A 1153433-nucleotide genomic window follows, 5' to 3' on the forward strand; every position below is an offset into this window, starting at 1 on the left:
TGTTTTTTCCTGTTAAGTTGTATGCGTTCTTTATATATTTTGGATATTAACCCATATCAGGTATATGATTTGAAAATATTTCTCTTATTATAAGTGAAGGAAGAGAAGTTATGTCTATTCTTTCACTTATAATTTTTTAATTTGAGTTATTGCTCTTTTTCCTTGGTTTGTCTAGCTAAAGTGTTGTCAATTTTGTTTATCTTTTCAAAAAATACAACTCTATGTTTCATTTTTTTTTGTCTTTTCTAGTCTATATTTCATTTAATCTTCCCTGATCTTTATTATTTCTTTCTTTCTACTATCTTTGGACTTAGTTTGTTCTTCTTTTTCTAGTTCCTTGAGTTATAAAGTTAGGATGTTTATTTGAGAACTTTTTTCTTATCGTAGGCATTTATCACTATAAACTTTCCTCTTAAAACTGCTTTTGCAGTATTCCATAAGCTTTAGTATGTTGTATTTCTATTTTCATTTGTCTCAATATACTTTCTGATTTACTTTTTGATTTCTTCTTTGACCTATTGATTAATCATTCAGGAGTGTATTGTTTAATTTCCACGTATTTGTGAATTTTCCTCCTGTTCTTGATTTCTAATTTCATACCATAGTGTTCATCATGTTATGCAGTCAGTCTTCTTAAATTTGTTGACTTTCTTTGTGGCCCAACATATGATCTATCCCGGAGAATGTTCCATATGTGCTTGAGAAGAATGTGTATTCTGGTTCTGTTGAATACAGAATATGTCCATTAAGTCTATTTGGTCTGTAGAGTTATTCAAGTCCATTGCTTCTTTATTGATTTTCTGTCCAGATGATCTTTCCAATGTTAAAAGTGGGGTAATGGTTCCCCTACTATTATTGTGTTGCTGTTTATTTCTCCCTTTAGTTTTATTAATGATTGCTTTAAATGAAGCCGTGTTGGGTCTGCAGTGGGATCAGTGGTTAGCAGGCTTGTTACAAGGGGTTTGGGATCACCTGGATCCTCTATGATCCCTAGATGAATGGGACTATCTCTAGGACCTTGTTCAGTAGGGTGGCACTGGGACAAGGATTCACTTCTGGGTCTGAAGTTGGATCCTTAGACTGCAGGCCTTTTACCAGGTGCATAGACAGGTGGTATCCTGATGGGTAGCTGGGAGGGTTCCTTGTCAGGTCACTGGATATGTTCCTGAGTAGGCAAGACTGGATCCAGATTATGGTTGAGAGCGCCCGGAACTGAGACCCAGGGCTACTTTGGGTTCACAGCCAGGGTTGAGGTCTACACACCTTACTATGGAGGCACAGATGGGCTCACCTCCTGCCAGGTCCTTGGACAGGCAGCAGTGCTCCCTGACCATGACTGGGAGGGACTGCAGCCAAGTTAGAGGACTGTTGTAGAATCTGCAGTCGGACTGAGGTTGGCAGGCTTACTTTCAGAGGCACAGGCCAGCACGTCTCCTGGTGGGTCTGTGAAAGCCTGACTAAAGGTGGACTACTTGTGGACCACAGCGGGGAGAGGTTGCAGCTGAGTCATAGGTCCATTTTAGGAGTTGCTATTGGACGGAATTTGGCTGCCCTGCCTCAGAGGTCACTAACAGGCATGTTTCCCAGGATACTTTGGACTGTTTATGAATGGGGGCTGGAAAGGCTGGAGCACAATAGAGGTTAATTTCAGGATCTCTAAGGGGCCCACCAGGTTTCCCAGCAGGTCCCTGTGCCAGTGGGACTGCTCATGAACTGAGGCATATAACTTTCAATCATATTCTCTGCTTCCACAAAATAATACTTTGCTAAACTAAATATAGGATTACTGAAATAGTAATACTTGAGAGCCAGTGCCAAATTGAAATAATGAGTTTTCTCTCTCTTTTCCCTATACATTTACCATGATACAAGCAGGCCTGTATAATCCAGTTTAGTTTGAAAAGGGAGTCTAAATCTTTATTTTCTAGTTAAATGTATGGTGTTTCTAGTTAAGTGGATGAATAAATGAGTGCATAAATACATGAATGAAATGAAGCCTACACAATAATGATGGAAATATTGCTGGCTGCTCTTTTATGACAGTCCATAAAAGGACTAGAGTGCTGATCATTGGAGCTCTGTAATTGCTCTTCTGGTAAAGCAAAAATTTAACCCTGGTGCTGAAAGCCTAACAGAAGGTGTTTCTCTTGGACTTTGCCTTTGATATCAAGCCTGTTTGGTCTACATGATGAGCTTAAATTGATTGCATCTCAAATGGTAAATGTTAAATCATGAAAACACTGGCCTTCAGAGAATATTATGAATTATTTTTAGGATAGAAATCAGGTTATTTGAGAAGGAGAGAAGGAGAGAAAAAGAAAACAAGAGAATAAGGGAGGGAGAAAGCACTTCAGTTGAGCAAAGTCCTTTGGAAAAGTACATTAAGAAAAAGATATACATATATAAGAAAAATATATATAAAACTAGGTCCATCATAGCTCTATAGCCATAATGGTGGTTATATCTGTGTTTCAGATAGTTTTATTTTCTTCCTTTTCATTTTTGTATTTAATTAGTTTTCTGTTTTGGTTTTGCAATCCATGGTAAACAAAACTGAATCAAAAATATTTTGAATGAAAAATATCTGATGTTTGGTAAATCGTTAAGAGTAAAGGCTTGATGGGTTCACAAGTTCTGTTCTGTATTTAGTACACCTTCTCTTTTAATTTTAACTACAGAAATGACAATAGGCATTGGAAGGAAAAAAATCATTTGAGGCACTTCACCTGAAGAATGATTGCGCACCCTTACTCTTTATATAAACGAAATATAAATGGTCGATGTAAAGTATTTCCCACTTAGTTGTGACTTTAGGAAATGAAGGTTATGGGAAATATTTCCTAAATTGTGTTCAATGGGACATTAATATCCTGAAAGTTGCTAATAGACGTTCCTTAGAACAAGGGTTTTATAATCAAATGAATTTGCGAAAATTGAAGTTAAACAAAATTAAACAGGCCAGTAGTTTCTCAGAGCCATTTCATGTAATAATATGCCTTGTGATTCTCCAGGAAGAGAAACAATGTGTAATGTTTCCTAAACTTTCACCAAGAATGCCCATTAATGCTTGTTATAGTACAGTTTAGGGAAAAATATGATGGAAGATTTCTGCAAATACATTCAAACAGGAGGTAATATTTTGCAGTGGTTGGTTATCTCTAATTTTACTTTTAAATTGTTTTGGTTCACCTTTTAAAATTCATTTATATCCTCAAACATAAAATTATCTTCCATTGCTTTCTTTCTATTGAAAATTATTTTTTATTTTTAATTTTTTTACAGAGCAAGTGAAAATTATTTTATTCATGTCTTTCGAAGTATTGCCACATATCTGTAAAAGTGTATTTAAAAGAAAAACTTTTTAGTGAAATAAAAAAATTTGCTAAAATGAAAAATCTTCCTGATGAATAACATACTTTATGAAATTAATTAAAAAACCTGATTAGAACTGTTAACATGTGATAATTGGTGATAGGAAATTACAACTCAAAATTTAACTTTAGAAACACATCATTACAAAAGCACAGTGTAGGGTTATAGAAAAAATAGTGAGATAGGTGAGAGGTAGTTGTAAAGGAGTTGAGGGCTGGTTGAAATCTTACTGTCTCTTGTTTATTCTTTTCTTATTTTTAAATTGAAGTATAGTTGATTTACAATATTGCATTAGTTTTAGGTGTACATTAAAGTGAATCGGTTGTGTATATTTTCTTTTTCAGGTTATTTTCCATTAAAGTTTATTATAAGATATTGAATATAGTTCCCTGTGCTATACAGTAAATCCTTGTTGCTCATCTATTTTATGTATAGTAGTTTGTATCTGTTAATCCCATACTTCTAATTTATCCCTCCACCATACTTTTCCCCTGTGATAACCATAAATTCATTTTCTATATCTGTGAGTATGTTTCTGTTTTGTATACAGATTCATTTGTATTATTTTTTAGATTCCACATATAATTGGTATCATATAATATTTGTCTTTGTTTGACTTACTTCATTTAGTATGATATTCTCTAGGTCCATCCATGTTGCTGCAAATGGCAATATTTTATTCCTTTTATGGCTGAGTAACATTCCATTGGGTGTGTGGCACATATTTTTGTGTCGTTTGTAGTTCCATATAAATTTTAGAATTATTTGTTTTAGTTTAGTGAAAAACGTCATGGGTATTTTGATAGGGATCACATTAAATCTGTAGATTGCTTTGGATAGTATTGCCATTTTAATAATATTAATTCTTCCAATCCAAGAGCGTAAGATATATTTCCATTTCTTTGAATAATTTTCAATTTCATTTACCAGTAGTTTTTAGCATATAGGTTTTTCACCTCCTTGGTTAAATTTATTCCTAGGTATTTTATTTTATTTTTTGATGTGGTTTTAAATGGGATTGTTACTTTTTACTTTCTGATATTTTATTGTTAGTGTAAAGAAATGCAACAGATTTCTGTATATTAATCTTGTATATTGCTACCTTGCTGAATTAATTTATTAGTTCTAATAGTTTTTGTGTGGAGTCTTTAGGGTTCTCTATATAAAGTATCATGTCATCTGCAAATAATGACAGTTTTACCTCTTCCCTTCCAATTTGAGTACCTTTTATTTCTTTTTCTTGTCTGATTTATTTGGCTAGGACTTCCAATACTATGTTGAATAGAAGTGGTGAGAGTGGGCTTCTTTGTCTTGTTCCAGTATTTAGCAGGAAGACTTTCAACTTTTCAATGTTGAGTATTATGTTGGCTGTGGGTTTGTCATAAATGGCTTTTATTATCTTGATATATTACCTCTGTACCCACTTCGGTAAGAGTTTTTATCATGAGTGAATGTTGAATTTTGTCACATGCTTTTTCTGCGTCTTTTGAGATAATCATGTGGTTTTTGTCATTCCTTTTTTTAATGTGGTGTAACACATTGATTGATTTGCATACTTTGAACCATCTTTGTGACTCTGGAATTAATCCAGCTTGATTATGGTATATGATCCTTTTCATGTATGCTTGGATTCAGTTTGCTAATATTTTATTGAGGCTTTTTGCATCTATATTCATCAAAGATATTGGCCTGTTACTTTCTTTTTTTGTAACGTCTATCTGGCTTTTGTATCTTGGTGATGTTGGCTTCACAGAATGAATTTGGGAGGGTTCCCTTCTCTTCAGTCTTCTGGAAGAATTTGAGAAGGATAGGTATAAGTTCTTCTTTGTATGTTTGGTAGAATTCCCCAGTGAAGCCATCTGGTCCTGGACTTTTGTTTGAAGAGAGTTTTTTAAATTACAGATTCTAGTTCCCTTCTAGGATCAGTCTCTTCAGATTATCTGTTTATTCTTTACTCAGTTTTGTCAGGCTTTATATTTCTAGAAACCTGTCCATTTCTTCTAGGTTGTCCAATTTGTTGGCATATAACTGTTCACAGTATTCTCTTATGACTTTTTGTATTTCTCCAGTATCAGTTGTTATTTCTCCTCTTTCATTTCTTATTTTGTTTATTTGAGTCCTCTCTCTCTTCTTGGTGAGCCTGGCTATGGGTTTGTCGATTTTGTTTATCCTTTCAAAAAACCAACAGTTGGTTTTATTGATCTTTACTTTTTGTAATCTCTTATTTAATATTTCTTCTCTGATCTTTATTATTTCCTTCCTATGGCTGACTTTGAGTTTTGTTTGGGAGGGAACAAATTTTTCTAATTCTTTTAGGTTATAGGTTAGGTTGTTTGAGATTTTTCTTGTTTCTTGAGGAAGGCCTGTATTGCTATGAACTCCTCTCTTTGAATTGCTTTTGCTGCATCCCATAGATTTTGTATGGTTGTGTTTTCATTGTTGTTTGTCTTGGGGTATTTTAAAAATTTCCTCTTTGATTTCATCATTGACTCACTGGGGTTTTAGTAACATGTTGTTTAGTCTCCATGTGTTCATTTTTCCCCCATTTTTCTCTGTGGTTGATTCCTAGTTTCATGCCATTCTGATCAGAAAAGATGCTTGAAATAATTTCTATACTCTTAAATTTGTTGAGGTTTGCTTCATGACCTAGTATGTGGTCTATCCTAGAGAGTGTTCCATGTGTGCTTGAAAGCATGTGTATTCTTATTTTTTTTGGATGTGGTGTCCTGTAGATAGATGGTCTACTGTGTCATGTAGGAGCTCTGTTGCCTTATTGATTTTCTGTCTGGAAGATCTGTCCATTGATGTCAGTGGGATGACAGTGGGGGTCTCCTACTGTTACTGTATTCCTATCAGTTTCTCCCTTTATGTCTGTTAGTGTTTGTTTTATGTATTTATGTGCTCCTATATTGGGTGTATATATTTTAACAAATGTAATATCCTCCTCTTGTACTGATCCCTTTATCATTGTATAATGCCCTTCTTTGTTTTTCTTTATGGACTTTGTTTTAAAGTCTATTTTGTCTGATATGAGTATTGCTACTCTCACTTTTTTGTCATTTCCATTTGTTTGAAATATCTTTCCCCCCCTCACTTTCAATCTGTGTGTGTCTTTCAACCTGAAGTGAGTCTCTTGTAGGCAGCATATTGTAGGTTTTTGTTCTTTTAATCCAATCTGCCACTCTTTGTCTTTTGATTCGAGCACTTAGTCCATTGACATTTAAAGTAAGTATTGATATTTATATACTTATTGCCATTTTAAATCTTGTTTTCCAGTTGATTTTTTAATTCTTTTTTGTTCCTTTCTTTTTCTTGTTTTTCCTTTTGTGGTTTGATGTTTTCCTTTTGTATTATGCTTGAGTTCCTTTCTTTTCGGTTTTTGTAAATCTATACATTATATATATTTGGGTTTTGATTTGTGGTTACCCTGATTTTCAAGTATGTTGACCCACAGCTATATCTACTTACTTTAGACTGATAGTCATATAAATTCAAGCACATTCTAAAAAATTTACACTTTTTACTCTACTCTGCCACATTTTGTTTTTATGATGTCTTATTTTACATCTTCATGGTTATTCTTTTGTTCTTCATTGTAGTTATAACTGGTTTATTTTTTATTGTTTTTTAATCTATATACTAGCTTAATTAAGTGATCTTCAATCCTTTTATATATTTGCCTTTCCTATTGTGATTTTCCCTTTCCTGTAGATTCTTCCTTCTTTTCTGATTAGAGATGGCCTTTCAGTATTTCTCTTCAGCCCTTTTGGGGGCTAAGTCTTCTCCCCAGTTATTGGAGTAGAGCACTGAGGGTCAGGTTTGATAAGCCTCCATTGCCCTTGAGTACATGCTCTATCCCAAAGGAGGTGAGCACTGAAGCAAGTGAGGCCCCTGTGGTCACAGAGAACCTATGCGCTGCCTGTGCAGGCACACGTGGTTCTGCCCAGAAGCAGCCCAAGGTTGCATCCCTTTCTTTAGCGTATTTGTGCCAGACCTAGTGCTAGGCTGTGTTGTCAGGTGGGCTGATGCTGGAGTCTGGGGTTCTGTGGCTGCAGGAATTGAGGTGGTTTTGCTGCCAACAGGCACCTTGGCTGCCTCTGTGTCAGGCCTTTCCCAGGACCTGCCTGCCCCAGAGCTGGCTCCAAGCTGTGGTGTGAGGTGGGTGGAACTGGAGTACTCCTGCCAGGAATGAACAACTGCGTACTCCTTCCCAGGAGTTGTCTGCCTGAGACATGTGTTTCTGTGGTGCCATCCAGTATGTACGCCAACCAAGTGTGCTGCTGTTGGACCTGTCCCTGCTCTGTGAGTGCTGACAGTGGGCTCTGAGATTTGACCCAGACTACAGCCCAGGCCTTTTGGGTTGTCTCCATGCAGCTAGATCAAGTCCTCTTCCAGGGCCCATCTGCTGGAGATTCAGTCCTTAGTCAGTGCATGTACTAGTAGCCTGATCTGGTCTGTGTTTTGGGCTGGGTAGTGCAGCAAGGTGGCAGACATCAGCACCAGTCTAGCTCCCTGATTGCTAGCAAGCCAGCATGTGTGCACTCTCATGAGCAGAGTCCAGGCTGCTCCAGTCCCTCTATCTGTCCCAGCAGACTCTCAGCAGACAAGGGGATTCCCCAGGGTGAGGGCCTGCCCCTGTGGACCTTGCCTCCTTCACAGATTCCTCCCAGGGGTGCCAGTCCCATCCAGATGCCTATTTTTTCTGTCCTATGCAGTTACATGGAGATCTTTTTCGCAGCTCTGGTTGCGAAAGAGATCTTCTGCCAGTTTCCAGCTGGATTTTGGTGAGAATTTTTCCTCATGTAGATGTATTTTTGATTTGTTTGTGGGGGGATGTGAGTTCCATGTCCTCCTACTCCGCCATCTTGATCCTCCTCCACATTCTTGTTATTTTTGAGAAATTGAACTACTATATCCTTTTTACAAGAAAGATAACTTGTTACAAACTGTATTTTCTCACAGTAAGAAATATACAGAACAGTTATTTATTTTTTAGCTTATTTTTGATTATAAAATTCCCAGGCATATGAAATGACATAAAAATAATATAATGAATACCTGTGAAAGTGCTAGTTTTAAGAAATAAAATATTACAATAAAGCTGAGTTTCCCTAGTCCCCCCTACTCCTCATAATATCTGCAAGAGGTGACATCTCTTAAATTCCAAAACTTCACGTACAGGTTTTTATATTTTTACTATATGATTGTTTTAGTGAATGGTATGATTTTGCATGTGTTCATTTGAACTCCCATTTTCCCCCTCAGTAGTTTGCTTGTGAGTTCTTTGTTAATGTTTTCAAGGCCACCATGGTAAAAAATACTTGGGGTGAGTGGCAAACTCATAACTTGCTAATGTGGGAGTCTTTATATTGGTTAAGGCTTAGTTTGTAGCTTAATATGTGATAAATTATCATAAATGTCCCCCTTGTTCCTGAAACATCTGTATTCTCCAATTTTGAATGCTGCTCTATGTATATGATACATGGGCATATGTTTTTTTCCTATTGGTTCAATCTTCTATAAACTCACACATTTATTTTGTCTATTGATCTATTAACTCCTAAGAAAGATATTTAAAATTTTTCTGCATCCAAGTATGTACAATTTCCTCATTTTAACTTAGCTTTGTTAATTTCTTAGTAATTCTTTCACTTTGTGCTTTATGTCCTTTTTAGTTTGTATTATTAAGTACAAAGTGAGTTAGAATTCTTATGTATTCCTGATTAATTAAACTATTTGTTATATTGCATCATCCTATTTTATCTTTAGCAGTGTCTTTCTTTTTTCTTTTTTTTTCTTTTTTTTGCGGTACGTGGGCCTCTCACTGTTGTGGCCTCTCCCGTCGCGGAGCACAGGCTCCGGACGCGCAGGCTCAGCGGCCATGGCTCACGGGCCCAGCCGCTCCGCGGCATGTGGGATCTTCCCGGACCGGGGCACGAACCCGTGTCCCCTGCATCGGCAGGCGGACTCTCAACCACTGCGCCACCAGGGAAGCCCAGTGTCTTTATTTTTTTTTAAGTTTAAGTCTATTTTGCTTGATCGTAATATAGCTACACCAAATTTTCACAGACTTGATTGTTAGTATTTATGGGCGCTTTTGTTTTATATTTCTCTTTAAACAATATAGCTAGGAAAATTTAGCACAACCTGAAAATACATATTTTTAACTAATAAATTGGATTATTTTATATTTATTGTGTTTATGAATATATTTGCACTTATTTTTAATAGATACATTTAGTTTTCAGTTTATCTTGCTTTTTCTTTTTTTTTCATATTAGAGAGACTTCTTTTGAAATGTTTGAGGTATTTTTAAAGTGTATGTTTTCCTATACTGATTTGGAAGTTGTACCTTGATTCTGTTCTTTAATAGTCACTCTTAAACACTTAATGTGCATATTTAACAAAAACTAAAGTTAATCAACATCCCTGTGTTCCTTCTGAATAATATAGTATTTACGGGCCATTATAGAATGCTTTGACTTCCATTACTTTCTTTCAATTTCCATAGAACTGTTTTCCAGTGTTCTAATTCCACAAGAGCAATTTTGATTTTTATCTTTCAAATTATCATTAATTGTATTGCATTATGTGGTTATCATTTGCTTAGATTTACTTACACATCTGTGATCTTCTTTGATCACTATTACTTCTTGCATCTCACTTTTTCCTTTTTGGTTCAGTTTCCTTCCAAAAGTTCCTTTATTGAAGGTCTATCAATGGTTAATGCCCAGGTTTTGTTTTTCTGAGATGTCTTGATTTTACCTCCTTTCAGGATTAACAGTTATTTTCATTCAGAACCATGTAGCACTATTCCGTTCTCTTCTAGCTTCTCTTCTTACTCTTGAAAAGTTTGCTTCAGTCTACTTGCTGTTTCTATGATGTATCTAGAGAGTGACAGAGAAAAGTAACCATTGGGTCCCTGAGTCATCTTGCACTCAAGAAGCTGTGACTCATGCCCAGTTCTCTATTATACAGAAGTCACTGCTACCTCATTCCCCTGAAACCCCGTTGAATTAAAAGTGATTTAACCCCAAGAGTACTGGGACATTTTATTAGTAGTCCTTCTCAGTTTCAGCTTTACCTCTTGCTTCCCACACCACCCCCTTCACTGACAGTGAGAGAGTTAAATATCTTTCGATCAAAAAGCTCAGAACAGTTCAGATGTAGTCTCTCCATTGACCATTAGATTGGGAGCAAGCATCCCTCTGAAAATTTGACAATTAGGCCACAAAGGTGCCTTGGTTTTTTGGCTACTAGAGGAGCCTGGAAAATAACCCATCTTTTTTGCTTACAGTGCGATTCGCTAACTGTTTTAAGAGAAGACTGAGCTAGACTAAAATGACTCTTGAGCCAGTTGAAAGAGCTGGATATGCAATAGTGAAGTTTGAGAACCATATAAAGGAATTGATTGGGCTTCTCTATGTGCAATATATTGATGAATTAGGCATTTACTTATTAGGCATTTACCTAATTATTAGGGCATGTTAGATTCGGTGCAGGTTAGAGAACACAGTAATGCTGCAGTTTCTCATGACTACCAAAGTGGGCAAAGAGTACATACTTAAATTAATAACAAGACTATTTCGAACCTAGACCCTTCAAAATTTCTCCTATTGTTTTTAAAACAATGTGTGTAAAGGGGGGACATGCATGCAGATGACTTGAGGCATCTCACAACTTCTCATTTCTGTCCTTTATCTTCTCTGGCTCTTAAGTGGTTAAATTGACACTTGGATTCTTTTCTCAGTAACTCACATGCTATTCATGTAATCCATATGGTTTCCAAGGAAATCATATACTACTTGAAATAGTAGGTGCTGTTATTACCACTGCAACTACACTTAGATCCAGGGTAACACTACCTCAGAGGGAAGGCTCTCCTTCTTGAAAGGGGAGCTAGTAACCAGGAGGGAGTCTCCACAGACCAGTTAGCTTTATGTAGGTTAGTTACAGTCTGCTTCCTACTGCTGCCATTAACCTCATTCTCTCATGGAAGTGGTAGTTCTGGTCATCAGTCACACTGTCCAAGCAAGACCTTACTTCAGCATCACTCAGCCCTGGCCAACCACAATCTCTTACATATCTTTTCTCCTCCCCTCACTGGCACAAAAGACACCAGCTTTACATTTCTAGGTAAGGCCTTTATCTGTTTCTTGGGTTCCCTGTGTGTTGCTTTTCTTTAACCTGGCCCTTTGTCTAAACTGAGCAACCATTTTTTTCCCCATTACCTGGACCAGATTTTATCATGTATTGACCAATCGCTTTTTCTTCCCCAGACTCCTGTCATTTTCACCTGTCTAGTCAGAATTCTCCAATCTCCATCACCTCATAGTTTTTTCGTTGCTTGCCTTTGTTTGTTTGTTTATTGAATTGTTTGGGGAGGGGGAAGAAGGGAGTGACTCAGTAGTTTCTATAATCAAAATCATTTTTGTTTGTTTTCCATGATGTTTGCCATTTGTGTTATTGTTACCTGAAACATTTGAGTCTTTAAGTTTTCATCAGTGGTTTAAATAAACAGAATCATTCTCTGAGACAGACTTCTTTAACACTAAGCTGCATGAAATGACATTGAAAAATGACCTTCCAGCTCTCTGAATAGTGCGAATGCATGAGAGTTTTATCATGAACATCAAGAAGGAGGAATGGAATTTAGGCTTGTTGTCAAATCAGTGTCAAGGTCAATTAAAGCAGTTGATTAAATGGAGGCATTTTATAGAACCTATATCAATAAATATAGTAGATATTGATGTAGACTTAGGAGACTTGAAATGGAATTGTTGAGGATTTAAAAATACCTCTTGAAGCATTTCTTTTTTTTCCCCCTTAGAGCACCCAATTGAAATTTTGTGGCACATTTGCAAAGTAAAAATGGAATTGCATGAATTATGCACAGTGTTCTTAACTGCACATAGTCTCTGTCACTGGAACCATCATCACCTACCCCCACATCTTGTCTCTCCATCCAAAAAAGAGACTATTCACACTATTAGACATGCCATATTGAATTACAGGGAAGAAATATGCAGAATATCCAGCTCCCTACATCCCAAACTGAAGCACTAAAATCGCACATTGAAGGTGTTGTTCAGACAAAACCCACTAACTTCCCTTTGATTTTTATGGTAGTTTATGCTGTCTGGAAATTATGGGCTGGCATTTCAAAGTAACATTTTAGAAGAGGAAAATGGATATTTTAGAAGAATATTTCTTTTGACATACACTGTGTCAGAATGAATTTTTTTTCCCCAATGGTGAAATCCCTGTATTCTGGGTTTTATCTTTGAAAGCAGAAGAGATGGAAAATAGTATGTGACTTAAATACATCTTTCTGTATCTTAACTTCCAACTGTTTCTTCATAGAATGGACTGTGAAAGATTAATTTTACAGCTACTTAAAACTGTCTGAAGATGAGAAGTGGTTTCAGTAAGAAAAGCAGAGAGTAAATAAAGCTAACATACCAAACGTGAATGCCATGAAAACTGAACAGAACACGACATGGATTAACTGATTTGTTCCACTCCACTAAGTTACATTGAAGTTGGAGAAGTTTGTAGGACTTTGATGTACATGGAGGTAAAAGTGGTATGTGTTTTTATCAAACTGAATACTGATTGTTCAGAGCTCTGAAGGTGAATAATGGTAGTACAGCAGAGTAGTTAGAAGGGTTTGAGCTTCTCATCCCAACTCTGTTATTTACTAGTTAAGTGCAGGCAAGTGACTTAATCTAAGCCTTGTTTCCCAGTCTATCTGTCACAGGGTAACTGTTAATTATATGAAGAATGAGAAGTAAATAAATCATTATCAGAACTAAACAAAATGAAAGAACTCAGCACAATGCCTGGCATCCATATATTAAGTTCTCAGTAAATGCTACTTCTTATTATTTTCATTTATTATTATTATATGACAAAAAGATGATCATACAAGCAATAGCCAAATTCTTATTTTAAACTTTTCCCAATTTTATAGTAAATTAATTCTCATCATAACTTCATAGATGAAAGTTACCATAAACTTGAAGAAACGGTGGAAAAATTATTTTTTAACATTTTTATATTTTCTCAACTCTTCTGTATCCAGTTCCCTGATTATTCATAAGCTGTGTGCATTTCTTCCGAAAGAAAGTGCTTGTCAGTCCTCCTAATGGCCTCCAAGGAGAGAGATGTCAAGTAATTTATCTGAAGCCTATTTTGGTGTTTAAACCTGCTGAGCCCATGTCTCTACAATTTGACATTCAGTGGAAGCAATAAATGATGATCATATCATTAGGAATTCAGATCCACTTCTCAAAACATTCCACCGGCCCATTCCTTTCATATTCCTGTATGAGGAAATTTATATACTCAAAATGGGTGTGTGTGTGTGTGTGTGTATGCATGTACATTCAGGATGCCAAGTCCGAATCTTTCAGTGGTCTGAAGCGGAATCTTCTCATAGAGTAGCCATGTGTTTGTAGAAATTTAGCCAAATAACATAATGCATTTTATCTATGTCTTACCACATCCAGCACGTCCAGTACTTTGCCTTATTTGATTATATATGAATATGGAGAGACATCTGAAAGGCCTATGTTTTTTTTGAGAGCTTTTGACTTATAAGAATATGTTATTATACAACTTAATTTGTTGAACATGCTGCTTAACTTTTTATTTATCTCCATCTGTACCCACTAAGATATGTATATATTTATCAAATATAATAATCACTTGCTAAATACCAGGTACCCTTCTAAGTGCTTTATGTATGCTAACTCATTTCATTAATTCCTATCACAACCTTATGATTTAAGTACCAATTGCTGTTTTACAGAAGGGGAAATTTTAGCACAGAGAGATTTAAGCAATTTACTCAAAGACACATGACTAGATGTAAAAAAATAGATATACAAGAAGGATATACTGTATAGCACAGGGAAATATAGCCACCATCTTATAATAACCCACAATGGAGTATAATCTGCAAAAGTACTGAATCACTGTGCTGTACAGCAGAAAACAACACAACATTGCAAAACAGGTATACTTCAATTAAAAAAAAAGTATACATAGCTAGTAAGTGGTTGAGTCAGGAATCAAACACAGGCTACATGTCAGAAAGGCATATCTTTAATTGGATAAAAAGTTCTACTATTCTAGATTTTCAACTCTCCCTAGATTCAGGACTTCTGATGACATGTGTGAGAGACCAACTTCAACAAGATTAAGAATAGAAGAAATTTATGATAAGAAAGTACAGGACAGAGATTCCTCATGAACCCGAAGGTAGGGTTCAAGTCTCAAAAAGAAGGATTACAGTTAGGAATTGGCTGACCTTTAGAAATCTTGTCGTCTGTCTCTGTATACCTGTTGTATTATTTTACACTCAAGGGTGAACTACTTCGACTTCTTGGCCTCTGTGGTTTGTGGAAAATGGCTGGCTTACATTTGCATAACCACATTTAAAGGATTGAAAAAAATCTGCTAACTTTGAACTTATTTTACAAGTCTATAGTCTCAGGGGAGAGAAATTCAGAGAGAGAAGGTTGAGTCAAATATATAATAAGAGTTTAATAAAGTTTGGACATAGAGGTAAGGTTATGTACTGTAAACATGATTCCCTAGTTGCTTCCCTTTCATGTTTTTTTTTTTTCCCTTTCATGTTTTTGAGGAGTTAAATTAAAGGGTCATAGTGAGTTAGGCTGATACCATGGTGGAAGTTTCCTACTCTCCCTTCACATGCCAATGTCTCAAGGAAAGCTCTGTGTCTCAGACATTACAGGAGGTGCAGTACTTATTTCATATCCACTCTGACCTCCTCTGTCCCAAGTTTTCCTCACTGTATTTATGCCTTAATATTTGTCATAGTTATTTTCTGAAATTTTTTGTGACCTCTTCCGGAATCAACTGTGATTACTTTGCATCATATTTCTGCATTCTGTTGATATTACATTTATACCTGAATATGCTGCTATTTATAATTTTAGTAAGGTACTATATATTCTAATATTTACAAGATTCATGAATACTATCCTTGGCTCAGCTTTTAGAATATTACTCAGTATATTGTCCTGAATAGATATACTGAAGCTGTAACTCACCAGGTGGTTCCTTTTAAACTTATCAAACAAAAGCCGAGACATAATGAAAATCAGTGTGTGTTTATGTGTGTGTCTTTGTCTTTAGTGGGAGATTAAAGGGGCGTAGTGATTTGTGGGAGCTATCAAGCGTGGAAGAAATGTCTCCTTCTTCAAGTATATGTACTGCTGACAGAAATGGGGGAAAATAGAACCTGTACTCACATCTCTTAGGATCTTGAGGATTCTGCATAGGTTTTAAAACTTATAAGAATCAACTGAAATGAACGCAGTCGTCTATTGCAATGTCTATTTGAGCACAGTTTTAGAAGTTTGAGGTTTTCATGCCTAGAGTTCTATTAATTTGCTTGACACACTATTTTCCCAGACTGTGAAAAGGTTCCTACTGTCTACTTCTGTCAGCTCCCTATTTAATAGGGGCTGGCAGTCAATGTGCAGCTTGAGCTAGTGAGACTCCTCAGAGGACTCTTAAGGACATCTGTTGCTAATCTCCATTCCCTCAATTTCCTGAAGATTCAGTCCCCTTCCCCACCTCTCTCACTCTTAGCAAATGATTTTAGTTACAGCTTTCCCGAGGAGATGAAACTTATCTGACATGGATTGCATCATCTTTAGTTTGTGTTCTCACTCTCACTATTTCCCACATCTACTGAGACATCACTCTATCAAATATTCTAAGCTTAAATCTTTTTTTCCTTTTGCCAATTAACATGAATAGACTCTCTCTATTCTAAAAGATGTTCCCTAATATCTTTGTATGGTGACATATCTTAACTAGACTTATTGTGGTGATCAGTTTGAAATGTATAGAAGTATCAAATCACTATGTTGTTTAACAGGAACTAATGTAGTGTTGTAGGTCGATTATACTTCAAAAACAAACAAACTCCTAGAAAAAGAGATCAGATTTGTGTTACCAGAAACAGGGGTGGGGTGGAGGGGCCATGAGGGGAGGGGGAATTGGGTGATTGGATGAAGACAGTGAAAAGGTACAAACTTCCAGCTGTAAAAAAAATAAGTACTAGGGATATAATGTACAACATGATAAATATAATTAGAACTGCTGTATGTTACATATGAAAGTTAAGAGAGTAAATCCTGAGTTCTCATCACAAGAAAAAAAAATTATTACTTACTTTTCTATTTCTTTAATTTTGTATGTACCTATATGAGATGATGGATATTCACCAACTTATTGTGACAATCGCTATATGACGTATGTAAATCAGTTGGTTACGTTGTATCCCTGAAGCTTCTACAGTGCTATATGTCATTTATATCTCAATAAAACTGGAAGTAAGTAAATAAATAAATAAGACATTCCCATTTGATCCCTTAAGTTACTACTCTGCCTCTTCCTGTCCCTTCTTCATCAGGTATCCTAACATAAATATCTACACTTGCTGCCCCCACTTCCTCACTACCAGCGTTTTAATTGGGCCCTTACAATCCAGCTTTTACATGCTCTACTTTTCTTAACTTGTTTTTACCAGGTAATGAACTACTCTCATAATTTGCCAGTGCTTAGGGAATATATAAGATGCATCTCAATTTTACAAGTAGTTTTAGAAAAAAATAACTACTTTTCTTCAAAGTAATTTAAAAATGTGTTGAGAATAAAATTATTAACTTAATTACAATATATTGTAAAATAAAATCCAGTAAGAAATAAAAATTCCTGCCTAACTTGTAAGTCTATTATCACAAGAAACAATTATAAATACAAATAACTGAAAACAAATATAATGAAAGGAAATAATATTGGTACATAGCAGGGCTGTAATACGTAAATTGAAAAAGACCTGGGAGGATTAAAAATTTTCCACTCTGTCCCTTGCATGCCTTTGTCACCTGCAGCTGTTCCTCCCAACCCCCTATTGAACTTGACCTCATTAATTGTTTCTTTCACCTTCTTGATAAATCAAATTGCCAAAACCATGGCTGTTATTAAATAAGCTGAAATTTAGATAAATCCCTTGCTAAAAAGCTATAAAAAATTCTGCCTTTTTTCCCAAAGATAATCACTGGCCTTCTGAATAAAGTCTTATAATTAATGGTGATCTGTATGGTTTTTTCCCCCCACAAACTGTGATTTGTTTTATGACATCTTCTGTGGAGTCATAGCTGAGAGAGGTGAGAAGAAAGTCTGTGTTTTTGGTGTCATATCCAAGAAATCATTGCCCAGACCAATGTCAAGAAGCTTTTCTTTTATATTTTCTTCTAGGAGTCTTACAGTTTCAGATCTTACATTTAACTCTTTAATCAATTTTGAGTTGATTTTTGTGTAAAATAAGCATTTAATTTAATTTTTTTGGATGTGGATATCCAGTTTTTCCAACACCATTTATTGAAGAGACCATCCTTTCCCCATTGTGTATTCTCAGTACCCTTGTCCAAATTCGACTGATCATATATGCATGTGTTTGTTTCTGGTCTCTCTATTCTGTTCCATCGGTCTATATGTCTTTTTTTTTTAATGCCAATACCATACTATTTTGATTACTTTAGCTTGGTAGTATATTTTGAAATAAGGAAATATGATGCCTCCAACTTTTTTCTTCTTACTCAAAAGTACTTTGGCTATTCATGATATTTGTGGTTCCATAAGAATTTTAGGATTCTTTTATCTGTTTCTGTAAAAATATGCCATTGGGATTCTGATAGTGATTGTATTGAATCTGTAGATTCCTTTGGGTAGTATCAACATTTTAACAATTTTATTTCCTCCAATCCATGAACACTGAATGTTTACTTATTTGTATCTGCTTTATTTTCTTTCATCAGTGTTTTATAGTTTTCAGTGTACAAATCTTTCACCTCCTTATTTAAACTTATTCCTAAGTACTCTATCTTTTGATTGTTTACATAATTTTCTTTTTGGAGAGTTCATTGTTAGTATATAGAAATGCAGCTGATTTTTGTATGCTGATTTTGTATCCTGCAACTTTTCTGAATCTATTTATTAGTTCTAGTGGTTTTTTGGTTGGAGTATTCGGCTTTTTCTACACATAAAATTATTTCGTCTTAAAACAGACAGATATAAGTTTTTTCCTTTCTGATTTGGGTGCCTCTTATTTCTTCTTCTTGCCTAATTGCTCTAGATAGGACTTCCAATATTATGTTGAAAGAAGTGGCAAGAGTGGACATCTTGCCTTGTTACAGATCTAAGAGGAAAACCTTTGTTTTTGACTACTGGGTATGATGCTAACTGTGGGCTTTTAATATATAGACTTTATTGTGTTGAAGTAAGTTCCTTCTATACCTAATTTGAGAGTTTTTTTTATCATGAATGGGTGTTGAATTTTTTCAGCTGATTTTTCTGCATCTATTGATATGGAAAAAGATTTTTATTCTTCATTCTGTTCATGTGGTGTATCACACATCAATTAATTGGTGTATGTTGAACTATCCTTACATCATAGGGACAAATCCCATTTGATCATTATGCATGATCTTTTTAATGTGATGTTGAATTAAGTTTGCTAATATTTTGTTGATGATAGTTACAGCTATGTTTATCAGGGATATTGGCCTATAGTTTTCTTTTCTTGTGTTGACTTTGTATGGTTTTGGTATCAGTGTGATAATGGCCTCATAAAATAAGTTTCAATGTTTTCCCTCATATTTTTTGGAGGAGTTTAAGAAGGGTTGGTATTAATTCTTCTTTAAATGTTTGATAGAATTCACTTGTGATGCCATCTAGTCCTGGTCATTTCTTTTCTGAGCGTTTTTTGATTACTGATTCAGTCTCTTTATTGGTCATATAGGTTAATGGTCTGTTTAAATGTTCTGTATCTTCTTGATTTAGACTTGATAGTTTGTATGTTTCTAGAAATTTATCCATTTCTCCTAAGTCACTTGGAATATAATTGTCCATAACAGTCCCTTTTATTTTTTACTTCTGTGGAATCAGTTGTAATATATCCTCTTCCATTTCCGATATTATTTATTTATCTCTTTTTTCTTAGTTAATTCAGCTAAAGGTCTGTTGATTTTAGTTTTTCCAAGAACCAGCTTGTAGTTTTGTCAATTTTTCTTGTTTTTCTATTCTCACTTGATTTATTTCAGCTCTAATCTGTATTATTTACTTCCTTCTGCTAACTTCAGATTTAATTTGTCCTTCTTTTTCTAGTTTTTTTAGGTGTAAATATATGTTGTTTGAGATCTTTCTTATTTTGTTAAATGCAGGTATTTATCATTATAGACTTCCTTCTTAGTACTGTTTTTACTGCATCATCTAAGTTTTATTATGTTGTGTTTGCATTGTTGTTTGTTTTGTGTTATTTTCTAATTGCCCTTTGGACTTTTCTCTTTGACCTAATGGTTGTTCAAGAATGTGCTATTTAATTTCCATGTATTTGTGAATTTTTCCTTTTTTTATAATTTTTAGATTCATCCCATTGTGGTCAAAATTGTTACTTGGAATAATTTCACTCTTCTTAAATTTGTAAAGACTTGTTCTGTGACCTAGCATGAGCACCCTCTGGAGAAAGTTCTGTGTGCATTTGAAAATAATGTGTATTCTACTACTTTTGTATGTTCTGTATATGTCTGTTAGATCCACTATACAATGATGTATAGTGTTTCTTGGGTTTCATTTCCCTTATTGATTTTCTATCTGGATCATCTATTTATTTTGGAAAGTGGAATATTAGAGTCTTCTACTGTTATTCTATTGCTCTCCAGTTCTCCCTTTACATCTGTCAGTGTTTGTTTTATATATTTCGGTGCTCTGATATTGGGTACATATATATTGTAATTGTCTTTGTTTTATATATTTCGGTGTTCTGATATTGGGTACATATATATTGTAATTGTTCTATCTTCCTGTTGAACTGACTCTTTTATCAGTTTGTGATTACAAACTTTGTCTCTTGTGACAGTTTTTGACTTAAAAATCTATTTTGCCCAATACTCTCTTTCAGTTGTTATTTGCATGCAATATTTTTTCCATCATTTCCCTTTTAGCCTATGTGTGTCCTTAAATCTAAAGTGAGTCCAGGACTTCCCTGGTGGCACAGTGGTTAAGAATCTGCCTGCAGGGAGATTGATTCAAGATGGCAGAGTAGGAGGAAGTGCTCTCACTCCCTCTTGTGAGAGCACCAGAATCACAATTAACTGCTGAACAATCATCGACAAGAAGACAATGGAACTCACCAAAAAAGATACCCCACATCCAAAGACAGAGGAGAAGTTACAATGAGATGGTAGGTGGAGCGCGATAACAATAAAATCAAATCCCATAACTGCTGAGTGGGTGACTCACAAACTGGAGAACACTTGTACCACGGAAGTCCACCCACTGGAGTGAAGGTTATAAGCCGCACGTCAGGCTTCCCAACCTGGGGGTCCGGCAATGGGAGGAGGAATTCCTAGAGAATCAGATGTTGAAGCCTAGCGGGATTTGATTGCAGGACTTCAACAGGACTGGGGGAAATGGAGACTCCACTCTTGGAGGGCACACACAAAGTAGTGTGTGCATCGGGACCCAGGGGAAGGAGTGGTGACCCCATAGGAGACTGAACCAGACCTACCTGCTGGTGTAGGGGGATCTCCTGCAGAGGCAGGGGGTGACAGTGGCTCACAGTGAGGACAAGGACCCTGGCAGCAGAAGTTCTGGGAAGTACTCCTTGGCATGAGCCCTCCCAGAGTGTGCCATTATTCCCAACAAAGAGCCCAGGTAGGCTCCAGTGTTGGGTTGCCTCAGGCCAAGCAACCAACAGGGAGTGAACCCACCCCCACCCATCAGCAGACAAGCAGATTAAAGTTTTACTGAGCTCTGCCACCAGAGCAACACCCATTTCTACACACCACCATCCCTCCCATCAGGAAACGTGCACAAGTCTCTTAGCCTCATCCACCAGAGGGCAAACAGCAGAAGCAAGAAGAACTACAATCCTGCAGCCTGAGGAACAAAAACCACATTCACGGAAAGGGAGACAAGATGAAAAGTCAGAGGGCTATGTACCACATGAAGGAACAAGATAAAACCCCAGAAAAACAACTAAATGAAGTGGAGATAGGCAACCTTCCAGAAAAGAATTCATAATAATGATAGTGAAGATGATCCAGGACCTCGGAAAAAGAATGGAGGCAAAGATGGAGAAGATGCAAGAAATGTTTAACAAAGACCTAGAAGAATGAAAGAACAAAGACCTAGAAGAATGAAAGAACAAACACCTAGAAGAACGAAAGAACAAACAAACAGAGATGAAAAATACAATAACTGAAATGAAAACTACACTAGAAGGAATCAATAGCAGAATAAATGAGTCAGAAGAAGGGGTAAGTGACCTGGAAGACAGAATGGTGGAATTTACTGCTGTGGAACAGAATAAAGAAAAAAGAATGAAAAGATATGAACACAGCCCAAGAGACCTCTTGGACACCATTAAATGCATCAACATTTGCATTATAGGTGTCCCAGAAGGAGAAGAGAGAGAGAAAGGACCCAAGAAAATGTTTGAAGAGATTATAGTCAAAAACTTCCCTACATGGGAAAGGAAAGAGCCACCCAAGTCCAAGAGAGTCCCAGGCAGGATAAACCCAAGGAGAAACATGCAGAGACACATAGTAATCAGTCAGAAATTAGAGACAAAGAAAAATTATTGTAAGCAACAAGGGAAAAATGACAAATAACATACAAGGGAATTCCCATAAGGTTAACAGCTGATTTCTCAGCAGAAACTCTACAAGCCAGAAGGGAGTGGCATGATATATTTAAAGTGATGAAAGGGAAGAACTTACAACCAAGATTACTCTAGCTGGCAAGGATCTCATTCAAATTTGACAGAAATCAAAAGCTTTACAGACAAGCAAAAGCTAAGAGAATTCAGCACCACCAAACCAGCTTTACAACAAATGCTAAAGGAACTTCTCTAAGTGGGAAACACAAGAGAAGAAAAGGACCTACAAAAACAAACCCATTACAATTAAGAAAATGGTTATAGGAACATATATCGATAATTACCTTAAACATGAATAGATTAAATGCTCCAAAGAAGCACTTGCTGAATGGATACAAAAACAAGACCCATATATATGCTGTCTACAAGAGACCTACTTCAGACCTATGGAAACATTCAGACTGAAAGTGAGGGGATGGAAAAGATATTCCATGCAAATGGAAATCAAAAGAAATCTGGAGTAGCAATACTCATATCAGATAAAATAGACTTTAAAGAATGTTACAAGAGACAAGGATGGATACTACATAAAGATCAAGGGATCAATCCAAGAAGAAGATATAACAATTATAAATATACATGCACCCAACATAAGAGCACCTCAATACGTAAGGCAACTGCTAACATCTCTAAAAGAGGAAATCGACAGTAGCACAATAATAGTGGCGGACTTTAACACCTCACTTACACCAATGGATCATCCAAACAGACAATAAGGAAACACAAGCTTTAAATGACACAATAGACCAGATAGATTTAATTGATACTTAGAGGACATTCCATCCTAAAAGAGCAGATTCTAAAAGATCATCCTAAAAGATCTCAAGTGTGCATGGAACATTCTCCAGGATAGATCACATCTTGGGTCACAAATCAAGCCTCAGTAAATTTAAGAAAATTGAAATCATATCAAGCATCTTTTCTTACCACAACGCTATGAGATTAGAAATGAATTACAGGGAAGAAACCATAAAAAACACAAACACATGGAGGTTAAACAATACGTAACTAAATAACCAAGTGATCACTGAAGAAATCAAAGAGGAAATCAAAAAGTACCTAGAGACAAATGACAATGAAAACACGACAATCGCAAACCTATGAGATGCAGCAAAAGCAGTTCTAAGAGGGAAGTTTATAGCTATACAAGCCTACCTCAGGAAACAAGAAAAATCTCAAATAAACAATCTAACCTTACGCGTAAAGGAACTAGAAAAAGAAGCACAAACAAAACCCAAAGTTAGCAGAAGGGAAAAAATCATAAAGATCAGAGCAAAAATAAATGAAATAGAAACAAAGAAAAAAATTAGCAAAGATCTATAATACTAAAAGCTGGTTCTTTGAGAAGATAAACAAAATTGATAAACCATTAGCCAGACTCATCAAGAAAAAGAGGGAGAGGACTCAAATCAATAAAATTAGAAACGAAAAAGAAGTTACAACAGACACCGCAGAAATACAAAGCATCCTAAGAGACTACTACAAGCAACTCTATGGCAATAAAATGGACAACCTGGAAGAAATGGACAAATTCTTAGAAAAGTATAACCTTCCAAGACTGAACCAGGAAGGAATAGAAAATAAGAACATACCAATCACAAGTAATGAAATTGAAACTGTGATTAAAAATCTTCCAACAAACAAAAGTCCAGGACCAGACGGCTTCACAGGTGAATTCTATCAAATATTTAGAGAAAAGCTAACACCCATCCTTCTCAAACTCTTCCAAAAATTGCAGAGGAAGGAAAACTCCCAAACAGATTCTATGAGGCCACCATCACCCTGATACCAAAACCAGACAAAAACACTACAAAAAAAAGAAAATTACAGACCAATATTACTGATGAATATAGATGCAAAAATCCTCAACAAAATACTAGCAAACAGAATCCAACAACACATTAAAAGGATCATACACCATGATCAAGTGGGATTAATCCCAGGGATGCAAGGATTCTTCAGTATATGCAAATCAATCAATGTGATACACCAGATTAACAGACTGAAGGATAAATACCATATGATCAACTCAGTAGATGCAGAAAAATCTTTTGACAAAATTCAACACTGATATATGATAAAAACTCTCCAGAAAGTGGACATAGAGGGAACCTACCTCAACATAATAAAAGCCATATAAGACAAACCCACAGCAAACATCATTCTCTATGGTGAAAAACAGAAAGCATTTCCTCTAAGATCAGGAACAAGCCAAGGATGTCCACTCTCACCACTATTATTCAACATAGTTTTGGAAGTCCTAGCCACAGCAATCAGAGAAGAAAAAGAAACAAAAGGAATACAAATTGGAAAAGAAGAAGTAAAACTGTCACTGTTTGCAGATGCCATGATACTATATATAGAGAATCCTAAAGATGCCACCAGAAAACTATTAGAGCTAATCAATGAATTTGGTAAAGTTGCAGGATACAAAATTAATGTACAGAAATCTCTTGCATCCATATACACTAATGATGAAAAATCTGAAAGAAAAATTAAGGATACACTTCCATTTATCACTGCAACAAAAAGAATAAAATACCTAGGAATAAACCTACCTAGAGAGACAAAAGACCTGTATGCAGAAAACTATAAGACACTGATGAAAGAAATGAAAGATGATACGGATGGAGAGATATACCATGTTCTTGGATTGGAAGAATCAATATTGTGAAAATGACTATACTACCCAAAGCAATCTACAGATTCAATGCAATCCCTGGCAAATTACCAATGGCATTTTTTACAGAACTAGAAGAAAAAATCTTAAAATTTGTATGGAGACACAAAAGACCCTGAATAGCCAAAGCAATCTTGAGGGAAAAAAATGGAGCTGGAGAAATCAGACTCCCTGACTGCAGAATATACTGCAAAGCTACAGTAATCAAGACACTGGCACAAAAACAGAAATATAGATCAATGGATCAGGATAGAAAGCACAGAGATAAACCCACGCACCTATGGTCAACTAATCTATGACAAAGGAGGCAAGGATATACAATGGAGAAAAGACAGTCTCTTCAATAAGTGGTGCTGGGAAAACTGGACAGCTACTTGTAAAAGAATGAAATCAGAATACTTCCTAACACCATACACAAAAATAAACTCAAAATGGATTAGAGACCTAAATGTAAGACTGGACACTATAAGGCTCTTAGAGGAAAACATAGGAAGAACACTCTTTGACATAAATCAAAGCAAGATCTTTTTTGATCCACCTCCTAGAGTAATGGGAATAAAAACAGAAATAAACAAATTGGATCTAAGGAAACTTAAAAGCTTTTGCAAAGCAAAGGAAGCTACAAACAAGATGAAAAGACAACCCTCAGAATGGGAGAAAATATTTGCAAACAAATCAACAGACAAAGGATTAATCTCCAAAATATATAAACAGCTAATGCAGCTAAATATTAAAAAAACAAACAACCCAATCCAAAAATGAGCAGAAGACTTAAATAGATATTTTTCCGAAGACATACAGATGGCTACAAAGCACGTGAAAAGCTGCGCAACATCACTAATTATTAGAGAAATGCAAATCAAAACTACAATGAGGTGTCACCTCATACCAGTTAGAATGGGCATCATCAGAAAATCTACAAACAACAAATGCTGGAGAGGGTGTGGAGAAAAGGGAACTGTCTTGCACTGCTGTGGGGAATGTAAATTGATACAGCCACTATAGAGAACAGTATGGATGTTCCTTAAAAAGCTAAAAATAGAATTACCATATGACCCAGCAATCCTACTACTGGGCATATACCCAGAGAAAATCATAATTCAAAAAGACACATGCACCCCAATGTTCATTGCAGCACTATTTACAATAGCCAGGTTATGGAAGCAACCTAAATGCCCGTCGGCAGACAAATAGATTAGGAAGCTTTTGTACATATATAGAATGGAATATTACTCAGCTGTAAAAAGGAAGGAAATTGGGTCAATAATAGAGATGTGGATGGATCTAGAGACTGTCATACAGAGTGAAGTAAGTCAGAAAGAGAAAAGCAAATATTGTATATCAATGCATATATGTGGGACCTAGAAAAATGGTACAGATTAACTGTTCTGCAGGGCAGAAATTGAGACACAGATGTAGAGAACAAATGTATGGACACCAAGTGGGGAATGTGGTGGTGGTGGTGGTGGGGTGTGATGAATTGGGAGACTGGAATTGACATATATACACTAATATGTATAAAATGGATAACTAATAAGAACCTGCTGTATAAAAAAATAAATAAAATTCAAACTAAAAGAATCTGCCTGCCAACGCATGGGACACGGGTTCAGTCCCTGGTCCAGGAAGATCCCACATGCAACGGAGCAACTAAGCCCATGTGCCACAACTACTGAGCCTGAGCTCTAGAGCCGGCGAGCCACATCTACTGAGCCCATGTGCCACAACTATTGAAGCCAATGTGCCTAGAGCCAGTGCTTCGCAGCAAGAAAAGCCCATGCGCTGCAACGAAGAGTAGGCCTCGCTCCCCACAACTAGAGAATGGTCATGTGCAGCAACGAAGACCCAATGCAGCCAAAAATAAATAAATAAACAAATAAATAAATTTATTAAGAAAAAAATAAAGTGAGTCTTGTAGAGAGTGTATAGTTCAATCTTGTATTTTTAATATGCATTCATCTACTCCAAATCTTTTGATTGGTGAGTTTAATCTATTTACATATAGAGTAATTATTAATAGGTAAGAGCTTACTATTGCCATTTTGTTGTTTTCCCTTTTGAATTTCTTTTGTTCCTCTCTTTTTCTGTTGCTGTCTTCTTTTGTGACTTACTGTGGTTTTTCCCATAGTGATATACTTCTTTTCTATTTACCATTTTTGTATCTACTATAGTTTGTATGTGTGTGTGTGTTTTTGTGGTTACCATAAGACTTGCATAAAACTTAATATATTTATAAGCCTATTTTAGGCTGATAACAAGTTCAGTTGCATACAAAAATTTTATACTTTTACTCTCCCCTACACTTTATGTTATTAGTGCCAGAATTTACTTACTTTTATGCTGTATATCAGAAAATAATTCTTTGTGGTTATAGTTATTCTTAGTATCTGTCTTTTAACTTTTATACTAGGGTTAAAAGTGACTTATACAATACCAGTGCAATATTTTTTCTCTATATGTCTATATGTTTATCTTTATTAATGAATTCATACTTTCATGCACATCTGTGTTGCTGTTTAGTGTTCTTTCATTTCAACTTGAAGAGCTACCTGTAGAATGTCTTGTAGAGCAAGTCTAGTGGTAAAGAACTCCCTCAGTTTTTGTTTTTCTGGGAAAGATTTCTCTCTTCTTTATTTTTAAAAGATAGTTTTGCTGGATCTAGTAGTCTTCACTGGCACTTTTCTTCCTTCAGCACATTGAGCGTATTATCCCAATCTTTCCTGGCTTGCAGGATTTCTGCTGAAAGTTCTACTTATGAGGTCCTCTTGTATGTGACGAATCACTTTTTTTCTCACTACATTCCAAACTCTCTCTTTGTCTTTGATTTTGACAATTTAATTATATTTTGTTTTGATGTAGAACTCTTTAGATTTAACATTTTTGGAGTTCAGTGGGTTTCATGAATCTGGATGTCCATTCTCCTCCCCAGATTTGGGAAGTTTTCAGTCATTATTTTTTTAAATAAGCTTTTCACCCCTTTTTGTTTCTTTTCTGCTTCTGAGACTCTCATGATGTGGTTCTCTTTGATGGTATCTCATAAGTTCTGTGGGCTTTCTTTATTATTTTTCTTTATGTCTCTCTGACTAGATAATTTCAAATGACTTGTCTTTGAGTTTGCTGTTTCTTTCTTTTGGTTGATAGAGTCTGCTGCTACTGATCTCTAGTGAATATTTCAGTTGTAGTCATTGTATTCTTTAGATCTAGAGCCCTGAATACTAATAGGAAGTTTTTCCATTTCAAACTAACTATTTTGCTTTGATTTGTTTTAGATAGTATGTGCACATTATAGATATTAAGTAAATAAGTGTTAATTTGAACTTTATTATATTCTCTACTTTTAAATTTTTTTGAGAAGAAAATTGGGATTGACATATATACACTAATATGTATAAAATGGATCACTAATAAGAACCTGCTGTATAAAAAATAACTAAAATTCTAAAAAAAATAAAAAAGAAAGAAAGAAATTTTCTTCTTTTGCTTCCTGAAGGAACTTATCTTCCTGTAATCCTTGGGACAACTTCTTGAAGCTCACCACTTTTGTTTCCTTACCGTTTGTCTCCAGTTGAGGCAAAACCTTACATTTCATCACTGCTTGCTTCCTGGTTAAATTTGGGCCAATCTAAGTATTCATGGTTTCTTCATTTCAAAGGAGAAGCTTTCTTTTCAGTGCACAGGTATCATCCTTTAAAAAATCAGTCAGGTAAATGTGGGTGAAATATAAACATTAAACTCCATGGGTCATGCATTCCAAGTTTAAAAGCTATGTGCTTCAGTTGGATCTGCTGGGGATAACTATTTCATATGCATCTTCTGTATACAATTAGCCCTTGAACAACAGGGGTTTGAACTTTGCAGGTCCACTTAGGTGCAGGTTTTTTTTTTTCCCCCCCAATGTATAGGTATTACAGTACTACCCGATCTCTGGCTGGTTGAATCTGTGGTTGTAGAACCGAGGGTCAAAGCATAAAGTTAGTTTTGCATGGGGGTTGGAGCCACTAACCCTTGTGTTGCTCAAGGGTCGATTATACTTCACACTAGACATGGAACAGATTGTTTTTCTTGGTATAGAACTTCACAAAGTTTTTTCTTCCTCCAACAGGAAAGAAAGAGGTCATTAAAATTTTCATAACAAGTTGGTTCAATTTAATTGATTAATATTGTTTACAACTTCTGTCCTTGTTGTATTAATCATAAAGTTCTTATTAAACTCCACAAGGGAACAATATAAATTTTTATATGAAACATGAACTTAATAAACAAGATTTTGGCTTTCCTGCATTCAAGTAATCATTTTCTTAATGTAAATAAATGACAAGCACTTCTATAGATCTTAAAGAGTAAAAGTCAGTACAGATCATCCTTGATGATCTTAGTACAAAACTTTCTAAGTTGCTTCCCTAAAATATTTCCCACAGAGTATCGTTCTTTCACATCCTAGTCTTAGGTCAAACAACATACTCCTTTTGGAATAAAGACTAGGATTTCTTGGACATCTGGGGAATTATTTTTAAGATAAATATACTATTTATGTAGAGGAAACTATAAGCGACTTTATATAATTATATAAAAAAAGAATGTTGCATTGGACCTTAACATTATGCACAAACTGGTTTCACTTTTTAAAAAATATATAAAGAATGGGAGGTAGTTGAATGAAAATGGTCAAATTGTGTGGAGGCAGCTGTAATCCAAGGGGAAATTAAATAGGGCACAGTACAAAGGTTTACATTTTTGTAAGAAGAGAGGATTCCTCCCTTTTCAACATGTAAATATGTTTGGCCCAAGGCAAGGCAAGAGAATTACACGCTTGGACTTTTTCCTCATAAACAAAGGTGTTGCTGTTTCAGCTCTGTAGCAATTTTCTAGGCTATGTTTTTTACTATTTTTGATATGGAAAAGAAAGACTTCTGATGTAGCTCTGAAAGCTCGACAATCATTTTTTGCCACAAGCATACTATATTATCAATTTGGTGCAAGGCTTGGAGAAACTGAGGTGGTCACTTCTTAGTGCAGAGGGGAGAAAGTTTTCCTAAGTCTGCACCTATAAACACTGTTTTCAGCATCTGTAGGGATCATCAATAATTCATAAATCTTTAGGAAATATTTGAATCAAGAATGGATGTTTCGTCTTTTTTATTATGTTAATTTAGTTGGATATTTTTGGAATGGTTCATTTATTAACTCTCTATTCATCAAATTCTTGTCCTTAAGAAACTTTCCTCTAATAGAAATGTCACTTTGTTTTTCTATTCCATGAGATGAATAGTCTTCGCAGCTAATCAGAAAGCAAGTATTGTGTCTGTTCTACACCACATGAACTCTAGGTATGAATCTCAAACAATACCATTTTAATATACACGGGAGACAGTACAAAAGATCCTGAAGAAATTGGCAAAAATGTAAGATAGTCTATGTAAATTGTGCAAGTTCTATTTTTAAGTGCTATATTATGTGATATAAATATATGACCATATGTTACAAAATCAAAATCAGGACCCATGTTCCAATAAATTATTTTTGCTTTATTATTCGGTCATAGAAGCTGTCTGAGAGAGGTAGTGTTAAGTGCTTAGTAATGGAATTTTCAGGATATTTTAATAGCTTATGGGGATAGCAGATACTTGCAATTAGATTTGTCCCTAAAAACCTGATATGTAAACATACTTTGGATATTCACATATAACAAAGAAAAATGAAAATCAGAACCTTACTATTCAGGTCTTTATATTCATGGGCCATCATAAAAGATGCTTTTCTCATTTGTCCTGTGTTAGTGAAAAATTTATCGTGGATCAGTGTTTGAGAAGCTGGTGTTGGAAGTGATCCAATAAGACATTATAGACACAGTGAGCTGGATTTCTCAAGCAAAATGGATTTTGGTAAACAGAGGAAGGATCAGAAGACATTTCAGGACAGAGGGATGAAATGTTTGAAGAGACAGAGTCCAGGAAGAATCTAGCTCTTTTGTAGAACTATGATAAAGGTGGGACCAGTTAAGTAAAAAGTACATGTTGTTGGTTAGTAAACATGAGGAATCATCAATGAAGTAAATCAGGATTATGGAAGGCTTAGAAAACCAAAGTCTAGGTATGGTGGATTACCTGGGTTATTTATACATTCCTGTTACAGTAAGGCATAGAGTCAAATACAAGATGATTATGATGACTTTATCTTCCTTTAAAAGTTATGTTAATGATAGATTGGTATATTTCATGATGACTATACTTTGATGCTGTTCTAAAATTTGAGTTCCTTTTTTTTTCTGATCATTTAAAACACATAGAAACAACTTCTCCTCTTCCTTCTCCTCTTTCTCCTGCTCCTGTTCATCCTCCTCTCCTATCCCTGTCTCTCTGTTTATCTCTCTCTACACACACATGCATACATACACACATATACAGTAATCAGATAAACTTGACTGACTGTAAGAAGACCAGTTGCTTACTTTCACAGTGTTTCTTTTGATTTTCCTATGATACTGTAATTTTTGCCCTTGCTCTTATGTCCAAAGAATGTTTTTGATTAATAGAACAAAAACAAATCCCGCCCTAATTATTGGAAGGTGGTGGAAGGAAACTAATATGTGTGAAGCGAAAGCTACTTGATAATCACTAATCTGGTTACCTTACCTGCACACATCCATTTAATCTTCAAACCAACCACAGTAAGGAAAAATTATCTCCATATTACAGATAAGAATATTAAAAATCAAAGAGATTAGTCAGTTTGCTCAAGAGTACTCAGTAGGTGTATGTCAGAGGCCGGACTTGAACCCAAATCTGTCTGGCTCCAAAACCCTTGTTCACTTCTCTGTACAACTCTTTGCTCAAACAAAATACTACCACCATATAGGGTCAGTGATCTATAAGATTAAAGTTTCATTAATCTGTTTGAAGTAATTCAGTTAAGTGTGTTTTTGTTTTACCTCTTAATTATGGGCCATGAAACAGTCACTTGTCAGTTGTTTTAATGAAAAAAATCCACAGTAACAGGTTAGAGTCTTTATTCGTCCATAAGAAGCCGTAAGATAAGTCAGGAACCATGGCACACATGACTTCTGTTTGTAGTTAATAGAGAAAATAAACTACAGGCAGTTTTCCTGATAATAAAAAGTGAAAGCAAGGGCCTAGCAGAAAAAAACAGCAAAATAGAATTGTCCCTCTTCTCTTTATGACCCTCTTCTATCCATATTCTTACTTCTAATTCTGTTGTTATCTGAATAGAGGAAGGTACGAACAGAAAAATCACAGTCTAATCACATGCTGAACTTTTAACTATGGTACTGTGATCAGTGAATTTCCTGTATAATCAATGCCTCCCTCATCTACTTTATCTCTATGTATCAGGCCCTCCTAACTACCTGATAGTTTATTAAGGAAAAGAAAAAAACTAAACTTTTCACAGTTCTTTTGTTCTATGCAGTAATTATCATTCTTGCCTCATTTACCAACCCCAATTACTTCCATTGCTTTTGTTACAGAAATAATGTCTGCTAGCATTTGTTCAGCCCTTAGCTACATGTGAGGCCCCACTTGAAGTACATTACAGGTGATGGATGGCTTACTTATTCCTCATACTTAACCCTACAAGGCTCATGTTCTTTTGTCATCCCAGTTTTATAGATCTAGAACCTGAGGCATAAGCTGGTTATGGAGTAGGGATTTGAACCTGGGCACTCTGACTACAGAGGCCAAACAAACCCTACATTGTACTTTTCAGTCTTAGTAAAAAAACTTAACTTGTCTCACTTCCATTATTGGTGATTTGTGTACAGTATTTCCTAACTTGCAGAATTGTCAAGATTAAACTAGATAACTTATTACGATTATTATCATGGTGCCTGACACAAAGCATTTATTATATATTTAATTTATTTAAGCTATTATAATTATATATTAGGCTTAATTATATATTAAATATAAGTAAAATATGACTAGTATATTTATTATCTTCATTATCATTGTGAAATGCCTGTTCCCTTCTGTTACAGGTACAGGATAGAATTTGTTGCTTATTTTTGTGCTCAAGGTACATAGTCCAGTATCTAAAATATACCAGCTAGTTAACACATGTTTGTTGAACCAACTAGAAATGTACAAATTACTTAATTAGTGTCATGTGTTTTTTTCTTTAAAAGTTTATTTCTTTTTTTTCATCTTTATTGGAGTATAATTGCTTTAAAATGTTGTGTTAGTTTCTGCTGTATAACAGTGAATCAGCTATATGTATACATACATCCCCATATCCCCTCCTTCTTGCTTCTCCCTCCCACCCTCCCTATCCCACCCCTCTAGGTGGTCACAAAGCACTGAGCTGATCTCCCCCTGCAATGTGTGTCATGTGTTTTTAAAGCTAGTTTCAAAATTACTTTATAATTTCCACATTATAAACGCTTGTGGAATGAAAGATTTTGATGCCCCTTAAAGTTCTTAAGATGGGATATACAATATGTTCTTCAATGAAGGGTACAGAATGGTAAATTTGGGTTGTTAAATTAATTGGTAAATACTAAACATTGGAGAGTATATAAAAATGTTCCTGGTGATGTTTTCTATGATAGGTCTCCTAACAGTGCAACCTTCAGAAGCTCTCACAGATATAAAGCCTAGATATTTATTTCACAGTGGTTGCAAAGTGAGATGTTTTTGTCCACTTGAAGTAAATAGCAGTAATGTACTTCCTGAGAGTATTTTAATTTAAGGGAAGGTAGTGTCAGATGATGGAATATATTTTTAAATCTGATATGTTTGTAACTTAACATTTAGCATCTATAAGTACAAATGTCAAATAATTGCAGTTTCGTAACTATCTTATAGTATCATATATTACTGATAATTTTTTAAAGAAGTGACAGTCTTATCAGCCGGTAGATCTAAAGCAAAATCAGTGAAAAAGGTCTGGGGCCTATGAAAAGAGGTCAGTGTGGTGGCCCAGTATTGAAAGTAGTAAGTGAATTCAGAAGCACCTGACTTTTTTCCTTTTTCCTCATTCACAGTCTCATTCAAGTGTGGAATTTCCCTTTAATTATTATCCTCTTTCCTCCCATAACTCATGTTTTCATAATTCTATTGCTCTCTCCAGTGTTCTTGTGTGTAAATGGCATTTATACATTTGAACAGTTACTTAACAAATGTTTATTTAGCGCCCATGAAATGGATGGATTTGGGGGTAAGGCATTCATAGGTTCAAATCCTGACTGGACGACAGAGCAGCTGAGTGATTTTTCTTTTCAAGGGGAAGGATAAATTAGGATTTTGAGATTAATGTATACATACTACTATGTATGAAATCAACCAAGAACTACTGTATAGCACAAGGAACTATACTCAATAATTAGTAATAACCTATAAGGGAAAAGAATCTGAAAAAGAAATTTTATATATATATGTGTGTGTGTGTATATATATATGTGTGTATATATATATATATATATAAAACTGAATCACTTTGCTGTACACCTGAAACTAACACAACATTGTAAATCAACTGTACTTCAATTAAAAATATGTTGCCAAATGTGAAGAAGGCCACTTGAAGTCAACCTTGGAAACAGGCATAAAACACACAAATAAAACAAATAGAAGTGGAAGAATGAATTTTATAAACTGTACAGAACAATTCAAATCTTTGAAGAAAGAGAAGTAGAGGTATCTACCCATTTTCCAGGGATATGTGGCATTTCCTACTTCAAATCACCGTTGACAGTCTAGGTCAGAGATTATATAAGTAGTGAGAATGCTAAGAAATAAAATTAAGGAGCAAATTTGCTAGTGAAAATTAAATTATTTACAGTAATCAGAGTATGCCAGTCAGGATTTAGGGAAAGAAACATCATGGAATAGGGTAAAAATAGGTTCCTTATACAAGGGGAATTAGAGTGAACACAGCATTATAGTCAGTATGGAATGTGTTCCTACATTTCCAGTGCTAAATCTCATGATTCCTCTTGATTTAGTTCAATTAATCCATTTCATATTTGTGTGCAAGGTGGACTCTAGCAGGGTTACAACGGGATTGTAAGGAGAGGGAGGCTTTAATTGTAAAGTGCACAAGAACACCTAGGATTGAAAGAATTCCTCAAATTTAAAAATGATTACTGATGTTGATTATTATTTACCTTATATTGTTAAATAATATTCAGTGTCCATTTTATAATGGACCTCACAGACACCTTTTATGAAAAATAATTATCACAAACATGCCTGACTCTTTCTTCCTTCTCTCAGCTCTCTGCCCTCTCTATCAAATATTTTGTCTTGAACACTGGCATGTACAACAAGCAATAATTCTATAGAGGATATCTGAACAATTTGTACTTTGAACAAAACAGTATGATGTATACTCTTCATTCTTAGAAGTAAACTTTCAAGAATGTACAAAACCCCAGGAAACATACATAGAGACTCAATTTCACAGCTATTGAACATGTATTTATAGTTAATCACATCTTTTAATGTGAATCCCTGTATTTGTCTGAAGGCACAGGAGTCTGTCAACAGAGCATACTAATAAATCCTTGATGCCCTGAAAAAATTTTATATTTTTTCTCTTAAACTGTGTTTAGACTGATCAGGAATATATGATTCATGCATCCTTAGCATGCCCTTTTTACCAACAGGGACAGCATCTTCAGATATGTAGGAAAAATATGCTTATTAAGAACACATGGTGGAGTGGACACCACAAAAATAGAGTCAGGGGAACAGGGGAAGAGATTATAACTGCAACATGACTTTGGTTCTTACAGCTTCTAGTACAAGGACTGGTTTTTCTATCCCATTAGGCTTTTCAAACAATATATGTATGAGAATTCTAGAAACCTGTAGAGAAAACACCACAGATCAGATGGCTTAATCTGAACATGAAAGATACTCCCTTCACAGTAATAAGAAAAACAGATCTTTTCTAGAATGATCTGGAAATATCAAGAAAAGAATGGAGGAGGATGTAGGAACAAATTGCCATGATACTACCAGGTCTGCATAAAATGTGAAAGAAGAGAGATTGGAGTCACAGAATCAGTGGAAGGACATGGCAGGAATCCTGGCCATAGCATTGCCTGTAAGTCTTCCTGTCTTCTCTTGAGTCAAGAAATCTTCCCCACTCTACCTTATGCCACCTACTGTTCAGTGCTTGCCTACACATCCTTGTAGTCAGGGTAAGCACAAATAAAATGGTCCACAGTACAAACCTGAGGGACAGCTAGAAAAGTTCCTCTGACTTAAAATCCTTCTGCTGTAGTACTGTCTCAGAGATCCAATACTTTGGGTTATTAAGCAAACTCCTTTAACATGCAATACTGTTGGGAAGAATATGTAATAATAATAAGGTAGATTCATATTTGTGTAGCTTTCCAGTTTATAAAAAGCACTTTCTCATTTTTAAATTATTTAATGCAACAGTTCTGGTTTATTATTTTCACTTTGTAGATGAAGCAAGAGACCAGAATGATTAAATAACTTCTCCAAAGTCACACCAGGAACACATAGTAGAACCAAGACAAAATTACAGGATATATATTGTTAAAGGGATTTGTCCTTTTATCAATTCATTCAAAAAATGCTTGTTTAATATCAACCACTAGGCCTTGTGCTAGACACTGGGATACCATAGAGAACAGGATATTCATAGTGTACTAAAAAGTCATACAGCCATATAGTAGGGAAAAATATGTGTTAAAGTAAAAGCTATTTTTCTCATTAGAGGAAGAAAGAAAAAGAAAGAAAGGAGGGGAGGCAGGGAGGATGGAAAGTAAAGAAAAGTTGACTTTCATCAATTAACAGGAAGGAACGGAAATTAAGAGAAGGTAAAACTAGATCTTCAACATAAAGGTTTTTGAAAAATATTCAGCATCCTGCCTCTTCTTGTTGAAACCCTAGGTCAAAGTGATAGAAATCCCAGAGAAGATTAGGGAGTTCACAGAATAAAACAGACTCTACCTGGTTTGTCAGGGAGTAGCCCAAAAGACAACAAACCTTGTAGAGAAACACTAGACCTACTTGGGGCCTGAAAATAGAGGTATCCCTGCTGATGGAAGAGTGACATACTCCCAATTTCACTATCGTGTGGAGTCTTTAAAAATAGACACCAAATAGCTCTGGATCATGACAAAGAGGATCATGACAAAGAGGATCTTGGACCATATTGAAACAGTATAGTAGCAATAGGTGGTGTCTCGTAATAATATTGACCAGAAGAGATGATTTGTGCTTTAATGGAAACCAGGAAATACAGATGCCAGCATGTGGGTCAGATTTCTCCCCTAACCATGGTTCAACAAGATGATGAGTTGCCTTTATTTAGCACAATTAACTCTTCCATAGTGTTTTGTACTATGGAATTCAAGAGTTATATTTAAAAGGGATAAAAAATTATGTTTTATTTTTGCTCAACTAATTAAACCACTATATTAAAATTGATGATGAATATCAAACATCACTATACTTAATGTTGAAACACTAAACATTTTTCAACACATTCAGCAAAAAGACAAGGATATCTGCTATCACTAAAATTATTCAATACTGTTCTGGAAGTTTATAAAATGCCATAAAAATGCAATAGAAATGATACCCCCCTTTATCACTGCAGATAAAACAACTTTATCATAGAAAACCAAAAATAATTAACTGAAAAGCTTTTAGAAATTGTAAAACAGTCCCCAAACTGGCTGGTTACAAAGTATACATAGAAAGATCAATATATGTCACAGTATTCAAAAGAATATGATTAAAGACTTAAATATAAATAGCAAAGCTAAAAAAATTAGGTGACAACATTGGAGAAAAAAAATATGAGTTTTAGTAGATAAATCCTAAAATGAAACTATTTATATTTTTCTTTGGACATTTATTATGTTTTTATTTAATCATATATTTTAATCATATATCAATCTAATTATATGTTGATTTTAGACTGATATATGACTAAATTAAAATGGACACACATATAATTATGTATATTGATGTATATGATTAAATAAAAACAAATAATGTTCAAACACAAATATACTGGGAGAAAACATTTGTGGTACACATAACAAAGTATTGGTATTCAGAACATATAAAGAACTTTGCATATAGTAGAGCAGATGAGTGTGCAAACCCTGGAGCCACCCAGTTCGACTACTTACCAGCTGTGTGACTTTAGAAAAGTCCTTCAGCCCTTCTAGGCTCAGTCTCCTCATTTTGTAAAATGGGAATAAAAATAGTACCTACCTCGTCGACTTGGTATAAAGGTTTATTAAGTTCATATTTACAGAGTCCTTAGAACAGTATCTGGCACATAGTAATTACCGTGTGTGTTTGTTAAATAAATTAAATGGCTAATAAAATGATGAACTCACTAAAAAATGACAAATCACTTCTCAGAAAAGGTCATATGAATAGCTAATAAAAATATAAAAAGATACTTGACTTCAACCAGTAATAAGAAAAATGCAAGGCAAAAATCCATCAGACTGACAAAAGATTTAAAATGTGTGATTATTAAATGTCTCAAATGAAGAAAAATAATAATTTGGAAGCAATTTTTGAAGTTTCCATTTAAATTTAAAATAATATAAAATCTTTCTATCTAAAGGAAATACTGATGCAGTAAAAAAAAATGTACAAAGATACCCATAGCACTACAAATTATAAGAGCAAAAAAAGTGACTTAAATGTTCAATGGCAAAATGTAAAATGGTATAGCCATGATATGACATACTATGCAAGGTTCACAAAAGAATAAAGGAAAAAATATTATATATATGTAATTATATATAATATACTCTAGGAAAAGCAGGTCATAAAAATGCTTAAATTATCTAAAAGAAAAAACTCAACAAACAATACTATGAGCTTTCTATGACAACTTTAATATTTTAATATGCAGAAAAAATAGGTAAATGATAATAATACTTATTTCTGGGGAGATGCTATTCATAATATCAGTAACATTAGGAATTGAATTTATGAGAAAAAAATCAAGTAAAAAACCCTGTAAAACTTCACAGATTAAAGCAAAAGAAGACTTGGATACATTAAGAGACATACTGTGATTTTGGATTGAAGACTCAATAGTGAAAATAGACTTTCCCCCTAAATTAATTAATGCTATCTTAGAATAGCAATGTTAATTTTGACTTTGCAAAATATTTATAAAGTTCATATGTAAGAATTAGGAAGAAAAATCACCAAGAAAAACATTTCAGAGGAAAATATGGCTAGAGAGCTTATATTGCCAGATATTAAGGTATATAATAAATATATAATAATTGAAACATGTGCACCACAAATGTAAAAGGGAGCATTGCATTGTCTATAAATGTCTGTATTAGTTTTCTATTGCTGCTGTAACAAATTACCACATACTTAGTGGCTTAAAAAAACACAAATTTATTATCCAACTGGTTTAGAAGTCTAGTTTTGCTGGACCAAAATCAAGATATTGGCCTACTGGGTTCCTTCTGGAGAATCTGGGGGAGAATTTATTTCCTTGTCTTTTCCAGCTCCTGATGTCTATCTGCATTCCTTGGCTCCTGGCCCCTTCCTTCATGTTCAAAGCAAGCCACTTCAAAGCTAACATCTTCAAATCCATGTGGTATCACTATGGCACTCTGCTTTCATCCTTATAGCTTCTCTGACTTTAAGGAATTTTATAATTACATTGGACCCACCTGGAAAATCCAGGATAATAGTCCATCTCAATGCCTATTGCTTTACCTAATCACATATGCAAAGTCCTTTTTGCCTTGTCTGAGATTCCAAGGATGAGGTTACAGTCTTTTGGGGGCCGTTATTCTGCCTACCAAAAGCACATGGCAATTTATGTAAAAATAAACAGAAACATGATTATAAAATATATGTTTAATGTGAAACATATGGAATATGTATTTGCCACCACCTCTGTTAAGATAAGGAACATTTATCTCACCCCCAAAAGTCTGTTATATACCATTTTAGTCACTCCTCTTTCCCTCTACAGTCAATCACTGATATTCTGTCTGTCACTATAGATTTGATCTGCCTTTTCTAGAATTTCGTATAACTGGAATCGTAGAGCATGTACCCTGTTTTTATATCTGGTCTCTTCCATTGTGCATAATGTTTTTTATAGTTTAATCATTGTTGTATGCATCAGTAGTCTGTTCTTTTTTATTGCTGAGTAGTATTTCATGATAGGGATTTATCATTTGGTTTACTTAAATACACAGGCATAATTCTAAGAATGTCTCCCAATGACCCTGTCTCTTGTGTAATCAACCCCCATCTGAGTGTGGATGGAACCTGTGTATATGATGAGATATCACTCCTACAATTATATTACATTATATGACAGGAGGGGATTATTCCTGGTAAGCTGAAATGAAGCATGGGAGCCCTTTAAAAGGAGAGGATTTTCTCTGGCTGGCTGCAGAACAGAATTTAGAGATTCAAAACATGAGAAGGTTTTACTTGCCATTTCTGGCTTTAAAGATGGAATGGGCACATACCATGGAATGTGGGTAGCCTTTAGAAATTGAGAGGGACCCTGCATCAACAGCTCGCTGGTGAAAACTTCAGTCTTAGAACTACAAGCAACTGAGTTTTGTTAACAAACTGAATGATCTTGCAAGGAAATTCTTACCCAGGGCCTTCAGATAAGAACTCAATCTGGCCATCACCTTGATTTTGACCTTCTGCAAATAATTTACTGGCATCTGCCTGGACTTCTGACCTACAGAGCTATAAGCCAACACAGAGGTGTTGTTTTAAACCACTGAATTTGTTGTAATTTGTTACGATAGAAAATTAATATCCATTCGCCTGTTAATGAACGTTTGAGTTGCCCTTAGTTTGGGTTATTATGAACAAAGCTACAATGAATAATCGTGTAAAAATCTTTGTGTAGATATGTGTTTCCATTTGTCTTGCAAACGTGTGGAAATGGGATTGCTAGGTCAGTTGGTGGTGTATGTTTTTCTTTTAATAAAAAGCTGCCAGCTGTTTTCAAAAGTGGTGGTACTATTTTATATCCCTATCTGGAAAGTAGGAGAGTTCCAGTTGTTCCACATCTTTGACAACACTGTGTATTGTCAATGTTGTTAACTTTAGACTTTTTTGTGGGTGTGTAGTAGGATCATCATGAAATCATTACTATAAATCATTATTCTGAGTACCTTTTCATATTCTTATTAGACATTTATTCTTATATTATTAAGTCATGAGCTCTTTATATAGTCTGAATATAAGACCTTTGTCAGACATATAATTTGAATATAATTTTCCAACCGGTAGCTTGCCTTTTCATTTTTCTAAATATATCTCTCAAAAGCAGAATTTTAGAATGTTATTAAAGTTTAATTTTTTAAATTTAAAGTTGGTTAGTGTTTTAGGGTGTCCTGCCTTAGAAACCTTTACCTACCCTGATATTGGGAAGATTTTCTCTAATGTTTTCTTCAAGAAGTTTGTAGTTTTAGATTTTATATCTAAAATCTGATACATTTTGGGCAGAATTTTATATTTTCTGTCTGGTATGGCAGGCTGGATTCTAAGATGTCCCCCAAGTTTTCACATCCTTCTGGAATACACCCTGCATAATCCTTGGATCTGTGAATTTGATCTCCTTTACTCTTATTATTATGTCTCTTTAAAATCACTTTTTATTGGAGTATAGTTGATTTACAATGTTGTGTTAGTTTCTATGTGCAGCAAAGTGAATCAGTTATACATATACATCTGTCCACTCTTTTTTAGATTCCATTCCCATGTAGGTCATTACAGAGTACTGAGTAGAGTTCCTCTGTGCTATACAGTAGGTTCCTATTAGTTATCTATTTTATGTATAGTAGTGTGTATATGTCAATCCCAATCTCCCAATTTATGCCTCCCCCCTTCCCCCTTTGTAACCATAAGTTTGCTTTTTACATCGGTGACTCTATTTCTGTTTTATAAATAAGTTCATTTGTACCATTTTTAAGATTTCACATATAAGCAATATCAATGATATTTGTCTTTCTCTGTCTGACTGAATTTACTCAGTATGACAATCTCTAGGTCCATCCATGTTGCTGCAGATGGCATTATTTCATTCTTTTTTATGGCTGAGTAATATTCCATTATATATATACATGCCACATCTTCTTTATCCATTCCTCTGTTGATGGACATTTAGGTTGCTTCCACGTCCTAGCTATTGTAAATAGTGCTGCAGTGAACACTGGGGTGCATGTATCTTTTCACATTATGGTTTTCTCTGGATATATGTATTAAGTTATGTATATGGCACAGTTGACTTGAACATAGAGAAATTATCCATTGACCCTAGCCTAATCACATGAGTTCTTTAAAAGCAGAGCGTTTTCTCTCATGGTAGATGAGGAAGGCAGGGATATTCATAGTGTGAGAGGGATTTGATCTGAGGCAGGTTCTCCTTTACTGAGTTGGAAGGGCCTGTAAGGCAAGAACTGGAGGCTGGCCTTTAGGAGCTGAGGCGATTAGCTTCCTTCTACTTTTCAAACAAAGAAACTGAAACTCCAAAGATTCGGCTGGCACAGAGCCATTAAAAATACTGATTCAGAACTCAAAATCCTTTATTTCTGACTCTAAATATTGATAGAATGCCTTTCCATTTTGCCACACTGACTTCCAAATGTTTAATCTCTCAACTCTGATGTATAAAATGCAATAATCAAAGTGTAAACTTTCCTAAATTATAAGATCAGACTGTCACACAGCGCAACAATATACGAAATTAGTACTGGTATACTTAAGAAAGAGGAATAAGAAGAGTCTGGAAGCTCTTTGTTTCCCAAATTTAAACCCCCCACATTACCGCCACCATCTGATGCTACGCACTTCTCCACTGGTTCTGAGTTTCCTGTCAGAAAGGGATAACCAGAGCATTTGAGGCTAGTTACATAGTAATTGATACTCTTTGTTCTTTTATGTCTATATGGATAACCTGGAGGTTTTTTTAAATTATAGATTTGGGTTCAGTAATTTGGGAATGGGCCCAGGAGTCTGCATTTCTAACAAGCTCTTTGGTACTACTACTATTCCACAGAACACACTGAATGTCGAGGAGTTAAGAGTGTTTTTTAAAAATCACAGTAGGGAACTTGAATTTGACAGAGTGTAGGAGTATCCCAGCAGAATTAGAGCCATTTCATGTTCCCAGTGATGCTAATATATTCATATATGAATAGCTCCCAAATGTTCAAATAATTTATTCGAATAAATCTTTGAAACTCACCTATTTATTATGTGTAAGAATCAGTAACACTAGAATGAAGTGGATGGTGGCAAAAGACATATTTATAGTTCACTGAGATGGTTAGGACTTAGGTTCATATGAAACATTATAAAATTGACCTTCAGAAAAAGTGACATCTTGTCTCTTACGAATTTCATTTTATTTCTTCTTTTATGTTAAAAAAACCCCAAAATAGTTGTTCATCTGTTTTATGGCTGATTTTTAATGACAGAGAAAATATATTGCTAATTTGTGATATAATTAATATATTTATTTTTGTGTGTGTGTGTGATTAGTCAAAAATTAATTTAGAGGGAGTTTATTAGGCTTTGGTAATAAGCTCAATCTCTGGCTTATGCTTTGGTTTTGAAATATCGGTGACACATTGTGATCTATCATTCAGTCAATTGGAAAAAAAATCAGCGACACTTGAATACTCTGAGTACCTTTTTTGTTTGTTTTTTAGACAAAAGGGTATTTGAACTGATGCACAAAACATTCTTAAAAGTCATAGATTTGTATGATGGAATATATTTCTCCTTTTGTTGATATATTTCTTGGAATATATAGGTTTTATGGAAAATGTCCTATGATGTAAGAGTATTTTTTAAATAGCATCTTCAGTAACAACTTCTTAAAGATTCAGTGGAAATGAACCATAATATTAATTACACTTGCAAACACAAATTTATAAATTTTTCTCATGAAAGTCAGATTTTGAATGTCACAAATTGATGCAGTTTGATTAGTCTCTTTGGGACCAAAAGAGTATATATATATTATGGGCTTAGGTCATGCTGGGACAGGAAGTCTCTCTGGGGAGAAAATTAGTTTGACTTAATGTGGGAAATTTCATAAAGGTGAACTTGTTATTCAAATGAAGATTTTGTCTATAAGCAGTACTTCATAAAACCAAAAGAGAGTTATTTACCAAGGAATGAAATTTTAGGAACTAGTTTATAATGTTTATGAAGTAAACAAAGTTATGTACTTTCATTCTTTCACTTTTCTTTTTTGTTGTGTTACCTGATTTTCTATTTATATTAATAGAAGAATCAAGTCCAACAATGCAATTAGATTGCCAGGGACAAAAATATGTTTTTAAATTAAATTTAAACTTTTGGTCCATTTTATTCTCTTAGGATTTGAATAATCAGCATTCCTTTTTATTTGACATCTTTATTGGAGTATAATTGCTTTACAATGGTGTGTTAATTTCTGCTTTATAACAAAGTGAATCAGCTATACATATACATATGTTCCCATATCTCTTCCCTCTTGCATCTCCCTCCCTCCCACCCTCCCTATCCCACCCCTCTAGGTGGTCACAAACCACCGAGCTGATCTCCCTGTGCTATGCGGCTGCTTCCCGCTAGCTATCTATTTTACATTTGGTAGTGCATATATGTCCATGCCACTCTCTCACTTTGTCACAGCTTACCCTTCCCCCCCCCCATATCCTCAAGTCCATTCTCTAGTAGGTCTTGTGCCATGACAGCTGCCATGTCTAAAACATGCAGTAGTTTTCTCCAAGTCCTTTGGAAGTTTTCAAGTCTATGTAAGAGATTATTTCTCTTATCATCAATGAGAGGCAAGAGAGGCCCTAATGGCAGTTTTTCATTAGCCTCATCTTTGGCTTGTCAGTGCAGTGCAATTCAAACAACAACAGCTTGAAAGTCAGATTTTTCTGTGTCCCATTTACTAGCTGCATGGACTCAGATGATTCTCAACTACTCAGTTTTCTCAATCAGTAATAATAATAATAATGCCTTTCTCTTGGAGCTATGAGGGTGATGAAAAAGAACATATATAGAGTTCCTAGCACAATTTCTGACCCATAATGATATCAATAAACATATTTATATTCTTCCGTTTTTTATATTTCCTTTCCCTCTCCAACTTATGAGGTCCTTAACAAAATAAATTGTATTAATTGTCAGTATTCTGTACTTGGCAGAAAACTTGGTAGATGTCTTCTCCGATTCCTTGGAAAGTACTTTCCATTCTATACTGGAAGAGAAAAGAAACCTGATTGAATTGTGAATCGTGTTGAAAGAAAATTGTTTCATGTTCATATGAGTGAGGCTAAGTTCATAAACTTCCTCAAAAAGCATATGTTTTACTTCTGAACATAATTTTAAAATATTTAATAGCTTTCCACTTTCAGTCAATTTTATTGAGTAAATGCTTCCTAGTTGTTTTGATGTCAACTCACTTCAAATTTTTTCCTGCCACTTATTTTGATCTAATAGTGGACTTGTCTGAATAATGAGTTTATTTGGAATACTAAGCATTTGATAATGCTATCTTAATGATAATAAGACATTTTTATATAGACCATTGGTAGGTAGGCATGAGGACATTCAGGAGAGCATCTGTATAATAATAGCAAAGTATTTTAGCAGAGGAAAAGCAGGATAGTGATACGGATTTTCCTCCGATTAGATTAGGGCAAATTAGTGGAAGGGAGGGGAATCGCCTACATTTACATTTAAGATTCACTTGATCTAAGTTCCTGGGCTCACTTAAAGGCCAAGGAATCTGGAGAAAAAATGAGGAAACTATTCTACCATACTTTTATTTAAAAATGCCGGTAGGACCAATCTCTTCATAGAACCTCTAGAAGCACAAAGACAGATTAACTTATTCTGTTAATTCATTCACTCAAAAATATTTACTGAGCCCCAACCATGTGCCTGACCCTTTTGTGATACATCAATATGCCAAATAGAGTACAATCCCTGGCCCTATGGAACTTACATTTTAGAGGAAGATTTGGTTGGACAAGCAGAAAGTATTAAATACAATAAACTTTGCTTAAAGGTGATTAGTGCTTTGAAAAAGAAAGAAGAGCAGGTAAGAGGGCATTCAAATATTATGAAAGAGGGTGACCCACGGATGATGATTTTAAGATTGTACTAAACAGTGGACTCGGAAGTTTCAAACACGATGAGAAAATGGTTGCTTAGTGTGTCAGTCAAAGTTCTCCGGGGAAAACAAGGTAGAAATTTATTAAAGTTTGTTAGGTCAGCCAAAGCGTCTTCCAGAGAGACAAAGACTAGCCAGGAAAAATCCCCAACTATGCCACATGAACTGTGGTAGAAATCACTGTCGTCCCCAGCCTGCACAAATAGCATAGTTCTGAGTCCACATGGTCAGTACCTACGGTGTTAATACTGTCAAGACCACAGACTTCCACTGCTGCTGCTCTTGAAAGGTCTTACTCCCTGACCCCATGACTCACTGGAGGATGGACTCTGCACATGTCTACTTCTTGTTTTTCCCTGCTTGTCTTATAAACAGTCCTCTTGTTTCTGCTGGCTGCCTCACACAGGTGTGTCTAACCGACAGAATCTAGGTCACCTGCCTGTGTCCTAGCAGTGAGTCCCGGGATAGTCCTTGAGAAGGATAGAACTCACAGTGTGAGAAATCGCCGCCTCCCCAGAAGTCATTCAAGTGATTTGGGGCTAAGCAAACATGACAAATACACACGACCGCTAGGAATCATTGATTAATTTCTAAGCCATATCATCTTACTTTTATGTTTTACCTTATTCTTAATTATTGATTTTTTTTTTTTTTTTCTCTCAAACAGATTCATGAGAGTGTAGCTCTGTGTCTTTCAATTAGCCGGGTTTTGGAACATTTTAGTGTTTCAAGCAACATGGATTTTTCTTTCACGTAGGATAAAGACAGAAAATTGGTTGATATTGATGATGATAATGGTTTTCATGGTGATTATATCTGAATATCTAGTAAACGGTGAGAGAAGTTTTCTTAAAGATTACAAGCCAGTTGTAGTTTTAAACATAAAACTCTAGACTTTGATATGCTATGGGAAGTAGGTACTCTAATTTAGCAACCTCTCTTTTAATATATTTATTTCTCCCTAGAAACATTAAAAAATATATTCCCCTCTCCTTCACACCTGGTAAGATTAGAGGATAATAGAGTTCAGTTATGTGTAAAGAAATAAATTAATTAAAAAGAAAAAGTATATGCAACTATTGAAAATAACAGTTGTAGAATTATATACTGTGAACATCAATGTAGGCATTTTAGTTATGATTTATGAACTATATCTTTTCATTTATGGATGATAATATTTTTCTGCTTAGCTTTTTTCATCCCTTCATTAACAAATCTAATCTTAGTAGTTCTCCTCTATAAAGTATTTACAAAGAGTTCTTAAATACATACACTATTCATTTAAATACTTTACATATATTTATAAAGAAATCAAGTGCACGTAAATAATGAGTTGTTTCATAATTTCTTTTTTACCTCATTTAAGTAAAATGGAACTGAGCCAAAAACTGTTGTGAAATCTTTCCTGAAGAAAGATATTCAGAAGAGAGTTTTCATTATTTAGGTCATCATTAATGAAAGGCAGGGAGTGAGACTAAAATCATGAGTCAGAATTAGAAGCGTGGTTCGTGTGAATATGATGAAGAACTACAGGTAAATTGCATTGGAGAGAGGAAGATCATTAAAGAAGAAACTGGTATAAAGTGAATACACTGAAGGATTGAGTGCACATTTATTGGAGACAAATTCTTCCTTTGATAACATTTCCAGACCCAAGCCATTTCGGGGCTGCCAGTGTTCCCTACAGAGTCACCCCTTTACTCTCGGGGTGATTTAGTCCATATACCTGACTGTGACGGAAGGAAGCATTCTAATTGTGGCCTTTGTGAGACTGTAAAGCAAATGGTCCTTACTTCCATGGGCTTATTACTGGGTGTTTCTCTGCACCGCTGGCAGAAAATTGGGCGACGCATGAGTTCCTCTTGAATTAGTCAACCAGACTACGACTTAACCACAATTGAAAAGACTTTGTAACAGTTGCCAAGGATGTTTGGACAAGCCAGACTTCCACAGCTTCCCACAGGGGAATCCTGACGCACTTGTCACTTCCCAAATCAATCATTGGCCTTGTTGTTTTGCTAAGTTTCCCAATGGCTGGACTACTCTCCCCAGAGATTCTGAGAGCCTGGCCAAGGTGGGCTGGGCAGTCTGCAGAAATATGTACCACAGCCAGGATTGTCAAGCTGCATGAGTTCTCCCTTGAGCTAAGAAACTTCAAACACTATCACAATGCAATGCCCTGGACTATAAGCAAAGGCATTTTCAGCATAAAACATCTCTGTATGCTTGGCAGTGTAATAGATGCCACATGCAGAGAGATTAATCTGATCGTTATCCAAAGAAGGAAACAGAAGGGAGAGCCTGGCCTGGCACGCCTTTAACTCCGTCAAACACAACAACAAAGTAAAACAACAACATTCTCTTTGGAACATACTTTATCCTTTTCAGTACTTTCTCACATGTGTTAGCTCATTTGACTGTAATGACCTCACTCGACTTGAGACAATGTGGTATGTGGCTGAGCCCAGGATTGGGAATCCTAAAGCGTGGAGCCAAGCCACCATTAAACCTGTGTGTCGTTAGCATCTGAGTGGCATTGTGCCCAAGGTAATGTGAGGATAAATGAGATGATGAATGAGCCAGTGCTTTGTGAACGGTCTCCAGATATAAGGCAATGATATTATCATTGAAGTGGACCATACGCTCGTAAGAAAGGCTGTATATTATTATTTATCTGACCTAGGGCATCTGTGAAGATTCCCAGAAATGTATGAAGAAGGAAACCCAGTCAAAACCCAGAGAACCCTCTAGTTAAGCAGGGTGAGGATTTGGACCCTCCTTACTTGGGCTTTAAAAGAAAAGATGACCCTTGAAACCTAGAGAAATCTAGGACATCTGGGTTACGTGAGCAACTCTGAAATGCAGCAATTATCTTTGGTCAGGTAACACGGCAGGAAAGTTTTGTAATTCTGTTGTATGTGAAATAAACAGTACCTGTTCAGGTACTGGAAGTTGAATGACGGTGCTTATCTGTAGAAGCAGCAGCTTTGAGGTAGCAGTTTTGACATGACTATGAAGCTATGGACATAAGGAGAGAGAGAGAGAGATTATTATCCAACAGACAGTAATTTTATTTTCAGACTCCAGAGCAGATTAGTTTCCATTTCCCATGATGTATTAAATGTGTGTGCATGCATATGCACACACATCACAAATGCATAAAAAAAGTGCTTACTATAGAGCAAGGCTCAGGAATTTGGATGAAATTGTGAACAGCACTATTGAAGCTGCTCTAATGTTAAATTCCCTCTTGCAGCTGCACCATCCTGCCCTATTCTCTATGAATACAACACATTGATTTAAATAAAAATAGTTATCAGCATCATGCTTCCCTGTACCAGCTGCAGAGCTCTAATAAACCTTTGATTTACTCTCTATTAGTGGTATAGAAATAAAGCCATTTAAGATGAAAATAGTAATGCCTCCTATTCCAGTTCCCAGGTCCTGTCAAGTTTAACCTAATGTCAATTAATGTGACTGGTTTTATATATTCAGCATCTTGTAATAATTTATAATTAAAAAGAATATATATGTGAATATGTATATATGTATGTGTGTATATATATATATATATGAATCACTTTGTTGTACACCAGAAATGAACACATTGTAAACCAACTATACTTCAAAAAAAATTTTAAAAATGTAACTCGTTTTATATTTAACAAAGGAATAAATCTGGTTCTTTCTGTGAGGTAGAGAGGAGCCTTTTTGAACTCTTCTCCCACGTTCGCAGGTTTTGTCCTAGAGTTGATTGTAGAGTTGATGTCCTTTAAAGCAGTTCCTGAACACCTCCACATGTTTTTTCTTTCTCCTTGTCCTAGTAAAGCTTCTCTTTCTCCTATTCACCACTGGAAATACCTGTCTTGACAATACTTTTTATCTCCCCCCTACCCCCTGCCATAGATAGTGCACAGAGATAGAAATCTCCTTAGGTGCCCCTCCTCTCTGTTTCCAAGCACTATAAACCCCTCTCTAGAGTAACACACAGCCTCGTTGAAGCTCCATACGAGCAGAGGCCATATCTGCATTTCCCCCATTGTGTATCCCTAGCCCACATAACTCGGTAGACCCTTAATAAAAAACAGTTGAACAGATGGAAGACAGGAATGAGTGTATTGCCTGTGTTCTTGTCTAATACCCTGCCTAGTACAAAGCAAGTGCTTAATAAGATATATATGTTGAAGAAGCAAATCCAGTGTGTTAGAGTGGTTTTTCTTATCTGTGTTGACCATAAATGGAAGAGAACTGTGAGGGCAGGAGAGAAGATATTCCCTTCATTGTTCTCACTGGCGCTAGAATAAACTTAATAGTACCTATGGTAGTTAACAGCCATCTTGGTTCAAACCTTGCTCACCTACCCACTTCACCTCTTGCCCCTCACCAGACTTCCACTCTTGGCCCCCCCGCACTGCCCACTGCACAGCTGCAGACCTAATGTATCCCACTCTCCCTTTGCCAGGTCATTGCATGTTTTCCTTCTATGAGAAATGTCCTTCGTAATCTCTCCACCTTGCTTCCTCAGCCATCAGGTCTTAGGATCAAAGTCACTTTCTCAGAAGATCATTTCCTGATACACCAGGTTGACATTAGGTGAGTTTTTCTGTGTTCCTTTTGCATATTGAGCTCACCTTGCTTTCATAGCCATATTTTGTTGTAAATTGTGAGATTTCTGGTCCTTTAGACGCTTTTCTACTGGATGACTTAGAGCGTCATTTCATTTAAGATAAAGCCCAAGATTCGTAAGTGTGGAATGCAAGGTTCTAGGGGATCAAACCACTCTTTGCCATTCCAGCCTCATTTCAGCCTTAGGGTCTTTGGCCATAATGTTCCTTCAGGTTGAAAAATTCTTCTCCCTTCCCTGAAAATTCCTTCTCATCTTTTAGTCTTCTCTCAAAGCCTCTTCTATTAACCCAGTAACTAGTTAATTCCTAGTTCAAAATAGTCATTGCAAAAATGACTTATCACTGTGCAGCTGACTATAGTGATCAACACAAATAAGATGTAAGCATATCATATTTTAGTTTCTATAATGCTTTTACAAAATATTCAGTAACTCTGTGCTTTAATAAAAAGGTCTAATACTCTGCGGATGCACCACAGATTTATGTGGACAGATTTTACTTCTCTCTTCCTTCTCATTAGGCTGTATAACAGTTCAGACCCAGAGGTTTGTTGTGTTGTTCTTGTCTCCTTATATTAATGAAATTCTTCAACAAGGATATCAAGGTATTTAAAAGGGAAAATGTTGTTAGCCCTCTGCAGTTGAGAGTACCCGAGTTTAACGCCCACATCAATAAATAATCACTGCAAGTTTATATTATTCATCTGGACAAATTGTATAAACTAGATACGCATTGTTTTAATTAAGCTCCAGAGCTATTCCAATTAAGACAGCTGTATAAAAATGTGAAGGGAGAGAAAAATGGAAGTAGGGCATTTGAATTTCTGAGCAAGGAAAAAATGATGGGGGAACTGAACAATCAATTTTATTTTATCTAACGAAGTCAATTTGAGAAGTCAAATTGCAGAAACTGGTTTTCTCGATTTTCTATGCAGCATCTAGCATACTCTTTGCCTTAATGATCTGAGTCCTCCTTGTGCCCAGAAACCTAATATAGGAAGGAATGAGAGCTGCTTAGTAAGCCTGCTGTGCAGATACATGAAATGTTAGAGATAGGAATTAAAATGTTGCACAGAAGGCACTGGTGAGTCAGTAAAGGGATTTAAAAGAGTTGAATAATGTGTGATTATTTTATTTGAGGTTTAAGCTGATTGAAGTCAGGGGTAATTAATAATACCTCAGAAAAATATTTAGAAGTATCATGGACTTTGTCTCCTACAGATGTAAGAAATGATAACTAACTATTCAGATCAACTACATATTAAGCTCCTGCTATATGTCAGTTGTTCAACTATAACCTTTCTATATTTTATCTCTAAGCTTCCCGTAACTCTATGAGATTCACGTCGGTATTATTATTACCATTTCAAGTGTTAGGAAATTAGTGACTGCCCTCATGTCATATACACATCAGACATCAGAGCTAGAATTTGAACCCAGGACAATTGCACACCCGAAACCGGGCAATTTCGTAGCCACTTAGCACATATTATTTAATTTATTTATTCTTGGCAACAATCCTGTTGAGACAGCGTCATTATCCTAATTTTGTAGATGATAAAGTTGAAACGCAGAAGAGTTCAATAACTAACATAAGGCCATATCCTCAGTCAAGGGTGGAGCTTGGATTTGAACCCAACACAGTTTTTTTCAATCCTGTGCACAGTCTTTTTTTCTACTAGATTAGCTTTGATGTGCTAATCCTATGCCATACGCTAGTGACTCTGTGGGTAAGGAAACTAAGAATCATTTTACTTTTATGTAAGAGAGTGATTTTCAAATGGGTAGGTAAACAGGTCCTTGGAAATTGTGGCTACATATAATAGGTATTTCTTAAAATCAGGCTCACTCACATAGGCTTACATTTCAATATGATTTGCTGTTTCCAAATTATTTCAATTTAATGTCTATGCAGAGGAGATAAGTTGATGCCAAGGACTGTTGGATCAAGTTGCTGAAATTCGGAACTGATTTATTAATTAATTTACTGTAGCAAAATCTAGCCTATCCTGACTAAAAAAATATCTGCTTTCTTCATAATTCTGTCACTTTCTTGCCAGGTAACAATGGGAAAGTTCTTTAATTTTTCCATATTTCAGTACCCTTGTCTGCAAAAAGGAGGTAATGATAATGCCAATCTTATAGGAGAATTGTGGAATTAAACTAGTTGATATACTTAGAGTTCTTAGACTAGTGTTGGTACAAAGGAAAAATTCTTCTTTGGCTTCAATCCCCCATTATCTCAGATGCTTATAGATAAAAAAGATGAAACACTTTGTATGGTCTAAGAAGTTAACCAGGATCTTCAAAGTAGTCATTTCAAAGCCTCTGCTGAATTTTTGGACATGTAAAGGGAAGACCTGACCAGAGTTGACAGCAGGGACAATGGAGAGCTCAGTTGCTCTGCATTAGGAAATGTAGCTTAGTGTCATTATTGTGTTTATGTCTGTATGTTTTTGCTTTTGTCATGAAAGAGATGAGAAAGGAGGAATGGGTTACATGGAATCACTAAATCTCATAGTGGCCCAAGAACAAGAAATAATAAGCAATTTAAAGTTGTTTTTGTCCCTCTGATGTAAAACCATATTCATCTCCAAACTTTCAGTCACATAGACACCTTAGTAAATATTGTTTTCTTTGTTTCATTGTTTTAGTGTTTGCCTTTGATTTTTATTTTATGGTTGCAATCGTTTTTTGAAGTCAAAGAATGGAGTTGACGATAGTGCCATAGCAGAGGTAAAGGAGAGTAAACGGTAGTCACAGATAGGAGCCAGAGAAAAATGCTGTAGAATATCATCTGTAGCCTAACTCTGATATATTCATAGTTGATTGCAGTGTTATCCACTAATATCCCATGATATCATTATTGGAAACTATAAAAATGTTTGTTTATTGGGTAAGAGATCAAAAAAGGAAATGATACCAATGGCATCATACACCCAGACTCTCCATTCCTCCATCCTTCACTCCTGAGTCTGGTATGCTTCCCCTAGGGATGGATAAAGCTTCTAGACCAAGGCTCAGTCTTGGAGGTTTCCATATTTCTACTCAAGAGGTAGCAGACCTTCAATGGGTCATGAGAATGGAATGAATATATGGTCAATCCAAGAAACTCCTGTCTGTGATTGTTCAGAATTTTTATTGACCCCCTTCCCACCTTCAACTCAAACACCACCTGTCTCTCCTTCCATCAGATGCTAATGAAGAAATTAGATCACTTCACCATAGGTAAAGTGGAAAGAATTTAAAGTCAGACAACTCAAAAGTGAACACAGATTATTCCTGACCTACCAGTGTTTTCCAAGGCTCATTCTCTGAGATTTTGAGGTATTACTTCATTTCTCAGGGAACTCTCCCCTCAAAAGTTGGAGTACTAATTATCTTCCCTTTTTTTTCATAAATCTTGTTACTACTAAGATCCTAAATGAGCTAATATTGACGTCAAATCTTGCTTCATGACTATACTTTTGCTGCTTGAAGTGATATGAAGTTCCACTTTAAATAGGAAGCAGGGGAAGAAAAGTCATTTTGCCCTCACATAAAATTCATATTTAATATGGAAATACCAAGAATCCACTATTGTAAGGATGAATCAAATGTCCTCTCTTAAAGGAGTTTTCATTATTGTAGGTGAGATAGGTGCACAAAATAATGATAAAATTGCTTTTGGTATATTGATAAAATAATGGTAAAACTGAAGAGTATAATTTAGAAATTTAAAAAGTGTTATTGGAATACAGAGGAGAGATTGCTGACTTCTAAAGGCATGGAATGTGATGGAAAGTAAGAAAAACTGTTCTGAGGACATAGTATTTCAGCACGTTTCATGGGTTTTGGATTAATGATGGATCTGCAGGAAGGGCATTACTAGCACAAGACATGAGCAGATCACAGAAGCAATAAATCAAAGGATCAGAAGCAATATTTTGCTGTAACTGGGAAATGAGGTGTATAAAGGGAAGTAATGGGAATAAAATTGGAAAAAAATAATTTGGGAAATGTTGAATACCAGGCACAGACATTTGGGTCTGTTTAGTATTCAAAGGAGAGCTATTAGAAATTTTGAACAAAAGACTTATAAGGTCAGAATGGAGATTCAATAATATTAATCTGACAATAAGATCTAACGTGGATTGGAATGGGGGAGATTTTGAATGAGACAAGTTGGGAAACCAAGACAACATTTTGGGGGAATGGTAAAGATAATCTAAATAAGTGCATAATATGAGAAGGAAATGAGCCTCATAATCAGATCCAGTAGGACTTGGTCACTAATTAGAATTTGAAGGTAAAGAGAGGAAGGAGTTGAAGATGACTTAATCCTAGAATCAGTAGTAGAATTAAGGAAGCCAGAAAAATAAACAGGATTGGGGAAAGGGAATTGAGCTGAATCGGAAGCTTAAGTAGAATATCCAAGTGAAAAAAATCTAAGAGAAATGGGAAATACAGTTTGGACTATGAATTTCTTTGGGGAAGAAAACAGAATATTCTCTTTTTAGAGTTTTTTAAAATTTATTTTTAGATAAGCTTGCAGTTGCAGTTCAACATAAGCTAGGAATAGGAATGTTGCGGATGGGGAAGGAACAGTATTGTATTAAAATTATTGTATTAGATAGCAGATAAATCTGATTGGAAAACACTTTAGAGGTGCTTACAGTGCATGTTTTCTATTCCTAATTCAGAGACATCTACTCTCTTAAATATCTCTTGGAAGACAATTTCAATTTATGTTTAAAATTGGAATGGTCAAGAAATGACCATTGTAACTCTTATCTAAATCTCATTTGTTGTAATTTAAGACCATTTACACTCATTTTTAGACATTTTCTATTGTTAAATTTCATCTTTTACTCAAATATTATTCATTACTTACTATGATTTTAGATCCATTTTTGCATTAATCACCTTCATGTTTATATTGGCATTAATCACCTTCAAATTTACTGAGATGTATTGCCAGGACTTTCCTATTATTCCTTGACATGTTTAAAAGATTTAAATTCTTCTCTGTTTCATTGTATTTATAGTGTACTTTAGCATAGTATTATCTTAATGTCTGGTTGAAATAAGTTAATGTTTCAGAAATTTAATGAAGATATTAATGACAGAACACAGAGAATTTCTTTTAACTTTTTGTAGTCTCAAAGATTTGAAGGCAGAAATTAAGGATTACTTCGGAACAACTGCATTTTGGGAATGTTTTCTTTTTAAGTCTGACTTTAGGCATATATAAGTGCTCTCTATCCTTTTCCTTTTTAATAGACTTTTTTTTCACTTAACTTCATTGAATACTAATGGTTTTTTTTTTTTACTATCACTCTGAACTTCCTGATGAACATCTGGTTGACCTTCTCTTTTCACTGTACATACCACTCAAAGAAAGTTTATCAATTCCCATGGCTTCATCTACTCTTTGCTAGTGAGTCCCTGATTTTCTGCCTGGTGTAGAAATTACCTAGCCATCTTTGACTCTTTTTTATGGACATATCCTGTCCATTCTGTACCATAAATACTCTCTGTGCACTCCCCACTGACCCCATTGCTGCTACTATTATAGACTGTGATGTTATCATCATTCTGTGGATTGTTGAAATCAACTTCTAATTGACCCTCTTACCCTGTCTCTCATTATCTACCTTGCCATGCTGAAGAATCTAAGACATACCTTTAGCATGCACCCCATTTCCTCCAGAGCTCTATTAACATGCCAGTCAAGGCTCTGAACGTGCTTGCCACAAACTTTTTTCAGAGCCAAGTCAAATCCTCTCCCCACATATAAATATTACTCTTGATTGAAGAGAGTGTACCTTGGGCCTCTTGCCTCTATTCCTTTTCTTATGATCTTCCGTATTCCCAAGATATACTCGTACTCCCTTCTCTGCTTTACAGGTTCTTACCCATTTTTAAAGTCTTAGCACAAATATCACCTCCTGTAGTTTTCTTGATTCTTCTGTCAGAATAACTTTTTATCTTCATCTGAGTTTCCATAGACCTGTGCATGAACCTCTATTATAGAACTCAGCACGTTGTATGGAGGGAATAGTTTTCATACCTGGCTGATTATAGTAGACTGAGAGCTTTTTGCAGGTAGATGTGCCTTATTTCCCTAGTCCCCAATGCCAAGTATAGTTTCAGAAATTAGCAGGTACTCAATAATTGCTTGAATCACTATTTCATCATATGGAGAGGCATAGAAGAAATAACTGTCTCAAAGGAAGAGTGGGGAAACAGACCCAAGAGAATTAAAAGCAACTGAACTTGAATTTTTCTCACAAAAATATTACTATAATCAAGACAGATGTCATTAACGGGATACAGTGAAGCGGCAGCCCTTTGGAGTGCAAGCTGAACTTGGGGAGGTGGTTCTGTTGCTACACGGTGGGGGAAGTGGGTTTGGTGAACATCTACCTAGACTGGACAAGTGAAGGTAGGAGTGAGAGCAGCACATGAATATTAGCAACAGAAGATGGTCTCTAAATTAAGAGTCTAATTATAAAACAGCTTTACCGAGATTCAGACATACAGACTGCCCCTAGCCCTCCACTGGACAAGGTCAAGCCTTCTTATACTCACATCTCTCTTCCCTGTAATATCCGTACTCTTATTCTTTGTTCTTCCTTTCTTGTTCACATTCTTCCTCCAGATTAAAAAAAAAAAAATTTGTATGTGGTAGGGAGGGAGTAAGACTAGGGAAAACAACCGATAAGAAAGAGTTTCTTGAGATTTATAAACGCTGTTCTCGATGCATGCTTATTCTTTATTAGAGAAGGTAGTGTTAGCGATACTACCAAGGAAATTCCAAAATGTCAGTGGTTGGGCACAATGGAGGTCTACTTCTTGCCCATGTAAATTCCAGTTGGCAGTTTGAGAGTCGGAGGTGAGGGTAGGATGCGTGGGTAGTGGGTGTGTGGGAAGGTCAATGTGTGAAGTATGCGCAGTAGAGGGGGTTTCTGCTCCAGGAGTCATTCAGGAGCCCAAGCTGACACAGACTCTACTTTCTTCAATCAAATGGACATTTGACTCTACCATGCAGTCTGTGAAATGAATTCTAGCCACCTGCCCAGGAGAAAAGGGACTCGGGTTATTGAGCAAGCAGTCAGTCTCTGCCCATTAAGTACAAGTGATGCTACCAAGAGATAGCAAGAAGAAAGTTTTAGCTGTTATATTTATATTCATATGCAAGATGTATATATGCACATATAAAGCAACAAAAGACATTCTGATAGAATATTCTTTAAAAGCATAACAATAACTAAACACATACTTTTCAGATGTCTCCATATGACATCAATAGGCTGTGCTTCAGTAAATTTATTTTATAGTCTGGAGGCAGCGACTGTAAGATTACATATATATTGTTTTGGCTCATTTTTCTAAAAAATGAGCCGTGAGAACTTTAAATCACACTTGCCTGAGGATTCAAAAGTAAAGAGGTTTGTGGGTAGAAGTGATTTACGTGTCATATAAATACTGTTATTTCTGTTTGGAGGCAACTGGAAACAGTATAAAAAATCAATGCAGACATTCTTTTGAGTGAATATAGGAAACTTACTGTGGGTACATACATTGCTGGAGAACTGCGGAGTAAATAACATAGATTTGCCTGATGTTTACACAGTTTGGGCTGTAATTTCTAAAATAATGAGACTTATTTTACAGAAAAATTAAGTTAAATTTCAAAATAAAAGTGACAGTTGTGTCTAAGTCTAATGAATAATGTAATGTCAGATTCACTAACCCATTTTTGTCTACAAAACATCTACATATATACCATCTTCATACCATCCTCATAATTGCTGAATCTTAACCCTGGGCAATTAACAAATGTGGTGGGAAGAACCAGCATCCAAGTTTGCAGTTGATGAAACACAGGCCCCAAATTATTTTTCTTAGGATTAAATAGTGACAAATAAGACTTTAGATTAAAAAAAATTTTTTTTACTGTAGTCTGAGGATTAATTCCTTTGTAAGCTACTTCTCCACACATCATACATACTTAAACATAGTATTATAGGATTTCATGTTTCTTTGTTTCATCTTTGCAACAGATCAGCAGTATGATTCAGAATTCATGTCAGTGGACCAGTGTCCTGTGTGCTCCAGAAATGAAAGATGCTGCCCCTCTAAGTGGACTTCTTCATCCCTTTAGTGTTTGTGATTCTCTCTGCATTCAATATGTCAACTTCAAGTTAAATTGTGCCCCAAGTAGCACAGTAATTGCATTGGATGCCTGGAGGGGTGAACATCAATCAGTTACAAGTGTTCAAAAGGCTTCCGACCGGCAGATTACATTATTCTTGTATGAGGATTTCATATTGCTTTGAAGGCATTTTCAGTAACCTCAACAGGTCGCAAAACTTTTAAAGGATTTTGCCACTTACATCGGCCACCATTCCCTTAGAGCCCTCGATTGATCTACAGTGTCTAACAAGGCCTGATAGTGGCCTTTGTGGATTCAAAGTTTTCCTTCTTTTCCCTCTGTTTCAGGTTTTGCCGAAATTGATAGTATAACCATGTGGAGGAAAGAGTTTTAATCATTTACAAGGAAGGGCTCAAAAAGTCAAAGTGATTTACAGCAGCTTCTCAAATTTTCATGTACCTACAGATCACCTGGGGTTTTTGTGAAAATGCACATTATGATTCAGTCAGTCTGGGGATCACCTTAGATTCTACATTTCTGAAAAAGTCCCAGGTAATGCTGATGTTGCAGATCTATGGATCAAAATTGGGAGTGACAAGAAATAGTATTTCAGTGGTCTGCAAAGCCAAAGGTTAGTCACAGGCTAGGACAGATCCACAAATTTAGGTGTCTCATTTTCTGATTAGTAGAATGAAGTCTAGTATATTATTTAAAAATATAAATGTTGTTAGGTTTCCCTGGGTCCACTAGTAGCTACTCATAATTGCTCAACCTTAACCCTTGGCAATGAACAAATTCTAGTGGGAAGAGCCAGCAGTCCTGGGATCTGGCCTGAGGAGTCTTGCTCCTAAGTTCTGGAGAACAAATGGAGCAAATACGAAATTTGACGTAATAATTTGCTTCATAGTTGTCTTATTGCAGAGCCTCAAAGAAATGTGGACCTTTGGGAACGTCCCTGGTATATAGCAGAGTGTCTGGCATTTGTTTATTTCTCAATAAATGTTGAATGAATAAAAGAGTGAAATAATCTCTAATTGTTAAGAGATGTTGATAACCTGTGACCTACATAGGTTTGAATAGGTTAATCTTCCTGCTAGACATATTTTCTTCTATATAGGTGTATTAAATAGAAGATGTGCTCTCTCCCCAGATAATATGAATGGGCTTGTTGAAAGACTCTCACTATACAAACATATTAGAAATGATGTGGATTCAGGAAGTAATCCAAAAAAAGAAATCACCAAATGGAAGATAGGATAACTCAACTAGTAATAATAAGTAACCAAATGGACAAAGGTAACACAGAGAGTGAAGCAATAAGAAGAAATTCCATCTAATTAAAAAATAGGTAAAAAGCACTGTATCTAACACCAGCTATGCATGGAATGTGTTAAAGAGTGAATGGATAAAGAAACAGTTATTATTCTTTCCCACACCCCCAAACTGAATGCATGTTTTTAGGGAAGAAATGCATATTTCTACAATAGAGAAAGCAAAAAATTGTAACGCTAAAAATAATACATGTAGTGTCATGTCTGTTATCTCAGTGCTGAAAATTAGAAATTATGCAGCCACAAGTAGTGTAAAAGGGAAACTTTCACTTACAGTAGCATTCGACTAGGGCTGTCACCTGATGGTCAGAGGAGGTGGGGTGTTTGGTAAGTGATTAGGTCATAAAGGCAGAGTTGTCGTGAACGGGATTAGTGCCCTTATAAAGGAGACCACTGGTGAGCTCCCTCACTCCTTCCACCATGTGAGAGGTCAGCAGTTTGCAACCAGAAGTGAGCTCTCACTAGGACCCTGACCATCCTGGCACTCTGCTCTTGGACTTCCTAGCCTCTAAAACTGTAAGGAACAAATTTCTATTGTATGTAAGCCACATAGTCTATGGTATTCTGTTATAGTAGCCCGAACAGACTAAGACACTAGCTACTTTTAAAGCTCTGATGGTCTTTGTTTTATTCTTTACCAGTCACTGAATGGGTCTATTTCCAGGAGGCTGTATATTTGCTAAGGAGGAAAGCATGTTTCAAGTATCAGTTAAGTTGACAGTAGTCAGATAGTCCCCTTCTATCCCCAACACAAGATGAATGATGCGATTAGGACAAATCTAGGAGATATTTTAAGGGTTGTAAAGCTGTAAACTCAACTTGAATGGCAAGAATGCACAGCAATGTTTCCCCATTTTCTCCCAGTTAAACTATGAACTCTGGTAGAAAGAGGACATGGGAAATAAACAGCAAACAATGTGCATGGTGCCAGATGACATACCTACATATTCTGGATATGATGGACTTTATCTTGACTATGCCATATATATGAAAATGTTTCCAGATAAAATTGAAACATCATACATTGTGGGAGATGTTAGATTAGATATATCTATCCATTCATGTATCCATTCATTGATTCAAGAAACATTTATTGAGTGCCTATTGTGTATCAAGCAGTATTCTATTATTCTTAGGAAATAGCAGTAAACAAAATTGAAAATCCTTGCACTCTGTGTATAAATAGAAATTTATTAAAAATAAGTAAATTGTAGTGTCATATAGTATGATATAGTGAATATAGTCTATGGAGAAAATGTCATCAGAAAAGGGGAGTGAGAAGTGCTGGGAATGTGGGTTGGGAGAGTTGCATTTATAAATGGGGTAGTCGTTGCATTTATAAATGGGGAAGTCATAGAAGGTTTGGTTGAGAAGGGGTCACTGAAGAACGTTGAGGGAGTGAGCCATATGCAAATCCGAGATCAGAGGTCCAGGTAGATGAAACTGCAAAGAGTTATAAGGTATGAACGTGCCTCGGGTATTGAGGAAAGGGCAGTGTGGCTGTAGCAGAGTGAGCTAAAGGAAAACTAATAGATGTGGTCAGAGAGGTAAGGTTGGAGAAAAACGAATCAGAGATGGGGCATGGGGAGTGCTTTATGTGTGTGCATATGTATGGTGGTGCAATTATAAATCAGGTGGTGATTATATGTAATTTTTAAAATATTGGCTTTAAATTTGAGTGAAGTGGGAAGTTTTAGAAGGGTTTTGAGCAGAGGAAAGACATGACCTAATGCTACCGCAGAATCAGTTTGGTCATTGTGTTAGGAATAAATTGAAATGGAGTGATTGTAGAAATAGAGACCAGACTATGAAAAAAATCCAGGTGAGAGAAAACTGGGACTTAAACTAAGGGGTTAACAGTGGAGATGGTGAGAGACAGTTGGATTCTGGATATATTTTGAAGGCAGAAATGGAGATATTTGCTGATGGATCTAATGAGGTATATGAAAAAGATGAAAGAAGTTAATTAAAACTTCAATATTTGGAGGCTTAGGAAATGGAAGGTCCAGGATGGATATATAAATTTGGAAGTCATCAGCTTATAGAGACAGTGTTTAAAGGCAGGAAACTAGATAAAAATAATCTTGGTATGAAAGAGAAGAGACTAAAATTCTGAGTTCTGCAATGCTTCTGTATCAATAAATAGTTGGAGAAATGAGCAGGAACCAGCAAAGGAACCTAGGAGGGAGGGGCTAGTAAGGTAGAAGAATGAATTATTATAGTAATATTCTCAGTGATAAATTACTCCCAGTCCTATACAGAAGAAACCTCCAGTAATTCAAAAGTGACAATAATGTTTTCAGAACTCTATGTATCAATATACAAATGGAAAAGAAAGACGGAAAGAAATGTTTTCAGAGCTCTATGTATCAATATACAGAATATAGAGAGGAATAGTTAGAAATATGGTGAGATACCATCATCATCATTGTTATTAACAATGAAAATGACAAAACAAGTACCATTTAAGTTACAAACTTTGTTTAATCTTCATAAAATTGTGGTTTAATTATTCACACTTTTTATGGAAAATGAAGATGAGAAAGGCAAGTAACATTATCAAGGTCATTCAGGTACAAAGGACTCAAGAGGAGATGGGAGTTACAACTGGAATTCAGGCACCAAGTGGAGTAGAAGGCTATAACTTTGAACTTAGGACACGCATTTTAATTAATTTACAGTTGTTCGAGTAGCATACGTTCAGCAGAGTGTTAAATATAAGTACAGTTTAAAGAATGATTATAAGGCAAATATTAGTATAACCACCACGAAAGGCATAAAATTGAATATTGTCAGAATTCTGGAAACTTTGCCCCTTCCAGGTCAGTACCTTCCTACTCATCCCAGAGGTAACCACCACCCTGGTTTCTTTATTGTTCTAACTAATTCTTTGTTGTTCTAAGTAATTCTGCAACCTATGAATGAACACTTAAACTATATAATTATTTTGCTTACTTTTGAACATTATATAAACAGTGTCACACTCTTTTTAGTATTTTGGGTTGAGAACTGCAACAAACTGCATCGGACATAGCTATTGGGACTAAGAAGTAAGTGTTGTCAGCATGACTTTGTTGTTTGTTCCAGGAAATCTTTGCTCAAAAAAAAAAATAAAACTATGAACCAATGAATAGCACCACTGCTTGCTTAAGAAAATTTGTGCCAAAAAATATGAGACAACTGCTTTAAGACAATTCAGGACCATCACTTTGCTGTGTCTACTAGTCTGGAATTTGATGTCACACACTTTGCAAAATCCAGTCAGTTTCCTGACTGGAAAACCTCACTTTAAATTTCTTGTGCCAAGACCTCAAGATCCTAGAAATAGCCCTCTTCTGACTCTCACCTTCTCAGTCACTGCTAAGATGTTGCTGAGATAATGTTTTCCCTTACTGCAGTGGCTCTGGTAAATTTAGCTATTCTTTATTAACAGGTTGTCTGATGATGCTTTAGGGAGTTCAGCAAACTTGGGGAACTTTTGGGGGAGTCCCGTTGAGATCAATTCAAGACTTCCTCCTTGCCATGTTCCAAGAGGCTTGATTCAGAAATAGTGTGCTTCTCAGAGGTCCTTTGAGCCTCCCACTCAGAGATCTGTGGAATTAGTCTCACAGTGGATCTTAGCCCTGATCTCTTTTCTTTGAGCTCCAAATGTGAGGTTTATTTTGTATCCCAGAAAGTAAGATGTTTTAGGGGAGGCTTTTGTTTTCTTGATCAGATTTGAAATCTCTTTCTTTTGGTGGAAACGTATCTTGTGACTGTGTTTTGTCTGTCCTTTTCAATTTAGATTGTAAATCTGTAAGAAACATACTATAGGGAGAATATGGGCATAAGCTGAATAAGTCTGTCCTCAAAACAAATTCTGAAAGGCTCTTCAGGAGTCCCTTGGGCACACTTTGCCTTGGGTCAGGTTTTCAGAAGCTTCTAAGCACCTTCCTCAGTTGTTTTTGTAACTGACCTGTTTAGTTCTCTCTATTTGGATCTGAGAAATTTATTGGGCTCTTGGTGGGTGATAGACAATCTGTTGACTAATTTCTTTGCACCACTCTTAATGACTGTTGCAGTTCTCATGGGCTATTCACATTTAGGTCTTTAATCCACAAGGAACTGGTTTTTCTGTAAAGTATGAAGTAAATATTTAATTTCATTCTCCTTCCATATGTATGCATAATTTCCCAGGACATTTATAGACAAGTCTGTCTTTTCCCACTGATCTGCAATGACATTTCTGTCATATAGTGTGTCTCTATGTGTAGGTCAGTTTCTTGGCTTCCTATCATGTTCCTTTTGTCTAGCACAGGATTATCAACCCACTGTTCCAAATATTATATTTTTATAATAAGTCTTGATATATGTTAGTGCAATTCATCCCAATTGGTTGTTCTCCTTTGTGAATGCCTTGGCTGTTTAGATCTCTTTCACTATTTAATGCAGTAAAGAAAAACCCTGTCAACTTTGAACCAAAAAAAAAATAATAATAATAAGGAATTTGTTTGGGATAGCATTGAATCCATAAAATAATATGGGGAGAAGTGACATTTTTTCAATATTGGGTATTCCTGCCATGAACATGGTATATCTCTATTTATTTAGGTCTTTTAAAATATCTCTCAATTAAATTTTATAATTTTATTTACTAAAATAATACATATATTTGTAGATATACTCACAGGTATTTTGCACTTCTGATTACAAGTGGTATATTTAAAAATTTTGTGTTTTAAATACTTGTTGATGATTTATAGAAAAGCCATAAGTATTTATATTTTTACTTTCTTCCTATCAACCTAAATTCTTTTATTAGTTCTAATAATTTACTTGTAAATTCTTTTGATAATACAAATCACAACCACAAAATACAGATACCATCACTAAACAATGAGAGTTTTGTTTTTTCCTTTTCTATCTTTAGTCTATTTGTTTATCCTTTTTGCCCTGCTGTGTAGTGAGGACCTCTCAGGTAAATGCTGAATGAAAATGTTGCTGATAGAATTAATTTCTAGTCATCATATAAAAGGAAAGCTCTCAGTATTTCACTGTTAAGTATGATATTTGCTCTAATTTCAGTGGAGGTACTATTTAGCAGATTAAGGGATGTTCTTTTTATTCAAGTTTGCTAAGAGCATTATTTGAAAAGTCGTGAATATAAACTTTTATTGATGAATTTTCTCTTCATAATTACACACACACACCCCTTGGTATCATCCTCCCTGCTTTTCTTCGGATTCTACAATCAGTCTATCTATTGGTCTCTACCTTCAAAATGTCCAGAATTTGACTACATCTCACCATCCTCAGCGCCACTACCCTTGTTCAAGCTGTTATCATCTCTCACTTGGTTATTTTAAAAGTCTCTAACCTAATTGAACTCTGTCTCCACCCTTGTGCAGTCAGGGCAAAATTTTGAATGTATAAATTAATCAGACCACATGACTTTGTGACTCAAAAGCATCCAATCGCTATCCCACTCACTCAGGATAAGAGCTAGAGTCCTGACCAGGACCGTCAAGTCTCTTCCCACCTCTGCCCCGTGTGTAACCTCTCTTACTTTATTCTCTGTCCTCTTCCCTGGTTCTCTAGACTCCAGCACAATAGTGTTGTTTCTGTTCCATGGATATGCCAGGCCTGTTCTTACGTCAGCACTTTGCACTCATTGGTATACTACTCAGAACACTCTTTAATCTATCTGCATGCCTGATGTCTTCATTTCCGTGAAGTCTTAACTCACACGTCATGTTTTTATTGATGACATTTCTTTATTGATGACCTATCTAATAAACACTATAACTTAAAACTACGCATGTGGCCCATTCATACCTTTCCCCTTATTTTTTCCTTAGCACTTATCAACATGCATCATACCATAAATTTGCATATTTTTTACCTCCCTCTCTGCAAACTAGAATGTAGTCTGCACAAGGGCAAGGCTTTTCATCTGTTTTACGCATTACTGTATTTTCCAAGCATAGAACAATGCCTGGGATGTACCATGGTGGAATGAATTAGTTAATATTGTAATTTTTAAAATTTCTGAAAATCTACTTTAAGAAATAGGAAATGTCACTCTGTACAGTTTCCTATTCCCCGCACATACTTTCACATTTTATTTCTTTAAATCTAGTAAGCGTACTGTACTTTAATCTGTGTCTGATAATTCCAACATCTAAATTCTTTTTGAGACTTTTAGCTCTTTTATTTCTGTTGGTTCTCAAAGAAAGTGTCATTTCCTTGTGTCCTTAGTTTTGACAGGGAGTTACCCCAGAGAGTATTTGCATTTCCTTCTGACAAGCACCGACAACACAATTTCTCCGGACTTCATTAAACTCAATGTGTAACATTAGGGTTTTTGTTGTTGTTGTTCTCGTTTGAGTACATACGTGATCTCATTTTGTCACAGAGATCCACAGAGCACCATTTGAGGATTTTATTTTCCCTTTCAGCTTTGCTTGAAGCCAAGGTGATTTTTCATGCAGTGTCTTGTGGTGGAGGTAGGGGAACGTTTATTTATGACTTACTCTTTCACTAAAGTATAGACATTTGGAATTCCAGCGTTCTCTTCTGTTGGACTTCCAAGCTTGGCCAGTGATTGTGTTTGATTTTGGCCCCCATTCTCCAGCAGGCTATCAGAAGGAAAACTCAATTTTGCTAGTTTGGTGAATGCTTTCAAGGTAAATGTGGTTTCATTGATATGCTTACGTCTCTTAGTTTCTACCTTCTCTTTGATTTACTATCTTGCCACTTATTTAAAACTTTAAAAAGCATTTTTAAAACAATGTTAAAAGCACCTCAGTTGTTTTCAGCAGAAGGGATAGTCGAAATAGCTTAGCTCATCATATTACTGGAAACAGGATTTAAATATTTCTTTCCAATTGTTTTATAAAAATAGCATAAAAATACTATGAAAGATTTAGAAATTTAAGGAAACAAATCATCTAACAATGTACCATACAAATACTAACTGAATTGGCATTTTAATTCATATAATTTTTAATTCATAGTTTAAAATATGGTTTTTGAACTTTATGCATGATTTTGCATTGTTTTAATAATTTAATGTCATATCAAGAAGTAGTAAATCTTGTTGCAGCATTAATAAGTAGTTTTTATGTTATAGTGTTAAGAATTCAAAACTTGGAGTCAGATTGCTTATTTCTACTTTTTCACTTTTACTGTGATCTAGAGTAGGCCATTTAAACTCTGTTTCTCAGTTTTCTCATCTCAAATTTGGTTATCTTCCTAGAGTTCCTGTGAGGAAATTAAATGAAATGAGTGATACATTTAAATATCTAGGAACAATATTTGTTACACAGTAGGGCCTTAGTAAATGTTTATTTTTATAATCAATTCTCATATTTTAATAACTTTAATCTATGCGTCAAAATAAAAACCAACTCATATATTTTTTTATTTTATTGAAATATAGTTGATTTATAATGTGTTAATTTCTGCTGTACAGCAAAATGATTCAGTTATACATATATATATTCTTTACCATATTCTTTTCCATTATGGTTTATCACAGGATATTGACTATAGTTCCCTGTGCTATACAGTAGGACCTTGTTGTTTATCCATTCTGTATATAATAGTTTGCACTTGTTAATCCCAAACTCCCAATTCATCCCTTCCCACCCCTGCCCCTGCCACCGTGGCAACCAAAGTCTGTTCTCTGTCTGTGAGTCTGTTTCTATTTCGAAGATGAGTTCATTTATGTAATATTTTAGATTCCACATATAAGTGATATCCTGTAGTATTTGTCTTTCTTTTTTTGACTTACTTCACTTAGTATGATAATCACTAGGTCCATCCATGTTGCTGCAAATGGCATTATTTCATTCTTTTTTATGGCTGAGTAGTATTCCATTGTATGTATATGTGTGTGTGTGTGTGTGTGTGTGTGTGTGTGTGTGTGTATATATATATATATATATATATATATATATATATATACCGTTTCTTCTTATTCATTCATCTGTTGATGGACATTTAGGTTGTTTCCATGTCTTGGCTATTGTAAATAGTGCTGCTATGAACATTGTGGTACATGTATCTTTTTGAATTATAATTTTGTCCGGATATATGCCCAGGAGTGGGATTGCTGGATTACATGGAAACTCTATTTTTAGTTTTTTGAGGAACCTCCATACTGTTTTCCATAGTGGCTGCACCAATAGACATTTCTATCAACAGTGTAGGAGGGTTCTCTTTTCTCCACACCCTCTCCAGCATTTGTTGTTTGTAGACTTTTTAATGATGGCCATTCTGACAAGTGTGAGGTGGTACCTCATTGTAATGTTGGTTTGCGTTTCTCTAATAATTAGCAATGTTGAGCATCTTTTCTTGTGCCTATTGGCCACCTGTATGTCTTCTTTGGAGAAATGTCTATTTAGGTCTTCTGCCCATTTTTTGGCTGTTTTTTTAAAATTTTTGTTATTGAGTTGTATGACCTGTTTGTACAGTTTGGAAATTAAGCCCTTGTTTGTCGCATCATTTGCAAATATTTTCTCCCAGTCCGTAAGTTGTCTTTTCATTTTGTTTATGGTTTCCTTTGCTGTACAAAAGCTTGTAAGTTTGATTAGGTCCCATTTGTTTATTTTTGTTCTTATTTCTGTTGCCTTGGGAGACATGACCTAAGAAAACATTGGTATGATTTATATCAGAGAATGTTTTGCCTATGTTCTCTTCTAGGAGTTTTATGGTGTCATGTCTTACAGTTAAGTCTTTAAGCCTTTTGAGTTTATTTTTGTGTATGGTGTGAGGGTGTGTTCTAACTTTATTGATTTACATGCAGCTGTCCAACTTTCCCAACACCACTTGCTGAAGAGACTGTCTTTTCTCCATTGTATATTTTTGCCTCTTTTGTTGAAGATTAATTGACTGTAGGTGTGCAGGTTTTTTCCTGGGCTCTCTATTTTGATCCATATGTCTGTTTTTATGCCAATACCATGCTGTTTTGATTACTGTAGCTTTGTAGTATTGCCTGAAGTCTGGGAGGGTTATGCCCCCAGCCTTGTTCTTTTTCCTCTGGATTGCTTTGACAATTCTGGGTCTTTTATGGTTCCATATAAATTTTAGGATTATTTTTTCTGGTTTGGTGAAAAACGTCATGGGTAATTTGGTAGGGATCACATTAAATCTGTAGACTGCTGTGGATAGTATGGCCGTTTTAACAATATTAATTCTTCCAGTTCATGAGCATGGTATATATCTTTCCATTTCTTTGAATCACCTTCAGTTTCCTTTATTAATGTTTTGTAGTTCTCAGCATATAAGTCTTTCACCTCCTTGGTCAGGTTTATTCCTAAGTATTTTAATTTTTTGGTGTAGTTTTAAAAAGGATATTTCATTGTCAGCATAAGAAAATGCAGCCAATTTCTATATGTTAATCTCGTGTCCTGCTACTGTGCTAAATTTATTTATCGGTTCTAGTTGTTTTTATGTGGAGTCTTTAGGGTTTTCTATATATAGTATCATATCATATAATTATTTTTTATGCTGGTTTATTTTGGATTTTTTAAATTGGTTTAACTAATATAAGTAATACTATGATGGGCACCACTGAATATCACTTTTCCCCATATTTAAATTATTTCCTTAGGAAAATCTCAAAAAAGAGTTATTTTGCCACTACATGCCTATATTTATTGTTTTAGTACATGGTGCCAAATACAAATTCAAAAGGATTACACTAATGTACAATAAAAGCTTTGCCAAGCTTAAGTTTTCTAATGTTTAATTATTACTAATAGGAAGAAATTTTTTTTGTTATTTTGATTTGTGTTGATTACTGGTATGAATGAACATTTTCTCAAATGTTTGTTTAGTATTTGTATTTCTGCTTTTGGAAAGTATCTGTTTATTTATTTGCCTGTTTGTCTTTTAAGTTTTTTCCTATTTATTTTATGAGCTTTTTAGATAATAAAGAGATTAACCTTTGGTCTGTCATATTTCCTGCCACTATTTTACTATGTTGTTTGGCTTTTAATTCTAGTTTCTGTTTTTGCATGCTTTTATCATACAAGTACACTTTTAATATATTTGAATCTGTAGACACTTTCCTTTGGACCTTCTCCTCTTGCTTCTAGATTAAGAAGTTTCTTACCCTGAAGATATTTAATAGACAGTATTTTTTCTGGTCTGGCTGAAGTTTAGAGTTTACATTAGGCTGTTTGGTTAAAAGTCAGATTTTTTGGTGTATGATGCTGTGTAGAGAACCAAACTAAATCTGTTTTAGATTGCTAACTATGTATTCCAAATCCATTCATTAAATAACTGACACTCCATTGATCTGGGATGCTTCTTTTATATTAATTTAGTAGCTGTGTTAAAATTTTAAATGTGATTTTCATTTTTTTCTTCAGTGTAAACCAATGTTTATGGCCCCTGGACTATCTTTATAATAGGTACATTATATTTTGAGATAGGGAAGGATTCTCTATTAAATTACAAATTCACAGTAAACAGATTTTGAGGTTATCAGTTATGATCCTTTGTGCTGAAGGGTAGGTATCCTCATTCATTAATAGCTGCTGAGTGGAAACGAGATCAAATCACTTAATTTATCTTTAAAATTACAGTAAGTTGGATTGGCACATAAAGAAAAACTCTCTCAGTATTAGAGCTTTTCAAATGGAATTGACCACTTCAGGAAGCAATGAGTTCCCCATCACCGACTGTAGTTAAAGAAGATGGTTAAATAAGAGCTCATTACCAGTTGGAGGATTTTCATAAAGACTCCTTGTTGTTTAATACTGGAGGACTCCAAGGTCCATTTCAGCTTTAAGATTCCATGTTTCTTTAATCTACCTATGAATAAATATTTTTCACAGTGTAGGACTTAGAGGACAGGAGTATTTTTGATTAACTTTTGAGTAGCTCCTAAACCACAGAACAAATCAATTGTTTCATTTAATTCTATTTGAATTGCCAAATTTGCATAAATTCTCATCAAGTTTAATGCCTATACTTCCTCTCTTTTTTCTCAATAAACAATAAAGTTCCAGGGAATAGGTACATACCTAAGAGAAACACAAGCCTGTTTTAGAAGTTCCCTAGGTAGTTTTAGAAGTTGAATAAAATAATTAACTGGATTTACCCAACAGGAAAGCCCAGTAGGGGCTTCATGTCATTACTGAAAGGGGAGATACATGTTACCAGACTTTAAGGAGGATAATGATGATGAATCCGTAAAACCATACATAAGTTTCATTAAAAGCAAAGTTATATCTCATCTATTTAGATAATTGAGGAAAAATACAATACTGAATTATAGGATATTTTAAATAAAAATTTATAAAGCAATAAATCAAAAATTTAATAAAATATGACTTTATAGAAAAAAATACATTTGTTCTATAAAATAAATTGTTTCAACAAACAGATGAGAGTAAATTATAATTAATATAGGTACTACATTTAACATAGGTGTTGCATTTAGAATTAAAAAGTTTAATTTCCCTCATAGTTCAAAAAATATTGATGGAATTGTAACATATTAATATGCCTGTTAATCTTTTTCTGTGATAACCTAAACATTAGCCTGAACCCTAATTAATCAAAAAAGTTAAGTAGGTGGTTCTCATTGATGAAATTGTAATGCATTGATACATGTACTGTAAAGCAAAGAGAATGCCTTAGAAATAAACATCACAGTAGAGGCAAGAGTCTGTGGCTTTTACCATGACTCTCAGGAGAAGCTCAGCCATGAAATTTCTGCATCCCTGACTCCAAGAAACTTTGTAAGCAGGTCACAACAAATTGCACATTTTGGTACCTTCTATTCTGCTGTATGTCTACAGACACAACCTGAACTGCTTACATGGTACAGATGGCTCACAGTTCCTAGAACAAACACAGAGGAATTTGTAATATATGATCATCATTTCAAAAATTTTGCATTTATTTTCTTCTTTGGAGGAATCATTTTGTATAATGTGACTACTAAAGATAATTTTCATTGTAAAACGTAACACACATTCACAAATGCAAAGTGGTTTTATATTTTGAAAAAGAGCATCCTTATTTTCAAATAAATTGGCATAGGAATGTAGGTTAAAAATGATAGAAGTAGGGCTTCCCTGGTGGCACAGTGGTTGAGAGTCCGCCTGCCGATGCAGGGGACACGGGTTCGTGCCCCGGTCCACGGGGATCCCACATGCCGCGGAGCGGCTGCGCCCGTGAGCCATGGCCGCTGAGCCTGCATGTCCGGAGCCTGTGCTCCGCGGCGGGAGAGGCCACGGCAGTGAGAGGCCCGCGTACCGCAAAAAAAAAAAAAAAAAAAAAAATGAGAGAAGTAAATAGTGTTTTAATATTATTTTGTAAGGAACAAGATGGAAATTTTTTGTGTCTCAGTTTACTCAACTATTCAATGAGAATGATGGTAATACCCAGTTCATTGGGTATTGAAAAGATTAATAAGTATAAAGCACAAGTGCTATGTTAAATGCAAAGCATATATTTATTATTGTTCCTTAAAGTTTAATTAAATGAGATACATTTTTGTTCAGTTTGATGTATGTTTATAAACTTGTGCTAGGCACAGTAGAGAGGACAGGGTGGAAGAGACAGATATGAGGTTAGCCAGTTATAATGTAAGATGGACCATGATGCTAGAATAAATTGACAAAGGAGACATGTTCCAGCCTAGAGGTGGGGGGATGGTTGAGGAAGATGACCTAGGGGGAAAGGTTTAAGCAGTTATCCATGTTGTAGGCTTCCCTAGACCAAAAATATTCCATATAGACATAATCCAAACTTCCCCTTTGTACTCTCTTAAGTAGCCCAATACTCTACCACTAAAGACATCCTTGGTTAGGTTCAGAATCATTTAAAACATATTAATTTTCCAACTCTCTTCTAAATATGTTGTGCCCTTTCATGTCCCTAGGCCTTTAAATAGGCAATCGTCCCTTCCTGGAATGCATATTTTCGCTCCCTTCCTGTCCACTACAGACTTTGTCTGAAAAATTTGCACTCCCCCTCCAAAACCTAGCTGAAAATCACTTCCTTTGCATAAAATTCCTATACAAGAACATAGGCAGAACACTCCTTGACATAAATTGTAGCAATATTTTTCTGGACCTGTCTCCTAAGACAAAAGAAACAAAAGCAAAAATAAACAAATGGGACCTAATTAAACTTAAAAGCTTTTGCACAGCAAAGGAAACCATTAACAGAATGAAAAGACAACCTACTGAATAGAAGAAAGTATTTGCAAAACATATGATCGATAAAGAGTGAATATCCAACATATATAAACAGCTCATACAACTCAATATCAGGAAAACAATCTGATTCAAAAATGGGTAGAAGACCTGAATAAACATTTTTCCAAAGAAGATATACAGACAGATGGCCAACAGGCACATAAAAGATGGTCAACATTTTTAATCACCAGAGAAATGCAAATCAAAACCACAATGAGATATTACCTCATACCTGTCAAAATGGCTATGATCAAAAAGTCTACAGATAACAAGTGTTGGCGAGGATGTGGAGAAAAGGGAACCCTCCTAAGCTATTGGTAAGAATATAAATTGGTGCAGCCACTGTGGAAAACAGTATGGAGGTTTCTCAAAAAACAAACTAGAACTACCATATGACCCAGCAATTCCAGTCCTGAATATATATCCCCCCAAAATGAAAACACTAATTCAAAAAGAAACATGCACCCCTATGTTCATAGCAGCATTGATTACAATAACCAAGATATGGAAGCAACATTAAGTGTCCATCAGCAGATGAATGGATAAAGAAGAGGTAGTATATACCTACAGTGGAATAGTACTCCTCCCTAAAAGGAATGAAAGTCTGCCACTGGCAACAACATAGATGGACCTAGAGGGTATCACTGCTTAGTGAAATAAGTCAGATAGAGAAAGACAAATGCTGTATGTTATCACTTATATGTGGAATCTGAAAAATAGAATGAATGGACATAACAAGACAGAAACAGACTCATAGATGTAGAGAACAAACTAGTGGTTACCAGTGGGGAGACGGAAGTGGGGAGGGACAAGATAGAGGCAGGGAATTAAGAGATACCAACTACTATGTGTAAAATAAATAAGCAATGAGGATATATTGTACAGCAGAGGGAAGTATAGCCATTGTTTTGTAACAACTTTAAATGGAGTATAATCTATAAAAATATTGAATCACTATGTTGTATACCTTAAGGTAATGTAATATTGCAAATCAACTGTACTTCAATTTAAAAAAATCACTTCCTCTTTGGAGCCTTCTTCAAATCCTGCAGTATGGTGAACTGCCCTTTCCTTGTAGTTCTCACAGTGCTTTGCTCTGTGTCCTGTGATGTATTTATCAGACCATATATCATAATTTGTGTGTACTATCTAAAATAGTGTGGAGATTTACCCCCAAACAAGGACAGTATCTTACCTATACTGTATTTCCTAAAATCTAGTATGTACTGTGTTTCTAACAGATGTTTTTGCTTGAGTTGATGGATATAATAGCTGAGGGAGTAAGAGGGGGCAGTCAGAGATAATGAGAAATCTTTAGGAATGACAGTTCTAGGAAGACACCTGGAAGCAAGACTCCAATAACCTTTAGACGAGAGGAAGGGTTTCCAGGTGTTGGAAATGGCTGCAGAATGTTAGATAAAATTACAAAACAAAATGCATACTTCTCAACTCTGCCCAGGGCAAGCTCTGAGAAGAAGGTCCTGAAATTTAAATTGCTGTTCCTTGAATTGTACCTCCTCCAAAAAAAGCCATCGAAGACACATTGTAGTAGACCTTATTGAATTTTATTATTTCTGTCTCTTTTATTCTGTTTACTCTCCAGGAGTTTAATTAATGTGCTAAGTTCAATTTTTAAGTGTTCATGCTTCTTACAGTGCTTTTTCCCTTTCTGATGAAATTTTGCAAATAAAAGTCTATACAAATTTTAAAGTAAAAAGCTTACATTTCTCATTATTAGTTCAAAAACATGTATTTTTTTTCAATCAAACCTGAACTTTGTACCAGATCAGTACTAAGCTAAGTCTGACTGTGAAGGGGAAAGAATCATACAAAGATGTCAAAACATGGTGTCTGCTCCCAAGGAGCTCATAAGGTCATAGGATAGTAATGTTTTTTAGCATTTTATAGATAAAAATACTTTCATTTGCTAAGTCTCATTTCACTTTTTTATACAACTTATTTCTTAACAGGTAAGGAGGCTAAAAGTAAGAGATTGAATGACGACTGAGGTCACAGCTATTAAGGGGAAGAACATGGACTTGAAAATGGGTTTTCTGACTACAGATCACATAGCTTTTGGACAGCATCCTACTTTGTTCTTTTGCAAGACTCATAATCAAATTGATTAAGTCGGACCTCAGAAAACTTAGTTTAACATTGGAGACAAGCACATTTCCAGTGTTACTATAGAACTCATGATAGATATATAAAAGACCCCAAAGGGATGAGGAGCTATAATATTTGGAATTGAGATGAGAAGGAAATTTCCTGAAGGAGTTGATTCTTAAGCTGAGTTTTGAAGAACAAGTAAGTTCTAACTTGAAAAGGATTGGGGAGATTGCCTCCATGCAGTGAGGACTGAGTGTATATGTGTACAGAGGTATGTAGAGACAGAATACATGTGGGGAAATAGCAGTACTGCAGAGAGACTGAAATAGAGAAAGAAGAGAAAGGAGGAGTAGAAGGCGCTGAGCTAGGAGGCAGACAGATGTTAGCTTTTAAAGAGGCTGACAGACTGAAAAGAAATCTGTTTTTTTGTTTATGGAGTGCAGACCCCACAGAAGTGTGACACGACCAAATTTGTATTTTGAGAAGTTCATTCATTCAGCACAGTAGATGATTGTTTGGAGGCCCAGACGGAAGGAAGCCATCACAGTCACTCAGGGGAGGAGGAAAGAAAGTTTAACACGCAAGAATGGCAGTACAAATGGAAAGGAAAGGACGTGGAAGATTAGGCAGGCAAATATGTATAGAACTGATAAGTGATTTTATGGTTGAGATGGGAAAGAAAGCAGGATCTATGGTAAGTCTCAGGTTTACCACTTAGAAACCAAATGGATTGTGTTGCTGTGTCCTGAAAGAGAAATTTGGAGCAGGTCTGAAGAAAAGATGCAGTGAGTTTAGGCTGGCATATGTTGGATGTGATGTAGCTTTGAGGCACTCAAGGCAAGATGTCTAGCTATCGTTTGTTGTAGAGAAAGCAGTAGAACCCAGGACTTAGGGTTGCAGTCCGTGAAGCTAAGGTGACTTACATTTCAAGCCCTGCTTACCACCTGCCAGCTGCATGACCTTAGGCAACTTATCTAATATCTTAAAATCTTATGTTCATAACTAGCAAAAAAAAAAAAAAAAGGGTTTAAAATAGTTACCTTAAAATGTATTTTGAAGATTAAATATGATCACATGTGTAATTATTTACGGTCTGTCTTCCCAACTGAATTGTCTGCTTTTTGAGAATAGAGACTATGTCTCTTTTGTTTAATTCTTTATCTCAGTACCTGGAACCATACTTGGAATGTAGTAGGTACTGAATACATACTGAGTGAGCTAAATGACCAAATGCCCAGAGACTCTTCTGTAAAGAGCAGGTATAAGTATCATATAGGAGGTTGAAGCTTAGCAAAGAGGGTTGGGAAAGAGAATGTATGTAAGTAATTGAGTGTAGGTATGGATTCATAGTAGTCACTCTGTGGAGTTTGTACACAAAATGTATCCCTGAGGAAAAGAATTTTTAAGGAACAACTGAAGGAAAAGGAATCTCTGCTGCTATGACTCTTGACTATGTCCAGCTGTTCTTTTTCTAAGCTTATCAAATCTAACACTCTTAATATCAGAGCTGGTTCCTGGAGACACCCCTTCACCTGTTAACACCAGACTCCACATGGTGAATTCTTCCATGATGGTGCACTGGGCAGTCAAGGGTAGGTCCCACTTACAAACTGGTGATCCTCCTTCAGGTGGCCTACTGCCCATCTGTCTTCTGAGTTTCCGGGTTCCACCAGTAACATTCAAGAGTGCCCTTGGCTTTAATGGGAGCATTTAGAGCACAGACAAGAACAGCTGCTCCTTCCGTGCATTCCTGTATATAGCAAGCTGTAGGTGTTCCCTCTATCTGGATCCATCTCACAACGAACTTCTGTGCTGCTGTTACTAAGATATGGGACAACTGTGACATCTTTAGATGGGAAAGTCTAATTTGTTTCATACTATTCTAGATTTAAGTTTCTAAGTAAACTCAGAGAGGTGACAACATTGTGGGTGTGTGAAGTTGTCTTCCTGCCAGCTAAGTGTTTCTCTTTTTTGCTTGTGTGGCAGAGAAGGTTGTGCTGTGCTTTGTTAACATGCACGACAGTTGGCTTTTTGTCAACAGCTGGCCGTTTGGGGTACACTCAACTGTTCTTCAGTCAGATGACAGAAATGTCTTAGGGTGGTTCTTCAATCACAACCAAAATAGTTTTTTTTTTCTGTATGTCTAACTAATAACAACAATAACAATCATTTTCTAAGCTTCTATTACACTGCAGAACATGAAGAAGACAAGGAGGGTAATAATGCACACCTGTTAAGGAGCTGCTTGTTGTGATCTAAGTACAAAGTGCTAGTGACCTGAACTAAGATGGGGACAGTGGGATTAGAGGGAAATTAAGGGATAAAAATGTAGAAAGAGCTGTGAATTTTATGACTTGGTGCTAGATTGGGGGATAATAAGCAAGAGGGAGAATCAGTGATGACTCACTCCCACCCTCAGTAATTTTAAGTACCCCGTTTACGTGCTCTATGCACTCTTCCTCTTATATTTCTTGTTAAATTTTATTCTTCACTGTTGGGTTGAACCTGAAGGAAGGCAGGGGCCACCTCTGTCTTGTATACTGCAGCAGCTCTTTAGCAGCTGGTAGAGTGAATACAAGCCATTCACCAAGGTGTGGACCACAGAGGAAGGGGTGGGTTGGAATTGTGTGAAGAAAATGATAGTTATGGACATGTGTGAAACATTCAGATGGAGCTGTGTTGTAGCAAAACTGGGACAGCCGTCTGGACTCAGGAGAGAGTTCTGTGCTGGACATTTAGATTAAGGAGCCATCAACATTTAGACAGTAATGGAAATTATAGAGGCTTTGCAATCTATGCAGAATATTTAGGGTGAGAGAAAACAGGCCAGAACTCTGGGAACACTGGGACTTAAGGATAGAGAGAGAAAATCCCACTTTCTTTAAAGAAGTTAGATTTCTCTCTCTCTTTTCCCCCCCCTTAAAACAAGAAAAATCATTTATTATCTCATAGTTTCTGGAGGTCAGAAATTTGGGAGGGGCTCAGTTGGACAGTTCTGGCTTTGGGTCTCTCATGAGGTTGCATTGCCTGTAGGCTTCACTGAGGTGGAGGATCCCATTTCAAGGTGGCTCCCTCACATGGTCGGCAAATTGATAGTGGCTGTTGGCTGGAGGTCTTAGTTCCTCTCTACATGGACCTCTCCACAGAGCTGCCTGAGTGTCCTTGTGGCATGGTAGCTGGCTTCCCCCAGAGTGAGCATTTCAGAGAGAGTGCCAGGTGGAAGCTGTATCCTTTTTATGATAGTCTTGGAAGCCACATAGTATTCCTTCTGCCACATTCTATTTGTTAGAAGTAAGTCACCAGTGACCCACATTCAAGGGAAGTTAGACTTCTCCTTAAAGAAATTTAAGCCAGCTGAGGCATTGAAAGCAACCTTTGCATTTAGTACCAGAGATCTCATTGATTACCTTGCTAAGGGCAGATTCTATAGGGTTTTGGCAATGAAAATGCATTTGTAACAGGTAATCTGGCTTCTGCCACTGTCTATTTTGTAATGGCTATTTGCTTTTATGTCAATTTAGAATCCTTGTCTTTCTCTCTCCACCACTGCTCAGGGTCTACGCTTTCAGTACAGAGCTTTCTTCAATTCTATTCCTAAGGAGGTATACTTTACTCCAGGAGAGATCTTTTAAAACACTGCCTCTATATTTTACCTGTGACTGTTTTTTTCCTCCTGCTATGTACATTCCCTCTCTGGCTGTTCTTTCGGACTTGAACGAGGCACTCTAATGGTTTTCTATGAGTTTTTATGAGTTTCTAATAAGTTTGGTAGAACTGTCCAAGCTGACCCCCAAAAGACTTGTATAGCTCTTATGAAACTTCGGTGTGAAATATCACAGGTAGCCTTGACTTGAGAAGGTCAGTGTTTTTCTATCTAAATTTTAATTCTTTCGTAGGTGAAGACCATTCAAATCCATCTCAGATTGTTTAGGCTAGAGGTAGAGGAATGGGCAAAAGTAGTAATCTGCCAACATACCAGTCACATCCGAACTAAAGTGAAAGATATCTTCAGTAATTCTGACCTTTAAAACAGTCATAGTCTACACAGCCATGTTCAAAATAAACTCATCACCAAATGTTCTGTGTATGCAGCTGGAGAAACTGATGCAGGGAATAATGAAATCCATATCAGAGAGCTAACAAAGCATGGCAGGAGAGTTCAGGCAAAGATTTGCTGACAAAGATCTTTGAAGAATGATCATCTTTGCCTTGATACCCAGCAGGTGTGCCCATTGGACGAGAATTAAGTCATCTTTTCATGTCAGCAAAGGGCCTTGTTTCTACACTGCTATCAGGGAGCATCTACTCCCCTTAGTTGCCTGGAATCTTACTAAATTGAATCCTGGCTGCCATTGTGGCAGCCTGAATTATTTGTAGGACTTCAGTTATCATGGGCATACCATGGGGCTTGAGGAAGAAATTATTTGCCCCCTAATGTTGTAAATTTAATTTTCTTTCCGAACACCTGCTAAAGGACTAACTAAATCATTTGCCAGTGTGAAATATATCACACTGAAAGTTGATAGTGTCTGTATTTATTCTCATTATTCTCATTATTCTTATTATTCTCATTATTCTTCATTTCCCAAGAAGCCTGCCACAGTCTATAGAACAAGGGATGAATTTCTTAAAGAAGGTTTTACAACAGTTGGATCTTTCCAGGCTAAAGAGAATTGTTAAGTTTTTACAGGTTACACATAGTAGTCAGAATGGTGATTAAAATGTAGAAAGACTTCAGTTTCTTTTTTAATGGTACATTTGTCTCACATTTTAAGTCTCTCAGCTGTAAAAACATCATGTGCAATCATTACACTTTTACTCAAAGAAGTCCTGATTGCATTCTCACCAACGATCTCCACAAACAAGTCTAATAATTAATAGGTAGGAAGACCAAACTGTCCTCCTACTGTAAAAGGTAGGACAGAATTGGGGCAGACATAGTTTTGGGAGGAAACTTAGAAACTTTACCTTCCTTTTTGAAGGAAAAATAAAGTTTCTACTTTGCATCTCCTTGATACTCTCCTAAAATAAAAAATGAGCTACTGAGGCTAAAGTTAGAGAAATAAATTATTAATATGTACACTAATTAATATTTGCATTAATTTTGTAAATCTCTGAGCTGTAGAAAAGAGAAAAAAGCTAATTTCATACCTCTGGTATCCTCAACAGTATACATGAATTTGGGAAAAATGTTTTAAGTATACCTTGGAACACCCTATGACCTGTAAAAATTTTTTTTAAATGAAGATAATGGATATAAATCTGATAGTACTGTCACTATACTTATTTACTTTGGGTAAAAAAGTAAATATACTTATTTACTTTGGGATATATATGCCAATAAAGTCATGTTTTGGGAAGAAACAGAAATACATTTCTACATTGAAAATGATCTTTAAAGTAATCATTTTGGGAATTATAGACATTTGGTGAATTCCTCTTTGGGAATGCCTTCAGAATCAGAGTCACACATGAAATTCAGGTTTTATTTTATAGCAATATATTTGGGACCCTAATATATATTACCAAGATGTCACATATGTTATTCGTAGAATTTTCAAAATACTTTTTATTGATTTAAACCAATCTATTATACTCCCAAAGTACAATATCCAGTATGACCTAAATGTATAATACAGAAAATCATCCCTGCCCAATCCCTTGCCATTTCTTAAAAAAAGATCTAAACTCTGAAGTACGAAGGCCAGGTAAGTCAAACCTAACTCAAGGCAGATCTGGGTCATTGTCAATTTTTAGTCTAACATATGTCAGTGGGACACAGGAGCAGGACTTCTGTATGGCAGACTGTCTCAAATTCCATCTGTAGAACTGTAACAGCTCTGGAGGTCTACCTACCGTGATACCAGAGGAGCTGGAAGCAGTGGAAGTATTGGCAAGAACATAAATCCAATCCTTACAGGGAAATGTAATGAAGCTCTTGATATGCTGCAAGTTTGGGTTCTCAATATTCACAAACTAAGAAGAGATACCATTATTGTTGCCTGTAGGTAGACAAGGCTGATGCAGATAGGGACACACAGAGTGGATGAAAATGGGCCTTGAAATATTTTAAAATAACGTGCTTTAGAACCTAAAGATAACTTTGAAAGAGGTGTATGGTGATACAATGTGAATGGAATTATTTGAATTGGAATCAGTCTTCAGACTTACAAGTTTGCTACTTCGAAGTGCCTCATCATCCATTTGGGTGTATAACTTCCAGTATGTTGTTAAAATAATACTAAATAGGGCTTCCCTGGTGGCGCAGTGGTTGAGAGTCCGCCTGCCAATGCAGGGGACACGGGTTCGTGCCCCGGTCCGGGAAGATTCCACATGCCGCGGAGTGGCTGGGCCCGTGAGCCATGGCCGCTGAGCCTGCGCATCCGGAGCCTGTGCTCCGCAACGGGAGAGACCACAGCAGTGAGAGGCCCGCGTACCGCAAAAATAATAATAATAATAAATAATAAATAATACTACCCTCTTTTTAAGGTCATAATGCTTATGTTCTTCTGCTTCTGCTGTTTGGATTCTAAATTCTCTGCATATTCAAGTTTGAAATTTGCTCTAAAGAATAATAGGCATACTATGACCCCCAGATCCAAATTGGATTTTTATTTTTTTTTTATGCTATTGGAATAACCTATAAGAGTATCACCTGCCTCTGCTCTTGCACAGTAAAATTTCTAATGTTTGAGATACCAAGGTTTTATGTATTATATTAAAAATATACTCTCCACCAATAATACTCCAAAAGGCCAGCTGAGATTAGTTCAGCATTCCATAATTTCTCCCTTATGACCTTTATTTACTCCTATTAATTGTGTGCATATCTGTCTTCACAATTGATTTTAAGCTCCTTTAGGGGTATGGACCATATTTCACTGAAATTTATATCCTCCACATAATCTAGGGGAGAGTTTTCTATTTTATCATTCTTATTAAAATCTTTAGGGCATATAAGAATTCATGTGGATCTAAGGACGAAGTGCAAAAAAAGAGAAATGTGGGAAGGGTGGGTCCCACCTTATAGTTCCACACGGCTGCTTTCCTAGGCAAACTGCATCAGCAACCGTCGTTTTCCTGAAAGAGCTATGCTATGTATAGCTGCTCCTGTGAGTTTACCACGGCGAGGGAGCTCTTAGGAGTTGCTCCAAAATTATTGCAGTGAAGTAGTAGAACGCTACCTTATAAGGTCTTGTTTGCTATAACTGAGGATAAGACTGGTAGTAAACTGGGCAACAACCAAACTGAATTATTGTTAAACTGAGGACCAATAACCAATAGGCGGTGATGAGCTGAGAATGTATATGTCAGAGGAACAGGACAGAGGAGCTGCTGATGTACACACAACTGGACAAAATTAGGAACTACTGCAAGGCTAGTACCACCCCTCCACCTTCATCGGGTTAGAATTTTTCACACCCTGAAGGTTGTGGCAAGATGGAGGTGGGAGCACAAATTCCACTCACATTAAAAAATTTTCACTACATATTAAAAAAAATTTTTTTTTGGCTACGCTGGGTCTTCATTGCTGCGTGCGGGTTTTCTCTAGTTGCGGCGAGCAGGGGCTACTCTTTGTTGCGGTACGTGGGCTTCTCATTGCAGTGGCTTCTCTTGTCGCGGACTCTAGTAGTTGTGGCATGCGGGCCCTAGAGTGCACGGACTTCAGTAGTTGTGGTGCGTGGGCTCAGTAGTTGCGGCGCGTGGGCTCAGTAGTTGCGGCACATGGGCTCAATAGTTGTGGCACATGGGCTCAGTAGTTGTGGCGCACGGGCTTAGTTGCTCCACGGCATGTGGGATCTTCCTGGACCAGGGCTCGAACCCGTGTCCCCTGCATTGGCAGGCAGATTCTTAACCACTGTGCCACCAGGGAATTCCCTTCACTATATCTTAAATGAAGATTGAGCTAAGATGGAGGTAGGAACGTGAAGTATTTATGTTTTATGCATCTTCAAGCAGAAAGCTGAGATTATTTAAAATGTTCATGCAGAGCAAGAAATCGAAATACCAGAAAGGATCAAGTGGCACTGACTTTGGAATATGACCAGGTCTTCAGTTTCTGGGGAGAAAGAAGAGGAGGGAGCTGCTTGAGGAAAATACTTGGAGTAAAGAAAGAAACAGAAACACTGTTCTCTTTTAGAAATATTTGGTAGTTAAGTGCTTCAAGTTTTGTCTTTATAGTTAGCCATCTAACTCCTTAATGGAATTAGAGTACTTCGTTGGTTTCACTGTTTGTTTTACATTTTAATTTTATTTATTTTTAATTTTTCTTAATTTTAATCTCTTTTATTTTCAAAACCACTAAGCTTTATTTCTTTTTAAAAAACAGAAAATAGTTGGCCTTGTATTAGTTTTCTTAGCTCTGTTAAAAGAAGATTGAAAATGGATTATGAAGTTGCTCATTCATGAACAATCAAATATCGCATTCTTTGCTGAAATGACAGCTTTTGGTTAATTAATTATGTTGTAGGCATTTACACTTCTTCTGTGGGCAGTGCACCATAGCAGAAGTTGCTCACATGAGCAGCTTTAAGAATATTCTACACTTAATACTCACGTATTATAAGAACTTCAGCTAGTAAAAAAGTGTGTTTCTTTTTATTAATTATCATCCCTTCCTTTTGCTTACTTCTCTGGAATCTTTGCTCACGTAAACCTAAATGTCCACTTGTTCTCACCAAAGACATTGAATAAATCGTTCTCTCTGAAAATTGCGCTGTTTCCTAAGCTTTCAATTTCCAATGTATCCCTGAATTCTTCACTCTCTACCCTTGAAACATTCTCTCACTTTTAGTTTGTGTCAACAGCTCACCCTGCCTTATCAATCTCTCTTGTCTCTTCTGTTGCAGAAACTGCCCATGTTAGGAGTGGTGGATATAAGATTTGAGCTTTAATTTCCAATTCCGTATGCTCTTTAACCATGTCCTAAGGAAGCTGTGAGATTTCAGTATCCCAGTTTTTAAGCAAGAATTTGTTGTAAATAAGTCTGGCAGATGGCCACAACATCTGGGACAATTAAGCCCCAGGAATGGATGAGTAGTTTTCTAAGGTGAGTAGAATTTTCCATCTGTTCAAATGGCACGTTAGGGGTTTAGACAAGCCAGTGCTGGCCGCTTGGGGTGTTTGCCTTACACAAGCCTACTTTTTGTCCCCCCAGATACTTTCTGGTTGTGCCGCTAAAAAGTGGAGAAAGTAGGAAAATAAATATTTGCTCTTTTTACAGCTGTCTGGCTGTTGTGAATGGATAACTTAGGCTTCTTTGGGTTTAAGCAGTGAGATCAAACAGTTTTCATGAAATTCCACTCACATTTCAATGCATGACTTATTTTGGTTTATTCTGTTGTAGAATATTCCAAAGCCAGAAGTAAATGCTAAAGAATAAATTATCCCATTTAAAAGATATGGATGTACCACATAACAGATTGTGGCCACAAACATTCTGAGTCAGACCTTCCCCTCCAAATGCCCCGTCATCCCCTACACCCAGGCAACTCTCTAATTAATGTGTGATGGAATCATACCAAATCAGTATTAGGAACATATTATTTAGAGCCTAGGTTATTATTTTGAAGGTCTGTTGCTTAGGGTAAGCCACAGAAAATCAGTGAATTAGGCAGGATTTTTGTTTGTTTTCTGTTTGAGGAGGTACAATAAGTTGGCTAGTACAAGGAAGCTCTTACATCCTTGCAAACTTCAGTCACATTGCCATGTAAAGTCATTGCCAAGTTTTCAAAAATGAATCTGGACTGCTATTCTAATTCATGACTGTTCCGCCTCCGTGACAGTTGGTGCTCGCTTTTGCAGGGGACACAGCTGAAACTGCGTGGTGGAAGTGTCATTCCACTGCTAAGGTTTTGGATTTTGTTGCTCTGAAGAACTCGTATGTCAAAGAGTAGCAGCTTCTCGGTCTTCTTCTCTCCCCATCAGCAGCTGATATCTACTTTTCTCCCTATTTCCTCCAGACCGTCCACTCCCCAGCATCATTTCTGGAATATAACTCTGCCTTTCTTTCTGCATTTTATTTTCTTTTTGGTAAGCATATAGACTTATATGGTTTGCTAATAATTCCTGAATATGCATTTGCAGCCTTGAATCTCAGTGCCTTTCTGGCTTAAGTATCTGAGCAATCTTATGGCAGTACTTGGAGAACACTGTAAATGCTGAGACCTGACCTTTCAAACAGTTGAAGTATTGACCACACCAGATTTACACTTGGCTGTGCCATTTGCTATCACTGTAGCTTTAGAGCATATATTTGACCTATGCTAACTATTTATTTATTTATTTATTTATTTCACATCTTTATTGGAGTATAAATGCTTTACAATGTTGTGTTAGTTTTTGCTGTACAACAAAGTGAATCACCTATATATATACATATATCCCCATATCTCCTCCCTCTTGCGTCTCCCTCCCACCCTCCCTATCCCATCCCTCTAGGTCATCACAAAACACCGAGCTGATCTCCCTGTGCTATGCACCTCCCACTAGCTATCTATTTTACATTTGGTAGTGTATATACATCAGTGCTACTCCCTCACTTCATCCCAGCTTCCCCGTCCCCCTCTGTGCTCCCAAGTCTGTTCTCTACGTCTGCGTCTTTATTCCTGCCCTGCCACTAGGTTCATCAGTACCACTTTTTAAATTCCATATATATGTGTTAGCATACGGTATTTGTTTTTCTCTTTCTGACTTACTTCACTCTGTATGACAGATTCTAGGTCCATCCACCTCACTACAAGTAACTCAATTTTGTTTCTTTTTATGGCTGAGTAATATTCCATTGTATATATGTGCCACATCTTCTTTATCCATTCTTCTGTTGATGGACACTTAGGTTGCTTCCATGTCCTGGATATTGTAAATAGTGCTGCAATGAACACTGTGGTACATGACTCTTTTTGAATTATGGTTTTCTCAGGGTATATGCCCAGTAGTGGGATTGCTGCGTCATATGGTAGTTCTATTTTTAGTTTTTTAGGAACGTCCATACAGTTCTCCATAGTGGCTATATCAATTTACATTCCCACCAGCAGTGCAGGGGGTTCCCTTTTCTCCACACCCTCTCCAGCATTTATTATTTGTAGATTTTTTGATGATGGCCATTCTGACTGGTGTGAGGTGTTACCTCATTGTGGTTTTGATTTGCATTTCTCTACTGATTAGTGATGTTGAGCATTCATTCATGCGTTTGTTGGCCATCTGTATGTCTTCTTTGGAGAAATGTCTATTTAGCTCTTCCACCCATTTTTGGACTGGGTTGTTCGTTTTTGTGATATTGAGCTGCATGAGCTGCTTGTATATTTTAGAGATTAATCCTTTGTCAGTTGCTTCATTTGCAAATATTTTCTCCCATTCTGAGGGTTGTCTTTTCGTCTTTTTTATGGTTTCCTTTGCTGTACAAAAGCTTTGAAGTTTCATTAGGTCCCATTTGTTTATTTTTGTTTTTATTTCCATTTCTCTAGGAGATGGGTCAAAAAGGATCTTGCAGTGATTTATGTCATAGTGTGTTCTGCCTATGTTTTCCTCTAAGAGTTTTATAGTGTCCGGCCTTACATTTAGGTCTTTAATCCATTTTGAGTTTATTTTTGTGTGTGGTATTATGGTGTGTTCTAATTTCATTCTTTTAAATGTAGCTGTCCATTTTTCCCAGCACCACTTACTGAAGAGGCTGTCTATTCTCCATTGTATACTCTTGCTTCCTTTATCAAATATAAGGTGACTACATGTGCGTGGGTTTATCTCTGGGCTTTCTGTCTTGTTCCATTGATGTATATTTCTGTTTTTGTGCCAGTACCATACTGTCTTGATTACTGCAGCTTTGTAGTATAGTCTGAAGTCAGGGAGTCTGATTCCTCCAGCTCTATTTTTCTTTCTCAAAATTGCTTTAGCTATTCAGGGTCTTTTGTGTTTTCATACAAATTGTAAAACTTCTTGTTCTAATTCTGTGAAAAATGCCTTTGGTAGTTTGATAGGAATTGCACTGAACCTGTAGATTTCTTTGGGTAGTATAGTCATTTTCACAATATTGATTCTTCCATTCCAGGAGCTTGTTATATCTCTCCATCTGTTTATGTTATCTTTGATTTCTTTCATCAGTGTTTTATAGTTTTCTGAGTACAGGTCTTTTGCCTCCCTAGGTAGGTTTATTCCTAGGTATTTTATTCTTTTTGTTGTGATGGTAAATGGGATTGTTTCCTTAATTTCCCTTTCTGAACTTTCGTTGTTAGTGTATAGGAATGCAAGAGATTTCTGTGCATTAATTTTGTATCCTGCAACCTTACTAAGTTCATTGATTAGTTCTAGTAGTTTTCTGGTGGCATCTTATGATTTTCTATGTATAGTATCATGTCCTTTGCAAACAGTGACAATTTTACTTCTTTTTCAATTTGTATTCCTTTTATTTCTTTTTCTTCTCTGATTGCTGTCACTAGGACTTCCAATACTATGTTGAATAATAGTGGTTAGAGTGGACAACCTTGTGTTGTTCCTGATCTTAGAAGAAATGCTTTCAGTTTTTCACCATTGAGAATGATGTTTGCTGTGGGTTTGTCATATATGGCTTTTATTATGTTGAGGTAGTTTCCCTCTATGCCCACTTACTGGAGAGTTTTTATATAAATGGGTGTTGAATTTTGTCAAAAGTATTTTCTGCGTCTGTTGAGATGATCATATGGTTTTTATTTTTTAATTTGTTAATATGTTGTATCACATTGATTGAAGAATATATTGAAGAATCCTTGCATCCCTGGGATAAATCCCACTTGATCATAGTGTATGATCCTTTTAACGTGTTGTTGGATTCTGTTTGCTAGTATTTTGTTGATGATTTTTGCGTCTATGTTTATCAGTGATATTGGTCTATAATTTTCTTTTTTTGTGATATCTTTGTCTGGTTTTGGTGTGAGGGTGATGGTTGCCTTGTAGAATGAGTTTGGGAGTATTCCTCCTTCTGCTATATTTGGAAGAGTTTGAGAAGGTTAGGTGTTAACTCTTCTCTAAATGTTTGATAGAATTCACCTGTGAAGCCATCTGGTCCTGGACTTTTGTTTGTTGGAAGATTTTTAATTACAGTTTCAATTTCCTTACATGTGATTGGTCTGTTAGTATTTTCTAATTCTTCCTGGTTCAGTCTTGGAAAGTTGTACCTTTCCAAGAATTTGTCCATTCCTTTCAGGTTGTCCATTTTATTGGCATATAGTTGCTTGTAGTAGTCTCTTATGATCTTTTGTATTTCTGTGGTGCCTGTTGTAATCTCTCCTTTTTCATTTCTAATTTTATTGATCTGACTCCTCTCCCTTTTTTCTTAATGAGTCTGGATAATGGTTTATCAATTTTGTTTATCTTCTCAAAGAACAAGCTTTTAGTTTTATTGATCTTTGCTGTTGTTTCCTTTGTTTCTGTTTCATTTATTTCTGCTCTGATCTTTATGATTTCTTTCCTTCTACTAATTTTGGCTCTTTGTTCTTCTTTTTCCAGTTACTTTCGGTGTTTATTTGATATTTTTCTTGTTTCTTGAGGTGAGCTTGAATTGCTATGAACTTCCCTCTTATAACGGCTTTTGCTGTGTCCCATAGGTTTTGGATCATTGTGTTTTTGTTGTCATTTTTTTCTAGATTTTTTTAAAATTTTCTCTTTGATTTCTTCAGTGATCTCTTGGTTATTTAGCAACGCACTATATAACCTCCATGTATTTGTGTTTTTTACTGTTTTTTTTTCCTGCAATTGATTTCCAATCTCATAGCATTGTAGTCGGAAAAGAAACTTGATTTCAATTTTCTTAAATTTTCCAAGTCTTGATTTGTGACCCAAAATGTGATCTATTCTTTAGAACATTCCATGTGCACTTGAGAAGAAAGTGTATTCTTCTGCTTTCAGTGGAATGTCCTAAAATATCCATTAAGTGTATCTGGTCTGTTTTGTCATTTAAAGCTTACGTTTCCTTATTTATTTTCTGTCTGGATGATCTGTCTACTGGTGTAAGTGGGGTGTTAAAGTCCCCCACTATCATTGTGTTACTGTTGATTTCTCCTTTTATGGCTGTTAGCATTTGCCTTATGTATTGAGGTGATCCTACGTTGGATGCATAAATTTTTACAATTGTTATATCCTCTTCTTGGATCGATCCCTTGATCATTATGTAGTGTCCCTCTTTGTCTCTTGTAATAGTCTTTATCTTAAAGTCTATTTTATCTGATATGAGTATTGCTACTCCAGCTTTCTTGTGATTTCCATTTGCATGGAATATCTTTTTCCATCCCCTCACTTTGTCTGTATGTGTCCCTCGGTCTGAAGTGGGTTTCTTGTAGTCAGCATATATAACGCTCTTGTTTTTGTATCCATTCAGCCACTCTGTGTCTTTGTTTGGAGCATTTAATCTGTTTACATTCAACATCGATATGTATGTTCCTATTACCATTTTCTTAATTGATTTGGGTTTGTTTTTGTGGGTCTTTATGTTCTCTTGTGTTTCCTGCTTAGAGAAGTTCCTTTAGCATTTATTGTAAAGCTGGTTTGATAGTGCTGAATTCTCGTAGCTTTTGCTTGTCTGTAAAGCTTTTGATTTCTCCATCAAATCTGAATTAGATCCTTGCTGGGTAGAGTAATCTTGGTTGTAGGATTTTCCCTTTCATCACCTTAAATATGTCCTGCCGTTCCCTTCTGGCTTGCAGAGTTTCTGCTGAAAGATCAGCTATTAACCTTATGGGGATTCCCTTGTATGTTATTTGTTGCTTTTCCCTTGCTGCTTTTAATATTTTTTCTTTGTATTTGATAGTTTGATTAATATGTGTCTAGGTGCGTTTCTCTTTGGGTTTATCCTGTGTGGGACTTTCTGCACTTCCTAGACTTGACTGACTGTTTCCTTTTGCATGTTAGGGAAGTTTTCGACTATAATGTCTTCAAATATTTTCTCAGATCCTTTCTTTTTCTCTTCTTCTTCTGGGACCCCTGTAATTCCAGTGTTGGTGTATTTAATGTTGTCCCAGTGGTCTCTGAGACTGTCCTCAATTCTTTTCATTCTTTTTTCTTTATTCTGCTCCCTGGCAGTTATTTCCACCATTTTATCTTCCAGCTCACTTATCCATTCTTCTGCCTCAGTTTTTCTGCTATTGCTTCTTTCTAGAGTATTTTTAAATTTCAGTTATTGTGTTGTTCATCACTGTTTGTTTGCTCTTTAGTTCTTCTAGATCCTTGTTAAATGTTTCTTGTATTTTTTCCATTCTGTTTCCAAGATTTTAGATCATCTTTATTATCATTACTCTGAATTCTTTTTCAGGTAGGTTGCCTTTTTCATCTTCATTTATTTGGTCTTGTAGGTTTTTACCTTGCTCCTTTTTCTGTAACATATTTTTTTGGCTTTTTTTTTTTTTGATGAGTGGGGCTGTATTCCTGTCTTACTAGTTGTTTGGCCTGAAGCGTCCAGCACTGGAGTTTGCAAGCAGTTGGATAGAGCTGGGTCTTAGTGCGGAGATGAGGACTTCTGGGAGGCCTCACTTCGATCAATATTCCCTGGGGTCTGAGGTTCTCTGTTAGTCCAGCGGTTTGGACTCAGAGCTCCCACCACAGGAGCTCAGGCCCACCCTCCGGCCTGGGAACCAAGATCCCACAAGATGTGTGGTGCGGAGAAACGAAAAGAAAAAGTAAAAAAGGAGCAATACAGTAACAAAGAATAAAAACAAAATAAAATCAGAAAGATAAAAACTATATTAGGCAAAATAAAAATTTATTTGAAACAACTGCAACAAGGTAAAATAAAACCACAACAGAAGAAAAAAGAAGCAAAAACAAAAGCCTTGGCTATGGGGGGTGGAGTTTAGGTGGGGGTGGAACTTAGGGGCGGGGTTTAGGGTGGGGCAGGACCTAGGCAGGTGCGGGGTGACTTTTGGGCGTGGGTTGCGACCTAGTCTCAGGACCCAAGCCAATGGAAAAGGCAGTGGGGGCAGGGCCTAGGTGGGATAATGTTCACGAGTGGCGTGGGGCCTCTGCTTAGGACCTGCACAGAAGGGGAGAGGCAGCACCTCCAAAGGAGGGCCTCTGGAGTGTGGAGTTCTACAGTTTGGAAGTTAAGTCCCTGGGTGAGGGTGTGTGGGTGGGGTTTAGGCCCAGTGCAGTTAGAGGGGTCTAAGAGGGGGTCTCCGAGTGTAGAGGTAGAGCCCTGGGTGAGGGTGTAGGGGTGGGACTTGGGCTCTGCACAGCAAGAGGGAGGCTCCTAGGGCAGAAGATTGGGCCTGGGAACCAAACAGCCTCCCCAGTGCCTAAGTGGACAGAGAGAACGCTGTTTGCATTCTGTTCTTCTGTGCCCCCCTCCCCCACAGTCTCCCACAGGGTCTCCCCTGTCCTGCTGGACCCCTAACCATGGGTGGGTCCTGCTGGGTGTAGGAACTCCTCCCCTCCCCCAGGCCCCCCTCAGGGGAGGCTGGTCCCAGAGGTCCAGCCTTTACTTTCGCTCCCCCTTCCCTCCCTCCCACTCCCTCAGGACCCACGTGGCTGGAGGGGGCCTTGGTAGGCAGAGGATCAGTCCCAGGATCTCAGCAGGCTCCCAGGGGTCCAAGTGGGCAGGGGAAACCTGGCCACACTCCCTTTTGGTCCTCTGCCTTCCCAATGGTACCCCAATATCCCCCTTCGGGTGTGGGATCCCTTCCCCTCCCCCAACCACCCCTCAGGGGAGCCAGTCCTGTCCCACCTCCACTTCTCCTCCCCCTTCACTCCCCCCCATGCCCCATGTCCTACCTGGTTTCTGGGGTTTCCTCCCGTCCCCTTAGGTGTCTGTGGTCCCTTGCCAGTACCTGGTAGGTGCCCTAGTTGTGCGGAGACATGAATTCCGTTTCTTCCTAGTCCGCCATCTTGTCTCCACCTTGCCCCTATGATATTTATAAAATGGAAATAATCATTCTTTAGAAACCTCACAGGGTTATGAGGCTTAAATGAAGTTGAATCTTTATGTTTGATATAGTAAATGATAAACAATTGTGTTCTTCTCACTGCCAATCTCCTAATTGTTGTAAACTTCCAACTTTGGAATTATCCTTAATTGTTCACACTTTTATCTTCTAAATCAAATCCATCACCATGTTCTATTAATTAGGGTCCCCCTCTTTCTCTGTGTCCATGGCTACATTTTTTATTGGTTCAGACCATCACTGTAAACCAGGAGTACTGCTGTATTTTATATCCAAATTTCTTTACTTTTTTTTAGCCCATTTAATATAATTAAATTTTCTTTCAATTTAGCAAACATCATTTTGAACCTACTATGTGCCATAAAGATTGCTAGGCCATATTGTAAGTGGCCTTGGAAGACACTATTAGTTAGAGCTTGGGCTCTGGAGCTGGATTGCTTGGCTTCACATGCCAGCTCAACTATTTATTAGCTATGTAACTTTGGACAAGTTAGTTAATATTTCTTCATTTCAGCTTCCTTGTCTCTAACAAGGATATAGATAATAATAGTATCTCATGTCATAATGATTATCATAAGAAATAAAGAAAATGGTGCATATAAACATGCCTAACATGCAGAAAGCACTCAATTATTAATTTTTCTTATTATCTTTGAATTTTTTTTCAGCATTGGCCTCCCATTTTGATACCTACAATGACCACCTCTTCAATATAAATTAAATTGGAGCCTCTGTATTTGAGTTTTCCATTAACTTCCTTTTAATCAGTTCTCACTAAATTCTTTGACACCTGCATAAACATAGACATTTAGCCTGATGGCATTTAGTCCATCATCCCTAGACTTCCAGTCACTGACAGGGTTTCTCCACAGCATAGATTCTCTGTCTTAGTTAAGCCATTGTACTTCATGTTTCTTTATTTTTATCTGATGTAGTTCTAGATTCAGTGCATTTACCCAAGTCATTCCTGTTTTTCTATTGTTTATTTTTTTGCTAATTTCAAACATTCTGCTTTGAGCTCGCTTTTCAAGATTCTTTCCCTTACTAAGTGCTCCTAAACTAAGCACTCTTATATTCCCTCTGCTTTTAGAATAATTATGTTCTGCTTGTGCTATGTTGAATCCCTTACTCCATAAGCCTAAGCCTTTCTGCTCCAGTCATATTAGTCTCCTGCTATTCCTGAAACATGCCGAGCATTCGTCTATCTTAGGACTGTTGCATCTGCTTTTCCCTTTAACTGAAAATAATGTTTTTCTCTAGACATATGCGTGGTTTATGGTCATACTTCATTCAGGTCTCTGCTCAAATATCACTACCACAGAGAGTCACCCCATCATCCTTACATGGTTTCATTTTTCTTTGTAGTATTTTCTATAGGTAGATCTGATATTTATCTATTGTCTTTTTTCCTCACCAGGGGGCAGGGCCATTGTCTTGTTTTGTTCCCTGTTCTATCCGTAGCTCCTGGCACAGTGCCCTTTATATAGGAGATTCTCAATTAATATATATTGGATGGATGAATGAATAAATTGTAACTTGACATCCCCCACCAAAAATCATTCTAAACACTTAAAATATTTATGGACGATATATTTGATTTTATAACATACCACTGTATATTGTGATCTTGATGAAATCATGCTGGTTTTAGGACAAAACTGACTCAAATTTCCAATTTCTCAATATTATCTGAGTGAATCCCAGTAAATATTTCTCTGAGCCTCAATACCTTTATGTATAAAATATAGTAATACTCACTGTGATGATTAACTTTATGTCAGCTTGCCTGGGGTATAGTGTCTAGTTATTTGCTCAAACACTAGTCCAGATGCTGTTGTGAAGACATGTTTTAGATGTGAATAACATTTACACAAGTGGACTTTGAGTAAAACAGATTACCTTCCATAATGTGAGTGGGTCTCAAACAATCAGTTGAAGGCCTTAAGAGGAATAACTGAGGTTTTCAAAAGGAGAAACACTTCTGCCTCAAGACTGCAGCATAGAAACCCTGCCTGGATTTCTAGCCTGATGGCCTGCTCTAAAGCTTTTGAACTTATCACCCCCACAGAATGCTGTTTGCCAATTCCTTGAAATCTCATATATTCTTATTCTCTCTCTCTCTCTCCCTCCCTCCCTTCCTCCCTCCCCCCCTCCCCCCTCTCTCATTCATATATATCCTCTCTCCGTATGTGTGTGTGTGCTTATATACATACATATCATATCATATTGGGTTTTTTTCTTGGGAGAACGCTGACTAATAAACCTACCTTGCCTGATTGAAGTTGGGATTGAATGAGGCATGTTTAAAACTCAGTAAATAGTACAGTAAATTCTTTTGGCAGGTTATTGTGCCTGCCACATAGTAGGTGCTCAATAAGGATATGATGAAAGAATGAATAAATATTTTCCAGAACAAATATTATTCCAGAAGACTGTAAAAGCTCTTACATTTTGGTCACCATTAATCATTTCTGAATAGTCTTTTTGGCTGAATGTACAGCACATTGCATTCCCTGTAAAGGTCTAAGGAAGCCTATTCATATGCAACATCATTCACTGAAAATAAGTCAGTATTTCTTTTATGACAGCAAAAGTACTGTTTGCAAATGAAAGGAGGTCGAGTGCCAAATCACTCCATGAATCTTCTAGCAATTTTTAGATAAATCTCATTTTCTACATCTGAAAACACTTTCTAAGAGTGTTTTGAACACTAGTTAGCTAATTGGGGCCATGGTCTTTGAAAAAATATATATGTATACATATTATACAAATGTTAAGTATTTTAATTCAGGTGGAAATGGGAAGTGGCAAGGTATCTTTTAAATGTTTGAGCATCTGGAAATTAAGTACACGTATTTGAAGAATATACAAATTCAGATGGGGTTCTAGTAAGAACGTATTCTGTTTCAAAGAACTGAGAAGATTGAAATAGTCACTGTTGAAGCTGAACAGATTTCATGGATTTTAAAGGTATTTTGCAGTATATGGACTGGGAGGCCTATCAGGTGCCATCGTATTTGGGGTTTCCCTCAAGGTATCAACTAGAAGACTAAGAGATAGACCCATGTGGCAGGGATGGCCGAACAAATACCAGGACCGTGTTAAGAGTCTTTAGTGCCAACCAAACACACTCACTAAAGGCTAGGCTCTTAGAGAGACAGTTAGGGAGAAGATGAGAGGAGGAGGGAGTGATTGAAAGATCCAAAATGAGACGCTGGAAACCAGATTGTCTGCCTTCAGTTTTGCCCAGTTTCCCAGCCAGAGTCTTCCAAAAGAAAACAGTATTTTTTAACTCCATTGACATTCTTACCGTGGTGGAAATATCCTGAAATTCAGTAGAAATTTGAATTTCTACATTGTTAAGCCTTAATGTATGACAAGTTTCTAATCCTACTGCCTCTGTCTTTCCAATGCCCCTTGATTTGGTAGTTGGTCATAAATGTCCTAATGAGAATGTTTTTGTTAATTAGGATAGGAAAATATCCTAAAAATAAGAAAATATCTTTACCACTTTTAAATATGCTTGCATTATAAACCTACTCACTGGAATAACCAGCTCCTCAAACATCATTAACTACTTACTTAAAAATTCATTTTTAACACTTTTATATTATATCAAGTTTTATTGCAACAGATGCTGAAAAAGCCTACCAGTTTCATGGGGATTTTAGTGACAAGATAGGGGAAATGTCTAGACTTCAGTTCTTTTCTCAGTACTTGAATTCAGGCCAACTGCAGGATATCAGCTTCTACATGTGTTCAAGCTCTCAGATTTTTTTGTTTTAAATGAAAGTTACATAGATTGGAACATCAATGCATTGGAGATATTTGAGGGAAAGAAAGAGGACAATAAAAGAATAAAAGTGAGTTCGTGGACTTCCCCCTAGAATCCTAGATTCCCTAAATGACATAAAATGTCATGTGGCTATGTGTGGCTAGATAGTGACATTTTGGACATAAATTGAATTCCCTGTTTGAAAGAAGAAGAGAGGTTTGTCCTAGAACAATAAAGCTTGCAAAAATGAAGTACTGTAAGCTGAACTGTATTTAAAATTCACTATATATATGTATAACTGAAAAACTTTGCTATACACTTGAAACCAATACAACATTGTAACTTAACTATACTTCAGTAAAGAAACATAAAAAATAAAAAAGATGAAAGAGAAAAAAATTCACACTACACATCTGTGCCATAAGGATTCAGGAGTTGTCCCCCACGTTGTCTTGTCAGTACTCATTTGACTTGTAGTGGGCATATGGCAGGGAGGCATCAGAGCATACCTGAGAGCACACACCACCTGGGAAGCAAGTGGAGATGACAGTAGCAGGGGAATAATTAGGGTGGCCTTGAAGGGGAAGGGCATTACAGGGGATTGAGACTGTTCTCCATAGCCAATCACTGAGATTTACTGCAGTATGAGGAAGAGGTCAGGGACCAGCAGAGTGACTTAGGAAGAACCATCCAGGGATCTATTCTAACCCAAATGATCTGTAATTTGAGGGATCCAGTCTCTGAATGCTCCCCCAAATATACCATCATTTTTCACTAAGCAACATGGAATTTGCTACAAATGACTGTTCTGTTGATACACAGAGGTCTAAAGTGCCTTCAATCTGATAACACTGTTCGATAGGCTTTGAGACACCACTCAGCATGTGCATTTTTTAAGAGAAATTAAAATAGTTGCCTCAAAAGCTTTCAACAGAGGGGAAGAACTTCCCTGCACCCCTGTCTCTTTAGTTTATATCTCTAAGTTCCATTGTTCTGTGCATAGCTGTCTCTTGGGCCTTTTCAGAAACGCTTGTCACCAAAGTTAAAAATACCTACCAAACTAGATTCTAAGAAGAACAATGCACATCTTTACTGACTTTTTTGCTTGTTTGTTTTCAGTTTTGGTAAATTGCAAGTACATCATTCTCTGCACAGCTGGACACTGTGCTCTTTCAAATATTTTTCCCTTCTCAGAAATTAAAAAAATATATATATATATTTGCCAAATTATCTTTCACCAAAACATACCCCCCCAAAATCATTTTATTAATTTTTTTTATGCTTCATGGTGACAGATCTAACTTCAGAAACGTGTCACTAAAGGGCTAGATAACCTGGTATTACTTCAGACAGGCAGCCAACATGTTGGCCACAGGTTTTATTGTCCAAATCTGCTCAGTGAAACCCCACACCAACAGTGGCCATTACGCAATAGAGCTACGGATATTGTCAGAGAATCTAGAGACCATAAAAATCTGTATGTTGTATGCATAAATTTGCATATGGAATTAAAGAGGTCTTAACTTCAAGTGGGAAATTGTGACTTTGTGAACTTAATGCTTTGATCTCAGTGGTCATATCTGGACATCTGAAATTTACAACTGGTTGTGCCAAGATACTTGGGAAGAGTCGGGTAGGAGTGAGAACATTCTTAACAATTAGCAGGGGACTAAGCTTCAGATAATATACATAAGCACAAATGGACAGAAAAGGTCTCTGCTGTTCTGTTTGTCTCCTTTTCCACGGGTACATGAGGCCAACAATTTAATTTTCTATTTTAATTAATCTGGTAGCCACAGTTCAACACTGGCTTATGGTAGAGAAAGAATTGGACAGCTCTTTCTGACTTAGGATTTTTGTACTTTTCTTCTATCATATTGTCTTAATATGATAAACCATAACTACAATAAAGGAAAGAATTTGGAGACAATCCACATTAATTTTACAAGTACTTAGATCTCTCCCTCTTGAACCTCACAGGAGCTGCCTGAGTGATTGTTCATGGATACTGAAAATAGCCAATCATTTGTTATCCATACAACTTCGCTTCTGAGAAAAATACATTAGGAAAAGGCTTGCTCTGGATTTTCCAGCATGCAAAACTCCATCAAATCAGTTCAACATGCAAAAACAATTTAATAAAGCACTTACTTCCCCTGGGCCCAAGGCCATATCTATGCAGAACTGAGGAATTGAAGGTTTTTCAACACTGTTATTGACTTTCAGTCATTTTTAACTTAGCCAGACCAAGTAATATTGACATGTACTAAATACAACTCTTAATCATTAGGATGATTAAAAAGAACATAACTTTTCTAAACAGTGCTTTACATTCCTTTTACTTTTACAATCATAACATTTTCATTTATTAACTTAACACATACTTATTGAAAATAAACTGTGCTCCAGGCATTGTGAAAAGGTTTGAGAATATAAAGATAAATAACAAAATCCCGTCCCCAAGTTGTTAAAAAAATCTTAGTGCTTAAAAGGAATTGCAGAGCGCTTTTAATCCATTCTGTCACAATATCCTTCACAGTTGCTGTCACATATCTCATGGAAAGGCTGGTGGCAAAAGCCCCGAGGGGGAGAATCAGAAGTCCTGAGTTTGAATCCTGACTTTGTCCTCTGCTTGCTGAGTAACCTTGGGTAAGTCAGTGAATACTGAAACTCTTAAATTTGTTTCCCAGTTTATAAAATAGGGACTCGGGATGTAGTAATACCTGTCACTTAGGGTTACTGTAAGAATGAAATGGATTGATACCATGTCAAATGCCTAACAGAGTGGCTTGCATGAAGTCAGCATTATAAATAGTAGCTATTTTCAAGGAGTTAACAGCCGAATTAGACAGCTCACTCTGTTTTTCAACAGTTCTCATTGTCACAAGGTTCTGAAATTTGCCTTCCTGCGAATTCCGACCACTGGAACTCATTATGCTCACTGGAGCAGATAAGTTTAATTCTTTCTGCCACATGAACAACCTTAAGACAGCGGAACACAGTTTCCACCCTTCTTGATTTCTTCCCTGTTGAGCGTCTGCAGTGAACTTTTATTGTTACTTAACTATTTTTTCTTAGGTATAATAAATATATTAAAACCTTCAAAACCATTTACACTAGGGTGAGAATCAGTATAGGATGGAACATTTCATACTGAATTTAAATCTGTTTAGTAATTGAAATCAGAAAATAACCTCTCCTCCAAGTTTTACTTAGAAGATAAACCTCCATAAACTTTCACCAAGGCAGTAGTCTCCTAGTCTATTTCCAGCCTGCTTACTGAGTCATGTTCTAAGTACAAATCTATTTCTCTATTGGTTGCCATAAATAAAACTTCCCAGCTTACTTAGTACAGTGGTTCCAAACTTTTTGATCTACTAACCCCTTTACACCCTTAAAAGTGATTGATGATCTGCAAAAGCTTTTGCTTCTGTAGGTCAAATCTATATGTACTTACTGTATTAGAAACTAAAACAATTATTAATTCATTTAAAATACAACAGATTTATTATATATTAACACAAATAACACATATTTATGAAAAATAATATCTTTTCCTAAACAAAAAAGAAATAGTGAGCAGAGTGGCCTTGCTTAATATTTTTGTAAAATGTTTAATGTTTAGCTTAATAAAAGTCAACTAACTGTCTGCTTCTGCATTCAACCTGTTGTGATATGTTGTTTTGTTTGAAAAATGTGACAAAAATCATACCTCACAGAGATATGTAGTTGGAAAATGAAGGAATATTTTAATAGTCTTTTTCAGATAATTGTGAATATCCTTCTTTGGTATTACACCAAATCTCAACAAATGGTAGTTTCTTACAGGGTAGTTGAAATGTATGATCTCAAGTGATGCCCATGACATTTAAATTAAAATCTATTTGTCTAACTTGAGCTTTAAAAGGAACTTTTACCCATGTGTGATCTTGTAATACCATGTTTTGATTATATGAAAAAATTGGTTCACTACGTTATACAGATATTCCAAAGGTTGATGCGTTTCACTATATAATATCAAGAAATCACATTCACTGATACCATCCCAAATCTCATTTTTTCTTAAAAAAAAATTGTTGTATACTGGGATGCTGTTAAGTTCATGATGGCAGATACAAGTTTTCCAAAATTCTAATTTTCTTTGAAATTTGTCATTGGCAACAAACACTATTAGTTATTTTCCTTACAATGACAAGTTCACTTTGTTCATTTTCAAGAAAATGCCTGCCAAACAAAACTCATTTCAACATTTTGGAACACCCTGAAAGAGTCTTGGGGACCCCAGAGGTCTATAGACCATCCTTTGAGAACTGCTGTCTCAGCATTTAATAAGATCCCCTACAAGTTGCAGCCTACCTTCCAGCCCTACCATACCTCTAATCCTCTCTGGCCTAATCTAATCTATCTTTCCTCTCATCTGCTCTGCTCATTTTTTGGCCAAGATTCATGAACTCTTTCCTGATATTTTTTCCATGTATTATTAAAATATTATTAAGATAATCCCTCCTTGAGTTGTTACTATATATATCGTGTACTTTCTTTTAGCGTTGACCTTGCATAGTTTCATTTGTTTATATACCTGTCTCTTCCTTTTAGACAGTTAGTTGCTCAAACACTGGAACTCAGTCTTGTTAGTATCTATATCAGAAAGTAAATACTAGATCTACCAATTATTAGCTTGAACAAGTTTTTTAACCACTCTGTGTCTGATTTCTCACTTGTAAAATGGAGTACCATTACTTACTCCAGAGAGGACTGAAAGAGAAAATGCATATATCAGCTCAAAATACTGTTAAGTATGATCATTATTACTACATGTTTTTGAGGGATTACCCCGTTGATGAGGTATTTCCTGTTTTAATATCAAAAGGATTAGTTATAGTTGAGTCTATAGCATTGTCTGAGTTTACAAGGGTTTCTTGTCTTGTATTTTTTATTTAGGGCCTAAATTCTAGACAATGATTTATTTGGGTAATTTTTGATCTATCGTGAGTTCTGTTTGGTAAGCAAACATTTTCAGGTTAGATACTTCTGTCACTGTGTTTATTCTGTGAAGTACCATATTTTAAGCACATGTATGTGGTTCAGGCCCTTACTGATGCAGTCATTCTAGACCCTGTCCTCTACCTGACCAAGAAATCTCTCACATTACTCCTCAACTCTCCTCCCTACTGCTGCCATTTCAGGGTTGATCCTTATCCCTTCTCTTCTGGACTTTGCCAAATAGTCTCCAGTCTCTCTCACCTACAATTTAACCTCCATTCAGATTCTGGAGAGTGCAAATTCTTCATAAAATGCTAATATGACTAAAAACCTATCTTAGCTACTTGTCACACACAAGATGAAGTCCAAACTCTTTGGGGTGGGTATTAAGGCTCTTTATATTCTCACCTCTTTATTTCTTGCTAAACTGACTTCTTATTCATTCTCTTAGCCCTACCCCACCTCTCATGCACCTGCTGTGTTGAGCAACTTGCAGTTCCTAGAATATGATATATCTGTATTTATTGGCTCCAATTTTTTTTCTATTTCTAGGCTATCTTTCTGAAAATTACCACTGAGTCTTCCAGACTCAGCTCTTTTCTGCTCTGGTGTCATTCTGCTGTGACTTTCTCCTCTCCTGTTTTTTTAGGCTCTGTATCCTATGTTATAGCCCACACAGTACTTTGTTACCTCTATTTGTGTTTATATCTGTCTTCCTTCATACACTAAGACATATTCACAGAACCTGCCATTCATATGATCTAACAAGAGAAGCTATTCCCCCTCAGTCCCTGCTATATAGAGAGCTATGACTTGGACCACTAATTCTGTTCTCCTGGCAAGATCTTCAGACCAACTGACAGGAAGACAGCAAATCCAAAGGATGCTCTGTGATCTATGACTTAGGACCAATGGCATACCAAGTGTGAACGTTTGAGATAGGCTGAACAGGTTCTCCTGCCAAATTGAGTTGGAAAGAACTGAGTCATAAAGTGAAGTTGAAAGAATTTCTAGGAGTACCTATATGAGTCCCCTCCATATCCACTCATCTGCTTCCGTCTGTGTACATACACCCTGCCTCCCTACCTTTATCACAGGTGTACTAACTGACCATTCTTACTTAAGGCCAACCTCTCCACTGGAGCACTCAATCCTAGCCTCACTCATTTATTGGAGAACACCAGTCTAGCAGTTCTCTCCTACCTTATCTTTTTCCCCTTCTGATAAATCATTCTCATTGGCATACAAATATGCTGTAATTTCTTCACTCTAAATATATATAAATACTTTTCTCCTGAATCTACATCTCCCTTTAGCTACTGTCCTATTTCTCATCTCTCTTCTGTGGAAAAATTTTCTGGAATAAAATAATCTCTAATAGATACAATCATAGAGTTCTCTACTTTCCTGAACCTGCTCTAATCAAGCTTTTACTCCACCACTGCAGAAGTTAAATTTTGGTCATCTTCGTCCTTGACAATTCAGAGGTATTATACTGGTAGTCAAGTCTTCTACCTTCAAATACTTTCTTCACGTGTCCTTCAGGAGATCACACTCACCTGAGTGGCCCTCTACCTCACTTACCCTCCTTTGGAGCTTCTGTTTTCTCCTTGTCTTCACACATCAAGGTAATTATTTTTTCGTCTGTACTGGCTCTGTTAGTATACTTGAGTCAGGTGATTCTATAATACACCTAGACACTGATGATTCACATATTTTAATCTCCAGTTCACACTACTGCCCTCAACTCCAGACTCCAAATGCCTCCTAGATACACCCAACTGCATGTCTCCCAGCCTCTGCATTTCTCTCTGCCAACAATAAATTTATTAACGCAGTAGCCAGAGTAATCCTTTTATAAAGTTAGTCAAAGGCTATTATCCTTCCTTTGTAGCCCTCTCAAGGGACCTCAGTGTCCCTACAGGATCTGTTCTGCCTCTTCCCTGTTATCTCGCAGACTTCATCTTCTACTATCTTTCTCCTCTGTCTCAGGACTCCCATCAAGCATGCTCCTGACTCAGGGGTTTTATGCTTGTTCTTACGTCTCCCTGGAATTCTCTTCCCTTAAATATTTCCTAGGGTTAATCATATTCCCTTCAGAACTCTGCTCAAAGTTACCCCACCCCAGCGCTTAAAAACTCTCCTGCCTTTTGTTAATGGAGTTGAACTCAGTTCTGTACTGAAGTCCTCTCCCCTATTGCAATAACTCAAATAATACTTGTCATTTTTTAATGTACCCAGTGAAATTTCTGTTTTACGTCCCTGTACTTTCTTTTTAACATTTCACGTACTGTGCCTGTACATATTATACTTCTGGAAATTTGTTGTGTGGGTAAGTGGATGCAAAGCCTCATAAAAGCTAAAAATTTGAGAGGGTAGGAAAGAGGAATAGAAGATAAAGACTTCAGTAGACAGAGGGAGAATGAAAGAGTATATGCTTAGAGAGTAGGCAGAGGGAAGGAAGGGGAGAGTGAGAGAGCAAAGCAGAGATGACCTGTGGGCTGCCTCTGTCAGTTCCTGGTTCACATATATATATATTTTATGTATATGTATATATACACACACATATACACTATTAGAAAGTATCAGAGTGGGGCTTCCCTGGTGGCGCAGTGGTTGAGAATCTGCCTGCTAATGCAGGGAACACGGGTTCGAGCCCTGGTCTGGGAGGATCCCACATGCCACGGAGCAACTAGGCCCGTGGGCCACAACTACTGAGCCTGCGCGTCTGGAGCCTGTGCTCCGCAACAAGAGAGGCCGCGATAGTGAGAGGCCTGTGCACCGCAATGAAGAGTGGCCCCCGCTTGCCACAACTAGAGAAAGCCCTTGCACAGAAACGAAAACCCAACACAGCAAAAATAAAGTATTTAATTAATAAATTCCTACCCCCAACATCTTCTTAAAAAAAAAAAAAGTATCAGAGTGTATATGTATAGTGTATATATGGAATGTATAATAAGGATATATATTATATATAATTAGCATATAACAGTAAATATATCCTTACAGTACACCTGCTTCTTCTTAAATTTAGTTGCGTGAATTTTCTAAATCACTGATCCTAGCTACTAGATGAGACCAATTAGAATTCTCCATTCCTGTGATCTCTTATACAAGAACCCATCTTTGAATCTGGAGTGCCTGGCATTGTACCTACTGCATATCAAGCATTCACTGGCCAACTTTTAAATTAAAATATAAATATATCAAGGCTTACTTTTCTACTACCCTCATAAGTAAGTCTTCTGTTTATGAGAAGATTATGGACAAAATATATCCTCCGTGGTTAAGATTGAAAAAAGAGTTATTTAATTGTCTTACCTTGCGATAGAAATATTAACTTCAAATACCAGCAGAAACAAATCAAGTTCTCTTGGAGTTGGCCGTTGTTAACTGAGGCCTCCACCAATTTCTGGTTGTTAGAAGTCAGACTTGAGGCAACTTAGTAAACCTCTAGACCTACTAATGAAAGAAAAATATATTTAGATTTCAAGTTTCAATTTCATTATTACTTCTTTACATTTTGCCAACATAGTATGCATGGTTTTGCTGGAAAATCCAATCAAAGCTCTCAGAGGAAACAGCCAATAAATATGTAGTATAGAGATGCATTTTCCCTTTGTTTGAATGACCCCTTTACCCTATGGCTTTTTCCAATTCTGGAAAATTTCTGGAAAATTCTTTTTCCAATCTTCCAACCAAACACATACAGCTCGTTAAACAGTCTTATTGAAATTTCATTGAAGTTACCATTGTCCTCATATGGCAGCAGATCTTGTTGCCTTTTCGTATGTATTTTCAATCTAGGAGGCAGAAAGTTGTTCTGCAGAGCTTCATATGCAATCTTTTGCCAGTTGATAAACTCTGTGTCAGTTCACCACAAAACAGGACTGCCCCCCCTCAGAATATGAAAGTCTTTCATATACTTCTGTTTTGACCTCCAAAGCAAAGCAGCAGGTATCTAAAGGATTCTTAAATCCCCCATGCTAATTATTGTAGCAGTTTGGTTGAACAGGGAGATAGATTTTATGCTTCTATTTTATCGATCTCTTTCCGTTGAACAACTTCTTGTGTGAAATATTTCTTTCTTTAAGCAGTCAAGTGAGATGTGAGGCAAGCATCTGTTTTTGCCTCTCATTCAGGGCTTCTTTTTTTTTTTTTTTTTTTGCGGTACCCAGGCCTCTCACTGCTGTGGCCTCTCCCGTTGCGGAGCAACAGGCTCCGGACGCGTAGGCTCAGCGGCCATGGCCCACGGGCGCAGCCGCTCCGCGGCATGTGGGATCCTCTCGGACCGGGGCACGAACCCGCGTCCCCTGCATCGGCAGGCGGACTCTCAACCACTGCGCCACCAGGGAAGCCCTCATTCAGGGCTTCTTAAGGACCAGGTCCAAAGGGATGAGTATCGAATGATTCATGATAAGACTAAAGATATGGAATTTACTTCTTTTTCTGAGGTCTGAATGTCAAAGCCAAATTGAGATTCTTAAGGCAGTCTTCAGCTATAGAGCTATAAAGAACAATGCTCTCTACCCAATTCTCAGCCAGTTAGGCCTGCCCTAGCTAAATGCTAAATACAAACCCAGCACAGACTACATGAAGAGAAGCCCGAGGGGATGTGTTCTGCAAAGGGGTCAAATACAGCAGTTCAAATCTGTCTCACAGTGTCCTGGTTGCTTAGAAAAGTGTAGTATATTGAGTGTTATGGATGGTCCAGTGGGACTACAATGTGTTTTATTCTGCCCCTATTATGTAAAAGGATTCAGGGAAGGTTGGAAACAAAATATAAATCACCCACTTGGGTGCATGCACACACATGCATTTAATTATCTAATGATCTGCTTTCATTTGACAAAAGCAGAACTATTCAATGTTAAAGATTGCATGACCCCTCAGGAGACAAGGTTTGGAACATCATTTATTAACGTTACAGTGAAATGCTTAAGTATTTCATGTTTTCATGATCTATGGGAAATGTGATCAGATGGCAGCAATAAAATTTGGGATTTTCCTGATCCTCACTCCAAGATCTTATTTTTCTTACTTGTCTTACTTTAGCTTTTAATTATATTTAACACTTATTATTACATATTCACAAGTAGGTAGGGCCTATAACCTGCTGAGACATGTTCCATCTGTCCTTCCCTAGGAGAGTTTGTTCTGACATTTCAAGTAAACTGTTTAGATGTCTTTTCCACTTTTCAATCTGGGGAAAAATTATGGGAAACTTGTAGTCTGATTCAAGATTTGGATAACTGTAAAATCTCCCAGAAAATATGGCTTGCTTAAAAGTTTAAAATATCTTATTCATTGCAATTACAGTTAGGAGGAATTTAATTGAACTGTGATAACTGCTATTTAATAAGTATTATTATAATTTGTACTACTAAGGAAAATATGGTAATCAGGCTTAGAATATGATGTGTGGTCCTGGTTAGCATTCTGGAAATTACTGAGTCTTGAGCAAGGAGTTGAGACTATAGCGACTGATATGCAGAAAAGTCTTAGGACCATATATCTGGGAAGTAAAAATATGGTCAATAATTTAAATTCCTATATCACACATCATACACAAATATATTGATGTCTCTGTTCTGTACACGAAGGAGTGCAATATTGGTGCAGAAAATGAAAAGTCTGCTAAATTCCCTACTGAAGTCAAGTTTTTCTTGACGATAGACCAATGAATGATAGAGGTAACACTTAGTATTTTTCTGGTGGTTCATTCAGTTTCTGTTAGTCATTTAAGACAGCTTAAAGGAGCTCAGGCTTACTAAGGAAAGTGTGATGGATATGTTCTGGGAGTTGTAGACCTATGTTATTAATACCAAAGTAAGTAAACAGTATAATCAGAGATATTAGAACTCTCTCAAAAATGCTCAAGGGCTTCCCGTTACTTTTAGAATAGTTGAACTCCTTAACATGGCCTTTATCTCCCAAATCACTTCCTATGCTTTTCTTTTTGGTCACTTTGCTCCAACTACATGGGTCTTTTAAGTTCTTGGTCATTTCAAGACTTTTCTTCAGGTTTCTGTCTAGGCTCCTCTCTCTGTCTGGGCTGCTCCTGCCCTGCTCTCTGCATGGCTGTCTCCTCTCATCCTTCAGGCCTGGTGTAAGTATTGTAGCCACACTGTGGTCTTCCCTAACCCCTTATCTAAGCAGGCTTTTTATGTCAGTTTCTACTCTTTTTCTTTGCATATTAGCTTCATTATCACAATTCATAATCATATATTTACCTATTTATTTATATATAAATATCTTTCTTTTCCCATTCTAAATTATAATCTTGATGAGAACCACTATATTAAAAATTCTAGTATGTAGTAGGGGCTCAATAAATATTTTAAGAATAAATGTGAAAGAAAGGAAGTGATCAAAAAAAGAGGGTTGCAGACCAATATCACTGATGAACAAAGAGGCAAAAATCCTTCACAGTATATTAGCAAACTGAATTCAGTAATACATTAAAGGGATCATATGCCATGATCAAATGGGATTTATATGAGGGACACAAGGATGGTTTACTATCTACAAATCAAACAATGTGATACACCACATTGACAAATTGAAGAATAAAAATCAAACGATCATCTCAATAGATGCAGAAAAAGCTTTTGACAAAATTAAGCATCCATCTATGATAAAAACTCTCAACAAAGTGGGTATAGAGGGAATATCCCTCAACTTAATAAAGGCCATATATGGCAAGCCCATAGCTTACATTGTATTCAGTGGTGAAAATCCTATCCTATCCTCTAGGATCAGGAAAAAGACAAGGATAACCAATCTCACCACTTTTGTTCAACATAGTATTTGAAGTCCTAGCCATAGCAATCAGACAAGAAAATGAAATGAAAGGAATCCAAAATGGTAATGAAGAATTACAGCTATCACTATTTGCCAATGACATGATATTATATTTAGAAAATCCTAAAGATGCCACCCCAAAGCTACTAGCATTCATCAAGAAATTTGGTAAAGTTGCAGGATACAAAATGAATATACACAAATCTGTTGCATTTCTATACACTAATAATGAACTATCAGAAAGAGAAATTAAGGAAACAATCCCATTTAATTGCCTCAAAAAGAATAAACTAGCAATAAATCTAACTAAGAAGGTAAAAGGCCTGAACTTGGAAAACTATATAAATCACTGATGAAAGAAATGTAAAATGACACAAACAGATGGAAAGATATATCATGATCATGGATTGGAAGAATTACTATTGTTAAAATGACTGTACTACCCAAGGAAATCTACAGATTCAGTGCAATCCCTATCAAAATATCAGTGGAATTTTTCGTAGAACTAGAACAAATAATTCTATAGTTAGTATGAAAACACAAAATTCCCAAAATAACCAAAACAACCTTGAGACAGAAGAGCAAAGCTGGAGGTATAGCACTCCCTGATTCCAAACTATACTACAAAGCTACAGTAATCAAAACAGTATGGTACTGGCTCAAAAAAAAGACACATGGATCAATGGAACAGAATAGAGAGACCAGAAATGAACCCACACTTATATGGGCAGTTAATCTATGACAAAGGAGGCAATAGTATACAACAGAGAAAAAGCAGCCTCTTCAATAAATGGTGTTGGGAAAACTGGACAGCTCCATGCAAAAGAATCAAGATAGGGCTTCTCTGGTGGCGCAGTGGTTGAGAGTCCACCTGCCGATGCAGGGGACACAGGTTCATGTCCCGGTCCAGGAAGATACCATGTGCTGTGGAGCAACTGGGCCCATGAGCTATGGCCGCTGGGCCTGCGTATCCAGAGCCTGTGCTCTGCAACGGGAGAGGCCACAGCAGTGAGAGGCCTCTGTACCACAAGAAAAAAAAAAAAGAATCAAGATAAACTACTTTCTCACATCATGAGCAAAAATAAATTCAAAATGGATTAAATACTTATATGTAAGATCTGAGGCCATTTAAAAAAATGGTCATGAAGAACTTAGGGGCAAGATGGAAAGGAAGACACAGACCTACTAGAGAATGGACTTGAGGATACGGGGAGGGCGAAGGGTAAGCTGGTTCAAAGTGACAGAGTGGCATGGACGTATATACACTACCAAATGTAAAATAGATAGCTAGTGGGAAGCAGCCACATAGCACAGGGAGATCAGCTTGGTGCTTTGTGACCATCTAGAGGGGTGGGATAGGGAGGGTGGGAGGGAGGGAGACGCAAGAGGGAAGAAATATGTGGACATATGTATAACAGATTCACTTTGTTATAAAGCAGAAACTAACACACCATTTTAAAGCAATTATACTCCAATAAAGATGTTTTAAAAAAAAAGTTCTAGAAGAAAACATGGGTAGTATGCTCTTTGACATCAATCTTAGTTATAATTTTTTTGGATATGTCTTCTCAGGCAAGGGAAACATAAGCAAAAATAAACAAGTGGCACTACATCAAACTAAAAAGCTTCTACACAGTGAAAGAAACTATCAACAAAACAAAAAGGCCACCTACTGAATGGGAGAAGATATTTCCAAATGATATTATCTGATAAGGGGTTAATATCCAAAATATACAAAGAACTCATGCTACTCAACATCAAAAAAACAACTCAATTTAAAAATGGGCAGAGGATCTGAATAGACATTTTTCCAAAGAAGACATACAGATGGACAACAGGCACATAAAAGATGCTCAGCATCACTAATCATCAGAGAAATGCAAATCAAAACCATGGTGAGATATCACCTCACACCTATCAGAATGGCTGTTATCCAAAAGACAACAAATAACAAGTGTTGGTGAGGATGTGGAGAGAAGGAAACCCTAGGCGCTATTGGTGGGTTGTAAATTGGTACAGCCACTACGGAAAACAATATGGAGATTCCTCAAAGAATTAAAAATAGAACTACCATTTAATCCAGCAATTCCACTCCTGTGTATATTTCTGAAGAAAACGAAAACACTAATTAGAGAAGATATATGTACCCCTGTGTTCATTGCAGTACTATTTACAATAACCAAGGTATGGAAGTAACATAAGTGCCCATCAACAGACAAAGGGAAAAAGAAGAGATGGTATATATATATGTGTATATATACGTGTGTGTATATATATATAAGTATATATGTGTATATATATACATTTGTGTATATATATATATATATATATATGTAGTGCAATATTGTTCAGCCATAAAAAGAGAATGAAATTTTGCCATTTGTTACATGGATGAAACCAGAGGGTATCATGCTAAGTGAAACAAGTTAGAGAAAGACAAACACTGTATGATTTTACTTATATGTGGAATCTGAAAAACAAAACAAATGAACAAGTATAACAAACCAGAAACATAGTTGTAGATACAGAGAACAGGTGATTACCATAGGAGAGGGGTGTGGGGGGAGGAAAGAGTAGCTAAGGATGATAAGAGGTAAAAAGTTCCAGTTGCAAAATAAATGAGTCATAGTTATGAAATGTACAGTGTGGGGAATATAGTCCCACCATCACATCTTAGTATGGTGACAGATTGTACCAGGACTTAATTATGGTGATCATTTTGAAATGTATAGAAAAATCAAATCACATAGTGTTGTAGGTCAATTATACTTCAAAAACAAACAAATGAACAAACAAACTCATAGAAAAACATCAGATCTGTGGTGACCAGAGGTGGAGAGTAGGGAGAGGGGGCGTTGGACAAAGGCAGTTGAAAGGTAGAAACTTCCAGCTATAAGGTGAATAAATACTAAGGATGTGATGTACAACATGATAAATATAATTTACACTGCTGTATGTTATAATGAAAGTTAATACAGTAAATTCTAAGAGTTCTCATCGCAAGGGAAAATATATTTTTCCTGTTTCTTTAAATTTTTATCAATATGAGATGATAAATGTTTACTAAACTTATTGTGTTAATCATTTCATGGTGTATGTAAGTCAAATCATTATGCTGTACATCTTAAACTTGTACAGTGCTGTATGTCAATTATATCTCAATAAAACTGGAAGAAAAAAGGAAAGGAAGTGGTCACAAAAAATTTCGCAGATATGGTAACATTTTTCTTATTTATCAGTATCAATCCCATGATTTCTGATAACTGTTTTTTTTTCCTCTGTGAAGAAAATTCTTCCAAACAAAGGGAAAGGAACTAATATCCAGGCTAGCACTAAAACACTAAAAAAGCTCTCTCAGAAAGATTAGACCGATCTATTTTACTGTCTATCTATCTACCTCCCTCCCTCTCTTTATCTCCATTTGGGGTACACTTATAAGGATATTGAACTATAATCATCTCTTTCTAATCATTGTGGAACAACAAATGTTTGTGAAACGATTCCCTGCCACAAGGCAGGAGAGAAAGGACCCTAAAAGGAGAGAAAGAAAGATGGTTAAGGTTTATCACTTTAGTCACTTTGAAATAAGTGAAAAGAAGAAGAGACCACTTCTACCTGATCGTTATTTACCTTGTAATCCTTTACTTTTTGAAAATTCCACCCATAACAACTTTAATCCATCCCAGTGTAGGAAATGTGATCCACCAAATTCTTATTTCTCTCTTTTAGAGTGAAATAAGGGAAGGAAGAAGTGGTGAGAAACCATACTCTTTCTAGAGTATGTCTAGCAACCCTTTTGCACTTGAAGAAATGGAAATGGAAAGCGAGTTGTGCTAAATCATGTATCTATTTGTGCATTCTATCTTCAAATCCACTTCTCCTTCCACCAACACAACCATGTCTGGTATTGCTGTAGAAAATCTGGGTTTGACATAAATATACACAAAAATTTCCAACATTAAAAAAAAATTTCCAGCATAAAAATAACTTAAAATAATTGAAGTGAAATTTTTATTAGGAAGAAGATAAGGTAGTTATTGCAAGGATTTTTCATTATACATTAGAATAAAAGAAGGTACAAAAATGCATTTATTACTCCTGAGTCCTTGGTAATTAATGTTTGAGGATTTGACAGGTAAGGAAGGTCATTTCTTAGTCTAAGTGTGCCAAATCACACTGATTTCTGTTGTGAACCCCTGACCTCATAGGGCAAGAAATTTCCGCAAACAGATACTCCATACTTGAAGGTAGTTAGAAACTTCAGGTTGCTTGGCATCTAGCAAAGCAAAATATCTAGAACATTGATTTGTAAAAGAATCTAGATATTTAGGGATTATGTAGTCTAAATCTCTACTTAAAGTTGTCAGAAATTGTGTTTTTCTGATGAAATAGATATTTATAAATTCACAGTACCTTTCTCCCTTTTAAAAGTTGTCTGAAATTTTAGAAAACATTAAAAATTGTGAAGTTAGCATATCCTAGTTATATAGGGTATGCTCTTGGCATTGTTTTGTGTAAGTTTAGTCTGTTACTTCACTGTCCTTTATATTTTAATATATAAACCTAAACTACAATTTCCTTGTGCTCCTGCTTTTTTTCTCTTTTATAGTAAATGGCTTCATAGTTCTTTGTAAAAATCCAATCATCTCTCTTGTCCATATAAACCATTTTCTCAGAAGAAGTTTGCTTTGAAAGCTCACATCATTCTTGAAAAATTCTGCTTGTCTCTCCCTTGTAGTTAAAGGTAAACTGTTGTATTTCTTGGAAAACAAAACTACTGAAATCCTAGCTTGTAAGTCAAATAGTAGGACACAGTGACTCTTCAATGTGAAAGGTCATTTCATCATACCTGATTAGATGAGATATGTAACATCTGGATAATTGAAGTAAAACCTAAATAACAAACCAGTTGAATTTCAGTAAAATTTTGGAGAAAATTGTGTAAGTTGTCCTATATGGAACAAATTAAATGCCATCTTTAAGTGGCCTGTTTTTATATCAACAGAGCAGAATAGGGTTATTTAGTGAACTAAAAACCAAAAATGAGTCACAGTGCTAGTTTTAAAAGCCCACATGTTATTGAAATATAAAGACGGCTGTATAATTTCCAAAAGCTACCAAGTATTTGTTTCTAGAAATCAAGGGACCCCTTGGCTACTGAACTGGCTTTCCTGGAAGCAAAATGTGGAAGTGTTTAGGAATCTCTTATATTTGTTTAAAAACTTGATGCTATTTTATAAAGAAGTTTACAGTCGTTCAAAAGAGGTTGAAAAAATAAAAAAAGAAATAGATGCTGTTAGAGAAGCATGAGTTGGATTATACTGAGATTTTCAGGCCTGAAATGGGAAGGGGAAAAAGTACACAGTGCAGATTATCTATGGAAAATGAGAAACCTGGTATCAAGGATTTTGCTATAAGTGGCTGGTTGCCATGGTAGCAAGAAGTAAATGTAGATACTAATGGGGAGCAAAATACCATGTAGTGGTATCAGACAGGATCAGAGTGGCAGGAGAGAGTTTTGTTTTCCTTCTGATTAGGAAAGGAAAAAAAAGTGAAGAGTGAGGTTGGCTGGGGGCAGATTCTAATGCAACTGAAACAAATCCAAAGTAATCAGTGTATTACTGCAGGCTTATGGGGAGAGCCAGGTCCAGTGAGAGACTCCTACTCCAAGCTACTAGTGATGGGCTACCTCATAACCATCCTCTAGATGGGGGAGAAAGACAAGGGCTGAACAGCTGGATCCTGGATTTGCTATGCCTCTGGATTTAATACAGATGGTCTCATATATGAGTTTTGTACACATATATTTGTGTCTTTATTTTTTTCAGAAGTAGTTATACTTTTAAATTTTAGGCATGAGTGGATGAATGACGCATCAGTAATAACTTTTTCTGAGAAAAAATGTAAATTTTACTTTTAATATATTATGCATACAAGTTGTTTAAGAAAAAATAAAATGTGAAAAGCTAGGATTTATTTTGTTATGACAGAAGTTCTGTACATACACATAACACCATCTAATGCAAAATATAAATTGTAATCTAGATTAGCATCAAGAAATTTCACATACTGTGTTTTTTATTTGCTCTTCAGATTCCTTCAGATTTCCTGAACTGTCATCCAAATGGGAATCTTACCACTCTGCTCTCTCTCAGAATCCTTCCCTCTCTACTCCTCCCTCATGTCCCTCACCCAGCCCTGCTCCTCGGTACAAGGAACGAGCGTAAGGGCCTAGTGCTTCTTCAAGAATCACTGGCCTCCTCCCACCTTCTGAAGTTAGAGAATGTAGCTCTTTCTGGAAGTTTCTGGAAGCAGCTCTTTCTGAAAGTTTGCACTTTCCAAAACACCTTTCCCCATGAGAAACTTTGTCCTCCTTTGGCCAAAAGCCCTGTGCTCAAATGGAAAAGAAGAGCGATCCTTTTGGTGTTAACATGTGCATATAACCAGAGAGGCAGTGACTAATGCAAGGGTTTTGCTTTGGCCCATTTTGTCTCACTGTGCCACGAGGGACACCTCCTAACCATCTGTCTGTTTCTGAGATTCTTGCCTTGTTCAAAGACACTTGGTCATATAGGCAAGCATATACACAAATCAATTCCGGTGTGCAGTTTCCTTGCTAAAGCATGAGCACTCTCTTAGGGGTTTGTCTTCCAAGAGGCAGTCCCTTTTTGAAATTTTTGCAAAAGTACCACCTAGGCTTGTTAGCAGTGACTCGGTGAGCTGCTGGTCGCAAGTGGGGTACTTCTCCCCAGATACAGTTTGAAGCAAGGATAGACAGACCTAGGTATGGATGTTATTGTATCTAGAAATCCTACAGGAATCTGGGCATTTTTCTTCAGCAGCAGTAGAAGCCATAAAATGATAACAATAGGGCTTCCCTGGTGGCGCGGTGGTTGAGAGTCCGCCTGCCGATGCAGGGGACACAGGTTCGTGCCCCGGTCCGGGAAGATCCCACATGCCGCGGAGTGGCTGGGCCCGTGAGCCATGGCCGCTGAGCCTGCGCGTCCGGAACCTGTGCTCCGCAACGGGAGAGGCCACAACAGTGAGAGGCCTGCGTACCGCAAAAAAAAAAAAAAAAAAAGATAACAATAAATAAATATCATTCATTCAGCACTTACTATATACCTTCCTCTGTGCTTTATCTGAATGATCTCAAGATCTCATTTAATTCTTAAAATAAACTTGTGAGATGTGGTTTGACTCCTCAAGTTTCAAATAAGGCTTAGGAAAATTAAGTACCTCATCCAAGGACAAACTTCTAGTAAGCGGAAGAAACAGGATTTCCTCTGAGGGCTGACTGAGGCCAACAGCAGGACTCTTAACGCTTTGCTTTCCTGATGCTTCCAAGTGATACAAAACCAAACTTCTAAGAACTCGCCCTTCAAAAGTGCCAGTGACTAAAGCGCTGTGAGAACATCATAGTCCCAGAAACAGTGTATCCGTGGATGTCTGCTTGAGAGATGACACTTGTTAAGAATGGAATAAGATCAGAATTCTCCTCAGTCATATGTATTTATGTATAAAGTTAATGGTAAACGAAGACCATATAGTCATCTAGATAAATGATGCCCCCCTAAAAAGATCAGCCAACTTCAACACTCATTCTCTCTAGCTCCTACCCACACACAAACACAGAACAGGAAAGCTAAAAGAAACATAAAATATTTTTTGAGCTAGAGGTAAAATAAAGCAATATATGTGTAGTCAGTTTCTGAACTGACTTGTGTTGCTCAGTAATACATGGTCTTGATCCTTGTGTCTTTTATTGTCTTAAATAATTTAGTATAAGTCCTCCAGTTGTGTTCTGCATTTTAAAATTGTTTTGCGATTTCTACGTCCTTTACACTTCCAGATAAAATTTAGAATCATCTTCTCAATTTCTACAAAAATAATTGAATTATTATTGGGGTTGTATTATTTATATATATAAACATAAATTTGAGGAGAAATGATATCTTAACAATGTGCCTTTCAATCTATAACCATGATATGCACTTCCATTTATTTAATTTCTCTGACCAATCTTTTGTAGATTTCAAAATATAACTGTCGTACATATTTTGTTAATTCATGCTCAGTATTTGATGTTTGTTGGAATTTTTGCTTATTGTTTGTTAAAAATGGCAGGGCTTCCCTGGTGGCGCAGTGGTTGAGACTCCGCCTGCCGATGCAGGGGATACGAGTTCGTGACCCGGTCCGGGAGGATCCCACATGCCACGGAGCGGCTGGGGGCCCGTAAGCCATGGCCACTGAGCCTGCGCATCCGGAGCCTGTGCTCCGCCACGGGAGAGACCACAACAGTGAGAGGCCCGCGTACAGCAAAAAAAAAAAAAAAAAAGGTAACTGGCATGTTTTATAATTTTTTGCTAGCAAATGAAACTACAGTTGTTTTTTGTATATCAACTGTGTATCCTGTGTTCTTTCTAATTTACTTAAGATTTCTAGCAATTTTTTATGGCTGTCCTAGGAGCGTCTTCAAATCTGATATTATTTCCAAATTAAGAAAATTTCATTTCTTCCATACAAATTTATATGCCTTTCATTTCTTCTCCTGCTTTATTGCACTAGATAGGACCCACAGAACAATGTTGAATAGAAATGGTGAGAATAAAACTCCTTTCCTTATTCTTGATTTTAGGGGAAAAGCATTCTGTAGTTCACATTTAAATATGATGTTAGCTCTAGGTTTTCATACATATCCTTTCTTAGGTTGAAGGAGTTTCTTATATTCCTGATTTACTGAGAAGTTTATCATAAGTGGGTATTGAACTTTATCAAATGATTTTTTAGTATATGATCCTATTTGGAAAGGCATAAGGCTTTTATTTTTTTAGAATGTTTATGTGATAAATTATTTTGATTGGTTTTTGAATGTTAAACAACCTTATATTCATTTAATAAACTTATTTGGACATAATGTATTACCCTTTTAATATTTTGCTGAATTCAATTTGCTAGTAATTTGTTAAGGGTTTTGCACCTATGTTTAGGAGGCATGTATCGTTCCCTTGCTTTCTTTGCTTGTAATGTCTTTGGCATCAGGATAATGCTGACCTCATACAATAAGTTGAAAGATATCTCCTCCTCTTCTGTTTTCTGGAAGTTTGCATAGATTTGGCATCATCTCTTCCTTAGGTGTTTGGTAGATGCCACTGAAGGCATCTAGTCCTGGGGTTTTTTCAATGTGGGAAGGCTTTTAACTATGAACCTAATTTATTTAAGAGATACAGGGTCATATAGGTTATCTGTTTCTTCTTGGATGGACATTGGTGGTTTGTATCTTTCAAAGATTTTGTCCTTTTCACTTAAATTGTCAAAATTATTGGCATAGAGTTGATGAAAAGATTTTGCTATTATAATTTTATAATGTCTGTAATATTTGGAAGGATAATCCCCCCTTTTACTTCTAGTATTGTAATTTGTATCTTTTCTCCTTTTTAAAAATAAGTGTGGCTAGAGGTATGTGAATTTTATTGCTCTTTCAAAGAAACAACTTTTGGATTTTTTTTGTTTTGTTTTCTGTTTTAGTGCTTCTTCTTGCTTTAAGTTTAATTTGCTTTTCTTTTTCTAAATTGTAAATATGGGAAGTTAGATTATGAATCTTAGACCTTTCATATTTTCTGATACAAGCGCTTATGGTATAAGTTTTTTTTCTAGGTGCTATCTTAGCTGAATTAAATATATTTTGATATTTGTGTTCTAATTCACTCAATCCAAAATATTTTTTGATGCCCAGGTTCAAAACTAGGAATCATCTTTGATCTCTTTCTTAACTCTTTCTAATAGCTGATCAGTTTTCAAATCCTCTCAGTTCTACCTTTGAAATATTTATTAGTCATAGTGTCTCCCTATTGCCAATGTCACCACCCTGGCCAAGGCCCAATTATGTTCACCACTGGTCTCTTACAACACCTTTAAATCATTTTTCCAGTCACCCATTTTTCCTCATTCACTTCATCTTGTCCATTGATATAAGATGTCTAATAATTAAAAATGAAAACAGTAAGCAACTGGTTTTTGCAGGGCTATACTTAGATTAACGGCAAATGAATCAAAAACCCTAACTTTTAAGAAATCTGATCATGTTCATTCCCTTTCCCCCAAATATTAAAGACATTGATTTCTCCCTAAGTAGTTCCAATTCTTTCTTATAATATTAAAGACCCCTTCATGCAGCTATGGAGCCCCTTTTTTTTTCCCCTCAAAGTATCTTTATTTTCAAATCTGATATTCGAAAGTACTAGGTACATAGAGCAAATTGAATCTGCTACAAGAAAAATAAACAGGCTTCCAGAGACACCATGGCCAGATCTCCTTACCCCTCCCACAAAACTCTCTCCCTTCCACCTCCCCTGACCAGAAGCAACTGGGTCCCAGTCTCATCTCAGCTGAGCCCAGCTCGGCCTCGCTGCCTGTCTCAACACCGCTTTCATGCTTCCGATCAAAAGTCTGGTTTGGTTTTGTCCGCTTGCCTGAGGGTGGAGAACACTTAAGACTGGGAACATACCACCACTTATGGAAGAACTTTCAGTGTCTTTTTTGTAATTGGAAGTTCTTGAGGAACAAATGATGTATGTTAAATCTCTTTGAAAATCATGAATTAATATTCCAAAATTAGGACTTATTGGTATTAGGCCTTACCAAACAGAATTTGGCTCTTTATAAGAAAGAAATTTTTGTCAGTAAATGATGTCCAAAATTGAGTAGTTGGCTGCCTTGGGCAGTCAGTGCTCTCAGTGCCTGGAAGTCTTTAAATTTGATGTCAGTGGATGGGAATGCTGTAGAAGGGATTTAGCTTCGATTGAGAAAGTAAAGCAGATAACTTTGATAACCCTGCCAGATATTTGAAGTGCAAAACTTCATAAGTAATGTATTCTGACCACTGGAGTGCAGGAGTTCATGTCGGTGACTGTTTGTATCTATTTCTGACCAGCTTTATGTTCAGTGGCGTCATGCTGACATCTTGAAATCAGCCACAGCAGATGTAAAAATCAGCAAATACTTTCCAATCAGGACATTCCCTCTGATCAGAGGGCCAGGGGGTCAACATTGAAACCAATACTTTCAACAAAATTCAAGCCAGTAGAATATTTCCATTAATATATCTACCTAGCATTTGAGAATTAGAATAAAATGTAGTTTTCTTCTATAACATAAAATAAAAGTCTTTGCCTAGGACCAGATAAGTCACTTAGAAGACCTAAACTGAAAACATTACAGTGCCCAGCAATACCAAATCATGAAAATACGTGTAAGGAAATCCAGCTAAGGTCTTTTTCATCTCCATGCACAAGAAAGAATTTTGACACTTCTTTGAAATAATCACATTTTTTAAAATGTGGTGCCTTTGCTCTTTTAGTGACTAAAATATCTGGTTGATATTTAAAATTAAAGAATTTAAATCTAAGAATTAAAATTATGTTTAGAAAGGAAGACTGACCCATTTATTTTCCAGTATATGGCGTAGATGAATGGATAGATAGATAGATGGATGGACGGATAGAGAGATAGCTTGATAGATAGATGTTGTGTCTTTTAATTTCATTATTAAAATAACACTGTAAAAAAGATGTTACTTTCCAAAATCTCATTGCCACATTCTTGATCAAGACTGGGAATGAGGATTTACAGCCAGTGCTTCAAGTATGGTAAATAAAAAGTATATATTGGTTGCTATTAATATTACTGTTACTGTCCGTGTTTGGCCATTGAGTAAAATGCTTGACTTTCACTAATTTACTTAATAACTATGTGGCTCAGTTTCTTGATCTCAAAGAAAATTAGGCTATTGACACCCTATTGTGTAACTAAAAACATATCAACAGGCACAAATCAAGATAATGTATGTAAAGTCAAGATAATGTATTGATGAACAATATACAAATATAGTCACATTATCTTTTGATTAATAATACAGAGCCATAAATCTTGGTTATCAAACATCAGGAAATTTGTTTTGCATATATCAAAGATTTCATATTACAGCAGAAGAGTTGGTCAGAGTAGTTAACAAATAATTGCCTCAAATATCACTCTTATCTGGGAGCTGTCTGTTCTCCTCAGTCTGACTCTAAAAGTATTCTCTTGGTAGCTCTAGATGATTAAGGTTGAGTTAAATTCAGTGTGTTTTCAGTGCAAAATATTCCACTCAGGGTGCACAAAAGCACTCCTTACCTACACAGCAGCCAGGGCCGCAGGAGGTCAGTGCTCAGTGATGGAGGCGGGCAGGGAGATTTATTCCCTTTAGAGCTTCTTCCTAGGTCAGATGCCATATAGGCCTCTGACATTTGAAAATGTATTTTTTTTCTTTTTTCTTTTTCTTTCTTTTTCTTTCCCCATACAGCTTTTTCTTTTCTGGCATTGAAGTGTTCGATTCATTTCCCCAAAGAAGCAACAGGGAAATGAACTGTAACAAATACTGTTTGTTTCTGGAATGAACACCCTCAAGTCCTAGAGAGTAGCCTGGGATTAGAGAAATCACTGATATTCTTAAAAGAAATCATCTTTCCACTGAATCAAAGGAGCAGAAATCACGAATGCTAAATAAATAAATCCATAGAAATAAAGGTAGTTGTAAAAAATATTAAATGAAGAACTTGAGAAAAGGCTAATTTCATGTTCCTTAGATGACAGCTTAGATCAGGTGGTTAATGTTTTTAATTGATCTTTGATGAGAACCCTGAGGCATAAATCCAGTTAACATACACATGGATGTATGTATACAATCAAATAAATTTATTCCATATTTTATTAAAATGAGAAGCCCTTCTGGAATTAAAAAATGTGGATGTACAGAAATGAATCTCTTTAGATAACCCAATTATGAATTGCTTAAACTAATTTTGTAATAATACCATTGCTTCTCACGTATAAAGAATGCTAGTCATCTGTGAATAGTTCAGTTAAAAGTATTCTACTAAAAATCCGTCAGGAAGATATATGCAAATTAGTACCCTTTTTCATTGCTTTTTTTTTCTTGACAACTGAATTCTTTTCTTTCTCTCAGGTATGAATATAGTACCAATAATTTTTTTAAGGGAAATAACTTCTTTAATAGAGAGATGAAGGAATTAAAAACATTTTTTTATACAGCACATTCTTATGAGTTATCCATTTTATACATATTATTGTATATATGTCAATCCCAATCTCCCAATACATCCCACCACCACCACCCACCACCACATTCCCCCCTTGGTGTCCATACGTTTGTTCTCTACATCTGTGTCTCAAATTCTGCCCTGCAAACTGGTTCATCTGTACCATTTTTCTAGGTTCCACATGTATGAGTCAATATACGATATTTGTTTTTCTCTTTCTGACTTACTTCACTCTGTATGACAGTCTCTAGATTCATCCACATCTCTACAAATGACCCAGTTTAGTTCCTTTATATGGCTGAGTAATATTCCATTGTATATATGTACCACATCTTCTTTATCCATTCGTCTGTCGATGGGCATTTAGGTTGCTTCCATGACCTGGCTATTGTAAATAGTGCTCCAATGAACATTAGGGTGCATGTGCCTTTTTGAATTATGGTTTACTCTGGGTATATGCCCAGTAGTGGGATTGTTGGGTCATATGGTAATTGTATTTTTAGTTTTTTAAGGAACCTGCATACTGTTCTCCATAGTGGCTGTATCAATTTACATTCCCACCAGCAGTGCAAGACGGTTCCCTTTTCTCCACACCCTCTCCAACATTTGTTGTCTGTAGATTTTCTGTTGATGCCCATTCTAACTGGTATGAGGTGATATCTCATTGTAGTTTTGATTTGCATTTCTCTAATAATTAGTGATGTCGAGCAGTTTTTCATGTGTTTCTTGGCCATCTGTATGTCTTCTTTGAAGAAATGTCTATTTAGATCTTAAGCCCATTTTTGGATTGGGTTGTTTATTTTTTTTAGCATTAAGCTGCATCAGCTGTTTATGTATCTTGGAGATTAATCCTCTGTTCGTTGATTGGTTTGCAAATATTTTCTCCCATTCTGAGGGTTAATGTTTCAGCTTGTTTGTAGTTTCCCTTGCTTTGCAAAAGCTTTTAAGTTTCATTAGGTCCCATGTGTTTATTTTTGTTTTTATTTCCATTACTCTAGAAGGTGGATCAAAAAAGATCTTGCTGTGATTTATGTCAAAGAGTGTTCTTCCTATGTTTTCCTCTAAGAGCTTTATAGTGTCCGGTCTTATATTTAGGTCTCTAATCCATTTTGAATTTATTTTTGTGTAGGGTGTTAGGGAGTGTTCTAATTTCATTCTTTTACATATAGCTGTCCAGTTTTACCAGCACCACTTACTGAAGACACTGTCTTTTCTCCATTTTATACCCTTGCCTCCTTTGTCATAGATTAGTTGACCATAGGTACGTGGGTTTATCTCTGGGCTTTCTATCCTGTTCTGTTGATCTATATTTCTGTTTTTGTGCCAGTACCATATTGTCTTGATTACTGTAGCTTTGTAGTATAGTCTGAAGTCAGGGAGTCTGATTCCTCCAGCTCTGTTTTTGTCCCTCCAGACTGCTTTGGCTATTTGAGGTCTTTTGTGTCACCATACAAATTTTAAGATTTTTTGTTCTAGTTCCATAAAAAATGCCATTGGTAATTTGATAGGGATTGCATTGAATCTGTAGATTGCTTTGGGTAGTATACTCATTTTCACAATATTGATTCTTCCAATCCAAGAGCATGGTATATCTCTCCATCAGTTTGTATCATCTTTCATTTCTTTCATCAGTGTCTTATAGTTTTCTGCATACAGGTCTTTTGTCTCCCTAGGTAGGTTTATTCCTAGGTATTTTATTCTTTTTGTTGCAGTGGTAAATGGGATTGTTTCCTTAATTTCTCTTTCAGATTTTTCATCATTAGTGTATAGGAATGCAAGAGATTTCTGTGCATTAATTTTGTATCCTGCTACTTTACCAAATTCATTGATTAGCTCTAGTAGTTTTCTGGTGGCATCTTTAGGATTCTTTATGTATAGTATCATGTCACTTGCAAACAGAGACAGTTTTACTTCTTCTTTTCCAATTTGTATTCCTTTTATTTCTTTTTCTTCTCTGGTTGCCATGGCTAGGACTTACAAAACTATGTTGAATAATAGTGGTGAGAGTGGACATCCTTGTGTTGTTCCTGATCTTAGAGGAAATGCTTTCAGTTTTTCACCATAGAGAATGATGTTTGCTGTGGGTTTGTTGTATATGGCCTTTATAATGTTGAGGTAGCTTCCCTGTATGCCCACTTTCTGGAGAATTTTTATCGTAAATGAGTGTTGAATTTTGTCAAAAGCTTTTTCTGCATCTATTGAGATGATCATATGGTTTTTCTTCTTTAATTTATTAATATAATGTATCACATTGATTGATTTGTGTATATTGAAGAATCCTTATATTTCTGTGATAAATCCCATGTGATCATGGTGTATGATCCTTTTAATGTGTTGTTGGATTCTGTTTGCTAGTACTTTTTTGAGGATTTTTGCATCTCTATTCATCAGTGATATTGGTCTGTAATTTTCTTCTTTTGTAGTATTTTTGTCTGGTTTTGGTATCAGGGTGATGGTGGCCTCATAGAATGAGTTTGGGAGTATTCCTTCCTCTGCAGTTTTTTGGAAGCGTTTGAGAAGGATGGGTGTTAGCTCTTCTCTAACTGTTTTATAGATTTCACCTGTGAATCTGTCTGGTCCTGGACTTCTGTTTGTTGGAAGATTTTTGTTTGTTTGTTTGTTTTTGTGGTACGCGGGCCTCTCACTGTTGTGGCCTCTCCCATTGTGGAGCACAGCCTCCGAACGTGCAGGCTCAGTGGCCATGACTTACGGGCCTTGCTGCTCCATGGGATGTGGGATCTTCCCGGACCGGGGCACGAACCCGTGTCCCCTGCATCAGCAGGCAGACTCTCAACCACTGCGCCACCAGGGAAGCCCTGTTGGAAGATTTTTAATCAGAATTTCAATTTCATTACTTGTGATTGGTCTGTTCATTTTTTCTGTTTCTTCCTGGTTCAGTCTTGGAAGGTTATACCTTCCTAAGAATTTGTCCATTGCTTCCAGGTTGTCTATTTTATTGGCATAGAGTTGCTTGTAGTAGTCTCTTAGAATGCTTTGTGTATCTGCTGTGTCTGTTGTAACTTCTCCGTTTTCATTTCTAATTTTATTGATTTGAGTCCTCTCCCTCTTTTTCTTGATGAGTCAGGCTACTGGTTTATCAATTTTGTTTATCTTCTCAAAGAACCAGGTTTTAGTTTTATTGATCTTTGCTATTGTTTTCTTTGTTTCTATTTCATTTATTTCTGCTCTGATCTTTATGATTGTTTCCCTTCTGCTAACTTTGGGTTTTGTTTGTTCTTCCTTCTCTAGTTCCTTTAGGTGTAAAGTTAGATTGTTTATTTGAGATTTTTCTTGTTTCTTGAGGTAGGCTTGTATTGCTATAAACTTTCCTCATAGAACTGCTTTTGCTGCATCCCATAGGTTTTGCATTGTCGTGTTTTCATTGTCATTTGTTTCTAGGTATTTTTTGATTTCCTCTTTGCTTTCTTCAGTGATCTCTTGGTTATTTAGTAACGTATTGTTTAGCCTCCATGTGTTTGTTACATTTTTTTCCCTGTAATTGATTTCTAATCTCATAGCATTGTGGTCAGAAAAGATGCTTGATATTTTTTCAGTTTTCTGAAATTTACTGAGACTTGATTTGTGACCCAGGATGTGCTCTGTCTTGGAGGATGGTCCATGTGCACTTGAGAAAAAAGTGTAATCTACTGTTTTAGGATGGAATGTCCTATAAATATCAATTAAACCTATCTGGTATATAGTGTCATTTAAAGCTTGTGTTTCCTTATTAATTTTCTGTTTGGATGATCTGTCCATTGGTGTAAGTTAAAGTCCCCCACTATTATTGTGTTACTGTTGACTTCCTCCTTTATAACTGTTAGCAGTTGCCTTATGTATTGAGGTCCTCCTATGTTGGGTGCATATATATTTATAATTGTTATATCTTCTTCTTGGATTGATCCCTTGATCATTATGTAGTGTCTTTGTCTCTTGTAACATTCTTTATTTTAAAGTCTTTTTTTCTGATATGAGTATTGCTACTCCAGCTCTCTTTTGATTTCCATTTGCATGGAATATCTTTTTCCGTCCCCTCACTTTCAGTCTGTATGTGTCTCTGGGTCTGAACTGGGTTTCTTGTAGACAGCATATATATGGTCTTGTTTTTGTATCCATTCAGCAAGCGTGTGTCTTTTGGTTGGAGCATTTAATCCATTCACGTTTAAGGTAATTATCAATATTTATGTTCCTATGAACATTTCCTTAATTTCTGGGGGTTGTTTTTGTAGGTCCTTTTCTTCTCTTGTGTTGCCCACTTAAAGAAGTTCCTTTAGCATTTGTTGTAGAGCTGGTTTGGTGGTGCTGAATTCTGTTAGCTTTTGCTTCTCTGTAAAGCTGTTGATTTCTCCGTTGAATCTGATGAGATCCTTGCCGGGTAGAGTATATCTTGGTTGTAGGTTCTTCCTTTTCATCACTTTAAATATGTTATGCCACTCCCTTCTGGCTTGTAGAGTTTCTGCTGAGTAATCAGCTGTTAACCTTATGGAAGTTCCCTTGTATGTTATTTGTCATTTTTCCCTTGCCGCTTTCAATAATTTTTCTTTAATTTTTGCCATCTTGATTACTATGTGTCTCAGCCTGTTACTCCTTGGATTTATCCTGTATCGGAATCTGCACTTGTGGACTTGGGTAGCTATTTGCTTTTCCATGTTAGGGCAGTTTTTGACTATAATCCCTTCAAATATTTTCTCAGGTCCTTTCTTTCTCTCTTCTCCTTCTGACCCCTTTAATGCGAATGTTGTTATGTTTAATGTTTTCCCAGAAATCTCTTAGGCTGTCTTCATTTCTTTTCATTCTTTTTTCTTTATTCTGTTCTGCAGCAGTAAATTCCATCATTCTGTCTTCCAGGTCACTTATCCGTTCTTCTGCCTCAGTTATTCTGGTATTGATTCCTTCTAGTGTAGTTTTCATTTCAGTTATTGTATTGTTCATCTCTGTTTGTTTGTTCTTCTATGTGTTTGTTAAACATTTCTTGCATCTTCTCGATGTTTGCCTCCATTCTTTTTCCAAGGTCCTGGATCATCTTCACTATCATTATTCTGAATTCTTTTTCTGGAATATTGCCTATCTCCACTTCATTTAGCTGTTTCTCTGGAGTTTTATCTTGTTCCTTCATCTGGTACATAGCCCTCTGCCTTTTTATCTTGTCTGTCTTTCTGTGAATGTGGGTTTTTTTCACAGGCTGCAGGATTGTAGTTCTTTTTGCTGAGATGAAGGAATTTCAGGCTTACAGTTGAAGTACCTGACCTAATTCAATCAGCTAGTAAATATCACAACCAAGGCCCGGTATCAAACCCCCAGTTTTCTGTTCTCTTATCTGCCTTATGTTACCATGCAAAGAATGAGCCTAGAAATAATTTAAGCCAAACTTCCACTCAACATAAGAATGCAGATTACCAAAGTGTGCAAAAGAGACCTTTCTTTCTCTGATGAAACAGATTGGCACACCATCACCTATTTCACCTTTAGATATTTCTGACTTGTTAAGTCGTTCTAATATTAAGCTGACAGGTGCCTTTGGACAATTTTCAGTCATTGCTTTTGCATTTAGGATCTAGTACATTAAAGAAAACATCTTCTTTCAAAATGTAAAAGTCAGCTCTTATAACACTTCCACCCCCCCCAACTCAGTATCTCATTTTTCAAGTCAAAACAGTTCCATCAATTATGCACTGAATGCAGTAGGCCCTCAAGGATAACCTGTTGAAATTAATTGAAATGAATTGAGTTATTTATGGAGTCTTCACCATGATTTCTTAAGTATAATTCTTTAATTGCACACCTCAAATTTTGCACTTGGAACAAAAACAATCAAAAAAAAAAGAAAGAAAAAGAAACACAGACACACAAAAACAAACTTAATTCTAATACACTTTGACCAATAAAGTTATAGTGAGGTTTTTAAAATGTTTCTTGGTTTTATAGTACAGTGTATAAATTCTGTTCTTGCCGGATACTTTTGTTACCTTTAATGTACATTTGCCAGATAACTTGTGTTCACAGGGATAGTCTTTTGGCATAGAGCAGAGAGGCTCCAGCTATAAAGTGACTACAGGATTATGACTTCCTTAAATAAATTAGCTATATTACATCTAATACCCCTTAATGTTTACTATATTAAGGCCTACAGTTAAAGACTACTGTTATAAGAGGCATGTCCCAAAGGGGTTTGCTTGTCTCTCTGTAAACCCCATTTATTATCTCTCACATGAACTAATAGTAGAACCTAGCCAGCTTGCTTGCCTCAAGTTTCTCCCCCAATTCATTCTCCATATTGACAACAGGATTATTTTTAGAATATACATCTTCTTATATTTTTGCTATAGGTAGAACTTGAGTTCAACGTACTTAAAAAAATAAAATTGAGGGGATTGGTCAGATTATGTAGGGCTCTGAATTTCAGGTCAAAGACTGGGAGAAATTATATAGGTAATGGAAAGTCATTAAAAGTTTTAGAATAGGATACAAAAATGATAAAAATTTTGACCTCTAGAAGATTTTTCTGGCAGTGCCTGACAGAAAAAATTATACAAAAGGTAAACTGGAAGTAAATCAAATAGAAAAATTTCCCCTTGTTCTCTGATATGTTACTGATAGACTGGGGCAAATAATTAAAAAAAAAATTAATCCTCTACTTTCTATCCCATGAAACAAGGTGATTCCACTATTTTATGAAACATAAATATATGTATTTATGTGGTATTTCAAAATAAATGTGTTATCCCTTCAAAGAAAAGATAAAGTAGCAAGAATTATGGTGAAAGTACAGTAAAGTACTCCAATTTTTAATATCATTATATAAATATACACATTTCAATATTATAACTTCTCAAATACTCTTTTAGAATTAAGAATAATGAAAATGTAAAAATGATGTCCACATTAGTACATTGATTAAGATAAGTGAGGTTTAACAGGCATAACCTATTGCTTTGTTGATGCTTATAGGCGGATGGGAAGTTATAGAGTCTGTATGTGAGCATAATAGATGGAAAATAACCAATAAAATGAAACATCAGCTGTACAGCTTTTATAATTTCCATTCAGTTATTAATCCCATCAGTTTAATTTAAAGCAATATACAACACAGTGACAAAACCAATTCATGGTTACCATGGTAAATTCAAACACATAGAGAAAGCCAGTGGTGAATCAGTATTTCAAACGTTCAATTATTAACTCAATCAGCTTCAGTTAAAGGACCAACTACTGTATTACACAGGCAATTAATAACTACTGCAGAATAGCCAAGTGTTTTTTACACTTTCTCATTTTTATGTGTAAGGAAAGACTTTGACAGTATTATCCACATAACATCACCCACCACAGGGTCACCAGAACTGCAAGTTCTCATTCTAGGGTAGTGAAATATTTTAATTTATAATATAAATAAAAGTAAAAGTTACAAGTATTAACCTATTAGGTTTTAAATATATTTTATATAAAGGATTATAGCAGTTGATAAAAAAATGACTATTGTTTTACCTCTCTTAGTCACAGTGAATACTATTTGCATAAGGAAACCTATTACTAAAGTTGAACAACAGCAGTAATTCAAATTTCATGGCTAGATTAGTAAAAAAAAAAAAAAAGAGAAAAACTCATAAACTTTTATCAGTCAATATAAATTTACTGATTTTCTTAACTTCCAGGTGTCAATATCAATATCACCCAGAGCTCTCTCCACACCCCACCCAGTATATCTGCACACATGCGTGTGTGTGTGTGTGTGTGTGTGTGTGTGTGTTTAATGTGGACTCAGGGAGCAGAAGAGATGAGGTAGATATTATGCATCATTAGAAGATAAACATCTAGAAGCCAAGAATTTCTGTCCCTTTTGATTACTGTTTTATCCCCAGTGAGACACAGTATATTAATACAGGATATCTGTTCAATGAATAATTTTGAAAGGGCAATTCCATAGATGTTTGAAGCAAAATAACCTAGTTACATATTTTGCCAGATCAATATCATTTGGCTATTTAGGCTCTCAGAAGTGCATTCTGTAAAAATTACTTCTCATTTACATTTACACATTTAGTTGGTCTTTAGAGTCCATAGTTTAAAAAGAATTTTTAAAGTCCCGTACAAAAGGGAAAAGAAGTGACCTGGCAATAAACAAACTACTCAATTGTCTAGATGTTCACATCTAATCCTTTTGGTTTCTTTGATTCCTTTGTACATAAAGTATCAAGAAAAAGAACCAATATATATTCTTAAAATCAGACTTCTGAGTTGTGGTCAAGATTTTGGTGCTCAGGAAGGGCAAATTCCCTTTCAGAATGCCTTTAGAGTGTGAATTTTTAGATTAGTGTATCAATTTTCTTTTATTAATGTATGAACACTACTCAAATTTTTCTCATTTTTGGTTGATTACTATGGGTTTTGCTGTCATTTCTAACAATCTTGGAAGTTGTCCATTCATTATTAATTTAATGAACAAGTACAGACCACCTCTTCTGTGCCATCACCCAGCTAGATGATACATATTCCTGATGCATAGAAGATCTCATGATCTAGTCAGAGTAGGTAGGCGATTAAATGGTATAGAGGGCAATTCAGGATTCCGATCAGAGAGAGTTGTGGCCTAAGAAAGAATGCTGTGAAAGGTAGATGGTGTAGGCCTGTAAGAGTTGAAGTTGTAAAGTTAGCCAGGCATAGATCATTTTAAAAACCTGTTTTATTTAGATATTTTCAACAGGCAGTGGGCTGCAGAAAATGTCACGACAGCTAGTTTGATGAATGAAAAGTTGGCAACACTGTGTGTGATAAGTGCAAGAGAAAAGACACTAGAGGCAATTTGACAAATTGGAAGCATAATTTGATAGATAAGCCCCAAAATGATGAAAGCCTGACTTAAGTAGAAGCAGTGGAAATGCAGGAAAGAAAACAACCATGAGAGATGATAAGCTGATATAATTGACAGTACTTGGTCATTCTTGGAGGTTGGTGACAAGGAAGAATATGGAAAGAATATAAAATAACTTGGGAGCCTGGATGAATAACAATAGCATTCACTAAGACGGGGATAACAGAAGAGAGATTAAGTTTTGGAGGAAAAAAAATGATATCAACTTTTGGGTACTAGATTTAAGTTGCCAAATTGCAAGTAAAAATTTCCAGGAGGCAGATAAATGTATAGTGTTGCAATTCAGAAGAAGTCTGGGGAGGGATAACATTTGAAAATGATCAGCATAATTAATAACTAAAACTGTGGGAGAAATGATGTTATACTGGCAGAGTGATGAAATAACATTCATTTGTTTGCTTGTTTTTGTGGGAATAGTCAGGAAAAAGTCATGTATCGATAGAAATGCCATTCATTTATTTATTTTTGTGGGAAAAGTCATGTAGGAAACAAAGTTATGTGCCTCACGTGTTAAGACTGCTCAAGCAAATGACTTTTAAGAAATCTGTATAAACAGTAAATAGTTACGGGATGCAGAGAAATTGTTAGGGATCTTTGTTCACAAAGAGGCATGCAATTGACTTGTCCCTTCCTTCAGATTTCCTCCTTACTGCAGTATAATTTCCAAGAGAAACTAAGGGTATCTTTCCCTTATTCTCTGGCTGCATGTTGGAAATGGATTTAAAAGATCAAATTGTTTAAAAGGATTATTGAATTCACTTTTTAATATTTTCTTAAAAATGAGATTCTCTACCCTGAGTGTATGAGTTAGAACTCTTCTGCGGCAATGAATAAAAAATCAAAATAGTTTAAACAATGAAGAAATGTATTGACTCACATTACTAAAGGAGTAGTGGTAGGGAGAGGCTTACTGATCCAGTTATGTAGTGATATCATCAAGGACAATGTGCTTTCCATCTATATGCTTTAACCTTGGCTTCATCCTGAGGTTGGTTCTCTGAATGATTCCTCATGGTGTTAGGATGGCTGCCGGTAGCACACAAGTTACATGCTTCCATGTTCACATCAGAGGTGTAGAAAGAGGGGCTTTCTGCACCTCTTTTATGAGCAAGAAAGATCAGTCTCCAGAGCTTCCAAATAACCTCTGAGGAGAGGTTAGTATCATTGGCCAGCATTGGACTGCTTGATGGGAATTACTCTTACACAAATCAGACCCACTGCTAGAGTTGAGGGGTGATGTCAGATTCACTCAGCCATATGAGTATTGTGGGAGAGGGTAGAAATGTATACAAATTCAAAATCTATTAGGACAACATAAAATGGAGTGGTTGTTTAGGTAGTCGATGTCTGCTGTGAGAAGCTTCCATTCTAAATTATAAATATTCATAATGCTAATAGTTTAGAGAAATGTATCAAAAAAGTGCTAGGACTTTATATGAAATAGCACATTTAATTGTCATAACACTATTTAGGTGACATGATTATATCCATTTTGCAGTTGAAGAAATGGAAGTTTCTAGAGATTATGTAACTTACATGTAGTCCAACAAATGCAGGTCTCGATTCCAGCTTTGTTTATCTCCCAAGCTATTTGCTATGACATTTCATTCAAGTGCAAGGAAAACTCTTTTATCTTTCTGTCTCATTTCCCTTTTGTTAATAAAGATATTGTTTCTTTCCAAACAATTGACCAAGGCCTGCTTGGTGACCTCAAATCTTCAGATGCCTGAGAAACATCACTCATATAAGAAATCTCCTCTTTCGTATTGTGACTTTACATCCTAGAGGTCCAGGAGCATAAAGTCACGTGTTCAGAAAACAGTGTAGATTCCTGGAGTCTCTTGTACACAGCACAATATATGCAGCAGTTATACTGAGAAGCAGGCACAAAAATAATTCTCTCACATCTCTTCTTTATTAGAGGTGCTCAGAAAGAGGGACAAGCCTGAAGCTTTCTGCTGGAAATATATTTGTTTCACAAATGAGAACGAGTAAGGTGGATCAGAATTTAAACTCAGGCTGCTTCATGACAGCAAGTCTTTAGTTTAGCAAAGCTGCTTAGGGAGCCCAGCCGTTTAATGGAATGAGATAGCAGAAAACTGTTCTTTTCTTCACTAGCTATCCATTAGGCAAAGTGAAGGAAAATCTCTTTATATCTGACCTAAAAAATGAGGATGGAGAGTTTCTTTTATGACACATCTCTTTATTAAAAAATTTTCATTCTAGATGAGAGAGATCTGAGAAGTGAACAGAAATGCTGACTATCAAAGCCTTCATTTGAAGATGCTTGTTATACTCTAATTTAATAAATGGCTAACTTCATTCCTTATATTGATCAAAAGTCCATATATCAAAAATTTGAATTAAAAAGGTCTTGGTTTTGATCATTTTAATGGGGTTAATTGGATAGTTTAGGAAGTGATCGGAAAATTTCAGTCACTAAGCACAATTCCTAGTTGGGAAGGAAGTAAAATGCAAGCTAAACCAATGTTAGAGAGGAAGAAGATGAATTATTTTCTCTTTCAATAAGCTATTTAAATATAATTTATTTTGTAATGGAAACTGTTCATTTACTTTAAAAACATATTTAGTACATGCAAGGAGTTATTATTCATAAAATGAGATGTGCATCCTGCCGTAAAGTGGCTGATAGTGGATTAGGGAAATGAGATTTGTATTTAAATAACTGCAATGCAATGTAAAATTGTAAGTGCCATATGAAAGGTGCCAGTGAAAGTGTGGTATTACCAAAGGAACAGTATTCAATTGAGTAATCAGGGAAGATTTGGTGGGCGGGTAGACCTTGAGCTGAATTTGAGGATTTGGACTTGCAGATAAGAAATGAATCTTCTCTGCAGGGAGTAACAACGTCAAGATGCAAACTAGGAAAGTAGGAAGTATGAATAGCTACAAGCTGGTACATCAGTCTGACTGGAGGAGGATTCTGCAGGACAGTGCCTGGGCCCTTGTTTCTTCTTGGGGGAAGAGCCTGACCTTATCTAAGATTAAAATTTTTCTCATTTGGGCTTTAAGAGGTAGTGAATTTTTCTCATTTGGGCTCAGCTGAGTTGAGAATGGGCCCAGTTGGTTCTGGTCAGGGGAGGTAGAAGTGAGAGAGTTTGGTGGAAGTGGAGAGGAGATCTGGCCATGGTGTCTCTGAAAGCCTGTTTATCTTTCTTGTAGATTCGATTTGCTCTATCTACATAGTACTTTCAAATGTTAGATTTGAAAATAAAGATGGTTTAAGGGGAAAAAAGGGCTCCATAGCTGCATGAAAGGGAGTGAATATTATAAGAAAGAATTGGGACTACTTAGGGAGAAGTCAGTAAGTCTTTAATATTTTGGGGAAAGGGAATGAACAAGGTCAGATTTCTGAAAAGGCTGGGTTTGTGATTCATTTGCCTTTAATTCCTCAGTATCTAAGTATAGTCCTGTAAAACCAGATGCTTACTAAGTGTTTTCATTTTAAATTATTGGACATCTTATATCAATGGACAGGATGAAGTGAATGAGGAAAACCAGGTGACTGGAAAAATGAGTTAAAGGGGTTGCAAGAGACTGTGTAATTGGAACTTGGCTAAGGCAGTGACATTGGCAATGGGGAAAGGCTATGACTATTAAGTATTTCAAAGGTAGAACTGACAGGATTTGAAAATTGATCGGCTATTAGTGTCAAGGAAGAAATCAAAGAGGATTCCTAGTTTTGAACCTGGGGTTTGGGAATTTGATGGTGTAAAGAACATACCTATATAAGGAAGGCAACAGGAATATTTTGAAGAAAGATGAAAAGTTTAGTTTCAAGTATGTGTTTAAGGTGACAGAGATATATTTTAGATGTTTAATAATAAATAGTTGGACAGGTAAGCCTGAATTTTGCATGAAATAAGGGCAACAGATGAATACTATGGAGGCATTTGAATCATGGTGATTGAGAAAGGAGAGACTAAATAAAATTGAGAGCCAAGGGTGTATTTTGAGGAAATCTTTATTTAGGGGGGTTTGAAGAAAACTTGAAAAAGTTTTTATAGACATGATTTCAATAAGCTACTTTGTTTTTGGCAGTATTAGAAATTAATGAGATAATAGGAAGCAGAAGTTAGGACTATACTTGAACTCTTTCCAGGAAAGAGAAATCCAAATTCAAGTTTAAGCACCAGGATGCAAATCCACAGAAGAGCCATGTTTGACTTGTTTATCACTCTCTTCATTTTCTTATACTTAGTAGTTTCTGAATAAATATATAAAGATATTTGAATTAAATGGATTAAATAGGTTAAAAGTCAATAATTTATTGTGAAATAATTTCTCTGTTCTTTTGCTTTTTGGGTTTTATTTTATTTTTTAATTTTATTGAAGTATAGTTGATTTACAATGTTGTATTTAATTTCTGCTGTACAGCAAAGTGACTAAGTTATACATATATATTCTTTTTCATATTCTTTTCCATTATGGTTTATCACAGGATATTGAGTATAGTTCCCTGTGACCTTGTTGCTTATGCATCCTATATATAATAGTTTGCATCGCTAATCCCAAACTCCCAATCCTTCCCTTCCCCACCCCTCCTCCCCTTTGGCAACCGCAAGTCTGTTCTCTATGTCTAAGAGTCTGTTTTTGTTTTGTAGATAGGTTCATTTGTGTCATATTTTAGATTCCACATATAAGTGGTATCAAATGGTATTTGTCTTTATCTTTCTGATTTACTTCGCTTAGTGTGATAATCTCTAGTTGCATACATACTGCTGCAAGTGGCATTATTTCATTCTTTTTAATGGCTGAATAATATTCCATTGTGTGTATATATCTATATCTATATCTATATAGATATAGATATAGATATACACACACACATACACATACACATACCACATCTTCTTTATCCATTTATCCATTGATGGACATTTAGGTTGCTTCCATGTCTTGGCTATTGTAAACAGCACTGCAATGAACATTGGGGTGCATGTATCTTTTTGAATTATAGTTTTGTCTGGGTATATGCATGGGAGTTTAATGAGTTTAATTATGAGTTTAATTAGGTCCCATTTATTTATTTTTGCTTTTATTTATGTTGCCTTGGGAGACTGACCTAAGAAAACAGTGGTACACTTTATGTCGGAGAATGTTTTGCCTATGTTCTCTTCTAGGGTTTTATGGTGCCATGTCTCATATTTAAGTCTTTAAGCCATTTTGCATTTATTTTTGTGTATGGTGTGAGGGTGTGTTTTAACTTCATTGATTTACATGCAGCTGTCCAACTTTCCCAACACCACTTGCTGAAGAGACTGTCTTTTTCCCACTGTATATTCTTGTTTCTTTTGTCGAAGATTAATTGTACATAGGTGTGTGGGTTTATATCTGGGCTCTCTATTCTGTTCCATTGATCTGTATGTATGTTTTTGTGCAATACCATGCTGTTTTGATTACTGTAGCTTTGTAGTATTGTCTAAAGCCTGGGAGGTTTATGATCCCTGTGTTCTTTTTCCTCAGGATTGCTTTGGCAATTCTGGGTCTTTTATGGCTCCATATAAATTTTAGGATTATTTGTTCTAGTTCTGTGAAAAATGTCATGGGTATTGGATTTTATTTTTTTAATGATAGGTTTAACATATGCTTATTGAAAAAACTTCAAGCAAAAAGTATAAAGTAAGTAGAAAAAAGTGAGTAGGACCTTACTGTGAATGTTTTGTATTATATTTTTAGACATTTTTATATGCAGCATATATATATTTATTCACTTAATTATTTATATTGGAATTTACCCTTTAACTTTCACAATATACTATGGGAGATTTATAACATTAGTACATGTACATCTATCTTACTGTTTTTAATAGCTGTGAGTAATGTCCCATAGTGTGATGTACAATGATTATTTTTACCATACTACTAATGGGCACTTAAGTAGTATGCAGTTGTATTTTTTCATATTTAGCGATGACAATACATTGCCCATTCTTATATAAATATCTTTATGTACACATGTGAATAATTTTGTGAGATAGATTCCTTTTAGTCACAGAATATACTCATTTCAAATTTTGTTATTGACAAGTTACCCTTCAAACAAGCAGTATCAATAAAAAAATCTTTGCAAATGTACAAGCAAATGTATAAAGCAACTTGACTGCACATTTTTTGCTTATTGCTATTTTGACAATAAGGATTTAAGTATCCAAGCATAACTTTTAATTTAAGTACTGAAAAAAAAATTCCTTTTTGAAATCTGGATCAATGAACAAGTATTTTCTGTAGTGAAAATATGCTAGACTATTTTTCTCCTTCAGTCCTCAACTCCTGATTCCACTAAAATATATGTGTTCCTTGAAAGGGTTGGGCTGATTGCAGGTGAGTTGGGTATCGCAGGTGTGGTAATTCTAACAGGAAAAAACCCACATATGTCCAGGGGACAATCAGTTAATAAGAATATGTGAGGTTGGCCACAGTTAATAGAATTGGGATTCTGAACAGGAAGGATCACATACCTAATATAGCAAAGGCATTAAAATTTAATTTATTTAATTTAATTTAATATTATAGTCATTTTCATATTAATATTCCAAATTCAATGTTATTTAATACATATTTTTAAATTATGCACATCAAAGCATGAAGGTCTGTGAGACAGATTCTACCAGCATGATGCTAGTTTTGACTCAGTTCTTAATAGTGATGCTTAGGGCCCAAATTGGGTCTGACTGGATGACTCCCATGCTATTCCGGTATCTCTGATATGGAAGACCCTTGACTACTAGAGAGGAGGGAGGTTTTAGAGGGCTTCTTCCATGTCTGAAAAAGGGTAATTCGATCTCCTCTGAAAGCCTAGTACTTGTCTTATATATTTTATATTTATTAAGCAGTGTAGTTAAAAAATATGTAAGTCTGTTACTCTGTAAGTTATTATCAAAATTTTATAGCTTGGAAATTAAAGATGCCCAGATAAGTAACTTGCTCCAAGTTTACATGCAAGTAAATGGCACCAACTTAAATTTAATGGAAGATCTAGTGCCCTTTGTAAGATACCACATTTATTCCTGTGAGTACCTGAACTGATTTCTAGAGTGAAATTCTCTGGAAAAATCCCATACTGTATTCCAAGCTCCTCTACACTGCATGTTTAGGCATCAGGAAATTGAAAGGCCTCAGTGGTTCAGGCCTTGTCACTGTGCGGGCACACACAACTGACAGATAACCATTCGGGGTAATTCATTACCTCAGTATGAGCACTGGAGTGTTATGCAAAGCTAACAACTAAGAAAAACAAGGCACAAATAGTAAGGACTCAATCTTTAAACCATGTATTCCTGTGGAAAATGAGAATTAACAACCAAGTTACTAGGACTACAAAAGTGATAATGTATATTTGAGAATGTTACAGTCCTTTTGAAAGGGCAGTTGTAGAATTTTATAGAAGTTACTAGAGATTAGTATGTTTCATGGGTAATAAAAATTAAATGAATTCTAACTAGCTCAATAAAATGACCAAAACTAAATTGGAGAAAATAAACATTTAAATAACTTTAAACATGTCTAACCTCTTATTTATATCATCCCAACAGCTGTGCCCCTCCTGTTTATTCCTGCTTTACAAGTCATTTTAAACTATTGATTCCCTGCAATCTATAAAATCAGCATTGTTTCTTGCCGAATGTATTCATATCACCTTTGTCCTCCTATCCATCCACATGCACTTCTTATATTTCCATAGCACTGAAATAAGAGGAAATACCTGAATAAGAAAAAACCTGAAATGGTGAAAAGTAGAACCAAAATTCATTTCATTTGTCTTAGAGACTTGCTATGTAATTCTCTTTAGGGCCAACCTCATCCATTTTAAAATATATACTCATTTAATATTTGATATACACAACAGAGGTATATTTAGTCACCATATGCTAACTGCTATAGCAAACTATTCCTAAATCTCAGTGACTTAATACAATAAGGTGGTATTTTCTTTCTTGTGTCATAGACTGTTGTAAATTAGTTGGGAGAGGAAAGGCTATGCTCCATAAGTCATTTAGGGAGTTGGGCTCTTTGTGTCTATGGCCACATCATCCTCTGTGGCTCTTGAGTCCTCCAGTAGGTACATTATATCCTCATCAACTTTGGGTGTGATCAATCTTTTTAGTTTTAGCCGTGCTACTAAGTTTGGCTTGGTAATACTCATTGTGGTGGTGGTGGTGGTTTTTTTTAACATCTTTATTGCAGTATAATTGCTTTACAATGGTGTGTTAGTTTCTGCTTTATAACAAATTGAATCAGTTATACATATACATACATCCCCATATCTCTTCCCTCTTGTGTCTCCCTCCCTCCTACCCTCCCTATCCTACCCTTCTAGCTGGTCACAAAGTATGGAGCTGATCTCCCTGTGCTATGCGACTGCTTCCCACTAGCTATCTATTTTACATTTGGTAGTGTATATATGTCCATATATACACTACCACTCTCTCACTTTGTCCCAGCTTACCCCTCCCCCTCCCCATGTCCTCAAGTCCATTCTCTAGTAGGTCTGTGTCTTTATTCCCATCTTGCCCCTAGGTTCTTCATGACCATTTTTTTTTTTTAGATTCCATATATATGTGTTAGCACACGGTATTTCTTTTTCTGATTCTGACTTACTTCACTCTGTATGACAGACTCTAGGTCCATCCACCTCACTACAGATAACTCAATTTCGTTTCTTTTTATGACTGAGTAATATTCTATTGTATATATGTGCCGCATCTTCTTTATGCATTCATCTGTCGGTGGGCATTTAGGTTGCTTCCATGTCCTGGCTATTGTAAATAGAGCTGCAATGAACATTGTGGTACATGACTCTTTTTGAATTATGGTTTTCTCAGGGTATATGCCCAGTAGTGGGATTGCTGGGTCGTATGGTGGTTCTATTTTTAGTTTTTTAAGGAACCTCCATACTGTTCTCCATAGTGGCTGTATCAATTGATGTTCCCACCAACAGTGCAAGAGTGTTCCCTTTTCTTCACACCCTCTCCAGCATTTATTGTTTGTAGATTTTTTGATGATGGTCATTGTTTTTTTGATTTGCATTTCTCTAATGACCAATAATGTTGAGCATATTCCATGTTTATATATGCCATCCAAAATGTTTTCTTAGGTAATATCTCTATTCACATATCATGCCTATTTTTCAGTTGAGTTTTGAGAGGTAGCCCTTTCCTCTGATTCCTCAGTAGTACCTCTGTCCTCTCTAATAGAGGAGGTGGCTCAGCAGCCTGGACCTGTGCCCTCTGGATTTATGTTGACAGCAGTAGCCCTGCAGACCTCTGAGCCACATTAACATTATTCTTTCATTTTCTTAAAGGAGACAGGTGTTCACAGCTGAGTGGCTCTCTTGGCCCATATCCTGCCTGTAGAGTCCCAGAATTCCAACAGCCTATTTCATTACATCTCATCTCTGCCCACTTCCATCCAAGCCAGCAGTGTTTCTGCTTTAGTGGTTGATCCATGAGTTGCATGTCTAATTTCTCCAGCAAAAGTTTGTACAGTCAGACCTTGGCCCTGTTTCAGATCATACTATCTGAACAAACTGAGCATTTTCCAAACCATCAAGTTCTGATTCATTTTTGCTTAACAGTTCCTTTTAAATTTTATCTATTTTCTCTCACATTTACTATAAGAAACAAGGAGAAACCAGGCTGCATCTTCAACACTTTGCTAGGAAATCTTAGCTAATTACCCATGTTCTTCACTTAAAGTTTCACTTTCCACCCAACGGCAGAAAATAATGCAGCCCAGATTTTTGGCACTTTACAAAAGAAGAAATATCTGTATGTGTGGCCAAGATGATAAAGCAGAAAAACCCTGAGCTTGCCTCCTCCCATGGGTTTACCAAAATTACAATTATTGAGTAACTATCTATGAGAATGACCTGAAGACTAGCAGAAAAGATTTTCCACAACTAAAAATGTTAAGAAGGAAGCACAATGATATGGGTAGGAGGGAATGAGACACGAATGAGTCAAGGTCCATATCCTCAGGTAGGTGACCCACAAATGGGAGGATAATCACAATTACAGAGGTACCTCCCTAAAAGTGAGCCGGTCCTAAACCTATATCGGGTTCCCCGTCCTGGGGCTTCTGCACTGGGAAGACAAGTACCCAGAACATTTGGCCCCAGTGGGGCTTGTTTTCATGAGAGCTGGAGGGCTGTGGGAACAGAAATTCTGCTCTTAAAGGATGAAAACAAAATTTCACATGCCCTAAGTCCCAGCACACAGGCAATAATTTGAAAGGAGCCTGGTTCAGACCCACCTGCTGATCTTGGAGAGCCTCTGGCTCTACTGCCTAGGCAGTAGGGAACTAGGACTCCTTTTGGGACATAGGTCCTGGCAGCAGCCATTTTGAGGAGCTCATTCTACCACAAAATCACTGGCGTTTCAAGTGCCATTCTGGAGCCCTTCCTCTAATCTATTAGCACTGAGGTTCAGCCTTGCCCACCAGTGGGCTGCCTGCTTGCAAGGTCTGGCAACCAACTGTGCCAGGGGCCAACCTTGAATATTAGTGCACCCACAGTAATTGGCTCCACCACAACAGAAGGGCTCATGCAACCACATAGGAGATACCCCTAGAGCATCTGTAACCAGAGAGGAGTGTGCCTCTGGGCCCCATAGGACATCTCTGATATAGGGCCACTTCTCTAAGATCAGGAAATTAACCAACCTACCTAATATATAGAAATAAACACAGAGAAGTGAACAAAATAGGAGACAAAGAAATATGTTCAAAATGAAGGAACAAGACAAAACCTCAGAAAAAGAACTAAATGAAATGGAGATAAGAAATCTACCCAATAAATAGTTCAAAGTAATGGTCATAAAGATGCTCAACAAACTTGGGAGAACACTGGATGAATAGGGGAGAAGTTTTACAAGTTAGAAAATTATAAAGAAGAACCAAACAGCTGAAAAATACAATAACTGAAATAAAAAATACACTAGATGGAAACAATAGTAGATTAGATGATATAGAGGAGCAGATCAGCAAACTGGAAGACAGAGTAGTGAAAATCAACTAAGCTGAACAGAAAAAAAAAAGATTTAAATGAAGATAGTTTAAGAAACCTCTGGGGCAACATCAAGGGTGTTAACATTTGCAGTATAGGGGTCCCAGGAGAAGAGAGAGAGAAAGAAGCAGAGAACTTATTTGAAAAATAATAGCTGAAAACTTACCTGGGAAAGAAAACAGAATTCCAGGTCCAGGAAGCACAGAGTCCCAAACAAGATGTACCCCCAAGAGGTCCATACCAAGACACATTATAATTAAAGTGGAAAAAATTAAAGATAAAGAGAGAATCTTAAAAGTTGAAAGAGAAAATAAACTAGTTATACACAAGGGAAATCCTATAAGAACATGAGCTGATTTTTCAGCAGAAACTTTGCAGGCCAGAAGGGAGTGGCATGATATATTCAAAGTGACGAAAGGAAAAAACCCAAAACCAGGAACACTCCACCCAGCAAGGATATCATTCAGATGAAGGAGAGAGAAAGATTATTACAGGCAATCAAAAGCTAAAAGAGTTCAGCAACACTAAACTGGTTCTTCAAGAAATGTTAAAGGGACCTCTCTAAGAGGAAAACAAAAGGCACAACTAGAAATATGAAAATTATGAAAGGAAAAATCTCATTGGTAAAGGCAAACATGCAGTGAAAGTAGTAGATCAACCACTTATAAAGCTAGTAGAAGTGTTACAAGACAAAAGTAGTGAAATCATCGATAGCCGCAATAAGTAGTTAAGAGGTACACAAAACAAAAATGTAAAATATGACATCAAAAACAAATGTGGGGCAGTGTGGTAAAATTCAGATATGTTAGATTGCATTAAAACTTAAGAGATCAACTTAAAATAATCTCATATATATCTAGGTTGTTATATATGAACCTCACAGTAACTAGAAACCAAAACCTATAATAGATACAAACACACAGAAAGAGAAAGGAATCCTGACATAACACTAAAGATGCTCATCAAATCACAAGGGAAGAGAGCAAAAGAAGAAAGGAACCGAAAAGAACTATGAAAAGATCCAAAAACAATTAACAAAATGGCAATAAGTACACACCTATCAACAATTACTTTGAATGTGAGTGGACTAAATGTTCCAATCAAAAGCCATAGAGTGGCTGAATGAATAAAAAAAATCAAGACCCATATATATGCTGCATCAAAAAGAACAAAAAACCCAGGGATGAATGAAATGCAATCCCTATCAAAATATCAATGGCATTTTTCATAGAACCAGAGGAAATAATTCTAAAATTTGTATGTAAACACAAAAGACCCCAAATAGCCAGAGCAATCTTGAGAAAGAACAAAGCTGGAGGTATCATACTCCCTGATTTCAAACCATGCTACAAAGCTACAGTAATTAAAACAGTATGGTACTGGCACAAAAATAGATACAGAGATCCATGGAACAGAATAGACTAGAAATAAACCTACACTTATATGGTCAATCAGTCCATGACAAAGAAGGCAATAACATACAGTGGGGAAAAAGACCACCTCTTCAATAAACGGTGCTGGGACAGCCACATGCAAAAAAACAAAGCTGGACTGTTTTCTCATACCATGTACAAAGATAAAGTCAAAATGGATGAAAGACTTAAATGTAAGACCTGAAACCATAAAACTTCTAGAAGAAAACATAGGCAGTATGCTCTTTGACATCAGTCTTAGCAGTATTTTTTTGGAACTGTCTCCTCAGGCGAGAGAAACAAAAATAAACAAGTGGGACTAAATCAAACTATAAAGCTTTTGTACAGAAAAGGAAACCATCAACAAAACAAAAAGGCTGCCTACTGCATGGGGGAAGTTATTTGCAAATGATATATCTGATAAGTGGTTAATATCCAAAATATACAAAGAATTCGTACAACTCAACACCAGAAAACAAGTAATCTGATTAAAAAGTGGGCAGAGGACTTGAATAGACATCTTTCCAGTGAAGACATACAGATGGCCACAGACACATGAAAAGATGCTCAACATCATTAATCATCAGGGGATGCAAATCAAAACCATAATGAAATATCACCTCACACCTGTCAGAATGGCTATCATCTAAAAGACAACAAATAACGGTGTTGGCTAGGAAGTGGAGGAAAGGGAATCCTTGAGTGTGGTTGGTGGGAATGTAAATTGGTGCAGCTACCATGGAAACAGTATGGAGATTCCTCAAAAAATTAAAAATAGAACTGCTGTATGATCTGGCAGTTTCACTTCTGGATATTTATCTGAAGAAAACAAAAACACTAGTTTGAAAATATTTATGCACTCCAGTGTTCCTTGCAGCATTATTTACAATAGCTAAGATGTGGAAGCAACCTACGTGCCCACTGATAAATGAATGAATAAAGAAGAGGAGGCATATATACACAATGGAATACTTCTCAGCCATAAAAAAAAACTTGACGTATGTGATAACATGGATGGATCTAGAGGATATTATGCTAAGTGGAATAAGTCAGACAGAGAGAGAGAAATACCACATGATCTCACTTATATGTGGAATCTAAAAATCAGAACAAACAAAACAAAACAAAAAAGCAGGCTCATAGATACAGAGAACAAATGGGTGGGTGCTGAAAGAGAGGGGGAAAGCGGTGGGTGAAATAGGTGAAGGGGATTAAGAGGTACACACCTCCAGGTATATAATAGTTAAGTCACAGAGATATAATATACAGCATAAGGAATATAGTCAATTATATTGTAATAACTTTATATGGGGACAGATGGTTACTAGATTTGTCATGATCATTTCATAATGTTTGAAAATTTCACATCATTATGTAGTACATCTGAAACTAACATAATATTGTACGTCAACTGTATTTTAATTTTTAAATTAATATTATATATAAATATACTTCTAAAGTTAATAAATATTTCAATTAAATATATATCTTTCTATATATTTAAATGTACATATTTGGTACATAGACATCATCATACTGTATATAAATTTCTCCTTTATTGTTGCCAATACATTTCAGACTATTTTAATACATATATTCATGCATATAATTCTTTTTAATATTCACATGTTATTTTTACAACATACTGTAAATATGTTATATTTTATAATATTTAGTTTCACATTCTTCTCCATCTTCTAATGGTGATATAATCTTAGGGCCAGTTACTTAATTTTTCTGTACCCCAGTTTCCCTATTCAGAAAAAACTGATGCTGATAAAATATCTCCCTCATAGGTTGATTATAAGAATTGAATCATAACCCATGTGTAGCCATTAGTACAATATCTGGCACATAGTAGGCAATAAATAATTGTTACCTATTATTGCTGCTTCCAAGATTCCATGCCAGTTCTTATGCCTTTTACCAGAACTCCTGGTCAGGAACCATTCCTTTTGGCATTGTTAGGAATGAGGTATTTCTTCTACATAGTGTCTGTGCTCTTGTTAAGTCCTCATTTATCCAGCACTTTAGCCCGTCACACAGGTGGTCATAAAATTTACCACTGACAATGCGGAGAAGCAATTCTGGATTATATGGCTGTCACTTTTCACTGTCCTAGCTGTTTTCCTCTTCATCTACCAAATGCCAGGCCCCACTCCACACGACACCCTCTGAAACTGACAACCTCTGACACGTTGCCCAGAAATATCTTACTGTAAAGTAGCTATGCCACTTCTCAGTGGCCCTGACAGTCAACCCTGTAATATGACACCCTAAAAGGTCTCCATCTTCAAAGTAGCAAAAAAAAAATTTAGTTCAAAATAAAATTATTTTTAATTCACTTAATTTTCTTTTCTTTCTTTCTTTCTTTTTTTTTTTTTTTTTTTGTAGAGAAGGAGTAAAAGATAGACATGAGATCAAACAGTGCTAGACTGGTAAATTCCCAGAAGGTAATAAATCATTGCTTTGGAGTGCAGGGTAGGATAAAATGTATTCTCATTTAAAATGTGTTAGTACAAAATTGATTAATCATTAAACTTACCAATTTGATTCACTAAGTTTCAACCAAATAAGCTGTCACTGAAACAGAGCTCTATACTTTGAATCATAATCTGATAACTTAGTCAGTAATGAAGGTGTGAATTTCTTAAATCACCTCTAGTTCAAATTATCTACTAAGACCCATTTGGGCAGGCATAGAAAATAATTTGATATTTCTTAATTTTTAGTCTCCATTTATAAAATAGCAATAGTGTTTAACCCTTTGACATAAATTTTGAGAAAACTGAATTTGAGGAATCTTCTCTCCCTTGTGTTTGGTATGCTTATACAATTGGCATCTGTTTTTCAAGAAATAAGGTGAGATTTTGCTCTATTTTTAAAATTGGGTATAAGTCAATTTAAGGTTAAAGATGCAGCACACTCCTTGGTTTTCGGACAATTTTTTAGAGAAGTTTGCTTTTGAGAAGGTGGCTGCATGAATATGTCTCCCTTCGCCCCACAGAAGCAGTTAAAAATCCATTCGGAGGTTTTAAGCAAAGTTCACTTGATTGTAGGTCAGTACCCAGTGGATAAATCACAAAATTACTTCAAATAACGTACGTGATTTGTTTTCTCCCTGCTAAGGAGAAGGTCTGAACTGAGAAGGCATGAAGTAAGAATTGTTTCCTCACCCCTAAGGTTAACGCCCCTGTCACAACTGAAGTCACCATCAAGGAAAAACAGAGAAGTAGCTTAAAATGCAACTGTTTTCATCAATCTGCCACAGGCAGCAGAAAACAAATGATCGTGGATCCTATCTGCCAGTGGCAGGCTATTTGTTAAAGTACAAAGATAAGAGAAAAGAAGGGACAAGAAATCCCTTGGCAAAGAACGTGAGTGAAACATGCCACCAAAAGTGCAGAGCCTTCCAAAAATAGTCTCTTGTGATCACTGAGGCCCGCTGGGTTGGCAGAGTGTAGTGTTTGGGTGAATGTGTTAGGCGTAAATGTTCCCCTTCAGAGTATTAGGCTATTGACCCCCTGCTGCAAGAATAATCTTTCTCAAGCACCATTTTCATCATGTCGTTCCTACTCAAGGACCCTTAGGGCAGAGCACCCTGGTGCCTACCATATTAAATCCAAACTCTTCAGCTTGGCATCCTCAGTGGTCCTCTCCAACTGATCTTTGCCTCTATTGCACCAGCAAACAGGCCCTCTGCAATCCATTCAAGTAGATTGGCGTGCTTTTCTCTGTATAACTTTTTTGGTAGAAATTGGCTTTAATATTCTGCTTCTCATTCTCCTCCAGCCTTGAATGTTCTCCTTGTTCCCAAAGGTACACACTCCCACATATACTTCTGTTCCACGCCTGTTGAAGTCTCTGCGATTAGCTTTGAAATTGGCTTCCCTCAGGAAGTCTTCCCCGACTAAACTTAGCCCTATTCTGTTAATTTTGATTTTGTGTCCCTCTTCAATTTGTACTGTTTTTCCATATATATTCTTCACTGTGAGTTTCACTTCTGTAAGTTTGTTGCCCCAAGCTAGAGTCAAAATATAACAATCGTAGCATGTTTTATGTTTGTTTTCCCAGTGACTTGATCATCATTCATTCTTTTATTTCTTCACTAAATGTTTATTACTTAATTACTCTATGTCAGGAACATTGCTAAATTCTGAGTCCAGGGAATTCCCTGGCCGTCCAGTGGTTAGGACTCTGCGCTTTCACTGCCAAGGGCCCAGGTTCGATCCCTGGTTGGGGAACTAAGATCCTGCAAGCTGTGTTGTGGCCAAAACAAGCAAACAAACAAAAACAATACTTTTCATTGTCAATATTAAAAAAAAATTCTGAGTTCAAAAATAGACAATAAACTGTTCCAGTTTGGGGGAATTCTTAAATTCTAGTTGATTCAAGACCAAAGTGTTGTGTGAGCACAGAAGCAGCTCAGGTAAAGTTTTCTGAAAGAAGTAGCCTCATCTTAACCTATATGTATTACATTCAAGATAAACTAGGAATTTCTGGGGAGGGATAAGCAAGATGGAGAATCTCTTTGATATAAAAGTAATAAAATATTTGTAGAAATTCAGAATATAAATGTGGTTCTTAAAAACCTCAATCTTAGCTTCATGTTAGCACAAACATTTTTCTTTCATGGGACGATTTGCTGAATGCAAGTTTATTTCAGAAATTTAATTTCTCTAAATAAATGCCATGCTAGGTATTGCATGTTATAGAATTGTTTAGAATTGACCTGCTGGTCTCAGAAATTAACATTATGATCCTTCACGGGTCATAAAATTTAGACATATAATCACCAGCTTCTTAAACCAGGTAATAATGTATAATATGATGCAGAAGTATAGCTGCTACTGTTATTATGTTTTTTTTTTTTTTTTTTTTTTTGTGGTACACGGGCCTCTCACTGTTGTGGCCTCTCCCGTTGCGGAGCACAGGCTCCGGACACACAGGCTCAGCGGCCATGGCTCACGGGCCCAGCCGCTCCGCTGCATGTGGGATCCTCCCAGACCGGGGCACGAACCTGTGTCCCCTGCATTGGCAGGTGGACTCTCAACCACTGCGCCACCAGGGAAGCCCTACTGTTATTATGTTATTGAGAAATAAATTATTTTAGGACAAGAAAAAGCTTACAATAAAAATTAGAGTTTCAGTATAGAGACTTTTAATCTGTATGGTTGAATAGACTTATTTTTATTAACATAGTCTGATTCTTTTACTTCTTCCTCCTTAATTTGTTTTGTCATTTGCCGGTCATTCAAAGGTACTTAAATCTCATGTGAGCTACAGAGCATAAATATATGAGATTCTTGTCTTAAATGTTAATTCTGATATTTAAGTGGATGATTCCATTTTGGAAGCTATATTGTTCATTATATATATGTATATATATGTATATTTATTACAGAAAGAGCAAGAGATAGAAGGAGAGAGAGAGAGAGATGAATTGATTGACTGATTTTAAGGTATTGGCTCATGAAGTTATGGAGGCTGGCAAACCCCAAATCTACAGGGTAGTCCAGCAGGCTGGAGACCCAGGGTAGAATCAATGTGAAGTTCAAGTCCAAAGGTAGTCTGCTGGCAGATCTCCTTTTGGGAGGGGAGATAAGTCTTTATTCTATTACAGTCTTCAACTGATTGGATGAGTCCCACCCACATGATGGAGGGTAATCTGCTGTACTCAAAGTCCATGAATTTAAACTATTAATCTCATCCAAAAAAGCATCCTTATGGAAATATCCAGAATAATGTTTGACCAAATATCTGGGCACTGTAGCCCAGTTAAGTTGACACATAAAATTAACCATCACAGAAGTCAGAAGTTTTCTTCTTTGTCTTATTTTAGACCTTATTAAAAGTTAGGGAGAGAACTGTGTTCAAGGCTTATCTTTTGTCTTTTTTTTTTTTAATTTAATTAATTTATTTTTATTTTTGGCTGCGTTGGGTCTTCATTGCTGCGTGCCAGCTTTCTCTAGTTGCAGTGAGCGGGGGCTACTCTTTGTTGCGATGCGTGGGCTTCTTATTGCAGTGGTTTCTCTTGTTGCAGAGCACAGGCTCTAGGCACATGGGCTTTAGTAGTTGCAGCACGTGGGCTCAGTAGTTGTGGCTCGTGGGCTCTAGAGCACAGGCTCAGTAGTTGTGTAGCACAGGCTTAGTTGCTCTGCGGCATGTGGGATCTTCCTGGACCAGGGGTCAAACCCGTGTCCCCTGCATTGGCAGGTGGATTCTTAACCACTGTGCCACCAGGGAAGCCCCAAGGCTTATCTTTTGAATTCATATGACTTGACTACAGGCTCATGAATCACAGTCCCCACCACTGCCACCTCATCACAACCACCACATATGCTTAACGTTGTCTCTGTATTATTCAATGAAGTGTTTTCAATTCTGGCTAATCAGCCAATAAAACAACCTAATTGTTCATCATGGATGAACATGGATAAGGAAAATGTGCATATATAAAATGGAATATTATTCAGCCACTAAAAAGAAGGTTATCTTGTCATTTTTGACAACATGGATGGATCTTGAGGCTATTATGCTAAGTGAAAAAAGTCAGACAGAGAAAGACAAATACCATATGATCTCAATTTTATGTGGAAACTAAAAAAAACTCCCCAAACTGAACTCACAGATACAGAGATCAGATTGGTGGTTACCAGAGGGAGGGGTAAGGGGTAGGTAAAATGAGTTGAAGGTAGTCAGAACTACAAATTTCCAGTAATAAAAATAAATAAGTCCTAGGGATGTAATTTACTGCATGAGGACTATAGTTAATAATACTGCATTGTACATTTGAATGTTGCTAAGGGAATCAATTGTTGCTAAGAAAACAATTTTTAACTATATGTGGTGATGGATATTGATTAAACTTATTGTAGTAATCATTTTGCAATATATACATGCATCAAATCATTATGTTGTACACCTAAAACTAATATAATATCATGAGAGTCATATCTCAATAAAAAGCAGCAACATATATATATTGAGTCCTTATTAGATTTTATGCATTATTCCAGGTACTGTTGATAGCAGCCTGTTCTTCTGAAGCTTACATTCTATTGAGGACCACACACAACAATAAATAAATAAGTGAACATAATAAAAGATAAAGTAGTAATAACTACTCTGGAGAAAAATAAAGCAGGGCATGAGAATAGTAGGGAGAACTATTTTAGACAGGGTGGTCAGGGAACCCTCTCTGTGAAGGTGATGCTTCTGTTTCAACAGGAACCTAAAGAAATGTTGGGAGAAACTAGGCAGATATCTGGGAGAAGTATGCTATATTCAGAGGCACTAGTAAGTGAGACATCCTGAGATGGTTCTGACTTGCTGTGTTCAAGGAATAGCAGAAGCCAACTTGGCCAGAGCAGTGAAAGATAGAGGAGAGGCAAGAAATGAGGGCAGAGGTAGCCAGGAGCCGGTTGTAATTGGGGTTGTCAGGGACACAAGCTGTATAATCAAGTACACTGCTATGGTGATTTTATTCATGAGCAGAGAGAAAAGGAATTTTGGATCTTATTGTAAAATATAATAAAGATGAAGTTTTCAAATGTAAATACCTATTCTGGGCTGGCCAGATAAGGAAATGTGTGAGGCATGTTGGTGGAAACTCTGATGATCTGAAGAGTAAAGGCCTTGTCAAAAGGGGATTTCTTATACCAACTTCTAGCAAATTATCATCATGCAGGTAAGCTTTAAATTTGAGACTTCTGATAAAATGGTTTGGCATGTTAATTATGTGCATTATGGAAAGAAACATACATTTATTATACCTCCTCTCTAAGCCAGGCATTGTAAAAGTGGATTTCATACCTGTTCTCATACAGTCTTCACAATTAAATTAGAGGCACTTTTCAAAGAATAACAGAGCTATGTCAGAAGGCAGTTCCTACTTTAAAAAATCATCAGCAACCATGGCAATAAGTTGGAGGTCAGCACTGACACATACTCTGTCGCACAGTTAGGTCAGTGAAATGGTATGTGTAAATGAGACTCATCCAGTTTGTCTGAGGCACCATGGTTTGATGGCTGTCAGTACCAGATACTTATGCATAAATTTCAAAATTGTTTTCTGAGAACTAGTTAAATACTCTGAACTACTCACATATATCAAGGTTATAAAATAATTGAGAGTGAGAGTTGTTTTTAGAAGAATTTCTTTCTTGTAAGCTATGCTATGAGCCCCACTCTCAGAAAGAAAAGGGATAAAATTATTGATCCATTACCAAAAGCCTAGGAAAAAAGAATGGCTTTCATAGGATTAACGCAGGAAACATTTGTCCTCTGAATCCTCTTTGGAAAATCTCAAAAGCCAGAAATGACTGAGTAATATTCCATTGTATGCATATACCACATCTTCTTAAACTCATCATTTGTTGGTGGGCATTTGGGTTGTTTCCATGTCTTGGCTACTGCTGCCGTGAACATTGGGGTGCATACATCTTTTCAAATTAGAGTTTTCATTTTTTCCAGACATATGCCCAGGAGTGGGATTGCTGGAAACTATTTTAGCTCTATTTTTAGTTTTTTTTTTTTTTTTTTTTTTTTAAGTTACTCTTCAGCGTGTATTGCCATGAAGTTGATTTTTTTTTTTTAAGTATAAACCAGATTATTATTTATTTATTTATTTATTTATTTTTGGCTGTGTTGGGTCTTCGTTTCTGTGCGAGGGCTTTCTCCAGTTGTGGCGAGCGGGGGCCACTCTTCATCGCGGTGCACGGGCCTCTCACTGTCACGGCCTCTCCCGTTGCGGAGCACAGGCTCAGTAGTTGTGGCTCACGGGCTTAGTTGCTCCGCGGCATGTGGGATCTTCCCAGACCAGGGCTCGAACCCGTGTCCCCTGCATTAGCAGGCAGATTCTTAACCACTGCGCCACCAGGGAAGCACTATTTTTAGTTTTTTAAGGAACCTCCATATTGTTTTACACAGTGGCTGCACGAATTTACATTCCCACCAACAGTGTAGGAGGGTTCCTTTTCTCCACACCCTCTCCAGCATATATTATTTGTAGACTTTTTTTTTTTTTTTGACTTTTTGATGGGAGCCATTCTGACAGGTGTGAGGTGATACTCCATTTTGATTTAGATTTGCATTTCTCTAATAATTAACAATGTTGAGCATCTTTTCATGTGCCTGTTGACCATCTGTATGTCTTCTTTGGAGAAATATCTATTTAGGTATTCTGCATTTTTTTTTGATTGGGTTGTTTGCTTTTTGATATTGAGTTATACAAGCTGTTTGTATATTTTGAATATTAACCCCTTGTTAATTGCGTCATTTGCAAATATTTTCTCCCATTCCATAGGTTGTCTTTTCATTTTGTTGATGGTTTCCTTTTCTGTCAAAAGCTTTTAAGTTTAATTAGGTCCCATTTGTTTATTTTTGCTTTAATTTCTTTTGCCTTGGGAGACTGATCTAAGACAACATTGCTACAATTTATGTCTGAGAATGTTTCGCCTATGTTCTCTTCTAGGAGATTTATGGTGTCATGTCTTATTCTTAGGTCTTTAAACCATTTTGAGTTTATTTTTGTATATGGTGTGAGGGAGTGTCCTAAGTTCATTAATTTACATGAGGCTGTCCAGCTTTTCCAACATGAGTTGGGGAAGAGACTGTCTTTTCTCCATTGTATATTCTTGCCTCCTTTGTTATAGTTTAATTGACTGTATGTGGGTGGGTTTATTTCTGAGATCTCTATTCTGTTACGTTGATCTATATGTCTATTTTTGTGCCAATACCACACTGTTTTCATTACTGTAGTCAGCACTGTAGTATTGACTGAAGTCTGGGAGAATTATGCCTCCAGCTTTGTTCTTTTTCCTCAGGATTGTTTTAAAAAAGAATGAAATGTTGCCATTTGCAGAAACATGGATGGACCTACAGAATATCATACTAAGTGAGTTAAGTCAGACAGAGAAAGACAAGTTTTATATGATGTCACTTAAATGTGGCATCTAAAAAATGATACAAATGAATCTATATACAAAATAGAAACAAACTCAGAGACATAGAAAACAAACCTATGGTTACCAAAGGGGAAAGGGAGGAGGGGGAGGGATAAATTAGGAGTATGAGGTTAACAGATACAAACTCCTGTACATAAAATAAATAAGCAACAAGGATTTACTGTATAACACAGGGACAATATTTAATATCTTATAATAACTTATAATAGAAAATAATCTGAAATATATATATAACTCAAGCGCTTTGCTGTACATCTGAAACTAACATAATATTGTAAATCAACTATACTTCAATTTTAAAAAAGTAAAATGGGAAAAATAATACTTAAAAAAAAGCTAGATATAGGCGATTTGATGGCAGAACTAAAATAGAATTACTACTGCATTATTACCAGGTTGTGGAAAATAATGCATAGACCACTTGTAGATGTATAAGTGAGCACAGCAGCATGGGTTAATTTGATCCTGTACAAAGAGGAAGAAATCTAACTAGTATTGCTAGATATCTACTGACTGCAGAAACACTAAAAAATGAGCTGACAGTACATCACTTGTATCAAGGGAAATGCAGATAATGGCCCCAGCAAAGGGAGATTTCTGAAGAACATACAAAAATGTTCCATGTGAGAGAATCAGTTTAAACATTGGCCAGGCTCATAGAACCTGAAGCCAGCTTATGACATTAGCAGTCAAGTAAGAACGTCATCACTTATAATTCTACTTTTTCTATTCTCCAACCTGGGAAAGTGCAAACTTCCCTCATGACGATAATGTTAATATGTAGAACACACAACTGTTTATTATCAATAATAGTTTCAGTAAATGTTAATAGTTATCATCTCTGGATCAAACCAGTACAATTTAACTCCTTATATATAACTTGTCTTTGCCTAAAGGTAAAGGTCCTCTCAAACTCTTCCACAGATGTTCCTTAAGCCAGGGGTTGGCAAAATTTTCCTGTAAAGGGCTAAATAATAACTATTTTATACTTTGTAAGCTAAATGGTCTGTCACAACTTTTCAACTTGGCCATTTTTAGTATGAATGCCTCAAAGACAATATACACATGAGTGGGAGTGGCTATGTTCCAACAAACCTTTATTTACAAAAATAGGCAGCAGGTTGGATTTGTCTCAAGGGCTATAGTTTACCCATGTTTGCCCTAAGTGGTGAAAACAGTCGTATTCCTCAATTTTATATGAGTATTCTCATTATGATATCCTTGAAATAGTGAGTAGTCCAATTGCTGAGACAACCAAATGTAGCTACTTACATTAGCAGTAACTGAAACCTTAGCTCTACTTGGCTAAACTATGCTTTTTTTGCCCCATTAGTTCCAGTGCAAGATTTCAAACTTTCTATAATTATTCTATTTATTTTGCTTTTTTCCTACAATATTTTGGTGACCTGTGCCACTTTCTATGATTTAATTTACTTGACAGTTTCTACTAACTAAACTTGATATTGTTCTCTCCTTTAATAAAAATAGATTTCCATTTGAATCAATAATATACCTCTAGATCAGTATAACTTTAGATTTCTTTTTTTTTAATCACATCGGTTTATTTATTTGTTTGTTTATTTATTTATGGCTGTGTTGGGTCTTCGTTGCTGCGTGCAGGCTTTCTCTAGTTGCAGCGAGTGGGGGCCACTCTTCATTGTGGTGCAAGGGACTTCTCTTGGCGGTGGCTTCTCTTGTTGCGGAGCACGGGCTCCAGGTGCGTGGGCTTCAGTATTTGTAGCATGTGGGCTCTGTAGTTGTGGCTCGCAGGCTCTAGAGCACAGGCTCAGTAGTGGTGACGCACGGGCTCAGTCGCTCCGTGGCATATGGGATTTTCCCGGACCAGGGCTCGAACCCGTGTCTCCTGCATTGGCAGGTGGATTCTTAACCCCTGCACCAGCAGGGAAGTCCCAACTTTAGATTTCTTATATAAACAATCTTAGTGAATCAGTTGATAGTCAAATATAATATCTACATTTATGTTTCTGATCTGGTACGTAGATTAATGCCTGGAAAATATCTCTGTGTCCAGTAAAATCTTTTCATGCTTGAAGATTGGAAGTTTCACTTCAGGTACTTTGTCACATTGGATAGACTGTCTAAAATCAAAGAAGTAAACAATAGTTATAACAATGGTCTTTAAAAAATAAGCTTAAAAAATAAATTTAGCTCTTGTCACTTGTAACGTTACCTATATTCGGCCTAAGAATCTAAGGAGGCATTTGATTAACTGATTTTCAGGTTGTGACTCAAAGTAGAACTGTGTATTACATATTTTGGTAAAAGTAAGAGTAAAATTATCTCAGAAATACATCAAGCAGATTTTGGCAATTGAGGAATCAATTACTGACAGAATATTTAAGCCAATGATCAGAGAAGAAGATTACTTCCTCAGAAAGTAAATTTATAGTATGATAATAGTAACATATCCTTGATCTCAGAGAAATAAAAATAGATAATAAAGCAAATGTAATAAATTGATGAGTTATTTGTTAATTTAAAGTGGGGGAACTGACCAAGTCGAAAGTTTTGTGGGTTTTGTTGTTATTATTATTTTGCTATTACTAACATTTGAGTTAGAGTGAAAACGACTTTATTTTATTTTTATAAATAGATGCTAGGTCTAAAGACCACATTCTTAGAACTTCAAAAGTGATTTTTTTCCTCCAGTGCTGTGTATGGCAGGCTAAAACAATTCTTTCCTCCATAAAGCATTTAGTAATACTCTGTAAAACATAACAAACACTCTTTCAGATGCACAGCTGAGTTCATATGAAAGTAAAGGAAATACTCAGGGTCCAAAATCAAAGAGGAGTCCAGAAACTAGAGTTGTCAATTGGAACTGAAGCTTGTGTCTGCCCAAGAGCCTTAACAGATTCAGAAACGTAGAACCTAGGATTGTAGAAGCTACCAGGAGGGTAAAGAACTGAGGTCCCCACATAAACCTGAAACGCTTGCAAGTCACCTACAGTGAAAAGGAAGACTGAAGAAAAATCTATTTATTGCTATAAGGACTGGAAAAAAATCTTATTTACTGCCCTATGCAGGCTACCAGAAAACAAGATTGTGTTGATCTGCAAGATGGAAAAAAGAAAATGCCTGAGAATTAAAATCCATAGTACTGCTCTTCTGCATGTTTGATGTTTGTGCTTATATTACCTGCAAAATACAGAAAATGATAAAAAATGAATAAATTGCAGGGTCACAAGTTGATAGCTCCCAGATATATGTGGCAGGAGTAAAAGCAAATTCTTCCTTGAGGGGCACAACTTCATGCCAGGTCTCAAAGAATTTATACAGTTAAAGCCTAATGAAACATGGATTCAGAAACCAAAATTACAGAGCATGGAAAGAAATAACCTACCATGAATGAAATCATCAGAAGCAACAGAAAGCATAATTAAACTTACAGGAGTATCCTATGATTTGAAATAACATAAAAAGAGTGTAAGTCATATATTAAATATATATGGAAAAAAGAAGCTATAAATATAAGCCAGGTGGATCTGAAAAGAAAAAAGAAAATTAGTAGCAATGAAAGCTATACTTTTAAAATTAAAACACAATGGATAAATTAAAATGCATGAGACCCAGCTGAAAATAGGATTAGTGAACTGGAAAAATTAATCTGAAAAAATTACATAGAATATAACAAAATAAAACCAAAAAAGAAAAGCATTCAACAGTTAAGAAAAGAGTCTTCACCACTACACATGAACCAGTGCAAAGCACTTACTTATTCTCTGAATATATGCAACAATATAGGCACCTATTAAATTTAAATTCTACAACATTGTATGTCAGACTTATGAAAAATAGCTGAAGTGGTGCTTGGAGGAAAACACACACCTAACCACTTGCATTGGATAAAATTATCAGGCAAGCATCCAGCCAAAGAACTCAGAAACAATACAACAAAATAAATCCAAATAAAGTGGAGGAACTGGAAAAATAAAGATAAAAGCAAATATTAGAGAAGATTAATAAAGCCATGAACTTTAAAATTTTAAAAGATATATAATAGGTGGATTTTTGGCAAGAATAATTGTGGAAAAAAGAAAATATATGAATAAATATTACTAAAAATGAGAAGTGAGATAGAATTACAGATAGGATAGAGAGTAAAAATATTAAAGCAAACATTAGGAAAAACTCTAGACCATTAAATTTTAAAACATATGAAATGGTACATTTCCTAAAACAAAGAAGTAACTTATGTAATAGTGACTGCAAAAGAAAGTCTGGATATGTTTTTAATCATTAAGGAAATTTAGTCAGATTAATCAGTAGCTAAAAATCTATCCATCAAATACTATGAATATTAAACTACTAGGCCTGTATTATTTTACAAATGAATTTTAACAAACGTGTACAGTACAGAGGCCTAATAGTACAGATTAGCTAAAGAGAAGTAATATTCACCAATTCTTCTTGTGAGATGAGTGTGATCTTGGTGATAAGCCAAAATGTAAGAGAAGAAAATTATAAGTAAATATAATTTGTAAAAACATACAAAAATCTGAAATAGGTATTAAGTTCATTATGACAATATGTAAAAGAGATTAATGTATCAAACACAGGTGGGTTTATCCCAACAATGCAAAAATGTTAGAATATCTGTCAGTGTAATTCTCCACATTGATATTGAAACAGATAACAATATGGCCATCTCAACAGACTGATAAAAAGCATTTGATAAAATTTAGCATTCATTAATACTAAAAATTAATGATAAAACTAGTAATAAAGTTCTATTAAACTGGGAAGAAATTTTAAATTCCTCTGCTAAAGGAAAACTACTTAAAATTAAAGAATGTCACTGACAAAATTTATAAGCATTTCCTTTAAAGTCAAGAGTAGGGCAATGAGGTCTATTGTCTCCATTTTAATTCTATCTGGGATGGAAACTCTGGTGAGTGCAAAAGTAAAGGTGGAATAGAGAAGGAGAATAAAAATTACAAACGAAGAAAAATTATAATCATCCACAGATTATATGTTATCACATAAGAGACTCAAAAGAATCTAGAAAGAATATTAGAAATATATGAATATAGCAGGGTGGCTATTTATAAGGTTGGTAAAGAAGAATCAATGGCTTGTCTACATAACTTTTAGAAAACATAATTTGTGAAGTTCACTTACACTAGAAACAAAAATATGAAATAACTAGGTATAAATGCAAATGATGCTTCAGATCTGTATGGGAAAAAATAACACTTTATTTAAAGTCATTAAAAATACCTTTTAAAAAAGTAGAGATATACCACATTAAAGGGTAGCATAACTCAGTATCTTAAAGATGACAATTATTTTTTCAGTGCAATACAAATCAAAATTCTCAGTGGGTTTTTCATGAACTTGAGAAGCTAAATTAAGATATATATATATATTTGGGAGAGCAGATGGCCAAAAAGAGACAACTCAGTCTTTTTTTAATTTAATTTTTATTTTATATTGGAGTATAGTTGATTTACAATATTGTGTTAGTTTCAGGTATACAGCAAAGTGATTCAGCCATATTTATATATATCCATTATTTTTCAGATTATTTTTCCATATAGGTTATTGCAGAATATTGGGTAGAGTTCTCTGTGCTATACATTAGGGCCTTGTTGGTTTTCTATTTTACATATAGTAGTATGTATATACTAATCCCAAACTCCTAGTTTATCCCTCCCCCCTTACCTTTCCCCTTTGTTAACCATAAGTTTGTTTGCAAAGTCTGTGAGTCTGTTTCTGTTTTATAAATAACTTCATTTGTACCATATTTTTTAAGAGTCCACATATAAGTGACATCATATGATATTTGTTATTCTCTGTCTGACTTACTTCACTTAGTATGATAATCTCTAAGTCCATCCATATTGCTGCAAATGGCATTATTTCATTCTTTTTTTGTGGCTGAGTAATATTCCATTGTATATATGTAATTAATACCACATCTTCTTTATCCATTCCTCTGTCGATGGACATTTAGGTTACTTCCATGTCTTGGCTATTGTAAATAGTGCTGCTATGAACATTGGGGTGCATGTATCTTTTTGAATGATGGTTTTCTCCAGATATATGCCCAGAAGTGGGATTGCTGGATCATACGGTAGCACTATTTTTAGTTTTTAAAGGAACCTGCATACTGTTCTCCATAATGGTTGTACCAATTTACATTGCCACCAACAGTGTAGGAGGGTTCCCTTTTCTCCACACCTTCTCCAGCATTTATTGTTTGTATACTTTTTGATGATGGCCATTCTGACTGGTGTGAGGTGATATTTCATTGTAGTTTTGATTTGCATTTCTCTAATAATTAGCGATGTTGAGCATCTTTTCATGTGCTTTTGGGCCATCTGTATGTCTTCTTTGGAAAAATTTCTATTTAAATCTGCCCATTTTTTGATTGGGTCTTTTTTTTTTATATTGAGCTGCAGGAGCTGTATGTATATTTTGGAGATTAATCCCTTGTTGTTCATTTCACTTGCAAATATTTTCTCCCATTCTGTGGGTTGTCTTTTCATTTTGTTTATGGTTTCCTTTCCTGTGCAAAAGCTTTTAAGTTATTTAGGTCCCATGTTTTAAATTTTTGTTTTTATTTTTATTACTCTAGAGGTCGATCCCAAAAGATATTAGTGTGATTTATGTCAAAGAGTGTTCTGCCTATGTTTTCCTCTAAGAGTTTTATAATATGCCATCTTACATTTAGGTCTTTAATCCATCATGAGTTTATTTTTGTGTATAGTGTTAGAGAATGTCCTAATTTCATTCTTTTACATGTAGCTGTCCAGTATCCCAGCACCACTTATTGAAGAGACTGTCTTTTCTCCATTGTATATTCTTGCCTCCTTTGTCATAGATTAATGGACCATAGGTGCATGGGTTTATTTCTGGGCTTTCTGTCCTGTTACATTGATCTATATTTCTGTTTTTGTGCCAGTACCATACTGTTTTGATGACTGTAGCTTTGTAGTATAGTCTGAAGTCAGGGAGCCCAATTCCTCCAGCTCTGTTTTTCCTTTCTGAAGATTGCTTTAGCTATTTGGGGTCTTTTGTGTTTCCATACAAATTTTTTAAAAAATTGTTCTAGTTCTGTGAAAAATGCCATTGGTAATTTGATGGGGATTGCACTGAATCTATAGATTGCCTTGGGTAGTATAGTCATTTTGACAATATTGATTCTTCCAATCCAAGAATATGGTATATCCATCCATCTGTTTGTGTTGTCTTCAATTTCTTTCATCAGTGTTTTATAGTTTTCAGAATACAGGTCTTTTGCCTCCTGAGGTAGATTTATTCCTAAGTATTTTATTCTTTTTGATGAGATGCTAAATAAGATTGTTTCCTTAATTTATCTTTCTGATCTTTCATTGTTGGTGTATAAAAATGCAAAAGAGGGCTTCCCTGGTGGCACAGTGGTTGAGAGTCCGCCTGCTGATGCAGGGGACACGGGTTTGTGCCCTGGTCTGGGAAGATCACATGCTGTGGAGCGGCTAGGCCCGTGAGCCATGACCGCTGAACCTGCGCGTCCGGAGCCTGTGCTCCGCGACGGGAGAGGCCACAACAGTGAGAGGCCCGCGTACTGCAAAAAAAAAAAAAAAAATGCAAAAGATTTCTGTGTATTAATTTTGTATCCTGCAAGTTTACCGAAATCATTGATAAGCTCTAGTAGTTTTCTGGTAGCCTTTTTAGGATTTTCTATGTACAGTATCATGTTATTTGCAAACTGTGACAGTTTAACTTCTTCTTTTCCAATTTGGATTCCTTTTATTTCTTTTTCTTCTCTGATTGTCATGTCTAGGACTTCCAAAACTAAGTTGAATAAAGGTGGTGTGGGTGGACATTCTTGTCTTTTTCCTGATCTTAGAGGAAATGCTTTTAGCTTTTCACCATTGAGTGTGATATTAGCTATAGGTTTGTCATATATGGCCTTTATTATGTGGAGGTAGGTTCCCTCTATGCCCACTTTCTGAAAATTTCTTTTTAAACATAAATAGGTGTTGAATTTTGTCAAAAATGTTTTCTGCATGTATTGAGATGATCATATGGTTTTTATTCTTCAATTTGTTAATGTGGTATAGCACACTGATTGATTGGCAGATATTGAAAAACCTTTGCATCCCTGGGATAAATCCCACTTGGTTATGATGTGTGATCCTTCTAATGTATTGTTGGATTCTGTTTGCTAATAATTTGTTGAGGATTTTTGCATCTATGTTCCTCACTGATCTCAGCCTGTAATATTCTTTTTTGTGGTATCTTTATCTGGTTTTGGTGTAGGGTGATGGTGGCCTCATAGAATGAGTTTGGGAGTGTCAATCTTGAAAATAAATAAAAGGTGATGAGAATTTTCAGTTACTAAGATTTATTATTATATACTTATTATAAGATATCAAGACTTATTTTGAGTAAATCATATTTGTGTATCTCTGAAAACTTGATTTGTGACAGCAGAAGCGCTACAGATTAAGAAGAAATAATGGACTGTTTAGTAAAAAGTGTCTGTTAGTCAACTGGTTAATCGTATGGAAAACAAAATACAGTTAGCATCCCACCTTACAATACACACATAAATTGCAGATTGATTAAAAATATAAGTATGAAAACCAAAATTTGTAAAAAAAATATTACAATGGCTTTTGTTAGGAAAGGATTTATTAAGATACAAAAAGCAATAACCATGAAAAAAAGATAGTTAAATTTTCTGCATTAATATTAAAAACTTCCTTGGGAAATGTGACAGATACAGGTAGAAGCAGGTAAAAGATGTTGCAATACATGTACCTGACAAAGGGTTAGTGCACAGACCATATGAAAAGCATTTCCAAATTAATAACAAAAAAGTACACTGGAAATGTGGGCAAAAGATACATCTTGATGGAAGAGAGAACCCCCAAACCCCAAAATATTATGAAAATATTTATCAATTGCATTAATAATAAAGGGAATCCAAATTGAAACCACAATCATATCTGATTTTACACCAAATTGGCCAAAATAAATACTCTAGTGATTTAAAAAGGTAGATAAAGGAAAACTACACTGCTGACAGGAATCTATCTGGTATAGCCTCCTTTGAGGCAAAGTTGACTATACTCTATCTGGTAAATAAAAAGTGAATTTAACCTATGAAATTCCACTTCCAGATATATACTTTAGAAAACTCTTTGCACAAGGAGACATCCATAGTAGCAATGTTATAATAGTCATAAATAAGTGTAGCATATTTACATAATATAATACTGTGTAGCAGTGCAAATAAATTTCCTAGAGTCACATATATTAACACTGATGAATTTCATAAACTATATTGAATAAAGCCATTCTTTTTTAGGAGTAGCAAGAGAATAAAATGTGCCGGAGAATTACAGATAAAAAAATTTAGTTTGGTGTTTCCTTCTGAGGAAGGAGTGAAATGAAGGAATTACACTCTGTACGTAAACTGGCTGGTGTGTTCTTGGTATTGTTTATATGTTTTCTATTGCCTGAAAATTTTAAGTAGAATGTATAAAAGAAGGAGAAAAACCTACTTAAAATGTTTAATCTTTTTCCTTTATTATCTTATGGCCTACCAGTCTATGCTACCATTTTAAAATTCTCATCCCCAGAAAAATCTCGGCGGAATTCCTTTGTGGATTAGTCACTCCATTACATGGATTTTTAGTTTGTATATCTCTATCCTTACTTCCTAGTTCTTGTATTTTTCCAGATTCACAGTACTTCTTGAGAAAATAGTGTGAAAGAGAAAGTGTAATATTTGCTCTACAATAAAAAGTAAAGAGCACCATAAAAATCTCTTAGTTATATCCATGAGTTTCATAGACTTGTATCAAGAATAGATTTGAGCTCTGGAAGCAGTTTGGTCTTTAGAGGAATACTCGAAAGCCTGAAAGCTCTTCCATGAAAACAGAATTAGTGAAGCCCTGTTCAGTCATTTGCTGTTATAAAGTGAATTAGAGCACGTGCGTATAGCACATCTTGTCCTATTTAATTGAGGGTTGTAAGCATACTCAGTGATGTAAGCAAGGAATGAAACTTGGTTTGGGCAGGGATGTGATATGATTTTTTAAAAAATATGTATGTAAAAAATACAAACAACCACAAACCATGAAATTAAGAATGAGACATACATAGGCTGAACAGAGGAATTTGGCACTCATATTCTTACTAGCAATCTAAAAAGGCACTAAGTGTTGCTATATAGGAGACTGATTAATTGCTATAAAAAACTAGAAAGTATGAAACATAAACAAGCATCTTTGACAGAGGGGAACACCAAACTAAAGATGTAATGAGGAGGAGATTATCTATAGCGTGTGACTCGTAGAAGATGCTGATAAAACTTCTTTGCCATACAACATCCAAAGAAAGAATTCTAAGACTTGTGTACAATAAAATGGCAGTACAGGGCCCAACATGGCTTTAAATAATACAGTCAGTGTGTAATCACTGTTGTAGTACTTGGTGCAACTCAGCTATGTTGCAGGTGTTCAGGGGCTAGATTGTCAAAAAATTCTCAAACAGTTATGATATGTGAGGAAGTGATACATTTTGTCGCTTGGGAAGCAGAAGCAAAAGAAGATGAAGCCTGCTGTGGCACCACGTAGCATGGTATGGCACAGTTGTAGGGCAATTAATAGGAGCAAACTAACCAGTTTGCTTCTAGCAATACAAAATGAAGGAGATCACACTGTGGGCAAAGAGGCAAAGATGCAAGTAGTGATGTCTCATAAACTGGATGCAGCTGTGTCCCAAACGGCACTCTTAATGGTAGAACTTTGAAAAGGAATATTCCTTACACATTTTGATTTGCAGACCAGAAATAATTTTGAACTTCCAATGTGTGCATATAAAAATGTGTATATTTTAAAAAAACCCAGATTAATAAACATACCAAAAGAAAATTAACTAATTAAATTATAATAGAATTTAAGAAGTAGTTGTAAATAAGCACTATTTATTGTGGTAGATTTCTTGCAGAGTATAAGAGAAATACTTTCCTTATAATTCCCAAAGATTGATTCACCTGAGATGTTTATAAATTCGCTGTAGAGGCAAAATGTTTGTAGAGTCACCATAAAACGTTTTAACAGAAAATATTTTACAAGTGTATTTAACTCAGGAATGAAGACAAAATGTATAAAAGGTCAGAGAAGATTTCACAGAGTATAAATTCTTTGAGATGGTCCATGAATGCTTTGCAGGGCTTGGATGAGTGGATTTGAATGGAAAATGTCTTCTGTGTGTTAAGAACAGTCCATGTAAAAGCACAAAGGCAAGAATGTCTCTAGAGTTTGCAGGCAACCCTCAAGAAAGAAGCCTGACTGAGAAAAGTATATTGAAGTCTTGGGAAATGATGTTGGATAGCTGAAGTGGAGTGAGATTCCTGAGAGCTTTGAATTGAATTCCTGGGTGAGGAATATCAGTTTTATCTCACACAGGAGGGGGAGACATCCAAGTATATGAACTGGCTTGATCAAAGTGGGGTTTTAGTAAGATATATCTTTCTTTAGTGTGTAAGGGCTGTTTGAAATGGGAGGTTAGAAACTCAAGAGAAATAGGAGATATTTGACCTAACCCACCTAAGTGGTTAGGACCTAGGCAACTGGTGGGGCCAGTGGTAACAGGAAATGATCAAGTCTATTCACATGCCCAGTTACTCTTAAATTTATTCATTTTCTTTCATTCAGTGCATATATATTGAGCGCTTTCTATGGGCCAAGTTCTATTCTAGGTACAAGAGATACAGCAACGATCAAGTAAAACAAGGCCCCCATTCTAAAAGAATATACGTCCAAAGACCATGGAAAAACAAAACATAAATAACTTTATAAAGTGTTTTTAAAACGGTGAAAGAATAGAATAGAAAGTAATGGGGAGAATGGCTAGTTGAGATTGGGTGTGTGGTTAGGGACAGTCATTTGAGCTGGGTCCTGAATGAAGGGAGGGATGGATGCTGAGCAGAGAACATCCCAGGTGCCAAGGAAATCATACGGAAACACTGAGCCAGAAACATTCCTGGTGTGGAGATTCATTACACACAGCAGCATACTGAAAGCTCTGACAAGTCCAGCTTTAAAGAATCTTTAGTAAATGTTGTTAGCATTTCTCCAATTTGTTTTATTCCAAACTGTCTTTTGAAATTGTTGGGGCTGTTTTTCCTTAAACAACGATTGGTGTGTTACCCTAGACATTTCATGTCAAAGTCCCAATCATTTAGCAAGTTCTATCTTTATTTTTTGTAAGATAAAACATGTGAACGAGAATAAAAATGTCACTGCTTAGTATATTCTTTGGCTCAGAATAGTACATTTGCATTAAGCAAATGGAAATGCCAGATGTTATTATGATAGTTCCTCTAGAATAGCTCAGCGATAACACTGGCATTGCCACCACACTATTTCAATAACTCTCAACTCACTTTGGAACCACTTGCCCTGTCAGTCTCATTGTCTTCTGCCACCTTCTGGGTTCATCACATTTTACAACCCCCTGCTGGAGTAACTTGGAAAGCAGTTTCATCCAGTAGCTTCTCGGATCAAGAACTGGTTCTGCGTTGGTTACAAAATAACGTTAAAACTTTATCTGATATTCAAGGCTTTTTTCCAATTGCACTCCAGTCTGCTCTAAAAATCTTATCTCCCACATTAGCCCAGCTTGAAATTTCCTACCCATTACCTGTGCTCAGAGTTCTGCAGCACCTAAAATAATATCCTCTCCCCCTAATATAAATCTAATCCATGTACTCATATTTCAAAGTCCATTTCAAAGCCTAAAGGCCTCTCTTTTTTTTTTGCGGTACACGGGCCTCTCACTGTTGTGGCCTCTCCTGTTGCGGAGCACAGGCGCCGGATGCGCAGGCTCAGCGGCTGTAGCTCACGGGCCCAGCTGCTCCGCGGCATGTGGGATCTTCCCAGACCGGAGCACGAACCCGTGTCCCCAGCATCGGCAGGCAGACTCTCAACCACTGCACCACCAGGGAAGCCCCTAAAGACCTTTCTTTAGGGCCTTTCATTTCCATCACCCAGCTCACAATTCTTTCTCAATTTCAGTGACATTTGTTGTCTGTACTATTAATGTGAGATATACATATATACACAGATACATTCATGTTTTTATTATATATATTTGTTTATATTATGATTTTCCTAGTTATGAGATTATATGCATGTATGTCAACTATAACCTGAGCTTCTGAAAGGCAAGAATGATTATTTAGTTCTTTTATTTCTATTAACACCAGAAGAGTTAGCTAATAATAAACACTCAGCATATATATCAATTGATTAAACACCTACATAGAAATTATAAACAAATACAATTCCTGAATTTGCTCATATAGTTGTTCTTATTACATCATTAGTCAGGTTCAGCTTGTTCCATAATAATTTTCCATTTTCCCCTCTTATTCCACACACAGTTGATAAAATGTATTCTGTATATATTCTTTTTCTCTTTCTCTACATATACTTATGCATTTGCACATATATATACATACCATATATGCAAATCACCTCTATATATAACATATATCAGATATGAGTTACATATGACATAGTGTTGGTTTGACAACTTGATGTCACATTTACGGATACTGCATAGATTATCATTGATTTTCATTTCTGAGAATTAAATAGACCAAAGGTTGGCAAATCTGATCCATTATCTGTTTTTGTAAATAAAAGTTTTATTGGCCACAAAAGCCACACCCATTTATTTACATACCATCTATAGTTGCTTTCCCCCTAAAAGGAAATGTTAAGTGGTTGCATCATGGAGCATATGGCACACAAAGTCTAGTATATTTGCTATGGCCCTTTACAGAAAATGTTTGCTGATACCTGATACAAAATAAGAGGAAATGTAGTGCTTTACGTTTGCATAGTTCTCAAGACCCAGGTGTCATAGGTCGATTGATGTTCTACTGTTCAACTTCCCCATTTATTCAGTTGTAATAGGAGTTTGACACCAGACACATAGACCCAGAAGGACATTATTTGCAAATTATCCTCTTGTTGCTCAAGGCATTCAGTCTGAGTTATACTGGTCTTGAAAATACGGAAAATGTTATAAGGAGATATCAGAAGGTATAGAAGTTGAGCTTAATCCAGAATTATTTTCTTCCAAAGTTATTTTGATTATGGAAGGCCTAATTAGAAAGCTTAATCATAACACGAAGAATGTGTTTGCTTTGCAAAATCAAATCAATTGCACAATTTATGTTCCTTGCAGCTGCTACTTCCCATTTTTCTTTTTTTCTTTTTTTTCGGACCTTCACTTTATGAAGATCTGTTTCAGATCTTTTTTTATAAATGTATTTATTTATTTTTAGTTTTGGCTGTGTTGGGTCTTCGTTTCTCTGCAAAGTCTTTCTCTAGTTGTGGCAAGTGGGGGCCACTCTTCATCGCGGTGCGCCGGCCCCTCACTGTCGCGGCCTCTCTTGTTGTGGAGCACAGGCTCCAGACACGCAGGCTCCAGACGCGCAGGCTCAGTAGTTGTGGCTCATGGGCCTAGCTGCTCCGCGGCATGTGGGATCTTCCCAGACCAGGGCTCGAACCCGTGTCCCCTGCATTAGCAGGCAGATTCTCAACCACTGCACCACCAGGGAAGCCCTACTTCCCATTTTTATAGAAGCAGCTGCATCCCAGCTGTGGATATGAGCAGTTATGGCTCCTGCTTATTCATAGTGGAGATGTTTCACACCCATCAATACGGATGCCAACAACCAAAGCTTGGAAGCAAATTTCTTTTAAGAAAAAAAAAAAGAGGCTAGTATTTTTGAACTAAAAAAGAAATGAAAATGTAATGTACTGTAGGTTTTTGCAAGCCTAAGGAAATATAGTAATATATAGTATTACGTATTAACATATCAATAACATATCAATTTCAAGGTTTATTCTGTTAACTTGGGATTTGAATTATTATTAATATTTTTCTGCATCCCAAACTGACACATTAAATTACTAATTTATGACAGATTCTAAAACTATAACATTGAAGAATAATATTTTTCTTCCTTTATAACATAACCTTAAGCAATGAAAGAGAGGATAGACCTCCTTTTAAAGAGACAACAAGCACCTTGTTAATAAGTTAGCAAATAAACTCATTTGACATTTTCAGTAAATTCCATTGACTTTGTCATATGCACGCATATATCTGTACAGTATCTAAGGTATGGGTTTTGTCTCAGTATTTTTGGTTTTGCTTAATAAAATATTACTTTTTTTGCTAAAAATATGATTTTCTTAATAAATCTCTGGCAATTAGTCATGTTTCTATTTTTCTGGTTTTATCAACCATTTTATTGTATTAGTATGCCATTAATTCTGGAATATAGCCCAAACAGTGATATGAAACAATCCCAGAATTGTAAGAATATGAATTCTTGCTGAGTAAAAGCAAGACATAAGAACTGCATGTAGTGAAATGTAAGTTCAGTCACACAGTAGCTTGGATAATAAGTGTAATGTATTCTTGTTCACAGAGCAAAATTCTGAAATCACTCTCATTAACTTTTCCTGTGTGTTGAGAAGTTAGCTGAGAGCTGAGATATTAGCCAAAATTAGTTTTCATGCCTTAGCATAAGCACATTCCACATTTTTTGTTATACATTTGCTAATTTGCCCCTCATATTTCTAAATTTCTACTTTTACTGTGGTAAGAGTATATACTTAAGGATATCACAAATTGATTCTGAAAAGGACAAAGGAATAAAAGGAGAACATACAATCACTATAATCACATAATATTATTTGAAAGTCTAATCAATTTGGAATTTGTACATTAGCATAAAATTTTTATTTGTGCATCCAGCAATTACTTTTGAGCTGACGTATTCATTTAAAGCTTAAAGAAAGAGTATGCATGTGGCGTGTCTTAGAATGCCATTAGCACCAGTTGAGGAAGAGTTCCTGGTCTGCTCTCCATATCTGAGTCATGAAGGAAGAGATGTATATACAGATAAGAGAAACACTTGATGAAGCTACCTAGGAGTAGGGAAAATTCAGTGGTATTGATTCATATTTCATAAAGTATATTCCTATCGTTATATCACAAAAGTTAAGAATATTACAGTTCCATGGTTGAATAATTTTTGGAAAACATTCCATATTATTTCCCCTGAAAATTCAGTGTTTATTTGGATATTAGAGGGTTTGAAAAATCCTAATTCAAGAATCCTGCATTTTTTGTTTTGTTTTGCTTTCCTTTGTTTTACCCTTCATTTGCCTTTCATTCTCCAAATTCATTTAATTATAAAGTGCTTTTTGTAAGTGACAACTCTTGATATCATCTGGAACAAATATTCCAAAAAACATGTAGGGAAACATGGAAATAGGTCTTTGAAAAAACAGGTGAAAACACACATGGAGGTATGCAAAGATGGTGGGGTACTGGCCAGTCTCTCACCAAATTTGTTTATAGCAGATGCCAGTTCTAGGTTCACTCTGGTATTCTCTGGATAAGAGGTGACCATGCAAAAGAAGACTCTCAGAAGGAGCTGGGAGCATAACAGTGACTCTCAAACTCCTTAGATGGGTACTTTACAACTGGCAGGAACCTTTCAAGGAATGCCCTATTGTCCTCTATGATACTCTAGGAATTTCTATCAGCTGAGAGCCACATGCTTCCTAAAGGCAATATCCCTTGTTGAACCTAAAGCCGGGGCCCACCATTGCACCATTGAACAGTAAAAAGTTTACAAGACACACTTCTTCCCAAACCAGGGGTCTTTGGCCCTTTGGTAATTAAATTAAACATTTATGGAGACAACTAACACATGAAGTTAGCTCCGTGTGTTTAACCGTGTGTTAAAGCTGGAGTCTGAAAAAAAATGACAAAATAAAAGTCTCAAAAGGGTAACAGATTAGTGTAAGAAATAGCCATAGGGACAAATAACCCCAGTAAAATCGGATAAATGCTATACTAGTGGAATAATTAAAGTGTCATAGGAGCACAGGGTTGAGGGAGACAATACATTCCACGTGTGGAAGACAGAGGAAGAAGGTGGCTAAAATTTCACAAAGTAGGTGAAATTTCATCTGAAGTAATGTAATAAGAAGTAAAATATTTTAATAGAAATTATTTAATAATAAATAAGATAAAAAAATTATTCACTCCATGAAACAAAAATGAGCTAAGAAAGCTGCTGCCTAGTACAGAGCCAAATCTTTAAGTTGGGTCACAAACCACCAGGAAAAATTCTTTGAGATAACGCTGCCATCTATGTCTAGCTATAGCCTTGAGAAATAATGGCTACTGGTATAGTCACTCAACAAATGTTTCTGAGAATTTACAATGTGAAGGGCATACTTATTAAGTACTAGGCATACATTTGTAAACAAGACACAAACCTCAGGCTTAAGATTCTAAAAGTATAATGCAAAAAAATGCAAATAAGCAATTAAAGTAAGCATTTTTTAAATGTATGCAAAATGCTGCCTGATTTGGTAAGTCAGCTCATCGTGTTTATGAGGAGTTTACTATGCAGAGACAGAGTGGTGAACAAAGCATCAAAACATTCTGGTCATTGCCCCTAGGAATTTATAGCATAGATAGACTTTGAAAAGGTTCTAATTCCAGTTGAAGGTGTATGTGTATATATATAAGTATACGTAAGTGTGTATGTGTATATATATATATATATAATTTATATATAAATTTATATGTTGATTTAATATATAAATTATATATATATATATAATATAACATTTCCAGTAATCTCCTTTGAAAAATAATCCAATGGTGAGTCTCAATTGCTATATAGCCAGTGGTGCAGCTTCAAAACTTCAAAATGGATCATTGTAAATATTCAGTGCATATTATGAACGAGTCCCTACACTTATCCATCGCAAGTGAAGCTCTCTGGTTAACAGCTCCGATTTGCTTACTATTGGAGAGTTTTCCTCATTGTGCCGTTTATGTTTTGGTTATTTTCTGGTATTACTAGAGGTCTTTAGGAAGAGATAGGGATGGGATAGGTAGATGGAGAAAACCTGTATATTCTGTTGTCTCTCTTTTTTTTTTTTGAATTTCCTGTTATTTATATTTTTATCCAGCAGGTTCTTATTAGTTATTCATTTTATACATATTAGTGTATATATGTCAATTCCAGTCTCCCAATTCATCACACCCCCTCCCCCCGTCGCTTTCCCCCGTTGGGTCCATACATTTGTTCTCTACATCTGTGTCTCAATTTCTGCCCAACAAACCAGTTCATCTGTACCACTTTTCTAGGTTCCACATATATGCATTAACATACGATATTTGTTTTTCTCTTTCTGACTTACTTCACTCTGTATGACAGTCCCTAGATTCATACACATCACTACAAATGACCCAAATTCGTTCCTTTTTATGGCTGAGTAACATTCCATTGTATATATGTATCACATCTTCTTTATCCATTCATCTGTCGATGGGCATTTAGGTTGCTTCCGTGACCTGGCTATTGTAAATAGTGCTGCAATGAACATTGGGGTGCATGTGTCTTTTTGAATTATGGTTTTCTCTGGGTATATGTCCAGTAGTGGTATTGCTGGGTCATATAGTAATTCTATTTTTAGTTTTTTAAGGAACCTCCATACTGTTCTCCATAGTCGCTGTATCAATTTACATTCCCACCAGCAGTGCAAAAGGGTTCCCTTTTCTCCACACCCTCTCCAGCATTTGTTGTTTGTAGATTTTCTGATGATGCCCATTCTAACTGGTATGAGGTGATACCTCATTGTAGTTTTGATTTGCATTTCTCTAATAATTAGTGATGTTGAGCAGCTTTTCATGTGCTTTTTGGCCATCTGTATGTCTTCTTTGGAGAAATGTCTATTTAGGTCTTCTGCCCATTTTTGGATTGGGTTGTTTGTTTTTTTTAATATTGAGCTGCATGAGCTGTTTACATATTTTGGAGATTAATCCTTTGTCCGTTGATTCGTTGGCAAATACTTTCTCTCATTCTGACAGTTGTTGTTTTATATTGTTTGTAGTTTCCTTTGCTTTGCAAAAGCTTTTACATTTCACTAGGTCCCATTTGTTTATTTTGCGTTTTATTTCCATTACTCTAGGAGGTGGATCCAACAGAGATCTTGCTGTGATTTGTGTCAAAGAGTGTTCTTCCTATGTTTTCCTCTAAGAGATTTAGAGTGTCTGGTCTTACATTTAGGTCTCTAATCCATTTTGAGTTAACTTTTGTGTATGGTATTAGGGAGTGTTCTAATTTCATTCTTTTACATGTAGCTGTCCATTTTTCCTAACACCACTTATTGAAGAGACTGTCTTTTCTCCATTATATATCTTTGCCTCCTTTGTCATAGATTAGTTGACCATAGGTACGTGGGTTTATCTCTGGGCTACCTATCCTGTTCCATTGATATGTATTTCTGTTTTTGTGCCAGTACCATATTGTCTTGATTACTGTAGCTTTGTAGTATAGTCTGAAGTCAGGGAGTCTGATTCCTCCAGCTCCGTTTTTTTCCCTCAAGACTGCTGTGGCTATTCGGGGTCTTTTGTGTCTCCATACAAATTGTAAGATTTTTTCTTATAGTTCTGTAAAAAATGCCATTGGTAATTTGCTAGGGATTGCACTAAATCTGCAGATGGCTTTGGGTAGTATAGTCATTTTCCCAATGTTGATTCTTCCAATCCAGTATCATGGTATATCTCTCCATCTGTTTGTATCATCGTTCATTTCTTTCATCAGTGTCTTATAGTTTTCTGCATACAGGTCTTTTGTCACCCTAGCTAGGTTTATTCCTAGGTATTTTATTCTTTTTGTTGCAGTGGTAAATGGGATTACTTCCTTAATTTCTCTTTCAGATTTTTCATCATTAGTGTATAGGAATGCAAGAGATTTCTGTGCATTAATTTTGTATCCTGCAACTTTACCAGATTCATTGATTAGCTCTAGTAGTTTTCTGGTGGCATCTTTAGGATTCTTTATGTATAGTATCATGTCATCTGCAAACAGTGACAGTTTTACTTCTTCTTTTCCAATTTGTATTCCTTTTGTTTCTTTTTCTTTGATTGCCATGGCTAGGACTTCCAAAACTATGTTGAATAATAGTGGTGAGAGTGGACATCCTTCTGTTCCTAATCTTACAGGAAGTGCTTTCAGTTTTTCACCATTGAGAATGATGTTTGCTGTGGGTTTGTTGTATATGGCCTTTATTATGTTGAGGTAGGTTCCCTGTATGCCCACTTTCTGGAGAGTTTTTATCATAAATGGGTGTTGAATTTTGTCAAAAGCTTTCTCTGCATCTATTGAGAGGATCATATGGTTTTTCTTCTTCAATTTGTTAATATGGTGTATCACATTGATTGATTTGCGTATATTGAAGAATCCTTGCATCCCTGGGATAAATCCCATGTGATCATGGTGTATGATCCTTTTAATGTGTTGTTGGATTGTGTTTGCTAGTAATTTTTTGAGGATTTTTGCATCTCTATTCATCAGTGATATTGGTCTGTAATTTTCTTTTTTGTAGTATTTTTGTCTGGTTTTGGTATCAGGGGGATAGTGGCCTCATAGAATGAGCTTGGGAGTGTTCCTTCCTCCACAATCTTTTGGAAGAGTTTGAGAAAGATAGGTGTTAGCTCTTCTCTACATGTTTGATAGAATTCACCTGTGAAGCCATCTGGTCCTTGACTTCTATTTGTTGGAAGATTTTTAATCACAGTTTCAATTTCATTATTAAATTCATTTCATTATTAAATTCATTTTATTATTGAATTCATTTCAGTTCAATCACAATTATGTGTGATTGTTCTGTTCGTATTTCCTGATTCTTCCTGGTTCAGTCTTGGAAGGTTATACCTTCCTAAGAATTTGTCCATTGCTTCCAGGTTGTCCATTTTATTGGCATAGAGTTGCTTGTAGGTCTCTTAGGATGCTTTGTATTTCTGTGGTGTCTGTTGTAACTTCTCCTTTTTCATTTCTAATTTTATTGATTTGAGTCCTCTCCCTCTTTTTGTTGATGAGTCTGGCTACTGGTTTATCAATTTTGTTTATCTTCTCAAAGAACCCGCTTTTAGTTTTATTGATCTTTGCTATTGTTTTGTCTCTATTTCATTTATTTCTGCTCTGATCTTTATGATTGCTTCCCTTCTGCTAACTTTGGGTTTTCTTTGTTTTTCTTTCTCTAGTTCCTTTAGGTGTAAGGTTAGATTGTTCATTTGAGATTTTTCTTGTTTCTTGAGGTAGGCTTGTATTGCTATAAACTTCCCTCTTAGAACTGCTTTTTCTGCATCCCATAGGTTTTGAATCATTGTGTTTTCATTGTCATTTGTCTGTGGGTATTTTTTGATTTCCTCTTTGATTTCTTCAGTGATCTCTTGGTTATTTAGTAACACATTGTTTAGCCTCCATGTGTTTGTGTTTTATGTTTTTTTCCCTGTAATTGATTTCTAATCTCATAGCGTTATGCTCAGAAAAGATGCTTGATATGATTTCAATTTTCTTAAATTTACTGAGGCTTGATTTGTGACCCAAGATGTGAACTGTCCTGGAGAATGTTCCGTGTGCACTCCAGAAGAAAGTGTAAACTGTTGTTTTTGAATGGAATGTCCTATAAATATCAATTAAACCTATCTGGTCTGTTGTGTCATTTAAAGCTTGTGTTTCCATATTAATTTTCTGTTTGGATGATCTTTCCATTGCTGTAAGTGAGGTATTAAAGTCCCCTACTATTATTGTGTTACTGTCGATTTCCTGTTTTATAGCTGTTAGCAGTTGCGTTATGTGTTGTGGTGCTCCTATGTTGGGTCCATATATATTTATAATTGTTATATCTTCTTCTTGGATTGATCCCTTGATCATTATGTAGTGTCCTTTCTTGTCTCTTGTAACATTCTTTATTTTAAAGTCTATTTTATTTGATATGAGTATTGCTACCCCAGCTTTCTTTTGATCTCCATTTGCATGGAATATCTTTTTCCATCCCCTCACTTTCTGTCTGTATGTGTCCCTAGGTCTGAAGTGGGTTTCTTGATATATCGGTCTTGTTTTTGTATCCATTCAGCAAGGGTGTGTCTTTTGGTTGGAGCATTTAATCCATTCACTTTTAAGGTAATTATGGATATGTATGTTCCTATGACCATTTTCTTAATTGTTTTGAGTTTGTTTTTGTAGCTCCTTTTCTTTTCTTGTGTTTCCCACTTAGAGAAGTTCCTTTAGCATTTGTTGTAGAGCTGGTTTGGTGGTGCTGAATTCTCTCAGCTTTTGCTTGTCTGTAAAGCTTTTGCTTTCTCCATCGAATCTGAATGAGGTCCTTGCTGGGTAGAGTTATCTTGGTTGTAGGTTCTTCCCTTTCATCACTTCAAGTATATCTTGCCACTCCCTTCTGGCTTGTAGAGTTTCTGCTGAGAAGTCAGGTGTTTACCTTATGGGAGTTCCCTTGTATGTTATTTGTCATTTTTCCCTTGCTGCTTTCAATAATTTTTCTTTGTCTTTAATTTTTGCCATCTTGATTACTATGTGTCTCGGCATGTTACTTCTTGGATTTATCCTGTATGGGACTCTCTGCACTTCTTGGACTTGGGTGGCTATTTTCTTTCCCATGTTAGGGAATTTTTCTACTATAATCTCTTCAAATATTTTCTCGGGTACTTTCTCTCTCTTCTCCTTCTGGGACCCCTAAAATGCAAATGTTGTTGCGTTTAATGTTGTTCTAGAGGTCTCTTAGGCTCTCTTCATTTCTTTTCATTCTTTTTTCTTTATTCTGTTCCGCAGCAGTGAATTCCACCATTCTGTCTTCCAGGTCACTTATCCGTTCTTCTGCCTCAGTTATTCTGCTATTGATTCCTTCTTGCACAGTTTTCATTTCTGTTATTGTATTGTTCATCTCTGTTTGTTGGTTCTTTAATTCTTCTATGTCTTTGTTAAACATTTCTTGCATCTTCGCCATCTTTGCCTCCCTTCTTTTTCCGAGGTCCTGGATCATCTTTACTATCATTATTCTGAATTCTTTTTCTGGAAGTTGCCTATCTCCATTTCATTTAGTTGTTTTTCTGGAGTTTTATCTTGTTCCTTCATCCTGTACATAGTCCTCCGCCTTTTCATCTTGTCTGTCTTTCTGTGAATGTGGTTTTTGTTCCTCAAGCTGCAGGATTTTAGTTCTTCTTGCTTCTGCTGTCTGCCCTCTGGTGGATGAGGCTATCTAAGAGGCTTGTGGAATTTTCCTGATTGGAGGGACTGGTGGTGGGTAGAGCTGGCTGTTGCTCTTGTGGGCAGAGCTCAGTAAAACTTTAATCCACTTTTCTGCTGATGGGTGAGGCTGGGTCCCCTCCCTGTTGGTTGTTTGGTCTGAGGCGACCCAACACTGGAGCCTACCTATGCAATGGGTCCCGATGCACACACTACTTTGTGTGTGCCCTCCAAGAGTGGAATCTCTGTTTCCCCCAGTCCTGTTGAAGTCCTGAAATCAAATCCCGCTAGCTTTCAAGTCTGATTCTCTAGGAATTCTCCCTCCCGTTGCCAGACCGCTAGGTTGGGAAGCCTGACGTGGGGCTCAGAGCCTTCACTCCAGTGGGTGGACTTCTGTGGTATAAGTGTTCTCCAGTTTTTTAGTCACCCACCCAGCAGTTATGGGATTTGATTTCATTGTGATTGCACCCCTCCTACTGTCTCATTGTGGCTTCTTCTTTGTCTTTGGATGTGGGGTATCTGTTTTGGTGAGTTCCATTGTGTTCCTGTCGATGATTTTTCAGCAGTTAGATGTGATTCCAGTGCTCTTGCAAGAGGGAGTGAGAACATGTCCTTCTACTCTGCCATCTTGAACCCTGTCTCTCTGTTTTCTCTTTTTTCTTTAAATTTTTGCACATAGTTCTTGAGATGTCATTTTTAGTAACATTTACATATCATTCTCTACTTCTTTCATAAGTAAATTCTGGATACATGTCATGGGGTAAATGCAGCCTAGGCTGCTATGCTGTGTATATTTAGGTAAGATAACATTTTAAATTGAATAGATATATATAAAATTCTGGAAAAAATTAAATAGACACACACATAAACACAGACCCTTTCTTCAGATGAACACTTTCTTTCCCAAGAAGCACAAACAGTTCAAAATGAATCTGTTAAGTCTGAATTCATCTTTGTACAAATTCAATTTACAAACAGTGACTCATTCTTTAATTCTTAACATAGTAAAAATTCCCTGAAAGTTTTATTCCTGCTGCATATTTAAGGCATGATATCTATGTTGTTGAGATCTTGCTCTTAAAGGTTAGAGGAACATGTTGCAATGTGGCACAATACCTACTGTCAGGTGGCAGAAGCATCCCAGGTAGATGTTAACAAGCATGGATGATCATACCTCATCCCATGCCAAGTTTTTGGCAGTAAATATGTCTGCCTTTCAGGGTAGCTCGTCTGCCCTCCTCCACACACATGCACACTCTTCTTTTCATGCAGAAATTAGAGATGATTTCTGAACTTTTCTTATCTTTCCGTATTTCTTTAAGGAAAAAAATCCTCAATTTCTTAATAATCATATACTAATTAACAAAGGAGCCAGATGTAGCAGTGACATTCAAAAACTATTAATTCCACTAAGAGTAGAGTATCTGATACATCTCTATTTTGATTTTACTTTAAATTTTCAAAAGACAGTGGAAACAATGAAGGCAACTTCTACACTGAATTCAAGTGGAAAAACAGATGAAATGATAATTTATCACCAGATGGAATGGTTGAAAATATAGAACAGAAAGTTGTTAAAAATTTGCCTTGCCCTACATACGGACAAGAATTTATAAGTCTCAATACTCTATATATTTCACATTATACACATTTTTTCAAATGTTACTGTTAATTACTGAAATGTAAATGTGGTCATATCTGAGGAGTTGAAGGCAGTTTTGCCAGCACTGGAAAGTTTATCTTTTCAAAAAATCTCCTTCCTTATCTTTGTGATTTTTTCTACATTAATTTACTTTTCTTACTTGATTTACAAAGTGGTGACCATCCTCTCCAGCACCTTTTATCACATTCTTTCAGACAGTGTTCTTATAAGATGTATGGATTCATTCTGAACACCTGAGACATAACTCCGGAGCAGCTATTGCTTGTTAAATCTCCTCTTGTTTTCTGATTATTAAATTTCCGAGTTAAAGGTAGACTGTTGCATCTCCAAGCAATAGTTTAGTAACACATTCATGAACACATACACAGCATTATAAGCTTCTGTTTCCATCAGACTTTTAACTGTTCTATTTTAGTACTCACTGTACCTAGTCTTAACCAGGGTAACTATAGAGTGGTCCGTACTTACTTACCTATATAGTATTGAGTCTTTTAGCAGGAAAGGACTACATCATTGTGAAATTCATAATCACAAAGAAAGATAGTTAGAAACATGCCTTAGACTTCAGCAATAAAATATTTTAACAAAAATTGTCATAATCCTTCTGCCTGGATAATCTTAAAAGAAATATAGTTCAAGAGTATCAGATGATCAAAAATGAAATTTTGACTCTACAATTACAAATATTTTCAATTAGTAAGACCTGAAGTGTTATACAAATTAACTAAGAAGAAATTTACAAATAAATTAAGATTTTCAAATAGATATATACAGGTATACCTCGGGGATATTGCAGGTTCAGTTCCAGACCACCATAATAAAGTGAGTCACAAGAATTTTTTTGTTTCCCAATGCATATAAAAGTTGTGTTTATACTATAGTCTATTAAGTGTGCCGTAGCATTACATATAAAAGAACAATATACATACCCTAATTAAAAAATATTTTATTGCCAAAAAATGCTAACCATCATCTGAGCCTTCTGCAAGTCACAATCCTTTTGCTGGTGGTGGGTTTTGCCTCCAAGTTAATGGCTGCTGACTGATTAGGGTGGTGGTTGCTGAAGCTGGGGTGGCAATTTCTTAAAATAAGACAACAATAAAGTTTGCCACATTGATTGGCTCTTCCTTTCATGAATGATTTCCCTGCAGCATGCAATGCTGTTTGATAGCATTTTACCCACAATAGACCTTCTTTCTGTATTGGAGTCAATCCACTCAAACTCTGCTACTGGTTTATCAACTAAATTTATGTAATATTCTAAGTCCTTTCTTGTCATTTCAGTAATCTTCACAGCATCTTCACCAGGTAGATTCCATCTCAAGAAACCACTTTCTTTGTTCAGCCATAAGGAAGCAAATCCTCATCCGTTCAATTTTTTTTGTTTTAATAAATTTATTTATTTATTGGCTGCATTGGGTCTTCGTTGCTGCACGTGGGCTTTTCTCTAGTTGTGGGGAGCGGGAGCTACTCTTTGTTGCAGTGCATGGGCTTCTCATTGCGGTGGCTTCTCTTGTGGTAGAGCACAGCTCTAGGTGTGCGAGCTTCAGTAGTTGTGGAACGCAAGCTTCAGTAGTTGTGGCGCACGGGCTTAGTTGCTCCATGGCATGTGGGATCTTCCCAGATCAGGGCTGGAACCCGTGTCACCTGCACTGGCAGGTGGATTCTTAACCACTGTGCCACCAGGAGAGCCCCCATTCAAGTTTTTTTGTGAGATTGCAGCAACTCAGTCACATCTTCAGGCTCCACTTCTAATTCTAGTTCTCTTGGTAGTTCCACCACATCTGCAGTTATTTTCTCCACTGAAATCTTGAACCCATGAAGTCATCCATGCGGGTTGGAATCAACTTCTTCTAAATTCCTGTTACTGTTGATATTTTGATGAACCATGAATATGTTTAATGGCATCTAGAATGGTGAATCCTTCCCAGAAAGGTTTAGGTGACTTTGCCCAGATCCATCAGAGGAATCACTATCTATAGAAGCCTCACAAAATGTATTTCTTAAATAATAAGACTTGAAATCCAAAATTACTCCTTGATCCATGGGCGGCAGAATAGATGTTGTGTTAGTTTCATGTGTGACATGAAAACAATATTAATCTTATTTACATCTCCATCAGAACTCTTGAGTGACCATGTGCATTGTCGATGAGCAGTAATATTTTGAAAGGAATCTTTTTTTTCTGAGCAGTGGGTCTCAACAGCGGGCTTAACATATCCAGTAAATCATGTTGTCAACAGATGTGCTGTCATTCAGGCTTTGTTGTTCCATTTGTAGAGCACAGGCAGAGTAGATTTAGCATAATTTTGATGGGCCCTAGGATTTTTGGAATGATAAACAAGCATTGGCTTCAATGTCAAGTCACCAGATGCATTAGCTCCTAACAAGAGAGTCAGACTATCCTTGGAAGCTTTGAGGTCATGCATTGACTTCTCCTCTCTAGCTGTGAAAGTCGAGATGGCCTCTTCTTCCAATATAAGGGTGTTTCATCTCCATTGAAAATCTGTTGTTTAGTGTGGCCACGCTCATTAATAATCATTACTAAATCTTCCGGATAACTTGCTGCAGCTTCTACATCAGCACTTGCTGCTTCACCTTGCACTGTGATGTTATGGAGATGGCTTCTTTCCTTAAACCTCACGAACCCACCTCTGCTAGCTTCAAACTTTTCTTCTGCAGCTTCCTCACCTCTCTCAGCCTTCAGAGAATTGAAGAGAGTTAGGGCCTTGCTCTGGATTTGGCTTTGGTTTCAGGCAATGTTGTGGCAGGTTTGATTTTCTCTCCAGATGACTGAAACTTTCTCCATGTCAGCAAGAAGGCTGTTCCTCTTTCTTATCATGTGTGTGTTCACTGGAGTAGTAGTTTCCTTTAAGAACTTTTCCTTTGCTTTCACGACTTGGCTAACTGGCACAAGAGGCCTAACTTTTGGTCTGTCCCGTCTTTCAACATGCCTTCCTCAATAAGATTCATCCTTTCTGGCTTTTGATTCAAAGTGAGAAACATGCAAGTCTTCTTTCACTTGAACACTTAGAGGCCACTGTAGGGTTATTAATTGGTTATTTAATATTGTTGTGTCTTGGAGAATAGGGAGGCCCAAGGAGAGGGAGAGAGATGGGGTCAGTGGAGCAGTCAGAACACACACAATATTTATAGATTTTCATCTTATGTGGGTGCCGTCCATGGTGCCCCAAAACAATGACAATAGTAACGTCAAAGATCACTGATCACAGATCACCATAATCATAATAATGAAAAAGTTTGAGATATTGAGAGAATTACCAAAATGTGACACACAGACATGTGAGCAAATGTTCTTGGAAAATGACACTGATAGACTTGCTTGATGAAGGGTTGCCACCAACCTTCAATTTGTAAAAAACACAATATCTATGAAGCACGATAAAACTGAGGTATGCCTATACAAACAACTTAATATATAGAATAATGGCTAAGACCTGTGATGGTTAAATCTTAGTAGTCGGAGTTTGAAATTCTCCTCTCACACCAGCTCTGTGAGTTCAAGCATGTTATGTAAGCAGTCTAAGCAACTGCTTCCTCATCTGTAAATGGGAATAATAAAATTACCCATCTCAAAGTTTTTTGATGATTAAATTAGATAATATTTATAAAACAATTATCTCAGTGCCTGGTTAATAATAGGTACTTGATATATTCAACATTTTTGGTCAAAAAGGAGAAGGGTCGCCTAAAAAGCTAAATATAAAAATTAACATGAAAAAAATTAACATGAATAAAATGGAAAGCTGGGGACTTCTCTGTCAGTCTAATGGTTAAGACTCCATGCTCCCAATGCAGGGGGCATAGGTTCGATCCCTGGTCCGGGATCTAAGATCCTACATGCCACACTGTGGCCTGAAAAGAAAAAAATCAGGAAATTGGAGTATCAAAGATGGTAAAACTTAGAAAATATTCTAAAATACGAGGCCCACAACCTCACATCTTACAGGTTATTGTTCAAGTCTCACCTTCCTAGAGAGGCCTCCCTCCCTATCGGATTTAAGATTTTGATCTCCCGCCCCCGTCCTCACACTCCCTATTCCACTTCCCTTTGTAATTTTTCCCATCAGGCAGCTAGACCAATACCTGTCCTATAGTAGGTGCTGATATTTGTTGAATGAATGAATGAATGAATAAATGAATTACAGATCAAGTAGAACAAAGATGGAGTAAACTCATTGCTTAGGGAAGGTGATATAAAGTTAAATGATGACAGAAAGACAGCACAACTGTTCATCTTTACATTCATCTTCTTGCATAATGAAAATGGAAATACGGAAGTTGTCCTCCTTTCACTCCTCTGTTTCACCTTCTAGATTTTATCAGTCACTCTGTTGTGTCCTTTGATTATATTTCCTGTTTCTTGCTCTCCATGCTTTATTTTCTTTTCTAGCATTACAAAAATCTCTAAATAGGTTTGTTCCTTCCAGTGCCGTCTCTCTCCAATTTAACCTCCACACTGTCAGGAGTGATATTTTTAAAATACATAATCTGATTAGGTTAGTCCCTTATTTCAAGTCCTTCACTTGTTCTTTACTTTTTTTTTTTTTTTTTTTGGTAAATTCTAAGATCCTTAGAAAGGGGTGCGAATTATGGCACAGTGCAGTATTATTCAAACAGTAGGCTATGATCAGTTAGTGGTTCCAAAATAAATTTACTCTTTTGTTGTGAGCAACAGTTCTAAAACAATTAAATAGACTATACTAGAATAGAAATATCTAAATAAATCACACTTATAAAGGATAACCATAATTTTTGGAATTGAGACACACACACACACACACACACACACACACACTACTTTATGACACGAGACACATTTCTTACTGTGGATTGAGGTAAAAAAATTACTTTGAAAGCCACTGGCATAGTGGTTAAGAGCATGGACTCTGGAACAAGGTGACCAGAGCTTCAAATTCAGTTCTGCAATTTACAAGTTGTGTAACTTTGGGTAAATTACTTAACATCTCTGGCTCCAGAGATATTTATGAGGTAAAATACAGTATCTACCTTTGTGATTATTTTGAAGACAAATGAGTTTATATATGTAAATTGTATAGAAAAGTACCTGACTCAAAGTATATACTCAATAAACATCAGCTATATAATTTGGAGGGTTTTTTTCCCAGTGTATGTTCATCTGGCTCCTCGTCTATCTCTATAGCCTTACCTTACTTACCCTTCCCTTCCACCTGTGCTTCACTACATCCTATTTGAATTCCTTAACATTCTTTGCGCCATCAAGTTTAGCACCTCATAACTGAAGAAGCTGGGGCAGAGGTAAGTAACTTACTTTGCCCAAGTTCACAGGGCCAGTTACTCTGGTGTGCTGAAGGCCAAAGCTCGTGCTCTTAAGCACCACACTGCGGTGCCTCTATTGCCTTTGCTATAACGATCATCACAAACATCTAAACTTCCATCATTCTTACTGATCTTTGTTGGACATCACTTACTGAAATTCCCAAGTACTTCATTATATATCTGTCTTTCATATTAGATTCTCTTTCCTGTATGTACTTGAAATGCTCTTCTCTCAGAAGTTTCCCTGGAAAAGTCCTACACATCATTCTAGATTCTGCTCCCAAGCATCCCTCTCTATGTGCAGCTCCTGGCAGACACAGTTTAGTCACATTAGTAATTTAGTAAATTAGTCAAATTGGTAATTTCCGTGTACTCCAAAAGTACTTTGTGATTTCCTCTAACAGTATTTCTCAGTTTGTGTTATCAGACACAAATAAAACAAGTCACATATGAGATGCCAAAAAAACAGGTCACTGGTCAAACTTGGGGAATGCCACACACTATGCCTTCTTTTGCCTAGGAAAGTCACAAAGTGTGCGCGCGCGTGTGTGTGTGTGTGTGTGTGTGTGTGTTTGTATGAATATATATATTTTAAAGGCTCAGAGAAGACCTGAAGGAAAGATGGCAATTTTTCTTTTGTATTCCAGATTTTAAAAATAAACATTGAACCATTATTTTGGTGTAATACTTATTAAGTATTAAGCAACAGTTTTTGCAAATGCTGTACTGTTAGCCTTTATTTTCCTAAATTGGGATTCTTTTCCATGCCTACCTCTTTCTCTTGAGTAACTCTAGCGTGTTTGTTGTTTTGGCTGTCCATTTTGGGAATACCTTCCCTGTTTTGGCATAACCCTTAAATATTTGGCCAATGACCTCACCTACTTCCATGAAAGCAGAAAGAGCTATATTACCCTTTGATGCCTGATTACCTGTTTTTATGTGGAAATTTAATACTTAAGAGGAAAATCAGGAAAGTACAAGGATATTTATTGCTATTTTTAACATCTATGGCTATCAGTAACCAGTAGTAATGGGGCCATTGTTTTCCTATGTTGCTCAGCTTATACTGCACAATACACTACTCTAGAAATCTCAGTGGCATACAGCAAAAGTATTTGCTTCTCACTCATGCGTTGCATGTTAACTGGGGCTCAGCTGATCTTGACCGCGCATGGCTGGACTTGGCTCCAGGCCATGCCTAGCATTTAGGATTTCTCCATATGGCTCACATTTTCTGGGACAGCATTATACCTGGTGCATGCACATTCCAGGCATGACGCAAGCCTTTGCTTTATCATGCCCCCTAATATCCCACTGGACACAGCAAGTCACATGGCTAAGCCCAAAGTCAAGAAGCTAGGACATAACACTTTTTCTACCAAGAGACCATGGCAAGGGTATGACTGTATAATGTTATTACAAGGGAATGGAGAATTGAGAACGTAATCTAATCTGCCACACATCCTAAGCATACATGTCCGTGGCTGAATCTTCATTGAACCTTAACTTCCTCTGTTGCTGCTAGGGAGTTTTTCTAGTCCTCCTGATGATTCAGTGAGCTACTTGCTATCCTTCAGCAAACAGTGACATTTCAAATAATATGGCATCATATGAGCATGTGGGAGAGTCTTTGGGTACAAAGATAAGATCCTCAAATAAGGTCAGGAGACCATGGCCTACCCTGTATCTTAGTAAATCCAAATTCTGACTTATAAATCTTCTCCATGATACTTACACTTTCCCATCAAATATTTTGTTATAGGAAGCACTGATCATTATATAGGATATGATTTTTTAGGAATATAAGTTAAAATTAATAAATACCTTTATTAGGATATAAGTATTCTATTCCAAATTTCTGGTTTGTAATATCTTTTAAACAAAGATTTTCACCAGAATACTCACATCCATAAGTTTGAATTGGAAGTAATGGTATGTATGATTTTTAGTTGCTTTTTTTCCTATTAGAAACCAAATTTGATGGGGGCGGGGGGGGGGTGCTGTCTCCAAATACTTACATTGGTAAGCATGAAGTAATTGAGTTGAGTTTCAAACAGTCAGCAGTAACTGTTACTTTTTCCACGAATGTAATATTCTTCTGGATTACTAAATATGTAACTGGTACTTGCTAATTAATAATATTAGTTAATATTAGTAGGCTTAATATTTAAAAGAATACTTCTTCATTTGAGGGCAGGTAGTATCTATGAGACATCGAAAGAAAGCTAGTTAACCATGAAATATGAAACCAAGACCTGGAATGAAGAATATTTCCAGTAAATGTGGGAAAATACTCGTAAACCTGATGATTAGTCCATGTGAATTATTCTCAGTGCTCTGCCTTATGGTTGGAAATTTGAGCATGCAGAGTAATGCACTGCACATCTGTGACTGCTAGAGGGAATTGAGTGAAAGCACTACTGTCTATCCAAAAAGAAAATAGCATTATAAAATACCTTGTAATGCAAGATAATGAGCTGATATGATTACAAGCTAATAGACTGCATTACAGTACACAGTGCCACTCTGGGGTCAGTCTGATATTCCTCTTCTTTCACTCCAGATGCCACTCTGCTATTATTTTGTCTCTTTTTACTGTCATTGTGTAGATTTACAGCTACTTTGTATGTTTAATTTTGTTTCAAAAAAACTGTTGGTGAATTCTGCTCTAGGTTGATAAAAATCAATGGTTTGTAAGCTCCGGGAAGGAATACCGACTAACTGGTGAGGAGCTGCATCATTGAGAGTCCTAGTCAGTGGCCTCCACTCATGTCACCATCTGCCACAAAATAGTACTGTTTCTTCTTTTTTCTTAAATTCTTTTTTCTTAAATGAGTAATTCTTTGTGGCAAATTAGATGTGCCATGGAAGCTCTGTCAGTTAAAGTTTAAGATTAGCTGAATGTAACAGAAAACCTAAATATAGCCGATTAAACAAAGTGGGGTTTCTTGTTCTGTCAAGAAGGCTAAGTTAGGGAGTAGACCCTCCTAACTTCCACTTACATCCCATTGTCTGGAATTTAGCCACCTGGCCAATGCTACCTGCAAGGTACTATCTTTTAATTGGAAATACTGTCACACTCAACTAAATAATAAGGAAGAAGAGATAAATGGATATATAGTAGGAAATTAACACATTAGTCACATATCAAATCCAACAACAGCAGTCTTGGAAACTAATGGTAAGAGAATGCCTCATTTGAAGAAAGACAAACACAGCCAGCGATTAGACTGTAATCTCATTTAATAAGAATCATAGAGTACTCCAGGTGACTTTGGAATAGAGTACTTTAAACTGTCAAAGTATAATTATACCCTACAGAGTTGAACAGACAAGGAAGATTTTATTCATGAGAAATGCAATAAAGGAGAGAGCTTGAACTAAACTCTGCTGCAACAAAAGATGGGAGATGTTTTAAACACTCGGGTGAGCTAATGGAAGAGTACTGAAAGGCATCGGGTTGAGGGGAGCTTGGTCAGTGTGCTTAGGCCATCTGTGTTTGCTAATTGGTGCTTATCAAAGTTAGGTTCCTACCATCCCACAGAGACTAAGAGAGGAGAGCTATCTTTCTTGATGATTACTTTTCAAAGGGATGACTGTCAGGTCTTGAGAAGGACATTTTTGAGTTGTAAAAATGACAAGAGGTTTGGAGAAGATTTTCATCAAAGGGGAGATGCTCTAAGAAAAGGGAGGTCAGGAGCTTATTATGGTCAGGAAGAAACCTGGCTAAGGTTTAATCAAGCCAAGGGGAACATTAAAGACCTCTTGGTCAATCTCATTGATGCTGTTTGGAAATGCTAGACCATGGTGATGATAAAAAGCAGAATAAATTCAAGTCATTAAAAAAATTCTTTTTATATTCTCTAGTCAATACACCCCTTGTTGCCAAGGATATTTGTCATTGTTATGGGTTGCCCTCTGTCCCCCTCAAATTTGTATATTAAAGTTGTACCCCCAGTACCTCAGAGCGTGACCTTGTATGGAAATAGTAGAAATAGGGCTGTTACAAATGTCATTAGTTAAGATGAAGTTATACTGAATAGGGTGGTCCTCAAATCTAATACAACCAGTGTCCTTAAAAAAAGGGAAGATTTGGGCTCAGAGACACACACAAAGGAAGACTGTCATGTGAAGGTCGGAGTTATGCTGCCACTGGCCAAGAAACTCCCAGAAGCTAGGAGAGAGGTATGAAACAGATCCATCCCTAGCATCTTCAGAGGGAGCATGGCTCTGCTGACGCCTTAATTTCAGACCTCTGGCCTCCAGAACGGTGAGATGATAAATTCTGTTCTTTAAGCAGTTGGTTTTTGTACCTTGGTAGACAGCCCTAGCAAACTAATACAGTCATTTGTTATTTCTTAAAAATTATCTACAACAAGTATTGCAAAAATTGAAAAACCGATAAAACTGAATGATAATTATATGTAGGCATGCCATGTTATTCTCTGTGCTTTTTTCCTGAACTTGAAAATGTCATGATTTAAAAAAATAGAAGTAAATTTCAATCCTCAAATACATAATTAATAAAATGGAAAAGGTATTCAACTAAGGAAGCTAGAATGTGAATATTAAAAACTCAGCTTCATGGATGGTAAGAGGAAAGTTCTAAACAGTAGTAAATCCTGAATTAGTACACTGAAACTCAGTGCAATTAAGAAAATTATTCTTTAAGCTTAAAAAGCAAAACTCTGAAAAATCAAATTAATAAAAAAGATTTATAAACAGAAAATACATGAAGAAGACATAGATTATGTAAAGATATACAGAGATAATTTCTTTTTTTTAAAAGGTGTAGTTTTTTTTTTTTTAAATCTTTATTGGAGGATAATTGCTTTACAATCGCGTGTTAGTTTCTGCTTTATAACAAAGTGAATCAGCTATACATATACATATATCCCAATATCTCTTCCCTCTTGCGTCTCCCTCCCACCCACCCTCCCTATCAAATGAATAATGATACAATTGGCAAAGTTGTATACTAGTACATTTAAATATCTTGAGAATGAGAATAATTTTCTAAAAACTATGAACCACCTGATATACATCCAGGAGAAAAGTCCTAAAATCCCATTCTTATACATTTATAATGTGGAGAGTATATATCATATAATTTAGAAAAGTGGAATACACAATTTAAAATATGATGAAGGTTTCCTCTCACACTAGACTGGGAGCTTCTTGAAGGCAAGGATTTTATCATGTTGATCTTTGTATTTCTTAGCACTTGGTCCAATGTCACGCAGTTTGCAGGTATTTAAGCAGTGTTTTTCTGAGTAAATATAAGAAATAAGCATTAATCCAGTGTATGATAAATGTCAAATATATGGCACAAAACAAAATATGGTAGGGAATCAAAAGAGAGCAAGATTGCTATGTGAAGTTTTCATTGCATCACAGTACAATGGGAAGCTTTGGGTTCACAGACTATTGGGGGCCAGTTGCTAGCTGTGTGATCAAGTTATCTAATCTTTCTAAGCCTCCACTTCTCCGAGTGTGAGGATAACCAACTTGAGTTCACAGGGTTGTCTGGAGCCCATAATGTGCCTGGCTGATACAGGTGGTCCATGAATGTTGGTTGCTGTCCCTCTTCTGCACTGTTTACACTGTTGTAATTGATTCTTGACCAGCTCTATGCTTCTTGGAGGCAGAGATGGTATCTTACTCATTGGTACTATTTCATAGCATAGAACAATGAATAGCACAAAACATGTGCTCAATAAATAGTTTTGATTAAAGAAGAAACTACGTGAGGTTGAAGGTTGGGTTGCATTTGGATATATATGAAGATGTAGCATGATGGTGAGAGAATGAAAAAGGTGAAGCATAAATAAAATGTGGGAAGTAAAATGATCTGGGCAGAGACCTTAGAAGACAAGTCAACCCAAGTAGATGATTCAAGTAAGAGATTTCGCAGAAGAGTGAGCAGAAAGTAAGGTTAAGTCTTAACTATGAAAACATGAAAATTTAAGATTCTGTCTTTTATATAATGGGTAGCAAGAGAAGCATTTTGAGCAGAAGTATGACATGTTCTTTACCTCAGGATTAAAGAGTGTTCCCCAAATTCAGGCAGGGTGAAATAGAGGTTATTTGAAAATAGAGTTTGATTTTAATCACTGAGCACACTTAAGAGAAATGTTATTATTAATCATTCATGTGGTATGGTCCTGAAATAGAGTGATATCAAAAGAAATAAACATGGAGCATTGGATGTAATTAATATTACATGATAGATTCATAGAATGTGATGGGGAAGGACATGGAGAGCATGCAAAATAAGAACAATGAAAAAGAAGCTTGAGAACAGAAAAGAATTCAGAGAGAAGATAAATTCAGCTTTAGACAGGTGATGGTGGTGATATGTCCAAATACAAAAGCTGGGTAGGCATTTAGGGAAGTGGTACTGGATGGACTCAACAATTACATAATTACCACAGAGGTGGTAAGTTACAGGATTAGAGTAGATGAAGACATTTTAACTCAAAATACAAAAAATAATAATAGAAGAGCAAAGTTTGTCCTTTAGGAGAACAAAGTACTAGATGTTAGGAACCAAAGGAAAAGGGCACAATCTTGTATGTTTTACAGAATTCTGATCTTTTTTTTTCTTTTTTAACTAAGAACAGTGCTTCAGTGAATAACTGAGTCCTCTTCAGATCTATTTAAGGCAATCATTGTATTTTATATTTTTCTTCTTTTTTAAAAATAACTTTATCAGGGAGACATTAAGGTTGCAGAGGAGTAAGGCATGGAGATCACCTTCCTCTCCACAAATACATCAAAAATACATCTATATGTAGAACAGCTCCTAAAGACCACCTACTGAACACTGGCAGAAGACCTCAGACTTCCCAATATGCAAGAAAATCCCCATGTAACTGGGTAGGGCAAAAGAAAAAAGAAAAACCAGAGACAAAAGAATAGCGATGGTACCTGCACCTCTGGGAGGGAACTGTGAAGGAGGAAAAGTTTCCACACACTAGGAAGCCCCTTCACTGGTGGGGACGGGAGTGGGGGGAGCTTCAGAGCTATGGAGGAGAGCGCAGCAACAGGGGTGCAGAGGGAAAAGCAGAGAGATTCCCCCAAAGAGGATTGGTGCCGACCAGCACTCACCAGCCCGAGAGGCCTGTCTGCTCACCCGCCAGGGTGGGTGGGGGCTGGGAACTGAGACTTGGGCTTCACAGGTTGGATCCCAGGGAGAGGACTGGGGTTGGCTGCGTGAACACAGCCTGAAGGGGGCTAGTGCGCCACAGCTAGCCGGGAGGGAGTCCGGGAAAAGGTCTGGACCTGCCGGAGATGCAAGAGACCATTGTTTCAGAATGTGTGAGGAGAGAGGCTTTTGCTCCATGTGCCCACAGACGGCGGAACACCGCCTAAGTGAGCTCCAGAGAAGGGCATGAGCCATGGCTATCATCTTGGACCCCAGAGGTGGGCAGGAACTGCTACCGCTGCCACCAAAAATCCTGTGTACAAGCCCAGGTCACTACCTACAACCCCCTGGGAGCCTGTGCAGCACACCACTGCCAGGGTCCTGTGATCCAGGGCCAATTTCCCTGGGAGAACACACGGCACACCTCAGGCTGTTGCAACATCATGCTGGTCTCTGCCACCACAGGCAAGCCCCAACCCGCATTCCAGTTATGACTGCCATACCCCTCCCTCTCCCCAGCCTGAGGGAGCAAGAGAGCCCTAATCAGCTGCTGCTTTAACCCCCTCCTGTCTGGGTGGGGAAGAGAATGCCTGAGGACGGATTACAAGCAGAGGTGGGGCCAAAACAAAAGCTGAACCCCGGGAGCCCCAGGAGCTATGCAAACAAAGAAGAAAAAGGGAAAATTTTCAGTGCAGCCTCAGGAGCAGTGGATGAAATCCCTGCAGTCGGATTGAATAAACCCTGCATCTGTGAAATACCTGAATAGACAATGAAAGTTCCCAAAATTGAGGTGGTGGACTTTGGGAGCAACTGTAGAATTGGGGTTTGCTTTCTGTATTTGATTTTTATTGGTTTTATGTTTATGTTGGTTTCGTTTTTAGTGCCTGTTTTTATTGGTGGGTTTGTTTCTTGGTTTGGTTGGTAACACAATAATAGTAGGGGACTTTAACACCCCACTTTCACCAATGGACAGGTCATCCAAAATGAAAATAAATGAGGAAACACAAGCTTTAAATGACACATTAGACCAGATATAATTAATTGATATTTATAGGACATTCCATCCAGAAACAGCAGAATACACTTTCTTCTCAAGTGCACATGGAACATTCTCCAGGATAGATCGTATCTTGGGTCACAAGTCAAGCTTTGGTGAATTTTAGAAAATTGAAAGCATATCAAGCATCTTCTCTGACAACAACTATGAGACGAGATATCAATTACAGGAAGAAAACTGTAAAGAATACAAACACATGGAGGCTAAACAATACACTACTAAATAACCAAGAGATCACTGAAGATATCAAAAACTACCTAGAAACAAATGACAATGAAAACACAAAGAGCCAAAACCTATGGGATGCAGCAAAAGCAGTTCTAAGAGGGAAGTGTATAGCAGTACAATCCTACCTCAAGAAACAAGAAACATCTCAAATAAACAACCTAACCTTGAACCTAAAGCAATTAGAGAAAGAAGAACAAAAAAACCCCATAGTTAGGAGAAGGAAAGAAATCATAAAGATCAGATCAGAAATAAATGAAAAAGAAATGAAGGAAACGATAGCAAAGATCAATAAAACTAAAAGCTGGTTCTTTGAGAAGATAAACAAAATTGATAAACCATTAGCCAGACTCATCAAGAAAAAAAGGGAGAAGACTCAAATCAACAGAAATGAAAAAGGAGAAGTAACAACTGACACTGCAGAAATACAAAGGATCATGAGAGACTACTACAAGCAACTCTATGCCAATAAAATGGACAATCTGGAAGAAATGGACAAATTCTTAGAAACGCACAACCTTCCAAGACTGAACCAAGAAGAAATAGAAAATATAAACAGACCAATCACAAGCACTGAAATTGAGACTGTGATTAAAAATCTTCCAACAAGTAAAAGCCCAGGACCAGATGGCTTCACTGGTGAATTCTGTCAAGCATTTGGAGAAGAGCTAACACGTATCCTTCTCAAACTCTTCCAAAATATAGCAGAGGGAGGAACAGTCCCAAACTCATTCTATGAGGCCACCATCACTCTGATACCAAAACCAGACAAAGATGTCACAAAGAAAGAAAACTCCAGGCCAATATCACTGATGAACATAGATGCAAAAATCCTCAACAAAATACTAGCAAACAGAATCCAACAGCACATTAAAAGGATCATACACTACGATCAAGTGTGGTTTATCCCAGGGATGCAAAGATTCTTCAGTATACGCAAATCAATCAACGTGATACACCATATTAACAAACTGAAGGAGAAAAACCATACGGTCACCTCACTAGATGCAGAGAAAGCTTTCGACAAAATTCAACACCCCTTTATGATAAAAAACTTCCAGGACTTCCCTGGTGCTGCAGTGGTTGGGAGTCCACCTGCCAATGCAGGGGACAAGGGTTTGAGCCCTGGTCTGGGAAGATCCCACATGGGATGGGCAGAAGACCTAAATAGACATTTCTCCAAAGAACATATACAGATTGCCAACAAACACATGAAAGAATGCTCAACATCACTAATCATTAGAGAAAGGTAAATCAAAACTACAATGAGGTATCACCTCACACCAGTCAGAATGGCCATCATCAAAAAATCTACAAACAGTAAATGCTGGAGAGGGTGTGGAGAAAAGGGAACTGTCTTGCAGTGTTGGTGGGAATGTAAGTTGATACAGCCACTATGGAGAACATTATGGAGTTTCCTTAAGAAACTAAAAATAGAACTAACATACGACCCAGCATTCCCACTACTGGGCATATACCCTGAGAAATCCGTAATTCAAAGAGTCATGGACCACAGTGTTCATTGCAGCAGTATTTACATTGCCAGGACATGGGAGCCCTAAGTTTCCATCAACAGAGGGATGGATAAAGAAGATGTGGCACATATATAGAATGGAATACTACTCAGCCATAAAAAGAAACGAAATTGAGTTATCTGTAGTGAGGTGGATGGACCTAGAGTCTGTCATACAGAGTGAAGTAAGTCAGAAAGAGAAAAACAAATACCGTATGCTAACACATATATATGGAATCTAAAAAAAAAAGTGGTTCTGAAGAACCTAGGGACAGGACAGGAATAAAGATGCAGACATAGAGAATGGACTTGAGGACACCGGGAGGGTAAAGGGTCAGTTAGGACGAAGTGTGAGAGTGGCATTGACATATATACACTACCAAATGTAAAATAGATAGCTAGTGGGAAGCAGCCTCATAGCACAGGGAGATCAGCTCGGTGCTTTGTGACCACCTAGAGGGGTGGTATAGGGAGGGTGGCAGGGGATATGGGGATGTATGTATATGTATAGCTGATTCACTTTGTTTTACAGCAGAAACTAACACACCATTGTAAAGCAATTATACTCCAATAAAGATGTTTTTTAAAAAAGTTACTAATAAGTAAAAAAAAAAGAAAAAAAGAAATAACCTAGATTAAGTTTTGCTTATGTTCATGAAGTAAGCTAGATTTTAGTTTTCCTTACATGGTTTAAATGGTTGTGTCTGTTCAGGGCATTCTCAAGTTTGGTCTCATTCTGTATTTAATTTTAATGCTTGGATAAAGTTGAGTTGTGATTTGTGAGTTCTCCCTACTTTAGTTCAATTTACTTAATAATTAGTGTCAATTCCTCTCATTCTGTTATTATGTTTTCTGACAGTCTTGGTTTCCAAGGTTGTGAATATTTTTTTAAAAATTTACTTCATGGATATCTTAGTGATCAGTTGAGAGAGGTTGTATTAGAATCTTCTTGTCAGAGACCATTTTGAACTAGAAACTATTTTGTTTAGTTAGAAAATTGTGTGACATGATTGGATAAAAAACTAGAGCTGGGGATGCTGGCCTTGGCTATTACATTCCTTAACAGAGAAAGCTTTTTACCACATTTCAAAAACTGACTTTGCCCAGCACCTGAGACCTATATCAGTATATACAGGTCACCACGCGTCACAGGTGTTCAATAAATGTGTGTCGGCAGCTACTTTTCTGAGAGCGTTTCTTATAGCAAAAATCCTTAAAAGAGATGTCTGTACATACTTTATCATGCTCACTCCCTGGGTAATAACATTTATTCCATGACTCCAAAATGCTGTCAATAATAAAATGGGTCCAAAACTTATAACTGTGTCTCTGACCTCTTCTTTAAGTTTGGACTCATTTAACTACCACTTTGATGCCTGGTAGGCGACTCAGAAAAGAAGTCTTAATCACATCCTACCTTTTCTTTGCAGGTTGTTTCTGTCTCAGTAAATGGCTCTACCATTTACTGTGTGTTGCTTAGGCCCAGTTTTTTAAAACTGAGGTATAGTATAGTGTTATATTAGTATAATTTCAGGTGTGCAACATAATGATTAAATGTTTGTATATTTTGTGAAGTGATCACCATAGTAAGTCGAGTTAACATCCATCACCATATATAGGGAATAAGCCTCTTTCTCATAAATTCTGGGCCCTTTTCAAACAGCTGCATCTGCCCTAGGCCCTGTGGCATGTGAGTCCCTGTGCAAGTCCTTTAAAATTTGTTTCTCAGTTCACCACAGCCCCTTTGGTCTTGTGAGCATGAGCCCCGTTAGTTTTCAAGCTAGATGTTTTGGGGGCTTGTCTCTCAGGTGCAGGTCTTAAAAGTTGAGGTGTTTGTTGTGTGGTATGAGCCCTTAGCTCCTCAGGGAGGAGCACCAGGTTCGAGTTCCCTCCTGATTGTGCCTGGCAGTGCTGGCCAATGGGGTTTATGGTGAGATTACATCTCAGCCTGTCCTAACTACTTACATGTGTTTGGGTTTTTTTATCCTTTGCCCGATAGGGAGTCGCTCTGCAAGTTTCTTAGGTTTTCTTTTTTTGTTTCGTTTTTTTCCCCCCAGAGGATATTGTTCCATATGTAGCGGTAGGTTTAATGTGACCATGGGAAGGGGTGAGTTCAGGATCTCTTTACGTCGCCATCTTGAACCAGAACCTAAGGCAATCATTATAGAAAGATAATTTGATAAATGTTTCCTATCATGTGTGTTTGCTTTTTGAGCATGGGTCTTTGCCATGATTATTCCTGATCTACTTCCCAAAACTATATAGTGAGTTTTGTGTATTCATACAGGTAAAAGTTAATAATGATATTCCTTAAATTCATCTCTTGTAAAATGGTTATAATTATGTACAAATTTTATGAAGTACTTTATAGATTGGTAAAATTTATAATACTTGGTAAAATTTATGTATAAATGAAATTAAATGGCAAGTGTTATTTTAATCTGAAATAATTCTGATTAATTAAAAATATTATTCAGCATTCTTTCATCTCTACCTGTGATCTGGATGAACCAATGAGTATCCTATCCTTTACAAATTAATTTCCAATTAAGAGCTGCTCCTGGGAATGTGGATGCTGATAATTTTAATCAGGAACACTGTGAAACAGCTGATTTCATTTAGTTCTTGAATGTGGTAGAATTTCGTAGACTCCCAAACATAAGATTTTATTTAACAGTAAAATTCAAAGTAACCCAAAACAACTGGATATATTACTTTTAAGGTAACTCAAACAGAAGTATATTTTCTGTGTACTTTTTAATGCCAGCCCTGAAAATTAAATGCCTAGATCTTTCCTGGTAGAATAGACACTAGTCTATTGTTTCTTTTGTGTTTTGTTCCAGAACATTGTATCCTTTTAAATGAAATACACTAAAAAACACTGTAATATTAGAGTGTTTAAAAAAAGAAAAAGAAGCAAAATGGCAATGGAAAATTTCAAGCCTACACACAGGGACTACACACTCAGAATCAAAGTTTCTTAAAGAAAAAAAAATGAAAAAGATAAGAGTAAGAAGTTTTCTTCAGAATGGTACAGTGTGTGCATCCCAGTCACATGGAAAATTGTCTTAGACTGGAAGCTACTTATGACAAACACGAAGACTTCTGCTTAAATGCCAAAAGATTCTGCCAATCTCCCCACAGTAGCACGGTTAGCTGACAGACAGATGTTAAACAAAGCTCTCTCACTCTGTGACTTCCTGTTGATATGCTTCATAAAACACCTTTCTTCCTAAAACAAAAGACCAAGAAAAACCTGGAAGACTTCTTTGCAATTCATATAGGAGGATGCCATCAGTCCTAATCCCAGCTCCTTGAGGCTGTTTGTCCTTCAACTTTCAAACTATACAATATACAGCTTAATAAGTGGACTTTTGCTTCTGCAAATGCAAGTCACCAGTAAATCAGTGAACTAGATAATTGCCTGTATTTTGAGAGAAATTAGAAACATTCACTAAGGATTTCTGTAGCAAGATCCCATTTCAAAAAAATGTTTGAGAAGTGTGGCAAAATAATTTTCATCAATGATTTTAATTAAACCTCTAAAATTTTTGTTTCTTTGTTGTTGTTAGGTGAATAGATAGCTGCTTGGAGGCCAAAACTGTTCTATTTGTTTGTTTCCTTTAGATTGAGGTATAATGGACATAGAACATTATATTAGTTTCAGGGGTATAATATAAGAATTCAGTATTTTTATAATTGCCAAATTATCACAAGTCTAGTTAACATCTGTCACCCTACAAAGTTACAAAATTTTTCTTGTGATAACTTTTAAGATTTATTCTTTTAACAGCTTTCAAATATGCAATATCGTATTAACTATATTCCCCACCCTGTACATTGCATTTGCATTACCGATTTATTTTCTAACTGGAAATTTGTACCTTTTGACCCCCTGTACCCACTTTGTCTAGCCCCCATCCCCACTCCTACTGCTGGCAACCACCAATCAGTGCTCTGTAGCCAGAGCTCTTTTTTTTGTTGTTAAAGTCCACATATAAGTGAGATTATACAGTATTTGCCTTTCCCTGTCTGACTTACTTCACTTAGCATAAGGCCTTCACAATTCATCCATGTTGTTGAAATGGCAAGATTTCCTTCTATGTCTGAATAATATACACCACACCTTTATCCACTGATTTATCAATGAACACTTAGGTTGTTTTCATACCTCGGCCATTGTAACTAATGCTACAGTAAACATAGGTGTGCATATATCTTTTCAAATCAGTGTTTTCATTTTCTTCAGATAAATACCCAGAAGTAGAATTGCTATTTTAAACGTTTTTGAAGAACCTCCTCTGTTCTCTGTAGTAGCTGCACCAATTTATATTCCTCCAAGCGGTGCACAGGGGTTCCATTTTCTTTACATCCTCGCTAACACTTGTTCTTTCTTGTCTTTTTGGTAATAGCCATTCTAACAGGTGTGAGGTTATCTCGTTGTGGCTTTGATTTGCATTTCCCTGATGATTAGTGTTGTTGAGCATCTTTTCATGTACCTCTTGGCCATCTGTATGTCATCTTTGGAAAAATGTCTGTTCAGATATTCTCATTTTTAATTGGATTGTTCTCTTGCTGTTGAATTGTATGTGTTCTTTATATATCAGAAACTCTTCTTGTAAGTACTGTGGCTATGAGATTTCTCAGAAAGCCCCATGAACCCTGCTTGGTGCTGGTACTTTCCGCTTCCCATCACATATGGCCCTCTCAAGAATGTCCAATTTACTCAGTGTTTTATGGGTCTCTACTTTGAATGTGATGTCACAGGAGAGCCTAGGAACTGTTTTTCTCCCATCTTACCTGGGGAAGGTAAAGTTGTGTAGCAAATTCTATTTTTAGCCAAGTGCAAAGGAAAAATAATTTTCTCATCCTCAACAAGGAAACCATCTGGATGGAGGATGGAGGGAGTGACGAGGAAAGCTGTACTCCCTTCCTCGTGGAGTTTGGAGCCCATTGCATTGAGGCCTGTAAGAGGAGCCCTGATGTGTCACTTGCTTCCCACACATCCCCAAATGGTTTTCTTAAATTTGCAAAGCAGACATCTTTCATTTTCTTTTCCAAGAAATGAAGTTTTAAAGGTCAACTATATTAGAGAGAATTTAAGGGTTCTTGAGTAGCTGCTTCTTGAAAGAAGAAAAGCAGTCTTGTATTTTTGTCTTTGAAAATACATTTCTTCTAGTTTCTTAAGTCTTCTATATCTCAAATGCTTGACTTCTGAGCAAACCTAAGGCTAACAGGGACCAGGCTAGTTAAACATTAGAATGTGTGGAAATACTCCTGCTTTCTTTATATTACCGATTTTTCTCAGCAAATGCTGTAAATTTCTCATAGAAAAGAAAAAAGCAATAGGAGAAAGATTACCTAGAAAATCTTCAATTAATTTTTATAAAATCCCCTATTTGGTAAAAGACTTACTGGCACAATTCCTATTTGAAAAATTTAGTGGGGAGCATCAGAATTGGAAAAATAAATAAAATATTTCAGTAGAGTCAGAGGCAAATAATCTGTATTCCTTAACTATGTGAAGCAGGATTAAAGCAAAAATTGGAGTTGAGGTTGAAGTAATTGATCTGTACCCTTGTGATACCACTATTGAATATTAATCATATTTTTCCAGAGGATTTCAGATTGTCTCATCACCAAGAAGACTAAAATGAAAAGCTAGCAATAATGCAAAGTCCAAGCTACTCTTTCTCTCTTTACTTACTACCCCAAATCTTACATAAATGCTTACTCTCACTGCAGTCACTCTCTGCTCAGCTTCTCGCTCACCTTACAACTTTGTAACCTGAACTCTTCCTCAGTCACTGTGGAGACCACAAGGACACTGCTTGATACACAGGACCAATGCCTTCCTAAATTGCCCATCCAGAGTCTCACCCTAGAAAACCCCAAACTTCAAGGATAAGAGCAGAATTGAGGTCCCCCCAAAAAGTAAAGGGGAAGTAGAGAATCTCAGTTTATTAAAGCAAGTTGAGAAGAGCAGTCCTTCCTATCCCATCCCTTTCACACAACCCCAAGAAAGGCAATCACTACTATGAACCAAGCTCTTGAAATTTTATTGGCCACTATGGTAATTGGTTGAACTTTGTAAACTAAGGGGTAAAAAATCCGGTGTTCATGAGGATGATCTCTCTTCTCTCTCTTTTCTAGTGCAATTGCTGAAAGGATGATGGAGAAAAAAAGGATAGAGGGAGTTGTTTTTCCTTTGAGAAGCTGAGCTATTTTGTTGTATATCTTTCTCTCCTCCTCTCTTCGTCCTCCCCGTCCCCCCTTGCTACTCTCTGACTCCCAAACTACCTCCAAAATAGAATGGCTCTTGGAGGTTTGCTCTCCACCTGGGGGAGGAATACTCTGTCTAATTTGCATTCCCTCCCTGTGTGTTTGTTGGTTGGTTGGCTTTGAGAAGGCAAACGAGTTAACTTGGGCAAATCTGTTTCACTAGGGAATAGAATATCTGTTTCACTAGATAGAGCCCCAGCCTGGAATAACAACATTCTGTGCATACTTCTCCCCATGATTATTTTTCTCTTGGGGACTTCATGTAGAAATGTTTGTTGATCTAGAACAAGCCTAAATAGTGGAACAATTTTAATTTTAGCTTTCACGTGATGATATTTATACCTGATCCTTGTTTTGAGCTATCTTTAATGTGCTATTTTTCATAAATATTATTCCAACCTACCAACATTATTTGACTCTTGCATAGGAGCAAAATACTGAATTAGGTTTGAGAGAATATGAAATAATGCTACCTCTAATGAAATGATAACCTAGTTTGGAGGATTAAACATATAGATCAATAAATAAAATAGTAATAATAACTAGACTGAGAGTAGAAAACAAAACCTGAAAACATTACAGTCATCTGAGGAAGAGATTTTTTTTTTCCATTTAGGGTTATTAAAGGAAGTTTTCATTAAAAAGGGTGGAATTTGAGCAGAGTCTTGATGAATTACTGAAATGCTAGTAGTGGAGTTTACACTAATGGTTATTCCTTATGATGAGAATGACAGAAGAAAGGCAGGAAAAATTGGAAAATTATAGATACCTCAAACTAAAGAGTCAATTTGTGTGAATACTTAATACAGTGGTAAGAATTATAACTTAATACTTAGAATGGAATCAGATGAATCTGAGATAATCTGAGCTCTTTGCAATTTATTCTGAAGGAAAAGAGGGTCTACTCATGGTTTTGGAACAGGGATTCAAGTTAATGACACAGAATGGTTCATTTGGTAATGATACGCTTGATACTTCTTCCCAGACCAAGCCCACATCTTCTCTGTCCATTAAAAGAGTCCCCTATTTACCCTTAAACATGTCAATACTATAGTGTTCTAGAGTGTTTTCAACTTAACATACAATGGACCATGCCCTGTCCAAACCCTTTAATGGCTCCTTGATGCTTATGGGATAAAGGGAACATGATTTCATATGACTTCCCAGACCCTCCATGCCTGGGACCCTGCCTCTGCCTCAGAGTAATGTTCTGCCATTCTCCACATGAAGAGTATATGATATCATTGGATGAGAAGCTGAAGAAGACATTAAAATGTGAAAACTGATGTAAGTAAATGTAATACAAGGAAGGGAAATTGCACTTGACTTTATCCAGTGACTCAGAAAATGGGGGTAATAATTTAAAAAGCAAAACCAGAAGAAAGCTGAATTGAGAAAGAGAGAATCATTTTGCATTTCTACTTGTTGGGTATGAGAAACTTGCAAAATTACCGGGTAAAAACTTCCTTCGTGGGGTTGATAGTTGGGGCCCAGAACTCAGTTGTGAGCAAAAGTAGATCTAAAAATTGAATTTTGATAATGTTAGGCATTATGGTGAAAGTGGAAGCCACACAGATTATGAAAATTGACAAGGAAATTATGGAGAAAGAAAGTGGTACCAAAGATCCTTTTGACATTTTATAATGTGCACAATTAGTAAGTGGGTGTAAGAGGCACCTAGAACAAGAGACTGTAATAAATGTCTCCTTCTCATGAGAACAGAGACTTTATTTCAATCCTGCTGTATTTCTGCTCCTGTAACAGAGCTTGGCACATGGGAGAATTTTAATAGGTCTTTGTTAAAATAGCTGAATAAAACATAAAGGCATAAACTCACACGGTACTGAGACATTTTCTTGTAGTGAGCATTTTAGTATTTGGAAATGGAGAAAAATAAGTGAGGTATTCAGGACTCTGGATGGAGGAGTTCTTAGGAGCGTTCAGACCCATTGCTGAAAAGATATGTCTAGAAACCCAACTAAGTTACGAGGCAAGTAATGCTAGAAGGGGATTTAGGCTTGGAGAAAAAGGAGAGTGAGGGACCTGAGACCACAAGGAGAGGAGACACTAGTGTTTTGTAAGCATGAAGAATTGGGAGAGGGAGCATTGTGGAGATTGTAGTAAGGGACAAGAAATTTTAAATTCAAGATCCTGTCTTAGCTCCTTTCTTCTCTCCTTCCGTGATTTATTTTCTGTCCACCCCCATGACTTCAGTTGTCATCCAAATGAAATATACTGAGTGCCTGGCTCAAAGGAAGAATTCAGTGAAATTTGGCTATCACCTTTCCTGTATTATTATTTGTTTATATACAAAGGCTTTGCACACAAGTTTTCTGACTTCCTTAAATAGCTCCAGATTTATCATTCCAATGCTGACCTCAGACATCTCAGATTTAACTTGTTCAAAATACAATTTATCAGTACTTTTCCAAGGAAAAGCTTTTGTTCTTTCCTGTGCCACAGTAAAGTGCATTGTAAATCCAGTCTTACCAGTTAAAACAGAATCATCAATTACCATTTCCTTTTGGTCATGGTCACATCCAGCCATCACGTCCTACTAATTTCCATTCAGAAATATCTCTAGAAGTCGACTTCCAGTCATCCATACTGCTACCTCACTAGTTTAGGCACCCATCATTACTCCCCTAACCTATTAGAGCAGCCTTCTGTTCCGCTCCTCAGCTGTTTATACGTCTAGACTGTTCCCCACACTGTTGTCATTGCTGTTTTTCTAAAACTAGAATCATGTCACCAGCATTGAAGATATCTGCTGGCTCCTGATTGGCCTCAGGTTAAAAACATCCATTCTTTTGCTATGCACTACTCCTTGTGCTGGAGGCCTGGGGTACCATGATGAGCAAGACAGTTGCAATCTACCTTCTTCTCCTGGCTCCCATTACTTCTTCATGATCATCTTCAAGCAACTCATCGCCATGTTCTCTTTTCCTTCCATACGGGGTTATTACCATCTAAGAGTATTCTGGGCTTTTCCACAATTTCTCCTTCTGTACGTGCTGATCCCATCATCTAGGAAATAATACCTACCAACATTCAAATGAAAAACCTCTCAAATGCCATTCTTTCTCTGAAACGTGCGTATGTCCATGGCCAAGATATTTCCTCTTACCTGTCCTAGGACTCTGCTTATGCTTCTATTATAGTACTTATCATGTTTGTCTTTCTCTTTTTCCTTTACTGTGACTTCCTGTAAACATTTGTATACCTAAAGCATAATACAGTGCTGACACATCGTTTACACTGAATGAGTGTGAAGCAGTACTGAGAGGCATTTGAGTATTCTGGGGATGCGGTGAAGTCAAAGAAAGGTACAAGCACAGATCTTGCAGGGAAACAAACCTAATTTGAATTCTTAAGTCAATAATTTTTTGTTGTAGAACAAGAGCAATCATTCAACAGCCTTTTTTAAAAGAAACTTACTATAATGGAAAATTTCAAGCAATACCCAGAATCAAAGAGCATAACATTATGAACCTCCGTCACGTACTCATCACCTGTTGTCAGTTATTACCAACATGTCTAATCTTTTCATCTATACCCGGTCTGTTTTCCCCCTCTCCTTCTGAACTATTCTGATGCAAGTCCCAAACTTCATCAACTTTAATCCATAAATAATTTATCACGTATCACTGAAAGATGTGTTCTCTATTTTATAAGAACTTATAACATCTCAAAAATTTCTTAGTGTCATCATTCAGTCCAAATTTTCCCAGTTATTTCTAAATAAGCAAGTGTTCTTTAAATAGCTAGTTTTGGGGAATCAGAATCCCAATTTCCACATTTCTTGTATTGATATGTCTTTTAAGTATCCTGTGGTAATTTTCCTCTTTACTTCCTCCCTGATATTGCTGTTAAAGAAACCAGTTTCTTGTTCCTTATAGAGCAGGGCTTCTCAAATATTAATGTGCCTATGAATCACCTTAGAATCTTGTTAAAATGCAGATTCTGAGTCAGTAGGTCTGGGTTGAGGCCTGAGAGTCTGCATTTCTAACAAGCTCCCTCCCACCTAGTGCCAGAGCTTTACAGGCCGCACTTGCAAATGTGACTGTAGAGCATCTTACATTCAGGATTTTGCTAATTTCATCTTCATGATGTCATTTGCCTTGTTCCTCTGTACTTTGTGATATCCTGTAAACTGACAGTTGTATCTAGAATTATGGTTCCCAAACTTGGCTACACAATTGCATCACCAAGGAACTTTACAAAATCTTCATGTCCAAGTCATACTCCAGACAAGATATTAAGCATAAAAGTCCTCTTTTATTGACCAGTTTGTAGAACAATGAGTTATTTCCCTATCATCTTCCAAAAGCTTTTATTTAAATATACTTTAAATATATTAATATATTTGTATCTATGCATCTATATGTACATATAAAATCAGAATTCTTAATAGAAGAAGAATTATATATTTTGTAACATGTGTTGATGAATCATTTAAACGTAAAATACGTTGTTTGTGGTGGTGGTGGTTTTTTCTTCTTTTGCCTTTGCTTTTGTTCTCTTTGTAAGAGCTGTGAAAGCATAAGCGTCTCAGTGAAAATGTGCCATCAGTAGCAGTAGGTACACCTTAACACCTGGCACTGACATCTCTGCCAGAGTCTGACCTTCCCATTCCCGGGCTTCTGCCTCTCCAGCTGCAAGTACGGTTGTCCCCTCTGAATCCTGGGGGCCCCGAGTGGTTCCAGAGCAGTTGCTCTTCACTGCAGCTCGCAGGATAAGGAGGTTATTTTCCATGTGCCCAAAGCTTTCCTCGCCCCTTTCTTCTTTTGGACTAAGTATAGACTTTTATCAGACAGGAAAATTCTTTTATCTTCTAAAACACTGCTGCTTTCAGTCCTGCATAATTCTTTGAGACAAGGAAGTAGAGGGTCTTGCTCACTGGCTAGGAATAGACGAGAGGAGGGAAAATTGTGGAGAACAAAATTAGCTAAAAAAATTTATTTTCTATCATTTATTGTCATTGATAAGAGTATTTTGTTTACATAGCTTTAAAGAGAGCATTTACATTAAAACCCAGCATTAAACTTTACTTTATGGGAATGTGGATGGTTAAACATATGTGTGAGCCACTGAAAATTTACAGTTACTGAAAACTTAGAGATAGTATTTTCTTATGTGTATTTGTCCATAGTAGGGCAAAGATTTTAATCTACAGTCTGTCTAGTAATCAGAGAGGTAGTGTTTAAGCAATGTGCTTCAAATAAAAATAATACCCTTGAATGTAATAATCAACTTCAGATGGGTTTTTTCTTTCTGTAATTTTACAGAATGGGATTTTAAACATAAAACTTATACAAGATCAGGGTACTTTGGAACATTTGTGTAAACTAATTCTGATTTTCAAACCCAGAGGCTTAAAATATAATGAAAACTAAAGATATTGCCAGAAAATGAACTATACTATATGGTTAGCTGAAGGCTAAATTTGTTTTCAACTGCTGCTGTTGAATTTATATCTGTTATTCTCTCACCATGATATCATGAAATATATTGAAGAGTGGGTACTTTAAAAGTGGTATTATAATTATTACAATTAGCATAACACTTCATAAGTTACAAAATATAGTGAATGTATATATGCTTATACACCAATTCAAAAACTCATTCAATCCTTACAATACCCCTGGGAGACAGGTGCTACTGTCCTGATACTTTTATTGAGATAGAAACTGAGGCTCAGAAGAATAAAGGCTCATAGCTGGAAATCAGTCTCTTGGAAACTAGAGCTCAGGTTTTCTGATTGCAGATCTTGGTGTGCATTTATTTTTTTTATGCATAGACTAGATCCAGATGAGATCTGATCTGAGAGGCCTAACTAGGTTTAGAACTAGTCATATCTCTGATTAAATAATCAAGTGATTTGCTAATGATGTATAACATACATAATGTACATTTAGATATCACACTTAAAAACTTAAAGTATCTTTACTGCTTTAATCTTATTTTAGTCTTCCAAGAAACCTGAGTTAATAACTTCAACACCCAACTAACAGATGAATAAACAGAGGTCTAATGAAGTTATGGAACTCATCTAAAATTATTAAAAGTTTCATTCTTTCTGATGTTCCAAGGTAACTCTTTCCACTGAAACCACTTCATTTGTAAATACTTATCAAGCCTAAAATTTACTAACAAAATCTGATTTAGTTACCTTTAATCATTTTAAGAATATAGAGCTGTTTAAACTTCTATGGGGGAAAATATGCATATGAGAAAGTAGATTTTTCTTTTATAAAGGAAAAAACCCCAAACCCTACCTATGTCCGCAATTTGTAATAATACAAAATTTGCCACACTGCTTTATGTGTACTGCTACTAACCTTTACCCTACTCATTGATTTAATCCTTTAGCCCAACATTTAGTCATAAAGCAAATTATGAAATAAACATTTGGTGCAAATGAGAACAAACATCATTTGTTTCCAAGGGTAAGTCTATTGACCTGCTTACAAACTACCCTCTGAGAAACATCATACATCAAGACTTTGACTGTTATCAACGTTATACTTCCAGAATTTTCTTTCTCAGATGGACTGGGCACAGAGAAACTGAGCATGTGCAGATGAATCCCGAGGGCCTCAGGAGCCACACAGTTGTGCAAAGCTCTTTTCTTGAAGTGAGTTGGGCTGAATTAGAAAGCTTTATTTAGGTCCTTCTATGAGATGATTCAGGAGGGAAGTAGTTTTCAGCCCAATTACCACCAGCTGAGATGGGAAATCTGTCTTGATACCTCCATCCTCTTTGGATATCTGAAGCTTAATGGAAATTGGGGAGGAGGGCTCTGATATTTAAAAACCAAACTACTCAGCTAGGTCTCACACTAAGCTTTTAGGCACTTCTGATAGAAGAAAGTAACACCATTGCTCAGAGTGACACCAGAGATTCAATGTGAATCAAATGTGTTCTGATGATTCTGAAAGTCTGCTGGAAGCTTTAGACAGCCCATCAGCAAGTTGGCCATGTGACTAACCAGAGGTGACTTCAGAACTGCCAGTTTCCCAAACAAGGAAGCCTTCCAAAGAGCCATATGCCACTAGAAGTGTCTGTCACAATTTAGCATCTGAATGTAATGCTTGCTTTCCAGCTTAAAGAAACGGTAAAATGCTTTAGCTTCCTACTGGAATTCTCTCTGCATTCAATTAAATTATGTTATTTAGTGACCAGAGAGTACAATAACTAGTTATGGATATAAAAAACAAATTATAAGTCACTAGGAAACAGGATCCTAAACTTCAGAAGTACATAACCTTGTTGAAATATAGCAGTGTTACGGTATTTAACTGCTCTAAACCTTCCTAGTCCTTCAAGGTCTTAATTCCTGAATAATGAAACCCAGGCATAAGAATGGTACTAAACTATCATGTATACAGGTACGACATAAATATGTTTGTGTTCCCAGGGCTGTTTGCATGTTAACAGAGACCAAGAAACCTTAAGTCAAAATAATGATGCTCTAGGGAATTACTTTCAGGTACCAGTGAACAGGAGGGAGAAGTATATTTCAGGGCCCTGGGCACTGTTCAGCATCCCAGAAATCATATGACACGAACAGATGCCTTACTCCAGCTATATGTAAATTTGGCCCCCGAATTGGGACTACCATGGTCTGCTTGCCTATAAAGCAATAATAATAATATGATAGGATATTTTAGAGCTGTATATTATTTGTTAATACATCATTTTATTTAATCTTCTTAACAACCTTGAGTTATGCAGAGCACTTAGTTTCCCTCCACCCCTCCATTTTTTTTAAAGGAAAAAGGCAGGCTCAGGAGGTGTAGATTAATTTCGGATAAATGACAAGCCTTATGAATTAAAATGAACTTCTGGGCTGAAAAAGCTGAGCACTCATTGGTTATGGTAGTGTATCCCAGAGGTATGCTTGTCTATCATAAAAGGAACATTTTTATTGAGTGGAAAGTGAAAATGGTAGCCATTGCTACATTGGAAAGTGCTATGAGCATGAAATGTAGGGTAAAGCAAGTATAGAGAACAGAAAAAAAAAGTGAAAGGAATTAGAAAAACTAAAGGAAATAATGAAAGGAAAAATGAAACAAAAGGAAATAATAAAAAATGTCCCCAGCTATTCTAATGCATGTTTCTATTATTAGGAAAGGGAAGAAACTTGCTTGTGATCTTCATATTTAAAGATGTTTACCGACCTACTCTCAGTGAGATGTAGACTTTACATTGTGAAAATTGTCTTCCAAAACAAGCAAAAAAACCCCCAAAAGAACCAAACCTCACATTCTTAACAAAAACACCTAGGCAGAGACAGAGACATCCACAAAGCGGTTTCTCCATGCACACATCAAGTTGTTGCTTAAGGCTCAAGCCTGTGGACTGGATCCCATTAACTCCATTTTATAATATACTCTGTTGACCACCATTGAGATGTATCCACTACGCAAATAAAATTGGGAGAAAAGAGGAACTTTCAGAATAGTTAGAAAAGTACTTGAAAGCAAGGATTAGGACTAGAATACTGAGCAGGGTGAATAAAGAGTCGGAGTACTCAGAGGTCTTTCAGTACTTTCTGGTATTTTACTTCCTACCTAGTTCTCGACCATATTCCTATGTACATATGGTAAATAATTTGCCATATTTGTAAATGTAAAATGTTACTAGATTAAGTCGTATTTTTAAGGCTTGATAACACTATAATATTGTGGAGGAGAGATTAAAACATTGAGGTTTCCATTCCATTTTTCCAATGTGCTTTTAGGAAAGCTCAAATAGGTAGCATCACTAGGAATCATGTCAATATGCTTCATGCAGGTTGAACAGAATGTATCTAAACATGAGGAAAAAGATACATTGGGAAATTGTGTCACATTAGCTAAGATGAAATCCTCCAATTTTTACCTCCATACCTATCTAAGATTTGGGGTAAACTTTAGGCCTCCATTAAAGGATAACCTAATTGGTTAACACAATTATCGATGTAGCTCATGTTCTGTTGCTCATGCCAGACTTTTAAAGGAATAATGAGATTAGTTTAAGACAGGAATAAAAGGAGTTCTGAAGGTTAATGAAACCAAGGGTAGCAAAGAAGGAAGATGTCAGTTCTGGCACACCAGCTGTGTATTTCGAGTACAGGAGCATCTGTCTCCTGTCTGTAGGCCTATTACTATTAAATTTGTCAAAGCAACAGCACCTAATGGAGCTTTATTTTTGTTTTTCTCCAATAGAAGCGTGTTTCTTTGAAAAAGGTTGACAGAGGATTCTTAAGTTCATGGAAACCTTGTACTTTAAAAACCTGGTTTCCTTTATACATCCTACCCTTAGACCTTTTGTTTATTGCCTTCACCAAGTCTGACTACAAAATCTGAGTATGGGTGTTTAGGGAAAACCCATTGAGAGTACCATCTATAAGGGACTACTCAAATAGAGAAGAAGTAGAAGCCCAGCATGAGCATAAGCAGGTTATGAGATTCTTGAGGGCCGAGAAAGACAGCATAGCCAGAGGGAGAATCTCAATTAAAGTCAATGAGGAAACCAAATATCGCCACAGAGGAAGAACTGAGGATTGGGAACCAGGTACCTGAGCTTCCTTTACCAAATAGAAACGTGCCCCCATCAACACTGGGACACAGTCCTGTTCCCTTCAACACTGGTAATGGTGTGCTAGGACAGATCAGTTCTTTGCAATTAATCCCCTCTGTTACTGACTTGCTGATTAAAAATTCCAGTATACTCTGTGTACTGCTTAAATTAAGCACCGTCTTTGTAACAGATAAATCCTGAAATATTAGAGGCTTAAGCTAATAGCTATGGTGGAATTGGCTATCTGTCCAGAAAAAATGTTGACTCTCTTTCCTTGGAGTAGAGTTTTTGCGGGGAAGCAACTGTCCAGTTGAGAGCTTGATTTTACAGCCCCATGGAATCAAGGGAAGGGGGCATCTGACTAAGTTTGGACCAATCCTGGTAGAAGTGACTTATCTCACTTCTGGGCATATCCCCTAGTTAGGGGACCAGCTCACATATGCAATATACTCTCTAACTTCCCTTCTCAACAACCTGTCGAGGTCAGGGAAAATGGAAACTATGTATAGAAGATGGCAAACTTCTTTCAGCTGAATTTCTAAGTGGAGTAGCCACCTGTAACATTTGAGGTTTATGAAATTTGCAAACTGACCAATTCTTGATCTCTCTCGTTGATCTAATGCCTGCTAAATTGTCTATTCTATTTTCATCCTCCTTCCTAAGAGCTACAGACAAGAGATTGGCTGGCTGCTTTCCAAATTATTATGTGTGACAGTTTGACTCAGTGTTTCGTCACTGCGTAACATGGGTCAACAGCTTTCCAAACACCAGTATCAGTTTCCTTGTTACCCAATACCCAACTACTAAGCCAGTGCCACTTGCTTTAGTTTTGGGGTTCTTTTAATGATACCACACCACTTCTGATACCAGTTTCTTTATCAGTATAAACACTAGAAGTGGAGTCTTAGGGTTAACACAGTAACACAGTATCTCACTCAAATAAATGCCAAGTGACAGCAGAGAAAGCGAGAGTTCTATTTGACACAGTCATTCAAGGACCCAGGCTGACAAAGGTTTTGCTATCTTCATGTGGTTTCCAGGTCACCTTGGGAATCAACATTCAAGCCCAGACATGGCGAGTGGTAAGATAGTGCATGTGGAGGGTATACGGAATGTGTCAATGGCCAGGCCTGAAAGTACATTACCAGCCCTACCTAGACGCAAGGGACATGTGTAGAAGAGAAGTCTTGGAAACAGTTCCTGGCTGGGCAGCAACTGCTCAAACGCCACTACACCATAGTCAAGACCTGGTTATCCCTGCCATATTTTTTGGCTATCCCAATAAAAACATCAATAACAACAGCAAAACCACAATAATTAGAATAATAAAAGTAACCACTTACTGAACATCTACATGCCAGCCTTTTATAAAGATCTATTTTAATCCTCACATGTATCTTTTAACATAGCTAATATTACCTATTAAAAAAAAAAAGAAAAGAAAAAAAGAAACTGAGGGGGCTTTGCAATTTGGCCAAGCTTCTACTGTGTTACTATCAAACTCACATTTTAAACTCAGCTTTTCTTAGGCCAAAATGTGTGATCTTTCTGCACTATACCTGCCTGTACCTTATCTAACAATAATTTAGAAGCTCTGGTTAATAGGATGGTCAGAACTGAAAATAGAAATAATAAGTATAACTTAAAGAAATTAAAAGGCAAGTGTGTCTTATTTTTCATGTGATATGCATATGCCTAAAATATTCAATAGAAAAATGTCATAAACAAATTCAATAGCTTTCCTATATATTAGAAAAAATTGCTATTTTAGTGATTAGAATTTAAATGAAAATATTTTGTAAGGCAGTTCTTTCACCCTGACTATATTTAGAAAGTTATTCTAAGCCAAAAAAAAAAAGTACAGAAAAGACATTAATTACATGATGTTTTCTAGCTTTATTTATACAAGTGAAAGACAGGAGGTAACATAAATAGTAATACCAAATGCATAAACATCCTCTTGATGTAATCTCACACAACTCTAAAACTTGATCATATTCATTGAAAATACTATAATATATAAAATGCATATGTTACAACAAATTTTAAAAAGTATACTAGTATCCTCTTTATATAACATTAATCAAAACAAAGCATAATGTATAGAAAACCAGGATACACACCAAGAATTAATTGTGGCTATTTTTATGTGAAGGGAAATTGATTGCTTTTTTCTTTATTTCTTTAATTGGGTATTTTTTTTCTCACAAATCTCTTGCATGGATGAATTTTATAGTGGAAAATATCTGACCTTTTATTTCAATGAGTGTGGCAGGAAATTATATTTGTAGAAGTAAGAGTGATTAATGCAATTATCATCTGCAATCAGCACTCTGGGTATAACACCTTCCATGACCTATTCAGTAAATGCACAATCATAAATGTCTATGATGTGCTAAGTAGCTCCTTAAACCCTATCAAAGTATGTAGCCCTGAATATTTCACTTTAAACTAGTTCTGTTACTTTTTCTTATATAGAAAATTAAAGTTCTGAACTCTTAAAATATTATAGTTGTACATCATGTGTACATTCATCATCCTTATCATTGTCATCATGTAGATATTTAACGTAGATACTCAGAAGATCTATATATGTTGTTCCAGACTAGCCCCCTAACTAATCCAAAGACTTCTGATATGCTTTATGTTTGATGAACTATTGTAGATAACTTTTGCTGAGCAGTCTCATCTAAATCTTCTTTGGCCAATTTATTCTAAAGGAAGGGCAGAATTACATATTTTTATAGTAAAATATGTGCCTAATTGAAGGACTGCAACACCGTTACTCATTTTAAGAATCCTTATCCCATGAACCACTATGCATTTATATCTGATTTTGATACTTTATAACTTAATTACCTCCTCCATATTGGAGAAGGCCTTGGTAAGAGAAACTAATTTCAAAGTGCTGTGAGATCCTGACCATTTGTCCCCCAAATTTTCTGTTTCCACCATCTCTTTAAATAAATTGTTATAGATCAAGTTCCTAATTCACGTCTTGTTTTAGTCAAACTCTTTTCTTCAATCCTGATATCATCACCAAAAGAACAAGTCAGATCCTCTCTAGCAAAGGAACTAAATTTTTATTTGGCATATCAAAAACTGAACTATGATTCTCCCTATTGTCAATGTACAATGGTTCAATTCACTCCTCCACTAAAAATTCATACTTATTTGTGTTTTTTCTCGAATCCAAACGTCTCATGTGCCAATCCCTTCTGGAAGTCTTCCCCGACCCTGTAGGCTGAGTCAGCTGCCCCTTCTCAGGGTTCTAGTGACGCCCGTGCTTCTGCCAGTAGTGCGGAAGCTCCGTTACTTTAAATAAATTGTAAATTAATATGTGACTAAAACGCAGGCCTCTCAACATGGTTTCTACCTAAACCATTTATTGACTCAGACATAAGTCACATAGGAAGGAAAATGGCCATTACATTAGATTCATGAAAATCCTAGCATCTAAGATCATGTCTATCTATATGATCCTCTGAAAAGTGTTACTGTGACTAAGACCACATAACCAATTTGTAGTGTCTGTACTCATCGAGAAAGCAATCAGTCCCAAGGCCTCTAAGCTTTAAATGTCTGGTACCCAATAATGTACTCCCATTATTTCCTCATCAAGCTTGTCAAACATGACTAAATCACCTCTACGTACAAAGCTCTTGAGTCCTAAACTCAGGCCATAGGAATTATACATGCGAAATAGACAAACTGTAGAGTCATGGAACATGAGACAACTGCCACATCTGTGAGAATGAGAGCGGTTAAGACTCAAAGATGATCGTTATTGGTCCTTTTGTTCTTTGCTGATTTGAAGCATCTTGAGGTCTCTAGTCTTCTCCTTTCCCTGTTCAGGGGAGGAGATGGAGAGGAATAGGGGGAAGGGACCTCAAATTAAGCTAAAGGCTGGCTTCAGGTCCATGAAAGAGGTCTTCCACAGGAGCAATGGCCAATGAGAAGAGGTTGGATAAATATCATCTGATCAGACTCTTGTGTTCTCTAAAAATGTTAACAGTGTAATGACTACAATAAAGGGTGTATTCTCAGGGCTTGTTTACCAAAATTATCGATGAACTAACCTTGGAAGTACTCCATTTTGGCACAAAAGGGGTGTGATTCCTTTAACATGAAGTATATCAGAGAAGACAAGGACCCCCTGAGTCATCCAGACACTCTGAGGAACCTTTCAGTGTGCCCTAATGCTTCTTTCTCTGGCAGCTAGCCAGAGCACTGGATTTTCTGTCAGAATCTCTAACCCACTTAGCACTCTGTTTCTGGGCCTGGCCTTTTGTTTGTTTGCCTTAAGCCTGGACTTGATTTAGTTAGACAAGCAGCCCCAGCCAGATCTTGTCATTCAGTATCACTTCCTGACCCTTTTTATTTTATTAATGTCATTAATCTCTTCCTGACACCATGGAAAGAGTTTGTCAATGCTCATCTTCTGCATACATAAACACTTAAAATTCCAAGATAAATTTAAAACAGTTCAGGTTGGATTTCACAATATTTAAATGTATTTAATGCTCACATGACAAGCTTGCAATTTAAAAGAAATGTATGGAGAGCCTTTTTCTAAGGCCAAGAAGCCTGAAAGAAGACTGGGAGTCATATGTATTTGAACAAGGATTGCCCTTGGAGCTAGGAGAGTCAGATCTGGGTCCCAGCTCTCTCAAAAGCTTATCGTGTCATCTCAGGCAAGTTAAATCATCTAACCTTTCAACTTGAATTTCTCGTCTTTCCAACTGGAGTGTTTGGACCAAGTAACCGCCATGTTCTGATCAACTTTTAAAATTTTACTAAATTATGTTATACCACCACCTGAATTATGAGCATCCAGACTTCACATAACTTAAAAACACAAATGTTTTTGTGTTTTTAAATGTGAACTACCCCTTTCACCACACACGTCACCCACACAAAAGTTGGAGACTCTTGCTCTGAACAGAGACAATTGTAACTCACATGAAATGAGGCACTGGTGAATTTTCCAGTCTTACGCTTTTACACACATTAGTTCCTTACCTTTAAACGGTTGGATAATTGTTGCTTTTTTTTTTAACAGAGTTGTTACAAAGATGCAATAAGATAATACATATTCTGGTGCTAGTATTTCTGGAGAGAGAATAGAATGAGTTTGATTTTTTGACATCTAGAAGGAAATAAAATTGCCTATAGGCCATTGACTATTATGCTTGAAGACATTGAGCTAGGTGTGAAATTGGTATTAGTTAAATAATTTGTCTGTTTATCTTCTTCATTCCCCTCCCTCCACTATTCTCCACCATCCCTAGTGTGCCTAAAAATTTGTCTGTAGCAGATCTCATACTCATAATTGAATTCTCTGTAGTATCTACAGCGTTTGCACCGTATTTAGCACATTGTAGGGCTTCATGTTTGACGGAAGTCACGGGAGTTTGACAATACCCAAGAAGAAATGGGTTATGAAGAAAAATTCTGGGGGCAGTTAGAGGGCTATTATAGTAATACAGTAGAAATGTTTATGACTTAGAAAATATTATTAGCAGTGAGGCTAGAGTGAGGTGGATGACATTGAGAGACATTTGCAAGGTAGAATCATCAGTACTAGGTGATTAAGTGGATGTGAGTAGAAGAGAGAGAAGAGTCTGCCAGGTTTTTAGCTTGAATTGGGTAGAAGATGGTGTCATTTACAGAGTGAGTAGAGGTTTTTTACATATTGAATCTGAGATGACTGTGAGCTATCCAAATGTCAAACAGATGGTTGGATATGCGAATCTTGAAATCAGAAGCAATGTGAGAGCTCTAGAAATACAGCACTCAGATTATAAGTGAAGTCCTGGAAGTGCATGGCATTCCATAGGCATTCCATACGTAGAGAATAAGAAGAGAATCTAGAAGAGGCTCCGGATATTTTCAAACATTTAATAGTAGCATTCAGAAGGAAGAATTGATAATGAGACCAAGGAATAGATGACAGAGATATTGGAACAAAATCTGGAGAGGTGATAGAGAGCAAGGGCAGAACATATTACTAAAAAAAGGAGTGATCAGCTGCATCAAATGAAACTGAGCTCTGAAATGATGAGTCCTTGGAGATATCCATTTGACTGAGTAACATGGAGCCCATTGGTGAACTCGGTAAGAGCAGTTCCAGTGGAATAGAAAGAGGGGAAGCTGAATTGAAACCTATAGAGAAGTGAACGAGGGATGAAGATGCTGAGACACTTAGCATAAACAACTTTTTGGTTATTTCTAAGTTTGACTGTTAATGAAAAAATAAACAGAGCAGTGAGGAGAAAAGACCATGGTGTGATAAGTGAGGGATAGTTTTTGTCTGTTTATTTGTTTTTAAATGTAGGTAAAATGTGATCATGTTAAAATGATAATTGGAAGGAGCTGATAGAAATGTCAGGTTTGAAAATATGAGAAGCGGTAAGTGAAGCAGCACAGATTTTTAAAATTGAAGCATAGTTGATTTACAACGTTGTGCCAGTCTCTGCTGTACAGCAAAGTGACTCAGTTATACATATATAGACATTCTTTTTTTATATTCTTTCCATTATGGTTTACCACAGGATAGTGAATATAGTTCCCTGTGCTATACATTAAGACCTTGTTGTTTATCCATTCTAAATGTAATAGTTTGTATCTACTCACCCCAAATTCCCAGTCCATCCCTCTCCCTTCCCCTCTCCCCCTTGGCAATCACAAGTCTGTTTTCTGTGTCTGTGAATCTGTTTCAGATTTGTAGATAGGTTCATTTGTGCCGAATTTTAGATTTTACATATAAATGATATCATATGGTATTTGTCTTTCTCTTTCTGACTTACTTTACTTAGTGTGATAATCTCTAGTTGCATCCATGTTGCTGCAAATAGCATTATTTTGTTCTTTTTTATGACTGAATAGTATTCCATTGTATATGTATCACATCTTCTTTATCCATTCATCTGTTGATGGACATTTAGGTTGGAAACAACAAAGTTTTTGAGAGGGGAAACAACAAAGTTTTTGAGAGGACAAACAGATGGGATTCCAAACACAGGTAGAGGAGTTATTTCTTCCATTGTAAGTAGAAAGAAAGAAAAAAATTATAAAGATAAAGGAAGGGTTAGTAAATACAAATCAAGGTGGTACCCGATCAGTGGCATCAGTTGAGGGTGAGAAGGAGAATTCAGAGATTTGAGGAGAGTAGAGAAGTACAGAGTATTCACTGGACAGAATGAGAATGTTGTAGAAGAAGAAAAACCAAAGACATTCCATGAAGAAAAAGGAAACATCAGAAAAAGTAAGAGTGGAAGCAAGGGAAAGAAATCATTAAAGAAAATAGACACGGTTGTTGGGCAGAAGCCACTGCATCTCACTCCATTTCTCCACATGCTGCATCATTAACAGATCACAGCATTCCAGTTTTTCACTGTTCCCCATCACCCCATCTCTTCTAACTTTTCCAGTTAGCTCCGGAAGATATTTTACTATTTCTTGTTGGCTTGGATAGTTTCTCCTTTCTTTGTTCAATTCATAAGCCTAACTTTTACTGTAGTTATGGTTTGTAAACTGTAGTGTCATGCTAGTAAAAATACCTTCTTCAGGGAACAGGACAATCATATTTTGAAATGAAATAGGCAAAAGAAATCATGGCTGACCACCAGTTCCAAGCAAATTGTAGACTCAATTCCCCCATCTATCTCATTAGCCTCTTTAACTTGATTCTACTTTAGTTTAAGCTCCAATGAGTCAGAATGTTAAAACATTTTCAATGTACCATTTTCTTATATATTTGGAGATGAACTCCCTTATCAGATTTATGGTTTGTAAATATTTTCTCTCATTCTGTACATATTAGCATTCTCAAGTTCATTGTAGCACCATTCACAATAGCCGAGATCTAGCAACAACCTAGATGTCCATAGATGGATGAATGCATAAGGAAAATGTGGTATATACATACAATGGAATACGATCCAGCCTTTAAAAAGAGTGAAATTTTGCAATATGCAACAACATGGATGAATCTTTTTTTTTCTGTGATACACAGGCCTCTCACTGTTGTGGTCTCTCCAGTTGCGGAGCACAGGCTCAACAGCCATGGCTCACAGGCCCAGCTGCTCCACGGCATGTGGGATCTTCCCGGACTGGGGCACAAACCCATGTCCCCTGCATCGGCAGGCGGACTCTAAACCACTGTGCCACCAGGGAAGCCCTATTTTTTAATTCTTTTTTTAAAGTTAATTTTTATTGGAATATAGTTGCTTTACAATATTGTGTTAGTTTTTACTGTACAGCAAAGTGAATCAGCTATACTTATACATATATCCCCTCTTTTTTTTTTATTTCCTTCCCATTTAGGTCACAACAGAGCATTGAGTAGATTTCCCTGAGCTATACAGTAAGTTCTCATTACTTATCTATTTTTTAATATAAATTTATTTATTTATTTATGGCTGCATTGGGTCTTCGTTGCTTCACACAGGCTTTCTCTAGTTGCGGCAAGTGAGGGCTACTCTTCCTTGCAGTGCGCAGTGGCTTCTCACTGCGGTGGCTTCTCTTGTTGCAGAGCGCAGGCTCCAGGCGTGTGGGCTTCAGTAGTTGTGGCATGTGGGCTCAGTACTTGTGTCTTGCGGGATCTAGAGTGCAGGCTCAGTAGTTGTGACTCATGGGCTTAGTTGCTCCGCGGCATGTGGAATCTTCCCAGACCAGGGCTTGAACCCGTGTCCCCTGCATTGGCAGGCGGATTCTTAACCACTGCGCCACCAGGGAAGTCCCTAGTTATATATTTTATACATGGTATCAATAGTGTATATATGTTAGTCCCAGTATCTTGAGGACATTAGGCTAAGGGAAATAAGCCAGTCACAGTAAGACAAATACTGTGTGATTCCACTTAAATGAGGTTTCTAAAATAGTCAAATTAATAGAACCAAAGACTAGAATGGTGATTGACAGGAGCTAGGGGTAGGGGGAAATGATGAGTTACCAATCACTGGGCATATAGTTTTAGTTCAGCAAGATGAATATGCTCTAGGGATCTGCTGTACAATATTGTACCTATAATCCACAATAATATGTTGTACACTTAATAATTTGTTAAGAGGTAAGATCTCATGTTAAGTATTCCTAATATGACTAAATTCTAACAATAAAATAAAACTTAAAGATATTTATACTATTTTCATATTAACAGTATTATAAATAATTTGCATAGTACAGAAAACCAAAAAGAAGAAAATAAAAATCACTCATCGCATCACTCTGAGATAATCCCAAATTACTTGATACTTAACCTACTGGTTCTTTATGGCACGCACACCCTTTATACCTTAAATAACACAATCCTAACAATATGGTTTTATTTTTTCTTAAAAATAACACGTTACTACAGCTATATTTGGCATGAAATTAATCAATGTAAGTATGTTACATCTGTTTTAGGCACTGTAGATACAAAGGTTATCAAGACACAAACACCAGTAATGTCCAAATTGATAATGTATGAATAAAATATAATAAAAGAGGTATGAATAAAATAATGGAAAAGCAGATCTTTAATTCAAAAGAAGCATCACAGGGGAGGACGTACCCTTCTGAGATCTTTATAAGAATTAACAATCCTGTGAAAGAAGCATAATTATTTCCTTAATTTCATACATAAGAAAACAGATGTAGATTTCAAACGAAGTCACACTGCTAACATGTGATGTGGCCAGCATTTAAACACTGGTGGTCTAATGGCAGAGCCCATGCTCGTTTAATCACCAGGTGATGCTTTTCTTTTCACCAACAGGACTTTATTTAGCAGAAGGTAGGTACAAAGGCAAGACAATAAAAGTCCATGATCTACTCCAGGAAGAGCCAAACGTTTTCTCCAGTAGTAGTAGAGGGTCAGTGTAAGGTGATGGAAGAGATGAGACTGGAAAAGTGGTTGCAGATAGATTATAAAAAGCATTTAATGCCATGGTAAGGAATTTGGACTTTATTCTGTAAGCAATACGGGAGGCACTGAAGGATTTTAAGCAGAGGAAGACAAGTTTCTGTGTGAACTTCCAATTTATAATATTGGTATCACCAGTCTTAAAGTTAGAAATCACTTTTTAATTGTTTTCTTCACATCATTATATTTTAACTTTGCCCCTCTAAGTTATCAACAAGAACATTAACAGTAATAACAGCTTAGATGGAGCCAGAAAATCTGAACCTAACTCCATGGGGAAGTTGGGAAATGTTAGGACGGGTACTATGCACCTTTGTCTAGATATAAATGGTTTCAGAGCTTTTGCTCTGATGGCAGGACCATCTTCTTCCTGTTTCTTGTGTTGCCCAGGTAGCCTTGGTCTTACTGTAGAAGCTGAAGAAGGCACAGGTCAATGATCCATTAGCTTTAAAGATTAGCTTTAAAGATTAAGATGATAGAGATGATTAAGTAAAGGAGTGTACATGTACTATTGGAGAGAATAGTTCTGATGAGGGGATATCTTCTGGTTACTCTGCTACAGTCAGTTTTACTGCTTTATGACTCCAACAAATGCATTCTTTAACTTCATCTTCACTCCTTGAGGAAAACACAATGATTTTACTAGAACATATAATAAAATTTCAAATCAAGGATATAAATTTAAGATGTCATTTCCCAAACCTGAAACATTTTGCTTATCCACTTGGAAATCTGTCTTTTGGTTTTTCTGTGATATTAAATATCATATAGAAGAAGCATTTTGGAGGTTTAACAGTCTTACTTATTTTAAACCAACATTTGCAGTTTCTACCTAACCCTCTTCAAAAAACCAACCAACCAAACAAACAAAAAACCCCAACTTTTCCTAGAGCTATTAATTGTTAAAAAGATTTGGTTGAAGTTTCAGATCTTGATTTTTTTTTTCTCCTTTCCTCTTTCTAAGTAGGAGTGCCAGAGAAAGCCAAAATGACAAAAAGATGTGAAAAAAAGGCATAAAGGATAGAGCTGAATCATCTTCAGAACACTGATAATAGGATTTGTTCATGCTCTATTTTAACAGATACACATTGAAGGGACAGATCATGTTTTCTTATCTGGCAAATTAGACCAGTTCCTTTCTTAGTTAACTGTAAACAACCAGCCAAACTTTATGAGCTTCCTTTGATTTTGCAACTGAAAGCTGTAGAACTATGGACACTGTTATCCTGCTTCCTAGAGACCAAAGGTAATTAGTCATGGTTTGCCAAAAATCCAGTCTCACAAGCAGAATATTAAATTAAGATGAATAAGTATGCCGCACAGTTAGGAAACTTAAGCAGCAGGACAAATAAAAAGGGAAAGAAGTTTTGCTCTATTGAGTAGATTAACAGCTAAAATTGAAGCTTGAATTCTAGGGCTGAGCTCTGCCACTTCCTTCTTATCTGTTTATGAGAAACTGTTAAGCCAGAAAAGCCCCTAGGCAAACATCTCACTTTATTTTATCTCTCCATTTTATCCCTCTCCTGCCTCTCTGTTCCACACATCACTGCCTAGCTCCATCACCAGCTGCCTCTTTTTTAATCTAAATCACACAGAGGTAAAAGTGAGTTGATATTGGTGGATAATGTCTGGAACAAGCAAAGCTTATCCCAAAGGAACAAGGCTCTAATTATGAACTTCAGGTAGTACAACATCTGGATACTATTCTGAGGCAGATGAGTTCAGGTGGTTCTCCCAGGTCTCACGAAATGCTCATTACACAGCATGACTTTGCTCTTCTGAGTACCGTCACTGGATCTAGACTGCCTGGACTGGAATCCCAAGTTCACTGCGTGCATACACTTGGCAACAGCTATGGAAATGTACTTGGGCACAGCACTTCTTCCCTTTGGTTTTAGTGTCCTCCCCTCTATGGCTGAAAGAGTAATAATGCCTATCTTGTAAGTGCTGTTGGAGGATTAAAGGAGATTCTAACATGTAAAGTGCTTAAAACTATTTTGGCCACAGCCAGTACCCAATAATTGTTAGCTGTTTATTTATTTACACATTTTCTCAGATTTTCTTAAGGAAAAAGAGATGGCTGGCATCAATTTTGGTATCCTTTCCCAAGGCTTATTATTATTATGAAGGAAGAACATATGTTAACATTTTGACTTATGGGTTCAAATATTTGCATTCCCCTTTGCCAAACTTACTACTTTTACTGAGCGCCTCCTCTTAAAAAGATGGTGGTAGAGGTAAGAGAGATGCTGTGTCATGATACAGTAGAAAATGGCTTGTACTTAGACTTATTTTAAAGCCTTGCTCTGCCACTTAAAATCTAGGTAGTTTATTAAGTTTCTCTGTTAGCCCTCTGTGAAATGGAGGTAGCAGTTGCCCAGTTTGTTGGGTCATGGTGGTATATGGAAGATAAAACTTATCCATAGAACCAAATAGAATATTAAAGAAGGAGGCTTTTGGAAGGGTATAGGGTCAGCCATGGTAAAAATTATATATTTCCATTTCTACTTTCTACTAGAAAGCAGTTCCTGCCAAGTGATCCATTAAGTGTTGATCTGGACTGAATGGGTACTCCTTTCATAATGTCCCTTGGGAAGGCTAATCACTCAATGAGCAGCATTGAGTAACTTTTTCTGCATGTTTCTCCGTTGGCTTTTATAGCAACTTTTCTGATCTTCCTCCTACTTTATTGGCTGCTCTTTCTAGGATGGTTATTGTGGGCTTATGTTTTTTTAACCATTTAAAAGTCCAAGTTATTCAGTGTTGTTTTCTTGTCCCAGTGCTGTTCATACCCTCTATCCCCCTCGGACGATCTCAGTAGCTTCAACTGCCATTAACAAGCAGGTTATTTCCAACACAAACCAATCTCCAGGTCAGCTTTCTCTCCTATACTTTGGACTAACCAGCTACTTGATGCAAACCTCGATGGGATATTCCACAATCATTTGAAACTCAATAGTCCAGCACTGAACTGAACGCCTTCCCCAGATTAAAAAAAAAAAAATGTTTTTTTACATTCTGTCTTAGAAAGTGGCACTATTATCCACTCGTCATTCAAGCTAGAAACATAGGAAACGTCTTAGAAAATTGCTTTGTAACCTCCATTATCACCTCTTACATATTCTTCTTCCTTAATATTACTCACAGCTCCAGTCCACTCCCCTGTTTTAATTTAGTACCTCATGGCTTCTTGAACTGTGTGAGTTCACAGCCTTAAAGTGGTCCCCCTATGTTCAATATCTCTTCCTCAAGTCTTCCTCACATTGTGACCATAGTGATGTCTCATAAGGCAAGACTGACCTTGTCTTTCTCCTGCTTAAAAAGTGTAATGGCCTCCCCCCCGCAACACACATAATTGTAATGGCCAACATAGCTTTTATGACGAAACTTAAAATATTTATAGGCTAGTGCATGGGTGTTTCACACTCTTGCCCTTGCCTCTTTCCAGTCTCAGGACTGGAATGTGCGTGCAGTCTCCATATTTATCAGCCTGAGGTCACAGGACAGTTTCTGATAGAGATACAAGGAATAGCCGTCAGATTCAGGCAGTGCAAAGAATTACACTTGAGATATTCCTTCTCTCATACCAAACTACCTCCAGAGACAAAGGAAGGAGGCTACCTATCATTTGGGAGTTGTTGGCTGAGAATCCAAGAGATGTTAGTGATACACTGTTTAAATAAAATTAGTTAGAATCCACAAACTGGTGTGAGCTGGGTGGGGTAGAGGGTATTTGGATTAATTAATGGTGTATTTTCAGACCTTAAACACTTAGGGTGTAGGAATCATATATTAATGGACTTTTTATACCTAATGATTAATACAAAGCCCAGCACATATTAAGCACTGATTAAATTATTTAGAGAATGAAAGAGAAAGCAATGAGAGAGGCCACTATGAACATGTATTTGACTCTGTACTCACTTTTTACATTTCCTTCTTTACAAGAGTATTCAGTGATGTAGAAGATGAAAAAAGGAAAGGGGAATATTAACCAGAATTGTTAAACATTTTATTTTGAGGGTAGTGTTTATATACAGTTAATGCACAGTTCTTAACTGTACAGTATGATGTGTTTTGACAAACGTATATATACACCAGTATATATACACCACCCCAAACGTATATATGCACCACCCCAATCAACATAAAGAAAATTTCCATCGTACTTTTCTCATGCTCCTTTCAGGCAATCCCCCACCCAAACAGCCACTTTGTTGATTTCCAACACCATGATTCGTTGGCCTGTTCTTGAGCTTCATATAAGGGGAATCATACAATGAATGTATACATTTTGTGTTTGGCTTATTTTGCTTATCATCTTTTAAACATTAATCTGTGATGGTGAACGTATCAACAGTCAGTTAGTTTTCATTGTGCATAGCATTCCATTGGATGAATATAAATATACCAAAATTTGTTTGTACATCCACCTGTTGATGGACATTTCTACCCCTACCCAACACCCACTCCCAGAGTTTTGACTCATAAATCTCCTGTGAAAATTCTTATACAAATCTTTCTGTAGGCATAATCTTTTCATTTTTCTTGGGTAGAAACTTAAGAGTGGAATTATTGGCTCACATGCTTTGTTATATGTCTGAGTTTGGAAGGAATTGCCAAACTGCTTGTCAAAGCAGTTGTAAGATTTTACACCTCTCCCAGCAGTGAACGAGAGTTCCAGTTGTTTCGCATTTTCATAACACTTGCATTGTGTTTATAATTTTAGCCATCCTAGTGAGTTTTAATTTGTGGGGTTTTTTTTGTTTTGTTTTTGTTTTTTGCGGTACGCGGGCCTCTCACTGTTGTGGCCTCTCCCGTTGCGGAGCACAGGCTCCAGATGCGCAAACTCAGCGGCCGTGGCTCACGGGCCCAGCCGCTCCACGGCATGTGGGATCTTCCCGGACCGGGGCACGAACCCGTGTCCCCTGCACCAGCAGGCGGACTCTCAACCACTGCGCCACCAGGGAAGCCCTAATTTGTGGTTTTAATTTGATTTCCCCTGATTACTAGTGATGATGAGCATCTTTCTATGTGCTTATTGTATTATACAACTTCTTCTGTGAAAAGTCTGTTCAAATCTTTTGTCTACTTTTTGAGTTATTTGTAACTTTATTGAGATGTGAGACAATTATATATAAATATATATAATGGATATGTAAGTATCTAATCCGTGGCTTATTTTAATTTTAATATTGTCTTTTAAAGAGTAGAAATTTATAATTTTGATGATGTCCAATTTATTATTTTATGTTTACTGCCATTTTAGTTCTAAGGAATCTTTGCTACCCCAAGATTCTGAGTGTATTCTCCTATTAATTTTGAAATTTTGTGAATGCATAAGATAGGAGTTAGGGTTCATTATGTTCCACGTGGATATCCAGCTGTTCCAGATAATTTTTTGAAAAATTTCCTTTCCCCACTGAATTGCTTTGCCACTTTGTGAAAAATCCATTGACCATGTGTGTTTGTCTATTTCTGGATACTCTATTCTGTTGTACTGATCTACTTATCAATCCTTACGCCACACCATACCATTTGACTGCTGTAGTTTAAGAGTAATTTTTAAAATTAAGTAGCATAAGTGTGTTCTTTCAAGACTATTTCGGTTATTTGATGTCCTTTGCACTTAATAATTTCATATATATTTTAGAATCAGCTTGTTTTATTTCTACCAGAGGTAAGGAGGGAGGCAGGGAGGGAGAGAGGGAGGCAAGGAGGGAGAGTGCTTGCTGGGAATTTGATTGGAATATTCACAAGGTTGGGCCATCCAATTAATAAACTGTAATATTTCTCAACTCATTTTTTCCTTAGTTTCTTCCAACAGTGTTTTATAGTTTTTCAGTGTAGAGATATTAAATATTCTTTATTCAGTATATCTACTTTTTTGTTATTAAGAATGGTATTGGTTTCTAAGTTTCATTATCCAACCGTTTGTAGTTTATAAAAATGTAATTAATTTTTGTATAGTGTTCTTATGAACTACTAATTTGCTTAGTAGTTATAGCATTTCTTCTTTCTAATAGATTTAAAAAATTTACTATGGACTAAGTTATGTTGTCCATGAAAAAATACTATATTAATCTTTACTATATTTTATTATTTTTTACTTGTTTTATTGCACTGAATGGGAACTCCATTACAGTATTATTAGAAGTAGTGAGAACGGACAAGCTTGCCTGTTTCCTTTAGAAAGGAAAATACTTAATTATTAACTATGATGTTGATTGTAGATTTTTTTTCTCAAGGTGACCTTTATCAGATTGAAGAATTTCCCTTAGATTCTCAGTTTTTTGAGAATTTTTATCATGAATGGGCATGGAATATGATCAAATGCTGTTTCTACACCTATTGAAATGACTATATAGTTTTTTAAATGTGGTGTAGAATTCAACAGTGAAGTCTTTTGGACCTAATGTTTTACTTGTGGGACAATTTTAAATTATGAATTCAAGTTATTTAAGGTGTAAGGCTATTCAAAATCTATTTGTTGTTGGATTAGTTTTGGTAACTTGTGTTTTTCAAGGAATTTGGTGGTTACATCTTAATTGTCAAATTTATTGACATAAGATTGTTCATAATATTTCCTTATTATTCTTCGAATGCCTGTAGAATCTATAATAATACTTCCTCTTTATTCCTGATATTGGCAATTGGTATTTTCTCTTTTGTTCTTCTTGTTCATTGTAGCTAGAGTTTTATCAATTTTGTTCTTCTTTCCTACAAATTGGTTTTTAGTGTGATTGATTTTTCTCTATTTTTTATTTTATAATTTTCTGATTTTATTTTTATTATTTACTCTCTTCTCCTTACTTTGGGTTCAGTTTGGTCTTTTTGTTGTTGTTATCTAGCTTTTTAAGGTGGAAACTTGGATCAAAGATTTTAGAACTTTCTTCTCAGTCTATACATCTTTTCTAGGAACTCTGTAGAAGCTGTCATTATACTCTGCTCAACTATGAAGGCTGATAACTCCTTGGAATTCAGTTTATCAAGGTTTCTTTGCAAATGCCTTTTCCTAATCCCACAGAGAAGTATGGTTTTTATTTTGTGTCGACTTTTCTTACTTCTATCGTGGGAGAAAAGATCTTTCAAATCCTTTACTACTTACCTCCTAGTAGAAGTTGATTCACTGGTTCTTTAGATGTCCTGAACATACTGAGGTTCTGCTAACATCTGGTTTAAAAAAATTCATATATTCTTAGCATCTTTCCCCATTTTCCTAAATTAATGCTAAGTAAAAATCCTGGCACACTCACTCTGAAAGATCTCAGAGAAAATTACCTTAAAAAACAAAATGGAAATATGAGATTTAGCCTTTCCCAGCTAGAAAACACCCAGTTAACCATTTTATTTCTTTTCTCTAAATGAGTTGCTAATTTGTTAAATTCCAAGGGAAAGTTATACAGTATCTCTCCCACATCTTTTTATTTCTGCTCTAAAAAATTTGTTTTAAGTAGTAAAATGTGCTGTAAAGTGACAAGTGTAAACTATCTTAAAATGAAAAAAGTTGAAGACTGAAGGAACATTTTATTCTATCATAAGATTCATGTATCAGATATTACATCTTTTTAGGTAACGTTTAAAAAAATCTTTTCATGAATGACAGCTATTACTTCCATTCCAGAAAGTGTATACTTTAATACTCAGAGGAATTTCCATGGACCCCCAGAGGGGGTCTATCGTTGAAGATTAATCATGTCAGATCACTCTACTGTGAGAAGCTAAAGCCAAGCACACGTGATGATTTCATTTCAATAGATTTAATTTTCTTCTTCTGACTGCCACTTTACTCTCTGGTTGCCTTAGAAAAAGGCATGGTTAAAGGAATCCCATTGTGAAGAGAAACCAGGAAAAAGCTTTGCTACAAGGCAAGAGCTAATTCTCCATTCTGTAGGGGCTGATACTCTTCTATCCTTCAGTAAAAGCTAATGGCTCAATAGGCCTCATGCACTAAGCTAATCTAGGAAGAAGTTGATGCTTATTCAATCGAGGATTATTCTTAAGTGCTATTACTGCATATAAAAATACACTTACACCTACTTGATGTAAAATATGACTAAGGTTTTTAAAAAACCAACCTACTGACTTTAGCCTTGTCAATATTACATAGACATTTGCAAATGTGATAGTATTTGAATCAGATGCTACTGCATATCAGTTTGGGTTTTTATAGCAAATGACGATACCTGCTAATTAGAAAATGAATACATAAATCTCTGGCATGAAAATTAGCCTTGTATTATTCCTAAGGTCTCCTAAAGAATTAGAAATATGTAAGTGATGCTATTTAAAAATAATTCAGTGACTGCTGTTTACTATTTAGAATTCAGGCATCCTGATAAAAGGACATAAGCTTTCCTAGCAGGTATTTTTGCCAAACATTCACAAGAGTAAGAGCAATTTCCTTTTGATATGAGTAGTGTGTTGGCTAAAGGCACTGCCACCCTATGGTTATCAATTCCTACAAGGGGAGAGAAAACCATGAGTAGAGAAAGAAAGAAAGTGAGAGAAGTAAGCAGCATAAAATTTGGAGACAAAGTTCTTGTATAGGGAAATAGCAGAAAAGTTTTTGTGAAATTCAGTTGTGTCAGTTGTGGATTGTAGGCCCTCATTAGGAGTAATGAGTGGTCAGTGCAAAAAAGACCCTCAAATAACTTCTCTTTACTTAATTACATACAGCTCAGTTTAGATGGTTCATTTTAGTTAGTTAAAACTGAAAAATCATAGAGATCATAATGTTAAATTACTTACAGTTGCATGAAGATATAGAAGTTTGAAAGTTATTTTGCTTTACCAAGTACTCCTAATATAAAAATCATATGCTACTGTTTCCGTCATTTCAACTACAACCATATCCACTTTCAGTTTTATTTGGGATGATGATCTGCATGTAAAGGCAAAAAGTTAATTCATAAAAGTGATGCACTGTTCTCATGATGTTAAATGCAACCACGTTTATGTATAGGCATATTGGGTTTTATGTAAAACACATGTGTTCAAGAGCGATTTACTCACTTGACATGCTATTTATAAGTGTTTGAGTATCCTCTAGCATTTGAGTATTGTTATATATGTTGCATTTTTAAGTCTACTCGTGCTGAAACCATTTTAGTTTGGGTCTAAGCAAATAGAAAGTGTACTGCTCTGAGTTATTTCTTCTTAATGTAATAGAATTTAAATTAAACCCTAAGAGTTGAACATCTATTATGAAAACTCTCTATTGAAACTTCAGTTTGCTCATCAGAAAAAATGAGTATGACCTATATGATCTCCTATTCCTCAGATATTCTGATTGTGTGATTGTACGTGTTGCTCATTACAAAGGGTAGAAATAGGCATAATTTTATTACCTAAGGAAGTTCTATCCAAATGTTCTCACATTTCATCTGGTTTCATCTCCAGGCATTTGTGACCTTTGAGAGATTTGGGAGCACCAGGAAGAAGCTATGGACTTTTATTTTTGAAGGTTAAAATGGCATTGCTCCTTCCTTGTAAAGAATGAATTTTGACATTGTGCACAGGTTTATTCATCAGAAAAGGGGATATAAAACTAGGGTAGCCCTTTGGCTTACAGACATATCTTTACTTATTTGTGAATTCTAGAATAAAGCCAAGCAACTTCACAACAGTAAACATGATCCAATATTTACTGAACACTAAATATGTGCCAAAAATTCTAACTGCTCTAATATCTGAAGTTTTGTAATCCTCAAAACAATTCTTTAAAGCAGATATTATTATTTTTTTATTTTATTGAAGTATAGTTGCTTTACAATGTTGTGCTAATTTCTGCTATACAGCAAAGTGACTTACTTATACATATATATATTCTTTTTTATATTCTTTTCCATTATGGTTTATTATAGGATATTGAATAGTAGGACCTTGTTGTTTATTCATCCTATAGATAATAATTTGCATCTATTAATCCCAAACTCCCCTTGCGTCCCCCCAACTCTTCCCCTTGACAGTGATGAGTCTGTTCTCTATGTCTGTGAGTCTGTTTCTGTTTCATAGATATGTTCATTTGTGTCATATTTTAGATTCCACATATAAGTAATATCCTGTAGTATTTGTCTTTCTCTTTCTGACTTACTTCGCTTAGTATGATAATCTCTAGGTCCATCCATGTTGCTGCAAATGGCATTATATTATTCTTTTCAATGGCTGAGTAATATTTCACTGTGTGTGTGTGTGTATATATATATATATATATATATATCACACCTTCTTTATCCATTCATCTGTTGTTTCCATGTCTTGGCTATTATAAATAGTGTTGCTATGAACATAGAGGTGCATGTATCTTTTCGAATTATAGTTTTGTCTGGGTATATGCCCAGGAGTGGGATTGCTAGATCCTATGACAACTCATTTTTTAGTTTTTTGAGGAACCTCCCTACTGTTTTCCATAGTGGTTGCACCAATTTACATTCCCACTAACAGTATAGGAGTGTTCCCTTTTCTCCACACCTTCTCCAGCATTTGTTATCTGCAGAATTTTTTTTAACATCTTTATTGGAGTATAATTGTTTTACAATGGTATGTTAGTTTTTGCTGTATAACAAAGTGAATCAATGATGGCCATTCTGACCAGTGTGAGGTGGTGCCTCATTGTAGGTTTTTTTTAAAAATAAATTTATGTATTTTTAAAATTTATTTTTGGCTGCGTTGGGTCTTTGTTGCTGTGTGCGGGCTTTCTCTAGTTGCGGTGAGCAGGGGCTACTCTTCATTGTGGTGCGCGGGCTTCTCATTGCAATGGCTTCTCTTGTTGCCAAGCATGGGCTCTAGGCATGCGGGCTTCAGTAGTTGTGGCACGTGGGCTCAGTAATTGTGGCATGTGGGCTCTAGAGCGCAGGCTCGGCAGTTGTGGTGCCCAGGCTTAGTTGCTCCGCAGCATGTGGGATCTTCCCAGACCAGGGCTTGAACCCGTGTCCCCTGCACTGGCAGGTGGATTCTTAACCACTGCACCACCAAGGAAGGCTTTTTTTTGTTTTTCGCAATTCTCTAATAATTAGCAATGATGAGCATCTTTTCCTGTGCCTATTGACCATCTGTATGTCTTCTTTGGAGAATTGTCTATTTAAGTCTTCTGCCCATTTTTTGATTGGGTTGTTTAGTTTTTTGTTATTGAATTGTATGAGCTGTTTGTATATTTTGGAAATTAAGCCCATGTTGGCTGCATCATTTGCCAATATTTTCTCCCAGTCCCTGGGTTGTCTTTTTGTTTATGGTTTCATTTGCTGTGAAAAGCTTCTAAGTTTGATTAGGTCCCATTTATTTATTGTTGCTTTTATTTCTATTGCCTTGGGAGACTGACCTAAGAAAACATTGGTATGACTTACGTCAGAAAATGTTTTGTGAGGCAGGTATTATTGTTCTATCCATTTTACAGATGAGTTACAAGAGATTAAGTAACTTACACAAGGTATTAGTAAGTGGTCAAGCTGAAGATCCAACCCACGCATTCCAGCTCTGCAGCCTGCATTTAAAATCAATACACTATAGTGTTTCTATGGAATACATGTTAAGTTGAACACTGTCAATAATAGTTCCAGATCATTGGTTTTATTTTTTACCAGCAATTTGGATAACATGGATCATCTTAGTGGTCTGTGGCAGCTGAGTTCTCCTGCTTGGAGAAAAGGTCCCCAGACACAAGCTCTCAGGGTCTTTCCTTTCTAGACCCTGAGCTATTTATGTACTCATTCAACTCTTAATTATCTGTCTTGGGCCAGTAGCTTAGTGAGCTTGGGCTCCCATAACAACATACCATAGACTGTGTGGCTTAAACTGTAGACACTTATTTTCTCACAGTTCTGGAAGCTAGAAGTCCGAGATCAGGATACCAGAGTGTTTGTGTCTGGTGAGAGCCCTCTTTCTGATTTGCAAATGGCTGCCTTCTTGCTGTATCTTCACATGACAGAAGGAAGAAGCTCTGGTGTCTCTCCCTTCTTATAAAGGCACTAATCCCATCATGTGGGAGGGTTCTACCCTCATGACCTCATCTAAACCTAATTGCTTCCCAAAGGTTCCACTTCCTAATACCATCACTTTCGGGGTTAGGGTTTCACCATATGAATTTGGGGGAACATAAATGTTCCATTCATAACAGCCAGACTTTGCACTAGGCACTGGGGATATAGCATAAACAAGTCAGACAAAAAGCCTTGCCCATGTGGAGCTTAAAGTTTCATGGGAAAGACAGATGATAAGCAAGATGAATAAAATAAATAGACTGTAAGTGCTAAGGGAGATAAAAGGCAGAAAAGAAGGTTAGGATATATAGGGTGTTGACATTTTGGATAGGATGGTTAAGAAAGTCTTCTGAGAAGTTGACTCTTTTTTTTTTTAACATCTTTATTGGAGTATAATTGCTTTACAATGGTGTGTTAGTTTCTGCTGTATAACAAAGTGAATCAGCTATACATACACATATATCCCCATATCTCCTCCCTCTTGCGCCTCCCTCCCACACTCCCTATCCCACCCTTCTAGGGGGTCACATAGCACCTAGCTGATCTCCCTGTGCTATGCGGCTGCTTCCCACTAGCTATCTGTTTTACGTTTGGTAGTGTATATATGTCCATGCCACTCTCTCACTTCGTCCCAGCTTACCTTCCCCTACCCCGTGTCCTCAAGTCAATTCTCTACATCTGCGTCTTTATTCCCGTCCTGCCCCTAGTTTCTTCAGAACCATTTTTATTTCTTTTTGGATTCCATATATATGTGTCAGCATACGGTATTTGTTTTTCTCTTTCTGACTTACTTCACTCTGTATGACAGACTCTAGGTCCATCCACCTCACTACAAATAACTCAATTTCGTTTCTTTTTATGGCTGAGTAATACTCCATTGTATGTATGTGCCACATCTTCTTTATCCATTCATCTCACTTAGGTTGCTTCCATGTCCTGGCTATTGTAAATAGTGCGGCAATGAACATTGTGGTACATGACTCTTTTTGAATTATGGTTTTCTCAGGGTATATGCCCAGTAGTGGGATTGCTGGGTCATATGGTGGTTCTATTTTTAGTTTTTTAAGGAACCTCCATACTGTTCTCCATAGTGGCTGTATCAATTTACATTGACTTAATCTAAAAGGGCTAAATGGTGGGAAGAGCCAAAGCAAAGGGCTTGAGGGGGAGTGTGGCTGGCTTCTACGAGACAGTGACAGAGCAGGGTTTGTCAACTCATGTGAATAAGGGAGAAACTGTAAGAGATGAAGTTAGAGACATAAAGGAAACCCAGACCATGAAGGTCCTTATAATTCGTAATAGGAACCTCAGAAACTATTGGAGGATTTTGAGTGGAGGAATGACATAATCTGACTTTCACTTTAACAGAGTAATTCTGGCTGCTCTGCTGAAAATAAACTGAAGCGAGGAACAAGAGCTGAAGCAGAGAGACCAGTTAAGAAGCTATCACCTGTCAAATTATTAAAAGAGATGAGGCAAATGAGTGCTAATCATGTCTCATCTGAATCGATCAAATGTTTTGTTTGCTGCACAGAGAAAATTTGAATGTGATTTTAATGCTAACTTGGGAAGACTTGCAAGAAAGTTGGCAAAGTGTACAAGGCATTAATCTCTTTTGAATTCTTTCAAAGAAGAAAGACAGCCTCAAATTGGATGTAAACTGCATATGTATACTGAAACTAAAGAGTGGCAACAAAGTCATACTTCAAATTCTATAAGTTACCTGCTGGATAGTGTGCAACTTATACTTAGATGAAGTACTCCAAACTTCAATACATACTACCTATAATCCTAAGTATGATAAGGAGTTTAGATTGTGGATGGGAACATTCCGAAGAATACCACTAAATTCTCTTGCTTGGAGGTCAATAGTGGGATATATTTGTGGACTCACTCTCATTCTGTACAATAGGAAGGGCAGGGATTAGCAAGAGATCTTCTGACCACACAAGATAGCCACGATATTGCATTTAAAAGGAAAAGGGGAGATTGTAATTATAGCTGGGTCAAAGGAGAAACAAGGGAACAACATTGTGGGGACATTCTGGGTCAACAAAGACATTCTGTGTTAAAGATTCAATATAAAAACTCCATGAGCCATAGAAAATCACATTAGATGGAACTTCTTCCAAGATGGTATTCACTCCTAAAAGCCCAGAAATGAAGATCTCATCCTGACCTACACTGATGTGACGGTGCATGCCAGTAGGGGATGAAATTCAATAAATCTGGAAGAAAAGCTGAAAGAAGTTGGCTGCCGAGTGCCCTGTCTCCCTTAGAATTTACCCCTCCTAAAGCTAAATAACCCTAATAGTTGGAGGAAGGAAAATATTAATAACATCAAGGCCTTCAATTTAGAATATTGAAGTGATGCCATGATAAGAGGTAGGGAAGAAAAGAGAGAACCTCTGTGCAACATTTAGGGACAATGGCGGGCCTCAGTGGGCCTGTTTTTATTAAAGGCAAAATTACAAATAAATGCAAGATTAAATTGGTGCCATAATTCTTCAACAGAATGAAAGAAGACACCTATGCTAGACGTAAATACGTGCTCGAATTTACGGAAATACACTTACCTAAACACATTTGGGAAGTTTAGGAAAGAATTGCGTCACCCTTTCAGGTTAATAAAAGACAGGAAAGGGTAAGATGCAAAATACCAAATTATCCATTGGAGAATGAGCTATCAGAATGAATATTTAAACTAAAATAGATAATTTCAAAATCATACTGAAAAAGAACAGAATTTTATTAGTCTTCACTCTATAGCTTACCAGACAGACTTGAGGAATATATGTATATACTGAGGGAAAGGGAAAATAAGTGAATAATCGGCAATGCAGAAATTGTTTTAGACAAAGTTAAATAGGTGAAGAAGACTTTATTCAAGGCTACTGCAATAGGGGAAAAAAGATGCCAATGCAGTCTAAGCTGAATTCTGCGGATAGAAGTGGCAGAAGTGTTTTTAAGGGCTGAGTATGGGGGACCAGAGACCATCTTCTCATACCTTCATCACAAGAGATAGTCTTACAGCTTGGAACAAGGCAAGTTAAGCTCCTACCCTCCTACAGAAACAGAGATAGGGATACTCTCTCCCTTGTTTATTACACTTCAAAGAGATGAATCCCAGGTCCTTTAGAGAAAACAATCTTAGGTGGTAAAATCAGCAAGACGCTTCTAAAGAGATTTAAATCACAAAGGAATAGAGAAAGACTTTATAATGACAAGTTTTCTAAAGTAAATGCTCTAAGTAAACAGAGGAGAGAGGCCTCTGTGGTTAGGCTATCTGGATTTTGTAAGGCATGTGCGAGGGAGGTCAGAGGTAGGAAGATGCCTGTCTAAAGTTTAGTCAACCTGAGAGAAAGGTTAAGGTGGTCTTGGTCAATATAGATGATAAGGTAGTTGATACAGAGGGCCACAAAATGAAGATTCAGTCCCCAGATAGGTATAGAAAATACTTTCAAAGACATAATAAAAGAATAATTCCCAAAATCAAATAACACCTAGATCAGTATATATTTAAATCATGTTCTACGAAAATTTAACACCAAGATCTATCTTGATGCAATAACTAAACTTTAAAGATTAAAAAAAAATCCCACAGTTCTAGGCGGCAAAAACATAATAAAATTGCAAAGGACAAGAAATATTTAGCCAGGCCAACTTCAAACCTCAGATCAGCAAGTATGGGCCATTGTCATTAGAGTATTTTCAGGGACTGATCAGATTGTAGAGAGAAATAAATTACAGTTTAAGAAATGTTATCTTTATTCCCTTCTCTACTTTTTAAAATAGCTTTATTGAGGTGTAATTGATATCCAATAAACTGTACATATTGAAATGTGATAAATTTCAACATATATATGAGTATGTATGTGTGTGTATGTATATATATGAAATCATTACCACAAGTAAAGTAACAAACAATTCCATGAACTCTTTGTTTCCCAGTGCTCTTCTGCAGTCCAACTCTTCCACAACCCCACCCACAAATAACCACTGATCTGCCTTCTGTAATTATATGTTAATTTGTATTTTCTAGAATAAATGAAATCATACATAGTCAAGATGGTTATTAGTCCCACCATACACTCCCATTATGCAATCATACGATTGTATTTATAATGTATGTGGGGGAAGACAATGGGGCATTTTTCACTTACCATTTTTGTTTTGAGAATCTCTCATGTTTGTTATATGAATCATTCGCTCTTTCATTACTGAGTAGTGGTATAATTACACAATGGAACACAATTTGATTCACCTGTTGGTTGTCATTTGTGTTGTTTCTAGCTTTTAATAAAGAATCCCAAATAAATCTCACATGAACATTTGTGTACCACCAAGTCTGTGTGGAAATAAGCTTTAATTTCTTTAGGGAAAATACCTAGAAGTGGAAATCGTATGTCATAAGGTAGTTTTATGTTTAATTTTGTAAGACTCTGTTACCACCAGCAGTCTGAGAGTTCCAGTCACTCTACAGTCTCACAAACACTTGTTATGGCCAGTTTTCTTAATTTTAGTGTTTCAAGTGGGTGTTCTATGGTATCATGCTGTGTTTTTAAATTTGCACTTCACTGATGACTAAGGATCTTAAACATTTTCTTCCTGTGTTTACTTGGTATTAGGAAATCTTCTCTGAGGTGGCCATTCAAAGATTTTATCTATTTAATTATTTTAATTGGGATATGTGTCTTTTTATCATTGAGTTGTGAAAGTTTTTTTTATATATTCTGGATTTAAGTTCTTTTTCAGTTATTTGTTTGTTAATATTGTCTCCTAGTCTATGGCTTGACTTTTCATTGCCTTAACAACTGGTTTTAAGAGAAGCCTGTAATTTTGATAAAACTTCATTTATCAGTTGTTATATGGTTCATATTTTAGTGGTTTTTCTCAGAAACCTTTTCGTAATATAAAATCACAATTTTTCTCTAGTGTTTCCTAGAAAAGCTTTATAATGCTAGCTCTTACATTTAGAGATATGATTCATTTCAAGTAAAGTATTATATATGGTATGAGGTAAGGGTCCAGATTCATTATTTTGTGTGTGGAGAACCAATTGCTCCAGCACTATTTCTTGAAAAGACGTTTCTTTCCCCATCAAAAATTGCCTTTGCCCCTTTGTCAAAATTAATTGGCAGTACATAGATGACTTTTTCTAGACTCTCGATTCTCTTCCATTGTTCTATATATCTATTTTTCCACCAGTACTACACTGTCTAGATTACTGTAGTTTAGTAGTAAGTCTTGCAATCTGCTAGTATAACTCCTCCAACTTTGTTTTTCTTTTGCAGAATTGTTTGTCTGTTCTGGAAAACTTCCATTTACATGTAAATTTTAGAAATCATCCTGTCAATTTCTACCCAATAAAGTCTTCTGTGATTTTGATTGGGATTGTGTTGAATTGTAGGTCAAACTGTGGAGAATCTACCTCTCAGCAATAATGGGTCTTTCAATTTATGATTATGTTATATCTCTCAATTTTTTAAAATATCCTTTTATATTTCTCTCAACAATGTGTTGTATTTTCATTATGAAAGGATTAAAGGGCTTCCCTGGTGGCGCAGTGGTTGAGAGTCCGCCTGCCGATGCAGGGGACACGGGTTCGTGCCCCGGTCCGGGAGGATCCCACATGCCCCAGAGTGGCTGGGCCCGTGAGCCATGGCTGCTGAGCCTGCGCGTCCGGAGCCTGTGCTCCGCAACGGGAGAGGCCACACAGTGAGAGGTCCGCGTACCGCAAAAAAAAAAAAAAAAAGGATTAAAAATACTTATCAAATTTTATGTTTTAATTCTATTAGTTGTATTTTAATTATATTAGTTTTAAATTTTAAATCGTCAGTTATTACTAGTATATAGAAATAGATGTTTTAATATTAACTTTATACCCTCCAACTCTGCTTTTCTGTGGATTCTTCATGCATTTCTTTTTTCCCCAGTTTTGAGATACAGTGACCATTTAAAATTTCATGAATTTAATGTGTACAACTTGATGATTTGATAACACGTATACATTGTCAAATATCCACCACACTGTCTTTATTTTACGTCAGCCTTTCCCAGATGGATGTGCAAAAATCAATGCATCCTACATCCTTTCTCATTACCAGTTTGAAGATTCATTTCATATATTAGCACATTAAAGTCTTAAATTCCACGCAAACATGTAGCTTTTTAAAACATTTTCCAAATGTATTTGACTGTAAAACTTTTTTGAAGAACAACTTTTAACGTTGCCCAAACTATCGTAACATTTTCTAAAATTGCTACCTTAGGTCATTTGATCAAAAAATTGGCATCAAAAATGGGGTGTTTGGAGGAGATGAACACAGTGGCTGTGCATAGAATGGACTGGAAGCCAGGAGATCTTACCAACTAGAAGGCCATTGAGATGGCTATTTCAATAAGCCAGACAAGAAGAGATGAGAGCCTAGAGAGTTATAAAGAAGGAACTGATGAAATGCCTTGCTTACTTCCTGTTGCCTGAAATGCCCTGTTCTCTCCTTTCCAACATGGAATTTAAAGAATTGTTCTTGTTTGAATAACTACAACAAGATTATGGTGGTAGCATCTACTACTTAACAAATTATAATTGCTACTTTCCCCATTGTTTCTGTAGTCCCCTCACCTTCTTTATCTGAATTGACATGCAACTTATTACCGAGAGATTAGTCAGTTTAAATGGATATAATAATTTGCTAATACTAAAAATCAGTGTTGGTAAGCTCTGCCTTCATATGCCATTTCTAAAAATTACTATTTGTTCTATAACCTGGGTCAAATCCTACTTCTTTATAAATATTTCCTAGACCATGCTTTCGTATATTGACTCTCTGGTCACTGAATTACTTTAGCATTTATTTACTATATTACTGTAATGTATCCTGTCTTAATTTGTTTTTATTTTATATACTCAATCTTCCTATTCATCTGTATTGTAATTGTATTCCATGGAAGATAATTGTTTACCCTTCTGCAGCACCATCTATAGACCTATTGCACTGGGTACAAGATAAGTAAAATTGATTAGATTTAAATATTCTACTTCCTTTGATTTTTCTATTATTTGATAAATAAGCTGTGAATTTTAATGAAATGCTCTCCATACATTGGAGAGAAATGGAATGGAATAGAGTATTTTCTCACGGAAAGGTAATTCCCTAAGCCTCTAAAAATGTACACTTTAAAAAGAATGTGTGTATGTATATATATACATATATACACACACACACACACACACATATATATATATAATTTGAATTAGTAGGAAATTGTAGTTTTTTGACATTGACATCTAATGAATTTAAAGAGAAGTTCACAAGGTAATTGAGAATACATAACCAAAACTATTCAGCAGTAGAGTTTTTATGGAGATGAAAGTTTCATATATTTTATTATCTTCTAGGCAAACATAAATGAATTCAAACCAAGCATTTAAGTTGCCCGCCTACCCTTTAGAAAATTGATTTCTATAGGAAAAAGTACAGGTACTAATAGCAATTTATTAGACTATAGCTTATGAAGAGTAGGAGGTTGGGATAAAAATATCGCATGTGGTATAGTGATGGAGTAGAAACTCTGGAGTCAATGGAGTCATTGAAATTTGGTGTGAATCACAGCTTTTGTTTTGCTAGTGATCTTGGGCAAATCAATCTATAACTATCCATCTATCTGCATATTTTGAAAATAACAGCACTTTCTCCCACAGGATTGCTATGAGGCCTATGAGAGAATAGTTGTAAATAGTTGTAAAGAATAAAGAAAAGAGGTTCTATTTTTATTTTTGTATAATTCATTGTAAGATATTGTGGGATATTTAAGCAAAATAATTTCTCAACAGAGAAATAAAACATCTAAATTAGTTTTAGGACAATTAGTGTGAGATACTTAACACATGAAGTATTTAACTTCACTGAATCATTTGCTCTCTGTTGAGAGGAAATATCATGGGCCCCATAATGATTTTTATTGAATTTTCAGAAAAGAGTGTTTGCATAGTCCAAAGTTACAAAGTTTTTCTCCTATGTTTTTTCTTCTATCTTTACCTTTAGGTCTGTGCTCTATTTTGTGTTAACTAATTTTTATGTGCTGCAAGGTGTGGATTGAAGTTCATTTTTTCGCATAGGGATATCCAGTTTTTTGTGGGGTTTTTTTTGCGGTATGCGGGCCTCTCACCGTTGTGGCCTCTCCCGTTGCGGAGCACAGGCTCCAGACGCGCAGGCTCAGCGGCCATGGCTCACAGGCCTAGCCGCTCTGCAGCATGTGGGGTCTTCCTGGACCGGGGCACGAACCCATGTTCCCTGCATCGGCAGGCGGACTCTCAACCACTGCGCCACCAGGGAAGCCCTATCCAGTTGTTTTAACATGTTTTATTGAAACAACTGTCTTCTCCCCACTGAATTGCTTTTACACTTCTGTTGACAACAGTGGTCCACGTAAGTGTGGGACTATTTCTGACTTTCCATTTTGTTCCGTTGATCTGTTTTTCTATCTTTACACCAATGTCACACTGTCTTGTTTGTTGTAGTTTTATAAGAAGTTAGGTAATATTAGACCTCCAGTTATTTCAAACTTATTTGGTATTCTAGTCTCTTTGCATTTCTATATAATTTTTAGAATTTATTTGCCAATCTCTACAAAATTACCTATTCAGTTTTGACTAGGATTATGTGAAATTGATAGATCAGTTTGGTGAGAACTGGCATCTTAAATTACTGAATCTTCCAGCCCACGTAGAATGTATCTGTCTCTATTTAGCCCTGTTATTTCTCTCAGCAACCTTTTAAGGTTTTCAGATCTTTCATATCTTGTGGGATTTATCCTTAGGTATTCATATTTTGAGGCTATCATAAATGGTATCACACTTTAAATTTCAACCATTTTGGAAATCAGTTTGGAAGTTTCTCAAAAGTTAAACATACTTCTGACATATGATCTAGCCATTTATCTTGTAAGTATTTTCCCAAGACAAACAAAAGCACATATACATAAAAATACTGCACAGCTTTATTCGTAATAGCACAAAGCTATAAGCAACTCAAATATCCACCAAAAGGTGAGTGAATAAACTGTGGTATATATACATACAATAAAATAAAACTTAACAATAAAAAGGAATAAACTATTGATCCAAAGCTAGAATATGAATGAATCTAAAAACAATTATATTGAGTGAAAGAAGTCAAACAGAAAAAGAACAATCTGTATGATTTCGTTTATATAAAGTTCTATAAAATACAAACAATCTATAGTGGCATAAAGCAAATCATTGGTTGACTGGGAATGGTGTGAGAGGCTGGGAAGGGATTACAAAGAAGAAAAAGTAAAGTTTGGGGGGTATATTGTTTTGCTAGGACTGCCACAATAAAATACCGTAGGCTGGGTGGCTTACACAACAGAAAATTATTGTCTCAGTAGAAGTTCAAGATGAAGCTTCTCCTGAGGTCTCTCATCTTGATTCGCAGCTGGTTGCCTTCTTGCTGTCCTTGTATGGCCTTTTCTCTATGCCTGTGAGCATCCCTGGTAACTCGCTTCTTATGAGGACACCAGTCATATTAGATTAGGGCCCCACCCTTATAACCACTTTTAACCTTAATTAGCTCCTTAAAGACCCTATCTCTAAATATAGTCATGTTGGGAATTAGGTCTTCAGCAAATGAATTTTGGGGTGAACACAATGAGTCCATAACATTCTACCCTCTCCCCCTCCCCCAAATTTATGGCTTATAGCTGTGGGTCTATTTTACTTAAATGTGTGTGTTCCCTTACTATAATAACCTAAAGCCTTGAAATACTGTGTTTTATGTCTATGGCTAACAGAATTATTTCTAGTTAGTTTGCATAACTGATGGTTTTACATAACTTTCTAATAAGGGGTAGCAGGATCAATATAGAGAGAAGCTAGCATCAAACCACAGATCAAAATGAAGTGCAAATTAGAGTTGGTGAATATCTTTGAGAATTAAGTTGTTAAATTCTGTGCTATTTTAAAAATTCACAGCTAGCTGTTTTTCCCAAGTTTTACATAGGTGCTCTGCCTGCTGTTTGCTTATCACTCAATTCAGCAATATATCTCCCAATTGTTCGTAAGCCTTTGATTTGGTCTGAAGTGGCTGCTCACCCAAATGGCAGGCCTGAATTATATAGTGTAATAATTAATGAATATACACTAATGTAGTCTCAAGGATTCAATTAGTAAATAAAATAAATTTAGGGAAAAAATAATAATTTAGAGAGCTGTCTGCATCTGACTCCAAACAATAAACAGGATTTCTTACACATGCTCTAATTTTCCTTTTCAGTAGCCTATTTCTAGTTCTGAGGTATTACTTACAAACTTGTTAGTATTTAACAAGGGGAAATAGGGGGTCATAGCATTCATTATAAACAGAATGTGTCATTCATATAGAAGAGCAAATAATTATGTGAATGAGATATAAGGTATTTTAATCATAAGTGCAGCACAAAACAGTCTCTTCTTTTGTAGACACTACCTACTTTTCTTCTTAAATGTCATCCATATTTATCAGACAGCATGGTTCTTGACATTTAGGTTTTTTTTTTTTTTTCGAACTGTAACTGAAGCTTTGACAACGGGAGCTAATCATCAAGGGACTAAAGAGAAACTTCTTTTTTTTCTTTTTTTAAGCAGCAGGTCTCAGTAAAAGTGTGAATTATCAGTCATTTGAGATACTCTGTAGCCGAGAACTTTTATCATAATGTAGTTAAATCTCTTAAAGCATTTAATAGATCTTAGAAGTTTACATGGAAAGTTTCAGAAATTAAGTTTAACTTATTAGACAACTTTTTCTGTCTTTCTGTGTTAAGTCATCTGTGTACATCATATGGAAAAATTGTTTTGAAAAATTTCCACAAAACAGAAAGTCTTACTTGAAGTATTTTATGGAGATAATTGCTTCCCCATGAAAATTACATTATAACAAATGTTCCAAATGTCTATCTTTGGTCATTCAAATTAATCTTTTAAAGGCCCCATTTCAAAGTTTATTAATGACTAGTCAACTACAATATTTTCACTAGTTATGTTTATAGATTGTTTATCAGCAGTAATATTATAACTATTTTCCTGCTCTTAAGCCAGTTCATATCATGAAACATATATCAAGAAATCTCAGGAAACACTGGTGAAAAAGTATTTACTAGGAAGCTTTTCATAAAAGTTGTAGATTTATCAAGAATTGTGAAAAATCTGAGATTTTACCCTCCTTCAAGGTAACAAGTTAGCCTACAACAGTTGTATAAATGCTGGTACAATACACAAGATTCCTGGATCAGAGACTAATGCTAGTTTATTTCTGACAGCAATCTTAGTAGACAGAGTATAATTTCTGCTTTGGTTCCCTGAGCCTCAGTTCTCACAGGGTGAGAGGAAGCGGACCAGTTGATGTTTGCATATGCAGTGTGTTGGATTACAGGAGAGGAACCCTAAGTTTAGGTAACCCAAATATCTTATAATGGGCAGTAAGAGAGCCTGGCCTTTTTTCTGGAAGGAGACACTATCTTTATCTTCCAAGGTTGTTTCCATTCTGGAAAATAGTCTGGAAAAAAGGCAGTGCCTCTGAACTGAAGATATGGAAAAACATGAAAGATGCATGGAAAATTGTCTCCCGGTAGTAATTTCTTAGGTATGTATCTTTACTCCAAATAAACTCCTCTAATGGGTATTGATCATGTGGCTGACCGAAAACAATTTTAAAGACCCAGTATATTGAGATCTACAAAATTAAACTAATTCATCAATTCACTTACTATAATTTAGACATTATATGTAAAAATTCTCACATTCCTACACCAAGGGAAAGTTTATTGTTCTGAACAGTACATAAAGTAGTTGGGATTTTTTGGTTTTTTGTTTCTATTTTTGCTTTAACAATTCTGGTTTCTATTCCAAAGTTCCTTCCTCAATAAATCCAGTTAATTTCTTTCTTATTGAAGCTGTTATTGATGCAGTTTTTGTGTTGGGAATACTTAGACTCTAAGATTAAAAGTGGTCAGCAGTACTTAAGGCAATAGATAGAAATGGAACAACGCAAAAATCCGCAACCATCTGTCCCTCTGTTAATGAATTACAGTCCTTAAGGGTCTGCTAAAAATCCTTTTAAGCTGACTAAAGTATTTTAAATGTAAATCTTCAGAAAAATATTAATTTTTAAGATAATGCTGAGCGGCAGCTATGCACTAAGAAAATGTATAACTTAAATTATACTATAACCAAGCATATTTTAATATAAATACAAATAAGGTATGAATAAACGCTAAAACAGACAATGTGATGAAAATAACAGAGCCTGAAAACAGCCAATATTTGATATTTTGGGGGCACTGACAGAGTATGACTTAACATTGTGCTAAGGATGGGGCAGTTAGCTCTTTGCTGTAGATAGCTATGGGGTCTCCTGCTTCTATACTATGCCTAGACGTGGTTCTTGTCCTAGGTTTTATGGCCTAACACTCAGTATTCTCCTGCCTTAATCTTACCCATGAAATATGGGATGAATCAGTAGGAACGATGAGGAATAGCAGCCCTGGGATGAAAAGCAATCACTAACAGGGAATGGTATCTAAGCTAAGCACACTGATGGATGTGCTGGATATTAGGGATAACAACTGCCCATGGGATGCTTGGTCATAGCCTTTGCCCAATAAGTGCAGTCTATATTGGATGGACTTAAAATGACCCAGCTGGATACTCTCTTGTGATTTTCAAATGAAATACAGAGATGTTAATAGGGGATGCTTGATTGTGAGGAGAATGAACAGGATATGTTCATTTGAGTTGTTACTTAGCCTGAATCACAGTAGAACATTTTATTTCTATTCTCCTTGATGCTCGTGCACCTTCAAGTCATGGAAACTCTGAGTGGTATCCAGTGACCATACAATTGCTGAGATGGCTTTGCATGATTGCTCACTTCTCCCTGCATTGATAGAATAAATCCTAATGAACTGAAACAAATTGAGTACATATCTTCCCTCTGAAGGAGAAGAATTTCCCTGATAGACAAACGTGGATTAATTACAACTGAAGTATATAGTTTACTGAATGGTTAATTTAATGTCAGTAACTTACAAAATTGCACATACCATATAATGTAAGTCTATTGTAACTTCCAATCTCTCCTTTGCAGGAATCAGTGAAATAGTTACTCACGTGTGGCTAAGGTAAATTGTGTCCCCATTAGTCGAGTAGCCTTTTAGTACTAGATTCTCTTCTGTATCTACGTCATTTCTCTAGAAAAACATTTAATATTATTTTGAGGGGATTCTGTCTCTAGATTTGAAGCTACTCAAAATATAATTCTAATTAAAGCAACTTTATAGAATGAATTTATATAACTCTAGGTAATTCTGTTTTTAATTGTGTTTCCTTTAGATTTTTTAAATTGAAGTATAGTTGACTTACAATGTTTTAGGTGTACAGCAAAGTGATTCAGTTATACATATATTTATTCTTTTTCAGATTCTTTTCCATTATAGGTTATTATAAGTTATCGAATATAGTTCCCTGTGCTGTACAGTAGGTCCTCCTGAAAATCTATTTTATACGTAGTACTATGTATCTATTAATCTCAAATTCCCAATTTCTCCCTCCCTGCCCTTTACCCTTTGGTAACCATAAGTCTGTTCTCTTATGTCTGTGAGTCTGTTTCTGTTTGGTAAATAAGTTCATTTGTGTCATATTTTAGATTCCACACGTAAGTGATATCAGGTGGTATTTGTCTTTGTCTTACTTCGCTTGGTATGATGATCTCTAGGTTCAACTATGTGGCAAATGGCACTATTTCATTCTTTTTATGGCTGAGTAATATTCCATTGTATTTAATTGTGTTCTTACTGGCTTTCCCCCTTTCAATATAGTTATCAAAATGCCAGTGCCAATTTGCCCCCCACCCCACAAGAAAGTTTGTTGGATATTCCACAGTACACTGTAACTTTGTTTTTCCTCTCTCTAGGAATATAGTAATTTGTTTATATTTGCAAAATCACTGTAGCAGATCTCTTTCCCTCTAAATTTAAAATCTACTTATGTTGCTGAAATCCACAGGGATGAGGAATGAGTTGGAGGGTGAGTGGTTCTTCTTTTCTCTGGATATTTTTAAGAAAGAGAATCTCATGGAGGCCCAACTGAAATTCTTAACATGTGCACGAAAGTGCGGTTTCGTGTACACCACTGTATTTTACATTTCTTCTAGTTTTAGCGGTGTCTCTTCACCTTCATAGCCCTGGTTTTATTGTTTAACTATTTTAAAATCTCTGGTGTACAGGATATAATTTTTAACTTAGTACATCAAGGTAAAATTTTAGCTGAAAAACTGCTCTGTATATAGATGTCTGGGAAAAGGGGGAAAATAAATCTACCGATGAAAGAAATTACTTTGCTATTTAAAATTAAATTATCTCTCTTAAAATTAGAAGGAAAGTAATACATTTTAATGAAAAAAATATGGGCTTACGAATTAGACAAATAGAACTCAAAACTTGGTTCTCCCATCATTAAGTGTACAAACTTGAGAAAGTCATCGTGTCCTCCACGCCTGTTTCATTATCAGTAAATTAGGACTAATAATACCTAGTTTGCAGAGGCTTTTGAGATTTATGCCATTATGTGTGAAAAAATGCTAGCTGAATTGTTTGCTCTTAATAAATATTTTTAAAAATCGACTTTGATAAAAGAATTAAATTTTTGGCAATCCCTTATATATTGTACATTTCTTTCTTTTGACCTTTTGCTAATCAGTCTCTTCATAACCCCAGTTATCTTTAATATAATTTTAATTATATTATATATTTAATATAATTCTATTAATTATATAATTATATTTAATATAATTTTAATTATATTAAATTTATATTAAAGATAACGTGGGTTATAAAGAGAGTTTTTCCCTCTGACATGTTAATATTATCTGTGCTTTCTTTAAGTTTCCATCATAATTTGTTCTTTTTGGTTGAATCTTCCTTTCTGGTGTGTGTGTGTGTGTGTGTGTGTGTGTGTGCGTGCGTGCGCGTGCATGCGCATGCTCACGCACATGAGCACACAAATATCTGGATAAAAGGCACAGCAGATGATGAGTTGCTTTCTCTGGGAAACAGTATAGCAACTAGGTGAAGGGCTGCAGTTATTTTAACTGTATACAATTCTGTGCAGTATGTGTTTTTATATGAAATACTAACATAAAACAGTCATAATTTACTATTAAAATATTTAAGCTAACACAATGCTAGTTTTGTCTTTTACTCTTTGACTTTGAAAATTTAAATTTTAAATATCTTAACAATCCCAACTACCTCTAAGTTTATGCAGTGATCTTCTCTTTTCTAAGACCTCTACACCATCTATCGGTCTCTTTAATCAAGAGACAAAATCATGTTACTTTATTATTTTAAATTATTATGCCTCTTTATGTCTTAATTGGAATATTGAGTTCTAAACCCCTCACCAGAAAGACTGTTCTTTGAGTATCATGTTTTCGTTTTTTGCTTTGTCTATATTAGTACTGAAATTTATCATAGTAGTGACAAGTATTATACAGCAATGATTTTCTTTATTTAGACTGCATGTGATCATAAACAAAGCATTGATCCCACACATGCCTACGAGTCCAGAGAGGCATTGTAAAGTAGTTAGTGTAGTAAAAAAGACTACAGATGCAGTGTGTCTCATAACATATTGCAGTTTTGTGATCTCCAAGGAACCTTTAAAAAATAGATTTTCTTTACAGCTGGCTTACCTAGGCAGTTCTTTTTTGATTACAGAGTTTCCTTCTTTCTCTTTTTCAGATCTTTCAAAAAGCAGCAACACCTGAGTTCACCAAATGATGCCATTGCTTATTCTTTATCATGCAATTTTATAAACAATAAGCTTTTTATTCTCATAGTTTGACTAAACGATACATGTACAAAGCAGGGCTGCTATTTAGCCCATATGCACAATTTTCAGTCATGCCAGATGTTCCAGATATTAGAATATATGAATATTTCTGAACTGGAAGAAAAAGAGCCACAAAGCTCAGCTGCTTCAGTATCTGCCCCTAGCACATTCTGTCCATCCTGTCAAGACTGCAGCAAGATCTAGGGCTGCTGAGGGAAACAGTAGGTCCTCCACAACTCGCCTGTTGATTGCTTTCATAATCCTTGTTAAATATTCTAAATATCAAGGGATGTTGGGTGGAAGTTAAATATGTATTACATATTTTTTATTAGAATTTTTTAGTAATTTGAATGAAGTATACAAAAACAGTTTACCTGAGAAAACCATTGCATCTAAGGCCAAGAAAGTGGGCTATGTCCTTATCACCCTGACCTTTTTGGTTTGGTCTATTTTGGAAATGTTCTCTGGCACAGTTGTGGAGGTCTTGCTGTCTATCCAGTGATTCCTTGGACACCAAGGCAGGATCTAGAGTTGAGGTTCCCTGGATTCAAGACTTGATTTTGTTACTCCACTAACTGTGACACCTTAGGTCTCTTACTTAACTTCTCTCTGCTGTAAAACAGCAATACTAATTATCCCTGCCTCATAAGACTGTTATGCAAATCATATGAGATAATTAATATAAAGCATTTATAAAAGTGCATGGCACATATTATGTTCAGTAAGTATTAGTAACCACTGCTGTGTTGGTGGTCAGTGTTGTTGCTACTGGGTCATATTGCTGTCACTCGGACCAGGTGGTTTCTCGTGATCTATAAAGTTACACTTAGCAGCTTTAAGAAAGTGTAAGTGTTATGCAACCTATTCTGGCAGAAAGACCTCCAAAGTAAACATTATTTTTGGTCTACTAAAAAAAACTTTCTGTAAAACAGTACTAATTATCAAATCACCTTTAATTTAATAAAATGTACTAACAGTATTGCATTGTAATAATTTGATTACAGTCTAGTCTCCATACTTACCCTTCTCTCCTTCTCCTTGAAAGAAAATAATATATTTGATGAATAGCAATAATCAGAAGAACTACTATGTACTTAATATTTAAATACCTTGATTCTCACAGCACTTCTGAAAGGTAGCTATCACTATTCCCATTCTACAGATGAGGAAACAGATATCACAAAGGCTAAATACTTTTTCAAAATTATGGAAGTAATAAATTGCATAATTGTACTCCCAAATCTATGCTCAGAGCATTAAGCCATTTGTAAAAGTGTTCAGTGAATAAAAAACCACTATGAGATCTGAATGGAAAGATCTGTGGCAACAGTGATGCAGTATACCTTCAAATTAAGGGCTATGGGCAATAGTAGCATTCGTTTAGCCTTGGCATAAAAATTATTTTTTTATATTTTGTTTTGCATTTACAAGACAAATCCTTGTTGCATCACTATAAGTTTTGCTTTATGGAAACAGTTTTGAAGTAGATTTTTTAATCACAGGATATTCTTTTATTAACGTGACCAAAAGCTTTGAATAGGAACAAAAGGATATTTTAGTTTCAAAGTGAAAAAAGTAACCATATCTAACATAGATAATGTTCCTTTTTAATATATTTAAAATAAGAGAATACCCACAAATTGCAATAACTGTTTTAGATTAATATTACCTAATAGGATAAATATTTATTTGATATTGAATAACTCATTTATAAAATAATGAAGGCTCACCTTATTCTTACCTGGCATGTAACTGTCTTTAACATCTATAATAATTTATCTACTTGGCTTTGCTTTATTTCCCATATTCTGTCTTTCCTTACTCATTTCCACAGTTCTCCTTTACCTTTACATTTCTGAGCACCTAATGATGCTCTATTCTAGCTAATGCACTATTCTATCTTTGGAAAGATCTTGACAACCCAGGGGTTTCTGATGATGCTGAAAATAATTCATCTCTCTGTGATAAATATAAGATTTAATTAGAAGCTAGAGAATAAGTCCAGAGAGAAAAGATTTGAATGTCAAGGTGAGAATGATATTTTTTTCCTGATTCTAAGGCTATTAGTTTTTTTTGTTATTTAAAAAAAAAATCCAGAGACCATACAATAAGAGATCCAGTGTGTTATGATTCTACCATTTAATTTGATTTTTATTTTGCTTTTCAAACAGGGTTTAAATCAAACCTAAGTAACTAAATCAAGTAATTAAATGCAAAGTTTGAGCTGATCCACTCATGCATATTCTCTACAATAACCATCATCTTGATGCCTTAATCAAGGGGGTAAAATTAGATTAGTTCTTCTCTAGCTTAATGTGAATATTTAGTACATCAGTTATGAATGATCAGTGTTCATGGAAAAAGTCCACCTTGTGAAACTGAGCAACTTCCCAAATTTCTACTATTAATTGTTGCTTCAGAACAACTCATCTCAAAAAAAAAAAATAGTTAATCAGTGTGTAACTGTATAATTTTATCAATGAAATTAGATGGTACAACTACTTAAATTTCTAGACTCTTTTGCTTTTTGAAGATAAAACATTCTCTCAATTGCCAAAGTTCAGCTTTATGCCAAGACAATAAAGTGCTAAAGTTAAATGCCATCCTCATTCTAAACCATTGAAAAGACAAGCCCGCTCTTATTGAGTAAATTAAACAAAAGACTTTGACATAAGAGGATCACTGAGAAAAATGCCCAAACAAAAGCCTGCGTGATGTGAATCAGTAAATCCTTGAAAAGCCCTGACAAAAGACAAAAACATACTGTAGTATTTTAATGTATTTTGGGAATTTTTTTTTTTTTTTACTTAGAGAAAACGGATTAAAGAGGGCTTGAAGTGTAGGTGTCTTTATTCAAAAGCTTATCTATGAAAACAATCAATGGAAGACATACATCTTTTCAAAACTTACCTTTTCACAGACCTTCAAGATTGTACAAACCTGGGCTAGTCAAACAGGCTGTAACTCACAGAAACCCATGATCTGACTTGACTCTCAGTAAGGAGGAGATACTGCTAGAGCACGGTTGCTTGTCAAACAGCTTCCTATGCCCAGACTAACAACGCTGTGTCCATGGCAATGCAATTAGCACAGCATCCTTTGAGTTTAAGGAATGAAGAAGCAGGCTATGTTACTTCAACATTCTTTGCCTTACGCACTCCCTTGTTCTGTAGTCTCATACCTGAGAATCACTGGATAGAACTAAATTATCAAATGGATAGCCTCAAAAAAATGTATAATTACACTAAAGTCATTCATCAGTCCTGATAGGAGCTTAATCACAAACTGAGTGGTACTTAACTCCAGACCAAAAGAATGGAATTTGAGAGACACAGGTAAGACATGCTATCATCTGTTCCCTAAATTCTCAGTTTCCTTTCATATTAAAGTCAGCAGGCAGTAATTTATTTTGATATAGGTAGGAAATAATAATTGTCCATTATATCAGTTCTTCATCTCTTGCATCCTTTGTAGATTATCTTTTTCATCTTTTGAGAACATTGTCCATTAATTATTCATTGTCCTTAGAGATAGCACTGAATAGCAGAAATTTCAGTGAAATTCAGAATAAGAAAATCTAGATTCTTATCCTTATCTGATGCTTACAGAGACTATAACCTTTTACAAGACACTCAATCCCTTTGGGCCTCAGTTTTCTCATTTAAAAAAGAAGCAGGTCGGACTAGGTAGTTCCTACCACCTTACCTGGATCCAAATGTTCATAAATTTCTGAAGATATTCTCTCTGATACAGGGTGGTAGTGTGTGTCTGTCATTTCCCTGTTGTCTCTCAGCTCCAAACCTATCACTATATACCTTTGCTCTGTGATGCTCACAGCTGGGACTCTGCAAACTACATTTCTCTTATGCCACCTGGTTTCCAGTTAGATTCTCTTAATAGGAAGCACCGGAGGGAGACAGCAAGGCTGTTTGTTTTTTGATCCTTGAACAATGTTGAGCTGTTGTACGTTGCTTAGCAATTGGTTCCAGTCTCCAGCTTCTTTCAAAACTCCCACTTCTTTTTCAGCCCTCTAAGTTTAGTCATTGTCCTATATTAAATTCTTCATTATAGTTTCCAGTTTTTTTGTCTGGACCTATACTAATACTTAGATTATGGGGCAATGGATAAAGCTGTATGTGTCAAGAGATAGGACCCATGTCTATCTTCTTTACCTTGTTCACTGCTGTATTTGTGGTCTAAAACATAGTAAGCTCTCAATACATACTGAGTGAGTGAGCTGGACTTTTATAGACTAGTGACCTTAATTCAAGTTCCTGGCCTTACCACTTAAATGTTCTTAAATGATCTTGGGGAATTTTCCTAACATATCTGATCCTTAGTTATATAATCTAAAAACCAGAAAAGTAGACATTGTTTTTTGTAATTCCTGGTTATTTGCAAAAAACCTGATTAACTTAGTTTTTCCTACATACTCACTATCCAGCAGATTGTCTGGCTCATGGTTGGTATTCAGTACATTTGTGTTAAATAAATGATGAGTGAAGGCTGCAGGAAATAAAAAGATTTTTTTACGATTGATTGGAGCATGGTGGGTCTTTGAAAAAATTTGACTATATCATCTTGTTATTTTTGTAAGACTCAGAATTCCCCCAAAGATAGATAGTATGTTTCTATAGCTCTCTGTTCTCGACGTGTAGCATAGCACCCATGCCTGTGGGTACTCATGGAGAGTTGAATGAAGCATGTTACTAACAATGCTCAACTACAGTAAATGTATCCTCTTGCTCCTGGTTGCAGTCATCTCCTTTTTTATTACTGTAGCTGTATTGTGTATGGACCTGGTAAATTTTTACATCTAAGAGCTTAGGGCTCAAAACGTATCTCCACATTAATTACTAGCTGTTAACTTCTCCTTTTCACAGCTTTCTCATATGTAAATGGAGATTCTAGTATACTGTTCTCATAGGGTTGTTTTGAGGATTAAATAAATGACTACATCAAAAGTTTTTGGAGCAGTGCTAAATATGTGGTAATCTCTCAATAATACCAGCGATTGTTCTAGAGGCATTCATTCAGAGCTGCTAAAATCTTATTTCTGAACTCTCTATTATTGATAATACATATATACTTATAGTTTTGAGCATCCACAAAGTGGCCTTAATTTTTCTAGTGAACATAAAAAATTGTGTCATGATCCAACAGAAATCCAAACCTGAAACTTGGCAGGATTTCTCGCTCCCATCTTGTACATCTAACTGGTCACTGAGGGTTACACAAATGAACCAAAGATGACCTCTGTGCATTGACCCCCGGGTTGTAAATTTCTTCACTGCAAGCTGAGACCTGTTAGCTCAAAAGCCTGCCAACACCAAACTCAAATTTTCGTAACTCCAATTATTTTTTAAAAATAGACCATCCACGCAGTCAGTCCCCAGATCCCTTTTTACTTTCCTTTTTTTTTTTTTTAACATCTCTAGATCCACCTTTTAGTTTTCATCCTGGCTGCAATTGCTATGGTTCAAGACTCATCACCTTTAGCCTCAACTTTTATACACACTACTATATATAAAATAGATAACTAATAAGGACCTACTGTATAGCACAGGGAACTCTACTCAATACTCTGTAATGATCTATATGGGAAAAGAATCTAAAAAAGTGTGGATATATGTATATGTATAACTGATTCACTTTGCTGTACAGCAGAAACTAACACATTTTAAATCAACTATACTCCAATAAAAATTTATAAGTAAATAACTAAATTAAGTAGGCTAGTAACTGGTCTCTTGCCCCATCCAATTTTACCTTCCATAAACTGTCAGGATGATCTTCTCAAACATAAACCCAGTCGTATTATGTGCTGCTTAATATCTTTCATTAGCTGATTATAACACTGTGACTTTGTTGAACTGAAGTGGGTAATGTGACTGTTGACTTCTAAGCTTTTAAAGTAACATCTGTATATAAATATGAAACATAACTAAAAAAAGAAAATACAATATTGTAAGTTGTAAATGATGTGAAAAAAGACAGGACTATCATAAAGAGAAAGCAAATTCATAGTTACTAGTCTATGACACATAAAAAGACCTCCAAAGAAACCTTCAAAGATACTTTTGAAACAATATATTGAATTTAAAGTTATGTGAAGTATATTACAGAGATTCTCAAATAGGTCTGTGTTATTTTCATGTTCATAAAGGGTGTCACCACTGTATAAAAGAGTTTAAAAAGCACAGGATTTACAAAGGTAGTAGAAAAGAATAAAAACAGCAATCTGTCTTCCAAATGTGCAAATTTACATGCTCATTCTAGCAAAACTTATTTGAGTCAGGTTGGATTCATTTGTCATCTCAGAATTCATAAATCAATCCTAGAAACAATATAAACAAATTCTCTTGTGAATTTATTAATCCTTTTTTACCACACCATTTTCTAATAGCTAGAATGCTTTACATCTTAGAAAGGTTGAATTCCAAAGCTATCCTACAGTGTTTGTTGATTTATTTGACATCAAATTGTTGATCTCTTTGCTTGGTTCTAATAATATAAAGATGAATAAAAATGGTCCCCAAGTTATAGCAGTTTATATTTACAGGAAAAAAAAAAAACACATATAACCAAGTAGTCTTCCAACTGAATGAAAATGACTATGCTAGTTTTGTCTATACAAGATACAGGTATGGTTTAAAGGAGTCATAATCAATTTCCTTTAGGTGAGTGGAGAGAGAAGTTTCAAAGAAGAAATCTTTGACCTAGATCTTCAAGCAAAGGGAAGCTCTTTGAACGATAGAGTGGTTGAGAGGAAGGTTACTGCAAGGTGACTAGAGATTAGCCCACTCTGGGACTCTAAATCCTGGATGACATTCATACTATAGATATCTGGTTATTTTTAAGCAACAAATTTTATGTAATATTTTTCTGGCATGAGCTTCCAAGTATAGCCAAGTCTAACCTTCAAAGTTTAGAGAAGTTTTAAAAAGGAGAAATATATGTAGTCATTTTACCTGTACTTTTGTCTTTGGGGAAGTGTTCTTAAATTATCTCAGGTAGATTTTTACCATTTTACTTCATGTAGAATGGTATATAAACTTCTCACAATTCTCAGTTTAAAGGAGAAAAATAATATGCACTCTAGAGATTAAATATGATAAAAATCACCAACCCTCAGTTTCCTCATTTGTAAAGAAGGAATGCAAAACCACATACCACATAGGGTAACAGAAAGGATTATTACCTATATAAAGTGCTTAAAAGAGTGCCTGTCCCACAGTAAACTCTAGGTAAGTGTTATTTATTACACTATTCTGAATACTCATACATATTTTTTCAATGACTCTTGAAATAAGACAAAATAGACTATTTTTCATGTTGTTACTTTGACTATATTTCTTGTTACCTTAATATAGACTTAGTTATTCACGATAGAACATTTAAAAATTTTATTTCATTCATAACATGTTACTTATGGGTTAATTTTAGGTGGTCTGAGATGCTCTGTACCCAACCTATAACTTCCTGCATGAAGGGCCAAAGATGGCATCAGGGTATAAGTGGCTCCTGTGACTTCCAGCCCCGGAAGCATGTGGAGAGTAAGGGAGGAGCATGGTTGGAAAGATACAGAGCCAGAGCCAGTCTGTGAAAAGCCCTTCCAATCTTACAGCTCACATATGAAAGAGACTTGACAAATGTTTTCCCAAATTAGATGGTGATTCTTAAAAATCTATGTGATATTGCCAGTAATAAATCTAAAGCAATCATTTCTAAACCATCAATAAAAAATTCAGTCTACTCTGGTAGAAAAACTAAGGTCTTTTTTCAATTCTCTCTATAGAAAATGATTTACAAAGTTGCCATCATGGGAAAGTGGCATCATCAAATCAGTAAGTTTGCAGCCAAAATTTTCAGGCAAAAAGTCTTATAAAAGTAGTGTTAGTTAATGAATAAAAATATTGCTTTATTTCCTCATTTTTGTGATATTTGTGGTCTCAACTTTTAATAAGTTGTACTTTGATTTCTTCCTTTATTCTCAATAAGTAACCACACTGCACCAATTTTTACTCTCAATTTTGTAGTATTATTTTTTAAACAGTGGCCCTCAAATGGTCTTAGTTCAGAGCCCCTCTTTCTGAATGATGTTATGATATCCGATTGACAGTAGAGGAAAGTGAGGTGCAGAACCAAAAGTCACATAACCAGTAAGTGAGAGAGCAGAGCTAATATACATGGTACGTGTGATGAGAAATGCGAGGATAACAACTATGTGTAAGGAACCCAGGGAAAACAGGTCAAGTGTCCAATGCTATTGAGAAAAATGATAGGAAAAATAAATTATATGCATTTGCAGCCCAGAGAGACATGTCTTTGTGTACCAAGCAGGTTGAAGGGAGGAGAGGAGACTGGCAAAAGTGTAGAGATTGAGTGAGGAGATTCTCTGAGAACAGTTTGGGAGGAGGTGGGGAAGCAAAGCCAAGAAAGGGAGAGGAGAAGAGGGAATAAGAAAGAGATGAGAATCATGAGAGAGAAGGAGTGTGAGAAAATAAAGCTTTTGGTTTGACTCAACAATCTGTTAGTGTTCTGCCTCCAAAGAATAGACGCCTACTTGAAACTTTGTATTTGAGTAATATTGTGTGAGGAACATATGTGAAGTATCTAGTGGAAATTTATTATTTGGCTCCCTTAATGTGAGCTTGCAGTTGAAAAAATTAAGAAAAATAAAGAAAATTTGATTATAAGAAGGAAGGAATAAAAACAGTGGTTACGGGCTTCCCTGGTGGCGCAGTGGTTGAGAGTCCGCCTGCCGATGCAGGGGACACGGGTTCGTGCCCCGGTCCGGGAAGATCCCACATGCTGTGGAGTGACTGGGCCCGTGAGCCATGGCCGCTGAGCCTGCGCGTCCGGAGCCTGTGCTCCGCAACGGGAGAGGCCACAACAGTGAGAGGCCCGCGTACCGCAAAAAAAAAAAAAAAAAAAAAAAAACAGTGGTTATTCCAGGTCTAAGTAAAAATTGTATACTTTGTATTATACAACAAAATAGCATCATTATAGCCTAAAGGGAGTTTTAAGCTAAAGCTCACAACTTCTGAGGAAACTTGGCTTATATTACGATGATAAGAAATAGATTTAAATAATGAAAATAATGGAAATAGATTTAAATAATGAAAAAAATAATGAAACTTTTCATTATCTCAAAATCTACCCTAATCACTTAATTATATTGCTGCAAGGAAACACCGAAACGAAAATAATCTGATGACATGAAATATTTTTTACAGATTATTTAAATGTGTTCAATTGTTTCTCCTATTTTCCCCCTAAATTAGTTGATAAAAGATATCTTAGTCAAAGGCTGAGCCATGAACCAGAAAGCTGTTTATAATATTGGCACGCATTCCTTCATTTATTCACTCAAAAAGTATTCAGTACCAATTGTGCTCCAAGCACTGTGCTTTGGACAAATGATGGTGGAGACAAAAAAATGGCTGGGGACACCAGGCACAATGGCTGCTCTGAGGGAATTTACATACTAATGGAGAGGCAGGCATTAATGAAATAACTACATAAGTGAATATATGAATACATTGTAAGATAAATACTGTAAAGGGAAGTAACCAAATGGGAAGACATTCCTGAGGATGTGTGTATCTGAAGTGGAAGTGATGGAGAGAGAATATTTTAGTACAGGGAATCAGACATGCTGAGGTTATTGTACCTTAGCCTAAGAACAAAGAAAGTAATTTAAAGGTGGAGATTGGATTAGGAAACGTGTGAATGAAGAAAAGGTAGTTATAGATGACAAGTGGCAGCTGGGGTTAGGTGGGAACATTGGAGACAGAGAAATGGGAGTATTCAAGAAGTATTTAAGATAAAATATAAAAGATTTAGTGATTGACTGAATATAGGAGGGGTGATGATAAAGGAGGGCAGTGTCAGGAATGACTCATCAGTTTGTGCTTCTAGATAAATGTTTCCATTTATTAAGATGGAAAACACCAGAAAGATGGGGTGAAAGGATGGCAGACATAAGGAAGGCTATATTATTGGGATTACATTAGACTATTCCAAAGATCCACTGCTAACACAGCATTGCACTAGGACTCCAGGCACTACACCAAGCCACAACTACCTCTAATGATAAATGGCCATACAGGCATAAATCACTTAGTAGTGAGCAGTATTTCATCATCTTCACAGATAATTCTATAATAGGACCAAGGGAAGTGTAACAACGCAGATTATGTTCCGTTCTTTAGTTAGATGGTTTCTTCTGGCTTATATAATTGTTAATTTGGTAGCAGAATGGAAACAGAATATGTAAACGTATGCAAGTGCCAAGTTAGCCTTTTAAAAATCTATGCTAAATGTATTTTTCTTTACATTATTCCTGAGTAGCCTTCCTGGAAAATGTAGCTGGTTTATTATAATCAGTGTATTGATCTCATCTCCCAATATAATTTAAACCAGAGTAAGACATTTCTTCTCAACAATAAAACAAAAATCTAGTTAGTCTTCATACGTGGCTTCAAAGTTGTTTATACGTAAAGAGAACCATGCAAGAAAATTATCCTTGCATATCCCAAACTGCATTTTTATATATTTCTCTTTTTTTGGATGATTACTAGCATATAAACTGGTGAGAATTATTTATCTCTATTCAACATTCAATAGATTTCAGCCTCTGCCAGACAATAATGTATTTGTTAATATGTTCTTCTGAATATAATCCTATTATAGCCCCATTACTTTCCAAATTTATTTTAGTCCTTTAAGTGTGGATTCTAAGAACAGATGTTGAATACACATCCGATTTTGGTTCAATCATCTCATTCCTCATAGTGTTAAAAACGCAATAGGTCATGGAATTTTAAAAATTAGAGCTAATTTCAGATGAGAAAATTAAGGCCCTGAGGAATGAAGCCAGCCTTGCACAGTCACAGGAAGTTCCTGGCCAGATCAGAGCTCAGAGCTCGGCTGTAGCAGCATGGGTCCAGGCCTGTTTCTTCTGCTGCACTACATGCTGCTTCTCCACTGCAATGGCCCCTGAGGCCATTTTATTTAACACTTACTAGATGCTGTATCAGTTTATTGATAGTATCTCTAATGTTTGCCCACCTCTTACCCCACTTTTACAGATGAGCTCCCTGAGGCATAAAGATATTAATACTCTACCCTAGTAAAGGGTGGAACTGTTATCTGACCCCTGAAGTCTGACTTGTGCATCAGTGCAGTTAACCAGTATACCACGCTGCCTTTTTAGAAAAGCTCTCAAAAAAGCTGAACCTGAAAACACTGCTCTCTTCTAATAATTTCTTTTACTAACTTTATATAAAATATACTTTAGTTCATCAATGTGAATAATATTTTTCATTGTTAAAATACAAGAAATTCTCATGAAAAATTAGTCAATAACATCTGCTAAACTTAACATACTTATCTTCTCATAGACTGGCATTCTTTATATTCTTCAGAGGAAGTCTTATTATTTTGACTATTGAGCCCAGTGTGAAGTCAGCATAGAATTTCCTAATAGCCTTTAGAAGTAGAATAAATTAATTCAATAAAGGTTCTAGTCTGCTTAGTTTCCTTCTCTTTCATAGTAAGGAAGTAGTAAAGTAGTAAAGTCCAAAATAGACTCATTATAAGCTTATCATAATATACTTATTTGAACCACATTCAATCCTGAATTTTTAAAAAAGTCTTCCATTTAAACATCATTTTTTATTGCTGCAGATGTACGTGGAAAAAATATTGCCTGAACTGCATTAAAACCAGCTGATGTTTTATGAGATTTTCTACCATGATATTCTCTAGACATTGAAGGTCTGTTAGAACAATGGAGGAATATGACAAAAGAGGAGGAAAATAATTGTTGAACTAGGTGCTAGATATTTTCATATATATGATCTCCTGTTTATCACAGCACTAAGATATTTACATACATACATTTCCTGCATTTTGAAAATAAGGCAACTAAGGTACAAAGAGGGAAAATACAGCCCACAGCCAATTAGAGACAAATTCAGGACCCAGGTATAGGAATACCTGTAAGAGAGCTGAAGCTTTCCCCACTGTTTTATGCCAGATAGTCTGCAAGTGTATAGATAGTGTCTAAAATTTTCAAGGAAAAGAGAAATAAGGGGAAAATTAGCTTAAAGAATCAGGAGCATTTTATGGGAAGGTATGTAAAAGGGAGAGGCGATGTGGAGAATAGTATGGGTGAGAGTGAGAAGCAGGGAGAGAGAGAGAGAGAGTGAGTGAGAGTGAGAATGAGAATGAGTGAGAGACAGACACCACACATGGTGGGAGACAGGGAGTGTGGGGAGGAGAGGTTGGAGTTCCAGAACTAGAGGGGAGAGAAAAATATTTTCCGGGAGTTACTGTATGGCATAGATGAGAGAGAGTATCTAATGCTGACATGTTAAAAATTGCCTTCACAACTCATGGACTTTTGTGTATCTTTAAAGCCAGAGCAAAGATTTAATTTTTTTCTGATAGAATGTTGTTACTTATTTTAATGTAATTTTGCATAAACCCTGGAACATATGAGTCCTCAATATTAGTGTTACACATTAATGATCTATACTGATAATAAATTCATTCATAGATATTCCTCCATATTACCTTCTGCCTTTTTCATTCTTTGTACTACAAGGGAAAGGTAGAGAAGATGAAAGACTACCCTAGACTTAGAAACATACCTATCGTACTTTTTTACACTATAGGAATCAGTGCAAATACAACATATTAGCATTTTGGCTAAAATGAAGAATGTTGAGTTTTACAATATTTTGAGTTGTTTAATGTAAACATTAATAGTGAAAAGTGAGATAATTAGCTACCGTACATCTGAATGGATATAGAAAATATGCTTCTCTCATTCCCCAACGTTCTTTACAGATACTCATCTCTATGCTATGATTCCCTTTTCCCAACCTTTAGATGTTTATCATTTATTCATTTGTATATCATTTGTTGGTCCAAAACTTCCCTGGTTTTGTTCATCCATCCACTTAACAAAAAGGAATAAGTGCCTACTCTGTGCTAAATTCCCCATGGAGGACTACCTCTTGCTCCTGCCCTATTCCTTTGCTGCTTTGTGAGCTGGTTATCTTGTATTAAGCAACAGAATAAATATAATTACAATAGATCTTAGACTTCCTTCCCTCTCCTAATGTGGGACTATCTACTATATCATTATAAAAAGATGGTGAAACAATTTCAGCCCAGGAAGATATGTTCTATTTTTAAGCAGAAAATACAAAATAGCTTTTAGGAACTTACCTCTTTTCAAATGAAAAAGCCTCCTTCCACTAAGGCTTAAAAGTGGCTTAGAAATTTGAAGAGAGCTTTGCAGTTTAAAAGAAAAGTGTAGAAGGTGAAAAGCCTTCTCAAATTGTGGGTTATATAGGGGATTGGAAATATTTGGGTCATGAGTCCTCTAAATGCCCTTAGTTTACTGCTGGCTACTTATTTAGTGTCCCAGGGAACAGAATACACACCCCTCCCCACCATCCTTGGAAGATACCCCAAGATACTAACGAGTCAGCTCTTAAAGAGAAAGCATGTTTTCCACATATAGCTTCAGAAAATTGTAGGCACCCTAGGAAAAAATAGAAAAGAATAATAGAGCCTTTAAATGAGATAATTGGGAAATTTAATATATTACTATAATTTAAAAAATATATCTGTAAAATATTTAACATACTACTCTATGAACAGAGAGATGTTTATAGAACATTGTTTTAAATGTTGATGCTGCAATTGTAAAACAAGATCTCATACTAAGCTGGTGATAACAGTTTAGAAAATTTCCCAAAGTTGTTATTTAACTAACCAGATTCTCTGACCATGGTAATGTAACACTAGAGTACAATTTTTAAATTTAACTAAAAAATAACTACAAAACTTTAAAAATACAATCTTGATCACAGAAAAAATTTTAAATTTCAAATTACACTAACAGACTACTCATTTAGTTTTAGAACATTGCATATGAAAATTTATGAGATGACATTAAGAGTAGCTATTTGGGCAGCAGTGGACATCAAGTTTAATAGTGAATTGTTAGTAATGCTCTCTAATCGAGCTTTCCACAATGATGGAAATGTTCTCTGTATTGTTCAGCATGGTAGACACTAGCCACATATTACTATTGAGCACTTGAAATATGACTAATATAACTAAAGAACTGAATTTTATGTGGAAAATTCATAGTGAAAAATGCTCATGTTATTTAACATGAAATAATAGAAACAAACTAAGCACTCAGCTCCAAAGTTTTTTTTTAAAAGACATTAACATTAGAATTAAAAATTGCTTAAAATTAGAAGTACATTAGAATTTATGAGTAAATCCAAATTCAGGCAGGATATTTAAAGAAAGTGAGAGGCCACCCCTAAAGTCACACATCAAGAATAAGAAAGACATTATAACCAAAATGCAAAGATGTTTTTTAAAGGATAAAAGGAGAATCTCTTCTAATTGGGAAATTTTCAGTAAATGTGGCAATTGTCTAGTAAAGTATAAATTATGAAAATTGACTTGAAAATGTGTTTGCATCACTTAACCATTTAAAAAAAATCCTAATATATGTACTAGACCAAAATATTTAAATAGGTAATTATTTAGGTATGTGACATGTCCCATATCATTGACAAAGATTAAGTCTTCCTAGAACTAATTTCGAAAGCTAAAAATGGTTTGATATGCACTCTTAACATGTTATTCAAAGAATAAACTATATTTTACTGTAAGGTATAGAAGGAAAATTCCCAGAAAAATCTTTGAGAATTTCATACAGCAGAATGAAATGCCACAAACAAATTGTACTTGTGCTAGGAAAGCAAGAATGACTAACATTAGAAAAAAATACCTTATTAAATCCATCATACAAAGAAGTTTAAGAGAATTTTTTTTAAAAAAAGCTATAATCAAGGCTTCCCTGGTGGCGCAGTGGTTGAGAGTCCGCCTGCCGATGCAGGGGACACCGGTTCGTGCCCCAGTCCGGGAAGATCCCACATGCCGCGGAGCAGCTGAGCCCGTGAGCCATGGCCGCTGAGCCTGCGCGTCCGGAGCCTGTGCTCCGCAATGGGAGAGGCCACAACAGTGAGAGGCCCTCGTACCACACACACACACACAAAAGCTATAATCATCTTAATTAATTTGATGAAATTTAACATCTGTTCCCTACTCCATTAACTAGTGTTTCTAAAAACATACTTCTCCTAACACGAGTGAAAATTATTTTAGTGGTAGAATTCAATGGCAGTGCTGTCCGGTGCTTATAGCAATGGTAGCGATGTTCTCCTCACTGTCCAATAGAGTAGGCACTAGTCAAATGTGGCTATTGATTAGTTGAAATGAGGCTAATGGTATTGTAGAACTACATTTTAAATTTTATTTAATTTTAAGCAATTTAAATGTAACTTTAAATACCATATGTAGCTAGTGACTACTATACTAGAAAGTGCAATCCCAGACACAAACCTCTTAAATTCTTGAATATATTTAGGGAGTGCCAGCTAAGTACCATGAACTATGCTATGTTCTGAGAAAACAAGGGTGGTTGGATAGACCTCACTCCTTACATAATGACACTTAACTTTCAATTTATCTCAATATAAACAGTATTATTAAGAATACTCACAGATTTTATTTTGCATGTTGATCTTCTGAAAAAAATATGCAAAAGTTGAAAGTAAAAGTCTAAATAGAAATTTACATCTTTTTTTTTTTTTTTTTTTTTTTTTTTGCGGTACGCGGGCCTCTCACTGCTGTGGCCTCTCCCATTGCGGAGCACAGGCTCCGGACGCGCAGGCTCAGCGGCCATGCCTCACTGGCCCAGCCGCTCCACGGCATGTGGGATCTTCCCGGACCAGGGCATGAACCCGTGTCCCCTGCATCGGCAGGCGGACTCTCAACCACTGCGCCACCAGGGAAGCCCTACATCTATTTTTATATAAATAAAATTCCACTAGAATGAAAGCTTCTTGAAGTCTGGGTTTTTCTTTTGTTCACTACTATATGTCCTTGCTTTAGAACAGGGTATGGAACACAGAGAACATTCATTAAGTCTTTGATGAGAGAGAAAAAAAGGAAAGAAAGAAAAAAAGAAAGGAAGGAAAAAATGGAGGTACTGAGGGCAGAAGGAAGAATAAGTATATGTTTTTTCTATCATATCTTACAGTGTTGGATTATAGCATTGGTATTAAATTATATGTTTACATTGATAAGATAAATAATTTAAGAACAGATAACCCCTGAGTTGTGTATAAGGCTATATCTGTTAGGTCCACATAAGATTGCTCCAAACATTTAATACTAAGGTGTTCTAGAGGTGTTAAAGGACCTTTTAACATTTTTACCAAAGCAAATATACTTCGGGATTCCCTATTGCTATTAATTACCAATTTTATGTTATTCTAGTCAAAGCAATTTGCAAATCAAAGAGAACTATAATGTATTTAATACTGTTGCTGTTAGAATTGAGCCTTATGTTCAAAAACTTCCCAAATACTGAATTGGGAAATAAAGAGAATGGCAGGCATAATTAACAAGTTGTTTGAGGAGGTTGGTGATCTTTGGAGACAGGAAGGTCTGGACACAATGAAGGTCAAAATGACTGCAACTCCATGATTTTTAAGGTATAGTATAAGGAAAGAGGATGTACTTTAGAGTTAGATTGATCTGAATTCTGATTCTTTCTGTGCCAAGTACTGATTCTGTGATTAGATTCACCATCTGTAAATTTCCATGATAATACTTCACCAGAATGGTATAGCTGTTAAATCAAATATTGTTTTAAAGCACTGGGATTGAGTCTGACACATTGTCAGCATTTAATAAATGCAAATTCCAACATGGATACCATCTTTCCTTGGCTATTACCTCCCTACTCTTTTAGCAAAATGGTTTATTCCATGTTCAGATAGCATTTTGCACCAGGACAGTTTCTTTTCCAAATACACCCCAAATATCACCAGTAGCTCTTTGAAACAACAGTGTTAATTACCATAGGAATATCATATTTGCTAACACATTTGACTTTTCATTGCAATATAATCTTTTGTTGTAGAAAGTTCTTCCATTTCTTGAAATTCTAGCCAATTACAGTGGGAATCTTTCTTGCCCTTCAAAAGCCAGTTGTGGGGAAATTATAAACAAGATCATACTTAGTTTGGTACAACTTTTCCATGTAACCCACATCCTCTGACCTTCCAAGAAATAAGTGAACCTTATCAATTCATAAATCTTACTTCTCAGCAAAGTTCTGTCTATACTGAATTCTTTTGAAGAATTTCCATTTTGAACTTGATGGACTCTTGCATTATTCCTTCACAGTCTTTGATTGATCACAGGGAAAAGTAGGTTGGGCTCGAAAAATGAAAGATGAAGTAAGACTAAGACAACATTTCAACCCAATTTTTATTTACACTCATGTTCCAAAAATGGAATGAAAACTGTAAAATGCCAAGGATTCATTTTTAAAATAGATTTTAATGGAATAAGGAGAATGTTGTGTGATAACTTCTCATTAAAATGTAAAGAAAGTAAACTTGAATATTAAAAGTGATACTGAGTGATCCCGTATAAGCTCTTGTATCTCCCTTTCTGAAGATGGCAGGAGGAAAAAAAAGCAGGATACATTCTATATTTGATTTTGAGATGCTCTGTTTCATTTCAGTCTAGACTCAATTTTGTTTTAAGATTGACAACGTGGCCTAGCTTCATAGTGCATTTCTTCCAAAAGCAGTGTACTGAAACAACATTGCAGTATCGATTCATTTTACATGGTTGATAATGTGATTATATAATTAGAAGAACTGTGAAGAAATCTTTCACACTTCTGCCCTGGTTGAAAAAATAGCTCCATGGGATAAATCTTTAAAACATTAAAGGATTTAAAAAATAGGTGTTGTGTTGGTGATTTATGCAGCCCATAATAATTTGGGTTACATTTATCATTTAGTTATGCAGATTGATACTTGAGTAAACAATAACTTCCTTGGAGAAAGGTAGGCTTAGCTATTTTTTTTTTTTTTTGTGCAGTACACGGCCCTCTCACTGTTGTGGCCTCTCCCGTTGCGGAGCGCAGGCTCAGCGGCCATGGCTCACGGGCCCAGCCGCTCCGTGGCATGTGGGATCCTCCCGGACCGGGGCACGAACCGGTGTCCCCTGCATCGGCAGGCGGACTCTCAACCACTGCGCCACCAGGGAAGCCTGCTATTTCTTGACTTACTATAGCTAATAACAAAAGTTAATAATGAATATTAAAAACAATAGTTCTCAAAATTTATTGTATATCTAAATCACCTGGAGAGCTAATAAAATTCATATTACAGGCCCCACAGCCTGATGTTCAGTTTTAATGGATAAAATTTGGGTCCATGAATCTGCATTCTGAATAAGCCTCTAGGCTTATTGTCTAGGCTTATTGTCTAGGCTTGTTGTCTACCAGAAATGTGAATTAAGCATAAAGACTCAAATAGCCACCTGAAGGATCAGAATTAGAGCTAATTCTGATCTAATCAGAATTAGATCAGAGATAGAGCTCTTTCAAAGTCTTATTCCAAAAGAATTGCATTATTTAACCTGTCTAATGGTTCCCTGGAAGATCCCACTTGCAAGACTATTTGTATCTGACCTAACAGAGAGCATACCCAATACCAAAAGCCCTTTCTCCTAGAGGAGTTTGTTGAAAACAATTACAGTGAGCATTCTAACTTCATAGCTGTATGAGGGGGTGGATAACAGTTGGGGCAAACAGTAGACTAACTGAAAGGCCTAAAAGGAAATTCTGGTGAATAATGTGTGCATAGGGGCTTTGAAACACTCTGACATAGTCCTAGGGATCTAGAAAGTCACATACATGCTGTGGACACGCTCAGGAAAAGATCTGAGAAGGCCATAAGCTCTCACTTCCAGCTGACTTCAAGGCTCAGTGAAAGCAGGAAGTAAGACCAAGACAGAGATGTCAACTGCTTGGCTGGGCATAGCAGGCATGCCTCAGCATGCACAGAGTGCCCTGGTGAAGACTGGGAGAGGTACTGCTTCCAGGAATTGAAGACAATATGTCTAGTATTCACAAAAATATTAAACAAATGACCAATGATCTGACAAATGATTAAACAGAAAATTCAGTGGTCAGAGACAATAAAGAATACAAACTTTACAGAAAAGTCACTAAAACAAACAGTAACAAATGTAACAAGTAGCAACAACAACAAACCTTGGGGAAAGGGGAGACAATGATTTCCAGAAAAGCCATATTATATTATTTTAGATGTCAAGTTTTCACCATAAAATTATGAGATATGCAAATCAACAGGAAAGGATGCCTCATAAACACAAAAAATAATTAATAGGATCTACACCTGAGGAAAGAACTATTCCTGAGGAAGTCCAAACACTGGAATTCCCAAAGACTTCATTTTTTTTAAGTTTTTAAAATTTTTACTTTATATTGGAGTACTGGTGATTAACAATGCCATATTAGTTTCAGGTATACAGAAAAGTGATTCAGTTATAAATATACATGTATCTATTCTTTTTTCAAATTCTTTTTCCTTTTAGCTTATTACAGAGTATTGAGCAGAGATCCCTGTGTTATACAGTAGGTCCTTGTTTGTTGTGTATTTTATTTTAATTATTTATTTTCTGTGCTTCAAGAACATAATTTTTTATTTGCTGTATGGAATAAAGACTGGGGAAGGGAGACACAAAAGGTAGAGACACCAGTTAAGAGGCTAAATTTTATTACAAGGGTATAAAATAATAGGAAAGGGCAATTACAGAGGTAATTCGTACAGAAAACCAATTCAGGAAATGGTGTTTCTTTCTAACTGATAGACTTCCAAGAATTGTTTTTTTTTTTTTTTTTTAACATCCTTATTGGAGTATAATTGGCTTACAATTTTGTGTTAGTTTCTGTTGTATAACAACCTGAATCAGCTATACGTATACATATATCCCCTTATCCCATCCCTCTTGTGTCTCCCTCCCACCCTCCCTATCCCACACCTCTAGGTGGTCACAAAGCACAGAGCTGATCTCCCTGTGCTATGCGGCTGCTTCCCACTAACTATTTTACATTTGGTAGTGTATAATATGTCAGTGCTACTCTCTCACTTCGTCCCAGCTTCCCTTCCCACTCCCGTGTCCTCAAGTCCATTCTCAACACCTGTGTCTTTATTTCTGTCCTTGCCTCTAGGTTCATCAGAACCTTTTTTCTTTTTATTTTTAGATTCCATGTATATGTGTTAACATACAGTATTTGTTTTTCTCTTTCTGACTTACTTCACTCTGTGTGACAGACTCTAGGTCCATCCACCTCACTAAAAATAACTCAACTTCATTTCTTTTTAAGGCTGAGTAATATTCCATTCTATATATGTGCCACATCTTCTTTATCCATTCATGTGTCGATGGACATTTAGGTTGCCTCCATGTCCTGGCTATTGTAAATAGTGCTGCAGTGAACACTGTGGTACATGTCTCTTTTTGAATTATGGTTTTCTCAGGGTATATGCCTAGTAGTGGGACTGCTGGGTCGTATGGTAGTTCTATTTTTAGTTTTTTAAGAAACCTCCACACTGTTCTCCATAGAGGCTGAATCAATTTACATTCCCACCAACAGTGAAAGAGGGTTCCCTTTTTTCCACACCCTCTCCAGCATTTAATGTTTGTAGATTTTTTGATAAAGGCCATTCTGACCACTGTGAGGTGATACCTCATTGCAGTTTTGATCTGCATTTCTCTAATGATTAGTGATGTTGTGAGCATCCTTTCATGTATTTGTTGGCAGTCAGTATATCTTCTTTGGAGAAATGTCTATTTAGGTCTTCTGTCCATTTTTGGATTGGGTCATTTGTCTTTTTGATATTGAGCTGCATGAGCTGCTTGTAAATTTTGGAGATTAATCCTTTGTCGGTTGCTTCATTTGCAAATATTTTCTCCCATTCTGAGGGTTGTCTTTTCATCTTCTTTATGGTTTCCCTTGCTGTGCAAAAGTTTTTAAGTTTCATTAGGTCCCATTTGTTTTTTTTTGTTTGTTTTATTTCCATTTCTCTACAAGGTGGGTCAAAAAGGATCTCGCTGTGTTTTATGTCATAGAGTGTTCTGCCTGTGTTTTCCTCTAAGAGTTTTATAGTGTCTGGCCTTACCTTTAGGTCTTTAATCCATTTTGAGTTTACTTTTGTGTATAGTGTTAGGAAATGTTCTAATTTCATTCTTTTACATGTAGCTGTCCAGTTTTCCCAACACCACTTATTGAAGAGGCTGTCTTTTCTCCATTGTATATTTTTGCCTCCTTTATCAAAGGTAAGGTGACCATATGTGTGTGGGTTTATCTCTGGGCTTTCTATCCTGTTTCATTGATCTATATTTCTGTTTTTGTGCCAGTACCATACTGTCTTGATTACTGTAGATTTGTAGTATAGTCTGAAGTCCAGGAGCCTGATTCCTCCAGCTCCATTTTTCTTTCTCAAGATTGCTTTGGCTATTCGGGGTCTTTTGTGTTTCCATACAAATTGTGAAATTTTTTTGTAGTTCTGTGAAAAATACCATTGGTAGTTCAATAGGGATTGCACTGAATCTGTAGATTGCTTTGGGTCGTATAGTCATTTTCACAATGTTGATTCTTCCAATCCAAGAACATGGTATATCTCTCTATCTGTTTGTATCATCTTTAAATTCTTTCATCAGTGTCATAGTTTTCTGCATGCAGGTCTTTTGTCTCCTTAGGTAAGTTTATTCCTAGGTAATTTATTCCTTTCATTGCAGTGGTAAATGGGAGTGTTTCCTTAATATCTTTTTCAGATTTTTCATCATTAGTTTGTAGGAATGCAAGAAATTTCTGTGCATTAATTTTTTATCCTGCTACTTTACCAAATTCATTGATTAGCTCTAGTATAGTATCATGCCATCTGCTAACAGTGACAGTTTTACTTCTTCTTTTCCGATTTGGATCCTTTTTATTTCTTTTTCTTCTCTGATTGCCATGGCTAAAACTTCCAAAACTATGTTGAATAATAGTGGTGAGATTCGGGACCCTTGTCTTGTTCCTGATCTTAGAGGAAATGGTTTCAGTCTTTCACCATTGAGAACGATGTTGGCTGTGGGTTTGTCATCTAAGGCCTTTATTATGTTGAGTTAGGTTCCCTCTATGCCTACTTTCTGGACAGTTTTTCTCATAAATGGGTATTGAATTTTGTTAAAAGCTTTTTCTGCATCTATTGAGATGATCATATGGTTTTTATCCTTCAGTTTGTTATTATGGTGTATCACATTGATTGATTTGCATATATTGAAGAATCCTTGCATTCCTGGGATAAACCCCACTTGATCATCGTGTACGATCCTTTTAATGTGCTGTTGAATTCTGTTTGCTAGTATTTTGTTGAGGACTTTTGCATCTATTTCTATTTTGCATCTATATTCATCAGTGATATTGACCTGCAGTTTTCTTTCTTTGTGACATCTTTGTCTGGTTTTGGTATCAGAGTGATGGTGGCCTCGTAGAATGAGTTTGGGAGTGTTCCTCCCTCTGCTATATTTTGGAAGAGTTTGAGAAGGAAAGTTGTTAGCTCTTCTCTAAATGTTTGATAGAATTCGCCTGTGAAGCCACCTGGTCCTGGGCTTTTGTTTGTTGGAAAATTTTTAATCACAGTTTCAATTTCAGTGCTTGTGATTGTTATGTTTATATTTTCTATTTCGGTTCAGTCTCGGAAGGTTCTACTTTCATAAGAATTTGTCCATTTCTTCCAGGTTGTCCATTTTATTGGCATATTGTTGCTTGTAATAATCTCTCATGATCCTTTATATTTCTGCAGTGTCAGTTGTTACTTCTCCTTTTTCATTTCTAATTCTGTTGACTTGTGTCATCTCCCTTTTTTTCTTGAGGAGTCTGGCTAATGGTTTATCAATTTTGTTTATCTTCTCAAAGAACCAGCTTTTAGTTTTATTGATCTTTGCTATTGTTTCCTTCATTTCTTTTTCATTTATTTCTGATCTGATCTTTATGATTTCTTTCCTCCTGCTACCTTTGAGGGCTTTTTTGTTCTTCTTTCTCTAATTGCTTTAGGTTTAAATTAGGTGGTTTATTTGAGATGTTTCTTTTTACTTGAGGTAAGATTGTATTGCTATAAACTTCCCTCTTAGAACTGCTTTTGCTGCATCCCATAGGTTTTGGGTCATTGTGTTTTCATTGTAATTGTTTCTAGGTAGTTTTTGATTTCCTCTTTGATACCTTCAGTAATCTCTTGATTATTTAGTAGCATATTATTTAGCCTCAATGTGTTTGTTTTACAGTTTTTTCCTGTAATTGATATCTAGTCTTATAGTGTTGTTGTCAGAAAAGTTACTTGATACGATTTCAATTTTCTTAAATTTACCAAGGTTTGATTTGTCACCCAAGATATGATGTATCCTGCAGAATGTTCCATGAGCACTTGAGAAAAAGTGTATTCTGTTGTTTTGGATGGAATGTCCTATAAATATCAAGTAAGTCCATCTTGTTTAATGTGTCATTTAAAGCTGTGTCTCCTTGTTTACCTACATTTTGGATGAACTGTCCATTGGTGAAAGTTTGGTGTTAAAATCCCCTACTATGATTGTGTTACTGTTGCTTTCTCCTTTTATGGCTGGTAGCATTTGCCTTGTGTATTGAGGTGCTCCTATGTTTGGTGCATAAATATTTACAATCGTTTTATCTACTTCTTGGATTGATTCCTTGATGTTTATGTAGTGTCCTTCTTTGTCTCCTGTAATAATCTTTATTTTAAAGTCTATTTTGTCTGATATTATAATTGGTACTCCAGCTTTCTTTGGATTTCCATTTGCATCGAATATCTTTTTCCATCCCTTCACTTTGAGTCTGTATGTGTCCCTAGGTATGAAGTGGGTCTCTGGTAGACAGCATATATACGGGTCTTGTTTTTGGATCCAATCAGCCAGTCTGTGTCTTTGGATTGGCGCATTTAATCCATTTACATTCAAGGTGATTATCAATATGTATGTTCCTGTTACAGTTTTCTTAATTGTGTTGTGTTTGTAGGTCTTTTCCTTCTTTTGTGTTTTCTGCCTAGAGAATTTCCTTTAGCATTTTTTGTAAAGCTGGTTTGGTGTTGCTGGATTCTCTTAACTTTTGCTTGTCTGTAAAGGTTTTAATTTCTCCATCGAATCTGAATGACATCCTTGCTGGGTAGAGTAATCTTGCTTGTAGTTTTTTCCCTTTCATCTCTTTCAGTATGTCCTGCCACACCCTTCTGGCTTGCAGAGTTTCTGCTGAAAGAAGAGACTTTCAAAGGGGGATTCCCTTGTATTTTATTTGTCGTTTTTCCTGTGCTGCTTTTAATATTTTTTCTGTGTATTTAATTTTTGATAGTGATTATCATGTGTCTTGGCATGTTTCTCCTTGGATTTATCATGTATGGGACTCTCTGAGCTTCCTGTACTTGATTGACTATTTCCTTTCCCATATTACAGAAGTTTTCAACTATAATCTCTTCAAATATTTTCTCAGACCCTTTCTTTTTTTTCTTCTGGGACCCCTATAATTCGAATGTTGGTGTGTTTAATGTTGTCCCAGAGCTCTCTGAGACTGTCCTCAATTCTTTTCATTCTTTTTTCTTTATGCTCTGCTTTATTTATTTGCATTATTTTATCCTCCAGGTCACTTATCCATTCCTCTGCCTCAGTTATTCTGCTATTGATTACTTCTAGAGAATTTTTAATTCCATTTATTGTGTTGTTCATTGTTTGTTTGCTCTTTAGTTCTTCTAGGTCCTTGTTCAACATTTCTTGTATTTTTTCCATCCTATTTCCAAGATTGTGGATCATCTTTACTATCATTACTCTGAATTCTTTTTCAGGTAGACTGCCTATTTTCCCCTTCTTTTGTTTGGTCTGGTGAGCTTTTACGTTGCTCCTTCATCTGCTACATATTTCTGTGTCTTCTCATTTTGTTTAACTTACTGTGTTTGGTGTCTCCTTTTCGCAGGCTGTCTGTTCGTAATTCCCATTGTTTTTTATGTCTGCCCCCAGTGGGTAAGGTTGGCTCTATGGCTTGTGTAGGTTTCCCAGTGGAGGGGACTGGTGCCTGTGTTCTGGTGGGTGGGGCTGGATCTTGTCTTTTTTGTGGGCAGGGCCACTTCTGGTGGTGTATTTTGGGGTGTCTGTGAACTTAGTAAGATTTTAGGCAGCCTCTCTGTTAACGGGTGGCGTTGTGTTCCTGTCTTGCTAGTTGATTGGCACGGGGCTTCCAGCCCTGGAGCTTTCTGGCCGTTGGGTGGAGCCGGGTCTTAGTGCTGAGACAGAGATCTCTGGGAGAGCTCTCGCCAATTGATATCATGTGGAGCTGGGAGGTCTCTTGTGGTCCAATGTCCTGAACTTGGCTCTCCCACCTTAGAGCCTCAGGCCTGACACCAGACCAGAGCACCAAGACCCTGTCAGTTACCAGCAGGTAGGAGATAGCTAAATAGAAAGTATCTCAATGGCTTCTTAAGTGATGGGGAAGATGTGATGCATGAAGTACACAAGCTCAAGTCTCACAGCTTAGTTCTGTGAACTTGAATGAGACAGTTAACCTCTCTGTGCCTCAGGTTTCCTTTCGTGCAGCATCTCCTCATCCCAGAGGCCCAGTCATGTGCAAGGGAAGAGCTGTCGCTCACAGGCTGTGCAGGGAGGAAGGCTGGGAGCCTGGCTCAGGACCGAACTGCGCATGAGTGTCTTGGAAATGTCTATATCTATTTTAAATAAAGCAGTGTGTACATGTCAATCCCAAACTCCCAATCTGTCTCTCCCCCAACCCTTCCCCCGGTAACCATAAGTTCATTCTCTAAGTCTGTGAGTCTACTTCTATTTTATAAATGAGTTTGTATTATATATATACTTTTAGATTCTACATATAAGCGATATCATATGATATTTGTCTGTCTTTGTCTGACCTACTTCACTTAGTATGAGAATCTCCAGGTCCATCCATGTTGCTGTAAATGGCATTATTTCATTCTTTTTAATGGCTGAATAATATTCCATTGTGCATATATATATATATATATATATATATATATATATATATATATATATACACATATATACCACATCTTCTTTATCCATTTATCCATTGATGGACATTTAGGTTGCTTCCATGTCTTGGCTATTGTAAACAGCACTGCAGTGATCTTTGGGGTGCATGTATCCTTTCAAACCATGGTTTTATCCTGATATAGGCCCAGGAGTGGGAATGCTGGATCATATGGTAGTTCTAGATTTAGTTTTTTCAGGAATCTCCATACTGTTCTCCATAGTGGCTGCACAAATTTACGTTCCCACCAGCAGTGTAGGAGAGTTCCCTTTTCTCCACACCCTCTCCAGCATTTATTGTTTGTAGAGTTTTTGATGATGGCCACTTTGACCAGTGTGAGGTGATATCTCATGGTAGTTTTGATTTCCATTTCTCTAATAATTAGCGATGTTGAGCATCTTCTCATTTGCCTCTTGGCCATCTCTATGTCTTCTTTGGAGAAATGTCTATTTAGATATTCTGTCTTTTTTTTGATTGGGTTGTTTGTTTTTTTGACATTGAGTCCCATGAGCTGTTTGTAAATTTTGGAGATTAATCCCTTGTAGATCACATCATTTGCAAATTTTTTCTCCCATTCTTTGGGTTGTCTTTTCGTCTTGTTTATGGTTTCCTTTGCTATGGAAAAGCTTTTAAGTATAATTAGGTCCATTTGTTTATTTTTGTTTCTATTTCCATTACTCTAGGAAACAGATTGAAAAAGATATTGCTGCAATTTATATCAAGGAGTGTTCTGCCTATGTTTCCCTCTAAGCGTTTTATAATATCCGGACTTACATTTAGCACTTTAATCCATTTTGAGTTTATTTTCGTGTATGGTGTTAGAGAATGATCTAATTTCATATTTTTACATGTAACTGTCCAGTTTTCCCAGCACCATTTATTGAAGACACTGTCTTTTCTCCATTTTATAGTCTTCCCTCTATTGGCATAGATTAATTGACCATAGGTGCATGGGTTTATCTCTGGGCTTTCTATCCTGTTCCATTGATTCATAGTTCTGTTTTTGTGCAAGTACCATACTGTTTTGATGACTGTAGCTTTGTAGTATAGTCTGAAGTCAGGGAGCGTGCCTCCTCCAGCTCTGTTTTCCTTTCTCAAGATTGCTTTGGCTACTTAGTGTCTTTTGTGACTCCATACAAGTCTTAAGACTTTTTGTTTTAGTTCTGTGAAAAATGCCATTGGTAATTTGATAGGGATTGCATTGAATCTGTATACTACCTTAGAAAGTACTGTTATTTTTACAGTATTGATTCTTCCAATCCAAGACCATGGTATATCTTTCCATCTGCTCGTGTCATCTTTGATTTCTTTCATCAGTGTCTCTTTTCTAATTTGGATTCCCTTTATTTCTTTTTCTTCTCTGATTGCCATGGCTAGGACTTCCAAAACTATGTTGAATAAAAGTGATGAGAGTGGATATCTTTGTTTTGTTCTTGATCTTAGAGGAAATGCTTTCAGCTTTTCACTGTTGAGTATGATGTTAGCTGCAGGTTTGTTGTATATGGACTTATTATGTTGAGGTATGTTCCCTCTATTCTCACTTTCTGGAGAGTTTTTATCCATAAAACAATGTTGAATTTTATCAAAAGGTTTTTCTGCCTCTATTGAGATGGTCATATGGTTTTTATTCTTCAATTTGTTGATGTAGTGCATCACACTGATTGATTTGTGGATATTGAAAAATACTTGCATCCCGGGATGAATCCCACTTGATCATGGTGTATGATTCCTTTAATGTATTGTTGGATTTAGTGTGCTAGTATTTTGTTGAGGATTTTTGCATCTATGTTCATCAGTGATATTAGCCTGTAATTCTCTTTTTTTGTGGTAACTTTGTCTGGTTTTGTTATCAGGGTGATGGTGGCCTCATAGAATGAGTTTTGGAGTGTTCCTTCCTGTGCAGTTTTTTGGAATAGTTTCATAGGATAGGTGTTAACTCTTTTCTAAATGTTTGATAGAATTTACCTGTGAAGCCATCTGGTCCTGGACTTTTGTTTATTGGGAGTTTTTAAATCACAGTTTCAATTTTAACACTTGTGATTGGGAGATTGTACCTTTGTAAAAATTTGTCCATTTCTTCTAGGTTGTCCATTTTATTGGCATATAGTTGCTTGTAGTAGTCTGTTATGATCCTTTGCATTTCTGTGGTGTCTGTTGTTACTTTTCCGTTTTCATTTCTAATTTTATTGTTTTGAGACCTCTCCCTCTTTTTCTTGATGAGACTGGCTAAAGATTTCTGCTCTGGTCTTTATGATTTCTTTCCTTCTACAAACTTTGGGTTTTGTTTGTTCTCCTTTCTCTAGTTGCTTTAGGCGTAAGGTTAGGTTGCTTAATTGAGCTTTTACTTGTTTCCTTAAGTAAGATTGTATTGCTATAAACTTCCCTCTTAGAACTGCTTTTGCCATGTCCCATAGGTTTTGGATCATTGTGCTTTCATTTTCTTTTTGTCTCTAGGTATTTTTTGATTTCCTCTTTTACTTCTTCATTGATCCATTGGTTGGTTATTAACATAATATTTAATCTCCATGTGTTTGTGATTTTTACAGTTTTTTCACGTAGTTGATTTCTAGTATCATAGCATTGTGCTCAGAAAAGATGCTTGATATAATTTCAATTTTCTTATATTCACTGAGGCTCACCTTGTGGCCCAGCATGTGATCAATCCTGGAGAATGTTCCATGTGCACTTGAGAAGACTGTATTCTGCTGCTTTTGGATGGAATGCTCCCTAAGTATTAATTAAGTCTGCCTGGTCTAATGTGTCATTTAAGCCCTAGGTTTCCTTATTGATTTTCCGTCTGGATGGTCTGTTCATTGATGAAAGTGGGATGTTAAAGTCCCCCACTATTATTTGTGTTTCTGTCGATTTCTCCCTTTTTTTTTTTTTTTTTTGGCAGTACGCGGGCCTCTTACTGTTGTGGCCTCTCCCGTTGCAGAGCACAGGCTCTGGATGTGCAGGCTCAGCAGCCATAGCTCACGGGCCTAGCTGCTCCATGGCATGTGGGATCTTCCCGGACCGGGGCACGAACCCGCATCCCCTGCATCGGCAGGCGGACTCTCAACCACTGCGCCACCAGGGAAGCCCGATTTCTCTTTTTAAGGCTGTTAGTGTTTGCCTCATATATTGAGGTGCTCCTCTGTTGGGTGCATTTATATTTACAATTGCTTTATCTTCTTATTGGATTGATCCCTTGACCATTATGTCGTGTCCTTTGTTACTTGTAACGGTATTTATTTTAAAGTCTTTTTTGTCTAATAGGAGTATTGCTGCACAAGCTTTCTTTTGATTTCCATCTTCATGGAATACCTTTTCCATTCCATCCCCTCACTTTCAGTCTGTATGTGCCCCTAGATCAGAAGTGGGTCTCTTGTAGACAGCATATATATAAGTCCTGTTTTTGTATACTTTCAGCCAGTCTATGTCTTTTTATTGAAGCATTTAATCTGCGCAAGACCCTATGTGTGCCCTCCAAGAATGGAGTTTCTGTTTTCCCCAGTTCTGTGGAATTCCTGCAGTTAAACCCCACTAGCCTTCAAAGCCAGATTCTCTGGGGCCTCCTCCTCCCAGTGCCAGAACCCCAGGCTGGGGAGTCTGACATGGGGCTCAGAATTCTGAGTTCAATCCTGTGGGAGAACTTCTGTGGTATAATTATTTTCCAGTTTGTTGGTCACCCACCCAGTGGGTATGGGATTTGATCTTATCGTGATTGTGCCCCTCCTACCATCTCATTCTGGCTTCTCCGTTGTCTTTGTATATAGGGTATCTTTTTTGGTAGGTTCCAGCATTTTTTTTTGTCAATGGTTGTTCAGCAGTCAGTTGTGATTTTGGTGTTTCTGTAAGAAGAGGTGAGCTCACATCCTTATACTCCGCCATCTTGTCCAGGAATTTTCCAGACAAAGACTTTAATTCAGCTATTTTAAATATGTTCAAAGAGCTAAAAGAAATTGTGTCTAAAGAACTAAGGAGAGTATGAGAATGGAGTTGTTTATGCTGCAAATTTATATACAAAAAGTACTTAAGGTACAAATCTAACAATATGTACAGAATATGTATAAAACTATAAAACACTGTTGAAAGAAATCAAAGAAGAGTAAATAGAATTTCCTTGTTCATGGATTGGAAGACTCAATATTAAGATGGCAGTTCTTCCCAACTTGATCTGTACCTTCAGTGTAATTCAAATCAGAATCCCAGCAAAGTCTTTTGTAGTTTGAAACAGTTTTTAAACTGATTCAGATATTCAAATGGAAAGGCAATAGCCTAGGCTAATCAAAACAATACTGAGGAAACTCAGAAAGATTCTACTACTTGTTTTTAAGTCTTACTATAAAGCTTGCAGTAGTAGAAAAATAATAAGCACACACACAGCTCAATGAAACACAAGAGAGAGCCCCAAAATAAACATGCTCAAATATAATAAACTAATTTTGGACAAATTTATAAAGTCAGTACAATAGAGAGAGGTTAATATGTGTAACAAATGATGTTAGAACAATTGAACATCCATGTGCCAAAAATAAAGTGAACCTAGACAAAAAGTTTACCTCTTTTACAAACAGCTCAAAATGGGTCTTAGATTGTAAAATGCCAAACTATAAAAATTCTAGAAGAAAACATAAGATACGATCTACGTGATCTTGCATTTAGTACTGAGTTTTTAGATATAACACCAATAATGCAATCAATGACAGAAAAACCACATAAATTGGAGTAAAGTAAAATTATCTGCTCTGTAAAAGATACTTGTAGTAGGCTCAGTAATCTTTTCCCAAAGACATAGGGTCCTAATCCCCCAAACATGTAAATGTTTGCAGATATGATTAATGTAGGGATCTTGAGATGGGGAGATTATCATGGATTGTTTGGTAGGCCCTAAATGAAATCACTAGTGTCTTTATGAGAAAGATGTGGAAAGAGATTTGACATAGAAGAGGACTATATAATTAACCATAGATGCAGAAACTAGGGTGGCTACAGTCTAAAGAATTCTAGCAGCCTTTAGAAACTGGAAGAGACCAGGAACAAATTCCCCTCTAGAAAGCATCCGGAGGTCGATTTAACCTACTAACACCTTGGTTTCAGCCAGTGAAACTGACTTTGGACTTTTGCCCTCCTGAACTGTGAGAGAATAAATTTCTGCTACTTTAAGCATTTGTAATAATTTGTTTCAGCAGCCATTGTAAACTGATAAGCACTGTTAAGAGAATGAAAAGATGAGCCAAAGAATGGGAGAAAATATCTGCAAAATGTATACCTGATAATGGACATGTGCGCAGAATATACCAAAAAAAAACCCCAAACCTTAGAACTCAACAATAATAAAACAAACCATCCACTTTAAAAATGGGCAAAAGATTTGAAAAAATACATCACCAAAGTAAATATAAATATGGCAAATAACTATATGAAAAGATGTGCAATATCATGTTAGTAAAATGCAAATCAAATAACAGTGATAAAACACTACTCTTTTAGCCATTCCAGTAGGTATAGAAGGTAATTTTTTAAAACGTAGACTACCAATTGCTGGTAAGGAGAATTCTCATTCATTGCCAGTGGGAGGGCAAAATAGTCCACCCACTTTGGAAGACAGTTTGGCATTTTCTTGCAAAGCAAAACATAGTGTTGTTATATGCTCCAGCCTTGTACATCTATAGATATTCACTCAACTGATGTGAAAACTTATATGTACACTAATCTGCATGAAACTGTTTATAGTAGCTCTATTCATAATCATCCAAAACTGTTGCCAACCAAGATGTCCTACACCAGGTAATGGATATACCACCTGTGGTATATCCATATGATGGAATATTATTCAGCAATAAAAAAGAATGGACCATCAAGTACAGAGAAAGACATGGATAAATCTTAAACACATATTCCTAAGTGAAAGATGCCAGTCTGTAAAGCAACATATTTTATTACTGCATTTAAAGGAAATTCTGCAAAAGCAAAACCATAGAGGCAATGAGCAGACCAGTGGTTAGAAGCTTGGGGGATGGGAGAAGAATAAATAAGCAAAGCACAGGGGATTTTTTTATGGCAGTGAAATTATTCTATATGATACAGTAATGGAAAACACATGACACTGTGTATTTGTCAGTATCCACAGAACTTTACTATACAATGGTGAACTCTCATGTAGGCAAATTTTTAAACTACTAAGGAAGTTAAGGGATCTCAGGATGAATGTGGGATGTGCCCAAAAGGAAAAAAAAAGAAACTGTAAGAGAGGTATGAAACAGCTTCAGTGATTAGAGTGGGGGAATAAGGTGCTGACCTAAGTAAGTAACTTTGCAAGCTGAGTGCTATCTGTATGACTAAAGGCAAAAGGAACTGTGCATGAACACTCTACCCTAGTTGATAAAGTTGGTTCCTATGGGGTGTGGGTTAACAATTCTGAAACCATTATAGATATTGTAATTGAACAATTAAGTAAATGGAAGGGGATGGTGGGAATGAGTTTTGTAGCTGCTAGAGTAGAGGTTACATGAAAACATGAGGAGGAGGCTAGAATGACCCACGTGGTTGTGGATTAGAGCAGAGACATCAGCATCAACGCACATCCCACTTAATGTCAGTGGAGTTACTTGCATTTAGAAATATTTATAGATATGTGTGTACATACAGATTAGTACAGGTACATGTATTTCCTTGCTCCCTCAGCTAAGGGAAAGCTGTACAACTTTGTACAAATAGTCAAAATTGTTGATTGTGATTTTTGAACTTCCTTTCAAAATTCAAGACATTTTTATTGTTTGCCATTCACTCATTCAACTAATATTTACTGTATGTCCATTGTGAGCCAAGAATGTTCCACCCTGAGGATATGAAACCAATAATGTCATTGACCTCATAGATGAATGGGAAAAACATTCAATAAACAAAGAGTTACATGTATATAATATAACTATATATCTTCAGTTTATTAAAATACTTCTAAAGTAAGTAAAGGAAAATATTATTACCTTGTACCAAAATTTCAGAGCAAGAAAAATATTCAGGTCTTTGACTTGGTATTTGACATCTACCTGCGGTAGAAAACATCTAGCCTGATGATTGCAGTGCTTCATTAATCCAATGATGCTCTCAATTCAAAATATACTTGTTGACACCTAATATGCTATATATATATATATATATATATATGTATAGTATATATATGTGCTATATATATATACCATATATATGCTCTCGCGCTCTCTCGCTCTCTCTCTCTCTGTCTATATATATATATCTCCTATTTAGGAGTTAGAAATATCCATTCATTCCCTTATTCAACATTTATTAAGGGGTAACTGTGAGACTATTTCTAGAAATTTCCAAGATGAATTAGACATATTTCCTATCCTTAAATAGGTCAGTATAACGGGAAAGAAATACAATTAAAAAAAATTAAATCCACTCTGGCAGAATGTGCACAAAGTATTATGGAACTATAGGGCATATCATCTAACCTAGCGTGAAAGCCAAGGAGGATTCTTGTTATATGCCTTTTCTGAGCTAAAAATTTGAGAAGGAAGTTAGGCTTCAGAACCAGGCAGGAAGAATATAAGAAGTGAGGACGTATACCACAGAGAGAGTATGAACAATGAGAAAAGAAACAAAATGGAATGTGCAGGAAGCTACACAGTTTAGTGTGGCCCTGGCTTTTCAGGGGGAGGACAGGAATGGTAGGAGATGATGTTGGAGAAGGAGGAAGAAACAAGTTTGTAAAGAGGCGTCAGCCATGCTGTGGAACTTTAATTTTATACTGTGGGGATAGCACACGGATTTTAAGTTGGAAAATGAAATGGCTAGATTTAGAGGTAAAAGATGTATTTCTCTCCTTGAGAATCTTATGGCCTCAGAAATCAACTTTCTCTTTATAGGAGATGTGTTGCCCTTATCCTTGAAGAAATCCAGAGTTTAGGAATAGAGTAATATATTCTTGACATCATACCAATGCTAAGGAGAGATACGAAGGACTCAAGGAAAAATAAATACAGTGAGAGTTATCTTAGTAATTTTTTTTACAAGAAAGTTGGGACTGTGAATTCTGAGTTCCAAGGCTGATCTTTAGAAATGTCTATTTTAAGGGTGGAACATTTAAAGAGCAGGATATCTCTCTAATGGGTTGGCCTGTGTAGGAGGAGTATGTTTTGTATATTCTGTATGATCTGAGCAGAATCACTCAAGTGATCACAAGCAAAGGATGATCATAATTGAAATTAACCTTTTGGTTTCTTCTTACTAAGGCTGTGCCTTTTGGCTGGCATTATAAAATGCTTAACACTTGAAAGCACCTTCTTTTGATATTGCTACAATGATCACAGAAAAATATAACTTTCCTCTCAGTGAACTAAATGAAGCAAATTATAGTGAGGGCTACAAAGAAGAAAATTACATGTTGCCATCAATTTAGGCAATAGAGTAATAATTTTAATAAAAACTTTCCCTATTAATTTTGTCACTCTCTTTCTGTGTGTTACCATTGGATGACTAACCATCCCAATGGACTAGACAGGCTCACATTAAAAGTTTTATTCTTAGGCAAAAGTTTTCCCAGAGCTATCATAGAATTTATTGTTCTCACTTATTTGCCAAAAAACATAATGTAAGTGACACAGAATAAACTCAAAGTTGTTGAGAAGAGGGTTAATTTGAAAAAATCTGACAGTGCACTGGGTTTCAGATTTCATATGCCACAGAATCACCTGTGAAGGTTGTTTAACACATAAATGCCTCAGTCTCCATCTCTGTCAGTCTCAGGAGGCACCTACACTTTTAGTGCATTTCTGGTGCACTCCAAAGTTTGAGAATCAGAGTTACAAATGACGAAAACCTTCCAGTATCAGTTTGGAAAACTGATTTTAAAATTTTAGAGCAAGGACAAGAATGCCTCTTTGCTGCATGCTTAAACATAAAAATTTATAAAATGTTAAATTCTTTTTAAATTCTGCATGTCATCTAAAAGATCGGAATTTACAAAGATGAACATAGTAGCTAATATGTTTAAACAACCTAATATAATAAAAGATAAGTTAATTAAAATAGAAAATAACTGTAGTCTCACAGGAGAATGCCAAATGCAAATCAGGGTATGCTTCTTCTGTGCTAAATGAGAATATGCCTATGCAAACTTTGAAAATGGTAAGTTTATATGGAAAAAAATAAGCATGTATATATTGAAGTAATAAATTCATCAGGTGTGTAAAAAAGAAAAGGTGCTAAAAATTATGTTATGGGGGAAAAAACCCAGAAGAGCAGTCACCTCTAAAACTGGATTCTGATTCTCTGAAATCATTGGTTGTTTTTTGTTTTTGTTAAACTTGTATAACGTGAAGAAAAAATATATATATACATACCTCAAGGAAGCATATGCTTCAAGTTTTTGGATGTTGGTCCAAAGAAAACTCAGTGTTTATGTGCAAGGCAGACATTTCACGTTTTTTAATGTAATCCAGTTTTTGTGGAAAGGGTCCGTTCCCAATATATAAACTTTTCTCAGTAATGCTGTGAGATTTCCACCTGTCTCCTCAGCAATAGTTCATAAAACTAAATAAGAGAATTTATTTTAAGAAAAGTGTGCATTAACCTGTGACATCTGGTTTGTTTAGTGACCCTGTAAATGCCGTGGGCCTATCACTTTAAACTGATGAGGTTTACATAACCTTAATTGAATTATCAGGGCATTGAAAACAGAAGGGACAAGAGGGACTACAAGGCGAGTATTCCAGTTTCTAACTTCTACTCAGCTCAAAAAGTCAGTCTCCTGTCAGATTTTTGGAGATTTGTGCCTCCCTGGGGCTATTGCAGACTTCTAGCCTCTGCTGTTTCGATTAGGTTGCGCAGCTCTCAAACAAATACAGAGGATAACTTTCTGAGTGCGTAGAAACAAAATGTGGAGTCTGAAGCTTTGCTAAAATTTGAAAACATCAAAATGATTTCCCCCAGGCCTGAAAATGCTCTCAGTGTTGCAGTGAAATTCAGCCAGCCCTATGCTTACATGGAGTGACCAGTATGAAAATACACTGGACAATGTATTTGAGACTGCTAAGACAAGAGGCACGGTGGACCAAAGCATCAATTTAATGTTAGAACTAAATTCAAATCTGAACTCTCATACTCTGTATGACCTGAGCTATGGTCTCTAACCCATTTTCCTCATCTGAAAATGGTGATGATATATATCTTGATAGATTCTTGTGATGACTAAATGTTGAAATTCATACAAAGTATCTGAAAAAAATGTCTAAAGATAGTTATCTATGAGTAAGAAAATACATAGCTAGAATCATTCATTCCAGGTAAGTTTACTGATCACCTCGTTTATGTAATAGAGATGGTAGGTTATATCAAAGTTCTTTGTGAGCATCTGTAACATTTTGAGGAGCACTTTAGATGGCCTTAGAGAATATCTAGTTTATATCTAGGTATAATTAAGCCTTGAGGAATAGGAAAGGGAGCCACCTCTGTCATATGCAGAAATTTCCAAGAAGTTGAGAGGGACTACAAATTTACAGTGACAAAAGATTAAAGCACTTTCTCTCAACTGTACTGAGAATCTCAGAGAAGATGGAGAAGATAGAATGTTAGAATGATTCAGGATTAGGGCATTCTTGTTGTTGTTTGTTTTGTTTTTCCAGGCAGTTATAAAAGATCTAACAGAAGCAGGGTCATTGATAGTGTGGCAGGGTGTAGTTGAAGCCAAAAAAAAAGGAATTAAGAAAATGGAATATTAAAGTTTACAATTTGGAGGTACAACTTTTGAGAAATACAAGCTGTGTCTAATGTTTGACTGTGGGTGTGTGTGACTTCTGCAAAAAAGATTTGCTGGCTCTTGAGTTAAGGAAATCAAGAAATTCTAAGTCTAGAGGCTAGAGATGGAGAGACACACTCTGGGTCAGCCTGACACAGCCTTCAACGGCTATCGATTTGACCAGGATGGTAAGTAACAGTATCAAGGAGAGATGACAAGGTTATATGGATATATGTCAATGGATATCACGAATCTCAAAAGAGAAGTGTTCTTAATATCAAGTTATAAGTTCACAGTGGTGAACAGGAGCTAGGTGAACACTGACAACACCACTATCATCATCACCACCGCAATTCTGATCATCATCACCACCAGTACAATTCTGATCAGAGAAACTAAGCTGAATGGAGCCAACAATATGGGAAGTAATTAACAGCCAAGGAAAGATACTGGAGTAAGCAAACTGTGAAATAGTTGAGTATGTAGGAAAGTTTGTTGACCATGAAAGGGTCATTCCAGAGGCTAGAGGGAAGAGTTAGTAGGGAAGGGAACAGTGAGAAAAATGGAGTAGGGAAAGGATGCACAGAATATATGGGGATGAGGTTACAAGAAAAGATAGGTGTTAAGAAAGGAGGCATTTAATGTGGTATCCGAGGATGAGGTATGTGGCTACTGTAGGATGACTTGATCTCCGAGATCCCAAAGGAATTCTGGTTTAAAGTTTTTCAGTGTTTCTGTAGTCTAGGTGGTTCATATGGCTTGTTTGTTGGTAAGAAGTATATTGTATTAGTTAGGTGCGTGGATTGTGGGGTCAGATCATCTAGTTACAGGTCTTCCTGCAGTGCTGACTCACTGTGCAACTTTAATAAGTTACTTAATTTCCCTGAGTCTTGGTTTCATCATCTGTAAAATTATCAGTGTAGCAGGTTCATCATAGAGCTGTAGGATTGAATGTCATAATGTGTATTATATTAAGATTTGAACTTGGCACAAAATTAGCACTTTGCTTTCACTATTACTATTTTTGTATGTATAAGAAGATGATGGCTTTTATTTAAGGTTCAAGCAGAACATTCAGTAAAAATTGTAATGTCTTACTCATAATCAGAATTGCTTTTAATTAGTTTATAGAACACGCACCTCAAAATAGAAAAATCAGGAGACTGTGCAGAGTGAGAGAATTCAGGCCTCTCATAAAGAGCCCATCTTACTGGCCACCTTTGCAAAGGAAAGCTTAGTGCGGGCCAGGGAAAGGGGTGCAAAGGAGATTTCTTAGTTTCAAGATTGTTCCCTTTATCTATTGCTGCAAAACAAACCACCTTGAATTTGATGGTATTGAAAACAACATTTAAAAAAAATATTCTCTCTCATAGTTCAGGGGTTGATTGATCCCAGTCAAGTTTCTCTCCCTTAAGGTCATTCATTTGACAAAAGTCAGACAGTGACTGGAACTGGAGTCATCTCAAAGGCTTCTTTTTTAAAATCCATTCTTTGTTTGATAGCAGTTTTATATTTACAAAATTATTACAAAGATAGTAAAAAAAAAGTTCCCATATACTCTACACACAGTTCCCATTACTATTAACATCTTACGTTAGTATGGTATTTTTGTCACAAGTAATGAATCGATACATTAGTATCAACTAAAGTACATCATGTACTTAGATGTTCTCAGTTTTACCCTAATGTCCTTTTTTCTGTTCCAGCATCTCAGCCTGGATAACACATTACATTACATACATGGTCGTGTCTCCTTAAACTCCTCTTTGGCTGGAAGAGTTTCTCAGACTTTCTTTGCTTTTGATGACCTTGTCAGTTTTAAGGATTACTGGTCAGGTATTTTTGTATACTATGCCTCAGTTGGGATTTGTTTGATGTCTTTCTCATGATTAGACTGGGGTAATGTGTTTTGGGGGTGTAACCCCAGAGACAAGGTGCCGTCCTCATCACAGAATGTCAGAGGTGTGTATTATCAATATGACCTACCATTGTTGTTGTTACCTGTATTCATTTCCTAGTACTGCTGTAGCAAATTACCACAAACTTTAGAAGATTAAAAAAAAATTATTACCTTACATTTCTATATGTTACAAATCCCATATAGGTCTCACTAGGCTAAAATCAAGATGTCAGAGGAGCTGTATTCTTCTCCATAAACTCTAGAGTAACATCTATTTTCTTGCCATTCCAGCTTCTAGAGGCTTCCCACGTTCCTTGACTCCTTTCCTCCGCCTTCAAAGTCAGCAATGTGGCATCTCTCAGTGCCTTTCTTCCATAATCACATCTCTCCCTCTGACTTTCCTCTTCTGTCTCCCTCTTCCATTTTTAAGGACCCTTGTGATTACATTAGGTTCAGCTGAATACTACAGGATAACTTCCCTATCTTGAGGTCAACTGATTAGCAACCTTAATTCCATCTGCAACTTTTAATTTGCCTTTGCTATGTAACATAACATATTCATATTTTCCAGGGCCTACAACATGTATGCCTCTGAGGCCATTATTCTTCCTACCAGATTAATCTTGATCACCTGCTTGAGGTAGTATTTTTTCCCCTCCCTTTCATAATATACCCAATGGAAGAAAGTCACTATGCTCAGTCCATTCTTTTTTTTTTTTTTTGTGGTGCGCGGGCCTCTCCCTGTTGTGGAGCACAAGCTCCGGACCCGCAGGCTCAGCGGCCATGGCTCATGGGCCCAGCTGCTCCGCGGCATATGGGATCTTCCCAGACCGGGGCACGAACCCGTGTCCCCTGCATCGGCAGGCGGACTCTCAACCACTGCGCCACCAGGGAAGCCCTCAGTCCATTCTTAAGGACTGGGAAATTATGATTTTATGCTTCCATAAGGGCAGAGTATCTATATAAGTTACTTGGAAGTTTTTATCTATTTTTTTCCCTTTCATTTATTACTCAATCACCGGTTATCTTTATGGACTCATGCATATTTATTTTATTCTTTGGATTATAACCTAATACTACTTAGTTTACTTTGTTTCTCAAGTTTTTCCAGCTTGGCTGTTGGGAACTCTTTCAGATGACTCCTGTATCCGTTAGACATACCCTCATAATTGTGGGGTTTTTTTTGTTTTTTTTTTAGCACTTTCTTACTTTCTGGAATTATAAGATGCTCTAGGCTTGTTTATATACTTCCTTCTACATTCTAAGAATCAGCTGTTTCTCTTGTTCCTTTTATTGAAGTCCAAAATCTGGGTGCTAGCTGTTCCGGTTGCTATTAGGGTGTCATTATTTCTAGGGCCTTTCAGCTGACAGAGCATGGAGATATATATATTTGTGCACTAACCTGTGCATATGCACATATTTACACATGTTTTTATATTTATACTAAGCTAAATATGAGTTGATACTGATGTCTCTAAGTCTAATCAGTTACTACACGGATCATTCTAGCTTATTCCTCCTGCTTATCTATAACCTCCCACTCCAACATTGAGAAACCTTACTCCTCCCACCCCCTTCCATTTCTTTAATTGTTCAATTTCTGTATACATATAAAATGGGTTCAGAATTGTTAAACCCATATGCCCATAGGAAATAACTTTATCAACTAGAATGCAGTTCATATGTACAGCTCTCTTTGCCTTTAGTGGAATATACGCCACTCATTTCCAGAGTTACTTAGCTCAGGGACTTCTTCTCCCATCCCATTCAGTGAGGTGGTTTCATATAGCTGTAATATAGTTACATGTTTTGGTTACACTTAGCATTTCATCCCGTGATTCCTCTGAAACCCTAAATAATTTCACAAATATTTGCATACATTGAGGTTCACTGTGCTATAAAGTTCTATGAGTTTTGACAAATGCTTAATGTCCTGTACTCACCACTAGAGTGCCAAACAGAACAGTTTAATCACCCCCAAATTTCCTCTGCTTCATCTATTGCAACCCGTATCCCTTGAACTCCTGACAACTAATGGTGTGTTTTGCCTTTCCAGAATGTTATATAATTGGTATCATACCGTATGCAGCTTTCGCAGATTGGTTTATTTTACTAGCAGTATGCATTTAAGATTCATCTATGTTTTGTATGGCTTGATAGCTCATTTCTTTTTATTCCTAAATGATATTGTATAGATGCATCATAGTCTGTTCACTTATTGTAGGACATCTTGGTTGCTTCCAGTTTGGGCAATGATGAAAAGTTTACTATAAACATCTGCAGGTTTTTGTGTAAGCATAGGTTTTCAAATCAATTGGATAAATACATAGAAGCACAACTGCAGGATTATATGGTAAGACTATATTCACCTTTGTAAGAAACAGTCAAACCATCTTTTAAGTCATTACACCATTTTGTATTACCATCAATAGTAAATGAGAGTTCTTGCTGCTCTTCATTTTTACCAATATTGGTACTGTCAGTGTTTTTAGATTTTGGCCATTCTAATAGATCATTGTATTATCTCACTGCTGTGTCAATTTGCAGTTTCCCAATGGCAGATAATGTCGAACATTTTTAAGATGCTTATGTTGCCATTTTTGTATCTCCTTTGATGGGATGTCTGTTCATAACTTTTGCCCATTTTTTAAAAATTGAGTCATCTTTTTTTAATTTATGAGTATTAATAGTTCTTGGTATATTTTGGATACACATACCTTTATCAGGTATGTGTTTTGTAAATATTTTCTTCTAGTCCGTGGCTTGTCTTTTCATTCTCTTAACAGTGTCATTTGTAGAAAAGAATTTTAAAAATGAAGTACATCTTTAATTTTTTGAAATTTCATGGATCATACTATTGGTATCGTATTTAAAAGCTCATTGTCAATCCAAGGTCATGTACAATAGATGTTGTTTTATGTTTCTATTAGAAATTTCATTACTTTGAATTTCACATTTAGGTCTATGATCCACTTTGTTTTAAATACACATAGTCATGTTTATAAAGATATACCATTTTTACAAGCTGGGATCATATTCTACATACTCATTTGTTTTCAATGTGGCAAAATTTGTGTCTGTGCAAAATAGAAGTCTTCAGAGTTTAATCCTATGCCTTTTCACTGATGTACATAGAACCATATAACAAATATCCCAATCAAGGTATAGAATATTTCCATCATCCCAATAGGCTTGCGTCTGCTACCCTTCAAGTAAATTTCTCTCCTCATATTTTGATTTTTACCACCATAGATAATACTGCCTATTTTTGAATTTCATATAAAAGATACCATACAGTATATATACTTCTGTGCCTAGTTTCTTTCACTCAGATACTGTTTTTGAGATGCACATATGTTGTTGCATGTACAAGTGGCTCAGATTTTCTTTTATTGTTGACTAGTGTTCTGTTTTATGAATAAAAATAATTTGTATCCACCATCTTGTTAAAGTATGTTTGAGTTGTTTCCAAGTTTTGGCTATTACAAATATTAGCAAAAAGTTGCTGCCAAAGTGTTTCCCAAAGTGGTTATACCATTTTACCCTTTCACCTGCAATATATAAATATCCTCTTGTTCCACAACTTTTGATATTGGCAGTCTTTTTTATTTTAACTGTGATAATATACATATAACATAAAATTTACCGCGACATTTAATATGTTAACAGTGTTGGCAAAACCGTCACCACTGTAGTTCCAGAATGTTTTCATCACTCCAAAAGGAAACCTAATCCCGCTAAGTAGTCACTTCCCATTCTTCACCTCCCCCTGAAATATTTTTTTCTGTCCAATCTCTCTCTCTTCTCTTTATTGGACTCCCAAGTAAGTAATGATAGACTGCCGAACATTGCCCTATAAGAGTCTGTATTCTTTTTCAATCTTTCTTTTCCTTAGGTCTTCTGATGTAATTATTTTATTAATTTGTCTTTAAAACACTTTATTTTTTAGTTTCCGATCTGCTAAGTCCATTAGGTACTGAAATTTTTTTAGATATCATAGTTTTCAGTACTAGAATTTTCATTTGATTCTTGTTTATATTTCTCATTCCTCTGCTGAGGTTTCCTATCTATTTACTCATTATATCCATCTTTTATTTAAGTCCTTGAGTATTTATAATACTTATATTAAAACCTTTGCCTGCTAATTTTGACATCTAGGTCATCTTAAAGATGTTTCTATTACCTGCTTTTGTCTTTATTTTGTGCCATATTTTCTTCTAATAATATTTTAAAGTTATATTAGGGTATTATGGTGATGCTGTAGACAATCTGAATGTTGTCTTCCTTAAAGAGATCAGACTTTGTTTAGTTAGGCAGATCAATTACTATCAGATAATTCATTTTATCTTGTCAGAATGTTGTGCGTGTGTGTATGTGTTGTTTTATTTTGACTCGTCTGTACGTAGGTTCTACAGCTCTCAGCCAGGCACACGTGGGGAGCCTCTATGCAGAGTTCTGAGCCCACCTCTCTGTGCAGCTTTCTCCTTTTCAGTGCCCTGCTCAATAAATTCAACAGCATCTCTGATATCTGCCCTCTCAGCGTAGCAAGACTTCTGTGCTCTACTTATACCCATCTTCCTGTAGCATAATCTAGAAAGAGACCACAGGCAGAAAGCAAGAGCAAATGTGCAGTTCACCTGGTGTGTCTCCCTTCTCTTGAGAAGGATGTATGTAAACAGTTTTCTCTAATATTCTGTCCAGTTTTATAGTTGTTTGCAGAAAAAGAGCAAGTCTGGTATTAGTTACTACATGATGGCTAAGAGAAGTCTTGATTAGGGACCTTTAAGCATTTAACATTCACACTGTATTATAAAATGATAATAATTGGTATTCACAAAAATATTTTTCTCCATTCTTGAAATATTTTTGTTCCAAGGTAATACATATGTGTCCCAATTTTTAGCTTTGCTGTATATTTTTTTCATATTTTTTCCATGAAGCATACAGTTGGTTAAAAATCAGTTTAGAAAGGTAATTTAGAAACTCCTTGAAGGGCAGTAATTATATCCTGTAGCAATAAAATAGTAAAGAGAGATATTAAATATTGGAGTTGTAAGTTAAAAGAATTAGGATGATAAAAGTGGAGTAGTGTTATGGGGGAATGACACAAAGAAATGCTACTGAACCCCTTCAGTAGATGATGGTGTGGAGGTTGCTACAAGGTCTAAATAACATAATAATGCTGGAATAGGGGAAATTAGAGGGTAAAAGATAGGAAGACCCTGCTGGTTTTATTTATTTATTTGACAAACTTCATTCAAAAACCTCTTTTTCATAAAGGTTGTAGAAATGTGAACATTGGCATAGAATAAAAATAGATTATGAAATCAAGGATAAGGAAAAATAAAATCTACGTCCAAAATTAAAATCTAAGACCATGTTAAAGGAGCCACAAATTTGGCCATGACATTCCTAGTAAATAAAGGAAGGAAGAAAAGTGAACACAGCATCCATAATGCTGAAAAAGAAACTAGATAATTAGGAGAACATGTAAGTGAGTGAGTGAGTGAGTGAGTTTTTTGGTCCCAGCAGCAAAGAAAGATTTCTCTGATGGGTTCTTACAGAGGTACCACATTTAAGCATAGCACCTTTATATTAAAGACAAGTACACAGTATGCTCAAGTAGTGTAATTACATTTTCTGATACTCAGGGGTAGTGCTCTTTAATTTACAATTTACTTATCCATTCCAACGAACTATATTGAGAAATGCTATGTTTTCCTAGATAAAGATTGGATGGTATGGTGTCTTTTATCTGCAATATTTTATCCTTAATATTACTTATAAATACTGTTCAACTTTTTTTTGCATATTCAGCCATATGCATTCTTTCTTCTATGTGTACATCATGTAGATATCATAACTGACTGACTGAATGATTGGACGGATGAGTTAGGAGGACAAAAAACATTCAGATCCTAAATAATAACTTCCTATGTAGGAAGCAAAAATCTATTCCCTGTAATGACAAACATTAACTTACCAGTATGCCAGTTGGCCAAATGGGAGATTTAGGAGCAGTAATCATCCAGAAAAATACTGGATCAAGGCTTCTAATTGACCTTTTTGATATTTATTATAGTTCAGTCTTCTTGCTTCCTAGCTTTCTTTAAACTCTGAAATGTTGAGCCTATGCTCATCTCAACAGGAACTTTATAGCTTCAGCCTGCCCAGATAGAAGAGCATATTTGCATAGCATGAACTTTATATCGACTCTTATGATTCCTCAGATAAATGTCTTTGATATATTTAAAAACGAATAAAATCCATCTCACAAAACTGTGATGGAAAATTAAAGACAAACTTTTATTTTCATCACTTCTAAACTTCAAAGGCACCATCTTGGTAGAGCAAGAAAATGTTAACACTTCTGACTCCTACACTTCTTGGTCATAATCCCTCAGTGGATAATCTTACATTGGGAAGGTAATAATGAATACAGATTTTACTTATTTGTCCACATGTCCTTTATTTTAGTGTGCATCACATGAGTATGAGTTAGTTTTGTTCACACAAAGGGAAAAATTTAAATGACCACCCAAGTTAGAAATACTGTAAAGAGATCAGGTAAAGGAGATGGAAGATTTTAGTAACTAAAGAAAGGTTTTCACCAACCTTTTCCTGTGCAACTCTATTAAAAAATGTACTTCAGATGATCTCATGCTCGTAATTCTAGAAACTAGATGAAACGTTGATCAGAGCAAACTACAAAGCAGTGTATGTCATGACAAAGTGACTAGACAAGACACATGGGAGAATGTCAGGAATTATAATCTGACATTAGAGTTGATATTGTTCATGGTTGGATTAAATAAATGTGATTACTAAACCATTTTTTCTCTGAATCATTGATAGGATGATTTATATGAATACATTTCATAAAAACATAAGCAATCTTTAAAGGTATGATAAATAATCCTACTTTGTCAAAGGATTTTTTTTTTTTTTTACTATACTGCTGGATATTTTATTTGGTATTGGATATCTCTAAAGAGATAGATAGATTTTGGTCTCTGATAGATTTGTGTATCAGTGGTAAGCAAGATTTGTAAAATTAACAGAGAAACAACCAATATTTCCTATTTCCTGGAATATTTTATTGACTTTTTATCTAAAATGATCAAAAAGGTTATTTACTAAATGGTGTGTGGACATTGCCTGCTCCAGTTGTAGTTCTTTAACAAACTTTTTATTTATTCCATTATTATTGGTATATTTTGTTGCATCTTCAATTTTGGTCTTTTATGTTTTCCTAGAAAATCACCAATTTGATAAAATCTTAAAATGTATATCAGCATAAAATAGTATTCCTAAAAATGGGCTTTTGGAGATACTGGATCCAGGAATTGATAACAGATATGCCAAGAAATAAGTATTCCTTAGTAAAATACATTTGCATATTATGACAGGGAAATTAGAAATCAGCAATATGCCTTAACCTATCAGATCTTCTGAAAATTCCTAGAGTCAAAATATCTCATTTTTTTTTTAGTTTGGAATTTCCAAAACATACTTGAACATGGATACTTCTACCATCACACAAAAACATACCTATAAATATACTGTAAAACAAGGCTTTGTGGGACAGTGGTTTAGAAATACTAGAATGCAGCAGATATAAAAAGTGATCTCCCATACTCATTCATCTGTTTACTACATATTGCTTTTATAATTGCAAGATAATGAATAGACATTGCAAAATATATACAAACATAAATGTGAATAAAGTTAGTGAAAGTTTTTATTTCTCTACTTCCATTTGTGCTTCCTTCTATGGAATGCTGAATGGACTAATTATTCACATATTTTTCCTTAATTATTCAGTAATATATTAATTTAAACATATATAATTAGTTCCTAACTGCAGATTTTACTACATATTTTGTACATTTTTATTAAAATTTTTTCAAATTCTTTGTTTTGGTTTCTCCTTTGAAACAATAATTGTTTGAGACTTTCTTTTCTTAACAGTAAATGGATGTTTCTTATTTAAACTTTTTTCATTAATACCTAGCTTGTTACACTGTAATTAGATATTATACCTGTATAAATATGACTTTTAGGAGCTGATTGAAATATTCATTAAGCGTAGCCTGGTTTATAATAAGGTTTGTAAATATTTGCAAAAATATGTATTCTTTCCTTACAAAGTAAAATATTTAATTTAAATCAAGTTATTATATTAATAAGTTTTTCATTATACAATATTCTTACAAAATTCATTCAAAAAAGTACATGAAAATGTCATGATTTTGGTTGTTCCAGGTAAATACATGAAAAAAGAGAGGGATGAAAGAATTAAAGAAATTAAAATTATTAAATTAAAATTATTAAAATTAAAAAAATCATTGATAATAATGACATTATTTTAAACATTCATCAATGTATCTGTTTTACTTAATGGGTCTGCCCATGATTTGAATGATATTTTGAACAATTCAACTACCATCACTTTTTCTTCAATTTTTATTGAGTTTATAATGTGTTTGCTTTAAATTGTTGAGTCATTCATTCATTCAACAAATATTTACTGAATATCCATCATATTCCAGGCGTTTTTCTGGGTACTGTGGATATAGTAGTTAATGAAAAAGACAAATCCAAAAGTTCCTGCTCTCACTGAGCTCATTTTGTAGTCCCATGGTACCATCTTTGATGCTCTGACATTTGACACTAAAAGATAATGAAAGGTCTGTATTAATTTTGGCTTGTCCTTTTATTTGTACACCTATTCAGTGTAAGTTCTCAAATTTTAATATTTACACTTCTCCTTCCTTAAGTTTGTACTTTCCTGGTAAAATTTTACCTATACTTTTATTTTTTACTTCTTTCTCCCGTTTCTTTGTTGATTGTCTCTTTTATACAAAATATACTATCCTTTTATATCCTACATTGTTTGTTCTATTTTAACTGTTTATTCTGTTCAGTCACTATCTGTTGGTACACAGCCTGAAGCAGCCAGCTCTCTAGTCTCTGGGGGTAGAGTGGTGTGAAATACATCCAAGGTTCTTACTTCCCTGAAATTTACCTTCATGTGGGAGAGGCAGATCATATTTTAGATATTAGTAAGCACTATGAAGACAATTAAAGCAACTGAATGGGATAAAGGGGATATGAGATATTCGGGATAAGTGAGCAGAGAAGTTTTCTCTGAGTAATTGCTAATTTCTGAATGAAGATCCAGTGACGCAAAGATTTAAGAGAATAGTGTTCTAGGAAGAGGAAAGAACAGGTGCGTAACATTTAGGAACTGAAAGAAAGCCATTGTTGCCGGATGGCATGGAGCAGGTGGGAATGAGGTTAGAGGGTATACGGGAGCCAGATAACAAAGGCCTTTGGATTTGCAGAGTAAGTATGTAAGAAAATATTAAAGACTGCTCTGTTTTGAAGTCTGGCCTCAAATCAGAGAACAATCAGTGCAAAGTAACCTGTCATTCTAGATATAGAACTGTCATGCCGGACATATATGAGAGGTGTTCAGATCTGGTTCTGCCACTGCTAATCTGTATCCCATCACACATTTAATGAGCAAAAGCTAAGCATTCCTTAGAGAGGATAGTTTCTCTGAAGAGAATGAGGAATTCTATGGAGCACTGGTGTCTTCCTCCTTCCCACAGGCATAGACCTGTCACTCCCTCCCAGCCAGGGAAGAAAGCTCCCAAGAGCACGTTCAGAAAGATTGATCCGTGTCCTGGAATTGGAAAGACACTGCGGCCGGTGTCCGTGTCAAGGCTGAGAAACGGCTGAAGGCCAGAGGCTGGCTGGAGGGGCCTGGTGTGACAGAGGGGAGGGAGACGTCCTGGAAACACTGAGGTTCACAGTATGGCTGGGGGTTTTCCCTTGGAACGTTCTGGGGAAGGTAGCTGGGTGAGAGTAAGCCTGATGGGAAACAGCCCCAGTGATTGGGTCCATGTGGTGAGGTCCTCCTGAAGGCAAGACAGTGGGAAGGCCAAAACTGATTACCAGAGGCAGCGCCACACATATCAGCCTGCTGCAGGTGAGACAGTCCAGTGACGGGGTCTCCAAAAGGCCCACAAAAGCACCTCACGGGCAGAAAAAGCAAATAAAATGAGATTTAAATTTCTGACACAAGCATGGTTCCAGGTTGCCAGACTACAGTAGCACCTGCCATGTAAGGTTGTGCACTCTTGGGATTTCTCACTCCTGCTGAGGCTGGCCTAGCTTGATGGGGAAGAGGCCAAACCTTGGAACCCACCCCCTTTCCGTGTGGTGGGTTGAGTCAGGCATCAGTGAGGGGAGAAGAAAAGAAGCTTTGAAAGGAAAAAGGAAGTCAGCTTTTGCTTTAGATCAAAGTGGACTTTATAAACTAGAGAATGAGGTTTTTAGTCAATATCTGAGAGCAACTAAAAATCTATGAACTCGAGATGGTATTCAGTAGAGGGAGTATGAAAAAGTCTATTTTAATCATTGCATTCCTACAATTTTATTTTGTTCAGTAAACAGCCTGGCAGGGTTTTAATATACTTACTTACCTATATTTTAAAATCTAGATCCATTTATTTTCATAAGTGACAGTGTTGGTCTTTCTGCATGTTTAGTCTCTATTTTTGTTGATGTTATCTGGGAAGTACATTGCATTCATATTTTTTAAATTATTTACTTTCCTACTGATTATTTAATGTTTGATTACTTTTAGCCATAGGAATTAATTTTTAAACTAAATCTTGGCTTCTGTGTCTCAACTTAAATCCTTTTAAAATCACAGTCTCTTTATTCTTCCATTCTTCATGTCATTTATCTCTCAGTCAATTGAAGTATCTCTTTGATTATTTTTTAAAAAGAAAGCATATTGGCCTCCTAATATCTGAGAATGGCTTGGCATTTTCTTTGAGAAGAATGACAATTTGGTTGGATAAATATTTTCTGAATGTACAATCATTTTTACTTTAAAACTTTTAAAAATACTCAATATTGCACAGATGCCTGCTTAAAAACTGATTTGTGTTCTAAGGGTATTTGTACAGATTTGTTTTGTTTTGCCTGCATCCTGTACATTGCCAGACTTTGTCTAGGATTTGGTCTCTTTTCCTTAGTTAAAATTGCTTTAGAAAGTAGTTCAAGGACTTTTTTCAGGTTAGCAGTGTTTTCTTCTTACATTTATTTGATCACTGCTAATAATCTATCCTGTTTCTTATTCTGAGAGCTGTATTATATGCAAGTTTAAACTTCTTATATCTCGTATGAACTGGTCTCGAGAACAAGCATCCCCTGCTTCGAATCTGCAGTGGTAATCAAGTTATGAGTGTCTTCCTTATTGCTTCTCCAGCACTTGTGCTTTCATATAAGAAGCTCATTCTGCCGGCATTACTAACTAAAATAGATTCACCAAAGCTTCAAAAGACTGGCTTTTTTCCTAACACAAAATTTTCCTCCATTTTTTTTCTTCTTTTTGGCCATTTCTGTGGAAATCTGGGAGGGAGTTATATCCATCTGTATTCTAATAACAAGCCTATCCAGACAAAAAGCACTTATTTTATGCAATGTTCTAGTTGCACCCTTGTAGAAATGTCTATATCCACGTTACTGAATGTAATGCCTAAGAAACATTTATAGAAGTAGAATTATAGGCTCAAAATTATGCACATTCAATTTTTTTTTCATTTTGATAGGCTAAAATATGCATCTCAACATTTGAATAAATTTTAATTTTCTCTCAGTGAGGTTGAGCATGATTTCATAAAATAACTTGGTGTTAATAAATTGTCTTTTCAGGTCTTTGATCTTTTTTAAAACTAGGTTCCAATATGTCACTTATAAATTTGAAAGAGTTCTTTGTACATTAAGTGTACTAACATCACATTTTATTAGTTACAGTAGCCTCAGCACTATAAAAAATAGACCCTTAAAAGAATTGTCTTCTATTTTATAGAGAGTTTTACTTTACATAGTTGAGATTATTTCATATATGATTTTAACAGTGGTCAATAAAGGAACATTTATAGATTTTATCTCGACAAGGATTCCCTTTTTGGAGACAGCGAATAATATTTTTTGTTTGTTTTACTTTCAGCACAGTAATTTTAAGTGGGTTCTTAAAAAGACAGGAAATTACATGTGAATTGTAGGATTAAGGATGTGGCTCAAAAATCACATTTTCCCTTAGGAAAATACAAATTCAGAACCAGTATTTATTCAGTCCACATGAGAAAAATTTAATGAATTGAACGACTTCCTGAAGTCAAGAACCAAACTTTATGAAAACTTAAAAAAGTTCTTTTATCTAAAAGCACCCCCCCCATTTTTTTAAGGTTATGGCTTTTCTTGTGTTTTCCTCTGTAAATCTCCATGAAGATGGGATCCACTTCTGTTTTGATCACCAGCTTATCCCAACTCTTGGCAGAGTTGGCAGAGTATCTGATGCATAGTATCATATTAAAATATTTGTTAAAATATAGCAGAGGGAGGAACACTCTCAAACTCATTTTACGAGGCCACTATCACCCTGATACCAAAATGAGACAAAGATGTCACAAAAAAAGAAAAATACAGGCCAATATCTCTGATAAACATACATGCAAAAATCCTCAACAAAATACTAGCAAACAGATTCCAACAGCACATTAAAAGGATCATACACCATGATCAAGTGGGGTTTATTCCAGGAATGCAAGGATTCTTCAATATACGCAAATCTATCAATGTGATACACCATATTAACAAATTGAAGGAGAAAAACCATATGATCATCTCAATAGATGAAGAGAAAGCATTTGACAAAATTCAACACCCATTTATGATAAAAACCCTGCAGAAAGTAGGCATAGAGGGAACTTTCCTCAACATAATAAAGGCCATATATGACAAGCCCACAGCAAACATCATCCTCAATGGTGAAAAACTGAAAGCATTTCCACTAAGATCAGGAACAAGGCAAGGTTGCCCACTATCACCACTCTTATTCAACATAGTTTTGGAAGTTTTAGCGACAGCAATCAGAGAAGAAAAAGAAATAAAAGGAATCCAAATCGGAAAGGAGAAGTAAAGCTGTCAATGTTTACAGATGACATGATACTATACATAGAGAATCCTAAAGAGGCCACCAGAAAAACCACTAGAGCTAATCAATGAATCTGGTAAAGTAGCAGCATACAAAATTAATGCACAGAAATCTCTTGCATTCCTATACACTAATGATGAAAAATCTGAAAGAGAAATTAAGGAAACACTCCCATTTACCACTGCAGCAAAAAGAATAAAATACCTAGGAATAAACCTACCTAAGGAGACAAAAGACCTGTATGCAAAAAGCTATAAGACACTGATGAAAGAAATGAAAGATGATACAAACAGATGGAGAGATATACCATGTTCTTGGATTGGAAGAATCAACATTGTGAAATGACTATACTACCCTATGCAATCTACAGATTCAGTGCAATCCCTATCAAACTACCAATGGCATTTTTCACAGAACTAGAGCAAAAAATTTCACAATTTGCATGGAAACACAAAAGACCCCGAATAGCCAAAGCAACTTAAGAAAGAAAAATGGAGCTGGAGGAATCAGGCTCTCTGACTTCAGCCTATGCTACAAAGCTACAGTAAGCAAGACAATATGGTACTGGCACAAAAACAGAAATATAGATCAATAGAACAGGATAGAAAACCCAGAGATAAACCCACGCACATATGGTCACCTTATCTTTGATAAAGGCGGCAAGAGTATACAATAGAGACAAGTCAGCCTCTTCAGCAAGTGGTGCTGCGAAAACTGGACAGCTACATGTAAAAGAATGAAATTAGAACACTCCCTAACACCACACACAGAAATAAACTCAAGATGGATTAAAGAACTAAATGTAAGTCCAGACACTATAAAACTCTTAGAAGAAAACATAGCCAGAACACTCTATGACATAAATCACAGCAAGATCATTTTTTACCCACCTTGCAGAGTAATAGAAATAAAAACAAAATTTTAAAAATGGGACCTGTTGAAACTTAAAAGCTTTTGCACAGCAAAGGAAACCATAAAGAAGATGAAAAGACAACCCTCAGAATGGGAGAAAATATTTGCAAATGAAGCAACTGACAAAGGGTTAATCTCCAAAACTTACAAGCAGCTCATGCAGCTCAATATCAAAAAAACAAACAACCAAATCCAAAAATGGGCAGAAGACCTAAACAGACATTTCTCCAAAGAAGATATACAGATTGCCAGCAAACACTTGAAAGGATGCTCAACATCACTAATCATTAGAGAAATTCAAATCAAAATTGCAATGAGGTATCACCTCACACTGTTCAGAATGGCCATCATCAAAAAATCTACAAACAATATATGCGGGAGAGGGTGTGGAGAAAATGGAACCCTCTTGCACTGTTGGTGGGAATGTAAATTGATACAGCCTCTATGGAGAACCCAGCATTCTCACTACTGGGCATATACCCTGAGCAAACCATAATTCAAAAAGAGACATGTACCACAGTGTTCACTGCAGCACTATTTACAATAGCCAGGTCATGGAAGCAACCTAAATGTCCATCAACAGATGAATGGATAAAGAAGATGTGGCACATATATACAATGGAATATTACTCAGCCGTAAAAGAAACACAATTGAGTTATTTTTAGTAAGGTGGATGGACCTAGAGTCTGTCATACAGAGTGAAGTAAGTCAGAAAGAGAAAAACAAAGTATGTTAACACATACATATATGGAATCTAAAAAAAAGAAAAAAAATGGTTTTGAAGAACCTAGGGGCATGACAAGAATAAAGACAGAAACGTAGAGAATGGACTTGAGGACATGGGGAGTGGGGAGGGTAAGCTGGGACGAAGTGAGAAAGTGGCATGGACATATATACACCACCAAAAGTAAAATAGATAACTAGTGGGAAGTACCACATAGCACAGAGAGATCAGCTCTGTGCTTTCTGACCACCTACAGGGATGGGATAGGGAGGGTGGGAGGGAGACACAAGAGAGAGGAGTTATGGGAACATATGTATATGTATAGCTGATTCACTTTGTTATAAAGCAGAAACTCACACACCATTGTAAAGCAATTATACTCCAATAAAGATGTTAAAAAATAATATTTGTTATAAATAACAAGAAAATCTTAAAGTTTTATGTGTGTGTATGTTGTGTGTTTGTTAATGGTATATTCAATAAGAGTACATAGGTGGTATGTTTTCTAAGCCCTTGTATATCTGAGAGATTCATTGTCTTCTGACATGGAAGACTTGGTTGTTTATAAAATTCTTGTGTTTTAAACATGTTTGTTCAATACCTTTAAGTGTTACTCCAGTGCCTTTTTGGCGTCTTATTGTGTTTGAGTATAAAATTTACAAGTACTTTTTTGACCAAAGTTTATAGGCTTTTGTTCTCATCTCTTTTTGAAATTTAAACCTTTAGTCAGGACATGTTTTGATTTGGATCTTATCTAATTTGGGTGGGAGCATAGTGGTTCCCTTTTAACTGTATACTTAGTTACTATTTTAATGAAAACTATTTTCCTCATTTCTGTTTTTAAATATTATTTCTGTTATTATTCTTCCTGCACATTTATAATTCTTGGTTTATTCTCCATTTTCCTTCTTTCATATGCACTACTTCTCTCCTTCTAATCATTTCCATTTGTTAACTTTTTCTTTATAATAATATGAATAAGAATAATGAGAAGGAGGGAACTTCACTGTTGGTCCAGTGGTTAAGACCCCATGCTTCCACTGTAAGGGGCGTGGGTTCGATCCTTGGTCAGGGAACTATGATATCCTATGTGCCCTAAGGTGTGGCCAAAAAAAAAAAGAAAAGAAGAAGAACGAGGAGATAAAGGAGATGTAGAAGGAGAAGCAGCAGAATCCAAGCTCTGCCACAGGGAAATAAAATAAAAACCCTTTAAAAACAGCCTCTTATGCCAAGGGGGAAATACAAAATTAAATTGTAAAACTTACCAATACTAATAATTGTTATTTATCATAATCTATGGCATGATGCTAAAGCAGTACTCAGAGCAAAATTCATAGCACGAAATGGCTATATCAATAAACATGAAAATTAAAATTTGTTCCAAGCAGTGGAACACTTATTCCCTTAATTCAGGGGTCCATGGCCTGTTAGGAACAGGGCTGCACAGCAGGAGGTGAGCAGCGAGCTAGCGAAGCTTCATCTGCTGCTCCCCATCGCTCCCCATCGCTCACATTACTGCCTGAACCATCCCCCATCCCATCCGTGGAAAAATTGTCTTCCACAAAACCGGTCCCTGGTGCCAAAATGGTTAGGGAATGCTGCCTTAATTCCTGTTCCTTTAACCTGGATCCTAGCAGGAGGAGACACGTGAAGCAGACCTGAAGTCAACCTACAGAGCTAAGCCAGACTGAGACCAGAGGAGTCAGGCAAAGCCACAATCAACCCATCAAGCTGAGAAGAAGAAAGAAGTGTTTATTGTGAAAGCCATTTAATTTTAGGGTTGTTTGTAGAAAAAGTTGACTGATATATTGAAAAATTAATATATTGAGGACATCTTAGAGGCATTTCTTCAAAGTATAAAACAAGTATGCCACTATTATCATTATTACTTAACATGGTACTGAGGTGTTAGTCACTGCATTTAGATAAAAGAATGCAGTCAGGAGAATAAAATAAAAAATGAAAGGAGTTTTACAGTTTATGTGATTATATAACTGGAAAACCAAAGAAATTTAGTGGAAAAACTATAAAACAATAAGAGAATGTGGTAAAATAACAGGAAGTATACATATAGAAATCAATACAAAGAAACCAGTTATAAGATATGCCAGAGAAAATTCTGTTTTCTGTGGTAAGAATAACAAAAAAGCAAAAAAAATACCTAAGCACAAAAAATTAAAATTGTGCAATAACTATATGAGGAAAAGTTTAAAACCCCAAAAGACACATAAGAAACAAAAAATAAAAACATAGTATTTTTGGATATGAAAATTCAACATCATGAAAATGCCATCTCTTCCTAAATTGCAAATTTGCATGATTTCTATAAAAATGTAGGCTTATTTTTCTACATTAACTATAAAATTCATATAGCAAAATGAACAAATAAGAATTACCAGGAAACGTCGCCAAAAAAGAACAATATTGGGGGATATAACCCTACCAAATATTAAAACATATTATAAAACCTCTATAATTAAAGCAGTTTATTATTGGTGCAGACCTACAGTGGAACAGGTTCCTAAATCCACAAATAGATACAAATACATGTGGCAAGGCAGTATATGAAGAATGAGGCATCTCAAATATGTGAGGAGATAAGAACTTTCTGCTAAAGATTGTTGCTACTTTGTCATTTGAAAAAATATTGGATTCATGTCACACCGTACTGCACAATAAATTCCAAGTGGATCAGAGATGAAAATGTGGAAACTTAAACCAACGTGTACTTAAAGCATGGGTAAATTGTTTTATAACTAGAGAAAAGGGAACACTTTTAATTATGTCTCAAAACATTACTAAATTTGAGTACATTAAAACTTGCATTCTAGAAAACACTAAAAAATAAAAATTATAATTACATACTGAGAAATAATATTTGAGGCATATAATATACACAAAAGGCTAATTGTTGTAATATATAAACTATTCAGAGAGGAAGATATGAAAATAGCTCTTAAACATGTGAAGAGACAGAAAACCTTATTCATGATAATGAAAATAAACATTAAAATTATATTTCTAAGCTCGTTTGCAAAAATCTACAAATTTGATAACAAGCTCTTGTATGGAAACAGGGAGGTTTAGCCATTGTTGTTGGGAATGCAAAATAGTTCAACACTTACAATGAAGAATGTGGGAAGACCTAGAAAAGTTGCTGGGCATTTACTAATTCATCTGATAGTCCCTCTTCTAGGATTCTATTCCTAAGATGTACCAGCACAAGTATAAAATTACTTAGGCAAAGAGACTTCCCTGGCTGTCCAGTGCTTAAAACTCTGCGCTTCAAATGCAGGGGGCGTGGGTTCGATGCCTGGTCAGGGAGCAAAGATCCCACATGCTGCGTGGCTGAGGGTGGGGGTGGGGGGATTACTTAGGCAAAAAGTTATTCTTTGTAGTCTTATGTGTAGTGGAAATGTATTGGAAATGACCCACATATCCATCAGTTTCGACCTGATTGAATAAATTATTCTCTGCCTACACAATCAAATACAATGCAGCTGCAAAATGGAATGAAGAATATCTTTATAAATTGATATGGAGCAACGTCCAAGACATAATGTGGAATGAAAAAAGGACGATGCCAAACAATATACATAGTATGTTATCCTTTGTGCAAGAAATATACTAATATATGTACTCATATTTTCTTACATTTACAAAAATAATCACTAGATGGGTAAATAAAAAAAATAGATACCTGTAGAACTGTGGAGATAGAATAAACGGTTTGGTGAAAAAAAGTCACAATACAGTTATTACTCCAACATTTTTGTTACAAATCTTATATTTATGGGCAAAACGTTAGAATCACTGGGGAAAATAAGGGAAAGGCATCTCTACTTTCTTTAAGGTGAAAATATTTGCATCCTTTTTAGGTCACAGTACCAATTTGTTCTTAATTAAAATTTATGGGCTTTGTGGTTACTGGAAATTCTTCACAGAATCTGTCAGTAGATTGACTTTGAGTCTTTCCTTTTCAACGTGGTAATTTTCTTTTCCTATCTTTTCATGGCATCTTAGACGAAAAAGTTGGAGAAGCTGTGCATTTTACTACTCACAAAATTTTACACAATAATTAAATTATGAATTTTTATGATATATTTGTAAGATCTGACAAGATAAGTGCTACTCAGTCTCCTTTTTAAAATGGATTGGCTAATCTTGTTTATCTATTTTATATAGTTAATATTCAAAGTGATTCCTGCAAAAAAAGAAACATTTCCCCATTTGAGATTTTGCTTAAAATTTCCTAAACTTATTAGAGAAGACTTTGGAGATTTATATCATTTGTTCTAACTACGGGGACTTTATAAAGTTTCTCTCATAGAGTTTGTTTTTTTTTCATAATTTTATACTATAGTTTCATCATATTATTAAAACATTTCTGAATATTTTATATTTTTTGTTCTAGTTGTTATATAGGGCAGTTATTTATTTTGGTATATTTATTTTGTACCTGGGCACTTTGCTTTCCCATTAGTTCTAATACATAGAAAAGCATGTTGTCTGCAAGTATTTATGACGGTGATATCAAGTTTCTAAAAGTAATAACCAATACATCTGATTTGTGGCTTATTGACTTAATAAAACATGAGACTGGTAATTCTCCTTTTCTTAAACTAAATTATTGTAAGAAAGCTTTCAGAGTTGCATTTAAATATAATGCTGACTGTTCTTCAGAGTAAGAGAGAACCCATCTATTCATAAGTATACTATTGGGGACTTTCTGTGATATCCAGTTATTTGTGCCCACTTTAAAAAGTGGGAATTCCAGCAGAACTCTTAGGAACACATTCCAGTAACTAATAATACTCATCATCAGGGAATCTCTTTGTATGTCAGTTAAATCCCTAGTGTTTCAATTCAAATCAACTACTTCTTAGACTATCCCTCATTAATTGAGGTAGCTCATTATCAACATTTTGTTATATCTCTCAAGGTTCATTTTTCTTCATATAAAAATTGTTGCTCCTTTTTCAATTATTCTCATATATGCTTCAAAAATGCTCAGTGAAGAGTAGGTTCACCTGAACAAATACATCATGAGATAAGTTTCATTTACTGTTATTACATCCCTATAAAACCATGTTTATCATGCCTGAAAATGTTTCTAGTGGCCCTTCGCCTGATGCTTTAAATCACTTAGTTATCATTTTTAACTTTATCACACAGAAAAAAAATGCTAATCAAAAGAGATTATTCTAATTTTACTCTAAATAATCCTTAAGTAAAATAAAGGAAATTAGGAAATAAGATTTCTGATGAATGTAACTATACATAGAAAACTAGTTTAGTTATGTAAAATTATCTTTTAAAGCAATCTTCATTGGAGGTTATATTTTCTAACAATAAGTTTTTATGGAGCTTAGATAACTAACTAAATAATGTTTGGTGATTTAGGCAAAGGTATATATGAGTACTGGAAAGTATATATGAATTAGTATGGACTTTGTTAAATACATAATATCAGTAGTTAAACACATAGAAAGGCAATAAAATACTGATAATGTGAACATTTTTCCAACTTACATCAAGGAATATATGGTTTGAAAATTTGACTTTATATAATAAGAAGAAAAAATTTTTATTATATTTCTAGACAAAAATTAGGTAGCCCAACATTGATATCATATGTACATACTTGGAGCATTGCTTTCAGAAACAATTCTAAAGACTTGAAACAGATACATACTTTTGCTTGTTTTAATTGATCACTAGTTTCACTGCAGTATAATAGATTCTGAGTAAAAGTGTGTTGGATTAAAAAATCAATTTATATATTTATTAAAATCAGCGAAGTAGGGCTTCCCTGGTGGCACAGTGGTTGAGGGTCCGCCTGCCGGTGCAGGGGACATTGGTTCGTGCCCCGGTCCGGGAGGATCCCACATGCCGCAGAGCGGCTGGGCCCATGAGCCATGGCCGCTGAGCCTGCGCGTCCGGGGCCTGTGCTCTGCGATGGGAGAGGCCACAACAGTGAGGGGCCCACGTATCACAAAAAATAAAATAAAATAAATAAAATAAAATAAAATCAGCGAAGTATATTTTTGTTATGAAAAGATTCTGAAGCATACTATATCAATGAAAGATTTACTTTCATATTAATCTTTCATTTATTTAAAAATTAATCAATTTGTTTCTTGAAAAACTAGAAATTACTGATGTCTGGATCACATCATCTGACTATAATTTTCAGTTCAGTGGAAATAAAAATGACTTTTTCTCTTGATAGTCCTCCATTTTGACTATCAAGGACTATTTTGCTTCAAGGACTATCTTTATCAGTGGAAGTATAAGCTGAATATAAACTCTTATTTTATGCAAATACAGCTCTCACTGGGTCTAAATCCGTGAAGGACAACTATTTCTTCTTCACAGATTGCCAGTGACCTAAGAGGGGAGGGGAGGAAAGCTTCCAGCAATCAAGTAGAAGAATTAGTATAAACACTGTGTCCACTGTGATCGCCCATTATGATTAAAATCAGAAATCTTTCAAGTGTCACTAATTTAAATATGTCTTTTGTTGTTTTATAAAATCCAATGGACCATTCAGAATGGCTGGATCAACTCTTTCCCCTTATCACTGCACCACTGCTGTAGTTCAGTCATTGTAAATCAATTCTTCCCATGTTCCTACAGCCTAAGCAAAACTGAGTTGAAATACAGGGAAAGATGGATATTGTTGGTAGAAACCAGAAAGATATTTTATTCATTAGTTTTGCTTTTCATTCTTCTGATTAACTTGGACTTTTCAATGAAAATTGGTTGTGGAGCAGTTGTTAGTGTGATATGGGGGAAATGAAGTATAACTGATGGTTGTCTCTGAAGTTTAAAATCTTCTTTACAAATATTGTGCCATTTCATTTTGGGAACAAGCTAGTGAGAGAGTAAAGACATTTATAGGTAATGAAATCTGATAGAGAAGATAAATTTAACATGGTTCTTCTGATTCCCAAATATTTAAAAATTATAGGCACTGGAGAACAGCTGAGGACTTAATGGACATAATCCCTGAGAAATAAGCAGGTGTAAGATTAAGTAAACCAACATTTTACAGCTCTTTCTTTTTCTTACGATTCTAAACATTAGGCAGAAGACTGAACACAGCACGGACCCGGAGAAAAGGCCTCTTCTAATAGGCAGAGAAAGAGCACAGCTTTAGGCTGCTTTCAGGGGATATAAAGACGAAAAACAAACCAAAAAAAAAAACATAAGGGGCCAGGATCTCAGTCAGATGGGTGGTGCAGAGAATGATTTCAATACTGTGTCAGTTTGTACTCAAGATATTTGCTAAATTTTAAAGCTGCGTAGGTCAAAATATAAGAAACCAAGTACAAACTCTGAAAAACTGAAAAAAAAAATCAGTAGTGTCTACATGTTAAGAAAACTAGCATTGGGCTTCCCTGGTGGCTCAGTGGTTGAGAGTCTGCCTGCTGATGCAGGGGACACGGGTTTGTGCCCCGGTCTGGGAAGATCCCACATGCTGCGGAGCGGCTGGGCCCGTGAGCCATGGCTGCTGAGCCTGCGCGTCCGGAGCCTGTGCTCTGCAATGGGAGAGGCCACAACAGTGAGAGGCCCGCGTACCACACACACACAAAAAAATAAAAATAATACCCTCTTTTTAAGGTCATAATGCTTATGTTCTTCTGCTTCTGCTGTTTGGATTCTAAATTCTCTGCATATTCAAGTTTGATAAAATACAAAGAAATAAAATTTTCTTGTTTCCTACAGAAATTAAGCATGATTAAATGGGATTGCCTAATCATTATGTTGAACTAAGTTTGCAAGTTTTTAGATATTTCATTAGATGTCGCTCCCCCTGCACATACAGACACATACCTGCCTAGTAACATCCTAGTATCAAGTAGATACTTATGAGAAAAACCAGATCAAATACAGATAAATAATTTACTCTTCCCCTGCATATCTGAGATATACTGTGAGTTAAATTTTGTAATTTTAGTGTATAAATATTTGGAATATAACTCATTCATGGCCTACTACCTGTGCCTTAAAAATGTTGTTAAATTGTTTTGCTTAATTAGAAGGATATTTATTTTGATAATAGCTGATAACAGTATTCAAGTATTATTTAGAATAACTCATTACTAATTTTATGACAGATTTTACATTATATTGTTACTTCAGTGAATGTAGCTTTTAAAAATTGTGTTGAGATTCCTTCAATAGTTATTTAATAATAAATATAAAGGTTTTTAAGAAGCATATATAAACTTGAAAAAAAGTATTAAAAATGGTGTTTGTATTGCTTTTAAATTAAGGACCTTATTTATAGTTGCTATGATTGAGTTATTCATATGCAACTGAAGAATCAAATTTTATTTTCCTTTACTGTGGTTATTATAGTCAAACCCACAAAGCTATTATTTTATTTTTAATTGTAGTCTTTTCAGTTTTGTGTGTTTCATTTTTTTTTTTTTTTGGAAGTTGATAAAGTTAACTGTCAGTTTTCACCCCAGGGTGAGAGTCTCATTTTCTAGGACTTCTGAAAACTCAAGAACCATACTTCTTCATGAATTTTTAAAACATTATTTTCTTTTGACTTGCCATGTAAAAATATTGGAAGTTAGTGATAATAATAAGCCCATTTCTATGAAAATGGTCTATATTATTTAATCAATCTTTCTAGATGCTAAACAATTCATGAACTTCTTTTTGAAATTCAATAAGCAGTTCATGAATACTTGAAAAGAGAGATTCTGTTTAAAAAAATCAGAAACTGGTAAGTTCTATCAGTGACGAATGCTCTCCCATCAAATTCAAACTGGTTATGAAACAACCCAGTTTTTAAACTCATCCTGAGTGCCCTCACAGCAGTAAGAATAGACAAGGTACGAAATTCATTTTCTTAAGTGATGTGTAAAAAAAAAGGCTTTCTGAACACAATTCCAGAAGAGGAGTTCCAGAAAGGTTTCAAGCCGTGGTAGCTTCATTGTAATTAACGTACAGTCTCCCAGAGAGATTTCTTAGAAGGTAAACACTCATTGTGGTACTTGTTAGTAATTGTCTTTGTTATTTTACTGTCATACCTTTTAAGTTCCGTAAGGCACTTTGCAACTAAAAGAATGTCTTTCAGAGAACCTTGGAAAGGATGGTGTAAGGGGCCTGGTACATATCTGGAGTGTAGGAAAATAAAATAAAATCGTATTCTTCATACTGTCAGTGTACATTCTTATTCTGCCATGGATGCATTTTTAATCGCTCTCCTTAAAAGCTTGATGCAGCAGCCTTAGAAATAAACAGCTCTCTATCATTATCCTATTATAAGTGAACAGCCTCTCAATCCTATCCTGATTTTCAGAAAGAAAAAAAAAAGACATTTAGAAATCGTTCTGAAATATAGTTTCTACAAACATTTCCGGTGGGTGATCTTACTAGCCTGTTAAACATTTGTAATCACACAGAGCCTAAAATATGGAACTGCAAGCATGTTAGCAAAGTGTGAAATTTCAGTGCTCAGAAGGCGTCCAACACTCACAGTGAGCTGATTTCCAGAACTGGAGCTGCACCAGCTCTCCAGAGAGCTAAAGCTGCCATTCCATTCTCCTATCTCCCTTGGAGGATAATAAGTGGTAGCAACAATCCATGTGGGTGGAAACTGAAGAAATAGAAAGATAAAGTAGAGGAGGAGGAGAAGGTGGCACACGCACGGCAGTGATGGAATAAATGACACAGCTTAAATTCAGCGGGTTTCTGTTCCTGGTTTTAGACTGATGATGTGCACAGCTTTTTTTCCCCCTCCTTTTTAAATTATCAAACATAATCCTAACTAAGCACCTGGCTGCCTTGCTCCTAGACTGCATCGGCGGTGTCTGTCTCCTTTCATCTACCATTTTAATGCAAAATCTGAATGCAGTTTCACTGCTCTAAGAGATTTGCCGGGAGCCTACTGATATTTTTCCAAGAACGCTTAAAAATACATCTTTGTATCAGAATTTCATGCACTGGAATAATAAAAGAGTGATGACAAGAATAAGCAAGTGGTTTAGGGAAAAATCATAATCTGCTTCCCCAAAGTAATGGTATTAAGAATCCTATTGCTAGCATGAGTCATGGTTAAATTAGTACATAATTAAAATGAAATAATAGATTATGATAACTGTTATGCCTTCAGTTTTTCTATCTCTTTCTCCAAAGGGGTGACAGTGGTGAAAAATACAGGAAGTAGCATGATTTGTTCGGGATGAGATGAATGGTTCAATTACACAAAGAAATTTTTGGTTGGTTTGGATAAATATTGAAAATTGTGTTATATCAATATATCAGCGTGCCCTTTTCTTCAACAACACAAATATTTAAATCCCCTTTGGCTGTTCATGTGAATTCAGCCCAGCCACCAGTTCTGTACCTGGTTGTAATTAGCTATAAACACATAATTCCCAAGGTAGGTTGTTTAAGGCTAGGTGGAAAGATTTAATACTTCTTAGACACAGTCAGATAGTTTATTGCTTGTATGAAGGCCTGTGAGCCCTACCACACAGGAATGTGTACAGCAGCACTTATTTCTGACTATGGCTACATTCTTCATAGGACAGTCCACTATTCTGTCATTATTTTAGTTGAGGCTATACACGAAGCAAGATGGGAAGATGTGAAAGCTTTAAAGACTCAGGTTCTTTGGGGTCCTGAAGACAGGCAAGTGGCCACTCAGCCAGGTTCGTGTCTAAGGCCTGTACCATGAATCAGAGCCTCCAGTTATTTGATGTGCCCACTTCCCTTTATTATACATGAAAGCTTACATACAAAAAGAGGGGCCATAGCTGTCCAGGAAAGGACAGGTAAATATAAACATAGAAAAGTAGTCATCAAGTTGAATATATACCTAGTTCTGACAGGAGACTTGGTCATGGAAAAAACAATCACAGTGTGAAATTGATGGAATTAAAAAATAATTACACGTGGGAGAAAATGTCCAACTAGCAGCAGAATGCTTTTGGGAATTCTCCATTACAAATGTGGGTGTAGACACCACCTTATTTCATTTTTGATAAGTGTTTTTACAAGTTCCACATTTCAAGTGTGTTCTGAAGTCTGCTACAGAGCTGATGTGAAAATAGCCTAATTCTAAAATTATACTCCTGTTGCTGTTACTGTATGTATCTACTTTTAAAAATAATTAGACTGCTTAATATCTTGAATTATGTTGAAAAATCTAATGAGTAAAGTATTCACCAGGATTTCCATTTGACAATGTGTGAAGTAGTGGATCCCATTACGATATTTATGTTACAAGACTGTAGTCTCACATTTGACAAAGATTTTTCCAAATACAGACTAAAGATCTTTGGTAGACCGTATTATTTTAGCTGTGTTGAACACGGTCAAATCATCACAGAGTCTGATAAAAGTTGATTCAGCTAAAGATCTGTCTCTTAATATAAAAGATTACAGTTAATCTAAACTCTTAAAAACTCTCAATGGATTGCCTCAGATTCATAGAAAATATATTTCAGTTTTAGAGAAGTTAACTCTTTCAAAGACAGTCTATCTAAATACTTTTATAGCTTTTAATCTGTACAATTTTTTGTGAAGTAGTATATACTATTGATTAAGATCATGGGACATGGATTCAGACTGACCTAGATTCACTCTGTGGTCTACCACTTACTTGCTTTTTGGGCCTGGACGAATCTCATAAAATCAGAGTCTTTCTTTTCAGATTTATTAAATGGAGATAACAAAAATTTATCTCATAGAAGTTTTTGTGGGGATTGAAATAAAATAAAAAGTTATTTAGGACAGTGCCTGGTACATGTGAGATGCTGCTATTCTTATGACAAATCAAAAATAAAAGTTAAATTACAATGGATTAAGTTGTAATCTCATTAGAGAACATCAGATTAGTTGTAAAATCACTGTAGAAATCCCTTGTACTATGCTGGGAAATTAACATATGCCTCTTAATAACCTGTGCCTAAATTTTCAGGGTGGCCAGGTACCAATAGTAAACCTTGAAGGAACAAATTTCACTGACAATTACATGACTTGAACTAGCTGATCTCTAGTATCAACAGTAGTATTGACCTAAAATCAGGAAATTTAATCAGTTCATATTCAAAAAGAAATTGAGGGAATCTAAGATGTAAAGAAAATCAAGCAAGAGAGAAAAATAATCTCATTTCCATGAACTGAAAATAAAATATCAGAGGTATTTAAGATGAGGTCTTACCCTCCACCAATAACAATAGAAAGAGATGGAGAGAAAAGGAGAGACTAGGTATTACATGAGTCAGCAATTCACATTGGAAGTTTTTCATCCTCAGGTCAGTAGATCAAATATGATCTCAGGCGTGCAGAAGACTCTAAATATACCGGTTGTTTGTGCTGTGAAAAAGACAAGGTATAATTAAGCTCTCATCCGCCCAGGTCCTTACCAGACTCGGCTTACCCAGGAATGAGTCACAGCTCTGATGGGCTGATTGCCCTGGGCAGAGCCAAAGCAGTGATTAAATAGCTCAGAGCTTAGGAGCTGGAGGGAACCTCTGCATTAATTCTCCTTCATGCTTAAATTAAGGCTGATTCTGGAGCAATCCCAGTGATTGCTAGCGATTTAAGATGGTCTTCTGCAAACCATCCCCAGGAATTGATGCCAACAGGCTCTCCACTGAGCAGATGAAATGCGGGCTGGGGAGCTCTAGGGCTAATTTGTTTTTCATATATTATGAATGTTTTCAAATATAAATTATTAACTGTACTTTAAAAGTTGACTGAATAAAATGAATTTTCAGTTAACCTACTCTCCAAATGGTCTGCAACATATAAACAACTGAAGATACAAAAACATTTCTTTACTCAACATATGACTAAGTTTATTCCTTTGAATAAAACATTATTTTTTTTTCTAGACTCTGTATCATAATGCTTAAATCTTATTTTGTCACATGGGAAGACTTTATTGTAACGATAAAAAAAAAGCCTTTCTAAACTGATCAAAATAATATATTTTTATTTAATTGGCCCGGAAGATTATAGTGGATACTGATTACTTTTCACTGGTTGGGTATGATGCTGCTGCTTGGGTCACTGGCTTAAGTTTCACATATCCAGATTATCTATATATTATCTATGCATTGTGTATCCAGGTTACCTATAAATATCCATGCATCATGAATCCAGCTGTGCATACAGAAAGATTCTATTCCACACTCAAATTTGTGCACAGTTTCACAACTGGTAAGATTTATAAAGCACCTACCATATTAAATATGTGGGAAGGATTGTACTTAACCCATCACCACTGTTCATTGCTCAAAGCGAATATAGTTGGGGGAGTTATAAGGACAAAATGTGTTTATGTTCAAAGTGACTCAGATATATAGATTTGATTCTGAACCTCCATATACTTTTAATCAAAGATAGATTGAACGACAGACTTTACATGCAGAGTTTATATTATTATCTTAGTAAATAAGTTCATTAAAAAAGCATTTGAACAAGGTGGATATCATTTTCAGATATAAGGTAACTGGAAATGCCCTTCTTCTGGTAGAAAGAGTATACAATGAAAGAAACTTCATCATGCTTAAGATCTCCCGCTCTGAGGTGGTGCTCCTCTCATATGTTCATAGTTTCTATTTCTCCAATTTGATTAAAGGGTCTTGAACAGTGAACTCAATAATAATAGCCTTGGAGTTCAATTCAGATCCTGGTTCATACTCTGGAGTTGACATTCCAGCTGTCTCATTTGGGGCAAGTGTTTAACTCCTCTGAGCCTTGGTTTTTTATTTGGTAAAATAGTTTGTAAGCTGATAAGTTTATAAGGTATTTTTTTAAAGAAATCAGATATATTCCCTGAATTCTCTCATAATTCCTAGCAAAGTGTCAGACTTATTTAACTTAGCATAATGCCCTCAAGATCCATCCATGTTGTTGCAAATGGCAGGATATCATTCTTTTTTATGGCTAATATTATATATATATATATATATATATATATATATATATATATATATATATAAATCTCACATTTTGGGACGCAGGTTTTTTTCCATATCTTGGCTATTATAAATACTGTTGCAATGAATGGACATACTTATATCTTTTTGAGTTAGTGTTGTTTTTTCTTCAGATAAATCCCCAAAGTGGAATTGCTGGATCTTGTTGTAGTTCTATTTTTAACTACTTTTAGGAATCTCCATACTTTTTTCCATAGTGGCTACACCAGTTTACATTCCCACCAACAATGCACAAGGGTTCTCTTTCCTCCACTTCCTTGCCAACGCCTGTGATAATAGCCATTCTGATAGGTGTGAGGTGATATCTCATAGTGGTTTTGATTTGCATTTCTTTGATAATTAGTGATATTGAGTATCTGCTTATGTGTCTGTAGACCATCTGTATGTCTTCTTGGGAAAATGTCTATACAGAGCCCCTGCCCATTTTTTAATAGGATTGGTTGTTTTGATATTGAGTTGTATGAGTTTTTTCCTATATTTTGGATACTAATCCCTTATCAGACATATGGATTTGCAAATATTTTCTCCCACTCAGAAGATTGCCTTTTGATATTGTTGATGGTATCTTTTGCCATCCAGAAACTTTTTAGTTTGATGTAGCCCCACTTTATTTTTGCTTTCATTGCTTTTGGTGTCAAATCCGAAAAAATATATCATCACTAAGACTGACGTCAAGGAGCTTACCACCTATGTTTTCTTCTATGAGTTTCATGGTCTCAAATCTTACATTCAATTTTTTAATCCATTATGAGTTAATTTTTGTGTATGATATATGACATTGTACCAGTTTCATTCTTTTGCATGTGTCTGTCCAGTTTTTACAACGCCACTTACTGAAGACACTATCCTTTTCCTCGTGTATTTTCTTGGCTGTTTTTCTTTTAATAAATTAATTGACTATATATGTGTTGGTTTATTTCTGGGCTCTCTATTCTGTTCCACTGATCTATATGTCTGTTTTATGCCAATACCATACTGTTTTGATTACTATAGCTTTGTAAAATAGTTTGAAATCAGGGAGCATGAAGCCTCCAGCTTTGTCCTCCTTTCCCAAGATTGCTTTGGCTACTCAGAGTCTTTTGTGGTTCCATACACATTTTGAGATGGTTTGCTCTATTTCTGTGAAAAATGACACTGAAATTTTGATGGGGATTGCATTGAATCTGTAGACTGTGTAGTATGGACTTTTTAACAGTATTAATTCTTCCAACTCCTGAACACCAAACATCGTTCCATATATTTGTATTTTCTTCAATTTCTTTTATTGTCTTACAGTTTTTAGTGTATAGATCTTTCACCTCCTTGGATAAATTTTTCCTAGGTATTTTTTTTGAAGCAATTGTAAGTAAGATTGCATTCTCAATTTCTCTTTCTAGTTTGTTACTAATGTTTAAAAATGAAACAGGTATCTGTATACTGATTTGTTATCCTGCAACTTTACTGAATTCATTGATTAGTTTTAACAGTTTTCTGGTGGAGTCCTTAGGGTTTTCTATATATAATACTATGTTTTCCGCAAATAGTGAAAATTTTACTTCTTCCTTTCTGATTTGGATACCTTCTATTACTTTTTCTTTCCAAGTTGCTCTGTCTAGGACTTCCAATACTGTGTCAATAAAAATGGCAAGAGTGAACATTTTTGTCTTCTTCCTGATCTTAGAGGAAAAACTTTCAGCTTTTTAGCATTGAGTATGAATAACTGTGAGCTTGTCATATATGGTCTATATTATGTTGAGGTATGCTTTTTCCATATCCATTTTATCAAGAGTTTTTTTTATCATAAATAGATGTTGAATTTTGTCAAATGCTTTTTCTGCATTTATTGAGATGGTCATGTCATTTTTATTTTTCCTTTTGTTGATGTGGTGTATCATGTTGATTGATCTGCAGATACTGAACTATTCTTGCATCCCTGGAATAAATCCCACTTGATCATAGTGTATGATCCTTTTAATGTATCATTGAATTCAGTTTGCTAATATTTTGTTGAGGATTTTTGAGTCTGTATTCATCAAAGATATTGGCCTATAATTTTCTTTCTTGTGCTATCCTTGTCTGGTTTTGGTATCATTGTAATGTGCATTTGGAAGTGTTCCCTCCTGTTTTTGGAAGAGTTTGAGAAGAATAGGTATTAATTCTTCTTTGAATGTTTGGTAGAATTCATGAGTGAAGCTGTCTGGTCCTGGACTTTTTTTGTTGGGAGATTTTTTAAATTGCTAATTCAATCTCCTTACTAGTAATCAGTCTGTTCAGATTTTCTATTTCTTTATGTTTCAATTGGAAGGCTATAGTTTTCTGGGAATGTATGATTTATTCTACAAAGCTCAATATTGATATATAAATGTTCTTGGTAGTCTCTTATGATCCTTTGTATTTCTGTGGTATCAATTGTAATGTGTCTTTTATTTCTGATTTTATTCATTTAGCCCTTTAACCATCTAGTTAATGGTTTGTCAATTTTGTTTGTTTTCAAAGAAACCAGCTCTTGGTTTCATTGGTCTTTTCTATTATCTTCTTAGTCTCTTTTATTTATTTCTGCTCTGATCTTTGCTTTTTCTTTCCTTTTAATTTTGGGCTTTATTTATTCTTCTTTCTCTAGTTCCTTAAGGGGTAAACATAGGTTGTTTATTTGAGATTTTTCTTGTTTCCTGAGCTAAACATGTATTGCTATGAAATTTCCTCTTAGAACTACTTTTGCTACATTCCCATAAATTTTGGTGAGTTGTATTTTCATTTTCTTTTATCTCAAGTTTTTAAAATTTTTCTTTTGATTTCCTCTTTGATCCATGGTTGTTCAGTTTGATGTTGTTTAATCTCTACATATTTGTGAAATTTTCAGTTTTCTTTTTGTAATTTATTTTTAGTTTCACACTATTAAGGTCAGGAAAAATACTTGATATAATTTCAGTCTTCTTAAAATGTTTAAGACTGGTTTTGTGGCCTAGCACATGATCTGTTCTGGAGAATGTTCCATGTGCACTTGAAAATAATATGTGTTCTGCCATTTGGGGAGAGAAACATATATGTATAACTGCTAAGTCTATCTGGTCTAACATGACACTTAAGCTGATGTTTCCTTGTTAATTATGTCTGAATGATCTATCCATTGGTGTAAGTGAAGCTATATATCCTTTTAAACTACATATTTAAATTTTAAAATTAGTTCTTATATTTGTGCTTACCTTACAATAAAATCAAAGGAGGTGTATATAATTATTTAAGGTTAAAAGTACAAGATATAGGGCTTCCTTGGTGGCGCAGTGGTTGAGAGTCCGCCTGCCGATGCAGGGGACGCGGGTTTGTGCCCTGGTCCGGGCAGATCCCACATGCCGCGGAGCGGCTGGGCCCGTGAGCCATGGCCGCTGGGCCTGCGTGTCTGGAGCCTGTGCTCCGCAAAGGGAGAGGTCACAGCAGTGAGAGGCCTGCGTACCACCAAACAACAACAACAACAACAACAAAACAAAAGTGCAAGATATAATAATATCAGTAAGAAAGATAAAGGGAAAAGTACTTCAGTGATTAATGGAAATTATGGATATATTTTCTTCATCTGCTGAATATATATATATATATATATATATATATATATATTTTAACTTTATAATTACTCTTTGACTTTCAGTGATACAATGTATTGACAACCCCAAAAACTAAAAAATAAGAACCAACATCTCATGAAATTTCCAATAAAGTGTATGAACAGATTTTATTCTCTCCTCCTTCTCTCATCAGTACCAGATTAATTTCTTTTCTGTCATATACAGCTATATTTCACATTGCTTTTAGGAGTGAATTTGCATACTTTAGATCAAGTACTGTTTCTATCTCCTTATGTTATTTAACTGAAAAGGCAATCTTAATTGGTAGGAATTTATTAAAAGAAATTATTAATTTTTTCTTAAAATTTTCATCTTTCAATGAGAGCTACAAAATGGAAAATAATATAGAGGTTTTCTCTATTAATGTCTAATTAGATAGTATAGTGTGAAAGTAATTTTAATTTCCATGTCACATCTGGAATGCAATAAAAATTATATAACCATATGGAAGATTTATTATTTGAATTAAAAACACTAATAAATTGAAATACTGAAAATATGTATATATGGCTTAACCTTAGTAAGTTATTTACTTGGGAAATTAAAAGAATATTTAAAAACTCAATTCTAACTCAATTTAGTAAAATAATGCAACATGGGTACATTAATTTCTTTAATTTGGGACTTTTAAATTTATTTCTTTGTAGCCATCGTTGATCTCCAATTCTTGTTTTCATATCATGTTTTTCTTCATTTTTTTCTGTCATATTATTTATTCAGATGTCTGACTCTCCAGCAAAAGCTGTACCTTTATCAACTGATATTCACATTTAGTTCACTACATTGTGTCTAGTGAAGGAGAATCATGTTTATTATAATAAACAAAGAAATAAATAATGCTATATATATTTCACAGGCTATTATGTGGATCTTAAAATTCTGTGGAAGAATATTTAGTAACAAGGGAAAATATTTTTTAAATCATCTAAAATGGCCAAAAGCAGGATATAAAACTTATGTAATCATAATATAATTCCAATTTTATATATAAATATATACATATAAAATTGCCAGAGATTAATACACCAAAATAATATTCTATATGCTAAGGGTGTTGGGAGCCGGAAAGTGAGATTAGACATAATATTGCTTTTCTTCCTTATATATTTCTTTATTTTCCAAAATTTCTATGGTGAATACATATTAATTTTTACAAGTTATATGCATTTAATCATGTTTTAAAATATATTTTGAATAATGGATTTATCTTTGAAACTAAAAGTATTTAGTTTAAATTATTAAAAGTCATTGCCTTACTTCATTCATATCTGATCTGATATTATGCCCTGAGACAATAATGTACCTCTTAGTACTCTACCAAGAATGGAAAATACAGCAAAATACCTTTATTACTATTACGAATTGAGGAAAAACTAATTACTCCATCTTCTCTCAATTATATCCCCACTTGAAAATTGCATATACTGAGTAGAAAAAACAATGGTGGAAAAACTGTAACCGGTCACCTTCAGAGTATTTCAATATGAAGACCATGTTCATAAAATTTTAATCTCTGAAAGAGTTACTGGTTTCCAGTTCTATAGCCAAAAAAAAAAAAAAAATTTTTTTTTAAACAAGGTTGACAGAGCACAAGATAGAATAATATTTTGATTTTACCTTTGGAACCTTAGTATGGGCTTTAAATCAGTGCACAGAACTTTTTTCAATTTATATATATATATTTCCCTTTGTGAAAGTAACAAATGTTGAAAGGTTCTGTAAAATATAAGTGCCTTTTGATACATTGATAAAACAAAGCTACAAAGAATATATCACATAACAAGACCCAACTGAGCATGAGTTTTAACTGTAATCTTAGCTGACATTTATCTAAAATTGTCTCCTACTTTGTCATTGCACTGTTATAGGTACAAGTTTGAGTGGCCCATAAATCAGAGGTCCTCTAATTCTGTCTGAAAAATTAAGGTTGATTTATTTAAATTTATCTGAAATCCCAAGGCCCTTAGAGAATGGATGATTAAATAGAGATGTATGGCTCTCTGCAAGGTAGCCGACATTGCACCAGGGTCTATAAAAGCTCTACACTTGCTCCAGTCTTTTATCAAGGCTCTCTATTTCAGAATAGAAGATTATAAAAAAGAATCTTCACTTTATTGAAAAGCTTCAACCCATCCTGATTTACTCGTACAAAATTCCACGTAAACTGACCTTGAGGAGCCTTCTAAGATAATGCCAACTACTCTCTTAATGAAATTTTCTATTCAAGAATTTTACCCGGGAGGTTTAGAGATGGTTTTATCTCTGCTATGTACATTGAGATTCTGAATGGTTAGGTAAATTCTCTAGTACATTGTATGGCTCATTGCCAGGTTCCTGTCTCCCAACTTACCATGCTAATAGTATTTTCTCATTCACCATTCATGGATATAAGAGGAAAATGACATATATGCACATATATTGAAGTACTGCCATCCTTTATTACATTTATATTTCTAAATGTTTGATTTTCAAAACAAAGGATTTAGGTCCTTTAAATAGCATCCAAAAGAAACCAAGGGTGAAAAAACTCTTAAGAAACCTTGAACAAATCTGAGTTTGAATAACTATGTGGTTATATGTCTTTATGCCTGATGCACTCCTATTTGAAACTTTGATCCAAATTTAAAATCTCCGTTTAAACAAATTTTTACATAAAGAGTAATAGCAGTTGTTTTGTGGTTCATTTAGTGCCTCAGTAAAACAAAATTTATTAACTTCAAAGTCTCCAAAAAGCATTGTTTTTTCTTACCTCTACTTGTACTTTTAAAACTTCAGTCCATTATTTACTCTAATAAAGGAAAATACAATTTTAAACTTATTTGCCAAGGTAGGTAACTTATTTACCTACTAAGGCAAGTATGTTAGTGAAATAAACATCTTTTTAACCTAAACTCATCTGAAAGATGAAAATTCCAGAATTTATAAGGATCACCTCCATTATGAATTTCTCTTATTAAAAGAAATCTTATAAATTGTTCTCATAAAAGTTTCAGAATTATGCTAGTTGCAGGAACTCTTCATAACTGTTACAGGGACTCAATGTTTTCACTTTGTAAGAGCACTATTTTAGTGTTCATACTTTGGCTGATTCCCTCCCACAAGGTCAATGTGGGGTGATAAATAGAAAATACCCATAAATGAAAAAAACAACAACACAAAGTGTCTAGGGTTCTGTTTTGAATTAGTATGTGCATCCTGTGTAAGGACTGGGGGACAAGGCAGGGAGTAGAGTTTTTGGCTTGGGGCATTGCTGTGCTGCAGAATGATAAAATAGTAAAAAGAACTGCTGGGATTATGTTGTTGCTTCTCCTTGCCAATGATTTTGGGCAAACGGTGCCTGCTTCACATTGGTAATGATTCAGGGAACTCTCAGGATTTGTCAGGAGTAAAATCGGAAGCCCTATGTATTTAAGAATCTGATAAAATAGATTAAAATAACTAATTTTAGGCAGGGCTTCCCCACCCCTCCTTTCTAAACTTACTGGACTGATAAACTCTAAAGAGGGTCTCCTCCTAATGTTGTCTTATTGGGGGAAAGGGTAAGTGTAAGCCTTTTCTGATTCTAGGTAGTAAAGAGTGAATAGTGGTTTTCTAATGACTCTGGGTCTTCATCCTAGGGGTTCATTTGCTCTCTATCCCTCAGCTGTTTGGATCTGTCATGTCCTTCCCACATGTCTGACAAATAGCTGATATACGGAGGGCAAATGAGCTCACTGGATAAAATAAAATAAAAAAAAACAACCTCTCCCAATACACCATTTATTAAATGAACTGTCCTTCACTCTGAAGGTAATCTTGAACTAATAGATAAAATCACCCAAACTCTTTTATCCTCCATCCACAGAATAATTCATTATTATTGGTCCAGAAAAATATTACCAAGCTTATCAAGAACAGTAAAAGGAACCCATTAGTCATAAAAAGCTAGTATGAGAAGAAAAGATAAAGTAAAAATCAAAATTTTTCATCTGAAGAAATACTCCAAACCACAAAGAGAAAAACTGGTACATAACATCAATATGAATTAAACCTAATTAAATAATTGTCACAGGTAAGGTACACCAGATGAATCAGAAATTCAAAAACTGAGAAGTGGAAAACAAATTATTCATTGAAGAAAAACAGAAAATAAACTCAGAAATAAATATGGAGATTAAAAAGTATCCAAGGGAGAAAAAAATATGACTCAATACACAGTGATAGATACAGAAAGTAAAAGAACAAAAATGAAATCTGAAAAAAAAAAGATTAAATTATGAAAAAAAAGCAGGCACAGAGATCCAACATACATACATACATACAACTGGAATGGGAAGAGCTAATAAAAACAAAACAGAACTTTATAACCGAGCTAAATATTAAAAATTTTTCTGACATAAAAGCAGACCTGCCCTTTCTACTGAAAAGATCTATCTTTGTACCTAGAAAAATTAACCTGGAAGGGTCAAGTCCAAAATATATCAAAGTAAATCTATGCCTCCAGAACAAAACAAACAAACAAACAAAGAAAAAGAAACTGAGTCACTTACAAAAGGAAGAAATTGGTGTGAATAAAAACTTCTTTTATGAAGTGTTTGTTCAAAACTTCTCCTGTTGTTTAAACTAGGTTGGTTCATTTTTTACTGAGTTATGAGCTATTTATATATTCAATATTAAAATATTTTATCAGATTTTGTTTTCAAATATTTTCTCCCAGTTTATATTGCATTTTTGCATGTGGTTGTTAAGCACTTGAAATGTGGCCAAGTGTGACTAGAAAGCCAATTTTTTTTTAATGTTTTATTTTTAAGTTTTTTTAAAATTGAAGTATAGTTGATTTACAGTGTTGTGTTAGTTTCAGGTGTACAGCAAAGTGATTCAGTTATACATATATATGTGTATGTATACTTTTCAGATTCTTTTTCCTTATAGGCTATTATAAAATATTGAGTTTACTTCCCTGTGCTATATGGTAGGTCCTTGTTGGTTGTCTATTTTATATATAGTAGTATGTATATGTTCATTTCAAACTCCTAATTTATCCCTCTTCCCTTTCCCTGTAACCATAAGTTTGTTTTCTATGTTTGTGGGTCTATTTCTGAGAACACTGAATTTTAAAATTTCATTTTATTTTAGTTAATTTACATATAAATAAAATAGACAAAAGTTATATGAATGTCTAGTCAGCGCATAAAAAGATGTTCAACACCATTAATCATTTGGGAAATGCAAATTAAACTATGAAATGCCACTATAAATACACTAATATGGCTAAAATGAAAGAAACTTATGATAACAAGTATCTGTGAGAATGCAGAACAACTGGAAAGCTCACATATTGCTGGTATGGTTTCCACATTAGAATATACTTTGCCAATTTCTTATAAAGGTAAACACACTTACCATATGACCTAGTAATCCTAGGGTATTTATGCAAGAGAGAGGAAAGTATATGTCCACTCAAAGACTTGTACATGAAAGTTCATTAAATTTTATTCTTAATTCCCACAAACTGTAAACAACCCAAATGTCCATCAACTGGTGAATGGATAAACAAATTGTGCTTAGTTAAAAAAAACCTGAGATAAAAAATCTTAAACTATATAGTTGTGCTTATGTAAAATTCCACAAAAGACACATTTAATAATCAATAATTGCTGGAGTTAGGGTGGATGTGTGGAGAGGATTTAATGCAAAAGGGCATGATGTAACTTTTGGGGTGATGGAAATGTTCTCTGCAGTGTTTGCAGTGGTAGTTATATGAATACATATATTTGCCTCCAAACTTACTGTGCAATTCACTTAAAATTGATGAATTTTACTGTGTGCAGAGTATACCTCAATTAGGCTGATTATAATATTCCTAGAAATGAATGATTGTAAAGACAGTACTTATAAAAACCTGTAGAATTCAGCAAAACCTATGCTTTGTGGAAATCTTATAGCCTTAAATATATGTATTAGAATGGTAGGAAGCATCAGAATGAATGAATTCAACATTCAACATTTATCAGGAAAAATAATTTTAATTATTATAGAATATACCCAAAAGAAGAGAAACAAAAGAGGTAATGAGGTGGATAGACCTAGAGTCTGTCATACAGAGTGAAGTAAGTCAGAAAGAGAAAGACAAATACCGTATGCTAACACATATATATGGAATTTAAGAAAAAAAAAATGTCATGAAGAACCGAGGGGTAAGACAGGAATAAAGACACAGACCTACTGGAGAACGGACTTGAGGATATGGGGAGGGGGAAGGGTGAGCTGTGACAGGGCGAGAGAGAGGCATGGACATATATAAACTACCAAACGTAAGGTAGATAGCTAGTGGGAAGCAGCCACATGGCACAGGGATATCGGCTCCGTGCTTTGTGATCACCTGGAGGGGTGGGATAGGGAGGGTGGGAGGGAGAGAGACGCAAGAGGGAAGAGATATGGGAACATATGTATATGTATAACTGATTCACTTTGTTATAAAGCAGAAACTAACATACCATGGTAAAGCAATTATACCCCAATAAAGATGTTAAAGAAAAAGAAAAATTATAATATGTTATAAAAACAAATATTAAAAAGGCATTAAAACAGCTAAAAACTAAAACATTGGCAAGATGACTCAGATTTTCATTGATGAGTTTGCTGGTGCTTATTACATTATTAAATTTATTAACATTATTAAAATATAATAAATACCAAACAAAAGTGTGCTAAGTACTGACAGCGACGAGTATGTTCAGTGAACCAGGGTTTATTACTCATCTCATTCTGTGCATCGTAAGTACAATGGAGAAAAATGCAGTTTTCAAAAACCTTGATGTTTTACTTATAGATTCAAATAACAATAACAATAACCTAATATTTTTTAGATGTGTATTTATTTCAAGATGATATTGTATATTTGAATTTTCTATTTCTATTTTCCAAATTTTCAAGAGAATATCTTTTAAAGAAAATAATAAAATTAATAACCATGTTAAATTTTATTATTTTTATTACTATTTCATGAATTTTTGAAATATGAAGATGAAACAACATGATACATGTTTGTGTGTGATTACGAATAAGTACTGCAAAATATTTCTGCCTAGGGAAGTTCTTGTAGCATGTATACACACACACACATATATGTGTTTTATTTTGTATGGTATATATAGCATAGTATATTCCACATAAATGTACATATGTATTTTTTACACTTTCATTGCTCATTATAATAGTGGTAAATAATTTTTTAAAGGTTGCTGATATAAGTACTTATCTCTACCATTGAAGAAAAATGTGGCATATAGAGAATGAGTACAGTTTATGAAGAAAAATAGACTAAAACAGTTATGAAGTAAAATCATTGGAGTATATCAGTGTTAGCCCATTGCTTTTTTAATGCATGTGATTACAAAACGAGAAATGTAATTTTATTGCATCCTTCATTCTTTGTGACATGGAATTAAAGCTCTTCTTCATTTCTTGGCAGACATTCATTGACAGTTTTGTAAAAGTTGACAAGGGCCAAATTTTTAAAAAGATAACTTCATAGATGTACACTGGAACTTCTTATATGAAAGTATGGCTTTAAAACTTCTTAGCTATCAAATTAGTCATAAAATAGTTAATGTCTAAATAGAGCTATCTCTATACTTAAAATTACACTTATATACTCATTTTTTATATGAAAATCAGTTTTCTTTTCTCACCTAGACTCTCCCTGCAAAAGAGAGAATGAAAGAAACCTGCATGAATTTCCATGGGAATATTCAGATTGGGTGCTTAAATATTCAGATTCCTTAATGAGGTGGGATGCAAAAACTGCAGAAACAAATCCATCAACAAAATTTGAGCAACTAAAGCTCAAGAGAAGTTTATTTCTTGCTCATTTAGCAGTTCAAGGCGGTGAATCTTGATCTTTAAGCGGTTCTTCTTTAAGTAGTAATTAGGAGACGCAGGGTTCTTTCATCTATGTTCCTACTATAGTGTGGATTCTTGTTATCATTTGCAGCCAGTCAGTGGAGAAAGAAAGAATGGGCAACAGGCCACCCATCTTCTTAACCCTTGTCCCTGACATGGCACATAGCATTTCCAGTTTATCCCATTGCCTATAATTCAGTGACATGTTCACACCTAACTGCAAAGAAGTCTGGGGCATGTACTCAATTTGTGTGCCTAGGAAGAAGAGCACATGGATTTCAGTAAACCACAGTCTCTGACATAGAAATCAATTCTGTGCTGTATTTTAACATCTGAATGATGTTAAGTGAAAAAGCTGAGTTTCTGTGGTAGAAAATACCTACATTATGGTGTCATAAGAATAAGATGAATTAAGATTCATTATACCTGGGCCCTATGCTGTCTCCACCTATAACATCTGAGTAAATAGGCAAATCATTAAACTTTGGTGAAATTCCATTATGAGTTTTGTGACTGAACCATCTCTAAGATTAGCTACAGCTCTAAAATGCTATAATTATACTTTTAACAGTTTTTGAGGTGTTGAGTGAGACTTCAATGTACAAACTTCCAGCAAATTGGAAAAAGGTGATGAGTACTTTATAAAATGAATATTAAGGTTCATGTGGATGGTTTTTATTACATATCAGAGGTACGCTATTCTTTTTCTAGGAATTATAGTGCAAGTAAGTATCAATATTAAATATCAATTGATTTTAGTCACAGTTTTTCTTAAAATTCGATATTTTTTCACCAGTGTGTGCTGACACCATTACTTCTGGCACATCGTAGGAACTCAGTAAATAAGTGCTGAATGAAGAAATGGATCAATAAATAATTAAAATGAATTTAAATAAAATTTAACTCCTATGGCCTGAATTTGTATCTAAAGTATCACTTATGCTATAGATCTTCTCCATGATTAATCGAAAAAATACATAAATAAAATGCAGATAAGAAAATCCTCCTATAAAACTTAATACTTAAATGGAGTAAGCTCTGCCTTTTTCTTCAGAGCATGTTGTAAATGAATTCAGATGGGTCTAATAATTAAACTAAATCTAGCGAAAATCTGAAAAATTTAACTCAACAACTGGGACTGGTAAGTGCACACACATTACATAGTTCAAATGAAAAAGACTGCATTTTCCATAACAGATTACTTACCAGAATTGACATTTTTAAATGAATTTCCTAAGGGAAAGACCTAGAGAAGAAACATAATATGTAAATGCAAAGAGAGTTAGATTCTGAAGCTGGCAGAAAGCTTCAAGACACTGTGTGATAATTGACACATTTGGTCCTTTCATATTCTTGAATATAACTATCATCCCACTCCCCCACCAACTTAGAGGAGAGTTTTCTTTTCTCAAATGCTTATGGGAAAGAAAATGTTAATTATATTCAAGTAAATACAGGCAAATTTCTCCCACATATTGGTCTAATTCATTTCTTTTTTAACAACTTCATTGGACTATAGTTGCTTTGCAATGGTGTGTTAGTTTCTGCTTTATAACAAACTGAATCAGTATACATATACATATGTCCCCATATCTCTTCCCTCTTGCGTCTCCCTCCCTCCCTGCCACCCTCCCTATCCCACCCCTCTAGGTGGTCACAAAGCACCGAGCTGATCTCCGTGTGCTATGCGGCTGCTTCCCACTAGCTATCTATTTCACGTTTGGTAGTGTATATATGTCCATGCCACTCTCTCACTTTGTCCCAGCTTACCTGCCCCGTCCCCATATCCTCAAGTCAATTCTCTAGTAGGTCTGCGTCTTTATTCCCGTCTTGCCTGTAGGTTCTTCATGACCTTTTTTTTTTTTTTGAGATTCCATATATATATGTAAACATATGGTATTTGTCTCTCTCTTTCTGACTTACTTCACTCTGTATGACACACACTAGGTCCATCCACCTCACTACAAATAACTCAATTTCGTTTCTTTTTATGGCTAAGTAATATTCCATTGTATATATGTGCCACATCTTCTTTATCCATTCATCTGTTGATGGACACTAAGGTTGCTTCCATGCCCTGGCTATTGTAAATAGAGCTGCAATGAACATTTTGGGACATGACTCTTTTTGAATTATGGTTTTCTCAGGGTATATACCCAGTAGTGGGATTGCTGGGTTGTATGGTAGTTCTATTTTTAGTCTTTTAACAAACCTCCATACTGTTCTCCATAGTGGATGTATCAATTTACATTCCCACCAACAATGAAAGAGGGTTCCCTTTTCTCCACACCCTCTCCAGCATTTATTGTTTCTAGATTTTTTGATGATGGCCATTCTGACTGGTGTGAAGTGATATCTCATTGTAGCTTTGATTTGCATTTGTCTAATGATTGATGATGTAGACCATTCTTTCATGTGTTTGTTGGCAATCTGTATAACTTCTTTGGAGAAATGCCTATTTAGGTTTTCTGCCCATTTTGGGATTGGGTTGTTTGGTTTTTTGATATTGAACTGCATGAGCTGCTTATAAATTTTGGAGATTAATCCTTTGTCCATTGATTCCTTTGCAAATATTTTCTCCCGTTCTGAGGATTCTCTTTTCGTCTTGTTTATGTTTTCCTTTGCTGTGCAAAAGCCTTTAAGTTTCATTAGGTCCCATTTGTTTATTTTTGTTTTTATTTCCATTTCTCTAGGATGTGGATCAAAAAGCATCTTGCTTTGATTTATGTCATGGAGTGTTCTGCCTATGTTTTCCTCTAAGAGTTTGATAGTTTCTGGCCTTACATTGAGGTCTTTAATCCATTTTGAGTTTATTTTTGTGTATGGTGTTAGGGAGTGTTCTCATTTCATTCTTTTACATGTAGCTGTCCAGTTTTCCCAGCACCACTTATTGAAGAGGCTGTCTTTTCTCCACTGTATATTCTTGCCTCCTTTATGAAAGGCAAGGTGACCATATGTGCATGAGTTAATCTCTGGGTTTTTTATCCTGCTCCATTGATCTATATTTCTGTTTTTGTGCCAGTACCATACTGTCTTGATTATTGTAGCTTTGTAGTATAGTCTGAAGTCAGGGAGATTGAGTCCTCCAGCTCCTTTTTTCTTTCTCAAGATGACTTTGACTATTCGGGGTCATTCATGTTTCCATACAAATGGTGAATTTTTTTGTTCTGGTTCTGTGAAAAATGCCAGTGGTAGTTTGATAGGGATTGCATTGAATCTGTAGATTCCTTTGGGTAGTAGAGTCCATTTCATGATGTTGATTCTTCCAATCCAAGGAAATGGATATCTCTCCATCTGTTTGTATCATCTTTAATTTCTTTCGTCAGTGTCTTATAATGTTGTGCATACAGGTCTTTTGTCTCCTTAGGTAGGTTTATTCCTACGTATTTTTTTTTAACATCTTTATTGGAGTATAATTGCTTTACACTGGTGTGTTAGTTTCTGCTTTACAACAAAATGAATCAGTTATATATATATACATATGTTCCCATATCTCTTCCCTCTTGCGTCTCCCTCCCTCCCTCCCACCCTCCCTATCCCACCCCTCCAGGTGGTCACAAAGCACCGAGCTGATCTCCCTGTGCTATGTGGCTTCTTCCCACTAGCTATCTACCTTACGTTTGGTAGTGTATATATGTCCATGCCTCTCTCTCACTTTGTCACACCTTACCCTTCCCCGTCCCCATATCCTCAAGTCAATTCTCTAGTAGGTCTGTGTCTTTATTCCTGTCTTACCCCTCGGTTCTTCATGACATTTTTTTTTCTTAAATTCCATATATATGTGTTAGCATATGGTATTTGTCTCTCTCTTTCTGACTTACTTCACTCTGTATGCCACACTCTAGGTCTATCCACCTCATTACAAATAGCTCAATTTCGTTTCTTTTTATGGCTGAGTAATATTCCATTGTATATATGTGCCACATCTTCTTTATCCATTCATCCGATGATGGACACTTAGGTTGTTTCCATCTCCGGGCTATTGTAAATAGAGCTGCAATGAACATTGTGCTACATGACTCTTTTTGAATTATGGTTTTCTCAGGGTATATGCCCAGTAGTGGGATTGCTGGGTCATATGGTAGTTCTATTTGTAGTTTTTTAAGGAACCTCCATACTGTTCTCCACAGTGGCTGTATCAATTTACATTCCCACCAACAGTGAAAGAGGGTTCCCTTTTCTCCACACCCTCTCCAGCATTTATTGTTTCTAGATTTTTTGATGAGGCCATTCTGACTGGTGAGAGATGATATCTCATTGTAGTTTTGATTTGCATTTCTCTAACGATTAGTGATGTTGAGCATTCTTTCATGTGTTTGTTGGCAGTCTGTATATCTTCTTTGGAGAAATGTCTATTTAGGTCTTCTGCCCATTTTTGGATTGGGTTGTTTGTTTTTTTGTTATTGAGCTGCATGAACTGCTTGTAAATTTGGGAGATTAATCCTTTGTCAGTTGCTTCATTTGCAAATATTTTCTCCTATTCTGAGGGTTGTCTTTTGGTCTTGTTTATGGTCTCCTTTGCTGTGCAAAAGCTTTTAAGTTTCATTAGGTCCCATTTGTTTATTTTTATTTCTATTTCTCTAGGAGGTGGGTCAAAAAGGATCTTGCTGTGATTTATGTCAAAGAGTGTTCTTCCTATGTTTTCCTCTAAGAGTTTGATAGTTTCTGGCCTTACATTTAGGTCTTTAATCCATTTTGAGCTTAATTTTGTGTATGGTATTAGAGAGTGATCTAATCTCATACTTTTAAATGTACCTGTCCAGTTTTCCCAGCACCACTTATTGAATAGGCTGTCCTTTCTCCACTGTACATTCCTGCCTCCTTTATCAAAGATAAGGTGACCATATGTGCGTGGGTTTCTCTCTGGGCTTTCTATCCTGTTCCATTGATCTATCTTTCTGTTTTTGTGCCAGTACCATACTGTCTTCATTACTGTAGCTTCGTAGTATAGTCTGAAGTCAGGGAGCTTGATCCTCCAGCTCTGTTTTTCGTTCTCAAGATTGCTTTGGCTATTCGGGGTCTTTTGTGTTTCCATACAAATTGTGAAATTTTTTGTTCTAGTTCTGTGAAAAATGCCAGTGTTAAGTTGATAGGAATTGCATTGAATCTGTAGATTGCTTTGGGTAGTAGAGTCATTTTCACAATGTTGATTCTTCCAATCCAAGAGCATGTTAAATCTCTCCATCTATCTGTATCATCTTTAATTTCTTTCATCAGTGTCTTATAATTTTCTGCATACAGGTCTTTTGTCTCCTTAGGTAGGTTTATTCCTAGATATTTCATTCTTTTTGTTGCAATGGTAAATGGGAGTGTTTTCTTGATTTCACTTTCAGATTTTTCTTCATTAGTGTATAGGAATGCCAGAGATTTCTGTGCATTAATTTTGTATCCTGCTACTTTACCAAATTCATTGATTAGCTTTAGTAGTTTTCTGGTAGCATCTTTAGGATTCTCTGTATATAGTATCATGTCATCTGCAAACAGTGACAGCTTTACTTCTTGTTTTCCGATTTGGATTCCTTTTATTTCCTTTTCTTCTCCGACTGCTGTGGCTAAAACTTCCAAAACTGTGTTGAATAAAAGTGGTGAGAGTGGGCAACCTTGTCTTGTTCCTGATCTTAGTGGAAATGCTTTCAGTTTTTCACCATTGAGGACGATGTTGGCTGTAGGTTTGTCATATATGGCCTTTATTATGTTGAGGAAAGTTCCCTCTATGCCTACTTTCTGCAGGGTTTTTATCATAAAATGGTGTTGAATTTTGTCAAATGCTTTCTCTGCATTTATTGAGATGATCATATGGTTTTTCTCCTTCAATTTTTTAATATGGTGTATCATGTTGATTGATTTGCATATATTGAAGAATCCTTGCATTCCTGGAATAAACCCCACTTGACCATGGTGTATGATCCGTTTAATCTGCTGTTGGATTCTGTTTGCTAGTATTTTGTTGAGGAATTTTGCATCTATGTTCATTAGTGATATTGGCCTGTAATTTTCTTTCTTTGTGACATCCTTGTCTGGTTCTGGTATCAGGGTGATGGTGGCCTTGTAGGATGAGTTTGGGAGTGTTCCTCCCTCTGCTATATTTTGGAAGAGTTTGAGAAGGGAAGGTATTAGCTCTTCTCTAAATGTTTGATAGAATTCGCCTGTGAAGCCATCTGATCCTGGGCTTTTGTTTGTTGGAAGATTTTTAATCACAGTTTCAGTTTCAGTGCTTGTGACTGGTCTCTTCATATTTTGTACTTCTTCCTGGTTCAATCTTGGATGGCTCTGCATTTCTAAGAATTTGTCCATTTCTTCCAGGTTGTCCATTTTATTGGCATAGAGTTGCTTGTAGTAATCTCTCATGATCCTTTGTGTTTCTGCAGTGTCAGTTGTTACTTCTCCTTTTTCAGTTCTAATTCTATTGATTTGAGTCTTCTCCCTTTTTTTCTTGATGAGTGTGGTTAATGGTTTATCAATTTTCTTTATCTTGTCAAAGAACCAGCTTTTAGTTTTATTGATCTTTGCTATTGTTTCCTTCATTTCTTTTTCATTTATTTCTCATCTGATCTTTATGATTTCTTCTGCTAACTTCGGGGTTTTTTTGTTCTTCTTTCTCTAATTGCTTTAGGTGTAAGATTAGGTTGTTTATTTGCGTTGTTTTTTGTTTCTTGAGGTAGGATTCTATTGCTATAAACTTCCCTGTTCAAACTGCTTCTGCTGCATCCCATAGGTTTTGGGTCATCGTGTTTTCATTGTCATTTTTTACTAGGTATGCTTTGATTTTCTCTTTGATTTCTTCTGTGATCTCTTGGTAATTAAGTAGTGTATTGTTTAGCCTCCATGTGTTTTTATTTTTTACGGAGTTTTACCTGTAATTGATATCTAGTCTCATAGCATTGTGGTAGGAAAAGATCCTTGATACGATTTCAATTTTTTTTAATTTACCAAGGCTTGATTTGTGCCCCAAGATATGGTCTATCCTGGAGAACGTTGCATGAGCACTTGAGAAGAAAGTGTATTCTGTTGTTTTTGTATGCAGTGTCCTATCAATGTCAATTAAGTCCATCTTGTTTAATGTATCATTTAAAGCTTGTGTTTCCTTATTTATTTTCATTTTGGATGATATGTCCATTGGTGAAAGTAGGGTGTTAAAGTCCCCTACTATGATTGTGTTACTGTTGATTTCCCCTTTTATGGCTGTTAGCATTTGCCTTATGTATTGAGGTGCTCCTATGTTGGGTGCATAAATATTTACAGTAGTTATATCTTCTTGGATTGACCCCTTGATCATATGTAGTGTCCTTCTCTGTCTCTTGTAATAATCTTTATTTTAAAGTCTATTTTATCTGAAAGGAGAATTGCTACTCCAGCTTTTTTTGATTTACATTTGCATGGAATAACTTTTTCCATCCCCTCACTTTCAGTCTGTATGTGTCCCTAGGTCTGATGTGGGTGTCTTGTAGACAGCATATATACGGGTCTTGTTCTTGTATCCATTCAGCCAGTGTGTGTCTTTGGTTGGAGCATTTAATCCATGTACATTTAAGGCAATTATTGATATGTATGTTCCTATTACCATTTAATTAATTGTTTTGGGTTTGTTATTATAGGTCATTTCCTTCTCTTGTGTTTCCCACCTAGAGAAGTTCCTTTAGCATTTATTGTAAAGCTGGTTTGGTGGTGCTGAATTCTCTTAGATTTTGCTTGTCTGTAAAGGTTTTTATTTCTCCATCAAATCTGAATGACATCCTTCCTGGGTAGTGTAATCTTGGTTGTAGATTTTTCTCCTTCATTACTTTAAATATGTCCTGCCACTCCCTTCTGGCTTGAAGAGTTTCTGCTGAAAGATCAGCTGTTAACCTTATGGGGATTTCCTTGTATTTTATTTGTTGTTTTTCCCTTGCTGTTTTAATATTTTTTCTTTGTATTTAATTTTTGATAGTTTTATTAATATGTGTCTTGGCATGTTTCTCCTTGGATTTATCCTGCATGGCACGCTCTGTGCTTCCTGGACTTGATTAACTATTTCCTTTCCCATATTAGGGAAGTTTTCAACTATAATCTTCAAATATTTTCTCAGTTCCTTTCTTTTTCTCTTCTTCTTCTGGGACCCCTATAATTCGAATGTTGGTGCTTTTTATGTTGTCCCAGAGGTCTCTGAGACTGTCCTCAATTCTTTTCATTGTTTTTTCTTTATTCTTCTCTGCAGTAGTTATTTCCACTATTTTATCTTCCAGGTCACTTATCTGTTCTTCTCCCTGAGTTTTTCCGCTATTGATCCCTTCTAGAGAACTTTTAATTTCATTTATTGTCTTGTTCATCACTCTTTGTTTTCTCTTTAGTTCTTGTAGGTCCTTGTTAAACGTTTCTTGTATTTTCTCCATTCTATTTCCAAGATTTTGGATCATGTTTACTATCATTATTCTGAATTCTTTTTCAGGTAGACTGCCTATTTCCTCTTCATTTGTTATGTCTGGTGGGTTTTTGCCTTGCTCCTTCATCTGCTGTGTGTTTCTCTATCTTCTCATTTTGCTTAACTTACTGTGTTTGGGGTCTCCTTTTCGCAGGCTGCAGGTTTGTAGTTCCCATTGTTTTTGGTATCTGTACCCAGTGACTAGGGTTGGTTCAGCAGGTTGTGTAGGCTTCCTGGTGGACGGCACTAGTGCCTCTGTTCTGGTGGATGGAGCTGTATCTTGTCTTTCTAATGGGCAAGTTCACATCTGGTGGTGTGTTTTGGTTTGTCTGTGGCCTTTTAATGATTTTAGGCAGCCTCTCTGCTAATGGATGGGGCTGTGTTCCTGTCTTGTTAGTTGTTTGGCATAGGGTGTCCAGCACTGGAGCTTGCTGGTCCTTGAGTGGAGCTGGGTCTTTTCTTGAGATGGAGATCTCTGGGAGATTTTCAGTGTTTGATATTACATGGAGCTGGGAGGTCTCTTGTGGACCAGTGTCCTGAACTTGGCTCTCCCACCTCAGAGGCACAGCCCTGATGCCTGCCTGGAGCACCAAGAGCCTCTCATCCATACAGTCATATGGCTGTAGGTAGGAGGCCTCAGTTCCTTGCCACATGGATCTCTCCTTTGTGCTGCTTGAGTGTCCTCATGACATGGCAGCTGACTTACTCCAGGATGAGTGATCCGTCCTGCAGTCCCCAGGACTGTCACAGCTTCAGCTGCTGGGGCCCCTCCAGTACCAGCATCCTCAGTGAGGCCTCCCTCCCCTCAGGCTCCGGGGCTCTTCAGTGACGGCGGAGGGCAGAGAGCCCAAGCCAGCAGTTCCATCTCTGCCTCTAATTCATTTTTACATTTGGTCACTGTTTAAAATATTTTGATTGTATATACTTTATATACCAGGTTTTTGAGATATAATTGATATATAACATTATGTTAGTTTCAGGTGTACAACATAATTGTTCAATATTTGTATACATTCTGAAATGATCAGAATATGCCTAGTTAACATCTGTCACCATACATAGTTACAAATTTTTTTCATGTGAAGAAAGTTTTTACAGTCTACTCTCTTACCAACTTTCAAATATAAAATAGAATGTTATTAACTATAGTCCCCATGTTGTATATTACATCTCCTTAACTTATTTATTTCATAACTAGACGTTTGAATCTTTTGAGTCATTCACCCATTTCACTCACACCCCCAACATCCCCCACCTCTCACTACCACCAATTTATTCTTTGTATCCATGAGCTCAGATATTTTGTTTGTTTTTTAGATTCCAAATATAAGTGAGATGATATGGTATTTGTCTCTCTCTGACTTATTTCACTTAGCATAATACCCTCAAAGTCCATCCATGTTAACATAGATGGCAATATTTTATTATTCTTTTTTTAGGCTGAATAATATTCCATTGTCTATATAAAGCACATCTTCATTAGCCATTTATGGACACAGGTTGTTTCCATATCTTGGTCATTATAAATGATGCTACAATTATCATGGGGTGTCTATATCTTTTTGAGATTTTTGTTTGTTTGTTTTCTTTAGATAAGTACTTAAAAGTGTAATTTGCTGAATTATATGGTAGTTCTATTTTTAATTTTTTGAGGAACCTCCATACTGTTTTCTATGATGGCTGTACCAATTTACATTCCTACCAACAGTGCACAAGGGTTCCCTTTTCTCCACATCCTCACCAACACTTGTTATTTCTAGTCTTTTTGATAACAGCCAGGTGTGAGGTGATATCTCATTGTGGTTTTTATTTGCATTTCCTTTATGATTAGTGATATTGAGGATTTTTTCATGCATGTGTTGGCCATCTGTATGTCTTCTTTGGAAAAATGTCTGTTCAGATCCTCTGCCCATTTTTTAATCATATTGTTTGGGGTTTTTAAAAATTCTTTCCCTATTTAGTTGTATGAGTCCTTTATATAGTTTGGATATTAACCTCTTATCAGATATATGGTTTCCAAATATTTTCTCTCATTCAGTAGGTTGCCTTTTTATTTTGGTGATGGTTTCCTTTGCTGTCCAGAAGCTTTTCAATTTGATGTAGTACCACTTGTTTATTTTTGCTTTTGTTGCTTTTGCTTTTGGTGTCAAATCAAAAAAATATATATATATATCTTCACTAAGACCAATGTCAAGGAGTTTGCTGCCTATGTTTTCTTCTAGGAGTCTTATGTTCTCAGGTCATACATTTAAGTTTTAATTCATTTTGAGTTAATTTTGTGTTTCAAATAAGATAGTGTTCCAGTTTCATTCTTTTGCATGTGGCTGTTCAGTTTTCCCAGCACTATTTACTGAAGAAACTGTCTTTCTCCCATTGTATATTCTTGGGTCCTTTGTCAGAAATCAATTGAATATATATGTGTGTGGATTTATTTCTGGGTTTTCTATTCTGTTGCATTTATCTATGTATCTGTGGTTATGTCCGTATTATACAGTTTTGATTACTATAGCTTTGTAATATAGTTTGAAATCAAAGCGCATGATGCCTCCAGCTTTCTTCTTCTTTCTCAAGATTGATTTGGCTATTCAGGGTCTTTTATGGTTCCAACTTCAACGAATATTTACCAAACATTTTCAGAGCTGTAGGTCTGAATACATACTAGTGACATAGAAACACAAAGATCCTGCTCTCATACAATGTATAATCCCCAATAAAAAAACTCTACATTACAGTATTGTATTGAGTAAAGGGAGTAAATAATTTAGCATTCATCAGTTATAGAAAAGCAAAATATTAGAAAATTTAAGTTAATATAAAGAAGAGATAAATTTCATGTAAAAGAGTTAAATGATGTGAGGTAATAGAAAGTTTAAACCCCATTTTCTTGGCCTCTTAGTATCCAAAACGGTGTGGAAATGCTAGAAAAAATTACTATAGATCTAAAAATAGAAGCTAATTTGGAATGTAGATATTGTGAATTCCATTAATTGATTTAATCATTTGGTGAGTATTGATTGAGTCCTTACTATGGGCCAAACATACAAAGGTTAAGATATTGCTTAGAAAAGAAATAAAATAATTACAATACAATGTAATAGAATTATAAAAAGAAGCACAAAACTGTAGAGAATATAGAATGGTCACTTAATATAGGCAAGCCAATGCCATAATTTAAGAGAACTTGGACATGTAAGAGAACATTTCCAGGAGAATCATTGTCTAAAACAGATATGGAGACCTTCAAGATGGCAGAGGAGTAAGATGTGGAGATCACCTTCCTCCCCACAAATACATTAGAAATACATCTACATGTGGAACAACTCCTACAGAACACCTACTAAGTGCTCACAGAAGACCTCAGACTTCCCAAAAGGCAAGAAACTCCCCACGTACCAGGGTAGGGCAAAAGAAAAAAGAAAAAACAGAGACAAAAGAATAGGGATGGGACCTGCACCTCTGGGAGGGAGCTGTCCACACACTAGGAAGCCCCTTTACTGGCAGAGACGGGGTGGGGAGGGTAAGCTTCAGAGCCACGGAGGAGAGCACAACAACAGGGGTGCAGAGGGCAAAGCGGAGAGATTCCCGCACAGAGGATTGGTGCCGACCAGCACTCTCCAGCCTGGGAGGCTTGCCTGCTCACCCGCCGGGGCGGGTGGGGGCTGGGAGCTGAGGCTCGGGCTTCAGAGGTCAGATCCCAGGGAGAGGACTGGGGTTGGCTGCGTGAACGCAGCCTGAAGGGGGGGGGGGGGCGCTAGTGCACCACAGCTAGCCGGAGGGGGTCTGGTAAAATGTCTGGAACTGCCTGAGAGTCAAGAGACCATTGTTTTGGGGTGCACGAGGAGAAGGGATTCAGAGCACTACTTAAACGAGCTCCAGAGATGGGTGCGAGCACGGCTATCAGCGTGGACACCAGAGACAGGCATGAAACGCTAAGGCTGCTGCTGCAGCCACCAAGAAGCCTGTGTGCAAGCACATGTCACTATCCACACCTCCTCTCCCGGGATCCTGTGCAGCCTGCCACTGCCAGGGTCCTGTGATCCAGGGACAACTTCCCCGGGAGAACACACGGCATGCCTCAGGGTGTTGCAATATTATGCTGGCCTCTGCCGCTGCAGGCTCGCCCCACATTCAATACCCCTCCCTTCCCCCTAGCCTTAGTGAGCCAGAGCCCCCTAATCAGCTGCTCCTTTAACCCCGTCCTGTCTGAGCGAACAGACGCCCTCCGGCAACCTATTTGCAGAGGCAGGGCCAAATCCAAAGCTGAACCCCAGGAGCTGTGCAAACAAAGAAGAGAAAGGGAAATTCTCTGTGCAGCCTCAGGAGCAGGGGATTAAATCTCCACAGTCAACTTGATGTACCCTGCATCTGTGTAATACCTGGACAGGCAACGAATCATCCCAAGATTGACGTGGTGGACGTTGGGAGCAACTGTAGATCTGGGGTTTGCTTTCTGCATCTAATTTTTTTCTCTTTTTATGTTTATCCTAGTTTAGTATTTAGAGTTTATTATCGTTGATAGATTTGTTTATTGATTTGGTTGCTCTCTTCCTTTTTTTTATATATAGATATATATTTTTCCTTTTTCTCTTTTTGTGAGTGTGTATATGTATGCTTCTTTGTGTGATTTTGTCTGTATAGCTTTACTTTTACCTTTTGTCCTAGGGTTCTCTCCAGTTTTTTGTTTGTTTGTTTGTTTGTTTTGTTTGTATATTTTTTTTAGTATGCTTTTTAACACTTGTTTTCATTGGTGGATTTATTTTTTGGTTTGGTTGCTCTCTTTCTTTCCATTTTTTTATTAAACTTTTTTTATTTTTAATAATTTCTTATTTTTTATTTTAACAACTATTTTATTTTCTTCTTTCTTTCTTCCTTCCTTCCTTCCTACCTTCCTTCCTTCCTTCCTTCCTTCCTTCCTTTTTTCTCCCTTTTCTTCTGAGCCATGTGCTTGACAGGGTCTTGGTGCTCCAGCTGGGTGTCAGGCCTGTGACTCTGAGGTGGGAGAGCTGACTTCAGGACACTGATCCACCAGAGACCTCCTGGCTCCACATAATATCACACTGTGAAATCTCTCCCAGAGATCCCCATCTCAACACTAAGACCCAGCTCCACTCAACGACCAGCAGGCTACAGTGCTGGACACCCTATGCCAAACAACTAGCAAGAGAGGAACACAACCCCACCCATTAGCAGAGAGGCTGCCTAAAATCATAAGGTCAAAAACACACCAAAACACACCACCGGATGAGGTCCAGCCCACCAGAAGGACAAGATCCAGCCTCCTCCACCAGAACACAGGCACCAGTTCCCTCCACCAGGAAGCCTACACAACCCACTGAACCAACCTTAACCACTGTGGGCAGACACCAAAAACAACGGGAACTATGAACCTGCAGGCTGCAAAACGAGACCCCAAACACAGTAAGTTAAGCAAAATGAAAAGACAGAGAAACACCGCAGATGAAGGAACAAGGTAAAACCCCACCAGACCAAACAAATGAAGAGAAAATAAGCAGTCTACCTGAAGAAGAATTCAGAACAATGATAGTAAAGATGATCCAAAATCTTGGAAATAGAATGGAGAAAATACAAGAATCGTTTTACAAGGACCTAGAAGAACTAAACAGCAAACAAACAATGATGAACAACATAATAAATGAAATTAAAAATTCTCTAGAAAGAATGAATAGCAGAATAACTGAGGCAGAAGAACGGATAAGTGACCTGGAAGGTAAAAATAGTGGAAATAACTACTGCAGAGTAGAATAAAGAAAAAAGAATGAAAAGAATTGAAGACAGTCTCAGAGACCTCTGGGAAAACATTAAACTCACCAATGTTCAAATTATAGGGGTCCCAGAAGAAAAAGAGAAAAAAAAAGGACTGAGAAAATATTTGAAGAGTTTATAGTTGAAAACTTCCCTAATATGGGAAAGGAAATAGTTTATCAAGTCCAGGAAGCACAGAGAGTCCAGGATAAGTCCAAGGAGAAACATGCCAAGACACATAGTAATCAAACTACCAAAAATTAAATACAAAGAAAAAAATATTAAAAGCAGCAAGGGAAAAACAACAAATAACGTACAAGAGAATCCCCATAAGGTTAGCAGCTGATCTTTCAGCAGAAACTCTGCAAGCCAGAAGGGAGTGGCAGGACATATTTAAAGTGATGAAAGGGAAAAACCTACGACCTAGATTACTCAACCGAGGAAGGATCTCATTCAGATTCGATGGAGAAATTAAAACCTTTACAGACAAGCAAAAGCTAAGAGAATTCAGCACAAGCAAACCAGCTTTACAACACATGCTAAACGAACTTCTCTGGGAAGGAAACACAAGAGAAGGAAAAGACCTACAATAACAAACCCAAAACAATTAAGAAAATGGAAATAGGAACATATATATTGATAATTACCTTAAATGTAAATGCATTAAATGCTCCAACCAAAAGACATAGATTGGCTTAATATATACAAAAACAAGACCTGTATATATGCTGTCTACAAGAGACCCACATCAGACCTAGGGACACCTACAGACTAAAAGGGGATGGAAAAAGATATTCCATGCAAATGGAAATCAAAAGAAAGCTGGAGTAGCAATTCTCATATCAGACAAAATAGACTTTAAAATAAAGACTATTACAAGAGACAAAGAAGGACACTACATAATGATCAAGGGATCAATCCAAGAAGAAGATGTAACAATTGTAAATATTTATGCACCCAACATAGGAGCACCTCAATACATAAGGCAAATGCTAACAGCCATAGAAGGGGAAATTGACAGCAACACAATCATAGTAAGAGACTTTAACACCCCACTTTCACCAATGGACAGATCATCCAAAATGAAAATAAATAAGGAAACACAAGCTTTAAATGATACATTAAACAAGATGGACTTAATTGATATTTATAGGACATTCCATCCAAAAACAATAGGATACACTTTCTTCTCAAATGCTCATGCAACGTTCTCCAGGATAGATCATATCTTGGGACACAAATCAAGCCTTGGTAAATTTAAGAAAATTGAAATCGTATCAGGTATCTTTTCTGACCACAACGCTATGAGACTAGATAGCAATTACAGGAAAAATTCTGTAAAAAATAAAACAGATATGGTACAGAAAATGGGCTAAATTTGGAGTAGAGATTCAAATCTGGCAGCTCAGTGTGAAGTTGGATGTGTGACATCAACTCTCTGAGTCTCAATTTCCTCATACATTTCAAGAAGTTATACCTACTGGAATGGTTGTTGCAAGGATTTAATATATTGGCTAATGGTCTGGTATATGGTAGATATTCTGTAAAACGGCGATCAGTGTTAGGATTATTTGCAGAGTCTTAGGATTATTTGCAGAGTCTTAAACTCAAGTAAGAGTAGTCAAGGATGTTCCAGATAAAGAAAAGTACAAATGGCATAAGCTAGAATAATAGAATGCCTTTATATTAGGTCCCTAGGGAACAGTTGATAAGCTGCTAGTAGGTGGACTGAATAGAGAAAAGAGTACAGAGAATGAATACGGAGAGGTGAAGTGTTGGAGTTAGATAGTGAAGGACTTGTGTGATATTCTAAGGAATGATGCAGAATCAAATTTCTGTTACAGAAAATTATTCTGGTGACAACTGGAAGGTGAATTGGAGATGGAGCAGTATGACAGTTATAGAGATCATATAGAAAGCATTTGGAGGCATGCGTTCACTCCTCCTGTGTACCAGGCATGATAGGTTATATTGATGCGTAAATGAAGAGATAGCTACTTTTAAATCCAGGAGAGAAATTGTGAAGCATGAAATAGTGGAAGCAGAGGTAATGAAGATTTGGGAGAGCTTTGGAATCATAATGGACAAGAGTATATGATCAAGTAAGTGTGGGATATGACAGACAGAGAAAAGTCAGGATGACTCTGGAGCTTCTGAATGAAGCCTGTGGGTAGGGTACAGGCAGGACAGCAGTGGGCGAAAAAACATGGTCTCCAGAGACTGCTTGGGCCCAAATCCTGGCTTCATCACTTTGTAGATGACATACCTTGGGTAAGTAAGTAGCTCCTCCACTTACTAGCAATATGCCTGGAGTGGAACAGGGGAGACGTCAAGCTCAGTAAAGTGAAGAAATCTTCCTAGAGTAAAACTTTTGATAATATATTAAAGAGCTTGAGACAGAAATACAAACAAGGTATGTGGTTAACAGTTTGGCTGCTTCACTGCTCAAAGCCGTAGCCACTAGCTACATGTGACTATTTAAGTTTAGCGCTTTAGTCACACTAGTCATACTTCAAATGCTCAGTAGTTACATGTGTCTAGTAGCTGCCATATTAGACAGTTGTACAAACTATTTTCATCATTACACAAAGATCAACTAGACAGCACTGGGTTACTCCAAGAACTTATAAGGAGCAAGATTAGAGGATTTTAAAGAGAGGTTTGGGGTTCCTGAAACTTTTAGAATAAGCCTACAGTGCAGAAAAATTTGTTCTGTTAACGTTTACTGAAAGCCCCTCTCTGCTGAAGAGACTTAATCAGGCACATGAGTGTACTTGGTATTTGTATATCCTTCAGTCACATTCTGTTCACCTGATGTTTGTCCAGTGGGTTAATAAACAATATTCATCAGCTCACCATCACAATTCTCCATTCAATCAGTGCTGACCTTGCTGTACTACACATAAGAACCCAATTTTTCAGTAACAACCACCACCCCTGAACCCCCAATTCAATAACATACAACAAAGGGTGCAGCCAACTAGATACCTGGTATCAAGCTTATGACATTGGACACCTTCCATTTGAAGGAAGCTTGGAAGAGACATGTACTCTAGATTGAGATTTGTTTTCTTTGCTCATTATGTTATGCCAGCACAAACATTCATGGGCTTGCTAAATGCCTTATCCACTCTCCTGGCATGATGGTATCATTGCTTTAAGGAAATCATGGAAAAAGTAAAATTCAAAACCTTATCAGTTAACTGATCATCAAAAAGCAGCTGGTATTCTAGCATGATAAAATTTCTATTAAAAATACATTTCTCCAGCACAAGGAGTCAAATCATTTTTAGGCTTGGACAGTATCTCATACCTAGAGGATGTGGTAAATGGTTTGTATTTTTGTCATCTTTTTCCCATAACCAGAACTCAAGTGTCAGGTCTCCTAGCATGGAATTTGACATGGAGCCTGCCCTTAGGAAACCAAATGATCCACTTGTGTGCTTTTTTGTTTTTATTTGTATGACTGAACCAATATCTCCAACAATTAAAAACTGATACTGCTGCTTGGCCTTTTGGGGTTCTTCATGCGACTTACTAAGCAATCCCAAATGGAAGTTTATATAGTTGATATGGGCAGTGGTTCTGTTTTAAGAAAAACTGGGTTATAATCCCTACAGTCCAGGAATTCCAACCCTCCTTCTTGTTCTCTATATATTCTCTCTTTCATACTTATTACATTCTAACATTATATAAAATTTACTCATTAGTGTTCAGTGTTTATCATATATCACTTCATGCTTAAATATAAGTGACTCAAGGACATAGATCGTTGTCTTCTTTTGTCTACCAAAGATTTCCACTGTATAGAACCGTGCCTAGAATGTATCAGTTATTAAATATATATATAGAAAGAGAATTGAAGCATGAATGGAATCAGAGACTCCCCTAGTTTCAACTGTTCCATTATAAAAGAAATGGAAGACTACTGCAATCCATTACAAGTACGATTACTGTAAAGCTCACATCCCACGAGAATATTTTGGGTCATCCTTCAAAGTTGAAACAAACAAACATGGTCAAGGTTCTGGCTAAAGGCAAAAGTAATAATGAATTGGCAAAAGAGTTAAAAACCATGAATATCAACTATGGCCCCATGACAAAAGGGAATCATGCCTGCGGAAAGAGAATAGATTGTTTATGGTTGTATTTTTCATTCTTTTCTCTGTTTTACTAGCATTTATAGATCATTTTTATTGAGATGGGGTAATCATAGACTTAAGGAAATAAAAGGTGCCACCTAAAAATCTTGGGCTTAGACACCTAAACTCTTACAGCTGTCTGCAATAACTGATGAGATTTGTGGATGGTTTGCCTTTCTGGGGGGAACTGGGTGTGTTTGCAGTTTTAAGGCTGATTATGTTATGGGGGAATATTATTTTTAGAAATGTAATATAGTTAGAAGATATATGAGGAAATGAGGTAGCCAAGGGGGTAATTTTGTAAACATTTCATGGTTTGGGGTACCATCAACATTGACCCCTCCTTCTACTGGTAAAAAAGGAAACTTCATGTATAATATCTGTTTCATTTCTCACTATGGAGACTGAGGGAAATGGCACCTAATGGCAGCAAATGTACATAAAAGTATCTACAGCTCAGCCTTGGGTGTTGTATCTGAAATGAATGATGTAAAGGCAGTAAGGTGGTTGGTATTTATTAAAGTTAGCTGTGACTATGTCCAGACAGAGAAATACCCTGGCTATTTATTTAGGAAGTATACATATATGTCTTACTATGTGTCAAGTCCAGCTCTAAGTGTTTTACAAATATTAACTCATTTAGAAACTTCTATTAGTCTCTGCCAAATATTCTGGACTTGTAGTAGGATTGTACTCTCTGATGTCCTTCTGGTGTAGCCAAGTGACCAGTTTGCGCCAGGGAGTTTTAAGTAGAAGGGATGTGTGTCATTTTTAGGCCTACCAACTAGTTGTCAATAAGATACCCTCCAGTCCTCTTTCACCTTTGTTGTGGCCATTGATAATAATCCAGAGAATGGCTCTTCCTTCAGCCTGGATTTAAGAGTGCAGGTGATGGAGCTGTCAGTTAGCCAAACCATAATGAACATGTTCCATGAGCATGAAATGAATATTTTAAAGTCAGTGAGATCTGGGGGGTTGTTTGTTACCAGAGCATAGCTTTCCCTAGCCTAATACAAATTCCTATGTGGTAGGTACTGTTATTCCCATGCTTAGGGAAAACCGACCACAGAGTGGTTAAGTAATTTACACAAGGTCATACAGTAGGAAGCAGGATTCAAGTTCAGCTAAGTTAGCTTCAGAGTCCATATTCTTAACTAGTAGGCTCTGCATCCTCTATAGGCTGTCATTTATAAAAGATGGTTTCTGTCCTTTCTGATTTTTGTACATCCAGCCTTGCCTTATACCTGTGTACCTTCCAAGTCTTTCCATTAGCTCCCCATTATTAACATGGGTACTTCAACAAATAAAGCTTTTCTTTCTTAAAATAGAGTTGTTTTGGTGCTTATAACCAAGAACCCCAAAAGAAATATGTGAATGCTTTTTACCTATTAAAAGCAATAGGTATTCACTGAAGGAGTTTAAGCTGATGAAATACATGATCCAATTGTATTAAAATAAGCCAAATAACCTGTTTTAAAAAACTAAAATTAGAAGTGTATTTTACAAATTAGAAGTGTATGGAAACAAATTGATTAAATATATTGATAGAATGTCTCAAAATTTCCCATAAATCTCAGAGAATTTTAGATATTAGAAAAACACAATATAGTGATACTGTGTTCTCATTACGATGCTAACCTCAAATAATCCCAACTCAGGCATAATATATAGTCTCTCCAATCCTGAGAAATGGTTTTTATAATGGTGTGACTAAGGAAATATATTCTGAAAGCCCCACAGAACTACTTTTCTATTCACTGTTGATTTTGACAGTGTTTTCACAAGTTCTGGTTGTATGTTTGGAACTCTATTTTTAAGGTAACAAAATACGTTCTGAAAAAGCAAGACTGGATTTAACATCTAGCAAAACTGCCAATTGCTTTTCAATTTGTTAGTTGAAAAAATATCTAGATAGTAAATTGAAAGTTTTTATATCTATCATTGAAAAGTGGTATTTGTCTCCAGACTAAGATGGAATTTGTGATGCAGAAGCCTAAGAAAATTTTTATTTACAATGGCTCACTCTCAGTACCTATCTCTTAGAAGTGAGACAGTACATCAATACATATTGCCAATTCTGTCTTTTATTGTTTCCATAATTGTCAGACTCCTTGTCAGATTTTTAATATCTGAAAATAATCAAAGCAAGATAGCAGTTTCACCCATTATACTTGAAAATTTCAGCAAGAGTTCCTTGTTATTTGTATATATTGAGCCCTTCCTCGAGAATCTAGGTCTAGATGTTATCACATAAAACCAACAATAATTTTTAGGTTTTAGGGTTCCCAAGATAATAAAAGAATACGCAGATAATAGAGTACAAGGAAGATAAATTTCTTTTAGGCCATATAAAAGACAGAAACTATGCTTATAATGCTTGGTTCTTCTTTTTTGTAGAAGAGTTGGATATATTCATTTTTATGTGTGTATGTTCATTGTGATTTGCTATTATGGGTTTTTTTTTCAATCATCCCAATTGCAATGATTTCTCCTTTCTAAGTGAACAGAGAATATTAATAAATCTAGGGCCATTGTTCCTAAGTGAGTTTTGCCAGAAGGTCAGTGCGTTTTTTTCTGTAAAAATACATTTACATGTTTGCACTAAGGAAGGATGAGTTAACGTATGCAAATCCTATGGGGATTTTTGGGGGGTTTTTTTGTAGATCTTGCTGCAGGACCCTGTTGTCTTAATCTACTTAAAGTGAGGTTTGTCCCTTTGTTTCACGTCTAATAAGATTGCTAAGCAAGGACCTTTGTCTAGCAAGTACTGTTGGGAATAAAATCTAGGGATGCTGTGAATAAATTTGGGTCATTAACATAACCTAGTCATGCTATAAATTTTTATCATAACCTCTCTTCAGTGATGAGTGGAATGGTCTGAGATCTGCCTGCTGAGGTATAACTGTAAGCTAGAGGCTACCTCAGTTTGCCCCTGTACACTCAGGCCTGACAGCTGAGATGCTCAGGACCACTTAGACCTTGAAGATGTCGACTATCAGAAAGAGGCCTGAAAACAATCATGGAATAACTAAGTATGGTCTGGATATTACTTTGAGCAGAAAGAAGTAGTTTGGAGGCCCCCAAACAATGAATTGACAGTGTCTATTTAGAATCCAGTAATAAGCACTTGAAATATAAGCACTTAAGGTGATTTTAATACTTTTTACTATATTTCTCCAATAGTGAATATGAAAGGACTGGGCTTTTATTGTTTGTGTTGGGAATTTTATTGTTCTCATTAATTTCACCATCTGTCTACATTCGTGTTGTGTGATTATTACATGGACAAGAATGTAACAATGAAAAGAACAAGCATTAATTCAACTAAGGTTATCTTTGAAGTCTGTCGACTGTACATTGTCTTAGTCTCCTAATAAGGAGATAATATGGTTTATAATTATATTGTTTATTTACCTAAAGAACAGGAAGATCTAAACATATGGCTCAAACTCACAATTAGATGATTCCTTGCAGTGAGCTCAGTAATCCTTGATAATTTTATACAAAGTGACATTTGGCTAAACCTGTGACAAGGAAAAAAGCAAATTTTCTTTGGAAAATAAGTGAATAATCTCCTAGAATCTAGAAACTGGGAAAAATAGGAAGTACAGGCTAAAAATTAAGACTTTCTGTCTGCATATCAGCTCATAAGTTTTATAGCACTTGCCTTCCTCCAGATTTTCAGCAAGCCTATAATCTACAACAGCCCTTAGATCCCATTCACTTTGCCTTATGCACTTGTTTATTTTTCTTGAAAATTCCCCAGACATTTTTCTTAACAGGTGATTTTTCAATGAAATGTCATTTTGGTTTTTTGTGAGTATCCTTAGTGGCATGTACCAAATGACTCATTTCATTTGTGACCAGAGCCAAATTCAAATTTAATTTTCCAGAGGGGACAAGTTAATGTATAACCTATTGTGCCACCTGGCATCCTAAATTCAATTTCCTGAACTGTTTTCACTGAGAACAGAATCGGGTTTATTGTTTTGTAAAGACATTTCCAGCTGTCAGCTGTGACTTCAGTCACTTTTTTAGTTATATAATTAACCCATTTGTTATAATTAATAAGTAATAAATACTCAGAATTCTAAATTTTGAAAATGAAAATTTGGGTTATTTAGATCTATGGAACTGCCGTGGCCTATATTCTGAACTAGAGAAATACTAAAACCTCTTAATTGAACTTCCATTATTCATCCTATACTGAGTTTTGTGCCTCATGAATACTATCCTAAATTGTTCTTTTGAGGTTCAAACCCAAACCAATTTAATTCCAAAGCTCATATATTTTTCTATTACGTGATGTTTGAGTTAAAGGTGTTTTTTTAATGTTTATAGAAAGCATGAACATTATAAAGTTAAAAATAGGAAGAAGAATTTTCAGACCACTTCAAAATGGCATGTAGATACAAAGTCGTAATAGTATTGTATGTTAAAAAAGTGAGACTTAATAAAGTTTCTTTACGTAAAGATTTCTGAGTTATTAAGGCCACTTGCTGTTCATAGTAGCCTGGTATGTTACCAAAAGACTCTAATTATAATATATAATATGTGTCTTGTAACTCACCAGTTTACATTCTAGCAGCAGCTTGCTCATTTATGTCCAAATATTCAAGATTGTTCTATATGTTTGACTAAACCCTGAATGAGCCATTTTAAATAGTAAACAACATATTTTACACTGCATTATTTTGAAAAAAAAATAAGATGAGAATTTATGAATTAAATGATATTTTGTTCTTTATTCTTATTTTAGAATCAGTTATTCCCTTTCTTATTCTTCATCTAAAACTACAGACCCTGACTTTAAATTCCAGGCCCACAATCTCTTAGCTGAATAACTTTGGGAAGTAGTGTAACCTCTCTGGGTTATAGTTATACAATGGGAATAATAATAATAATAGTAATGACCTCATTTGGTAATTAGGAGCATTAGGCAATTTTTATTTATGTAAAGACTTCAAACAATATCTGAGTACTTAAAAAACATCATGTACTATTATTAGTTGTTAAAGTTTTCATATTACAGTGCCTTAGCATATTAGCTAATCTATCAATCTCTAATGCTCAATTCTCAATCACTACTATGTTTTTTCTTCCGTTTTGCCTCATTTCTTCTGAGCACAGGTAATAAATAATAATACCAAAAATACCAAATAATAATACCAAATATACCAATAATAATATACCAATACCCATATACCAATAATAATACCAAAATATTTGCAAAATATTTTGAAATAAGGAAAATACATGATGTCTTCATCCAAAAACATGTTCTAGAAATACTTGAGGTGTTTCTTCTCAGTTTTTTCCCCCCTAGGTATAATTTACACTGTGATGATCGTATTGCATATAAAATTCTAGTTCCTGTTTATTAATATAATGTTACCAAAGAAATCTCTTTACTATAAAATATACATCATGTTAATGGTTTAAGTTATGAATATATACTAGGTTATTCAACAGTCTTTCTATTGTGAATCATTTAGTTTACTTTCATCTCTCTCTCTCTCTCTTATTTTTATCATTATAGCTAGTGCTACGGTTTGTTCATTCACCAAGTAAGAGTCCTTTCTAGCCAGAGGAAACAGTAGGGACCAAAGGAGGCAGAATCCCTACCTTTGTGGAGCTAATGTCCTAGCTGGGAAAGGAGCAATAAACAGATAACTCTAGATACATTTAAAGGAATGATGTGTACTTTAAAGAACACTAAGACAAGATATGGGTATAAATATTGATGGGGAAGTTCTCTTTAAGACAAACTGAATTTGCAAAGCCTCTCTGAGGATATATTTGAATAGAAGCCTAAATGAAATGGTGATTAAATTATAAAGTTTAGTGCATAAAACTTTTTATTGCAGGTCTTTTTGAATATTTTTAGTTTTATATGGGGAAGGGAAATCAATAAACTAAAAAACCTAAATAATTTCATGTCACATCCTAAAGTCACTCCCCAGCAAGCATTTAGCATAAAGAATTTATAACATTATTCCTTATTAACAGTAGCAAAATAAGCATATTTAACTCACTGGTTGACATATGAGAGGTTTGAAATATGACTCAGAGAGTTACATGATTACTCAGGCCAGTTTTCTTGTCTGGTAGGTTAGAGATCATGGATCTAAAAACCAATTTTGGTTATATATTTGTTAGCAAAATCCTCATAATCTGTCTATAAAAGAAAATCAACATCAATGGGTATGATTCCAACATGTGCATCTCTTTGGGTTCAAATTATTGGCAACAGCATACCTCTATATTTTTATACTTATAAAACAATCCAAATTCTCCTGTGGAATTCCAATAGAGAGAAACCTATTATATTCAACAATATGTAACCTGCAAAGGATTTCTGACAGTCAGGGTGCATGATGGAGATTGCCTTTGCTTAGACCTTTACATAATCACTTACAGTCAGCCTTCCTGGAGAAGTTCCCATATTTAGCTTTTTGATCATAATGCAGTAGGACAAATGTCAGGAAATACATTCCCATAAAGTGAAATAAATCTTGTTCTTTAACCCAGAAATGACTATAAACATTACCTTCATGGAAATTTCACTCATTTGCATATTTTCAGCTTCTGTAAGGAGAACAGAACGAATGATAATTAGGTGGTGGTATTTTTAATTGAGGACAAGATTAAACCTTACTTATCAGATTCTCACATAGTGCAGGCTAATTTTGGTCTGTATACTATAGTGAAAACATGACACATTGACCTCAAAGCATTTGAGGGCTGTTTAATTTTCTTTCACTGAAAGGAAAAATAAAATAGATTTTGGTAAGTTGTCTTGATGAGAAAAATTCATACAATATTTACATATCTTTTTTTGTAGCATGTTTATATATTTTGAGATCAAACAGCATTTTTCCTTTAGTTTTCTTTTTAAATAATATAGCATTGTAAGTTTCAATCTCACATAGATGGGAAGATTCAGAGCTTAAAACAACTAAACAAAGACTTAGGTACATGTACAAGCCTCAAATTGGAAACACATCAGATTCAAGAATGGAAAATGGTGAGTAAAAAAAGGGAAGGAAAACAATGAAATGAGAACAGACCTAGAAACGATAGAGGAGAATTATGTTAAGAACGGGCAGAAAAGTGTCAGAAGTACCATGAGGAGGAAAACACAGAGAGAGAAGTAGAAGAAGAGACATAAATACTGAATAGAAAGAAGTAACAAGGCAACAGGGAAAGGAAGAGAAAAATAAATGTCAGTAGAGAGGATTATCTCAGTCCTCCAAAAACAAAAAAATCAGAAATGACAAAGAGGGGAAGTAAAAAGAAAGCTAGAAGAACAGGCAAAAGAAAAAGAAATTCCAAGTTAAGATTCTTTTGACTGAAAGTTATACACTCACCACAACTATGTTGCAATTAATTAAGAAGAAAATATCTCATAAAGATACAAAAGTATCTCAGAGAACACAAGACATGGAAGTTCAAGCAGGCTTTCCCAAGGACTAGCACCCAAAACTGGAAAGCTGACAGTGTCAAGGGCTCTTTCTTCCATTCTTCCCTTTTTTCATTCTTTGCTTTCTGCAGACTGGTTTCTGGTTAGAAGTTTGGTTTTCTTGCAGCTTCCACTTTCTCATCTACTCAGTATAATCAGCATCAGAGACTGGCTAGGATTTCTGAATTTTAATCTCAAATTATCATAGGAGTTTGTTTAACCCAATTGGATCAAGGATCTACCCCTAGTATAATAGGTTTAATCAGCCTTCACCAGGGAATGATAATTAAATTGAGATTAGTCAGTCTTCTCCCTATGAATTGTGGAACAATTCTCAGGAAAGGAAGCAGTGGGATAGGTTGAAAAGTTCAAAGATATCAACTTCTTAGAAATAAAGAAGATTAACTAAAGGAGTGATGGAAAAAGAACGCTTATAGGTCAGTAAAGTAAAAGGAATATTGAAAGGAAAGCAAACAGAGGAAGAGAGAGTAGTAGAGATGATTACTATGTTAAAGAAGGATCAACCCAATACAATTATAGTACTTCATATTGGTTTCAGCATTTACAAAAGTTTCATAACACCCCAAAAAATGGTTTCTAGCTCTACATTTATAGGGAGAATGGAATATCTTCTCTTGAGTTCACATAATTTGTCCTTTATGACTGACATCTCTTGAGGGCAAGGATTGACTCTTTTATAAAAAAGTTTATTGTGGTAAAAACAATTTAACAAGAGATCTGTCCTCTTAATAGACTTTTACATGTATAATACAGTACATGTAAAGTATTGATTACAGGCACAATGTTGAATAGCAGATCTCTAGAACTTATTCAACTTGAATAACTGAAACCATATACCCCTTAGTTAGCAACTCCCCAATTATTCATCCCTTCAGCCTTTGGCAACCACCATTCTTCTCTTGCTTCTGTGAATTTGACTATTTTAGATACCTCATGTAAGTGAAATCATGCGGTATTTGTCCTTCTGTGACTGACTTATTTCACTTAGCATAATGGCCTCAAGGTTCATCCATGCTGTCACATATTGCAGGATTTCTTTTTAAAGTTGAATAATATTCATTGAATGTATGTATATACCACATTTTGTTTATTCATTCATCTGTTGATGGACACCTAGATTGTTTGCACATGTTGACTATTGTAATAGTGCTGCAATTAACATAGGAGTACTAATATCTCTTCAGGATACTGATTTCAATTATTTTAGATAAGTACCCAGAAGTAGGATTGCCGGATAATATGGTAGTTCTATTTTTAACTTTTTAAGGACGTTCCATACTGTTTTCCATAGAAGTTGTATTATTTTGAATTCCCATCAAAAGTGTAGAGGGTTCCAATTTCTTCATATCCTCATCAACACTTTTTGTCTTTTTTTTTTTTTTGAGGGGAGAATAATAGCCATCCCAACAAATGTGAGGTAATAACTCATTGTGGTTTCAATTTGCATTTCCCTGATAATTAGTGATGTTGAGCATCTTTTCATATGTCTGTTGGCCATCTGTATATCTTCTTCAGAGAAATGTATTTTCAAATCTTTAGTCTATTTTTAAATCAGGTTATTAGGTTATTAATATTGCTGTTGAGTTGCAGGAGTTGACTATATATTTTAGAAACTAATCCCTTATCAGATATATGGTTTGCAAATATTTTCTCCCATTATATAGGTTACCTTTTTGTTTTGTTTATTGTTTTCATTGCTCTGCATCTTTTTAGTTTGATATAGTCTCACTTGTCTATTTTTGCTTTTGTTGCCTGTACTTTTAGTATCATATCAAACAAATAATTGCCAAGACCAATGTCATGAAGCTTTTTTCTGTTATTTCTTTTAGGAATTTTACAGTTTCAGGTCTTATATTTAAGTCTTTAATTCATTTTAAGTTGATTTGGGGGCATGGTGTAATATATAGATCCAATTTTATTCTTTTCATGTGGCTTTCCAGTTTTCCCAACACCTTTGTTGAATAGACTATCATTTCCCCATTTTGTATTCTTGGTACCCTTGTTGAAGATCAGTTGGCCATATATGTGTGGGTTTATTTCTGGGTTCGCTATTCTGTTCCATTGGTCTATATGTCCTTTTGCCAGTACCATACAGTTTAATTACTGTAGCTTTGTAATATAGTTTGAAATCAGAACGTGAGATGCCTCCAGCATTGTTGTTCTTTCTTAAGATTGTTTTGGCTATTTTGGTTCCTTTGTTTTTCCATGTTAATTTAAGAATTGTTTTTTCTTTTTCTGTAAAAGAATTCCATTGGGATTTTGATAGATATTGCATTGAATCTGTAGATTGTTTTGAATAGTATGAACATCTTAACAATATTATCTTCCAGTCCCTGAACATGAGATGTCTTTCCATTTGTTTGTATTTTCTCTAATTTCTTTATCAATGTTTTGTAGTTTCAGTGTACAACTCTTTCACTTCCTTTTGTTTATTTTTAGGTATTTTATTATTTTAAAACTATTGTAAATGGTACTGTTTCCCTAATTTACTTTTCAGATAATTCACTGTTAGTGTATTATCACAACTGATTTTTGTATGGAAACACAACTGATTTTTTTGGTTGTTGTTGATTTTGTATCCTGCAACTTAACTGAATATAGTTATTAGTTATAATAGGGGTTTTTTTGAAGTCTTTAAGGTTTTCTATATATAAGATTATGTCATCTGCAAAAAGGGGTGATTTTACTTCTTTTTTTCTGATTTGGGTGCCTTACATTTCTACTTGGTCTGGATAGGACATCTAGTACAGTGCTGAATAGAATTGCCTAGAGTGGGCACCCTTGCCTGTGCCTGATCTTAGAGGAACAAATTTGTTTTTCACCAGTAAGTATGACAATGACTATGGGCTCTTCATATATGGCCTTTATTATTTTGAGGTAGTTTCCTTCTGTTCCTAGTTTGTTGAGTGTTTATGATGAAAAAGTGTTGAATTTCGTAAAACATTTTATCTGTTGACAATATCATGTCATTTTTATCTATCTATTAATGTGGTATATCACATTAATTGATATTCATATGTTGAATCATCCTTGCATCCCAGGGATAAATCCCACTAGGTCCTGGTGTATGAAATTTTTAATATGCTTTTAATTTGGTTTGCTGCAATTTTATTGAAGATTTTTGCATCCTTGCATTTATCAGTGATACTGGCCTGTAATTTTCTTATGTTTTGTTGTCTTTATCTGGCTTTAGTACCAAGGTACTGCTGGCCTCATGATACGGGTTTGGAAGTATTTGCCCCTCTTTAATTTTTTGGAAGAGTTTGAAAAGGGTTAGCCTTAATTCTTATAGAATTCACCAGTGGAGTGTTCTGGTCCTGGGCTTTTCTTGTTGTAAGGTTTCTGGTAACTTTTTCAATCTCATTGCTATCTATAGGTCTGTTTAGACTTTCTTTTTCTTCATGACTAAGTTCCAATAAGTTCTATATTTCTAGGGATTTATCCATTTCTTTTAAGTTATCCACTTTGTTGATGTATAACTGTTTATAATAGTCTTTTATGATCCTTTTTATTTCTGTGACATCAGTTGTAATCTCTTCTTTATAAGCAGGTTTAGGTTTACAGAAAAATTGTGCAGAGTACAGAGAATTCCTGTAAATTGCCTTCCCTCCCCTTCCTTCCAGTTTCCCTAATTATTAAGACCTTGCATTAATGTGGTCCATTTGCTACAATTTATGAGCCAATATTGATGCATTATTATCAACTAAAGTCTATAGTTTATATTAAGGTTCACTCTTGTTGTACATTCTATGGGTTGTGATAAATGTATACTGGCATGTATCCGCCATTATCATGTCATACAGAATAGTTTCATTGTCCTAAGAGTCCTTTGTTCTCTCCCTATTCATCTCTCCTCCATTCCAACCCCTGGCAATAACTGATCTTTTTACCTTCTCCATAGATTTGCCTTTTCCAGAATGCCATATAATTGAATTTATGCAGTATCTAGCCTTTCAAATTCACTTCTTTCACTTAGCAATATGCATTTATGATTTCCTCATGTCTTTAGTGGCATGATGGGTCATTTTGTTTTATTCCTGAATGATATTCCATTGTATGATGTACTACAGTTTGTATATCTGTTCATCTATTGAAGGACATCTTCCAAATTTTGGAAATTATGAATAAAGCTGCAGTAAATATTCATGTGTAAGGTTTTTGTGGACCTAAGTTTTCAACTCATTTTGGTAAAAACCAAGCAGCACAATTGCCCTTCTTTTTCAGTACAGTTTTTATACCTGGTAGTCCTACCTTGATAAATTATAATTTCTCCTTCATAGCTAAGTCCTGTGCCTGTGATCCTAATTTCTTTTTTTTTTTTTTTTGCGGCACACGGGCCTCTCACTATTGTGGCGTCTCCTATTGCGGAGCACAGTCTCCGGACACGCAGGCTCAGCGGCCATGGCTCACGGGCCCAGCCACTCCGCGGCATGTGGGATCTTCCCGGACCGGGGCACGAACCTGTGTCCCCTGCATCGGCAGGTGGACTCTCAACCACTGCACGACCAGGGAAGCCCCTAATTTCTTTTTTTAACACATTAAAATATGGATATTTTACTGAAGATTTATCTCACGGGTAGATGGGGAAGAAAAGGTATAACATATAGCCCAGACTTAAAATCCTTCTTAGACATATTCATTCTTTAATCCTCAAAGTTCTTTTTTTTTTTTTTTTAAACATCTTTATTGGAGCATAATTGCTTTACAATGGTATGTTAGTTTCAGCTTCACAACAAAATGAATCAGTTATATATATACATATGTTCCCATATCTCTTCCCGCTTGCGTCACCCTCCCTCCCACCCTCCCTATCCCACCCCTCCAGGCGGTCACAAAGCACCGAGCTGATCTCCCTGTGCTATGCGGCTGCTTCCCACTAGCTATCTACCTTACGTTTGGTAGTGTATACATGTCCATGCCTCTTTATTGCTTTGTCACCGTTTACCCTTCCCCCTCCCCATAGCCTCAAGTCCATTCTCTAGTAAGTCTGTGTCTCTATTCCTGTTTCACCCCTAGGTTTTTCATGACATTTTTTTTTTTCTTAAATTCCATATATATGTGTTAGCATACGGGTCTCTTGTAGACAGCAAATATATGGGTCTTGTTTTTGTATCCATTCAGCCAATCTGTGTCTTTTGGTGGGAGCATTTAGTCCATTTACATTTAAGGTAATTATCGATATGTGTGTTCCCATTCCCATTTTCTTAATTGTTTTGGGTTTGTTATTGTAGGTCTTTTCCTTCTTTTGTGTTTCTTGCCTAGAGAAGTTCCTTTAGCAGTTGTTGTAGAGCTGGTTTGGTGGTGCTGAACTCTCTCAGCTTTTGCTTGTCTCTAAAGGTTTTAATTTCTCCATCAAATCTGAATGAGATCCTTGCTGGGTAGAGTAATCTTGGTTGCAGGTTTTTCTCCTTCAACACTTTCAATATGTCCTGCCACTCCCTTCTGGCTTGCAGAGTTTCTGCTGAAAGATCAGCTGTTAACCTTATGGGGATTCCCTTGTGTGTTATTTGTTGTTTTTCCCTTGCTGCTTTTAATATGTTTTCTTTGTATTTAATTTTTGACAGTTTGATTAATATGTGTCTTGGCGTATTTCTCCTTGGATTTATCCTGTATGGGACTCTCTGTGCTTCCTGGACTTGATTAACTATTTCCTTTCCCATATTAGGGAAGTTTTCAACTATAATCTCTTCAAATATTTTCTCAGTCCCTTTCTTTTTCTCTTCTTCTTCTGGAACCCCTATAATTCGAATGTTGGTACGTTTAATGTTGTCCCAGAGGTCTCTGAGACTGTCCTCAGTTCTTTTCATTCTTTTTTCTTTATTCTGCTCTGCAGTAGTTATTTCCACTATTTTATCTTCCAGGTCACTTATCCGTTCTTCTGCCTCAGTTATTCTGCTATTGATCCCATCTAGAGTACTTTTAATTTCATTTATTGTGTTGTTCATCGTTGCTTGTTTCATCTTTAGTTCTTCTAGGTCCTTGTTAACTGATTCTTGCATTTTGTCCATTCTATTGTCCATTCTATCTCCAAGATTTCGGATCAACCTTACTATCATTATTTTGAATTCTTTTTCAGGTAGACTGCCTATTTCCTCTTCATTTGTTAGGTCTGATGGGTTTTTATCTTGCTCCTTCATCTGCGGTGTGTTTTTCTGTCTTTTCATTTTGCTTATCTTACTGTGTTTGGGGTCTCCTTTTTTGCAGGCTGAAGGTTCGTAGTTCCTGTTGTTTTTTGTGTCTGTCCCCAGTGGCTAAGGTTGGTTCAGTGGGTTGTGTAGGCTTCCTGGTGGAGGGTACTAGTGCCTGTGTTCTGGTGGATGAGGCTAGATCTTGTCTTTCTGGTGGGCAGGTCCACGTCTGGTGGTGTGTTTTGGGGTGTCTGTAGACTTATTATGATTTTGGGCAGCCTCTCTGCTAATGGGTGGGGTTGTGTTCCTGTCTTGCTAGTTGTTTGGCATAGGATGTCCAGCACTGTAGCTTGCTGGTCGTTGAGTGAAGCTGGGTGCTGGCGTTGAGATGGAGATCTCTCGGAAATTTTTGCTGTTTGATATTATGTGCAGCTGGGAGGTCTCTTGTGGATCAGTGTCCTGAAGTTGGCTCTCCCACCTCAGAGGCACAGCACTGACTCCTGGCTGCAGCACCAAGAGCCTTTCATCCACACGGCTCCTTAATTTGGGATGATTGGTTGTCTATTCAGGTATTCCACAGATGCAGGGTATATCAAGTTGATTGTGGAGCTTTAATCCGCTGCTCCTGAGGCTGCTGGGAGAGATTTCCCTTTCTCTTCTTTGTTCTCACAGCTCCCAGGGGCTCAGCTTTGGATTTAGCCCCGCCTGTGCGTGTAGGTCGCCGGAGGGCGTCTGTTCTTTGCTCAGACAGGACGGGGTTAAAGGAGCCACTGATTCGGAGGCTCTGGCTCACTCAGGCCCGGGGGTAGGGAGGGGCACGGAGTGTGGGGCGGGCCTGCGGCGGCAGAGGCCGGCGAGACGTTGCAGCCTGAGGCGCGCCTGTGCGTTCTCCCGGGGGAGTTGTCCCTGGATCCCGGGACCCTGGCAGTGGCGGGCTGCACAGGCTGCCCGGAAGGGCGTGTGGCTAGTGACCTGTGTTCGCACACAGGCCTCCCGGTGGCGGCAGCAGCGGCCCTAGCGTCTCATGTCTGTCTCTGGGCTCCGCACTTTTAGCCGCGGCTCGCGCCCGTCCCTGGAGCTCTCTCAAGCAGCGTTCTTAATCCCCTCTCCTCGTGCACCAGGAAACAAAGAGGGACGTAAAAGTCTCTTGCCTCTTCGGCAGTTCCAGACTTCTCCCCGGACTCTCTCCCGGCTAGCCGCGGTGCACTAACGCCCTGCAGGCTGTGTTCACGCCGCCAACCTCAGTCCTCTCCCGGCGCTCCGACAAAAGCCGGAGCCTCAGCTCCCAGTCCCGCCCGCCCCGGCGGGCGAGCAGACAAGCCTCTCGGCTGGCGAGTTCCGGTCGGCCCGATCCTCTGCGCTGGAATCTGTCCGCTTTGTCCTCCGCACCCCTGTTGCTGTGCTCTCCTCCGCGGCTTCCAAGCTCCCCCACTCCGCCTCCCGAAGCCTCCACCCGCGAAGGGGCTTCCTAGTGTGTGGACACTTTTCCTCCTTCACAGCTCTCTCCCGCTGGTGCAGGACCCGTCCCTATCCTTTTGTCTCTGTTTAGTTTTTTCTTTTGTCCTACCCAGGTACGTGGGGGGTTTCTTGCCTTTTGGGAGGTCTGAGGTCTTCTGCCAGCGTTCAGTAGATGCTCTGTAGGAGTTGTTCCATGCGTAGATGTATTTCTGGTGTATCTGTGGGGAGGAACGTGATCTCCGCGTCTTACTCTTCCGCCATCTTCCCGGAAGTCCCTCAAAGTTCTTAAAATGAGCAAACCACCTCTTCTTTTCATTTCTCATTTTACTTTTTTGAGTATTTCTTTCCTTAGGTTATCTAGCTAAAGTTTGTGAATATTGTTTATCTTTTCAAAAAATCAACTCTTTATTTTGTTGATTTTTTTTCTTTTATATTCTTTATTTATTTCTGCTCCAATCTTTTTTATTTCTTTCCTTCTGCCAATTTTGGACTCAGTTTTTCTTCTTTATCTAGTTCTTTGAGGTGTAAAGTTAGGTTGTTTGTTTAAGATCTTTGTTTTTTTTCTTTTTTATTCTTTTAAAGGTTTATCACTAAAAACTTCCCTCTTGGTGCTGTTTTGGCTGCAACCCATAAATTTTGGTATGTTGTATTGTTTGTTTTTTTTTTTGCGGTACGCGGGCCTCTCACTGCTGTGGCCTCTCCCGTTGCGGAGCACAGGCTCCGGACGCGCAGACTCAGCAGCCATGGCTCATGGGCCCAGCCGCTCCACGGCATGTGGGATCTTCCCGGACCAGGGCATGAACCCCTGTCCCTTGCATCGGCAGGCGGACTCTCAACCACTGCGCCACCAGGGAAGCCCTGGTATGTTGTATTTTCACTTCATTTTCTCAGGATATTTTCTAATTTCTCCTTGATTTCTTCTTTGACCCATTGGTTGTTGAAAAGTATTGTTTAATTTCCACATGTTTTTTTGATTTTCCATTTTTCCCTCTGCTATTGATTTATCATTTCATTCCATTGTGTTTGGAAAAGTTACTTTGTATGATTTCAGTCTTACTGAATTTGATCAGACTTGTTTTGTGACAAACTAGTGACTTATCCTGAATAATGTTCCATATGTGATTGAGAAGATTGTTATTCTGATGAATGTTCTGTGTATGACTATTAAGTTCAGTTGGTCTGTAGTGTTGTTCAAGTTTGCTGTTTCTCTGTTGATATTTTGTCTGGGTGTTTTATCCATTATTGAAAGTGTGGTATTGAATTCTCCTACTATTACTGTGTTGCTCTGTATCCTCACTTTAATTCAGGAATATTTGCTAATGTATTTAGATGGGTACATATATATTTATAATGGTTATATCTTCCTGTTGAATTGACCCTTTTATCATTATTTAATATACTTTGTCCCTTACAATTTTTGACTTAAGTCTGTTTTGTGTGATATAAGTGTAACTACCCCTGCTTTCTTTTGGTTTTTATTTGCATGGAATAAATTTTTCCATTTTTCTTTTTTTTTTTTCCAGCCTATGCATGTCCATAAATGTAAAGTGAGTCTCTCGTAGTCATCTATATGTTCATTTTCTTTCCCAGATTTGGAAAGTTTTTGGTCATTGTTGCTTTGAATTAGATTTTGGTTGTTTCTCTCTATGTTCTTCTTCTGGGACTTACATAATGCCTATATTGATCTTCTTTTTGGTATCCCATATATCCCTTAAACATTCTTCACTCTTTTTGCTTTTTGCTCCTCTGACTGGATACTTTCAAATAACCTGTCTTCAAGTTGCTAATTCTTTCTTCTGCTTGCTGTAGTTTGTTGTTGAACTCCTCTATTGAAATTTTCAGTTTAGTTGTTGTATTCTTAAGTTCCAAAATTACTGTTTGGCTATTTTTATAAATTTCTGTCTTTTTGTTGACATTCTCACTTTATTCATGCATTACTCTCCTGAGCATTTTTAGCATTCTTATAATAATTATTTTAATTCTCTGTCAGGTGATTCATATATCTTCACTTCATTAGGGCTAGTTCTGGAATTTTACCTTGCTCCATTTTTTAAAATCATATTTCCATATTTCTTCATTTCCTTTAACTCATTGTGTTGTTAGCTACACAGAAGAAAAAGACCAGCTCTCTCAGTCTTTGCACATTGGCCTTGTACAAGAGATGATATTCACCAGTCAAGCCAGTTAGAGCTTCTGTAGTGCTCTCAAACATTTGTGTCAGTCCAAATCACCATTTTTGTTTTTAGGTGCCCCTAGACAGAAGTGACAGAAGTCAATCCCTTTGGTGGTAACTGGAGAAATTGTAACACTGAATGTGTGATCCAAATCTTTTCCTCCCTAGGGAGAAGCTTGGAGTTAGGGTGGCTTTTTCTTTCTCCCCACTAGCTCTGTGTTAGGCTTGAGTAGCTGTGCTGAGTGCATGAATTTTAGTTTAAATTGCTGCCTTTGTTCTCTGTGGTCCCAGGAGTCTAGCATATGTTGATCCTGTCAAGCACTCTGCAAGAGATGAGATAGAAGCCAGTCCTGTGGGCAGCATGCAAAAAGTTGGGATACTATATGTGTGGTCTAATTCTTTCTCTCCTCATTGATAAGCTGGCAGCTGGGGGTTTCCTGTCAACAGCATGGCACTGTTTCAGGGAAGGGATTATGGCAAGAGGATGTCTCCAATTTTACTACCAGTTTTTTTTTGTACCTGGTTTTTGTACTTGTCCAGACTGCAGGAGCCCCTCAACTAGTTTCTGGATTTCTCACAAAGGGAATTTATCTGTGTATTTCTGTTGAATTTGTATGCTGGTGGTGGGTGAGTCCAGGGGTTCCTCTTCTGCCTTCTTGCTGATGTCACTTAAGTCTTATTTGTTTTTATGCTAGCACTTCACAGAATGCCAAACACTTAATCAATGCTTATGGATTGATGATAGGAAATCATATACTATTGCCTTTTGTGCTGTTAGCTGATTCATTGAATGATATACTCATTCAAAAAATAATTGAGTTTCTCCTGTTTACTAATCATTTTTTTCCTAAATATGAAATATTCACCACTGGAAAGATGAAGATAAAATGGCTTACTTGACACACTCAACGCATAAAATGCTCTAGGTTAGATTCCTTGATGAAACCAAATAAAGAGTGTCCTTCTTTACTGCCTGTATCCTAGATGAATTGGGAGGCAAGATAACAGGCCAGCAGGTGGAGAACCAAAGTATCTCCTTTACTGCTGATAAAGGTTAAGAGGAAGGACATAATGGAGGAATCAAAATTGCTTTGCTCACTGAACCCATAGAAATAGAGAGATATACCAACTGGGAAGTTTTGCATTGAGCCAGCCACCCCTACAAAAGAGTCTGCCACCAGAGGAATAAGGACAAAATGTGATATCTTATGAACACATTCAGAAGGAAGGAAACAGGAATGGTTTACCCCTACAGTACTTCAAATTAGTGTATACAAGTCTAAGTTATAATGAGTGAGATGCATTATCTAACACTGAAGTCAAAATATCAATGAATTACAAGAAAAAAATAAATGAGAACCAAAAATTTTACTAAATTTTGTCTTAGATAAAGATTTAATTTCACTCATTAATGATATTGATTTCTGCTTGTAATTAATACATCATTAGAGTTTTTATTTCTTAATGACAGCACCTAAGGCTGTGGTTATAATTCTCCTACATTAGTGGAAGCTATCCAATGGCCAATGGCATTCTATTAGATTTTCCCAGTTAAATTAATATGATGGACTTTTAATGGATGTTTTAATAAACATGATCAAGAATATTGTGAAATCACAGTCACTCTCAATGACATTTTTGACTTTGTGTAGTAATAGAGTTTTCAGTCATTGATTCTGGTCCTCTGAGAAACAATTCAAAATGAATTATTAATATATTTTTCTAGTGTTAGTAAGAAAAGTGACAAAGGGAACATAGACTAGACCAGATTTAACAAGATTTTTTTAAAGATAAGCTATTTAATTAGCTAATCTAAAGTTTTCGTTTCATGTCATTGTGATTATCTAGGTCTGTGATCTTTCCAAATAGAATACAGGTAGAAGGGGTGAGATTTGATTTGGGATTGAAAGAGTAATAGATAGGCCATCTATGCTTATTTATAAATTTCCTGTCTTAGGGTCATGTGTTCAGATCACTCACAAAGACAGATTTTGAGCTTAGCTTAACCTAACTCAAAACAGTGTTTCCTCCAAGATATAGATTCTTAAAACCTTCAAGTCCAATGGGTGGCTATTTCTCTTCACTCTGTGAAAACACACATTTAAAGAGAAAGCTGCTAAGTTGCATGCTGAGATTCTCCTAGGACATATTTTAAAGAAATTTTTGCAGGTGGTTGAGAGTTGTCCTCTATGTATCTGTGGTAAGGGAATGAAAATTGCTTACTCTGGGAACATTGACTCTATCATTCTTAAATTATCTGTGTACTACTTAAATAGTTTACATTGATATAGGGATAGAAAGGCTCACGGTTATGTTTCCATCCTGCCACCATCATTGCCTATAAACACTGGGTACTCGGTGCAAGCAAAGCAAATTGTGTCATATTTTTTGTTTTAAATTTTCATTACATTTTTATTGCTTATGTAACAATATTGTTACTAAAGAAAAAATAAAGTATACATATAAAAGATAAGAAAGAATTTAGGAGAATTATTCCTGTAACCTAGCATTTAAATATAAAGCCTATTAATATTTTAATATTAATGACCATTCAGATATATTTATATGAGTATATGTGTTTTTCTTTGTTTTATTTTTCCTCAAACACTCATGTAGTTATTCTCCAATATATTAAAAATCTTATATTTTCTAATTGAATACAAATAGTATAGAAAATTAGAAAAGAAAGAAAAATATAATAAATTGGAATTACTATAAGTCATTGCTCTCAGACATAACTACTGGAAATATTTTAAGATATAGCTGTATATTTCATTTTCCCAATCTTTATCCTGAATAATTGGTATAATTAAGTAAAATATTAAGAATATATTCCATGTCAATAAATGTAGAGAGACTTCAGTAGTCTAGTGATCAAAATCATTTTCCCAATTCAGATTGCCTGACTGCCATTTAGTTGTTATGGAACATAGAACAATTTCATAACTCTGTGGAAACTCATGTCTGTATCGGAAAATAATAGCACCATCTACCTCATATAGCTGTTGTAAAGCAACTAATACATAGTATTTTATGTAACATAGTATACTATAATATCTCATAATTTTATTTTATACTATTACTGTGTATTTTGTCATGTGTACATATACCAGAGTCTATTTAACCAACTCTATTTTGATAAACTTTCAAAGCACCTCAGATTTTTCACTATGAAAGAGAATGTCTATGATGAAGATTCTTACACATGTATCCTTATACATATATCAAATTATTTTCTTAGAATACTTTGCATGTAATGGAAAGTTAAGTCAAAGATTATTCATTTGAAAGAATTTTAGGACTACTGAAATTTTCTACTTAAAAATGTTTTTATTACATCTGTTATGAATAAAAAGAAAACTATGAACAAGCACATAAAGTACCAGAATTCTTCTTAATAATAACAGATGCCATTCCTTATACTTGCATAGAAGAAAAGAACTTGTTCAATTTGTTCACCTTTTATTGTTCATAGTAGTTTTTTAAGATCTTTGTATTTCTGTGATGTCAGTTGTAACATATCTGTAATTTCTGAATTTTACTTGAGTACTTTCTCTTTTTTTTTTCTTGGGGAATCTAGCTAAAGGTTTGTTTATCCTTTTTTTAAAAAAAACAAAAGCTCTTAATTTCATTGCATTTTTAGACTCTACTTATTTCCACTATGGTTTCTATTATTTTCTTCCTTCTACTAATTTTGAGCTTAGTTTGTTCTTCTTTTTCTAGTTCCTTGAGGTGTAAAGTTATATTGTTTTATGAGATCTTTCTTGTTTCTTCATGTATGAATTTTTTGCTAAGAGCTTCCCTCTTAGAACTGCTTTTGCTGCATCCCATAAGTTTTGGTATGTTGTATTTCCATTTTCATTTGTCTCAAGATTTTTTTTTTTAATTTCCCATTTGATTTCTTCTTTGACCCATTGGTTCTTCAGTAGCATGTTGTTTAATCTTCACATTTTTTTTCAATTTTCCAGTTTTCTTCATGTAATTGATTTCTAGTTTTTTACCGTTGTGGTTGAAAAGATGCTTGATATGATTTTAGTCTCCTTATATGTTATGAACTAACATTTAATTTAACTTCTCACTTATTTTTAACTCCAGATAACTTTAGAAAATTACTTTCTACACTGTGACATTTTCTTCTGAGTTGCTTCTTAAAAGGCTTAATAATAAAAGTCAGTAATGGAGTTCAGAATTCTATCCATGAAATTTATTCTCTTGTCCTTGTTGATATCGCCTAAAAACTTTGTTGACATTCAGGCACCTTAATTTTAGTTCCTTGGAGCATTGTCTTTATGTCCAAAGGAATGTTATCCATTATCTAAAAGTGAATTCCTTCTCTTACATATAGAGGGGGGAAAACGTCTTGATTTTATGAGGTAATCATTTTGTTTGATTATTTATGCAATTTCTAAATAATCAAAACTGTCTAAATAACATTGGTTAAACTATTTTAGAGAAAACCAAAATGCTATATGAGACAAATGAGTTATTCCAATTGCTATATGGAAGTATGATTTTCTTTTCCCTATACAACATCCATTTAATCTTTTATTGAAATGTCTAGAGTGGTATATCCCTTTAAAATCTAAAATTACATTATTTATATTTGAAGTGTTTCTGCTATTACTATTCTTCCTGAAAATGTTTTTTTTTATTTTTATCTTTTCTAACCTAGCTCCTTTCCTCATCTTGTGTTGCAACTTAAAAAGTATCTCTGTTTTAAAAAATTCTAAGTAGAAGAACATGTTTATCAAAGGATTTTTAATTGTCATGCTTTAGATTTTACCAATTTATACCAATTCCATAAATTTTTTATTGTAAGTGAAGTTTTCCACACTCAAATAAAAGTACCCACTAGAAGACCATGGCTTTATTACTCTATTTTTATAATTCTTAAATAATTTACAATATCAATATCTTCCACTTTAGGTTATACTGATATTTTATTAAGTGAAATAATGTATTAAAAGTACATAGTATCATCACTTAATAATGCCAAGTTGTAAATTTACTATTGCTGCTAGATGATTAAATACTGAAGCTCTGTTTATTTGGGAGCCTAAATAAAAAGTGCACAGTTTCAAGTATCATAATCACACAGAATTTTATTTTCTATGAAATGAGGTGGAAATAGAAGTTAATCGTATTATTGATATCATTTTAAAACTCTGACACATACCGGAAAGGCATTTATGTGAAATGTGCAGTGAAGAAATGAGAAAGTTTATCAATATTTTTAACAACAGAAGTTTCTCTAGTGTACAAAGAAAAACAACTTGTTAAAGAACATGCCTGAAAATCTTACACTAGGAAATACTTTCATAATGACTTTGAATTGGAAAACTTTCTACAATCCATTGGAATGAAAGCAAGAGAAGTGAACTCCAGCAGTAGTATATGTTTGAGAGCAATGAAATCTCTTCAGTACAAACATTCATATGCATTTTGAAAGACTATAGAAAAGACATTATTGTCATGCTTTAAAAATGAACCTATAGTTACACAGGGAAATTGGCATATGTATGTTCCTCCATCTTTTCCTGAATCTCGCCGAATACAAAATTCCCATCTCTATCGTCCTGTAAAGCTGGAACCTATAAATCTAGAGAATTTGCAACAGTTTAAGTTAAAAATGACTTTAAAACAACCCAGAAGCAAATGTTCTAAACTGACTTGGATTTAGGAGCTACTTAGCTGTAGTCAGAGCTTGCACAGGTGCTGGACTCTACAATTCTGAAAGCACATAGAAAATTTAGAGGACTCTGTGATTAAGGGATTTTAAGAGGAAGCTAAAGAAACAGAGTTATAATGTAAAACAAACAAACAAAAAAACAAAAACAGAATAAAAAGACCTCAGTGTTCCTCCTCAGACTTAATTGTTTAATATCGTAGAGACTGAAGGAATACACTGGTATTTTATTGAGGAGGGGCATCTCTACTGTGATTCCTGAAAATGGCTCAGGTTTAACTACAGGGTCAGAGGAGTTAGATTCAGTATAAAAATGAATCAGTAAATTTCCTATGTAGATGCTAAAGTGCAAACAGCTCTCTTAACGAAAAAACTTCAGGCCAGCTCCTCATCAATATTCAGTTAGAATGCATATTCCAGAAGTATTCCTTGATCCCTCTTAAACATACTACACACAGCCATCAAAAGTGACTTTCTTAACACATAAAACATATAGTGTCATTCTCTTATCTCACTCTCTCCCTCTTGGCACATGGGATCATCTGTATTTTTTTCACTGATTTTTAAAATGTGGCAAAATATATATAACAACATAAACATATAACATAACATTCACCATCTTAACCACTTTAAAGTGTACAATTCAGTGGCACTTAGTACCTTCACAATGTTATTCAATCATTTCCACTATTTAGTTCCCGAAAGTTTTCATTGCTCTGAAAGGAAACCCTATACTTATTAAGCTGTAACTCTCTACTCATCTCTCTCCTCAGCCTCCGGCAATGACTAATGTGCTTTGTATCTGTATGGATTTAAGTATTCTGGATATTTCATATAAATAGCATCATAAAATATGTGGCCTTTTCTGTCTAGTTTCTTTCACTTAGCCTAATGTCTTCAAGGTTTATTCATGTCACAGCATATATCAGTACTATAATACTTTTCATGGATGAACAATATTCCATTGTATGTATATACCACAATATTCATTCATCAGTTGATGGAAATGCAAATCAGTTGAGTTGTATGCACATCTTGGCAATTGTGAATAATGCTGCTTTGAATAGTTTTGTGCAAGTCTTTATTTGAATATCTGTGCTCAATGTGGAATTGCCGGGTCATATGTTTTACCTATGAGAAACTGACAAACTGTTTCCACAGCAGATGCACCATTTGATATTTCCCCCAGAAGTGTGTGAAGGTTAAAACTTTTCCACACTCTTGCCAACGCTTATTATCACTTTTTTTTTTTATGATAGCCATCCTAATGGGTATGAAGTGGTGTGTCATTGTGGTTTTTAATTTCCTAAATGACCGATGATATTGAAGACTTCTCATGTGCTTTTTGGCAGTTTGTATATCTTCTTTGGAAAAATGTCCATTGAATTTTTTTTTTTTTTTTTTTTGTATGCGGGTCTCTCACTGTTGTGGCCTCTCCCGTTGCCGAGCACAGGCTCCGGACGTGCAGGCTCAGTGGGCATGGCTCACGGGCCCAGCCGCTCCACGGCATGTGGGATCTTCCTGAACCGGGGCATGAACCCATGTCCCCTGCATCGGCAGGTGGACTCTCAACCACTGTGCCACCAGGGAAGCCCTGTCCATTGAATTTTTTTGTCCATATTTTAATTGGGTTGCTTGTCTTTTTGTTGGTAAGTTGTAAATATTGTTTATATATTTTGGATACTAAACACCCTGATCAGATACATGATTTGAAAATATTTTCTACCCATTTGTGGGTTGTCTTAACTCTCTTGATAGTGTCTTTTAATGCACAAAACTTTAAATTTTGAGAAAATCTGATTTATCTGTTATCTTTTGTTGTTTATGCTTTTTTTGTCGTAACTAAGAAATTATTGGCAAGTCCAAGGTCATGAAAATTTACCTCTTTTCTTCTAAGAGATTTAGCTCTTAACGTTAGGCCTTTGAAACATTTTGAGTTAATTTATATATGGTGGGAGGTAAAGGTACAACTTCATTCTTCTGCAAATGGCTATACAGCTGTCCCAGCACCATTCATTGAAAAGACTGTCCTTTCTCTTATTGAATGGTCTTGGCACCCTTGTCAAAAATTAGTTGGCCATAGGTATTTAATTTATTTCTGTACTCTCAAGTCTGTTTCATTGGTTTATATGTTACCCTTATGCCAGTGCAATTGTTTTGATTACTGTAGCTTTGTAGTTAGTTTTGCAGTCAGGAAGTATGATTACTATTTTGGCTGTTCAGGGTTCCTTGCAGTCCCATGATAATTTTACGGTCAGGTTTTCCTTTCTGCAATATGGTCATTGGACTTTGATAAAGATTTCATTGATTCTATAGATCACTTTGGGAAGTACTGCCATTTTAACAAAATTAAATCTTCCAATTCATGAACATGAGACGCCTTTCCATTTATTTAAGTCTTTTCTATTTTTCAGCAAAGTTTATCATTTCCGATGTGCGAGTTTTCTAATCTTTGTTAAAATTATTCCTAAGAATTTTATTCTTTTTGATACTTTTATAAATGGAATTGTTTGCTAAATTTTTTGATTGTTCATTGATAATGTATAGAAATACAAATAATATTTGTGTGTTTATATAGTATCTTCCAACTTTTGTTGAATTTGTTTATTCTTTTTAAAATTTAATATAATTAATTAATTTTTATACAGCAGGTTCTTATTAGTTATCTATTTTACACATAATAGTGTATATATGTCGATCCCAATCTGCCAGTTCATCCCACCACCACCAACCGCACCCACCCCACCCCTTTTTCCCCTTGGCATCCATATATTTATTCTCTGCATCTGTGTCACTATCTCTGCTTTGCAAACCAGTTCATCTCTAACATTTTTCTAGATTCTACATATATGTGTTAATATAGGATATTTGTTTTTCTCTTTCTGACTTACTTCACTCTGTATGACAGTCTCTAGGTCCATCCACATCTCGACAAATGACCCAATTTCATTCCTTTTTATGGCTGAGTAATATTCCATTGTATATATGTACCACAGCTTCTTTTTCCATCTTCTTTATTCATCTGTCCATGGGCATTTAGGTTGCTTCCATGACCTGGCTATTGTGAATAGTGCTGCAATGACCATTGGCGTGCATGTGTCTTTTTGAATTATGGTTTCTCTGGGTATATGCTGAGTAGTGGGATTGTTGGGTCATGTGGTAATCTGTTTTTAGTTTTTTAAGGAACCTCCATACTGTTCTCCATAGTGGCTCTATCAATTTACATTCCCACCAATAGTACAAGACGGTTCCCTTTTCTCTACAACCCCTCTAGCATTTGCTGTTTGTAGATTTTCTTATGATCCCCATTCTAACTGGTGTGAGGTGATACCTCATTGTAGTTTTGATTTCTCTAATAATTAGTGATGTTGAGCAGCTTTTCATGTGTCTCTTGGCCATCTGTCTGTCTTCTTTGGAGAAATGTCTATTTAGGTCTCCTGCCCATTTTTGGATTCGGTTGATGGATTTTTTTAATATTGAGCTGCATGAGCTGTTTAAATATTTTGCAGATAAATCCTTTGTCCATGATTCATTTGCAAATATTTTCTCCCATCCTGAGGGTTGTCTTTCCATCTTGTTTGTAGTTTCCTTTGCTGTGCAAAAGCTTTTAAGTTTCATTAGGTCCCATTTGTTTATTTTTGGTTTTATTTCCATTTCTCTAGGAGGTAGGTCAAAAAGATCTTGCTGTGATTTATGTCATTGAGTGTTCTGCCTATGTTTTCCCCTAAGAGTTTGATAGTGTCTGGCCTTTCATTTAGGTCTTTAATCCATTTTGAGTTTATTTTTGTGTATGGTGTTAGGAAGTGTTCTAATTTCATTCTTTTACATGTAGCTGTCCAGTTTTCCCAGCACCACTTATTGAAGAGGCTATCTTTTCTCCATTGTATATCCTTGCCTCCTTTGTCATAGATTAGTTGACCATAGGTGCGTGGGTTTATCTCTGGGCTTTCTCTCCTTTCTATTGATCTATATTTCTGTTTTTGTGCCAGTACCATATTGTCTTGATTACTGTAGCTTTATAGTATAATCTGAAGTCAGGAAGTCTGATTCCTCCAGCTCTGTTATTTTCCCTCAAGATTGCTTTGGCTATTCGGGGTCTTTTGTGTCTCCATACAAATATTAATATTTTTTGTTCTAGTTCTGTAAAAAAATGCCATTGGTAATTTGATAGGGATTGCAGTGAATCTGTAGATTGCTTTGGGTAGTGTAGTCATTTTCACAATATTGAATCTTCCAATCCAAGAACATGGTATATCTCTCTAACTGTTTGTGTCATCCTTGATTTCTTTCATCAGTATCTCATAATTTTCTGAATACAGGTCTTTTCCTCCTTCAGTAGGTTTATTCCTAGGTATTTTATTATTTTTGTTGCAATGGTGGATGGGATTGTTTCCTTAATTTCTCTTTCTGAACTTTCAATGTTAGTGTATAGGAATGCAAGAGATTTCTGTGCATTAATTTTGTATACTGCTACTTCACCAAATTCATTGATTAGCGCTAGTAGTTTTTTTGGTGGCATCTTTAGGATTCTCTATGTATAGTATCATGTCATCTGCAAACAGTGACAGTTTTACTTCTTCTTCTCCAATTTGTATTCTTCTTATTTCTTTTTCTTCTCTGATTGCCATGGCTAGGACTTCCAAAACTATGTTGAAAAATAGTGGCGAGAGTGGACATCGTTGTCTTGTTCCTGATCTTAGAGGAAACACTTTCAGTTTTTCACCATTGAGAATGATATTTGCTGTGGGTTTGTTGTATATGGCCTTTATTATGTTGAGGTAGGTTCCCTCTATCCCCACTTTCTGGAGAGTTTTTTTAATCATAAATGGGTGTTGAATTTTGTCAAAAGCTTTTTCTACATCTATGGAGGTGATCATATGGTTTTTGCTCTTCTATTTGTTAATATGGTGTATCACATCGATTGATTTGCATATATTGAAGAATCCTTGCCTCCCTGGGATAAATCCCACTTGATCATGGTGTATGATCCTTTTAATGTGTTGTTGGATTCTATTTGCTAGTATTTTGTTGAGGATTTTTGCATCGATATTCATCAGTGATACTGGTCTGTAATTTTCTTTTTTTGTAGTATCTTTGTCTGCTTTTGTTATCAGGGTGATGGTGACCTTGTAGAATGAGTTTGGGAGTGTTCCTCCTTATGAAATTTTTTGGAAGAGTTTGGAAAGGATGAGTGTTAGCTCTTCTCTAAATGTTTGATAGAATTCACCTGTGAAGCCGTCTGGTCCTGGACTTTTGTTTGTTGCAAGATTTTTTTTTTGAATTTTATTTATTTTTATACAGCAGGTTCTTATTAGTTGTCTATTTTACACATATTAGTTTATATATGTCCATCGCAATCTGCCAGTTAATGCCACCACTACCACCCACTTCCCCACCCTGTGGTGTCCATATGTTTGTTCTCTACGTCTTTGTCTCTATTTCTGCCTTGCAAACTGTTTCATCTGTACCATTTTTCTAGATTCCACATATATGCATTAATATACGGTATTTGTTTTTCTCTTTCTGACTTACTTCTTTCTGTATGACAGTCCCTAGGTCCACTCATGTCTCTACAAATGACCCAATTTCTTTCCTTTTTATGGCTGAGTAATATTCCATTGTATATATGTACCACATCTTCTTTATCCATTTGCCACAGTTGCAATTTCATTACTTGTGATTGGTCTGTTCATATTTTCTATTTCTTCCTGGTTCAGTCTTATACCTTTTTAAGAATTATACCTTCCTAAGAATTTGTCCATTTCTTCCAGGTTGTCCATTTTATTGGCATAGAGTTGCTTGTAGTAGTCTCTTATGATGCTTTGTATTTCTGCAGTGTCCATTGTAACTTCACCCTTTTCATTTCTAATTTTATTGATTTGAGTCCTCTCCAGCTTTTTCTTGAGCAGTCTGGCTACACTCTAACCTTTAGATGTAAGGTTAGCTTTTATTGTTTTTTGTTGTTTTGTTTTGTTAAAAGGTAGCTTTTTAAAAATTTATTTATTTATTCATTTATTTTTGGCTGCTTTGAGTCTTTGTTGCTCCGTGCAGCCTTTCTCTAGTTGCAGAGAGTGGGGGCTACTCTTCGTTGAGGTGCATGGGCTTCTCATTGTGGTGTCTTCTCTTGTTGCGGAGCACGGGCTTTAGGCACTCGGGTTTCAGTAGTTGTGGCATTCAGGCTCAGTAGTTGTGGCACATGGGCTTAGTGGCTCCGTGCCATGTGGGATCTTCCTTGACTAGGACTGAAACCCATGTCCCCTGCATTGACAGGTGAATTCTTTTTTTTTTTTTTTTTTGGTACGCAGGCCTCTCACTATTGTGGCCTCTCCCGCTGCGGAGCACAGGCTCTGGACACGCAGGCTCAGTGGCCATGGCTCACGGGCCCAGCCGCTCCGCGGCATGTGGGATCCTCCCGGACCAGGGCACGAACCTGCGTCCCCCGCATTGGCAGGCGGACCCCCAACCCCTGCGCCACCAGGGAAGCCCGACAGGTGAATTCTTAACCACTGCACCATCAAGGAAGTCCCTAGATTGCTTATTTGAGACTTTCCTTCTCTATTGAGGTAGGATTCTATTGTTATAGACTTCCCTCTTAGAATTGTCATGTTTTCATTGTCATTTTTCTGTAGATATTTTTTGATTTCCTCTTTGATTTCTTCAGTGATCTCTTGGTTATTTAGTAATGTATTGCTTAGCCTCCATGTGTTTGTGTTTTTTTACGTTGTTTTCCCTGTAATTGATTTCTAATCTCATAGCATTGTGGTTGGAAAAGATGCTTGATATGATTTCAATTTTCTTAAATTTACTGAGGCTTGATTTGGGACCCAAGATGTGATATATCCTGGAGAATGTTCCATGTGCACTTGAGAAGAAAGTGTAATCTGCTGTTTTCGGATGGAATGTCCTATAAATATCAATGATATCTATCTGGTCTATTGTGTCATTTAAAGCTTGTGTTTCTTTATTAATTTTCTGTCTGGATGATCTGTCCATTGGTGTAAGTGAGGTGTTAAAGTCCCCCACCATTATTTTGTTACTGTTGATTTCCTCTTTTATTGCTGTTAACATTGAGGTGCTCCAATGTTGGGTGCATATATATTTATAATTGTTGCATTTTCTTCTTGGATTGATCCCTTGATCATTATGTAGTGTCCTTTCTTGTCTATTTTATCTGATATGACTATTGCTACTCCAGCTTTCTTTTGATTTCCATTGGCATGGAATATCTTTTTCCATCCCCTCACTTTCAGTCTGTATGTGTCCCTAGGTCTGAGGTGGGTGTCTTGTAGACAGCATAAATATGTATCTTGTTTTTGTATCCATTCATCTAGTCTATGTCTTTTGGTTGGAGCATTTAAGCCATTCACATTTAAGGTAATTATCAATATGTATGTTCCTATTACCATTTTCTTAATTGTTTTGGGTCTGTTTTTGTAGGTCCTTTTCTTCTCTTGTGTTTCCCACTTAAAGAGGTTCCTTTACCATTTGTTGTAGAGCTGGTTTGGTGGTGCTGAATTCTCTTAACTTTTGCTTGTCTATAAAGCTTTTGATTTCCCCCATCGAATCTGAATGAGATCCTTTCCAGGTAGAGTAATCTTGGTTGTAGGTTCTTTCCTTTCATCACTTTAAGTATATCATGCCACTCCCTTCTGGCCTGTAGAGTTTCTGCTGAGAAATCAGCTTTTAACCTTATGGGAGCTCCCTTGTATGTTATTTGTCATTTTTCCTTTGTTGCTTTTAATACTTTTTTTGTCTTTAATTTTTGTCAATTTGATTACTGTGTGTCTCAGCATATTTCTCCTTGGGTTTATCCTGCCTGGGATTCTCTGCACTTCCTGGACTTGGGTGGCTATTTCCTTTCCCATGTTAGGGAAATTTTCGACTATAATCTTTTCAAATATTTTCTCTGGTCCTTTCTCTCTCTATTCTCCTTCTGGGACCCCTATAATGCGATTGTTGATGCATTTAATTTTGTCCCAGATGTCTCTTAGGCTGTCTTCATTTCTTTTCATTCTTTTTTCTTTATTCTGTTCCACAGCAGTGAATCCCACCATTCTGTCTTCCAAGTCACCTATCCATTCTTCTGCCTCAGTTATTCTGCTATTGATTCCTTCTAGTATATTTTTCATTCCAGTTATTGTATTGTTCATCTCTGTTTGTTTGATATTTAATTCTTCTAGGTCTTTGTTAAACATTTCTTGTTAAACATTCTAGGTCTTTGTTAAACATTCTTTTTTCCGAGGTCCTGGATCATCTTCACTATCATTATTCTGAATTCTTTTTCTGGAAGGTTGCCTATCTCCACTTCATTTAGTTGTTTTCCTGGGATTTTGTCTTGTTCCTTCATCTAGTACATAGTCCTCTGCCTTTTCATGTTGTCTCTCTTCCTGTGTATGTGGCTTTCCTCCGACAGGCTGCAGGATTGTAGTTCTTCTTGCTTCTGCTGTCTGCCCTCTGAATTGGTTTATTCTTCTAATAGTTGTATTGTGCATTCTTTCAGATTTTCCATACATAAGATCCTGTTATCTGAGAATATAGTTTTTGTTATTTCTTCTTTTCCAGTTTGGATGACTTTTAGTTATTTTCCTTGCCTAATTTCTCTAGCTATAACTTCCAGTACAGTGTTCAATAGCAGTGCAAAAGTGGAATCACTTTCTTTTTCCTCATCTTAAGGGGAAAGCTTTCAGTATTTCATTATTGAGATGTGGGTTCTTCATAAATGCCCTTTATCTTGAGTAAGACCCCTTTATGTTGAGTAAGACCCCTTCTATTCCTAGTTTGTTGAATGTTATCATCATGAAATGGGGTTGGCTTTTGTGAAATGCTGTTTCTGCTCAATTGAGATGAACATTTTTTTTTTAACCTTCCATCATTAGTTGGTTATATTATATTGATTTTTGCATGTTTAGTTACTCTTGGATTTGTGGAATAAATCCCACTTGGTCATGGTGTTTAATCCTTTATATAGGCTATTAGATTCAGTTTGCTAGTATATTATCCAGGATTTTTGCATCTATGTTCATAAGAGATATTGGTCAGTACTTTTCTTGTGATATCTTTGGCCTTTTTGCCAGGCTAGCCTCAAAGAATGTGTGAAAATAGTGTTTCTTCCTCTTTTGATTTTTGAAAGAATTTGAGAAGGATTTGAGAGAATCCTTTAAAAATTTGGTAAAATTAACCAGTAAAGTGATCTGCTCTTGCACTTTTCTTTGTCGGCAGGTTTTGTTGGGATATTTCATGTGCTTTTAATTTTATGAACACTAATGATCTGAGCACTTTTTCATGTTCTTATTAGCCATTCACACTATGTGAATCATGTGTTGAACTCTTCCACCATTTTTTAATTGTTTAGCAGTCTTTATTATTGTGCTGTAAGAATTGTTAATATATCCTGGACACAAACAGGATATACGTTTGTGAATAATATTTCCCAATACGTGGCTTGCCTATTCAGTTTCTTAAGTTTCTTTTAAAGAGATTTTTAATGTTGATCAACTTTAATTTATATTTTCCTTTATAGTTATTAGTTTGTTCTAAGAGCCTAGGAATTCTTTAATTGTTCTGGATTTAAGTCCTTTGTCAGATATATGCATTACAAATGATTTCTCTCAGTTTGTGTTCTGTCTTTTCATTCTTTGAATGTTGTCTTTGATGGTCAGAAATTCTTAATCTAATGAAGTCCATTATGTCAGTCTTTCCATTAATGGCTAGCTATTTCTGTGTTGCATTTAAGAATTATTTGCCTACCTCAGGCTGATGAAGATGTTCTTCTATGCTTTATTACAGAAGCTTTACTGTTTTTCTTTTCACATTTAGGTCTATGATCTATTTCCAATTATTCCATTGGATAAATGTATCTAATTGGTTTAATGTCATTTGTTGAAAATAAATCCTTTCCCCCACTGAATTAGCGATGTGCCTTTGGTACAGATCAGGTGACTATATATATGTGAGAGTGTTTCTGGACTCTACTTTCAGATCTGTTGGACTATTTGTCTATTCTTGTACCAGTAACGCACAGTTTTGAATATGAGGCTTTGTAATAAGTTTCATATCTACTATTGTAAGACTCTCAACTCTGTTAAATGTATTTGAGACTTTCACAGAAAGTATAAGCCTTTTTACCTCCATATAAATATTTAATCAGCTTGTCAGTTTACATTAAAATTGATATTGAATTTTATCTATAAATTTATATGGGAGATTTTGGCATCCTATTATTTATTTCTCCAATATAAGAATATGATATTTTTTCATTTATTTGTTTTCTTAAATTTTTCTCATCAATATTTATAATATTTAATGTAGACATCATAACCATATTTTCCTAGATTTATTTCTAGGTATTTAATATCCATTGATGTTATTGTAAATGATGTAATATTAAATATCACTTCTAATTATTTGTTTCTAATAGTTACAGAAATTAGTTTTGTATATTGATCATTTATGAAGAAAACTTGGTAAATTTATGTATTAATTCTAAGACTAGATTTTTTCATAGTTTCTGCATATAGAAATATGTAATTTGCAAATAATGATATTGATTTTTAAATTTCATATGTAATTTAAATTTCATATATATGATTTTAAAATTTCATAATATATAATCTTTCTCACATATTTCTGTGTCAGTGTGGTTAGATGAGAAGTCCATTTTCCAGAATCTTCTTCTATGTATAATGCCTAAATAGAGTTGGTCCAGAGGTACTTGTGTACGTATGGAAGACATAAGTGAAGCTGTATCTATTGTTCTCGGAAGGTCCTCATGCTTAGATGTGGTATCAGATAGAACCTGGCAGATTACATGTAACAGAAAGAACCTGGCAGTTTCTAGTTTGTTCTGTGTATTCCATGTCCAGTTCTTCTTCTCAATAATGCCCACAGACCCATAACCAGACCCTTGGCTGCAAACCTACAGAAATAATAAGTAGGCAACAACTTTCCATCAGTCTCTCCATAAACTTCATCTGTTAAATCCTTCTGAAATCCTAAGCTTGTAATTATAAAGGATAAATAACTTAAACCACTAACAAGTTTTCAAAAAACAAACAACAAAAAATATTGTGAGGCATTCAGAGGAAGACATTTTTAATCGAGAAAGGGTAGGAAATAAGTTTCTAACTTATGATGGGTTGCCTGAAAGTATCAGAATTGAGACTTGAGTCAGTTGATAAAGAAATACTTAAGACATTTATTTAAAGAAAAAAACCACTATAATTAAACCATGAACAGTTTATTTTGTATTTAGAAGTTAAACTTCTTTCCATTTCTGGGGATATTAACAATGTAGATTGCTTAATCATTTTTTATTTTAGCAGTGTTCAATATGTGCTTTGCAAACAGATAAATGCTACAAAAATTTAAAGTACTGTATAAAACTTAAGATCCTATATGTTAAATTTGAGATTAAATACATCTATTCTAATTGAGGTTAATTTAAAATTCCAGTTCATTTTTTTTAATGTTTTGAAAACTCTGCAGTTTAAGGGAAAGTATAAACACCTGGATTGCTCAGCTGAGAAACCCATACTTAAGCAGGGAAATGGAGACATTTTAAAAAGAATAAAACAATTATAAGCAATAATCACTGAATAGATTGTATGAAGTTCATAATTCTTTCACCATTATTTAAACAAACTCAAATCATAGAAATATCAATTTTGTATACTTTAATTTTTACTACAGTCTCTCTTATGATCAAATATCTAACATTGCCTTAGGAACAGGCAGCACAGCAAAGTTAATTTCCCAAACTTTAGGTCAATTCAAGCTTGGTTAAATTGCCATTATTTACTGGCTCTTTGCTACCTGTTTTCAAAGCAGTCCATGTTCTTTCCCTTTCACCTTCTGTTAGTCAGTTTCAAAATCTTCTGATCTATTAGACATGCACAGAATCTGCTTCCCATCTGCTCATCTCAACACCACTGATGTTAAATTCTTAATCTTTAACCCAACATCACCACAGTACTTTCATCTCTTGGGAAAAACTTTTTTGATCGTTGAATGAAAATGGCTACCTTCACCTAGTTGCTCCATGTTTTGTTCATGCTTACTGATATACCCTGAAACTAGCCCTAGACATTCCATTCTAGATTTGCCTGGTTTCAATGTGTGCTCTGCCACTACCAATGCAGAAAGTAAAGAGGGAGACTGGGTAAAACAAAAGACATTGCATTGGTAGAACCAGGTTATACTCCCTATTACCTTTAATTGCAAGCCTTTTAAACAACCTGACCCTCTTTCATCCTCTGTTAAGTGGGAACAATAGGAATGACATCAGAGGACTATTACACTGAAATGATATGGGTAAAAAGTATACTATAAAACCCAATATATTACTATTATAAAATATGCTAATTTTGAAAATATCTTTTTAATATTCTGAGATACAGCACTGATGTTTTTTTCCTTTAGAAACCATATTTAAAGTGGCAGTTAGGAATACTAAACATGGGATTAATATTACTAAACTTTGAGCTTGTAATAGATTTTACAAGTTTTGTGAATTCTCTAGAGGAGTATTTTGAGAGTGTTTCCACTTAAATATATATATTTAACTTCCAAACAATTGCCTTACAAATAAACTTTTTACTTATTCAATATTTTTTTGTTTATTATAAGTAAAGGTATCTCTTCATGGTATTCTTTATATGAAATTAAGATCTAAGGAACTTTTTATTATTTTATTTTATTTATTTATTTTTTTACGGTACGTGGACCTCTTACTGTTGTGGCCTCTCCCGTTGCGGAGCACAGGCTCCGGACGCGCAGGCCCAGTGGCCATGGCTCACAGGCCCAGCTGCTCCGCAGCATGTGGGATCTTCCTGGACCAGGGCACGAACCTGTGTCCCCTGCATCGGCAGGTGGACTCTCAACCATTGTGCCACCAGGGAAGCCCCCAGGAACTTTTTAAACAGGGTTAAAGTTGTTGTGATATCAGTATGCTTGCTTATTCCCTTGTTTAAAAGCATATGCTAGCAAAATAATAGAAATGGTGAGAATTTTTCTTATTTCTATGAATTCAATCATAAATCAACAATAACTGTCCCCAAATTGTTATCTCTAACCTTGACCAAATTCCCAGACCTGAGAATTACTGACTTAAGTGACATCACCAGATCTCCTTTCCATAGGCAACTTAAACTCTAAAACCCCACACTGAACTCACATTCTTTTTAAAGCATACTTTTCTCTGTATTTGCTCTCCAGTCAATGACTCTAATATTTCAATTAACCAGCTCAGATATCTAGACTTTTGTCTAAATTCCTCTCTCTCTACCACCTTTGACCTGGAAAACCTTTAAATACATGTTTTTAAACATCTCCCAAATGTGTCTCATCTTAAACATGTCATTATTACTGACTTCACTCAGGTCCACATACTTGCCTAAGACAGGAATCAGCAAACTTGTCTTTGTAAAATACTAGATCACAAATATTTTAGGCTTTGTAGGTCATATAACATCTATGAGTACCAAACGCTTATCTCTGCTATGTGAAAGCAGCCATGGACAACAGACAAACAAATGGGTGTAGCTGGATTCTAATAAAATTTTATTTACAAAAAGCAGTTGTACCTTGGGTTGTAAATAAACCTTAACATGAACAAATTGGTCTAAGAGAAATTAGTCTGCATGCCAAAATAAACTTCAGCACACTTTAAAGGAAGACAGTAGTATTCAGACATTTGACAATGTAATATTCACAATGTCCTGTATCCAATAAAAAAATACTAGAAAGAAGAAGGAAGCAACTTTGACACATAATCATGAGGGAAATCAATCAATAAGAATAAATACAGAAATAATAGATGATAGAGTTAACAAGGATTTCAAATGAGATAAGTTCATGCTTAAAGCTAAATATAAACATAACAGAGGGAGAAACAGAAGATATAAAACAAATGACATTCTGAAGCTGAAAGCACAATATTCAAAATGAGAATTGATAGACTAAATAACAGATGAGATACTGAGGGGTGGGGAAAAAAAAGTGTGTATGAGGACATAGCAATAGAACTATTAACACAGAAGCAAAAAGAGTAAAAGGGAGGGAAAACCCCTGAGTTTTGGATACCTGTGGAAAAATATTAAGCAGTCTAACATATACAGACGTGGAATCCTAGAAAAGAGGAAATGTGGTTGGAATGAGAAGAAATATTTTAAAAATTTTCAGAATTTTCCCTAATTCATTTGAAACTCTGTTTACAGATTAAAGAAGCTCAATGACCCCAAGCAAAATAAACACACAAAAAAACTGAAACCAAACAAATCATATTGAAATTGATTTGAAAAATGAAAATCCCAAAAGCAGTCAGAGAAAATGAACATATTTTATGCAGGCCGAGAAAGAAAAAAAAAAAAAATCATTCTCATCAAAACCATTGCAAACTAGAAGATAATTTAATAATGTTTCTAAAGTCCTGGGGAAAAAACACATATTTTATCAGCCTATATTTCTATGTTCAATGAAAATATACTTCAAAAATTAAGATGAAATTAAAGACATTTTTAAACAAACTAAAGTTCAGAGAATTTGTGAATAGCTGTCTTGTACCACAACATAAGTTATAAGATGTTTTTCAGGCTGGAGGAAAACCCAGATAAAAATAGAAATGCACGAAACAATGAAAAACAGCAAAAGTTTGTGGGTAAAGATAAGTGAATATTGTACAAAACTAATGATAATGTAGATTTAAAATATTTGTATAATTAGAATAAATTGTCAGATTTATGCTACTCGTGGTATAGGAATAAATGGAATTACATGTTCCTAAATTATAGCATTATTGAGAAAGTGGTAAATAATGTGTATGCGATTGCAATAAGTAAAGGGTATATGTTATATAAACACTAAAAGAATAGTAAAAATAATGAGTTGAATCCACCATATATTCACATAGAAAAAAAATGAATACTGACCCCCAGTCTGACACCATGCATAGAAATCAATTCCAGATGGCTTACTTATTTAAATGTTAAAAGTAACAAGCAAATCTCTTAGATGAATGCACAGGAAACTGTCTTCATAACTTTAGAGTGAGCAAACATTTCATATATAGGGCATAAAACAAGCTATCCATAAAGGTGTGATGTGAAAGGTTGTGCTACACAGAAAAAAGAACACAGACCCAATACATGTTATTTGATGCTTTAGTAACCTTGATACCAAAACCAGGAAGTACAGCTCAAGGGGAAAATTATAACTGAATCTTAGTCAACAACAGAAATCCAAACATCTTGACAGAATATCATGAAACCAAATCCAGCCATTTATTTAAAAAATAGGTTTATATTAGAGTTAATTTATGTCAAAAGTGCAAGATTAATTCAATATTAAAATACATATTAGTGTAAATGACATTAACGTATTAAGAGGAAATTGCCCTCTCAGTAGATGCAAAAAACAAATTAAAACCTAGAGAAAATTCAACATCTGTCCATGATTAAAAAATAAAAATGTAAACCAGAAATAGGAGAGAACTTCTTTGCCTTATAAGGACTTTGTCAAATACTCTACAACAAACAAATACTTATTGGTAACATATTAAAAGTGTTTTCCTTAAAGTTAAAATAATAAGGATCTTTACTTAAGTGGATCATCTACCCAATGCAATAATCAGGCAAAAGAAGTGAAAATGATAGCTGTTGAGAAAATTGTCATTATTCATAGATTTTTGTCTCCAGAGAAAATCTAAATAATATCCAAATTATCATTATTGATTAGTTTAGCAGCTTTGCTACAAAAGCCAACTTCATTTTTTATGAGGAAATGTAAGTTTTAAGTGGTAGAATTTGCCTCAAACAATAAAAACTGGTACTTAAATCTGGGGAAAAAGTGTATAATGTCTTTGATAGAGTCAAAGTCATAGTGCTACCAATTTTTTCCCAAATTAGTAAAATATGTAATAAATGTTATCAATAATATTAACAGAGTTTTTTTTATGGAAATTTACAGGGGAATTCTAAATTATATGAGCATGCTTAAGGTAAGCAGTCAAGACACTTGGGGAATAGAAGAAGGAAGAAACAGTGGAGGAGGAGGAGTGGGGAATGCTTTTAGATATCAAAATCTATTATAAAGTTACATAATTAAAACAGTGTACTGTTGATGCAGAGATAGATAAGAAACATATATGCAAAAATGAAAAAGTGATCTAGACAAAGCTAGCATTGCAGGTTGATGGGGGAAAGGACAGGCACTCAATAACTGTGCTGGGACAACTGGTCATCAGTAGGAAGAAAATAAATTCTATCTCAAGGTATATACAAAAATTATTTTAGTTATATTGATGACTCAAAAGTTAAAATATTTTTAATTTTATAAATATAGAGAATATGAAGTGAAAGAATCATAGAATTGGGCTACACTAAAATTAAGCATTTGTCTTCATTAAAAAAAAAACAGAAAAAGATGAAAATACAAGCCACAAGTTGAGAAAAGATATATGCAATACATATAACCAACAAAATATTAATACAAAGAATATATAATGAACTCCAGTGAATCAAAGACCAAAAATAAAACATGGGGAAATGATTTAGAAAAGGCATTTCACAGAAAAGGAAATATGAATGGCCAATAACATATGATATTATTCTCAACAAATTTCTCAGTAATCAGAAAAATACAAGTTAAAAATTCAAAAATATATCATTGATCTCCACCAAATAAGAAAAATTGTTTTTAAAATTTGTTGTGATTTCTTTTCTCATTCCAAATAAATATACACTTCCATTCCTATTTTGAGGCTATTTTTAAATAGCAGATGACATGATATTATACACTGAAAATCCTAAAGACAGCACCAAAATAAACAACTAGAACTCATCAATGAATTCAGTAAAGTTACAGAGTACAAAATTAATATACATAAGTTTGTTGCATTTCTAAACACTAACAATGAACTATCAGAAATAGAAATTAAGAAAACAGTCCCACTTACAATCACTTCAAAAAGAATAAAATACCTAGGAATAAATCTAACTAAGGACATAAAGAACCTGCCCTTGGAAAACTATAAAACACTGATGAAAGAAACAAAAAAGGACACAAACAAATGGAAAGCTATACCGTGTGCATGGGTTTGAAGAATTAATATTGTTAAAATGACCATACTACCTAAGGCAATCTACAGATTCAGTGTGATCCCTATCAAAATGTTGATGGCATTTTTCATGGAACTAGAACAAATAATTCTAAAATTTGTATGGAAACACACACACACACAAAAACCCTGAATAACCAAAACAACGTTGAGGAAGAACAGAGCTAAAAGTATCAGATTCCCTGATTTCAAACTATGCTACAAAGCTACAGTCATCAAAACAGTATGGTACTGGCACAAAAACAGAAACATAGATCAATGGAACAGAATAAAGAGCCCAGAAATGAACCCACATTTATGTGATTAATTAATCTACAACAAAGGAGGCAAGAATATACAATGGGGAAAAGACAACCTCTTCAACAGCTGGGAAAACTGGACAGCTACATGCAAAAGAACCAAACTGGACTAATTCCTCATACCATACACACACACACACACACACACACACACACACACACACACACACACAAAGAAAACAAACTCAAAATGGATTAAAGTTCTGAATGTAAGACCTGAAACCATACTCCTATAGGAAAACATAGACAGTATACTCTTTGACATCAGTCAGCAATATTTTTTTGGATCTGTCTCCTCAGGCAAAAGAAACAACAAAAGCAAAAATAAACATATGGGACTACATCTAGCAACAAAATGAAAAGACCACCTACTGAATGGAAGAAGATGTTAATAATATTTGCAAATGATGTATCTAATAAGGAGTTAATATCCAAAATATACAAAGAACACATAAAATTCAACATCAAAAAAAAACAAACAACCCAATTAAAAAATGGGCAGGTGAAAAAAAAATGGGTAGAGGACCTGAGTAGACATTTTTTTCCAAATAAGACATACATATGGCCAACAGGCACATGAAAAGGTGCTCAACATCATCAATCATCAAGGAAATGCCAATCAAAACCACAATGAGATATCACCTCACACCTGTCAAAATGGCTACTATCAAAAAGACAACAAGTAACAAGTGTTGGCAAGAATATGGAGAAAAAGGAATCCTCATGCACTGTTGGTGGGAATGTAAATTGGTTCAGCCACTGTGGAAAACAAAGTATAGAGCTTCCTTAAAAAAATTAAAAGTAGAATTATCGTATGATCCAGCAATTCCACTCCTGGGTATTTATCTGAGGAAAACAAAGACACTAATTCAAAAAATATGTGTACCCTTATGTTCATTGCAGCTTTAATTACAGTAGCCAAGATAGGAAAGCAACCTAAGGGTGTCCATCAATAAATGAATGGATGAAGAAGATGTGGTATACATACAATACAATATTACTCAGCCATAAAAAAGGAATGAAATCTTGCCATTTTTGACAACATGGATAGACATGTAGGGTATTATACTAAGTGAAATAAGTCAGACAGAGAAAGACAAATACTGTATGATTTCACTTATATGGGGGATCTAAAAAATAAAGCAAATGAGTAAATATAACAAGAGAAACAGAGTCACAGATTTAGAGAACAGACAGGTGGTTGGCAGAGCAGAGGAGAGTGGTGGGGATGAGAGAAATAGTTGAGGTAGATTAAGAGGTACAGATATCTAGTTAAAAAATGAGTCACAGCTATGAAATATACAGTGTGGGACATATTGTCAATAAAAAAGATTTGTTGTGACTTTTTTCATTCCAAATAAATATACACTTCAATTCCTAATTTGGGGCTATATTTTAAAATAAGGTCCCTAAATTGTAAAAACCTCAGATCTATAAAACCTGGGTCCATTTCTTATTCTAGGTGTATACCCAAGAGAAACTCATGCACATGCAGAACAAAAGACATGTTTGAAATTAATTATAGCAGTACCATATGTAATAGCAAAACAATACAATTATCTATAGACAAAAGAACAATGGTAAAAAACAATGATGGGGACTTCCCTGGTGGCGCAGTGGTTAAGAATCCGCCTGCCAGTGCAGGGGACACGGGCTTGGGAAGATCCTACATGCCACGTAGCAACTAAGCCCATGCACCACAACAACTGAGCCTGTGCTCTAGAGTCCGTGAGCCATAGCTACTGAAGCCCGAGTGCCACAACTACTGAAGCCCACACATGTAGAGCCCGTGCTCCCAACAAGAGAAGCCACCGCAATTGAGAAGCCCGCACACAGCGATGAAGAGTAGCCGCCGCTCACCACAACTAGAGAAAGCCTGCACACAGCAATGAAGACCTAATGCAGCCATAAATAAATAAATAAATAAATATTTTTTAAAATGATGTATTCATACAATTGAATACAATCTATGAGTTATAATGAATAAACTTCAGCTACATGGATGAATCCCAAAATGTACTCAAACTAAGTGTGTTGAAGGAATATATATTACTGCATAAGTCCATTTATAAAAATCCAAAAAAAGGAAAAACTGAAAATGACAATTTTTAGAGTTACTTATATATGTGGTAAAATTATAAAGAGTAGCAAGATAATGGTAAACACAAAATATAGGATAGTGGTTACCTTGGTGGTGCAGGTAGGAGAGTATCAGATGAGGAAGAGCAAATGAATGATGGCAAAGGTAATTTTCAATACTTAATTTCTGAAGCTGGATGGTGCATATACTGGTGTCTTTATTAATAACATTTAAACTATTCATACTATTTCCTAATGAACATTTCTAAGAGTTCTAAAGCCAACAGCTAAAACTCAGTAACCTTATTCATTAAGAAGAGTGGCTGGCAAAATATCCCTTTTCTGGTTCCATGCATTTCCCTTGGTGATGATGAGACAGTTATATTAATGTGTTATTTAAGCTATTCCTTAATCCATAAATCTTTCAATTTACTCTATTTTTGGAGCCTAGTAGAAAAGGATTGGAATTCTTGAAGTAGTCACAGTTATTTTTAAATTTCTCTTGATTGTCATGTGTTGGGGATTGAGATGTGCTGTGTGATGTTGGAGAAATTAACATTTCTGTTTCAATTTTCTCAAAAATATTTTTAATATTTATATCCCATTGACTTCCTGATACTCAAATCTATTCCTCTACTCTTAAGATAGAAAACACGGGGACATACAAAATGGACAACCATGGTCCAGGAGATGTCATCATCATGGCATCCACAATAGGTTTCAACTACAGTGGGGTTTAAGCATGCTCACAGACCAAGAGACCAATCACTCAGGCTCCTGTTACCTCTGTCAAAAGTCTTCAATATCCAAAAGGGAAGCATGCCCAGATCTATGAGAGACTTTTATTCTGGGGTTAGAAGTAGAGAACCTTGTGTCTTTCTTATCTTTCCTCTTTGTTCAGTATCCAGTAAATGAACTTTTCCTTCAAAAGCCTGCCAGTTTTGATGCTTAATTTAGTATTAGGTGAATTAGAAACAAATGGACCAGGTTGCATATAAATTGTTGAAGCACACACAGATAGTCGGTTCTACAAAAACCCTCCCAGGAGTGTACTAGAATGAATCAAACGTGTTTGTGTTTTTCCTGCCTTCTATCAAAGCACTGAGCACCATTCCAGAATCAAATTTCGAAGTCTTGAATGTCTGCCCTGCTTCTCTCCTAAACATTATTAAAACATTTTAGCTTGTTGAAAGCACAGACTATTTCTCCCCTTCCACAGCCTCAACCTACCTTAACTCTCTCTATGGCTTTTGATAAGTAATTAATCCCTCTGGACACACATTTTTTTTTTTTACATAAATTGAAGGCAGTAGTTGAGCTATGATTCTCTTATGTATTCAGGTAAATAGAATTCTCCCTCTGATTTTAAAGGGAATTAATATAAAATTTAATGTTCCTCTTGATTTATTAGCAAAATTGCTTTTGCTACAGTATATTCCTGGTGTGATAGGGTATTTGAAAAATATATCACTTGTTTTCCTTCTAAAACCTTTGGCTAACACTAACTCAAACTACTTTTTATTTTGCTCTTGAGATAGATTCACTTAAATATTATTTTCCTTTTGCTAACCTCAACAGCCTGACACAGTATATTACTTTTTGAGTCACTGTTCTCCTTTTCATTTTCAATATTTTCTTAGCCATAACTTTAAGAAAAGCCTTTTGTAAAGCCACATTGAATACTTCTAGCTCTTTATTTTCTTTTCTGTGAAAATTGTAAGGTATTGTAGTTCAATTATAGAACTCTTACTCTCTGCCCTAGAGACTAAGACTTGACTTGACTCCCATGTATTCATTTTATTTTTTTCCTCTTTCAATTCTAGATTCTCTTTATTTAAAACTTTGGGTGTCCAGTTAAAAAATCCATGTGGTTAATTTCTTTTTATCTAATTCTAAAACAGCTCTGATGTGTTCTCCTTACCAGGTGGCTATAATATCATTAGCAGTACTATCAGGCCAAATGATTGTGAGAGAAAGGAAACCAAAATGGATGACTCCACTGTCTTTAAGTGTTTTGAAAACATGTGGTTGGTTCCACTGGCCTCCTAAAAACCAAAAACACCAGTGTTCATATTTTTAACACTAGAATAGATTTTTCTTAAAGAGTAATATAAACTAAATGTTAACAGCAAAACGATACTTAAGTGCATGTTCTCTAAAAATTATTCATCTCCTAGAAGCTTACAGTCTAAGACCAACACATGCAAGATAGAAGACTGTTGATGCTTTATGTATAAACAAATTTTTATAACACGGATTAACTCTCTTCTAACTTCAATGTTCATACGTAAAGAGTGTCCAACTCACTGTTGGCTTAAATGGATTGGATTATGGGAGGAAGTCCCACCTCCTAGAAATCTGAAAAACAAAAACAATGGCAAGAGGAACGATAATGATAAAATAATAATAATGGCTAATGTCATTAATCCTTGCTATGTGCTTGGAACTAGCACTTTATATACATTGCATTACTTAATCCTCGCAAAAAACCCTAAGATATATGCTGTGTCCTTTTGTACATATTATAGATGAGAAAACTGAGGCTTGGAGGGGTTTTGTACATTTTTCGAGATCACATAGACAATTAGTGTGGAAGCTGGAATTCTATACAGATTTTTGCTCCAGAAAACAAACACTTAATCAATCCTGTATCCTGGAAAGAGGGGAGAAAAAAGGCTGTATCTTGAAAGGCAATGATAGAAAATGTATAACTATAAAAGAAAATATGAATTTATAGAAACAAAATAAATCTATACAGGCAAAATATGGAAAAGTTGGTTATTTTTTCATTTTTTCACAACCTTGAGAAATGATACTTATGAATAGATTTTACCAATTAGTGTGGTTATTAAAGATATAAACTTTAATGATATATGAGTGTGTTAATTCAATGGAACTCTTCAGTACCATTGATCAACTAGCATATACAAGCCTTTTCAGCAATGTGGAGAATTCTCTTGATACCTCTCTTGTGTGTTCTTTCTGTGGTCTATACAAAACCTTGGCTAAGTTTGCACTTAATGAATTTCTAGTTTCTAAAGTCTCTAATTCCCACTCTTGCCCTAAGACACACTCTTCTCCTCAGTGCCCCAATCCAATTTAATTTCTATTCTGATCCTGTAGCCTATTAAAATAGATGGCAAAGGGAACATTAAAGTAGTAAATAGATGAATCCATTGAAAAAGGAATAAAGAAAATGATGATGAGATCTCAGAGCAAAAAATGTGAAGAAAAAAATGAACAAAGGTTTTTTTTTTTTAAGCAAAGAATGAGGAAGCAAAATGTTGAACAAAATAGATAAACACAGTTCTGAAAATAGCAAATATTTTTTAAAAATACAGGATAACCAAGGGATGAGTTCAATCTCAGTAGCATAAGACATAGACATTTCTAGATTTTAAAAGTACCTGAGGAACTGGATAAAGACAAAAGACTATTGACCTGATCTTTCTTTTAATGGAGGTGAGTCTACTATAAAGTCAAAGAGATGATATATACTCTCTGCAACAGAATAGCATGATATGTGAGCCCAGGTGGAGGTCTTTAGATCATTCCAAGAGTTTGGAGAGAACATAGGAATAGGAGAGAGAATTAAAAATCTTAGTTCTGTAAAAATTACAGCGTATATATATCCAGTATGTAAGTGCAGTCTTCCTAATATTCATGATCAGAAATGCTGTTTATTCCAAAGTTAATCACAATATACCTGTGAAACCCATTCATATCTTAGCCAGCAGTCTCCTGCAAGGAACTTTGGGATGTAAACATCTAACACCATTCCTGTTGTTTAGGATTCTGACCACTGAGAGAGAGTTGATTATTGGGTAGCATATGAGGTAGACAGGAAGAGAAATTGGCTAAAACGCTGATAATAGGATCAGAGTCTGGAACAGAGATTAATATGGAATCATATTCTACTTACTAATTTCTTCTAAAATAAGTTTACTTGTTTCTACATGCAGCTATTGGACACAGCTTTTAAAAACAAGCAGCTTTTAATTATTGGAATCTAGAGAATGTGCTAGGGGTATTTTTTAGAATAAAGATCTCTATTAGGTGGATAATATAATGATCCTCATGTGAGGACGTTTACTAGGAAACAGTGTTAGGTAATTGATTCTTTTTCTCCTCCTCCTCCCCCCTCAACCTCCTCATTCTTTTTCTTCGTCATCAAATACTTAAGTTGATTTTAAACTAACATCTATTATCTTTCTCCATCTATGAAATTATTCTAAGATTTGAGGAATATTTTTAAACAATGGGAGATCCATATAGTTACAATTTTGGAGAATACACAGGTATTTGTCATTAAAAGGATTAGTTTATATCAAGTTGTCTTCTTTTCCCGTATACTTAGAATAAGGATCTTAATCTTAAACATTACATAAATTGGAGAGATTTAATTAAAACTTGAAGAAATGTGTTACTGTTAATTGAATTCTTGATACAGTTACCTTTGCAAACCAATGTTAATGAAACTCCAGTTCAAAGTGGATGGGTTTGGGGAATTGAGATAGCTATTTATTTCCTTAACTGAGATGCCGTGATCATCTTCTCAGTAAAATAAAGAACCCAGTTAGGAGAGTTCTCATTTGTAGCTATTGATCAAGTTTACACAAACTGGAAGTATTTCTAAGCAAAACAAATCAGAGATTCAAAGTCCGGTAAACAAGGTCAGTGAGTGAGAGATGGAAATGCTTCTATGCGTTTTGAAAGACTTGCACCTGTGGAGCAGAGCCAGGACTTGGTCCGACCCCGAGCCAGGTTCCGCTCCGCCCCTTGCCTCGCTTGCTCTCCCTGCCCCCACACGCTGAACCTCCCAGTTTGGTATCTCTCGGTATTACCAAGCTATAAATTGCCCTAGAGCTTAGAGGCAATCAGGTCAGCACCGCTGTCACAGGGGAAAAGCTTCTTACTCCCGAGCAGAATCGTTCGGGGGAAAGAGAGGAAGGAGGGAGGGAACCCACGCTTTAGTCGTCACTGCGCTGGCAGGGGGTGGAGAGATGGGGGAGGGGGCTGGCAGAAACTGCATCCTCAACAACGTCGCCCTTGACCCAAGTCTACAAACTTATTGGTCGCCACAGTGGAAACTCCCAGTGCACTCTCCGCTGCCTGACAGCCCCGGCTGCTGGGTGGAGTCGCGCTTCCCGGCCCCACCTATGGGAAGGAGCTTCCCCTGCATCTCCGATCCACCGCACCCTTTACGAAAAGTCTCCAGGTACCTAGCAAGGCTCAGATTGTTCTACCCCCGCTTCCACCCCTGCACCCACACGATAATATTATCAGCCTCCGACAGCCCAGAGGGCCACCTTCCTGTGTCCTCAGTTTGAGGACACTCTTGCGGAATCCTTTCTTTTCCCCGCCCTGCTTTGCTTTCACAACTCCAGCGGGTTGAATGGCCAAAGACAAACTTCTGCCTCTCCTTCCCGGCTCCCACATTTTCAAAACCCCACAGCCTGCAAACCCACACACATCGGAACTCCAAGGGTGCTGTTGCAGTCTGGGCATGCTCAGTATCAAGGCAGATTTTGATTGAAAGTAAAAAAAAAAAAGAAAGAAAGAAAGAAAATAGCTTTGTATTATGCAGTCTCCCTCTCATGTGCTTACAGCTTGCTGAACAGGTTGCGGGGCATTCCTGCGACTACCCAGAGGGTTTATCTGGTGCCCTTGATTACGTCTCCTTGGCATTTGTACCCCTCGTAGTTCCCCCCCCCAACCCTTCTCAACCCCACCTCCTCAGGTCCCTGTCCGCTGTGGGGATGGAGAGACACTAACAGAACTGGGATGGGCGCTGTTGGCTGAGCGGATCCACCTATTATTAGTGCGCCAGGATTGGCTCCTCGGCGCAGCGTACCCCAGGTGGAACCAATCAGGCGGCCGGGGCTGGGAGCTGATGGGCGGCCGCCTCCTCACTGGAGGGATTCCTCGAGAAGCTGCAGTGTGGGGATGCTCTAGACCGAGTACTGCCCCCAGTGTCTTTCCACCTCTTCTTCCTGCAGCGGCGGCAGCGGCGCTTGGCAGCGGCAACTTGAGACTGCGCCCAGGGCAAGCCCCCCCCAGGGTGGTGCTCAACTGAGAGGGGGGGCTCAGTGCCCGAAGGTGTGTGTGTAGGGTGGGGGCGGCCAGCTGGGACCAGCTGGTGGCCCTGGAAAACCTCCCACACACCCACACCCACACACCCCTTTTGTGTTGCAGGCTGCCCCTCCAAGAGCAGAGGCAGCAAGAGGACGTGTGTGCACCGGTCCGCACGGGGAAGCAGTAGGGACGGAGCCCGGCACCACCTCCTGGTTCTCCCTCCAGGTAAGACAGCGGGACTGGCGGCACAGCAACCTCAGCTGTGCCTATTTGCTTGAATCCGTTCGTAAGATTTTGTTCTCGGTACACTTAGGTTTTGGCGGTGGGAGACTGAGACCTGGGCAGGGAGCCCCGGGTGGCCTATTGTGAGCGATGTAATGAGACCACATGTGCCTCTCCTGGAGAAGCACTTTGCACAGCGCCCGTGATTTAGAGCCTGGAGTTGATGATGTTGGTCATCCCCCATCTTCTTCTTTCCCTCTTTCATTTCCTCTCCTCCGTCCCCCACCCCCAATCTCTATCCTTCACCTCCCCCCCCTCAACCCCTTTCAAATCTCTCATCTTCTCCCTCCTCCCATCCAAAGCACGCACAGTATTTCTTTCTCTTCCTGGAAAGGATTGCCTTTTCTCAGAGGAAAGAGGGGGGTAGTGATGAAAGGAGAAAGATTTCTTTCTGCCCAGGGGGAAAAGAACAAGATAGAATACACGATAGAAAATTAGAGTACCAAAAGCAATTAAACTGAATAAAGGAAGTAGACAAGCCATGCAGCCCCAGCTGCCAGAGAGGGGAAGTGTCAAGTTTGACTTGATCTTCTGCTTGCAAGGGGCTGTGTCTCTCACTAGATTGCTTCAAATGGAACAAAAATAAACCACCGATCCAACCCACTTTCAATTGCTTAATTGCTGTTGCTTTTAAGTGCCCACCATCTGACTTTTCCTGGTTCCATTTGTCCTGCGGGGCTGACTATTTGGTCTTATCCATCACTGGTAATGTCTGAACTTGGAGAGGTTTCTCGAGTGGAGAAAAAATTTTAAAAACAGATTATTACTTTCCTGAGGTTCTTTGGCATGGCCTTTATGTTGAGGGGCAAAAGAAAAAAAAGTAAAGTTTCAAAACATGTTAGTGACACCAGTATTATTAGGAGGCTTGGATTTCTACTTTGAGAAAGCAAATCTGGTTAGCTTTGTATACATGGTGATTTTGACTTTCTTGAATATTAACCTTCTGAAATAATGCAAACATTTAACTTTTGTGTTAAAGCTGCATTTGCATATGAATTGTGATTTCATTCTACCTTTCTGCTGTTTGCGTTTTGCTGCCCAGATATCGAATTCATGCCTTGCCTTATTTTCTTTTAATAAGTATATTTAATAGATGTACACATGATGCTTATACAGTTTCAGTACTCGATTTAGAAGGTGCATGGAAGCTCAGTTGGCCAAGAATCCTCTTGTACTGGAACAAAGTTTAGGAAGTAATGGTAGGAAGATAGCGTCAAATTAAAAAACCTTGAAGGGGAAAATGCTTTTACTTTCATGTCTTATTATAATACAGAGAAAGTTATCAAAACAACTATGTGCCCTGGCTGCCTGCATGATAGGTCAAGTGAAAGGGACTTGCTGGACAGAGCCTTGACAGCAGCCTCAGAAATTTCTAATTCCATCATCAATGGTATAAGCTTTCCTTTCCTATTATTCAGCTAAGTGATGACCGTCAGATGGGAGGAGATAGAGAGAAGTGCTTAGCTGAATGTAATGGGAAAGCATCCCAAGTGGGTGCTACATGAGTGCAGAGAAATCAGCAGATGTTAGTGTCCAGATAAATCTTTTCCTTTGATTTATCAGGGGAAATGCCAAGTCTTACTTTTTTTTTTTTCCTACGTGTCCACTTCGGATAAGAAAAGGGAGCCTTCTTAACTCTGCCTGATCTTCCACACTAATCTGTGTACCCCAGAAAGTATTTTTTTCACCACATATCTTCAGTGGACAAGTTTATACACTGACCTAAAGAAGAGCTGCTTTCATTTACCATCAACGTAATATATGTTATTTTCTAAACCATTTTCCATTTGAGACACTTATCTTTCCTATCTAAGTAGAATTGCCTCGAGTCACAAAAACAAGATCTTCTTTCTAGGCCTTTGACATTTAAATGCCTTTTTTTTTTTCTTTTTAATGTAGTATCTCTGTTGAAAGCTAAAACTTATTTTTAGTGGTGCCACCTTTTGGTTATAAGAACAAAAGGACAGTTGTTTAATTGCCTTATGTGTGTACAACTGAATTAACAAGTTTAGACATGAAAAGATATAGAAAAAGGAAACCAACTGCTTTTCACTGCGAGCAAAATATTTTACTTGCTTATTTCTCCACTGTCTTAGGAAGGGTAAAAGTTTGGTCTTGGTTTGTGACATTTATGTTCAGGACTCTTAACAAATGCTAATTATAACAATGACAAGTAAAAGACATGCATATGAGTATTGAGTTTCTCACATACAAAAAAATTAAGACTTTATATACCGGAAGTCAGAACTAATTCCAATATATATTGAGTGGATTAAAGTGAGACTTTAAATGATATATTATGGGAAATTATTACCCTGTCTTTCCACAAAATGTTCTAGTGTAACAGTTTCATACAACCTTCATCTTTTCTCCTTTTAAAAGAATATCTTAGTAAATCTTATTAATGTTTTAGAGCAAATATGGTAATTAGACTTTAATGTATTTTTATCAGAACTAAAGGTTGCTACCCTACAGAGGAAATGCTAAAATGCTACTTTCATAAAATACCACATGATAGAGAGTTGTTACCGAGTAGTTTTGAACTTTATTTCATAATGGAGAATATTAGTTATTCTGTCTGGTCAAATTGTCAGAGAGTTCTAATTCAGAAATATGAAAATGGTTAGCATGGTATGTACAAGATTTGCACATTAGACTTAGTGCTAACTGAAAATAAAACTAGAATATAGTAGCTTCTCTTAATTGTACTTGCAAAATGAACTGGATGATTAATAAATAAAATACAGAATGTGTTAGATCTAAAAGCTAATTCGAACTTTCTGTTTGCCTAATGATACCATGGACATAATATCAATTCATTCTTTTGAGTTCAGTATACTAAATCAATTTATAGCGAATTCCCAAAACAGATTTTTACAGTCATCTAATCTTAAAAAAACTCACACTTAACACAGACAATTATGTGAGCCTGAAATACTTATACCTCTTAGGATTTCCAGTTTGTGTAATAGCTAGGAAGAGATACCATTAACTCCAAATTGGAACATCATAATTCTTTTCCTAATGGTAGTGATTAAATGATTTGAGGAAGGGAAAGTAAAAGTAAACAGTTTGATTACATAATGGAGCAAATTTGGTCTACTATTACAGAAAACCAAGACCAAAGTTAGACTTTCTGGCATTAGAATAACATAGGTGTGGGTTTTACAAGTGTTTTGCTAAAAACTAATGCTTTCTAAAATGAAATACCTGGAACACTTGTGATTTAAAATAATTTTTTTTTTTTTTTTTGTGGTACGCGGGCCTCTCATTGCTGTGGTCTCTCCCGTTGCGGAGCGCAGGCTCCGGACGCGCAGGCTCAGCGGCCATGGCTCACGGGCCCAGCCGCTCCGCGGCATGTGGGATCTTCCCGGACCGGGGCACGAACCCGCGTCCCCGGCATCGACAGGCAGACTCTCAACCACTGCGCCACCAGGGAAGCCCCTAAAATAATTTTTAATGATTTTCTTGTCATAAATACATCCGTATCAAAAGTTTAATATATGATATTCTTCCTAACTGAATTTGTTTGCCATCGAAATTGATCAAAGCTATTTAAATAGGGATAAAGTATATGGCTGTGTAAAACATAATTTCAATTAGTATTTAAGGATATATATATATATACGTATGTGTGTGTATATATATATGTGTACGTGTGTACATATATATACATATTATGTAACATTTTCTAAAAGGATTTGAGACTAATGGACAGTAGCATGTAATCTGCTGAAACTAGGGAGTACTCCTGTAAAAAGTACCATTTAAAGAAAGATGACAATGTCTTGGGGATGCTTTTAATATTTCTTTGGTTGAAAAGACCAGGAGTACTCAGAGGCAAAATTAATGGAGGTCTAGATCTTTTCCTTTATACAGCCCTTCTGTGGCTTAGGGAAGAAGTGATTTTTATATGAATCATGTATTAAAAAAAAAACAAAACACCTCTCAGTGCAAGATGCACTTTTATATACAGGTAACAAACTGAAGTCACATTTTCACATGATTTGGACATAACAGGGCATTAAAGTTTTTATCTTTCTAAGATTTCTTCAGTGTTTCTTTCAGCATTTGCACAAAGGTAAACGTGTTCTTAATCTTTTACATAATCGACATGATTATCATTGCTTTTTCAGATAAGGGGGTTTAGATTGGTATCTTAAATAATTCCTTTAGGAGTGATCAATATTTTTCCTAATAGTTTTATAAATTTGATTCAAATCTCTCCATTCAGTGTGGCCACTTTTTTTAAAGCAGGAATTTAATCTTTCCAATCTGAAGAAAACAGTGTTTTTCCTTTAGCTTCTCTGTCATTTTAGGAGAGTTCTTGAAGAGCCACTTTTATATTGACTATAAGATGAACTGTGATAGCAGGGCATATGAACATCGTTCTACTCATATGTGTTAGTATAAAAGAAATGTATTTTAAATAATATTGCAAGTATAGTCATGCTATCTATTGGAAATAAGAGAGCACCCAGTCCTTTCTTGCTATGTATGAATAAAACTTCAACCTTTGCTATATTGTTTAAAAAAGAAAAGCTCTTATTTTAAAGTGTACAACGTGAAATTATTGCTATGTTATAGAAGGAGTAAGCACCGGGGATGTTATTTCCGCAGTTTTGAAAATAATTATAGAGGTCCTATTGCAAAGAAGCCTCCTTTTAAAATATCCACTTTCTAAATCTAAAAACAATATTTAAAAGAGTTCTAAAACAAACTGAAACCTAGGTTAGCATAACAATAGCACATTTATGACTGTGTTAGAAAGAAGTATTCTGCTGTCTTTGAAAAATGCAAAGCAGATTAAAAAATGTTTCTGTAATTTCTGTAATTGTATTTAGTTAAACCACAACTCCTAGTTGTTTAGAACTAATTCTGATTCTCTTTGGGTTTGTTTTGTCTCTACAAATACACTCAGTGCTTGAAAGGGATGTGACACACTGGTTTCCTTAACTTACCAGTAATGTAAATGAGAGGAGGTCAGAGTTCATCATTTTTGGTTACTGCTATTGTGGAGATAAAAAGAAAAGATACCGATCGTTCCTATACTGGTCTCACATGTAGTATGTTGAACATATTAGTTATACACATAGGACGTCATTTTGTTGAAGAGGAGCTCTGGAAAATTGGAAAGCTTATGAAGATAATAAACGCCTTCTGTATTTTAGCTGTCTGTACAAAATGGGAGCTGGAAACTTTCCATGTAGATTGAGAATGGCCTTTCTCAGCTAGTATGAGAATCTAGTGAAATAATGTAGTTTCTGAAATAATTTGGTTAAAATACCATTTCCTAGCAGCGCTGTCAGACAACATTTCATTGGAAATACTGGATTACAACCCCCCTACCGCAGCCCCCAAAACTACGCCTAAGACAGTTAGCTAAGTGCCTCAGTCAAGAACGAATTTTGGTCGAAATAGCCATTTAATCAAATCCAGCTATGGATGGTACTGAAACTTGGTCTTGCCTCATCCCATTAAACCTGTTGTTTCTCTATTTGCTCAATGTAGTTTTGCTTATAATTAAAAAGAGTTAAGTGTTTCCTGCAATAGATGAATGTTTTCCTTTTCTTTCTAAATCATTCACCTGATCAAGGATAAAATGCACATAGGCACTTAAACACAAATAGAATCGGAGAGTTACTTAAATATGAGAACTTCTGATACTGCAGTTGTTTAAATGAGACATACTATCTCTTGTCCTCCTCCTACACCCTCCCAGACTACAGCCAACTTTTCTGTCGCAAGCAAATGAAGGAGAGAGCAGGCAAACCCACCTCACACCTCTGGGCACAGTTCCTTGGGTGTGGCCTCCAGGGGACAGCCTCCTGTTTTTACCTGAGGTCTTCTTGCGTATCAGCCCAGGCCCTACTCTAGCTGAAAGCAGATAACTGAATTTAGGAATTGCTACTTTGAGATTTATTGGCATATTTTCGTCAACGTGAGGGCAAAAGCACACGGAAATACTCAGACAGAACATACTCAGCTGTAACAAACTTGGTGCTAACACTTTTCAAATGTGATGCTGAATCTTATATACGATTTAGATAATTGATAACATAGTTTTCTTTCATGGAATTTCTTTTGATTACTCACAAGTGATCCAAGCAAAAGGTGAGATTGTTAAACCGTGAAGCCTCGTATAACTTAACTTATTAGCACCAGTGGACAAAGCTGAGATAATTATTTAAAAGAATTTCAAATCCTTCGATTGGCTTTAATACTTCCAAAATCCACCTGTGTCTTGTTATGGAGACCCTTAAACATTTACATACCTCGTACTGCTCATCACAGATAATTGAGAACTGGTTTGTACATCTACAGACTGGATATTATTGTGAAACGTCACATAGGGTTGCTTTTAGGATGGATTATTGCTAATCTTCTTTCAGGCATAATTTTATGTGAATGTAACTAAGTGTAAACAGCATGTAGCATCACAGCAGCAGACTACACTCACTACAATGTCAAGTTAGAATTGTTTGCTCTTTCCTTGAGAAGGAGAAAGAGTCGATTAAGTATATTTTTTCCTGATGTTGTTCTGCCCCCCAGCATTCTATGTATTATAAATAGCGAAATAGGTCCTTGTTCTCCACCTATGAAATATGGAAGCTGCTTATTTTTGTGGGGAAAGTCATTAACAAATGTTTTTTTGGACAAATGACTTAATGGCTTTTGAAACAAGGACAAATGATATAACACAGGTTACTAAGGCCTAGCTAAGCTCCTCTAGCAAGCAGGCTCTGCGTTAGCAAGATTATTAAGAAAAGTTGACACAGCTTCTCAGGAGAAAAGCAAGGTAGCAAAGCTCTGAATCTCTGTCTGACTTGGAGTGTCTGCAGATCCTTGTTTACAAGGCTGGCTTTCTGCCTAATCCCTAGCATTTTTATCAGATTTGAGGAATGAATAAAGTGAACCATTGGGCCTTAGACCATATTTCTAGAGCACTAGCATCTTTTTATAAATAGAATAACATCACTATCCTATTTTCGCCAGTGTCCAGAATCCAAGGCCACTAAAAGTTTTATATATAAATATAAACCAGACCATTAAATGCCTAAAAATGCTTGAGTTTTATCTGTCTGTGTACAGGAAATTCTTGTGTTGAAAGCTTAGTTAACAACATGACTGTACAAGTAATTTACCTATTTTTCGTGTTTTTATTAAATTATAATATTAAATTTAAAATGCCAAACAATCACTTTGAGATACAGTTGAGTTTAATAATTCAAGAAAGTGACATTTCAACAAAAAGCCAACGTATTCCTAAATTCTCCAACACCACCCTGCTTTTAAATTGTGGGAGGAAAAAAGTACTTCATATGCAAGTTTCCAGTTTTGTTTTGGTTTTTTTTCCTGTGGAATCATAGATACTTTCGGAACCATTCCTAGATACCACAAAATGAATATTAATGATAGGACAGAGCCGACTCCTTCAGGACAGAGTGGAGTAGACAAGTTGTTAGCCTTGGAGAATCTGTTTCATCATTTAGATATTGAACACATAGCAAGAGTTTGATTTCTTTGACTTCTGGACTTTTAGACCCGTATGTGTTGGAGCGTGTTACTACTCACTGCCAGGGTAGAAGAGATTTGTTCAGCTCTCCAGCTAAGAGCGTGATATAGCAATTCTCTTGCATTCTCTTCCTTCCCCACCATTTTGTTCCTTTCTCATCTCTTTTTTTCCTGCCCTCTTCTGCCTTCCTTCCTTTTTTTCTTTCTTATTCACCTCCTAACGAATCATCTTCCCCTAGAATCACTGGGAGCTTGGTACTCTAGGCCCCATACTAATCTCCACATGCTGAATTTATTTTTTGTCAGTAACCAAGAAATTTCACTCTTAGTTTGTATACATTTCAGGTTAGTTTCGCAAAAGGTTTGTATAGATAGATAAGGGAGCATCCTCTTAATTTGTTTAAGTAGTTGGCACACTTAAATGGATTGTGCCACGATTTGAATGTTTTTAAGACCTTACATGTAAAGACTAGCCCACTGGTAATTTTTAGAACAAAATTGATTGAAGAGAGATAAAACAATAATGTTTAAAATTCCAAACGGCATGTACTTTTAGGCACCTTTTTTTCTCTGTTTTGTTCTTCCAGTGGTAACTTTTACATCATTGTTTTCACAACAGTTGTATCTCACCGTATGTAAAAAATATTATGTTGCCTTATTTGATTTTGATAATAGAGAGATTCTCCATTTTACAGAGGCAATAAAGGAGACTCAGAAGTTAAGTTACCTGGCTGTAATTACACACTTAGGAAGGCTTTTATAATTTTCACCTGCTGAATCATACTGCCTCAGCAGTTAATCAAGAAAAAAGTCAAGTATATTTTTAAACTTCCTCGCTATATAAGAACTAGTTTGCTATTTCTTATCAAAAATAAAAACAAAAATATAACATCTTCACTGAATATTGGATATACAGTTGTTATTCTTCCCATTGAAAAGAGAAGGACAGTTTAATATACTGTCATTACTTCTGTGACTCTAACTTTGGATTAAATTGTATTTTAAAATTATTCAAGGAACAGTTCTCTAATCCATAAGACAGTTCACCAATCCTGAGTCACTAGGCTTAGTTGGCCTTTACTCATTGCTGTATCACTGTGGTATTAGATGTTACCTCATTTGTTTCCTTATTTGGAAACTATGGAGTCATAAGCCACCTCCTAGAGTACACAGAGATGTGATGAGAAAATGAACGTTGTAGCTTTACTAGAAGCTTTACGACCTCATCTCTCATTATTTTTCTCATTGGTACTTACACATAAAACTTCTCACTGTTTCCAGAACCTGACATTAATGGAAGTTGTTGAATCTACTGGTGCTTTTTCTCTCCTATTTCAAGATAGAAAGGGCTAAGCAGGGAACATACTCAAGCCCCAATTATTATCCAGCCCTAATGTGAAATCCATCAATTGGCAATTCTTTATGTTAAAAATCAAACACGTTTGGAAATGATTGCCAGTAGGTATACACATTGCAATGTGGACCATCATAATTGACTTTCTAGCTGATCTGATAGAAGGAAACAGAAGTTTTAATTGGGAAAGGCTTATAGAAAGAATGCAAGATTAATTGGAACAGAAGACAGGTATTTATGGGGAGTTTTGGACAAACACAAGTTAATCATATTCTCGTGTTCTTACTACGATTCCATTTAATATTCCCAAGAATTTTTTGAGACTGGTACTAATTTATCTATAATTTTTAGATGAGAAAAATGTGGAAAAGTAACTTGCCAAGGTCATACAGCTGTTATGTAGAGGGAATTGGATTCAAACCCAAGCAGTCTATTTCTAGAGCCAACACCCAACCATAAGAAATCATAATCATTAAACTCCTCAGTGGTAGAAGATGCAGAACAGTTGGAAGCAAACAGATAGAAGTGATCAAAAGAAATTGAACAGTCATAAGCAAACTGTACTTCATAGTTTGAGTCAATATGACCATCATGGCAATGTGCTAAAAGATTGAAACTTGAGTCTCATAGGTCTGGGTGTAAAGACCTACTCTGGCATGGTGAGCTTCAGTAATATATTTCACTACTAAAAGCTTCATTTCACCAGGAATGGAAATGTTTGCAAATTGTCTGGTACTCTGTTAATAAATGGCAGATCTGACCACTCTTGCCCCCTTTTTTATTAGTCAGGAACTCTTTCACTTTCAAAAATGCCACCTAACTCAAAATGGTTTAGAGAGAAAAGGGATTTTAGAGCTCATGTTACCATAAAATCCAGGAATATTCTGGATTTCATCATAGCTGGAAATAGGAAATCAAGCTATATGATCAAGACCAGGCCTATCGCCCCCCACCCTCCCACCCATCCTTACCTCCTTAATTTTACTTTTCCTGCCATTGCTTTATTTAGAATCAGGCTCTTTCTTTACAGTGGTAAGAATGTTCCCAGGGAACAGGCTTACGTAAGAAATCTCCATGTAAAGAGAGCATCTTTTTTTCCAAAAATTTCTAGGATAATCTTGACTGGAACAACTTGAGTCACTTGCCCCAAACTCATCACTATGGTGAAGGCTGTGAAATACCATATTTTTCTAAGCTGAGCCTTGTGTCATCCCTGGATTTGAGAGTTGTACAAAGCATCACTCAACTACACAGAAAGAGAGTTCTGCTGTTAAAAGAAGGGAAATGATTAGATTTAGAGCAGGCAAAACAACAAATGCCTAGCTCATAAGGTATGGGCACTGACCGGTCGAGAGGATGCCTGCTGGCATTAATGCTGGAGCAGGCTCCTGGAGGGCCCTTATTTTTCCTGGCACTAACCCCTTAGTTGATGGGGTAAGATCCAGGGAATTCTAGGGGAAGGGCCATAGTAGTTGAGGATGTGGAAAGGAGTGGCCCTCAGAAGGCTTGAAGCAATGCCATTTACAAACAGGTGTGGATGTAGTCAATAATTAAACAACTGGTATGACAATAGCAGTGTGAAAAGGCTGCCTATCAGGGGCTGAGGGCTGAGTTGAGTGTCATTTAACCCTAGTTGGGTCCTTGCCTTATTGCTTTGGCCTCCTCTTTTTTAATGCAGTGGGAAAATACTTATAGGATTTGAGGATTCTTAGATTCAGAGCTCAGTAGGTCTGAGAACTGCCAACTAAAGATATGTACAAGGCCACCTGTGTATATGTCAATACCTCACATTTTTGTTGGTTTTGAGTAAGGCTGGTTATTTTCAGGAGTTTATAGAGTTTTATTTTATGATTACCCTAACTACCTATGTATTGCTACAGATACAATAAAATAAATTTGCACAAAAACACTATACATTTTTCCTTGCTATACCCTGAACTGAAAGGGAATTATTTAGGAATGATGCACTTCCTCCGTAAGCACCAGGGCATGCCTGTTATATGCCAGGTGCTATTTTAGTGCTGGGAATATAGAAACAAATGTAGTAGATAAGTTCCTTGCTTTTAGGGAGCTGGCATTCTAGGGAAGGAGACAAAATAGTTAAAAACAACAACAAAAGATAACTAAGGTAGTTTTCAAATAGTGAGAAATGCTACTACATAATAAAACAACCTAATAAAACAGTAAAATCAAGGACTCTGGTAAACCAAAGCTATGTAAGTTGAGGCATGAAAAGAGAAGGATCCGGCTATGTAAACACCAGGGGAAGAGCACAGTAGACAGCAGAAATCCTAAGTGCAGAAGCTTGGCAGTGAGGGTGAGTTTGTTCTACTTACGGAAGAGAAAAAAGCAAATGTAGCTGAAGTTGTAAAGATGCTGGCTTCATGAGTGTAACCCTGCTTTAATATTTTAACTAAAAGCAAACTACAGACATTATTAAGGAAATTTTCCAAACAAGACGATCATGTCACCTCAACATTATTTAAATATATGTAGTATCTTATTTCTGTGTAATACATTTCCAGTCTATGTAATCATGCTTACACATTTTATGATTACAGTCATGGAATACATACTATTTCCACCCTGACTTTCAAAATGCACTCTCAGGTGACTTACAGGCATATATTTTTATCTTCCAATTTCTCTAGAAAGGTAACTTCTTTTCTTTTATGACATAGATTCCTTAGACACTTTCCGTTATCTTTTGTTAAATCTTAATAACCTTTCTCCTTTTGCCCTCCTTTCTAAGGGAATTGAACACACAGCCTACCCTCAATTTTATTGTTCCTCAAAATTTAAGTGAACACCTTGGTTTTTTATCACAATAACGTTTTTTTCCTCAATTTAATTTCCTTTTGAGTATATGTTTGATTATATCCAACAAAATTCAAATTTAGATTTTGAAACAAAAGTAAATAAACACTGAAAGCATAATGAAACAACTCATTTTGTGTCGATTTTCATTTAGACAACACGGGTCTCAGAGCATTAACCGGAAATTATTTTTCCTCTGTCTGGTTTCATATCCTGGTTTTAAGAACTCAGTAACCCAAGTCTACCTAGGTCACTCTGTGACAGTAAACTAGGTGCTTACAGAGGCATATTAACATTGCAAGTGGTGCTGCAGTACCACTCCCTATGCTGCAGCAGTAATGAAGTAATAATTACAGTGTCAATCTTAAATGGCCCTCTTTTTTCCCCTAAGACTCCCATAGACATTATATGCTGATAATAACATATTTTGTAAAGAGAGTATTCTTTGCTGAATTCACCCAAAATCATCTATATGTGAATATAGCAAAAGTGTTATAATGGACCATTCTCATCAGTAAGTGATAAACTCTGTTTTCCTTATCTGTGGAAATCAGGCTCTTTTGTATCCTAAATATCTTATGTTTTTCTACATCTGTATATATATATATATATATATATATATATATATATATACACACACATACTTGCATATATAGTATATTTGAATTTTTTAATTATGTGATCACTCCACTAAGTGCAAGTTTTTCAGGATTTTGCAATGATGTATGTATATTTTTTATCATCTTTTGACTCTGCAGTGCCTGACAAACATTAGGAAGAGAGCATTCCATAGAATATTTATTGAATGAGTGAATGAATTCACTAAATCTATATTTTCTAATGTTTTTGAATGACATCCAAACACAGTATGCTTTCAAACACACATACACACTATATGAACAAAAGTTCTATGAAGTATTTCTTACTGGTGTTGTATTCTGATACCTCCTTTTCAATTCTCTTTTTTACCTAATTTATTTTTTTATTTTTATTTATTTATTATTATTTTTTTTTTGCAGTACGCCGGCCTCTCACTGCCGTGGCCTCTCCCATTGCGGAGCACAGGCTCCGGAAGCGCAGGCCCAGCGGCCATGGCTCACGGGCTCAGCCGTTCCGCGGCATGTGGGATCTTCCCGGACCGGGGCACGAACCCGTGTCCCCTGCATTGGCAGGCGTACTCTCAACCACTGTGCCACCAGGGAAGCCCTACCTAATTTATTAAAAAAAAATACTGGTCATGACCAACAAAGTTAATGTAACAGCATACCAATGGATAACAATCTGTAGTTTTAAAAACAGTTTCCTAAAAAAGTATTATCAATTTCAAAAAAGTATATTTAAGATCCCATTAAGCATACATAAGTATAATATAATGGATATACAGGAACTTGCAGTGCCTTATTTGGAACATAAAGTATCATCATACTGTAAATGAATGAAAGTTAATAGAATTCCCAGACCAGAATGCTCTTGCTGTATTCACATATAGGTGATGCTCTTGCTGTATTCACATACAGGTGATTTCGTGTGAACTTACACTGTATTTTTTTAAACCCACAATGAATCTGGCGCCAGTGCTGTTACTGGTCATTCTCAACCAAGCGGATTTATGTTGGTCTGCTGCCTTCTGAGGAATTCAGTTAATAGCCATTAGTTAAAATAAACTTTTTTATAGACTAGAGGAAAATACAGAGATGTGATAGGAGATTATTTCTGTTTCTTTAAAGTAGTGAATACAGAACTAGTCTATGGAACCAACAGATGATGAAGACTGAGCATAAATATTTAGATTTTTGTGTTCAAATATAAAAACAAGCAAATAATATAAAAACCCTCAATCTGTCACTAAGTTTATGATATAGTGATTTTACAGTGTGATCTCTCTGAAACCTTTCTGTGCTAACTGGAGAGGATCTGTAATTGATCATGATATTTCTCTGCAAGGTAGTAGACATTCAAGTGGCTCAGCACAGTAACGCTTCTTTGGCTTTCCTACTATCCAGGTGAGTTTTCTCATGATAGTGGATAAGGTGGAGATTATGTCCTCAATCTTTCAGTCATTCATCAAGCTGCTCAAAAATATTTAAGAGTACAAACTCTCAGGCACTGTCAGCCACTTATAGAAAAGTGTAGTTCAGTTAAGAGAGACATCATAAGCAAGTAGTGATAATATATTCAGATGTGAGCTGTGAAATAATCAGGATAGGGTAGGAAAGGCTATGGTAACAAACAATAGGAAAACCTCAGTGGCCTAAACATCTAAGCCTTATTTCTTGCTTATACTATGTAACCATTGTGGAAAAGTATGTGTGTATTTGGGGGGAAGGGTGGCAGAAGACCCTCTGATTTGAAGTCATTCAGGGACCCAGAATGTTGAGAGCTTCAATGACTTATAACACTGTCATCTCAACATAATGACATTAATGATACAATGACATTAAGGATTCATTGCAGTTGGGAGGAAAGCGCTGGACAGTTTCTCACCATCCAGTGAGAAAATTAACTACTTTGACCCTATAAGAGGCATATACAATTTCTGGTCAGAGACCATTTGCCAGATCCAGCCAACGTGGCCTGTAACTAACTACAAGGGCATAGGAAGTATAACACCCTCCACCCCAACTTGGGCCTTGAAAGGAGAGGATATTGCCAAGATCTTGAAGCCTCTTTTATTAGCTGCCACAGAAAAGTGAAAGCACATGAGAGTGAATGATCAGTTAGTCAAGACAGCTACGGCTTCACAGAGGAGGTGATGCACGGGCTGCACTCTGAGGGACCTTTCTATTATCGTGAAAGATGCTTAATTCATTCTTTAATGAAATCTTCTCTCTCTCTCTCTTTTTTTTTAACCTGAATCTCAAACACGGGATATGTGTTTTATTAAGAATGCCAGCACTCCTGGTAAATTTGGTGGATGAACTAAATCATTTCTCTCGTACTAGGAGTGCTGATGTATAATACAACTGTCAATTTAACAAATCTATTTGGATGTCTCAAAGACACCTCATATTTACCATGGAAAAAGTGAACTTTCAGTGTTTTTGATCCTAATGAATGACTCCATCATCCATCTAGTTGTGTTATCTAGAAACCTGGGAGTCATCTTTGTTTTCATGTCTCTCATTCTTAACCCCAAGTCTAAAATATATGATATCTTTATTATTTTTAGTTGATAAATATCTTTTAAGTCTCATTATTTTTCTTTATCTCCATTGCCACACCATAATCAAACCAACCTTGCCTTCTCAATTCTACTATTCTTACTTTGACTTTCAAGTGCATGCATTATCGGGCACCTCCTACTCACCAGCCTAATTTCTCATATTCTTTCTCTCATTCTCATGCTCAGGCCACACGGGCCTTCTGTCAAGTTTTAATATTCCAAACTCCTTCCTGCTTCAGGGCCCTAGTACATGCTGCTTCCTATGCTTGGGTTACTGTGGACTGTATTTACTATTGGCAGACACTAAGGATGTAAACCCAGCAATAAAGTTTGGCCAGCTTTTTAAAAATAAATGTTTATTCTTTATATACAAGAGTAAGTGTTTGGTTTTTTCATATTATGAGTATGAACATGTCACTTTTCAAAATTACTGCAGAATTGTCAAGAATTGGCAATCACCGTGTGGTAGAAAGGGATCTGAACAGTAATTGAAACTTTTTTATGGTTTGGGAAACCCTGAGTATAAGTTTGAAGATGTTGAATAGTTAGCTGCTTTTAAAGAAGAAATGTATTTATAAATTCAAATCTTACAGGTGAGGATACTGATGAAACGAAATTTAATTGAAGGAAATCTTCAGTGGGATATAGAACAGTGCTTTAAATATATATTGCTAAAATTTTAACCTTAGGATTTTTTCCAATTATTTTGAGAACATGTTTCTTCCAAATCATGCCATCATAGAGTTTTTTCTTGTTTGTTTCTTTTCTTTGTAATGGGAACACTCTGATCTTACATCCTCTGGGTGTGAAAACACACTTTCAGAAAATACTTGAAAAAATGCAGTGAAAAATAAATCTAGCTAAAGATAAAACAGCGAGACTATAAGAGAAATTTTAAAATAAAGATTTTAAAAATCTTTAAAATCTCTGATTACTGAGACTGAAAAATCTCTGAGATTGACTGTGTTAAGAAATCTCTTATATTTATGTGTATATTTCTGTACTTTAGTTCAAACAGTAATTCACTGTTACAAAATTATAGCAATGAAGATTAATGTTTATCATATTGTTTCCAATTATATCTTCCATGTCAACTGACCTAGCAGTGCTTAGCACTTTACTAAGTAGGAACTTAAAAATCTTTGGTGGACATTGCTGGATGGATCATCCTTGTTGGTGTTTTTTTCATTTGTTTCTCACGCATTTCTATTTTTCTTCCAACTTAATGTTTAGCCTTGGTAATGAATCTTCATGAACTGGAATTAGTTATAGTTGACTCTTATTTCATCCAAGGTGAAATATGACTTAACTTTCTTTAATCAGCCTTTACTTCTCTATAATAAATCATCCCAGTAGCTCACTACTAAGTTGCAAATGAATGTGTGCTAATTTAAATGTATAGATCATTAAGAGTAAAAACATATCATTTATTCCAGTTCCACTTTAATGGAGCCACTATTGTGGATTATTTGGGTCAACGCTAACTATCTTTGAAATAGATAATCAGTCTTTTGCTTTACTTTTTCCCTTTCATCTCTTCTCCACCTTTTCTTCCTTCTCTCTTTTTAACCATTTCCTCAATTTTATCATAAATATCTATTGCATTCAAAGCACAGAAGAATTCTACTACTAAGCAAAAAAAATATTCTTTCTGTATGGATTTTAAATATATGTTTAATATTCTACATTGGAAACTGGTATTTTTTAGAAAATTATGGTTTATTGCTAGTAAAGAGCGATGTTTTTAAAGAAATATTTTAACTTGATTTTTTTTTAAATTGAAGTTGGTTGATTTACAATGTTGTGTTAGTTTCTGGTATACACCAACAAAGTGATTTAGTTATACATATATATACATATTTCTTTTTCATATTATTTTCCATTATGGTTTATTACAGGATGTTGAATATAGTTCCCTGTGCTATACAGTAGGACCTTGTTGTGTATCTGTTTTATATATAGTATTAACTTGATTTTTAAATGAAAAAGTATTCCCTAAAAATATTTATAATATTAAAATAATCCAAAAATATGTGAATTGAAAAGTAAGTCTCCTTTCAAACCACTTGTTGTCTTCCCAAAGGCAACCATTGTTAATAACCTCTTATATCCCCTAGCAGAAATATTATCTCTGTATGCAAACATACATCACATTTAAAATTAATGTTCCATTATATACACAATGCTCTGTACATTTTAAGTTATTATATAATTTTATTTATGTTGGATAATATTTTATACAAACTACAATTATTTCATAATGTACATAATATATTTTACATGTTAGTAAGAGTTATAGCTAACACTTTTGGTTAATGTAACAGGAACTAATTCTATAAAATATGTTAATTGCAAGTGATTCAGTTTAACTTTAAGCTAAATCAGTTTTATAATTTTAGGTATTTTCTGGTATAATTTGTGATGATTGTGACAATTCACTTTAGATATATTAAATGATTTTATAGATTTGATCATATTTAAGGATTTTTATAAAGTTTTACTTCTCTCATATTGCAAAGTATCTGTCAACAGATATTATAATATCTTGTTTAAAATGAATAATTATCATTAGAGAGCATAATCTTCTGTAGCATTTTTAATGTTCAGACACTATTATAAATAACATTTTATAATCACGTTTATTATGTCTTTGTTTGGGGGCTTCAATATGTTAATCTTAAGGATTTTAAAATATTTCAAAATGTAAAACATTAAGAATGATCTTGCTTGTTTTGGGTGCATGACAAGTATTTTACAACAGAAAGGATATGGAAAATATTTGAAGGAATATGAAGTTTTTAGGGGTCTTTACAGAATATGTTGATTTAATAATAGTAGCTTACATGTAGAGAGCTTTAATTACATGCCAGTTGCTATTCTAAGTATTTACTCATTTAATACTACTTCATACTCTTTGTGAGGTGTGTACCATTATTACCATTTTGGAAATGAGAAAGCTAAGGGTCAGAGAAATGATGCTGTCTGCTTACAGTCACATAGCTATTAGGTGTTATAGCTGGGACTCCAGTTCCATGTGAGGGGAGGGTGGCTTTAAAGCCAATAGAATCTAGATTATTTATTCTGTCATTAATTCAAAAACCTCTGAGCATTAGTTCAAAATTATTCAGTATCAATAACTTTCAGCCCTCCAAGAGCTTATCTTTTAGGGGGGGCAGAAGAGAAGTTAAGTGGAGAAAAGAAAGAAAGGAGAAAGGAGAGAGGAAGGGAAGAAGGAAGAGAGAGATTTGTTGGTAGTATGTTTTATCTTGGTAAGTACTATCAAAATAGTCAAGATAAAAAAACAAGGAGAGAGAGCAGAGAGTGCCAGGTTGTGGTGCGTGGGGGAAGATGAAGGCAGAATGTATTTTTAAATAGGGTCCTCAGTGAAGGTCATAATTGAGCACAGATCTGAAGGAGGTGAGGAATTAAGCTTTGGTAAGAGGTGGGACCATGCCTGGTGATTCAAGGGAAGCAAAGGAGGCAACTGTGGCCCAGGTGAAACAGGCTGAGAAAGCACCAAAAGATTATTTCAGAGAGGTGACTTGAGGGCAGATGGTGTAGAGCGCTGGGTCAACTTTGGCTTTTATGCTGAATGAGATGGAAAAACCATTGGAGGGTTTTGAGCATAAGGGTAAGATGTTCCATCTTGGATTTTTAATGATCTTTTTGAATAGAATGTTTTTGCTAGAATAGACTGAGTGGGTTAAGGGTAGAAGCAAGGAGAAAATATGCTCTTTGTAGGTTTATATTTGAAATGAAATTGCCTGCACCTTCTCTCTCTGTTCCCTAGATGTTGTGGCCTTTAAGTACATTAAGAGAGCGGTGGAAAGCTCAGGAATATGTTACCACAGAATGTTTATGAAAAAAATGGTTTTAATTTCCATCATAGAAGGTTATCATAACACTGTTTTTTTTGTTTGTTTGTGGGTTTGTTTGTTTGTTTTAACATTTTATACATGCATTTCCCAGCCATCTTTATTTTGAGGCAAGCAGATAAAAGGTGGTCTAACTTCAAGGCATCTGGGAAAGTGGCAGAGAAAATCTTTTTTTATTCTTTCTATGCTTGAAAGACTTACTAATGCACTCTCAAACATTAGAGGAAGAGAAGCATTAAGGGTTCATGAATATAGAGTGAGTGCAATTAGTTCTAAAAGCCGTCTTCCATAAGATTGGATTGGCATTGCTTTTCAAGAAAATTTTTTCTAGACAAAATTCTTTTGCCTTTCAGTATTTTACATTTAATTTCATTTTAAACAAAAATAAATCAATATCAACATTGCAAATGATACCCACCCTACTGAAGGCCGATTTTGAGACTTAGAAGACATTTGATATAATTCTCTAAAATTACCCATCATCCAAATAGTGCTTATCATAGTCAAATTCATAGCAACAAATTCAGAATTAAAAGATATCTATAACACTTATAGCTAAGTTGATTTGTGTTTTAGTCAGTACATACTCCTGATGTTTCAGTACACCATCAGCAAATAGTTTTCCTCTGCTTGCTTACTATGAGATGAGCATTCAGCCAGCTATTCTAGATTTTTTTAAAGGCTTTTTTAAAAGGAGACTATAATATAGTTAAAAAGCTACAAAAGACCCAGAAAATACTTTCAGGGAAAAATATAAAACAGTATATTATTTTTTGCTGAAGTGGAGAAAATGAATATTTAAATAAAAGACATGGTGGATAAACAGATATAAGCTATTTAAAGTTAAGTCATTCAACAAGACTCCATGATCTATAAGTGCTATTTAGTCGTGTGGTCTGGGAATGCCAAGGGGTGGAATTGAGGAGGTATCTCCAATGACACTTGTACTTTATACCTTATAATATAGTTGTTTCTGTACATTATTTCCCTTCCCTATTACAATATAAGCTCCTTGATAGTTGAGAAGATATCTTAATTATCTTTATATCCCAAACAATATCTCACACATAGTTGATATTCAATAGAAGTTTACTAATTGAATGAAGTATGTGCTTTCCCCTAAGATGCTAAAACATAATTTCAATATCTAGAACTTTCATTAGGAGAAATAGATTATTGCTTGCTTGAGAGCACTGATCATGTTTCCCAAATGTGATATTCTTGGCTTATTGAGAAAACGCTTACCTTTTTGGATGGAATATTTAAAATTAACTAAATTTTATTTCCAAAGAGGCATGCTTAAATTTTACCCCCCCCCACAAATTATTATTAGTAGAGTATTTAAACTAAGTTATGTTGAGATTATAGTTAGTAATCAAACTTACTACATATAAAAAGTGAAATATTAATTAGTATCATTAGTAGTAGTAATAAAAAGTATAAATTAGTGCAATTTCCAATATAAAAGTATTTTTAAATCATTTTTTTTTAATAGAGGGTTTTTGTTTCAATTTTTATGATTTACAAAGATTACATATTGCCCTTGTATGTAGAAGACTACATATCTGACTATAAAGTAGGTGTAAGTAAGTAGGTTTAATAAACATATTCAAGCTGCTGAGATAATAAAACATTCAACTTAATAATAATGCATGTAAAGTGATTAGTATGGCAAAATCATATTAGTGATTCTTTGACACAAAGAAATGTTCAGTAAATGATAATGATATCTATAATTGCCATTATTATTCTTACTAATCTTGTTGGAGTTGTTCACTTTTGAAATGCTTTGGAGAACACTTTTTGCATTTACCTTCTGAACTCTTCTTCACTTTACATTGTTCAGTATACCTCTGCCTGGTGATTGGTTCATATCTTTGGTAGCTTCTGAGTCATGCTTTATCAGGAAACCAAGGCTGTGATTTGCATCCCAGAATATCCTCCTCCTTCCTCCTTCTCACTGTCACTTCTATTTTTACTTCGGAGCACAAGGTTCTTTAAGGCTTATCTTGTATTCTGAGGTTTCCCGCATCCACAGATTTACTACCTGCTTCTCTATAAGAAATGTGTACTTGGTAACAAATCCTTACTAGAAAAAGACCGCTGTAGCTAGGTTAATACCCAAGGACAAAGCTTTTCTTTTTTCCTAAATCTCCCATTCTTTCCCCTCCTTGAGCTGACTGTTAGCATTTTTCTGCCCCAGTTCTCCCCGAGTGCCTGGTCCAGTTAATCTTGTTAAACCAATAAAAAATGATTTGGTTACCTGTAGTTAATCTGTTGAAAAGCATATTATTGAATTCCTACTTTGTCCAGGGACGTTTGTTAAACACTAATTCAGGATATCTTATCTTGGCATCCATGTTGCCTCAAGGGTTTCAGAATATTTTCCTTGAAATTATGTGGAAAACGTGGTGTGCATGTTTGCAGGTATGTTTTTTCTGGGGAATAAGCTCATAGTTTCCATCAGATTGTCAAAGGGTGAAGATGCCAAAAAGATCAAGATTCACCCACAACAGAGGCAAAAATGCATAAAGCACATTCCTCTGGTTGAGGAGCTTACAATACAGGTGAAATTAACAGGTAAATGACAGTATAAAAATAAGGGTGAAGAGTATATAGTACAATAGGTAAGAAGAGAAAAATCACTTAGAAATAAATTGGTGGGAAGAACTGGGACTTCATCTGGGTTTAGAAATAAGTTATTTAAAGTTTTATGGGACTTCCAACCTGAGGGAAAAGAGTGAACAAGTCCTTGGAATTAGTAGTATTGATTAGAGTGTCTGGGAAGATAATGAAGAGCCTACTTGAATTATATTTGTTTATAAATAAAAGTGTTGTTGAGTACATGATATATTAATAATTGCCATGGTTTAAAATGTTGAATAGTAAAAATATTCATGGCAGATCATCTTTTAGCTAATCTTCCTTAGATTTAAAAACTTTCAGATTCTGAAAACCTTAAATATTCATCAAGATATTTTTCTGTAAAATAACAATGATCTGCATGATATTTCATTAAGAAAGACACTATGGTCCATTTCACAAAGACATGAGGTACAGTTCTTCAGTAGTAAATTATATTACAGCAGCTTACACTGACCTAGACTGAATATTTTAGTTTTCTTAAATATATCCAGTGCATTTTGTTTCTAAGCTTCTGTTTTATCCAATTAGAAGGAAAAAAAGTTCAAATTTCATGGCTTAAGAGTGTAGACATCTGTACTCAAATATCACGTACTATCTCAAAATTAAGCATCTTAAACTGGACCGCTCATGACCCTCTTCTTCCTTCAACTCACGTCCTCTTCATCCTCCTTTTCTTTCCCCTCCCTTCCAAACTTTGCAGTGTCTCAATTGTAATCAGTCTTTCATCTTCCAGGTCACTCATTCTTCCCAAAATTGATCCCTTCTTCCCAGAAAACTTTCTTCATCTTCTTCTTATACCATATTTTTCATCTTCATTCTCCACTCACTAACATTTCCATTGCCTCGGATCTCCTATCCAGAGTCAGACTCTTTTTCCTTTCCATCAAGGTAAATATTGTCCTACCTTCAAGGCTTAACTGAGAAACCATCAGCTAGAGTGTTTCTAAATAAGAACTATACAATAGTAATCATGCTCCTAACATGAATACTTCTAGATTTTAGGTATGTAGATAGTACCCTGTTTTATACTATATTTTCTGTTTGGATTTATGTAGAATTAACCCTGCTGATTTTTCACATATACATATGTTACTTATCTTTCCACCTTAACTAAAATCTTTTTGCTGGCTGGATCAGGTTTCCTATTCCTGGTTTTCTTGTTTGTTTGCTTTGTTGTATTTTTCATCTGTCAGATCATTAGGCACAAAATGGGCTCTTTACGTACAGCTATTTTTAAAACACAGGCAGGATTTTAGGAGAGAATGGCACGTAATCAACACTCACATACATTGTAATTTACACTGTACATACAAAGTATTTTCACATACTTTATCTCATTTACTAATACTATTATGTATTATCATCTTCATTTTGCAGGTAAGGAAACAGACTTGGTCAGGAATAGGAAACTAGTCAATACCTGACCTGAGCATTAACTCAAAATGTCTGCTCTATACCCAGCTTTCCATGTTAGCATAGCTGCCTTCTAGGGCTGCATTTTATAAAAGAAAGTTAAAAGACTGAATAGTTTCTAATATTCAAAGGGCAATAGATCTGGAACAAATTTGTCAGGATAACTAACAGAAGTTCTAGATGTTGCTGAATTGTAAAGTATCCACCATGAAATGACAGTTAATTGAAATTTACTTAAATACGGAAGGAGGCATTTTTGACAGCTTTTTAATGTGTAAAACTTATGAGATATCTCAGAACATGTAGGATAAAAGGAAACTTTGTCAGTATTATCACCAGAAACCTGTGACAATTTGAATTGTGCCCAGGAGGAAGGTCACAAATCACTCCTTTAGGGATGTCCATTAAGTAGTCTTTCCTCTCTTTAAAAGCTAGGTAGTGGGTACCAAAATAAACCAACCTCAAACTTAGATGCATGTCATTTCATGTGTGTCTTCTTAGGTCCGCAAAGCCAGCACTGTTAAGCTCAAGTGCTGAGAATTGTTCAAATAAATCCTCCTATGTGTGACAAATAATCAAGAGGTAAAAGTCTAAGAAAACTACAAAAGGTTACTACTAATAATTTTATATATTGGCAGTTTTCCATTCTATTTCTCTTGACGTGTATTCTTTAGTCTTAGTGTTTATGAATCGAGCGTATTTGGTATTTGTAGGATACAAATGCATATTTGATTTAGCAGCATGTTTTCTCTCCAAAAATTATACCAAGGAAAAGAATTTGATGACAAATATATATACCAATTAGGGTGAAAATTATTTTTGAGAATTCTGCGATATTTTAAAGATAACTACATATGAATCTTAGTTTGAGAAAATCACTTTGAGAAAAAACAAAGTCAAATTCTAAAATTGAAAAAATAGTTCATATAAGTATCATCGTGATGCTCTTATTATGATTTGTGTTCCCTAGTAACTTAGTTGCCTAACAAGGTTATTCTGCTGATGACCTTTGCCATCAAAAATGGTTATCAAGATCTATGAGGATTGTGCAGACAAATGGATGCCCGCCATGATTGTAGCCAGTATGAGCGCACCGAGCATGAGCATACAAATGGAAACCATTCCACATTATTCGCAGGCAGTTGCAACATCAAAAGCAAGTGTGATTAATAGTTAATGACAGGTTGCTTCTTTCAGTCTACTAATAATGATTCTTGCCTTAATTTTTTTGACTTTCCATTGGCTAATTTATCAAAACTTACAGATTAACACTGACAATAAAGTTGTTAGCATCTAGACCAATAACATTATTTCTGAATAGAATACATATTTCTAAATTAAACTTTTTTAAAGTTTGCAAGGTTTGTTTTCAATACTAAGCATAATTTTCAAAGCCAGGTCATCTAGGTACATACATTTCTCTTCATTTTATCGAAGAGGAAGCAAATCTAAGTACCAACATTCACTGAATACCTGAAAAATAAAAAGACTGATAATTTTGATACTCATGAAATCCAAGCTTTTAAAAGCGGATATTATAGAAAAGTTGAGTCAAAAATATTTAGCCTTCTACCTGAGTAAAATTTAATATATTGATCCTATGATTTCTGCTGTAACTTGACCAGTGGATGATGATGTGTTGCAGAGAACAAACTTCTCTGAAGTGAAACTAAACCTAACCTTAAAGGTAGTTAAAGACTGGATTTATCTCCTGTTATATAGATAATCAAAACAAACAGATAAACAAAAACCATGATGCATTAAGTTAATAAATTAGAAATGAGTTTAAATGCATACTATGTAGATACCCATTTCTGTCATCACCAAAGTAACGATACAAAACATAGTAAAATGTCCTCTATGTTTCTTCTTCAGATCTCAGTTTTCAGGGCCTCTCATGCACACAGACCCTTCCGAGATCCCGGGGGAATAGGGAGGTTAGCAGTGGATATGTTTTGTTTGTAAAATTTGTAAAAATAAAATATTTTAACCATAATTAGTGAGATAACTCTGTCCTTTCCACCTAACTTTGTATTCCTATTGCTTTTGTGATTTTTTTTCTTCAAAAGGGCCCTCAGAATTGTATAAGTGTCAGGAAACTCAATGTCTGGAACTGCTCCTATATGCTTTACCTCTGCCTAGATCTCTCTCCCCTTCATCCCTACTTGTTAGAATCCTACCTAACATTCAAAGCCTATTCCACATACCTCTTCTTCTATGCGAGTGTTCTGATTTGTTTATAGAACTTTGAGCCTATTTATTTTCAGTGTTAGTTTTAATTTATGGCTTGTGTATGGTTCTTCTTGCTTTTCACCACCCACATAATCTAGTAACAATTGGCTCCAGCCTAATAGACTCTTGGAGACTCACTCCCAAGCCTCATGACTTCCTAGTTGTGTGACACCAGGCAAGTCACTCATTCTCTTGCTCCCTCTGGGACTCAGTCCCGCACTATCAAATGGACATCAAAATAATAATATTCTCCTCATAGACTTGTTGTCAGGAGTAAATGAGATGATTAATATTAAGTGCTTATTAGAAAGCTTGGACAATAGTAAAAACTCATGAGTTAGTTCTTACAATTATGATTATTTAAGTAAAAATTTTAGGTTTCCATAGCATCCCCGTAAAGTACTGTGAAAATAAATATGTACTGACATGAATTATTGATAACAGACTTGATTATTTCAGGCTATAGGATCATTTTGAAATACAAAATGAGAAAAGACAAAAAATGTTTCTTCGTAAAACTACTTTATGACATTTAGGATTAAGTAATCAACGTGGTAAGTAAAACAATCAAAAATCCTTTGATGTAATATTTATTCTAAGTGCTTAATGTAAAATAATGTTAGTTTTAGCAATTACTAAGGAGTTGGCATTTGTGTACTTCCCACATAATAAACAGACTCTAAAAAAACACATTTGGTGGTTTGAACTATGGCATTTTCATTTGAAAAATAAAATATGTTATCACAGAAACATTTTCATTTCTCTGTGATTGACTTATTTAAAAAATATTTTTGAAGGTATTCTATAAAAATACTCCTTTTTTTGTTAATCCATGTTTTTGATTCCAAAATATTTTAAATAAGGCATATATTTGAAGTCACAGGACACAATAATGAATGATTGTGATATGTGCAAAGTATTTGAATAATGAAAGCTAATTCTAGTCTATTAAGGACAAAAAAAGATGCAACACTATCTGCGTCAAATGTTTTCTTAAGTTTACTCTGTATTTGGATCTATGGACACCACTGCAGTTTATAGCCTCTTTGACTGTTTGGAGTTGCAAGGTAAAGAAATCAGGCCTCCTGCTATAATGGGGACCTTGTGAAAAATGTAATGGTATAGGAGAAAGAAAATGGCCAAAAGAAACCTAAGGACAGGAGGCAAGCTCAGCTATTTGGTTGCCATGCAACGGGCAATTTCTTTACCCTTGAGCCTTTTCCTCATATATAAAATGGAAATCATTATACTGACTTCAAAGGTAGATGTACATAAAGCACCTAGATCAATTTCTGGAGTGTAGTCTGTGACTTTACCATATACATAGATGAAAGAAAGAATTTGTTTCTAGAAGTCCAACTCTAAGTATCACAAAACCCCTTTCTTCTTCTTTTTTCCTAAGCATTTAGTGTAAAGTTAGAACTGCATTTATTCTTTTCTAACTTTAATTGCTACTTGCCCTGTTTGCATAAAGAATTGGCTATTTCAACAGTCGTGCTAACTAGTGAATGAGTATTGTCTTCACAGGAATTATAAGATAAATACATTGAAAAAATGTGCTTGAGAGAAAAGAGATATGGAAACACACGATAAATAACTAGGGAAATGTCTCAGGGTAAATGATGAAGAAGAACATTTTAGCTTTTTTTGTTAAATAAGAAAATGTGGTCAATGGAACAAGTATAAATCTCCTGGAAGAAGAAATTTATCTGAGACAACCCAAAATTTTATCTGAAACATATGCTTAATATAGGAGATAAAAACATTCTGAAACACAGATGGGGGGAACTTAATTTGAAATGAACAGCAATCACTCTCCCTGAGGGGCAAATGTCCCCAAACTATATATCCTCTAAATACTGTAAATAGAGAATTTACAGTATTTAGAAGTCAATGATATTTCTTTTTTTTAATTTTTATTGGAGTATAGTTGATTTACAATGTTGTGTTAGTTTCAGGTGTACAGCAAAATGAATCAGTTATACATATACATATAGCCACTCTTTTTTAGATTCTTTCCCATATAAGTCATTACAGAGTATTGAGTAGAGTTCCCTGTGCTATACAATAGGTCATTATTAGTTCTCTGTTTCATATATAGTAGCATGTACCTGTCAATCCCAGTCTCCCAACTTCTATTAATTGTTTATAATGTAGATACCAAACTCATTTAATTCTGTTTTAATTTAAAACAGTATAAAATATATTACATACTAAAAATTATTTGAAAAGAAGGTATTTTTGAATTAGCTTCATTTCTCCTTGATGAACACAAAAAGGAAAAAAAGTGATTTTATATATTTTACAAAGGATAATAGGAATTTTAGAGTTCAATATATAAAAAATATTTTCTACAAAATATTAGTTTCAATTAACAGAAATGTATAATTAGAAAATTTACCTTCCTTAAATCTTAGAAGCTCACAATAATGCACTTTAGTCTTTTTGACCTATGTATAATATCTAGATTTATGACAATATCTATATGTAATATCTAAATAGATTTGTGACAGTGTCAGCAGTCAACTAAAAGACAAGATGTTTAAAATTTTATTTTAAACTTTTCTTAAATTTGTTACATATAGACTACAGAAGTAGCAGACCATGCATTTAAGTATGTAATACCTTCATACTGATTAATCTAAAATGTACCATAAAATAGCTTTTGTACTTTGTTTCTATGAAATATCATTTGAAAAATATTCAGGCTAATTTATTTTTATCAAATGTCAAATATCAGGATATTATTAATGATTTTTGAGCTTAAGAGAAAAGCTACTTTCCTTTCTCTGTATTTCAGTGGTATCACCATAGAAATACTACTTAATAAACTATCCTCAGAGTACTTCGGGCAGGATTAAATGTTTAGTGACTAGAAGTTAAACTCTTTTTTATTAGACCAGGTCTTAGATGCTGTTCAATCCCAGAGGTGGATCTTCATCATTCAATAAAAATTGGTAAGCCTGAAAAAATGACAGTTCAAGACTGTCGTCTACAGGCATATGAAGCAGTTTGTCTTGATCGTTTAAAAGGAGTAGACAGTTGGGCTTCCCTGGTGGTGCAGTGGTTGAGAGTCCGCCTGCCGATGCAGGGGACACGGGTTCGTGCCCCGGTCTGGGAAGATCCCACATGCCGCGGAGCGGCTGGGCCCGTGAGCCATGGCCGCTGAGCCTGCCCGTCCGGAGCCTGTGCTCCGCAACGGGAGAGGCCACAACAGTGAGAGGCCCGCGTGCCACAAAAAAAAGTAGTAGACAGTTGATGCTTTATTAATGATTTTACTAGATCCCATCCACTGATTTGCTCTGTATAACTAATAAGGATCCATATAATTTATCAAGTGCCACAAGGTAAAACTTATACTAGGGCTTTTCATCTATCATCTCACAAAGATCATACTTAACCTGTGGATAAGTGTGTACTACAAAATAAATATTTGGTAGGGGGAAGGTTTATCTTCTCAATTGTTTTGGAGTATTACGTTGATCAGAGAATATAGTGCTGAGGCTCTGGTATTTTTTTCTTTTTTTCAAATTATTTTTCCCATTGATATTTTTTAAAGTGAATATGAAATCTTTTTGATTTTCCATAGGCTCCTTGGAAAATCTTAAAGATAGTTTTAGAGATAAAAGATATCATGAATTTATTTTTTATTTTTTAATTTATTATTTTTATTTTTTTAACATCTTTATTGGAGTATAATTGCTTTACAATGGTGTGTTAGTTTCTGCTTCATAACAAAGTGAATCAGTTATACATATACATATGTCCCCATATCTCCTCCCTCTTGCGTCTCCCTCCCTCCCACCCTCCCTATCCCACCCTTCTAGGTGGTCACAAAGCACCGAGCTCATCTCCCTGTGCTATGCGGCTGCTTCCCACTAGTTATCTATTTTACGTTTGGTAGTGTATATATGTCCATGCCACTCTCTCACTTTGTCACAGCTTACCCTTCCCCCTCCCCATATGCTCAAGTACATTCTCTACTAGGTCTGTGTCTTTATTCCCGTCTTACCTCTAGGTTCTTCATGACCAGTTTTTTTTCTTCTTAAATTCCATATATATGTGTTAGCATACGGTATTTGTATTTCTCTTTCTGACTTACTTCACTCTGTATGACAGACTCTAGGTCCATCCTACAAATAACTCAATTTCGTTTCTTTTCTGGCTGAGTAATATTCCACTGTATATATGTACCACATCTTCTTTATCCATTCATCCGATGATGGACACTTAGGTTGCTTCCATGTCGTGGCTATTGTAAATAGAGCTGCAATGAACATTTTGGTACATGACTCTTTTTGAATTATGGTTTTCTCAGGGTATATGCCCAGTAGTGGGATTGCTGGGTCATATGGTAGTTCTATTTGTAGTTTTATAAGGAACCTCCATACTGTTCTCCATAGTGGCTGTATCAGTTCACATTCCCACCAGCAGTGCAAGAGTGTTCCCTTTTCTCCACACCCTCTCCAGCATTTATTGTTTCTAGATATTTTGATGATGGCCATTCTGACCGATGTGAGATGATATCTCATTGTAGTTTTGATTTGCATTTCACTAATGATTAATGATGTTGAGCATTCTTTCATGTGTTTGTTGGCAATCTGTATATCTTCTTTGGAGAAATGTCTGTTTAGGTCTACTGCCCATTTTTGGATTGGGTTGTTTGTTTTTTTGTTATTGAGCTGCATGAGCTGCTTGTAAATTTGGGAGATTAATCCTTTGTCAGTTGCTTCATTTGCAAATATTTTCTCCCATTCTGAGGGTTGTCTTTTTGTCTTCTTTATGGTTTCCTTTGCTGTGCAAAAGCTTTTAAGTTTCATTAGGTCCCATTTGTTTATTTTTGTTTTTATTTCCATTTATCTAGGAGGTGGTCAAAAAGGATCTAGCTGTGGTTTATGTCATAGAGTGTTCTGCGTATATTTTCCTCTAAGAGTTTGATAGTGTCTGGCCTTACATTTAGATCTTTAATCCATTTTGAGTTTGTTTATTTATTTATTTATTTATTTATTTATTTATTTATTATTTATTCTTCGGTATGCAGACCTCTCATTGTTGTGGTCTCTCCCATTGCAGAGCACAGGCTCTGGACGCGCAGGCTCAGCAGCCATGGCTCACGGGCCTAGACGGTCCGCGGCATTTGGGATCTTCCCGGACCAGGGCACGAACCCATGTCCCCTGCGTCAGCAGGTGGATTAGGTGTTCTAATTTCATACTTTTACATATATCTCTCCAGTTTTCCCAGCACCACTTATTGAAGGGGCTGTCTTTTCTGCACTGCATATTCTTGCCTCCTTTATCAAAGATAAGGTGACCATATGTGTGTGGGTTTATCTCTGGGCTTTCTATCCTGTTTCATTGATCTGTCTTTCTGTTTTTGTGCCAGTACCATACTGTCTTGATTACTGTAGCTTTGTAGTATAGTCTGAAATCAGGGAGCCTGATTCCTCCAGCTCCGGTTTTCGTTCTCAAGATTGCTTTGGCTATTCGGGGTCTTTTGTGTTTCCATACAAATTGTGAAATTTTTTGTTCTAGTTCTGTGAAAAATACCAGTGGTAGTTTGAAAGGGATTGTATTGAATCTGTAGATTGCCTTGGGTAGTATAGTCATTATCACAATGTTGATTCTTCTAATCCAAGAACATGTTATATCTCTCCATCTATATGTATCATCTCTAATTTCTTTCATCAGTGTCTTATAATTTTCTGCATACAGGTGTTTTGTCTCCTTAGGTAGGTTTATTCCTAGATATTTTGGTTGCAGTGGTAAATGGGAGTATTTTCTTAATTTCACTTTCAGATTTTTCATCATTAGTGTATAAAATGCCAGAGATTTCTGTGCATTAATTTTGTATCCTGCTACTTTACCAAATTCATTGATTAGCTCTAGTAGTTTTCTGGTAGCATCTTTAGGATTCTCTATGTAAAGTATCATGTCATCTGCAGACAGTGACAGCTATACTTCTTCTTTTCCGATTTGGATTCCTTTTATTTCTTTTTCTTCTCTGAGTGCTGTGGCTAAAATTTCCAAAACTATGTTGAATAATAGTGGTGAGAGTGGGCAACCTTGTGTTGTTCCTGATCTTATTGGAAATGGTTTCAGATTTTCACCATTGAGGATGATGTTGGCTGTGGGTTTGTCATATATGGCCTTTATCATGTTGAGGAAAGTTCCCTTTATGCCTACTTTCTGCAGAGTTTTTATCATAAATGGGTGTTGAATTTTGTTGAAAGCTTTCTCTGCATCTATTGAGATGATCATATGGTTTTTCTCCTTCAATTTGTTAATATGGTGTATCACGTTTATTGATATGCGTATATTGAAGAATCTTTGCATTCCTGGAATAAACCACACTTGATCATGATGTGTGATCCTTTTAATGCGCTGTTGGATTCTGTTTGCTAGTATTTTGTTGAGAATTTTTGCATCTATGTTCATCAGTGATATTGGCCTGTAGTTTTCTTTCTTTGTGACATCTTTGTCTGGTTTTGGTTTCAGGGTGATGGTGGCCTCTTAGAATGAGTTTGGGAGTGTCCCTGCCTCTGCTATATTTTGGAAGAGTTTGAGAAGTATAGGTGTTAGCTCTTCTCTAAATATTTGATAGAATTCACCTGTGAAGCCATCGGGTCCTGGGCTTTAGTTTGTTGGAAGACTTTTAATCACAGTTTCAATTTCAGTGCTTGTGATTGGTCTCTTCATATTTTCTATTTCTTCCTGGTTCAGTCTTGGAAGGTTGTGCATTTCTAAGAATTTGTCCATTTCTTCCAGGTTGTCCATTTTATTGGCATAGAGTTGGTTGTAGTAATCTCTCATGATCCTTGTATTTCTGCAGTGTCAGTTGTTACTTCTTTTTCATTTCTAATTCTAATGATTTGAATCTTCTCCCTTTTTTTCTTGATGAGTCTGGTTAATGGTTTATCAATTTTGTTTATCTTGTCAAAGAACCAGCTTTTAGTTTTATTGATCTTTGCTATAGTTTCCTTCATTTCTTTTTCATTTATTTCTGATCTGATCTTTATGATTTCTTTCCTTCTCCTAACTGTGGGGATTTTTTGTTCTTCTTTCTCTAATTGCTTTAGGTTCAAGATTAGGTTGTTTATTTTAGATGTTTCCTGTTTCTTGAGGTAGGATTGTATTGCTATAAACTTCCCTCTTAGAACTGCTTTTGTTGCATCCCATAGGTTTTGGGTCATCATGTCTGCATTTTCATTTGTTTCTAGGTATTTTTTGATTTCCTCTTTGATTTCTTCAGTGATCACTTCGTTATTAAGTAGTGTATTGTTCAGCCTCCATGTGTTTGTATTTTTTACAGATCTTTTCCTGTAATTGATATCTAGTCTCATAGCGTTGTGGTCAGAAAAGATACTTGATACAATTTCAGTTTTCTTAAATTTACCAAGGCTTAATTTGTGACCCAAGATATGATCTATCCTGGAGAATGTTCCATGAGCACTTGAGAAAAATGTGTATTCTGTTGTTTTTGGATGGAATGTCCTATAAATACCTGTTAGGTCCATCTTGTTTAATGTATCATTTAAAGACTGTGTTTCCTTATTTATTTTCATTTTGGATGATCTGTCCATTGGTGAAAGTGGGGTGTTAAAGTGTCCTACTATGATTGTGTTACTGTCAATTTCCCCTTTTATGGCTGTTAGTATTTGCCTTATGTATTGAGGTGCTCCTATGTTGGGTGCATAAATATTTACAATTGTTTTATCTTCTTGGTTCGATCCCTTGATCATTATGTAGTGTCCTTGTTTGTCTCTTGTAATAGGCTTTATTTTAAAGTCTATTTTGTCTGATATGAGAATTGCTACTCCAGCTTTCTTTTGATTTCCATTTGCATGGAATATCTTTTTCCATCTCATCACTTTCAGTCTGTATCTGTCCCTAGGTCTGAAGTGGGTCTCTTTTAGACAGTATATATACTGGTCTTGTTTTTGTATCCATTTAGTCAGTCTGTGTCTTTGGTTGGAGCATTTAATCCATGTACATTTAAGGTAATTATTGATATGTATGTTCCTATTTCCATTTTCTTAATTGTTTTGGGTTTGTTATTGTAGGTCTTTTCCTTCTCTTGTGTTTCTTGCCTAGAGAAGTTCCTTTAGCATTTGTTGTAAAGCTGGTTTGGTGGTGCTGAACTCTCTTAGCTGGTATTTTTAATTTATTTACATTTTTATTGAAGTATAGTTGATTTACAATATTTCGTTAGTTTCAGATGTACAACATACTGATTCAGTATTTTTGTAGATTATATTCCATTTATAGGTAATTTCAAGATGATGGGTATAGTTCCTTGTACTATACAGTAAATCCTTGTTGCATATCTATTTTATATATAGTAGTTTGTATCTGTTAATCCCACACCCCTCATTTGTCCCTCCATTCTTCCCTCTCCTGTTTGGTAACCACGTTTGTTTTCTGTATCAGTGAGTCTGCTTCTGTTTTGTATATACATTCATTTGTATTATTTTTTAGATTCCACATATAAGTGATGTTATTTTATTTTATAGAGTTAGTCCCCAAAACACTTCTGCATGGGCAGAGATGAAATTCTAGAGTTAGGAAATGAACTACATATAATATGAAAGTTCATTTGTACCTTGTGCTAGGTATCCTTCCTCATCTTTAGCTCCCAAAGGGGTGGAACACCTCAGACTGAAAAATCTTACTAACCTAACTCCTAACCTTACTAACCAAGAATTTCTTAAGGCATTCGTGAATGCTTGAATGTCAGTCATTATAGTTCATAAATCTTTTACCCTGTCTGTATGGTTAAAAAATGTTATATGGAGTAAAATTCTTATACTAAAACTGTACTTAATAACTATACAAACTTGAGTAAATTACTTAACTTTCCTGTCTCATATTTCTTACCTGTAAAATGTGCATAAGAATAGTACTACCTATAGGCTTGTCTGGAGGATTTAAGTGAGTTAATAAACACCAATAATCTTGGAACAATGCCTCGAAAAAGGTAACAATAACTGTCAATTACTGTGATTGTTATTGTTTTGTTATTTTCTCATATACAGGCTGATCCTATACCAGGCCAAGAGAATTCAGTCAACTTGAGGGGGGAAATGTTAGTCAAATAATGATTTGGTGCCAGAACTCATTTTACTTTCTGTTTGGCTGTTTAATCATTTTGTTAAAGAATAACAAACAGCATAATCTCTATTCTCAAAATGTCCTCAGCCTTCTGATCTTCACAGAGTCACAGAAAGTAGGATTTAAATGGCTTTCATCTAGTTTGTCTTAGTAATAGACCCACAGTCCATCAAGAAACAAATGTCATTCTATGGCCCTAGTTAAACAGAATTCATGATTGTTTTTCCCCCTAGGACTGCATTGCAACTGCAGATGAGAATGGCATCATGCCAGTGGGCCCTGCCAGATGGCTTTCCACTGCATTCTGAGTTTTGGAGAACAGGAGCACAGATATTTTTGATTCTGCAGGTCCATTCGAGCACAATTTACAATAAGGAAGAAAATTATTTAACAGCAATTTCATATGCAGTGAAGTTATAACTTTAACGTTGAAAAAATGCAGTTTTTAAATATATATCCTTTCCAAATGGATACTAGCAAATTATCAGCTAAAAAACCTGGGTATCTATAACAGAGCATGTTTTCCAATAGTTAACTGCAGATTCAGTAATGATACAGAATGATATAGTTGTTGATATTGAAATGTTTCAGTCATTCCTTTCATTCATCTCTTCAGTCCATAGTGCCTACTGTGTGCCCAGCACTTAACATGAGACGCCTTCACGTCATTGTTGCTGGTTTTGAGTTGGCAAATTCTGATGTGATATTGTTTCTTATACTAGACTAGTTCTAGATAATAATGCTCACTAAATATCTCCATGTTCATATAAAATACGAGATTATATTTCTCATTTAACTCTATGTTTAAGGCTATCAATGAATTCCTCATGAGTGTCTCTAGTGTAGGACTTTGCTTTATCCTCCAGTGTATTCCTGGAGCTAGAGCGGTGTCTGGCACAAGTTAAACTATACAATGCAGTAAATGATTGAGTTAATAAATACGAAAATCTAAATAATCCCGAATGTCAGTTAGGAGAATTGTGGTAATGATGAAAAGCTACAAACCCTGGGAAAAACTGTTTTAATTTCAAAATCTATGTGATATTCTCCAGATAAATTTTTTTTCCATTTATTATATATTAAACATATATTAATGTATTATTTGGTTAAAAAAATGTGTTTCTATAAGTGTAGGTGGATACAACCTACACCATTTTAAAGTTTTTACGATATACTTGTGAAATAGTAACACTTTTCCCCAAAAGAGATTTTTCTGTTTTTTTTAATCCAAGATGATTTTTGTCTTTGAAATTTAATGTAGCTCTTAAAAATGTTCTGTTCTCTCTATTTAATCTGCAAACTTAACATAATTGGATTTTTTTGAACCTGGTTTTTAAAACACTATGTGAAAACTTTCTCTCTACTATGTTTAATTCAATGTGCTTTATATTTTTTATTGATTTTTTTTAACGAGGCTCAAATAATTTTATACTTAGATTATTTTATAGGTAAAACAGAATATTCTTGCAATAGGAAGACCTTTTGAAGGAAGTCATTAATTTTGTTACATAATTGAATTTAGCTCCTAGTTTTTTATCTGATACCTTTAGAAACACAAATTAAGAAAATTATATGAATAGACAGGCTCCTTATCTAAATTAAAAATGTCATTACCTTGTAATTATAGTATGGTAAGACCAAACACAAATATGACAAAACAGGTTAATCGAATAATTGGTCATTGAAAATTGCTAATAGACCCTTTGGTGGTGATTAAGAGAGGCAGTAGATAAGAATAACTGTATTTTGGTAGTTTTCTGGTAAAATGTTTTGATGGCGAAAAATAACTGAAAAGATGGTTATTTACTTATTTTATTCTTTCATTCAACAAATATTAGTCTGGACATTTTGCCAGGCACCCTTCTATTACCAGGGCTACACTAGGGAACAAGCTAGACAACATACTGTTCTCATGAAACTTACATTCAAGAGGACAGGACATATATATGTGTTAGTATACGGTATTTGTTTTTCTCTTTCTGACTTAATTCACTCTGTATGACAGACTCTAGGTCCATCCAGCTCACTACAAATAACTCAATTTCGTTTCGTTTTATGGTTGTATATATGTGCCACATCTTCTTTATCCATTCATCTGTCGATGGACACTTAGGTTGCTTCCACGTCTTGGCTATTGTAAACAGTGCTGCAATGAACATTGTGGTACGTGACTCTTTGAATTATGGTTTTCTCAGGGTATATGCCCAGTAGTGGGTTTGCTGGGTCATATGGTAGTTTTCTATTTTTACTTTTTTAAGGAACGTCCATACTCTTCTCTATAGTGGCTGTATCAATTTACATTCCCACCAGCAGTGCAAGCAGGTTCCCTTTCTCCACACCTTCTCCAGCATTTATTGTTTGTAGATTTTTTGATGATGACCGTTCTGACTGGTGTGAGGGTGGGAGGGAGATGCAAGAGGGAGGAGATATGGGGATATATGTATACGTACAGCTGATTCACTTTGTTATAAAGCAGAAACTAACATATCATTGTAAAGCAATTATGCTCCAATAAAGATGTTTAAAAAAAAAAGAGGACAGGACAGATATTATTAAGTACATAAGTAAATACATATGGTGAAATCTGGTAGCTTTAAGTGCAAAAGAAGATAAAACAGGCTAGAGAGTGACTGTGGAGAGATGCAGCTAATTCTGAATGAGTAGTCAAGAAAGTCTCATTTGAACTGAGACGAGGAGATGCCAGCCCTGTGTCAGATGCTCTAGGCAGAGGAGGTAAAGGCCCTAAGGGAGTGTTTGAGAGATGGAAAGAAGGCACATTTGACAGGAGCATGTAGAACTAGGGAAAGGAGGGGAGAGGATGCTAGATATCTCTAAGTAACACCCTGTGGAAACTATGAAAAGAGTTGGGCTGTACTCCAAGTGCAGTGGAGTATTGTAAACAGCATAGTGTCAGGCTCTTCTTTATAATTTTAGAAAAAAAACTTATGTGAAAGAATATTTGTTCTATACTTTTTAAAGTCACATACATTTGGATCCCTGTTGGCAATGCAGTCTTGTTTCTTAATTTAAACACTGAATGCTGTCAAAATGCACATAATTTTTAATTTAATGTGGTTTGTCAAATCACTAGAAGGCAATTAAAATCATTTGACATACTATTTTCCTTTTTGTCCATTTTCACAAATGCATTTTAAATTTTTTATAATATTTCAATTAAACAATATCTAATCCATTTATTTAACTATATCCTTCCTACGTAGAAACGTCACACATTATTTTTAAAGGTATATGCATAAGTGTGTCTATCTGGCTGACATGATATTAATTCATTGCTTCTCTAGGAAGGATAGTCATGAACAGTGTTTTTCTATTCAACCATTTAACCGTCAACATTTTTCATGATGATAAAATTTATGTATTTTCCAGCAACAGAAACTTTGAATTGAATTTGGACCTCTTAAAAGAATTTTTGCCCAATGGCAATAATCTTCTTCCCTGATTGATAAAGATTAGAATTGGTTACTGAGTTTTTGAGATTTTATTTTGGTATAGCATTTTTCCTTTTCTTTATTTTCCAGACATGAATAACTGCCAAGCAAACACTGTATTTAAACCCCTGAGAAGTTCAAAAGGGTTTGGAGACAGCAAAGGGAGTTCTTTTATATTTCATTATCCTCTATAATTAACATTTCTGCCTCAGCATTAATAGAACTAAGCTTTTGTCTCCTTTTGATTTTCATTTTAGTGGTTGAGGCCATTATTATTTGTGCAAAAGGACAAGCTAGCTGTTAAAAGTAGCCCAAGTGCAAATTGGAGGGTAATTGAAGGAGATAATTTGCTGTTGTGAAAATATGTCCAAATATTTGTTCATGTCATTGTCAACAAAATGGTGATCATCAGACCAAGCTAATTCCCTTTCCCAGCCACCAACTGGTTGTTGTTGAGTGTTTGGCCTTCACAACACTCATGTGATCACATCCCATCATATGTGCTTGAGACAGTGTCTTTAAAACAGCAGAAATGTGGGTGCTGCTTCTTTACCTCTTCATCTTAAGAATTATTTTATAATTATTTTAGCTGTATGCTATAACCAATCTTTAACTTTGATCATATAAGGATACTTTATCTTAACGTTACATATGTAACTATGCCCATTGATTCTTGGAAAAAGAAAATTCATTTCTTTACATAGATTTTTAAGGACCCAGTTGAAGATAAGCTCAACATATAACAGTAGTCAAACCATATAGAGTACTTCAGGGATATCTCTATAACTTCTATATACATCAAGCAAATAGCTCATAAGACTATATACAGGGTGTTATTTATTTATGAACTGTGAAGAAAAATGACATAGATAATACAAGTTGGTAGACAAACTGAAATTATGAAAGTAAAAATAATTTCTTAGTTATAATAGCTGTCACTTACTGAATATTAGCAGTATCATTAATGAATATTGCTATTTATTTTTTCCCCAGGAATTTTCTGTTTTTCTAAAAGGTAGAAGACCATGAGTTAGTTAACAACCAAATAAACATCATTGAGTAGATATCAAATAAAGATATATGAGAAATTTAAATTTATTTTTCATCCATTTCATCTCCAAATACTTGATTATTTCACTGGTAGTTATGTGATTTTGCTTCATCTTGACCCTTTGGAGAAATAATATTCTGTCCTCTGATGGTCATGGAATTTGTAGCCTGCTTTGAAAGACTCATCACAAGATGTTATTGACAATCTGAAGTCTCAAAAAAACATTGGATGTATCCAGTATACAGCATTTGGTGTTTCCAGTTTTCTGAAAGTAATTGGTGGGACTGTACGATAAAGCAGGGGTCTTGAAATTCAGATCTTACTATTTAAATCCTAGTAATATATGTTGCTAGGAGCTGAATTGGGGTTAAAATATTGTCAGCTGAATTTAGCCACAATTGTACAGAATCAATTTTAAACTCAAAGAACCGATAATAGTCATTTATATTACACCTTGTATTAGTTCAAAGCTGGAAGTATAATATAAAGTTATTAAATCTCAAATCAATCATTCAAGGTAAAGATGGATATATCTTTGGCATTTTATGTCAAAAAGGTAGGAAAGCGTCTCTAAATATCTAATATTTTATTTGTGATATTTATGCTGCAGAATAAATAGGATATAGTGCTTTTTAAATACTTCTGCATTTGTTAAATTTTTTAATTGGTTAAAAGGATACACAAATATAACAATTTCAAAAATTGCCGAGTGAAAATGATATTTAGGATATTCTGAACTACAGGTATATGTTTACATGTAGATTATGGGTATATGTTTATATAAACATATACATTTACAGTTCTCATAATCTTGTATGATAAATAGCCTATCATTTTATATGTTTTAACTTAATGAAATATATAATGTAAATAGTTATACATATATTTACATATAAAAATGTCATGAATTTTTTAGAGTCTCCAAACCGTACAGTTCTTTGTATTCTTTAAGCCGGGAGTCAATAAAGATACCAATTTATCTTTATTCCTGTTAAAGGATCACAAGATATACCCTCTGAATCTATATGATACAAAACTTGATCTATTTGATTAATGGAACCAATAACTAGTGTATTCAGAAAATAACAATAAATTAAATAATTATGCATCATAAGAGTATCAGAATCCCAATTATTAAAATTGTTATAAATCAAATTTACCAATCTTTATTTTTTACGTTACAATTTGAAAAGCAAACTAGAAATACTAGTGTGTATTACATTTTAATTTATCTTTTCTTAGAGAAATTTGCCACTAAGTATTATAAAATATCAAATCAGTCATTATCTGTAGGTGACTGAGCCCTTAAGATAATTGTATATTAATTTTCATACGTGATTCATCCATTAGAAAGCTTATGCAAAGTTAGATGTATTGAAGACAGCCACCATTACCCCATAAAAAATATAAAAATTAATTGCTCTCTAAGGATTTAATGTCCACCTATTCTGGGGAAGTCAATATATTGGATCTGTAGTAAATAGACTCAGTGAATCTAAATGTGGACATGCTGAATTTCTTTAATAGTATGCATTATTCTAAAGAACTGTAAGTGAAAGAAGGTAGTGTGTGCAATGCTATGATAAGGAACTACAACTACTCAATTTTAATTCTCATCTGAAAAGCATACAGAATTTCACAAATATTTGGGGAATGTTGGAAGAAAAGAGTTTTAGCTTAAATGGAACTGTATTTTAACTCTTTAGTTTTTATTTGTTTTAAGTAAGGAAGATAATAAGAGTATTGCTGGCTCATTGAGCACTTTCCATGAGCAGGTGCTGAACTAAACTCACTACTGCCCAGAACTTTTTATAAGACAGATATATATCTATAGCTATATCTATATAGATATATACACATATACACGAGACAAATAAATACATGAGACAAATAAAGCATACAGAAGTAAAGTTGAACCAGTTTTCGAAATTAGGGTGATATTCATACATTGCAATTAATTAAATTTGTATATGTTAATCTAAAGAATATTTTCACCAGATTGGCTAAATGTTTTATAAATAATTTCTTATTGGACATTTGAAAATTATTTACATTCTTAAATTTGGAACAAATCTTTCTGTAAATCTCCTTGAATACTAATGAAATCTTGCAAAATGTAGTATGTATATTAAGTAGTTTATTAAAGGGAGATTACAGGTTATTCAGATTTTTTTACATTATTAAAATGGAAGAATCAGTGGAACAATTTTCATTTTTTCTTTCTCTACAAGAAAGAAAAACATGAGATAATGCAAATACGTAGCAAAATAAGGCTAAAAATAATAGAAAAGATGGTAATTGTCTTATTTCTCTACAAAGTGAATAACTTAAGTACCATAATAGAGGAAGCAATTGCTCTCTATTTTCAATTTAAAAACAGACTAAATAAAGTGTTAATTATAGGAATAATAAGTAAAACAAATCTACTTTCAATATTTAAAGGTAAAACATAATGGAGATTTCAAAGAAATTTGTTATCACTAATTGATAGTGGTTTAGGTTCAGCATGACCTTGAATCTATTAGTTAGGCATTAAATTTCTTTTCTGTCCTGTGAATTCTGGAAAAACTTTAAGCCTTAGGGCAGGTAAAATATGAACAATAGTTTTCTCGAAGGTAGTTACTTTTTAAGTACCACAAATATTTGTTTAGCTTCTCCTGGGAAACTAGAGCCATCATTCAGCATCCCCTACTTCTGAATCTTCTTAATTTAAAAAACATGTCAAGTTTTAGCTGATGAAGGTAAGAGTGTTGGATATTTTGATAGTTTCTTTTTTTTGACATTTAAAAAAATTTATTTTACTTGCCTTTATAATCAAGATTTTTGAATAATACCTTCTAAGCTAATGCATTTTAAGTCCAAAAATTTTGTATTGTCATCAGTGATGAAATTTAGAGTAAATATAAAAGTATTATTTTCACAGGTTTTTAAGTACTTTTAAAAAATATTTAAATGACAAAACACAAATTATACTAAATTTTCATTAAAAGATACTTGGATAGCTTCTTAATACAGAACGTTGCACAGGCCACTTGTTCATACAAGGCGATAAATTCTGTAACCATTCACATGGCCCCGGAAAACTGCTCTGTAGATCAGCTTTTAGCATCAAATTCTTTGGAAGTTTGCTTACCTGAAATTGTAATTGTCAAAAAATAAATTAAATTATATCTATGTTATTAAAATTTGTTAATGAAGGAAATGCAAGAATATTCAATATGCTTGCTTAAAAATATGCTTTTTGAGACTTGCAAGATAAAGCTTGTATGTAAGTAATTTTTATTGTTGATATATGCTCACTTCCACAGCAGCAGTATTATCTGGCAGGACCTAAATGAAATCTAAAGTTAACCTACCTGTTAAGTTAACTTTTACAAAGCCTACAATAAGGTTTCACACAGAGGTTGTTTAATTCAAAAAGCAAAACCTGAGTCGCCATTGTATTGGAGTAGATGCTTTGCTATAGAAGTGGCTTAAAAATATAAAGTAGGATTAGGAAGGGAAACTTATCTGGGTAGAAAATTGTTAATGGTGGGGTCCCTAAGTGAAACAATTGTGCTCACAGAAAAATATCTGTTCTTTTAAAGTGGACTTAAAGTATTTTTTTAAAATAAAGGCAACTTTTTTAATGCAGAGAGTTTAGTTAGACTTATGGTACATGTAAATGTTAATTCAGAACCTCCAAAGATTAGGGATCCATCCTGGAAACACAAAAGTTGGAAGGAGATATTATGAATATTTAGAAAATGATTAAGATTATGTAACATAAATAGAGACATTATTCACTCTCATCCCCATATTGAGATGAGACCATAAGAAAATAATTTTGGATAATTGAAGAAATTATATTTGTATATAGTAATACATATTTAATATATATGTAACATTATATTTTACACAAGTAAATAGTTAAGTTATGGAACGAAGAGACAAAAAGCCTGAAAGTGTGCAATAGACTTCAAAGTTTTGTAGTTAAAATGGTCTGTCAAACTATCATCACCATGCTGTACGTTATGACTCCAGAACTTATTTATCTTATAAGTGGAATTTGTACCTTTTGACCCCCTTCACCCACTTCGCCCACCTAACCACTCCCCCACCAACTCCTGCCATCTCTGGCAACTACCAATCTGTTCTCTGTATCCATGAGCTTGCTTTTGTTGTTGTTGCCTTAGATTCCACATATAAGTGAGATCATACAGTATTCGTCTTTATCTGACCTATTTTACCTAAGTATAATGCCCTCAGGGTCCAACCATATTGTCACCAATGGCAAAATTTCCTTCTTTTATATGGCTGAATAATATTCCTTTGTGTGTGTGTGTGTATATCACATTTTCTGTATCCATTCATCCATTGATAGACACAGGTTGTTTCCATACCTCGGCTATTTTAAACAATGCTGCAGTGAACATGGGAGTGCGTATATCTCTTTGAGTGAGTGTTTTTGTTTTCTTTGGATAAATACCCATATGTGGAATTGCTGGATCATATGGTAGTTCTATTTTTAATATTTTGAGGGCCCTCCATACTGTTTTCCAAAGTGACTGCACCAGTTTGCATTCTCACCAACAATGCACAAGTGTTCCCTTTTCTTCCTTGCTGACACTTATTATTTCTGGTCTTTTTGATAATATCCATTTTTACAGGTGTGAAGTGATATCTCATTGTGGTTTTGCTATGCATTTCCTTGATTATTAGTGATGTTGAGCATGTTGTAATGTGCTTGTTGGCCATCTCTGTATGTCTTCCTTGGAAAAATGTCTATTCAGACTCTGCCCACTTTTTAATTGGATTATTTTTTTGTTTTGCTATTGAGCTGGATGAGTTATTTATATATTTTGAATATTAACCCCTTACATATATATGATTTGTAAATATTTTCTCCCATTTGGTAGATTGTGTTTTCACTTTGTTGGTTGTTTCCTCTGCTGTGGAGAAGCTTTTTAGTTTGATGTCCCACTTGTTTGTTTTTGCTTTTGTTGCCTTTGCTTTTGGTGTCAAACCCAAAAAATCATTGCTAAAACCAGTGTCAAGGAGCTTGAAAATTGTTTTTCAAGTTTTCTAGGCTTCATATGTTATACTTAAGCATAAAATGCCTCAAGCCCTATACTTGTATTTTCTAAACAAACTGCAAATGTTATTGTCGGTTACTAATTACTGAAACCTTTTTAAAGAACGACTTGTGCATTAAAAATCTTCAAAGCAGGAACAATTTGGAAAAGGATAAACCACTCACTTTTATACCTCTGACCTTTTAATATAGATATCTTCTACCATACATTAGCTTTGCTCTGCTTACTGTTTATTTTAATTTCAGTTTCAGTAAAATAAATAAATACCTGAATGTAGGAATCCTGTTCTCTTTAAGGGAAATAACCTTGGAAAAGGAAAAATAGATTCTTTGAACTATTTAAGTGATTCAAAAATTACAGCACATTACAGTGCTATTAAATGTTGTAAAAAACATAAAACCTTACTTAACTCTCTAATATGGAGAAAAATAGTTCTGATTATATGAGATGTAGCATCAAGGAAGTTTGTTTTTTTTCCTCCAGAGAGGTTTGTCATGTTTTGTAAACACTGATGAGTTTTTCCTTTACTGAGGTAAGATAAAAATATTCATAATTGAGGAGTACTCCTCCTTCGCATGTATTCAAGGAATCTGAAGAAATCAAAGCAGTATTTTTAGCGTACTTTCAGTCAAGCCAGTGAATAAAGATATGAATTAAATAAAGACATTTGTATATTTAGAATGTACAATTATAGAACATGTTTCTTTTAATAGAAGGAGGGGATGGATTCAGTTATGTTCAGTAATATTAAGAAAGTCTTTAAACTCTAGAAAAAAATATTACTCATATTAAGTGCTGATAACTGATTTTATTCTAGGCACTTACGTATATATCCCAAAGAAAAGGAAGGAGCTACCATGTAAAAATACATTTCCTCATGAGGAATGGAAGTTCATTCAAACATTCAGCCAATAGCTCTGGGTGCCTGCAAAGTGCCAGGCTGAGTGCTGAAGATAGAGCAGTAAATAAAACAGATAAAAATGTCTGTCCTCATGGAGTTTATATTCCAGTGTGGAAGGCAGACAGATATAATAAAAAATAAAATACTGAGCATGTCAGATGGCAAAAGTGCTATTGAGAAAGACATAGGGGGAAGGGCCTACCAGCAGCAGGAGTGTGAGTTGTCCCGGGCCACCTACTCATACAGTAACTAAGAGGAATGACACAGAAGTGAAATTAGAGCACACAGAATTAGTTCTGCCTGTCTTCACGCAGGGAGTGATCAGACTGGGAGTGTTCTTGAAGAGAGTCTCACCAGGATAAAGCAGTGTTCTGGGCTCCGTCTTCTCTCTGCCAGAGCACACAGTATCCCTAGGTCACATGGATCATTCTGCCATTTCATTCCATGTCATCACGGAAACGTCGATTTGAGCACCTGCTGTGCCAGGAGTGTGTTGTGTGTTGTGAACACAAAAATGATGAAGACCTCATAACTGGCACTTCAATAATACGACTGGTATAACGACTGGTATAACTCTTTGATTTAAATTATTTAGAGACTAGATTTTCATGTTTTGATTCATTTGATTCATTAGAGTATGTATTTATGGTAAAGTGCTCTCAGAATGGGAATTTAACCTTTTCGTGTTTAGGTTCTGGAGGAGGGGCTTCATAAAATCAATAAAATATTCCCAGGAGTTGGATATTATGATTCTTATTTTAAGAAAAGGAAAAAAGAAAAGGTATCCAAGTTCATGGGGTAAGCAAGAAGCAGGAAAGACTATTGAATCCTAAGTCTCCATACTTTCTGTCAGAACATGATGTATACAAAAGCCACCCCAAGAAAGAGATTCATTTGGTAGTTTGTTATCATCATGATTGAATGTATAATATGGAAAAAAAATTATGTGAAGATGTGTTAAATCAAAAGATAATGCCGTGTATATATATTCAGAACATTTCTCTAATAAAGGACCAAGAGATGGAGCTCCTCCAAGCAAAGTGATCAAGTCTAGGTGATGATGCTTACAGATTTACATCCTCAAAGCAGTCCTCCTTTCCAGAAGTTCCATACTTATTAGAGCATTAACTACTAAATTCTCCTTTTATGTACCGATGGAAGTCTCCAAAGACGAGCTGTCTGAAGCCAAAATATAAAATACCGTGTGTAGTTAGGTCAAAGACTGATCTACTTCCCAGTTATTACTGTCATGAAGCTACTTTTTATTTTGTCGAATGAAATAAAAATGTGAGTTTGCATATGGCTTACAACCTGAAAAGCTTTATCAAAACCACAAGTTCTTGGGACTTAACAGAAGCAAAATGATCAAGATGGTTGCTTACATAAAACGTCGATTTAGTTCTCTGTCTGATGCTTTGAAAGGAAGGAATGATTTGAATTACCGCTCAGGTATAGAGGGGAGAAAGTCTTTTCTCCTACCATTTCCTGAAGTCTGACTCTGCAATATTTGGAGCTGCTCAGCCAGCCAGCAGCCACGTCGTTGCATAGAAAATATGCAAATTACATTTTGTGCCCAAAAGGTGTAAATAATTGGGTTTATTAGAAATAGAAATTTTTAGATCACACTAGTCTTTTTTTTCTAGTTTCTTCATCTCCTTGTTTACACAAAGACACATACCCTTTTGTATAAATCACTCTCTCTCTTTATATATTTATAAACTCACTGTGTCCCTGGCAAGTGATAGAAAGCCAGAGTTTTCAGAAACTCAAGGAAAAGAATCTGTCAAAGGTTCTCTGGATTGACCTTCACAGGCTAGTGGCTCAGTCTTGAGTAAATCACTTCACCCCACTTAGCCTCAGTTTCCTCATATCCACAGTATCCAAAATTCTGTAAAAATTCTGTTTACTCATTAATATTCATGGAATTTATAATTTCCAAGCCCATGGGATCTTTCTTATTCCATTATTCTAATCAAAATATTATATTTAAACTTGCAGAATTTGAAGATCAGTGAGATGTTTTTGAGTACGGGTTATATTGTTTCTAAATATAATGTTACCGTAAGGGCCATGTGATACAGCTTCAGAGATAACATAAACTCACACCACCATGTCTGCCAGTTTTGATGATTACATATCTTAACAATAGAAAGCTGAACAGAACTCAACAGTTCATTTTTAGACCAGAATTTGTGTTAATCATTTTGGTCTACTGATAAGAATTTAAAGCCATATTTTTTCCCCCTAATCTCTAAAGCATAATCATGCCATGTTCCAATCATGATTTGATGTTTCCAGTTTACCCTATTTTACTCCTTATTTCTGTAAATAAAATAGGCTTAAGAAAATGTTGGAACTATAATGGATAAAGAAGGACTCATGGACAGGTTGAGGGCAGATCTACTATTTTGGCCTTTAGAAGAATCTCTACGTATCTGGGTTGAATCTCTTACCTGGCATTTCTAGGAAATCAGTTTCGATACTTCACTTAGGAATGATCAGTTTCTAGTACACTGATCAATATTGAACATTTTCACAAAGAATTGATTTAAAATCAGAACACAATTTATTAATATATAATTAATGCCATTTCAATCAACCAAAATATTCATAATCTCTGCAGGACAAAGAAAACTTGGGAACTACATTTTATTACAGAGAAATGTTTATCTTACTTGACTAAATGTTCATTTATTCAAGTGGTGTTTATTGATTTCTTGCTCTCTGCTGGCCATTTGGGACACAAAGAGGAGCAAAAACAAGTACAGCCTTTGCCTTCATGAAAATTTCAGTCTAGAAAAGGAGAAAGAGTAATTACACCATGATCACAGAAAATGTTAAGTTACAACTCTGAAAAATGCTACAAGAGAAAGTAAGATATACCGTGTTCTGAGAGCTTATAGTAAGGACATTTTGCCTTACTGGGTAAGCCAGGCTTTCCTGAATAAGGTACACATGAGCTGATATCTAGAGGACAAACTGGAAATTAACTTGGTGATGCATACGGGGGAAAGAATGCAGGCAAATTCTTGAGAAAGGGCAAACAAGGGACTGAAAAGGCCACTCTGCTAAAGTACAGGGAATGCCTAAGAGTATGCTCTAAGAAAAGATTAAAGAAGCAGAGAGAGATCATATAGGGTTTATAGGACATGCCAAGATTTGTCCACGAGTGATGGGAGGCCACTGAGAGGTGTTGAACAAGGGAGGGAAGTGATCAGATTTTCATTTTTAAATGATCATCCAAGCTGCAGTGTTGTGAGTGAACTAAAGGGACGCTGAGCTGGGTGTGGATAAATTAGTTTGTTGTCAAGATGAGTTGTACAACTTGTACAACTAGATGGGTGTGGGTGTTATTTATCGAGATAGAAAATGCACCTAGTGGGTGGGAAGATTGTGAATTTTATTTTGGACATGAATGTGTGTTTGGAAATAAATCCTGGAAGAGATGCCTTATAGGAAATTGAATATATTGGCTTTGAGCTCGGAAGAAGTCATTTGTGTTTAGGTCATATTGCAAACTGTGGAAGTGGAAGAGAGCATAGAATAGGGCAAGCCTAAGTCTGAACTTCGAGGTACTCCACTGTTATAAATGTTATAAGTGTCTATGTACACACAAATGAACCCGCAAGTAACAAAGAGCTGGCACAGAGGAAGGAATATGATAAGACAAATGTGGCAGATGACCAGGGAAGAATATGTTTTGAAAGGGGGGGGAGACATCGTCTATGTCAAAAACTGCTGTGACATCATCTAAAATCTGAAAAATGTTTATTAGATTTACTGACATTGGAAATCACTAGGAATCTCAGCAAGAACTGTTTCAATGGACTCAGGAGACCAGATGCCAGAATGATGGGTGAGGAGTAAGTGAAAGTTAAAATGGACATAAGTATAGACAGCTTTAGCCTCTCTAATGCTTTGTGATGATGATGTTGGTGACTTGCTGGGGAAGTGAGGTGACTTAATTCCCAGGAAACACTTTTGCCATTGCCTTATTTCCTGTTCTCTCTTTATTCTAAACAAGTCAGTAATGGAGTCCTAGAGTGTATCCCCACTTTGTTAAATTACTGAAAGCAATGAATATTTGCTCGCTATACTAATTGTATTAATAGAATCATAAAGTCTTCCCCAAGGCTCAAAGCACAACATAATTGATGACATCTATGTCTGACTTCCTATTTCCATGAATATCTGGGTGAGTTTCTATGATATTTCTGTAAGTTTCCTCTGTAGAATGTATGCAATGGAATTTAGAATTGGGGTACATAAGAAAGGTAATATCAGGGATGGAATATTTGGTATGGGTCAGTTGTGATATCTCAGAAAATGAAAATGGATTTATTATTATACATTTACTCCATTCCCTCCCTCCCTCCTTTCCTTCCTTTCTTCTTTACTTCCTTCTCTCTTTCCTTCTCTTTAAGGAATGAACACCTAATGATTCTTCTGCAATATGCAAAGTACTAGCTGATAACTAGTAAAGGTAAATGAAGAGTTAAATGATAAGTACACTGAAATTGCTAAAACAGAATAGCTATGTCAGAATAAACAAAGATAAGATTGAAGAGAATGGGATTAAGAGAATGGGAGCGATAAATACTTTTGAATGCAAGGCTGTGATATAGTGGTGAATAGAACGTTATTAAGAAAATAAAACTTAGAGATTATCCTAGAAGTTCTGCACAGGTCTAAAAATAAAGAGACATTGGTTATCGTAATAATCCTAGACATCAATTTTGGGAAATGAATATAAACAAGATGCATTATGCCATGGAAGTATTCTCAAGTCTCAGTAATCCCTGAGAACATGTCACAGAGAAAGGCAGTCAATTTGGAGTCAAAAGGAGCTTTACATTCAAGATATATTGTGAGGGAGATATTTTTAATAAATAAAAGCATAATTTGGGGCTTATTAGGTATCAGGTGTTGGTAGGACATCCAAGCACACATATACTGAGGCAGAAGAAAATAAAACACATGTAGAATTACTGTTCAGGTATCTAAACATTTTCTCAAATACTTCTTGGGAAGGCCCACTCAGTAACCGGAATTTTCTAACATATGCCATAGATTGATAAAGACAAGTGAGAAAGTTGATTGGTTGAAAATATGTTACAAATCTATTTAGTTATATTTACTTACATCAGAATGGAAAGTTAAATTTTACTTTTAATTGTAAGTGAAATCCTTTTAAGTTTATTCATTGCCAGTATGTGCTGTTGAGTCCGTTCTCAGAAGACATAAGTAAAACATCTCAACTTTGTCATAAGCAAATGTACACAGTACTCTTGATTTCCCATAGAAATCTTAGAGAGATAGCTTATTTTTAAGGAACCCAATTCTAAATTTCTTTATCCTTTAAAGATACGTTTTATTTATTTATTGTATTTCCTTTTGTTTTTTTCTAATATAATTTTTAATCATACTCACTTTTGATCAGTCTCTACTTACTGTGAGATCTAACAGTGATCATTTTAGACTAGGGAATTCCCTGGCAGTCCAGTGGTTAGGACTCCACGCTTCCACTACAGGGGTCACAGGTTCGATCCCTGGTTGGGGAACTAAGATCCTGCACGTCGCATGGTGCGTCCAAAGAAAAAAAAAAAGTTAGACTAAGCCAAACACACTCTTTTTTCTATATTAGTTGAGTAAACACTTGAGTAGAGCCTTAAAGTTTGAAGAATGATATTTCTTCAAAAAAGTATCAAATTTCTACTTAATATAATATTAGATACTTTATTGATATTTAAGAAACTTTTTGTACTTTCTCTCTAGATCTCATAATAATTTCAAGTGCATACATGCTTGCAGAATGCTCTATTATGCTCATTTTCCAGATTATTTGAAAAGTTTCCTCAGCTGATGATAGTTATGATTTTTATGAAATGCAGAATTCTTCCTTCATTCCTTGCTCCGAAGAAATCTTTAAATTTTACCAATATGTGAGTTGTTAGGGGTTTTTGTTGCTGTTGTTGCTGTTTGGTTTTTTGCTTTCATTGAATAATAATCAAATCTTTTGCAATATTTACTTGATCCAGTAAAATAGATGATTTATTTGACTCACAATGATGTAAATAGGAAATGATTAAACCCACAATAATTGAAATTAATTATTAATCAGTGATCTAGATGATGAACAAATTAGCCTTCTGCATCGCTGGTCACATAAGTGGGGAGATTGAAAGGGTGTAATATATTCCTATTAAAAAATTTTAATTGTGTCTCTAGGAGTCCCCTAAAACTTTAAATATCTTTGGGAAAACTGGGTATTTTGGAAAGGGCACTAAATTGGACTTACCTTGGGAAAATCAGTTTTTCATCATATTTAGTTTTTCATATGCAAAATGCAGATAATAATTTTTACTTATCATACAGATTGTTCTGACTCAAGTAAGATAACATGTGATTTTTTTAAACATAGAAAAATTGAACTAATCTTCAATTAATTATTCTTTTGCTCACCTATCAAATCCATCCCTTAGTAAAATTCTGAGGAAATAGATATGGGTCAGTTTTCAAAAAGGTTTTGGGAAAATGATTGTGGGACTTTGACATTGGAGAAATGGGGACTTCAGTAGAATACCCTGGAAAGTACTTCTGTGGGTGGGAAGAAAGAAGTTGTGCTAATACTGAAGAGAGAGGTGCATAATTGGGGACTAGAAACACAGTGAAAAGGAACTTCTATTTCCTGGTTTTGTCCCTGGAATCTGTTCTGATAATAGCCTGTGACCGTCTACAGCAGATGTTTTCATGTGTTTAGCCACCAAGCAGTTTAATGAGTTAAGCCTACTTTAACAGCAACAAATTATAGAGTAATTTGTTTTCTTTTATTGATGCACATATTATATATACGTTTCCACTTTAATGTCCTCATTTGCATAAGTTTAAATAGGCATATGAATTACAGCTCTGAGTCTGATGTGCAATAGTGTATGGGTCCCTACACCTTGTGATGTCTGCTAAAGAAGTACAGAGCTCAGGGCTTCCCTGGTGGCGCAGTGGTTGAGAGTCCGCCTGCCGATGCAGGGGACGTGGGTTCGTGCCCCGGTCTGGGAGGATCCCACATGCCGCGGAGCGGCTGGGCCCGTGAGCCATGGCCGCTGAGCCTGTGCGTCCCGAGCCTGTGCTCCGCAACGGGAGAGACCACAACAGTGAGAGGCCCGCGTACAGCAAAAAAAAAAAAAAAAAAAAAAGTATAGAGCTCAAATGCTGTACCAGAAACATTTCTTATTTTTCTCCTTATAAAACCTCTGAATTTAACTCTGAGTCAAGAATGCTATTTTCTACGTCTTTTCGTGCATTAATTCATACAAATGAATATCTACTTTCGTGAGAGATGTGTGCATAATACATTGTACCTATCCTCAATTTACATGCCATCTAATGTAAAAGTAAAACATGTACAGATATTTATAATACAAAAATGAAGGTTATAACTACCACGTGGGTAATACAGAATGAATGGGGGTTCCAAATAGAGAGTGATTGACTTATCGCAAGTTGTGAAGGAGTGCCTTTTGAGCTGTATATTGAAAGATGACTGATAATCTCTTGAAAAAGGCAGACTGGACAACAGCATGAGCTATTGAAAGTTTTAGAATCAGAAGGTACTGTCATTAAAGAAATGCTTTAAGAAGATTGAAGTGGTGGTTTGAGCCATATTGGTTAGAACACAGGGGATGATTCTGCAGATAAAAGTACAGTTAGGGGACTATTTTAATAATAGGTCCAAGATTCCCAAACACCGGTTCCCAAGCACCCCTGCTACAGAAGCATCTGCAGAGATTTTCTAAACAGCAAACTTCCAGGTCCCTCCTGAGACTCTGATTCAGTGGGTCTTAGTTAGGACCCCAGAAACAATATTGAAAACCCATCAGTGATTCTGATGTATAGCCAAGGTTAAGAATCACAGGTTGCAATGATAAACCCTCTGGCCTTATTAGTAGAAACTAGAATTAAGATAATGGGAGAAAAAAGAAACAAATGTAGGAATGCCATAGAAGGTATTTTAGCTGTTAATAATTGCCCAACATTCAAAATGACAAGTTTTACTATTTGCAGTTTGTGAATTGCACTTGTGGAAATTTTTCTGTCTTGTTTTGTTACTATATTTATAGAGCATTTTTAATCTGTTTTCCTACCATTTTGTTCCTCATTTGACATCACAACAAATTCTGTCAAAATAAGTTTCAAAAGTGTTTCTTCCTTCTACTCATGCTGACAATAATTCTGAAGTTATTTTAAGATTTTAAGCCTTTTGCAATTGCACCGAATATTTTAAATTGCTACCATAGATACTTTTAGAAAGAATGATATCAGCTGATTATGAAAGAAAACATTATATTTGAAACAGTTTTCTAGGCTTTGCTAGCCACTTTCAAATTCTCTATATTTTTATTAAGATTCCCAAATACATAACAATAGAAACTGATTTATTTTTAAATGTACGTTTAACATATTGGTATTTAATTATGCCATGTTTATGGGGATGTTTTATTGTAGAGTTTAATTAGATGTTTCTGGGTCTAAATGAAATCCAGTCTTATTTTAATTAAATGGTACATGGTGCTAAAAATGATAGGAAAAGCTAAAAGAAAAGAACCCCAATGGAAGACTTGGGTTTCAGTTGTTGGTTTTTTTTTAAACATAAAGTAGCTCAGCTCTCTAGCTGAACTAGCCAGACAAGATTTGAAATCACGTATAGGACCCATTTGTTGAGCCAGGATTTTCTCTTATTTAGTTTCACTGATATGTCTGAATAAATTACTTAGCCAAATGTATGGTTTACTATTAAATCATATTGGAATCATGGCAAGACCAAAAATCTTACATGAAATAAGTGATGTACAGGTAATGCAAATAAGCTCATTCAAAACTTTTTTTTTAACAAATACTTGAGGAGGGCTCAGATTGGTTATTGAAACAACATTTTTTTTTTTACATCTTTATTGGAGTATAATTGCTTTACAATGGTGTGTTAGTTTCTGCTTTATAACAAAGTGAATCAGTTATACATATACATATGTTCCCATATCTCTTCCCTCTTGCGTCTCCCTCCCTCGCACCCTCCCTATCCCACCCCTCTAGGTGGTCACAAAGCACTGAGCTGATCTCCCTGTGCTATGTGCCTGCTTCCCACTAACTATCTATTTTACGTTTGATAATGTATATATGTCCATGCCACTCTCTCACTTTGTCACAGCTTACCCTTCCCTCTCCCCATATCCTCAAGTCCATTCTCTAGTAGGTCTGTGTCTTTATTCCCATCTTACCCCTAGGTTCTTCATGACCTTTTTTTTTTTCTTAGATTCCATATATATGTGTTAGCATACGGTATTTGTCTTTCTCTTTCTGATTTACTTCACTCTTTATGACAGACTCTAGGTCCATCCACCTCATTACAAATAGCTCAATTTCGTTTCTTTTTATGGCTGAGTAATATTCCACTGTATATATGTGCCACATCTTATTTATCCATTCATCCGATGATGGACACTTAGGTTGCTTCCATCTCCTGGCTATTGTAAATAGAGCTGCAATGAACATTGTGGTACATGACTCTTTTTGAATTATGGTTTTCTCAGGGTATATGCCCAGTAGTGGGATTGATGGGTCATATGGTAGTTCTATTTGTAGTTTTCTAAGGAACCTCCATACTGTTCTCCATAGTGGCTGTACCAATTCACATTCCCACCAGCAGTGCAAGAGTGTTCCCTTTTCTTCACACCATCTCCAGCATTTATTGTTTCTAGATTTTTTGATGATGGCCATTCTGACCAGTGTGAGATGATATCTCATTGTTGTTTTGATTTGCATTTCTCTAATGATTAATGATGTTGAGCATTCTTTCATGTGTTTGTTGGCAATCTGTATATCTTCTTTGGAGAAATGTCTATTTAGGTCTTCTGCCCATTTTTGGATTGGGTTGTTTGTTTTTTTGTTATTGAGCTGCATGAGCTGCTTGTAAATTTGGGAGATTAATCCTTTGTCAGCTGCTTCATTTGCAAATATTTTCTCCCATTCTGAGGGTTGTCTTTTGGTCTTGTTTGTGGTTTCCTTTGCTGTGCAAAAGCTTTTAAGTTTTATTAGGTCCCATTAGTTTGTTTTTATTTCCATTTATCTAGGAGGTGGTCAAAAAGGATCTAGCTGTGGTTTATGTCATAGAGTGTTCTGCGTATATTTTCCTCTAAGAGTTTGATAGTTTCTGGCCTTACATCTAGGTCTTTAATCCATTTTGAGCTTATTTTTGTGTATGGTGTTAGGGAGTGTTCTAATTTCATACTTTTACATGTAGCTGTCCAGTTTTTCCAGCACCATTTATTGAAGAGGCTGTCCTTTCTCCACTGTACATTCCTTCCTCCTTTATCAAAGATAAGGTGACCATATGTGCATGGGTTTATCTCTGGGCTTTCTATCCTGTTCCATTGATCTATCTTTCTGTTTTTGTGCCAGTACCATACTATCCTGATTACTGTAGCTTTGTAGTATAATCTGAAGTCAGGGAGCCTGATTCCTCCAGCTCCGTTTTTCGTCCTCAAGATTGCTTTGGCTATTCGGGGTCTTTTGTGTTTCCATACAAATTGCAAAATTTTTTGTTCTAGTTCTGTGAAAATTGCCAGTGGTAGTTTGATAGGGATTGCATTGAATCTGTAGATTGCTTTGGGTAGTAGAGTCATTTTCACAATGTTGATTCTTCCAATCCAAGAACATGGTATATCTCTCCATCTATTTGTGTCATCTTTAATTTCTTTCATCAGTGTCTTATAATTCTCTGCATACAGGTCTTTTGTCTCCTTAGGTAGGTTTATTCCTAGATATTTTATTTTTTTTGTTGCAATCGTAAATGAGAGTGTTTTCTTAATTTCACTTTCAGATTTTTCATCATTAGTGTATAGGAATGCCAGAAAAATCCTCAACAAAATACTAGCAAACAGAATCCAACAGCGCATTAAAAGGATCATACACCATGATCAAGTGGGGTTTATTCCAGGAATGCAAGGATTCTTCAATATACACAAATCAATCAACATGATACACCATATTAAGGAGAGAAACCATATTGAAGGAGAGAAACCATACGCTCATCTCAATAGATGCAGAGAAAGCTTTCAACGAAATTCAACACCCATTTATGATAAAAACCCGGTAGAAAGTAGGCATAGAGGGGACTTTCCTCAACATAATAAAGGCCATATATGACAAACCCACAGCCACATTGTCCTCAATGGTAAAAAACTGAAACCATTTCCACTAAGATCAGGAACAACACAAGGTTGCCCACTCTCACCACTATTATTCAACATAGTTTTGGAAGTTTTAGCCACAGCAATCAGAGAAGAAAAGGAAATAAAAGGAATCCAAATTGGAAAAGAAGTATTAAAGCTGTCACTGTTTGCAGATGACTTGATACTCTACATAGAGAATCCTAAAGATGCTACCAAAAAACTACTAGAGCTAATCAATGAATTTGGTAAAGTAGCAGGATACAAAATTAATGCACAGAAACCAACATTCTTCTGATGACATTTCTCCTTTTTTTATTCCAAAGTTCAGCCCAGTTAAATCCATTTATTTCCCTGCTATCTTACCTTTTCGTTTATGGGCCAGCAAATATAGTTAGTTTATTGCTTAGTATTGAACTGTCTCTTTGATCTATACAGTTTTATTTTACTCTTGATATACCTAGAAAAGGAGCATAGTATTCTTTATTTATAAGTACCTCAGTTAGTTGTATCTATTGAAACTATGAAAACCCCTTTTTAATTACAACTAGAACTCTATTCTCTGTCTAAGTCTCTGGCCTTACTATTTATGAAAACATAGTGTTTAATTACTGTTTTGCCACCTCATTTCTTTTCTAGTAATTTAAACTTGAAAACCTTTTCACAGTCTCAGTATAAATTCTGAAAGCAGTTGTAACTGACCCCGTGCTTTATTAGAAACTTCTCTCCTATATTGAGTTGAAATGTCTTCTTATATTTCTACCTATAGCTCAACCCCTTGTGGCTAGACAGAACACATCATATTCCATGCAACAGCCTTTCAAGTATCTGAAGATGGTTATATTCATACTTCTATACCATCTCTGCTCCAGGCAGTTTTTCATGAGTCATGTCTTTGATTTCTTTACCATCCTGTCTTCTGAATATTATCCCAATTAATCTTTATAATCAAAGCTGACTGTAGGACCCTGGCATCACAGAATAAAATTGGACCAACACTAACTTTGTTCTTGAGAATGTATTTGCATTAACACCCCTAGATACCCAGCCACACATACCCTTACCCATCTGATCAGATTAGTTTCCAAAATGATTGTTTCATCATGTTGGCTCATATTAAATTTAAAATAAACTAGAATGTGGGCCTGAGATAGAACACAAGCATCAACTGTTGGATAGATCAAAGAAAGAGTAGCTACATCTTAAGAACTCATGTTCATATTAAACAAATCTTTTAGAACTTTTAAAAGCCATACATTAAGAGATTTTTAAGTCTTCTGTAAGGTTTTTAAGTACTCCCATATCAAATCCTATAAAAAATAATTTATCTCAGAAAGGTACAATAGTAACATGGATTTTTTTTTTGCTTAAGTAAGACAGTGATGCCATAGGTGCTCAGAGTGGGCTTGATTCTTCCAGGGAAGAGACTGAGAAATCGTTGATGTGAGAAGAGCCTCTCGCTTGCTGTTCTCTCCATTCCGGGCTGGTTGCCTGCCAAAGCCTCATTCCTACCTGTAAAACTGCCAACATTGGTTCATGCAGCAAGCCTATGTAATTTGCTTTTCTGGGGAGCTATATTAGGGCAGGGTTGACTGATTGAGAGAACTGAAAGCTACAGGCTCTGGGACAAGAGGGCTTTCCTGTGGCCTTATGAGCTGGTTGGTCCTTTTTCAAGCTTGAGAGATAAAACTCTTGGTAACATAGAAAAGGCCTTACTGGCTAAACTGACAGTACTTTCCTGAACAGTGCAAATGGCCCTCATAGCAGGTGCGTTATTCATGGAGCATTATTCATCAGAGCACCACCTGGACAAAAGCAAACAAACAAAACAATATAGAGAGAGATTAGTTGGGAACAAATTTTATATAAAGGATGTTCCTTGTCGAATTATTTATAATGGAAAGGAAAAACTATTCAGTCTGAATGGCCAGAAATTATAGTATTAATTATAGGGCATCCATACCAGGAAATGTTATGCATCCTGTGTGATGTTAAAGAAGAACCTTCAATTTCTATAAAAGTTGATGAGATACTTAATCAAAACTCAAATTTCAAGGCAGTATTATGGTGGCAGCTTGTTAAAATGCATAAGTGATGTACTGGGAGAGCGATACTAATTGAGAATGAGATGTGGAAACAGAAGATAGGAAGGATTATCAAACAAAATTTTAGAATATTATTGCTAGATGGTAGAGAGTTATTGATGACTTGTTGATTATTTTAGTTTCACTATTTGTGCTTATATGTGTTATGCAAACACACAGACAATAAAGTTACTGCTTTTGTAATAAAAGCATGGATAATTTAAAAACAATTTTGATGGGTATAAAAATAATGTTTCCAGGTTCTAAACAACAGAACCCAGCTCTAGGGAACTTGAAAAAAAAAAAAGAATGTGTTGGAAGATTATCAGAGAACTCTCCAAATCTGCTGAATCCAAGATTGGGAAAGATGTCAAGGGAAGCAGGATACCAAGCGAAGCCCGGACAGCTGAATGCAGAAAGGGATCAGGCAGAACAAGGGGATGGTCTGCTTATAATTCTTCCATTGGTACCTTTGTCACTGGACTGTGATATGTGCCATAGTCTCTTGACACCTCTGTTCCTGTGCCCAGAATAATCACTAACTCTCCTTACATCTTTGCCTCACTTTGTTAAGATACAAAAGTCCAAGTTGGGATGGTGTATATTAGTGGCCCATAACCCATAGTATGTGTCCATGTCCAAGCTTCCAGGGCCCTGCATGGCTATTCTCTGCTTCCCTTGGCTTCAGGTGGAGACCCACCTCTTATTTTGAGGTTTCTGTCACCTCCCTCCAGTAGAAAGCTTCTTGGATGCTAAGTAGTAGCAAATGTTCTGTACATCAAATGTTGGAAGAGTTAGTAAAACATTGTGTTAATATTTCTCTGGAGATGCTTAAAAGCCTTAAATAGGATCCTTCAGATAGATTTTTATCTATACAAGTAAGTCCAATTGTGTATGCCACAATTCCTAAGACTCTGGAATATTTCAGTAATGTGTATTATGTAGCTCAGGCATAATAGAAATGCATTCTCCTGGAGACCAACACATGAAACGATTTGTGTATGCATTGCCAGCGTCAGACACCATATATTAGTGTCAATATACTGTAGAGTACCATCAGGATGTTTTTTGCTCAAGAGAGCTATGAAATTTAGTCCTTTTGAAATACTAAGGCAGAGTGAACTACTAAGCTAACTGCCAAAATCCAAATTTAAAAATATATACAAATATTTTTATTTTTTGAGGGATATGTAGGAGCCTGTCTTCTGATTAACAGACTCAAAAGAAAAATGTCAGTTAAATTAAAGTCATGGGAATCTATGATTAGGTTAATAATGTAGTGACCACGTCTTGCTAGTAAAACAATAATATTTAATAAGAGTGTTCACTGCACTTTTATAAGATGGTTTACAAGGTCACAAAGAAAGTTATAGTTGTAGTACCTGCCACTGAGTTGTTTTATGAGCTAATAGATGACATTCAACAGATGAAAATGAAAAGGCAGAATATACATCATAGATAAATGTATGACTATATTATTTATAAATGTGTGCTAAGGGATATTGGAATGGCTTAAACACATTGAGATTATTTTAATACAAATTCAAGAAGCAGTTGAGTTTTCAAAAATTCAGATGCTTTTCATTTCTTAATTTTATGCAGTCAGATGTATTTTTGTAAACTTTGCAACGGAAAGATCTCTGAATAAGCATTTTTAATTAAAAGTCCCACATAACCACTTTGAGAATATTTTTTTCATTGAGGAAAGGGGGAAAGAGCCCATTAAATATTGCTGTTATTTTGTATGTATAAAAGAAGTCTCAACTGGCAATTCAAAGCCTTCTATGATTTGTTCAGTTGAAATTAATTCTCTTCCTTCTCCTCCATGTTTCCCCTGAACTTTGCTTTTACCTGTATTATCTCATTTAAGTTTGCATCATATGACGATGAGAATAACGATAATAATGAACCCTTAGTGATTAGGAAATCAAAGTTTAGACAGATAGCTAATTTGTTCAAAGTCGTGCTGCTTATAAATAAAGTACTAAGATTCATTCTTAAGCAATCTGTCTCTAGAGTCCGTACTTTCAATCCCTGCACTATTAATTGAATATATATTTTCTTCTCTGGATCTTTAATTTTTAAAAGGAAAGGCATCCATCTTACTTACCAATATAACTTTCATGGTACTTAAGACCATGATGACCACAAAATAAGATTAAAAGGAAACAAATCAAAATGTTCAGTATAGTTGTTATATAGTGTGATTATAAGTAATTAATTTCATTCTTTTACTACTTTAATGTTTTCCTAATATGCTGTAATAATAGAAGTCAGCATAAGAGATAGTTAAGAGTAGGAATTCTGGTCAAACATACCTGATTTCAAATTATTTCTCCCTCACTTTATGACTCTGTTTATTTATGGCTTCAGTTATCTAATCATAAAATGGGAATATTACAATGGAAATGGTATTTAAGACTGTTGTAACAAAAATACACTTGTCAGAGTATCTGGTAGAAAGCAATCAATAGAAGCTAGCTATTATTTTTAATCAAAAAATACTTAAGGAGAGAATACTAATATATCATAAATAAAGAATACTGAAATTTATGGTCATTGATGAGTCTTTGAATCCTTAAAATGGATTTTTATCCATACAATAAATTCTAATTTTGTGCACTAAAATTCCTAAGACTCTGAAACATTTCAGTAATGTGTTTTGTACAGCTCAGGTCATGATTCTAATGCTCAGGGTGGATAGAATAAGTAAAAATGCTACTTACAAAGATGTACCTGACCAGACTTCCTCCTTTTGGGTATTCTACCATGATACAGTCATATTTAACAATGAACGGTGTTTGGAATCAATTTATATGTATACACAGTATGTTTACATGGTATTTCTGAGATTATTACAATGTTATTTAATTAATTTTATTTGGAATTTCTGCTATGGCTTGAATCACAAAGTATTGCAGAGACAGGGTCAGGAAAAAATAAAAGATGGTGAGAATGAGGTGAAAACTTTAAATAAATAATGCTTGGATTTTATAAATAAGCAAAAGAACATCTTTTTTACATGTCTCTGTAGTTCATGAAAACTGTATTAGAACAAGTTTAGGTCTAAGAGAAGATAAGGGGTAATATTTTGAAATCAACACATTTTTTACTATCACTGCAGAAATTTCAGTATATTTTATCTTGCATCAAAAAATTACATCTAAATATTTCTTTATAAAAGTTTCCTTAGGGCTACACAAACCCAGAGAGGTACAGAATTACTTGACTTTTCTCTGTGCAATCCTAAATCAAATGAAGTTCTCTCAACTGAGATTCTGTGATCAGTTTGGAGGTCTTGAACTAGACTGTCCCTTATACTGACCATAGGAAACAGTTCTCCATATTCGTTATCATTTTCCCAGTATGTACCAGCATGTCCAGTACATACTATGTTCTCAACAAATATATAATGAATGCATAACTAATGGAGTTACATGGCATAAAGATCTTGGAATTACAAGTCCTGTCTTCAGTCCTGGGCTTTGCCACTTGCTGATTATTTAGCTTTGGGCAAGTGATTTAACTTTTTAGAATGTAAATTTATGTATCTGTAAAATTTTAAAAACAATTCCCCTAGTCTCTGTGAAGGAGATACATGTAAATTATCTTTGAAAATTATAAATGCTAACCATTATAAAGCCATTTCTAAGGCAGAATGACAATGGCTTAATATCGTGGAATCATAGAGTCTCTGTATTGAAAGAGACCTTAAAAGTCATTAAGTTCAACCACACCACTGGTACTTGATTTTCTTCCTAAACAGGGATGTAATGGATATGAAATGCATATTTTATTTTATACATAAGGGGTTTTTCATTCTGCCCCTGATATGACCCAAAACATTCCCTTTGAGTTATAAAGGAGTGATATTTTCAGTACTTTACTCCACACTTTTAAACCGCACACAATTCCATGAGGTAGACACTACGTTTGTCCCCATTTAAGAGATGAGGAAATCTAAAAAAAGAATTGTAATGTTACTTGCCCAGTGACTCACAGTTGGTAAGTTGTAGAGCCTGGACTTGAACCTAGACAGTCAGGATGGAGACAGTCTTGAGTCCATACTCCTAACCAGCACAGTGCACCCTCCCCAGGTGAAGTGGAATGTGGGAATCTTCTCTGCTCCCTGCATGCAACAGTGGATGGTTGTAAGGCGCATCCTATCAAATTCCATAACAGTCTGGAGTCTAGACCAGCAGAGTTCCATAGAACTTTCTGAGATGAAGGAAATAATCTATATCTATACAGTCCAGTATGGTAGCTAGTAGCCACCTTTGGCTTTTGAGCAATTGATATGTGAATGGTGTGATTGAGGAACCAAATTTTTAATTTTGATAATTTAAGTTTAAATAGGTAGATGTAGATAGTGATTACACGGTGACCACATGTTGAACAATGCAGTTTCAGGTTCTAGATCAATGCTTCTCTTTTTTTTTTTTTCCTCCTTGGTATATATGACAGCTGGCATTTATTTGTGAGACACTCTCCCATGAATGGAGCCTGGCAGGACAGAACCAAGTAGTGGCTAAGAATTTAGAGGCTGAAGTTAAGCCGACTTAAGCTCAAATGTCGGCTGTCGTGCTGAATGTGTGACTCAGAGTGTGGAGTTGACTTACCCTTAAATCAGGGCAGTAATTAAATTACATCACTGAGCTTTTTAAAAACTGAAAAGAAAATTATTTGACGTAATTTCAGAGTTACAGGGGGAAATGCAAGAATAGTACAAAGAATTCCTGTGTACACTTCACTTGGAATCCCCAAAGTTTATTACTTTTTCTCTCTGTCTCTGTCTGTCTCTGTCTCTCTCCCTTCCTCTCTGTCTCTCTCTCCTCTTCCCTCCCTTTCTCTTTTTCTCCCTTTCTCTCTCTGTCTCTCTCTGTGTATGATTATTGCCCTGAACCATTTGAGAATAAGTTGCAGGCATGACTCCCCTTTCCTTTTACTAAATACTTGTGTGCATTTCCTAAAAATAAAGACATTATCTTAGACAAGGCAGGAAATTAACAGTTACTAGTCATAATACTATTATCTAATCCACAGACCTTATTCAGTTTTCAGCCGTCGTCCCAATAATGTCTTTTATATCCAAAGCAAATACCATCTTATGCTGTGCATTCAATTTTCATGTCTCTTTAATCTCTTTTACTGTAAAACAGTTTCTCAATCTTGATATTGTTTCATGACATAGATGTTTTTTAAATGATGTAGGCCAGTTAGTTTGCAGACTGTCTCTCCGTTTAGGTTTGTCCTTTGTTTCCTCATAATTTGATGTGCACTTCCGTTAGGGATAAGAAAGCTATGACATGTCCTTTGCTGTGCATCATATCAGGAGGCATATGATGTCCATTTGCCCCATTATGTTGGGCCATTATGGTGATAACTTAGATCACTTGATCACTTAAGTAAGTTTCTATCTACCAAGAACATGTTTTCGAGTTAAGCTTATAAATTCATATAATTATTTTTTTTTGATACTGTAGCTCCAGATTTGAGTAGAGAGAGCCCCCCTCAAGCTGACCCTTATATCCTTTTGACATGACTCCATCATTATTTGAATACATCCCTAATTTCTGGCATAAGAAGTCACTTCAAACTCAGGTCTTATCTTCCCTGACTACCTCCTGGAATCATTAATTTCATCAAAATGCTTCAGTTTATAGGAGTAAAAGAAAGGTATTTCGAAAGCAAGATCTTAGAGCCTGGTAGACTTATTGTTGCTACTGAATGTCATTACTTCTAGGCTTTTTAGCAGTTAGAACTAGGCTACACACACAGAGATGGGTGTATGTACCACCACATATATACATACATACATACATATATATATATATATGTAATTTCTTCCTCCCTTCCTACCCTCCTTCCTTCTATCTATGTCATAAAAGTTGTAAGTTCAAACTGGTTCAAGTTCAAACAAGTTCAAGTTGGTTTCAATTCCATCCAGCATCATGGAGTTAATTATACCTTTCCTCTTTCCCACATTTGTAACTCCGTTCTCTGACAGTACAAGACCTAGATCTCATTATCCACAATATATTTATTTATTTGTTCAGTCGAGAATACATAGAAAGTAGTTTCAGAAGTATTAACCAATAAATCTGAAAAAAGATACCTGCTATGTAGAATTCAATAATTGTTTAGAGTTCTTTGTGTCTTCAGACTGAGAATATATAGTCCAAATATGCAAAGTCCAAATAGTCTAAAAGTTACCTGAATTCTCCCCCTCTGCCACCATGCCCAATGTGGCTATGTTATTCATTTGATATAAAAACATGACTCTGTTCATGTTTCTGTTTTGGGTTTTTAGATTTGGGTCCCTCCCGAGGTGTTGTCCATTTTCTTTTTTTAAGTATGTAAAACATTAACCATTTCCAAAAATTAGAACTTTACCAGAAATTCTATTCAGAGAAGTGTTATCCCAACCCCCTCTTCCTTCATAGAATTTTTTTGAGGAATAAATAAGATTATAAATGTTTAGATTTTTACACACGACCTGGTACCTATTTAGATTCCAAGAAGTCCCATCTAGCTATTCACTTAATAATATTGCTTTACCTTTGTTCATTTACACACTCCTCAAATACTTCATGCATTTTCCTCCCATCTGTGAAACCAAACTGGAAAGCAATTGTGTGAATAAAATTCTTCTCAACCTTTGATATTTTAGATCTTACTAGGAACAGATTATGTTGATATCCTTATCACAACTGATCACAAAACGCTATTGTGTTTAGTTACCCCATTAATCAGTGGCCTATTTTGTTCCTTAAAAGAGAAGAATATGCTTACTGTCTGTGGGATAACCATAATGTTATTGCAAGAATTATGTAGAAAACATATCACAGTAAGACCTCATTTCAGTGATTCCCTAAACAAAGCTGTAATTCTGTATGAAGGTAATAATTGTTAGATTGGACTGAAACAAATAAAGAATCCTGAGACATGTCTCAAGAAATAAGTGAGTTAAGTGGAACTTCCAAGCATCATCACCAGGTTGCATTCAGGTTCTAGCTGCATGCTGAACCCCGGGAGTTTCTTGGGATGCTTTAGAGACCCAATCTTTGTGTAAGGTTATTTTTATAATAAATTGGTTTCATTGTCCTCAATAATACAACTATAGGTTTTGCTCTAAGACTATTGCAGGTCATGATTTTTCTTAAATTTTGTATCTTGCATTCATTGTGAGCCATGTCCCATTCCATAATTCTGACCATGGGATCATGCCTAAATTTTCTTTGCCTTTTTGAAATGCCCTTTCCAAATGCCTACAGTATGTTTCTAACTAGTTGCTATCTTTCCCCTTCTTGCTGGTCTGAATTAAGCATTGAAGAGAAATTATCCTAACAACTTTCTTTTCCTTCTCTAGATAAAATTGTTAGCAGGGCGAGGAAAACATTTGTTAGCTTTTCCACTTTCATTACAATAAGATTTGTAGTAGATGGCAGAATTTAAGCCTCCCATTGCTACAAAGCTTGCCTTTCTCTCACCTGATCTTGTGGTTATCATTAGGAATAAGGCATCCATAGCCTCCAGCCAACCAGGCATCTATAGCACCGTGCACCTCCTTAATAGGATGCTTCTGTCTGCCTTTGTGTTCATTTATGCCAATACTATTCTGCATGCTTCAGCTCAGAAATCTACAGATTTCTCAATACCTCATTTTTCAGTATTTCTCCCTATTTCCCCTCACTGGGATTCAAAAGTATGCCTTTGAACTTGAAGTAAATAATACTAATTGGCACACAATTTTTTAAAAATTCTGTTGTGATAAGATGGGGACAAAGTGATAGCTTAGAAAGATGTAACTTATCATAGCAATGAAGGAGTTTGGGATATTTTCTCTTCTTAGCTCATCTCATTAGTAACTACTGCAGGAGTCATTTGTATTCCATTTTAAAGTATAAATATTTGATTCATATCCAATTGGGAATAATTTGTGTAAGATATAGCATACAGTGTTTTACCTCTGTGTATAAATCATTACCCCTGCATTTAATCATTGCTAAGAGATCGTATAATTTAGCAATATAGATGATTTTATATTTGTCTTTATATTTGTCTCTAGGCTTCTTTTACCTTTGGATCAATTAAATAATTTAATATATTCACCACTTAATGCAGCTTTTTAAAAAACTGAAGTAAAGATCATAGAGGAACAACTATGACCTTAGAAAAGTTTGTGACTTCATTAAACAGCAAAAACAAAAAACAGCAGGAAACGTAAGTTTTTTAAAAATCCAGAATTTGGGACATAGAAATGATACCACAAATAGGGCAATCGCAGGAAATCTGAGACTATCCTTAAGACATGTCATGTTGTTACTGACAGTTATACTAAACTATATAGTGAATTCTAACACATTCTGAATCATGAATCCAATCACTCGGGTTTGGCTGACCGGAATTATCCCAATATAGCACATGCATTCATTTTGAGAACAAAGAATATGAAAGCTAGTATTTGATTTCTCTTGTAATCATCTGGAAATATGGTAGATAGTTTTAATCCAAAATTTCCTGTATGAGAAGGGAATAAAATGGAAATAATGCTGTTGAAGTTGAAGGTCAAATTCTATCAGCGTGAACAAGGAACCTAACATCAGACCAAAGTTCTCCTTCAGAATCCCAGAGTTTGAAGATGCTATGAAGTCCTGCACTGCAGGAAGAATAATTAAACAATGTTATCAGTTGGATTCTGTCAAACAGTCTGGTGCTATTTTACCATAATAGTTCTAATTGATCTTTCCATAATCTGAACATTGTAACTTGAATGTGACACTGCCTTAAATGCCCAATAAAGTGCCAACACAGAGGGACCATTTGGAACCAGATCCCAGCCTATTTCTAATTCAGTTCTATTCTATCCTATCCTATTCTATCCTATCCTATTCTATTCTATTCTATTCCATTCCATTCCATTCCATTCTATTGATTCAAGTGAGTATCTGCTAGTTACAGGGTAGTTTTAAGGTGAAATTTAAGATGTTTAACTAAAAAAAATTGTTAAAATAGGGTTGCAGAAAATAATATATACTTTTATCCTGTATCTGAAATAATTAATAAAAATAATAAATCAAAGAATCTGTATAAATACACAAAAAGTTATTAACAGCAATTATTTTGGGAGAGGGTAGGAAGACTTTTTATTCAGTAATTTTACTTTCTAATTTAACAACTTTGTCGTGCATGATTATCAATTAGCAGTTATTACCTATCTGATTAGGAAAAGATAGTTTTTCAAAAGCTAAACTTTATAGAAAAGTCAAATGATGTAATGAAAAGTCATAGAATTTATAGACAGAAAACATGGCAACTGTCTAGCCATGTGACTCGGTAGATGTCATATATTTCTTCTGAGCCTCAGTGTTCTTATCTGTAAAATGTGATTGATAATAAAATTATCAAGGTAAAACGTGGTTGAAAATATCAAAATGCAATGTATGAAAAAGTACTTTATAAGGTCAAATATCAAGATACCTTTGGTAGTTATATATGTACAGTTTTATGCTGACTTATAGGTACTTATTGGTAATTCAGAGAGAGACATATTGGGTAGACCTATTTGTAAAAAAGAGCAAAATCCTATAAAGAAAACTGACAGTGAAAAACTGAAGGCAGAGGTGAAAGGAAAAATACAATGGAAATATATCAGAACACATTTTCAAAAAAGACAGAATGCAGCCCTGGGAATAGGGAGTAGAGAATTAAAGAAAAATTAACATGGTAAACAAAAAAGTCAGAAATTGGGGGAAAAAATAGATAGAGCTAATGACTAAGAGACTTTTAGAAATAGCGCTAAGCTGTGAAGCCTAGGATGGTCATTAGATTTGGGAAGGGTGATTGAGGCTCTGGCACTCTTACATGCTAAAAATGACTAAAGGACAGAATGAAAATCTTTTCTAGGACTGTCAAGTTAGTTATGCTCTATAGCTGGAGGTTGGAGAGTGGTTAAGGTTTGAAAATAATTAAGTGATATAACCAGGATTTGATCTACTGAATTCGATTTATCTCTTCAATGGCCAAAGGTTAAAATGATCAACACGTAAAGCTAAGGCATAAGTTGTCACATGAGACATCTAAACTTGGATCCCGGTTCGAGCTTGCTTCTGCCCATAGAATTGAGGACTTCAATCCACGTCTTGAGAATTCCAGTTGGTTACTTAGGAGTGAGTGAACGCGTGTGTGGCCATGATGGATTTATTTATTTCTGTCTTAGGAGTTATTTTCATAGTTTTCCTTTGAGAATTCTAACGGACTTCTACCAGCTTCAATTGTTCTGTCTCTGGATGCTGCCTACGTTCTGCCAACAGAGGTGGGCCAATTTATCTGATATTGCCTCTGCAGAAAAGACAGGAGCTTTGGGGGGCAAAGTGTGCCTATCATGCAGGTAAACTTCCCTGATCTAACCAGGTAGAGAACTAAGCAGTCAGGAGAGGTAGTGTTGGTAAAAGCAGAATCTTTTCTGTAGCCACCTCTCCTGTCCACGTAGGAATAGCTAGCACAAGAGCCACTTTCTATAAGAATTCCTAACATTTGACATGGCTCGACAAGGATGACTCTGATAGACATCATCATGTCTGAATCTGTGCATGGCTGAGTCTACCGGTGTGTTTGGACAGCCACTTTCCCTCGCTGCAAAGTATGTCTCCTTTTCATCCTTAGTGGTATTTTTGGTTTATGCCCTTGTTTGTGAAATTATGAGAGGCTAAATTTGGTTCTTCCTCCAAATCTAAATATCTTCAGAATATAATCTGAATATCCAAATTTAGGGTTGGGTTGGGTTGGGTTTCCTCTTATATTTATTTTGTTTGTTTATTACCATAATGACTTCCCTAATGTAGTTTGTACCCTAGCCTGAGAGCGGCAACTAGGAGAATATATGCCTGCTGCCTTTATGCTCTCTGTACCTCAGTTTCTTCCTATATATTCGTGGGAGGTATGTCAGTGTTTTTTATTTATCTCATAGGATTATATTGAATGCCAATTAGGTGTATTTTTAAACACTTACAAAGCTATTTGTGTCCCCCAAATTATCTACTCATAAAAATACTAATTTTAGAAGGATCCCTGTGGTAATGAGGTTTATAATTAAGCTGTCAGTTTAAAATATTTTGATTTCAGTTTTATTTAAAAAGGAAAATCCAGAGAATGGACTTGAGGACACGGGGAGGGGGAAGGGTAAGCTGGGACAAAGTGAGAGAGTGGCATGGACATATATACACTACCAAATGTAGAATAGATAGCTAGTTGGGAAGCAGCTGCATAGCACAGGGAAATCAGCTCGGTACTTTGTGATCACCTAGAGGGGTGGGGTCGGGAGGGTGGGAGGGAGATGTAACGAGATATGGGGATATATGTATATGTATAGCTGATTCACTTTGTTATAAAGCAGAAATTAACACACCATTGTAAGGCAATTATACTCCAATAAAGATGTTAAAAGATAAAATAAATAAAGTTTATCATACTAGCAAAAAAAAGGAAAATCCACTTCAAGTTTGCTATGTGAAGTTTTGAAATTTTGTGTAAATGCTAACATCACATGGAAATCACATTTTGTACAATTTTATAGCCACCATTTTTTTTTATCTGACTGTTCTTGTAATTTTCTTTTTAGTTGCCTTCAGGGAACAATATGAGAGCTCTACTTAGAGCTTACTTAACTCCTATCAATTCTTATCAATAAAAATCAAAGATTATACAAAATTATACAAACATTCATTTGGATAAGAGGCAGTCCATTGAATTCTGCTAAAACAGTTTTTATATTAAAACTGATTCATTTTATTTCCTCACTTCAGTTATAGGCTACTAAACTCTTACAGCCTTCTGAAACACAAAAATTGAAAAAGTCTTATTCATGTAAAAAATTTTTAAAATTCTACGTAAAGCAAATGTCTGTCATACCAAGATGTCCAAAATTATAAAGGTTATCAGGCATCACTCGTGGTAGCCTTGGAAATTATTTGTTTGATTTTTGAGGAAATCCTTTAACCAGTCAAGTTCAGTAATATTTTTAACTTACTTTTCTCTGCATTAAAAGGATATGCCTGTTAAGATATACCTAGGTCATACATAATACATTCATCTGTCTTCTACCACTTCTGTGGGTTGAGATGCACATGGTTTAAGTGAATCTGTGTGACGAACATTAGAACCATCTTGACCCCAGTGTGTCAACTTCTGTGAGTCTGGCCGCTCTCAAAGAATTTGTTGGCTGAGCTATAGAGTCTCTAAGAAACTCTAATTTGAAGAAGGAAGACTAAAGTTTGGGGAGGGAAAGTGAAAAAGGTTGATAAATACATATAACTTCCTAAATAAAAACTTTGTCATATATCATCAAGAGTAGCCCAGGAAAACCATTCTTATGGCTTCTAAATCCTTGAATCCAGCAATATAAAAAATTTTTATTTTGATTTAGGTTTAAATGTCCAGTTTCTTGAGATGCCAGTTTCTTTACAACCTAAACCACTTGTCAAGTTCAGACCACGGGGAAGAATATTACTATTTTTCAAATACAGATTATTAAATCCATTCCATTTGAAAGACTAGAGATGCAGGTCAAACATCCTCTACTCCATGTTTTGGATCCCCTGGGAGATAATCCATTTTAGGAATTGTTTAATACTTTCTGAATACTTGTCATAAACTTCCGTCACAGATACTTTTTCTTAAATCTACAAGGCAAGTTGTCTTTTTATATGCTTGTTTTGCCTCTTTAAGAGAGAAAAGGGAAGAGAGAGGGAATGGAATTAAGCTTTAAAGAAACATGCCTGGTTTGTGTGTTTGGTGCTTTCCAGAAACAGGAAATTTATTAGAAGAAATTGAGGGTAATCTATATTTAAGGGAAGCAGTTTATATGTCTTATGGGCCATGGTTTCCCCAATGAAAGAATGTTTAATACATCTTTATTGAGTAAATAGGCTTGAATAAAATCTATAAATTTATAAAATATTTTTGTTTGATCTTTATGGCAATCCTTTGGGATGAGTAAAAGCAATATTGTATCTCTTTCTGGTGTTGTTGCTAACTTGGCTTCCTGACCCAAAGTCAGTATCAATCCATTCCAATTGTGAAAGACCTAGGAGTCATCTGAACAAGCAGGAGTTGAGATGTTAAAACCACTGGTTTTATCGCACATCTGCAAGTGAGAAGACCTGTCAAAACATGGGTTAATTGTTTATATGGTAAAAAACTAGATGTTGAAGTGAAAAATCTAAAGTGCTAAATATGTTAATTATAATTAAATATGAGCTGTTTTCGGAAAAGGTAAACTGAAATTTATTACAGAAAGAATCCAAGACTCTCTCTGATGAAGTTGGTATACAACCTCTTTCTTTAGAGAATAGTACAAGCACAGGGAGCAGCTGCAGGACCCCCAAATTCTTGGAGGTAAAGGATATCTAGAATTTAGATAGATATTATTATTATATCTATTAATAATAAAATATAATTATTCTATTATTCTATTTAGAATAATAGAATTTGCAGATTCTAACAGGTCACATCACATGTTGGTAACTGAGGTGTGAAAAAACAAAGGACCATACTCTGGCTTGTACTCCACAGAAATCACACCTTACTTGTAACTTTAGATTTGGTTGGATCCTTTTCCAATGAATTAAGGGCAGCAAGCATTAAAAAAAAAAAGACTAAAATTGAACTCAGACAAATTTAAAATGTAAGATCTAAAGGTGGTACATTCTGGGCCTAGATAATTTGAATTCTGTCTTTGAACGGAAGGGCAGCTATGGGGAAATTAGGCTTCTTGTGATGACATCAGAGACATCTCATCCCCTGGGTGTCAATGGTCACATTTAGAACGTTGCTCTAAAGTCCGATGCAGACTCTCTGCTGATAAGTTTCTGAGAGGCAAGTTTTTGGGTCTCATTGATTTACTGAAACATTCATTCAATTAAGAAATTTTTGAGTTCCTGGAAGGAGCCAGTGGTATGCTAGGCCATACAGCTACGACATAGGCATGGCTCATGTGTGGTGCAACCTAAATTTTGTTGCTTTGGTAAAGATAACATTACTTCCGAGAAGGGAGGCTAAATATTATAGAAAAGAACAGAACGGAAGTAGGATGCCTCCATAAAAGGAGGCAAATACATAAGATTGGAAATTGAAGTGTGCGTTCAGTCTGGGTAAATAAAAATATGAGATTAATTGCTCTTATTTGGGTAATTAAATGGGGGGTGGGGGGAGGTGTTCCCATGATGTTAATCCTTTCTGAGATTAACATGCTTTTATATACTGGTTTCAGTTAGTCATTTGCCAATGAAGGCTTTTAGATAGCATTTAAGAGAAATCTGTACAGGTCAAAACAAAAAAAGAGACAATCTTTCCTAGCAGAGCAAATTGTTAGAGATAAGAGTATACATAAATTACGAAATTTGCTGTAAAGTCATTCGAAATGGGTGTATTCTTCTGTGGTCACCTTAGCTATATATGTATCTCAGAGCAGAGTAAGCCCATCTAGATCATATCATCTAGAAACCAGTATTTGAGCAGCCTCATAAAATATTTCAAAGTATAAAGTCTCAAATTTCCTTTGATGTTAAAGATGAGAGACACAGTAAATAGGTAAGGTTTTGGGTATAAGATAAAGAAAAGTTGGAAGAAAATTATTTCGTTATCATCAAAATCAATTATTGAGTTTCACTGTATTTATATCACTTCTTTTAGAGTGGTAAAGTTAGGAGAAAATTTAAACATTTTCTTCTAAGAATGTACAATTTAAAAGGATAATTTTAATATAGGAAAGGTTAACTGATGAATAGAACATATTCTATTTAGGAATGTTTACTTAGATAACGACAAAGTATTCATGTTTCCTTCAATGGTAGTTGAATCAGCAGTATCTCTAAGTTTGCTAATAACTTGAACACTATGATTTGGGACTTGAACCCTAAGGAGTCAAGTTCAAATGATGACTTGTATGTTCTCTATTATTTAGTTGGGAAATTAGACCTGGCTATTTAAGGTTTCTTAAATCATTACATATATGTTACATATTTTAAACAGCTTTCAATATAATTCTTGTGACTTGGCTTTGCAGATATGCCTGTTTATTTTTTTAGATTATTTAGGAGATTAGCATTAGAAGATATGTTTAATTACAATTTTTCCTTATAAAGTAGGCAAACTTTCATGTTTACTAAATAATAAGAAATATAAATTCTTTATTTATTAGTGAATGTGGAAAATAATTTTCTCTGAATGTAACCCAGTCTGGTAACTTTGCATAAACAAGCCCTAATTCAAAGCTATTGCAACAGGAGGGAGAGACCAGAACTCAATCTGAGCTCTACTCCAGGGGAAAAAAAAAAAGGGCAGGAGAGTTTTCAATTACAAATAATCACGCCTCGGATAAACCTCATTGGCTACGATACTGCCACTGCGCAAAGCTGGGCAGGAGAGTTTTAAGAGGTGCGTGGAGGCCTCTAAGTCTGCCTCTGTTTGCTAATTGGATTTACCTACAGGAAAAGGAAGATAGTTTTACAACTTGGAGCAAGGCACCTATCAAATTTAGGCTTCTACCTTCCTACAGACACTGAAAGATAGAGGTACTGTCTTCCTGGATGGTTACATTTCAAAGGAATGACTTCCAGGTCTTTGAGAAAGACATCTGTGGGTTGTAAAACTGGTTAGGGCCTTTGAAAGATATTTACATTTCAAAGGAGCAGAGAAGGATTTTACAATGATATGTTTTCTAAAGTAAATGCTCTAAGAAAAGAGAGATCAAGGGCTTAGAGTCAGGAAGATAACTAAAGTTTAGTCAAGCAGAGAGGGACCAACTTGAGCAATATATTATGTCGTGATTATGTTATAATTTGGACTTCTTCTCCAAGGTTCTTTGACTGTGGACCTCTGGGTGTGACTCATTTGGACTTCTGGAAAGGGGAAGTAACAATAGGGATGATGCTTTGGTACTCTTCTTTACTCTGTTACCAACTATTTATGTCTTGAGAAGCTGCCTTTGGGGCCTTTAAATTTTGTAAGTTGAGAAGAAATTAGATATTTATTCTAGTAACAAACAATAATGAAATAAATTATTGGAATTGCATAGATTATCATAGAAATACGATTAGTAGTAGTATTTTTAGTACTTGTGTTGAACTTAGCCATCATGATGCATAGAAAAGAGATGTTGTTATACTATAAAGATAAGTAAATTTAGGTAAGTTATGCTGAACAATTACTTAAGCAGAATAGCCTTATTCTTATACTAGCAGCTTCTTACCTTCAAACTGGAATTAAAAGAGAAAGTTTATATGTCATCCTGTTAAGGAGACAGTGATAATTATGAATTCTCGTCCTCCTTCAGAATCTTAAACAAAAAGCCTTACTTTCTGGAAAATTCTATAGTCCTATAATGCTGAAACATTATTTAGAATAAAACAACTCATAAAAATGTTGATAAAAAAGAACTACCTAGCTAATTCTTAATTCTCTGAAAACTAAAGCTCTCTAATACCTATTTTTTGAATGCTGTTGTGGGTAATTAGATATGATTTTCCAGTTATTGGAGAAAGAGCAGATGTGACTGGGATTGCTGAGATCATAATTTTATGGTGTAATGTGATGCTGACCGTGTGAGGGGATGTGAAGATGAGGCAGTTAACAGTAGATGTAAGGGTTTGGAACTGGGAGTCTTTGAACTATATTTGAAAGAATCAGAGCAAGGGCTTAAAGTCATTTTACTTTTCTTCTTTCTTTGTTTCCTTCTGCCATTCTTATAGCAGCTGAATTCTTGGGGCCTCTCTCCTCACTCTTCCTTTCCAACGTTTTCCTTCTATTTCTTTCTCCTTTAGCAGTGCTCTTTAAGTAAATAGGACACTGAAAGAATATATAACGTCAAACAACCATCAGACAGCAGGTCCTAATCATGCCAGTATTCAGTAAGCCATGTCTGAAGACTCTACCTTTCCTCTGGGTTTGATAGGATAAAGCTAGTCGTGGAAAAGGAATTGAGAAGTGTGGCTCTACTGATAAGGAAACATCACCATAAACTGTGAATTAGCAGCAGGTCACTGGATTTACATCTGGAGTGTTTCACTGCTATTAATAATGCCTTTTTTACTCTTTGACTTCTGTGGACATATCACCTAGGATAATGACCCTCCATCTATTTGCACAGGTGCAAGGAAATAAAAAAAAGGTCCTAAAATGTACATACAGACTCACACACACATAAGCATGCTGGGCATACTAAATTATAGAAAAGAATAATTCATCAATAAAGTAAATGTTGTGAAGTCCTGTGATTCATCATTCATGATTCATTCATAACACAAATTAAAAAATAATTTTGAAAGAAGCTGACAGATTGGACCAGAGACATAAATCTAAGCTATCCAGGCAGTATAACTCTGCACAGTAACATTACGGGAACAGCTGCTATCTTTGTGTAGCTCACACCTAGGTTGTTTTTGTAGACCCTACTGATGACAAAACCAATTAGCAGATTAGAAATTGCCAAAAATCAGGGATGCCTTGCTGAAGAATCTCTAAAACTGAATAGTATTTTGGCTAATGCTATTCTTTGTTCATCTCAGGATTTATAGAATAAGAATGTTTTGTGTGTAAACATCTGTTGCTTCAGGGGAGCGTCCATCATGCAGTTGCCAAATGAGGTAGACATATGTGCATATGGAAAGCCTTAAGATCTGTGGTACTGCTGAATTTCTCAACATAGATTAAAACTTCTAATCAGGTTTTTTTTTTTAAGTAAACCTACTTTATAAAATGAACTGTTGAATAGTTTGATGTAAAAGAAAGCATTTCAAAGGATATTTCATTTAAATGTAAATGTAGACTATGCATTATTAAAGAGAACGTGGCTTTTCATATTCTTGTTTTTCTAGACACCTGGGATCAAAGTCACCTTTTGAACTTACACAGTAAGCTTCTAAACTTAAATCTTACTGTTAAGGATTTAAGTTCCTTATTTTCACTGTTAAAAGACAAATGCTACCTAAAGCTTTATCTGCAGCATTAATTTTCCTGTAAAGACAGGGGAACTGAATTAGCAGGGGAAAGGGTAGGACTCTGGAACACTTCGGTCATAGCTTTGGAATCAGAGCTCTCAGCAGTTTCATGCTTTGTGGATAATTAAAATCGATACAAAATAATTACACAGCTGGAAGGATCTCCAGATAGTTAATCCAGTCCCTTTCCTCCAGGAGAAACTAACTCTAGTCTAAACCAACGTCCACACAGGCATTCAGGTTACATGAAAGAAATAGGAACCCTAGATTTACTTTCTGCACTTACTATGAACATTGCAAATGTGGCCTGGTAATAAGTGTTCAGAAGGAGATTATTATTATTATTATAAAGACGATGTAAGCATCATACAATAGCCTTCTGCAATCGCAAGATAATCAATGGAAGGCAGTGATGGCTAAAATGACTGTCATTTTTAGCGTTTCTCATGTCATATCTTAAAAGTCCAGATCAAGTGCTATTCCTCCCTAAAATCTTACTAATCTCCATATCCATTGGTTATTTAACTTTTGGTACCTATATTTAGTAAGGCTTTAGGATATATACATAAATCTATAATATGAATATAGATAGCTGTATAAAGTAGCTTTTGACATCTCTGCACCTTAATGAGAAGTCCTTGAATGCTAGTTGCCAGAGCCTAGCACAATGCTCTGTACTTAGTCATTACTCAGCAAATGCTGGTTTTTAATATTTTTCTTCTAAATCCGGTTGAAGCTAGTTTTTCTTTATTGTTCTGTCCTCAGGGCAGGTGAGGACAATCATGAGAAGTGTTGAGTCTCCTGGCTGATTTCAGTTCTCTATTCCAACATTCTCTTTATTTCTTTTTTAAGGCGTCTTTGTTTTTTTTATTTTATAGAGATCAAATATTGTAAGAACAAAATAAAACAAATATTTCCAAGTTCCATTAATGTTCCACATTTTTCAAGTAAAATTTAACGTGACGAAGTTAGTCTACAACAAAAGATTTTTAGATGATCTCTTGGAGTTCAATTTTATTTTTTAGGTACACTTTTCCTAAAGAAAAAGGCCATGGTTCTTGAAGCTTTTGGTAAATCAGTAGAATTCAAAAATTGTAAAGTAACGTGTCAAGTTAGATTAGTGGATTAGTCCAAGGTATCTACAAAGTTTTAGGGAAACAATGTATTACACTCACTACATGCTTTGAAAAAAATAAATAAAAGGGAACTTTTCATCAGTATTCAATATTGGGCCACCTTATGGAACTGCACCCTATTCACACTTTTTATGTTTCCCTTAATCCTGCTGTCTTTGACTAGTGGTCAAAATACAAGATTTCTATTACAGAAAATATTTCCCATCAATTGTTATTTCTACAACCAGCTGCCTTCACAATCTCTTTTCTTTATTCTGTGACCTACATGCCACATTTCTTTACAGTATATTCTTTCTTCTTCCTTTAGCTAATAAACTTCCAGTTTCTTCACTTGACAAGAAACAAAGGCAACTCAAGTGGAGGCTGTACATTCCACTACAGCCAGAAGGGGATGGGGGAGTGGGGAGGTGAGGGCTGAAAATGGGAATAACATTCTAAATTTCCATGCATTCAAATACCATCACTTTCTTTGTCTGCAAGACCCTTACTCTGCATACACATCCCAGACACACTGTCTTCTAATCATTGAGGACACTGGAATCTGGCTCCCTATCTTCCTTTTGACCCCCAAACCCAAGCATCCTTGTGTATAGCTTCAGTGTCATTATGGTGAACCCATCAATTTATCCCAAGAAGTTTTACCGACACTTCACTCAACAAACATCATCAAAGCTCAAGTCCAAAGAAAAGAATGAATCTCTCTCTTTCTCTCTCTCCCCCATTCCCTCCATTCAACTTCCATGCTCTTCAACCCTATAATTATCTATTTAATTTTCCTAAAGCACCGCATTAATCCATGCAGTCACTGATTCCTATTGCCACATGTTCAGTCTTCCTACTTCTGGTGTTCAAAGACCATCAAAATTGGCCCTCAACCTTTGTCTCTAGACAATTTTTGTTACTTGGGCAAGATTATAACTGATCCAGCAATTCTCCAAATATGCCTAATTTTCTAGAATTCTAAGCTATTCTCATGGCCTCTGTCAATTGTGTCCTACCCTCCCCCACAAAAAAAACTACTTTCCTTTAAGATCCAAATGGCCAGTAGTCTGTGACCACTCCATGTGAAAGTGTCTGTGTTCTTCTCAGAAGTTCTGTGGATTGGGTTCCACTGTTTGAAAGCATTTATTTCTTTGTTTTGTGGTTAACTGTAAATTTATCTGTCTCCTTAATTGCCTAAAAGGTAGAACCAGCTTACTGTGTTAGTAAAATAGGGTATTAGTTCCGTGTCTACCTCTAATGAGCTCTTTCTGACTTACCACTTCACCCTACTGAACTACAATTGTATATGTATGTAACAGGAGAATGAGGACATCGATTAAAATGATGTGTTATATTTTGTATGTGTTCTATGAAATTATCAGAGAAGTGGCCAGGGCATTCTATGTTTATTATTTCCATATCACTCTCTTTATAGTAGGCTAAAACTAGTAGATATTCAATAAATATTCATTAATATTCATTGAATAAGGAGATATTTACTAATTTCTTTTTAACAGAGCACAATAAGTTTTAAGGAGTCAATAATCCACTTAAGCATACAGTTCTCAGTCATCTACCCCTTCTTTTCATCACATCCGTGATTAGATTTCTCCACTAGCTCTGTCTTCTGGACCACATCTTTAGCCTATGGCAAATACTAAAACTAGTATAAAAAACATGGCATATCAGGTTTGAAAAAACAGACTTCTAAGTTTTAGTGGCAAGTTGTGCAATGCCACAGTTTCTTTGAAAAGCCTTTGCAAAACACCTCAATTACACCTCATCATTATGGTTCTTGTGACTTCCTGGATATTTCTCTAATAAACTCTGTAAAACTCACCTTGTTAATCACCATTGACAAAGCTCCATCACATGGTTCATCTTGTTTGAACCGCATAAGAAATCAGAAGTTGTACCTTCTTCCTGTCTCATTGGTTGCCTCAAGTTGTAAGTTTTGCATAATTATATAGATTTTTCTTCAAATGATGGTATCTTATAAACATGGCGAGTTATGTCTTCTAGAAGCCCGTATCTTTGGGGGGTTTTACATTGATAAGAAACATTGAAAACTTAGTTCATTTTTACAAAGATTTCAGAATTTTCAATATCTCTGAGAAGGGTCATATGCCAACAGATGCTTAATTTTCAGTGTAGCCCACATTATCCAATGCCCAGAGGGTGTTTTTTCTTTTTTAAATATTTAAATAACAGTAATATTGGCAAACACCGTCTTCTCCCCCCAGATGTGGAATACAGGAATGACTTGTTGGCTACTAAAGAGATTAAATTTCATTTGTCTTTGCCCTAGAGATAAACACCAAGTAAAAGATGGAAATATTTTTGATAAGTAAGTTATCACAGACAGCATAGTTTCTACTTAAGAAGTAAAAAAAACTAACTCGGCCTCGGGGCTCTAATTCTATTTGTGTGCCATCTAATATTTGTAAGTGGGCTTCACTTTAAGCTTGTCTATCCTGGCAGTTCAGAATGCAAATATAATAACAAAATTCCCTGAAAACAAATTTCAGCTGATCAAAACCCCTTAAAGAATTGTTTAAAAGATAAGTTATTTTCTTTACTACAGTAAGTAAAGTATTATGGTGATCAACGTGTGAGAGAAATGAAGTTAATTTATATTAAATACAGAAAGGAATAAAAATAACTCATAATATATTCAAAACAAGACTGTACCGTATTTATAACTAGCTTACCTTATCTCAGTAGTTGAATTTTCCTTTGAATATAATTTTGGAGGAATTGCGCTTTTCTTGGCTAAGGTTCTATTTTAAAACACACACATGTATGTTGTTGACAATGTAGCCCTCCATCCTAATAACCGAGATTAATATCCAGTGACATAAAAACACTACCAAATGTAAAATAGCTAGTGGGAAGCAGCTGCATGGCACAGGGAGATCAGCTCGGTGCTTTGCAACCACCTAGTGGGGTGGGATAAGGAGGGTGGGAGGGAGATGCAAGAGGGAGGGGATATGGGGATATACGTATGCATATAGCTGATTCATTTGGTTATACAGCAGAAACTAACACAACACTGTAAAGCAATTACACTCCAAAAAAGATGTTAAAAAAGTACTTGAGATTAAAATAGAATAATTGTGAAGTAAATGTGTTTTTTTCCCCTTAGACTTGGGACATGATTCAGCATTTAAAACTTATAATTCCCCAAAAGATGTTACAGAGACAATTCAGCTGTTGGATTTGTTTCAGAATAAATAAGGGACTTAATATAATATGCATATAATATCCATATGTGTACATACATATAGAGTCTTACATATCTAACCTGTGTATCATGTGTTGATATATTTTTTCTTCTTTAATGTGCACAATTTCAGTTCATTCAGTGATATACTTAGGCAAATGTTACCAAGCCTCTCTCCTCTGTTCAGGAAATGAGATCAGCAGTGCTTATGGGAAACGCACATGGAATCATCAGTCTTTGGTGCTCATCTAGTCACATTAGCATTGTACTTCACTAATAATGTGGGATTTGGCACAAATCTAATGATATTAATGGGGAATGACTTCTGTTTGTATAGAGAGAGTAAATGGTGGATAATTGTGCTCTTTCTGCCCTTATTCAATCCTTTGTTCACTCTCCCACAGCCAACATGCCTCCCATATCCCACCTGAAACTGGAGGCAGCCTTTCTTGGCTTTTCTACTTTTTCTAATATTTCTTAGCCTTGTGGGAGAAGATAGGAGGAGGAGGAGGAATAGAAGTCTAGTTCAAAATATGCAGTTTCCTCTTTAATGTCACCACTGGACTTGTTCAAAGAGAAACTCAGATCCTTTTTTTTTTTCTCTTTTTAAAGTAGTATCCAGACAAAAGTTTTAGGCTGTAACTCAGGTATGTAATGTTACAGCAGCTTTATATTTATATATTAGAGAAATCTGTATATTTATATGTTAGAGAATTCTAACATAAAAACCTTTTTATTTATATTTCAGTAAAATGTCCTTTTAAAAATATTTAAAATCTGAAAAAAATATTTCCCAAAAGATAATCTCTCTTACAAGGAGGGAACATATTTATTCGTTCCACAGGAATTTGCTGGGTGTCTTGTATGTGCCAGGCATCTCCTCACTGGAGATACAATAGGAAAAGGAGGACAAAGTTCCTTTATCCAGTAATACTTAAAGGGTTAAAGCTTGTATTTATAAGAACTGGAGCTACCCTTAAAACCACTAGACTCAGTAATTCTATAGTGCCCATAACATCTTACACTAAACATGTAGTAAGTACTTTAATGATACATTTCCTCACCAAACTGGAAAGCCATTACATGTTTAGCTAAAATATCTCCACTTTGGAGTGAACAAACAAAAGCACTGGGTTTGATCAAAATGTAGAAGAGAAATACCTATTTGTTATGAATCTGCCTCTTAGTATAAAGGGTATAAGAATTATTTACATCTACTGGAAAAAAAAAAACTTTGCAAGTTTTGTTTCCAAAATGTTTCGTGACATTTATTTATTAACTACGAATTGTTTGTATATTGTGACGGACTACCACTTAAGGTGTTTTAGTTGTTGTTTTTACTATTCCTGAAAGATTTGCAACTAGTTTACCCCATCAGCTTGGTTTCTTTCTCCTCTCTCCTGGAGCCCTAGTTTCCTGGCAAACGGCAGGAATGTTATAGATTTAGGAATTAACCTTCAAGAAGGCGCTTTAGATGGCGATGTCTCCATGTACTGCTCAGTTCTTTAGTCTCTCTTTTGGGCACAACTTGGCAAAGTGAAAATATGCCAAAAGATGGAGAGGAAAGTATTTTGCATTGGAAATTTTTTCTTTTCTTGAAAGAAACATCACTCACATTTAGGCTAGATTATACACCACGACCTGGAATTGGAAACCTAGCAGCTGATGAATTGGAACTTCTCTGTGAAACAAGCCAATTTAAGTTAGAGTCATGGACTGTTCACACAGGCTATCAAATTCAAACGGATGAAACAGTGCCTGGCAAAAGTTTGACTGAATCTAGAAAAGAAAAACAGATTCACTTAACAGAAAACGGCTGGTAAGAGATTACAATTTTTAAATATGTACTAAAATTACTGTTGTTCAGGCTGATAATTTCTCAGTGCTAATAGGCCACAGAAAGGCTTGATACAGCTGGTGTAGCTTTGGAGACAGGGATTTTGTTTGGTTTTTGTTTCTGTGTTTTATTCACATTATTGTTGTTCTTTATAAAACTGCTTGGGTCGTTTTTATTAACGTAGGAGAGCCTGGACTTGTTGCAAGAGATATTGTCTAAAGAGTGATAGCACTAAAGACCTTTAGTCCCTATATGGATAAGAGAAAAATAACTAAATTAGGGTAGGTCTTTTTATATAAACCAATCTTAACAAAACAATCTTAGTAAATACTTTAATCTAATAAAATATCCTCATAGTCAAGTAGTGTTTTAAAATACCAGCTATACATTTTCAAGTTCATTTTTTTTCAGAGCTTTTAAAGAACCATAGAAATACTGTATGTAAAAAATGAATAAATCCAACAGCAGTGATAGAAAAGGATACAAATATAATACATGAAAGGTCCTGCAACTTACTTTAACCACCTAACTAAGAAAAGTAAGAACACTATTTCTCAGATAATATTTTTAAGTCAATATTACTACAACTCACTATATTAAAGGCTCTCAAAATGAGGGAATTAGTCATGGAATAACATTTTCTACGATTAATGACATATTTAATTTTCTTATTTAGTCATATTGCTTTCTTTACTCATAATCAAAATATAATTTAGAGGATGTATTATTTCATCTAGAAATTAACAGCTGGCTTGTAAGAAAGACTTATGTCAGATTAATTACTGCCTTTTTAAATTTTATAATATACTGTGACAGAAAATTAATGATGCCTGCAGTATTTAGCGTAGTTCATAACCCACATTTCAATGAAAATATACTGTTATTAATGATAAACATTGCACAGATATAATATACATGAATTGCTGTCCATTTTATGTCTGTTCTGTATAATTCTATGAAATGAAGCTATATTCATTCTGTTTATTAATTTAGGCTTCATGGATTAAAATTTGCATTCATTATATTCATGTGTATATAGGATTATATGAATTTAATCAACTCAAGGCATGACAAGTAGCGTTTGACTGACAGTTTCTTCACGATTCTAATCTGGTCAAGAATTTATTTCCCGTTCATTTTATCATAGACATATGAGCATTTTAAATTAGACTGAACACGTTAGCATTTTAGGTAGTATCCATTCCCTTCATGCTCCCTGTGCCAAAAGCAAGGTAGTGTCCACAGACAGACATAGACTTGTATAGTGTCCACAGAGAGATGCTTCCATAGCATGCATGCACTGACATTTAAAGCATGATATCTCCAGTTTGGTGTCTCAGATTTAAGTTTCTTGCACAGTTTTAGTTAAAATCTCTTTTTCCTGTAATGGATAGCAGGGCCCCTTACATTATAGTGTAGCAGGTGTAAAATTCCAGTTTCTCAAATAGGGTCACCTCTTTCGTTTTTAGTCCTACTGAATTCAGTCATTTTCTTTTTACCAGTGGCTAGTGATTGGCTATGACGTCTCCAAACCAAGGACTATAGTAATAAGAAAGACATGGTATATCCCTGAACAAATATGGGAACAGTTATTTTTGGAACCATAGGCATAAAAATACTAAAAAGAATGCTTAATAGTTTTCCTGTAGAGGATCCTTTTGGAAATACAGAATTGCTATGGAATACTTAGAGGAATATTTATAAATAGATTGAATGAATAGTCAAGATTTCTACATTAATAATGAATGGGAAGTAAAGTTATTTCCATAAAATAACACCAAGTAATATTTGCGGAGCTATGATAATGAGTAAAATGTATCCACTGGTTTCAAGATTGTTCCAAGTGAGTTTAGAAGGTGTGAGTTGTCACAAAATAATACAGCGAAGTTTTCAAAACCTTAAGTAATACCCAGTCTGAGAGACTTCAATCACAACACCATTTCATTTATAATTCACTTTTAAGTGTCTGTGTTCCAGAGATTGACTGACAATGGCAGGTGTTTCTGAGTGATTGCTGAAGAAAATATCTAAAATGAGATACAGCAGAAATAAGTCTCTCTAAAAGAAGAGAATTAAAAGCAACCAGGTAGGGAAATGCATTTTTGAGAAAATACAAGAGACTTTCAGATCTCTCTTTGAGGCATATGCCTCACATTGAAAAGGAAGCATTTGAGGAAAACAGAGATGCCAGAGAGAATAGATAGGGAGTTTCCCTCCCATTAGCCTGCACAGGGTACAGAGGTAGAACTGGGCAACCTAAATCACATTGAATAATCTGAACTATAAAAACCTTTGGGATATGAATTTGCCTCTACTTTCATAGGAACAGAGTAGATGTACATGAAGATTATAATCAATATTTGTGCATAGTGGCAGAATAAAATTATGTTTTCAAAAGTTAGAAATGTTTTAGCATTTTTCTGGGAAGTCATAATTCTCAAATTTTTCAAAAACACAAAGAAAAAAGTAAAGCCTTTCTGGAATTGTAGCTCCTAAAAGTAACTAAAATTGTCAGTTTGGTGTGAATCCTTTCAAACTTTTGACAATAGGCAAATATATACGTTTACATTAATGGGTTTTTCTGTAATATCCTTCTGTAGATTAATTTTTTACTCAATCATATAAGGTATAAATTAATGTGTGAATACATAGGAAACTACTTTATAGTTTTGACACTACCATGTTTCATTAAATGGATGTACCATAATTCACTGAAGCTATCCCTTTCTGAAGTATATTCATAATATGATAATATAAGCAATCATAAATTCTAGTGTAATTTAGGTTTTAACACAGTTTCTGATCAACCCCAGTGATGAGAAGGGACTTCCTTCAGTGGAGAACATTCAAAGTGCCAGCCAGTTTCTCATAGTATTTTATGAAATCACAACCACCTTTGGACGTAGAAATCATAAGCTTCATTTCACAGCACAAAACAATGTGTTTCTGAGAGGTTAAAAAGTTTATTGCAAGACACAGCTGGTTTGGTAAAGAATCTGAAAAAGAATGAATATATGTATATGCATAACTGAATCACTTTGCTGTACACCTGAAACTAACACAACATTGTAAATCAACTATACTCCAATAAAATTTAAAAAATATATATAACTTACCCAGTCGTTCAACCAGAAAACTGGTGGGTATGCAGTTATCGCCCAGCTCCTGGGGTACAGGCATGCCAAATACAGAAGAACCCTGTCAAGAAAAGATATCCAAAAAGTATGGGTAGTGTGTCCCTCCCATGTCATACAGGAATGAAGGCCTGCCCAGAGATGAACTTTTTGGTTTCAGGATCCATTTACATCTTAAAAATTATTGAGAATTCTAAGGATATTTTGTTTGTGTGGGTTGTAATCTAATACATCAATATTTATGTATTAGAAACTAAACTGAGAAATTTATTTACTGATTCATTTTTAAATGACAATAATAATAAACCCACAGCCAACATTTTTAATTAAAATATGTTTTGTAAAACAAACAAGACACAGAGCTAGTAAATGACAAAGCTAATATTCAAAACCAGTTATGTCTGACTGATTCCCTGTCCTTGACATGCCAACAAACTGTGAGAAAACTGTGAGAAAAATATGTTATTTCATCATGACCTTTTAGTGAGAGAGTTTCATTCTCAAGTTGTTTTCCTTAACTACAGAGCCCTGGATTTAAGAGAATTATTGAACAAAATTGTGCCATTCTTTTTTTTCCTCTAACATCTGTACCAGGAAACCTTGTTGCTTAGACCAAAATGGAGGAGCCATTGCACTGTCACCAAAGTACCAACCTACAAATAGTGTCATGAGGATTGATGGGTTTCTTTCTGTATCTTTATATTTTAAATATAAAGCAACGCCACTCATGGACATCAAAGGATAAAGTTTTTTCATCTAATACAATTTTATACTAATTTGGAGGTGGCTGTTTTTCATGGGATATGAGATAATCCTCTATGTAAATAGGTAATGTATTTCATCCAGAATAATAGTGAAGTCCAGACGCTCGATATATGGATTACCTCTTTGCCCTAATTCAGTATAATCCTGCTGGTGTCATAAAGCCTCAAATATACTTTTTTTTTTAATACAAAACAAAGATTTTTCTTTTGGATAAAAAGTTGTCTCCTAATTATCTACAGGTCATTCTGTTATGGAAACAGGAACTTCATTCGTTGGTTTATTAAGCAATTGTTACTGGATTTGTGCTGAATTCTAGTGATATCAAAATAAATTAGAAAGAGAGTTCATGTCTCCATTCCTCCAGCAACTACCAGTGTGATAAGTAGGGAAGGGACATGAGCAAGGAATTGATACAAAGTATGATATAAAGTAAAATGAGAGCCCAGTGCTAATTTTGGGTCCTAATACAGAAGACACATGAGAAATAGGGTTAAATAAGATTTCAGGACAACAATATTGTGGGATTTAATATTATAAAATTTTTAAAGTAATTAGGATAATCCCAGGGAAGGGGGGAACGACTAGTTTAAAATATGTGATGTCGGTTTGTAACTACATAAACAAAACGTCTGGTTAACGTTAAAATAAGACTCTCTTAGTCTGTGTTACGAGTCAGTGCAGTGAACAAGTTAGTCAATCCTCTTTTTGGCATCGTGTTCAAAACCAAATGAATGACCAGATCTTTTGTTCACCTGAGTGGACCTTTTGCCATCATCTGGTCACAGCCGCCATTGCAGCCCCTAGTGGTTTGGCTACTAGAGCGCTTGCCAGAGCTCATGTGTCATTTAGGATGTCCCCAGCCTCTGCACGTCTGTTTGTTCTAATGACCACCCTCAGCAAGCCCCAGCTTCCGAAGGAGACTCCACTAATTAACTCAGTCAATACAGCATCTGATAACTGGTTGGTGGGATAAACAAAAAAGACTCCTAAAGTGAAGGAAGGAAAAATGAATTCTCCAGGCCACGAAGACCAAAATGAAATTACGAGCCATCAACCCAAAGCCATAGAAGCTTGATCGTGTACATCAGCCTTGTCTTTGGCATTGCCTGGCACTCCATCCTGGGCCAAAATGTAGATAACTGCAGTTATACCATGCTCAGCACTTCAGTTTGGTGGCAGTTTCATAATATAATAAAATTTATCATTTGTAAGCCCATCCGCTTTTTTTTTTTGAAAAAAAGCCCGAGAACAATTTGATCTGTCCTGCTAACAGCAGACGCTGATGCAGGTGGTTTAAAAACAAAGCATTTAATCGGGCAGGGTTTTACTTAAACTACTTGATGATTCATCATCCAGCCTCTGCTCATTGTCAATTGTGCCTCTCTGAGCTATTATTTATAGAATATTTAAAGAGCCGGGACTACATGTGCCTCTGTCTTGGGTTCTGTTGTGCTATAAATTGTAGTTCCAATTTGTTTCAAATGTGGCATGGATTGTCAGGATGCCATGACTCATGCTTGGTTCAGATGAATACTGTATAGTAGTTATACCGAAAAGCACAGTTTTCACTATTTATTGGCAGTTCTAGAATATTCCTAGACTACAGTTTTCTCAGGTTTTAGCCCCGTAAAATCATTCTACTCCTACATTTCCTTATGTTCATTTTCTTCACAGGGCAAAATTCAGTCAATGGCTTAATGAACACTGTGTAGGTTCTGGCCCCCTAAAATGGCTGTTGCCATATGAGGTTGCTCAGCATGACGCAACCCTTTATCTATCAAGAAAAGAGACCAACATTTGTGGTTTTCCCAAAGGAGACACTATAGATTTCTTGAATCACATTCTGTCTCCTTAGGTACTTTTTTTTCCTTTAAGCTAACTATTAAAAACAAAAATCAGAATCAGATGAAAGAAAGACAAATTTAACTTTAAATGACAAAACCAGGAGGATAGAAACTTTTACTTGTCATGCTTAGTCCTTAATAATTGCAATTAAATAGATATTAAGTTTAATTCACCCCCTAGGCTCCCTAAAAGCAGAACAGTCTTTCATCTCTGCACCCTCCACCTTTAACTATGTCCCATAGTAGGGACATAATAAAGATTAGTGGCAGGAATGAATGATTCTGGAAGACAAGTTATGTGACTCTATCATTGGGAGGCTGGAGAAAGTTAGAAAAGATAGTAAAGTATAAGAATAGGACTGAAATAGGATGATTTAGAGAAGAGTTGAAAAGGATACATAATTATCCAGCCTAAGAGTCCGCCTCTATCTTATTCCATTCGGGCTGCTACAACAAATCACCAGATGGTAGCCTTTTCACTGTCCTCACATGATGGATGGGGCCAGGGAGCTCTCTGTGGTCTCTTTTATAAGGGCACTAATCCCATACATGTGGGTTCTACCCTCATGACCTAATCACCTATCCAAAGGGTGCATCTCCAAAGACCATCCCATTGGTGGTTAGGAATTCAAAATGTGAATTTTGGGGGACAGAAACATTCAATCTGTAGCAACCTCCGAATGAACAACCCCTCCTCAGAGCACATATTGCTCATGTGCGGCTATGGCACCTGGCACATTTCATTGTTATAGCTCCTAGGGGTGCTTCGATTGAGTGTGTTCATCTTCTCATTCCTAGCACAGAGTGTGTCACGTGAACGAGTATTCAGAGAGCATTTATGGATGGACTGAACCAGTGCACACCCAATATCATTATCATCAAATGCTAAAGGCTTTCCCAGTTTAAAGAGAATTGAGGTGTTGTGTTGAGAAGTTAGACAAATTGTGTAATCCACCAGAAGCAGTGTCTAAAAGAATAGGCATCCAGCAAACACAAATTTTGATGAAATTTGAAAATTCGAACCACAGTATGTAGTTAAAAAAAACTCAAATAGGCTTTGCCAGAAGAAAAAAAGGGTTTTGAAATTTTTCATTAAAAATTCAAGAAGAAAAGAAGGTGGGGCATGGAGAGGGAGAAAAAGCAGTAGGGAATGTGAGGGAAGAACCAGAAAGAGTGAAGACAGTGGATCAGAGTTTTCATTAGGTCTAGCCTGGTTTGCTTTGGACCCCTAACCAGGGATGATTTTTACCTATTCAATTTTCAAAAGCAATCCTTAATGATATTTCAATGCCCAATAATATTTCAGTTATATTTTAGCATCAGTGCTATCCAGGAGGATTATTCAGATTTACATGGCAAACAAAGGTACTTAATAAAAGTCTTGGACTACTTGGAGAATCAGAGAGAGATTTCCTCTAGCTGCTTCATTTGTAGCCTTAGAGAAATAATGCATTAATCTGCAATTAGATCATGTCATCTTTCAGGATGTTTAGCTAAGGTGAAACGTGTAATTAGACATTTTAAATTGCATGTCACCACCCACAGGGTTGACACATGTTGTTTTCTCTTTGGTACAGTTCTGTGTAAGGATTCACTCAGTATATCCAGAAGTCACCTTGACCATGAAAATAAGGCTCCTGCAAATTACAGCTTCAGAATGAAATCAAACGTTATCTTCCATTACTCGTGTATTCCAACTTGAATGAACATGCATTTGATAAATAAGTTTTTCATTTTGCTTACTTATTAATTTAACATACACTTTATATTTGAGGATAGCTTAATAATTATCAAAATGACTAGCAGATAATGATTAAAAATAGTCCCACATGTACTCGGTCCACCTTTTATTATGGTAGGTATAGGCATGGAAAAGAGGCTTTAAAAGAGAGAGAGAGAACATATGTAAATATCTTCTTAATATTGAACCCAGTTGAGTTTCCTTAGTTTGTTGTACATGCGATAATTACCCTGGATCATATTTTTCAATAATGGCATGTTTGTTATTATAAATAACTTTATATATGTATTTTTTCATTTGGGATTTTTGTAAAATATTAGCAGGTGAGGGAAAAGAAGTAATGTAACCCATCTCTAAGTGTATAATAATGAATGCTAAATGTTAAAGACATATCTGCTAAAATACACTTAAACAAATGCAGTATGGCCTGCTTTATATCTCTCTACCTTTTTATTGCGATGTTAATCAGGAATTTAAATTTTATTTTTAGGCATGGTATCCTGAGTACTATGTGAAAAGGAAGTGATGATGGAATTTTTATTTTAGTGTTAACGGCAGTTTTCAAGAGGCCTAATTAAAATCTTTATCTGAACCTTGAAGATGGGAAGGCTGTGTGAATGCATGCACTGAGTTCATATGCCTTTTGAGATTTTCTTTTCAATTTTATAGTATAAAATTTCTAGTTTTTTTATACTTTTCTCCTATAAAAGTAGTATTTCTTGTTATCTTTAAATACTGCTTTCACTTAAAATGACAGTTAAACAGTTTCTAAAATATTTTGAAATACTTTAAGAGGGAAAAACCTACTTTTCCAATTGTTTAACAATAAGATAGGAGTTCCAATAATTTTAGGAGTTGCCTAGCCGCTATACATATTAAGGTGATGTCTGGGTGATTAGCAGGATCATAATTTAGAAGATAGGAAAAGTGTTGCTTATTTAATTTTCAAGTCCACCATTCAGGTTATGTCAGTATCTCTTGAGTGGGGTAATACTGGTTGGTCCTCAGGGAGAAATAAATGCTTATTGGTTGTATAGGTGTTTATTTAGTATCTTTAGTAGACTTAGTGTCAATGAACTATACCTTTATAATGACCAGGAAGAAAATAATCTTTACTTGACCATTACCTGAAAGTGTTATGGGACCATGCATTTTATTTTCTGCCAAGACATTGTGTGGGTATATGTAGGTAAAGACTGGGGACGGGGTGGGGAGAGCGCAGGGGTGAGAAACACTGAAATACAATGTCTGTTGGCTCTATGGTTACCTAGCAGATAAATTGCATTTTCTTATGTCTTTCAAAGTTTCAAGGTCAAACATGTATTAAGATTAATATTTTTCTTTGGCTGAAAATCAGTGATCAGCATAGAACGGGGTGGTGTAAGACAAGTGGTGCGAGTCAGAATGGAAACTCCTATAATATGAGAAATTTTGTGTTAAAATGAAGTTGCTTTACTCGTTTGAACTTAGGTCTTCTTTTTCTGAATGAGGATGTGGTGTGTAGGGATTTGCGAGGAAGTGCCTTGGTAATCATGGAGTACTAACATTGCTGGAAGGACTGGTTTTGTGTGTATGCTTGTATGTGTTTAATAAATGTGAAATGACATTCTGAGAGATAGCTGGAACAATTTAATACAAACATTAATGCAAAGTGCGCAAAGATTTTGGAGGCATACTGCTTGAGTTTGAATCCTGGCTCCTCCACCTGTTTTTTCTGTGACAGGCTACTTACGTAACCTACTTGCACCTCAGGTTCCATCTCTGTAAAATGGGGATAGTAACAGCAGCTACATTATTAAATTGGCTTGAGGATTAAGTGAGTTAATATCCCACTCCCTTCTCTTCTTAGAAAGGAAAATTCATATCCCACTCCCTCCTCTCCTTAGAAAGGAAAATTCAGGGTTTTTTTGTGTGTTTTTAAAGGATGTATCCTAAATAACCAAAACAATGGTGGCAATCATTTAAAATTGAAAATACCTATCAGAAATGGAGAAAAAATGTGTTTCTTAAACCACTGGCAAGGACATTTATGCATAGGCTTTGTGTTTTAGTAGCAGCTTACTCCAAGGTGATTGTGTTACTTCCTGAGATTTGACCTCTTATATAGTTGATAAATTAATCAGTAAAGAATAATTACGGAACACTGAAAAATACAGATTATCATCAGAATCAAAATTTGCCTATTATGGTGAGTTTCCTTCAGATTTTCATGGAGAAAATATTGTCTTAACATCACAGTTTACTGGACTAAGAAAGTTGGAGGGATTTTTGTTTGTTTTGTTTCTTAATGACAGACACCTTAAAAGATTTTATTATTGTTCAGGACCATGAAGTCCATTATGGTAAAGAGCTAATCATTTCTTGAGTAATTTTTTTTTTTTTTTTGCTAAATACTAATATCAGTTTAAGTAAGCTTGATAGCCAGCCTTGATCACGATTGATTACACAGCATTTGAAGTCATTGCTCTAGTGCTAATAGTAAATCTATTTTGTACTGTGTAACCTCTTAAATATCCTTAATTAAACTGTCTTTGCTCCATGGACTGTCACCTGCTTGTAGACCAGCAAGAGATCTCTCTCTCTTCATAACTGCCCCTTCATAACTAGCACAGAGCAGGCTGTCAGTAAATGGTGGTTAGATGAACAAATCATACTAAATGAAAAGGTGTCAGTCCATTTCAATTTCCTTATACTTTACTGTGCTTAATTTTAAGTCATAATAAAATTGATAGTAAGACCTGCAGTAAAAGCACAGTGGTGGGAAGCCTAGGAATTGAGGTACCATCAGAGTTATGTGGCAATAAAGGACAGTCATCCCTTAGACGTGGCTCAGATCTATGGAAATTGACAACTAGTGTAGAGAATCGTATTATCGACATTGCCTACACCTGGGTAATATGACTACTGAAGCACTAACTGTGTTCAAGCACTGAGCTCAATACTCATTTCAACTAAGAAAACTCTGTGGGGTTGATTTTATTAATTGTATTTTGCATCCAAAGGGACTCAGAAATGTTAAGTCATTGGCTCATGGTCACACAGCCAGTAGGTGGGTAGAGACCAGAATTGGATCCTGTGTTTTTCTACATGAAGAGCCTGTATTCTTTGCTTTTCTTTGGGAGTCAAAATACTCTGAGCTGGCCCAAATAGACTACACGTTTTCTTTGACTCAAATGAGTCATATGTACAATGGATAAAATAACAAAACACTGAAGATCTTAATATTGTAAGGTATTTCAAATAATACTCCCCAAATAAATATGAAAATCCTGCAAGATGTGGCAAAGCAGTAACCATTATACCATATTATTTGGTTAAGAAATCATCTAAAAATTTAAAGTCAATTTAGTCAACCTGCATTTTTATTTACATTCTAGCATTCACATAATTTTCGTTTCCCTCAATTTACTCTTATCCCCTAAATCCTTACGTAGCTTCACTTGAGATCATAGCTTCTTCTAATTCCGTTCAAGGTGTAACTTTTCAGGAAAAGAAAAGCCATTTTTGAGTGTACTTTTCATCTTTCCTTGTGAAGAAAGTTATAATTAGAGATAAAGTTTGATCTCCCTTCTCCAAGTACCCTTTAATAAATGGATTATGCTTCTGAGGCCCAGATAGTTCCAAACCACAAGAACCCTGCATACAGAGCTGTCACTGAGAAACCAAGGACGCAATAGATACGTCAACTTTCTCTTTTTAATTTAGTTTACAAATCCAAATACAGCAGAAGTTTGTTGGTCACTTCCTTGCCATATTTTTGTTTGTATTTTTCTGTTTCTACATTCCAGTGTTAGAATTTGTACCTAGCCCCTACCAGGCAAGGTCAGGAACTTACCAAAGATCGTTCAAAATACTATGTATTATTCTTTCTAGTGATTGAGTTTTATTACTTGCAGCTATAACTTAAGTAAAGGAAAGTGCACTATGCTTTGATATCATTTTGTATCTTTTGTGCCAGTGTGAAAAACATTCAAGATCCCTTTAACATCAATTGAGAAGAACATTTATAGGACCAAAGAGTCTGTTGTATATAACATATTTGAAATTATTTTATATGTAAACATTTATTCTTATAATATGCTAATTTTGAGCTTTAGTCTCTTAATTGTTCAGCAAATTATTCAATTTATTTAATTTTTTTTTTAAACAAACTGGTAGAAAGCTGTCTATATTAACTAGTATAAGTATTGTGTGGAGGTTAAGCAGCGTTCCAAAGTACTGAATCAGTTGGAAGAAAGATTTTCTTATTAAATATTTGTGTTACGAATATATTTGGAATAAAATTATATGTAACTAAAAATGCAATATTTTAAGATGTTTGCTTAGAATTATGAAAATTGTAATCTTATTTAAGAGCAATTATAATCAAAAAGCTTCCTCACAAGAAAATACTGGTTTTAATATGCTTCAAACACCCTTTAATTCTTCTGCCCCCATCTGTTATTACAAACATGTTGCTTGTGCTACCTTAAAATGTAAACGAGAGTGTATTCCATTAGAAGGACTTCTTTTCTATACGAACACAAAAGAGAGAGGTTAATAGATGCAATAATTCTGATGGATGATTCTTATAAGAGGCCCCTAAAAAGAAACAATCAATCAAACATATAGGTTCTAGCTCTTATTACAGACCAACAGATGTCAGGGCTTCTTAAGAAAATGTGTGCCCATCACAGAATACTGCTGAGTTCTACCCTGTTTGAAACTAATAAAAACACAGTTGCAATGCCAGCTATGTAAGCTAGGGAGGAATTCAGTGGAAAAGTGAGATATCAGAAATGCTTTCAAGTCCTTTGAAATTGTAAGTGCATTTGAATGTTATGCCGTGAGCAGGGAGGCTGCATGAAGTGATTCTGTTTCTAAAGGTAGTTATAAAGAATCTGAACTACAGGATTCAAGAAACACTACTGGTGATTTTGAAAAACCATATAAAGCTAAAGTTAGGAAGAACTGCATTCCAGAGTGGTTTAAAAATGGCACATGATTTCAGAGTAATTTAAATAATTTTAAACTCTTATATATACTTGATTTTACAGTCTAATAGTTAATATCTTAGTTTTAAAAAACAATAAAAAGGCAACTTCACTACTTCCATGCTTTGTTGGGAGTTTTGCTTGTCATGGAAGAAAATAAAAGAAGAAAGTAAAAGAGAAAATCTTAACAGTTCATGTTTCAACCCTGTTCAACTCCATTTTTTGAGAGTTTTTTCTAACCTTTAGCCTTTCTAGATTTTCTCTTAACAAGCATTTTAAGTAACGGCATGAATTTTAGGAATTCTCAATATTTTCTGCTATAATTTAAATGTATACAGAATCTGGCAATACAGTGATCTGTTCATTTCTTGAGTGAATAGGTAAAGCATGTTTAATCATTGGAAAATAGAAACACCTTTCTGACTCAATTTTTTCTCACCTAGTTCTTCATCTCAAAGAAGAAGTTCCTTTAGCAACCAATGAAATCAATTGGTGAAGCAGGTGTAATGGACAGATGTCTTAATGTGCTGCCTGCCTGGGACAGCACAGTCTATTGGAAAAAAACAGAAAGTAAAAATGCCAGAACAGAGTAATACATTAGTGTCACATTTAGAGAGGTTCATGCGTTGCTGTGGGGGACACGGAGATGATTCTACATAGATCAGTGGGGTTAAGGATGGCTTCTGAGAGATGTGAATAGGAGTGAGGATCATTTCTGAAGAATTTCAACTGAGAAAAAGTTAGCCTAGCCAAAAATTTTAAAGAAGGGCCTGCCATGGTTTTCCCTGTAGAATTAAACACATCAGCTTATACTTGAACTACAAAACTTTCTTTCAGCTCATGGTCTGTGCCTACATATTGGCAAGGGAACGTACAGTGGAGAATATAAAACTATTGCAGTTCTATTTTTAATAGCCCAGTATGGATCTGTAATCCATCAATTATATAAAGTTTTCCTTAAAGAAACTTATCTTTTCATTCTACTTCTCTGAAGTGTGTGTTTCTATACTCGAAGGCCCATTTTGTGGACTATTTAGTATTTGTTTTGTTGTCTTAAGTTTGCTATTTCAAGCTTTAAGCCGTTGTTACTCCTGTAAATTCTAGTGATTCAAGATTTCTATGAGCAAGTTCATGTTGACCCAATCAACTGCCTTCATGTCTTCATAGAAGCTGATTATATCCCCTTTGTTTTCCTAAGTGGAGATATTATCTTTGCAACCCTGTCTCCTGTAGCAGCCTGCTTTTCCTCTGAATCACAAGCAGTATGTCATATAAGAGAAATGAGAAGGTAGTTGTAGGCACTGCCTGAATGATGAGTAGTTCTTATGCATTACTAATGGCAACTTGAGAACTACTTAGAATGACACTTAGCACCAGATAAAGTGATCAACCTTCCAGGAGATGGAAGCTCTGTAATTGAACTGGAATAACCGGTAAACACTACATCCCTTTCTTTTCTGCTTGATGTGTCATATTTTGGTAAGTGAACATAATCATTTACTACATATCTGATGCTATACTTGAGCAAATTCATAGTAAAACCTTTGACTCATGAGTTACATAGAACCAATCAGAGGCCAGATGTAATATTGTTATATACCTGTAGTGTTTTTTAATGTCACATAACCTACTATAACAAAAGTGTATTGAGATAAAATATTGGATTGTGTTTTTTGTTCTTTTGTAGGGTTTTCTTCTTTTTTGGTTTTAAGGTTCATTAGTGTGATTTTGTTTTTCTTCATACTTTTTGATTGTGATGATACGGATAGTCTAGGCAAGAAGCTTGGGTCACTTAGGGTATTATCTCATAGGATTCTTACAAAGATTAAATAACAATACAAGATAAAGTGTTTAGAGAACTGCCTGGCACACAGTAATCACTCAGTAGCATTCTTTTTAGGGCATTATAATTAAATATTATCGCTCCATAGGTCAGTTACCTTTACTTTTCTCCAAGCAGATTTATCCTAGGTAGCCTATAAATGATCAATAAAAACTGAACAACACTACTAGAAAACTAGCTCAAAGTCTATGACCTAAATATTACATGAACCAAGTATGTCAGCTTTGTAAAGCGATTGGAAAATGTGGCGTCTGTGAGTCTGTTTGGGGCAAGGAAGCAGGGAGTTGGCCTGTGTGTTCTCAGTCCTAACCTATATAGGATATTCTGAAAGCAAGCTGTCATTCAAACTTTTTAAAAGAATTGGCTTATAGGAACAATGAATTTATTTCATAAGCTTTGATAATAAATAATTGTGTCGCTTAACTCTTCTATTATTGTTTCCCTGAAATCTATTCACCATACCACAGCCGAAGTGGTGTTTTGAAAATTCAGCTCTGATTAAGTTACTGCCCCCTTCTACCCTACTTATAGCTCTTTATTTATTTATTTATTTTTGGCTGTGATGGGTCTTCGTTGCTGCACACGGGTTTTCTTTAGCTGCGGCGAGCGGGGGCTACTCTTCGTTGTGGTGCGCGGGCTTCTCATTGCAGTGACTTGTCTTGTGGAGCACAGGCTCTAGGCGCACAGGCTTCAGTAGTTGTGGCGCACAGGCTCAGTAGTTGTGGCTCGCAAGCTCTAGAGCACAGGCTCAGTAGTTGTGACACACGGGCTTCGTTGTTCCGTGGCATGTGGGATCCTCCCAGACCAGGGCTCGAACCCGTGTCCCCTACATTGGCAGATGGATTCTTAACCACTGCGCCACCAGGGAAGCCCCACTTATAGCTCTTTAATGATTTTATAAAGTTTAAGAAAAACAGGCCAGAGTCCTTGCTGTGACATACAGGGACCTCTGGGATCTGAATCCTCCTTACCTTCCCAGCCTAGGGCTCCTCACTCACACTGTGCTTTCTGTGGTTCAGTGGCCCTGGTCATGGGCTCGACACGTCAGAAAATTTGCACATGCTGAACCACCCCCCTGGAATGCTTTTCCCTACAGGCCTTGCTCAAGTAATTTTTAATTCTAAGTTTGATCTCAACACAGTGCCTGGCACATAATAAGTGCTCCAAAATATAGGTAGCATAAATGAAAAAGTGAATGGTTAATGGAACGTGTACTTTCTCAGAAGCTCTGTAATAAAGGATAATTTGAAATTTTTTTTCACTAGCAGTTTTCCCTTTGTGTCACTTTATATTAGAATAAAGTTCAAACTCAATTTAAATATTCCCTTCTTTGGATTCACATTCATGTATCTGAATTGTTAAAAGATTCTTACCATGTTAGTAGAGAAAAAAGTCTTTTATCTGCTAGTATATTCTTTTCAGATGTAGGGTTAATACATTAATAAAGGGGGAAGGGGCAATACATTCTCTCTCTAGAATTTTGGAAGATTTTGAGAAAAGGTCCAAAACTTAGCTCACCAAAAATGGAATGACTGCATGTATCAAGCCTATATTGAATGGTAATAATTGTAATAGTGAATATGCTGTGCATGATATAAAAACTGTCTTACAATTTGTGCTCTAAGGAAGATATTGTGAAACTATAGCCAGACAGAGATAACAAAGTAAAAAAAAAAAATCTTAAAAGGAGAAAAACCATACATGGAAGCTTCACAATAATAAGCTTTTGCAATTGCCCAAGTTCCCTCTCATAGCAGCCCTGGTTGATTAGAATGAGGAACTGTGAGTAAATAGAATTCCTTTGAAAGAAAAAGTGTTTGGGCTCCAGGAGCTGACGAATTTTCTTCTATTCTTAGGGTAGCAAAAAGAAAGAAAGGTAAACTTCTGAGCTTTACTCTCTATATAACAAGGTTGTTGTGACCAAATGAATGTGAAGAATTTAGAATACTGTACAATTCTAAACTATTGATATGAGTAATACTTTTTTATTAACTATTAGTAATGTCAATGCATTCTGTATGCTACTGAGGAAATTGATTTATTTTATGTGCACTAAATAGAAGTGAGACCCAATTAGAAATGAGAAATTATTCCTAATCTTACTTCTAAACTTTAAAACATTTGTTCATAATTTTAAATCTTTCAAGATTTCATTATTCATTTTTATCTCTCTCTACTTGTTAGTTTCACACATCTTGAAAAAGAATATTTGTTGTCTGAATTACTTCTTATAAAATAGAAATTAAATATTGTCTGACTCTTTTAAGCCTTTAAGAAATGTCTTTTTTTTTAGTTTATGAAGATGCTAGTTGGTGTATGTGGGTGTATGTATCTAAACATCCCGAAATGTCCCACACTACTAATATGAGTAACAATTAGAAGTGCACATACAATAGTATTACTATGCTTATTCTCTGAGTTATTGTATATCATTATATTTTATTTCACTGTCCATTCTATGTTCTCACTCTGTCTCAGAAGGAACACTGTCAAGAGATATACTTTGAATCTGTAACTTACTTGGTTTCTTGACCACACACTCTACTTTTAGAAGTTTCTTCTACTTTGTCTTTCAACACACTGCTCCCTTCTTTTGCCTATTCTTGGGTATATTACATTTTCTCTGTCCATCTTTTATTAAATGTTGGTTTTCTTCAATGGTAGTCAGCCACTTCCTCTTCCTACATTTCATGTGTTCGCTGAGAGATTTCAGCTATTCCCTTAGCTTGTTTTTACATCTCTACAAACAATCTCAAATCTCTATTCTCAGCTCCCAAATTTGTTTTTTATTCCTTAGTTTTGCAAATTAGAGAGGGTAGTTAAGAGTGTGGACTTTGAAGACAAAATGCTTGGGTATAAATGTGAGCTTTACTTATCAGTTAGGTGACCTTGTGCAAGTTATTTAGTATCTTTGTGCCCCAGTTTCTTGTATTCCATCGTATGGCTGTGAGAGTTAGCTACATATGTAAAATTCTTGGCATAGAACCTGACACATAATAAGTCTTCTATTAATAAGTGCTCTGTTAGATTTGTTGTGCTGTCATTGTCATTACTGATTGAGCAGGTAGCATGAGCAGGGAGACATAATACTGAGCAAAGGAAACAGGACCTGACCCCTGCTCTCCTGGAGCATATAGTCTATAATCCTCTTTTTAGCTTCCCACTAGATTTGTGTGCTTGGTTGGCCTCCTGGTATTTCCAATACGAGATATTTAAATCCAAAACAAGAACATGCTTCCCCCTCAAATCTACATCCAATCCTCATAACACTTAACATCTTTACAAGGGTCACCTGGTAAATTGAACATCACTTCAATTACATTTTACAGGAAACAACTTTCTGAATGTCTCACAGGTGTGACATTGGTCAACCACTTGCCAGTGATCCCACAGCATAAGTCCTGGAGACTGGTACCATTATCACCATTTTAAAGATGAGAAAACTCGGGAGTTTGAACAATTCTCTTAAGATTCCTGAGCTGGTACATGTTAAAGTCGCAATTTAATTCCAAACCTGTCTAATTCTAAGGACCCGCAATCTTTTTACTATGCCATCTTGCCTATTTACTTTGCCTGACAATCTATGGAAAGTAGTTTCCTCTTACACCATAGTTTTAGCTTTTCACTACATATATGTCGAGCCTCTGTCATATCACTTGTTTCAGATTAAGTCAGAATAAAAACATTGACAGGGTAAGTCACCTATCTGTTTATTTACAGAACCTTAGACAGAATCCAGAGGTATGAGTCAAAAACTTAAGGATGTGAATTAATCCCCTATTATATATTTTTGATATCATATTGGAGAAGGTACTTATTCCTCCTGCATTCTTTTTATACATATAAAACACTCAAAAAAGTTAATATTCATAAAAGCCTTGTCTTGCTAATAACTATTGAGAGAAATTTAAGTGAAATAATCATTGGCTTCTGATAACATGTGACCATTAAGTCAATATATGCTTCTACTCTCTTTAATTTTTCCAGTATATTATTGAAAAATTCCTTGTTCAAAAACTAAATATCAAGGATAACAAGTAAGATATTTGAGCTAATATTTGAACATAAACTACTAAGGACAATGATGTAGTTTTATTTTCTTGTGTTACAGTAGAGAAGGGCATCTTAGCCAGACTAGCACAGTGATGACATATTTTCTGAACTGTTTTTTCTCACATTGTCTTATGCTTAATTTAACAAATATTTATTAAGTGTATACTGTGGGCAAGGGGTCACTATGGAGGGTACAAAAGAGGCTAGAATATCATTTCTCCCCTTGAGGAATTCATAATCTGATGGCAAAAGCAGACTTGTATGTAATCAACTGCAGTATCTGGAAGAAAAAAGTACATCTTTTAATAGCAACACAAAATACTCTGGTATTGTAAAAAGAGCAAGGCTAGAGGGCAGGGCACTGTGGAGCTTGGAATGAAGTGGCAGGATATTAAATGGAAGACATCAGTTATGAAGCTAAAGCACATATAGGCAATAACATGATAAGAGTCTGGATTCGTCAGTAGACTGAGAGAGTAAAAGGTAAATAATATCAGGGACATTTCAGGGGAAGAATCAATAATATGTGACACTTAATCAGATGTGGGAGTGGAAGTTAGGTGGAGTCAAAGATGAATTTCAGTTTTCTTATCAGATAATATGCCAGGGAACACAAAATAAGAAAAAGCGTAAGGGAAATGTGCAACATTTCATTTGAGGTTTGTGGGTTTAATATACCAGTAGGACATCTATAAGTAGATAGCCAGCAGGAGGAAATTTGGGTCTAGAATATAGTGAGGAGGAAGCAAAATAAGAAACTACAATAAAACACAAAACTACGGGAACCTCCTCGGTGGGGCAGTGGTTAAGAATCTGCCTGCTAATGCAGGAGACACAGGTTCGAACGCTGGTCTGGGAAGATCCCATATGCCACGGAGCAACTAAGCCCGTGTGCCACAACTACTGAGCCTACACTCTAGAGCCCGCGAGCCACAACTACTGAGCCCGTGTGCCACAACTACTGAGCCCGTGTGCCACAACTACTGAAGCCTGTGAGCCTAGAGCCCGTGCTCCACAAGAGAGGCCACCGCAATGAGAAGCCGGAACACTGCAATGAAGAGTAGCCCCCTCTCACCGCAACTAGAGAAAGCCCACGTGCAGCAACAAAGACCCAATGCAGCCAAAAATAAATAAATAATAAATAAATAATTTTAAAAATAAATAAAACCACAAAACTACGAAAACCAAAAACTACAAAGCCCAAAAAGTATGGGCATTAACACAGAACCAAAGTTTTGAAACAGTGGAATGGTGCTTAACAATCTCAATAATGCAGAGAAGTTGAAAATTGAGAATTAGGTGTTAGATTTGACAGCCATGAGATGCATGATGACTTTAGTATAATGAATGAGGAAGCCGGATTGCTGAAGATTGAATAGATATATGGAAGTAAATGCATAAAGTTCACTATGAAAGTTTTATAATAAAGAGGAGAAAAGTGAGTAAGGGGTAAAAGGGTAGTTGATGTAAAATTAATATTTTGGCTTAGTATGGAGAAAAATGAACTTGTTTATAAACTAGTAAAAAACAAAAATAGAGAAGAAGAAGAAAGATACTTAACTCACGATCCATAGAGTAGGAGTCTATTTGGGACTTCAGGTTGATTTTGATCTCTTAAAAGCATAAACAAAATATTGAGTGTATATAAATTTTTATTTGAAGAGTCATGAGATTCTCATAAGGATCTCTACTTCTCACTGCAACCTCCCAGAAATAAATTTTGGAATCTCTGAAATACACAGAGGGAAGATTTTATGGACAATACCCAAGGAAGCAGGATGAAATTAATTCAAGGGGATGTATATTCCACACCATTTCATTGAAAATTTCATCTGTGAATCTCAAAGTGTTCCATGTATGTTTAAAACAAATTTGAAAAGAATAACTCATATCATCTCTTAATTTACTCTGAATTCTGAAAGGAAAATAGACCTAAAAGGATCATCACTGTACACATTACCTAAGAGATAACTGAGCACTTGCCCAATCTGTGCCAGGCATAGTGCAGCGTGGACTCAAACAATTAGGCAGGACACCTAACGTAGAATTTAGTGGAACCATGCCAATGTGGGATTCAGTAATGGTTTAGCAGACTAACTATCTAAGCTAAAACATGAAGAACCCATTCGTTCAAAAAATGTTTATAGAGTGCCCATATGAGCCAGATACTATCCCAGGTGCTGGCCTTATGGGCACGAATAAGACAGGAATGTCTGCCTTTGTGCATTGTGGCAAGAGGGAGACAAAGTAAACAAATGGACAAATAAAAGTCTATAATATCAGGTCTTGATAAGTGTTATAAAGAAAATATACGGGGCGGGGGTGGGTATAGTGGCAAAGGAAGACTTCCCTACAAAGGTGACATTTGATAAAAGACTGGAATAAACAGAGGAAATGAGCCATGTAAATATTCAGGAAAGATCATGGGTGGTAGAGAGAACAAAGGCCCTGGGTAGGAACATGGTCTGTTGAGCTGGAGGAATTGCCAGTGTGTCCAGAACAGACTGAGGAAGACAGATGAGGAGAGTATATGAGGCCAGAAAAGACGTATGAGCCATGTTAAGGAGTTGAAATAGGAATAAGTCAAGTGAGGATTGGAGGGAGTAGCTTGACTTATTTGACTCCTTATTGAAGTTTGACTCCTTATTGAAGGAGAGTGTAGAGAAATGAAGTTGGAGGTGGGGATAAAAGTATTACCATTTTCATAGGATAGAAAGGACTTGATGAATGGTTTACTACCAACTAGTCGTCAACAATATACGAGAAACCCAAGGTTTGCAGATCAAAGACATCACTAGATAATTTCATCATCCAAGATTCTCTACCAAGAAATACCAATTGTTTTTCTTTATACAAGACACTGTATTGAGTACAATGCTTTAGATTGAAATGGGTATATTCTAATATAGTAGCTTTAGATCATTTTATAAATTTTCTTACTTTGCGGAGCCTAAAGTTCTGAGAGTTTCCAAAGTAAACATATTTCACTGATTTATATGTACATATTTTAAAGAACATGAAAATAAAGTAGACTGATTTTTTTAGTTATTCTAAAATTGGTTTTAAACTTTATAATATTTCTAACTTCGATTTTTTGAGTGGTTCTCTTTAGTACATAATGTTTTTACAAATATAAAATAATTCTAGGAACTAACAATAAGTACCCTATTCTCCCTTCCCCCATATAACTGATGGACTCAAAATGTTGGTGATTCTTGGGTAGCTTTAGTTGTTGTAAAGTATGTGCTTTTACATCTGATTTAAGAAACAGGTAAATGTTTATTTAATCGTTCAGTTGAGATTGATACAGTTGTCTTCTACTTACGCTATCTTCTTATTGCCCAAATCATACATAGAAGATATGTAATTATTTTTAAATATAGGTAATTTATGAAGTTTAGAATGAGAAGTTTATGGTTACTACTACATGAGCAAGCTATTTCATTGGAGACTTCCTTATTCTATTTCATCGTACTTGCTTAAGTCTGGGTTTTCTCATATCTGGGTTCTTATGACACTGACAATGCAATGTTAAAAGTGTGGGACTAAATATTTTGTGCAAAATAAACTGTTATACCATAAAGTTTTTTTTACAATTTACTTCATTTATTTGTTTATTGATAGGCTCTTTTCTCATCAAAGTTGAAAGCCTCTTTTGTAAATTATAAAAAATTTTATTGTAACCTGGTTCATTTAGTACTTATTTACATGAAAAAAGCTTGAACTTGATAATAATACAGAGCCATGAAAACAAGGTCAGTATACTCTGCCTTCGTTATTACAGTTAATTTTTCATGACTTTTGTTGTCTTTTTATGAAAGTTTACATCTTTTACAATTTCTTACATTTTAAATACATTTTCTAAAATATTTACTATGTATATATTTGTTCATGTCTTTATTTTTGTATTTGGCACTCCAACATTGGCACTGGTATAGAATTTAGCAAATACAGTAGTAACAGAGTTTTAATTGAATTTTGCAAGAACTTAAGCAACATGAAAGCAGGGATCTGATCTGTCTTGTTTGCCTCTGTAACTTCAGACCTACAAAAGTGTCTAGCACAAGGTAGGTGCTCTATAAATATGTTAATGTAAAGGAGAGAAGAAAGAAGAGATAGAGGACAAGAGAAAGGGAAAGATGAATTAATAAGACAGTTTTTGTCCTGAAGAGACTTAGAGGCCAGATAAGGAAATATGACATGTGCGTAAAAACTAGAATAACAATACAGTGATGTACCCTCCAATATACCATAATTATATGTGCCTTCAGCGTTCAAGAATGGGATTTAGGCTGAAGTGTTTTTAAATTTGAAGTTGTGTTAACTTGATATTAAAAAGAATAATGAGGGTTCGTGCCCCGGTCTGGGAAGATCCCACATGCCGCAGAGTGGCTGGGCCCGTGAGCCATGGCCGCTGAGCCTGCGCGTCCGGAGCCTGTGCTCCGCAACGGGAGAGTGAGAGTGAGAGGCCCGCGTACCGCAAAAAAAAAAAAAAAGATAGGGAGAAAAAGAATAATGATGTTAGTAATGGTAATATTAACGCCAACGCAACAGAGCTTATTATATGCTAACATTTCAAGTAAATTAATTTATCCAATCCTCACAATAGCACTATTGGATAATTATTATTATTATATTTGGTTTTTTAGTTGAAGGAATTGAGGATTATAACTAGGAAGTTCTAAAGACAGAGCACAGTGACAACCAAAAAATAACAGCCTGGGCTTCCCTGGTGGCGCAGTGGTTGAGAGTCCGCCTGCCGATGCAGGGGACACGGGTTCGTGCCCCGGTCCAGGAAGATCCCACATGCCGCAGAGCGACTGGGCCTGCGCGTCCGGAGCCTGTGCTCCGCAACGGGAGAGACCACAACAGTGAGAGGCCCGCGTACCGAAATAACAGTCTGTGAAAGCTCAATTCAGTCCTTTACTGGAAATATCACTCAAAAAAAACCTTTTTTTTTTTTTTTTTTTTGGCGGTACGCGGGCCTCTCACTGTTGTGGCCTCTCCCGTTGCGGAGCACAGGCTCCGGACGCGCAGGCTCAGCGGCCATGGCTCACGGGCCTTGCCGCTCCGCGGCATGTGGGATCTTCCCAGATCAGGGCACGAACCCGTGTCTTCTGCATCAGCAGGCGGACTCTCAACCGCTGCGCCACCAGGGAAGCCCCGAAAACCTTTTTTTCATACAGCATTTATTTTTGTATTTTACTTTCATTAATTTTTTTCCTTAAGTTGGATTTATAGTAAAATAGTAATAGTTATAAATAAGTATAACAATATAAATATTATTTCAACTATTTAAAAGCTCCAATTTATTAAATAGCACAAATGTTAATTATGCTTTTTTGAAAAATTTATTGAAAGGGTATCTATTATATTTATTTTTTAATTGAAGTATAGTTGATTTACAATTTTGTGCCAACTTCTGCTGTGCAGCAAAGTGACTCGGTTATACACCTATATACAGTCTTTTTTTTATATTTTCCATTATGGATTACCAGAGAATGTTGATTATATCAATAGTTCCCTGTGCTATACATTAGGACCTTGTTGTTTATCCACTCTAAATGTAGTAGTTTGCATCTACCAACCCCAAACTGAAAGAGTAGCTTTGAAACAAGCAGCTAAAGAAAATCTAAGAACATCTCAGTGTTCTGCTGATTCTAGCATTTTGTCTCTAGATTTCTAACCTCATCTACGAATTATTGCTCATTCTCTTTCCCTGCTCCACTCATACATGTAAGAAAGTCTGCTAGAACTTGAGCTGTGCAGATTGCTGTGCAGAATAAAATGTTAATCTCTTGGCTTATTCAATCCAAGAATGATTGTAATATACTTACAATGATTGTAATAAATTGAGACTGTGACTGACTCAGATAGGGGCACAAAATTAATTACCTGTCTTTAGTCTTATATAATGTATTTTATATATATATATATATTTAATATTTAGGAAAAGCACACAAGCATGGAAGATACATATATAATACACTATATATAATATAATTAATATATATTATATATACATGATATATATAATATATAATGCATTATATATACGTGCCTTTCATGCTTGTGTGTTTTTCCTAAATCTGTTCTCCCAGTGACTTTTACCTGCACTTCGGATCAGAGTTCACCTAAATTCCCACAGTGGTCAAGTATTGCTAGTGTTGCTAGTTTGTTATCTAGTAGTTAGCATACCACTAACAGTGGTCAGTAGATGATGGCATAAAAAAATGGATCATGTGCATCATGGCCAGTTTTAGCAAATCTCTAGACTAGATTCCTTTCCTAACTAAAGTTATCTTATAAAGAGGTCCAAACGTATCTTGAATAATTTAAAATCAAACCTGAAAATACATTTACAAAAGAAAACAGAAATATATTCATTTGTCCTCAATAACAAAGGAATAGAGAAACTGAAGGCAATCAGTTGAACCAAAACAGGTTGTTAAAATTCACAGTGTGTTCTATGTTGAAATTTTAGAAATAAAAAAGAAAAAGATGAAAGCAGATGCACTGTTTTGTGGATTAAATCAGACAAGAGAGCCAAGGCTTTCAAACTCCTTCTTCTGTCCAATTTACAAAGAATAATGATATAAAATTCTTTGTAGCTTTTATCCCACATTGACTAATATGGTAAAAGATTTCTCCCTAGCATTTTTTTGCTTTAAAAAAATCCAAATAAATTTTAATTCTAACTGAAGTCCTTCCACATTCTATGTTTCGAATACAATTTGCAAACATTTTGTCTTAAATTATTTTTTAATAGGGAAAAAATTTTTGAATGGTGCAAGAGCCTACCTCTCCTGCTTTCTCCCCCACTTTTTGCCTTTGCACATTGCAAACAAGATTCTTCTTACGCAATTATCTTACAGGGCATCTTGGCATAAGGATATTCAAATGTAATGATTCTTTACATTTTCATGTCTCAGGTAATTTGGCTGGTATATTGTCTGTGATTTGCTTATACATAAGGTCAAAAACCTGACCCCTGTTGGTAATACATCATAAACTAATCATTTATATTTTCTTTGCCAAGGTTCACTGAACCATTTAACTTACACTGACTACTGCAACATTAAATTTTTCATATTAAAGCAGTATTCAAATTAACCTTTTTAAATTACACTATAAAAAAGTGAATTTGCGTAAGTAAAAATTAAGGGCACCGTAAGCAAATAAGTTGGGCAGTTTTTCTTGGGAAAACTGTAGCTTAAGCACATTCCTCTAGATTATTTAAGCTGTTTGTTGTGTTACAACAATTTGTATCTAACCCAGTAAAATTTATAGTACATGTGTTCAATGGAAGAAAATAATTGATAAATTAAACATCTCACTCTGTGGAAGCAGTCTATTAAAATTACTAACTTATTAGACATTTTGTCTATGAGCTTTTATGAATTCATCTATATCATAAAAATATAATCTTTTAATATTACAAAATTTGAAGTACATATATTTGATTAATTCCTCTAAGTTCCCCTGTCAAATAAATGGTACCAGAGAGCCCTTTATCTGTATCCATTTCTAAATTGATAATAACTAAAAGGATTTAGAGTTTTGTGAAAATAACAAGAGAATTTACTGAAAAATGATTGACTCTTACCCTAAAATGAGTGAACCTAAAGTCTAAGAGAAGTACGTTAGGACAAATATATTTTGCTTTCAAGTTAGGTTCCTCATCTTTTATTTTTTTATTCATTTACTTTGCCCAAATAGGTTTATTTATACCTTTTCCATAAGCTACAATTATAAATACTTTTTTTTAAATTGAAGTATAGTTGATTTACAATGTTGTGTTAGTTTCTGGTGTATAGCAAAGGATTCAGTTACGTATTTGTGTGTGTGTGTGTGTGTGTGTATACATATATATATTCTTTTTCATATTCTTTTCCATTATGGTTTATTATAGAATATTGAATATAGTTCCTTGTGCTATACAGTAGGACCTTGTTGTTTATCCGTTTTATATATAGTACTTTGTATCTGCTCATCCGAAACTCCTAATTTATCCCTCCCCACCCCCTTTGGTAACCATAAGTTTGTTTTCTATGCTTGAGTCTGTTTCTGTTTTGTAAATAAGTTCATTTGTATCATAGTTTAGATTCCACATATAAGTGATATCATATGATATTTGTCTTTCTCCTCCTGACTTACTTCACTTAGTATGATAATCTCTGGGTCCTTCCATGTTGCTGAAAATGCCATTAGTTCATTCTTTTTTCATAATTGAGTGGTATTGCACTCAGTTGTTACGGTAGTATCTTCTCTATCCATTCATCTGTCGATGGTCATTTAGGTGGCTTCCATGTCTTGGCTACTGTAATTAGTGGTGCTGTGAACACTGGGGTGCATGTATCTTTTCAATTTAGAGTTTTCTCCAGATATATGCCCTGGAGTGGGATTGCTAGATCATATGGCAACTCTGTTTTTAGTTTTTTAAGGAACCTCCATGCTGTCTTCCGTAGTAGATGCACCAATTTGCGTTCCTACCAACAACGTAGGAGGTTTCCTTTCTCCACATCCTCTCTAGCATTTATTACTTACAGACTTCTTAATGATGACCACTTTGACCGGTGTGAGGTGATGTCTCATTGTAGTTTTGATTGGCATTTCTCTAATACTTAGTGAAGTTGAGTATCTTTTCATGTGCCTGATGACCATTTGTATGTCTCCTTGGGAGAAATATCTGTTTAAGTCTTCTGCCCCCTTTTTGATCGGGTTGTTTGCTTTTTTGTTATTGAGTTGTATGAGCTCTTCATATATTTACAAATACTGTTTTGAATGACGAATCACCAGAAGCACATTTTATTAGTCTAATAAGCTCTACATTAGCATGCAAAGCTGACCTGGCATGAAAGTAATTTAGGGATAAAAATAATAGCAAATGATTGCTAGCATCAGGAGACAGTTTTCTAAATTATCCATTCATTTATACATTCAACATGTATTTGTTGAGCTACGACTGTATAGAATAGTAGCCAAATGGTGTTCTAGGCACTAGATATGCATCAATGAACCAAACTGAAAAAACCTCGAGCTCTTACAGATTTTTGAAGAGGTGGTCGTGGTGCCAGGAAGAAACAGACAAGCATATATGCAGCATAATGATAAGTACTGGGAAGAAAAATACAGTATTACTGAAAAGTGAAGAAAACAAATAAACCTAGACCTATTCAACATCAGGGAGTCAGAAAATTAATTTTTAAATCAATACGATAAATTTCACTCCTATGAATAGGTAAAAGAAAGTTGTTGTTTTTTTTTAATAGTGATAAATATCCTCACCCCAATCCATTCTCCAAAGAGTAACTAAAGGGAGTCGATGCTTCAGTGGCTTCCAGGGTCCCCTCACCTAGAACCCTCATCAGAGGCTGCCCCATGCCTGCCTCCAGCCTTGATACCCCCATGCCTCTCCGTACTCACTACATTTCAACCACATAGACCCTTTGTGTCGTCCTTGTTCCTCAAGCATACGGAGCTCAGGACTTTACACTTATATTGTCATATTTTGAATCTACCCCTTTACCCCATCCTACCCGTAAATCCAGCTAATTCCTGAATGTGATTTCTGCAAGGAAGCCAATTCTGGATGAAGCTCCCCTGCTCTCACTTTCCCGGCATCTTTACCTGTCCTTTTTGGAATTTATTACATGTAAAGTGTGTAATGACACATGCTCTGTATGTATGTTTTTATCATCTCTCTCTTTCATTAGCCTGCAGTCTCCGCGGGGCGAGGTGAGGTGGGCACTAGAGGCAGCCGTTTGTTTCCTTTGCCAGTGAGTGTTCAGTGTCTTGCACCCTGCCTGACACGAATAAGCATTTAGAAAATCACTTCTGAGAGAAAGAATGAATTTCTATAAAAAATGTCTTAAGTTTACAACCCATGGTTTTATGTAACACATTGCAAAGTGGGTTCTGGTGGGAGCTGGTAATATCCTTTTAAACCATGTGACTGAGCTAAATCTAGTTGAATCTTTTGTTTTTAAATCTGTGTTACATACTGTTTCTGCCCCGGACTCTGCTGGAAGTCTACTGCTTGCTTGTAGGCTCACAGTCCCAATGACAGATGTTTTTTAATCTTTGCTATTTGGCTTCCAAAATGGGTATATATTACTAACTCATGTATTCTCACCAACATTTAGAAAATGACCCTGGGGGCTGTGCTCTGAGAAATCAGATACTTTCTGGGACCTGTAGCCATGGGAAAGAGGTTTTGAATGCTTTCTGGTGGGAAAAGCCATTTTATGCTTGGAACCATTGTTGAAAAGAAGATCCAATTGTGAAAAGCCACAGTTGTGTAAACTATTAAAAAATTCCAGGGAGTGACATAGATCAGGACTTTATTGTTTTATCCTCTTACTTCACGTGTGTGTGAAGGGCACACACATAGATGTGCATAAACACACAGTGTTGGTGATGTTTTCTGCTTCATTCCACATGAGAACTTAGAATACTCCTAGAGGATGGGAAGAATCCTTTATCGATGCCTACCACATCCTACATCTCCATTGTGACACTTATCTATGTGTAGTAATAATTTATTTCCTTACCTGTCTCGCCAATTCTTTTAGAAGCAAGAAACTTTCATTTTTTATCCCCAAAACCTGGCCAACAAAAAGACAGTCCACAATAGACACTCAATTAATATTCATTGAATGAATCGCAGATTATAAATAAGTACCTATAATGGAAATAGCCTGAGCTGGAGTCAACCTTCCCTTGTCTATCTCAGCCAGGCAAAATGGAGCTCAGAAACCACTCAGGGAATTACACTGTCTTATGCAGCATCTTCTCCTTTAAACCAACAGCTAAGGTTTTCCCAAACCCAGAAAACCCCCAAAAGATTTTCCTACATGGATTTATGCCAGAACGATTCTGGTCCATTAGTTGGCAAAGAGGACTCCATAATAACTTCAGAGGAACTGTAAAATTCTATTCAGAATATAATGAAAGCTGCGTGTATTGTGTATTCATTTATCTTGAAGTAGGAAAGCTTGAATCCTCAAATAACAGGGTGTTGCCATATTAGCTTCCTCCAGAAAACTGAAACTTCAACTGTGAAGAGAGCAGAATGGTCTGATTAGTATCAGAGCTGCTGGAATCTGCAAAGCCTCCATTCTTAATTGGAGCTGCAAGATGCAGCTGATAACTTAAAGTCTCCCTCTGTGAGTTTCTGCATTCATGGATGAATTCTGTTACTTTAGTGTTTTTGAGATTCCATATTCTAAAATCATTATTTAAAAATCTCAAATATAAGATAATACCATAGGTTGCCCTGTAGCTAAGAATAAATAAATACAATAGAAGAGTATATTAAAGAAAACAGAAAGAATAAAAGGAAGAAGGAAAGAAAAGAAAAAAGAATGGAAAAGAAAGGAGGGAGAAGAAAAGGACAAAGGAAGCAAGGAAGGAAGGTACTATTAGAATATTTGATAGATCTCCTCCCCAACTCAGATGTTTTTGTATGTGCAGTATTTCAATGTCCTTCCTAGGTACATACAATGCCTTTCTTTTTTATTAGCACGGCTGCAGCTGCTGTTGCTTGCAAAGAGGTTCACAAATCAAAATAGACTCAGTTAGCTTTTCAATAATTCTAAAATATGGGGGAACACTGCCAGAGAAGGACAGCACTCCAGTATCCTAAACAAGGAGTCTTGTCAGCAAAACAAAGTATGAATTGCTTAGAGATAATCCCCCCGGGTGGTAATTCCACTGGGTGCCTTCTGTGGCGGCACACGCTCTTTCTCCTCTACGGAGCAATGCCATAGAACAGGCTATGTCAGAAGAAATAGGAAAAAAGTTGCTTTCTTGAAACATTTCTTCTTCTAGATTTTTCTTTATGTCCACATGATTCATACCTCTTGGTTCTTAGCCTGGAGCACGTAGTGCAACCAGGAAATGAGGAAGCTAGAGCTGGCTGTGAATAATGAATGGGCCACATCAGCAAAAGTCTATATACACACTCAGTAGCAAAGGCGGGTGCAGAGTTGCAGGCCAGCATTTTTATGAATTTTTTCCATTCTCCTCTTTCTCTCAAAGGAAACCAGGAAAACAAGAACTAGCAAGAGCTTGACAAACGCCTGGCTTTGAATTGGAGACCATTCACCTGCCTATTGCTTCATTCCTGGAAATTTCATTGCAACTAACTAAGGTACGTGGAAAAAAAACAGAAACTTTGATATGTTTTGTTGATGAACTTGTGATATGTGGAAGAAGAATGCATTTGTGCGGAAAATTGGAGGACTGTATCTCTTACTTCAAAAGAATGTTTAGTATTTGTCATGTCTTTTGAAATTATTACTAGTATTAACGCCCTTGACGTGCTAGTTTAGTTGATGGGGCACTGGCCGCTTATATAACATTTTGCTTTCTCCCACTCTCGTTTTGTACTTCATCAAATCCAAAGTTGTCATGGTTCATTATCTGTAGATGATCTTGAGCAGCCTTGCATTCTAAAAGAATATGCCACAGCATCTGCCTCTGTGCTTTTGTGCCCTGCTGTACGGATGATATTTCAGCAACAATATTGGGTAAGGGGTGGGAGTGGAGGCACATTTGTCTCAGGCTGATGTTTCTTTGTGCCATACTATGCCTTACTCTTTCCTATATGCCTAATTCAACAATGAAGTACATATATCACATTGTGACTATTACCTATGTTAGAGTACATAATCGAGGTTGTAAAGTATCTGCTTGAATGTCCCAACTCATGAATTCCATCAAATTCAATTATCATTCTTAGACTCTTCATTAACCAATCAAATTGCTTCTTTGGTCTGTCATTTCTAACACCCTTTCACTCGGCATAACCACAATTCTCTGAAGTAAATTGGAGGTGATTAAATTATCTCACCAATCATTATTGGAAGTCTCATGTTACTGAAGTTTTGGATTTCTAAAGAATCGTCTTTCACATGATTCTCATTGTATATAGGAGAAATGATGTTATAGTATGAGGCCGTGTCTTGAACTTTATTCTGCTGTTTGTATCTTAGTTTCTTCCTGAGGAAGTTGGCTACAATAGGTCTCTGATCCTAAAATCATACAGAAATAAACCAACTATACACTCCTATAAATTCACCATCTTATTAAATAAATCTGTCCAGTAGGCTTGTGTTGTAACACAGTTCTTCACCTTTGGGGAATGAACCATTTGAATGCTGGACGTTCCTCTTATATCTGATGCAGTATGATTTTAGAGGATCACAGTTGTTATTGCTGAAACATGTTTTTTGCTAATTTTTATAATTTCCTTACATAGATTATTAAAACAAAGGAAGTGGTTCTGAAGTGCATATTACCTAGAATCAAAAGTTTCTTTCTTAGGCAATAATTGTCAGTGCTAATATATAATGGTTATTTCAATCATTTTATAATGAAAGGCACAGCTGATGATCTGACAGTGTGGTTCTTACCATGCAGTTCTTAAAATAGTCCCATTTTATACGCTTCTACTTTGTATGTTAGAAACAGTTTCATCTTCTACTCTGCAAATATTTCGAGAAACATCTCAAAATGTAACCTGAAGCCAACCTAAGAAAATATCTATTCCTGGGTTCCATGCCAGACGTACTTAATCAGAATCGTTGTGAATGGGCTTTAGAACCAGCATTTTAAATATGTGTATCAGATCATCCCAATGCACTCCAAAGTTTAAAAACCACTACTCTATAATATGACAGCAAGGAAACAGCCAAGTGGAAAACATTTTAAAGCTATAGACATATAATTAATATAAAAATATTGAAAATAAATTAGGATTTTGACTTTTTTCCTACATATTTTTATTTCCTAGGAGTGTACAAAGGACTTTAGACTGTTTCTTTCCCCTTTCATTTGAGTCATAAATATTTTGAAATTAAAAATTAAATGTTAAAGATGTTAAGGGTATGAATGTCTGTCAATTGAAAAGTTTCCCAAAGTTGCCAAATAATAAATGATCTCATAGTAAAGGGTATTAAATTCATAATTGCTACAATTATTTTCACATTTAAATCTTCAGTTTTACAAAGCTTTCTAAATATCAAGTCATTCTTTCAATATTAGATGTCTAATAAGCATCACTTCTTTAAGAATTCCAGCCTGTACTTCTGTTATGGTTTCTACTCATACAAGTCCTGTGGGTGTCAAACTTTCAAAAGATAATTTATTGGTACAACTAAGTAAAACCTTTTGGCTGAGGGTACCCCATTTATTCATAAGTGAATATTTTTCTTTTATCTAATTTTAGTAAGGGAATTTCCTCATAGCTTTATTTTTAATGCAAAAATGTCAGACAGTTTGCCAACTTAACATGCCAAACTCTGAAGTATACATTTAAGTTAGAAGGGACAAAGAACTTTCTTCTGAACCGTGAAACGACAGAATATTGTGATTACCTCTGGCACTGAATGAGAGCAAAAAGTAACATTAGATTTAGTAGGAAAACTGCAGAGACTGTTTGACCCATAAAATTAATTCTTGCTTCCTATCTTGTAGAATCCACTGAGACAAGGGTCTAAAAGGGGAAAATGCTCAAAATCTTTAGGTTTTCAGGTGTACTTACTTTATAAAAGTGTCCTAAAATAGTTGGAATAATTGTCTTCCAAATTCATACGAATCTTTTTATAAATAAAAATATTCTTGGTTTTCAACTGGTTTTAAAAATCACATTTACAATACAGGCAGGCACTAATTTCAATTGGATTGTATTTCAAAAGTTTAATTTATAAGTTATATTTAGAACTCAAAATGTTTTCACACAGAAACGATGTTATAAATGATGTTAGATGCACATTCAATTTTTTTTTTTAAACATGTTGGGGGTAGGAGTTTATTAATTAATTTATTTTTGCTGTGTTGGGTCTTCGTTCCTGTGCGAGGGCTTTCTCTAGTTGTGTCAAGCGGGGACCACTCTTCATCACGGTGCGCGGGCCTCTCTTGTTGCGGGGCACAGGCTCCAAACACGCAGGCTTAGTAGTTGTGGCTCATGGGCCTAGTTGCTCCGTGGCATGTGGGATCTTCCCAGACCAGGGCTCGAGCCCGTGTCCCCTGCATTAGCAGGCAGATTCTCAACCACTGCACCACCAGGGAAGCCCCACATTCAATTTTTTTTAATCCACAAAATTATAGTCAAATTATATGATTTGTAAAAAACGAAAAAAAGAGCTCTAAAGTGGAAAATAGTAGAAAACAATACTATGGGATTCTAAAAAGTAAACCAATTGAACAAAATATTTTTTTAAATTCTTATTTACTTTGAATATTGACACTAAAGAAAAACAAGTTTGGTTATAAAGTAAATGAGAAACTGAAAGAGAGGGTGGGATGTTTTTGTAAAACACAGAGAAACTGGTTATAACATGAGCAGTATTCTCTTGAGCAGAGGAAAAGTAGATGGAGGGAAGAGATGTAGCCCAGAGATAGAGCTTGAGGGGCAAGTGGTCTCAAATATATTGCCAAGCAGTATTAAGCTATTAAATAGACAAGATGCTCATTAATGTTCATGTTTATGGCTCAAGGAAAGAGGTGCATTCAGTTATTTTTAAATGAATAGATACATATTGTAGGTACACATTCATTTAGAAAGCAGATGAATAGAGGAAATGTTTAAGCAGAGACAGCGAGCATGAATGCTAGTCCAATGGACACCAAGGAATGATGGAAAGAGAGAACTGGTGATCTCATAGCCTTCTACCAACAGCTTTTTCTCTGAATGACTCAAGCCGCCACTCAGGGTTTTATTATACCCCACTTTCTAAGGAATTCTATCCTCTGTGTTTTTCAAAAAGTTCAGCATCATGTTCAGTTGGATCAAGTTTACCTATTTGCTGCATTTACCCCTACAGGTGTTTCTTTAATTTGCCAAATATTTCTTGAATATCTACTGTGTTTTAGGCACTTTGCTGAATTTGCTACTTTTAGCCCAGACATTAGACCAAAAAAAATATTTTGTTCCATTTGAATTTTAGTATTTTCTGTTTTACTATTTCTCTTTCTTTCTATTCATTAAATTCGGATGGTTTGATAAAACAGGAAGCACCTGTACCTGGCATGGAGGACAGGAGTCTGAATAGCCCAGGGAATGAGGCCCAAGTAAGGGCTTATCTGTCTTATTCTTCCTCTGTTCTTTGGAAGTCAAGGAAGTCTTAGCAGCTCTGAGTCCCCTTTACCTTCATTTAACCTAAGGAACAAATGGTAGAGGTGGAAAAGCAAACAAACTAAAACTCTTCATTCAAAGAAAAATTGATAATTTCAAAATAAAGGCCCGTAATAGTTAACATCTCTTGTTTTGGTTAAGCCTCACTACTAGGCTAATCTGCAGTGTAAGAAACAAGAAGTTAGATACCTTTCCTAGAAAAAGGGCCTGTAATACTTCATCAGTTCTAATTTTTAGTAAAATAAAATGTCTAAAAGAAAAGTTTCCAGAATCTCTATTACCGTTGAGGTTGAGGCACAACAGAAGTTATCATGTAGGCTCCTAACATCCCTCTTCACTCTGGAAATTCCACTAGGAAAAAAAAATGGTTCATTTTCCATTGAAGAAAATTTTAAAGATATTTTTAAATGTAAAGCACCCTTCTTTTCCATTCCATTCTCAAGAAACAAGAGTAAAGGGTAATATGGAGTATTGGCAACATTCAAATGAGTCTTAGGACAGGAATGGTCAATGCCTGGGTTGAGTTATCTCAGTCTGTACTTCACAGCTTTCAAAAACTACTAGGAAAACCTGGGCTTAATGAGACAACAATGGTATTGCCACTCAGCCTTGTTTGAATTTCCCAATTGCTTTTGTTCCCTCATCCCTTTGAAGTGATGCTTGAGAATTGCTTGACCAGTCCTATATCACCAGTTATCTTCACATGTAAGCTTGTTTGATGTTTCCTGCACTTAGGTTTTCAATCAGTATATCTTCGTCCTCTACTTTCCCTTAGCCCAGCAAACCTTGTTCATCAGCCTGGGTTCACACTTCCTATGCCAGTCAGCACTTCCTATGCCAGTCAGTCTTCCAAGCCGTGTGTCCAGGCCCCTGTTCTATGGAGATTTCATGTTAGTGGAGAAACAAACAAGAAACAAACACATAAATACTCAGACCCACTAAAATAGTGATCATCCAGTAACTCTAATCATATTCTTCTCTGCATTTTTTTCCTCCAAGTTGTTTCCAGTCAATGATCCTACTCTTTTTAATCTCACTGATTCTAACTGTTGTCAGTTATGCACTAAAATCAATCTGGTCCACTTACTTTAACTCTTTTTAGTCTTTATACCTCCTTAAATGAAATGTATAAATTTGCATAGTAGATAAAGCTATATTGCCTGAGAAATCTAATCCATAAAGCTAGGCCTAAGTAATGCCACAGTGGCTACACTGTGGCCATTATGGAATCTAATACCCCACAACCCAGGCCACCAAAGGCATAATTTCTGATCCTGAGATTTTTCTTAATTACATTTCCCAGCGACTAAGTGTCCTGTTCTGGGACACATCAGAATAAATCTTTTGCTCTGTTGTTCTATCTGGCAAAGTAACTTCACTATGGATGAAATTGGACTAGCCACTTTTAAATTCAATAAGGATTGTGTGTATCTAGTCAATATAAAAGAATAGACTTTCGAGAATTCATTGTGGTAATAGGAAGGAAAATTACCTACTTGAAGATATTGGATGTAATTCAGGAAATAGATGATAAGAAAAGAATACATAGCAATTTGTGAGAATGATGCTATTTAAGAAGAGATAAACCAATAGCCTGAAAAAGTTACAGAAGTTGGACATTCATTCTTAACAATTTTCTTTACACTTATTATCACTTAAAAATAAACTAATAACATTAAAATGCAATATTTAATGAGAGTAGAACCACTCTAATTTAATAATAAAAATGATTTTTATATTTGCTTATGCTGATACTTATTTCAGTTTAAAAATGTTTTATGGAGAAGTTAATACTTTTTATTGTAATTTAATAAAAGCAAAAGTTGTGTTGCTCTCATTAGTTTATTTAAGGTTGATTATCTTTTTTATTTGAAAATATTTTTGCCAATTTTAAGGCACTTAAAGAATCTTCACTTTGCCGTACATTAAACCCCCTAAGCAATGTGCAGCTAAACATATCTTAAACATATATACCCAGGAGAATAATACAGTTCACAGGAACATCGAAGAGAGCTTCATAGAATCTTCTAGAAAAACTGAACCAGAAGGAAATGTATAAAATAGATGAAAGGATATTTTCAAAACCCAGTAAGAATGTGAGGTCACAAGGGGATATGTTGAAGGACATAAAATTGTTTCAGGTGCAATAGTAATGAACTCCAGAAAGCTATCCTTTTCCTAACATTGTGAAATACACACAGAACTATGTGAAGCATTGTCTCATTTCACTGTATGCATCTAGGTTAATCACTGATTACTAATTCATTTCATATCTGAGATGAAGCATTTACCACCTCTTGTTCATACATACATATCTATAATATTATGACTATAAATATTTCTAAATATGTAGATCAACAACACATTAAAACCCTGAAAATCCTCAAGCGTCAGAAAAGAAAGAGAGCTTGAAGGCAGAGTAGAAAGACGAAGAGCTGATGTCATGACTGAGTAGGGAGAGGCCGGTCCTTTATCAAGTCTCTAACGACTACAGGACTTGGGTCTAAGCAGGTTCGAAATCTGGAACTGAAATTCTCACATAAATTCAGGATCGGCGAAGAGCTGCTTCCTTCTTGATGAAGCAGCAAGAAAATTGCACCCACTGATCCAGGGAAGTGACTAGAGCTTATCTGCCTAGGAACCTAGATGAAATACAGGGAAAAAAATAGTTCTACTGTGACAAATCAAAACACCAGGCTTTAGCATATGTCAGTACGGGGCTTGAATGTGTATTATTCACAGTGCATGAATCCTTCAAATGTAATTTATATAAACTAATGGGAACCTACAATTCTGTATGGAAACATGTCTGAACCAGGACACACAGGGCTCTTTAAGAAAAAAAAAAAAAACTAAAATGAGTTTACAATTAAATGAATAATGATAAAACCACACATGAGAATTATCCAACATAGCAAAGCATAATGAGGCACCATAAGCAAGAGCATTCAAATCCTAAAGTTTTGAGATAGCTTAACAATATGAAAAACAGCATAAACTAATCATTTAAAAAATTATAAAAATAAAGAAGGAAGAAATAGAAACCAACAGTAAGACACTATGAAAACAGATTAGCAGATCTGAAAAAGAACCAAGTACTCATAGAAAAGAAAAATATAGTTTTCAAATTAAAAAATTTAATGAAAACTTTTAGGATGAAAAGAGAAATGACCTAAGATGATATTAATGGACTGTGAATTACATCTGAAGAAATTTTCTAGAATGAGCACAGAATGTTAAGAGATGGAAAACTTAAGAGACATAGAGGAATAAAATGAGAAAGCACACCAGTATCTATTAGGAATTCTAGATGGTTAGTTACAAGATAATAGCTGAGAATTTTCCATATTTGAAGAAAGTCATTAATACCTTATAGAAAATCATTCCCAGCCACAAACCAGATAAAGAAAAACAAATTCAAACATAAACATTTTAACAAAGCCACAGAACTCCAAAGATAATACAAGATCTTAAAAATCAATTAGAACAAACAACATATAAAGGAGCAAGGAAAAAATAATAGATATCTCATCAACTATAATAGACAAGATGACAGTGCAAAAAATAACTTCATGTGTTGAAGCGAAATAACTAGCAGGTTCCATATTTATATTCCATATTTATATAAACTACGAATTGATTTTGCTGTCATTATTTTTCAATAATGACAGCAAAATCAATGTACTTTTTCAGAAAATGATTAAAGAAGTTCACCACTCATAAATAATTTTGAGTAACAAAATATATATTATCTACATTTTAGTGAAACCCTGGTTTTCAGCCTTGAAAACTTGGTTATTCTAGGATTCACTAAACTAAAAAGACATCCCTGGGCTTCCCTGGTGGTGCAGTGGTTGAGAATCCACCTGCCAACGCAGGGGACACAGGTTCGAGCCCTGGTCTGGGAAGATCCCACATGCCGTGGAGCAACTAAGCCCGTGGGCCGCAACTACTGAGCCTGCACTCTAGAGCCCGCGAGCCACAACTACTGAGTCTGTGTGCCACAGCTACTGAAGTCCGCATACCTAGAGCCCGTGCTCCACAACAAGAGAAGCCACTGCAATGAGAAGCCCGCGCACCACAACGAAGAGTAGCCCCTGCTCATGGCAACCAGAGAAAGCCTGCACACAGCAACCAAGACCCAACGCAGACAAAAATAAATAATAAATAAATAAATAATAATTTTTTAAAAAGACATCATCAGTAGCTTATTGTTACAGACCAAGTTCATTGCTGACATATCTTTATGTGTCAAAAGTTTGAAATTTTAATAGCATAAGAGAGGTGCCTTTTTGATAGATAGTTAAGTGGCCTAAAATACAGAAACTGCACTGTCCTGATCATTTACTTCTTCAGTTAGCTACTCTGTAACATTGCCATTCTTCTGAACAGGAACTTCAAATGTAAAATCTTTATGTTCTCCTAAAATCATTGTTATCATTCTTGACCCATCATTAAATGTAAACTATTGCATTTCAGAATGCACATCCAGACATTTAAATGTGTACACATGTAAATGCTTATCTTGCTCAGCTATTCTGTAATAGTGTGAGAGATATATAAATAATCAATAGTTAAACCTATAAACCATCTTTGTGCCAAGCACACTTAGTAATTATAGGATAGCTGAGCTAGAGATAAAAAAGACTGTAGGGGTAATTGGAGCAAGTTCTTGCCAGACAGCTTATGATCATTAATAACTTCTTCATGTAATAAAGTGATTCTGTGAAGAAGATGGAAGGGCACTAGGAACTAGCGTAGGAACAGACCTAATGACTGAGTGGTTTAGCAAGAGTGTGTTTTTACCCAGGACAAAGCCTTAAGAACTAGAGACAGACCAAATACTAAGAAAGAAATTTGCATTAGTAACTTATCTACCCCTTAAATTAGATAAAACATTCACAAATCAGTTATACCCCTTCTTGTGCCTGTGATGTTTTCTTATGCCCTGGACAGAATTTACTAAGATAATTAAAAACTCAGAGCATCCTATCCATACAATGACATATAAACATTCTCATTCTGTTTAATTCTTGAAGCTAATGTGTTTATTTATTATGATGATCAGAAATTAGGAAACATAAAGGATGAATTTAATAGGAAAGTATTAAAACATATTCATGAAAGGAACATACTACAAAGGCGAATTAAAATTTGCTATCAAATATGTAGAAAATTAGATGGAGTTTTTGGTTTGAAACAGCTGAAGAGCTGGCAATATGCTACTATTAAAAACCAGCATTATTCTAAGATATTCAAATAGAAACATAAGAATAATGCTGGACAGATCACTGTATTAGAGAGCCTAGTTCTAATTTAGATCCGTAATTGAAACACAACATCAAGAACTAATACAAGGACTGACATATACACACTACTATATATAAAACAGATAACTAATAAGGACCTACTGTATAGCACAGGGAACTCTACTCAATACTCTGTAATGGCATATATGGGAAAAGAATCTAAGAAAGAATGGATATATCTATATGTATAACTGATTCATTTTTCTGTACACCTGAAACTAACACAACAGTATAAATCAACTCTGATCTAATAAAAATTTTTAAAAAAAGATTTAACAGAGGGAACTGTATTCATTATGCTGTAATAAACCATAATGGAAAAGAATATGAAAAATAATATATATGCATAACTGAATCACTTTGCTGTACAGCAGAAACTAACACAACATTGTAAATCAACTATACTTCAATAAAATATATTTAAAAGTAAAAGAATTAAAAGAAATTGAGAAACAGCAACAAAACTAAAATTATTTAAGGTTTGAGACATCACCTTGTCAGAAAAGACTAAAGAAATTTCAAGATGTTAAAATGAGAAAAAGAGAAGCATCAGATGTGGATTTAAAGTAAATATAGGCCATTACAAGAAAGGTCAGACACTGAGGCCCAAAAGGGAGAAATGTGTTTAAATTGTCGGAAAGAATAGCAGATGAGATGATGTGATGTTCTACAGAAGAGAATGTTGAAATTCTGTTCTTGAATTTATTGAAAAGACAGAAATTTGTCTTTTGTGAAAAATTTTATACAGTTCTGCCTGACAGTAAAGAAATACATGTTTATAACACTTCCCAATTCTCGTATATGTATATTGATAGATAAGTTTTGACACTGTATTTGGAAGGCTTAGGGTAATCAACCCAAAGCTTTCCTGAAGTAGAAGCACAACATTACAATTTTCTAGGTGATAAGTTATTTTATGACTTTGTTATTACATTGAATGAGCAACAGGAGAGTCCAAAAACATAATCTTCCCCCCACAAAAAAAAATCCGTTTCCAAAATAACTCCTGTCAAGATGGCAGCCAAGTCCAGAGAATGACCAGATTAATCGTTTGGGTTTCGTGGTTGTTTTGATGTTGCATAGAAGGAGAAATGATCATTCTGTGATGGTATTCAAGGAAGTGCTCCTACAGAGATAGAGTCATCCGCTCACCATCCCTCACAAACCCCCTTCATAAAATGGGAACATTCCAGGTGGAGGACAGATAATAAATTCTTTATGTTGTTTTAGAACCTTTAATTCTAAAAATATTGGAGGTTTTTATGTACTGCTGTTTTACTTCTGAGTATAAATGTAAGGAAGTTGTTTCATAATTTAGTTTTATAATTTAGACCCTTGAATAAGGCTTATAAACTGATTTATGGTCATTATGCTTCAAGTTTATTTTGGATGCAAAATGTCTTACAGAATCTACTGAAATCAACAAAGGAAATAATTTCAAAAAGTGTTCATCCAATAGAAATTCTCTGTGGTTAGGAAAATTTACATCAATCTATTTTTACTTACCGACACCCTCGTTCTTTTCTTTATAAAAACACCTTTGGGGGAAGGAGAAAATTTAAAAGAACACAAAGAGAGGAAAATTACATAAAACTTTAAAAATTGCATGGACTCTTGCCTGCTTTTCACATGGACTACTGTCTTATACTTATTTAATCTTCTCTGATTGCATTATGTTGTGAATGGGCAGGGTAGTGTTTTCCCACCAGTTTCTTCTATACAGGCAAGAATTTTCAAACCAAAAATCTAACAGTTTGTGTTTTTATTTTACTTTATTATTTTTTTAATTAATTAATTTATTTATTATTTATTTTTGGCTGCATTGGGTCTTTGTTGCTGAGCCAGCGTGGCTTTCTTTAGTTGCGGCGAGTGAGGGCTACGCTTCATTGCGGTGCGCCGGTTTCTGATTGCGGTGGCCTCTCTTGTTGCAGAGCTTGGGCTCTAGGCGCGCGGGCTTCAGTAGTTGTGGCTCGTGGGCTCTAGAGCGCAGGCTCAGTAGTTGTGGTGCACAGGCTTAGTTGCTCCGCGGCATGTGGGATCTTCCCGGACCAGGGCTCGAACCCGTGTCCCCTGCATCGGCAGGCGGATTCGTAACCACTGTGCCACCAGGGAAGCCCAGTTTGTGTTTTTATACTGCAAGAAATGTCTCTGGTGAATAGGGAAGATGATTTATATGCATACATCTGACCTTATAAAAAAATCTTTGTTTTTCCCATAAAGTTGAATTTATATTGCTATCATTTATTCCAGTTTCTTTTTGTGTATCTCTAATACACCATTTAGTTTGTAGATCTTTGATACTTTAGAACATATGACAGTTTAAATAAATCTATTTTTCCAAAATTTTTTTACGTTTATAGTTTTTCTTCTTTTTTTAAAAAATGAAACAAATAGTTAATTACGTGGTTACAACAATTTTTGCAAAGTTTCAGCTAACACATTGTAATGACTAAAAATTGCCTCTGCCTGTTATTTATTGTTCAGAAATTAAAATTTAATTGTATTAATTAACAGTTCTATGAAGAGTAAAAGTTATTAGGTTTCTAATACTTACAGTTCTTTTTTATATATAGTGAAATTCAGATTTCTTCTAAAAGGGAAAAATCACTCTTCCACAGTAAGAAAGGCTTTCTATTCATATCCTGAAACTACATTTTTTAGCTTGTGGAATATAAGTCATCCACTTGCTTGGTATGAATGCAGAAATTTAGTTCACGAAACTGAATATATATTTGTTCATATGTCTCTTTATAATAAGATTCTGGACTGTGATGAGTGGTTTTTCCTTCATGTTTTCCATACACACATGAAGGATTAAATACATAGCTTTCTTTTTTCCAAAAATGCCATCAGCATTATCAGTCTCTGAATATAGGTGGAAAACTGCCTCAGTGTTTCTGATATTTCTCTTTTCAAAAAAAGCCACAATGCAGAATGAATAAATACTAAAATTTTATAAAGTGTGATCATGAAATAACAAAACTTCTTTTTTTCAAAAAAGCTCATGTACTGAAATTTATATTCAAATGAATGTTGTCCTTCACTGTGGTCACCTTGGATTTCAGAAATGCTGCTGCTCTTCAAAGTATTTTGTTAACACATTTTGGGGTCTGTCTTTAGAGCCAGTTTGTGCACCAGGAAGCATTCCTCAAAGAACACTGGGAAGGCAGACACCATCCATGTCTACTACAGGAGACATTGGCTTTAAAATCACATGATCATGGCAAATGTGAAGGCAGACTTTCTGAAATGTATCTTCCTTCCTTCCTTCCTTCCTTCCTTCCTTCCTTCCTTCCTTCCTTCCTTCCTTCCTTTCCTTCCTTTCCTTCCTTTCCTTCCTTCCTTCTTTCCTTCTTTCTTTCTTTCTTTTTCTTGCTTTTGTGAATATATTTATTTACAGTTTTCAAAAGCACTAAGTCTACAGCCCTAAGATACTCAGAATGACTTTCTGTGCTTCCTTTGACCTGAGATGTTTCTTTTAATGAGTTTGTGCCCTCTTCAAGCAAAACAGGCATTCATAAATTATATTTTTATTTTAAATAGTACTCTTTTTTTCTGGACAGAAAGATATATCTGTCACATAGGAGGAGGGATCTGAGGCTGATGGAATCATGAGATCACATGTTGGTTAAAGAACTTCTTAGGCTATGCCCAGAACACTGGATTCTTTAAGATATTAAAAAAAAAAAAAATCAGGAAACACAGATTTTTCAGGCTAGGTGAAGGATTATGGGCTCATTGTTTTACTCACTTCTTATTATATCATTTAGTTATATCCTTATCCTGGACAAGTATATAAGGTCCTTACTAGAACCCATAGGACTATACATGACCTGCCCCTGCTACTGGTCTTTAATGGGATATAAAACTTTACCAGAGCCTATAGTACTCTGCATACCTAATTACTGTTTAATATTCACTTTGCATTAGGGATTTATAAAATGGACCCTAAAAAGCCAGTATATACCAGGCCCACATGGGTTCACTAGTGTATTTTACCAAACATTTAAGAGAGAAATTATACCAATTCTCTAAAATCTCTTCCTAACTCATTCTGAGGCCCACGTTACCCTAATACCAAAACTAGAAAGACATTACAAGAAAAGAATATTGCAGACCAATATCTCTCATGAACAGAGATGCAAAAATCCTCAACAGGAGCCAGCCCATGAGCTGTCATGCCAGGTGAAAGAGGTAATGGAACTGTGGAGGGATGTTTCACCTTCTATTACAAACTGTTCATTTATTCAACCAAAGTTTACTGTTCTGAGTACTATCCTATGTGGTCGATAAGTCAGACTAGTTACCATCCCCTATTCAGTCAGTCACTTATCAATTAACTTATCCAACGAGTATTTCTTGAACATCTACAAGGTGTCAAGCATTATACCTGGTACTGGGGAATGTATCAGTGAGCAAAATAAACCAAACTCCTGCCCTCGGGGAGCTTACGTTCTACTGGGGAAACAGACGACAAACAAGATTTATACATAAAATGTAAAACATGTTAGTGACATGTGTTAAGGAGGAAATATGAGTGTAACATGTATGTGGTGGTGAAATGTACATAGATTGTTCAGAGATGGCCTCACTGAGAAGACGACTTTATGTAGAACCCCAAAGGATGCAAGGGAGAGAGTCTTGACAACGTCTCCTGGAAAAGAGAAGGTAGAAGGAACAAGGAAACAATAACTAGGAGGCCAATGAAGGGTGAGAGAAGGGATGTGCTTGGTGATAAAGTTGAAGAGTTAGGTGGAAACCTGGTCACGCAGGGCCTTGTGGGAAGTGGCAGGGAGTTTGGATTTTATGCCAAGTGTAATGGAAAACCGTTGGAGGGTGTTCAGTGGGAAAATGCCATGCAATGATTGACTATTCTAGAAATTCATTCTTATTTCTGTGGAGAATATATATTTAGGTGTCAAAAGTACAGGCAGAAAGACCAGAAGTAAGTTATAGCAGCAGTGCAGGTGAGAAAGCTATCAGAGGGTTAGTAGCTTTGATTAGGCTCATGGAAGTATAAAGGGGAAAAGTAAAAAGACTTGAGACATATTTTCAAAGTAGAACTTATATGACCTGTTGATAGATTGGTTATGGAGAATAAGAGGAAAAAAGTTAAGAATTATCCTAGATTTTTGCCTTCAACAGCTTGGTAAAGTCATTCACAATGATGGGGATGATCCAAAACAGGATCCAATAAGGGAGGATAAATAGAGTTTTATTTTTTACATAGTAGGTTTGAGATTCTCATTGGACTTTCAAGGGATGACAAAAAGGCTCAGGTGCAGGAGGCTGGGCCCCGGGAGAAACGACTGGGATGGAAATACCAAAAGAAGATTTGTATTAACTAGGATGCTCTCAGCAGCAAATTAAAGAACACCTTACCAGAGCTGCTTAAAAATAAATATTACTGACATTTGTTTTGTCACTTTACCATGTCTGTTTATTAAGTTTAACTTTAGAGTTAGATAACTCAGCAGATAATTGTTGTAAAAACCCTGGGTCAGCCTCTATGAGAGTCTCTTGGCCTGGCCGCCAGGTATGCAGTGTCGGTGCAGCCATCCAAGCATCATGTCTTCAAGTGGCAACGGAGAAAGCAGGGTAAAGGAAAGAAGAGTGTGCAGCCAAAAAGTTAGCTCTCTCTTCTGATTGGGGAGCAAAATTTTTTCCAGAAAATTACCAACAGATTCCCCCATGTCTCTTGTCCAGAACAATATCAAATGCCCACCCCTTGCAAAAGGAAATAGTATTATCTAAATTGATAAGACAAATGTGTCATTTCTTATAACCAAGATTCCATCGTTAATTTTAAAAAAGCTAGGCTGTCTAAGGAAGGTAACCATCCATGTCTACTACAGGAGACATTGGCTTTAAAATCAGGACAAATGATGTCACCAAAAATATATCACTGTACACAAAATATTTCACCCTCTTTCTACAATACCCTTTTTTAAATGGCCACTGGAAGAACGAAATCTAGAGTATCACCTACAAATTAGTTGCTTCTGGAAGTGAAAGAAAACCATAACCCAACAAACTTAAGCTGGCTGTAATGATGATTATCTCTCATCACAGATGAGAATTACACACACACACACACACACACACACACACACACACACACACCATGATTTCCAGTAACTTCATGTTTCTTGTTAGCTTAGGGATAACCACAGCCTAAAATATCATAATCTTACATATATTTATTGTGGACTTAAATTCAGCAGATCTGGATAACAGCCATTTTACCTTCATGAACCATGACTGTCTCATCTCTGGGCTCTTGCTCTTGCCCTGCCCATTCTACCTGGAAATCACCTCCCTTAGATCTTTACGGGGCCAATCAGTTCTCATTATTTGGATGAGAATGTCATTTTCTTAGAGCCTCTTACCTTGACCACTTTACTGAGAGCAGCCATACCTGTACCAAGTCCCTCCATATTTAATACATATTTAAATAACTGCTTTTAATGCACAGAAGTTATCCCTAACTGAACATTGTATATATTTTTGCTTGGACCTATAAGATGTTTCTTCCCCACCCTTAATTAGGTCAAGGACGTCTGCTTTCTTCTCCATGGGCTCTCAGCACCTATGACAGCACGTGCTATGAGGTACATACTCGGTCAAGATTCATTTGTGCATCTGTAAATGAGGATACTTTGAAAATAACGGGCCTATATGATCTTTAAGAAAACATATAACACTTATATTCTGTGATTCCTGAGAAGATTTTTTTTTGAGTGACATTTGTTGGAAGTTTTTTTTTTTCCCCTGATTAGGAAAATAAATTACATCTAGAAATCATTCTTAACTCACTGTTCTGTTAGTGCCTATGACTTAGCTGACCTCCTTCTTTCTTTGAGAGACTTTTTCCTTTTAATCCACATTTTCTACTTCAAAATAGAGGATGAATAAAAGTACATGACTGTGTTTTCTTAGACATAGTAGTTGGTTAAAGTGGGCACTAAATGCAAGAGGAACCAATCGTGAAACTTTTTCATACGGTTGTAATCATTTATGTGCATATTCATGTTTATACTTGTAGGCTCTTAACCTATGTGCTCCAGTGCCTCTTAATTTGGAAATGAAATGTCTTAACAGTGGCCTACAATTTTATACTATGTTTTTATAACTTTGAAATTAATCATCTGCCTATGAACCAAGATATAAATGAAAAATTTCCTGGGGAAAAAATGTACCTATATTTCTGGGCTTACAGGTCTAAAAGATATAAATTGGAATATAGCGAGGAAGAATAGCTAATATCACAAGGATTATTTGAATTGCCTTTGCTAAGTGACAGTAACTGAATTCGATATTAGAATTTTTCGGATGAATAAGATGTGATTAATGCATTTGAGTGTTCCACAGCCTAGTTGGAGATTATAGGTAGTGTGTGAAGTGAAATAAACAGGAAGGAGAACAGGATGTGTCTAGGATAAATGAGACCCAGGGAAAGAAAGTTTTCTGAGAAAAAAAAATAGAGCTCAGATGTAAACATATCTGATTCAGAGACTGTGCTGGAAAATTAATGAAATCAGTAGGCAAAAGAGAGATTAAATCAGCCTAAGAGGGGGGATATACAGATCTGTTAAAGAATCAGAAATGGGACAATCAGAAATACTGGGAAGAGACTTAGAAAATTTACAGGAGAATGGAAGCAACTGAATTCCAGAAAGTAAGTTTCTGTGTTTGTGCACCCTTAGTAGAGGGTCTCTGCTAGTACTTGAACATGCGCTTGTGTACGTGACAGTGTTATGCGGCCTGTGAGTGTTGCCTCACCTGCCGCCTCTATGAGTAGGGTTTATGGGTATTAACTGTTCATTTGTTTACTGAGAATCTCCCATATGCCAAGTACCCTGGCAGAGGCAAATAAAAGAGACCACTGTCCTCAAAAAGGTCATAATCTCTGATTGGGAGATAAGTATTAAATAAGCAACGTGATAAAATATACTTGCCACAATTTCCTATTATTGCAGGGTTTTTTTTTCTTTCTTTCTGATGTCAAAAAGTAATCCAAGCCACCCGTTGGCATTTAAATCATGTATATCTAGTTTACAGTGTCCTTCCTTACAGTTACTTTGTTCTATTTGTTCTATTACAGAAAAAAACAATGTGAGTTGATATCTACATGAGTTTTTAAGTACAAATTCTTATCTCTGTCTGCCATATCACACTGTGTTGTGAGAAGTCCAAAATTTAGGTTCTTTCTTAAATTTAATTATCTGGTACTTCCCTACAATAGTCTGTCTCTTATTGACATGTCAAATTTCATTTTGTTCACATATCTTTTGTGTATGTCTACTTGATACTGATAACAGTGGCTGGTGTAAGAGCTTATCTGCTTTTGATTCTGAAAATGTAATAAAGAAGGAAAACACAAAGGAACAGCCACATGTACTCGCTATTCAAGCATACATCCAACTTTTATATCAAACTAATATTGGGAGAAACGTGGGCTGCATGTTGCAACTCAGTCTCACTGGTATCAAAGACAGACACCAATGGCAAGGGACAGCGCATCTGTGACAAATGTGTGAAGGGATAAATTATTGAAACAAAGCATGTGAAAGCGGTCTTATGAGGATCTGTGTTTGACTTTTAGGTACAATAATTTCACAAATGTGTCCCTTTGTATTACGTTACCTTTGACTTCAGAACAACAGCATTTTTCTTACCTAACAATTTATGAATAAAAATGACATGAAAATGAGAAGAGACATTACCCCTTAGTGCTCCATTTACTCCATTTGAATAGATCTTAAATAATTATCAAATTAAAAAATATTTGAGGGAAAACATAGTATTAAAAGAAACGCCAAGGGCTTTCCTGGTGGCGCAGTGGTTGAGAGTCCGCCTGCCGATGCAGGGGACACGGGTTCGTGCCCCGGTCCGGGGAGATCCCACATGCCGCGGAGCAGCTGGGCCCGTGAGCCATGGCTGCTGAGCCTGCGCGTCCAGAGCCTGTGCTCCGCAATGGGAGAGGCCACAACAGTGAGAGGCCCGCGTACCGCCAAAAAAAAGAAAAAGAAGCGCCAAGAAGTTATGTAGTTCTTGCCTAACTCTAGGCAGTTTTGAAATTAGTAAAGGCCTTCTAAAAAGGGAACCTTACATCTTATAGAAACACTTCCTTCTATCTAACTCAAATGCTTTATTTCTATAGTAACCCTATGTTTTCTTTTCCTTAGAAAATTAGTAGTAGAGTATCATGTCTTTTGGGTCTATAGCTAACACCAAAAACACTGTAGTTAATTAATGTGGATATTTTTAAATTGTGGACCCCTAGATAATTAATTTTGTTTCTCTGGACTTCACAGATGAAAGCAAAATTCAATGATGTGTAATTAGAAGAAAGGCAGAGTTAGTCCTTTTGAATCATTTTATGTGAAAGAAGATTTTCATCATTTAAAATCATAAACCGACATTTTTATCCAAGAAGATTCTAGAGGAAACATTTTGATTTTCAAATGTGATTAGAAAAACTCAGACATTCATCCTTGCCCTTTCTATGAACTCTTTCTCAGATTAACAAGTTTTCTTGATCTCATCATTTGGGGTGCTGTTTATAAAACGATAGCAGTACATAAGCACTGAGTCTTTTTATAGATTTTATAAAATCATGCTGAATTGTTTTGTGGATAAGTATGTTTGTGTCAAATTGATTTGGCTCTCTGTGGATTACTGTTTGAGGAAAAGGCTGATCATTTTGTAGTGAGGGTCATTTTGTGAAGAGCCGTTATTTCCTGGAACCTTAATTTTGGGGCCCCAGAATGTAGACTTAGGGACCAGGCTCTTCACCAAGGTCATTGTTCTGTTCTTACCATTGCCCTTTCCCCAACTCAAAGTCACCCTTGTAGTCAGGAACATTCATTTACAGGGAAAAGAAACGAATAGCTCTTTCTTACCTATGCCCCAGAGCAACAAACAGCAAATATCACCCGAAAGTCACTGCAGATGGACGAAATATTCAAGTTTTAGAAGTGGTTATGTCTGGACCTGAATCTGCCAGTTCCGTGTGACTCTGCACAAGGTGATTGACCTTTCCAGCACATTCCATCCAAAAACAACAGAATACACATTTTTCTCAAGTGCTCATGGAACATTCTCCAGCATAGATCATATCTTGGGTCACAAATCAAGCCTTGGTAAATTTAAGAAAATTGAAATTGTATCAAGTATCTTTTCCGACCACAATGCTATGAGACTAGATATCAATTACAGGAAAAGATCTGTAAAAAATACAAACACATGGAGGCTAAACAATACTACTTAATAACGAAGTGATCACTGAAGAAATCAAAGAGGAAATCAAAAAATACCTAGAAACAAATGACAATGGAGACACAACGACCCAAAACCTATGGGATGCAGCAAAAGCAGTTCTAAGAGGGAAGTTTATAGCAATACAAGTCTACCTTAAGAAACAGGAAACATCTCGAATAAACAACCTAACCTTGCACCTAAAGCAATTAGAGAAAGAAGAACAAAAAACCCCCAAAATTAGCAGAAAGAAAGAAATCATAAAGATCAGATCAGAAATAAATGAAAAACAAATGAAGGAAATGATAGCAAAGATCAGTAACACTAAAAGCTGGTTCTTTGAGAAGATAAACAAAATTGATAAACCATTAGCCAGACTCATCAAGAAAAAAAGGGAGAAGACGCAAATGAATAGAATTAGAAATGAAAAAGGAGAAGTAACAACTGACACTGAAGAAATACAAAAGATCATGAGAGATTACTACAAGCAACTCTATGCCAATAAAATGGACAACCTGGAAGAAATGGACAAATTCTTAGAAATGCACAACCTTCCAAGACTGAATCAGGAAGAAATACAAAGAAATATGAAGAGACCAATCACAAGCACTGAAATTGAAACTGTGATTAAAAATCTTTCAACAAACAAAAGCCCAGGACCAGATGGCTTCACAGGCGAATTCTATCAAACATTTAGAGAAGAGCTAACACCTGTCCTTCTCAAACTCTTCCAAAATATAGCAGAGGGAGGAACACTGCCAAACTCATTCTACGAGGCCACCATCACCTTGATACCAAAACAAGACAAGGATGTCACAGAGAAAGAAAACTACAGGCCAATATCACTGATGAACATAGATGCAAAAATCCTCAACAAAATACTAGCAAACAGAATCCAACAGCACATTAAAAGGATCATACACCATGATCAAGTGGGGTTTATTCCAGGAATGCAAGGATTCTTCAATATACGCAAATCAATCAACGTGATACACCATATTAACAAATTGAAGGAGAAAAACCATATGATCATCTCAATAGATGCAGAGAAAGCTTTCGACAAAATTCAACACCCATTTATGATAAAAACCCTGCAGAAAGTAGGCATAGAGGGAACTTTCCTCAACATAATAATGTCCTTTATATGCAGTAATTTAAAAGGGTCCTCCCAACATCATTCCAAAGACAAAAACTGAAGGTAGATATGGTTCTCCAGACTATTCTGACTTCTAGTTTATCAGTGGCGTGAGGTTCTATTAAGATGTAACTTAAAATAGTGCCTGTTAAATGGTGGATAGTGACCTATTAGTGGGTCATGGAACCAAATTAATGGTTTGTGACAAACATTTTAAATGGAATAAAATAGGACAAAAATCAAAAGTGTGTAAGTTACATCAGATGCAGTGAGGCTTAGTATTGCTTTGTGAAACAATTATGTATTCAGTTACATATTTGCATTGTGTGACTGAATTGTGCTATAAAACGTATTTCTTACCTATGTCATTGCATTAAGTAAAGTAGCTGAGCTGTAGATGTCCATGTGTAGGTGATATTTAGAAACTCACCATGCCCGTTCGGTTGGATGCTTGTGAGAAGAAAGCAGATAGATTAGTGCATTCTTATTTGGTTTACTTAAGACCGCTTTTAGGCACCTTTCCTCAAAATCCCTGGTGCTAAGACTACTGCAGAGAGAATTCTCTATTTGTTTCCTCTTCACACTCTGATGTTTGTTCTCTGACATTTTTGTGTCAGCCCCACGATGGCTCCTTTGGGCTAATAAATCCTTGTGCACCAACTCACAACTCTTACATTCTGATAGCACTCTATTTAATGACTTAAAACCTGTATTAGGTTTCTCTGTTTCCTAAAACAGCATATGAAACTGTTGGACCTAAATTATCCTGGACCCCAAACTCTGAAAGAACATATAATCATAGGAAAAATATATTTCTTATCAGAACAAGCAGGTGTGCTTGAATATTGACTAAGCTGCTTAATCTTTTGGGCACGGTATGTCTTGCAAAGAAGGACAGTAATGTTCAAATACCTGTACTTTTATTTTCTGTCAGTTTCATATTTTTCCCTTCAGAATAATCATTTTCCACTTTCCTAATGAAATCAGTTTCATGCATCAAATCAGCCATCCTTGAATATTTGAAGCCTTTGACATCAGGTCCTGTAATGCTGTTTTACATATTGTTTGCTGATGTGGTTGCCTGGTCAGAAATTCAGCTGTTCCACTGGGACCCCACTTTTGTTTTTCTAGGAGCTGTTGAACATCCATAGCATCCAGCTTCTGGAAAGAAAAGCTTTCAAACTAAACAGACTGTGTTCATTTAGGTTACCACAAATTCTTTAACCATATAAAACTGCTCTTTGACTCATTTTGACCTATAAACGTGTAGTTCAGGCAGTTTCATATAGTTCAGTCTAATATTATGTTTGAAAAGACAATATCCTGTATTCAATTTACATTTCCTTTTAAATAGCCAGACTCTGAGTTCAGCCAGCATGAGATACGGGCTGATGCTTTTCTTCATTCTTGTATTTAGTAAATATTTTCCTCAGTTCCAGCTATGTTCAGAGCACCAGGCATGTGGTAAAGACAAAGATAAAGCCGACAGATGCTTAAGAATCATGTAATGTTTTTTCTGATTGCTAGTAGACTGGTGGCAAAATAAAGTTATATCCTCCTTTTCACTCATAAAGTAACACAGAACTTGATAGCCCATTAAGGTACGTGGTTTTTCTTAAATATGGGCTCAGTGTCGTATTAGAATCATCAAACCCCTTCCTGTGTTGTCCCTATATTTATTTCCTCCTGAGTAGATACTCTCTCCAATCAACCTGCCAGTGTCATTTAGTCTTTCCTAGGTACCTGTCCCTGATCTTTAAATACTAATGATCTACTGTAAGCATTTAACCACCTAAAGTCTCATTGCATCTTGAAGCATTAACAAAGCACTAAGGTGGCTCTTTAACGTTTTAATTGCACCAGCCACAATCAATAAAATATTACAGATGTTCCTATGTTATTGTTTCTTCGTTTTTGAGGTGAGAATGAGTGGATATCTTTGTAGTTTGCCTCTTTGTAAGATAGTCACTGCCTGGCCTGTCGCTATTTCTAGTTCTTTTCACGTTTACTTTAGAAGTTGCATTATGCTTGGGTTTAGTTTTGTTTTGTTTGGAGGGAGTCCTTTGCTCTGTGGTTGATATTTTTGAAATGATTGCTCCCATCACTATCCGGTGTGGCAGGGCTTTTGTTTCCTTCCGAGACTCCTCGTTTTGTTTCTTCCAAATGACCATCCCACCCGCCACTGCTGCACTGATGTTACCAAACTATAGACTGAGTACAGCAAGGCGGTGCAACCATGGCAGTGATTCTCAACCTTGGCCGCACGATAGAATCCCCCGTGGAGTTTTAAAAATACTGATGCCTGGGTTCTGCTCTTGACATTCTGAATTAATTGGCCTACACTGAGGGATGGACATTAATATTTTAAAACATTTCCCAGAGGGAGTCTAATGAACAGTGAAGTCTGAGACCCACTGATTAACGTTTTAATAAGAGTTCCCACGTCGAGCTAGCTCTGTCTTTGGTCTCATTGAAGCTGGTCCAGACTTTGGAATGAGCTAAAAGCTAATGTGTATAACTTCTTTTAGTAACCCATTCTGATGGTTGGCTGGTTACTTTATAAAGGTTTTACCGCCTGCCCTACATTTATCAGAGAGGAGTTCAGATCTCAACAAGAGTGAGAAATTATATCCATAATATCTAATAGCCCTGAAGTCACTCTTTGGGATCCACTGCAAGATTATTTTACACACCTGACACTTTGGGCAGCTTTCCTAAGAGTAATTAACATCTGTGTAAAGATGTAATCACCTGAAGCAGCTATGTAAGCAAGAACAATCTCAAGAGCTTTTCATTTCTAGCAGCAAAGAAATTGTATTACAGCAGCATTTTGCCAGCAGAGCTTAGGACATCAGTGTAGCCAGTATTAGAATGAAGCATTGGAAGACTGAATAACAGGAAAAGATTAATTTCTATTAAATACCTACATCTGCTGGTTCTCCCAAGTAGATTAGACTGGAAAAGCCTAATGGAGGATTTTACCCAATCTCCTTGGACTCTGTGCACAATTCCTGCAGTTGCTACCAAGTTTCCCCAGAAAGAAAAAAACAAAAGGAGTAAGAAGTAGCCCCAAACATGTAACCAATCCCCAAAGTAATTGCTGTTTGAATGAACTGTGTTGTTATTTGTGTTGTCTTAATTTACATGGACATTCTTTTGTTAAGAAAGAAAGATTTCTTTTACTATGTAACATTATACACTTTTAGAATCAAAAATTTGCCTGAATTTCTGAACTGAACTTATTGTTAATCATCTGTCAGTTTCACAAATAATCCAGGTCTTTCTCCGTCCATTACTGTTACAGAGAGGTCTACAGATAAAATTATGGGTATAATTTTACCCCTATCTACCTTAATGTCATTTATTTTAAGAGAATTAGAAGATCTTTGTCAGCTTTTGCTGTTACTTTTATGTGTCTCTGCCTCAGTGCATTCGGTAAACTATAAAAAAATAGACTAATAGTAATTTTCAATGAATATAATTTTTCTGTTTTATATCAAAGTCCAGCTGCTTTCAAGAGAATCCCTTGATCACCTCTACGGCCATGATTTGGGCTTAGGGAAATGTGACTAAGCACTGATTTCCACCTAAGGGAAAGTTTGCTTCTAAGATATAGGAGAGCCTTGCAAGAACACATTTCTTTTTTAGTGAAAGCTATACTATATTGATACCAGTTAAGAAGAAAGCATGGGGCTTCCCTGGTGGCGCAGTTGTTGGGAGTCTGCCTGCCGATGCAGGGGACACGGGTTCGTGCCCCGGTCCGGGAAGATCCCACATGCCGCGGAGCGGCTGGGCCCGTGAGCCATGGCCGCTGGGCCTGCGCGTCCGGAGCCTGTGCTCCGCAACGGGAGAGGCCACAACAGTGAGAGGCCCGCGTACCGCAAAAAAAAAAAAAAAAAGAAGAAAGCATAAATGGGAACTCTGCTGGGTTTCTGAAAGTTCTGTTTTTACTACAACTTTATTAAAGCCCTGGGGAAGACTTTTTTTTTTTTTTGCGGTACGCGGGCCTCTCACTGTTGTGGCCTCTCCCGTTGCGGAGCACAGGCTCCGGACGCGCAGGCCCAGCGGCCATGGCTCACGGGCCCAGCCGCTCCGCGGCATGTGGGATCTTCCCGGACCGGGGCACGAACCCGTGTCCCCTGCATCGGCAGGCAGACTCCCAACAACTGCGCCACCAGGGAAGCCCCCTGGGAAAGACCTTTAAACTTGCCTTAGTGGTTAGTTTTGATGCTAATAGTATAGGGTATTCTTGAAGAGCCTCAGAATTCAGAAGGACCATATTGACACTCTTAGATGGTCAAGAGATTGGTTTCTAAATACTACATCAAACAGTATATATAAGAATAACCTCAAAGCACAGTAAGAGTTGAGGATGCTATAGAGTCATATATCAAACCCTAAAATTCCATCTGTCTGCCTTACCCTACCCAACCAAATCCAGTTTGGCAAAATACAGAAAATGGATCAAATAAATCAGAAAGATAAAGAGCAAACATAAACTCACACAAGTGGCTTTGGAAATGCAATGCTTAAAAGAAAGTCAGAGAAACGGGAATTAGATTGTTCACAGGATAAACATAGGTCTCGTCACAGTATTAAGTGAGAATCTTTGAATGGCAAGCCACAGAAACTATTTGAGCTGGCATAAATCTCAGTGATGTTATAGGAAAGGCACTGGGGCATCTACAGAATCCAAGGAAGCATTAAGCTTTCACACCTCGGGGAGAGCGGGATCCAGTGTATCGACAGAGATCTCAGGGGCAAGAATATGTTCTCCGGGCTTCTAGAATTCTCCTAGAGGCCCAACAGTTTAACTCCCAAATTAGCAGGAAAGTAATTTGATTTTCCCATTTGAGGTAAAGGGCCTATCCTGTGTTAATTAGCAATATCCCAGACAGCTGTTCTTGGAACAAAAACATGGCCCTTGGGAGTCATTCCTATGGACAGTGTGGTTGTTCTCAACTAGGAAGGAGCAGACAGGTAATCCATAATAGGATTCTATTATGAATATTTTCAGAGAGTCCTGAAAACAAAAAGAAGAGATTCTCAAAATACAGGGACATCTGTGGATCGTGTTATTCCTGAAGCCTCAGGCCTTTCTATTTTGCCTAAATTGTCTTATATTCGTGACTGCTAATGTTAAGTAATTGTGCCTTGAGAGAAGGCGGTCATGTTTTGCTTTGTGAAAAGTAGGAGCATGAGCAATCTTGAGAATGGGCATTTTTTCCTTTTCCTCTTGAGTTTGAGTGAACGCAAGAGGAGGAATGTGTACTGAGATGACCTTCCTTCTTCCCAGAAGCTGACTTGTACCCTAAACCTATCGCTTTACAATTTCTTTTCCTCTTTCTTGTTCCCTGTTTTGGAAAGAGAAAGAGAAGACAGAGGAAAGAATGGGGAAGAAGAGAGTGTGCCTTGCAGAGGACACCATGTTGCCTGGATTCCCTCACCCAGTAACCTAATGGAGAGTTAGAGGAAGCAGCTGCTCCAAGGAACAGTTCTAGACAGTTGAGGCTAGTCCTTTCAGCCACCCCGCCCCTCTCTTCAGTGCCACAAATGCCTAAAATGACTTTACAAGAGCTCAGAGCCTTCAGTCCACGTTTAAGAAGGAAGGGTCAAGTGGATTTAAGCTCAAAACAAGTTAGAAACTGACTCATATCAAATTTTTGCCCAAGACCAAGTTTTGAAAGACTTGGAGAGGAACAAGAGAATTATAACAACCCAAAAGGAAAAGTGGGGGAAAGAGCAGGATCTGAGAGTCTGCCCCAAACCCTTGCTCTCTTCATAGTTTACCCGGTGCTGTCCTTGATTAGAAGTCATTTTATTTTGTTTGCCTATGAGAAATAAAAATACTGAAATTAAGTCCAAGAATGGAGATATTTTATGGATATTGACCTTTAAATTAGGTGAAGGGAGAGTTAGGAGTTCAAGAGCACAGGGGTCAGAATTTCATTAAGAAGCAACTTTTATTTGCTCTCCTTGGCAGGTAACCCTAAATGTGTGAATTCAGTGCCATCCTTATTCCTTACCCAAAGTCACCACTCTTTGTCAGAGAAGAGTTCTGCTTGCTTTGTCCAGGTCACTGGACTGGAAGCTCCATGAGGACAGCCACCATGTCTTCTGTGTAACAACTGAATACCCAGCACCTAGCATGGAGGCACTGAGTAACATGTGCTGAAAAGATATTAAATCATAAAGCAGTGTCTAAACAACAATGTGACCTTCGGGAAATGCGGGGAGGCAGTGTAGAATTAGCACAGTGTTTAAGAACGAAGACCCTCGAGTGAGTTAGACTGAATTGATTCAAATTATGACTGCCATTTTCTAGCTTTGTGACCTCTGCTGATTTGTTTAACCTCTGTGAACTCGGCTTCCTTCTCTGCAAAACTGGAATAATAATAGGAGCTTCCTCCTGAGATAGTTCTTAAAAATAAATCTATTACACATAAAGCACTTAGCATATTTCCTGCTACACAATGAGTACTCAGAAATATTAAGTATAGCAAGTTGTCACGTGTAGTTATATGCAAAATCCAATCAAATTTTGTAAATCCTTTGAGTTTAGTGTTGGTAGAAAATTTCACTCTGTTACATTTATTACTCATCAAGGGATGCGTGCAATAAAGAGAGGTGGTGTAAAGGTCCTGCTCTTGGCTAATAACTGAATTTCTAGAGCAGCAAGGCTCCATGATTATGTGACAGAAAATGGCTTATTATATAGTTCTTCTATCAGTTCACCAATAAATACATTATAAAATATTCACACAGGAAGCTCTGATTCACCAAGGGTTTTTAGACATTCGTATCTGCTGTTTTTCTTCCAACACTGGCATGATTGAAAAGCATTAGCATGCTCTTGGCTGTGACTGTGTTTTAGAATCTGCATTTGTAACTCCCCCCATAGAAGAGCAGCAAGTGATTTGGAAGCAGCGTGATGGTATGATTTCTAAAGGGAGATTGTTTTGTGTACCTATGGTTTCCTTTTCTGGAGTTTATCTTTAAAGAGTCTAAATCTTTGACATGCTTTTATATTTTTTGTCTAAAAATGGGAGACTAATGGCAATGCTCAAAATCAGGATAACCATGGTATAAACTGCTTCTGACAGCCCTTTCAAGGACAAGTTCATTTCTGACTTGTACTGCCCTTGCTTTTATAATCCTTCCACCCTGGCAGAAATAGTCTAACCTGGATTAAATTTACATCTATCAGAACATATGTACTTAATAGCAACTAAATTAAAATAATCCCATATTCAAACTTTGAACTTGGGTGTTTGGAAGAGGGAAGGTATGTATCATGCAGGGTCCAGTGCAGTCCTTTGCCACCTTATCAGAGATTTTTCAGGAATCAGTCACTGTTAGTAGTTAATGTATTCAATATGTTAGTGCAAAGGTGGGGAAGGGGATCAGCACCGAAATGTAGAAGCTGGTTAATATTCCTACAGAGAATTCATTAACTTCAACAAGATGTAATTTGAGAGAAAAGGTTCTAATCACCACACGTTTTAAATAAGTACTTGCACTTAATAGGTGGCAGGATTTTGATTATACAATTGGGTGTTTCATACTGAGAAACGCTGACTATTTTAAACATATCAGTGAGGTTAGTGGAAATATACAAAATATTTGAAATGTGAAATAAATGCAAACATTACTGATGTTAGATCAGATTATATTAAATTGGATTAGGGTATGTTAAAATATAGGACACAGTCTACTTCAGAAGTAATTCAAGATTAATTCACCGTTACCAAGCTGTGATTCGGATGCAAAGCAAAACGGAAAGGAGAGTGCTGTTCTTCTTCTTCAGCTAAGCAGTGGAAGGATTAAAAACTGTAAACTTACTCCTTGGAAACAAAATACCGCTCTTGCTTTTGAACATAAGTGGTTTTTTAAAAATCACTTTTTAGAACCACCTTAACTACTTCTTCATTTTGAAGATATGAAGGTTTCTGTCCTTAAAAGAAAATTATACTTTGTGTCTACACTTGAAACTATCAAGGTTGATGCTGGATTGTCTAATAATGCCTTAGTCACACACGCTATCCTGGGGCCAAAAGATTCCAATCAGTATTTTGTTTTCCATATAAAACGTTTTGTCATCTTCTTTTCATGAATTGAAAATACTGTTGTTGGACCTTTATTTCCATTGATGTCCGTTGGTGAAATGTCCATGTACTGAGACACTCCAAGAAATGCCAACTTAAATTCCCAAATACGTCTTTACTTGAAAATAAAAAGCGAACAATAAGCAGAAAATTGTCTTAGCCAAATTAGCAACAGAAATCATCTCAAATAAATTATGTAACTGAATATTAAAGAATTCTAAAAGTTAAGACTTCCAATGTGTTTGCCTTTGAGTATCCTTTTTTAATAGTCAGAATACCACTATTGTCTACACCTTAATTCATTACTATTCTAGTATAAAAATCACAGTAAGTTTAAGGGGCTCTCGGACAATTCGTATTTAACCCTTAAAATAGCTAAAAGCTGCCAGTATGATAATCAGTTCCTCTCTTTTACATGTTATATTGGATAGACTAAAATGGTGATATTTTACAAATCCTTTATAAAGTTCACTTCAGTTAATAAGAAAAAAAAAGTCCCCAATCTCACTAACAAAGCCACCGCTAGAGTGACAGTAAAACCTTCTGGAGTTTCATCATTCATAGATAATTTAAAGAACATCAACTGTAGATCCTATGATTAATTAGATTAAAAAAACCAATGCTTAGGGATTTTTTTATTAGTATACATTTTAACTCTAAGCTGTTTTACGAATAAGAAGAAAGTACAAACATGTTATTTAAGAAGAGAATGTGACCAGAGTTGAGAAGACTAAAGATGTTACACTGCCATCCCTACAATCCATTCTATCGGTTGGAAAGATTGTGTGCTATTAGTGGCTACAAAAAGGCTGCGAAGAAGTGAGCACACCACCATTATCTGACTAATTTGCTTTGTGAAGTGCTTTTAGAAAAACCGAAACTGAAAGGCACTCTAAACTACCAATTTATGGTCTATTCTTGGTGTCAATGATGCCTGAGAGAACAGCACATTGTAAAGTCTGTTTTTCAGATGAGAAGATTTTTGTCAAAGTGATGTGGATTTTCAAATACAGTCAGCCCTCCGTATCCAAGTGTCCCGAATGTGCAAGATTCAACCAAATGTGGATTGAAAATTTCCAGAAAGTTACAAAAAGCAAATCTTGAATTTTCTGCACCCCAGCAACTATTTACATAGCATTTTCATTGTATTTACAACTATTTACATAGTATTTACCTATGTCTTTGAAGTAATCTAGAGAGGATTTGAGGTATATAGGAGTATGTACGTAAGTTTTATGCAAATACTATACCACTTTATATTAGGGACTTGCGCATCCTTGGATTTCGGTATCTGCAGGGGTCCTGGAACCAGTCCCCCAGGATAGTGAGGGACAACAGTACTCGTGATCATCTGCTTTTCATCATGTGAAATTTATCATGTGCATTCACTTTCACTTCAACTGTCTTCATCCAAATAAATGTTCTTTTTTTTGACACTTGCTTCAAAATTAAAAGAACATAAACAGAGTACGTGGATTTATTTCAGTGATTGGATTACCTGAGAGGTTTTGCTTTTAGTAATTTCAAGGTTTTCTAATTCCATTTTAGGAGTGTGCTCTGCGTTAAACATCTGCATGGTAAAATCACTAAGATATTGAAGGGAAAAACTGCTGTTGCAGGATGCATAGAGATGTTTGCAGATCCTTTTTTTAAGAAAAGGATAGAAATATGTATACCTTTTTTTCCTCCTTATACTTTTCAAAAAATTAAAGAGATTTTACTGTAATTTTTTACCATAATCTTTCACTAGTTAAAAAGAATGGCAGAAAGGCATGGATGTGATAAATTTAAGGGGATCAAGGGAAGCACGTCAGTACAGTGTGCTCCCTCCTGGCCAGAAAAATTGTAAATTAAAAGTCATCCTGGCGTGTGCTTATTGGTCACTTATAATAATTTTCATTTATGAACAACTTGTTTACCTTAAGTTGAAATGTCTGGCAGAAAGAATAACAATGCACTTGTGAATGCAAGAGGAAATATTCCTTGTTTGGCTTTTTCTCGCATTGTCATTTTTTTAATTATTATTATGAGGGGAAATTTCATTTAGAATAAAGTCTCATCATTTCACAGTTTTAAAAGTTTTCTCAGATGAATGAAATTTGGCTTTTGAACCTCTCAAGTTCGGTATCCAGGTAGTGAGTGAGCTACGCAGAAAATGGTCTCATGCTGTGTTTATTGAGATGTCCTGAACTCTTGCCCTGAGCTTATTTCATTTATATTCCATATCTAGTCAAACTATGAATTTAGTTTAGCGTCACGAAGCACATTACTTTTGTGTATTCCTTGAATCTCAAATTCACTAAGTCACTCCTTTGGGATTCTTCTATCATGGTGAAGTAAGGCAAGATGAGAAAAAAATGAGATCCAACATTAAAAAAAACAGCTTGAACTCTTATTCACTTTGTTTGGAAAATGATTTCATGAAACCTCTAGTATTGGGCTTTAAAAAATAAATATCTGTTATATTAAGATAAGTATGTAGCTTTCTTTTAAAATGAGCAGAAGGTACATTTGTGCTGCACCTTTCACCCCCTAAGGAGTGTGTTACAAACTCTATACAGAGCACAGAAATGACTTTTTCCATCACTGGAGTGGAACAGAGCAGTTGTTTAACAGAATACAACAATACTGCAAAATCACTTAAGAAAGGGATTGAATGAGAGTACAGCCTCCAAAAGAAATGACAGGGGGGATTTAAGAAAAGCAGACTGCAATCTCTCAACTTGGAATGTGGCCAGGACATTCAGGCCAAACACTCCAATCTTTCCCTGAAACATTATACAGTAGTGCCTTTGACCCAGGATCAGTGTCTTGTCATTTTAGTGTTTATCACATGTGACATCTCCTGGATCTAGTCCCTTGATAATTAACTAGTCCAGAACTGATCCAGAAAAAAAAAAAATTCTTTTAATGACTTTCCAATGTCCACTCTTCTAATGCACCTGGGTTCCCACCGTCAGGTCTCCTTGCAGATGTCACCAGTCCTAGCCAATGTTAGGAGTGTAACGCACGTGTTATTTAAAACCCAAGGTGTCAAAGTTGTAGGTGGTAAAATAGATTTTTCTGATTTCAAGTAAATATAAATAGATCCAAGCTTAAGACATCAGTGCAAAATTAGAAAGTTTTTGAGACATTCAGTGAAGCCAAGTGAATAGACGTAATATGTGTCATTGAGGGGTTGTTGTTTCTTTGTTTCCTAATAAAAAGGCTCTACCTTCATTTACATTGTATTGTAGATCTTTCCAAAGTCCTGAATGATAGTGATCATTCTGCAGATGAATTTATTTTGAAAAGCATGTATATATATTTCATTTTCCATTTTGAAGATACACTAGACGTTTTCAAAACTTTTGACCTACTCAAATTTTATCTTTTGATGATATAGTCTTCTCAATTCATTAGTACATTGGACAGTTCCTTTTCATTTTTTTATAATTCTATAGAAACTCTTCTGCTTTGAAGTCAGATTAGAGCTATTTCTTTTTTCATCTGGCAGGTTTGAATCAGCACTCTCTCTGAAAGGATTAATTTCTTTTGTTCCAATTTTAAAGTAACGATTGCCAGCATCTTAAAAAGCATCAGTTATGTGGAAAACCTGCCCTGCGCAGAAACCGTAATAAAATAGTTAACCTTCATCTTTAAAGTAACTGTGATGCCACCAAGTATTCAATTTTCTATGCTTTCAAATATCTAATAACCCTGCTTTTTTAACCTCATATTCTAATCAAGAAAAGACGATCACATGTAATTTATATATATACAAAGCAATATGAAGAAAACATGCTTATATTCATTTAGTTTGATTTATAGTTATTTGTGGTGAAAGTTACCAGTTGTCTAAACTTCCCAAAGTAATATATTTGGACATTTAAAAGTAACTTAAATTTTTAATGAAAATAAATAAATTAGATCATAAATATAAAGGTGATGACAATTGCAATTTCTCTCTAATAATTACAACACGTAATTAATTTAGCTAATTCTTACTGACTTCTCTTATGTGCCTAATAAATTCCATGTTTGGATATAAAGCACTTAGAAATACTGAGCTCTATACAAATTTTATCATTATTATTGTTTAGTTAGTATAAGTAATTGTATTTTGGTAAAATTTCAATAATATCTTATGTTTAAGTTGTTTTGTTGGGTTGGAGCTAAAGATAAAGAGAAGTATTTGATGTTGCTATTGGTTTGGTTTATTTCAATAGGATAGTAGCACTTAATACAAGGGTGAAAATCAGAATGCAATTTGAATACAGATGTGGGAATTTTTCAGGTATCTAGTATGTCCCGTTTCCTTTAAGCTTTTTATCTCATTTCACTTCACCACAATATTATAATGAAAAAATTATTTCCATATTTAGATGAAGAAAATAGAGCAGAAAGGGGTTCAGTAACTTACTCAATGTCACATAATTATAAATGATAATTCAAAGTAGCTGACTCCAAAACTCTCTCCACTCAATAATGACACTGATTTGGTGACTAATATGTTCATATGCTCATTTTAACTTCGAATGAGAACTTACACAAAAACCTGAAGCTTAACTCTGCATGTATAATACTTCCATGAGAAGAAGGGTTTCCTAGAACATAACTTGAAAACCCTGATAGACGGCGTCTCATAAAAGAATCTAGTATCCTTACTGTGTGAGCACAACAAAACTTTCTGGTAGCCCTCGCATTCTAGCAAACAAGAAGCCCCCTCTAAAACTATGATAATTTTCCTTGCCCCAGCGATACACGATGAGGTCAGCAGAACCCCTTGTTTCAAGGGCCCCAGCCAACCTTATGTGTTAGAGGCCAGCTATAGACTTTAGAAAGGGAGCATGAATGAAGTCACAATATGTCTGAACCCATTTAATGTTTCAACATGACAATGTTTTATTCATATTATGAAATCAATTAAACAAATGTTTATGAATAGATAATAAACATGGATTATCTCTGTGGGATTACCCACAAAGATTAAAAAACATGGATGTTTAAGGTCACACAAACCTAGATCGCAGTCCTAGTTTTCCTTTTGCTAGTTCTGGATCTAAGCAAGTCTTTGCAACCCACTAATGTGCAGTTTCTTTATAGGAAAAACAAGGCTAATAATAGTATCTCTCTCACAGGGCTTTTGTACATTAACATGTATTAAATGAGATAATACATGTAAATCACAGTGTATCTGCTCCATAGGAAACACTTCAGAAATTATTTTGTTCATTTACTAGCATTATTATTAATATACACCGGATTGTATACAAGATCCTTAAGAGCAGATAGACATGGCCTCAACTTAGACGTAGAGGTTATGGATTGAAAAGATAGGCAAACAAGCATGGCCGTGCAGTTTACCAATTACTATGCTGGAAGAGGATTAAAGTCATCAAGAGTTCCAAAAGGTTCAGTTTAAAAAACCATTCCAAACTGAGAACCGATCCCATCGAAGGTATGCATTTCATGCAGGTCCCAATCCAGTCCCACATCTTCAAATTGCTCTTCCCACCATGGACACACCTGAGCCCTGGTGGATTAATATCAGACATCTAGGGTGGTGCTGTGGTTTTGACAGGCACTCTGTTTGCCTACCTTCCTTTTCTCTAATTGGTTTGCCTTGAAGGATGATGATATGCCTTTTAGGATGCCAAAAGATTAGACACCTTAGTTCCTAAGAAATCGTTTGACTGTGGGTAAAAAAAACCTAGAAGATTTTTTACTCAAGGTCCTCTTCCAGGGAAGACCAAGCTCTTGAAATTGACTAGAAATATCAATTCCCATTCTAGCTTGGAGAGGAAGTGATGGCATTCATTACTTTAGGATTTTCTCTCTCAGGCAGGTCTACTTGTGCCGATGTATGAAGGTCACTTATATAAGGCATGGGAATTAAAGTATTCGATTCTGGGTCATCAAGGGAACACTTAGTCAGGACTGGCCAATGCAGCGGTTTGCCAACAGCTGGCACCTGTTTGGCCGAAGTTGCCAAGGCCAAAGGGTGGCTATTATGCAAGGAGTGGTTTCCATAATAAGTTGTAATTGGAGTGTACCATGAGGGGACAAGGGAAGACAAAAGTGGCAGTGACCATGAATGAGCTCCAGGCAACAGGTGCTCTTTTTGGAAAACTAGTCATGTTACTGGGAACGATGACATTGCAGGCTTGGATGTTTGGGTTTTCTTGTCTTTTGACAATCAGTGAGGATGACTGTTTGGTGTCATCTTCTGACAGTCCCTGAAATGACGTATCTCCCACCTGTTTTTGTTTGTATTTTCTTTTCTTTTGTTTTGTTTTGGGTTATCTAAAATGTACTATATAGGATCGTTAGAGATTCACAGAAGATATTCTCGGAAAGCTTCAGAGCTTTGTTTGCTAAGTCTGATTCTAATGGAGGATAAGAGGGAGGTCCTGCAACACAGTTCCCACTTTACCCATGACGAGCCATGTCAAACCATATGGTGAAACACATTATTATTGTGGTTAATAACTTTGAAGCACAGTTTGGTTGCAAGTAATTAAGATGTTATGCATTGATGATTGACTTCAGTAAATCTATAGCTCCTGCTATTTTGTTGTTTTGTACCTGTTTAAAGCTGCCAAGAGAAATCTTAAAAAACAAAATCCATACAAATATACAAAAGAAGTCAACACAAATATACCCTTAAGGTGCTCTACCCATTAAAATTTCAGTGTGTGGACATTTCAAGTGTTTTCAGCCTGAAATTATTCACAGTTACCTTGTTGGCCATTTTTCAGCAAAAGGGTTGCTACAGTTGACAGGCATGGCAGCCAGCCAGGAGAAATTGAGCATAGAGGAGATGCAAATTTCCCCTCACAGTTAGGTGAGGGCAAATTATGCAATTAAGTATGGTAGCTATTTAAATCCAATTGTAATTCAAGGCCCATCTCAAGTCCCTCCGCCTCCTCCATGAGGCTTTTTAAATTACTTCAGGCCATGATGACCTCCCTGTCCTCTGCAGTTCTATAGCTCAGTTTATTCAGGTAGTTATGAAATGAAAATGAAGATGTATTTTATAAGTTTATGTGTAAGTTAGTCATTTGGCACATGAAACTATTTTCCAGGAGTTGGGAAAAAACATTTTATGTGGTGGTTCTATTTTTTTCAGTCAGCTTTGTTACAGTTATTAGGAAATTATTGCCTAGATCAGTCCCCAGGGCCACCAACCATCACAAAAGCGTGACAGTACTGCAGGAACTTGATGTCCTAAGGACTTTTATGTTCCCATATTTAAGAGTTCTCTTCCTCTTAAATTAACATAGCATCTGAACTCAGAAGGTAGTTGAAGGTCAAGTTGGGAGTGGAGGGGAAAAAGTAGATAATACTTATACTGTTTTGTGTTACATATGTCAAGTTTCATCTCCTGGGAGGTGTCAAGAAAAGGCTTTGGGAGAAGGTGAATAGAAGATTGAGAGGTTCAATTCTCATTAGAAGGGTAAGGGGAGATTTTCAATGCAAAAGCTCATCAAAGACAGAAAAGAATTCTGGGAGGAGATGGCTTCAGAGATTGGGAATGTACCTGGATGATTGATATGGGTAATGGTCCCCTTCATTCATTCAACATTCAACTCACAAATGCTTACTAGACGTCAGGCACTGGTTTAAGGAGGTACTTGGGGATACAGCAAAAATACGTTAACCAAGATCCCTGCCCTCAAGGAATTTACACTCCAGTGAAGTAAAAAAGAAGATATACCCACATGCATATAAATAGTTACGACTGTGATTAGAAAAAATACATAAATGCAGTCGTGAGTGGTGAGTTGAGGGTGAACGGCCATTTATATACGATCGTCACAGAAGGCCTCTCTGAGATGATGACCTCTGAATCGAAACCTAAAGAGTAATAACCATCCTGGAATATCTGGAAGGAGAGGGTTCTAAGCAGAGGGTTCAGCACATACAGGAATCCTGAGGCAAGAGCGACCTTGGTTTGTTCTAGGGGCAGAAAGAAGAAAAGTATGAGGAGTTCAGTGCAAGCTGAAGGAGAGTGTTAGGTGAAATAGGCAGGGGAAATATGTACGATCCTATAAGCGTGAGAAGTGGTTAGATTTCATTCTAATTGTGATGGGGAGCCACTGAAGAATTTGAAGCAGAAAAATGCTATGACCAAGTTTATATTCGAGAAGCTTATACAGGCCGTTGGATAGAGAATATAGACTCCTTTCTGTAGGTAGAAAGGAGTGATGTTAAGAGACAAAAGCATTTATCCAAGGGAAAGATGAAGGTATTGTGGTCTATGATTGTGGCTGTGCGGATGGGGAGAAGTCAAATTTGGACTTTTGTGGAGGTGGAATAGGTAGGTTTGATATAAAGATTAAGGGAAAGAAAGGAATCATAGATGATTCATAGCATCCTAGCTTCAGCCTCAGGTTGGATGCATAAGGTGTTCCAACTGATGACTGTGCCATCTCCCACTGTTCACTCCTGGTTTTTGCTAGCCTCATTTCCCCAGATAATGTCCTCATGGATGATTGCCCCATTTTATTCGTGTCCATAGTGTTTACCATAGTAGGAGTTGAATAAAAACTCCATTGATTTATTTTCTCCACTACTTGAACAAGAAAATATTATTCAAGAACAATTTTCTTCTATAAGAAAAACATTATGGTGAAATTTTTAGAAACTTTAGCATTGCTTTAAATATATTTATGCTCCCAAGATTACTTATAAGATTATTACTCCATTTAGACACCTTACGTCAAATTTAAAATCTGAACTGCTCGCTTTCATTAAATGTTTAAATTACACGAAGTCTACCTTTCTGGTTACCGTGTGACAACTTCCCTTGTGGCTGGTGTGAAATACAAGATGGCATTTTAAAAGCTTTATAAGTTTTTAGTACTTTCCATGAAAAAACCAATACCTATCAACACTTACGTATTTCTAAAACAATATTTTAAGTCTTAGCGGTTTTATCTTTACCATTTTTGTAAAGATCCCTCTGATTTTTTTTTAACTTTCAATAGTTTATGCAAAGCCATCCATCCTGTGAATTGTCTAAAGCATTAGGCAACCCTACTTTCTGTTTTCCCCTGACACCCAGAATAAACTTTGGTTGTCTGCACACTTCATTATTGATGAGTATTAGCAAAGGCAGCAAAGCAAATCATAGCTATTAATACTAACTTACATGTATTAAGTTCTTACTTGCTTCCTGGCACCATGATAAACACTTGTATGTTTTATTTCATTTAATGAATGTAAATACCATATGAAGTAAGAAGCATCATTATCTCCATTTTACTGATAAAGGCTGAGACTTAGAAAGAGAGAAGGCTGTGCCTAAGATCACCTAGCTGTCAATCAAAAGAACTGAAGTCAATGTAAGTCCACAACTCAGACTCTCAACTATAAGGTATATTGCATATTGACATAAGAAGGTCAATCCGGCTGATATTTTGGTTATTTTTATAATTTGGTTAACTTTAAAGGTTTATATTTTCTAACATTTTGAGAGTCTATACTTTAACCTGTGACTCATTTTCTTTTCCCATCATTATCAATTCTGTTTGTTTCTTTATCCTTTTACTCTACCTTTCTTTCACTATCATCTTTTCTCCCTAGCCCAGATTTAGTGCTTTACTCCATAATATTAAAGCTCTGCCCAGAGAAGGCATTCTTTGTACTTCATGACACTTTGCTGCCATTGCTGTCACTATGTTCTTTCCTGGATTCGCAATCCTGAGCTCCAAGTGTATTTCCAAGATTTCTTAACCTACCTTTCAGTGTCTCTGGGTGGAATACTGCTGTGTGGAGTCTGAGGTCTTACCAGAGGCTTTATGGGTTTCTTTTTATTGCTAAGTGGATACTATGGCATTCCTATTACAGTAGTTTGTTTCTTTATCCCGTTCTTTCAATATTTTTCTAGTACTATGGAGAAAGAAGTAGAAAAATCAATAGAATTAGAATTGAAAAGAAACTGTGACAAGATGAAAATTGGACAGAAACAAATTGAATGATTTTTTTTTCCAGTCTAAGTTGAAGATTAGACTAGATGTCTCTCACTTCTCTTAGAAAATAGAAGATGGGGAATATCTCACATGTATCCTGTCCTCACTTTGGTTGCCTTCCATGAAGTCCTCCATTTCATTCTGAACAAACTCTCCTCTCAAAATCATGTCCCCTATGTGTTCAAAACAGGAAGTAAGTTGTCCATAATAACATGTTCCACTGCCTTTTTTTTTCGTGAAGATCATACCTTTTGCTACTCCTCTTGATATAAAAGTGAGGAGGAAAGTCATCCGCATTTGAAACCCCCTCTTATCAAAGCCCACTAAATTATTCTTTACTATATTCTTTATTAAATCTGGATTCTTGATTAACAAATTCAGTATCTCCTTTAATGCCTCCAAGACACCCAGATCCTGATCATTTTACTCTCACCTGTACTTGCTCTATTTCTGCAATATAGACTTACAAAGTCTTGTTCTGCAATCAGTTGTTAAGCCATTCCTGTAGATACTCAGATTCTTTTCAGGACCCCATCCTAACTACTTTATTATCTAAATTTTCATTATTTATCTCAATCTTTGAAGACAATTTTCTTCTAAAGCTAGATCCTCTGAATGTACCCTCTATCTAACACCCATCTAATTCCTGATTGCTGGCATGAGGATGCCTTTATTTTCCAAGTCTACTTGATTTCCTCTTCAAGGGAAAGATGGAGGCATTTTGGACTAGGATTGCGGCTGTAGAGAGGGTGAGATGTGGCCAGATTTGGGCCGTGATGCCAGTCATTGTTGAGAAGTCCTACCAGAATTTGATGTCTGTTTCTTAACATTAGCCTAAAAAGTTGCTTTAGGATCTCATATGAAACCTTAAATGAAATATCTTTTCACTGGTAAAGAGGAGGTTAAAAGAGATCATAGTCTTCAAGTAATGGAAACATTTATTTAATATTTACTGCATATATTTTTCATTCAGTAAGTATTTATTAAGTGCCAGGTCCTCTGCTAGATATTAAAAGTTCTACTGAGCATAAAGTAGACAGTGTCTCCCAGTGTTTACTAATAACTTAGAAGAAAAATAATCAGTTTACTACAAAGAAGTGTGATGAGTGATTTGAGAAATTACAAAGGTTTGTGGATCTGTAGCAGGAACATTCCATCTAGTCAAGAAGGCAATTACATTTCATTTGAGGTCTAAAGAACAGTAAGAGTTAACCCTATCCTAGTGCTAAAGAGAGAAGGTTGAAAAGATTGTGCCCCTGACCTCAAAGAACTTACAATACAGGTGTGTATATGCTTTCTGAGAGATCTTACTAGAAATCGTTCAAATAAACTAGGGAAAACTTTTAGACCAATGGCTCTTTGCACTTAAAATTCACCTGAGCTTTATGGGAAAAAAAAATCTATGACTAGTTGCCACCCCAAATCTCCTGAATTAAAATTTCTTGGTATAAATCCTGGGAATTTGCATTTTATAAGATCCCCAGTGACTCCTATATTTATGAATGCTTGGGAATCATTGCCTAAGATTTAAACATAGGTTTTCTTGAGAATCACCTATGATGTTTTCTATCTGCAGATTCTCTGGGCACACTTAGGAACTGGAAAGTTTAGAACTAAGAGGCCCAGAATCTTCATTTGTAGGCATCAGTCCAGTTGATTCTAGTTCAGGGGTAGGTGGACCATACATGGATAAGCAGCACTCTAAAGTTGTATGACAACATTATCTGTTATAGAATATTATGGACTAGATATTGATTTAATTTTTAGAAGAAGACTGGATCCAGTCACCTGGAGGGTATGTTACTTTCTGGCCACATCTAGCTCAAGCCGTCTCCTATTCAAGCATAACTGAGCACGTACTACTGTGATATACAAATGGCAAGCCACATTTCATTGTTCATAAAACCACAAGTGTATGCAGAGTTTTCAATATGGAAGGAAAGGAGTTGGGCTTTTCCTATTCTCTTATTTGTTTCTGTGACACTTCTGAGATCTATGGAGTCAAGTCACCATTATATAGCTCTTGCTTTCAGAAAGAGTCAAGAAAAAAAAATGTTGTAATATCTCCTGATTCTTCGTGAAGTATGTAGGCAGAAACTGATAGCTTTCTGTAGACAAGTGTTCACTCCTTCTGATAAAAACAGAATGTACCTTTTAGCTGCTCCCATGCCTCTTCCCAGGTGGTCACTGCTCTGCAGCCAGACTGCTAATTTTCCTTCCATGGTTTCTCATCACTCTTAGGATGAAGTCATCTCCTTAATGAGGCCTACCATGCTCTATAGGACATGCCCCGACTCACCTCCAGACTCATGTCCCCTCTTTCTTTGCTTCATTAAGGATGACACATATGCCTTATGGTCACGTGGCACCTCTTTCCGTGCACCCTCGTCTGCCTGAAGACCCCTGCCATCTCTGCTTGCTTCCACATCAGCCTAACTAATACTCATCTGTTTCACATGGCAGCTCAGGAGTCACTTAGAGAATCTTACCTTGACTCCCACTCAAGGTCAGTTTTATCAACATTATTCTATCTCCTAGGGTGCTTTTCTCAGAGAGTTACTGTATATACTCCTTCAGGAGTTTATTTGCTTAATGTCTCCTTAATTAAACTGAAAGCAGAAACTGTGTGTGTGTATATGTGACACATACCACATTGTCTACACATAGTAAGTACTTAATAAATATTTGTTGAAGACGTGAATGAAGAGTGTAAAAAACTTGAAGAAAGTCAGAGTATTTCAGAGTAGGATCTCAGTCCATCCAGTGGGTTCATCAAATATTTATTCAATATTTGCTATGTTCTGGACACAGTAATAGGCACCAGGAAGACACAGATGGATTAACTGTTTGTGAGCTGTAAACACAACATGCACTCTCAGTTTTAGGCAACTTTCTTCCAAGGAGATGCTGTTACATCACTCATTTGTGTAAGTGGTAGCTCTTCCGAACTCATCTCCAACTTATCTGCGAGCAACTTGGGCATATTCCATTTCTATTTCTTCTGTTTTCCCCATACAACACCTAGCCCATTTCCAGGAGGTCCAAGTAAAGCATTCAGTCAGGCCCAATTCTAGAAACAAACCAAAACCTCAGATCAATTCTTGATATAGTATAAGAAAAAGTACCTTTTTTTCTAGATAGTTATAGAATGGAAATGCCAGCAAAATATATTAGAAGATTAAATAGTACATTGTTTTTTTCATATACAAATGAGTTTCTTGACTATATCAATTTTGTTTGAAAAAACAAATCTAGGGTATTTTGACAACTTCTAGCGAAAAATCAATTCAGATACTTTAATCAGAAATAACTCTCATGATAAGTACCATTTATTTTTTCTTAAGTCTAACCTAAAATTTGCACTCAAATGTGATTAGAACTCTTTTCAAATACTTGATACCATTTAGAATAGTGTTTAGAATTCTTCCCTCTAACCATTCTATGTCATGCCTATATTTGGTGGAAATATTTCTTCTCTTTGAAAACATATTCCGAAATCTTCATATCGAATTTAAGTTAAAGATTCAAAGCTAAAGTTAGAAGATATAGCCACATAAATAAATTTGTACAGTGATGACTCATAATAAATGCAAACATTGTAACTCAGAGTGTCTACCTTATAGTTGGTATTGTACCTATTAATAGTTGGTATTGGTATAGACGTAATGATCAAGCGTAGCCAACATGAGAGACTTTTTTTCTATGAAGCATCTGGTTGGTAGTACCATGTTTGTTGGTTTTAACTTTGCTAGGCAAAATGCCATTTAGGGTTTTGAGGGTGTTTTTAAGAAGTGGGGAAACAACCTTCAGCATTTTTTTCTTACTAAACTCCATTCATGTCAGAGAAAGAGAAGATTGCTGGCTGGAGAAACCAGAAGCCAAATTTGCAAGTGAGGTCAAACAAAATACTAATAGATTCTTGCAATATGCATTAAAATGCTTTCATTTTCACAACCCATTTAACAAGTAGGTGTTTCCCGCAATGCAAAAATACATTAATTTTTTTTTCTTTCCACACCTCTACAAATTGCTTTTGTGTAATACACTGCACCATAGGATACTTACTCAGAGAGCTGATGGAAAACCTCATTTTGAGAAACAAAAGCAGTGTCGATTTCTATGGCAAGAGAATGAATACTACATTCCAAGTTGATTTAGGATCTGACAGTTCAAATCTAAAATAAGTTACTTGGAAGGCCCACTATCTTTTTTCCCTGACCTTGGGTATTCACAGCATTTGTGACCTTGAATGAAAATGAAGTCTAACACTAAGAATGTTCTTCATCAGCATGAATTAGCAGTTTTTTAATGTATGTTTCTGTGATGATCAGTTTATTTTCCAACGTGTAATTTCTATCTCCCTAAATCAATTTACCCAGCAGCATGTTGCGAATGTGACTCATTTCGTCTGTGCCTGTGCTTAGCATTATGTTGCTACAACAAGACCACCTGACAGATTTTTTAGCCTAGGAATTGTCCATTTCAATTAACAGGACACCCAGGACATTTCCCTGTCAGGATAATGAAAGTATGCACTAATTTGCCTCCTCTCTGAAAAAGAAGAAAATATTATGTACTGTTAAAATGAAGTCAACTTCCTTTTTTTTCAGAACACAAAGTCTTAGCATAAAATGAATATAAATAATGGAAAATTATACATAAAAATATACAATATATATTATATGTTGTTTGTATTATGTATATTATATGTGTGTGTGTGTGTGTGTCTGTGTGTGGGTCTGTGTGTGTATTTTTTTCCTCCACATTATAGTGTATGTGCCAGGCATCCTTTCCTAATTCTTCGACATCTATAGAAAAATGGATGGATTATGGACACAGTCATCAATTCATAATGCTAATATGACCTGCTGTTACCTGTCCATAGCAACAGATTTGTGTTTCCTGTGCTTTGGAGAGGAAACACGTAGAAGAAAATGCATCATTCTAATGTTTAAGTATCGTTTACTTCATGAACCCTTTGAAGAAACCTGCAGTGTTTAATTCCTCCTAGGCTATGGCTAAGCAAGGCAACCTAATGGGTGGTAAAGTAGAAACACGGTATGACAAAGGCTCCAACTGGTTTCATGAAGAATTGATGCAGTTTTGCAATAATGCTTTAATAAGATTAGAAACTCTGACATTTTCTCATCCTCCGTCAACATTGGTGCATGCTGGACTTTTAATATAGTTGCACATGTAAACCTTAGCTTTTCTAGCCCAATTCAGTTTCTCCAGGTTCTATTCCTGATAGATCTCTTTTTGTTAATAGTTTTTGTAAGCCTACAGGAGAAAGGAGAAAAGGGAAAACAAACTGAAGCAAAGCTCCTTTCAACTATAAAAACGTCCCTACAAATATATGCGGGCGCTCTTTAGATATACCATTTTGTATGGTTAAGCCTCACAAACTCGTCTCTGCAGCAGGCTGCACATAATAGCTGGGAGACAACTGAGTTATAAAATTCGTTTTGGACTATTGAGAAAAGAAATGGAGCTAAAGAAAGGTTCGAGATTCTATCGTGAGCCCATAAAATAGGAACTTTTACTTCTTCCGGTGAATTTCTCTCACTAATACTGGTTTATTTTCCTTTGTATGGAGAATGGTCATTATTAAGACACCTCGTAGGTTTCCTCCATGAACAGTGGCCCTTAATTAAAGTTGTGCATATATATGTAGTGATGAGATGAGCCTGACGTTTTGCAAACACTTGCTTTCTTTAAATAAAATCCAATGATTATTTTATAGAAAAAGAATAATAATGTTATACAATTTGGGAGCTGAAAAGATGGATCTAACCCCTCAATAAATCATTTTAAAGATGAAAACTACTGTCCAAAGAGGTTGATTTGCTCCAAATCAGAAAGTTATCTAGTGATGGGAGAACAGAGAGTGCCATCGTCTGCCCCCTAGGAAAGCATTTTACTCTTCAGTGTGCTTAACAACTTGACAATAAAATGAGGGATTTAGAAAACGTATAGTTCCTAAACCTAGACTTTTTAAGGAAATAATTTACCATAACTCATATTTTTATTTTATCTTTCAAAGAGCTGAATTTGGTCTAAGTACCAAACTTATTCATTAACATTTTTATTCTATTGCCAATATAAGTGCATTTCTTATATTTTAATGTCTCTTCTGCTTTTTCAAAGCATCTCAAAATCTGCCATTTTGTTTTGTCACCATAGCTCTCCAATAAGGTAGCTATTCATATCTTCTGTATTTTGTTTTTTCCCCCCTCACGGAGGACACTGAAAAAGAAAGAGGTAAAATATAACCCTACCACGTTCACAAACCAATCTATACAGACAATGACAATATACCTGTGTGTCAATGAATTTGTAGAAGGAAGTGTAAGAGAGGAAACTTACTTATACCAACTATTGACTGATCTGTGCTAAACTAGTAGGAGAAGCTTTATATATGTTATTTCATTTAATTCTCTATGAAGAAGCATTATCTCAATTTCCTAAATGATGTACTAAGTCTCAGACAGGGTAAATAATTCAGCTGAGGCCTTAAAACCATGTAGAGGCACAACTAAGATTGAAAATCAGGATTTTTACTACAAAAACAAATGCTGGGTGTTCTAGACTAGTGGTTCTCAAATTTGGTCTGGGGACGCCTGCAGGCCCAAAGACCTAGTCTATGAGATCAAAACTATTTTTATACCTTTTCAATCTCATTGCCTAATGATTTTACAATGTTTTCCAGAGGTTATGTGACGTATTGCAACACAACAAATTGACTGAAGCAGCAGACATGACACTTCAGCTACCTTCTATTAAGATAGAGATTTTTAAAGATTTGTAAATGTGTAAAACAATGACATTACTTTCACTAATCTTTTTGTTTGGGAATATAGTTACTTTTTAAACATGTTAACTATATTAACGAGTTATAGTTTATTGTTATTTGTTAATAAAATTTTACATTTCTTTTAATTTTTAATAGGTTATGTATATGCAGACGTAACCCATATGCAACAGATCTCGTGGAATCCTTGATAATTTTTTAGTATAAAGGAGTTCTGAGACTAAAAACATTTGAGAACCACTATGTTAGATGAAGCCTCCTCATTGAACAAAACAACCCAGGACCTGTCTTTCAAAGGACAAGAAAATCTATGTGTACATCAGTCTTAGTGCTAGAAATGACTTTCAGATAAAACTTTGCTGCCATGTTGTTTTTTCACTTAACTTATCCTAGAAAGAAATCAGTAATTATTGTTCTTTTCTTGGAGGTCCTGAGTTTTGAACTGTCACTATAGTCAGGTATTTAAATCTAACTCTTTTGACTTAGTTTTAGCAAAGGTCTCAAAGGCCAAGAAGGAAATGAGAGGTGATAAAGCCTGCACATTCCAAAGTGAGGGGTGGTAATATACATAAAACTTTCAAAGACAATTTTTAAAATTAGTTTGACAATACCTCTCTTACCTGGATGAAATAAAAGGGTCAAAGTAGGAGAAGCCAGGTTGTTGGAAACTGAATAATTTCTTTAAATATAGTTGTTAGTATGCTGCGTCTTTATGGGGGCAGGAAAAACACAGCTTCCCTCTAGCCTGAAACCTAGAGAAAAGGGGCTTTAGAGAGACCATCTGAAGTTCCTCACATGATGGAGTCTCTGTGGCCCTGCAGTTGATGCCTGGCCCACAGTAGGAAAAGCCAGAATGTAGGATACTGTGACTGGCTCAGGCCTCAGATGGAGGAACATGAAGAGACTTCACTGAGAGCAGTCTGGACTCAGAAGTTGACAGGGCCAAGTATGGTGAGCATTTCCTCTGGGATCAGGTATTGAATAAACAGCCTGGAGAAGTACCATGTACCAGACTTTCTAGGTGCTAGAAAAATAGTATTTGACTAAAATGGCCAAGATCCCTGCTTGCCACGAAGTTAGTTAGTTACTTTCTAGGGTGCATTCTGTTGTCCTTGTTGAGCTTATCTCTGCAAGGGGGATGCTGCAAAGATGTTTTGTTATATCTGTGCTATAGTTTTTATGCTGTAATGATTAAGAAAGAATTTGGATCAGAGAATGAAGCTAATGGAGAATTTAGTCCAGCTTTTTTCCACTGTGATGATGTATTGTCTTCTTGAAGTCCTGCTGTTTGCTACATATTTTATTTTTTAATAGCTCCAGGATAATAGCTACCTAACCCTACATTTATTGGGACTTTTTGACAGTAAGTTGCAAAGCAGAATACCCTTATTTATTTTTTATTTATTTATTTTTAATAAATTTATTTATTGATTTATTTTTGGCTGCATCGGGTCCTCGTTGCTGAGCATGGGCTTTCTCTAGTTGCAGCAAGCAACAGCTACTCATCAGTGCAGTGCGCGACCTTCTCATTGCAGTGGCTTCTCTTGTTGTGGAGCATGGGCTTCAGTAGTTGTGGCACATGGGCTCAGTAGTTGTGGCTCACAGGCTCTAGAGCACAGGCTCAGTAGTTGTAGCACACAGGCTTAGTTGCTCTGTGACATGTGGGATCTTCCCAGACCAGGGTTCAAACCTGTGTCGCCAGCATTGGCAGGCGGATTCCCAACCACTGCACCACCCGGGAAGCCCCAGAATACCCTTATTTAAAATATGCTTATGAGGGACCTGGCTCTGCCCCAGCAGCTGAGAGGAGCTGCGTCTCCTCAGGACCCCCTGGAGCCTTGGCTTCTGGAACAAGCAGGGCCGAGGCCATGCTGACGGCCCCGGCTCTGAGATGAGAGGCATCAAGTCCACAGTAACGGAAGCCTGGTCTCCTCAGGACCCGCTGAGAGGTGGTGCCGCTGAAGGAAAAGGGTCTTGGTGTTCCGGCTAGGTGTCAGGCCTGAGGCTCTGAGGTGGGAGAGCTGAGTTCAGGAATTGGTCCACGAGAGACCTCCTGGCTCCTTGTAATACCAAATGGTGAAAGCTCTCCCAAAGATCTCCATCTCAACACTAAGACCCAGCTCCACTCAACAACCAGCAAGTTACAGTGCTGGACACCCTATGCCAAACAACTAGCAAGACAGGAACTCAAACCCACCCATTATCAGAGAAGCTGCCTAAAATCATAATAAGGTCACAGGTACCCCAAAACACACCACCGGACACGGTCCTACCCACCAGAAAGACAAGATCCAGCCTCATCCACCAGAACACAGGCACTAGCACCCTCCACCAGGAAGCCTACACAACCCACTGAATCAACCTTAGCCCCTAGGGGCAGACAACATAACCAATGGGAACTATGAACCTGTAGTCTGTGAAAAGGAGACCCCAAACACAGTAAGTTAAGCAAAATGAGAAGACAGAGAAACACACAGCAGATGAAGGAGCAAGGTAAAAACCCACCAGGCCAAACAAATGAAGAGGACATAGGCAGTCTACCTGAAAAAGAATTCAGAGTAATGATAGTAAAGATGATCCAAAATCTTGGAAATAGAATGGAGAAAATACAAGAAACGTTTGACCAGGACCTAGAAGAACTAAAGAGCAAACAAACAATGATGAACAACATAGTAAATGAAATTAAAAATTCTCTAGAAGGAATCAATAGCAGAATAACTGAGGCAGAAGAATGGATAAGTGACGTGGAAGATAAAATAGTGGAAATAACTACTGTAGAGCAGAATAAAGAAAAAAGAATGAAAAGAATTGAAGACAGTCTCAGAGACCTCTGGGACAACATTAAACACACCAACATTCGAATTATAGGGGTCCCAGAAGAAGAATAGAAAAAGAAGGGGACTGAGAAAATATTGGAAGAGATTATAGTTGAAAACTTCCGTAATATGGGAAAGGAAACAGTCAATCAAGTCCAGGAAGCACAGAGCGTGCCATACAGAATAAATCCAAGGAGAAACATGCCAAGACACATATTAATCAAACTATCAAAATTTAAATACAAAGAAAAAATATTAAAAACAGCAAGGGAAAACAACAAATAACATACAAGGGAATCCCCATAAGGTTAAGAGCTGATCTTTTAGCAGAAACTCTGCAAGCCAGAAGGGAGTGGAAAGACATATTTAAAGTGATGAAAGGGAAAAATATACAACCAAGATTACTCTACCCAGCAAGGATATCATTCAGATTCGTTGGAGAAATTAAAACCTTTACAGACAAGCAAAAACTAAAAGAATTCAGCACCACCAAACCAGCTTTACAACAAATGCTAAAGGAACATCTCTAGGCAGGAAACACAAGAGAAGGAAAAGACCTACAATAACAAACCCAAAACAATTAAGAAAATGGTAATAGGAACATACATATCGATAGTTACTTTAAACCTGAATGTATTAAATGCTCTCACCAAAAGACATAGACTGGCTGAATGGATACAAAAACAAGACCCATATACATGCTGTCTAAAGAGACCCACTTCAGACCTAGGGACACCTACAGACTGAAAGTGAGGGAATGGAAAAAAATATTGCATGGCAATGGAAATCAAAAGAAAGCTGGAGTGGCCATTCTCATATCAGACAAAATAGACTTTAAAATAAAGACTATTACAGAGACAAAGAAGGACACTACATAATGATCAAGGGATCAAACCAAGAAGAAGATATAACAATTGTAAATATTTATGCACCCAACATAGGAGCACCTCAATACATAAAGCAAATGCTAACAGGCATAAAAGGGGAAATCGACAGTAACACAATCATCATAGGGGACTTTAACACCCCACTTTCACTAATGGACAGATCATCCAAAATGAGAATAAATAAGGAAACACAAGCTTTAAATGATACATTAAACAAGATGGACTTAATTGAGATTTATAGGATATTCCATCCAAAAACAACAATACACTTTCTTCTCAAGTGCTCATGGAACATTCTCCAAGATAGATCATATCTTGGGTCACGAATCAAGTCTTGGTAAAATTAAGAAAATTGAAATTGTATCAAGTATGTTTTCCGACCACAATGCTATGAGACTAGATATCAATTAAGGAAAAAATCTGTAAGAAATACAAACACATGGAGGCTAAACAACACACTACTAAATAACCAATAGATCACTGAAGAAATCAAAGAGGAAATCAAAGAGGAAATCAAAAAATACCTAGAAACAAATGACAATGAATACACGATGACCCAAAACCTATGGGATGCAGCAAAAGCAGTTCTAAGAGGGAATTTTATAGCAATACAATCCTACCTCAAGAAACAAGAAATATCTCAAATAAACAACCTAAACTTACACCTCAAGCAACTAGAGAAACAACAACAACAAAACCCCAAAGTTAGCAGAAGGAAAGAAATCATAAAGATCAGATCAGAAGTATATGAAATAGAAATGAGGAAACGATAGCAAAGATCAATAAAACTAAAAGCTGCTTCTTTGAGAAGATAAAAAAAATTGATAAACCACTAGCCAGGCTCATCAAGAAAAAAACTGAGAAGACTCAAATCAATAGAATTAAAAGTGAAAAAGGAGAAGTAACAACTGACACTGAAGAAATACAAAGGGTCATGAGAGATTACTACAAACAACTATATTCCAATAAAATGGATAACCTGGAAGAAATGGACACATTCTTAGAAAAGCACAACCTTCCAAGACTGAACCAGGAAAAAATAGAAAATACAAACAGACCAATCATAAGCACTGAAATTGAGATTGTGATTAAAAATCTTCCAACAAACAAAAGCCCAGGACCACATGGCTTCACAGGTGAAGTCTATCAAACATTTAGAGAAGAGCTAACACCTATCCTTCTCAAACTCTTCCAAAATATAGCAGAGGGAAGAACACTCCCAAACTCCTTCTACGAGGCCACCATCACACTGATACCAAAACCAGAAAAAGATTTCACAAAGAAAGAAAACTACAGGCCAATATCACTGATGAACATAGATGCAAAAATCCTCAACAAAATACTAGCAAACAGAATCCAACAGCATATTAAAAGGATCATACACCATGATCAAGTGGGGTTTATCCCAGGAATGCAAGGATTCTTCAATATATGCAAATCAATCAATGTGATACACCATATTAACAAATTGAAGGAGAAAAACCATATGATCATCTCAATAGATGCAGAAAAAGCTTTCGACAAAATTCAACACCCATTTATGATAAAAACCCTGCAGAAAGTAGGCATAGAGGGAACTTACCTCAACATAATAAAGGCCATATATGACAAACCCACAGCCAACATCGTCCTCAATGGTGAAAAACTGAAACCATCTCCACTAAGTTCGTGAACAAGACAAAGTTGCCCACTCTCACTGCTGTTATTCAACACAGTTTTGGAAGTTTTAGCCACAGCAATAAGAGAAGAAAAATTAATAAAAGGAATTCAAATCAGAAAAGAAGTAAAGCTGTCACTGTTTGCAGATGACATGATACTATACATAGATAATCCTAAAGATGCTACCAGAAAACTACTAGAGCTAATCAATGAATCTCATAAAGTAGCAGGATACAAAATTAATGCACCGAAATCTCTTGCATTCCTATACACTAATGATTAAAAATCTGAAAGAGAAATTAAGGAAACACATTGCAACAGAAAGAATAAAATACCTAGGAATAAACCTACCTAAGGAGACAAAAGACCTGTATGCGGAAAACTATAAGACACTGATGAAAGAAATTAAAGATGATACAAACAGATGGAGAGATATACCATGTTCTTGGATTGGAAGAATCAGCATTGTGAAAATGCCTGTACTACCCAAAGCAATCTACAGATTCAGTGCAATCCTTATGAAACTACCACTGGCATTTTTCACAGAACTAGAACAAAAAATTTCACATTTTGTATGGAAGCACAAAAGATCCCAAATAGCCAAAGCAATCTTGAGAAAGAAAAACAGAGCTGGAGGAATCAGGCTCCTGGGCTTCAGACTATACTACAAAGCTACAGTAATCAAGGCCATATTGGTACTGGCACAAAAACAGAAATAGAGATCAATGGAACAGGATAGCAAACCCAGAGATAAACCCATGCACATATGGTCACCTTATTTTTGATAAAGGTGGCAAGAATATACAATGGAGAAAACACAGCCTCTTCAATAAGTGGTGCTGGGAAAACTGGACAGCTACGTGTAAAAGAATGAAATTTAGAACACTCCCCAACACCATACACAAAAATAAACTCAAAATGTATTAAAGACCTAAATGTAAGGCCAGACACTATAAAACTCTTAGAGGAAAACATAGGCAGAACACTCTATGACATAAATCACAGCAAGATCCTTTTTGACCCACCTCCTAGAGAAATGGAAATAAAAACAAAAATAAGCAAATGGGACCTAATGAAACTTCAAAGCTTTTGCACAGCAAAGGAAACCATAAACAAGACGAAAAGACAACCCTCAGTATGTGAGAAAAAAATTGCAAATGAAGCAACTGACAAAGGATTAATCTCCAAAATTTAGAAGCAGCTCATGCAGCTCAATATCATAAAAACAAACAACCCAATCCAGAAATGGGCAGAAGACCTAAATAGACATTTCTCCAGATAAGATATACAGAGTGCCAACAAACACATGAAAGGATGCTCAACATCACTAATCATTAGAGAAATGCAAATCAAAACTACAATGAGATATCACCTCACACCGGTCAGAATGGCCATCGTCAATAAATCTACAAACAATAAATGCTGGAGAAGGTGTGGAGAAAAGGGAACCCTCTTGCGCTGTTGGTGGGAATATAAATTGATACAGCCACTATGAAGAACAGGTTCCTTAAAAAACTAAAAATAGAACTACCATATGACCCAGCAATCCCACTACTGGGCATATACCCTGAGAAAACCATAATTCAAAAAGAGTCATGTACCACAATGTTCACTGCAGCTCTATTTACAATAGCCAGCACATGGAAGCAACCTAGGTGTTCATCAACAGATGAATGGATAAACAAGATGTGGCACATATATACAGTGGAATATTACTCAGCCATAAAAAGAAGCAAAATTGAGTTATTTGTAGTGAGGTGGATGGACCCAGAGACTGTCATACAGAGTGAAGTAAGTCAGAAAGAGAAAAACAAATACTGTATGCTAATGCATATATATGGAATCCAAAAAAAAAAAAAATGGTTCTGAAGAACCTAGGGGCAGGACAGGAATGATGACACTGATATAGAGAATGGACTTGAGGACACGGGGAGGGGGAAGGGTAAGCTGGGACAAAGTGGGAGAGTGGCATGGACTTATATATACTAACAAATGTAAAATAGATAGCTAGTGGGAAGCATCGCATAGCAGAGGGAGATCAGCTCAGTGCTTTGTGACCACCTAGAGGGGTGGGATAGGGAGGCTGGGTGGGAGATGCAGAGGGAGGAGGTATGGGGATATATATATATATATATATATATGTATAGCTGATTCACTTTGTCATAAAGCAGAAACTATCATACCATTATAAAGCAATTATACTCCAATAAAGATCTTAAATATATAAAATATGCTTATGAAATGTTTCTTTAGGCAGATAGAATTCATACATTCATAAGCTAAAGCCCACATGTATGCACACTAATTGATTTTTATGAATACCAAGTGTGAGTGTTGTTTTCTATCCAAAGTTCTCTGTGTGGTTTTACCATTTAGGCAGCACTGATTTGTCTAGAAGTATTTTGACATGGTACACGTACTAAACATTCAAGCCTGAATTCAGAGTAATTTTCCCTTAAAATTACTTAGAGGCAAAAAAAAAAAAATTATGTGAGCCATCATTACTCTTACTTCAATGTGAATCACGTGCCTCATCAGCATGATTCCATTTCCTCTAAGTTCACTCTAAAAGCTCTTCAACTCAAAGCCAAAATATGATATTTGCTTGTTAAGCTTTATGGAAGCATTGGGAAGCCTGGAAATGAGGCTTAAATTATATTGAACATTGGCGTTTCTAATGTCCATTTTTACAATCATTAGTAACTAAGTTTAATGGCTTGCTTTGGGATTGTCATTCTAGACTCAAATCTAGAGTGAAAAACCTGAAGTATACTTTGTGTATTATTTTACCTGTAAAATAAAAAATGTAATTTGATTTCTTGATCATATGTGTATGTGTGTATATATACACAATACACATTGACATAGACACATGCATATACACATATATATACAACATGCATATGAAATAAGTGTATATTGGTGCATCTATGTGTTTTTATGCATATATATAATATACATGTATATACAGGCTGTTTTATTCTGACATGCATGCAATGTATACACATATATATGTTTATATACATTTGTGTGTAGAAGAGTTATTAAGCAGTAGAAAGTGATAAAGACTATCTGATTCTAGATCTTTTTCCTTCTTTTTTTAAATGCCAAACACTGTACCTGTGTAAGTGACCTTTTGAGAAGGTTGGTAATATTGATGCATATGTACATTGTTGGAAATTGTATTGTGATATTGCTAAAGAGAAGTAGCTTATGTCTACATATGAGTGTGCAATTGCTTCAAAATGAATCTTCCTCCTCAGTGCTAGATGTCAGCTACTGAAAATAGATATTAAAAAAGACCCTTGAATATACATGCTGTGGCATAATAATATTATAGTGAAGAATTGTATTTAAAATCTTGATTTGTTAATTTTATGCATGCTTTATTTTAGTTTCTCTTAAGGAAATATTACTATTCAAGCATGTAAAATTGCTTGCTTTTCTAAGTTAACAGATTGGCTACAGCATTTATGCTTCTATTTGAACACTTTCAAGAAAGAAGAAAGTTATTAACCCATTCAGAATAGGAATTATGTCTGTTCTATAAACATATTTCAAGTACGCAGTTATTATTTTTCCCGATCAAGGAGACTTTAGTGTCCCGGTTATAGAAATGAGGAAGATGAACACTCAGAGATAGTTTCATTCTGTGAGTGTTCAATGCATTTGTATATTGATCACTGAAAAAAAATTGCCCATTCTCATCCTTTTAACGTGTTCTTTCCTGATAAAGAAAATGCCATTCTGCAGTTAGGAAAAAACAACAGGCCATTATTAAATTTAAAAAGCACTGTGCCTTTATTTTATTGGAATCACTTAGTTTATTTGCCTGATTATTTGTTTTCAGCTATTAGAATGTATTTAAAGCTGCTTGAAAACCCACACAGCACTGAACACTGATGTGTTCCTTTTACACCCTTTAGTAGATGCCTTGAAATTCTCTACATAATTTGGAAAACTATTTGGAAAATGCTTTACTCTGCTGCATTAAGGGAACTTAAGTTCTTGTTGTTTTGCTGTTTCTTGAGCACAACCAACTTTCCCTGCCTCAGACATGGTGCTTCCAATTCTCTCCACCCAGAGGGTTCTTACCTGGCTGCCCACACAGCTGTCTTCCTCACTTTAGTCTCTGTTCAAATATCTTTCCAAAGTGGCTTTCTGGAACCACCGTACCTAAAATAACCTCTCCAGCCTGCTTTCTGCTTGATTCTTTTAAGTCTTGCCTACCTATATTTTTCTTCATAGCCATTATTACTACCTGGAGTTATAGTGATTCACTTTCTTATTGATTCCATGAGGATAAGGATCTTGTGTGCTATATTCACCTCTCTCAACAGTGCCTGTCATATTGGAGGTGCTCTCAATATTATATATTTTATATATATATATATTTATACTTATATATGTATCAAACCCATGCTTAATCAATGTAGAAAGCAAGTTGAAAACCAAAAGATTTAGGCAAGTGACAACCGCACACACTTGAAGCCAATTTATGATTAAATAATACCATACCCAAAGTATCCGAAAAAATGAATTCCTTTTTTCCCAAGAAGTAGGCAAACTAAAACATAATATGCTCTAGTTATTTTAACTTGTAACAAAAGAATTGTTATTTAAAAGCATAAAAAAGAAGCTTTAAGATAAATTCTATTTGCAACAATTAATATAAGGGTATGGCATAACATACCTTTATTATTTTGTAATTGCTTTAAATAAATAGAGACCAATTTAGCTATGGGATTTGCATCAACTACTGGCCGAGTTTTAATGGTCAGATCGCCTGTCTGTGGATGGCGAGATCTCCTTATACCTTCCCAGGCTATATTTATTTGAGTTAGCCCATTTCTTTGTATAGGCATAGTATGAATTGATAAAGATCTCTGTATTTGGTCAGGATAAAAGAGCAAAAGAGGAATATTGAATATCACCAAATCCATAGGACGAGATTACTGCTTGCTTCGTCAAGTAATATTATAGAAATACATGTTATTTTAATCATCTCAAAGATGTCTCCATGAAAAATGTGTTAGAAAACTTCAGCAAAATAATGCATTGTTGGTTGACAAGCCACTTCACATTTCCTTTCTGTGGAGTTATTTGTGATCTAGCATCCAGTCAGCCCTTAGCAGATATTTCTTTACTCCAATAGAAAAATACACTTTTCAACATAATCTTCTCACATTATTGTTGTCCTTCTGAAACTTTAAGTGTAAATTATGTAATATAATACATGTTCCTGGCCAGCCTAATGCTTTAGAAGTTCAAAATCCAAAAACAGATAAATAATATAGACAGAGCTAAACTAATATGGATAGAGCATGATCATTGGGTAATTCAGTGAAGATTCTGTGCTTTTCCTTAAGTAAAAACTACACTTTACTGCTGACTTTGTCTCCAGAGCAACAGAGTAGTTTAAATGGGAATAAGAAATAGAAAATGCATGTGGGGTTCCTGCCAGTCATCGTGGAATAATAACAGTAATAGATTTTCTAAGAGCATTATTTCAGAGGGCTCTTTACATTAACCATCGTCACACAAATATTTTTTTTCCTATATTCAGTGGTTGGAACATTTCTCTCTTATTCAGGAAGCTGTACAAGATATATTTGGCTTTGGAAGTCCTACATGGTAGTAGGATACTTTCTCCTTCCTAGGTAATTTCTACTAATGCAGATATCAATTATGCTTTCAAACTTTTCAATATCTCGCCCTGTGTGTTATGGGTAGTGCAGATTGGTTTTGTTTTATAGTCTTTGTTAATGCGTCTGTAGATTGCATTGAAAGAGTCTGAGAAAATTACTCCATACATCAACATCAACAGTGCAAATTGTTTTTTCCTTTTTTTTTTTTTTTTGGAAATCTACATACTGTGCTAGTGTACTACACTGTACAAATCAGTAAAAAAAAAATTAAATGATTAAAGTTGGTTCTGGAAAGTTTTAGGTCGGGAGCAAATGTACTTTTTGAATGCTTCTCAAAATTGAGCAAGAGAAAGGGAAGTAAATAAAAACGACTATGAAACCAAACATATATGCTGCTCTCTTCCTACCATCCAGATTCAGAAATACTTGTGACTTCTGACATGGTGATTAATGTAACATCACTTGTGAAATCAATGAAACTAAAATATTTTCCATACATTCATTGCTTTTCTCTAGCTAATGAACCTTAAATGAAGTTTTATTTATATAGATGTGCTAAGTGTGAACAGAGGAGGTTACTTGGTAATTGTAAGTTAATTAATTATAACTGTAATAAATGTTTCTTTAAGAATTCCTATGGTAACATTTTGCAAGTAAAGATAATGCTCTTCTTTACTCAACCATGTGTAGAAGAATAACCTTAACTGAATGTTGCAATGTTTCTAACCTGCATAGTATAAATTCTAATACATTTAAGCGCCATTGTGCTTAATTTTTTTTTTTTTTTTTTTTTTTTTTTTTTTTTTGCGGTACGCGGGCCTCTCACTGTTGTGGCCTCTCCCGTTGCGGAGCACAGTCTCCGGACGCGCAGGCGCAGCAGCCATGGCTCACGGGCCTAGCTGCTCCGCAGCATGTGGGGATATTCCCGGACCGGGGCATGAACCCGTGTCCCCTGCATCGGCAGGCGGACTCTCAACCACTGTGCCACCAGGGAAGCCCATGCTTAATTTTTGTATCAGACTTGCTTCACTGTCTACGTGTAGTTTTCTTTTACCCTCCTGGGTACAGATTGTCTATGCCACATAGAACAAATGATAGGACACTTTGTTAAATCAGGTAATGTCTTTCTCTTCCATGTGTCATGAATTTCAGTGTTAAGAACACTTTCATGGAAGAAACAAAAACTTTGCACACTTTATAACACACTTTCAAGACTGCCTGACAATACTTTGTTATATTTTACTCAAATATTTTTATAGCACAAAGTGAAATAAAGCATTACCTAATCAGAAGACTACTACCCAATTGCTTTGCTACATTGATCTTCTGAGAAACCTGCATTGGCTTCTTGTTGCCTTCTGTAATCTCATTCTAAGATTGTCTACAATATGATCCAATCTACTTTTCCAGCCTTATTTCTCTGTCCTTGCATACACCTGGTTCTCCTGCCATACCAGCCTACTGTCTAGAAAACAAAGATGCCTAGTGCTTTTCCTCCTCCATCGCTTAGCTTCTCCATAACTGGTCCCTCTGAGATGCTTTTCCCTATCAAAACTCAAACAAAGAATAGATCTTCCATGTACCCTAAGCCGTTAGGGCTTTTGCTACTCCTTTGGATTTTAGTTTACATACAAAGAGAACTCATTATAGTCTGCTTCAGGTAAGAGTTATGAGTGGGTTCAACGCTCCCTCCCCCACCCTACCTTTTGGATAGAAATTTCTTGGGATTTCTCGTTTTTGTATTCAGAACAGTGTTGGGCAGGTGCCTTGCCCAAAGTATTCCATCAGCAAAATCCATTAAATGAAAATATATCATGAAGGAATTGCATCACTTGCCTCGGTGAGGCTCTCACAGAATGAAAGAAATAAGAATAGTTGTTTAAACAGTCTTACGTTTAAATTAAATGGAGGGGTAAAGTGATAGTGTCAGCTCAGAAGTACACCTACATTGTCCTTAAATAATGACTTGTTTTAGGTGAAACAGGTTCAGTTTCCTTCAGATGTGTATCATGTCTCCAGTATTGTTGCTTCAATTCTTATCTCCAGTCTGCACTCACCTCCCATGATCACCATCTAGACTTTTGGAGCTATTGCTCATGTATATACACATACATACATATATGTATGTATCTTTATTTATATTTTCTTTATTCCAGAAAGAATAAAATATTTGTGTTTAATAACAGAATAAATGCTCATCCAATTTTAAGGATTGATTTACATAAATGACACCTACTAAATAAATCCTTGATAAAAGAGAGATGAATTAAAATAATCTCAAAATAGTATCATTTGCCATGAATTTAACTATGAATGGCACAATTATTTGATTCCTCCCATGTTAAGAGTCTATTTTAAAAGTCGCTAAGGGGCTTCCCTGGTGGCGCAGTGGTTGCGAGTCCGCCTGCCGATGCAGGGGACACGAGTTCGTGCCCCGGTCCGGGAGGATCCCACATGCCGCAGGGCAGCTGGGCCCGTGAGCCATGGTCGCTGATCCTGTGCATCCTGTGCTCCACAACGGGAGAGTCCCGCGTACCGCAAAAAAAAAAAAAAGAAAGTCGCTAAGAACGTTTTCCTGACCTAGAGAGCTTGTAAATTTTATTATATACCTCCTGCAAATACTTCTGATCATCAATTTTAAATAATATTAAATTTGAGGTTGTGGTACACTGTGCCTGATGTGTTGATTGGGTCTTCTATGTTGACTTCTTTTCTTGGCATTTGCTTCTTTTCAATAAAGGAGCATGAAGACAATCCAACATAGAAACGGCCTCTTAGGACCATGTTATAGCTAATCAAATAAATGCAGAATTTTATATTTTAGGCTTGCAGAATTTTATATTTTCACCAAGACAGTCACCTCTCTCCCCTTGTTAGGGTGATGATCCATGTTAGTTCCCTATCATGTAACTTTCATATTAGACACATCACAGAACTAACCTGGCTTTTTCTTGTAGAACCTAAAAGAAAAGTGAACAAGTACACAGATAATGGTCAAGAGAATAAGGTTTGAGAGGTAGTAGTTTTCTACCTGGGAGAGAGAGAATGTGGTGTGGAATAGTATAGAATAAGATACAATATTGTTCACTTGAAATGTCTGGAGTATATGATACAACCACACCATCAAATTGGCAAACTAGATTTTTAGTGAGAGGGTACTGCATAGAGAAGGGAGACTGATTGGGTTCTTCAATTGTTTAGTTCAACAGACATTTATTTAGAACCTCATATATGCCAGGCAATGTACTAGGTGCTTCCAAGTACATTGTCATGGAGTTAAACAACCTCAAAAACTTTAACATGATGTACTAAGTGCTATGATACAGATATGAATTGGCATTCTATTGGACAGAGACCTTTTCTTCTACTTCATTTTGTTCCACACAACTCCTGGAATGGTACTACAGAAACACAAGGACATTTGTTGAGATTTGCCTGATTAGAGAGATGGAACTGTGACTTGACTTGGGGCCACCTCCAGTACATGGACAGTAAGACTGTGATTTGTATTCAAATCGGAAAAGGTCTGTGCTTCCCATCAACCTCTGCCAACCAAGTTTACTATTCTTAATATAATTAGCATTTAAATGATTTCATTATGTTGACATTTTAGTCCATGTTATGATTGTTAGTAAAATTAGAAATCCACATGTGGTAGATGATACTTCATAGACTTCATTGAAGTCTGTTAAAGTGAATGATTACATTAGTTTCTGAGTCTCCCCTATATCAAAGAGATGGAAGTGATGATAATAAAATCAGTTTCTTTTCAAAAATGACATGACCTTAAACTATAAAGAGGAAATTACAATGCTAGGGAATTCTCTGGCAAAAGCCAGAACACCACTGAGAAACACAGTAAAAGTTCACCTGCTGTAATATGTAAATCCAAAAGAATTTTTATTTTAAATTGAAAGTTGTTCTCTTCAGTTGAGTTTTCTATCAGTGGGCCCAAAACTCAGGCCCTTATAATCCCTGCCTAGAATCCTGCCTCCAAGGGAATTTCCCTGTTCTAAGGAATTAGTTCTAAGGAATTAATCTTGATCGTATTCCTTTTGTCAGTGAAAATTAGTCGCCATCCACATTAGACCCCTAAAGGATCAAAGAATAGAAGCTGGGAAACCAGCTCACCCATGTTATTGCCTCACTGGACCTGTTGTTATTCCATTCATTATATCACTTCATGGGTGAAATGAAAGTCTTTTTTCAAACCCAAGTAAAATAGTGTCAAATTTTTAAGTGAAATTTTATTGAACTCTCCCCCAAATTTCTAATGCTAGATCACTCAACTGCTTTCTCTAGTGAAAAATTTAGTGTGACTTAACTATACATTCTCCATGTAACTTGTTGGACATTCTTCATTTCTCTCAAGTATATTTAGGTTTTGAAAACATCTTTGAGTTCTCTGAGTAAATCATTAATTCAGAATTTTATAGGATTGCATTTATGGTTATTTTGAGAAAAATAATTTTAGCAGAATTAAGTGGTTTGTTCTTATAGCAAGTGTCTTATTTCATTTCTTCTCCCCTTTGGTCTTTTCTATTCATCAATTTGTTTTCATCCACTGATGGGGGATCTCGAGTCTGGTGTTCTGAAACTGACTTCATGTGCATTCACTTTCGGAGTGGAGATCCCATTCTATTCTTTGAAATGCTTACCATTTCCAATACCCACACATCTAATTCTAAGAACTAGTTTTTAAAATGTGTTTTCTCCAAGTAAAGTTTTTTGGGTTTGGTTTTTTTGTTTGTTTGTTTGCTTTTTGTTTTTTTTGTTTTTTTTAAATTTCTAAACCTCTTAGAATTAAATAAGCATTGTCCATTTAAAGAGTTGAGAGTTTGGCCGTTTGAGTTAACACAAACCTTTGTGCTTTGGGGTCATCACATAACGTCTTTTAGCCATCGCCCCGGTATGTAGCTCTTAACTTAGGTATTCACTCAAATTTGGTTGACTCTAGTTAGAAAATGTATCTCTAGACATCCATGAGCATGCAACTTTTACTTCCTGCCTAATTCGATGTGAACTGTGTAGATGTTCGTAGGACAAATGTTTTATGCGTCTCATAAATATATCCTTGAAGGTAGTCCCACAATAGTAAATCCTCATATGTAGATGAAACTATTATGTTGATTTAGAAATCTTTTGTTTAATGTAGGAATAATGCGATTCAGGTAAAAGTTCCAGGAGTAGTAATGGATTTTACAAAGGTTACATGTTGAACATTCCTTGAAAAGACTTCTACTTTTAAGGCTTTTTACGCTTCAGAGATTAGATATATTCAATTACTTTTAGAAACCAAAGATACCTCAATGAATCAAGTAATCTAGTCTTTTTCCTTAGGGTAGGTATTGTGTTACCCCATCTTACAGATGAAGCAATTAAGATGCAGAAAGCATGTGAATTGCTTCAGGTGATACACACTGAATAAGTAGAAGAGGAATGTCTAGAAAACAGGCTTTTTACCTTCTCAAAGTCCATTCCAACACTACAGAGACTTTGTTGCAAAGGAAAAATGGGATTCAGATAGAGAGCTGAATGTAGATACTGACTCTACCATTTACTAATTCCAAAGAAGTTGTGACCTGAGTTTGCTCTTATGCAGAGATTTAACACCTACTTCAGCATGCCCTTGTGAAGATGAATGTGATAGATAGATGCAGTTTGCTGAGCGCAACTAATTAAATAGCAGTTATACTTACTTTTTTAAATCATGCTGCTTCTCCAAAAATAAGCATATAAACCCCAACAATGAATCTTTGGAGAGGGCAGTTTTCATGTGAATATAAAGGCCCAGGATACTATAAGCAAATTTGTGTTGATTTTTTTTTAATGTACCAGTAAGAAAGAGATAAATAAGACAATGTCTTGAGAACTAGTTTCATGTGAGAAATCACTAATTTTCTATTTTATCTCTACAATTTTTCCCCGAGTAAATAGAAGTGACTGAAGACCACTTCTTCTAGGCTATGGTTTTGTCACAGCCGGCCCTGAACTTCCAGCTTGGTACTTTCCCATGGTGCTGAACTAAACTCAAAACACAACAGAATTTGAGCCAATCAGCATAGACCTGTAAAGATTTCATGCCATATCCCAACATCATGCTTATTTGGTCACTGAACTTTGTTGGGCTTGAATTTGCAGCAAATCCAGGTTTAAATGTCATTTTCTCTCCTTCAATCTCAAATCTGTATACAGAATTGATGCCCCACTCCCCCTACCCAACCTCAAAAAATTGGGAAAGTTGAGTCAACTTATTTTCATTGCTTGTCACTTCATCATGTCTTATTAGGACAGGTGTGGTTTTTATAGCTACCTCGGAGCCCTTTGTAAAGATATTTGGTTGGCTTCTCCTTTTCCAGCAATTATGTCAGCATCTATGTTATGTAAATATTCTCCACAGTCTCTTAATTGTTGCAGCACCAGAATCTGTAGAGAAATCAAAACCCTCTGAAAATAGTCCAGTTCATTTGTGTTCTCTTTCACTTGTGCCTTCCTCCTCTTTTGTACCCTTGGCTGCCCACAGAGACACTAATTCTGCCATCAACAACCCTCCATCTTTCTTATAGTGGTATCACCATCAGTGGTCTTGTTTCGAACATAGAACCATAAGAAACATCCTGCTCTCTTCTGACAAAGCTGGGAAAGTGGCCCCTCTCACCTCTCCAATAGATCAGACTGAATTGGCAAACTAATTTCAAGTCATAGATTGAGGTGCCTTTCAGGCTATTTGACTAGGTCTTTCTAGTTAAAGAACAGTATACCTTTGATCCCCCTATAATAGGTCCTTGGCCTCTCTTCCCAAAAATGCCAAGAAGGATAAGTGCTGATAAGAAAGCAAGGTAGGGGATCCACGGAAGTCCCAGGATCACCAACCATGGTTAATGGCCAAGAAGTCATTTTTTGGTATCTGCCAATCTGTATTCCAGTACATTTTCTGAGCTCAAAATATACTCTGCCCATCTCCATCAACAGATGAGTGTTTACCATGCATTGACTCATTTTAAGTACCACCTTATTGTAGGGAAACACAAATGCATAGCACACGCCTCCTCTAGAAGTCAATTCAAAATCAGCATAGATGGGACTGGGGAAAGTAATGAGATCATATATAAGTAAGGGCTAAGTTATGTGTTTTTGAATGTAAGTGCTCCACAAGCGTGTAGGAAAGAAACCATGAGGAAGCTAGTGGGTTTTTTTTTTTCAATTTGTTTTATTGAAGTATAGATGATTTACAATGTTGTGTTAGTTTCTGCTATACAGTAAAGTGATTCAGTTATACATAAATATAATAGTTTTCATTTGTTAATCCCAAACTCCCAATCCCTCCCTCCCTTACCACCCTCCCCCTTGGCAACCACAAGTCTGTTCTTTATGTCTGTGAGTCTGTTTCTTTTTCATAGATAGGTTCATTTGTATCATATTTCACATTCTACATATAAATGATGTCATATGGTATTTGTCTTTCTCTGACTTACTTCACTTAGTATGATCATCTCTAGGTCCATCCATGTTGCTGCATTATTTCATTCTTTTTTATGGCTGAACAGTATTCCATTGTGTGTGTGTGTTTGTGTGTGTGTATGTGTGTATATATATCTATCTATCACATCTTCTTTATCCATTCATCTGTTGCTGGACCCTTAGGTTGTTTCCATGTCTTGGCTGTTGTAAAGAGTAGGAAGCCAGTGTTGATCATCAAAGGCATCATGGAGGTATCTGCAACTGTGCCTTGTGGGCCTTGAATTAAATAGCTCTTCATGGAATTAAATATAGATCCTAAGACTTTCTTCAGCTTTTTCTTCTCTAAGATGGACAGTAACAATTCTATGACCATGTAGTAACAGAATATTTCTATGAACTCCTGCCATTTCGTGGCTTCTTTTGAACACTTTCCATTTCTATTCACTTGGGAACTCTAGATGTGGAAGCAGAGAGTGTGTAGTGTCACAATAATAATAAAAAGATAAAGATTTCTACATCTTCATGCTTCTGTCAATAGTATATGTAAATGTCACTTCACACATGCCAAAGCCATAAAGCACATTTTGCATTCTCTCTTCTATATTAAAGTCTCTTTCGATGGGATTTATTTCCCATTACTTGAATCAATGCATTGCTCTTTTATTCATCTTTTCTTTTCCACCCCCCATTTGTCTTCATTTAAAACTCATATCTGGCTATTCTCTTCTACAAAAAGGTTCACAGTTACCCATTTTAATAAACAGAACCACATACAGAAATATTTAGAAATGGAAGGCACATTAGAGAATCACCTTTTTCCACACTCTCATGGCTGATGACATTGAGGTTAAAATAGATTAAGGGATTTGCCTTAAGTCACACACTAGATAAGACAGAGGCAGACTAGGATTATATGACACTTAATTTTACTTTTATCAATATTCAATATTATTCATTCAACAAACATTTATTTGTGTGATAGGAACAATTCTAGGAGCTGAAGGCCAACAGAGGCTCCCCTAGGCATAATTCTGGTCCTGTGGCTCATGTTTCTTTGGGTTTCTTCTCCCTTTGCTGTGCTCACTGTGGCTTCCTGCTATACCTTTTTAAAAAATTGTTTTATTTCTTCATGTATTGATAGTGTCTTTATCTTCACTCAAGTCCCAATTAACTTTCCCAAGCTTTTCATTTAATTAATTCCCATCCTCCTTTTCAAGGTACAAACTGGCTCTCTCCTGGCTCAGTGCCATTCTGCCTCATTATCAGGCCTCCCTTCTAAAATAATTATTTTAAGTATAATGAAAATGTTAAACATGGTTGAACCCAGTATGTGATTTGTTATAACTGACTGCCAACAGCTGTTTTATAGTATGTTTTGACTTGTACAATAAAGTGTCACATCAAAAAAATAAGCAAACCCTTCATCCTTCCCCCCACCCACCCATTTCTTTCTTTGTTGGTAAATATTTGCTTCTATTGCAATGAGGACAGGCTTGTTAGACTTAAGCCTCTTAAGTGACTGAATGGTTAGACACAAAACATAGAAAATGTTCTTTCCTCTAATATGAGATATAATCTTTTGGCCTTCTACCTTCCTTTGAAGGAAAGTCCATATTCTGTGTTATTGCCTTGTTTACTGTTCCTACCAGCAACTATAGTGATTGCATTTAGTTACAGAACATTTGTTTGTTTACTCTATTACTTGATGGAATATTTTTCTTTTACCACCTAATATTCTCTAATAGTTACCCAGATAAATGTCATTGTCTTATCTTTTGTAGCTATAGACAGAATAAAACCATCTTGTGCTTAATGATCAAAATAAGAATAGCCACAGTTCAGTGTAATGTTTTGTAGAGATACTGAAAAATGGCATTTTATATTTATTTAATTTTTTTTAAAGATAGTTTTATTTTCTCTTTTTTGGTCATGTTTGTTTTGCTATTTCAAACTCTCATAAAGCATTACAAGAATAGGACAGGAAGATCTCATATTCCCTTTACCTTGATTAACCAACTGTTTACATTTTATCCTATATATCAGTTTCTCTTTCTGTCTCATAAAAAATGATATACATATATATACATATATATTCTTCATATTATATATGTTACATATGTGTGTGTATATACGCAGTTCATAAACCATTTGAGAATAAGTTGGAAACATGGTGTGACTTATCCTAAATACTTTAGCATATATATCAGTGTATTTCCTGAGTACAGGACATTCTCTTACATTACACAGAACAAGAATCAAACACAGGCAATTTATCGTTGATGTAATACCATTATCTAATGCATAGTCCACATTCAAATTTCATCCACTGTCACAATAATGTTCTTAACGGCTAATTGTTTTTTCCCATTGGTCCAGGATCTAATCTAGAATCATGTAAGCCATTTAATTGTCATGCTGTGCTTTACTTTTTTGTTTAAAAGCTTGCATTCAGTCACTAATGACCTGGATAGTGTCTCTTTTTAAAGTAATTTCTGCTTGCTGACTACTGTTCCAAGAATAGGAATTTAAGCCAAAAGCTGTCTAACAAAATCCCTTAGGAATAATGTTATCTGTGCCGGAAATGGCACAACAACTTTGAAACCCTGTTGTGACGACAAGTTTTGGCATTTCAGTAGGAGACAGTAAAGAGAACTCTAAGTTAAGCAACATTTTGCAGTTTTGAAATTTAAAACTTGGGATAGAGATTCTGTTGCCATTCCAGTCAAGGGGTAATGTTTACAAGTAGCCGTGTTGCACACAGATTCACAGTGCAGACTTTAAATCCAACCCTAAATAAATATTTAGCTCAATGATGTGTTAGTGAATGCTTAGTAAAAATCAATGCTTTCATCAAAATAAAATACTGGAGATATTTTTTAAAGTTTGGATGTAAATATTAGTTATTTGTCATTTTTTAATCTAAGTCCCCTTTTTTAAAAAAGCTGTGCATTTTTAAATGTCTAGCATTAAAATGAATACAAGTAGTTCCCTCCCCCCCAAAAAAAACAAGCAACACTGATCTGTAGTATTTATGACGCCTAAAGCGTGCAGTGTTTTGCTTAGTTCTGTAAATAGAATTATGATTAGGGCTACAAGGTTTCCACAGCAAATTCTAGCCACTGTTGAGCAATAGTGATACCTAAGTCTCAGACAATTTTCTTTTTTCTCCATGTCAGGCTTGCTTCTAAAACTAGATAAAAAGAACATGAAAGAGCCATCGGTTTTACTGACTATGAATACATATCATGTTTTGTGAAAATTATATGAACCTACCTACCTAAACAGATTCATTTTTTTTTTTAAGTATTGTAAAAACAGGCAAAAGTACCAAGTACCAGGAAACTGAGTCAGACCTACTGGTAGCAATTACACTACTGAAAAACCAGATGGTTGACGGGAGGTGCAGAGTCATCCCGTGTTATTTTCACGTTTTCCCTCTAAAAGAGAGAGAGATGTTTATACATGCAAGAGACAGATTAGCTACCAGAAAAATACTACGCACATCCATATTCAGCACGTAGATTAAAAATAAAATAATTGTCTGTTCCCTACAGTAGAACAGGCTTGCCCATTCATCCTTGTGATAGATATGCATGCAAAACCAAAATGAAACCAAATCCCTGCGGATGGCTCGTAAGTCACAAAAACTGTTTAATCCTTTCATTGCATCCCTTTGGGAAGCCTGTCCCTTGGTTAGTAGTAACATGCAATATGTATAATGTCAAGTATTCTGTTAGTTTTTTAGTAGAAAGCCTTCGTTTTTTCTAACAGAGTTTTGTCCCTGTATTTCATATAAAGAGCTTTACGCCACTCTGTTACCTTAATATGTACGTCCATAGAATTCTGTTGTAGCTTTTGTTTTAATAAGAAAAGTGTCAGTAAGCAGAAACCATGTATGGAAATCTTATCTAAAATTGATTGTGGCTCTTATCTAAATTGATTTTAAGAGGCAGGCAGGTAAATCTAAGGTGCATTTTTACATTGCTCTTTCTAGTGGATTTTGCTAGAAAACAGTTGAGTTTCAAGCAGGACTAAAATGAAAGGAGACCTTGGAGTCTTAACCATTGAACAGATGCAGTAAATGCAGCTTTGGAAATACAGCTGTCACTTCACATCTTTTCCACTGAGTACCTATGTAAGCCAATCACCAGAGCTGCTGTCGTTATAATATTTTTGTACTTTTGTTGAAAATAGACACTGAGAACCCTTTAAACAGAGTAACGTGCCTATTATCAACCTATTTTTAAATATTTCATTCCTTCTTGATTTTCATTCCACTTAAATTTTTTGATGACCAAAACTAATGAGAACTTATAATAAAAAGGTACCTGCTTCTAGCACGGTGAAATTGTTCATTTGTGAGTTGCTAACTTATCAAACCAAATCAGAAATTCTTGATATCTTTATGACATTAAAGCAGTTCCTGATATTGACTCTTGGGAAGGATTTAATTTTCTTATTCTCTAAACTGAAAGTTGTACTGCTTTCTGCGATGATGTGAGATTATTTTTCTCTTTATCCCTGATGGGATTTTATATATATGTGTGCATATATTATATATATAGTATATATGTGTATAAATGTATGTGTATATACTTATACACATAAACACACACACTAGAATAGTTTTAGGTTATATCCGAACCTTGATATGGCTCCGAAAATAGGCAAATAGGTAGAATATATTGAAGTGTTCAATATAGCAACAGGCATTTAATTCACTAATAATTGTATGAGTCCTTTTTAATAAATAAAATAATGCAATATTCTCTAACAATGTCTGCCTAACTTAGTAGTATTTCAGTTTTCAAATGGAAAAACTATAATGTAGGGAGCATAATGAACTTCCACAAAATCAGTGTATAAACTATGCACAGAACCTTGATCTCTAAATCTTCAACTTTAAAATCCCTATCTATCTATCTTATACTATATCTACTAAGTATATATTTGGTAGAGTATATATTTGGTATTTGGATGTATATAGTGTAAGATGTTTAAGTAGAAATATTAAATAATAAAATGAATCAGTTATAATTCATGACAATATGAAATGATTCTGAACTGTGTGTACTCACCTAACCATTGCGCATATTGTTTCCTTTTAGGAAAAAAAATACCAAGAAAGAAAACAAAGAACAAAATACCCGAGAATTCCTAAAGAACAGTAAGTACTTTAATGAGACAATGATTATACTAGAGCTTCTATGACCTTACAAATTTCTTTTATAAAAATATTCACCTTTCTGTTTTCTAAGATAAGAAACTAACATACTAAGTAAATGGAGCCTTCTAAAACTCAATTTCAATTTACTGGAGCAAACTGAAAATCATTTATCCTATAATCCTCTTAGATAAGAGGCCAGGGTAATCCTTGTGATACATATATGTGGCAGAAAATGTTTATGTTGATTCCATCATATCTTTTGACTAGCATCATATCATTTTAAATTCTATAGAAGAAAAACAGTAAGTAAAATTTAATCAAAGTACCTCACGTTCTCTGTATGTGATACAAATTTTTTTTCACTTTGAACAAAATTTTAAGCGGAATCAATATGCTTGGTTTGTTTATAGTCATTAAATTAGAATTATTGAAAAATGGCAGCCATCTGCAGGCATTAAAACAGAGCTTAATCTCATTAGTACATTTCTTTCCAATCTTCTCACAACTTAATTATGATGTGTATTTCCTTACATAGCTATTATTTGTTAGTAATAATTGTTTTTATTAAACAAAATTAAGTGCATTCTTGATATCATTCTTTCTGATAAAACTAGTAATATTGTAATGATTTCCTAGATGTAAATAATTACATATAATGTAAATAATTATAAATTTTGAATATGTGAATATCAAAAAATAGTAAAATAAGTATAGGAAAGCAAAATCCACTTTGGTGACCCATGGTATATCACTTTTAATACCATGGTAGTTTTGAAATGAGTTTTCAAATGCATTTCTCTAAAATTTAAAACAGAAATGTTGAAGTAAAATGTAGTGAATTAGCAAAATGATAGATCTATATCTTGATATATATCAAAATAGAATAAAGTCCAATGGAAAGGCTATAAGTGTGATATAAAAAAAGAAATTCATGAATAATTTTTCTAGGATATATACAAATTACACTTAATAAGATTTTCTAGCACCCAAAGAACTTTAAGATGTGATTCATGCATTAAATGATTAAATATAATTAATCATGGTAATGATGATATAAATGCAGTTTATCTTAAACTTATTTTACTTTTGAAGTGTGAGAGAAGCAGGAAGAAAAGGATTTTCTTTTACTTACCTATCTGAATATTATCCCTGTGCTGCCTCACTTTATACAAAGTAATTTACCTCACTTTTTGCTGTGGTTATGGATGGCTGTACACTTTCAGTTTTAATCAGAGATTTATAAAATTCAAACTTCAGAACTTTCAACAACTGTTCCTTGTTTTAAAAAAGAAACTCCAAATATGTGAATTGCTTTTCTGAGGTGACATAATATGTTTACATCGTCTTGGGTATAAGAAGGATAATTTAAGAATTAGATTTTTCTATCATGTTTAAAAAAAAGAAAAAGTGCCGCCAATTTGAGTGAATTGCAGAATATGAAATAAATGGGCAATTTCTTTTTGACATGTTTTATTGCCAACATCTTACTGACCAGAGAAAGTCAACTAAGTAATTCAGCCAAAACATAACACCTAGAAATTGTCCCACAAGAAGGCTAGCTTCCCTTTACGTTTTGTTTTTATGTAAATAAGTCAGTTTTTAAACATAATTTCAATTCCTTACATTACTTATTGGGGAAAAGGTTGGATTTTTAAATGAAAGAACCATGCATGTTTGTTTTAAGGTCTTTATACAAGAGCCAGATAATACCTACCCTAGCCTCTCACAATTTCTTAGTCATCTTCTTATAATTTTATTGTGAAAAGCTATCAGTGGCTTTTTATCTGATCTGATTAATCTATAACTTATTTGGCCTGTTATTCAGTGTGACTTATATAAGTGATTTGATTTGAAATGTAATTTTCAATAGGATTTAGTATGGCATACTTTGGAAGGACCTGATTCAAGTAATGACATCTTTTGCTCATTTGGAATAATCCTAGGGAAAATAATGTATGTTTCCAAGAAAAAAATCATGCCTTTTCTTGGTGCATTTTGTGGTATAGGGCAGTTTTTCCCTTCAGTCTTTAATTGTCTTTTATTTAACAACAACATGTTAAACTACTCGTAAATAATTGTAAGGAAAAAGTGACTCTTTTTAAGATACATATCATCTGATTTAATGGTTCCAGAATTCTTATGCCCTAATCCTTCCTTCTGTTTTTTTTAATTTTTATTTTATATTGGAGTATAGTTGATTAACAATGTTGTGTAAGTTTTAAGTGTACAGCAGAGTGATTCAGTTATACATATACATGTATCTATTCTTTTTCAAATTCTTTTCCCATTTAAGTTATTGCAGAGTATTGAGCAGAGTTCCCTTGCATTACAGTAGGTCTTGTTGGTTACCTATTTTAAATATAGCAGTGTGTACATGTCAATCCCAAATTCCATATTGATCCCTCCCCACTCATCCTTTCCCCCCAGTAACCATAAGTTCATTCTCTAAGTCTGTGAGACTGTTTCTGTTGTGTAAATAAGTTCAATTGTATCATTTTTTTTAAGATTCCCCATATAAGCGGTATCATATGATATTTGTCTTTGTCTGTCTTATTTCCCTTAGTATGATAGTCTCCAGGTCCATCCATATTTCTGCAAATGCCATTATTTCATTCTTTGTAATGGCTGAGTAATATTCCATTGTATATATATATATGTACCACATATTCTTTATCCATTTGTCTGTCGATGGACATTTAGGCTGCTTCCATGTCCTGACTACTGTAAACAGTGCTGCAATGAACATCGGGGTCCATGTATCCTTTCGAACCATGGTTTTCTCCAGATACATGCCCAGAGTGGGATTGTTAGATCATATGGTAGCTCTGTTTTTAGTTTCTTAACGAACTTCCATAATGTTCTCCATAGTGGCTGTACCAGTTTACATTCCCATCAACAGCATATGAGGGTTCTCTTTTCTCCACACCCTCTCCAGCATTTACTGTTTGTAGACTTTTTGGTGATGGCCATTCTGACCATTGTGAGGTGATACTCACTGTAGTTTTGATTTACATTTCTCTAATAATTAGCGATGTTGAGCATCTTATTGTGTGCTTTTTGACCATCTGTATGTCTTCTTTGGAGAAATGTTTATTTAGGTCTTCTGCCCATTTTTAAAATTTTTTCTTTAATATTAAGCCACATGAGATGTTTGTAAATTTTAGAGATTAATCCCTTGTCGGTTGCATCGTTTGCAAATATTTTCTCCCTTTCTGTGGATGGTCTTTTCGTTTTCCTTCTGGTTTCCTTTGCTGTGAGAAAGCTTTGAGTTTAATTAGGTCCCATTTGTTTATTTTTGTTTATATTTCCACTACTCTAGGAGAGGGATCAAAAAAGATCTTGCTGTGATTTATGTCAAAGAGTGCTCTGCCTTTATTTTTCTCCAAGAGTTTGATAGTAGTTGGTCTTATATTTAGGTCTTTAATCCAGTTTGAATTGACTTTTGTGTATGGTATTGAAGAATGTTCTAATTTCATTTTTTTACATGTAGCTGTCCAACATTTCCAGCACCATTTACTGAAGAGACTGTCTTTTCTCCATTGTATATCCTTGCCTTCTTGGTCACAGATTAATTGAGCACAGGTGCATGGGTTTATCTCTGGACTTTGTATCCTGTTCCATTGATCTGTATTTCTGTTTTTGTGCCAGTACCATACTATTTTCATGACTGTAGTTTTGTAGTATAATCTGAAGTCCAGGAGCCTGATTCTTCCAGCTCCATTTTTCTTTCTCAAGATTGCTTTGGTTATTCAGGGTCTTTTGTGTCTCCATACAAATTTTAAGATTTTTTGTTCTAGTTGTGTGAAAAATGCCATTGGTAATTTGATAGGGATTGCATTGAATCTGTAGATTGACTTGGGTAGTATAGTCATTTTGACAGTTTTGATTCTTCCAATCCAAGAACGTGGTATATCCTTCCATCTGTTTGTGTCGTGTTTGATTTCTTTCATCAGCATATTAAAGTTTTCAGAGTACATATCTTTTGCCTCCTTAGGTAGGCTTATTCCTAGGTGTTTTATTCTTTTGATGTGGTGGTAAATGGGATCACTTCTTTAATTTCTCTTTCTGAACTACTGTTGTTAGTGTATAGAAATGCAATAGACTTTTATGTCTATATTTTATATCCTGCATTACCGAATTCATTGATGAGTCTAGTAGTTTTCTAGTAGCATCTTTAGGATTTTCTGTCACCTGCAAACACTGACAGTTTTACTTCTTCTTTTCCAATTTGGATTCCCTTTATTTCTTTTTCTTCTCGGATTGCTGTGGCTAGGACTTCCAAAACTATGTTGAATAAAAGTGGTGATAGTGGACATCTTTGTCTTGTTCCTGATCTTAGAGGAAATACTTCCAGTTTTTCACCATTGAGCATTATGTTAGCTGTAAGTTTGTCATATATGGCCTTTATTTTGTTGAGGTAGGTTCCCTCTATGCCCACTTTCTGGAGAATTTTTATCATACACGGGTGTTGAATTTTGTCAAAAGCTTTTTCTGCATCTATTGAGATGATCATATGGTTTTTATTCTTCAGTTTGTTAATGTGGTGTATCACATTGACTGATTTGCATATATTGAAGAATCCTTGCATTCCTGGGATAAATCCCACTTGATCATGGTGCATGATTCTTTTAACGTACTGTTGGATTTCGTTTGCTAGTATTTTGTTGAAGATTTTTGTGTCTATGATCATCAGGGATATTGGCCTGTAATTTTATTTTCTGTGGTATCTTTGTCTGGATTTGGTGTCAGGGTGATGGTGGCCTCATAGAATGAATTTGGGAGTGTTCCTTCCCCTGAAATTTTTTGGAATAGTTTCACAAGGATAGGTATTAACTCTTTTCTAAGTGTTTGATAGAATTCACCTGTGAAGCCATCTGGTCTTGGACTTTTGTTTGTTGGAAGATTTTTAATTACAGTTTCAATATCATTACTTGTGATTGGTCTGTTCGTATTTTCTATTTCTTCCTGGTTCAGTCTTGGGAGGTTATACCTTTCCAAGAATTTGTCCATTTCTTCTAGGTTTTCCTTTTATTGGCATATAGTTGCTTGTAGTAGTCTCTTATGATTCTTTATTTCTGTGGTGTCATAACTTTTCCTTTTTCATTTCTAATTTTATTGTTTTGAGCTCTCTCCCTCTTTTTCTTAATGAGTCTGGCTAAAGGTTTATCAATTTTGTTTATCTTCTCAAAGAACTAGCTTTTAATTTCATTGATCTTTTCTATTGTTTTCTTCATCTCTATTTCATTGACTTCTGCTCTGATCTTTATGATTTCTTTCCTTCTACTAACTTTGGGTTTTGTTTGTTCTCCTTTCTCTAGTTGCTTTAAGTGTAAGGTTAAGTTGTTTATTTGAGGTTTTTCCTGAAGTAAGACTGTATTGCTATAAACTTCCCTCTTAGAACTGCTTTTGCTGTGTCCCATATGTTTCAGGTCTTCGTGGTTTCATTTTCATTTGTCTCTAGGTATTTTTTGATTTCCTCTGATTTCTTCAGTGATCCCTTGGTTATTTAGTAGAGTACTGTTTAACCTTCATGTGTTTGTGTTTTTTTTCCTTGTAGTTGATTTCTAATCTCATAGTGTTGTGGTCAGAAAAGATGCTTGATATGATTTCAATTTTCTTAAATTTACCGAGGCTCGCTTTTTGGCCCAGCATGTGGTCAATCTTGGATAATGTTCCATGTGCACTTGAAAAGAATATGTATTCTGCTGCTTTTGGATGGAATGATCTATAAATATCAGTTAATCCATCTGGTCTAATGTGTCATTTAAGGCCTGTGTTTCCGTAATGATTTTCTGTCTGGATGATCTGTCCATTGATGAAAGTGGGGTGTGAGAGTCCCCCATTATTATTGTGTTACTGTCAGTTTCTTTTTTATGGCTGTTAGGAGCACCTCAGTATATTAGGCAAATGCTATGTTGGGTGCATATATATTTACAGTTGTTATATCTTCTTCTTGGATTGATCCCTTGATCATTATCTTGTGTCCTTCTTTGTCTCTTGTAACAGTCTTTATTTTAAAGTCTACTTTGTCTGATATGAGTATTGCTACTCCAGCTTTCTTTTGATTTCTACTTGCATGGAATACCTTTTTCCATCCCCTCACTTTCAGTCTGTATGTGTCCCTAGGTCTGAAGTGGGTGTCTTATAGACAACATGTATACGGGTCTTGTTTTGTATCCATTCAGCCAGTCTATGTCTTTTGGTTGGAACATTTAATCTGTTTATGTTTAAGGTAATTGTTGATATGTATGTTCTTATTGCCACTTGGTTAATTGTTTTGGATTTGTTTTTGTAGGTCTTTTTTCTTCCCTTCCTCCTTTGTTCTCTTCTTTTGTGATTTGAGGACTAACCTTAGTGTTGTGTTTGGATATTTTTTCTTTTTTGTGTGTGTATCTATTGTATATTTTCAGCTTGTGGTTACCATGGGGTTTTGCTATAGCAGTCTATATATAAACAAGATTGTTTTTAAGTTGCTGGTCTTTTAATTTCAAATGCATTTACAATATCCTGCATTTGTGCTCTCCTCTTCTCACAGTTGCTGTTTTTGATATCATATTTGTGTGAAAATGATTTGCTACCTTTACTGTATATCTGCCTTTACCAGTGAGCTTTTCCATTCGTAATTTTCTTGTTTCTAATTGTGGCCTTTTCTTTTCTGCCTAGAGAAGTTCCTTTAGCATTTGTTGCAAAGCTGGTTGGGTAGTGCTGAATTCTCTTAGCTTTTGCTTGTCTGTAAAGCTTTTGATTTATCTGTCGAATCTGAAGGAGAGCCTTGCTAGGTACAGTATTCTTGGTTGTAGGTTCTTCCCTTTTATCACTTTAAATATTTCATGCACTGCCTTGTGGCCTGCAGAGTTCCTGCTGAGAAATCAGCTGATGATCGTATGGGGATTCCCTTGTATGTTTGTGCTTTTCCCTTGTTGGTTTTAATACTTTACTTTGTCTTTAATTTTTGTCAATTTGATTCCTATGTGTCTCGGCATGTTTCTCCTCGGGTTTATTCTATCAGGGACTCTGCTTCCTGGACTTGGGTGACTGTTATTCTTCCCATGTTAGGAAAGTTTTCAGTATTATCTCTTCAAATATTTTCTCTCTCTCTTCTCCTTCTAAGACCCCTATAATGCAAATGTTGGTGCATTTAATGTTGTCCCAGAGGCCTCTTAGACTGTCCTCATTTCTTTTCATTCTTTTATGTTTATTCTGTTCTGCAGCAGTGATTTCCACCATTCTGTCTTCCAGGTCACTTATCCGTTCTTCTGCCTCAGTTATTCTGCTATTGATGCCTTCTAGTGTATTCTTCATTTCAGTTATTGTATTGTTCATCCCTGTTTGTTTGTTCTTTATATCTTCTAGTTCTTTGTTAGACATTTCTTGCATCTTCTCAATCTGTACCTTCATTCTTTTTTGAGATCTTAGAGCATCTTTACTATCATAACTCTGAATCTGTTTCAGGTAGATTGCCTATCTCCACTCCACTTAGTTGCCCTTCTGAGGTTTTATCTTGTTCCTTCCTCTAGGACATATTCCTCTGCTGTCTCATTTTGTCTAACTAACTTTCTGATTGCAGTTTCCATTCTGCAGGGTTGTATTTCTTTGTGCTTCTGCTGTCTGCCCCCTTGTGGAAAGGACTGGTTCCTGTCCACCAGTGGGTGGAGCTGGGTCTGTCCCTCCAGCAGGTAGGGCCATATTACAGGGTGTTTATTGGGCAGCTGTATGCTCAGGAAGACTTCAAGCAGCCTGTCTGATGAAGGGTAGGGCTGTGTTCCTGCCCTGTTGGTTGTTTGGCCTGAGGCATCCCAGCACTGGAGCCTACAGGCTGTTGGGTGGGGACAGGTCTTGGTGAGAAGGGGTGGCCTCTAGGAGGGCTCATGCCAATGAGTACTCTCCAGAACTACTGCCACCAGTGTCCCCACACTGTGCCAGAGCCACCCCTATCTCCACAGGAGACCCTCCAATACTAGCGGGTAGGTCTGACCCAGTCTCTTATGAGGTCACCCCTTTTTTCTCTGGGTCCTGGTGCTCACAAGACCCTGTGTGCACCCTCCAAGAGTAGAGTTTCTCTTTCCCCCAATCCTGTGGAATTCCTGAAATCTTACCCTGCTGGCCTTCAAAGCCACATTCTCTGGAGGCTCCTCCTACCATTGCCAGACCCACAGGCTGGGGTGCCTGACGTGGTGCCCAGAACTTGCACTCCTGTCGGAGAATTTCTGTGGTTTAATTATTTTCCAGTTTGTGGGTTGCCCACCCCCCCCAGGTATGGGATTTGATTTTATCGTGGTTATACCCTTCCTACTGTCTCGCTGTGGCTTCTCCTTTGTCTTTGGATGTAGGGTATCCTTTCTGGTAGGTTCCAGCATTTTTTTGTCAATGGTTGTTCAGCAGTTAGTTGTGATTTGGGTGTTGCTGTAGGAAGAGGTGAGCTCATGTCTTTCTACTTCGCCATCTTGTCTCCGCCCACACTGCATCCTTCCTCCTTTCTTTAGTTCCTTCCTTCCTCAAAACAAATGACTCAATTTAAGCCTGAATAATAAAAAACATAGTTTATTTCTTTAAAATTTTATAAAATATTTATGAAGAGAAATAATCTGAATTAAAATGAGGTCAAATATGTGTTAATATATGTCTTAAGGGTGTCAGTGCATGGCGTAAAGCATGATATTAGGTGACTAATTTTCTTGTCTTTATCTGTAGAATACGTGCTTGTATTATACATCCATGACGAGTAAATAAGCTTTTACAACTTTTATTTGAATCAAACCTTACAAATGAAAGATGTTTTAGCAAAGGAAAGCCATACAGACCTCCTATAATTTTTCTTCAGAGCCCATAGCTTAAGAATGATTTGGTGGGGACTTCCCTGGTGGTCCGGTGGTTAAGACTTCACCTTCCAATGCAGGGAGTGTGGGTTCTATCCCTGGTCAGGGAGCTAAGATCCCACATGCCTCATGGCCTAAAAACCAAAATATAAAACAGAAGCCATATTGTAACAAATTCAATAAAGACTTTAAAAATGGTCCACATCAAAAATATATATATATATATATAAAAAAAAATTTTTTAATGATTTGGTGACTAAAATATTACTACAGATCTTTAGAGCACATTGCACTTACATTTCACAAAAACTTTTTGTGCTTAAGAAAGATAAGGAAAATAAGGAAAGAGGACCATTGGATATTGTATTTTGTATTAATAATTTTCCTCTCAATTGCTGAACACTTGGTGGTGCTTTCAAGAGCTCAATGGGTCAGCACTTTATAGACTCTAAACACACTGGAAAATAATAACAAAGAGGATACATATTAAAAATTCAGGTGCCCAAGCATGCTTCTGAAAAGCTATTCACATTACCCTAGATTTACTAAACCTCTTTAAATACTATTGGGAGTTGATGTTCTCACTCAAGGCATGACTATTAGCATGACTATTATTAACAATCTTGCTTTCCTGGCACACCAAATAGAGCAAGAAGTTTTCAGTAAGAAAGGTCCTAATGGAAAGCAGATTTTAACTAGGAAAGGGTTTGTGATTCACTGGAGAGTAAACATTATTTGTAAATGCTCTGTTCAAGCTTCATTTAGTCAAACCTCTCTTTATTTGAAGTAGTTAAGTCCCTGTAATCAAAAAGTATAGACGTGTGTGTGTGTGTAATAGTAGCATAGAGCTAGGGAAAAAAATTTATCTATCTGGTCTAAAGTTCTTCTTTTAGACATTACCTCCTTTAATATGCTCATTTATAGAGGGCCAGATAAGACAAGTCATTTATCCAAGCTGTTGCGTCTAGTGACAGAATCAAGAAAAATTCTAGCTTCATTAACCACCCACTGTTTTTCCTATCTGTAGTATTAATTGAAAGAGCTTATAGAAAAACTGAGGGTTTCAGATTGGTTCAAGAAGCCTGTTCTCAAAATTTTAACTTAATTCAATCAAAGCTCTAACAAAATTTTATTTAAATAGCATGGCGTACTCTCTACCTGCCAAAAATTTTATTGTGATATGGCTCACTAGGATGATGTTTATAGTGGAAAGAATTAGAGAGAGTTAGTTAGAGAATCTGAGTTTGAATCTTGACTTCATCTATTCCCCCTCTCGTAGCAAAGAGTCCTGGGGAAGGTGATGACTTTCAAGATCACACAGGTAAATTACTACTGGATAACAATAATACATACATACAATCTACCATCAGCAAAAGTTAAGCAATTACCTCTTTGATTCTCTACTTTTTTTATCTAGATGATGAAAAAAAAATCTGTCTAGTCTGCTTCCTGAGACTCTCTGAGAGCTAATTAGATTGCTGTAGTGATGTTATTACATTATTTTATAAAATCTTATACTATGTTACTGTAAAAAAACAAGTTCCTTTTGTGTGAAAATTTGACTTTACTGTTTTGGGAATCCAATATTTCATTTTACAACAGTCCATTGCTGATGAAATCAAAGTTATTGATTGACGTCTGTTTTAGACAATAATGGTCATCCAGAAAAAAATTCCCTTTTCCTTGAATTTATAATTTACCCTTAATCCTGATCAGCTTTCTCACACATAGACCTAAGAGAGTTCTTATAAAAAAGGAAGAGTGTTTGGAAGGGAAAAGGAACACTTATTGGGCTCTTAGTTTGTGTCACATGCTCTACTAATTATACAATTAAATTTCATTTGATTATCAAAAGTACTCCTCCTATGTTATCATGGGTTCATCGATAATGAAAATAAGAACTGAAAGCCTTATAAAGTTAGCCTAATTTAGTAAGCAGAAGTTTTACCATTGGAACTCAGGTCTGATTTACCCCTTTTCAAGTTATCACTCTTAAACATTTAACAACGGGTGAAGGCAAAACCTATTTCATTTTCCTGTATGAACGATGGCATGGTGGGAGGAGGTGGAAGTAAAGAATATATCACTTTTTAAAATGTAATTTGTCTATGAAGAATACTTGATGTACAGATAATACTACTTTATCACTTATCGTCAATAAACATTAGGTTGCATCATGCCTATTTGTCCTTCAGATGCTAAAATTAAACCATGATAGGAGAATTTAATTATTAAAGTCAGCTATCTTTAGATAGAAAAAGTAGAACCAAAATTTAAATGAATGATAGCCATAAGTGTAAAAGATCACCTAAAGAGAAAGAACTATATTTACTCTATTTTTTGTTTGTAAATTAACAAATTGATGTTCACAGTATGTGCTTCTTAGATTTCTATGCTTACGTTATTATCTGGACTTGTTCTCTTTACAATCATTGGTAAAACTTCAGAAATTTATCCCTTTATTCATTATTCTTTAATATTTGCTAGTGAGTGCCTACTGTCTACACTGTCCCAGGTGTTAGAGATACAGAAGTGACCAAAGCACAGCCTCTGCCATCAAGTAGCTTATATTTAGAGTAATTACAAATACTGGAATGTCTATTTTATAAAGAGAATAACAGTACTTTGACTTACAGTAATTTAAGATTCTCATATGATTAACCATGGTCAGAATCACTCTATGTATTTATTTACTAGGTGACTGAGAATTTTGTTGCTTTCTTTGGGACATTGGGTATGATGGGTTTCCCACAATCATAACTATTCATGGTAAAGCAAAGCTAAACAAATTTTGTGACTTAGGGCATTTCCTAGAACACTAAAGAAGGAGCCTTCTGTAATCATATTATAGCATTGTACTGGCTTTGGAAACTCACTCTCTGTGTTCAAATCCCAGCTCCACTGCTTATTAGCTATGGGATTTAGGGCAATTTAGTAGACCTTGTGATTGTAGGTACTACACTGAAGTTAGTTAGCTATTATACTTATTCAATAGAAGTTGATAGAATTCAGTCCATTTTTTATTTCTAGAAACATTAAGCTTTGATTTGGCTGCTCTTATTGAAATTAGTCGTTATTTTGTTCTGAAAATTTTATCATCTTTCATGACTCAAATATAAGTTGTATAGTTACAAAAGAGAAGGGAAATGCTTTCAGATCAGCAATATGGTTTTAGAGATATGTGAAGTCTAAAGTTAATAAGACTTTAAAACAAATGATTCAGCCAAGTGATTAATGCTAATTTCGATCTGCTCTAACATGGAGACTTATTTACAGATTTGTCGGCACCAGGGCATTACTGTGGGTTGCATTATTCATTTGTGTAATTAAGAACATTGGCAGTGGAGGAAGGAACTGCATTCAGGTCCTTTTTCTGCCACTTACTTGCTGTATGACCTCAGGAAGACAATTTAACCTCTGCCTCAATGTCCTCATATATTACAATGGAGATAATAAATCCTATTTTATAGGCTTCATATGAGAATTCCAGTACACGTTTTTTAAGTGTTTATTACAGAAGTTAATACAGTAACATCAGCAGATAGTACTTCTGTTGTTATATTTGCTATTAAAGATATCTCCTTTGCAATATTAAAGGGGCATTTTTAAAAAATCATAAACCACATACAAGTCTGCAAGGAATAAAGACGAAGGAAAGTACAAAGGACAAGAGTAATGAAGGCTGGTTAGAAAACCTGAATGCAAGATGAAATTTGGTTTCGATACAGTAGTAGTCTACCATGAGCCCTCTCCTAGAAGGCCTCTTCCTCCTTAAAGCAAATGCTACTGAAATTAGACAAGGCCAATAGCGTGGCTCCCTTTCAGAGAGGTCAAAAGTAAGACTTGAGACATTTTGACAGTCTTCATGGTTCTACAAGTAAGCTAAATCAGCATGCATCCTGTTGTGAAGGGTACCAAAAAGGCTTTCTACCCTACCAAGAAATGCCTTCCTTTGGGGTCACAAATGGGGTCATTTTCTCCAGAGAAAATAACCCTAACCCCAGCTGTAGGCTGAGCAGGTTTCCAGAAATAAATTATACCCAACACATGCTATTACAGGCACCATTGTAAAGTTAAGGGCAGTTTTATGCCACTGCATAGCAAAATGATACACTCTTCCTTTAAAGAAAGTTACATAAAATTTTGTATGTGATATCTAAAACTGAAATTGCAAAATTATTCTTTCACCAAGGAAATCTCAGATAACAGCACTTCTTATTTTGCTGCTTTTTCCCCCGTGTTAAGGAATCAACTGAGTTTCTCCTCATTTTAGTACCTCACCTATGTTGTTAGTAAATTTCACATCTACCATTTTAATTTGCTTTATTGTTTGTCATTCTTTTGCAAATATCATAAAAATCCCTTTATAATACTGACATGGAGTATCAATACCAACGCCACTCTCCTTTTCATGTCGAATCCTGTTCTGCCTCTAAAGACAGGTATATCCCAGCCTTAGTAATAATGATTCATTTATCACCAGAATGTAATTCATGGTAAATATCTTATTTTTGTCTTTTCCTTAAAAGTTAATTCTTACATAAACTACACACAATTTTATTTCTTTCCTATTCTAAAATATAAAAAATCTGGTTCAGCATATGCTCCATTGTACATTTGAGCAATTTATGTCTCCTTATGGCTAATATGAATTGCTTAACCCTGCTATTGTTTTTATTTTCCACTTTCAAAAGTATCCTGGCAAAGCCTATGTTTATGAATTGGTACAAAATGTTTCAGACTGAGGAAGGAAAGTCTCTAAACAAATGCCGAAAGTGCATTGGCTTCCTAACTCGATGACCCCCCAAAGTGGTATTATATGAATTTTCAACAGTCTGAAATGTAAAAACTAATTCTTAGCAGTTTTTGCCAGTTGCTCAGGGTTTTTGCTTATCCATTTTATTTTGGCATGTAGCATTGACACGTTCGCTTTAACATCTCCTGGGAAGTACTTATTTTTTATTAACTATGTAATATTTGAACGTTATTTAGCCTTGAATTTTCCTTCTCTTTTGTATTTTAAAATACATTTTCCTCATTTTAGAGGTTTTCATAATGCCCCCCATTATGTCTTAGAGCATTTTATATGTGATAGTATTTATAATATCATTGTATTCTAGAATGCATGATTTTTAAAAATTTATCTGAATTATAACTAACATAATTCTAGAAAAAGATGGGTTTGCATAATTGTGCAATTATTAATATGCCCATTGTTTCCAATTATGATGAGATTTGAACAATTGTCAATATGGTTTACGAAAGGCAAAGCCAAATTTGTTATTGAGACAGCTAAAGAAATGGAGAAAAAACAGGCAGTCCCCCACCTATGAAAGTTATGTTTTCTTTCTATTTCATGAGATAGATATTTACTGAGAGTCATTGCACAAACAAACCCATGAAAAGCCACAGTCTCCACTGAGCCACAGTATTTAGAGCCTTGGGAATGGGGATGGCATGAGTGAAAGGGGAACAACAGCAAAATGTTTCTCCATTACTCCTGACACTGAATTGACCCTGCCCAAAATTTGAAAAATAAGTAAAGCTGGCTTTCCATACTGCCTTATCTCTTTCTGACCTTTGCTTTTTTCCTGATGTAATTCTGTTTCCCACCTAATGTTCCTGAGATGCCTTTTCTTTAAAGCGGTTTCAGCTTCTAATTTCCTAACCCCACTTTCCTCTTGCTCGGCACGCCTCAGTGCAGCTGGTATAGGGAAGCTACTAAGAAAAAAGGAACCGGCTCAAAGTACTCGCACTGGCCCTGCATTCTCTCTGCTCTCCCCCAACCCCTACACACAATAGTGTTAACCCAAAAAGCAAATGACAGAGGGGATTTTACACAGTGTGAGGTCCTGAAATGATGAGCTCAGATGGTGTGGGTGGAGATATTTGGGGACACAAACTTTCAGTCCATCGCAACCATCTATACCAACCATTCTATTGGGACGACTCAGGTCAAGAAAGTAGCGCTTAAATTTTAATTTTCAATTTCTATCATAACTAACTAACTCTGGATGTAAATATAATTAGTAATGATGAAACAAATGCTGTGTTCTTTCTGTGCTGGTATCAACAGTTATGGAAGTGGCACAGTGAGGCCAAGCCAGCCCATGCCTCTGTCCTCGGACTGACGGCAACGGTGGTCCCCATTAACTGAACGCTTACTTCCCCCTGAGCACTTTACATGTAATTTCCCCTATTTCACAAACGAGCAAACTGAGAGGCAAACTAACTCTCTTAATGTAACATATCTTATAATTTTTGAGCTAGATGCAGACTCGAGTCTATATAGTGCTAAAACCCGTACTCTTAAACAGACAAACTTCAGACTTATACCAAAACAATGTTTGAAGAATTTCTCTCTGCATGAGAGGGTGAACTCCTCGAGTGTGGTAGGCGAATCACCTTTGTGTCCCAGACTCTGTGCCAGAGTTCGTGCTCAGTGCTAGCTGAACCAAACTGATGACTTTTTTACTCAGATCTATCATAGTGGTGACTTTATTGAAAATTTTCTTTTCTCTTATTTTTCCTCACCAAAGCTAGATTAATCCACATCCCCAAACACTCCATTGCAATAAGGTTTTCTTTTCAAGAGTTGTATCTTTAGCCCTATACAAATTTGTCATTTATTTTGACCTTTTTTTAATTATGATAAAATATACATAATATAAAATTGACTGTTTTAACCATTTTTAAGTGTACAGTTCAGTGGTATGAAGTTCTTTCACACTGTCGTACAACCATCACCACCATGTACCTCCAGAACTTCTTCATCTTCCCAAACTGAAACTCCATATCCATCAAACAATAACTCCCCATTCCCTCTCTCCACAGCCCCTGAAAACCACCATTCTACTTTCTATCTCTATCAGTTTGACTACTGTAGGTATCTCATATAAGTGGAATCATGCAGTATTTGTCCTTCTGTGTCTGACATATTTCACTTAGCAAGGTCCATCCGTGTTATAGCATGCGTTAGCATTTTTATGCTTCTTAAGCCTGAATGATATTTCATTGTATGTATATGCTACATATTGTTTATCCATTTATCCTATAGTTTATTGAATAATGTAGCTGTCCAATGTGGAATTCTTTGCCATTTCCTAACTTAAGATGCAAATATAGAAATGCAATGAGTTTGTGACTTCTAGGACAGCTATTCTTTTATGTCATAAACTCTAAAATTAATCACAGAATGCTAGTTGAGTATAGGCAATCAGCAAAAGAAATAGATGAGTTTAAGATAATTAGGGTGTCTGAGTCATAAATATGCCATGTTTTAACTGCTCCAACTAGAATTAGCCAGTCTTCATGTGATTATCTGATGTTTTTACACATCAACTTTTCTTTAGAAGATTTGAGAAGCCACTGGTATTTTTAAATTGCCATTTCTCTAAAAATAAATAGAGGCTTGTTGATTCAAAATAGGAATGCAAATTTATAACCTTCAACTTTTTTAATACTACCATTTAACTTCTAATCTGTGTATTATGAAATATTGTTCAAGAATTACTGGATGAATCTTAAATCAATAAGAAAGAAATGATCTATTCATCCCTTCATGTTTTCAACAAATGTTTCTGATGTGCTTACTATTTTTACAGCTAGCATTTACTGAATGCAAGATACACACACATATGTTTATAGCTGTATATATCTTCTAATAGACAAGCTTTATCACCATTTTTACAGATGAGGAAGCTGAGGATCAGAAAGGTAAAGTGATTTTCACAGCTAGTAAGTGGCAGAGTTGGAATTCTAGATGCATGGCTCTTGCTCTCTGCCACCTCACACTGCCCCCCCTCTACATGCTATGCATGGTGTTATATGCAGGGCAAGACACCATCTCCACCCTGGAGTAATTCACATTATAGTGGAATTGGTGAACATTCTAAAATGCATCATAATAGTACGATAAGAAATACTTGGAATCCAGTTGGACATGGCTTAACATCGCCTGAAAAACTTTACAGAATAAAGGGCAGTCCATCTTGACCTTGCATGACTTGCTTCCATGCTGGTTTTCCACTTTGATTGCTAAAGAATTTACTTAAGCACATGGTATGGTTGGTTAGGGTTGAGGCTGTAATGAGATCATGAAGGTCAAGTTCAAGTGTTTGTTTGAAGTTAATCTCTAGCCAGTGGAAAACCAGTTTTTTAATGTTATTTTTTCTGCTTAATCTCTCATTCTGTAGAAGCCTTAGTAATAGTAACAATTTTTAAAAAAAAGATAAGTTTCAGAAAAATAATTTTTGTTAGCTTGTTAATGTTCTTGCATTATAGAAATGAGGCAAGATTTAAGTGTATGACCTTGGCTTTTGTTCAGAACCATCCCTTCTCTCGGGTGATCCTCAACAGTATGATCCATAATAACCTTTCGTTGCTATTTTCTGACCTGTTGGGCGAGGCACTGAAGCCTGCTTCCCAAAATCTGTGTTGCTTTAAGTTACTGCAGTGAGGAAATTTCACAGTGCTGTCATGCTTTTGGTTAATACAGTTTTGTGTTTTGCTTGGAAAAGACAATTCTGATAGTGTCCTACTGATTCAGATGTTTTCTGACAGTAGCTGCCTACCAGGTTTGCCTTCATTGACTTTTCAATGTTCTGTTACAAATAACTTGCATGTACAATTTGATATTGAAGGGCATAGAAAGTTCCCTACTGTGCATGAAGTTGGAGCAGCCCTGAGTCACGGGGTGGTGTGTGCTTATTCTCATTCTGAAATCACCCACTTGTCCTAGGCTGTTGCCATTACAGGGTTGCGTTTTCTCTGTCATTCTTTTTTCTTCTCCCTGTTTTATTCTTTAAACTTCATTCTTAGAAATCCCCCATGATGAGTGAAACTTGATATATAAAGTCATAGGTGTTTTCTTATTTTTTTGGACACCTGGAATCCACAGTATATTGAATTGCAAGTACATATTTTGTTAGTAATTTTAAAAGAAACCTATTTTTCGATTCTTCTGAAATTGTGGATGGTTAGAAATGTCTGTTATAATAAAAATAACTATCAATCATTTAATGAATGCCTACCACTTGCCAAGCTCTGTGCATAGCAATTTTTACATGTTATCTATAATTTTGACAACTCTACAAGGTAGGTTATCATTGCCCCATTTACAGATGAGGAAACTAAGACTCTGAGAGATCAAGTCACTTGCCCAAGATAATAATAATCACTACTCTCTCTCTAATCATGCTTGACTTTTAGTATCTAAAATGATTGATAGTAATGAATAGTGTTTGTTTGGATTTGTAGAGCACTTCACAGTTTGCACGGCAGTTCACATACGGTACCTCTTTTAACCTCACAAAACTGGTATCTGTACTTTCTATTTCGTCTTAGTCTCTGTAAGACCATTTTAAGGCTCCAGATTCTGAAATGGATTATGAATTTCCTTGGGCTGAAATATCACCCTTTGTTAGGTTAGCATCATTTGAAATAATAGCTTCGTTTCTACCACTGCTAGTTTATCAGTGGAGAAGGCAGCTGGAGAACTTGCCTGTTGATACCCTTGAAGAATTCGGGGCATTATGCTTACCCAGACAACAGCTGCCTAAAGCAGAAGCATAATAGTGTTTTCGAGACCATAATTCTCTGCCCAAGAAATCTGTGTAAAAATTATATACATAGCTGCTTTTTTTACTGTCTCCTACCAAGATCCCAGCCCACAGCATCCTTGCCATTTAAAGACATTCCAGTCTCTGCAGACTGTTCCCATATCTTCATATGTACCAAAGCATCCTATTCATTCATATACATGAATAGACATAGGGAAGAGGGGGAGGAAATAGACAAGTGCACAGAGAGAGAAAGGACACCTTACAGTATTACACAAGAATAAGGTTACAGGAAAATCGATACTGAGTACATTTCTGTCTCATCACTAGTAGTTCCAAAACTCAATGACCTTAGATTCTCTGACATAACTTAGGGTAGAAAATACCAATTGGGTAATGGGAACAACAAATAAAAAAGTTTAAATAGAAGAAAAAATAAAACAATTAAAGCCACCTGTTATCTCCCATCCCCCATGGACCACAAAACCACTCTACTCATCATTTCAGAAAGTTCCCTATTCTTTCTTTCAAACACCAGAGCTTTGGCTTGAGAGTTTGTCCCCACTTTTCCTGACCTAACCTCCTCCTATGCTGAGTTTCTCCGTCTCATCTATATCCCCAGAGCATCTACCACAGCACTGCTCGGATCTGCTGGATGGGAACAGAGTCAGCCATCAGTAGGGTAACCTTGCCACCTCCTCACCCCCATCATTCCAGAGGGCAGTCCAGCACTTTGAGCACAATGCCCAGCACACAGCAGAGGATTCTACAGCACCAGACCCTGTGCTAGTTCTGAGGGTTAGCCTCAAGGAATGTTAGAAAAAAGGGAATGAAGGAAGGGAGGAATGAGGGAGAGGAAAAAGAGACGGACGGAGGGAAGGAAGATATAAAAAAACAATGTAATGATTTAATCTATCACGTAGTTTTTCATATAAAACAGTTTTTTCAGCAAAGACATTTATTTGAAAAAATAAATATTTCAGAGTCATTCAGAACTCACAGTGGGGATGAGGGAAATGAGTTTTATGTAGGACTAGAAGTCAGATCTTATAATTTGCTTTCCCACTATTTTGGAAGTTTATTTTTCTTATTACTATTTCCACTTTTATTATGACAAGGTCTTTGTTCACTCCTTAGCTAACAAATTTTAGAAACAGACAATTTTATATGTTTTTATAATGTAACAAATAAAATAAGAAGGCAAAAGAATTTTATCTCCCAATCTACAAATCACTGCATTAAAATATTACTAAATAATGCAAAATCCACCATATACAAGTGTGAGGGTGAGTGTTTTCTTTTCTGGTCTCTGTGAGACTGATTATGCTAATTGATACCAGTGCTCCTAATAGGAACTAACTACTCCCCAAGGAAACACCATTTACTATTCATTCTCCTGCTCAGGCGCTCTGTAGCTTTACTTTCTCCTTTTTAAAATTTCTCAGCACTGCCCTCATCAATCCTAAGAAAACTCCTGATTTTTCTAGCACTTCTAGGCCTTGAGGGGCTGCATGCTACCATTCTACTGCTCTTCATACATTCCAACAACTAGAAACTCATGGATAGAGTGTTGATCATAAGACACATTGCTCCGCTTAATGATTGAGACTTGATTCCAATTCTTGCTATACTTGTGGGCAGACAATGTATTTATTAAATAAAAAGCCGATGTTTTATTTTTCTTCCTATCTATCTCTCTGCTACTCAAAAACAAATATCCCAGGAGCAATAGTTAGTTAGCAGTCACGGAAGGCAAGAAGATTAAACAGAAAAATAAACAACCTTGAGAAAAAGAAAATCAAGTATGATTTTTGAATAGTACCTTGAAATGTATTATAATCACTTCCTGACTTCTAAATCAGATCTGACCAACATATACCCCAGTATCTATTGAAATCTATAGGTCAGGCAAATATTACACAATGAGAAAGGAATATTTATTAGTCTTTGTGCATTTATAGGCATAGAAGATGCTGTGTGAACTGGTTTGAATTTTTCATCTGTTCATTATCTTATGGTTTCAATTAGTAATGAGCAGAAAATTGAAAAAGATGGAAAAGAAAGAGGGGAGAAGGGAAGAATAAAAAGATCAAGGGTTGCAAAAATTATAAAAGAACAAAGTAGTTATTCACAAGATAGAAAAAGAGATATGGGTTGGAGGGAAAAGACCACACATATGCACAGCCACGTACACGCACGCATCACCCACACATGTGATATTCTGACCACACACACAGATGTACACACGTGCACAGACTCCGCCTCAGATGTATCATCCACACACACAAAAGCACAGACTATACACTTGCTCATTTGCTCACAAGCACACACAGACACAACAAAGTTATGCTCCCATATCTCGTAGTGGCTTCCCTTGGTCCTCAGTGCTCTGGGGGCAAGGATGGGGAGGGCAGGGCTCACAGTTGCCTAGGACTGGCCATGCGACCAGATCTGGAAAGCTCCACTATCTTTGCTGTGCTGCACCTTTATATACTGCTGTACAGTATCATTCCAGAAAATCTTAAATTTATAGTCTATATGCTTCAGATATCTTTTGGTTCCTAAAGCAAATTCAGTGACCATCTAGCGTGAGGAAGCAGTCAGTGCCAAGGAGTTATGAGCAATACTGCATTCCCTTGAATTAAATATCGCGGATTGTACTTATCTAATGCTGAATTCGTACAGTGGGAATAATAACACTGGCCTAATGAGGAATAAGTGAAATAACTTTGTAACACACCTAATACAATGCCTGGTGCATAAAAGATGCTCTAAAAAAAAAAAATGGAGAAGGGCGAGGCGTAATTTTACCTTTGTTATAAAGATTTCTAGCTGCTCTTGGTTTGGTTGATTTCCCTCATATAATCTACTAGATCTGATCACCTTTTAGTGTCCTAAGAAATATTAATAAAGACTACTTAGTCCACATTAATCTGTCTCTGAAATCTGAATAAAACTTTAAAACTTTCAAAGGTAGTTCAGAAATAACACACGAAGTAAGTGTTACGTATATATTTCCTCAAGGCAGTCAGTTGAGTATGATTTTAGATCATATATCCGTGCACTGGAGAAACGCTTCTGCTATGACAAGCTAGTTAAATTGTGAGATTCACCCAGTTTATAAAAATCAACATGCTTTTTTAAAAGAAAGCATTTAAAAAAATTCTTTGAAGTGTTAAGAAGAGGATAATGTTATAGATGTTGGTTAAAAGTAGTTGTATGGAATTAAAATCATCTAGCTCATGACTATTTGTTCAGATGTCCCTCCTACAAAAATAGAGTTCTTATGTGTACTGAATTCTCATAGTTGACTCTACTGTATTAAGTAGAAAAATAGAGTCATGGAACTGTGGAATTGGAATTTGGAAATATGCATTTCAATGCCATTTGGATATTAAAAGTATTAGGAAACTATATTGATACACAGGCATTTTTAAGAGTCAGTTCTAAGTCATTTTTTAAAATTTTAACCTTTAAGCTTTTACTTGGAAAAAATTTCTTATAATTTTAAGATCATATAAAAACCATAGTGTTCTGAATGGCTTTATGTGAACTTTGAAGCAAATAACTAACAAGGTATGAACCCAAACAAGGCCCCAGATGATTCTCTCTAGCAGTTAGTTTGTAAGGAGACCTTGTAATATAAACTTGTTGGGGTTTCCAGGTAAAACATCAAATACCAGCTGTACTTTCATGCTCAGTGGTGTAGAAAGGCAGAGAGGAGAAGTAAGGATGTGGGCACCAGGTCCTGGGCTAAAGGTTCACGTAAACTTCCCCAATTCTTTATGCTAGCCTACATCCTCCTCTAGGATCAAACTGCCCTGGGCTACAAACTGAGACTCGGAGAATATATTTGTTCATGACCACACACACCAAGTACAAACTGATGTAGAATATGTTACGTACCTGCCTATTTCAGGGTTGAGTGTCATCATTTGGCATTATTGCCTTTACACTGTTATTTCCACCACGACACACCCATGAGGCAAGTCTGAAAGAGGAAGGCAAGACTTCACATCATTCTTAGAGCCCCTGCCAGGCTTTGGATTTCATTCTTATTAATTTGGGTTGTAGTTGCAAAAAGCCAAGCCACAAATGACCTTTGATTATTTTATGAAACCTAAACACACTTGTCAAACCCAACCATGCAGAACGGTGCAAATTAAGTCAACTTTTACTCTGGTTTTGTGCCAAACGGGATGAAGCCTCTGGTGGCCTGGACAGCTCTATTTCCTGCTTTCAATTTCAGAGAGTCTAATTAGTAAATCAAACTTTTAAAAGCTGTCTAAAATAATTAATTAGGTCATAATTACTCAGAAGCATATTTTATAGTGTACTCTAATCTACTATCTGGTCTAAATGCTTGAAAATGGTATCAATTTCATTATTAAAGAATTAATTATAATTGGGCATAATCCTTTGGTGATGGAGGGTGAAAAGAAAACATACTCTAGCAATAAATTGTTCACATATGTGAAGTAGATAAATTCTTCCAGAGCTCAAGAGTGCTAGTTGTGCTCTGGAATTATTTTCTGGTTTTAATAATATTCCGTTTTAAAAACCTTATAAACATCACCCAACAAATAAATGCCTTATAGGAAAAAAAGGGCCCTCTGTCTGAATGTGTTCATTGCACATGGACAAGTTATTTTCCTCCTACTGTATCCAAAGCATTTCTGACCATCATTACATTAGTACAATAAAGACAAGGAGAATGTATGTGTCGTATCAACCTCTGTACTAAGGAGTTTTACCCACATTATCCCATTTGTTCTAAAAATATAATGTTATAAGGGAATGTGTCATTTTTACAGATTGAGGAGGAGAGGTCCAGGGAGACTGAATGATTTTCAGAGTTAATAAGGGCAAGATCTAGGAATTGAATTTAGGCCTGTGTAATTCCAAATCTCACCTTTTTTCTCTTTTTTTAAACTATTTCAGGTTTGTTACATTGGGGACCCTAGTAACAAGGGTCTTGTTACTAGGTTACTGGAAACAAGGGTCTTGTTTCTTGAGGGTCCATGAGACTTTTTTAAAAAATCCTGTCCTTTCATTTCAATAATAATTTTAAAGTGTATACGTATTACCACTTATGAATACAAAACGGCTACTTGGCAGTGATCAAACAAGAAAAATATTTTAATACAATATAATTTCAGTTGTTAAGTCATGATTTCTCAGACAGGGTCTTCAAGCCCCACTGAGGGATCCTCAAAGATTTCTTTCTTTTCCTGAAAGACACCTGCGCATGACTTGTGCTTATAGATGAGCATTGAAAAACCATGAGCATATAGAAAACCATGTCCTGCACTACCATAGAATATTTTATGGACTCCTGAGTATTTTAAATTAATTCTTCAGATTCCAGATTGCATTTGTCTATTTTCTCAAGCATTAATGATCTTCAAACCCTACGTGTTACCAGATGTAAAAAATATCTAGTCATAAACTCTTGAGTTTGAATTGTATCATTGCTTGTTATGGAAAATTTTCTTTGACCAACCATTGGGAGCCGACATAAGCGTCCAAAGCAAGAGCAAGTATTTGCTCAAATGATTCTTAGCGAAGATGATACTTGTTCTTTTATGCATTTAATATTCGTTTTACTCAGTTTTAACCAGGCCCCTGAGTTCCCCTTTATATATTTTTGTTCCTGGTTTACATACATATTAATGAGTTCCATGAAGCGTGGTGTCGTAATATCTTTGTCCCTTTTATATGCCAGTACAGTGTGCTTTTATTTGACAAATAGCTTTTTTCAACCGACATTTTAATGCCACATTCACAAAAAAATCAAGCAAAAATGCTAAATACAATTTGGTTTGTCTGTGAGGTAGGGTTTTATGAAGAGCTTTCCATCAGAAAAGCTACATGGAAAAGATAATATATGAAAGCTGGGAAAATATAGATAATTACCTCACATCCTAATATTACGCAAGACAATGTAACTTTTTACCAATTACAAATAGAAAAAAATCTTTTAAAAACAATATTATATCATCCCCTAAAGACTAATTCTCAATTTTATTAAGATTCAACAATAGAAATCCTTTCTGAAAATTAACCTAAAATTTCTCATTTGGAGCAGCAGCTTATTTTGCTTGTATTCTGCTCCTAAATGTTACTATCTTTAATATAAAGGCTCTTAAGCTGCATGAAGACTAATTTTTCCCCAATCTTGTCTTTCATGGACTATGGAGAAAAATGCCATGAGGTAAAAATGTTGCTGTTTCTTTAAGCTCCTACTCATTCCTTTTTAATGTTTCTTTTAGGATCTAGCAAATCAAATAAGAAAATTTAACTTATAAATAGTAATAACACCTAAGATCAATAAATCTTGCCTATGCCCATCCATGTCAGAGAGAAAATGTAAATATGAACCATTTCAAAATCTTCTTGCATATTTAGGCCAAAGAGTATTGTAAAACTAAAGCTGTGGACTTCAATTAATCATTACAGTTTTACGGGTATACTGTTGTAGTGAATTAATGTGTTTCTCAGAAGAGAAAGAATAGAGGTGACCAATGCTCATCTATAAATGGCAATGAGTAATGTGAAAACAAGAGCACAGATAGTATACCTGTTAAGGGTTTCACAAATGTATAAACCACAAAAATGTTAGATTCATAAACAAAGTAATCAAGAACATCTTTTAAACACTGTTGTCCTCCTAATTTTTTTTAGGTTTTATAAAATATATTACATACATAAGTAAAACCATAATGCAGACTTAAGTGCTTACTTAAAATGTATTTTTGGAATGAAATTGGGTCATTTGTAGAGACATGGATGGACCTAAAGAGTGTCATACAGAGTGAAGTAAGTCAGAAAGAGAAAAGCAAATATCGTATAATAATGCGTATATGTGGAATCTAGAAAAATGGTATAGATCATCTTACATGCAAAGCAGAAATAGAGACACAGAGGTAGAGAACAAATGTATGGATACCAAGGGGGAAAGGGGTGGGGAGGAAGGAATTGGGAGACTGAGATTGACATGTATACGTTACTGATACTATGTATAAAATAGACAACTGATGGGAACATACTGTAGGGCACAAGGAACTCTACCTACTGCACTGTGGTGTCCTAAATGGGAGGGAAGTCCAACGGGGAGGGGATATCTGTATGTGTATGGCTGATTCATTTTGTTGTGCAGTGGAGGCTAACACAACATTCTAAAGCAACCATACTCCAATAAAAATATTTTTAATAAAATTAAATAAATAAAATGTATTTTTGAAAAATTAAGAAACTTTTCATTTTTCCACATAGTGTTATATTTATGAATTCTTTTTTTAATATTTTTAAATTCCTATTTTTATTATTTGCACATTCCTATTTTTCCACAACTGTGTTTGAGTGTTAAGACTGAGTTTTTTCTTTTTTATGGACATTATAACATTAGCTTTAATAGTAATTAAAAATTAACAATAAAGTATAAAAAGGAATCTAAAAATTCCTGCTGTATAGAATTATGGCTACTAAAGACCATTTGTAGGTGACTTGGCATTGACAGAAAAGTATACAAGTGTGGATTTAGTCAGATGTTAAAATTCCTTTCTGGAACTCAGTCCTCTTGGCAAACATAAGTATTGTGTAACTCTTTATATTTTAATTGGAGAAAAATGCCTGCGTGAAAGGATAATTTTTACTTTTTATCTTTTCCAGCAGCATGTGCTGCTGTTTGACATGGCAAATGGAAAAATCAGAAAGAACTGAATTAAATATCTCGTTATCCAACAGATTGAATAAATTATAAATAAGAAAAATAAATACAAAGAGAGGCTCAAATATAACCTTGAGCATAATGCTTTGAAGGGTTGTAAGAATTTTCAATATGCCTTCTATTTTCATCCTCTTAAATATTTCAAAATATACTTAAGGTGTCATAGATAAATAAATAATAATGCTTCCATTTTAACTATAGCCTATCTTTTGAAAGCTGTTTATCACCAATTCCTGCTATTTTATATAAATGGGCCTACCAACCTACAGAATGAATGACATCCAAACTGACCAGGACAGACTTAGGAAGCTAAGTACACACCAGTGCAAGAAGAGCAATTTGTCTAGTCATAGGATTTTTGTCTTCAAAATGCTTTACAGGCCTTGAGAAATTCTAACCACACCCCAAGAAGTAATTTGCTATTACTGACAATTTATGATAAAAAAAAACTCTTGGCTATCTCTAATTTGCCCAAGGCCAAAGAAAGTCAGATTAAGGTTTTTGGCCTCAAGTTTTTAAGTCTGATTGATTATTTAGATTGCACTTTATTTTTTAACTTTAAGTTTTTTTATTATTTTAGGAATTTGGCATCATTTGTTACTGCAAACCTATACTTGTACTTGAGATTACACTTCTATTTTAAATTCCTATTTTCATCACTAACAGCTTTTTATGCTTTTCTCCTCTTATTTTCCCCAAGCTTTATTTTCTTCCAGAAAATTTAAAGAGTTGTATTAAAAAACTGCTTGGTCGTATTTCAATTAGTCAAAACTTGACACCGATAACAGTTGCAAGTGAAGAATATTCTTCAAGCTCTGTGAACAGAAGAGTAGATAATTCAAACCTAGGTCCCCCTCAGAGCACAGTCAGAATATAGGAAGAGAGTTTTGCCTCTCAAAAGTGAGGAGCTATGGACAAAAGACAACATGTGACTTGAAATCCTGATCCTCTCTTTTTAAAGATACTACCTCTGAACTCTAACTAGAGAAACAATATAAAAATAGAGGGAATTCAGTCTTTGTTCAACTTTGGGTTGGTGTTTAAAAGCCACAGACTCTTCTTCAGTACATTACTGGGCTGAAGTGTAGAGAAACCTTTGTAAATCAGTACTACTTATTTAAAAAATAATTTGTTGATTAATTCACATTTTATTTACTATCTTTTATGCCAGACCCTATTAAAAGCACTGGAATTAGGGTAATAAATGATATGAACCTTTCCCTTAAAAAGCTCAGTCTAAGAGAGAAAGAGAGAGGAAAAAGGAAACAATAACAAAAAAAAAACCTCTAATAAATCTGTGCTAAGAGAATACAAGGGAAAAAATAATTACTTTTGTGGACAGTAAATATTTCAGACTGGAAAACTGGATCCCAGAGAACCAATGTTAATTAAATGCCTACTGTATTTCTTTCCCAGGACTGCCTTAAATTATCAAAAATTTGGATGGCTTAAAACAACAGAAATTTACTCTCTCACAGTTCTTTGATCCAAAATCAGAGAGTTAGCTGGTAACAAGGTCCTACTGTATAGCCCAGAGAACTACATTCAGTATCCTATGATAAACCATAATGGAAAAGAATATTTTAAAAAAGAATGTATATATATATATATATGTATAATTGAATCACTTTGCTGTACAGCCAAAATTAACACAACATTGTAAGTCAACTATACATCAATTAAAACAAAGAGAGTTACCTGGGCCCTGCTCCCTCCAAACTCTCTCAGGAAGGAGCCCACCTTTGCATCTTCCAGCTTCTGCTAGCCCTAAGCATTCCTTGCTTTGTGGCAGCATAATTCCAATCCCAGCCTCTGTCTTTGCATGGCTGTCTTCCCTCTGTGTCTCTGTCTCTCCCTCTCTTCTTATAAGGACACCAGTCATATTGGACTTAGGGCTCACCTAACTGCATTATGACCCCATCTTAACTTAATGACATCTACAAAGACCTCATTCCCAAATAAGGTCACATGCACCGGTACAAGGGATTAGAACCTCAACAAAGCTTTTGGGGGGGAACAATCCAACACACGACACTAGATACTCATTAAAACACTAGGTACTTGTCCTCCTTGGTTTAAAAAATAATAGTGGTTTCATTCAAAAATCAGACAATAAAATAATTCATCAATTTTTTACAGTTTGCAGATCTATGTATATGAGCTTTTATACATACAGCTCTCAGTATTTCATTATTATCTGTAACATTTACTATTCTGTCTTTAAAGAGGAAGAGGATTCTCTTTCTGAACAAGGAAAAAGATAAACTAGATTTAAGTAGCAATTAAAGATAGGGCTGGAAAAGAACAATGGCTCTCTAATACAGACTTATTGTGGCTATTGTGGGATGACTCTCACTGGTGATTTATTGAAATAGGTAAACTAAGGAAGTGAAATGATGAAATCTTGCCCACAGTAGAGAAAGGGCACTAAATGACCTCCTGGAGTAACTTCACTGGCAGTCATTTGAATACAACAAAAATCTAAAATTTTTGAACATAGTATGACACATAAGCAGGAATGCTTACATAAGACTGACAGATTTTACCTTTAAAAGGTATTTACATATATAATGCATGTCCAACCTGAAAATATACTATTTTGTGATATTTGAGTTTCCAATGGTACATAGAAATATTTGCAACGTTTTGTGTACTGTAGTTGACTGTTATAAACTTATTGTACTCAGCAAATTCCAAACTATCTACTGGACACTGCAGAGAAACAAGACTTTTGCCATGACACCAAGGACCATATTATTACTATAATATGCTTTATTTATATAAATAGGGGTCTTAAGAGATTTCACCAGGATGAGAACTACAGGACAAGGGTGGATATTTCAGGAAAAGAGAATGACTAATTAATTCATTCAACCAATATATATTGAGAACCTGCTATTTGTCAGGCCCTGGGATTTCAGCAGTGAACACAGTGTTCCAAGTTCTTGTCCTCACATAGCTTAAATTCTGGGGTGGGAGGAAGGGGGGTGGGGAGGGCCGAGAGGTGTCATCAGAAAAAATACAGCATGCCCTGTTAAATTTGAATTTCAGGTAAACGACGAATACATTTGTAGCATAGGTATGTTCAATACAATATTTGGGACACTTGAATAATTATACAATGAATAAGTTTTCAGTATAAGTAATGACAAGTAATAAGTTTTTAGTATGTCTGATACAATATTTAGGACACACATACTAAAAAGTGTTTTGTTGTTCATCTGAAATTCAAATTTAACTGGGTGCCTTGTATTTTTATTTGCTAAATCTGACAGTCCTAAGGTAGGGAGAAAGAAAATAAACATACAAAAAGTAGTATGCCATAGATGATAAATACTAGGAAGAAAAAGAAAGTAATGTTAGGAGAATTGGGGATGCTGCAAGAATACGGGGTCACCATTACATTTATCAGAGAGAAGGTCTCTCCAAGAAGGAGATATTTGAGCAGAGACCTGAAGGAAGTGAGGGTGTGATCTACACCACTACCTGGGTAAAGAGCTTTCCTGGCTAAGGAGACAGTAAGTAAAAATCCCTGAGGTTGGAATACTGTAGGCTTCCCAGGGAACCAAGAGTCCTGTATGTTGGAACAGAGGGAGCAATGGGAAGGGCAAAATTTGTATTGCCCTTTCAGAATTTATTATGAGTCAGAATGAATTCTTTGGCATTACTCAAAATATGACATTAAGTTGTATGTCTGTCCATCTCTGTCTCTTTGTTCCTCTCTTTATCTCTGCCTCTCTACAAATGCATGTGTGGGTGTGTGTCTATAATGTAAGACATATATATATATACAGAGAGAGGGAGAGGCTCAACACAAAGTAATGTCTGCTACAAGGAAAAATAATGAGCAACTTAATTAATCTGGGCCTTATTTACACTTGTGTTGTCAATTTTGATCATTTGCTTATTTAACTAAAATGTTCTGCTTTCATTACAGTCATTAGCTTCCACCTATAAATAATAATGTATTCATATTCTGTAAGTATGTTATAGAGTTCCACACATTTTGCAGCAGAGACCAAGACACAGAGAGTATTGTTATTTAATGAAACCTCTCATCAAACCCTGTGGATTTACTAGCAGTTGGTTAACCTTCAAAATAACACCACATATTGGGATTCTAATGCCCAAATTTATTCATCTCATTCTTTGTTTTGAAAATTGGCCTCCATTAGACATTGTCACACTGCAAACTGACCCTTCTCTCCACATGGAGGTGGTCTCTGTGGCCCCAAAAGGTGGACTCAGCAGTGCCCCCCATTTTAAATACCAGGGATTTAAATAGCTCTCAATCCAAGGGACACTTGTACAGCATTTGTGTTCCTGTTCTGCCCCCATTCTTGTGTCTTAATCTCTGACTTGGTAGCATCCCAATATTCCAGCCCCTAGAGGCCTGGAATATGACCTTTCTCTTGTTATTAACGCTTCTAAAATACACTTGTTTTCTAATCTCTGGCCTGGTTCTTGAGATCACTTTGCTTACTGATACAATTTTCTGAGTAAAATACCAGAGTATTAATCATCCTTCACCCCTGAGTTTTGCTCACTCAGGAGCCAAGACATCCCAAATCAACTTCTCAACTCCCTTTCTTGACTTTTCACTTGGAATTTTGTCCTGCTATTGTCATGCTTCCTGACATAAGTCATGTTTTGCTTGGTAGACTGACTTCCTCTGAGCACCAGCATGGGGATCTGTTCTTAGTGTGCTAACTCAATTCAGAATGTGATTCCAGAGGAAACTTACACAAGCCACTTAGATAGCCTCATCCACCAGAGGGCAGACAGCAGAAGCAAGAAGAACTACAATCCTGCAGCCTATGGAACAAAAACCACATTCACAGAAAGATAGACAATATGAAAAGGCAGAGGGCTATGTACCAGATGAAGGAACAAGATAAAACCCCAGAAAAACAACTAAATGAAGTGGAGATAGGAAACCTTCCAGAAAAAGAATTCAGAAAAATGATTGATAGTGAAGATGATCCAGGACCTCGGAAAAAGAATGGAGGCAAAGATCAAGAAGATGCAAGAAATGTTTAACAAAGACCTAGAAGAATTAAAGAACAAATACACAGAGATGAACAATACAATAACTGAAATGAAAACTACACTACAAGGAATCAATAGCAGAATAACTGAGGCAGAAGAACAGAGAAGTGACCTGGAAGGCAGAATGGTGGAATTCACTGCTGCAAAACAGAGTAAAGAAACAGAGTAAAGAAAAAAGAATGAAAAGACAGCCTAAAAGAACTCTGGGACAATTTTAAACCCAACAACGTTCACGTTATAGGCGTCCCAGAGGGAGATGAGAGAGAGAGAGGACCTGAGAAAATATATGAACAGATTACAGTCAGAAAGTTCCCTAATATGGGAAACGAAGTAACCACCCAAGTCCAGGAAGCACAGCGAGTCCCATACAGGATAAACCCAAGGAGAGACATGCCAAGACACATAAATCAAATTGGCAAAAAAATAAAGACAAAGAAAAATTATTGAAAGCAGCAAGCGAAAAATGACAAATAACATACAAGGGAACTCCCATAAGGTTAACAGCTGACTTCTCAGCAGAAACTCTACAAGCCAGAAGGGAGTGGCATGATATACTTAAAGTGATGAAAGGGAAGAACCTACAACCAAGATTACTCTACCCAGGAAGGATCTCATTCAGATTTCGATGGAGAAGTCAAAAGCTTTACAGAAAAGCAAGAGATAAGAGAATTCAGCACCACCAAACCAGCTCTGCAACAAATGCTAAAGGAACTTCTCGAAGTGGGAAACACAACAGAAGAAAAGGACCTACAAAAACAAACCCAAAACAATTAAGAAAATGGTCATAGGAACATACATATCGATAATTACCTTAAACGTGAATGGATTAAATGCTCCAACCAAAAGACACAGGCTTGCTGAATGGATACAAAAACAAGACCCATATATATGCTGTCTACAAGAAACCCACTTCAACCTAGGGACACATTCAGACTGAAAGTGAGGGGATGGAAAAAGATACTCCATGCAAATGGAAATCAAAATAAAGCTGGAGTAGCTATACTCATATCAGATAAAATAGACTTTAAAATAAAGAATGTTACAAGAGGCAAGGAAGGACACTACATAATGATCAAGGGATCAATCCAAGAAGAAGATATAACAATTGTAAATATACATGCACCCAACATAGGAGCACCTCAATACATAAGGCAACTGCTAACAGCTATAAAGGAGGAAATCGACAGTAACACAATAATAGTGGTGAACTTTAACACCTCACTTACACCAATGGACACATCATCCAAAATGAAAATAAATAAGGAAACAGAAGGTTTAAATGACACAACAGACCAGATAGACTTAATTGATATTTATAGGACATTCCATCCAAAAACAGCAGATAATGCTTTCTTCTCAAGTGCTCATGGAACATTCTCCAGGATAGATCATATCTTGGGTCACAAATCAAGCCTCAGTAAATTTAAGAAAATTGAAATCACATCAAGCATCTTTTCTGACCACAACCCTATGAGATGAGAAATGAATTACAGAGGAAAAAAAGGAAAAAACACAAACACGTGGAGGCTAAACAATACGTTACTAAATAACCAAGAGATCACTGAAGAAATCAAAGAGGAAATCAAAAAATACCTAGAGACAAATGACAATGAAAACACGACGATCCAAAATCTATGGGATGCAGCAAAAGCAGTTCTAAGAGGGAAGTTTATAGCTATACAAGCCTACCTCAAGAAACAAGAAAAAATCTCAAACAATCTAACCGTACACCTAAAGGAACTAGAGAAAGAAGAACAAACAAAAGACAATGTTAGCAGAAGGAAAGAAATCATAAAGATCAGAGCAGAAATAAATGAAATAGAAACAAAAAAGCAGTAGCAAAAATCAATAAAACTCAAAGCTGGTTCTTTGAGAAGATAAACAAAATTGATAAACCATTAGCCAGAATGATCAAGAAAAAGAGGGAGAGGACTCAAATCAATAAAATTAGAAATAAAAAAGGAGAAGTTACAGCAGACACCACAGAAATACAAGGCATTCTGAGACTACTACAAGCAACTCTATGCCAATAAAATGGACAACCTGGAAGAAATGGACAAATACTTAGAAAAGTATAACCCTCCAAGACTGAACCAGGAACAAATAGAAAATATGAATAGACCAATCACAAGTAATGAAATTGAAACTGTGATTAGAAATCTTCCAACAAACAAAAGTTCAGGACCACACGGCTTCACAGGTGAATTCTTTTAAACATTTAGAGAAGAGCTAACACCCATCCTTCTCAAACTCTTCCAAAATATAGCAGAGGAAGGAACACTCCCAAACTCATTCTATGAGGCCACCATCACCCTGATACCAAAATCAGACAAAGATACTACAAAAAAAAAAATTACAGACCAGTATCACTGATGAATATAGATGCAAACATCCTCAACAAAATACTAGCAATCAGAATCCAACAGCACATTAAAAGGATCATACACCATGATTCAAGTGGGATTTATCCCAGGGATGCAAGGATTCTTCGACGTATGCAAATCAATCAATGTGATACACCATATTAACAAATTGAAGAATAAAAACCATATGATCATCTCAGTAGATGCACAAAAAGCTTTTGACAAAATTCAACACCCATTTATGATAAAAACTCTCCAGAAAGTGGGCATAGAGGGAACCTACCTCAACATAATAAAGGCCATGTAGGACAAACCCACAGCAAACATCATTCTCAATGGTGAAAAACTGAAAGCATTTCCTTTGAGATCAGGAACAAGACAAAGATGTCCACTCTCTCCACTATTATTCAACATAGTTTTGGAAGTCCTAGCCATGGCAATCAGAGAAGAAAAAGAAATAAAAAGAATACAAATTGGAAAAGAAGAAGTAAAACTGTTAGTGTTTGCAGATGACATGATACGATACATAGAGAATCCTAAAATGCCACCAGAAAATTACTAGAGCTAATCAATTAATTTGGTAAAGTTGCAGGATACAGAATTAATGCACAGAAATCTCTTGCATTCCTATACACTAATGATGAAAAATCTGAAAGAGAAATTAAGGAAACACTTCCATTTACCACTGCCACAAAAAGAATAAAATACCTAGGAATAAACCTACCTAGGGAGACAAAAGACCTGTATGCAGAAAACTATAAGACATTGATGAACGAAATTAAAGATGATACCAACAGATGGAGAGATATACCATGTTCTTGGATTGGAAAAATCAATATTGTGAGAATGACTATACTACCCAAAGCAATCTACAGATTCAGTGCAATCCCTATCAAATTACCAATGGCATTTTTACGGAACTAGAACAAAAAAATCTTAAAATTTGTATGGAGACACAAAAGACCCTGAATAGCCAAAGCAGTCTTGAGGCAAAAAACCAGAGCTGGACGAATCAGACTCCCTGACTTCAGACTATACTACAAAGCTACAGTTATCAAGACAATATGGTACTGGCACAAATACAGAAACATAGATCAATGGAACAACGTAGAAAGCCCAGAGATAAACCCATGCACCTATGGTCAGCTAATCTATGACAAAGAGGCAAGGATATACAATGGAGAAAAGACAGTCTCTTCAATAAGTGGTGCTGGGAAAAGTGGACAACTACATGTAAAAGAATGAAATTAGAACACTCCCTAACACCATACACAAAAATACACTCAAAATGGATTCAAGACCTAAATGTAAGACCGGACACTATAAAACTCTTAGAGGAAAACATAGGAAGAACACACTTTGGCATAAATCACAGCAAGATCTTTTTTGATCCACCTCCTAGAGTAATGGAAATAAAAACAAAAATAAACACATGGGACCTAATGAAACTTCAAAGCTTTTGCACAGCAAAGGAAACCATAAACAAGACGAAAAGACAACCCTCAGAATGGGAGAAAATATTTGCAAATGAATCAACAAAGGATTAATCTCCAAAATATATAAACAGCTCATGCAGCTCAATATTAAAGAAACAACCAATCCAAAAATGGGCAGAAGACCTAAATAGTCATTTCTCCAAAGAAGACATACAGATGACCAAGAAGCACATGAAAAGCTGCTCAACATCACTAATTATTAGAGAAATGCAAATCAAAACTACAATGAGGTATCACCTCACACCAGTCAGAATGGGCATCATGAGAAAATCTACAAACAACAAATGCTGGAGAGGGTGTGGAGAAAAGGGAACCCTCTTGCCCTGTTGGTGGGAATGTAAATTGATACAGCCACTATGGAGAACAGTATGGAGGTTCCTTAACAAACTGAAAATAGAATTACCATATGATCCAGCAATCCCACTACTGGGCATATACCCAGAGAAAACCATAATTCAAAAAGACACATGCACCCCAATGTTCATTGCAGCACTATTTACGATAGCCAGGTCATGGAAGCAACCTAAATGCCCATTGACAGACGAATGGCTAAAGAAGATGTGGTACATATATACAATGGAGTATTACTCAGCCATAAAAAAGGAACGAAATTGAGTCATTTTTTGAGATGTGGATGAATCTGGAGACTGTCATACAGAGTGAAGTAAGTCAGAAAGAGAAAAAAACAAATATCGTATATTAACACATGTATGTGGAACCTAGAAAAATGGTACAGATGAACCAGTTTGCAGGGCAGAAGTTGAGACACAGATGTAGAGAACAAACATATGGACACCAAGGGGTGAAAGCCACAGGGGGTTGGGGATGGTGGTGTGCTGAATTGGGTGATTGGGATTGACATGTATACACTGATGTGTATAAAATTGATGACTAATCAGAACCTGCTGTATATAAAAATAAAGAAAATGAAATTCAAAAATTAAAAAAAAACTAATACTAAACTTTCTTTGGGCTATTTGTATGGAAATATGTTAATATAAATGTTTCAGACATTACATGAAATTCCTAAAAATCTTATATATTCTGGTATAATGTTATAAGTCATAATTCTAGTTATTACTTTAAAATGTGTATCTCAGAAATAACTAAAAACAAACAAACAAAAAAAAGAATGTGATTCCAGCGGCTGCTATCCCTGTCTGCCCTCATTGGATGTGGCAGGACCAGGACACTGGGGCATAAGCTAAGCCCGCCCCCCTTTGTGCCCAGTAATCGAACTGGTTGGATATTGCTCCTTGTTTCTTGCTTTCCAAAGTAAGAATAACACCAACATTACTACATACTTCACTCTGAACTTCAAATCAAAAATGTTTTAAATATCTCACATCTCAAGGATCACGAATTAGAGACACCATATACATATTGTTCTGTAATTTCAGAACCAGGCATTAGAAGAGCCCTGTGTTTGCAGAAACTAGAACTTTAAAACATTTCTAATCATACTCTTGCAAAAAAGATAACATGACTTCCTCCCTCTCAATTCATGCCATCTTTTGCTTCCTGGCCAGAATCATCAAGGCTTGTTGAATTTCATAACGAATTTCTCTTTTTGGTCTATGGACCCACTCTCCACCTTTTTTACATCTCTTTTGAGTTTTTCCACTTACACCCACTAGAACATTTCCTCTTTGTGCTAGCCCAAGCAGGCTTTTCTGTCTGCGTCAGGCCAACATCCAGCTCTTTCTTCCCAGCAAGTGTCTGTCTCTGAAGTCTGATGCAGAGCTTAGCCAGAGAACCTTTCCGCATGTAAGTAAACAGAGCCATGTTTAGCTAGGTCTCAAGATGAAACACGTAACTGTCCTTTTTGCTGTGGGGAAGTGCTTCTGATGCTTTAATATTTATGCTCTAGATCTAAAATATCTACTATTAGTTCTGTGAACCTAATCCCCAAGTCTTAGTTTCCTCATTTGTAAGATACTGGCTGTGTGATCTCCAAGGTCACCTCCACCTCTGCGGTCTGTAATGCAATTATTCATCACATTCGGCAGAGCCTCTCCTCTTTATAAAACTCAAGTCTATGGAATCAGAGAGAACAAAAATGATCCCAGGCATGATTTTGCTATGGCAGGATTTCTACCTTCACAGTCATATACTCCTTTTTAGAAAACCATAAGAAGAGGTAAACTATGCAAATTAGAAATAAATATATATCTGATAATTACAAATCACAAATTATATCAGTTTTAAGAACAGAGAGATTACTAAAATTTCCTAAGAAGATGTAGGTACATCTTATATATTGTTACCTTTTTATTTTCTGTCAACTCTTTACTGCTTTATTTGGAGGTGAGTTACATACACAGTTTTCAAGTTAAGCAGATCAGACGAAACATAATCGTGATTCCTATTCCTCTGTTTTTGCTTTCCATAGTGGATGCTTTAAGTGTGAAACATTCAGTGTGTCTATTTACAAGACTATTAAGTGTGAGGAATATTTGTATCATAAAACTCACACTCCAGGATTAGCTATACATTAATAATATTTTAAAAACTTATTTGAAAGTGAACACTCAGCCAGTCACATTGTCTGGGAGGTCCCAAATAATTGGAATGGCTTTTTAAAAAAAAATTAATTGTAATTTCTTAATTTTCTGAATAAATGTGCATAGTTCACCAGTGGATTTGTCTTCTCCATTCTCTCACTTGCTGAATCTACCCTATCAATCAATTCCTGAGTCATTCTTGATGCAGTGCAAATGTTTTATAGTCAGCCTCAACCCAGCAGCGCATAGGGTCTGGAATGTCTTACTAATATGCCCAGTAAGTTTTAGCCCTCCTTTTGTTGCCCAGCTCTAGCCACTGCATTGACTTACCATAGAGTTTCTGCTTCAAGTTCCCGATAGACCTGAGCCCCTGTAGAAAAAGCCTTGGCCTCACTGGCTCTTGTCAGCCCCACCTCTAGAGAACAAGAAGCTGTTTATTCCCACAACACTACCATGTTCCTTCCAGGAATGGGCTCCTCACCCAAAGGCGCAACACTGCCATCCAGCTATTTTGACCTTGAACTCGTTCTTCCACAACTGGCCCACAGTAATGCAACACCCACAGTAACCACACAGAGATTTGCCGTTTTACGCAGGACAGCCCCATGGATAGGTCTGCTTTCCAGTTTCAGTGTTTTGTCCATATCTGTTTCCGTTGCCTCTTGTTGGTGAAATAGCACTCTGACCCATTCTGACATTTCCAAATAGGAGGGGAAAGTACATAATTGTTTGAACCATTCATGAATAACTTGGACATTCAATGGGAAAGTAATCAAGACTGTTTATGAATATTCCTCTTTTAAAATAAAATGGTATTAAGCAAGGGACTGATGTGGTCGACCATGCTGTATTTGCAAAGATAAATGAGATTTAGATAAAGACATGAACTTTGACAAGAGCATTATGTACTTTTTGCTTTTCAATCTGTTTTTGCTTTTCCTACATGTTGTTAGCTGAAGGGGACTTTTAAAAAGCTAGTTGAAAATAATGACACATCAAAATAAGCATTGGGCCATTCAACATTATCACTTTAATCTCTCTGGCCCTTTTAGAAATAATATGCTCATTTTAAAAATTACATGCTTTCTTCTGGTAATTGTATGTAAATTTCAAATTAAAAAGTACAAGCACATTTTTTTTCTGGTTCATTTTCTGACATATTTCTGTACAAATGGGTATATTAGTAGGAATAGGACAAAATTTTTTAAAACTAAAATTGAGCATTGTATTCCTGGTTTTTAAAACTGTTGTATCCCATGAAAGAAATGTTTTCTAAGATTTCTATAAGCTATTCATAGAACCATCAAATTAAGGTTGCACTTTTTTTTAACTCACTGACCACTGTCCAGTTCTAACTTAATGACCATCATTTGATGGGAAAAGCATGTTGACTGCAGAATCAGCCAGAGTTGGCAGCTAATTCTGGCTTCTCCACCTACCTCCACTCCACTCCTGGATCTTACCCCCGCTAGCCCACCAATTCTCTCATCTCTAAATAGTCAGAATGTCAGTATCTTTCTTATTTGAGGGTCATTGTGAGAAGAAAAGTAGACAATATATATAAAGCACTTAGTTCACTGCCTGACACACAGTAGGAGCTTAATAAAAAATTATTAAAAACTAACATTAATTATATATATCTGGAGTAATTGAGGCAGATGTTACAATGCAGTGCTCGAATCTGTTCTAATTATACCCATGCCTTTATTAAAAGCCTTTCATGCTTTCCATTATCTTATCTAATACTAATAAATTGTCTTTCACAGGTAGAACCCATGGCTACTTTTTAAGGGACAAAATATTCTGTAAGATTCTATTTTATGCCAGAATCACTTTTTTTCAGAATTACATATATTATTATATATAAAAGCCATTATAAAATACAATTATATATTGCATAATTATGTAAATTATATAATATAAATATATGATGTAACTATATTATATATGAAAGCCATATATATATACACATACATATATATATATATATATATATATATATATATATATATATATATATACACACACACACACACACACATATATATACACATACCTCTACAGGGAAAGAGAGGGGAGTTATTTCCTGGTTTAGATTTTCACAAAGGTCTTATATGTATTGGCTTGCCCCAGATGCTAATGGATACTTAAACCACATGATACAACTTCACAGAGAGTCAACTGTACTCAATGCAATGTGATAAGTAAACTCAGCTATGTGAAGGGGTAGAATTAAAAAGTCATATGAATTAGAGACTTCCCTGGCAGTCCAGTGGTTAAGACTTCGCCTTCCAAGGCAGGGAGTGCGGGTTCGAGCCCTGGTTGGGGAGTTATATCCCACATGCCTTGCGGCCAAAAAACCAAAACACAAAATAGAAGCAATATTGTAACAAATTCAATAAAGACTTTAAAAATGGTCCACATCAAAAAGAAAAGAAAAGAAAAAGAATGCAGAGATATTTTTTAAAAAAGTCACATGAATTAAAAGACTGCACAAGATCCACCTAAAAATTCTTTCCCGACAGGGGACTGATTCAGGCTACACCTCAGAATCCCCCGCACATTTAACACTTCTGATTTAGGGTATTTTTGGAATACCCTACAAAGTTTGGAGAAAAAAAGAAAGAATAGAAAATATTTAACATAAAATCACAGTGAAAAAAAAAATAAGACTAATATAGAAACTATTGTCATAAGCTGTAAAGAACATGAGAAGGATATTCCAACTGATTTTAACCTCTCCCTACAGCAGAGATTAATAGAGTGATAATTCTTATTTTGGTACGTAATCCATATTAAAGACAGTGATTTAAATAGCGCCTGTGGTGTATGGAGTATTAGATATATCAAAGGCCCTGAGTCCAGGGTATAAAAAGCTTAGAACCTTATAAGATGATTGGCATGTATTTGTGGGATTATTTTTTTAGAATGTGGAACGGGAAATTTTATCTAGCTAAATTTAAATTCCCACTAATACAGATTTTCATCTTCTTTAAATTGAGATCTGTATGTTATCTGAGTTAACTACCTAGATATATCAAATAAAATTAATGTATCAGAGTATGATAGTAGAAATGACATTTTCAGATATTTGAATTTGTTTTTAATTATAGCAGTGTTCTCTATCAGCTACAGAAACTGTGGAATATGTATGTATGTTATAAACATAAACATAAATAACCTTATTCTTTTGAAAGACCACAGTAATTTCAAAGAATTGTTTGCTGTTGATATGCACGAAAATGAAACACAAAGTGATAAAACAGACTTTGGATCTTAAGGTTATAGTGACTGCTATTAACATTGAACAGATCCAGAGACATGAAAAATGGGCTGTCTGTACTCTTTGCCAACTCAGTGAGAATATCTTATAAACAAGATCATTACTTGTGTTTAGCTGATTGGTATGGATGAAGAGAACCTTAAATTCACAGTACAATATTTTTCTATTCCTCATATGTGAGTCATCGTTGCAAAAGTAAAACCTTCACTTCCTCAAAAGTAAATCTCCTGCTGTTTCAATGAGATCGAGCATTTCAATAATACTCATTTTAAATTTAATATTATACTATTGGGTCCTACAGAAAAACAGAGGGTTTAGTGTGTAGACGTTTACCCATTTATATAAAATCATTATATTTGGGCCAAAAAAGGGAGAATTCTGCAAATTAGTTGTTTCTTTTTATGTCGTACCAAACATCTTGAGACATCCGGATGTTTGACCATCACTAAACTTATTATGATTAATAAAGCATTATATTTTTTATCTAAATGACTTGGCACCTAAGAGAAACAGATTTAATGATTATTTATTAACCTTCAATTCCAAGGAAAGTTAGATAATTTTCTACTGTGAAACAGAAAGAGAAGCCATTCACTACAATAAAAGCTGTTGCCTAAATCTGTATCTGAAAGAAAACATAATTGATGTCGGTAGATGTACGTATATTGATCTTTAAGACAAAACAAATCACAAAAAAGATGGTGAATTAAATATATGTAAGTTTCACAGGCTAAATTTCACAAGCGAAAACGATGAGAAAGATTTACTGGCTCCCACATCAGTGAGCAGCAAGGACACCAGGCAAGACTTAAACTCTGTTAAAGCCTTTGGGATCTTAACACAGCCGCTCAGGCCTTCTGCTTGGGTACCACAGCTCCAGCGAGGCAACCTAGCAGCCGTAAGGATGCTGTTAGACTAATCGAATCAGTCTCTTCCACTGTCAATACTTTGTCAAAATAGTCTAAGATGACAGATGGGTCAGGGAATTTAGGAGTCTTGCCAATGGGCATGAGATTAGAAAGTGTCAGGTTGTAGCTTTATGATAAGAGCAGACCGAAGGGAAAGTGAATGCAACTAAATGAGGATTTGGAATCATGCTACCAGGCTGCTTAGATAGTAGAGCTGTATATCTGGGCAGTGAGGAATCTGAGTGTGGTAGGAATGGAACTGACAAAGTTTGGGACTGAAACGATTAAAAAATAAGAGAGATTGGAAGAGCTATATATCATGTCAAAAGGAATCACTGTATGCATATATATGTATATGTGTTTGTGCAAACCTGTACACATAACGTATGTGTACCTATCGCGTAACCTGTCGCATCCTCTTCCTCAACTCCCTCATTCCAACTCCCCTTCCAGGGAAGACCATATAGCTACAAACATTTTAAAGCCTGTGTATAAAATCTACAAAAAAAGAAAAAAGTATATTACTACATTTCTACCTATATGATGCAATATGGACATTGTTATGCTTCACAAATTCACTTGTTGTCCAAGTTACATATGAGGCCTACTCTCCTGTATCTGGTAACTGGTCCTGATTTCTCTCTTTATTCCGCAGTTTCTTCTCCCTATCAAATTATAAATTGCCTTCTGTAATTTGTTTCTCTGATGTAGCATATCCTCTGTCAATTCAAGTACTTTTGCCGGCTTTCCTTGGGAGGTTCTAAGATGACAAATGACTGCTTTATCATTTAATTCATCTCACTATAAAGGAGTGTTTGTCATTATAAGCTTCTTATTTTCTTACACTATAGCTGGCTGATGGCGTGACCATAAAACCTTAGTTTCGTTGTATCTCAATCGTCTCTACAAAATAGAAATAGTGTATACATGGTCATTAAAATTTCTCTTACTGAAACTGTTGTGGCCAAGATGAATAGTGTAGTAAGCTGGGCCTCAAATATATTGGAATGCTGGTGGAGATTCAACATAGATTTGGTGGGGAGGGCAGATTCTGACCCTTCTGTAGACACTACCTAAGAGTGGAAGTCACATGGCTTTTTATCCAGACATGTATACTTTTTGGTTTATCAATATTCACAAAGGCTTATAAACCCATCTTCAGCTTAGTGGTCCACAAGAAGTAGCTTCAGTTAACATCAGAGAATAGCAACCTCCCAGATATTGTAAGGAAATTTAATCTCTCATTTGTCAATGTAACATAAATTTTTGTATACCTGCTCTATCCCAGCAGTACCATAGTGTAACTATGAACAGACATGGTTCCTAGCCTCAGGGAACTGACAGAACAGAGAAGTCAGACAATAAAAGAGGAGAAAATAACATGCACCTTGTAAAAAAAACCATTTCTGCTGTGATAAGAGAATCACTGCTAGGGAATTCTGAGAAGACAAGTAAAATATATTGCACATATAAGCACACACCTTAAAATAAGCTCAATGAAAGAAACAAATTGGTCAATGATAGAGAGTAACTACTGGGTTATTATGGGAAGATGATAGCTTGAATATATCCCTGCTACCTTTGCTGCTACTGTATCTGACCCAAGCAGCTACCTAGGCTTCCTGTGCTGCCAGAGCCTTGAAAGAAAGAGCACTTGGGGGAATTTTTGCTTCATGAACCAAGGAAGAGGCAAGGACCAGTGGGGAAAGGCCTGAAGGGAGGCCCCAATGAATGTGGTAGATTCTGGTGAAAGTCTGGTCTGCGGGGTGGATGAGCAAAGGCTGCCTGCAAGAGTGGTCCTTGCTGGGTCTACCAGTCTCCCCAGGCCTTGAGCAGCTTCCGGGTGAAAGAAGGATTTTTTTAATCATGAAATAAAAAAAGCAAAAACCATGAAAGAAATGATTATTCAACATGACTGTACTAGGATAAAAACTTATATAAAAAAGAAACTTTAAAAAGTAAAAGGATAAGCCAGATGAAGAAAGTATATTTTTTTAAAAATCAAATAGCCTAGAAGAAAAATGGCCTAAAGCATTTTATTCAGAGAAAATTAGAATGCCAATAAAAATATCAAAAGATATTAAAGCTCACTAGCAACTTCTGAAATACTAATTAATAGATACTGACCCCAATTAATCTTACACCAAGGTGGTAATAAAGATGTAGAAAGGTAAGACTCACAGACGTTATTGGTTGAAGTAGAAATTAGTACCACTACAGAGGAGAGCACCTTCAAAACACCTGGTAAACTTGAACATGCTCACAAGCCCTGATTCACTAGTTTTCCTACTAGATGAATGAATTCCCTAGTGAAACTCTGGCACACTTTTATAAGGACTTACATGCAAAGATGCTCAGATCTGCTCCCTTTGGGGGAGTGAAACATCGCAGCAACCTAATTATTCTTCACTACATAAATGAATTATTCTTCACTACATAAATGAACAAAGTGGACTTTGTTCACACGGTAGGATAGTGAACCAAAATGAAAACAAATGAATTTACATATATTGACCTGAATAAATTGCAATAAACAGGGTGATTTTGAAACACCAAGTTGAATTTTTAAAAAGTATTAAATGATTTGAACTTGACAAAATGTATTCAACGTAAAAAACGCATTTATAAAAAAAGTTATATAAAAACTTTAAATGTAGAAAATAACATATATATTGTTCATAGAGAGATCCATATTTTATAAAATATAAAAACTGGACCTAGAGACTGTCATACAGAGTGAAGTAGGTCAGAAAGAGAAAAACAAATATCATATTAATGCATATATGTGGAACCTAAAAACATTGGTATAGATGATGTTATTTACAAAGCAGAAATAGACAAATGTATGGATACCAAGAGGGAAAGGATGGGTGGGATGAACTGGGAGATTGGGATTGACATATATACACTACTGATACTACGTATAAAATAGACAACTAATGAGAACCTACTGTGTAGCACGGGGAACTCTACTCAGTGCTCTGTGGTGACCTAAATGTGAAGGAAAGCCAAAAAAGAGGGGATATATGTATACATATAGCTGATTCACTTTGCTGTACAGTAGAAACCAACACAGCATTGTAAAGCAACTATACTCCAATAAAATTTTTTTTAATTATGCATACATCTACCAATGTCAGGAAAGTGATTACAGCTGAGAAGGAAGGGGGGAACGGAATGGGACAGTCATTAGCTACATGTGTAACATTTGATACTGAATGAGAAAGCACCTTGACACAGAGATGTCAGCATGTCAGCATCTGTTTGTGCACGGAAGTGGACATCCTTTGTAACATTATTTTTATTTGATGAAATCACGATTATTGTGGGAGATTCACAGACACACCTCTTAATAAGAAGAAAAACCACAGTTTCTCAAGGAATAAGGTAGAGTTGAAAGGTCAAATGTCATAGAGGTGAAGAGGACAGGGGCTTGGTGGTGTGCTTTGGGATCAGGTGTGGAAGAATCCAGAGCCACGACTTACCAGACCTGAATCTTTCAGAAAGTTATTTAACCTCTTAAAGAATGGAAGTTTTCCTCTGTAAAGTGAAGATAATAATGGAATCTACTTCCATGGTATTATAGTGAAGCAGAATGTACTAATGTAGCATATATAAAACAGCCGGCACTGTGGCCAGAATAAATGGTCCATAAACGTTGACATAGTCCATTCATTCATCAAGATATTATTAAAATTCCCAGTCTAAACACATAATGTCATGAAGATGTTATGAGGGCAAATGGAATGATATGGGAATTTAGTAACAAGCATTAATTGAATATCCACTAGGCTCCAACACTTTCCATAATTTACCTGTAAGCCTCCAAATAACCAGGCAACAGCAACTCTTATCCTGTGTAAGGAGACCCAGGTCCTAAGAGGCTCAGTGTTTTGCCTAAATCTTCAAGCTCGTGAGAGCTGTGAGGTCCAGATTAAAGACGGCATCTGACTCCTAAACTCGTTTGTTTACAGTGATAATCAAACTGCACTTCCACTGGCTACGGCAGCTTTAAAATGTTTGAGAACCATAATTCTACACTATGTTACCTTTCTGCATACTAGTAGATACTTCCTAAGGTTCAAAGAAAGGCCAATATATACTTTGGTGTCAATATAATATTTCAATTATCATATACAGTATAATGCAGGTAAAGTTTAAGAAAAAAACTGCTTAACCTTAAGCATGATTTTTTTTACTGTTTTACATTGTGTATTATAGAATTTGGTATAGGTGAATTAGTTGACAATAGGTTACTGACTTAATATGAAATAAATAAAGACATACATACACACACACATGAAAATAATGCAACAATGAACCTTATGTTTGAAAACCTTACACCAATCTCTTCTCATTTTTAAATAAGTTTATATGTGGTGAAAATGCAGCTGACCATGTCCCATGTCCCAGGGCAGAAGCCTTCTTCAAGTGCTCCCTGTAGAGGCAACTAAAGTGTTATAACCTCTTTCCGTCAGCGGTGTGAACCTTTCTGAGGGCTCATGGTGGCATGGAAAGATCTGACCTAAGTCAGGGGAGCTGGGTCCCAGTCACACAACTACCATTCACCAGGAGGAGGTCTATAACACACCAGGGAACCCTGAGCTTCACCTTTTCCAGGCTTCAGCTTTTCTTTCAATATAATGGAAGCATTGGTCAAAAGCATGGAAGTAGTTTTCAAATGTATTTTAAGTCCTAGACCCCTTTGTTTACTTAAAATTTTAAGCCAAAGTCAAATATGTCAATTGCCTGGAAAGGGGACATTGAGAACTCTCCCCAAATTCTTGGACACATCTCCAGGAACACTTTGGAACAATCCAGAGATAAGTCAGAAAAAATTAGTGGACAAGAGGAATTCTAAGATTAAATTAAATTAAGGAGAAAATTGTGGGCCTCAAAGTATGACCAACGTGGTTTGAATCTCAGATCCTCCACTAACTAGTTGTCTTACATTGAGCGAATTAGCTGGTATAAAACTAGTTCCCTGTAACCTACCTTATAGTGTTATTGTGAATATTGAATAAGATAATGCATGTGAAGCACTTAGAAAAGTGCCTGGAACCTAAAAAAGAGATCAATAAAGTAACCTACTGATCAATTTACCACCACCAACATCATCATCATTATTGTTATGAAATTAATCAAATGTACGAAAAAAAACCTAGCAGTTGCCTGGCACAAGATGTGTGTGTATTACACCTCCATCATTTTCCTACTTTTATGCCAAGACAGCGACTCTATATTAGGCTCTAGAAGCTGTTAGATTATATTAAAAGGTAATGATGAATGAGATAGCAACCTCAAAACACACTGATGAAAGTTATTTTCTGCAGATTAGAATGAATATTGAGCTAATGGTATTTTTGTGAGAAACTTTCCTCCATCCCCAGTAGTTTTGTATCTGCTTCTCTGGATATTTTAGTGGTTGAGACATTCCTGGCTACACAGGAATGTGAGATGTTCATTAAAAGAAGAGCCCTAGTCACTGCCTTGTAAAGATGATTCTGACAGCCTAGTTCTTTATGAACTATTTGTGTGTTAGCTTGTCCAGACTTTGGATGAGTTGGCCACTGGAGCAGAAAAATCACCACCAGGCTTGTCATATATCATTGATGCAATGTGCCTTTCTATGTGCCTGGCTGAGCAGCTTCCAATGACATTTGACATGGGGTTTTCTCCCAAGGCCATGGCATGCTGTGTGCAGCAAATCTGAGCTAAAAAACTAGTGTATGGCTGGGTGTTCTTGGTAGGCCTCCAGGCATTTCATGTTCATTTATAAAATGCCTTCTTTCTCCTTCAAATTAATCTTACGTTCTTTCCAATCACCACTGTAATACTCTTTTGACTTTATTTTCTGACAAGCATGAAATAGCCTGATAGGATTGAACTGAAGTATAAAAAACCAGAGTTACTACAGTCAGAAATAAATGAAAAGCCAAAAACCAACTCTGCAAATTTACCTTCACAGCTGTGTTAGTGCACAGTTCAGGCCGTTTCTAGTTTTAGGACTCTACGTTACCTCTACATTATGTCTTTGTGTTGAATGAAGTTGTAGGTATTATGTTTAAAGAGCAGTTAACCTGTCTCCAAAATCTGTAACGCTCCTGGATGTTCTCTGACTTTCACTGCAAATGGAACTTCAGTGTTGGTTTATGGAAAAGCTACTAAAACAACAGAAGGACAGTTATCACAAGTCTCTTTATGAAAAGCATTAGCTTGTGGTAATTAATCTGAATAGGACATTTACTTTAGTTCATCTAAGCAAATCAATCTAAATTTTATTTTCTTCCTGGATATGTCATTTAATGCCCATTTAGGTTCAAATATTATATTTCTTTAAATTGTTAGTCCTAATGTGTGTTGTTGGGTGATCCATTCATTTAATAAGCATGTATTTGGCACCTCCTATGTGCCTGGCTTTTGGAATTCAGAGGCAAATGGCACAAAGTTTCTGTCCTCAGAGTGTTCCTAGTCTGATAAAGGAAGAAGAAAAGGAAACAAGAAATGTGTACGGTGCATCAAAGCCCAGTGGTAGTAATGTGTACCAGGCATAGGGGCGACAGAAGAGAATGGGAGTTCAAGGAAGGCTTCCTGGAGAAAGTGATCTCTGAGCCAGACAAAAAGGGGTAGGGACTTCCCTGGCGGTCCAGTGGTTAAGACTACGTGCTTCCACTGCAGGGGGCAAGGGTTTGATCCCTGGTCAGGGAACTAAGATTCCGCCAAAAAAAAAAAAAAAGGGGTAAAATGATGACAGGCAGTGATGGGAAGTTTGTTAACCAAAAGGATCCAAGTAAAATGGAATTGAATTAGGGAAACCGAACAATTTGTATGGGGCTTTATGTTTAAACAACACTTTTATGTATTCGCCCACTCATTTCTTCCCTTGAGGTATGCAAACCAATCTCTATCTTATTTTATAAGTTAGAAAACTGGCTCTCAGAGTTCCCACTCAGTGACTGTTACCTCAATGAGATAACTCAACAAATATTTATCAAGTGCATAGTGCCTCAATTCTTTATCTGTAATATTAGCATAATAATCATACCTCTCTCTTAAGATTATTACAAGGAATAAATAATATATGCTAGTAACATAGAACAGTGCTGGGCTCAAAATCAGTGTTATATAAGCCAGTTATTATTACTAGTAGCAGTAGTAATAGAATGCCAGATACTGTTTTAAACGCTAATTGTGAGCAAAACAAAAGCTAATTTTCATGGAGTTTACAGTGTAGCTAGAGCAGACAAATGGAGACAGTAAAAGGAAATGAAGTTGAAAGATTTGCTGGAAGAGGGAAAGGCACAGATTGCATAGGAATTTATAAGCATGCTAAAAATTTAGAATTTTAAGCAAAAAAAGGATCTAACTTATGCTTCGAATGAATTACACATTGAATAGATTGAAGAAGGACAAGGATGGAGAGAGTAGACCTGGTAGAAGATTATTCAGAAAATGGTGGCTTTGGGCCAGTATTGGGGCGGGGGGGCTAAGTGATGAAGGGGTGCAGAGAGAAGTGGTCAAAATCTGGATATATTTTGAGGGTTACCAGGCAGAATTCACTGATGGATTGGATACATGGCGTTCAAAAAAAGTAGATTCCAGAATTTTGGCCTAAGCAGGTAGATCAAAGCTGGCATTTCTTGAGATGGAGAAAAGATTTATGAGGAAGACCACTGGCAGCAAAAATCGAGATTTTAATTTTAAACAAGTTAGCACTAAATAAGTGGATGAATATATGATATTGCAAAAGACTAGGGTGAACAATTTAAGCTACATTTACTAGTTGATTGGCAACAGTTAAAATTTTCAAAACAATTTGAGCTAAGGATCTTCATGTTTATCATATTATATTGAGCTAACTGTGTATGTGGTTTGCTCTCCCACTAGATTATAAATTCCTTGGTACACTATTCACCTTTGTGTCATCACTGCCCAGCACAGTGCCTGGCACATAGTGTGTACTCAGTAATTGTGGAAGTAAATTGAAAAGAAATGGTTTGTGCCCATACAGAAATTCGAGTTGAGATTGTAGGTTTCCTGGGTCTGCTGTTGTATAAATTCAAACCACTCATGCTTGGGGTTGCTGAGAAAGTTCCAGATATCTGCTTAGCACCACAAAGAAGGGGAACCCTCACTTCCACATCCTGCAAACAACTCTTAGCATCCTTGTTCTTCCTTATTTTGCCTCATACCAGAGTCAAGAGCAACATTTCAATGTGTCTCTTACAGTTAATTTACTAAACTCCAGGTCAAATTGAGCCCTGGTCTACTTGAAGAAAAATACACAGATGTAGTTTATCCTTCCTTGTGCACGTTCATCTATCTTTACTCTAATTCACTCAGAACTCAGAGAAAAACGCATGTGTATCGAAACATTTGTATGGCATTGATTGTTCCCCATGCGATTATGCCAACAGCAATAGTGTGAAAGCATGGGGGTGAAAATCATCTCTGTAGCTTGTCTTTTGTGGGTTTACACCCCAATGAGGTAGGACAGATAGCCTAAGGTGTGTCTCTACTTTTCTCTGAGATTTGTCTTTTCAGTAAGAGTGTATTTACTATACCTCCTGCTTGCTTTTAGTGACTGATAGATTTCTTGAAGGTAGAACAGATTCTTTTTCACTTGAAAAAAAATTTATTTCTGTTGTAGTAAAACTGTTTCTTTAAAAAAGTTTTTAAAGATGTGAGACTAGATGTCATTTTAAGCTGGTACAAACTTCAAATTTTGATAACAATAAATCAGATTAGAGGTGTAGGATACCATTTTGTTTTCCGCTAGCCCCACTTACAGCCAAGTGCCCATCATTCCAGACTATCTGCCTCCATCTTTGTTCTTCTTCCCTCTCCCCTACTATTCTGATCTCCCATAAGACCTCTCACACTTTCCTATCTTATCTGTCAACCCAGTGATCCCTCATAATTGAATATTTGAGACCACTGGAGAAGCCTAAGCAGTATTGGAGCTCATGAAAGTTATATTTGCTAGGTGTATGGTATACCTGCTCACAAGGGTCTTCTAAACTCCTGAGAGACAAGACACATAAACAAAGTTTATTAAGTGTGATTCATGCTTCAATAGATATTATCCAGAGGAGAGGGCTTTGACTTTTTCTGGGTCAGTCAAGGAATATTTCACTGCAAAGGTGATATTTAGCTGAATCTTAAGGGATGAGTAAGAGTTTGCCAATGAAGGAAGGCATTTTACGTTAAAAAAACAAAAAAAGCAATATGATAAAGGGAATAGAGGAAGGCAATGATGTGATCCATTTGGAGAAAAGAAGTTAAATGGGACTGGAAGGAAGAATAGTCAAAGATGAGGGACCAGATGCTGGCTGGGCAGATGTTAAAAGACTGTGAGCAGAGGCATGCCATCATCACATCGAAACAGTATGGAAGATGAATTAACATAGGTTCTAAGTTCACATAAAAGTCTATGGCCATAGTCAGAGTGAGGTGGGACAGAGTCAAGGGGATTAAGAGGCTGGATGGAATCAAGAGAGTTACAGGAATCAGAATCCACATCAATTCATAACAAAGTGCAGGAGGGCAGGATGAGGGAGAAAGCAGAAGTAAAGGTTTTAATTCCCAGGTGCCATTAACCAAAATAGAGAATAAAAGATATTGGCTGGGATTGCATCAGCATGAGGAGCATAATATAGCTGATTCTGGAAGTGCTGAGTATAAGGATCCTGTGAGCTAAGCTGAGTTATATATTTGGGAGTCTAATAGGCAGAAAGGTTGAAGTCATAGGTGTGGATGCAGTGACTCAAGGTAGAACGCCCCTGAATGGGCCTGGTTCCTCTAAATTAGTCTAAGGGATGTCAGCCGTACTTCCGAGAGATCTCAAATATATATTCCCTGGTTTACAAAATTCAAGTAAGATATTCTCATCCTTTAATGATGCATGAGACTGCCAGACAGTCCATTAGCCAGAGGTCGCTGATATCATCTAGCCACAAGGTTTAAACCTCTGAGGTCTTAGAAAGCAGTTTTCCAAGGGGCTGCAGAAATGTACTTCTCCTTTTCTTATGAATACCCATAGGACCTGGTATCACTAAGATACTATGCAATCTAACTCCCTCCGGAAAATCAAAATGCTCATAAAATAATGCTAAGATCTTGTCAAATAAGGCCTTACCCAGCCATATTCAAGGAGGAAAGCATTCCTTCTGACTTCTGAAAAATGGCCTCTTTGCCTTCTCCAAAAAATAATGTCAGAACATATCACAACTATTACTGTATATTTAATAATGATGGAAATTTTAACTTTCAAGGATCCTACTTAGAAATCAAAAAGAAGGGCTTTCAAAGTTACATTGCTTATTTCTGTGTGTGTGTGTGTGTGTGTGTGTGTTGTTTGTTTTTAACCTCTTTATTGGAGTATAACTGCTTTACAATGGTGTGTTAGTTTCTGCTGTATAATAAAGTGAATCAGCTATACATATACATAAAAAACAAAAAAGGTGGGGAGAGGAGAAATTCCTCCCTCTTTCTGCTTACCCAGTTGCTTGAGCTGGGGAATCTGTCTTCTGCCCTGGGCTTCCATGGTTCTCGGGCCTTGGGACGCCAACTGATTTACACCACCAGTTTTCCTGGGTCTCCGGCTTGCAGATGGCAGCTGGTGGATTTAAAAAAAAAAAAAAAAGGTTACATTGCTAGTTACTAAGTAGAGAAGACCCTTGTTTTCCTCACCTCCTTCAGGGTGAGACCAGAAGGTTAGTCACTTTAGTGTGTGTGTGTGTGTCTGTGTGTACATAGGCACACCTGAAATCTGATAGATAGTCCATGATCTTTGAAAATTTGTTTTGCTTTCCCAAAAGTTTGTTTGGTAATGTTTTTATTTAATCTCTCTGGGCTTACGTTTCATCTTAGCCACCATTTAATAAGTTTCTTGAATGTGCCAAACGATAGGAGTTTTATATTCTTTATTTCATCTCCTCTTCTGTTACTTATATGAATGAGATATTAGCATGGAGTTTTTCTGTTTTGGGGGTTTTTTTTGCAGTACGCGGGCCTCGCACTGCCGTGGCCTCTCCCGTTGAGGAGCACGGGCTCTGGATGCGCAGGCTCAGCAGCCATGGCTCACGGGCCCAGCCGCTCCGCGGCATGCGGGATCCTCGCGGACTGGGGCACGAACACACATCCTCTGCATCGGCAGGCAGACTCTCAACCACTGCGCCACCAGGGAAGCCCCTACCATGGAGTTTTATACATAAATCTGAATCTGCAAAAGGCTAACCAACTTGTCCAAGGTCACATATCCACAAAGAGGCACAGCAAGTGTCTGAAACTAAGTCTTTCTGACACAAAAGCCCCCGCTATGAAACACAAGGGATGAACTTGCCCAGAGAAAGAGACTACCTGAGGATACAGCCAGAAGGCACCATCTGCAAACCAGGGAGAGACGCCTCAGGAGAAGCCAAACCGGCAGATACCTTGATCTTAGACTTCTAGACTTCAGAACGATTTCCCAGGAGCTCTATGACCCTGTGACTTTGGTTACTGGATTACAGCCCAGGGATAAGCAAAGCTGACCTTCAGCAACATTACTGATCTCTCTTAATAGTAATAATTATAAGGAGATTATCTCAGAATTTCTATGTGAACAATCTTATTGTTTAAAAATAATGACTTTTTTTGGGCTTCCCTGGTGGCACAGTGGTTGAGAGTCCACCTGCCGATGCAGGGGACATGGGTTTGTGCCCAGGTGCGGGATGATCCCACATGCCATAGAGCGGCTAGGCCCGTGAGCCATGGCTGCTGAGCCTGCGCGTCCAGAGCCTGTGCTCTGCAACGGGAGAGGCCACAATAGTGAGAGGCCCGCATACCGCAAAAAAAAAAAAAAAAAAAGACATTTTCAGAAGCAAGAAGAACTACAGTCCTGCAGTCTGTGGAATAAAAACCACATTCACAGAAAGATAGACAAGATGAAAAGGCACAGGGCTATATACCAGATGAAGGAATAAGATAAAACCCCAGAAAAACAACTAAATGAAGTGGAGATAGGAAACCTTCCAGAAAAAGAATTCAGAATGATGATAGTGAAGATGATCCAGGACCTTGGAAAAAGAATGGAGGCAAATATCGAGAAGATGCAAGAAATGTTTAACAAAGACCTAAAAGAATTAAAGAACAGAGATGAACAATACAATAACTGGAATGAAAACTACACTACAAGGAATCAATAGCAGATTAACTGAGGCAGAAGAATGGAGAAGTGACCTGGAAGACAGACTAGTGGAATTCACTGCTGTGGAACAGAGTAAAGAAAAAAGAATGAAAAGAAATGAAGACAGCCTAAGAGACCTCTGGGACAACATTAAATGCAACAACATTCACCTCATAGGGGTCCCAGAAGGAGAAGAGAGAAAGAAAGGACCCAAGAAAATATTTGAAGAGATTACAGTCGAAAACTTCCCTAACATGGGAAAGGAAATAGCCCCCCAAGTCCAGGAAGCGTAGAGAGTCCCATACAGGATAAACCCAAGGAGAAACACGCCAAGACACATACTAATCAAATTGGCAAAAATTAAAAGACAAAGAAAAATTATTGAAAGCAGCAAGGGAAAACGACAAATAAAATACAAGGGAACTCCCATAAGGTTAACAGCTGACTTCTCAGCAGAAACTCTACAAGCCAGAAGAGAGTGGCATGATATACTTAAAGTGATGAAAGGGAAGAACCTACAACCAAGATTACTCTACCCAGCAAGGATTTCATTCAGATTCGATGGAGAAAGCAAAAGCTTTACAGAAAAGCAAGAGATAAGAGAATTCAGCACCACCAAACCAGCTCTACAACAAATGCTAAAGGAACTTCTCTAAGTGGAAGACACAAGAGAAGAAAAGGACCTACAAAAACAAACCCAAAACAATTAAGAAAATGGTCAGAGGAACATACATATCGATAATTACCTTAAACATGAATGGATTAAATGCTCCAACCAAAAGACACAGGCTTGCTGAATGGATACAAAAACAAGACCCTTATATATGCTGTCTACAAGAGACCCACTTTAGACCCAGAGACACATACAGACTAAGAGTGAGGGGATGGAAAAAGATATTCCATGCAAATGTAAATCAAAAGAAAGCTGGAGTAGCTATACTCATATCAGATAAAATAGACTTTAAAATAAAGAACGTTACAAGAGACAAGGAAGGACACTACATAATGATCAAGCGATCAATCCAAGAAGAAGATATAACAATTATAAATATATATGTACCCAACATAGGAGCACCTCAATACATAAGGCAACTGCTAACAGCTATAAAAGAGGAAATCGACCGTAACACAATAATAGTGGGGGACTTTAACACCCCATTTACACCAATGGACAGATCATCCAAAATGAAAATAAATAAGGAAACAGAAGGTTTAAATGACACAATAGACCAGATAGATTTAATTGATATATAGGACATTCCATCCAAAAACAACAGATTACACTTTCTCCTCAAGTGCGCACAGAACATTCTCCAGGATAGATCACATCTTGGGTCACAAATCAAGCCTCAGTAAATTTAAGAAAACTGAAATCGTATCAAGCATCTTTTCTGACCACAATGCTATGAGATTAGAAATGAATTACAGGGAAAAAAACGTCAAAAACACAAACACATGGAGGCTAAACAATACGCTACTAAATAACCAAGAGATCACTGAAGAAATCAAAGAGAAAATCAAAAAACACCTAGAGACAAATGACAACGAAAACACGACAATTCAAAACCAGTGGGATGCAGTAAGAGCAGTTCAAAGAGGGAAGTTTATAGCTATACAAGCCTACCTCAAGAAACAAGAAAAATTTCAAGTAAACAATCTAAACTTACACCTAAAGGAACTAGACAAAGAACAAACAAAACCCAAAGTTAGCAGAAAGAAAGAAATCATAAAGATCAGAGCAGAAATAAATGAAATAGAAACAAAGAACACAATAGCAAAGATCAATAAAACTCAAAGCTGGTTCTTTGAGAAGATAAACAATATTGATAAACTATTAGCGAGACTCATCAAGAAAAATAGGGAGAGGACTCAAATCAATAAAATTAGAAATGAAAAAGGAGAAGTTACAACAGACACCACAGAAATACAAAGCATTCTATGAGACTACTACAAGCAACTCTATGCCAATAAAATGGACAACCTGGAAGAAATGGACAAATACTTAGAAAAGTATAACCTTCCAAGACTGAACGAGGAAGAAACAGAAAATTTGAGCAGACCAATCACAAGTAATGAAATTGAAACGGTGATTAAAAATCTTCAACAAACAAAAGTCCAAGACCAGATGAATTCTATCAAACATTTAGAGAAGAGCTAACACCCATCCTTCTCAAACTCTTCCAAAATATTGCAGAGGAAGGAACACTCCCAAACGCATTCTATGAGGCCACCATCACCCTGATCCCAAAACCAGACAAAGATACTACAAAAAAAGAAAATTTCAGACCAATATCACTGATGCATATAGATGCAAAAAATCATCAACAAAATACTAGCAAACAGCATCCAACAACACATTAAAACGGTCATACACCATGATCAAATGGGATTTATCCCAGAGATGCAAGGATTCTTCAATATGTGCAAATCAATCAATGTGATACACCATATTAACAAATTGAAGAATAAAAACCATATGATCATCTCAGTAGATGCACAAAAAGCTTTTGACAAAATTCAACACCCATTTATGATAAAAACTCTCCAGAAAGTGGGCATAGAGGGAACCTACCTCAACATAATAAAGGCCATGTAGGACAAACCCACAGCAAACATCATTCTCAATGGTGAAAAACTGAAAGCATTTCCTTTGAGATCAGGAACAAGACAAAGATGTCCACTCTCTCCACTATTATTCAACATAATTTTGGAAGTCCTAGCCACGGCAATCAGAGAAGAAAAAGAAATAAAAAGAATACAAATTGGGAAAGAAGAAGTAAAACTGTTAGTGTTTGCAGATGACATGATACGATACATAGAGAATCCTAAAATGCCACCAGAAAACTACTAGAGCTAATCAATTAATTTGGTAAAGTCGCAGGATACAAAGTTAATGCACAGAAATCTCTTGCATTCCTATACACTAATGATGAAAAATCTGAAAGAGAAATTAAGGAAACACTTCCATTTACCACTGCCACAAAAAGAATAAAATACCTAGGAATAAACCTACCTAGGGAGACAAAAGACCTGTATGCAGAAAACTATAAGACACTGATGAAAGAAATTAAAGATGATACCAACAGATGGAGAGATATACCATGTTCTTGGATTGGAAAAATCAATATTGTGAAAATGACTATACTACCCAAAGCAATCTACAGATCCAATGCAATCCCTATCAAATTACCAATGGCATTTTTTACGGAACTAGAACAAATCATCTTATAATTTGTATGGAGACACAAAGACCCCGAATAGCCAAAGCAGTCTTGAGGGAAAAAAACGGAGCTGAAGGAATCAGACTCCCTGACTTCAAACTATACTACAAAGCTACAGTAATCAAGACAATATGGTACTGGCACAAATACAGAAACATAGATTAATGGAACAAGATAGAAAGCCCAGAGATAAACCCATGCACCTATGGTCAACTACTCGATGACAAAGGAGACAAAGACATACAACGGAGAAAAGACAGCCTCTTCAATAAGTGGTGCTGGGAAAAGTGGACAACTACATGTAAAAGAATGAAATTAGAACACTCCCTAACACCATACACAAAAATAAACTCAAAATGGATTCGAGACCTAAATGTAAGACCGGACACTATAAAACTCTTAGAGGAAAACATAGGAAGAACACACTTTGGCATAAATCACAGCAAGATCTTTTTTGATCCACCTCCTAGAGTAATGGAAATAAAAACAAAAATAAACACATGGGACCTAATGAAACTTCAAAGCTTTTGCACAGCAAAGGAAACCATAAACAAGACGAAAAGACAACCCTCAGAATGGGAGAAAATATTTGCAAACGAATCAACAGACAAAGGATTAATCTCCAAAATATATAAATAGCTCATACAGCTTAATATTAAAGAAACAAGCAACCCAATCCAAAAATGGGCAGAAGACCTAAATAGACATTTCTCCAAAGAAGACATACAGATGGCCAAGAAGCACATGAAAAGCTGCTCAACATCACTATTAGAGAAATGCAAATCAAAACTACAATGAGGTATCACCTCACACCAGTTAGAACGGGCATCATCAGAAAATCTACAAACAACAAATGCTGGAGAGGGTGTGGAGAAAAGGGAACCCTCTTGCACTGTTAGTGGGAATGTAAATTGATACAGCCACTATGGAGAACAGTATGGAGGTTCCTTAAAAAACTGAAAATAGAATTACCATATGACCCAGCAATCCCACTATTGGGCATATACCCAGAGAAAACCATAATTCAAAAAGACACATGCACCCCAATGTTCATTGCAGCACTATTTACAATAGCCAGGTCATGGAAGCAACCTAAATGCCCATTGACAGACAAATGGCTAAAGAAGATGTGGTACATATATACAATGGAATATTACTCAGCCATAAAAAGGAATGAAATTGAGTCATTTGTTGAGACGTGGATGGATCTAGAGACTGTCATACAGTGTGAAGTAAGTCAGAAAGAGAAAACCAAATATGTATATTCACACATGTATGTGGAACCTAGAAAAATGGTACAGATGAACCGGTTTGCAGGGCAGAAGTTGAGACACAGATATAGAGAACAAACGTATGGACACCAAGGGGGGAAAACCACGGTGGGGTGGGGATGGTGGTGTGCTGAATTGGGTGATTGGGATTGACATGTATACACTGATGTATATAAAACTGATGACTAATAAGAACCTTCAGTATAAAAAAACAAACAAAAAAACAACTAATACTAAACTTTCTTTGGGTTATTTGTATGGAAATATGTTAATATAAATGTTTCAGACATTACATGAAATTTCTAAAAATCTTATATATTCTGGTATAATGTTATAAGTCATAATTCTAGTTATTACTTTAAAATGTATATCTCAGAAATAACTAAATTTCCTTGTGAATTGCATTATTATGAACTTTCATCAAATCTTTAACCGTGGTCATTATTAAGTCTTTTGTCATTTACAGACAGTTCTGGGTGTACTCTGATGCTTTTGCAAAAATGTTCCTATAAAAAGGTTTCATCTTCAAGGAAGTCATGGAAAAGACTGACAAGTACAGGTTTCTGGTAACTGACTATATTGCTGAACTGAATGAATAAGCATTTTCAGAACTCTAATGGAAAACTGATGAATTCATAAAAGTCCTAACAAAAGATCTAGATGAAAAAAAATTAATTACATGGGACTGAGTGAACTGATGAGGATGATTATAATTTTTGTGACTTTCTGTTTGAATTAAAATTTAAAAATCCCCCCCAAAATAAATAAATAAGTAAAACTCATTCTGTTCACGTGTAAAAAAAAGAACTCAATCTAAGATGCAAACTATCATATGTAGGATGGATAAACAAGAAGGTCCTACTGTATAGCACAAGGAGCTCTATTCAATATCCTGTGATAAACCATGATGGAAAAGAATGTGAATAAGAATATATATGTGTATAACTGAATCACTTTGCTGTACAGCAGAAATTAATACAACATTGTACATCAGCTATATTTCAATAAAATTTAAAAAAAAAGAACTTGAGACAGCAAATATCAATAGAAAAGAATACAAAAAGACTGCCGGAGTGGAAAATAATTAAAATTTTTAATAATAGCTACCCAGGATTTGTTGTTTTGGTATATTATTCTGGGCTATTGTCATTGGGAAATAGTTTATGTTTATAATATATTACAATGTTATACGATAGGTTATCAAAAATATTGTGTTGACATCATTCAATGAAGTCAAAATAAATTTTTTGTAGTTTGGTCTATTCCACTATAAAATATTCATCTCCAAATGTACCTCAAACTATGAAGAGTTCTTTTTTAAAGTTTAATAGAGATGTATTGAGAAACTACAGAAAGCGTATAAATAAGGAGTTATGGTGCTTACAAAACTGAGTAGGAGACCATACTTGCCCTCTAGGGATTTACAAACTAGCTGAGGAGTAGGATTTTAAAAGACACAATATGCAATATATACAATGTAAATGGCATGTTCCCTAATAGTTACAAAGTGCTAAGTTATGACCTCCCAAAGAAAAGAGGGGTCATAAACCAGTATGATTGGGAAATAATAGTGAAGATGCAGAGCTCACTGTTTTTTTTAAGTGGTGGCTTTATTTTGGATACTGACTGGTTGGTAAGCTTTTAATAGAGATCTCTTTGTTCATTAAACAATTATTAATTTAGCACTCTAGGCGGGCTCCCCTGGTGGCGCAGTGGTTGGGAGTCTGCCTGCCGATGCAGGGGACGTGGGTTCGTGCCCCTGTCCGGGAATATCCCACATGCCACCCAGCGGCTGGGCCCGTGAGCCATGGCCGCTGGGCCTGCGCGTCCGGAGCCTGTGCTCCGCAACGGGAGAGGCCACAACAGTGAGAGGCCCGCGTACCGCAAAGGGAAAAAAAAAAAAAAAAAAAAATTAGCACTCTATTATGCACTTTTTCTAAGGCTAGGCAGAGTGATTGAATAAAGCTGACTAGATCTCAGCTCTCATTCATTCTAGTAAACAAATTCTGATATAGATAAATTCTTTACAACAATAAAATAGGATAATATCACAGTGAATGAGTTGGCTAAAAGAGGGGAGAAAAAGGCCTTTTTTTCAAGGTAGGACTTTCTGGAAATATGTCTCAATAAATGATAAGTGATTAATCTGAATATTAAAATTGATTTTAATAAAATATTGAGTAAATATTTGGCATGAGCCCAGAAAGGATTCAGGCTTAGCCATTGAACACACATGCACTTTAGAAGCAAATGGCTTGCCTTCAAGATCTAGCTCTTCTGCTTTCTAATTGTTAGCATTGGCCAACTTTCCTATTTCTGCAAGCCTCACTTTCCACATCTTTATGCAAACATAACAATGATGCCTACCTTACAATTTGTAATGAGTACTAATAGGCATAATGTATTGTAAAAGGCTTAGCCAAGTGTTTGGCACTAATAAAAGTGACCATTTTAGAGCATTTGGGGGAATACAGTTTAGTCCAGCTTGACTGTAACATATGAGGAAGAGTAAGGGAAGATAAGTCTACAAATATAATTGAAACCAGAATAAGCAGAATGTGCAACACCAGCCTATTCCTTAAGCTGGAAAGAATCGTGAAATGTTTTTTGAGCAGGGAAGTGATGTCTCAGTGCTAGGCTTTTGAAAGATTAATAGATCAGTTGTTTACAGAATATTTTGGATACTGGAAATACAGAAGTAGAAAATCAGTTAAGAAGCAGTTTAATTACTCCCATAATAGAGACCAAAACAAGAGAAAGGATTGCAGACATTACAGAAGTCAAGTTGACAGGACTTTGTGACTAAGTGAATGAGTACAGGTGTCAAGGCTGGGGGCCTGAGAGAATAACTGAATAGAGATGGCAATGAAAGGACCCACTTTGAGTCAGAAGAAGATGACTCAGCTGTGGGCACACTGGTTTGAGATTCCAAAAGATACCCAGCCAGCAGTGGAAAATGTAGAACAAAAATAAAGGGGAAAGCACTAGTTAGAAATGCAGGTTAGAGTATCATCAACATTCAGATTGTAGCTGAAGCCCTGAATGCTGGCAGGATAGCTCTGCCAAGAGAGAATGGAGATAAGAGAAAAGGATGGTAAGGGCATAGTCCCAATGTCTGAATACTTCTCACTAAAGAAACTAGAAGAAAGAGTCTGGGAATGAGACGGGGAAGGGAGGGATCCCTATGAACGAAGGACAGCCAGTAGACACAAAGAGCAGATTCTGCATGTCAATTGCTGTATGTAAATAATACCTAAATAACGAACTTAAACACTTTTTTTCAGATATTCCGTTTATAGGATGCCAAAAGAGCTAATTTAAAAATTGTTGGTAATGCTTTTCACGCATCATGAAAATGATGTAAAATTCTTGAGCTTTGTCTTTTTTCTTGTATATATCTAATTTATTTACAAAGTCCTCATAGAGAGGTCTTTTTTAAAATGTTCCATTTCTAAAATATAGAAGCACTTCTTAAGGAAATTGTGAAATATTCAGACTTAGCTGAATAGCTACCTAGGAAATAAGTCCTGTCAACAGCATGAAAAAAGTTTCCTTTGACATAATAGCTAAAGGTGATGAAATTATTTTCTCATTAAATGACTCAATTCCCAGGGTGGCATTAGGAATGCATAATATATGAGGTGTTATCACAAAAGCCTTTTTTTTTTTTTTACTGCTACACCTCTCCCCTTACTTTAACTTTAATTATGATAGAAACAAGGTATAAACGAAATCAGCAAGTATAAATTAAAATGATATAGATTGTCTCATATCACTAGTTGTTCACCCCCATATTTCACATTGTGTTGTACAGATCTGAATTCAAGTTAATAGGGGAAAAAAGTTTTTCTCCTTCAAACAGGCAGACTTATTTACATAAATGAAATTATGAATTAAATTTTAAAAATAGTAGAACTGATATAAAATATTGAAATACACGCTATGGCCAAGTATATGTTAATAAACCTGAAAATGTCAATTAAATAAATATGTGGAAAAGTAAAAATGATCAAAATTAACTCAAGAAATATATAATATAAATAGAGCAATAAACCAGATGAAATTATTATTATTATCAAAGAATTCCAGAGCTAGAGTTTACCAATTGAATTTTTACATTCAAGTAATAACTTATTATATTATTTTCTATAATATAGAAAGTAAAAGTTATCCATTGTTATTCTTGATGATTTCAAAATTTGATCAACATGAATAAACATACAACAAAAATGCATGAAACCTCAGCTATTAACAAAGTTGGATACAAATGTACTAACAAGTAATTCCAGTAATACATTAAAGGTATAATCCATTATGATGAAGATAGGTTTGTTTCCAAAAACTTAAGTTAATTAAATCAGTGAATTTGATAAAATTTTACATTCTCGTTAGAAGTATTATCGTTAAAATCAGAAACACGGCATGCTTATTCCCTCCATTATTTTAGAATAAGATAGATTGTCGGGCTTCCCTGGTGGCACAGTGGTTGGGAGTCTGCCTGCCTATGCAGGGGACACGGGTTCGTGCCCCGGTCCGGGAGGATCCCACATGCCGCGGAGCGGCTGGGCCCGTGAGCCATGGCCGCTGAGCCTGCGCGTCCGGAGCCTGTGCTCCGCAACGGGAGAGGCCACAGCGGTGAGAGGCCCGCGTACCACAAAAAAAAAAAAAAAAAAAGATAGATTGTCATTCTGTAAAGAGCACATGCTTATCTTCATAGACTAGTCCCAGAGAATTATCTAAAAACCTATTAGATATTCTTAAAGACTTTAGCTACAGGAATTTAGGTATAATATAAACACCTGAAAAACAGCAACTTGAATTTGAATCACCAGTGAGTAGTTACAAGACAGAAATAATTACCAACTAAGAAAAAATTAAAATGTATCCAGAAATAAGCCTTAAAACATTGTGGCAACTATGTCAAGGGAACTATAAAGCTTTATTTAGAGATAAAAAAGGAAAAAAATTAAATAGGAAGATGTACTAGATGGGCTCCTGGATGGGAAACTTAAATATTGTAAAAATATGAATTCTTTCTAACTAAATTTAGAGATCTAATGCAATCTTTGGTAATATGTCGTTGGAATATTTTTGAGAATTTGATACATGGTTCTAACATTCATCTGGAATAATAAGATAGAAGAATGACTACAATCAAATGGCATTACATTTTTTGTGTACAATAAGAACTAATGATTTTCTTAAAGAGCAAAAATGAAGACATGCACCAAGTTGATAACAATACTAATATCTTGAGGGCGGGATTAAAAGAACTTGATGGAAGGGGGAGGCTTTTTTTTTCTTTGTTTCTATATTTATTTTAGTGGGAATGATTTTTACTTTCTTCTGACCGTAATTTTCAATTTTTAAAAGATCCTATTAAAACAATAAAAAATGATCCTATTAAAACAAAAAAAAGGAAATATTTTAAATGAATATAATGAATGTTTAGTATGTTTAATATATAAAGATATATTTCATTTCAATAATAATGCTAAATTATTCTAGTAGAAACTTTAATATTACTAGATAATTGGCAAAAGAAGAAATTTCCTTCAACGTTCACTATCATTAGTAAGTAACAAAATAAATTTAAAACAAAATAGAGATACCATATTTATCTTTTTGATTTTGTGGTTTAAAATGTTAATATTTATGACTGATAAGGTAGAGTGACAGAGGCCCTCCCAGACTCTTCTTGTAGGAATGTAAATGGGTCAGCAGAAATCTTGCCTGAGAGATCACAATGGATTTTGATTTTCCAACTCACATATTTGTGGATTTTTTTAATTCCTACAATATTTACACATTTAAATAGTACAATATTAACATATTCTACACTATTTACCTATTCTTTTATAATCAGAAAAATAAAAAGCATTCTTAAAAAATAAAGTTGCTTAATGTAAATTCAGCAATTAGGATTTTTTAATATAGTATTTCTTAAATCACTGCTTTTCTTAATTTATTTGTGAGTGACAGACATGGTTATGGCCTCAATTCCTCTCCCCAGTAAGTTCATTCATAATATTCTAGTAACTGAAATGAAAATACACAAATTTCTTCTCATAGGGATGCTGGGTGATAGGTATAGTAATAACTGTAATAATATTAGTAATAGTCAAAATATTTAACATTACCATATGCTGGGTACTGTGTTAAGCTCTTCAGAGGTATGAACACAGTTAATCACCAAACCCTATATGGTGGGTATTATTGCTTTACCAATTTACAGATAAAAAACTAAGTGTCAGAAAAGTTACATAAATGTGCAGGACAGCACTGTGACTCCAGAGATGGGATGCCAGGATCTTATGCCCTGCTAGACCGCTTGCTTGGGATTTTTTTTGAGGTCATGTAACTTACGTGAGCCAAAATGTTCTCAACTCCGCCGTAAAATGAAAATAATAACACTTGGCAGTGTTGTGAAACCAAATGATGTGATATATATGAAAGTGCTCTGAGGAGCAAATTCTGTAAATTTAAAACATGGTTGTAGAAAAAATGGAGTTTAGTTTAAGTATTTAGATAACGGTTCCTTTCTAAAAAGTATCTTTCTTAGTGTCATCGATTATTTTTCCCTGTTCTTTTAAAAAATCTATGCTATTTTGTAGGAGAAATTGTTGCTCTTTGTTGAGTACAATGTCTGAAGCATTGTCCACCCAGTGTTGCTAGTTAGAATTTTACTACAGACCAACCAATCCCAACCACAGAAGCTGTCTTTGTGTGTAAGACTTTAGATGCAGCAAATAATAATAATGTATCTATAGCAAGTTTTCCAGTATATATTACTACTGCCAAAGGACCCCTGATGAGATGTGAGAGAAAAGAAATTAACTATTTGTGATTAAAGATGTAGTGAACACTTTACAAACAAGTATTTTTTCTGACCATAATTAAATTTTGGTTGAATTACATTCTATTTATGATACCTCACTGCCCCCTGATTTCATCTGGGTAAAATGTTCTTCCCGTTGTCTCCTTTCGACTTCTGCTCCATTTTACAAGAAGTGACTAAAATTTTAAAACCTTTTTTTTTTTTCATTTATGACAACAAGATTGAAGGAAGACTGCCATGAGTACAGAGTCCTACACAAGAAATAGAGATCTAGGTCAATTTTTCCAATGGGGAAAACAAAAGTGGGCTGACCTCCAATATTACCTCCTGCCTCTTCTCTGTGATAAGGTACAGTAAGAACCAGAAATGAACTTGAAAACAAGAAGTAGCCTCCTTTAGTTCCATAGCAACCTATGAATAGACTTCAGAAACCTATCCTTCTCTAAAATAAAGATTTTATGGGGTTTAGATCTTATTTTCTTTTGAGTAGTTGGAGACTCTAATCACTTTAAATCATAGGAAATCTAGAAAATGTTTTATGTGAATTCAGGTATAATACATTTATACTTTAATTCTAAAGCTAATTATTGGTATCAGAAGTTTGCTTCTCAGTTAAACACTGATTAATAAAATGGATTTTTAATTTTATAAACCTTAATGCTTGATTTAGCAGTGTGGTTTAACCAGTATTTATAGATATAGATACAGATATCAAAAAAGAGCTTTAGGGGCTTCCCTGGTGGCGCAGTGGTTGAGAGTCTGCCTGCCAATGCAGGGGACACGGGTTCGTGCCCCGGTCCGGGAAGATCCCACATGTCGCGGAGCGGCTGGGCCCGTGAGCCACGGCCGCTGAGCCTGCTCGTCCGGAGCCTGTGCTCCGCAACGGGAGAGGCCACAACAGTGAGAGGCCCAGCTTTAAACATGTATGCACTTGAAAATAAAGTATAAATAGAAGAGCACAGAGAAATTTGCTAGTTACTGGTTCTTAAATAATAAAGCTAACAATTGTTAAACTCTTACCAAGTGCCAGATGACTTAGTTATCACAAGTATTACTCCCTTTAATGCTCACAATAATTTTATAAATAATTAGCATTTTTAAGTCAAATGATTAAGTGACCTGCCCAAGGACATGCAAAGATAAAGTGATGAAGTTGGACTACACTCCCATTGGTCTAACTCTACAAAGAGTACTCTTTACCACTCATCCACACTATGGGTACTTTACTTACTTGTTTTTTAAAATAGTCACTATAGTGTAGCGATCAAATATAAGAATATTGTGAATTTAAATCCTCCTCACTTAAAATTAAAAAATACTAGTTTCACTGCAAAGAAAATCCTGAGGTGACTCCATGGTCTACAGTAGTATTCCTAACAAAATTTGGGATAGGAGGCTGTGGAGCAAAGAAGGGAAAACCTTTAGAGGAATATGTCAGAATCCAAGAGGGCTGTTTTCATACTATGCTCACCCCACCTCCCAATTCCAGTATTTCTCCCTATTCTTTTCATGCATTACGTATGTACGTACCATTTCAAATACTCTTCCTCTTCATGGAACATGCTTTCTGCTTCTACCCTACGTCATGGCTAAGTTTATCCTGCAGGTCTCCACTCACATGTTACCTTCCCCAGGAAGCCTACCTGTTCAGTTAGGGTGTCCTTCCTCTTGCTCATAGCACCCTGTCCTCTTTCCTATCATATCACGTCCCTCTCTCTCTCCCTTTCCCTCTAACACACACACAGTATTTTAATCCTTTATTTATATGTTTGTCCATCTAGTCCATCATATCCTTCCAAGCAGAGACAACGAGTTTTTCATTCATCTTACTGTAGTAATAAATTTTAAAAATAAAAGACAACTATTATTTTTATCCCAAGTGAGTACCATAATGCCTGCCAGAGACTCAACACTCAAAACGTATTTGTTGAGTGAACAAATATATTTCAAGGCACCTCCCAGTTTTCAATGTATTTTGTCATGTGTTCCCTCATTTAATTTTCATGTTACACCTCTGTGCTGAGTGTAATATTCTTATTTTTAAATAACAAGAAACCCAAAATGCAGAAAAGTTAAGAAACATGTCCAAGGTCACAAGTGCTACAACAAAACAAAACTGAGACTGAAACTTATGTCTTTGGACTCTGTCCATTAGTGTTTGCCTTACAACGAAGACGAGAAATCAGTCTCCTAGGAAAGTACGAGGTATACTTCTGGCATACCACATTTCACTCTCTGAAAAACTTTACTACATTGAAGTGGTAGCATGCCACAGAAATTTTTAACTGTACATTTCAAGCTTAATGGACAAAATAAGAGTTTTCTTCAATTCAGTAACTGTTTAGTACAGAGCATAGAGTTAGTAAATAACAGAGACAATCTTTGCCCTTCATGGAACTAAAAGTTTAGTTGAAAGGATTAGAGAAAAACGCAAATAATTTTAACTCAAGGCAAGAAAGAGATGCTACAAGAGAGTCAGTAGTTCATTGGACAAATTAAATAACTAATTCTATGTGCCAAGCTTCATGCAATGGGTTAGATATATGAAGATTTAAAAATGGGATTGTGGGCTCCCAAAAGAAAGCGATATCCAGTAGGTTGAATTAAGAACAGAGTCATGTGACGGGGGCAGTGATGGTGGTGGTGGGATGAATTGCGAGATTGGGATTGACATATATACGCTAATATGTATAAAATAACTAATAAGAACCTGCTGTATAAAAAATAAAATAAAATTCAAAAACTAAATAAATAAAATTTTTTTAAAAAACAGAAAAAAAAGTTCTTCCCTCCCCTTTAAAAAAAAAAAAAAGAACAGAGTCATGGAAGTGGTAGAAACTGAGAGGAAGCTTAGAGAGCTGGTTGACTTTCAAAGAATAAGGATAAAGGTGGTCATTCTGGGAGCTATGGAGACATTAGACAAAAGCTACAAGATAGAAACATGTGGGGCATATTTTAGAGAGAACTAGTTTAATTAGAGTGTTAAAGGGGGAAAATGGGTGAAAAAGAATGAATGTCAGGACCTTATATGCCAGACTAAGGAATTAATTCATAATTTGATAAGTAACGGGGATCCAATGAAAATTTTGAGCAGCAGAATGACATCACTCGAGGTGGGATTTGTAAAGATTTATCTCCCTGGTGTATGTAGGATGCAGCAAGAAACTGAAGTTTTCAGAGCTAAGGATGATAAAGCAGCATCATTTAATTACACCATTATAGTACAGAAAATATTTAGGTGATCTAAAATAAACACATTCGTTTATTCCCTGAAAATAGATGAAACAATTTTAAGAGAGTCCCCACTGATGAGTTTTCATACTAAAAAAGCCTATCAGGGCGAGAGATTGCAACGCAGTACAGTTAAATTAGATTTGTTATTTCTTGGAACGAAACTCCCTTTGGTAGTTGTAGAGAAGTTCTATTGCGGATTCAAAAAGAAAAAGAAGAACTTGAAGCACACAGCAATTTTTCATAGTTATTACAGGTGACATCTAAACTGGCAGGGTGCAGACAAAGAAAAGGCATGTAAATTAGACTAATAAAGGCGTTTCTTTAGACTCATCCATGAATACCAACAGAAGTATATAAAGAGATAAGGAACTTGTCTAGGGTAACTACTGATAAATGAGCAAGCCCAGATTATCTTTCAGTTCCAAAATGTATTTCACAGGCAGGTCAAGTCACTTTTGATTATTATTTTCAAAAGGAGTCATTTTTAGGATATTTGTGTTTCACATATAAGTTAGCCAAAATATTTTATGTATTATTATTTTAATTGTATTAATATGTATTACTAAATATGACTTTAACAACTGACATCCCAACCTGCCTTAGAGATTTAATGATGCTTTTATCAAAAAGAATAAGAAGATACTTGTCCTAGTGCTATACCATTGAAACTTGCACTTATGGACATTTAATAAATAGTTCTTTCATGATAGAGATTTTATACTAAAGAGATATGGCTTACAAACTATATTGTATTAGGTAGCCCCAAAACTCTCTGTGTTATAAATTCCGTGAGATGATCTGCAAAAGAAAGAAATTTTCTATTGTGAATTACATTTTGGAAATTTGCATGTCTCTTTCTTTGGAGATACAAACTACACATTAGCATAGTAAAGTCTGATATATCCTGCCTAAATATAAAACCTATTTAACTGTATTCAACCCAGTGCTTTCCAATCTTATGTGATAAATAGAATCTATTTATTTTCCTTTCATATCTATTCATATTCCATGCTGACCTTAGGAAATATTGCATATTACATATTTGGGAAATGTGAACTTTTAATGAAAGATCTGCTCACCACTAACCCTACTTCCCAGAAAAGCTACTGGCATTCTGGTCTGAGTCAACCCATGGGGTGCTCAAATTTATCATAGGTGCTCATGGGGTCCCCATAGTCCTATTTAGCCCTGCCTCAAAAATGAGACATTAGGGGCTTCCCTGGTGGCGCGGTGGTTGAGAGTCTGCCTGCCGATGCAGGGGACACGGGTTCGTGCCCCAGTCCGGGAAGATCCCACATGCCACTGAGCGGCTGGGCCTGTGAGCCATGGCTGCTGAGCCTGCGTGTCTGGAGCCTGTGCTCCGCAACGGGAGAGGCCACAACAGTGAGAGGCCTGCCTACCGCAAAAAAAAAAAAAGAAAAGAAAAGAAAAGACATTATCTCTGATGATTTTGTCTCCCCTACTCTGTTGCCTCCATCCATTCATTTGATCAATGTTTTCTATGTTCTGACTCCACGACAGGGAGCATGATATATTCTGGAGGTAAATAGTATACAGACCCCATGGCCCTCACCTTCACTAAAATAGTGGAAGAAAGAGACAAGAAAAGAGCCTGATATGTTTCTAAGGAAAATACCTGCACTGTGGGAACACAAACGAGGAGCATCCGGACCGCTTTAGTGGATTAAGTGCTGAGAATAAACTGAAATCTGAAGAATAAGTGAGAGATAAGGAAGATTGTCGTGCAAGGCCTTGGTGTGGAGAGCTTGACTTTTAGGAAAAAAGTAAATGTGGTACGTCACTCCATCCATGCACTACGGATCCCAAGGAAAAATCTTTCTTATTATTGAATTTCCCTTCTCAGAAGAGTAGAGACTATTCAAACCTTGGTACCTGTAGGGTAATCCAAAGGTGAGAGGAGGTGGCATCATGCCTTTTAGAAGCTTGACCCTCTGCCCCTTGATTAAGTAACTGCTGTTACTTGGAGGCAAGAAGCTAATGTTGGAATCACCCCCACCTGCCCACCGTGATTTAAGTTCGGAGCTACAAAGAGCCAACCAGCTAACCAACAACTCCTCCTACAGTGCTTCCTCTGTGGTTCTATCCAACCCTGGAGAAGTTCCTTCAGGCAGCATTTGACTCTAAGTCATGAAGGCAACCATAAGTCAAGACCAGAAACACTTCTTTGAGACAGAATATAGCTCTTTGAAGTATGTCCACTAAATAGGAGATGTGTTAGGATACTGCTGGCCAAGCCTATATGGATGTTCATTTCTTGTCGGAACACTGATTTGTCTTTCACAGGATTGTGAAATCAATGTATATGTCACAAATGAGCAAAAGAAAAGAGTACCTAAAATTGAAAATGTCAGTATTATTCACACAAACTCAAAAACACCAAATTGGTAACACTCTAATAAAATGAAGATGAAAATGTCTTAAAAATGAGAGACCAGAATATGTTATTATATGCATTGATTCTACATTTTCAAAAGGAAACAGTCACAGGAGGCTGTGAATCATTTATCATCCTGACCAGACCTCTCCTACTCTTTTCTCTTTAAATTTGAAAATGGTGCAATTATTGTTATGCTTCATAAAACAGTAAATTATCTCCAATTATTGCAGATTCGTAGTAGCAGTAAAATGCTTGTGTAAAACAACACACTCTTGGAATTTATTACAAGATTATAAAATTACAACTCTGAAAAGAGTTTCAAAAACATGTCTAACTCATTTTCCTTGCCTCTGGGCAGGACTGAGTTGCAAATAATTCCAGAAAAGAATAACTATCTAAAGAGATGGTCCAACAATTATTCTTGTTAGCTACAGGGTTCAATTACACTTATAGAGAGACAAATATTTTTTCCATATGCCACAGTTCTTAATGTTTCCTTATGTTTATATTCACCTAAATTCTCAAAAAAAAATCACATTCTATCATATCAATAAAAGTGAATGGACTCTGAACAACAGCAAAACCACAAAATTAAGTAAAGAAATCTGTCGATGACTTTACCCCATAAGCTTTTGAAAACCCTTTCATTTATTTGCCTTGATATTTCTTGTTTTGTCTAAAAGACAGCACTGGCTAGACAAATTTTTAATCACCTCTACGTCAAGGATTTTTAAAATGTCTTAAGAGTGGAAGGATAATCTACCCTCTGCACAAAAACATTTTGTTATTCCCACAGAAACCATAAAGTAAGCATAGCTTTTCCTCCGCTGACATTAGAGGATATTAGTGATTTTCTTAAATTGTAATTTAAAAGTTTTTTGGGAATCTGGGAGATGCCAGATGTCCCCTAAAGTTTTATCATATGTACTATTCTCCTTTTGTCACTCAGCACACCATCAAGGCTCTCCTCTAGAAACTGTCCTTCCACAATTTAGGGCTGCTTTGAGGATTTCTAGAACAGTTCTGAGACCATGTATTTGTCAGTCAAATCTGTATTCAATTCCTGTGAAGTTTCTCTCTTCCCCGTACTCTGAAAGTTACAAGGAGCAGAGGGGTAGACGCTAGTGATATGAAAATAGTAGCGTACAACCTCTGGCGTGAGAAAGATCTGTTTGACACCTGGTTCTGTCACTAACAAGCCAGTTGACCTTGGAAACGTCATTTATATTGTCTGAGTTTCAGACCCTCTGGCCTTTAAATGGAAATGATAATGCCCACCTCAGAGGGAGAAACGGATTGAGATAATTGATGGAAAGCAAATAGCAGCCAGACACATTGGTCCTCAGTCCATGTCTGCAGTTATCGTTTTCTATCATCGCTGGTGTTCTTGTTGTTAGTATTACTGTGTCTGTTGGGAACGATAGGGCACGAAGGCCAAAAAGCCCAGAGGAGTTTAGGATTGGTATCAGTGCCCCCAGAGAAGTGGTTGGAATGTGCACGATGTACAGTGGGGGAAACGCTGGGAGACTAGTAAGAAAGCAAGGTGTTTCCTCCACGTATTGATTTAATAGGCACACAAAATCGCTAGCAAAGCAGAAAACCCTCTCATAAGTATCCCACCTTAGGTGGAGACACAAGGCTCAGGGTATTAACGTAACACACCCAACACGATTGAACAAGGACTCAAACCCAGGATTTCTGCGTCCAAAGTCAGTGCTTTATCTGCTTATACCAGATGCCTTTTAGGACACCAGTCCTGCCCATAATATTCTTCCCCAGCCAGCCAACCTCCTAGTCATTGCCTATTTTTAACTCCCATTGTATGTTATACTCATTTTATTTCAGCATAAATATTTGCTGTGTTTATCCCTTTCTACTGAATTTTGAGCTCCAGGTCAAAGAGAATTTCTTGTGCATCTCTGTATCTTAAGGCCTTATATTCGAATCTGAGTTCCACCGCTAGGATTGGTGGGCAGGTCACTTCTTTCCACTCCAGGGAGGGTGGCAACTAGGCCTCTCTCTGGGTTCCCTTAGAATCCAGAAGCACCTCTTGTAAATGGAGAAACGGGCACGTAGAGATTGGTAAATAATAAAGAGTAATGAAAAAACCAGGGTATAAAATTGAAAGTGTTTCAATTCTGGACTAAGGATAAATTCTTGAGCTTGGGAGTTGCTTCTCGAAAGTCCTGTTATTAGAAAGATTAATCTAGAAGCAAAGTACATGGACAGACTAGCAAGAGATGAGCGTTCCAGTAAAATCATTCATAGGCTAATTAAATTCCCTCTTCGCGCACTTTTACTGCAATTAAAGTATAAAATGTCTGTTGACATTTTTGATGCCTTGATACGTATGGAGAGATACTTATTCTTCAGTGGGTTTTCCCTTTCCTTTTCTGTGCTTCGTGTAATGCAGTCACCATCCACGTGAGCCCACAGTGCTCAATGTTAAATTCGCCAAATGCTGTTCTGCACTGTTCCCTCAGCCAATTTATTTCAATCTCAGAAGGAGCAGCCAACTCCACAGTGGATGACTGCTGACTGCAGTTCCACACCATCACTCTTCAGGAGTAAGCTGCACTCGAGCAAAAAGCTCCCACCGTGTGAGCATGGATGCGATCAGCCCCTCATCAGTGGCAGCAGCTGTGGGCCTAGGAGACCCCACTTTCTGCCCATGGGGTGCAGCGATGCAGACAGCTTATCTACCTCTAATACAGGACTGGATTTTTATCTTTAAAAAAAAAAAAGCTATAGAAACGGTAAGGGAAAATATATAGGTTGCACAGGGAAGATTATCAAACCAGTCTTCATCCCATGTAAGAGCTAGGTCATATTTACAGCATGATTGGTGGTAGCCAGATATCATAAATGCTTATGTTTATTTTTGGAAAAAATGATAGAACTTTCAGGGTAACAGCTTAAAACTTCTAATTTTCATGGTTAGGGGGTTAGAGCCTAAATGTTCAGAAATTTTCCACAAACGCTATCATCAACTTAAAATAGCTGTATTTTGGGCTTCCCTGGTGGCGCTGTGGTTGAGAGTCCACCTGCCGATGCAGGGGACATGGGTTCGTGCCCCGGTCTGGGAGGATCCCACATGCCGCGGAGCGGCTGGGCCCGTGAGCCATGGCCGCTGAGCCTGCGCGTCCGGAGCCTGTGCTCCGCAACGGGAGAGGCCACGACAGTGAGAGGCCCGCGTACTGCAAAAAAATAAAAAGCTGTATTTACTAAATGAATTTGTATTGAGATGGACACATGCGATAGCAAGTCTGTGGCCCAGAGCCAGGAAAGCTTTACCTTTGTCCATTTGACCTCCCTCCTCTTGCCTCTGACTTTCCTTATATGCTGATTCCATCAAATAATTTGATGATTATAGAAATGATCCTTGACAAGATCCTTTATTCTTGAACTATATTATCATTTACCCTATCACCTTGCATTTGTGAATTGCATGTTAGAATAAGCCATTTTGCTGTTTCACATGTGTACTTATTATTGGTTATGTACTGTCACACTCCGACTAAAATTATGATTTTATTAAAGAAGTGGATGTTTCTAGAAATGTATGCACAACATGGAGTTTTTTCAAGATTTGACTGTACACCATAAGGGTAAACATTTTTCAAGTGCAATGTCAAGGGAAATTTTTTTCACGTAATTTGAATCGACAAGCCATTTCATTCAAGTCTACATACAATTTTCCTGTGTAAGTAGTGGCGCAAAAACAAATGGCATGCTGTCTGTTCTTCTCTGTTTAAAATCATAATCGAGTTTACCATTTCTGCTATGTGATAAAGCAAACAGCCCTAGTGTAGAAATTAGAAATAAAAAGGAGGATTTAGTGAACATCAAAGTTGAGTCCAACACCGTACATGTGTTATCATCTGTAAATTTCACAACACAAAAATCAAGCAATTATCTGAGTTTCCAGGGAATTAAGTAATTTAACGAATGTGTCCTGCTGGCTCTTTAAATGCTCTAACTCCACAGGCTTCTGTCCTGAGTACTGTCTTTTGCTACAGTACATGATTTTCCTGGGTGCTCTCATCTCTTTTCAGGGTTTCAATTGCTGCTTATATACTCCAATTACTCTCAAATCCATTATTTCCCACTGAAACCTTTCTCCCAAACCTCAGACCCAAATGCCCAACTGCCTAAGATATCCTCCCTTCCCTGTTCCTAGACACTTCCTCCTCCAAATATCCACTAGTGGTTTCCCTATTCTTTCTACTCTGTTTCCTATGTATGTTCCCCATATACACTAGCTGAGTTAAATCAACACATTAAACAAAGGACTCAATATGAAAAATCTATCAAAGTTATGTGACATTTCATGTGATCAAATATGTGATTCTAATAAGAGAATTTCCTTAAACATTTCATTCTTATACCTCAGAAGCCATACAGGCATCATCTGATCCAGATTCCTTGCTTCGCAGCTGAGAATCTGATGCTAATAGCAGCAGTTCAGTCTTTCACTCGTGATTGCATGGCCAGTGTCAGCCTTGAATCCCAAGTTCCCTGACCTGGGAGGAAGTTCTACTGGACCTTGTAAACTCCTCCTTTTTTCAAAAAGTAATGATTTAGGAGTGTGAGCCGGTATTTAGAGTAGTGAGCTATCATGTTTCAAATCAGCAGAAATCATCTATGTGTCATCTCAAATTATCCCTTATGGGATAGTGGGGCCTAGGTCCATATTGTCACACTGTCTTCAGTATACGCTCCACGGTTGGGGTCACTTTCTCTTCCCTGCAGTGGCTCCTAGCCTGTATTTTCCTTTCCTTCTCCTCTGGCAAACCCATTTCCCAGTCATGAGGATCCCATTGTTCACATCCACACCACTCACTGCCCTACCTGACTCCCAAAATGGGGGGCTTGAGTTTAGCTACCAGTAAACATGCTTCAAGTTACCTCTTTCCCAGACTTGGGGTAGGAATGTTTTTGGTCTATAGAAATAGGCAGCCTCACATGTTAACTGCACATGAAAACTTGCTTTGTCTGTTGGGTTTTCTAACATCCTAGAACAATCTGGAATAAAATGTAGAGTGCATTTTTAAGTGACATTGAATAAATCTAAAAAGGAAGGTAGACCGCTATTTGATTTTGCTAGCCTCTTGTTGATTTCAGAAGCAGGGCCTCTGTAATGGTGAATTCAGTTTTACACTTTTCTCCTCTTCCCACTCAGGGCTCGTTAACCCCATAGTCACTCTCCACCTGCACCATCACCCACAAGCTCCTCTCATGCCCATCCCTGGCAATTTATGCCTTAGGTTAGCTTTAAGGTCACGTTTATGAGTCTGCTAAACTTGCAAACTTAGCCACCTGAGATGCTACAGGAAAGGAAATGTTCTTATTAGCTGCTTTCAATAAAATTTTCTGGAGCTCAAGTAGTGTTTTTAACACCCCAAGGAGACACCTTGTAGAGAGAAGAAGTCAAGCCTTATATCTGCTTAATTAGTAATTACCTGTTAAGGTATTGAATGATATACAACATAGTAGATGCCATGCAAGTAAACTAGCATTTATTGAGTTCCTAATACATGATAGCCAGACATAAACAAAAATCAAAAGTCCTCCTTGCCCTGGTAAAGGGGACCTTAGAAAAGCTGCATTTTTAGCCACACACTTTAATGAAACTGTTCCCCTCTGGTCACTGCTTTTCAGCACTTTTTGTAGTAGATGTCGTCTGTCTATCATGTTTCCTTGTAAGATTTTTAAGTTCTCTCAACTTATAGAACTATAGCATGTGTCTTAAGCATATACTCTTTCTTCAAGCCCATCATCACTCACATAATTAGATATAAAAGACTAGAAATTTCTTTGAAAAAAGGTCAATAAAAAGATTTACACTCCAAATAAGTATGAATTTTTAACTAGTTTCCTAAAAATTAATTTCTGGGGAAGTTTTTCAGTTGGAAGACTTTCCTATAAATTGGGCTATTTTGAACTTGAATATAGCTAATTCAGCGTCCAAACGTGGTAAGTAAAGCAAATTTTTGTGGTCATATATATGTTCCATTCATTTTTTTTCTTTTTTTTTTTTAATAGGAATATAGTTGCTTTACAATGTTGTGCTAGTTTCCGCTGCACAATGAAGTGAATCAGCTATATGTATACATATATCCCCTCCCTCTTGGACCTCCCTCCCCCGCCCACCCCATCCTACCCATCTAGGTTGTGGCAGAGCACCGAGCTGAGCTCCCTGTGCTATACAGCAGGTTCCCCCTAGCTATCTATTTTACACATGGTAGGGTATTTTTGTCAAACCTAATCCACCAGTTTGTCCCACCCTTCCCTTCCCGCCCTGTGTCCACACGTCTGTGCTCTATGTCTGTGTTTCTATTCCTGCCCTGCAAATAAGTTACCCTCTTGCACTATTGGTGGGGAAGTTCCATTATTTTATTGCCAATAAATTAAGTTTGGTAAGTTTGAGAGACAGATATGAAAATGTCTGAAGGATGATGATGTTTAAAGTGATTCTTTTTTTCCACCAAGTTCTTAGTAAATAATAAATTCTCAATTACTTTGAGAAAGATTATTTTTATCTTCCCATATTTCCCTAGCCTCCCAGTAATAATTCTAACTATTAATCTAACTCGCTCTATTTTTTAAAATAAATGATGACATCTCCTAAGTAAGGTGATCATTAACATCCATCATTTTTATAAGCAGTTTGACTGAAAATGAAGAATTATGATGAGGGGAGAGCCTAGTTTTACAGGAGAGTATTTCACCCTTCCTTTTGGAGACAAGTTCTACAGAGCCACCCAATGTGTGTTTAATTCACTTATGATAGAGAAAGAATGAAATATCCTTCAAAAGCTTCAAATCAACTTGCCATTTAATCCCCATGTTTCCAATAGGCTCTAACATTAAGCAAGAGAAGGAGCTCTTGGATTCCTACCATAAGCTCCCATCTGTCTAAAAAGTTGTCTGCCTCAGCATTGCAGGTCCCATCATCCAGTTCAATTCTTTGAGCCATGCCACTGCTGCCGAAGGCATCCATCTCAAAGCACTGTGTGTGTGTCGGGGCCAGGGTGGGGGGCGGGGAGTAGTTGCAGGAGAGAAAATAGAAAAGAATAAATGCCCCATTAACAAAGTTATAGAACTGATTTTCAGATTCCTTAGCTATCACTTCAGAAATAAGGGAGGGGGGCATGGAGAATCTTATAGAAAAACAAATAGGTAATTACGTTGAAAATAATAACACCGAATGGTTGATTCTTCTGATCCTCTAGATACTAACAGCATCCCCACTCTATAGATGAGGAAACAGGCTCACAGGGATTGAGGAACTTATTCAAGCCTGTGCTTGAAATCACAGCACTGCATTATGGTAACACAAACGTTTTGTTCAATTACATTTTAGAAGCACATTTACTGCATAAATCTAGTTCTTTTGTGCATATAATCACACTATCTTTTTTTCCACTAGCTAAAATAAAATTGAAGCATTTTACATTTCCTTAAATGACAGTAGGTGTCTAAAGATTTAGTTTTCCATTTTTGGTGTTAGAACTCAGTGAGCTCCAATTACTGATTCCCCATAAACCTGAAACAAATAAACAGGAATGTTTCTTTAAAGTTAATAAATAGAAGTTCTTTACTTCCTTGACCAGTAAATTAAGAAAAAAACAGGAAGAAAAGTCCAGCATAGCTCTACTCTTCCCCTAAAATGAAGAGGAGACTAATGAAGGACTCTTTCAGATACCAACGGGAGAAATAGCTTTGCCTGCCTGCCTTCTTTTTCGCTGGTGCTCTTGTCGTATTTTTAATTAACACTTATCAAGCACGTACTATGTGCCAGGCACTCTGACAAGAACCTACATTGATATATTCAACAACCCCATGAGGTTTTCAGGAACTACATCACAGTGAAATTTTCAAACAAAGCTCTCACTTATACAGAAGACCAGGATTCCCATTCTAAAAGGTCATCTCTAATTCACACTTTTGACTCTGCCCTAAGCATAGCCAGAAGTCTATTGCCTTTCAAATTACGTGGCCTGCCTTAGGGAAGAACTCCCCAGCACAGATATGATGTAATGGGAATAGCATAGCCACCCAGCATTCGAATACACCCTGCAACTTTCTTGTTTTATGATCTTGGAGACAATACACAACCCCTCAGAACTTCCATTCCCTCATCTGAAAAAAAAAAGGATACCAAACCCAAGAAATTATCATGAGGAAGAATTTAAATAAGCCATAGATAACCTGGAAGTAAGAGCCCAATGAAATAATTTTTTTCATCATCATCATCTTTATTAGATGGTACTTTCTCAGATTCTTTGACCAGAAAATAAGAAGGACTTGAATAGACAATAAGACTTCTCCATGGAGTAATTGTATACATTGTATATATAAAACTATATATTATTGTCATTTCATACTTGGTGACTAGACAATGATACCCCTATTCTTTTTTTCTAGATTATCAATCAAATGTCTAGCATATAAAGATTTGAAAAGTTAAGTATGGAGTAGTCTGAGTAAAATTAAAAGTATTAATTCACTTCAAGTGAAGCTGAGGGAAAAAAGTATTTGAGGTTACTCTAGGAAAGAAAGGAGGGAGAAGAAGAGATAATTGAGAGAGAGGAATAAAGAAAATACGCTCGTTATTTCTTCTTTATTCTCTGCCATTGTGTGATTTCTTTACAGGGATTAGAGCATTGACATATGCAACCTTGATTCTTGTTATCTCTGATGAAGAGTAATCCATCCCTTCTATGGTGTGTGTCTTAGGGCTTAGCAGATCGCTTTATTTCAGAAAGTTACAACACAGAACCCTCAAGAAAAAATGGGTAGAAACTATTAAAAACTGCGTAAGCAAAAAATAACATATCGTTTTTTCTTCTTCTTCCCAGTTGAGGACTCCATTCTTTGGCAGACATTGTAAAGTAACAAAAATGTTTAATCAGAGTCCTCAGCTTATATATGAAAAAATCATTTTCTCTCAACTGCTCCAATATCATTATCACTTTGTTAATAGGCATGCCGCATTCCTAAGTTGGGAACATTCACTCTTCCTGGAACAGGCAGGCCCCAGATTCCTCCTGGTTTCTGCTCAGTCTACCTTATCAAAGACGCCTTTCCTATCTTCTTCCTAGGCAGCAGTTCCCTCACCCCGTCACTTGCTACCCTCTAATCCAACCTTTTCTTTATTTTCTTCAGAGCACTTATCACCATGTGACATCTATCTGTTTAGTGTTGTTCTCACCTCATGAGGATGTAAGCACCATGAGAACAGAGATTTTCTTTGGTTCACTACTGTATGGCGTGAAGGAGGAATTCAGTGGTTATTTGTTAAATTAGTGAATGTAAAGAACTATTGAAGGAGCAAAGGCCTGATTAGGTCTCAGAGACCGGAAAAAATTAATATCAGCACATTTAAAATAAAGAGCTTATATCTTTATTATGTAGTCCTTGTGAGTGTGTGTATATGTGTATATATACATATATACAGAGAGAATGTGTGTGTATATATATACACACATATTGAGAGAGAGAGAGAATGGCACTACTAAAAGTATAACATGCTGGAATCGTCGCTCAGGTAACTCTAGTGACAAAGTCACTTTGGAGGCTATATGCAGTGTCAAACGACCTCATTTAGGATGTCTATCTGGACAACTTCAAGATGATGTTGGTAAAAATATATTTAGACTCAGAATAAGATAGGGCCCCAGATGTCCTGAATTACTGGGTGAACTGGTATGGAGCGGTACTAGAGTGAGAAATACAGAAATGGTGACTCTGACCATATCTTGGACTCAAGATTGTAGTTAAGGTAGGGCCTACCAATTACATGAATTCTGTTTGTCAACCTTGTGGTGTTAGTACTGAATTCACTAAAACTTGGACTTGCAACTTGAGAATTATCACCTAAGCTATTTGATGACAATTTTGTGTCATTCAGATTCATGGGAGACCCCCATCTAGGACCACACCTCACCAGGAGGAGGCTGTTGAAATTCTGCTGGTGGCATCTCTCAGCATTGAATCTATTATCTCACACAGTTAAGATGTGGCTCCAAAGTTTTATATCCTGTTCAACAAAGACTTAAGAATGATCCAGACCTACCTTCCATTAAAAGTAGTCAAATGACATTTGTTACTAAGCATAATCCCTTAGAGCCTCATACCCATCACCCAAGCTGTTCAGAGTATTCTTCCCAGTGACAGAAGCAAATTTTTATAAGTACAATTTTCTCCATTTCTTACAATCCAAAGATATATTTTAGTGCCACTTACGCATTGGTTTTCTGGAAAATGCCTGCCTAACCTACCCTTGATCTGACTTTGCCTTAACTTAGCACTGGTTGCAAGAAAGATATGAAAAAAAATCAGAAGGACAGTTTCTATCATGAAATAAATCGAGGGTCAAGAGTTTAGTAATGTTTAAAAGCAAGAGCTTTGAAGCTAGCCGGGTTTGTCTTATATCTGAATCTGAGAATTCCAGCCATATGAATATGAGCAAGCTGCTTAATATTTTAAAGCTTAGATTTCTGAACCATAAAATTGGAATAATGACAGCACCTAGCTCAGAGAACTGATGTGAGGATACTGGGTAAGTACTGGGCAAAGCTGTCATGACGACTGGGAAGAATAATGGGCGTGAAATGACTATCATGGAACAGGTCAACATGCCTATTTCCTTCTCTTCTCCCTTCACTTGGGAAGGATCCAGTCCCTGGCACTCCCTTGTGCTACCAAAATCCTGCCTTGGTATGGCTGTTTCTGTTTCCAGCTGTCTTTAATCTGCCACATACAAGAATAAAAGCTGAGAGGAAACGTAGAAAATAATGATTACCTTGTCTTTATTTATTAAGAGCAATAGAAGAGGCCTTTTCTTAGGAATAAATGTTGAATCATGTTAGCAGAAGTGACTGCTATTATTTAATATTGTTTAAATTCAGCTATTTAGGAAATGAATTATCTAGCCAGGTAGAGAGACAGAAAGATGTAGATAGACACATAGGTAAATTAATGCTTGGATGGAAAGAGAGACATAGGATCATACACGGGTGGATGGACGAACAGATAGACAAATAGGTAGATATATGCATGGATGGTTAGGTAACAAATAGATTCAGAAAGATGAAATCATATATGGTTGGATGGATGGATAGATGGATGGATGGATGGATGTTATGGTATGAATAAGGTATGAGAAACATCATGGTATGGAATTCAAGGTAAAGGGGAAATTCCTAGAACCCTATCTCTCTTTTGAATTACAGCCAAGCATACTTATGTTTCAAGCCTGTGATCTTCAGACTGCAGCATGGTGTACTCAAATTACAAGAAAAACCTGTTACATTTTCCTAGAAATTCTATAATCTTCAAGTATTCGGGAGGAATTTTTTGTTTTTGTTTCAAAAATCCAAATATATAATGAAATAAGGTACAAATACATAGGTATTTTTTTAGAAAAAAGCTCATGTGTTTTTATGTTAGAAAAGCGTGGCCTTAGGTTACAATCCCCTAGACTCTCCTGATGGTGTCCCTTCTTTCTTGTCTTTATGGGCACTTCGGTTGAAAATTTTAGAAGTACATTGTCAATCAAAGGGTCACAACAGTTGGTGTGGTCTGAAACACAAACTGTTTACAATTTTTGTTTTCTTTTTATTTTAGCAATGTATATATTAATTTTTTGCTAAAACCAAACACACGTGCTATTAAGGTCATGCTGATCCGATGAAACATTAAGCAGAACAGGCTGTGAGGTACAGTGGAGAACAGGACACAATCTGCTATGAGTAAGAGAGAAAAAGCACAGATGCATGTCAAGGCAAATACTCAATAGACCCGTAAAACTTCTCTTCATGGGTCTGTAAGAGAGCACAGTCAGGTCGACGAAAATTGTATGAAAATGAAGAGTCACTACTGAAGGAATTGAAAGTGCAGTGACATGGGTGCTTTCCTAAATCCACACAGGAACACTGATGTACTCTAGGAGGAATTATATTGTAAAATATACTGCCTCATTCACCATATTTGAGTATGAGTTTCTACAAATTTAGTATCTGAAAGTGTGCTAAAAATACAAAATGGTTGGGAATCTCTGGGTTAAACTTTGCAGTTTAGATCAGGAGATTTACTGACACCTGTTAGCAAAGTACCATAACCAGATGGAGACAGTGGCTTTTAATAAGTGAATCTAAGTATGAATGTGTAAAATTCCGTTTAAGTCACAGGGCTTTGGATGGAATGTACAGCTATATCAAAGATGATTCAATATGTGTACATTATAAACATTTTCAGAGAGGTTTTATTTTGCAAATGGGTACAGACCTCTGCAAATGGACAGATGAAAAGAATTACATACAAACAAAACTCAAGTAACATTTTTGATGAAAAGTTTGCAGATCTTTCTCAGAAATCCATATATAAAGAAGTAAATTTTTCTTGGTACATAAAAATGTGGGAAATTTGCTAAGATTCATCAGGAATTCCTGTGTATATAGTCATAGCAATCAATGAAATTTTTTTATGATCTGGAAGGTATTCTTTTTCAAAAACTGAGTGATTTCTCACCCATAGTGAACTATAGGTGACTATACAATTTACATACTAAAGTAGGACACTGTTGAGAGTTAGAGGCGGTGCTAAACCAAATTAAAAGGAATTGCTTGATCTGTACCTGGCTTTGCCGTATGCATACTGGAATGCATTCACTCTAGGAATAATTGCCGTTACCTGGAAATCATTTGTCATCCCATGCATTATATTGTCCAGCATCAAACCAGTGGAGACCCATCATTATTGCTCCAAGACAGTTCATGGGTGTCATGTTTCTGTACATCTGGAGAGCATAGGAACCAGCTGCCTTGGTTCTCAGTCTTTTCAAGAATGTTTGTGTGGCAAAAGCTTTGGAAGCTAGAGATCCAGAGCAAAAGTTAGGCTGGTTAGCTTGCATATCATCACAAAAGATTCAGGTTTTCTAAGCTTAGGATTCCTCATCTGTGACACAAATCCCATATGTGCAGAACGTCCGCATAATCCTCGTGGGACCTGGACTGTCAGGGAGAATTGACACAAATATGAAGCTCATGCTGCTTGCTATGCCACAAATAAAAGTCCTTTATCTTTGGCCCTGGAGTTTCATGTCTTCTGCCAGTACCCATGGATATTTAGATGGCTAACTTGTTCACTTACAAGTAGGGCAAAACCCCAGCCACTTCATAGCTTTTAACACACATGGATAGGGCAAGAGCAAAACAAATAACCATTGTGATAATAATATTTAATCTGAGTCCTAGAAAGGGCATTGGACAGGGGTCCAGAGATAAGTTGCTAATCCCACTAGACTACAGCCTTTTTGAGTGAAAGAACAAATTACTCCCTTTCTCTCTGGTCCTCAATTTTCTTATCCATAAAGTAGTCAGAGGAAGGAGGTGGCCTTTTAAAGTCCTTCTGATTCTAAATTATTTGCATTTGTGATTCTTTCAGTCTGTCCATAACTCTGTCCCTCATTCCCACCACATGATTTATAGATGCATCCTATGTACATATGATATGTGCTCTACGGTATATGTGTTAAAACTCACAGAATATTAGCATGCAGAAGCTCCTTAGAGACAGTGTACTCTAGATATTTCCATAACTATGCTCTGATAAATCCCAGGATTCTTCAAAGAAGATTTGGGAACTCCAAAATTCTTGATTGGTTTATTTTTCATGTAAGTGTAAACTAGTTTTTAAATTGAAACAAAACCACATGGATACTGCAATGTGTTGGAAGCTAAATGCAACCACGTAGAAGACCAACAGTGAGGGAAAATATCCTCATTGACCTTACAAAATGCAAGTGCCATACAGTCCAATTTCTAAAATAAACCTACACTGATAAAATTGTTTCTTTTGACTGCTATTTAAATGAGTTACAAACAACAACCACTTTGCAATGCTGACTTTATCAATCAGAGACACGAAACACTGATGCATTACAGTACTATTAGTCTGATGAAAGGGAGTATAACGAATTGGGGTAAAGAAGAGAAGTAGAGGCAGAAAAGCTAACTATATATACGTGTGGAACTATTATAATTATTTGAAGCTTATTTTCCTTTTGAGTTGAGGATCCTATTGTTTCTTTTAAGGTCACATAGTTGAATACTGCAAGAATTTGGAGTATGGGTTTACTACAGTAGCTTTTGTCCCTACTAGCAAAATTATTATTAAAGGTTTCCTTGAACATAAATGTTTCCTTGAACAAAAAATTTTCTTTTGCTCTGGCTTGGCATTGCTGTCCCCAAAGATGAAGGGATCGGTCTGAACTTTGGAGGAACAAGCCAGAATGGAAAAGAGATGTGTATAAAAGGCAATATGGAAAAAGAAACAATCCAGTGGCTGATTCATGTGCAGAAACACTTAAACCAATGCATCTCCGTGACTGGGGAAATGGTGGCAACTTGGATAGAAACAGGAAAGTTGAACAGAGTAACCAGTTTTGAAAGCAAGAATTATGAGCACAATTTGAGAAAGGTGGAATTTGAAGAGATAACAGGCCACGTGGTATAAATCCCTAACGAACAGGCCAGAATTGAGGAAAGAGGCCTAGCTAGAAATATGGATTTGGTAGTCATCTGTGTCCACAGACTGCAGGCTTCAGATATCAGAAATTAGCTTTTATTCTTGAATCTGGAAGTGCCAGTAATGCTGGCAATTTCCTGCCACTCTTTCCAATAAAAAAGTCCACATTCTGATTTCGCTGTGACTCAGTAAATTGCCTCAAATCTCATACACCATTTTCCTCGTTGCAGGGTGTCAAACCCAAATCTACCTTCACTTTAAGTGTAAAAGTTTTTAAAAAGAGTGTTGTGCATTTGTAAATTGAATAATTACATTTTCCTTTCCCTGAGCAATATGGAAATGTGAAAAAATAATAATAAATCATCTTCGCCAATCAATGCAAGGAATTCAGGTTTGCAAAGCCATGTTTGAATTACTATAAAAGGAAAGGAGACCTGACAATTTCTGTGTGATTGTGGGATGTATAGCATCATCAGAATGACAAGGTAAATGCTGAGGAATATTTTTCTAAATATTGGAAGAATTGACTGGGTATTCAGCAGAAGCTAAGTGAAAATGTCAGGGTAACGATTACGATTTTGCACTTTAGCACACACTGACGATTGGGACATAGCAAGATTTGATTGTGGCTTCATGAAAGTATGAAATCGAACTTTCAGAGACATCGCCTGTACTAGACTATACTTGAATGCTCCTTTATTTTGCATGCAAGATTTTTTTTTAATATATACTCTTTTTAATAGTATGTTATTTGGTTAATATATATGTCACACTCATTAAATTTCATACCTTGAATTTGAAGGTATTTTTTCTATCTTTGTTTCTTTGTAAGCATAAAATTATCCTGAGCTTTTCTCAGATACCAGTAAATAAGTAACAGTTGTTCAGTGAGTATCTACCATGTGCCTACCGCAAGGCTGAGCATTATGGACTTTTCAGACGGAAGAAATTAACATCCACTGGGGAAGCAAGTGTAGATACTCATAAGTGTTCAACTTTCTATTCTGTGATAAGGAAGATTAAGAGTTGGGTGCAAATACCTCCTTGGTTGACATGAGCATCTTGCTTTTGATCGACAAAGACGCTTATGGGAATATCAGCTTATCCTACTCCATGGCTTTACTTTTAGGGCCACAGGACACGGGTTGGTGGTGGTCAGTGGATGATTATTCTCTTGGCAGAAGTCAAGGATTGCAGGATTCAGGTGTCTTTTGGAGTGGCTGAGTTTCTGAACAAATAAGATCCTAGCAAGAGCAATTAAAACAAGCTCTTAATTAAAAGCTTTTGGTATCTAAACTTGCGGAAAGCAAATCGATGTGGCAAGCTTTCACTCCAAGTCATATCATTGCTCTGAAGCCCAGAAGGGTAGCCTGAGACAACACTGTCTGGAAATTTCCTGAATGCCTAAAAGGACTTGGGTTGAGTTCAGTCTAGACTGGAAAATATGTCTATATTTAGAATGAATGGTGAAAGTTTAACATTTAGACAGAAAATCACTTAATTTTCCATTATTATAAAACTAAATGTATCATTCTCATGAGTAGACATCCTTTCAGCTGCTGTCTATTGAACTCTTATGAGCAGCCAGACATCTGCTGACAGCATTATCTTGGTTAAACTCACACCATATTATAGATTGGTACTCTATCCCATTTTTACAAAGGAAAAAAAAATCCTGGAGAAGTCAAGTAACTCGTTCAAGATCCATCACCTCACAAGAGGTGGGGCTCAGATTAAAACCCAAATATGCTGACCCCAAAGTCATCGTGTTAACTACGACCTGGTACTACCAAACTTGACCAGCAGTGAACTTCAGGTATTACATATGAATGTGCTAGGTAAATTAGTTCCTGACTGCATACAAGACCTCTACTCTCCAAGCATTTTTTTTTAATACCACACATCGCTGATAAACTATTTTCCACCGCTTCTAATAATAACACTATAATAATGACAATTATTACTGAAGATGGCCAGTGTATCTCTGTAATTTTCATTTTTAACGTTATCTAATGCAGTTTTTGCATAAATAATTCTTCTTAGCCAATAATTTATTGCTTGTGTTAAAAGAAAAAAAATCTAAAAATGAGCTTATTACATGTAAATGGTAAATCTCTTCTATTTATAGAAAATCATGTTTCTTGTGTTTTTCATTAATTATAATGGCACTGATCAACTTTAAATATGGGCTCCCTCTACATATTAAAATTGATTTTTCTCTACATTTTTAATTCTGCAGCTATTACGTATCTGGGAAACAAGAAAAATGTTCAATTATTTTCATTATTCCACCTATGTGAGGTATGGCTAGTCATTTCTGTAGGTCATATCAAATACTTGTTCCAAAGTATTATTACTTTGCATCCAAAAACGTCAATAACAACGACTTAGATCTATCATTTATTGAATGACTGATATGTTTTAGGTACCACACTTAGAACTTTTTTTGTACTTGGCACTTTATATCCATTGTATCATTAATATCCACGACCATCCCATAAAGTAGTTATCATTACCCACAATTATATAAGAGCAATCTGTGGATCAGAGTCGTTAAATAACTCTCCTAAGTCATAAATTAGAAGTGACAAAAGCTGTTTCCAAAACCTGCCTGCATCCTAGCACTAAATTTTTAGCCTATCACCATGCTCCCTCCAAGATACCTTTGAAAATACTGAAAATTAAACTATCTGTAAAAATAAGATCTTGAGCATGTTTCATTTTAGGTTTGCACTTCATAAACATTTTAACAGATATCCTTTGATCTTAGGGGAATAAAAATTAAAGTTAGCTGTAACTCTGTAATTTGTTTCTTTATATATTCAGTATCTTATCAACCCTTTGTTAGCATGGCTGACCTTTCCCAGCGCTGGTATTTATGTAGAGGATCATGCTTTTGTATTAACTATAGACATTTCTGTCTTTACCCCTGCACAAAATCTCTTTCCTGTCACGTCGTTAGCAGATATTTATTCCACTCTGCAAGCAGTAATGCATAAAAATATGACTGTAGATATGCATGTCCTTTCTCAAGCCCTAACACATACAGATTTAACCACCACGTCATTCATAGATACTTATTTCATCATGACAAGAAGAGCAACATATATAATTAATATTGATTTCCCTGATCTTGCCTGAACCCATACAGCTTTCACTGGTACAGACTGATAGGGAAACATTTTACCTCTGAAACTCTCCGGCGTTTAAATATTTAACTTCCATTTCATACATCACTAAATATTACTGGGGTACACAAAAAAACTACCAAAAAAGCAGTAATTCAAACTAAGAACTTAAGAAATCAACTGAAGCCAAAAAATCTTTAAGATTTTAAAAAGATATCACTAGGAACTTACATTTCAACATCAAACTTATATTTCAATCTCAGTGAAAGAGACATAAACATCATTACTCTTTAATAAAACCATAAATAATATTTTGTGGTATTTCCTAAATGCAATAATACTAAGAACTAGTCGTCTGTTAGAATTTACAACCTACATTCCAATTTACAAACAGATCACTGTCTCTGACTTTCATTCGCTTCTTCCTTTTGACCACAGATCTGCAACTTTGAGCAAGTTACTTAACTTCTCCAAGCTATCTTTTCCTCACCTTTAACACGTAAAATAAATCCATGGATTAAATGTGCATTATATATGTCACATTTGTTGAGATAAATATATTCATTAAATACTATCTATCAGGAAATAGATATTATATGATTATATATATATATATGTGTGTGTATATACATATATATATCACACAAACAATGCCTGCCATACACGTAGTAGGGTCTCAATAAGTGTGAGTTCCCTCCCATTTTCTCCTTTTCATATACGTATTGTATACTAGGTACGTATCTGTTAAATATATTGTACTTTATCACATACTATAAAGTATATGTATACTCTAAAGTATAATGTATAAATATACATTATACTTTACCCTATACCTTATCACCTCTGTATCACACACTATATATATAATTTGTTAAATACATTGTACTTTGCAAGGCTTTCACTCAGGGTGGGACCAGAATGAGGCGCTTGCTTCATGTACAAAACTTAAGATGATGCAAAAAAAAAAAAAAAAAAACATAATCAAGTAAATAATATTTTAATGCAATTTTTAAAAATAAGAATTTATCGAAATTCCATGATGAACAAAATATCAAAACATTAAGTAAGGGCAAAATCAATATTACTGGTCTTTCCTTTGCCTTGGGCTTTTATATGGCTCAGCCCAGCACTGCTTTCACCAGAATTACCTAAGCATGTTTCCGAGCTCTCAGCCTCTCCGTAGAAAGAATATTCAGCATGTCTGTGTTCTTATTCCAGGGCCTCTTGCACGAGGTAGCTCATCACAGCCTCATTTTTTTCCCCAGTTTGAAGCTGAAAGGTTTAAGGCTTGAAACTGGAGATAGGAATACAGGCTGAAGTATGAGCTGAGAACTTGAGGAATCAAGAATGCGAGAGGGCAGGGCATCACAGAGATCTAGTGATGAGAGAGCTTTTGTTCTAGAACTTGCCAACCTTGAAAAGGCTACAGACTACTGTCTCTCTGCTCATTCTGCTTCAACTTCCTCATCCAAGAATGATTTCTGACTGTGACATGTTTCTATAATGATTTGGGGAGGCACTAAATACATTTCTGGTTCTTAGGCCTATGAATATAACAGAGTACTCCATAGTTATTTTCCTTTCTGTTGGACTTGGTGGGGAGGTGGGGGGAATGCCTTGATGAATTACAGTTATCTAAGTACTCAGCATATGTAGGCATAGAGTTGATTTTAATAGTGCTTTTGAAAAATGAGAATGGGTACATCCTCTTTCTACAATGTTTTCTTATTTCATATTGTACCTATTCCTAAATATTCAAATCAGCCTCTACTAAAGCCAAATTGTAGACCAAGTTAGTGCTTGATATGACTTGGTTTAGACCGATTCTCTCACTGAGACAAGACACATTGCTCTCTTCGGTTTACCCCAAGGGAAAGAATTGTATCACCAGTAGGCAACCCAGGAAACAGATTAACCAAGCCATGGAGTAGAATGAGTAGGTGACGATGCTTCTATCCCTCAGTTACCAAACTATGCACAAAACATATCTGCAGTTAGTGTGGCCATGTATGCAGCATTTCAGGTGAGCTATGGATGGCAGGAAAAGACCACATGAGCCTACAGAAAGTCCCTGGTTTATTTAACAAGAATTCTGAAATTAATGGAAACACAGTGGCTCCCCACAGCGGGGGCAGATAGGCGGCATATGGCTTTCCTCTTGCCCCTGGCTTCCCTGAGGGGCGCACATCTGCCAGAGACTCACTTCATCTGGGGAAGGCCCTGCTAGCTCTGAAAATACAGCCAAGTTCTTCTATGCCACAGTCTTTCAAAACATGGAGTCTACGACACCAGGGAGACATAGGCTTATAACCTATGTGCTTCCATTAAGGGAATATTTACAGACTTTATAGACGCTTCAGGTTCTTCTGCAAACTCTCCCCAGGAAGCTCACATTTGCTTCTGGTACAGAAAGCAGAGTCAGGTTTCCTTAACAGTATATCTGCCTCTAGAATTCTGGTATCTCCAAAAGCCATTTTCTAGAACACTCCTTGAAACAGACTTAGTACATTTTAACTAGGTGGTTTCCACATACAGTTTGGTCTGAAGATAACAACAGATTAACTTTTCTGAAATATATTTAGTTCTTACCACATGCAAAGTTAAGTGCCTATTGAGTTCTCAGAGCAAATGAATGAGTTTGGACCCAGGCATACCTAATTTATAAAAGACTGTGTATTTCATTACCATGCATTAGAGTCAATTGGAATGCTTATCAAATGCAGAATTACTGGGCATCTCCCTAGATTTACTCCTGAATTATAATGTTTGGGGGTGGGGCTAAAGAATTGTTATTTTTCTGAGCCCCCACTTGACTCATGCACCCTAAAGTTTGAGTATCACTGATTTGCATCCTTGTTGCATTGACTCCGTTAGGATTTGAAGTTCTGGTTATCTTAGGAGAAGTCCGTAGGTTTACATGTTACCAGTACCATTGTGACAACTGTCTTTGCGTCCCTCAAAAAAACCATATACGCTCTCTCTCTATATATAGATAGATATAGATATAGATATATACACACACACACATATACTGTAGTCACTACCCCAAGCTGAGTTCAGCTTGCCTATATCATAATGAACTGACAGTCAGGGTCAAGGGAGTCAACTTCCTAAGTGTTCATCTTGAAAAAAAGTAGGCCAGCTTTTTCGCCTTGCCTTCTCTCTTGAGTTTTGTTAAAATAAAGCCTATTCTTATCTGTGGAAACCAGCACGTTTTGCCATCTGTCTCCTTGCAGATATCAAAGTTCTATATTTTTCATTCAGCACCAAATATTTATTTCAACCCTCCTTATGATGTTTTTTCATCCTCATCTCCCCTTCCATATACCAGTTTTCTGTGATCAGATTCAATCTGTGCATTGGCACATTAATCTATTCTTTATGCTTCATTTTATTCCTAATTTAGGCCTAAGGAATTTTATATTTTAATATCTTGTGACACCCTATAGATTCCTTATTTCTTTAAAAAAATGTACTCCTTTGAAAGTGTACAAATAACATATTTGTATCTTTGCTGCTTCTTAAGTTTATTATTTAGATGCATGAAATATTACATGTGACATTAGACAGACATGCTAGAATGGATGGCTTAACTAAAATAAGCTATTTTGTTGACTTCCATTAATACTACTGTGGTTATATAGGTTAACACATTTGAAAAACATGAGGAATATATGCTAAATTATTTTGCATCTCCTTTTTTTTGAATTTTTGAATTTTATTTTTTTTTATACAACAGGTTCTTATTAGTTATCTATTTTATACATATTAGTGTATATATGTCAACCCCAATCTCCCAATTTATTCCAATTATTTTGCATTTCATAGCACAAGTAAAACCAATGTTCTAGTATTGTTGATGAAAAAGAAATCATTGAGTAATTGGGGCAAAGACTGAAAATATTTAGGTTAGTAATGATTATTTGAATGTGGAAGACCAGGTATCTATTTAAAGAACAACACATGTGAACCTAAAACTGCTCTTTAAAAAAGGTTTTTAAACATATAAGCTATTTAGAAATATTTCATTTAACATAATTAAGGTGGGCTCAGGAGTTTATTTTCATTGCTTCTACTACTTTCATGATTTTTTGTAGTTTATGGATCCCATACTTTCTAAGGAATATCATGGGGCTGTAGGAACACATGGCATTGGTCTACATAATTCATTAGGTTAAACAGTCTATGTCATTGGCTTGGGTTTCTTTCTTCAGGGTGTTCCCAAAGTACATCAGGACCCAGCTCAGCTAGCAGCAGTTTGAGATAGAGAATTAGCATATAGTCTCTTAGGGAATGGTGCTTGAGTAGCTGCCTTGTGTGAGGCCTGAGCAGAATTGCTGAGAGCCAGAGAGGAAACAGGGTCCAGGCAGTAATCCTGCGTGACTCTGTCTAGTTTGGTATCTCAGGAAAGGAAATGTCAGGATCATTGTTGAGTGACGAACACACAGACAGTGCAGATCAGTGTTGCATCTGGGGCCCGCAGCTCACTCACGTTACAGCACACTTATGCAGAATTCCAAAGCAGCCCCTGTGGTACCAGGTAAGCATCTCACCTTCATTTCTACTAGTGTGAAGTACTGAAAAATCATTGAGAAGTTAAGACCCTTCTTTGCCTACCACTTGATGATTTACATTATTCACCTTTTTATGAGAGGGCTTAAAAATGTCCATTTTCTAGAGGGTACTAAAGATGGAAATAAATACATGGCTGGCTGGGTTAAGTATACTGAAAATGTGGCCAGAATAAAGAAAAACAAATCAACCTACAAGGTAGACCAACCATGAGAGACTGAACAATATGATTTTTTATTAATCTCCCATGCCAGGGAAACAGACACTTACTAAGACAGACGAAATAGAATGTTTCCATCTGGCAAAATGCTTGGAGGTGGAGACAAATTTAAACAGTCAAATGTGAACATTAGTAAAATGAGAAGAAATGACACTATAAGCAGATCACAATTTCTCATGGCCTTTCATTTGTCTTTTGAGAAGCATAATAAAATGACTGTCACTGTTTTAATCGCTTGAGAACCAGAATTCTTTTCAGAGTTTTATCACTTATTGTTGAATGTACCTGTGTTATGAGTCCAAGGTCCAGGTTCTGAATCAGAGAATCATTTATTTGATTTGTGTCAGCCACAGATTGCTTGAGGAATGTCACTTTTGCTTACAGAAAACTGAAATAGGCATGGTAGGATGTATTCCTATACTTCAAGTGCATTTTAAGACAAGAGGTCAAACTCAAGTTGTCCTTAGATAAGGAAGAAGCAGAAATAACAATACTTCAAGCACTAGATTTTTTGTGTGTAACCTTATAGGTTTATGATTTTGAGAAAATCTTATGTTACAAAAAAGATGGATGCTTAGATATAGAGAGTAACATACCGTTTTCTCTGATGATACTCCAAAAATGGATTCTTAAGAGCAGATCCTATTAAGATCTTTTCATGTTGCTAGGAGAATTGTTACCATAGAAACAATGGTACTAGTAAGCATCACTTACACACACATAACCTCAAAAGTAACTTAATTAAAGTACCTTTAGAATTTTATAGTGTTGTCTTTTGCAGCATTTGTGTGTGTGGTACAACTTATTAAGCCCTTTTTTAGGCAAGCATGAGTAAATTTGCCCACTGCCAGCTTTTATTAGTTTAAATTCTCACTCACTTTGTTACATTGAAGTTTTATCTTTCTTCAGCATATAAGGCAGAAAAAAAACTTTAATATTCTCAACTCAACTGTCATTTTTATTGGGAACATTGAATCACAGCAGTGGTGGGTGCTCAGCCCTGATGGGATGCCATAATCAAATAAGAAAATCAAAGAAAACTTTGGCACTGCTACAGATTTAAGTCACGCTTTACCCATAACCTCATAATCTTGAGTATTATTTTGAAAACGCAAAATCAGAACAAGTAGCCATCCTCAAATTCCTTAAAATATGCTTCTGGATTTTTCATTAAAAATCACAAATTCTGATCAAATGGAAGAGAGTTCAGCTCAAGCAACTTTGAGAAATACTCTTCTACTTTTTCCCTTAAAAGTATAGTTAATAAGACTCCATTACACAGGTACTGATTACAGGCCCATAGTTTACTGTTCAGAGAGTATGCTAGCTCACGTTACAGATTTCTCTAAACTCAAAAGCTTGAAGTCTGAATTCAGGATGTAAAGTGTTAACATATTGCCAGGAAACAAATTAGGAGAAGAGTTCCCATGTCTTGGTTGGGAAATTGTGCATTGCTTGTGGATACCCTGAAATACTGTAAGTTGGGAGTTTTGGAGGGGTATTGTGGAAGATACAGCACACCACACTTGACCACTGTAGGCTTCTGCTAATGTCGCACCCATCATCACCTCTTTGACATACCGTTTCCTCCAAAATTACCTCATTTCGCTTACTATAGATCAAATTCCTTTTCAATTTTTGTCAATAAAGTTTGTTACTGCAACCATACAATAGACAGGGCACCAGAGTTATTTCCCCTGAATTCCAAAAGCCAACAGCAAAGCAGAGTCAATAACACCTGTTGACAAGGCTGATACATCCAACAGCTGACATAAAATACTGCCTCAATGACATAGAGAACAGAGATATGGGCCCCCAGACACGAATCTCTTCCGTGACACTCCTTAGTGAGACACTCCCTAATTTTCCCACCAGCCAGGAGGGCACGGCTTAACAATCTTGTCAGGCCAAACTGGGATGAGGGAAGGGGGTTTCTAACTGTCTCTCTTTCCAAGAATACCGACCCCAGGCATCCATGGCCCACGTGGCACAATTCCACTTACAAATGACTGAGCTAGACAGCAACCAAGAAGTGATCCTTCCACCAGACCCCTCCACCTGCGTAGTCATGACAACTGCTAACCCAGCACTGAGAACACCAGAATACTCCTTAACCCTCTTCACAGCTTGGTTCATTTTGTATTGAGAATCTTGTCTCCCAGGGAGTTATCCATGGGATAAGCCTCCAATAGGCTTTCATTTTAAACTAGCGAGAACTCTGTTTTACCTTTCCAGGGTGGAAATAGCCTCATATCTCCCTGCACCACCCAAATCAAAAAAACTTCTCTATCCCATTTAGCTGTAGCTTGAAGGCACTTTCTAAGTTTTATATCATGTCAGTGTCCTCCCTGGTATTCAGGGCTTGGTAGTCTTAGTAATCAAGAGTATCAGAGTCTGACCTTGCCCTGGACAACTTGCTTTCCCTATCATCGTAGAAAGAGCAAGAGGCTTGATATCAGCAAATCTCTAAGCCTCCGTTTCCATATATAGAAAATTAAGAGCATAACCTTACTCTGTAGCATTGGAGTATTAATGAGGATTAAACTAAATAATGCATATTCCAGCACAGTATCTGGAATATCAAAGCTCTTAAAGAGAGGATAGCTTCTACATTATCTGCAGAACTGGTTGGAAGGAAATCGGACTAATATCTCTAATGGTAATCAGTTTTACTTGAGCTTATTTTACAATTCACTTCTCTTTGTGACTATCATTCATGAAACTTCACTTTGAAATCTAAAATTAATTCAAGTTCCAGGTGGGTGTTTTCCAAACTTGATAAAAGGAAATACCCATGGGACAACAAATATATTGGTAAAAAAAAAAATTACTGCTACAAGAGGCAACGAGAACACTGTTGGTCATAATTTAAGTAGTGCAATGTAGAAAAATCATAAAGTCAGAGAAACCAAAAATTTTTAAAGCATAACAAGTCATCAGTTCTGCTTGCCCACCCGTTAGGGTTTTGTCCAGTGTTCATCTCTAATGTCGTAATGATAAAGCAGCTTCTGCTTCCCTTGAAAAACTCTCATAATCAATAACTCTTACTGTCAAAGACCTTTCCTGATAGACCAAATTTTATATTTTCATTCATTCTGTTCTATTATTTTTAGTTATGAGCCTGAGTACTTCCAAACTTTGTAATTCTGCCCCTCAGACTTCCATATACTGGATGGCCAAGCTAGTCATTTTTTTTTTTAATCTTCATGATTTCCTAAAGATTTTCTCTCACTTACTGTTCTCCTTTGATCTAATCACCAGTGCTTATTTACATCTTTTGTAATACAATGTTTGCAGTCCCTACTGTTTATTAGTGTAAGGTTTTGCAATTTCTACTTTTAATTAAATTGCCTCAGAAGACAATTTAACTTTATCCGTTTCATTGCATTGGCAAGTCCTTATTTTACTTGTCTTCTATAATTCTCAATCTTACGTATGTCTTTTAGATCCTCATAGCTGTGTATAAAAGAAGGACTCCTGAACACAAATGTAACACACATTGCACACTGTGTCAAAGCTCCTTTGGAGGGCTTCCCTGGTGGTGCAGTGGTTGAGAGTCAGCCTGCCGATGCTAGGGGATGCGGGTTCGTGCCCCGGTCTGGGAAGATCCCACATGCCGCGGAGCGGCTAGGCCCGTGAGCCATGGCGGCTGAGCCTGCGCGTCGGGAGCCTGTGCTCCACAATGGGAGAGGCCACAACAGTATCACATAGCTGAGTGTTTTGCATAGTAGTTGCTCAATAAATGTTATATTGCATTCTCTTCTCACACAGCAAGTTGAAATAAAAGCAATAACTCTCTTGAACTTCAAAGGTAAACTAGTAAATTTTACTAAATTAGAAAAAAAATAATAAGACTTTTAGAGAAACTTCTTAAATCAAAACTTATCTGTGCAAAAATTAACAATGGAGATTCATTTAAACTCAACTTTTACATTGCTGCATAAAAGCTAGCCACAAAATGATAAGCAATAAAACTACCTAAGGTCCCAAAGAATCACCAGAGGTTCTATTAATATCATCTGAAAGAAATATTTCTACAAGCCACGCCACAGAGGTTATGCTTTTATTGGTGTTTATTTCTTCATTTCAATTACTCTTTCTTTTTCTCACTCTGTTTCTTACCGTCTTGGAACCATTTGTCATAACTACTCTTGCAAGTGCCCTAGCATTGCACTGCAGTATCAATTTCATATTTCTTTAGCCAACTTCCCATGTCAACTTCCAGATGCGTACTTTAGACTTTTAAATAAGCCCACTTAATGAGCGCTCCTATAAATTACTTTGCATGGATTTCATCCCTTTTAATGCTCTGATAAGACCTTATGCTTTTCCTTCATATAATCCATCACAAAGGTAATTATGTAATTATTTGTTTGTGTATTTCCTGAGTCTTCAGCTAAATTGTAGGCTCCATGAAGGGAGTAGCTATATGCCTTATTTACTACCCTGTCTCTATCTCAGCTCACTACTATGTGTCTAGCACTGTGTCTGGCATTTAATAGTTATACAATAAATACTTATTGAACAAGTGAAGAAATGAATGAGAAGATGGATATAATTTTATTCTGATAAAATGTCCATTAGTTTAAGCAGTTGCTAAATTAATCTATGTACATCTTCACTTTTTAGTATTCCTTGCATGGTTATGAATGGCCTAGAAATATAAATATGAGCTTACCTTTCGTTCATCTATGTCTAAAGAACAGCTAGTGATTTTCCCAAACTGCTCTTAACAAAGATATTGGTGGACAAAATGTATTGGCTTTCCTGGTGAGTCATTTCTTACAACTCCATTCCCTTAATGGAGCACCCAGCAGGGAAACAGGTGCTGCGGGAATGAGTTAAATTATACCTCAAGAAGGGAAAATGGCTTGGCGTTGAGGAAATAATAGCCAGACTCTTTCTTTAATAATAATTAAACAACAGGTCAATTAAGTCAAGTATCCATCATTTAGGTTAAATATCATTACAGCTGTTGATGTCTGGAGACTGAATGACTGATATAATTCCTTATATTTAAGTTTCATAGGAGATATCTATTAAATAGGAAAATTATAGTCAGTCAATAAACTAGTCAATAACTAGTCAAGAAACATGTGTAGTGTTTACTATGCAACTTATGACATGTCTTTGTTTTAATGGTAATATCTATACTGTATTTAACAAGTTCAATACTAAAAGCAACTATGCTGTTTTTTCTGCATATTTTCCAGTGCCCAAGTTGCTTGTGGCTTCTGCACTGTGGATTTTTGGAAGTTCTTTTCTCAATATTTATTTCATCAATTTATTAATTGACTTTACAGAACAGTCTCCACTCTAAAAAAATATCAAGACCTTATCTGCTCATTACCTCAAATTGCTTTAGACAGTAACAAATTAACAAATTCTATAATTTGTACTATACATGCCTAATAGTACATTACCCAGTGTTCTAAATCTATGTGGCTTTGGTTCATCTTCATTAAAAATCTGTTTTTCTAACTTTATTTAGAGTGTTAACTTTTTTAAAAATATGATTTAGTATACCTTATCATTTTGTTTTACATAAATTTTAAAGATGGTTATCTCACAGAACTTAGGAAAAATACTTAAATTAATGCTTTATTTTTTAAAAGATTCATTTAAATCATTTTGTTTATGGCAAGAACTATTTAGCCATACTGAACATAAGTCATTTAAGAATTAGTAATAAGTAACAGGTATACGTGCCAGCAATGTACAAGATGCCATCATCATTATTTTTATTTTTTTTAACATCTTTATTGGAGCATTATAATAGTGCGTTAGTTTCTGCTTTATAACAAAGTGAATCAGCTCTACATATACATACATCCCCGTATCTCCTCCCTCTTGTGTCTCCCTCCCACGCTGCCTATCCCACCCCTCTAGGTCGTCACAAAGCACGGAGCTGATCTCCCTGTGCTATGTGGCTGCTTCCCACTAGCTATCTATTTTACGTTTGGTAGTGTATATATGTCCATGCCACTCTCTCACTTAGTCCCAGCTTACCCTTCCCCGTGTCCTCAAGTCCATTCTCTACGTCTGTGTCTTTATTCCTGTCCTGCCCCTAGGTTCTTCAGAACCTTTTTTTTTTTTTTTTTTTAGATTCCATATATATGTGTTAGCATACGGTATTTGTTTTTCTCTTTCTGACTTACTTCACTCTGTATGACAGACTCTGGGTCCATCCACCTCACTACAAATAACTCAATTTCGTTTCTTTTTTTGGCTGAGTAATATTCCATTGTATATATGTGCCACATCTTCTTTATCCATTCATCTGTTGGCCATCATTATTCTTAATCCTTTTATGTATTAAAATTTTCTCCTCTTGGCAAAAACCCAATGAGATTGGCATCATTATCAACAGATCTACTTTGCAGATAAGTAAAGAGCAGCAGAAAAGGTTTAAGTAACTTTCCCAACATCACAAAGCCAATGATTCAGACTCAAACAATTGGACTCCAGAGCCCAAGATTTAAATAATTATGCTATCTACATTGCTTCTCTTTACCCATATAGTATTTTAGGTCCTGGAAAAAAGGGAAAAGCAAATAGCAAAAGAAACAACCAACCACAACAAATGAAAAACACTTCAGACCTCAAAGAACTTTTAATTGTGAGAGAATTTACAGCCCAATACGTTAACCACCCTTCTAGCCCTACACATATTCCCACAAAGAGACTGAACACACTCACAGCAAAAACACTTTATACATGTACCCATATACACACTTAAAAGTACAAAGCAAGTTACAGGCGGATGTAAGTTAACCTATGTGTAGGAAACAGTTCATTAGAACCATCAGAACTAACATGTAGAGATTATAAACTATATGCCAGGCCTTTTCCATATACCATCTCCTGTAATCTTCATCACTTTATAGAAGATAAATCTGAGGCTTAAAGAAGTTCAGTAGTTTGCTGAGGACCACACAGATGACTGTGAAAGAGCTGGAATTTAAACCGGGTTCTGAGTCCAAGCCCATGACATCACCACACCACAGTACAGAAAAAACTAATATACTCCAGAGACGGACCACAAAAGCCAGTAGGAGATGCCCATAACGGAAATCAGTGTCTCCACTTCAGCAATTCTGGCAAATAATAAACTTCAAAATATGGCCTTACGGAGTATAAGGTAGAAGAATGGTCAGAGCCTGTCGAAATTCACCAGAAAATATTTTCTGAACGTTATTAGATCTGACCTGGGGTTTTTGAAAAATTTAATTGTGATTTATGTCCACAAGGTAAAGGAGAGAGGAAGACTAAATAGCATATTATCTTTTTAAAAATGCATAAATCTCCAGAATGTAAGTATAGTTTATAAGATGAACCTTTACAATCATCACCAAAAATAACTAAGTTGCCTATTTGTTCTCCTCTTTCACATCTAAGTGAATTTCACACTTATTCTTAACAATTACCTCTTTTATTTTCCAAGCATTTGAAAACACAGGCCTTTAGCAAATATACTTTTAGTGTTCCCCTAATTGTAGATTTCCATGAAAATTAAAAGACAAGGAAAGGAGCTGAAGTGTGTATACTTTAAAGTCTACACCTGTTTTACTCTAAATTTAAACTGATTTTTCTTCTATCTTTGTGAGTGCTGAAAGTGGGGAAAAGAGTTTATTATTATAACGTTCATTGTAATGAGTATAACCTAGGTTTGAACAATTTTAGGTAGGCTTTGTAAAGTTAAAGCACATTAAAAGGCCTTAAATTCAAAAGTTTGTCAACTAATAACTATGTTTCTTAGAATATGTGGCTCAGTGCCATATACTAGTAGCTACAATATTTAACTTGAATGTTCCCATCACAAAAATGCAACAATGTCAACTGATAGAAAGGAACAGTTACATCTAATGAGTTCATGAAAATCTGTGAGATCCACATGAAATATTAATCCTAGGGATTTTAAAGTTTTAGTATTTGTAAGTCAGGATGACTCAAACTTACAGTCTTTCAGAGATGTATAAGGGAATCTTTATTTGGTGAAGTTGCAATGAATTCCCGCACTACCATATCATTGGTTTGAAATAGGAACTTTTGATGCCACATCTGGAGAACAGAATAATATAAGCCACTACAGGTAGTAATTACTGAAGGTAATTGTAATGCAGCTTGAATGGTAAACATTAATGGGGAAAAAAAAAAGATTTCTAAGCAAATAAAAATCTCAAGCATCAAAAAGACAAAAAGTTTGTGATAAATGGTTCATTTAGGCATGCAGTGCTGTGTGGGCAAAATTGGATTGCAATCATAGCCATTTAAAAAATGAAAACATTGGGAGAAAAGAAAATTGGACAGAAATGGCATGGAAATTACAGCCTTTGAACCATTCTGAACCTGTTTTTGAAGCATCATCATGAGTGGGCAGCAAATTCCTTCCAATCTCCTGTTAAAACCTTTATGAAAGCCTAGAGACCCTGAGAGAGAGATAATCAATTCGGGGCAGACAATGGAAATATTTTTTAGTGATAATCTTCTTTTCCATAAAACTGTGCAAAATTAATTCTACTGTTAAATTGCTACTTGATTTTTCAATTGATACTTTTAATTTCAGGAGAAAATCCTCCCTAATTATCCTTGACCTGTCCAACTAAAGATCACTTAATAAGCACATACTTCATGGTAACTATTGGGTTGGCCCAAAAGTTCATTCGGGGTTTTGGTAAGATGTTACGGAAAAACCTGAACGAACTTTTTGGCCAACCCAGTAATAAAGAGATGACACAATTTCACATAAATAAAGAGTATGTTAATGTTCCTGGTGTTATATTGTTGGGAATCTCATGGGTCCAAGAATTCTGTGATTAACAATGCACACCTAGGAATGTAAGTGGGCATTATTCTGTGGAAACAGATCTTTGGCCCTTATAAATGATGCATTATAGTTTCCAAAGACATGTTGTGCTGGGTCTGTATTTGCAAAAAGTTAAATTAATTCTTACAGCTTTGAAACAATAATGATCATAGACTTGTTCAATCATTGCTGAAATGTCTGTAATTTGATTCTAAGACATTAATATTGAAATTACCCATTGGCTTTCTTTATTAAATACTTTTAATTAGTCATTTCATAAGGTTTTTTAACCTATTTGTTAAATCCATGTTTTTAAATTAGCTTCCCAGGAATCATTTAAATTATTTCTTACAAATAAAATAATTTTAGATTATTATCTGAAAGAATGTTACATCCTGACGTTAAAAAGGAGAACTATTTGTAAATAAGTATAAGAACGTTACTTTACCTTTCAGTAAATAGCAGCTTTAATCTTCTGAGAAGATTGTTTAAATCAGATTTGCAATGCCTGAAGCAAAATCTTGGTTTATTTTATTTTATTTGACTTGACTACATTCTGTTTTCATTAACATTTTCTATTTGACCTTTTGAGTTATAGACCCCTTCTAACCTAAAAAGATGTTATTATGAAAGAAGAATGTGTCTGTTTGTTTTTTATCTTTGAAAGTGAGTACTGTTTTATTGCTATTTGAAAGTATTACTTAAAAGATAGTGGTGTGAAATTTCAAATGAAATGACAAAAACAGATTTTTTTTTCTGTCAATGATTTTTAACTCAACTTTGAGTGAAGTAGTTTCTTACTAAGACTCGTTAGCTATGTATAATGTCTGTAAGCAAAATGACCCATTTTTATAACATTTTAAGGCTTTCATGATATTTTTTCTAAATTATATCTATGAAGTTTAAGAAGCATAAAATAATTTTCTAAATAGACTTTCTCTTGGATACTGGCAACATACAACACATTTTTTTTAATCTGAAAGAGATGAAAAACCTTGCCTTGGTCCTTGAAGAACCCATAATCTAATGGAAAAGATGGACAAGGGGCAAATTGAAAAATTGTATGATGACTGCTCTAAGGGTGGCACTTAAACATCACTGCCTCAGGGACTGCTAAACTAGGTTTATCCCCTTATAATATACTACCTGAGCACACTAAATTGTCCCTATTAAAAAGTACTCCACATTCTGTATGGCAATTACAAATCAAATCTGTCTTCCTGATAGACCGTAAACTCTATAGGGACCCATATCTTTTTTCTTGTTCACCGTAGTATCTTCAATGCCCAGCACCATTTTTGACATGTAATAGCTGCTATATGCATTCATGTTGAATAAATGAATGAGAGTGAATGAATGAATGAATGAAAGGTATAAATAGTATGTTATATTATTTAATCCACAGCAGACTTTTTTTTTTTTTTTTTTTTGCGGTACGCAGGCCTGTCACTGTTGTGGCCTCTCCCGTTGCGGAGCACAGGCTCCGGACGCGCAGGCTCAGCGGCCATGGCTCACGGGCCCAGCCGCTCCGCGGCATGTGGGATCTTCCCAGATTGGGGCACGAACCCATGTCCCCTGCATCGGCAGGCGTACTCTCAACCACTGCGCCACCAGGGAAGCCCCAGACCATTTTTAAGTGAGAACTCAACTAAGCCGTAAAGGAAAGTCCAGATGAATATGGAGAGGGAGGACATAACACATATAAATGTACAGAGGTGACAAGGAGCACAGAGCAGTCATCTGGAATGGCTAGAATATGCACAGAAATGCGAAATTACAGTGATGCAGTATATTTTTTATTTTCATCTTAACATTTTTCTCCACATCAAGCAAGTAACCCACTCCTTGCCTAGAGGGTTTCTTTCCAGGGAAGAAAAGAAAAACAGCCAGAAGTCAATAGCACTTATTGCTTTTGGTCAGAATATAAATACATCGAAGAAATACTCTTAGTTCCAGAAAAAGGAGCATAAGGGGAGCATGCTTTGGAAGACAAGGAGAGAGTAGGAAGAGAGACTCCTTGAGACAAATAAGGAAAGCTGGTTTGTCAGTACCTTAGGATGACGGTAATGATTGTACCACAGACCCAGAAGCTGCCAGCTTCACCAAAAATTCCTGTGCCTGAAGCATGGGATGGAGAACAGAGAGCTACTGGGGTAAGAAACCCACTGAGAGACCATACTGGCTGAAACACTGGGCATCGCAGGGGTGACTAGGATGAGCAGATGAACCACGAGCAGAGGAACTTCCATGATTTTGGCGTTCTGCAATTCCCCAGGACTTTGGAATAACCTTGAGGCAATAAAGTTACTAAATTTGACATCCCCACCTGCCAGGAAGGATGGAAGCCTAGAGCCAGGTTTAAAGTACATTTAAGAAAATTAAGGGGCTTCCCTGGTGGCGCAGTGGTTGAGAGTCCGCCTGCCGATGCAGGAGACACGGGTTCGTGCCCCGGTCCGGGAGGATCCCACGTGCCGCGGAGCGGCTGGGCCCGTGAGCCATGGCCGCTGAGCCTGCGCGTCCGGAGCCTGTGCTCCGCAACGAGAGAGGCCACAACAGTGAGAGGCCCGCATACCGCAAAAAAAAAAAAAATTAAGAAATGCAATGTTTCTTGTCATTTGAATTTGTAACTTTAGATTTCTTATGTGCTACTTAACCAAGAGAGTTAGGTTGAAAGGCATCATATAACGAGCTAATAAGTTTCAACTTGATTCTGAGAAGAGTCAGCCATTCATGGTTTTCAATTAGGGAAATTACAGGTTTAGATTAAAATTTTATAAACATCACCCTAATGGTAATAGAAGTTTGGATTGGATAGCAACAAACTAGTGGGAAGTCGCCCAGGTATGAGCAATATTGCAGTCAAGAGATAATAAGTTGAACTTAAGATAATAAGAATAGAAAGAAACTGTTGACATGAGAGCTATTTAGAATATAGAACTGTCACGCTTGGATGTGCATGGTGAAAGAAAAAGAAATCTCAGGTAACTCCCAGGTTTCTGGTTGGCCTGGAGGGTTGAGAGGGGAGGAGGAGGTATCACGTTATCATTCGTACGACAAGAATCTGAGGAGTGTGCTCCTGAAAGAAGGGAGAAAATTATCTAGAACACAAGAGAGAGGAATTTGGGGCTCATCAGTAAAGTTGAAGTTTGAGGCATGTATATGAGACCTAGCCCAGGAAATGCACAGAGAGTAAAAGGGCTGAGAAAGGAACTCTGTGCATTCAGAGACAGAAGTTCTGTAGATGACTGAGAAGGAGTGAGCAGAATGCTAGAAGAACAGTAAAGAATGCTATCCCAGAAAAAACGAGAGGAAAAATTTTCAGGAAGGAGGAAAACAAACATCAACTGTGTCAGATGTGATAAAAAAAAATAATAAAAACAGTAAAAAAAATAAAATAAAACAGATTTTGGAAATTTTGAAGAAAAATAAATATCTGGGAAGGAAACTAGATTTTGGAAAATCTTGAATATGAGATCTTAGATGACCTGTGAGAAAAGAATTGTTATGATAGAGGGAGGTGTGGAACCAGGTTTCAATGAGTCAAGAAGAGAATTCTAGGTGATGAAATAGACACTTTATATATAAAGTTGAATCAGAAGGGGAGATAGACACTCAGGCCTCTAAACGGGTTTTAGGATCAAGGAAGCCAAGTGATCTTGTTTTCATTGCTGCTTCACGGGGGGAGATTGGAACAGTTAATATTGTGGAGTGTGGGAAGGGAAAGTAGAGGGCAAGAGGTTAAAGAGAAAATAAAGGATAAAGGAATGGTAGCCTGTGGCAGCAAAAAAAAGCAGAAAGAGACAAAATGCAGATAGACACAGAAGAGAAGGAAGTTAGAATCCTTTTGAAATCAGAATCACTTCACGTCTGTATAGAGCAGGAAGAAGTGAATAAAAAGTGCAAAATGTCAAGGAAATTATTGCTTGTTTGCCTCTATTTTTCTGAGAGAAAATAGGCAAGAGAGTAATTGTCTATTTTGTGAGGAATATTTTATAAGGACTTACCTATTTTCATATTATCTAAATCTCTATGATGTCTATTCTATGAGGAATTATATAGCAGAATCTCTGTTCCATGAGAGGAATTGTCTGGTGGGAGTGAGGACACAGTTTGGAAGACTGAGTTCAGAAGTGAACATAGTTAATATTGGAAGGACAGAGGGGGAGGGGGAGTTGACAGGGTAAGTGGAACACTTACACAGTAAGTTTTGCAAAGAGCTTTCCTATTGGGCCTCAACTATGGATGTTAATTTACTAAAGACCGTTTACAAAAAGCAGGAAAAAATGTAAGAAGAAGTAAGAGAAGTTGGGACCTAGGAGGAGCCTTAGGTCTCATCCAGCCATATTACTCTGCTCATTTATATGTAAGGTAACTTGAGACCTGATGGGTCAAGTAACTTCCCCAAAGCTCAGCAGTGACACCATACTCCAGTCCCCTCCCTGCTGTAACAGAAGTCTTTCACGCCTGCAGCTGCCACTTGATAAATGGCCTTCATCTACACATAAGTAAAATTTACCAGGAGGCTAATTTTGCAAGATCAGCAGAGCCCACAGAACCTGGAAGCCACGCATACAACCTTTTAAATTCATCGTTTTCTCTGAATCCTTACCTCCTGTTCAGTTTTCAGGAATTGCAAACTGTTTGTGGCTAAACACCCTAGTTAGTAAGTATACATACACTTAATTTCACTGGTGAAACCTCACAACTTAGTCCTTTAAAAAGGACATACCTCAATAAACATATTCTTGGGGATTTTTTACTCCAAAGATTGTTTTGTTCTTAGCAAGGACAGGAATAATTTCACGAACAGCTTATGTAACTTCTGGAGGATATGCCATTACCTACCTTTTGAATACTCTTAGGCTATATTTTCTCAGGGACAGTTTTGCCTGAAATTGTTGAACAACTGCTTCCTTACTGAATTTCTGGCATGAAATGGATGTCCCAAATTGAGTTACAGGTTGTTTTTTGGTTTTAATTTTTTCAGTGATTATAAAATGCCTTTCCCCCATCCCCAGCCTTTCCTATAAGTATTTCTGGTGTTCCCTATTTTTTAAACCTCCTAAAGGGGGGGAAAAAAGAATTTTCCAAACTTCAGGCAAGTAAAAATATCACATTTTATAAATACGAAGTTTAAAAGAGTATCAGTGTGTTTCTGGTTTGCACTTCACTTTGATCCAAAGAAAAAACGTAGGAGTTTAGAAAAACTAAGCAAGCTCCAATGATCAAAGCAGGGGAGCCCACAGAAATTTTCCATGTAGGAAAGAGAAGAATTTTGGTGGATCAATACCATGTAATATTGTTAACTTACAAAGGAAAATCTACTTTTTTTCGTGATTGAAGAAATACTCAGTATCATCCAGCCTTAACACTCTCCTCAACAATTATATACATGAAAATTCAAGAAAGGTAATTGTAGTTTACCTTAAAAGGTAAACTACATTTATCTGGACATTTATCTGGACAATGAACCACAAGCACCTATGTCCGAAGTCTTGATCAATGGCCAACACAAAACATAAATCATAGTGCAGACTTGAAAGGAAGCCTTACTGGTGGAGGTTGGGAGAGGTGGGGCTAGGTTCCAGCCCAGGGTCTGGGGATTAGACAAATTACTTAATTTCCCAGGTTCCTCAGTTCTTGTCATCTGGAAAATGGAAGCTTTAAACTAGATAGTCTTTATGACCCCTTCCATCAATAGGATGCCAATCAACCCAAATTCTCCTGGATTCAAATTTTTAACAATAAATTTATGCCTCTGGCTAACTTTCATCAAAATTACGGTTGGGGGGAAGATCCATTGAACATACAGGAAAATTCTGTTCTGTTTTACTATCTAAAAGAAAAATTGAGCTACACTTTTTAGTGGTTTATAGACTACCCTAATGCGTCTATGTCACAGTATGGCTATGATTAAAAACTCAATTTATGAACAATAGGGACACATTAATTATAACTGGAACAATAAACCTAAGCATAGAAGAGATAATATGATATGTTTCTGTATAAATTATCCCGCCATAGGAGAATGCTGATTCAAACTTTGTAGCACTGGTAATCCTTCTTTCTCTGAAATGGTGTGCCTTTCAAATAGTTATACTTTATTGGGTGGACTTCACAGATGATAAGTTTGTTTTCTGGCATTAAAAAATCATTCAGGGGCTTCCCTGGTGGCGCAGCGGTTGGGGGTCCGCCTGCCGATGCAGGGGACGCGGGTTCGTGCCCCGGTCCGGGAAGATCCCACATGCCGCGGAGCAGCTGGGCCCGTGAGCCATGGTCGCTGGGCCTGCGCGTCCAGAGCCTGTGCTCCGCGGCGGGAGAGGCCACAGCAGCGAGAGGCCTGCGTACCGCAAAAAAAAAAAAAAAAAATCATTCAGTTGTCACCACAGTTTCTTAGGGAATTTGCAAATTCAGAGGTCTTTATTTAAAATGAGTCATCATGATGGTGCTATTTTTCTCCCAGGGGTCTACCCATGTATTCAGTTAGATATCTGAGGTTCAGACATGAAGTCAAGTTGCATGTTTATCAACTGAATGAAAAAGATGTACCACCTGTAAATAAATGTGGCTAATGATATTGTCTCTATTTTACAGTAAGGGAAATTGATGTTCAAAAAGGTTAAAGAACTTATAAGGCCAAGCAGATTATAAGTGGCAAATCTGAGAATTGAGCCTCTGACTTTAAGAACTTCACGTCCAATATGTGTTCACTGTATTATACAGTCTTCAACTACCTTCTCCTAATCATTAGTATGACTGGGATTTACAGGCTTGTATTAACACTAACCTGATTCATGATTAAATTTCTCTGGTATAAGTCAGAGTTAAAATACTCAAAGGGACATTACGGAGCCACTGAAAGGTTACGATTTGAGAAACTACCCCCCAAAAAAACTATTATTTTAGGTTATTTCAGTGTTACCTTGAAATAATAACACTTCTTGAGTGCTTGCCACATTGCTCTGAGAACTTTACAGATAGGAATTTATCTAATCCTCAGAATAACTCTATGTCATAGGTACATTTTTTTCCTTCCTCTTTAATAAATGAGGAATCTGAAGGACAGAATAGTAAAATATAAGCTAAGAGGTCTGACCCCTGAGTCCACGCTCTATAGCTAAGAGGTCTGACCCCTGAGTCCATGCTCTATACCACTCTCGGGTCGGGATAAGAAGGAAAAGGATCCTAACATTTCGTCCAGTTACGTACTTATATAGTACACTTTGGTGGAAAACAGGAAAAACTGTAGAATGAAGCATTGAGAAGATATTACTGTCGGAGCATGTGATATCAAAATAGTGGCCACAGAGTGACAATGGGGAGACAATTTGAAATGCCTAGAAAAAGAAGGGTCCCTGAAGACAGATTGCTTCATAGCTTCATTTGGGAATTTGTGATGATAAATTCAGAAGAAAAGGCATATGGATCTGGGCCCTTGGAATCAACATGACAACCAAGGTGTGGGGAGAAAATTGCTGCTTCTGTGCCACTGAAGGTACCCTGTAAGCTTGGACATACTCATTACTGAATCCATTTACCAGTAAACTTACAAAAGAGCCAGGAAGTTCTCTCTACTCCCACATAAAACAGCCATACGGCCATGGCACCTCCATTCCACTCCTCCAAGCTCTTATGCTTAGGATCTGATAAGCCAGGAAAAGTAAAGATAAATATTTGACTAAATGGAAAAATGAGATTGCTCTACTTAAAATATGTAACGTCTTGTTAAAGGACATACTAAAGAACGTACTTATTGCCACGGAGGGCCAAACAGATGCAAGAGAGATGAAAATAAAGCAAGATTGTAATTTTTCAAAGGAAGAACTGTTTAATCAAAAAGATAATAAAGTATTAGAATGGACCGCCAAGAGGAATTGTTTAGCCTCTGTTTCTGAATATCAGAAGTGATGCTGTTTATCCTTATTGATTAAAAATTGAGATGTCTAAAGGTAAAGGCTCCCTAGAATCCCACTATTTAATTTAAAAATCCATATTTAGCTATAAACATTGTCTTGAGGCATCAACAATACAAACACGCTTGAATTTCTCTGTTGACACTGTATTCTTTTAAAACAGAATAAAACTTTCTTTTCATCTAAGGCATTTGATGCCTTTATCTAGGCACCAAATCAACTGTACATATTTTGTTTAAAATCTGTGAATAATTTAGTAGTGTCCTCGATTCACCAGGTGATGTCTCTAAAGGATACAAATCATGTTTTAAATGCAATTTACGTATCAGGAAATAGCCTATCAGAGTTAACGGTTCCGTTAATGCACTCTTTTGAAAAATTAGAAATATTTAGTTCAGCTTTAAAAATAGGTATTAAAATGGAATCATTTTCTCTGGCAAACTTTTAGCGGTAATTTCAGAAGAAAAAAAAAAAAAAACCAAAATGGAATTCTTCTGTTGCCTTCCGGCCCCTTTTGAGAACTCCCTATCTACAGAGTAGGATTTAATGAGCATTTTTAACTAACACTTGATGAGAATTTGCTAACAATTATGTAACTTGAGTATTTGATTCGGTTGCTGAATCATCAACTGTTATATGTAAGGAGCAGATTACCCAGTCATATGTTCAGTTTCTAACCAACATTTCCAGAGGAACCACATATTAAAATTCATGCGAGTCCAACCTTTGGTAATTATACACCTACATCAAGTACTGTGTGCCAATTGTGTCACACATATGACCTCATACTAAGAACAAGCTTGGGCAAGGTGGGTACCATTATTACTCTTTTTACAAATGACGAAATCAAGACTCGATAGGGTCTTACAAAATGAAATTCTTTTTGAGGCTAATTCAGTAGGTCTAACTATAAAGCCCATGATCCGTGCACAAGGCCACATGGCCTCATTTTCATCAGGGAAAATCACTAGGTACTCATTTGATACACAGTTTGCCTTCATAGGGTCATTATTTGTGGGTGTGTTCATTGCTTTGAGGTAGTTTGCCTTCAGAGGCCATACTCACCCCAAACTGCATGAAAAATACAGGCTGTTCCGTTTCTTTAATTCATTTGTTTATTTATTTAATTAAAAATAGTAAAAAAAATTAACACATCTTAAAGTCCTGATAGGATGCAATCACTGACATCAGTCAGAAAAGGGTCCTCCTTGGCAAGCGTTACAGCCAATTGCCACGAACGAACACTTCCAGGTCACCTTTCCCCTCACCAAGACAAGCACGAGGTGTCCAAAGCATCATCTCCAAGATTGGCTCAGACAGGAGAGAGAGATTGATGGAGAGGAAGCAAAGGGAGTGGCGTCAGAGGAAGGTGCTGAGAAGAAGATGAAGGGTTCGAGTAGGACCACTAGCATGATCATGGAGCACAGCCATCATTCCTTCTCCTGCCACCTCTGCACCCCACTGTGCTTAGGACCCCGTCCTTTCCACTGTCAGGCAAGCTTGTTCCACAAGACAAAGTGACCTACTTACAGTTTATTGCAAGGGAAACTTTTGGCTGTGACCTTTAATAGCACAATGTTCTATAGGCATGACTATCATTCACCCTTTGCATTGATGTGTCTGGTTGGAGTTATGATACCAGGTACACTCCTTGGGCAATTAAAAACCGCAAAAGACAGACGGGCATGAAGTGAGAGAACCAAAATAGCTACCTCAGGCACAGCCTCCGTCCCACCACTATTTTAAGATTTCCTGTTCAAAGCAGAAGGTGACAAGAAATCCCCCACTTAAATGAAACTCTAAGCATGCTTAACTCTCTCTGTACTTGAAATACGACCAAAAAAATAACTTCCCCAATTGACCACATATGATAAATTTGTTCTTCTAGTCAATGTTTATCTGATGGCACTATTCATTCAGCAAGTACTTGTAGAGTGCAGACGCATGTCATGAACTAGATTGGGGGTTGTTGAAGATGCAAAGAATAAAAGGATATTGTTCCTGTCAGGGCAAGACTTACCCTTTAACTGGGAAGACAAACAATTATAGGGCATTATACTAAAAACTGTACCTTTGTTATAACCCTGAAACTCTCCTAAGTGATTTAAATGTATTAACTCATATAATTCCCCACACAACCTTTTAGGTATTTGGTGTTAACATCCCCATTTTACTGATGGAGAAAATGAGGCCCAGACAGGTTAATTTATCGAGCTAGTAAGGGCTGAAGCTGGGACTCAAACTCAGGCAACCTGGCTCCAGAGTCCACAATTTCAGTCACCTTGTTGTAGAACTCTAAAAATAGAGAGCGACCCTCTCCAGGGGATCCAGGAAATACTTCTGAGAGATGATGTTAGAACTGAACTTTTAAAGACAGGTTGAATTTAGTCAAAGAACGGTCTTGCAAGGCAAAACATACAGCATGTACTGAAGCATGACAGTTTGTTCAGGAAACATTGATACAGTTTGTAAAGATGGCATTTAAAGTGCGTGGGAGAAATTAAGAAAGGCAGGGAAATTCCATTAGGACAAATGGGGAAGGGCCCTTTATGTTATGCTGAAGAAGTTTGAATTTTCATTCTACGAACAATACAGAGATAGCAGAGATTTCCAAAGTAGGTAAGGAGAAGTAAACTTTAAGTTGAAGTACAGGCTTGTGGATTCTGATCAAATAATAGAAAAAGTCCAATGTGGCAATTAGGTGGGCTTAGGGATTATGCAAAGATGTCATAGTCAGCATTTTGTTTTTAAGACACTGTTCTGGCTACTTACAAAAAAATCACTGGAGAGGGAGGAAACAGAGGCTGGGAAGGTATTCAGAAAACCATTAGCATGTTTCATCAAATCCAAGGCACCACTGATTTTAAAGTGCATGATTTTAAGAAATACTAAGAAATAAAAATGCCTACAATTAAACACCATCTATCATAAAATGCATTCCAAGTTCACAGATGTTAAAATGTAGGAGTGAGTGCATCTTAGAATCTATGAAAGGTGGTATAATGACTCAGGCAAAAGTAGGCTTAATTACTGATCCCAGTCACTGAGTTAATTCGAACCTAAATTCATTGAACAAATAAATATTTATTGAATATTGGTATGTAGAAATATAATGGAGATGTTGAGAGTAAATGGCAGTAGTGACTAAGGGAAAGAAATGATATTGGATATAAGATCTCTTAAAAATAGACTTGTTGAGCTTTGTTGTACTACTGAATGCAGAAAGGGAGGGAAGGAGCTTTAAGGATAACCATTAAAGGTCTAAGAAGGCTGACAAGGTAATGTCTTTAAGACAAGTATAAAAAGATGAAAATATTAGTCTGTGACACCATGAGTTTGGCTCTGAACATGCTGAGGTTGAAATAAAGATAGGACTTGCATGTGGGGATGTCAGCAGGTAGTTAGAATCAGTGCCTGGCTCCTGCTTAGGAAAGAGGACAGGCTTGGACAAATTGATTTAGGAAGCATCCAAGTGATGTGGTGACACCATGGTAGTAGATGGAGTCACCTACAGCAAGTCTCACCAAGAGGTGATGTTGGCTTGAACTAGGGCAAAGCCTTAGGAATAAATGAAAGGAGATGGATTCAAGAAATACTATGAAGATAAAGTTCCTCAGTCTTGATACTGATAATCCTTAAGGGTTGGGAGAAAGATGATTCCATTGGGTGATATGGGAAGTTAAGAAGTATAGCAGTTTGGTTGAAGAGGAATAAAAATTGCAATTCTAGATGTGCTGTGTTGGAAGTGCTATCAGGATATGCAAGTGAAAATGACCTAAGAGTAGTTTAAAATGTATAGTCTGGGGCTTCCCTGGTGGTGCAGTAGTTGGGAGTCCGCCTGCCGATGCAGGGGACACGGGTTCGTGCCCCGGTCTGGGAAGATCCCACATGCCGCGGAGCGGCTGGGCCCGTGAGCCATGGCCGCTGAGCCTGCGCGTCCAGAGCCTGTGCTCCACAGCGGGAGAGGCCACAGCAGTGAGAGGCCCGCGTACCACAAAAAAAAAAAAAAAAAATGTATAGTCTGTATTTCTGGAGATGGGTCGGATCTAGAGATATAAATTTGAGAGTCATCTCTTCATAGTGAAAGTTGCTGCTGTGGTATAAAAGACTGCCGAGAGAAAAATAGGGATGGTAGAAACAATTCAACCATAGAACTTTAAAAAAAGTTACATTTAGGTGGAAGAAATAGTTCTATCTTATCCTAAATAATATTATTTAATAAGAAATGACATTATTTAATAATAAAATGCCTATGATTTATTGAATGCTTATATGTATGAGCCATTTCACATTTGATATTTATAATACTTCTAAATAACTGCATGGTAGATACTCAAATCTCCATTTCAAAAATGAGGAAAATCTGAGGTTTAGCATCTTTCCCAGGGTTACACATCTAGGAAGTGGCTGAGTGGGGATTTGAATCTAAGGCTCTTGCTTGCAAGCTCTCCTGCTTCCTAATGCACTCCCAGCCTACACAAAGCCCATCTTCATGTCACTGTCAAACATTGCTCCTCTTCTTTACAGAGCACATGTAACAAATCCAAATGCCCAGAGAGGACACAAGTAAGTAATGTGTTTCAGAGACTTGAGCTGGATCTACCCCTAATGGTATCTGGAATTGTCTGCTTTTGACACTGAACCCTTGTTTTGACCATGAAGATATATTCTTCACTTCTACAAAAAAAAGTTTTCCTTAAAAAATGTGGTCCTCTTACTCTATTTTCATTTTTCCCACTTTTGATTGAAACATGGAAACAAATATTTCTCTACCATAAGAAAACAACGATGTAATGAGATGAGAGCAAAAGATGCTTGAATTCAGTGCTGAGGACAATAGAGAATGGCGGCGACTAGGGCACAATGGAGAGTAAAAGCCCATCTAAAAAGGTGGCAACCCCTCAAAGTCTTGTGTTACCAAATCTCCAAATTTTTTTCAGGGAGGGTGGGAACTTAAAATGCTAGGCAAGGGCTTCCCTGGTGGCGCAGTGGTTGAGAATCCGCCTGCCGATGCAGGGGACGCGGGTTCGTGCCCCGGTCCGGGAGGATCCCACGTGCCGCCGTCCGGGAGAATTCCACGTGCCGCAGAGCGGCTGGGCCCATGAGCCGTGGCCTCTGGGCCTGCGCGTCCGGAGCCTGTGCTCCGCAACGGGAGAGGCCACAACAGAGAGAGGCCCGCGTACCGCAAAAAAAAAAAAAAAAAAAGGCTAGGCGAAACCGTCCACTTTTGATAGGATGCATCATTTTAAACACCATGCAGGCTAAAGAAAAACTGCCTATGAGTAGAATTAACACTGGTGCCTGTTTATGAACATAATCACATAATCAAACCAGTTATATTTTGTAGAGTGGATAATTAAGAAATGTTGGTACTTTACTATCAGTGGTGAATTACTAGTATGACAAGACACTGCAGTGGAGAACCACTGAACTTGGAAGCATTCACAGAGAATTTACAGCGTGTTTTCCTTTTTCCTTCTTTTTTGGCTTTCTGTTGTTCCCCCAACTATTGGTTCATCTAAACTAGACTGTCCTTCCCGCCCTCATGTTTCCATTCGTTTTGCAAAAACATCACAAGAAGCTATGTCAAATGCATCAGTAAATTAAAGTGTATGTATGAATAGATATTCACAAATTTCCCCACATCATGGTTAGCTGTCATAAGCTATGCGAAAAGTACGGAAAGGAACCGGGTCTCTTTACCTTTGGAGCGTGCCCAGAGGAACACAATGTAAAGAGAAATCCTTAGGAATGACTGTTCTCAGTATCTGCAATCTCCACTGAGCCCCTTGCTTTATCTTTGGGAATTTAGTGTTTAACCATATTTTAATATGTCAAACTATTTGTTTCTCATGAGAGGGGGCATGTGGTAACAATCATTGTTTGAGTCACAAACTGGATGAACTAGATTTAAATGTCATTTCTAAGTGGATTAAGAAATATTCCGTTTTTACATTTAACAAATGAGAAATGGCACAGAGGGAAATGGTGATCTAGACAGAATCCTGGTAGATACCTAAATTTATGTTGATAGAGATTTACCTTACCCCTTTACTTTCTAAGACGTTGATATAAAGCAAAAGGCATATGTCTAGAGGAGTGACCTGATGACTACCATTAGCCTTCGGTAAAGGAGTTGGTATGAGGCAGGGACTGAGGAATCTTGTGTCCGGATCCTTGTGGAAGTGGGAGAACGGCAATAATAGGTTTTCTATCACATTCAAAAATTTTGTTCAGGGATATCCCATTTGTGTAGAGAGATGTAATTTTCCTCAGACATCATCTAAGCTCATTTCATGGAAATGGGGCGGCCTGAAATTTTTGCTGCATTTCTCTTTAGAAACAATTTTTAACTCTTTCTTTATATCACGGTTAAAAATTGTAAATGAACAGTTAGGAAAAAAACCACCTCTGTTGATTTAATTATATAGCTTACATGGTATTTAAATAGCCACATTTATTACATATTTGTAGCTTGAGAGGATTCTTCACACATAAAAGCTTTTCTATGGGCTGGGCACCATCCCAACTCAGATTTAGAATAATGTGGGAAAGGTTTTGGTCACTGAACTTATTCCAAATTTTCTAAAGTTCTATATTGTTGAAGGAGGCTATGGTTGCTGATTTTATATGGTGGTGAAGACTCTTCTATTAAAATGTGTTTCACTGAAAATCTATCCTTTGAACAGACGCATAAGAAATTTATCTTGATTGCACTGGAAGATGGCAATTTGGAGCAATTATTTATCCTTATAATGACCCAAGAGCTTTTATCATCAAGCACTTACCATTTGAAGACCTGACTCCCGTTCCTAAATAAGTGAATAATAATCTGCGTGTTTAATCCTTGCAATACAACTTAATCTTTTGCTAGCCTATTCTATGAGCTAATGAGTTTATATTAAGTGGAAACTGAATTGTCCACCTTCTCCATTGTTTATACAGATATATATTATACATATGCAATAGGATGAGCACCAAAGAACATTTTCTTTTAAACAACTATATTATAGGAAAGTTTCTTTGGCTGCTTCAGGCTAAAATCTAATTATTTACTAAAAGTTCACCCACTGAACTCATCAAGTTTTCCTTACCTTTCATCATTTTGACTACCTGACTTCTTACACAAAAACATTTTACTGAAAAAAAGTTACACTTTTACATTTTCTGGAACTTAAGAGCCATGAGACCTGTCTTCGCAAAAGACCATTTTGGTACAGATAATTTTTCAGAAGGCAACTTAGGATTTTGAAATATATACCAGTTGTCAGAATCTATAAATCTGCTGGTAATTAGGTTTTTTTAATTCAATTCTGGTCAATTCTACCATAATAATTGCAATAGAATGCATTAATAATGAGCATAAAAGTTTAATGCAATGCATAGAATAGAATTCAATAGCTGATTTTAATAGTGGTCACTTCTTATTCTATGTAGGGAAGACCAAGCTCTATATTGATGTACAAACCATGGAGGCTATCTGGGAGACAGAGATGCTATACTAAAAACGAATATTTTAGGGAGAAAAATCAGGGTGTCGCATGGTCATCTAGGTCATATGGTTAGACCAAAATTTCATTTAATTTTATTTTTGCAATGCCCTACTAATGGTTCAATAGCATCACAAGCAGGCCTAAATCCTGGGTGATAACATGTTCTTCTTCCAGTTTTAGAAATCCAATTGAATAAAAATACCTATAAAAATACCTATACCTCCCTTGGTCTTGTGAGGATCAAATGAGATAATGTACATGAAAGCACTACAGATGCTATACAAATGCTAGTTGGATTCTTAGGGAAGGCTTTTTAGAGACAGCTTTGGCACAGTAGAAGGATACTGGGATTCAGTGTTGGAAAAATCTTAGTTTTACTAGCTCTGTTCCCTTGAGCAAATCATTTAAAATTGAGTCTCACTTCTGTATACGTAAAACAAGTAAACTAATTTCTACCACAGTGCTGTTTCGTAAATCACCTTCAAACAGAATGAGACCTATGATGAAAGTGTTTGTAAACGATGAAGCACGATACTGGTATATTGTTATTAGAGTGGTTATTTATTAACTATAGAGAAGGCAAAGTAATGGTTATAACAAAGTAAATTGTTTAATTAGAATATCTGTTTAGAAAGGCTAGGCAATTGAAGTGAGTTCTTTGTTAAGTACTTATCAAATGACTATCTCAGTGTCCCTATGCAGAGGGCAGAGAAACGGTGGACAAGTTCTGGACTTGAACATCTTACCATTTCAAGAAAGTAAGGCATACTTTGAGTCTCTACAAGAGGTAAAGGAAAATTTTTTAAACGTATCCACATTATTGGCCACTTGAATGATTAAATCTGTCACCTAGCTTCAATAATACTTGTTTGAGAATTAATTGTGTACAAAATATTGTCCTATGCCCTGATCTGTGGGAGTGTTTGAGTGTATGTGTGGAGTAGTTGGGGAGGGTGGGAATGAAGTTAACATGTATACTACAAAAGAGTAAACATATCGTTCCTCCCTTCCTTCGACAACCTTATTCATTTGTGAAACTTCAAGATTTTATGCTATGAAGAAGCATAAAATGAATGTCAAAAGACTTGTACCAGGATGTATTATTGAAACATATTGCACCTGCTACATAGAAACAGGTCTTTATTTTTACGAAATATAAACATTAAAAGACTAAATTGTCAGGTACCAAATATTTGTAGCTATACGTTCCCCAAAGCCCAATATATTAGAATTAAAACAAAGGATTAAAACATTATGTTAAGGTCTAACACATATGTATACACTTAACTTCTTAGTCTTCTAGTGATTTGTTTAGACAGGGAGCTTAGAAAAGTCAGTAAGATCTGGTGGAAAGCCTTATTCGAGTGACAGTGTCAAGTTGTCTCACTGAGCCTCAGCTTCCTCATCTGTAAATGAGGAAAGCTCTAACTTGTTAGGTTGTGATAAGATTCAGCATTCTAGTGAACAAAAGTGACCCAAACTGTGCCAGACAAGTGCTTGGAGTTTAAGAAGTAAGCAATAATGTTCAGCAAGTAGGAATCTCCTTTTTGTTTTTTAAACCTCTTAATTCCATACCCCTGTCTTGCCCTTCCCCCCTTTCCTCTCCTCACTGACAATCCCTAGTTTGTTCTCTATACCTGTGTCTGTATTTTTTATATTCATCCACTTGTTGTATTGTTTAGATTCCACATATTGTGGTATCATACAATATTTGTCTTTCTCTGACTTATTTCATTTAGCATAATACCATTCAAGTCCATTCATGTTATTGCAAATGGAAAAATTCCATGCTTTTTTATGGCTGAGTAGTATTCCATTGTGTATATATGTATCCACTACATCTTTATCCATTCGTCTGTTGGTGTACACTTAAGTTGCTTCCATATCTTGGCTATTATAAATAATGCTGCTACGAACATTGGGGAGCATGTATCTTTTCAAATTAATATTTTTTTCCTTCAGATACATTCCCAGGAGTGAAACTGCTGGATCATATGGTAGTTCTACTTTTGGTTTTTTGAAAAGGAATCTTCAATTTTAATAAACACAACAAATGATGTTTCAATCTGGCAAAGATGGGACACCTTGCTCTAAATTTAATTATTCTTTCTCTTTCCCACAGAATACTACTAGTTCTTACTGGTGAACCGTTAGTATTTACAGAATAAAGACAGCTCTTTTTCACATTTTAAATGCTTTCAATATAGTCACTAGGAAGACAAAGTAACGGTATTTGTTATGGTTAGAAAATAGCACACAGTTTTCTAAATTCTTTTTCACTGAAAGAAATGTTTCAGACTAGTGCTTTATCCTCAGAAATATGTGAGTTTGGGTATATTATCATGTTATTTGAGGTTAGCAAGTATGTGATGCTTGAGGTCATAACTAGCTATTGTTTACTAAACATGTATAAGATAAAGGGAGATGAGAGGCTAATTATCAATAGACTTGCCTTACATAGCAAATACCATTTTCTACTTTAACTTGGCCTCAGTGATAATAATCAGAAGTCAAGTTTCTAAACAGCTTTCCCATACCCTTTTGGGCCATTAGTCCCTCATCTTTAAAGTTTTCAATATTCTTTTCAAGACATCTTGAATACTTGAGCAGCAATTTTCCGTGTCTGCAGCAATCACCAGTTGAATGCTTTTGTGAATGGGAAAATAAATGGATTCTCAACAATGTAGATACTTTTAAATGAGAGTCCCGATGAAATTATGGATGAATCAAGGGACAGCAGGAAGTCTGTGATTTTCTGCATTTGCAAGTGTCTTTCTAAAACACAGCATCCTTAGCTCTCAACAGATATGACCCATTAATGCCAGTGCCTCAATATTTTTTTAAATAATTCTTATTTAAAAAAAATTTTTTTATTGAAGTATCATTGGTTCACAGCATTATATTAGTTTCAGATATATAACACAGTGATTCAATATTTTTATAGATATACTCCATTTAAAGTTACTATAAAATATTGGCTTTATCCCCTGTGCTGTACACTATAGCCTTGTAGCTTAGTTATTTTATACACAGTAGTTTGCATCTCTTAATCCCCTACCCCTCTTATGCCCTTCCCCCCTCCCTCTCCTGGCTGGTAACCACGAGTTTGTTCTCTATATCTGTGAGTCTGTCTCTGTTTTGTTAAATTCATTCCTTTATTTTTTTAGAGTGAGAACGTTTAGTAAACAATAGCTAGTTATGACCTCAAGCATCACATGAGTGAGAACGTTTATGGCTTCAGAATTTCACACAAGAACAGTCAGTAAAGTAGCCAACTTTATACATAAACTCTCAAATTGTATAAAGGGCATTAAATATGCTACTGGTTATTGGAGGACTCCTACAAAATATTTATGTCCTGACTTCTAGAAGTCTAAATAAAAATGGTATAAAAAAAAGGTTTTAAAATCTAAAGAGAAAAAAAAGAATCTAAAGAGAATATAAGAACTCATACAGGGAAAAACAGAAATGTATACGATGTTATTTAGCTACCTGCTTGTTTTTGTCACTCGCATCTGTGAGCAGAACAATTTAGAGGCCCCTCAGATGCAGTGAGGCAAACAGAAGTCTAAAGGCCTTTCTGGAAGAGGATAGCATCAGCGAGGGCTCAGGGGGGATTCGTCTGCCAGGGCTGCAAGCAGATCTGACCTATTGGTGGTGTGAGATGAAGCAGCTGTCTTTGAAAGCTACTCTGGCATTTGCCATCTATGTTTCTCAGAAGGAGCGTGGCAGAAGAAGATCGATAATTAGTGAAGATGATTCCTGCTGTTACTAAATAACCACAGAAGAGGAAGAATCGTTTGACCTTCATATTAGTCACATTGCTGTTTATAAAACAGGTCTTTCAAATGAATTCCCACTCACTAATTTCATATACTTCCTCCAGAATTTAACTATTCATTCAATAGAGAGTTAATCTGACAAAACCATTGCATGATTTTCCAGAAGAGGGTTAAGATAGGAGAGTGATGAGAAACACGGGGTCTGGAGCTGGACCCGGTGGGTTTAGATCTCGGCTATACTCCTTAGCAGCTGTGTGACTTCAATAAACTATTTAGTCTCTCCTAATCTCAGTCCCCTCATCTGTAAGATCAGGGTAATGTAATGTCTCCCCTCTTATTTTAATGAGAAGATTAAATGATAGAGTGGTCAAGAAAGCACTGACAATATTTGGTATTACAAACACTCAGTAAATGCTAATTATTAAGGTTTCTAGGCTTGAAAGAGGTCATTTATTTTTAAGGTATATTTTATTACTACACCACGCAAATCTGTATCTCTTTTCTTGATCTCTGTAATAGAGGAAAATACTGTCAAAACTGAAAGATTCAAAATGAATTACCCAGGTACCTAATTCAATGAATACGTATCAATATGCTACTACGTATAACACAAGTCAGTAAGAGTTCTTGCCCTCAGGAAAGGAGTTGTGCAACTAGAGATGCCCAGGGAATAAAGTGATGTGGCATAAAAGGCATACCAACTCTTAAGATTTAAGGGGACTGGTTAATGGCGTACGTATCTTTTTCCTCCAGAATTCAGAACCATATGAGACACTTTGTTACAAAGCAGAAACTAACACACCATTGTAAAGCAATTATACTCCATAAAGATGCTAAAAAAAAAAAAAACATAAGAGAGGTAGGCTGAGGAATCAAGCTACTACTGTAGCTTTAGGGAGCACATAAACTGCATTACGAGGCTTAAATGTGTGACCTCAGTGTGGTTCCTTGAACTGAGCTTGCGATTCAAATCTACAATGCTCCCTGAAAGTGCAGACTGTACCCCTGTAAGTTCACTGCACATCCAAGAGCATGCACCTCTCTGTGGGAAAGCAGATGTACAGTAAGAACCTCAGACACCCTGGGCCAAGCACGTTCAATTCCTTCTCTCACATTTATCAATAGGGCCAGGCATTCCTCCCCTGGGGAAGACGGATGGAGAGAGGAAGCCAAAAAGACAGAAACATCACTCCTTTATTTTTTCCTTGAAAGAGTGCTATGGAAATTCCCCCTTCACTTGGTGGGGTATGAGAAGTGAAAATAAGTGTTCTTGTCCTAAAGGAGACAACACGCATAGGGGTTCAAAGAAGAAAGAGTCCGGAGGGTTGGAATGATTAGGAAACAATTCAGAGAGTAGATAGTACTGGGGATATGCATTTTAAAGGAGTATCAATTGGATAGGCAAGATGAAAGAACGGGGCTGCCATGAGGAGCTGGTAGTAAGTCCTAAAGAAAAAGCTAGAAGAATTTTCAAGCATCAGAGAAGAAGACCCATCACAGTTGACACTGAAGTGCATTTTTAATGAACTTCGAACACCTGAGACTTTGTTAATATTTAAGAGGCAAGAAATAGGCAGTCATCGTAAGGTGTTTAAGATTAGCAAGCACATGCGGTATATATTTAAGATGATGTAACATTCTATGGAAATAGTATATTATTAAATAGATATTGTGAGGGTCAGGCTCGATTGCTGGATGAATGAAACCAGCACCTATATCACACACTAGAATGGGTAGTAAATGACGAAAATAATGAACAGGTTTATAGGGGAAAGAAGACAGAAGGCTATCCGGAAAGAAAGGAATTTTGGAATGTATAATATGGAAAGTGGATCACTGCCCAGAGGTGAAGCCCAAACCATAATTACAAAAGTCATTAGAATCAAAAAATAAAGGAATTTCGAGAGCCAAATGGCAGAGAATCATCAATGGATGTTGAAATCACTAAGAATGCCTCTAAGGATGTTAGCGAAATGCAGTACCAGCCAGTGGAGGAAGATGGACACCCATCCCAGAAGTCCTGGTGACAATGATGAAGCATTAAGTAGCATAAGTACAGAAAATATAAGTGGCTTAAGAAACTGCTGGGAGTTAATTGTCTGGAATTAGTATTGAAATAAATTCTCCTGGGCTTATGGAAAATCAGAGACTAAGAGGCATCAGGGGGAAGCTGGGTTTCAGTTAATAAAAGATGGAAAGAGTTTAGAAGAAAGATTTGAGGATTCATTACAAGGTGCAATCAAAGGCAGGCACTCAGCTGACACACTATGCCTGACACAGTAATAAGGGGATGGGCCAGAGTGTAAGTGACCTGGGGAAGAGGGGCAATCTAGATAGGAAAAAGGATGCGGGCATCATCAATAGCAAGGATTAAGGAAACGACGGTTTGAGAAAGAAGCTCCAGGGACCTGTTGACAGTACAGGCGGTAGCATAATTTTATCATTTTCAGTCCTCTGGAATGGCATTGCCGGGTCACTTAGGGACGTTGAAAAATTATATTCTTTCAACACCTTACAATTAGGAATGGGAATTGGCATCATCCTATTGGCACTTGCTGCTAACAACCAATGTGGGAATTTTTAGAGACAGACACATGGTCTCACCAACACATTCTAATGTAGTCACGATGCCATCCAGTGGTTAGTTTGGTTACTTTCACAGATACTGTCCATCTCTCTTTAAGAATATATTTTATTTAAAAAAAAAAAAAAAGAATATATTTTATTTTATAGTGAATATTCATCTAAGTTTCAGCAGGCTTTTATGAAAAGCATTTTATTGTATCTTCAAAAATCACAGAGGAGGGATTTGATTTGTTATTTACTTCTAAGATAATGGAGTTACACCCAGCTTGTTTTCTATATGTGTTATGCTCTAGGAAACATGATTTAGCCTCTCTTCTATTGAAATTAATGCAATAAAGAACCATGAAATAATGGGCCTTACACTGTATTCAATTTTAGTCCTAATAGAAACACAATGGAAACTAACATCTGCGACATAGGCCTGGTTGAACACAGGAAAGTAATGGATATTTTCTGCTATGATTTTATGGGTGTTCTGGGTTATATCCTTCACAGAATGCTCATCGGTACAGTAATGATATGGTACATACTTTGACTTGACTTATAGGTAGTCTCAGTTTGGCTATACGTTTACTTGGGCAGATTTAGCGGGGAGACTTTCATTTGGTTGCTAACAAAGTAGGATAAATCGAGCCGCCATTAGCAGGAACCCTTCTCAAAATTTTTGTAAAAGCACAGCTTTCACATTCATTGCACATCCCTTTAAACATATATTTTAAAGTAATTTTTAGCGACATCCTATTTGGGATATGCAAACATTTGGCAATAAAATTCTCCTTTGCCACAAAAATTCATTATTTGAATCTCCATGGTAAATTAGCTTTACGAGGTAGCTACTTTATTTTTCTATGAAGCAAAGGCAAGAATAGAGACAGTTTCATCATCTTTATCATTGTTTGTATGAGGAATCACTAAACAGTTCACTGGTGGGAAGCTATGAAAAGGCCCTTTGGTTTACGCCTTTATCGGTAGGCATAAACATAACTAAACCACCCTAGGAAAATGTACATTAATATCTAATATTGTTTCTAAAGACCTAGAGGGGTAGCGTCACCACAGTGAACTATGCTGTACTGATGCAATATTTTAAATCATTTCAATTTGAAAGTGATTGGAGCCATTTGTCATTTGATTATTTTCACACTATTTGTCCTTAGACTGCTTCAATTCAGTTCAGAAAATACAGAATTGATTTGGAGAAGAAGGTGGTATTGACATAAATGATGGCAACGTCTGCAGATTTTCAGGGCTGGGGGAGCAAGAGATCAAATGTTACCCAGACTGAGAGGCAAAACTGATGACAACAATCAAAATAGAAAACTTTATGGTTCATACGAGTTATTGCATTTGATCTTAACTCATGCAGTTACATACTCCATACTACTTATCAATATTAAATTAATGCTAAATAATTTTTCTACTAAATTCTACCACTCTACAATCTTCTTCATGCAATGAACTTTTGGTTGTTTGGTTGTTGTTACTATTTTTTAAACTTTACATTTGGAAAAATTTTAAACTTACCAAAACAATTGAAAGAATAGTACAGTGAACACACATATACTCTTTGCTTATGCCAAATGATAACTTTTTGCCACACTTGCTTTGTGTATGTGTGTGTGTTCACTTTTTTTGGCTGAACTATGTGAAAATAAGCTCTAGGCACTTCATCCCTAAGTTACTTCACTGTGTATCTTAAAAACAAGAATACTCTCCTACATAACCACAATACCAGTATCACACGCCAAAAACTTGAACATTGGTGCAATAATATTATCAAATATAATACCTAAATTTAAATTTCCCCAATTGTCCAAAAATGCACTCAGTAGCTCTCTTGTAAAGGTACACTTCAACTTTTACAATGAATATCCCCAGATACCTTTTACGCAATTTTGTATTTTGGCTGTGTTGGGTCTTCATTTCTGTACGAGGGCTTTCTCTAGTTGTGGCAAGCGGGGGCGCGCGGGCCTCTCACTATTCATCGCGGCGCGCGGGCCTCTCACTATTTTGGCCTCTCTTGTTGCAGAGCACAGGCTCCAGACCCGCAGGCTCCGTAGTTGTGGCTCACGAGCCTAGTTGCTCTGCGGCATGTGGGATCTTCCCAGACCAGGGCTCGAACCCGTGTCCCCTGCATTAGCAGGCAGATTCTCAACCACTGCGCCACTAGGGAAGCCCTACGCAATGTTTTTAACATCTACGAATTCTTGCCTGAATAACTTACTATGCTGGGTATTGCAAAACAAGGTGATTTTCTAATTTTGCCATTTCTTCTACATTTTGAGACAGCATTCTACTGTAAAGAAGAAAGTTCTTTTCCTTTTATTTAATAGTATCACCCTGGGTTCATGGACTTTTTAAATAATTTTTTACAATCATTTTACTTTTTCACATCACATTGTGCCAGTTGTGGCCAGTAAGAGCCCCAAAGACCAGCTCCGTGTCTTTCTGACACATGCCAACCAATATGGGGCGTATCCTTACATTCTTACACAATGAGGAGCTCTAGGCCCACCCAGTACCTTCCTTGCCCCAGACTTAAACACAAGAAATCCGTTCTGCCTTCCCTCCCCAATGGGTAAAGGTATTGAGAAACCAAAATATACTAATTTTTACTGGAATATCATCTTCTAGGCTCTTTTGGTGGACAGAACTAGGTTTTTTTTTTAAAAAGAATGCATTCAAACTTACACCTCTAAGTCAAGTTCAACAACACAGGATTCTTCTGCACTTTTTTCCATTCCATATGCATATCCCCACATCTCACTGTGAGAACACCAATTTCTAACATCATCCATATATTTCTCATTTGCTCTATCCTACAATACACAAAAGCTTCAGAATTACTACACCAATAGCAGTAGTAACAAACCTGCTATGTCAGATTCAAGATTTTTAAACTATTCTTTTATGTCCTTAGGTTATGTACCACTAAGGTGTTTCACTTAACAATGCATCTTGAAGCACTCCATATCAGTTCATAGAGATGTCTTTTATTCTTTTTGATGGTGTTATAGTACTCCATGTTACGGATACATCAGAATTTACTCAACCAATCTCCTATAATTTGGCATTTAAGGGTTTTTCCCCAATATTATGCCACAATGACTAACTTTGTCTATTTTGTTTTGTACTTTCGAAGGTGTACCTTCAGGATAAATTCCTAGAAGTGGGATTACAGAAGCAAGGGTTACCAAGGATACCTTTGTCAAATAGTGCCAAATTCCCCTCCACAGATATCGTGCCATTTTTCACTTGCATCATTGTACTTCTTAAAATAACCAAATCATTATTTCTCCCTGAAAACGCTAATTATTTAAATAATAAACAATTAATCTTATAGAACTATAAGAATTCCTTACACACCCACTTCCTGATTCCAAACTCAAATTTAAATTATATAGGTGGCAGATGTATATATCCACAGAAACAGAGGACTATAATACTAGACAAACCTGGACAACTGCTGTGTTTTGAAATTGTAGTATTTATGATTATTTTTCTCTTAGACTAATTAAAAATACAAAATAAAACTAAATAATTCATAAAATGGAAATTTAGAGTGAAAAGAAATCTCAGAGATTGATCTTTATGAATTATATTAGAAGAAAGTGAAGTACTTACAACATAAACATGATTGAATGTTCATTACAGTTATTTCTGGAAGTATGACTATCTATATAGTATATATGCTACTCTCGCTGAAAATATAATCTTCTCTGTCTTAATTTTTCTTCTAGGGTTCTCAGTGTCTGTATCAACTTTATACCTTCCTAGATTTCTAATATTTCTATTTAAACAGTTCCTAAGATCTCACAATCTGATTTCTTAGTTCCCATTCCCAGGCCACAAAGTGTGGAAGACCAACTCACGTGACTGAAACACTATAGATGTTCCTCATGTGACACCAGTGGGCTTTCACTGCCACTCAGCTGTACTTCCTTCTCCAGGCTCCAGACGTCTGAAATTCACCTTTCTACACCTTTTCTTTTAGCTGATGACCTTAGTTTTTACTTTACTTGAAAACCAAGGGCATTCAATTTGTATTCATACCAATTCTATCCTCCCTTCCTTGTAACATCTTTATTTTCACTCTTCCTGCAGGCTAACTCTCCCCTTCTCACCTCCACACACCTGCACTCTTCCTCTGGAGCTGTGCTCCATAAATCATCTCCTTTTCAGCTTACAATCTGTTAAATCTTTCTGTCTTCTGGCAACTTCTCTTTGTCTCCACACATGCTTAGGACTCACACATTCTAACAACAGCTTTCTTCACCTTCTTAACTTGGAATTGTTACTTTTTCTTGTCCTTTCAATGGCAAAATTCTTAAAGACCCTGTTTTAAAAATCACAGGTTCTGTTTACTCTCTTGTCAAGCCCTTGTAATCTGGCTTCCACTTCACAGAATATGTTCTTTTAAAAGTTTCTAGTGACCTCTAAACTCTAATTCCAGTAGTCTCTTACTGTTCTCCATCCTTCTTAAGCTCACTTCAATGTTTGGTGCTATTGATTGATTTCCTCTTCAAACTCCCTTTCTGAGATCATCTGGACTCTTTGTTACCACAGTTTTCCTCCTCAACATTCCCTCTCCCTCTTGTTCACTAGTTCGTCCCAACTCCTAACATTAGGGATTTCCTAAAAGTCTTCCATAAGGTTTATTTGAATAGTTCATCAGGTAAACGGCGTGTTGGAAGACCACACATGAGGATGTTTCCTGGATTGTGAAAATGGTAGAATGCATATTGGAGAGCTCATTGCACAAAGCCTGAGAGTTATAGGTATATAGATAGGTTCAGATGAACTATATGGCAGCAGATAATAGATAGGCAACAGGTATATATAGGTTCAGATAATGGGCCATGTAGTTCTAAGACTATTTATTGGGCCAGTATGTATCACAATATTTGTGGGCCAGTATTTCTCAGGTAATTATATATCCAACAACAGTTTTTAACTGACTGAAAGCAGAGGTCCGAACTATAATTTTAAAACATTGATAAAATGTTAACCCTTCTTTTTAGCCTTTCTGCTGAAAAGATTTTCTTTTAATCTAATATCCAAAAGCAAACTGCATCATATTACTACGTCTAAACTGCCCTTAGTTAAATCATTAATAATCATCCATTACTTTTTAGAAATCAGCTCTATTTCTCCATTTTTAAAGACCTAAAAAATTTGAATAGGTTTTTTTCTACAATAAAAATACTGTTATAGCTTCAATTGACATAGGTCAATTTCTGATGTAACCTGGTCTTTATAGTAATCACTCAGAATAAAAACCAAAAATGTCACATTCCTTCAGTCAGGAACTTAGGCAATATTTAATCACACATCCATTGCCTAAATTACAGTAAATATTTGTTGTGCACCAATCATATGCAAGTCTCTATTAGGACATTAGGGATTCAATCTAGACAAAAATCTTTGCCATGAGAGCATATACATTTCATCTGAATGAATCAGAATGGCTTAGATGTAATGGTATTTGTAGCTTATACCTGTCCTTCCTGTAGTGGGTGGTGCTGTATAGGGTGTACCAGCTTTAGTGAACCCACTAAATTGGGCAGCTAGGAAGATATTTATCTTCTATAAAGGGGAACTGTTCATGTGTCCATGTTCCAAACTAAGGGTGGTCTTGCCCCAGGGGACTTTTGGCAATGTGAGCCAACTATTTTGGCTGCCCAGGCTGATGGGAAAGGGTTCCTACGATGCACTGGACAACCTCCCAAAGAATTATCCCATCTACAACGTCAACAGTGCCAAGGCTGCGAAACCGTGCTCTGGGCAAAAGGGCTCATGTGGCTCATGTGGGTTCTCTCTTAGAAGAGGGACATAAACCATATTCTTCCACAGCCTTTCTCCTACTTCTGACCATACAGATCTCCCTTCAAGTTTATTTCTCTGATCTTTTTTGTTCCATGGGAAAACATATAATATTCAACCGAGATCTGTACATTCTGTTTTTCTGGGCTGTTCTCAAGGGTCAATCAATGCTTGCTAAAGTTTTCGAGCAAGCACTAAGGTAAGTTCTGTGCCTGCTGGGCATAATTATAGAAAACAACTTCAGTTTAAAAATCTCCTAATGGGAAGCACAGGCACAATCTACAAATTACAATCTTTTTCTGGTGTGTTTGTGCCCTCAGCAGCTCACAGCAGGGCCAAATCAGTCTCCATCAGCCACCATTTTTCTAGCTACCTTCCTAAAATATCAGAAGCAACAAACCTCCCAGGGTGAGGAAACATTCTGCAGTTTTGCCTACGTGGATCACTATTTTTCCCCTACAGTGGTTATGCTGCTATAAAATAACTAAAAAGTTATTATTTAATTCATGAATAGAAGGGCAAGTTAATCATGTTATTCTTTAGAAGTGTTATATTTCACATGGTAGAAAACTCACAGGGGCCTTGGTTGTTAGTCCAAAATTCACTTGTGTTTTTCCTTTCCTTTAGACACTGCCTAAACGTTATAGATGATAATGTCATCATTTTACCTGTATAACTCTATGGCAAGGTATAAACTAAGTCACGTAACTGTTGAACTCCGGATGGAATTTATACTTTTACTACTTATATAATATTAGATAACCCATTTAACCTTTCAAGGGCTGGATTTAGTAATGCATTAAATAAATAAGTTGAGCTAGTATCTGGCATGAGAATCCTGGGTTTGAATTGGGTCACACAGCCATCAGCTGGTGATGCCATCAGCAAGTCATCCCACCATTTAGACTCTAGAGATTATAATATGATTACTTCGAGTATTACAAAGCTATTTGCCATTGCTTCTGTCATCACTAGATGGTTATCTTGAATGTGTCTTCTGGTTCTACAGACACAACTCACTATCACCCTAAACTGTATCTAAGAGATGATATCCAATATTCAGGATGTCTGAATTGGCCAAAATTAAGTAGGGTTTTAAATTCTGTGTTTCAGCTTTTTTTTCCCCTAGTAAAATAATTACACTTTGTAGGCATAGAAGTATAGGAGTGGAGATGTAATTTTTACCCCAGTGGTTCCAAATTTCTTAACATGCACATCTATTTTAGATTCACTAGGAACTAATACATTATAAACAAAACACTTCTTTTTAGTAAAGGTCGAATATTTTCTCTGAAAAGTCTCCCATCTCAGAATGTGTCTTCTTTTCTGTCCTAAAACTGTATGAGCTCTGTTATTACAGCAAGAACACCTTCACTAGCAAACGGAAATGTCACCCAGCCAAAGAGAGGTATGGAGAGCCAGGTCCCATCCACTGTGACCTGGCATTTTGGTCTGTAGTTACTGACCATCAAGAGTGATGTCGTTCATTTTTAGAAAACCCCATGATTTATTAGTCCAGAGCAAGAAGAGAGACACGTTTGTGGGTGGGTGGCTGGAGTAGATCTTGGACATCATTTCCGAATTCTGTGATTTTTCCAATTACCTCTGCTCCCAAGAAGTCAATCACCACTGCTTGTAAAGAGTAACCCATTTAACTGATAAATAACTAGGTTCTGAGGGAATATTAAAATGAAATTAAACACTACTTCATTTACACTTCACCTACCCACTTGCATTTCAATGTATCCAGACCATTTTTCTAGGCACTCTTGTTGAGTATGGTAAAATCTCCACCTCCATCAGGTACTTTTTTATTTTTATTTATTTATTTTTTTTGGCGATACGCAGGCGTCTCACTGTTGTGGCCTCTCCCGTTGCGGAGCACAGGCTCCGGACGCGCAGGCACAGCGGCCATGGCTCACGGGCCCAGCCGCTCCGCGGCATGTGGGATCCTCCCGGACCGGGGCACGAACCCGTGTCCCCTGCATCGGCAGGCAGACTCTCAACCACTGCGCCACCAGGGAAGCCCTCCATCAGGTACTTTTGAGGTTGGATGCACGTTGGAGTGATTCTCCATGTGATATTTCACAGAATCACCAGCCCACCTTTCCAGTATCCCTTCTGGGTTAGATTTCTTCACAATACCCAGATAACAAGTAGGCAGGCTACATCTTATTATCCAGGTTTGCACTGTGGAAGGAATGGTCTGATTCTCAAGAAGCTGACACCTTTCTTGGATATAAAAGATATGTAAAAGAATAAATAACCCACTCCAAAAAATACTGTGATGGTTTACAGCAGATCAATTTGCTATAAATGTGATTTACTGCAAATCATCATAGTACTAGCTATCTTCAAGCAGTATGAACTAGAGATGTAGAAAAGTAGTATATAGAAGAAACGGTTTGAAAATACCCATGATTATGAACCAGTTCCACCTAACCAAGTAATTTATCATTTAATAGTTAGGTATTTTATAGCAAAGTTAACTATATATGCTTTTTCTATAAAGTACATCCTATATTTCCATTCTTGGCCAATGAAAATTTAAGTGCAATCCTGCAGTATGTCAGGAATTGAAGTGTTTTATGTTCTAACATTTCAGTCCCCAAGAAGAGTTCATTTTGTTTCTATAGCATTTTCCACATCATCTTTCTTTGTTCAACAAGCTCCTTCCAATCCTCTTTTCCATGAAACTACAAGATTTCTTGAGGCTCAAGGATCCCCACATATTCACATCTTCTCAAACTTTCCTCTTGTCTTTCTTTGCCTGTAATTTTCTAGTATCTCCTGGATTTTACACATCAAGTATAAGATTCATGAAATTCAGTTACTCACTTTATCAGTTCTGCACATTCAAACTTCCTGGTACTGATTTCACCTTACATGCATCATACCTATAGTTGGTTTGCATTTTATTTATACTGCACATAAACTATTTCTTTGTAAAGACTATTTTTACAGTACAGTGGAGAGTGCGTAGGAGACTTTGGTTTTAATCCTGCAGAGCACTTTCTTTCCTCAAGCATAGAATAGAAATGTTGAAATTGTGTTCATTTTCCCAGAACTTATTATGATGTGTATGTTTTTTATTCACGTACCCTCTAATTTCTTACTCTCCCCAGGTCTAGAAAAGAAATTGAACTTTTAGAATTCTTTCTTTGAGAGAAAGGAAGTAATTTTATTCATGAAGTCCATTTCATTTAGTAAAAATGTCTCTGAGTGGCTGATTCCCCAGAGATTAAATGTCCAATAGGCAGTCAAGTAGAAAGTGGACTCCCATCCCCCTGGCTTCTCACACCATACATAAGTGATGGTATACACTTCCTCCTACCAGCTTTCTCCTGAAATCGTAATTTGTCATTTTCTAAGGACTAAACAATTAAGGTCTGAGATTCATTTTCATTGCAAATGAATAATTAGTGAATGTCAATTTCATGTTCTCTTAGTCCATGCAAAAGACAAAAGCAGTTATGTTACAATGCTTAACAGGCTCTCTAGCTACGATGACGTACCAATTCTTGGAGATGATAAACATAAATATTATTATTGTTTTCCTCCTTAAAAGATCATCTAATCTGGTCTCATTTAAAAGTTTACTTAACATTTGTCTTCTCTATGTATAACTTCAGGAGTGTTTTGCTAATTAGATACAAGAAATATAGTCACCTCTTCTAAACATTATTTTATTTACACCTGGTTTTAGATTTTTTATTGTTTCTTTGTTTCTCCACCCCCTTACAGCACAAGGTATCTCAAACCCCAAGCAGCTGCCGTCTGGCTTGTTTTACATAACTCTCTGAGGCCATTCAAGTGGCAATATACCAGTGAAGAATAAAAATATATATATTGGATAGAGCCCAGGAACTGCACCCAAAATAGCTTTTGAAAAGTCATTGAGCATAACAGTGGAAATAATAAGGAGGTCATAGCAGCAGCTGCTCTGGGAGCACTGGAATAATTCTCCCATCATCATGCCGCAGGTACAGGCGGAAAGCAATGCTTTTGGAACCTCCACTTTCCCCTTTAGTTTTTATGCCTATCGCTCAATCTCAACAGCTGACAAGCACCTGGGGATCAATTCCTTCAGGATTTCATAAATTCACACTAATTTTGGCAATTTCCCAATTGTAACAGTAAGAACCTTCCCCCAAGTTGGGCAAACAGCTTTAATATTTCATTGCATATTCATGTATCACCCCATGTTATTTTTAGTCTCTAAAGGAGACAGCAGACGAGGCTTCATAAAAGATTAGTAGAAGCCCTACAAATAGTTTTCTCACTGTTCTCATAGATTTGGGGGTTCTTTTCTTTTCCTGAGAGGGCAGACAAGAATTCCCTTCAAAGACAATGTATTTGGTAGTGAACAAAAGGAAAACTTCAAACCACCAAGAATCTCCTTGATATGTGAGAATATCTAATTTTGATTCCCCCAAGACAGCCAGCCACAATGTTCACCAATTGTAAGGCACCAGCTAATCTTTACTTTCTCTTTCCCCCCAGTTCTTCCCATTTGCATTATTTAAAGGGTATGTCATGTTTCATTATTTCCACATTTCTTTCTGTGAGATATCAAAATCACATTGGGAAAGAGCTATATCTTAAAAAAGAACAAAAACAGACAATTGGAGATAATTTTTTTCATACCGTATAGGTGTCTGGTAACTTTTATATTTACTGTGCTGTTTTTTACAAGAATTTTCTATTCCATTTCCCTTATTCATCCAGAGAGTTTTATAAGATTGTATAGTGTGCAATATAGTGAAAAGCCCAAAATAATAGAAAACATTTTTAGAATGGAGACATTCTACAAATGACAGATTTTTCCATTTTAGGCCTTATGAAAAATGGATTTGAAACTTATAAAATATGTATCTGGAACATCTGAGTGCAAGATTTTTTATTTTATTTTAGAATTCAGATCCATGATTTAAAAGCCCTTTCCTTTTTCTGAAAATAGCCATGCTGAATTGATTTTTAAGGAGAAAGAAAGGGTGTAATTTGGATTGTAACCCTTTTCTAAGGACTTACACTGTTTTCACTTATGCTGACTTCCTTTATTCCCATTGCATCCTCATGGAGCAGGGAATGCATGTGTTATCATCACTCTTTTACAAGGATGAACTTTCGGCAGAGCTATAAATAAGGCTTCATTTTCCTTTGTTCCATTTCACCTTTTCAGTTCTACATCTCCTGTTATAGACGCCGTGTGTCTTTCTAGCTAACACTCCTTTTTCTATCTTGAAAGAAGGGTCTTATTATCTTATAACATCACTCAAAGAGAACTTGCTTTCCCCGCATCCCCCAGAGAGTTAAAGAAAGGAAATAATCAACCCAAATGAATGAATCACTAATGGTAGAACTTCAATAATGAATGTGAGATAGATATCTAGGAGATATCGCTGGGTATTTTCCAAGTCTTTGAAAACTGCATGGAGGAGTAGGGAAAGTCCCATTTTGTTATTCTTATGAAAACCAAAAATCTGAGTATTCAATCTCTAACCCGAATTTTATAATCTTGATTCTCCAACTTTGAAAGTAGTTCTTTCTCAGTCAGACTTCTTCCTTCTATAATGGCTGCATCAACTTCCACTAATTTTTAGTACAGTTGACGGAGTAAAAAAAGAAGGTAACTGAATATAAAGATGACTAGGTTGGAAACCAAAAATCCAAGTCTAGTCTGATTTGCCACTAACTAGCATTCTGACTTTTGGAAGCAGCTGTGCCTTTCTGAATGTATTTTCCTCCTCTAAAATTAGGAAGCTCAACAATATCTTTTTTAATGGTTCTGCCACAGTCTTCTTGGATTTAAGCTTGAACTCTACTAGGTGTGTGATCTTACACAAGCTATTTAATCTGTGTATGGTTTACTTCTCTCATCTCTAAAATGGAGATGATTGCAGTACCTACCTTGGAAGGAATTACATCAAATGGAGTAAGTACTTAGTTAGATTCTAATAATTTTTAGCTATTACTTGATTTTTAAGAGCTAAATTCAAGTTACCACAGATACATTAAACAGTTAGCATAACTGAAAAATGTAAATATGATTTTAGATATTTGTATAATAGCTGATGTTTATCAAGTGTTTATTATGTGCCAAACATTGATTAAGTCCTTCATTTGTAAATCTCATTTAATCCTCTCAATAACACATTGTAGAAGATACAATTATCTTTGGTTTACCAATGATAAAACAAAGGCTTAGACGATCACACAATCACACACAAAAAAAAAAAAAAGGTGCCGGAGGTGGTGGCGAACAGTTTTTTCCCCAGAGTTCACTCTTTTAATCACTGTGCTATCCTGCCTTCCATTCTAGGTCTTCTGCCTTCCATCTAGATGACTAAACCCTAATTAAATGCAGCACTAGATCCTAATAAAAATAAACCTTCTCATCTCTTCAATCATTTTATAATCCCTATTTGATTTACATTAATTCTCTTCGAAACTTGCCAGTGGACTTTTATGAGGCTATGAACCCATAAAGTCAAAAAGTGTTTTCAAATCACAACTCATTATTCGCCTCCTTCATTATCCTTCCCCTTCAGAATCACATATGAAGGACCAAGTTTCTTGGGAATCTCAGAGACTTATTTAGATCTAGCCTGGAATTCACCTAAAGCTAGATAAAACTGGTGTTGATAGGCCTGTAAGAGCCCCACAGAAAACATTGCATCAACACACACAAACACACACACACACCCCTTCATTTCAAATATAAGAAGTCAGAGGTCAGAGTTTTAACACCATTGTTTTCCATAGATGGTGACAATTAAGACATTTGAAACTGCTACATTTCAATCTCCAGATCCTCATGGTGCAACACTTCACTGCACTGGGAAACAACATCTGTTTCATTCTCCAGATTAATTCCCTTCTTTCAGAGAAATGACTTTCAGCTATTTTAGATATATGCGCTTCGCTTCATTTGAGAAGCAATTTATATTCATTCAGTCACAGCCATCATTCACTAATATCATGGATTGATGGACTTAAAAAGCCTAGCTTTTCATTAGTTCTGTTTGCAAGGCTAATTTTTTTTTTTTTTTTTTTTTTGCGGTGTGCGGGCCTCTCACTGTTGTGGCCTCTCCCGTTGCGGAGCACAGGCTCCGGACACGCAGGCTCAGCGGCCATGGCTCACGGGCCCAGCCGCTCTGTGGCATGTGGGAGCTTCCCAGACCGGGGAACGAACCCGCGTCCCCTGCATCGGCAGGCGGACTGTCAACCGCTGCGCCACCAGGGAAGCCCTGCAAGGCTAATTTTTATAGCATTGGATTATTTTACTTCCAGTTGCTCCTTTTTCCAGGACTTTGTGTCCCACAATCATTCTTTTGATAGAATAATCTATTACATGTTTCTATCTAAAAGGATGTGTTGATTCCCTTTGTAGTGAGAGCAGGTATTTACAAAAGCCAAAAGGTTTATGTTCCTCATGCTAATTTGCACAGAAAGTTCTGTGAACCCTTTCACTTAGCAATGAGACTATTAAAATATAAGTCTTGGAACAGAGAGGATCAGGAATTTAGTTACTTGTGTAACACGTATTATTGGCTCCTAATTTGCACTGAATATATGTAAACTCATTGCTCCATTTCTTAAGTATCCTATTATTTGTTTACTCTTGCAGCTGTTACTGCTAACTTCAAATTAGTCACAGGATCTCTCAATATATTACTATTCCTTTAGCAAAAGCAATGATGATAGGGAGGGAGGGAGGGAGGAAGGGATGGATGGATGGAAGGAAGGAAGGAAGGAAGGATAGATAGGGATCAGTAATACCTACATTTATCTAAGTCCACATACATAAAGGATTTTTCACTTGTTAAATTGTACTTATCAAGAACATGTGTAAAACAATCTAATTGTTTTGCTGTTTATAGGCACACCATGAAATTTTCTTCTGAAGCAGTAGATTCTAGTACGTGAGGAGCCTTGGGAACAAAGAAGAGATGATTCCTTGTACTGATGATTCCTAGAAATGTTTCTAATTACAGTATGACATCCTGTATCTTAGTTGCAATGCAATTACCATTTTCTCTTTTCTTCTTCCTCCCGATACACTTATACATGAGGATCTGTGGGTTTCATTACACCAGGTGATTAGGTAAAGATATTTGGTTGAGATTTTAAGGTGAATTTTGACTTCAAAAACGAGTGATAAGTTATTTCCTTCTTCCTGGGCATTGCTATGTCCCAGGAACTTCACCTATACATACGATCTCCTTATTTAATCCTCCCAGCAACCTGTGAGGGACCTGTTGATCTAGTAAGGAAACTGGGACATATGCCCTGCATGACTACAACTAAGACATAAAATGATGACTGCTGCAAGCCAAGTACAGAGACGTATAACAATAGCTGTGCAGAAGAAAGTTTCCTTCTATCTGAAGAAATTTTTAAAAGCTCCTTGAAAAGGTAACATTACCATCAGACCTGAGAGGAAGAAAGGTATTTCTAATGTTACTTTAAATCCTAGGACTCCCTCTTCCCTTTAGACGTGTACCACTAATGTTATTCTTGTGGTAAACAAACATAAACGAGGTAAGAATGATACCTTGGCAAAATGTGAAATGAAGACGAGGGAGCAAGGAAAAAAGGGAGAGAAGGTAGGAGAATATGGGAAGGACCTAACAAGGACTATGTGTTTTCATGAAAGAGAGATTGTGAAAGATAGAAATAAGAAAGACCTTATTCCTAATCAGTTACAAATAAGAAGGTGGGGGAGAAGGAAAGTTATGGTTTAATGTTCCCTTGATACAACCACCAGTTGACACCACCAAGGCAGTCTAGTTTATTTGTTGCCTGAGTTGACCTTACTAGTGTCAGGGGAGAATCTGTCTTCTGATCTCATGTGTAAGACATTCCAAGCTCAGAAGCTCATTTCTCAAGAGAAGAAGATGAAGTAAGAAATGCTTCAGTTATTGATGGTCTTAAAGTTTCCTAATATTAATACCTAGTATACGGAGAAAAGGGATGCGAAAGAGGACAAGGCACCTGTTTTAATGGTGGCAAAGGTGGCCTTTCTCCCACAGCTAAGCTGAGTGATCTTGCTTCTGGGTGAAGTATTTTGCGAAATCATTCTGGCTTGCTCAGGGGCCAGCCTTGTTGAGTGTCTCTCACCATTCCTAGAAGGACAAAGTAACTGCCCCCAACATCACCCACAGGGTGTAAGAACTGATTAATGTGAATGCATTTACCATTTATCATTTATTCAAATATTAAGACTCACTGACCTCTAAGAGAATCAAAGTAAGCATTTTTTTTTTGCCCTTCCTTCCTTTCAAATAAGTTGATATCAGTAGCTGTGCTTCTCATACATGGATTCTCTAGAACCAATTCCTTTCAAAACTGTGGCCTCTCAAACTAGCAAATCATATCTGAACTAAAGTTAGTTCTATTCAGGTGGATTTACATTCCATTCCATTCTACACAATGTCATAGTCAGTGTACTACCCTAAGGACCCCAAACAATTTCTTAGTAGCCTGAAAGAGTCTCTATAACTTTCCAACAAATTTCAGAAAAAACATAGGATAATGAAATAAGCCCGAGAAAAGATTTTTTTCAACATCCTCTTTATGCCAGGGGTTGTTCTAGACCTAAGAAGATGCAATGATGCCACTACTGGACTCTCAAGGAGTTTACAATCTAGTATAAGAAGAATATGTGTAAACCAATATGTACTAAGCAGTAGAACATATGAGACACACTAGGGAAATAAATGAATTCTGACTGGGTGGGCTCAGAGAAGAAGGAAACAATTGACTTAAAACTTGAAGCATTAAAAAGATTCAGATAGTAAAGAATTAGATGGGGGCAGAGTTTAGGTAGAAAATTTGCTGCAACGGAGGTAAATTACTTAACAGAGCAGAAATTCAGGGGTGTTTCACACCAAGAATTTACTTTAAATTCTCTCTAAAGTATTTACTTTAAATTACTTATTTCTATATTTTCATTTTTTACTGTTATTAAGATCCATCATGACCAAAATATATCTTCTTTTGTATAATACTTGAAAAATTGATGATGCTAACTTTAAATATGTTTCTTATTTCATTACTTCATCAAATTTCAGAACGTTTTTGCTCTTTGTGGATTCAATTTGTTCTTGTTTTATTTTTCTCTATTTCTTAGGTATTTTAAAATCCCTATGTGCTGATAAATCATACAGCACGTTGGAATTACTGGATGCCCAGATTAATTTAAAAACTGGAATTTAAGTAGAAATGTAATTGGCTATAAAACATATAGAGTCTTATTATGGTAATCTTCTAACTTCTTTTGAACCCTGGATTTCAAGTCTCTGCTGACCAGTGAAACTTGTCGTTTAAATTCATTCAGAAGGGTAGTGTCTTATGCAGAGTGAGCCTATGAAGCAAAAATTATCTATAGTCTAAGTGACCTTTGAAAACAAGCCTACCATAAAATTCAGTAGGCTGCTTTTTCCTGTTTTTCAGTAAATCTAACACAACGTTGAAAGAGATCACTGTTCTTGGTGAGAGACTGAGGTGGAATAATCACCTGAGCTAGAAGCCGTACTGGATGAAAAAACTGAATTGTTGCTTTTTTTTTTTTCCTGAGTGGGTATGGTTGATGTCACCTAAGTTTAATTAGAACGCTACTGCAGTGGTTCTCACAGATAACCATGCATCAGTATCCCCTGGAGAGTCGTCTGTTGAATTAGCTTGCAGAATTCTACCCTCAGTAGGTATAGAGTAAGGCTTGAGAATTCACATTTCCAACAAGTTACCAGTAATGGTGATGCTGCTGGTCCAGGGATCTCACATCTGTGTCCGTGTGTGGGTGTGTGGGGGTGTGTGTTTTAAAGATACCCGTGTATGCAGCCATTTTCACAAAAAAAGAAAATCTGCTAGCAGCTACCAGCTGCAACCTTATGGTCTCAAGGTCTCCCCCATGTAACTATGCAAGCATTTTGGACCCCAGTCAATCCTTGCTAAGCAAGCATCCTTACTTCTTGCCACTCCAATCCTGATTCTTAACAACTTATGCAACTTTTTGGGTTTTGCCTATGTAAGCCTTCCCCACTTTGTAGCCCAGAAGAACACAATTCAAGTGCTTCTTGAATCTGTTGTCTCCCAGGCTATAGTCCTCTATTTGGCTCAGATAAAACTCTTTTCTATTCCAAAAAATTAAAAGGTGCCCTGTATGTGTGCGTCATTCAGCCAACTACATTCTTTCATCTATCAATCCTTTCTTTGTTTTTCAGTAGTGAATACAACCACTTCTGCCCTGTAGAGCTGCTTTGATGTGCAAAGTTGGCAAAACCAATTCTCAGCTGCTGGGAATGCCTTAAATGCTGAGGTCAAATTGTCAATAGAATCCTGCCTGGGTTGATTTAATGTCAGGAAGATAGATATAAAAGTGGCATTTCAATAAGCTACTTTGCTAAACTTTAATAACACAAATTCTGTTAACCTTGGAGCCCTGATTTAAACACAAGTAAGTGAGGAAATCCCTATTGTTAACTAAGCCCATTTTGCATATTTATTGCTCTCCCTTTTAATTTGTAAGGGCATATCAGACTAATGAAATCTATTCTCTACGTACTAGGTCTTTGACTTTGCCTTTTCCACTCGTTACATTAGATGTAGATGCCTGATGTGACTTTACTAGCAGCTTACCTACATTTGGAGAAACTATGAAAACATGTGAAAAAGTGCTTGCTGTCATCCTGTCATTCCTTTCTTAACTTTCTCATTTTTTCCTATACTTGTCTATAATCTGTTTTCAAAGTCCAAAATTTTTAACTTGCTTTTTCACTCCACCAAAATGAAAATCATATCTATATTGATTTCACTATTTAAAAAATAAATGCTGTATTTTGTTGAGTTCAGTATTACATTCAGTCTTCCAGTTGTTTTAATTCAAAATTATCCTTTGTGCAATCATATACCTAAAAAAGAGAGATAACCCTGAAATAAGAGAATACAATGCAAATAAGCTGGGATAGGGGAGTGTGAGAATATAAAAATTTGGAAACGTGGCGACTACTTGACAACCAAGAAGATTATCACACTGTCATCAGCAGGCTTTGGGGTTGATTAAGGGGAAGGAAGAGGATGCCTTAAGTAGCATGGGGAAAGACTCAGAGTAAAGATTTAGATGTAACAGATTAAAATGACAAATTCACAACTTCATCAAGTGACCTACCTTGTTTTGTAGTCTAACTTGGAAGGAACTAAGGTAGAAAATATGTAAATATGATATAAAAAATTTAAATATAAAAAATCAAATTACCTACTTTTTCCCCTTTTATAAGTCTATGTAAAGTTATAGAATACAAAGTTAAAACATACCTTACTTTAATTGCTCTGCCTATGGATTTCTTATAGGGAACTGCCTTCAGTGGCATGAAAAATCTAAAATTGCTTGCAATGTTTATATTTGAAGTCAATAAATTCTACTTATGCATTCATTCACACATATTTATTTAGCAACTTCTATGTGACTCGTGTTGGGTGACTCGTGCAAGAAATAGAGTTGTGAACACACATCCCTTGCTTGGCCTGGTTGTTAAAGTATACCAAGGAACTGCTCATAGCAATAACATGAATTGACTGTGGAAACAGAAGTTCATGGACCTATCATGCAGTGTATCAAGGTGTCCTGGTACTAATCATGGTGTCTGGGTGCTCCTGGCAAACTTAAGGAACCCTAATTAAGAATTAAAATTACATGTGGAAAAACAATCAGTCTAATCTATATATTTTTTTTCCTTCAGCAACAACTACAGAGAAGAAATGTGTCCCTTTAACCTCTGAGGAGGTTATTTTCCCTTTCAACCGAGGGGGGAAATCTTCACATCAGAACTAACTGTTCTATGATTGATTAATAGCTTCCCTCCTGTTGCTGTGTGCAGCCGGGATGACATGCATTGTACACACAACAGGAGGTAAGAGAGTCAATTAGGGGAACAATTAGTTCCAGTTTCTACAATTTATTTGAGGCTGTAGATGAAATTGCCTGAAAATATTCAGAACATTAAAGATCAGTGATGAAACCTAAAGAAATAAATTTATATTCAAATTTCAGAGGCAGATGCTTAGCTGACGCTGCTCCTCTGCAGATAGGCTACGTTAATGCAATAACAATTATAACTTGGCAGCAATTAATAAATAGACTGTCAAAACCAGTCAAGTTGTGTTCATGGTTTTGGAAGGCTGCTGGTTTTAGCTTTGACATGATGTGGCTGAAGTGTTCCTGAAAAGCTCAGCGTTATTAATTAATTTAAGAATGCAATTCTGTGACTCCCTTTCAATGGGTCTTAGGTTGGAAATTTCAGGAACCAATCATTCAGTGCATCCTGCTGTGTCTTCTTTGGGGTCCATATTTAATTCATATTTGTATTTAGAAAACTGCAATATGTAGGAGTATTCTAAAATTTATGAGATTGATGCAAATACCACCAAGAAAACATGAGACGACTTGAAGTAATGTAATTTGATGGGATCCTCACATAGAATTCTAGATTTAGCCCTCGTTGCAATATCATGGTATAAAATTCAAGTTAGGGGTAGAAATCAGGTGGGCCAAGGGTGATGGTCTAGCTCCAAGTGAACTTAAAGTTACATCGCATGCAGTATAATCTGCAAGTCTGAGCCTAGGGTCCCTCTGGTCTAGGGAATGAGACAACAGAAAGGAATAAAAATGGTCAAGAACATTTCACTGAGAACAGTGAAATAAGCAAAATGTTCAATAAATGTAATACAAATTCTTTTTCTTTTAAAGCAAGATATAAGAAGGAGTTTAAAGCCATAATTCTACCAAGTTTTAAGCTTGGAGATTTTCTTATCCTTACTTAATAATCATCAAAGCTACCTCAGGCCAAAATGTAAATCCCTGATCAGTTTCACATATCTACTAGTTTGTTCAGACTTCAGTAATGAGTAAATAAATTATTGATGTTAACATGTGTGTATGTAATAATATTTAAAACCCAAACACATTCTGAGAGTAATTCTCTAGAGTTACTCAAATTTAATCCCTCAGAGAAAATGTACATTTTTTAAAAGGTAGCACTGTTACTTTGATGAATGCATAATCTCTTGCTGAAAACTCTGATGGAAACAAATAGGACAGCTAAGAAATAAGGCAGGCAAATAATATCACTATCACCCAGAAAACAAGGTAATACTAACAGAGAAAATTAACTCTAAATATTAAATCTATCTCTAGACCAAAACAGGAAAGAATTCACCTCATCTCACAGAAGTTTTCCTAACCTTTAAATAAAAATCTGGTAGAAATGTGTTAGAAAATTCCATTTTGTAATTCAATTCTAGAAATTAAGAAGAAAAGCAAATTGATATTCCCAGCTCCTTGTCTGTGGTGTTTTAGTACTCACATCAACTTTCCTGCTCTAACTAATTTTATTAATCCCTCTAGTTAATGAATAAGTAAATCAAGAGCAGGGAGAAAAAGAATCCATCGATTGCAAGAACAGTAGTAGAACATTTTTAGAAGTGGTCCCCAGCTACAAAAGTGATCTTGTCAGCATTGCTTTGCTATCTAGTTAATATTCTAATTTCTGTTTTATTGTTCTTCATAGAGCAAAATGTTTCACAGTTAATCTTCCACGGTAGTTTTGTTTCTAAGCTCTCTTTAAAACATGGATTTGGCAGTAGCCAAATATCTGAAGATAAATTGATTTCATGCAATACACAGAAAACAAGTATGTTATTGATATAAATGGTTTATTTGTAGAATTACATTAAAGATTATTTTGAAACAGCATGATCCCTCTCTGGACGGTATTAGAATTTCATGCCTAAATCAAGTTGAACATTAATTTATGTAAGTTTCTTTGTCATTTGCAGTAGTAATGAATGTCTCTGAGTGGAATGTCAGGGGAGGAACTGTGTAGATAACAGGTTCGAGAAAAAAGATGTACGTGTGAAGTTCACGTGGGAAGAAATTGCTACAGATTTCTCTCTTTTATTCCTATTCTTAAAGGAAAATACTTAAATTTAAGGACATCAGTCCTTTTCTTTCAATCTGATTGATAAAAGCAGAAGACTCAGGCCTAAATTGTAAATTACATCTGCAGTCGAGCAAATGCCCAGACATGATGGAGACAGACCACAGTAAGAAAGAGGAAGGCTGCATGAGTTTGGGGAACCACAAACCTTGGACACTGACATTCTGAAATCAAATGACATTCTGATACCGATTTCCAGGCTTTTTCACTAGGGCAGTGTTTATAATCTTAACCAGCATGGCCAAGGGAAAAGTCTCAAGGGCAGTATAGACTCCAGACATTGCCTAAGTTTTTTTTTTTTAATTGAAGTATAGTTGATTTACAATGCTGTATTAGTTTCAATTGTACAGCAAAGTGATTCAGTTATATATTTTTTTCAATATATTCTTGTTCAGATTCTTTTCCCATATAGGTTATTACAAAATATTGAGTATAGTTCCCTGTGCTATACAGTAGGTCCATGTTGGTTATCTGTTTTATGTATAATACCGTGTACATGTTAATCCCAAACTCCTAACTTATCCCCTTCAATGCCACACCTTTCTGACTTCATCTGGAATGCTGTTTTCTCATTCAGAAAGCTATTCAGTCTCTGATGATGGATTTCTACAAAGTACCATCTGAATCCGCTGATTTCTACAGAGACTTTTCTTCTAACACCCTCTGCAAAATGCTGTCTGGCTTCTTTACTTGTTATCATGAATAACAGCATGATTTTATAGATACGTGTTCTCTCTTTCAACACTGAATGCTCCCTATCCTTTTTCTGTCTACCAGCTGCCTTCTCTCTTCACTGTCAGCATTTTGTGATGAAAAAGATTCAATGACAAAGTGTGCCTAATATTGTGTAGGGTTTACATTCGCTCAGGATTTGAAGCAGGCCCCTGTTCGTACTGTTCAAATGCCGTGTCACCTCTGCTAATCCCAATTCTCTCCAAAATGGAACTTAATCTGATCTAACATGCAAAACTCAGAAATGCACCCAGAGCCTGCTTGTGACACCAGAGAAAAATGAAGAATGGTGGGCAAATTCACCTAACTTTACCTAAGTTGATGTGGTTCACTCCCTCATACCAGGAAAATGAAGTATCTATTTATAAAAATGTTATAAGTATATATCCTAAAAACAATCAAATTTCTACCATACTGGGGTAGGGATTGAGACTTTGTGCTGAATAGTGCAAATACATACATGAATAAGACCCTATCCCAAAACTCAAGGGGCTCAGAGGCTGGTAGGAAAAATACATACATAAGCAGACAATCATGACGTAATTCTAGAAATGCAATAAAAATGCACTAAAGTCCTCATTTTTCCCCTTTTCCAACATAAAGTAGAGGAGTCTTTTTACATATTGAAGAAAAGGGGGGGTGTTTTCATCAGAAGTATAGACAGGATTTCTGTTCCTGGTGGCTTATTAACCACAGAGATTATTTATGCTTACTTCCAAAAGCTATTGAAATGGTAGAAAAGATATGAAAAGAAAGGGGTGAAGTATATAAAACTCTGGGCAACATGAGAGTACGTTAATAAATCAGAAGTTGAGACACTTCCAAAGGATAGAAGGCATTTCATAGTAATCGATCAAGACAGCAGATCTGAGAAAACTGTAATCCAGAAGTACTTGATGAAAATACAGTCCAGAGAGAGGAACCATTTTCCCCAGCCGGCCCTAGATATTTTAACAAATTGATCCAGCACTTTTGCCTAGAGAGTAATTGCAATGGAGTAATTTATTAGTGGAGAATTGCCGGCTCACAGCTGGGCAACCGACTCTAGTTTATACAGAGGTAAATAAGGCCACTTGGAATGCACGCTGAGTAATGTGGGGAGAAGTCTGGGAACGGTTTAGGACCAAAACAGAAGCAGAGCCAGGTATTCTGAATCTCAAAAGGATATTAAGAAGAACAGGAATAGCCCCTCTGTCAGAAATAAAACATGGTCCACTCCCAGAGAAATGCCTTCGTCACCTTGATAACGAGGTCACTCCTAGCCTACCTGCTGCCCAGGCGTCTGTAAGAGAAGCCTGATCATCAGTACACTCCAACCAGGTGCACTGAGCTCCCGGTCAACCCCTCCATTCAGAGGAGAGGCTAACAGGAAAAGAGACTTGCCCAATTTAGGAGAAATCCATAGCAGTCCCTAATACTAATCAACACAAGGTTCAAACACAGACATTCTGGCTTCAGAGCCTATGCTCTCATCTAGCACATAACTGGTCTAGATATGCATTGGCCCAGTATACCTAGCTTAGTAACAGAACCTGCCCCCCACACCTATGTCATATTTCCAATTATTGAAGGGAATTTTTTTAGTGTCAGGCAAATATCCAATTGGTGAAACAGCTACCTATACAGATATTGAAAAGGTAAAAAAATCAAGGAAATGTATCTTGGAACCAGAGCATTACCACATGGACCAGCCATTATTCCATGAAGTCATCCTTAGATCCGATCCTGGCTCTTTCTGATTCTCAAAACTTTTAATTTCTGAAGCAGCAGGGCCTCTAGAAGCCGCATGGTATTCGGGCTAATGTTCTTACAGCTGTATTGGAATTGCTAGTGCTAGGAAAGGGTGATTCCCATATATGTACGACTTGGAAATTGGGGCTTCTAAATGGGTGCCTAACTCTCAGTGTCCTATAACACCTTGCCAGGGCCACAGAGCTTCAGAAATTTTAACCAGTTTGACACAGAATCCTGAAAAATTCCTTTGGTAGCAGCTGCCCTTTTATTGAAAATTTGATAAATCTGAAATATATATTTAGATCCTACTCCATAGAGAAAGGGGAACAACCTCCATTGAGAAACAGAACAAAAATTTTTCATTTCTTTCTGAGTCTAAGTGATATTACTATGGGAGCAGAGGGTGGAGAGGTAAACAGAAAAATTTGGCCATATTCCAGGATCTGGCCTTCAAAGTGATAGACTTAGAAAATGATTTTGAAAGTTATCTTTCAGTGTGACTCACACTAACCAATTCACAAGAGACTAATGTATAAACTAGAATGCCAATATTTGTTCAGGGACTAGATATCTAGGCATGTCTTACCTGTACATTCTTTCCTAGCAGAGAAATCTGCATGCAAATAATACTATGTTAACTTCATGAATCAGAGCAGGAGAAGCTCCTTGCATCTAGCTCTGTAATAGGGATATATCAATATTTGCTACAGGAACAAGATGATGATGCTGACCATCATCATCATCATCAACACTGCATTAAAACAATTGTTATCAACTACCACTGAGTGCCTGCAATGTGCTTATTCACATTTTATCTAATTTCATAATAAATATATAAGTTGTATACTATTATCCTTTTTAACAGGTGAGGAAACACTGGCTCAGAATGCAAGTAATGTGCTCTTGTTTTCACAGCTAAAAAAGGCAAGAGACAGAACTGAGATCCCTCTCAAACTGGCCATCCTAGAGCTCATGTGTGCTCACAAGGTCCTTAACAGTACCACTTACCTTGTGAAAGTCTCCTCTTCCCTGGATGGATTTTATCTCTCTTTTTTTTAACACCCTAATTCCTACATTTCATTATGAATTATTTTTCCTTTAGGTATGTTGTTATTACTTTCACCTGTGTAGCTTTAAAGTTTCTCGTAGAGCTATATTTTGCCTGTTCTTTCTGCCTCTAGCCCTGATAATTCTGTGATTTGAAGTTGCTGTTGTAGAAATCCTTCTCATATTTCAGTTTGATTTTATAATTTTACTCCGTTGATTTTAGTGGTGCTTTGCTGGCATTCCTACCTTTTCTTTCTTTGTTAGGCACAAAACTTTCACACGGTCCTTTTGGTTTGGGGGTTTTTTGGTTGCGTTCTTTCTCCCTGATTTTGTCTTTGATGCCAAAGCCCCTGAGTGATTTCTACAATCAAAATCTTCAGTAAACAAGTGGAATGATATTAAGTCATATCTCCTATTTGATTCTATATTTCACCTTCTAGAATACAAGGTGACTTTTAGTTGATTGAAATCAACACTCATATTTTATTCATGCTATCAGTATACTTTTATCTTAGTAAAAGTGTTAGTTTATCTGTAATATGATATTCAGTGATGAATCAGTAAGACTGTGCCCTCACTCTGAAATGTCTCCTTAGTCAGTTGGATATTAATTGCAATTCAGCTATTGCTATTACCTGTTTTAAGGAAAAGCAGTTGCATATTAATGGCGTGGAAGAAAAAAAAGTTTGGCTAAATATAAACATTTTCTCCCAGTAAATGCATCATCGTTTATAACCAGATTGATGAAATGAAACATGTAGTTCTAACCATCAATGATCTTGAGCTACACAATGGGACAAGTTGCAAATCTTCCCTGTACCTGTTGTTTCACAGTAAGGTAGAGATGCTTTCTACTTAAGAATATTAAAAAGTTGTGGTAATATGGCATTCTGAGATTAAAGGTCATCCAACAACTTTCAAAGAGGAAGATGGGCCATTCAGGACAAGTACTTTAGATTACTTTTCAGTTTTCTTTCAATATGTCATAATATCAAATTATTCATATGTTTGGAAAAAAGCCTAAAGAGATAAGACTCCCTACAGAATGACTTTTTTTTTTTTTTTTTTTTTTTTTGCGGTACGCGGGCCTCTCACTGTTGTGGTCTCTCCCGTTGCGGAGCACAGGCTCCGGACGCGCAGGCTCAGCGGCCATGGCTCACGGGCCCAGCCGCTCCCCGGCATGTGGGATCTTCCCGGACCGGGGCACGAACCCGCGTCCCCTGCATCGGCAGGCGGATTCTCAACCACTGCGCCACCAGGGAGGCCCCAGAATGACTTTATTTTGATGCAATTATACTGTCTGTAATTACTAAATCTACAATGTAAAGGCAGTTTGACTCCATATATTGCTGTCATTAAGCCAGAATGCCTGTTTATTATGCAAATGAGAGGGTATTTACAGATTGTGCTTTTGCTGAACTCTTTCTTTGAAGACCTAAAATGTAAACTGCTATATATTCATCTGTCTTATCATTGAGCCACTCAAATGGAAATGGCATGAAGTCCAATTGTTGGCCAAATGTAAGTTTAAACAAAATAAAGCCTACAGATACTGATTTTTATCAAAGTCATATTTTTCACAGTGATGCTTAAATGTGAGATGAGGAGAAGCCAAAGAAAAGGAATCCACTAAGAAATGCTTGGAGAGTGTGCCATGTAAACGACATAATAGGGTACCTGCCTCTCAAATATCCTTTCCAAGTGTTTGGCTCCCCCGATTTACTTCCAAAGTGCTCCAAGTGGATGAAGGCACAGTTGTACAATGTCCAGTCACTCACACGTTTTGATTAATTATGGACACATTAAAAGGTAGAGCATTTAATTTGAATACAGTGTATAAAATTAGAACCTTACCTAAACCTTTTAAATCTTCTAAATTAGATAGAACCAATCATGAAGCCAATTTTCTGGTATTCTGAATAAATTCAATTTGTATTAATCTAGCACTTTAGGATGCTGGGCAATGATCTTCACCATAATTCATAGGGTGTAGGGAAGATACAGCTCTGTTCTGAATAGGAGAAAATGTAATGAGTGTCTCATAGACTTATTGAGCATCAAAAACTAGGGGTCATGGGCTTCCCTGGCGGCGCAGCGGTTGAGAGTCCGCCTGCCGATGCAGGGAACACGGGTTCGTGCCCCGGTCCGGGAAGATCCTACATGCCACGGAGCGGCTGGGCCCGTGAGCCATGGCCACTGAGCCTGCGCGTCTGGAGCCTGTGCTCCGCAACGGGAGAGGCCACAACAGTGAGAGGCCCGCGTACCGCGAAAAAAAACAAAAAAAACTAGGGGTCAAATGCACACACAGGTAAAGGGTATTAGCAAGCAGCCAATAAATACCCTTTTCTACTACTATGCTAGGCATAGCATACTAGAAAATAAGCCGATAGAAACAATTTTATTTTTGTTATTGTGGAGATCATATTATAAAGTATTTGTGTATGCTAGCTTTTGACTGCAGGCAACACCAAATGCAACACAAAATGGATTAAACCGTAAGAAACACTTATCTCCCATTGCAAGAAGTTCCCAGGCATGGTGGTTGTACGGCTAAACAGTACAGCAACTCAAACCATCTTCAGGGTCATGATTACTCCCAACTTTCAGCTCCTTTATCCATAAAACACCAGCCTCTCCTTCACTGAACAGTTCTCTCATGATCACAACACAGTTACAGGCAGTTCTAGCTGCCACACACAAATATAACACCAACCAGCAGAAGAGAAATCACTTCCTGTGTATGTATTTTCAAGAGTTAGAAAAACTTTCCCAGACATCAGCCAGCAGACTTCCTCTTATACACAACAGGCCCAAACTGGATCACATGGCAGTGCTCAAACCAACCATTGGGAAGAAGTATGGGATTACCAGGACTGACATATAGACTAATAAAATTTACCCATGAGTGGGGGATAAGGAGTAGTAGTTGCTTATCTAAAAATGCATATCTAAAAATATGGCTTATCTGAAATCAGAAGGAAGGAATAGCTGTTAGGTAAGCAACTGACCTACGATCTTGCTTATTATTTTTTTGTAAATTGTATATATTGTTCATTCAAGTCTCCTGTCACCAAATTAGTTCATTAGCACACAACAGAAGGTCGAATTCAGGAAGAATAAGCCAAATCACTTTTTATACTTCATATCTGATATATTTAGCGTGTAAACTTAGACTTCAGGCCCAACTATACTCAGATATTTAAATCCTGGTGGTTTTCTACCTGGTGTGTTCTCTCAGTTCAGTCTTTCATAATCATTTCTACTAGAGCATATAACACATTGGATTTTAACCATCTGTATGCATCTGTATTTATTCATTTATTAACGAGGCAGAATTCCACGGGCCCTGGAGCCAGCTTGTTTCAATTCAAATCCTCTCTTCAGCACTTACTAGCTGTGCAACCTTTGGTTAAGTTTCCTTATCTGTGAAAGACAGATAGTACTGCCTGACTCATGGGTTTATTTTGTGAGCATTAAATGAGCTTCTACGTTTCAAGCTCTTATTTTATTCATTTACTGTTTTTAACTGGAAATTGCAGAAATTTCCATCATATTTAACAATCTGAACTGTGTATAGACTGATTTTAAAGTTTTGCTTCCCTGTGTGACAAAACAATGACAGTTTGCACACCGTTTGATAAAAGAGGGCTTTGAGTCGCAAGCTTACATTTTCTCTCAAGTGCCTGTAGCTCAGAAACAGCAAGAGTTCAGAGCTGGGTTTCAGCAAAGCAATGGAGAATGGGAATTCCAAATGATTATTCTGTTGCTGCTATAGAAAACATTTTGACAGTCAATTTGCTTGATCCAGCTAACCTGTACCACTTCCCAAACTGCCCAAAGCATCTAGTTTTAGCTTACTGTACAAAAGAACAAAACTGTACAGAAGAGGTAACTTCAATTAATATCGTACACAATGACATTGTTGATGAAAACTATGCTAAACTGATCCATGTAAGATTTCCATTCCATCTCTAGGTTTTCATATCTACCGGTTTTATCAGAAAATAAAAAAGGGAGACTTTGACACTGTATCATTTTAGACATGCTACAAAATGCACTTGAAGTCTTTATAATGCATCTGAAAAAGCTCTTCTGCAATCTTTTCTTGATCATGACCCTGCCGTTCTTACCAAAATCTTGGGAGGCCCTTTAAAGCTATAGACTTTCTCCAATATTGAGTGGTGCTTTGAAAATAAATTACAGTTTTTGAAACTGCATTAGTAGAGAAATGGGTGTACAATAAATGGATTACTAGAAAAACAATGTTAAATTTGTGAATTTATTATTAAATGCTTTTAGAAACATCTCTGATATCCCAGTTTCCAAGATTTCTTTCCCTATTATAGGTGGGAAATTTTCAATTTGTCTAAGAACTCTTGCTTTTCTGTATCATTATCACAGTATTTCAGTACTTGGGTCTTGACTTGGATATGTTTTGTTTCCATTCTTTTATTCTCTGTATTATAGGTCTAAGGGGGGAAATAATCTAGCAATGAATATAGTTTTCATTTGGCTCAGAGATTCATTTTTACTTTAGCTAGTTCTTCTGAAATTTATGTTGACTATAATTGCTCAATATAATTGCAGTGACTGATCTTCTGGGAATGAGAAACTCAGTTTGTTTAAAATTGTATACAGTCTATTACTTTATAATACATTATTTGTAAACAATGCTCGTGCTTTCTCTTCATTCTTTAGGAAATCTCTATTTCATGTACTCTAAGAAACCACTAATTACAGGATGCAGCATGATTTTATATACCACTAAGAAAAAAATGCTGCAAATTAAACTATGTCCAAAAATGGTTTCCTATCACTTGAATTTTTATTTTGTACTTATTGAAAGGTCATTGACTTACTTAGATTTTATTTTGTGTCATTTTTGTGCATACAAACGAGGAAAATAAAAGAGATGGGTTAATAACTTGCAAAGATTTCTAAATCTGTCCTCAATTCATAGTTGATGATGCCCATCTTTTCTTACAGACCATTTTCCTTTGGGCCATCAATAGGGTTCGATAAAGCATCTCTTTAAACATTGTTCCATTAGTGCTTCTAAAATCTTCCAAGCTGTTTGACTCCCATTCTGCTAGTTTTCAGTGTGTAAGCTTACAGTAGAAAGCTTCAGACACAGCCAGGATTCTGATCCCTTCCTCAAATGGCCTTTAAATGATTTGTTACTGGGATATCAATAGGAATAAGAAGACAGTTGAGTGTGCACAGGCCTGGCTGACAGTGATAGGGAGATGCCATATATTATAAGACAAATAAATCCTCATTTCAGAGGTGTAAAAACATGGGGGAAAATGTAATGTGGAAAAAAAAATGTATTCAGAGTCGAATGTTTTAATCTCTCCACTATCATTGAGTCACCATGGCATTTTTCTAAACCTACACAATAGGGGTCCCACATCACTCTACATCATCAGTTCTTTCACTTCACACACACACCCAGTTATGAATGCAGAGCAGACTTAGTAACAGAATTCACCACCTCTGGCTATAAATTCAGATATTCCAGGAACAACTAAGCCTAGTGAACCCACACAGGTTTTACTTCTAATCGTGCTTTCTTGATTACAAGGTACAGATACTCAGATTACTATCAATATTAGTATTGCAAGATACTACGTACTGAAACTCAGAACTGAAAACCAAGCCAAAGGAAGCAGGACAGCCAGAGGGATGCGGCTGCCATGGTGGTCACAGATTTGAGCCCTGGGATCAGCTGCATTCGGGGCCCTGGTCCCCCCACTTATTAACTCTGTGACAGTGAGCATGTTTCTTCTCTTCTCTATGCTTCAGTTTCTTTAGGGTATTTCATAGCTTCCATTCCTGAAGGAGAGAATCTTACTGGCCTCACTCACCTTTTCATGCTAAACAGTGTCATTGGCCTCAGGCCAGCATCTAAGTGAGGTGCCCTTCCATCAGGTACTCATACCTCCTTAAATCTGCTGTGCCCATGGCTCTTGGGGGGCGATCATGCAATCTACATGGACTCTTTTCTATCATTAGAGTCTGTAAGCAGGACAATTTCAGTGGAAAGGGGCTATGGGTGGACATTCACATCTTAAGTACATCTCCCACCACCATCTACAGGATCCACAGTCAGATCTCTCCTCAGAAAAAAAGAAAAAACAGTTGAAAAAAAATTTTTAATAGATACAAAGAATTTTGAACAAATCGGACCAGCTTGGAAATAAGCCCTAGTAATAATGACACTTTTGCCAAAGTACATTATTATTTTTTTAAACAATGAAAATTAGAGTAAGACAGGAAAATAACTGAATTCTTATTATTGCCAGTGTCCTTCCACCTTTAAGGAAGAGAAATCTTGAGGAACTGCTTTTGCTTGTCTTGGGGAGACAGGAATGGAAGGGGGTAAACACTGGACAATCTGGAAAACTAAATTGTATAAGATAAAGATAGGAAATCATTCACACTGAAAATATGAAAACCAGAAGTTGGTAGTCAATTCCAAAGTCTAGTAGGAGTAGCTGACCATTTAAAAGTTTGACCTCTGGTTTTTAATACAAATGTTGCTATTCTGCTCTTTGGAGCCCCTAACATATGTACCCCTCTCTGCTTACTCCTTTTGGACCCAGATTTCCTAATTCCTGGTCCTACACTTTACTTCTTATACATGCTTTGTCACCTGCTCCCTGGTGATCAGAGTAGTGTTTCCAGTTATCTAACTATGTCAGGAAGGTAACTGTGAGTTGTAATTTACCACTATTGGTGTCAAGAGATGCCATCCTGGGGTCTGTTTGAGTTTCCATAATGGCAGGAAAAGGCAGCCAGGAGAAACTCAGGGGCTGTCTCAATGGTGTGAATTGGCATCTTATTCTCCTTGTCACTGACTCCACCCAAGGCGCAGCACTCAGGAGACACACATAACAGGCATCAAGTACCCAGTACATGATAAGTAAGACATAGCAGTAAATAAGTATGGTTCTCCCCTTCGGAGGAAGAAAAGAAACTAAGAAAGAAAGAAGAGACAAAACTAAGGAGAGCAGGAGGATGTCGATTGGAGAGGAGAGACGGGGGCGGGGGTGGGGGCAGAAAGATAGGAGAAGGAAAACCAACATAGCTGTAGGAGGCTGCAGAGAGACAGGCTTGGAAGAAGGGACAGAGAACACATAACAGCCCCTTCTATGGGGCCAGGAATGGGAGACCATGGTGATGGTTTCCATGGGCGTTTACTTATTTCCAAGCTCATCAAGTTGTACACATTAAATATGTACAGTTTTTGTATATCAACCATACCCCAGTCATTCAGTATCTCCTCAGGGATTCTTAGGAGATGCAGCTGGTGAGTGTTCAGTCCTCCTCCCTCCTCACATTTTTCCAAAGACACCTTCAGCATAATAACCTCTACACCTCTTCAGGGTTTGTACTGTGACATTTGTAGGACTGGGGAGGAATGTTGATTCTTTTTGCAAAGTAAAGCTAAGCAGGCCCATTTATATTTGATTTGCAAAGGCATCTGTGAGAGATACTGGCTGAGAACCATACTCTTAAGCAGAATTCTCGCTGCACCTCTTTAGGAGACTTTTGTGATGAGATAAAGGGGTAAAATCTGGAGGTACCTACATCTATTTTGAATCAATACATTGCAGATAAAGGGCTCAGGAGCCTGTATGTTTTATGGTTTCATAAAGGTAGGCTGCTTGCTATGCTTCCATTTGCTCCAAGGTCTGATAAACAAACTTTCATCTCTCTCCATTTTACTGGGACTAACACCAGAAGTCAGCTTTCTTCTGCCATGACAGGGACCATACAATCTCTGGCTGTCCTCCTACTTCCAGCAAGAGAAACTATCTAAACCAAAGAGACGCTACACCTCAAGCCTGACATTGCAACATTTGCAAACTCATAGAGGATTTTGATCATGCTGCTAGAGTTCACTAACTGCCTAAGGATCCTTGGGTTTGGAAAGAATTTAAATGAAACTTTTGACAGTGTTGGTTTTTTTTCCCCCCAAAATCTTTCAGAGTGGGTATCATAGGTGGGATTCCCAGGGAAGCTGCTCTAAGTCAGAGGTAGCTTACTGGGGAATGCTTTTCATGTAACGGGGTGGAGAAAGCAAGGTTTAGGCAAGATGCAGTTACCACAACCTTCAGCTGATCCTACAGGGGTCTTTAGAGATTAACCAAATTAAGGCAGGGGGACGTGCCTTTACACCAGCATCCTAGTCATTGCATGGGGGCCGTCCCTGGGGAAGTGGGTTTAACCTTGGACAAAGCAGTTCCCTTTAACCAAGGGTGATTCTTTAGGAGAGACTCCTCAGCTGTGAGCTGTCAGAGGGCCCTGAGACTGAGGGCCTCATTCCTGAAAGGGAGGGAAGGAGGTACAGGGCATCTTCTTAGGGTTTTCACCTACACTTACAGAAGGTCAAGGGAAATTCTGATGGAATAAAACGACTACATTCTGCCCTTCATCTCAAAAATACTTTATAACACATTCTGTGATATCTCCTGGACTCTGTAATAATTTCTGCAAGAATTACTTTCAGTTTGGGGCATTTCTGCATTCAAAGACTTTTTCTTAGTAATAATATATTCTTCAATATTTCTTTGACCTTCTTCTCCTGTTTGTTCTTTAATTTTGCATGCTATTATGATAAAGTACAATGCTTAAATAGAGATGGAAATAGTTCTTTCAACAAAAATTATGTGTATGCAGTATGATAGACTATCTCACTGTAAAATCCAAGAAATCCATATCAATTTATGGACCTAGAGACAGACATAATTAAAGTCCTCCTAAGTAGAATAAATGTAAGGGACAGAGGGAAGTTGTCATGGCAACAAAAAATCCTGATTTTCCTCATTTTATACCACAAATGTATTAACTTTTATGATACCTTAAAATTTCTTCTACATTCTATTTTAACCAGTGGCCATTTTGCATATTATATTTGCTAGATATGCAGCTGAATCCTTCTTTCTTGCAGTTTAGCTTTTTACATTACATTGTAAAGTTTGGTTTTTTTTTTTAATCTGGTATTGAGAAATCTCTTTCTGGAAGGTATAGTTTTCTCAAGAGCAAAACAGTTTTAAAGGCCTTTTCTTCTGTGTAATTTTAAATAATTCAGGTTTATAATATACTGACAATATAAACATATGGGGAAAAAAACAGAGTATCCTATCACAAGGTTGACATTTTTAAGTGTATCTTTCCAACCTCTCTTATACAAAAGATCTTATCTAGAGAAATTGGACATACTTTCTATAATGTCTCATAATTTGCATTTTCATCTAATTCTCTAATGTATTTCCAGGTTTGTAAATATTTATCTTTAAAATAATTCTAATAACATTATTTTATGGATTACCACAATTTAAGTCTCTCTGTTAGGTAGTTTCTGGTCTTCTAATACTATAAATAAGTTACTACAAACATCCTTATATTAAATGAATTCTCTACTGTGAATTCCTAGAAAAAGAATGAGTGCTTCTACAGCTTTTAACATGTTCTCTTACTTTGGCCTCGATAAAGTATTTTTCAAAACTATGGTCTGTACCCATTGCCAAGTTTTTTGTATCCTCACCTTCACATCTATATTTATCCTCATTTACAATTAATATATATTAACTTTCAGTTTTTTGACTATTTGTTAAATTAAACACATTTTCTTTTGGTAGGAGGGATTTGCATTTCTTTCTTTTAGAATTGCTTGCTTGTGTCCTTTGTACCCAACCTTCTTCTCGGCGGGAATTTATTTTTCTATTCAATAATATTTCTCTTGGCACATTCAAGATGTTAAATTCCATTTTAACAAACTCAATGACTATACCTCAAAATTAAGCAGTCTCTTTCCTATTAGTAAGATGACTTGTATTTTCTATTTACTGCTAAACCAATTCAAAAGAAAATCATAAATACCTTTCCAGTGCTGATTTAATTGTTTCATAATACTTAAATGTTATTACTGGAATAGACTAGTGGAAGGAACTGTGGATCAGGCTAAATCTGTGTAGAACAAATCGCTTAACCTCTCCACAACCATTTTTTTTCCCTGTAAAATATGATAAGTTACTTTTCAGGGTTGTAATGAGAATTGAGGATATCATACTTGAATATCAATGCCAGCATTTTGGCACATAGTAGGTTCTTAATAAATGGCATCTTTAGTTTTTCTTAGCCTCATTTAATGTTATTGTATCTTAACAGGTCCCTTAGCATAGTGATTTTCCAAACTGTAGGTCACAAACCAATAGTTGTTTGTGAAACTAATAAATATAACGAGAATTTTTTACTAAAACAGAACAGAATGGAATGGAATGTATCAGAATATCTCACACATAGTAAGGGCAAGTTTCTTTATGTGAAATGTGTTCCATATTTAACATATAGGGGGAGAGTGTGTATACTGGAGCACAATACAATGTACTTCTTACTAAGGGTCATAGTCCAAAACTTCTTCAAAAAACCCACTATTTTATTAGATTTTAGTCTCATCGCGTACAAGTCCCTTATGCTAGTAGCTAGGACACCTAGGTTCAAATCTCAACTCCACTAATTACTGCTATCTATCTTTGAACCAATTGCATAACTTCTGTGTGCCTTAGTCTCCTCACCTGTAAAATGGGTGCTAATTATACCTATCTCATGGGAATGGTGTGAGAACTCTATGATTTCATATATCTCAGCCACTTAGCAGATCCTCAATAACTGTTGGCTGTTTTTTATCAAGACTTGAGTAGAACATAAATTTTTTTACTAAATAAACAAACAATGCCACCTGCACTAAAGTACATAAGAGAGTATAAAGTCATCACATTAGTCAGGACTGAATAATAAGCTAGTTTTTCCACCTGCAAAATGATGCTTCTTGATAAGCATCTTATTTCCATAAATATGCATTTTCGAGAGCCATGTAACTGTTCTTAGTTTTGTTATTTACAAACACTATCTCTCAAAATATAAAGGAATGAAAATAAATTCAGCAATTGGTCTTTCTTTGTCAGTATATTAGATCCTTAATTGCCCATTATATCTTTATAATTTGTGAAAGACCTTTAATTTCACAGTGGTATACATTAAGTAAAAGAAGCACTGTCTGTATATTTCTTACATAATCTTTTCTTGATTTTTAAAACAATCAGAAATGGTAGGGATAATATCATTGGCTAGTAAGTTCCAAGTTTATAGATTTTACCTTTTTTTTTTTTTTTTTTTTTTTTTTTTGCGGTATGCGGGCCTCTCACTGTTGTGGCCTCTCTCGTTGCGGAGCACAGGCTCCAAACACGTAGGCTCAGCGGCCATGGCTCACGCGCCCAGCCGCTCCGCGGCATGTGGGATCTTCCCGGACCGGGGCACGAACCCGTGTCCCCTGCATCAGCAGGCGGACTCTCAACCACTGCACCACCAGGGAAGCCCTAGATTTTACCGTTTTTGATAAAACACCTTGCAAGCTGTACCTTATGTCTGAAGAGGATTCTTTCTGGAAATTATAGAAACATTCTTTGCTTCCTTCACAACAACAACAAAAATACTGCTTAAGCTTCAAGTGCCTTTTCTAAATGTTGACTCTGTTTAATAAAAGCCTCATTTTTCCCAAAGCCTTTTAGATCATTCAACTTATATATACAAATGTTTTATATATATTCCAAAATAAACTGGGGAAATATGAAAATATTTAACAATCCAAGAGAAAGGACCCAAACATCTCCGTGCACAAAAACTATAAACAACTGTGTAGCCCGTTGGAGGGAGCAGCCGAACGTCAGGCTTATCCCAGCAATGATATCCCACTTCCAGAACATGACAGAAATTGAGCTGAAACAGACAATATACCTTTAATTTAATGATGACACTGTTGTATTTAGCTATTCTATTTAGCACAATCACTTCCTTTAAATCCCACAGCAAACCATAATTCCTCAAATATCCTCAACTATCCTGTGGAGATAAGTAATGATAATCACATCTGGTGATTCTCATAGCAGAGGAACAAATTCATTTTTTAATACACACGGATATTTTATGCATATGTATGTGTTTGTGAGTGTGTAGTTGTAGTCTTGCTAAGTTACATGAAATACGAGTGAAGGCATCATCAATATCAATAGCTTCACCTAGGTTGTGCGAACAGTACTCCAGATTTTTGCAGGGAGACAAGAGCCAAAGCTAAACAGAATCAGAAAATCAGGGAAAGCTTCTGGAAAGCGACCCTGAGGTAGAAAAAATAAAATTTTTTCACAGTCTGGAAAAGTCTGAGCTGCCAAATGCTATTAGGGAGGGATAGATCAATCAATCGATGGATCAATTAATCAACAGAAGGAACAAACTTGCATGCCAGACATTGTGCTAAATTCTTTGCATGGATTAAAACCTTACATACTTGGTATGATTACTCTCCTTTTACAAATGAAGAAACTCAAGAACAGAGAAGCCCTGAACCCCTATCTGTCTAATTCTACCCCTTAGGATTGTATTAGTGACTACTATTGAAAAATTCAAAGCTTTGAAAAGAGAACTAATCTATTATAAAATTTGATTATCTATGTATCTCAGCCTCATCCTTGATCTCCTTTCAGGAGACCCAAAATCTCTAGATTTTGATTAAGATTTTAATAAATCCCATACATTTGAGATTATTCTACTTTCACTAAACATGTAAGTAGGCGTAATTAATGCACAGAAGGTTTGAATTCTATAAAAATGCTTTATCTGCTTGCTCGTTATTTCCATTTCTTTGCAACTCAGAAGGGCTTTATGGGTCCATCAACTTTCCTGCTGAGACTGTGAAGTTAGGCCCAGGCCTATTTGTATTTATCTATTTCTGCCCCAAATCATGTCCACTCTCACCAGCACAGTCTGAAAACTTACATCACACAGTAAAAGTATTTAAGTCCAGAATACGTTCAGATTGGAGAATATGACTTCATTTGTACCCCTTTAGAAGACCTCCCTTACATTTATACAGCACTTCACAGGTACTAAGAAAAATCTAGGCAGGGCAGGTTTTGATTCTTCATATTTCAAAAGATGTATTAATTAAGAAGTTTAATGCCTTGTCAAACTTCATTTAGCTAGTGAAGAAAACTAGAACTGTTTTCTGTATTCAAGGCTAAGATTTTTTCACTGACTACCTTAAGGATTCATTTTTTAAAATATTTTGAAGATAACATTTTAAATAATTGCATAAATTTAATAATTTATATTATTAATTATATAATTCAATAATATAATCAAACTAAATAAACTGAAATAATTAAAGTCATGTTTTATCATCAGCACCTTAGTCTATATAGTCAATCATGCCGCATTTACAGTGGCTTCAAAAATTCAGCGTAAGCTGGGACAAAGTGAGAGAGTGGCATGGACATACATACACTAGCAAATGTAAAATAGCTAGCTAGTGGGAAGCAGCCGCGTAGCACAGGGAGATCAGCTCGGTGCTTTGTGACCACCTAGAGGGGTGGGATAGGGAGGGAGGCACAAGAGGGAAGAGATATAGGAACATATGTATATGGATAACTGATTCACTTTGTTATAAAGCAGAAACTAACACACCATTGTAAAGCAATTATGCTCCAATAAAGAATTAAAAAAAAAAATTCACCCAGCAAGACAAGTGAATTATTGATCATAGTATTATCTATAGTAAATGTCAAAAAAAAATAACTGGGCAGAAAGCATGCTATCAATAAATGAGATTCAAGAACTAATTTCTGTATAACATTCAGGAATCTTAGAGTATCAGTGTTACAATAGTATTCTTTACACCCATTTTAAAATTTACTAACATTTTGAATGTGCTATCTTTTATAATTTATCAACACTTCCAATATAAATATTTGGTCTCTCCTTTTCGGAAACGCAAAACATTTAGAGTATAGAGCATGTATGTTGTCAGCAATTGTTTCATGGACATTTCAGTAGGATATGGGTTAAAAAGTTAAAGCTATATAGCAAGTAATTGCCTGTATAAGTAACTAATAGATTTGACAGTTTCATTTTATTGTTAGGAGAAAATGCTTTCAATAACTATGTCTGGTCTTACCTTCTGGGGAAGAACCTTCTCTGTGGTTCCATAAATATTTCATGAACCAACATAAAGCAATATGCTAATGACAGGCTGTTTACCCAGTGAGCAGATGTGCCCTCTGATGTTTTTTCATCTCTAGAATAGATCTGATGTGGGGTCAGTTAAACCATTTTGAATTGTTCTTTTTTTTGCTTCCCTCCCCTCACAGTTTCACCTGAACCTAAAATGGTGAGCGAGAGTCATCATGAGGCCCTGGCAGCCCCGCCAATCACCACTGCTGCGACTGTTCTACCAAATAATGCCACAGAGCCAGCCAGTCCTGGGGAAGGAAAGGAGGATGGCTTTTCTAAGCTGAAGGAAAAGTTTATGAATGAGTTGCATAAAATTCCATGTGAGTATTGCATATTGTTACTTGAGTAAAAATAAATGGTTGAAAATCAACGTACCCATTGGGAGGAAAAGAATTCCTCTTAACCTAAGTGTACCTTTGGTTTTTTTATTATTGGAATGGTAGTATTCCAAAAATAAAATGGAATATTCTTGGAAATGGAATATTCTTCTTAAGGATTTAAATATACTTAATAAATGAAAATCCAATTTATAAAAAAAACTATCTTGTGTTTAATGTAGGTGGGCTCTTTTTTTTAATCTTCTTCAATGTCTCTTTCTCCAGAGAATGTTAACGTTTTATGTGTTGTGTATTTTAGATTTGTATTTATGAAATCATTCCATTGTAAAGATTATTCCTAAGCAATAGCTAAAATGTACTTTCCCATTATTACAAGTTTGGTTTTCTTTCACTCATCTGTTAATATTTCAAAAGCTTTTGCACACTTTTTAACATTTTCTTTGTTGTCATTGGGAAAGAAACAATAACCTGGACCTAAGTTTATTTGTGTGGGTATAGCACTAAGTCCAACCAGCGCCATTTAATTTAAATCATAAACTACAGGTTGTTCTTTTTTCTTCAGAGATGAACATTTACTATGCACTAGACACTTCTCTAGGTTCTGGGAAAGTAAGTTTTGGCCCTCACAAAGCTTTTATTCTAGTGGGGGAAAAGAAATAATCAGTAAGGAGGCAAATGTTTATGGTACATCATGAAATGGTGAATAATATAAGGAAACAGAAGGAGAGTAAGTGGGAAAGGGAAGGGGGTAGAGGGTAAAAGGTTATTACTTTTTAGGATTATCTGAGCTGATTTCCTTTGTAAGGAAACCTGGAGGAAGTAGGGGAGAAAGCTCTAAAACCTGTGTTATACAAAGGCCCTTAGGCAAGAGTCCGTCTGGAATGGCAAGGAGCTCAGTGTGCCTTCCGTAGAATAACACAAGGTAGAGAATGGCGGAAGACAAACCTGAGGCCGCTATATGGAGCCTAGTGAATTGTTCCAAGGAAGCTGGGTTTTACTCCGAGTGAAATGAAATGGCTTCGCAACATTCTGAGCAGAGGGATCCCATGATCTGACATAGGTTTTTCTTAAAAATCACTCTTGCTGTTGTGTTGAAAATGTGCTTAGAGGGGCAAGGACAGAAGATAAAGCAGGCTGTTGCAATCATCTAGATGAGAGATTTACCAAAGCTATAAGAGTTATTCTATAAGGACATTGAGAAACTAAATGAAAACTACAGGGAATCAATTTCTTATCCTCCCAGGAATTAACAACTTGTTCACCTGTTTGTCCACCTTTAACAAATCCAAGTGCATCTGAGAGACACTCTTAGCTCAGTTGTCAGTAATTTCCATTCCCAGCATGAAGTTCCATAACCTAGGGAAGAGGGAGATGGTCCAATAGAGCGATCCCTAGGATGGAGAACACAGGCTCTCAGGTTCTCTTCCTTGCTCTGCTGCTGAGCTGATGGACTGATTTGGGTATCTTTTGATATGACTTTGAAGTCATAACTACAGGGCAAAAGCCAAATGCACCTGTCATGGGGGCAAACTCTCCCTTGAATATTTTATCGAAATGCTTGCTCTAAAAGAAATGTGTTAGAGGGAAGCAGAGATAGAAAAGAACAACACCAAATCAAACGCGTATTCTGCCTTGTCTTCAACACCATTTCCTTCTCTGGAAGAGTAAACAATATGAGAAGCAATGGCAATGTCGATACCAGTGAGATTTAATGTTCCCCGTGTATCCACACACCCATTCTCTCATCTCCTTTAGGCCTTCACCCAATAGCATCTTCTTAATTAGGACCTCCCCAACCATGCTATTTAAAACTCTAACCCATTTACCCCACCCAATCTTTGCCAGCATTTCCTGTCCTCTCCCTTGCTCCCCCTTGCTTTATTTCTCACTGTATTACTTAGCACCATCTGAAATGCTATGTATTTTATTATCTGTTGTTCAGTTGCTCTGGCTCTCTCCAAAATAATGTAACCTCTATGAGTGCAAGAAGTTGGGTCTGTTCTATGCATAGTTTCATCCCTGGTGATCCTTAATATATACGGGGCACTCAATATCTATTTGTTGAGTGAATTAATGAATGAATCAATGTTGATTTAACTTATATCCTGAACCACCCACTCTTAGATTTTCAGGCCTTAAGATGCTGAAAATTTAAAGCATATGAAAAAATTTAAACAACAACGTCCTACTGTATGGCATAGGGAACTATATTCAATACCCTGTGATAAACCATAATGGAAAGGAATATGAAAAAGAATGTATAAATATGTATAACTGAATCACTTTGCCGTACAGTAGAAATTAACACATTGTAAATCAACTACAATAAATTTTTTAAATTTAATTTCTAACACCAAAGAAAGCATCATTTCAATGCTTGACTGTGTCATTCACATTGAAAAAACAAGTTGTTTCCATATTTATAGTCATAACTCCATCATTTAGCCTTCTCCACTTAGTGCCAGCTATTACTTTATACTTTCCTCCCTGTGTATCAGCAGGAAAAGAATCAGCTGGGAAAAAATATCTATGCAACTCTCCCTTCTTTTTTTTCTTTCCCTTGGCTATTCTTATTTCTTTCCTTCTTCCCAAGCCACTATCCCATTCCTGTGTTTCTTTCTTCGGCACTGGGAATTAGACCAGGAAATCAGCCTTCCTCCATGGAGATTTGCTTTGACCAGCAACCTAAAATAATAGAATGTCAGAGGATCTAGGTAACACCTCTAGAAATGTTATGTTGCTGGCTCTCTCCTTGATTTAATGGGAAGAAACAACTGAGATACCTAAAATTTTTAAACGGTTTGGTAAATAAGTTTAGGGAAACTAAATAATAAATACAGCCATGCAGGTTTATGATAAATATTGTAACGGCGTATTTTACACTTTCATTTTAATCCATCACAATTTTTACTGCCCGTGTAATTGAAATTTCTAATGGGATTTATACACAGAGAGCAACACTCAACAGAAATGAAACAGATCCCTAAATCAAATTCCTTTAGGAGCATATGTTAGATAAAGGTTATCACTTTTGACTTGGCATAATACGGTGATGCTAATGACAGGTAACAAATTAGAATATTAATTGATTTCCGTCTCTGAACTAAATCTTGGCTCTCTGGCAGATGTGTTTTTTGCAAAATTGATAGCAAACAGCTTTAGTCTGTCACTTGAAATTCCCACTTGTGAAAAGAGAGGTGTCACAATGGCAAGGAGTGTGCATGTCATTAGTTGGGTAATCTGCAGAGTCCAGCACAGAGCATATTCAAAGCAAATTGCCTGATGATATCATCCACAACACCACAGGGGTTTCAAATAAAAAAAGGAAAAGGAAATGGTAAATGCTGAGCATTTTTATCTTTCAATTCGTTCTGCACGCTGTTATCTAAATGAAGCAGACAAGGTTTTTCAGAATGTTTCTTTATTTTGCAACTTTGATTTTAATATGACTAGGGCCATGGTTGGTTTGTAAAGCATGAACTTGTGTCATCCAAATAGCTGTGATTAAGGTTTTGATATTCATGAGCTTCTTGAAGTAAAGTGCAACTTTCCTGAAGCACAGCAGAAAACCAAATAGCCAGAACTTGACTTTGAGTTTAGAATAAGAGCAAGTGGGCTAAGCGTAGTTATGTGATTTGTGCAGAAATACTATTGGATAGACAGTTTAAACAGGGATTAAAAACACAAGCTTTGGTTACAGACTGCATGGGTTCAGATCTTAGCTCTGCTACATCCTAGCTCTGTGACCTTGGGAATTATTTCATCTTTCTGTGCTTCAGTTTCTGCTGGTATAAAATGGGGGTTAAAAATAATATCTCCATCATCGGGTAGTTGGGCAAAGGCATCAATGCATAGGAAGTGCTTAGAGTGTCTGGCACAGAGTAAGCATCCTATAAGTGTTAGCTATTATTAGAGTCTAGTTGTCATTTTTAACAAGTGTATTCCTCTTTCAGAAAAGCCCTCTATTCAGGTCAGACACCCAAATTGAGAAAATTCCAGAAACTTTGCAGCCAAATATTCAAGCATTGCCTTCTTTAAACACGTTCCAAGGATGCCTGTTCTAGGAAAGAGAGATTCCTTCTTGGTGTTTCCTCTTCCCATCACATCTAATTTTCTTTTTTTCCTTTGTAATTTCATTTTCTTACTCCCTCATTCCTTTTAGCCTACAGGTATGCTCAAAAAAGTCCACATATTTGCAAGTACCTAGTGAAATTCTATGCATCGTAGGTGATTCAGAAATGTCAGTTTCCTTCTTTCATGCTCTAAGATTTTCTTCTTCCTTTACCTCCTCCATCACCCACCATTCTCACTTCCTCCTTCATATCTACATCAAACTGATTGAAAACCATAATCTAGATCCTGACATCTATTTCTTCAACTTCCATTAACAAGTCAGCTTCTTCTGCTCTGATCTGCATTGTCAAGTACTATTAAAAGGGTCACCAGGTACTTCCTTTTGCACAATTATGAGGGTGATTGTCAACCTTCATTTGGTCAGATATTTCTGTGTCGTCTTAATGATCAGCGGTCATCATCTGAAAAATCTTGATTTCCAGGAGTCTACTCTCATTTCCTCCTCTTACTTCCTTCCCTCCTTATTCTCTTTCATTGACTGGTCCTCCCTTTTCATTATCTTTCCTTCCCTGAAGTGGTAGATGTCATGGTTTCCAGGGTTCCATTTTTAATCCTGTTGCAATCTTATTCTCTATGCTTTCCCTGGACCATCTCATTCCCCTGGCTATTCAGATAGGAAATCTCACTATTATCCTTGTCTCCCTCATCTATTGCACCTCCAATTCCATACCCGCATTCATTTAAGTCCTGTGAAATCTCCTCCTAAAAAACCTCTCAAAACCAGCCCGCACTTTGCTTTCTCTCTTCCTGGATTCCCTTACCCAATTAACCCTGACACGTGTTTTTTTTTTTAATCACTCAACCAGTTCAGATGTTACCATTTAGATAAGAAGTTGCCTCGTTTCCCAAAGCAGAATTGTTTGAGTCGTCCTCCAGCCTTCAAAGCTCTTCGTTAAAATCTTTGTCTTGGTTACCTTGTTTTGTTTGGTTATATCTGTCTTTCTCACTGAAATGTAAACTCTTCAGAGGCAGGGACAATTTCTTGCACACATTCGTATCCCCAATCCCCAATTTGAAAGTATCTGCCACCAGGCTAGAAACTATACTATAGGTATTACCATATTACAAGTATTAACATTACACCAAATACTGTGGTTCTTGTGCCATGCTTGGAGAAACTATGATCTAGAAAGCAATAGTTTTCAAACATTTTAGCCAAGGATCCCTTTGTTCAAATAAAATATTATACGGAAACCTATGTACAGGAAGTCAGAGCTGCCTTGGTGAGTAAACACATCTTCCTCACTCACCCTCCCAAGGTTTATTAGCAGCTACAAAGACACCTGGCTGTATGGAACACAGTTTGAAGGCAGTGACCTCAACAAGTGGTAGATATATCAGTGTTATCCCTCACAGCAATAACCAGTGAAACTCAACAACCAGTAGTGATATAACTGGTTAAATATGGCATAAGCAAATATTCATCCATGAGGAAAAATGCAGTCCAGTAACTTTGTTTTCCCTCGTGGGGCTGCAGAATGAATATAATGCTACTGCCGTATGTTAGTGTCAAGAACACAATGTTAATTCAAGAAGATAATTTCAAGAAACGTAGGAAGAGAACCCTTAGGAACATATAGTAATACCTAGCATGTGAAGAACAATAATTATTGTAACGATTGCCAGTGTTCACTGAGCACTTAGCATGGGCTGTGCATTCTGTGAAATCAGCCTCCATTCTGCCCTGTAAAATCTCTACCAGGTGTGAACAATTATTATCCCCATTTTACAGATAAGAGAGCTGAAGCCTAGTAAGGCACACGTGGTGCAGGTTGTAGGTGCAGGGCTGTGTCAGGAAAATTTTTGCAGTTTTTTTGCCTTCATAAAATATCACAAAGACTGCAAATCACCTCCACTGTTGCTTATCTCCACTGACTTGAAACTCTTAGGGCTCTATGTGCCTGTTCAGAGATACTGGTTGGTATTTGATGTTCATCTCTTGTTATTTGTTTTACTAAGTGAATACTTGGAATACAAGTTTAGTACTAATTCAGAGTTTCTCCTTGGCTTGAAAGGCAAGTGTTTATTCACTTTATATTTCTGCATTTCTTTTATTGGACTCACTCTAACAGATTGTCATGTGAATAAATAATCCATTACTACCTAAGTACTAAGAGTTAGATTCTGTTGCATTGTATAGATGAACTCCTCAAATATCATCCACTGACTCAGCTTCCGCTCTCATCTGTTGACTCTGTACTTCTCACACTTCAGAAAAGCACTGGCTAAAATGTTAAGTGAGATTATTCATTGTTAACCTCTACTAAATGGAAATATCTATGAGAGAGAAGTTACAATGCTGATGAGCGTTATTTTCAGAGCAAGTGCTTTGCAATATTGAGTTACTTCATCAGTGCAGTGCTGAAGGAATCTACTTGGAACAAGGACACTTAGAGATAAGGGTTGCAGTTCACAGCACAATGTAGTGATTCATGCTTACACTCAATAAATGGTTTTGTTTATTTATATCATTTTTCAAGTTTAACTCTGATTCAAAATGTAGGAAATGCATACGTGTATATGTAAATACAATGTGAATTCAATGTGTGTGTATTGAGTTACCATGAAAAACTTAATCCTAGGGCAGAAAGTCAGTTTGGTTCTTAAAATTTTGAGTTGGCACTGCCCCTTATAGGATGTTATGAATATTCATTGGGCCGTTTTTATTGTGCTGATAAATGAGCATGAGGGGCAGCTACTGGCATTTAGAGGCCCTGGGCCCGGGAACCTACACATCTTCCAACATGTCAGACAGTTTCGCACAATGAAAAGTTGTTCCACATGCTGCACAAATTTCACAATCTCCCTGGGATGTGCATATGGAAGGAACCCCTGTTTATAATTATCTGAACCTAGAATGACTTGACATAAAATGTTAAAGTGTTTTCTGCGTGGCTCTGATATAAACTGAATATTCTAGCTTTTATTCTAATGTTTTCCTAACCTCTGAAGTTTCACTTGCTCCTGACTTTTTGCAAATCTTCTGTCTTATTTCATTAATTCCAAACATCCCTTTTAGCAGTTGCAAGCATTTGATTACTTCATCGTGTCTTCTAGTAAAGTTTTGTCTGAAGATTTTTACAGTGAACTGTGAATTATTTCATTACAAATTACTTTGTTATTTCTCCTATATTATAGTTAGCACATTTTATTCATTTGTAAAATTTATGTGCGTATGTTGTATTATCTATTATTTACTCTGAGTAGAAGGATTGTTATAAAATATTCATTATACTACTGATTTTAAAGAGCAAGTGTGTAATCTGACTCTATCAACATCCTATATTCAATGTATAAACCTAATAAAATTATAGGCTACTGATGCTGTATTTCAGGAAGGTTGTTTAAATGTCTCCTTGAATTTTGTTTCCCTCTTGGAAGCCTATTATGCAGAAAATTCCCCCAAGAAATTCATGCCTTTAAAATTAATTAGTGTTGTGAGATTTTATAAGCCTCCAAAGCATAGGTAATACAGAGTAACAGTAAGCACATTAAGCTACCCAGTGAAGTTAAGATCTCAGCGAAGTTTCTAAACCTTATTTAGCTACATTCTATTAGCATTTCAAAGATATTAAGTAAACACACCTAAGAAAAATAAGGAGAGTGAACAATATTTTGGACATATATTAAAAATAGCTCAGGAGGGCTTCCCTGGTGGCGCAGTGGTTGAGAGTCCGCCTGCCGATGCAGGAGACACGGGTTCGTGCCCCGGTCCGGGAAGATCCCACATGCCGCGGAGCGGCTGGGCCCGTGACCCATGGCCGCTGAGCCTGCGCGTCCGGAGCCTGTGCTCCGCAACGGGAGAGACCACAATAGTGAGAGAGAGGCCCGCGTACCGCAAAAAAAAAAAAAAAAAAGCTCAGGAATCACCTTGCTGAAATACTGTACCAATAGATAAATACATTTAAAAATAATTTTAAACATCTATTTCTCACCACATAGCAGTTGCATGTCAAAATACAGGCTACATTTTCACTCAGGGAAGTCTGACTATAAATGCAAATCTATAAAGAAAACAGCAAAAGGAAAGAAGCTGAGAGACTGCCGTTTTCGCCTATTCTAATGACTATATAGATCTTTTATTGCACTGCTGACCTGTCAGGTTTGTGCCAGTTTCTATTAAATTAGATAAAGAATTTAGAAGTGGAAACCAGAGGGGAATTATGCGATGTGCCATTATCTTTTTAGCACTCGGCTTTATTTTTCTTTGTTTTGATTTTCATTTCTGAGAATACTATAATAAAGAGATTTGAACTTGTTTTCTTCTCAGTCCACATGCCTCCTCACTCTGCCTTTTAAGTGAACTTAGATAACTTTGAAATAAAGATTAAGAAGATATTGGCCCAGGGCTTCCCTGGTGGCGCGGTGGTTGAGAGTCCGCCTGCCGATGCAGGGGACATGGGTTTGTGCCCCGGGCCGGGAGGATCCCACACGCCGCGGAGCGGCTGGGCCTGTGAGCCATGGCCACTGAGCCTGTGTGAGATATTGGCCCATTTAAAAGTTTCCTCAGCAAGCAACACTTTCATTGAAACCAGTGTCCTGGAGGAATCTCAAAATCACTTCAACCCTCTGCCTTTTTCTCTTTCAAGCTTTTTACATACATACACGTTTTTTTTAAAGGCAACAGTAAGCTACAAATAATAGAAATATATTTGACTAACAATTATGCCATTTATGGAAAGGAGTGTGTACCTGTCCACAAAAACTTAGAAAAGAGCCAGGATCTCATGGTAATAAACTTTAATTGATAGAGTTCCATGGTTCAATGCCTTGCAAGTAAAATTTTATTGCAATAATTTTTTTTCATAAGGATTTGGATCAGAGTCTTTAAAATCAGTAAACTATTGCAGTAGATTAAAAACACTGCTGTTATATAAATATTACCCCTAAATTCTTCTGTACACTTCAGTAGCCTTAAGTTTTAAGACTTTGACCATAATTCTGAATCAGTCACTCAGAGGCTCTGGCCCAGTATTAGTTATTAACCCGCAGTAGGGGAGCACTGTTTGCTACAATAAAAGGCCAGAGGGTGAGCTCTGGAGTTGTTCTGCCTTGGTTCCAAGTCCCAATTCTGCCATTACTACTACATGACCTTGGGCAAATCATTTAATCTCTCTGTAAAATGAGGATAATAATAGTACTTACCTCTGGGAAGGTGTGAGCAGTGAAGTATTAATATATATAAAGTGCTTTAAACATTGTCTGGAATATAACATGGGCCATATTCAAAATTCATAAACTCCTAATGCCTATTTATATAGCTCCTACTGTGTGCTAGGCTGTGTATGCCATGCTTAGGAACTAAACTAAAGCACATCATTTTAACTTGTTTCTGGCTTCAATAGCATTACAGGCTCAGAATTTTTCTACCAGAAGGACCTCTAAATTAAACTGTCTTAGCAAGACATCAACAGTGTTATAAGATATGATATGATTTTTGCATACATTCCAGTCTCATCTGCAATTATTCACTCTCACACAGTTTGTTTTGTCAATACAGAGACTCTTAGAGTTACTGAATTTATTATGCACATTGTCCCATGCTTCCAGGTCTTTGCACAGACTCTCTCCTCTGCCTGAAATTGCTTGCTGGCCACTGCTTGTCTAGCTGGACTACTTTTAGTTATGCCTAAGGGCTCAACTCTTTTTTAAAGGTCTTCCTGTCCTCATGCTACCAATCCCGTAATCTAATATTCATCAGCAATTGTCCCTCTGTAATAAGTCTGTGCTTTACATATGTTCGTAATTTTTACTTTCTATTTTACTTTTGTTTTTTCTCTCTTAATATGAACCAGTCTACGTGAGATCAGAACACTGTCTTTTCATCTTTGTGTCTCCAACCTCAGCACAAAACTTGGCTCATAGTAGGCAGAATTATTATTCTCCTTTAGCTCAAAAGATCCTACATAATTATATTAACAAGAAAAGGACTTCCAATCCTAGATACAGAGGACAGATTGGCAGAAGCCAGAGGCAGGCGGTGGGGTGGGGAAAATGGGTGAAGGGGATCAAAAGGTACAAACTTCCAGTTATAAAATCAATCAGTCATGATGGACGGATGGGGAAGTAAGTTACAGCATGGTGACTATAGTTAGTAACACTGTATTGTATATTTGAAAGTTGCTAAGAGAGGAGATCTTAAAAGTTCTCATCACAAGACAAAAACATTTCTAACTGTGTGTAGTGATGGATGTTAACTAGACTTATTGGGGCGATCATTTCACAACGTATACAAGTATTGAATCATTATGTTGTACACCTGAAACTAATATAATGTTATCTGTCAATTATATATCTATTTTAAAAAGGGCTTCCAAAGGGGTATCACTGGAAAGGGGTAATAATAATAATCAAAGGTGAAATTCAACATTATGCTGGACTGAAGATGGGCCACCCTCCAGATCCCTTTTGCTTTCCCCTCAACCACTCAGCCCTTGACAATCATCTTTTCTCACCTTTGATTTTTCTCTCCCTTTGCTCAGCCTTTGCCATCTGCTGTTTTGTTTTCTTTCCTCCTTGCCTGTGTTGTATCAAAATGTTAGGAACTGTTTGATTCTCTTTGGCCTGGTGGCAGCCCAGTCTGATTCATCACTGAGATACAAACCACCACCCAATCGGTCCTCAGAGTACACAGCTCTCCCCACAAGTATTTTTATTCAAGTGGAGACCTGGGACTTAATACCAGTTTCATGTTTTAGTTTTTAAAATAGTGCACGGTCCTGCAATGCCCAGGAAACAAGATGAGCTCATTTCTCTCAACGATTGCTGAACCACACAGCCCGGTTTCCTGTGCATTCACCGAGAGAGTTCAAAGCTATCGCTAAGTGTTGTGTTACGGCAGCTTTTACCACACTGGGTACTTTTGTGAGGTTTTCTCTGCAGAGTAGCTGTTTATAGGAAACCTGTATGAGTCTCCCTGTTTCACTTATCAGCCACACAAAGCACAGCCCTTTGGTCTTTGGGGGACCGTTGCTGCCGATGAGGCCACAAGGTGGATATCATTTGAAGTAGTGCTTCAGAATGGCCTTGCCAGCCATCTTCTGCCCACACTAACTGGAACTGTTCCATGTCACCTCACCTTTCCACGGCTGCTGTCATCCATCCACCTGTCTTTTCCCTACCTGTTAATGTGGCTCTGATGTGATTTACCTGGCTGTCTTTCAAGTCCTCATCAGTAGAGACTCTGTTTTGCTATTTTGCATTCCGTAGCCTTCACCTCTAACAGCAACGCTACGGATGTGAAAGCCCAGGAACTCTCATAAGAGTTCGAGTTTGATGATCTTTCTAAAAGTTGAGCACCACGTGATTTCACCAGTGCCTCAATTACTGGAAAACGGATCATTTCCCGAAGTCAGTTCTGCTGCTTTTATCCTCCATGGGAGCTCGATGCACCTTTGCTTCTATCTGGATTCCCTGATTTGGCCATTCATTCAGCCAGGGAGAGTGGACCTGTCTGTACAGACACCCAGTGCCACGTACCTTACCCTTCCTGATACTCTCTTCTCCCTTGGTTCCTGACACTTTAATCCTCTTTCGTTTTGAGTGTTCTTTTTCTCTTTGCCTCCTTCAATCACTGATAGGTACTTTCCAAGGACCTGCCTTTGGCATTCATCTACTGCTATGATTTCTTCATAATTTCAGGACTTTCAGTATTCTCTTTATGTAAATCATACTTCTAAACTCAATCCCCAGTCTTGATGTCTTTACTGAGCTCTCCCCTTTTGTTCAATTAACCTTATTAAGGGATGATTTACGTGCAATAAGATGCACCCACTGCAAATGTACAGCTCTGTGCACTTTGACAAGTATATGAAAGGTAATCACCCCTCCAAAAATGCCTCTAGTCCCTTTCCAGAAATTCCTGCCCTGGTTCTAGGTGATAACTGATCTGCTTTCTGCCACTATAAATTATTTTTGACTGTTCAAGCATTTCATGAAAATGGAACTATGCACTGTGTCGTCTTTTGCATCTGGCCTCTTTCACTGAGCCTAGTGTTTTTGAGATTCATCCATGTTCTTCTATATACCAGTAATTCATTTCATTTTATTGCTCAGTATTCCGTTGTATAGATATCCACAATTTGCTTATCTATTAATGAAAGTTTAGATTGTTTTCAGTTTGGAACTCATAAGATAAAGCTGCTGTAAATATTCCTGTGCAAGTCTTTGAGTTGATAGAAGTTTATGTTTTCTCTCGGGGAGTACCTAGGTGTGGAACTGCTGAGTATTAGTATGGAATTTATTTTTCTTTATGTAAAAAAAAAAAAATTGTCAAACTTTTCCTAAAATGACTGTGGTATTTACATCAGTGATGTATGAGAGTTCTAATTGCCCTGTGCCCTTGTCAACACTTGGCATTGTTGGTCTTTTAAATTTTAGCCATTGTATTACAGGTATCAAGTATATCACTATAATTTTAATGTGCATTTCCATGGTAACTCAAAATAGATTATAGATCTAAACATAAATATTAAAATTGTAAAACTTCTAGAAAACATAGCAGATAATTCAATGGTCTTGATACAGGCGAAATTCTTTTTTCCCAGCTTTAGTGAAATATAATCAATAATATAACATTGTATAAATTTAAACTGTACAATGTGTTGATTTTATACAAAATGATTACCACCATAGCATTAGCTAATACATCAGTCTCATCCTATAATTACCATTTCTTTTGGGGCTGAGAACATTCAAGATCTACTTTTAGCAAATTTCAAGTAGATAATACAGTATCATTAGCTATAATCACCATGCTGTACATTAGATCCTCAGAACTTGTTTGTCTTATAATTGGAAGTTTGTACCCTTTGGCCAATAACTCCCCATTTCTCCTACCCAGCAATAGTCTGCCTAAAAGGACATCAAAACCATTAACAATAAAAGATAAAGGTGACAAATTAAACTTCTTCAAAAGTAAAGACTGCTTTTTTGAAATGCAGCACTAAGAAAATAAGGCAGGGGGCTTCTCTGGTGGCGCAGTGGTTAAGAATCCACCTGCCAATGTAGGGGACACAGGTTTGAGCCCTGGGCTGGGAAGATCCCACATGCCATGGAGCAACTAAGCCCGTGCACCACAACTACTGAGCCTGCGCTCTAGAGCCCATGAGCCGCAACTACTGAAACCCGCGTGCCTAGAGCCTGTGCTCTGCAACAAGAGAAGCCGCCACAATGAGAAGCCCGCGCACCGCAACAAAGAGTAGCCCCCACTCACCGCAACTAGAGAAAGCCCGCGTGCAGCAACAAAGACCCAGCACAGCCATAAATTTATTTTTTTTAAGAAAATAAAAAGGCAAATCATAGACTGAGAGCTCTAGAGTATCTGCAATACATAGATTTGACAAAGATGCTGTTTCTGGAATATATTTTTTTAAAAAACTCTTACAAACCAATACAAAAATGAGCAAAGATTTGAACAGATATTCAGTCAAAGAAGATATACATGACCAATAAATTCATGTAAGGATCAATTGCACGATCATTTACATTCAACATTTTTAGTCATTAGGGAAGTGCAAATTACAACTACAATGAATTTCATTTTTAAAGCTCTCTTTAAGATCCATTCATCTGTATATGCCATTTGCATATTTTACTAAATTGAAATTTAGTATATCCCAACTAAACTCACCTCCTTTTCCCCCCAAAAAATACACACACACCTCTACCCTGAAGCTCAAAACCCTAGCATCATCTTTGATTCTTCCCACTTTTTGTCCCCATTGTCCAACCAGGTAACAAGTTCTACTGCCTCAATCTCTGCCTTCTCTCCTCTCTATTCTCACTGCCACTTCTCTGTTTGGGCCGTCCATCTGTATTACAGTTATTAGGACCTCTTAAGAGATTTTCCCATAATTATCTTCCCCTGCTGGCCAATCCACTGTACATAAATCTTCCAGTTGTATCTTCCTAGAGCACAGCTCTGAACACACCAGTCCCTTGCTCAGAAACCTTTAGTACTTTCCCCCTTATCTGATTTTTGAACTCCTTTATTTGCCATCCAAGACCCTCTGTAGTCTAGCCCCAACCTACTTTTCCAACCTCATTCCAACTTCTTTGAACTGAACTATTCACTGTTCCCCAGAGACATGCCTCCATTTCCTGCTTTTGTACCTCAGTCCATGGTGTTCCTACATCTGAAATGCCATTACCGCCATCTCTGCATATCCCAGCCTTCCTAACCTAAATGATAAGGCTCAATTCAAATGCCAGCTCTTCCGTCTTGCTCCTCCTGAATAACCATTTTACTCTTTCAATATACTTATCTTCTACCATGTAGTATTATGCCCGTATCTTATCTTCCTTACCAGATTTAAGTTCTTAGAAGATAGCCTCAGACTTTGACCCCTTTTTTCATATTTTAGACTACGTGCTATGTGCCTTACAAAGGATAGGCAGTCAATAAATGTGTATGACCTGGATGAATTGCTTGGTTGTAGAATACAAAACAGAGTAAATTATCATTCCTGTAATCTAGTAGGAGAGATAAGATACGCAGAGACAGTAACAGTGTAAGACAGTAGAAATGTGTAGAGGAGTCATCAAAGATGAGCCTGGAAATGTAATTTGGAATTAGGTTAGAGAGGGCCATCAATATCAGGCTAAAGAGTTTAGACTTTATTAAATCGTTAAAGAGGAGCCAGGAACCATTCAAGATATTTCAACATGGAAGTAACATAATCATTGTTTTGTTTTAGGAACATCAATCTGACAGCAGTGTGTGGGCAGGAGAGATTACAAGGGGAGAGCCTGGAGAGACGGACCAGGCAGGAAGGAGGCAACTGAAGGAACAGTAGAGATAATGAAAGTATAAATTGATGTGGAAAGGAAGGCACAGATGTTCAGACTCTGTGAACATGCAGTTGACAGACACTGCAACTGGATCTGAGGGTGTGTAGGAAAAAAAGAAAAAATATAATTCCAGAGTATCTGGGTGATCATTCCCCAGTGATGCCCTGTAGGGAATGGGGAAAGCAAGGGAGAGTTCAGCATTGGAAATTGAGGTTTGGGGAGTTGACCACATATAAATCTAGGTTGTGAATGTGGATAGTTGACATAAGTAAGAATGTGTGGGATGGGGTTGGGGGGAGTCAATGATAAATTCTTAAAATATAAAACTCATGGATGAGTAGTGAAATTGATGGCGGGATAAATGAGCTGTCAGAGAGTAGTGGGTAAAGCAGAAATGCAGAGTGTCATAGAAGCTAAGTAAAAATTTTCTGAGAAACAGTAGCCAATCTGGTTCAAAAGAAATGTATTGAATGTACTGCTTGAAATTTGGAAAAACAAAAATGACTAAAGCATGCAATCTACCCTTACCATGTTTTCAATATAGTGGGGGAGAGGGAGCAGATACCATCGTCATCATCATTACCAGTATTTTTGAGTGATTAATACAGGACCTCATCTATGTATTAAATTATTATTTGACCAGTTATTCCTCATAACAACCTTGTTGGGTATGTATTTATGATTTTAATTTTATAAAGGAGTAAAGCATCTCAAAGATATTAAGCAAAATGTACTCTGGTACAGGGCATAATGAAGTAAGTATTAAAGAAGGGTGCAAGTAAGCAAAGCACAAAGGAAGGAGAAATGGTATAGGAGCAACAGAAGGAGTTAGTTAAGAAAGAGGTGCCTTTTGAATTAGGCCTTGAAAGAGAGGATTTATACAACCAAAGAACTGGACAGAAAGCCATTTCATACTGAACAACATGAGTCGTGAGTGCCATCACAGAGTTTGATGGTTAACAGTTTGGTTTGGTGTGACTAAATTGTAGGACACATTGAAATGATGTTGATGCAAATCGTGTGACCCCATTTTTTTAGAATATTTAATGCTTGGCTAAACAGGTCATACTTTATCCTGCAAACCATAAACCTTTATGGGATTTTAAAAAATAGAGTGTAGGTCCAACTAATCTTTTTTTTTCTTTCTTGATGATCAGAAGAAATAATAACAGATATAAACATCCAGGCATGGCAAATGCTGCAAATAGATCATGGAAGCTTATGCTTGAGAAAAGGTCAGTGGATGTAGAGCTCTTTGTTGACCTTGGAAAGTCTCGTTTCATTAGAGAGCTGGCATCAGATGCTGGCTTGCAGGGTGTGAGGTGAGGAGTTAAGTAAGAAGTGAGAAAGTGGAGTGAGAAAGTGAAAGCAGTGAGTGTGAACTGTTCTCTCCCGTGATGGGACAAACAGAATGACGGCTCGTGCACTTAACAGGATGAAGGGGAACTGGATAAGTGTTGAGGCAGGGAGCAGAATGAGATGAAATGACAGAGACTGTCATTACCATAGGCAAAGTGAACTCTTTCCTGGCTCATTCTGAACGCCACCACATATCCACACCCCATCACACATCTCTCCTAATTTTTTTGCAACAGAAGTTACTTGTAAACCTGGGACAGAAAAGTTGGTGACAGTCCACTGAGAGCTTCAGTGTTAGAAACTCTTCCCAATGCATTCAAATGACTAATTCACTGGGATTATAAAGTGTTGCTGAGACCACAGACCAATATGTTTGCACTATTTTTCCTTCTTCATTGATCAGTCTCCCTTCCCCTGTTCTTTCCGTAAACCTCATGCTACGGCACTTGCCAATTTTGTTCTTATGTGACAGCTATTTGTTTTATTCTTCCAGGTTAGTCTAAAATTTTTTTTTGGTGGGGGGAGGCAGAAATGGACATTCTCATATATATTGCTGCTGTAGATACTAAATAATTACTTATTGAATTAATTTTGGAGTCTGTTTCACTATTATAAATACATGCAAAAAATTGGTTTGCAGAGAGATATATTAGTTTCCTACTGCTGCATGAAAGCTTACAACAAACTCAGTAGCTAAAAACAATACACATTTATTGTCCTACAGTTTACATGGGTCAAGAATGCAGGCACAGTTTAACTGAATCCTCTATTCAGGGTCTCACAAGATTGCAATCTATGTGTCACTTGGACTCCGGAAGAGCGACTCAGGCCCCTCTTCCAAGCTCCTTCAGGTTTTTGGCAAGAATCCATTTCTTGCAGTTGTAGGACTGAGACTCTCAGTTCCTAGAGGCTGTCTGCTTCTTCGAGGCAAGTGGAAGAACATCTCTCTCACCTCAGGAAGGGTCTAGTCTCTCTTGAAGGGCTTTCAACTGACTAAGTCAAATACACTCAGGAAAATCTTGCTTTTGATTAATCCAAAATCAACTGACTTAGGACCTTCATTGCACTGGCAAAATCCCTTCACCCTTGCCATATAAAGTAACTTCATATCACAGGTCTTGCTCACAGTCAAGAAGAGGGAATTCTACAGGATGTGTACGTAAGGAGTGCTAAGAGGAATTTGGGACGTCTTGGGAGCCATCTCAGAATTCTGCCCACACAGATATGGAAGGGGAAACGGAGCATTAGGAGAGAGCAAAATAATTTTTCTTTAATGAAAAAGCAATAGATATTTCCTTTTCTGTAGTATCTATTTGTACTATATACATTTTTTTTTTTTTTTTTTTTTTTTTTTTTTTTACAAAATTAAGAGGATTTGAACTGGAAAGCATCATTCATTCTCATTTTGTCCATTTCTTCTTTGGTGGCGGGGTGTGGGGGGCAGATTCCATTATGACCACTAATACAGTATATTTTCACAGGGTTAGCAGCAGCAGAGTTAAAGTGCTGAGATGTTTCAGTGCAGATTCTTTGGTATCTGAGCAATGTTAAAGGGAGTGCGAAAGCTAAAGCAGTGTGCTGTTCAGAACTCTCAGTCTAGCAAATTTTTCAAAGGTTATATTTTGGTAATGACAATGAGTTCACATCAACGGGTTTCATAATGTCTATGAAATGAAAGATAGGGAGAATTAGTAACCAAGGTCATTCAACTACTAAGTAGCAACAGAGGATTCAAACCTAAGCCTGGCTTTTAACTTGAGCCCAATCCAAATCCATCCAGGTTCTTAACTCTTGCAAGATGCTCTCTCCTCCCAAAACACTCATAATAAGACCTTGTGTTGTATGTAATAAGTAACTTGTGTATGAGGGTGCTCATATACATCCTCCCAAAATTCATATGCTGACACCTAATTCCAGTGTGGTGGTATGTGTAGGTGGTCCTTTAGGAGGTGATTAGGCCATGAGGGTGGAGCCTTCGTGAATAAGATTAGTGCCCTTATAAAGGAGATCCCAGAGATCTCCCTTGCTCTTTCTGCCACTGAGGATACAGTGAAAAGGCAGCTGTTTATAAACCAGAAAGTGGGCTCTCACCACACACACAGAATCTGCTGGTGCCCTGATCTTGCTTCCAGAACTGTGACAAATTTCTGTTGTTTACTAATTACCTAGTCTATGATATTTTTGTATGGCAACCTGAATGCACTAAGACAGGCTATTTGCCACTCTTCCCCTTGTCTCCAAAATTTGAAGACAATCAGTTTCCCATTTCTTCATTTTTCCATGACATTTTTTTCTTTTAAGCTTGTTAAATGGAATTTCGTAAATTACTCAAGTATAACCACATGCTTGCTCACATTTCAGTATCAAGCACAACATCAGGCAGTGGGCATTTTTTTCACACTGATGCAACTGTTCTGGTAAATTAAGAAACTTGTTAAATCCTTCTTGTGTCTCTATTTATTAAAAATATTCTAAAACAAAATCAGTGCAGCAAGAATGCATTGGAGGACCTTACTCAGGAGCAAGGATTGCAGATATTGGAGATGCAGTGCAGAAAATTTCATCCCTCTTCCCCATTTCCAAACTCAGCGATAGCTTTGTGAGCACCAAGCAGGAGGTCTCGGAAGTTAAGCCCATCCCAGAATGGCATGCGTTGTTCCTTCTAATGATTGACTTTACTTGAAGTATTAATTATCAAAAGTCTACTCTCTAAAAGTGCTATGTATCCTTATCTCAGAAAGGGAAAGCAAAGTTAACAGGGCCATCAAGGAGTGGGAGGAAAGGCAATTTTACAGATTTAGTTAGCATGGAAAAGGAAGAGGTGAGGGGAAGAAAATGGGGGCAGGGAGTAAAGTTACACCTAATAAAGCTTAAGAATCTAGTATAGCTTTTATGATGTAAAAGCATGATGCTATATCATGCTCTGTCATAAAGTAAAAAGAATTAGTTATCCATTTACCCAGTTTCACCGTGGACTCTACTACCACATTTTCAAATGTGTTAGAACAATTGATCAATTCATTTCAACTCCATTCTCTGCAATTTGAAGTACTGCAGTGAAGGCTTTCATACTGATAATTACCAGTGTTCTCTGCTCTTTTCCAGGCCTAAAATTAAGGTGCCTTTGTTAATACCTTCATCACTATCATTGGCTTTGCACATTGCTACCCCCTTATTATTTTTACAATTTGCTAAAGCTTTTTTTTTGTTTGGTAACCTTGATCCTCAAGAACTTTCTGCCTGATTTCCTTTACACAGTCCTTTAGCAATTTTTTCTCTCTTCATAGAAATTCTCATTTCCTATATACTAATGCAGAAAACACTAATATTTGATCATAAAACTAAAGGGATCTATACTAACCTTTCCCCCCAAGTTTTCACATATTTCACTCTAATTCTTGTTGGGCTTCTAATTTTACTTTGAAAAGATTTTTTTCTAAACTGAGATTTCTCTCTTTAGTTTCTTTTCTTACGTGGCAAAAATGGAAAAGCACTTTAAATGTTATTCTAAAACTTAGTCTGTGAAGTAGGTGGCAGTCTTAGCAAGGAAATGTAATTCCTGGAAATTGTTTCCAGTGAGTGATAGCTGTTGTAACTGCGAAATCTAGTGTAAGCAATGAGTTTTTTCACCAAAGGAATGACTCAAACTGTTATATCTCTGTGTAGAAGCCATCCTTTAAAAAAATACCACCTTCTCGTTACTTGGAAACTCAAATATAAATAAATAACCTTTAACCTTCCTTTGATTTCTTAAGTTGAACTTTATATTTTTGTGCAGAGTTTTATAAGAGGTAATGTTTATGGGAAGAAAAATATAGCTGCAAAAAAACTGTAGTAAAAAAAGAAAGTAATTATGAAAATGATAACAAGCTTTTGCAATTTTGTTAATTCTTACCAAGATTAAGACAAACTTTTCTGAGGAATAACTCAGGAGGAAACCTCAAACTAGTCTCTAGTTTCACTAAAAATGGTATTTTATAGAAACTATGCAAAAACTTAGTAGACTATGGAGTCTGGAGACCAGAAGACATATTACTGGTCAATCCCAAAAGATAAGGATCCTGTTAAGAGTAGTGGGTACAATAGATGTTTTAGAACATGGCAGTTGTTTTAAACATGAAAATTAAAGGTGCAATGAAAATCAAAGATGATTAAAACTTTAGGCCTAGGGAGAGTTGAGAGAATGGGGGAGCAATGATTAAAAACTGGAAATTTTGAGCATGTATTCCATAATGGGAAATGGAAATGAGACCATAAAAATGAATAGAGCCCAGTCATCGATGGCCTTGAATTCCAAGTGTCACTGGGGACCACTGAAGTATTTTGAGCAGAGAAGTAACCTGGCCAGAGCTTGCCATTTCCTCTAGGCTTCTGTTTTGGAATGAACTGGGGAAGGGAGAGGCTGAAGAATGGGAATCGATTAAGAGGTGATCCAAGTATTCTAGGCAGGAGGTAATAAGAGCCTGACCTGACAAGTAGAAATAGAAATTCAAAGAAGGAAATACATGTAAAATGTATTATCCCCTTTTCCAATCTGGTACTTATTTTTGCCCCCATTCTCTGGTTCATGTTGGCGGTCATTCCCTCATCAGTTCTAAATGTGTGAATTCTGCACAGCCTTCATGATACCATCATAATGAGGCCATTCCAATTCTTCTATACTTTCTTCTATTATTTCTCTGAATTTATTTTTTTACCTTTGTCTCTGAAGCAATTATTATTAATTCTATCTTTTATCATAGTCACCTCTGTTGACCTCTTATCTCAACTATTGTGAGTTCCTAGAAGACTGAGATGATGCTTTAGTTTCGGTCTATCACCCTTATCCAGCCCAGTGGCTAGAAAGTCAGGGTTCAGCATAAGGGTGACAGTATTTGCTGGGGGTGTTACGTGGATAAAGTGCAGAACTAGCAATATACACTTGCTGGAAAGTCAAAGAATAACAACAAGAGTTTCAAAGGAGGGATTTTTTTTAATTTAAAAAGTTTAAATCTGTCCCTAATTCCAAGTGTCATTAGAGATAAGGCAAAGTGAAGATAATTGAATATAGTGATTATTTATCACCTGTAAAATTCCAGAGTATTGTTTTTATAGAGAAGATATTAAGACTTCAGAAAAGGTGTTCCAAAGTCAAGGGCTATCAGGCCTCTTCGCATAGCTATAAACCAAATGCATTCTCATTTCTTCCATTTACCAGTACTTCTGGTTCACTGTTGTTAAAAAGATAGCAGAAGTTGCAAAATAGCAACTTATGAGGTGCCACTTATGGAGTAGGAATGCTTTTCACATAGATAGGCTTTACAATGTTGTCTTTGAACATTCTTGGCATAAACAGGACATACTACTGCTGAGATATATAGGGTATAATGAAACATAGCACAAAGTCAAGGACTCACAACTCTTTGCTAGGAGAGAAACAATTTATGAGGCATTATTAAGGACAGTGGGGTTATTACCATCTCACTAGCAAATGGAAACAATTAGATCATATATTCCCTTCACACATGGCAGATTGTTTTGCAACCACCTACACGTTGGCAGTTCATCACTCAGTATTGAATGAGTGCCTGGTGTGTGCTCAGTGACCTTCAAGAATGCACAGCAATGGCAGTGGGGGAGAGTCACAGCACAACAGATGCTTAGCACACATAGACATAGATACTCAAAAGGCTCACAGTCATACAAGGAAAAAAACACACATTCAAAGAGTTGGAGAACACTTTCCAGGGCAGGGGATCAAAAAAAGCATAGGAAACTATAGTTAAAAGCATGAATTTGCACTGAAAGGGCACACAATAGAAAAGTACTAAGAACCATCTTGTAGGATGAAAATATTCCTCGAGAAAGTACATTTTGAGTTGGGATTTCAGAAAATGAAGGTCAATAAAGATCTTATTGGTTAAAAAGAAAATAGCAAAAAGTAGTCAGACTGGTTGAATCCATTTTTTAAAGTTCACTGAGGCTAAACCAAGGCCATTTGACCCAGTTAGTATCACAGGACACTTTAATCCCGTTCAGGATGCCCCTCGTTGTAGCAAGTGAATTAGTCACATGAAAAGGATGGTGCAAGACTAATGACATTTCTGTGAAGATACTCAAAGTAAATTCTCCATTGATGGAGAGTAGCATTTTTAATAATGAGAGGAGTGAGATGGATGGAGAGTACAGCAAGATTAGATTTCTTAAAAAGTATGTTATGAAGAAACAAGGACTCAGTAGAGGGAGAAGTTGGATTGGGCAGTTGATGGAGAACCTCCATTGCACCTGACATTCTTAAAATGGGAAAACATACATACAGGGAAAATAAAAATTATCTGAATAAGAATGTGTAAGCCAGAGACTTCTCTTGTCTTCTTGCTTAGAAATCATCATAGCAATTCGGGTATGAAATATCAAAGGCATGGAGAAGAATGGTGTTTGTAAAAATGAAGAAGTCTGGAGTCTCAAAAATGCCAAAATGGCTGGCAAAAAAAAAGATAGAGAAGGCAAAACTAACCCAAGAATAAAACTAGAAGAATAATGAAGTGATGATATGTTTAGCAAAATGCAAAAACTTGAACAGCAGCTCAGGTTGGGTACAGACAGGCAAGACAGGCTTGGTTCTGGAACATTTCTGGTTTCAGATATTGCTGAAACAAACACCTTTGGGTCAGAAGTTGAAGTCAGCTGGAGACCCTTGACATATAGGAAATCATAGTTGAGAGTTAGCCTCAAAAACAAGGTAGTTAATGGGATCAAATCTAACATAAAAATGATTGTACAAAAAAAAATCTGTGAATCTAGCGAGAATTCATGAAGTCAACTAATTCTGTTTTCAGAGGTAGAAGATCGTTGACAGAAAAAAATGATTTCATTTTATGTATATATTTTTTGTATTGTCCGTCTCTCAAGCATGTTCCCTGGGGCTATGTGACTTTTCCAGGCTCACAGGTGTTGAAGGGTGACAGCTATGTAACTTATCCCCTATTTTCCTCCTGTTTTCCCAAAAGTCTTCCATCCAAAGAGTTGGAAGTGTGGATGGTGAGAAGACAAAGCCATCTAGAGGAGACAGATCCTAGGGGACATATGCAACTATAATGAGGGACTTGGTGCTTAATCAGATAGATGGAAAAAGATCAAAGGTCAATTATTTAGGCAAACGCCCAGCAAAACACTAAGCAAAGCTAAGTGGTAAGTATTTCCAGGAAGGAGGAGGTGTTAGCAAGAGCGGAACCAGAGGGATGATCTCACTCTTCTGGATGGACCAACAAGAGAAGATTAGGTCCCCAACCCTGGAAAAACTGGAGTTTAAGACTTTTCATCACAACAGCAGTTTAGAAGAATAAAACTCCATTACAGAAATTGAACTAGAATGTTAAATATTAAGGTTTTGAAGGCCAGACTCTGGAAGTGGATCTCCACATCAGAATAAGGCTAATAGATAGCTGGAATTCCTTAAAGCCCCCAAACAAGAAACCGGTGAGGGTCTGGACCATCTAATAGTAAAAATAGTTCCCATTAATTTAGTAATTATTAAGTGCTTTACCTGAATCATCATATTTAATCCTTATACAATCCTATAATATAGGTATTATTATTTCCATTTTAGAAAGACTAACTTGCCTAAAATTATGCAGCTAGTATGTAGCCAGGAGGATACAAAATCCATAAGAGACTACTGCCTGGGTAAAAGGAGGATTCAGAACAAGAATGAACTTTTTATAACAACACTCCTCCTAGAAGTCCTTCCAAGAAAGAAAAGGCCATTGCTGAGTATGTCTGCCTTCCAGGATAAGTTACCTCCCAGTATGAGAGCTCTTAGCTCCTGTTCTCACAAACCCTTATCTATTAATAAAATCCCAGTATGTAAACATAGTCCTACTACTGCCATCAAGGACTCCTCTGGAATACTCAAGGTGAAGTCCTCTTATATATCAATATATCAACTCCCTTGAGTCATTTAAAATATTTTAAATTTGAGAGCAATTCTCATGCACAACTGTGATATATCTCTGGAGATGTCTATATTGCTGCAGTATAGATAGTTTCTAATAAAAAATTTATGAATGAAATGTACAAGTCAGTGACTTAGAGTAATACACTTTGGGTCATTCCATCATAATAGCCCAAAACTAGAAGAGTCTTCACACAATGAAATGGGTGATCAGCATTCTTTTGGTGAAACCCAACGCTAATTTGTGTACATGATGAGTGATGTTTTTGGTTCTTGGAACTAACAAATACCCACCTACCCTGGCTCCCACATAAATGTGTCCTCAAGCTCAAATGATGTCATCAGAACTCAGTTTCTCTCTTTTCAACCTTTAGCATGGATTTCTTCAATTTTTACTTCCCTCCTAGGACGGCATTGTCCACATGGCAGCTGCCCAGCAGCTCACGGCTAACATTCAGCCAGTGTAGCAACGCTCAGTATAAGTGACTTTTTCACTCATTCAACAAATATCAATACATGTTGAGTGCTTACTGTGTACCAGCATTGCTCTAAATGTACAGATATGTCAGTGAAGAAGAGAGAACAATCTTTGCCCTTGTGTTATCTTTTCTAGATCTACTATTTGTAAGAATAGTTCCAGGTATAACTACTTCAACATCATGTGTCCATCCATGCCGCAGTCATTATGCTCTGGGGGAATGGAATGTTCTCGTTCACCAGACCTACAGCTTAAACCCGTGCTTAAAGAAGGGAAGACAGGATCAGTAACATTCAAATCACCTTAAGACTAAAAAAGAAGAATTGGGGTGCTTTTACCAAACAACAAATGTAAACCTAGGAGGAAAATTTGTCAATTAAAACTCCAAAATCCAAATTCAGGGAGTTTAGATGAAGAAATCTCCCCTGAAAACAAGTAGAACTTGCTCAGATAAAGTTTTTGAGTCAAATTAAGCTTCCAGAATCATCCAGTCTAGACGCCTCCTTGTTTAGTCCATGAGCACTAAGGGGAAAATAGTCTTCCAATGAAGAGTATATGGGGTAGAGTCGCACTTCCAAGGATAATAGCTATCTTCAGTCATTGTCTGAATATAAGTTTTATTTATATAGAGAATTTCAACATCCACCCAGTGAATAGCTATGGGCTATGCTTCCTTCCTTCTTGCCACAGACGGTGGAAGTTATGTTCAATTTTGTCTCACCCCAGGTGAGGAGAGCTCAAGCTATTAGTGATTGAGACCTCAGGCTTCATAATTTATAAAATTTATTTTGCTCTTCTGTGTCATGGAAGAAAAACTGCCCCCTGTGCTTTGGGAAAATTGATTCAAAATTTGATTGTCTAATATACTGACTCTAGATAACTGGATAGTAACTGATAAGATAAAACTTCGTTAGGAAATACTTATTTTTTCCAACAATAATATAATGGTAGCTGTCCTTGTTTATTTTTTCTTAACGTGCTAGATGATAGGCAGATAATAGGGGTGTGTGTGTATTGAAAAGCAAAGTTATTAGACATTTATGACATGGTTAAGAATGGTGACTTTTGCAGCTGAACTGCCTAAGTTAACATCATGACGCCAACATTAAGCTACTAAATGATCTTGAGCAAGAAACTTCTCTGAAACAGTTTTTCAGAGTATGAGAGTAATAGCACATTATAAGATTGCTGAACATATTAAAGGTATTAACAGACATCAAAACTCAGCACAACAGCTGATAGATAGTTAACATTCAGTAATTTTAGTCATCATTATCTTCGTCATACTCAGGATGCTTTTTCCTGCCAGTAACAGGATTCTCATCTTAAGCTGATATAGGTATCGTCAGTACTGACTGTCCCTCCTTAGGGGCACTGGTATAGTTGCACTTCCTCACCTTATTGTAGGCGAAGCTGTGTCACTAGTTCTGGGAGGTTAGGCTGTGGGTGAAAGTCACATGTGCCTCTTCTGGGCTAGAACATTTGATTCAGATGTGAGAACACCCAAAACTCTTCCTTCTGGAACCCAAACCAGCAATTTTGGAGATGTACTTGCTTCATAAACCCACATCGTTGAGTGACTACAATAAGCAGAAGCCCCTGCTGCTGCACAAAGGCCTCTAGCGTGAATGAGAAATAAGCCTTTGTTGTTTTAAGTCCCTGAGGTTTGCTGCATAATCAAACACATCTTGACTGATGCAAGCAACTTACACAATGAAGCATTTAAGTGTCTCATATAAAATAAAGTCTTGGGGTAGGCAGTCCCAGAGCTAGTTTACAACCAGGAGCTCTGAGTTTCCTTTGACCGTCTCTGCATAATTGCAAGATGGCTGTGGCAGCTCCAGACACCATACATTATCAATATAACAATCCAATCCAGAAGGAGATGGTGGGGGAGAAAGGCAAAAGGGGTCTTTTTCCCTTGGTGCTATCTCTTTTGTCAGGGAAAACATTTTTCCCAGTAGTCTCCCGCAGATTTCCCTTAAATAGTATTGGCAGTACTGGCTCTTATGTCCAACTCTAGACCAATTAGTGACCAAAAAAAAAAAGGAATTACAAAACTGATTTAATTCAATCGTAATTCATCCCATCAATCTGGGGAAGGGGCCTGCTATTCTTGAGTATACGAATCCCTTGCATGATACCTAAACAAAATCGGTATTCCTTAGCAGAGAGTGAGGAAGAAGAATGGTTATTTGTCTAAGCGACCAAGAGTATCTTTCCCAAGAGCAATGGCCTTTTACAAGACTTCTTGTAAAACTAAAAGAGGACTTTTTAAATGACTTTCTGAAATGACCTACTTACTGTCAATGAAGTTGTCCCAGGAGAGGATTTCAAGTCTACTGAGAAGACTGAGGTATGCTGGTAAACCCTTCTGCTTGCATATTTCGGTGGACAGCGTGGATTTCTAAAGAGGCTTGCTCAGCCCCCTTGTTAGACAGACACCTAATAATCTGGTGGACACTGAAGTATGTTAATAGGGAGAATGTGTTACATGAATTATTTAGATTATGATTATCCCAACGTTAAGCAGTTCTTGAATTAAAATATATGCCTAGGATACAAAATGCATAGCAGCTTATTTTGTTCTAAGGTGAGAAATGTAGGAAGAGAAGAGGTTACCAGAGAATGATGATCGACTCTCCAACCCCCTTATGGCTTTGAAAAAAATCACAATTTACAGTTTAAAAGCATGGATTCCAGGTAAAAGCTAAAAGTTGGTGACCTCCATGTCTTTCCAAAACATGATCACGCAGGACGGCAAGAGAAACAGCAAAACAAATTCCGCCTTGTAGCACACGTTTTCCTTACTAATATTTGCAATTCCAGTTTCTAATAGCACAGGTATATTTAATTGCCTCTGAATGTTGGAATGCAAACCCATTTAGTGTTGAAAATAGGAGCCCAAAAAGGAATCACAGGCTCTGTTGGCCTGCAGAATCCCATAGCTGAAGGCTGATTTTAATGTATCTGGGGAATTTTTTTTAATTCTTGGCTATCATGCTTACTTTAGAACAGCATTTAAATTATTAAACCATTACCATCTCAAGCACAAATGTCTTGCCGACACTTGTGACTTCTGAGTTATTTGTGTTACCATTTCAAGAGTTCTACTGAATATTTTGAGCACGTCTAGTGGTGGAAATGTATATTTTTCTCATGCTCCAGTTCCAAGCTCTCTAAAAGGGGCTGGTCAATAAATCCAAATCTTTTTTTTTTTTTGACCAAGAGATCTCTACCACTGTTAATAGTAGGTATCCTTCCAAAAGATTCCTAACAATAGGAATCCTTCCAAAATTGTAATGCCAATTACTCTGCCTGATGCAGAAGAAACGTGCTATTCATTAATCTGTTTCTTATTTGTTTATCCTACACTTGAATTTTCATCTCTGAGTAGCAACATTACAACACTTAAATATTAGGATACTGTACTTTTTCCCTGTATGTATCCATGATTCACCTTTAAGTTAACTTTAAGAAATCTCAAACCTAAGCTTGCTAATATAAACTTTAGTATTCTTTCCAGCAGAGACCACTTTACTAACAAAAATAGCTTCTATCAACTTGCTAGAAGAGTCTCTGTGTGACCATAGCTGAGATAAACGACATTGAAGATGTAGAGCAAGAGACAGTTTTGTTAAATTTCACCTTAATAGACATTTAGCAGCATGTATCAAAATTCAATTTTATCCAAAACTGAAGAAAATGTATTAAAAGTTAGAATAAGACAATAACTCACTTTCAACTTTGTTGACAAAGGTATATTAATTGAGATGTGGAAAAATAGTCAACTTCTATCCTTCCAAAACTGTCAGTCAGCATGTTTGATAGTTGGACACTTGACTTTGGTTAGCAGTCACGTATTAAGGTTAAATTATGTGTTAGTTCCATGGCTGGTACTAACTAAACTATTATCTTGCCAATGGTTATTGCAATGAGGTCACACTTTTGGTGCAGAACAAACAGAAACCAGGAATCTATCATCATCCCACTGGAACATTACTGTTAAGTGAACCAAGAAAGAAAGAAAAGCATCTCACTATTAACCTCAAATACTTTTGGAAATGGATGTTCGCATCCATATCCTCTCTGATAGCCTGGGTTATGGCCTTGGAAGTGAAAATCCCTTGCTGTGTACATAGTGGGTCAAAAGAGTAGGAAGAAAACTAACTCAAATGTTTTAAGATGCCTCACAATGACACCTGAATTTCCTCTGATGCTTAGCATTTTTATTTCCCTACGGGTGAGACTACTTAAAGGAGAAAAAGATCAACTTCTCAGATGAGGAAGCAAATTAAACAGTTAATAGAAATAGAGATTATTTTGTTTTGCTTTGAAAATAAACAACACATCTCATTCTCAGAAGACGAGCAGCTTAAAGTACACCTTTATTTTACGTATCCCTACGAATTGCACATTTAAGAACACTACAGAATAATGATTCTGATTTATTTGGTTTCAAAATGATTGTGACAGTGTTGGAAGGCAGGGTTTTATGTTTCCTTTCTTTTGTTTTTCTGACTTAGCATCCTGACTTTCAAACAATCCAAATGAAGTGAGGATGCCAACTAGACAAGGCATGGAGGTGGGAGACTCCAGAACCGCATCACTTTTGTTAACTAGGATAGTGCTTCCCAGGATAGACAGAGTGACTGCTGAACTACATAGAAAACACAAAGCATGGATTTCTGGGCATGTGGGATGTCTTTAGGTAATTTGAGAGACAAATCACGTACGGTGCATTGACTGCTCTGCTGTGGCTATTTTGCTGAGGCTATTTTGACTCTTAACACTGAAAGTTCAAACTGCTGTTAAGATTTCACTATAATGTGTGCTGTGGTTCTCTTAGGAATGAAGAGTTAAATCTACAAAGTTCCTAAGAACACTTATGTAAAAGCATAAGGAAATGCACAGGAATAAGAAATTAAAAACACTTAATTTCATGCAGAGTTTACATCTTGGGAAGAGACAGGAAATGCAATCAGAGGTGGTCCTATGTGGCCTCAGCAGTCATCATCTTTTAGTTCTTCAGCTTGGTGTGAGGTAAATGAACATCACACTTTATTCCTTTTTGCTTGACTTAAATTGTAATAATGTCTGAAAAAATTGAAGTCCATGTAGTATCATGGGAACATTCATAATGAAAAAAGCTGAATACAAAATTGCATGTGCTGTGAAGGCAACTCTAAATATATGTGTGTAAATGAGGATAAGAAGGGAAAATGTTAAGAGGTGACTTGATAAAATAATAGAATTATGAGCCATTTGCATGGCAATTGCTGAGAGATATGATTTGAAAGTTTGGTGATCAAGAAAGGGAAAATAGGGCTTCCCTGGTGGCGCAGTAGTTGAGAATCTGCCTGCCAATGCAGGGGACACGGGTTCGAGCCCTGGTCTGGGAGGATCCCACATGCCGCGAAGCAACTGGGCCCGTGAGCCACAACTACTGAGCCTGCGCATCTGGAGCCTGTGCTCCGCAACAAGAGAGGCCGCGATAGTGAGAGGCCCGTGCACCGCTATGAAGAGTGGCCCCCGCTTGCCACAACTAGAGAAAGCCCTTGCACAGAAATGAAGACCCAGCACAGCAAAAATAAATTAATTAATTAATAAGAACACCGCAATCAACAACATAAAAAAAAAGGGAAAATAGAACCTGAAGAAAATGGAAGCTTCTTTCACATAAAACAAAGGAAATGTTCAGTATAAATCAATTTAAATATTCAGTATATAACCAATTTGAACCTTGGCTTTTTCTTCCTCCTCTCCCCTGTATTCACCCCATCATTTTACACTCTTTCAATTAAAGAAAAATTCTTCCTTTTCTGAAAACATCTAGAGTTAAAATTCAGAGTTCTACAAGAAAATATAATTCAGAGCTCTAAATTTAAAGCAAGGTGAAAGTGCATCCACAGTTTTTAAATATTACAAACACAATAACTGGCATTCAGTTGAATTTCCTATTTATTGCATATTCTGAATTTGACATAGTCTAACACTTGTAGGCTTAAAGCTTAACTGAGGCATGTAAAATAAGACGATTAAATAAAAGGAGAATTTCTCACTTCTACCATAACTGTGACATTAGAAAAAAAAACTCAGCTTTACTTTTCCAAAGGGACTTGATTACATGGAGATATATGTGACGAGGAGCAAACACACCTCAGAAAGATTTAGAAATACTTATTTTTCCTACAGGAATTCCCAGCCAGAAAGCAAAACTTGCTGAGTCTAACTGGCAAAAAGATTCTTCTTTGTTCTAATGTAACTGTTCCTTATTTCCCATGGCCTTGAATAAATTCAAATGCAGCGGTTGTTTTGCTAAAACTCAGAGTAGAACCTCTCATTTACCTACTATTGTTCTGCTGCATTTACTTCATTCTGATCAATTTCAGTCAGCTCTCTCGGTTGCTTTGAAATTGGCAGGTATTCTAAATGAACATCTTGTCAGGACTGGTGGAAGTAAATAAGCAGTTAGAGAAAAAGGCTATTTCATTGAACTGCAAAGAAAAACAATCTTAAAGACTTTGTTCTTATTCTCCTGCCTTTAATAACGCACAGTCATAATACTACAGAAACCTTCTGAGAAGAAATTTTTATTGGTGGCTTTACTTCACATACATGCGCACCAAAATGCCTTCAGAAACTGATGCCCAAGGTGCTCCCTCAGAGGACCACAAATACGATAAAGTTCCGTTTGAGTGTAAGGCTACTTTAACAAGGAATTCAGATTTAATTAGGAGTTTGAGATTAACATATACACACTACTATATATAAAATAGATCATCAACAAGGGCCTACTGTATAGCATAGGGAAATATACTCAATATTTTGTAATAACCTATAAGAGAAAAAAGACTTTGAAAAAGAATATATGTATGTATAACTGAATCATTTTGCTGTATAGCAGAAATTAACATTGCAAATAAACTATACTTCAAGAAAATAATTTTTTTTTTAATACGCAGGTTTCTCAAACAGGAATTAATATACTTTAAAACCATAGGCTTAAAACCCAGTGAGACAGTGTAAGTGATGGCCAGGCATCATCGCCAGCCAAGCTTCGTTGCCTCTAAGATTTCATGAGCTATGCCAGATCTGCTCTTTTTAAAAAAATTCTTTCAGTACATATCAATCCTTAAAATTAAGAGATTTCTACTTCTCTGCCCCCAATATTTTCAGTCTCTTCTGCTATACTCTGTTTATTTTTGCTAACTCTCCCTTCATAGAAAACAGGTCTTTAAGGTCCCACTGGCTAAGATTTAAATGTCTGCTTTACTTGATGCTGGATTAATGCCAAATTATCTATATTCCTTCCAACTTGTAGCAATTACACTGGGCCAGTTTTCTTTTCCTTTAAATTTTGACAGGCAAATAGAACCAGGGCTCTAGAGGAAACCCAGCAGGTTTCATATAGTTTATTGCTTGGGTCTAATCATTTTAAATATGTTACCAAGAAATACTTTCAGGATGAAAAATATTAAACTTTAGAACAGAATTTGATATATATTTATTTTTATATAAAATTGGAAAGAGAACTAGCATTTATTAAACCTCATCTATCTGCCAAGTGTCAGATGTGTTACCTCATGGAATTCTCTCAATTATTATTGTGGTATTATTATTCCCACTTCTCATGGAGAGAAATAAAGGCTCAAAGAAGAAAAAGACTCACTGCGCTTTAAACTCAGGGTTCTTTGACTCCAAACCTCTACTACCTTTTAGTATACCACGATGAGTTGAAGTAATATATAGAATTATAATTGATTTTCTATGAATTTACTGTTTCAGTTATTAAATTTCAAATTTATTAAAATTCACGCAAAAACATTTACCTTTACTAAAAATCAAATTATATTGACATCATGCCAAAATAACTGCTTTATGAGGAAAATTAATCCAAATCTATTCCCTTCTAGAAAGGTAAAACTCTTAGGTGTTGCTTTAGAACAATAACCAAATAATAATTGTTTCAGCCATTTTAGAAACTTATTTTCCATTACTGTATATTAATTATGATTCTGATCAGTTGTGTTAACAAGACTTTTTCTCCTTATACTTTGCGCTTTTTTTCCAAGAAGTCTATTTTGTTTTATGCCATAGTTGGACTTTTGTCTAGAAAATTACAAAATCACTTAAAACGAACAGTATTTATCCCGTCTTTCTGAAGGAAAGTACTTCTAACTCCAACCTCATGACTCTCCCCTAATATTTTTCCAGCCGTAGGTGTTAGCATCTGCTGTTGTAAAATCTTTGGTTTTGATTGGGGGAGACTGGGGTGAGGGCTAGAGCAAAGATCACTTTTTACATTAAACATTACATAATCATTCCACATGTCCAATTACACAGATGACTGGAACTTTACAAAACAATCTACCTCCTTAAGCTCATCTTAATCATTTTCACATTTGTGTTCTTGAGATTCTACCTGAGATTCTCACCCTTACAATCCCTAAATAAGGCACCTGACACACTTCTCACCAGGTAGGAACCTGGTGGTGACAAATGCTTTCTCTGCGTCCTTGTGAGCACTGCTGAAGCTGAGATAGGTCTCAACTCTTCTTCTCCTGGAAATGTATGCAAGCCTCAGACCACTTACAACCTCCCCTCCCTGTTTCACCATTTAGATGACTGCTCGGAGACAATCAGAAAAAGTGCCAAAGAACGTATCACCCCAAATGACTTCCCCAAACTCCGTACTGTATTCTGCCCTCTCTTGACTCCCCCACATTATCATATATGCGTAAAGCAGCCCACAGAGGCGGTAGAGTGAATGGAAAAGAGAAAACCAAGGCACAAGGCAGCACCATGTGCTTCAAGAAGGACCAGGAGTGATGTCAGGAAACCTGGGTTCAAGGAGGGAGCTGACCCAGGTTAACATAAACATAGGGTCACTTACTGCCCCTTTTGCAGTGTCCATAGAATGCGTCCTTAGTTTTCTTCCATTTGTCTCAAACGCATGGTAGGACTTCAAAGAGCACTGATTAACGAAATGACTTACTACACAATCAGTTGCCGCTTTTAAGTCAGCTGAGCTATTCTCTGAGGTTAGTGGAATGCTTTTTCAATAGGAGATAGCGCTCTCCATTCTTTTTTTTTCCCCTCAAGATCCTTCTTCTGATAACCTGTTTTATGTTGAGTGCTCTGCTATTTTCTTCATTTCTGTCCATCAATATTTAATTTAAAGTAAACATCTTTTTCAGAGATAATAGTTTGACCTTTAGTCAAAAAGATTTACCCACATCAGTTCACTGAATTCTCCATTTTTATTATTTCATTTAAAATCATTAAGATGAACTTCAAATATAAAATTTTTTATTACTTGAAAGGCATTTGCCTCAGTATGTTAAGAAATGGATCTACTATCCTTTTCCAAAGAATCTTAGGAGGCCACTAGTCTAGTAAGACAATTCTATTTCTTCCAAGCAATATCTGGATTTAGTGATCCTCCAAGCATACATGTTAATATTACAATATTTGTGCAGCAACCGGGTTCTTGACTTTGATGGTTATGTGTAAGTAAAATACTGGGGAAAAAAACAGCTATCCCTTCCATTAAGTTTCATAGCTTTCAATCTTTAAAGAAAATCCTCTATTTCACTATTTTACTAAATCATATTAAAATGTAAATTTCAGCTACTGTTTCAATTCTAGTCAAAACCACCAAAAGAAAACTATAGGCTCCTAACTTAATTTTCTTGAAAATGAGCAAAGACAGCAGAAAATAAAGGTTTTCTGTAAATGAATATGACATTGGAATGATTTAAATAGCAAAGAACCAAAAATTGTGATCCTAGATAAGTTTAAATCCCAACACCGTTGATTGATTTGAAACAGGAATTATCAGAAATTGGATTAGTAGAAAGAGCTTGATGTTCAAAAGACTGAGCTCAAGATTGGGCCATGGTTTTTTCCCAGAATCTTAGGACAGTCATTATTTTTGGTACTTTAGATTTACCATCTGTGAATGAGGATATTACCTAAATGAAATAATAAACCCAACTATTTTATAAATTATTCAATGGAAACAAATGGTATAAAATCAAAGTTGGTTCTTAATAAAAATTGATCATTATAACTTAAATGTGTACGTAAATAGTTACTGAACAATAAATGCTGAATTCAAGATAGCTTTTCAGTCTCTTATAATACTTGGCCAATTTTTAAGGAGAAAAAAAAACAGCATCAAGAGCATGTTGTTATTAATGCATAAGCACTATAAAACGGGGAGTGTGTTCAAGCAAAATCTACCATTTTGCCAGTAGAAAGAGTAAAATCTTTCCACTAATATCTTTACTGCTTAATAAAAAGGTTTACCTCAGGAAGTGTTAGCTGGGCTGAAAAATTACTGAAAATACGAAGCAGTACATGTTTATTTACATTAATACAAACTTAATATTATTCTAATGCTGCTTGCACTATTTGAATAACATAAACAATTGTTGGCCAGTGCAATTCTGAAGGACAATTATTTATGTTCCCCCAAAGTTTGATCTATTCATTCTATTATTTATCCACGAATAGCTTGATGACTACCAAAATGCTTTGCGTTTCAGTTTTTCAACAGCAATCTTTATTTTAGAATGTTACCCTGACATTCGGATATATTGTTAGGGCAGAACACTTTGAGCATACTGGAAATTGTACAATACATACAAAATTGCTTGTATTTCATCTTTGATCCACGTAACGTTCAGAACTTGTTTTTTCTGCCAAGTTTTAAGCATTTTCAAATTGTGAAATTTCATCGGAATTGCTGGCAAATAACACTGACATTTAAAACTTTCCTTCATATTATCTACCATTCTAAGCACTTTGCATGTCATACATTTACATATCACAAGTCAGAGTTTATATCATTATCTCCTTGCTTCACCCACCTCCCCTGTTACAGAGGGTGAAACTGAGGTTCAGAAAGTTTAAATAACTTGATCAAATTGATTTAGCAATTTAAGTGGCAGAACTTGGAGTCAAGATCCATGATCCTTATTATATCTGATGTTGCCCTGTTACGATTATCAATAATATTTTTTGACAAATGATTTTCATTGATTTGGCATAAACAATTAAAACTTATTTCAGTTAAGAGAAACCTGACAGTAATATACAAATATGTTCACAAAACTAAACTCTTCTTAGAAGTGATATAATTAGTGAATATTTGCTCATCTGTCAATGTGGACACGAGAGAATGCCACAATATATAAGAAGAACATGAAAATTGAACCCCAAAGACTTAGGTCTGATCTCAACTCTAAAAGGAATCACATTACAGGAACCATAGTTCAGATCCTCAGTGTTCTGATCTGTAAAATGGAGATTATGGTATCCACTTTAGCTACTCTACAATTTGGCTTTTAGGGTCAAATCAGTTGAGGTAATGTGAAAGGGTGTCATAAAATGAAAGAACTATATAAATGAGAAATTGAATTAGGAAATACTGCAGGGGTAGGATATAAGAAAGGAAAAGGCATACCAGCATTACTAGTACGATTTTAATCGAATCTTTTAAGGAGATATATGACATAAAAATCATTTAGAAAAAATAATTGACAAAAAAATAAGCCAGTTTACTGCTTTTTCCATAGTCTATCTGGAATAAAAAATAAGGGATGCTTGCACAGATTTTCTAAATAATCTGGAAAAGTTGATGTATGTATGAAGGTTTATCATGATTTAATCTGTAGTATTTTTTTTTTAAGTGTACGTTTTAGTTTCAACAAGGTGTCCAAGGAACCAGGCCCTATGTATAAACAGTATTTGAAGAAGGCTGTCTCTGCCTCTAATTATACTTTCATTTATTCAATAAGCATTTACTTAAGACTTACCCTTGTACCCAACCCAACTGATACTTCATAGAAGGCAAAGGAAAGGAAGATATCAGTATCCCTCTTCAGATAGCCTCCTCATGTTGAAGAGACAAATCACAAAGCTACTAGAAAACAAGGATCAATACGTGATAATAGAAGGCATAAATGAATGTGGATGAGAGACAACGCAAAGGGCTCCTGCGTGGTATTACTCACGTAGACATTTGGAGGAAGTCTATTGGGAGTCATTCAAAGGAAGAAATAACTGAGTTTGACAAAGAGAAGAGAATAAAAGGAATTCTACATTCTTAGTGGACATCTGTGAGAATCTACAAAGACCAACAAGATTTGCAGGGCCTTGAGGTCACATGCTCACTGCTGCGGTGCTTAGAAGCACGAGCTCTAAACAAAAGAGAAATAATATTTAAAAGGAAAAAGAAAAAATAAAGAAAAAGTCACCATATACAAGATTGACCAGCATAGGGAAACCCCGTCAAAAGCAAGAACAGGAAATAAATCAAGGATCTTGGGAGCTGTAAATGAAAAATGAAAGTTCACATCCAAGAACCAGGAAACAAAAAAAAAAGAAATGACGCTACAGATTGTGAATTGGACACATAAAATTGCCAAGGAGAGAAACAGACTGAGATAAACAGAGAAAACAACAGTTGGAAAGGAAAATTAGTAAGAGTGGTCTGTAGCAGCAGCGATCCATCGGATCATCAAGGCAAAATGTCCTGTGGATAGCTAGACAAGTGGGCGGCTTTGCTTTCACTGTTGTCTACCTGTCACTTTGTATAGTGATGAAATTAATGAACCTGACGCTTCCCTTTCATGACTGGAAAGACTCGAATGTCCTGCCCTTCTTCGCTCATGCACGGCAACCACACAGTTCTCCTGTCAGTACAATCAAATCTCTCCAAGTTACAGGGAATTCTGAAAACGCATCGTTTGCTCCTAGAATAATAAACAGGAAATACAGGGGAGAAAAATCCTTCCAAAAAGCAGGTAATGAAACCAAACGGCCTTTTTGTTTGTCTCTTTCTTCTAACTGTTATAAAAGAGCATAGGGAAGCAGGGAATATATCCGCCCATTTACCTGACATTCTTTTATCATAATTGGATTTCATCCTAATAACATTAAATTTCTTAGTAAAGAAACAAGTAGACTCTCAACTATTGAATTATTCCAAAGTTAACAACGGGTGCTGTATTCAATGCTTGGAAAAGTCTTTTTTTTCTTGGCATCTTTGCCAAAAACAGACAACAGATTAAAGACCTAGTTGACCAAATTCAAAGCATCAAAATAAAACCAAGTACTAATTGGATCAGGATCCAAGAGATGCTTAATTTGAAGCCTTAGCAAACAAAAGTCAAGAAGAAAGTTAGCTTCCGCTATGGGAAGAAAAAACCCGAGACATAATTTTTCTTAGTTTTGAACTTAGAAATCAAAACTCGAGAGAGACATGCTACAAATGTTACAGGATAAATGGATTTCCCTTTAACCACAAAATTGTGTCGCCCACAGCATGATTGAAAACTGTTACAAACTTCCAAGAGCTTCAGCACTGATTAGTGAGTGAATTGCCTTCATCTCTGCCAACTTACCTGGCATCCTCTATGTTTACCAACACACTTCTCCCTGGAGGCTGCAGAGCAAGCTCCGGAGTCAACTCTGGAGCCTTATCTAAATCCCCTGAAAGCTGTGAGGGGAGCTTATCTCCGCCTGAAGACCCAATGTCATTTTCCATGTCAAGTTTCAGACATTCCAATATTGTGAAGATATGGATGACTTGGCCTCATCATTGAAAGCAGACGATTATTACAGGCATTTTATAAAATTAATTATTTGGTTAATACCTGTGCAGATAAAATGGACTTCAGTCGACTAATTTTTGTTACCAAGACTGATCCTTGCATTCAGCCAGAAACATCAATAACCTTAATAAGTTATTCAGCAGGGACTGTGAATTTGTTCAATAGAGCAACACATACTGAAATCAGATCAATGGATAGAGGTTCTGGTAAAAATGTATCAATGTATAGGTTGTGATTTTGTGCATATCAAAGCAGTGTATCTTACTGAAGTCTTTTTATGTGTTAACTTTATTAAATTTTAAAGTTTTTAAAAATAATTCTAAACTAGTGCTCATCGGACAAGTAGAATAAGATTGCTGTGACTATATAGAATTAGAATCTAACAAAAGGCCCCATTTAATTTGGCATTTAACGTGCTATCTGGTATTGTTCACAACTGCTTCATGTCTGTCAATCAAATCTGACCAACTGGACTGGAAGCTGATTAAGAAAATTGTTTCAAACTTCACTATTCCTCCAATGTGTTGAGCATTACCGTGTTAAATAGACATTCAAATGGATGAATGAATGAGCGAGCCTCTCTCCTACATTATTTTTTACGCAATCCATCCACCTTAAAAAGCCACGAGTAGCTGACTCAAGTCAATGACTTGGATCATTTTTACAGCATATTTATACAGACACATCTTCCAGTTTGCTTTCTGTCAGGGGCTCATATTGGAAAACTGAACAGAACTACATTAGAGGAAATGTGAAATGTGTTCTTAAGAAGGTAATTCTGAAGGGTATTCAGGGAAGGCCACGTGTGTTTACCTCAAAGAAATGTCTTTCCATTTACTATGATAAAAAAAATCTAATGTAGATTTTCATAAGTCCGTGTCTTATTGAGAGCTTTGTTTAGCAAGGTAGTCACTGGGTGATAAGTTAGATTAAAAGGAGTCTAAAACCCAAAGGAAAGGAAGGAGAAAGGAAAAAAGGGAAGGCGGGAGACAGATAGACAGGAGAGGAGGGAGTCAGGAAGGGAAGGAGGGAAGAAAAGAACTGGAGTCCCCAAAACACTACTTTCACTGTGTACCAAGCAAGGATTCAAAGCTCACCTCAAGACTCACCTCCTCCATGAAGCCTTCCTTGAAATCTAGGACCTTTTATCTTGCTCTTCTCTAACCTGCTACCTGCCGAGCCCACCTACTCCACTGAATTCTGTGTTTAACTCTGTATAGCCTCCTGTCTCCTGTAGTTTATTCCTGGGAGTTAGTCTTCATAATCTCCTAGATAAAGGGGCCCATCTTCTCTGGGTTCTGTTTCCCCACCACCCCCAGCATAGTATAAGCACACAGCAGACTGCCCAGAAGAAATAAGTGAAGGGTTAAATGACCAAATAAAGACTACATTTTCCCTAACTCACTAATCTTGAATTTTACTCTGATGCTCTCAGAAAGGAGTTTTTACTTCAGAATCCAATGGTCTTCTAGACCTAGGGAACTGTAATCTCCACAAGGGTACCACACACTCCCAATTGTGTGGAAATTTAAACACACAACACACACATACACACATCTTCCCATCAAGAGCCCATAGCTTTTGTCATATTCTAAAAAGAGCATACAATTCAAAGGGGGCTTAGAACTACCATTCTAAATAGTGAAGAAAAATAAGTTTAATACCCAGAAGCCAAGAATGCATGGTCTTTGAAGCCATTTCGGTCTATAATGAGAAATTCTTCATTCTGACCTTTGACTGGTTGGTTTAATCTTAAGCCATATTCTGAATTACTTCATACACTATTTCAAACCTTGCATTTAACAGTCTGTCTGCAGAGGTGGTTAATGAGTGTATTAATCCACACATTTGCAGAACTTTTTTTTCCATTTGCATTCTGTAATTTAGAAAAGGCTTTAAAATGCAAGGCTTATTTTCTTTTTTTTTCCTTTTTTTTGCCAATTTTTGAAAAATGATTATCCTTGTCTGTTTTTTAATAATTATTTATAAACAGTCTAAAAGCAAAGCTCTGACATACAGATTATTTTTCCTACTGGTTAAGAGCAAAATTATTATTTTTCTATTGTATTCTGTATCTTGCATCAACGTATAATGATCTAGAAAGATGGGTTGTATGGGGTAAAACTGGAAGTTGGCAAAAATCTTCAGTAAATGTAAGAATTAAGTTTTTATATAAGTTATTCATAAAATGAATTACACATACCTTAGTGCAGTGGTGAGGCACTCATATGACAAACAGAGAGACATCAAAGGTAGAAAATGCTTGAAGATATTGCTGAATTTTTGCAGTGGCCATAGCAATGACATTACCTGTGTATCTTGACGCTCTTGGCTCACATAACAAGAATTGATATAAAAGTACAAGCTTACATTTCTCAGAGAGGAAAATATGGCTCATCTTGTGAAAGAGTTATGAATTTAAGGTTGTTTCTTAATATGATAGATGGGAATGAAATGGAAAGATAATGCAGAGCTGCTCCAGAAAGTGAAATCAAGGCAGAAAGACAAAAAACAGTAAGTTTTGTCCTCCATTAAACCTTGAACCCAATGAGTAAATCCTCCAAAGTTTGCCAGCCTAGGAGACTGCAGTAGCTAACTGGGAATGAGGAAGGAGAGGATCAGAGCCGAGGACATGGGATTGAGTAGCTGACCCACAGAAGACACACATGGGAGGGTGGTGGGCCTCAGAGACTGTCCACTTCTCTCCTACTTGAGCTCAAGAATGTGGGGACGTGGGTTTCTTTCAAGCCATTTACTGAGCACCATTAAGCAGATAGTACCGAGTCAGGTATTTCAGAGAGGGGAAAGAAAAGTCTCTTTGGAGGTGAGAGCTCAGAATTAGAAGAGCTTGAGCAGGCCTCCCCTCAGCCATAGGGCACTTTGTGTAAATTAGAAAAGGCTCTTCTCGCCAACTGCTCATTCTGTAGGTCTGAGGCACAACGCATGTCTGATGAGTAGATTTCAGATCTGGGAGCATAAGGTTGACACACATGACTGCTATCAGTAATGCTAAAATTTTCCCTTTTATAAATGTACTCTCTGAAATACCCTTGTTCTTGGTGAGACTTTTATCTTTGATTTCACCATATAGTAAGGAAAAGGATATTTCTTGCTCTATTAAAGAAAAGGATATTTGGAGTGTCTACTTTTTCTTTACGTATATGTCAGGGCCCCTTAAGTAAATAATTTAAGAAATTTATTTACTGCCAAACTCCCTGTGGGGGGGGGGGTTGAGGCAGGAAATGAGGCTTTTCAGTTGGAGAGTTACATTTTTATTGTAGAAAGAATATTTACTTGCTGAGTTCATCAATAAACATACCCCTGGAGTTCTAAATTTGTCCACAGGGGCATATTAAGCCATGTAGTTTCTACCTGAAAATGTACTATATTATGTTCTGAGTACTGAGCTTGGCAAATACGGAAAGTTACTTTTTTAAAAAAGTAAATTAGACCTAGATTTAACACCTGGGAAGTCAACAGAAAGCTTCATGATTGCAGAAACCATGCTTAGCACTGTATCCCAGACCTGAGAAAAATGCCTGACACACAATAGATGCTCCATAAATATGTGTTTGATCAAATAATTACTTTTTTAAACGGCCGACTTCCCATGAAAGGACAGCCTCTCTTGATAAGGGAAAACAGTTGTTTGGGGTTTTTCCAACAGAAGACCAGCTAATGGAAATTTATTTCTAACTGGTTCCAAATTAATTTTATTGTGTTTGCATTAAATATCCATGCTTCGTGTCATGAATAATCTACAAAGAGCTGAGTTTTAAGTCAGCAAGAAGTGAATTTCATGTGTAGGAAGGAGTTTATTAAATACCTTTTATACATTTTTTTACAGGTTTGTCTTTTTATTTTTACATTATATGTCATTTTTATGCCAGTCTAACAAACCACCCAGTGTATTATACCACATAGTCCCCATTTCCCACTGGCTGGGAGGGGGAAATTTTAGCAAATATATGCAATATTTTTATTTAAAAATCTGTCAACACTCAGTGAGACTTGTGTTGAGCCTTGAAAAGTAAGTATTATTTAAATGACCAAAGAGGAAGAAGAAAAGCCATTTCAAAAAAGAAGGAATCTGCTTTAGAAAAACATGGGGGTAGAACTGAGCAAAGTACAATGAGTTGCCCTGTCTGACGGGACTACAGGTGGTATAGGAGAACAGTGAGAAAGAAAGGTGGATAGGTGGGGTGGGCCAAACACAGAGGACTGTGAACGCTATGCACAAAATGACTGAAAAGTATGTATGAGAAAAGTTGTGCTCATAAACGACAAGGTCCTGCTGTGTAGCACAGGGAACTACATTCAATACCTTGTGATAAACCATAATGGAAAAGAATATGAAAAAGAATGATATATATGTATAACTGAATCACTTTGCTGTACAGCAGAAATTAACAGAACATTGTAATTCAACTATACGTCAATAAAATTTTCTAAAAAAAGAAAGTTTTGTTCAATGACAATGGATGGGCAAAATGGAGAGAAGAGATAACTGATGGGAAGGGAGATCAGATGGGAGGTAATGTCAGGCCCAAACCTTCCAAGTCAAATAGATGTAAAAAAAAAAAAAAAAAAAAAGAAACATATAAAATGTATCAAAGAAATGACAAGACTTGCCAATCAGTTGGAAATGGGAATTAGAATTTCCACGTGGTTCCAACGTCTAAGGCAGGAAATTATAAAAGCACTGACAGAAGCCACATAGCTGGTTTGAGAACTGGTTTGAGAAGATGATGAAAGATTCATAGGGAGCATTTCCTAGACAGTTGGGAACACGGTTCTAGAGAACAGAAGAAGGGACAGTAACTGACCTACAGTTTAAGGCATGGGAAATGATGTGCTTATTAATGAGGGAATGTGAAGATGAGCACAGAGCTAAACGCCTTGAATAACAACTCCATCTGACACTGGGGAATGGGAAAGGAAAGAGAAGAAAATGTCCGAGCCACAGAAGGAGGGTAGTAGAAACAAAAGCAGAAGAAATTTTCAAGAAGGAATACATGATCAAGACTTTTTCATACCACTGACAATGTAGTTTGGGTTTAGCCAGAAGAAAATCATTGGTTATCTCTGAGAGAGTCTTGAGTGCACTGTTAGTATCATGAAAATGGTTGCAGAAGGCATAGATAAAAACGGTGAATAAGAAGAAAAGATCACCACATATACAGAAATAGCCCACATTAATATTCCAATTGCATAGTCATCTATATGCAGCATATGTTATAAATCTCTTGAGGTCTGCTTTGTCTCTATTGAGTTTCCTATTGCTGCTGTAATTACTTACTACAAAATCACTGGCTTAAAACTGCACAAATTTATTATTTGGAGGTCAGAAGTCCAAAATGTGTTTAATTGAGCTAAAATCACATTGTCAGCAGGGCTGATTCCTTCTTTCTTCCCAACTTTAGTGATAGGTAATTAACAAATAACATTGTGTAAGTTTAAGTTGTACAACATGATGATTTGATATACGTATATATTGTGAAATGATTACAACAATAAGGTCATTTAACATATCCATCACCTCACATAATTACCATTTTGTGTGTATGTGGTAAGAACAATTAAGATCTCTCTAAGCAAATTTTAAGTATACAATACAGTACTGTTAACTACAGTTACCATGCTGTACATCAGACACCCAGAACTTATTCATCTCATAATTGAAAGTTTGTACCCTTTGACCAACATCTCCCCATTTCCCCTACCCACCCCCAGCCCCAGGTAACCACCGTTCTACTCTTTGTTTCTATGAGTTCCAACTTTGTAGGTTCCACATTTAACTGACATCACAGAGTATTTGTCTGTATGACTTATGTCTCTAACTTCTCATTTAGCCTGATGCCCTCAAGGGTCATCCATTTTGTCTCAAATGACAGAAGGAACCTTTTTTATGGATGAATAATATTCTATTTTCTTTATCCATTTATTTTCTTTATCCATTTATCCATTGATGGACACTTAGGTTACTTGTATATCTTGACTATTGTGAATAAAGCTGCAGTGAACATGGTGGTGCAGATATTTCTTCAAGAGAGTGATTTTTTTGTTTCCTTCAATAAATACCCAGAATGGGATTGCTGGACCACATGGTAGTTCTACTTTTAATTTTTTTGAGAAAACTCCATAGTTTTTTGTTGTTGTTGTTTTTTTATAACGACTATGTGAACTAATTCTTCCCGTTGCGGAGCACAGGCTCCGGACGCTCAGGCTCAGCGGCCATGGCTCACGGGTCCAGCCGCTCGGCGGCATGCGGGATCCTCCCGGACCGGGGCACGAACTCAGGTCCCCTGCATCGGCAGGCGGACTCCCAACCACTGCGCCACCAGGGAAACCCTGAACTAATTCTTTTGAGGCTGTAGGAGAGAATCCCTTTCCTTGCGTTTTCCAGCTTCTAAAGGTCACCTACCTTCTTTGGTTCATGGTCCCTTCCTCCATCTTCAAAATCAGCAGCACAGAATCCTCAAATCGCTCTGATTCTGAAACTCCTGCCTGCCTCTTTCACTGAGAAGGACCATAGTGAATACACTGGGTTCATCTGGATAACCTAGGATAAACTCGCCATCTCAAGATCCTTAATCACATTTGTAAAGTCCTTTCTGCTATGTAAGGTAACATAGTCACAGGTTCCAGGGATTAGAATGTGGACATTTTTGAGGACTCATTATTCTGTGTACCACAAAATCTAAGTTAAAACATCAGAAGCAGAATTGACTTTGACTTAATTCTTATGCATCGGTTTACCTTCAGGTTAAATGATATGTGAGATTAATTCATTAACTAGAAGATGAAAATAACACTTTTAATGGAGAGCTTTTACATTAGTCTATTATTTTCTGTTGAAAGGTCCTTAAGTTAAATGCTAAAATTCATGTTATAAAATTCCATTTAATGATAGTTGGGTAGCAATAACTATAAGCTGATAGCTTTCTGCCAGTAGCAATATTTTGATGAGCCTATTTTTGATTGAAACTATATTTTATATTTAAATAAAATAAAGAAATCACTCTTAGCAGCATCTTTTGCTGTTATTTTCTCCATTTTTTTTCAAAAGTAAAATGTCCTATTAAACAGGCTTCACAGCCCCACAAGGACTTTTCCTTTGTATACATGTATAATATGCATATTTTTAACCTAATGATGTAAAAATATATTTCAGTTTCTCCTACTATTCAATCTGTAGTTTTTCCTTTATAAAATTGAAGGGATAATGAACAAAATTTCTGTGAAGATTACATGAGATTTAATGTATGTAAAGCCATAGCACAGCTGCTGGTCCATAATAAGTAGGTCTTCAATAAATTTTTAGCGTAATCCAAAATATATTTCATGAGATTTGCTCACTAATATTGAAACTTATTTCTATAAATGCTACAAAGTAATAATACTGTGGATGGTGTTTCTGACTAAACTTACAAAATTCTCGAAATTTAGTTGCTCTACGAAATAAAATAAGATCGTTAGCACGAAAATTCAATTTAAATAACTGCATTTAATTTAAAATGGTGGTTTATAATTAACTATTCAGTCCAGTTTTCATATGGGTACACAAAATGATAGCATTAAGGCTTTTTTAAAATTCCATCTAAAGGTACCAGTAAGTTGTGAGGAAATTTTTGTTTATTTCATATATTCAAAGTTAAAATTAAGCTATTCAGAAGATCAGCTGAAAGCAAATCTAGAAGACAGCAGCACTATAAGAAATAGAAGTCAAAAACAAAAGTTTTTTTCAGTGATTATAATTCACCTTCAAGTTGCACTATTTCAAATTTCTTCCTGTAATCCTATGTTCCTATCTCTTTACCTCCTTTAAATAATGTTCCTGTGCTGCCACTGTCTATTTTCTTTTTGTTAAGTTGTCAAATGATCTCTGTCTTACCCTGTGTAATTTAAGAGACTTTTATGTAGCTCTCTGAGAGACTATCACGCAAGTCCAACTAGGAGAATAATTTACGAGGTTCAAAATGAAGGGTCATTATTCTACTGTCTCACCCGCAGTGAATACACAGGCTCTCTCCTTCACGCATGGCAGGGTTTTAACTAGATCAAAAGAGGTAGAAGCTTTTAAATGAAGTATTGTGAATGCTATCATTGGTTACATAAGCTCCCTTTACATTTTTTTAAAAATATGATTGCTTAATGAGATTAGAGACCTATAAGAAAGCATGTCTTTGGGTATGGGCTTATCTGTAACTTTCACACAAATCTTTCTTTGGCTGAAAACACAATTTCAGCAGTTATGGTTTTATATGTCCTTAGGGTAACATCTAGTCATCTTTCATAAGCTAGAATAATACGCATAGTAAGTCTTCTTCACTATGAAGCTAAATGCAAAAGGAGCCAAGAGAGCGGATTTTCTCAGTTTTGAAGTTAATTTTTAGGTGTTTTTACGTCATCAAAGTACTCCTACCTGTGTTCAGCAATCATTGATACTAACGATGTTTATGTAGCTAGAAGAAAATAGCACTTTTTCTTACCATTTCAGTAACTAATGTCTTTTTTGATTACAACAGGCAAATCTAATTACTGCTTCTTGTGATTAATCTCAATAGTTGAATGACTTTCTAGGCAAACTGAAATCCTCCGTGTTTCCATGAGACCTGATGGTTTTATAAGCACATGTGTAGGGGATGCCAAATGAGAAAATAGAGTTACTTTTAGTAGCTGGACAACGTGTCATAGAAAAAAATGCTTGAGTGTCTTTATTTGTGTGTGCTTTATTAAACAGACCCTGTGAATCGGAAGTCTACGCTCTTATCTAAAAATTCTCTCTTCCTCCTCTCAATTTCTTAGCATATCCATCAAACTCCTCTCAGTGTATTCACCTCTTTCTTTTTATATATTTATTGATGTGCATTTTTTATGCCCCCATAGGTACTCTGAGCTGTGTCACCCACAGTACTTAGCCCTATGCCTTGAATATTTTTTTAAAAAGCTAATATTAATTGAATTCTTGCTGTGTGCTAGATGCCATTCTAAGATTTTTAGTCTATTAACTCAACCTTGAAAAGAGATGAAACGGGTACCACTATTACCTTCATTTTATAGAGAGGGAAACAGCAATTCAACACACATAATCTGGCCAGTTACGAAGCCTGTAAGTGGCCAAGCCTGAATCTAAGCCTGGGTTTATAACCGCTGCCCTACCTCCAGAGACCCTGCATGGGTAAATCTCCCCATGATCGACTTTCAGAGCACCAAGTCCTTCTTCCTAATCTTCACTACTTTTAGGACTTTACATTTGTCTTTCTGTTGTCTTGATTAATATCTACCCCTTCCACTGTGCCCAGGGCATGTTAATAGAACCTAGAGTATTTGATAGATGAGTAATAGCAGCTAATATTAAGTTTTTGCCATGTGCCAGGTACTGCATCTTATTTTAATATTCAGGAAGACTATCAGGTACCCACCAATTTACCTCCACTTTAGAGATGAGGATACTGAGACAGAGAGAGGTTAGTCAACTTGCCCAAGGTCACACAGCTAGTAAAATGGTGGAGCCAGGGCTTGAACTCAAAGGCCAGACTCCAGAGGTAAGCTCTGGAAATGAAGGAGTGGATCATTGAAAATCTAGCTTGGAGGGGCAGGGAGAGCTGTAGGGAGGAGATGACATTTGGCATGCCTGGACGGGCGAGGGGGGAAAGATAGAAACACTCTAGGCTGGGGAAACAACATGGATAAAGCAATGCAGAACAGTGTGCCTAGAGCTCAATAAATACGCATGAATGAGTGAACAGCTATCTTTATGGCCCATGAATTTAAAGGTTTTGCAGATGTAAATGCTTTATTACTAACAGTCTCTGCATTTGTTTTCTTTCAGTGCCACCGTGGGCCTTAATTGCCATAGCCGTAGTCGCAGTCCTTTTAGTCCTGACGTGCTGCTTTTGTATCTGTAAGAAATGCTTGTTCAAAAAGAAAAACAAAAAGAAGGGAAAGGAAAAGGGAGGGAAGAATGCCATCAACATGAAAGATGTGAAAGACTTAGGGAAGACCATGAAAGATCAGGTAATGTATTCATTCCATGTTTCTTCTTATTTTATCAAAAATTTAAGAATAGACAGTTTATTCGTTTATGCCAGATAAATATAGAAATAAACAATATCTGGACACTTGTCACAGTTTTAGAAATGCTTTGTAATCCTTTCAGTCATGACTCAACATCCCAAAGTACAATGGAAACGTGTGGTTAGGGTTTTCCAGTCTCCTAAGCACATAGACCAGGAAAGGGCATCCGTGACCATCAAGGCCAAATTGGTAGGCCCAGCGTATTGGAATGATACCTGAACATTTGTATTACATCTGTTTAGCCTCTCTTAATTGTGCCTAGAGCTAGAGAAACAGAATAAAGAGTATCTGTTCTTCCTCTTGGGCGGGACATCTTTTTATCATCATCGCTGTTCATAATCACTGTTAAATACTGAGTCTTATAGCTATTTATCACACTTGATGAAAGCTACCATCCCTATACAAACATCCAGCTCAATTATGAGCGCTCAGGAATAATGAGTTATACAAGGCAAGTGAGAGAAGTATGAGCTGGTTCTAAAGAATGGGGTAGAATTTTAAGGCAAAACTCTTCACTTAGGGACAATTAGAACCATAATGCAAGTTATAAAATCCATCTGGCTGAGTTATCTTCCCAAGCCCAAGGAAGCAATCTGAGTGTCCTTTACACTGTTATCTATCTTTCCTAAACGAGCTAGGTGATTTGGTTCAGAATAAAGTCTACTATTAATAAGTATAATAATTAAATGTCCCTTCATTTCTCTATTGGAATCATATTCATATTGGATATTTCCAAGGAACAACTTATTTCATATAAAAAGTAAATGTAGGGACTTCCCTGGTGGCACGGTGGTTAAGAATCTGCCTGCCAATGCAGGGGACACGGGTTCGATCCCTGGTCTGGGAAGATCCCACATGCCGTGGAACAACAAAGCCCTGTGCACCAGAACTACTGAGACTGCATTCTAGAGCTCACGAGCCACAATTTCTGAGCCCGTGTGCCACAACTACTGAAGCCTGTGTGCCTAGAGCCCATGCTCCGCAACAAGAGAAGCTACCACAATGAGAATCCTGAGCACCGCAACAAAGAGTAGCGCGCTATCTACAACTAGAGAAAGCCAAACTAGAGAAACCCAACGCAGCCAATAAATAAATAAATAAATTTATATTAAAAAAAAAGTAAATGTGAAGATTTTTCAGAGAAATAACATTTTCAATTATCAATGCTTCCCTTCAAATAATTCAAAATTTCTATTTATTCCCTAATAGCAACATATATAGGCAGTTTTATAAATTCTTATTATACTATTAATTGAACTCTTAAATATGTGAATCTCCTTAAGAACAATTTAGTTAAGGAAGGTATTTTTAGTACATTTGTGTAGTTATCCACACACTCAGGACACTAATGCCTCTCCCCAGCCTGAGTTTTAAACACTTTGCTCAAAGACACTGTAATGTCTCTTGACAACAGTTTCACATAGGCTCATTTTTCACTTGAACTTCTGCTTGGTTTCAGAGCTGTAGAATGAATGCTATGCCTGCACTCACACTCGGAGAGCTTCATCCTGAGCTCAGAGTATCAAGGGTTATATCTTTCTCAAAGTTTCTAATCACAGCCACAGAAGCCCAGGTGCCAGCGTTCAACCACAGATGTCTAATAAGGATTTTTCTTTTCAGTTAATTTGTTCCATAGAAACTGAAGCTTTAAATCATGTCTTGTTTTATTTCAGCATTTTCCGTAACCAGCAGGACGTGATACAGATTTCTTTAGACAACATATTTGGGAGATTAATAACAGTAGTAATAACTTTCTAGATGGACATGGATGTACTGAATAATTTGTATGTGAATTTGAGCTATGTCTATGAAACATTGGAACTATAATACTATCATTTTCATAACTACATTAAAATTCAAATGTGGTTTTCATGTTTGCTAGAATTAACAGTTTAAAACACTAAATAATGTTAAATGATTACTACAGCATTTCTTCCTAGGACAAGAAATTTGTATTTTTCTTTGTGGAATTTGTTCTGTATGATGTAAGACTAATTTATAGGATAGTAGCAGTGTTTATTACCCCTATTATGACATGGATAAATGACCAAGATCTCAAAAATAGTAAATACAGAAATCAGTAACTTGTACCATTTCACTCCATATAAGAACTAACAGAAATTCAAATCTCAATATTCATGACTATATGTCTCTATGATAAGATTTTATAACCAAGGAAGAATTTTTAAATATTCTGCAATAACAACAAAATGGTAATGATACATAATATTTGTATACAGAAAAGGATACATATTTAAGACTTTTATAATGGCTTAAAACTTAAAAGCACTAAAAATACAGAGGGGCAAAATCAACTTGCAAAGTCAGAGGTCTGGAAAGGTCATTTCTCCACGGCTTTTACTAACGTGTGTGGATATTTAAATTTTTATTTCTTCCCTCTGTGTCCTCCTTATCTGTATTATGTCTCATGACTGTTCTGGACTGTCCCTTGCGGTAGGTTTCCTCTGCTATGAGACACCCTTAGTCAACGCTCAACTACATTTAGTGGCCTGGCAGCCGGGGCTCCGCAGCTGAGGGTGTACCATTCTGACACACATCAAGAGGCTGAACTAAATTGATTTTTTTTTTTTAAGATAAAGGGTTTTCATTTTAAGATTACTGATTAAATAGAACAGTATTAGAAAGCTCAAGTTTTAATAGATGGGCACAGAAAGAAAATGTAGTGTCTTACGCTCCCTTTTTAGCATGCCTTATCAATTCCAAATCTGAACAATTTAACATAGAATGAACAAATGCACCTTCTGATGGTTTATCCAAGTACAACTAAACACCTTTTGAATGTTGAATCAAGCCAGAAGCATGTGCACTAAATTTTTGAAATTTAAAACAAGGTCTTTTTCCCAACACAGCTTTTCCCACTACAATTTATCAAATTCTCAGAACTGCTGGGCTTACATGCATTTTCCTCTGCATTTTGTCCCTTGGTGCGTGTGGTGGGGAGACTACTGCTCTTGAGATATTATAATAGCTGCTGATTTAATAGGTCTTAATTTAATGTAATGGTACAGAAAATGTCTTGCTTAAGCTCGGCCTTTGGGACAAGAATAGACTTAATCACTTCACTGATAAAACAGCAGCACTGAGAAATTATCAAAAATTTAGCCCTATTCCATGCAGAATAATTGCAGAAATGGTCATGCACCTTTCATTAGGGCAAAAACCACTTAGAGAGAAGGCGATTTAATAGCTCAGCTCTTTCAAATGACACTGAGCTGAAACATATGTAAATTGTCAGTTCTGAAAGAGATTTTGAAAAAGTATTTTAATCCATGAAAATTTTTTTCATGATGGAGTGGTGTGAAGATTTTTTCAGACAAAAATGTGCGTTAAATAGTTTGCTATTAAAAAAAATCAAAATCTTACAGGAGGCAAATTACCTACATTGCCATTTTCTCAACACATCTTTTCAGACAGTATTAAAGACTGACGCACAGCTGAGGTTCTGAAAGGGCAATGTGGGTTCACTGCCTCAAGTCCTCCCCTTAAATTCAGTAGTCTTTTCCTGTCACTTTACTATCATTTTTCTATTAGCAACACCCCAAGTTAAAAGATTAATATTTAAATAATTATGTTGTTTTCCTGCCTGTGGCTATCAGTACAGCAACATTTTACTATTCAAGGAAACATCCAAGTGTAAACTTCCTAATTAAGTGGTGTATGGCTCACCAGATTTGAAAAGGTTTCTGCACAGATGTAATAATGGCAATTTTCAATTTTCCAAAGTCATTGTAGGCTCCTGAAACTTTTCAGGAAGAACAAAATGGAAGGCATCTCCAACTACAGCTCAACTCTCTGTTTCAGCTCAACTCTCTGTTTATCATCTTCCCACCCTAATGAGTTCTAGTAAGATGATGCCAAGTCTGTTTTTTAGGATCAAATTAGAGTTAGATGGCTAGAGCCAAATTGCAGTCTTGTCAGTTCAGAGACTGAGGGTGTCATTTTGAGACACCACTGCGGGTCTCTGTATGAATGGATAAGTGAACAGAAGAGATTTCTCTGAGCAGAGGGAAAAAACCATGTAATCTGGGAGTTGTGGGAGGTTGGATGGTAGAGCTATAGTCTAATGACTCTGAAGCCTTTCTGAAGCCTGATTATACTTCTGTGCATTTGAGTTCTAGTAGATTTCTCAGGTTTAATTTGATCACTGACAGGAGTTAAAATTCTTTTGCTTTGGGCTTCCCTGGTGGCGCAGTGGTTGAGAGTCCGCCTGCCAATGCAGGGGACATGGGTTTGTGCCCCGGTCTGGGAAGATCCCACATGCCGCGGAGCGGCTGGGCCCGTGAGCCATGGCCGCTGAGCCTGCGCGTCCGGAGCCTGTGCTCCGCAATCGGAGAGGCCACAACAGTGAGAGGCCCGCGTATCGCAACAAAAAAAAAAAAAAAAAAAAAAAAAAAAAAAATTATTTTGCTTTGCTTTGTCAGAGATATAAAGCAGCCTACCACTCATATGTCTTATCTTCAATTTTGTGAGATTCTATAGTAACACACACACACACACACACAAAGAAAGGCAATGAAAATACCATAACCAAAACCTAAGAGAGAATATTTGTAGTATATAACAACAAAAAGATTGAGACCACTAAAATACAGAGTCTCTACAAATCACTAAGAGGCAAACAACCCAATAGAAAAATTAGCAAAGGATGTATTATATATACATATTATACAAAAGATTATTACACAGGTAGTCCCCAGAAGAAATAATACAAATAGTTCATATAAAGGTTTTTAAATTTTCAACCTCAATAGTGTTCAGGAAAACGTAACATTTTATCATTTTTCATTTCGAATAACTATTTATAGATTTCTAATTTTTTTCTAATTCTTTAAAGCAATAAGAATGCACACCCCCTAGAAACAAAACTTCTAATATTTATAATCTTTATAACCTTTGATTTTTTTGAGCAAACTTTTTGCATTAATTGGGAAAATACATTATATATTTTTATTTTTAATAAAGAGGACCATTTGAATGAATTTTATGAAATTATGAGCTTTCTAGTGTTTCAATTTATATTACACTTAAGTTTTAGGTTATCAGGAACATTCAATTGGTTTAAACTCAATTTTGAGAATTCTGTGCCATGATTTTTGCTTGTTACCACAAAATTAATTTTTATGCTAATTTCAGCTTGACAGAATTGCAAACATAACTCCTTTTACCTTTTGCTATCAAACAGACCCGTAAGTCAATTTAATTCAGCCTAGCTTTCTGTGGAGCTGTTATGAAAGTAAAACAGTAAACTTAAACTGGAACTGGGGTAGATTTTTCTCTAAACATGCATTTGCTGGTGGCATGGTTTCTTTTCCTCTTTTCCCATAACCATTACAAACGTATACGCAAAACTCAGGAAATTACAATTTTCTAAGAATCACTTACTCAACTATCTTTTTCATAGGAAACAAGGCAAGAAAAGGCCACCCATTTCATATAAATTACTCCACTGCATGTAACAAGGATGTTTTACATGATGCTTAAGATCTCTTTTAAACTACATGAATGTGAAAACTGGCCTGGTTAATAGCATGTTTATCATACCTCCGAAAGAAGCGATTTTATCAGAGCCAAATATAACACAAAAGTTGACGTTTTCTTTGCAACAACTTTACATTTTTTGCTTGCAATATTCTGAGGGGCTATTTCCATTGCTTCCATGTTGCTTGCTGATTGGGGGGAAAAATTCCGTGCACAAATGGAATTTTAAAAAAATATGTAAGCAGCAGATGTGAATGTGTGTCAGACAAATGGAGATTTACAGCATCTCAGTGCTTGCTTCTAACAGCTTGGAAGTATAACCACAGGCCCAGTGTCATTTGAGTTCTGATGAAAATTCATTTGAATTCACATATAATCCATTTCCCTACTCATAGGCCCTGAAGGATGATGATGCTGAAACTGGATTGACTGATGGGGAAGAAAAAGAAGAACCCAAAGAAGAGGAGAAATTGGGAAAACTTCAATATTCACTGGATTATGATTTCCAGAATAACCAGGTCTGAGGGGGAAAATGTCTTGTAATTCCATTACGTTTTCTGAAATTACCAACTAGAAATTGAAACAAGATACTTCTTAAAACATTTGGTTTGCTACGAGGGGAAAATGCAATTATCAAAGCTATTGATGAAATCATTTCTAAGTACAGGCGGTCCCCTACTTGCTAATTTAACTTCTGGTAATTAGAATCCACAGTGTTCAGCCGATTACATCTACTTATGGCACTTACAGCAGGCAGGCAGAATACAAATTAACTTGAAGCCATCAGTCTGATTCTGAGAGCTCCCAGTCACAGATCCCTCAGGCTGAGCTACAACAATCTTCCTTGGAATTCATGGATTTAGCTCCAAACAGGGCAAGGGACCTTTGAGTTAGACCACCAATTAAGCCAAAGTCTTCAAACAAAAATTAACCATCTGATGAGGAATCAAAGATTAAAAAATTGACTTTCCATGAATTTCAATGGCAAGAATGCCTTATGTAATATGATACTGGCTAAACCTCCTAGCACAAATGAGTTAACGGCTCTAGAAAAGTAGAAAGACCATCAACTTGATTTCTAATGCCTTTGCATGCTGCCCTGCTTCCGGAAAAGTGACAAGGAACTAAAGGTTGCATCAAAACAGTCCTTCCTGCTTTAAAAGCCGTGAAGTGCCCCCTAGATGAATGATAATACTAGCAGGCTTTTATTAACTGCCTGCTATAATGGTAGCTCCAAGATAAATGTTAAAAAAAAAAAACACTCTACCTAAAAAGACCTTCTAGGGGCTTCCCTGGTGGCGCAGTGGTTGAGAGTCCGCCTGCCGATGCAGGGGACACAGGTTCGTGCCCCGGTCCGGGAAGATCCCACATGCCGCGGAGCGGCTGGTCCCGTGAGCCATGACCGCTGGGTCTGCGTGTCCGGAGCCTGTGCGTCGCAGCAGGAGAGGCCACAACAGTGAGAGGCCCGCGTACCAAAAAAAAAAAAAAAAAAAAAAGACCTTCTAGGACCCATGACTTTGATGAAGATGTCTCTTTACCTTCTGAACTGTTCAAGAAATTTAAAAGCTAGATAAGAATTAGCTGAGTTAGAGATCAGGCTCTTAAAAATCTATAAGACACAGTTCTCTTCCGACTAGGAGAGCTTTAAATCGATTTCTCCAGTTTGATCAGTTCACTGACCTTTCGGGGTGGGGAAGAACTTGATAGATGTAAATACAGTTACTACCTAATGCAGCATGTGTTAATTATGTCTAGTTTGATGAGGAATCAACAATAAATAAATCAAACACCAATACTCAGCTTTGGTGACTTATGTCCGAAGTCAGTAATACTGTGAGCTCTAAACAATGGCAGAAATTCTGGACTTTATTTAGGAATTGACTGTTCAAATAATGTCTTCACTTTTTGAAGTGTCCAGAGGGTTCCTCAAAAAGAACGTATTGATACGTACCACCATATAATAAATAATTGTATTTAGTTAGCTTCATTACAGCCCTGGCTCATTACTTTATAATACGTTCCAGAAAACTGCATGTTGGTTATAGATACAAGCTAATAGGTATGGAATTATACAGAATTATAGGTATATCATTTCTAGTTAATTAAATAGGGCATTTGAGGTCATTTTTATCGCTTCTACCAAAATTTGATCATTAGGGATTGGTTGAGAGCAAAACTGCCTATTATTTATGTATTCTAGAGAAGGTCAAGGTCAACTTACATTATCTTAACACAAAACATCTTTTCCAGAAGTATAACCTGCCTTTATATATGTAGCCAACAATTTTCTACTAATTTATTCTACTTTCATATTTTCCAGTAGAAATCTAGTGGATCTCATCTTGGTTAGTCATAATTTTGAAACTTCTATGTTGGCTTTGAGTACTCTAAGTAACATTTTATAAGGTAGTATTTTTAAGAATACAGCACTGAATTTTTTTTACTCAAATATAATTCGAATGCATTTACTCTTCCTTTTCTAGCAAACCCATTTTAGAAGGTATTTCATTCAGACGATCTAGGGTATTCTACCTGATAAATTATTTTAATAGTGTGCATTTATTCTTCCAAATGGTCTCCGCTAATCTGATTTATAAAATGATTCCTATGAGTCATGGAAGATAAAGTCTGAGGAATTTCGTAGATAAGGCTGTAATCAAATATACACACCTGCTTACCAAAACTAAAAGACAATCCTAAAAGTCCTCTAAGAATCCTTCATGGTGGAGAGAAATGTGATACTTATCTCTCAAGCAGAAGTCAGAGGGGGGTTGGGAGAAGTAATTCCACCTCTATCAACAAGATACCCCCAAATCTTTAAAGTACAGATGATCAAGTTTGAAAGAGTTTAGGCTATATCACTAGTGCTTTCCCTGCCCCAAAGAAAAAGTATTACAAAAAGTGAGGAGAGAATATAATCTTGCTTATTCACATTGCTATCCAAAGGCAAATTCCAAATACCAACTTGGCAAACCTAGAGATGAACTGTTTGCTTTACTAATCATGTCTTTATAAGCTGATGTCTATTTTAACCATTCTTTGACCATCGGTCTACGTTTTGTATACCTACAATCCAGCATTCTTATTGCTACTGTTGTATGATGAAGTCACAAAGATCTTGAAGCATTAAGATGGAAACAACAGTCTTTAAGGGTATTGGTCTAGGTTAAAACTTGAGCCAACTAGCCAAAGTGCACATGGTGGGTCCATTTTGTAGAAAGTGGATGTGACTTTTTCAAGGAGGTGACTTGCTTTTCCACTCTATTGGTGGAAAAGGTACAGACTCAACATTTCAGACCCTGATGTGAACAGCTATGATGTGACTGCATTTTCTGAAGGGTATATACATTGAATAACAATAAGGGAGTCTACTTTTGTTTCCCATATGGATCTAAACCAGTCTGTTGACACAGCATGTCTGATGGCAGGGCATCAGAAGAGTCTGCTCACACCTTCTGTTTCCTTTGCAAAAACATTATCAGTGCCAGCCAATACCCGCGTTCCTAATAAGAGATAGGAATGTATCACTGAGAAAACCAGACGTGAAGAAATGCAGAGATTTCTGCTGTATTTGAAAAATATCAGAAACTTAGTCACTTAGCATTAAAAACCATAACTGTAATCTCCCCTTCCTTTATATGAAGCTAAAATTATATTTCTTTGACCCCATGTCCTATATTTAACACAGAATTTAATATACAATAATCATTTTACTCTAAGTTAAAACAAGAAGGAGCCAGTACCCAAGTAAAGGTCAAATATGATAGAAACTTGAAAATCTTATTTTTATCTCAAAAAGCTACCAAATTCTAAGAAAATTTCTATTTAGCTGCTCTGGGGCTTTGGTTCAAAATAAGAATTTCCTACTTTATAATTACAAGCTTGTGATTGTTTAACAATTTCTTTCCACTTACAAATCATGCCCTGGAAAGAAAAATAATGCACAAGGGCTTTTAGCAACTGGAAAGTTATTTGATTGCAACCCTTTTGCAAACATGAATTCCATATTTAACTGTAATCAGCAACCTTTTAAAAGCCTCTTTTGTGTTTAAAACCAGGCTTCCTAGAGCCTGCATCTGTCATAATTGGGTTTCTGAAGTCTATGCAGCTCACTTCATTTGCCTTCTGTGCTCAGATTCAGAAGAGAATAAAAGTTTATTAAAAGCAAAGAACAAAAGGGAAAAATCACAATATGCAGCAGTGTGAACACATCAATCTTTTCCAACATGTCCACCAATGCCAGTGTTTGCTGTATCCTGCCTCTCATTTCAGCTGCTGGTAGGAATCATTCAGGCTGCCGAGCTGCCCGCCTTAGACATGGGGGGCACATCTGATCCCTATGTGAAGGTGTTTCTGCTGCCAGATAAAAAGAAGAAATTTGAGACAAAAGTCCACCGAAAGACCCTTAATCCTGTCTTCAACGAGCAATTTACTTTCAAGGTAATTTTTTTTTTTTGTACTTACTAATGAACTTGTCCTCTGTTGTTCTAGATAACAGACTGATCTCATCCTGACACATATAGAGACCACTTGACCACTTGTTCAGAGACTCACAAATGATTCTATTTAGAATATTTAAGATTCTTATCTTCAATGTAATGAGGACTCTCTATTGCATTAAAATTTGGTCCCAGTAGGATTCAGCTCAGCTATTTCAGAAAAGAATATGGACTGGGATAGAACTAGCATGTCATTCGTATCTAAAAAGTGAGTTCAGCTTCAAGTGTGTCTGTGGACCTGAACGTTTCCCCCCTCTCTAAAATAAAGCCAAAAGAACTATAAACTTTTTCCAGGTTTCCAAGTTCCTGAAAATAAATCACGACCACAGAATAAAGTAAGCTGTGCAACACTATTTAAATGGTACAATGAGGTATTACTCTCGTTGCAAAATTTTTTGTGTACAGGGGAAATTTAAGTATTCTAAAACATTCTGCTTAACCCACCAATAAAAAGAATATGAACCTATTGTTTTTTTCCATCTCTAGCATTTTCCTCTTACTCTTGGCTCTTCCCTGGTGTTCTTCATCTTGTTGAGACACCTCAATTAGCAAGCAGTAACAAAGAGGAATTCTGGCCACATAATAACTCAGCAGGAAAAGGTGCTTGGCAGGTCTCAGGCATCTCTGCATATACGAGTAGTCTCTGTAGTTCTCATCTTGAAATCATGCATAAAAACAGTCTTTTGGTAGACATGTTTAACACGTGAAATTTTTTGAAATGCATTACTTAAAACAATACATGTCTGTGAATACGCCGAGGAGCAGATTCAGAATCACCTGTCTACCAGTCAGCCTTAGCGATAGCACGCACCTGACATTAGCAAACATCCTGGTATGAAATAAATGGATGAAACTGAGGGCGTGAGTCATTCCCATGAACCTTGTTTCCAATTTTGTAAAAGAGCGGTATCTTTCTATTCACTCTAAAATTAGAGTTTTTAAGACAAAAAAAAAAAAATCCCTCATCTACTGTCAGCAACTCTGTTTAAAATCTATACTTTTCTAAACCCAGATAGTTAATGTAGAGTAGCAGTAAAAACCAGCTTATGAAGAACTAATCATTAGGGTCAATATACCACAGGACATAAGTGAAAACGAAACAAAAAAATATTGCAAAAGGTAATTACAATCCTTCTGTTTGACCATGTATTGATCTTAATTTAGGTCAGTAGTTTCTAACCACAATTTAGTCAGCACATTCTTAAATTATTTGAAATATTGTGGGGCTTTGTTTTTGTTTTGAGTTATCTATATGTCATTTCTTTTAAAAAAGTGTATTGCTAATTTTTAGTAATGTCTATAACCTCAAGAATTATAATCATTGAGATTTTGAAATTGCCTATAAAATTTAATAGGTTCCATTTTACTTCAGGAGTGTTGATCACATCATAAATCAATCCAAAGTACAATATATTTTGATAGATTTGAGAAATATACCACCGTTTCTAGGAACTAGTTAATTTTTCCTTGTAGGCCTTGTAGATTATGCATCTTAAATGCCAATAGGCTGTATGATACAAGAATGGAAGCAAAACAGTTTAAAGAGGATTGGCTTTAAAATTGAGTTCAAATCCACTGAACATGAACTTGACATGCCCCACATGAAATGCTCCTTCTTTTCTCCACAACAAACTACCATTTGAAAGAGCTACTCATCATTCAAACAGTAAATATTTATTAAGTGCCTACTGTGTACCAGCACTGTGCTAAATGCTTTACATGTATTCGTTTGGCCTCAACCAGCCCCTGTGAAATAGACACTGTTATCATCACTTTTTGATGGATGAAAAAGCCGAGGTTTATTTACTTGTCCCAGCGCCATCAGTGGGAAAAAGGGGGAACCCAGGCCCAGACCTGCCTGACCTCAAGCTCAAGTTTTTTACTAATGCCCTTTCAGTACAATCACCAAAAAATCTAGAGAGATTTCAGAAATCAGATGAAATTTTCAAGAGTTCATCCCTACTCTAAAATTCCTTATTTCTTCCTTTCAAAACTGGCTCTTTGGAAGGGTTTATTTTTTCACTCTAAAGTAGAAAATGTGCTGTGCCTAGTTTTTAATCATAGTATTTTAATCTGATTCCAAATAGATGACAAATGATATAAAATAAAAACTCTTTGGAAAAACCAAAATTTCTTGTATATATGCAGTCAAATATTCTTCCTTCTCCTTTCCTTCTTAATATACAGAGTTAATTGAGAAATGTTTGCTGGAGCATAACACAACTATTTACACTGATAAAATAATAGCAAGTGTCTGAAAGTTGATCAAACCTTCAATACAAGTCTGAACAATTTCTTAATTAGGCATTTCTTCCCGGTTACTGAAGTGTAGCTTACTTGGATTGCCCTGCTTTCTCTGAATATTAAAAATGTCACTAATAAATATCCCAACCCATAGCATCTGTCCCAGTTATATTTGAACAGCTGGAGAATTCATCAGTTCTTGGCCTTTTGCCACTGCTCATCCTAAAGAGTGTCGTACCTAAGAATGAACTTCAAGATCTAGATTATAATGCATCTCTGATATTCAAAACAGCAATTTTCTAGTCAGCTCTTGTCAATCAGTAACTTATTTTAAGGAATAGGTGAGGCACCTTGTGAATTTCATTCAAGTCCTTGCAGACTCCTAGCATGCCTGTTCACATATCACTGCTCCATTAAACTATGACATCCAAATGGCCTGAAAGAGCGGGAACTCTCCTCAATACTCTGTAATGGCCTATATGGGAAAAGAATCTAAAAACAGAGTGGGGGGCTTCCCTGGTGGTGCAGTGGTTAAGAATCCACCTGCCAATGCAGGGGACATGGGTTCGAGTCCTGGTCCGGGAAGATCCCACATGCAGCGGAGCAACTAAGCCCGTGTGCCACAACTACTGAGCCCGTGTGCCACAACTACTGAAGCCCATGCGCCTAGAGCCCATGCTCCACAACAAGAGAAGCCACCGCAAAGAGAAGCCCACACACCGCAACGAAGAGCAGCCCCTGCTCACAGCTAAAAGAAAGCCCGTGCACAGCAACGAGGACCCAACGCAGCCAAAAATAAAATAAATTTATTTTAAAAAAAGAGTGGACATATGTGTGTGTATAACTTATTCACTTTGCTGTACACCTGAAACTAACACAACTTTGTAAATCAACTATACTCCAATAAAATTTCTTTTAAAAATGAAAGAGTTAGTAGAACTTTTGAAACAACTTATCTACCCGGTTAAGTTGCACCCTGACAGTATAACTTATCATAAAAATGACAACAAAATATTCTACAAGAAAAACTTATTTATATAGTCAAGTGCAATTGGCTTGGTTTATTCGTATATTAACCTTGAAGTGTTTCTAGCCTGACTAATAGTATGAGCTATTATTAATAATACTAACAGCTTCTAGAACTTTGGGATAAAGTGATAAATCACTATGGTAAGTCCTCATTTTCTCCCAAGTAATTTAAGCCCCAAGCAGTTAGTTAAATGATTCAATTTAAGGAAAAAAACCCCAAAGCACAAGTATCTCCCTGTTCTGTTTATCCAACATAAATATTAAAATTAAAGACTATAAACAGGTAACATGTTTTAAGCATTTTTTGTGACCAGATATTTTGTCCTCATCTTTTTATTTAGGTGCCGTATTCGGAATTGGGTGGCAAAACTCTGGTGATGGCTGTCTATGATTTTGATCGTTTCTCCAAGCATGACATCATTGGGGAATTTAAAGTCCCCATGAACACAGTGGATTTCGGTCACGTAACTGAGGAGTGGCGTGATCTGCAAAGTGCAGAGAAGGAAGAGGTAAGAAAAACATTAGCATTTCTAATGTGACAAGCCGTACTCGCCAGTTGCTACTCTCATACTAACCTATTGAGAGCTGCTGGGGTGACGTGAGTGATGTGGCCCTCCAGCTTCTGACAGTGAGCAAAATAGGGTCAGGGGATTGCATAACCTCGTAAAAAAGTATACTGATCTTCTGGGTCTTATTTGAAAGAAAACAAAGGTTTGTGCAGGTCTACAGATAATTCCCTGGGGTTGAGGGGACAGACAGACAAACACACCACTTCTAAAAGCTTAGAAATTACACACACGCACACACACAATCTGCTTCTTTAAAAGGACAGTGAAAAGTCATCTTTTCCTTTGTATTTTTCCACAAAGACTTTGTTTTCTACATAGATTATATAGCTATTAAATAGAAATGAAATGGCACTTTTTCCTTGATTATTTCTGCATATTATAGACAGTTCATTGTTTCTCCTAAAGATATCAGAGCACAATGGGTAAAACGTCAAATAAAATTCACAAAGGCAGATATTAAATCCACTTTTTAAGTGACTCACATTTTTACAGTATTCTTCACATTGTTTTGCCCCAGTTTTAATAGGTTAGCCCAGGATTTTTCTGTGATTTAAAGAAGGGAATTTCAGTAGCCTTAGTGCATTTAAACTGCATAATAATCAATTCTATTTGATTATGCTATGCCAGCCTGACACTAGTGCTTTTCTGAGCCAGTGTCTCAACAGGCCAAAACCAGAAAAGCAAACAATTCTCAGCTTCTCTGAATTCCTAAAGCAACTCCTTTTCCAGCCATTTTTTTGTTCCTAACATGGGTTTATAATTACCCAAGGGATTGCCAACAGCCTTTGTCATTTAGGATCACTAGACGCCTTGGATTCTGTAAGGTGTGGTCACTTTGGGGCCACCAGGGAAATCAGAAAGTAACCCAAGCCTTCAGAGAAACTCAGCCAAGAACATCACCTGGGAATCCTTTCAACCTAAGGTTTTCTGTAACCATTATTACTATTGAGGTTTTAGAACAGGTTTATTTATTACTATACTGAAATTGAATTTTATTAGTGCTCTAAAATTATTACTTCGTTGTAAAAAAAAAAAAACGAGTCAAAATTATTTGAGTTAAGCTCTGCTTTTTCTTTGGAAGGAAAACGTTTAGTCAAAATTAGATTCTTGGATATTGAAATAGATTTACTGCCCCTGTGGATAGAACCACCCAAGGATAATATGGAGTTTTTAAGTCTTACAACTTATTTAAGTAGTTCTTCCCTATGAGTAGACCAATATCTATATTAAAATGCAACATCTGTGTGAAAAACATTTAATCCTTTAATCATAATGTTGCTAGTCATTTAACAAAGTAGTGACCTGTTTCACTGAATTTTTATATTTTATTGACATATTTGACTTTGTAAGTTCCTTGTGGCTGGGGGATAGGGGTGGGACCATAACAAGTATTATTAACTGATAGATTTTTGTTAATTGATTATTGGTTGGCTTCTTGGTCGAGTATCCAGATAGGACCCACTTGTCCTTCACAAGGCCACCTGTCCAGAGGGCATGGCTCATGTCCTTCCCCCCCCAACTAGTCACTATCAAGTGGTATGGGATTCCAAGACTACACCCCTGGGCTTCTGAAAAGTTGGTAAATATTTTTGTCTGTGTTAGGAAATGTAATCCATCAAGCCATTTTCTTCTTTAAAAAATTCTTTGAATACGGGCAGAGTTTGATACTTGACACTGAGCTGACAGGTATGACGCTAGAATCTACGAGTTTAGGTAGACTCCCCAAAAAGAATCACGTTTTTATTCTCACCCCCTGAATTGCCCGTTTTCTCTCTTTTATAACTTTCTTCCTCCTCATCTTCTCTCCCTATGAAAGATTTTTTTTGTGATCCAACTTACTCAAAATGATTCACCAGGGCTTCTCTGGTGGCGCAGTGGTTGAGAGTCCGCCTGCCGATGCAGGGGACGCAGGTTCGTGCCCTAGTCGGGGAAGATCCCACGTGCCGCGGAGCGGCTGGGCCCGTGAGCCATGGCCGCTGAGCCTGCGCGTCCGGAGCCTGTGCAAACGTTTATTACGTACTGCTATATTCCTAGAACTGTGCCAGGTGTTTAAAAAAAAAAAAGAAACGTGAAAAGAGTGGACACTGCTCTTGCTTTCATGGAGTTTAGTGCTGCCTCACTTTCCTCCCTCACTCCAGTTTTTGCCTTGCTTATTGCCAGCTAGACTGATTTCTAGTAAAAGTCTTGCCTTTAAGATCAAACACTCCTGGGTTTCAATCCCTACGGATCCATTTACTAGCTCAGAGATCTTAGACAAGTCACTTATGCTCTCTAAACTTCAGTATTTTTTTTTTAATCTAGTAAGTGGTCTAACATTATCTTATTTTACAAATTAAATAGGATAGAGTATAAAGTACCTAGCGTGGAGTCTGCCATTTGACATATTCAACAAGCAAGAGATCTCCCATTCTTTCTTCTTGACCAATCTTTTTTGTGTCCTTTCTTTCTTGTGCTTTCATCTCCCTATTTGTTCTACTCTTTTTCCTCTATGTGTATTGCTCTACTCTTTTCCTCACCACCACTGTACTTACTGAATGGCTCTGGAGATTTTTAACGGGAAATAATTCTATAACTATACTTTTAAACCCTGGAGCCTTTCCTCTTTGGTATCTACTTGGGAATAATTTTTGGTTTTCAGTTGAGTGACTGTTTCCTTTTATCATGATATAGGAAACCTTATAAAACAGATGTCTAGCTTACAAAGTATCTCTGGATAACTAGATTCAGGTATAAACTTTCTCCTAATAAATAAGATTCCAATTACATTTTATGTCTAAAGAATTACTTCTGATAACGTGCTGTCTTTTCATGCTACTGTTCACTAACTAGAGAAAATTATAGTTGTTTGAATAAACTGAAGTCTTAGATTGACTTTAGTTCTCACGGTTTCAAACAAAATTCTTTTTCCATTTTATATGAGCAATTTTGTTTAAGATTTTTGTTTTGCTTTCCTCTAAAGTGTTAAATCTTCTTTTTAATGTCACAATGAGTGAAAGATACCAAAGAAAGCGAGAAAAACGAATTCAAGAAACAGCTTTGGAATCTAGAAACTGAACCGCTAGTCATTAATAGTCTGTTCAAGGAGAGACTTGGATTTAAACGGGTTAAATACAGCCCACTAGGATCCAACCCCAGGGTTTTGATAGCATGGGGTAGGCTTTGTTGTTTAAAGTTAAAAAATATAAAAGTCATAAGATGATGAAGCAATTACGTAAGTTAAAGGATTATGTGTTATCTTAGTAAGCAATTAAATACGCAAGCAATTGGGGAGAAACTGGAAAGGAGCCTTATCTAAAAGTTACTAAGCACATGTTTGAAACACAGGGGGTGTTGAAGAGAGAAATTAGGCCAGAAGAGCTTCAACAAGCACACAACTCCCATTGTTAGATTCTAGCCCGTGGAGAAAACCTCTGTGCTGAAGTTTCCATCCTGACTTTATGACGTTTTTATGACTAACACAATCCAAGTCCCCTCCCTTACTAGTAGTTCAGGTTCGCTAGCCATTTTTTTTTGTTGTTTAATGTTGCATGACTGATGACCCACTCTCCTTCCACCTGCTAACAGGTGAAGATGGAATCTGACCTTGCAAGACAGCTAAACCTTTCTCTTCCTTTTGTCTCTTTAAAACAGAAGTCCTTTGAGTTTCAAGAGATGGTTACGCATAAAACCATTGTCTTAATTTTCCCCCTTTTCAGGTTAAGGCCTCAAACATCATCTTTATAATCAGTATATACAGTTCTTCCACTGGTAAAAGGCTTCTAACATGTATAGCCTCAGGCTACCTGGTGAATTTTTAAGATTTTCTTCATTTTAATCATTCAAGAATATTTATGTCATCCATAAGTCAAACCTGAAGCCAACCTCCAGATATTTGGAGTAATCCATTCTTTTAATATTTTTACTTAATTACTTCAAATATTATGATCAATAGCTATGACTCCATTTTCTTTTTTAATGAATTTTATTTATGATCATTGCAGCAACTGTATCAGTCCTGTACCCCAGCATCAAGTACATCTTCAAAGCATTTAGACCCTTTTTATTTTAGCATTTGTTCCTAATTTTTCATCCCTATGCCTTCCACTACTACTTTTTAATCCCTAAAAACAGCATAAAATACCACCAGAATGCAACTGGATCCCTTTTTTTTAAGGAGTCTGTCTCATAACTTGACCAGTACTATTTTGTCTCCATTACAAAATGTCCATCACCTCCGCTTTGTGTAGAATTCGTTAAAGAGTGATTTTTAAATGAGATTCTGTAATCTAGTACAAATGGAAAAAAAACTGATTGCTGAATTAAAACAAGTTGGGACATAATTTAATTAGGACCCAAGCAGAAGGGAAGAGAAACTACTTTAGTGCCTTAATAGAAAATCAGTTTTGCAAGAAAACTTCACATTTTTAAGTCTAATTAGAAAAACATTTAATTCACAGAAAAGCATTTGGAGAATACATATTCAATCAAAAATCCAAAGTTTTTTTAAGCTTATGATAAGTGACTTGATATTCCTTTGGAATGCGTTCAAGTCATTATTCCTTATGGCAACTCTTTTGTCCAAGGATCATGAAAGAACTGATGCTGTTTCTAAGTATACTTAGCAGTCACGCCCTCCAAGAATCTCCGCACAACAAATTAGTGCCCTGAATGAAATCCCCATAAAAGGTTAAGTGCAGGAACTTTAATATGGAAGCCAGTAAGAATCTACCTTGTCACTCACAAACTATCACATTAGAGAAATGCAACAGACACTCATTTTGACCCCCAGCATTCCAGGAAGGTATACTTATTTTTACTTCTTCATCGTCTGTCTTCCCCACTGGACTATAGGCAGCGTATCTATTGTTTCCAACTGTGAAACCAAGTTTAATCACAGAGGCAAGCACACAGTAGGTGTAAAAAAATATTTTCGAATTAATGAATGGGGCAGAGTTGCTTATTATACATGAGAGATGCTTCAAAACTTCCATTTTAAAGTCCATGTTATGGTAATTGTGTTCTTATTTTACAAATGAAGTCTAAAGTATTCTGAAAAACCATCAATAAAGTATCTTAGCACCAAACAATGAAAGTGATTTAGTACCCTTTTGTCTTTTCAGTCTTTTTATATCAAATGGAGGCAGATAGATGCTTAGCAAAAGCATTCTAATTGTTTTTGTTGATGGTCATGAAAATGATGAGTTTCTCTCACTAATTTTTTGGGGGGAGGTGAGGGGTAAAGGCTTATTCAGGATCTCTTTCCTCTGTATAAACCTTTTTATCCTGTTTCCATGATGCATGGAGAGCTTGTGGCTCAGCTTAATTTAACTTTTATTTAAAGTTAAGATTTAGTTAAAGCTCTGATTTGAGTCTCTGCTGGCAACATGGAAATTTACCCAGAGGGAAATGGGAAAGAATCAATTCCAAGGAGAAGTCCAAGAATATGAACAAAATCTAAGTTTATTGTATCTAGAATATTTGTTGCTAGTCAGATTTATAATAAAATAGATATAAAACAATTCAATAATATTATATGAAGACCATGATATATTTTAGTGTACTTACTATCTATGTGTCCATTTTGTGGTACGTGCAACATAATAGTTTCCCTTTAAACTAAGTAGAGTTGCATTTGATTTCTTGATATGTCTTTGGCCATAGCTGTGGTTTACTTGCATCTGAGTTTGGTCAGAATTTCAATCACCAATTATAACTGTATTGCTATGCATAATAAGTATTGTCGGCTTCATGATGTGGTTTCTAAAAACATCATAGGAAAGAATAACTGGAAATATCCTTCTAGTGTGTAGGACTGTAATTTGATTGCCTTTCTAGTTAAAAAGCCTTTTCAGGCACAAATGGATGAAAACAAATTCTCACTTCACTGAGATTCTAAATGAAAATTTGGTATCATTTGTCTGCTAAAATAAAAACGTGGGAACTGTGAGCTTCAGTTTTATTGGGGACTTAACTGAGGACTATAGCCCCAGAGACAGCCTCTCAGATAGCTCCAAGGAACTCTCAGGAGGACATAAGGGGGGAGGTTAGTATATACGTGATCTTGGCAAAGAGGTTTGGCAAGCAAAAGCACATCTCTGTAGAAGGTTGCTACTAGCCACGAGGAAAAGATATCTCAGTTAACGATTTTAGTGCTTTAAAGTATGGGAAGATGCAAGAATTTGGGTTCATAAGATTTTCTCCTGAAAATATCTAACTATCTGAAAGCCTTGTTCTGCCAGTTTTCCCAGAGCACAGAGTGCCTCATTCCTGATCTCCACCCTGAGCTCCTTTCAGGGTATGTTAAAGGTCAGCAACTCCAGTAGCTAATGACTCAATCCTTGTAGAACCAGACAGCAAGCGACATTCTTTAGTTGGCCCTTTTTTTTTTTTTTTTTGCTGTGAATTCCCTAGAAAAAATAAATTTAGACTCTAAAGAATTAAGTGGAGGGAGAGATCCTGGACATTTTCAAAATGCCCTTTGACGACCTCCCATGGTTCCCCCATTATCATAACTTAACCTACTGCATTACCCTCCCCTTCACAGCTGTCATGGCCCAGAGGCCTGGATTTCCAACCCAGCTCCCTCGGTTCCAAAATTCATCTTATTAAAAGCTTCCCTTAACTTCTCTACCTAAGTTATAAACACCAATAATAATAAGAGCTACTATTTACTGAGAATCTACTGTGTGTCCACAAAAAAACTTCACAACAGTCTTCAAAAGTGGCATATTAAATCTGTTTTACAAAATGAGGGGAAAAACAAACCTGAGCCCAGGAAAGTCTAAGTAGTCTGTCCAGGTTCACACAACCAATGCCAGAGCTAAACTTCAAACACCGGTCTTTCTACTTCACCACTCTTTCTACTTCACCATACCATCTGCTTTAAACAGTGTCTCTCAGTCTCTTTAGCCTCCAAGTGTAGCTATAAACTCAACTTAAATGCAACAACAAAAAAAAAGAGCAAAACCAAACTGATACAAATTAGTTTTTCCTCAGCTTTGGCTTGTTTATTTTGGAATTTCAACATTTGGTCAATTTTCTTTGACAACATTCAACTGATTAAAATCTACATATATATTTTCCCTCTCAAATATTATAATACACTGCAAATGTAACACAGCAAAAGAAAAAAAAACAGTAAATAGCTATGGCATTTTTGTTTCTTCTTCATAATATTTCATAAATACTTAGCATGAATTCCTGTCCAGGATACAAAGTCCTAAAATTCAAAGGTCCTGTCCAGGATACAAAGCCCTAAAGTTCAAAGGTACTCATTAACACAAACATGTTATTATTCACTCATGATTGCTGATGAATTTAATGAAGGCAGAGGGATTTTGCTTTCCAATAAAAAAAATTCATTAAATAGAATTTAAATTCCCATTCATTTATTCAGAACATATATTGAATATCTGTGAAATTACCACTGTAAAGTGCCTGGAATGGAAGATTAAGATTCACATATGGGAAACGGTCAATAATTGTAGCAAAATTTCGTAATGAAAATTAACAAAAGCAGTTTTGTAAAGAGCCAGATCTGAAGTATAAATTACTGGGCACCGTATGTTTTAGGCGCAAAGAAAAGGTACGGACAGGGAGGGTCCGTGGAAGAGTCGAAAAAAGTGAGCTAGTCTTTAAAACTGAGTAGATTTTGAATAGGCAGAAGGAAACTAAGAATGCCTTCCAAAAGTTAAGAGGTGAACAAGAGACAACTGACAGAGCTAAGACCGCCAATGACAGGCCCAGGTAGAAGTAGAGTGAAAGCTTGAACAGATATCCTGAGAAAGAAGACTGAATGAAGTAGTTTAGTGACAGTTTGTCCCTTACAATGTCAGACTGATCAACCTAAACTCAGGACGCTAAATAAAGCTCGTAAAACTTGTTCTTCCCAAGGACAAGAGCTGGAATGTGAAAGCCAGCCCCACCTCTATGCCAAGCACTCTACTAAGTGCTTTTCTCACATGATCTCAGGTAATCCTTGGTGCAGTCCTATGGGGTCATTCTTCAGATCCCTGTTTGGGATTGGCCAATCCCCATCGGCCCGGTGCACCCAGAAGGTAAGCACCAGAATAAAGATTTAGACCTAGGTCTGACTCCCAAACCCATTCTCTCTCTCCTCTGCCATATTGCTACTTAATTGACTAACACTCAGTGAGTCCAAGGATATTGCCAATCTTGTTTCTCTTCTTATCCCCAGTGCCTGGCACTGTGCCTGGAACATCCCAAGTGCTTAAATAAGTATTTCCAAGGGAATCGGTTGGACAAATTAAAATAAAAATTTTCTTTTACAAACATGCATGAGTCATACCACCTTCAGAGAAGTCATCTTTGAAGGATACCCAGTTTTTCCAGTTGTACTGCCTATATGGTACATATTTTGAATTCCAGCCCCTCTCTCCAAAAGTATACAATACAGTCTTCTCTCTGTCCTCAGTTGTGGCCTGTCTTTAAAAGGTAAGTTTGATTGAAATGGTCATAAGCTGTTTCCAAGTATGGCCTATAAGGTGATGATCCAACTGAGTAAAATAGTTTTAGTTATTATGATCAAGTAATGAAGTGGATATTCTTGTGAGACTTCTATTCTGACTCTGACCAAAATGTTTTGAGCAACAACATCATTATATAGTCTCTCAAATGGGTCACTATAGGAAAAATCATCAAGAGATATAATTTCTGGATACATGTAGTGCCAAGGAAATCTGTTTTAATAGAAACTAGTGTAGGTGTTAGTTTTCTTTTTTATTTAAAGAGTGAGAGTTTTCAGTCGAACTTTAAATACAGCAAAGTGGTTTAGAAGCATGGATTTCATGAATATAGATTGGAGGAGCATAAAGTGAGGAGTGGGAATTGAAATAGGAATGAATAGAAAACAAAAGAAGGGTGAGAAAAATGATATAGACAAGGGCAATCTTGCCTGTATCTGGTTGTTTTATTATTGAAATAGCAAAGAGGATTCTGAGTGGGAAGCAGTGTCATCAATGCAGGAGAATGTCTCGTTCTGTCCTGTCCTCCAATTCCACACATTTGGATCTTGTACAATGTCATCTTTTCTGGTGGTTCATCATATGCTTTGGAACAATTTTTTTTATTATCTTGTTTGTGACTTCTTCAAATAAAATGTTTTCACCTTCTGCTTTACTCCTGCCTCGCTTTGAGCAAGCCAAATGTTTGTATTGTGAATCTTTAATCCATTACAATCTGTTACCCGGCAATTAGATGAAATGTCAGCAATTCAGTTGTACTATTTGTACTAAAGAATAAGGGAGAAGAATGAGGACTTGCTGATAAACAAGAACTTAAATAATTAAAGGATGAAAGAGAGGGAGCCCGCATACACACATGCAAACCTACTTGTTTTACACGTGGCTAAGGTTCTTTCCAATTGTGAACAAGAGGCCTTAAATACTGCAAATTACTTTTATTCCTTCATTCTTTCATTTATTCAACATATATTTATTAGGGCTCTTTTGTGAGCCAGGGACTGTACTAGCTTCTAGAAAAACAGTGGTGAAGATAAACAGACCCATTAAGCGTAGTCAATTATACTTTAATTATGAGACAGTACCACAAGTAGATAAAAGCTCTGAGCCTGGACTCAACCGATGTGTATCCAACCATGACTCCACTTACTATTGGTGTCCTTAGGCTTGTTACTTAACCCTTCTGTAAAATGGGATTAATATTACCCACCTCCATGAGTTGTGATACACTCTAAAAGATAATTCATTTAAAGCACTTAAACAATACTTGGCACCTAATAAACTCTCAACAAATACTAGGTTTTCTTATTATGGAAGACACTGATCAGAGCCTTTATTTCCTTGCCACTGAAAAAGCACTGCTCTGACCACTAGACTTATATACTTTCTTTTGTGAGGAGACTGAGACAGCCTTAGGGTTCAGAGGACATCAGCATACAGTTCTGATGAAAGACAGGATATCCGAGTTTAGCCCCCATGTGTGAGAAACGGTGGATGAAGACAGACTGGGGGTGACATGGAGAAGAGGTCACAAGGCCAATCCAGGGTAAGGCTTAGCACGCATGAGTGGAAGGTGGCAGTAACAGTGTGTGGTCCCAATGACCACGCACTTCTCTATGCTCTGACACCACAAAAAAAGAATTCAAAGTCCAGGCCCTACTAAATCAAAAAGACTGTCAGTAACAAGTATTGGTGAAGACGTGGCAAAATCGAAACCCTCACACAGCTCTGAAGGGTGTAGCCGCTTCGGAAAACAGTTTAACAGTGTCTCAAAGTGTTCAACAGAGAGGATTCATATGACCTAGCAATTCTACTCCTAGGTTTATACTCGCCCCCCAAAGTGGAGATGCATTTCCACACAAAAAAATTGTAGAAGAATGTTCGTAGCAGTATTTTTCACAATTGCCAAAGAGTGGAAAGAATTCAAATTTCCATCAACTGATGAATAATTAGACAAAACATGCTATAGTCATACAGTAGAATATTATTCAGCCGTAAAAAAGAGTGTAGCACTGATACGTGCTACAACATGGATAGACCAGAACAGCCAAATCCACACAGACAGAAAGCAGATGAATGGCTGCCTAAGGCTGGGAGTTGCAGGGTGGGGTGGGGGGCAGTAGAGGAGGAGGCATGAGGAATGACAGCTGGTGGGTATGAGTTTCTTTGTGCGCTGATGAAAGTATTCTAAAATTAGATAGTGGTGATGGTTAACACAACTCTGAATCTACTAAGATCCACTGAATTGTATCCTTCAAGAAGGTGAATTTTCTGGTAGGTGAAGTATAACCTCAATAAAGCAGTTTAAAAAAAAAATGTTATTTCAGGTACTGAAACCCTCATCATGGAAGCATGATGTTTCTAGGTTGACCTGGGGTTCCATCTGAAGCAGAACTGATGTATGCTGGGAATCCTCTCCCAATACTCTTTCCAAAGTTGAGGGATATTTCCTCAAAATATTCCAGTCTCCCTTTAAATCAGAACATGTGTCTGCAGGATCCTGCTCTTCACCACCACACCTCTTGATGTAAGGTCAATACTAAGACCCCTTGGAGAGATGAAGAACCCAGGCTCAGGCCACGTGGCTAGCCAGTGAGAACTCAGGATTCAGACACCCTTTTTCTGATTCCAAAGCCATTTTCTACTAGTGTACTCTCTCGTAGGGTAGAAGCTTTAGGGTTGCTTATCCTGACACAAGAACAATGTTCTAAATATTAGAACTACCCACTCCCTTTTGCAGTCTGCCTTCCTACGGTAGATTCTCAGAGATTCCTCCAGTCATTTCCTTGCTCTTTTCTGTGCCTTGACTAGCAACGTCATGCCTTTTTTTAATGGAGGTAGAACTCAACATATAATAAAATGCAGGTATGAAGTGTACAGTTCAATGTGTCTTCACAACTGTATACACCAATATAAGCACCACTCCAATCAGGTTGCAGAACATTTTTTACCCCCAAGAAGTCCCACATGCATCTTGGTGTCTATACAGGAATGCACTGATACTTACTCTAATGGGATTCTATAGTTTTTTCTTCCTCATCCTCACTAAGTGCCCTGATAATACTCAGCATCACCTTGATCTTTAACCCACAGCGTATTGTTTCCGCTGTACCGTACGACTGGCACCTCATTACACACATCCCTGTTTTCTAAGTGTCAGTGCCAAGCCGCTTTGTGCCGTTACATAAAAAGATGCCTTGTTTACCTGTTTTGTTGTCTACAGGAGTATAAGCTCCTTGGAAGGAAAGTATTTACGACTTTTGCACATCACAGTAATTAGCTCTTAGGAGAACGTGTGGCAGGGATCAAATGAGGACAGATCCCACCAAATCCCATCAACCCTCTGAGCCTCATTTCCTTATATGTAAAATGCTGTTGAAAAATGTAGAACGATATGTACTTACGTGTTTGAAATTTACTTTTGTTTTTTCCCCAATGATTTTTAGAAAATTCATAGAGTTGTGCAACTATCAGAACAACCTAATTAAAGAACATTTCCATCACCCCAAAAAGAAACCTTGTGCCCATTTGCAATCACTCCCATTCCCAGCCCTCATCCCCAGGCCACTATTGATCTACTTTCTGTCTCTATGGACACTGCCTATCTAGACACTGCCTATCAACGTAATTCTACAGTATGTGGCCTTTAAAAAGTTATTTTTCAAACCCAGGTCTGTCTGATGCCAAATGAGTTCCTCAAGTAAACAGATACATTGAGTAGAAAATCACTTGCTCTTTGGGGGAGCGGGGGGGAGATTCATGGTTTCCAGTACCATTTGGCAGTTTCAGGAGTATTTTTCCTCTCACTGTAGCACCACTGACAGTCTCAGTATCTCTTTCACTCACTCCTGTCCACTCTTTCCAGATTTCAAGTGCCTGAAGACAAAGAGGAATGGCACCTAAGCTTTTGGGAAGACTGATGGGAGGTTTCTGTCAGTCTACTGCAAACAAAACTTCTGCCACTTGGCTGTCCCCTGCCAGCCTTATCTCCTCTCTTCTCTCTTTTTATCTCTTCAGGAGAGCTCAGGGAACAAATAAACCATTTAGATTGCTTTTTTGCTCCCTTTTAAATGTCCCCCAAGCTGCTAATAACATGCAGTTATTTTCTCCCTGATGGAACACAGCGAGACTGTGAAGCAGGCATGTATGTCAGGGTGCTCACAGGGTCTTACCTGGCCCCCAGGAGCTGGCAGGAGTCCAGCTTGGAAAACACAGGAGAGCACCGGGCAGTAGGAGAACCCAGAGCACAGCGAATCCAGCCTTGGGCAAACCATCTAAAACGCTTAGAGAACAGTGTTCTTAGGGGTAATGCCCTTCATTCTAAACTGAGCCCCTCCTTTCAACATCCTTTCTGAAAGTAACTTCTAAATCAGTATTTTTGGTTTTGGGTGGAACATAATGAGTTTATATGCAAGAACAATTTGCTGGACTTCAGATAACACTGGAGTGGAGAGATGAGGATTTGTGAGTGAAATGTGAGGCCCTACAGACAATTCTATTAGAAGGGAAAAGAGTTGAGGTCTATCCCGATGGGGCTTTTTCTGTAAACCTACATCGTTGGAAACGCCTCGTAGATCAACGGTGTGGTTTCCTTTACTCACAGAACTACATGTTAGATCTGTGGGAAAGAACTACAAGACAGAGCTGCCAAGTGAACTATGAAAAACCTAACTTTTTACCTTAGGTATTGGCATATCCCAATGATCTGTACTGTTCTAGGGTGTGATGGCTTAGGAGGGAATATGATCTGAACCTCATACATTTTTAGAGGGTGTCAAACCCTCTAAAAAACCCTGGTTCTGCCTGTCAGAACTAGGCAGATCCATCTCCTGACCCTGAACATGGTCCTAAAGTAAATCACTTGAGGAAATTGGATCCCAAAGATTACAGGTGGGGAATTTTGAAGTGTGTCCATATTTCATTGGAGATCAAAGAAGCCTAACTAAAAGAATTGTGGGCTGACTCACATGATAACTTATTTTTGAAAGGGCTGTTTTATCTTGAAGATTATGAGTTAGGAGAAACTAAGGTGATTGGCAGTGGAAAGAATCAGAACGTGTGAAATTCCTTAAAAATTTATTGACTTAAATAACTTTGTGTTACACATAATTTAAAAAAACCCTTTAAAAAAAGGGAAAAAAAAAATTTTTTTTTTTTTAAATACTTCTAGTCATGTCTCCTCATTCTCTAAGCTGCAAACACTCTGGAATGTGGTGAGAGGTTATTTAGCAAAAGTTAACCAACTGCTCTTCAGTTTAAGGTGTTACTTCTGCATGTATAAATCAATATTCTGACAAGGAGCTTCCCTGAATTTTCTCCTTCTGCTAGTGTAGGAGGGGAACTTTTAGGAACCAGCATAGTGTCAGGAGTTGTCTGTTCTTAATTGTATCTCAGTGTCAGAAAACAAAAATAGAGTGAGATTAGAATATTCAAATAGGTCAAGAGTCTGGAGTTTTGTTTTTTGATCTTTGAACATATTTTTGGATAGCCTAAGTCATAAAGAGAGAATGTAGACAGCAGCCTTTGAAATGCTTGCCTGATTTAAAAAAAAAAAATTACCATCAATGTTTAACTTAGAATTTGAGGACAGATGTGTGCTGCTTCTTGAGGTCACTGGCTTTCCAAGTCCCATCATGTTGATGCTTTGTTTATATTGAGGCCACATTTGAAAATTACATCCAGGCTATGGAACCTGAGTGTCACAGTAGGATTGCCTAATTTTAGGGGAAATTATGTTATCTTTTGTTGTTGTTGTTGTTGCAGTACACGGGCCTCTCACTGTCGCGGCCTCTCCTGTTGCGGAGCACAGGCTCCGGACGTGCAGGCTCAGCGGCCATGGCTCACGGGCCCAGCCGCTCCGCGGCATGTGGGATCTTCCCTGACCGGGGCACGAACCCGTGTCCCCTGCACTGGCAGGCGGACTCTCAACCACTGCGCCACTAGGGAAGCCCTCTTTTTCTTTTTGGTAGACAGTATTTTCAAAGCTCCGTTAGCTAGAAAAACCAGGTAGAGCACAAACTTAGCTTAACTGTGTTTAAACTCCCATCTATTGAGTTTGTGTGGGGGGCAGATGCGTGTTAGGTGTGTTAGCTCATTGATTCCTCACAGTGACACTCTGGGGTACGTACCCTCCATATCCCCAACGGATAGACAAAGAAGCTGAAACTCAGAGAAACTGAACAGCATGAGGCCATGCAGCTAATGGGAGGCCTGGGGTTCCGACATGGTCTGACTCCAGACACACATCACGCATCACATGGGATCGCCTCTAACTGAAAAAGAGGTCACAAGGCCTGCATTAGGGATGAAGTTTTAGTCTGCAAACGCACACCCGCTCTGCACACACTCCGTACTTTGTTCCTCTTACTCTTACGCTCTCAACTCTAAGGTCTCCACCCTACTGTGCGAAGACGGCTACGACAGCTTGCCTCAGTTCAACACCAATCCCAATTCCCAACCCTCTTAGCTGTCCCCCAGCTTTCTGGGTCAATCTTTCTATGACATAGATCCATCTGTGACAGATCCACCTAGGATTCACGTGTTTCTGTTTCCAAGTCTCTCTATTCCCCATCTTCCCATCTGTTTCATTCCATCCTATCTCAAGTTCCCAGCAGGAGGAAGTCATTGCTTCCATCTCTTTCATCACTTTTCCTGATACCAGGTACAATGGTGAACTTGGAGTTGGACATCTGCCTTGTAACTACCCCTAGGACACCAAAGATCAATGAAACATTTTCATGTTCTCCAGACAGTGTTTAATAAGGTATACTTGAATCTAAGAGACAGTTCTTTGTGAAACGAAGTATCTTTGTCTGCTTAGAGTTTCCTAAGCCCCTGTGTATCACAAAACAAGAGAAGCTCCTTATTCGCACCCTATACAGAAGATTTTGAGCTCTGTAGAATTTCTCAATATTTTTGTCACTCCCGAAATAATTTTTAAAGAGCAATGAATCTGCCAGAAAGGGCTGATTCCTTTATGAGGTGCTACAATTTGAAACATGGCACTGACCATCCTGCGAGATTGCCACTTCAAACTCTTCTTACAAGAGAAAGAATAAGAGGGAAAGAAAATGCATGAGCTACCTCTCACCAAACCAGATGATTACTAAGTGCCTGTCATCCAGTTTCCAATTTAGCCTTTCTTCAAATCCAAATATTTAATAGTTTGAGAATAAAATCATAGCATTCCTGCCTGGAAATTTATGTCATCTTTATATGAATTAATTTCACATATACCTTAGCCAAATTTTTAAACACTTTTTATGTTAGGTCTGAATTTTAGCAGGATAACTAGCCTTTATTAAATGAGCAGTGGCTGGTGTCATTGTCAGTCATGACTTCCAAAAACCTCGTATCAGTTGGTGGCAGACCTGGTTTCCTGCACAAGGAAATCATCTCTATCGGGGGATTTCTAGAGACCTTGATTCTCACCACCACCCCAAAACCCCAGCCTCTTCCACCTGCTGGTTTATGGTCTCTCTCCAAAAATCTCCTGACTTTGTAATTCGAATTGCTGATCCATTCCCTTGGGAGGTAAAACAATTTACATATTTAATTTATATATGAAATAATTAAACACATTAGCTCAATTAAATCTCACAGACTTGTGTTATACATATTATGCTAAATGTGCACATGAGGAAACCAAGACTCACAGAGGCTAAGAAACTTGTCTGAAATCACATAACTAGGAAGTAACGACCAGATGTTTAAATGGTTTGCCGGAAAAGTCCATGTTAATTACTATTTATTCTATTTTTAGATTCCAAAGTGGAGCAGGGACTCCACGTCAGATTCCTGGGGTTGAGAGTTAGGAACGGTTCAAGCCACGTATAAAGGGACCTGGTAATTCACTTAGGAAAGAAATGTAGCATGCGACAGTGGTGACCTTTACAAACTGGGTAAGGGTTTTCCCGAAGTAGTAATCAGGATCAGAAGGGTGCCTATTTAAATAGCATACATGCAGTTTGAATTCTTTTTCTTCCTTTTTTGGTGTGCTGGAGGAAAGAAAATTGTTTATCCCAGTGACTGTGACTTCATATCCAACAGTGCTGAACCTCAAGAGAGAAAAGAGATGAGACAGCTGCATTTTAACAAGGTTGATTTAGGCCAGAGCTGCTGTTTGGGGCCTCTGGTTTGAGTCCGAGATAAGTATTTATTTACCAGGATGTACTGCTATACAAGTCACCAGCAAATGATTTCACGGAAGAACCCAGTACACAATCACAAGGATCAAACCCCCTTTCAGATCCTCATGTTCAGCGCATAATGAATTCAGTGCCCTGGGCTAGAACTTAAGTAAGTGGGAGCAAAACCCAGCTCATCATGTGTCATTTCTACAGGAAGATAATGCTTGATACATTATGTGATCTCCTGTATGTGAAGCAGGAAGCCACTGTCCAGCCATTAGAGTGTCAGGACAGAAGACAGAAAGGCTGGGAGCCCAACAGGGAGGGTGTAGTGGATTATTTCTCTCTGGGTGTTGATGTGGTGACCTGCCATTGCCCACTGCCCTTCCCATTCTCAGCATACTCGGCCGCCAATGTTCTCTAAGAAAATGCTTCTGGGTGCCTCCTTTCCACATAAAATCATACGCACTTGGGCTCAGAACCGAGAATGGAAATGGTTCATTTCCCAAATGCAAGTTCTGGCCCACCTAAACAAAGATTTGTACGCAATAAGTTAAAATCTCTCAAAGAGTTTCAAGCGTCAGTTTTTCAAACATATTCTCGGACTGTGAAAATTAAGGATTAATATATCCCTGAATGGAAACCGCTAATTAACATCTTCTATGCTTTATTCTTCCTATTATGTCTGAGATTATTTTCTTACTTTTAAACATGTTGCATCTGTTTGGATTATCTTTTTTTTTAATAAATTTATTTTTTTTAATTTTTTTTTTGGCTGCATTGGGTCTTCGTTGCTGCGCACAGGCTTTCTCTAGTTGCGGCGAGTGGGTCCACTCTTCGTTGCGTTGCGCGGGCTTCTCATTGCAGTGGCTTCTCTTGTTGCAGAGCACGGGCTCTACGCATGCGGGCTCTAGAGCACAGGCTCAGTACTTGTGGCGCGCGGGCTTAGTTGCTCGGTGGCACGTGGGATCTTCCCGGACCAGGGCTCGAACCCATATCCCCTGCACTGGCAGGCAGATTCTTAACCACTGCACCACCAGGGAAATCCTGGATTATCTTTTGTGTCCCATATATTTCAGCTTTTATTAGTTCATATTTGTCCCCCCCAAAATGTAGGTTAAATAGGTGATAAGTAAGATTTACACTATCTGTTTTTATGAGTTTAACAGTAAATATTATTAATATTGCTTTACATTTGTGTGATGCTTTCATGTGCTCTAGAGACTATTGGGAACCAGCTCTGTGTTTCCAAACCAAATTCTGTCTCCCCTCAAATCTCAGGGCTGTGGCATCTATGGAAGTTGCCCATCTGTTTTGGGCTCTTAAAATAGAAGAACCACAATCTTTCTCTGAGAGAACTGAATAATCAATGTCCATTAATTGGGGGTAAGATAATCCATTTGAGGCAGCTTAGAATGACCTTCTGAAGCGACTAAAGCCTAAATAAAAAGGCGTTTAAATGTGGCATGGAAACCAAAGATACCCCTCCTGGCAGGGTGCAGTGTTGAAACAGCTACCCCAAAGAGCCTACCTCTCTGGAGGGTTTTTAAAAAATAAGCATTGGGGGCTTCACTGGTGGCGCAGTGGTTGAGAGTCCGCCTGCCGATGCAGGGTACACGGGTTCGTGTCCCGGTCCGGGAAGATCCCACATGCTGCGGAACGGCTGGGCCCGTGAGCCATGGCCGCTGAGCCTGCGCGTCCGGGGCCTGTGCTCCGCGGCGAGAGAGGCCGCAGCAGTGAGAGGCCCGCGTACAGCAAAAAACAAACAAACAAAAAATAAGCATTGGGTCATGGATTTATAGTCCTGCTTCAAGGTAAGGGGACAGACAAGGCGATCTCTCATGGGATCTAGCAGCCTGGTGATTCATCAAAGAAGGTGTTTAAAAAGCAAAACCGTGAAAGAAAAAGAGCTGTAGCATCAATCTAAATCAAGGCTCACATGTACTTTCTCTCTTTTTTTTTTTTAACTTCTAATCTCTGCCTGCATTTTCATAAGACCTATCACAGTAGGACATACCCTCTACAATTACTTTGACAAACAATGGTATCAGTACTTAGGTTTTTAGTCTCTTTCAAAGCAGTCAATTTTTGACAGTGACAAATAGCAGAAACTGATTCCTGAAGCTCTGACTCCAGTCATAGATTTGGAGAGTTGATTTAGCAGAGTGGCTTTCCGTATATTAGCCCCTGGCTAACTTTCTTGGGCAAGTGCCCATAGGCAGCAAAATTTCAGTGGAAACTTACACAAACGCAATAAAAACAGAAGTTATATCGTGTTGACTTTTCTACCAGGTAGATTGTAAAAAAAAAAAAAAAAGTACCAGTTTTTTAACAATCTATTTTTAACGACAGTTATATACAGCAAAATATTCTGCCCAGAGATGAGATTCCACACTGTAGAGTTCTTGCAAACAGAAGCAGTAACAAGCTGAGCCTCTGGCCATCCTATCTAAACTACATAGAAATTCATATTCATGGAAGCCAACTTTAACTTATAATTTCACACATTAAAATGGGCTTAGTGCTCAAAAATAGGAAAGTGGCTAATTACACTACCACTTAATGGAATATTAGGCATTAGACATAATTATATGGAGAAATGCTTTAATATGTTAGGCAGAAAAAGCAAAATATAAAATTTTATACATAGATACATATGCTTGTGTTGTAGGTTTTTTAAATATTTGCATATGGAAAAGATAATTTGGGGATCTATGAAAATGAGATTATTGTTTTAGGATGCTAAGATAGTATTTTTGGTCCAATTTTTAACGTACATATATAAATGTAAATATACACACACACATGTACATTTGATGTAACAAATGACCACTTTTTCAAAGTTCAGTCTAGTATATTCTGTTTTCTGCACAAGTTTTTATTTTTTTTTTAAGTGCTTTATCATGAGTTTTAGGAAAATGCAGGTAAACCCACATGTTCCCTCCTTCATTCACTTCGCTGCTCATAAGACCCCTGCCAGCTGCAGTACCCACATATTGAATGGGTTTCCATTTTAACTTGTATTCAGCTGATAAGTTTTTCCTTTTCCTTTTTTCCAAATGAGTTTGCCCCAGAAATGTTCCCCTAGATTATTCCACAAAAGCATGTAGTATTTACCCTTAAGTAATTAGAAAATAGGAAGGCGAGAATAGATTAACATTTAAAAATAAGAGAGAGCACCCCTGCCGTGCCTCTGTGGCGTTTGAGATGTGCAGTATCATACGTGTGTTTCGTCACTGGCAAAGTGAGAAATCTGGAAGGGGCTAGGAAAAGTTGTGTGGCTGCAGTAAAATCTCGACTGACAAAGAGAAGTTTCTGTGGTGAATGTTTCCATGCCCTACAAAGGAATGGGGCAAAATAAAAAGGTCAAGACTTATACCTTGGGTTAATGCAGCAGAAACTATATTGGTAAAAAATTTCAGTGCCACTGAGATGCCATCACACCATCACATTGATCAAAATGCTTCCTTGAAGCATGGATTTTCAAGCGTTTGCATTTTTCATGCCAGCCAACTGCTATTCTAAGTAGCCATCAAGTTTTCATAACCTTCTCCTGGCCACCTCCAGAAACTGTGGTGGTGAGCAGGTCTGTTCCACTGCAATGGATATTCTTCTATAATATCTGAATCCCAGTTACGTATCTTTACAGGCGGAGCCTGAGACTGAGGGAGACTGAACCATGAATTCATGTCTACATGACCTTTGGCCTGCTTCTGACAGCTAAGGAGATTTGACTTCCTGGCTGGCCTGCCAGAAGCTCAGGGAATGAGACTTCCCAGTATTTACTAGGTCATTTTCTAAATCACAGTTTCAGACAGAGTATGATGTAGTATACCTCCTTGGTGGGGAAAAGCAATGTTATGGCCTAGAGGGAAAAAAAAAAAAAGCATATGCCCTCATTCTTGTTAGATGTGGAAAACAAACCGTCGGGTGAACAGGAAAATAAATACTGTTATGCACCTAGCTTCATACCAAAAAGATATTACTTTGTTGACCTTGCTTGCCTTTTCAATGCCAACTTCAGGTCTATTTGTTAATGCCAGCTTTGAGTAATTCAAAATGTATATAAAACCATTTTCATGAAACCTACGGTTCATGGAAGACAGAGGAGAGGTTGTCCATTTCGTGTGAGGCCTATGATTTCCCTCTTTCCATACTGATTTATATACCTGCAGGGAGGACTCATGGATCAAGAAGGTACACCTTGGTTCAAACTGCCTCTGTTATTCATGACTGTGCAAACTTGGAGAATTCAGCTAACCTCTCTGTGCTTTAATTTCCTTATGCCTAAGATAGAGAATACAAAACCCTATCACAATGGCAATTATACCTCAAGAAAAACCCTCGTCACAGACTACTAATAATAAGGTGCTACATGTGAAAACATCCAGAAACCAGTAAGCATGCAATGAACACTAGCTTCCTTTCTTTTTTTCTCCTTCTACACTCTTGGCTATTATAACTTACACAATAATTGTGTTACTTAAATTCCCTACTACTTCTTTCAAATACAAAGACCATATTTACTGATACAGGGGAACAAATACATAAAGCTTAAATCATATTGTGTCATTTTTTTAAAGGGTAGTCCAACAAAATGGGACCAAGATTTTCTTGCCATCCGTAGACAGTTAATTTTAGCCTTCTTTTTTTTTAACATCTTTTTTGGAGTATGATTGCTTTACAACGGTGTGTTAGTTTCTGCTTTATAACAAAGTGAATCCGCTATGTATATACATATATCCCCACATCCCCTCCCTGTTGCATCTCCCTCCCACCCTCCCTATCCCACCCCTCTAGGTGGTCACAAAGCACCGAGCTGATCTCCCTGTGCTATGCAGCTGCTTCCCACTAGCTATCTATTTTACATTTGGTAGTTTATATATGTCCATGCCACTCTCTCACTTTGTCCCAGCTTACGCTTCCCCCTACCCCTGTCCTCAAGTCCATTCCCTAGTAGGTCTGTGTCTTTATTCCCATCTTGCCCCTAGGTTCTTCAAGACCTTTTTGTTTGTTTGTTTAGATTCCATATATGTGTGTTAGCATATGGTATTTGTTTTTCTCTTTCTGACTTACTTCACTCTGTATGACAGACTCTGGGTCCATCCACCTCACTACAAATAACTCAATTTCGTTTCTTTTTATGGCTGAGTAATATCCCATTGTATATATGTGCCACATCTTGTTTATCCATTCATCTGTCAATGGACACTTAGGTTGCTTCCATGTCCTGCCTATTGTAAACAGTGCTGCAATGAACATTGTGGTACATTACTCTTTTTGAATTATGGTTTTCTCAGGGTATATGCCCAGTAGTGGGATTGCTGGGTCATATGGCAGTTCTATTTTTAGTTTTTTTGGTGTTGTTGCAGTAGGCAGGCCTCTCACTGTCGTGGCCTCTCCCGTTACGGAGCACAGGCTCCGGACGCGCAGGCTCAGCGGCCATGGCTCACGGGCCCAGCCGCTCCACGGCATGTGGGATCTTTCCGGACCAGGGCACGAACCCGTGTCCCCTGCATCGGCAGGCGGACTCTCAACCACTGCGCCACCAGGGAAGCCCTATTTTTAGTTTTATAAGGAACCTCCATACAGTTCTCCATAGTGGGTTATCAATTTACATTCCCACCAAGAGTGCAAGGGGGTTCCCTTTTCTCCACACCCTCTCCAGCATTTATTGTTTGTAGATTTTTTGATGATGGCCATTCTGACCAGTGTGAGGTGATACCTCACTGTAGTTTTGATTTGCATTTCTCTAGTGATCAGTGATGTTGAGCATCCTTTCATGTGTTTGTTGGCAATCTGTGTATCTTCTTTCAAGAAATGTCTATTTAGGTCTTCTGCCCATTTTGGATTGGGTTGTTTGTTTTTTTTGATATTGAGCTGCATGAGCTGCTTGTATATTTTGGAGATTAATCCCTTATCAGTTGCTTCATTTGCAAACATTTTCTTCTATTCTGAGGGCTGTCTTTTCGTCTTCTTTATGGTTTCCTTTGCTGTGCAAAAGCTTTTAAGTTTCATTAGGACCCATTTGTTTATGTTTGCTTTTATTTCCATTTCTCTAGGAGGTGGGTCAAAACGAATTTTGCTGTCATTTATGTCATAGAGTGTTCTGCCTATGTTTTCCTCTAAAAGTTTTATAGTGTCTGGCCTTACATCTAGATCTTTAATCCATCTTCAGTTTATTTTTGTGTATGGTGTTAGAAAGCATTCTAATTTCACTCTTTTACACGTAGCTGTCCAGTTTTCTCAGCACCATTTACTGAAGAGGCTGTCTTTTCTCCACTGTATACTCTTGCCTCCTTTATCAAATATAAGGTGACCATACGAGCATGAGTTAACCTCTGGGCTTTCTATCCTGTTCCATTGATCTATATTTCTGTTTTTGTGCCAGCACCACACTGTCTTGATTACTGTGCTTCGTAGTATAGTCTGAAGTCAGGGAGTCTGATTCCTTCAGCTCCATTTTTTCTTTCTCAAGATTGCATTGGCTATTCGAGGTCTTTTGTGTTTCCATACAAATTGTGAAATGTTTTGTTCTAGTTCTGTGAAAAATGTCATTGGTAGTTTGATAGGGATTGCACTGAATCTGTAGATTGCTTTGGGTAGTATAGTCATTTACAATGTTGATTCTTCCAATCCAAGAACATGGTATATCTCTCCATCTGCTTGTATCATCTTTAATTTCTTTCATCAGTGACTTATAGTTTTGTGTATACAGGTACTTTGTCTCCTTAGGTAGGTTTATTCCTAGGTATTTTATTCCTTTTGTTGCAGTGGTAAGTGGGAGTATTTCCTTAATTCCTCTTTCAGATTTTTCATCATTGGTGTATAGGAATGCAAGAGATGTCTGCGCCTTAATTTTGCATCCTGCAACTTTACCAAATTCATTGATTAGCTCTAGTAGTTTTCCAGTGGCATCTTTAAGATTCTCTATTTATAGTATGTCATCTGCAAAGAGTGACAGTTTACTTCTTTTCCAATTTGGATTCCTTTTATTTCTTTTTCTTCTCTGATTGCTGTGGCTAAAACTTCCAAAACTATGTTGAATAAGAGTGGTGAGAGTGGGCAACCTTGTCTTTTTCCTGAACTTAGAGGAAATGGGTTCAGTTTTTCATCATTAGGAACAATTTGGCTGTGGGTTTGTCCTATATGGCCTTTATTATGTTGAGGTAGGTTCCATCTATGCCCACTTTCTGGAGAATTTTTATCATACATGGGTGTTGAATTTTGTCAAAAGCTTTTTTCTGCATCTATTGAGATGATCATATGGTTTTTATCCTTCAATTTGTTAATATGGTTTATCACATTGATTGATTTGCATATATTGAAGAATCCTTGCATTCCTGGGATAAACCCCACTTGATCATGGTGTATAATCCTTTCATCTGTGCTCATCAGTGATATTGGCCTGTAGTTTTCTTTTTTGTCACATCTTTGTCTGGTTTTGGTATCAGGGTGATGATGGGCTCATAGAATGAGTTGGGGAGTGTTCCTCCCTCTGCTATATTTTGGAAGAGTTTGAGAAAGATAGGCATTTGCTGTTCCGAAATGTTTGATAGAATTCGCCTGTGAAGCCATCTGGTCCTGGGCTTTTGTTTGTTGGAAGATTTTTAGTCACAGTTTCAATTTCAGTGCTTGTGATGGGTGTGTTTATATTTTCTATTTCTCACTGGTTCAGTCTCGGAAGGTTGTGCTTTTCTAAGAATTTGTCCATTTCTTTCAGGTTGTCCATTTTATTGGCATATAGTTGCTTGTAGTAATCTCTCATGATCCTTTGTATTTCTGCAGTGTCAGTTGTTACTTCTCCTTTTTCATTTTTAAATCTGTTGATTTGAGTCTTCTCCCTTTTCTTCTTGATGAGGCTGGCTAGTGTTTTATCAATTTTTTTTATCTTCTCAAAGAACCAGCTTTTAGTTTTATTGATCTTTGCTATTGTTTCTTTCATTTCTTTTTCATTTATTTATGATCTTTATGATTTCTTTCCTTCTGCTAACTTTGGGGTTTTTTTGTTCTTCTTTCTCTAACTGCCTGAGGTGTAAGATTAGGTTGTTTGAGATTTTTCTTGTTTCTTGAGGTGGGACTGTATTGCTATAAACTTCCCTCTTTGAACTGCTTTTGGTGCATCCCATAGGTTTTGGGTCATGTTTTCATTGTCATTTGTTTCTAGGTATTTTTTTATTTCCTCTTTGAGTTCTTCAGTGATCCCTTTGTTATTTAGTAGCATATTGTTTAGCCTCCATGTGTTTGTACTTTTTAGTTTTTTTCCTGTAATTGATATCTAGTCTCATAGCATTGTAGTTGGAAAAGATACTTCATACGATTTCAATTTTCTTAAATTTACCAAGGCTTGATTTGTGTCCCAAGGTATGATCTATCCTGGAGAATGTTCCATGAGCACTTGAGAAGAAAGTGTGTTCTGTTGTTTTTGGATGGAATGTCCTATAAATATCAATTAAGTCCATCTTGTTTAATGTGTCATTTAAAGCTTGTGTTTTTTAATTTACATTTTGGATGATCTGTCCATTGGTGAAAGCGGGGTGTTTACGTCCCCCACTATTACTGTGTTACTGTCGATTTCCCATTTTATGGCTGTTAGCATTTGCCTTATGTATTGAGGTGCTCCTATGTTGGGTGCATAAATATTTACAATTGTTATATCTTCTTCTTGGATCGATCCCTTGATCATTATGTAGTGTCCTTCTTTGTCTCTTGTAATAGTCTCTATTTTAAAGTATATTTTGTCTGATATGAGAATTGCTACTCCAGCTTTCTTTTGATTTCCACTTGCATGGAATATCTTTTTCCATCCCCTCACTTTCAGTCTGTATGTGTCCCTAGGTCTGAAGTGGGTCTCTTGTAGACAGCATATATATGGGTCTTGTTTTTGTATACATTCAGCCAGTCTGTGTCTTTTGGTGGGAGCATTTAATCCATTTACATTTAAGGTAATTATCAATATGTATGTTCCTATTACCATTTTCTTAATTGTTTTGGGTTTGTTTTTGTAGGTCTTTTCCTTCTCTTGTGTTTCCTACCTAGATAAGTTCCTTAAGCATTTGTTGTAGAACTGGTTTGGTGGAGCTGAATTCTCTTAGTTTTTCTTGTCTGTAAAGGTTTTAATTTCTCCATCAAATCTGAATGAGACCCTTGCTGGGTAGAGTAATCTTGATTGGAGGTTTTTCCCTTTCATCACTTTAAATATGTCCTGCCACTCCCTTCTGGCTTGCAGAGTTTCTGCTAAAAGATCAGCTGTTAACCTTATGGGGATTCCCTTGTATGTTATTTGTTGCTTTTCCCTTGCTGCCTTTAATATTTTTTCTTTGTATTTAATTTTTGATAGTTTGATTAATATGTGTCTCAGCATGTTTCTCTTTGGGTTTATCCTGTGTGGGACTCTCTCCACTTCCTGGACTTGATAGACTATTTCGTTTCCCATGTTAGGGAAGTTTTTGACTACAATCTCTTCAAATATTTTCTCAAACCCTTTCTTTTTCTCTTCTTCTTCTGGGACCCCTATAATTCCAGTGTTGGTGTATTTAATGTTGGCCCAGAGGTCTGAGACTGTCCTCAATTCTTTTCATTCTTTTTTCTTTATTCTGCTCCCTGGCAGTTATTTCCACCATTTTATCTTCCAACTCACTTATCCTTTCTTCTGCCTCAGTGATTCTGCTATTGATTCCTTCACACCCCCCTCACCATCTTCCCCAGGGTTCCCCCATCACCACTGGACCCCTAACCATGGGTGGGTCACTCTGGGTGTACAAACTCCTCGCTTTCCCAAGCCGCCCCTCAAGGGTGCCGTCCTGGAGGTCCAGCCTTTACTTTTGCTCCCCCTTCCCTTCCTCCCACTCCCTCAGGACCCACGTGGCTGGAGGGGGCCTCAGTGGGCAGAGGATCAGGTCTGGGATCTCAACAGGCTCCCGGGGGCCCAAGTGGGCAGGGGAAACCTGGCCATGCTCTCTTTCTGATCCTCTGCCCTCCCAATGGTTCACCAATTTCCCTCTTCGGGTGTGGGATCCCTTCCCCTCCCCCAGCCGCCTCTCAGGGGCGCCAGTCCCGTCCCGCCTCCACTTCTCCTCCCCCCATGCCCCACATCCTACCCAGTCACTGGGGGTTCCTCCCGTCCACTTAGGTGTCCGTGGTCCCCCACAGGTGCCTGGTAGGTGCCCTAGTTGTCTAGCCTAATTATTGAAAAACTCAACTATTTTGACTTTTTACAGTGTCTGGCAATCCAGAAAACCTTTAGCTCGGATTAGCCGGACTACAGCATGGAGAAGGAACGTATTCAGGCTGAGAGGCCCGTGACAAGCTATAGTTAATAAGTTCTCCATGGTGTCAAAAGTAATAATAGTAACATGCCTTTGTGAGTTAAATTAATTTTGGTTTGTGCACTGGCCTGCACATAAAGGTGAATGACATTTCCAAAAATGATCAGGCAGGAGTTGAGAAAGCCAAGTGGTAAAGCAGAATGAGATGCGCTCACTAGAGCAGGGCCGCTCACTGCAGGCATCTGGGGGCACAGGCAGAGAGATGCAGGGTATTATTACAGCAAAGGTGACGCCGTGGGGGGAGGGGTTGTTTTAGTTCATTTTGCCCTTTACGAAAATTCCGGAAGAGAGATTGTGTCTTTAGAGAAACTAGAGATGTTTGACATCCTGGCTCCCTGTTTGGTAATGAGAGAGCATCTTCCTGCTAATCTCTGATTTCAAGTGTCTTCAACCCACAGATATTTTTTTCCCTCTGCCTGCAAGAGGCAGCTGACTGGTAATAGCTTTTAAATGAATGACCCGTCAAGTGGCATTTTAAAGCCCTAATGGCTGTGTTCATTTCAGAGACTTCTTAGGAACCCCACACACATACCCTGCCACTGGCACAGATAAATATGCTGTCTGCAAAGAGTTAAAAGACACATGTTGAACCCAGGAAGAAAAGATCTTAGTATGACCGACGTAGCTGGTGTGGTATCTTGTCTTTTTCTGTTTGAGCTCTAATAGTTCAAGGGTTGCAACCAGAAATCAAATTATAAGGAAAATGAAGATTTCCCTGTTAAGTGATTACTATAGATAGGAACTATATAATAGTTTATATTATGTAATTATATAATAGTTTTATATAATATATTATAATAGTTGATATATAAACTTAATAGTTTAAGGAGGAGCTATATAATAGTTTAAGGAAGCCGTGTGTCTCCTCTTACTATAAACTTGACAATTCAGTCTAGGCCTCATCCTAGAGTAATAAGTCTCTACATTTCTTTCATGTATCTGTCAACACATTATTTTTCCTGCCTGTTCAGGAGTACTATTGATATACCACCCAATTTTTAAACTTGTATGTACAAGTTTCTTTATTTCAATAAAATTAAGAGCACTGTATTCTAGGCTATACATATTGTTTGATATCCATAGCCATCCTACACACTCTTGGAAGTATTCTCCTCATTTTATAAAGGAAAAGTAAAGGGAGTACCACAGTCATACGCCCATTAAGTTACCAAGTCTGCATCTTAACTCAGGTCAGTCTGAGCCTGTGCTCCTGTTGACACATAATCATAAAAACCCTTGCCCTGTTTTCCAGCAATCAATTCACTGTATGTACTAAAGGCTTCCTATATAAGCAACTATGTTCTGTACCTTCTACATTTAACTATCCCAAACAAAAACACATCAGCAAAGGAAATAGCTCCTTGGTGGAAGATTTTTCATTAATCTGATGCCTCAATTCAACAACATATCTACAGATCATTCTATGCTGGGCCCTGGTGATACAGAGATGAATTAGATACAGTTTTTCCACTCAAAGGAGTTCATAGGCAACAAGGAAGGGATGATGCTGTCTGGAGGTGAGGAGTTCAGAAGGGATGATTAGATATGAATGAGGTGGGTTATAAAGGACGATTAGGAATTCAACAGGTCAAGAATAAGGATTTCCAATCAGGGGAAGAAGGGTGAGCATCTGAAACATTCAGAGAGAAATAACGTCTGGCTACGATCTAATGCATGTGAGAGGAGAATGATGGGGGCAGGGGCTAAGCCACAAAAATAAATAAGGGTAATATTTTAGTGCTTTGAATTTGGAAGTTAACATTTTACTCTGATAGTTGGCAACCAGGAGGGTATTAAAGCTGCCAGTGGCCGTATCAGCTCTATGGCTTAGAAAGCTAATCCTTTGGCAGCATGACGATGAGTTGAAGGCTCTTGCTTCCAGAGGCAGAGTTCATGAAATTACGTGGCAGTGAAAGTAAAAACTCAAATTTGAAAAGGTTTTTAAGATATGATTTATAGAAACTTGTTTTCAATTAGACAGAAGAGTGAGGGCTTGAAAGCCATTGAAAGTGATTCCAACTCTAGCTTGGTTAACTGAGAAGTGAGCAAACGGGGCAATAAATGAAATTACAGAAAGATGCATGAATTTTAAGGATGAACATTAAGTTCTATTTTGGACATGTTGGTTAAAACAGAATTCATTTCCATTGTAGATCATATTAACACCCTACTTCTCCCCCATCACAAACTTGTTTAAGTGCTTTATATATCGTATTTTATGTTCTTCTATATAGTACCCTACCCAGCATCAACCTGCATTGCTTAAATTTTCCTGATTCCATCATCTCCTTAACAGTCTAGTATTTTTCTAAATTGCTTACAAATAAAGCCAGAAGGCACGTCCTTTCTTCAAAGGAAAGAAATCTCCCAAGGAAAAAATGTCCTGAAGAACAGAAAGTGAAGAAAACAACCTTCATCCTTGCCATTAAGCTAGTACCTTTTCTAGCTTCCTCAGGAACTTCCTGATTTCCATTTCCACTCCTCCCAGTTAGCAGCCAAGTATAATAAACCACTACTAGCACCTGCTCCTTCCTGTGCTGATCCAAGCTCAAGGTCACTGAGGGGTGAAGTGGGGGGACAAAATCCAAGCCACGTTTTACCCAAGGATAGGATTCAGTGGACTTCAACTCAGAGAGACCCACCGTGTGAGGAGACCCTGAGCTCCCCTGCAGAAGGAGGACCTCAGGTGGGGCCCAAGTGCAGTGAGATGGGCATCTCCACATAGACATCTTACCAGGTCCCACAGCTGGCTGTCCATGTCCACAGCTCTTCTGTGTGTCCGAGAACAAACTCCTAAGAGGGCTGACTGAGAGCGAGAACTCTGTATCAGCATTCATATGACATTATCCTTCTGTTCATTAACACAACAAAAATATGAGTGTCTGCTATGTGCCAGACACTGTACCCCGCACCAACTGAGTAAGGAACACACAAAGATGGATATAACTGTATTTTGTAAAAACTCATTCTTAATTTTTGATGGATAGAAATGCTACGAATAAAATAACGAACATGCACTGTGCACTTAAACCATATTCTAGGCATCATTTTAAGCACTTGATGTATCTCCTCTCATTTGATCCTCACAACCACCAGTTGAGATCAGTACTATCATTATCCCCATTTTATCCAGGAGGAAACTGAGGCTTAGGGAGATGAAACAACCTACCCTAAGTCACCTAGCTAGGAAGTGACAAACCAGGGTTTCAAATCTAGGTCTATCTGACTTTAGACTCCAGCTCTAAACCTCTACTACCTGTAGCCCAACAGGTACTTCAGCCACAGATCCATCCCTATACCGTATCCACTGACCTCTGGCCACATGAGAACAGAGAATACAGCACTTATCATGTGTTTAGAGAATGTAGCTTGCTTTTATATTTTTCTAATTCACTGCTTGAAATAATCCCTTTCTTGCATTTATTTATCCTCCTTTTTGCAGAAAGCTTATCCTTCTACCCACTTTTTCCTTATTTGACCTCACCAAATCCCTGTGAGGAGAGAAGAATATAATTGATTACCCCTTCTGATTCAAGATGATGTAATACATCTCCTTTTAGTCGATACATTTAACTCAGGCAACCTCAGGAACGGAAAGGAGAATCAGGGAGCCTGGGTTTGGGACGTGCTTCTGCTCCTCTGAGAAACCTTTCATGTCAATAGTCTGCAGGTATACATGGAAGACCTTGAGACGGTCATTCAGAAATTGTAGCCTGCTGACTCCTGGACACTCAGGAAGACATGAAAGCAATTGCAAATTGCTTAACAGGGGGTGCAATATTAGAGATGAAGAATCTGGCTATGAACACTTCCACCAGGGAAGTGCTGCCATGTGACATTTTTTTCCAGTTCAGCACCTTGTGCTAATAGTATCTTACAGGCTTAGTATTAGATACTATTGAACAATGATTACCCAATATAAAAAGAAAATTAAAATTTCACGAGATTTGCCAGATAGAAGAAAAAGCATGGACTTCGATGCTTAACAAACCTGTGTTCTGGGTTCTAATAACCATGTTACGTTAACAAAGTTACTCCACAGGGCTGAGCCTCAGTTTGTCCATTTATGAAGTAGAGACAATGATAACCTGTACTTCATGGCTGTGAAGATATGGAATAAATCATATGAAGTATCCAACACATAGAAGCTGATCTGTAAAAGGCAGCCCGATTTTTTTTTTTTTTTTTTTTTTTTTTTTTGTGGTATGCGGGCCTCTCACCGCCATGGCCTCTCCCGCCGCGGAGCACAGGCTCCGGACGCGCAGGCCCAGCGGCCATGGCTCACGGGCCCAGCCGCTCCGCGGCACGTGGGATCCTCCTGGACCGGGGCACGAACCCGCGTCCCCTGCATCGGCAGGCGGGCCCCCAACCACTGCGCCACCAGCGAAGCCCGGAAGCCCGATATTAACAATGACTAACATTTATTGAGCACTTCCTGTGTGCCAGCTTCTGTACGCACAGCACGTGTATATTAACTCTTTAATCCTCACAACAGTCCTTTAGTTTATTATCATTCCCACTCTACTGATAAGGATACAGAGTCCCACAAAGGTTAAGAATGTCCCCAGATCACAGCTAAGTAAGTGATTGGTCAAGATTTGGACTCGGCAGCCTTACTACAGTATTAACTGTGGTACTAACTGTCTCTAAAAATCAGTTTTGAGAACCTCATACCTTTTAGGAATAAAAGCTTAACCTCCAGTCCATTTTCCTTTCTTGATGTACCTTATTTGGAACCATAGGAAACTCTTTCTCAATGACCCCATGAAAAATTGTCTCTGGTTACCTCTGTAAGCTGTTCAGTTTTACCCTCACACACAAACGAGTATTCTTAATTTATACTAGAAACAACTTCTTTCAGAAAGATTTCCCACCTGACCCTTGTACCACTGTCACCTACAAGGGACATCATTGGCTCGCTTCTCTGCCTTTAATTCACTCTGGATAAGTTTGAAAGTAACCCTTTATAGTACAACACATTCTTTACATTTTTTGTGTTTTTTCCCATAAGCTTATACCTATAAGACTCCTCTATCTTCAAAAAGTAGTCATATGTATCTATGATTCATTATCTTCAGACAAATCTTTTCAAATATTTCAAGGACTCTGACTGCCTAAAGGCTTTTTTCAGATAACAATTTTTTGGTGCTTTTTTTTTTTTTTTTTTTTTTTTGCTGTACGCGGGCCTCTCACTGTTGTGGCCTCTCCCGTTGCGGAGCACAGGCTCCGGACGTGCAGGCCCAGTGGCCATGGCTCACGGGCCAAGCCACCCCGCGGCATGTGGGATCTTCTTGGACCAGGGCACGAACCCGTGTCCCCTGCATCAGCAGGCGGACTCTCAACCACTCCACCACCAGGGAAGCCCTACATAACAATTTTATACATATTCTTTTTAGCTTCAAATTCAAAATGATGTCCTTTAGATTTCACATATTCTTTCTCTGAGTCAAAAGATTTTGGGGGGTCATCTGAAGTATATATGGTGATTTTTTTTTTAATTTATGTCATTTTTACTTATTTGCCAAAAATATGCATGAAAGCAATGGAAATAAGGATTACCTCAGGCTCTTAATTTGTCCCTTTGCAGAATTTATTGAACAATAATGGTTACTACTTTTCTAAGAAAGTTCATGGAAATCTGCAAACTACTTTAAGGTACAGTGTTGGCAAACATGCTTTTATGGGATTTCAAATGTGAAAAAGTTCTCTTTTTAAATTTTTATACTGGGACATCCCTTGTGGCACAGTGGTTAAGAATCTGCCTGCCAATGCAGGGGACATGGGTTCGAGTCCTGGTCCGGGAAGATCCCACATGCTGTGGAGCACCTAAGCCTGCGTGCCACAACTACTGAAGCCTGCACGCCTAGAGCCCGTGCTCCGCAACAAGAGAAGCCACCACAATGAGAAGCCCATGCACCACAACGAAGAGTAGCCCCCTCTCTCAGCAACTAGAGAAAGCCTGCACGCAGCAACAAAGACCCAATGCAGCCAAAATAAATAAATTTATAAATAAATTTTTAAAAATTTTATATTGCTCTCCATTAACAGGATATCACATAATAAAATCCGAGATGAAAACCATAGATAAAAACTAAATCCTAATAAAATGATAAAAAATCACCTGACGAAATTGGCCAGAAATTTATGGGTCCATTTTCTCAGTCACATTTTCTAGAAGCTAAGTTTCCTTCATTAAAAATATGATGTTCAAAGTTGAAAACCAGAATGCCATTACAAATAAAAGAGGAAAATTATCACAGTTTAAAATGCCTTGAGTTACAGTTGCATAACACACATTCTTAAAAATTCTTTTAGTCGTCATTTCGCATAAAAAAATCTGTGATGTCCTTTACATAACAATAAAAACAAAACCCTGACATCTCAGCAGGTCACTCCAGCTGTCAGTCTGAATACATGCAAAATGAAGCAAATAAGATATACCTATGCGCTTTCTTTGTCTGAAGACGATAGCTTCCAAGCAAATTCACATCACACTCATTTGCAGATAAACTATATTTTTGCACTGTGTGATGTAGTGACTTCCACATTTCCATGCAAGGAACCACTGAATTCCCTAATGATCTGATTTTCTTAACGATGAGCACCAGTGAACTTTCCCCTAGGCAAACCAGATGGAAACGAAATTGTTTCTGCAAAATGAACAATTTGTGAAATGTTGGCAAATTGAATTCCAAATATACTTAGAGATGATCTTGACTTCCTCTGTAAGTCTGCCACAACATGCAGTGCATTTAAGGCCTACATGAGAAATACACTAATTATCTGCATAACCTTTAAGGAAAAATAAATGAGAACAGAAGATCACCACTGGAGAGAGAAAAGCCAAACTCTGATAAAGTAGTAATGTGTAGATGGGACCGTTTCACTAAGAAACTGAGATTAATGTAGATGTTGTTAGAGGTGTTCACTTATCACCTTTGAGATTGGTGATCTATTTTGTGAAGGGGGTAACTCAAGCTAAGCAAATTTCTTCACATTGTTTCAAGTCAGTTACATAGCCAAGAGGAAAATATAAATTCAAATGCCTAATCTATATGCATATAATTTGCAACTCCATATATTTTTATCTTTATCTGAAAACTGAATTAACTGGGCTGTTCATGAGAAAGATTTTGTTTCCATTATCCACAATCTGATTATATTACTATTTTCACAGTGACACTTAAACTATCAAGCAGATGCAACATACTTGTGGTACAGAAGATGGACTGTACTTTTCTCTTTATCTCAATAATCCTTACAGGTCTCCTCGTATCCCATCCATGGAGGGTTGCAATGCCCCTGGAGATGGCCATAGTCATAATTGGGATTTGTACCTATTCAGAAATTCAAATATTCCACCTCAGCTGTTATATCATCAAGTAATGAGGATTCTTTTGCATCTTTACAAGAGCCAGCTACTCAATGTCTAATAAATAATGAAGTAGTGGAAACTATTTAAAAATGGTTATTCTACTGATATTAACCTAGTAAGAAAATGATATTAATACATCTCATGTACAGGGTTAGTATTTCAAAGCTCTTTTCTTTGATTTCATTTTATTCTTACCAGTTCTTTACTAGAAAATGTAGTTGCATTATTATATATAAATCTAGTTAGAGTTTCTCTTCAACCAAACTAGCCAAATTCCCAGTGTTATTCGCGTATCATTTTTAAAACCTATTCCCAAACAGTAACTGTTTTCTCTTTGGCTCTTTTATGTTTTTGTCCTGTCTAGTTTTTCCGCTAATGATATTTATCCATTGTCCTTGGCATGTCTGCTCTCTCAGAAAGCTTGATCCCCAAGATTCCACTTCCATATTCTCTTTGCCTTTAATAAGAAACCCAAATGATATCTTAACTCTAAAGAAACTTTATTGTCAGCTATGTGCTCGACAGTTTTTTGTTTTTACATCACTAGTGCATATAGCATAGCTTTTCATTTCTTCCCCATCAGAGTCTTGGCCAACTGATTCCAAATTTTTCTTACAATAGCACAAAAACTAAAAATTGGCATTTCCTCTGTCCTATCCCTTTTCTACAGTGAGACACAATGGCTCTTGACCTGTAACTTTATATCGACTTTTAGCCGTATGGCAGACACTTTGTTAGGCAAAAGTGATGAAAATATAAGCCTTGTTTAATGAAAGAGGCACATAGGGAACAGGCATCTCGTGTGTAATATTATAAGTGCTATACTGAGAGTTTAAAAAGGTGTCATTGTAACAAAAATAGGGAAGAAAAGCCATTCATGAGAATGGCCAGAGGATGACTCAGTAGAGATGACAGCTGAGAATTAAGAGGAGTCCAGTAGTAAAACAAAGGGAGGGAGTTATACCAGTTAAAGGAAGCAGATGTCCAAAGATACGAAAGCACAAAAGAACATGGTGCAATCCACAACATGCAATAGTTCTTGTTCTGTTGCCTGCAATCCAAAATGAATCTGCTTTCGTGTAGTAACATTTCTGTTGTATAAGTGTGCATCTCCTTTGCTATTTCTTTATATAATACTTTTATCGTTTTCCTTTGTATGTCCATGGGCTTCATCCTCTGCTCTGGTGTCATCTTCGTAGGTTGTCCTTTGTATTTTCAAAAATCTGTTCAAGGGAGACCACCCTTTCCAAGAGTCTGTCAAAAGGGCGGTTGTGTTTAACCTGAATCCTCCTACTTCTGCTCTCTTAATTCTTCTTGCTCATATAGATTATGAGAACCAGAACAGTCAAAAAGCTGGTCTTCTTCTTCCCCTGCTACACGTTCACACATCTAACCCATAATCCATCCCTTTCCGAAAATCCATCCCCCCACTCCTGTGGCATTCTTCCCCTACTGATGGGTATCAAGAACCCCCAGACCAATCCCTTCAGGAATGTTCACTTCCCCCTTTATTGTCAAGTACTTGCACTTTATTGGAAGATAAAGTAAACAAACTGGCTTTTCCCCCGACCCCTTACTCTCTTTTTCAAGTTTCTTTTCTCTCCTCTATTCCTTTCTCTATTTTTTCCCCACTGCCTTGCCTCTCCAACCTCAATTTATTGGCTTTTTTTCCCGTCTTCTCTCTTTTTTCAAGGCTCCCATTTGCTATGGACAGCCCCCTTGGCAAGCTGAAGCCGCAAGTGGAAAAGCTGGACTTGGCCCCTATGACCTCCCTCACCTTGCTTAAGTGGCTTTTCTCCCCTTGCAGCTTCTGTGTGACTAGCCTAGTGCATAGCGTGCTCTTTTTGTTGCCTTCTTTTTGGTTCTCTTCTCCGTGATTGTAAGCTCCTCTTGGCTCACAGGTGGGTCTTACGTAATCCTCACGGAAAGAAAGAGCAGGCACGATTCATCTATTTTAATGGTGCAGGAAGAACTTGCTTGCAGTGCTCCCCTGAGGTGGTTGGTGGCAGAACTCAAGTCTACGGAGCATTTGCCTTCCCTTTCACCCAGACCTCCCTGAGAAGAAGGAAAACCTTCCTATGGAATGGTGTCTCCTACTTGTGTGGTATTACCATTCCTTCTGGATTTCTTGGTCACCACCCCAGAACTAAAAAGGGAAAGTGTTCTTTGGATAAAACAGCACCTTGGCTTCTGAGTTCTCTCTGTCAAGACCCTATTCCCCCATGGTACCTTTCACGTTAGTTAGGATGCACCAGTAAACGTAGCTATGGAGTGAGAGGTCAGGGTACTAAGTCTTTGCAGTTGTTGAGTATGATTAGTAAACATTTAATGCTGCTCTACCAGAAAGACTATGTATAAATCATTCAAATGCTTATCTCTGCCAGTAAAAATGACACATCTCAGAGTTGAAAGTGCCAAACTATGCCTTCCAAGGATTACCTGGCATTGTTTTTCATGACTGCTCCAGCACCAATGGCCCACCTTCTGGCATATTATTTATGTATAATGGCTTCCTTTATAATTGCCTAGGTCAAATTTGCATTTTTATGTAGAAATAGGTTGCTCATATTTCAAAATTACTTAGTATCCACACTTCCGGTTTAAAAGAAGATAACGCTGGTTCCCATAATCCAAATTTAACTATTTGGAAGAGGCCCCAAAAGTCACATGAAGACAAGAAAATAGAATATTTAAAATTGGGTCTGACCTAGAAAATCAAGGACATGTAGCTAACAGAGAGAGAATGTTAAAGGGACAAAGCAACGTGGTCTCTTTAGATACTTTCCACAAACGTTCTGCATTATTTCCCTTCGCTTCACATGTCCTCATACAATTGGGTCATTCACCTGGATTCCTACTAGGCGCTCTGACTGACTAAGGCAGCATCCCTAGCTATGGAGACATACTCACCATCTTTGGCGTTTTTGCCCGTCTCCACTCACTTAGATAAATCTTCCATAACCCAAAGAACTGTCAACTAAAATTTAATACCATGATGGATTGCCATGTCATCCTCTAGGGGGCAAAACAGCGTTTCATATTATTTTAAAGGACTCCTAGAGATCTAAAACTTTAGGGGAAGGGAATGAATGGTGGAATTTCAGGCCCCAAAGCACACTACAGAATGAAGAATCTTTTGACAAGGACATTGCCAGGACTCACTTTCCATTCTACATTCTGGTCGCATTCCCCTGTCCACCACTTGAAATTCTCATTTGAAATTAACCAAAACAAATTCCTCTACCTTCTCTATACTGGTCCTTCCAAATATATATTTCTAAAATGGCACTAATCATTTTATGTTGAACTTTTGTTTTTATGCTTGTCCCCCTCAACACAGAATAAGTTTCTTAAGGTCAAGGACAAGTTTTCATCATCCATTCTTCCTAGTACCTTGCACCATGACTGACATATTGAAAACACAAAATAAGCATTTGGCAAACTGAATTAATGAAGTATAAGCATTGCTCATTTTCTACTAACCACAGAAAGTGAAATGGATCACTAATCATACTTTTGAAAACACTGTTTAGAATTCATTCATTTATTTCTATTAATTATGTAAGGCTAGGCTACAGTAAGAAGTTGGCCCAAACATGTAATGGTTCAGCAAAAGAAATTTATTTCTTGCTCACTCAGTAGTACAAAGTGGTTCCACATTGGCAGGTAGGGTTCTTTTACTGTGCCATTTGGGGATCCTGGCAAACTGAACCTCTGCCATCTACAGCACGTGGCTTCGAAGGTCACAGAGGTCACTGTCACAGTCATAGGAGAGATGAAAGATCATACAAAGTAGTTATGGGGGATTGAGTCTAGAAGGGCACACTTCACTTCGGTTCACAGTCCATTGGCTAGAATCCAATCACAAGACCTCATCCAACTGCAAGGAGGGCTGAGAAATGTAGTCTAGCTATGTGTCCAGGAAGAAGAGAATGGATTTTGACAAACAACTAGCAGTCTCTGTCAGAGTTGAGCACTCAAATATGCATGCATTCTTTGTCTCAATGAATATGTGCTGATCATATCTTATATGCCAGAACTATGCATACAGATTAAAAGGGTACTGTATAAAGATGGTCAAGTTCATGTAAGTGAGATGCAATCCAATAATCACACAAATCAATATCTGATTGCTGTATATCATTACAATTACTGGGCATGATTATAGTAATGATAACTATAGTCAAAACTTCAAAAGAAGAGTATAAGGAACCACTAAAGAATATTTAAGAAAGGCTTTACTTAGTCTTGGAGTCAGGTAAGGCTTCTCTAAATAAATGTTGAGGTAAGGTCTGAAAGATGAGTAAAGGTTACATAAAAGGGAGAATAACGAAAGGACAGAATGTGTCAAGCAAAAGGAACTGTTCATATGGTGGTGCTAAGAGTACAGTTAACATGACTTATTTCATGATATGAAGAAGCCTGATATGAAGAGGCTGAGGAGTAAGCAGGAACAAGACATTGAAGAATATTTTAACTGGTGGTAAAGTTGTGGATCTTTATCCCAAGAGAGACAGAAGACCTACTTGAGGATTTTAAGTAGATTTGTTATTTAAGAGGCCGACTCTGCCCACTATATTCCAGGAGTAAATTGGAGGAGGACAATTTAGAGACTATTAGAATATCCCAGGTGACAGATTATTGGATTAGGGGGTAAATACTCTAATATTGAAATATTAGAGATTTATTGGAAAACGATGGAAACAAGTGAACCCACTTGAGAGATTTCTAATAGATAAAATCAGATCTCTAAAGAAGTCAATGGTCAGTGATAATGCCCAGTTTTCTGGCTTTAGCAACTGTTTGGAGGCGGTTACCAATACTGAAATAGAGTGAACCAGGCTTGTGAGAAATGTAATGCAATTCAGTTTTTGGCATTTGAGTCTAAGATCTTTATTTAACGTACTAATGTGGAAATGACAAGGAAGCAGTGGATATATAAGTCTGGAGTCCAGATAAAAGATCGGAACTGAAGAAACAATCTTGGGAATCACTTCTGGATTGTAACTAAAGCCATAGACAGGGACAATATCAGTTTAAGAAGAAAAGAAATGGGCTTGGACTAGAATCAGTGGCCAGAGAGGCAGATAAATCAAGAAAGCCTCCAGAATTACAGAATCCAGGGAAGAGAGAGAAGTCAACACATCCTGCTGAGAGTTCAGGTTAATGAAACCTGAAAAATATTTATGACTTACCAAGATGGATGTCATTTGAAAACTTGGCAGAAACAATTTCAATTCAATAAAGTAATGGAGAAATCAGTAGAACATGAACAAATAGGGACAGTGAATGTAGACAATTCATTCAAGAAGTTTGGCTTCTCTAGATAGTGCCTATTTCGACCACCCTCTTCCCTATATATGGCACTATGTATGGGGAAGAAGGTGGTTGAAATAGGATTTTTGTTATAATAGCAAGTGCTCACATAGTACGTTTTATGTGCCAAGCACTCTTCTAATTACTTTACTTTGCCTTGTATTTTACCATGTTTATTTTGTTCCTTGGTTTTGTATGCTTTATTGTGCCCTAGTATCTAGGACAGTGGTGGCCCATAGGAGATGCCCAATAAATGTTTGATGAACAAATAGTTAATGCCCATGTCTCAGTCCAGTGCTCTCTCCATCACTCTGTACTGCACTGTACTGTTATTTTTAATAGGCATTTTGATTTTCTATTTTTATCATTTTTAGAGCACTTCAGAATATCCACTTTTCTGTTGTTAATTCTTATTTCTAATAGGACTACAAGTGTATCTCTTCATCAAAGTAGAAGTTAAAGATATAGTGAAAAAAATTTGAAGATGTAAATCATAAATAGAAATCTGTCCTTAATTAAATTACATACATTTTATACTTATAGAAGAGTAACTTGTTTAAGCGCTTAGAGACTTTGCCCGTGCATCCCTGTGCCTGGAATATTCTTGCCCTGTCCTTCAAGGGGTTCATATTGACTCTTCCTGTGGAATCTTCCCATCTCAGCTCAGGTATTTTCTCTTCAAGCACACTTACATGTCACCAATCCCCCATATATACTAGCTCTAGCTGAAAGGGGAAAGCTGGAAGACTTGTCCTAAAGCTACATTTGCATGGCAAGCACATTTGTTTTACAAAGAATGTTTATTTGGGGTGGCTGGAAAAATTTATCCTTGATTATTGGGGGTATAAATCTCCAAATAAAGTCTTCCTTCCTTAATTCTATCACTAGACCCTGGCAAGTTTCAACCTTCTCCTCTTTGCCCCCAGAGTATTTGTGCCACCTGTTCAGTGCAGTTAACACATGATATTGTTATTCTGTTTAAATTTGTCTTTCTACTACATTCTGAACTTGTTTAAAGTCATCTTATTCCTCTAGGTATCTATGGAGCCTAGACTAGACCCTGGAAGAGTTTATGATGGAACTTAATCATTGCTTAATAAGAAATGAATAGTTGAATGCATATGAAGTTAATCAATTACATGGTAACCTCACAAAAATAAGTATTAAAAGAAATAACATAGTCTCATTCACCTGAACCATTTACTGTCCATTTGCACGCTAGGCCAGATTCAGTCTTTTTAGCCTGGGTGCATCCACAGCAACATTTCACACTGTGACCATCTGGACCATTAGATGTAAATACCGATTTGCAGATACTTCAGGGGTAGAAGAGTAGTTATGGGAATAAAAAGAATTTGAAAGATACTACCACACAAAGGATATGTTTAAAGCCACCCTATCTGTTATTAAAATTAAAAACCTGACATTGACCTTCCCTATAAATGAATAATATCTTTGTATTTTTACAAATGGAGAACACGCAAATAGTCTAGATTTTCATTTTGAGAGATTGGACTGCCATTTGTCTGTCACCTCTAAATAGATGCCCAACCTCAGGAAAAAACCTTCTATTCAGAGAGAATATCTCCAGTTTAACACATAGAAAAATCTTAAGATTAACATAAATAGAATATGTCCTTTTAAAATGTCACAGCATTAAGTCAATTCAGGTACCTTTTTAAAACTCATTCAAAAGTATAGCATTTCCAACAAGTGTGTGAACTTAGCCCCATTTGCAAAGATCATTAAAGTGAACACCTCTCTCTACACATAAAATGATGGATGGTGCTATAAAAAACAGCATATATTCATTTTAATCAAGCTTTTTATTTACCCAATGGAGATGACCTCTGTTCTAGTATCTATAATGCTTTTCAAAAAGGAAAGGTATTACTGTAGTTGTCTATATTAAATCATTAATTCATGTCTACTCTATTCAGTGGATGCTTTTAAAAAAATATCAGAATTATCAAGCTGCTCAGAACAAAGGTGCTTTCTGATTGTCAGCTCCATATTCTAAAAGAGCAGGTTAATTTCTCTGAATCTCACAGTTGGAACTTTCTAACACTAACTGGCAGTTTCCACCTAGTGATCAAGGCAATTGACTAAAATAAATTATACATAAAGCTGAGATTTCTAATAGTAGTAAGGTCCCTTCATGAGCTAATCATACCAGCAAAAGCACTCATCTGTCGGCTGCAACCCCATAGGGTCTTGAAATTATCGTATAAAAACTGCACTTCCAAGAATGTTTTCGTTTCCAGTTTCATGAAAGGACTAACTGAGCCATGTCTACAGAACTAGGAACAAAGAAAGACCTCTGAATATATTCATTAGTTGACTTGTTGATTAACTAGAAACACTGTTGATATATCGAGTACTAGTGTCCATACTGTTTACAAAACAAGACTGGTGAGGCTCTCTTTTCAATGCAATCAACCAACAGTTATTTCTAAGCCCCTATCATGTGCCTTATTAGGTAGTATCAAGTACAATCCCTCTTCTTCTGGAGATTAGGGTGAGGGGAACTCGCAAATATGAATAGGGGAAAATATCTCTAGGCACCATACTACTGGCTATAAAGCAATTAATTACTAGTAGAAATCCTTGTGCACTATGGAGATACTTAAAGATATGGAACTTGGACTAGGGCTTAATGGTTAGGGGTAATTTAATTAGGCATAATAAGGGACTACAGACAGACATTGTAGATGAATTTCCTGACTAAGCAAAAATCTGGTGATGGGAAGGAAGATAGCTCAGAGACGTAGTCATTGCTGTGGTGACCCCTCCACACACACACAGTCTTGCACCATCTTCATGATGAAGGCATTTATTCCACTGGCCAAGAGTGTTGATGGCTGACACTCGTAACAACTGAGTTGCTCCTTCTTAGAATCTCCCTCACAGCTGAGGAGGCCCTGGTCCAAGATGTGGGGAAAGGCCACATCCAAAGACCGGTGGATTCAGGAGCATAAAAGTCATCTCTTCAGAATTTAGAACATCTCTGAAGAGCTATTTTAGCTCCAGAACTTCCTATAGGATCGACTGAGGCCTTTGGTGTGACTGCATCATAGCCCAACTTCTCCACCTGAGCCATCCTGCTTTCTGCATTCTCCCACAGGTGTTGATTCAAAGGACACATCCCAATCTCCCATTTGCAAATCAGTTTGCTTCCATGGAGAACCCAACCTGTGGATACTGAGGACATTGACTATAATTGATAGTAGGGAATCTGCATTTATTCCATCAATAGGAATCATACAGCTCTGCTCTGTGCCAGCCATCTCTTGTGGATCTCATACTCTGGTGGGGAAAACCTCAACAAAATAGAACTTCGAGCAATATGTGCTAGGATGAAAAAAAAAGCAGGGCATGGGGGTAGGTAGTGTGAGTGTTTAGGAGTGGATGGAACCTCTTCAGATAGCATGGCCATATAAAAGGTCTCTAAAGAGGTGATATGTAAAGCAGAAAGCTAAGCAAACTAATAGAACAATCCATGATAGTATCTGGGGGAAGAATATTGCAGGCAGAAGGAAGAGCATAGGCAAAGGGTCTGAGGTCAAAGTGTACCTAACGGGTTTGGAGGAGAGAAAGTAAGATCGGGAGTATAATGGTAGGAGATGGAGGGGTGAGACCCCCATCTATAAGGCCTTTAAGTGTAAGGAATACAGATTATTCTAAGTGAAATGGGAATACATTGAAGGGCTTTGAGTAGGATTGTCTCATGACCAGATTTCCACTTTGAAAAGATCAGTCTGCCTTCTATGTGAGGAAGAGTCTAGAAAGGAGCAAGAGTTGAAACAGAGTGGCTATCAGGAGGCTATTAGAGAAGTCTAGGTCAGGAATTATGTGATGCTTTAGACTTAAGGTTACCAATAGTCATGGTTTGCCTGGGATCAAAGTCTCCCAGTATACAGGACTTGTGAGGCTTAAACCAGTAGAGTCTTGAGCAAATGAGGGTGGTTGGTCACCCTTCTTGGACTAGAATGATGACCCTATAAATGGGGAGATACAGTCAAATTCAAAATATATTCTGAAGATTGAGTAGGTAGTGAAGTTGAAGAAAAAGATTTGGATAGTTAGGGCAAAGAATAGAGCTTCTTGAAAGCCAGGAAGATGGGTTTGGACCTTTGAAAGATTAGCTTGGCATTAGTATGTGGTCTACATTGGACTTTGGTGAGACTATGACTTAAAGAAATCTTTGCTCAGACTATTTCAAAAGAGATGACAGAAGTATTTAGGGCATAGTCTCACAGAGTGGAAATGGAGGTGAAGGGGATAGAGGTAGTGGTGGAGGCCATGGTGTAGGGTGATGGTAGTAATGGCAGCAAATGGTAGAGATGCAGGTCATATTGGAAGTGGAGGTGGTGAGGGTAGAGGTCATGCTGATGATGGTGGTAGAAAAAAGTGAAAGAAAAAATACAGTTGAACATACATTACCCAAAAAAAGAAATAACAAGACTTGTAGGCTGAATGACTAGAGGAAAACAAAAGGTAAGGTGGCCACTGGAAACAGATGAGTTAGCGACCCTGACAGGTAAGAGTGTTGAAAAGGCAAACAGTTGAGGGGAGGGTTTGCTGATGAACATCCATTTAGTAAGACAATCTAAAAGTGAAAGGAGAATATCCTAGTGGGCGGTCAGTTAGGAATATTAGTTTCTACCATTCCAGATGACAGTCTGACACTAAAGAAAACTCAGGGGCTTCCCTGGTGGCGCAGTGGTTGAGAGTCCGCCTGCCATTGCAGGGGACACGGGTTCGTGCCCCGGTCCGGGAAGATCCCACATGCCGCGGAGCGGCTGGGCCCGTGAGCCATGGCCGCTGAGCCTGCGCGTCCGGAGCCTGTGCTCCGCTGCGGGAGAGGCCACAACAGTGAGAGGCCTGCGTACCGCAAAAAAAAAAAAAAAAAGAAAAGAAAAAGAAAACTCAGGATCAAGTCAAAAGACTTTGAGCATTAGCTCCATGCTAATGTAAACCTTATGTAAACCGAGTTTAAAAATTTTAAAGCACTGAAAAGCAACTTCAGTTGATTAACATAAAAATACACGCTTAATTTGGCATACCAATTATGATGATTTTATGAGCAAATGAAATCTTACATGTTCAAGTTCCTAAGTTAATGAATTAAATGGAGATCTGTAAAAGGTGCTAAAATAAGTACTTTTCTCTATTTCCCTTTCTCCCAAAATATCCACTTTGAAATCCAGTCACTCATTCTTCCCCCATCCCATAGCTTTAAAATTAGAGGTAACTTGACATATTTCTTCTACTTGAGGTATGGTTTTTTCAAACTGCAACTGCTTTCTTCTGAAACTAAATATGTAAAATCTTAAAGATTCCCTAGATATCCTAAGATTGAAGAATAAAAGTATACTAGAAGTTATGACAACTCTTTGTTTAGAACACCTGAGATGCCTATAAAGTGTGGAATTAGATTATGGGCCACGAAGAACGGTGTCATTTAAGAGAGAACGGCTGATTAGGATGCTTAGAGTGACCTGGTTCTCCAGCAGTTCCCCAGGAAGCTTACTGTGGCAAATAGACTCCTGCAAAAAGAACCCTTCTGATGAGCATTTCTGAACAGGAGTTTTGTTCATTTACCTTTGTCTTGTCTCCTAAGGTTCAGATGAATTTGTCCATCCTTTGTATTAATTTCTGTGCTATCGAGGCCCGTTCTGTATTTTCAGAGACTATGAAATGTAATCTAGTCCGCTAGATTCTCCTGATATGTACATTAATTCCTAGGGGTGAGTAGGCACATTACAAGTAACTATTATCTACACTAGTGGAAGAGAGGTATGACCTAGATAATTCAAAATGAGGGAATTAGCTCCAATTTCCATATATTTACTTTTTGAAAATATGTGGAAAGTGATAATTCAGGGAAGGACCTTGTCTTCAAGGAGTTTTTAGTCATGTGGGGAAATTAAGACACGCACAGTAAGACCAAAAAAGTCCCCTTAGTAACGTAAGAGATATGTGGGTAAGGTGCTATGGGAACTCAAGAAATGAAAGAACCATGGCTATACACACATGTGGTGATATTTTCAAAAGCATTACATAAGCAGAAAGTACCATTTCTCTCTTCCTCTCTCTCACGTGCGCGCACACGCACACACACACAGACATTGAATATATTACTTCTCACCTATCGATAAATTATAGAACAGGTAGATACCCTTTCCTTTTTGAAAGATGGATTTAATGAGTACCCCCCAAAAAAGGAATTGCATTTTCTTAATTTGTTGGATTACATCTGGGCAGTTAATTTAGCCAATTTAACATATGTCAAGATACAGAGAAGGCCAAAAACAGCCAAATTAGGAGTACAACAGGAGAAGACCTGAGGATATGGCCTTCTGTACCTCACTCCTATGTTAGAAATCTATCTGCAAAAGTCTGGCACAACCATTACCTTCTTTGGAATTACTATTGGAGGAGGGATGGGCAGGGAAAAGATGCAAAGAAATAAACCCTGATTTGCCATACATATACTTAATGCCGTATGTCAGTGAGCAGTCTAGCACCTCCAGCATCTGAGAATACAACAAACTGCACACCCTTGCCCCCTCTCTCATGCATTAATATGAATGCAAAAATCTTCCTCATGTTCAATTACCAAAGTTCTTAGTTATCCTAAAGAGTAAAACACTTAAGGTGGGAGAACCCATAGGCCTCTTTTCTGAAAAAGGTGAAAGTTCTATATAGCGTCAACATTTTAAACTCTTCAGTTATTCAGAGATGCTCAAATATAGGATTGGTGAATGTTCTTGAAACTAAAATATGATACCAATGAAATAGCGTGAGGGTATATGAGAAACTTTGTGTTACTGTGTATTTCACTTTTTTGACCCACTGCTTAGATTTTTATAAATTTTAGGATAAGGAAAAAGAAAGTTAGACCTCACTTGAAATGAGTAAAACTAAAAGTGCAAAAACTTATATACGTTTTTGCCTTTTTGCCTTTCTGCTGTTAGGAATTTACAATTTCTCATCAATAAATAGAATTTAAATGGAACATGGAAACAAGTATTTTTCCCCCAAAAGTCTAAGTATTACACATAATCCTATTTGAAATGTCAAAAGACAAAAAAGTAGGTAGGTTGAGTCTACCAAAAAAGTGTTAGGCTCTTTTCAAAGCTATTTAATCAAGTTATTAATTTTTGCCAAGAGTTTTGCAGTACTATTCAGAAAGCAGTCTCTAAAAAAGTTGTCTTGGTCCCATCTCCTGAACCATTGAATTATGGATATATTTTGATGAATGTTAAAGTATAGATGAGCTAATTAAAAACTGAAATGAGTTATAGTCACTCTTGATGATACCTTAGTGAATGAAAGACCACTGGGTAAATGCCAGTGAACGTTAAGAGTTTTCAAATTCTAATTGTCATAATCCCCCTCCCTGAGGAGTTTACAGTGTTTATGTACAAACCACATTCACCTTTATTTGAAAAATTACTTATACTTTCTTATTGGTTTTCATAGCAAGAGAAATTGGGTGATATCTGCTTCTCCCTTCGCTACGTACCTACTGCTGGCAAACTGACTGTTGTCATTCTTGAGGCAAAGAACCTGAAGAAGATGGATGTAGGTGGCTTGTCTGGTGAGTCTGATGTTTACTGTGTTTTTTGATGCTGTTTCATCGTGGATACCGAATGCACAGCACACGTGCCGCGATGCCCCACTCCTTAATTGGTCACAGTTCTCTTTCCCATGGAACCTGGAAGCAGTTTCAGAATTCATCCCAACACAGAGACCCAGGAAGCCACTCTCAATTTATTAGAATTAGCAGAGAAGATGAGACCTATTTTCCCACTTCACAGCCCAGGTATCAATTGGCAATCCTATAGCTCTGAAAGATGAAAAACTGCTTCTCTTTTGAAAGGCAACACTTATGACCAATTATAATTTTGTTCCCTTTTTTTGTTTTGTTTTTTGGTCAAAATTCATTTATGATATGAAAAATACTGTTTTATCTGAGACTCATTAGGTTAATACTTAATTTATATAATAAAAGACAAATATTAGGTAAGTATATAGCCTAAGATAGTTTTTAGCAATACTGTTTTGTGTGAACATGCATCATTTCAAATATATGTGAACAATAAAATCTGAGGGTGACTCCTCATGGTAATGCATTTATTCTCTACAGCTTGTGTTGGGGATGGGGAAATTTGGGGATTTAAAGTTCTGTAAAACCCAATTTTAGTTTTAAAAAAAGTGAGTAAAGTATATTCTTTTCTTTTTTTTTAAGTGAGTAAAGTATATTCTTTTTTTTAACACCTTTATTGGATTATAATTGCTTTACAATGGTGTGTTAGTTTTTGCTGTATAACAAAGTGAATCAGCTATACATATACATATGTCCCCATATCTCCTCCCTCTTGCGTCTCCCTCCCACCCTCCCTATCCCACCCCTCTAGGTGGTCACAAAGCACCGAGCTGATCTCCCTGTGCTATGCGGCTGCTTCCCACTAGCTATCTATTTTACATTTGGTGGTGTATATATGTCCATGCCACACTGTCACTTCGTCCCAGCTTACCCTTCCCCCTCCCCATGTCCTCAAGTCCATTATCCTTGCTCAAAAGCAAAGTCAAATGAAGGACTTGTCATTTCCACAGCGGAACACAATTGTTTTTATTTTCTTCTCTGTGTGATTAAATCAGTTATATCCTTGATCTTCTAGTAACTAATTAAAGTGTGAGGAATTTTCTTGATATGGCACAGGGTCAAAAATAGACTATAGTTGTCATTGTTCATGGCTATGGAATTAGATCCAACATTACTGGTTATTCAGTGCTTTCTCTAATAAAAATATTGCAAACTTCAAAAGGTCACCCTCATGCAGCATGGTGATTTTATATTATAAAGTGTAACAGCTAAAATATGCTGAAGCTAAGGTTCCACCTACTGAACCACTAATTTGTCAACCAAATTCTCCTGGTGCCTAAATTTACTTCTCTTTATAAATATATTGCCTGGGGAATCTGCACGACTTCTTTCATGTCACTAAGACCCCATTTAAAAACTTGCTGCTTTCATTGCCTAATGGCATTAACAGAGCAAGTTTAAAGCAATAAGCAGTTTCTTTCAAAAATGTAGAGTATTTACTGTGCCTAAGATGCAAAATATATGCATACACCTATGTAAGTATCCATACACATCCACCTTTTCCCGGGTCTGTCCTGTAAAAAGGCCTAGAAACAAAGACTGACCTAGTAGCCATGACCATCCCAGAACCAGAAATGGTGTGAAAATACAATTTCTCACTAGAAGAACCTGGAGCTCATTGGAGAAATGGTAGATTCCACATGTGGCAAAGGAAGGTATACAAGACAAGCCTAGAACATCTCATCATACCAGAAAGCAAGGAAACTATCAAAGACTAAGGGAGTCATGTCAACAGGCTTAAGAGTCACCTTGAAGAGGCTTCCACTGGCCAAAGATGTGATCATTTGAACATCAGTTATGATAATAAATGCAATGTATTTAAACCTAAAACAAAAGAGTATTTAATGTGCAGAGAAATTTTTAGGCACAAGAACAGTTTACCCCCAGAATTCTACTTAGTATCTTGAAGTCTGACTTCAGACGCCTTTGACCTTTCCGCTTCCTTTGGTTCGATAGCCAACTATCATCATCTAGTTCTCTGCATCCTCTCTCCCACACTTCTTTCCAAACTCCTATGCCAACCACCTCCTCATCACCTCTATCCAGTGCTCTCCTGGTCTTCCTCCCCATTCACCTTAACACCCTTCATCAGAGTTCCAGAAGCAACTCTACCATGAAGCCAGTAACTTCAGGGTCCCTTATTTGTTCTGTCTTCTCCCAAAGTCCTAGAAAGGAGTCCCCATGGTCACAGATAGATATTTCACCCATAATTTGTTAATCACAGTTTGTGCCTCTTGACACTCTCACGCCTCTTCCATCATCCATCTCTCTTGTTGTTCAGCAGCATCAGAGATGCTACAGGCATTTTTGAGGTTTAGCTATGGGAAGTTGGGTCTAGCAGGACATTATTTATGTGGCTTGCAGTCATAACCATGTGTAGTTGGGTAACTGCTAGGTATCCCAGTGAAGGAAGGGCTCCTGGCATGACTCCTACTACCCATTGGGCTAACTCAACACTGTGACATGGAAGGGGCAAGGCCAGAGGTCATATCTAATTCAGTCTTCGTAACTCTATAAAAGAGAAAAAAATATTCTTTTTTCAAATGCCAAACTACATTTGCTGAAAATAGCTAGTTAACTGGAACCAAAGTGGGCTATTTTGCCAGGGTTTACAATTATAGTAGCTTCACAACCCACCTAACCCAGTTCCACCCCTAAATTTGAAGTATCTGGAATGATTTGGTTGAACAGTTAAATATTAAATTAAGGATATTTAGCCTTGAAATATCCTTAAAGAGTCCTAATCATATGGGCTTCCTGCTGCCTGTAAAATTAAGTCATAATCACTCAGGTCTACATAATATAGATACTTCCAGACTACACCCCACCATATTTCTATATTTGAACCAAGTTGACCAGCACACTGGTCCCCAGAACAGGCGATGGGATTTGCTGCCTCCACTGTTTGCTTAAGTTGTTTCCTTCACCTGGAATCTCTTCCATCCACCAAGGAAGGTCTAGCTAAACCCTATCCATTCTTCAGGCCCAGCTGAAGTCTTATTTCCTCCATCCATTGAACAACTATGTATTGTGTCCCTACTTTATGTTAGGCATTGTTCTGAAACCAGGTTTACATCAGTGGACAAAACAGCCAAAGGACCCTGCCCTCATACAGATTACATTGTAATGTGCGGAAACAGACAGGAAGCCAATAAATAAGAAAAGCACGTTGTACACCAAGAGGTGATAAGTGCTATGAAGAAAGCAAAGCAGGGAAGTAGAATAAGGAATGTTGGGGAGAAGCTTTAAATGGGGTGGTTGGAGAAAGACCCGTGAGTAGGTAACCTTTTGGCAACAACCTGGAAGAGGTGAAGAAGTGAGCCATAGGGGTGCCTGGGACAGACAGCATTATACGTGGAGGGATTCCATGAAGCCTTTTTTTTTTTTTTTTTTCCATTTGATTCCAAATCCCATATTGTTTTTTTTGTTTTTTGTTTTTTTTTTAACATTTTTATTGGGGTATAATTACTTTACAATGGTGTGTTAGTTTCTGCTTTATAACAAAGTGAATCAGTTATACATATACATATGTTCCCATATCTCTTCCCTCTTGCGTCTCCCTCCCTCCCACCCTCCCTATCCCACCCCTCCAGGCTGTCACAAAGCACCGAGCCAATATCGCTGTGCCATGCGGCTGCTCATGAAGCCTTTTTTGATCCATCCTAAAAGAACAAATTTTTTCCTTTTTTAAATGCCAGGAGTTTGTTTACACCCTTCAAACATCACGCTTCTCTCACTAGACTGTGCTCTATATTTATATATCCCACCATTCCCACACTGACTGGTAGCACTGAGCTGAGCTGCTGAATGAATAATCAATTATTTACAAAGGAGCTATGGCCTGAAAAAACAAGTCTTGCATTTCAAATTTGTTTAACCTACTTACCATTAAAATGACTTTAAGCACTTGGATGGTCTGTCTCAAAGTAAGTTGACCTATGTCCAAGGAGACCAAAATTATATAATGAGGTCCTTCCAGGTAATTTGAATGCCAAACTACATTTGCTGGAAATGGCTAGTAAATTGGAACCAAAATGGGGTTTTTGCCAGTGTTGAAATCCCAGTCTCCCACTGTTAGCAATTTGACATTGGACAAGTTATCTAGCTTTCTAAGCCGCAGTTGCATTATCTGTAAAGTGGAAATAATTAGAGAATCTTATTTATAAGGTTATTGTGAGAAATAAATGAAAGCACACTAAAGTGCTTACTGACTATTACTGTCATTATTTCTATTAGTAACCTTATCAAATCTTGGGCTAAATATGCAAAATGTGAAAGCAACCAATGGATAGTTTAACCAATTCCCTGATTTAGTGGGAAAAAAGTTTGATGGGATTGGCTGGTCAATTCAGACAAAGAGATATCAGTAGACTCCTGTATTCTAAGTCCCAATATCAAATTAAGACAATATATGGGATTAAACAAAAAATATTGAAGAAATAGGAACATTTTTAAAAATAATTTCTTACTACTCAACACAGTTTCTTTCTTTCCTACTGTATGAATTCGAAAAGCATGGCCCCAAGATTTTGCCTCTATCATATACCCAATATAACAAGCCATGCAAATCCCAACTCTTACTTTACAGTGACAAACTTGATTGGACCATTCACATATCTACAGTAGACACTTGAGCTTTGTTGCTTCCTGTTCTAGCGCTCAAGTATTTGAGCACCAGCGAGGGTTTCCGAATCTAGCTATTTGTATTGAAATCTTGAGTCCTGCAGGCTGCAGGCTGTTCGTCAGGTGCACGTATGTGCAGTGGGAAATGAGCAGCTTTTGTGCCCTGTACTTGGAAAAAACTCAAGCCTTCGGCCTAGTAACCACAACCTAATATACATCTGCACTTTTGGAGTAAATCTCCCTTCAAATAAATGTTTTCGTAAAAATTGAGGTAGAGTATGAAGAGTGCCTTAGTCCATTCAGGCTGCTATAACAGAACACCATAACATGGGTGTCTCATAAACAGAAATATCTCACAGTTCTGGAGGCTGAGACATCCAGGATTAAGGTGCCAATAGGTTCTGTGTCTGATGAGAACCTCCTTCCTGGTTCACAGATGCATGTTTTCTCTGTGTCCTCACGTGGTAGAAGGAGCAAGGGAGCTCTTTGGGGTCTCTTTTATAAGGTCACTAATCTCTTTCATGAGGGCTCGACCCTCAAGAGCTAATCACCTCCCAAAGGTCCCACCTCCAAATACCATCGCATTGAGGACCCTGTTTCAACGTATGATTTTTAAGGGGACATTAACATTCAGTCTATAGAAAAGAGGTCTAAGAAATTGAAAGCATCAGAAAAGTTGAGAATTCCTAAAGGTGTGAGGTTCTATATATGTCTTGCATTTTTTAGCTGTATAATTTTTATATTTGAATTTCTACTCGTGTAGAGGCACAAGTCAGAAATAACTAGATACCCTGCTCCTAATTTCTTGTCCCTGGATATGTTACAGTTAATCTTCTCAGGTTTTTTTTTTTGGTCACCCCAGAAATTTGAGACTTCTGAGTACAGCTTTAAAGAGGAATGTCAAGACTCTAAATTCAGTTTGGGCTTTATATATCACAAGTTAAAAAAAATTCTGAAAGTTTTCCAACGAGTACATAACTGTTCCAAGAAGGAAAGACAAAACTTCTGAACCAACAAAATGGAAGTGATAGTAAGCTTTTAAGTTTCTGTATTAGGGAGAAGTTCTAATTTTCAACTTTAATCTGAAAATTGTTTTCAAGTGTTAAGAAGTCATTAGCACATAGTTATAAAACACTCTACTAATTTAGAAAACCTTTTCTAACTTGGTTTTCTCACGTGGTCCTCAAGATAGACCTGTAAGGTAGTTTCTGAAGGTGATATTCTCAGAAAATTGAAGCTTAGAGACACTAGACAATGTACGTAAATCATCTTGCTCCATGTCTGTCACATACGTGGCATTCAATACTGGTCATTGCTTTTGTCATTATTGACATTCAAAGTCACCTAATGTGTAGATTGTAGAGCTGGGACTGAAGTCCAGGCCCTACAATTCCCCAACATAGAACATCTCAAAGACTGTTCCATTTCCCTCTTCTGCTGAAGCTAGGACAGAATTCTTTTGAAATTTTTCTAAATGTTTGTACTGCTAGGAACCATGGCAAGTAAATCAAGGTAAAAATCTGCAGCCCTGCCCCCTTGATACGGTTTGTGTTCACCTGTATTGTGAAGAGAACATCAAAAGTATGCCAATCATTGGCAGCAAGAGAATGCTGGGAAAACATAGGAAGGACTGAAATGATATGCCCCTAATTCCAGCAGTCTGCTGAAGGTCAAGGACCTGGAGAGGTAACTACAAGGTAGGATCAGGTCAGAGACATCCTGAGGGCTGGTTGGAGAGAGCGTGGTGGAAACTGTTCTCTCTTTTTTGATTTACTTTATTTATTTATTGAAGTATAGTTGATTTACAATGTTGTGTTCATTTCTGCTGTACAGGAAAGTGATTCCATTGTACATATATATATATATATACACATTCTTTTTTGTATTCTTTTCCATATGGTTTATCTCAGGACATTGAATATAGTTCCCTGTGCTGTACAGTAGGACCTTATTGTTTATCCATTCTATATGTAATAGTCTGCTAACCCCGAACTCCCACTCTGTCCCTCCCTCCACCCACCCTCCCCCTTGGCAACCACAAGTCTGTTCTCTATGTCTGTGAGTCTGTTTCTGTTCTATAGATAGGTCCATTTGTACCATATTTTAGATTCCACATATAAGTGATATCATATGGTATTTGTCTTTCTGTCTTAGTTCACTCAGTATGACAATCTCTAGGTCCATCCATGTTGCTGCAAACGGCATTATTTCACTCTTTTGTATGGCTGAGTAGTATTCCATCCCATATGTGCACCACACCTTCTTCATCCATTCATCTGTCGGTGGACATTTAGGTTTTTCCATGTCTTGCCTATTGTGAATAGAAACTGTTCTCTCTTACCATCTTTTCTCCCTTTCACTTTCCACACCAAGTCCCACCTCCAGTCTTCTTCCTGGCCGTCCCCAGATCTGTCTCATCACTATGGAATTTATACTGTGAAAAGCAAAGAGCAGGAGTAGAGAGGTCCCCCAAAGCATCTAAGTTCCAAAGAACAGGGCGATGGATTTCACAAACGGCACCAACTACTTGAGGGAGATGATGGCAGAGGAAGAAAGGAGGCACACGGTGGTAAAGAAGTCACCACTGCTTTACAGCAAACTGCCAGTGTGTGGACAAGCCCCTGACACCCAACCCAGTATGATTCACCATATGCTTCCCCAGCCCTGCCGGCCCCGCCCACCCCCCACACACACGCACTGCTTTCCTTTCCTCAAGATGTAATTTTTTTTAATTTGTCACGGGTTTGTCTTGTCATTTCTACTGTCCTAGAAATAGAATTTGGAAAATAGAGCCAATTTAAATTTTGGAAGTTATCTAGGAAAGGGCAACTCACCCAACCCTGGGGAATCACTAGATTCCACACATAGAAACCATGAATGAGCACAGGCCTATCGTTCTTTCAAGCACTAGTCAGCAAGATGTGATATTCTACCTACGTCAGAATCATCCCAGGTACATGTTAAAATTTAAGATTTCACGGACCACCTCAGACCAAACTATAACTGAATACCTATGGGTGGGAACCTGGAAATTGCATTTTAAACATTCCCCCATGTTACGCTTATGCATCTTAATAGGAAACTATACTTTATAGGGAATGTATAGAGTTAGAGGAAGCTAGGGTGGAAATCATATTGCAATATATGTGTTTGAAATCAACACATTGAACACCTTAAACTTACAATGTTTGTCAATTTATGTCACAATTCTTTTTTAAAAAAAAGAAAAAGAAAACTCTGTTTTAGAGGCTTAAATTCTACATCATAATTTTTTAGCTGAGGTCCGGGTCAGCCCAACTCCAAGTTATAATTTTTATCAGTGATATAGAATACATCCTTTGCTTCGTCCACTGGAATTTCCTTAAGAAGTCCTATTTTTTTTTTTTTTTTAAATCAGCTCAGTATCCTCTTCCCTGAAAAATACCTTGCCCACATATCTAAATTACTGTCTTTTCTTCTTCGGTTTTTTCCAACCAGAAACAAAAGCAATAGGCAGTTCCTTTATACATTCATGATCACCACTCTTGACTGTCCTTCCATTGGTGTTGAAAGCATGACAAAGAAAACCACTCCAAACTCAACTGATTTGGACTAAAAGACACTAGTCTGGGAGCTGGGCCAACAAATCAAGTGGCAAAAACTTATCTGAGCCAATTAGATAGGGATATGCAAATTAATTGGCCATGATATCAGGGTCAAGCAATAACATGCAAATAAACTGGTATCTTATTGAGCTAACGAGATAGGAATATGCATAATAAGTTGGCCATGATGTCAGATGGCTTCATCCTAATTTTAGGCTTGAATGTTATAATACAAAATTCTGTGACACTTCAAAAGGCTTAATTACAATATTGATAAAATAGTCTGAATCCCTAAGATGTGAACAAGTTGATCTGAAAAAGAAATGACAAATCCTTAAACTGGATCATCCTGCAATGTGAGATCCAGCCACAATTACCACAGAACAGAGAGAGATGCTACACCTGAAGGACTAAGTGGTTTGGATGAAATGAGAAGAGGAGATGTGGGATGTGGGCTAGATTTGATATCAGAAAAAATGAATGATTGGCTGAAACACATTAGTTCAGAACAGCACAAAAACTCCTAAATAAGTCCTTTAGCCGGCAGGCACATATAAATCATACAACAAACATTTGAATACCCACTCAGCGCCAGGCACTATGCCAGTCCTTGGCTAAACAAGTAAAAATAACAGCAGACACTCACGTAGCACGATGTGAGCCAGACATCCTCCTAAATGCTTTACATATGCTAAGTGATTTAACCCACACTCACAACCCTATGAGGTAGATACTATTTTTAATAGAGAGGTAAGTAACTTTCCCAAGGTCACAGAATCAGTATTTGGCAGATTTAGGATGTCAAGCCAAGCAGTCTTCCAACTCCATGAATAAAACTCGACTCCTCAGGCATTATCCTTCCTCACCAGGTTCAATCTGGATGACAGATGGCTCACTACCTGTTATAGTTTGAGAGATGGCCAAAAATTCTACCTGATTCCAAAATTCCTTCATGCCCAAACTAAAATTACATCATGGAAGCCACTAATATAAATTCACTGGTTGATTGTTCAATTAGGTTTTGGTTACTTAGATGGCAAAGACAGGATCAATGAGTTCATAAGATCAGACATCAAATACTAATAGATTTCCAGTCGGAAAGGACCACGTCAGTTTCAGTGTACAGACTGGTATGTTATTTTAGTGACTGATTCTTCATGCACAAAAGAGGACAAAATACAGAACAGTGTAGTTTCAGCTGTATCAGTGGTAGAGACGCAGGGATGTTGCTAGAACAATATGGAAGAAAGCCCAAGTCTAAAGGATTTGAGTGCCTATTAGGCGGCAGAGGAAGACTAAAGAAAAATTTTACCTACTACTCAATATCAAGGGCTGATTCTGGATGACATTATGTATGATATGATTGGGATGCGGGGGAGATATGATTTAATAGTACAAAAGCTTACTGCCCCTGTAAAGCGCTATGGGACTCTGTGGGCCGATATTACATATTTAAATAATAAGACTGAAGAAACTTGAATTGCAACAGACAACTACCAGGAAAATAGAGCTCATCTGGACAATGTTAATGAGATCCACATATGGAGAAGTGGAAATAGTTCCAAAGAAATCTGAATTTTTACTAGTCACCTTGAAACTCCAATTCTGAAGGTGACATCCATGTTTCCAGCCACTGAAATTCCAAGCTCAGTGAATAAATCCAAAAGAAAAAGAAAAAAAACAAACCTTGCTAGGCTGAGTAATCCAAAGTGTGATAGATGAGCTTCAGTGTAGTCAAGCTTAGAAGTAATATATTGAAAGGAAAAAAAAAAGTTAGAGTATAAAATAATAGGGTCTATTATAAGCCAAGAAAAGTCACACAGAGCCATCCATTGAAGACATTTATCAAGTGTGCCACTACAACCAAAGAGGCTTGGTGCTGTCGTGGAGGATTTTATAAACACAACAGGGAAAAAATGCCCTGCCTTTGTCCCAGACTGGAGCTCATTCACGTGTGGAGAGCCTGTGGTTACAGTCCGACCTTAGGAAAGAGAGTGGGGTTAAAGGCCCAGCTGCCAGAGAGGCGGCTAGAACAGGGATGAAGAGGCTGTGTGTGAGAACAGGCTAAGAAGATTGCGACTTTGTAGTCTGGAAAAGGAAAGCTGAGCAGAGATATGATTAGAGTCTGAAAATCATGAAAGGTAGAGCCAGAGTAAGACCAACCTGTTTATCACATCCCACAATGCTAAAATTAGGAAGTGACTTTGATGCTTGAAAGAGAATAGATAAAAGGGAGGGCCATTGAGAATCATCCCAAAGCCACCTTTCTGCTCAAATTCTTCATCAGATTTTCTCTGCTACTTTATAGTTCAGTAGTAAAACTTGTTCTAGGAGATGGAGTGGGTTAAGATCAATGTATGGGTCTGTTTTGAGTTATAGGCTTGAAAGGGGACATCTCTAAACCTTTATTGTATGTTGTCTTGTAGGACCCCATGTGCCTTTCCATGAGTAACCATCAGAAACAGACCCCACAGCTGCAAAGTTCACTAGCTCTTCAACCCAGAATGGCTATATTTGCATCCTTGAGTTTCCATTCTATCCTCTGCTCTCCATTCAGTATGTAAGAAAGGAATAGCGAAGGCCAGATTTAATAGGTAATTGCACTGGCAGGATTAAAGCCCCCAAATACTTGTTTTTAAAACTGTATTTGGTGGGCTTTAAGAGATTTTATTATCTATATTATATGTATTTGATAATGTTTTAAAATAAAACTATTAAAAATATATCACATTTGTGTCAACATTATAAATTAACTATACTTAAACTTTCAGAAGTTAAAAAAGTATTGCAAATATCTTTGCCATTTTTCACTTCCTTTTGTGACACTGCCAGTTTCCCATTCAGCCTGGAACAGTTAGGTAACAAAAAGGGGAAATACTATTGAGTCTGAAACACCACAACAATGCTCAGAGAAATAGAAACATCAAAAACAATCTTTTTAAAAAAAAATTACATACTTTATTATAGTCACCTCCACTTTCAAAAGGATATATTGTTTGTATTTGGTCCCTTAATCCCTTATTCCTGATTTGTTATAAATTTAATCATTCTTTTTCCTTCCTTTTTATAGCCTTGCCACTTGCTTGTACCAAGAGCTACCTTGAGAGCAGAGATGGTGTCTACATATGTTTGCCTTCTCAGAGGCCCTGGAACTTATGTGAGGGGAACATACTTCAGCTTCCCTGCCTAAACAACCAGTTACAGATTTTAAGATTCTGCCAATCTAACTGGTTATTTTGCTTTCACCTTCCAACTGATCTGACTTAATTTCTTCCATTTAATGAAATCCTTTTGGCATCATAGAGTAGTAATAGTATAATAGAAACAGCAGCTAAGAAATAAGATCAGAAACATAACATGTAGTTATTGAAATTGATTTCAGCTGTCATTTTCAGATTTCTTTTTTCCTTTATTCCCCCACTTCCTTAATAGTTTAAAAAAAAAAGTGAAACAGATCATCTCCAGGAAATAAAGGAAAAGAGTAACCCAGAAATGCACACGTTACTACAGTTATTCCTCAATGAGGGTCATAAAGACATTTTTCAGTGAAGAAGTAAAGACAAAAACGGTTCCCTAGTCACATCTTTAGCCCAGCATGAACAGATAAGGCAATGACTCAGCATCTTACTTGTTCATTGCTTTATAGACTAACTCCTTATAAAAGTCAAGAGAACATAGCAGCTGGTTGCCTTTTTCAATTCCTAATGGCCTAACTTTTGCTACATATCATTCTCAGGGCTCCCAGGAAAACTAGGAGGCTTTCTATAACTTTTTTCTTCTACCAAAAAAAAAAAAAAAAAAAAAGGTTTTAAGTGTTTACTTAGGAAATTAACTTTGTAACTTGAAAATATGAGATAAGCACATTATTTGATCTCCTTGGGAAAGCTCAAACTGCTTTTGCTCAAAACTAAAGCAACATGGTGACTGACTTAACTTCTAGACTTCAAACTACTGATTTCAGCTAATAATATGACAGTGTGATTAACTGTCCCATGTGAACCAAAAAGAGGTGAATGCATTTACTGATAGCACACTTGCAGAGCTCATACGCGTACATATGGAACTGTGACATGTCGCAGTTATCTACAGTTGTTACAGCGGCCTTTTGTTCATAGTATTATGGACTTTCATATCCTAATTAAGGAAACAAATGCTTTCACACATAGCACTGTTAAACTATTTCCCTCCATTTTTAGTTTTCAAATTATAGAGAAGCTCAATAAAATTAAAATAACCTATAACCCCACCACTGATTTCAAATGGAGGGTAAAAAATTAAGCCCCAAAACTACTCCCTCTAATCCCTTTCCATTCAGAGATAATTCAGTGTCTGAAGGAAACAATTTGAAACTTCACATCAAGATTTTTTTGATTTATATAAATTATATGTGCATATATAATATATGCATTTTATAAAAATGAGATCATAAAACATATTACGCTAATATTTTTTCACCTAGCAATATATAATAGAGATCCTTCTAGGACAGTATGTATAGACGTGCCATTATTTCTACTAGTTGTATGACATCTCTTTGTTTGGGTGCACCATAATATATTTAGTAATTCCCTTATAAATATAACTGTGAGGGCTTCCCTGGTGGCGCAGTGGTTGGGAGTCCGCCTGCCGATGCAGGGGACACGGGTTCGTGCCCTGGTCCGGGAGGATCCCACATGCCACGGAGCGGCTAGGCCCATGAGCCATGGCCGCTGAGCCTGCGTGTCCGGAGCCTGTGCTCCGCAACGGGAGAGGCCACGGCGGTGAGAGGCCCGCGTACCAAAAAAAAAAAATAATAAAAGACAACCTTTACTGATTGCAAAGAATACAAAAAAAAAAAAAAAATCAGGTCATTAGCGTGTAGATTTTCAGATTTTCATCAGCTATATTTGCAGGCGTTTGAATCCTTTAACTCACTCAGTCCAGCAGCATTGTTTTGATAGCAGGTTGGAGATATCTGTGACAGTCATTATAGTCAAAGTAAAAATATATACTTTTGCAAAGTCAAAACCAATATTTTTAAGGCAATTTCTCAAGTTCTAGATTTTACAAAACTACTTAAACACGTGAAAACTACTTATGCTGAAAGTTGCCAATTCTAGGTGTAGAAAATACTCCTGAGTTTTATAGTATCTTCTTTACATGCAGTGAAAACATTATAAATGAAAGCAGCCTAAAGAGCTGTATTATATTATAGGGAAGCTTCCGTTTACTATAATTAGATACCTATTTTAATCTTAACTGGAAGGCGTGCTCATGTTTTATATAAGAATTTCACTGAAAAATTTTTAAGAAGAGTTTTGTGGCAGAGATTTTAAAAGAGGCAGTGAATGCTTATGAATTATGTAAGTCTGAACTTTCATTTTAATAACTCCATTAAAATATAAAAACCTTAAAAGCCTCCCAATAGGAATTTAACTTTATAGAAAGGCTTTATATGTGCCCTGACCTTGCCAAAAGACATGCCTTAGGCATGATTTAACAGTTATTACAGGGCAAAGCCTAATAATAAAGACCCATCTGAAAAAACCAGCATTTGTCCTTGCCTCCTTGGCCTCCAGTGGAGTTGCAACTCAGCCGTAAACAGACCCTCTCCTGAGAGACAGCAGGATGCAGTGGGAAAGGAACAGTAGCCAGCATTGGAAAACCTGGATCTGAAGCCTTTTAACCTTTCTGATCCTGTCTGCTTGTTTATACAGTTGGGGTATTAATAACAGCAAGGTTGTCACGTAAGCAAATGAAGTAATGTCAGGTGGAAACTCTGAGTTGACAGCACCATGTTAAGTGTTGGTTATTTTTAAGCCGAAGACAGTTCTTGGTTGACTATTTTTCTCACCATATCCTGGTTCCTAGAAAATACAGTCCTATATGCCTCATACTGTGTATGTTTAAAGAATGCACCCCCATTATTTGCATGGCAGTCACCTGCCTGGACTCACCTACTCTAGGAGAACATCCCAAGGCTAACAAATCCTGCTCCCCTCATCCATTCATTCTTGGCCACAAGACCTTGTATATTTTATAAGAAATAAGACCAGTAGTGTATTTCTCAAGGATATATTTCTACCATTTTCAACTTTAAGTTATATGAATTTTCTAAGATACCAGAGTTCTCTCCCAAGTGGTTCTTTATGATCACAGGCCCAAGATTGGGCTAATAAATAGGAATAAAGAATAGAACCTCTCTCATCCTAATTACCAAGTTCATGCCTGGAAGCTGGATAAACTCTCTCTAAAATGAAAACACCGTAAGATGGAACCTGGTGTTGCTTGTTAATTTGACTAGAAGGGGCAGGGCCTGGTCCCAGAGCAGCTCTGGGGGAAGATATGTGAAAAATTGTTGTGCCTCAGAGCAGAGATGAACCCTCTGTGTCACTTTGATTTGTTATTCAACTAATTGCTAATTTTGCCTACATCAGTAATGTTGAACTGTGTGTCTCTTTCAAACTAGCCAGCCTGACCCCAGTTTAAACCAATTGCTTAGGAAGCATTTTCTGTGAAGCTAAGAACTTGAAGACTATCTGTATTCCAGGGATAAATGTCAGAGTTTCACAGGATGCTAAGGCAGATATAAACACGAGATTAGGAGGTATATTCCAGCTTGATCCTCACGTTTAAAAAACTCTTCAAACCTATTGCGATCAAGGCTGCTTTTATTTTTTAAAATCAAGATATATCTTTAGTATTCCTGGAGTAATATTCCCAAGAGAAGTATTACGTAAGTTTAGCCCAAAGCTAAAGATGCTATCCTCAAACCAAATTAGATATACAGATTTTCATGTGTAAATAGATACATCTTTTAAATTAACATACCCACATAATTATAGCATATAGATTTTGATTCCTATAACTGCCACTTGAAATTTTTTTTAATGTAAACTATTCTAGCCATCTTTAATGCTGTAAGAGGACCTAGTTTTTAAAGCTACTAGAACTTAACATTTGCTTGCAAGCAAGATACAGGAATGGGATTTTTTTTTCATCTTGGGTGGGTTGATGAGCACAACGATTTTTATTTCTCTTTGACTGCTGCTGGTGTGGATGGGTCTTGCCATTGCCTCCCTAGCTTTTCCATTTGATCTGATATGTAAAAACAGCAGTGAAACCTTACCAACTGAAATTATTCATTTCAAAGATGAGACTCTGGCAACAGAGCTTCTATACACTGAGAAGTCTGGAATATTGCATTCGTTTCTGGAAACACACTTAAGAGGAGAGACATTAACTCTCTGAAGCAAATCCAGAGGGAAATCAGGGTCATGCAGAGGGTAGATCCAGTCTCACTGGAAGAACTGTTCAAGGAATTGGAGATGCTAAAGCTACAAAAGAACAGACTTAGAGAGGACATGATGGTAACTGCCTGCAAATACGTGGGGAAAGAATTGAACTTACTCTTCACTCTAAAGAGCTGAACTGCAGATCCATACTTGGTTCTTTCAATTTCAGTACCTAAGCAAAGGCTAGAGGCGAGCTTAGCAGAAACACTGGTTAAAAATTGTGCTCTACTCACCGCTGTAGGTTAGGGGGTCAGCCTGTTAAGTGCCTCCAATCTCCTAAGACTGTCTCATTTTAGGTGAGAACTGAAGCTCTAAATGATCATGCTCAGCCTGAAGCTAGTGTTAGCACATGGAAGAGTATATCTATTAAAGACAGATTTACCCCACCAAGTAGGGATAAAAATTGAGGATGAAAGACTATTGCTGAGAATGATGACAACAACGACAATACTATAAGTCTTGTTTCATCTTAATCCCGTGAAGTCAAGATTATCCCCATATGCAAATGAGGAAACGAAGCCTTGGAAAAATTCAGAGACTTGCTCAAGGTCACAGAGTGAATGAATGGCAGGTCCCAGCTCCTCGCTCCAGCTGGGTCTGTTACCTAAGCCTGTCTGATTACCCACTACATTCCACTGTCTAGACGATGCACACTATAATTTCAATTGGCCATAATCCCCAAACCGTAGAAACCTCAACCGTAGAAGATAATAAATGCTTTTGAGCTGCAAAATGATAGCTGACTCACAATTAATACCCTCTATAGATTACCGTGACAAAGTAACGATATCCAACCGTGCCTGCAAATGCCAACACATGCAAATGCCTGCGACTACATAGATAAACAGCAAATGCCCTAATGAGTAAAAAATAACTGCTCTTTATTTTTTTCTGTGTGCTTATTTCTGCTGGAAAATAATGTCCAGAACGAATTTATGTTCTTTCCAACAACTAAAAAGAAAAGAGAGAGGGAAGGGGGCGAGGGGCGAGGAGATTAGTGTTTACAAGTTTACATAATACAAAAAAAGAGCAGCCATGAAATAGTGAGCTGTGGCTTCCCAGTGGGAAGATAATCACATGCAACCAGTGAGTTCCTGGGCAATTTTAATTTCCTTTAATCATTTCCAAAGTCGTGCCTCGAGAGGTGGAAGCTAAAAAGCTTCCTAACATCTTGCCTTTCTTTTTTCCTCCTCCTTTTTTCAGGTTGGCACAAAGTAGCAAGAAAAACAAAACAAACGAACCTGGGTAGAAGCAATTTAAGTATTTGCTTCCCCGGGAAAATTCCTCCGTTATTTTAGTCCCATCATCATTCATCTCTACCTTTGTACTGCCCATGTATTTCACTGGATCACAGGCTTGTCTTTCTTTGATCGTGTCCTATAAATGCCTTTCCTCGTTCATGAGACTGAGTTCTTTAATCGTCAGCGTTGCCAGGCACCCTATTTATTCCTTTTTCTGTGTTTCCACGGCACACCGGAGTTATCCCTTCCCGTGACTTATCACATGCTGTAGGTGTCTGTGGCTCTTTCTGAGTTCCTTTTGCCAGAGACCTGACTTAATTCATTTTTGCACGGCCATCATCTAGCACTGCCTAAAGTAGGGCCCCATAAGGGTTGAAATAAAATGAAAATACAAATATTTCATTTTATCCCCCCATGTTGTGCTTAAAGTATGAACTGAATTGAAATGAATCCAATCAAAAGTTAAGTTGAACTGAATTGAATACATTATGTCACAATAAAATTATCCAGATTGCACTTACACATATAGACAAATTGATTAGCACAGCCCAACTATGATGTTGTGATTCTAATGACTGATACTCCTAGCATTACCTATTATGTTACCATAGAAAGGGCAATACCTTTAGGCATAATATTATAGTTATTTCCTTCAACTGAGGCCATAATGGCAGACACAGTCTAAATCACTGTGTATTTAAAGAGTGGCTAGGAAATGTAGAACAAACCTCTGGAAAGTTGACAGTATGTCTGAAAAAGCAAATGATGTATAAAGTAACATGAACTAACATTACACTATTGATTATACAGGAGGATTCCTCAAAACAAGTAGATTTTAAATTTCCTTTTCCAGGCTAAGTCAACTTCTTGGTCCAAGCTATGCTGTCATCCCAGAGGGAGAGGAAGTCCCATCACCATCAGGTCATCCCCTCGCTCCTCTCTTCTCACTGACTGGTTTTTAAAGCCAGAGATAATCAGCAAGTCAATCACCATCTGGGTTAAGCCCCTACATTGGGTACTCGAGATTCAGTCAATAAGATGGACATAATCTGTCCTGCTCTGGAGCCTACAGTCTCAAAAAAGACCAAGCAAAGTATAAAAATAATTTAAAACCCTATGTATTAGGAAAAAAAATCAACAGGATATGAAATTAAAGGAGGTTTCCCTCACCCGATGGATATGGACTCTGATTTAGGAGTTACAGGCAATTCTTCTCAAAAATTCTCTCTTTTCAAAAGAGTTATTTACAAGCCAGATAAACGTTTTGTGAAAATCAAAGTGAGGACAGGGCTGAGGGGGGAGCTATCCCTTCTTTACAATCAATGTTTAAGCAGCATACAGTTGTCTGATGATGAAATAAGTGAACATCAATTTGAAGATCTCTGATCAGTAAAACTTTTGGAGCACCTTCTTCCTTGCATGTTTATAAATTTTGTACATTTAATGTTGTAGTAATATAAAATGGACATCATAAACTTCTTTAAAAGTAAAAAAAAGTAAAGCCTATAGCAAAAGTAAAATATACATTTTACATTTATGAATGACGAAAATGTTCTTCTCCCTTCCAGTGTTATTAATATATTGTGTTAGTAAATATGCGTCATTGAAAATATAGTTTTAACCCTGTGACATAGCAATTCACAAGTTTATTTCACTTAGTTCTAAAAAGAAGTGTCATTAAAAAAAAATACCTCACAAAGGCACAATATTGACTGTAAATTGAGATTCACAGTAAATATAAATCAGTAGATCACACTGACTTAAGTTTTTGATGTTTTTAAAAAGATTTTCAGTCACTTCTCTAACCTGAAATAGATCATTTTTACTTCTAATCATGTCTGACACTGAGCTCACTCGAGAAACAGTCAGTTCTGTCACATTCTTATTTTTCACTCGTGTGAAATACATTTGCATTATCAGGTTTTTAAGCCACCGTTGTTTTTCAGGAATCACTTTAAGCAACATGCTCATTTCGTGAGAATGTTTGGTTAAAACTAAATATAATCCAGAAATACATATCACTTAGTTCACGTAAACTGCAGTACATATCAAAACACAAAAAGCAAACAAGTGAGGGTCCCTCGGGCAGTGGTGCTGTCGCGGCCCCTCAGCAACCCTTGAACACCGCCTGTGAATGATGCCCAGACAGGGACGCCACATTGTTCTGTACCTCAGACTGTGGCAACTCTCTAATCTGGTCTTATTTTTAGAAGAAAAAATAAAGCAGAAATTCTAATATTTTCTTCCCCATGGAGAATATTTAACTCCACACTGAAGACCACAGAAGACTCAAGGCTTCTAGTTAATACCCCAGAAATCTGCCAATCATACTACATTTTCTTTTCCTTTCTTTTCTCTTACCACAGCCAGAAAGATATTGCATCATGTTGCTTCAATTTTCCTTCCTTAAAAAAAAAAATCAATTATTTATTAACCCAGAAGCACAATGCATTGTAACTTATCAACTGGCAAATGAGGTAAGTGTTTTAGGCTTTGCAGGCCACCTGGTTTCTTGGAAGTATTCAACTCTACCCCTGTAACACGAAAACACCCATAGACGATATGAAGAATAGATGTGATGGTGTGCTAATAAAACTTTATATAGGGACACTGACATTTGAATTTCATATAATTTCACATCTCGTGGAATATTATTCTTCTTTCCATTTTTTTTTCCAACTTTTAAAAATGGAAAAACCTCTTTAGTTCATGCCCACAAAAAAACATGCAGCAGGCAGGTTTGGTCCATAGGCAATAATTTGAGGAGCCCCAAGGCCAGAGGAAGGGTAGGTAACCCCTACTGGGGTGTCATGGAGGCTTCCCGGAGGAGGAACTGTGGGAGGGGTTATGCAGCTCAGGGGGACAGGCCCAAAGCACAGTGTGAGCAAAGGCATGTCTGTGTGAAACTAATGGGCAAGTGCATATGAAATTGCTGCAGCAGAGAAGAGTGAGAAATGAAGTGGACAGAGAGGCAGGGCAGCATCGAGGGAATCGAATTTTATGCTCTGGGGGTGTTAGGGTGACACTGAGGGGTCTAAGCAGGGAGTTTGTGTTGGAATGATCAGCAGTGGGGAAATTCTAGAATGTCAATTCTAGCTCTGGCTGTGCAGTCAGTCTGACTTGGGCTAGGACCCCCATTCTGCCACTGACCACGCATACAACTTCAAACTAGCTTCTTATCCCTCTAACTCTGAATCCCTTCATCCGAAAACAAAAGATGCTCTCTAGGTCCATCCATGTTGCTGCAAATGGCATCATTTCATTCTTTTTATGGCTGAGTAATATTCCATTGTACTATATATGTACCACGTCTTTATCCATTCATCTGTAGATGGACATTTAGGTTGCTTCCATGTCTTGGCTACTGTAAATAGTGCTGCTGTGAACACTAGGGTGCATATATCATTTCAGATTAGAGTTCTATCAGATATATGCCCAGGAGTGGGATTGCTGGATCATATGGCAACTATCTTTAGTTTAAGGAACCTCCATACTGTTCTCCATAGTGGCTGCACCAATTTACATTCCCACCAACAGTGCAAGAGGGTTCCCTTTTCTCCACACCCTCTCCAGCATTTATTATTTGTAGACTTTTTAATGATGGCCATTCTGAGCTGTATGGTTACCAAACGGGAAAGGCAGGAGGAGGGATAAATTAGGGGTTTAGGATTAGCAGATACAAGCTACTATATATAAAATAAACAACAAAGTCCTACTGTAGAGCACAGGGGGCTATATTCAGTATCTTGTAATAAACTATAATGGAAAAGAAGAAAGAAAACTAAAGATAATCCCTCCCCTAGCATTTGCTATTCTGTTATTTGCTTCTCTTGCTGCACATGCTTTCACAACTGATAATGTGAGTCACTAACTGGTTGTTGGACTGATGCCCCCTCTAGCTTGCAGAAACATGTCATTACCAGTGTACACCAAGTGCCTAGCATTGTGTCTCACAGCAGGTACACAAAAGCAGTTAAGGAATAAATGAATGAAATATAGATGAAACAAGCCAATATTCTCCCACCTTGTCATTCTATCATTGTCCATACATGCTTCTTGTTTTGCAAGGATAAATATGTTGTAACATTTATTTAAAACTTGGGACAAAGGCACTGAGAGAAAAATGATTAATCATCCTCTATACAACTATCTTATGCATAATAAGTTTGTTTTTCTGAGAGAGTTCTAATTACATTACATTTTGGTACATGGCTTTCCCCCCGCCCTCTTCCACTGAGATGCCTTTCCTTCAAGAAATTTTCTTAATTTAAATAGGCAATTTTCTAGTTTATATTGCACTAAACTTGAAGTAGTATCTTTCCAAAGCACAATGCATCGGGCTAACTTTTTAACTTAAACTCAGAAATAAGGTGACAAGTGGCCCATTTCATGAATGATCCAAATGATGTATCCTTCCTCCTATAAAATGCCAAAAGTCCTTCATATTTCACTACCTGATACCATAACACATTATAAATTGTATACATATGATTTATCTAATCACCAGATTTCTAGGACTCTTGCTCCAGAGCAAACCAGAAAGCAACAAAAATCCATGTTGATGTTTTGCTCAAATTGTTTCTTATTGTTCAAGTTCATTCATTCAATGAATGTCTTCTGAGCACCTACTATGTGCCATGCACTGTTAAATCTTTCCTTTTAGGGATATTCATGGAACATGTTTGACATTTTTACTTTCTAAAGAGCTGAATTCTTCACCACTTTATTTTTCCTATTATGTGTATGGGTAATGATGGCCTAATTAGAAAAAGTCTAACAGTTTCTAGGGATAGGATAAAATATAAAAAACTCATAGGACTGTTTAAGCCATACAGATTTTAAGAAGCATGATCTTCAGTTTCTGTCATCCTTCTATTTTCCAAGTAATCATAACTGCATCTTGAAATCTAACCTCATTTACATAGGATGGTGTTACTTTTTTTTTCAAGAGCAAATGCCTTTATTAGATTAAATATATTTAATGTTCTGTCATATACTTCTGCAACCAAAAGGTGTACGTCACACATATAGTGGAAAATACATTTCAAAAATTCAAAAGCCTGTCATAAAGTGTTCACTCAAGATAAATTTTACTCCATAATCATACAAAATGAATCAATTAACCTTGAGTTTTAATATCTCAGTGTGACTTTAACAAAAATACTATTACACATATTTAGAATTGGTACACAAGGTATATAATTATATGTGAAGCACTGTCTTTGCTTATATTTTAGCCAACAATAAAATGTAGTGTTTTTTTATATGACAGCGTTACTTTTGAAAATTCACGTTGGCCCTATTGCCATTATTATATAAACAACTTAGTTCCCTTTCTCCCTTTTAGTTCCACAGTCCTTTAAGACTGATTATAAATTGAGGATATCCAGGATGCTAAAACGATATACAATTTACACAACATACCAAATCTGTTATTTAGAAAAACCCTGTCATTTTCTCAAGAGAGCTTATAATTACATTCCAACACCTATTTCGTCATCACTCCAGTCTTGACTAAAATTAAGCAGAAAATAGTGTATGTGAGAAAACAGTTTAATTCTATTTCTGAAAATGAGTTCTTTCCAAGAAAATTCTGTTCAAATGTGATGAGCTCCCCAGGATTTTATAAATTTGCAGTTACTAACTTGTTAACCCAAATAAGTGGGGAGAGATATATTCATTCAGTGCCATAAATATATACTCTATGAATATATGTATATTATGTATATGTATTCTATGATATATATATTTAGTCTGGATTTTATCCAAAATCCTAAGGACGACTTAACATTGTGGTGAAATATATACTATATAGACAAGACTTAAACACTTGACTATTCAACGGAAATAGCTGTTGAATCAATTGAGTAAATGTAGTTTAGTGTTTGTTGCCCCTTCTTCTTCCCGAATAGTTTTACTTGCTCATTGATTCAAAACGTATAGCACACCTGTGTCCTAGTCAGTTCTGGAGGCTAAGGATATAGCAGTGAATAAAACAGTCAACCCTCCTTCATGAGACTGATATTCTAGAGGGCGAGAAAAACACTAAGCAAGATAAATGAGTAAACTACAAAGTGTGTTAGATAATAAGTTTTTAGGAGAAAAATGGAGATGGAAATGTTTAAGTAGTCAGATTCTGAATATATTTTGAAAGGATCTGAAGTCAAAACAAAAAGGAGTGTATGTTGAAAACAGGGCTTGGGTCAAAATGTTTATTTTCAAAATAGGGGTGCGAATTGGAGATCTGTTACCTTCTATATCCTTCCATGGAAATTTCCTCCTGAGAAAAGAAATGCATTTAATTCTAGTGTTCTTGTCATGTTTCTGATGATTTACATTCTCATTTTCAGTTCTGAGATTATGGTTTAGTAAATGGTCCTCAGACCCAATAAACTTATCAGCAGATAATTTTTTTTAGCAAGTTAATCAAAATGCAGGCAAGACAACAGGATATGCTTGAAATAACAAATCACTTGATTAGTTAATTAGGTTAGCAAGACTGCCACGAAATGACACCCTGTCATTTTTTAAAACCTCAGTTGAAAATATTCTGGGTAATGACATGTACATTTTCAAGGAATAAAGAAAATTGGCCCTTTTGAAGGTTACTAAAAGGTGCCAGCTGTGTACCTTTCCAGGGATTCCTCAGAGAACTCTGAAAATACATAAGGGATTGGTTAATTATCTTAAAATCTCAAAGAGCAGTCTAAGCTACACAATAACATAGTAAAGCCACATAAAGCCTCCTGATGTTTTATGGAAAGTCCTAGTTAGCCCAAGCTTTTGGATTGGTTGAAATTTTTATTTCCAAGCTCAGTATCAAACCCCTGGATAGCTGTGATTTTAAATAAACCTCTCTGTTGTGTCTTTTGCCTCTTAATATAGTAGTCATAGATATGTTTGCATACTGAGTCATCAGCTAGTGGAACTCTATCTTTGAAAAACATGTTTACTAAGAGAATACTAAAATTACCCAAAGGAAATATAATAATTTTTAAAAATAGCTATATTATTGAAGGTTTACTATCTTCCACTTGCTGTGCTTAATACTTTATATGTAGTATGGCATCTTATCACAACATACCTGAGACATGTACTATTTACCCTGAAAAGATGGCCTGTGGAAGATAAAATACCTTGCCAGGTTCACACCAGAGAGTGAAATGACTGAACCAGTAATCCAAACCCCGCCTTCTAACTCTACTTGGATGTTTCCTGACTTACAAATCTAAAACCCCTTTCTAGAAACAATATGACCTCTTTGGAAAACTTCTTTTCCAGTTGACCTATTTTACTTTAATTTTCATAGCAGATGGAATCTTTTAAACTAAGATTTTGACTCTAATCTTGGCTTTTCTTGTAACAATCCTTCAACTCCCCTGAAAATGGAGGATGTAACAGCACCTGTCATTTGGAGCTTTTGAGACAATAGTAACAGCAGGAACTAATTAGCATACTCTGGAAGTCAGATATGGAGTTCAGAGAGACTCTTTGGAAAGATACAATTTGAAATGTGTTCCCCCCCCCACCCTGATCCCGACCATGTTTATTCACATGGCCCCCTTATTCAATCAGCCAATCAGTAAACATCTGTCACTCCTTCTCTCTGCATCCAGTGTCAAAAGAGTACTTTCCTGAAAGTGAAGAAGGCTTATTTAGCAGAACTATAAGCAGCCTCCCTTGCAATTTGCAAAGTGGAACTTTGCCAAAGCTTTCCCTCTCAATCCTATTATCTCCTAGAAACACCTACTTGTGCCTTTTTGAAAGACACCCAAATGTGAAACCCCAAATTTCCTGGACCTGCTTGAGCAATCCCATATTTAGGGTCCCCATGTTAGAGGAGTGTAGTATGTGTCCCAGAATGCTAAATCCACAAAAGAGGATTAGCAGCCGTGTGTAATACCATGTGGTCTGACTGAATAAGGTAGCAGGACTCGTACTCTGAGCTTACTGTGTGCTGGGCATATGCTCAACACTTGACAATCTTTCCCCCATGATTCCTATGACAATTCTGAGAAATATATACTATCATTATCAACATTTGCAGTCGAGATAACTATGGCTTAGAGACTTAAGTCAGCTAAAGCTCATGCCCTTAGCTACTGCAGGATTTAAGTTTTTATTTCTTTAAAAATGGAAGATCAATGGCCTGTATTATACAATACCGTTATTCTGAATTCCCTGATTTCTACTTTAAAACACAACAGTGTCAATTTTGTTTTTAAAGGATTATAGGTGCTTTTATTTTGCTCTCCCCAGAAGGAACTTATCCTTCCTTCAAAGGTAAAACTGTATACGTCATCTTTACAGTTGAGAAGTAGTTGAGACTGTCTCAAGTTGTCATCAGATCAGATATTCCTCATCAGAGCCCCTTGAAGATAGAAGGACCGGCATGGTTATAAAGCGCAGCACAACAAAAGCCAAAGACCAGGTAACAGCACCGCATTGAAATGCAGCAGCATCTGTGTTTTCACTCCCCATCTTAACACACAGCATAGCAGGGGGTTCGAAGGATTTGAATTCTGAATTTGTTACAATAACATCTGCCAAGAACAAGTCCTGAATGTACTATTTGTCCCCATGGAGAAAAATGAGGAGCTTATCATGCAGGTCTTTGTCAAGATAATAACAACACCTGTTGTCAGGCTAAAGCTTTAGATACTCCTGGATGAAATGCCAGGTCTGCTGTGTGCGGTCGAGGGAGCGTGGTTGAGCCACAAATTGCTTGGAAGCAAGCTGATTTTAAGTTGCCATGGAAAGAAGATGCAGACAATGAGAAGCCTTTACATGAATATTTTCTATGTCTTGTTATGATAGGAATGTCCAGCTGAGGGGCACTTTTTTGGTACTACCAGTGACATGAACAGATAAAATAATAAACACTAATTACAGTGTATTATAATGATTTCTGGGCTTCACCTCAGAAAGGCATAGATCTAGCTAGGTAATTACTTCTCTGACAGATAGGTTTTTCCATGAGATTTGAGGATGATGAGTCTAGTTTATTGACTGCTGATGAGACCACAGGGGAGGAAGGTCATGAGGCATGCTTATTAAGAACATTTTAGTCAACATGTTTTTCAATCAAGTTGTCAAGGTACCCAATTCTGGTTAAAGAAATGCTTCCTATGGAAATGACACAGTGATTCTCAGCCATGGGTGTCTGTTACTTCAGGGAAAGGACTAAACAGTAAGAAACTGTTCTCAGGGTGAAGTGCAAGTTGTTTCCTGAAAAGGATGCCTTTGACTATGGTGCTCTGTTTCTTTCTAGTGTGAAAGAGAGAGCCAGATTGTTTATTACACTTACATTCCCCGAGAGATTATTTTCCCCCTACCAATTTGGATTGAAGTTCCTACACAGTTCTGGATAATGTTTAGAAGGTACTCTGACCTCAGGGGATTTTCAAAAGTACACAAATCCATGTGCTTTTGTTTCTTTCCACATCCTCTTGAGAATCTCCTCCCTTTCCCCACACCCTAACTGATTTTACCTGGAAAAGGGTGGTGGTAATTCTCCTTGTTATTTACCTATAGAGAGCAAAGAATCTATAGAAGGAAAAAACAGAAAATTAGAGAATTCAGAGAAGAAAAGGAAGTAAAAGAAATAAAGCTTTATCAAAAATTTGAATAGTACAGATGGGCTGCCCTTCTGGAAATGATCTGTCTTATTAAAATGATATGGTTCTAACACTTTTTAGCCCTGTTACGAGTATAAGGATTCAGAGAAAAAAATGGTTTAACACTATGGCAAATGATTGCTACTTCCAGCACTGAGCAGAGATTCCTGGGTTGTGATGAAGTATAAATGTCACAGTGCAGTCCCCTCTTTCACTTACTAAAGAAATTCAGATATTGTAGAAATGCAAGCACATCTGGACTGCTTGTAAAATATGATTTTTCTCCCCAGTAGACTGTGTGCTGTTTGGTACTATTGATCACCTGGTATCTTGTCTTCTATGAATGGTCTAAGGGAAATTTAGCCACACCTAAACAGAGCTCTTGCAATGTTTATTCCTAGAATAGAGGTCCTAATGTGCTTTGCAGAACAGACACAAATTTCCATTTCTTCCCTAACTATACTTCATCCTATTCAATATGGCACAAGAGCAAACTAAATTCATATGGTACAGATGGCTATTCAAGATACCAGGTTGGGGCTTCCCTGGTGGCGCAGTGGTTGAGAGTCTGCCTGTCGATGCAGGGGACACGGGTTCGTGCCTTGGTCCGGAAAGATCCCACATGCCACGGAGCAGCTGGGCCCGTGAGCCATGGCCACTGAGCCTGCGCGTCCGGAGCCTGTGCTCCGCAACAGGAGAGGCCACAACAGTGAAAGGCCTGCATACTGCGCAAAAAAAAAAAAAAAAAAAAGATACCAGGTTTTTTTTTTTTTAATTCAAAAAGTGTTTTTCCTAAAACAAAAAATTCTTTGCGCTTCTCTAACTACCCTTTATGAACATTTTGCTGTTGTCCCACACAGAATTTACAGAGTTAAACAAAACACACCGTTCAATGATCAGAATTTAATTAGGTTTTCTGTGGTTGCAACAGCTTTCCAATTCTTTCATCTTATGAAGGAGTAAATCCCTAGATTACTCAGACACATGAAAATAAATTTAACTAGAGTTTTTACATTGCACCTCTCAGTTCTTCATCATGTAAAACACCTGTGCCTTTCTAAAAGCTACGAATCCCTCTTTATTATTTTGATGAGCTAACAAGGTGAATTCATTTCTAGAACACTGTAAAAAGTCAGTTGTGATCAATGGCCCCAAGAATATAACCTCTTCTGGATCATACTTACGATTTGGGAAATCTCTGTGGAAACTAGAATATATAGAAGTGTTATTTGTGTTGTAGTCATACAACTAGAGGGTTTACCCTCCTCTGGAGAACTTAACATTGAGGGTAGGCTGAGAGGCGATCATTTTAATATGGAAGATTTTTCATAAATAAAGGAAATTGAGTTTTTAGTAGTTGAGGCAAATTCTCCATATGCATCCTTTTTTATCTCTTATTGAGTGCTGATCTATACAATTAACACAGCAAATGAAGAAAAGTTCCCAGCTTTGAAAATATCCAGCAGATTTAAGTATTGTTATTTACCATAACCACCTCTTAAATATATGTTAATTGCAGCTGCTAATAAATAAGCTTTTGGGTAAATGTCTTTATAGCACATATTTTATATACAAATTTGAAACCGAATTTTATCGGATTAGACTTGTATGACAAAAATAATCTTTAGACAACCTCCTCCATGTCTGTAATTATCTAATGCTTGCGTATCAAAAACAAGACTAATTGAACAGGTTAGTGTTAAAGTAAGTAGAATTTATTATCTACAGGGACCTGTAACCAGATTGGCCTGTATCTAGAATAAGTATAAAAAATATTCAGCTTGGCGCTGGCATGTAAAATTTGTGAGTTCAACAACAAAAAAAAATTTAAGTGGCTTCACATTGCCTAACCATATGGGTTATGGGCAAAGATGCTATGGCACTGAGATACATGACTCTTTTGACAAACTTTTTTTTTTTTTTTTGCGGTACACGGGCCTCTCACTGTCGTGGCCTCTCCCGTTGCGGAGCACAGGCTCCGGACGTGCAGGCTCAGCGGCCATGGCTCACGGGCCCAGCCGCTCCGTGGCATGTGGGATCTTCCCGGACCGGGGCACGAACCCGTGTCCCCTGCATCAGCAGGCGGACTCTCAACCACTGCGCCACCAGGGAAGCCCTGACAAACATTTTTGACACTATCCTGGGAGCTCGGGAGCACCGTATACTTAGAGCCATGATGATGATTTCAATTTATAGTTCCATCATTTCAAGCTTTGAATATAGGCATAAGAGCAAACAAAAATGAAACTTGATTCAGTTTTGTGGGCAGATGTAAGAAAACATCATCACTTATTATATGATAGATTTAACTGGCTTTCTCCTGAATTACATAGACATATGTATTAGGGACATAGACATGTTCCTAATCTGTTTATATATAGGTGTTTAATACCGAAGCCTTTGTATTATTGTTTGATTGTTTATTCTTTTCAGCTAAGAGTTAGTCCCACCAAGCAATTTATAATAAATAGCTGATGGGGCTGGGGGCGGGCTGGTAATTGGGACTCAGTGTGGAACAAGCTATGTCCAAACACCATTTTTTCCCCAAAACTTCTACAGAGACAAAGTCAGTTCTATATAAATTAGTTATTGGAAGTAAATTCTCAGGACTGTTTGTATATTTTGTTTTCTATCTATTTGTAGATGCTCAATCAAGATTTATGTATATTCATTGATTTTTCAAGTCTGATTAGCCTTTAAAATGTAGCTTGAATCTTTATGCTCATTCCCCCCTCCAAATGTCACCCACAATTAAAATTAAAGTCATGATACCAAAATTACTGGTGGCAGAATGCCAGGATTTACAGTTCAAAATGGTGTCAGGGCAAAATTACATATGCAGGCAATTATGGGTTTTAGAATAAATTAGTGTTTTAGGCTAAGGTTACCAATTCGAGGGGAGCATCAATCAACTGTGGGTATTAATTCAATTACTTGGTTTGTTTGTTGTTGTTGTTGTTGTTGTTGTTTGCGGTACGCGGGCCTCTCACTGTTGCGGCCTCTCCCGCTGCGGAGCACAGGCTCCGGATGCGCAGGCTCAGCGGCCATGGCTCACGAGCCCAGCCGCTCCGCGGCATGTGGGATCCTCCCGGACCGGGGCACGAACCCGCGTCCCCTGCATCGGCAGGCGGACTCCCAACCACTGTGCCACCAGGGAAGCCCCCAATTACCTATTTTTTAATTCAGAAAAATGTGTTGTGAGCATAATAAATGAAAGAAATAAAGCCATGAATAGAATGTGCCACTGGAGTGGTCTTAGGTGAGAACATACGTGGTGATTCATAACACTCCAAAGACTGCTGCTTTTCCTGCTTTTTTCAGTTCACTGGATAGACTGGTCTATCATTAAATGAACCAAGCTAGAAAAATCCTGCAGTCAAAAGGAAAACAAACTTTGTTATGAAAACTCAGGCTAGCCCAAGATTAAGGTAGGGCAGGTGAATGTCATTGCCACGATCTCTGATACTATCCTTGTGCTGTGAGAACTGCTACTTTAAATCAACACTGGCATATCCTGGGCCTTTAGTTAACCAGTAAGGGTTGTCCAGTCCACTACCTTGCTATTAGATAACACTGCTTGAAACCATTCCCAAAGAAAGGTACCACATCCCTCTTCAGAGAATTAGTTGATTCTTGACAAACCAAATATATATATAAATATATATTTATATTTGAAAATAATAAATTTCTAACCAAAAAAGGTTCACAAATTTAAGACCCCTTTGGAAGTAGCCACACTTTCCCCCAAATATGTCTTTGGGGTTTTTTTCTCCCCTTTTTATTTGCTTTCTATTGCATGGACTATCTTCCTACCCATTGTATTTTTGTTGAAAATATTAATAACTACTCTGCATTCCTGAAATTCCCTAGTGTTTGAGTCTTTAAATATCTATTATGATCTTAATCTCTGAAACCTAATGATTTACAAAAATTCTCAGTGCCCTTCCCTGAAGTTACTAGCTTCTAGGCACCTGTGTCCAGTCTCATGAACCCTGGGTCTGTGGGCGCCCCTGCAATATCCTCACACTTGCTTCAGCTTCTCCATCCCCTTCCTCCCTCTCTTCCCCTGCTGTCTTGTTCATGGTCAATGTTTCTGTAGTTCTACCTTGTTCTCATTCTTCTTGATTTCTCTCCCAACATTAACCTCACATATGTGAAAAACAGTCTATTGGAAGAATAACCTGTTGCAACATTTTATAAAGTCATTCTGAATGCAGTTGACATAAAGATGTTTGCCTGGTCACCTGCCTGTAGGGGATAAAGGAAGTGCATGTGTGATGGGAGACATAGGTATTATTAGAAATGACAATCATAGTTGATATCTTAAACTGAGATAACCTGTATTTATCTTATCTCCATTTTCAGCACTTCTGCTATCTGCACCCTCTTACCCATCTTATAACCTTTGAATATTTTATCTAACTAGTATCCTTTATAAAAGGAATACTTTTGCACATTATATGCTTTTGCTTGAAGAGACAGCAGTGGCCCAGAGAAGCCGCTGGAAATTAGTGGTAATTCATTAGTTAAAATCTGCCTCTTTTTTCTACCTAAGCTCAGTGGAAAAAGCACTAAACCGAGTTCTAGTCACAATTATACCACAATTCAAACCATAGGCATGGGCAAGTCACACAACTTGTCCAGGCATCAATTTCTCAAATGAAAAAAAAAAAATTAAACTGTTTGACATCTAAGGTTGCTTACATTTTTAAAATCAATGATTCTATTACTTTTTTTAGTTAAATAAGGTTTAGGAAGCTGGCCTATCAAATGAAGTTACTATAAAGAGTAAAAACAAGAGAGAAATGATTTCAAATACGAAGCTATGTCAGCTGTGCAGACATTTTGGGAATATTTCTAACCAACCTTAATCACTGTTGAGTTATTCTATTATTTTTCTATGTGCATTTGATTAAGGATGATGCACAAATGTTTCTTTTTATGTGCATTCTATTGGGGATGCCAATTATGAGTTAACTTATTTTAAAGGTTGTTTGTAATGTCAATACAGTCTTAAGAAATGCCCAAATAACAGTTGCTAGGCGAGAGGCTAAAATGCCTATGAGATGGTCTTGGAAATTTCTATAATATCTGCTCTATCTAATTATGTATAGATGCAGACTATTCATGCTTAATATCCAAGTAACTGCTGGAATTAGAATGGTTTGACCAATACATGCAATTAAAGGGGACATATTTTAACCCTTTTCTTGGGAAGTTGATTTTTGTAATATGAGCATTTTTAGGTGATATATTTAATGCAAAAATCTTTGACATCTCACCATTAAACTCTCACGAACACTTAATGTCATTTTGTTACATTAAAACAAAAGAGCCTCTACATCCTGCGCACACTTTTTCTTCTACGTTGTACAAATACTTAAACACATGTGCATATAGCTGTAGGGGGACTATAGATGGAGTGGGGTCAGAAAATATCTGCAGTGCACTTGTAACATTTTTCCAGTTCCTCGGTCACCGTCTTTCAACACTTTCCTTTACCTGTGTCTTTTTTTCTCTTCAACATATACACATCAGTACTTTGTCTTGCTTCGTTAAAAAAATAAGGAACACTGATTTCAGGGGGAGGATTATATGCTTGAAACTATATACATTTTTGCAGTGGTAGAAATTTTTAAGAAGGGTATTCATATCCTATTCATAGAAAAACTTAAGAAATGGGTACTTCAAATCCCAATTTCCAGCACTAAATATATTATAAAAATTATACAAAGGAGGTGATGTTCACGATTTCAGTCCTCTTTTGCTGAGCCTGTGACATACCTAAATCTTGCCATTTAACAGACTCCAAAGGAACTCATTTTTGAATGCTATTAAGGATATGTATTCACAATACTTGAAACTTGGCTATCCTGTGTTTAGAAAAATATGCTTCGTCAGTAGGTTTATCCTACTTGTCCATTATTCTCCATGACTCTCTACTTGCAACAGAATTGCGTAATCAAGTTATTTCCATTCACATTTGCACACCCTGCCAAGAAATAAAAATGTGGAAATCAGTTCTGACTCAAGGCACATTTATTAGATTATAGAAAATCTTACTAATCACAACTTTCAGCAACACAATGTCAACCACAGTTTTTGTATAAAGACATTGAATCGACATCCCGTTGTAAAAATTCTATCAGTAGTACAACATATCTATACTCTTCCCAGTAACGTGTCCTCTGACAGATCTAGAAAGCCCTAAATTAAGTTAGACAGCCGATGAATACGAAGAACATTTTTAGTGATTTTTAGTGAACTTAAGTAACCTAAGATACTGCCATTTGCTAAGTGCTTGTATGAATCGGGCACTGTGCTAAGTGTTACAGAGAAAAACCCTCACAGCAACCCTGTGAGGTAAGTACTCTAATCATCATCATTTCGCAGATGAGGAAGCTGAAACTTGAAGAGCTTAAGTAACTGCCCACGATTACAGAGGCGGAGCTACACGTCAAGTTTGTCTGGCTCCTTAATCATTCTATTCTGCACCCTAGCTTTGTTTATATTCAGGTTTCCTTTGCTATCTCACCATAAAACGCTGCCACCCTATCTTAATGGTAGAAGAGATTCAACTCCCACCTCTAGCACGTGTCATAGGACACAATTTTAAATGTAACTCTGGAAGTATCCAAGGATATTTAGCTTGACTGCCAAGTTCTATAGGTTGAATTCAGTCTTTCATGTGCTTCACCCTAGCCACCCAGTGCAAATTATGTCACCAGGAGCAAGGTGATTGTCGTTACTTTCAAGATCAGTCACAGTCACTAGGCCCAAGATCAGTCACAGTCACTAGGCCCAGAGGTTAAACAGTTGTATTCCATCAGCAGAGGGCATTAGAATCTCCGGAGACACTTGTTAAAAATGCAGGTGCCCTGGGCTTCCCTGGTGGTGCAGTGGTTAAGAATCCGCCTGCCAACGCAGGGGACACGGGTTCGAGCCCTGGTCCAGGAAGAGTCCGCATGCCACGGAGCAACTAAGCCCGTGTGCCACAACTACTGAGCCTGCGCTCTAGAGCCCATGAGCCACAACTACTGAGCCCAGGTGCCACAACTACTGAAGCCCATGTGCTAAAAGCCCGTGCTCCGCAACGAGAAGCCACAGCAACAAGAAGCCACAGCAACAAGAAGCCTGCGCACCACAATGAAAAGTAGCCCCCCGCCACATGCCACAACTAGAGAAAGCCCGTGTGCTGCAACGAAGACCCAACACAGCCAAAAATAAATAAATAAACAAAATAAATTAATTTATTAAAAAAAAATGCAGGTGCCCTGACTCAGCATCTCTGGGATAGGGAATCAGATATCTGCATGTAACAACTCCTGGTTATTCTAATGCAAAGTCCTGAAGAATCACCCTTTGAGAAACACTAACTTAAAAACATACAACACAAAACAAAGGACGAAAGTGGTTTTTGGAAACAGTAAAAGAAGGTTTCAAAAATTCCTTCCCAGTTCTAAAATGTATATATCTGGGGATGCCAGAATCACAGTGCTCAAAAAAATTTGAAAAGCCCCCTAGGAGTGCAAAAACCTAGCTTAATAAATAATGACACAGTCCATAGGTCGTTAACTCCAAAGAATGTATTAGTAAGATGGCGAAGAGCTAACATGGCCCGTTTTCATTATTTTCTGAACGTGGGAAAGATGTTGCCAAGAGCAAAGAAAATACATTATCTTTTGTAACCACTGGAATAGAATCTTTAGCTAATCCCCCAACAGTTTTGAGTAGACAGTAAGAATTACACGATTGCACCACTTAGGAAAATGAGAGAAAGAAATTAATGGATTTATTTTTATTCAGGATGGCTGATTTGTTGTGATCAGAAGTCAAGGAATTTTAAAATACCAAGGAGCACAAACCGTCATGCGAGGTTTGGGAGGCAATGGACCAACTAAAAATAAGGCCATCAATACAGCAATTTTGTAAGCTATATGGCAAATATCAATACACTGTTGAAAGCTCTGCAATTTGTATACATTGTAAATTCTTCTCCAAATGTGCCACGTCCACACAACGTGAACAGCATGTGTCACCACAGAAATAACGCTCTTTGAAGAATGAGTGGACACACGAGACGTGACAACATGCTATTAATCATTGTTTCTCCAAAGGAGGAACAGTTTAGATACTGTTTCGTGAGACTATCTCCATGGCCGCCACATTTTCAATCTTTTTAAAATGTATGTTTGAAAACCCCAAAATAGGCAAGTTTCCATGGGAATACACTCGTGGACAACAATTTGAAAAACTAGTAGTTACAAACCATTTTCTAAAAGAAAATCCTTGTTTCCTCTCATACCTACAAAAACCACATCAACTTTTGCCACTGTGGGAAAACTACACGTAATAGGAAAAATAATGATAGAGAGTTCATAATTTATAGTAAAGCTATCAGCTGTACAAAGATTTTAAGAACATAGCAAATAATGCTTACTGCTGATACATAAGTGAGAATATTCACAGGTTTACAGCAAATGAGGACAGAAGATGGAGAATAATTCTTTACTCCCCACTTGACCCCATCTGTGACATACAATTTACTTGGAGTATGAAGAACAAAGAGTAGAGAAAGAATATCAAGAGAGATAAACTAATGTAAGCTGATGCAAAATTTTCAAAGACATAGGTATATGTATATATACATATACATGTATGATGTACATAAAATAAAGAGATGATTCACTTTAGTCTCTCTAGTTAAAGAAATCCAAGTATATGTACTCTGACCCTGTCTGGATAGACAATCCTGAAAGCACTTCTTTAGACTTCTCTATCAGCCCCCATCCTCCCCTACCCCATCCCTCTCCGATGGGGAAGGAACAAAGACTGACCACCTCCCCCGATATTTACCCCTCTGCCAAACCCTAACATCTCTGTCATTCTGGGAGAGCGAGAACCAGAAACAGCCGCCATTTCAATGTATACCTTCTTTCTGACTAACCTGAAAGCTATAACAGGGACTGCATTGAAGAGGTGATGTATTATTCGGCTGCAATCTGCTCTCATGCTTTACATCTGGTCACATGTATTATTTAAAATCAGACAGATACATAAACTGTTGATGTAGCCCAGATAGCTGGATGATAACCAACTGGTAAATGCTAGGGGTATATAGCTAGGTATTAACGTGAATTGCAATGGACCCGCAGATATGAATATGATTTGGGATATCACCAAGGCAGCTGTCAAAATGGAAATAATGTTGCTTTTACTGAGGAGAAAAAAGACTGAAAAGAGTAAAAATACAACTAGAAAGTTACAGGAAGAAACTCACACAGTAATAAGATTTATCAGTGTTTATCAATTGCCTACACAGGTTAAAGATAGATTGCTATGACAGTATATAAAACAGTCTGCAGGATGATTCAGTATCCAAATATGAACCCATTTAAACTCATGAAGATCAATACCAATCAGAAGTTGATGACACATAACCCACCCTTCATTCTCACATCTCCTCTCAAGAGGTTAACACGTTTCAGAATTAATACATTTAAAGATGCTTGACTATTAGGATAGGAATTAATCTATTTGGCTTATGTTAAAGAAAACTTGTTTCAGCCCACATCAATAAACTGTAATACCTAACTAGAATTCATCAAAACAGATTTCTACTGTATCATTTCAAAAAACCAGATATTTTCCCTCTTACTCAAATGCTAAAACATCTGGACCATAAATTTTATCTTACCAATGACATATCTACACAAAAGAGTTGTTTTGCTATTGAGTGTATTTAGTCATTAGATGGACTGCCTGTCTACATAAAATTACCTCCATAATTATCAGAATTAAGATTAAATAGATTAATCTCATGATAACCCAAATGTTTTAAAACTACTTACACACCACTCAGTTTTTTATATCATTTCTTAATGCCAAGATGATTTTAAAGGACCAAATACATAATTGGCATTGAATACATCTGTCAAATGAGAGAAAAGAAAAAAGATGTAGAGAAGAAGACTGGTTATAGAGAAGACATCAATCAAAAATTCCTCTAAATGATTTAGTTGTTTAATTAAAGTAGAGAGCCCCACATTTATTATAGACTTCAGTAGTAATCTTTGATTCATGAAGTAAAGAAATTTCTTCTCCTAGTCTATATATAGTATACACTTAGAGTATAATGAAAGGAGAAAAAGTACAGGAAGCATACCAAGGGAGAGAAAAACAATTTAAGTTGATGCATATCCTATCAAAAATAAAATACCTTATAATAAACTTAAAGTTTTTATTACCATACCACACTTGGTAAAGAAAACAAGTATACAGATTTTCCTAAATTAATCCTTAGTAATAAATTCAGGGAGACTTACTGTTATAGTCCACAAGTCAACCATTGACAATTTTTATTATATTATGGTTGAAAATACTGAATAATAGTTTGTATACTAAATTGGTTACTATATCTAGGAATATAATTTTTAACAGGTTAATGTTCAGATATGAAGTTATTTATAATCATTTCTAAACCAAATACTGTAATACTTTAGAAACTGAGGTATTTATTATGTTTAACACTTTATAGGGTCCAAATAGTATGCTAACAGATTTCCAGGTAACAGTAAGGGATCTTTATACTGATGGCTAGATTACCCTAGTACAGGAAGGTTGGTTGCTGTGGTTCCTGCCCTACACTGATACTTTTTCACTTGAATACATGCTAGGAGAATATATTTGATAATTTTGTAGCATATTTAAAGTAAATATTAAATATCTAAATATTAAGTTGAATATTATTCCAGTCTTTCTCAATCCTCTCAGTACAGAATCACCTTAGATTTTAACATATAGATGCCCAGGCTCTATCCCAAGAGGAACAGTCGGCTGAAGGTTCCAGGAAGCAACGATTTTTTTTTTTTTTAAGTTTCCCCAGTCGATACTAATCTAATACAAAACCAGATTAAATTCTTTTTCTGATTGAGAATAAAGGGATAGAGCTCAAGGAATAGAAGTTCTATAAATTCATATATATCCAGGCTATGGGACATACTCACAGATTAAATGGAGAAAATGGTAGCTAACGTATCAATACTTTGTGTTGCTTGGTTAAAGGCTGATTTTTTTTTCAGACAGTCAAATACTTACTGAGCATTTATTTAGTGCCAGGCACTATCATATAGATACCCAGAATAGAAAAGTTAACATGATCATTCACCCTTAAGGGCTTATATTCTAGTAGGGAGAGATAATAACAATTAAACAAAACCAAAAAAAAGAGTAAGATAATTTGGGGTACCGGTAAGTGCTAGGAAGGAGACCAACAGAATAATGTAGAGGGTGAATGTGGAGGGTTGACAGCTCTGGTGAACAGAGACATTTGAAAATCCGGAAGAAAGTTTTTCAAGCAACAAGAAAAATACCAAGCTCCTGAGATGGGAAGAAATGTTGTGTGTTTGAGGAATATCTAAGAGGCTGGTGTGGCTGGATCTTGGCTCACCATTGAGAATGTGTAGGGAATTCGGTCTGAGAGACAGGCAGGAACCAGCTCTTGCAGGAGCTTAGAAGCCTTGGGAAGGTATTCGCTTGCATTCAGTTGCACTGGGGAGCTAGCCATAAAAGGGTTTTCAGTGAAGGAAAAAAAAGACAATGAGGAGGTCTGCCTGCACGTTGGAATGTTGTTCTGCTTACCCTCTAGAAGAGGGTTTGTGGAGGGGGTCAAAACTGTGGGCAGCATCCTTATTGCACCAAGATGATGGTGGCTTGGTACCGGGAAGATTCTAACTGATCCTCTAACTGTCTCAAGTAATGATTTTTCTTCATCGTTCTTTTAGATCAGAAACACCATACTACAAGTCTTAAAGATGTGGCCAGGTGGGGGGATACGATTAATAGAGAAATATATCAGGATGGTTCCTTTTTATAAGTATATGTGACATTCTAATCCCAACAGCTTCCAATCTAGGAAAATCTTACACAGTATTTTCCACTAGCAACTGTAAATTCTGTGTTACTACATAGAATTGAAACCTCTCAAGTTTGTGTGTCAGAAAATTGTTGAGATGGATGAGGTTATGTTAATGCAACAAACATTCGATTCTGAATTGCTGTTTAAAGCTGAAAGTTGACCTAACTGAATTAATTTCTAAATACGAAGTATTTTCCTGTTACTATCAATTATATTCCATTTGTCATTTATTACACCTCAGAAAGCGATCGGTATGCAAGGTCGGTCTGATCCACAGAAAAGGAGAACATAGGGGTAGGAGGGCCCTTGCTACAACAGAGGCTGAGCCCCTCTCAACTACCAGGGGAAATCTGTTCAAATGCTATTGAAGGAATTTCACACTTTAGGTGGAAAGAATACTAAGGACTATGCTCTGAGTTCATGGCAATCACTACCTTGTATTCAATAATTGATGTGGCTTTTCAGCAAGTACTGTCTTAAAAAAAAAAATCCTTTGCACTACTGTGTTCAATTCTTAACTTACCTCTTAACTTATCCTGGCTTTGTATTGTCAGCCAACTTAATTTTTCTGATGACAGAGATCAGGTCATACGGCACATGCATCTTAATGCCTTATTATGGTGCAAAATATGCAATAGGAAGTCAGTAAATATCCACTGAACAAAACACATTTAATACAATAAGGTCCCTCTACTCCAGAAGCCGAGAACAGATTTTAAAATATGATTGAATCAATGTTAATATATATTATAAATCAACATGTATAAAGTTTCATCAATAAACATGTATCAAAACACTTGCAAATAGGATTTATGGATGAGGAAAGTTTTCTGGGAGAACTCGCCTAAATTAGTATTTCAAAAAGAAAAGGACCTGTTTTATAAACAATGAAGTTTGAATAGAAGGGAGAACTTGATATTGGAAGCCAGGAAGACCATTTTTTCTGTTTCACGATTCCCTTAATATTTCTGTCACAGCCCTCTAGTTGGTCTCTCTCCAGACCTCTACTCCAAATCACTGTCTAGCTCAACATGCAGATTAAAGCATGCAATTTCAGGAAGTCTTCTCTGTATTTCTGCCTACTTAATTTCTGCAACATTAATACACAGTCCAGTACTGCCATGCTTGGTCTCTTTTGAAATCCTGCAATCTTAAAATCCTGTAATTTCAAAGATATTTCTTTTCTTAGGGAATTGGGATAGGGCAGAAATGAGAAGGAATATTGATCCTTTCTTTGGTCTTTAAGTTTTAGAAGGGTTTTTGATATTGTTATCTTTAAATGAATGTCATAGGACATTTTAACAAGTGATCTGTGGTCATTTGAATAATTTTTTGGCCTTTTAAAATTTCATTGTCTTCAGGAGATAATTTCAAAGAAAATATGATAAAAGATAAAGTAAAAATTCAGATGTGATGTTCTATTTAGAAATTATATTTTCTCTAGAATTAAAGAGTTCAAATATGTTGCCAAAAAGGAAAAAATAAAACCTTCAATGGCTGTATTTATAATACCTAGACGGTTCCTAGTATTACATCTATCTCATCTTCCATTACTTATTAGGAGAGAAAGCAGATTAAGTCTAATCAAGCACACTCGATGATTGCTGCCAGTTTGTTTCTAAAGACACCTTTTCATGTATAGATGAGGAAAGACTAAAATTTCCACATAGTAGATATTACAGAGTAACGAAGTGGCTCTCAAACCTTGGCGTAATTCAGAATCATCTGGAGGTCTGGTTAAAATGCAGAAATGCAAAATGCTCTGCTGGACAAACCACAATGACTTGAATGAAAGCAAACAGTTTATCCAAGTACATTTCTCTCTAAAGCCAAGATGAGTAGAACATACCTAGTCCCTCACCTTCTCTCCTATTCTTGGGCCTCACTTCCTCAAATATTGAAGACACTAGTCATACCCTCCATCGACTTCAAACTCCCCACTCTACTCTCATTCCCCTATGCCTGACTATCCTTAATGTTTAGCGACATAGTGTGATGTCAGAGAGAGAAGTGGGCACAGGGACCTGAGGCAAGATATCCATTTGAGCCATGATTTCTCCATCAAAACCTAAACATCTACTTCTCCTGGCTACTGTTGATGACTTAAAAGAAATGATAATGTGTATAGAAGCAAGCATGACACCCAGCACGCAGGAGGCCTTCTTTCCTACTGCCGGCAAAACGAGTTTCCGTTCCATCCTTCTAGAACTTCTTGGCCTTACATGTCATCACATTAATCTCCTTGTCAACTCTACTTTGTACAGAGTGTACCAGGCAGAAAGTAGGAGAATGAAGGTGGCTAGGCAGGGTTTTCAGTTTTTCAGAAAGCAAAGAAACACAAAGGGGGTAGATTGATTGCTGCTTGCAGGAAGGTAGAGGGCCAGAAATCAGAGCTCTAGAACCTTTTAGCCATTTTCCTCACCTCTGTCTGAACAACTTATCTACAGGTAACCACACCATCTGACAGAACACAACAGATGCAACCACCTAATGCCTGATACCAAGTTTTGGACCAAGGGCACATTGCCGAAAGGCAGGCGTTAACTTTGTTCACCTTGCCTAACTCGCTGTTGTCTGTGCCATTGCCATGTATCCACAGGATGCCCTAGCGTATTTGGTTTCCATGAAGTCCATGTGTGAACCTAGAAAAACTAAACCTCTAATCCGAAAGAGGAACAAATATCTTCCTTATATTTTCATTCGCTCCTTTAGACCAGGGGTCCCCAACCCCCGGGCCGCAGACCGGTACCAGTCCATGGCCTGTTAGGAACCCGGCTGCACAGCAGGAGGTGAGCGGCGGGCAAGCAAGCGAAGCTTCATCTGCTGCTGCCCATCGCTCCCCATCGCTCCCATTACCCCCCCAACCATCCCCTCCCCCACCCTGATCTATGGAAGAATTGTCTTCCACGAAACCGGTCCCACGCCAGAAAGGTTGGGAACCGCTGCTTTAGACAGGAGCACAATAATCTGTGGATGCAAGTCATCATCCCATCAAGTTTGAGAAGCACCATAGTAGCCGTTAGGGACATGCCATCTGCGTGCCAGCTCTAACAAACAATGTGACCTTCAATAAACCTTTTCAGTTTCTTGTGTCTGTGACCCCCCCACCTGGAAGATGGACCTAACTCCGCCTGGCTAATCTATTTTTTATTGTTATTATGCTATATCAAAATGCTTCAAGAAGTCAAACATGGGCACATGTAACACTGATGGGTAATTTAAGTGAACTCTATTAACTAGCAGTCAATCATCAGCTTTCATATATACCACATATCAAGAACATGCCATAAAATTCCCATTACGCTTTCACTTGGCATTCAGGAAGCTAGTGATATAAACCCCTTGATGATATAGCCTGAGACAAAATCCAGGTTGGTCACTTCTTCCACTCCGGAATAAATGTCTTTTCTGAGAACTTTTGTTGGCTAGCAGGTTTCTGTAAAAAGAATTTTACTCTCCAATTTTATTTTGTTGCTCAATAGGAGATTACCACATGAAAGCAAGCCATTAAAAATAAATTGTGAACTTTTTAAGAAGATAGACAAGGGGGACTGGTATATACTCATAGCACTGTTTGCAGAACGAGTACTGTGGCACTTTCAGAACGGCGGGAGGCTTCACAGAACCTTCTGACACTGGCGTTGACCCTCCAGCTTGGGTCAATCTACACTCCACCCCTCACAGGCTCAAATAAGAATTCCTCCCGCGGAAAGTTTCCGCAAGGCAACGGACAAACCCCCTGGGACTAGCTCCCGGCTTGCCTGAAGCTCAGCTGCTTCTCTCGAGCTGCCATATCACACTTGACCAGCAGGTGCTGCCATTTCAACATGTGTGATTTTCCCTTCCAGTCCCAACACACAAGTTCAAGGTTTCCAGCTTTGGGAGATAAAACCTGGGTTTCAGGTCTGATGAAGTCTTTTTCACTGTGGTTATCTAGGATTGAGCCATTCTGAGAGCTCTAGTTTCTGTTCATGAAGCAAACTGAAAACAAGGCAGCCCAAGAACGACCCCTCCTGGATGGGCAGCCTCAAAAGGCGGATTTTTCACAGGTGTCTCCTCTGTGCTGCAAACCTAAATAGCCCAAGTTCAATCGCATCGATGCCGGAGGCAGGAAAAAAAAAAACGAAACAAAAGATAAGAGCAAGCTCAGTAAAGCTTATGGCTCTGCAAGGGCTCTTTTGATACAGAGATCTCTGTGAAAGCTCATTAAATCCTCAGTGTGTGAGGCAGGACTTCGGGAAAAGTCAAAATGAAGATAATAAGACACCACATCCACTCATACCGACACATTTGTAAAGCATTCCGGATACTCCAAGGAAATTCCACACCACTCACCCCTCATATTAAGGGGCCTGAACTAGCTCTTCTAGTTAAACCACAGTCCAGATGAACAGTCACAGACTTGGGAGATAGTTTTGTTATAACATCGACCACAACATTGACCACAAACAAGACTATTCAAAAAGCAACTCAGAGCATGGTCCCCGTGACGGAGAGCCTGTTGGGGTCTCTTCTTGAGCAAACAGCAGCCCCCACACACCGTAAATATTCAATATATCTGAATAGACGATCAGACATTAGGCGATAGTTATATGTGAGAAAAGCCAGTAAGTTCCATTTTCCCAGTGCTTTATATTCACTGGAAAATACTCATAAGAAAAACTTTATCCTCAGACTTCAAGCAGAACTTGAATGGGAATGAAACCTTGTATTAAGGCTCTCCAGAGGAACAGAACCAAGAGGATGGATATGTGTGTCTGAACAGGAAGAGAAAATTTAAGAAAGTGACTCACGAAATTGTTGCGGTTGGGAGGGTAGGCAGCAGGCTGGAGAACCAGGGCAGGGTCGATGTCGCCACTCCGCAGTCCACTGGCAGAACTCCCTCTTCCCTAGGCAAGCTCAGCCTTTTTCTATGATGGTCTTCAATTGGATGTAGTCCCACCCCGATGACCTCATCTTATCTTAGTTCCCTATTTAAAGACCCCATCCCCCAAATACAGTCACATTCTGGGGTCCTACTGGGGGTTAAGTCTTCGATATACGAACTGGGGGGACAAGATTCAGCCCATAACAGGCCTGAACAAGTATCATTATGATCTAGAGATTAAGAAAGAAAGAGGTGGAGAGAGGTTGGTAAAAAAAAAAAAAAAAAGAGTAAACGTGCGTGATTCTCCACCCCTGGTCCCAGGCCCATCATCAACAACACCTAGAAGTTGTTAGAAAGGCGAATTCTCAGATCCCACCCAAGATCGACGGCATCTGTGAGTGGGGCTCAGCAATTGTTTTAACAAAGCCCTCCAGGTGATCCCAATGAAGGCTACAGTTTGAGAACAACTATCTTAGAAGGTTCTTGATTATAAGAGCAATGCCACCTGAGAAATTTTCCAACCAATGTGGCTGTCAGTAGTGTTTAACCTGTCTTTTCTTTAAATATGAAGCTGAGTCATATTTTATAAAAGGGCCTTGAAATCCATTTTACTCTTATAAATTGGAACTGAAGCCAGAGCTCCAGGGATAAGCGTGATAACAACACTGCAAAGGGACTTGGCCTCTGAATACAGATTTCACAAGGTGAAAGCAAAGCTGTAGGGACCCGATAAAGCTAATTTATCAAGTAGGAGAGCAGTCTAATAGCTGTCTGTCTGGCTAGAGGCCGCCCGTTACCTAATGCAATTCCCATGAATGGCAGACTAAATTAGAATGGTTGATCTTCATAAAATTCATTCTACTCTCCCTCTTAAAAATGAAAAACTAGAAATAGAACTAAGTGGTCACTTTTGAGCAAGAATCAAATTTAGATTATGCTACACTTGGCCCCAAAATATCCTCTTCACCCTCAGAACATTAGCCTCTGCAAATACACTGGTTAGTGAGTGTATTTGGCCATGCCTCTCACCAGGCCCTTTAAGAATCTGCACTACTGGGACTTCCCTGGTGGCGCAGTGGTTAGGAATCCGCCTGCCAGTGCAGAGGACACGTGTTCGAGCCCTGGTCCGGGAAGATCCCACATGCCACGGAGCAACTAAGCCCGTGCACCACAACTACTAAGCCTGCGCTCTAGATCCCGCGTGCCACAATTACTGAAGCTCGCGAGCCCGGAGCCCGTGCTCCGCAACAAGAGAAGCCACGGCAATGAGAAGCCTGCGTACCACAAGGAAGAGAAGTCCCCACTCGCTGCAATTAGAGGAAGCCCACGCACAGCAACGAAGACCCAAAGAAGCCAAAACATAAATAAATAAAAATAAATAAATTTAAACAAACAAAAAAAGGAATCTACAGCATCAGGAGCAAAAAGGTTGAATTCACCTGTGAGTTATTTCTAAGAATTGGTGGATGGTGAGATATATAATACAACAAGGATACCCATAACTTTTTATCTGGAAAAGTCAGCTTCATCTGAGGCTTCTTTGATGACTCCTCTTGAAATCGGAAGAGGATCCGATTTTCTATGTTCCTTCGATTCTCTTGCACATGGCCTGCACTGAGATTTCTGTTTCAGAGTGGTGGTTCATGCAGGACACTCAGAGTAGATGCACCTTGCCGTCTTCTTTTCCTCCGTCTTTGACCACGTCTCCACCTCACAGAGACCTCTTCTTTCCAGTTCCCTCTTTCTGCAAACAACAGTCTTCACTTCCTTAATCCTGTTCACACTACCTTCTAACACTGGCCACCAAAAGATGCTGCTTCCAGAACAGGTTGACAGGGATGCTCAAATGCATGGGGGAATATTCCTGACTCTCACCTGGAATCAGTTTGACCTGGGTATGACACTTGAATTTACAGCAAATGCGTGTAAAGGCAGTTCTGGGTGAGCCACTCTGAACAGGAGATGGCAGTAGCGGCAAAGGTATCTGGGCATCCTTCTCCAGTCCTCCTAACAAAGGGTATTTCCTGTCTGTCAATTCAGGGCATAATTTTGCTCACCAGAGCCAAGCTGTGGACTCCACAACTATTGAACGGCTAAAGATTTCTCAAATGGAAGGCTGAACAAGCAAATGAGCAAGGTGGGGGAGCTGTTACTAATTCTCACCGCAAAGGGAAGGAGGAGCCCCAGAGAGCACAGATGCTGCTACTTAGATTGGCATCATTGGAAGCTGGGAAAGGATTTGAGATCTAGTGACTTTGAGCAAGTTATTTAGCAGAATTGATTCAACCTGTGACCTCATGTGGCTTAAGGGGGTAAGGGGGTCCTCCTCGCAGGCTTCACAAAGCGTCAAATAAGATAAGATCCAGGAAAACCATGTAAACTATGACATGCTACAAACGTATGAGGAAGGCATTTTTGTTGGCTTGTCCCTGCACCTCCAAATGTCCTAGACCACTTTTTTTTCCTTTGTTTGTTTTTTTTGTCATCCAGGTTATATGGCCAGAAGCTGTTTGACCATGGGTCTATTATTTCTCTGATAATTATAAATTCCCAGAGAGCTACGGCACACAAATTACATTGTAATAGCTCTAAATTCTTTGCTTCATCCTGAGTCTACAATTATGCTCTCACCCAGGCTCCTGTCATCTGTTGTCTTGATTTATGAGAACTTCTGTCCTCTGATCTCCTCATTTCTTACCCCTGCCTCCTTTAAAACTTCTGAAATGTGGCTGCAAGGTCAAATTTCTCATCGTGCCAGCATTGCATTCTCAGGTGTAATCATTACTGTCTTAATAAAGCAGGCAGCTAGTTCCACAATAGTCTAATTCACTAGATAATGGCTCAGCCCTCACTGTATAATCCCCATCCTGTCCCTTGCTTGGACTCCAGAACCACTGTGTTGTGGTTTGAAGTATCTCTTAAATTGTCACATGTATTATTTAAAAATTTGTTTCCAGTCAAGTACATGATGGATCAAGTGCTGCATATAAATTAGGAAAACATAACCAGTTTCACCTGGAGTGAAAACACTAGCCGGAAAGTTTTCTGGTAACTTCCATATACTTATAGACCCTTTCCAAAAGTTGGAAAAAGAAAAATCTAAATTTTCAAGTATAGCAGAATCAGGTTGGTATTAAGGTAGAAGATTTAGGAGGCATGCAAACCGCAATTTTTGAGGTAGTTAATAAGGCAGAGATATATTATTTCACTTTGCTCCACTTGTGACCTAGAGTGAATTATATCCACAATAAAATTAGACTGAACTTGACTCTGGTACCTGAATGGCCAAGAGGTACAGAAATTTCCAACACAGCTTTATTAGTGTGTGGGATATAACAAGACCATAATCTAAAGCCAGTCCTCAGTTTTATTATTTATTTTGCTGCCTTGATCATTTTTCTGCACTCATTTGGCTTGAAGGCACAGACATTCCCTGTTGATTATCTCGACTTGGCAGTTGGTTTCTGCTACACATTTTGATTCCTAATATGGTAGCAGGAGAGGGTTTTGTATGAGTTCCAGCGAGTTTCTCTGGGCTTGTGGAATGCAGTGAGGAAAGAATCCTACAGAGATGAAAACATGAACATTTGCACTGATAAAGAGAAAAAAGAAAGAAAGAAAAAGAGGATGTCTCTCTAAAACCTCTTCTTTTTTTTTTTAACTCAGGCCACTTTCATTTCTAATGTCGTACAGTTGGGGGATGGAAGGAATTAACTTTGTGTTTTTTAATTGCCTGTACTATCAGACACTTCAAAAATCGTTTCGAAATGCCTGAGTGTTTGTATAGAAGCAGTGCTAACAAAAGACACTTTTCAGCATCCTCAAGGTTTAAATCCTCGAAGCACCCAATAACACTGTTCTCGAAATTAGCCACATAGTGATGAAATCTGGGAAAATAAGTTGCATGCCCCCAAAACAGAGTAATAGATTATTCTGTCCATTCACTGTACAAATTATACTGTTCCTCCTAATTTTTGTAGCAATGAGATTTAATGTTAAAGAATCCATGGATTGATTGTTTCAGAGGTCAATACAGTTTTTCTCTCAGTTATAGGTTAGTTCACGGAAATATTCATTTGGTAAAAATTCCTTTAACAATACATCCCAGATGACAAACTTCCCTTTAGCAGTAGGCTCTTTTTTTCTAAATATTTATTAAAAGCCTCTGTACTTTAATAAGCCACACTTGCACTGGTGTAAAAATGTCACTATTTTCATCATAATTAACATCCATTTAACGTTTAACTTTTATGTAATTAAGAATTATATTTGGTGGCTATCGCCTCCAAATTGGCCGTATCAACATTTGGGATCATGTCTAGATGGGCTTATCTGCTGCATCAAAAAAACCAAAAAAATCAACTAATGAGTCATCTAGAAATTCAAGAAACTCAACATGCTAGTGTAGATACATTTGAAAGTATGGGTGTTTTTCTGTTTTGTGTTTTGTTTTTTTGGCCGCACGGCGCATCTTGCAGGATCTTAGTTCCTGGACCAGGGATCGAACTGCACCCCTTGTAGTGGAAGTGCAGAGTCCTAACCACTGGACCGCCAGGGAAGTCCCTGAAAGTATTGTTTTTATGATGCTCCATATCTTTTCTTTTTCTGGACAACTAATTCTTAGAAGCCCTTCTGAAAGGGTTCTGATCAGTTAGCAACAACTACAAACACAATTAGTCTGTATATTAGTTAGGCCTGGGCGTGGCTACAAAAACCAGAAAATCCCAAACTAACAGTGGTTTAAAGGATATAGAAATTTATGTTTCTATAATACGAAGTACTGTGAAGGCCATCAGTCCAGAGCTGACATGGGGTCTCCATCTGTCACAAGCAACCTATGGCTATCTTTCTCCTCTGCCATCCTCTGCATGTGGCTTCCATATCATGGACTCGTGTGGCAGCTGCAACATCCATGTGAGAAGGAAAAAGGGGGAAATGAAGTAAACCCATGCCCTTTAGTGAAAGTTCTTAAAGTCCCACATGGGTTTTCCACTTACATCTCAATGGTCTGAATCTAGTCTTGACCTGCCAGGGAAGCTGGGAAATGTAGTCTTTTATTTCAGCAGTGTGCCCAGCTAAAACTTGGGGTGCTAAAGCTAAGGGAAAGGGGTGAAGTGGATATTGGAGTAGGCAACACACAGTCTCCATCATAGATTCACAGGCTCCTTGACTTGCTATCATTGTCAGGGACAGGATGACTTAGCTTCTCCATGCATATTCATATTGATTTATTTAAATTAGAAGTAGCTGTTGTGCTTCACTAATGTAAATATATATATAAATTATAAAAACTTTGAAAATGCAGATAATTAGGAAAAGTTTTAAACTATCTTAAATTTCACCACCCAGAAATAGTGGGGTTAATTTTTTAGTACATAGTTCCAGGCCTATCTTTATGGACACCTATGTATATATATATATATATATATACTTACCATAATAAACTTGGAATATACAAAGCATGCTAATCTTTAATCTGCTTTTTTAACAAGATGTTCATGATATGGTGAACATCTTTCTTCATCGATAATCTTTTCAACATTGTTTTAAATGACTATAGATTATTTCTTTATATGATTATACCATAGTTTAACCAATATCCAATTGTTAAATATTTCAGTCATTTCAAATTTTTCTGTATTATAAACCACACTGCAATTAATATATTTGTCACTAAATCCAGGGAAGTCCCTGGATTTCTTTGATTACTACTGAAGTGGAGGGCTTCCCTGGTGGCACAGTGGTTGAGAGTCCGCCTGCCAATGCAGGGGACACGGGTTCGTGCCCCGGTCCAGGAGGATCCCACATGCCGCGGAGCGGCTGGGCCCGTGAGCCATGGCCGCTGAGCCTGCGCGTCCGGAGCCTGTGCCCCGCAGCAGTAGAGGCCACAACAGTGAGAGGCTGCGTACCGCAAAGAAAAAAAAAAAAGTATGAGACTACTGAAGTGGAATATTTCCCCCTGCCTTAGATTTAGCTTTCTTTATTGTGAAAAGATAGGACATGAGAGAAAGAGGTTCATGGACTCAAATTTGGAAATACTAACTTTGAACTGAAAGGAACAAGTCCCTGGTTGTTAGATAAGTCATGCATGCTCATGAATGGCAACATAAGAGAAGAGATTATCCTTCCATTTCAAGTGGCACTCAATGACGATGCCACCTGGCCCCTTCAGGTAAGGTACCTCAATTTGTTCCTCATTGTTTAAGGAAGAAGCCACCCCGATCTTGGTCCACATTGAGCTTAAAGGACAATGCTTCATATGTGATTTGTGAGTTTTCTCCCAGCCCAGTCATTCCCTTGAGCTGACTGTCAGGCTCTTATCTCAGCAGAGTGGCAGGTAAAAATATTCAGAGGGTCTCCAACTTAATTCAGGTAGTCAGCAAACCACAAGGTCTGTCTGCTAACTACTTTCATACCAGATAGGATATCTCCTACCTAAATTTGTAACAGCTGACAACAATTTTGTGCCTTTAAATATCTGATGATGTGCCACATTTCACTACCTCTGAAGCCAGGGTGATACACAGTAAGTAGCCAGATCACAACATGTCAGTCCAACAGCCGTTGGTATCATTTCCTGATGTTTGCTACGTAGAGAACTTCACATACCTTAGGCACATGCTCTCTGTGAATGGGATTGATGTATTTTCTTGCTTGTGTGTTGTATACATTATTCTGGAACAGTTTATCTCTGCAGCTTTTTAATCCTCTCTTTGTGCCTAAAAGCTAATTAGTAAATCAAGAGTTAATATAAGAGATAATTTGAACATCATAGGAGAATTCCCAATTAGACCATAAGGACAAAACTTCAGAAAATTGCATGCCTGAATGCTGAGGTGCAACTAAAAATAGGAGGAATAAAAGTATACTTCAGGGCTTCCCTGGTGGTGCAGTGGTTGAGAGTCCACCTGCTGATGCAGGGGACACGGATTCGTGCCCCGGTCCGGGAAGATCCCACATGCCGCAGAGCGGCTGGGCCCGTGAGCCATGGCCGCTGAGCCTGCGCGTCCGGAGCCTGTGCTCCACAACGGGAGAGGCCACAACAATGAGAGGCCCGCGTACCGCCAAAAAAAAAAAAAAAAGTATACTTCATCCTCTACCAGCAAAACCAAAAATTAAACATTAAACCACAACTCTCTCTTTTTCTCTGTAAGCCTAACGATTCTCTTCCATATATGTAAGGAAAGCAAATACTCATTTTTGTTTACAATTTAGGTTAGGCGTTGTACAGTGACTCACATGGGGCACACCCCAGAGAAAATTTAATGGGCAATAACATCGAACACTACAAACTCATAGGATTGTAAGACACGGCTGGGGTTTGCCCATCCTCCAACTATCTTGCTGGACTATTTTTTTCTCCTTCTATGGGAGAAATTATTTAGAGTCAAGCATTATTAAGTCAAAACGCAAAGGAAGGAGAAAATGAATATGGGTTAGTTGCATTCTGGATGCCACTGAACCACAGTTGGGATAAGTTATTATCATGGTATACAAACACATTGTGCATTTCAGGAAGAAGCTGGAGTATGGGTGTGTACCAGAAAGTGGCCGCAGATGAGGATTCTGAGTGTGAGTGTGTGTGTGTGTGTGTGTGTGTGTGTGTGTTGGCAGGCTGAGCGTGCATATGGATCCTCATACCTAAGGCTAAGAAGTCGGGACTCTGTCCTGAAGCAGTAATCTCCCAGGAGAGTTGTAGCTACTGTCCAGGAATGTCCCATTATATGCAATTTGGCACATTCTGTGTGAGCTTCTCCCCTTTACCTTACTGCACAAAGAAGATACCTGCAATCTCGGTAGAAAAGTAAAACTCTTATTCCTTATCGGCAATCTGCAGGGTAACAGAGGAAACACTATGATAGGAGCAGCTGTGATTGTGCTGAAGACCGCTTCCTACCATCAACCACCTGGGGAGAAAAAGAATTCAGTCAATAAAAATAAAAGGCAGATAGGCACCAACCCTAAAGCAAGGAACTTTTTGTAATAGGAGTGAAAAGAAGGGACCAATGAGGGCTACAAGAATCACAGAAGGCTTCTCTGAAGAGAAGCCAGACGTAAGGCAAAACCTTTAGGGTCCCGAAGAATCGGGTAGCAGTAGGACTGCAGGGAACCATTTCCTCAGTAGGGATACAGTGATAGGCAAAATAGACAAGTCTCCGATTTCATGGACCACCACAGAAAACACAAGGGCCTGTTTGTTTTGTTTTGTTTTTTGCAGGGCCTTGTTAGGGTGCCTGCATCTGAAGGACTTAGATAACTGCCCCTTTTCAATGGCCTTTACTAATTTTCCATTTTATGTACTTCTGTGTATAGAATTGTTTAAAATTCATTTTTCAATTTTTAAAAGTAATACGTGTTCATGAAAAAGCAGTAAAAACAGACCAGAAGTATAAAGTCTCTTCTCCACCCCCATACCCAACCCTTCTATCCAGAGATAACCACTGTTTCAGGTGTATCTGTCCAGAAATTTTCCATGCATATATAAGCACAGAATCTATATTATGTATAAATATTATCATACTATTTTACTTTTTAAACAATGTAATTCTGCTATAGTGATAGCTCTATAATGTTGATATAGGAGAGACTTGATGAAGGCAATCTGGTTGGGAAAAGGTCTTGAAGCTCTGTTGTAATACACTTTATATAAAATATAATATCAAGGGCTTCCTGGTGGCGCAGTGGTTGAGAGTCCGCTTGCTGATGCAGGGGACACGGGTTCGTGCCCCGGTCCGGGAAGATCCCACGTGCCGCGGAGCGGCTAGGCCCGTGAGCCATGGCCACTGAGCCTGCGCATCCGGAGCCTGTGCTCCGCAACGGGAGAGGCCACAACAGTGAGAGGCCCGCGTACCACAAAAAAAAAAAAAAATATATATATATATATATATATATATAATATCAATTGTCAATATCAAAGAAAGGTGCATGCTAGAAAGCAAGGAACAGTAAAGCACCACCCAGAAATTCCTTGGCTTTACCACTTAGGCATCTCTACATGAGAGCACAGAACAGTTGCCTACCATTTCACTGTGTGAATGGACCATAATTTTTAAATCATACTTTAGTAGTAGATATATAGAGATTGTATGTAGTGATTTTGCCTTCATAAGCACTACTTTTTGAATCTCTTTTTACATGTACCTTTGCATTCTTAGGAAAGGGAATTTAGAGCATAAAATCTTCCAAGCAGAATCCCTGAGTGGAAGGGAACGTGCATTTTAAACGTTGATAAAATGTTGCCATAAAATGTTGCCAAACTGCTCTCCCCAGACGTTTTTCCAATTTACAAGTCAATGGTAGAGACAATCTGTATATTTTAGGATTTGCTTGGAGAAAGTGCTGAGCTAAGCTGCCACAGAACCAGTCCTGCAAGCTTCAGATCAACCTACCTGTTTGCAATCAGGATCCCAGCCATGCACGCAAGTCCAAGGTTCTCTAAGCTTTTGGCATCCCCAGGCAGTTTGCCTTAGTGCAGCTAAACGGGAGTGGTATGGTGCCACCTACATTCAGAACCATTTTTGTTTTCGCTTTCTGGAGTGTAAATACCTATTAAAGGATTTTCATTCCAAACCTAGGGAAAATTCTATTGAGAAAGTAAACCAATAAGAGGGAGGGAGCTGTGAAGGCTAAGTCTGAGCCGTCAGGAGGGCAGACAGAAAGAAACAAGGCAGGGAGGCAAGGTCAAGAAATTGAAGAAGGAACTGTGAGACAGTCCTACGACCACTTTGGCCTCCTGAAAGAAAAGGTTTGGTAGATATTTGCGCGAAAGCCCCTCGAGGAGGATTCAGCATCAAGGCTGAATGGCAAAGACAAGAAGTTCAGCACTTTTGCTATTTTCCTCTCTCTCATGTTCAAATACTTCTCAGAAACATACAGCTTCATCTTCATTACCATTTGATGTTTATGTATATAAATCCTCTTCTAAGTAGACTTGGGGGTTTATATGCATGGTTTAGTGATAAAATAAGAGATAATCACATTTTCAAACACAAACATGTGAATGATAGAAAAATGATAGCATTGGTAATTCAGTTTCACGTTTTGTCAAGTATCTTTTTAAAATGCAGTTAATTATATACTAAGCCTTCTCATACATCATTTATGTTATTGATTAAATGTAAAAATGGAGGGAAAAAGACTGAGTCCAATTTATTTTTGCTAAGAGAATGAGTAAAAAACCATCAGCCACGTTAATATTTCAAACAACAAACAACTGGAAATTTATTTCTGCTCTTAAAGAAAAGTTTGGGACTAACAAATTCTTTTACACATGTGCTGTTGATGAAGAAAGGAGGGAGAAGAGGTACAATATGCTCCAGAAAATGATTACACCTTTAGCGAGAAACGGAAACACAGCTCCTCTGTTGGCCACTAAGGAAACCATGCTTATGACTTAGTAGTCATAAACAGTAAAAACACAACAAAAATCAGAAGATATACATATACGTGTGTGGACGTAATCATTCTGTGCTTCGTTTCCTGCGAAACTGTACAACAGCAATATATTTTTAACTTAATCTAAAATGTAAAGCCTGTACCAATTATCAGTCATCCAAAGTGTCTGTAGTACGATTTGAGGCAGCACGGAGAACAATGGAACACACATTCTCATTCAGTCTTTTTTTTTTATCTTTATTGGAGTATAATTGCTTTACAATGGTGTGTGAGTTGCTACTGTAAAACAAAGTGAATCAGTTATACATACACATATATCCCCATACCTCCTCCCTCTTGCATCTCCCTCCCACCCTCCCTATCACACCCCTCTAGATGGTCACAGAGCACCGAGCTGATCTCCCTGTGCTATGCAGCTGCTCCCCACTAGCTATCTATTTCACATTTGGTAGTGTATATATGTCATTGCTACTTTCTCAATTCGTCCCAGCTTCCCTTTCCCCCACTGTGGGAATGGACTCAAGTCCATTCTCTATGTCTGGGGCTGGGCCCAAGGAGTCAGTAGTTTTTAAAACTCTCCAGGTGATTGTAATGTGAAGCCAGTGTTGACAGCCACTGGTAGAGGGTGTCATCACATTGGACGCTTGAAGTGCCCCACAGGGGCCTCAAAATTGAACGCCTAGCCTCAGCTTAAGCACCCAACTAACGGCTTGTGAGTCTTGTCCATTGTAGCCCAAATAAAACCAATCCAAGATGGTTTACCTTCTTCTTCATGCAGCAGGCACTCATGATGTTACAAATGAGAATTTCTTTATCTGCACCCGCATCACTGTTTCCATTAAGGAACTGGTAAATTGAGAGAGAATGTGAGCCCTCGAAAGAAGGAAGCTGAATTCATTTGGATTCAAATCTGGAACAGAATTTGAACAAATTTGGAACAGAAAGTTCCAAACTCCCTTTTTTCTAAGTCTTAATAACCTACCTTGCCTCCCTTCTTTTCCACCTGCACCCTCTCTGCACAAACCCATCAGTCATGGAGGTGAGCTCATGGCATCTGGTAGGAGGTCAGATGGGAACTTGATTGAGAGGCAAGTCAGGTGGAGGTCACACTGATTGCATCTGAAGGTACCATGCGGGAGTTTCAAGATGGTGGGATTCGGCTATATTCACAAGCACAGCTTCCTCCAGTGTTGGCGATCACGCTACCAAATGTGAAAGGGCCCTCATGGCAGGGGCTTCAGACATTTTAGTTGAATCAGGATCAGAGCTCCTCAACTTTTATTTTTTTTTAGCATCTTTATTGGAGTATAATTGCTTTACAATGGTGCATCAGTTTCTGCTTTATAACAAAGTGAATCAGCTATACATACACATATATCCCCATATCTCCTCCCTCTTGCGTCTCCCTCCCACCCTCCCTATCCCACCCTTCTAGGTGGACACAAAGCACGGAGCTGATCTCCCTGTGCTATGCAGCTGCTTCCCTCTAGCTATCTGTTTTACATTTGGTGGTGTACATATGTCCATGCCACTCTCTCCCTTCGTCCCAGCTTCCCCTTCCCCCTTCCCGTGTCCTCAAGTCCATTCTCTACGTCTACGTCTTTATTCCTGTCCTGCCCCTAGGTTCTTCAGAACCATTTTTTTTTTTTTAGATTCCATATGTATGAGTTAGCATACGGTATTTGTATTTCTCCTTCTGACTTACTTCACTCTGTATGACACTCAATTTTTTTAATGAAATATTTCAGGCCTTACGATATTAAGTATAATATAATGAATACTCATGTACCCAGTACACAAAAGAAACAAAACCTAGCACATCTAATCACAATACCTTGGGTACCCTTTCCTATCCTTTTTCTCCCATTCTCTCCTCAGAGGTAACTGTTATCTTAAATTTGCTGTTTGTGATTCTCAGCCTAGTTTCAAGTTTTATGTTCATTATTCCTAAATATGTTTTTATTACACATACAGTTTTGTTTTTGCATGTTTTCAGTTATATAAATGATATTGTACTCTGTGTATTTTATGTGTTTTCAAACTTTATATATACAAGTGGTATCATATTATGTATCCTTATGCAGGAATGTGTCTCTCCAAATTATATTCTTGAGATGAATCCATGCTGGTTAATGTGAACTTGTTACTTTTAAATTACTGTATAGCATTTCATGGTAGGAATATACCCCAACTGAGGTTTACATTTTTCTGTTGATGAATATTTGGGTTGTTTCCAATTTCTTGCTGTCACAAATAGCACAACAAGGGACACTCCTATACATGTCTCCTTATCCAAACATGGGGGAGTATCTCTAGGATGTTTACGTAAGAGTGAGATTTCTGAGATGTAGGGAATGTACATCTTCAGCTTTTCTAGACATTACCAAATAACACCCTAACAGAAGAATATGAGCATTTCTATTGCTCACATCCTGTCAACACTGAGATTGTTTAACGTTTAAGTAGTCAATTTTAACTGGTGTGTTTTTACCAAACAATCCTGCAGGGGGCAGCATATCCTGGTGATTCTTGCTGTTTCTGCCGCATTACAGTTAATGGGTCCCTTCCTTCACTCCTTGAAATCCTTCGACCTTCTCTTAGTTACTCCTCAACCCGCTTTCTTACCTCCATCAGCTCCCTGGAGATATCTTACACGGACAAATATAACACCATCTGAAAGCTGAAAGCTCCCTCCCACTTTTCACTCCACATTCCTGGCACATATCTGTCTCCTGACAGGATGGGAGGGAAATAGAGGCAAGCCAGTCTTGAATTAAAATACTCATTCCAGTTCAAAGTAGCATTAAGAGAGGATGTGAGTGGACAGCAAAGTCTTCCACAGTTCTGAAACAGTGGTATGTAACCTAATTAGAAGGCATTGCACACTGTCAGAAACTGTTTATGTAAATTGGAAAATTGCTGAGAAGTAGGGAAAAGTCTTGCAAAGCAGTGGTGGCTTTGTTTTTCTTCTGCAATAGAAGCTATTTACTCCTTTGCTTTCTTAGTTTCATTGTTGCTGGTTCCCTAAGGAAGAAAAAGAGCGTTCAGTTTCAATACACCTCCTTGAATTTCTCTCATTTATACTGAGCTGAAGTCTCTCCATGTCCAGAGCTCCATGGTGGGAATGCAGCCTTCAAAGATGCCATCCTTTCAACAAAGCAGATGTGAAATTGAGCTGTGCTTAAAGATTGAAAATGGCTGCTTTAGAGAAGAGTTTATTGTTAGTACTTTCAAAGTGGTCCTACTGTCACCCCTCTGCTGGGAGTACTTTTTCCTTCCTAGAACTGGATTTTTAAATTTCAGTCCTTTAAAATGAATGAATGATAAAATTGTATTACTGTCCTTAAGGGGGAAAGTAGGCAAATAAATATGATTTGCTTTTGGATTGACCACTGTTTTGAGTTATTAAATCTTCTCCTTCTCCATCATCATAGATCAAACTTTCTCCAAATGGAATCTATCAAATACTCTTTTAGCAAAATATTAATAGGTGTTCTGGGGAGTACAATTTATGTCAGTAAAAATGTTGGGTTGAAGAACGTTTTCTACAGGAAAATCAAGTTTCTCTAATGCAAAAGTTTCTCAGAGTCAGTTATTTGCTGATATGTATTATAAATCTATAAGGCACGACTTATAGCGATTCTGTGTTTCTACAGCGATTCTGTGTTTCTAAGTGGTTTGACCACAGTTCCCTTTTCCATGAAACACCTGACAGGGTTAGAGTTCAGAAGACACACCGGAAAATGCAAGGATAGATATTCTAAGGTTGGCTACACCATCACCCCGAATCACTGAAACCAGAAATTCACAAGACCCAATTATATGTTATCCTTGACTGAAATTCTTTCATGATAGAATATCTGTCTTGACGTGTTGGTTGGCATACACATTGCTTCCGTGTTGAATGTTATTGTGGAGATATTTGAGGGCAGCCTAATTTTTGCTTCCTGGTCTGTGACTTTTTTTCTGCTTCAATGCCTAAGGAATGTCTGTATTCTCGAACTTCAATTATTCAGTCAGGGATACGTTTGTAGTGTTGAGCATTCTGTTACCAATATGTCCTAGAACATGGTATACTCTTTCAATCTGTAGGCTTCTTTGTCTTTAGTGATACTTCCTTGTATGATATTTGCAAATACTTTTCCTGTTCTATTTATTGGATCCTCTGCTCCAGGGATCCTCAATTATGTTAAGTGCTTTGGAACTCCAATCTATTACCTTCTAATTCCTTTGCTCCTCTTGTATTCACAAGCCTTTCTTCTAGGTCAGTAATTTTATTTGCAGCCATGTTTATTTCATTCCTTGCTATGTCACCTTTACTTATTGTTCTATAATGTTGTTTTTGTCCTCAACCTTCTTTAATTCTGTAACCTTCCTGGTGTTCTCTCATCTCATCATTGAGCTCATATTTTTCGGAGTGCATGTTCTCATTAACTTGATTCATAGTACAAAGCGCTGCTGAGGAATTTTGTTTTGTGCTTTGGATTATGTTTTCTTTAAGAGTGAGGGTTTTATCATTCCTCTGCATGCCATGTTCCTTTCTTTTAAGGGTTGGTTGGTTTTGTTTGTTTTTATTTGGGAGCGTTGCCTTAGCATGTTTGGATATTTGTCTCTGTTTTGTTCCCCCCAACCTTGTTCTATCCGGACCTTCTCTTTGTTCTGACCAAGTGTACGTGACTTCTCCTTGACTCCATGTCCATTGACTCTGACTTGTTTCCACACTGAGCTATGGTTTGAGAACTTGGTATTGAATACCACCCACTTTCCTGTGGGGACTGGAGGGGAAGACTATGTGACATCTGTGTGAATTAGACTGAAGGGAAGCTGTGTGACATCTGTGTGAATTAGAACTCCTGGATTCTGCTCTCTCTGGGATTTGATAGGCATTTTGAACTAAGTTTTAACCCCTCCCTACAATCAGGACTCATATCCACCCTGAAGGGGGACACTCTGGGATTTTTTCTCCACAATCATTCAACACATTTTTATCGAGTACCTATTCTCTACTAGGCACTATTCTAATCTAGGCACTGGAAACAAATGAGACAAAAATCCCCTTTCTTGTGAGTTTATATTCATTGTGGTATCTTGACTGATACAACGTGGTATCCAAAAGAAGCTGCCCACTTCTGCCTAATGGCCATTCCACCACTCCTTAGTCAAAAGAGAGGAAAAAAAAATAAGGATAGTCATTCAGTTCAATTTTCTGTAGATCTGAGGGCAATAATGAAGGCTTAAAATTCATCAAATTCGCCAGTGAAGCTTCAGAGGGGCAGGGAGGAAGGTCAAGGTTAGGAGCTACACTGTGTCACTCCAGAATCTTCTCTTTTCCTGGCCTGCATTTTGCATGCGTGTGTACATGCCCATGTTCTGTTTTGTTTCGGTGTCCATACTAGTAAGGGGCACGCCTTGCCTTAATTTGGTAGCTGGTTTGTTGTTTGGAAGGAGAGAGCTAGTGTTTCTTGGGGTTGGCGTTCACTTTTTTAGTTGTGAGAGAAAAATGGAAGATTCTATGACCTGTTTTCACTCTATCACCTTCAGCTGGAGGCCTCAACTTGTTCTTTTAACTCTTAACTAAATATCCTATCTGTGGTCTGCAAATATAAAATTACCATGAATAGCTCCTTCCTCGTAATTATTCAAGTATTGAATACTTGAAGACTCAGATTTAAAAAAAGAAATCAAGCTGAAGTGGTTTGGTTGGGTTGTGTGCCAGCTCCTCTTGGCTAAAATACATTTCAAGGACTTAAACTTGAGAGCACTTCTAAGAAGTTGGTTATTCTGGATTCCTTCATATCTAGGGAACACATTTGTCAGAAGAGCTCTTCAATTTCATGACACCTTATGCTCAAGATTTTTCTTGCACAATCCCATAAGAATCCAATCTCTCTTCTGAGTATGTCAAACGCCTACACAGTTAGTAGCAGGCACAGACAGGAAGTGAGAATAAATACCTATCTCTAGACTTGCACTAAGATATGGGCTCTGGGTTAGCATGAGAAACCCCAAGCACCTAGACCTATTTGCTGAACCTACACAGTCAAAGAAATAACCAAACACTTGTGCCTTTTATTGTGTACAGTAAGAGACTGAGCATTACCTACAAATGTCTCCCAAATAAATCATACTTAATTCAGATTATGAGGAGAATATTTGATAAATGCTTTGAGAATATTTGATAAAGGGAATTTCAACGGCACTAGATTGCATCTTCTTGTGTCACTACCATGTCTCTAATGTAATCTCCCCCACCCAGAAATGTAATTCTCAGCCAGTTGCCTTGAAAGCTGGTTACCTTGGAGATGATTATCAGTATTATGATGACCTATTTAGAGGAATTTCTGCATTGCCAGAAAACAAATAACCACAGAGAGAGCCTTACAAAGGAATGATGCTCGTTCCCTGGAAGTGCCTTTACAAACGAATGCCGTAGATGTGATGTATTATGTGTGTGTGTGCGCACGTGTGTGTGTGTGTGTGTTTGGTGTAGATTTGTCCATAATTAGGATTTACATTTTTGTGGAATGGCAGTTGTGCTTAAGCACTTTAAGAGCAAAGAAGGCAGTAAAAACCACAGCAGGAATAAGCATATAGACATCTTCTCTCTTCCTACAATTTGAAATGCATGGCCATGGTTGTATTGATTTCTCATCAGTGTTAACATAGTTTCCATTTGCCCAGTTTCTTTTTCTTGCTCAGGCTCTGTTTTTTGAGGATTTTCTAGGGGTGCTGGAGTGTGGCTGACAGGTGACTGGTGAGGATTGATTTTTACAAATCAATTGATTGACTGTTAATAGTTCCCAAATAAACTTAGAGCTGCTATTTTGATTTCCTCAGAATTATGCCACAAAGTCTGCGTTCTAACTCTATTTGGTCTCCCATTCTTCTGTGAAACTAGTGTTTGTGATTATAGGCAGATTGGACTTTTTAAGTTTAAATGTTTTTCATTAATCATTGTCATTATCATTAATGCTTCATCTGCCTTTTTTTTTTTTTTTGGAGAAATTTTTGGTACTACTTTAACGTGGACCTTAAAAAATTCCAGTGATAAATATTAAACCTTTATTACGATCAAAGACACAGGAAAAAACAACGTAAACCAAGCATTACCCAAAATAGGACCAATAGACCTAAATTTCCAAATTTAATATTTGTTCTTAGGTTTTCAGGTTAAAATTCACTCATTGTAGCTTCCTCCAAGGTAATAACAACGTGTCCATATTTCCCACCATCTTCTCAGATCATCTTGCAAAGCATTGGACACATAATGAATGTTCAATAAACCTGACTCATCGTATAATTTGCCCTCCAGGAACTTCCAAAACCTTTTTACATTCCAACTCAGTTTTCATCTGCTCATGTTCAGCAAGATTATGTAGGGATCTCCTTTTTTTAAGCAATATGCAGTAAGTCTGTTTTCAGAGAGGATCTTGAGTCAAGGTCAATTAACTCATTCAGGCCCTATTTTCAATTTTTGTACTGTAGACCTGTCCTTATGCCTGAAATCGCCACTCTGAACTGAGGGCAAATATCAAATTCATATTAGTTACCTAATTAAATTCTTTGGACTGTTCTGACTGCCATGTTGAAAATGCCAGTGTAAGAAAATTTTCTTCCATTTGACTAAATATAACTCTTTCTCTTTCAATATTTTTGAGAGGGAAATACACTGATAGTTTAATGAATAATTCCTTAGCTGAATTTTATCTCCTAAAATCTAGCACTATATTATTCAAATTGATCCTGTAAAATGTTGACTTCTCTCCATCTAACAGAGTTGTTAGGAACGGTTTTACCGAAAAAGCATTAACATTGCTTATTGGTATATGGCCTTTGACTCATTTATGCCATGTCCTAAAAGAGGCATTAAAAACACAGAGAGATTTTCTACTTAATTCAGAGACCGTAAATGGTCTTAGAACATAATGTCTTCCCTCTTATTCATTTATTCAATAAAGATATTTACTGTCCCTTTAAAATGGCTTTCAGATGAAGTAACAAGTTGTGAGTTGTTTGAAGTATCTGCACATCCAGCGCTGCTTGGTAAGAATTAACCCTTTTGAATCTAGGCTTGTATCCAAATCATCCAGAATATTTCCAAAAAGATTCAGAATCAGACCTCTGACTCTGCCCAACAATGCCACTAAATTAATTCCCTCTGCATTCTCTGGGATGGCCTTTCAAGGCAAATCATGAACTTGCATTAGAATATTTGCTTTGTGCCTAATCTTCACTCCTAGAGATGACAGTTCTTAACGTTTAACACTCGCCATCCTTCCCACCCTGATGCTAAACTGGGAAGAATGAGAACAGAATGTTCTAACCTCATCCATACCACAAGTGGTTATTCAAGGGAAAAAACATATCTCATGGCCTTTTGCTAGATAAACTTGCTTTACAAACAAGGCAAAATCTTCTGAAGGATGATATGGAATAGCTTTTCTCCAAAAGGAGTTCATGACTTTATTCCCTCTGCTCTAAGAAAACTCATGTCCTACATTGCTAGTGATCTGACGCAAATCATGAGATGTGCTCACTACAGTTATTCCAGCTGGTCGTTTCTGTCAAGTTCTATTCAATCCAGAGCAGCACCTGTTAGAGTGTTTCCGATGAGAAGCTTGGGGAAAGGGTTATTGGGTAAACGGGCTGTTTTCACCAAGTCCCATTTGCCATCCTTTTAGTGATTGATAGCCATCCTTAATGAAGATTATAAAAAGAGAAGCTGCTTTAAAATGGACAGTCAAAAAGTTTCCACGAAGAAATGATATAGAGCTGAGCTTCATTACAGAGGTATAGGGTAGGGGCATGAAGAGGAGGCATTTCAGGCATGTGGCCCCAAAGAGGGATGAAACACAGTGTATTCAAGGTGCTGAAAGGGCTGCAGCAGCAGGGGGAGTACCCTGAGAGACGAAACTGAAGAGGTAGGTATGAGCCAGACCATTCAGGGTCTGTTAGTCTAGTTAAGAAATGTGAACATTAAACTTACAGTATAATTACTGGATTGAAAACCATGTAAGGAGTTATATCATGTTTTAATCATCCTTCCTTGTACAATGTATAGAGTCTAAAACTGATCAAGTTTCTGAATGTTAGATTAGGATGAATGTTCAAAGTCGCAGGGTTTCTATGATCACTGATATTAACTGTCTGACCACGGACCCGTCACTTAGTCTCAGGTCCCTCAGCTTTAAAATGGAGGTAATGAAACCTCTCTCTCGGGGTGGCCATGAAGAATAAGTGAGATAAAATACAAAGAGTGAAAAATAAAGTGCCTGCTAAGAATTTTTTTTCAATCGGAAGGAATATGCAGTACAGGCCTTAGATGTGGGCAAGAAGGGACCGTGCCCTGGAACCCAGAGTTTAGAGATCCTACTGTGGTCCTCCTCTATCTACCCTTCCAGGGGATGAAGAATCCTCAAGACCAGCAGAACAGAACACGCTCATCTAGGGGCTGCACCCAACTCTCCATTCTAGACCGGGCTCTGGGTACCTCAGATCCAATGCTCCCTGCCAAAATGATCTCAAGTTTATTCACGAGGTCTTTGAAGATTTTTTTTCCCCCAGATATGACCGCCTGAAGGCAAGTGCATACCCCATGGCTAAAGAGCAGTTTTTGGACACATGCAGGCTGGGGCGTCCCCATGGGTGTATGTGAAACTTCTTATGGTGTGCGTGGGAGTTTAGCGAGGAGAAAAAGGGGGCCGTTTCCATTGCTGAACCCCAAGGAGTCTGAGAACTCTTGATTTAAAGCTGGACTTCCTGGTTATTATGTGTTAAGAGATGAGAATAGAAACTACCTATTTTAACAGTTTGTGTTCTAGTTTATAACATTTAACAATTTAGACATATGGCATATGGACTTGCATTTGAAGTTTTAACCTGGGCCCTGCAAATGTTACAGGCAGGTATATATGTATCCTGTTATTTATAAAATCCTGCATACCACACAAAATTCCATTTCATTTAAACCGCCTTAAGATGTAGGGGTTGCCTATTTATGAAAATCACTTTAGGGCAACCATGAAATTCCATTATGCTCGGGAAGGCTGGAAAAGGCCAAGGGAAAAAAAACAAGTTCAAAGAAAGGCAATCCATCTCGTGACCTCTTTTCTTCTCTACACAAGCAGAAACACCATCCAAATATCACTGTATGGTGTTTTGTGAAATTGTACATCTATATGTGGAGGTGGAATGAAAAGAGGACATGAGAGCTGGTCTTGTTTAGAACTAACAAAAGGTTACTTCTCTCTTTGTGACATTCATTTGGACTCCCTAAGTGTAGAGCCTTGAATTCAAACTAAGCGTTTCCAACCGAGTGAAGGGTGTCCATCTGCTCCGAATTCCTCTCACTGTCATTGCCATACAAATCATTTAGCAAGAAAACATACACTGTCTTACGCTATCTTTCCTAATACAAAAGATGTGAGTTGATTTAAACTTAACTTTTCAGGAATTTCTGTCTTCTCCTCCCACCCAAATGTGAGCTCTTTGAAGAACAAACTGGGTTCTATAGTTTTCTGTATCCCCTCACTCTCTTCCCTAAGAGTTTGCTCAACAGATATTTATACCTCACTGACTGATGCAATCATTTAGCAAATATTTACTGGATTCTACCATGTGCCAGGCTCTGTGTCAAGCATGAGGGTACAAGATTGAACTGGCTAAAAGATAAATGCCTGACACATAATAGGCACTCAGTAAATGAGAGACTGAGCAGGTGAATGAATAAATGAATGGATGCATCAATGAGTGAATTCTGTACCACAGAACTAAGGAATAATAGCAAGAAAAATGGAATAACCACTTAAGTTATATTAAACCAAAAGTCATCAAAGTAAAAGATGTCAGCCTGTAGAATATCTATGATTCAAGAAAATGTCAGGGACATCCCAGGTGGCGCAGTGGTTGAGAGTCCGCCTGCCAGTGCAGGGGACATGAGTTCGAGCCCTGGTCCAGGAAGATCCCACATGCCGTGGAGCAACTAAGCCCGTGTGCCATGACTACTGAGCCTGCGCTCTAGAGCCCGCGAGCCACAACTACTGAGCCCATGCACCACAACTACTGAAGCCCATGCGCCTAGCACCTGCGCTCCGCAACAAGAGAAGCCACCGCAATGAGAAGCCCGCGCACCACAATGAAGAGCAGGCCCCGCTCGCCACAACTAGAGGAAGCCAGCGCACAGTAACCAAGACCCAATGCAGCCAAAAATAAAATAAATAAAATAAATAAATTTATATATATATAAAAAGAGTAAACAATTAAAAAGAAAATGTCAAATGTGGGGAAAATAAGAGCAGCCCTAACATTTATACCTCTGGGCCATCTCCGTGGCTATTTTTAGTGTGTGGCTCTGGAATCTTGCAAAGAATTAAACTGATCCACAGAAACCAAATATTCTATATAAAGAGTTTGACTAACTCTAACACCCCAACTCTCACTTCTCCCAGATTTAGGGATGAAGAATCTTAGGTGTTGTCAATTCCATAGAAATCAGTATGTACAATAATATTATTGTGAGTTTTTACTGAGGTCTGAAATACTGATATGCTGTGATTGACTTTAATCACAAATTTGTTTCATCAAAAGCAGTAAAATCACCACAGAATTATATTACTCCTTGTCATTTTCCTATATGCAGTATAATATTGAAGTCATAGTTTATTTTCTCCTTACAGTATTGTAAGAAAACCAGATTACCAAAGTAGAAGTTGATCTCTCTTGCAAAGCTACTTATCTTCCTGACATGCAGAGCACCAGCTGATTTCGAACAGAGTTTCACAGCTTTATAAAATAGAACCATATTTGGCCATCAATGAACCAAAATAAAATACCTCTCTAGAAGGATAAAGGAAATCAATATTTACATAAAGAAACTTAATAACAAACCAACCATGGTGTTCAAAGTTTTGTGTCTTTAAAATAGGGCATGCATTATTCATACTGTGAAATCTCAAACCAAAGGTGGAAAGTATGAGTTCTCAGCAATATTATGAGTCTTAAAAACCATTATCTCCTTTGTAGAAGAAAATGAAAGCCACTTTGTTCATCCTATTCCAGGTCGGCATGCTTAACAATGTCACTTAAAGGCAGGAGGGGGACAGCAAGGAAAAAGGAACCTTCCTGAGATCATGAATTCATCTCCTTTCTCAAGAAGAGAAAGAAGCAGTGAGACATTTCCAACGAAGAAAATGTAGGGGCCGTTCCCCCGCTCCCTAGGAGACAGACCCAGGCACTTGACAAGTTCTAGAAGCAATTCAAAGTGAGGACATGGAGAGAGATTCCTCCACTCCCTATGGAAACATTTCCAAATCTCTCCCTCCATTATCCTTAGACAGGCTCAGTCCATAAACTTTCTAATATTTGGACTGCAAAATGTCTAGAAGACACATAGATATTTTAAAGCAAGTACATACAAGGAATAGGGAGTTAATGAGAGTGAAATCCATTCTGGCTGAACCAATGTGAGAACTGGGTGAAGCTGAAGTAACCCCACCAGAGCACAAACCCTGTTCAGTCATATTAAGTGTAAGAGCATCTCTATTCTCACATTGTTTTTGTTTTGAACTCAGGCTGAACTGCCTGGAAACCTTCTCTGTGTGGATAAGGAGTAGCATCCATTTATTGCCATATTACATGTGCTTAAAAATCCCAGCAATAGGGGCTTCCCTGGTGGCGCAGTGGTTGAGAGTCCGCCTGCTGATGCAGGGGATACGGGTTTGTGCCCCGGTCCGGGAAGATCCCACATGCCGCGGAGGGGCTGCGCCCGTGAGCCATGGCCGCTGAGCCTGTGCGTCCGGAGCCTGTGCTCCGCAACGGGAGAAGCCACAACAGTGAGAGGCCCGCGTACCGCAAAAAAAAAAAAAAAAAATCCCAGCAATGTTATCCAGTTACCAATGTTATCTCATCAAGTAGAAATGTCTAATAATTGTTAAAAAAAAAAAAAAAAAAGGAGGAAAGAAAGAAAGGAAGAAAGTATCTTACTAGTGATCTTTCATCTGGCATAAATAAGAGGCTAAGCCCAAATGTCCAAAAAAAGAAAAAGAAAAAAGTCAAATTTGCTGTTTGCAATTTTGTTTGCTTTGCTGAATCCTTGGACTGTTTTTGTTTTTCCAATCAGCTCGTACAAACAGTTTATACATGGTCATTCCATGAAACTTTTTGTTGTCATCCAGAAAGAATCAAACATAATTACTACGGTTCCTAGTCTCATGTGTTTGCCCTTCCCAAAAGATTTTCCAAAGTTCAGGAAGAAGAGGGTTGAATTATAGATGAAGAATTTCACCTTCAATACTGAAAAGGAAAGATTTGGGTTTTGCAAACACAGTGAACCCCTTCCTCTACCAAGGGTGGAGCTCAAACCCTCACACTGTTCTTTTACTTGCCCATAAACGCACCACATCTGGAAAATCTTTCTTGGCTGTAGTCCTACTCCATAGGTTTTGTTCATGCATTCCCACACTTTTAGTCAAGAGGCTGGCGGTCACGTACAGTCCACTTTGGCGACAACAAAAATGACTGTTGGAATTCAGTGGCTTCCTCTACCACAACCAAAAATGCTTTCCACTTAATTCATAACAATAGCATTTTGCGCTTATGTATTTGTCTCATCAAAGCACTCTGCAGCCATTAATGAGCTAAATCAGCCTTTGCTATTTTATAATGTCTCACTACAATGAGGTTGCTTTTCTCTGTGGCAGTCACTTGTGTCATGTTGTTTTCTTCTAGCAAACACTGAACTTAACTAATGTAAATTCATTTTTAAATTGTGGGCTCAGAGGAAAATTTTCCCGGAATATATTTTTAATGCTGCATCCTTACTATAACATTACAAGGAGCATTTTAAACTATAAAGACACATAAGTTTTTCAATGTAGTCTTCTCTAAGTACTTGTAAATTATTTATAAAGACCCCCGCAAGTAAATGTGTTGTAACTGCCAGTGATGGAAATGGAAATTGTCTGCTCTGTGAACCCTATTACTATTTATTTGTATACTGTTTAATGATTGGCTTACTGATGAAATACTCCGTCAGTGTACAAGAAAAAGCTGCAGCTGGCAAGGAAACTCTAAATCCTAAATCCGCTATGTTTTAACTCTGCTGTCTCTGCTACTGCTAGACCACTTTTTTTTTTGTAATACTGATATGGCAGTTTAATTCAATGATAATTAGATCTATCTGTCTACTGTAAGATATACAAACATATACTTTTCTGCATTCCCCTAGGAAAAAAAGTAAGTTTCATGTCATGGACCACTTTTTTTTTTTTTTTTTTTTTGCGGTACGTGGGCCTCTCACTGTTGTGGCCTCTCCCATTGCGGAGCACAAGCTCCGGACGCACAGGCTCAGCGGCCATGGCTCACGGGCCCAGCCGCTCCGCAGCATGTGGGATCTTCCCGGACCGGGGCACGAACCCGTGTCCCCTGCATCGGCAGGCGGACTCTCAACCACTGCACCACCAGAGAAGCCCCATGGACCACTTTTTACAAGTGCTTAATGGCTCATTCCTAGGAATTTGATCTCAAGTGGAAAGGAATGGCTCTCTGAAAATTAGTGTATGCACACTTTCAAGTTTAGACAGAGATGGAATCCTCAAGACCCTAGGTTGAGAAACTCTATAAACATTGGTTGGTTGCCTCCCAACTTCTATTCCCAGCATTCTTGGTAAGGGCCTTCTAATTCCTGTTTGAGGAACTACCATATTCTTCTATTCTTAGCCTTGTACTTAGGCTAGAGTTGCACCTACACCCAACTCCAAAGGTAGGATTCCTGGCACTCCTGATTGGTTTGGGGATGGGCACATGACCCAGGACTAAGCCAGTCTTAGCTCATCACATCATCTTCAACACAGGGATTAATATAGGGTTGACATTTCATCTATGTTTGTCCAATCAGAGTGAACTTGGGACTTTTCCTGGGAATTCTGATGTAGATTCTCTTTCCTTTGGATGGTATAGTGTGATGATATGAGACTTGAAGCTGGTACAGTCATCTACATCCTTAAGAGAAAAGCCTAGGATATCTTGGGGAGGCCACCGTGTGGAATTTGCAGAGGACTCTGTAGAAAACAGTAGAGACGCAGGCAAACCTGGGACCGTGATATTGTTGACTCTGTATTAAATAGGGAGCAGATTGAACTGCTGTAACAAAGAGGCTCCAAAAGATACAATTGCTGTTTGAAATTCTTTATCTCCCTCATGTCCATAGGTGGGTGGGTGGGCAAGATTGGTAGGCAGTTTGGGGCTGTGAGGTCATGTAGGAACCCAAGATCTTCCTACCTTGTTGTCCTGTTCCCCTGGAGTACTGACTTCATGTTGCAAGGTAAAAGCTGGTTCACTGCCCTCCCATATCATCCATGTTTCAGCTGCAAGAAAAAAGAAATATAAAGTGGAGGGCGTGAAGCTTATTTTAAGGTAGGATTTACCAATTTTAGCTCTATTGATATTTTGGAGGTGATGATTCTTTACCGTTAAGAGCTGTCCTATACATTGTAGGATGTTTAGCAGAATCCCTGGCCTCTACCCACTTAAGGCCCATATCACCTCCCCAAGTTATGACAATCAAAAATCTCCCCAGACATTGCAAAATGTCTGGGGGATGAAACAGCCCCTCCATTGAGAGCCACTGTTTTAAAGATATGCTATGGAGTTCACACACAACACTTCCATTCACTTCCAATAGCCAAAGTTACTTATTTGGCCATACTGAGTTGTAAGAGAGTCTGGGAGAAATATTTCTAGCTGGATGAAATGGTGCCCAGGTAAAACTTAGGAGTTTCATTGCTTAAAAAAAAAAGGAGGGGAGAGAATTCCCTGGCAGTCCAGCGGTTAGGACTCCATGCTCTCACTGCCAAGGGCCCGGGTTCAGTCCCTGGTGGAGGAACTAACATCCCTCAAGCTGCACCGCCCAGCCAAAAACAATAAATAAATTTTATACATCTTTTAAAAATAAAAAGAAGGGAGAAAAGGGTTTTAGGGGACAAGTAATCTTTGCCACACAGCCCTACTTCTGGACTTTTCCACCATATGTGGTGGGTGGACTGAAATGAGTTTTCAGTCACTTGAAATTTGGGACCTTACTTGATAAAAGTGCTACTTTCCTCTTCCAACACGATAAGTTGAAATTTACTGAACATTATCCATGGGGTGGGCGGGGGGGAGCGGGAAGGTGAAAGGAATGATACCTAAAGTTACTCAGAAGCTGGGTACCGGCTCAGAAGGGATTGAACAAAACAACTGAAATGAGGCTGTTTCATAACAAGTCTTTGGTTGAAATGGAAAGGCCATGGTTATGAGGGCCCACGGTCACTGTGGTAGTTAAGAAAGAAGACAGTATAATTATGCAAAATTGTCAAGATGAAAACTGCAGGCATCTTGCATTATTCGGCTTTGAACTGCTGCTTTCTAGTTCTCATTGTAAATACAAAAAGCCTTTAGTGGCCCCTTTATATCTCACACAAAAGGATCATTGCTTACAGCCAGCTGTTTTGCAATTCTATTTCTATGAAGTTAGAATAATTGGACATTAGAACTGCCTAAGGGAAGAAGGGGGTGACAGTGTTCTTGGGTATTAAAGTAGAGTATGGAATAGTAATGGAAGGATCCCCCTTGTTACAAGGAGATAGTCTTCCCAGAGTTCATCCTGAAGCCAATAGTTCTGAATTCAAAACACATTTTCCCACAAGAATATTGTTTTTATGTTATTAGATAACCACAGAAGTCCTCCAATACCAGAAAAGAAAGAGATGTATGCTTTGCAATAGTACAAAAGAAAATGCTGCAGGGCAGACAAAGGTTTGTCTGAAGGTTCTGACTGAGAAAATCATCAGTAAAATCTTCAGGGAGGAGGTGACTTTTAAATCACATTTACAATGGGAAAAGAAGGCATCTCAGGCTAAAGGACAGGCAGTTCAAAGATGGGGCATTCAGTTCTCTGTGAGGACGAGTGAGTATCGACCAGGAGTGGAGCACAGGGTTTGTGGAAATGAGATGAGGAAGTTAGGATGGGCTGTGAATGCTATGGTAGAGTTTGGAGATTTTTTACGTTGGCAAGTCATTAAAGGCTTTTAATGAGGGAGCTAGTGTGATCAAATGTCATTTTAGCAATTATAGGAAGACTAGTTTGGTGTTGATGGCATGGTAGCAAGAGAGATTGGATTTCTGATCTCGAGATGTGGCCACAAGTTAGAGAGAACCAACAAGTGTGACAAGGTGAAGGGAAGTTGGCAGGATGTGGTGGCTCACTCTTCATGGGAGGTGGAAAAGGAGGGATCAAAGATGGCCCCAAATCAGGCTGGACTCATGACACAAGAACAGGCCAACAGGGGAGGTAATGAGCTCAGTAGGTTTCTGTCCCAAGGATAAAAGAGCCGAGGGAGTTATAGTTATGGCCTTATAGTACAGCATGTGGGCTGCACTTACGTTTCTGCAAAGCTCACCCAACATGGTGTCCCTATAATTGAAGGAAAACAACTTACTGAATTTCATACTTAGTTCCAAAGTCTTCCTCCAAGGTTACTCTATGTCCTTTTTTGGGAATGTATCTCTACATGTTGAAACTGCGCCAGGGACACCAGTGTTGGTGAAAACATTACATTCCAGTGCCAGACTCTGTGGCCAGAAGCTGTTTAACTGAGGTGGCAGTAATATTGAAATCATAAGGTTGTACTGCAGGGTGTCTGAGAAAAGTAGTGTAGAGAAAAATCCTATTAAATGTGTGCTAAAATAATACCAAATGTGATTACACTCGAGAGTCTTGGGGCAGATGAAGGGAGAGGAGAAAATAAAGAAGTATCAGTAATGGTCAGAGAGAAAAAGAGGGGACCAAAGGAGAGTTTAGTGGGAAGAGAGCTATCTTAGTCTGGAGATAGATAGACAGACAGACAGGTAGGGCTCTGCTATAACAGAATACCACAGACTGGGTGGCGTAAATAACAAACATTTATTTCTCACAGTTCTGGAGGCTGAAAGTCAGAGATCAGGGTAACAGCATGGTTGGGTTATTAGGGAAGGCTCTCTTCTTCATTTACAACTCTCCTCATTGTATCTTCACATGGCAGAGAGAAAGATCATCTCTCTTATGTCTCTTCTTATAAGACTCCACCCTCCTTTGATTGCCATACCCAACCTCCCCATTTCCATCCCTTCCATAGACAAAGCCATCAAATCAACCGAGCCTTTGTACAGCAAGGTAGACTGTGGAGAAGTCTGGAAAAGCAAGAAAATAGGGGCATATATGTGTCATCACTCTTCTTACTCCCTAACCAAAAGAGGATGGCGGATTCAGTGCATCCAGGGCAGATCAGATGGAGATGAGTGGGATGGGATGCAATGCCTAAAGGACTATGTGTAGGTGGTAGCTCGAGCTAAATATTGGAGCATCAGGGCCAGATCAGACCACTAGGAATTGGTTGTGGGAAGAAATCCTTCAGAAAGAAAACTCCTACCACTTAATGTGAAAAATATATGTGAGGGCTTCCCTGGTGGCACAGTGGTTGAGAGTCCACCTGCTGATGCAGGGGACGCGGGTTCGTGCCCCGGTCCGGGAAGATCCCACATGCCGCGGAGCGGCTGGGCCCGTGAGCCATGGCCGCTGAGCCTGCACGTCCAGAGAGAGGCCACAACAGTGAGAGGCCCGCGTACCACAAAAAAAAAAAAAAATATATATATATATATATATATATATATATATATATATATATATGGGAGAGGTCTTCCACTCAAAATTAATGCCTGAATAGGGACCAAATGAAAGAAAAAGATTGGCACCAGACCATAGTCTGTCCACCCCACGAATTATATTCAGAAGAGGCTGCCCAACTGGCAGAAAATGGTCCTTTCACCTTCAGGATTGCTTATAAGCTGGAGCTGACCAAGGAATCACCTAACCAGTCATCCCTGAATATGGCCGCTGAGATCAAAGTATTCATTTGGCCGTCAACCTAGGATCCTCTGCACTCCTTTCACATGGCAAAGTCAGTGCTCCCTAGCCTCCACTGCCCAGGAGGTGAGGTGTAATAAGTGACTTAGCAAATCATCTCACTGTAGCTTTAACACAATGATTACCTGTCCCTCGCTCTGGATTGGAAAGAGTGGAAAAAAAGAAAGGAGGAGTTCTAAGGCTAGATGGAAGCAGAAGGAAGAAACCAGACTATAAATGTTTTTCATGATAGAAAGGAATTAACAGAAAAAGGGAGGAGGTATAGATACTACCTCTCTCCAGCAACCAGTAGGCATTACTATATTCCCAACAACAACAATAAATCTCAAAGCTGAGGGCCTCCTTTTCTGTTTCCTCATTTTGAGCAGCATCAGGAAAGTAGATACTACATACATAATATGCCCAAGTATATCCACATTAGCTGGCCTCAACATCTGGAAAGAAATCTCCATAAATCATAGTTTTGACTCACACTAGCCTAGAGCCTCAGTAATAAGAGTCCACTTAGAACTCTCCAGATTAACTTTTCAGCTCTGTGTAATCTGATGTCTTGACTTCAGGAACAAGAGGAAACTATACAGGATGCGAGTTAGTTTCCCACCTCACACCTCAAGACCACATATACAGGTAGAAATGAAAGAAACCCTTCCCTTCTCTTTCACACCATACATGATTAAATTCTTCACTAATGAACCAGTTGCTTAGCATGGGTTTGCTTCTTTCCAGAAGTAAATCTGACACTTGGGGCAGCTTGGCTCATTCCTGCAGCCAATGGAATGACTTCCTGCCATTTGCTAATGGTGGGCACCAGTTCTGCAACGTGAGTTGGGGGAGAGTCTGACACGTAGATGCTGACTTAGATCTCAGCCCTTTCATGACACAATAATAAACGTTGATCATTAATAACAATATGTTCCAGGCACATTTTGAAACACCTTCCCTGTAGAAACTCAATTTAATCTTCGCAACTCTCTGAGCAAGGTGTTATCATTCTCACCACTTTGAGGTGAAGGAACTATGGCACAGAGAGCTTAAATAACTTGCCCAAACCACACAGCTAGCAGTACAGCTGAGATTCAAGTTAATCTGGCTCCAGAGTCTATACTTATAAACACTATACTAAATTATTTCTTCAACGTATCACAAAGAGCAGTAGGTTCAGAGTCATAGGACCTTGGTTTGAGTTCTTGGGGAAAAAAATTAGTCTTTCCAAGCCCCAGTTCCCTCACTGGAATTGTTGTAAGGATTAAAGGAGATGATATAATTTATATATATATATATATCTAACATATATGTATATGATCTTAAAGTACTCTACAAACATAAAGGAACATTATTATATTAAACCTTGTAATGGATCTGACTGTAAAAATTATTCTCAGCTAAGGTTTCATCCATTTTGACTAATCTTACCACGGATCCTGAAACATCTGTACGTAACTGTTGTCTTCTGATTGCACGCTCTGTGTTAACTTTTTTGAATTAAAAAATACTTTTTTGAAGGATTTTGTTTTGAGGAACAATGTAATAATTTTTAGAAGATTGGAAAAAAATATCAATTTTTTTCCAAAAGATTGTTTTCTAGACCTATTTAAACTTGACTTTCATCATCAAACCTTGCTAGATAAACAATAGAATTATCTCTTCAGCTTTGGTTGTTGTATTAGTTTTTTGCTACTGCCATGATAAACAATCAAAAACTTAATTTTTAAAACAATACATGTTTATTATCTTATAATTCTATAGAAGTCGTACACAGGTGTCACTGGGCTAAAATCAAGGTGTCGGAAGGGTCGTGTTCCTTCCTGGAGGATCCAGGCGAGAATCCGTTGCCTTTTCCAACTTTTAGAGGCCAACTGCATTCTGTGGCAGTGTAGCCATCTTAAAAGCCAGTAGTGTAGCTTGTCCCTTACCCTTCTTCTATTGTCACATCTCTTTCTGACCACAGTCAGGAAAGGTTCTCTGTTTTTAAGGACCCATGTGATTAGATTTTGCCCTCTTAGGTAATCCCCTCATCTCAAGATCCTTAACCTTAATTACATTTGCGAAGTCCCTTTTGCTATATAAGGTAACATATTCACGAATTCCGAGGGTTAAGATGTGGACATCTTTTGAGAAAGCTGTTTTTCTGCCTTCCATAATTGTGAACTTTAGGGACAAAAACCAAAAACTGTTGTATATTATATTAAAGAGGCTTGTCAACATATAAAAGTTTGAGGGTGACTTCATTACAGCGTCCTAAAATACCACCAAGTCATAACAGCTATTATGACAGAAAGGAGATGAAGTTCAGTTAGGCTGACTTCAGACAAAAAGAGAGCCGACAAATGGTGAGTGAAGGTAGCAGTGCCTCAGTGACAACAAAACCAAACGATAGACCTGAAAATCATCCAAAATGAGGCAATGAATCTGCACTCTTTGTACCTGTAGTTTATTATTGGGAATAAAGAACCATCTTTCTGATCCCAGTCCATCATTTTCCAGAATTGAAAAGTTACACTCATACACTATTAGAGACTAGATAGACATCGGAAAAGAGCCCTTCCTTTCTACCACAGTTTGAAAAACAAAAAGACGCTAACCTTTTTTAAGATAAATTAAACAAATAAAAGAAGCAAACTGTCCCAAGTCTTGCACCTGTTTCAGTGGCAACAGGGATTATCTAAATGGTGTTGAAGAAGGATTGTCAGTATTTAGATGATGAAAGGTTCCATGAGTGCTTGTTTTGGGGACAGAATAAAGCAGTGCAGCCGCAGAGGTATGGAGTCCCTGAGGACAGTAGCCCAACTTTGTAGCTTGCATATTTCCCCATGCTATTTACATGTTTACAAAAACCTAACAGATGTTTGAATGCTATGCATGGTGTCCAGCAGTTGTACTCAGGAAAAGCAACAACATTAGGGAGTCTCATTACAGCCTATTTATCATTTCCATAAAATGATGTCTTATTACGCAATGATCAGGATTTCTAAGCCACTAAGAAACTCTGAATTGACAAGGATTTGCTTTGTGGAACAGCCCCTAAAACAGAACAAATTTAATTATACAGGGTCTTACTCTGCAGGAGAGGCGATCCTTACTATAAAAAACGTGTGTGTACCTAAAGCATGATGGGTATCTCATAGTTAGGTGGGTATGTTTCCATTTAGAAGACTCAACCATAGTTACGGAGACAGGAGCCAGGTCTAGATCCCCAAAGAAGTTACTAATGAACTAATCAAGGGATTAGGGCCATCTCCAAAGGGACCAGAATTCAGGGCAAGACTCAACCAGAGGACACTTAGGAAATCAAGCCAATCAAAGAGTAGATGAAAATGGAGAAGACTGGAGAAAATGGAGACACAGTGTAAGACTCTGGATGGCTGAACCAAGAAGATGCTCAAATGTGACCACCTTGGGTACATAACCTATCAGGCTTAGACAGTCAAGACTTATCCAGGCACAAAAGTTGAAAAAGAGTAAGACATCTGACAACCTGTGGAGTGGGAGAAAATATTTGCAAACCATATATTGGATAAGGGATTAATATCCAAAATATATAAGAAACTCATACATCTCAACAACAAAAAATAAAAATTTAAAAATCCATTAAAAATGGGCAGAAGTTATGAATGATATTTTTACAGAGAAGATACATAAATGGCCAACAGGTACATGAAAAGATGTTCCAATATCACTAATAATCAGGGAAATACAAATCAAAGCCATAATGAGATATCACCTCAAACCTACTAGAATGGCTATTATCAACAAGACAAGAGATAACAAGTGCTTGCAAGATGTGGAGAACAGGGAACTCTCATGCACTGTTGGTGGGAACATAAATTGGTGCAGCCAGTATGGAAAACAGTATGGAGGTTCCTCAAAAAAATTAAAAGTAGAGATACCATATAATCCAGCAGTTCCACTCCCGGGTATGCATCAGAAGTAAATGAAATCACTATCTCAAAAAGATATCTGCATTCCCATGTGTCCGTTGCAGCATTATTCACAATTGCCAAGACATGGAAACAACCTAAGTGTTCATCAGCAGATAAATGGATAATGAAAACGTGGTATATATAAAATAGATTATTATTCAGTCACCAAAAAAGAAGGAAATCTGCCATTTTTGACATCATGGATGGACCTTGAGGGTGTTATACTAAGTGAAATAAGTCAGACAGAGAAAGACAAATACTGCATTCTCTCTCTTATATGTGGACGTAGAATCTATTAAAAAGCCAAACTCATAGAAAAAGAGCACAGAATAGTGGTTGCCAGGGGCTGAGGAGTGAGGGAAATGAGGAGACATTGATCAAGGGATACAAACTTCTAGTTATAAGATGAGTAAGTTCTGGGGATCTAATGTACAGCATGGTGACAATGCTGTGTTGTATACTTGAAAGTTGTTAAGAGAGTAGAGCTTAAATGTTCTCGCCATACACACAAAAATACTATAATTATGTGAGGTGATCAATGTGTTAACTAACCTTGTGGTGGTCATTACTTCACATATATATGTATATCAAATCATCACACTGTGCATCTTAAATTTACACAATGTTACATGTCAATTATATCTCAATAAATATGGGGAGGAAAAGGAAAGAATAAGCTCTAAGTTACTGTCAGTCTTGGTTATGATTAAGACGGGAATTTTGCCTGTAAAGTAAGTTGCTTTGGTACCTGTAACAGGATGGATCTGCAAAAACAAAGACTAACTCTGCCCATTCATAGCAGCCCCATACCTGCTCCTCTTCCAGCCCCGTGTCCCCTCTTGTAAGTATCATGAAATTATAGAATATCTCTGAATCATGGTCAGAAGTGGCAGATTCTGCTTTTGAAAGTGGGAGGCCAGCAGTGTTACCTCTCTGACCTCACTGCCTACCTCTCCCCACCTTGCCTTCTTGTTCCGTAGACACACAGAAGGACAAGCACCTTAGGGCTTTGCATGTGCTGCTCCTTCTGACTGGTTCAAGCTTCCACCACATCTACCAACGACTCACTCCTTGTAATTCAGTTTTTAGCTCAAACCTGGCCTCCTCGGTGAGAACCTTGTTGATCAGTTTTCCTAAATTAACTTGGTCTCCCCCAGGCATTGATCACATCACATCAGAGTTCATGTTGAAATCTGAAATTATCTTGTTGGGTTTTTAATTTGCTTGCTCACATGGCAGATGCACAAGGAAATTTCTTGTCATATACTGTGTTAAATGAATAAACAGTCACCGTGCTTCTCTTGCAAAACCCTGTGCCTTAGTTAAGTTGATGAAGTTTCAACACATGAACACAGGAGCCATAAACATTGATTTGTGACTATTTAGTACTTGGGTATTTTGTCAGTGCCAAGGAGCAACTGGAGACTTGACCATCTTTGTAAAAGTGCAAGGGGCAGGGATGGAGGACCCAGAGAGCTTCATAAGCAAACAAGGTCTCTGAACCAAAAATCAGAGTTGCCTGTGAACAGCAAGATGGATTATCAGTAAAAAGGGCCTTTTTTCCCCTTCATTTGCAATTATTTACAGTGCATTTTTTTAACTGATCAACTATGTAGTTGATAGGCTTGGTTTCTCATCACTTGGTCTGGCTTTTAAAGATATTCTTCATTTTGATGAAAATCTTCATTACGAGCCCCTTGACTGGATGTAACATTAAAAACAAAAACCCCAAACAACACATATTCAAGTAATGTGGGCTTTGGGGCAGTGGGAAGAAGATAGGACTAAGAATAAGGAGACCAGATTATGAGGCCAGCCCTAAACAAGTTCCTCTGATTCAGTCAACAAAAATTGTATACTGCCAGGTACTGTTTAGTAAATTCAGTTAGTGAATATGACAGACAAAGTTTCTGTCCTTCAGGAGTTATGTTCTACTAGGGGATAGGAAGAGGGAGATAAAAACCACCTTTGCTGGTCTGCAGTTTTATCTTCTAAAAGTACAATATGTGGGCATTAAACTAGATTATCTGTAAAGTTTCTCCCAGCTCTACACATTCTGAAAGAAAGGAAAGTAATTTTGGAAGGCTTGGCAGTGGTTATTTTAGGGGAGTAAAATCATGGATGATTTAAAATTTCTTCCTCTTTTTGTTTATCATTGCTTCCTGATATTTTTTCTATAATAAACATGTATTACGTATCCGATGGAAAAATGTTGAAGAAAACAGTAGATTTTACTATCAAACCTGGGTACTGGTTCTTAATAACCTGAAGGGAGGTCATTCATCTGTTAGTAATGAGAATCGTCTTTCCCCTCCAGTGACTTACTTATTACTTTATCTAATGAGGCTTTGAGGAAACTGCTAAGGGAATCTTTCTGCTCCTTTTCTCATTACCTCTGTGTGTGCTACCAGCTTATTCTCTTTTCTCTGAATCCTTGAAGCTCTTCTCTACCTAGAAATGTTCTGGCACAGATCCTGGTTATCTCTCTTTCTCTCTGTCTCATACACACACACATACACACATGCACACAGACACTCACACACACACACTCAGACATGTGGCCTCTTGTCACCCTTCAATATTCACATCTTACTTTAAATGTTACCTCTGCAGAAAGGCCTTACCTGAGTGATCTAAGTATAAGAATTCCATTCTTCCCTTAGACTCACCATACCTCTGGGAGTCTCTATCACACATCTCTCTGCCCTTTCCTTCCACAGCACTCTTCTCAACTTAGAATTTCATATGTATTTCTTTTCTTTACAAGCTTATTGTCTATTTCCCCCACAAGTCTGAAGTTCCATCCTGAAAAGAGGGATGGTCTGATTTGTTCACAGCTATACTCCTAGGGCTTAACTAATATTGTTTGAGCAAGTGAATAAATGAAAGAATGAAATGTCTCCTTTGTCCTCTCTCTGTCAAGAGTTTTAATTCCCATGCAGTGGTATCCTGAAGCCAGTTCTTTGCCAGCTCACAAGAGCCAATTGTTAAATTTTCAGGAATTTAGTGAGCCAATTGTTAAACTGTTAGCTTGAAATCAGCCATGCTGAGAGTATTTATACCATGGACATTAGCAAATGCTACATGTCAAGACTTTTTTTTCCCAAAAAGCTGGTTTACCAGCACACCAATCCTCTCATCTCCTAAATCCAACTATAAATATTGAGATATCATGGCAAAAAAACATGGCCCATAGGTTACTTAAAATCTTTCAATAAAAAAACGCTTGAAATTAAAAAAAAAAAAAAACTAACTACATGCTACACAATTATTTTCCTGTCAGGAATACTTGGACTTTTTATAAGCTAAATTATAATATAAAAATATGTGTCTCTGATTTCCTAAAGTTTTTGTTTCTGTTTTTCAGATCCTTATGTGAAGATTCATCTGATGCAGAATGGCAAGAGGCTGAAGAAGAAAAAGACAACGATTAAAAAGAACACACTTAACCCCTACTACAATGAGTCATTCAGCTTTGAAGTACCCTTCGAGCAAATCCAGGTAATGTCACCATATTTTTTCTTCCCATTCAATTTCATTTCTTCAGATCACATAAATTCAACACACAGATCTTGTGAATTATCAGTGCATATGCCTCCATTAGAACTGCTATTCTCATTCCACGCACATTTAATGCTCAAACTACATCAAGAGGGAAATGATAAAATACACAGCACAGGATGTGCTGATTCATCACCAAAAACAGCTGTCATTCTGTTGAGCAGAAATAAAGTAGGAAAAAGAACATCGACAGAACCACTCTACTAATTCAAAAAGTACATCCACAAAGGTTAAAAGGTCGAGAGAAAATAAGCTTTCACTCTTTACTCCCAGGCTACAATATGTAATTCTCATTATCACCTCTTTGTAGCAAAAAAAAAAAAAAAAAAAAGTAGGATAAAGGAAATATTTTGGTTGATGCTAAATATGCAGCATCTTTAATCTTTCACTATTAAAAAATAATTAACAGTAGAAAAATTAGGCTAAGTTGTATTTTTCATTGTTTAAATTCAGCTTCCTGTTTCTGAGTTGGAATGGATGGTTATTTTTGTAAAGACAGAACCTTAATTTGCTAGATAGTATTTGTTATGATAGGAATTATCCTATTAAAAGACCTTGTGGTTAACATGTTCAAAATAGGATGCTACATGTAGACACAGTGATAGCATATGATCTTATTATTTAGTCATTCTTAAATATTTTTAGATTTTGTTACGTCATATTCATAGTTAGGCTCTTGGATCCAAAGTTCGCATCCATTAATTATGGGCTATTCTTACTAATCTTTCTTCTTTTTTTAAATATGTATTTATTTATTTACGGCTGTGCTGGGTCTTTGTTGCTGTGCGTGGGCTTTCTCCAGTTGCCGAGAGCGGGGGCTACTCTTCCTTGCAGTGCTCGGGCTTCTCATTGCAGTGGCTTCTCTTTTTGCTGAGCATGGGCTTCAGTAGTTGTGGCTCGCGGACTTAGTTGCCCCGCGGCATGTGGGAACTTCCCAGACCAGGGCTCGAAACCGTGTCCCCTGCATTGGCAGGCAGATTTCCATTGGCAGGCAGGTTCCCAACCACTGCACCACCAGGGAACCCCTATTCTTACTAATCTTTAATGGGTATCAGAGAGTCAAATTTCTTAAAGCAACACTATTTTTACACTTTATAAAAAAATTGATGTGGGTCTATCTTTTTAGTCCTATAGAAGTTTGCTCATAACTTGAAGGAGAGATGAAGGGTAGGCATCAAAACTACAGCATGGAACCTTCTAATGGTCCAGAATAACAAAATGCAGCAAATATTCTTCATTTGCATATTTTTATTTTTAACCTAGTCTTAAAATACAGTACCTTAGGAATGAATCACACCTCTATTCCATGAAGAAAGCTAATATAATAGCTACATTTATTGTATATTTATTTTGTACCTAGGCCCAAGGTAAGCACTTTACCTGCAAAATCTCATTGAATCCTTACAATAACCTTATAAGCAAGGTACCATTATTACCCCAATTTTATATACATATAAGGGAACTGAGGCTTAGAATTGTCTCATATATAAAATAGGAATAATAACAGAATCCATGTCAAAGTGAGACCATGCATGTAAAAGCATTTGGAACGGTGCTAAGCACATACAAACGCTCAGTAAATGGTTCCCGTCATTCTTACTCACGATGCTATTGTTGTCTTTTATTCAAATTAACATTTTATGTATTAGAAACTGGATCTAACAATAAGATTAAAACAATATGCAAATCAGCACTTTCCAATAGAACTCTGCAAGGATGGAAATGTCATCGGTATTGTCCAATAGGGTAGCCACCAGCCATAGGTAGGTCATGAGCACCTCAGCCACTAGTATAAACAAGGAACTTTAATTTTAATTTATTTAAATTTAAACAGCTACATGTGGCTAGTAGCTACTGTATAATATAAGGCAGTTTTTTAAATCATCAGTAATCCCACCATCCTCACATTAGTTCATGGTTTTTATATAACCTTTCTTATATACATTTTCACATGGCAGCCGATTGTACATACTTATTTACTTTCAATAGCTGTTATATAAGTAAATGACATTGCAGAAGACACTGATTCCCTGTCCCCAGTCACTTGTTTACTAGCCTGAACCAGTGAGCTCACTGCTTTGGACCCACTGGCAACCTAAGACATCCAATTTCTCCAACAATTTATTTTGCAATATTTATTCAGTGAACTCTTTTTTGAGTTCTGAGACATTATTCCTATGGAAACTAACACCTCCTGGCATTTTGTGTTTTAATTCCACAAAACAATATGAGGCAGGACATTGAGATGAAAAATCCTATTGTAAATCTTCTCTTTTGAGCTACAATTCTATACCTTTAAAAAAAAATACATGTCCCTTATCAACTATAAATTCCAGCAAATGCAAATATATTGAAAATGAAGCACATTAAAAACAAGATGTATGCTGGGTTTCTGGGGCAGCCTTTCAGAGGAGATAACATTTTGTCAGGACAGAGAGAACCTCAGCCCAATACAGAGTCCATGAGGCATGGAAATAATGAGCATGCCTTTGACTGCATCCCTTCTTCACCGCTCCTAAAGTCAATTTGTTCTTTTCTTTCTTCTTTTCCCCAATAGGCTGCTATCCTAGTCTTTGCATTTTCCTAGAGAAAATAATTGAGCATTTAACATGCTATAATAGGGGCTTAGGTTTTTTTTTGGGGGGGGGGCTTAGGTTTTATTTACCCTGAGGTTATACGATTGTCTGTCTTTCTATCTGTCTCTATCCATATGAAATACATTGAGAGAAGCAAAATATGCTGATTTCCAAAAGCATATGAAAAGGTTGCAAACCACCCCCCACCAAAAAATGTATAGACTATATATGCAGCTGAAAAAATGAACCCAAGTCCCTTATAAGGATATTTTGTCTTGATTGCTCCTAATCAATACATTCCTAGGTGAAAGAATCAAAATTCACTCTAACTATTCACTCCAACCTCCAAAATCCTTGTTACTTTTGTGCATGACGACCCTACTGTCCCTGTCCCTCATTCCTCGCAATATGACTGCATCCAGCTGAATTCGCTTGGGAAAGGTGCTCAGAACCAAGGTGATTCTGTGCTTGGCTTCGAATGCCATCCAGTGAATAGGTTATTCCCTTAATAATGGCATCAATCCAAGGCTGCACAAGGAAAGATGGAAATCTGTTTCCTTTACTGCCCATGTGTTGCATTTTACATTCTAAATTCCACTTTCAGAAGTGATCATTTTCTCTGATCTGAAGCTGTATGTTGATGACCTCTCTCAGCACATTCGTCCAATGATGCAGTCCTCAGAGTACAAAGCCCAGTAAAGGGCCACAACTGAGCGGGATCTTCATCTGGCCCTGGCTTCCATCATTACATTTTCTGCTTCTTTGCCTCTGGCCACCAAATGCTACACGTTCTACTTTATTCTAAAGTTTCCCTTTATCTTTTCCCTTGGTTTCTAGATTGGAGCCATTGCCTATTTTGACTAAGCAAATTCATTACTTAGGAAGAACTAAAACATACTTTTAAAAAGTGTTTCTTTCATGTCAAAATGGTATGGGTTTGCTTTCACCAGTTCAAAAAAGTAAGGCATTAAATAAACCCTCACAACCTAATAGAATCACTGGAGTAAATCTTGTGTGGCCTAAAGGGTTATTCCAGTTGATGTCAATGCTGGATACACAGTTACTTAATAAATGCTTACTGAGAGAATATACGAACGAGAAAAATTATCTTTAGTTAATTACTACTTTTTTAAGACTTTCACTCTGTTGTCACACTTTAAACTCACAATAATCATGTGATTAGCTGAAATTCTATATTAGTTTTATGTAAAACTATGCTGGCTCTTCCCACCTGAAATAGGATTGCAGTACATGGTTGCTTTGAAAATTGTAACCAAAAAAACAAAAATGATCTGAGTACTAATGCCAAAAATTTTGCTGATGAAACAATGGAAACAACTGGATTTAAAGGTGAATACAGGGGACTTCCCTGGTGGTCCAGTGGTTAAGATTTTGCCTTCCAATACAGGAGGTGCGGGTTCGATCCCTGGTCGGGGAGCTACAATCCCACATGCCTTGCGGCCAATAAAACCAAAACAGAAGCAATACTGTAACAAATTCAATAAAGACTTAAAAAATAAAAATGAATACAAGTTGACATGGGCAGCCGGGCATGGTATTTTATCACATGGCCTCCCGAAACCAAACCACTCATTTCTCATATGACTTCAGGCCCGTGATTTAACTTCTCTGAGCTTCAGCATCTTATCTCTATAATGTCAATGTTAACGGGATCTATTGTAACTGAGTAGTTCACGTGAAAGACTTAGAATTGTGCCAAAATTAACATTTACTGAGTGTTCTGAAGATGCTGAAGGAGATGATGATGATGTAATAATGGCAGGGACTGGACTCGGGTTTTCACGTTCAGGCATTTTCCTCCTTGTCCTGGTGTTTGGAGCTTGGGTCTTCTTATTTCCAACTGCTTTGATCTCAAGGAAGCTTGGTAGTAGGGCTTTATCTCTAGAGCCAGATGATTAATGTTTATTTTGTGTCCTCTTTCAGAAAGTGCAAGTGGTGGTAACTGTTTTGGACTATGACAAGATTGGCAAGAACGATGCCATCGGCAAAGTCTTTGTGGGCTACAATAGCACCGGGGCGGAGCTGCGACATTGGTCAGATATGCTGGCCAACCCCAGGCGACCCATTGCCCAGTGGCACACCCTACAGGTAGAGGAGGAAGTTGACGCCATGCTGGCCGTCAAGAAGTAAAGGGAAGAAGAAGCCTTTCTGCATTTGCCCACGTAGTGCTCTTTAGCCAGTATCTGTAAATACCTCAGTAATATGGGTCCTTTCATTTTTCCAGCCATGCATTCCTAACACAATTCAGTGGTACTTCAAATCCTGTTTTAATTTGCACAGATTTAAACGTAGAGAGCCCCTAAGCCCTTCGTCATACCACTGCTCTCCAAATCTACTCTTCTTTTAAGCAATATGATGTGTAGATAGAGCATGACTGAAATTATTTATTGTATCACACCGTTGTATATACCAGTATGCTAAAGATTTATTTCTAGTTTGTGTATTTGTATGTTGTAAGCGTTTCCTAATCTGTGTATATCTAGATGTTTTTAATAAGATGTTCTATTTTAAACTATGTAAATTGACTGAGACATAGGAGAGCTGATAATATATTATATGGTAAATATAGTATCGTCTGCATTCCAGCAAAAATATCAACTTGTAAGGCACTAGTACAGTGAAACTGACATCTTAAAGGACAACTTAAACCTGAGCTTTCTGTTGAATCATATGAGCACCAAGATACGCTGACACCACATATTTGGTGGATGAATCCAATTTTGTAGAATTTCTTCACAGGCAAATTAGCATGATCTGAGAAGCATCCAGCCTGACCTCCAGGAAGTAGAGCCACAAACCAGAATAGCATCTGTCTGTACGTATCTACAGAGCTCAAGTCACGCTTCACTCTTACATTCAAGGAAGCAACTGAACAGGGGTCAATGACTTCACGTTACTGCATATAGAGTAATGACACGATGTTGTTCCGTGTGTGTGTGTGTGTGTGTGTGTGTGTACGTATGCATTTGTTTGGGGATGGGGTGGGTGGGAAAAAAGCTGAGGGGAGAAGAAGTCAGCATTTCTGAAATACTGCCTGACTATTTAAAAAGAAAAAAGTAGCTCTCCGTTAACACCTTTATACAAAATGTGCATCCTGTGAATTCTGTTCCAGATTTCACACCTACTATAACTTCAAAAGGTTTGCACGTCAGACTTTGTAACAAAATATTTTATTATACAAAACCAGATTAGAAGGAATGCAGAATATTTTTAACGCAGCAATCTGTGCTTATGACACAAAATGACTTTGTGGTAAGCAGACAGTATTGTAATCCCATCAAAAGAGGAAAAAATAAAACAATTAGCCATAGTTCTGAATGCACTTCCATTAAGCCAAAACAGACAGCTAGTGATCTTTTTATATGCTCTTTTTACGTAAATAAGTTTTAATTTGTCCTTTAAAAAAAGGTGAAACAAAACCAAGAACAAGTTCTAGAAAACTGAAGCAACCTCTTATGTACACTAGATGCTTGATTTAGAGGAGTTTTTAAATGTTTTCAGTGTTATTATGTAGTAACTGGCACTATTACGAAGCTACTAGTCATTCCATAAGAGTCTTAAAGGACTGCTCTGTGTAACACTGTGACTGCCCTGTGTGCTTAGACACGTAATGTAGTTTCCTCAGTGGATAGCACTCAATCTATTCCGTAGTGATATTGTAACAATACTGCCATTCCCTCCTACTGCACTGCCCAAGGTGTGTGTAGCACAAACCGTTCTCATTACAAAGGACCAATTCAGCACTGAAAAGCTATGCATAGGACAAGAAAGATACAAAGCATGGGGTGGAACACACAGCATTTCGTCAAGCACTGTGCAATATTCCATATTTTTCCCCACTATGTTAGACCCCCGCTTTGCCGAAAGGCAGCCCATGATCTCACACTGCATGTAGCCTTTTCTCCCACTCCCCTCTGTGACCCTTTTCACTCGCAGGCCACAGAGAGTAGTGATGCTCTGAAGTGAAAGTTTTGTCTCCAAAAATACCAAAACAGAATGAAGGAAAACTAAGCATCGGCCTCACGTTGACTTTCAGATATCGCACCATGGCTTTTACAACTGCAAAGAGAATTCAAAAAGGGCTGATGGGAAGCTTCAAACACGGGGTTGGCTGTTTCCTGATAAAACTACAATTCCTGTCTTGTTCTTTCCTCATCAAAGAAGAGGCAAGCCCTTTGGCCTTTCAGCCCAGTCATAGCAAACTCCTTAGAACTGGGATAGACCTGGAGGACAAAGGGAGAATAACATCTCCCTCTTCCGTGGATGGTCCATACTTTTTTCAAAAGGTAGATAATAGAAAATGCACAAGTCACGATGTAAGATTAAATACCAGTTTGAACAGAAGATTCAAATGAGACTCCTTCCAACTTAAAAGATCAGATCCTACCAAAGAGAGGGAGTTGACTGACTTTTAAAAATTCCTTGAATACCAGAAACTGACATTTGATTTCACCATATTTCAGTTTTAAGTTGTTCGCGCTGAAACAAACATTTTGAAACAAGCAGGTTCGAGCTGCCGAATACACATCATTTCTTGCATTAAAGCACGATTAATGCATTCTCTTGCAACACTGCCAGACATGGGATATTGTCACGATAGAATTAGTTGGTACTACGCCACCTGTCACAAGTCAGTGACCGAACCTGCTTTAAGACCAAGATTCATCCTCCAATAAGCCACATGTACCTTTCTGACAAAGCTGTGTAAAGTATTAGAATCTGATGCTCTAGAAAGATCCTAGTTGCCTTTGTGTATATTTACTGCCTGCTTGAGTGCTTCTCTGTGTGGGTATTCTCTGTATCTTGTAGAAATGTTGGGGTGTTTTCTTCTGCCATATGGCTCGTGGCCCGCGAGTCAACTCCTTAGCTGTATTTTACCTTCATTTTTGATGAGGTAGTTTAAATTTTGTTTCATTTTGTGTAGTGAATTCCACAGGAGTTTTCTGATTGTTGTTAAAAATGACTTAACATATTACACAGATATTCAATAAAAATGTTTTATTTCCTGTTGATGTTGCTGCCTTTCAACCCTTTTTCTTACCTGACTCTGGTGGGGAGTCCATGGCCTATTGACTTTGGAGCCTGCTGGAAGCAGGGGCACCTAAACAAAAGCTTGCACTGAATGCCAACCTCTGAGTCATGTCTATGAAGACAGAATGGCTGGAGGGAAGACAATGCCCAGAGAGCATTTGTCCATTCCTGCCCAGTGTTCCTGGGCATGTCTTTCTCAACATGTGTCTCTCTGTTCCTGTTTATGATGAGTTCACCAGGCACACTTTCAGGCTTCCTGCTTTGCCCAAAATGTGTCCTCCAGGATTTTCATACTCTAGAGTCTGAGTCCCATAAGCCTCTCCAGAATGGAATTAAAAATAAGATATTTTAAAGCCAGTCTTCAAAGGAGAGCATGACACATTAACTTCCCTGCCTACCACAATTACTAGGTAAAACAAGTAAACACCTTTCCCCCACTAAATGCAACATTCATCAGGTGCCTGCTGTGTACCGTGTTTTTCCTGGGTGATGGAGATACAACAAATGATGTAATAAGATTCACCTGGTCCCAAAGAGCCCACAGTCTCAGGCGGACATGTACATGCAGTATCCCAAGATGCTATGAGGTATACCCTGAGTCCCTGAGAACTTTCCCCAGACCAATCCTAGTGGACACAATGGTGTGCCACGCTCACTCCCCTTCAGCACCTAGAAGCTGCTAGAAGCCTTGCCTGCCGACAGCTCACAGCCCTGTCCCTCTGCCCTCTGCTGAGGAGACTGCCTTACCTGAGGTCATGCGTCCTCCCAGGGGGTGCAGCTCACATTCCGTGGCCCACAGTGGACCTCCTGTGCCATCATGGCCGAGAGGGTTAGTTGACGGTGCTTGTGCAACCGCAGTGCTGTTCGACTTCTCCCTCTGCCCCGTCAGTAGTCCTCACTCCTTCACGGGTGGCGCTCCCAAGGGCGCTTGCCAATAAGACTCCTTCTCAGAATCCATACCCTGGGATCCCTGTCTTTGGGGGAAGAGATAGGAAGAGAAGATTTCTAGAGAGTACAATACCAGAGGGAAATCCTAAAGGAACTGGTAGGAGTTATCCAAGTCCATGAGTGGGCAAGACTGTGGCAACATTTATCTCATTTAACAAGGCTTAAGGTTCACTCACGATAAGGTCTCTGGTAGCTGCCTATACCTTACTCCCTTCAGCAGCATTTACTGGGCCCTGCCAAATAAGGGTAAGGACTAAGCCCAAGCAGCTTAGACAGCCAGGGAAGAGGCCACCTCACTACTGTTTCTGAGGAAACAATTGGCAGAGGTCTAAATGTAAGTTGACAAAAGAAAATTTGAGACCTGTGAGGGTAAGGAGCAAAAAAAAAAAAAAAAAAAAAAAAAAAAAATCAGCATTATAAATTGTTCAGTTTTCAATGGTGAGCATTTTGTTTTCCTTAAATAGCTCTTGACATTAGTTTACAAAAAGAATGTTTCTTAATGAAGTACCAAAAAGAAAAATCACCATATGCTTTCTTCAATGTCTGTATTTCAAATAAGGAATTTAATATAAGAATTTGGCCCCATAAAAGATCTGAGAAAGCCAAGCAGAGGCAGCAGGTTAACTCAGAGGTGAACAGATACCACCTGTAATTATATGCTAGGGCTGCCCTAACAAAATACCACAGACCTGGTGGCTTAACCAACGAAAATGTATTTTCTCACAGTTTTGGAGGTCAGAAGTCTGAGATCAAGGTGCTGGCAGGGTTGGTTTCTTCTGAGATCTCTCTCCTTTGCTTGTAGGTGGCATCTGGTCCCTGTGTGTTCACCTGGACTTCCCTCTATGTGTGTCTGTGTCCTAACCTCCTCTTCTTATAAGGACATGAGTCATATTGGATTAGGGTCCACCCTAATGACCTCATTTACACTTAATTACCTCTTTAAGCACCCTATCTCCAAATACAGTCACATTCTGAGGTATTAAGGGGTTAGGACTTCAGCATATAAATTGGGGGTGGGGCGTAACTGAGCCCATAACACCACCCCTAAGGCTGGAAAAACAAAATGGAGAAGAGATGTTAACACAGCCCAGAACCATAGCGGAGGGGCCAGAACCTGCGGGAATTAGCATGGAACCACCAAAGGGTCTTGGGTGCTGGTGTTGGAACCAACAAAGAGGCTCCCCATTGGAGGCTCAACCTGGGCCTCCCACCAGCATAACCTAATCAGAGTCAGCTGGGGAGGGAGTCCGGGCGTACATAGCCAGCACAGAAAGGTGGGAATGAGGGTGGAGAAAAAGCAGGCAAATGACCAATACTTTAGGTGTCTCAGTCCATTCAGGCTGCTATAAACAAGAATACCGTAAACGGGATGATTTAAACAACAAATATTTATTTCTCACAGTTCTGAAGGCTGGGAAGTCCAGGATCAAGGCACCAGCAGATTGAGTGTCTGGTGGGAGGTGGTCTTCTTGCTGTGTCCTCACACGGGGGAAGGGACAAGTGAGCTGTCTCTGGGGTCTCTTTTATCAGGGCACAATCCCATCCATGAGAGTTTCACCCTTGTAACTTAATCACTCCCAAAGCCCCCCATGCCACCTTCTAATACAATCACTTTAAGTGTTAGGATTTCAACATAAGAATTTCAGGGGGACATAAACATTCAGTCCATAACATTAGGAAACTTTTAGCAGCTGCACAGGTTTTCTAAATGCTCTGGTTTCTTCCCTGTAGGATTCAGGTGTTCCTATCCGAGCCACACCTGATGAAACAGGTGCAAGAAATCACAGTCTTCCATTTATGCAGAGAGTTGACTAATACAGATTTGAAAGTTCCAACCAAGATTGCCATTACCCACTCCCTGCAACACAACTTTATTACATATGCACAGGACTCTTTGATGTGTGGCAACTGATTTAAGCTGCACACAAATCTTTACTGTAAAACAGTCAGACGGTGACTTTGGAATAAGAAGGTTAAAAAAGCAGGAAAATAAAAATGAGAAATAGCCTGATACTAAATGTACAAAGAACTTTTCCAAAGCATACAGAATAATAATTATGCTGGAGGAACCATCAAGAGGGAGCAGTAATAAAAGCACCATGCAAACCTGCTGATCATTTCTGTGTGATCTAAGTTCTGAGCCTGCCTGTAAGTTACCTGCATCTTAAAGTCTGCATTTCAGCCATACTGATTCCTCCCCCCTCCCCGACCAATACATATCCCCAAAGTTCCCACACTCATCCTTCTTTAACAGTAACCATCTTGCCAGCAAAGGCTTTTTCCCTGTGCAAAATGGACTTGCCCTCGCCAGAGCACACACAAGGTTAAAAGGGATTTTGTACTGAACAAGTCAGGGCTCACTTCCTTCTCAGCTGTCCACTTTACTTTGGTCACTTTCCTACCTCCTCTGGTCTGGGAGTGAAGCAAAGAGGTGACATCCTTTATAGGCAGGATTTTTTGAGTTGCCTGTGGAAGGAACCCAATTCAAGCTGGGTTAAGGAGAAAAAGAGAGGGAAGGAAAGGGATCCAGGGCAGGGAGAGGGAGAGAAAGACAGATACAAAGAGAGACAGAGACAGGGCTTCCCTGGTGGCGCAGTGGTTGAGAGTTCGCCTGTCGATGCAGGGGACACAGGTTCGTGCCCGGTCCGGGAAGATCCCACATGCCGCGGAGCGGTTGGGCCCGTGAGCCATGGCCGCTGAGCCAGCGCGTCCGGAGCCTGTGCTCCACAGTGGGAGAGGCCACAACAGTGAGAGCTCCACGTACCGCAAAAAAACAAAACAAAAAGAGAGACAGAGACAGAGAGAGGAACTATTGGCTCATCTAACCAGGAAGTTCAAGTTATGATTCCATTCAGAAACAACTGGATCAAGGGTCACAATGTCATCATTCTCTTTCTCCCTCCACCCCCCCAACCCCTGTCCAACTCTGTTCCCAGTATTACTTCATTGTCAAGTTCCAGTGTCTCCATGATGGCCCCTAGCACCTCCAAACTTCTATTCTTCCAGCTTAGCACGCTTGCCGAGAGTGCCACTTTCACAATTATGTCGCTAAAGTTCCCAGACCTGACTTACATGCTTGCGGCACATGCCCTCCTTAAAATAACCACTGTGGCCACATGATGCAGTGTTCACTTTGGCCAAGCCTAGGTGTTGTCCCAGCCCAAGAGCCACAGAGATGGAGCAAGGATAGTTACTCAAAGGAAAATCGAAGTGCTCTTACCAAGGAAGAAAAGTGGTACTTAGCAGACAAAAACAACATGCATCTACTCGTTGGCCCTGATTCGCCTCTGCCCCAAGAGGAGGAAAGCTGAAGGTACAAACTCAGCCACGGCAGTAGCCTGGTCATTTTTCCTTTTGACCAAAAGCACTACCAGGAAGGGAATTTTGAAAGTATGCACCACCTTTCAACCACCTGAAAACATCCGTGTTCACCTTCCTACTTATTGCCAGGAAAACCAGTCAACTGCTATATATTTTAAGCAGCCTCTTTTGAAAAGCACTGAGATATTAACACAACTTTAGATTCCTGAATTTGTAAAAAGAATTTGTTATTATTATAGAAACTTATCAGGAGGAAAGGGAAATAGGAAAAATTCACTCTACATACCTTTCTTGTTTTTACAAATGGACTGACTGTCTTGGTCCATATATACAATCACCCTTTAGATGGTGATTGTATAGAATTTAGTATCAACTTCTTTCACTTAACGTGAAACACAAGATTTTTTTCTTGTCACCACACAGTCTGTAATTCTTATTTTTAACGGCCACCTGACTTTTCTTCAGATAGACAAACAAAAATGTATTTGACCATTTCCCTAATAGCAGATTTTAAGTTGTTACTAATTCATTTCTTATATAAATAACATTGTAGTGATACTTTAGTGAAGATTTTATTTATTTATTATTCTGTTAATCTACTATTATCTATTTTCTCAAGATAAGTTTCCAGAATTTTCCAATTTGGTTTCTGGAAGTTCCCACCAAAATGCACTGCTACTGGTGTTATGTGCTCCAGTTTTCCCACAGCCTTCCCAGCTGTGGTCATCATGCTTCGAATGTCTGACAGCTGTAGAGGGTCATGTTGCCTCGGTGATAAAAGGTCCAGGGCTGGAATATGAGTCTTTCCATTCCAGGGCCACTGCCCTCCTCACTACGCCAGGCAGCTTGGCTAAAGAAAATCAACGGCAGGAGTAAAACGTTGGCAAAGAGCCTGAAAAGAAAGGACAGCAGGCGAGAATCTCAAGGAAGAGAAGGCCCAGGACGAGGAGGGTTCAGATGGGACTCTTTCCTCGTTCTCACCTTCACCATCAAATCCAGGGACTCTGAGCGCTGGGGAGTCTCTCCGGTCCCTCCGTGTTTCTTTAAACCCCTCGTTCAGGCTTGCACCTTATCTTACCATCAGTGTCACAGAAGCCTCACAACAATCCCTCCCAACACCCAGCCTCACTGGCTCCAGCTCTCACTGCAGACCGGAAAAAGCACCACCCTGAGAGCTGGCAGCCTGCGTTCAAATCCTGCTCCAATCACTAAGCTACATAGCCCTGGACAAGCCACCTACTTTTGCAAATAAAAGATAATTGATATGAAAACCTGGTATAAAATAAGCATTCAATAAAAGGTAGTTATGGTCTTTCTGAATCTAGCTCAGTGTCAGTAAACTTCACCTGTAAAAAAAGCTTTTGGGGAGCTTTGTGGGCAATATGTTCTTTGTGGCATCTTCTCTTCTTCTGGCTGTCTGACAGTCATCCATCCCTCCTTTCTTTCCAACCCTTTAAAGATGTGAAACCCCCTGCACTTGCTTTGGCAGCACATATACTAAAAATGTAAAAACCTTTTGTAGTTCACAGACCATACAGGTACAAATGGCTGTAGTTTGCGGACTAGCTTCGAGTCACATCACTCTGCTTCTTAAAAGTCTCCCCTGGGCCTTCCCTGGTGGCGCAGTGGTTAAGAATCTGCCTGCCAATGCAGCGGACACAGGTTCAGGCCCTGGTCCGGGAAGATCCCACATGCCGTGGAGAAACTGGGCCTGTGCACCACAACTACTAAGCCTGTGCTCTAGAGCCCTTGAGCCACAACTACTGAGCCCACATGCTACAACTAGTGAAGCCCGCATGCCTAGAGCCAGTGCTCTGCAACAAGAGAAGCCACTGCAATGAGAAGCCCGTGCACCGCAATGAAGAGTAGCCCCCGCTCGCCGCGACTAAAGAAAGCCCACGCACAGCAACAAAGACCCAATGCAGCCAAAAATAAATAAATAAAATATATTTTTAAAAAAAGAAAAAACAAAAAAGCTCCCGTTTCCTCTTCCCTATAGACTTAAATTTAAATTCTTCAGCGTGGCATTCAAAGCTGTCTCCAGATATTAACCACGCCCCTCTGCCAGCCCCGCCCCGTATCCCAGCTACACAATTCTCTGAACAAATCCACGTGCTCTTCCGGCTCACACCTTCACTGATGCTGTCCCCTCCACCTGAAGTTCCCTGATACAATCTGGCAGGTTGGTGAGTGACGTGGGAAGGGAAGGAAGGCTGTGGAGACACTCAGGCGATTTGGGGAAGGAGAGAGATGTGACATTTTGTTCCCAATGCACTGTCTCTGTGAAGCACAGCCTAGGTTCTCAGGCTTAGTTCCTTAGTCCTGTGTTCTTCCAGCCACCCATGAGCCCCACATGCCTCCAACCGTTAGGCAAACAACCATAATCTTTAGAGTAACGAAGCCTGAAAGACTCACCATTTTCCTTGAACATACTGAAGATTTTTTTTTAATTCAAGGGAACATGAACATATTTCAGAATATTAAAGCACTGCTTCCTCCAGCAAATGTGAGACAGTCAGATGATTTATAAATTATAAAAAGGAATGGGACAATCGGTCCTTGACTAATTTCCTGTCAGTGTCACAGTTGCCTCATTTTCTTACATTTCCCTAAAATCTGCACTGCTGTTTTCTCAGAGCCGGAACTCAGACTCAGGTGACCCAAATTAGACAGGCTCAGGACAGTAATTTACGGGCTGAGTGACTCACTAACTCTGGCTTTGCCTCTAGCCGGGATGATCCCTGCATGTGTCCCATGGCCAGGAAGAAACCACATGGCCTCTTTTGCCTCCCAACCCCCAGGACCCATCACCCAAGCTGGTGTTTTTACCATGAAAAGATTCTCTTACTTCACCAGGAGCTCTTTAGGAAGAGATATACCATCTTTACATATTTATTCAATACTTACTCTGAAATAAGTGCTAATTCTTTGGTTGGGAGTCTCAGGCAGACTGGACTGAAGTGGGGCCCTGTTATGGACCGAACTGTGTCCTCCCCAAAATTCATATGTTGAAGCCCTAACTCCCAGTCAGAATGTGACTGTATTTGGAGATATAGATTTAAAGAGGTGATTAAGTTCAAATGAGCCATTAGGGTGGGCCCTAATCCAATCTGACTGGTGTCCTTGTAAGAAATGGATCTCATTGGGCTAAAATCGACATTGTGGCAGAGTTGCATTTCTTCTGGAGGCTCTAAGTGAGAGTCCATATCCTTGCCTTTTCCAGCTTGTAGTGGTTGCCCACATTCCTTGGCTGGTGGCCCCCTTGCTCCATGTAGCAGTATCTCCTCTCTTACCCATCCTCCTTCTTCCCATCTCTCTGACCACAGTCAGGGAAAGGTTCTCCATTTTCAAGGACTCGTGATTAAATTGGGCCCACGTGGATAATCAACATACTCCCCTCATCCCAAGGTCCTTAACCGTAATCACATCACAAAATCCCTTTGCCATGTAACAAACATGTTCACATATCAGGGATCTTGCACATCCTTGGGGCCATTAATCTCCCTATCACATTGTGTTATTTAAATATTATTAAAAATATTAATTTAAATTTTTTAACTTTTCTTAATGTGCCTACTAAAATATTTTAAGTTACCTATGTGGCCTTCTTTTGTGGCTCACATTATATTTTTATTGGACAATATGATATTAGAATTGAGAAACACAGAGATCAAGAGATTTGTCAAAATTTATAAATCAACTCAATAATGGTGCTAAAAACTTTGAAGTGGCTCAGGCTCAGGGCTCAGACTTCCCTTTCCATACTCATCCTGGGTGATCTCATCCTGCCTAATGACGTTAATGCTATTTACACACTGATGAGTCCAAAATTTTTATCTTCAGCCCAGACCTCATCCTTGAACTGTAGTCTCATATATCCAACTACCTACTTAATGTTTCACTTGGATGCCTAATAGCATCTCAAATGTAATATGTCTCAGTCTGAACCCTTGTTCTTCCCCAGCACCAATCCCACTCTCGATCCCACCCTGCTGCTCATATAGTTTCCCCCCATCTCAGTAAGGCCCCAAACCTCAAAGGTAACATTGACTACTCTATTTGTTTCCTGACCCACATCGAATATATCAGCAAGGTCTGTCAGTTCTACCCGTGAAATACATCCAGTTTCTGCTCATTCTTGGTACCCTCCCACCTGGTCCAAGCCACCCTTGTCTTTCACCATGGTTAACTCAACAGCTCCGTAACTTGACTCTATAATTTCATCCTTCTCCCTTTCAGTTTATTTTTGATAGAGCAGCCAAAGTTATCATGTTAAAACACATAGATCACATCATTTCTCATCTTAAAATTCTCCAACGATTTTCCATCTCAGTTGAAAGAAAAACTGAATTCCTTACCGTGTTCCACAAGACCCTGCATGGTCTGGACCCCAGCTACTGCTCTGACCTCATCACTTACCACTCTCTGGTTGGCTTACACCACTCATTTGTACTTGCCTCCCTGCTGTTCCTCAGACATGCCAAACATGCTCCCACCTCAGGGCCTTTGCACCTACTGCACTTGCTGTTCCCTCTACTTCAGCAGTCATTCTCCAGAGAACCCCCTCTCTCGTTCCTTCATTTTCTTTAGGTCCTTAATCAAACACCAACTTTCACCATCCTCATTCCTTCACCCTTTCCCGCTACCCTGACTTATTTTTCTCTATGAAACACCACCTGGCACACTAAATATTTTCTTGTTTATCTGTTTGCTGGCTGTTTCTGCTCAAAGAAATGTATCCATAAGGACTGAGACTTTCATCTGCTTTGTTCATTCCTATATCTCTAGCATCTAGAATAGTGACTCGCACATAGTAGGTGCTCAATAAATATATAAACTAATTGACTCAGAAAGAATTCATAATGTTAGGCTGAATAATTAAGAATGAGCTAGATAACCATGCATTAAATATGTTTTTCAGAACTGTATTGTTTGGTTCTAGCAGATCTTTAAAGGCATCTTTCAAGAGTTAGCCACCTTAGCCAATTTTCAGATAGGAGTCTCATTCTTCAAAAACCTAGTGGTTTCAAATCCTAGTTGCCCTTTTGCCACTCAAAATCAATTTTTCTTACGTGGATAATTGTTTAAATCTCGTCTTTAGAACTGACAAGGGAAAATGTAGATAATTGCTGTTACAATAAATGGAAAAGCGCCAAAAACTACTGATATTTTCAGTTCATTTAACCCCTAATCAACTGTCAAACAGAACATCCTTCCCAACTGACAGCTTCAGTTAGCAAACTAAGGGGCCTGCTTGTCTCAGGCTCCTGTCACATCAAGAGTCTCAGAAGGCAAACTAATTGCTTATCACCTAAGAAGAACAGGAACAGGGGCATTATATTTTCTTATTACTGTACAACTTTATTTCTCTTTTTGCTAATGCTTTTGGAGCTGGTGATGTCAAATTTTGAACTGCATTTTTTTCATCCCATACAGAAAGCAGTGCTGCTTCAGAGAGGCAGAGACCAATAGGTGGGCTCCTAGATTGATTTGTGTCACATGAAAGATACTCACGGATACTCCTTGAAATACTCACGTGAGGGGACGATTGAGCAAGGGGTTCAAGAAGGAGGCAAGAGCAGCCGGAAGCAGGATGCAGGGGGTTTGAGGTTCCTACTTAACATCCACCGAGACATGAGATGGGGGAGAAAACCCAACCTTCTCTATGACTACCTTCTCTATTGAGTAATAGCACAGACCGATTAAAAAAATAAAAAATAGGGCTTCCCTGGTGGCGCAGTGGTTGAGAGTCCGCCTGCCGATGCAGGGGACACGGGTTCGTGCCCCGGCCCGGGAGGATCCCACATGCCGCGGAGCGGCTGGGCCCGTGAGCCATGGCCGCTGAGCCTGCATGTCCGGAGCCTGTGCTCCGCAACGGGAGAGGCCACAACAGTGAGAGGCCCGCATACCGCAAAAAAAATAATAATAATAAAAATAAAGAATAAAAACCCACAACTTCTAGTCTAGAGTCCAAAGCCCCTAGAGATTTTGATTTCTCTTTCTCGGTTTCTAAATTCCTCTGCCTTATTTCTTTGCCTTCTCTCTTCTCTCTCTGTAGGACATTCAGTTGTTGTTTTCATTGATTATACTTTTGTAAACAAATTTCTACTCTTAGTTTTTTGAGATAGTGGGATAAAGGGTACATTATTTCCCTTTTTACCTAGATTTTTTTATATTACTACATTTTGAAATTTAAAAATAACAAAGTAGGGACTTCCCTGGTGGTGCAGTGGTTAAGAATCAACCTGCCAATGCAGGAGACATGGGTTCGAGCCCTGGTCCAGGAAGATTTGACATGCCATGGAGCAACTAAGCCCACGCACCACAACTACTGAGCCTGTGCTCTAGAGCCCACAAGCCACAGCTAGTGAGCCCATGTGCCACAACTACTGAAGCCAGCACGCCTAGAGTCCATACTCTGCAACAAGAGAAGCCACCGCAATGAGAAGCCCACACACCGCAACAAAGAGTAGCCCCTGCTTGCCATAACTAGAGAAAGCCTGTGCACAGCAACAAAGACCCAATGCAGACAAAAATTATTAATTAATTAATTAAACTTTTTTAAAGTAACAAAGTAAATAGAAGACACATGTATTGGGAGCAAAAGTGAAAACCACTCTGATGCAGTCCTGGACACACTAGTACTTAAATGCTCTTTACATATTTTCATCTTGTATTAAAGTCATTCTTGGGAATTCCCTGGCCTTCCAGTGGTTAGGACTCCGCACTTTCACTGTGAAGGGCGTGAGTTTGGTCCCTGGCCAGGGAGCTAAGATCTCACAAGCCGTGCCAGCGCAGCCAAAGTCATTCTTGATATAATACTGACCTCCACAAATATACGTCCAGGAGAAAAACCACACAGTTTCTAAACTGAACTTGAGAGCAGGGACTTTGTCTTTTTATCCATTTTTTAATTCAATAAAAGCAATTATTGAGTGCTTAAAAATGCCAGGAGCTAAGTTTATAACCTGAGCAAAAGAGATATAATTTGTTCCCAAAAGGATTTTAAAGTGAAGGGATTGTTTTGTTTCTTTGCATCCAGGAGTCTCACAAATGCCAGGAATATAGGGGACACTGGATAAATGTTGTTTTAACTAATTACTAACTGCCTTGGGTGCCAGGGCCTTGGTTCTAGTCTCCCCAAATCCCTGAGGCACTTTTTATCAACTATTCTTTTTCCATTCAATATTTCAATCTCACCTATGCATTTGTGGACAACCTGCTCCCCCAGACAGTAAACACAAACCACATGAACAACTCTCTGTAAAATGGGGGTAGGAGATGGGAGGGACAGTGTAGGAATCATAGATCAGTCTGTAAGTCACCGCCCTTTCTTTAGGAAGTTAGTATTGCTCTGTTTATGACCCCTGTAGGAGCTTAATACATAGAGATCTTTGATGAAAGAGTTAATGAAGGGGTATGTGCTATTAAAAATAATGATAATTCAGAACAAGAAGATAGAAATTAATACGGCTGGTTTTTTAAGGAAAAAGCCCTGCATGTGTGTGTGTGAAGGGGAGGATTCCAATGAAGTTGCTGTTGCTCGAAACATCTTTGGAATTCCTTTCGGTAAAATTATTCATAAAAAAAATACCCTAAGGATAGGTTTAACTAAAGCTTTTGGATACAGCTGAGATATGAGGAATTTCTTTTGGTCAGTCACAAGATAAAAAATTCTACTCAGCATTTCTCAAATTGAGATCCCTTTTATACTAGTCTTAAACATAAACCAACAAAAGAGTTCTGTGGCCAAAAACGTTTAGGAACTACTTCATCCTATTCTCCACCCTGGAGATTTACAAAGCGTATTTCTATTATGTTATCAGCTCTTTGCTGCTTAATTATGGATTCCCAAACTAATTTGACTGAGAAGACTTTTAAAAAAAATTATGCCTATCAACATTGGAAAAAAATTTATTGAGGTATAATTGATTTATAACAAGAAAATCTTGTTTTAAAGTAACACGTGCTTTTCTTGTGTAATTTTAATTTTTTTTCTAAAAACCCTTACTTGAACATACAGATTTTAGATATACCTCTTTTTAAAATCAGTTACTAAAATCAGTTACTGTAGCAAACATTGTGAGTTATATTTTCATATCCATTTTTCCCTTCTACCTTTACAAAACAAAACAAATCCCTTTTGTTCAATGTGGCAAAGTATTCAGCTACAGACACGCACCTAATCTACATCCCTTTGTGGCGTTGTGACCAAGTTTTAGCAAATGAGATCTAAGCAGAAGTAACTAGGTGTGGCTTCTAGGGAAGCTATTTAAAAGGTGAAAATTCTGCTGGTGTACCCATACAGCCTTTTTCCTCTGTCCCTCTCCCCTGCCTGGAGCACAGTCATGACACCTGAGGGGCAGCCAGCATCTTGCATCCATGAGATTGAAAGCCACAGTCTGGGGAGAGTGGACCAGCAAGATGGGAGCAGCCTAGGCGGCTGAGGGCATTACGGGGCTGTCCTGGGCTCCAGAACTTTTTTTTGTTTCAGAAAAACAAACTTCTTTCTTGTTTAAGCCATTGTCTGTCATATTTTCTTTTAATTTTGACCAAACACATTCGTAACCAAGAGTCACATTTATGATCACATTTCCCATAGTTTCTATCTTGCAATGAGTTGTGTTTTAGACTTATTATTCTTGTACTTTTATTGTACATCACCTCAAACCCTTCTTGACAGTACATATAGTGTATATGAAACAATAAAAACATATGTATTTATAACCATTGCAAGCTCCACATTGCAAATTGCTGTAGGTCAGAAATTAGAAATAAATGTACATGTGGTCTGCAAAGATTTTTCTAAACCTGAATATTGGTCAAAGAATCCAAAACCATTAGTTTTGTTTAATGTCGTAGCAATCACCTTCTATAAATTCTGTTTGTAAATGTAGCTCTATTCATAATTTAAGTAAATGAAAATAAATTTTGTAGTGACAATTTTATTTCATCCTTTGTAAAAACTGTAAATGTCCTTAAGTATTATTACCTTGGGTTGGGATGCCATGATCTAGATATACATCTTTAATTCTACTTTGTTCTTTTTGAATGGAGAAAATCTGACTTCATCTCAGTTCCCAGCACAACTGGCCTTGGGAATGCTGGGAAATGGATAGCTCTAAAATATGTGGGGAAATGAAGGGGATATAAATTGCTGAGTATTATCATCATCTTGATGGCATTGTAGTCTTTTTCTCTTCTTTAGACAGAGTCAGTGACTGGGAAGAGAGATATGACTGAACTCTGTAAGTCTATGTAAGGATGGAAGGGCAATAACCTAAGCCACCCTTGATGTTCTATTGAAGACTGGCTGCTTTGCCATTGTTGCAAATTGCCCTGCAATTGTCAAAAGTAACTAAAGAGACTTGAAATTTTTACCTGAGGAATAGTGAAGAGACAGAATCCAGACTCCCTTAAGAAGTTTCACCTGACTGAAAAAGGGCCAAGAAAATCAAGCCCACTTCTGGAAATTACCATGCGTATTAGTTCTTCATAATTACAAATGGATGGACTTCCCTGGTGGCGCAGTGGTTAAGAATCCGCCTGCCAATGCAGGGGACACAGGTTCGAGCCCTGGTCCAGGAAGATCTCACATGCCGCAGAGCAACTAAGCCTGTGCGCCACAACTACTGAGCCTGCGCTTTAGAGCCCACAGGCCACAACTACTGAAGCCTGCACATCTAGAGCCCGTGCTCCGCAACGAGAGAAGCTACCGCAATGAGAAGCCCACGCACCACAACTAAGAGTAGCCCCTGCTCACTGCAACTAGAGAAAGCCCACATGCAGCAATGAAGACCCAATGCAGCTAAAAATTAATTAATAAATTAATTTTTAAAAATAATAATAATTACAAGTGGAATTCTATGGAGTGCTGAAGGAGTGTTGTCACTTAACGACTTCCTAAATAAACTGCCATAAAAAGAAGCATATTAAAGAGGAGTGATATTTAACATGTGGCAAGAATTATCTGAGATAAATTACAAAGAAGGTGCCTCTCAGCTTTGCATGCAAAAAGAATCTCCATTAAGTAATCAATTAACCCCAAAGCAATCCTGAACAACTGATACATTTAACAAACTTCACTGAAGGCCTATCATTTGTTATCACTGAGATTCACACAAAGGATATAAAAAGCATTTCTATGGCAGAAGTATGTAACCATAAAAAGTTTACAACTGGGGCTTCCCTGGTGGCACAGTGGTTGAGAATCTGCCTGCCAATGCAGGGGACACAGGTTCGAGCCCTGGTCAAGGAAGATCCCACATGCCGCGGAGCAACTGGGCCCATGAGCCACAACTACTGAGCCTGCGCGTCTGGAGCCTGTGCTCCGCGATAGTGAGAGGCCCGCGCACCGCGATGAAGAGTGGCCCCCGCTGACCGCAACTAGAGAAAGCCCTAGCACAGAAATGAAGACCCAACACAGCCAAAAATAAATAAATAAATTTATTTTTTTTAAAAAAGTTTACAACTGAATAGGAAATTTAGGACATATATAAGAGCAAAATAAATAATGATACATAAACTAAGTTGCTGCACCCAAGTGACACAGCCAAAGGAACTACAGGAATTCAAAGGAATAAACAGGGTGTCCTGGTTAAGGGCTTTGTGAACAGAGAGAATGGGCTTGAGTCCCTGTTCCATCTCACTCCACCTTTGTGACTCTAGGCAAGTTACCTAACCTGTCTATGCCTCAGTTTCCTCATCTGTAAAATGGATTTAATAGTTGTAACTACCACAAGGTTGTTTTCAGAATTAAATATGGGGCTTCCCTGGTGGCGCAGTGGTTGAGAGTCCGCCTGCCGATGCAGGGGACATGGGTTCGTGCCCCGGTCTGGGGGGATCCCGCATGCCGCGAAGCTGCTGGTCCCGTTAGCCATGGACGCTGAGCCTGCGCGTATGGAGCCTGTGCTCCGCAACGAGAGAGGCCACAACAGTGAGAGGCCCACCAAAAAAAAAAAAAAAAGAAAGAAAAAAATATGATAACATACGTAAAATGCTTAGTATTGATTCTGGCAAGAGTAAGTACACGATAAATATTATCCATTATAAATACAGCCATACCTCAGAGATATCGCGGGTTCAGTTCCAAAGCACCGTAATAAAGCAAATAGCACAATAAAGCAAGTCACATGAATTTTTTGGTTCCCCAGCACATATAAAAGTTACGTTTACACTATACTATAGTCTATTAAGTGTGCAATAATAGCATTATGTCTTGAAAAACAATGTACATACCTTAATATAAAAATACTTTATTGCTAAAAATGTGCTAGTCTTCATCTGAGCCTTCAGCAAGTCATAATCTTTTTGATGTTGGAGGGTATGCCTCGATGTAGCTGGTGCTGACTGAGCGGGTGGTGGCTGCCGAAGGCTGGGTTGGCAGTGGCAATTCCTTAAATTAAGACAACCATGACGTCTGCTGCATCAATTGACTCTTCCTTTCATGAACGACTTCTCTGTAGCATCCATGCTGTTTGATAGCATTTTACCCCGAGAACTTCTTGCAAAATTAGAGTCAATCCTCTCAGACCCTGACTCTGCTTTATCAACCAAGTTTATGTAATATTCTAAATCCTTTGCTGTCATTTCTACAATCTTCACAGCATCTTCAGCAGGAGCAGATTCCACCTCAAGAAACCACCTTCTTTGCTCATTCCTAAGAAGCAACTCCTCATCCGCTCAAGTTTTATCATGAACTTGCAGCATCTCAGTCACATCTTCAGAGTCCACTTCTAATTCTAGTTCTCTTGCTGTTTATACCACCTCTGCAGTTACTTCCTCCAATGAAATCTTCCATGAGGGTTGGGATCACCTTCTTCCAAATTCCTGTTAATGTTGATATTTTGACCTCTTCTCATGAATCTCAAATGTTTTTAATGGCATGTATGTAGTGACTCCTTTCCAGAAGGTTTTCAATTCATTTTGCCCAAATTCATCAGAGGAATCAGTGTCTATGGCAGCTAGAGCCTTACACAGTGTATTTCTTAAATAATAAGACTTGAAAGTCAAAATTATTCCTTGATCCATAGGCTGCAGAATGGATGTTGTGTTAGCAGCATGAAAACAACATGAATCTCATTGTACATCTCCATCAGAGCTCTTGGGTGACCAAATGCATTATCAATGAACCATACCATTTTGAAAAGAAGCTTTTTTCTGAGCCGTAGGCCTCAGCAGTGTGCTGAAAATATTCAAGAAACCATGCTGTAAACAGATGTGCTGTCATCCAAGCTTTGTTTTTCCGTTTATAGAGCCCAGGCAGAGTAGATTTAGCATCATTCTTAAGGACCCTAGGATTTGGGGCATGGTAAATGAGCATTGGCTTCAACTTCAAGTCACCAGCTGCATTAGCCCCTAACAAGAGAGTCAGCCTGTCCTTGGATGCTTTGAAGCCAGGCATTGACTTTTCCTCTCTAGCTATGAAAATCCTAGATGTCATCTTCTTCCAGTAGAAGGCTATACTGTCTTCATTGAAAATCTGTTGTTTAGTGTGGCCACCTTCATTAATGATCTTAGCTAGATCTTCTAATAACTTGCTGTAGCTTCTACATCAGCACTTGCTGCTTTACCCTGCACTTCTATGTTATGGAGATGATTCCTCCCCTAAACCCCATGTAACAACGTCTGCTAGCTTCAAACTTTTCTCTGCACCTACCTCACCTTTCTCAACTTTCATAATACTGAAGAGAGTAGGGGCTTGCTCTGGACTAGGCTTTGGTTTGAGGGAATGTTATGGCTAGTTTGATCGTCTATCCAGACCACTACAACTTTCTCCACATCAGCAATAAGGCTGTTTCTCTTTCTTATCATCTGTGTGTTCACTGCAGTAGCACTTTTGATTTCCTTCAAGAAGTTTTCCTTTGCATTCACAGCTTGACTAAGGGGCACCAGTGGCCTAGATTTTGGCTTGTCTTGACTTTTGACATGCCTTCCTCACTAAGCTTCTAGCTTCTGATTTAAAGGGAGAGACACGTGATTCTTCCTTTTACTTGAACACTTAGAGGCCACTGTAGGGTTATTAACTGGCCTAGTTTCCATATCGATATGTCTCAGGGAAGAGGGAGGCCCCAGAAGAGGTAAAGAGATGGGGAGTAGCCAGTCAGTGGAGCAGTTAGAACACCTTTATCTATTGAGTTCCCTGTCTTATATGGGTGCAATTCTTTGCCCCAAGACAATTACAATAGTAACATTAAAGATCACTGATCACAGATCACCATAACAAATATAATAATAATGAAAAGGTTTTAAATATTGCAAGAAGTGGCAAAATGTGATAGAGACACGAAGTGAGCAGATGCTGTTAGAAAAATGGTGCCAATAGAGTTGCTTGACACAGGGTTGCTACAAAACCTTAATGTGTAAAAAATGCAGAATCTGTAAAATGCAATAACGTAAAGCATGATAAAATGGGGTACGCCTGTAATTTGGAGGAATGATAACTGAAGACTGGGTCTGTAACTGAACTGGAAGTCTTTCAGAAATGTTGTGAAGGATCCAATTTAAACAAGCAGAGAGAGAAGAGAGAATAACTCAAATCTTGACCAACATAAGTAAATACAAGGAATAGGAATGCACAGGGCACATTTTAGAATTAATAAATTTGAAATCAGTAGTTCTCAGTTGTTAATAACTGAACATTGCAATCAAGAAAGAAGCAAAGGACATGAGCAGCAAAATCACAAATTAGGAAGTAATTAGGAAACAAACATATGGGAAAATATTCAGTCTTATTAGGAATCAAAAAATGCAAATTAATACGAGAGGACGATTGACTCAAGATGGTGGATTAAGCACACAAATCTAAGTACTTTCTTAGCCCCAAATCCCAAAAAATGTCAGCGATGATAGAAAGAAACTAGAACAAAGTGCCATCAGCAGACTAGAAATGTTGTGAGATTCCTGAACTATAAAAATCACACTGCAGTGGCTTGATGGAGGAAACCCAAAAGAGTATGGGGGAAAAAGACCACTGCAGTGATACGAGCCATTCTGGAGGTTATCCAAGTTCACAGGTAATTAAAACGTGGAGGAGGTGGGATGATTAATTTAGGTAATTACTGCATAGCTACTATAACAGACATGTCCTGAAATCTCACGGGTTTAATACAATAAAAGTTCATTTCCCTTACTTACATCACGTGCCGTCAGCAGCAGAGATGTAAACGGGCATTTCAGGGAAGGGGGCTGCTGCATTCTTCCCTGGGATAAATATGAGTGTAGATGCAATCACACCCTTAGACTGGCAGGTGGGGCCCCTGTCCTACATTTTGCCACTCAAGGATCCCTGTGCTCTGGAACACCTTCCTTGAAATTTTCTAAGTCTTGTGCCTGGACCTGCCAGAGACAGCAGTGTCATCCAAGCAGGGCACTCCAAGTCTGGACCTGGTCCAATATGGGTCCTGGTCACCAAAAGCCCCTCTGAAATTTTCCAAGCTTCCTCCAATAACTGGGAATGGCCAGGGCTGTATGAATATTTTTCTCTCTTCTTCCCCTTTTTCTCTAGGAGTCCAATTACGTAGCGTTTAGGCTACTTAATATTGTCCCACAGAGCATGATGCTCTATTTAAGTTTTTTCTTAGGCTCCTTATTCTCTGTGCTTTCTTTTGGATGGTTTCTGTTACTGCGTTAAAGTATACTGAACTTGTCTTCTCCAGTGCCTCATCTGCTGTTATGTCTACCTGGTCTATTTTTAATTTCAGATATGGTATTTTTTTCATCTTTAAAAGTTCCTTTTGGAATATATATCTATGTTCCACTTCTCTCCTCAACACATCATGTTTTCTTCTACTTTTTTTTTTTTTTTTTTTGGTACGCGGGCCTCTCACTGTTGTGGCCCCTCCCGCTGCGGAACACAGGCTCCGGACGCGCAGGCTCAGCGGCCATGGCTCACGGGCCCAGCCGCCCCGCGGCATGTGGGATCCTCCCGGACCGGGGCACGAACCCGTGTCCCCTGCATCGGCAAGCGGACTCTCAACCACTGCGCCACCAGGAAAGCCCCAGCGTGTATGTATACAGATGTTTTAACGTCCTTTTCTGCCGGTTCTGTCATCTCTGGAGTCTGTTGTATTCCTTTCAATGAGGTTGGATATTTTCCTGGCACACAGATAAGTTACTGGAATAAGCTGAATGCTTTCAAGACTTACTTTTAAGCTTTGTTAGGATGTATCCAAGCAGTCATTAGTCAAGGGTTAATTTAGTTCCAGTACTAAGATAATATTCTTTGGAGGTTTCTACCCAATGTGTATATAATGAGGTCTTTCCAATACGGCTTGTGGGAACATGAGCTATTCCCAGCCTGTCTGAATCCCAGTAATTGTTCCTCCTACTTCTTTTTGATGGTTGTTTTTTCTGGTCTCAGAGAGTTCCCCTCTCACACTCAGTACTGGGCCAAAGTCTCAGAAGGACCCACTGCTGCTCCCTCCCTCACTCCCTCCCTGTCTCCCTCCTTTCTGCCCGCCCTGCAGCTCCATTCTCTAGGGTACTCTGACCCACAAATTGTTGCCATGTTGGCCTCCCCAGACTCCAATCTCTGTCTCCACAATTAACTGGGACTGCCAGTTTCCTTCTTCCTGTGCTGTGACCTGGAAACTGCCTCCGGGCAGTAAGCTGGTACAGTCACATCAAGTTTTGTGTGTTTGTTTTTCTTCTCTCAGGAATATATCTCTTGCTGCCTATTATCCAATGTTGGAAGATTATTGTTTTGTATATCTTGTCCAGTTTTCCAGTTAAGGGAACAAAGTAAATCTTGTCCCTTCATTTCTTCTCATACAGAAACCTCTCAATGTAGCTTTAATTTGCATTTCTCTGATGCTAAGTTCTTGATCAAAGTGTATGTACATTTCAGAATTTTGAGAGATACTGCCTACTTGCTCTCCAAAAAAGGTGTTATAAATTTATATTCCACCAAGAGTTTTGCATTCCAATACTAATGATTGCCAATCTTAAAACATTGGATATGGAAAGATAGTAATAAGAATAGGAAGTACAAATGCCTTTAACCACATGAAAATATGCTCAATCCTGTGTAGAATATAGAGACCCAAAGCACAAAATTAAGAAAAAAAGCACTTAGTAGAAATAGAGAAGATGCAAAAAGAGAAAACATATAAACAGCTTGTTATTCATCAGATAAGATATTGCATTCATAAAACAAAAACAGAATGCTATTTTTTAAAAGGGATTTTCAGAGAACAAGAAAAAAATGCTTTCATAAGTTAGAAATGTGATCACAAAAGTTAAAAATAAAAAATAGAAGGGTTGAGGAAATTTCCCAGAGATGGCACACTCACACATAAAAAAGACAAAGATATAGGAAAGAAGAGAAAGAGATAAGAAAAATAAGAGAGTCGATCCAGGAAATCCAATGCCTAAGTAGTACAAGTTCCAGAAACAGAGAAATAAACAGGACAAAATTATCAACAAAATAATTAAGGAACATTCCCCACAACTGAGATACCAGATCGAAAGGGTCCACTGACTGCCAAGTACAGTGGATGAAAATAACCTAGAATGATGGACATTATTGTAACATCTCAAAACACTGGAGCAAAGAAAAGATTCTATAAGTTTTCAGAGAGAGAGAGATGGAGAGGGGCAGGGAGAGAAGAAGGAGGAGGAAGAGGATGGGGAAGGAGAAGAAGAAATCCATGTCACTCTGGACATCTCAGCAGCTACCCTGGAGGCTAGAAGACAATGGAGAAATGGCTTCAAATGACAGCCAGTCTAGAATTCTATACCCAATCAAACTATCAAACAAGTGGGAAGATGGAATATAGGCATTTTTAGACACTCATGATCTCAAAAAAAAAAAAAATCTATCTCCCACTAACCCATTATTGAGTAAAACTGACTAATGAGTTCCAACAAAATGAAGACGTAAACCAACAAAGAGAAAAACATGGGGTCTAAGAAAACAGGAGGGAGGTCCAATGTAAAGGAAAGCATATGGAATCTCCAGGAGGAATGTGAAGGAAGATCCCAAGAAGGTAGTTACAGAACAAGTATAGAAGAGCAACCAGAACAGCGTTATTCAAAAAACTGACACGCTGAGAATTACCATTAGCAAGATCCTCCTGCCTTTTTGCCATCATTTTAATCTGAGGATTGAAAGCCCAGATAAAGCCTGACCCAGATTCTCATACACACTTGGCTTATTTGAACCATGCATTGATGATTCTCTTCTCTACTGCACACCTTGACTCTTGGATCAGCTGGGAGTACTCAACTCTTTCTAGAGAAATGTTTTGTTTTGATCTATTCCTGAAAATTTGAACTAGGACATAGCAAGCTTAAAAGTGGAAAATACAAAGCAGTCTCTTCCCTTCATCCTATTCCTGCTAGATATCCAGTACCTGGCCCATCTACACTCCTGCCAGATGCCCCAACTGTGGTAAGCCCTGCATCCCAGGATTCACTCCTGACTGTGCCCCCCAACTTCCCAAAAAGGGGCTCCTAAAAACTTTCAGGAAAGCTGAGGCCAGGCCATGACCCAGTGACTCTGTGCAAGTTATATTTTCTATGTTTCATCGGTGGTAATATCGCCTTTTCCTTACACAGCTAGGTTTGTGCTTATGTTGTTGAAGGATATACACATAGGTGATAAATCTATAAAGAGAAACACCACAATGAACACAGAGCTAGTACAGTGGTTCCTCTAGAAGGGTTAGAAGTAGGTACAATCAGAGAGGGACCCAGAGCCATTTCTAAAGTGTTGGTAATGTTTTAATCTACTTCATGTATTATAAGTTTTCATTTTATAATTATTACTTAAAATGTGCATATGCATTTTATACACACTTCTATGTGTGTGATACACTTCACAGTAAAAAGAAAAAATATATAGCAACATAATGATGTCCATAACTGGACAAGTAGGCCATGAAATTGAATGCATGCTATGATTACAACTCTGCATTACATGACTAGGGAGAAAGAATAGAAGGTAGTTATTCTCCAATGAGAGCAGTAAATTATAGTTGAAAGATCATGCATGATTTTCTCACAAACCTAACAGTTTTCAAGTGGCTTCAAATGCATCATCCCATTAGTCCTCACCATTCTGTAAGGCAAAGATTTGTCACAATGCTCATGCTGCCAGTGGAGAAGCAGACGCCTGCCTTTTTTAGCAAACCTCGCCCATAATCTCACAGTCAAGGAGCAGCAGACCTGGGACTCAAACCTCTACGCCATACAACGTCCCTGTCGCACCCTTTCTCCTACCTTGATCCCAGTGACCTCACTAAGCCTCAGCTTCTTCATCTGTAAAGTAATAATGGTAATGGAGCTTTATTCAAAGAGCTATCAGGATCAAATGAAATAAAGCATGTATAGCACTTAGCATACAACCTAACATACAGTAAGTGATCAATAACTGTTACATATCAGTAATAGTAATATTAATATTAAGAATTAATTAGTGGGCTTCCCTGGTGGTGCAGTGGTTAAGAATCTGCCTGCCAATGCAGGGGACACGGGCTCGAGCCCTGGTCTGGGAAGCGCCCACATGCCGTGGAGCAACTGGGCCCGTGAGCCACAACTACTGAGCCTGCGCGTTTGCAGCCTGTGCTCCGCAGCAAGGGAGGCCGCAATAGTGAGAGGCCCGTGCACCGCGATAAAGAGTGGCCCCCGCTCGCCGCAACTAGAGAAAGCCATGGCACAGAAACGAGGACCCAACACAGCCAAAAATAAATATACAAAAATAAATAAATTTATTTTTAAAAAATGAATTAATTAGATAGTTGAGTTCAGTACTATTTAACTAGGCATTAGGCATACGAGAATGACTATGAGGCCATTTGTCCAGGAGTGACAGACAATTAAACAAATAACAAATTCAGGAATCTGTAGAAATGATGGTGATATAGATATACATAGATACATATAGATACAGATCTCTCTCCAAGGAAGATGTGTGTGTGTGTGTGTGTGTGTGTGTGTGTATATGTATATATATATATACTTTTTTTTTTTTCAAGGAACATTTGCTTTGGAATTGGACCTGGTGAGGTGAGGTGAGGCAGCTGGGGAAGGCTTCCCTGAGGAAATGTTGCAGACTCTGAGATGTACGGCTGAATTGGAAGGAGTCTAAGAGACTATCTAGGCTATTCTCTCAATCCTTACTTGAGAAAAGGAATAATGATGACAGTGGGAGTTGAGGTAAGGAGATTATTATACCCAGAGTTTAATATTACCACACTAAAATGGTCTACTGTGACTGTTAAATCAAAGGAATAAGGGCAAAAGGTCTTTGGCTTTGGCAATTAAAAGATAATTAGTTTCAGAAAAAAATAGGTACCTGGGAATTAGATGATATCAAAGAATTGTTCATTTTGTTAGGTGTGATATATGGTGGTTATATTTTTTTAAGTACCATTCTGTGAAAGACATAGAGTTCAACTTCATTAGTTACCTTAACTTATATAATTGGCCTACAGTGGGAATGGGATAGGCGTGAGAGTGCTGATTATAAAAGAAAGTATCACAGAAAGGAAATCACCAGGCATTCAAAGAGAATAACCTTATCTCTACCTTTATATATGTTTGACATTTTCTGTAATAAAAAATTTTAAATATAAAAAGTGGCCAGCGACCTTGAAGGAAGCCACTTCAGATAAATATTGTGGGGAGAAGACAGATTTAAAAGGGTCAAAGGGTACATGGGTGATGAAATATTGAGTCAACTCAAGAATTCTGGCCATAGCTCGGTGGAGTCTCAGGCTGAGAAAATGCAGATAGAGATACAGATAAATACATAGATATATACAGAAATAAATATGGTTTGGCTAATTATAAGGAAATCTAAACACATCTGTGGGTCTAAAGGAAGAAGCCAGTGGAGGAAGAAAGACTGAAAAAGTAAACCAGAAGGCATAAGACGTTAAAACCCCAGATGGGTCCTAAGAGGAGAGGAGATTAAGCCAGAAATTAGAGCAAGAGAAACTACTTTCAAACCCGTCCATGTCAGATGAGCAAAATCCCCAGCTCTCCTGCCAGCCTCGGCCACTTGTTTCAGGAAGACACACCCATCACCATCATGCGATGGAGCTCTTCGATGTGAGGCCTGACAGTGGAGGGCATGGGCTACCAACGAAAAGGAGGAAAAGGTGAACAAAGAAACAGGTACAAAGAGAAAGGAGACAGCTACTCCGAGTGAAAAATCTGATATTGAAAAGAACCTGCCATGGGGTGAATCATAGCGTTCACCCCAGCCCTGCTGCTCCACCACTAAGTCCAATCAGATTCCAGCGAGCAGCCCACCCACAGACTCAGGTCTGGAGTTCAGGAAAGGCAAGAAGACTGGCCCAGGTTGGAGTTAGTAATCCAGGGGTTAATATGGGCTCAGCCTAGGGTAGAAGCGAAAGGCAGGGCAAGGGAGGAGGTGTGTCCATTTCAGAGAGGTTCCGAGACCCAGATTTAACAGCCCTGAATCTCAAGGGTCAGTCCAAACAGGGCCAAATTTTTTTGGTTTGAAATAGGAGCAGGCTGCTTAAATATGGCTACTCGCCAGCAGAACCCATATTATTATCCGATACTAAATTTAATGATGCAGGAATTTTGGCTTACCACTTCTCTGTAACTCAATTTCCACAGTTACCCTAAGTTGGCCCGTGGTGGGAGAAAAGTATTCCAAAATAATTATCATAAGAAAAAAAAATGTCAATGAGAGGAATAAAATTATTCCTCTCCTCCGTGCAAACAAAGAAACCTTTTCTACCTTTTCCCCTACACCCATCCAAAAAGGTATCTGAATCATTGGTCCTTTGAGAACCAACAATAACCCTCAATTGTTAAGGAACTAGAATTCTACTAGAACAAATTATTTTCTTAACGACTCCAGCTGAGGAAGTGAGAACTATTTGTTGCACTGTTTAGCTGCCTTAATAGGGCATCGTTAAAATTCCCTCTTCAGTTCACTACTTGAGATGCAAAGCCAGGGAAATGTTCCACTAGGTGTGAGTACAGACATTCTAATTAACGTCATTGTAATCAGGGTTTCTGCCCACCGATATGCTAAATCACGTGAATTGCATGAAGAGTGAAATGGAGTGGCAAGTATTTCAGAGGTGCCTTCGGAGCAGAATCCATATTCTGATTCTAATCAGAGCTACAAAGATTTCCTATATAAAATCTCACATTTCTAAGTCTCCATCCATCAGTTATTGACTCCTCCTTAGAGCCACTTCACCCACAGTTCTCACAGCAATACTCACTCCTGTGTGTTTTTACTCCCTGGGACACAACCCATTGCCCCTCACCAGGAATTCTCATTGACAATACCCGGAGAGCAGAGTTATTCTCAGAGAACAGCTTGCCCAGTGCCGGGCTTCATTTGTCTTTCCCCGTGGGTCATTTATCACAGGGAGCTAGCCTGTTGAGGTAAATACTAATTGAAAGCCTGTATGTTCTCCTGTGTGAGAGCTGTACGTTCTCCAGCCCTGAGCAAAGGAAATTATTTTGCACACAGAGGCACCAGTCCAGAACTGGACAAAGTCCCCCCAGCTGGCAGTAACACATGCCCTATCACTGTCTTTGGAAGAAAGATTCTTCCAATTCTCAGAGAAAAAAGGAATCATAGAGTATTGCAATTTACACATGCAAGCTGAGATTTCCCCCAGGCCAAAGGTTTTGTTTCTATAGTAGCTTTAACTACCTTCATTATCAGAACCCAACAAGAGAAGGTTGGGTTCCCAAATGTAGGCGTGTTCCTACATCCCTTTCCTCACCCTTCCCCCTCCCTCTCTCCTCCCTATTGGACTTGACATTACAGGTAGAATCCATTTGTAAATAACTCGGCACATTCATTCATTCAGCAAATACAAGTGTCTGTTATGCACCAGGCACAGCAGCAGCTGTAGAAGATAGAATTTTGATTTTGAAAGAGAATTATATACCATAATAATGCAAACACCGATTATTGATTTTTAGCAAGTTAATCTATGCATAAAACTTGAAAAACTTAAAAAATGTACAGAGCAGAATGTGAATGGTAGAAAATGATGTAAATGTACAATGTCAAATGCTGGCAAGTGAAAGGGAGGGAAGGGGCTTCCCTGGTGGTGCAGTGGTTAAGAATCCACCTGCCAATGCAGGGGACATGGATTCGAGCCCTGGTCCGGGAAGATCCCACATGCCGCGGAGCAACTAAGCCCATGCGCCACAACTACTGAGCCTGCGCTCTAGAGCCCGCGAGCCACGACCACTGAGCCCGCGCGCCACAACTACAGAAGCCCACGCGCCTAGAGCCCATGCTCCGCAACAAGAGAAGCCACCGCAATGCGAAGCCCGCGCACCGCAACGAAGAGTAGCCCCCGCTCGCCGCAACTAGAAAAAGCCCGCGCGCAGCAACGAAGACCCAACACAGCCATAAATAAATAAATAAATGAAAGGGAGAGAAGATTGCTGAGGGGAAGGATTTGGAATCTATGGAGGAGCAAATAAAGGTATAAATGCGTTAACGTTACCAAGGTAATTAGAGTGGACGTTACTGGTGCCTGACCTATTGCCACCTCCCCTTCTCTCCCTTTCCCCCTGCATTTTGCTTGTTAGCAGAGCCCAGGTTCTATTCATGTGCCCACGTTATTCTTTGGAATCATGTGCTCAGGAACAATCAAGGGTAAATCATGATTGATCTAAATCGTGATAACTGCACACCCCTTGTCAGTCATTAGTGCTGAGTATGTGGCTGGTTCTAGCCAAAGAGACAGGAGGCAAAAATCGGCACTGAGCTTCTGGGAAAGATATAAAGGAAGAAACGGCCTCTCATATTGTTTTAGACATTATCTGAATTGATTAACCTTATAGTTAACCTATCTTGGAACATCTTACTGTGGGAAAATACATTTTCCTTACTGCTTAAATATTTGGAATTGATTTTCTCTTTCTACAAGTGAAAAACAACCTAAATACGATAACTCACTGCAGAACTAAAAATGATGATTTAAATGTGGAGGAAGGAAAAAAGAAGGAAGGAGGAGATGTAAATGATGATTTAAATGTGGAGGAAGGGAAAAAGAGTAAATTCTCAAGTATAATAGCAGAAGATTATATATATGTATATATCTATGGTATATATGTATATATATGTATGTATATAATTGATTTCTTAACAAAAGAAAAGTAGCAGTGTAAGAATTCTATTTAGAGGGATGGAGGTAGTCATCAGAAGAAACAGAAGTTAAAAATGTGACCAGAACTGAGGTGGGAAGGAGTGGGTAAACTATTTTTCATTATAAGTCTTTTTGCACTATTTTATTTTTAAACCATGTGCATGCATTATTTTTGATAAAAGCTTTAACATTCACATAAAGAAGAAAATGAATTCAAAACTAGAAATTAATTTCCTCTTCTAGAGCCACCAGAGAGAAAATAAGACTCTTTCTCGGAGACAAATCAACAAACGTTAATAGAAGTGCTTTTAACCAGGGGAGAATGCCAAGGGCCCCAGTGCTTTTCCCCCGTGCTATCAGTGTAGTAGTTTCTCTTTGTGCAGATGTGGATTAGGCTTTTGGCAGTGGAAGTGTTTGAAATAGAAGGAGATAAGGGAGTTTGGAGGGCAAAGAAAGAGAAAAATCCCCCAGCTACAGTACAACCAGTTTTCCTCTTCGCTCCAAACAATGCAAATGACACATGCGCTCAGATTCCATTTTGCTAAAATAGGTGGCAGGTATATGAGTTGGATAACTAAGCATGCTGCATTTCTCCCACTAAAGTAAGATACCAAAAGTAAGATACCAACTTTCTCCGAACTGATTTCACTCTTAAAAGTACAAGAGAAAATTGCCATGGTTATCTTGACAGTCTCCTCTGGGATATGAACAAAGTTCAAACTGCATCTCCCCCACCTCTTTGACACTGTTGACAAAAAGGTACCAATGATCTAACTTGAGCCACCAGTATCACCATAGAACATCTAAGGACATTCCTCTTCAGCAAATCCCAAAGCTCCCAAAGATGCGATTTTGTTCCCAGAGGATCAGAGTTACTGAAACAAGTTCTGGGAAGAAGACAATCCTATAACTGCCAGAGTCCAAGAGAAATAAACATCTACTTCCAACTTTATTCACTTGATGTCCCATTGAACTCATTGGTCAATAGGCCATTTCTTTTAAGCTGTTTTTCAGTAATGTAAGCCGTATATACTGGTTTAAACTCAGTTAAAATAAATTCTAACCTGAAACTAGTCAAGTCTTCTGAAAACTAACCTATTACAATATCAAATATGAATTGACGCAGCCATGCATATTTCTAGCAATATAGCCTGCAGAAATAAGACATACAAGGTTGTGCGTTGCAGCATCCTTTGTTACGACAAAAAAACCAAACAATCCAAAAGTCAAACAGCAGGAGATTGATTGAACAAATAACGACGTAACCACACTAGGGAATACTATACAGCTATTTAAACAAAAATAAAATAAAAACTAGATAGAACTCCATGAATTGTCATAGAAAGATGTCCATAATACATTATTATCTAAAAAAAAAAGTTGCAGAAATATGTGCAGAATATATTTCCATTTTATTAAAAAAAAGTGTATAGGTATATGTATATCTGTATGTTTATTTTTATTTTTTTCATGTAACCAGGGAAAGATATGAAAGGGTATAGGTCAAACTGTTCATGGTGATCACCTCGGGGCATAGAATTAGAGGCAGTACAGTTTTACTTTATACACTAGTAAATATTTTGAATCATCATATCAACACCACATTATTTTGCATTGAGGAAAAAAAACAAAGATGTATTTGTTGGGAGTGTACGGAAGGTTTTCAAATCCTCTCTTCCAGGACCACACTTAATATTACAATTTCATGAACATCTGTCTGGTTTTTCAATATCTTCAGAAAATAAAGATTTTACAACCTTCTTCTGTAACTTTGTCATCATAATAGTTTCCATTTAGTGAAAAGCTAATGTGTGTGGGTGCTTCCCATACAGTCACTCACTTAGTCTTTCAGTAACAGCCCTGGCTTCCCTAGGTCAATTGTACAGATGAGAAAATGAAGTAACTTAAAGAAGATCACACAAATCCACCAAGCAGCCTAGTCAGGATTCCAAAGCAGATCTAGCTGGAAAGTTTGTGCTCTTCCTGGGGCTACAGCACATCTATTAAGCGCATGCTTCTAAGCCGAATCACTCACCTCACTTCGAATTCGATTCGTTTTGCAAATGGAAATAGTATATACTGTGGGAGTCTAAAAACCTACCTCACAGAGATGTTGAAAAAGAATCAAAAGAGACCTGCCTCAACCATGGTCTCTTCTTCCACTCATCATGCTCGCCTCCCAAAGAAAACTGTCCTTCACAAGCCATCATGTCCTCTGTTACTCAAAGCCATACTCTTCCCACTCTATCTTTACCTTCAGCCTTTTTTTTTTTTTTTTTTTTTGCGGTACGCGGGCCTCTCACTGCTGTGGCCTCTCCCGTTGCGGAGCACAGGCTCCGGATGCGCAGGCTCAGCGGCCATGGCTCACGGGCCCAGCCGCTCCGCGGCACGTGGGATCCTCCCAGACCGGGGCACGAACCCGTGTCCCCTGCATCGGCAGGCGGACTCTCAACCACGGCGCCACGAGGGAAGCCCCCGGCCTATTTTTTAAAAATTCTCTTGGTGAGGTCTCTCTGAATTCTCTAGATTTTTCCAGACCTGAAATCTGAACAGATCCCTTCAATACTAAAGCTTACCTCCCAGCTTCCAAAAGCTTAGTCCTCTAGTATCCCAATAGCCTGCAAGCGTGTCATGATGTTTTGAAGGTTAACAAAAACAAAAATATTGCGAACTCATGGTCACTTGACTCTAATATTTTTTTCAGCTCTGCTTGAAAAATGGTTTGTCATTCCTGGCCTTGAACTTGTAAGATTTGTTAACAACTCTGTGGGAGGGACAGTGGTCAACAACTTTTGGAGAAAAATGTTCATTAGAGCCAAAGAGGAAAACTCAGTAGGGTTTAGATGATACACAGCATAGTAACTAAGAACTGGGAATGTACAGTATACATCGGAGAGGCAGCAGCTCTGTCCCCTGTCGCGGACGCTGAGATGTGGCTGGATTATTACAGGTGCTGTCTCCTCACACAGCCACAGTAACCAGAAATGCCTTTCATCCCATCTCTGGCTGGTCCAAAGGTCATACTCCCCAGGGACCTACCACTTCTTAATAATGATTCATTATGTATTCCAGCCCCAGGACATTTCAAAAGAGTGTTTCAAACCACTGCTGGTTATTATATTGGATTTAACTCTACTGATGCATTTATTGACACCACGGGAACCACTGAAATGCAGTAAGCTCCTTTGAAAGCAGAGAATTTCAAGTAGGCACATATCTTGAATCTGTCTTTCCTAAGAGGCACAGAACACACTAATTAATGGTGGAAAGTCACAAGCCTATATACATGGAGTGACCTGGGAGGGAGGGCAAAGATCTGGGGGCAGTTGATGGGTACACCTACTCATTTACTTTTCATCTTTGTACTGTTGCTATAGCAATCTTTCTAATCTGCAAAGCTAGATCAAGTCTCTCCCACATGTAGAAGCCTTCAATGGTTCCCACTGCCTTCAAGATAACCCCCTTAACATGCTGTCTACCCCCCTTTCAGGATCTGGAACAAAATTCTCCATCTTGGATCCATCAAGCGTGCATAGTAACTGATAGTAAGTAACAATAGACTATGTCTTTGTATCCACAGAGGCTAAGAGAATCCTTAGAATACAGTAGATGCTTGTTGACTGAGAGAAAAACTGAAAAAGTGAAAGAAGAAACAAGTGGAAGAATGAGACATTCTTACAAGATTCTGTTCAGTTGTTTTGATTCAAAATTGTGACTGTTTCTGCTATCTCATATTCACAGGAAGGGGGCAGGGGAGGAGACAGATAGATAGATAAATTTTTTTCCTGTGAATATAGGCGTATTATATATATTTTTTTCCCCCCACAGGAAATATGCACAGTAAAAAAAAGATTATCTATCTAGCTATTATCTCTATCTGATAGCCCAACAAAACCAGGCATTTTAGTTCTGGTTGCTCTTTTCAGTGGGGGTTTTTGGCCCCAAGAATGTGAGGAATTTACTTGTATTTACTTTCTTATCCTCAAGGCTAATTTTTATCACTCACTTAACATTCCAAAAGCCCCTGGAGCCAATAAGCAAACCATTTGATTGAAAATAAAATTGTAACGTAGTCCTCTATTGCCTAGAGAATTAATTAGAGTTCCAACTCACTTCCTTAGTACCATTTTAGACTGGGGGGAAAAACCTAACTACAGAAATCACATGTTACTGGTATTGATGCTTCACCCAGGCCATACATCGTAGGCCACTGAGTACTAGGAAACAACCTAACACCTAAAAGCGCCCCTATAGGCTAGAAGTATTAATGCAGCTCTCTCATTACATCAATGGAGTAGCTTGGCACAAAATGACTAATTCTTTTACACAGACCTGAAAAGAACTCTGTAGAGAATCATTTCTCTGTCAAATCCCCCTCTTCCCCAACACCACCAGAAGCCTTAGCCAACAGCACTACCACTTACTCACTGCGCAGGTCAAAAACTTAGCAGCCGCCTGTAGTTCTTCTCTCTGACACTCTACAGCCAGTCCGTCTATAAGCCCTGATAGCTCTGACTATAATACATAAATAACTCTCAACTGACCATCTTCCCTCCCTCCACTGCTACCACCCGAGTGTAAGCCCACTACCAGGTCTCCGTCTCCACCACACTTGTCCCGTCTGTCCATCCTCTCCACAGCAGCCAAACTGTCTATTCTAATTACATTAGCCCACATCCCTTTCCTGCATCAAACACTCAATGACTTCTCACTGCACCATGAGTAAACTCCAAACTTCTCACCGTGGCCGCTAAAGCTTTTCATACCCAGCCCCTGCCTCCCTCTCCCGTCTCATCCTCCCTTCTCCCTCGTTCATCACGTCCCAATCCACCGGCCTCGTTTCTATCCAACATGCTGAGCTCAGCCCCTACTCCCTCAAAATTGTCAAATGGCTGCTTTCTTCCCAACATTCAGACCTCAGTTCAGATGTCATGACCAATTTGACATCTTTGACCAATCGACATCTTTCCTGACCAATTTAAGCCACTCTCTAACCCATGACCCTATTTTATTCTTTCAAGGTTAGATTTTATTATCTGTCTCCTTCCACTAAAGTTGGAAGCTCCTTAAGGTCAGGGACTCATCTGTTTAAGTTCTCTGCTCTACCCACATGGACTAGAACATTTCCTGGCACAAAGCGTGCATCAATAAATATTTGCCAACTAACTGAGTACCACCAAAAAAAGGATCTTCTTTTCCACATACCACATGCTAGCGTCCGGCGAGAATGAGCACACCTGTGAGGTGCCGTCGTTTGAAAAACAAACAAATTATCTCTTTGAAAGGAATATTTCAGACCACTGTGGATAAGATTCGTATCCAGAGTAGAGAAATGACTTGTCATGAGCAGACACTAGAGGTAGTTTGTCTTTCATTCTCACTAGATTAAGATCTAAAAGTCTAATTTCCACACCCTGAGATCTTCAAACGAAACCTGATGAGTTTTTTCCCCTCGCCTGTCAACTGATAAACAGACACTTGTGGTCTTTCTTACTATCATTCACTCAATCTTTGATCTTTGGAATTCTGCTTCCTTCATCTCGGTGCAGTTACAGCTCCACTCTGTGGAAAAACGGGGAAGGCAGGAAACTCAGGATAGGTGTGTCACCTACGTGACCACTGAGAAAACTGGGGAACCTAGGCATCAGGAGTACAGCCTGTAAGAACATGCACAGAACATCAGAATAATGAAGTGTGTTTTATTCTTATTTAGATTCTATATGGTAATCTCTAAAAATTAAATATGAATCCCGGGCCTATCAATGTTTGATGATTTACTTGCTTTCTTGCCCATCTTCCCACCTCTTTTATTTCCATCGCAGGTTTGCAACGTTCAGCAATGTGCTTTTCTAAATGATGCATCTCTGTCAGTAGACGCCATGACGTGTATAAAAATTACGAATACATAACACAAAGTTCATTCTGGTCAGACCCCGAAATGAGATGATGAAAAGCAAATGATTTCCTATATCCAGATGCATAGAATGCAGCCATGGAAACTAGCAGAGGCAGCACTGACTTTTCTTAAAAGGAAAAGAATGTTTTTCACCAACTGGTATCCCTCAAGCCTTGCCTGGGGGAAAAGATCCTTCATGAAGCTGCCAATCGTTATGAGCAACATCAAATCAAGACCTAATCAATGTCCAATTGGCCCAGCTTCCAGGAGAACAGGTGCAGAAAGGAAGTTAATCATCTCTCCCAGAGAAGTCTAGAAATATTTTAACATTTCTTAGGATTTAATACACTGCAACTTGTGGTCTCCAAAGCATCAAAACTTAACACGGTTTCTGGTAACAGAGCGACACTCAACACAAACAGCTACAAGGCTTCCACCACTTTGCCATCTAAAGATTTTAAAGCCATTTCAGACTGAGTTTTAATCTATGATTGATGGTAATAATATCAATTGCCCCTTCTCCAGCTTCAAGAAGTCAAATTTGGGCTCCACTTTACACTGGGTTTTTCATTGGACTAACTCATTAGAAGGCTTCAACCCTTAGTGAAATTAGAAACTAGGCAGAGTTTATCTTTGGTGACCCAAGATAAACACTTCATCTCCACACTCCCCCACGCTCCTGTCCCTGTTTTGCTCTCAAGTTCTTTCCCTATCAAAACAGCCTCTAAAGAAGAGATCTGAATTCCTTAGCACTAAAATAAACCTCTGCTAGAAGCTTCCAGAATGACCTTTATCCAGGAGCTACAAATAGGGATCAAAGCTTTGAATTAGACTATGTTTTCAAGAACAAGAGAACATGTAGGGAGATGAGGAGTTTTTCCCGAACCCATGAAATTGTAGAGACGGCAGCTGCCAGCTTAGCCTACTGTGTGATTAAATAAATTCACTTCAAAACTTCAAAACCAAGCCCTTCCTTCAATTAGTTCATAGTTCACAAACATGCAAACAATTCATTTTCATTCATGAAATAATTACAAGATTATTTAAAGGACAGATTGATACCCAAAAAAAAGAGAAAGTTTCACAAAGGAGGCAATGACTGAGCTTGGTTCTCAAGGATGAATAAGAATCTGTCAGCAGTCGAGGTTAAAGGACGTTGTAAAGCAATGGATCAAAATGAGTAAGGGGTCGGGGGCGGGCGGGGGGGGGGGGACTGAAAGCATTCTATTGGCAGCTTGGTTTCTAACTTACCTCTCTCTCCCCTCTGGAAAACCCTGGCCTTAGGGATTAGAAACTCTGCTGACAAGCCCCAGTGCTCCGATTTAGAATATATATATGGACTGAGAATATTCGTGATGGACAATTCACTGTGTAGAATATAATGAATAGTAAGAAACAGCCCGGCCACAAAGCAATTCACAATATAATGGACAGAAATAGAAATGGATGCACAGAACATAAGAGAATAAAGACTAAGAAGAAGAGAGAGTGGAGCGTGAACTGGCTGTAAAGTAAGCCAGACATAAAGTTAGCCCAGCTCCCAAAACGGAAGTCACGGTGCGTAGATCATTTAAAATCCTATCCAAAATAAATAAATAAAAATTTAAAAATAAAAGTACTATCCAGTGGCTAAGTCAATGTTCCCAAGTCCTGCCTGAGTGAGAGGAGACTGAGTGGGTAGGCGTGGCTGTCTTCTGCCCCACCTTCAGGTTTCCAATTTGCTGATAAACCCCACTCAACAAAGGTCAGGTTCTCCCGGCTCAGGAAAGAGGCTCAAGGGTTTTAAATTTTCTACATTTACTAACTTATCATGGAAAAATTCCTGATCACGGGAAAATTCACCCACAGCTAATATCACGTGGGGCAGTTCTCAGCAAAAAGGGTAACCACTTCCTCATTTACTGGAACCACAAATCCCATCTTACTTGTAAAAGAGAAGAAACCTCAACATCCTGCTGACCCCTCAGAATCTTGCCTCTTCTGCCAAGGGCTGCATGCTCCCGTCATCTGGTTGCCTTGGACACATCACCTCCCTCATCTCCCTGATGTGGGGCTGCACGTAAAGATCACTCAGTGCAACTCTGGAAATCCCCCAGTCTGGGTAGTGTCCGCCCTATGGCTGCCCACAGCTGTCACTGCTCAGGCCACCTTCACTCAGCCAACGCCACTTAGAGCAAGGAGAGCTTTGCTGCTGCTGCAGATGTTGACAAATGTCCCTCCACCTGTGGCTGGATCAGCCTGCCATGGTCTTCTGTGTTGAGTTTGAGCTAGGAAGCCTCTGACCCCTTGGGCCAGACATCCAGCTGGTTGTTTTGGACAATTACGAATCAGGTAAATATTTTCATAAGGCTGAATATTTTTAGCAGTTTGAGTGAATGCTCTTCAAAGCTTCAGGTTCTGGGTCAAAGGCAGTTTTCATTTAGAGAAAAAGTCTCATCCCTTCCCTTTTTACCTGTTAAAGTTGTATGGACACTATTTGAGATAGCTGCTACTTTATTTTTCCTTTTATCTTTTCTTGAGTGTGAAAGTGTGGGAAGCCCATGTTAAGCGGGTATTCTCTCTGGAGAAGGCATCTCAGGTCCAGTCACATGCCTTCAGATTTCCACCTATATAATGATATGAGCCTTCATGTAGAATGTAAAATGAATTCACACACAGGATAAAAGTAATCTTGATAAACACTGAAATTTTTACTATATGGGAAAAAAATATGAATGGGGTATCCTGTAGTTTAGAAGAAGCATAGACTCAAAAAACCTCAGAGATCCTGTCATCTAAGCTCTCATTTTATGATTTAGGGAATTCATTCCCATTCATTCATTCACTCATTCAAAACCAGACAGGGTTCATCCCAGCCCAGCATTCATCCCAGTGATTCTCAAAGTGTAACCCCAGGACCAGCAGCAGCAGCATCACCTGGGACCCTCTAAAAATGAAAATTCTTGAGCCCCACCACAAATCTACTGCGTCAGAAACTGTGGGGGGTAGGATCCAGCAACCTGTATGTTACCAAGTCTTCCAGGCACACAAAAGTTTGAGAGTCACTTCCCTATATCCTGTAAGTGGAATGTATTAGGGCTATTTATTTTAACTGGATTAAACAAAAAAGGAAATCTGTTCATTTATGCAACTAAAAAGTTCAAGGAGGGGACTTCCCTTGTGGTGCAGTGGTTAAGAATCCACCTGCCAATGCAGGGGACATGGGCTTGAGCCCTGGTCCGGGAAGATCCCACATGCCACGGAGCAACTAAGCCCGTGCGCCTAGAGCCCATGCTCCACAACGAGAGAAGCCCCCCGCTCACCACAACTAGAGAAAGCCCACGGGCAGCAACGAAGACCCAACGCAGCCAAAACTAGAATTTAAAAATAAATAAATAATTTTGAAAGTTCAAGGAGTAATTCCTCCTCTAGAATAATCTGGGGAAAACACCATGTTTTGCTTTTCTTCAACGGCTGCAAATTTCCATCTCCATCAGCTACTCCTCTGTTAGGGTTGTCCATACCATGGTCCCAAGCTATCTCTCTAACTTGATTTCCCACTGCTCTCCAACAGGTACCGCTGCTAGAAACTTTATGGTTTTCCCCGTGTCTTTTTTTTAATTGAAGTAGAGTTAATTTACAATGTTGTGTTAGTTTCAAGTATACATCAAAAGTGATTCAGTTTATATATACATATATATACACATTCTATTTCAGATTCTTTTCCATTATAGGCTATTACAAGATATTGAGTATAGTTCCCTGTGCTATATAGTAGATCCTTGTTGATTACCTATTTTATATATAGTAGTGTGTATATGTTAATCCCAAACTCCTAATTTATCTCCCCTTCCCCCCACCGCTATCACCTTTGGTAACCATAAGTTTGTTTTCTATGTCTGTGAGTCTATTTCTGTTTTGTAAATAAGTTCATTTGTATCATATTTTAGATTCCATATATAAGTGATATCATATGATATTTGTCTTTCTCTGTCTGACTTACTTCACTTAGTATGATCATCTCTATGTCCACCCACATTGCTGCAAATGGCATCATTTCATTCTTTTTTATGGCTGAGTAATATTCCACCCCCTCACCCCCGTGTCTTGACCATACTATGCCTATTCCCCTATGTTCATTTCTTCCAATAAATTCTCCTTAACTGAAACACTTCCATTCCCTCAGCCTATTAAAATCCTTCCCAGACTTTAAGAACAAGTTCAAGCTTTACCACTTCCATGAAAAATCCCTTGTCCACTCCAACCATCTCTTATAAACTTTCTTGTGAACTCCTATAGCATTCAGTGCCTGACCCATACAAGATAGTCTTTAATTACACTTCTTAGTTAGGGACTGTTTTGTTGTAAGAGAAACCATCTGTGCTTGTTTCAATAAATAGAGATAGCTGTAAGGATTTAGAGAGATTTCATGTAACCCAATTGCAGGATGATTAGCTAAACCTCAACAGGTGTGAAAGGTCACAAGTAGTAGACAGGGACACTTATTCCTCACGTTTTAATATGGATGGACATATACTGTCCTCTCTCCCTACCCCTCAATCAATCTCAATTAACTGTCCGACTGGTGACTTTGGGAGAAGGAAGTACACGCTCAGTGTAGCCCCTTATTCTCCTTTTTTGTGGGGGGAGGCAGGCTTCTGTAGGGAGCGTTCAAGGGCAGGTGCCCAGGGCAGGGAGGTGGGCAGCACTGCAGTTTTCCAACTCTGCTTGGACTAGGTGGGTAAGTTTATTTTGGGGTGAAGTTAGTGAGCCCCTTGTTACTGCAGGGTTGAAGTTGGAAATCAACCCAAACAGATTAAGGTGACACTTTTATTTCCAGCTGCCTTATTTGTCTGACCCTCAGCTGGTTCCAACTCAGGCGAGAAAGAAAAGGGTATTATCACTGGTTACCCTATAACCATCTAAATAAGAAGCAGCAATTCTCTAACTGGAGCTACATATTCATCATCCTTGCTGTAAATCCACTCCAATTCTCCCTCTGAAAATGAACTTCTTTTTTATTTGAGCTTCTGGCTCCTCATTAACTTAGAAATTTATGTGGAACTGGGTGTTGCCATTAGTGACAGAAACTGCTAATTTTCCCCCAGATTTATTCCCCTCTTCATCCTTAGTAACAGAACACCCAAATTTCAGCTGAGTACATGGAAACCCAGAATAAAGAATATATTTCCCAAGTAGATGTGGTCATGTGATTAAGTTCTGTCCAAGGGGATTTAAGAGGAAGGGCTATGCACAACTTCTGGAAGATATCTTAAGAGTGAGGGAGTTTGCTCTTCCCTTTTGATTTCTTCTTTCCTACTGGTTGAAATGCAGTTCTAATGGCTGGAAATGAGGCAGCCATTTTGGACCATGAGGAAGAAGCAGTGGTATGCTAGAGCTGGCTCACAGGTTCAGGGCAGCAGATTGTTGAACCTTCAGGAATTTTGCAAACTAGTGATTAAGCCACTGGTAGCTTGAAATTGGCCATGCTGGGAAGGTTTCCAACATAGGAATCAGGCAAATGTTACAACTCAAGCCTTTCCACTCCCACCCGTCACCCCCAGCCCTGAGGATCAGTTTACCAGCACACCATTGGATAGAAAGAAGTGTATGTTGAAGATGTCAGAGCAACAGGACAAAAGAAGCCTGAGTCCCTGATGGCAATGAAATACCTTGCCATGGGAGCCCTGGACTGCCTACATTTATGTGAGGAAAAAGTGAATTTCTATCTTGTTAAGGAATTATAATTTTTGCTTTCTACTCCTCAAAGCCAAACCCAGTTGGGACACTGGACCTAACTCAACATCACCTGACCATTGTTTTGGGGTCATTAGGAAACTAAGAAAATCTAATTACTTCAGCTTAGATCAGGTTTCCACATCCCTGGAACAACCTTTGGGGGACAGGTGTGTGGGTTCCATGGTACAAACCTGGCCACCTAAACCATCCTTTCAGCAGGGCTATAGGTTTACATCTGAAAAAAAGGGGATATGAATGGAGCAGGCACCCCAAACTAGTTAATTATGCTACCAGTTGGTATATTAGGACACAGTTAACTTATTTAATGTCATTCCACGTAGCATCTACATCTGCTCCTTTTAAGCCCACTTGTCTGCATTACTTTCCAAAAGCATTTTATAAATAATTGTTTCTATGTCTTCCACATAATTTATAGCTGCATATTTTCCCCTCTGCCCTGAATGCTGTAGGTACACTACACTCGCTCAGCCACTGAGAGCTCCACCATGCTGCCCTGAGTTCAGTGTCTTGTTTATTCCAGCGTGGTCTCTCTCTGTTGATTCTGGGCTCTGGCAAACAGATCTGATCAATAACACCAGAGAAAAGCTGTTCAGATGACGGTGCTGTACCTGCCAAATGGAGCAAGAAAGAGCAGCACAGGAGACCCTCAAATGCCTGCTTTATTGCAGCTCCAGGCACCTCCAAGGAAACAGACAATGAAGTTCCTTAGTCAGTAAGAGACCCAGAAGTCCTCTGACTTTACGAACATCCTCATCAACATTACTGCGTCTATGGCGGATTGACCAACCATCGCACGACTATGCAGCTAAAGGAAGATACAGCTGGAGACTCAACAGAACTTCAGGGGATCTGAAGAAACTGGAAAATCGACTGCCAATCTACCAAGTGGAAATGCATTTCCAGTGGACTTTGCTGTAACAGCCGTTTATAATGCTGATTCCTTTAGGGTGCCCAAGTTCAGGGAAAAAAACTGTGCCACTGTGTGTGGTATGAATCTACTCAAAATGTCTATGTGTGTGTATGCTTCATGTGTGGGTGGATATTATATTTCTAACCAGATTATAAACTCCAGGAGAATATGGAGAGAAAAAGATCAACAAGACAAGGTCCTTGACCTATCAGAGAAAACAGACAAGTGAAGAGAATCCTACAAAAATGGTGTGAAAAGTACTGTAAGAGAGATAAGCAGAGTGAAGTGCTCTTGGTGGTGGACTCTCTGATATCGTCTCTACTCCACATGAATAGTCTATCCACCCACAAGAATCCCATGCCTGTCATTGGTTTAAAATGGACACAGGAGCCAATCTTGGTCTCCGAGACATGGAAAGAAGCAGAAAGTTTTCTCACTCCTAAAAAGAAGACACAAAAAAGAGGTATTCCCACTCTTCCTCTGGACATTGGGGTCAAACACTTACCCAGTGGGCTTACTATAAAGCACTAGGCCCTATTTTAGCAGATGAAAAAGAAGGCCCAGAAAAAAGAAAAAGCTAGATATCTGAGTAGAGGGACTTGAAATACCATAGTAGAAAATAGCAATCATTCTTCCTACAGGCAGGAGCTAAGCCACTTCTAAGAGGCTGGCTGCTTTGTCTGATAACTATTTGCAGAAATCTCTTCCTATCCCTACTCTCTGCTGTATTATAGGGCAAGGACCATGTCTAGGACAAGGCCTCAGGCACAGTGCCTTGTATAGCCCAATCAACAGTGCTCAGAAAAAGTTCAAGAGCAAAAACCCAATAAATGGGGCTTCCCTGGTGACGCAGTGGTTAAGAATCCGCCTGCCAATGCAGGGGACACGGGTTCGATCTCTGGTCTGGAAAGATCCCACATGCCGCGGAGCAACTAAGCCCATGCGCCAGAACTACTGAGCCCGCGTGCCTGCCTAGAGCCTGTGCTCCGCAACAAGAGAAGCTACGACAATGAGAAGCCTGTGCACCGCAATGAAGAGTAGCCCCCGCTCGCCGCAACTAGAGAAAGCCCGCGCACAGCAACAAAGACCCCAACACAGCCAAAAATAAAAACAAATAAATAAATTTATTTAAAAAAATAAATCTTTTTCAAGGAGTGAGATTGGGTATTTGATAGTGAGAAAAACAAAATGATTAGAAAGAAAGATTTGGGGGGAACTAGTGCTATTCTAGGATCCCCTCCCCCAAATTCTTCATTCCTCAAGCCTGCTTTTTTCTTTTTTTTTAGTTATTTATTGTATTTATTTATTTTTGGCTGCATTGGGTCTTCGTTGCTGCGCGTGGGCTTTCTCTAATTGCGGTGAGCGGGGGCTACTCTTCGTTGTGGTGCGAGGGCTTCTCATTGCAGTGGCTTCTCTTGTTGCGGCGTGCGGGCTTCAGTAGTCGTGGCACACGGACTCAGCAGTTGTGGCACACAGGCTCTAGAGCGCAGGCTCGGTAGTTGTGGCTCCTGGGCTTAGTTGCTCTGCGGCATGTGGGATCTTCCCGGACCAGGGCTCGAACCCGTGTTCCCTGCATTGGCAGGCGGATTCTTAACCGCTGCGCCACCAGGGAAGCCCAAGCCTGCTTTCTTCTACAAAAGTCTGCTTTCTTTAGCTGCAGCTCAAGAACTATATTTTTCCTACACTACCCTCTCTCAATTGAGAATTAATTCTACATGCTGCCCCTTCAGGATCCTGTTCTGCCCTCCACTGGTCATGTCAAGTTCCTATCCCTCACTGTGAACTAGATTTTTTGATTTTTTTTTTTAACTATCAAGACCCAGGTCCCACTTCCAGACTAATTGAATCTAGTATGAAGCCAGAGCTGAGAACCAGGATATGACTGTATAATAGACGGCTGTCGCCGCTAGATCTCCAGAATTGTTGAGGAAGTTCTATAGCTATGAACAAAATCCCACCCATATTCCATGTCTGAAGAGCTCACGGGTGTAGGGGACAGATGCCTTCATGTAGGAACTGGAGACAGTCAACCTGCCAGCAGACCCACTTCTTTGACGCAAGAGAGAGAAGGGGAGAGAGACGGGGTACCTCTGGGAGGAACGCATTCTGCAGAGTGGCAACCATCCCTTCCATCGCCCCTCACTGTTTAGAAGGTTAGTTTTCAAGCTGGGATCCCCGCACGATAAAACTGAGGCCAAAATGTCGCTTCCTACCACTACCGCTAAGTTGAGGACTGGGGATGGGCTCTGGACTGACAGTTGGCAAGTCACTGGTCTGGCACAGCACCTGATCCTTGCCAGAGTGGAGGGGGGAGCAGAAGAGAGGTGCTGAAGCTGACGGGAAGCACTAGAAGGCGGGCTGTGTTGCCCTCTTTGGAGCAGCAAGAAGACAAGTGTTCCACTTGGCTCTGACAGAATCCAAGGAAGGTGACTGGGCTTTAGCCGTCACGCTTTCCCAGGCAGCTAAGCATACCATGGTCTAAACGAGAACATTGCACCTGAGAGAGATCTCCACTTGGAGCATGGCCAGGGGTAGCCTGGAGAGCCCACTGAGGAACCAGCACATGTACCCCAAGAGAGAAACTGCATTCAGACAGCAAAGGGCAATCAGTGTTGGCCAGATAAGCTGCCACAGCCTACAGAAAGGAGAGGTGAGTACAGACCTCCTCACCAGAAGCAGGCAGGTAAGAGGAGGCATTGCCAGCTTCCATTCCTACATCGGAATTGTAAACGCTCGCTCGCTCTTTTTTTTTTTTTTTTTTTTTTTTGTGGTCGCACCGCGCGCCATGCGGTGTCTTAGTTCCCCGACCAAGGATGGAATCTGCTCCCCCTGCAGTGGAAGCGCAGAGTCTTAACCACTGGACGGCCAGGGAAGTCCCTGTAAGCGATCTTAATGGCGTCTCAGCCCAATTCCATACCTTGTGTCGCTCCCAATTTATTAAAAGTGTCATTGAAATCTTAAGACTCAGTAGTGCTCATTTTAGTTTACAATCATTTTCTATTCAAAGGTCTTCTTCCTTCTATTGCCCACACCCCTAGAAAACTCAGTCATCTTAAATGCTGGAGGGTGGGATGGGGATCTTTGTTCTCTCACATCCCAGCGCCCTTTGCTGCGCTTAGGTCACCACCTTGCCCCGAGGTATCAGTTCCCAGGTCCACGAAAAGACTCCAAGAGGAGACTCTGACTTCAGAACCAGTTCACTAGCCTGAGGTCACTGTGATCCGAGGTGTTTTCGAGAAAGCCCCTCCCCCTCCCTCTGAGGCTAAACTTTCTTTCCCGTGGGTCTGAAATTCTCAGCATTCCTGGCATTCCCCAAGGGCTGCGACAGCTCTCTAAACATTCCTGCCCAAAGGCACCTGAGGAATGGGGCCGCAGTTCTGTGGGAAGGCAGAAGGAAGCTAAGTGCACAGGGCAGCCAAAGTATTTGGGAGGACGACAGGGAGGCCTTAGACAGACAGACAGACACACACACACACACACACACACACACACACACACACACGAGAGGGTGGAGGGTGCCAGAGAGGGAGCTTGGTCTAGAGGAGAATTTGCAGCACCTTGATTCCGGCTCAGCCTGGTTAGGGACTTACCTTGGAAAGGAACGTGGGCCAGCAGAAGCTGGTGCAAAGCTTTGGAGGCTGGAAAGGAACCCAGGGCCCTAATATAAATTTTTAATCAAGATTTTTCGCTAGTATCACTTGCTGGAACCCCTGGGGGAAAAAGTTTTCACTGAGGCCCTAAGTGTACCTCAGTAGCCCAGTCACTAGAGCCTCAGAGATGAGCTCCATCGGCAAAAATCCTCTCCCTTTCTGGTCTCTTTCTCTCCCTCCATCTCCCTCCGCCTCCTTTCTCTTTCCCACACACCACCTGAGAGTTTATTGGGGTAAATCTTCCTGAGAACTGGGTACACCTGCAGTTTATTCATCTATGCCTCAGACACACCACTAGAGGGCAGTGTCGTCACTGATCCCCTAAAAAAGGCTCCCGGTTTCCTCTGGCTGCAGTGTTCAGGCAGGCCCAGGCACACATCCTGTGACAGGATGTTTCAGAACTTTTCCTTCCACTCTCATTGTAAATAAACAACCTCGGGGTGGATCCATCCAGATGCACATCACAGCACAGCATGAGCTGCCTGGGCCAAAGCTTCCGGTCTATCTGTAACAGTCTTGCTCAACTGTAGCACGGGTCAAAAGCCGGAGCTTAAACTTGCATTTTTGTCCTTCTGAATTTCTGCCTGAATTCTGGAATTTCTCTCATATGCTGCCCTCAGGAGCAAAAGGAACTTTTCAAAGGAATGAACAGTTGAAGGATCCTGCACAGCCTTTTTTGTACAAAACTCTGTTTTGTTTCCATGTTCAAGTTACAAGTGTTTGGCTTGCTCAAAAAGCAAGGTTGCCCAACTGGTCAGAAGTGATTAGTAGCTTAGTTGTGTGTGCAAACATGGGGACCAGGAGCCACACGTTTCTCTCTGCTGGAGGCACTGGGAGTATGAACTGGGGCCCAGTAGATCTGGTCCTAGTTAATGTGCCAAAAACACAAAGTTGCTAGAAGCTTTGGGCGTTTTTGGCAGAATTCCCCTTCCTGTGAGTTCCACTAGTGCTCCTAGGCCCAGGGGACAGGCTCGTATCTGACTTCTCTGAGATTAGTATTTGAAGAAGCCATGCAAACTAACCCACTGACTGAAGGTCTGGGTGAAATGATGATAAATCAGGGAGTATTAAAGGAATGAGGTAAGGGCTAGAACATGGGCATGGACATCGCTGCCCCAACATTGGTACTGTACTTCCTTAGACAACCAGTACCTCCTGATATCAAACTCATCTTCAGTTTATCAGCAAAGGCAGATAAGGTGAAACATTTGCAGCAAGAAGGATATCTGGAATTTTCCTACCATGCTGAAATACCATCCAGAGTTCAAGTGGGCCATATTTGGACAAAGATTGCTATGTTTTTTTTCCTATCTTTTGTGTTTTCACTGCTATATAATAACATTAACACTCTTTACACAAGGTCAGTACTATTTACCTAAGACTTTCTCAAAGGTCTCCCTTCTCTTTTCCTATTCTTTTCCCTCAAAGGATCATGAGTCCATTTATGCTTTTGAGGGGAAAAATAAAATAGAGAAGTTTATTGAAATGAGTCAGGTGGGGATTGTAACTCCACAAATCCACGTGCACTGAAGGGAAGATGGGAGCTGAAAACCAGTCCCAAAATTTAAAGATGACATTTCAACAGGAAGCTCCCAGGGTTGGGCCCACATTGTGCTTCACAGCAGGCAAATACAGAAAAAAGCACATAAAAACAAAGATAGAAGAAAATGGAGCAAAACCTAACTAGGTAGAATGTTGACAAAGGGTGGAGATGGATTCAAGAGTTTTACAGGTGGCACCTGTGGCCCTCACCACCCACACACCCCATGAACATTACCAAGGAGGCATCATGGCCTTTTCTCTTACAGGTACCTTCTTTACCAGATGTTGCCCACCCCAGGAAATCAGGGAACAAGCACTTCTTTGCTTTCAGCTCACCTTTACAAGCCCAAGATTTGGGGACAAAAAAAAAAAAAAAAAAACCAGATAGCTAGGAAAGGATAAACAGTAGGTGAAATCCCAGCTGTAACTTGGCTAAATAGAGTTGTTTCAGAACATGACAACTGGGCTTCAATCCATATTATTCTGAATGTATAATCGATGTGTCCTGTCTGTTTCCAGGAAAGGAACTTGTGTTCTGCTTTTTTCTTCTCCACTTTCACTTGGAAAGAATGGCTTTCTCATTAGGCAACGTTCACATGCCCTCAGAAAATGTGTTTGGAGTAGAAAGACTCCCCGGAATCACAGATTAAAATGCCAGCAGAGTTGAGTATGTTCTTCCCCATTCTGAGCTGGTGAAATGAGCACTCATGCCGTTCTCCATGTGGGGAGCTTCTCAGGTAAGACTATTAAAGCCATGGAGTCATCTACTTAGTGTGGTTATTAAAATCCCACAGCACCCTTGTGAAGAGTGTGTGGACTGGCAGCCAGAACATCTTTTCCCATTCCAGCCCCTATCTTTCCTGAACTTATAGAAGCAAAGCAAGTAGGTAAGATTTAGGTCCTCTCACCCGCTTTGCAGATATTAATTGAGCAACTGTTCAATGTGTTAGGCACTGGAGTACAAGATCTACGGACTTCCCTGGTGGTCCAGTGGTTAAGAATCCACCTTCCAATGCAGGAGATGGCGGTTCAATCCCTGGTCGGGGAACTAAGATCCCACGTGCCATGGGGCAACTAAGCCCGCGCGCTGCAAACGAGCATGCGAGAGCAACTGGAGAGTCTGCGTGCTCAACTACAGGGCCCACCCGCTCGGGAGCCCGCGGGCCACAATTAGAGAGAAGCCTGCACACCACAACGAAGATCTCATGCAACTAAGACCCGATGCAGCCGAAAAATAAAATGAAATAAATCAATAAATTTTTTAAATAAATAAATAAACAAGATCTAGCCTAGACTTTGCCTTCACAGCGTTTAGTCATGAGGGAAACAAGCCAGTTAAAAGTCAATTATAACTTCACACCCACAAGCGTGGCTGTCACCACTTAAAACAAAACAGAACAAAACCAGAAAATAACAAGTGCTAGCAAAACTTCAGAGAATTTAGAATGCTCATACACTGTTGGTGGGAATGTAAAATGGTATAGCTACTGTGGAAAACAGAGTTACCATATGACCCAGCAATTCCCCTCCTAGGTACATATCCAAGAAAACTGAAAACATGATCAGGCAAAAACTTGTACAGAAGTGTTCATAGAAGCATTATTCATAACGACCAAAAAGAGAAAACAACGCAAATGTTCATTAACTGATGAATGAATAAACAAATGTAGTGTATCCATACAATGGAATAATGTTCGGCCATAAAAGGGAGTGAAGTGCTGATACATGCTACAACGTGTATGAAGCTTGAACACATTATGCTGAGTGAAAGAAGCCAGACACCAAAGGACAAATATTGTATGATTTCATTTACATGAAAAGCCTAGAAGAGACAAATCCCCAGAGATAGAATTTAGACTAGTAGTTGCCAGTGGATGGGGGAGGAGGGGAGTGAGGGGCTCAGAGGGTGTGGGGTTGTTTTCTGGGGTGATGAAAATGTTCTGAAATTAGGTAGTGGTGATGACTGCATCTGAACTCTATACACTTTAAAAGGGTGAATTTTATGGTATGTGAATTATATCTCAATAAAATGAAGTAATTATAAGGCAGTCTGATGAACGCTTTCTGAAAGAAGTAACTTTTAAGCAGAGACCATAAAAGATAAATAAGGGGCTTCCCTGATGGCGCAGTGGTTGAGAGTCCGCCTGCCGATGCAGGGGACGCGGGTTTGTGCCCCAGTCCGGGAAGATCCCACATGCCGCGGAGCTGCTGGGCCCGTGAGCCATGGCCCCTGAGCCTGCGCGTCCGGAGCCTGTGCTCCACAACGGGAGAGGCCACGACAGTGAGAAGTCCGCGTACCGCAAAAAAAAAAAAGGATAAGTAGGAAGACGGACAGAGGAGGAAGAGTGAGCAACGCTCAAGGACCAGCGGAACAGCTGGGTGCTGAGGGGAGAAAGCACGGCACAGTTGGGTAAACAGTGAATTGCCCCGTGAGCTGAAGCAGCGTTTGTGGTGGGCAGCAGAGAGACATGAGGTTTGGGGTAGAAGGAGCTAACCAGCCAAGCTAAGGAATTTGGACTTTGTCCAAATTATAACAGGAAACCTTTGAAAGAATTAAAGCTCAGGGGCAGCAAGATCTGACGCGTTCTTCAGAAAGGCTGCTCCAAATGCGGAGTGCAGAGCAGGCTGGAGACAGAGCAAGGATGGAGGCGGGGAGATTAGTCAGGAGGTTACTGCACTGGGACAAGTCAGAACTGACCGTGTAGGGAGAATTGGAAGGTACTGGGGAAGGGCTTCCAGGCTCCCTGGCATTAATGCCCTGCCAACCCTAGTGGAGATGCGGTCTCCTGAAGAGGCGGGGCTGAGCCTGCCGGCGGCGTGCCTCCCTGCAGGGAGGCCCTGCTTCTGCTGCGGGCCAGACTTGCCTTCGCTTTTCAGACCACCCCGACCATAAAGAGCCTGACCACCTGCCCTGGAAAGACAGTCTGCTCTGCATCAGCTACGGAGCTGGGACGCAGAGACACCCGAGTTCAATGCCTGCTCTGCCGTTTCCAAGCTGCCTGACCCTGGGTAGCTGTTTCATCTCTGATCTGTTTCCTCGAATGTGGGGTGAGGGGTATAGTACATAACTCACAGTCTTTACTCACGGCTCTATGTGACTATATAGATTAAAAAAAGCCTTGGACCAGGCCTGCCCTGTAGTGGGTGCTCAAGAAACTTGTTTTCTGTACCTTTCAAGCCCTCTGAGATTGTAACCGTGGTTTCAGTCACAGTCATAATTCTTCAAGGCAAAGTGGGAGTCCACAGGGTAAAAAAAAAGTCTGCCTTAGGCCTGGTGCTGTCAGTATTTAAGAAAGCTGGGAAACACTGTTCCGCTATCGTCCTAGAAAGAGGTGCTTGCCCAAATGACAAACGTAAGTCATCTGGATCCAGGCTCTTTAAAGACCACTTCAAAATCAAATGTATTTAAATAAATTCCTAAAAAGAAAGATCTGAGAGCTCCTCAGACAAGTTACCGAATTGGGCTTGTTTACGCTCCAGGAAGGCCAAAGTTCCAGGTAAGACACCCCTTTCAGGAGCTCAGCATAACTCCAGGGCAGCAGACCATATAAATAGTTTGAGGCACTGAACAAATGGAATGTCGTCTGGAATGATAATGTGAAAACAGAAAAACAGTCATGTAAACACAGCAGGCGATTTAATTTAAAGAAGCACATTGAACAGGTCACCTAGAGCTTTCTAGGCACAAGTTAAGGGAATACATTTTAAAAACCAGGCGAGGATAGAAAGTATCAAAATGTATTTTAAACCCTTACTAAGGAGTTTATTGTTATCAGCACTGAAACCAAGGTCTTTCCTCTTCTCCTTTGCCAGGTTGCAAGTCCTAGTCATAAAATATAATTTTAATACAGATATCATCTAGTAAACAATCCCCCAAACCTTTAGAAAGCTCTCTCGCGCTCTCTCACACACACACACAATGTATCTTTCATGTATCTGAAACATGTTTCCCTCTCATCTTCCTACACTATGAAAATTCATCTCCGAGGAAATACCCACCTTCCTAAGGATTTTCCTTTCTTCTCTGATCACTGTAATGGGTTGCAGAAAGCACAAGGTGGCAGCAGCACACTAGAAATGCAACTAGAATAAGCTCTTGGGCATCATGGAAACTGCATCAACAATCAATTTATTTTCATAAAAGTAAAAGAGACTTTTCCATTATAAGAACAAATATGCTAAAAGTTTGGAAAATACGACAGTGAAAAGAGAATTATACCACCCAGAGATATGGACAAATGTTTAATTCTTCCTGCCATGATGAGTAGTTGTGATTATACTAGATATGCAACTGTATATTTCTCCCTTTTAAACTTTAACGAAGTGAGCACTTTAAAATCTTATTTATTCATACATCGCCTTGTTTCAAAAAAGATTTAAGGCATCTGCATGTCTGTCCATATTTTTATAAACGCTTTAAAAAGATAATTTATTAGAATTAGCATATTTAACCATTTTCCCATTAGCAACAATTACTTTAAGCAAAACGTTATCAACAGTGCCTGAGCTAATAAGTTTACATTTCTAAGATGCAATATCTAAAAGCAAAAACAGAAAAGCTAGTTATTAGGGAGAATCAGAACTGAACAAATGAAATGGTAACCCTCTCTTTTTTCCTAAAACAGAAAATGAAATCATGGTGTCCTTTCTGGGGGAACAGCATTTACTCTAAAACCTCTGTAACTCCAGAAAAAAAGTACAGAATATATTATTGCTTTAGCTGGTCTGTATGTACTGGGATCTTCATTTTCTTATTTTCAAACCTATATCAACAGTGTATAATATGTATTTTACAGGTGTGGGAATAACTGTACATATATGCATAATTTTACATGCAGAAAATATCACATAACAAAATAATTTTTAAAATACTTAAGTATTGCTGAAGCAGCCAAAAGTCCTTTATACTTTTAGAAGATTGCCACTAACTAGATTTGCTCCTGGAAAATTAACCAAAACCAAAATTCATTTGCTGCTTTGGAATCATTGATGAGTGCTTAAAAGAACTGTATAAAATCATTTGGTCTGGTCATCTCCTTTAGACAGAAAAAACCCATTATTATTACCCTCTACTCAGGCAAGTGAAACCTTCAACAACATCAGGCAACTAAGTGGGGAGACAGGGTACTTAAAACCCTGTAGCAAGCACTGAAAAAATTCCATATCATCTCCCCCATGTTTCAGTACCTTAACTCACCCCTTTAATCCGCAGGTCAAATATGAAAAGTTAGAAATAATGTAGTCACTCTTCCCCCTTTTTAAAGTGAAAACTTAATTTGCTTTATTAAATGAACAAAATACTGACTTCCATGGGAGGGGAAATTCAATTGTCAGGAACAAATATTATTACAGTCCAGAAACTCCAAATGGTAAATCTTGATTCTCTCCTTTGTAAGAACCTATTAGGCAATCACATGAAATTCTCTTCAAGAAAAGATCCCATTCAGACTCCCCAGGCCCCAGTCAGAACTCAAACAAAAGGGTTCTCACTCTGAAGGTTTCACTTGCTCCTTGCTGCTTTCCCCCTTCCCAGGTAGCTTTGAAGAAGTTTCCCATTTTATTCAAATGCTCTCAGCCAGTTCGGAAAGGGGATTTCCTGAACTCTGAGCGCCAAGGTTAAGTCTTCTGTGGTCCAATATATTGCAACTTGGAAGTGACTGAAGGGGGAAAAGTCAGCTTTAAAGAAATTACTAGTGCAGGAATTGAGAGCACTTTCTCAACATTTCTTCACCATAGAACTGCATAAGAGACTCAAGATTGAGTCTGGATGATTTGACTAGAAACTTTTTTTGCCTCCCTAGTAGCTGAGGTTTCCCAGAGATTGGGCTTTTCCATTTCCAGAGCCCTGGAGAAGATTAAAAAGCATGTACTATATTAAGTAACATGCCTTGTGTATGGAGTATCCACATTTTAAAAGCCTAGAAATTCTCTGGCTTGGGAAAGCTAGAAAAGTAAACACCAACTATGACGACTGGCGAACTTAATCTTTCCACTGCTGTATCTCGTCCCCAAACTTTTCATAAAAATAATTTAGGTTTTGGCCCTCGGAACTATTCCTTACGAAAACTGCTTATCGTTATACAAGAATAGTTTCCACTATTTTCTGTTTGTTTTTCCTCTATTTCTATTCTTTCCCACATAGATTAAACCAAAATAAGATTAGCCAGACCTAATTTGATTCCAATCCAAGCCACACACCCTATAAGTATTCCATTCCAAATCAAGTTTAATTTACTAACTTCCTTGGGGCCCAACTGAATGACCTACTGGAAAGAGGTCACAGAATAATATTGCAGGCCAAAAAAAGAATGTGAAAAACACAAACAAGCCTGGAAACAGATTGGCCCAAACACATGACTTGGTTAAGATGTTTCTTGTGGAATTCCAATGTTAAAAGATTAAGCCTTCCAACAGGAGAAGCAGCCAAGGGAGAAGTAGATGCATTTGTATTTACTTATCATTCGTTCATCCACTTATTCGACAAATATTTATTGAGCACCTATTATGCAATCAGACCTTGTATACTCATGGACCTTACAATAGTAGAAGAGACTTCAGGAGACTATTTGCTTTTCCAGGTGTCCAGGTCTGCACTAAAGCCTGTCTCCCCTCTGTCTTCAGTATTCCTTCCGTGTACTGTGAAATCTGTGAACAGAAGCTTCATATTTTACCTGCTTCTATCTTTTGATAATTTAGAAGCTGAATTAAAAACCTCCCTTTTGATTCTGGCAACAAATGACTTTTGGATTCTTTTAATCTCAAGGATTTTAGACCTTTTTTTTAAACCTCCTTTTGAAGTCAAGTTTTACCTCTAAAAGATAAAGTCAATTTCATTTGCTAACAATATAAGAGCTAATAGTATAGCAGCTACATATGGCTTTATACTAGTGATAAATCACTAATATTGTTATAGCTCATGTTACAACCTTCCACCATATTTTTGACCCTCAAAATCACTCTCATGTAATAGGAGAGGTATTACTATGTAATAGTGTATTTTGTAGATTAAGAAGTGGAGGCTAAAGAAGGGGAAATGACACATCCAAAGTCACTTAGTAGGTGGTGAATCCAAATCTTAAGACTATCTGATCAATGTGCTTTTCTACTTTTCCTCAATTTAAATTTAGTTTAAAATTTAAACTTTTGGCTGTTTGTGCTAGCGAGTGGGACTCTGTTATGCTACAAACACATCAAGAATTCCTCCTTAAGATTCAGAAGTTTCCTGCTTAGTTTTGTTTAACAACATACCATATGCCCCATTTGAATTAAAAACAAAAATTAAACACATGATAACAGTAGACTATAGGTATATCAGACTCCCATAAATAGAACAAAAATGCTCTTATTTAGAGCATGTCATTTTGGTGAACAGGAAATCAGAAAAACTATTTGAGTCCTCATTTCAGCATTATTTAGCTAATTAATCCTCTATGTCAAGTTCTGTGACAGTTTTACACACTATAAAATGTGTATAAAAAGTGTCCTTTAAATTTATAAGAAGAACAAAATCATTAATTCTAAAATATTTTATATAGTACCTAGTGTTACTGTTACATGAATTCTGAAAAGGGAGAGAAAAAAGCCCATTTCCAGTTTCAGCTCAGCAATATCTTAGGAGAGAAGGTACATTTTTTTGAGGTTTCTTGTTTAGTATCTAGAATATTGTAATCACAATCAGTGAATTCTTTAAATTCCTTTTACGGACATCCCTTTGGACCATGAATCCAAAATTATGTAGGCATTTTCCCTATTACACGATTAGACTGATTGGTTTGCACAAGGTACACAGTAAGTGAGTAGGAGGATCAAAGGTCAAAATCTCTGCTCGATATCCTAACGTGCCAGGATCACTAGGTCACACCTCTGCTAATAAGATAAAACTGTGACAGAACTCAACAGAATTCAACAGAATTCAACAGAACTCTCTAAGCTGAGCCTTAGTTTAGCCATCAGTTCCCATGCTAAATCTTACCAGATCTGCTTCTTTCTCTTTCTCTATTCATGCCTAACAAGCAAAACAACAGATAAAAAGCAAGCTGTAAATGTGGAGCAAAGAATCTGAATAATCCACAAGCCAGAAAAACCTGACTGAACGAGAGTTAACTAAATGGATTTCTTTTCTACAGTTTAGAAAGTGAGTTTTCTTTCTTTCTTTCTTTTTTTTGCGGTACGCAGGCCTCTCACTGCTGTGGCCTCTACCATTGCGGAGTACAGGCTCTGGACGCACAGGCTCAGTGGCCATGGCTCACAGGCCCAGCCGCTCCGCGGTATGTGGAAATCTTCCCGGACCGGGGCACGAACCCGTGTCCCCTGCATCGGCAGGCGGACTCTCAACCACTGCGCCACCAGGGAAGCCCAAAAGTGAGCTTTCTTAAATCATATAATGAGTCCAAGGATTCAGCAGGCTACAATGTGAGTTTGTATTAGAATTTTATTTTCATGAAAAAATTTTCAGAGTCACAAAATGGAAATAAGAAAATGCACAGGGACTTCCCTGGTGGTCCAGTGGTAGAGAATCTGTCTTCTGATGCAGGGCACGTGGGTTCGATCCCTAGTCAGGGACCTAATATCCCACATGCCACGGGGCAACTAAGCCCGCATGCCACAACTACTGAGCTCGCGTGCATCAATGACAGAGCCCGCCGTGCCGCAAACTACAGAGCCCATGCGCTCTGGAGCCCACGCACCACAACTTGAGAGAGAAAACCCGCATGCCTCATCTAGAGAGAAGCCCGCGTGCCGCAAGAAGAGCCCACATGCCGCAACTAAGACCCAATGCAACCAAAAAATAAAATAAAATAAATATTTTTTTAAAAATAAGAATATGCATAAGTTGGCCTACAGAAAGAGAAAAATGCCTGTGAGAACTCTATCACAGGACAAAATTGTAAAAAAATCACAAAAATCTTTCAGAAAAGGTAATCTAGTCACCCAAAGAAATGTATAAATTGGCTGGAGAAGAGCTACTGAAAAATACAGACCCTGTCCTTAACAGGTTAGTAAGAAATAACAATACTAATAGTTCTGCATTTACCATGTAATACATATTGATTTAGGCATTTTTAAAAAAATCTTAATCCCTTAAAAATTGCTAGATCCCTAAGAAGGTTCACTAGTCCTTCAAAGCAATCTCTCCTTCCTCTGTGCTTGTTCACATTATATCTACCCTTTAACTATATGTAAACCTACTGAAGACAGAGACAGTCTGATTTATTTTACTACTGCCTTCAGCATATACCACAGTGCCCTGCCCAGTAAACAGTAGAGTTTAAAAGAGTGGTTTTCAAACTTTGGGTGCATAAAGTATCACCACCAGATTTTGTTAAAGGGGCAAATCCCCAGACGCCAGACTCCAGAAAATTGGATCTAGTATATCTGAAGTGAATCTAGTGATTAATTCAAATATTCAATAAACATTTATGAAGTACTTACATGGTAGGTGTCATTCACTCGACTTTACAGATACAGAGCCATGAGTAAAGTAACCTGCTAAAGGTCACAAAACATAATAAATAAGGGTCAGGCTTAGGCTAAAGTAGCAACCAAGGTCTCCCATTTACTCATTCATTCATTCTTGTATTCACTTATTTAACTGGTAATTGAAAACCTCCTACGGGTGGGCCTTTGAAAGGAAAATGTACACAGACACCAAATGCCAATCATTTCCGTACTGTTAGCTGACAGTCCTGGAAAACGTTATCCCCACCAGCGTAGTCCTGGAGTAGCCGTCAGAAAGGGTGCAAGAAAGAAGAGAGAAGGGATGTCCTAGTTTTATTTCTAGGAGATAGAAGCACTGCACGATTTTAGGAATAGGCTTTTTCTTTGTACATTAATTTTTTTCATTGGGAATTATATTTTTTAAAGATGCCTTTTTCACATTTTTTTCTGTTTAGCAGCTTAGTCAGCTATCTTTTAAATGTTAAGAAAATCCATCTCTCTTTAAATCCATACTACCTTTCATAACCTCCACCAATTTAAACTGAAGTTCCAAATATTTTTGGTTGAAAAAGAGTCTATCGCTTGCTTTAATTTTTCTCATCAATCTCACTCATGGGAAAAAACATTCCTATTTCTGAACTTAATTAAAACAGAGATTAAACTTTCTTATACTCCACAAATTTCATATAACAAGTAAAATACACATGTTTAAGCTGAGCAGAGTATTTTCCTACTAGAGCGATATGCATGTGTAAGGTCTAAGAATGGACAAGTGTAAGATCTAAGATATCTCAGGAGAAAATACAACAAAAGGAGATACACTGTGTGTACAATTTCAAATTAATACATATAACTGGACAAATAAAATGTCCACATTCCAGTTAAGATTCTTTTTCTAGGTCAGAAGACGAACATTACTTTTAAACTTGTACAATTCAGGAGGGAAAAAAAAATGTCCTAGCCCTTTCAATTGCTACTGGGGTACCCTGCCTCAGTGATAAAAAAAAAAAAAAAAATCATCCCTAGTACTGACACCTGTAACTGCCATCCTCTGCTTTGCCGCCTAATATAGCACGTGTATCCAGGGCAACAGAAACTGCTTCTTGTTGTACAGGAGCAGGTCAGGAGACAAACAACCTCTTGCTTTGATATGCTTCCTGTTTTCTGCTATCAGGACATACCAGTCTCTAGTAATCAGGTACACTGAAAAAACAAGTGGAGAAGTAGAGAAAGAAACTGACTCGTTGCCAACCTTCATGAATTCAAGCTGATTCACCCTGTTTGTTTAGTTCCCGTATCAGCTCGGTTAATGATACTCCTCTGGAATATATTTGTTCAGGAGTCCGGGCAGAGACATTTCTTAGTAGGAAAACAGGCCCAGGTTGAGCCTGGGGATTTGAAAGGAAGAGAAAGCTAACTGAGAAATACTCTGAGCTTCTCAAGTAAACTAAATCAAGAAGCTCTTTCTTTCTAAAATATGCTTGCCTTCAACCAAGATTTTGTTCAGTGTTTCTTGGGTAGCCACAATTTTCCAGGGGCTATAGAGATTATGTTACATTAATATCAACACATAGCGCATCCTCTTTCAGGACAGAGCTCAGACTTGCTTCAATTGGACTTCTGAGGACAGTCTCCCTAGCAAAGCAGATATTTAAGACCAGAGGGCAGTTTTATTACTCACTCAGAGCTTCCTGATTACTTTTTGTTTAATTTCAGGGAGGACAAACATTATCTTCTCAACTTCTTCACTGGTAAAACTCACACGAGAAAAGGTACTTCATTTAAATTCTTCTCCCATCATAGCTATGAACAGGCATGGCGTCACATTTTCATTTATCCTTCACAATGAGCCAACCAAGTTAGGCACTATTTTGTCCTGGGTGCAGATGAAATTATAAAGCAACTTGTCCAAGGTCACTCAGCTAGTAGTGGTACAGCCAGGCTCTGAATTTGAGTAGGTCTAACTTGGAAGCCAGCACTTCATAAGGTGGTGTGTGTATGAAGAACCTTAGCTGCAACTCTCGGGTGCAATACCACGGCTCATCAGACGTTGAGTATTATTTTCCTAAATATTCCTGACTATGACTGACACCAGCCCTCCCTCCCCAGTTCCTTCAAACTTGCCTCAAATTCTAGGTCCTAAAGGTGTCTCCTCAGTCCTTTAAGGAATTAATCTCCCCCTCCTCTTTTTTGTGCACATCCTGTCTAATCCTTAACCATGTACATGCATTTTGAGAACGAACAGACAGTCTGATTCATTTGGGTGTCCCTATGGCCTCCAGGTGATTCTGAGGCAGGGGTAGAGGGACTACCACACTTAAAGAAACACTGCCTCCAGCTGTTTGTGACTTTGGATTGAAATCATGTTCTAAAGAGACACGAACAAAATAAAAGTTAATTTCCACTCTCCCTCCACTCAAATAATTTTTATGATTTCCTATATCTTATGGTTTTATAGTATTGTTTAATCTCTGACCTTTCTCTAAACAGGTCAGTGTTGCAGACTAATCTTATTAGTGGTCAGACACCTCCATTTTCAGGTACTAGTAAGATATCTGATTCTGTTTACATCACTACGTGACCTCAGGGTAAATAAAACACTCCTCTCGGTCTTATTTCCCCATCAACGCAGAGATATTCAGCTTTTTAAAGTTATGAAGATGTTATAAGCCTATTTGAGACCAAATAAGAGAAACTTCTCAAGTACCCTGGGGAGGGGAAATAATTCTTACCAATTTAAGTTACTTTTAAGAGTTTAAAATAATCTAGGTATAAAAGGGAAAGGGCTATCCTAAGTTCATAAGTGAATCAGGGGTAAATCCTCAAAACTGGTTCTAATTCCCCCACATATGTTCTTCCCCAAAGAAATAAATCTTTAGGTAACTCACAGGAAAAGGATAAAGTGTCCTGACCGCTCAATTACAAAAAAAAAAAAAAAAAAAGTAAATGGATGATGATTTCACCGTAGGGGGAGTGTTTCTCAAGTAACTAGACACCAAAAGCTTGTAAAGGACACTGTACTTAGTTCCACCTCAATTGCAGAGCTCAGAAGGAAAGAAAAACACACAGAGAAATAAGTTTTATTTAACCATGGGTGACTTTGGGAACTTTATGAGCTATAGGAACATAGATCCATATTTGGGAATCCATTATAAAATTAAGCATAGAAATGGTAAATAATTACAGATCTTTCAGATGATCAGAATGTACTAGAAAATGTGGAATCCTGACCTCCACTAAGAACTTACTAGCCTTGGCCATTAAGGACATGATTTGGGGGCAAAAATAAAATCCATGTAACAAATTAAATGAATGGAAATACAAATTTATGCTCTAAATGCCCAATTTCTCATGATTAGGGGAATAAATCTGCCTTTTCCAAACATTAGACCTATCAGCATGTTTATGACACAAACCATAGCCCATGACACATATTGAGGCTACTCTCTCTGTCAAAAGAGAAGTGAATTTCAATTCTCATCTTCTGGGAAGTTCCAAAGGACATTCTGAGAAGCAACCACCCTGTGCCAACACTCTTTTTAGGGCAACAGAGAATAAAATGGTGTTGGCTAGGATTTGTCTTTTCGTTCACTGTGATATACCAAGTACCTAGAACCAGAGCCTAGCACAAAGTAGTATACAAGGAGTATCTGTGAACTAATGCACGATGCAAAATACAAGAATCCTAGGCTACAGCTGGTTTCCATGTTCTGGAAGAAAAGAGGGGATCCTTCTTTCTGGATGGAGATACTGGCAGGAAGAGAAGAAAGGTTTTGTCAATGTTAATTATCAGGTGGTCCCCTAGTCGATGGCTGCCAGCAACCAGGCTTTATTCTAAGCACCGCAAGAACTCGTGGTGGCTCAGTCACAGGGTGACTTCACAACCTGCCTCTAGCCGTCATCCAACACTCCACCTCCTACTCACCAGGATTGCCTCACAACCAGCTGTGAAAACTTGCTTGGCTGGCACCTCTACATAGACCCTCATTCATATGTGACTAGAGACGGAAGTGTCTAGCATCTATTAAAACCCCTACTCCGAGTTTGCGCCAAATTTTAATGGGGTGAGGAATGAGAATTTGTGCACCACTTTTTAATTATGATTTTATTAGCTTAATTAAATTATATAAGCTCTCTGATGTCTTTTCACATCCAACTCAATGAACATCTACCTATACATGCTGACGTTAGTTCTGTGTTGCATTCTAATTTGAACACCACTTTACTGTGATTTAACTACTAAAAAAAAAAAGAAAAAATCTTGACTTTTATAGTCAATCTCCTGAGGTTCTCAACAGGCATGAATAGATTTAAATTTTTTTCAAATCAAGATATGTAAGATCTGCTTACCATTTATTTGCACAGAAAATGAGTGAGAGAATGAGAAATCACAAAGCAACAAGCAGCTTTCTGTCATCTTTCTAAAATTTTCTAGTAAAAGTACGAGTTGGAAAATGTTTCAAGGTCCTTACAGCTTTTACAGTTAAGAAGAACTCTGTAAGTGCTCTCTGGTTTTTATTTCATCTGATAATCTAGATGGTTATCAAGGATTTAATTTTTTACAAAGAAAGGTAGCTCTTAATTCCAGGTCTTGAAAAGGCAATGTACAAGATGAGACTGGAACACCTAATGCCAGAAAACAAGGAGGCTATCCATGACCAAAAGGACACAGGAGCTAACTTGGAAGGGGCACCCACTGGCCACATATAAGATAATCTGGACATAAAAAAATAATGACTGCAATGGATTAAAACACTTTAACCATATAAAACAAACATATGACTTACCTTTGGAGGCAGCCTGGGCTCTGGCCCATTACTGTAAAACTGGTAAATAAAGGAAAAGAATGTGATCTTATCTTCCTTATATTTTAGAGAAACCAAGTAATTGATGAAGAGCTTCTCTTTAAAGAATTCGAACTACTAATGTAAACAGAATGATAGAACTTGAAAATTATCACTGCAATACCTAATGATATAATAGATCTGGGCAATAATTATCAATATTTGCTAAAACCATTACATAAAAGGTTGATGTCAAATTTTTAAATAGAGCAATCAAACTAATAACATCTGAATTTACTGACCTATCTTAACATCATTAAAAGTGAGACAACCAGACATTATGCACCTTCTGATGTGATTCAACAGAAATACACAACACTTATAAATTACTGCCCAAAAGGTATACATATATTGAATCTAGTAAAGTCTCTTCATCTAATTAACAATTTATAGAAAATAGGGGGGATAGAGGGACAAGTTAAACAGCATCTTAAAGATAGAATCAGCCAAATCCAGAATGTGGGAAATTCTACAGCACAAATGATCTAATTTCTTCAATTTGAAAAAAGGCATAAAAATTGGGGGTGTGTGTAATTTATAGGTTAAAAAAAGGCTTAAGAGACATAGTAACCAAATGCAATGAATGACTCTCATTTGGATCTTTATTTGAATAAACAGTAAAAGGACATTTTTTGAGGTGTCGGGAAATTTGAACACGAAGTATTACAGGATGCGGCAGCCATGAAAATGGGCTTCTCCATGCTCCTACTGTGGGGTGGGTAATTAACTGACAGCTGCTGTGATTTGAATCTGCCATGGTGTGCAGCTAAGGCCCTGCTTCCTACTGGCTACTCCCTGCCAACAAAGGAGCATAGCAGGAATACAAAGGCAAGCCCATTCCTGCAAGATGTGGGACTACTCTGATGAATGGGCATCTTTGGCATGAGGACTTTTACAGACTTGCTAAAACTTTCTTCAAACTGCACTGTGGATTAAGACTTCCTGCTCAACCATCCTCCTTCCCTCTCTTCTTCACAGCAGTCAGGTCTATGCTGAGGTTTCCCAACCTGCCCTAGCTCCTGCCCCATTTTTCCTCACATGTGCTTTCCCCCAGCAGATCTCTTGCAGGCCTGCCAGAACCCCAACTAAACAGATGATATCAAGAAATTAGCATTAAATGAGTTGGGGATGCTAATATTGTGATTATTTTTTGAGCCTTATCTATTAGAGACACATACTCAGGTATTTACAGGTAAAACGATAGGATGACTGAAATTTAACTGTAAAAATACCTCAGCAAAAAATGAGAAAATGGGGGACAAATTAAGATTGGAAAAATATGGGTAATTTCTCTTCTTTTGTGTATATCTGAAAACATCCATAGTAAGATGTGAGAAATACCTGACCAATAATCCTCAAAACTGTCGAGGTCATCAAAAACAAGGGAAGTCTAAGAAACTCACAGCTAAGAAGGGTGTAAAGAGATACGACAACTAAGCATCATGCGGTAGCGTAGAGTGGATCCTGGAACAGAGAAAGGACATTTGGGAAAAAGTGAGGCTACATGAACCAAGTATGAACTTCAGTAAATAATAATGTACCAATATTGATCCACTAATTATCACAAATGCACCACATTAACGTAAGACATTAATAACAGGGGAAACTGGGTGTGGGGTATTCGAGTACTCTCTGTACCATCTTCATAATAATTCTGTAATAGAAACTTGCTCCAAAGTTTTTAAAAAGTAAAAAAAAAAAAAACAGTAGATTATTTAACTATCTCATCATGTAAGAAAATAATGATCCCAAATTAGACTTTAATGTTTTTCTTTACTCACTGGGATGCAATTTTGTGGCTTTATCCTCACCAGTCAATTAGCTAGAAAATGCTATTGAATTTCTGAGTGCACAGAGAGTAAACTGAAAATTCAGTCTCCCCATGGACCACCCCACAGTGTCTATACATACAAAAAAATGAAAACAAAACTATAACTCTGATGAAACATACATTTATTTGTTCCCATCAAGGTTTAAAATTTGACAAAAATGCATTTCTGTTACCAAAAACCTTCAGGCAATAACAGAGATTGACCTTAACACAGAAGAACAAAGATTTCATTCCACAGACTCTTGGACTTAAGAATTCATTTGAGTTCCAGAGATAATACTAAACTAATGGGGTCATGTCAAGCTGCCAGTATCCATGCTGAGGCTTTTCCTGATACAATCTTTTGCAATGTAAGCAACAATGAAAATATCATTTTTTTTTACAAGTTCATGTTATATTACTTATATAATGTCCAAAGACAAAAGGAGGACCAAGATCTTTGCTTAAAAATAGAAGTGCATAATGCAAATTTGCAAGCTTTGACCTGCATCAGAATCATTTGAAGGGCTTGTTAAAACACAGATTGTTGGGCCTCGCCTCATTCTGTTGTTGGGTGGGGCCCACGAATTTGTATTTCTAACAGGTTTCTAAGTGAAGCCAATGATACTAGTGCGGGGACCACACTTTGAGAACCACTGGGAAAATATTTAATAGGACAATAATTATGGCATGAAAGTGAGTATGTCATAGCAAAAGGCACAAAGTATTGCTTTGTGACCTTGGGCAAATTAACCTCCCAATCTGTACCTTGCATAGGTTTTAAGGAATCAAATAAAAACAATATTTAAAGCACTTAACACAATACCTGGCATATGTGGTTACTGAATTATTAATTATTGAATGTTTTTATGCTATACGAAATTAAGGTTAAAGTTATGTTCATACTGTTAACTGAGTCACTATGCTTAACTGAACTTAAGATATACTGATCTCAAAAGAGTTACAAGAAACAAGAGGTACTTTTAGTCTTCTTATGATCATTAATTACCATTCTGAAGTGTACATTTATTCATCCAATTACAATGTTCACTGATTAACTGATTTACTTTAAATAATAAAGAATACAGTTAATATGAAAATTACTGGCATAACTTTACTTTAGATTAGTGATGTTGTTTACTATCCTGAATTATCCATTCATGAAACTTTCAATCGGCTACAGAAGGCTAATAATTTTCCTACTTTTCTTAACACTGTATAAAATGAATGCATTCTTACCAAAACTGATTTGCAGGTTCTTCAAATGGAATTTCCTATGCCTTTGACTGATAGCTTTGTTTATACTTTTGCACTACAAAAATAATAAAAGGAGTCAGATACCTTTCTATTATTTTTCCTAAAACTTTGCTTCCATAAAGCTAAAATGTCCACTGATGACATCATCCACCTTTGTTTAACCACAGTAAATAGTTTACATTTCAAAGGAATGCAAACATTTCCCTGGATAAAAGCCTGTAATGTAATATAGACTGTAAATTTCATGTCCCGTAGTATATCTAAGCAGGTATAGCTGCTGATCATATATGGACTAAGACAATAATTTATCCTGAATAATTTTTCATACTTCAACATGAAAAAACATACCTAGCAGTCAAAACCCTTATTTCGTTTTTCTTTCACATGTATAAAGTCAAAGTCCAATCTACCTTTCCTAACTAGCTCATATTAATTTTTTTTCATACTGCTCAACTATCTGACACCAAGTAGCATTCTCCTTTATTAAAAGCATCTTTATTCAGTCAGAGCAGTTTTTTTAAAGTGAGAATTGAATTGTGCATTTGGTCCAGAATTAAGAGAGAAGTGCTTTGCTTTCTTTTTAACCTTACATGGTTAGACATTAAAAAAAAAAAAAAAAAGGTTTGTAAAGGGTATTATAACCAGCCCTACCTCTTTAACATGAAGGTCTAATATTACATAATTCTTTCCAAGAAGCTGACCGAGAGTAAAATGTAACCAACCTCTTGTAGAGGTGAAAAGAGAAAACTAGAGGCATGAGATTAAAAAATCATATGGGTAGTTTATAGCTACTCATAGAATTGTGTGCACGCACAGAGTGAATCTAGAAGGAAAAACAAAAAATAGGGATTTGATGAAGTCTAAGATAAAGAGATCCAGTTCCAGTTGAGACTAGGAGACCTTGCAAATTTTTTCAATAAACTTGCAAATGGAGTACATTCTTACATAATGACTTGAGACTTTATCTAAACAGTCTGACTGAAAGATGCTTGTTCACTTCTTAGACATGTATGACATTACTGAGAAGATTTAGAGTTCTAGAAGTAAAGAAGACTGATTAGCCTGTGCAGGTGTATGAAGAATGACACATTAGGCAAGAGGTTATGTAAACCATTTACTAAAAAAACACAGACTGGATTTTTACATTCCCAGACCTCTACCTATCTTTTCTAAGTATGAGGGACCTGAAATTCTTTGACCACCATCAGATTTAGTGGATGACAGAGCAAATTTTGGATTAAGAAATTATTTGTGCAGTTTCAAAACACAAAAACAATTAAAATTTTTAGTCAGGTTGAACATGTACACTTCCTCATTCAAAAAGCCCCACCACGAATGTATTCAGATCTTATCAATACCATATTTTTGTTTTGTAAAATACAATTCCTTCTACAATAATATACTAATAAAGATTTTAAAGTACTGCATACTGTTTCAGTAAGAGGCACATAATGAGAATATTAACATTGTCCTTTAACTTCGAAAATAAAACTCATGGTCAGGGTTTCACCGATAGTACAGGAAGGAAAAAAATAATTAACCAGTGTTAAAAATTAAACAAAAATTTACTTTTTATTGAGTATTTATTACTTTACATGCAAAGCATATTAAAAGTGAATCTATATCACGTTGACTACCCCAGTGAAAACCTACGCAATGGGAATTATGAAAGCTGTCTACACAATACTAATGTGATCAATAAATGATCCACATGTTTCTCTACAAATTTGCATTACCTGAATTAGCTGATTTTTCAACAAAACAGTAATTTTAGCTTTCATGGTCTTTACTGGTAACAGCAGACATCTGATACTTAAATTTAGCAGAAAAGCATAATAATAAAAACCCTGAATAGCACAGTCAAAACTTTCAAGAAACAAGTTCACCAAAAAAAGGTAATATACATCTATTAGGTATCCAGAGGGGGAAACAAAACAAAACAAAACAGGCATGTAATAAATGTCCATCAAGTGATCATCACTAACATTCTATTATTACCAAAGTGACTGCCAATATGTGAACTGTTTATTAGACTTAAATACCTAAAACAAACCAGTAATCAATAATGTATACAGAAAAACTAACTTAAAATTACATTTGAATACCATTAACAGTTTGGTGTATCTGACATAAACTGAATTCTTTTTACTTCACCACTGCTACAAATGCCTTTAAAATGTTCTTTTCATAATACATAATTATCTTAAAGAAACATGGTAAGATACTTCCCAAAATGCATCAGGTCTTTCATCCACCACTCAGTAAATGCTGCAGCAAATTAAACAGTACCTATTAACCAGACCTAAAATACAATGGCTGGATAATAAATACAAAAAGAATACTTTTGAATGAACTATTCAGATTAGACTGGCTAATGCTACTTAAGATATAGCACTCTTAAGATAGCACTGACACACACTATACAGATTGTACAATGCTAGATAGAAGGGCTGGTCCATGTCCATTTTTTGGAAACTTCTGTAATATCTAGAATTGTATACCCAGTTGACTAATAAATACTTGCTGAAAGAATAAGTATGAAAATTTAACATAACCCCCTCAACCATATTTTTCTCACATATAATTATTTTGGGGGGGTAGGATGGGGATATGACTTTAATATGCTGTGAGATTCTAGCTAAGTAAACTAAAAAAACAACGTGGGCTCAGGTTTTCTTGGACTATGATTCAAGTCTACACTGAGAATGAAACGACCAACTTCTATACATCAATGAGAAAACGTAACAGGATGGGGGGAAGTACCTTTGTTGATGGACCTGATGAGCAAAATGTTTGTCTTATTAGTACTATGTTTTCAGTTTATTGAAACAACAAAAGTGTCACTAGTTCTCAGATAAGTCGTACAAGTTACAATCCTAATCAATGGGATGTCCTTTATTTATGAGAGCATAGTTCCAATGCAAAAGAAGTCAAGTTTACTGTTACATATTAGGAATGGTTTAGATATAATGAGAACATTTACCACTGACTTTAACATGTTATTTTAAAGTTCTGATTCCTGAATGTTAGTTCCTTCTCACTTAATATATTCTCCCCAGTGATAAGCTGGTGTTCGGTTTTTCGTATTATAAGATGAAAATATATGCCTGAATCTTATAACAGGTTATTAACAACATTATGAATAGTTATTAAATAAGTGCCAACATTGCATGAACTTACTAGGTACTGAGTCAAGATCAAAGAACTACAAAAAAGATGAAAGATAACTATCACTATACATATGAATACTGTGTAGGACATCAGATTCATCATCAAACCCAAGGTCCTTCCTACTTTGTCTTTTGGTGTTGAACATACGGACGTGCTACTACATGGACTTGCATTATTTTCCACAAAGTATTAGTGGACTCAAAAACTTGCATTTTAATTTCTAATTATAAAAATCCAGAGTAATCCAGAAAACAGAAACCACATGTAACTGAGGTAGGTTTTTTACCTTAAGAATACATTGCTTTCTACTGCAACTAGAAAGTTATTTTTAAAAACACATTGTTTCAGATATCTGCTCCTGATACTTAACCTTCTGTTATAAACTACTTGAGCAAGTATTACAATGTTAATCTACTATATTTAATAAATTCCCTTAGAAATACACACCCTAAAGCCTTCCTCTTCCTCTCTAAAGGTAACTATAGTGCAATAAAATTAGTAACAATTCTAGAAAGATGAAACAGATATTACTACAGTAATTCCCAAGTTTATGCATGTCAGAAATCAAGGAGGAGAGTCACATTCATTTTAAAGATGATAAACTTACTGTTTTGAAAATAATATCATAAACACATTAGAACTTTGGATATGCTTTATTATGCCACAAATTCCCAAGAGATATAAGAAATATTATTTCTGAACGGGACTAATAATTTCACAAATACTAGCACTTTATTGACAATAGCCAAGTTTTTTAAGGTCATGCACATGTATTTAAGTAACCTTTTTAAAATCTCGTGCTTTTTATAAAATTTAAAGGGAAACTGTAGCAGATCCTACTTTATTTTTCAATATTCAGTGTAAAAATCTATATGTGATATAAATATACATTTTAAGGACAGGAGGGAGGACTGCAAATGAACTGCTTTGCCTAAGTTGCCAGGCTCCTGCATAGGTACCGTTATGTAAAAGATCATTGTTGGAAATGCTCCTGATAAACTGAAATAAAGGAAAAACTTTAAAACAGCTTGGTCTTTAAAAGCATTAATACCTGGCATAATTTTAAAGGGGGAAATGAAATATTCCTTTACTTCCAAATGGATTAAACAGAAAAGTCAAAATACTTCTCTTATTGAAAAACGAGTACACAAATACATTTTAAGGCTGGATACTAACACCATTTTCACAACATCCAAAGTATGGATGGGAAACTAGGCAACACCGATATTTCTGCCATACGCCTAAGGGTAAACAAAGGGAGATGAGGACTTCACCCCCAAAGATGGTGACTGAGCCTGGCATACCACTTTGACATGTGGGCAGCAGATCACTGTTCCCATGCTGGGACTATTCTCCAAAAAGGATGCCCTTATGCAGTAATTCTACAACTTTATCAAGTTTGGTAATCTAACATTGAACTTTTTGCTAAATATATATATGGACATATGTGAAGTTCTCCAGTGACCAAGTTAATTATTAAATAAACTAAATGGTGAAAAAATGCTAATAGCTAAAATTATGTTAATTTCAGGGTTTTCAATGGAAGATATAGGAGGAAAGAGGCAAGGGTAGCTGTTTCCAAATCTAAGTTATGAACAGAATCATTAGATGTTGAGCTTTAAAAATTCTATCCAGGGTCTCAACCTAAACCTATCTAGAAGCTATAACCCAAGAATTCTTTTTAAGCAACCCAAATGATTCTGATGATTAGTCAACGTTGAAACTTCTGAATTGGGGGCATGGGGGAGGGGAGAGGGCACGATCTAGATTACTGCAGAGTTTTAGTATTCAACATTGATATTTATCATTTACTCTGCATTTTTTCCCAACTGTCTCACCTTCCCTATTTTTCTAACAGTGAATAATGAAGTGGCTTAGCACGTAAAAGGAAAAGAGTCAGTAGGGTACCCAAAATGGGTTTTTACTATGTTCAAGCCATTTACATACATTAATTGGATAAAAGGGTACCAGTAGACTGTTTGAGATTCAACTTCAGACAGATATTTCTTAGTGTATTTTAAAGGAGAAGGTTTCCTTACTCAACATGAGAATGTAATAATATAAAATAATTCTAAACATTATTGTTACTTAATAAAAGAGAAAATTTGTATAATTCTTCAAAATAATTGTTTTTATAAATCCAAAGTTAGGAAGAAAATCCCTTAAATTTGAGGTAGGGGAATAATTCTCTCATATGGGAACAACTGTGTCACAGTGTTATCCTCCAAGTTAGAAATTAAGCAAAGTATTTCAGTATTATTTCTGTTTACATACTGTTTTGTTACAGTAAGTACAAATGTTTTAAATGTGGATAAATATTTTGGTTTTGATTTTAATGCATATGATAATTAAAAATATGGATTTTTTTTTCCTTCTACACTGAAATTGTATACACTCTCTAGGCTTGATGAATAAAACAACTTTTAAAATACCCCATGTTCACTTATAAACCTTGGAATAATAATAAAAAAAAAAGTAGTACCTACATAAGAAATTTTACATTAAAATTACAATTGTATGTTTTTCTGAAGTCAAAGTGATTTTAAATTTATTTCAATATTTGAATACAAAATAGTACATTTTAATTTACTATAGCATAATTCAAGTATTCTCTTAAATTTTATATTTAGCCAACTAGTATATGATATTAACTGACTTTTTTTTTTATAATAGCTTTCCTTTTTTAAAGATGACTGTTATACAAAAGAGTGTGACTCTATGTTCCTCTAAATTGCTTAGAATAAGTTGAGAGAACAAATGACAGTAGATAAAGACCTTTAGGAGTAAATCATCAACATATAAAAGGTTGCACACATCAGTAATAAGGCATTTGCAGGTAACTCCCTAAAAAGTATTTGAATTCATGTAAACAAAGACTATGTATATGCTTTTAGGGAGAAAATGCACTACCATAGATGAAATATATTCAGATGGTTGTGACTTTAAACCATACGTTATTTGAATACCACACAAAACCGAAAGAGGCATAACCTACCAGTTTAATAACTAAAAGATGTTACTTATTTGTGAACTAAAAGGTTGATACTTTTTGAAACTGATAATGAAAAAGAAATATTTTGAAAATAAACATCCACTGTTTTCTAGAAATAAATATACATACTTAGTTAGTTTAATGTATTACAGCATAGGAATACTGTCCTAGCGCCCAAAACATTCAATCAGTAGTTTTAAAATATTTTTCCACACTGAGCCTTGAATCTTCTACCTTGTTAGCTGCCCAACAACTTTCAAAAGAGTTTTATTCTCCTGCTTTAGTTGTTCATTTTCATCTTCTATGTCATCTAGGTCCTTAAGGAAACAAAAAGGAAAATAATACGTAAGTTTTTAAAACACTTAAAAGTATTCTGAAGGTGATAAAAAAAATTTCAAAAATATACATTCAAAGATAATTCATACAAGCAATTAGTCTGCAAACGAGGGCTAGTTCTGAAAACAACTTTGGAAGGAATATGCCCCACCTAAAGGCAGCATCCACTACTTAGACTCCTCACTGGTATCATGATAATGCAGGCCAGCTCCTGCCAGATCTTTCAGTTTTTAAAGAGAAGCCAGAAATCAGAATTCTTTATTGTGAATCTTCCAATTTTTAATCACTATAAATAATTTAAGTTTTTAGTTAAAAACAAATCCCTCCTTCCCCAAACTAAGAGCTAAATACATATGCAGTCAATGTGAGGTTTGGGGCCTTGGATTGCAACCCTGTGTCAAATTAGGCATCAAAAAGATCCAGGTACAAGTTCTAGATGTACCCCTACCACGTTGGTGATCTTTGACAAGTATGCATGTTGCAGGGGGAGAATTTGGGGAGGTGATAGAACTGAGGTATACAGAAAAGGAGGTCTGGGGCTTACAGAGTTGATCTGGTTCAATTTATGTTAGGCTTCTCTATGATATTTTGTTTAAGGGAAAGGTTTAGAGCTTAAAAAAATGCAAAAGCCACTAAACTAGGTGCTTTAAAGTTATCTGATTCTAGCTCTATGTTCCTTATATTAATCTTAGTACCATATAAACACCAGTTGGTAAATACAAAGGCAATCCACTATAAGTTTTAGTTTGAAGAAAGACTATTTCAAGGTAGACTATTTACTGATGGTTGGAAAAGAAAACATTTATAGATTTATCCTTGCAATTCAAAATACTAAACTTGGAGAAATCAATTTGAATTCTAAGTGTACTACTGGATAGTAAAATTCTGAAACATTTAGTATACTGTCTTTGAACAATTAGGTAAATGAGTTTTAAATGTTCAAACACAGAATTTGTATTTACTCACAAACTAAATTAATGATATTAGGAAACTAATTTGTTGAAACTAACAATAATAAAGATACGGGATTCCTAAAATCACTACAACTGAGACCTACCTAAGATTTAGAATTAAATAATAAAATACATTCACATATCATTTACTAGATTACAAACTCTGTAAGGGCAGGTGTTTTTTTTTATTCTTTTTAATGAACACACTGACTAAGACAATGCGAATACATCATAGACATAAAAATATTTACAGATTTTATTGAATCATATTCTAGAACCAAAAGAGGAATGCCCGTGTTCCAAACCAAGATGAAAGGCAGTCTATAAGAATGGAAGAGCTTACTTAGAATTAAAACTATTGAATAACTGAGGGTCAAATACTGGCTCAGCAGATAACTATGTGATTACTACATATGACCTTGAGCAAGTTAAACTCTGAGTTTCAGTGTCCTCATCCACACCCTGCAGTTAATGCTGGAGAGCTGTATTAGAATAAGTCTGCACATAATGAAGCTTTCTATTTTCCCTTCTTTTAGAATTAGAGTTAAGATTGGATTAGGAATTTGTTCCGTTTTTCCCTGAAGCAAATTTATTTCTTTCCTCCATCTTATGTAAAGCCTTCGAAAAAGGGAAACTATGAAATCTCTCCTCATTACCATTACCTAAGTATGGCCTAGCATTAATACCTGCTTCTTAAGCAGGGAGTAAATTCTAGGGCTGAAAGAGAAAAAAAAAAAGAGAGACCTTAGGTTTAGGCTAAACCTAAAGCTGGGGATGCATATGTATAACTGAAGAAAAAAAAGTGGTGAAAATACCACAAAGACAAGGACATATGGAGTTTCTTATGGCAAGACAGTAGCAATTTTAGTTCTTCACTGGGGCAACTCTGTACCAGTACCATTTTATGTGTGGTGCTGACCAAGCTGCCTCTTACCTCCAGACCCTAACAAAACACAGAACAAATCCATTCACTGGTCCATCCCCAAAAGAACAATATTAAGTAAATACAACTGACTGGTAACTGGCCAGAGGAAATCAGTTTATGGAATGAAATGACGGTTCTGGCTACCACAAATTACTATTGCATTAACAAAAGAATGAACTATTTAGTTCATATTATTATTTAATAAAATTAAATAATTTCTTCATATTTATGTATTTTCATCCAGTTGACAGAAAAAAAGGAAACCATTAAACTGAAATATGTGAATACTCACTCGATTTAACAAATCAATTTCTTCTTTGAGTTTTCCAATCATTTCCTCTTTATCTTGCATTAGTCTCACAAGTCTTAAGTTTTCTTGTCTTTCTCTTACCACTTCCTGGTAGATATAATTACAAAGTATTAATTGGGAAGTAACAAGTTGTTTATAATCTTAAATAGCATACATCTGCTAAGTCTGGTGAAGTACCTTAGATACATGAAGATTTCCAATGAATTTCTTAAGTCACTTGGTAAGGAAAGGAGGACCCCATCCCAGAAAAGAACCAGAGAATGAGAGGAATACAGGAGTTGTAAAATATACTTCTGATTAAATCTATGTTTACCCAAGTTTTTAACAAATACCAATACTCAATGACTTTAGCTCTTTAGTTGATCACCACCATTAGTAATAAAATATCTTAACATTTAATGACCAATACCCTGTTGAAGAAAATTCAAAATTTTAATAAAAAATACAAAGTTCAAGAAAAGGAGATGGCTCTATGGAAAACTCTAAACAGAAAAATAATGATCCTCCATTTTACTTCTGGCTCTGCCAGTTAACTGACAATGGATAAAATGAAGGAACTGAAAATGATTACTGGTTTTTAAACTTTTTTTTTCTTTAAACAATGCAACACCTTTTCCAAAGAAATCTTATCAGAAGCCTGGACTTTACGCTGGGTCAGCCACCTTGGGGGCAAAAGTGAAGCAGAACTGAAAAGGTCTCACATAGAATTTGGCTTCTTTCTTACTCACCCTCAGAGGAAAGCAGCCAGCCGGCCTCATTAATCAGCTGCTGCCAACTGCTAGGAACTCAATCCAAACTCTTGTGGAACTTTAAAAGCCCTTCTGAAGAACCCCCTTGAAAACTATTATACTATGTATTCCTTAAAGTTTTTAATTTAAACTCACAGAAACTAGGGTTAAAGTTCGAATGTGAACTAACAATAATCATAATATTATAAAAAGAAACAATTTTTAAAATTCAATCTCTACTTAAAACAATTTTTATATCACAAGGAATAGTTTCAGTTCAGCAAAATAAAACACATTTTCAACAATCAGAAAGTAATTCAGCACCATTATCAATTTTAGGGATTTAATGTTTACAGAACAAAGTTGAGACCCCATGGTTAATAAATTAATGCCAATATTCATTTGAGATGTTCTCAAAGATACTCCTAAACAGGTTTATCCTTAAAATTGTTTCAAACACCACAGTGGCTCTGGGCTCTACCTCACAACCCAGAAGAAAGTCTACAATCTGTACAGATAATATAATAAACACACAGTAGTACATACTGCTAGCAGAGACTTCTAACCATTTCAAAGGCAAAGATTGTTTTCAATATATTAAAGATAACACTTGGCAAAATGAGAGTATCCATTAAATATTAACCAATTCAAGAGCTGGCTCCATTTCTAAAAGTTTTAACATCAACAGAACTGGACAGAAAAGTATTAAGGAAATCAGAAAATGCTTAGCCATTATGCATCTAGAAAATATATAATTAAGAGTGATTCAAAGCTTTTATTTGACTACACATGGAAGTACCGATTAACACTACTGGTTATCTTCCATTAGTGCCCCTCATTCTTTTCCCTTTTTTGTCACTGTCTCTTCCTTACACATTTCAATTTTTCTCTGTGCTGCTATGAAAGTGAAAAAGGGATCCCAATGGTATATTAATTTCATAAATCTTAAATAATTTGTAATTCATACCTTTTCAAGATCTTCAATTTTCTTTTCCAATGTGCTACTTGAGACCAAATTACCTGAAGCATTTGCATCCCTGTTATACCTGCTGAACCCACTTCTATCTGTTCGGGAAAATCTACTTGAGACATCTTCTTCAGAGGCAGTGGTTGTGCTATGGAAATAAAAAAGATACAAAAATTTTTTTGTTTTTTAGATGTTGGGGGTAGGAATTTATTAATTAATTAATTAATTTTTGCTGTGTTGGGTCTTCGTTTCTGTGCGAGGGCTTTCTCTAGTTGTGGCAAGCAGGGGCCACTCTTCATCGTGATGCGCGGGCCTTTCACTATTGCGGCCTCTCTTGTTGCGGAGCACAGGCTCCAGATGCACAGGCTCAGTAGTTGTGGCTCACGGGCCTAGTTGCTCCGGGGCATGTGGGATCCTCCCAGACCAGGGCTCCAACCCGTGTCCCCTGCATTAGTAGGCAGATTCTCAACCACTGTGCCACCAGGGAAGCCCCCCAAATTTTTAAAGATACCTAATATTCAGCAAGAAGAGTGCCAAGAGTATTTTCTGTTCACCCTAAACAATTATCATTCCCCTGAGGACACATGGTTATAATAGCCAACTTATTTATAATTATGGAAGTTAATCATTATTCCAACACGATAAAAAAATTTTTTTTAAATTAATTCTTTTGACCAGTATCTACTGAGTAGCTGCTAAGTACCAGACACTGTTATGAGTACTGAAGATGGAACAGGAAACACAGATGTGCAAACATGGACTCTGACTTTCATAGAGCTTTCAGTGTAATAGGAATATAACCAATGACAATAAAGCAAGACAACTATCACAATAAGGTAAGTGTAAGGTACTCTGAGAATTATGACAGTGGACCTAATGTAGCCTATCTGTAGTGAAGAACCACTTTCTTTCTCCTTTTATTTTTAAATTCCATTACATCATGGACAAACACTTTTTTTTTTTTGGCTGTGCTGGGTCTTCACTGCTGCACACAGGCTTTCTCTAGTTGCATCAAGCAGGGGCTACTCTTCATTGTGGTGCACGGGCTTCTCATTGAGGTGGCTTCTCTTGTGGCGGAGCACAGGCTCTAGGCACACAGGCTTCAGTAACTGCAGCACACGAGCTCAGTAGTTGTGGCTTGTGGGCTCTAGAGCACAGGCTCAGTAGTTGTGGCACACAGCAGTTGTTCCGCGGCATGTGGGATCTTCCCAGACCAGGGCTCAAACCCGTGTCCCCTGCATTAGCAGGCGGATTCTTAACCACTGTACCACCAGGGAAGTCCCCATGGACCAATACTTTTGTAAGATCAAACAAAAATGAACTGGAAAAATAAAAGTAAAAAAGGCCATACAAAATACAAGCCTAAATGTTTTATTAGATTCAGACCCATAAAATTATATTTCAAAAACAGGATAAACAAAAAAGAAAAGAATTACATAAAACTGCAGAATTTTCATTGGAAGTATGCATATAGGCAATTATAGAGAACAGCTATCGCACTAGCAACTTTTGTCATTTCATAATTCTTATTTAACCAAAAGTTATCACTGAAATAGCCATTCTTCATATTAAACACCAATTCACACATTCTGAACTAATAGCATATGTCAATATTTAAAGTTTTTAATATAACAAATAAGCTTGCTTCTTGCTTTTGCATTAGTTATCTATTACTGCATAAAAAAATATGCCAAAACTTAGTGGCTTAAAATAACAGTTATTATCTGACAATTTCTGTTGGTCAGGAATCTGGAAGCAGATTAGCTGGGTGTTCATGATTCAGGGTCTCTTATGAGGTTTTAGTCAAGATGTTGGTCAGGACTACAGTCATCTGAAGCCTTGTCTGGGCTGGAGAATTTGCCTCACTGAGCTGATGGTAAAAGGCCTCATCAGTTTCTCACTGGTTGTTGGCCAAAAGCCTCAATTCCTCAGTATGAGGGCCTCTCTACTGGGCTGTGCACGACAAGGCAGCTGGCTTCCAGAGAGAAAGCGACACAACAACCAAGACAGACACTGCAGTCTCTGTTATGACCTAAACTCAGAAGTGACATACTATCACATCAACCCCATGTTGAATGTGGAAGGGGATTACACAAGGTGAAAATACCAGGAGGTAGAGCTTCCTGGGGGCTCTTTTGGAGGCTGGCATCATTCTTGCTAATCTACCGAATCTAGGTTGGACTGATGACAATGCTGATCACAAGGGGTAAGGTATATCTAAACTACCTCTATGATTTGTTTTAGTAGCACTCACAACAGAGAAATTAGTTTCACAGATGTATATTGACCAAAACAGGGGAAGAGACTTTGAAGCAATTTTAGCAAGCTCAGGATATTCAGTTTTAACTTTTACCCAATATGCAGAAAATGACACTTTTCAAAATTTGTCCTCAATTCTTTATTGGTAGCCAGTTCCAAAAATTTATCCATCAAAAGTATAGTTAAATCTATAATAACTTTTGATGAAAAATAATAGATTCTTGATCTATTAATTTCCTATGCATGGGTTTTCTTTTGATGGAAAATAAAATTCAAAGTCTTATCAAATTTGTAAGGTATATGCTTATAACATTTTGCAACAGTGCAATATTAAAATCATCACCTACTTACTGATAAATTGTGGAACCCATCATAACAATTTGAAGAATCTTTTCCCCAAAATTTCTAACTTTCATTTTTGTCCTTTGACCTTATGTAACACTGAAAACATTTGATATTTCTTTCTTGCATGAAAGGCTAATTAAGATCATTTTTTAAAAAACAATGATGCTATCAGACAAATAACCTTAATTCACATATTTTAAAAGCTGGGGACTAAACTAGTTTCTTTTTTAAAAAAAATGAAGTATAGTTGATTTACAAAACCTGATTTTTTATCTTGTAAAAACATGAAGTGTTCATGCCAAAGGTCAAATACTTTGCCTGAAAATTTCCCTTTAAAAATTACTGTATACCTCAGCATATCGTAACAGCTGATTGGCTCAGCTTCCAAACTATCATTTAGTTGTTTTAAAACCTCAAATTTAATGTATTAGTGTTTAAGTAATTCACACTTTTAGCGAACTGTTAATTTGGTTGATATACCAAGTACACTACTTAGTTCAGCCGACATAACAAGACTTTCTCAATGAAGCAAGCAGGAAGTTGATTTACATTCTGGCACAAGTTTCAACATTTTTTCCCTGTCACTGTCTATATAATAATCAGAACATACTCCTGCAAAGCAAAGCAAAACACCAAACCACATTTGTTGACTTGGTAACTCTTCAAAGTTTTATATATCTCAGACAAGCTGTGTTTGTCAGCAAGGAAGCTGAAAAATAAATTCTTCCTTCACATTACTGTCATGTGAGCAAAGTCAATGTGCTGATCATATTGTAAGAAAAATTCCTTTGCTATCCTGATTTGTCTAAGAGTTGGTCTTCTGTATGACTAAAACTGTCCCTAAATATACCAAGCTATGGGTGTTGCTGGGAAATATTACATGAACTACCTTCTTTGCTACAGATTCATCCAACACCTTCCAGCGAACATCTTTGTCTTGTCATTTGTGTGTAGTTTTTTAATGTTAGCAACCTGAAGTCAGACTGTAAAAGAAACTCACAAAATACTAATGAAATCCTGAATATATATGAAATCCTGAAGATCTCTTCTGTCAGCTTAACTGTTATAGTTCTTCTTTCAAATAAGGCATTTGTGGTTGTGAATATAATTATGTCATGCATGTAAATGCCACTTAAATTTTGATGGTTTTATTGTTTTAGCAGCCAGTACATCACTGCAAATAACCCACTGTGGTTTTAGCACTTCCCATCAATAATGGCTAAAAATTGAACTCAATATAGGAGGGAGGATACTTCCCAACAAAACTAGTACAAACTCTTTTGGTCTGTACCTCTTTGAAATTACTTCCATCATCATCATTTGGTTTAGTATTACTGTCACATTCAGAAAAGATGTATCTTTTTTTATTAAAAAAATAATCTAGGAAAGCTTCCTTTATCATAAGTAAATTAAGATTGAAAATAAAGAATATAAATTTTAGGGCTTCCCTGGTGGCGCAGTGGTTGAGAGTCCGTCTGTTGATGCAGGGGACACGGGCTCATGCCCCAGTCCGGGAAGATCCCACATGCCACGGAGCAGCTAGGCCCGTGAGCCATGGCCACTGAGCCTGCGCATCCGGAGCCTGTGCTCCGCAATGGGAGAGGTCACAACAGTAAGAGGCCCGCGTACCGCAAAAAAAAAAAATTTTACTTCCTAGATTTAGGTAATACTAACAAAAGCAGAAATTGAAAAGAATAAAAAAGGTTTTTTGTTTTTATTTGTTTTATTTTGATTTATTATATATTTACTTTTTAATTATTTTACTTATGAAACAAGAATATGCCTGATTAAATTTAACACATGATTTTTAAGGTAAATAAATCCTTCTTCAATTCTTACACATTTTGGGTTACAAATGACTAACATAAAAATAACACAGGTAGAGCAGAATACACATTCTTCTCTAGCTTGCGTGGTATACTAACCAAGATAAACCATATTCTGAGCCATAAAACACACTTTCACAAATTTATAAGAACAGAAACCATATAATGTCTGCTCTTAGGCCACAACAGAATTAGACTAGAACCAGTAACAGCCCCAAAATAACATGCAGATTAAACAGTGCACTCCTAAATAACACATAGGTCAAAGAAGAAATCTCAAGAGAAATTTTAAAATATTTTGAACAAAACGAAAACGAACCCACAACTTATAACTTGTGGAATGCAGTAAAAGCAGTGCTTAGAGGGAAATTTATAGCAATGAACGCATATATTAGAAAAGAAGATAGATTTAAAATGAATAGTCTAAGTTTCTACCTTAGGAAACTAGAAAAGAAAGAGCAAATTAAATCCAAAGTAAGCAGAATAAAAGAATAACAAGAACCAGAGCAGAAATGAATGAAATTGAAAACAGGAAACCAACACAGAATAATCAATGAAACCAAAAGCTATTTCCTTGAAAATATCAATATAAGCAATAGGCCTCTAGCCAAGCTAACTAAGAAAAAGAGAGAATCTCTTCCAGAAGATAAAAGCAGAGGAAATATTTCCTAACTCATTTTATGAGGCCAGCATTACCCTAATACCAAAACCAAAGATATCGCAAGAAAAGAAAACTAAACACTAAGATGTCTCATGAACATTGATGCAAAAATCCTCAACAAAATATTTGCAAATCAAATTCGAGAATGTATAAAAAGAATTATACACCAAAATCAAGTGGGATTTATTCAAGCCTGGTTCAACAGTTTAAAAAAAAATCAATTAATGTAATCTATCACAGTAACAGGCTAAAGAAAATCACATGATCACCCATAAATTCAGAAAAAGCATTTGATAAAATCGAACATCTATTCATGATAAAAACTGGACAAACTAAGCACAGACGGGAACTTCCTTGACTTGATAAAGAATAACTACAAAAAACCTACATCATATGAAATGGTAAGACACTCAAAAGCTTTCCTGCTAAGATCAGGAGAAGGCAAGAATGTCCCCCCCCCCCCACTATTCCTTTTCAGCATCTTACTGGAAGTCCTAGGTAATGCAATAAGACAAGAAAAGGAAATAAAAGTAATACAGGCTGGGAAGGAAGAAATAAAACTGTCTTTGTTCACAAATGATAAGATCATCTATGGAGAAAATGTGAAAGAATCCACACCAAAAAATTCCTGGAACTAATAAGCAATTATAGCAAGGTTGCAAGATACAAGGTTAACATACAAAAGTCAATCCCTTTCCTACACGCCAGCACTGAACAAGCGGAATTTGAAATTAAAAACACAATACATTTACATTAGCTCTCTCCAAAATGAGATACTTAGGTATAAATCTAATTAAATATATACAACATCTACGTGAGGAAAACAACAAAACTCGAATGAAAGATACCAAAGAAGAACTAAATAGAGAAATAATCCCTGTTAATGGATAGGAAGAGTCAATACTGGCAAGATGTCACTTCTTCCCAACTTTGATTTCCCACTATCTACTGGCTCAATGAAAGCCGAATCAAAATCTTAGCAAATTATTTTGTGGCTATTGACAAACTAATTCTAAAGTTTACATGGAGAGGCAAGATCCAGAATAGCCAACACAATATTAATGAACAATGTTGGAGGGCTAACACTACCCAACTTCAAGGCTTACTATAAAGCTACAGTAATCAAGCAGTGCAACACTCGTGAAAGAAGAGACAAATAGAGCAATGGAACAGCAATGGAAGCAGAAAGAGACTCACATAAATAACCCACAAGTGATCTCTGTCAAAGAAGCAAAGGCAATACAATGGAACAAAACAGTCTTTTCAACAAATGATGCTGGAACAACTGGACATCCGCATGCAAAAAATGAAAAATAAGGCAAAGACTGTATACCCTTCACAAAAGTTACTTCAAAATGGATCACGGACCTAAATGAAAAATGCAAAACTACAAAATTTCCTAGAAGATAACTAACATAGGAGAAAATGTAAAAGTCCCTGGATATGCTGATGACTTCTTAGATAAAACACCAAAGGCACAATCCATGAAAGAAACTGATAGCTGGATTCATTAAAATTAAAAATTTCTGCTCTGTGAAAGACAATGTTAAGAGAACAAGAAGACAAGCCAGGCTGGGAGAAAATATTTACAAAAGACACATCTGGTAAAGAACTGTTATCCAAAATATACAAAGAATTCTACAACTCAACAATAACAAACCACCCGATTGAAGAATAGGCCAAAGAACGTAACAGACACCTCAGCAAAGAAGATATACAGATGGCAGATAAGCATATGAGAAGATGCTCCATATCATATATCATCAGGGAAATACAAACTAAAATGAGATACCACTGTACACATATTAAAATGGCTAAAATCAGGATCAATGCTGGTGAAGATGTGGAGTAACACGAACCCTTATTCACTGCTGGTGGGAATGTAAAATGGTACAGCCGCTTCAGTGACAGTTTCGTGGTTTCTTATAAAACTAAATATACTCTTACCGCCAATCATGCTCCTTGGTATTGACCTAAAGGAGCTGAAAACATATGTCTACCCAAAAACATGCACGTGGGTGTTTATAGCAGTTTTATTCACAATTGCCAAAACTTGGGAGCAACCACGATGTCCTTTCCAGGTGAATACACAAATAAACTACAGAAAATGGAATATTATTCAGCACTAAAAAGAAATAAGCTATCAAGCCATGAAATGATATGAAGGAAACTTAAATGCATATTACTAAGTGAAAGAAGCCAATCTGAGAAGGCTATATACTGTATGGTTTCAGTTATATGACATTGTGGAAAAGGCAAAACTATGGAGAGAATAAAAAGATGAGAGACTAAAATGCTACCATAGTGATGGATACATGTCATTATACATTTGTCCAAACTCACAAAATGTGCAACACCAAGAGTGAACCATAATGTAAACTATGGACTTTGGGTGGTTATGATGTGTCAGTGTAAGTTCATCAGTTGTAACAAATGGGCTTCCCTATTGAGGAATGTTGACAATGGGGAGGCTATCCGTGTGTGGGGACAGGTTTATATGGGAAATCTCTGTACCTTTCCCTCAATTTTGCTCTAAAAACTTAAATTAAAAAAAATCACGTACGTACCACAGCACCTGAACTAGTCGATATCCTGTTCTGAAAGGATTCTGCTTATCATGCACTTAGGTGTGATGATGACAATGTTAAAATGCAATTCAGGCTTCTAAACATTTACTCTCAAGTTTTATTCTTACCTTGTCATGGATTACTTACAAACAGTTCAAGGACCACACTTTGAGCAGCATTATGCTAAAGAATGTTTAAACTCAGACTTAAAAGAGGAATAAGAATGTGTAAATATCTAGAAACAAAGAGTACGTGGCCCTTTGAGAAACAGAAAAATCCAATATGGCTAAAGCATGAAAGGTAAATATAAGGGTGATAAGATATGACACTGGAAAAGCAAGCAGGAGACCTGAAAGCAAGATATGACACTGGAAAAGCAAGCAGGAGACCTGAAAGCTCTTTTATGAAGAATTTCAACTAATGGTCTCCAAATTTATTCATTACATAAACATTGGTATGTATATTTATCTACTATCTTTATAATCGATTTACAATATCATTATGTTTGGTTATATATTACATATTCATATATACTTTATTATACAAACATATGTAAATTAAATAATATGATTTATAATGTGATATTGTTAAAATATTATCTGTATCACTAAAAATATAACATAAAGGGGTGAAAAGATTTTAAATGTACATCTTTTTTCTTTTGGCTGCGTTGGGTCTTTGTTGCTGTGCGCAGGCTTTCTCTAGTTGCGGTGAACGGGAGCTACTCTTCGTTGCGGTGCGCGGGCTTCTCACTGCAGTGGCTTCTCTTGTTGTGGAGCACAGGCTCTAGGTGGGCAGGCTTCAGTAGTTGTGGTGCACAGGCTCAGTAGTTGTGGTGCACAGGCTCAGTAGTTGTGGCTCGTGGGCTCTAAAGGGCAGGCTCAGTAGCTGTGGAGCATGGGCTTAGTTGCTCCATGGCATGTGGGATCTTCCCGGACCAGGGATGAAACCCGTGTTCCCTGCATTGGCAGGTGGATTCTTAACCACTGTACCACCAGGGAAGTCCCTAAATATACATTTTAATTATTTATGATACAAATTTTTTTGTTTTCACAAAAATTGACTATAGTATTTTTTTTTTTTTTTTTTGGGTACGCGGGCCTCTCACTCTTGTGGCCTCTTCCGTTACAGAGCACAGGCTCAGCGGCCATGGCTCACGGGCCCAGCCGCTCCGCGGCATGTGGTATCTTCCCAGACCGGGGCAAGAACCCGTGTCTCCTGAATCGGCAGGCGGACTCTCAACCACTGCGCCACCAGGGAAGCCCGACTATAGTATATTTAATGAAAGTATAATTTGAATATGCTTCACTTCTGAGGAACTTATTTTAACTCTTTGTGATATATAGAGATTTGAAGGTGTAGTTCTATGCATATTTGATTTTTAATGTCTGTAACAGCAGAAAGAGATGTCTCACAGGAAGAATTTAAAGTTTTTTAAATTTTCACTTAAAACTCCAAAGCAAGCATCAAAATTTTTTTCTAATTTATAAGAACAGATCTGATTTTGTGTATCTTGCCAACTGAACACCACATGATCACCTTTGCGTTTATATACTTATTTTTATATTCTCCTTAAATTCCCCCCGACCTATCCATTTTGTATTAGTTAAACAACATAATAATTCATAAATCCATCTAACCATTCAAATTACACTATTGTGCAACATTTAGAAAGTGAACAAACTTTCCTCAGGATACCTCAAATACTAAATAATCATCTGATACATAGAACAAGGGAATAAATAACAAGTACATAGTGCTAGCTATTAAGTATACAGTGGGCCCTACGAATCTGTGGGTTCCACATCCACAGACTGAACCAACCCACATTGAAAATATTCAGGGGGGAAAAATGCTAGAAATTTCCAAAAAGCCAAACATATTTATATAGCACTCACACTGTATTAGGTACTATAAGCATTCTAGAGATAATTTAAGTATACAAGAGGATGTGCATAGATTATATACAAATACACCATTTTATACAAGAGACTTGAGCATCCACAAATTTTGGTATCCTCAGGGTCCTGGACCCAATCCCCGCTCCGTGAATATCAAGGGATGACTGTAAATGTCTTACTGTCTTTTAGATTAAAAGGTAAATACAAACAGAAGATCTAATATTTCCCTCCTGCATCCTAACATTATCTTGTGCATCACCCTGCCTTGGAGACCAGTTTAGACTCATTTAAAGGTAATAGGAAGTCATTAAAGCAGGGAAAGTGACAGAATCATTTTAATAAAATGCACTGGAAATGAGCAAAACTGAAGGCAGCGACACCAGTTTGAAGGGTATTGTAATCATCTATGTAAGAGATGATGAAAAAAAAAAAAAAAAAAAGAGATGATGGTGTCCCTGGACTTCCCTGGTGGTGCACTGGTTAAGAATCCACCTGCCAATGCAGGGAGCAAGGGTTCGATCCTTGGTCTGGGAAGATCCCACATGCCGCAGAGCAACTAAGCCCGTGCACCACTACTACTGAAGCCACACACCTAGAGCCTGTGCTCTGCAACAATAGAAGCCACCACAATGAGAAGCCCGGGCACCACAACGAAGAGTAGCCCCTGCTCACCACAAATAGAAAAAGTCCACACGCAGCAACAAAAAACCTAACGTAGCCAAAAATTAATTAATTAATTAAATTTATAAATAAATATATATATATTATATTTATATATTATTTATTTATTTATTTTAAAAAAGAGATGATGGTGTCCTAGATTGGTGGGTTGGCACTGGAGCTACAATGACTGAATTTAAGTGAGGTTGTGAAGAAAGGGGAGGGGAGGGGAGGGGAGGGGAGGGGAGGGGAGGGGAGGGGAGGGGAGGGGAGGGGAGGGGAGGGGAGGGGAGGGGAGGGGAGGGGAGGGGAGGGGAGGGGAGGGGAGGGGAGGAGAGGAGAGGAGAGGAGAGGAGAGGAGAGGAGAGGAGAGGAGAGGAGAGGAGAGGAGAGGAGAGGAGAGGAGAGGAGAGGAGAGGAGAGGAAAGGAAAGGAAGAAAGGAGGGAGGGAGGGAGGGAGGGAGGAAGGAAGGAAGGAAGGAAGGAAGGAAGGAAGGAAGGAAGGAAGGAAGGAAGGAAGGAAGGAAGAAGGAAGGAAGAGTCAAAAGCAATGTCCAGATTTCTGACTTGAGCAAGAATGTATTTTGATACCAACTACTGAAATCCACTAAGTTTCACAAGTTTACTTTTGAACATGCTGAGTTTAAGATGCTTCTAAGATATCTAAAAGTAGACATTTGAAAGTTGTTGGTTATACAGATATAGAGCTAATGATTTAAAATCATCAACGTAGGTATATACAGTAACCAAAGTCACCAGAGTGAAAGAAATTTCTAGAACAAATACACAGAACAAAAAGAGAATAGTCTAAGACAAAGAGCTGAGTAACATCAACACATAAAGAGTAAGTACAGGAAAGGAAGAACTACAAATAAAAACTGGGAAATACTGGCAAAGTGGCAGGAAGAAAATCAAGAGGGTAAGGTATCACCAAAGCCATTATCTATCATGTTATAAAAGAGCATTAGAATCATTTTAAAGGACCTCTTTTCACTTAAAAAGAAGTCCACTTATCTGCATCAACCACAGATTATTCAAGTAGAAACCACAACGCTGACAACTACAAACGAAAACCTAAAAATGTGGATATCCCTTAATATGTTTGTTTGCTTGATGTACAAGCTTAAAACAGCCTTTCAAAAAGTTTAACCTATTAACAATTTTAAAAATCCTTCCTATTAGGCCTGTCAATACACAAGTGATAATATCATACAAACTCAAAACAGGGAATAATTATTACTGAAAAACATAATCAGTGATTTATCCCCATTAGGTATTAGGTTTGTAAAGAACACTGTCATAATTGTGAATAACTGTGTTAACTGATCTTATTACCAAATTTAGCTCTGTTTATTTTAAAAACAGGGGCTTCCCTGGTGGCGCAGTGGTTGAGAGTCCGCCTGCCGATGCAGGGCACACGGGTTCGTGCCCCGGTCCGGGAAGATCCCACATGCCACGGAGAGGCTGGGCCCGTGAGCCATGGCCACTGAGCCTGCGCGTCCGGAGCCTGTGCTCCGCAACGGAAGAGGCCACAACAGTGAGAGGCCCGCATACTGCAAAAAAATAAAAAATAATAAATAAAAACAGAAATGTTTTTAACCTATTTTTGAGGGCTGGATATGTACAGCGCAAAATACCCAGAATAAAAGATTGTTTTATTAACTCCAAAAAGATTGTAACGTTCTATTCAGGAATGTTAACACAAATCTCTAACCAATACATTTCCAAAAAGAATCCCCCTCTGCCCTTAGCTACAAAGTATTAACCATAATGTGCAGAAAAGGAAAAAGAATAAACAGTATCATCAAAGATAAATACCACCATTTACCGAAATTTTCCCCTCTGGGAATTTTCATATTTTCTGTGGAAAGACTAGAAGGTGTTGTGTTGGGGGATAAAACTATCACGAGAACAAGATTGGCAGCATTATGAGATTACAGCTAAAGGAATTTCCCACTAAAATAGATATTTTAAACCTTAGCAATTAGAAGAAATACAAGACCCATGAGTAAAATCCTAGTTTTAGAATGGATACCAAATATTTAGAAGTATTAGGTAAGTCGGGGAATTACTAAATAACCAAGAAGTACATGACTGGTCTCCATATTTTTAATGTTTCACTACCTTATTCAATTCCACCACCACTGTCCCAAACAGTCCCTCACTCTGGGTAGGTCTTCTCTCTCTTCTCCCTTTAAACACACACACACACACACACACACACACACACACACACACACACACACACACACACAGCAACAACTAAAGATCAAAATCATCTCTCAGACTCTTTATTAAAATTGTGATACATATTCACTGTGGGAAACAGATAACATGAATCAATATCTCCAGTAACTCCACCAACCCAGAGATAACGGCTGTTATATTCTACAATATATTAGTAGTTCATAACCTTTTTGTATTGCAGATCTCTTTGAAAATCTGATGAAAAATATAGCTCTTCTCCCAGATAACCATGATATTCTTTTATATAGAATTTTAGCAGCTCATCAATAGAGTTCAAGTTAAGAACACATATATATTATGATAGATGTTGTTTTATATCATACTCTTTGTAATATGCTTTCCCTCTCTCCATTTAACATAAATAGGTAATAATTTTCCTATAATTATTAATTCCTATAATTAACAGTTTTCTAAAGAATCAGTTTAATGCCTGTATTGTAACTTTATATTAATATGCTATAGCTTATAACCTATCTCACTGTTAGAAATTTAAGTTTCTCCAGTTAGGGGCTATCATACTTGTTCATTTCTGGTGTGTTAAGTATAATGAATTATCCTAAAGAAATCACTATAAACTTAACCAAGTAAACATTCCACTAAGAAAATTACACATTGGGGGAAAAAAAAACCCCAAAAATACATAACCACTGATCCATCCTTCTTAAACCTTGAGTTTCAGAAATTTCAAGACTCCCCCCTCCAAATAATTATCCAAAGTTATTTAAACATGTTTTAAAAAGGAGTTCAGTGAATATGTTAAGAGACGTTCTAGGTAAACAGGAGTTGATTCAATAAAATAGAGCTCAACTACAGTGACTGCTTAACAAACTCAATGCTTAAAAAGTACATCCTTGATATTTGTAAGAAAAAAATTAATATTTAATCCATAATTTACAAGAGCACACAAACTAGTCTTGTGGGTGGCTTGTACCCTCTAATGACTTTTTCAGTTTGTCTAGTCGTATATATATCATAAGTTATTTGGTTTGCTGAAAATATTTTCTAACATATAATGCCAAATTTCTATCCTTTAGCCCATTCCTCCTTTTTTCACCCCCATTAATCAGCAGACACCCTTCTCCAAATAACATACATTCTCCAGTCTTTGCTACAACTTGCCGACAGATTAATGAAAGTAATGAACTGTTGATATACAATGTAACAAATTCCTCTAGATAAGGAATTGTTAATTTCAGATCTAGATTTTGTGCTTGTTTTTATTTGGTGTGTGTTCAACTACGAGTTGCTATGAGTCCATGAATAATGACTAGAAACTTTAAAAAAAAATTGTTGTTGTTTGTTTTATAACAGTATTAAACATGGCTAAACCTTTGAGAGCTAAAAAGTAACAAACCATGTGCTTTAGGCTATGAAAATAAAAGAAGTAACAAGTATATGAACAGGTCACAAGTAAAATAATGGTCTAAAAAATGGGTGGGATGGGGAAGGGAGGGAGATCCAAGAGGGAGGGGATATATGTATACATATAGCTAACTAACTTCACTGTACAGCAGAAACTTATACAACATTGTAAAGCAATTATACTCCAATAAAAAAAGCTTAAAAATAAAAACATACATCATGTGAAATCAATTTTCTACCTAATTTAACACAATATGTAAATAAAGCTTTTGATGAGGATTTGTAAATTATTCCCCTAATGATTCTACCTAAAGAATGCAAATCTGAAAAGTGCCAATTATAATTTAAGGTTTATAATTTAATAAGGATTAAATATGTATGAATGATACAGCAAACATGGTAAGCTACTGAAGTTTATTTTTATTCCCCAAACCAAAAACTGATGATAAAAACTCTTTTGGTTTGAAAATGTGGCCTGGAAATAGGCCAAATCAAAGCTATTTGATTGGCAATGCTTGCTAGCAAAAGAAAAAAGAGTCTTTCCAGTTTAAACTATTCATGTTAAGTAAAAATTACCAAGCACAAGTTTCATTATATCTACATCAAAATTACTCAGAAATGAAAATAAAAGCAGCAGCAGTGGCAAACATATCAGACCTACTTAGTCAATTGTTGATTACCTTGGCCTTCTTATCTCTTTTAAAAGGTAAACACTGGGACTTCCCTGGTGCCACAGTGGTTAAGAATCCACCTGCCAATGCAGGGGACACGGGTTCGAGCCTGGGCCTAGGAAGATCCCACACGCCATGGAGCAGCTAAGCCCTTGCGCCACAACTACTGAAGCCCACGCACCTAGAGCCCACACTCTGCAACAAGAGAAGCCACCGCAATGAGAAGCCCACACACTGAAACGAAGACCCAACATGGCCAAAAATAAATAAATTTATTTATTTTTAAAAAAGTTAAACATTGAGTTTTATCTATATAATAACTTAGTATTAAAATTAGAGCTCTTCTTAATCAATGTTTTATTTTAGATGAATTATAATAACCACAACTTTTAACCAAATATTTTAAACTTTAACGTAAAAGTAGGGCAAGACAGAGGTTTTATATGTATAAATCTAGGTAGACTGTCTTGTGCAAGCATGCGAGTTCTGGAGTCAGGTTGCCCGAGTTAAAATCCAGACTCTTCTGTTCAGTAGCTTCGTAAGCACAGTGAAATGATTCTACCTCTTTATCCCACTTCACTCACCTATAAAATAAGAGTAAATATTATACCTACAGTACCTACCTTACAAGATAACTTTGGGAATTGAATGAGATCTCTACGTAAAGCTTCTTGGACATTATAAGCACTTGATAAGATTTACCATTATTCCATGAATTATTAGCACAAGCATGACCACACCTTCTGCAACCTTCATGGCTTCAACAGGGAAAGAAGCTAATATCTCAGTCATCTCCGTTAAACAACTTATACTTAATTGTGATTTTCCTCCTATACATGTGTACACACACTCAAACACATTTCTGATAAAAGCATCACTCCTTGTGTATAGCTGGTGCTATGGACTTGCTAGGGTCTGAATGCTTGTGTCCCCCCAAAAATTCTGTTGAAATCCTAATGTCCAATGTAAGGGTAATAGGAGGTGAGGCTTTGGGAGGTGCCTAGGTCACAAAGGTGGAGTCCTCATGAATGGAGTTAGTGCTCTTATAAAAGAAATCCCACAGAGCTCTCTAGCCCCTTCCACCATGTGAGGACACAGTGAGAAGCTGTTAGTCTGCAACTGGCAAGAGGGCTTTCACCAACCAGAACCTGACCCTGCTGGCTCTCTGATCTCTGACTTCCACGCTCCAGAATTGTGAGAAATAAATTTCTGTTGTCTGTGATATTTTGTTATAGTGGCCTGAATGAACTAAGATCAGAATGAATTGGATACTCCCAAAATTCATATGCTGAAAGCACTAACCCCGATGTGATGGTATATTTGGAAGCAGGGCATTTGGGAGGTAACTAGATTTAGATGAGGTCATGAGGGTGGGGCCCTCATGATGGGATTAGTGCCTTTATCAAAAGAGACACCAGGGAAGCCACCCCTTCTCTCTCCACCATTTGAGGACAAAGTAAGAAGGCAGCTCTCTGCAAGTCAGGAAGAGAAGCCTCATCAGAACCAGACCATGCTGACACTGTGATCTTGGACTTTACAGCCTCCAGAACTGTAAGAAAATAAATTTCTGCTCTAGCCATCCTGTCTATAGTATTTTGTTATGGTATCCCAAAGCTGACTAATACAGATGGTATATCTGTATTTTCAGTGTTTAAATACACAAGGGAAAATGACACAGTTTTTCTTTTGCTAAGTTCATCAAACCCTTACAAATTCATGGTGTTTGCAGTATTCAAAGACTGCAGAGTATGTCAGAATAAGTCATGGTCAGAAAGACATTACACTCCTGCCTACGATGTAATTTCTTTTTAAGAGCACAATATTAAGATTTCTTATGTTTCAAACAGCTGTTTGAAACAGTTCTAGTTAGTTAAGCCATGGTCAGGAAGACATTACACTTATGTCTACAATATGTTGTTAGTCATAACTTAAGGATTCTTACCTTTTGTATCTGCCTGAAACTGTTCTAGATGGCTCCTGTAAAGTAAAAATAAAAAATGACATATCAGTTTGGGTATGTGTATAAGCACACAATTCCGTATTCCATAAAACTACTGACAGAGAATACTGGAACAATTACCATTGTTTTTTTTAATAATTATTTTATAGATTTATTTATTTTTACTTATTTATCTTTGGCTGCATTGGGTCTTCGTTGCTGCTCGCGGGCTTCCTCTAGTTGCAGCAAGTGGGGGCTACTCTTTGTTGTGGTGTGCGGGCTTCTCATTGCGGTGGCTTCTCTTGTTGTGGAGCACGGGCTCTAGGCGCACGGGCTTAAATAGTTGTGGTATGCAGGCTCAGTAGTTGTGGCTCGCAGGCTCTATAGCGCAGGCTCAATAGCTGTGGCGCACAGGCTTAGGTGCTCTGCGGCATGTGGGATCTTCCCAGACCAGGGCTCAAACCCATGTCCCCCTCATTAGCAGGAGGATTCTTAACCACTGCGCCATCAGGGAAGTCCCTTTAAAACTATTTTTGAAACCACAGGAACTAGATTTAAATGTTTAATCACTGGTTATTTAGATAAAGCAGAAAGAAATACTAAGGTTATGTGTATGCACTCAAAGTACATTTTATTGAATGTAGATAATAATGATTCCATATGGAACTTTTCCCCTTAAGTTTCACAAACAGTACTCCAACTAACATTTTATCAAGGTTTTCTTTCATAAAAGTCCCTAATCTTATTTTATATGAACTAAAACTTAAGGCACAGACCTTGAATGATATCTGTCTAAATATGCATTAGAAAAAATGCTAATAATGCCTTAAGTTCCAAAACATAACACCTCTCTCACTTTGGTTATAAATGAAATATTTCAAAACATGACATCAGCTTGATTATCCAGACTATCTCTTGCTGCAATGAAACAGGCAAAATTGCTAAATAAGAATAGCCCTTGTTGCATTTACTGATTTGTGGGTAACTGATATATTGATTGTAATGGTAGAAACAACCTGGCAATAAATAATATTTCTGAGGCTTAAAGTAGGCATTTTCCCCTAACATGATAAAACTTAAGACTAATACACATTTAGAGTAGAATTTTAATAAATACAGAAAGGTGAAATGGAGGATGTTGGAGGATGTTTTCAGCAACACTACACTATCGTGGCATTATACTAATGTTATACTTTGACCCAACTATAAATGACTTAAAGTCAGTTATCAGGTAAGTTTCCATTTATGTATACTAATAAGTTGTATAATATCTGTTTTCTACGTTTCTCACAGCTTTTTTTTTTTTTTAAACAACTAGTGACTTCAAACATATGTCAACTTTTACGGTATTTTCTCTACAGCTAGTTTGGTGCAACTGATCAAATGACAACTTGGACATACCTGATCAAATTATTCCATGCTCATGTCCAAGATGTATAAACAATAAGATTTAAGCCTATTTCTGTATAACTAATATTCAAGAGCTAAGATTCTAAAGCAGACCAACAACTCTTAAGCTTATTGTTTATTGGTTAGATGTGAATATGGTTTTTATTAGACAACACTTAAGCTTACTGTTTATTGGTCAGATTTGAATACAGTTTTATTAGATTATACATTTTGTAACTAAATGTTATTTCACAGTGACTCTACTAATCAAATTCTATTGCTTAGGGACTTCCCTGGTGGTGCAGTGGTTGGGAATCTGCCTGCCAATGCAGGGGACACAGGTTCAAGCCCTGGTCCAGGAAGATCCCACATGCCGCAGAGCAACTAAGGCCGTGTGTCACAACTACTGAGCCTGCACTCTACAGCCTGTGAGCCACAACTACTGAGCCTGTGTACCACAACTACTGAAGCCCGCAAACCTAGAGCCCGTGCTCCACAACAAGAGAAGCCACCGCAATGAGAAGGCCGCACACCACAACTAAGAGTAGTCCCCGCTCACCACAACTAGAGAAAGCCTACGTGCAGCAACAGAGACTCAATGCAGCCAAATATAAATAAATAAATAATAAATTTATATATATATATAAAAAATTCCATTGCTTAACAAGGGAATGTTCCCCAAATTGGATAGACAATATTAGCAGAGATTGGGAGGGGTGGTAGCCTGCTTCTCATGTGTATTCAAGACTCACATTTACAGATGGAATTTAACTATTCCCTGCCAAAAAGAGGAAACTGAAATGATAGAAAAAAAAAAAACATCAGCCCCTATAGTGCAGTAAAAGAGTCCCTTATAACTTTAAGGAGGAAAATTCTTGTTGTTTCTATACATTAATACAAAATTCTACACAAATATAAACCTTAGATTTGTTAACTAGAAGCCTCTATATTTCTGTGACCACAAAGATTTCCAAGCAAAGAGTGATAACGTCATAATTACTATAACTGTGAAAGTTGAAAATTCCATTCTAAGTGTGTGGGGGGAGAAGAAATACCTTCAGTATCACTGAAATTGCTTGTAAAAAATATGAATGCTAAGACTATATTGGTCTTAAAAGTTTCAACGACTATGTAATTAGACCTTCCAATAACCCTAAAGTTTATTATACAACTGATTTAAAATATACTTTTCCTGAAATAATCTTTCTTGTAATGGGTGGTTTATATTACAAAAGGGAGGGGGAAAGGCCTATGTAGAGCTTAGAAAATGTTGGCAAAGCACGAACTGTTTTATGTGAGTTTAAATAAAACATTCTGCTTCATTCAAGCTTAGAATGGTCAATAAGGAAATTCCATGAACATTGTCTTTACAGGTGCAGTGGCAGATCAGCACTTGTAAAGTATAAACGAATATAAAAGCATATGTGAAGTAAGATCAGACAAATACAGGCCCAGTAGAATATAGTAAAATAATACTGAAGTTATTCAAATAAACTTGAATAACTTCAGTATAGCCCTTGGTAAACTATGGCATACCATGGTAACTGGCCCTCAGGACTAACTTTAAAATACCTATACTGGTATATATAATATACTAAGATACAATGTTGAAGATGAATGCAGAACAGAATATCTGTAATGTACAATTGAGAAAAATAACTTTAAAAATGAGAATAAAATAAGGACATTATCAAATTAACAAAGATTTTAAAAGGAAAAACTAAATAATAACCAATATTTGTAACTATAAATGAAGTATAATCTTTAAAAATTGTGAATCACTATATTGTATACCTGTAACTTGTATAGTATTGTACAGCAACTGTACTTCAATTAAAAAAAAAAAAAAAAGGAAAAGCTCATTATTCCCCTCCTTTCCTGAACGCCTTAGTCCTAAAGCCATTAGGTGGGGCAGAGCAAGGTGGGGAGGAAACAAGGTGGCCCCAACCAGGGTATCAGAATACCGGAACACTCCATGAAGAAGAGCTGCTTGGCAAAAAGAATCAGAGTCCAAGAAAACTGAGGCCAGCATCCATACAGCAGGGGGACTTAGCCTGGCATGAGAAATCAGAGCCTGAGCAGAATGAGGAGGGGTCTACAAAGCATGAAAGGGAAGTTAGGTTATCAGGCCTGAGGCAAGGTCAGAAAGGGAGTCCCAGGAAGGGATACTGAGAGCCCCAAGCATGGTGTGATGGCCATCCATTCATGAGGGGGGCCCAAAATGGGGATTTAGAGCCCCAGAAGGGTAAAGAGGCTGTTCCCTCAAAAAAGGCAGCCTGGGGCTTCCCTGGTGGCACAGTGGTTGAGAGTCCGCCTGCCGGTGCAGGGGACACGGGTTCGTGCCCCGGTCTGGGAGGATCCCACATGCTGCGGAGCGGTGGGCCCGTGAGCCATGGCCGCTGGGCCTGTGCGTCTGGAGCCTGTGCTCCGCAACGGGAGGGGCCACAGCAGTGAGAGGCCCGTGTACCGCAAAAAAAAAAAAAAGGCAATCTGGCATGGAGAATTCACAGCCCTTGCAAGGTGTGGAGAGCATCTCTGTAGGGCATGACCAGGGCTGACGTGCCAGAGCCCAAATAGGATGAAGAGAGTGTCCACAGAGTGGCAGCCTGGCCTGGAGGTGTCAAAACCCAATCAGGTGATAAGGGGTCCCCATGACGGAGTAATCCAGCATGAGGTCTCAGTCTGAGCGGGAACAAAGGAAGACCCTAAGGAAGAGCAGCCTGTCACAGGATGGAGAAGCTAAGCAGGGTAAGGACGGAATCCACAGAGGGGGTGAACTGGTGTGAGGAGTCACAACTCAAGCAGGGTAAAGAGGGCAACCTGCAGCTTCACAAGGGATGCCCAAGCCTGAAGAAACTGAGGAGAGTGTTCATGCACAAGGTAAAGCCAACGTATGATGTCAGAACCCACTCGCGGTACGGAGGGCATACGTGTGGGGAAGGAGTGGCAATGGGAAATAGGTTACATATAGGGGAATTGACTAAATAAGAAAACACATTAAGAATAACGGGAAACAGGTTCCTCAGTGTCACAAAAGGGAGTTACAAATACTAGATTTAAGTCTTGTGATATTAGATTAGAATTGGCCATATTGGTATAAATTAGTTTCAGTATCTACATAGATAGATGTAGTTACCTAGGTAGGTAGGCAGGCAGCAGACAAACAGATATGTATACGTATGCATGTACATAGAGACACACACAGTAGGTCTGTACATAGAGAGGGACTACAAATGGTGACATCTCAATAACATGAACATAACTACAGCCCAGATCTTGGCTTCACAATATCATTTACCAGTAAAAGGAATCAGGGCTCCTTAGAGAAATAGCTGCTAGCTTCCAAGACTGGAGTAAGAAGCTAAAGATGAGTCTGCATTATCTTATTATGCCAGAAAACAAAGAAGTATTCCAAGAATGATGGAGATGTAGCAAAGGATACAAAAGGTTAAAGGGGCTCTCACTGGCCAAATTTGGGATAAAGTGACTATTAAAATAAATAATGATGTGCTGTGGTAGGCAGAATAATGACCCTCAAAAGATGTTCACATTCTAATCTCTGTAACCTTCAAATATATTAGGCTACATGGCAAAGGGAAATTAAGGTTGGTAAATCAACGCCACTACACAGGGAGATTATACTGGGTTATCTGATGGGCCCAATGTAATCACAAGGGTCACTGAAAGTGGAAGAAAGAGGCAGAAGAAGGTCAGAGGGAGATATGGAAAAGAATAAAGGTCACAATGCTGACTTTGAAGGAGGAAGAGGGACAAGGAATACAGGTAGCCGCTAGGAGCTGGAAAAGGCAAGGAAACTGATTCTCCCCTACAGCCTCCAGAAAGGAATGCAGCCCTGATTTTAGCCTTTGATTTCAGTCCATGATTTTATTAGTCCAGTGAGACTTCCAACTTACAGAAGTGTAAGTTGATAATTTTGTGTCATTTTAAGATACCAAATTTGTGGTAATTTGTTATAGCAGCAATAGAAAACTAATACTGATGGTAAGTAAAATCCATCAGATAAAATAGGTAATAGTGAGTTGATACAGATATACAGATATAAATAGATGATAGATAAATGGACAGAGATAAATAGAAAGTTTGATGGAGATTAAGGTATCTACATGGTTCAAAGCACTTATCCACAAAATACTTATTAAGAAGGGGCAGTGAAGCCTGGCAAATACCACCTTCATCACACGACCAAAGTGATCATCATCAGCAATGGAACAAACTAAAATCATGTGTCACCTGATAGGATACACAATGAGAAAAACATAGCACCAATTTTGTGATATTCCTGACAAAGACATATAACCTAAATCTAATTATAAGTAAATATTAGATAACCCAAACTGAAGGTCACATCACAAAATAAATGACCTATAATCTTAAAAAGTGTTAAGATTAAGAAAGTTAAGGAAAGACTGTATCAGATTGAAGAAGAGATATAGTGACTAAATAGAACATGTGATTCTGAATTAGACCCTCTTGCTATAATTTAAGACATGACTGGGACAACTGGCAAAACTTGATGATGGCTGAATATGTTAGATGGTAAAAGAATGTGTCAATTTTAATTTCCTATTTTTAAGAGGTGCGTTGTGGTTATGTAGGAGATCTTGTTTGTAGAAAACACACAGTGTAGTATTGGGGGTAATAGGGCATCAAGTTAGCAACTTACTCTCAAACATTTTAAGGGAAAAAAATTCTCTGTACAGTACTTGCAACTTTTCAGTAAACTTGAGATTGTTTTAAAAGGCAAATCAATAAATAATCAAAGAAAGGAGAAAAATAAAACTCATAAATGTCCTCTCACAAAATGCCATTATTTACATAAACTGATAAACTTTTCTTCATAAGTAATTTAGGCAATATGTATCAGAAATTTTTAAAATCTTTAAAATGCATTATGGGGAATTCCCTGGCGGTCCAGTGGTTAGGACTCTGTGCTTTCACTGCAGGGGGCACAGGTTCGATCCCTGGGGGAACTAAGATCCCTCAAGCTGCAAGATGCGGCCAAAAAATAAATAAATAAAACATTTAAAAATGCTTTATGGCTTTTGGCCCAATAAGTTCATCTCTGGTAATCTGGCCAAAGAAAATAATTCAAAACACAAAAAGCTTATTTAATCTCCACAGATGTTAATTCCAGTATGACTTATAATAGTAAAAACGTTTAACCACTGAGGATTTGTATTAATGGGAAATTTGTGTCACCTATTACACACATTAAAAAAGAAAATTCTATGCTACTGAAAATAATACACAAAGAGTTTTGAATAACATGAAAAAAAATGTTCATGCTATAACACCTACAAAGAGAATTTTGGCAATACCATCAAAATTACAAATGCACATTCCTTTTCACCCAGAAATTCTAGTGCTAGGGTTTTATCCTACTGATTTACACACACATATGCAAAAGAACATATATTAAAAGGTTTTCACCACCACATTGTTTGTAAAAGCAAAAAATTATATATAACCTAAATGACCATCAACAGAAATTAGTTAGAAAAATTATGATACATATACAAAATAGAATATTCTGTGTTTACAAAAAAATAATAGGGAAGCTCTTTATGTACTCCACAATATTAAATGAAACGAACAGGATGCAAAACAGTGTGCTAAAAATTAGTGAATACATATATAGACATATATATACACACATATAGACATAAATTTGTTTATGGACTACCTCAAGAAGGATCTAGAAGGATGTGCAAGAAAAGAAAGCACTAGTTGCCTCCAAAGAAGGTAACCAGGTAGCTGAGGAAGACTTTTTACCTACACCTTCTTATGCTTTTTCCATTTTTTAGCATGTGATTGTATGCTTCTTTTAAAATTAGTTAAGCCTAAAGTTTAAAATTTAATAAACAGTTCATAAAATACATAAGGAGACCAAACTAGGTAATTTCCCGTCTTTTACATTTTCATTTTTTTCAAATTTTCTAATTGATCATGTATTATTTAATCAGAGAATTAATATATTACTTTAAAAACTGGCATATTATCTAGGGAAAAAACATGGTTAAAAATGTGTAAAATCATAGCTAAAAATATAAGAAAAAAATATAAAGTCTCATTTTTTATTACCACTACTCCATATTATTTGAAAAATGCCAAACAGAAACTTAAAACACTCTAACCTTTCACAGAGCTTACTGTTATGCCAAATTCATGTTCCCATTTCATTCTTCATTTAAAAAAATTTGTTTAACTGATTCACATACATAATGCTAAGAAACAAAATCTCTCTGTCCTATTCAAGAAAAGCCTTAAAACAACCAATGATGCCAATATTTTCTCTTTTTGTTGTTTTTGAAGTTGGAGTTATAAATAAAATCTATATCTTATGTGAGTAATAGAATATGTGAGTTTAGGTAGTAACTCAGAGAGAGGTCAACTATGTAGACAGAAAAGTTCCTGTTCCCATTCCAACTTCAATGTGGCAATTTGGGATCCACTGGAGAGTTTTTGCCTCACTTTCATCCTAAGCACATAGCCTGGAATATACATACTTAAAACCAAGATCATCAGTGAGTTACATCCTAATTGCTAATGAAACAAACAAATAAACAAAAATGAGAGAAATGAAGGGCAGACCTAGGAAGAGACTAGAAAAGCTACAGGAAAGAAGATAAACTGGATAAGGCAGAAAGCTCCTCAGAGAGCCCGGATCAGCAGAGACTGCTACATATCTGGGTATAAACTTGGAAATAAACTAAACACTAGGCTCCTCAGCTTTGACTGGGTAAGGAACAGAAAGAAATCAGCCCTCTTTCCAAAAGCTGCTGCCTGATGTTAAGTGACATGACCAAGAACTAAAACCAGTTCTAGACTCAATCAAAATGCTATATTGTCTCTATCCCAATAAATTAAGCCTATTTCTTCTCCTGGAATAGGCACAGATTTAATTTCAACTTTGCTGTAATACACAAAAACAAAGGATACAAAGATACTTTAGATTATGAACAGTCACAGAGGTGCTGAGAGAAGCACTGCTGCTTAGCTTACACTATGTTATAATAGGGTATTCTAGCAGTAGCAACTGCAGTACAGGGGCACAGACAAACCCACATTACCATTCTTCGCATCAATGTATCTGCCTCAAAGAGCAGAGGAAAAAGAAGTTTTGCGTTCACATCCAAACCATTTCAAAATATTTTGCCTCTCTCTGCCAAATGCCTTCTATCATAACCTTGCAAATTAATAGACAAGTTTACATTTCATTTTTTTCATCAGTAAAACAGGGAGATATGTGTACTGCTCGGAAACTCCTTTTAGAGTAGTATCATAATAAAATGCACTTAAAAAGTCAAAGTTGGAACTCTGAAAAGACAACACAGTAGCTTACAATCTCAAAATGTCATCAAATTAATTTAAGCTTAGATTTATCAAGATAATTCCCAAAGTACAGTTTATATGGAATGATTCTGAAGAGTGATTTGCTTTAAACTCAGGCACCCCAATGCCAACAACTCCCAATTTTCTGTGCTACAAGAAGCCAAGATAACAGCTAATTGGAAACTGACTTAAATTTTGTTTTAAAAAGTATTTTATAATTACACAGAAATATGGGTGTTTCTGGCAATTCACAATACTACATGTTGTGTTTTATTATTATGTTGAAACATTTGGCTTGGTAGACACTTGTTATTCAACTCTTTATTTGCTACATAATTCTAATGCAGATATCAGCCTGGAACAGTACTCTCCACTCACTTAAAACTCACTAATCCTTACTTTTTTAAGAGCAAAAGGGTAATTATTTTTCCTGCTTATTTTTACAACAGATACTGTTTAAACCTGCTTAGTCAGTAAATATTCACTGATCAGGAACTAAGGACCAAATACTGCTTACGTCAAAAAGTATTTAGATATAAGGAAAATCACTGGTTAAATCCATTTAAAGTACTTAAATGGAGTTGATGCAACCAAAATGAAACAGGAAAAATTATTAACAGTAACTTAAAAATTGTTAAAATAGCTAGTGACATTCTAGAATTTTTAAATACTCACTTGTAACAGATAGGAACTTCCTGGATCTAATAAGCTTACAGCCTCATTTTGCATCGTGTTCTGTTGTGTAATTGCATCTTCTCGTTTCCGCTCTTTCTGCCCAGCTTCATCATCTTCATATTCATCTAAGCACTGAAAGAAAGAATAGTTTCCATTTTACTTCTATATAATATTAATAAAATGTTTTGATAGTACGTGAAGATACATTTGATAGCATTAAGAAATACTAAGCATTCAGAAACTACACAATAAAAGTGTTCCTTTCAACAACTGGTACATTTAATTCCTATAAACTAAATTATCTGCTTAAAATCCAAACCTCCACATTCACACCCTTGTCAACATCTTTCTAGGCTCTAGGCTCTAACTACCAGTGACAAGGTTTGCTTAAAGGTAGGGTTCACTCTTTCTTCATCATTCAATCTTCAAGTAAATGGACTACCTTAAAGCACTTTTTGGAAGGTAACAAAAGACACACCACACAGACATGGAATGTAGAGTCTAACGGGAAGGGGTGTGTGTCTGTGTGTACATGTGCAGATAACTTAATAATAAAAGCCACTGAAGATAGGGGTGTGTGTGTGTGTGTGTGTGTGTGTGTGTGTGTGTGTGTGTGTGTGTGTGTGTGTGTGTGTGTACGTGCGCACATAACTTAATGTTAAAGGCCATTTTCTACCTTAGTAGCCTATAAGTATCTTCACCTAGGGAGTAAGTCTTCTACAAACACTCTGTAGAAGAATTTACAATTTAAAAAATGCGTTTAATTTGGAATTGCAGATATTAAAAAAAGAAGAATCTCAGATGATGGGAAGAACATATGGAAAAGCTTACATGAAAGGGTGCTGTTTAAAAAACCGAATCACCACCTGTGTTATCTACCCAGACTTTTTACATTAATAAAAAAAAAACAAAACCAACAACCCATAAACAGAAACTAAACTCTGTCCATTACACCCACTGTGAAATAGGTCATCTGTTCCTTGTAACTGAACACATTCTTAACCAATATACTGCCTGTGTGTGTTTTGTAAGAGACAAAAAATAAATAATATCTCTGCAGGCACTTTGTAAACACTAAGACACTGACCAAAGCACAGAATAGCAGGAAAGACAACAGTATTTACAAATTGTGCAAAGAGAAAAGAAAGGCTGAAGCCACTGTGCAAACCAAGAAGGATCCCTGGAGCATCTGAAATAGGAGAACACAGAAAATAAGCAGCACATTCAAAGACACAAGGTCCATAGCGGGGGGTATGGAAGAAAGCATCTGTTTGACATGGAGTCTTAAATCAGGATGATGTGGAGGGAAAGCTGGGGGACAGAATGGAAGGGATGAATTAAAGAAACAAGTAGGCTGAGATTCCAGAGAATGTTTAGGGTCTCTCCTGTAATGCAACTAACTATGTGTACAGGTGTCACCTGGCCCTCTTCTCACCCTGTGGGAACTGGGGCTTAGGTAACTGGTACAAGAAAAATGATAACACTGTGGCTACTGCTATTGCTGTGAGGAACAAACTGTTCTTGACTCCCAGGAGACTAGTGTCTTCTGCCAGGATCCATGAAACCAGAGCAGGCTAACTCGTTAGCTTGTAAGCAGGGTAAGATCTCAGATCCTTCAAAGTCCTTGACAGAGGTGAGTATTGGAAAGGCATATGCTCTGATCACAAAGAAATACAGATAATAAATAGCCTAAGAAGTCTAGACTTTTCATTACATAACACTGAAACATGTTACGGTGCTACAATTCCCTGGAATATAAGTAAAACATGATCAAAACTGATTTGGGGAAAGGAACCTGTATACAGCAATTCAGAGTTCTGATTAACAGGGACCAAAAGTGGAGACTAAACAACATAGTAGGCAATGGGATCCTATGAAAAATGATATATCTGGGAATTCCCTGGCAGTCCAGTGGTTAGGACTCAGCACTTTCGCTGCCGGGGCCTGGGTTTGATCCTTGGTCGGGGAACTAAGATCCCTCAAGCCTCTCAGCATGCCCCCCCCCCCAAAAAAAGATGTATCTTAGGTGGAAACAGAGTCAATAAAAGGAATCTAGTAAAGGGTACCAAAGTTTAAGAAATTAGTCCTGATTAGAAAACGAATCTCTCTTAGGACTTTTAAAAAGACTTTCTCAAACCAATAGACAGTATCATGTTTTATGCCAAAATATCAACAAAATTTAAATGCAAAGCCAGACTTAAGACACTGATGTCCACTATCAACAGGGTGGTTACCATCACTCTGGAAGTACTATTTGGTAAAACTAGGGAAGAAGAATAAGAGATTTCAGCATCAGAAAGGCAAATTTTCATCATTTCAAATGATACAAATTTGTCAGAAATATTTTAGAATTACTACAGTTCCTTAAGATGGTTTTTCATTAAGCACACAGAAATAAATAGCTTCTCAGAGTAACATCAATAGCTAGTTAGATTATATAATTTTAAGAGTAACCATAAAAATAAACTAAAAAAACTTTATGAAAAAACTATAAAACTTTACTGAGTGGTATAAATTAAGATCTCTTCTTAAGAAAAAAAAACTAATACTGAAGATGTCAATATCTGTAAATCAATTCATAAGTTGAATTTATTTGGAAAGTAAGGGTGGATCATCTGGATGCATAATTACGTAAGACACCCAGAAAAATTACTTCTTAAAGAGAGTTATGACAGAACACTCACTCTAACTAACATTAAAATGTATAAAACCACAACACCGAAAACTATGTGATAAAGATACTAGAACGGAAAAGAGAGTGGAGTACAGAAATTCTTCAATACATAGTACTGAGACAAGAGTCAGCAAGACTCTAAGACCTAGAAAGAATAAAAAGTGGTCTCATCTAGCCTTCTATTCTGTGAAAGCAATCATTCTCTGGTACCTGGGCTGTAAAAATCCCTGACCGTAGGATCAAATGTCAGTAGCATGAATTCTTAAATCATAGAGTAATATAGACTCACCAGCATTAAAAGAAAGCAGAAAAAATAAACTTCAGTAAACGTTTGCTAAATGAACCAAGATGAGACAAATTAGGGAAATGGACTGTTGCATACCAAGTTAAAATTCTGAATGTTCTTTTTCTTGGCAACACTCTTACACCCACTGACCTGGGAACCTATTTATCACACATACTATCTCTGTGGAGAGTGTGTACATCTTACTTTCCAGGAAGCTTTTAGAATAGGAATTACTTGATGAATCACAATTTCCCTCCAAAGTTCTTCTAGAAACCAGTATAGTTCTTTTAGCAACAAGCATCTTACAAATTCCTTAAACTATCTTACTTAACGGGGGATAACTACACCTGGAGGAACCATTTGGTAGAAATGGTGAGAAATAAGAAAAGACTGAAAGCAAAAAGGAACTGAGTTAATTGACAAAGGTGGGTAAAGACATCTCCTATTCTACTTCTTGTAAAGATTAATAATTTTCTAAGCACAGAAGCTGGCTGGTATCCTCAAGGGAGAGAGAGAGTTGGTCTTTAAATAAGTACTAGCAAAAATAAAACCAAAAAGAACCCTAAATATTTTTTAAAGCTTCTTTCTATGAATTATAAGCTTTTTATCTGGGAGGGGAAAAGATGAGAAGAAAATAGCTACTGATTTTATAGTATACTTACAACAGTAATGTGGGACTGAATCTCCTACCTCTCTTCTCAGCTCTCATTTATAGATAAATGTAATAAACATGTAAAAGTTATTCTCTCCTTTCACACAGATTAGAGAGGAAGTTGCATGGGAACTGAGTTAACAATTATTTGAAACAAACCAAAAAGTCAGATTTTATGAAATGATAATAATAAGCATCACTAATTCTCATCAAGCTCTTTGCTCTTCCCAAAGGTACATTTAGAGTGTTAATATTTTAGCAAATAAAACCTCAGAACAAAAAAGGAAATGTATGATTTTCATTGCTAATAACAAAGTATCAACACTGGAAAAAAAAAAGAAGCTACTTTGAATAATTTTTTATAACATGTAAGATTATTGCTCAGATCTGACAAAGTAACCAAATAAAAAGAAAATGGATTTTTTGTTAAGTCCTATTAGTTAGGATTCAAAAAACTGTACTTCATAGGAGCACAACAGAAAGTTCAGAAATAGATCTAAATAGACAAATTGTGTTTACAATAAAGTAGAAACTCTTACTGGTGGGAAAGAATGGGCTTTTTTTAAAACACATGGTTTGGGGATAACTGGATAACTATGTATTTTTTAATGTGAAATTGGATTTATTCCACATACTAGGATAAATTCCAGTACATCATTAAAAATGAGCAAGGGCTTCCCTGGTGGCGCAGTGGTTGAGAATCCGCCTGACGATGCAGGGGACACGGGTTCGTGCCTGGTCCGGGAAGATCTCACATGCCGCGGAGCGGCTGGGCCCCTGAGCCCAGCGGCCATGCTGGGCCTGTGCGTCCGGAGCCTGTGCTCCTCAACAGGAGAGTCCGCAACAGTGAGAGGCCCGCGTACCACAAAAAAAAAAAAAAAAAAAAAGAGCAAAAATTTGAACACTCTGCCGAAGAAAATATAGGGGTGACAAATAAATACATGAAAAAAAGGCTCAATATCAGTACTTATTAGGGAAATGCAAATGAAAACCACAATGGGCTATCACTACATACCTACTGGAATAATAAAATTAAATATCGACTAAAATTAAAGTGTTAATGAGGATTTGAAACAACCGAATGTCTCCTATATTGCTGGTAGGAACTGACAGTGGCGTAGTCATACAGGGAAACGCTTGGCAGTTTCTTATAAATTTAAATATATGCTTACCATATGACCCAACAATTCTACTCCTAGTTAGTTACGAAGAGAAATGAAAACATATTCACTCAAACCTTACACAAAAACTTGAACAAAAAAAAAATAAGGGCTTCCCTGGTGGTGCAGTGGTTGAGAGTCCGCCTGCCGATGCAGGGGACACGGGTTCGTGCCCCGGTCTGGGAAGATCCCACATGCCACGGAGCGGCTAGGCCTGTGAGCCACGGCCACTGAGCCTGCGCGTCCAGAGCCTGTGCTCCGCAACGGGAGAGGCCACAGCAGTGAGAGGCCCGCGTACCGCAAAAAAGAAATAAAATAAAAAATAAAATAAAATAAAAATCAGTTTTCATAATAGCCAAAAACTGGAAATAGTCCAAATGCACATCAACTGGTGAACAGATAACCAAGAGTAGTACAGCCATGCAACAGAATATACTCAGTAACAAAAGAATTATGCTAAGACACCAGGAAATGAAGACTATATGCTGTGTGATTCAATTTCTGTAAAATTCTAGAGAAAGCAAAGTCATAGTAACAGAAAGCAGATCAGTGGTTGTCAGAAGCTGTGCCTGAGGGGAGCGGGCTGACTAGAAAAGGGCAGAATGAATGACGGAAGTGTTCTACATCCTGATTCTCATGGTGGTTTGCCCAGTTGTGCATATTTGTCAAAATTCATCAAATCACACTCTTAAGACAGTAGCATATTATTATATGTAAAAGACACCTTAATAAATATGACTTAACAAAGAAAGAAATATCGTGGAGGTACTGAACAAATAAAATGAGTTTAAAAAAAAACTGAACCTAAATCTGATTAAGACTCTAGATCCAACTACCAACTAAAGGAAATCGAGGGAATAGAACAGTATATTAGACAACACCATGGAGATGCAATCATGAAAATCCAGATTGTGGGGATATAGAAGACCACAGAGCAAACAGTCATCTGGGGCTACATAAGGTTTGTTGCTTTAAAAAAAAAAAAAACACTTTAAAAACCATTCTCAGCTCTCCATCATATAGAAATAAGCCTCTGCTGATCCCTGTTATAACTATAAAATACAAATGGCCAGTTCTTACAACTAATAAATTGTAAGAAAGGGAGAGAGAGGGAAAAGGAGAAGAGAGCCACAAATTTGAAACTCAAAGGACATATGAATGAATATCAATATATTGACCTCATTTGCATCCTTACTCAAAGAAACTATTTTTTTTTCAAAGAAACTATTTTTAAAATAATCATTTAAGAGACAGTTCGAACAATGATGAAATCTGAAATTAAGTCTAAGGAGTTTCATGAGATTAAGGAACTATATTTAAGGTTTGACAGTGATATTGTTCTTTTGTTTTAAAAAGATTCCTTATATTTTAGAGACATGCTGAAATCTTTAAGAATAAAATAATAAGTCATCTGAGATTTGCTTGAAAATAACATAGGGATAGAACGGGTAGTGCGTGGTGGTATAGGTAAGACAAAACTGGTCAGGAGTTGATCACTGTTGAAGCTGAAGGATGTGGACATGGCGGACTTCACTGCACCATTCTCATGACTTTTATATTTGACCAAAATTCTCACAATAAAGTTCTAAAAGTAGCAATAAAATTTGACTGTGCACTGACTAAGTAACTAGAACTAGGTAAGTATCTTTCCTATGAAGCATAACATTTCTGCCTCTAGAGAACAAAATGGTGGAATATTATTTGAAAACTGTTTTCAAAGAAATGGAAATGTTTGCAATTTAATGTAGAGTGGGGAAAAATACTATGATGAATGATAAAAAGAAAAATATACATTATCTCTAGATTTTCTTTTTTTAAATTTATAACTGTCTATAAGTTATATTTTAGATTAAAAAATATAAGAACTCAGATTTTGGAATCAGAGAGACCTAGATTCAAATCCCACGTTGGTGAATTAAAATAGTAATAGCATCTACTAGTAACTGAATATTTTCTAGGTGTGTAGAGAGCACTGTTAAGCTCTAATATCTAGTATTTCAAATACAGGTAATTTTCACAAAAACCTTAGGAGGTGGGTACTACTTTATATAAGAGGGATGTGAGGATTAGAATTAAGTAACAGGACACAAAGTTGTTGAGGGGTACCGTGAGAACTCCAACCCAAGCAGCCTAACTACAAACCTCAACCTCAATTTTCCAACTACCAGTTGTAACCTATTCATCTGTCACGAAATCCATTTAGTGCTCTGCAACCCAGAGTTTATTTGAAGAAAAAGAAAAGGAACAGAACAGAAAATATCAGTGAGCACTTTTCTGTGAAACTTTGGTTTCACGTTATCTCGTGAGGGTCCTGGATCACTTTGCAGAACACAGAATTACTGGAAGTTACAGGAAAAAAAAGAGTGCTTATGAGTTGACTATTGTTGTAGCTGGATGACAGTTATATAAGGGGGGTTCATTTACTCTGTATTAGCTCTGTGTATGTTACCTTTTTTTTCCCCCATTTTTAAAGGGACTTTTAGGTTCTACCAGGTCTCACTTCCATGTTTATTTCAGTCACTGACAGCAGACCAAACTTCCCCAGGTCTCACCCATTCACTTGTACAGACTCTCATTTCCATACCACTCTGTACGGTCCCCTAATCTGACCCAATCCTGTGTCCTTCCTCTCCCTTCCAAATCATTCCTCTGTGCGCCCTCTGGAATTCCTGCTGATTAACATTTTGCTTTCCTCAGCTACAGGATGAAACCTAGTTGGCTCCCTGAAAAAGCCCTTTCCCCTGTAGCTCAGTCAACTGGAAGCTATTTGTTTTTGAAGTTCTTTCATACCTTTGGGCCTGGTGGTAGGATTAGTGTATTCTCTGACTACCTCTCTGGAGCAAGTATCTCCTTTGGCCACAATGCTCTAGGCCAATGATTCTTATTCAGTCAATACCACTCCCTACAAGGCATGGAATTTTGTGGTGGCATTTTTGGTCATATTGATGACTAAGAAATATTACTTGTTTATGGATTGGAAGCATGAAATGGATATCTTGCATTTGAAAAATTAGTCCCTCTAAGATAGAACTGACCCACGTCCCATCCAAATGTAAAATGTAATACCAAAAAGTCATGCGGTGAAAAATCTATTTATAATTATCTGAGCCTAAACATATTTTACGGGGTGGTGGTGCGGGGGGGAGGGGGGATGGGGGAGTGGAGGTTCCAGAGTTTTAAAATACATACAGATTTTTCCAGGAAGACAACTACCCTTTAAATCCAGAGAACATGATATTTCATTTGTTAGTACCCTTATTTTTTTAAAGTTGCTCAACATTTTGGAAAAGGTCGCTGACAGCAAAACTATTTGTGGTATTTGACTCACTAATAAAGCACACTTTTATCAGTCCAAAAAAAGGTTTTTAATAATCAACATTTTATAAGTTCATAGACTAAAATAACTAAACAGGATCCATTTCATGGTAGCTTTTCCCTATTAATTTGAAAAAGCAGAACTCCACAAAATTCAGGAATCCAGAAAAAGCAACCAACATACCATTTGCCTACTTTAAACACAACTTGTATTAACATTTTTAAATGCTTCTAATATATGGAGAAGAGCATATTCAATAGAACTTTTTACTTAATAAGAATTCTTCGACAGTAAGTAAGCCTCAACAATCACTCATAACTATTATTTATCTGAAACTATGCACACACAACTAAAGAAAATACAATTTTAAAAAATATTTCAAATGCATTAAACATTGTTAAAAATAATTTTTAATAAAATAAATGCTGAAGCCAAGTTTTGACACTTTCATAACTAGAATAAATTGTGTGGTATACTATCTAGTTCTTGGAAGAGCTCAGCTAGAGATTGCTTCACATTCCTTTTTCTTTTTTCACATTTGTTCCCTTTCATAAGTGAGGAGTCTTACAAATGAATTAAACAATTCATTCATCTCCAAACACTATTAACAATAGTTCTTAAAATCCATTCAAAAATACTAGTCCCCTTAATTTTCAGAATCCCTCCCCAAAAGTGTAATATCATGTTCTTCTTCCCAAATGCCTGTCTCTGTAACCTATGAACACCTGATCTTAATATAAGGAATCCACACAAATTCCTTAGGTGTTTCAGTTTTTCAGTAAATTTTTGCAAAGTATAATTACTTCTCTATAAAACTCTAACACTAGGGAATAGCACAATATTTTCAACATATGAATCAGAATGAGGAACAGAATTACAATAGAACTAAACAGCCAAGTAAGTTTAATTGTATTTATGTACAATAAATCATATAAATGTGGCTCTAAAAGCATGCTGATTTCCCTTTGCATTTTAAGCAATCTTAGCAAGGCTTTTAGGGAAGAGAAAAAAAACTATACAGCTCCAGGAGAGGGAAAAAAAGTCTGTATTCGGGATCACACAGTTACAAACCATGAATGTGGATAAGTGCCTGTACTTTCCAAAACGAAAAGTTACTGTGTCCGTGAAAGGTATTAGGGGAGCTAAGCTAGATTCCACTCCTTTTCTTCAGAGAGACCATGCCATCCTATCAGTACTACTGCTGCTTCATCTGCCTCCCACTCTGGTAACACCCCTTTTCATCCTCCATTAGTCCTTTATCTAGCATATACCACTCTGTCATCATTCAACCTCTGCCAAGCTATTCCTTCCCTTCCCTCCCTGTTCCTAAGCCAAGAGGTTTCTTTTGAAATGGTTAAACAAAAGGAACTTTACAACATTAACAAAAAGAAGAGTAAGATCAAATTAATAAGCATCTTTATGTGAAAAGAACTGAGCAAAATAAACAAATGACTGCTCTCCTCTCATTAGATAGCTGAAAAAGCCACATATATAACACAATGCTTAAAAACTGCCACACACACACAGCCTTAAGCTAGAAAGTTTGGAAACTAAGTGGGATAAATTATAATGTATGGGGCTTCCCTGGTGGCGCAGTGGTTAAGAATCTGCCTGCCAATGCACGGGACAAGGGTTCGAGCCCTGGTCCGGGAAGATCCCACATGCCACGGAGCAACTAAGCCCGTGCGCCACAACTACTGAAGCCTGCACTCCAGAGACCGTGCTCCGCATCGAGAAGCCAACGCAATGAGAAGCCCGTGCACCACAACAAAGAGTAGCCCCCACTCTCAGCAACTATAGAAAACCCGCCTGCAGCAGCAAAGACCCAATGCAGCCAAAAATTAAATAATAAATAAATAATTTTTAAAATAAAATAGAATGTATGAATTTTTCAGACTAATTATTAAACATCCTGATTAACTTTGTAAATTAACAATGAATTTCATCTATCATACTGAATTAGGCTTTCTAACAACTTGCTAATATATTGATACTAATATAAGTACTTTGATTTCATGGATTTAAAAGCTGAGTTTGCACGAAGGTTAGCATTTTAGACAAAAATGAAATCTTATCTGTAAAGAATCTGAAAATATAACACTCCAAAAAAACAGGAAATGAAAACAGAATTTCATCCTTCCATAATTTTAAAGTACCTTCCCCACCTTAAATTCTACACCAATACTATCAGATATGACTCAGCCATGGACAAACCAACCTCGTGCTGGGATCCCATCAGATCTCAGGGCTAAGCAGTGTCAAGTTCTCTAAAGAGCAACAATATTCATGATTAGAGAGGCAGGCAGCATTCTCACTTTCAGCAATCTCAACAACAACAATAACTTAAAAACTGCAGTTGGGTACTTTTTATTTAAACAGAAAATGAGATTTTCCTAATTACAAAATTAATGTACATTACAAGAAAACTTTTAAAATACAGAAAAGAAGAAATTAAAAATCATCCTTTATCTTAAAATAAACAACTGTCATCACTTTGGTACAAATCATTCTAGTACAACTTTTTCTTTCTTTTTTTTTAAATCCATATAATTGTAGGCATCCTGTTTTGAGATCTATTTACATGGCCTCTTCATTTTCAACAAAAATTTTAGTAGTTGCATAGTATGATACTAGATTTGTTTAATCAGATCTGTGTTGTAGGACATATAAGCTAAATAGCCTTTCATATAAATTTGTGTGCCTATCTCTAATTTTTATGGCTCTATAAACATGCTGCCAAATTTTCCTCCAAGAAGGTTAATGTTGTCTCACCCTTATTACTGTTTTAACCCTCTCCGAACATGTTAGGCAAATAATGGTTTCACTGAATCCTAGGTGAGCAGGATGAACTTGTGCTCTCTTTTTATTGGCTTTATGTATTTCTTTATGTATCTTCACTTTCTTCACTGATATCCTCTCTCAATTTTTATACTGGTTTATTCATTTCCTTAGTATGTCCAAAAGCTCTTCATATAGTAAGATGGTAACCTTTATCGTCAATTTTTTTTTCTAGCTCACCTTTTAATTCTGTTTAAGTTTTCCTTCTGAGATTTACTCCCTGTGGTTTTATGTTAAGAAAATGTTTTTCTTACTTTAAGATCTAATAAACAAGGACTTCCCTGGTGGCCCAGCAGTTAAGACTCTGCACTTCCATTGCAGGAGGCGCACGTTCGATCCCTGGTGGGGAAACTAAGATCCCACATGCCGCTCGGTGCAGCCAAACAAAAAAGTCCATGAATTCCAAAGTTCATGAATTCTGGAATTTGTGGATATTCCTATTTTTAAAAAATCTAATAAACACACATACTTTCTAACTTTTACCATCTCACTTTTTTAAACTTTTTAACTCATCTCATATTTAATTTCTTGTATAGGGAGTGAGTTTGGAATCTAATGATTTTTTTAGGGTAAGCCATTGTTCTAGCCACAGAAATGGACTAACCCAGAACTGCAACACTGGCGGGAGGCTGTATGAGTAACAGCCCTGGGAGGAGCTCAGCAACCCCTCCAGGTTCACACCTAGGGGCTCTTAAGCAACCCCTATCTCCTCACCACTGATTCAAAATGCCATCTTTATATTTTTATATATGGCTATGTTTTAGCTTTCTATTCTGTTCCATTGATCTATTTACGTTAATGCTCAAATCATATTATTTTTATCATTAAAAGTTAATAGTATCTAGTAGTATCTAACAGTTTCCTTGATTATTATTCATTATTCAACTCTCTTGGCTATTCCCAGATGACAAATTCTCCTGGTACAATGGAATAATTATTTCAGTACATTTGAAATAATGTATAAATTATTTGGAGAAGACTACCGACAACATTAATTAGCTGTGTGATCTTGTAAAATGGGAACAGCAGTACCCACATAACAAGTTTGTGCAATAAGTTAGAACTAAGGAAATGAAAGTAGATATGAACTGTGGACAGACATAGCAAACAGCAGTGGAATCTGAACGGACTGAGAGAGTCCAAGCAGTAAGCAGCAGTAACAAGATGACTCTTAGTTTTCTAGTTCATGGTATCATTCTTGCACGCAGATAATTTAGAGAGGAGAAACAATGAGGTCTTTGGTGTTGAGTATTTGGAATACTTGTGTGATATAAACAAATAATTCAAGGAAAGGAAGGACCAAGGTAGAGATCAAAGGCTAAACCTTTTCTAGTAAAACTCTCAAGATGGCTCTAAATGTAGGTAAATTGGACGACACAGGCAAACAAAAATTGAGAGAGCTCTGACAGAGGGTTCTCGAACTTCTCTGAGAAGTAACTGTGCTTTTTTGCTGACAAACATGGGTAAAAGTTTAGGATAAGGTAGTGGGGTGTAGGTTGATTAAAAGTTTAGAATACATATTTGTAGGAAATATGAAACTGAGTGAAAATAAAAGTATGTAAAGGATTTCCAGACAAGTGCTGAGGGTCCAGCTCAGAAGGAAAACCCTAAGACTTCAAAATGGCACCCATCTCTAATATCAGCTGTTATTAATTTAAAGCTCATTACTGCTGTGAGTCCAACTCTAGTAGAGAAACTTATTTATAAATATTTTCAGCAAGTTGTCTAATTATTTTTGGAATGAGTAAGGAGGAGGGTCTCCCCATATCCCTAACTGTTCAAACAGGTAACTCAGAAGCAAGTCTTGACCAGCGAGATATTAATTGTGCGATTATACTTAAACATAAAAACTTTGTTAGGGCTTCCCTGGTGGCGCAGTGGTTGAGCGTCCGCCTGTCGATGCAGGGGACACGGGTTCGTGCCCCGGTCCGGGAAGATCCCACATGCCGCGGAGCGGCTGGGCCAGTGAGCCATGGCCGCTGAGCCTGCGCGTCCGGAGCCTGTGCTCCGCAACGGGAGAGACCACAACAGTGAGAGGCCCGCGTACCGCAAAACAAACAAAAAAAACTTTGTTAATATCACTTTCCATCAATATCTGACTTTCCCCCACTAGACTCCAGAACCACACTGATTTTAGATGAAAACTCTTTCTATGGTTTTATATTATACTTTCTTTTATTATCTACAACCCAGGTCTCAACCTAATTATATTTGTTTTAATGCTTAGCAATCCCAAGTACTAGGCTTGGGTATTTACAACATAAAATTTCCTCAACATGAGTCACACAAACAATGCTAAGGAAACAAACTAGGCACTAGTGTAAGGAAAGAGACTATCTTCAGAACGAACTACCAAAAGAGACAAATGTGTAAAATATATTCTATCTTAGATGTATCAATGATGGCTCTTAAATAAGCATAGTGCTGAGGTTGGAAAAATAAACATCACACTCCTAAGCTTAACGGCTCACAAATTATTGATTATACTCCTAGAGACTCAATGAGTAATCGAAGAAAACAACCCAAAATACCTATATTTAGCTTTCAACCATTATCAGATTTAAACAATCCAGTATTCACAGCCTTTCTTCAACTACATCCAATGATGCAAATCTAATCCCATGATTGTTATTCTTCAACTTCCTAGATGTCTGGGCAATATATGTAACTGCTCTATGCTTCAGGTTTTTTTTAAAATCCGTAAAATGGGGATGACAGCAATAATTATGTCCCATAAAATTTTAAGGATTAAAGGAAATCATGTATGCAAAAAGCTAAGAACAGTGATGCACACAGCAACTTAGTAAATGTTTTATTATCATCATTATAACTCCCATCAATGAACACTCAGATGTACAAGTAAACATGATAATAATAACACCAGCTAACTTTTACCAGACACAATGTACTAGGCATTATTCTAATACTTTATTTGGATCATTTCATTTAATCCTCACAGGTAGGTACTAGTATAGATTCCTTTGGTCAATGCTGTTTCAACTGGAATTGCTTTCTCCTTACTCCTCTGTGCTAATCCAACCACAAGTATCCAATTCTTCCACTGAGTAGGCACTTTGTATTTACTGAATATTTATTTATTGAATGAAACCTTGTCTGATTATTCCAAATGTAAAAAATCAGATTATAAATTCTCCATTTCTTAATTTTTAACTCATTCCAGTTCTTGATTACATATTATATAGCACTGGTCCCTTTTCTTTCGTTTCTTTCTTTCTTTTCCTTCCTTCCTTCCTTTATGGCTGCGTTGGGTCTTTGTTGCTGCTTGCAGGCTTTCTCTAGTTGCAGCGAGCAGGGGCTATTCTTCGTTGTGGTGCATGGGCTTCTCCTTGCGGTGGCTTCTCTTCTTGTGGAGCACAGGCTCTAGGCACGTGGGCTCAGTAGTTGTGGTGCACAGGCTTAGTTGCTCCGTGGCATGTGGGATCTTCCCGGACCAAGGCTCCAACCCATGCCCCCTGCATTGGCAGGCTGATTCTTAACCACTGCGCCACCAGGGAAGTCCCTGGTCCCTTCTTTTACGTTGCAAATTCTACCTACTTAATTAGGTTTCAAGGTTCCCAAAGGCAGAAACCTCATCCAGTATTATTTCTGGATCCTTCAGTTTCTTGTCAGTAACACCTACACAACGGGAACTTAATAAACAAATGCAAATTCCCTAATTTAATATTTCCTGACTGTCCTATATAAATTTTAAATAATTTTAACAGCATATTTATTCACTTTTATTCAAAAACATTCCTTCTGCTTAAAAAATACAGTTTGAAAAATCCTCATGTACACAGAAATAATATCTGGTAACTACCTCCCATTTTATCCCAGTCAATTTCATTATAGATTCTAACGAGAAATACAGGATTTTCAAGAACTCTCATACACAGCATACTTTAAGAAACACTATATAAATGCAGTAAAGCCTCGTTTCTTCAGCAATAAACAAGCAAAACTTCCCTCTTATATAATGAATGTGGATCACTTTCAGCCTCAAACCCCTCCCCCCTCAAAGAATGAAAAGCAGTAATTAATAAATTCAGAGGACCTGAAACTAAGTCAAGTCTAAAAGGATTGCAGGCAGAAGCCCTGAAACTTTTAAAATAAGTTACCTTACTAGTTTTTGTGGAAATGTTTATTTATAAAAACACTCAGAATTTCCTATAGTCAAACCACCTATTGAGATTTTAGGCAGCAGGGAGAGAGAAGATTATAGAACAGAACGCAATCTACCACATGTTGAGATTTCCCCAATGTAACACACATTTTCTGAGAATTCAGAAATATTTGGATAAACATAATGACAGAATAATTTGTATACATACTTGAACAAAAAGAATGATAGCACCGAATCCTTTGAAAATGAGCAATTATCCTGGAATCTCTTTTATGCTTAGAGAAACAAAACCACCAAACAGCTTCTCTGTCTCCTTTCACCAATGGTCAGTAGTACTAAAAAGAAATAACTAAATAAGGAAAGGTTATCGGAAAAGGGATCCTAGAGAAGAATACATGGAGACTCATAATTTTGCTAAGGTGTCCACATGCACAGCTAAAGCTCTGTAGAGTTCCTATGGACGACATACCTTTCTGGTCTAATGTCTGTAAACTTCATTTTCAGTCCTCTTTCCCCCTTAGGAACATTTGTCTAGCCCCTCTCAAGAAGCTTTACATTTCTGTTTAAATTTCCTCGTCCCCTATGCATATCCTCTCATCCCCCAGATAGTCAATCTGAAAGTAATTTAATTTAAACTTATCATACAAATCATTCATACTAATATATACTTCCATTTTTAAGAACAGTTCCTCTCACAGAAAAATTAAAAGTTTTGTCTGTATTAAAAAAAAAATTAAAACCGATCTTGAATGTAAGCTAGCACTTAACACAGAGGCTGGCACACTACCAGTACTTGAATATTAAATAAATGAATGAACAACTTAACAAGTAAACTAATTAATCTACTTGAGCATAGCATGCTCCGCACCCAACAAGGGTCTTTCCTTAGCACTCCCTTAGTCTTAAATCTTTCACTTCTCTCCCATCCCTTGGCCCAAGAATCAAGGACTCAGTTCTATTATATGCTGTACCTTCTCCCTTTATCCCAGGCTTCCAATCATAAAATGAGCCAAGTAAGCAATCCAACCTGTATGACCACAAAATTCCAACTTCTCAAGCTCTTTAATACTTTGGGTATACACATTTTGGGTATGAAGAAGAGAAAGGAACTAGGAGAGAACTGATCAGCTGGGAGGACAGGAATGCAGCTTAAAGAAAATCAATCCTGGAATGGTTTGATGGGTGGGACTCTTTGAATGAGAGTTTGTAAGTATTATGTGTATGTGCATCTAAGAGTGAAGTTAGGGGAAATAACTAAATTGTACTGGCAGTGGCTAGATAAAGATAGTAAAAAGAGAACTAAAAATGTAATTTCAATTTTGTCTAAGGACCATATAACACCCATCTTTAAATGATGGGTTCGTTTTGCTTTAACTTTCATTATATAACGAACTCTATTTGTGCCCTTAATTCTCAGGTTTACTGATTATACAAAGGAAGTTAACCGAAATTTTTAAAATGTTTTTAGAGAGAATACTATTGATGTTAATTCAAATATAATAATGACAAGAACACTAACAATTATACAGCACTTATGTGCCAGGCACTGTTCTAATTCTTTTCAGAGCAAAATTCTTTTAACCTACACAACCACCCTATGAGATAGGCACTATTATTATCCTTACTTTACAAATTTGGAAGCAGTTAAGCAACCTGCCTAAAGTCACACACCTAAAAAGTGATGGAACTGTTATTTAAACTCAGACAATCTGGCTGCAGAGTCTAGGCTCTTAACCACTAGGCTATATTTACTATTCTGGGGTGATGTAGCTTGTTCTCTACTTTCACTGTTAAAAAAAAAAAAAGGTCTCAAATACAGCAGATATTTTATACGATGCTTATTAACAGGATTAAGAAAGTCTAATGATTTACCAAGGGAATCTGCATAACAACTCCTTTCGTGAGCATTTTAAGGAATCATAAACATTCATTTACCTCAGATGCTACAGGACGAATCTAGGGTGGGGGGCAGATAATCAGAAAAATATATTTCATTGAATCTAAAGATGCCATTGACTGAAAACATACCATTATTTTATGTGCCACTGAGAAAGAAAATTCTGCCAAACTATAATACACCATTAGTTTAAAACATACCCTTAAATGAAAAGTGAACAAAGTATAACTAAGCCAATGAACTACAGTCACTTATCAAGGGCACTTTTAATAGATGGTTGCATAAAAGATGAGACCATGTAAAAGACTATTAGCATTTCTTGAAATCTGCTGTATCATTCTGGGAATCCACATATTTGGAAGAACTTAAAAACATGAGAGCAACATATGATTAGAGCTTAAGTTGTAGTTGTAGAGAACATCAGGACAACATGATAAACTGGTTTACCAAACATATGCTTAGGTCAGGGTATATGTATTAGTTTGTTGGGGCTGCCGTAATAAAACACCACAGACTGGATAGCTTAAACAACAGCAATTTATTTTCTCACAGTTCTGGAGGCTGGAAGTCCAAGAACAAGGTATCAGCAGGTTTGGTTTCTACTGAGGCCTCTCTTTGGTTTGCAGACAGCTGCATTCTCACTGTGTCCTCTCATGGCCTTTTCTCTGTGTGTTTTCAGCCCTGGTGTCTCTCTCTCTTCTTAGAAGGACACCAAACATACTGGATTAACACCTCACTCTAACAATCTCATTCAACCTTAATTATATCCTTAAAGGTCCTATCTCCAAATACAGTCATATTGGGGGTTAGAGCTTCAACGTACAAATTTGTGAGGGGGATACAAAATTCAGTCCTTAACAACATAAAATAGCTGATCTTAGTGGAACCCATTCCTGGAATACAAAACATCATATCTGTTATAGCAAGATACTACTGAGGTAATAGTACTCAACACAAGTCATTTCTACATTAGGATCAACAACTCAAACAAACAAACAGAATAGCTCTTCATTTGAGACTAAAATAATTTACTCTATGGGATTTTAGAAAATTGTTTAAGCTCCATAAAGTGTCCTTATTTTTGGTTTTTGCTACATTCTTGTATTAGAATCAATTCACATTTTATATTACAAAGGAAAATCTTGCTTTCAGGCAATTTTTGCACACTATTCTCTATATTACTTAAGAATTAGAGCCACTATTTACCTTTGACTCACTGGCACCTTACAAAGCGCCTAGCATATAGTAGTGACCCAACAAATATCAGAGGTAGGAAGAGTAGAAGGAAAGAAGGAAGAAAGTAAGTTAGATAATTATCAATTTAGGGTACAGTACTCTAAATTCTTATCTGCTTTCAGTTTTGTACCCTCCGGATTCCTTGAACCAAAATGCTTAACATTCAAAAAACGTATAAAGATAACAGCAAGTTTAAAGTCTAACACAGACTTCAGCTGATTCTTAGCTTCATGTCACAGTTCATAAAAGTAGAAAGCAAGCAAATCTTACGAACAATGTCCAGCCCCCCCGAATGAGCATTTAAATGCTATTTGAAAGCAGAAACAGACACAGTTCAAAAGACCTTTCAGAGCTCATGGGCCTATGTAATTGCCAGGAAGTCTACTAGTTCAAAAGCTGGCTTTTGAAGTCAGCTGATTCTACAGTTTCAACGAGAAATTTTTACATTTTATCCCCCCCCAAAAAAAGGCCTTCATAAAACACAGCATTTACATATAATACCTACTCTAAACCCTAGATATTCAGAAACCATCCACTGAGTAGTCAACTCATTTAGTATTTATCATCTACATTCTCTTGTGGCTCCAAATCTACAAGGGAGAAGTGGAAGCATAGAGTAAGCTAGATCTATATGAAAGAAATATTCTTAAATACTCTGCTATTTTCAACTGTCAAGGAATATCAAAAGGAAAGCAAGGGGCTTCCCTGGTGGCACAGTGGTTGAGAGTCCGCCTGACGATGCAGCGGACGTGGGTTCGTGCCCCGGTCCGGGAGGATCCCACATGCCGCAGAGCGTCTGGGCCCGTGAGCCGTGGCCGCTGGGCCTGCGCGTCCGGAGCCTGTGCTCCGCAATGGGAAAGGCCACAGCAGTGAGAGACCCGCGTACCGCAAAAAAAGAAAAAAAAAAGGAAAGCAATATTTAAATGTTTCATTGCGGTCTTAACCATATGAAAAATATTTCAATCACACTGGACTGAATAACAGATAACATAAACAAAGGTGGACCATTTTTGGTCTACTATTTGATGTGCCCACGCTTCTCTATAAATTTAGACCACTGAGTATGAAAGCAAATTTTAAGGTAATAACACTACTTTAATTTGACACATCTGAATTAATGAACATTAACAAACAATAGTTACTTATTATTTAGAAAGGAAAACATTCCTTCAGTACAAACATGTATATGGTTTCTTTTCTTTATAATTGAAATTTAACATATGTTTAAATTGCCAAAATCCCATATCACTCAGTTTCAGTTTATTTTAAAAGGATCCAAAGTTCTTGATCTCATACGTCAGGAGAAATGAACAAGATTTTTATAATGAGAAAGAAAACAAAATGTCTATAGTAAACAATAAGTTCATTTTGTCTTAATTCTCATTTACTGAAAAATGCTCTGTGTAGCCTACTTTTCAAAGCCTTTTAAAGAATGATAATAATATGCCTTTCCCATTACATAATTCAGATCAAATTCTATGCCTAACAATTACAAGCATAAAGTATTCATTTACATACCTTCCTTCAGTGTTCAGAATGCATTTATTATTGACCAAATCACTTACATAAGAGATTTAAATAGGACACTAGGTAACAAAAATTCCATTTCTCCTTGCCTTAGTTGTTTTCTTATTCCCTTTATCAAATAACTGGTATTTCAATAGTGCCCTTCTTCAGAAAGTTTAAAAAAACAACTTTTACCTACAACAATGATTCATGTTTTGTGAGCAAAGAGAGGAAGCTTTGTATTTTTGTTATTTTTATCTGTAAATATATTTTCCCTTTAACGACCAGAAACCTAAGGTAAAGAAAATACAACTTATGTGAAGTCTAAACTGAAACTAGGATTTCAAATTGAAAGTTACATTTCAAATAAATTTGAGTTTATACATTCTATCCCTAATAGTTCTTAAATAAGGATGATGGTTTCCAAACAGTACACCAAGGTAGAGTGAACTCAGAGGCTCCTCCAACGGAAACAAGTAATTTTTGATATCTGTGGAACACTGCATGAGCCACTAGGCTCACGGCAGTTCAGTTTCAAAATCAGATCCTACTGCATTCCTTTATACGCACTCATTATCTTCGCAAGACTAAGTCTCTGCAACTAAATTTTAAAATTTTCAAAAAGAGGAAAAAAAATGGCCAAAACAAAAAATAAATGTGGAATACAAAATGAAGAGTACAAGTTCCCATTGATTTCATTCCAAGTTTTATGAAGTTGCATAGTATAAACTGTACACATCCCATTAGAAAAAAATTGTAGCTACTTAAGAATAAAATTAAAATATTTCTTGGGGAATTCCCTGGCAGTCCAGTGGTTAGGACTACGCGCTTCCACTGGAGGGGGCACGTGTTCGATCTCTGCTTAGGAAACTAAGATTCCACATGTGGCGTGGTGTAGCCAAAAAAAAAAAAATTTCTTCAAAGAAGAAAGTCAAAGGGACTTCCCTGGTGGCACAGTGGTTAAGAATCCACCTGCCAATGCAGGGGACACGGGTTCAAGCCCTGGTCCGGGAAGATCTCACATGCCGCAGAGCAACTAAACCCATGCACCAAAACTACTGAGCCTGCGAGCCACAACTACTGAGCCCACGTGCCACAACTACTGAAGCCCGTGCGCATAGGGCCCGTGCTCCGCAACAAGAGAAGCCACTGCAATAAGAAGCCCGCGCACCGCAACCAAGAGTAGCCCCTGCTCACCACAACTAGAGAAAGTCCGCGCGCAGCAACAAAGACCCAACGCAACCAAAAATAAATAAATAAATTTATTTTAAAAAAGAAAGTCAAAGAATTCATATGTGTTATTTATTCAAGTTGTTAGAACATAAATACTTAAGTCGTTTAGACCTAAGTAAATGGAGTTATTTGGTATTTCTTTGGATCGAAGGGCATCATGAAGGAATTACTGGCACACTAAGGGTGTGGTGAATTGAGAAAGTTTGGGAACCTTTTGATAAGACTATAAAATGAAATGCCACTGGGACTGTTACTAAACTTAACGAAACATTAAGTGACTACATTATCCTCAAAAGACCATATATAAAAGTTACTGTGTAGGCTCTAATAACTCTATTTACAAATGTCTGAAGTCATCACCTTTTCAAAGAACATTCTCCACCCCTCCCTCTTGTTTAACTGAAGTCCAGCTCTTACCTAAAGTCCAGTCCCCCTTCAGCTGTCTCTGGGGTAAAATACTCCTCAGTCCTCATTTGGGCTGGCACAAATTCATCTTCCTTTTTCCATACTTAGGAAAAAGAGCTACATAGTATTCTTATGATAAAGGCCGAACTTCTTCAACAAATTCTCATGGGTCTTGGTAACAATATATATATACAGTACCAATATTAATATTATACAAAATTCTCCAAAATACTTTCAGAGCCATATCCTGAAATATCAATATTGTCATTATGCCAACAATAGTGCTTCTCTGTATAATTTGAAGGCACACGAAGTCAGCTCAATGTTGATCTGGTTATAGCAATTCAAAGAGCTTTCAGTAGTACCAAGGGCAGGATCTCAATTAAGAACAAGTGGGTAGCAGTCAAGTTCCGCTACCGTTAACTTTAAGCAAGTCCCTCTACCTCCTGAGTCCCAGTCTCCTCAACCATAAATAGGGTCATTTATTTATATAACAATATTTAGGAATGTTCAAATGAAATTATGCTTATTAAGCACTTCATAACATATTACTTATTATACAAACAAATGGATCCATCATTCTTCCAAATATATACATGCAAAACACCGTATTAGCAAATAGCGACAGAGCAAAACACAAGACAAAAAACCCTCTCCTCATGGAACCTAGATTCTAGTTGGGAAATAATATATTTAATCTCAGCTCCCTTCCACTAAAACGACAACGAAGACATGTTAAAAAGATATTAGCACATATCAACAAAACTTGAGACAGAAGAGTGAGAGATGACAGCTAAATTCTGTCTATAAAAAGTAGATGGGGACTTGCCTGGTGGCGCAGTGGTTAAGAATCCGCCTGCCAATGCAGGGGACACGGGTTCAAGCCCTGGTCCAGGAGGATCCCACATGCCACAGAGCAACTAAGCCCGTGCACCACAACTACTGAGCCCGCGAGCCACAACTACTGAGGCCTGCGCGCCTAGAGCCCATGCTCCGCAACAAGAGAGGCCACTGCAATGAGAAGCCCGCGCACCACAACGAAGAGTAGCCCCCACTCACCACAACTAGAGAAAGCCGGCGTGGCAACGAAGATGGAACTCAGCCAAAAATAAATTAATTAACTTAAAAAAAAAAAGAGTAGATGAACAACTGCAGATTTTGCAGTGCAAAGAAAGCTGAAATCTACACGTCAAGCAAAAAAAGGGGGAAAAAATTATACCAAAGAATTGAGGAAGAGGCTTAGGAACCGAAAGTTCACAAGTCCCTAATGGCAAGGGAGAGGAGTGGGCAAAAACAGGAGGAATGGTGAAAAGTCTACATAAGAGGAAGTTAGGGGCTTCCCTGGTGGCGCAGTGGTTGGGAGTCCACCTGCCGATGCAGGGGACATGGGTTCGTGCCCTGGTCCGGGAAGATCCCACATGCTGCAGAGCGGCTGGGCCCGTGAGCCATGGCCGCTGAGCCTGCGCGTCCGGAGCCTGTGCTCCGCAACGGGAGAGGCCACAACAGTGAGAGGCCCGCGTACCGCAAAAAAAAAAAGAGGAAGTTAGGACATCTCACTCCCTCCCCTCCTCAGTCAGGCAACTATCTTATCCCGATGGACAAGGTTTACTCTCTACAAATACTGAACCAAAGAAGTGCCGGACTCTGAGACACCAGTAATAGTCAAGGGTGGAGGTGAGGAAGGATCATACTGAAACAAGGAGTGAAAGTCTACGTATAAAACAGTGGTATTTCCAGTTCTCTTCCCCAAGTGCATCTCAAAACATCAAAATGAAAATGTTTAGATAATAAATATTCCCCATATTTTGAGACTTAAGAGATAGCTATATATAGTAATTATTTATAATGGTTCCTGTTCACCAAAAAGCCGTATTTCGCTATTAAAAAAAAGATTTATTAGGTTCAAGTTTATATAGAAAGGGAGAAAAACAAGAAAGAAAGGGAATTATATTTAGAGGCTAGATGATCGTCTTGTCAGGGAAGCTTTAGGCAATGAATAAAGAGGTAATTCAATACAATTTTTAACAGTACACAAAATGTCATGCAGTTATTTTAATATACATTAGAAACAATATAGCTAGTTTACTGAACCTATAATTTCAAAATTAGTATTGCTTAGCTAAGGCTAAGTTTAAAAAATATTAAGAAAATATTAACACAGGTATTTTGCAGAAATGGCAGTAGTATGTAAATGTCTAAACTTTGAGGCAAACTACTGCAGAGACGATAACTAAATTGGATGGTAAAGTTAAGGCCAGGTAAATGAAAATTACTTCAAACGCCAAGGATCCCTTCAATTCTGATTCTAGGAATATTTTTAATAGACATACTTTAGGAAACAAATGTTTTCTGGATATATATTGACATAATGTAGGTTGACCAAAGAGATGCTTTTTCAGAAACATTTTCCCAAGATACAACATTAGGTAAAAAGTATTCTTTGAGCAATAGTAATTTAAAGTTCTAAAAATAGAATAATAGATTAGATGAATAAGAACAGTTAGATAAGGTAGAGGAAAATTATAAATTATATTAATAGAAACTACCATTTATTGAGTTTCTACGGTGTACTAGGCACTGAGTTAGCCAATCAAAACAGGAACTCTTTACACAACTCCCTTTTACAGGTTAAAATTCTAAGACTCAGAAGTTAAGTAATTTACTTATGGTCCCAGTTGGGGGAAAGAGGGGTAGCTGAAGGGGAAAAAGTGTGACATAAGGGAAGAAAAATCTTTGATAATCAACTAAGTATCACAATTAAATTCCCAATACTATAGTTTTCCACATTCCTAACATTCGGAAACCCTTATAAAAATCCACAAAGTAAACGACTAAAAACTAGTGGTTAAACAAATGGCCAATAAATTAGATGTATTCCACAGAGATACTGTACCCAGGAAAAAAACTTCAATTTGATAGAGTAGATTCATCATGTGCATCTTACCCTAGCTGAGGACTTAATTACATTGCTGGTTCAGCCAAAGAAGAGACATAGCAAAAAAAATGCCCAAAACTTCTTAAATGGTCCCATTTCCAATATTCAGTTAAACGAAGTCAGACGTTACTGAGCAGCCCAACCAAACAACAACAAAAATAACTGCCATATGTTTTATAATTCTATGATCTGTGTCCTTAAAATGTCAAAGAATGTTTAGCAGTTAAAAAACTTCTCTTAAGTTTTCAGAAATCGTCCCATATTTACATTATCATAAAAAGCAGTAATTTTGTAAAACTGAAGGGAGACTCTGCTATTCATGCTTCTAAAATGTGCTCTTAATTTTTCTGACTACTAAAGGCTATAATAATGTCACTTGGAAAACAGAAGGCTGAGTGAGCATCTGAGGGTAAAAAGGAATGTTTTCACAGGCGCAGTTGGTAAATACCACTGGCTCTAGATGAGCATTCTTCCCTAACTGGAAGCCAATCCAATTTAACTTAAAAAATCTCCTTGTTACATAGAGAAATGGGAGATCATATTATCTCAATTATCCCTTCACATTAAACTCAAGGGTTGAACTAATACTTTAAACATTATCAACATCCATTCCTTTTTACTGTGTTTCCAACTGAGTCCATAGCCAGAGTTAAGATTTAGCTAAACTAGTCAACAGGCTTAGATGTTGTTCTCTAGTTTGGGCACTACAAAAAGCTTATTTTTATACTCCATACTTTCCATTTTGATTATACAAACATTCAATTTGCAAGTTATAATACATTACCAGTGCTCTCAGGGAAGGATAACTTGTGAGACCCAATCCAAACTTTAATGGCATAGCAATCCTTCATTGTATTACTGCACAGCAGTGTGAAAAAGGCCAGTATGGCATGGGAAGAAACAATCCTATACAAACACATTTTACAGTAATGAATCTGCAATCAATAAATCTATTTGGATACTGGAGAAAATGATCTTGAACAGAGAAACTTAGGTTCCTAGGAAATGAATAAAGCATAATCACAAGAAATAAAATTTTAAAGTAAAGCAAAATATTGCATTTCTGAAATTTAAAGTAGTTTTCTTTCTTCACACTTAAATTTTTACACTAAGTGACTGCATAGAATATACACCATAAACATGAACAGGCAATTCGGAAAACATAAACACTCAGTATGTAAGTAAGTAAACATGTACAATTCTCAAAGAAAAGCAAATTACAACCAAAAGAGAACTGGTCACAGAAATTTCGGCACATATATAATTTGCATTTAAAGCTTTCCCTTCCAGGCCTGAATCCTGGCTCCCAGATCTGTCTTCCTTATCTCAGCTCAGTCTCTCAATGTAGCTGTCTCATGTGGTATCTCAGCTTAGATCTGGCTAGAGGATCAGGCTATTCTCATATCCAGGCTGGACTAACAAAACAAAGACTCAAGTGACAATAATAAAAATCAAGGAGGAAGGGATAGTCAGTCCCAAGGCTTAAGTCCCTCAGTCCCCTTTTATACTGGATTTCTAAACCATTTTTGTAAACACTAAAAGGGACTGATAAGATCAGTATTTTTTTTAGTTTATTTTTTAAATTTTTTGGCCGCACCTCGGGGCATTCAGGATCTTAGTTCCCCGACCAGGGATCGAACCCAAGCACCTTGCAGTGGAAGCGTGGAGTCTTAACCACTGGACTGACAGAGAAGTCCCAAGATCAGTATTTTGAATTTATGCTATAAAAGGAAAGAAAAGGAAGCAACCCAATGTCATTCAACCCATGAATGGATAAACAAAAAGTGGTATACATAAGCAGTGGAATATTATTCAGCCTTAATAAGGAACTTCTGACACACACTACAATACGGATGAACCTTTGAAGATACTATGCTAAATGAAATAAGCCAGTAACAAAAGGACAAATATAGTATGAATCTCCTTCTATGAGGTACCTGAAATACTCAAATTCTGAGACAGAAAGTAGAATGGTGGCTGGTAGGAGTGGGGGACAGGGAGGCAGGGGAAATAGGGAGTTACAGTTTAATGGAGTTTCAGTTTGGGAAGATGAAAAGTGGTTGCACAACAATGTAAATGTACTTAATGCACTGAACTGTACATTTTAAGATAGTTAACATGGTAAATTTTATGTTATGTATATTTTACCACAATAAAAAAAAGGGAAAGGAATGATAAAAACAATTAAGCTCACAACGACTAAGACCCTGAAAACCTTTCAAGAGCATTAGCGGTATTTAAATATTTAATTTATTAAGTAATACAGATACTCATTGGCTAAATATACCTTGTAATACAGACCACAACCTGACGAATGTGAATATTTGAGCGGATTAAAGAAAGACTTTCAATAGGAGTCACTTTAAATCCTTTATATAAAAAAGTTTCAGATTTGTGATTCTGTAGGGAATGTCTTTTCAAAAGCTCTTTGGAAAGAGTTCAATCATAAAAGAAGACAAAAATATGGACCATCATGCGCTTACTTCATTTTCCAACCTCTATATTAACCTGTTCCTGAAATGTACTTACAAAGAATGCAGCAAATCTTTTCATCAATCACCATGTGAAAACCTTTGGCAGGGACACTGTGCATTCCTGGGAGGATTTAAATTAGTTTGTGAGGGACGGAAACCTGGCTTAAAAGCAAAGAATTGGATTTAGGATTTGACAAAGAGTTTCTTTTCTGAGGAACTTAAAATGTTCTATCATGAGTTTTCACATTTATTTCCTCCATTATTAGCAAAGACACAAAATAACAAAGAATTTCAATTAAAATTATCCTTTGGTAGTTTTCTACTCATTATTATGTTAGCTTTATCTGTCCACCACAGTACAGTATTTGAAACCACATTTCTGCTTTAAGCAAAAAAGGAACTAAATTAAATATTCCAAAGGCAGGAAATCCTGTTTCAATTGCATCATTTAAAAACTCTTAACTGATCTACTTTGAAGAACAAGAGTTATCTACCAGAAAGTAGAATAATTTTTTTAATTGATGCAATTTCAATCTCCTTAAACACTTTACACTTGAATATATCAGTGCTTATTAAAAAAAATCACTCTATCTTTTTTTAAATTTCAAATTCTAGTTTATTTTTTAAAATGTTAGTTGGACAAATTATTTTAATTGTAGATAAGAGGCACTTAATTTAATTCTGCAACTTTTAGTTTAGGCCTAAAAACTCAAATTGTTCTAAAGGATCCTTATATGTAGTGTGGTAAATCACAGAAACGCAAGTACTACTAGAGGTAGTATGTGAATGATACGCACTCTTCCTGTAAGAGCCAAATTGTCAAATAAGCTTAATTTAAGTAGTCAAACATGTTGAATAGCTGCAATAAACCTGAGAGAACAAGAAGAAAAGATCAGCAAAAATAAATTGACAGTCCTTAAAGAATAGAAATGGGGAAAACCAAAAACATCCTTGTGATAATGCTGGAAGAATCTTCCAGTCCTATGACTCAGGGAAATAACATTCTTACTGGCACAACAATAGGGATTAAAATAATGGATGAAAGTCTACCCATAACGGCAGCACCCACTATTTGCATAAATAGTTTGGTTAAATATGACTACATTTAAATTTTATCTTAATTACAAATACTATTCCACTAAAGCACCAGCAAAGAAGGTGTGTGCAGAGGGGGAAGACATGGACTAGCCTATCCAATAGTTATAATATGGCCAAAAATAATAACAACAGTAATAGTAATAAGGTAGTACCTGTAATCAGTATATTAAAAAGAGAGGATATGGTCCCATTTAACAGACAAAGCTTGGCACTAATTCTAAGACAATGGCTCAAAAGACAGCCTTCTTGTCCCTCTGTGCAAAAGGAAAGTGTTCCTCTTTCCCATAAATCAACCAACTAAGGAAGGCTCTGGGAGAGTTTGCAGATGGAAAGCTGCTCAAAAAGCCTAGTTCTGGTGATACTTTACCACCCCTTGGGTGGGGGAATTACCACCTGGGATCTGGGGACTGCAGTATTTAAAAGCCCTTTCTTTTCCGTTCGGTAACAATCAAGGAATCATTTCAGCTTGTGAAGTACTGCTACTATACTCTGAGGGGGAAATCAAGGAAGTAAAAGGAAGTACACGTCTGTTTTCATTAAAGTTCCTTAACATCTCTACTAGTTTCCTACTTGCTAAAACGCACAATCTCAGGCCTCACCCCAGATCCTTCAAAAAAATCTGCATTTTACAAAAGCCTCAGGTGATTTGTATACAGATTTAAGTCTGAGGTGTCCTGGTCTAAAGTGCCACACCTGACAGCCTGACATCCCCAACTAACCCCATGCCTAACTGCGTATCACTACTTTCCAAACATTTTAAAACGTGAGAATGGACAATGAAAGCAACTCAAAATCTGAATATACTTCTGATAATGGAGAAAGTGTTGAACTAACTAAAGAGTTTGGACTTCCTAACTCCTTTTCCAAGAGGAAAATTGTATGAATAGATTTGTGTTTTGAAATCTAGCTCTAACAAGATGAATAATATACTGGAGGCAGATAAATTAATTAGGAGCTACTGTAGTGATCCAAATGAATGATAACGGTGGCCTGAAATAGTAAAGTAGTAATGAGGATATGAGGGAAGTAGATGAATCTGAACGATATCTAGGAACTAAAGTTGACAACATGTGGTGAATGAATAGATGTGACATGGAGGTGGGGCAGGGAAATATGCCAGATACTCATGTAATTCAGGACATTCATATAAATAACCTGGAAAAACTAAGCAGATGGCCATACTACTCACAAGTTAGGGAACACCAGAGCAATAAGGTTTAGCAGAAAAGACTAAATTTTTAGGAAAAAAACAGAAATGTTCAGTAGACAGACTGGCACACAAGTCTTAAGCTCAAGAGGAAAATAGGCACTGGAAATATATATTCATAAATTAACAGTAGTAACACCCACTTCTGGCCAAGTTGGAGACAGAGGGACCAGATTTACCTGCCTGCTTGAAACAACAACAAATACATAAAATGCATGGAAAAATGGTTTTCAGACAATAACTATCAGCACACAGTAATGAATCCTGAGAGACAGAAAACTAAAAACTCTGCAATTACTTCCTAGAGAGAGTTTCCAGACAGCAGCACAGTGAGAAAGAACCTGGGCAGAGACCAGCAATCTCCCTGAATTGAGGAAGTGGGTATGGGAGCCCAGCAAGGCCAAGGTAGCTAGAGTATGCAGGACCGAATTCTGAAGAGAAGAAAGCTGCCCCAAAATATCCAGAGATCGGAAAGGGCCCCCTCTCTAGATTTAAGCTAAGCATTGACCAGTGCAGGCACAGAGGAAGCACCCCAAGGCTAATGCATCTGAAAGGATTAGAGGGAAACTGATACAAGAAGAATGACTGTGCTCAATGAAGCCAGATTTTAAGGAGTACGCACTATATGATTACCTTTATATAAAATTCTAGAAAATGCCAAGTAATCTATTGTGACAGAAAGCAGGTCAGTGGTTGCCTTGGATGGGGGAGAAATTACAAAGGATCACAGGTAAACTTTTGAGGGTGATGGATATATTCAATATCTTGGTTGTTGTGATGGTTTCATGGGTGTACACACGTGTCAAAACTTATCAAACTGTACATTTCAAATTTATGCAGTTTATCATATGTCAATCTATCTCAATAAAAAAAAAATTTAACTATCAGCATATACTCAGAACCTGAAGTTATGAGGGTGGTTGCGATTGCTGAGCAATTATACACAGATTGAGAAGAAGGCCTAGGAAAGGACCATAAAGAATACCAACATTTAAAGAAGTAATAAAGCAGAGAGATTGTGAAGGAGTTTTCAAAGAATTAGAGGAGAAACTTGCAGAGTGTGGCATAATTGAAGCAAAGGAAAAAGAGTTTTCCCTCAAGGAGTCTTTAAAGGAAAGAGCAATCTATGTCAAATTAAGATAAAGCCTAAAAAATGTTCAATGTACAAAAGAGAAGAATATTATGAGGTAGGCATGGTGTAGGAGAAGGAGCACCAAGACAGTCATCCTTGATCCAATAATTTGTTATTTTTACTAGAAAGACTAAGAAATATAGTAAAAAAATTTATTTAAGGCTTGACTGTTAAGAAAAACCATGAATCCTAGATACTAATAGATTATTTTTCATCTGGCACTGGCACCCTCCTAACTAATATGCTACATTCAACATAAACAACAGTAATTAACTGTCCTTAATTGAGTCTTTAAAGGAAATCAAATCAGAATCAAGCTAACAGTAATTAATGCATATACTCATTAAGCATGAGTGAAAGTCCAACTTGGAGGTCTATCTTCCCATCTAAATTTAATAGGAAACTAAATACTTGAAATTCTTTCAGTTTTTCTTTTTTAATGAGTAATAGGGTTATTTATGTTCTTCCTATCAGCCAACCAAGAAGAACAAGATTTTTTTTGCCTCATGTTAGAATAAAAATTTATGTTTACATACAGATGCACATCATCAGCACACATAAGAATTTAATTCAGTAAATTAAATTAAGTGAACAATCTTCAAAACAAATGCAGATTTATCTATGTTATATAACACTAAAATTCCAAGAGACCAAACTAGTCATCCTTCAAAATAAATAATACCAAAAAGTAATTATGTTTAATTGCTTCTTTTAAATTTTTACACAGATAGAATATTTTATCACTTTTTTTGTTTCATTTCTGAATATTTAGTAAATTCAATCTGTTACATCTCTTGACTATCAACATACTTTTAAATATCTAAACTCAAGCTAAAAATCTCTGTAATATTTTGCAGCAGGGGCGTTTTAGATATTGGATAAAATAGGCCAATGTAGAAGGCCAAACACGTGTATCATTCACAAACAGAGGCAGACTTTGTTCTTGTCATTAAAAACACTTCCCCTGCTCTCTACCTCATCTTACTAGCTTCATTTCCATTTGTACAGTAGTAATAAATGTCTGGAGAAAGCCCACTAGTTCACAATATTGTCCAGACCAACCAATCCCTAAATAAGACTAAAATGTTAAAAAAATTTCACAGTGGGACTCCCCTGGTGGCGCAGTGGTTAAGAATCTGCCTGCCAATGCAGGGGACACGGGTTCAATCCCTGGTCCAGGAAGATCCCACATGCCACGGAGCAACTAAGCCCGTGTGCCACAACTACCGAGCCTGCGCTCTAGAGCCTATCTACTTCTCCTATCCTGATTCAAATGGAATGCCAGTATGGCAACTCCTAGGATTTGTCACAAATGGGAAACCAAGTGCCATCTTCAAAATTTCAGGTCTTAAATCTGGAGGAGGAAGCCAGCACCCTTTTGGAGCCATGAATATTGTCCGAACTCCATCTGTTGCTCAGATTGGAATTTCAGTGGAATTATTGGACAGTCTGGCTCAGCAGACTCCTGTAGGTAATGCTGCTATGTCTTCAGTTGACTCACTCAGTTCACACAAAAGATGTTAGACAACTTCTACAATTTTGCTTCATTGTTTGCTGTCTCTCAGGCCCAGATGACACCAAGTCCATCTGAAATGTTCATTCTGGCAAATGTGGTTCTGAAATGGTATGAAAACTTTCAAAGACGACTAGCACAGAACCCTCTCTTTTGGAAAACACAATTTGAATAAAATAATTTTTAATGGATTCTGAAATTTGTCATGTTTTGAAGATAATCATTCTATTTGAAAGCATGAAGTCAAAAGGATCATGAAGCATAAGTTTAAAAACTGCTTATGACTATGAAGCTTAATTAAAATCTTTATAAAAAATTAAAAACACTGAACTACTGAGCCCGCGTGCCACAACTACTGCAGCCCACGCGCCTAGAGCCCGTGCTCCACAACAAGAGAAGCCACAATGAGAAGCCCGTGCACCGCAACAAAGAGTAGCCCCTGCATGCCGCAACTAGAGAAAGCCTGTGTGCAGCAACGAAGACCCAACACAACCAAAAAATAAATAAAATTTTAAAACTTCGCCTTTAAAAAAAAAGAAAAACAAAAGAATTATAGGGGAAATCCGTCTTTAGTTAAAAAAATTTTTTCACAGTAAATCCCATTTTACAACTATGCACATTTCTATCCGTAATCATTCAGAACATCAATTACATTCTTATATAACATATAATTTAAGAGGAAGAAAATAACCTATAGTAGCTTGAGACCAGACGTTCATTAAAAAAACTTACCAATGAAAGACAGAACATTAGAAGTTCTAAAAAATTATCTTCTGTGATATTTAGAAAGGATTTTTGTCTGTGGCCCATGCTGTTTCCTTTTTTTTTTTTCTTTTCTGATATTTAACAAAAGAAAATATTTGGGTTTAAAAGACTACATTACTCCCCACAAGCAGTTTTACAAATTGTGCAAAAGAAAAGAGATTAAAGGCGGGGGTTCGGGGGTGGGCATGGAAAGAAAAGATTCACTCTTCTTAACCAACTATTTTATTAGACACAGCTGCAACAAATATAGTTTTAAAAAAACAAACCTGAAGACAATAGCTCATTATGTTTAGTGCCAGGCCCATAACAGTTTGGGAGACACAGCTAGACATTAAAAGCAAATCTACCACAGACATACTGGGTTACAAATGCAAGTACCTGGAGTTCTGCAATCAGCTGTGGTGAGCAGCCTCTGATCAATTTATCCTAGTCAGGAGCAGCCAGAGGAAATGAAATGAAGGAAACAGGAAACAGCAAAGATAAAATGCTTTTTCCTAGGGTAAACTTCAGTGTGGCATTGACAGGAATCTGGTCCTTTCCTGATCAACTGACCATGTTAGGAACAGGGAATGAAAGTAGTTATTAAGTACCACAGGACAATTCAAGATGACAGACATAAAAACAAGCAGCAGAAGTGCTGGGAGCAGGCATTGAAAAAAGGAAAAAAGAGGAGAAGAATGAAAGAAAACAGAACTTAAAAAACGCTTCATGGGAATAACCTTCATACTTACGCTACAACGCAGCAGCATTACCTGGAGCACTTGCTACAACAGTAGGTCTGGGATAAAGCCCAAGAATCTGCATCTCTCACAAGGTCCCAGGTGATGATAAAGCTAGACCCAAAAACCACACTTTAAGAAGCACTGCCCTATACTTACCCTTTTGTAAGACTCAACCCACTCATGCTCACTTATTTAATTAATATCTGTCATCTGGAGTGGGGGGAAAGACTGTTAAACCCATCACTGTCATCACTGTATTCCTATCACCTAGCACAATGCCAAATACATCACAGTCTCCAAATATTGCTTACTGAATAAAGACCATTGTGAAAAAGACGGAATGTAGTGAATGGCGGCGGGGAGGGAGATTAAAAGAGAAAAGTATGAAGACATAGAAAACAAAAGCACAATATAAATGTCCAAGTATTTGCTACAGGAACTGCCCAAGTCTTAATGAGAACGGCAGTAACTGGCCATCAATCTAATTTCATAGGGAGGTCATAAGCCAAAGAAATTTGACAAGGGCAGAAAAAGCAAAAAAGTTAGAAGTAAAAGAAGAAAAATCAATGAATATTTTATATCATTAAAAAGATGGTATTTTTAAAGAGCAAGAGTGATAAATTCAAGTGGAGAAGAGAATATGTTATGGATATACCACCATTAGATATCTATAATCTTAATCATCATCACTAAAATTCATTAAGTATCTATGAGTCAGACACTAACACTAGGCAGTTACATTTACTCAACCATTCCAGATAATATTCTCTACATTTCAGAGATAAGTAAACTAGGCTGTAAGTGATGAAATCATTTGCCTTTAGAGTCAGATGGACCTAGGCTCAAATCTCAGTTTTTCCTACCTCACCTCCGAGTAGAATGGCCTTGGGCAAATATTTTGGCCTTTGAGCCTCTTGCTTAACTGTTATTTTTTCCATTCCGTCAGTTTTTTTGTTATAGCTGTCTTGCTTATTTTTAACCTACCATTTAATGAGTTCCCCGTGTGCTAAATAACATGGTAGTCAAGGGCATTAATGTGTAAACTCAGTGAACACAGTAGTGCATGGATCTGAATTCCAAATAAAGCCAATTTCTTCTTTTATTAAACAGGAGTAATAATAATAATACCAACCACATAAGGGCTTGGAAGAGTGTCTAGCAATAAAACCTAGCTTCTATTGTCATTATCATCATCACCATTATTACTACTAATCCATATATCAACACCAAGATGAATATTAGTCCCATTTTACAAATAAGGAAATTGAAGCTAAAAGAGATTAAGTCCTGGGATCTGTAATTACTATAACTATTTAAGTACTTTGTGTATTTGGTTATTTTATCTGTACTCAAAGTACTGTTAACTAAAATTTTGTTTTTAAAAGTTGCGATTTATAAACCTTATAGTTTTCAGTCTTCTCGTTTACAGGAAAAGATTTTGTAAATGTGATGGGGGTGGGCGGAGACACTGTTTAACAGAATTAACCTCCAATTAAGAATAGTTAGAAAGGTAGTGTAAAAGAGAAAAGAAAGCAGAGGCATCATCTTCTCCTATATTATATACAGAACTCATAAAGGAGGCCTTCAAGAAATACTTGATCTGATGTAGTTCTACTTTCTTTGAAGCTGTGTTTCTCATTTTAGGGTACATATACCCTTCCTGGAAATACATATCCTCATATGCAGAGGCACAGTTAATATATGACCTATTCCTAAAGTACTAAATGTATTCAAAGATTGGGGGGAATAGTTAAATAGTACAGAACACTACAGAAGACTTCAAAGAACTGGGCAACCACACTAGTACAACTTGAGCCCCTTGGGATATAAACCATGTCCTCTCCTACCAAAGTCATTTGATGGCAGTCTGAGTACACCAGTTTGTAATGTAAACCTTTTAGTAGCATAACATTAAATCTGTTTCTACAATTACCAAAAATGAGGTCAATATGATCAAATCAGATAATACATGTTCATTTTCTTCAAACTGTTAAGCCCTATCTATATAAATTAGTATTAATGTCTGCTTTGTTTTTTAAAAACTATGGCCCACCTCCTTGAGGAAAGGGCACATGTAACAAATAGTTTTCTCTCTCCAAAGTCATTTTTATAATTAACATTTATAGAAGATTCTCTACCACTATATCTTTAGAATACATATGCAAATTGCTATTGTCAAGCAATTTAAAGATAACAGATGTGTGTTAATCTTTTCATAACATTATATGATTCACTACCTAGTTCATCTCTTCCCTTCCCTTTCATCCACTGACAAATGCCAGAGTATTAAAAGTTGGATGTTCCTATTTTAATTTTCTTCCCCCATACCCATGCTGTCCAATAGAAATAAAATGTAAGCCACATGTAATTTTAAATGTTCTAGTAGCCACATTTAAAAAAGGAAAAAGAAACAGGTAAAATTAATTTTAATAATATATTTTATTTAATCCAATAACTCAAAAAAGTATCATTTCAATATGTAATTCATATAAAACATTATATATGAATGTTTAATATTTTAATGATTTAATATTTACATTTTTTCAAACAAAGTCTTCAAAATCCAGTATGTATGTATTTTATACTCACAGCACATCTCAACTCAGACTAGTCACATTTCAGGAGCTCAACAGCCACCTGTGGTAGTGACTCTGTACTGGATAGAGAAACCATATATGGTGACACAAACAAGAATTTCCCTGGCCTGAAGGCTACAAATTCCTGACATTCATGCCTACCTAATCTGCTAAAGCAACTAAAAGAGAAAAACTTTATTTATTCCCTCTCCTTTTACTATATATCACAGTACAACTGTGAAATTTAATGAAAAAAGGTATGAGTAATTCAACATAATAAGTACAAAAAGTATAAATCTCTGCACTAGCAAAACTGAAAACATTCTGTGCTATAGCAACAAACAAGAAACCAAAAAAGACCATTTGGTGAAAGTTAAAATGTATTAATTGAGTACCTACTGTGTGTAACATTAATCTATAAAAAAATACAAGGGACTTCCCTGGTGGTCCAGTGTTAAAGAATCTGCCTTGCAATGCAGGCGACGCTGGTTCAATCCCTGGTCAAGGAACTAGGATCCCACATGCCACGGAGCAACTAAGCCTGCACGCCACAACCACTGAGCTCACGCGCCTCAACTAGAGAGACCAAGTGCCGCAAACTACACAGCCCACGCGCCCTGGAGCCTGTGCACCACAACTAGAGAGAAGCCTGCGCATAGCAACTAAGACCCAATGCAGCCAAAAATAAATTAAATAATTAAATAAATAATAAATAAATCTTAAAAAAAAAAATACAAATAGGATCAGTCAGTGATTCTCAAACGTGGCTGGAATTCAAACACAGGCAAACTGACTTCAGAATTAGGAAACCTCTAGGGCCTTTTTGCTGGTACCACGTCCTCTCTGTAATAAACCCGGATGACTTTCCTTTTGGTAACTGCTAATACCTCCCCAACTTCCATGCCACACCCACCTCCTCCCCCCCCCCCGCCCCGCACCCCCTGCCAGCCAGGAAATGGTAAACTGTCTCTACTGCAACCCTTTCCTTCTGCCCCCAAGGCAGATATACAGAACTGTTCTTTAAAACATGTAGAAAACCATAATTCAGGAAGACACATGCACCCCAGTGTTCACTGCAGTGCTATTTACAATAGCCAGGAAACAACCTAAACGTCCATCAACAGAGGAATGGATAAAGAAGATGTGGTACATATATACAACGAAATATTACTCAGCCATAAAAAGGAATGAAATTGGGTCATCTGTAGAGACATGGATGGACCCAGAGACTGTCATACAGAGTGAAGTCAGAAAGAGAAAAACAAATATCATATATTAACGCATATATGTGGAAGCTGAAAAAACTGGTATAGACGATCTTATTTACAAAGCAGAAATACAGACACAGACATAGAGAACAAACGTATGGATACCAAGGGGGAAAGGGGGGGGGGCGGGATGAATTGGGAGACTGGGATTGACATATATACACTACTGATATTATGCATAAATAGATAACTAATGAGAACCTACTGTATAGCACAGGGAACTCTACTCAATGCTCTGTGGTGACCTAAATGGGAAGGAAATCCAAAAGAGGGGATATACGTATACATATAGCTGATTCACTTTGCTGTACAGCAGAAACTAACACAACATTGTAAAGCAACTGTACTCCAATAAAAAATTTTTTTAATAATAAAATAAAATGGAAAAAAAAAGTGATCAAGAGAATGGATTAAACAGATTGTAAATCAAGATAAGTGTCCCAGTCCTGAAGTTGATGCTGATTTGCTAATCGACCTCTGTTAAGACATCTTATTGCTTTGTGTCCATCCTTTGTCAGCACTAAATGAAAACCCATAAAGCACTGTTTTAAAACATGTTGGAAATGTTTGCCCCCTACCAACCAACCACTGGAAAGCCCTAATAAAAATAAAAGGAAAAAAAAACCTGTAATTCTCTCCTCAGGAATTTAAGTCCTTTACCATGTTTGTGTGTATTCTGAAACTTTCAAGAGAGTGATATAACATAAAAGATCTTCCAAATTTATTTAACTACCTGAACTTTTCTCCTTCTCCTGGCAGGACCTCACCCTACCTCACCCCACCCCTTGCCTCCATTAATTAAAGGTACCCAGCCCTCAGAATTCTGTCTGCTCTTTCACACCCAAGCTAACTCAATCTATCTACTCTCATATGGTTTGAACAGCACAGATCTCTGGTTCTCAAAGTGTGGAATCAGAGTAGCATCAGTATCACTTGAGAACAAGTAAGAAGTGCAATTCTTGGACACCAACCCAGACCTACTGAATTGGACACTGGGTGGACATCAGTAGCGTGTGTATAACAAGTCCCCCAAGTGATGATGTGCACTAAAACTTGAGAACCACTGCCACAGACTAACTAGCTCCAAACTGTTATCTCTAGGCCAGACCTCTTCCCTAAAATCCAGACACAGTCTAGTAAGATGGTCAAAAAGCATTTTATTGAACTTTGAAAAAAGATGAAATCATACAAACTGGAGAATATAAATAGTAACTATATACTCACAGCTAAGGAAAAAAATCTGTCCTTAAGAACTTGTATTTCAAACTCTTAGCCATAATATTTCTAACGAGAAAGTTACTAACAAAAAATTTCAAATTCATGACAGTGTTCATCACCAGCCTTGAAAGAAAGAATCTCTGGGGATATCCATACATATTTGTTGGCAAAAGTAGAGAATATCTCTGGAAGGTACACAAAAAAATAACAGTGGCTGCCTGTACCATTTGAAATTTTATCATGGGCATGTAACTTTTAAAAATTAATATATTACATTTAAGGTAATATTTCACTTTTAGTTATAAGAAGATAGTTTTCTTATTTACTTTCTAAAAAAATTCTTATATTAGTAACACTTGAATTTAAAGCCCTATTAGAACTAGGAGATTTGTTTTCTGTGAAGTTTGATGCTGCCTTTGCATCATTATGTTACATTAAACCAAAGCCCCCTCCCTTCATCATGTTCCCTTTATCTCCATAAACATTTTTTTCACTAAGAACCTATGAAAAGCCACGTGTCATCAGTAAAAAAAAATAATATGATCAAACAGGGCCATACCTTAAGCAGGGCTCAGAGGCGACAGGATTCAGGGAATTATAATATAGGAGGGTTATAGCCTGCTTAATCATATTCAGAAAGTAAAATGGGAAAGCAATAAAAAGTAAAAACAAATAAAAATATCTCAAATGAAAACCCAAATGTTGCCACTTGAAAAAAATGCTAGAAAAGATTCTCAAACTAAAAAACAGCCTTCTCAAAAGAAGCTGAAATGCAGTAAATGTTACCTGAAATATAGAAAAATCTCAGTCAATATGTACAGTAGAGCTTAAAAAAATCCAGATATCTGAGACAGGAGAGAGTGAAAAAAAAATTTGTAGGGATAATACTTCACATTCCACAAAACAGTTTTTATAGATAACCTCTCATTTGAATCTCACAATAGTCCTGTAAATAGGCTGTGATATTAGAACAACTACGTTAAGATGTATTCTAACAAATAAAGAAATCAAAGATGAGAGAAGTTAGGTAAAAGCTGTAGAAGTCAAAAATATTTTAGTCTTTACCCTGTATCTTTCTAATGCATCTAGTCCTTTCTTCTGTATCTCCACATGGGTAAATCTAGATAGCCTGGGATTACTAAACTCTTATTTCCATTCACATCCGCATTCTGGCCCATTCACTAATGGACCTACCACTTTGTCAAAGCGAACTAGAATTCCGTTCAGCTTCTTTCCCTTTATCCTTTCTTGCAAAGCAAAAGCATCATTCACACATAAAGACCAAAGCAAGAACCCAGCTCTTACAGATTCCAGAGTAAGAAATCCACAAAGGCTTACACCAAATCACATTAAGTCCATTTATGCATCTGCAAACTTCAAGTCATAAAATGGCACCCATTCCCATCAAGTCTAATATTCCTAGAGGACAGAGGACAGAAGATAAATTCTAAAATGTGTGAATCAACACTTAAAATCATGAGAGCGACAGGAAAAATGGGCAGGGCACCAAGAAGAATCTCAGCAGATTTCCATACCCCATGTGAAATATATGGTAAATACAGAGTAAGTGATCAGTGCTCCAAGACAGCAAGCCTCACATTACGAAACAACTATCCACTCATCATTTTCCCATTTTACAAATTATTGTTAACGTAATGTTAATCTTTAAGAATTATTAATTCCTAACATTTATTCTTCATATTAATTCTTAATAAGTATTATTGAATATTGTTAATTACTAATGATGTTAATGATTAAGAAGGATGGATTCAGGGGTGAGATACACCTAGATTTTAATCTCGGTACCATCAGTTATTACTTGTGTAAAATTGAGCAGGTGCAGAGTTCTCATGAATAAAATGGAGATTGACTCGCCTATCTCTAAATTCAGGATTAAATAAATTAAATGTGTTTGTCTAAATTATCTGTCAAGTAAAAGTCCTCAAATAAGTGGTAGCTTTTTTTTTTTTTTTTTTTTTTTGCGGTACGCGGGCCTCTCGCTGTTGTGGCCTCTCCCGTTGCGGAGCACAGCCTCCGGACGCGCAGGCTCAGCGGCCATGGCTCACGGGCCCAGCCGCTCCGCGGCATGTGGGACTTTCCCAGACCGGGGCAAGAACCCGTGTCCCCTGCATTGGCAGGCGGACTCTCAACCACTGCGCCACCAGAGAAGCCCAGTGGTAGCTATTTTTATTTACAATGACAACACAGTATCATTTTCATTATTTCCTTATGATTAGGGCTCATCATTTTTTAAATAGCATTTTCTCAATGCTTCCTTACTCTACCTTCACAGGCAAAATACCAAATGTTTAATAACTCTACGAAATCTTCAAAAAAGTAGGACTTCTAAAATGAAAGCCAAGAAAAAAGAAACCACAGATTTAAATTGAGTAATCTGTTTTAGCTAACATGAAGCTATTAATAAATTCTGTAAATCAATATTTCTCAAAGGTATTGTTGATGGTCCACATTCATCAAAATTATCTGGTGAAATCTTTAAAATGCAGACTCATGGGTCCTATCCTAGACTTACTAAATCTCCCTTAGTAATTCTCTGGCAAATAAAGTTTTATAAATTTGTTTTAAATAGGCTAGTGTGAACTTTTGACACAGCAACCAACAAATGAAATAAAGTTAAAGTTATACTATATGTAGCAATTAACTAGGCTATGTGTTTGTAATGTAATAAATAAAGATAAATAAAAATAAATCCAACTACAAAGCACATGCAAAATATACATGCCAGAAAAAGTACTAAGTCTTGGCAAATATGAAATTGTCAAAGGGAGTTAATAGCTCATGTCCTAGTCTCTTCAGGCTGCTATAAACAAAATACCATAGACTGGGTAGCTTATAAAAAACAGAAATTTATTTCTCATAGTTCTGGAGGCTAGAAGTCCAAGATCAAGGCACTGGCAGATTGGGTATTCTGGTGAGAGCCACTTCCTGGTTCAAAGTTGGAGTTCTCTGCTTTTCTTTCACGGTGGAAGGAGCAAGGTAACTCACTTGGACCTCTTTTATAGGGGCCCTAACCCCATTCATGAGGGCTCCGACCTCATGACCTAATCACCTCCCAAAGATCCCTCCTCCAAATACCAAAACACTGCGGATTAGGTTTCAACATAAAAATTTGGGGGGGACATAAACATTCGGTCATTAGCAGCTTACAATAAGGGAGTTTATTTTACATTTTAAACAAAAAATTGCCTATTAAAAATAACTAGACCTGGTAAGAAATTTAGTAGGACTATTTACCTATTGTACATAAATGATTATTTTCATAAAAGCTGTACAAAGCAAACAACAGTCCTTAAAATAGTCACTAGAGGCTACCACTTCAAAGGTTTGGGGCTGTTAACTAGTCCCCAATTTTTTTTGAAGTGAGTTTTCATTACTCAAAAGGATACAGAGATTTTATAAAAGGAAGACCAGAATGATCCTATTCTTTCACTACACCTCTGCAAAACCCTCCCCCAATTAGAAAAAAATTATATAATTTCAGGACTTCCCTGGTGGCGCAGTGGTTAAGAATCCATCTGCCAAAGCAGGGGACATGGGTTCGATCCCTGGTCCGGGAAGATCCCACATGCCACGAAACAACTAAGCCTGTGCACCACAACTACCGAGCCTGCACTCTGGAGCCCGAGAGCCACAACTACTGATGCCCACGTGCCTAGAGCCCACGCTCCACAACAAGAAGCCCGCGCACTACAATGAAGACCCAACGCAGCCAAAAATAAATAAATATAAAAATGTTTAATTATATAATTTTAAATTAAAAACTCAAAAAGGTTTCTTTACTGCCTTAAGAGTCTTCTCTAAATCTTGGCCCTTTACGGTCATGTCATGCTTTTATATCATCAATTATCCTAAACTATAATAGCAAGTTTTTACACTAAATCTATATTTACTGGAACACACCCTGAAAGTATATTTTATTTATGTTTTTAAACCCATGAATTAGCTTGTTTTGGGTCATATATTGTTTTTCAGAAAGTCAATGCTTTTGAATGTAATAGTAAAAAGAAAGTCCTGGGCTTCCCTGGTGGCACAGTGGTTAAGGATCCACCTGCCAATGCAGGGGACATGGGTTCGAGCCCTGGTCTGGGAAGATCCCACATGCCGCGGAGCAACTAAGCCCATGCACCACAACTACTAAGCCTGCACTCCAGAGCCCGCGCGCCTAGAGCCCGTGCTCTGCAACAAGAGAAGCCACCGCCCTGTTCGCCACAACTAGAGAAACCCCGTGCACCGCAACAAAGACCCAACGCAGCCAAAAATAAATAAAATAAATAATTTTTTTTTAAGTCCTAAGTGTGATACCAAACTATTTCAAGGTCAAAGTAAGCATTTTTTTCATAAAGCTCCAAAGTTTATACTTTAAAAAAAAAGAATGAGAACAAAACACATACTGATAATTATATAAACATAGTAAATATGCATCTATCACTACCTTAAGTAAACCAAAAACTTTTTTAACTTTGTAGTGAACATTCAGTCAATGCATTCTTCATTAACAACTAGAAAACTCTTCTTCAATTTCCAGGAAGGAGGGACAGTTCACCAAATATTTTTCCAAGAATCAATACTTACATTATGGGCTTCAACTGTGAAGAGGTTTGATAATACCCCCAATATAGATGGGAAAAAAAGATTAAAAGATAAGATTTAATTTCTTCTCCAAACAGATATTTTTCCATAGAATGATGGTGGTTACTCAAAAGATTCTCCAAAAAATGTAATTTTTCAAAGAAATTTTATAAATGCAAAAATTATTCAAATTTTTAAAATTTTCTTATAGTCTACAAATAAAGCTAAAACAGATACCTTCAAGCCAAAACTATGCTATTAAGTTCTAATCTCTAAAATAATTTTCACCAGGTCCAAAAACAACAAGAGATTAAGTCCAACTGGAAAAGATTTATTTTGCTGACATTATTCTATTTGGTTCAGTTTCTTTCCATCCTTCAACTCACATCCTTTCTCACTTTTAACCCACATTAAATAACTATTTAAACTGCCAAATATTTTAAGATCTATAGATGGCTGGCTCAATAAACTCATCTCAACATATTTCTATTGTATCATAAAAATTCCAAAAGTCAATTAAAATAAAAATTGTTAAGTACAGGAAAACTGAGTCTACATTTCATCTCAAGTACACAAGAGTAATAAACTAGGACGACCTTCCCCTTTCATTTGTTTTTAAGAACAAGAAATTAAGTTTTATTATGCCTAATTAATCTACTGCTTATACTTCTCTGACACACATCTCCTCTCTCCAAACTTCATTCCATTCCAAGTTTTAGTTTCTGGATTTTATCATTTATGACAGCTTACAACTCCCAGTCTTGCTTCAAGAGTGCTCAAATTTTGGAAGCAATTCTGGAAGTAGATTAGAAAGTTCAGTTTTCTAAAATCAAACTGCAGCAAAACTTAACATCCCATAAGAGAGCCTATAGTCTTCCTTCTATGGAGTTAACAGTAATACATCTCACAATATACAAGAGCTTTAAACTATTCACAGACATTATCTTGTTAATCTTTACAAAATTTCTATAAGGAAGCAGATAGGAACCTTGGAAGCTTTTCAATCCTTTTTAGACTCTCCAAGTAGTTTCTTAGATTATAATGTTATATGATATACTACTAAATAAGCAACCTGTAAGATACAAACTGCACTTTAATAATTTAGGAAGGCAACTCAAATGTATTAGCAGAGAAGACTTCCCTTCCCTTCTAGGAGACTCTAACTGGAAGACATGGTTTCAATTAGTACAAAGTGGGCTTCATGGCCCTCTCTTTCTCTTTCTCACATGGCAAAACAAATGCAATAAAGCTTCTATCTCTCTAAAGGGAAAGAACCAAGCATTTAGCCTACCTTATTTGTACAGGCCATATCTTAAGGTAACTAAATAGTTGATAAAAGTTCTCTTTATAAAATACTCCAGCTAATAAATTCCAAGGGAATGACAGAATTAGAGTATCCCATTTTGCAACCCTTAACAAAATGGAGCTAGACCAACAGACCCCAAAGCATGGTCCAAGGAACCCCTGTGGGTGGGTTCCCAAAACTCTTTCAGAGAATCTGCAGAGTCAAAAGTATTTTACAATAATACTAAGATGTTACTCGCTTTTTCCCCCTCACGCTCTCATGAGTGTACGTGAAGTTTTCAGAGGCTACATGACATGTGATATTACAACAAACTAAACGATAAAGCAGATGAGAATCCAGCTGTCTTCTTTTAAGCCAGACAATAAAGAGATTTACAAAAATGTAAAACAAAGCCACTCTTCTCACTAAATTTCTGTTTTGGAAAATAGTTTTCACAAAAATGTTATTTATTTAAACATGCAATGGGTTTATCTTTGTTATTTCTAAATAAATAACAGATATTTCTGAATTTTTTTAGTTTTAATTTCTAATAAGGTAAACACCAATAGATATAATATCATTTACACATAAACAAAAGGTCTTTAGGTCTTTAATAATTTTTAAGAATATAAAGGGTCCTGAAACTAAAAAGCTTGGGGACAGCTATCTAGGCAATTCATCAGCATCTGCTAACATCACAGAAAAACAGTTGACCAGAGTTTTAATCCTCCTGATGGAAATACAAAATATCACCTATGAAGTATTCTTGAGAAAATAAAATTGAACATGAATCTAATCAAACATCTAGTTTAAATAAAAATCTACCTATTTACAGGAAATACAACGTTCAGAGGATTACACTAAACAACGCCATAGGAATGCAATCAGCAAAATCCAGCCTGTAGAGAATACTACAGGACAATCAGCTTTATTCAAAAACTAAACTGCAAAAGAATAAAAGAGGAAGAATGTGAAGACTAAAAGCAACTTAACAGACACAGCAACCAACTGCAGTGTATAGACTTTATTTGGGCAAATATAAAAACATGCATGAGATAATCATGGAAATCTGAACACTGGATATTTGATATTAAGGAATTATTATTTACGTGTAATAGTGGTATTGTGGTTATCTTTAAAGAGTCCTTATCTTTATAAATTTATACTACTTACAATGAAATGACATGATTCTAGAATTACCTCAAAATAATGGGAATTGGGGAAAAGAGATGAAATATTATTGAACCTGGGTAATAAAATACATTTATACATAGGGTTCATCATACTATTTTGTTCACCTTTGTTCATTTGATTTTTCCATAATAAAGGTAGTTGTTTTTTAATGATTCAAGTTAGGAAAAAATTTATTTCTGTAGGTAAGCTGAATCATTATCATTTACTCTTAAGCCAAAGGCTATTATAACCAGTATTTCTTCCCATTAAGCTGCCTGATGTTGTGCTGTTTGTGCTTCAGAAGACAGCCCTGAACAGTATGTCTTTGGTTTTCCAGCGTTTTATTTCTGAACCCTTCGCCTCCAAGAGTATCAAAACAAAAGCAAAAACAAAAAGGACAACTGGTAAGAAAGGAAGGTTATAGAGAGGACAAACATAAAGAGAGGAATCAGTATAGCAAGTTGGAAACTTCACACTAGAAGGATATAGTCTCATCCCAATAGAACAAATACCAGCATGCTTACACACATGCATTTCTGATTGTGTGCTATAGCCGAGACCCTGAAATGAAGAAAAAGTTCAAAACAGAGCCATGGGAAGGAAGGAATGAGTGCACGTTAAAGTAAGTTCACTCCTGTCTTTTTCTATTTCAGATATGGACTTTGATTAGTCTTCACATTTTGATTTTCCTGGAGGTGTTGAAAGACTAGCCCTAAAAGTTATTGGCTTGGGCTACAGATGAGATTCCCCACCCAATGAGGCTATGTAAAGATCAAGGATATAACACCAATAACCTTACACTGAGGGTTTCTTGTACTATGATTTTAACAGAATTTTAAGTAACTTGCATAACAGATTTATGAATCACACCAATCTCAGAACTTTCCCCACATGATAAGAAAGAGTAAGCCATGTCATAGAGTAGGGCCATGTCTATTTTTCCAGGATCATCCAAATTTCAAATATCCTATCTTGTCGTCAGGTCTTGTATCCTGATTACTGGTCTGCAAAATACAGTCATCATATCCATGGAACTTAAATAACTAAGAAACATTTAAATAACATCTCCCCATCTAATAATCATCTTAAATTATGCTTCATTTTCAAGTCCTCCAAAAGAAGCCACTCTAACAAACATCTTGATAATCTATCCTTAGCTGAGTAACTCTCAAGTGTTCTTTAAAAAAAAAATCAGATAATAAATGGAAAAGTATATTGAAACTGGTAAGTTATACTCTATGAATACCAGTTATTCTTTGTTTTTAATGGATTACTTTTCTGAGAAAAAAATATCAATATTTTTAACTTATGGGTACATAAAAAGCTAAAGATAGGTGTTGGTTTTAAATAAGAAAGAAATAAAAGTTGTTAATCACACTGTTTCACTCCTTGCACCAGAGCAAATTTCTATTATTTTTCCCCATTTTAACAATGTAAACAGTTTTAACAACAAATTTTAAAGAACTCAATGACAGTATGTAAGCAAGGTCTAAAAGAAAAATGCATGGAAAGTTAACAAATTACAAAAGGGTTTTACTATTTGTTTGTTTTTAAAACTATTCTCAAAATTTACCACGGAATCAGGTAATTTAAACTTAAAAAATGAAACTATCATCCCAGTTAATGCAATAAGAAAAGGAAATAAAATGTATACAGATTGGGAAGGAAGAAATGATACTGTTCACAGATGACACGATCATCTATGTAGAAAACCTGAAAGAATCAACAAAAAAACTCCAGAACTAATAAGGAATTATAGCAAGGTTGCAGAATATATGATTAGTATTTTAAAAATCAATACGTTTCCTATATACCAGCAATGAACAAGTGGAATTTGAAATGAAAAACACAATAGCTCCCCCCAGAATTAAATACTTAGGTATAAATCTAACAAAATATGTACAACATCTATATAAGGAAAACAAGAAAACTCTGATGAAAAGATATCAGAAGAACTAAATAAATAAAGGGATATTCTGAGTTCACAGTTAGAAAAATTCAACACTGTCAAGATTTCAGTTCTTTCCAACTTGATCTACGGATTCAATGAGAGCACAATCAAAGTTCCAGCAAGTTATTTTGCGGACATCGACAAACTGATTCTAAAATTTATATAAAGAGGCAAAAGACCCAGAATAGCCAACACAATATGGAAGGAGAAGACCAAAGTTGGAGGACTGACACTATCCAACTTCAAGACTTACTATAAAGCTACAGTAATTAAGATGCTGTGGTGCTGGTGAAAGAACAGTCCAATAGGAGCAATGAAACAGACAGTGAGCCCAGAAATAGAGCCACATAAATACAGTTAACTAACAAAGGAGCAAAGACAATACAATGGAGCAAAGATAGTCTTTTCAACAAATGGTGATGGAACAACTGGACATCCACATGCAAAGAAATGAAACTAGACACAGACCTTATAACTTTCACAAAAATTAACTCAAAATGGATCACAGACCTAAATGGAAAACCTAAAACTATAAAACTCATAGAAGATAACTGGGACTTCCCTGGTGGTGCCCAGATAAAGACTCCTCGCTCCCAACGCAGGGGGCCTGGGTTCAATCCCCGGTCAGGGAACGAGATCCCACATGCACACCGCAACTAAGAGTTCACATGCCACAACTAAGGAGCCCACGTGCTGCGACTAAGGAGCCCACCTGCCAAGACTAAGGAGCCCGCCTGTCGAACCTAAGGAGCCCGCCTGCCGCGACTAAGACCCCATGCAACCAAATAAATAATTTTTTTTTTTTTTTAAAGATAACTAACATAGGAGAAAACCTAGATGACCTTGGGTTTGGCAATGACTTTTTAGGTACAACACCAAAGGTACAATCCATGAAGAGAAATAGTTGATGAACTAGAAGACAAAACAGAGTCTGGGAAAAAATATTTACAAAAGACACATCTGAAAAAGGACTATTAGCCAAAATATCCAAAGAATTCTTAAAACCCAACAAAAAGAAAACAAACAACCCAATTTAAAAATGAACCAAAGACCTATTAATAACCACTTCATCAGGGAAGATATACAAATGGCAAATAAGCATATAAAAAGATGCTGTGTCATCAGGGAAATGCAAATTAAAACAAGGTACCACCACAGGACTTCCCTGGTGGCACAGTGGTTAAGAATCTGCCTGCCAAGGCAGGGGACATGGGTTCAAGCCCTGGTCTGGGAAGATCACACATGCTGCGGAGCAACTAAGCCCGTGTGCTACAACTACTGAGCCTGTACTCTAGAGCCCACAAGCCACAACTACTGAGCCCTCGTGCCACAACTACTGAAGCCTGCACACCAGGAGCCCATGCTCTGCAACAAGAGAAGCCACTGCAACGAGAAGCCCGCACACTGCAACCAACAGTGGCACCCGCTCACTGCAACTAGAGAAAGCCTGCTGGCAGCAAGGAAGACCCAACGCAGCCAAAAATAAATAAATAAAAATAAAATTAAATAAATAAAAAGCAGTATTTTAAAAAAGAGAATCCACCTGCCGATGCAGGGGACACAGGTTCGAGCCCTGGTCCGGAAAGATCCCACATGCCGCGGAGCAACTAGGCCCATGCGCCACAACTAGTGATCCTGCGCTGTAAAGCCTGCATGCCTACAACCTGTGCTCCGCAACAAAGAGAAGCCACCGCAATGAGAAGCCCACGCACCGCAACGAAGAGTAGCCCCCACTCGCCGCAACTAGAGAAAGGCGGCACACAGCAACGAAGACCCAACGCAGCCAAAAAGTAAATAAATAAATAAATTTATTTAAAAAAAAACAAACAAGGTATCACCACATATCTATTAGAATGGCCAAAATCAGGAACAATGAAAACCCCAAATGCTGCCAAAGATATGGAGCAACAGAAACTTTCATTCACTGCTGGTGGGAATAGTACAGCCACTTTGGAAGACAGTTTGACAGTTTCTTACAAAACTAAACACACTCTTACCATATAATTTGTTGATCATGCTCCTTGGTATTTACCGAAAGGATCTGAAAACTATGTTTACACAAAAACCTACACGTGGATGTTTATAGCAGCTTTATTCGTAACTGCCAAAATGTGGAAGCAACCAAGATGCCCTTTAGTAGATGAATGGATAAATAAATTGGTATATCCAGACAATGGAATATCATTCAGCACTAAAAGGATATGAGCTATCAAGCCATGAAAAGATATGGAAGAAACTTAAATGCATATTACTAAGCGAAAGAAGCCAATATGAAAAGACTACCTACTGTATGATTGCTATTATACGATGTTCTAGAAAAGGCAAAACTATGGAGACGGTAAAAAGATCAGTGGTTGCCAGGGGTTAGGAGGAAGCCTGCATAGGTAGAGCACAGAGGATCTTTAGGGTGGTGAAACTACTCTGTACGGTACTATATCGATAGATATATGTCATTATACATTTGTCCAAACCCACAGAATGTACAACACTAAGAGTAAACCATGATGTAAACCATGGACTTTGGGTGTCTGTGTATGTTCATCAGTTCTAACAAATATACCACTCTGGTAGGGGATGCTGATGATGGGGGAAGCTATGGACAATGTAGAGGGAGGAGAGATGTGGGGAATCTCTACAACTTACACTCAATTTTGCTGTGACCCTAAAACTGCTCCTGAAGTCTATTAAAAAACAAAACTGTCAAATCTGTTTCTGGAGCCAAAATAAAATTAAATGAGCAAAACATTTTACCATTATCATGCCCATCTTATGTGTTACTATTACACATTTTTTCTTGAACAAAAAATTCCAGTCAGTAACAGTGAAAATTCTTCATAGAAAAATCAGTGGGTTACAAAATGCTAAAAATGTCTCTCGTACAGTTTCATTCTAAAAAATTCCATGACATTAAAAAAAAAAAAAAGATATTTCCTGAGACACAAGTATTGCAAAGGGAGCAATTTACAAAATATCAAAATAACAGCAGTTACTGTAACTGACTCTTTCTTATGCCCAAATTTTTTGGCAGATGTTTTCTAGTATTTGTTATCCTCAACTATTCACTGGAATAGATAACCATATTACCAACTGCAGTTCACAATAAAAAGGAGCATAAGTTTAGCATAAGTTTAACTCCAATTTTAGTTTAACTCCAATTTAAGTTTGGAGTTTAAGTTTAACTCCAATTTTAAGTCAACTTCAAGATTTTGTAATTTTAGAGCAGGAATCTAGGAGAAGATATAATTTAGAAATGAAATCATTTACTCAGATTTGCCACATTTGCCACATTCTCAATACAGTCTTAATTCTGCATAGCAAGCAATGAGCTAAGTGTTGAGGATATTAAGTGGAGTCTCAAGGAAAGCTAAGCTTAAAAAAGGAAAACATTACATTCTAATAATTATTTCAGAACCACGTATAGCTTAAAGTTGTTTTGCGTTCACCCTTTTAACCTTGAATTCAACAAAATAAAAATTTGAGGAATGTAATTAAAGTTCCTTGTCTCTAATCAACTTACCATCTAAATATTCCACCAATCTCAAGATTGAGTCCCTTCTCTGGGAGAAGTCTGTGGTTAGATTTCATTGACGCAGGAAAGGTTTTAATCAACAGGCTAGAAACACAGGCCTTAAGTTCTATATACTGAAGGTGGAAGTAACTTCTCTGAATTCAAATATATTGCCATCTAGAAATGAAGCCAGGCATAAAGAAAGCACTTAAGCTCTAGATGTTTACCCTTCTGACATTTCACTGAATCAATAAAAAAATTAATTAAAGTATCATTAGAATTCATAAAAAATGAATTCTAAGGATCTTTGGAAAGTCAAAGATAGATTTTTATTTGTTTCTTTGTGCAAACACAGGATCAGATATTTGGTGGAAAACCACATAAAAAACTACAAATGTGGACTAGAAAGTAATGTGATTAATATTTTAACATATAACATATTCTAACTGACATGATCAAATAAGCAATAGGACCTTCTCAAGGCTTTCTATACACCTTATGAAGTTGTACACACTTTATGAAAATATCATTAACCAAAATATTTTTTAGTGCTCCTCTTTTGATATTTCCATTAAAGCTTTGGCATACTCTTCTGAACAACTGTTCATTCGATAAACATTGATTCAACACCTCATTTATGCTATAACTCCTTACTGGTAACAAATGTTTGTCATCTGAGGGTAGATAATGATGCTTTGAAAAAAAATCATCCCAGGTCATCTGGGGAAACTTAGGTGATTAGGTTAATTAATACCATTATTATCTGATTTTAAAAAAATGAAATCTTAGAACCTTAAATGCATGTTGCTAAAATCAAAGAAGCCAGTCTGAAAAGACTGCATAGGAGAATTCCAACTCTATGACATTTGGGAAAGGTAAAACTATAGACAGTGGAAAGATCAGTGGTTGCCAGGGCAAGGGGAGGAGGTATGAATAGGTGAAGCATAGGGGATTTTTTTAGGGCAGTGAAACTATTCCCTATGATACTGTAACGGTAGATACAGTGACATTATGCATTCAACAAAACTTTTTTAAACTGTACAACACAGAATGAACCCTAATGTAAACTACAGATTTTATTTAATATTGGTTCATAAATACTGGTTCATCAATTGTAACAAATGTACCACACCAATGCAAGATGTTAATAATGGGGGAAACTAGGGAGTAGGGGAGTATATGAGAACTCTCTACTTTCTGCTCAATTTCTCTGCAAACTAAAGCAACTCTAACAAAGTCTTTTACAGGCACACCTCGTTTTATCGTGCTTTGCTTTATCTCACTTTGCAGATATTGCATTTTTTATAAACCCGAGTGGAGCAAGTCTTTCAGAACCATTTTTGCCAATAGCATTTGCTCACTTCCTGTCTCTGAGTTAGATTTTGGTAATTTTTGCAATGGTTCAAACTTTTTCATTATTTTATTTGTTATGGTAATCTGTGATCAGTGATCTTTAATGTCACTATTGCAATTGTTTTGGGGTGGCACAAACGGCAACCACACACGACAGCCAACTTAACTGATAAATGTCTGTGTTTTGACTGCTCCACTGACCGGCTGTTCCCCCATCTCTCTCCCTCTCCTCAGGCCTACCTATTCCCTAAGACACAACAATATTGAAATTAGGCCAATTTATTACCCTACAACGGTTTCTAAGTGTTTAAGCAAAAGGAAGAGTCCCAAGTCTCTCACTTTAAATCAAAACCTAGAAAGGATTAAGTTTAGTGAGGAAGGCATGTTGAAAGCCAAGACAGGCTCGAAGCTAGCCTTCTTGCACTAAACAGTTAGCCAAGTTGTGAATGCAAAGGAAAAGTTCTTGAAGGAAACTGAAAGTGCTACTCCAGTGAACTCGATGATAAGAAAGCAAAATAGCCCTACTGCTAATATGGAGAGAGTTTTAGTGGTCTGGATAGAAGATCAAACCAGGCCACAATATTCCAGTAATCCAAACCCTAATTCAGAAAAAGGTCCTAACTCTCTTCAGTTCTATGAAGGCTGGAGAGGTGAGGAAGCTGCAGAAGAAAAGTTTAAAGCTAGCATGGGTGGGCTCATGAAGTTTAAGGAAAGAAGCCATCTCCATAACATAAAAGTACAAGGTGAAGCAGCAAGTGCTGACGTAGAAGCTGCAGGAAGTTATCCGGAAGATCTAGCTAAGATCATTAACGAAGGTGGCTACACTAAAAAAACAGATTTTCAGTGTACTGATAGGAAAAAACAGCATTATATTGGAAGAAGGCGCCATCAAGGACTTGCACAACTACAAAGGAGAGATTCAATGCCTGGCTTCAAAGGACAGTCTGACTCTCTTGCCAGGTAGGAGCTAATGCAGATGGTGATTTGAAGTTAAAACCAATGCTCACTCACCATTCTGAAAATCCTAGGGCCCTTGTGCTCCATAAAAAGAATAACAAAGCCTGGATGACAGCACATCTGTTTACAACACAGCTGGCCCACTGTTGAGACCTACTGCTCAGAAAAGATTCCTTTCAAAATATTACTGCTCACTGACAATGCACCTGGTCACCCAAGAGCTCTGATGGAGATGTACAATAAGATTCATGTTGTTTCCTTGCCTGACAATACAACATTCATTCTGTAATCCATGGATCAAGGAGTACTTTCAACTTTCAAGTATTATTATTTAAGAAATACACTGTGTAAGGCTATAGCTGCTATAGACAGTGATTTCTCTGATGAATTTGGGCAAAGTAATTTCAAAATCTTCTGGAAAGGAGTCACCATTCTAGATGTCATTAAGAACATTCATGATTCATGGGGAGAGGTCAAAATATCATCATTAACAGGAGCTTGGAAGAAGGTGATCCCAACCCCCATGGAAGATTTCAGTAGAGGAAGTAACTGCAGAGGTGGTATAAACAGCAAGAGAACTAGAATTAGAAGTGGAATCTGAAGATGTGACTGAGATGCTGCAAATTCATGATAAAACTTGAGCAGATGAGGAGTTGCTTCTTATGGTTGAGAAAAGAAGGTGGTTTCTTGAGATGGAATCTGCTCCTGCTGAAGATGCTGTGAAGATTGTTGAAATGACAACAAAGGATTTAGAATATTACATAAACTTAGTTGATAAAGCAGTGGTACGGTTTGAGAGGACTGACTCCAATTTTGAAAGAAATTCTACTGTGGGTAATATGCTATCAAACAGCTTTGCATGCTACAGAGCAATCATCGGTGAAAGGAAGAGTTGTTACCTGATGCAGCAAACTTCATTGTCTTATCTTAAGGAATTGCCACTGCCACCCCAGCCTTCAGCAACCAGCACCCTGATCAGTCAGCAGGCATCCGGCAAGACCCTCCACCAGCAAAAAAAATTATGACTTGCTGGAAGCTCAGATGGTTAGCAATTTTTTAGCAATTAAGTATTCTTTAATTAAGGTATGTACATTTTTTTAGATATAACGCTAATAGACGACAGTATAGTGCAAACATAACTTTTATATGCACTAGAAAACCAAAAAGTGCATGTGACTTGCTTCATTGCAATGTTCACTTTATTACAGTGATCTAGAACAAAATCTACAACATCTCTGAGGTATGCCTATAAATTAAAAAGAAATATTACTATGAACAAATTTGAGTGCTTCAAATGATCTACAAAGTAGAGCTCTGAAGGTAGCATCAAAGCAAACTACCAATTGTAATACCTGTATCCTTCTACTCTATGGGTTTCAAAGCTGAGGTATATATCCTAATATAAACCCTCTATCCCAGGAATTCCCTGGTGGTCCAGTGGTTAGGACTCGGTGCTCTCACTGCCAGGGGCCTGGGTTCTATCCCTGGTTGGGGAAATGAGATACCACAAGCCACGCGGTGCAGCCAAAAAATAAATAAATAAATAAACCCTGTATCTCAATCAGGTTGCTAACTCCCACCTTTGTACCACTGCCCACTCTGCTCTCTCTCAGTCTGAAATATGACTCTCCTCTTCACCTGCCCATTTCTTATTAGTCCTTCAAGATCAGCTCAAATCTCACACTCCCTCCGTGAAACTTCCTGGACTATTCAGTCCTCTACGGAACTCTCACTTCTCTGTACTAAGAGTATGGCATTATTTACCACTTTATTACACATTTTTTTAAATGTTTCAAAATTATCTTATTTCTCCAAATTAGATTTTAAATTGCTCAAGGAAAAAAACATGAATTAGAGTTTGTCCAAATCCTGGCAATGCTGGTAACAACAGACATAGCAACTCAGATGCCCAAAAGGCCTAATTCGGTGTCTAATATGCAATACATACTAAGAAGGTAGCAAATGTGTTGTAGCTTTACTGGAACATCTAAATTATTAAATATTCTGTAGCCATTAAGAATAACAACACAGCTATATATATATTCACTGACATATAAAGATGATCATAAGATAGTAAGAGCAAAATGTTATAATATTTGTAGAATGACTAAATTTCTGGACTTATATATTTATTTTAGGTGTATGCCCAAAAATATCCTCAAAAATTGTACACTAAAACTATAAAGTAATAGTTATCATTGGACAGTGGGAATTACATTTATGAAACCAAAAAATTAACATCTCCGCTTTCAAAAAAAGTTTAAAAGGAAATAATATTCATGATATAATGTCAAGCTTAAAGATAGGTTATAGGGGCTTCCCTGGTGGCGCAGTGGTTAAGAATCCGCCTGCCAATGCAGGGGACACCCCCTGGTGTCCTGGTCCGGGAAGATCCCACATGCCGCAGAGCAACTAAGCCCGTGCACCACAACTACTGAGCGTGCGCTCTAGAGCCCGCGAGCCACAACTACTGAAGCCTGCATGCCTAGAGCCCGTGCTTTGCAACAAGAGAAGCCACTGCAATGAGAAGCCCGCACACTGCACCGAAGGGTAGACTCCGCTCGCCACAACTAGAGAAAGCCCATGAGCAGCAACAAAGACCTAATGCAGCCAAAAAAAAAAAAAAAAAGTAAATAAAAAAAAAAGTAAATAAATAAAATTTAAAAAAATAAAGATAGGCTATAAAAATGTACATAGAATATAATCCCAATTAATAAAAATGAAAGAATGTATGTCCAATCGATAGCAGTAATCTATAGCTGATGTTTGCACAATCCTGTTTTGGCTGTTTAACTTCAAATTTTCTGCAATGAGAAAGCACTGCCTTTAAATCATCAAAAATAAACACTATTCCTAATACGTGATTTGGAGAAGCACTTAACTTCCTCTAAGTAAGAGAGGGCAGAAGGAAGGGAGACAGGAAGGGAGGAAGGGAACATCTGTAGAAGCTGAATGAATAAAGGCAGGAAAAGAATCAAAGGCAATGCCCATCCTTTAGCATCTGTATTCCAAGCATCTGTATTCCAAGATGAACTAAAAGAATCTGGGAGTGGAATTAACACCTGTTTTTATATCAAATACAGGAAAAAGTCTAAACCCAGGGACAAAATTAAGCTATAAACCTCTTCTTGATTACACTCAGAACAGAATCTGACAATTTAATATCACCAGAGCCCCCACCTCCACTCCATCCCACTCCCCTAAAAAGTCACCCCTAAATCTTCAGTACATAATTATTTTTGGTATAACTTTGCTTAGGGCCTATCCTCTCGTTTCTTTTTAACCCATGTGAAAATCTGGATTTATTTATTCTATTATATGCATATTATTTTTACAGGATTTTATATTGTTTAACATTCTTGAATAGGTACCTGTCTCTGAAGAAGAAAATTCCCTTAATGACTTCAAATTAGGCAGGCAAAACTTATTCCATTCTGGAAGCTGTCAGAGTTATTGTATAAACAGGTATGGACAAAGGAAGGAAATGCTTAGCCAATAATACTAACAAAGAACAGCAGAATAAAGTCTGAATTCCCTGGCATGACATTCAGATCCATCACAATTGGTCCATATCATTCCTATTTAGCTGTTCTCCATTCACTCCCAATCATGAATTCTGTGCATGTCAGTTTCCTCTGTAAGAACATATCCCTCCCTCTTTCCAACAATGATAACCAACGTGTGAGCACTGGCACCTAAACAAATGTGGAGTCCAAGTTTGCCAGTATAGCTTTGGGCAAGTCACAACTTCTATGAAGCTCAACTTCCTCATCTTGTAAAATGAGAAATATAAAAAAATCTACCTTGTGAGTTAATGTGAAGATCAGAAATAATGCACAGAAAGTTCCCAGCACAGTGTTGTGCACACAGTAGGCATGCAATGTAATGCTATTACCTCTTGGTTCTGTGCCTTCCCTTATCTAGAATGTTACTGTGTCCCCTCTGCACTTGGGAAGTCTTCATCAGTCAAGTCTCAGGGCTTAATACCACTTCATCAAATATAAAGCTCTCTTTGACTCCCTCATGTAACTGGTGGCTCCCTTTTCTGAGCTAGTTCAATACTTTGTTCTTTTCTATATTGCAGTTTTTATAACATCAAATTATAATTATTTGTTATCTGTTATGGACTGAATATTTGTGTTTCTCCAAAATTTCTATGTTGATAATTCAAAAAGAGTCATGTACGACAATGTTCCTTGCAGCTCTATTTACAATAGCCAGGACATGGAAGCACCCTAAGTGTCCATCGACAGATGAATGGATAAAGAAGATGTGGCACATATATACAATGGAATATTACTCAGCCATAAAAGGAAACGAAATTGAGTTATTTGTAGTGAGGTGGATGGACCTAGAGTCGTCATACAGAGTGAAGTAAGTCAGAAAGAGAAAAACAAATACCGTATGCTAACACATATATATGGAATCTAAAAAAAAAAGGTCATGAAGAACCTAGGGGCAGGACGTAAATAAAGACGCAGACCTTCTAGAGAATGGACTTGAGGCCACGGGGAGTGGGAAGGGTAAGCTGGGACGAAGTGAGAGAGTGGCATGGACATATATACACTACCAAATGTAAAACAGATAGCTAGTGGGAAGCAGCCGCATAGCACAGGGAGATCAGCTCAGTGCTTTGTGACCACCTAGAGGGGTGGAATAGGAAGGGTGGGAGGGAAGGAGACGCAAGAGGGAAGAGATATGGGGATATATGTATATGTATAGCTGATTCACTTTGTTATAAAGCAGAAACTAACACACCATGTAAACCAATTATACTCCAATAAAGATGTTAAAAAAATAACAAGCTAAAAAAAATTCCTATGTTGAGATCATAAACCGCAATGTGATAATATTAGAAGATGGGGCCTTTGGGCAGAGATTAGGTCATGAAGGTGGAGTCCTCATGAATGGGATTAGTGCTATGATAAAAGAGACCCCAGAGATCTCTCTCAACCCCTTCCACCATGTGAGGACAGAGTGAACCAAGAAGCAGGCTCTCACCAAACACAGATTCTGCTGCTGTCTTGATCTTGGGAGTCCAAGATCACAGCCTCGAGAATTGTGAGAAATAAATTTCTGTTGTTTATATACCACCCAGTTCATGATATTCTGTTATAGCTGCCTAAACTAAGACATTATTTTTTCTCTAAGAGAAAACCTGAAGTTCCTTAAAGACTGCTGATAATGTAACTCATTGTATCACGGAGCACTGAGCCTGGGGCACAGAGAAGGCACTCAAATGTTTTTGAGTAAACCAACTAAAAAAGAATCTACCAAAAGTGCTGTAGCACCCAAGGGAGAAGAGTGACAAGGGCAAATGCTTAAAGAAGGTCAGGTAGGATGAAAATAGAAAAGAAGCTGTCACGTTGGCAATTATGAGGCCATAAGCAAACTTGGCAAGATCAATTTTAATAAAGTAATGGGACTGAGCAGTGAAATGGGAGTTAGCAGGTGAAAACAACGCCTTTAAGTTGAGCAATTAAGGAAAGAAAAGTAAGTTGAAGGTGAAGCAGAATTAAGGGAACATTCCTTCATGGCAAGATGAACCAACAGAGCAAGGCTGAGTATTTAAGAAGGAATAAAATAATAAAATAAGCGAGATTCCAGATAGTAATCAGGAGAGTTAGCCTGGCGGGGGCGTGGTGGGGGAGAGGCAGGACTGCAACACTCAGCTACAGGGAAGAAGGCTGAGGCCGAAATACAACTTAAATTCTGAGATAAAAGTAGTCTGGGAAAACCAAGTTAACACTTTTTTATAATGGACTAGATGATCTCTAAAGACTTTTCGAGTTCAAAACACCCAGTTATGTGATTTTCTAATACCAAAGAAAAACCCTCTAAAATCCATCCACTGCTTTCCTTTTCTACCAGCACTGCCCTAGCAATCAGTATTAGTATATGGTTAAATGAGTATTCTCAGCTCTAGTCACTGTCTGCTCCCTAGATCTTTCTCTACCTCACTACTTGGATTGATCTTCCCATGCCACTGTTTTACGTATTTTGGATATATGGATGTGGATATGAATACAGATATAGATAGATACATAGATATGTATGTATGTATGTATGGGCATATACATATACACTCCAGCATTTGTTTAGAAAACTGTATTTGTTCCAAAGTAACTAATATGTTAGGGAGCAAGTTGAGCATAACACAAATTTCACATTTGCTTCTGTGCAACTGCAAGACACACTAGGTGAGCAGAGAAAACACTACCCAGCCACACAGAAACACACAAAACACACACACCACAAAGTTCTGCCAGGTAGCTCAGTTCACTCACTGCATGTGTTATGAGCTATACCCATCCATATCTGGTGTTGAACTTTCAATCCAATTTCAGATAGCCCTTCTTCCACCACTTCACAAGTTGCAACCTTTTTGACACCCACTTCTGTAAGCAAACTTCAGGCCTTTTACAAGGTAAAGTGTCATATTTATTGCAGTACTTCTATATTTAACCATTTAACATGTATAAAATTGTGCTAGTCTTCATTAGGTTTCTGTCTTTTCACATGTCACTGACAAAGATTTTGAGTGTTCTGCCCCTAAACTCCATTTTTCCATACACCCTGGGGTTTTTAATCATGTGACTTTTGCATACCATGTTGAGTTTTATGAACTTGTATGTTGAGTTATAGCTTACACACACTTATAATTACTGCAGCTCTAATCACGAATTTCCTGCCAAAATCAAAGGCAACAGAGGAGGTAAAAAAAAAAAAAAATCTCAGGCATCCTTCACAATTATCTGAAGGTCCCAGTACCTATAAGATGCTTTGAATGACCCAAACACACTTCTTGAATGGTTCAGGAAACACAATATATGAAAAGGAATAAATAGCTGTTTAGCAGTAGGGCCAATAAAGCAATGTTGAAATATTTTAACATCAGAAAACACAAACATATCCATCCCTAAAGACAGAGAGTATACTGGTGGTTGTCAGGGGCTGGAGGGAGGGTAGAATGGAGAGTTACTGTTTAATAGGTATATAGTTTCAGTTTTACAAGATGAAAAGAGTTATGGGGATGGTAGTGGTGATTTCTGCACAACAATGTGAATGTGTTTAATACCACTGAATGTACACTTAAAAATGGTTAAGATCTTATGTATGGGTATTTTACCATGATTAAAAAACAAAATCCAACTCTCGGGCTTCCCTGGTGGTGCAGTGGTTAAGAATCTGCCTGCCAATGCAGGGGACACGGGTTCGAGCCCTGGTCCGGGAAGATCCCACATGCCAGGGAGCAACTAAGCCCGTGCGCCACAACTACTGAGCCTGCACTCTAGAGCCCACGAGCCACAACTACTAAGCCCGAGTGCCACAACTACTGAGCCTGAGCTCTAGAGCTCGCGTGTCACAACTACTGAGCCCGTGTGCCACAACTACTGAGCCCGTGTGCCACAACTACTGAAGCCCGTGCACCTAGAGCCTGTGCTCTGCAACAAGAGAAGCCACCGCAATAAGAAGCCCACGCAAGACCCAATGCAACCAAAAATAAAAAAATTTTTTTTTTAAATCCACCCCTATTTTTGAAGAACACCACCATAAAAATATTCATAATGAATGACTAAATATACACACAAACCTGTATAGTGTGGTTCCATTTTCTATGTAGACAGAAAAAGGACTATAACAAATATTAATATGTATAACAGGTGATTGGTTTCTCTATCTTTTTTTGTATTTACACAAGGGAACTACAATGAATACATTACTGTTTTAACACATTTTTACCAGCAGAGAAAAAATATTTAAGATACAAATTTGATTTGGATCAACTTTTGCTGGCATTACAGAATATCAAGAGGTCTTGTCAAGAATTTGAGACCTAAAGTAACTTCTTTGACTATTTCAGCTAAAATACTTTCTATTCATATTCCTCAGGTACCATCTTTTGAACGTTCATTTTGTTCTTCATAACTCAGATTTCCATTCTTTTTAAATACTACTAAAAGTATTCTGCAAGGAATTCCAAAAGTAATAGAAAATCATTTCATACTTCATATAATCTGAAAATTTCTCAAATAAGATTAAGTAGTTCACGTACATGCCCATAGATAAGTTGAATATTAAAAGGTATCTTTTAAAGTTAATTTTATTACAAAACACGTTTTCATCAGATGTTTTTCAAACTGTATTTTATTATTTTTATTTATTATTCAATTAGTCTCTTAACAGTTTATAAAAAGAGCCTGCAAACAAAATTTTAGCTGTCACAGAATTGTAATCTACAACATAAATTCTCTCCTATCTGTTCATTTCAGCAAAACTCTAATAAAATACTCACTTTCAGAACACAACAGCCCTTTTTCTTTAAATTCAACTTATAAAGCAAATGAAACTATTATTGAAAACCACATTGTAACCTATAAAAATTTGGTGAAGGAAATTTCTAAAGACTATCACCGAATAAACGTTTATTAGCCAATTCACGTGCTTAGTTTTGAACTCACTGGAGCTGTTTTTGCCCTTTATGTATATAATTTTGCTGCTTTTAGAAATTAAATATTGTTATAATTTTATTCAGACATGGTGCCTGGCATATTTTTAAGTAACCCAAGGAGAATGTAATAAATAGCTGAGGCTCAATTCTAACACCCGTATGTACACAGCTATAAACAAAACTGCACAAGACTTGGGCTTCCCTGGTGGCACAGTGGTTGGGAATTTGCCTGCCATTGTGGGGGACACAGGTTCGAGCCCTGGTCTGGGAGGATCCCACATGCCGCGGAGCAGCTGGGCCCATGCGCCACGGCTGCTGGGCCTGCGCTCTGGAGCCTGCAAGCCACAACTACTGAGCACGTGTGCCACAACTACTGAAGACCGCGCGCCTAGAGCCCGTGCTCCACACAACAGGGGAGGCCGCCACACCGCAGCAAAGAGCGGCCCCCACTCACCGCAACCGGAGAGAGCCCGCGCACAGCAACGGAGACCCAACTCAGCCAAAAATAATTAAATAATTTTTTTAAAAAAATGGATAAGACTTACACCAAAAGTTGCCTCAGCAATAAGCAAATATGTTAAGAATCAATTGGCTAGCTAAGGACACCGACAGGTCTAATATGTAAGAGTAGTAAACAAAAGGAGAAAAGTCTTCACTTGAGACTATTTTGACAAGATGGACAAAACCTGTTTTAAGAGTTTGAACTAATTATTAAACATATTTACAAACATACACTTTCCCTTAAAGAATATAAAAAAGAAAAATGAGTAAAAGTACAGTTCAAATTACACGTGAAGTATTAGAGGTTTCTTCTGTAGGCTAGGCTTCTGCAAGAAGCAAGACAGACAACATTTTGTACTAAATATATGACATTACATAAATGTTTAAGATCCTCTGAATTTCCAAGTACCTCAAGTTGTCTCTGTTAAAATATCTATAAAGTTCTTAATTAAAAGGGAAAAATAAGAATGTTTAACATCCCAGTAAGAAATTTCCACTAGACATCAACAACCACCTTTCAATGTAACCTACACAGTAACTATAATTTATCATTTGGTCATTCTTCGAACATTTTCAGAAACGTTATCTCACAGGATTATTATATGAATTAAATAAAATAATCAGTATCAATTTCATTTCACAGATCAGTAAACCAGTACAGAGCATTTAAGTCAGTTCTTCTCAAACTTTAGTATGTACAAGAATCACTCAAGAACATGTTAAAATGATGTCTTAAGTAACTCCTTCCCATCCGCAGACTGAAGTGGATCCCAGAAATCTGCATTTTAAATAAATAACACAGGTGATATTGGTACAGGTGGTTCCCCCCACCCCAACCCAGCCACATCTTTTAGGACCCTGATTTAAGTAATGTATGACTAAAGCCATTAATGGCATAAAACTCCATTTTTACTCTGAATCAAAGTTCCCAAAAGTTTAGATGGTAGAGCTTTACAGATCTCATGAAAGATACGTAAAATTTTAAACAAGTTGAAAATATTACATTCAATTAAATTAAGTACCTCTTATACTAAATTCCAGTAAAAACAAGTGGTAGTAGATGTCTAAGTTTTTTAAGAAACTTAAAACTGAGGAGATTCTACCATTTCATTTCTCTGTGAAATGCAGGAAAAGCTGAAATTAAATTATATTAACTTAATAGCTTCTCGTGGTTTGAATACTGTTGCACTTTACTGAGTAGGGAGCTAAAACTTAGGTACCACAGGTTCTAGGAACGTAATTAAAAAATTAAGATGAAAATGTAAAAGCACTTAGAGCACAGCTTTGTGAATACACTGAAAACCACTGAACTGTACACTTTGAAAGGGTGAGTTTTATGGTATGTAAATTATGTCTCACTTTTTAAAAAGAAAAAAACTCTTAGAAAATTTCAAACTAGTATTTTCCAGTAATTTTAAATTTCTAAGACATTATGTCAGCATTACTATTAAACAGCATAATTATTTTCTGGCCTATATCACAGATGCTGAAAACCAGTGCAGAAATAATAAAGAACATAAATAAGGCTGCTAGCTTGACAAAGATTTTAAACAAGAATTGTAATACCACTGTTTATATATTTATTTGCTCTCAAATTCTTCCAGTAAAGTCCCACTTCATCTGCCTTTTATAACAGGGTTATTTTCAAATTCTATAGTAATTTATTAGCATCTTATAAAATAATCTTTTATTTCTTTATTTCAATAATCTTGTATTTCTTAAACTAGGTATATAGTATGTAATACACTGAAATATAATAAGATGGTTATTAAGCACCAGACTTTGAAGACAGACTACTTTGCTTCTTACCACATATATGGCCTCTGGCAAGTAACTTATCCTTTCTGCCCCATTTTCCCATAGGGTTGTAGAGAGAATTAAATGCACCAATATACGTAAGGTGCTTAAGTCAGTGCCTGGCACTTAATAAACACACCATAAATATCATCTACTTTAATTACATAATAATTATTTTTATGTAAAAAGGCCTCTCAGCTTAGAAAACTCATTACAAATCCTGATAATATTAAAATTTCAATTTTCTTTATCAATTTAGGAAAGCTGCGACTAAAATATTATTAAGGAACCTAGGTGTTTATGCTGTTTCTACCCTATTCACAAGTCCAATTTTCTCCAACTCTGAGTCACTATTAGTTCTTCTCCTGACTCATCACATAGAAAGGTAGACAGTCTGGAATATAATTGGCATACTAAAAGGCATTTCTTAATCTATCTGGATTTATAAGATTTACTAAGTGGAACTTGTCCTATATAATGGTCAAAAAATATGCTAAATAATTATGACTTAAACTGTATTCACTTAAAAGTGTTTGTATATATCAAACGTTCCTTCAAAGTATGTAGTAGGTGTTATAACCCCATCTTGACTGAAAAACAACATATCACTTAAGTAAAATCGAAGATCCACATTTTCTGACTGCTAGCCAAAAGCAGATTAATAATTTGCTGATGATCTGGTGTTCAAAATTTTGCCAAGCAAACTACAGACTAGAAGCTCAGAAGCAATCTCTGAGCCTACAAATTTGACCTTAACTTCTATTCAATTCCATACTTTCATTGTTTTCCCCATTCAGATGTTCAAATCATTTAAGATAACCTCTAATAAAAAGTTATTGAAAAAAATCTAGGGACGTAAGCTAAATAATGCAACATAGATTAATTAAAAACTCCACTTTCCCTAGACACACACAAAAAAAATACTTTTAAAATACTACTCTACCACTTATTCACTTTCCATGTGATCCTGAGTCATTTAAACTCTCCAAGCCTCCACCTTCTCCTCTGGAAATGGGGATAAAAAGAGTAACTATAACTACCATATGGGATTGCTGTGAGCATTAATCAAGACAACACATAAAACACTTTAGCCAACCACTATGAAAACAGTTAAGTTTCAATAAATGTTAACTTCTATATATAAATCCAAACTTTAGCATCATTTGACCTCTATCTATTGAAAGATTTTATTTTCTATGAAAACCATCTCTGTTAACCCATTCATGCACACCTACCCAATGGCAATAACTTCACAAGCACTCTGAAAATGTGGATATTAACAGTCGAGGAAGTTATAGTCCCCTCCTCTTGAGTTAGGTACCCTGCTCAGGAAATAGCCTGTACTTAGCACTGTACTACTTAACACAGTTCCCTATATTACTTGAGAGCCCCTTGTGGGCCAAGCCCTGTGTCCTATTATTCATTTCTGTATCCCGAGACTGAAACCCAATAGTTCTAAAACCTGACTCACAAGGGGAGGTTATCAAAATATTAATGCCTGGGATCCATCCCAGACCCATTAAATCTAAGAAGGTCAGGGAGGTAGAAGACAAGTAATCAGCAAGGGGGGAGCATTTTTTTAATATCCTCACGTGATGTTAGTGTGCTGCCACAGTTAAAAACCACTGCACTCTGACATTTAAAATCCTATACAAACAGGTATGTATACGTGTGTGAATATATAAATATATAGGTAAAGAAATATAAGTCTCAGTTCAAGACCCTCAACCTCACAGCTACTCCTAGCCCCATCATCTCTTTCCTTTAAACAGACAACACTGTTAATAAACAATTAGTTACATGCTGCGTTAAGATGGTTTTTAAACTGTTAACTCAGTACAGTACTTAAGCTTCTTCATGTAATTATGCCTTAGCCTTCTTCCTAGATTACAGTCTTGCTCCTTGAAAATATACACTGCCTTATTCTTCTTGTTTTCTCCACAGTGCTTATGATAGTGCCTTGAACACCAACATGTAATAAACATGTAGCTGATCTAATAAATGCATACAAAAATTATCAGCAGGAAGTATGTCACATCCAAATTAACCAATTTGGGCTATGACTCAAAAACAGAAAAAGTAAAAAGTCAGAAAAAAGTTTAAAAAAACCTCTAACTTAGTAAATAAGAACAACTAAAGTTTATCTCATTAATGAGCATCTATATATTTGCATTTATTACAGCTATCACATGCAGTATCCCATCACCATCCACCACTTTAAGATTCTGAACTGCTTCCTTACTAAAACTATCTTCCAGTTGCTTGTGGTATCTTTAGCTGCTGTCATGTTCTTTTGTAACAACTTTACAATACTCTGTAATTAGTAAAATAAGTTAATGAAAGTCACAACAAATGTGTCACACATGCTTAATAAATACGTCTTGAAGAAACAATGTTTATCAACCACTAAAATAGACTCTTTGCATACAAGTTACATGCTAATCTCTAATATAAATTTAGATGGGAATACTGTCTGAAAATAAGAGAGTCTTATTCAACACTATATATAATACAAGTCTAATTGTGAGTATTGACAGACTGATGATTTTCTGCTTTTATAGTATTTTCATACCTGAAAATTCTATTAAATAGTATATGACTTTAAAAAATAGGAGTGCTAAGCTGTATTACACAAGAAACTCCACAGCAACTGGCATTCGCAATGTTGAAACTACTAAGAGAAATGAATGGCACACAATTCTAAAAAAAAAACAATTTAAAGATATGAAAATGACTCACCTTAAAAGTTTTGTGTCATACGTGTACCACTATTAACAATCTGAAAGACTTATGTTGTTTTTAAAAATCTGAAAATATGGGGACTTCCCTGGTGGCGCAGTGGTTAAGAATCCGCCTACCAGTGCAGGGGACCCGGGTTCAAGCCCTGGTCCGGGAAGATCCCACATGCCGCGGAGCAACTAAGCCCGTGTGCCACAACTACAGAGCCTGTGCTCTAGAGCCTGCGAGCCACAACTACTGAGCCCAACTGCCACAACTACTGAAGCCCACGTGCCTAAGGCCCATACTCTGCAACAAGAGAAGCCACCCAATGAGAAGTCCGCGAACCGCAACAAAGAGTAGCCCCCGCTCGCAGCAACTAGAGAAAGCCTGTGAGCAGTAACAAAGACCCAAGGCAGCCAAAAAAATAAATAAATTTAAAAAAAAACTGAAAATATGGGGAGGAGACACTCAAGAAATATGCCTGCTAATTAGATACTGTGGTAAAACATTACCATGTTTTGTTGGGTCCTACAGCATTAAACAGATAGAGCCGGAGTTACCACAAAAAGAAAGCAGTACACAATTCCCTATTCAATAAAAAAGGTTCAAATTCCACAGTCAAAAAAATGGTACCCTGGGTTGTTTGTTTTTAAGGAAGATTAAATTTAGGAGTTGCCAACACCCAAACGAAAAACATTCCAGAGTATCAGACTCAATTGTAGTGGGGAGTCATCTACATTCTCAGCACTACGTTCCCTTACCCAAAACAGGAATATTAACAAAGGATGCTTCTTAGGATCTCACGAGATACACCATACTTATTTACCCCCGGTAAACATTACCCTTGTTTAAAAAACAAAAACAAAAAGATACTTGAGAAATAACAATTTTAGCACAAGCAGCCAGACAAAAAATGAAGTTTAACATCTGCCAAGATATTCCCCAAAATAAGACCCCTGTCAAATGAACAATGAGGAAAAGATTGCAAATGACAAATTCTTTTATTTGGACCATCAGCTACTTTTAAAAAGAAAGTTGAGGAATGTAGCTTTTCCAAAGCCTTCTCTTCAGTTTCTCCCTAAGCTTCATATTTTTAACTTAAAAAAAAAAAAACCCTAGAAATTTGATTACCACTCTTATGAATTCCTTTTAAAGCAATTTAATGAGTAACAGATCTTTTGTGCAAGTAGGAAACCACAGAGGACAGTTTTGCTGGCTGATAAAAATCTCTCTGAAACACTCATAAAAATATACCCTTCAAAGACAAACTCTGATTTTCCAGGTATGGAAATTATATTAAGACTTAAAAATTTGGGTATGTTTGATATACACCCTAACTTACTGCAAATGCTTTTACTTGAACCACAATTAAAGTTGGTGAATTCTTACTATTTATTTACTGTGTGTCAAAGTTGAATAAATTAGAAGGCCAGGAGGGAAAAAAAGGTAAAACCTAGAACCAATGAGAAAAAGATGCAACTACTTTGGGTGAAACAAGGTTATTGAATCACTTCCCCAAACCGGTGAGTTACTATTAAAGTAACCAAATACTTGTTAGAGGATTGTTTTGTTTTGTTGAGGGTAGAGAAAGGTGCAGTTATACCCCAAGTAGAAATGTTTCACCAGTAACTCTGTAATGGGAAGATGCTGCTGCCTGCATAATGGTTTTTGAGACTGCTCAAAAATACCAAAAAAAAAAAAAAAAAAAAAACCCAACAACAACCCAAAAAACAAAAAATTCCCAACCCTACCACAAATGTTTTCCAGAATACACAGAGCCAAATACTTAAATACAGGGAGAGAGCACTTTAGCAAAAAGAATTGAGGGTTGCTACAGCGTTCCTAATGTCCACAATACCACTCAGAAAAAAACTCGTGTGTGTGTGTGTGTGTGTGTGTGTGCGCGCGCGCGCGCGCGTGCTGGGGAGCACTATTTCAAAAAGCTGGTTTATATATGAAATACAGCATATGCTCAACTGGATATACTTATCTTGGGTTCATTGAAAGATAAAGCTGTCTGGGAGAGTGCTAAAGCCACGTTTTCTTTACAGGTGCTATTAAACACTGTTAAGAGAGAAGAGATAAACTATCTGATAATTTGAGACGGGCACGTGGGAAACTAAAGTACGTGGTCATCACCATTAATCAATTTTTCTAACTGATCAAGCATAAACAAACAAGGCTAGGTGGGCAAGTTCTAGAGCCCCGAGTTGTCTTTCCAACACTGAAAAGAAGGATCCTGGGTCTGAGATCTTAGCCGGGAAGCCTGAAAAGCACGCGTCCGACTTTGGATTTGGGGAACTTCCCAGCAAGCATTTGTTGAGAGTAAAACTCCATCACCCCCTGCCTGCCTAACTCAGTGAAAGGCTAAGAAGTGCAGGCTCGAGGGGGAAAGCTCTGGGCCCTGGAGAGAAGACACCAGGAGGCGGCAGCCCTCCAGGGTCCGGCCGCGGCCCCCGCCCGGCTCACCTCTGCGGCAGGGATGTTGACCACGCCGGTGGAGCGCCGCTTCTCCCGCAGCTTCCTCTTCTCGATCTGCCCCTTGCCTTTCCTGGCGCTGGGGCCCGAGCTCTTGCCCTTCTCCAGGGCGCCGTCCCGCTCCTCCTCGCCGTCCCGTGCGGGGGCTGCCCCCGAAGCGGCAGCGGCGGCGGCGGCGGCGGGGGACTCATCCTCCGGCCGCCGCGGGCCGGGGGCGGCGCGACTCAGCTGCGCAGGGCCCACGGCGCAGTTCACGCTCCCGGGGCCGGGGGCGGCAGGTGCGGCGGCGGCGCCTGGGAGGTTGTTGTTCAGCTCGTTGGCCGCAGCGGCGGCCGAAGTACCCAGGGGCCCCGGCGGGAGCTTCCCGGCCGCGTCGCCCGTGCCCCCACCGGGGGCGGCCGGGCCCGGGGGATTCTGCTTGGCGCGCATCTTCTCGCGCTTCGCCTTCCACTCCTCCAGGAAGTCTGTGGTGCTGCCGCCGCTGCCGCCGCCGGTCCGGTAGCCACCGGTCGCCATATTCCCAGCGGGGCCGGCCGGGCTCTCACCTCAGGCCGCCGGCCCCGACTCCGGCCGCCGCCCCCTCTTCCTTCCCGCCACCCGGAGGAGGCGAGGGAACGACCCCCGGGCGCGGGGGTGGCCGCGGCTCCCTCAGGGACCGGCTGGTCTGCAGGGAAACACAAAAGGGGGCGGAGAAGGGAAGCGTAAGATCCTCGCCCGGCCCGAGGGTCTGCCCCGCGGCCGCGCCCCTCGGAGACCCACAGAGAGCGCGCCCACTCAGCCCCGCAGGCGAGGAGCCGCAGAGTCCCCACCCTGCAAAGTTTCTCCGACGCACCTACACGGCTGGCCCGGACGATCACCGCCCCTCGAGGGGTGGAGAGAGGCACGGTCCCCACCCCCGGCCCGCCTGCCCGCCCGCCCGCCCGCCCCATCCCCGCCGGGGTCCGAGCCTGCGGCGGTCGGGGGACCCGGACCAGACCCCCCACCTGTCGACCCGTCGCATCTCCAACCCTCGCTCCGGTCCGGGGTCCCCGCGACCGACACACTCATTCCCGGGACGAGGCGCGGAGTCCCCTAACCGACTCGCGGAGGAGGCGGGACGCCTCCCGACCCAGCAGTCCAGCCGAGTCCAGGGGGACGGGTGCGCGTGTGGAGCGCGGACCGACCGGGCGGCCCCTTACCTGGGAGGAGTTGGGGGGACGAGGAGCGGGACTGGGTGCTGGCGCCCAGGTGAGCCGAAGCAGCCGCGCGGAAAGACCCGCGGCCAGCTCTCCGTCCTGAGCCCGCGGCGCTCCCGGGCTAGGAGGGAGGAGGGAGGGAGGGAGGGAGGGAATGAGGGAGGGGAGGGAAGGGAACGAGGGGAGCCGAGCGGCGCCGAAGCGCCGGCGGAAAGGACCGAGACCGCGCGCGAGGGGCGCGGCGCGCGGTGGGGGCGGCGGGGCCCGCCGACGCCCCGCCCCCGGCGCTCAGGTGCGCGGCGCCGCGTCCAGCCCGCTGCTGCCGCCAGTCCCGCGCCAGCAGATGCGACCGCACATTCCTGGGCGCGCAACCTCGCGGCGGCCGACCTGCCGGCGCCTCCGACGCTGGAGCGTGAACCGCCCTCCACGCCCTTCTCCCCGTTCCTCTTCTCCGCCTCTCCAGTCTCCCACCACTCTTCCTTTTAAGTACAAGACATATTCTTCCAGGGAAAATCACAAATACTGCTGGCTGAGGGGGAAAGTGCATGATTCAGGGCCTGACTAGCTAGGATGGAAAAATACTCTCGCGTCCCTTTTCCTAGTCGCTGCCCCCTTTTCAGATGTACTGGGGTGGCAAACAGGAGAGTGGAAACGGCTAAAACCCAGGCCCCTCCTTCTAAGTCTGTGGTCTCAGGTGAACGTGTCGCCTGAAAGGAGAGACTTCAACTGTACGTGTATTATCAAGGCTTTACTGTTATCTTAGGCTTGCAGGGAAAAATTTTAAAGCTCATTTTAAAATGTATTGTGTTGGCGATCCCAGTCCTACTTGGAGTTTCCTCTTAACCCTGTCTCTACAACTCCTCTTCACAGATAGGGAATTTAGCAGCAAAACTCCCTACCAAAGTCCTAAAGCTGCATTGAGGCTGATTTGATTTGAGCAGGGACGGTGATTGTCTCTATTCTTCTACCCTTGACATGCCATAGGGTAAATCTTATCTTCAGAGGCAAGTCATCTCCGATTTCTGGATCAGGGCTGGGTGGACTGCCACTGTCAAGCACTTGAGCAGACAGACGTCACCGTATCCGAGTAACGCCAGGGCACATCACTGTCATAGGGTACAAATGCCTGGTCACCATTTTGCAAAAAGTAGGCGAGCCCTGAGTCACATTCTTACCTAACGTAACTCTTTCTTCCTACTTAGTACCTGTTTTGCCTAGGTGGCACACGGTGGGTGAGCCGTCAGCCTTTGCCTGCTCAGGAAGGAGAACAGGAGAATGTGATTCACATGCTATTTATTTATCAGAGGGGAAGGTCACACAGTTCTCGTCTTTTGTCTGACTGCTGGAGTGAACTTGTGGATAACCCGGATTGAGTTCTGGAAAAACTCTTTAAAAAATTAAAGGCCTACGTTGGGAATCGGTTTAAAAGGCTGAGCCTGGCTGGTACCAACCTGGGTGTGCCATCTGAAACTGCTCAATTAATGATTCATTACTTTGTTTTCTGAGTTTTAAGGTGGGGGAGGGAGGGTTGAGCATTAAAGAGATTCACATTAATATTCTTTATAACTTAACAGAGGATTTTCTCTTGGAGGGACTGCAGGATATAGCAGAAAGAGGATATAATGTGCCTGAGTACAAACATCTAAATAGCTGAGAGATCTTGGGCATGTTGTTTAAATTCTCTGAAACTCAGCTTTCTTTACTATAAAACCAGTAATAACAGCCTATGTTTTTATGTTGTTATAAGAAATGACACTGTGTACTTGGTCAAGGAAAGCACTCAGTAAATATAGTCTCTTTTATTAATAGGATATTGAACAGAGTCCTGGGTTTCTAAGGGGGGCGCAGACGAAAAAAGATAAGGTACTAAATACACAATATTAACTTGAAAACAATAGACTTTGAATGAACTAGGATAACACTCTGCCACATAATTTATCAGTGCATCTCTTTGACCAGTTCTCTTGGTATATTAACAAGCGCTGAGTCAGGAATGTTGGCTACTATGGACTTGTGTGACTTTCGGCAAGTTGCTTACCTTTTGTGCCTCTGTTTACTTACACATAAAATGGGGATAATAATACTTCCTACATTGTGAGAGGGTTGTGAAAGTGTCCGAGAGATCCTTAGATAAAAGGTAGTATGGGAGTACCGGAGTAGTTGTTATTAGTCTATAAAGTGCCCTAGGAACCATGGATGAAAGAGATTACTGAGGTACAAAGCGCTGTGTATTATTACTGTTATCGTTCATTATACCTTTTGTCTTTACCTTACCATTCTCAATATTCCCAAAGGTATATTTCACAGCCAGACTGCTTCCAACATTGCATCAAGATATTTAGCTGAGTCAGTTCTAAATTGCTGTGTTTGCATGTCGTCAATCTTCACATACAGCGTTCTGATGAAATAATCCTTAAAGACTCTGAGCCTGGTTTCTCAACTGCAGCACTACTGAAATTTGGGACTGGATAATTCTTTGGGGGTGTTGTCCTGTCCATTGCAAGATGTTTAGCAGCATCCTTGGCTTCTGCCCACTAGATACCTACCAGGAGTGTCCTCCACCCCCAGTTGTGAGTTTGCCAAGTGCTTCCTGGGGGGCAAAATCTTCCCCAGTTAAGAACTTCTGAGCAAACCTAAAACAACTAATTTGGGTGATACACTTGCCCTTAATAATAGAGGGAAATAAGATGATGATAACGAAACAAAGATTCATTTTAATATGTCAGAGTCAAACTTATTCTAAATGTTAAGTCTTACTTAATGTTTTCCAGGCAGTGGATTAGCTATATGTGAAATAGCCTGTTTGTATGTGTTGAAATAATTAATAGGATATTAAGAAATAACAATTTGCCTGCAATGCAAATATTTCTGGAAGATATGCAATTCGCCCTCTAAAATCAAAATAATACATGCACATCGTCTTAATGGTTAAATACTTCAGTTCTACAAGGATTATAACAAAAGACAGCAATCCCCTACCTAAAACCCTACCCAGAACTTTGAACTCTTATAACTGTTTCTGCTAATATAGATCTTCCTATTTATATTTTAATGCCCTCACCTGCTATTCTACTTCTTGATTTCTCCATTTTTTAGACATCCATTTTTGGCTTCCTGATACAGAAGAAAATTTAGTTCTCCTCTACTTAGACTACACCTACACGTTTCTTACTCCTAAACTCCTGCTATACTTGTATTGCAATTTTTATTGAATAAACATTTAATGTTTATAGTGTTATTACTATGCAAATATTGTTCACAGCTGAGCCAGGCAGTGTACTATGTTTGCTTTTTTTTTCTCCAACTTATTTTCTTGTTACACAAATATTTCTTTTTCCTACAGTTAAAACTTGCCCCTTTTTTGCCTTATTTTTCTATATATCAGTCACAAATTTACACCCAGACTTTCTTCCTGTCGATGCAGTTCATCACGTCAGATGATCTGTCAGTTCTATTTCTCTTTTTCTTGGAGGTATCTCTCCTGGAGCCTGCCACCCCCACTCTAGTCTGGATTGATTTTAAAGCTCATTGCTCTGTGGTTATTCTGGGATTATACTTCCCTAACATCCTGGGAATTATTTCCTGTGCAGACTCCTTGTTTCCTGAATCCCATATTGTCCTCTTTCTTTTCCCTTATTTTAGTTGAGTACTTCTTCAGTATTCTCTGGAGATCCGATTGCACATTCTTCGAGACCATGTGTGTTAGAAAATGTTTTTAATTTATCTTCACACTTGGTTAATAGTTTGGTGAGGCATAGACCTCTACGTTGGAAATCATTTTCCTTTATAATTTTGAAGGCATCACAATATTGTCTTCTGGTTTCCAGAGTTGCAGTTTGGAAAACCAATGGCATTCTGATTCCTTTGTATTTTCCCTCTGGAAGCTTTTGGAACTTCTTACCCAGATCTACTTGAATATCTTAAAGATTTGCCATGATTTGTCTTTTTTTTTCTATATAAATTTATTTATTTATTTTTGGCTGTGTTGGGTCTTCGTTGCTGCACACGGGCTTTCTCTAGTTGCGGCGTGAGAGGGGGCTACTCATTGCGGTGCGCTGGCTTCTCATTGCAGTGCGTAGGCTTCTCATTGCTGCAGAGCATGGGCTCTAGGCGCAGAGGCTTCAGTAGTTGTGGTGCACGGGCCTAGTTGCTCCACGGCATGTGGGATCCTCCCAGACCAGGGCTCAAACCCATGTCCCCTGCATTGGCTGGCGGATTCTTAACCACTGCGCCACCAGGTAAGTCCCAGCCATGATTTGTCTTTTTTCATTATTATGTTAAGCACTCAGTGGGCCGTCTAAATCTGCCATGTGCCTTTCACTTGGGAAATTTCTTTATCCTATATCTTTGGTAATTCTTCCCTTCCATTTTCTCTTTCTGGAGCCCCTGTTAAATAGATATTGAACTTCTAAGTGTTTTCTAGTAAATATTTGTCTTTTCTCTCCTAGTTTCCATCTCTTTGGCATGTTATTATACTTTCAGTGAAATTTCCTGTCTTACTTGCCAAACCTTTCTGTTGAATTTTCTGTTTCTGCCACCATTTTTTCTTTGATCTATTTCTTAGACTCTAAATGTTCTTCTTCCATATTATCCTATTTTTGTGTCAGATTCATCAGATTTTCTCTAAGGAAATTCCTTTAACTTTTCTTCTGCTGGTCCTACACTTTGTCTCCTATTTGCTCCCTTTTATCTTTTTGATTGTTTTAGTCTTCATCTTTCATATTAGAGGATTTCCTTGTCAGTCTGCTGTTCATTCATTTTTTTTTAAATTTTTTTTTTTTTTGGCCCCTCTGCGTGGCATTCAGAATCTTAGTCCCTCGACCAAGGATCAAACCCGTGCCCCCTGCAGTGGAAGTGCGGAGTCTAAACCACTGGACCACCAGGGAAGTCCGTGTTCATTCATATTTTAGATTGAAGCATTGAAAAGTTGTTTGGGGGACTTCCCTTGTGGCGCAGTGGTTAAGACTCTGAGCTCCCAATGCAGGGCACCGGGATTTGATCCCTGGTCAGTGAACTAGATCCCACATGCATACCTCAACTAAGAGTTTGCATGCCACAACTAAGGAACCTGCCTGCCACAACTAAGACCCATTGCAACCAAATAAATAAATGAAAAGTTGATTGCTTGCTCTTCTTTCAAAAGGCAGAGCTTGTTGATTGATGGTCTCAATTTAGGGAGCTGGTGTTTGGACCCAGGCATTTTGTGGAGGCATGTGTCCATTGTCAGCCTCTTTGAGGCTTTTCTCTTGGCCAGATCAGTTTCCCTGAGAGAAATTGTGTTTCTGCCTGTATTGCTAGTTGTCAACTGTTTCCAGTTCCAAGTAGAAAAAGGGAACTGGGGGAGCCTTAGTACTCAGCATGCAGGTTTCACTCAGTCCCTATGCTTGGATGCCTGGGGTGCTCAAGTTCAGTACATTTGTAATTCAGCAACTTCAGAGCGTGAACTTCCAGTCCTCTGCCAGGATCAGGAGAGACAGCCTCCTTGCTCCTGGGCCTTACAGTGGGGACTTGAGAATCTAACTGTCCCTTATATAGATTTTTAACGACTCCAGCTGTTTTCACCCCCATTCTTTCCTCTCTTTCAATATATGCTGCTGCCTCTGATTTCTGAGCTTTCTTCAGGACAAAAAGGATTCCTTCTGGCTGGCTTTGTCTCTTGCAGGTGGTTAGAATTCACCTTTCTCTTCTCTGCTAACATCTATCTGTTTTTCATCTTCCATCTTCCAAAATTTTGCTCTCATTTCCCATCCTCTTGGTTGTTACTGGTTTATCACTTTACTTTTATTTTAGTGAAGTTACTTGAGGGTGTACAGGTAAACATGTGTGTTCAATCTGTTATGTTTAACAGGAGATCTAATCTGTCCATTTTGCAGATTTCTAGATATTTTGAAATCTAATCTGTGATGAGGCTAGATAAGTAGAGACCTCTACCTCTTATTACATCTTAAGCCCCTATTGATTGACACTATTAGGAAGAGTTCTATGAAATGTGTTGTGTTTTCTGGAGGCTGTTTAGGAAGATGTGGCTCATTACATTACATAATGTCCCCAGGAAAAAAATGTCTGACATTACTACTAAGAATAGTTGTATGTATTTCTCTTTTGTTGGTTTTTTTTTTTTTTTTTTTTGGATGTGGACCATTTTCAAAGTCTTTATTGAACCTGTTACAGCATTGCTTCTGCTCCATGTCTTGGCCCCTTGGCCCCGAGGCATGTGGGATCCTAGCTCCTAGACCAGGATCGAACCTGCCCCCCTGCCCTGGAAGGCAAAGTTCCAACCACTGGACTGCCGGGGAAGTCCCTTTTTGTTACTTTACTTTTTTAACCACAATAAAACTATGTGTTTCATAGCTGGTAAGTTTTCCCTTCTTCCATCAACTGCTGTTAATCTTAGGCCAGATTTGTGGCCTATCCGGGAAAGATCTAGGTTTTGTGGTGCCTGAAGCTTATAAAACTTAGGGCACCTTCTTTAAGAAAAAGAATAGGTTAAAAAAAATAGTTAGAATGAGCAATTTTAAAGATTATAAATTTTAACAAATTGAAAAGTGCCATAAGCATCACAAAAATCCAGAAAAACAACCTAAATTATTCACTATTACTCTCTGACATATTTCTATAATACTGTTTTATCTGCATTTTTACTATTTATTTTATTTTGTTTTATTTTATTTTTGCCTGCACCACACAGCTTGCAGGATCTTAGTTCCCCAACCAGGTATTGAACTGGGGCCCACAGCAGTGAAAGCACAGAGTCCTAACTGCTGGACCACCAGGGGATTTCCAATTTTATTATTAATTGATGCATAAAATATCTGACTTCATACACAGATGTATCCTCTATTTGTAGTACACAAATATATATATTTGTGCATCATAAGCACAGGATCTCTATTGATCCTACCAGTTTTTCATTATCTGTCACTCCTTTCCATGTCCTAACCTCCTTACTCAGATTAAAGCTTATCATTATTAGCCTCCTCTGCCTACTCTTGCTCAGCTAAAATAAGGCTAATTAAAAACAGTTCGGTGGGTGGGCTTCCATGGTGGCGCAGTGGTTGAGAGTCCGCCTGCCGATGCAGGGGACACGGATTCGTACCCCGGTCCGGGAGGATCCCACACGCCGCGGAGCAGCTGGGCCCGTGAGCCATGGCCGCTGAGCCTGTGCGTCCGGAGCCTGTGCTCCGCAATGGGAGAGGCCACAACAGTAAGAGGCCCGCGTACCGCAAAAAAAAAAAAAAACAGCGTGGCATCTTTCCTAACTCTCCTTCAAATGCATGACCATAGTTTCAACTGGGCAGTGCATACTATCTGGCAATCCTGCAGTCTTAGTAAGCGTGTTCACCTGTGCTGCAGAATGACTAGTTCACATCACTCCCTTAAACCTCCAAAACCTCCTTATCCAACCCTCGCTCTCAGTTGATGAACTTGTTTGTTGACTAAAGTAGGACCTATGTGAGTGGGGCTCCTCATCTTGCCCCACACCTTTACTCACCTTCCTACATCTGGATCTACCCTCTGCCTCCTTACGTTTAGATGAAGTTCTTAGCTCCTTTTGAAGGCAGTCCTGGCATTTGTATCTTTCCCCTTGCAAGAGCTTTGCTGTACAATTAATACTCTTCTCTCATGCATAACCAATTTCTTCTCTTTTAAATAATTCCTTTCAACATACAAATGCACTCTATATTAATTCCCTCTGTATTAATCTTCTACTTACTGCTGAAACAACTTAACATCTTAAACAACACAACTTTATCATCTTACAGTTCTGTAGATAGATGTCCTACAGGGATGGGTCTCATTGGGTTAAAATGAAGGAACCAGCCCGGCTGCACTCCTTTCTGGAGGCTCTCTGGAAGAATCCATCTCCTTGCCCTTTCCAGCCTCTAGAGGCTGCCCACATTCCCTGGCCCTTGGTCTTCAAAGCAAGCAATGTCCCATCTCTCTGTGCCTTCCCGCCAGAGCCACATCTCCCTATGATTCTCTTCTGCCTCCCCTTTCCACTTTTAAGGATCCTTGTGATTATATTGGGACCACCTGGATAACCCAGGATGCTCTGTTTTAAAATCAGCTGATTAGCAACCTTGATTCCATCTTCAATGTTAATTCTCTTTTGCCATATAACTTATATTCACAGGTTCCAGGGATTACGGCCTAGAACTCTTTGGGGCCATTGTTCTTCCTACCACACCTTCTTAAAGAAAAACATTTTCCCAGACTCTAGAATCTAATCTGGTCAATGTCCTATTTCTCTGTTCATGTTCCCAGTCAAAAGTCTTGGAAGAGTTATCTTCATTCACTGTTGCAGTCTTGTGGGAATGAGCCATTAACCTGTGGGGTCTGTGCTAACTCTGGCTAGCTAGTGTTGTAACTGAATTGTAGGACATTCAGTTGGTGTCCAGAGAGTGGGAGAATTGGTTAGTGTGGGAAAACCACGCACACATTTGGTGTCAGATATGTTGAGAGAAAGAGCACAGTGTTTCCCCTTTTACCTGGTTAAGATGAAGATGTGATTTCCTGACAACCCAGCAATTGCACTCTTAGGCACCTACCCTAGAGAAACTCTGACATGAACACAGGGACACATGGGCATAAATGTTCATTGCAGCACTAATTATAATAGTGAAAAAATGAAAAAGTACTTGTAGTTAGCAGGAGAGTGAATATATAAATTATAGTTTATTAGTATAATGGAACATTTATATCATTTCAAACCAGTTTCAAATGGATATGTAGGGACTTCCCTGGCAGTCCAGTGGTTAGGACTCTGCACTTCCACGTTAGGGGGCCCAGGACCTGATCCCTGTTCGGGGAACTAAGACCCCCCCAGTGCAGTGAAAAAAAACAAAAAGAATATGTAGAGTATGACATTGTTCATATAAATTTCCAAAAGGTACAATAGTATATATTTTTAACAGATACACATTTGTAATATAAATACAAGCATACCAAATTCAGCTTATTAGTTACTTCTGAAGACAGATGGAGGGAAAAGGTATAGGAGCTGTAATGTTGCTGTTATTTATGTTTTATTTCTTTAAAAAGGAAAGAGATCTAAGATAAATGTGCATTAACATTTGTTAAATCTCAGTGTAGGGGGTACCTAGATTATTTGTTATATTACTTTCTGGACTTTTGTATATTTGAAATATGCTAGAATTTAAAGTAATTTTTAAAGGAAAAATACTTGGACTTGTGTAAATAGTTTCATAAGAAAAGTTTTGACTTTAAAAGTCTGAAACTTTAACAAAATTGGACTTGCCCAACATGTCTTTGGGCAGCCTTAAAATGTCCCCCTTTTTTGCCAAGCAAAAGAAGCCATAAAATTGTAGAAAACTTAATGAAGCCATGTACCCTGGAAATATTTGAAATGGTTTATGGCTTGGGGCAAAGGAAGAAAACTGAAGCCATGCCAATGTCAAAAGTCACAATTCCCTTTAGAATCACTGATCTTTCCTCTAATATCTGGACACAGATCCTTAAAATGGCTCCTAAACCACTTTCCTTCAACAGGCAAACAACTGGATGAAACCGCTGATGCCTCTCATTTTAACCAGCTCTTCCACTATCATTCTTTTTTTCATACACGGGTGCCACTATTTCTTCCACTAAAAATTGGAAGAAATATTCCAATTTTTCTGATCCCCTTTTGGAGACTTGGCAAGCCCTTGCCACTTTCCGAATGGTGAAAAAACGTCTTTGTCCAGGAAAACTCTGTGTGAATGGAACATTTTGGTTCTCTGGGCACAGATGGAGCACCTGAGCTCAGTAACACGCCTGGTTGAGCAGCTTTGCTGAAGACGCTCCACACATTGTCATGACTCATTGCTCTCAGCATCAACAGGAATTGGGCTGTGCCAGCAGATCTGAAAGGAAACTTGTCTACTGCTGTGAAAGTAGGTGACTTTCACAGAGCCTGGTCTTGATATCAGCCTTTTCAAGAAAATTTAAATAGAAAAGAGATCAGAGTAGGAAGCTCTTCTCCATTACACTTAGTCCACTTGTGACTTTCCAAAGAACAAATCTTAAAGTATGTGACTGAACTTCATGCCTAAGTTGTATGTGTGCTCAATAGAGAGAGAGAGAGAGAGAGAGAGAGAGAGAAAAACAGAGAGAGAGGAAGAGAGAGAAAGAAAGCCTTCTCAGAACAATTTAACTGGGAGGTGTTCATTCCTAGTTTTGTTACGTCATAGGTGTTTTCGACCATGAGACTAAGATAAATCTTTTGATCCAAGGTGCTACATAGAGCATTCTGGATGCTGCTAAAAGAACCCCATCAACTCTTATAGCTCAGCTGCCATGTCAGGAAGTGAAGATAGAAAGCAAACAACATGTAAACTTTCCAATAAAGAGGAAGGACTTTCTGTGGTCTGAAGCTCAAAGTCTTGTTTCTCTGCAAGCAGAAATCTTCAATACCCCAAAACACCATAAAATTCTTTTGAATGTTACTTCTGCTTAGATGACTTTAAAATTAAATCATGAATTCATCATCCTTTTTGGCCCACAGAAAGCTTCAATGATGTACACCTCACCCAAGATGGTTCCATTGATTCACAGTGGTGATGAGGCATGAATTCAACTCAATCTTGGAGTATGTACTTTAACGTATATTAAGCCAATATTTTCAGAGCTTTTTGCCATTAAAAAAAATTGAAATTAAATGGATGACATAGATGACATAACACGACTTCTTATTCAAATCAAAAGCAGTCTTTCACTGGAATTCACTATTGAGTAAAGCTGAGATTGCCTTTTATTTTGTAGACACTTGGGTTTAATTTAAATTAATGAAGATAACATTTTGCATAATAATACTTATAGCAGTTATTTATTGCTTACTACAAGCTAAGCACCATGATATTACTTCGTATACAGTGTCTAACTTAACCCTTTAAACAGTCCTATGAGGGGAGCATCAATATTACGTCCCTTAAACATCTCAGAGAATTGAGATTATGTAACTTACCCAGTGTCACACAGCTAGTACATGATAAAACCAAACATTTCAGCACGTAACTGTCTGATTCCAGAGCCCATCCTTATATGTCAAAGGAATTAATTTTAATGCAATAAAATAAACAGCTTGACCAGCTCAGTTTCTGTGCATTTTCCTGTGAAAGATTTCTTTTGATTTTATCACAAGGTTAGGGCTTCGTAATCAGTGAATCTTAGGGCTACGAACAACTAGACCAGACAAACCAGGCAGCATGGGCTCCCTGCACAGCCCCTCCCCTCTCTGTCTTTGCATCCTTGTGTCTGGCGCACAGCAGGTATAAATGTTTGTCAAATGGCACACAGGCAGGACTGCTGTCCTAAGGTGGCCCTGGAAGTAAGCTGACTGTCTCCCAGGGCTTTACTTGGGAGGTGGGGACAGTTTGGGGTAGGGAAGTACTCCTTGGTGTTTGTGCCCTAGCCAGCCTTTGATCCTCAGCTTTGCAGATTCAGAACTCTGATTTTATCAGCATCTGAAGCACTTATTAATGTCTCAGGGACACACAGTCACGTTAATGTAGCCCACTTGCCTGGGCTACATTTGTCTAAGAGCCAAATAACTCAATTTATAATGAAAAATATGAAGGTCAGAAACCCAGGAATGTTAAAGTCATCGTGAACAGTGTGCATTCTCCAAGAAGGCAGACCTATGTGGGAGTGAAAGCAGGACTGTAAGCTTACTTGGTAAATATGGAAAATGAACAGGAGGGGTTAATTAGAGGAATCCAGTGTTTACTGGCCTCTGCTAAGAGAGCTTGAGACATTTATCTCCACAAATAAGGAGAGCCCTGCCAAACTGAACAGAACAGAATGGCTCTCCCCAGGACCTTTGCATTCCGACTCTTTTGCTAAGGAGGCTGCTAACTCTGCTACTGAGGGACACATTCTTCCTTTGCATGTGCTAATGACTTTAATCTGGTTACGGTCCTGTTTTATTGGTCAGACCTCTTTCAGGTGAATTTGCATATTGCTGCAAAATCCATTTATTGAATTTTTTTAAAGTTTAATTCCCTCAAGGCAATTTTATTGGTGGGCATTCTACTATAACTTCAGTGTACTAATGACTAGCATTTTCTAAGGCCACTCAATAGATCTTCCAATAGAATTTGCTCCTAATTTTAAAGTCAATATATAAGCTATATGAAGAAGAGAATTACAGTCATTCATTCAATGAATATTTAAGGGGTTACACCTACTATCTGTCAGGCTTGTTCCGTGCAAGTTACTGTTTAAGCAATAGAGTACAAAGACAAATGACATCTCCTACCTTCAAGGAGTCTGCAGGTGTGTAAACACATATGTAAACAAAAACAGATACCATAAAAGACTATCTGAATAAAAAGACTTGTAAACAAAAAGATGGTGTTTAGTTCTAAATAGAAATAAGAACAAGTTGTTATAAAATAGAAAACTAATAAGGACCTACTGTATAGCACAGGGAACTCCACTCAATACTCTGTAATGACCTATATGGGAATCTAAAAAAGAGTGGATATATGTATATGTATAACTGACTCACTTTGCTGTACAGCAGAAACTAACACAACAATGTAAATCAACTACAACTAAATCCCTGGGGGCGCAGTGGTTAAGACTCTGTGCTCCCAATGCAGGGGGCCCAGGTTCGATCCCTGGCCAGGGAACTAGATCCCACATGCATGCCTCAACTAGGAATTGGCATGCCACAACTAAGGAGCCCACGTGCCACAACAAAGGAGCAGGTGAGCTGCAACTAAGACCTGGCACAACCAAATAAATAAATATTAAAAAAAAAAAAAGACCAAGTTGTTGTGCAAGCACAGACTGAGGAGAGATGCCTTCACCAAGAATGAATGGGAGATATTTTTAAGTAGACAGGAGAGGAATATGCATTCCAATAGATGGAACCACTTACGGAAAAGTACAGAAATATAAGTGCCTCCAAGGAATGGAGAAGGTGCTGCCTCTGGAAGGTTGGGAGTGGACACAAAGGTGGGCTGGAGGGGACACGGGCATAGGGATGAGTCTACTTGAGTCTTCAGGACCAAAGGAGACCTTTCCCACCTTCCCTCTTCCCGTTGGAATTCTCACCTCTCCATGTTTGCCTCTTGTGCCTCTGGCTATTAATTCTCTGTTACTTTCAGAAGCCTCTGCTTTCCTCAGGTAATTCTTTAAATCAGCGATTTTTAAAAATTAATTTTTTTATTACATAATGCATAAGTGTGGTACAATATTCAAAAGATGTAAGGGCAAAGTGTGACAAATCAGGTTTCCTTTTGACTTACGATGGCCAGCCACATAGTTCTGCTCTTCTGCTCCCAGGGACTACCTCTGGTACCAGCTTCCTGCATATCCTTCCAGAATGTTTCTGCATAGGCACGTATATGCACATGTTTATACACAAATGCATGTATGTATATAATTTTTTACACAAATAATAGACTACTGCTACATCTTGCTTTCTTTGCTTTACAATAGATTTTGGGGATCTTTCCATGTTTATTTATCCTTTTATTCATTCATTTGACAAGTCTTTATTCATTCATTTGACAAGTCTTTATGTCTTTATAGGTCAGGCACACTTAGGTGGTGAGGATACAGCAGTGGGCAAAATAGGTAAAATGTCTGCCTTCGTGGAAATTATATTCTAGTAGAAGGGGTACAGAAAAGACAGACAAAAATCAAACAAGCACTGAAACATACAGTGTGCCAGATGGTGATAAGTACTATGGAGAAAAATAAAGCAGAGTCCTGAGAGGGTAGAAGTTGGAGAGTGGCTGCAATGGTTGCAGGAGAGACAGAGACTGACAGATCTTGTTCCCTATTGGTCCAATAGCACTCTGTCAGATGAATATATCATAATCTGTTGAATCAGTCCCCTACGGAAAGAAACTTACATTGTTTCTAACATTTTGCTGTTACAGTGATGCAATTCTTGCACATATGTCATTTGACACATCCAAGAGTATATTTGTAGCTTAAATTCCTAGAAGTGGAATTGCCAGATTAAAGTCATTAGCATATGCAAAGGGTCTGTGCAGTTTTAATTTTAAGAGATTTTGCCGAATTACTCTCTGAAGAGTACCAATTTACAGCCCTTTCAGCAATGAATGAGCGGACCACATCTTCATCAACACAGTGTGTTGTCAAGATTCACGATGTTTGCCTATCTGATGAGTAAACCATGAAATCTTATAAGTCTAATTTGCATTCACTTTTTATGATTGAAGGTGAGTTTCTTCTCATGTATTTAAAGTCCATTTGTACATCTTGTAAACTATCTGTTCATATCCTTTCCCAAATTTTCTATTATGTGTGTGGGGGGGGTGGGGTTGGTTGTTTTGTTTTGCTTCATTTCTGATTTGTAGAAACTCTTTTCAGTAAAGAATTTACATCCTCTTTGGGATGTGAGTAGCAAATATTTTACTGAATTTGTCAGTTTTTTTGACTGTGTTTATAATAAACGGCTTTAGTGATACAGAAAATTTTTGTTATTATGTAGCTTAATTACACCATCTTTTTAATGGCATCAGAAATTATTATTCTTTTTAACTTCCTGTGTTTTCTTCTAGTACTTTTACAGTTTATTTATTTATTTATTTATTTATTTTTGCGGTATGCGGGCCTCTCACTGCTGTGGCCTCTCCCGTTGAGGAGCACAGGCTCCGGACCTGCAGGCTCAGCGGCCATGGCTCACGGGCCCAGCCGCTCCGCGGCATGGGGGATCCTCCCGGACCAGGGCACGAACCCGCGTCCCCTGCAGTGGAAGCACGGAGTCTTAACCACTGGAGCGCCAGAGAATTCCCATGAGTACCATATTTTAAATGTTTCAGCTTATAAAATACATTTTACTGTCTGATAGAAAAACGCATCTCATTTTTCTTATTTTTTTTTAGACTTTCCCTGGCTCTTTTTATTTGCTTGTTTTTCATTTGAACTTTAGAATCAGTTTTCTAGTTCCAAAATAAATCATCTTAGTGTTTTTCTTGGGATTACCCAAAATTTTATAGATTAATTTAGGGAGAATTGACATCTTTGTCATGCTGAAATTTCCTGAACAAGAGCATGGGATATCATTTAGTATGTCTTTTTGTGTGTCCCTCACTAGTTTTCATTTAAATCTTTCACACGTTCTATACATTTTATCCTTTCAGTTTTTGTCTTCTTACTGGTTGTATAATAATCTTTAGTTTCTATGTACTAATTTTGAGTTCTCTTATTGTTTCTGACAGTTTTTCATTTGATTCCCTTGAGTTTTCTGGGTAAACAATCATAGCATTAGCAAATAATGATGATTTTGCTTCACTTTTCCCAATTTTTTTATTTTTATTTACTTATGTCATCTAATTATGTTGGCTAAATAAGAGTGGTTATAAAGAAGACCCTTAACTTATTCCTGATGTTACTGGGAATGCTGCTCTTTGTCATAGCTAGAAGCAGGAGTCTCCATTAGGTATTTTAATCATAAAAATCTAAGGTGCTTACCAGAGATCAAACTCTTTGAAAGAGATGAAGTTTATACAAAGATTCTTTCTAGTGATGGGGAGTTATCATAAGGCTATATTTAGACAAATGAGGGAGATAAGAAACAATGATGGTGTGTTTGCTAATTACTCTTTGTTTCACCCTTTTTTGTTAGCCCAACACTATTCTAACAATTTTATATATACCAGATTATCTGAAATTAATCTCATCAAGGATTACAGGCTCTACACAGAGGCAAATGCCCCAAAAGGAAACTTAATTGATAGAAGTTTCAGTGTCTTGCTCTGACATTGCTCATTCTTTAAGGGATGTACCAGAGGAGAATTAAATAGCCAAACAAAAAGAATAGGAAGGGAGTATGAGATCCAAATCACCTGGTAGTACAATAACTCATCGGCCTCTAATTAGCCAAAATTTGGCCTTAATTTAGAGGCTATTTTTTTTTCCCCAAACATACAAAAATTTGGCCCCTGCTTGTCTATCAATACTCAAGTTTTCCTGTCTAGAAAAGTTGCTTTGAGATTGTGCAAAGGCTTTCACCTTTATTTTCCACATCGACTTAAATAGAAAAGATCTTTAAAAAGATCTGTTGAATGTGTGTTAGGTAATTAGTGCATCCTATGTGGTTTTATATTACCAATATGTTGCAATGTCTCTTGAACAAAGGAAAGGCTTTAGTTAGTCTAAATATACATCAGCTTTTAAAAAGATGATGAATGTAGATAATTTCCAAATGTCATATTACTAGAAAACTATGTTTTTGGATTACTAACACTTGGATTTGTACTGAGTCTTTATCAATCACTATGGTTAAAATTTACTCTTTTGCTATTTTATTTTTCATTTTCCTTTTAAAACACCCAAAAGGCACTGTAACCCTCTAAATCTGTTATTCATTAACAAAACGCATGTTGAGGTTAGGACATTTCTAAAGCCCCAAATTGCTGACTTTAAGAGGGTTTAGTCTGTTTGATTTTTTTCAAGGATGCAATGGTGGGAGGAAAGAGTTGAATAATTTAAGCACTGTTCTACATGTGATAAGACGAAACTAGGACCATTTTAACAGCCTGGAAAAGGTCTGTCAAAACAACCCCTTTGCTTTCATTCTCCAAACTCTATTTAGAAGATCTGATTAATTGTCACAATATAGTATCACTTTCCTAAATGGATTAATTCTCACCTCAGGTTCCTGGCTAACCTGTGGATCAGCAGCTTCCGGGCATTTTGACCACAATTCATAGTAATAAATATATTTTACATTGTGAGCTTATGCATGTAGGTGTATAGTTTCTTAAGATGATACTTAATCGATCTACAGGTTTTACACTCCCGTATTTTCTGTTCTTAATCTAGCCTATCCCCTTCTGCTCTATTCATTTAAAAAATTGCTAGCTGTAACTTCTAACTCTGCAGTTTGAAAAACAATGCTATAGTTCACTGCTTCTCAGGTTTTAATCACCTAGGGATCTTGTTAAAGTGCAGATTCTAATTGGGTAGGTCTGAGATACTGCATGTCTAACCAACTTGCAGGTGATGCTGATTGATGCTACTGGTTTGTGGAGCACCCTTTGGAGAAGTAAGCCTGAAGATATTTATCTTTGGTCCTTGTGGCCCAATCTCTGGTTTATTCTGCTGAGGCAAGGGTCTTAGAATCTTATTAAGTCCTTCTTTTTGTATTTTACATTTTGTTGGGGTGAACAATTAAATCTATAATTTCAGGTTGTGTTAAGTGCAGTGAAGAGAAATGACACAGGCTGAAGGTCATGGCAGGGAGGGGCGTTGGATGTTTTAGGCTGGGTGTTTAGGCAACACCTAACTGGGCCAGTGACATTTGACAAAGACCTAAACGAGGGGAGAAAACTGTGGGAAAATCTGGAGGAAGGACAGTCCAGGCAGAGAGAACAAAAAGGACACAGGTCCTGAGGTGGGAAAATAATGGATATTGTTGCTGGGTACAAGCTTCACAGACAGCGTAGGGACAGGTCTGACTAGAGGGGAGTAAGAAAGGAGACTAAAAAGATCAGGGCACTTAGGTAAGCAGCCCTGATCATATAGGACCCTGTAGGCTGAGTTAAATTTGGATTTTATTCTAAAGGTGATGGGAAATACTGCAGAGTTTTGAGCAGGGAAATGACATGAAATTTCAGTTTTAAGTGATACGTGGTGAATATACTATAGAAGAATAAGAGTAGAAGTATGGAGACTGGTTAGGACATTATAGCAGTGGATCGTATTGACTTCTTTCCAATGACAGAATTGTGCCCATTTATTTTCTAGAACAGCTAGAGTTTCTACTTCCAAAATCTCTTAAATTCTTGCCCCTTCTCCCATTTTGGAAACCTCCTATCTGTTCTAGCCTGGATGACTTCCTTAATCATTCAGGTTAAACAGAATGATATTCCAAAATATAAATCTGATGATTAGACTATTAAATAAAAATCCTTCATTTTTTTCTAGTTTGCTTCAGGATAAAGTCCAATCTTAACATAACCTAAACATACTTTTGAATCTTGTCTCTGATTCCTTTTAAAGTAGGTTCAGGTACATGCAAACAAGCTAACATATAAAAATTTTATTCTCTCCTTCTGTAGTATCTTCCTCTGCTCCCTTTTCTGCCTTGAAAACACCTACTTATTCTTCGTAAATCAGTTCAGATGTCGCCTCCTCAGACTTGGATACCCTCTGTGCCCACTCTCAAAGGAGCTAGGTGCATATTCCTCTGTAGCAGTTGACTCACAGACCCCTACTTTAGCTTTCATCATATTTTACAACTGTTTGTACTTTGGGATTGTGAGCCCCTCAAAGTCAATAACCATATTCTATCCATTTTTATGTCCTCAGCACCTAGCATTGGCCCTGGCACATCAACAGGCTCTTAGCAAATATTTGTCAAATGAATAAGTAAGTGATGGACAACTGAAAAAGGGCCACCCTTAATAAATAACATGAGATGCAAAAGTTATGCAATATCTATCACTCTAGCTTTGAAGACGGAATCAGGCCAAAGGGAAGGCTTGGTCCCTCTTGCCCTCCTCAGCCCGCACGGCAAAGTCCACTGGTGTTGTCCCAGAGAACTATGGAGCCCTCATCTTGGGACCCTTTGTGTCTACAGTGTTCCCTGAACCCACATTTGTGAGGCCAAGCAACCCAGGTGACCACAGAACTTGAAGTGCCTTTTTGACAGCCACCTCCATATTCAAGAGAAGGAATCTAGATTTACAACCAAATTATTTTAACTATCAACCACCATTTCAAAAAATCAAAATCGGTAATTTGCAAAGTTAGTCAACAGTAAAGGAAGAAAGCAATAGCCCCTGGCATATTTTTCTGTATACATAACTCTCCCCTAAGGACAGAGGTCAGAAACCAGAAAATTCCAAAGAAAATTTGATAGTTAAGTATATAAGCTGTCCTTTAAATTCTTCTAGAGCCAAGATGATGATTTTTTTCCCCATTTTTATCTTTCTACACCCTAGTGCCTCATAGAGTGCCAGTACCTTGTGGGTACTTAATACATGTTGATTAAAAAATGTTGAATGGAGACTCTTACTTTGAAATTTTTTTCCAACTTTATTTTTGCCTTGGGCTTGTTTCTTTCAAACTGTATAAATAACAAGGAAAAACATACTCAATAGTTTCTAAACCAGTAACATCACAACTGGTATTTCTGTTGCCTTATGTTACTATAAGTATCACAATAAATGTACAAAGCAGTGTTCAGAAAGAAACAGGCCTGTTATCACAGGGAAGCAAGGCCCAAATTTCTTATTCTTCCATGGTATTAATCTAGTTGTATGGCCCATAGTGTCGTTAAAGATTTGAACAATAAGACACAGTATAGGCTATTCAAGAAGACAAGGGAGGGGAAAGAAAAGAGTTATACTGAGAAAGTATGGTATATTTGGCCATTTTATAAATGGCTGAATATCACCAGTTTCATATGGTTCAACCTAAGAGCAAAAAGGAAGGGAAAATTGAGGGAAAGTATTTCTAAAATAAAAGATATGTTCATGCCACGTTAATGCTTTGAAGGACTCAACAAAAATGAAGATGGCCCTTCAGTATCAGAATCACCCAGGGGCTATATAGCATATTAGTTAAGATATGAATTTCAAAGTCAGACTTCATTTAATTGAATTCTGCGTATACGTATACCACTTACGGCGTGATCTTGTCTTCTGCCTCAGTTTCTTTGCCTGTAAAAGGGAAAAATAATAATACTTACCTCATTGGGGGTTTGAGTAGATTAAATAGAATAAAACTGTAATGAGCTTAGAAATGTGCTTTAGTAGAAACATTTCCGGGACTTCCCTGGTGGTGCAGTGGTTAAGAATCCGCCTGCCAATGCAGGGGACATGGGTTCAATCCCTGGTCCAGGAAGATCCCACATGCTGCAGAGCAACTAAGCCCGTGCGCCACAACTACTGAGCCTGTGCTCTTGAGCCCGCGAGCCACAACTACTGAAGCCTGTGTGCCACAACTACTGAAGCCCGTGTGCCTAGAGCCCGTGCTCCACAAGAGAAGCCACCACAATGAGAAGTCTGCACACCACAACGAAGAGTAGCCCCTCTCGCTGCAACTAGATAAAACCCATGAGCAGCAATGAAGACCCAATGCAGCCAAAAATTAATTAACTATTTTAGAAAAGAAACCAAGTTTCTACTAGATGCGTGATGTTATTTCTATCAGTCTTCTTCAATCATAAAGGAAACCATGATGTTAGCAGTCATTTATGTGAGGGCAAATACGAATTTGGAGTTCCTAAGTATTTTTATGTATTTACTAGAGGAGATCAGGCTTTGGGGTCAAAAGGATCTGGATTTGTCTTTGGGGGAATTTATTTACCTTTTCTAAGTATCATCTTTTTCATCTGAAAAGTGAGCAAAAGATGTACCTAATTCATATGGTTGTTTTGAAAAGTAAATGAAATTATTTATGTAAAATCCTCAACAGAAAAGTCACAAAGTACTTAATAAGTCATAGCTATTACTATTAATAGTAATTAACTACATTGACCTGAATGTTACAAATAGATCTTCTTACAGTTTTCTAAAATTAACCAATTCAAAAAAGAGGTTAAATTTTTGTTTATTTTACAAACTTATCCTTGAATATTATGTAATAGTCATTGCCTAGTTAATTTGTTTTAAATTGAATTAGAGGGACTTCCCTGGTGGTCCAGTGGTAAAGAATCTACCTTCCGATGCAGGGGACGCGGGTTCGATCCCTGGTCGGGGAACTAAGATCCCACAGGCCGCAGGGCAACTAATCCCGTGTGCCACAACTACTGAGCCCACACTCCTCATCTAGAGAGCCTGCGTGCCACCCACGCGCTCTAGAGTCCATGTGCCACAACTAGAGAGAGAAAACCCGCACACCACAACTAGAGAGAAGCCCAAGAGCCACACGAAGATCCCGTGTGCTGCAAATAAGATCCGATGCAGCCAAAAATAAGAAATAAATTAATAAAATAAATATTTTTAAAAAGTGAATTAGAATTTTAAATAACATAAATTCTGTAGATGCATTCAGTTTCATATAATTCATCTGTATAAACAGTATTGTAATTTCAGGATGAGTACCACATAGAAACATTAAAAATATTATTTAATGTATCTTAAAAATTACAGTGTCTAGTTGTAAAGTTCTATGCAACAAACGTGTAAAAAAAATACAATGAAACAAAAATTCTGTTCGGTCTTTTGGTAAACAAAGGCATATTTTGTTGTTTATTACAATAAAGAGGAGGCAACGAAAGGACTGACAGAGCCTAGTGAAAGGGGTGTCATCTATCTGAAGGGACAGCTTAAGCTCCATTTCCCTTCCTTAAATCTCCATTTAGCTCTGACACAGTGGCGCTGCCTGCCATTCATAGGCTTCAACTCTAAGGAGATATTCTTCCAACAAGAATGTTCTTGTAAGTGATGTAATTTAAAAGGTGGGGAAGAAAGAGCAAGCATATTTGCTAAAATCAACTCAGAAGATTGAGAGAGAAGCAGATAGAATGTGAACAAGAAAAGGTCAGCTCAGATTGAGTCTTCAAATTGTTGTGAGAGGCATTTGTTTAGAAAGATACATCAAGGTCACAGGATACAAAGTTCAAAGAGAAAAAGAATGAATTCAAAGATAATGTCATTGAGATGTATTTGATTCATGTAAAGGACAACACTAATGGTTATAGAAAAAGTGCTTTTCTATAACTTGAGAAGACAGAATTGATACACAACTTCATAAAACTTCATTGACCAGGAATGTATTTTCCCCTGAGGCTCAAGAGCTTTAAAGCCACATAAAATATTTCATCGTTTTGTGATTCATGATGCTGGCACATCTTACATCACATTCAATTAAAGAACAGTGTGTGTTTCTTCACATCATCTTCCCACAGAGAAACTGAGGAACAAGAAGGCAAGTGACATTGTCAGGAGTAAAAATCTTCACTTCTGTATTAAGTATTTTTGTTCATTTCTTGTTTGGTATCTCCATACTCACTTTGAAGCCGTTGCTTCCAATGTGACTGGGTACTCATATTTTTCAATGTCTATCAGTCTGCAACAGTTTAGTTTTGGTCTGAACTAGACAGATGGTGCCTGAAGGTCCCTTCTACATGCATTGTTTTGACTTTGAATGGAATGAGTCAGTATGACAGAGCCGTTAAAGTTCAGTATTTGGTTTCAGACAGGGCCAGTTCAAATGCAAGACCTGGCTTATTTACTTCAAGTCTTTAAGTCTCACTTTCCTTAACTGTAAAATAGATAGCTTTTATAATGCTTACTGCATTTGATTATTGAGAGCATTAATTGCATATAAGACAACCAACATAGTGCCTGACACATGATAAAAACTAAAGGCGCAATAATTATTTTTGAGCTCTTTATTAGATAATGTTTGGAAAATTATAGGACTAGCATTTACTTATTAGGACAGGAACTTAAGTCCTTCTTGATTCATGAAGTGTCCTTAAGCTATAACGATCTATTCTGCATTTGCCACTAATTGCACACTTAAGATACCTTTATTATTATTTTCCATTGCAGGGTAGAGATTATTGCCTCAAAGCATGAGATAAAAAGACCAGCAATGAGACTTCTACTTCTGGGAAGAGGGAGGAGATAAACTTTTCCCTACTTCTCTCATTAAGTATAGCTTAAACACTCTGCACATTTTCTGGAAAACAAACATAAATAGACTCTGAAAGGTGGAGAGAAGAAGGCAGACCAGATAGGAACCTTGGAACCCAAGGAATGACATGGCGGTAAATACCCTGAGTTTTCTTTTTGCCTTATGTATGCTGGACTGGGTGATGGAGAAGCCCACAAAAAACAGAAACACCAGTAGGTACAGACCATATATATATGTATAACTGAATCACTTTGCTGTACACTTGAAACTAACACAATATTGTAAATTAACTGTACTTCAATTTTATTTATTAACTTTTTTTTTTTTTTCTGGTATGCGGGCCTCTCACCGTTGTGGCCTCTCCCGTTGCGGAGCACAGGCTCCGGACGCGCAGGCTCAGCGGCCATGGCTCACGGGCCCAGTCGCTCCGCAGCATGTGGGATCTTCCCGGACCGGGGCCCGAACCCGTGTTCCCTGCATCGGCAGGCAGACGCTCAACCACTGCGCCACCAGGGAAGCCCTGTACTTCAATTTAAAAAAAATACCATAGATAAATAAAAATGGAATTCTAAAATAAGTTTAAGTAACCTATAGGAAGACAGGAAAGAGAAAACAGAAATTGTGAATGATAATACTTTCCTCCTAAGATCGGGAATAAGGAAAGGATGTTTGCTCTCCCCAATCTTCTTCAACATAGTTCTAGATGTTCTAGCCAGTGCAATAAAGCAAGAAGAGGAAATAAAAGGCATACTGATCAGAATGGCAGAAGTAAAACTGTTTCTATTTGCAAATGACGTAATTGTCTACATAGAAAACCCTAAGAAATCTACAAAAATCTTTTACAACCAATAAGTGAGTTCATCAAGGTCACAGGATACAAAGTAAGCATATTAAAATCAACTTTGTTTCTATATACTAGCAATTAACATGTGGACACAAACATTAAAATATAATATTACCTACAATAACTCAAAAAATTGAAATACTTAGATGTAAATATTACAAAACATGTCTAGGTTTTCTATGCTAAAAACTACAAAACACTGGTGAAAAAAATGAAAAAAGATCTAAATAAATGGAGAGACATACTGTTTTTGTTGATTGGAAGAATCAACATAGTAAAGATGACAATTTTCCCTTATTTGATATACAAGGTTAATGCAATTGCTATCCAAATTCCAGTAAGACTTTTGTAGATACAAACAAGATTATTCTAAAATGTATTGGGTTGGCCAAAAAGTTTGTTTGGGTTTTTCTGTACGAACTTTTTTTGCCAACACAATATACAGAAGGGCAAAGGAAATAAAACAGTTAAGACAACTTTGAAAAAGAAGAATGAAGTGGGAGGAATCAATCTTTTCAATTTCAAGATTTATCATGTAGCTTCTTTAATCAAGACAGTGTGCTGTTGGTGGAAAGACAGATACATAGATCAATGGGATAGATTAGAGAGCCCAGAAAAGGACCCACATAAATAAGCACAACAGATTTTTGACAAAGGTACAAGTACAGTTCAATGGAAGAAAGGTAGCCTTTTTTAAAAATGCTGCTGGAGTAATTGGATGTTCATTTTATTTTCTTATTTATTAATTCTTTATTTATTTATGTTGGCTGTGCTGGGTCTTGGTTGCAGCATGTGGACTCTTAGTTGTGGCATGCAAACTTAGTTGCGGTATGCATGTGGGATCTAGTTCCCCAACCAGGGATCGAACCTGGGCCCCCTGCATTGGGATCATGGAGTCTTACCCACTGGGCCACCAGGGAAGTCCCAGACATTCATTTTAAAAAAAGAATCTCAACCTAAACCTCAGATCTTATCCAAAAAGTAAGATCATGGACATAACTGTAAAATATAAAACTTTTAGACAAAAACATAAGAGAAAATCTTTGAGATCTAGAAATAGATAAAGCATTCTTAGACTTGACACCAAAACCATGATCTATTAAAGGAAAAACTGATAAATTGAACTTCATCAAAACTTAAAAATTTGCTTTGCAAAAGATCCTGTTAAGAGGATGAAAAGACAAAGACTAGTGTTTAGAATACATAAAGAACTCTCAAAACTTAACAGTTTTTTAAAAACTCCAGTTAGAAAATGAGCAAAAGACACAAGGAGACATTTCACCGAAAAGAACATATAGATAGCAAATAAGCACATGAAAAGATGTTTAACAACATTAGCACCAATAGGGAAATGTGAATTAAGATAAATCACTACACACTTACCAGAACAGTTAAAATAAAAAGAAGTAGTGAAGATCCTGGTGAGGACAAGGGAAAACTGGATCATTCCCAGATTGCTGGTGGGAATGTAAAATGGCACACGCTCTGGAAAATAGTTTAGCAGTTTCTTTAAAAAATAAACATGGGACTTCCCTGGTGGCGCAGTGGTTGGGAGTCCGCCTGCCGATGCGGGGGACTCGGGTTCGTGCCCCGGTCCGGGAAGATCCCACATGCCGCGGAGTGGCTGGGCCGTGAGCCATGACAGCTGAGCCTGCGCGTCCGGAGCCTGTGCTCCGCAGCGGGAGAGGCCACAGCGGTGAGAGGCCCGTGTACACGCAAAAAAAAAAAAAATAAAAATAAACATGCGACTACATAATGACCCAATAATTGTGCTCCTGGGCACTTAACCCAGAGAAATAAAAACTTAAGTTCACACAAAAGCTTGCACACAAATGCTTATACCAACTTTATTTATAAGAGCCCAAAACTGAAAACAACCCAGATGTCCTTCAATGGATGAGTGGTTATAAATCTGTGGTACATCCATATCATGGAATACTCTTCAGCAATAAAAAAGAATGAACTCTTGATACATGAACAATCTAGATAAATCTCCAGAGAAGTATGATGAGAAAAAACATAAATCATAAAAGGTTATGTACTATATGATTCATGTATCATTTTTGAAATGATAAAATTATAAAATGGAGAACAAATTAGTAGTTCCCAGGGGCTAAGGAGGGGTTAGAAGGAGGAGGGAAGTGTGTGTAGTTATAAATGCACAACATAGGGATTCTTGTGTTGTTGTAATTGATCTGTATCTTGACTGTATTAATATCAATATGCTGGTTGTGAAATGATACTATAATTTTGCAAATTATTACCATTGGGGGAAACTGGGTAAATTGTACATGGAATTTCTACATTGTTTTCTTACAACTGCATGTGAAGCTGTAATTTTCTGAAAGTAAAAAGTTTAACTGAATAAAAAAAAACCACCAGAAGTCCTAGATTCTGATCCTATGTCTGGGTGATTTTTATAAAGACATTACATTACTCAGCTTCAGTTTACTCATCTGCAAAATGGAGGAAATGATACCTGCACTATATCCTGGAAGTGGGCAAATAAAGAGAAAAAAAATTTAAGAATTTGCACATAGCTACATACTCGGAATCAGACTTCCAGAACAGAAGGGACGTTAGTAATTTCCTATTTCATTGGTCTCCAAATTATTTTTTTCTGGACCATAGCCACCACAGGTTGGACATTGTGCAGAGTGATGGGAAGCTCTTTCTAAAGTCCCACCCCCACTCCCCTCACCACTTAGCCTTGCTTTCCTTTGTTTTCCATATTAGAATTCTGAGGGATTTTGTAGGAGAAAAGTGTTTCTTACTTAAGGCATTTTGAAAACAATTCTTCTAGTCCCAATCTTTCATTTTACTGACCAGGAGACTGGTAACCAGAGAGGTTTAGTGACTTACTCAAGACACTAAGTAGTTGGTGGTGGAGCTGAGAACAGAACTAGGGCTACTGACCCTCAGTCCAGTTTTTTTTTTTTACTAAATCATGGTGCAAATAGCTTAATAAATTTGCTAATGTAATAACATGTATTGTTGTTTAGAGCCGTAACTTTATACAGTCTTCCTTAAACAGATGGGGTGAATTTGTAGACATGTTGGTAGCGGTGGTATTGGATATTGTTTATAGGTGGATGGAATTCAAGGAGTGTCTTAAACATACATCAGTTAGAGTACATATTTGGAAAAAGCTTGTTGGTGCCACCTAGTGGTTCAAGTGATAGATATTAATAGTAGTACTTCAGAAGACATTTTAGAACCCCACTTTTGTTAATGCTATTTCTTTTTTTAAATAATTTTTATTTATTTATTTACTTATTTATTTTTGGCTGCTGTTGGGTCTTCGTTGCTGCATGCGGGCTTTCTCTAGTTGCAGTGACTGCGGGCTACTCATTGCGGTGGCTTCTCTAGTTGCGGAGCACGGGCTCTAGGCACGCGAGCTTCAGTAGCTGTGGCACGTGGGCTCTAGAGCGCAAGGCTCAGTAGTTGTGGCGCATGGGCTTAGTTGCTCCGTGGTATGTGGGATCTTCCTGGAGCAGGTATTGAACCCGTGTCCCCTGCATCTGGCAGGCAGATTCTCAACCACTGCGCCACCAGGGAAGCCCAATGCTATTTCAGTTGATACACTAAAAGTCATTGCCAGCTACCTCAGCCACTTTATGATGTTTTAGGTGAAAATGCTTTTCTAAATACAAAATAAGAGGCTCACTTTTGGTTTAGCTATAAAGTTTATCTCTGCTAATTAAAAAGTTTCTTCTTGATAGAGCAAATTACTTAAATTATTTTCAAGCCCAGATTACTTGTTAATTGCAACTAATTTTTAAGTCAGAATAGTGAATCCTTAGTACAGATCCTTAGGATTCCTATAAAACTAATAGTCAGGCTTAAAAGTATTAACATTCTTTTTTACAAAATCTGCAATTTGGATCTTTTACTAAATCAAGTATTACTCTGTATAAAAAAACCTTGTGACCATGTTAAAGACTAATATCATAAGGCCTGCAATTAGAATTAAGTGCACAATTTAACCATTAGAAGGGTTTCAACTCTTTGAAGTTTTCTAATGAACATATATTTCTTTCAAAGAAAACTTATACTTTAGCAGATATAATCCTTTTCCTAACATCAAAGCAATTATTTGAGCAGACCAATACCTCCCAACAACTGTTGAACACTTAAAACGCTTAATTACTTCTACATTGTTCACCATATAACAATTTTCTTTCTTTTATGAGGGGTCATGAAAGGAGTGAATCATAAAATAATTTGTTTGCTAAAGGTGTTATTAACTTTGGAAATTTCTGGTCTTCTGGGCTGGCCCACTTACCAAAGCTATTTTCGGAACAATGATGACAATGATGAGTAAATACTCAAGTACACAAAAGATATTTGGTAGACAAGGATAAGGGAGGTTGTTAACAAGCCTGTGGAGGGAACCTGAATAAATCTGAGAAAAGCAGGATACAAAAGCAGACATGGAGAGAAATGGAACCAATGACAGAAAGAGAAGAGAAAAACATTTAAGGAACAGAGGTGAGGTACCATCATGGCAAAAGCGAAAAAGGTCTGAGACAATGCTGAAAAAGTTTAACGAACAGGAGAAATTTGGAAAGCAAATTTACATTCCCATGTAAAAATATCAACCTGTGCAAAATTATGCAGTTGTTCCAGATTTTAGTAATTGAATATTTTTAACTATTGAGTAGAGGTACATTTTCACAATGCCAATTCAAAAAAGATTTTTTAAGAAAACATGCAAATGTAGCCCATTTCCAAGGGCTTGGATCAGAGATGAAGGTTATGGGTAGCACTCATTAGTCATGTCAGGTAATATTAAGTTCTTCATTTAAGTTACCCACTGACTAATTGAAGCTCTTGCCTCCTTAAAAAAAAAAATCTGGACTCTATTGGAATACCCTCAGTTTTTTCCAATAGAAACACTTCAGACTGAATGTTGAAGACAGGTGAGAACAAAATAGGTTTTGAAGGAAAAGTACATGAGGGCTTTTATGCTGACTTCCTAAAGTCACATGAAGTGGAATGTACACTGAGTCAGATATTGTTCTGATCCTGGCTTCATTGCTTATGCCCTCAGCTCATGACTTCAGTTTCTTCTTCTGTAAAGTGGGAATACAGCCTCTGATGGTTGTTGAGAGGATTAAATCATATATAGATTAAATCATAGGATTAAATCATATATATGTGGGTAAGGTGCTTATCAATGCTTAGCACACAGAGGGTGATTAAGAAATGGTAATTTATTTTTTCAGACAATATTTAGTGAAGCAATGAGCAAAGCATTCAAAGTTCTTTCCCATGGTCTTTTGGTTTCACTGGCAGCATAGACTTGAACTGGCAAAGAAGTCACGAGCTGTTTTTAATGTCTCACATAAAATTCTTAATGCCCTAAGAATCTATTATTATATATAATTATAACAAGTAGATTTTGTACCTAGGGACACATTTTAAAATCTTCTAATAATTACGAGATAGTGAAACTCACTTCTTCCATTTTAACTTGAGGTCGCAAATTTTTTAGTTTAGAGACAACGTGGAACTTTTTAAAGAATAAGGGAATAGTAAGTATGTAGGCTACAAAAAGAGCACTTCTATTTTTAGGATTAGTATCGACCAAATGTGAAAAGCTGGTGTCTTCTAAAGAGATTTTTGTACCAAGATTTGAGAAAATACTCTTGCTCCTGTTAACATTTACAAAGATGTATATATGAATACAGACTATAACTTTTAAGAATTCTATTTAAGACTCACTACGCCTTCCGTTATTATTACTGTCCAAAATCCAGAACATAAACATGCCATAATTGATAGAGTGTCACTATAGAGATGTAGTGTCTACATGAGGGCTCCTCAACAACAGTTTAAAACTCACACACTCTCACATTAATAAGTTGTGCCTGTAGGCATCCTTTCTTAACTCAGTGGTTTACTGATGAAATCAGCAAAAGAAAAAAACAATGGTTGGCATATTGGTAAAGGGCAAGTTCAGCCCTTTTTTAAAAATCTGGCAATTTAAAGTAAAATTATAATGGAAAATTTAAATAAACTTTAAAAACTTTGAGTACTAATTATATGTAAGAAATAGTACCTAAGCATGCCTGTTTATATAGCTTTGCCATTTGAAATCTTGCTTAATATTTCTTATTAAGACACTAAATGTATTTTGTCTGTTTTTTCCAACTAGATTATTTAAAAAATTAAAGCCCTTCAATACTGTTCTTTGCTTTTTCAAATTCATATTATTGTCACTTTATTTATATCTAATATTATTCTATTTAGTTTGTTATTCAATCATTCATTTGCTCACTCAATTTGGGCAAGGTTTGGATTTGCCTGTGTTCCTTATGCACATATTCTAGCCAGGGCTGCAGGAGAAACACTTAGAAGTGCATTTCTTTTTTTTTTTTTTTTAACATGTCTATTGGAGTACAATTGCTCCACAGTGGTGTGCTAGCCTCCGCTCTACAACAAAGTGAATCAGCTGTACATATACATATATCCCCATATCTCCTCCCTCTTGCATCTCCCTCCCACCCTCCCCATCCCAGCCCTCTAGGTGGTCACAAAGCACCGAGCTGATCTCCCTGTGCCATGTGGCTGCTTCCCACCAGCCATCCATTCTACACTTGGCAGTGTACACATGTGCATGCCACTCTCTCACTTCGTCCCAGCCCACCCTTCCCCCTCCCCATGTCCTCAAGTCCATTTTGTAGTAGGTCTGCATCTTTATATATTCATCTAGAAGTGCATTTCTTTAATCTGAGCAGTTATTGAACTTTCCTTCAGCGTGGTTACAGTTTACCTCTTAGCCTCCTCTCTCTCTTCTATCTCAGGGAAAGAAGTATGTATGCAAGTGAGTAGAAGGGCTTCCAAATGTTGCTCCATTCCCCAGGTCCAGATGGAAAGAAAGATGGGGTGAGCTGCACAGTTAAAACCACTGCCATGTGCTCAGGGGCTCTGAAGGTATGAGAACAAAGAGGGCCTTTCACACCTGTGATGTAAGTTACCAGCACCCACTGTCCTCAGCTCTTGCTCTTCATTCGTCACTTATGCCTCTGTGACATCCTAGCCTATTTGCCCAAGGATTCCCTGGTCTGATTAGGAGAGGCAGACTAAAAGGCTATAAAATCAATCCCAACTCTGCAATTCTATGGTGTTCACTAAATCTTTTTATTAAATTTCATCCATGACAAAATGCTTCATTAAACCTAGATATTACTATCATATTTTTTGTTAGATTCAATGAATATCTTTTTTTTTCCTATGTCACTGAACTAGTTTTACCTTTTAGTATATCATACACATTGTTCTTTCATGCTTAAAATAGCCCCTAAAATGGATTCAATTTGCACAAGTGTTAAGGGGAGGAATGACTCATTTCAGGGCCTTAGACAAAAATAAGACGTGCTGCTGACTTACGGTCTAGTGAGAGGAACTGATGTACTCATGGCCAATTATAACCACTGTGGCAGAGGCAGAAAGTAGTGCCATGAGAACCCAAAGAAAACCAGGCTTCTTGAGAAGCGTGCTATTTTAGCTGAGTCTTGACAGCTGCCTAGGAAACAAGGTACATGGTGGGCAAAGGCCTGGAAAGTCTGAGGTCTGTTCTGAGAATGTTTGGTTTCATGGGTGGAGTGTAAAGGGGGCAAATCAAAGTGGGATCAAAGAAGTAAACCTGGCACAGTGCCTGGCATATGGTGGGTGCTCAGTCAATGTTGAAAGAAAAGAAGATGCATATGTCACTCCTGTGCTCGAAAACTTCCCATTATACTCAGAATAAAATCCTGGGCCTTACTCTGGTTCATGGGGCCCTGTGTTTCCTGCCCCCTTAACCCTCTCACCTTATTTCTTACCACTTGTCACCTTGGCTAATGCTGCCACTGGCTCCCTTCTCTTTCTCAAGCATGCCAAATCTGTTTCTGGCTCATGAATGGCAGTTCCCTCTGCTAATACCACTGTCCTTTCAGATATGCCCACAGTTCCACCTGTCACTTCCGTCAGGTCTCAGATCAAACATCTCCTCCTCAGAGATGCCTTCCTTGACCACCTCTTCTGGAATAGTCACCCCAGTTACTATTCATTTTCTCTATTTTGATTTTTCTGTGTAGCACTTATTCATGCTTGATACTACATCCTTCGTTTATTTGTTAATATTCTATCTCCCCCACTAAACTATAAGTTAATTCAGTGAGGATAGGGACTTTATTTTCTTTACCTCTGTATCTCCAGTGCCTCGTATATAGTTGGTTTCAATAAGTTATTTAGGGAAGGAAAGGAGAGAGCAAGGGGCCAGTTGATGGAGGGCTTTGAATACCATGTCCAGTTATTCTGCAGGACACTGTCTCACTAGCCATACCTCTTTACTCATCTCTGGGCTTACAGACGGACCGTCCATAAATTCTTAACATCTTTTCCCTCATTAAAGAGGAATATATTAAATACCTAGCAGGTAGTTAATATATTATTATGCATGCAGGAGAAAAAAAAGAAATCAGTGGATGATTCTTTAAGTCTATAAAGGGCACTTATTATTGCCAGGTGCTGGGCTAGGTGCTGGGAGTATAGCAATGAACAAGACAGATTTGCTCTCACAGAGCTTAGAAGCAAGTAGGGAGAGCTGCAGTGAAGCATGACCAGCGTTTTGTATAAGGGAGAAGGGTAGGTACTCTTATCTGCTCTTATTAGAGGAAACGATGTTCATGCTGAGACCTGAGAGGTGAGCTAGCCAAATAAAAGGGGAACAATAAAGAGTACCTCAGAGTGAGGAAGCAGAATGTGCCAAAGGGGGTGGGAAGAAATCAAAGAAGTCTGATATGCCTGGAGCCTTAAGTACTCTGTCTTCCAGGTATTTACATTCCAGTGGGGAGGAAAGACAGTCATTTGAGGCAGTTAAATAAGAATATAAGGATCTACAGGAGGAAGACCAATGGTCATAGTAACTGAGTGAAACAGATCCTATAGAAGAGTCTTAGAGGAGAGAAATGAAGGGAGAGTGTGGGCTAAAGGTAACTACAGGTCTTCAAGGAGAAAAAGGGATGCAAGAAGAACATGGAAAGCTGGTTGGGATGTAGCTAGATAGACAGAGGGAATGGACCTTCTGATCAGGAGAACTGGTGTTTGGAGGAATAGGATAAGACAGGACTGCTTAGACTGTTAAGGTGGGAGAGGACGAAGTGATAAGTCTTGGTAGCTAGATTTCAAAAGGAGGCCTTGGAATTTATTTGAGGATGATTAGGAGATAGTGAAAGTAAAATGTCAAGGAACAAGTCATTTAATAACAAATATTTACTGAGCACCTACTGTGTGCCAGATACTAGGCGGTACCAATACAGCAGTGAATAAAAGTTCCTGCCCTCATGGAGGTTACATTATAGGAGAAAATATTAGGTGATAAAAATACACAGGTTAAACCAGGCAGGAAGGTTACTACTCAGAGCCAAGAGAAAGTGATGCAAATGAAATACTATTTAAAAGTAGGGAAAGAAGGACTTGAGCAAGAGATTAAATATGTTGAACAAAGGCGAGACAAGAGCTCTGGATTTTTGCTTTGCTTTACCTTCCTGACTTCCAGTTTGTTTATCCTCATTATTGAGAAATTAGTCTGAAGTTAAGACTTTTAAGGAATCAAGTATTGACTGAAGCCTGATATATTCTAGGTTAGTAAAAATCTTAATTTATTTTACATGCAACTTTGTAACAATCTAAATTATTTAAAACAGGGATTCTCTCAGTCTCTCTGTTGCCTTACATGGGTGCCTTACCTAAACCAGTCATCAATTGTGTAATCAATAATTTTCAATAATAGTTGAAATAGAACTGGTATATTGCACACGGTAGGCATTCAGTAAATATCTATTAAATGAATGAATGTTTTCTAATTGTTTAATAAGTTAGAGCAGAATCAGAGTTTTTCTGATAACGTTCTCATTTACTTGAATTCTCATATACTATCCTGAATGGGAGAGAAAAAGAAGGGGCAGTATCTTCCTGCAGGTCGAAAGGATATTTCCGATAATTGCCAGTATGTCTTATCTATGCCAGAGGCCGCCACCTAGGAACCTTGGGAATATGAAAGTCACCCATTAAGTGTGTCCCAGGGGGAAAAACTGAGATCTACTCCCTTAAAAATCACCCCCCAATTTTATCACTCTACAAATTACTTGTTTTCCTTTTTCCATATCCCTTGCTGATTTGCATCCAAATGTATACATATTAGTTGTATATGTATACTTTATTCATTATTTTAAGTAATATTAAGTTGGACACTTTAAATAAAACAGTCTAGATTCTCTACGGCAGATTCAGTTCAGTTATTCTTCTACTGTATAAGGTAATCCAACAGGTTTATAACCCAGGCATTTAACAATGAGTTGAGACTAATTGCCTTTGAATATGGTAGAGTTTCCTTGTTTCTTTAAGCTTCTCCAACGCTTCTCCACCCTTGCAAAACCAATCCACCCCCACCCAACAGCTGACCCAAGGAAGACTCATGTTCTTCACTTTAACACACCTTTTACTTTAGTTTATATACTTCCTGCTATCTGGGATGCTTCTCACTCCATGAAAATTCTATTTTAAAAAGTTTAATTAAAAAATATCACATTACAGAAAATTTGCAAAATAGAGGAAAAATATTACCTATAGAGCTATTCTCTAATACAAAACATTATATTTTGGTCTACTTGTTCAAGCCTTTTTTAAAGCTAGTTTTTTTTGGTTTTTTTTGCGGTACGCGGGCCTCTCACCGCTGTGGCCTCTCCCGTTGCGGAGCACAGGCTCTGGATGCGCAGGCTCAGCGGCCATGGCTCACGGGCCCAGCCACTCCGCGGCATGTGGGATCTTCCCGGACCGGGGCACGAACCGACGTCCCCTGCATCGGCAGGCGGACTCTCAACCACTGCGCCACCAGGGAAACCCCTAAAGCTAGTTTTTAAATTATAAAAGTAATACAAAAGTTTTGTTTCTAGTAATAGCAGAGTAGCTTATACTGGACTAAGCCTTCCTACAGGTAACAGTTATGGACTTTGGATAAAATATATAAAATAGCTGGAGTGACCAAAAGCTGGCACAAACTGGAGAGGACTTAACCCTGGAGAAAAGGGAATCACTCTTGGTGAGATCCATGTTTAAACAGATTTACCCCTGAGGGCATTCCCCAGTGAGTGCAGTAGAGAGTAACTAGAAATTAAGCTGCACTCTTATCAACTTGAGGTATCAGAGGACACAGTTTGGGGCTGCCAGACTAGTTGGAAATTCAGGGGGAGATTTTTGGAAATGAGAGCCATTGAGATGGGAGTTCCAAAATACGTGCACAAACTTCTTTCAAATTTTTGGATGACCTCTGATTTGCAAATACATGGTCTCAAAAAGCCTAGGAAAGAAACAGCTAGAAAATGCCGAGTAGAGATTCCAATTGTTGCCCACCATAGAAGAGACAGAGTTTGGAGTTTGAATCCTAGTCTCTTAGTCCACTTGGGCTACCATAATAAAATATCACAGGGTGGGCGGCTTATAAACAACAGAAATTTATTTCTTACAGTTCTGGAGGCTGGCAGTCCAAGATCAGCGTTCCAGCATGGTTGAGTGAGAGTTATCTTCCAGGTCATAGTCTTCTTCTGTATCCTCACATGGCAGAAGGGGGTAGGGAGCTCTGTGGGATCTCTTTTATAAAAGCACTAATTGCATTCATGAGAGCTCTATCCTCATGACCTAATCACCTTTCCAAGACCCCACTTCCTAATACCATAACATTGGGTATTAGGATTTCAACATGTGAATTTGACGGGGACAGAAACATTCAGACCATAGCACCTACCAAGTCCGAGGGGCTTGGTACACACTTTAAGCTTTTAATCGAAACTCAAGAAGGGCATAACTTTGAAGTAAAGACTATTTCCTAGAACTAAAGATTTGTTCTAAGACTAAGAGTAAAATTGAAATAGGTCTGTCCTGTAAATATAAAAAGTGAACTTATACAAGATCAAAGTCATTAGCTGGTAACTTAGCTGCTTGCTAGAATGGAAATCAGAGCTTTTCAGAGGAAGATGAACTCATGTATTATCTACAATGTCTAGAATAAAAAATATTAAACATATAAAGACACAGGAAAACCATGACCCAAGATCAAGAGAAAAAGCAGTCAACAGAAACAGACCCTGGGATGACCCCTATGTTAGAATTAGCAGACAAGGACTTTAAAGCAGTTATTATATTTTCAAAGACAACAGAAAAAATAGTTATAGCAAGTGAAGAGATAGAAGAATTTCAGGAGAAAAATAAAATCTATTTTAAAAGAACTAAAATGAAATTCTAGAACTGAAAAGTACAATATCTAAAATGAAGAATTCTCTGGATGGGCATGACACCAGATTGAAGATGGCAAAAGGGTCAGTGAATTGGCAGAAAGATCAACAGAAAAATATCCAGTCTGAAGAGCAAAGAGGAAAAGGATGAAGAAAAATGAACAAAGCCTTAGTAAGTTGTTAGACAACATCAAGCAACCTAACATGCATGCAACTGGAATCCAAAAAGAGAAGAGAAAAATAATATAATGGTAAAGAAAAATTATTTGAAAAAATAATAGCTGACAATTTCCCAAATTTAATGAAAGTATCAACTTACAGTTCCAAAAATTTCAGTAAACTCCTTGTAGCAAAAGTACAAAGAAAATCATACTTGTGCACTACCAAACTTCTGAAAACCAAAAATAAAGAAAAAGTCTTAAAACAACCAGAGGAAAAAAATGTATTACATACAGGGAAAAAATGAAAAAAATTATGGTTATATTCTCATTAAAAACAATGGAGGCCAGAAGACAATTGTGTGACAACTTTAAAGAGCTGAAAGAAAGAAAAAAAAAAAGTCAACTAAGAATTCTATATCCAGAGAAAAATATCTCCAAAAATTAAAAACAAAAAATAAAATGATAGCTGAGAGAATTTATCACCAGCAGGTCTTCACTGCAAGGAATAAAAAAGATGTTCCTCAAGTTGAAAGTAAATGACATGATATGACATGTCTAGAGTTTGTCCAGTGCTTTGAAATGAAGAGCTGCAGAAATGGGCCTACTTAGCAGACATTTTTTTAAAAAATATTTATTTGGTTGTGCCAGGTCTAGGTTGCAACAGGTGGGCTCCTTAGTTGCAGCATGTGGGCTCCTTAGTTGTGGTAGGTAGGATCATTAGCTGTGGCTCACAGCTTCCTTAGTTGTGGCACACAAGCTCCTTAGTTATGGCATGTGAACTCTTAGTTGCAGCATGCATGTGAGATCTAGTTCCCTGACCAGGGATCAAACCCAGGCCCCCTGCCTTGGGAGTGCAGAGCCTTATCCACTGTGCCACCAGGGAGTCCCAGCAGACATTTTTTTTTTAACACCTTTATTGGAATATAATTGCATTACAATGGTGTGTTAGTTTCTGCTTTATAACAAAGTGAATCAGCTATACATATACATATATCCCCATATCTCCTCCCTCTTGTATCTCCCTCCCACCCTCCCTATCCCACCCCTCTAGGTGGACACAAAGCACCAAGCTGATCTCCCTGTGCTATGCAGCTGCTTCCCACTAGCTATCTATTTTACATTTGGTAGTGTATATATGTCTATTGAACTCTCTCACTTCAGCCCAGCTTACCCTTCCCCCTCCCCATATCCTCAAGTCCATTCTCTACATCTGTGTCTTTATTCCTGTCCTGCCCCTAGGTTCTTCAGAACCTTTTTTTTTTTCTTAGATTCCATATATATGTGTATACGGTATTTGTTTTTCTCTTTCTTTCTGACTTACTTCACTCTGTATGACAGACTCTAGGTCCATCCACCTCACTGCAAATAACTCAATTTCGTTTCTTTTTATGGCTGAGTAATATTCCACTGTATATATGTGTCACACCTTTTTTATCCATTCATCTGTCGATGGACACTTAGGTTGCTTCCATGTCCTGGCTATTGTAAATAGAGCTACAATGAACATTGTGATACATGACTCCTTTTGAATTATGGTTTTCTCAGGGTATATGCCCAGTAGTGGGATTGCTGGGTCACATGATAGTTCTATTTTTAGTTTATTAAGGAACTTCCATACTGTTCTCCATAGTGGCTGTATCAATTTACATTCCCACCAACAGTTCAAGAGGGTTCCCTCTTCTCCACACCCTCTCCAGCATTTATTGTTTGTAGATTTTTTGATGATGGCCATTCTGACTGGTGTGAGGTGATATCTCATTGTAGTTTTGATTTGCATTTCTCTAATGATTAGTGATATTGAGCATTCTTTCATGTGTTTGTTGGCAATCTGTATATCTTCTTTGGAGAAATGTCTATTTAGGTCTTCTGCCCATTTCTGGATTGGGTTGTTTGTTTTTTTGATATTGAACTGCATGAGCTCCAGCACGCATTTTTAAAATCATATGAACTAGTTGAACAAATCTCTGTTAAGACCCTGTAGAAAAGGTTTTGATTTGAAGTGACAAGATTCTGGATCTTAAAGGAAATTGGATCTTTGGAAAAATCATATTGCAAAAGGAAATACTGGAATGTTTCCACTGCTGCTTGGGCTTGAGAGTGAGGAGGTATATCATGAAGTGTCCAGTTTTATTGAAACCACATGGAAGAATTGCAGGACAAAACTGAGGAGTATTTTCCCTCCTTTCCAAAACAAGTGTGACTCAGGGAGGGCCCCTTTCTCTAAATCTTCTGCTCAGCTCGAGAATTTGTGAGCTGCAGTCTGTGCACTGAAGATGAGATTCACTAACCTGTCCCTAGCCAACTTCTGGATTTCTATTAAAAAAAAATCCTTTCATTCAAAGGAAAATAATGGACATCATGCTGCAGTTTTCAACTCCTTACATTTGTGAACAGGCTTATTTATTTCAGGTGAAAATGAACTCTGTCCTTGTTCTAAGTTCATCCCAGAATTGAGAGCATACTAAAGCACATTATAAGCAACACATGCAGTCTAAGAATCTTATAATGATATGGTCTTAATTCTCCTCTTCCATCTTTTGTGCTATTGTCATACATTTTACTTTTACATGTTATAAACCATCAATATATTGTTTTTATTTTTCATATAGTCAATTATTTTAACAGCTATTAAGTATAAAGAAAATGTCCTTTATATTTACCTACATTTTAAGCACTTTCTCAAATCTTAATTTCTTTGTGGAGATCCAAATTACTGTCTGATATCCTATTACTTCTGCCTCAAGAACTTCCTTTAGGACTTCCCTGGTGGCACAGTGGTTAAGAATCTGCCTGCCAATGCAGGGGACAAAGATTCAATCCCTGGTCTGGAAAGATCCCACATGCTGTGGAGAAACTAAGCCCATGTGCCACAACTACTGAGCCCACGTGCCGCAACTACTGAAGCCTGCGTGCCTAGCGCCTGTGCTCCCCAACAAGAGAAGCCATCGCAATGAGAAGCCCACCATACTGCAGCAAAGAATAGCCCCCTGCTCGCCGCAACTAGAGAAAGCCAGTGTGCAGCAATGAAGACCCAATGCAGCCAAAAATAAATAAATAAATTTATTAAAAAAAAAAAGAACTTCCTTTAACATTTTTCTGTAGCATAGATATGCTATTGCATTTTCCCAGTTTTTGGCTGAAAAAGCAGTTTTCCTTCATCTTTAAAAGATAGTCTTGTTGGGCACAGAATTCAGAGTCATCAGATTTTTTCTTCTCGCACTTTAAAGACATCACTCCACTGTTGTTTGGCTTGCACAGGTTTGTATATAACACTTTTTTTCCCCCTTTGTCTACAAGATTTTCTCTGTAACTTTGGCCTTTCAGCAGTTTGAATATAGTGTGTCTAGTTTTTGTTTGTTTGTTTTTTAAATCCTTCTTGGCATTCTCTTGAGCTTTGTGCAACTGTGGTTTGATACATTTCAACATTTTCAGAAAATTCTTGACCACTATCTCTTCAAATATTTCTTCTGTCTCATTTTCTCTCTCCTTCTGGAATTCAAATTACACATATATTAGACCACATGATTTTGTCCCACATCTTTTGAGTGCTGTGTTGTTTCTGGGTTTTTTGCTCTTTTTTTTTTCTTTTTGAGCTTGAGTTTGGATAATTTCTATTTACCTACCTATCAACAACTTCACTCTTTCTTTCCTTGGCTGTGTCAAATCTGAACGTGTCTGTAGAAGACATTCTTATAATTTGTTATCCTGATTTTTTATTCTATCATTTCATTTGACTCTTTCTTATAGCTTCTTTTTTTCTTTTTTTTTTGGCCGTGCCACAAAGCATGTGGGATCTTAGTTCCCTGACCAGGGACTGAACGTGCACCCCCTGCAGTAGAAGCGTGGAGTCTTAACCACTGGACAGCCAGAGAAGTCCCTCTTCTAATTTCCTTGTCTGTTCATTCCTGTTCCTCACCTTTTCCACTGAGAGTTAACATGTTACTCACAATGATTTTATTTTTTCTCATAATGATTTTAGATTTCCTATCAGATAGTTCCAATATTCATGCAACCTCTAAATCTGGTTCTGATTGCTTTGTCTCTTGACAATGGGTTTGGAAGAGCTTTTTTGCTTTTTTCTATCTTGTACTTACTGATATCTTGCTGCTCATAATGCATAGAACAGTAGAGATTGAGATACATAGTATTTATTACTGGATATGACACCTCTTCTGCTGGCCTGTAGAGGGTTGAGTCAATATAGTTAGGAATTGAGATGGGTTTGTCTTTTGTTGTTGCTACATTTACCACTGGTTTTAAATTTCACTGGACTTACCTTGTGGTTAGGGTGAGAATTGGTTTACTAGAGACTTTTTCTCAATGTTCTGCTTCTACCTTAAGTCTTCTCTATTAGTTTGTTCCTCACAAGTGGTCTCTCCCTGCTCTTGCGCCTTCCCCCCACCATACACTTCTGTTGCTTGTTACCTGGTACTTGTTATTTGGTGCTTGCCGGGGGGTGGGGAGGGCAGTGAGAGGCTGGAAGAGCTTTCTGTATTCCTGCTTCAGCCTCAGGTTCAGCCAGACCCTGTCTCTCTGGTCTCAGGAATGGAGTTTTCTCAGTGATCCTGTACCTCACCCAGAGGTAGGAACCTGTAATGGACGGAAACTTCACTTTTACTTGATAAGCACTGAATAATACACTCATTTTATAGTATAACATTATCTTCCCTCAAACAAAAATCTCCTGTTGGATTCCTTTTGTAGGGATCCATTAAAGGTGATGCTTTCTTCTTTGAGGTGAATCTGCTCCACTTCAGATTAATTTTATCTGATTATGAACCTCCCCACTCCAGTTTCAAGAGTAAAAGTAAAATCTTCCTTAGTATTTTTAAGATTGAGTGGAACCAGTAATATGCTCCCAACATAGCTAGAGACTTCTCACTCCCCACTGATAATCCTTTTCATTCTCTACTAGTACAGTCTTTGAGAATTTTTTTTTTTTAACATTTAGTTCCATTTCAGCCCAGGTGATCTAGATTTGAAACCTATAGGCCTATAGGCTAGTAGTTCTCAAATTTTATCTTGTATCATAATCCCTTGAGGGCTTGTTGAAAAAGACTGCTGGGCCCTATCTTCGGTTTCTGATTCAGCAAGTCTGGAGTGGAGCCCAAAAATTTGCATTTCTAACAAATTCCCAGGTGATGCTGACACTATTGGTCTTGTGATGTTCTCATGATGATCTACTGATATAGATTAAATAAATAAATAAATAAATGAATGAATGAATGTATATATATATATATATATATATATATATATATATATATATATATGAACTGGTTAAGTCCATTTTCCTTAAAGGAGTTTAGCTATAGTAAGTAGTGACCCTGGTATATCTAGTCACTTAAGATATGCAGCAAAAATGGATGCATATTTTTAGATATAGCTGAGTCCCTTCAGCATGCTGTGCAGTGTTTATGATGCATTGTAGGGAATGCAGGCAGCTTGGGCCTGAAATGTAAGAAGGCAGTTGTGTTGCCTTTCCTAACTTAAACTTATATTTTAGGACATTTGCCGCCCTATACGCCCTATGGAGTTTTAGGCTTTTTATCTCTCTAGCAAGAAGAGAAAAGGCAAAGTAAGGGGATTGGCTACCCCTTTTCTGATCAAATGTATGCGCCTGTCATCAAGGTGCTTGTTTCATATGAAAAAAAAATCCTTTTCCATTTCTATTTGACTTCCTGGTAAACTGGATTCGATTGGTCTGCATGTGTCCTTTTTCCCAGCCAGGTATATGTGGTATGATTGGACACATGGTCTTCTATTTTTAGACTATCACTGGTGTTACTCAAGGTTTGGGCTATATGATCTCCTTTTAACTATTAACATAGGATATCTACATTTTAGGTTCTCACAAGGGATTTTACTTTTGAATTCTCCATTTCCATTTAGAATATGAACACGTGATATTGCAATGCAGTAGGTCTCAAAATATGGTCCCTGGACTAGCAGTATCAGCACCATCTGCGAACTTGACAGAAATACTAATTCACTTGCCCCATCCCAGACCCTAAATACTGAATTAGAAAATAAAAGTGGGGGGCTTCCCTAGTGGCGCAGTGGTTGAGAGTCCGCCTGCCGATGCAGGGGACACGGGTTCGTGCCCCAGTCCGGGAAGATCCCACATACCACGGAGCGGCTGGGCCCATGAGCCATGGCCGCTGAGCCTGTGCGTCCGGAGCCTGGGCTCCGCAATGGGAGAGGCCACAACAGTGAGAGGCTCACGTACCGCAAAAAAAAAAAAAAGAAAAAAAAAGGAAATAAAAGTGGGGCTTAAACTATATTCGAACAAGCTCTCCAGGTGATTCAAGCTTGAGAAACACTGCTGTAGGGGAATGATTAAGCTAACCAGTCCTGGGACAAGAAAGGTAGTGAACACTACACACTTGGATTATATAGTACTTTGATCTCTCTTGCAACTATGTCATAACATTTGTGGAAGCATATCTTATATTCTAGATTTTTCTTTTGAAAGCAGAAATAAGAAACGACCATCTGAAGAGAAATACTACCCCACAAAGTAGAAACAAATGAGGACAATGTACATTAGGTATATAGACCAACTGTAAAACCCATGAGAAAATTCCTTCCTGAGAAGTGATCCAAAATGTTTATTTTGCCCAATGAACTGATGGGCTTCTTTTACATAGTAATGATGTTTGTAATAATCCATTTGTCCATTTCTAACTTGGTTGTCAAAGAGTTTTAGCAAATGTTTTACATTTAATTGAGTAAGTTTCCCCTTAGGAAACTGAGCCTAGATTTTCTAATATAATTATCCTCCCCAATTTATAATCCAATTCTTATCTCTTGTAAAAAATAATTTTACAGCTATACAGTATGTGGCTTTATTATAAAGAGCTACAAAATATTCTTGAGAAGAGGGTATGGACAAAGATAGTAAAGCTCTTCAAGGAGCAAGTCTAGTGCACAGCATGTGGTCAATACATGTCTAAACAAGTCCCTCATCCAGCTCTCGCTGCCTCTCCGACTCTCCGACGTTCCCTCCTACTATTCTACTTCTTGCTCACTTAGCTATATAACTACAATAGCCTTACCGTTTGTCAAAACACTCAAGAACATCTGCACCTCAAGGCCTGTGTTTACGCGGCTCCCTCTGCCTGGACATGCTCTTCTCCCAAACACCTGCACAGTTTTTGCCCTCCCCTCCTTCCAGTTTTGGCTCAAATGTTTCCTTCTCAGTGAGGCCTTCTCTGACAAGCTCTCCCTCATTCCTGAAATCTCTTATCTTGCTCTATTTTTTCCATAGTATCTGTTGTCTTCTAATATTGTGTAGCTGTTTATTTTCAATCTTCCCATTCCTTGAATGTAACCTCCACAAGGCAGGGATTTATTTTTACCTGTTTGCTTCCGGGTGTATTCCTACCCCATAGGGCAGTCTGGCTTGGAAGCGCTAACAAGAACTTGAATGACTGAGACAAAGTTTGCAGGAATCAGAATGCTTATATTTAACACGTTACAAAGCTTTCTTAAAAACCTGTCAAGACTTTTTCCTCCACAAAATGTATCACAATTATTGATTCACTCTTCCCTTTGAAAAACATCAAGTAAACATCCACTATGTGCCAGGCACTATACTAACTGCTGAGAACAAGGATGAAAAAGACTTTGTCCTTTTATGGAGCTCATAGTACAGTAAAATAGAAGAAACAGATTAAAGAGAATTTAAAACCAGAAAACCAAGGTATGTATAGGGTGTCTGGAACATAGAAAATACTAAAATTTAGCTCCCCTCCTCTCTGGTTTTTCTACTACTGGTCACAGTAAAGGAAGTAGTGGACATCAGAGGTGCAGGCTAGCATGGAGTAAGAATGAGATGGGCAGGACTCTAAATTTCAGACCAAAAGAGTAGATGAGATTATACAACTCTTATGCAGAAGATCATTATACAACAAGGTTAGCTGCACAACCTTGATCTGTAGGCTGATAAATGGCCCGGATGACCTCAGGATATTTTCTGGGAAGTATGTAAACTCTAAAAACATCCAAAATTAGGGATAATCCTGACATTTCAACAACTATGAATTTTAATGAAAACAAGAAATATGGGGTAGCGACTATCATTAAGTATTTACTAAAACACTTATTAGCCCATACTTACCAGCTGCCTCTTCTGTGGCAATTGCATTTTGTATGGCACACCTATACACTTCTTGACACATCCCCCCACTTTTGGTAACAGGAACTGGGGTCCACAGATGGATTAGATGCACACGAGTAGAGAGTCAGTGTTCCTGGAATCTGTTAGGATAGATGTGGCATGGTTACAGAGGTGTACTTTTTCCTTCTTTCCAATGGTTGAAGGAGGTCCTCTGAAATCCACCTCATTTCTTTCTCCCTTACTGACCCCAGAGTAAAAAAAATAGGTGTTTATGGTTAATTGGGTACATTATTCTAAAATTTTGCTTTAATAAATTCTAAGAAGAAACAATCCTATTAAAAATTTTTACACATTAAAAGATTCTTTGGAAATACGTTATAAACATTTATCAAATGATCCCAGAAAAAGTAAATTACATTCTAAAGTAAATTAGTACTTTTAAAAGTCACAAATTATTAATGTAATTTCTTCAAAGTAATAATATAATAATTACATTTGTTGGGCATCAATCCACTAAGCTCAACAACTGTTCAAGGCACTTTACATAGACATGTCATTTACTTGAAAAAACTGAGTCTGAACGGATAAATGATTTGACCAGCATCACACAATTATAAAGTAGTGTAGGTGAGATTTACATCTACATCTGACTGAATCCAAAGCTCCTTCCACCCTGTCAAGTGTTTAAAAAATCAGTACCCCATAGGTTTTGAAAAGATATACTATGGATCCCACAAAATTTTGATTCAAATTGTTTGCTAAAATGCTTTCCTCAAATTTATAAATACACTCACATACATGTCAAATTGTAAAACACTGGAGAGCACATACACACTAAGTTATATTGTCAAGTTATCTCATTTTTGTGTGGAGCTTCTTATGTCCTGTACTTGGTCTTGATTTTCTTTAGGTCAGAACATACTCACACTAGAGTATACTGCTAGAGCACATGTTTAGCATGGTTATTGTGAAAGCAACTGAAGTTAAGATGCATCTGCTCAGTAATGCTCTGATCCTAAGAATTATATAGTAACAAGTGAGAGTCATGCTGTTGTCACACATACCTTATACAGACCTATTTTATGTTTTGAGTACAGGCATCCTTCAGTATCTGTGGGGGATTGATTCCAGGACTGCCATGGATACCAAAATCTGTGGCTATTCAAGTCCCTTAAACAAACTGGCATAGTACCGTTGGCCCTCTGTATCTGTGGATGCAGAGGGCCAACTGCACTTTCTTTTGGGTTGGGGTCATATCTGTGAGTTAATATGAATACAAATTTTATCTGTTTTATATATTGGTATTCCACACATTTTCAGTGGGGGAGAAAAATTTGCTGCTAAAACCACAGCACTATCAATGTTGCCTCTCTTACTTGGGAATAAGAAAGATTCTTGGGAATTGAGCTCCCATCACCAATTAAAAAAATCTATTTTTGAAGGATGCAAAGTTTCTTTTGCATGTAGGTATATGAAAATCTTTTACAAATTTATGGTCTACTGGGCATAGTTAGAATTTGCACCAGGAAATCAACTAGACGCTTGAGCATTAAAAGCATTAATCTTTTAAAAAATCCCATTACAGGGCAAAGGGTTTAGTTAATAATAAGTCCTAAGGAGAGAAAAAATTAGTGGGTGTGGGGGCAGGGATGTGGGATTAGAGAAAGAATGTGGAAGAAAAAAAACCAAGAAACGCCATCCTCAAAGTGTAAAACGATCAAACTAAGTGATACAGGGGGAAAAGTCCTAGATTAGGATCTGGGGAAAAAACAATGGCAACCACCACCAAGTTTGAGTAAGAGCTCTGCTTTGTACTAGGCTTGGGATGTTGACCCAGTTAATAATATGTACATCTCAGCTTTCTCACCTGAAATTTCTCACCTTTATTCACCCAGCCTGTTGTAAGAATCAAATGAGGTATCCTATTGAAAAAGATTTGTATCAGAACAAACCTGTAAGAATAATTGAGCGTGGGGAAGGGGAGAGAAGGTAAATCCTTCTCTTTCCCACTCTCATTGTCACAGACCTGTAAGACAAAGTACAGGCCCTACAAGCTGAATATTATTCAGGACAAAATCTACTAATATTGCTCATTTCTTTACACATTTCCTCCGTTTTTTCTCTTCAGCCTTTTAAAATTAAAATATAGTTAATTTTTGTGACCTGTTTATTGGAATTTAAGCAGTGACAAGCTGTGACAGCCGGGCTCAAAAATGCTTACTTCTAATACACTTTAGAAAACTTGTAGTAAAATTTCAAATTATAGTAGTAAGATAGAATTATTTATGTCACATTATAGAATTTAAAATTTCTGACTCCTGTGTTTTTAAATTTATTACGTTGTAATCTGCTCATTTTGGGGGTTTGGAACAGCAATATGACACTATGTCACTTACCTAAGAAAGCACTCTGTTGTTTCATAGCACATAGCCCCAGAGAACCTTTCTAAAAGGAAAGCCAAGAAATGTATTTAGGGACTTCCCTAGTGGTCCAGTGGTAAAGAATCCACCTTCCAATGCAGGGGACGTGGGTTGGATCCCTGGTCGGGGAACTTAGATCCCACAGGCTGCAGGGCAACTAAGCCCGTGTACCACAACTATTGAGCCCGCATGCTGCAAACTACAGAGCCCACATGCCCTGGAGCCTGTGCCCCACAACTAGAGAGAGAAAACTCACACACCACAACTAGAGAGAAACCTACGCACCACAACGAAGAGCCCAAGCCACAACAAAAAGATCTCGCATGCCTCAACGAAGACCCCACGTGCTACAACTAAGACCTGATGTAGCCAAAAAAAAAAAAAAAGAAAGAAAGAAAGAAAGAAAGAAATGTATTTAGCTATTTAGAGATATATAATAGGAAAATAAATACTTCATTCTACACCCAGTCCTTTTTGGACAATGGCTCTCATATGTACATTACCCCTGTGGAACATGCAAATTCAGACACACAGAGACCACACACAGCGTAAAACATGGAACATCACAGAAGAGACTGCTTATCAGTCAGCTTTCATCTTTTCAACCAAAGGTTTTCTCTAGCAAGATATGGCTAATGGATTGTTAATAACTGTTAACAGAGTTTGCTCTGTTTTCTGCTTATAATGACAAAGTGAAGGACAACCTACAAGGCTGTTATTTCCTATGGAAAATACATTGCCCTAGTTTGGAGACAATTTGACCTCTGGATATTTTCTTCTTACAAAAACTCAGTGAGTGCTGACACTGGGAGTCATGACTGTTTCAGATTAGCCAGGAAAGACTAAGTGGTAATAAACCTTTAAGCAAAAGAATAAAATAGCCTAATGGATTAGTGAATATCTACTAATCCATTATGGATTATAATTCATAATCCGTATGAATACTCTCCTAGATAATTCTATCTTTGCATTTGGTTTGAAGTATTTGCATGTGAAATTTTCTGTATGGAGGACAAAGAACAATAATATCTATCATTCTGTGAGCATGCACAGGGAAAGTACTGGAAGTAGAAACAAGAGACACAGGCTTACTACAAGTCTTTTACCGAAGTTCCCAAATCAGAAATGCCTCTTATCTACTTACAGATGTGTAGTAGATGGGGGTTGAAACTTGGACAAATCTAGGTTGGAGAATGATCTACTACTTTACTATTTTACTATTCAATGGAATATTATCCGTATACGTATTCCCAAGCCTATGTTTGCAACTACAAAAAAGCATAGGTTTAATTTGGAAGCCACAAAATACTTAGGTAAATGAAATCTTTTGCTACAAAGCTACTATCTTGAAACTCACTTTTATCATTATTTTTTACCCACTTATTATCATAAAAAAACTAGTTCTCAGATTCTGCACACAGACAGCTTTATGTAAAATATATAAACATTTGTCCAAATTGATACACAGATTGCATAAATATGGCAATTAAGATTGCATTTACAGATGTGCATGTACAATGTTGTGCAAATTATCACAATATTACAATTTCAAAAATTATTCCAATTGGAATCCAAGTAAAGCAATTAGTGAAAAAATACCCATGCAGAATTTAAATATCTCAGAACAAAGTTTTAAACATCTTCAGTAAAAGTTCACACATTTAAAATAGTTTTATTCATTTTATTTGTATATGTCAAAATACATTTTTATTTCCAAAATAGTGGGTTTTGCAACTAGTTTCATGCAGAAACAAGGTCTGCTCAATACTACCAATAAAATCAATATAGCACAGTAGCTGTTCAGTTTTAGATACAAAGAATAAATAACCTAAATACAAAACACTAAAATATTAGAAACATGTATTTAATCATTCTTCACAGGCATCCAAACTTCACAAATATAATCCTTAGCATGCCTAACTGTTGTGCAACCAGAACATGTTGCAGTCACTCAAACTGACCAATTATCTGTATATTTTACGTCCACATAAGACCATGGAAATTCTTTATATTCAGACCAACCATTCATACAGTTCAAATATAACCAAAAATAAAATTCCCACAACTATCCTTGTACCTTTAAAAATCAAGAATCCTGAGCTTGGTAGTAAGAGCATAACCTTATATCTTCATAAAACCAATCAAGAAAGAGAGGACTTAAAATCCTGCTTACCAAAACACCTTTTCCCAACCCCAAAGTAATCTAAAATAGGCAGTAGAACACAATGACCTTTTAAAATGAAGGGGGTACAAATTCACATTTAATATAGTATACAATACAATCAATAATACAATTAGCTACTATAAGCTTTACAATGTACAATTTATTCAAATGGCTGAACTGTTCAGTGGTTAAGGAGACAGTTATGTGCCAGAAAGATAGAGTATTTTTTGCATGGTTTAATGAAAATATAAAAGCTATTTGTCCAAATAAAAGCCATCTTCATATGTACTTGGTTTTGCTTTTTTTTAAAAAAAGGCCACTGAAATGTATAAAATGGTCTGAACATGATGGTGGTATCAAAGTCAATGCCTCTTCACATGGCAATAACAGTGCATTTAACACGAACTCACGTTAAGTCTGCAAATGATTTCATAGCATTACTTTGGCTAGCACAACAGTTATAGACAGCACTCAGATAAATATAGGTATGTGAAATGTGAAGTAATTACCTTATGGAACTTTAATTATGGTTGAATACTATCAAATGAAAACTGCAAATAAAAGTAAAAGCATTTTACAGTAGAAAACTTTTGTAAAGATAGGGCTCCACATAAACGTGTTATTTTAAAAGTCTTTATATCACATTGTTAGCAAATTTTGTTTTTAACACTATTATGGAGTAGCCTACTTTGCATTAACAGACATTTGAAATAAGAAAACAGTCAAGCATGCCATGTGGTGGTCTAAAAATCAAAACAATACACTTATTTATATATACAGCATCACTCAGTACCTGCTAAAATGAATGTGAAGATTAAAGAATCTAACATCTTATACTACAATAATAAAAAACAAACAAAACAAAAGTGACCAATGAAGGCAGAAAACAGGACTTAAAAGAATCTAATCTCAACTGACTTTAAAGCATTCATATAAGGAATAAATGCATATTGCACAAACAGTGAAAGCAAATGTTCCACCAAGCAATTCAGTTCCAGGTGGGAGACAACACAGCATTAGCCTAATATATGACAATGATCTCAGAAGAGCAAGTGTTCTTTTCTGTAAATGAGAAAGCTGTGAGACAGGAGAAGGGTCTGCCACATGAAGAGTTAGAAGGAAAAAATACAAACCCAAACTCAGATGAAAAGCAAAAAAAAAAAAAAAAATTAAATATCGAAAAACTGGAAACTGTGGCACATCAAAAAATGCTGAATAACTGTCTTCTGTGAGAGCTGAGTTTTTGTTGACACAAAAGTATTTATGTACAACTAAGGCTTACTGGTTAAATATCTGAGGCATATCTGGCCTTGAACACTTTCCTTATATGCTGGAGCTGTAAACAAGTTTTCTCAGTCATAAAAAAAAAATCTTCTCAGCAGCTGCATTAACATGAAACAATGGTCTTGATACAAGGAAAAAAAAAAAAAAAGAAAAACACCAGAAAATTAAACAAAACAAAACTCCTAGATAAGAGGGCATTTGGCAGGATATCCAAAAATGACAGTCTCCAAGGATTCTTCCCAGGCTTCCAGTGACTGTCAATTATGGTCCACTGGGTTACTAATATGTGCAATTCCAATTACTTGCTGCTTTTTCTTTTTTTATTTGGAAAGTTTGCTTATAACTCTGATCAAGGCCCCATTTTCATCCTTTAGCCTCTGGTTGTCTGCTTTTAGGTCTGGTAACATCTATGAGAGGAAAAACAGAAGAGAAAGTTTTAATTCAATAAAAAGATAAAATATGATTCTTAATAAATGTTATATTTTTACCACAAGACACATGAACAAGCTTTGTCAGTTATATATATTTCTAGTGACTAAAACATGTATCAGGAAGAACCCCCCCATTTGTGAAGCTAATTAGTTTAATAAATGATGAAATGAAAGGTTTATTCTCCCAAAGTTATCAATTGAAATGTACTAAATCACTTGACATTATGAGTCACGAGCACACCATATTAGAGCAGCCAAGGAAAGGAAGCCTATTTTTGTTAGGATAGGCTCTTAAAGGGAATTCCTTTAAGAGTTCCTGTCAGCCTAAATTAAGGCCTTTTGCTTTATTTATGTCAGACCTCAAACCATACTGTTATTCCACAAGAAAACCAGCTTATTTAGGGAAGTTTTGAGGGAATTAGACTTGTTCTAAATTATTAAAATTCCTTAAATGATTTACCTTGTACTAAGTTTAAGTGCCTAGTACAATGTCTGATCCAAGATAAGTGCTCAATTAAATGGTAACAAAGCAATTATTACTATCATTAGAATAGTATAAAATAATTTATAAGCCAAAGTAGTAAGTCTGAATTTATAAAAATATTCAAGCATAGAAAAATATAAGTAGTATTTGGAGTAAATAGAAAAACACACCCTTACATCCTGAAAACAAAACTATTTTTTGTTTTACAGACAAACTGAAGGAGGGGGTGGAATTATTATAAGTTAATTGGATTTTCTACTAAGAATGATTTAAATCACATGTGCTCTGCCAGATTTGCTTGGAAATGGAATAGCTTATATTTTAGACATTAAAATATACTTTCCAAGATATTTAGGTCTCTTTCCTCAGCTTTCAAAATGTACTAGGTTATCAAATTAGATAAAAGTAAAACTACTTGCAAAATTACCTTAAGCAAAATCTTTATGAAGAGTTTAATATTATGTGGAACCAATCAATTCTTACCTGTGCTCAGAATGCAGGGATATAAAATACAGTAATCTGAAGTTTATTAGGATAACTAAT

General features: G+C 36.9%; 3 protein-coding genes, 1 non-coding gene and 1 pseudogene across 15 annotated transcripts in view; 2 read left to right on the plus strand and 3 right to left on the minus strand.

The window, feature by feature from the left end:
- The first annotated feature begins 391317 nt into the window (after positions 1-391317).
- On the plus strand, positions 391318-933231 carry SYT1 (synaptotagmin 1). Of its 3 annotated transcripts, XM_067697424.1 has the most exons (12): positions 391319-391504; positions 391601-391705; positions 504237-504348; positions 573491-573549; positions 735966-736148; positions 784322-784506; positions 790461-790583; positions 794338-794505; positions 798179-798346; positions 845502-845619; positions 925431-925564; positions 930145-933231. In XM_067697424.1, the coding sequence occupies exons 5-12, from the start codon at positions 735983-735985 to the stop codon at positions 930349-930351; spliced, it is 1269 nt and encodes a 422-aa protein (XP_067553525.1). In that variant the 5' UTR covers positions 391319-391504; positions 391601-391705; positions 504237-504348; positions 573491-573549; positions 735966-735982; the 3' UTR covers positions 930352-933231. The 3 variants fall into 3 exon arrangements, with proteins under 3 accessions (XP_067553526.1, XP_067553525.1, XP_067553524.1); XM_067697425.1 differs by having other exon boundaries at positions 391318-391705; positions 790470-790583; XM_067697423.1 differs by having other exon boundaries at positions 391319-391705.
- On the minus strand, positions 465007-465082 carry LOC137203053 (U4 spliceosomal RNA; annotated as a pseudogene).
- Positions 811379-811509, plus strand: LOC137203059 (small nucleolar RNA SNORA18). Its single transcript, XR_010932887.1, has one exon. It is a non-coding gene; the product is annotated as a small nucleolar RNA SNORA18 (small nucleolar RNA).
- Positions 933232-993216: 59985 nt separating the features above from the next.
- Positions 993217-1102288, minus strand: PAWR (pro-apoptotic WT1 regulator). Of its 5 annotated transcripts, none has more exons than XM_067697426.1 (8): positions 1102131-1102288; positions 1100944-1101616; positions 1031953-1032084; positions 1022539-1022573; positions 1006098-1006245; positions 1004385-1004489; positions 1002113-1002195; positions 993217-994112 (listed from the first exon to the last, which is right to left on the minus strand). In XM_067697426.1, exons 2-8 carry the CDS (start codon positions 1101466-1101468, stop codon positions 994082-994084), a joined length of 1059 nt encoding a protein of 352 aa, XP_067553527.1. In that variant the 5' UTR covers positions 1101469-1101616; positions 1102131-1102288; the 3' UTR covers positions 993217-994081. The 5 variants fall into 5 exon arrangements, with proteins under 5 accessions (XP_067553527.1, XP_067553528.1, XP_067553529.1 ...); XM_067697428.1 differs by lacking the exon at positions 993217-994112 and adding an exon at positions 994585-995770; XM_067697429.1 differs by lacking the exon at positions 993217-994112 and adding an exon at positions 997262-998017.
- A 47906-nt stretch (positions 1102289-1150194) lies between these two features.
- Positions 1150195-1153433, minus strand: part of PPP1R12A (protein phosphatase 1 regulatory subunit 12A) — a 150909-nt gene continuing 147670 nt past the window's right edge. For all 6 annotated transcript variants that reach the window (XM_067697436.1, XM_067697434.1, XM_067697432.1 and 3 more), the window contains one exon: positions 1150195-1152382. In XM_067697436.1, the coding sequence (XP_067553537.1) occupies positions 1152296-1152382 (87 nt within the window). In that variant the 3' untranslated portion in view covers positions 1150195-1152295. The remainder of the gene's footprint in view (positions 1152383-1153433) is intronic.

This window comes from Pseudorca crassidens, chromosome 11, assembly GCF_039906515.1.
Source record: "Pseudorca crassidens isolate mPseCra1 chromosome 11, mPseCra1.hap1, whole genome shotgun sequence".
In the NCBI taxonomy this organism is placed as follows: domain Eukaryota; kingdom Metazoa; phylum Chordata; class Mammalia; order Artiodactyla; family Delphinidae; genus Pseudorca; species Pseudorca crassidens.

What these genes read in the sequence shown, in the direction of transcription:
- PAWR (XM_067697426.1), bottom strand. Translation starts at nt 1,101,468, where the DNA reads ATGGCGACCGGTGGCTACCGGACCGGCGGCGGCAGCGGCGGCAGCACC. An exon ending in TCAACATCCCTGCCGCAGAG is followed by an intron (nt 1,032,085 to 1,100,943) that starts GTGAGCCGGGCG and finishes TCTTTCTTTCAG; the next exon opens with TGCTTAGATGAATATGAAGA. An exon ending in GAAGTTCCTATCTGTTACAA is followed by an intron (nt 1,022,574 to 1,031,952) that starts GTGAGTATTTAA and finishes TTTACTTTACAG; the next exon opens with GAGCCATCTAGAACAGTTTC.
- SYT1 (XM_067697423.1), top strand. Translation starts at nt 735,983, where the DNA reads ATGGTGAGCGAGAGTCATCATGAGGCCCTGGCAGCCCCGCCAATCACC. An exon ending in AAAGTGCAGAGAAGGAAGAG is followed by an intron (nt 798,347 to 845,501) that starts GTAAGAAAAACA and finishes TGGTTTTCATAG; the next exon opens with CAAGAGAAATTGGGTGATAT. An exon ending in GGATGTAGGTGGCTTGTCTG is followed by an intron (nt 845,620 to 925,430) that starts GTGAGTCTGATG and finishes TCTGTTTTTCAG; the next exon opens with ATCCTTATGTGAAGATTCAT.